This window comes from Topomyia yanbarensis, chromosome 2, assembly GCF_030247195.1.
Source record: "Topomyia yanbarensis strain Yona2022 chromosome 2, ASM3024719v1, whole genome shotgun sequence".
Taxonomy (NCBI): domain Eukaryota; kingdom Metazoa; phylum Arthropoda; class Insecta; order Diptera; family Culicidae; genus Topomyia; species Topomyia yanbarensis.
In genome coordinates, this window is record NC_080671.1 from 455,322,777 (window position 1) to 456,252,776 (window position 930,000).

Here is a 930,000-nt window from a genome sequence, read left to right on the forward strand (position 1 = left end):
TAAACGATTAAACGATTAAACGATAAAACGATAAAACGATTAAACGATAAACGATAAAACGATTAAAACGATAAAACGATAAAACGATAAAACGATAAAACGATAAAACGATAAAACGATAAAACGATAAAACGATAAAACGATAAAACGATAAAACGATAAAACGATAAAACGATAAACGATAAAACGATAAAACGATAAAACGATAAAACGATAAAACGATAAAACGATAAAACGATAAAACGATAAAACGATAAAACGATAAAACGATAAAACGATAAAACGATAAAACGATAAAACGATAAAACGATAAAACGATAAAACGATAAAACGATAAAACGATAAAACGATAAAACGATAAAACGATAAAACGATAAAACGATAAAACGATAAAACGATAAAACGATAAAACGATAAAACGATAAACGATAAAACGATAAACGATAAAACGATAAAACGATAAAACGATAAAACGATAAAACGATAAAACGATAAAACGATAAAACGATAAAACGATAAAACGATAAAACGATAAAACGATAAAACGATAAAACGATAAAACGATAAAACGATAAAACGATAAAACGATAAAACCATAAAACGATAAAACGATAAAACGATAAACGATAAAACGATAAAACGATAAAACGATAAAACGATAAAACGATAAAACGATAAAACGATAAAACGATAAAACGATAAAACGATAAAACGATAAAACGATAAAACGATAAAACGATAAAACGATAAAACGATAAAACGATTAAACGATTAAACGATAAAACGATAAAACGATAAAACGATTAAAACGATAAAACGATTAAACGATTAAACGATTAAACGATTAAACGATTAAACGATTAAACGATTAAACGATTAAACGATTAAACGATTAAACGATTAAACGATTAAACGATTAAACGATTAAACGATTAAACGATTAAACGATTAAACGATTAACGATTAAACGATTAAACGATTAACGATTAAACGATTAAACGATTAAACGATTAAACGATTAAACGATTAAACGATTAAACGATTTAAACGATTAAACGATTAAACGATAAACGATTAAACGATTAAACGATTAAACGATTAAACGATTAAACGATTAAACGATTAAACGATTAAACGATTAAACGATTAAACGATTAAACGATTAAACGATTAAACGATTAAACGATTAAACGATTAAACGATTAAACGATTAAACGATTAAACGATTAAACGATTAAACGATTAAACGATTAAACGATTAAACGATTAAACGATTAAACGATTAAACGATTAAACGATTAAACGATTAAACGATTAAACGATTAAACGATTAAACGATTAAACGATTAAACGATTAAACGATTAAACGATTAAACGATTAAACGATTAAACGATTAAACGATTAAACGATTAAACGATTAAACGATTAAACGATTAAACGATTAAACGATTAAACGATTAAACGATTAAACGATTAAACGATTAAACGATTAAACGATTAAACGATTAACGATTAAACGATTAAACGATTAAACGATTAAACGATTAAACGATTAAACGATTAAACGATTAAACGATTAAACGATTAAACGATTAAACGATTAAACGATTAAACGATTTAAACGATTAAACGATTAAACGATTAAACGATTAAACGATTAAACGATTAAACGATTAAACGATTAAACGATTAAACGATTAAACGATTAAACGATTAAACGATTAAACGATTAAACGATTAAACGATTAAACGATTAAACGATTAAACGATTAAACGATTAAACGATTAAACGATTAAACGATTAAACGATTAAACGATTAACGATTAAACGATTAAACGATTAAACGATTAAACGATTAAACGATTAAACGATTAAACGATTAAACGATTAAACGATTAAACGATTAAACGATTAAACGATTAACGATTAAACGATTAAACGATTAAACGATTAAACGATTAAACGATTAAACGATTAAACGATTAAACGATTAAACGATTAAACGATTAAACGATTAAACGATTAAACGATTAAACGATTAAACGATTAAACGATTAAACGATTAAACGATTAAACGATTAAACGATTAAACGATTAAACGATTAAACGATTAAACGATTAAACGATTAAACGATTAAACGATTAAACGATTAAACGATTAAACGATTAAACGATTAAACGATTAAACGATTAAACGATTAAACGATTAAACGATTAAACGATTAAACGATTAAACGATTAAACGATTAAACGATTAAACGATTAAACGATTAAACGATTAAACGATTAAACGATTTAAACGATTAAACGATTAAACGATTAAACGATTAAACGATTAAACGATTAAACGATTAAACGATTAAACGATTAAACGATTAAACGATTAAACGATTAAACGATTAAACGATTAAACGATTAAACGATTAAACGATTAAACGATTAAACGATTAAACGATTAAACGATTAAACGATTAAACGATTAAACGATTAAACGATTAAACGATTAAACGATTAAACGATTAAACGATTAAACGATTAAACGATTAAACGATTAAACGATTAAACGATTAAACGATTAAACGATTAAACGATTAAACGATTAAACGATTAAACGATTAAACGATTAAACGATTAAACGATTAAACGATTAAACGATTAAACGATTAAACGATTAAACGATTAAACGATTAAACGATTAAACGATTAAACGATTAAACGATTAAACGATTAAACGATTAAACGATTAAACGATTTAAACGATTAAACGATTAAACGATTAAACGATTAAACGATTAAACGATTAAACGATTAAACGATTAAACGATTAAACGATTAAACGATTAAACGATTAAACGATTAAACGATTAAACGATTAAACGATTAAACGATTAAACGATTAAACGATTAAACGATTAAACGATTAAACGATTAAACGATTAAACGATTAAACGATTAAACGATTAAACGATTAAACGATTAAACGATTAAACGATTAAACGATTAAACGATTAAACGATTAAACGATTAAACGATTAAACGATTAAACGATTAAACGATTAAACGATTAAACGATTAAACGATTAAACGATTAAACGATTAAACGATTAAACGATTAAACGATTAAACGATTAAACGATTAAACGATTAAACGATTAAACGATTAAACGATTTAACGATTAAACGATTAAACGATTAAACGATTAAACGATTAAACGATTAAACGATTAAACGATTAAACGATTAAACGATTAAACGATTAAACGATTAAACGATTAAACGATTAAACGATTAAACGATTAAACGATTAAACGATTAAACGATTAAACGATTAAACGATTAAACGATTAAACGATTAAACGATTAAACGATTAAACGATTAAACGATTAAACGATTAAACGATTAAACGATTAAACGATTAAACGATTAAACGATTAAACGATTAAACGATTAAACGATTAAACGATTAAACGATTAAACGATTAAACGATTAAACGATTAAACGATTAAACGATTAAACGATTAAACGATTAAACGATTAAACGATTAAACGATTAAACGATTAAACGATTAAACGATTAAACGATTTAAACGATTAAACGATTAAACGATTAAACGATTAAACGATTAAACGATTAAACGATTAAACGATTAACTTAAACGATTAAACGATTAAACGATTAAACGATTAAACGATTAAACGATTAAACGATTAAACGATTAAACGATTAAACGATTAAACGATTAAACGATTAAACGATTAAACGATTAAACGATTAAACGATTAAACGATTAAACGATTAAACGATTAAACGATTAAACGATTAAACGATTAAACGATTAAACGATTAAACGATTAAAACGATTAAACGATTAAACGATTAAACGATTAAACGATTAAACGATTAAACGATTAAACGATTAAACGATTAAACGATTAAACGATTAAACGATTAAACGATTAAACGATTAAACGATTAAACGATTAAACGATTAAACGATTAAACGATTAAACGATTAAACGATTAAACGATTAAACGATTAAACGATTAAACGATTAAACGATTAAACGATTAAACGATTAAACGATTAAACGATTAAACGATTAAACGATTAAACGATTAAACGATTAAACGATTATAAACGATTAAACGATTAAACGATTAAACGATTAAACGATTAAACGATTAAACGATTAAACGATTAAACGATTAAACGATTAAACGATTAAACGATTAAACGATTAAACGATTAAACGATTAAACGATTAAACGATTAAACGATTAAACGATTAAACGATTAAACGATTAAACGATTAAACGATTAAACGATTAACGATTAAACGATTAAACGATTAAACGATTAAACGATTAAACGATTAAACGATTAAACGATTAAACGATTAAACGATTAACCGATTAAACGATTAAACGATTAAACGATTAAACGATTAACCGATTAAACGATTAAACGATTAAACGATTAAACGATTAAACGATTAAACGATTAAACGATTAAACGATTAAACGATTAAACGATTAAACGATTAAACGATTAAACGATTAAACGATTAAACGATTAAACGATTAAACGATTAAACGATTAAACGATTAAACGATTAAACGATTAAACGATTAAACGATTAAACGATTAAACGATTAAACGATTAAACGATTAAACGATTAAACGATTAAACGATTAAACGATTAAACGATTAAACGATTAAACGATTAAACGATTAAACGATTAAACGATTAAACGATTAAACGATTAAACGATTAAACGATTAAACGATTAAACGATTAAACGATTAAACGATTAAACGATTAAACGATTAAACGATTAAACGATTAAACGATTAAACGATTAAACGATTAAACGATTAAACGATTAAACGATTAAACGATTAAACGATTAAACGATTAAACGATTAAACGATTAAACGATTAAACGATTAAACGATTAAACGATTAAACGATTAAACGATTAAACGATTAAACGATTAAACGATTAAACGATTAAACGATTAAACGATTAAACGATTAAACGATTAAACGATTAAACGATTAAACGATTAAACGATTAACGATTAAACGATTAAACGATTAAACGATTAAACGATTAAACGATTAAACGATTAAACGATTAAACGATTAAACGATTAACGATTAAACGATTAAACGATTAAACGATTAAACGATTAAACGATTAAACGATTAAACGATTAAACGATTAAACGATTAAACGATTAAACGATTAAACGATTAAACGATTAAACGATTAAACGATTAAACGATTAAACGATTAAACGATTAAACGATTAAACGATTAAACGATTAAACGATTTAAACGATTAAACGATTAAACGATTAAACGATTAAACGATTAAACGATTAAACGATTAAACGATTAAACGATTAAACGATTAAACGATTAAACGATTAAACGATTAAACGATTAAACGATTAAACGATTAAACGATTAACGATTAAACGATTAAACGATTAAACGATTAAACGATTAAACGATTAAACGATTAAACGATTAAACGATTAAACGATTAAACGATTAAACGATTAAACGATTAAACGATTAAACGATTAAACGATTAAACGATTAAACGATTAAACGATTAAACGATTAAACGATTAAACGATTAAACGATTAAACGATTAAACGATTAAACGATTAAACGATTAAACGATTAAACGATTAAACGATTAAACGATTAAACGATTAAACGATTAAACGATTAAACGATTAAACGATTAAACGATTAAACGATTAAACGATTAAACGATTAAACGATTAAACGATTAAACGATTAAACGATTAAACGATTAAACGATTTAAACGATTAACGATTAAACGATTAAACGATTAAACGATTAAACGATTAAACGATTAAACGATTAAACGATTAAACGATTAAACGATTAAACGATTAAACGATTAAACGATTAAAACGATTAAACGATTAAACGATTAAACGATTAAACGATTAAACGATTATCGATTAAACGATTAAACGATTAAACGATTAAACGATTAAACGATTAAACGATTAAACGATTAAACGATTAAACGATTAAACGATTAAACGATTAAACGATTAAACGATTAAACGATTAAACGATTAAACGATTAAACGATTAAACGATTAAACGATTAAACGATTAACCGATTAAACGATTAACCGATTAAACGATTAAACGATTAAACGATTAACCGATTAAACGATTAACCGATTAAACGATTAAACGATTAAACGATTAAACGATTAAACGATTAACCGATTAAACGATTAAACGATTAAACGATTAAACGATTAAACGATTAAACGATTAAACGATTAAACGATTAAACGATTAAACGATTAAACGATTAAACGATTAAACGATTAAACGATTAAACGATTAAACGATTAAACGATTAAACGATTAAACGATTAAACGATTAAACGATTAAACGATTAAACGATTAAACGATTAAACGATTAAACGATTAAACGATTAAACGATTAAACGATTAAACGATTAAACGATTAAACGATTAAACGATTAAACGATTAAACGATTAAACGATTAAACGATTAAACGATTAAACGATTAAACGATTAAACGATTAAACGATTAAACGATTAAACGATTAAACGATTAAACGATTAAACGATTAAACGATTAAACGATTAAACGATTAAACGATTAAACGATTAAACGATTAAACGATTAAACGATTAAACGATTAAACGATTAAACGATTAAACGATTAAACGATTAAACGATTAAACGATTAAACGATTAAACGATTAAACGATTAAACGATTAAACGATTAAACGATTAAACGATTAAACGATTAAACGATTAAACGATTAAACGATTAAACGATTAAACGATTAAACGATTAAACGATTAAACGATTAAACGATTAAACGATTAAACGATTAAACGATTAAACGATTAAACGATTAAACGATTAAACGATTAAACGATTAAACGATTAAACGATTAAACGATTAAACGATTAAACGATTAAACGATTAAACGATTAAACGATTAAACGATTAAACGATTAAACGATTAAACGATTAAACGATTAAACGATTAAACGATTAAACGATTAAACGATTAAACGATTAAACGATTAAACGATTAAACGATTAAACGATTAAACGATTAAACGATTAAACGATTAAACGATTAAACGATTAAACGATTAAACGATTAAACGATTAAACGATTAAACGATTAAACGATTAAACGATTAAACGATTAAACGATTAAACGATTAAACGATTAAACGATTAAACGATTAAACGATTAAACGATTAAACGATTAAACGATTAAACGATTAAACGATTAAACGATTAAACGATTAAACGATTAAACGATTAAACGATTAAACGATTAAACGATTAAACGATTAAACGATTAAACGATTAAACGATTAAACGATTAAACGATTAAACGATTAAACGATTAAACGATTAAACGATTAAACGATTAAACGATTAAACGATTAAACGATTAAACGATTAAACGATTAAACGATTAAACGATTAAACGATTAAACGATTAAACGATTAAACGATTAAACGATTAAACGATTAAACGATTAAACGATTAAACGATTAAACGATTAAACGATTAAACAATTAAACGATTAAACGATTAAACGATTAAACGATTAAACGATTAAACGATTAAACGATTAACCGATTAAACGATTAAACGATTAAACGATTAAACGATTAAACGATTAACCGATTAAACGATTAAACGATTAAACGATTAAACGATTAAACGATTAAACGATTAAACGATTAAACGATTAAACGATTAAACGATTAAACGATTAAACGATTAAACGATTAAACGATTAAACGATTAAACGATTAAACGATTAAACGATTAAACGATTAAACGATTAAACGATTAAACGATTAAACGATTAAACGATTAAACGATTAAACGATTAAGCGATAAGACGATACGACGAAAAAATAAAAAAACAAAAATCTAAAGAACCAAATCAAATTAAAGCAAAAACCAATAAACCAAAAAATCAAAAAAAAAGAAAAAAACGATGAAACACAAAGAAACAAGAAGAGACAAAACACAAAATAACAAAATTATAAAAAAGCGAAAAAAATACGGAAAACGAAAAAGAAATTAAATACAAAAAAACTGAAAACAAAAAAGTCAGAAAACCAAAAAATAAACAAAACCAAAGAACTAATATAACGGAAAAATGAAAAAAAAAATAAAAAACCAACAATAAAAATTCGAAAAAACAAAAAATATGATAAAACAAAATAAATTAAAATACGAAACAACTAGAAAACAGAAAAAGCAAAAAAAATAAAAATTCGAGAAAAAAAAGACAAAAAATTGCTAAAAAACAAAATAATTTAAAATAAAAAAAATAAAATTTGAAAAAACACTAATAAAACGAAAAAAGATTAAGAAAACCGAAAAACACAAAACAAAACGCAAAAACTTAAAACGAGGAAACCTGTATAACTGTATAACGTAAAAACAAAAAAAAACTTAGAACAACATTAAAACTTAAAGAGAAGAAATGAGAAAATTAAATGCAGGAAGAAAAATGAAAATTGGTCAACATGTGTCATCGCTGCATAATTCCTTATGTTAAGATCCGCACTAACTGCTCTACATTGACTATAAATTCATTTCAATACAGTGAAGACCCGATTTTATCTACCCTCGATTTTATCTTTTTAAGCTAAATATTCATGAAAAGTTATAAGGCTATATCTAAGGTCTAAAGAAGAATATTTTAAGTTCTTCGGTTTCTTAAAAAGAAAAAAAAAATATATGTCCTAATTTTATCAATGTCCCTGTTTTATCAGCCTAAAATTCGCCAAGGGACTGATAAAAAAGGGTCTTAACTGTAGTTTCTTTCCGCAAATAACGTCCATAACCGAGACAATTTGAAACACTATACATATTTAGAACAAAGTAAGATTCTTGTTGATTTGGAGGACATTCGTGATAACACACGATCTGTAACAATAAAGATTCGATCACTGCATTCATACGAAGTAGTAAATCTCGTAGGAATTTTTTATTGGTAGCTTGGTTCTAAGCATTGGCAAACGGAGTTGTTGTGGTGAAAATGTGATCTCTTATAACCTTTGCTTTTGACACTCTCTACACGCAGACCACGCTGCGTACCTATGAAAACCAGATTTCTACGTGACAGGTCGGTAAAACTGCTGTTTATTTACTTTAGCTTTGCACGGATTCTCAAAGACAAAGACTTTTTTTTATTAATTCTCCGTTAACAGAAAAGACCTACCTGATCAAGCGTTTTCCAAGTTTTTTTTGGGTCACTTGCGTCATGAAATTGAGCCAAATTGGTTCACAACCCATTTCTAAAACTGTTTAGAGATTGTAAGGGAAAATTCATTTAAACATATGAAGCTCCGTTACAGGTTTTCGACTCTAGTTGGTGAAGTATGAGATTCTTATAGCGAATACTATGTCCAATAACTTTGTCGAAGAACTCTAAGCGATCTGAATTGAATCTAAAAAGTTATAAATTTATTATTGAAGTGATGTCTGACTGCTTGCAGCAAAAGCCCTGTCGCACCAATGCGCATATTCATTAAAGCTTGTAGCTTTAACAAGCAATTATTGACCTCACGCTATTACTTTTAAGTGGCTTAATTTCGGGGCCCACGGTACATTGAATTCCTGCGAAATAAAACATTCATTAAAATAATATCCGTGTTCCATTTCCGAACGTTCCGGTTGTTCACGATATGTCGGCACTCACTCTCGCAACAATTTCTCAGGTCTCACCAAAATAAACTGTACAAAAGCTCAACAGTTGCTTGATCCGTCCGTACGCTGGAGATTGAGTGATTCAACAGCATAACACAGCAGTGAGTGCTTTGTTTACTTTTTCGCGCGAAAGGACACTGCGCACGATCCACCGCGAGAGTGAGTAACCATGCTTTTAGTACAACACTCACGGGGACCGCTCGTTAGTTCGTTCGTAGGCAACGGTCTCTCAAACGAAGGCAAAAAACCAGCGCATACTTGGGGCCCTTCGCATGGCTGATAAAATAATGATCTGATTTCACACTCCCACTCTCCCGGGAGCATAAATGCTCTCTTTCTTCCTTTCTGTCTCGCTTCTGGTGTCGCCTCTTTTGTGGTGCATCGTAGCATAAATTTTCGTTGGCAACGTTGGACCGGACCGGTGTGTGGCTGGCGTGGTAGGATTCAGTGCAGATCGAACTTGGAAGCGATTCGGTTCGCTGTCGTTTCGTTTAACCCGCGCGTCGATAATCCTATAGGTCGGTGTCAGTAGAACAGAACAGAACCTGTCCCATTCCATGCCATAAGTGGTGGTTTATTCGGTGGTTGCTCGCGTGTGAATTCCGACGGTGAAATACTAGTAGTGCGTGTGGTATCACCCCCTCCTCGCCGTGTGCCGTGTCATGTTTTGGCGGAAGGATAACGTTTGCATCGCCTACTACCCCAAACAGAAGCAAGTGTGAGGAACAAAACAAATAGTGAAAAAAAACAGGAAAAAGCTAACAAACGAAACTCACCTGGTTGGAGTGGTTTAGTGATGTATGGATTTTTTTTTGTATTTCGTCGTATGTTTTGCTCGGTCACCCAGGGTTAATCGATTAATGCTGGTGAGTAGAGCATGGCACGTGGAGGCCGAAACGAGTGCGGTGTGATGCAGAGGATAAATTATGTCAGGATAACAGGATTACTTGTGGTTCACTAAGCCGTTCTTGTTGTTGCTGCTGCTGTTGTTTTTTTACCGTTGTGCTCTAGTTTTGAAGGAAGTCTCGAAAAAGTTTAAGGGATAGTGAATTAATGGAGGTGGATAGTGTCCAGTACTCCCCCAGTACAGCCGATCGATTTATATAATTGAGTGATGATTATCGGCAGTGAGGTGAAGTGGCTTCTCGTTCATCAACGCAAATTACTGTGAGCTGTTTAGTTCGCGGCCAAGCCTGAGTGCAGTGATCAATGCATAATTGAATTGATTTCGAGTTTCCCTACTCGTTCAGAGAGAGCGTCAGTGTAAGTGATAGCATCATTAAAAAAATATCAATGAAATTTGAATGATTAATCGGATTTCCGCAGCTGTGGGATGTGTCGATGAAAAAGAAAAATCCTCGAACAAAAAAGGCCTGTTGAACAACGGAACCACACAGTATCGTTTGGTGTGCAGTGCATACAATATATTCATAAGCACGACCGTTTAATTATGGTAATTGAAAAGCGAAATCCGCGGGGTAGTGAAAATTGACATGCAAACAGGTGGAGCAAATTAAAACCCCAAAACATACACATGAAAGGTCATCCAATAAAGAAGCATCACAAAAGCCCAGTAACTACAACAGGGAATACGTACTGAAAGGGAACACACCCACCTACACCTACTAGTTACTAGTACAACAACAGTACCGAGCGGAAATTGGTAACCGGCTGCTAGTTCGCCTGCTGTGTAATGACACACGCACGCAGTAGGCCAACCGACCTACCTACCTACCTATTTATCCATCAGTGAGTGAGTGGCCGAAGTTATTGTCAGTGAAGTGGAAACAAAAATCGTCACACAGTGAATTATTCAGCGTTGCAGCACCACGTGAACAGATGTTTTCTGCCATATGTGCCATATCAAGCTGAACAGCGTGTGTCGTCGGGTTAGTAGGCTGTGAGTTTTTATACCGATTGGATTCCTGTGCCATCGAATGGGAGCGGGAGTGCGATTGATGCTTGGATATTGGGTTAGTGATTTGTATAATTTTAAATATATAGAACAATTACACTCCAGCTTGTGATGTGTACTTATTTTCATTATTATTATCGCATCATTGCACTTGCTAACGGTAACTTTTGTCAACATAAGCTGCATACTCATTTAATTAATTGTCAATAATGGAAAGGTTACAGTAAATTGAGTTGGATGTTAGGATGAATTATTAATTGTCGCACACAGTTCAAAAGTTTCCATGTGGTATGCCTGTGGATTAAGCGGGGAATTCGATCGTTTGATTCCGCAGTTCACTGCGTTCGGAATTCGTTTTTTACAAGCAAGAAAAATTGGAATTTGATGATGGCTCTCACTGCAACAATGGATGTGATAAATGTTGAGTTTACACCAATTAATTAAATTATCGGAATTCTTAGAATTAAACTGTCCCGGAGAACAGGTTTCTATGTAGCTTCCAAATAATGTACAGTGATAAATTTTTGATATTTATTTCGAAAAAACTGGTGTGCTCTCTTTTGATAGCCGTCATTATATGCTATTATTTGTTTATACTGTTACAGGTAAGACTCGATTATCCATAGTGCTCGAAAAAATTTCACTCAGGATAATCGAATTAAACAATTTTGCTCTCGTTATACATTCGAAAAATACTACAGTGAAAACCCGTTTTTATGAGCCCCTAATTTTGTCAGGTTTTCGACCTGATTTCGTTAACCAGCCAGAGTTATGAGACTATGTATACGGAATAATGTTAAATATTTTCACAGCTTCTGTTTAAAAAAGAAAATAAATAAATATGTTTTGTCATTGCCCCCATTTTGTCAACCAAAGTTACACCAAAGGGGCTGATAAAAACGGATTTTCGAAGTATAAAGTATAAAAAGATCTAACCGTGGCAATTAGTGATTGCAACGATTTTTATCAAAAATTGCTCGCAATACTGTTCGTCATAATTTCTAATGTTTCTATGTTTGCGAGTCTGTGCAACTCGTTTGTTCTAAACCACGGAGACGCTTTAAAATTATTTTCAGAATTTTGTTCTGAGTCCTTTGAAGCGTTTTCTTTCTGATAGCACAACAACTTGCCCAAATTAACAATGCATGTAGCGTTGTCAGTATATAATTTAATAGTTTATTTTTAGGCAGAGCCCAAAAGTCCTGCTTAAAAGAGGGTGTAAACATTTTATATGTTTGTTGCATTTCGCTTGGATTCCTTCAATGTGATCCTTAAAAGTATGCTTTTTGTCGTAAATCAAATCCAAGCATTTAACTTGATCGCACCACGTTAAACTCCAACCATTAAATTTAGCAATATGGTTAATACTAGTTTTAAAACAAGAAACTCTTGGCTTATGCAAAAACACAATCAATAGTGTTTTTACCACATTATTGGAAATTTTTCATTTTTTCAGGATATCATTGAAAATATTCAAGCTTCGTTGCAGTCGCATGCAGATTGTCCGAAGACTCCTACCTGAGGCAGAGATGCAGGTATTATCACAGAAACGTTACTGTTTACAGCTTCTGCGTAGATTTTTAAGATCAGATGTAAAACTATTATGTAGGATTGGTGCGACACTCGACCCCTGAGGGACGCCTGCTTTAACGAGTAGGTTATTAGATTTACAATTCTGATAAGATACCTGCAAAATACAATGAGTAAGATATTTTTTATCTTAAATGGAAAAGTGAAATCCACATTTTGGAAATTGATCCTTTATGCTAAACACTTTTACCCTTTTAAAGTCTAGAGTTTTAATTGTGTTAGTAACTCTTTAATTATGTTAGTAACTCAAACAAGCTGATGAGTAGTAGAATGTCCAATATGAAATCCAATCTGCTCGGGAAGAAAAATAGAATTCTCATTGATATGTGTTATTTTAGTTAGGATGATTTTTCAAATAATAGAGTAAACTAATTAGTCGATAGCTAGATGGCATTTTTCATCTTTCAGGATAGTATGCTCATCTAAAACATTAGTTGTATATTTTTACCAAGATGATTTCGGGAAGGTTTTTAAGAAGAATGTTAAAAATTCCATCATAACCAGGAGCTTTCATATTTTTTTTTTACTTTTTCCAGATGAACTTAATCTTATCATAGTTTGTTTCAACAATCTCCTCTAGCTACAATACTTGATTTGAAGCGTTTTCCTATTAAGACTTCGTTTATTTTTGGAATTTCAACCAAATGTAATATGTTTTATTATTAGTTCGAATAGCAAAAATTTCGCATGAATTAATTAAATTTAATTTTTCTGGTGCATAAGCACATATTAATGGATCGTTTTACATTTTCTCTTCTTATCGATCGTTTTGTAAATATCCATGAACCATAATGTAACGTTCGATATATGAATTAATACATAGCATTTCTAATGTTAATTTTTACATCTTCTATGGACCAAGAAAAATTGTTTTGGAAACATTTTCATCAAATTTTATGGAACTTTTTCTAACATTTTATTGCTCCATTTTGTAATACCGTGGAACATTTTTGTCGATATTATGGAACATATCGACGTGTTTTAATGCACATTGTTAATATTCTATGGATCAATGTCAGTTAATTTATGGCGCAAAATGTAACATTTTATGGAACATTTCCAATATTTTTATGGGGCATTGGTTGATTTTAATTTCTCTTTTATTACTATTTTAGTGCTCTTTTGCGACAATTTTATGGTTCAATTTTACATAATCTATGGATCAAATCACCCTTTTTTATGGATCATTCACACTGTTTTATGGATTTTCAGTTTTGTTTTATGGAACATGGACAACTTTTTTATGGATCGTTTTTCAATGTTTTATCATTTTTGTTGTTTTAGCGGCGCAAACTTAGCAACATTAGCAAATTGAAAATGTTCAAGCTTCTACTACTTGAAGTGTTTCCTGTGCTTTTAAAATTTTGTAGATACAGTAGGATTCCGTTTTTGGTAACAATATTTTTTTTTCAGTTGCCAAAACTGGAACCGTGCCAAAAATGGAATCTTACCTTAAAAGCTTTTAGTTTTAATTTGTAACATCATATATGTTACAAGAACATTAATTATATAAAAATATGTGAAATGGAATGAAATAATAGAAAAAATCAACAAATTTAACTTTATTCGCTATGCCCGCCCCCATAAAATATAGTAAATATGACTCCTATGTTTGGAAATAAAGTCAAAAGCGATATCCATTATTACAACAAAATGATTATTGAGCATTTTTCGAAAGATTTACTATGAGCAAAAATAATGTTGCCAAAAACGAAACTTTTGTGTTGCCAAGAATGGAGCATGCCAAAAACGGAATCTTACTGTACCAAGTTTTGAAGAAAAACTAATGAAAAACACCAAAAATTACACTTTTTACTAAGTTTTAAAGCTTCTGTCGCTCTTATAATCCACAACTAACTAAACTTATCCATTTGGATCTCAAGAAAAATAAAAAAATGCTGAAAAAAATCTATGACAGTTCAGGAGCACTTCAACAAGCATAAATTTGAAATTTCACCTAAAAAACGGCCCATTTTTCGAAAAATCAAAATTCGCCACCAGTAGAGAGCGTTTTAGCAAATTCACTCCGGAGAAGAAAGTGGTCCTGATTCCCTAACCTTTCATTTAAGAAGTGAGTCCGATAACTTTTTTAACATGGTGTCATTTTGGGACACCCTAGTGGACATGATTCGTTTATATAGTGTCTCAGCAATCTATGAGGAAAATGATCGTGTTAGCCATGATTTCATAAACGCAGAATAACCATAATCAATTCGACCATCAACCGTACTAGTTTCTACATTTAGCGACGAGAATAACTTTAACTAGCCATTGTTTGAAGTGGCACGTTAAATCGGCAATTTTGCAGTTACAGGAAGGATCAGACAATTTCGATTATACTTTTGGAATATGGCGTGATAAATGGACAGCTCAAGAGGTTTCAAATATCTCATTGATAAAACGACAAAGAAGACGGTTTCAATTGTACTGGTTCGTAGGGACGATTCCTCTTGAAGCCACGATTTGAGCTTGCCCTTGTTAAGAAATGTCTCTCTCGGAGACATTCAGGGATGCCCCTCATAAACGAGGCTCTTTGTACACATGATTGCATATCTGTCCTATTTACATTGGGATTTTCTAATTTTAAAATACAATAACAGATTTAAGGGATGAACCCAATATTTCAAGGAATATTTTCGGTTTTCAAAAGCTCAGGAAAGTTTCCGGTGTTCAAACCTGATATAAAAATTATGGATACATTTAGGGAATTTTCGCTCTCAGGGACGCTTCTTTTCAAATAAGGTCCGGTGTTCTGAGAGAAAAAAATGTCGAAAAACAACAGAACTCAATTGGTTGTAAAGTAGAAAATGTACATAGTTACGGTTGATGTGTGTACGTAACAGTCAGCATAACTAGATTAATATTGAGAGAATTATACAACCGATGATGTAGTGAACCCACTATCGGTGCAAGGGCTGCGCCAGTGGCTGCAGTTGATTTTAACAGCCAATCTAAATGTTGCTAGCAATTTATCGCTGTATGAAGGGCCAAAAAGGGTTCGATCCATAAGCAGAAGTTCTTATGCGCGCACCACAGGGACAAGAATCTCCTTCCTATAATAAAATCCTAAAGCGACATTTGCAATACTCGTTAAGACACTACCTGATTGTTTGTGTGAGAAGAGCGCGTCAAAGTTACTGTGCCGTGACAGATGGTAATACTACCCTTAACTACATAATTCCGAAGGATTAGGGAGTCAGTGTAAACATTACTATTTTCTGACTAGGGACAGGCGTTACACGTACCCCAATCCATGATACAGTTCGTATGATGCCCTGATGCACCCTCCCTTCCCAAAAATTTCAATTATATAACAAAATTAAAACGATGAATGTAGTGAATATAAAAGGAAAATTTATGAATGTAATAAAAAATACGTATGATAAATATAATGTGCAATAAAATGATTGAATGATTCAAATATATAATTAGTATGGTTCATGAAGTACGCAAAACTCAAAAGTGTAATATACCGTACATGATTGAAATAAATATGGCAATCTAATAGATACAATAAAAACAATTTTTGTGTGAAAATATAAGTATAAATAAAGACATTATAACTATTGTAATGACTATGATATTGTATTTCAAAAATAATACTGATATATAATACATAATTATTACTATTTAAAATGCAATGTTATGAAGATAATGTATATAATGCATATAATGAATCATAAGCAATACCATATAATAATAAATAAATAGTTATTTTGCACATAAGAAATATAATACCTGTAATAAATTTAATGAAGGAGGACGAATAATATTGAAATATTTCACACATGCTCCTGAAATAATATGTTTGTAATGCAATGAAGATAAATGAGCATAAATTCATAATAAATATGAAAAAATGAATGGAAAAAAGAAAAAAATATTGTATATTTGTGTCATGTATCTTGTATTTGTACCGATATATCAACGTTTAATCTCGTATTCGATGGCAGGGCTGCTGTTCTCCGAAAAAAAGAAAACGCTTGGAACAATATGCTGTTATTACCGAGGCCCGTCTAGCCAGAAAACATCCTCTGGGGAATGAAGGTACAACTGATTCATGTTACCGCCAGAGATCGTGGAATTCTCTGGAATGAAGGAACTCGCTATTAAATGTGTCCATACGATAACATTTGATACTCTGGGTAGCCAGCTGCCGTGAACTAGTCATAGTTATTACTTGTTGTAGGAATACGAAATTTTTCGATTTGCGATGCGCAAGTAATGTTCCGAATTACCGACAATGGAGACTGCCACCTACATTCCGTTGAATCACATCCGTCAGATTTTTTTTCGACGATATTTTGAATAAAAAGCGAGTAACATGGAGCCAATATATTATTCCAGTTTTTTGCAAATCAATACAATCGATAATTAGGATTACATACGTAATAGATTTTTCCCCAGAAAATACCTTATACTAAAATAAAATTGTCTGTAACTTGAAGACGCGTAAAATTTGATTGATATCATTTCATCAATCTCTAACTCTCTAAAATAAATTATTTCATAGAAGGAAATACACAAGAATTGCACCGTAACAATATCTTGAAGAAGGGAAACTCTTATTTTAATGTCGCTCAAACATGTGATATGCACGCCAATTACAAGCAACCATATCCGCTGGAGTATCGCTGTTGTTAGGATTATGATGAGAAACATAACTACTAGGGATAGCTAAGACAACAGGTCTGCTGTTCTGAATGGAGATATAAAATGTTGGAGTTATTTAAGAAAAAAATTCATAGTAATTATCCAAATGGAGCGAAAATAAATTAGCAGATAAGAAGAAATCGCAGAAATTGAGACCCGGAACCCCATCAAAATAAAATGAATATGATAAATGAAATAGAGCTCATTGCAATTCGAACGATTTTTTTGTGGGACACTAGTAATTTAAATCTGTCCAACCAATAATATCGCTTAACCATGGAATCTCTTAATGTCTGTAAGACATTCCACATTGGAGAACTTGGTAAACTCGTAGAAAGAGAACAACGGAGACTACATCTGAAATCATTTGAATCTGATAAAACCGAAGCAAACCGATGATCCTATTATCAAAATATTATATGTTGTTATCGGAACAATTTCACCGGTGAAACATCTCTCACAGCGTCCTGTGTCCACCAAAACTGGCGAAAATCGTAGCAGATGAGCCAATTGGACCCCGTTGGAAATGCTGGCGCGAACAGTTTGAGGTGTATCTGGCCTGGAAAGATATTGTTGACCTGGATGAAAAATACCAGACATTGATTATGTTTGGTGATTCTGGTGTAAGAAACTTCGTTGGCCACGAACAAGTAAATGAGGAACCTATTGTCTAGCCCTGCTGGAAGAGGATTTCATACCAAGATTGTCTAAAACATACGAAATGCATAAGTTTATAGAGATGAAGCCAGCCATCAGAGAGTATATTGATGCGTTCATAAAAAAAAATTAAAAAAACATGTGCTTCATTGAAATTTAGGAGAACAGTTAAAAGTATGATTCTGGACAGACAATCACCACCACCGTTAACACACCGTTGAAGCGGATATATTTAGAAAAAGACTTTACACTGGAAAAAGTTCTTAACATCTAACGTACGCATGAATCAGTTCATCAACAGTTGAGTGAATGGGAGGACAGAGTAGGAAATCTGATTAGTGCTGTGGATGCTTAAACTCAACAAAATGGGGATGAAATACAAAATTTTGGAATAGCTACAGTGAGATTCCGTTTTTGGCAACATTCTTGTTGTACATAATAAGTCTTTTAAAAATGTGCAATAAATATTTTTTGTATCAATTGACATCACATTTGGCTTTATTTCCAAACATGGTAGTCATATTAACCCTCAAAGGCGCAAATCATTCTTTTTTCAAATTTTGTTAAAATTGTCTCATAGTTTCAATACATTACTGTGATAATTTTGAGATTATTTTCGCAATGTAATTTTGAAACAGCTTTATGCATTTAAGGGTTAACTATATTTTACACTATACATGTGGTATTTAATGAATACAATAAGTATTGAAATGTATTATTTAGGTTATAAATGGTTTCAGTGTAACTAGTGTCTGACGGAATCAATTTTTATAGTAAGACCCAGAGCCTGAGATTTTAAGAGTCAAGTGCAGAGGAATGCGCTACACTGCATCATAAGATTTGTTCTGGAGTAAATTTTCAATTGAACCTTAGTAACATTGCGAGCCTCTTTCTCTTTCGATTACGACCTCAGTACAAAACTTGGCACTATATTTTCAGTACATATCGAAAGCTCACCATAGTGCGCTCCAAAGCCGTATTTAAGAATACAAAACTGATAGCTCCCAAATAATTTGTTTCAGCTTTATGATGTCTTTGGCAAATTTGTAATTTTTTTGCCAATTTTTTTAAATGAATGGAATTAGGGTGGTCCTTGTGGTTAAGGTGTTCAAAGTATTGACTGTTAAGATGTGTGAAGTTTAGCTGTGCAATGCCCTACAATATAGGGTAAGGTGGGGCAAATCCGACCTAGTAAATGGTTTTGGCTGTAAAATGCTCATTTTACATCGAATCAAGTCGTTTTATATACCAAATTTAAGGCTAGACTTCTGGGCAACTTTCTATATATAGCATTTTACTCGTATCTGTCGAAAATTTGGAGATACAAGCATGTTACGAAAAAGTTCATTTTTGCTGTTTTCAAAAATGGTGGGTAAACCCGACCGTCTATCTTTTTGGTTGATTTAGTACAGATATTACCCAAATTTTATGGTTGTTCAATGATAAATTGAAGAATGTTATGTTATTCAATTGTAACATGAAGAAAATGGAATGCAATGTCAATCTTGGAATGTCAAAATCACTAGCAGTAGCAAGTAAAAATATTCCCATTTGCATTGGAACGATTGCTCGACGAATACTATATTCATCACGTTTTTATTGTTTTCGTTTGTAATTATGAACCATTGTGCAAAAAAATAATAAATAATAATAATAAAAATATTTTTTAAATTGATAAATAAACATTTTCATAGCAAAAAAGCGGTCGGATTTACCCCACTATTTAATGGTCGGATTTGCCCCACCGCGTCATTTTTCATTACGAAGCGATTAATAAAATTATAAAAAAAATTGGACCAAATTCATCTATGCACTTTGTAGGGCTCAAATCAAAGAATTTAGATCTACTTACATTTTTTATGCTATCACTTTAACAATCAGAAATATCCTGTAGTCAATGATGCACAAAAGTCAAATCAAAAGTTGTAAAAACACACTTTTTGTCGTATGAGCATCTCAATGTAGACTAATAAAATGCTGTCATACCACCATTATGATTATTTTCGATGCTCTACACGACATATTAGTCCGCGTAGTGCTTCTGATTTTCGGTAACAGAGGGGGTCGGGTTTCAGAAATCAGAATATATTGGCTCAAATGGCACGTTTCCCGTCGGGTTTACCCAACGGTCGGATTTGCCCCACCTTACCCTATAATTGGGACAAGATACTAAACGCATCTGCTGGAGTTACTGTCCAAAATTGGAATGCGTATCAGAACATTTTTTAATGCAAACCACCTTCTTTGGTAATCTTGAATGAAATGATTGAGCTGCTTCAGGGTAGTGTGCAATTATTTTCGATAAAATTTGAAAACATGATATATGGAATCCATTTCCGTTACATTAAGGTCAGCATCATTGCGAATTAAGTATGAATCAAAATCAAGCAGATAATGGACGAAATGTGCAGCGATGGATGAAGTCTAGCATCGATTTCCTGTTACGAGCGAGTATCTGTCAGAATCTGAATTTCTTGATTTTAAGGTCCTTCACAAATCCAGCGTGCGTCTTTGAAAGCGACTTTCAAAGAGTTTGAATGCGAATGTTAGGACATGATATGACGGATACAGCATTCTGTATTACTTTTTATACATCCAAAAATTAAAATATCCGGGCATGCAAAATTTACGATAAAGCAGATATTACAGTTCCGGTAAAACAAATTATACGAAGTATGCATTCGATGAACCGACCAAATATTTTTGCAGATGCTCTAGAAACATTTCTTATTTTAAATAGCTTTTGAGTTAAGCACAATACCTTTACAAACAATTTTTAACACAAACAGTGATTGATTTTTTAAGAAAGTAACACTATTTCCATAACTAAGTTGTGTTTGCAGGCCCTTTCATTTAAGATCTAACTATTAAAATGAACTGTTAAAAGAACGATTAAAAAATCTGATCAGTCGGCTCATCGGTTGAAGAGATATCTTGCGCTCCGCTAACGCTACTGTAAGGAAATGCTTCGGAACAACGGCCGGCAAATTCATCCATTTTTGCATGAAAATACGCACATTCTTTAGCAGTGGCTAGGGTAAGACTTGGACTTGAAAAAAACCACAAAAAAACATCTGCGAGCTTAAGCTGTATATTCCATTGATCTTAAAATCAGTTGAAAAAGCATAATTTGCAATCAGTACGCACCCCAAATGTTTACCGGTCAAAATATTTCCTAAGCCTTTTGGAATAAATTAAAAATCTTTTTCCCGAATCCCGGGAATGAGAAAACATAATTTCCCGGGAATCGGAAATCCCAGGATGGAAGCTCTATACACAACCCTTTAATTTTTTGATTTATTGAATTCCCTGTCTTCGCAACTGCTGGATTATTATCGAAAGTAATTATTAGAAAGAAAAAGAAAACTTCTCAACCTTCTATTGAGGGTTGCCACACCGGTTTTTAACGAAATTAGTTTCAAATGAAAGGCCTAACGTTACCATTCGACAGTATTATTTTTGTTTTTCGATATGTTGTTTACTTTCTGAGATATGGGCGATTATGCCAAAATACAAAGGGTTTAAAGCTAATAACTTTCAAGCAAAGCAATCCAGCTATATTTTGTGCTAAAGATTGTCAAAATCTGTTCACGAACGGCGGAGATATTAAACATTTTGTATTTTTATTCCTCGCTTACCAATTTCCACTAACTAAAAATGAGATCGTTACATACAGAGTATTGCTTTACGGGTGTTTTAGGGGCAAAACTAAATTGATTATGCATATCGTGATATGAAAACACATCGGCGTGATTCAAGGAACTCGATTCCGAAAATATTTTGTGAATTTACTTAATAATTAATCAACTATTTCGTAAAAATTAATACACAAGTTTACTTCAAAGACAAAACAATGTTTAAATTTACCTAAAAATGAAAATTTGTCCATTAATTTGGATTTGTCCAAAATTTGGATTAAGAATTGTGTTTAGTCGTGAGATAGACGTTGGATGGTATATGAAAGCACAAATCACAAAATAATCCACCTAGTGGTGAGAAAATAGATTTCTAATATAATTCATATTCATATTATACTCGTAAAAAGTAAAACGAATTTCACGAATTCCAAAACCATTCTTTCAGAATATACTGAAGTGTTTGTGAAAATCCCATTTTAAAGAACATTCAAGAAGATCAGAACGTTCATCTTTTCTTGACGGTGTTTTCAGATTATCTGGTTTGTTCAAGAAATCTAGAAATCAGGAATTTGACTTGGAATTAAATTATGTCTTTTTGGTCACAGATATCTGGAAAATGATTTTTGTACAGAATAGACTTTCCAGGTCCAGTATTTTAACGCGTAGTTGGAAATATTAAACTGAAACAATGCTACCTGTAATTAGTGTTCATTTGCATTGAAGTATATAGAAGAGAGTGTCAACTGTCTAGGTTATGTTGACAATTATATTATTGTCGATGGCACAAAAGCCGTACATTCAGTCGTTTACACTGCAGTCTCTTTCCATCCATCCTTATCACTTCAAAATTGTTTCTTTCGAAATTCTCGTTCTGGAGATATGGGTTAATGAGTCCGACACAAATCAATACCATGACAAAGGAATGGTTCAAACTACCAGAGTAAGTTTTTTAATTAATCGAAAAGTCAGGGGTCATTGAAAGTGTCCCTGAACTGCGTTTGAGACACGAACATTCTTAAAATTACAAGTCGTATTTTTTCGCAAATAAATTAGCTTCAGTCACATAGATCATGAAAAATGTATATTGGGCATTGCAGTACAACTCAGTATCAGTTCTAGTTACACAATAATATGCATGACATAAATTTGGTGACGTCAACTATCTGTCCAATGCATAAACTTTGATTGTAATCCACCAAATTTACGTGCATGAGCATTCAAACGAAACGTCTATAGAATTGTCCAATGTCTCCTAATTTTGGCATTGAAGCTTCAATTGAAGCGTTCTAAGCATATGGCAAATTTGGGCAATTGAAACCATCGCTATAAGTTAAAAGCATCCTTTTACTAGGATAGTATAGTTCGGTAGTACAGGGGTCTTTGGGCGCCATTTTTTTCCCCGGATCTAATTTGTGGATTATTTAGAATTTGGTCCGTTTTTTTCATAAAAGTGTAATTCAGTACAATGAATATGCATTTTCAAGCCAATAAAGGTGTTCTCAATTTTTAAATCACACATTTGAGCATATGTTTCACTCAAAACTCAGTAGAGACACAACATTTTTTGTCTTCAAACAACCATATTACCCAATTTTAATTACCCAAGGATTTCCGTAATTATAGTATATACAAACCCTCTGTATAAAATTGAAATAAATTGGAGTTGATGTAGTTTTCGGTATTTGGTCACTCTTCTTAGTGCAACGTTTCGAAGGAATAACTCGTCATCCTCTAACGATGAGGTGCTATTCCTTCGAAACGTTGCACTGAGGAGAGTTACCATATATTAAAGCAGGGTTTGAACATAAATTAGTTATAGTTTTCTCATAATACAACTATTTTGCAAATTTTGCCAGGACGCCAATAATCATCTTTTTCAAGTAGAATGTTTGCTTCCGCAAGTGGGTCTATTCTACACTAAAATGGAAAACTATTTATAGGAAAACAGAAGACAAAAATAGGTTTGTTTTCTTTAATATGAACAAATAAATCGCAAGATTAAATTCGCTTGAATACTAACACTTATTTCAGATTAGTTAAGGAACTTATGACACATCTTGGAAATGTATTTGGAACTGCAACTGATAATTTTAACGCCATAATTAGTATAACATTTTGTTATTTTAAAAAAAACGACTTACGCGTTAATTTTTCGTGAAATTCGTTTTTACTTCATTTAACTAACTTTTTTAAATTTTATTCTATATACTCATTTTTTCCAGATCATTCATTGCATGAATTATATTCGTTCTGTTTATTTTTTAAATTTTAAAAAATTAGTTTTAGTTATTGAAGTTACTGCAATTGTTCTGATAGGATTTCACTGGAACAGTGTTGTCAGAGACATTTTCAGTTATCGGTAAAAAATTATATTTTGATATACCTTCGTTGTCTTCAAATATTGTTGAAAACTGATACATTTTATCAATGCAGACTGCTTTGCACTTTTAAGAAAAACGGTTTTGGAATCATATATGTGCTAGAAAAATAATGGGTATTAAAGGGGTCTTTTTATCCATATTATTTGGTTTTATTCATATTATTTATTTAATTTATTTTAATCATATTATAAAATTGTTAATTTTCCCAGTTCACATATTGTATTCAGTTTCTTCATTTTATTAATTCGGTTTAATTTGTTCTTTTTAATTATTGCAAGACAGTTAGTTAGCTTCAAACAATTTAATTTACTCTTTAATTTTCTAAACTTTTCTAATATTATCTAATTTTTATTTGAGTTAATTTTATTTATTTTATTATTTGATTTATATTAATATTATCATGTCATGGATAACTTTTTTTGTTTCATATTTATTTCAAATTTTTATTTGTTTTATTATTTTTCTTTATTTTATTCAGTTTATTCGAAGTGTTATTCACGCAGTACTCGAAACTGTGCTTATCTCACATCTAGTTGCTTGCCAACTTTGCGTGTGCTCGGCAAACAGTGAAATGTGTAAGAAATGTCTCATCTCACTGATAGGTGGATTAAATCGGTTTTTGTTTTCCATTTGGTCCGTTTTTGTTCAATCCATACCTTCCAAAATTATTCATTTTTTCGTCATTCCATCTTTCCAATATTCCAATTTTTAAAATCTTATAGTCCATTTTTTTTAATTTCTTCATGTTTATTTTATTTTTGTCTTTTATATCTATTCCTCTACTTTTGTGGATTCTTAATGTTTCATTTAGTTTTTCTTTTGCTTCAAATATTTCTTGTTTTTAATGTTAAATATGTTTTATTATTTTCGAGCTTTTCAGCTATATTCATTTTTATTTTATATCTATTTTCGTATTTTTTTAGCTGCTTTTTTCATTTTTATTGGTTCTTAAAATTTTTCAACATCTTCCATTTTTTTATTATTTTCACTATTCAATAATGTACGACTTCTTTAATCTTTGAATTTTGTTTGTCTAGTTTTCTGTTTTCTTTTATCGATTTTTATAGGTTTTGTTTCGGTTTTTGTTTTTGATTATACATTTTTTGACAATTGACTTTAATTTGTTTGATTTGGCGATTTTTAGTTTTTCTGTACACTCTTCCAATATTAAATTTTCTCTTTGTATTTTTTGTTTCTTGTACAATTGATCTCCGTTTAGATAATGTTTTTATTTTTTGTAATTACTACATTTTTAATCTTTCCATTTCATTCTTTTTACTAATACTATTGTCAAAAATGGCTCTTTTCAAAGTTGCCAAAACTAAGTATTCAGCCCTATGTTTTACCGTCATTGACACTACAAATAACTAGAGCAAAAGACTGGTACGTAACAATATAATTTCAGTGTAATATACATAATATCAGTAAGTACAATGGATTTCAAACTTTAACTTTGTGCTGCACGGGCAATATATAGTGGTGGGGGCCTGTACGTTGGAGCCCCCGGGCCCGTATTTTCTCTCTACGGCCCTGGTCATAGGTCATAGACAAAATTTGTATGGCGTGTCATAACCGTGCATTGAAAATTATCCATAGAAGAAAACCTTCAATTATTAACTTTTATTCATATCCTTGGCTTTATTTGGTCAATAAAGAATCAGTGAGATGCATTATGAAAGAAATTTGTCAGGGAATCTTTAAAAAATAGTTATTTTTGGTTACAGTGTTGCCAAATATGCTATATTTCCAATGTAAATCTAAAACTCCACTTTTCTCACACTTCTATTTTTTTTGTTTTAAAAATGATTATACCATTGCACTATGGTCCCAAAGCTAAATTTAGGAAGACAAAACTGTTTGCGCCTAAACCGTTAGTTTTAGATATATAGTATCTTCGGCAAACTTTCTTAGAACTTTCTTGCCGATTTTTTTATATTAGTTGAATTAGGGTGGTCCTTGTGGTTAGGGTGTTCAAAGTATCAACTTCTTAGATATGTAAAATTCAGCTACATAGTGTTCTACAAAGTTATAAATCAATCAAATTGAAGCAACTTTTCTGAAGAAACTATGTGGCTATTTCTAATGGTTCATGTGCTATGATTTTTTCAATATTTAAGGTAGGGTGGCTCTTTAAAAATTGGTTTTCTATTAATATCTTTTTATGTGTTAATTTCTCGCTAATACTTTGTTCTAGAGGTTTTTAGAACTTTTGTAAATACACATTTTTGCCGAAGCAATGAAGTTTCTATCTCTTTTGTTTGCATAGTTACAGGCGATTTTCAGAACATAAATGGTTTTTTTTTTCAAAGCTATATATCTTCCAACATTGCAAATGGATTTTCAATCTTTTAATTTCATTTGAAAGATCGGAACTTTTGTAGTTTTTGGTGAAAAAATTGCGGGAGCGTTATTTCTGTAAAAAAAATAATTAATTTTTGAAAATGGTGTATTTTTCAACAAAAATCGTTCATAACTTTTCAAATAGACGAGATAATAACTTTATTACTTCAGCAAAAATATTCGCCATACAAAGTTCTAAAAGTGCTGCAAACAAAGTATTTACGATAAATCAATGTATGAAGTGACAAATGAGAAATAGTGATTTTAAGTGGTCACGTTTTCAACGTTCAATCTCTTATGGTAAAATCAACCGAGAAATAGTCATTGAGTGTGATAATACCGAATGTCATGGCAATTCTATTGGATTTGTAAACGTTTTTGAAAGAACAATCTACCGTACATCTAAATAGTACAGTGGATTTACAGTAGTGTTAACTGCAAACTATCGTTAATTCTAAATCGGCCAACAAAAGTTATCTATGCTCACTTAAGTAAATCCTTTTTGGTTTGGACTCAAAACGAGTGCTAGAAAGAAAATGTTTTAGTTCACGTCTTGTTATCTCAAAATAAAATCTTGAAACGAGTTTGTTATTCATGGCAGCGGAAATTATTGTATGCTTTTCCAACATTTATGCAATGTTTGAAAGTATAAATTAATTATCGACAATAATGACGGCTGTGGGTAAGTTAAGGAAAGATTCTCAATTTTTTGTTACTTCAAAACAAATAAAAGTAAGAGGTCTGAAAATCGCTAACCGCGAACTGGTAAAATAACTTATAAAGCATATTTCCCTAGCATCTATATAATGCATGATGACGGTACTTGCTTTATTGGCTCCGTAATAGATAACTTTTATTTAGAGTTTACTATAGTATGCTATTAACACTATTCTGAATTCACGCTAACAAGTAGTTGTACGGTAAAATGTTGTGTTTTCAAACTGTCACATATTCAATAGATTTTCATTATAACACACATTGACTATTTCTCAGTTGATTTTACCATAAGAGATTGAGCGATGAAAACGTGACCTCTTAAAATCAATATTTTTCATTTGTCACTTCATACATTGATTTATCGTAAATACTTTGTTTGCAGCACTTTTAGAACTTTGCATGGCGAAGATTTTTGCTGAAGTAACAAAGTTATTATCTCGTCTATTTGAAAAGTTATGAACGACTTTTGTTGAAAAATACACCATTTTCAAAAATTAATTATTTATTTTACAGAAATAACGCTCCCGCAATTTTTTCGCCAAAAACTACAAAAGTTCAGATCTTTGAAATGAAATTAAAAGATTGAAAATCCATTTGCAATGTTGGAAGATATATAGCTTTGAAAAAAACCATTTTTGTTCTGAAAATCGCCTGTAACTATGCAAACAAAAGAGATAGAAACTTTATTGCTTCAGCAAAAATGTGTATTTACAAAAGTTCTAAAAACCTCTAGAACAAGGTATTAGCGAGAAATTAACACATAATAAGATATTAATAGAAAACCAATTTTTAAAGAGCCACCCCACCTTAAATATTGCAAAAATCATAGCTCATGAACCATTAGAGATAGCCACATAGTTTCTTAAGGAAAGTTGCTTCAATTTGATTGATTTATAACTTTGTAGAACATTATGTAGCTGAATTATACATATCAAAGAAGTTGATACTTTGAACACCTTAACCACAAGGACCACCCTAATTCAACTAATATAAAAAATCGGCAAGTACTAACAAAGTTTGCCGAAGATACTATATATCTAAAACTAACGGTTTAGACGCAAACAGTTTTGTCTTCCTAAATACAGCTTTGGGACCATAGTGCATTGTGTTTCTCAGATAGTTTTACACATAAAAACATCTTATGTATCACGATAATTTGTGCCAATCCCCAGACACAGTTATTTGAAGCAAAAAATAGAAAATTTTTCAGCACGTTTCTCGCTATATCTCAGTAATCAAGCAGAATGTCAAAATTCTGAAAACGCCACGTTATAGAATTTTTTTCGACAAGTAATGTGGCATATCTAACTCAGTTCACTCCAAAATAGCGTTTGTCATAAGGTAGCACAACAGCGACGATATGGGCTTGAAAAAATGAATAACATCTTTATAAGTAATTTCAACAATGATAATATGTAACTTCCTTAATTAGCATTAGCTCAATTTTTGCCTCAAACAAAATAGTTTTTTTAATGAAGACTTTTAACCGGCATTCCCCGCCTCCTCCACAGGTTTCGTCATTGGTTAGCTCTAAAAAATAGCAAGCAACATTCAGCGAGTAGTTGAATTTAATTATTGATTCAACCGATTGCCTCAGGTTGGCCAAATATACTTTGTGCGAATTCCTAACAACTGCTAACAACTAGGGAAATAAATTTTCCAACTCCCTAATGATTACTGGCGCTGGTATCTCGGGTAACACAATGAAAACTAACCAGCTCCAAAACAGAACGCAACGAAAAATAAAAACAGCTTAATAGCAAAACATTTGTCATCGTGGAAAGAAAAAAGTCATTAAAAGTTTTGTGCGCAGCATTACTCTAGCTCCCATCACGAGGGGCCAGCCTGATGCCTGCGGTCTGGTCGCTAATGAGGATTGTCGGTTGGAAGACGTCTACTGTTGCTGCCGTTTGCAGTGTACGCCCCAAGCCTTTCGAACAGTTAAAAATGTCATTTGGCCGCTACCGCCTGGGGACACTGTGACCATACCGTACCAACCAAACTTTACATATTTGGCGTCCTCTGAAACAATTGCCTTTTTCGTGTAAGGATCTAAGCAGGCTGTGACCTTTCGAGAAACCAAAAAAAAAATAAAGACAACAATTCCACCGATGGAGATGTCGCGTGTTATGGCGCTAGTCAAAAAAAAAATATAATGGCCTTCTCAGGTAAGAACAAACGCGGCAAAAAGCGAAAATAGCTGCAGGAACACAAGAATACATAAATAAAACATCGTCGCCGGCACTGCCGATTGGAATGGTTTCGCCTGGGCCGGGTCAGGGGGGAAAAAAAGAAGACCATAATAACATCATTTTATTTCGACTCTATTCCGAACGACCGTCTGCGGCGCGCGGTCTGGAAGAGACAGGAATAAAGCGGGAAACAATCGAAGTGTGCGCTGGGAAAAATTGTCATTCGGCGTCTCAGCCAATCGAGACTACGTGGTGAAATTTCATAACCGAAAAGATATTGGAAAAATCCAAACAAAAAGCTCAGCCACCAAGTAGCAAAAATAGCGAGGGGAAGAAAACACTCTATTGTGGGCGATTTTTTTTCAGTTCGAATACAAAAAAATCGAAGTAGCAGTCGATACCTTTACAAAGTTGGTGATACGTAGGCGTGCAGCTGATCGAAAAAACATTCGTGGCTTGCTATGGCTTGCGGGCGAAGAAGTTTATTGTTAAGTTTTCTTTATACCTGCTAGGAAGTTGTCTTCGCTGGTTCAATTTTTCCGGCCCCCGGCTCCTCCCAACTCGGTTGTGATTTGCTGATTTTGATCCGGGCAGGAGATTTTCTGTCTGTTTCGATTATTTTCCGGAGCGAGTTCGGAAACAAAAAAAATGATTACTTCCAATTTTGTTAGATAATTCGAATTCATCTAGCTGATGTGATTAGGGTGTACGCTGGTAGCAGCTTAATGATAGCATAAGAGGCTTTGTGGAAATGGAAATTTCACGAGAGCTTTCCGAAATGGTTTTAACAATTGATGCAGAAGTTAGTTAGTCGGTTTTTCCAGATAAGTGCTTCTGTTGAAGCAGTTAAAATCAATTTTGAATTAATTATGACCTGCACACAAACCGCAAACCGATTCGCACATATATTACATCATCAACTCAAGGACGTGTTTATTTCAATCAAACATCCAAGCACCCCGTGGGGCTTTACCCCTTTTTCCGCAGAAGCGAAGCAAGCGCTGAAAATAGTCCCGATAACGATTTAACAAGAACTTTTCTCCCCCTTCGGGAGGAATTATCACTTTTGCGATAATGCGTAATTTCCATCACGTTATACAATCGGCGCGTCGCACGGTCGGATGGTGGAGGAGCTCAGAAATCGCTCGATTGGTTGCTTGGATGGCTGTTGCAGCGCCGGGGTTTGGGTGATGGAACAAATAGCATCACGCAACGTTATCGCCTAATGGAACCGGAATAAACCCGGGAAATGGTGAGTGCTCGAACGGTGATAATGGGAAAAACTTTCCAGGCATGTGTGTAAGATTTGCTCGGCAGCTGGGAGAGGAACGGGAATAAGACCAATTATGGAAATGGCTGTGTGTGTGTGTGTTTGATATTGTAAGAATATAACGAAATTTGTTAGGCTCGGAGCGCAGAAACTAGGGTCTAAAATTACATCTTGATTAAGTTTTCGAGAAAACAATCGTGCGCTGATTTGTTTTATGATCTGAACGGGGCAGGGCTGCTGTTTGATTTATCTACCTCAAGGGTGGAATTTCCTTACCTTTATCAGAGCATACCGTCAGCAAATGCTTCCTACTTCCTTGCAAGGAGCAGAAATTCCCTGCGATGATTTAATTCCGCTCCGGTTCAACATTCAGGTGGAGGTGGTTTTGTTGGAATATGAAGCCCTATCGGATTGTGGGAATAGTGATTTAGTTGTAAGCTGCAGATTAGTAGCACAGGGGCGAAGCTCGAACGTTCGAGCTTAAAGAGGATTCAGCTAATTGTGACAACTATTTCCAGACCAGAGTACAGTACATCGGGGCGATTAGTTTTACCCGGTTAGCAAGCACATGTGTACTTCGGATAACATGACTCGATGAGAAGAACATTCAGCCCTGTTTCCGAGAAGTCGACCCACAGCATTTCGCTTCCTGGAGCAACTCGATTCGGTAAGGTTTTGATATCGCTATGCCAGCCGGGTGGATTGCGTGTTCATTGCAGGAGGAGGGATTTAACCTACATGAGCTCGATCCGAGGTGGTACGGTTCGGCGAAACAATTGCCAGCAACAGAGATTTGCCTACCCTTAATCATGTTGCATGGATTTCAATCTATATTTGCAGACGGTGGGATTCGGTCGTAAGTACAGTGTTATCGGATCGGATGTCTGTGATTAGAGCACAGGTAAGCAGAATATTGTGCAACCTGTTGAGGATGTTGTACGCGGTTGAACGGATTGATTGAATTTTAGGTTGCACAGTTCATCTGTATTGGTGGAAGAGGAGACACATCTGGCGGTAGTCAACTATATCGTTTGATTATACATATCAAATGCTGACTGGATTACGTCGGTTTGTGTTCGGAGAAATACATTTTTATGGCATCTTCATAGCTAGGGATAAATTGCAATGCTATCATATACAAGATCAAAGAATAGATTAAAGAAAAAGATCAAACATAGTAACACCATATCGCTAGATCTAAAATCCGATTGATCTCAAAAGAGATTTTATGTAAGATTATAATTTCAACAGCTTTTTAAGCAATTTCAAAATTTCAAAGTATTTTTAATACTGATAGCGGGTGTCTTCCATGAGCATATTCATATCATTTTAAACATTAACTACTAAAAATACGTCACATGAATATTAGAGGATGGGGCTAGAAGAAAACTAATTTTTGGAAATCGATCCGCCCCATGAAATTCTGGTATAAATAATTTAAAATTATTATTACCCTGAGTGCTGTTGATGGTTTTATATTATTCAGCCACCATTCAATCAATTGATTAAGGTAATTTCAAACCTGCCATTTGAGCCAGTCGCTACTGTTTCCTGATTCTTGAAGGAATCAAGATATCGTACAATATATAAAAAAAACCATCAGCTACCATTTTTCACACTCCCCCGTCTCCTCTCTTTCTCTCACGCTTTTTTTTCGTATTCGTGGCAACTGTTACAAATCACATCTATCTTGCTATTTTGCTATCCATTTCTAAGTTGTGTCATAAGATCTTTTACTAATCTAAAAGATTTGTTAAAGTCCAAGGTTTAGGAAGACAAAACAATTTTTTGTCTGCTGTGAATAGTTTTTGCATTTTAGTATACAACAGAGTTACTCACGGAAACAAATTGAATACTGTATCCTACTTGGAAAATAAAATATTTGTAGTCCTACAAAAATGTGCCAAATGTTTGTATTATAAGAAAACTGTAAAAAATTAATTTTCAAACCCTGCATTTCTCTGAAGATGAAGATGGCATTTACTTCGAAACGTTGCACTATGGCAAGGCATCCCGGTTAGAAACACATAACAAAAACATTTCAAAAGTATATCCCTCGCTGTTACTTGTTATAATTTTCTGTTATTTCAACTACTAACAAGACCAAATTTATAACACAGCTCACTACGGAAATTGCATTTTGTTATAAACTCGTTTTTAAATTCTGATCGGAAATCGAAAACTGCGTTAATTACAATTTAATAATTAAGAAAACCTTGAGTATCACAGAAAAATATTCAACTTACGGTGGCGTTAGAGTTTCAGCGTGAAAAAAAAACTTTTTTTTTTGCGATTTTTTTACAACTTTGCGTGAAGCGAATTGATCATAACTTTTGTACATTGTAATGTAGTATTTCAATAACATTCTGTAATTTTTCTATGCTAAAATATCGACAAGCAACGCGGTGACGAAGCTTTTTGTAAAACAACTCTGGAAAAACATAAATTTCGGTGTTAGTTGCCATTCAAAAACTACCTATCCGATTTCTTTCAAACTTTGTATACACATTCTATGTAAAAAATACGCAGCCCCTACGTTGAGTTTTTAAGAAAAAAAAAATTCAATTAAAGGGGTGTTGTACGCTTTACTTCACGCTATCCTAAACTTCCCCCCCCCCTGAACAGGGTAATATAGACACCCACCCGTCTACCACAGAACTTGAATGACACGACATCAACCTTTTCCGGTCAGATAACAACGCACAGTGGCGGCTCTTCAAACAAAAGTCGGACAAAACCTCAAATGTTACCTAATTTGGCTAAAAATCACAATTTAAGCTAATTTTGAGGTGCTGAGCTCATTTTTGATGTCAAAAGTCGTAAAATATTAAATGCATATTTCCATACAGTGTCATTGAACCTTTCTTATAACTATGATCCCGTTTTCATGATAGATTTTCCGTTACTGTTCACCAATGTCAACAATATCATAAAAAATGAAGAACACTACTTAAAAACCATTGTTGAACGTGTTGGTTTACTGTAGATTGTCTAACTATTTTACACAAAACACCATGCGTCTCCATATCAACAACAAAGCTTCAAAATCTGCTTAAAACTTTTTGCGCACCTAGGCGCAGAACGAGACCATGATATTCGAAAAGTAGAGGTAATTTCACATAGAATGTATACTATGTGACCGTTCCGAACTGATTCCGAAATTTGTACAGAATACATTAGTGAACAAAGTATTTTTGATCTCACAACCTTAAACATATTTAAACTAAAAAGTCATAGTTCCAAGCAAATTTACCAAATGAATTTTACTCACTAACCAAGTTCTTTCATTCCTCTACACAATGAAACTAGTTGTGCTAAAATTTGACCAAAATCAAAAGAGCAACATGCATTTGAAGTGAACAGAGCAATGGTGGTTTCGGAAATGAAAATCAATAAAAAAAATCCGGACTTTGGTACGTTTAAACTCGTGTTAAAAATCGTGTTCTTATCCAATGATCATAACATTTTGAATATACATCATTCAATACATGAGAAATTTAGGAAAAATATAAATTATCAATATTTCAAAAATAATTTTTTGAGGTTTTGGCCAGCCTCCGGCCACTGTGCAACGCTCTAAACAAGTCAGACCAACTCGAAGGACATGGAATTCCTGTATCCGTTTTCTCAGGTAAATACAATGAATGTATATGTCCTTCCGAAGTAGGACATACAGATGCTGCCTCCGTTGAAAGCCCACCCCAATTACAGGCGTTTGTTTCCACCACCACTCGATCTACCACCGTTCAACCGTCAAGAGAAAACTTGCATGCACATCTTAAAATCTACTATCAGAACGTGAGAGGGCTACGCACAAAAATTGATGAGCTGTTCGTCGCCGTCTCGGATGTTGATCATGATGTTGTTGTTCTGACCGAAACGTGGCTGAATGATCAAATCAACTCGCTCCAATTATTTGGCTCAAGGTACTCGGTATATCGTAACGATCGCGATCCTAATAGACACTCACAATCTCGAACAACTCTGGGTAAATATCCGTGGCCCCTATACTAATCTCTGTGTGGGTGCTGTATATATTCCCCTCGATTTCGCAAGTGATGTAGAAATTATTCAGACGCACATAGACTCCGTACTTGACATTGCAACTACCATTGAACCCAACACAGCACATCTACTATTTGGTGATTACAACCAACCTGGACTTCTTTGGAAGAGAACTCCCTCCGGGTATGCTTTCCCAGACCCTTCTGAATCTTTTCGAGGGCGAGACAGTAAAATTAAATGTATTTTCAGATCACTTCAAATAAGATTCTGCCAACTGATCCAAGATTAATTGATTGCCAGTCGAAGATTCTTCTATGTAAAAATAACACAACATTCATTGGCAAACTTCTAAACATCACTCTACTAAACATTTGACCTGTGCTTAGTCAAAGAGAACCAAGCGTCACTTTGAGATACATGCTCCAAAACGCTATCGCATCCAATGTAGCATTAGCAACAGCCACATCTATTTTTTTTTTTGAGAACACAAATAGCAAACGAAAGCAAATAAGTCTTCCTTAACTTGCTATGTTAATAATAAATTTCCTAAAAATGCATTTTAACTTGAAAAAAAGAAAAAAAAATAAGGGGTTCAATTCGGTTTGGTTTAACGCAGGCCATTTAAAATATCAGCTCAAAAATGATTGCACATCAAAATCACCACCTCAATCACATTTCACCTAAATTTAGAAATTTTACGATTCTATCCACTTCGGAAGGGTAAGCGGGCTTTTCGCGCAGCAGGGCACTTTTCGAGTCATAAACCAAATTAGTGCTTTCGGGTGCTACCTCGCCCTCGCCGCGAACAATAAATTCGATGATCAACATTCACGGCGCAGCACGGCGCGTTAAATGAAGGCAACGTAAATATTGCTTATCTTCCAGCTCCGGATCTCGATCGGGAAGGTAGCTCCCGGATGTGACCGAAGCACACAAGCGAATCCTCTGGCAGCAGCGGCCAGGGAAGGAGGAAGAGCTAAAGATACGGTTACCGCACTTCGTGATTCGGGTTGGTTTGCTAGCGGAGCAATGTTACCGCGGAATACAGAGTGTTAGACGAAGCTTTATGATTATATTATGATAATTATGAGAAATGAAAATATTTTTATTTACAATTTGCGGGTATGTACTGGGGGATGAAATTGTTCCGCGCCAGTGCTCGCAAATGCTCTTTTTCCGACGAGACTGATTCGGTTACTGGTCTGGGACAGAGGGGGGGGGGAGAAGGCTTCCTGTTTGTGCTCCTCCGGACGGTAGCTTATTGTGCACTTTTGCTACACTGAGAGTAATTTATAATTTCTCCGTACAAGGCGAAGTTGAGAAGACCACCACCCGGGCCAGTCAGCTAGCCAGCTCGGAAGGATAATGCAATGTTGTTGGGCGGGAAAAAAACCCGGTAAGCGCTTAACGAATGCAAGACAGGCAAAAAACTAGTTCTCGAATAAACCCTCCCAGGTTAAAGTTGAGGACGTTGCAGATGAAATATAAACTAGATTTTAATGCAGTGTGTCTCGCTGCTGTGTGCTTCAGCGCTGGGATAACATTTTTCAGGAGGGAAAATAGCAACAAACAGCAGCTCATTTCGGTATTTGATTTAGCTAGATTGGATTATTCGAAATGGGACAATCAACTGCTAGTTGTAATACATAAATTTGCACATAAATTTTCGTCTGCTACGTGTTTGTCAGTACGTCGATTGCGTGCAAATGAAATGAGGCTACGTAATGTATACTCCGGTTTGTATTCATCAAGGAGCAGAGCTTTCATCGCTGAGAACCGTGGCTGAATAAATAATTAATTCTATAAATGTAAATTACTTGATGAGAATTCCATTATCACTACCATATTTTCTGGTTCCTAGTAGCTGCCAAGTACAACCCACCGGTGCGCGAATGAACACGGGTATTTAAAGTCTTTGTTACCGTGCGCCGGAAAACCGATGTTCCGAGAAGGTACTTTTCCCTATTGCTATTTCTAACTCGCCTAATGTTTTTCTGGGTAGTGTCTTCAGTACATTTATGTTCTTGTGTACTTGAATTTGGGGTCCCTGGAATCGAGAGCATTTTAAATCAAGTGGGGGAGATGTGCTTTTTAACGAAACGCATAAGATTAAACGTGAATGTTTCAGGATTCTTGATATTAGAATCCCGTAAAATGAATGCAGCTTATTACCCATACTAACATGAAACGCTCATCTTATGTATAAATTTGAAAGCCAGTCTGCAGGGATTCTTAAGCAAAGCCTTGGTACTAAATGCCAACTAATGCTAAGTTGTCTAATTTAAATAAAGACATATGAGCGACCGAAAATAAAAGTCGCAAGGATAAAACATGCTTCGCAAAACCCGTTTCAAACATATTAGAATATAAACTTTAAGCATAACAATCAGACAGAAATTCTTCAGCATATGAATCGCTTAAAAAGTTCTCACCCGTAAAACTCGGCAAGGATGAACCTCCAGTATAAAAATCGTTTAAAAATATATAAATCGCTCGTAGGAGCATCCGAATATCTTGATGTTCAAGATTAAAAGTCGGCTAACAAACACTACTTTGTAAGGATCGAATATATTTTTTCCGGTTTTTTTTACTGAAGGTTCTTTTCAAGGGGTTTCCATCAAGCCCAAATAGTGACACTTAATCAAGAATTACTTCGATTTTCGAAATAATTCGGTAATCCGTCGATTACATTGGTAATCAATAATAAGCATGGTAATTGTCTGTATTCGTAAAATAATTCGCGTAATTAACCATAACTACAATGTAATCAATTAATCATAAAGTAATCGCAAAGTAATTCATTACTACAAGACCAATTCTATTTTGATTTTCACATTTTTGCTTTCATTTTTTAAATATTTTTTTGGTACTCCACATATAAATTTCAGAATACCTTTTACTTGCGACTTAGGGGAACTGTACCTAAGACGAACAGCTTATGATTAAATAGCAAATTCGACTCATCGATTGATGCAGTTCTCGCAAATTGTACGCCAACCGTAATTTTAGATCATATTGCATCAACATAGTAACTGATGCTAATAAAATTTCAAACTGAAAGATGTTAAGAGTGGTTGTGAAAATGAAGCACAAAATCGTCATTTCAAAAGTGCTATGGATAAGTTGGACACCTGACATGGGTAAGATGGACATACGGCGTTGGTAAAGATTGAAACAATTTAACAGCATTTCGCTGTGTTTCACCCAATAAATATGCCCATATTTCCCTATCCTACTGTGTCTGTCATATCCAAAATGACGCCAGTATTGTTTTGCTTAAATATCTGATAATTCGCGTATTAGATAATAGCATTATCTTCCAGAATCATTTGATATCCTCTAAAAATTAGATAGTTTCAGTATATTTTAACTTTTTTTTCCAGTTTGTAAGAAACGGAAGTTGTCCATCTTACCCACATCTTACTCTTCCCTACTTCAATTTCAGTCGGAACCTGTAATTCAGAGTATATCAAAATAATTGGGCCACAAACTCGAGCGTAATGACTATTGAGGAATAATGATCCTCAATGCTGCCTACATGGTACTCTCTCGTGTTCTGTTTAGCAGACTACGCCCGTTGGCTATATCATTTCTCGGGGAATTCCAAGAGTAGAAATGTCGGCAGAAAGGGTTTAATGATAAATTGGATCATATAACAATGTGATCAAATACATGATTGTGCCTACTTAACATATTTTGCATTAAATAAATTGTTAATGGGTCATTCTGACATGCATTCCCCGTTGTGTTTTTTCAATTTCGAATCATATCTAATTTTTGGCGGAAAGGGGCTTTTGTCACATAAAAATTACTTACTTTAAAATGTTTTACCCACTAATTCTCATTATTCTCATTTTTACACACAATTATTCGGCCATTTTTTTTTATCTATTTACCTATTCCAATAAAGTTCTAGGAAAAAATCTAATCCGTCGATTTCGATTCTTACTAGACTTATTGAAATCATCGTCAAATCGTCCCCAATAACTCTATGGTGTTTTGAAGGTAACAAATACAGTGCTGAAATGTCGCATTAGGGGACAACATAGCAGTATATTGAATCAACTATTTGATCTTGCATTCATCAATAATTCTGATTTATTTAAAGGTTCAGAATGTTACCACGCTGCAGATGTGTACGAAACAATACGGTGTACTTAGATTTTCAAGCTGTTATTAATTTTTTTTGTAGATAATTACAACTTTGGGCAATGCATTTGGGAACAACGCAACAATGAACACAATCGGTAGCATATTAAATAATGTCCCCTGACGCATATGAAGTGTTTATTTGAGTGCTCTATTCAACTGGCACGTTTACGTTAAAAAGTCGGTGCCAACAATTTTGTTGTCTTATAATTCAATATTTTTAAATCTAGTACGTTTCAGCTCCAAATATTTTTGGAATTTAATTTTTTTTATATTAATAGAATGTCCATTCTAAAACTAGGAATTTCGGTAATATACATAAATTGTTAATTGAATTTCTTAGGCCCTAAGATATCTACTGATTTTATTTAAAAATTAGGGAGGCAATCATAAACAATTGAACACATCCTAGCACAAGAAAGATACTTTGATTTAACAATTAAAATTAGGAGAAACAGTTTTCGGCATTTGGTAGGCGTGCAAAGTATTCTTTGGAAATACATTCACAACGGGGTCATTCATAAGAGCAACATATGGGGAATTTAGTAGTAGAGAGCATATTAGGGACAGCAAATAGATAGCGGACAACGATGACAGAAGCAAGACGAACACAAACTTGCACCATTATGGCACACGGAAGACAACCCGGCTGGTCTTTTTTAGGAGCCCGACTTCCAGTCCATTATTTGCATTCCGTTTTTAATAGTGCAGCAATAGATTTTCTGATAGTCTTGTAGTAGAGATCAGAGAATGATAATAACTTATGTGTGGATATTCATCGCCAGCACATCCAGAGCCCAAAAGAAATTGTTTATCTGAGATCTGGCGCCACAATACTTGTCTCATGACCAGACAACATGTTCGATGTCGTGATAATCCCTAGCCACAAGTTCAAAAACCGTTCTCCACAAGCCCAATATACCGAGAATGCGCTTCCAACATATAATGATTTGACATGGACATTACCCGAATTAACCCTTTCATGCTCAACTTTTTTCTAGTGCATGTAGGGTTTCAAAACTATTTTTACTTGTAAACGGTGGGGTAAAGAAACATGAAAAGCCTATTTTCATGAAGATAGGTGCTTCCATGGCAGTGCTAGAAGCTGGTCAATTTTTACCTTCTAATGCTCAATACAATTCTCCTAGAACAAGTACAATAGTCCAATTACGAGGAAAACGTAGCCAACGACAGCCTAAATTGATAAGTTTTATCAGTTTTCAATAATATTGCACCATAACGAAGATATATGAAAAAATCATTTTCCGTCGTCAACGTAAACTGTCCCTGGCAGCACTGCTACATCGGAATCCAATCAGACTAATTGCAATAACTTCAGTTCTAGAGCTGATCCTTGTAACTGTTAATACTCAAATTAAAGGCAATAATCACATTAATGAGCCTTACTTGTTGTTGCAAGCAAATCTCGCCTCAGTCAAAAATTATAGTAGTTTAAAAACGTTGTTGTCCACAAACAACATGGGCATGAATGGGTTAAATTACAACCCATATCTATCCCCTTAAAGCAGGCGTTCTAATGCACTCGCGTTAGCTAGAGTTTGCGCCTCATTACCCGGAATGGAGCAATTGGAAGGGCCCCAAGCTAAGGTAATCTGGTATGACTTTTCAGATAAAACACTCAGGAGTTTCCGTGTTTTCCCCAGAAAATACGAAGAGTGCTTTCCACGCTCCATCGAACGGAGAGACTCTATACAACTTATACTATCCGTAACGATGAAATAATGGTCTACAGGCAGGGTATCAACGATCCCAAGGATATCCTAAATAACGGCTAATTCTGAGACATAAATTTGTTGTTGTTGTTGTTGTTTATTAACGACACTTTACACCAAGGAAGGGTGCATTCGTGTCGGAAGAAAATATTTTACCTGTTAATTTTACAATGCAGTTATCAGTTATGCAGTTACAAATCAAAATATACATTTATAGCAATTTAAATAGGTTAGTTTCCTTAAAGAATTTAACTATACTCTCCTCATTTTTCCTGTCGTTGCGCAGAGCCGCTCGCAGACTAGTCGACTCGATGTCGTGCTTCCTTCTAACGTCGTCGTACTTTCTGCAGTGGAGGATCACATGGCGGACATCTACAACGATCCCACAGCAGTCGCACACTGGTGGTGAAGTTTTCTTTAGCAGAAAGCCGTGTGTTAGCCGGGTATGCCCTATTCGAAGCCAGGTAAGAACTCGCTGTTCGGCCGAATTCTCGCGGTCAGTCCACTTCACTGTGTCGAATTTAACTTCGCGAAGTTTTACTTCAGTGGACGCTAACCACCGACGGTACCATTGGTTTCGGATAGCTGTTTTTATGTGCTTGACGGCGTCTGCCCCCGGAACAGATATAGCTAATGGAGCAATGTTCCTCGCTTCTCCAGCGAGTCTGTCTGTCTCCTCGTTGCCACGGATGCCAGCGTGACCTGGAATCCAGCAAAGCTTGATTGAACGATTTCGGGTTTTCAATTTCCTGGATCCACGGGTGCTGGGATGTGCCGGCTTCGATTGCCGATAAACAGCTAGCCGAATCGGACATTATTACTAAGTCGCTGACCGTGTTGAATGTTGTTAGCGCCGTTTTTATTGCGAATGCCTCTGCCGAGAAGACACTGCATTGTTGTGGAAGACCAAGTGACTGTTGGAAGTGTTCTCCAAATACTCCGGCGCCTACTGCGGTATCGTCTTTTGAGCCATCAGTGTAGACGATTGTTGAACGGCTGAGATGGTTTGTCAGGAGCTCTTGAACAACTGGACGAACAATTCCCGAGGGGTCTCCAGCTTTTACGCGCTTCTTAATTTCCCAAAGGATCTGGGGCGTGCGATCGTACCACTTTCGATCAGTTAGTCGCGTTCGGGTGTAGATGTTTGGGAGAGGAGTTTCGACTATATCTGTCAAACTTTCGGAAACTCGGCAAACCAGGGGGAGGTCAGCATTCTCCCTGCTGTTTCCTAACATTCTGATGGCTAATTGGGCTACAGTTTGGAGAATCAGAAGATCTAACGGTAAAGTACCTGCTTCAGCCATAATGGCTATGATCGGACTGGTGACGTATGCTCCAGATGCATATCTGATCATCTTGTTGTATGCGGGTGCCAGGGTTTTGATGACAGCATCTCCACCCCTACTAACGAGTCCTATGCCATACAACAGTCGCGAAGTAATAATTGCGGATCCAATTTGCAGTAAAGATGAGCGTTGACCACGGGGAAGTTTGGCACCGATCATCTTCAGGATGCGCAGCCTAGATTCGCATGCCTTCTTCGTCAATTTGCAGTGCGCTACGAAGTTGAGTGATCGATCGAGGGTAACGCCGAGAATTTTCAGGCGTGTTTCTGTCGGTATAGCCACTCGATCTATCGTGATTGCTTGACTGGGTGCACGTCGGGCATTAGGGCTACAATAGAAGATGCTGGATTTCGTTGCAGATATCGTAAATCCAACACTTCTTGCCCATTTATGGACGGCTTTTACTGCTGACTGAAGCTTTCGATAAAGCGGCTGGTCTTTCTTCCCCCAAACTACGAGTAGGATATCGTCGGCGTACAACAAGATCTTCACAGTGTTCGGAACCACGCGAAAGATGGGTTGAATGGCCACGAGAAACAGCGTAACCGAGAGCACTGAGCCTTGTGGCACACCGTTTTCCAGCGGATGCGCGGGCGATAAGTAACCCTCTACATTAACCTTGAACGATCTTTCTGTCAGGAAGCTGTTCAACACGTTGATCATTCTACCGCGTATCTGCCATTTCTGTAGTGTTCGTAGTATGCCATACCTCCACGTAGTATCGTAAGCCTTGGACAAGTCAAGCGACGCTATCAGACAGTGCTCGTCACGGTCGGGTAATGACCTCTCCAACTCCGCAAAATATGTGTCAGTGCCCCGACCGGACCTGAAGGCATGTTGTCGTTTGTCGAGACGCCCGTTCGCCTCTAGTTCAGTGGTCAGCCGTCGGTTGACTATTCGCTCGAAAACCTTCGCCATACAGCTCGTTAGGGTGATTGGACGGAAAGCAGCTGGACCCGCGTCATTCGAGTTTGGTTTTGGAATTGGTACGATGATTCCAGTTCGCCAACAGGGTGGGAATACGCCACTACGCCATATTCTATTGAATAGTTCCAACATGGCAGTTTTCACAGACAATGGCAATCGCTGAAGCATTGGATAACCGATGCAGTCCAGGCCTGAAGAGCCACTTCGTCCTCTATCGAGTGCCCAAAGCAGCTCGTTCAGAGTGAAGTCTGTGTTGTAAGTATCGTCGGTATCTGGCGAGAAATTCACGCGGTTTCGTTCGGCCTTTTCCTTCTCTCTTTGGAACAATGGCGAGTAGCTGGAGGTGGCGGATCGTTCGCTGTAATGTTGTGCCAGTTCTTCAGCTACTTCTTCAGCCTTATCCGTGTAGCCGCTGGATCGCTTGATGACAGTTGGTCGATGCTGACGTTTCCCTCTCAACCTGTTCACTGTCTGCCACATCTCCGTCGCACTGGAACTTGGAGATATCTTCGCGACGAATTCCTCCCACGATCGCTGTTTGGCATCATGGATCGACTTTCTTGCAGCTGCACGCGCCTCTTGGAAGTGTTTAAGTGCATCAGCTTTCCGTGGGTCTTCTGCTTGAATACGCCTTAGTGCTCTCAGTGTTTTTCTTCTCGTTTTGATGGCCGCTTTAACCTCCGGACACCACCACGGAACCGCTTTGGGACCGACTCTGCCGGTTGTGCGGGGTATCGCAGTGTTTGCTGCTTTAATCAAACGGTCAACGAAACAGTCAATTGATATTTCGGCACCCGGTCGAATAGCGCTGGCGGTTAGACGTTCGTAAGTTGTCCAATCCGCTTGGTCGTAAATCCATTTCTGTCTTTTCGTTGGAGTATGTGACAGTCCGGGAGTGGAAACGAGAATTGGAAAATGGTCACTATTATGGGTGTCCGGGAGAGTTCGCCAAATAAATTTCGAGGCTACAGTTTCAGAACAGATCGAGAGGTCAATAGGTGAAGTGACACCGGTAGCTGGATCAATCCGGGTATGCGATCCGTCGTTGAGAATGACTAGTCTTTCCGATAATGTTTTCTCGGCGATAAAGTAGCCTAGTGCAGTAGATTTATTGGAACCCCAGCAGATATGGTGCGCGTTGAAGTCGCCCAGTACAAGTACCGGACGTGGGAGCTGCTCAAAGAATTCTCCCAGCTGCTCTTGACATTGTTGAGTACTGGGAGGGACGTAGATCGACACCACCGTCATTTGATGTGGCAGTTGTATCCGAACAGCGATTGCTTGAATATTGCCACCGACCTCAAGTCTCTCGAAGGGTACACCATCCCGAATGGCGAGCCCTACCCCTTGTTGCCAGTATCGGCGACTCCCAGTCTCAAGTAGTAGAGTGTAGTTGTTACCGACGAAATCTGCTGAGATCACTCGGTTGTCCAGCTTTGTTTCTTGTAACGCTATCAAGCTCGGTTCGTATTGGGCGATCAGCTGCTTAAGGTCACTGATATTGGAGCGCAGACCCCGAATGTTCCACTGCAGTGCGAAACTTTTGCTGTTACGAGTGGTGATTGTCGCTGACGAAGACGATGTTGATGGCGAACGTCTACGAGATCGTATTGGCTCGCCGATAGGGTTCCTCGACGTGGTTGGTAGATCGGTGTTCTGGAGCTGTTGTTGTGATGTGCCTTCACCGGCGGAAAGCCAGGAGGAGAATTGCGAGGACTGTATATCCGGGAGGTAGGGACAGTCCTCTTCCCCCCGGTCGATCCCTTCGTGATGAAGTGGGGAAGCTACTTTCTTCTCTTCTTCCCCAAACCGGTTATTCGTTCGATGCGTGCTGGTCACATCTGTAACGGGATAAACCGCAACAGAATCCGTTCGTGAGCGAGGTGGAATAGGACTGACCTGTGGGACGTCTAGCCCCACAGTGCCAGCCGCTGTCGAAACTACTACACGATTGCTTTCAGAACTGCCGACAGCGACCGGCACTGGGGAAAGACTTTGTGTAGTTTTCGATGTTTGCTTCGACGCTACTGTTGTGTTGGCAGCTGTTCCATCCCGAAACGAATATCTCGATGGACCTTCTCCGGGCGACAGCGTGTGGTGATGTGGAAGGAGCGTGTCGTCGATGTTGTCAGTCAAACCTGGAAGAACATCAGAACAAGCAGTACCTGCAAGGGGATTGACAATTTCGGAACTGACCTGAGGAAGGTCCAGCCCCACAGTGCCAACCGCTGTCGTACAAACTACACTATTATGCTCACGAACACCGACTGCGGTCGGCACTGGGGATAGACTTTGTGTAGTTCTGCTGATCTCCTTCTGTTCGTCGATCGTGGGTTTTTGGTCTGCTGGTTTACAAGCTGTAGTGGTGAAATCGGTGTTCCTATCGGCCACAGAGGTGAATTCACTATCAACGGGTTGGGGTATGACGGCCCGGATAGTTCCTTCATCCTGCTGTGCTTGCGTTGGAAGGAGTACTACACTTTCCTCTCTTCCAAACCGATCTATCTCGTGGTCAGTATTCGTGCGTGGGTTGTCGTTGGTATCCAAACGTTGATGAAAATGAGAATCATCGAAGAGGCTGGCTAGGAGGCGTCTCGGTAATCTCAATTTCATCGTCTGAATATTCCATAGTTTCGTTGGTGGTAGTGGCAGCGGTTTTTTTTGGTGGTGGGCTTAGGTTATCCGGTGAGGTTGTCGTTGGTTTGCTGAACGGGGTTTGTTGTTTCTGTGGTCTTCCTCGTTTTGAGTCCGTATTTATCGCTGGTGAGTTGTTCCTGGATCGTGTTATTGGCCCGGCAGTCTGATTCGTTGGTTTTGTTCTTTACTGTGCTGTGGTTTTTCTTGGCTGGCGGAATGTTGTTTGATGTACGCCATCATTTGCTCAATTTTCTCGTCCTTGCGTTTGTTCTCTGCCAGAAGCTTAACGATCTGCTCATCCTTCTTCTTCATTGTCTGCTCCAGTTCTTTCAATTTATTCAGGATCTCATTTGATTGCGCTGCAGCCTGGGCGTAACTTCCTAGATTTTGCTGTTCAGCTCGTTTGCGCGCTTCTCGGAAAAAAATAAAAATCCGAGACATAAACTGAAGCAGTTGGTGGAAAGCGGTGAAATTTTGATTGAATGTGCCAAAGCCGGGAGACTCAACGAGTATTGATGAGACAGAGCACCCCACTATATTCTGGTTATTGAATTGAAGAAAATTGGAAAATTGATTCTATATTGCCACATCTTCTTCGGATTTCTAATGTGGTTTTCGAGTCGAACCAGATGACAATATATTTTACTGTGGAGACTTGAGCGATAGTTTAACCCGTTAAAAGAAGCTGTACTCGTTCTGAATCACGTTTTATTGAAAATACGACTAGCTTTATGTTCATGGAAAACCTTATACCCGGTTGATAAGTCCAAGCAGACAAACTATCTACAGTACCTTGCAGATCGCTGACTTTGAATCCTATTACGGAGACCTCTTCATCATCTGAAAGTTGCCTTAGCGTGTTAAAATTTACAAGATATTCATAAATGTCTTTTACAAGCAAAATGTACAAAAGGGGGCTAAGAGATGAACCCTGCGGAAGACGCATGCCGCTTGCCTTTTTTAATCTTATAAAAATTGTGTGAAATGATAAAAAAAGAATAAGAAATCTTTCTATTTATCTGAATCGTCGTTTTGAATTTTTTTGTCGGCTCACATGCATTGGGATTCTTGCAGTGAGAATAATCCAGCAGAACTAGACTGTATCTAATAAAATGGCGATGAATTTGCTAAGCATGAACAGTTTCAGCTTAACATAATTGAATAATCCAAAGTAAATCCAACAGGAACTCGCTTTGCTTCGAAGTAATCGAGGAATTTTACAGTAATCGAGTAATTAATTAATAATCGTTTTTCGAAGTAGTAATCTTTATAACCATGAAGTAATCTAGGTAATTTTTTCGGGAGTGAGATGTAATCAATGCTGTTGGTAACCCCTTGGTTATTTTATCCGACTCTTTCAAAGGAAAGTCCCTGTCCGATTTATATGCTTGAAATTTATATCCTGTTTTTATATTCTAAAATATTCGAAACGGGTTTTATGAAGCATGTTGTGTCCTTGCGACTTTTATTTTCGGTCGCTCATACTGTATAACAGTTGTTAGATTTAATTAATTCAAATTAGAATCCGTCTAAAAATTGATTGCGAACGCACCTCAATCAAATTCATTGGTGGCAATACTACAAAGTAGATTTTTCGCACGCTCTATAGCGCCAATCACCTTTGATAGGGGATTCATCTGTCTCTTCTATTCTACCTATCGATCAGACCGGACACACATATCTCATCGTGGAATATATTGTTTCGGAGTAATAAAGTTTTTTTTCGATAAGTGATCGCGCTTTTACCAAAATGAAATATTTTTTCTAAACCGTCGTTAATACACCGTCCCAACCCAATTTACATCCGTGATCATTCCCTGACGATTCAACAGTAATTCCACGAAAAAAGTTATCTTTGAATTTTTAAACATTTGGTGAGATTGTTCCTTATCGAAAAATATTTGATCAGTAGTTTTTTAGTACCCTTGCGAAAAAATGCTTCCTTACCGTTTCCAAATGTTTAACAGTTGAAGATTTAGAGTAGTTTTTCAACGTCAATTTTTGCCACTGTACGGAACAGGATGAGTAGAGTTTTGCGTGATCGGTTAGGGAATATTCTCAATAATTGAGGATACGAATACCATAAATTACGATAAACACTGATTTTTTTAAATTTATTTATTGATTCGTCAATCGATCGTAGACTACATTACACAAACATTTATTACTTACATACTATACTGCACACTGTTTCAAACGTGTTCGGGGCATGGTAAGGTCAATACTTTCACAATGCTCGTTATACACAGCCATCATCTGGTTAAGTGGTCCGAATTTAGCGTAATCTGTACGGTGATGACCTATCGCGAACAAATTTCTGTTGCGTAATTGAGTTGTATCATATAAATTTAATTTTGACAATATAAACAAATAAAAAATATAAACATTATATAAGATATCGTTTAGGAATGAGATCATAGCATAGTCTCGACGTTCTTTCAATGTTTGAATATCTATCAACATACAACGTGCTGCATAAGATGGAAGAGGGAATGCTGCCCATCTTAGCTTGCGTAGTGTATATAATAGAAACTGTTTTTGAATTGACTCACTTCGTGTTTTTATGTATGGTGACCAAACAATACTACACTATTCGAAAATAGAACGAATATATGCTATGTAAAGAGTTTTAATTCTGTAAGGAACTTGAAGGAAGTGAAATCCGAAGCGTTTTATAAAATTAAGCATATTAGAGCATAGATCTCTAATTTTATCGCATTTGTGACCAATCCGATTATATACCTAATGTAATTGACATGGCAATCGTGGTTTGTTTTCTACTAAAAGTTATAAGATTACATTTTTTTACATTTAATTCCAATAAACATTTTCAACACCATGTATAAAAGATTTGTGTTTCATTGTGCAAAACGTTATAGTCATTATTATTTCTAATTTCTAAAAATAGCTTGATATCATCCGCATATATGAAAATTTTAATGTATTTTAAAATAAGAGAGATATCGTTAACATATAAAATGAAAAGAAGAGGTCCCAAGTGCGAACCTTGAGGAACCCCCGATGTAACTTTAATTATATCGGATTTCATCTCATAGATTTTTACTATTTGCTGGCGATCTGTTAAATACGATTTAATCCAATTGAGGAGTCTCGTCTCGATTCCTAATTTTTCAAGTTTGAAAATTAACATGGGAATGTCAGTGTAAAGAGCTTTTATGTGATTTCCTTTATCCGTGGCATTTAACGAGTAATCAACAAATTCTAGAAGGTTTGTACTTGTTAAACAACCTTTAAAAACCCCGTGGTTCGCATTTGTCATTTATGTTAGACTTCGTTAAAAATGTTTTTATTTATGATGGATTCGAAAAGTTTAGGAAAGCAAAACAGAATGGCAATCCCCTCGATGATTTCGAATATCGGATTTTTTGTCCGATTCATTCATTAAAAAAGACTTTTTCCAGTCTTTTTTGGGACATTACCAGATTCAAGTGACTTATTGAACAGCCAGAATAAAGGTGACGTGAGCTCAATTGCTAAATTCTTTATGAAAGCAGGTGGAATTCCATCAAGTCCTGGGCCTGTACTGGCATCTAGATCATTGAGACCAGACAAGATATTTTGAACATTAATGTGACTGACACCAACATCTCTTGAATCATCAGAAAGATAAGAAAAATATTCAAAATCACGATCATTATTCGAATAGTTAAAATAAGTTTCTTGAAAAAATGTTGCGAAGAGATTGCAAATATCTTTTGAAGTTTCACCCTCTTTACCACCCAAAAACATTTTTGATGGAAAGTTGTCTTTTCGCTTCCGATTTTCTTAAATGAATAATTTCCTTGTTGATTTTTGGATGCATGATTTCGTCGTTTTTTCGTAAGTGGAAATTCCTCCTGTATTATTTGCCAAAAAATATCATAAAAGATTTCCATTGCGCATTCAATGTTCACTTGATTCTTTAAAAGGGACTGCCAATTTGCGCTATTTAATTTATATTTCATATTTTCATAATTAGCTTTTCTATAATCAAAGATGTCCTCGAAATCACAGTCAATGGAGTCATGATTCTTGTGCACAAAAACACAGAACTCAGGATTAAATATTGATGAAACTGCGATGAGAACTCCTCCGCCTGACATTCTTTGGGTTAGTCTCCTGTTTCAGGTAGCGTGCGAGTCATCGGTGGTCTGTCCGACATGTAAGTTGATCGTTCCAGGTACTTCGGTGCTTGTTTGATCAACTAGGGAGCTAGTTCACGGGGCATTGGATATGCGTGGGGAAGGCGCATGGTCTTGTCTGAGTGCGGTGATGACTTCAGTCATGCATGAGGGTTGATAGTTGACCATTTTCCTTTTGCTGGTTTGTGTTTTGTAGGAATAATGTTCGAATTAACTGTATTCTATGTCTTCACTCACAACTGTAGAACTGTCAACTATCTCATGTGTTTATACTCCTTTGGAACTTATTTGGCATAAGCTAGTAATTATCATAACAGTAAATAAATCGCGCACGGAAGTTACTGTTTAGAATCAGTGTTCCATTATTTGCTTAGAATCGGCATTCTGTTGATCGGTGTTAAGTCAGACCGGACTAAGTGACAAAATATTGATTTCGAGAAAAACGAGTCTAAAGTTTGAATCGCAGAATCCTTTACATTATGATTGGAAATTAATTTATGCCATAATTCTTGTTTATTGTTATATATTTAAAATCTGGCAAAAGTCGAATATAGCTAACGATATTCTTTATCCAGAGCTATCATTATCTCATTTTTGATGTTTTGCGACTTAGTTCAGTCTGACTTAACACCGACCAATTGATACGGTAATAACTAAGTTGTACATTCCTATTCACATATTATTTTTGTAGTTTAATGAAAGCCCCTCTTTTTACGAAACCATTACATATGTGCAATTCCAACTATCTACAAGAATAGTGCCTGACACAAGAAAAAAAAAGACACACAAAAATGCATCTTGTATAAGATTCCACATTATTCAAACGATCGCCGGGTGAAACCACGAAAAATTCGTCGCGTGATAGCAAAGTGAACGTTACCGATTTATGGAAATATAAGCAATACTCCTCATAGTCGGCTGGAGGTCAAGTTGCTTATTTCCCAAGTAACAATTCAGGTATTCGCCGGGTCCAGTAGTTTTTTCTGGGGGTTTGAAAATTATTCCGTTTGGTAATCAATTCAGTAAAACAATTTTCTTACCGAGTTATCCGTAAAAAAACAGGTGTACAAACATCTGTCAGTAAGAGTTGATAGTTTCCGTCAATAAAAGTTAAGGAATGCTGATTAGTCCAGTATTTCGAAAATTAGTCGTTAGTTTTTCCTTCAGCTATTTTGCTTGATTCGAAACGTGAGTATTAAATGAATTAAGTTTTATTCTTCCTTTGCAGTTTAATAATCGTTCTATATGAAAAAACGCAGGTGAAACTGAACATATTCTTTCTATATGCATACTAATATACTACCGAGTGAACTTTGGTCTTAATGGATCAACAATTCTTAAACCAAAAGTTATTTTGTTTTGCGATTTTGAAGGCAAGGTAACAATAGATCTTTTGTGTAATGTACATTCATTAACGCCAATTACAACACAACCAAACAAAACGTACACGTATTACTGCCAGCGATTGCAGCTCGTTTTCGCACTTGGGATTGAACCGGCTGGGTGTTGGCCTTTTTGATTTGAGCCTATCTTCCCGCATTCTGCTTGCTCTCGCCACAGAGACGTGGTGTATAGTGTTGCACATCGGTGCACGGTCGTTGCATCTCGCAGTACCAGACCTTACTGAACCGGCATTGGTTGTACGAGTATAGTACCGAAATTTTGGTGATACGCGCTGGGTCCATTCGAATGTTGAATTGTGACTTTTTTGCTATATCTGGTATCACATATAACTTCGGAACGGGATAATCCAATTTTTTTTCTAGGACTACGGGTTCAAAGTATTACATTGCGTACTACGCAACAACGTAAAGCGTGCAAGCTACTCGCGCGATCTGCCTAGTTTGCGGTAGATCAATGAGAGTTTGCATTGTGATTTGTACGGATTTTCCCGCATGACAGTGTGGGCTGTTCATCGGTTATCGGTCGCTATCGCCAAGAGATGTAGTGTATGGTGTAGCCCATCGGTGCTCGTTGGTCGCCTCGAAACGTACCGTGAGCTGTAGAGCTAACTCAACCGGAATTGCTTGAACAAGTATGAAACTGACATTTTATAGTATGCAAAAACTACTAGAGTCATTTAAATACCGAATGGGCCAAACAAAACATGTTATATGACTTCACACCATAGTAGTTGGCATATACAAAACCCGTTTTAATCCACCTGGTGGTGCAATTGTGCCTTTCTCATTTATCCAAACTACGATTCCATGGCTGGGTATTAGAGTGGCTCGAAAATGACATTTTTCAGCACAGCACTTTTTGAGTTCCTTTTGTGGTCCCAAATGCCTGTGAAAAGTTTGGGAGCGGTCGATTGCTTCCCGGGTTTGCGCATTGCGTTTAAAGTTTGTATGGGATTTTATATGGGGAAATCAATTATTTTGCATTTTCGTTAATAAAGATCGCCATTTCACTCAATATGAAAAACCAGGTTTATAAAACGATATTTCAAACCTTGGTTAACAACTTTGTCGAAACCGGTAACTAGATACGAGTTTTTAAAAAATAGTTATAACGATTTTAAAACTTATGGTTCAATCCAAATGCAGAAATTAATTATTTCTTCCAACACAGTCAGTACACCACGACACCGATACTTTAAACTTGAACAAATGAGAATATATTCATCGCAGAGACTTGGTACCTTTGAATGAAATGTTCAGAATGAATTGCTGAATAACACAGACGTAGTCAGAAAGTGAAAAGAAGAGGGAGGGGGAGGCTTGTGTACTTCCCAGTTCCCTTTTTAGATAGTTTAGTGTAACATAAGGAGCACATCTTCAACGCAGGTTTGTACCGTCGAATTAAAAATTAATCTTACGTGTTTGAGTGCTACTATTTAAGGGCTCTACTGTTATCTCATTTAAAATGGTACAACGGTTTATAAGTTTTACATATTTTAAAACCCTATTTCTTAGCCATTCAGAGTCAGAATTTAAAAAAAAAATGCATATCCTTAGATTCCTTGAAGTCTCGGAATTGTTTTTATTGAAGTTTTCGTTTGAGAATCTAGGAACGAAACCAGGATAGTTACTTCAAACAAGCGTTTTTTGATGACATTGAGTTAGGTTCACGCAAAACAGAGGTGATCTTGGTGGACCAGCAATATATTTCAGGTTAGAACCCAACGCGATTTCCAGACCTGAGTTAGTTTTTGCATCAAGCAAAAATAACATAAATTTGTAGGTGTAAATCCTAAATATTGTAAATGTTATTTCCCACAGCAAAGATTGTAGTATGATTCATATTTGGGTCTATCAAAATATTAAGAAAGTTCAGTCGTTGTCATTTACAAGCACGTAATGATTCTTTGTCTTATACAAAACAATCTAAAAAGTGACTGGGAAGTACACGAGCCCCCCACCCCTCTTCTTTTCATTTTCTGACTACGTCTGTGTTATTCAGCAATTCATTCTGAACATTTCATTCAAAGTTACCAAGTCTCTGTGATGAATATATTCTCATTTATCTAAGTTTTAATGTCGATGTCGGTGGTGCACCGGCAGTGTTGGAAAAAGTAATCAATTTCTGCATTTGGATTTTACCATAAGTTTTTAAATCGTTATAACTATTTTTTGAAAACTCGTAGCTAGTTACGGTCTTCGACAAAGTTGTTAACCAAGATTTGAACTATAGTTTTATGTAGCTGGTTTTTCATTATCAGTGAAATAGGGATCTTTATTAATTAAAATGCAAAATAATTGATTTCCCCATATAAAATCCCATGCAAACTTTGAACGCAATGCGCAAACCCGGGAAGCAACCAACCGCTACCAAATTTTGCACAGGCATTTGGGACCACAAAAGGAACTCAAAAAGTGCTGTGCCCGCTAGTTTAAATCATTTTGAAGTTTTCCCATACAACCGCGAGCCACTCTATTGCACATACATACAATGGATCGACAGCCACGAACTTGAGAAGCTATGTGTCGTAGCTGAAACACTTGATCCCAGCAGCAGATCCAGGAGGAGGGTTCCGGATCCCGCCAAAAAGCCAAAAACTTGTTAAATTTAGTTTCAATTTTAAAGTTGTTTTCAAACTCAAAATCATTTCAACCCAAATTTTTCACTGGTTTTACAGACCTACAAGGGAAGTTTATTTAGGAGGAACTAGGAAATTTTCTTCGTGGTGGGGGGTTAATTGATGAGGGAAGGTGGGTTTAGGGAATTATGGTGTGTGATGGGGGGGATAGATCAGGATTAGGTGGACGATGTTCAGATTGATTGCATAACCTTTCTCATTAGCTGAAACTTGTGAGGGCATAACTCAATGCGAAATTTTCTCACCTTTCGAATGGAACTGAAACATTTAAAATACAGATTATACTTTTAAAGTTAGAGGTATTTTAAGACAAATAAGTTTTTTACACAAAAAGTTCAATAACTCTGTAACGGTTGAGATTTGATGGTATGTGTAGAACAATTTTTTTCTCCAAATATAGCAGTCTATCACCCCCGAGAGATTCTTAACCATGAACCAAACACCCTGTATATTGATTACCGGTTTATATGGGAATTTCGCATATGGCCGCATACTTCAACCCGTAACACAGACACCAGAACTCCGATTCAAAGGAAATTTAATAGCATTCAATAGGTATATTCTAGCTTTCATTTGAGACTGATCTTGTGAAAGTCAGACATTTCTGAGAAGCAGATTTGTCTTCAACTAAGGAACATAACCCCTTTCCCGAAGCTTCCGGTTCCGCCGAGGTTATTCAATTTGGTCAGCTGAAACTACAAATCCAAACATTTTCGAACACATTTTATGAAGTTTTGCATCTTTCAGATACCATGCTGATTCCGATTTATATGGGAATTTCTTGCGTGATCCCACTCTTCAACCCGTAACTCGTAAACCGGAAGTCGGAATTAAATGAAAATCAATACCAGCCTATGGAAACGTTGCACTTTCATTTGAGACTAAGTTTGAAAAAATCGGTTCAGCTATCTCCGAGTAACCGATATGCATATTTTTGGTCACATACATACATACACACGCGCACACACACATACGCACACACGCACAGACATTTGCCTAACTCGACGAACTGAGTCGAATGGTATAAGACAGCGGTTCTCAACCTTTTTGGTACCACGGACCCCTTACAAATTGCCCTGGTTTGCTGCGGACCCCCACGGATAAACATCGAGTTTGTATGCCATCAATATGTTAGTTTCAGTTTGTTAGGAAACAAGACTTGAAATTCCAATCTGCACTCGAAAAATATATTTTTCTTCGCGGACCCCCAGCAATGACTTCGCGGCCCCCTAGGGATCCGCGGACCCGAGGTTGAGAATCACTGGTATAAGACTCAGCCCTCCGGGCCTCGGTTAAAAATTCGGTTTTTTCAGAGTGATTGCATAGCCTTTCTATAGGCAAAAAATGTTTACGTGTGATTGAAGTGTTTGAACTTTGAAAAAAAGCAGTTTTCTAGGGTGGTAGGGCTAACTTCACTGTAAAGTTAGCACTACTATACCAAATTTTTAAAAGAACAAATGCGACAAATTTTTGGATTTCACAACTAATTTACGACAAGCGACAATTAATCCACGTGTCATACTTTACTTTATTACTGATTCTTCACTCTACCAAAAAATGTCTCTGTTTGGGAATTGTTCCTGTATACAACACAGTTTATAATTAGGTTTGCCGTATGTTCTAAATAATCCTCTAGTAGACTCTACTGAAATCAATTAGTTCAACTATGAAGATCAAATCAAACCTTCGAGTATAGTTTAGAAATTAATCCAAAATAGTTTTGCGCAAAAAAATCCATTTACCACCCATTTTTAAGCTGTTAAATCATAGCGTTTCGATTTTATCTCATCAGTATCCGGATTTGACTTAGCACCAGACAGACGCTAAATCCAAAAGCGTATCAATAAATAGTTTTCCATGACGTCAAATTGAAAATATAGTTCAATTCAATCCCTCAACCAAGTACCCAATTCCAACAATCACAATCACCGTTATTCAAATCGTATGAAACCCAGCAAACGAATCTCAACCCTAAAAAAAAGATCCCTAACGCCATTTTCTTTATGCTATCATCAATTTCAGATAAACAACTCTCGGAAGGATCTGTATCCCCAGCTTCGATAGGATTTCGAACCCGATTGAAACCAGGCGAACCACGACGGGCGGCGAAGATTTAGTTTAAACAACCACGACGCATAAATTGGGTGTCGCCGCGCATTTACATCCGTCGTCGTACCATACCCGAGAGCCAAGGTTCGGAAGTAGAACTCTAGCGAATGAATATTTAAAAAGAACCGAATAAATGTACCCGACGAAAGGCTGCAGCGCCAAAAAAAAACACTGAACCCTAATGGAACACTAATCAACCGTGGAGGATTGGAAGGATTTGTGGGACCCTTTTCAGGTTTCGGCTTGAATCGATAAGGGGAAAGGTTTTCCTAGTGTTTCCGGAATGTGTTTGAAGTAAAGGGAAACTCCTAATGGATCGGCTCCAATGTGATTGGGCTGCAAATGTATCCTGAAAAAGGAAGTTTTCCCGTACCGAAATAGGAAGTGAGTGGATTTTGCGGAAGAAATTTATAAATAACTGCGTTTCCACGTCCGGTGAAACAAAAAGCGTGCTCCGTGATCGAACCGTGAAAAGAAGGATCCGGAACGACCAGCCGGACGCACGATAGGTGCAAATGAAATTGTACAGAAATGTGCTCGCTAACATCAGTGGGGTGAAAAAACGTAAGAAAAAATACCATTAATTTTCAGCAGCAGGATAAGAAAAACAAAGCCCAACCCTAGGCGTAAGCTCAAGGTCGACCGGATAGCTCCCTCCAATGCCGGGGGACCAGAGAAAGTATATTAAATCATTGTTCCATTCGTCGTAGATGTGATTTCAGTTGTTCGTTCGTTTTTTGTTCAGTGGAAAAGTGTGTTTGTGAAAAAAGAAAAGTGAAATCCGTAGAAAAATCTGCCATTCAGAGTCACGTGAAGAAAGCATAATGGCGAGATACGTGACAAGGCAGAATTATTATTTATGGTGCATCGTTTGCCTCGTTGGGATGCTGGAACTCGGCGATGTAAGTCGGGGGAGTGCCCAAGGCAGTGCCCTCGTAGAAGCCAGCACCGTCATCGGCGATGAGAATGGTGAGTTTCGTTTTCGGACAACTTTGTGCTACCCATAATTGGATTAGGGTGGGCGGTAAAAAAATGCGGAAAGCTTTCATTCAATGTCGGTAGTTAACTAGGTTGCGATTTATCGAAATTTTTTTTCTCGTCACTAAATCTCAACCATTTAGACCATTTCATATCTACGTCACGAACAGACATTCAGATTCGGTAGGAAAATATTTCATCAGTGTTAGACCCTTATCTTCATCCAATCAAGCAAGTGTCACACGTCCTATTTTCTAACACCTTTCCGTGTCAAATCTCATTATGATCAAAATGCCTATACCTATACCATCCAGTCTATCGGCCTACTGTGACTAGGTCAGTGACCTGATGGTGAAACTACTCGCGCAAGATCCGAGAACATCAACTGACTGACGAAACAAAGAACAACATAGCAAGAGAAGCCTGCTGCGTCCGACGACCGGCGAGAATGGCATCCCGAAAACTCGGCTATAGGGATCTGGGTTACATCAGGCAGTCCGGTTACATTCGTTCGCATCGCAGCATGACACCGTGCACCGCGGGTTGCTAGTGCATTTAAATCCAAACCGTTTCGTTTTTTTTTAGTTCGTTCGTACTCGACTTGAATGAAGTAGGAAGAGAATGGTGTGCGGGATAAAAGACGCTCGTATCCTTGCCGTAAAGTTATTATTATTTCTTAATTTCTGTCGCTTCTCTTTTGCGATGCGGAGTCACATTGGGAAGGTATATTTAAGATTACCCAGGACTGATGATGACGCTCGTTATCGCAATGTCAGCGAGTTTTTTTTTCATCCAAATTAAATTATTATACTAATTGGGACTAGTTAAAATAAATTTGACTGACAATATTTGAGATCCAAAGCCATTGAAGCGTATGTGGGTTGCAAAAGACGTTGATTCGGTATATGTCGAAAAAATGTATCGTTTTAACTACAAAAATAAGCCACATGCAAGAAAACTATTAATACGGAATTTTGAAAAAATTAAGTTTGTTTTGTTACTTGAGTTTTCACCAATATGTGTGTTTCAGTTGTAAATATTTTTTAACCATTAAAAGCACGGTTTGGAACTTTACTTCTGTGATCAGATAGCACGAAGCGCAGATGCACTCATTATTAATTATTATACCGGTTTTGCTGTGGGATCGAAATTGATCCATCAATTGCAAACCGAATAATTTGATGAATGATATCATAGCCGCCAGACATCATATTCATAATGCATCATTTCCGTTGCTTTGCAAATACGTAGGGTGATGAGCCTATTTTGGTACCATTATGGAGAGGGTCGCACTATTTTTTGAACAACTTAAAAAGAAGCCATATTACCTATAACCTTTTTCAGAATAAAGTATCAGTGTACTGTTTCTTAAACATCTGTATAATGCTTATTTGGCAGAATTGTCTTAATTTTCAGCATAAATGAAAATAAAAGTTCTATTCTGTGCATCTATTCCCACCTGAACGTTCCAATTATCGCCTCATGGGTGTACCGATTTCCACCTCATCGAAAAACAATCTAGTAGAAACGCAATGCCTCATATTTCATTTGTGTCGATTCTAGCTAGGTATCCAGATCATGGATGCCAAGGCGTGATTTGTAACACGAATCATTCTGCTTTTTTCAACCGATCAAAACAAACGTAAACATCACGCACACGATAGAAACTCATCAGCTGTTAGTAGAAGAGCGCCCAGAGCTGCGCATGCAGGAAATAGTCATGCGAAAGTTAACAACTGGAATATAAAGTTTCACATCACACATTACTTCCTCCCGATCCAAATTGTATGTGCAGATGAAAATAAAATATCTGCAATCAACAATTAGTTGAATAGCTTGAAATAATTGATTACTTATACATGAAATTGCATTACAATATATTTTCAAGTTCATGTATTGGGTTGGCCGCACTGGTGATTCTTTTCTGTACGATGGATGCAAAAAAGTTTGTTTTGATTGTGGTAGTGTATCGGCAAAACATGGCAAAATTATGAACGCCAGTATTTAATATTTTCCTATTATAACACTAGGCATATCCTAGTGTTTGACGAATGCTTTTAAAGTGAAATAATCGTAAAAAGGTTCTCCAGCTAAAATAAAGGTACGTATCAGTGCAATATTTAATGTATTTGTGCCGGAATAACGAGATATGAGGCGGTAAATGCTGGCTCGAAAGTGTTTATTTTGCTAAGCGCCGTTGCGTCCTGTTTCGGTTCACTACGCGAGTGAGGCGGATCAGCAGATATTTCAATTAGGTGATTTTATTTTAATTAAAAGTTGGATTTAGTGGATAGTTCTGAATACGTATGTGCACAACAAATAAAGAATATAACTTGAGCTTATTTTTGCACACCAGTTTTAGCCAAATCGATATTGTTATTATCTCATATGCTTGGTTCGAAACCAAGGGGTACGAAATAGGGTCACAATAGGCTCTACTGCCATAATAGGCACATCACCCTATACTCCTCCAATCTTCATTCCAATGCAGCTCTAAATTAACACACCATTTTGTGACAATGCGATGGTTGCTTTGATCTGAAAAATTGAACGACTTTGTCTGCCTGGAGTCGTAATGCACGGTTGATACCGTTTAGATCCATTTCTATCAATCTCTTGGCGAATTTTAGGCTGACAAAATCGGGATCTTTCTTTTTTTAATAAAACGTGGCTGTTAAAATAGTCCTCATTTGTCTCTAGACATAACCTTTTAACCCTTTCTGGTTATTTACTATTGAAATTTTTAAGGAAGAAACATATGCTCAAGAAAGAATTTACTCGTTTTTGACTTGCTTCGTCTGTTAGAGCCCATCAAATATTTTTAAACAGCTGATAAAATCAGGTCCTAACTGTATTAGTACTGGTTGTCTTCTGCCGGTGCAAGAATGCTGGCAGCCAGCACAATCAAAATATCTGACGTTAAAAATTTCTGCGCTAAAATCTCGCATGTTTCATGTAAATAAATTGGAGCAAGGATCAATGAGCAAGGATCAAGGAGCAAGAATCATGGAGTAAGGAACAAGGATCAAGGATCTAGGATCATACATCAAAAGGGTCAATTCCGACGTATACATTGTATAGAAGAGGACTTAAACGTGAACCCTGAGGAATACCCATTAGGGTGGGACAAAAATTAGATTCCTGCTCCGAGCAACTTTTTAGGTTCCATTTGGGTCCTAGAACAACTGTGCAAATTCTTAGCTCGATCTGTGAAACTATATTTTTGCGCCCACTGTTTAAAGTTTACATGGGATTTTATATGGGAAAATTAACTTTCGCCAAATAATTCCTCCAGAAGTCGCCCATTGCTTCCTAAAAATATATCGTTATGCGGCTTTTATAGGAAATTTAACAAAGAAACAATGCCTAGAAAACCACAAAACGATCCGACACTTGAGCAAAAAGTTATTAAGTAGAAACCGATTGATGGTCTGATGATTGATAAACTATTCATTTTTTCTACCATCACTGCTGTTGGTTGTCCAATTAAATGAAATTTTGTTTTGATTTTCTCTTAATGTGTCTCAATCAATTATCTGTACTGTTTGGCCACTTTACAAGAGTTTTGAGGGATAAATTGACGCTTCTTTTGTACATAAAAAGAGAAAGTTAAAAATTTTGTATATAATTCGACCGTCAGCAGCAGTGATGCTATGAAAAGTGAAATTTTCATCAATCTTCAGGGCATCAATCGATTTTTGCTTAATAACTTTTTCCACAAGAATCAGATCGCTTCACGGTCTTCTAGACTTTGCTTCCTTGACAAATTTTCCTATAAAAATCAGACATATTTATATTTTTAGGCGGTAACGGGTGACTCTTGGAAGAATTATATTGCAAAAGACGATTTCCCCATACAAAATCCCATGTAAATTTTAAACTGCGGGCGCAAAAATATAGTTTCACCGATCGAGCTTAAAATTTGCAGAGTTCTTCTGGGAGCCAAATGTGACACAAAAAGTTACTCGGAGCAAAATTTTATTTTTTCCATATAACCGTGTCCCACTCTAATGCTCATGTAGCTAAATTTCCTCATTGACACATGTGCTTTTCAGACAACAAATTCAGCAAAAAATATTCAAAGTTATTCCCATTTGCTTCGATTCAAGTGACGAGACAGAACAGGATTATTTTCTCGATCAACACTGCAATCGGCCGATATGAGTTGTGGTCGAAGGCTGGTTTTCCTGTTTTTTTTTTTTTTATTACGATGACGTATGGGGCAAAGTTACCCGCAAAAAAACTTATTTTTTTTTAAATATACCCTCCACTATCCCCCATACCAAAAAACTCGCACAGAGAGTCCCCTGGTAATGGACACAACAATAATAAAAACAAAACAGAAAAACGCGGAGATATAAACTACAGCAAAAAAAAATGAACAAAGTGAAATCCCAGTGGAATCAAGTTCCTTTGAAGGGATTCACAAAGCTTATTTGAATTCTAAATACTAAATTTATAACTAAGTGATAACGTTTGTGCTTACGAGCAAATACGAAAATTAAAATAGGCTTAATAATATTAAAAGAATAAAAAGTAGGAAAAAACTAGCAGGAGCCAGAAAAACCTACACACTTAGATGGTTGACACACTTACAAGATATATTCGTTTACGTTTCGTATCATATGTTGCTTAAGCTTGCTTTTAAAGAGGATGTTATTTGTTACGGTTTTCAAGGCAATAGGAAGTGCGTTAAATTTGGAAGGTCCGTGAATTGAGATGCGCGTTAAACCCAAGTTTGTGCATGCACTGCTTCTCAGTAGCTCGTTTGCGCTTCTAGTATTCCGAAGGTTTACTCTAGCTGAGAATACAATGTTGTGATGAAATTTTGGGTTGTTTAAAATATTATGTACATAAATATTAGTTTGAGTATCTCGTAAACCAACAACGGGGATAATTCTGTGGCGTAAACTGGTATATAACAAAACCGTTGAAAATAAGAGAGGCAAATTAAAGATTACTTTGATACATCTCTTTTGCAATTTTTGAATCCTTTTCAGTTGCGATTTGGCAGCGTGACCCCAGACGACAATCAAATATTGAATGATTGAGTGAATGCATGCATAATAGAATTGCAATAGTGCATCTTTGGGAACAAAACAACGTACTCTTTTCTTAAGACCACATAGTGATGAGATTTTGTTGGCAACATGTTGAATGTGTATGTCCCATGAAAGGCATGAGTCTAAATGAAGTCCTAAGTATTGGAATGATGAAACTTTTTCAATCAGTAATGTTCCGACGAATGGATCGGAATGCGGCAAAAAAAAAAAAATCCGTGGCGAGTGAAATATTATATATTTTGTTTTTGTCAGATTCAGTGAGAGGTTATTACCTTTAAAATATTCGATGAGGCTCGCTAGATCGGATTCAATGTATTTGATGATTGGCTGAACATTGGAATGGGGATAGAACAATGCTGTGTCATCAGCAAAAAGTCTTGGAATCCCATGCAGTTTCAAATTACCTAAGTCATTGATGAAAATCAAGAACAGCAGAGGACCTATGTTACTCCTTTGTGGAACTCCTATGTCAATCGGTCGTAGAGTGCTGCGGGCACCTTTTATTACCACAAATTGCTTTCGATCTGTTAGATAACTTCTAGTCAATTCATTGGCAACACCTCTTATCCCATATCGGTCGAGCTTTTCTAATAAGATTCTGTGGTTTATTGTATCTAATGCTTTCTTAAGGTCGATGAATAAGCCCCCTACGACCTTTTTTGGTCAATTTCACGGATTAGCTCATCAGTGAGTTCAGTAATAGCAGTCGCCGTTCCACAACCTTCCCGGAAACCATATTGGAATTTATAAAGAACATCGTTCGCACGCAAAAAGCTAACAAGCCGATTTGTTAAAAGCTTTTCTAAAATTTTGTTCAGCATCGACAATGTTGAAATTGGGCGATAATTTGAAGGGTTGTAAGAATCACCGGATTTGAATATGGGCGTAACTTTAGCAATTTTCAAAACGTTAGGATATGACCCCGTTACTATTATGCGATTGAAGAGTTTAGTAATAATCACAGAGAGCGGTCCTATATTGGCTTTCATTAGATCTGCTGATATGTTATCATGACCCCTACTTTTTTAACATCAAGCTGACTAATGAGGATTCCAACTTCACTAACACTAGCAGGCTTCAGAAAAATAGAACTGCTAACAGACTTAACTGGCTTCAGAAAATCAAATTTGTTTTTTGGGAGTTTGTCAGATAGATTGTTCCCGATCGTGGCGAAAAAGCTATTAAATACTTCAGCAACATGTAGATCAGAGTCGATAATGCAACCATTAATTTTTTATTTTATTGGTTCACTTGTTTTGGTAGGACCAAAAACTTCATTCATTTTTTTCCACACGTTTGAATGACTAGAAGTTTTTAGTATATTCTCATAATATTCACATTTGCATCGCTTTTTGGCGGTTTTAACTTTATTTGAAACGTGTTTCAACATTTCAGCAGCTTGCGCATCATTAGGATTACGTTTAACTTTATCAAGGTAATTATTTTTTATTTGTATCAACCGCCAAAGGCTAAAGGTCATCCATGGACAATTTTCTTTTTTAACATTAACATTTTTCGTAAAAATTTTGGTGCAGTCAACCAGTAGGTTGTTATAGGTTGTAATGAGAGTATTTAAGGTAGCCTCAACATCATCAGTAGTTTGCAAATTGTTCAAGAATCTGGAGAATTGGTTTTGCAGCCTAGCACGATCGACAATTGTCATTCTTAACTTTTGTTGTTTCTTTCCTTTACAAATAGGGAGAGACGAAATAATAGGAAGATGATCGCTAATATCGCTAAAAACCGTGTAATTATGCAATTGTGAAGCAAAATCTATAGGGCAAATGAAATGATCTAAAATATTGTTGCTAGTTGGCCGTGTTGCGAAAGTATTTGTGCAAACATAACTATATGATTCTAATAACTGTTTGTATCTAACTACTATGTTATTATTGTGAAGATTGATTGGAACGTTCACATCACCCGCTATGAAGTATGGTTTAGCCGGGGTAGCATTAGATAACCAATTTTCTAATATATTCTGAAACGAGATGTAGTCGAATGATGGGGGTCGATAAACACCAATAACGTTATACAGATGACTCCGAAGTTTTATTTCTAAATGGACGTAATGCAAACCATCGATTGTTTGGTTATCTATCAATCTGCTTTCCAGAGAACTTCTTACAAACACTGCTAAACCTCCTGTCGAGTTACTACGGCAAGAGAAAAAGGGACGATAGCCAGGGATGTTATAAACACGACAGTTATCCTTCTTAACCCAAGTCTCACCGATAACAATAACATCAATACCTAGTTTACATTCATTTACAAAGTAAATCAACTCATCAAACTTTTCATAAACATTAATTCCTCTAACATTCCACTGAACAATATTCAAAAGATTCGTGTCATTTAAATCACATTTTTTATTAAATTCGTGTAAGTTATCATAAAATTTATTTAATATTGAATTGGGTGTAAAATCCATTTTAATTTGATTGATTTCATAGAATTAAAAGAAAAAAACTTATTGTGTGCTTTTCTTCCGCTTAGGCGATAGAGAATGCACAGAAGTTGACGGGTCCTCAGGTGTACACGCTGGTTTCAAAAAAGGTCTCTTCACACGACTGAGATCTTCTCGAGTTTTTACCAACTCGGGCTTACTATTATCATCTATTTTTACTAGTATAACACCGCCCCTTCCCGCCCAAATGTACTTCACGTTTAACGATTCTTGGGACTCTCTCAGCTCATTAAGCAATTCCAGAGACAGCGGAGTCAATTCATCGCGCAAGGTCACATTCATAGCTCTTCCGTTAACAACAAACTTGTCATCAATCAAGGTCGATAATAATTTACCAAATTGTTTCTTCTTGGCAAAAACAGCCTCTTTCGAATCTTTATTAGAAAACACAATTCTGATTGGAGCCAAGCCGTTGTTCGGTTTACCACTGACAAAAATCCGCTCAGCAGATACTACTAATCCCGCATTTTCTCTCAACCCTACACAGAGCAGCAGTTTATTAATAAGTTGGGGCACATTTTCACCTGAAACTGTAGGAATACCCCAAACGACAGCATTATTACCCAAGACAGCTTTGTCCGATTTGTCGATATTAGCTTCCAACTTTTTTTTTTTTTTTTTTTTTATTTCAATTATAGAGGTTTTAACCTTAAGGTCATTCGCCTCTTCGGGTTAGAAAAATCTCTTAGGAAAAATTTCTAACCCTATGTGCGGGGTCGGGACCCGAACCCAGGTGCGCTGCGTACAAGGCAATCGATTTACCAATACGCTACGCCCACTCCCCTCGAGCTTCCAACTTATTAACAGTAACCTCTAGTTGATTTTTTTGATTTTTTCAAGCGATCTATGTCGGCTTTGAGATTCTCGTTTTCTAATCTGAGATCCTTAAAGTCAGTAACTATTTCATAAAGTTTATCGGAAAGGAAAGCCTGGGATTTTTCGATAGTGGTAGTAATCTGCTTAACTTCGGTTGTAACCGCTTGTATTTCCTTAGCTACTGTTTCAGAAATGGTTGCTTTCATTTGAGCAGCAAGAGAAGGCATCAATGCACGACTACTATTTTGCATTGTTACAATTCGTTGGTAGTGTAACGGCCCACCCTAGCCGCAAAATCAATAAGAGTGAAGATGAGCGCCTTTACTTGGATACAAGGGGACAGTACGACTTTAATCGGTAAGTGAATAGGTCGATGTGAACTATCGGGGATTTCGCGGGAGATTTCTTTATTTTATCGGTTATATTTCCGAGTGGGGACTAACCGCGTGGTTGCCAAATAAGTACTGTGGTAGAAGCATTTTTTACGCTAAGTGGCCGATCGAGGCGGGTTCGGTCACATCTGGGGGCTCAACCGGGATATTGATTGTAAGAATTGCTCGGGGAGTAATAATTTGCATAGTGCTTTATTCCTCGGGACAAAGGAAGTGGTGAAAATACGATTGGAGCTAATTGTTACGAGATTCGAGCAGTGAAAGAGACAACCAGTAAAGATACGATTGTGATTAGAATGGTTGTCAGATTCGAGCAGTGAAGGAGACAACCGTTGAGTGTTATCGATCAGCAAATGTAGAAGTGATTCCAAAATGTGTTGGTAACCCAGCAAAGGGTAATTGGTGGTAGTGCAAACACTCCAGTGAGTGAGCGAGTATCTGCCTGATCGAGAGCAAGTCGGGTAGTGGTTAAACATTAAGAGATCGTTTATCGGAACAAACAGTGTGTGAAATAAACAAAATGAATAATTCCTCTTGGCTGGTTTCCCCAACTGGGCCGTTTATTCAGGGTCAAATGAACCGAGTGCAGTTTTCGTCTACACCGCAATCGAACCCAGCGAGGTCAGACGATATAGTGGGTTCGCAATTAAATAATGGCGGAGAAAACGGAATTCCCGCTAATGCAAATGTAGTGAACAATGCGTGGGATCAAAACATCGGGCCGGGAGGAGAGCCTGGTGTAGGGCAGATAGAGAATCCGGAACAAGCAGGACCACCGTTAGGATCCAATGAGGGTTTATCAGAGACGGCTAGTCTATTAGAACAGAATAGGAGGTGTCATGAAACGTTGGTGAATCTTGTCCAGTCACTGCATAATCGGATGAATGCGTTAGAACAAAACATTGCGGCTAAACCTCCACAAAATAACCCAGCGTTGGTTCACCCACCAACCCTCAGTGGACCTATCGAAACGCAGGACAGTCAACGGGTTTTCCCATCAAATAGCGGAACTGGAGTACAATACGCTGTTCCCACGACCAGAATAGATTGGCCGAATATTGCGCCAATTCTTCACCCTAACGTTCCACAAAGTCATAACGCTGCCTGGTTCGGCCCTGCAAGTGTGAATGCGCACGGTAGCCGGTGGTCTGGCTTATATGCATCTGGTCATTTATTGCCGCAGCAGATGTCACACGGCTGGCCTGGCGACAACGGAATTGGTATCAGTATTCCACATGGATATCGACCAGTTGGGCCGAGGGGCACAGATCTTGTTCCATCTTTAAACAACAACAGTTCGGCTGTTCCCACCACCGCAGAAGGAAATGTTTCTCGAGGAAATCTCTTCCCACGACCGATATTTAGTGGCGTAAATGACGATCTCCACCCGGTGGAATTTTTAACCGAACTGGAACGGTATTGCGTACATCAAAGCTTGGGGGAGTATGATAAATTGCCTGTCACGCTCTCTTGCTTGGTGGGTGAAGCCAAGATATGGGCTAGAGGGTTTGGGTATTTGTTCCAGAACTATGGAGCTTTCACACACTATTTCCGAGATCAATATTGGGGACCCACGACGCAACGCCAAGTTTCAGAGGATATTGCACGGGGCTCATATGTCCCCAAGGAAGGGTCCAGAATGGCCCAATATTTTCTGGGAATTGTCACCAAAGCTAGGTTTCTTACTCCTGCTCCGACTGAAAGAGAACTTATTCAACACTTGTCGAAGCATTTTCCTCGAAATGTTCAACAATTGTTGGGATCATGTATGGACATCGGAGCGGCCTTCGACACTCTACAATCCGAAGATAGATTCATTAACTCTTCAACGCGTTATAGTAACTCGAACACTCCACAAAACTGGCGTTCTCGTGAATCAGCTGGCAGCGGTCGAAACGGGAACAGAACCGCGTGGGCAGGCACGACTGGGGGTCAGCTAGGCCCGAATGGAGGACACAATTACACCAGTTCAAGCAATGTGCGGATGGCCGTGGTGGAAGAAGAAGAGGTATCCGGATCACTGGATTCTTCGGTTCTAACAGTATTTGTTGGACCTGATGAGTTACTCGAGGAAGATCACGAGCAGGTTAGAAAAACAAAACCGAGGAAGTCTCCATACGTTACTGTAACTGTCGGGGATATGCAATTACAGGCGTTAGTAGACAGTGGGTGCGAGCTGTCGTGTATTTCCAGAGAGCTGTACAACCAATTAAAAAGAAGCGATATAAGTATGGCCGAACTACCCATGCGAGGAATATCTCTACGAGGAGCATTTGGCAAGAAAAGTAAAAGAGTCACAACACAAGTCTTATTAACAGTGGAATTCAATGGGTGGCCGGTAGATGTCCCATTTGTAATTGTACAAGAGTTGGTTAACCCTATGATACTTGGTGGAGATTTTCAAGATGATTTAAGTGTCTGGATCCATCTGGATGAACAGAGAATCCGTTTAGTGAAAGAGGGAAAGGAGCTATGGGTCAACTTCAGCCCAACCAGTGGACGAAAAGATTGCGTAGAAAACATTTCCCTGTGCGAACGTATGATCAACTTTGTCGACGAAGAACCGATAGAGACAGAATTAAAAAATAATCCAGGGGCGCGAATAACCTTAAGCGAGACTGAAAACATTGAATTACAAAAACTGATGCAAGAATTTGCAGACATATTCTCAGAACAACGACCAGGATTAACTACCCTATATCATCACGAAATATTAGTGACAGATGATAAGCCATTTAACTTGAAACAATATCCAGTCCCCTTTTCACGAGCAGCAAAAGTGGAGGAAACGCTAACTCAGATGGAGGAATGGGGAGTAATTGGCCGCTGTCCAACTCCATATGTCAATCCACTAGTCACCACGATGAAAAAAAATGGCGATGTGCGAGTTTGCCTTGATGCACGCCGATTAAACAAAGTGCTAGTCAGGGATCATGAAAAACCACCGAATATGCAGGAAATACTGCAGAAGTTTCATGGATCGAAATACTTTTCATCAATCGATCTTACTTCATCGTATTGGCAAATTCCGATCACTCCTGAACATCGTAAATATACCGGGTTCATGTACAATTCGAGGACATATGTGTTCAATGTTTTGCCATTTGGGTTGAACACCGCCGTGGCCAGTTTTTCGAGAGCGATGGACTTGATTCTTGGGCCGGAGATTTTGGCTTTCGTAGAAAAATATGTGGATGATTTGTTGGTGCACTCTGCCACGTTCAGACAACATATCACTCATTTGCGACGTCTGTTTGTCAGGTTGCGAGAGGCAGGGCTAAAGGTCAGTGTGGCAAAGTCTCATTTTTTCCGTGATACCGTTAGTTTTTTGGGCCACGTCATTGGAGCAGCCGGCATTGCAATTGACCCTGATAAAACCTCAGCTATACACAATTTTCCTACACCCGGGACATTGCACGACTTGCGCAGTTTCCTGGGACTAGTAAGCTACGTCTCCCGATTTGTACCCAAATTCTCCATGATAGCCCGACCGTTATATGGTCTCCTTCAAAAGGAAAAGCCGTGGAAGTGGCTGAAACCACAAGAGACTGCATTCTATGAGCTGAAGGAGCTGTTTCTTAAGTATACTATGTTAAATCACCCTGATCCGAACCTCGTATTCGAGGTCCAGACTGATAGCTCAACCAAAGGGATCGCCGCGATACTTTTTCAGCGTCCCAGTTCGGGCGACATGAAAGTGATTTCCTACGCGAGTAGGACTTTAAAACCGGCGGAGGTCAATTATACGGTTACCGAGTTGGAAGCGCTTGCAGTGGTATGGGCGCTGGATAAATGGAGACAATATCTGTTGGGGAGACACATGAAAATAATAACCGATCACAAGGCGCTGATATTTCTAAAACAGTGTAAGCTTCTCAACGGACGCCTTACCCGATGGGTCCTTTTCCTGCAACAATATGATTATGATATAGAACATTGCAAGGGAGTAGACAATACTATCGCGGATACCCTATCACGATATCCCACAGAATTTATAATCAACGAAAGGGAAACCGGTCCAGCGTTTCACATAGCCTTGATGACTGGTCGGCTAAGTGCAACTGAGAAGGGTTTCCGCTGTGCCATTCGGGATATACGATCACAACAAGAGACAGATTCGTCGATAAGAAAAGTTCAGAGCATACTGGATGAGTCCGGAAGTATCGTTCAAAAGAACATGAAGTGCCAGATTCGTGAGGGTATTTTGTTTGTGTCCATGAAACGAGACGCAAATTGGCGAGTTTGGATCCCGAAGGGGCTGGTACTGAACGTTCTGAAGTTCTTCCACGAGGAAAGGGGGCACTTCGGTGTGTACAAAACATACGAGGCTATTAAACGATCAGCGTATTGGCGAGGTATGCGTAAGGATGTGAAAAATTTCGTTAAACAGTGCTTGACGTGTCAGCTAGCAAAAAACAGAAACTTCAAATGGACGGGTACATGCCGTAGCATCTTGCCTCAAAAGAAAAATCAAATCATTTCCATTGATTTGTATGGACCCCTACCTACAGGGACCGCAGGAGTGAAACACATTTTGGTAATCCTTGATGTGTTTACAAAATATGTGACTCTGTGCAGCATCCGAAAACCAACCGCTCGGGTCCTATGGCGTAGAATGCAAGCCTATATTAGTACCCACGGAAAACCAGAAGCGATTTTATGTGATCAGGGAACACAGTTCATGGCTAAAGACTGGGTGAACAGCTGCATGTTAGAAGGGATTAAGCTGATTCATACCTGCGTTCGGCATCCTCAAGCGAACCCAGTAGAACGGGTGATGCGAGAACTGTCCCGTCTGTGCCGAAGCTATTGTCAAGAGAATCACCGAACTTGGGCAAATAAGCTGGGGAAATTTTCGGAAATGATCAACGCTGTATCTCATGAGTCAACATTGTGTTCACCCTACGAGTTGCAATTCGGAACGAAACCCACCGATGCTCTACGAGGCCTTTTGGATTACCCACCGGGTGGAAGCAGCTCTGAAGCTGTAAATCTAGAGGTAATACAGGCCACTATGAAACGGAAGGCGGCGGTCCGGAACAAAAGGTTGGTAGGACCAACTATGAGCTTCCGAGTAGGCGACCTGGTTTTAGTGAAAGCAAATCCGGTATCCTCAGAAATAGACGGTGTAATAAAAAAATTCTTCATGGTGTATGAGGGACCGTACCGTGTTACCAAGGTGTGTCATGAAGATGTCTATTGTTTGGCTCATCCAGATAAGGACAAGGAAAGAGGGCGGTTCCACATAAGCTTGTTGAAGCCGTTCTATGGGTCTCCGGGCCCTAAACTTTAACACCATCATACAAACTGGAACTGAATGGCATGGAATGATAAGTGAGGCGAAAACTAAAAACGTGCCATTCATAGTATTCGCTGGGAGGGGGTGATGTAACGGCCCACCCTAGCCGCAAAATCAATAAGAGTGAAGATGAGCGCCTTTACTTGGATACAAGGGGACAGTACGACTTTAATCGGTAAGTGAATAGGTCGATGTGAACTATCGGGGATTTCGCGGGAGATTTCTTTATTTTATCGGTTATATTTCCGAGTGGGGACTAACCGCGTGGTTGCCAAATAAGTACTGTGGTAGAAGCATTTTTTACGCTAAGTGGCCGATCGAGGCGGGTTCGGTCACAGTAGATTACTGAACAATCTGGCGAACAAAAATAATCCGTTTCCCTCAAGCGACGTACCGCATATCCCACAATATTTTTGCATTTAAAATGAGGACTCGAGAAACAGTACATGCAAGTTAAAATTTTCGAACTATCGGACTCCTTTTTATTATAAATCGAGCAGACAAATTCATCATCGTTATCCATTGTAATCGGTTCAGGGGAGCAAGTTGAAGCAGACTATTTAATGAGACAGAAAGGTAAACAAATAAACAATATATTGGCAACACACACTAGAGCAAATCTATGTAAACCACAAAAAATAGTCAATCGCTAAATAGAGTCAATGGAGAGCAACAGCAGTTAGGTGTAGCCAAAGGTTCCGTGTTCAAAAAAACAGTCATAGGAGTGTGTAAATGTAAAGCAGTTAACGACAACAGTGTCAGTGATACCGTATGGAGTTTGAGTTCCCACAGCTACTCAACAAACGAATGTTGAAGTTTGCTTTCCAGCCTACCAGACTGAATCCACTCAACCACAACCAAAACGATTTGCTCGTTAAGTAGCCGTTTGGGCGACAATGGAGATCACAAATCTTGAGCGTTTTTTCAAAACGTCATATCTGCAATGAGTTACTCTCTGTTTATACATTCTCTTTCGATTTTTACGGCGTCACTATAACACTTTTCACTTATTTTACAGTACAGATCGAAAGACGGTGGTTTTAACTAGCATATTATGCAAAGAGCTGAGGGATAAATGTTAAAGTGACCGAATTATTAACAGAAGAGAAAGTAAACAAAGAGAGTAACTCATTGCAGATATGACGTTTTGAAAAAACGCTCAAGAAATATGTATGGTGCTATTGTTACGGAACCACAATGTGTACCGGATTGTCTTCAGACTTTGTTCTACGCTTATCAACTAACCGTTTGGGCAGTAGAAGACACGAAAAGAACTATCGCATGAATCAATCGATATAACAAGGTGTATCTATAGGTGTACTCACAGTTACATTCTACTCAATACGCAATGTATTCGCTTAGTGGGTTCCTTCACACCAACACAGCAACAACAACACAGCAGCAACAGCAAGCCAAGGCTTGGTTAAAAATTATAGCACAACAATAGACTCTTCTTGAACACGAATGCGGTGGCATATATATATATATATTTTATTTTACAATTAGTGGTCATTCAGACCCTTCTCCACCACAAACTCCACTCAGCTATTAACAAACACGTTATCACTGATCTAAATTACACTTAATCAAGAATAAAATAACTAAAAAACACTATTAATTCGAAGTTAATCGCGGGCTGTATGAAATTAGTGCCAACCAGAAACAACAGTGTTGCCATGAGAATTAATTCAACAAGCGTCTTTTGGCAGAGTTTCTACAACATGTTGAATGTGATTCTTTCCGACCATGGGGCTGTATTTTTACATGTTAAAAGAACAAGTGTGAACGCAACTATCGAAAAAGGGGTTTTGTTCGCGGTATCATGACGGAATGCGGCACCATTAATTTTCTGAGCTGGGGTGGAATCCGGATAAACCTTCGAATATCCAACGGTTTCGGTTTCGCATACGCACCAAAAAAATCAAACTTTATTTATTTTACTTATTTTTTCTTATTTTATTCACCGTCGGCCTCTGTTCGCACTGAGTGCCTATCACTGGCAGAAGAGAGGTGACTTCACCGTCTGGACTTTAGATATCGATTCATCAACAGCTGTACTTCCCTTCCGAAGGAAGACGTGACCACAGATTTTAACCTCAAAAATCTCGGTTAGGATTAAACCCATACCCACTGTGGTGATAAGCGGCCACGCTTACTATTGAACCACCACCGGCGTCTTCGAATTTCGAACGAAAGACAAAGTTTCAGCTGTTGTTATCAAGCTACGCGTAGACAAATAGGACTGAGTGCGCAAACCGAATCGTCGAACCTAAAGAGAAGGTCTAATAAATAATTTTGGAAAAAATCGATTATTATATATTTTCCAAAAGTGAAATTCACTAAAAATTTCAAACAAATCGGACTATTATTCATGGAGATGAAAAACATTGAAACCATTCGCCTGCGTTTTTTTCGAAACCATGTCTTTGGTACCAGGCATGTTTCAAGAACCGTTTAATCTTTTCCCTATTATTTTTGTTCGTAAAGGTTATTAAATTATCTAGTCTTTGGCCCATCCTTTTAGCGAAATTTGACGGGAATACGCTATTTCGATTTACTCATGTTAGACCAGCAGTCGACGAGGTGAAACAGTTATTGAAGCTAAATATTAAGCATATATACAGCTCCACCACGTCCGTAATAGTGTCGTTGACAAGTTTAGCCCTGACAGAATACTTCATTGCAAAGAATAACATGTAACTCTAAGTCAATCATGATAACGTTAAAGTCCAGATCCCTGTTTACATCGATGTCGAAATCATAGTACGTTCACCTAGCACCGCGTACTAATTCATGTTGGAATATGAAGAAGTGGTACCCGTTTCGAGCGCTACTCGGAGAAATCTTTGAATAGTGGCTGGCCAAACCTATCTCTTCCTATCTGTCTCGTTTAGCCAACATTAACATTAACTATAAACAAATTACGCTAGGCCACCACTCTGGTCAGACCACCCAATAACTGATACATTTTGTATCTCGAAACCTGCACACTTAATTTTTTCTGCCGAATCTCAGATTTTTTTCCATCTTTTTCCGAAATCTCAACAGTTGAGATTTAGCAAACATTATTTTTTGCTGAGATCTCAGTAACAGTGACGTTTGAGTGCTGAGACTCAGAAAATATTTCACCGAAAATCAGCAAGCTAATCTCACTTTACTGAGATATCAGTTTCTAAATTTGCTGACTACACAGCTGTTGGGAAATTACCGAGCTGAATTGAGTGTGTGTGTGATGCATTTTGTATCACGAAACCTACAGCCAGTACCAACCGAGCAGAAACAAAGATTGCACCCAGTTCCTCCAAAGCAACAACCATCAACCCCGATTAAGAAGCAAACGTCGATATTATAACGACAGATAGTATTGCCATAGATAATGGCACATTGTACATCTTCCCATAACCCGCTGTTGTAACCACTGGCAAAAAATTCTGTTAGTATACCATGTCTGCCAAACAGAATACGGAAGAGTATCGTGTAAGAAAAATTTAGGGACGTTATATCTTGATAACTATCATAGTCGATAAGTTATGACGCCATCAAACCATGCAAACTTTTTCATCTATCATCTTGATCATTTTACACTTCCCCTAGTGTGCCAATGCATAATTCACAAGCCTTATTCTGTTTGTATACATTTGTCGTTCAAAGTGTTCCATTCATTGTTATATAATTGGAGATTGTGGTATGGCATTTCTGCAAAAGATCGCTTGAAAAGTTCCTTGAGGATTCCTACTGCAGGAATCATCTTTTTGATTTTCATAGCTTTTTCCACAGAGCGCCTTATTGCTACAATAGGTGGCTGGCTGTGTGACCTAATTGTTTGCAATTAAGGCAGTTCATGATCCTCGGTTCAAATCGACGAAGAAACAGACGAACCTATTGCAAGAGTATATAGATCGGTAAAGTGGACCCAGTGAAAGTTACCCGAAAAGAGTTTCGTTGGGGGTATGTTTTCGAATCATATTTCGTATCTAATACTGAAGGCAAATGCTTGTAATCAAGTATTTTCACCGACTGAAGTAAGCGGTCTCTAAAACAGCCCATCCCATACTGCAGCAGATTCTTGCATGTCAAATGAAGTCATTGACGACACTTGCAATCTCGACCCTTACCGCTGGAATATACACATTTAAGTCCGGTGTAAAATGTTCTCAACAAGCAATATCGCTTGCCTGCTTTGAGTTTGCTAACAACACCCTGACGTTGTCTGGGCGGACCTTTCATATTTTGGTCTGTCAGCTTCGGCAAAAGATTCAGCGATTTATTTTTCGGTTGGAAGAAGATCACATAGGGACCATTTGAGAGTTCGGAGTGATGTTTGAGTCAGAAAGGGGGGGGGAGAAGGAATCGACTATGACTCGACGTTCATTTGACCCTAAGGTGAGGAATCCATTTAAATCGTGAACGCACGGAGTCAGCACCCGCACAAACTGGCAGAAGCTACAATAAATATGTTCAGAAAGATAAAGATTAACTTAAATCGGTTTCCGACGGCGCACCGGCCCGGCCTAACATTTGGCAAGACACTTCCGAGCAGCCGTCCGTGCTTCACATCAGCACGCAACAGCAGCTCCAAGCCGGCAGAATGAGACAGTGGAGCATCTACTTTGTGATTGCAGCGCTCTTATTAGTTAAAGATATTATATTCTTGGAAAAGCCTCTGAGATTTGGCAATCAAATCCTGGTAAGGTAATCAGATTCATTAAACGAGTTGATTTTAACTGGGATAATTTGCAAAATCAGACAAGGCCCTTCGTATCTCAATTATGAAGCGAAAGCTGAGGTTCATAACATCAAATTGAGTCATACCACAATATTTCTTTAAATGGTCGCAGTGGAAATCAAGGCTCTACAGCTTAAAAAACAATGAAATTTCAAGGTTTTTGTGAAAAAAACCGGCTGATTAATCACAGCAAATAATAGTTTCTTGTTGGGACCACATGGATTAAATCCTCCCGGGAACGTTGCGTCTAGTGGTTCATTGATGAGTCACTGGCAAAATAAAAGCACCGAGGGGAAACTGTTTTTGACCATCAAAATGGGTGTCATTATAAAATCTGAAATATCATCTAGATGATTTTTAATCATTTATACACTAGCCGATTCAAAAACGCCTCGCTTAAATATTGATATAATTTAATAACTGTGACATATAAGTAGTCTATTTAAAATTGCTGGTTCACGAAAAAGAAAATTGTCATTCGTGAGGCAGATTTACCAGACAGAGTCGCCAACAGGAAGCACCTAAGTGGCCACCTAAGCACGAAAAGTACCGTTCGGCCGTTTAAATCAATTGTTGCTCTTAACCAAACAAGCAACATCATGACTATAATGTCCGGACGGTACAGTAAGCGGTAGACGCTATAGATTTTCGGTAACATTTCCATTTTCACATACTTGCAGTTATAAGACTAAATCAAATACATTAAGTATAAGAGATGCTGCGTGTACGTCAGGTCATTCGTCGCTCGCTTGCCAAACGAGCAACCTGATGACTAATCGTTCGGACGGTACAATCGTTTGCGTACATGCAAATTTTCAAATCGAACAGGGTGAAGAGTGCACGATAAACTTTGCACACAGCAGGGAAACGGATGCAAGTTTTACGCAGTTGAATTGCATTCGAGATAATGCCACCGCTGCCGAAAATCCATAATAGATGCTATGGATTTTCATCAGTGGTAGCATAAGCTCAGCTCACAGTTAAACCGAGTGTCCGTTTTTGTGTGGGATGTTATTGTTGGGCTTATAGAAGTGCGATAGGTTCGAGTCGTGTACATACGATGATTTGCAATGTGGGTGGGTACCGTGGGCTTTGAAATGAGTTCAACACTACAGGGTGTGACGTGCGTGAGTTACGTTGGGCTAAATTTATGATTTCATTTTTCTGCTTGTGTGTACGTTGGGTTGAAATTCTAATGGCTAAATATTTCGAAAGCACGAGATAAATGAACTGGATTCACTGAAACTTCCACTGGACGGATGTTTATACACACAAAAAAAAAATAAAAGCTTTTCACTCTTAGCAAAAAACAACCAACGCATACTTTTAGTTTGACAATAAAATTATTATTGGGATTGCTATTCTTCATTAAATTAAAAGGAAAACTTTTATTTTAATTATTATTCTTCATTAATTTAAAAGTTTTACTTTCAACCCAATAGTAGGCGTTGGTTGTTTTTTGCTAAGAGCGGAACACTTTTACTTTTACCAATATTTTTTTTCTGTGTGGTACTGTTATTTGGTAAATTGCGTTCTGAGATGATTATGACTGTCATTGGTTTAGTTGTCGATTAAAATACACTAAAAAAAATCAGTTTGGATAAGGAATTTTTTTTTTCAAATAACTTTTTTTCTTTGAAAGTGCCCAACTTAAATTTTTGACGGTAGAGAGGGAACATAATTACCCAGCTTGGAACAAAATTTCATCCAAATCAAAGATTTTTTTTGTAAATCTGCTTTAAATTTTTAAAATCGATTTTTTTCAGTGTAGGAGTCAATGAATTTGACTAATTTTGTGAAAATCCCTACAACAACATTTTTTTTATTGGATTTGTCATTTTTAGACTATAGCCATTTGAAAAAAATTGGTAAAAATAGTTTGACCCTTTTCAAAAGATAGTCTAGATCAATTTTGGAAAAACAAAGTATGCAAAGTAGCTTTTTGTGACAAAGTTCTTATGTGCAGAAAATTTCATTAAAATCTGAGAGGGTGCTGCCAACACTTATTCGAGTTGGCGCGAAATTCGTCTATGAATGAAATTATTTAATTGGAAGAGTTGAACAAAATAAACAAAAATAACATAAAAGAATGAAATTAATAAAATGCATAAGAAAATGCATTAAATAATTAAATTAATTGAATGAATTAAATAAATATAATGAATTGAATTGATTCATGGGAATAATTGATTAAATGAATTAAATTAATTAAAAGAACTACATGAACTATATTAATAAAATCAGTATAATAAATTAAGTTAAGAAAAATAATAAAATTAATAACAAAAGTTAAAAAACGAATAAAATTAATTAAATGGATGAGTCGAATAAAACAAAAATATAAACGAAATGAAAAAATATGAATAAAACGAATAATATTAATGAAGTGAATGAAATAATTTCAATGAATTAACAGAAATTGAAACATGAATATAAATGATAAAATAAATAAAAAAAGAAAAAAAAAATGAAATGAATTAGATTATTGAAATAAAAATCTAAACGGTACTATAAAAAGTCAAATGATTAATAGAATAAATCAAAGTGTGACAAATCAATAATATGGGTGAAATTATTAGGATGAAAGAATGAAAAAATGTTAAGAATATTAAAATGGAGAAGCTCAATAAAATGTACGAGCTGAAAAATAAGGACAAAATTCACAAAATGAAAACAGTGAATGAAAGAGGTAAAACAGCTTCTGGATACATAAGAGCATTTCAATCGGTCGATACGAGTTGGGATCGGAGGCTGGTTTTTCTGGTTTTTGGATGGCGATGACACTCACATGTCTCCAAACGTGTGAGACAATGTAATCCTCAAGAAACTTTTTAAAAAACTCAACAAGCATTTTTCGGCAGAACTAGATAGATTCTTCAGCAGATTTAATTTAATTCTTGCTGGCCCTGAAGCTTTGCTATTACATAATAAGCCAACGAATGAAAACTCTACCATCGAAAAAAGTGTTCTGTTTGCGGTATCGTGGGGGACGCGGTGCGGATAATCTTGTGTGCCGGGGGGAGTCCGGACAATCTTTCTAGGCATAGTAGAATATCCAACGGTCTGAAAAATCCATGCTCTCGTTAGTACTGTTTTGGTTTCGTATAAGTCGGGCCGTTCCACAAAGAGTGCTCATCGATGTTTCTCTAGCTAATCCGTCAACGAACTGTGACCAGTAACTACGTTTCTTGGCTTTCATCAAACTCTTCATTTGCGTTTCTAACGTCGAGTACTGTCGATAGCTAGCAGGTAACCCTTCATACCGGAAAGTTTTACACACGGCGGACTTCTCTGCGTATACTTCAGAACACTCTTTGCCTCATAGTGAAACGGGGAAATGTCTTAGGATGTTCGCGCCTAGAGCTCGTTTCACGATTCAGATGTTAAGTATCATGTCGTTCAAAAACTTGTACTCGCCGAATCACTGTTTCGTGTGAGTTCATATGAAACGGTAATTGATTCCGACGGTTTTGAGCTGTTGGTGATGGAGACCTCGATCGGTAGATGGTTACTACCGTTTGGATCAGGGATAACTTTACACCTACAATCTAACTACTGCGATGTTGAGCAGAGGGACAGGGCGCTTGGGTAAATCAGGATTTAGTATCATGTATCGTTTAAAATTTTCAAATTTTAAACTCGTTTAAAATTTTCAAATTGATATAATCACAAAGATCTTGACTTAAGGAAGACATAAAGGCAACCCGTACCGTGAGAGTTAAAGTCTCCTAACACTAGTTTCGGTGCGGGCGGGGACTTTATGAAATCATGTAGCCTCTGGTGACCAACTGCGGTTGGGAGGAATTTACATGCAATCGGCCTATATGTGTTGTGATCGGAGGCTGGTTTCCTGGTTTTTGGATGACGATGAAGCTCGCTTGTCTCCAAACGTGTGGGACAATATTACTCCCAAGAAATTTATTGACTAATTTCACTGCCTGTCATTGAGAAAAGGTTAATTCTGTGGAAGGAATATCACTTTCTGATCCGCAATAGCACTCTTCCGTGGAGGGTATCCCAACTCAACCGTATAATATTAGAATCGTGGAAGTTGAAATCTATATCCAAGTTTTACATAAAAGAATATATTTCCGGGGTGATACTTCTGCAAGTGATGAAATTCGTGACCTTATTCTTTTAAATCTCCATCGAAGGATACAATCGCTGAAAGGAGGTGTCATTTGGCAGTCAACTGCTTCAAATATGTTTAGTTTGGGTAGAAAAGCTAGCAACAGACTTTTAATAGATCCAGTAATAATGAATGATTATATTGTCCCGTCAACAATGTCAGAGAATTCATAATTCCATTACAGCTTGAACCGAAACAAAGGTACACTTACGGACCAGGAGCTATTTCCTTTAATTTAATTACAGAAATTCCAAGAGATGTTACTTTCGTAGCCCTGTCAAGAGATACCTTCTGGCCTTGGCAATGAAGTTTAGGAAGGTTTCTCGTCTACCTAGAATTTGAGGGCACGCTACTGGATGTTCCCTTTTGTGGGTCATCAGCCACGCCCTCGTTAGCAGGCAAGAAAGAGTTCGTTGAGGGTGGTGGCGTAGCTTTCTTTAATATTTCGGCGAAAGATTGCTTGGAACGTCCCTCAAGGTACGTTTTAGTTTATCCCTGGATAGTTTGTACGCGGGACATGGTGAAATCTGTTGTCGACTCTCTGCACAGTCAGGGCATTATTGCTACAATGGGTGGCTGTGTGACGCAATTGTTCACACTCGCGGTACAATCAGACGCACCTTGTGTAAGAGGATGTTGTCCGGTACAGCGGTTCCAGCGTAGGTCACCTGATAAGAATTGCACTGGGCTGTGTTTTCGACCCAGCTCTCGCGAGTTGTTTGAAATTCAGTATTTTCATCGTTGACTACACCTTCAATCCCTACCCTAACAGCTGGTATATACACATACACATCCCATGTGAAGTGGTCGCAGCAAGCGATATCGTTTGCCTGCTTTGAGTTTGTTAACAAGACCCTGGCCTCGTTCGACCGGACCTTTAATATTTCGGTTACAGCCAAGGCTGGAAGAAGTCATTTCAAATGATATTTTTAAGCGAAAGTTCGGAAAAAAACCAATACGACAGCACCGCTGCTAGTTTGACTTCGGCTGCTGTGCATGTAAACGGACGAGAGAAAAGCAAAAACGTTCGTGCTGCTGATCGTGCCTGTTACATGTTCGTGAAAGTTCGGTTATTCGGCTTGCTGCCGTAGTTGGGTTTCGTTCGCTAGCTGTTGCGAATGTATGTGAATGGCCCGTGTGTTTTACTTGCATCATCCGTTGCGTTGGAACTGTTGCAAATAAATTTCATAGCAGCGGCTCAAAATGAATGTAGTGAACGACATTCATGGCTCATATTTGCAAGATTGGAATGTGCGGCAGTTCGTTTTTCGCTTGCTATAGGAAAGGACTGCAAGCAAAATGTTAGCGGTCACATAGTATCGTTGAAAGGAAAGTTGTTGGCCATTGAAAACCTATAGTTTTGTATATTTACAATTCGCTGATGCGTCAAAATGGAAATATTTTCAACTTTTTAGTAATGAGTTTTATATTGAAGGAGAAGTTGTTGGCCGTTGAAAATCAGTAGTTTTGTACATTTACAATGCGCAGGGGGTCTGCCGATGCGTGAAAATGGAAATGTTTTCAGCTTTTTGGTAATGAGTTTTATATTGAAGGGGAATTCGTAGGCCGTTGAAAATCAATAGTTTTGAACATTTACAATGCGCAGGGGGGTCCGCCGATGCGTCAAAATGTAAATGTTTTCAAGTTTTCAGTAATGAGTTTTACATTGAAGGGAAAATTGTTGACCGTTGAAAATCAATAGTTTTGACATTTACCGATGCGTGAAAATGGAAATGCTTTAAACTTTTTAGTAATGAGTTTTATATTGAAGGGGAATTCGTTGGCCGTTGAAAATCAATAGTTTTGAACATTTACAACGCGCAGGGGAGTCCGCCGATGCGTCAAAATGGAAATGTTTTAAACTTTTTAGTAATGAGTTTCATATTGAAGGGGAATTCGTTGGCTGCTGAAAATCAATAGTTTTGTACATTTACAATGCGCAGGGGGGGGGGGGTCCACCGATGCGTTAAAATGGAAATGTTGTCAGCTTTTTGGTAATGAGTTTTATATTGAAGGAGAAATTGTTGGCCGTTGAAAATCAATAGTTTTGTACATTTCCAATGCGCAGGGGAGTCCGCCGATGCGTCAAAATGGAAATGTTTTCAAGTTTTCAGTAATGAGTTTTATATTGAAGGGAAAATTGTTGACCGTTGAAAATCAATAGTTTTGACATTTATAATGCGCAGGGGGGTCCGCCGATGCGTCAACATGGAGATGTTTTCAACTTTTTAGTAATGAGTTTTATAGTGAAGGGGAAATTGTTGGCCATTGAAAATGAATAGAAGTTGTTGGCCGTTAAAAATCAATAGTTTTGGACATTTACAATACACACGGGCAACCGCCAATGTGACATAATGGAAACTTTTTTATGCGGTAGTAGCATAATCAAGTTACAGAATGATGGTATTGCAAGACAAAATTTTCATTATTTTTCTCCTTTCATCAGGAAAATAAATCGTTTCATTAATAATTTTGTGCCAATACATAAGAAACAATTAAACGAACAAAAAGATTTTTTTTTCATAATCCACCATTACATTTTGGCATATTTCGATAGTGGAAATCTCAAAAGGAAATGTTTTCGATCATTTTTACCGCTACCTTGCAGTATTTTAGTCGCATAATATCATAGTAGCGAAAACTCGGTTTGCTTACATTGGCGATTTAGGCCAGTATTGCCACAATTAAATCTGTACCGGGATCCTTTCTATCTGCACTCTTCTATCGAAAGAAGGACCGGATTATGTACCCAAACAATAACGAGGTTGTTAAAAAAATCATTTTTCTTCTACATATTTTCCATTCGGGGAAATCAAACCAGACATTCTGACTCGGTTGTTTTATTTGAGCTGGAATTCCGCAAGAAACCAGTAAACTAAAAGGCGGCGCCGTAACTTGCCGTTCACTGTAAAAGTAGTGTGGGAAATCAGTTAGAATTCTGGATGAGTTTGACTGGGTAATGTCAATATCAGCTCCAGCTCAAATTTTCACTGCCACTTTGTTTACCAACCAATGGTGGCCAACAGAGTAGCGGCGAGAACCTGAGATGGGGTTGGAAATATCAAAAAGATGCGAGAAACCGGCTTGCAGGAATTCAAATGGAGTACGTCAGAGTAAACGTATGCACTCCGAGAAGATTCGCTCAGCTTTTATTAGACATCATCCCTTTGATTTGCTAGAAGCTTGTTTCTCGCATATTGCATTATAATGTCAGCTTCAGTTCAAGCTCAATCAGTACCAGCTCCACTTCAGATTCTTGCCATCACTGCTGCCTAACTCAACTGTTTACTGGGATGCATCGCAGGGTTAAATTATTTTACCTTGCTGTCATGTAAAAAATCTGTACCAATCTGTACTTTTTTACAAAAATCTGTAATGTGTACACTAATAAAAAAAATTATACACAAACTTTAACCCACATAGTCCAACGATTCCACATAATGTATGAATGATACCCTGAACAGGTCGTTAGGCTCTTGGATCATTAGATGTTTATTCGGGTACCGTACAGAATCTGTGCCAAAAATGCTTCAGAAATCTGTACCTTTCTACATAAATCTGGACTTGCGGCATCACTGATTTAGGCCCTCATGAAAGATCTATGTCGAAGTGAGAATTGCGTATCAAAAGAAAAATGCGAAGAGTGACCAATTTGACAAACACAAAGTCATTTCAAGGTAATCATCATAAGGTGGCAAGGCATGTGTATAATAAGATTATTGGTGGCAACCTCTGAAAAACTCAGAAAACTTGAAAATGCTAAATTGTTATATTCAAATCAATTTGTTTCAATTAATGATTTGTTTTTTAGAATGATGTAGTATTTACGCCATCCCAATCCTGTCGGATGTAAAATCAAAACACTGGCGTCACATATGTAAAAATCTTATCCGTTATCATATTGGGGTTTATGCCACTTGCTGTTTGACGAGACTATAATTTAATATTGTAAACGGTCTATGCAAGAGAATGATCATTGGAGGATAGTCCTTCGTGAACACAGAGTTCGCTAAAATTTAAAACTGAATATATGTAAATTTGTAATATCTCGATGTCACAGCGTTCACACGATTCAATAACACGTGACATGACAATAGGGGGGCGTTTTGTTCCAATTTTACGTCAGAATGGTCCAGCTCCTGATTGGTTGATTCTGACTTTTTTACCGTACGCAATGTTACTGCAGAGATAGCGAAATGATGTTTTTTTAACGTTAAATATTTATTGTTTCATTTTTGTTACATTTCTGTATAGTATACAAATTAAGTGATACTTTTCATCTTTGGTTACTTTTTTTGTTTTTTCTCTGTTCAGTGGTATTTTATTCTTGTTTTCGAGTTTAACTATTTTTTAGTTTGGAATGTAGAAATGATGTTTGGCAGTGTTGCAATATTTATAGAAAAGATTGTCATTACTTTTGACAAATAAAATTATTATCGTTAAAGACGAAAAAATGACTAAATTGAAAAGAAATTGTACGGCAAAGTGAAACAAGTATTTATCATGCATTTACCGTATACGTGGTTGATTATCTTTAACAAAAATAAGACAGAAACCACAATATAATCTAAAATTTTTCAGAAGATGGCTTCATCAAACCTTACTAAACACCCATGATATAGAAAAACGGTGCCATTAATCAATATAGTGGATTCAAGATACAAAATATTGCCGGCATAAAATAAATTAACAAGCCTTCATTTTCATTAATAAAAATAGCAACACTGTTCGGAAGATGGCAGGAAGAAAATGCGCGAAAAGAAGAATATCGAAGGAAAAATAAGAAGCCGATTGTCACGTCTTGTCTTAGTGTTGACCTAACATCGAACAATTTGGCTATCAAGAAACACACCCAGACCAGGGATGCCACATTGACATCTGTGTTTCGGCGAAAAAATCTTTTTACCATCTGTGATGACAAAATGCAAAAAATCTGTCATCTGTGAAAAAGAATCTGTGATCAAAAATTGTGAAAAAAATCTGGGACATTACAGAAAAATCTGTGAATATGGTAACCCTGACCTAATGATCCAAGAGCCTAACGACCTGTTCAGGGTATCATCCAAACAATATGTGGAATCGTTGGACTGTGTTAAAGTTTGTGTATAATTTTTTTATTGGGGTTTATTCTCTGGTTCGTAACTCTTTGACTGGACCGTGTTTTAGTTAGACCTCCACTAGTTAGACTGTTGTTCAACTAAAAAGCAGTTTTGTGGTTATTTACGCATAATTTAACTATTATTTCCTAACTATTGATTTTGAATGGCCAACAATTTCACTTTCAATATAAAACTCATTACTAAAAAGTTTAAAACTTCTCCATTTTGACGCATCGGCGACCTCCCATGCGCATTGGAAATGTACAAAACTATTGATTTTCAACGGCCAATAATTTCTCCTTCAATATAAAACTCATTACCAAAAAGCTGAAAACATTTCCATTTTGACGCATCGGCGGACCCCCCTGCGCATTGTACATGTTCAAAACTATTGATTTTGAACGGCCAACGAATTCCCCTTAAATATAAAACTTATTACTAAAAAGCTGAAAACATTTCCATTTTCACGCATCGGCGGACTCCCCTGCGCATTGTAAATGTCAAAACTATTGATTTTCAACGGTCAACAATTTTCCCTTCAATGTAAAACTCATTACTGAAAACTTGAAAACATTTACATTTTGACGCATCGGCGGACCCCCCTGCGCATTGTAAATGTTCAAAACTATTGATTTTCAACGGCCAACGAATTCCCCTTCAATATAAAACTCATTACTAAAAAGCTGAAAACATTTCCATTTTCACGCATCGGCGGACCCCCCTGCGCATTTTAAATGTCAAAACTATTGATTTTCAACGGCCAACGAATTCCCCTTCAATATAAAACTCATTACCAAAAAGCTGAAAACATTTCCATTTTCACGCATCGGCAGACCCCCTGCGCATTGTAAATGTACAAAACTACTGATTTTCAACGGCCAACAACTTCTCCTTCAATATAAAACTCATTACTAAAAAGTTGAAAATATTTCCATTTTGACGCATCAGCGAATTGTAAATATACAAAACTATAGGTTTTCAATGGCCAACAACTTTCCTTTCAACGATACTATGTGACCGCTAACATTTTGCTTGCAGTCCTTTCCTATAGCAAGCGAAAAACGAACTGCCGCACATTCCAATCTTGCAAATATGAGCCATGAATGTCGTTCACTACATTCATTTTGAGCCGCTGCTATGAAATTTATTTGCAACAGTTCCAACGCAACGGATGATGCAAGTAAAACACACGGGCCATTCACATACATTCGCAACAGCTAGCGAACGAAACCCAACTACGGCAGCAAGCCGAATAACCGAACTTTCACGAACATGTAACAGGCACGATCAGCAGCACGAACGTTTTTGCTTTTCTCTCGTCCGTTTACATGCACAGCAGCCGAAGTCAAACTAGCATCGGTGCTGTCGTATTGGTTTTTTCCCGAACTTTCGCATTAAAATGAAATTCGAAATGACTTCTTCCAGCCTTGGTGGTGGGAAACAAAACTGCTGTGTGGCGGCATTCACACACACCAAAGAGATTACATTCATTGAACGACATTCATACGTACACCAACCATGAAATTCGTCTATGACTTTCCTGCTCGGGCAGCAGCGTGAAAGTTTGTAAGCTTATGACGTTCATAAAAAAAAGTCACGTTTCCAGCCCTGGTTACAGCAGAGGAGCATTCTGTCAAATCTTAAGAAATTTGCAAATGAACTTTAGAATCAGCACAGAGAAGCATCGGAATTGACCGTCATTTTATTTAGAAGAACGAGATCGTCGTTTTCTTACTGGGCAGCTTGCTCTCATGTCTTGCTTAAAATATTAATTTGCGCTATACACTCATCAGTCCCTTCATTTAATTGTAAATAGAAAAACATAATCCTATCCGAACGTAGTAGGAGTTTATTAGCTATAGAACTGAAATGGGTCAACTGTTTTGCGTCTTTATTTTTTTTTCTAATAACCTGAATAAATACGCAGATAGGCAAACATAATAATGCACTTAATTTAATTAATTTTTGTCATTCTTTTTTATTAGCAACTAAGAGAGAGTATTTTTTTATTCCTTTTTATATTATAACGACATTTAGCAAGGTACTGGAAGGTGTGAAAGATTTTTTCAATATTATAAACCATACTACTCAAAGAAGAGCAAGGAGTTGAAGGAATACAGTTTAGAAAAGCGTGGAAAAGGGTCATATGAGCAAGCTTAGAGTTTCCGACGAATTAACCTTTTGTATTCTACACGCGGGAGTCAGGATATTTTCGCATTGAATGCGAAATGGCTATGGCGTTCCGAAGCAAAATGTACCAGTATCAATCAAACATGCAAACTGAGAAACGTCGAATTTTGTGAGTTATGACACAGAAGTTTTAGTTTTACCATCAATATGATATAACTGGGGTCCGAATTGGACAATGTCCTTCTAGGCTTTGTAAGTGGTAATCGGAAGTCGAATACATTCAACAACTGCTGTCTACATATCTCCCACTTTCAAATAACATCCATATCAATGAGTTCCTGATGTTTTGCAGCATCCATAAGCCATCACCTAAAATTTCAAAATGGCGTCTTTCAAATTTCAAAATGGCCCTTTCAAACGAGTTCCATATTGAAGATAACTTTCACTTTTTTGTAGTAACTGCAACTTAAATTTTTAAATGGCGTTAATCATCAATTCCCGTTATCTACCAACAACCTTCTTCCAAACGATACCAATATAAATCATGATTTTCCGGAATCTTGCATTTCAAAATGGTGTCAATCACCTATTCCCGTTATCGACTGATCACCTCCATTCAAACGACACCAGTGTTGATTTCATTTGTTTCCGTTGTCCTCTGTCCACGCTTAGTGCCTATCACCGTCGCCAGAGAGGTGACTGCATCATCTGAGCGCTATATGTATCGGCCCATCAACACATGGACCGAGACCAACGCCGACTTTGCTAACCTTCCGAAGGAAACTTGAAATCTTATGCTATTATCCGTTGAAGTTTCCGGTTATGTATCTTTTCAATAATTCGGCATTTTGTGATTCAGCGACATTATTACCAAAAAGTTGAAAAAGCGAATGTTCCCAATTAATCAGGATCTCGGTACACGTCACAAACAATCTCCAATTAATGTATTTTTTTGTAATCACTAACAAGCTTCGGTTCGATGTTTTAAAACCGCTTTTTTCGTTGTGTATGTTACTTTCCAGCCAATGAAAATACAAATTATAGTTTAACGAAAAGATTTTCAAATTTTCTTTTTTCGGACTGGTTGGTTAGTGCTGGTAAGGGCTATTCTAATTTGTAAAGAAAAAAATTCTCCTGGTGGTAGGGTATTTTTTACAATTGGGACCCAACTACTAGCACGGAGATGAACAGGCCAAACACTGCAGTCAGTCCATGGAGGCGGCCGCATACTAAAAATCGTCTTCTCCACCTGTGTTGAAATTCCTGATGTTATAATTAACTAGTTAACTCATCAAGCTCTTGAACTGATCCTCAGATGATTCAATAATTGGTAGACGAAGACCTAGCAAAGTCAAGCTGTTCTAACGCGGCAACAACTACACCGTGTGAATAGTTAGAACAAAATCGATAGTGATTTTTTGTAACGTGTGTCCTGTTGCCTCCTGTGTGTACAGCTAAAATCACAAGCAGGGCACGCACACACGCCATTCGGTAAGATTAAACGTTGAGTTCAAAACTGTATTCTCTCAATGGTTATACCAACACTGCCGACATTACTTTTCTTAACCGTCCACATATTCTGGTCCATGTGCTGCTCGTTCAATACCCAAGCAACGAATGATAGAAATTAATACGCGGGACTAAATAATCCCCCAAAATTACCCAGCTTGTTCGGGTGTGCAAAGTTTAACCTCGAACGGCAGAGCGCTCGATATACTTTGCACATTATGTATCGACATAAGTGTTATAATCACTGAATATTAATTAATCCAAAATTGTGCCTTATGATTTGGTGGTGAAATTTCCCAGAGCCATCTCTTATTACTTTCATAAAACTCTCTTCTGAAATTTATAAAAATGTCCGAATGAACATTAAAGGTGCCCATTCATGAAACTTATTTAGTAGTATATGAATTCGTTTAAAATTCATTACTGTCTGAGAACATGGTAGAAATAAGGGTTTTCATAAAACAGTCAGATGAAATTCATTATAATTTTCAAATGAATACCATAGGTTTTATATATGGATATTATTGTGCAAACAAGCGGCACAATTACTATAGTGAACTGCCCGGAAAAGTGATGCCAGTAAAGAACCTAATTCGTTTCGTGACCTTGCAATGGTTGCTTTGATCTTGAACAGCAGATGCGCCAAATGTATGTTATTATCGAAAATATGCAGATACCGAGAAGAATCAATGTTCGGATTTCAACGCTGCACGGTACTAAAGTAAGTTATTCACCCTCGCAACACAGACTAGTTTTAATTAGAATATCTGTACACCAGCGAAACGTGTCTTTTAGTGTTCGAACCGCATTCTTCACCACCGCCGACGCCACTGTGTCCATTTTTACTGTTTACTGTTCCCTATCTTCACTATTCTATCGGTGACAGCAGTTTTCTTCGAATCGCCGTTGTTAGATGTAGAAAAACATCAAAGAAATTCGGAAGCAAACAGCAATCTTCCAAAACAAAGAAAGTACGGGTCTTGAAGAGTCTCGAACAATGAAAGAGCGGGAGCAAATATTTTGCTTGAATTTCCTTTCGCCCGGGCGTCACTCCCAAGCTCCGTGACCTAACAAAGGTTTTCCATTTACTTCTTTGCAAAAAGGGACTTTGCTCCGCGTGGAAATTCTGCGGAAACCTACATCCTATAATGGTTCTGTTTTCCGCTGTCTGCTTTCAGCGAAAGGGAACGGTTTGGGTTATCGTTTTCTTTCTCCCGAGGCGTTGAAGTGGTCCTTCTCTATCCGAAATCAATTGGATCGTGATCCTATAAGCAGATTAAATCCCCATATTGGTTACCTTCGGTTCAGCTGTTTTGATTTCACTTAGTTGGTCGGAAAAATCGTTGCCGGTCGCCGGTTTCGGAGGCCGTAGCTGGTGGTGAAAGTGATACACACAGAAAAGAAGGAATGCTGGTGTCTTCAAGCATAACGTTAATCCTTTCATGCCGGCTTCCCTTTTGTCTGCCCAGGCACAGACGGCTGGCGGAAAATCGTTTCTCCCAGACATCGTTATTTATTTATCTAATCGATGTTTACTTCATCCGAGTTATTCCCGAGAATTCATCTACACTCCAGAAACTATACACAGGCAGGTCTCGTGTAGTTGTGTAATAGCTTCCGTAGTGCTAGAGGTTCATAGGGCAACCCTCTTGACCGCACTGTGCAACTCCGGGCTGTACGCCAGAACCATTCTGGAGTGGCCGTTTGAAGTGCAGTCGATAAAGTGAAAGAGAATTTTCCTCTGGCGTGCGTGAGACTCAATTTATCGGGTGGGTTCGTTAGTATTTCTTTCAAATTCCAAAGCGCTTTCCCTTTCTCACGTGTGTCTGTCTGTCGTCGGCCTTCTGCCTTACATCGCCGCCATCACGTGTCGATCTGTCGGTGGTGAGTGCGTCACAGTCGTCGTAGTCGTCATTATCTTCTTCGTTTCAACTGTCATTGATTTTCTCGTCCGTTTTAATGGGTCGTATCTTGTGTCGTATTTTAGGTACTTTTATGACCCCTGTTTCGGGCATCGATTTGCTACATAAACTTCCGATGATCGTGTTACTTGTCTAAATTGGAAGGCGCACCGGGAAATTGCTTGGGTTTTATTTCGAATTGATTGATTTGGGTATAAAATGAAAGCGGATTTAATTATTTAAATTCAGAGCAACACAGCAGTTAAAAAAGTGTAACTCTAGAGAGAGTGTTAGCGGATAACGTATTAAATTCATATATTCCTTGTTTTAACGTAAGTCTTGTTTTTTATATTTCATTCAAAAGAAATGTACAGGATTCGCTCAAACTTTGAAAACTTTCTTCCAGACCATATATGTATACCAATCGACTAAGCTCGACAAATCGGGACAATATGAACACTAATATTTGTATTTGTATTTGTATAAAAAAAAGTCCACCTGACAATTTGTCTTAATGAACTATACTAAACTAAGGTAGACTAAACATAATTAAAATAGTGACAATACACGACGACGAAACTGCGAAGAGTTCATGACGAAGTCAAAAATTTCAGCAAACTCGTTGAAGCGACGACTCATTGCTAAAATTGGACTATTGGTAGCGTAGTTAGTGCTGCGCATTTCAGAATGCAACAGGGCTCGAGGGCGAAGAGAACGGGTAGGCGCGTAGAGGTTGATTTGCGCTAGTAGCTCCGGATCATCATATTCAGCCAGCAGAATCTTAGACACGAAGGTAGCTTGCGCTGCATGTCTCCGGCGTGTTAAAGTATTAAGTCCTAAAAGACGACAACGGTCCTCGTACGGTGGCAGGTTTAATGGATCGTTCCACGGCAATTCACGTAACGCATATCGTATGAATTTACGTTGGACTGCTTCGATCCTAAGGCTCCACGTAGCTTGATACGGGCACCAAACGACGTTTGCAAATTCCAACTGCGGGCGCACCAATGAGCAATAAAGAGCCTTGAAGCATAGAGGATCCCGAAATTCGTTGGATATTTTGAAAATAAATCCCAGCAAACGATTGGCTCTGTCGATGGTCGCTGAGACGTTAGCTTATCATCAAGAATGACTCCTAGATCCTTCACGTGGTCAACGCGTTGTAGTAGAGTTCCTGCGATGTTATAGTTGAAGGTAACCATATTTCTCGTTCGATAATAGCTGATGACAAAACATTTTGCAACGCTAAGGACCATCATGTTTCTTACACACCAGCTATAAAAGGTGTCAATAAGATGCTGTAGCTCACGGCAATCGGCTTCATTCCGTATAACAAGAAAAAATTTTAAGTCGTCGGCAAAAAACAGCTTTCCTCCACGGCTTAGAACGAAAACCGCATCGTTCACGAACAGTGAAAAAAGTAGTGGACCTAGCGTACTACCTTGAGGAACTCCGGAAGTGTTGAAAAAGGATTCTGAAACAATATCGCCAATTTGAACAACGATTTCACGGTGCACAAGGTAGGATCGAAGTCAATGGCAGAATCTAGTAGAACACCCTAGCTTATCAAGCTTTGTTATCAGTATCTCATGATTAACTCTATCAAAAGCTGCCTTTAGATCGGTGTAAATAGTATCCACCTGCAATTTCTTACACATTTGTTCCGTGCAAAATGACGTAAAGCAGACGAGATTCGTCTCGACTGAACGTCCTGGGAAAAATCCGTGCTGAGATGTACTAATGTAGTGTCGACAAGCAGAAAATAACGCCTCGTTGATAATTGATTCAAAAACTTTAGATTCGACTCCTAGCGAAGTGATTCCGCGATAGTTCGCTATGTTGCGTTTGTCACCTTTCTTGAATACCGGGAACATAACTGAGCATTTCCAATCCTCAGGAAACGTTTGCTGCTGAAGCGATAGGTTAAAAATATATGCAAGTGGTGTTACAGGTAAGTCCGAACATTTTTTCAATACAGTTGAAGGTATAGCACTGAGGCCGGGTGCATAAGATGACTTGGTTTTCCGAATTGCAGATATAACCATTTGTTCAGAGACTGTAAACACATCCAAATCAACAGCACAAGCAGGAACGTCGCGAGAGGCATTTTCGAGTTCGTTTGCGGTTGGCGAGTCAGTTGAAAAAACACTCGAGAAGAATCTGGCAAACAGCGTACATTTCGCCACAGTTGTCGTAGCTTCTTCGCCGTCGTAAGTCATGTAATTATCTCAGGACTGAAAGGCCATTAGGCGCTATTATTTTTTATTTTGGATACGTAGCTTACTTTCTGAGATTTGGGTGATTTTGTCAAAACACGTCATGTTTCAAGCACACAGCTTTCCAGCAAAGGAATATAGTCGCATATAAAATTAGAAAACCTATAAAATACCTTTTTAACAAGCTATAGATTATCCAATGGCCAAAAACGGGACCATTGTATAAAGAGTATTGGTTCACTGGTGTTTTAAAGACAAAACTAAGCCGATTTTGAATATCGGGGTGGTATGAAAACACGTCTACGTGATCCGAGTAATTCGATTCTGAGGACATATTGTGAATTAATTCGATAATAAATAAACATTTTCTTGAAAATAATATGTATGTTAACTGGCAAGATAAAAAACAAACTTTTTCCTCAGTAAAGGTGTTTGACCCTTGCGTTAGGCAATGCGATCAACCGTTAGGTTAATGTTTGATAGTATATGAATACACAGATCGTCATATAATCGTTTTAGTAGTGGAGTAAATGCTTCAAAGTGAAAAATTAAAACACGCATTGTAGTTCCTAGGGTAATGGTCCTGTTTTTACCGTATTTTTGTCATCACTCTATTCACACGATGCCGTTGGAATAAGCAGCATCTGTCATCTGGGGGTCATTGGGGTATTCGATTTCAGTTTACATTGCGCTCAAATAGAAGATTGACACCATTCTAAGGGTGATTTACAATTCTCGCGAAGGATTTTCTGTGATCAATGTGACTAAACAAAATTATTTGCAAAAGGTAAAACTTGTATTGCAAAATTATTCATGCCTCAAAAGCAGTTCATATGTCCAGGGACACTTTCAATGGTCACTTGCTTTTCCAAGAATTTAAATACTTATTCTGATAGTTTGAAGCATTTGTTTTTCATAGTACCGCTTTGTGTAGGACCCGTTAATTCATATCTCTGGATCGGTAATACTGAATAAAACAATTCGCAAGCTATAAGACCACATCCATAAATGACGTAGCGTACAGTGAAACAGTTGGAAACAAGTAGGGTTTTTAAACATCTATTTTCCAGTACTACTAATTATTTCAGTCGCGGCAGAATCCCAGATGACAACCCAATACTGGAGTCTGGAGTGGATGTGTGCAAAATGACGAATTTTGCGCCAACTCGAACAAATGTTGGTAGCACCCTCTCAGATTTCAATGAAACTTTCTGTACACGAGAACTTTGTCACAAAAACCACTTTGCATATTTTGTTTTTTCCAAAAATGATCTAGGCTGTCTTTTGAAAAGGGCCAAACTTTTTTTTACCAATTATTTTCAAATGGCTATAGTCTAAAAATGACAAATCCTAAAAGAAATGTTGTAGGAGTGATTTTAGCAAAATTAAATTTTTGAATAAAACTGAAAAAAAAAAGATTTTAAAAATTTAAGGTCGATTTACAAAAAAAAACCTTTTTCTGCCATTTTGTTGTACCGTTCAGTGAATATGTAGCAGATATTTTTATTTGATATTTTTATCAGAACAACTGCCCAGTTATATAACTCTCGGGGACTTGATATGGTATTTCCACAGTCGCTAGCAAGACTGCCTCTTTCTGCCATTCGCTTGAGAGTGCCACCAATAGTATCACAGGGTCCTTTTCCATGGGATGCTGCAACAAAGTGCCATTCTGCGCTTAACTCATACTTTGACTGGAATCTACACAAGCTGGCAAAGTTTTTCTTATTTTTGTATTGTTCTGCTGCTCCATCAGACATACAATAAATTTTAGAAAAATTTGTTAATTGATTCATAAAATTTATCAGTTTTGAGAGGACCAAATGAACTGCAGTCTTCAAGTCTTCCAGTCTACTTGTCTTTCAGTCGTCCAGTCGTCCAATCGTCCAGTCTTCCGATCTTCCAATCTTTCAGTCTTCATTCAAGTTTGTTATGAATATATACCAAATTCGTTACTGATACTTTTTGCATGTATCAGGCAACTATCAGCTGGAAAAATGGATTCTGGGATGATTATGACTTTCATTGGTTTAGTTTGCGATAAAAATAAACTGAAGAAAAAAATTCAGTTTGGACAAGGGAAAGTTTCTTTTCAAATAACTTTTTTTTCTTAAAAGTGCCCAACTTGAATTTTTGACGATAGATAGGGAACATAATTATCTATCTTGGAACAAAATTTCATCCAAATCAAAAGTGGGTTTTTTTTTGTAAATCGTCTTAAAATTTTTAAAATCAATTTTTTTCAGTGTAGGAGCTAATGAAGAAGTTTTTCAAAATTTGACTAATTTTGTCATTTGAAAATAATTGGTAAAAAAAAGTTTGGCCCTTTTCAAAAGACAGTCTAGATCATTTTTGGAAAAAACAAAATATGCAAAGTGGCTTTTTGTGACAAAGTCTTCATGTACGGAAAGTTGCATTAGAATCTGAGAGGGTGCTGCCAACTCCGAATACGATTTGGCGAGAAATTTGTCAAATAAAACTTCGTTAACCAGTTTCGTGGGACAAACGGTTAGATTCTTCTCAGTAATCAGCACAAGGACACAGATAAAAAAAAAATCATTATGCTAATTATACTGCACATAAAGGGAACGCGACCAATAGTGTAAAATTATGCGTGTGATGAATTCGTGAAAAATAATTACACGAATAGTTTCTCTGCGATATTATGAAATACGCTTAAGTCAATTTTCATATTTTTTTGCTGTGGAACTTAGTTTTTTCTTAGAGTATGCCAGCTCATAGTTGAATCCATGACTAATGCTAGGAAGGGATTCTCGTAGACTTCTTTTATTTCATGGCCGTGTATTTCTAAGGAAGAATGGGGTGGTAATCGACGGCGAGGAGTATGCAGAAACATATACTTTGTTTTGGTCAAATTCAACGAAAGAAGCTTTGTGTTGAAGAAATCTTGCAGCATGTGAAAGTCATGTATGATTTGATTCTGAACTGCATCGCTGTTTGCGCCTTGATATAAACATGTCGTCAGGAAATAGGTGTAATTTTCCTTTTAGCTGCTGCTTAGATATATCGTTGATGAAAAGTAGAAATAGAACCGACCCCAAGTTGGTGCCTTGCGGTACTCCAGTGGAAATATGACTCAATTCACTTCTAAGATCTCCGATCGTAACGTATTGCCGACGGTTGCTAAAGTAGCTCTTTATAAGAATTTTGGCCATGCCTCTGATGCCCAGAAAATGCAATATTTGTATCAAAATACTATTATCGATTGTATCAAATACTTTTTTCAGATCAATGAAACGAGCACCAGTAACTTTTCACTTTCCAAGGATTAGTATATATCCTCCACCATATCACATGTAGATCCTAGCGTGCTCGAACCTTTTCGAAAATCATAATGATCGGTGTAAGTAATTTGGGTTAGTAGGAAGGTAAAGAAATAGAAAAATCGAAACGACGCATGAGCCATTCAGTACAGAAACCAAATAAATTAGAATATTTAAAGTTGACTTCTATTCCTATCTGCAATTAAGGCTTTAGTCCAAAAAGGTCTCTAGTTGCATAAAAAAATATTAATTTTCCAAATTTCGCAAAAAGATGAGTTCAAAGTTGTTTATCTCCATAAACAATAGTCCGAATCGTCTGAAATTTTCAGGGAATGTTTTTGAAATATTCTACTTTTAGAAAATACAGAATAACCGATTTTTTTTTATTTTAACTTAGCCCTATACGTCGGATTTCACAGCCCTAATTTGCGGTTTTCAATAGGTATTCTTAAATTTTTTTTGCAGATTATGCAAAAGGAAAACAAAAATTATTTTCGGGGATGGGCATTAGAGTGGGACATGGTTATATGAAAAAAAAAAATAAAATTTGGCTCCGAGTAACTTTTTGGGTCCCATTTAGCTTCCAGAACAACTTTGCAAATTTTTAGCTCGATCGGTGAAACTATATTTTTGCGCCCACGGTTTTAAGTTTACATGGGATTTCGTATGGGAAAATTGTCTTTTGCAAATTAATTCTTCCAAGAGTCGCCCGTTATCTCCTAAAAATAAACAAATGTCTGATTTTTATAGGAAATTTGTCAAGGAAACAAAGTCTAGAAGACTGCAAAACGATCTGATGCTTGTGGAAAAAGTTATTAAGCAAAAACCGATTGATGCCCTGAAGATTGATGAAAATTTCACTTCTCATAGCATCACTGCTTCTGACGGTTTTATTATATACAAAAATTTTAAATTTCTCTTATTATGTACAAAAGAAGCCTCAATTTATCCCTCAAAACCTTGCGAAGTGGCCAAATAGTATAGATAAACGATTTAGATACGTTAAGAGAGGATTAAAACAAAATTGCGTATAATTGGACAACCAACAGCAGTGGTGCTAGAAAAAATGAATATTTTATCAATCGTCAAAGCATCAATCGGTTTCTGCTTAATAACTTTTTTCTCAAGCATCAGATCGTTTCGTGGTTTTCAAGACTTTTTTTCTTTGTTAAATTTCCTATACAAGTCACATAACGATTTAAGTTTAGGAAGTAATAAGCGACTCCTGGAGGAATTAATTTGTAAAAGTTAACTTTCCCGTACAAAAACTCATGTAAACTTTAAACAGTGGGCGCAAAAATATAGTTTCACCGATCGAGCTAAGAATTTGCACAGTTGTTCTAGGACCCAAATGGTACCTAAAAAGTTGCTCGGAGCTGGAATCTATTTTTTGTTCCACCCTAATGGGCATAGCGTAGTTGTAAACCGATTGCCTTGTACGAATCTTACCTTATCTTAGATTTCTCTAACCCTCTAAAACCTCTATAATCAAAATGAAACAAAAATAAGAAAAAAAAACTCCTATGCCTCCCAAACAGAGCTACATAGCGTAACATGACCCCCTACCCCCTGTCGTCACAAATCATCACAAAATACCAAACTCCCCCATAGAATGCTATGTCATTTATGGATGGACGCTTAAAAATAAACGGAAAGATACTGCATTGTAATCGACTGAGTGCACGGCTTTTGTGCTATCGACAATAAAATAATTTTAGGCATTTCGCACTCCTTTCTCTTTTAGGTACAACTTCTAAGAGCCAAAATATTTTTAGTCACCTGTTTGTATTAAGTCTTTCAAATAGTGCGTTGGCCATTTCACGGAATAAAAATCTTTTTTTTACCGAAATCTGTGACCATAAAGACGTACGAATTCCAAAATAAGTTGAAGCATCCAGTAACCTGATTACGAAATAAGGTCCATCAGTAAAAAAGAAACACCAGATAGTCGTAAACGATGCCGCCACGAAAACAAGAAAGACAACGAAAAAGTAAAAACAGAAAAGAATTAAAACACTAGAGATTGCATTGTATATTAATTGATCATTCTTAAAATAATGGTATTTTAACAAACATTTTAGAGTTGTCTGCAGTTATGGTTTCTCAAATTTATCTACTTTGTTTTATACATTTAACCTACATTCACTGTTTTCATTTTATGCATTTCATCCTTATTTTTGAGTTTGTACATTTTACTGAGTTTCTTCATTTTAATATTTTTACTATTTTTTCATTCATTCATCTTAATCATTTCATCAAAAAATTTCATTTGACACACTTTAATTTGTTCTATTAGTCTTTTTACTTCTTATAAAACTATTTATTTTTTCATTTCAATAATTTAATTGATTTCAATCTGTTTATTTTTTTCTTCTTTTTATTTATTTTTTTTATTTCCGTGCATTTTTTTGAACTTTTTTCATTTTATTGATATTTTTTTTTTGCATTCATCTTATACGTTTTATTCATTTTGTCCATTTTATTTGAGGTATACATTTTATTCAATCAATCCGTTTTATTCATTTCTTTTATTTTTTTTGTATATTTGTTTTATTCAACTCATCCATGTAATTCAATTCATTTGTTTTATACCTATTATTATTTTTGTTATTACATTCATATTGTTCATTTTATTTTTTTTTTAATTTAATAATGCGATTAATTTTAACAAGTTCATAAATTTAATTACTTTTATTTATTATACTAATTTTATTAATTGAACTGATATAATTCATTTCATTAGTATTATAAATTTAATTAATATAAACAACTAGCTGCTACGCGCCGCTTTATTAAGTCTCAACGAAAGAGAAAAAATAAATCGAAACATGTTCTTCGCTCGAAAATTCTTTTGTTTAATCAAGAAGAAATTTTTAAAAAATGTAGTCAAAATAACCAAAATTAATTAAAGCATTCAGATGAATAATGTTTATAGTTTCACCCTTTGAGGCTAAATTCTTTGATGTTTTAACCCTAGAGCAAGCAATGTATAACTGTCCATGGAAGAAACATGGAATTTGGGTATAAAACACATTTACGAACCGATTCGGCGTGCTGCTGAGTCTAGGGAAATGGGACGTGCCAATGTCGAATGAAGTACTGAAATCTTGTGTTACCGACTATGACAGCGTCGCTGGGTGATGGAACCACAATATTGAGAGTCTGGAGGACCACTAAAGGAAGTCCGCAAGGAGGAGTGCTGTCACCCCTTCTGCGAACCCTGGTAGAGGACGGACAACTCGATTAACGGGAGGGTCTAGGATTCAAAGTAACTGGTTGCGTAGATGACATTGTCATTACTGTTAGATGAATGCATTTATTAATCTACATATTTATTTATTTAATTAATCTGACAACACATAGTCTTAATTCAGTGCTCTCGACTGTCGACCGTTTTTGTGAACGCACGAACGGCGACTGATTTCATTTTACACTTTGCTTTTTGCGCAATCCTTCGTAACATATTCGATCGAACCAACGGGGGCAGTGCGTTCATTTGAATGAACGCCATATTCGGGCGAGGCACAAAAAAATCTATTGCAGTTTAAAGCTATCATTGGATTACGTTCTCACAATAGCATGAACCGCGTTGATGTATCGATCAGCGCTACCGGTCGTTCGTAGTCCCATGAATACAAGGTGGCATGACACGTTGATTTGAAGTTCAGACGAAAGCATTCGTTTGATGTTTTTACTGCCTGTTTGGATTGCTTTTTTTCGGGCTTGGTCCGCATGGTGGTATGGATACACTAACAAAGCTTTTACTTATAGTAATATTCCTAAAAGGAATATTAATATTACGTTACGAATTTTGAAACATATATCAGTGTGGTAAAGTTGAACATAGCACTGTAACTTATGCTTTTTATTTGACAAAAAAGATTAATAATCATGTGGAAATTGACATGAGCGTGTTGTTCGTATTTGATAAGGACGGCAAATGATATATCGATGCGTATTTTAAAATATTGCGAACAACAGTATTATTATTCGCCTTATTCAACAATAGCGAGTTAAGCGACGAGGGAAATAAATAAATGTCTTGAAGATATTTAAAATTTGAAAAGCCTCTGATCGTTATTTCAAACACATTACAATGAGTCTACAAATAGAATGGATACAGTAGATCGAATATCATAAACGTTCAGATAGCTATTTAGGACATTCTACTGGCAAAATAAAATAAGTTGAGGTTTCAGTGTACCATTTCCAGTTCAGATTATGTTAAATACACCCTTGAACCTGGCGAACATGTAAATGCTGTTTTATTATTGAATGTATGCTATAAATACATACTATTGCACTAGTCCAAGATAAGAAAACATAAGTATTTATTTTGCTTACTTTATTTTGAATTAACACATACTCAATTTCAATAAAAAAGGAACAGCTTATAGAATGAGTAACATGCTGAATAAAAATAGCGTTGCTCTTTGTCCAATGTCCCAAATAATGTTTCAACATTGGTTAGAAATCATACGATTATTTTCACTACTCAGTTTATGCGTTACTATTATTATTATTCGCTACGTTATAATTAATAAGTTTGTAATTGTTCTTTAAAAAATCGTCAAATAACAGACGAAGTCTAGGATAGAATCCGCTTCATTTGCTACGCAAAAAACATATTCTTATTTTGTTTATTCCTGTTGAAAGCAATATAAACTGTTCGCAATCTATTGGTTTTGTACTGTACTTTGCTTATTTAGATTAAAAATTTATTCTATATGAACCAGTAAATTAGGTCAGCTTAGACATTATAGAAGAATCGAAATTATTTTTGATGTGACTTATACCTTGTCACCTGATTCATGTGATCCGCATGAAAAAGCATAAAAGTTAAAAATAACGTTAGAAGCCGTTTATAAACCACTTTGGCTCATTGTGGTGGGAAACGGGGGGTCTAGCAAAATTCTATGTTTGTTTACGAGAGGGAAGAGAAATTGAATTTTTGTTATTCTCGGGGTTTTAAAGAGAATTGTGTTCAACATTCTAGTGTCTAGTCGATTCAACTAGATATATTTATGCAGACACGACGAAGCTAGTACGCGGTTGAGATAATTACTTATTCGGAACCACAACCCAGAACTCACGTAATGTTTTTGGACAAAAACCAATATAGTGTTGTTTCTTGCGTATAGTTGGATATGTTCTCATGAAAAAGTTTTAGGAAAAATACAAAATAACAGTTGTCAATATGATCTCAAGAAATTCCTCTCCGGAGAAGATTTTAACTGTGTAAATCCTGCAGTTCTGAATCATCATCTGAGACATCATTAGTTAGCAGACATGCATGGACCAATAAATGTTCAAAGATTGTAAAAGTTAAGCATTAAAACCAATATATTTACATAATATATTAAACAGCCCGATTTTGAACGTTAAGTGGATTGATTTTTTTTTTTTTTTTGTTTTTGCCTTTCTCAATAGAAAGGTATTGCAATTGCTCTGAAAACCGACTTTTTAACGGAGGCCCGGAGGGCCGAGTGACATATACCATTCGATTCAGTTCGTCGAGTTCGGCAAATGTCTGTGTGTGTGTGTGTATGTATGTATGTGTGTGTATGTATGTGTGTGTGTATGTGCGTCTGTGTGTGTGTACGCGAACACAATCTCACTCACTTTTCTCAGAGATGGATGAACCGATTTTTACAAACTTAGTCCCAAATGAAAGGTGCAACGTTCCCATAGGCTGCTATTGAATTTCTAATGGATCCGACTTCCGGTTCCGGAATTACAGGGTGATGAGTACGATCACGCAGAAAACGTCGATTTTAAGAAATTCTGCAATGAATGTATAATGGTGAAAATTTTTCCAAAATGTGACCACAACTGCTTCGATTTGTAGTACTAGGTCATTAACAGCCATTCAAAGTCTCTTTGGTCACATTGGCCACCATCATCGGTTCCGGAAGCCCCGGCGGAAGTATCCAAATTCAGAGTAACAGTCACATCGGTTTCTCGGAGATGGCTAGACCGATTCGACTAAACTTGACCTCAAATGAAAGGTATTGCGTCCCCGTAAATGGCTATTAAATTTTATCCCCAACCGATTTCCGGTTCCGGAGTTACGGGTTGTGGCGTGCGATCACATAGCAAATTGTGATTCAAACCGATACCCCGATGGAAGCAAAAAAGGTAAAAATTTCGCTAAAATGTCTCTCAAATAACTTAACTTTGCAGTTCTAGGTCACCGACGGCCAAACAAACTTTCGTTGACTACATTGACCACCATAGACGGTTCCGGAAGTGCCCGGGAAAAGCGGCCATCTTTCATAACTAGCAAACTCATATCAGTTTCTCGGAAATGGTTGGGCCGATTTTCACAAACTTAGTCCCAAATGATAGCTATAATATCCCCACAGATGTATATAAAATTTCGTACGGATCGCTTATATGGGTCCGGAAATATAGACTAAATCGTCCGGTCACATATGAAATTCCCATATAAGTCGGAACTCTAATTTTTTTTTCAAAGGGGGGACCCCATGAAATTTCAGAAATCGAATTCGTATTTTTGATGCCAAACATCTTTAAAATGCATGAAACGTCGAGATTTTATGTTATCTCGAAAATTTTTTTTATCAAAATCGACTTGGGACTTTGCCGATTTCGCACCTTTTTTCAGTTCAATATTACCATGGCTGCTTTTTCTTTTTCAAAATTTTAGAACTCGAATAATGATTTATTTTCCTGAATATAGTTGTCATGTGATGTATAATAATAAAATGTAATATATGCATTTAAAAGTTTTTAATGAATATAAACAACGCACACATTCTCGTGATTCATGATTGAGAAAGGCACAATTGCACCGCTAGGTGGATTAAAATAGGTTTTTTTTTTTAATTTCGATGGCCCAAACAGTAGTGGTTAAAGTTGTAAAACGAAATATTCACTTGAGTTTATCAGTTTGAAATTACCTTTGCAATCATTTACACTGATTTCAAAATCTTTAAGCGCCCCTTAAATTCTACTTGTTGGCCCGGCACAACTCCGTGCAAACGGGTTCTAATATATTTATCTCCTAAAATATTCGAAGTTTAGCTTTGATACTTTGCAACAATACTGTGATATGAGTTATGAATATTAATTTCCTTAGGAAAATTGCTTTTTATAATGATTTGGATTGCTTTGTCCTCTTAATCGAATAAGATAATTTCGATAATCTTTTTTCATTCTAAAGGTCAAATTGTGGGTCTACGTGGTTTATGAATGGTCCTTTAGAAGTCGTCATTAAATCAAGTCGTACATCGAAAGTATGTACACCTTCGCTTCGTTTAGCGTACGTACTATCGAAACGTACGTACTATCGAATTACGAAAATTAAATTCAAAATATTACTTTTTATGCTTAAGATTGAATGAAACTTTACAAAAATAATACTTATCACAAAATTCATCACCCCATTAGTGATAAATTGTCCTATCACCGAGTACTTAATCTTAAAATGTTATGGTTTCCATCAACCAGGTTGGTTGAAAATGGAGTCCATTCCTTGGTCTCATTGATTTTCGTAGGACTTTTTGAAAGTTTTAGAATTATCCTAAATCTCTGAAATTCGTAAGATTTGCTTGAAATTCCTAGAAATTCCCTGAAGATTTTCTTGATTTTTTGTTTTTCCTGAAGCAGAAGGAATTTTTTGTATTTTTTATTCATTGAATAATAACAGTACAGTTTATAAAACTATAGGAACAACCCAAAATTTGGTGGGTTAAAAGTTCCCAGTTTGTGGTTAAAAGTTCTCAGTTTGTGGTTGCGATGACAATTCTACTCAGTTGCATACAAGATTTCAGATTGTTTTTTATTTCTTTCACTTTTTGGTCGTTAATGAATTTCAAAAACCCCGAAAACAAAGATTTAAATATATTTGCAAAGGCGATATAACTTTAAATTAAAATCATACCGGCATATAAGCTAAAGAGTATATAAACCATAGTTTTCGACTATACAAGATAGGTCTTACTGCGCTAGGAAATATTTCTTAAACCACACCAACATAGTGGATACATTTTATTTATCCCGTTTACAAGATCCCAAACGAGGTATTGAGAAAATGCTCATTTAGATGCGTTTTTCAGCTCTATGAATACTACCAACTTCCATCGAAGTCGCTAGTCATGCGAATCTCATCCATTCCATTCCTAACATTGTATCTCCTAGAATGTATGGGACTCAGCACTCAAATTTTATGTACATAATGTTTGAAGGTCGTTCATCAAAAACCGTTTTATCATCGCTCTAGATATAAACCTTCATAATCGACTAAAATCTTCTTTGATATTCGAAAAATATCTCGAAATTTTACAAATTTCCTTAAAGTTAGTAAAACTTTTCAGTACCTTGTGAAACATATGCGCGTTACCTAAAGCTTGAAGAGGTTTTTTGATATTCGTCACGTTTCTAATTTTGTTAGTTTTTCTCGAAATACTTCGTTGAAGTTAATTGTGAGTTTCATGAAATGCACTTGGCATTAATAGAATGTGATAAAATGTGCAGATGCCCCCTGATGTTTAAAATTTTTCCATAAATCCTTAGAATATTTTTTAAACTTTGCGAACATTCTATAAATTCTAAAGATTTTACTTGATATCGTAGGATTTTCTTGAAGTTCAGTTAATCTACTGAAACTGTAATAATATTTCTAAATATTCAGTTCGCAGAATTTCCCGACGTTGGTAAAATGTGTGTGAAAATCGTGAACATTCATTGCTTTCTATAGAAATTATTAGTATAGAAAGTCTTTAAAGTCAGAAGTATTTCCCAAATTCCATACATCATCATCCTTAAAGTTCATTGCGATGCTCTGAATTTTGTTAAAAACAAACTATAACTAACCTGAGTGTCGTACAAATTATCTGAAATTTTAAGGATCTCCTTGTAAGTTAGCAATCCTCCAAAATTTAGACTTTCCTGAAACTTGTAGGGCGTCCTTAAAGCTTGCAGAATTTTTTATACTTGTTAGATTTCCACGATTTAGTTGTGGCTTACTCAAAGTTTAAAACACTTTGCTGGACTTTGCAGAACTACTCTAAGTAGCACACAACTTCTCTAAAGTGTGGAGAAACCCATAGAAGTTTGATAAAATTTGTCCTGTTTTGTTGAAGTTTACAAAATCAAACGAAAAAAAAAGTTTGATGGTAGGTGTACGTACTATCGAGGCACAATGTCTATTTTATCCAATTATGAGCTGGTTCGAGATTTGTTCAACATCAGGGACTGAGCTGTCGAGTCCTATCCTAGCATAAAGTAAAATATTTAGTAAACAATTTCGATAAATAAAAACTTTTTCCACGTGATAAAAATGAATTGGGAAAACCCGATTAAAAATCAAAAATAAATACTCTCAGTATATCCCAGGAAACATTAGAAAGTGTGAAATTTTCCGTTGAATAATCCACTCTTAGCTTCCAGTTAATGGAATTATGTAACTGTCCATATTTAAACAATACTTTTACTGTAATTTATTAAACTGTTCTTGTTGTCTATAATCTCTTCATCTTTAGGTATGCTACATCTCCACAACTTTAGTTCTAAATGCTTACTTGAATCCTTCTGCTGAAAGATAGGAAAACATTATTCAGTCTAAAATTAGCTTATGTGTCTAATGGGACCAGCGGTATGATAATAAAATTTTTACTGATCGAGTTAGAAGCATTTCAAGACAAATATTCAGTTACAGGAAAAGTTCAATAACGTTTGTGGTTAGACCGCATGTGCAGAAGAATTTATTTCACCAAATACGTCATCATTAATGTAATTTTTATCGGTGGATTTTTTACATTATATACGTAACCCAGCTAATATTTTAAATAATATTATCGCTGCCGCTCCTTTATTATATTTGTTTGTCTATTACACACTTGGCCACTCGCCTCCTTCAAACCTGTGAATATATATGAACAACCACAATAAGCTATGATTAGAAGAGTCTTAATACCAGGTTGCCATTCGTGCAGTAAGATGCAGAGGATTTATATATTCGAGAAACAGTACCTACCGTATTCGATAGTGCAGCATTAATGCATTGCACCAACATACAGCATGTCTATTAAAATGGTATGTCAGAAGATTCACCTTGAAGTAGTATTGTATGAGGAAAGTCGGTTATGATGGTTATTAAAATCATAAATTCTGAATTGCACCACAAATAAGTTGAACTCCTTGATACTATCTCACTCATATTTACATGAATTGAATTGCAAAATATGCCGCTATTTATCACAATCGCCAAAACAGTCGAAACCTATGGCAGCAAAATGTCAAACGAAATTTTCGTTCGAATGCTATTGCAATGCATCACACCTCTTTGTGGTCAAGGGAATACGAACGGTAGCACAAGATGAATGAAGTTTGTTGGTTGTTTACAACGACTGTGATCGCGTCGGCAACACGAGGAGTGATAGCTGCCCAACTGCCAGCTTCGGTCAAATGAACACTCGCACGAAAAAGCAGCAATCGTTCTTTTATGACGAACGGTATATTGAAGCACGAACGAATGAATTCGTCAAGATGCGAATGATGATTTGGCGCACGTTCGCCGATCAGCGCATTATTTCAAATGAAGCTCCCTTTTTAAGGCCTGGTCTTAATCAATAAACGGAAGTCTAATTATAAAAACGAAGATCGCGATATTTTCTGTGTGAATTTGTGTGAACAGATCCTCAACTGTGGAGAAAGTTCGCATACATGCTGATATCGGTTCGTTGAATCCAACCACCGTACGATGAAACCTTAGTTAAAGCAAGTCAGTAGAGCGTAGAGGTCGTTGCGAAGCGCGGAAGTCAATAAGGGATAGAATCTTCGGAGAGTCGATTACGGCGTTGATCACCTTCGACATTTTATGTGTCAACACAGCTCGCAGTATAATTTTTTCATAAACAAGAAGTTAATACATTTAAAAAAATAATTCAAAGCCCTCATGGGAGAGGTTTGAATCCCCAAACCCCCCCCCCCCCCGTACGCACGGGTCTGCCTACTTGCATTACTGCAGGGCAGCTACTTATCAAATGATATAAAGTTCCGCAATCGAATTTACAAAGATCACAAGAATAACTTTCAGCACGCTTAAGAGTAGCCATGTGATAATTGAGTTTGCAATGTCCAGTCAGTGCTCTGATTAGAATAGTCTAATTGTCGCAGCATCCGCTCTAGCCAATTGATTTGCCAAATTCTTCAATTTAGGTTCGGTTTGCGATTAAAAATTTCGATCTCGAATCTGCCGAACTAGGTGCTTTCAGGGCAGCCTGACTGAACAAAAATAGATTCTTTTACCGCAAATTCCGCGATGAGGTGCCGATTGTACGCCACACAGAATCGCGAAGATTTCTACTTGGAATACGGTACAGTATCTACCAAACGAATGGAATTGGTCTACTCTCATTCCGCGACTCAATAGATACAGGCCCTCCAGAAAGAACCGTCAGTATAACAAACTAAGCATTCTTAGAGTTGTCGTTTCGTCCAACCAGACAGCCATTCCTCGCAAGAAAGATTTCTCACATTGAAAGTTTTAAAAGGAAAAACTACATATGAGCGTAAGGTCACTGCAAGCAACTATATACTCGTCCCAAGAATCCATTTGGGGACACGGTCTTGTGTGGCTAGTAGCACGATCTATTGGGTCACTGTTCCAGGGCCCAGCAACCTTAAAACGGTATACATAAGAAAATGATAATTGTTTGCCAACCCATGCGTAATACCGTCCGAGCAGAGAGTTTCATCTAACACCTCTTCTCTGCCAGCTCGTGCAAATGTTGGGCGAATTCCTACATTAAGTATATGAAGATTGCTACTACTTAAGTATTCCTAAAGTATAGTATCAATTCGGTGCCTCTAAAGTTTATATCTGAGTTGCCCCAAATTATATTGACAGCATCTGCATCACTGCCGATTATGAGTGTAATTCATTTCAGCCACAGTATGATGCATCCCTTTGGAAATCATCAGAAAGTGGTGGATTATTACGCGACAAATAGGCTAGACAATAAACGTATTTCCTGTTTGTGTTATAAACAGTTACATTGACTGTGATTGCACAATTTTTTTAAAAATAAATATGGGATAAAAATAACATGCGAGTGATTTTTAAATGTTTCCAAAAAACTGTATTTTGAATTCCGAAAACTTGAACAGCGGGTCGCCATATCCGCTATTTGCACATACCATGGATAGAATGTGAGCCAAAATACCCACTTTATTAATGCCACCAAAAGCAATATAAAAAGAAAAGAAAACCCCAATCAAACGCAAAATGCTAATCTCTTCGACGACATTCATCGCTCTAGCTTTTCCGAGAGAAAAAAAAACCGAAAGTGTCCCCATCAAAGGACCAATAAAAACACACGAACGCCCAATTACGTCCGAACTATGTGTGCTCGAGTGCAGCAAACGGGGGAGCCTGTCCTCGTGACAAAAGCCTCCGGGGGAAGAAAAATCACAGAAAATTAAGATTTTCCTGCAGGCAATTAAACACAACTCTCAAGTAGCTGCCAGTTCGCCAGAGTGACTGAGCTCAATGCAATGACTGGCTTTCGTTTTTCTTCTCTGCACTTTGCTCTGTCTAGCTTCCCAACCAACCGAAGTCACGTTCTTCATCTGTGAGTATATGGATGTGTAGTAAGTAGGTTTGCGGCAGTAGAGGCACTTTTGACTCTTGCTGGCAGCACTTACTCGAAGAAGGAGAGGTGAGATGCCGAGCACGAGGAGGAGGAACAGAAAGTACGAAAAAAGCCTTTTCTTCCACACAGTCAATTTTGACGAGCTCCCACTTCCGCACTCTGCTTGTGTTTTTTTTTGTGTTCGCTCTATTCAAGGAAGAAGAGCTTAGCGAACGTCAGATCTTTGGGTGAAAGGAAAATCCGCTGCCTCCAACAAGACGGCGCTCTGTGCTGTGAATAAAACGAAATGGACCAGCCAGCTTTTCACGGATCGGTCTTTTCTCATTTCACTCAAACGAAAAATGCACGAGAAGAAAAAAAAAACGCGCTGTTAAATTCTTGGGAACTTCAGTCTGTAAATTGGTTTAAGATGCGGATTATGAAGTCACGCTTAGTTAAACATGCAATCATGGCCATTTCAGTGTATATTATTATACATTCGAGAAAGGTTTCTTTTTTTCCGTGCAGAGAACGAAGAAGGGGTTCTCCCCTCGCAGCAGTCCTTAAGAGGCATGAAGAGTTGGAAAAATCGTGATGCCGCTAAGCGGGACTGGATTTTCAATTACTTGCCTAGTTGAGATAAGGAAAAGTGGAGTTTGAAATGGGAATACTTCTAGATGGAAAACAGACCCGAGCCGTCGCGTTTCCAACGATCATTGCTGATGGAATAGAAACGGAAAATTTTCGAAACGGGTGAAACGCTTGAACATCTTCGTTCGACTCAAACACCGTCGCACAATTCCCATCGGATCGGTCCAATTTTTCAACGATACTGTATGTGAGAGAGACGACGGTGTCATCGGTGATATCGATGGCTTTTATCGTTTCTTTTACTTCTCGTAAGCCGAACATTTTCAGAAACAAATTAATCCCGGCAGCCGGGGTTCCGCATCATTAAACTGAGCGGCAATATGCTGCAACAGAGATCCGATAATAATCGTCGTCTTTCTCCCCCAGTCAGTGCTGGTGGTAGTGATATCACAGTAGCGGGAAGGATTCCCGGTTAGATTCTCGTTAGCAAGCAGATTTACTTCCGAATTGATCCGGACGCAGAAGGCACAGTCGTTTCGGTCGAGTGTGTGCTCAATGGGAAAGGTCTAAAAGAGGATATTTTCTGAGTGCGTTTCTGAGTCTAGCTATCCTAATTGGGATGTTGGAAGCTATTTTACATCACTCACTGGAATCGTCTTGGGTCTTGGGTATAGTTGATACTTTTATTTTAAGTGGTGAAAAGGTTCAAAATCAACCTAATGATGGCCATTTACGGCATATAAGAAAAGGGATGACTTCGCTTCCTAACAGGAGTTGAAAAATTACAAGAGTGAACAACTGTGCTTTTGAAATTACAAGAAAGACATTTTCTTAGTTTGACAATTGCATCATAAGAAAGTGTTGGCGTGATCGTGATGTGTTCCGCGCGCAAATGTCGCAAAAAGACTGGTGGACCGTGGTAAGGAGTTACATACCGTTTTGTGCGAAAAATGTCAAAAAAGTTTGAATTTACGTAAAGGGGTAAAGCAAGGATTTCATTACATTAAACTTATAGTATTTTGATAGCATATTTTTCAGTGAAATAAAAAAGCATAAGTTAAAAAAAAATATATTAATAATTGGCGGAGGTGTGGTTTTTCCCACGAAACCCTTTTTTCTACAAGAGCTTTGCGGTGATAATGATTGAACACCAATTGATCAACTGAAATGGCAAAACTCAAAAAAATTCCATTAGTATATGAGTAGGGGAACCCGGGGCTATTCGGACCTACTTAAACAAATCGCCCTTTAAGGTGGACATATGTGAAAAAAATTACCGGTCAAAGGTCCTAATTGTTAGTTTGAATGGTGTACCTTCTGTGTTTTTGAAAGTGTATTTCCGGTCTGGTGGCACCGCTCTGTCTACTGTTCAAAATGTAACTGACAACCGCGATTTTTTTTCTTTACTGCGGAAATAGCTTTCATCTTCCACGTTCACAAAAAATAGAGGGTTGTGTACAAGACACGACCACCGACATTGAAAATGCGCCATGATTAGCGAACACCATGTGCACCATCATCGCATCAATATACCATTATTTTTCAGGGCACACACGCATTACGTTGTTACTTTTATTGTTATTGTTCACTGGTAAAGATACAGAATTGATTATTAACAAGCACAGATTTAAGACAAGCTAATAAAAGGGATTTTTGCATCATGTGTGAATATTTGTTTATATTATGATTCACTGGTAATGGTACAGAATTAACAAGCGCAAACTTAATACAAATTAATAAAAGGAATTTTCTAATTGAATTCTTTTTCCATTATGTATTCGGGTTAATAAGGACTGTTTGCTGATAACTATGTTTTGTGATGCGGTATGAGAATCCTTTGGAACGATTCGAACCTTGCCGGCGATTCGCTTCTGCTGCGTACACACACGAACATTTTCCTTTCGCAGCTCATGTCAAATAAGCACTGAAACAAGGTGATCTCTTTTATCAACTTTTTGGTGCAGATGGAAGACCATCCTTTTGTACGACAAATAAAAATATTTTCATCATTATTTTTGGGATGGCTTTCGCTTAGTGGCATGGTTGCCACATTCATTCATTTTGCAAAAGGCTTCTAGTTTGTACATTATTAATTTGAAGAATATTTGCTTATATTATGATTTACTGGTAAAGATACAGAATAGATACAGACGGTGCACTCGCAATTAAAATCACAGAGCTCTGAATCCGACCCGACTACCGATAATGTGATTATTTATACGAAGCGCTCACTCACGATTTGCTATCAGAATGTCCGCGGATTACATACGAAGACTCAAGAGATCTTTAGAGCCTTATCTGTTTCTGACTATGACGTAGTAGTATTAACATAAACATGGCTTAACGATGATATCCTCAATGCTGAACTGACCGATGAGTATGAAATATATCGATGCGATCGAAATTGCTCTACCAGCCGTGCCCTTCGTGGTGGTGGTGGTGTATTGATAGGCATCAAAAAGGGAAATCGAAGCAATATTGTGACCGTCGATGGAGCCGCCCGCCTAGAACAAGTAGCAGCTCGTATATATTACGGGGCAGTGTCTCTCGTTGTATGTGAGATTTACCTACCATCGAATTCTGATCTCGCTTTGTATGAACAGCATGCTGCCTATGTAAATCGACTGTACGATCAAATTGGTACCAACGATATGGTGGTGGTTTTAGGCGACTATAAGTTACCTCAGTTACGTTGGAGTTTCGATGACGAAATTGGATGTTTTATTCCAATAAATGCCTCCTCGGCACATGAAACTTTGTTAGTCGAAACCATGATCGCTTCTGGCCTATAACAAGTGAACTATTTGACGAACGAGAATGGCAGGTTGCTTGATTTAGCGTTTGTTAGTAACACTGGCGGATGCGAAGTATTAGAGCCACCCGTACTGTTAATGAAACTAGATCGTCACCACAATCCGTTTGTGTTGAAAGTTAACGCTGTGTTTCCCGTGTCTATGAATGCCGATGTTGATTTATTCTACGATTTTAATCAATTATTATTATTATTATTATAACTTTTTCATCAGACATTATTGTCTTAGTGAAAACTAACCTAACACTTAATTAAAGTTGACAATTCACACTATAATAAAAAACAGCTAAACATTACATAGTAAGATTTTTTGCTTGAAAGCATTAGTCGTTTCGTTAAAATCAAATAGATTATAAAAGCCGTTAAATTCCCTGATCATTGCTGCCATTGGTTCGTTCATGCCATAGTTGGTTATGTGTCGGGAGGTTTGGAGCAGCATAATAGTACGCCTAGGTCGTAACGGTATAGCCAGTAATAGTTTGGATAACAGTGACGGGGCGTCGATTTCGGATATCAGAAGTTTGGCTATGAAAACAGCTTGGTCTGCCTTTCTTCTTCCCTCGAGAGTGTTCATCCCAATCAACCGGCACCTCTCGACATATGGCGGTAGATTAAGAGGATCCTGCCAGGGTAACGATTTAAGCGCATACAGGATAAATTTCTTCTGCACTCTATCAATACGCACGACCCAGGTTGTCTGATAGGGTGTCCATACCACAGAGGATGATTCTAGTATCGGTCGCACCAATGAGCAGTACAGTGCTCGCAAGCAATGTGGGTCTTTGAACTCTCGCGAAAGTTTTAGCATGAAGCCTAATAATCGCATTTCGGTGTTCGTTGAAGGAGAGTGAACAATCTAAAGTCACACCTGTACAGCAACAGACCTCAAGAGGATAGTCCCATTTGTTTGGTGGTCAAATAGGATTGAATTTTTTTTGCGATGATAAGAAATGACGACGCACTTTGCAATGCTTAGTATCAGTTGGTTATAACGGCACCAATCGGCGAATGTATCTAACATTCGCTGTAAAATCCAACAGTCTTCGATTCGGCGAATAGCAAGGTATATCTTTAAGTCATCGGCATAAAGTAGTCTACAACCACGAGGTAGAAGATCCACAGCATCGTTAAAGAAAAACGCGAATAGTAGTGATCCAAGATGGTCCTGAGGTACACCTGAGCCGTTATGGAATGGTTCGGAAGTGGATGAACCAATACGTACACGTGATTGTCTGGCTACTAGGTAACTTCGAAACCAGCTAATTAATGTTTCGGAAGCACCAATTCGCCGCAACTTTTCCAGGAAGATTTTGTGATCGATTCTATCAAACGCCGCCTTAAGATCAGTGTAGATAGCGTCCACCTGATATCCGTGCTCAATTTGTGATATACACGTTGAAGTGAAATTTACTAAATTGGTAGTTACTGATCGACCCGGAAAAAACCCGTGCTGATCACATGATATATGGGTTTTCATGCGGGAGAATAAATATTCATTAACAATTGAAACTAATTTTAAAAAATAAAATAGGAGAATTTTTAATATAAACTTCGTTCACCACCAATCGAGCTTATTCCTTTAGCTATAATTGGTTAACATTTCTTTAAATAAAACCAATTGATAAATGCATTTTTTATAGCAATAAGTAATAAATAAATTTAAATTATTATGAGCTTCCTGCAAAGCTACGATGGGACCCTTAAAAGGATTCTTTTCCGCTGGGTACTCGCCGTAGCTTATTGTCAAATTTTGTGTTTTGTCGGTCTCGTATTGTTTTTTTTTTGTTCTCAGCGTTTCCGCGATTCGTAACTTTGTTTTGTTGTGCTGACCTTTTTTTTGTACGCTGAGAACTGATGTGTCCACTACCAGGGGGCTCCGTTTGTGAGCTTTTTGGTGGGGGTAAGAGGCGGGCTATTAAAAAAAAAAAAAAAAAAAAAAATTAGCTCAAATAACTTAGAGCCAGCACAAAGAGAAGTGATAATTCGCAATATTTTGCTTATCGCCTTTTTTGAAAACAGGAAACATGAATGACTGTTTCCAGGGATTAGGAAAGCGGTGCTAGCTGAATGATTTGTTGAAGATTTCAGCAAGCGGTACCAGCAAGGAAGCGATGCATTGTAGTATACAGCAGCAATTCCATCGGGTCCAGGAGAGAATGAGGATTTAAGTTTACTTGCCGCTCTCAATATCGCTGAATGTATCACATCGAAAATATCCAGTTGCAAAGAGTTCGCCGCAATATTCTCTGCAGCTCGTCGAGCAGCGTCATAGGGGGTTGTCTTATAACAGAATGCACTGGCAAAGTGGTTGGCAAATAACGAGCATTTGTCGGAGGTATTAGAGCAGTTCTGTTCTCTTAAAAACATGCTTACTGGTAGACCAGTATGCTTACGCTTACTGTCAACAAAGCTCCAAAATGATTTAGGATTTCTACGTAGATTGGTTTGTGTCTTTCGAACATATCTTGTGTAAAGTGACGCATTCAATCAATGCGATTATGATGAATTAAACACTGAAATTTCACGAATAAATTGTTGAGATATTAACGCAGGGTACTCTGGATGAATCTGTGAATAATTTTACAACTTGGGCCTAGGAGGAAACGCACGCGCCACCCAGATAACAAACGACCTTGGTAGAATGCTCAGTTACGAAATATTCGAAATCGTCTCAGGAAGGCTCGAAAACGATTTTTTAGAACAAGAAGCGAAACCGACAAAACGTCCGTGCGGGAATTAGAACGCCAATTCGAGCTCGTGAATGCAGCATACTTTCGCTCATATGTTTCCCGAATTGAATGCAGCATGAAGGACAATTCAAAGCAGTTTTGGTCTTACCTGCGGAACAAAACGTGCTCCAGTGGAATTCCGGAAAGCGTCAACTATCGAGACAGGACATCAACGTCACCAGCGGAGTCAGCAAATCTATTCTCGTCATTCTTTCAAAACGTGCTAAGTAATAACTCACCACCTTTGTCTGAATCGTACTTGACTAGTTTGCCAATGTTCACTCTGAATTTGCCTGCAACATCATTCATCGAACATCAGGTACATATTAACCATCGTTCATCAAGAATTGCTTTTCATCTTTGGCGCTACCAGCATCTCTATTATTCAATCGCTCTCTTGTTGAAAATGTTTTCCCCACGAAGTGGAAAGAAGCTTTGATAACTCCAATCCACAAAACAGGCAACGTACATGATGTCACCAATTATAGAGGAATTTCAATCTTAAGCTGCCTCCCTAAAATCTTCGAGATTATGTTGTTAGATGTTATCTACCCCGCGTTAAAACACATCATCACTTTGGACCAGCATGGTTTTGTAAAAAAGCGCTCGACAACTACAAATCTGATGAGATACGTGTCGTCGCTAATTGATAAATTGGAAAAACGACAGCAGATCGATGCGGTGTACATCGACTTCTCGAAAGCTTTCGACCGTGTTCCTCATCAGCTTGCTGTGGAAAAGCTAAGACGGACTGGACTGCCGGACTGGTTGACTAATTGGATCTCCTCGTATCTTGCGAACCGTAGCGCCTCGGTGCGACTTGGAACTACACTGTCGGATCCATTTGAAACATTTCATCTTCATCTCTTCTATTTGTACTCTTTGTGAACGACCTCTGCAGTGAATTATCGTCTTCTAAAATCATGTATGCTGATGATCTGAAAATTTACCGTGTCATAACAACTATAGTAGACTGTTGTGCATTGCAAATGGACGTCGATAGGATCATTGACTGGGGCGACAGAAACGGAATGAGTGTGAATATTCAAAAATGCAGTACAATCACTTTTACACGAGTACATACTCCAATCAAGTTCGAATACTCAATGTGTTCTGCTCCCGTAGAACGAGTTGTATCCGTCAAGGACCTTGGTGTCATTTTCGACTGTAAGCTACGCTTTACCGCACATTACTCTTCCATTATAGCTAAAGCCTACGCTGTACTTGGACTCATCAAACGCAACACTCGTGATTTCAATGATGTGTATTATCTAAAAACACTATACATTACACTGGTACGCAGTATTCTAGAAGATGGCGTTACTATTTGGGCTCCGTATCAGGTTTGCACTTCGTCGGTTACCCTGGCAAAATCGTTTCCAGCTTCCTCCATATGAAGATCGCTGTATCCTCATCGATCTCCCTACGCTGCAAAACAGACGGATCTTTCTGCAACGACTTTACATTTTTGATCTTCTGACTTCCCGGAGAATTGATTTTTTCCGACGCTCAACACATCGCACGCAGTACGGCCAGAATAATCCTTTGGATGTTTACTGCCAACTCTTCAATAGTGTCTATCACTTGTTTGATTTTAATATTAGTAAAGAATCGTTTAAATTAAAAATATGATTAAGTTAGTGTTTAGTCTAAGTCTGTGCGATGTAACTTTTTCAAATCGAAGACAATACAATACAATATAATTATATATACCGACCTATCTGCAGCTTTCAACAAAATCAACCACGATATCGCAATCGCCAAATTGACAAAACTTGTTTTCAGTGGATCACTCCTCCGACGGTTTCAATCTCCTATCTCTCTGGCTGTCAACACAGTGTGAACATAGGTGATGCCTACGCCAAACTGTTCTCCTTTACGTGTCGTATTCCGCAAGTAAGTCATCTCGGACCACTCATATTCACTCTCTATTTCAACGATGTGAACTATCACTTGAAAGGGCCACGAATGTCATATGCAGACGACCTAAAAATCTTCAGCAGAATTAAGAACCGAACGGATGTATTCTATTTGCAGCAGCAATTTGATACTTCCAACAGATGGTGTGAAAACAACCGAATGATTCTGAACCCAGCGAAATGTTCTGTGATATCGTTCTCTAGACAAAAAGAAGTGATGTTAGATACGAAACTTACATTTAAAAATCACATGTCCTATGTTGTTGGTAAAGCATCGCGGCTTCATTCGCCGTACGGTTAAATTCTTTACAGATATTTATTGTATCAAAGCCCTCTACTGCTTTCCAGTGTGCTCCACGCTGGAGTATTGTTCGGCAGCCTGGAACCCGAATTACATGAACAGTAATAATCGAATTGAAGGTATTTAGCGCAAATTTATGCGGTATGCTCTTCGACGCCTTCCTTGGCGCGATCCTTTTCGTTTTTCAAGCTACGAGACTCGGTGTCAACTCATCAAGCTCGATACCCTTCAGCATCGTAGAGAAACTTCAAGAGCCCTATTCATCTCTGATCTTCAGGAGCAAGGTTCTAGAACGCTACGCGGAAACGTTCTTCTGATAGTCCCTTTTCGACGAAGTAATCACACCGCCAATGCCGCTATCACAACACCTCTTCAATCGTGTGTCGAGTTCCATTTGTGTCGGACATTATTAAGGAATCGATTTCTGTAGTTTTTTAGAAGTAATTAATTTATGTTTCGGTTATTGGGGCCGAGTGCGGCATGTTGATGTGTGTGTAAATAAATAAATAAATATCTCAGACCGAGAAAAGCAGGAACAACTATCTGCGAAGGCAGAAGCAAACATAGAAAAAACAAACTTAAGCAACCTAGCAGTCAAATGAAACAATTCTTACACATACAAATGGATCATTCAATGGCTTGCAGGACTCATGCGAGGTGGGCACCCGACCACTATTCAGGTTATCTTTTGTGGCTACCTCTGCTTACTCTACATTAGACTGCCCAGAAAAATAATGAATTTTTGAAAACTCAATCGGCCCACCCCTGAGTCGATTCCTAGTCCCATCAGGAGTACTTGCTCCAAATTTAAAGCAAATCGGACAAGTCTAGCTACCGGACCAACGTGCTTGAAGTTTGTATGGGATTTTTCGACAATTCACATGGAGAAAACCCTCTTGCTCACATTTTCGCCGCTAGGTGACACTGTATACATCAGATTATCACCAAAAGTGAAACTTAAGAAGATAATTCTATTGTCTACAACTTTGTTGAAGACTGCAAAGCTATCCGATTCGAATAGAAAAAGTTATTAAACTTTTAACGAAGTGATGTCTGAGTCTGTTTTGCATGGGGCCTAGCAGTGCATGATAGTGTATCAGTACTAGGTTTTAACAAACTAAACATTTTTGTGGATTAATGGTTAAATTTAGCTGAATAGTATGTTCGGAAGAATTGCAGTACATAATACGAGTTATGTTTTGGTTAGAAAATTTTAGTTCAATCTGTGACCGAATAGATGGCGCCAACACTAACTTTTCAACGGAGACAGATAGAATATCGAGATGTTTGGAAGAATTACTGCAATATTCTTGTTCTACAACTTTGTAGAAGACACCTAATTTCTATCTCTCTTCGTTGAAAAGTTAGTGTTGGCGCCATCTATGCGGTCAGATGTGGAACTACAATTTTCTAACCAAAATATAACTCGTATTATGTACTACAATTCTTCCGAACATACTATTCAGCTAAATCTAACCATTATTCCATAAAAATGTTTAGTTTGTTAGAACCTAGTACTGATACACTATCATGCACTGTTAGGCCCCATGCAAAACTGACTCAGACATCACTTCATTAAAAGTTTAATAACTTTTCCTGTTGGAGTCGGATCGTTTTGCAGTCTTCAACAAAGTTGTAGATAATAAAATTATCTTCTTAAGTTTCACTTTTGGTGATAATCTGATGTATACAGTGCCACCTAGCGGCGAAAATGTGAGCAAGAGAGTTTTCTCCGTGTAAATTGTCGAAAAATCCCATACAAACTTCATGCTCGTTGGTCCGGTAGCTAGACTTGTTCGATTTGGCTCAAATTTGGAGCAGACACTCCTGGTGGGACTAGGAATCGACTCAGGGGTGGGCCGATGGGGATCATTTTTTTTCTGTCACTCTACTCTACATGTTCCAAATTGCCTGAATACAATGTAGCTGGAAGACGTTTGATGAACACAGTTTGTAGTCCTCTCGTAATAAGCATTGAATAAATTATAGAAAATCATCAAAATAACTAAAAAAATAAAATAAATAACAGAAATAAATCAATTTAGTTCAATTCATTAAATGAAAAATTATTAAAAAAAACCTGTTTTAATCCGCCTAGTGGTGCAATTGCGCCTTTCTCATTTATCCAAAACTATGAATCATTAGCTGGTTTTGTTCAATAGAATTGTGGAAAAGTCTATTACATTCTCATTCCACTTAGCACGTATCCCACGACTACCACGAAAGTAGACGCAGACTCACTTTAAACAAAAAAGTATGAGGGAGACCGGGGCCAGTATGCGTTGTTTTCAGTTTCCATTTTTTACCGTTTTGATGTAGATCTTGCAAAATAGAACATGCGTCTGTAGCCAACATCCCTGAATTTTATCAGTGTTTGTTACATTGTCTTTGTTTTTATAGAAAAAAATGTGTGACGCGGAAAACCCGCTAATTTACTTCGGCCTCAGGGTAAATTGGCTGTATATATGAATGCGCCAGAAAATGGAGATTCAATTATATCAAAGTTTTGTGCTGAATGTCTTTTCAATAAAATTGTTTATTAACCGACAATTGCCAATATATTTCAGTCTCAATACCCCGGCATTTTACTTTGACGCATATTCCATATTTAAAAGCATATTTTTGAAATTCTTCAGGCGATTAGTCGAAGTAAATATTCCGTGCATTGACGAGATACACAAAGTTTTACTTTGGAGTGAATTCCAAAAATAAAAATATTTGATGACTATATTTGTACTGTAAATAGTAGCGCCAACTTGTCCCGCGTGCGTCACCGCCAACTTACTTCAATCGCATATTTTACAAAAAACTATTTAAAAAATAACTTTAATTCATGGATAGATTTAATATCTATTCAGATACTGAAAACTCTTTTAACGCACTATCGAAAAATAAAATCAATTGGGAAATAGATTTAAATCACCATAAATAACACAAATTGTTTAAAATTTAAAACATTTACTTGGTAGGCTCGAAAACACAATATCGCCCAAAACTTTTACAAAACAAAAAAAAAACACTTTGGATAATGGGTTTCACATAACTTGAGCTACACAATCAGAGGCAGCGCTATATGTCTAATAGATACGAAGACAAAGGGATTCCGCCAATTTACCTCAACCACCAACTGGCCTCGGGCTAATATTTAACGAACTTAATCAACATGAGTTCAATGTTATCTTCATGTGATTCAATATTTGAAATGTTGGTGAAATAAATTTGGAAGTGGAGCAGGTGGGAATTTAGTAGGAGGATGCGTCAAAAATCTTTCATTTTAGTTCGGTATACGGAGTAAATGAAGGAAATGCGGATGTGAGGGTGGTCCAAAGGGAGAGGTGTGATGAAGGAACGAGGTGTGAGGGAAAGGAGGGGGGGGGGGTATGTGCTGAGTGGCGACGCAATACTAAACTGCAAATGTTGTCTTTCATTTGAGACTTGGTTTGAGAACATCGGTTCAGTCATAACCGAATAACCGATGTGACTGAAATTGTGGAATATGCCCGGAATCCGGGACTTCCGGAATCGTCGATAGTAGACAATAGATCCAAAGAAAGTTTGATTCCCGAGCAACACCAGTTGTTGACTAGCAGTTTCAGCAACATAATGCGTTACATAAAGGTATATGGCAACCATTATTGCGCTGGTTTAGCAACCCAAAAAGCGCACGTGTAAAAGCCTTTGCTTATGCAACTAATCGCTGTCGTTGCTTGTTACAAGTGCTGCTTGGGTTGGCAATCAGGGATCAGAACGTGTGAATCGAAGTAATTTGGTGGCCATTTCAATAGTTTTTAGCCTCTGCGGTGTTACGATTGTACCGATTTGTATGGAAAATTCCAGTGTAACCTTACTAGACAAACCTGTATCTCCGGAACCAAGAGTCAAAACCGAATGAAATTCAGCAATAGTCAATGGCAAAACTGTATCTTTCATTTGAAATCAAGTTTGTTAAAATCGGTAAAGAATTCGTTGGGTAATAGGTGTGATATTAGCTTAGGAACTTGGCCAGTTCCCCGGAGGCATCATGAACCGTCATAGGTGGCCAATGTGGTCTAAGCTGCTTTGTTTTATCATTAGTGATCCAGAATCGCAAACTAGAGTAATGTTGAACCCATTAAAAGATGTTTTACGTCATTTTGACATCATGATTGTACCAGTTTATATAGGAATTTGCTGTGTGACCGCACTCTTCAACCCGTAACTCCGGAACCGGAAGTCAGATCAACTAAAATTCAATAGTAGCTTATGGGAGCGTTATACCTTTCAGATGAAACTAAGTTTGTGAAAATCGGTTCAGCCATCTCTGAGAAAATTGTGTGATGACACACACACATGCACACATACACATATACATTAGGGTGGGACAAAAATTAGATTCTAGCTTCGAGCAACTTTTTAGGTACCATTTAGGTCCTAGAACAACTGTGCAAATTCTTAGCTCGATCCCTGAAACTATATTTTTGCGCCCACTGTTTAAAGTTTACATGGGATTTTGTATTGGAAAATTAACTTTCACAAAATAATTCCTCCAGGAGTCACCCATTACTTCTTAAAAATAAATCAAGGTGTGGCTTTTATAGGAAATTTAACAAAGAAACGAAGTCTCCAAATCCACGAAACGATCTGACGCTTGAGAAAAAAGTTATTAAGCAGAAACCGATTGATGCTCTGACAATTGATAAAATATTCATTTTTTCTAGCACCACTGCTGTTGGTTGATCAATTATACGCAATTTTGTTTTAATCTTTTCTTAATGTGTCTAAATCATTTATCTATACTGTTTGGCCACTTCGCAAGAAATTTGAGAGATAAATCGAGGCTTCTTTTGTACATAATAAGAGAAAGTTAAAATTTTTGTATATAATTCGACCGACAGCAGCAGTGATGCTATGAAAAGTGAAATTTTCATCAATCTTCAGGGCATCAATCGGTTTTTGCTTAATAACTTTTTGCACAAGCATCAGATCGTTTTGCAGTCTTCTAGACTTTGTTTCCTTGATAAATTTCCTATAAAAATCAGATATCTATTTATTTTTAGGAAGTAACGGGCGACTCGTGGAAGAATTATTTTGCAAAAGACGATTCTTCCATACGAAATCCCATGTAAACTTTAAACCGTTGGCGCAAAAATATAGTTTCACAGATCGAGCTAAAAATTTGCAGAGTTGTTCTGGGAGCTAAATGGGACCTAAAAAGTTACTCGGAGCGAAATTAATTTTTTTTCATATAACCATGTCCCACTCTAATATACATACACACAGACATTTGCCGATCTCGACGAACTGAATCGAATGGTATATGACACTCGGCCCTCCGAGACTCGGTTGAAAAGTCGATTTTTTTCAGTGATTGCAGTGCCTTTCTTTATATGAGAAAGGCAAAAAGATTAAATTCAATTGAATCAAATTAACAAATTGGATGAAATGAGTAAAAGGAATGACTGAACAGAATTAATAAGATTGATAAAATAAAGAAACAGAATTAAATGTATGAACCGGAAAAACGAATGCAATGATATATACGACCAAAACGAATAAAATGAATTTAATATGACTAAAACGAATAAAATGGATAAAATGTATTATAGAAAGAAAAATAAAACAATCTTAAAAATGTTTCAAAATTATTTTGATTGTACCAAAGCGTACGCCTCTAGGGAGAAATCACGCAAAACCGCCGCTGCTACCCAACGCATTCGATCAATTTAATTTCCCTGCTGGATACTATTCAGCCAGAATCCCAAGGGTTGCAGGTTCGAATCCTACCCCCGGAGAATTTTTTTTACATGATTGCTTTCGTTTAACTCATCACCACACACATTCGGCTGGCACATCGACGGGCCCCTTTTATCGCCATTGGAACTGGTCGGTGTGAAGTCAGACCGGACTAAGTGACATCGTGTTAATTTCGAGAAAAATGAGTTTAGAGTTTCAATCGCAGCATCCTTTACATTATAATTCGAAATTTACTTGCGCCATAATTTAGGCTAATTGTAAAATATCACAATTCTAGTAAAAGTTCAATGTAGCTAAAGAAATTCCAGTGCTATCAGTATCTCATTTTTTTTTAAGATTTTGCGACTTAGTCCGGTCTGACTTAACACCGACCAACCCGGTACGCGTCGCCCCAGGGATTGGAGTCTACTTCTCGGCACAGTTTCTTGTGACAATCTGACTAGCTAAGCTTGATCTTCCGTTTTAAAACGGTCCCGAAACGCTGCCTTGCGTTCATCTCTATCTAGCCCTAGATATTGCTCTCTTCAGTGTTTTCAGTTGTTATTTTTTACCGTTTTGATAGACCGTGTAAATTATAACACGTCACATAAAAGGGCATACTGTTAGCATACTCTCTGAAATTTAAGTAAGGGGAAAGTTGGCGGTATTTATGGGGTGGTAGAGGTACGCCAGAAAAAAAGCAATCAAATGGAGATTCAGTTACTTCAAGGGTCCTTATGGAACATGCTGAATATATTATCTTTAAAACTATATAATAACCGACATTCACCATTATTTATATATTTTGTATTTATATATAACCCGGTATTTTGACTACGACGCGTACTCCATATTCAAAAACAAATCTTCGAAGTTCTTCAAGTGATTGGCCGAAAGAAACGTTCCCCACATTGACGAGATGCACAATAAAAAGATTCTCCTACTTTGAAGTGAATTCCAGAAATAAAAATATTCGATTACTCTTTTTGCACTGGAAATAGCATCGGCAATCACGATACTCACATTTATTTTTATATCTTGTCGTTTATCTGAAGAAAAAAACAAACTGTTACTTTTATTCTTTTCGTTGTGATCGGTCGAGATGAGCGAGTCACAGAAGTAAGAAGTGGTGCTCCGGTCGAATACAGTGATCACTGACATCCGATCATTTCCCATAAGACGGAGCATTTGTGATGTGGAATATTCGCTGGAAGTCGGTTTCATGGAGTTTTACCATGTCATGCATTCAGTGTTTTTTATTGCATAATAACTTTATACACGTAATGTGTGATAACACTATAACCAAGATCTCCATAACTATGGATGATGGGAATATCGAGGTTTGGCCACAGACTAACAGACATAACACTCGAAAACAAAACTTCGCCCGCTTTAACGGTCATTTCAAATATATTTGTAGTTGGGACTGTGACCACATTTGAAATTATGGCACCACTGACATATGAACAAGCATATGGGGGATAGACCACTAGTGAAAAATTGTTCCCAAACCTGAGGGGTAACCCACCAGTATATGAGTGTTTGGGACCGTGAATAAAAGGTGGAGCTAGTGTTCTGGGAAAATTGTCGGATCGATGTTTTTTGAGGGAATTTCCTCATAGTGTTATGCCTGTTAGTCTGTGGTTTGGCTACAAGATCTAACGTCACTTAAGAATGGAATCATGAGAAACCGGCCGACCGCAAAATATACCATCGTCCATTCGAACGAAACTTTGCAGTTGCAGTTGTGTTCGGTTTATGAATCTCCATGATTTTTTCTGGCAAATGCAATATTTTGATACAAGAGCAATTTTTCAAAAAGGCTTAGACGTTTCTACATGCACTAATTTCCAAAAATGTTCGTCGATTACTCTATTTTATACAGCAAAACTTCTTGATAATGAGTTATAGGTAATGAATACTTCTTCACGAAAAAATGCGCGCTGAAAAAAATATTGTGTCATTTTTTACAAAAACACAAATTTATATAAAAAATTTAAATTACAAAAAAACCCATTTTTCTAATTTTTTTATATGTTGTCAAAAAAAAAACTAAAGAGAAAATTTTGAACTGCATGATGGAGAACTTATTGGTAATAAAAAATTTCTAACAATAACTTTATAGGTGTTTTAAATTTCATACTAATTGACATACAAAACTGTAATTTTTTTTACAGAATATGATTCCAAGTATCATTTTTAAATCAAAATGCATTTAAAAAAGATCTTCTAAAATGCGACAGTTTTGGAGATATTTTTGCCCAATTTCGGAATTTTGCCCCAACAAAAACCAATAATTCGTGTAATTATACCCTTTTTCAAAGTTATTTGCGTTACCCCATCATAAAATGTAAAAAATCTAACTTTTAGAGACACGAAAGAAACTTTTTCAGTGTATTTAGATCATGGAGAAGCTTGCAATTAAAAAGTTTTCCTATTTGCAGTAAAAAATACCACTTTATTTTTGAATATGATTCCTAACGCCATTTTAAATCAAAATGCTTATAACAAACAATTTCTGAAATTTGGTAGTTCTCGAAATATTTCAAATTTTGTTTCAACAACACAATTATTTTCAGGAAATGTTATGGGCTTTTTTAAAAACCTATTACTGTTAATGGAGAAACGCGAATAACGAACGAAAAGGTTGTAATAAAGCAAAAATTGATTACCAACTTTGTTGCAGTTGTTCAATATTAACAACTGCAAAAGCTGCGTCAAGTACCTCAAAATCAACAACCAGTGAAAAAGTTCTCACTCGTGACGCGTAAAGCCACCAAGCAAAACTCGCGAACATGAAGGCAGTAATTACGATGATGGAATGGAATTATTGAGACTTAATTTCATTTTTGTGCGAGGAATGTGTTACGCACTGAAAAAATACGCCGCTACACTGTTTACGTCACATGTAATTTTCATTTTTTCCAAGAATGGAGTGTTGCAACCAGCAGCAACATTTTAGTCGCTTTCTGCGCCTACCAATTGAATGGCTGGCGTTCAAAAAGGGGCCAGCCATTCAATTGGTATGCGTAATAATTAATAATGTAATAATTTTCAGATGTTTTGCTATTAGCAGTCAAATTTGTCCATGGAGATAACTGCCGCTCGCATATTTGCTATATATGGTTTTTTTTATCTAATATATATTTCTTGCACGAATGTATATTGTTGAGCGCATTTTTTAGAAGCTCTCAGTGAAAGTCTCACGTCCCTACATTGAAAATTAGTCGAGCAATAAGGAATCAAGAGAAAAACGGTACATTGTGGCAGGAAAATTAAAAAAAAAACTGGAATCAATTATTATCTTTCATTATAGAGCTAAACTGTCTTCGGAAAAGTTTCCGTATGATACCTAGCGCTTTATTTGGTTGAATCATACTAGTTCGAAATGAAGTTGCTAGGGCGGCGCAGTTAACAACTTTTTAATAAGGCTAGAAAGAAATGTGGTGTCTTCGAAAAAGTTGTAGGTCCTATCATTTTAAATATATCTTCTGAAGATGCAAAGTTTGTAGGTCCTGCATGTTTCGAGCTAGAGAAGGTTTTAGTTAAAACATTTACTAACAGATTATATTTTCTAAAAAGCGTTATGCTGCAAAATTTGTAGGACCCACAAAGTTAGTATTTAAAAGATATACTTATAATTACCTGACATACATCTTTATCGTAGACATTATCTTTCTATCTCGTTCCACTTTAAAGTTGATAACAGCGCCACCCTAGCGACTGAATTCTGAATTAATATGAAATTATCAAATAAAGCGCTAATTGCCATGTAAAACCTTGTGCATTGTGCTTTACCCCCTTTTGGACGCTAGGTACCCCCGGGGTTAACCCCTCGAACTACGAAAATGCCAGTAAATCGAAAGGTAGTTCATATGATCATATTGTTTTTTTTTCTAGGCAACATGGGCCCATGAACTACTAATAAAATCGTGTATTTTTACAATAAAAACAAAGTTTTTTTCCATTTCCTGTAAAAAATGCAAAATGTGGGATCATTTGCTGCCAGCCATTCAATAAGTGTCCGAGTAAAACTGAGAACGATGCGACCAGGGATACCATTATGGCACAGCCGGAATTTTTTTGCAGCTTCCAGAAAAAATATAAACATCTCATTTTGCAAGATTTTTGAATTATAGAAGTATTTTCACACACATTTTGGAAATTTTCCCAAATTTATCAAAAATCGATTGATAAATTTCGACGACTTTGACGTCGCTGTTAAGTGACAGATTTAGCCAACCATTTTTAGTTGATCTGCCGGATATTCTTTGAAAGATAGTGGCAACCCTGGATGCGACGATACTGCGAACAGGCATCTATATGTAATCACGGATAGCGACTAAAATGTTGCGACTGGTTGAATCTGTATGTCAGTGATACTATATTATGTCTTCAGTATGTGATAGTCACTCGTTTTCTTTTTACTTGTTACGGCATACAAGAGAGAGAGAGATGATCAGAGATCGGGAAGAAAAAAAAAGGAATCAATCAATTAAAATCGTGTCAACTGCTTCTTTCTTTTCAATGAACTCAACACGAGTGGTTTCGAAACTGCGCTCGGAACGTCTCCTTTGGGTAGTTCAAGTACTCTCGAAAATTTGATCACCTTTAATGGTTTCACTACGCAAAAAATTAACATAGTTAACCTCTTCATGCCCCGTTTTAAACAGCTACAACTTTCGATTTAGGAAGGATTCGCTGGCAAAAACAAGTGTGACCAAGTATTAGGGCTAGAACTGAAGTTATTATAATTGATCTGATTGGATTCAAGGGACAGTTAACTTCGACGATGAAAAATTAAACTATGATATATCTTCGTTATTTTGCAATATTGTTGAACACTGATAAAACTAATTGATTTAGGATGTCTACGACTACGTTTTCTGCACAAATACACTATTGTAAATACTCTAGGAGAATTGTGTTTAGGTTAGGAAGTAAAAAATTCAGCAGCCTCTAGCACCTTTATGATAAAAGATTTTTCGTGTTTATTAGCATTTTCAAGGAAAAATTGTTTTGGGTTCCTTTATACACTAGAAAAAAGTTACCCTTAAACGATAATGAATATCCGTTGAAAAAATATGTCACCGTGTGGAGAAAGTTGAAGGAACACATTATTTGCTACTACAATCAATCGACTTTGAACATGAAACCGCTAAATATAAGATGTATATGGAAAGCACCAAACAACTTTATTCTGAAAACCTTTCAAAAGAATGTTCAACAGTGTACGTCAGAATTTTGAGAAGTGCTAGATAACGTACTTTAAGCAGTGCTCATAGGTTAGTGATGCATTTAGTCGAACCTATTCCATCGTTCGACGTTTATGGGAAAAACATCACATATGCTCAAAAAACGTTGTGAACTTATGAAAATCAAATTGCTTCATGCCAATTCTACCAAAACAAAAATACAGTGGGGGAAGCTTTGTATCAAAAGAAGTGATTTCAGAAAAAAAACAACAACTAACTTTACAAAGTTCTACCCAACGAACAAAAACTCACAAACCAACGAATAGGGTGGGTCATTTTTAACCCACATTCAATAAGTTTAATAAAGGTGCAAAAAAACTTTAATTTATTTAAAATACCGACAATATAATTTTAAATTAATGTAGTTTATATAATTAATATTCACTTAAAAATGGAACCATGTTCAGAAAGACCGCAATAATCCGTATGTGTAAATTAATTAACATTAATCCACTTAGCTGTGAGCTGAAAACTTTCTCATAGCACTATTTGCTCATTCATTATTTTGCTGAAATAAATATTTCCACATTCCCATCAACAAAATGTTTTCAATTACAATTGCGGTTTTGCATGATTTAACGGTGAGTTGAAATTGAAACAACAACTCGGTTGAGATTCCGCTCAATCATCATTAACCAGAGTGTCTGAACACTTATCTGTTAAACAAACGCGAATGATTTATTTCCATATTCAATTATGTCTGTGGTTCAACGCTCCGCATGCATGTAGCTAAATATGTTTCCAAAATATTTATTTAAAATAGCAGCTCTGCGTACAAACAACAGCGGCGGTGGTAACAAATTCCGTTTCATGCAATTCCCCCTTTTTTACCGATGCGCCACGTTGCGGTTGAAAAGCACACGTCCTGCTTGTTTTCGGAACAAAACGATTGTTTTATCTGCGGTTGCTTCACTTTACGATGTTCGCCCCCGCCCCTCCCCTCCCCATCCGTTCAGAGTTGGCCAGAGTTGCAGCTCGGCACGTCCTCAGCTAAACAACCAACTGTGGAAGCTCTTAAAAATAAAAGCTGCGGCCAACAAATTTATGTCGTAGCCATAATTACACTCTGCTCCAGACCAAACTGCCACTTCAATCTCGTCCCGACCGCAGAAGCAGACCACGGAGACTCCGACGACGACGAGTGAGTGGAATGCATTAAAAGGCGCAAGTAATAAATCCCCATAACTGATTTTTATGTAAACAATTATCGCTACAAAGCCTTGCAGTCAGTTCATGAATGGGAATTGCTCCAGCCACGACTTGCTTGCCAAACAAAAAGTGACTCTAATGGACTCTGGAAGCACGCCTGCTTCGATGAATAGGACGCAGGGGTACGCATAAATAGCAAAACCATGTGCGCTCCCCGACGACGATATTTATAGAGATCTCTTATTCCAGACCAAATAGAGTGAGAGAACGAGAGGGGTTAGTGGAACTGACTATGATTGACTCGTTGTCGCCGTTAACCTACGGAACCCATAAAACGTATCAACTTACTACTGCTCCGAGTGCGTGCGTGCGACGCGACGGTAGACCATAAATCGACGAGTGAATTGAGAGGTGCAACGAATCGAGATATCATTTTCCTTCGCCTACTACTGCACCATTCACTGGCGGCACATGGAAATCCCCTTGGGAAAATGTATCCCACAACGACGAACGCTATTTCAGGAAACGAAACAGCAGTCGGGTTTGTGTATCATCTCAAGCCGAAAAATCGCTCATTAAAATTAATAACAACAATAACAAATTGTTCGGGTTCGCACAAAAGAAAACAAACACTGGAAAATCGGTTTCAGTTTTCCTCCTTTTCCCCCATTGGAATCAAGTCGATAAATCTTTGGGTGCAGGCATTGTCTGACGTGTCTCTAGTCGGTATGCGACTACTGCGATCGTATATAGTTGGGAACAAAATTGAACAATTTTCTTCCTGCCTGCTGTAGATAGGTACCTACCTACCAATAGGGGAAACTTTACCGGATGAAAAAATATTTTCCTGGCTGTCGGCGCTGAGGAAGAAAACGATGACGATGACGATGTTGTTCACGATGATGATGATGATGATGACAACGAAAAGTTCGACTACAGCTTGCTTCCCCGGCGAGATAATAATGATGTTTTCACCTCCTCGGGCTTGAATCGAAATGTGCGGAAAACTGATGGAACAGAGAAATTACACGGTAATCAGAAGATTTTTCCGGTAGGTGTGAGATAAAATGGATTCTTTTTTGTCTTTTGTGGTGGAAATGTTGGATTTCTTTTATATTGTTTTACTGCTGTTTGCTGGTTTGTTTGTTTGTTTGCTCGGGGTGGAAAGTTTTTCACGCGTAAAGTTTCGAGCATCGGAGCATGAAACATGATATAGTGGGGCAATCAATAGGGAATCGGAACCGATAAAATAGTTTTCCGAGCAAAACAGTACTGAACATGATAGTGTTTCCAAATTGGTTGCCATAAACTTTATATGTTGTTGGGTATGATTTCAGGATCGGTGGGAATGGTAGCAAACATACATACATATAAGGAGTCTAGTTATACACCCAAAACATGAGCTGTATGTTTTTGTATACATAAACATCGCATGAGTGCACAAGCGAACTGAGATGTGGTTCATAATTTATTAATGTTCCACTCGTGTTTCGCATGATTGTGGTGCGTTGAATGATGCTTTGGGTATAATGCATTTTTCGCATGACCTGTTTAGTTTGGGTGTAGTTATAGATATTAAAACCATAAGCAAACGATAAACAAGTTGAATCCTGGTATAGTAACGTTATTCGCTTCCACAATACAAACATATGACGACTACTAGGTATTGAAATGCTTTCTCTATACTACACAGTGAGGATTTATATGCATTCGCTTCACTTGCGACCTAACAAGCGTGCAGTTAGAAAAGAACCTTACCTATAGCGAAAAACATGTTCTTATTGCGTTTTCATATTTTGATAAAACTAATTGAATATGGTCTTTCAAGGGCTGCCATAGTTATTTTGCAAAGGTCTTGTTAGCAGATCATTTTATTTGAATTCTACAAAAATAACAAATGAGCTCAAAACACACAAGAAGATTAACGGTACACACAGGATCCTCATCGCAGTTTTGAGAACGTTTTTGAACTAATCTGATTCTACAAAAAGATGTACACGCAATTCACCGAAGTGCGCGGAGTTTTTCTTCTCTTGACCGACAAAAGACCATTTGGCCGAAAAAATGCTATTTGCCCAACAAAAGGCTAGTTGACCGACAAAAGGCTATTTGGCCGACAAAATGTTATTTGGCCGACAAAAGGCTGTTTGGCCGACAAAAGGCCATTTGGCCGACAAAATGCTGTTTGGCCGACAAAAGGCCATTTGGCCGACTAAAGGCCATTTGGCCGACTAAAGGCCATTTGGCCGACTATAGGCCACTTGGCCGACTAAAGGCCATTTGGCCGACTAAAGGCCATTTGGTTTACTAAAGGCCATTTAGCCGACTAAAGGCCTCGGATTTTTGCTTAATAAACCCACCCAGACAACAGAAACAAAATTCAGTTGAAATCGAAAATAACTGAATGAATGCGCTGCATCGAACTAATCAATGCATCCTTACAAGATGCTAGCAAATGGAGTGGGTTAGCTGGGCAGCTTACTGTGGATAAATGAGAGATAAATATGAACGATTATCACGCGATCACTTATATGTATGTATAGAATCAAAAAATATACTCCAAATCAAATAGATATTTCCCGAATGAATTACTGATTAGATCAAGAGTCGGTTCTTTTTTGTAGGTGAATTAGGCACGATTCGTTCACTAAGCTTAATCGGTTTTTCCATCTCAAGTCTGTGTGTTTCATAATAGTTCTACCCCACCCAATTCATTTTAATAAATACCCCCCTGTTATAAAATAATAAGACCTGATCATCAGCCCACTTTCTACTTCTACCGAGTCAAAGTGAATGATACCTAAGTCTTTCCATAAAATGTGCAATACCTAGACTTACATAAATCGTATATCTTCAAAACCATAGTCGGCGCAATGCAGTACTGATATCATTCAACACGGGAAGCAGAGCGGAGAGATTCGTTTTTCAGAACAACCTAGAACACGTTGTAAAAAGTTAAAGCTTACGAATTGAGGCTCCCGTGTACATGCGAAATGACAATAGGCTACATGACCTATCATCGCGTGCCGTATCTAATCTAACTGCAAATTGCAGAAAAAGAATCCTCATATTTGGAGAAGACCTATATTCTCCTACTTGACTATAAAACTCAAAACTTACGGAAAAAGGCCATTTGGCCGACAGGGCCATTTGGCCGACAGGGCCATTTGGCCGACAGGGCCATTTGGCCGACAGGGCCATTTGGCCGACAGGGCCATTTGGCCGACAGGGCCATTTGGCCGACAGGGCCATTTGGCCGACAGGGCCATTTGGCCGACAGGGCCATTTGGCCGACAGGGCCATTTGGCCGACAGGGCCATTTGGCCGACAGGGCCATTTGGCCGACAGGGCCATTTGGCCGACAGGGCCATTTGGCCGACAGGGCCATTTGGCCGACAGGGCCATTTGGCCGACAGGGCCATTTGGCCGACAGGGCCATTTGGCCGACAGGGCCATTTGGCCGACAGGGCCATTTGGCCGACAGGGCCATTTGGCCGACAGGGCCATTTGGCCGACAGGGCCATTTGGCCGACAGGGCCATTTGGCCGACAGGGCCATTTGGCCGACAGGGCCATTTGGCCGCCAGTCATTTGACCGACAGAACCATTTGGCCGACAGAGCCATTTCGCCGACAGTCAGTACACGAAAAAATATCCGTTCATAAATTTATGAACAAAAGATCACGAATTCGTGAACTAAACGATTTATGAAAATCGTGACCAAGATCCTTAAATAACGCGCAATAAACCTAGAAATCAGGAAACTGTTCATGTTTTCAAAAAGCTAGTTCGCCTCAAATATACAGATGGCGTTACATTCGAATGTTTGGTTATGTTACTGTTCTTGTCCCCTTGACATGTTTAGTTTCGTTATGATTTTTGTGCATGATTTGGGAATACACAGCCGACAGTCAAACGATGTTCAGGATTTCAGGAGCTTATTCGCCACCTGCTGTAGGCTACTGTTCAAATCATTTTTGTTTGCCTCAGCAAGTTTGTTGAAAATAATCAGTACTGAGTGTCCAATATGGTGGAACTGAAGAGAGGTTACTTTAGTGAGCCTTAGCTTCGTTTTTGCCTTTAGTAAATGTTTAATCTCGTGTAGACCTGGTCCATTCGGGAAGACCAGAGCATAGTTTTTAATCTAGTTATTTAGATAGTTTTTGAGTACACGTTTACTCGAAAAATAATATATTTTGTTTAGTATTTTAGTTTTTTTTCAATTCTGGGTAGCCGGCTATCGAGAGTAACTTATTTTTTCTAAACAAGGGCCATTTGAATTCCAAACAGTCTAAGGGACCATTCATAAATTACGCAACGCAAAAATTGCCCAAAATTGACTCCCCCCTCCCCCTATGTAACAAATTGTCACAAATTTTTCCATCCCCCCCTCCCCTGTTACGTAACTAATTCCAAGAAAAAATTTTTTTTCTTCGATGAAAACATGTTACGTAACGATCTAGTTAACACCCCCTCCCCCCTATGTCACAACTTGTCACAACTTGTCGTACCCCCTCCCCCCCCCCCTAAAAGCGTTACGTAATTTATGAATGGTCCCTAATGCATGAGTTTGTTATCATCGAAACTAACACGACTGATCTCCAAGCAGCTATTAATTTAGACAAGTGTTTTCAATCCTGAACACTTTGCACCCTCTCATTCTGACACTACCGACAGAAAACTAAAAGCTGTACTATACATCCGTGAAGTAAAGTGGATTATTTTTTACGTAAGCTGCTTCTATTCAGTTACATCACCTGCGCCATTCAGTTCTTGTTAATGGTACTAAGAACCATGACTTAATTTTTTTTTGGATTTCCCACTCGATCGTGGGCTACTAGCCTCCAATCTGCTCCAACGCCCGTCGCACGCGTATCTTCCTCAATTGAACACAACTAGCGAGTACGGGATCTGCCCCCGAAGTCAACCACCCTCTTCACATTCTCCGGAAAGCATAATTTTAGCTAGTTTCTTTCGCTTATTTTCGGCTTTCACACTACTTGTCCAGCCCGCTGCAGGCTTCAGTGTATTACCATCCTTCTGATTCATGTTCATGATTTCATGATCTTAGTAACAATTTTTGATATCTTTGTCACGATGTGATATGCGTTCATGATTTCAGGAGCTCAGTTACGATTTTCGTTATTTCTGTTCACGTTATTGTGGCATTTTATTCTAGAGCTCTCTTTCGAATTTGACACGTAAAGCAATGTGACTTATGTTCATGTTATCTGCAATTTTATCATGTATTCGTAAATTCGTAATTGACTTATATTTTTCTTGTCGAAGTGCTGAAGCGTAGGTCCAACAGCTTTCTGTAAGTCATATGTCGCTCCACGGCAGGCTTCTACATTAACTCATCGCGTGACGCAGAACTATGGTGGGCAATATTTCGGGTCCGGTCATCTACAAACTTTGGAAGCTTAACTCTATGAGTCATGGAACCAAGTTTGACCATGTGGCGTAAGGCCAACCATAGTTAATTTCTTCGTCATTAGGATGGGTAAAATCCATCCTAAAATACCCTTACACGGAAAAAAATTGTTCCCAAAAACGTGAATAAAGTGCCATGAATTCAAGAATAATCCCCAACTTTATGAACATTGTTCATAAAACCAAAGGTGGAATCGTGATTTTATTCATAGCTTTTGCAAAACATATTTAAGCGTGAACTATTTCACTAAACCCGGAATATTATTCATGAATCCTTTCAATCATCTTGAACTAGTTAATAATTCCAAATATAATAGTCACGATTCGATATCCGTGCTCATGAAACAGTTCACAAAATCAAACAATGTTATTCATGTATACGTGAACTGATTCCTGATTGCTACCGAATTACACGGAAAACCCCGCAATCACAAAAAATGAATATTGCAATTTTTGATTTTTGTCTTGACTGTTTCAACTAAAAAGTGTTGATTCAACTAACTGTCCTGTTGATTTTCGCATCATCAATTGGTTGAATAAATTAGTTGTTTTTGAAAGCTGTCAGTTTTCAGAAAATAAAGACAGCAAAAAGGAAACAAAAATTTGCAAATTTTATTTAACCATTTCTTTAGTTGAAAAGGATACGTCAGTTTTCTCGCTATGTTCATTTTGTAAAATTTTTGAGGCTAACATAAAAGAGCTTGATTTTGAAGTTTAGATTAATAAACCAGTTATAATACTTAGAAGTGCCTACCTAATTTAGTGATATATATGTGAATTTATGGAAGTATTTTTATATAATACATCAGGTAGACAACAAATTGCATGATTCGACTGATGTTCGAACGTGAGCAAATCTTCTGGAACCAGGTGTGTATGTTTCATGTGTTTTTACAAATCAGCCATCCAATTTTCTCACATGTTAACAAATGTTAGACATTAGAATAGGACACTAGTCTCCATCAGTAAATTGATCTGTATACTCTATCATTGCATAAATAATTGTTCCATGCAAATAGAGAATCTAGTGGAACATGGAACCATAATTCGTATAGAAAGTCAATGCTATATATTTTTTTATAAAATAGAATTAATGTAAACGTATTGGCGCTGAACAGTGTTAATATTTATATTTCCTAGTGATACAACGCGTTTGGATAAATCAAGCCATTGATATGATAGCAATAAACTTCTTCGAAGATAATTTGGCTTTTTATTACTGGGCAACAAATCCTCCTTATAATTAACAAAATCGTTAGCTGTTACAACTGGTTGGGAATTATTCCAATATTACAATTGACTGAAACAACCATCTCGGTTTTCAGTTTCAACTCGCACCAATCTTGAAATCGACAATTATATTAGTTGTTACAGCTATTTGATGAGCTGATTCGGATGGTGTGTGTCTTTGCTAACTGACAGCATCGCATTTTCAACTAGATGATTTAGTTGTTTCAGCAACTGTTTTGTTCATTCAAAAACAAAAATGAAAGTTTAGAAAAATCAACAATCGTTTAGCTGTACCAAATTTTAACCAATCGATTTCAGAAATTCGACTAATATATTAGTTGCTATGCGATCGGGAGCGTTTCCGTGTAGTCATGATCATGAATTAGTTCACAAAACCATGAAATAATTTTTATATAGTCGTCAACTAGTTCATGATTCCTAGTATAACAGTTACGACTTATCTTTCGAGCTCGTGCAATAATTCACAAAATCGAAAAATAGTATTCATGTATACGTGAACTGATTTATGATGCCTTGCGACTGACCATTCATGTTCTTGTAATAGTTCACAAAATCATGAAATCTTATTCATAGAAACGTGAACTGATTCATGATTCCTAATATATTAGTCACAGCTGACCGTGTGAAGCCGTGAACTAGTTCGCAAAATCAAAAAATATCGTTCACGTGCTCGTGAACTAGTTCATGATTCTTAGTATAAGTTTCACGACTGACCATTCGTGCTCGTGAAATAGTTCATAAAATTTTATTCAGGGATTTGTGAACGTGACTCGCAGTACATGAATCAAGATCTATCTTGAGTGTTTGTGATATTCAGCAAACATCCGTAATCATTTTTTATTTCATACAACTCTGCATATGGGTTTTGTCGTGAAATGTCATATATTTATGTACAGCCTATAGCGACTAGTAATAGCTGCGAGCAGCAGATATAAAAAAAAACTATTAAGACCTCGAATAAAACATTCATTCGATAATGTTCAATGTGATGTCTGAAATAAAATATTATAACGTGTATATAAATTACGAAAAACGTGACTAAGATCCTGAAATCCTGAACATAAATTACACTACTCGTGACTAAAATATCAAAAATCGTAACTTTGATCTTGTAATCATGAACTTATATCACTCTACGAGTGACTAAAATATCACGATAACGTGAATAGAAGTCATGGAAATCGTGACTGAGATTCTGAAATCGTGAACATAAGTCACACTACTCAGCCAGAAAAAATCATCACGAAAACCGTGAAAAGAATATCACGAAAACGTGAATATAAATTACGAATATTGTTACTAAAACCCTGCAATCATGAACAAAAATCGTGCTACTCTGTCAGAAAAATCCGAATAAAATATAACAGTAACGTGATGAGAAATTACGAAAATCGCGACTAGGCTCCTGAAATCATGACCGTCAGTTTAGTTGATATACTACAAACCAGTGTATCCTCAAATTGTGAACAGGAATCATGACAAAAACCAAACATGTCCAGGGAACAACCCCAATAACCCAATGACAAATTGCAATGCAACGCCATGTACTTTTTTGAGCGAACTAGTTTTTTAAAAACACATATAGTTTCATGAATACGAGGATTATTATTTCAGGGAATGGGTTACGATTTACATAAAACTTTCAGTTCACAATTTCGTGATTTTTTATTCATGAATTGATGAACGGTTTGTTTTCTGTGTATCGTATCACAAAAACCAAATAAACTACTTGATAAATTGGCTCAAAATTTCATGCAAAACTTTTATCAAGGATTTAAATTGGGTAATTGTATGTAGTTTTCTGAATAATTCTTTAATTCTTATTTGCGTGTCTCTCTGCATCGTCGCGTAAAACTGCATCCATCACTTTATAACTACTATTAAATATTAATTTATCCGGTCTCCTCCATTCGTGAGCGTAAAACTCTTGCTAAATTCAGCACCAGGCAATTATTACTTTCTCCTCTTTCGGCATTCTCAAGCAATTTCCAACTACCAAAAAAAAAATCAATACAGAAGACGAAAAAGTTGGAATTAACCGTGATTCATTACAGCGAACAGCAGGAGCCAACTATATTCCTAACCTCGACAAAATGAGTAACCCACCCGGGGGGTAAGGACCTATCGGTATCCTCTCCAGTCCCGGCCAAGGTCTTTCAGTCATGCCATCATGCTTGGCACATGAAACGCTCACCACCGGTATGCGCTACTGTGTAAATTCATAAATATTTTAGATCGTAAACATACGGAACGCAGCGGTGGACTCTTTCGTGATGATAGGTGAAGACAGAAGAGGGCATACTTCTCACGAGGGAACTGTTCGATGGCCAAGTCCTTTTTATAGCATGTTTCTCAACGCTTGGTTCAACCTCTGTGGGTCACAGTAGCCACGCGAATCTTGTTTAACTGTAAGTCCCTGAAGCGGGATTTGCCCTTTTTACGGTGTCCTTCTATTTGCATCCGTCAAATAATGCTACTGGGTGAGATAGTGAAGTGGTTAACAATTGCACTCCGAAGGACCTTCGTCAGAAACTTGTCAGCTGGTTTGATTGATGCATCAATTGGCCACCGTTCGGTGGCGAAGCTAAACGAGTTTTTCATGCCGCCATCCGTTTACCAAATTTTTAATCCAATAAATCAAATCTTTCCTGGCTGCCGATGACCGAGAACCAGTTTTTCCCTTAAACCCTTAAAGTGCTCCGTCGTTACAATCGACATTCTGTTAGCTCATGGTTGACCGCCGAAAATAAAAAACACCCGACCAACGTTCTATAAATTGAAAGCCACCGAACGCCACCACCGGAATCGATTGTGTGCTGCTCGAATCCTTCAATTATTTGGACACCGTGCGGTCAATCTACCGTCGCCGCCGGCTACCGTGGACGTACGTGGCGGCTACACACCGCCTGCGGAGGCGCGCAAAGTGTTGAACGTGGTTACCGAGCCCCAATTGAATTGCGGAGCCATAAATAATCTGCCATTTTTCGGTGCGAACCGGTCCCTGGGGGAGGTCGGCTCGGCTGTGAGCCATGTTTCATCTTCTGTCACAAATAAAACTGCCAACCGGGGACAAATTTATGGATGCCGGCCGCAGCGGGATCAGACCGGTGTGGATCGATACCGCGCAGCCATTGTTAATTTTTTATTGCCCCCGACCCACGATCCGTTACTAAGTGTAGCGGTTCTGTTTGTCGGGTTTGCAGGGACAAACAGTGCTAATTGCTGGAACCGAGCCCAAATTGAGGAGCCGGGCCAAATTTGCAACATTGACAAACCGCAGTGCAAATCAAAGTGACACATTGTAATTTCGGAACTAAATACGTAGTCCAATGTTTAAATTTGCATAAATTATTTATCTGCCACCGTTAGAAAAAGTCAAAATGTCCTCCCCCCGGAAGAGCGTCCTGGCATAATTTATTCAAATCGATATTCTATCGATTTAAACTGCTTTACTGAGAGAATTTGTGGGGGGAAAAAGAGGAAAGTCCATTAATAGAAAATGCATTGCTGCTCAGGCGAGGAAAATCCACTAACCGCATCCCATCGATTGAGCTGCCCACTGGAGCTAACGATGGTTGGAGTAATACTGCACAATGGTCGTTGTTTGGAGTTTTTTCGACCAGAATCATGGCCCACTAAGCGCTTGAGAGTTTTTTTTTTTATTATAGAGCAGTTCACAAACTTAGTTCAATTCTTGTTATCTTGAAAATATATGGAGTTTCGTTGATCGAAACCTGAGCGAATGGATTTTGACTTTGTCTCATCAATACCTGGCACTAATTTGGCATCCGATAGACGCCAAATCGTGCAACTCAAAAACCAACTGTGTGCTCCGCGAACACAAGTAAAGTTAAATTTTGGATTTAGTATCTATCTGTAATATTCGTTTCTTAGGAGAAAATTGGTTTAAAACCACTTTGTACGCGAAGGCACAAAACTCAACTCCTCCGTTTCCTCCGTATCAGGTCCCTTGATTTCCGCGGAAAAAAATGCTTCCGAAAACGTGAATAATGAATCCTGGAACAAACACGTTTTTACGTTACGAAAATAGAACCATGAAGAAAAATCATGTGTTTTATAATTATGTTTAACTAGCTAACACCCATCGCGCGTTGCTGCGACTTTCAACGAAATAGGAGTAAAACACAATTTGTTCCGAAGCGCCATCTGGCGGGCAGAAAATCCCCAACCAATAGCACACAAACACGCTCCATAACAAATGCCTAGTATGTATAAATTTTTACGGCAATCGGTCAAACCGTTTGGGAGTCCATAAATCATATACATATCTAAATGACATTAAATTGATGTCGAGAAAAACGAGTTAAAAGTTTGAATCGCAGCGTCCTTTAAGTTATAATTCGAAATTAAATTTTGCCATAATTCTTGCTTATCATTAAATATTTCAAATCGTGGTTTTCGCCATGTTATTACCAAATCTGTTTTCTGTGTGTGAACTAATAAAAAACTTTATGAACATTATTCATAAAACCAAAGGTTGACTCATAATTTTTTCATAGATTTAGGAACATTAGTTCACAAAATTAAGATAATCTGCATATTTTCTCGTGAATTATTTCACGAAACTTGGAACTATTATTCTTGAATCTATGCATTTCTCGTGAACCAATTCATGATTCCTATATATTGGTCGCCATTCAATTTCCCTGCTCGTGAAATAGTTCACAAAATCATTAAATATTATTCATAACTTCGTGAACTGATATAATTGTCACGACAAACCATTCGTGCTCGTGAAAAAGTTCACAAATTCATGAACTATTATTTACGGATCCGTGAACTGGTTCATGATTTCTACTACACGATTTACGATCTATCTTGCGAACTTGTGATATTTAGAAGATATCCCGAATCATTTTCAATTTTGTACAACATGGTCATGAAATTTTCACGTGAACTGTTTCACAAAATTTGGAGTTTTATACGTGAAATCGTTTTTGTTCCATTCCAATTGAAGAGTGTTCTCATGACTTTCAGTTAATTAATTTTATTTACCTTTTATTTATAAAGTAATTAAAAGTTAGTGTTTTTGATAATGTTTTTGTTATTTTCTCAAAATAATGAATTATGATCATAACAATATTAATTTTCCAAAAAAATTGGGTTTAAGACGATCCATAATTTGTTCTTCAACATCATATTCATATCTATTCTCGCTTATTTGTAATTTCAATAAAAAACTTGTCCTGTAGTCGACTTGCAAACGCTTAAAAGACTCATTGGAAGGCTGAGAAAATTTCCTTTCGATGTATGTACAAATATCTCTTAGTTAAGTGTACTAAATGACTTTTTACTAGTGAAATAGCTCATAATTAGTGTTTTTCCAGGAGTTTTGAATTTATTCTAATAATTAATCAACAAAATTCATTGTTGCTATTGTTCATTTGAGGCCCTTTAACATTCTCTATAAGTTGCTATTTGACACTTTCTCCCTATCTCTTTTCATTTCGCTGCAATTTAATGGTTAACACAACTTTACGTCACCACAAATGTTTGAAATCGTTGTTTTTGCATATTGAATGATGTGATAAAAATAATTTTGCGTCGAAACGAAAAGAGACAGATGAATGGAGTCAAAGAGAGAATTGTAGAGCTTGCTGAGATGCATCATTTGAATGATGATGAATGATGATGTTTATTATTTACTATTTTAAGAAAATTAACGAAAATGCTGATAATAACATTAACTTGAAACTAATTTACTTCCAAGAGTACACTAAACTCACTTAATTGGAGGGTATTAATACATTTTTCTCTGTGAAATTTTCTTGATTTTCCAATGAAAACAAAGAAATACAATAAGTGCCGTACTTTTTCAATTAGAGCTAGATTTAGAGAAAATAAGATAAAAGTAATTAAGTTCAATAACTCGAATACATGGAAACAAGAAGAGATAACTGTATCATGTCAAAGAGCAAATTATGCAGCTCTTCCAGACGAACAATCTGAATCATTGAAAAGATGATGTTTGTGGGAACTGTGGGTAAGATGGACAGGTGGGGTAAGATGGACACATGGCTATTTTAGGGATATAACATTAAAGCTTAAATTGATTGTATGTGTACCCTATCATTATGGGTAACCATGAATTATGAAATACTTAGTAGGCCTTGAATACTTTTAAACGTGTACAATAGACATATGTACCTATATTATTTTCCCAGCTGATGCATACCAGTACATCTAGTCTCCTAGAGCTGCATTCAATACACACAGATACGTGCTGCATAGATTTTCTATCAATTCAAACCTTTCAAGTTGATACCTGAACTGTCACAAATGAAGCGATGGACGTTTGCATCACTGCCGATTACAAGCGTAAACTCATTTCTACCACAGTGTGACACAACCTAGGGGCAGATCCAGGGTGTCGACTCATTTCTGAAAATGAAATTCCCTGATTTTCCAGGTTTTTCCAGACCTTTTTAAAAAAATTCCAGAGTGCTCAAACAAATCAAATTAAATTCACATTTTTCAATGTCAATCGTTTGAGCTTACACCATTTTTGCATTTTTAGTTAGTTTTAAACCTTTTGTATCTTCCATTTCAATTAAACCACTTTTGGTCTTTTAACTGCCATGTAATTTAAATATTTCCAAATCTAAACAAGTTTCATCCTCTAAAATTTTAAATAAAAATATGTTTTCTAGAGGCCTGATTGTGACGAATCTTGGATTGCATTGCAAACTCATCGTGATGCTTATGGGAATCACAGACCAACAGACATAACACTAGAAAACAATGCTTCGCCGGTTATTTATAACGGTTATTTTAATTATAGTTTTGGTTGGGGCTGTGGTCGTACTTGCGATAAGGCCGCCTCTGGCATATGCACAAGTAAGCTGAGGATAGACCACTAGTGAAAAATTGTTACCAGGCCCGAGGGATGACCGACAACCAAATGAGTATATGGGACCGTGTATAAAAGGTGGAGCTAGTGTTGTTCTGGAAAAAATGGCGGATTGACTTTTTAGGGATGAATTTCCTCATAGTGTTATGCATTTTAGTGAGTCTGGGATCTTCCGTTAAGTAAGTACCGTTTTAACAAACTATCATATTCCAAATATCCTTGAAGGTGGTCGTAACCCATTCTTACGCCAATTTGCAATGTAAAGTTTGTTCGCGACAAAATTTGGAAACCTGAAAACACATAGATCTCTTGATATATTCAATCAAAAATGAAATATTTTTCACAAATATGGACGTATGACTTTTTTATCTAAAAATACATAATTCGTTGACATGTTAAAGGCGCTTTCATAAATGAGTCGAAAGAAATGCGTATTAGAAATGATATGTGCGGTCCAAACGGAAATCAAAAGATATCTCATTGGAATAGTTCTAAAAAGCTTGGCTAATCGGCAAGCTCTGTTCACACTGTTTCCAAAACATCTAATACTCGATTGCCATCAGCTACATATAAAAGAAATGCAAAATACAATCTTAAGAAACGATTCGAAAGTGAGACAAACATTCTATTCGTACACTAATAAAATAATAATAAAATAAAAACGTCAAATGTGTTTGTGCATAATTCGAAGCATCGTCAAGGAACGAAGTCATTGAAGGTATTGATTATTTCGAATTATAGTGATAGGCAGAATATGAGGGCTAAACAGTTCTTCGAAAATTGTAACGTGGATATTCTACAAATTTTTCCGGTGCGGCAATGGATTACAAAACTTGGACGTAGAAGACTTCAACCAAGCTTCATGGCATGTAACGAAATGAAGTATTAAAGTAATTTTGAACGATAGAGAAGTGTAAGTTTCTCAAGAAATAATCGGTTAAGCAGGTCTTCTGCAACAGTGGGTGAACCAGTAAAAACTTCATACCAACAGGAAGGTATCCCAGAATATGTACTAAGAAGATTGTTTACAGAAACGGTTTAATCACTTCTGTGCAGTAATAATCCGCTTTTTATGTTCTGGTTAGATTTGGATTCTTCTTTTTAACCTTCCCGAAGTCATGCTAGTGCACTGAGTGCACGCTGCTCTGAAAATCTAGCGAAATCGTCTGAGCGCACCAGCGGCTGCTCGTTCAGTGGGCCATTTGCGCGACTTCCGGGGGGTTAATAATGATTGCGTTGTTGATACAAAATCATCCAGCACTTTTTCACAACTTTAAAATAGGGGCATAATTCAAGAAAAATCACAAGAAAAACAGACAGGTCTGCGAACAAATTATAAAAACCGGTTTTTGATAAGTTTACTTGTGATTTGAGACAAACAGTTTTTTAGTCTCTCATTTGCCTGCCATTTCCCACCAATTCGTCATTTCAGAAATTAAGTACCCTCTAAACTGCCGTTGAGATCGTATTCGTCCCATGTTCTATGAGATTCCCTCTACACATAACACAATTATGCGTTGAATGGCAGTGAAAAGGTCAGTTGGAAAGTCCATCTTGGAATATAATAAATACAAACAAATAAATAAATAAAGCGATTTTTAATGCAATCTGGCAATAGCAGCAAAAATCGCATCGTTATACAAGTGTAAACTAGGCTTACCACCCACCGCTCCCGTATGGTAGATACATCTATTCAAACAGGGTTGCTATGATTAATAATAAAATCCACTTGTTTTGAAGCCATGCTGCTTCTTTAGTAAAAAATTTTCACAAACTTACAATGTTCCAAGAATGTGTTCAGTAGAAGAATGCCTTTAGAAATATATAGCATTCTCATGAGTTGATTGATGAGGTGATTTTTTAAAAATTTATTTTCAATTTTAACCGATTTTCCATACTAATTTCCATATAAACTTTAAAATTTTTGGAGGGCCCGCAGACACAACCGATCGGTACCAAAATTTGCACAATTACTGAGGGCCATAAAAGGAATCAGTAGAACCTGGTGGAGATAAAAGTCATAAATTGAACCAGCCTAGTGTACAATGTAAGCAAATATCAGTAAGTTCAGCTTCGTGATGATGCAATTTTCAAGTTTCCGATTTTAAGGTTTAGCAATGAAAAAATTAATTTTTTCGAGGATTTTTTCATTTATTTCGATAAAGTAACTCTTGACTTAAGAGTTACTTTATCGAAATAATCATCTTCGTGGAAATAACAGGTAAGTTAATTTATTGATTTAACTACAACATAGAGTATTACATGTTGACAAAATATGCTCTTACTCTGTTATATTTCAGTATTTTCTTAATATGTCCGTCTTACCCCCAGTTTCCCTACTATTAACATTTTCGAGAAATGAATGAAAAATCGATAAAAATGTTAAATTTTAAATAAATTACTTCTAAAAGATTATTTAACTTAATTAGCTGCGAAACATGCGAAGAAATCGTTCCATGTGAAATTTCGTCACCTTTCTAGTGAGACCAAAATATTTGAAATCCAAAGTATACTTTTTGAGTTAGAGGCCATATTTAAAGACAAACCAGTTATTTACAGAAAAGTTCAATAACTCTGTAACGGTTGAGGTTTACAGGTACGTGTTGAACGATTTTTTTTATCCAAATATGATTTTCTATTACCCCTCAAGATGTTCTTAACCATGAAAACAAACACCCTGTATATCCAGTTGATAGCAACTAGGCTAGCCGGATTGAGTCCATTGAGTTGCTAGTTGACGATAAATTAATTTCTCTATTTTCACTATTTTTTCGTACAGCTTCTGTCACACTTGCTAATGCTAGCTTCGCAATTGCGCTGCAAATTTAATCTCTGCCACAGCTTCCTGGTAGGTTCCAAAACTCACAGTTCTACATCACATCAGCCGCCCATTAGCGTCCCATGCCATCAATCGCAAATACCCTGATAACTCTACTGCGCCGTGGATGGTGCTCTTCTGACCCAAAATAAATTTAAAAAAACATTTTAGACATATCTCGGAACCTGACAGGTTATCAATCATACGGCCGTGGCCGTGGTCAGCAAGTTCCTACCTAGCCACTTGCACTTTTTGGTTACTAGCCTGAAACAAACGAATGCAATTGCTGGCAATAGTCGCTGTACGATAAAGTTCCGTGTCTATGTCTCAGTCTATGGCGTGGAGATAGGTGGCGTAGTGGCCAAAACGGTTCTCGATAAGAGTCAGTAAAAATTCTCGAATGCAAGCAATTGCATTCAGCCAGGATAAAGACCGGCAAAAAGGACTACGTTAAATAAGACTCGTATCGCGTATTCTTTACTGGATCATTTTTACCTGGCCACGTCATGTTGGGAATGTTTCGTCTATCTGTCCGCTTTTTTGTACCTCGTATCATTCACTGCCTTATCTATAAACAACTGGGTCATACGACCAGAAACTGTAGCAACAAACCACAATATGGTATAAGAATATAAGGATTTTTCAGCGCATCGATCCTAAGTTTTCAGCTCGTAAAAAAATCAGTTAAAGCATCTAGCAGTGTAGATACTACACAGAATGAACCCCAGCAATCTTCCTTGGGGAATGCCTATAGGGTTGAAGAAATATCGGAACGAACATTTGGCAGGATGCCTGCTCTATCTGAATGATTGTATCTATGTAGTTTAAACATCAGTCCATCAATCCACTCTTGCCGAAATATCTCGTTAATTGACTGGTAGTAGATCGCGATAAGTATGAGTGCACCTAGGCTTGTTTCGACTTCGATGCCCACAGTTTCGAAAACGAATAGACGAAAATCAGAAAACATTTTGTATTGAAATACTCAACGATCTTTCCTTTTTGCGCCCCAACTGGATCCAGTCTGACAATGACGTTACTGGACAGGCTGAAGCTGATGTCTGGTTTTTGATACACCTCCATTAATAAAGCGATATCACTGTCATGTATTTGTAGAAAATATGTCATTTTTACCCGTTTTGCCTTTCTATGCCATCACTCAAGTCATCATAGTCCCGGCCGAGTGTACATACACCATCCCGAGCAACACCAGTTGTTGACTAACAGTTTCAGCAACATAATTCGTTACATAAAGGTATATGGCAACCATTATTGCGCTGGTTTAGCAACCCAGAAAGCGCAGGTGTAAAAGCCTTTGCTTATGCAACTAATCGCTGTCGTTGCTTTTTACAAGTGCTGCTTGGGATACGACTCAGTTCGTCGTGAGCGATAACCGTTTGTGTCTGGCAAAGATGTCACCTCTGTTTTTCAGAGATGGTTGGACCGACTTACTTAAACTTAGTCTCAAATGAAAGGTACAACCTTCGTTTCAGCTGCTATTGAATGTTTTGTCAATCGGAGTTTTGGTTCCGGAGTTACGACCACACAGCAATTTCCATGTAAACAGGTATCACCATGATATCCAAATGATGCAAAACTTATTAATTATATAATTAAGGCTTATGATAAGTACGTTCCTCATGGAAATAATGTCGTCGAGTGAGAAATTAGAGATTGTTGAAAATCGTCGAAGACTTATTGAAATAGAATGTGCGCTTTAATATTCGCTTGATGTTCAAAGTCGGTGTAGGTGAATTTATCCACCTATTTTTAGTTCCTGTGGGAGTGAAATAACGCGAATGGGCAACCGCACGCCGCGAGTGTTGGCGTCGCTGCTAAAAATGATTTAGAGGGCTGAAAAGCTTATGGACCGGTCATTGGTCTAAACCGTGGGAAGTATTGTTCATATGTCATTTGCGAGCTGATGGACAGTCTATTTGGCGAGCCATTTTAATTTTCCTGGGTTTGGTGAAACGATCTATGAGCTGTATCTACCGAAATCCGGTATTACGAAACCCTGCGAATATTTACTCTACGAATCCGTTCCATTTCATTTAAAGTTTCCGTGCCGACCGTCCCTGGAAAGTGAGTCCAGACATAGAAACGCTATCGGCACATTCATTTTTTACCGAAGGTGGCGCAAAAGTGGTGATAGTTTGAAGATTACATTTTGAAGCGTTAATTGATTAGCTTCCGCTTGGTTTCAGTGAGGTACCCTAAATGTTTACAGCCGCTGTTGACATGTCGAATCAGTTCATCGCCTGACATGATCTAGCCCAAAGTAGGCATTTGTCACCAGAATTTCCTTTTCCCATACAAAATGGATCGGAACAGTATTATGCACCGGTCGCCATGTCGATTTCTGCTGCTTTTATGAATATACGGATTAACTTAAATTAATTCATTTGGTTCACTTCAACTTTGAAATCTTTGAATGGAAGTGGAATGAATGAATGAATCGTATGTCGTTCTGGAAATCTCGGTTAATCGTGGATTTATCGTTGCTCACGATAGAACTAGTGACACTCTCGTCCTTGTTCCAATTGTTTTTCTAGCGATCCCTTGAGTCTGCAGCATAAACTCTTCGCATCCTATACAATTTTATTGTCCTTTGGATCGCATGTTTCTTCAGCGACTACCATTTTCGCGAAGCTATCTACCTCGGACTCGTCATTATCTAGCAACTACAATGATGATCATGGCAGTGTGCATGGTTGGATGGCCTGATGACTAATCGACTGTGATAATTATCGATTGTGAAAATTATTATTGGTTGGTGCTGGTTGTTGCATTGGAGGCACTGGGTGCAATCGTTGTTTCTGCTCAGTCTGTTTGTTGGTGTTGATTTTAGTAGGTTGATTTATCTCATTGCGTAATGTGCTATCTGGCTTCAGAACTGGCACGTACGAATCAGAAGGCATGGCGTTATTTGCTTATACTTAATGTTAATGTTGCCTGAAAATACATATAGGAAGAGACAGTATCGCTCGTAACGAGTGCCATGTATCCATATTCCAACAGAAATTTGTAATGTTGGCAGATTTGATGTGCAGTGATAGGTCATGTGAACGTACTTCGATTTCAACGTCATCGATGTAAACAGGGAGCTGGATTTGACCGTTGTCATGATCGACTTGGTGTTACAGTGTTGTTCTTTGCAATGAAGTTTTCGTCTTGGGTTAAGCTTCTCAACATTACCAGTATACGATTACGGACGTGGTGTAGCTTTATGTATGCTTGAGAATAAGCTTAAATGATACTTAGAATTATATTCTGAAATAAAATTACAGTTTTGTATGTCAATTAGTATGAAATCTAAAAACATGTATAAAGTTATTGTTAGAAAAACTTTTTGGCTGATAATTTCTCCATCATGAAACCACATTCAAAATGTTTCCTTTCTCTTTAGATTTTTGTTGACAAAGTATAAATAAATTAGAAAAAATGGTTTTTTCTTGTAATTTAAATTTTTATCATGATTTTTTTTTGTGAAAAATAACACAACATTTTTTTCAGTGCATATTTTTTCGTGCAGAAGTATTCATTACCTGTAACTCGTTCTCAGATAGTTTTACTGTATAAAATAGTGTAATCGAACAGAAAAATTGAAATTATTGCACGTAGAAACGTTTACGCCCTTTTAATAAATTACGCTTGAGTCAAAATAACCTTATTGACTGTGGAAAATGTTTAGTCTTCCATGCCGGTTGAACCTGTAAAGTTTTATCGGAATCTAAGATGGTCGGTCACGATTTTAGAGATTTTCGGACGGGCCTTCGTGGAATTCCTCTGGTACGTACATCTAGCCACAGGACAAACGGTTTGTGGTGAGGATCGACTTTGAGAATGGCAATTCAAGCACCTCTGAGATATCCGTATTGTTTACGAATGCAAGATCGGGAATCTTCCCGTTCACATTCGTCAGTGAGCAGATCTGGTACAGACCGCTTGCAACCATAGACTTCGTCACAGCTGTTGCCTGTTCCGATGAGGCATTTATAGGTAGGCAACATTTTAGATCGTTATCGAGCGACCACTGAAGGCGTGGAAGATTGTAGTATCCAAAAAAGAAGAACAGTATCGGTGCTGCCAGCATTGTCTACAATTGTTTGAACGGCATTAACGTGCGCGTGATACAAATTCGGATCACTATTTAGCCTTAGATAAACACAGCCAATATATACAAATTGATTCGGGATACGCACGGCGATTTGCTCCAAGTGTTCAATTTCTGACAAGCTTAGCTGCGAATCTGCAAGGTTGTTTTTTACCGCTATTAGCACGCCACCGCCTCGGCGCAGATGACTGGTTGTTGAGTTGCGGTCGCATCGGCATATTACGTAGTTCGACGCGAGTTAAGCGTTTAACAAGTCTTCACGCAGCCAAGTTTCCGTTAGGACAATGACGTCGTAATCACTAGAAGAAAGCAATAGATGGAGTTCCACAGGAAGCTTGGAAAAGCTTCCACAGGAAGCTTGTAGCGATCAACTCGCTACTAATTCCGGATTCCGCGCGAAGCTTACAGTTGAGCATCTAACTCATAATGATTAGTACGTGGCGATCTGATTTTCATTAGTACGCAACGTATGCTGAGCTTTGAGATTTGCTAAGAGCCAGGATAATGAAGAATGAATCACTACACGAACACCGTTGGTAACACCTGGTGAAAATTAGTTAAGCGTCACAAAATTATTTTTTCTGAATTAGAAAAAAATGATATGATGGAAATATAAAAAAATCGGAAGCTTTAAGCTTGTCACATTTTCTCATTCAATAAAAGATTCGCCTCACAAAGAGAGTTAATTCGGAGTTGAACTATTTATTACTTCCAAGTTTCTATAATTTCGATACACAGGAGAAGCATCAGAGAATTTCTATTCTATTCTATTCTATTCTAACCCTTACACAGCCAGTATTGAAAAGCATCCTGGAAAATACTGCAGTTACACTTTAGTGTTTTTCTTGTCAATATTAACATTTGAAGCATATTATATGTAATATGTCGCAAATATTAAAACGGCCAGGCCTACTGTGCAGAGTTTGTTTTAAAGATGATTCAAAATTATGCAGTAATTAAATTATCCATTTAATGAATAATCAAACTAGCGAATCCTTTTGAATCTCGAAGGAGGAAGAAACGAGGACAACCGTACCGACCGTTTCAGTTTAAAGGGGATATGATAAATCGTTGGGAGTGACAGGAGAAGCATCAGAGAATTATCGTTAAAACTCGTCACAATTCTGTCTTGGAATCTGCAGCATTATCAGATAAATTGAATTATATGAAGTGTAATAAGTATTTTTGATGAGAACTATGTTTTAGTTTGAAGGTTAAATTCGGGGCCAATTTCATAATCTCATAACCATCTTCGTGTCATATACTACTTACAGTACTGACACTTGTTTTTTTTTCGAAAAAGAAACATTCCTGTTTGCTATACTTAACAATGAAAATGTTTATATTTGAAATTGCATAGTATTCTAACATTTTTGTTTTTAATTTATGAGAATAAAAAAACATATGATACAAGCCAAATTTTCAACAAAATAAATTTGCTCCTGCATTTGTCACACTGTGCCCCTTCAGAGAGGAGGTCCAATACTTGAGTGGTGATAAAAGCTCATGAATTTGTAAAAAATCAGCTACCGAACTGCAGCAACAGAATCAGCAGCTGTAGCCGGCAGTGGATTACACCAAGCTCAGTCCAACAAGCATTATCACATCTCGATTTCCGATCACATTCAGCCAAAGGGGCTTAGATCCGGCGAAGTACGTTCTGTTGTTCGAATGCGCGGGGACACTTCCGGTGGGAATATATAAGTACACACACACACAGAAACCGGTCCGGTCGACGCCTGTTTCCAGTTCAATTCTTTTTGTGCTTCCCGGTACGATGCCGCTGCTTCCTTCTTAATACAGGGTGGTGGTGGAGATGGGTGAACGAAACAAATCGATATCATATTGTTCATGCGGAGCTCAGCTCACTGCCGCAGCTCTGCTCAGGAGGGATTTTCGTCCGTCCAAAGGTTTTTTTCCCTCCATTCAGCTTCAGTGGCAACTCAGTCGATCATGATATTGTGGCATGGCATACTGCGTTGGTTGGCAGGACTCATACCCAAGCGCATTTCAATTTTTCCATTGCACGTAACGATGCAGGTTATCGGCAATGGACTCACTTTGTTCGTGGTGGGAAAAGCATGAAGCTGACAGACGGAAGTCGAACCCTTCCGGAGTCTCGAAGTCAGTTGCCCGTCAATGAGAGTTTGTATCTGTCGGTGTGCGGTTGTTGGTTAATATTACATTGTGTTTCGTGCCGCTTTCGTGTTTGGTGTCGAACACTTTTCCAACTTCGTTCCATTGTGCACCGAGGTTGAATAATTCGATTTAAGATAAGTGCCGTTACCAGTTCTAATTGAAAGCAAGCAGCCATTTAACCTCTTTACCTCACAAATCCCTGAATGCACGAAAATGGCACTCATTACACCCCGGGGACCCATCAAAGCGGTATCGTTTCAAACAATAAGCCTCATTTTCACCAAACCACGATGCCGAATTAATAGGAATGGCACCTTCTCGCAGCTCCACTTGCTTGGCACGCTTCATAAACTGGCATATTTAGCACTAATCCAACGCCTACTGTGTGAGAATCGCTGCGTCAAAAGCAACTCTTGCAGTAGCAGCTGCTTTTCCATTCCGGTACTTACCGGACGAATAACGAAAGTTTTTCCATTCGTAGTCGTAGTCGTCGTCGTCGTCGTCTTCGTTTCGGAGAGGAAATGAAGTGAAGCGTGTTCCATGAGTTGAGTTTCCTTTTCGTTGGTCTGTTTGATCGCATACTTTGCACCTATAGGTAGGTAGGTAGGTAGTTTACTTTTGCCGGTGTCAGAGTTCAGTGAATGCGATGATGTAATGGGAAAGGAAAGCGGGAGGAATGAGAAGTTTGCTCATTCGCCCATTCAAGGGGTACATACGGCCTACAGCAACTCTCAGGTTCAATTTGGTTTGCTGTTGCGGCTTTGACATGTTAATGCTAAATATTCGCTGTGGGGCTGGCAAATAGTTAAGCGTATACATACAACCACGGTGAGCCTGCAGACTAGGCCTTGAACTGTTGGTACTGTCGATGATGATGATGACGGTGGCATCAGTGTAAGGCGTAACTTAGATTCTGGAAATTCTATCTGGACCGTTGATTGCTACGGAGGTTTGTACGAGACGAGACGAAACGTCGCATCCTTCTGTTGTTTAAAGGTTCAATTTTCACGGATGTTGTTCATATGAATAAGTAAATGGTTGATTAAAATGTGATGAGATTCGGTGAATTCGGGTGAAAAACAAAAGTTTCTCGTTCCGGTTTACCAGCTGTAGGATATTGAAAAGGATTGGATTTCAAAATTGATTCAGTTGACGATGGCTGAGACCGAAACGTCGCGTGCAAAATATCGGATATATTTTGATTAAAATTTCTGGGAAATACTATCTGATGGTTGGCAACATTATACGAACGTCCAAGTCGATCCAAGTAGCTTTCAATGTAAAAACAAATATCACATGATTTTACATTGGAGATGATTACCAGCCTACTGGAATGCTGTAAACTACAATCATCAAAACGTATAGCGAAATTCATAACGATTATCTTTTGATGCATTGAACCATGTTTTCATAAGATTAATATATGAACATAGGACTTTTAGGATTATTTTAACATTTTATAATGTATTACATATGTCACTCGTTGTCGAATTTCATGCAAGCATCTTAAGATTCTCATAAACATAAGAGAAATATATAATATTAGCTTATGAAAAATCAAATCAAAGCAAACCCCTTTGACAAAATAATCGCCGTTTCATTAGATAATCTTATTATTTACATACGTCTTACTTGTGGCTAAAAAGTCCAAATCCAACAATGGATCGCATCACTTCAATTTAGAATTGTCCAAAGAGTTTAATCGATATCATCTATTTCGACTGAATACTTGGATGATTTTTAACAATACCCTTTCAAGACAGACGAGACAGAGCAAAATAACTTATCCTGAAAGTAAAACAACTCAAATGAATTGGAGAGGTTTTCAAATAGAATGAATTGTATAAGAACAAAACCTTTTAATCAGTAAAATAATTAGTTATTAGTACATAAACAACAGCAAATTACTACACACTATGAAGTTGTGCAAAATATAGAAAAGTATTGTAAAATTTCAAAACCATTCGTGTGCTTCAGAGAGGTTCAGGAAAGTTATGCTGCCAAAAAAGTGGTTTGCAAACTTCATAAAAATCCATTGTGCGTCAAAAAACGTTTGTGAAACTTAGGAAACTTTTTCAAGCTAATGACAAGTGCCGCTAAGTTTAAGGAATTGCTCGTACATCGTTCATAAAGTTTGTTGAGCTTCTCGCAAAACATGTTTGAATTTCGCTGAACTTTCCCTAAATTCAGAACGTATCCAAAGTTGCCCCCTTCCCACTACATTTTGCAGAATTCTCCAGTTGTTCTTTCAAATTTGTAGAAATTCATTGAAGATTCAAAAACTGCACTGAAGTTTACAGTTCACTGAACTTTCTTGAATACAGCAAAACTTCTCTAAAATTTGCAGAGTATAACTAAAATTTGTGGAACTGCTCTGGACATTTTAACTAAAGTTTTGAGTACTTCCATTACTTCCGCAGAAATCCATTGTATTTGGTAGAACTTCAAATTGTGGTCAGAAGAATCCTGAACATGGTGAATCTTTCTTAAAATTTGCAGAATATCAATAAAATTCGCTGTACTTTCTTCGAACGTATAAACAAATTTAAGAAATTCTCTGAAGTTCGCTTAAATTTCACAAAACTTTCCCGAAGTGCACAAGTTTACCAGTTCGCAAACCATATCTAAAACTTTTCCAGTGCTTGTACATTTCTCTGAATAGAATTTACCTTCGGTTTGTAAAAATTACCACTGCAAATTTGAAGGAATATCAGTATTAAGTAATTTCATAGAAATTCGACAATGTATCAAGAAAGATTTGTATATTACAGGAAAGATATTGAAATTTGGGCGCACTCCAAATATGAGCTACAATCGCCATGAACGTTCTGTAAGCCTGTAAGAAAGTTCATCGAAATTCAGAAAGATTGCATGAAAGTTCTGCTACCTTAAGCACATTTCTGAAAACTATTATTTAATTTTGAGAATATCTTCGCAAATTTTGAAAAGGTTTGTGAAGCATGTTGTGAAGTTTAGGGTAGTTCTCCAAGCCATGACCAGCTCGTTTGACCATGTATAGAGAAACACTAGACATATTTATAAACGTTTTTTGCCTAAAGATGAAAGGATATTTCTTCGAAACGTTGACAATTTTTATTATTTTTTTGCCCTAAATTCGCAATTAAAAACTATCTTTCCTTAGCGGTCTCCATGATTCGCTAAATATCCCTGCAGTTTGCGGAACTTTCCTGAGCTTTCTAGATTTTTTCTGAGGTTTACAAAACAATTGCAAAATTTCTTTAGAGTTTGCCAAATTTTGCAGCGCTTCCAGCAGTTCGTAGGAGTGATTTAAAGATTTAAAAAACGAGATATGGGGATGACCGTAGAAGATAACAGAATATTCTTGGATATTATATAGCAGAGCAGTCGTAAAGTTTGTGAAACGTATCAGAACTACTTAACTGAAGTTTTCAGAGCTTCTCTTACATTTGAAAAAATATAATGAAATTCGTACAACTTCCACATAATTCTAATTTTATTTTTTTTTTTTGAGTTTTTGCAAAACTTTTCTGAAGTTTCTTGAACTTCAATAAAATTCACAATACTACCCCGGAAATACCCAAACTGCTTGGAGTTTCCTAGAAATTTTCTGAAAATTGCTTGTGTTTCGCAAAACTTTTCTAAACTCATGATTACCTGAAGCTTACATAGCATCACAATTGCCGCCAAAAATTGCCTAAAGTGTGTAGAACTTTCCTGATATTTACACTTTTCGCTGATTTGTTTATCGTTTGCAGATCTTTGCACTACTCTTCTAAAGCTAACAAAATTTACTTGAAAATGTAGCCCTTTCCTAAAATTTGTAGATCTCTCTAAAAAAAATTCGCAAAGTTTGCAGTTGCTCTGACACTTACAAAACATCCTTGTAGTTCGCCGATTTTCCTTACATTTCGCCAAAATTCCTTCAAATATACCAAATTTTCTTGAAGTGTGTAGATCTTCCCTATAGTACGTAAAACTTCCCTGAAATTCGTAGAATTTAACCACATGTAGTAGTTTTTTCTGATATTTGCAAAGCTCTCTTAAATATTGCAGTATTTTCATGCAGAATGCAAACTTTGCTTGACGATTATGAATCTTAAGTCCACAAATCTTCCAATAATTTTCCTTAAACTTGAAAAACTATTCGCAAAGATTCCTGAAATTTTCATCGCCTCCTTAAATTTCGGAAAACTTTGGTGAGGTTCATAGAACTTTGTTCTAATTCGCAGTACTAACCAGAAGCTCTTAGGTAAAGTACTTAAAGTTTTCTTGCTATTCAAAAAGCAGATCTCCGAATTGTAGTCGACTATTTTTAGGTTATGTATTTGGTTATTTGGAGTTTTATTAAGGGGTTACACCACTGTAGAGCACCAAGAGATAGGCATATTTTAGAAAACTTTTTGACGCAATAAAGATATTAATCGAGATCTTTTTAAATGGGATTTATAACATAAGTAATGAATCTGTAAGCTGTGCCGCATTTACCCCATGCGTGTTTTTGAAGGAGTGCCGGAAATCTATCTCCCGTTATTTTTGAACTAGAATTAAAAACATTAGTTTTCTGAATCCTCATGACAACGTAAGCGACGTACGTAGGATTTTTTTTCCGATATTTTAATTTTTGACGAAATGATGCACTTTTGAGTGTAATAACTCCGAAATTGCCATAAAAATTGACACAAAATTGTAAATTAAAGTCTCACACATGTCGCTGGAAAATGCAATTTCGAAGTGGACCGAAACGTCGAATGAAGAAAAAATACACGAAACTTTAAACTAGAGCAGTAACTTGCTAGAACGTAGTTGATTTGTTTCTGGCCGTGAAGAGACAATGCAATTGACTCAGCAGCTGAACATCACATCCTTACAGTTAAGCGCGTTAACTTTCCTGAAGCTCAAAGTACTTCCCGTAAATTCACAATACTTCCCTGAAGTTCGTAGTCATCCTGCATCTAAACTTTCCTGACGTTCATATCGTTTTGCAAGGTTATTTCCTTAAAGTTAATAGTATTTCCTTTAAATTCACAATATTTCTCCAAAGATCATAACTTTTCGGAAACTAACAGCACTTCCTTAAAGTTATTTCCCACAAGTGCGAAGAACGTTCCACGTCTTCAAAAAAAATTTGCATAGCTTCGCTAATGCTTAAAAACTTTTCAGTTGCTTAAGATGTGCCCTGTTTCAAAATATAAGCCAAGTGACTGTTCGAACACTGTTAAACCGAAAATAGTTGCAAGAACCAATACCGCAAGAAGAAATTTCTGAATTATTCTCCATGAAAGCTCTGTGAGTATGAATACGTTTATGTATAAAAACGATGACACAATAGAAGTACGATTTCACCATCTATCACAGCCTACTTCTATTCTACTATTCTACTATTCTATTCTACTGATATTGGAAAATTTATGTCGCAATGCAGAGGTGTGTATTCATTTACTAATAACTAATCTCGTGAATAAGAACGCGCCCAATTTTTTTCTTCATAACTGTTGCTCACGACACACCCCGTTCTCAGACTATGCAGATTAGGCATGGAACCAGATCATTCTGAGACTATAACCAAAAAAAATGGTAAAAAAAGTTTGACTCTTTTCAAAAGACAGTCTAGATCATTTTCGGAAAATCAATGGAAATATGCAAAGCGGTTTTTTGAGACAAAATTCTCTTGTGCAGAAAGTATCATTGAAATCTGAGAAGGTGCTGCCAACATTTGTTCGAGTTGGCACAAAATTCGTCTTTAAAAATGCCCATTCTGTTTGACTGAATAACTGTAATAGAGAAATACATAAATACAATTGATTGGTGTAAACGATAGCTACCAGACGTCCCTGACTAGGAGGGACAGTTTTGGAAACATCTCGGAGAGTATCCTGCTTTTCTCAAAATGCTGGTTTTGATGCCAGGAACATTAACATTAGTAATATATTAAATTCAGATACCTACTAACCAATAACGCGAACAGATTGAGCCAATTTATTCTGATTCAATCGGTGCCTGTTACTGGTATGAGTCAGCTAATGAATCATGGCAAAAAATTCTCATTTTAACTAAAGTTATGCAACACTTTCAATAGCAATTGCTTCATCCCTTAAATATCTGGTCACTTTAGTCTAAATATGCTGTGAATATTTTCCTTGTTTTTAACATGAGCTGTTCTATTCATACTTTTCTTTTGTATCTGTCTACAGGGACATTAAGTAATTTTCTATATCCTTCATAGAGTTTAGTAAGGTCTTCAGTTTTCAGAAATAGGTAAAGGAAGCGAGCGAGATAGATAGAGAAGCATTGATAGACAACATTAAGTAATGCCTAACATTTTAAAGAAATGTTTATGCATTGTAATATGATTCTAAAATATTCTTCATTTCTCATCATCTTTTTTTGCTAATGAGATGTGGACTTCTTCAATTTTACCTCTTTAGATACTAAAATTTAAACACAGGTTTATTTTTTTTTCGATTCGCTAGATTTTCCCATTCAAAAAAATAAATCTAAAAAATTTGGAGAAGTTTAAGCTATTCCATATTATGTTCGTTTCCGTAATGTTGCGATATATACTTAATTCATTTTTAGTTTTTGACGTATCTGTCCGTACCTTAATGTGAGATTTTTGGTAATGTCCAACGGAATAACCGACTTTAGTTATTTTTATCTACATCTGTTATTCTGTTGACATTTACAAAAAAAACTGTTTAAAAGTAATGTTTAAAAATAAGTGAACTACTCGGCAAAATTACCTACTCGACCAAATGACCCCTTCGGCCAAATGACCCCTTCGACCAAATAACCCCTTCGGACAAATGTCCCATTTAGTCAAATGACTCCTACAGCCAAATGACCCCTTCAGCCAACTGATGCCTTCGGCCAAATGGCTTTCGTTTTAACAGCTTTTGACTAAATTACCCATTCGGTCATCGTATTGGTAATTTTGTTTTATTGACCTCGTATAATACGTTCCATTTTGTTTGAGGTTGTGCAATTCGTGCAGGACTTCACCTATGTTTGGTGTGTACTTCGCGTGCGTTCTTCAACCTAATGAATCAGTAAACAGTGGGAGGCAGGGATGCCAACAGATTTTTCAGAAAATCTGCAATATTCAATTCATAAGTCTGGATTTGTCTGAATATCCTAAATTTAAAAAAAGTTAATTGTTCAATGAGAAGCAGAAACATGCATGATAATATCGGAATTTTCAAGGGATGAAAATGTCCACATTCCAACTACCACTTTCATCGGTGTGGAACTGAACGTAGGTCTTTGTAGCCAGATGACAGTGGTAGTTTGGATGTGGACATTTTTATCCCATTGAATAGCGAACTGTGGCCAAGCTGGCAGATATATGCCGATAAGATAAAGTTGAAATGTCAATTCAAAATTTTTAAAGTTATAGGTATTTTTCCCTACCGCCCAAAATAGTTCTAATCTAGCTTTCCCCATAGTGAGAAATATAGCAAAGTGCAACGGATTAACTCGCTAGCTGAACTTGAAAATTTCGATTTCGCCATCAGCAATAAAAACTTCGGAACATTATCCGTGGCAAGTCGTTTGCTGTTTTAAAGTCTATCTGTGTGCCCAAGTCAACTGTCAGATGCTGACGCGACGAAGTCGAAACATTACACGGTGCTACAGTGATTTTGTACTTTTCAAGAGACCTAGTATAGGTTGTAGACCTCATCAAATGCAATACAAATCAATGTATGAAAAATGTTGTATACCCTCAAAATCTTGATTTATAGCAAAAAAACGATTTTTCGAAACTTTCGGCACTATTTTTTTGCGAGATCATTTTTCAAGCGATTTTGAATTTTTCTAGAGTTTTGGAATTTCCTTTCCAACAATATGCTATGTTAAGTTCTTTTGTTAAAAGTTCTATGAGGTTTTGGGACAAAACTATGAAAGTTACCATTGTTTTGTTATTTTTCATTAAAAATATAAAAAATGCTATGCGCTTTTATAAGGAAATGTCTTTGTTTTTATAAAAATTTAAGGAGATCAATTAATTTCGCATCAAATGACCTATTTATGATCAAACTCTATTGAAAAATGGATGAGTTATTAATTTTTTTTTCCAAATTAGAAACCTGCTCGCATGAACTCTTAAGGGGTTATTGAGGTACCGTAAACCGGGGTGATTTTGATCACTCGAAACGTTTTCATAGATCGCTTATTAAACCAGAATAGTCTACCGAATCATTTTAATTTGAAATGATTTTTACTCTAAACTTATAAAATACTGATTTGCTATACTTTTTGAGTATATTTTTTGGTTTTTGGGTACAAAAACTACAAAAAAAACGAAATTTGACTTTACCTTATTTTTACGCAGCGTCGTAAAGTGTCTATTTTTTATAAAACAAATAAATCTCAGATTTAAGCAAGAGTAATAAATTACAAGCGAGTTTTTATTTTCTTTTATTTTTTTTAATTTTAAATATATTTTTTGTGAAACTAATTGGCAATTTTTTTCAAATTATTTTAAGCCAAAATTCGCAACATTTTTTTATTGTGCGGGGGTTGAAATAGATTAATCTTTTTTAACATTGATAAAGCAATGAAATAAAACAATTTTAGCAGTTTTAAAGGTTTTCAGAATCTTTTATTCTAGTTGGACACAAATTATACGAATTTTGGCTACTCGAATTTTACAGTACATCGAAATACTTTGTATAATACCAATTAACATCTATTTAACAATGAATATCTTTCCAGAATTAGTTTAAACAAACATTTGAATGAAAAACATTGATATCAATAACTTATTATGGGAGAACATGCAGGTTATCAAAGTAACCCCGGAATACGAAAACGAACTTCAACTTGAAATCATTTTTGAAAAAATAGCTGAAAGTGGACAATTTCAGGTAAACCATCCAATCTTGTTCTCCATGCATCAGTACATGGTTTAAAAATATGTGTTACGTCTAAAAATATGTAATGATTACTTCGAAAAGTGATCAATGTCACCCCGTTTTACGGTATTGTCTCGCACTATAAGATGCTATAATTATATCTTCCGTTAGTTTATCCAATTTCATGTTCCAAATACACACACATTCTTTTGAATGAATACGTAATTGAGCAAAAAAAAATCGTTTTTTTGAAAATTTTATATGAGATCGTCCCTTTAAAAGTTCAGGCGAGCAAGTTTCTAATTTGGAAAAAATAATAACTCTGCTTTTAATCATAAATAGGTCGTTAGATACGGAATTAAATGCTCTTCTTAAATTTTTATTGAACCAAAGACGCTTTCTAATAAAAGTGTTGAGCAATTTGCATATTTTTAATGAAAACTAGCAAAATTAGGGTAGTTTTCATATTGTTGTCCCAAAACCGCATAGTACTTTTAACAAAAGAACATAACATAGGGCATCGTTGGAAAGGTCATTTCTTCTTCTTTCAAAAACACTCAAAAAATATAAAATCGGATGAAAATAAACAATTGATTTGGTGAAGTAAGCCATTGGCTCAACGCCGATTAAATATGCCACAAGAAACATTTTGTAGTCGCCAGTACCGTACTTCCCACGACCAGAAATCATTCTCCTACACGCAATTCGTATGTGCGTAAAGAATTTTCCCACAACAATCAACAAATACAGTGAAGACTCGTTTTTATCAGCCCCTTGGTGAATTTTAGGCTGATAAAACCGGGACATTAAGAATATCGGGACATACATTTTTCTTTCTTTCTATGAAACCGAAGCTCTTAAAATATTCTTTAGTTCCTAGATATAGTCTTTCCTAATTATTTAGCTTAAACTTCCCTTAAGGGGGTCTGACAGTGCAAAATAAAATGAAATTTTTTTTTTTTTGCATATTTTGGATCTCTAAGATAAGAAAAATTTGCTCAAGAAAGGATTTACTCGAATTCAATTTGGTTCGTCTGCTAGAGCCCGTCAAACTACCAACTATCAATTTTCATATGAAGCTGATAAAATCGGGGGTCGATAAAATCGGGTCTTCACTGTAGTCCTTACCGGGACTATCCAATCGTTTTAGTAAGGGTTATAACTGTAATTTTTGTTTTGTATTGTATAAAAAGATAGGTGGGTAATGTCAGTGACACAACCGGAGTAAAGTAGAATACACTTTAGGCAGTAAATTTGCTTGCAGTAATGTTTGCTATCATCTGAAAGATGATATTGCAATCAAGCCAATCTTTATATACCCCAGTGAAGATCCATCTTTTAATGATCATTCGCCTCTTTTTTCGGATTAGAAAAGGGAAAAATGTCTAACCCTATGTGCGAGGTTGGAAATCGAACCCATGTCGTCGCTGTTGTGCTACCTTATGACAAGCGCCATTTTGCACATTTCGAGAAAAACGATTTTTAAAGTTTAAGATTGAATATCATGAAACTTATAAATAATAGAAACAATTCAGAGAAGACAATTGATGCTTCTACCTATTCTGTACTAATCTCTCGAATATTACGAAGATCGGTTGACTATGTTGCGAGTTTTCACTAAAAATGTAAACAAAAGTCGCACTCAAAAAATTTGTATGACGTGTCATAATCGCGCATGAAAAATTTTCCATAGAAAAAAATCACCAATTATGAACTTTTATTCATATCTTTGGCTTCATTTGGTCTATAAACAATCGGTTGAATGCATTTTGAAGGAAATAAGTCAGGAAATCTAGAAAAAATAGTTATTTTTAGTTACAGTGTTGCCAAATAGGCAATATTTCCAGTTTAAAGCTAAAACTGCGTTTTTCTCCCAATACATGCATTTTTCTTTTGATAATTATTATGTCATTGTGTTCCTACGACATTTTTACACAGAAAAGCAACTGAAACTTTATTATAACTTGAGCCAATCCTAAGATATTATGATTTCAAGCAAAAAACTCCCAATTTCTTATCACTTTTATCGCTATATTCCAGTAACCAAGCAAAATTTCAAAATTCTGGAAACGCTATCTTGTAGAGATTCGTTAGACGAGTAATGTGGCATATCTAGCTCAGTTTACCCCAAAATGGCGTTTGTCATAAGATAGCACAACAGCGGCGATGTGAGCTGCGTACAAGACAATCGATTCACCAATTACGCTCTGACCGCCATCCATTTTCTTAGATAATTTCTCAATAGCCAAAGAAAATTTCATCACACAAGAAATAAGCAATACAATCAAAAGCAAGGAGCTCAAAACGTTTGGGGCATTCGAAATGTTATCTATGCAAATATAATATATAGTAATTTCCAAATGAAAGAAAACCGATAGGAGAACTCGATGCTCAGAGTTGGCGAAGAATGAATGAAACAACAGGTGGAAAAATCAATAAATTGGCCCAACTGGTTATTAATATAAAACAAACCAATATACAAAATTTTTGGTAACGTCCAACAAAAAAAATTGGAAATATTGAGATAAGCGTAAGCAAAAAAATTGTCCCAGAGCCGGGATTCGAGCATGCTTTCTTTGGGTCGCCGAGCCAATCTACTAACTCTTATGCCATGATAAATATTGCATTGGCGACCATGATGCTCGTACCGCCTTTAAATAGCGAACACAATAATATTCGTCTGTTTTCCTGTTCTCTGAATTAACTACCCATCGGATTTCGATGGGAGATAGAGCAGGTGAACACTATTCATTTATGTCCATTGGACAATTTTTCCGTTGGACACTATCATCAATCTTGGTTTGCTTTACAGAGCAACCCATATCGTTGATATATAGCAAAAATAGTTAGGAACCTAAACTGTTGCCCTGTGGTACTCCTACATACACTGCTCCAATTGAACTACGTGTATTGTATTGGGAAATTCAATTCTAATATAGCTTTGTTGCAAGCTATGAACAAAATATTTGAAAGGAAATTCTATTTACTTCAGCATTGACGGCAATTATTTTAGTAGAACCGGTGCATATATGCAGAGACAACTCGTTCATAACATTATCAATTTTCACGTGCACTACTGGATACAGGAAAAAGGATCTTTCAACTTAGCTGATTGTTCTATATTTGGTAACAAAAATCAGTTTTTATTCATACGACTTGCTAGTTCCGAACCCACTCATGCTGAATTATGAATAAATTTGAAGGATAAAGTAAGTTTCAAAAATACGGGAATCTAATCGCTTTTGAGTATCAGGAAAGCTTTTTATAAAATCGCTTTTCAAATTGACTCGTTTCAGGAGACGTCAAACTAGATTTCATGCTACAAAAAATTAACTGAAGAAATCGAATTTTAACGAAAGCACAAATGGACGACTTCTAGAAATTTTCAGTTCAGTATGTGCAAAATATCAATCTCATACCCGCGCATCATGGTAGAATATTTAAGATTTCGGATCAAGATGATTTCTTGGTTTTACGATTTTATGCATTGTTGCTGTGTGTATGGGCCAAACTGGGTAACCTAGTTTACAACTTAAAACCCATGGCATAAAATACACAAGTTCGTTTAAAGGGAGAGAGGCTTCTACCGGGTAAATTAAATAAAGCGAATATGATGGTGGCAGCGGCGGCTGTGTGTGTTCTCGCGTATACTATCGCCAATGCGATAATCATGTGTTTCCTGGGCCGGAGTCCAAAGGGTTGCGTATTCGAATCCTGTCTCTGGGGTACTGTTTTTTCACATAATTGATTTCGTTTGTATCACCATTTAGCTCTGTTTTTCCCGTTGGTTACCACTAAAACGTCTTAATTACGGTATTGGTACTTTCGTAAAAACGCAAAAAAAAAAAATTAATTGTATATTAGCATGTAAAAGGCGGCTAAAAGCTTCATGCGTAAAATTAAGACTTGGCGATAATAATTTAAAAGAATCTTCCACACAATCACCGGCCTTTTAACGTTGAATGCCTATCTTAACCCGCAAAAAAGGCAAGCTAAAATTGCGACTTCAAGAAGCATCGCTCCAAAGACCCAATGAAATCAAAAGCCTCTTTTCTGTCGCTTTATCAGCGAGAGTAGAAGAGAACTGTAACTAGCCGGGCCTCTGAGACCCCTTATCTTTTTGAGGGTTAAGCCACAAAGGGGTACAGTAGAAAGGAATTTGGATACAATAATTTCGTGGTTACTTGTGTTGGTCAATCTTTTAGGATTGTTAAAGCATTTATTTAGCATATTGTGGCACTTATTGAACCGTTGATGGATAAAACAAATATCATTGGTCCTTAGTGGCTCCCTTGAGTAACACCTTATGTAATGCTTTGTGAGATTCAGCTTGTTGTACTCACTGTCACCATTTGTTTTGTCAAACTCTTGGAAAAAGTCAATTTGTTGTCGCTTCACAACAGCCTAGCGAAACTTTTTAAAACCAAGAAGCCAACACAACTGAACCCCTCTGGTCTCCAGAATATCTAACCAAACAAAGCACCTAATTAGTCGATCTGTACCTCCAAAAACTGGTATCTGATCCATTATGTTTTACATAAGAGAGATTGATATCTTGAAATAGAAAATTAGAAGAGTTTATTATAGTATTCATGGGTAGAATAATCATTCGAGAACATCGTTTTCGCATCTTCGCCCTGATGTATACGAAGAGTAATTAATAAAGCGATAAAGTAATTTTTCTCCTAAAGGGGAAAATTTAAATATTAGCATTAAATCCATGTGTGTGTAAAGGGAACAACAAATAACTTAAATAATAGAAAGATTGTTGCGTTTCAACTTCATCTCATCAGTAACTTACACCAAATTGGCGCCAGCTAGATACTCAATTCAAGCTATCACACAACTTGTGCAACCCGATTGGTGTCCGATTTTGTTTAGTTTGGGTTTTATGTTCTTTACGTACAAATTGATTCAATACTTAGAGAGTATCTAAATGTTGTTTAAACCCTAGCTAAAAAGAGCACGTTTCCGTTTTTTTTATCAACAAATCAGAACGTAAGTGTTTGCTTTCCGAGACGCAAGCTGGAGCTTTGGGCATTCGCATAATTGGTGAGACTGTTTGAAACTAATGGCTTGCTAGAGCCAATTTAGTGCTAGTTAAAATTTGTCGTCGAATTGACACCAAGTTGGTACTAGTTACTGATGAGATGAATTTGAAACACAAAACCCAGCTTTATCAAGATCTTGAGTAATAGTGAATTTGAAAAATTGCAATCAGCTTTGACAAGCTCATTAACTGATTTCAAAACTATATACATTTACACATAATTTAAGAACAAAACGGCAATCGGGTTCGAGGTGCAGTTTAAAATCAATTAATGTAAAAAGCTAACTTATTTACAAATAGATTTTAATCCCACCCAACTCGAATTAAACCAAGACGATTGTTTACGTGAATGATAAATCTCAAACACGTGTAATCCTAATGGGAACAAATCTCATCAGACATCACAGCCCGTAATCAATTCCTCGTCAATCCCGACGAGACGGTCCAGATTGAGATTTAACAAACACCCGAAAGAAGGAATCTTCCTCAGCTGTATCGAAAAAACCGTTTCCAATCCAACTGACAAACTAAACGATGCAGTCGTGAATAAATCAAGGAGAAGCCCCCCCTGAAGGCGTACCTCGTCAAACCGAATCCCATTAAAAAGAGGGAGGAAGAATAGAAAATGTGGTGCATGATGAGAATGGCTTGGAGTGCTCTAAATAAACGAAAACGTTCTCGGACGATTGATTTTTATTGCACCTTGTGAGTTCTTGGATCCGCCGCCATTCGACCCGGGGCCGAGAATTCCCCCATGGATGACGCAAGGCCATTCCATGCCATGCAGCGTGTATTTATTTGTCTTTAATTTATTGGAGAAAGACTTTGACGCGCTTCGGTGAGGATTATCGACGTGTGTTCTAATGCTGGTTTGGATTATATTATCTTCATCTTAGTCAGCTGTACAGAGGTTCTTCCATCGGCAGACAAAAATACCGGATGGAAGATGAAACTTGATGGTAATGGAAAATCGATAACAAACGAATACCTTTTCGAATACACAATCCTGCTCTAGTTTCTGTTTGCTTCCAAAGTTACTCTCGTTGTGATCTTTTACTCTGAGGGTAGCATCGGTGGTCACGTTTAAATGGAACACACAGAACAAGTTTTCCTCTGATCCAGTTTCATTTAATGATTTAGTTCGAATCGTATTAGCTGACATGTTTCAATTAATTTCTGTGGCTTTAACAACAGAATTTCTGCTTCGCACCGACCTCTCCGCATGTTTTCTAGATGTACCACTCGAACACCGAATAGCACCATCCCAAATCACCTTATAATCTACACCGCACCATTATTACAAGCTATTGATATTTGCCCAATAACGACCCGACTGTTGTTGAATCTGTGACCAAACCATGAAACTATCGTACGTCCTAACGATTATTATCACTCTGGCTTGTCGTTAACGCATTGCTGCTCGCCCCGGATCGCCACTCCGTGTGACATTATCGTAAAAACCGGTGAGCTCCCTTTACCTTCCCCGTTCTCACCCACCGGTCAGCCCCGTTCCCCCGTTGGCACTGGATTTGGTCCAACTTGTGTCCGGCCTTCGCTGGAAATGATAAAAACCAAATGAAGCATGTAATTTTATCGGTGTCTTTTCCATCCTTTCATTTTGGTTCTCGCGGCCGGCACTCGACCGCGACTTGACAGCGGATGTACTAAATAATAAAACCAGAATTACACATCGAAACCGAGAAGCGTTGGAGAAAAAAAAAGTTCGAGAAAACAAACCCAAGAAACCGCGTGATTTTTTTTTTTCGTTGTTGTCCCTCCACGATTCGATGTCCCCGCGCGCAGGAAGCCAAACCGCACTCTGCTTGCTTTAATTGATTCCTTTCTCTTTCGCGTTCCCGCCTGATTTTCCAGCCGCAATGTTGGAATGCACTTTTGTTTCGATATGCGTTTTGTTTTAATCCCAAACCGAACCAAAACCCGCCCGATGGTCTGCTGGATTGTGATGGGGCAATTAAAAAAAATGAAGACATTAATTTAAAACCAATTAATTTTGTGGAGCGAAGTGTTTTATGAGGCGCTGGTGCCTTTTTTGGGAAAAAGTTTAATTTTTATTCCCACTTGAAAAAGGTCGTCGTCGTCGATAAGCCTTTTTTCCGGGTAGGATCAATCGGTTGCGGTGTTTCTGTTTGGCTAGCTTGCCGTCTAAGGTACTCGAGATTACGAATGAGCGCGAGAAAATAACAGAGCCAGTAGATACAGATGAGGAACAGAAAAAGGAATAAACAGAAACGATTTGTATTTGGGTAAGATTGTGTAATAAAATTGTAATCAAATTTTATTGACTTCACTTTAAGTTCAGGGATATACCAGGGACATAACCAAGCATGAGATCTTTCAGGATAAGAAAATGAGTAGTTTGGCAGACTAATTTAAAACATAACTATGGCTTTCTTTAAAAAAACCATAATTACCAGTTTTTTGTTTAAAGCAAACTACCATGAATTTCAAGTAGGTTTTTCATCTATCATTTTGCTGAGAATTTTTCTTTTTGCTCCGGAGAAACTGGGAGCAAAAAGCGTGTACTGACACAAACTTGATATTTCGGTTCGGTTTCTATCTATTTTTCTACAATCGAGAACTTTCTCGAAGTTCCATACTTTATACACAAATCTAAGTAGGCTCACGTAGAAACATTTGTTCGTTCTAGTTACAGCTTACCGCATGAAAAAACTCGAACACCGACCGTTGTGCAGTTGCCAACCTACTATTATTTTCAAAAATTTTACAGAACACACCAGCTCTACATATTCGTTTCAATGTTCGTCCAATACTCACCTGGATTGAGATGAGAACTTGTTCGGAAAGAGCCCGCGAAGACAATAAAGAAGAATTGGTAACAAACCATGGAAACAGCGACCACTATAACTATCATTAATTTTGAAATGAGTTAACATATAAACATTGAACTGATTTCACTTTCCTGTTTTGAATTACAACCACTACCAGAGTTAAAAATATTCAAATTCATTGAATGAAAATTGATCATATTCAGCCGCATTCTTTTTCAATATTCAGTGACGCAGCTGAAAACGTCAAACGAACAAACCGCCCATTCATCCATGCAGGTTTTCATTCGTCTCCGATTATTACACGAAGCGACCGTGCAGCAACGAATCAAACGCATCAAAGTAGGTCCTGGCACAATGTAAGCGATGATGGTTGTTGTTTCATATGCTTTACCGGCATTTGAAAACATTTCCCTGGATAATTAGGGACAGGTTCATTTTCAACCGGCAAAAAAGAGCTTCGATTATTTTTAACTCTGGCCACTACCAACCGCAACATGATCACTTTTCCAAACAGTTATTTTCACAATCCTGCTTCGACTAAAAATCTATTCAATTTGTTCAATGCAAATCTTCCCAAGTTCACTCAAGCTTCTTGACAGCTCGCTGGTACTGTTTACATGGACATAGAAAAATTTGTGGACGACTAGATTCACTCGAAGCAAATCGTAAAGAATTTTTCTAAGTCCATGTAAACAGTACAAGCGAACTGTCAAAAATGAACACTCAGTTCATTTGTGACGTCACCGTAAAGTATTAAATAACTAGGCTTCCAACTTGACAGAAGCGATTTATTTATTCTATCACTGTCAGCGGTTACTACGAGCGCACTTTGGAGCAGATTGAATCCCCAGACCAGCCGAATACGTGGTTGCAATCAAGGTGCTTAGAGTTCTAAGGTGATTCGTCTTTGGCAGTAACTAGGTGTATCACCTGAGACTAAAAACTCCTTGGTTGCAATCTTTCGTTCAATTTTGCATGCCTCGCACCAAATAGCATGTCTTTATAATGTTTTTTTTTGTCCAGGCATACATGCGTTAGCTTAACGGTGCCAATTTCTTTGTTTTATAATGTAAATTACTTAAAACTAGGTTTTACATTATAAACCTATTGGAAATTTTAGTTTTTATGTGAACACAAAGGGGAATATTTTATAGACTAAACTAGATAAACAGATCGATATACAAAATTTATTAATTGAATTTTAGTAAGTCTATAAGGGAGGCAATTTGGGGTATTTTAAATGATTTGAAACAAAATTGGACATTTTGGTCCATGTTCACATGAAAAAATATACCACTTGTCAGTGAGGGAAATAAATTCGAACATCAGAGTAGCAGAGTATCACCGTACCAGAGAAAAGAGTGCGGCCAGCGATGACACGGAAAAGAGGAACACAACAGTTTTATGGCAAACAGAGATCCAGGGCATTATGATTCGGAACGCCGATTGCATCTCCTTAAATTCGCAAAGAAAATCCTTTTGAGGGCCGATTTTCACATCGCTATTAACATTAGCTTGCCAACATGACAGTCTCGTAGTAGGGTTCTGACCCTGAAAGTGACAACCAAAAATGAGAGAACAGATAACTAAATTTGGATATTATTCGTTGTTGAAAGTTGGAAGATGAATGTTATACTGGGGAGATCGCGGGTAGTCAGCTCCTCCTTGAGGGAATCATTTAACTTCGATCTGACACTACAATACTCAGCGCACGACCAGACAACATGTTCGATGTCGCGATAACAGTCGTGTACGGATGTACGCATCCAACGTGATGGTATGTGACCCTAGTGAAGCCACGGCCCACATCCATCTCCTTGAACGAATGTTTCGTCGATAACTTTGGGATAATGGAATTTAGCCACTTTCCAAAGTCTTTATTGCTACATGAGCCTTTCCAATTACCAAGCGTACTCATCGAACGAAGGGGCTCTATACAACTTAAAGATCTGAAATGAAAAAATTAAAAAATTAAGGCCTATGAGCAACATATCAATGATCCCAACAGGGTAAACAGAAGCAGGATCACTAAGTTTGTAATAAGCGCTGAACTTTGGATTGAATGCGCCTCGTTTAGTTTTGTATCATTAACGTAAAACAGTTTGTTGCAGTCGACTTCTCGGAATTTATTATAAAATATATTTGGAATAACTTGCAGGCGTATCTTATCGGTATATCTCCAACCCTCTTTAGGTGATTACGCCATCAATTTCAACTGTCTGTACGGGTACGTGGCCACTATATTCCTGCATAAATTGTTTGCAGCAAACAATCTGGTTGAACTGGCTCAGCATCGCATAGTCAATGGCGATGATATCGAATTTATTTCTAGTTTGGAAGTAGACTACGAAAAGACTGATCAAATTATCTGTATGTTTGAAACTACGAGTCGAACCCCTTTGTAGAGCAATGCGTGCATCAAACTATGATAGCACACCGGAGCGGAATAAAAACTAAACTCTCTCGGTCGTCTAACGCTCTTCTTAAGTTACATATTCTCACTCTTGAAGTAGAATACTTTTAACGTTTCAATACAGGGGTCCCGTTTCAACAAATTTCTACTGGAATTATTGCCCAGTTTTTGATGCGTATAACTTTCTCTGTACTGAATGAAATCAATGAGTCTTTATGCTGTCTGATCGTAAATATGTGCAGTTATGTTGTATTCAATAATGAATTGTATGAAAACAGTAATGATCTACGCTATGTTTGGTTCTAAGTGCCGTGTCCGGACGACCCAGATGCTGAACTTACTCGTTTAAAGTCAACTAATACTAATCAACCGAGTAAGCGTGCGTTGTTAGTAAGGCCTCTTACTGTATTGGCACTTAATGCATTTATTTTAGTATTTGAATGTGGGTTGTTTTGTGTTAACGAGGTAAGTGGGTGATGGGTGAAATTTTCAATTTATTGGTGGTTTGTATGCAGCTGCTTATGTTTTATTGGCACACACGCGCGATGTTTCGGAGGTCGGTGGTTCGACAGCATGCTTCTATAGGTATTTCTGAAGCACGGGCAGACTTTGGTCTGCGTTTCATGGAAGGGTTAGTCAGAGATTGTGGTGGGTGAGGAGTTTTTTGTCATGTAAGAACAGTTTCAGTAAAGATTTGTTTTTAAAAATGATTGGTGTTTAATTTATTGCAAATATGCAGGCATATTTGATATTGATACAATCCTAAATTCATTGTTTTAAATTCAAACTAGCATAATTTTGTCTTTTTTCTAATTATCAGTCTCAAAATTTCTATGATTTCACAACGAAATTAGGAATAAACCATTCTTAAATGCGCAGAAATTTAAAAGAATCAAGAAAGTGTGCATGAACCTTACAGAGTAACTTGTGTTTGATATAGTCCTGGAGAAATGCCCATGGTTTGAAGTTCTTGCATGCTCCAGAACACTGAACGCAATGATATTTCATTTTCAAATTAGATTAATAACGATTGAGATTGTTATTTATCATCATCCTTCAATCATATTTATCAAATTTTAAAATATAATCACTTTTTTGGCTTATTTGAAGATTTCGATGGCAATTTACGGCACAAGCTAGTGGGGTAAACCTAAGTGTTTCTGATATTGCACACCCACCATCTTAAACTATTTTTCGTACAAATAAACTCCTTATTCGCTCGTGACTAGTGATTCTTTTTTTGATCCTTGCTCTAACTGTCTTTTATGTATCCTATCAATTCAATGGATCCCAGTCGTGACACTTCTCCAGTACCTCCAAGTCATGCGCATTATGATCGTACATTTACTAGTTTCTACTCCGTGATTGACCAGAGTGAGAAATTGCACAGATAATCAACGAATGTAGTCTGGGAGTAGCAATCCATCCTTAATGTGCACCTTTCGAGAGTACTACACTTTGAAATATCCATAACGCCACGTTCTCACAATCATCGGAAAGGAAAGGAATGTTAGTGTGTTATGGAGACCGTGCATACCTCTGCACCCCCATGTTTGCCACGGGAAGGAGATTTTGTTGGTGGGATGGGGTTAAAAGTTAAACAAATCTGAATTTACTTTGATAAGTGATACAACCCAAGTAGTATTTAAAGCTTTATAGCACGCGATAAGTGCAATTTAAGTTTTAAGAGGCTCTTCAAGGGTGCCTTAAAACTGCAATTGTTACATGGGAATCCATGCAACTCTCGCAAGTGTTGACATATCTTTATTACTCTGGGCAGCCAGTTACCATGAAGTTGTGATATCGTTCGTTTTTTAGTTCGTTTATTTGATAGGCACATTTACTTTAGGCTGTTGGTGCCAATTTCTTTTTTTACATTTTAAATACCTTACTGGGATTTAAATACTGGGAAATTACTGTTTTTAAATGATTTGTAATGTTAGATCTAGAGGAAAAAAATTACAGCAATCTTAAAACTATAATGATTTACCGTTTGTTAAATTACTTCAGAAATTTATAGATTATAAAAAGTAACTTCGCTTTCGGACAGCCGACCATCAGAAGTACTCATGTTTAATTGAATCAGATATTGTTCGAACAGCATGTATTATTCCCTGTTTCGTCATTCCGGCTATATTGCGCTATATCCAAAAACAATACAATATAACGAATAGGGATTATTTTTACTGTCACGAGACATTCCACGAAATAGATATGTTAATACCTATCTAATTAAAGATTTCGTAATACGAGTAATGTTTATTGTAAATAAACTTTGGAATCATTGTAGGCAATGAAGCGATAACGATACATTGAATTATTTTTCCACGAACGATCGAATAAAATGTCTATTCATATGCAACACTTATTAGCGAGCGTTGTTATACTACCTGGAGTGTATTTTGGACGGTATAATTTAGGCAATATCTGAGTAAGGATTTTGTCATCGGAGGTTCACTTTTAAAAAAATTAAATTACGCTGAACTTTATTAATCTACTTTAATTCAGACATACGATTTGAATGGATACAGTTTTGGTTACCTATCTACCTAGCACATAGTCACTACGAAAAAGAGAGCGAGTCGCGTGGTCCGAGTTATTTTATATGAAGAAATTGCTTACCATTCTTACACCTGTATGACAGCTTGGCGCGCTGCATGGCGTGGCGTCGTTTATCGGCAGTTTCTCAACTCTGAAACCACATGTCGCCACATATATTTCAGTTATCAATATAATAAGAACAGTTAAATCATCAACCTTAATGTACCATATGCAAATAAGCAGTCAAACACTTCTTCATCGTGCTGGTTTGACTGCCTCAAACTAGCAACCTTTTCACAAATTGTTAATTTGCATGATTCATCAGCGATTTTTTCACTCATACAAAACCATGCGTATTGCCCACGCACATTAAGCACCCTATGGATCAATAAGCTGGATAAATAAACTCTATTAGATTTGGCTGAGGACGACGCCGCTTACGAGGAAGTGATTCGTTATCGTTATGCTTTCGAGGAAGAATATTTGTCGCTCAAGAAGGGTTTAAGAAAGTTACAGAGGCGCATAGAATCCACCAAACACGAGGTCACAATCAACCAACAAAATGGGGGCAATACCAGCGACATCGAAACGCTCATGCAGCAGCAAGCACAGTTTCTTCGAGCAATTGCAAGCAATGCAGGAGATTCAACTTCATCGATTCCTCCTACAAACAACGAAGTACAGAACGACACAACTTTCACACCTAAATGTGGAGGATGCCAATTAACCAACCAGCACTCCAAAAACTTCGAGAGCGATACAACAAACCCCGCGAGATAGCTAATCTGCATATCACATTCTTGAGCTAGCCACATTTGACAACTTCGTTCCCCATCGGCTTGCGCTCCCTCCACGATGTTTCAGATGAAGTGATTCGGGCCTTGGCAGCTCTCGAACGTAAAGGAAGAGATATTTGGTTAATGCACATCATCTACGAAAAGCTGGATGCGCACACTAAAGAATTGTGGTGCCAGAAAATAGTTGAGCTTGAGGAGGATGCCGTCAACTTCGATGCGTTGTTAAGGTTCATCGACATTCGAAGCTCCCCTCTGCAATCGTCGCAACGCTCCCGAATTTCCAGCGCCACTCCAATCAGCAAACCACAGATATCAAAGCCTCAGTATAGACCATCTTCTGTTCTTGTGGCCACAAACCAAATACAATTGAATTGTGGCATTTGCTCGAAACCGGGCCACCAGCCGTACCAATGCGATAAGTTTACACACGCTAGCTCATCAAGCTATGCCAAAACTGTTTGAGACATCATAGTGGCGAGGCGTGCAAGGCCGGTTCCTGTCGAAAATGTGGTCTGATGCACCATACTCTACTTCACAACGCCTTTCAACCCGCAGCACAGTTCACATCGACCGAAGCACCCGTATCTACTCCTCCTCAAGCCCTCATTTCAGCCATCAATTTAGCCGACCATCTCGATGGTACGAATGTGCTTCTCTTGACAGCTACCATTGATGTTTTCGATAAATATGGTCGCCCCCATTCCGTTCGCGCAGTGCTCGATTGCGCGTCGCATCTCAGCTTCATCAGGAAAGATTTATGCGATCAACTAGGCATTGTAAAATCCCCCATCAACCTAGACTTTCAGGGGATTTCATCCACAAGCTCACACTCTAGTATGGGAGCTTCAATTACAATTGCCTCCAGATGTTCGCCCTACCGGGCCAATGTACCCTGCGCTATACTGGATCGAATATCTGCCGATCTACCACTACGCCCAGTGAACATCGACGATTGGCCAATTCCGGATTCCGTTTATTTAGCTGACCCGAAGTTTCATAATCCCGGAAGAGTTAGCGTGCTTTTGGGCCTTCAACCATTCCATAAGCTACTGGAACCTGGGCGAATTAACCTTGATTCAACCGGTCGGCTACCTATTCTTCAGAACACGAAACTAGGATGGGCAGTTTCAGGTCGTTACGAGGAACCTTTACATTCGTCTCCGGTTACCTCCACCTGTCTAATAACCTCTGTAGACGACCACCTTTCTCGGCAGTTACAGAAGTTTTTTGAAACGGAAGAGTACGTGCACCAAGGAGCTCACTTCAGTGAGGAGGAGAAGGCCTGTGAGGCACATTTCGAGCTGCATACCATTCGCTGGTCGATTTCGAGTTCGTCTTCCTTTTCGCGAAGACCCTACATTGCTCTGGGAATCTCGCAACATCGCTATTAGACGCCTAGAGCAAATTGAACGCAAGCTAGTTAGAACTCCTCTGCTTATGAGCCAGTATCACTGCTTTCTACGTGAATATCTCGATGCTGGCCAATGGCCAGTGGCCATATGTCTCTCGCCAAAACACCAGCACCGATTGACACGGTATACCTTCCGCACCATTGTATCCTGAAAGAATCTAGCTCCACTACAAAATGTCGCGTCGTGTTTGACGCATCGGCGAAAACAACGAGTGGAAAATCACTTAACGACGTGTTAATGACTGGTCCTGTTCTCCAAGATTCGCTTATCGATGAGTACACACTGAACACCGTCACCTACGGTACGAAAACGGCGTCATAACTTGCAACGAAATGCGTGCAACAGCTGCTTAACCAGTATGCAAGGAGTGCCCCACCGTGGTTCAGAAGGCACTGAAGGGGACCTATGTTGATGACGTTTTAACTGGTGCAGACTCTCCGGAAGAAGCTCAGCAGTTGCGGCGACAGCTTTCAGAAATATTTGCGTCCGTTGGATTCCATCTACGGAAGTGGGCGTCCAATTGCACAGCAGCCCTAGAAGGAGTATCTGAAGCGGATTTGAAAATAAGTATTCCGGTCGAACTAAATGGAAACGAAACCATCAAAACCCTCGGAATCCACTTGCAGCCGTGCAGCGACGAGTTCCTGTTCTTATATCAACCACATAAGATCCTTCAGCCCACAAAGCGCATCATCTTGTCACAAATCGCCAGCCCGTTCGACCCCCTGGGCTTGTTGACCCCAATCATCATCAAGGCAAAATTAGTGATGCAACGATTGTGGGAGCTGAAGGTGGACTGGGATGAAACTCCCCCTGGTGACTTGATCAATGACTGGTTAGTTTTAGCACAGAATCTGTCGGTTCTCAATTCATTTCAGATACCTCGACGAGTCATCAACACGCAAAGGCCATTGCGAGTCTACCTGCACGGCTACAGTGATGCTTCCGAGAGGGCAATGGGCGCTTGCATCTATATTCGCTCACTCGATGAAACAGGAAACTATTCATCTCATTCTCTTTGTTCTAAATCAAAAACCGCGCCAATCGGAAACGGAAGGTCTACGATACCTCGCTTGGAATTGTGTGCTGCGCTAATATTAGCTCGTCTCATCAACAACGTCACTGCAGCGCTGTTGGTACAATTCCAGGAGATTCGTGCCTATAGTGATTCACCAGTGGCTTTGACATGGATAGCTGGCGGTGCCCCAAGATGGAAGACATAGGTCGGAAACCGCGTTGCGGAGATCGCAACCCACTTGCTATCTGAAAATTGGTATCACATTGGCACTCACAGCAATCCTGCTGATATAATATCTCGTGATGCTCTCCCCGTTGGTTTACAAGGAAACATCCTCTGGTGGCACGGCCCAGACTGGCAACACACGTTACCGCTTCCAGAACTCAACGTCGCACAAAGGCAGCAAGTCGATCGCGAACGAAAGTCGGTGACAGTAAGCCTTATGATAGTATACGAGAATTGCTTTTTGGATGAGATGTTAGCTCGATACTATCCGAAAAAAAACTCGTGCTGCTGCGAGTCACCGCTCGTCTTTTAAGATTTGGTTCCCGCCGTCCTGGACGTTTGACAGCTGGGGAGCTGGACCATGCCCTTATAATGTATGTACGACACACGCAGCAGAAGCACTTCTTGGACGATATTAACCGGTTGAAGGAAGGCAAGAGCGTACACCGTGGAAGTTTTGTCTACTTGTTGGATCCTTGTTTGGGTGATAATGGTCTCCTCAGGGTGGGCATCTCTAATATTACACGACGAACATATCCACAATCTGCACTGTGGACCACAAACCCTGCTGGCTATTTCTCGACGGCGATTCTGGATACCCTATGTTTTTCGACAGTGTATAACTTGTGCTCGGTTACGATCACTACCCTTACGACAGCAAATGGGGCAATTACCATCCGCTCGTTTACAGCCACAGCCTCCGTTCTCAATAGTCGGAATAGATTATGCTGGTCCGGTGAATATAATAAGTCGCAGAATGCGCGGTGTTGCAGCAAGTAAGGGCTACATTGCCCTATTTGTTTGCTTCGTCACTAAAGCGGTATCGTTAGAAGCAGTTTCGGACCTCAGTACATCATCGTTCCTGGCGGCGTTTTCGAGATTCACCAGCCGTTATGATTCACCAGCCAAGGTGTACAGCGATAATGCAACAAATTTTCGAGCCGCAGCAAAACAGCTGAAAGATATCGCTAACCTTGTCAGCTCTATTGAACACGAGTCAATCGTGGCAGATTTTCTCGCCGACAAGGGGGTGGAATGGAATTGGAATCATTCCGCCACGTTCACCGCACCACGGCGGACTCTGAGAAGCTGGTATTAAAGTCGCGAAGCAGCTGCTATCAAAAATATCAGGTAATTTTACGTACACGTTTGACGAATTATCAACTCTTCTAGCACAAGTTGCGGCATGTATGAACTAGCGACCCATAACACCCATCTCCAATGACCCAAGTGATCCGGAACCCCTGACACCTGGTCATTTCCTGATCGGGCGACCCTTGACAATAGCACCTGAGATCAACCAACTCGAACGCCGTATCAGCTCTATGGCACGATGGCAATTCGTCCAGCGAGCATCGCAGGAATTCCGTGCGCGATGGCAAAGGAAATACGTACGATCACTTCAAGCGTTTACGAAGTGGCAGAGATCATCAGCCAACGTCAATGTCGGAGACTTCGTACTTCTTGTAGGTGAGAACGACAAACCGAAGCAGTGGCCACTCGCACGGGTCGTGGCTGTTCATCCAGGACCTGATGGGTTGGTTAGAGTGGTATCACTGAAAACCCGTAATGGAATTGCATAGCGAGATATTCGGAGAATTCGTTCAGTGCCAATGGACAGCGATGAATACGTTCCAGAGCGAATTTGGGTACTAGTTCAGATACATAGTCTAACTGGACACCCAGATGGTGCTAGTTACTGACGAGGAGAATCCGAAACACTGAAACAAAAAAAACCATACTTTAAAATATATGTATTGAGAGAAAAATTAACTTTTTATATTTAACTGAGAAAATCGCATAGTTGGCTGCACTGCCGCCAAAAAATAATATTTTTCTAGACTCCTAGAATCAAAAACCATCTTGCGGTTTGATTTTAGAGCAAATAGAACCGGAGGTATGATCAAACGAAAATCAAGGGTTTTGGCATTTTTTTAAAACGGGGAATGCTCCCTTGACCCGAGGGGTGGTTCAATTGGCACAAAAATTTGGATTTTTATATATTGCCACTAGATCAACAATACCTCCAAGTTTGGTTCAAATCCGTGAAGGTCAATAACACCTGTCTTGATCACTTTTCGTGGAATGATCCATATGCTATCAAATCAATCTGACTACGTCATTGGCGCCCATTTTCTCACCACGTAACTTGGAGATCATGATAGCGACCTTTTCCGGTCAGGTAGAGCCAAGGAGGATACATGTCCTCCCGAAGCCTTTCGAGATACCGCGCATCCTGTAAGAAATTTTCAATTGCAGCCACCTTAGAGGTTCCGTTTATCCAGCTGGCTATAATGAATGTACATGTTCTTCCAAAGTTGGACACACAGATAGTACCTCCGATGAAAATTCATCCCCCTTACAGGTGGATGCTAGTCAATTTTTCTGCTTCCGCGGAGCCGGGACAAATTCAGAGACAAAATGGGGTGGTGGTGTACTCATCTCCACCGCTAATCGGCTCTCATCTAAACGTGCAACAGATATTAGCCTCAGTGTCGAAAAACTATGGGCACATATCCGTTCTAACGACACAAATATCTGTGTAGGTGTAGTGTACATTTCCCATTGATTCCGCCGATGATGTAGATTCACCTAACACGGAGAATTTACTGTTTGGGGACTATAACCAACCTTGCCTACTCTGGAAGAGCACCAACACCGGTCATACTCCCCCAGATCCTTCTGAATCAAGCTTTTCGAGATCAAGTATTGCTTTACTGGACGGCATGGCTTTATTGAACATACATTGAACAAATGTGCACGGTAACCAACTCATGAAACAGCACTATAGACCTTTTGTTCGTTAATGAGGATGCTTCAATAGACTGCACCGTATTTGAAGGCTACTATATTGGCCGCTAGATACATTTGTTTTTATATTTCAGTGTGTTGACAAGATAAATGGGAGGAAGAGGTGAACGACCTTAAGGTTAAAACGTCTATAATCGAAATAAAAAAAAAAAAAACAAATAAATGGAAGGCGGGTAGAATTTTTAATTTCTTCTGCGATTTGCATGTAGCTGCTTATGTTTTATTGGCACACATGATAGGTATTTCGGAGTTTGGTGATCTGACTTGCCTCTGTAGGTATTTTTAAAGCGCGGGCAGACTTTGGTGGTCAGTGCATCATCAGAGGGATAGTTAGACATTATGATAGATGAGTAGAATTTTGTCATGTTGGAACAGTTTCAGTAGAGATTTGTTTTCAAAAAGCTGCGCAGATATTGAAAAGATTCATGAAAGTGCACATGAACCTTTCAGAGTTGCTTGTGCTTGATTTGAGAGATATAATTTCATTGTTATCAGGTAAGTTACAAATAAATTAGGGCATTTTTTCACCGAATTTTAGATTCAGCGAAAAAATTAAAAACAAATATTTAGGATAAACTTGCGGGTTGTACCCATTGCTTTGTTGTTGGAAATAATAGTACAATTAAAGTAAGTACAGTCTTTGTAAATATCGCCCCAAAGAAACGTCCATGGTTTTGACGTGCTTGTATATTAACCTACGAGAAATCTTGGATAAAATCCGGTAATATAACTCTTGTGCTCACCATATGTTTCTAAATTTCAATACGATCTACGATTCAATAAAACGAAACGAATTGTGGCAGATACTGCTTGAACGTAGTTCTTAAAATTGAGTAAGCTGATTTTGTATGACGCAAGATGGGTCAAAATAGCCGAAGAGAGATCTACCTCGTTTGTGATGTTAGATGGATTGAAGCAGGGCTATACACTCTCTAAACTATTGTTTAACATAGCGCTCGAAGATGAGATACATCTTTGACGTCGATCTAAGAGCAGTGGAAGAGGTATTTGTGACATTTAAAAAGAAGGCTGTGAGAATCGGACTGACTACAAACTCAACAACAAAGTACATGGTAGCAGGTACAGAGCAGGGCAGACCAAACGGTGTTGTTTCCGTGGTAGGAATCGATAGTGTACGGTACGAGGTTATGGATGAATTCATACATTTTAATGTCCTAATCACAATGACAGTTTAAAAAAGTGCTTCTGAAAAGAACTGTTTTGATCGGTAACATTCGACTGATCATAACAAAAATGTGATTTTTGTTTATCTTAGATTTCCTGGTAGTTCTGAACGCAGCTTTCCTTATTGTTAGGAGGTCACTCTTTAAAGATATTTCTGGTGAAAAATTCCATCTGTTACGTATATCAGTAAAAAAATAGATGGTCGTCTTAGCATATCCCGCTCGCCAGTCTCGAACAAAGCTTTTCCTGAGAATACTCTTTTGTTTATTTTCACACAGTAGCGGTTGACTTTTAATGCTGTAACGTTGGTCCCTCTTTTCGTGTAGCGAAACGTTGCCATTATTACCATTCAAATTCCACACTTTTAAACACTTGTAATACGGCTAAAAATTACGTCGGCAATAAACAAAGAAACGAAAAGATTGTTTTTCAGAAATTCGCTATCGCTGTCTATTTGTTGAATAATATATCAATGTATTGAATATGAAAAAAAATGTTGTTGTTCATTATCTGATCTTGATCTAGGATGCCATGAATGCAGGCAATATTTTTTATTTCGTTTAACGTTACAATACAATACAGCAATGAAGAATTTCTCGCTCAAGTCCATACTTCTCTGCTGGACTAAGTTTCCACATTCATTTATTTATCTATTAGTGTAATTTTTAGAAAAATCAACATGTTTTGCTATCCAAAAACTAATGTTTTTCTTTTCCTTCTCTTTCCAGGTAATTGTTATTGACTTCCGATCGACAATTTAGAATCTGCAACGTACGGTAAATGACCCTCAATTTTATCCCAAATCGAAAAGAAGCCCAATTTACCATCATAAGGGCCAACCATAAGGACCCCGTCGTTTGTTTTTTTATACCTTTTAACTAACCCAGCTCGATTTCTTTGACTCCGTCGCTGGCGACCGATTTAGATAAGCGATCTCATCCTTTGCTCGAATTTGCTCTCCAAATGGCTTACAATCCGAGGGGGGAGAAAGAAGCACAAATGCTAATAACGCAAAAAGGAGGGCAATTTTCATTGGAAGAAAAAAAACGGCACAGTGAAAGGATTAAATTGACCATCGTCGAGCGCAAGTGGTCGGTCGCCATACAGTTGAACAATTGACCCGAAAGTATCTCTTTTTGTCGTATCACAGGAAAACGATGGCTTCCGAATGGTGGAATTGTTTGTTGTGCAAAAAAAAGAATAAAAAGAATGTGCCACCGCCAGGTTCAACCTAAAAACGTGCTTGTTTGCGCTATTGAGATGCTAGCCGTGCTCCTTATGCCGATGTCAAACAGCGATTATCTTTTATTCCTTGGGGCGGGTTCCATCTAATGTAGAAAATATACACCCACACACTCACACACACACATTCCCGCATACTTTTATTCAGGTGCCGGCTAGTGAACAAGCGGAACGGATTCCGCATGGAAATTTTCGATAATGGTTTTCCTGCCAACTTTTACTCTCCTTCGCCGGCGTCGCTGCAGGTTGCCATCGAAACCGGTGAGTCGTCAGGATTTACTGTGAGGGAGCGAATCGTGACTACGATTGTTATTTACGCTGCTGCCGGGGCTGTGGTTGGCGGATAAATTGCGTCGTCCATGAATAACCATTAAGTGAAGCTGGCTCCTCGATTGTGGCGACTGGGCCAGATCCTATTTATTCGAGGGGCCCATTATCGTTGAGATGTGGTCCTTCTCCGACTGTTGAGGATAATTACGATCAAGATGGTGGTGGTTGCTAGGTGATTCTGGACGGGAGTCGCAGGTGGTAATGGTTAGGTGAAACCGAGAGTTGTTTTGGGATGAAAAAGCCGCCCAAATTATTGCCGTAACGGCTTGATTATTGATTTTCTATTGATAGCTTGTTCAGGTTTGAGCGTTTAAAAGCGGAGAAATATTCGTTAAAATGTTAAAATATATGCATTTTTCGAGGAATTGGTTTGAATAACAAAACTGCCATCACCCGGTCAACATGCACATTTTGCTGACATTTCATTTTATCAAGAATCCCAATATCAGTATGCCATGAGAAATACACAACTTGCCATCCTACTTCACTTTTAATTTAGATGGAAATTTTCGGATCGTCGTTATTCTTTCCCCTTCGCCTACTATTGCGACCTTTGGCTATCTCCCTTCCACCGGCATGCGGTAGTGGTGAATCACGGTCTCAACACAAGGGAACTGAAATCCTCTGTGCCTCTGAATGCACCATCAGAATCTGACATTTATCTCTCGTTTCGTCTCGTCCTTCCCTCGCATATAGTTGTCAGTCATTCTGGTGACACAGAAAAATGAGACCTTCCTTTGGTTCTCAGATTCTTGGATTTGTCATTGCACTGCTCTGGATGGCTGGTTGGTCGGCTGGTTGTCTCGCTGTGGCCAGTTTCGGTCCGTTGCCGGGAATTCAATTAAACTGCTCGTCGGCTCTCTCTAAATGAAAAGACTGCGGGCAGTGGGACAATGTTGTAATTAAATTTTTGAACTGTGTACTTTGGTGATTGGATGGAATCGGAAAAAAAGCAAAGCATACTAGATGGATGGTTTCAGCAATCGGCGATAGTTTGGTGCATTGCGTTACTGTCGGACATATTTCAAATCAAAACAATCTTGTTATGGATGGGAATGGTACGGAACTCAAAAAAGAGAAAAAAAAAAAAGCAATTATTTTCTGCACCGTTTGCAGAACCTTAACGAAAATCAATTGACTTACTCAAAAAATGGCTACAGCACTGCTGTCACTATACCTAAAACTCAACTGACTCTATTTTGAGAAGCATGTCATCTTTGAAAACAAATGCAATTGTTTCATCTTCTGTTTGTTAAATCTCATAAATATCAATCAGAGCAAGATGGATGATGACTGGCAGGGAATTTACAGATTTTAGCCGATTTACCAATCGAGCTACAATTTAGACTACTTTGAATCATCACTTTTTCGAACAACTTCCGGACAAAGGACACCATTGAAAGGCCGGTACGAGTTGTGATCAGAGGCTGGTTTACCTGGTGTTTGGATGGCGATTACAGTCACTTGTCACTAATGGTGTGGGACAATGTTGCCTTCAAAAATTATGAATTCAATAATCGTACTTTGGCAGAATCCAGCTGATTTTTCAAGAAGTTGAATTTGATTGTGTAAGGCCCTGATGCTTCATTGTTACATGATAACTGAACAATTGAGAACTGCACCATTTCATTCAAAGGTACCAAGTCTCTGCGATCACTATATTCTAATTTATTTAAGTTTAAAGTATCGGTGTCGATGGTGCACTGGCAGTGTTGGAAGAAATATTGAATTTCTGCATTTGGAATGAACCATAAGTTTTAAAATCATTATAACTATTATTTGAAAACTCGTAGCTAGTTATCGTTTTCGACAAAGTTGTTAACCAAGGTTTGAACTATAGTTTTATAAAGCTTGTTTTTCATATTGGGTGAAATAGCGATCTTTATTAACGTAAATGCAAAATAATTGATTTCCCTATATAAAATCCCATACAAACTTTGAACGCAATGCGCAAACCCGGGAAGCTTCCAAATTTTGCCCAGGCATTTGGGACCACAAAAGGAACTCAAAAAGTGCTGTGCCCGCATATTTAAATCATTTTGAACTTTTCCCATATAACCACGAGCCACTCTGCTAAATACCTACCAAATACTTCCACTCGAGAGTACATTCTGTACCATACTAGAAAACATGATTTGGTAGTATGAACGTTTTGTGTTTAATAGTTACATTCCTGCCCCATCTGTAAAGCCAGGTGGACATGGTGGTACCCAATCGCTATCATCATTTTCATTCAGCTGAAGGGTCAATCAAACTAGAGCTGCTTCAGAACTATCGGATCCATCACTTCACCGTATCTAAAGTGAATGACCGGATTGGTTAATTACTAGGGGTGGTCGTTCCAAACAAAGTTTCCGGTACCCAACTCAGTCCCCAACTGTATTGCACTAAGTTGCATCTCTGTCACATGTTACATTAAATGAACTGTCTCGACATGTCACATCTGGAAACTCCATGTTTGATGTCAAATTTGCTGAATGTTGAAAATGTTTCCTCTTTGTATCAGAGCTCCCGCGAGCTGTTACATTTCGCGGCTATGAGACAAACTAACCTTTACAAGGAATCTTATCTGCCTATAGTTTTTAGGAGCAAGAAAAGATGTTCCCGCATGAGGGCCGTCAGAGTCACACTCTTTTTGAGCCAATAGAGCATAACGATTTTCCGTGGGAAACGGCATAGCTCTTGTTTGTGTTCCCGCAAATGGGTGGTTTGGGCTTTATTTTAAGGAAACGCTTCAGATTCCTCGGGCACTACTTGTACGAGGGAATTAGCAAAAGACCATGTGAACTCTCCCTGCAATAGTCAACTATTTCAGCATTACTAATGCAACGGTCATACAGTCATACTCATGTCGAAGAAGATGTAATTAAGCCAAATCTGTACTTCATTAGATTACACCGTCGATCTCAACTTTATGAGCGGGCATGTAGGCGCAGAAGTCCTTCATAAATGCCATATCGCCAGTAACATCATTCGCTTGCTTTAGACAGAATGTTACAATTCTGCGTCAGTTTTTTCAAAATATTTAGAATAATTAGATGATTAACGTTGATCCGAAAGAAGTTCATATAAAAGTTGAAAGTCGAAGTCTTAGAAGGCGAATCTTATTAAACATTCATTTTACCGACAGCTGGGTTATGCAAAGAGAGTTTTTTCATACACGTGCCAGAAAATGGTGCGAAATGGAAACCAACGACATGCACTGTAATTAAGAGCTGGGTTCGATTCCCAATCCCGCAGATTTAAAGATTGCTCTAAAAAGATAATTTTTCTAACCCGAAAAAGAAGCGAACGATACTAAGGTTGTAACCTCTACAATCGAAAAAAGGCGTGCCTTTCCATATACATACTATTTTTTTTTTTTTTTCAAAAGTCTTATTGAAAAAGAAAGCTAAAGAATACAACAAAGGGGCTTAAAGCAGAGATTCCGCCAAGAGCACCAGAAGACCACGCTATGGCCCTGTGTCAAGGTACCCTATTTCATCTATCCCAAATGTAGCCCAATGAAAGAGTGATGTGATCCGTTCAAAGTAATGGTAGGATAAAACACATTAGCGATTATATTGGGGTTATGTCGAATGAATCTGTGACACAGGAACTATGAATGTATCACGTTTGCGCCTAACTGTCGTATTTCCATTAAGTATTAGAAAGGTTTACGGCTAATCGTTGCTCATATCACTTGCCTTATATACTAAAAGACGAAATCCGTTGTAAATTGACCCAATCTTCTCTATTTTGCCAGGGGATCAACCAAAGAAATAATTTTAGTAGTTATGAAACTTGTGTTTCGTTTTCATTTCAACAGAATCCGACAGTAACTTAGTGACGGGACTAAGCTAGCGTCGTATTAACGCTAGTTCCAAGAAAGAAAATACCATTTGCGTTTTGGGGGAAAACCCGTAGTCCTGCGTGGTGCCCCACAAGTAAATGAGTTCTGATTAAGCTGACAATAATTTAATGAAATCTAAACTTATTTTGACTTTCTCCCAAGTGGTGTAAAATGTTTAGGTAAAAATTATTTTTTCTCCGCTAAGGAGAAAATTGAGTCATTAGAAACAGGTTTAAAATCTTACGAATCTTTTGTCTTCTGCTGACAGGAGTCGAGCTTAGGCATCATAACTACGAATCACTCAAATCTATCAGCATGTCTCCTGGTAAAGACAGATTTGTCCCTCTTTACCGTGAGAACCGATAAAAGAGAAGCCACGTAAGATCACCACCGAAAACCTGTCGATGATTAGCATTATTTTTATGACTTCAGTTAGTCGCTGCACAGTGTCCTTTTAAACTTTCTTCGCACTTGAAATGAACTTCTGGAATCAATGATACTCCCCCACCAAGATTCTAGGTGTCTCTTCGCAATCGACCAGTATGATTCGATCAAGAGTAGAGAAGGGCAGTTAAGTGGACTGCAACTCTTAGGTATATAAATAAAATGATACTCTTCATACCAAGCTATGGTGTATTTTGCGTAATGGCAGCTGGTTAAATCTGGTCAGAAAAACGTTTTAATTGCATACCTATTCAGAGCAATCCTTTTTTGAGATACATCAATTTTATCATTTGTGGTACCTATGGCTCTAAAAACATATGGCTTGCCATACAGGATACTTTTCTGAAGTATTCTTTTTGAATTTGTATTTTCATTGTTTAGGAACATCCTTTCGACTAGTCGCAGTTTGAAATTCAGGTCCAGAAAGGTACTTGAACTTTTTGAAGCAATATGTTTTATGGCAATTTTCTAAATATTTCATGTGTTGACTCAGACGACGCCATTTTGAAAACTGAAAGCTCTTTGTCAAAACAATGTATACGACTTACGTTTGTACATGTACTGAGCAAGAGAAAAATAAAAATAATCCTATTAGGCACTAGGTTGGTTGAGTATCAATCCTAACACTTTGTCCGTATTTGGTGGCGGACTTTTTAATTAAACCTTTTGTTTCTTGAGTTCCGGTTTAATTTACGCCTTTACAGTATAAGCTTACGCAACAAAATTGAAACTGAACTTTATTTTACGAATTCTGCTTTTGTTCGTATGTGAGTTGTTGATGCCGATTTTGGCCAAAAAAGTCGTTCGATGTATTGAAATTCTTTTCATTTAAGCTACTCGATGAATCTTCAAGGTATTAGAAAGTTGTCTACTTTATTATAGATGCCCATTGATAGGCCTGTTGCAATTGAAATATTTAGTAAAAATATCCTATTTACATCGTACACAAGATATTTTTATTTTAATTGCATTTACAAATAAATCTAATTAAACCCGAAACAAGCGCGATTGTTGAGTGTAGAGAAAAGACAAAACAAGCGCTCTTGAGTATAGTTTCATTGATTATTTCTTTTATCCATTCTTTGCTCTTTGATTTCTATTCATATATCTCTTTTTGTTCCAAAATAAAAAGAAGAAAGCAACAGGAGATGAAGTCGACACGTTAATCCCAACTTACTAATTTATAAATTCTACCAGTCGCAACATTTTAGTTGCTTTTCTTAAGGGGAGCGTCTGGTGTAAAGTACTCAAATCGAAAGTTATTTTGTTTTACGGTTTTGAAGGCAAGGTAACAATGAATCTTCTATGTATTGTTAAGATCTATTTATACATTCAATATGTACGAAAAAAAATATTTTCAGTCACGCAGAGACATACATCCGAGCGTTCCAAGAGTAAACGTCTAACCATTTCCAAGTCGATGGGCGCCGTGGCGAACACGATAACTCTTGATAAAATTGTCCCACACAGGAAACTCAAAAGAATTTGTAAAGCTTAGACTTGTAGTTAGTCGATGAACAACAAAAAATAGAAAAATAAATCGAGTTTCGGAAAATGGCTCCAAGAAAACCGAAAAATCTTATATTTTACGGTAAAACTCGCTAACTTTTCTTCAAAATAATAGGGAGAATTTTTTTATTAAGTTTTCTGTGTTTAATCGACATCTACACATATTGTGTATTATCATAAAAACTACAAGGGGCAGCCCTATGGGGTTGCACGAGCTGTAGACGTAGGACTATACTACTTGATGTTAAATATTCATTTTCTTAGTACATTTATAGTAATATTAAATCAAACATATTTCTTACGTATGATTTAATCACAACTAATCAACATCGAATATTATATATTGAGCCAAACCTTCTTGGTTATCAGGTCATTTCATTTGTATTCGGTGATCAAATCCGATTAAACTTATTTGAGAAGATCTGAAGAAAGAAGACAGAAAACTGTGACCGAACTAATATCTGGAACTAATTCTTTATAGAATAAGATTAGCTTGTAAAAACTTTTTGATTGTGAGTGGTAAAAAACCCGGACCAGTGAAGAAAAATCAAATGTTAGACAATATATTCACATTTCATGACCAAGCATTCTAGTTATATTTTGCCATTATTATAACCTTTCTAAAGTACGCATACAAATATAGCGAATGCAGTGGTCTTAATCATATATCGAAACTATAAATACACAAGAATCGAAAACAATTTTTTATCCCTCTCCTAGGTTGACAGGTTTGACGGTATTGCAAACATCTTCAAGCATATTTGAGCAGACACCTGCTTTAAGATGGTTATTGCATTACGCCTCGATAGTGGTGCATCGAGGAGACCGAGAGGGCTTATGGGCCTTTTTTATGTTTTTTTGTTATTTCATACTCTGCACCAGCCCAAACTAACAGTCAGCTAGGAGCCTGTGCACACTGGCGTGGCCGATTGGCAAGGCGCCGTGGAATGACATTTTCTGTTGGCTGTGTTTGCAGACATTGTTCAACAGCTTAACGGCTGTCTTTTTGAGCACGGCTCGCAGTAGAGTCATTATGTGTCGATTTATCGGTCGACCTCGTCAACGTGCACCGGCGCATTAAAAAAAAAACAGTTGAACCCTATTAGTTGTGTTGTGTTGTAATAATTGTAGTTTTTAGTACTAGTGTAAAATTGTTATGTGCTAGTCGTATGTCTATCTGTGTCTGTGTTCGTCTGAGTATTTGTGACATATGGGTCAGGGAATGGATGCAGAACTGGCTTATATGATAGAATAGTGGGTAATCCTTCTTTGGATCACTTTTCACCGGTGTTCAATTCGTGCATTCGATTCGACTCATTCGGATTGGATAAATGAAGGTACGATTAATTTACCGACGCACATCAATCATCCATTCCCGGTCAGCATAGCATGAGAAACTTTTAACGGAATGCAATTGTCGTTAATAGTATATATATATATATATATATATATATATATATATATATATATATATATATATATATATATATATATATATATATATATATATATATATATATATATATATATATATATATATATATATATATATATATATATATATATATATATATATATATATATATATATATATATATATATATATATATATATATATATATATATATATATATATATATATATATATATATATATATATATATATATATATATATATATATATATATATATATATATATATATATATATATATATATATATATATATATATATATATATATATATATATATATATATATGACAATGACTATTCGCTATCATCAGACGTCGCTAGGTTTTAGAAGAATTGAGATGTACTCTCATACTCAATTGAATCAGATAAGTAGGAACGACCAACAAACTGCAGGTAGCATATTACACATGTCTTATGTTAACACATTAAATATTATTTGTATTAACTTATTATTTACAGGTAACACACATATCTCAACACACAACACTTCCCATACACACGTAAACATTCAAATACGCAAATATACAAATGCTCGACAGGTGACTGGGCCAAGTGCATTCACTCGTAGGATCTATCATTTCGATGATCGCCTCGATTCTACGAAACCAGTGCACAATTAAGCTGACATGAGCTAGTCTCGTCTGGTGAATGCATGTAACCTGGAAGCCCCAGACACGACAGGACGAGACGGGCAGATGACGGACTAGACTCGACGGGGCCTAGTTCAGAGTTTTAGACATTCTTCAATGCACGGCTAGCAACATAAAAAAAAGAAAGGATGTGCTATGTGTGGTGATTGCCTATTCAAGTATTGGTAGAGTTTGAAGTACTAATGTATGTCTTTCATGTGATGATCATAAATTCAGCTGTATATTGTACCTATCTAATCTATTACGTCTCTCATATATTGTCCTTTATTTCTTCTTTTCGAGTCCTATACTGCCATTCTACACCCGCATTCAGCTGGGTCAGCAAAGATGGTGATAGTGAACGTCTTAACACTCACACATTCTCAAACGCGGTCTGAAGCGGGAACCTACAAAAATGCCCTCGCGCACGCGATCGCGAATCGGTCACGTCCGGAAGTCTATTCTTGATCCTAGAAGCCTAGATCCATGCTTTCAGCTGGACCAATTAAAAAAATACGCCCATACCTATTAGACAACACGTCTCATGGCGACAGACCGGGAACCCTATCGATATAAACGATCCCACTCTCTGCCAGAATTCTAACCGCGCACCGAAAATTTAATATCAGACTCACGGTCGCGCGATCATTCAAGAACACACGTTACAAAATCACGTCAGCGCACAAACTCTAGCTCTAGCCCCTCGCGATTTTCCAAGCAATCTACGCCCATGAACTCGCAAACATGATTACACCCCGGTGATAAGGTGAAAATCTCAGCACTCATAAACTCAGCAACACGATCTCAAGCGTCAACCTACAAACTCCCGCGCTCGCGTTATCATGAATCAGGATCGTCCGGAAGTCTCTATCCTCGGTACCAACAATATAGGTCCTTGTTAATTAATAAAAAAAATAATAAAATTGAAAAATAACTCCCATATCCACTAGACAAAACGTTCCATGGCGACATGACCGGAAACTCTAGTGATATGTGGTAACTCTCTCCCTGTCAGAATGTGATCCGTACACCGAAAGCTAAAGATCAGAATGACGGTCCGCGAATATATGAATGGCCGCAGGGTTTCAAAATCGAATTTATACACGCGAAGTCACATACACGCGAGCACACGCGACAAACACGTCAACAAACGAACGCTTAAGCCCTTCGCGATCATCTACGCACACCTATGCGCGCGATCGCGTAAACTTGATAACACTCCGGCAATTGTGTGAACGTTTTAGTACTTACGAAGTTACAAACGCGGTCTCAAACGCGAACTCGCAAACGCGCGCGATCATGATTCGGTCACGTCCGGAAATCTTTAGCCTTCATTCTAGCAATTTACGTCCATACATTCAGTTGGACCAATCAAAAAAATAAAGCTCATATCCACTTGATCACACGTTCTACGGCGAAATGAATGGAAACTCTAATGATATGGAAGAACCCACTTTCTTCTGGAATCTGAACCGTACACAAAAAATTAAGTATCAGATTCACGGTCCGCGCGCGATCATTCTAGAACACACGCGAATATGCGAAAGGCACACGGTTATGAAATAGAATTTATACACGCGAAGTTCATACATGTTAGCACACGCGATCGAGCACGTTAACGTACAAATGTTCGAGCCCTTCGCGATGATACACGCGATCGCGAGTCCCTGTTTTAGTGGGCGACGTTGCCTGTCTTGTCTGCAAATTGTAGTATGTGATTCTGACGGGGAGCCCTTCCGAGAACCTAGCTCTACAGCTCCAGTAGGACAACTCTCGAAAAAAAAGAATATAAATCCAAGTATCATTTTAAGTTAAAATGCTTTTAACAAAAAACTTCCAAAATGCAATAGTTTTCGAGATATTTGGAATTTTTTCCCACCAAAATAGTTAATTCGTGTGATTATGCCCTTTCTAAAAGTTATTTGTGTTACCCTATCGTAAAATGTCAAAAATCTAATGTTTAATGTAATAGTTTTAAAGACGTAAAAGCAACTTTTTCAGCATATTTCGATCATGGAGAAGCTTCCAGTAAAATAGTTTTCTTAAAAACAACGTATGACATCTTACACAGTTGCGTTTCGGCTTCGCCTCATCAGAAACCGACACTAACTTTTTGTCGGAATAGATTAGCGCCGGCTTGACGCAAATCCCTTAAAACTAAAACACACTTTGTGTTTCAATCGAACGACTGATCAAACGTGATGTCCCGTCCGAGCAGAAGTTCTGTTTATGCCGATGAGACACAGTGACGCCGAAACTTGTCTTGGCTTAGCAGGCCTATGCGAAAGCACTATGCTATATTTCACCCTAAGGAGGAAAATTTGGTAAACACCTAAATTTCTCACTAGGGTGAAAATTTGTTGGTAAAACCAGTCTTTGCATTTTGATGTTTACCAAATTTTCCTCCTATGGGTGGAATATAGCATAGAACTTTTGACATATTGTTATCATTCATACTATTTGCAGTAAAAAATGCAATTTTCTTTTGAATATGATTTTAAGCGCCTTTTTAAATCAAAATTCTGATAACAAAAAATTTCAAAGATGTAGTAGTTTTCGCGGTATTTTAACCGCAATTATTTTATTTTATTACGACCTTTTCAGAAGTTATTCGAGTTTCTCTATCAACAACAATAGGTTTTTCAAAAGGCCCAGAACATTTCCTGTAACTTTCTCTTTGACATCAAGGCGATATTGACAACCATTTGAAAGCTACATGAAAACAAAATATGATCGAACTATTTAGTTTAATCATCAGACCCTATGGTTGAATAATGTTTTGATTATTTTCATGTAGCTTTCTAATGGTTTACAATATCGCTTTCAAGTAAAAGAGAAAGTTACAGAAAATATTAGGGGCCTTTTGAAAGACCTATTGTTGTTGATGGAGAAACTCGAATAACTTCTGGAAAGGTCATGATAAATTAAAATAATTGTGTTGTTCAAATAAAATTTAAAATATCTCGAGAACGACCACATTTCAAAAAAATTTTGTATTCAGCATTTTGATTTAAAGTGGAGTTTGGAATCATATTCCAAAAGAAAATTGTATTTTTTTACTGCAAATAGTGTGAATTATAAAAATATGTTAAAAATTGTTGTTAGGAAAACATTTTTATTGAAAGCTTCTCCATGATCCAAATATGCTGAAAAAGTTTCTTTCGTATCTTTAATACGATAAACATTGGAATTATGATATTTTATGACGTAACGTGAATAACTTTTAAAAAGGGCATAATCACACAAATTAAGTATTTTGATGGGGAAAAATTCCAAATAACTCGAAAACTATCAAATTATGGAAGATTTTTGTTAAAATAATTTTAATCTATATTATATTCTGTGATAAAATTACAGTTTTATATGTCATTCAAAAACATGTATAAAGTTATCGTTAGAAAAACCTTAGCACCGATAACTTCTCCATCATACAATTCCATTCAAAATGTTTCTTTTATCCTTAGGTTTTCGTTGACAAAATATAAAAAATTAGAAAAAAAGGTTTTTTTGCAATTTAAATTTTTAACCATATTTTTTTGTTTTTGTGAAAAATGACACAACATTTTTTTTCGGTATATATTTTTTCGTAGAGAAATGTTCATTCCCTGCAACTCGTTCTCAGAAAGTTTTGCTGTACAAAATACAGTAGTCGAACAAAAAATTGAAATTAGCTACAAATTCTTATTAATTGATACTTTTATCCATTCTTTAACGAAAAGAAGAAGAAAAAACGAAAAATCCCAACCAGTCGCAACATTTTAGTTGCTCTTCTTAATTGCACATTGTTGTAATTCCGCTGTTTCGCAATCTGCACACTTACATGGACATTGGTGTAACAGGAAAAATCCCTATCGGCCCATGCCAGAGTCGATTTCTAGTCGCATTAGGAGTACTTGCTCCAAATTCGAAGCAAATCGGACATATCTAGCTACCGGACCAACGTGCCTGAAATTTGTATGGGATTTTGCGACAATTTACATGGAGAAAACCCAGTAACTCGCATTTTCGCCGCTAGGTGGCATTATATGCATCGTATTATCACTGTAAGTAGAAATAAGAAAGAAAATTTAATACCGTACAACTTTGTCGAAGACTTTTAGTGAATCCGGCTTTGCTAAAAGTATTTATTAAACTTTTAACGAAGTTATGTCTGAGTCAGTTTTGCGTAGAGCGTAGCAATGCATGGTTGTGTATCAACACTTGATTCGCATGAACTAAACATTTTTGAGAAATAATGGTTAGGTTTAGGTCAATAGTATGTTCAGAAGATTTATAGTAAGTAATGTAAGATAAAAATAGATCTCTGAAGGCCTGAGGAGATTTCTTGTTGGTGCTACTTGCACACCCCTCCACTAGCTAGTCAAGTTCTGTAGTCTGCGTGACAAATCATCGCCCAGGCTACTACTACTTATCGAATGTAAAAAGCAGTCATTCGTTGAAAAAGGCCGGGACTTGGCTAGTTCATTAATTTAATTAATAATGTGTACTAATATAAAAGTTTACATTTCAGAAGTGGGATCTCTTACGCCTAATTAGTGTGGTAAGTTTAGGGCGCTCTACCCTTCATGAAAAAGCCTTTAATGATGCCGCTCCGGTAAGCCTATGATTTGGTCGAAAGTGCGCATTAGAATTCATAGAAATGTGTGCGTACGACCATGCATAGATATTTGTCACTGCACGGTTAGACGCTTATCATAGTTTTAGTTAAACCAAAATAAGTTGGTGTGTGTAAGATGTATGACTTAGGCGCCCATGAATGCGAGTATATGAGAGAATGACTGTGAATGTGTGTTAAGTGTCGAACTATCCATATATGTGTAAGTGTTAACACGAGATATCACACTATTAACGCTTTTCTCGAAAAAACGCCATTGTTAATTTTTTCCTTGATCGGAACGGACGCCACGTTGCAAATTGGGTTGCGCTAATTTACTTAATAGGCGTCAGGTTAATTTATATTCGCTCATCGTAAAACATTATTCTTTATTGTGAACACTTGTGTAGGTAAACATTGAACTAACTGCGGTAAGTGGCAAAGTTTTCTACAATCAACCAACAATAATTGAAATAATAATTCAAATGTATTCCTGGCAATAGTCATTATGAATTCGTGGAACCGGCCGCGCCCCAATCCTCGTTTGCAGAGGAATGTGGAAGTTCAAGAGATGGGCCTCGCCATCCGCTCAAATGAAGTGGAAGTAATCATATCGGAGTTCGATCCCGACAGCAGTCGCGATCAGTCGTCCGAAGAGTGGCTCAATGAAATAGATTCTATGGCAGAGATTTTCGGATGGGAACCTAGACGAACGATGCTGTACGCTTGTATGCGATTGAAAGGGCCTGCCAAATTCTGGTATGATGGTTGCAAACAAGAGCTTCGTACTTGGGAGATTTTCCGAGAGAGATTTCTGGAGAATTTTCCTACTGTCATTGACACCGCTGGCATCCACAAAAAATTGGTAAATTTGAAGCGAAAACCGGATCAGTCAGTGGAGTCGTACTTTCACGAAACGGTGGCCCTGGGTCGAAAAATAAGATTATCGGATGACCTCATTAAGAACTATCTGATTAAGGGTCTCCCATATGCCTCCACTCGTGCAGTTATGGCACAAGATCCTGCAGTTACGTTGCCGCAATTTTTGAACGCATTGATTCGTGTCGAACGAGCGACAAAAGAGGGCGAAAAACGTAATGTCGGTCCGAGCGGACGATTTGATCTCAACAGGACACCAGGCAGGAGATCAACAGAATACATACCACGTTTGGATGCTACACCTCGTAACAAGACTCCAGTTAGATCCGTACCCAACACCGGTTCCTTCAAAAGTGCCACTCCAACCCCATTAAGTCACAAAAGGCAATGTTTTATTTGTCGGGCGGAAGATCATCTGGCACGGAAATGCCCCCAAAGAAAGGATTTTCGTTCCGGGGTGGCACTGAACCGCACCACCATGTAAACAATGTGGTTTACACGAAGCTCGCTGTCATCAAAGGATATCATGTGAACGCGTTTATCGATTTGGGTAGTGATCGAACCTTGTTAACGGAACGGATTTCAAAAAAACTTCAGCTAAATATCGAGAACGATGCGTCGATATTACGAGGATTCGCTGGAGGTGAGTGTAAAACAATCGGCGCGGTGACGGAAACAGTCCAAATAGATGACTTCGTCAAGGAAATTAAGATTCTGATTGTTCCTAATGATGCGATGAAGTACGACATGTTAGTTGGAGATGACTTTTTCCGTAAAAAGGGGGTATCCGTTGTGAAGACTGTGGATACAATAACCATCCGATCCGATGACCCTGTTGTAATGAACGTCGAAGTAGACACGATAACAACTGATAGGGCACCGTTGACAATTTCCGATTTGAATGTAGAACCTTTCGCATCAGCTAACTCGACATCGAAACTATTAGACTTACTTAATCGGTATCGCCATTGTTTCGCGGTAGACTTAAGCGAAATTGGTTACACGGATATCGAAACAATGAATATTACGTTGAAAGAGGATAAAATCGTAAGGCATGTGCCGTATCGAGTGGCCTACGGTCAGCGAAAATACTTGCAGGAGGAAATAAGGAACCTTTTGAGGAATGATATTATCGAGGAGTCATCATCAGAGTTCGCCAGCCCAGTGGTAATCGTCCCTAAGCGCACAGGAGACTATCGAATGTGTGTGGATTATCGCATGCTAAACGCCATAGTTCAAAAGGAGTACTTTCCTACGAATCGTGTGGAAGAAGAGATTCATAACTTGAGAGGGAAGCGCGTATTCACATTGCTCGATATGATGAATGGTTACTTGCAAATTGGTGTTGATGAAAATTCTCGTAAGTACACAGCCTTCGTCACACCAGACGGCCAATACCAATACAAACGCGTACCATTTGGACTTTCCAACTCTGTCAGTGTCTTCGGGAGAGTCATGAGCAAAATCATTCAACCTTTGAGAGACAAAGGTATTTCGTTCTACATGGACGATGTAGTGATTGCCACGGAAACCGAAGAGGAAAATTTGGAAGTGCTAGAGCTTTTCCTAGCCGAGGTATCTAAGTCGGGAATGACCCTTAAAGTGAGTAAGTGCGAATTTTTCAAAAGATCGATTGTGTATCTAGGACATGGCATTGCTGAAGGCTGCGTAACGCCAGGCGAAACGAAAACTGAGGCCGTCGAAAAGTTCCCCATTCCCACTGATGCGCGAACTGTGAGACAGTTCTTAGGTCTTACGGGTTATTTCCGTCGCTTCGTGCAAAACTACGGACAAATTGCAGCACCACTTACCCGACTCACTGGAAAGGTACAGTTCGTTTGGGGAGAAGCTGAGCAAGCTGCGTTTGAAAATCTCAAATTTGCTTTAACTTGACGACCGGTTTTGGCATTGTACAATCACTCCCTCGAACATGAAGTGCATTGTGATGCAAGTAGTTTTGGACTAGCAGGAATCCTTATCCAGATTAATGATAAACATGAAGCACAGCCAGTAATGTATTTCAGTAGAGCAACAACGGATACAGAATCCCGATACCACAGCTATGAATTAGAAGCGTTGGCGGTAGTAGAGACTCTCAAGAAATTTCGGTACTATCTACTTAACAAACACTTCGTCGTGTACACAGACTGTCAGTCGTTGGCTTTAACACGGGCTAAGAAGGAACTCAATCCTAGAATCGCACGCTGGTGTTTGACCATCCAGGAATATTCGTTCGATCTAAAATTTCGATCAGGACGACAAATGGATCATGTCGACAGCTTAAGCAGAAACGTTGTGCGAAATAGTCAAGAAAATGAACAAATTATGTCTATAAATGTAGATTGTTTCGACTGGGTAGCTGCGCTTCAATTACAGGACGGAAAAATTTGTAATATCAGAAAAATGTTAGAAGGGCTATTAACGATCGAAAAGGATATCATAAAAAACTATAAAATGGTTAACGGACGACTATTTCGTATTACACCACATGGGCTCAAATTTGTTGTACCTACGAGGGTGCGTTTCTATATTGTAAAATCGTTGCACGATGATATGGGCCACCCTGGCATAGAAAAAACTACGGAACTGATTAACCAGGATTTTTGGTTCGAGAACATGAATGCCTTCATTAAACAATACGTAAAATGCTGCATTGAGTGTGCATCTAACAAGCGGGGACTTGACAAAACACGAATTCAAATTCATACTCATCTGAAACAACCCATTCCGTTTTGGGTAATACATGCAGACTACTGCGGCCCTTTCCCCAAAAGCAAAAGACAGAACACACAAGTCCTTGCTATTATCGATGCCTTCACTCGGTTCATTGTACTGCGTCCCACGAAAAGCTGTAGTACAACGGGTGCTATTTCCGTTATGAAAGAAATTTCACAATATTTTGGAATGCCCAAAATAATCGTAACTGACCGAGGAGCTGCATTCACATCAAAAGGATTTGCGGAATTTTGTGAAATGAACGATGTTAAACACTCACTCGTCGCCGCCAAAACACCTAGGGGAAATGGACAAATTGAAAGATGCTTCCAATACACTACCAACGCTTTAAAGTGTTTCACTTCGGGCAAAGATGAGCGTGATTGGGATTTACTTCTGCCAGCCGTCCAGTGGGCTATGAATGCCATGAAAAACCGCACTATAGGAGAAAGTCCTCATGTCGTGTTGTTAGGCTACCGTCCAAGAAATGTCCTGAACAATAAACTGCTCAATGCACTACGTGATGAAGTTTATATTGATGAAGAGAAGGAGCTTCTCCCAGAAATCAGAAAACAGGAACTCGAACGGATGACTCGGAACTCTCAGAAGCAAGCTGAACGGTACAATTCGTCACACAAAGCTCCCCAGTCATATAGTGAGGGAGATTTAGTTCTCCTACGATATGAACCTCCAGATGATGGCGGTTCCAGGAAATTGATGCCTTGTTACCGCGGACAATACGTTGTCGACAAAGTGCTTGGAGCTGACCGGTAGGGTTCGTCGCGGTTGCGGTAAATACCGCAACCGCGCGGTATTTACCGCACCCGCACCGCAAAATCTGCGGTGCGGTAAGACGCTTTTTCCCTCAGATGCGGTGCGGGAAAGAGCTTTTACCGCGCGGTTTTACCGCAACCGCACCGCGAAAAAAATTGATAAAGTCTCACATTTGCATTAAAAAGTGGATTCAAACTAGGACTTTAACCATTTGAGAAAAACGCAACTACATTTATTTCCTTAGCAAATGCTTAGCAATGGTATTGTTAGGAAAACCCTTCTGTCAGAACGTTCGAGTTTTGCTTTTCACCCTACAATAGAGAATCATAAAAAAACTTTGAATTGCAATAATTTCCATTGACTTAATGAACTAATAAATAGACTTAATAGACTAATAAATATTCGACTTATCGCTGTATGATTTCTCACATTTAGGTTATTCTAAATTGATAAACAGTCTGCTATTACGAATGAAAATCTAGCTGTATGCGAAATAATTTCATGCTATTATTTTTACGACATATTTTGAACACTAGTTATTTTATACTTCTAAGTAAAACTTCATAAACTAACCATTTCAAACACATAAAATGCAAGATCCAAATGGAGACAAAATTATTTGATCATTTAAAAACAATAAATTTGTACTCTTAAATCCAATTTAAAAGGTCATCACTTCTCCTGATTCCTGTTGGAAATAGTGGAATTATGAATCGTTTTCGATATGAATTTTTCAACTGTGAATTTTGATTAATTTAAAGGAATTAGAGATGAACTAATTATGCTGGGACTTAAACACAACCCAAAGAATATAATTATCTTCATCAAACCAAACGAATTCGGAGTAATTGGTAGTAAAGGAGATTAATGTATGAAAAGCGTCCAAAATAAGGATGGGTCCAAATTAGGCTGATTATTCTATCATTCGTTCATCAATATCGTATTTCTATCTTCTTTGGTTGCTGGAATTTATCCATGTGAATTTTTCTGCAGTCAATTTTATTGGACTCTTTTTTAAAAAGTGTGCTACATACTTTTTTTTCGAGTGCCAAATTAAGTCCCAATATATTTCAGTTAAGTCTATTTTGTAGCTTTTTATAAGTAAAGTTTGTCGAAGTGATTTTGTAGTGTAGGGTATTGATTTTTTTTTTGTAATTCTCAAAGCCCCCCTTCATATTATGACAAGTGTGAAAGTTAGCTCAGATGCCAAAGACCACATAGTTTGACTCCCTTCCACTTCATTCGAAGTTTTTACCGTTGGCTCTTTGGGAAAATATTAGAGGAAAATACATTAAATGCTAGAACTTTCGAACTAGCCTTTAGAAAATTACAGTTCATACATTTTTAATGGAAGCGATCTTAGCATTGAAATGAGAATACACTCAAGTTTTTTTTTACGCGGTTTTTTTTTGCGCGGTATTTTTTTACGCGGTTTTTTTTACGCGGATTTTGAAATTTACGCAGTTTTCATTTACGCGGTTTTTGAAATTTACGCGGTTTTCATTTACGCGGTTTTTGAAATTTACGCGGTATCCATCAATGAGGTTCCCTTTATCGCGGATTCTTAAATTTAAGTGGTCTTCATTTACGCGGATTTTGAAATTTACGCGGTTTTCATTTACGCGGATTTTGAAATTTACGCGGTTTTCATTTACGCGGATTTTGAAATTTACGCGGTTTTCATTTACGCGGCTCGTATCCCCCGCGTAAAAAAAACCTGAGTGTACATCCGTTTCTTGAAAAATACGGAAGTTAGAGTTTTGTTATATTTTGTCCATAAAACCCCCTATTTTTAATAACATTTCTGAAGTATGCTATCGATCATAGATTTTTGCAGTTTTTCTAATGTTCAATAATTCTGTACCGGTTGAGGCCGGACTCCTGATTAAATCAAATATATAGAGCTTTTTTTTTCGTCAAATATGGCGTCGTTCTTATTGATGAAATACAACATGTTTTTATTTCACTGTATTGGAATATATGCGCTACTATATAGAAGTACTGGTATTTCGACTTTAAATTATTTTTTTGGTGGAATTCCTTTAAGAATGAGAGGTGATTTCTACTACGTAAATGCGGAATGTCCATTTCATTTTTATATGTCAAAAACATTGAAAATATGAAAATTTAAAGAAAAAAATATATAAAATATCATTTCTTATTAATTTTTATTCAATTTTTTCAATTAACTGAAAGGTTGCTAAAATAAACGTTTTCCTATTACTGCAGTAGAACGTTTTGAATGTATAATATTTGCCTTGAAATGTACGGAATTTTATTAATAGAAAATTCAAAAGTTGATTTTTTTCATTAACATTATATTCTGAGGAGTCTCTTAAAGTTAAATTTCGTGTAAATAAGAATAACATTTTATTATATATGGTTATACGAATAAACAATTTTTCGACACTATTTTTAAAAATTCAAAAATTTTACCGCATTTACCGCATTACCGCGCGGTGCGGTGCGGTAAATAAAGTGCGGTTGCGGTAAGCGGTGCGGTTTTATTATTTTTTTGCGGTTGCGGTGCGGACAATCCATTTACCGCCCACATCCGCACCGCGACGAACCCTGCTGACCGGTACGTCATCAAAGATACACCAGCTACACAAGTAACACAAAAGCCATTCGAGTCCGTATATGCAGCTGACAAAATCAAACCTTGGGGACAACCACCCGAAGACGGTTTTCCTGAGGTTAACGAAGATGACGAAACGATTGACACTGAATTTTAACTTTAACATTTGAATAAAAATGATCGCGAATTGAACCCAAATCAATCTTTTTTTTCCATTTCTCTTTGGTGTCTGTTTTGTTTTGATTGAATTGTCTCCGCACGGTTTTTGCATTGACAGTTCACAGTTCACTTCACACCATAGTTCACAGTCCATACACGCGACTGGGTAATTAGCCAAAAATGGGTATATCGACTCTGTAATCATTTTTGGGATAAAACTGTTGGCGAGCTACCTAATTCAAAATTTCTTCCGCTCGCTATTCGATGACGGGTCGAAAAGGATTGGTTTCTGTTGTTTATTAGTAGTACAACGACGTTAGGATGAGTTAGTTCCGCCAGTGTGGCATGCTGTAATAGTGAAATTATATGAAATACTTATGGAATAGAACAGAGATTAAACGTTTCAACAGGTTTTTTTTCTTAACATGATCGCTTGCATAAAAAGATTTATTAGGATTGGTTGAACGATGTTACCACAATTGATTCAATGCGGTCAGTTTAATGCGAGTGAGGACCATTGATTCGTAAATCTAATTCGACGATTTACGTTATAGTGTGCAGACAGGATTGTTTATATCGTTTGGTAGCGGTTCTTTGAGAGTGCCTGCTATGGTTCCCTATAGATGGGAATAATTTGTCCGCAGGAGATAAAATGATTCTATGACATTGTAAAGAAGTTAGAATGAATTTCAATTATAGAGTAACGGTACTTTGAGAGTTACTACCTCGACGCATGATGATAATGGAACGTGATGAGTTGTCATTAAAGGTTTTAATTGTATTAATGGAAGTCCAACGCTATCTCCGGGGCGGAGATAAGCAGGATGGCCGAATGTAAGATAAAAATAGATCTCTGAAGGCCTGAGGAGATTTCTTGTTGGTGCTACTTGCACACCCCTCCACTAGCTAGTCAAGTTCTGTAGTCTGCGTGACAAATCATCGCCCAGGCTACTACTACTTATCGAATGTAAAAAGCAGTCATTCGTTGTGAGTCGTCTGCCGATCGAGACGTAGTTGAAAAAGGCCGGGACTTGGCTAGTTCATTAATTTAATTAATAATGTGTACTAATATAAAAGTTTACAGTAATACGAGTCATGTTTGGTTAGAAAATTTTACCGCATAGAGGGCGCCAACACTAACTTTTTACCGAAAAGAGATAGAGATTATGTGTCTTCCACAAAGTTGTAGAACATGCATTTCTAAATAATTCTTCCGAACATCTCGATATTCTAGGTGGAACTAAAATTTTCTAACCAAAACATAGCTCGTATCATGTACTACACTTCTTCTGAACATACTATTCAGCTAAATCTAACCAATGTATAGTTGGTGGGAATCGAGTACCGATACACAACCATGCACTGCTAGGCCCCATGGAAAACCGACTCAGACAGCACTTCGTTAAAAGTTTAATAACTTCTTTTAACAAAGCCGGATTAACTAGCAGTCTTCGACAAAGTTGTAGGCAATTAAATTATCATTCCTTTTTTCACTTACAGTGATAGTACGATGCATACAGTGCCACCTATCGGCGAAAATGCGAATTAGTGGGTTTTCTCCATGTAAATTATCGAAAAATCCCATTCAAACTTCAGGCACGTTGTCCGATTTGCTTCAAATTTGGAGCAAGTACTCCTAGTGCGACTAGAAATCGACTCAGGGTGGGCCGATAGAGTTTTCAAAAATTCATCATTTTTCTAGGCACTCTAATGGACATAATTTGGAAATCATAGAAAATTAATCTTGTGTACCTAACCTAAAAGCGAAAATTGGTATCAAAAGGTAATAATTGATGATTTATTGACTGATTTAGTAGGCATCTGATTGAAAGAGAGGACAAAATCAGTCCTATTGCTGATATATACGGTACTTCATACAAACAAAGAGTGTCTATTAACCCTTTCATGCCCAACTTTTTTCTAGTGCATGTAGGGTTTCAAATCTATTTTTCCTTGAAAACGGTGGAGTCAAGAAACACGAAAAACCTTTTTTCAGAAAGATAGGTGCTTCCATGGCAGTGCTAGAAGCTGGTCAATTTTTACCTTCTAATGCTCAATACAATTCTCCTAGAATAATTACAATAGTCCAATTACGTGGAAAACGTAGCCAACGACGGTCTAAATTGATAAGTTTTATCAGTTTTCAATAATATTGTACCGTAACGAAGATATATGAAAAAATCATTTTCCGTCGTCAACCTAAACTGTCCCTGGCAGCACTGCTCTATCGGAATCCAGTCAGACTAATTGCAATAACTTCAGTTCTAGAGCTGATCCTTGTAACTGTTAATACTCAAATTAAAGGCAATAATCACATGAATGAGCCTTACTTGTTTTTGTGAGCAAATCTCGTCTCAATCAAAAGTTATAGCTGTTTAAAAACGTTGTTGTCCACAAACAACATGGGCATGAATGGGTTAAATTCGTGATTAAATGAAGGTGATGTTTTACTTCTTTTTGCCGCTCTGTATCTTCAAAAATACTTTGGCAATAAAAAACTCGATTTGTTCGATCTTGTAAGGCAGACCGCCCTCTAAAAGTGGAAAACTTGATCTTAAAACTATCGCCTCTTCTCCGAAAACCTTCAAGATACACTTTTTACTGCCACTTTCAAATCGACGCTAGGTTGACGAAAATTTATTTTATGATTCAATAATACCATCATCCTTACTATAAAGACACAAAAGTTATAGACTGCGGATAAGATCTACCCGCTTTTGACCTTTGGTCGTTTTCTCACTCCACCGGATTCAGGGTCTGCCACTATAAACAAACAATACTCATCACTTAATGGTGTAGTTTCGCAAATGTAATGCCACAAAATTAAACGTTTCACGATTGTATCGTTTCCATCAATTTTAACATCCTTTCACTCCGTTAAACTTTCGTCCCATCACGTGCTAAACCACTTGCAGGGTTCCACAGGTATTAGATGAAAGCTTAGTGCCACCCCCCCCCCCCCTCCCTTCAGGACATAAATACCGTCGTTATCTGCAAAGCTGCAGACAAACACTACGCAATTTATGTCCCTTCCCGCAGCCACCCCAAATCAAGATCGAAAAGGGGTGACCATTAAAAATAATCTATTCCCATAAAGTGACTGTTTCCATTCCAGCATCAGCACAATTGAAATTACCACCCCGCCTGCTATGATGTCACGATGTCGTCGCTGTCGTCGCTGTCCGTCCAAGAAAGTAGAAGCCATTACGAAGAATAAGTTGATAGACAATAGACCCCGTCTGTCAGGGTTGTCTTTAACTCATCATTTTCTCATTTCCTCCGAGGGCGACGGTGTCAGCCTCAAACTTTGACTAGATACCGAACCGAGCTTATTAAGTCCCCCCGCAGCAGGACAAAAGCAGGAGTCAGTGGGAATCTCCTCGAACAATGACGGCCGGTGGCGGCGACCAGTCCCTAGCAGACCAGCCAGCGTGGGCGCTGCAGCAGTAATGTAATCCTTTCTCGTCGTTGTTGTGCTGGCGCGGCGGTCGGTCGGTCGTTGTATGGTTTAGGGAAAAGCCGAGCACCAACACAGCCGTGGGAGGAGGAAACTTTTCTCGTTATTGAGGTACCCCCCACCTCCCCGAAGTTGTCAGTGGGTGATTAGATTTTTTTTTGCTTTCTCCGTGCGGTTTTGTTGCGTCTCGGCGGTGAAGCTGTATAACCGTTTCTGATGAAGATGCAGCTGACAATGGAAGGTGGTTCCGTAACGGGAGCAGCACTTTGGAGAATTTAAACTCGTTGGATAGCCTTGAGCGATGAGTGAAGGAAATTCCAGGAAATTATAGTCAAGTGGATTGAATTTTACGTCGCAGCTGCTGGATTATGATATGTTGTGATTAAATTGTATTGCGAAAACTTTTCCAAACAACTTTTCTGTCTATGAGTCGGTTTACTGTGAACTGTCAAGAACGAACACTCACGATATAGCCTGCCTGATTCAAGCACGGCCTACTCATCCGCTTGTCGACAACCTTGTTCTTCTGTCATTAAAGTCATTGTCCCAGTGGAAGAAGGAGTGTCAAAGCGTTCCCCAAGCACCTAACGAGCACCCTTTGAAGAAAATCACACACGTGTCACTTTAAGTACCCTTCCAGCGAACCCCCGAATTACTTCCACCATCTTTTGAGAACCGTTGCGGTAGGAATTAATTGAAACTTTCCGGAACCGAGAACCGCCCGGGAGAATGTCAGTGCGAAGGTCACACAAAAAACCAACCCCCCAAATAAGCAGACACCCATCAAATTAACACTTTTTTCCTCAAGTGATTAATGGTCCTGTCATGGTGGCAGTCTTTTTCCGATCCTAGCCACCCCCGGCAAAGGGTCGATTGTTTGCCAACCCCAGTCATGCAAAAGTCGAGTGGAAAAGCGAAGTTGTTCTGCTTCCACCTACCCCGGGAAACGGGGTAAAATGTGAACAAGTCAAGCTGCGGAAGAAGAACAAATTCCTTTTCATCGTGCTTTGTTCCTTTTTCCAATCCTCCTAGGTAAGCCGTCATCCTCGATTCGGTCGCCGGATGTCACCGGTCGGTTGGTGGTTTCGGTACCGCACCACGTTGTCGGCCTCAAAGTGACGTGATTGTTATTGTACAGTCCCTGCTTTTCATACACACTTCCCATTGACATGGTTTAACACTGAATATCTAATGACTGCCACCAGAGAAAGAGACGGAGAGAGAGAGCCGGAGGTGGAAAGTCGAGAACGTGCCTACTCAAGAGGGCTTCGGGGGCAAATGCAGTGTTGCCAACAGCCGCCTGTTGTTGTCAGGCAACCAACGGAACCAACCAACAGGCGAGGCCGACTAGATGAGAACGTCCTGGTGAATGAACCTTTATCAATTCCCTTTAGAGGGAGCCACATACCCCCATCCTTTTGCAATTATTTTCAGCTTTTTTCATCCACTGATGCAAGAGAAAAGGAGAACACGGGAAGCAAAAACATAACCTTTAACAAAAACGCAGCCAGCTCGAAATGTAAGGTAGACTATGGCAGTATGTGTGTATGTGTGTGTTTGTATTCATCACCGGCAGGGTGGTTTGGGATAAGTGTTTCCTGCTTGAAGCCCCCACTCGAGGCTGGTAAAACAAAAGCGTAAGGGAAGAAAAATGGTGTTCCTGCAGCTGGTAGTTTGTTGAACTTTTCCTGCTTAGCCAGGAACAGGAGTGCCCTCCTGTCCATCATGCAACAATGAATAACAAGGGTCGTCGGTTAGGTTCTTTGCTTTTGCACGTGGACCTCTTATCACTATCTCCGTATCTGGAAACCCGACCGACCAAGCGACGACAAACGAATCACACATATATTTTTATCAGTGCCGCCAGCAGCAATTGAAAGATGGAGTGGGTTCGGAAGGGGAAGTAGAGGGGTATTACTGAAAGTGTCCTGCGTCTTTGTTTGCACTGATGCGATACTTTACGAGCTGCACTGGAGAATTGCGAAGCTGGTGTTGATGTTTATGTGAAAGCTTTGCTTTTGTAATGCACTTTGTGATGTGTCGGCACTCGGCTCAAGTTACGCACGAGGGGATCTCTCTATCTTTACGACATTAAATACAATTAGAAGCGTCTAGGGTTGCAGATACGTTTTGTCTCAGCCCGCTGTGATATGTGTCATGCCTGAACAATGGCATGAAGACAAGCTTGATCAATACGGGAGATATTATATCGGAGTGGAATCTGAACGCTAACGATTTTTTTTTATCGACGTTTCAGACCATTTGCAACCTTCATCAGGTACTTCGACATATTGCAATTTTTTATACATTTCGATATGGAAGTTTTCCGCGTGTTTCGACGTAATATATTTTATTGGTGCTGCGATTCATGTTACGACTTGCTTTTGCGATCAACATCTTATCTCGGCTTCTTCAAATTAAGAACAAATTACATCAACTTCTGTTTGTGATTTCAAATCAGCAGGTGCTCCCAGATACCGATTGAAATGACCATCTTTCACGTATTCTTCCTTCACACAATTTATTATTAAATTTATAGTATAAAGACAACCCAGCAAGCCATCAACTGGAATGCTGTACTGCTGAAATTTTCCGCTCAGTGGGTTGAACAAAACAGCGAATCACTCTCGGTTGACTTTTTTTCCGGTTTTCGAAAGCATCACGAATAAATCAAGCGGAAACTATTCTGGAATTTCATTCATCCATCCATCCATCTCCTACTTCAAGCCCGATTTCTACTACACTAACCCTATCAGATCACATCTGCATTCGGTCAGATATCCTTCGGGCGATGCCGGCACCGGACCGGTCCGTCTTACTACCTCTCTGATATACGTTTGCTTCTTTCCGGTGAATGCCGGTGAAGACTGTGGCATGGCGAAACTATGTGGCACTCATTCTGTTCCTTCTTCTCGCATTGGAATTCATCCGAAAACTGTATCGGAAAACGGTTTGAAATGCTAGCCGAGCTTGAACCGTTGTTGCTGTCACTTTTAAAGCGATTTATGAAATGGTTGTATATTCACCAAAAGAAGATAAATGGAAGAGAAAACAATTCAACTGGATGCTATTAGATGGAATGGCAAGCTTTTCGTAATTAGATTTCACTACACAAACTAATTAAAAAAACTTTAATTGTGACGTTTAACAATTTTCGAAACTAAATCTCTCCAAAAATGGATACAAATGAAAAATTCGGACATAACGCATAATCGCGTTCAATAAAATTTAAAAAAGACGATACTAACCACGAAATCAATTGGCCGAAAAGGCTATTTGACCGAAAAAGTCATTTTACCGAAAAAAGGTAATTTAAACGAAAAAATACCATTTGACCGTCAAAAAGTTAATATGACCGAAAAGAGGTCATTTAACCTAAAATAAGTCAATTGACCGAAAATAGATCATTTGACTAAAAACGTTCATTTGACCGAACACGGTCATTTGATCGAACACGGTCATTTGACCGAACACGGCCATTTGACCGAACACGGCCATTTGACCGAACACGGCCATTTGACCGAACACGGCCATTTGACCGAACACGGCCATTTGACCGAACACGGCCATTTGACCGAACACGGCCATTTGACCGAACACGGCCATTTGACCGAACACGGCCATTTGACCGAACACGGCCATTTGACCGAACACGGCCATTTGACCGAACACGGCCATTTGACCGAACACGGCCATTTGACCGAACACGGCCATTTGACCGAACACGGCCATTTGACCGAACACGGCCATTTGACCGAACACGGCCATTTGACCGAACACGGCCATTTGACCGAACACGGCCATTTGACCGAACACGGCCATTTGACCGAACACGGCCATTTGACCGAAAACGGCCATTTGACCGAACACGGTTATTTGACCGAACACAGCCATTTGACCGAACACGGCCACTTGACCGAACACGGCCATTTAACCGAACACGGCCATTTGACCGAACACGGCCATTTGACCGAACACGGCCATTTGACCGAACACGGCCATTTGACCGAACACGGCCATTTGACCGAACACGGTCATTTAACCGAACACGGTCATTTGACCGACCAGTTTTTGCCGAGAAGGTCAATTTTTCCCGAGAAGGTCAATTTTTGCTGAGAAGGTCAATTTTTGTTTTGCCGAGAAGGTCAATTTTTGCCAAGGTCAATTTTTGCCGAGAAGATCAATTTTTGCCGAGAAGGTAAATTTTTGCCGAAAAAGTCAATTTTTGCCGAAAAAGTCAATTTTTGCCGAAAAAGTCAATTTTTGCCGAAAAAGTCAATTTTTGCCGAGAAGGTCAATTTTTGCGGAGAAGGTAAATTTTTGCCGAACAGGTTGGTTTTGGCCGAAGGGGTTAGGTTTGGCCGTAATAGATAATTTTTTACCGAAAAATGTTATTTGACTGAAAAGGGTCATTTAACCGAAAACGGTCATTTGATCGAAAATTTCGCTGAAAAGGGACAATTTCGTAGATAAAGAACAATTACGCCGAAAAGGAAAATTTTGCCTAAAAATTACAATATCGCCGAAAAAGGACAATTCAGCCAAAAAGGGACAAATTGGACAAAAAATGACAATTTGGCAGAAAACAGGACAATTTGGCCGAAATATGACAATTTGGTCGTAAAATACAATTTGTCCGAATATGGATAATTTGGCTGAAAAAGGACAATTTGAGCGAAAAGGGCTATTTGACCTAAAAGAGTCATTTGACCGAAATCGATCATTTGACCGATAACGAGCATTCGACTGAAAACGCTAATTTTAATAGAAAACGGTCGTTTTCGACCGAAAATGTCATCTTTGACCGAAAATTTCATTTTTTACCTGAATTTTCCATTTTCGCAGAAAACGTCTCTTTTCGCAATTGAATCAGGAAGACAGTTTGGCCAAAAAATGGACAATTTGGTAAAAATATAACCGAAATGGGCAATTTAACCGAAAAGGGTCATTTAATCGAAAACGGTCATTTCACTACAATCATTTGACCGAAAACTAAAGGTAACTTTTAGCCGATAAGTTCATTTTTGTCCGAAGAGGTCATTATGTGGTAGACAAGGTTATTTTTAGACAAATCATTTGGCTCAAAAGGTCAGTTTTGACTGAAAAGATCATTTTTGGCCGAAATAGTCATTTTTTGCCGAAAAGATCATTTTTGACCGAAAAGATGCTTTGGCCGAAAAGAACAATTACGGCGAAAAGGTTATTAATAAAAATGTCATTTGACCGAAAAGGTAATTGGACCGAAAAAGTTCATTTTTGGCCGAAAAAGGTAATTTGACCGAAAATGGTCATATAACTTAAAATTATCATATGACAGAAAAAGAACAAAAAAGAACAATTTCGTCGAAAAATAACAATTACGCCAAAAAGGGTAAATTTTGCCGAAAACGGACAATATCGCCGAAAAAGGAAAATTTGATCGAAAGGAACAATTTGGCCGAAACGGACCATTCGACCGAAAACGATAATTTGACCGAAAACGGTTTTTGACTTTGATCTAAAGTTTCATTTTTCGTCTGATTTTTCCTTTTTTGCCTAAAACGTCACTTTTTGCCAGATCGGATAGACACCTTGGCCAAAAAATGGACAATTTAGTAATAAACAGCCAAAATGGGCAATTTGACCGAAAACGGACAGTTTACCCGAAAACAGGAAATTTGACCGAAAACAGCAATTTGGTCGAAAACGGACATTTTGGCTCAAAACGGTCAATTTGACCGAAAATGGGCAATTTGGCCGAAAATAACAATTTGGTCGAAAAGTGACAAATTGATCGAAATTGTGCAATTTGATCGAAATCGGACCATTTGATCGTTATATAACTTAAAAGGTCAAGTTTTTCGGAAAGGCCATTCTTGGGCGAAAAGGTAATTTGGACCATAAGGTCATCTTTCACTGAAATGGTCATTATAGCCCAAGAAGGTCATTTTCGACCGAAAAGGTCGTTTTGACCGAAAGATCATATTCGACGAAAAGGTCACGTTTCCCAAAACAACATTGTGGGCAAAAAACTTGCTTTTTTATAATAGAAGTCTTAACCTTAGGATCATTCGCTTCTTTTCTCCTTGAGAAATCTCGTTTGGAAAAATCTCTAACCCTATGTGCAGGGTTGGGGATTGAACCGAGGTGTGCTGCGTACAAGGTTTACCAACTACGCTATGCCCCTGCTGGCCAAAAAACTCACTTTGGGCCGAAAGGGGTAATTGTCAGGCATCATTTTCAACTGCACAGATCAGTTTTGGCCGAAAAGGATTCTTAGGCTGAAAAGGTCATTTTAGCCCTGGAAGGTCATTTTTTGGCCGAAAAGGTCATTTGTAACCGAAAAGGTAATTTTTGACGCGAAAGGTCTTTTGACCGAAAAGTTTATTATTGGCCGAAATAGTCATTTTCGACCGAAAATGACACTTTTGAGCGAAATTCCTGCCGAGAAGGTCATTTTCGGTCGAAAAGAAATATTTGGCCGAAAAGGTCCTATTGAACCAAAAAGGTTTTTTTGCCGAAAAAGTTCATTTTTGTCGACAAGGTTATTTTTGTGTAGAAAAGTTAATTTTGCCGAAAAAATCATTTTTCGCCGAAAAGGTCGTTTTTTATCAAAAGGTTTATTTGTCCAAAAAAGTCATTTGACCGAAAAGGTCATTTTTGGCCGAAAACGGTCATTTAGCCGAAAACAGTCAATTGGCCGAAAATGGTCATTTGGCTGAAATGACCATTAGGCCATAATGGTCATAAAGCCGTAAGGGCCATAAAGCCGAAAGTGTCATTTGATCGAAATGGGCAATTTAACCGAAATGGGCCATTTAACCGAAATGAACCATTTGACCGAAATGAACCATTTGACCGAAATGAGCTATTTGGCAGAAATGGGCTATTTTGCCGAAATAAGCTATTTGACAGAAATAGTCCATTTGATCGAAATGGGCCATTTGACCGAAATGGGCCCTTTGACCGAAATGGGCCATTTGATCGAAATGGGCCATTTGACCGAAATGCGTCATTTCACCGAAATTGGTCATTTGACCAAAATGGGCCATTCGACCGAAATAGGTCATAAAGAACAATTCCGAAAATGGATAATTTGGCCGAAAATGGACAAGTTGAGCGAAAAGTGCCACTTGACTAAAAAGGGTCATTTGACCGAAAGGGGCCATTTGACCGAAAATCGATCATTTGACCGACAACGATCATTCGACTGAAAACGGTAATTTTTATCGAAAACGGTCGTTTTTGACCGAAAGTATCATTTTTCGCCTGTGAAAAGGCAATTTGACCAGAAAGACAATTTTGCCAATTTTTTGTGAAAAAAATAGCCAAAATGAGCAGTATGACTGAAAAGGGCCACTTGACCGAGAAAAGATCATTTGACCGAGAAAAGGTCATTTGATCGAGAAAAGGTCATTTGACTGAGAAAGGGTCATTTGACCGAGAAAAGGTCATTTGACCGAAAAAAGGTCATTTGACCGAAAAAAGGTCATTTGACCGAAAAGAGGTCATTTGAGCGAGAATAGGTCACTTGACCGAGAAAAGGTGATTTGACCGAAAAAAGGTTATTTGATCGAAACTGGTAATTTAGCCAAAAAATATTATTTGGCCGAAAAAGGACAATTTGATTGCGAAGGACAATTAGACTAAAAAGGACAATTTCGATTGGAAAGTGGCATTTGACCGAAAAGGTAATTCCGCAGAAGTCATTTGGCCAAAAACGTCATTTGTATGAAAAGGTCATTTGGCCGAGGATAGGTCAATTGACCGAGAAAAGGACATTTGACTGAGAAAAGGTCATTCGACCGAGAAAAGATCATTTAACCGAAAATTGTCATTTGATCGAAAATGGTCATTTGACCAAACATTTGACCGAAAATGGTACATTGGCCAAAAATTGTTATTTGACCGAAAAAAGTCATTTGACCGAAGGCTGGTTTGATCAAAAAGTTGGTTTGACCGCATAGGTCATTTGGCCGAAAACGAACAATTTGACCGAAAAAGAACAATTTTCCGAAAAAGACAAATTGAACGAATAAGGACAATTTGGCCGAAAAAACGTGATTTGATCGAAAGTGGACAGTTTGGCCGAAAGGCGACATTTTGGTCAAATAAAAACAATTTGGCCTAAAAGGACAATTGCGTTGAAAAAGGGCGATTGGCCGAAAATGACAATTTGGTTGAAAGAACAGATTGACCGAAAAAAGACAATTTGGCCGATAAATGACAGTTTGGCTGAAAAAGGGCGATTTGGTCGAAAATAGACAATTTAGCCAAAAAGGACGATCCGTCCGTCCATTTAACTAAAAAGGGTCAATTGACCGAAAAGGGCCAATTGACCAAAAAGGGCCATTTGACAGAAAAAAAACTCTATGGCCAAAAAGGCCACATTCTGAAATATAGATTTTTAATGTCTTTCAGAACATTGAAGAACATGAGACATTAGAAAACCTTCGTCGTAGATGTCGAAGCTTTTTAGTTTACAGGTAATTGATCAAAAAAATCGGGCGCTTCTTGAAAAAAGCAGCTTTAGAAAAAGTGCGTTATTTTGACGAAGCACGATTTGTCTCAAAATACCAGATCTCTAGCTTCTTTAGTTGTTATAAACAATTCACAGTAGAAACAAATTATGCTTCCAAAAATAATCTTGAAATTGTTCAAAGATTACTTTAGTATAAAGTAAGAATTCCAAAAGTTACATAAATAAATGTATTTTTGAAGCCCCCTAAGGGATAATTTTGTGTTTCTTGCTGAATGAAAAGTGGGAAAGCTAGAGCAGACATGTCTTGAAAAAAAATATTTAAAAGGAGGCGCTCTCCAACTTTATTAGTGGCAGTCAAGCTCTATAGCTCCAACCGTTAAAATATTCAATTTTCGCTCAGCGCTAATATTATAACAACTCAAGTTACCCTATTTAAACGAGCATAAGGGCCTTGCACCACTTTGCTAAGCATGTATTGTACCGTGATCCAGAATGTGCATTTAGCAGCAATTTTAGTATTTTAGTTGCTCTATGTTGTTGCTAATGGATGCCCATGAGCGTGTCCAGTGCACACGAGTGTAGGTCATCACGAAAAGCGACTAAAATGAAGCGACTAGTTGTATCTTTAAGTTAGTAAGATGGGATTAAAATTTCGATTGCAACTGGAGCGATTTTATATTAGAACTGCGAATCTCAAACAGGTAGTAAAGCTTCATTTTTAGCCGAGAAGATTGACTTTGGCCGTAAAGATCGTTTTGGGTCAAAAACATCAATTTTGGCCGAAAGGGACGTCATTTGCTGAAAAATGTTTTTTTGTCCGAATAGTTCATTTTTGAACGAAAAGGTTTTTTCATGTCCAAAAGGAAATTTTTTTCGCGAAAACTCATATTTGGCCAAAACGGTCATTTTTGCTAAAAAGGTAATTTTAGCCGGAGAAGGTCATTTTTGGTTGAAAAGGTAATTTTTAGCAGAAGCGGCAATTTTTGACAGAAAAGGTTATTTGTAAAACGTTCATTTTTGGCCCAATAATTTTAGCCCGAGAAAGTCATATTTGGTCGAAAAGTTTATTTTTGCTGCAATGGCAATTTTTGGCCGAAAAAGCATATTTCGACTAAAAGGTCATCTTCAGTCGAAAAGGCCATTTTTAGCCGAAAAGGTTATTTTAACCGAGAAGGTTATTTTGGGGTGATAAATTAATTTTTGGCTGAAAAGGTATTTTTTGGCAGAAAAGGACATTTTTGGCCGAAAAGGAAATTTTTGGTCAAAAATTACATTTTTGGCCGAAACAGTTATTTGACCGGAAAAGTAATTTTTAATCAATTTGGCCGGAAACGGATAATTTCGCCGACAATGTACAATTTGGCCGACAATGGACAGTTTGGTCGACACTGGAAAATTTGTCCAAAAATGCATAATTTGGCCGAAAATGAATCATTTGGTCGAAAATGGACAATTTGGCCGAAACTGGACAACTTGGACAAAAATGCTCATATTGGCCGAAAATGAACAATTTGACCGAGAGATCATTTCACCAAAAAATGAACAATTTGGCTGAAAAGGGACAATTCAACCAAAAAAGAACAAATTGGTAATAAAGGACAATTTCGCCGAAAAAAAACAATTTGGCCGAAAAAAGACAATTCGGCTGAAAAGTGCAATTTGACAGAAAAAGACAATTTAGCCAAAAATGGACAATTTGGCCGAAAATGGACAATTTGGCCAATGATGGTCATTTGGCCTATAACGGAATTTGACTGATAACGTTCATTTTAACTATAACGGATATTCTTGTCATTCGTCTTGTCGGTCACAAATTGTTAACCGGGGATCCTTTGTGACCTAAAAGGTAATTTTGTGACCGAAAACGTACAATTTGGCCGAAAATGGACATTTGACTGAAATGGGCCATTTGACAGAAGTGGGCCATTTGATCTAAATGAGCCATTTGATCGAAATGAACCATTTGACCGAAATGGGTCATTTGCCCGAAATGGACCATTTGCCCGAAATGGACCATTTGACTGAAAGGCCTTTTGACCGAAGCGGGCTATTTGACCGAAATGGGTCATTTGACCGAAATGAGCTATTTGCCCGAAATGGTCCATTTGACAGAAATGGGACATTTGACCGAAATGAGCTATTTGCCCGAAATGGGACATTTAACCGAAATGAGCCATTTGACCTAAATGGTCCATTTGACAGAAATGTGCCCTTTGACCGAAATTAGCTATTTGGCCGAAATAATGTTCTAAGCCCTTAACAAAACACCAAATATTGCACGCAACAGGCAAACATATTTCAATTCACGCCAACTATGCGTGTTCCAGGATGTAAAGTCAGTTGGTAGTTATTTTTTTCTAAACTGAGCCTTATTGGGTTTTTGAGAGTGTTCGTTAGTTAGTTTTGACTATATATTAGGTCATGATTCCAGCTGTAATTGAGGCAACATCGCGATAAAAATATGCGATTAAAAATTCACTAAATTATCTGAAAAACATATTGCCAAAAACTGAAATTTGCAAAAGTTGTTATAAAATTTTTTTGTGTGGTTTTAATTTTACTAAAATCCGAAAATTTACATTTTAAAATCAAAACATAAATATAAACAAATAACAGTAACAATAGAGCAAACCGTCGTCTCCAATAATGACATAAGTATCTAAATTTTTGCTTCCATGTTTTGCTTTTGAACTAAGGCGACACGAGAAACCTAAAGCGGCAAGCAGCAATCTTATGTTAGCAGCAGCAGTATTTTAGTAGCTCTGTGTTATTGCTAATGGATGTCCACGTGCATGTCAACTACACACGACACTACGGAGAGACTTTAATGGGCATTCGTTGGGAGAGCGACTAACATGTTGCGGCTGGGTACATCTTTAGGTTGGTAAGTTGAGGTTTACGTTTCGATTGCAACTTTTCCGTATGTAGAAGTGGATCAAGTATTGAAAAATCAGAACATATATGTGTACAGTGACTAAAATGAACATTACCGCCTATCGATATTGATATTGAGCCTGATGACCATACAATTCATAGTTGCTACTCCGTGATTGGCCAGAACAAGCGAAGATGCACATAGAATCAACGAATGGGGCCTGTGAGTAGCTATCCATCCTCAATGTACTCGTTTCGAGAGTTCTTTACTTTTAAATGCCAATAACGGTGCCGACAACGACAGTTATCGGGGAAGGGAAGGAATGATAGTGTGACAAACGTGGTTATGGAGACCGTATTTACCTCTGCATCTTCACGACCGAAGTTTTTGTTAGTAGGATGGGATAGAGTTACACAAATCTGGTTTTACCTTGATGAGTGATACGATCTATGTAACTCTAGGAAATGTTATCATGTGTTAATTGCACTGGGTAGACGGCTGCTGAGAATTTATGATAGATTCATCGTTTGTTGAATTAATTTTGAAATGGTTTGACATTCCAAAAACAAAACAATATAGTGAAAAGCGATAACTTTTAAGCATTTATCGAAATACCTATGTAATTGAAGATTTCGTAATACAAGCATTACTTAATGTGTATAAACTTTGGTATTATTATAAGAAACAAAATGACAAATATGTATTGGTTTCTTTCTTCTTTGATTCTTATGTTCTAGTTATTCTAGCACGTTGTTATGCAATCTTAGACGAATTTTAAACGGTATAAAGTATGCACTACCGAAATACCTGAAACGACTAACTTTGTATGCCGAATATACAACCTATGACATTTGTACGGTTTTTTACACTAATTACTAAAACGAGATTGGAGACAATAAGAACAAGTAGAAACTAACTTGTCACCTTTTGCATCAATAATAATCAAGCTTTAAGAAATATGGTTAACATGACAACAATATAGTGCGTTCACTACTCCAAAACATATGAAAGTATGCAATACAAAGAGAACAAGTAGTATAATTGATTGATGATTAAATTGACCAAAAGTAAACCAAAGTCATTTGACCGAAAAACTGCCATTTAACCGAACATAATCATTTTACCCGAAAACAGACATTTTTAGCCGAAAACACCATTTTCGGCAGAAAAGACCATTTTTGGTCGTAAATGTAATTTTTAGCCGAAAATTTCATTTTTGTACGTAGAGGTCGTTTTTGGTAGCAGCATGGTAGAAAACGGTTAGTTGACCGAAAACGGTCATTTGATCGAAAACGGTCATTTGACCAAAACCGGTCATTTCACCGAAAACGGTCATTTGATCGAAAAGGTCATTTTTGACTGAAAAAGTTATTTAACCAAAAATGTCGTTTTGAGCCATAAAGGTCAAATGCCAGTTTTGGCCGAAAGGGTCATTTTAAACCGAAAAAGTAATTTTTTGGCGGAAATATCAGTTTTGAAGAATAATTTTTGACCGAACAGGTCATTTTAGGCCGAAAAGGCCGTTTTCCCTGAAAAGATCATTTGAACCCGACAAGGTAATTTTTTGGACGAAAGAGTAATTTTTGGGAGAAACGGACCGTAGAGGCAATTGGGTCGAAAATGGATAATTTGACCGAAAAGCCAATTTGATCGAGACAAGGAATTTGATCAAAAAGGGCCATCGACCGAAAAAAAAGTTGAATGGTCCACTGTTAACAAAGGCAGCGATGCCAAGGATGCAAGTGTGTACTACAGAAATCCGGTCAAACAATAATCCCCGACCATCGACCAGTGCATCTACCGGAATAGCAGACATTTGACAGAACAGGTCATTTGGCTAAAAAGGTCATTTTTGCCGAAAAAATATGTGGCCGAAAATGGTCATTTGATCGAAAACGGCCATTTGACCGAAAACGGCCATTTGACCGAAAACGGTCATTTAATTTAAAATGATCATTTGATAGAAAAAGGACAATTTCGGCGAAAAAGAACAATTATGCCGAAAAGAGAACATTTTGTCGAAAACGGTCAATATCGCCGAAAAAGGACAATTTAGTCAAAAAGGGATAAATTGGCCGAAAAATGACAATTTGGCATAAAACAGAACAAATTGGCCGAAAAAGCACAGTTTGGCCGAAAAAGGACAATTTTGCCGAAAAGACAAATTAACCGAAAAAGAACAATTAGGTCGTAATAGATAATTTGGCCGAAAAGGACAATATGGCCGAAGAAAGACATTTCGGCCGAAAAAGGAAAATTTGGCCGAAATCGACAATTTGGCCGAAAAGGACAATTTGTCCAAAAATGGATAATTTTGCCGAAAATTGACAATTTAAGCAAAAAAGGCCAATTGACCAAAAAAGCTCATTTGACCGAAAGGGGCCATTTGACCGAAATTGATCATTTGACCGACAACGATCATTCGGCTGAAAACGGAAATTTTTATCGAAAACGGTCGTTTTTGACCGAAAATGTCATATTTGACCGAAAATATCATTTTTTGTCTGAATTTCCTTTTTCGCCGAAAACGACAGTGGAAAAAGGACAATTTGAACAGAAAGACAAATTGGCCAAAAATCATTTGACCGAGAAAATTGGCCGCAAAGGTCACTTGGCAGAAAACGAACAATTTCTCCAAATAGGACAATTTGAACGAATAAGGACAATTTGGTCGAAAATGAAAATTTTTGCCGAAAAGGTCATTTGACCGAAAACGGGCATTTAACTTAAAATGATCACTCGACAGAAAAAGAAGTGAAAAGAACAATTTCGCAAAAAAAGTGTCAATTTAGTCGAAAAAGAACAATTACGTCGAAAAGGGAAAATTTTGCCGAAAACGGACAATATCACTGTAAAAGTACAATTTAAAATTACAATTTTGCAGAAAACAGGACAATTCGGCTGAAAAATAACAGTTTGGCCGAAGAGGACAATATGACCGAAGAAAGACAATTCGGCCGAAAAACAAAAATTTGAGAAAAGGTCATTTGACCGCAAAAAGGTTATTTGACCGAAAATGGTTATTTTGCCGAAAGTGGTCATTTAGCCGAAAAGATCATTTGGACGACAAATATAATTTGGCCGAAAAAGGACAATTTAATTGAGAAGGACAATTGGACCGAAAAGGACAATTTGATTGAAAAGTGCCATTTGATCGAAAAGGTCATATTTCCGCAGAGGTCATTTGGCCGAAAACGCCATTGGTACGAAAAGGTCATTTGGTCGAGGATACGTCAATTGACCGAGAAAAGGACATTTGACTGAGAAAAGGTCATTTGACCGAAAATAGTCATTTGACCGGAAAATTTTACTTTGCCGGAAAGGAACATTTGACCGGAACAAGTCATTTGACCGAAAATTATCATTAAACCGAAAATAGCCATTTGACCAAAAATGGACATTTGACCGAAAATTATCATTTGACCGAAAAAGGTCATTTGACCGAAAATGGTCCTTTGACCGAAAGTTGATTTGATCAAAAATTTGGTTCGACCGAAACGGTCATTTGACCGCAAAGGTTATTTGACAGAAAACGAACAATTTGGCCGAAAAGGTCATTTGGCCGAAAAAGAACTTTTTCTCCGAAAAGGACAATTTGAACGAACAAGGACAATTTGGTCTAAAATGGACAATTTGACCATAAAAGGACAATTTGGCCGAAAAAAGTGATTTGGCCGAAAGTGGACAAGTTGGCCGCTAGGCGACATTTTGGCCAAACAGAAACAATTTGACCTAAAAAGACAATTGGGTTGAAAAACGACAATTTGGCTGAAAGAACTGAAAGAAAAGAACAATTTGGCTGAAAAAGGACGATTTGGTCGAAAAAAGACAATTTGACAAAAAAAACAATTCTACAAAAAAATAGCCGAAAAGGACAATCCGGCCGAAATGGTCCGAATTATCCTTTATTGCCGAAAAGTCAACTGACGGAAATTGCCATGCTACTTGAATTTGACTAAAAAGGGTCAATTGATAAAAAGGGACATCTGACAGAAAAAAAGTCTGTTTGGCCGAAAAGGTCACATTCTGAAATATAGAGTTCTCGACAAACCTATGATTACGGCTTAAAAGCCAACTGTCAAAATTCTCTTTCAAAGGAAATTCCGTACAAACCGTTACTCGAAAATCACAGGTGTTGGTAGGAAACAATAGAGAAAAGTTTTCTCTTTCATTAACTGCTATGAACTGTGTTCGAACAGTAACGATTTGTCCGGAATTTCCTTTGAAAGAGAATTTTAACAGTTGGCTTTTAAGCCGTAATCAATTATTTGTCGAGAGTTTCAATGTCTTTCGGAACATTGAATAACATGAGATATTAGAAAATCTTCGTCGTAGATGTCGAAGCTTTTTCAGTTTACAGGTAATTGACCAAAAAATCGGGTGCTTCTGAAAAAAGCAGCTTTAGATCCGATATTTCAACGAAGCACGATTTCTCTAGCTTCTTTCGTTAGAATGTTATAAACAATTTTAGTACGCAGAAAAAAAAAAGTCTTGCAACTTTATGTCTTGCCAGATGCACATAAAGGGAGCGTCCCAATTCCCATAAGTTTACATTTAATTACATTAAAAATGTGAGTTTCTCGGCTTTTTCTAGGTTATTCAGTCTGAATTTTACATCACAAGAGTCACAATATTTAATTTTACATGTCATGACATGTCTTGAGGAAATTTATTTAAAAGTAGGCGCTCTCCAACTTTATTAGTGGCAGTCAAGCTCTATAGCTCCAACCGTTAAAATATTCAATTTTCGTTCAGCGCTAATATTAGAACAACTCTAGTTACCCTATTTAAACGAGCATAAGCGCCTTGCACCACTTTGCTAAGCATGTATTGTACCGTGATCCAGAATGTGCATTTGGCAGCAATTTTAGTATTTTAGTTGCTCTATGTTGTTGCTAATGGATGACCATGAGCGTGTCCAGTGCACACGACACGACGGAGTGTAGGTCATCGCGAAAAGCGACTAAAATGATGCGACTAGTTGTATCTTTAAGTTAGTAAGTTGGAATTAAAATTTCGATCGCAACTGGAGCGATTTTATGATCGAACAGCGAATCTCAAACAGGTAGTAAAACTTCAGACGAAATCCAGTATCTCACTGAGAAGAGTTTGTATCTCAATAAAGACAATCGTTCTCTTATAGAGCGACATGTCATAGCAGAATGTATACTAGGGAAGGAGCTCACCGAATACTAACGGCTGTTGGCAGTGACTCGTCTCCTACAAAACAAAGAGCAGCCGACTTGTCTGCACACATCTTTAATTTAGTCGTGGCTACATAATTTTAGAGAGCAGCGATACGTTTCAATGTTTCGTTATGAAATAAAAGGAAAGAATTACCCTACATACTTTCTTATCCTGCGTTGTAAATTATTGATTTGTTTGAGTTTTTGGAATGATGCATTGTGCAGTATTAGTGCATCACAATCTCATTCAGAAATAACGTAACACTACTATCTTTATTTAAATATTTCCGTACTTGCTTACCATAGACTAAAAGGCAATTTATCATCAATTTGGTAAACTAGAATAGTCGACATATGTACGAAAATAATAAAAGAACAAACTTTGGTAGTGTCACGCTTTAAATCATTCTTTTGTCGCCATAAAGTTGGCTCCTTTGTTGCGCTGAACGCTGCAAGCATTTCTCCTCAATCCACCCTGCAGTGAGAACATACTCTCGGTACGTCAATCAACCTTTGCAAAGATAAACAAAACAGACAGTTCTGATGAAAAGCAAACACTAGCAGAAAACCAGCCACTGAAATGTCACACCATTGCGTAGCGCACAAATCTCGGGTTACTGCTGAAACCGACAACGAAAAGAAAATCTTTCCACTACTAACCTGCCCCGAACCAAGATCCCAATACGTAACACGACACCGAAATTCCCAAAAAGTGTTCCTTCTTGGCGGCTCCGGGCTGAAGAAGTGTAGTATGTGCCTTTCTTGCTTTCGTTCTGTGCTTCCTTCCAACCCAACGAACCAACGAACCAACCAACGGCCTATTGTTTGGATTGTTCTGACTGTTCGAATAAATCTTCCCATTCAGTCACAGTGCCACACGTCGTCCTTTCTTATACCCAGTCGTCTCGTACAATTCTCCTTTGTAGTTTTCACGAGCCTTTCGCGCCGCAACTTCTCGAATGACAAAAACACGTGTTTCTTCCTATCGCGTCTCCGGCACCGGCACCGGCACGACGACGACACTCTCATTGTCAGGTCTATATTCCACTATATTCCACGACTGTGTATAGTTTTCCCTTTTTCTCACCACACTTCGCCACACACCGGTTACGTTAGTTACCCTTTTTCTTACGTTCCTCCACAGCCTGCTGCTGTTGTGAAACAGAAGGCGTGTTTCGGAATTCAACATTGCTCAACAATTGGTCATCGATGACCAAATTGTTGAGTTAAACATGGCCGCCGCAATTTTTTTCGGTGAGCAAAAGAGAAAGTTTTGCTCTGTTGTGATACAAAACTTCGGATGCAACATTGCACGTTGGAGAGCTGCGACACCCATTCCCCTCTCGCTGCTGAGCAGCAAAGAGAAACTAAAATAAGCTGGTACCAGTGATGCCACATTCTATATTATTTACCGGGAATAAAAAAAATCTCACTACTTTTTCAGAAAATTTGTACGGAAATTTACAGCAATAAGTTAATGCAAACGTTTTGCTAGTTGAATAATATTTGGTTAATTTGGGTGTTTTATACATCAACCTTTCCAATCTCGCTTTATTTTTCCGTCAATAATAAATAAAAAACACTGAGTTCTTAGTGCAAAAATCATTTGTTCTATTGTTAAGGTTTCAATAATAAGTTCATTCGCCAGTAAATCATTTGTTTGGAGTAGTCAAATTACAAAATATATTTGTATTACACACCAAAGAAAAACAGTTTCCGTAATTTTATATATCCTATATACACTTTCTCAATATTACTAGGTATTAGAAATGTCAAATAAAACTATTGTTTTACCATTTTATCTCCAAAAATATCTACCATGCTGTAGTTTCCTTAGACATCATTTTAATCTGTACCTATACAATTCAAATAATCTGCAGCTTTATAGAAACATCTGTACTTTTAGTTGCACTGCGCGGTACGCATACAGATCTGTCAATCGCGCTTCTCATTCGTTCTTGAAATGATGGTGGGGGCATGCAGTCGGCTGAAATAAATTCCCATTCTCACAACATGTGGTCGGCACCCAGCATGCTATCTCTTTCGCTTCTTTTACCTGTTGTATAAGCTTCTTTCAAGAATGCGTGTACCACCGTCAACGAAGCTTTGGCGTCAGTGTGCTCTTGGACTCGCATCTGGTAGGATGGTTGTTAATTGATGCGCGCAGTTGCATGATAAATAGGGCATTCAAGTTTTCATTGCGCTCAAATACAGTTTTTCACTATTCTCGGGTTATTTTTGCTATTATCAGTTTCTCGGTTATGGTTTGGCCGATTATCACAAATGCCTCAAATTAAAGATATGTTTTCCTGCTACAAAATTTCAAACGGATCCGTTGTATGGTTCCGGAAATATAAACTGTTAATCGTCCGGTCACATGAAATTCCCATAGAAGAAGGAACTAAAAAATTCTAAGAAATCGAATTTGAATTTGGGATGACAAATAACTTTAAAATGCATGAAACATCGAGATTTTAACCAAACCATTTTTGGTGTTTAGATCATATGGGCATCCTTCCTATACATTGTACGAAGATTATCCTGTTTCTCCTACCAGCTGATCAAGACGACCAAACTCAAACCGCTGATTACTGGTTCAAGTTATCGATTTGATCGGTCTTTTCTTTTACAAAATTTTGGAACTCGAATATTGATTTCTTGTATATAGTTGTCATGTCATGTATAATGAAAATGTATTACACTCAGGTTTTTTTTACGCGGGGGATACGTACCGCGTTAATTGGAAAATCCGCGTAAAAAGCCGCGTTAATTCGAAAATCCTCGTAAAAACCGCGTTAATTCGAAAGTTCGCCTAAAAAAACTCTCAACACAAGACTTAGAATATTTTTAAAAGTTTGTTTTTTTTTGCACGGATTTCGCAATTAATACGGTTTTTGCAAAAATAAGTCCTTTTGAATGCAAAAGATAGGCTTTTTTCCTACAAAAATGCTGAGTTCTTTTAAATCCAAAGAACTTAGAAGAATTTTGGCAGTTTTTTTGCGCGGATTTCGCAATTAATACGGTTTTTGCAAAAATAAGTCCTTTTGAATGCAACAGACTTAGAAGATTTTCGGAAAGATGGAAGAGACGGGTCTGGACTCCTTATATCCCGCCCTCAACAATATGGGTATTTTCTGAATGGTCTTGACGAGTAGGTGCCAGAAATTGATTTTTGGTGTCATTTTGAAATCCAAGATGGCGACTTCCGGTTTAGCGAAATTCTCTACAACCCATGCAATATGGGTATTGTCGGAATAGTCTTGACGAGTAGGTGCCAGAAATGTATGTTTGACGGCATTTTGAAATCCAAAAGGGCGACTTCCGGTTTGGCGAAATTCGTTATAACCCAATAAATATGTGTATTTTCGGAATGGTCTTGAAGAGTAGGTGCCAGAAATTGATATTTGACGCTATTATGAAATCCAAGATGGCAACTTCCGGTTTAGCGAAATTCGCTGTAACCCAATCAATATAGGTATTTTCGGAAAGGTGTTAACGAGCAGGTGCCAGGAATAAATAAATAAATAAATCAGCATCTTCAGCCCAAGGTTGTCCATGAAAAATTGATTTTGGAAGCCATTTCGAAATCCAAGATGGTGATTTCCGGCTTAGCGAGATTCTCTACAACTTAACCAATATGAATATGGCGATCATCCAAAACATCCTCGAATATAAGATCTAATCATAAACCAGCGAAATGTAAAATATTTTTATGTGTGCATCCTGAAGAGTGCGGTGAGAATGGAAATGAGAGAAGAAAGAGATGTATGTAATATGAGTTGGGGGTTTTAATTGATTCAAATTAAACACATTGCTAAAATTCAAGTAAATTCAACTGCTTAATTAAAGCTATTTGTACATCCCATACTGATTGGGTTATAGCGAATTTCGCTAAACCGGAAGTCGCTATCTTAGATTTAAAAATGGCGTCAAAATCAATTTCTGGTACCTACTTCAAGACCATTCCGAAAATATCCATATTGTTGAGGTGCGGGCCATAAGGAATCTTCCAGACCCACGTCTTCCAGCTTTCTGAAAATCTTCTAAGTTTTTTGCATTCAAAAGGACTTAGAATATGTTTTTGAAAAAAACCGTGTTAATTTCGAAATCCACGCAAAAAATAAACTGCCGAAATTTTTCTAAGTTCTTTGCATTTCAAAGGACTTAGAATTTTTTTTTTCAGAAAAACATCTAAGTCTTTTGCATTAAAAAAAGGAAATTTATTCATTTCAACTACCATCAAAGGCATTTTGAACATCAGTCTTCATTAGATGCACAATATATGTGAAAAACTGGTGCGAGTATTACGTACTACTATTGCACTGGCGGATCGCATTCATTGCAATTGAGTGAGTTTCAGGCAACCTATATTTTAACTAAAGATTAGGACAAATCAGACTTAAGTCCACGCTGGCACGTAGCCAGAGGGAAGGAGGGGGAGTCTAAAGGGTAACTCCGCTCCCCCACCACATTTTCGGGAATAATGATAAATGATCACAAATAAAAAAAATAATAATTCCAACAAGCGTGTTCTCAAATTGATGTGAAAATGATATAGAATAAATTTAATAGGAGAATGAGCATTGGCAAAATCAAATTCTTACATTGGCGATCCTGCCGGTTATTGTAAAAAGAATCCAGTTAGAATCCCCCACGCGGTTAAATCAAGCAAGGAAAGAGTGAAAGCGTGTAAACTGAAAGGCTTCCCAAAACAATATGGCGACTCGAAAGAAAAAAAGAATTGTGAAAGCGTATAAACCACGTGCCTTTTCATACTAGCAAAATTGCTGCTTGGTCGCCTGTCATGAAAAATGGCTGCTTTGTAGCCTGCAAAGAAAAAACTCAGCAGCCGCATGCATATATTATATTTCGCAAAAATCGCCTTAAGGGCCATCCATATACCACGTGGACAATTTAGGAAAGGGTAGAGGCCACGAGAAAGTCCATGCTTGTCCATTGGGATGGGGGTGGGGGTATGGGTAATGTCCACGTCGTCATATTTTTGTCTTTTATATAAAAATGAAACAAATTTGTATTGTCATTGGTGTGAGCGGTTATATTCAAATTTTTCAAGATTTTTAAATAGTCCAAGTGCTTATAACAGCAAAGTATATGCGTGTGCATCACGTGTGAAAATTGAAAACATCTATGAAGACTATTATCGAAAAAATCATAAGAACTCGCACGAAAAAGAATCAGAATTTTTTATCTAGGGTAACTGCTCCCTAATTCATCTTAGCACCTCTATTCATCTCACCCATTTGAACACATTAGTTAGAGCAGTATCTGCTATCTCTATTCAACGCATTAGCTCAAATGGTAGGATGAACAAGGGTACGTTGTGCTCGACTTTTGGCTTCGCTCAAACGCGAGTATTTTACATTTCCCAGGAAAATTTTTTAAACTGTACTGCTTCTTAGGAACGAAGCAAAGATGATGATACCTATTTAAGCGCAATCCACTAACTCTATGTCGAGTTATCAACGAAATAGTGTGATATCCTGACTAATGAGATGAATAAGGGCTCGTCTACCCTAAATCACTTGATGCAATCATCTGTAACCTGGTCTAATCACATTAATTTTGGATTTCATAGCTAGAGGTTGAAATTACGAACCAATTCAAGAATTCAAAGGTTATTTGTGATGAATCTTTGAAATGTAAATATAAAATATCATAAAACGTTGAGATTTGAACGATTTTCATAAGGTTTAAGGGTTCAGAAAAGAGGGGTTTTTTGTCCACGTGGTAAATAAACGGCCCCTTACAGTACGCCATATCGCAATTGAATAAAAAAGCTCGCGCATAAATATCAGCAAAAATACCTTGCCGCAATGAAAACTAGGCATGACGGTTCGGGACAACCACATTATATTCAAATCACAAAACAAATAGTTTTCCTTTTGTTCTAACATAATAACATCGCATAATTGCATATAATCAATCATAAGACTAAAACAAAATGGCCGCCAGCATAAAATATTACCGCTACAAAGCTTGGCATGGCAGATCGGGACGATCGCATTGTATTCAGCTAAATGCCTTGAGCAACACGATTTTTTGAGCCATTAATGCATTGCTCGTATACTGTGCTCCTGTTGCTCTCATTAAAGTGTAATACCGTGATGGGATATTTTCAAGCAATGCAATCAAATTCTCAAATTTTGGTCTACGTGGTTTATGAATGGCCCCTTGTCTCTCTGGTCGTGACAATTTGGTGTATACAGTGCTACCCAGCGGTGAAAACACGACCCATGGGCTTTTCCCATGTAAATTATCAAAAACGGTTCACCAGAAGTTGCCATCTTTGTTTTCAGAATTGCGTCCAAAATCGATCTCTGGTATCTACTCGTAAAGCCTGTTCCGAAAATACCCATATTGATTAGGTTAGAGAGAATTAAACATTTGCCACAAAAATGGGGTAAAATAAATAAAAACAATTGTGGCGAACGTTTCAGTGGCATTCAATTTTTGAACCACAATAAAAATTAATTCACTTCGTAAATATTCTATGGGCATACTTTTTCGATCGATATGCTTCTTTCTATAACACTCAGCAAATGATCAAAAAACTTTTAAGCAGGTTTTCACTTGTTCAACAAATATTTTGGTTGTAGTACAGAACCTTCGAATCAATTGTCGACAACCGACCAGTGACGGCAACCGACCAGTTTCCCCTACCTACTACGAAACTATATGAAGTGAAACAACGAGAAAAATGTTAGCCATTCGTTAGGTGTAACATTTTTGTAACAAATAATTCAAAATTATTTAAAGCCATATTTAAATGTTTTTGAAACCAAATTGTTTGTTAGAAATTCAGAGTTTGGTAAATAATGTCTTTGATGCGGTTGGCCAACACGAATCGGTGCCGAAGTGGATCATGTGTGGCTTCAATAATACTGTACAAAGATAATGTGGTCAATCGATAAAACTGATTCAAAACCTTTATAATAACTTTTAAAGCATGTAGAAAATCACAACTAAAATAAGATTGAAACTTCAAGAATTCAGAGTTTTTTTTCGGAAGCAATTTTAGTAGATTTACTGATATTAATATATACTGGTGACTGGATTAAGGTCCATATAAGTTCTAGAATATGAAGTGACCAATTTTACACAAACTCGAATTCAAATTCCAATTAGTTCCAATTAAAGTTAAAAAATTCCTTTGGACAAAAAGAACACCGCATTTAATGTAAAATTTGTGAATTTTACATTCATCAAGCAGTGACCGCTGGCTTATTCTTTGTTCTGGAACTCTGTGGACTCTCGAAAGTATTTTCAAAATAGCATTGCAACTATTGCGCTTTTTATCTGTTTTGCCTAAACAACTTCAAGGTACCGAAGAGGGGCAGTAAAGCGGTTTTTGCATGTCGCTAAATATTGTATTTAAACACTAAAGTGTGTTTTTAACTACGCAAGAGACCTCAATATATTTTACATTCTCGTGTTCGATGATTTTTTTAAGACGGACCAGAAAACGTAGAAAAACATCTATGGTCCCTTAAGTGATTGGTATACATCAGCAACATTGAACGTATTATTGTTTGAATTATTTCCCAACAGTAAATATACTGTTTGTTTAGGCTTAGGTGCTTTTCTGATCTAACAGGTAGGGTGATAATAGAAACAAGGAGAAAATCTGCTCGTTACCTTATATTTTCATAAAAATATACAGGCATTTTCCAACGTCAACGAAATAAGCAGATTGGAAGCTACACCATTAATTTTGTTCTACCGACTCTCACTTTTTCCGCAACTTTTTACCAAGTTTTATGCAGCCGAGCTAACCAAGGTCTCAGTACAAGTGACGTTTGTTTTGCTGAAACTCGGAAAATGTATTACTGAAAATCAGTAAATTGAAGCCACGTTGCTGAACTATCAATTGAAAAAATTAACTGACCGTTCAGCTGTGCGGAAAACACCGAACTGAAGATGAGATATTCAAATTTTGAATCTTCAAAAGCGCGAACAATTTTGAAGAAACTACTTACCACCGAATCAAACTTAAATTATGAATGCTAATAACAGTTTTGGTTTCATCTCAATTAATGCCTGAAGCATTGAGACGAGTACATATAGACCTTTTTAGTAGACCCAACACGAAAAACACTCAAATAGCTATATAATTAGCTGTAGGAAGCTAAAAAATGCATTTAAAGAATAGTCCATAAAGGAAGAGTATTCTGATTGCAATTGAAAAGCGAGATAGTGAACTTGTTCTTTGTTTATTATCTTATTTTCAGAGTGCGCAACTAGTGTTTAGGATAAGCAATTTATCAACTAAAATGTACATAAGATGCGCATAAGTTGCCAGGCCGAAAATAGGAAAAAACGATAGGCGCAAGTCCAATCAGTTAGTAAACTGCTCACTCGACTGACACGCAGAAGTGAAACTTATTCACCAGCAATTCAATACTAGCGCATGCCAAATAACTGGTGTATTGGTATGTGTACTTTATAAGTCTCTTTCCTCTCGATGCCGTTTGTTGACCAAATCATCGGCCCTCACCGTACGATGGATTGTTGAGCTGTCTGATGTGATGATCTCTCTCTCGCGCAACATAATCAAGCTTTGTTTATGTTGCACATTGGTGTCACAGCGCGTCGCTTTACTCTCCCGCAACAAAAAGTCATCAAAATACCGATGAGTTGCTGGTGGATTTTAGGACGCGCCTAGAGAGAGACCTTTAACAAAAAAAAAACAAGGATCGAGTGCAAAGCTACGTTATCCTGATTTATGACAATCTCGATGGTTGGCTCTCTGCTCTATCTTACAGGATAGATTGACTCGGTTCCGTCGGGAGAGGCTAGGGAATGATAGGGATGGGACGAACAGAAATTTCATAACCGGGCTGGTTTTGCTCCGTTCCAGGCTAGCGGGTTGCGGGCTTTTACAATCCACTTGTGCCGTAGCCGGTGGGTTGTAAAGTGCTGAACGGAGTAGTTTTTTTCCCACGTGGTGGGTTGTCTGTATGTGATTGTATGTATGTGGTGTATGTGTGCGCCCGCAGTAATTTGAGCTTGACGCGGGTTGGACGCGATGAGAAATGGTGGCGAAAGGGGAAAAATATATTTTTCGGCGAAAAATTGGGTTAGTTCTATTCCGGCTGACGTAACATTTATGCTGGATTAACGCGCCGCACCGAGCCAGATTTCCCTGGCTAGAAAAGGCTATTAACTGGGTAACCATTTTCACCTGCCGGCATGAATCATTCGTGATATCCCACGGGCTATTAGATAGGGAAAGCCACACAGAGCTGGCAATTTAGTTAGATTGTCATTCAGCTTTTTGGTTGGTGGAAAAATTTACTTTGAAGGTTCAACTTAGAGAGCATCAAAAGGCAGCCATTTTTGAAAACGAAACAAACAGTTTTTTCGTTATCCTTTACACAATCACGAAATTCAATCATTGTATTCGTGACATTAATCAAATCCTATTCATTCGTTATCGAGCACTCAGTCGAGATAGAAGTCTTTTGTCATCGGTCCGTACACTCTATAGCGACAAATAGTGTTAATCCGCGTTCAAGGTTATTTACACACTCTGCGCCTAGCTGAGGTTTCAGTATTTTTTCCCTTCTTTTGTGTTTCTGTTTCTGAGTACCGTTAGCCGGTCAGTGAAGTGAAACAGTGTTCTTCTAGTAAGCCGTCTGGATACCGTTACATACACAAGCTAAGTATTAGTTTTCGTTTCCCCTTCTTGGTTGTCTTAATAACGTGCACTGGGCAATAGGCCCGTGCAAAAATGACTTCCCCTGACGGCGGTTCATCTCAAGGTGAGATGGACGTCGAAATAAAATCGGCTCCCCGGCTCAAGGTATATCCGAGCTCGGCCACCGGGCCATTTGTGATCTTCTTTCGGACCAAAGAAAAAAAGTGTTTGAATCTGTTGCAGATTTCTCGAGTTCTGACGGATCGGTATTCGGCCGTGACAGAAATATCGAAAATTCGCCCTGATAAGCTTCGGGTGGTGGTTAACAGTTCAACTCAGGCAAACGATATTGCTGGCTACGAGCCCTTTACGAGGGAGTACAGGGTGTATATTCCAGCTAGCAGGGTTGAAGTCAGTGGGGTCGTTTCCGATTCGAGTCTGAATTGCGAGGACCTGCTAAAATATGGGACTGGCTGTTTCAAAGACCCCATGCTTAAGCCAGTGAAGATACTGGAATGCAAACGTTTGCATTCAGCATCAGTCGCAGCTGACGGGAAGAAAACATACGTCAACTCAGACTCTTATCGGGTGACCTTCGCCGGCTCTGCCCTGCCTAATTACCTCCTCTTTGACAAGGTTCGTCTACCTGTTCGCCTCTTTGTGCCGCGGGTCATGAACTGTACTAATTGCAAACAATTGGGACACACAGCCTCCCATTGTAGCAATAAAGCCCGCTGTGGGAAATGCGGTGGGAATCATGCGGATGATTCCTGTGGTAGAGATGTCGAAAAGTGCCTCTACTGTGGGGGAAACCCACATGATCTCCCTTCATGTCCCGCGTACAAACAGCGCGAGGAAAATCTTAAGCGTTCCCTTCAGGGACGCTCTAAGCGATCTTTTGCAGAAATGCTTAAGATAGCTACGCCACCTGTCTCTACGAACATCTTTACCAACCTGTCTACTGACGAAGGCGACTGTGATGAACCCCAGGAGGGAACATCTTCTGCTGTGCCTAGAAGTAGTAGAAAAAGGAAGAACATTTCCTCTTCCAAGCTTCGTCGTAAAGGCCAGAAGGTGTCTCTTCATGGTCCCCCTAAAATAACTACTCAAGGAAGTACTGGTGCAAAACCGAAGCAAGTCGCTCCCGGTCTCAGTAACCTGAGCTCAGAAAAGGAGTTCCCAGCACTTCCAGGAACATCAAAAACCCCAAGTGTTCCCATATCTCAGCCAGAGAAAGAAAACAGTGCTGGCTTAATAAATTTCTCTGACATTGTGGACCGTATTCTTACAGCGTTAAACATTTCTGACCCCCTTAAAAGTATCTTGATAAGCTTTCTCCCCGCAGTAAAAACATTCTTGATGCAGTTCACTGCGAAATGGCCCCTCCTTTCAGCGATTGTATCCTTCGATGGCTAATTCATCGAACGAGGTCAAGGATTTAATCACTGTTCTACAGTGGAATTGCAGAAGCATTATCCCGAAAATCGATTCGTTTAAAATCTTACTAAATAATTTGAAATGCGATGCATTTGCCCTATGCGAGACATGGCTCACTTCAGAAATAACCCTACACTTCCACGATTTTAATATTATTCGCTTGGATCGAGAAGACTCTTACGGAGGAGTACTTTTGGGGATCAAAAAGTGCTATTCTTTCAATCGGATCGACCTCCCCTCGACACCAGGCATTGAAGTTGTCGCTTGCCAAACCAGAATTAAAGGCAAAGAACTTTGCATTGCTTCCACCTACATCCCCCCTAGAGCCTCAGTTAGCCACCGACGGCTTTGCGATATTGCGGAACTCCTCCCCGCACCGAGGCTAGTTTTAGGTGACTTTAACTCCCACGGCACGGCATGGGGTTGCCTTCATGACGATAATCGATCTACCCTACTCCATGAGCTTTGCGACAACTTCAATATGACTATTTTGAATACGGGTGAAATGACACGGATTCCTGTCCCTCCAGCGCGACCGAGCGCCTTAGATCTGTCCCTCTGCTCGACATCGCTGCGGTTAGATTGCATGTGGAAGGTAGTCTCTGATCCCCACGGCAGCGACCATCTGCCAATCGTAATTAATATTGCTAACGGTTCAGGGCCACCGAATACAATCAATGTTTCGTATGACCTCACACGAAATATTGATTGGAAGAGCTACGCGTCCGCGATATCCGAAAAAGTAGAATCGACACAAGAGCTTCCTCCGGAGGAAGAGTACGGGTTCCTGGCTGGCTTGATTCTCGATACCGCGATTCAAGCTCAGACTAAACGCGTACCAGACGCGAATTCACGCGGGTGTCCTCCCAATCCATGGTGGGACAAAGAGTGCTCAGACGTGTACGCGGAGAAGGCCGCTGCGTATAAGACCTTCCGGGACGATGGGCTGCCAGCTAGCTACCGCCAGTACGCGATGGCGGAAATGCGCATGAAGAGTTTGATGAAAGCCAAAAAACGTAGCTACTGGCGCCGGTTCGTCGAAGGACTAACGAAAGAAACATCGATGAGCACTCTTTGGAGTACGGCCCAGCGCTTACGAAACCGAAACAGTACCAATGAGAGTGTGGAATATTCAAACCGTTGGATATTCGATTTTGCCAAGAAGGTTTGTCCGGATTCCGCCCCGGCACAGAAGATCTACCGCGCCGCGTCCCCTCACAATAACGCGAACGAAACACCGTTTTCGATGGTGGAGTTCTCACTTGCTCTCTTATCATGTAACAATAAAGCCCCAGGGCCAGACAGAATCAAATTTAACTTGTTAAAGAATCTGCCAGACTCTGCCAAGAGACGCTTGTTGAATTTATTTAATAAGTTTCTTGAGGGTAATATTGTCCCTCATGACTGGAGGCAAGTGAAGGTCATCGCCATTCAAAAACCAGGAAAACCAGCCTCCGACCACAACTCGTATCGACCGATTGCAATGCTGTCCTGTATCCGAAAGTTGTTCGAGAAAATTATCTTGTTTCGCCTCGATAATTGGGTTGAAGCAAATGGCTTACTGTCAGATACACAATTTGGTTTCCGCAAAGGCAAAGGGACGAACGATTGTCTTGCGTTGCTCTCAACAGAAATTCAAATGGCTTATGCTAGCAAAGAGCAGATGGCATCAGTTTTCCTAGATATAAAGGGGGCTTTTGATTCAGTTTCTATCAAAATTCTTTCTGAGAAGCTGCACCAGCATGGTCTTTCACCGACTCTAAACAACTTTTTGCTAAACTTGCTGTCTGAAAAACATATGCATTTTTCGCATGGTGATTTATCGACATCACGAATTAGCTACATGGGTCTTCCCCAGGGCTCATGTCTAAGCCCCCTTCTCTATAACTTTTACGTGAATGACATTGACGAATGTCTTGTCAATTCCTGCACGCTAAGGCAGCTTGCAGATGACGGTGTGGTCTCTATTACAGGTCCCAAAGCCGTCGATCTGCAAGGACCATTGCAAGATACCTTGGACAATTTGTCTGCTTGGGCCCTCCAGCTAGGTATCGAGTTCTCCACGGAGAAAACTGAGCTAGTCGTATTTTCAAGGAAGCGTGAACCAGCGCAACTACAGCTTCAATTAATGGGTCAAACTATTGCTCAGGTTTCAACTTTCAAATATCTCGGGGTCTGGTTCGACTCTAAAGGAACCTGGGGATGTCACATTAGGTATCTGAAACAGAAGTGCCAGCAAAGGATCAACTTTCTCCGTACAATAATCGGAACATGGTGGGGTGCCCACCCAGGAGACCTGATCAGGCTGTACCAAACAACAATATTGTCGGTGATGGAGTACGGGAGTTTCTGTTTCCGCTCCGCTGCGAACATACATTTCATCAAACTAGAGCGAATCCAATATTGTTGTTTGCGTATTGCTTTGGGTTGTATGCACTCGACACATACGATGAGTTTAGAAGTGCTGGCGGGCGTCCTTCCGCTGAAAAATCGATTTTGGGAACTCTCCTATCGATTGCTCATCCGATGCGATATCTTGAACCCGTTAGTAATTGCAAATTTCGAAAGGCTTATCGAGCTCAATTCTCAAACCCGATTTATGTCCTTGTACTTCGATTACATGGCACAAAATATCAATCCTTCTTCATACTATCCCAACCGTGTCAATCTCTTTCATGCTTCTGATTCAACTGTTTTCTTTGACACATCCATGAAAGACGAGATTCGTGGAATCCCGGATCACATACGCCCGCAAGTGATCCCAAGCATCTTTCATAGTAAATTTCGAGAAGTCGACTGCAACAAGATGTTTTACACCGACGGGTCAAGCCTCGACGGCTCCACTGGCTTCGGTATATTCAATCAAAACCTCACCGCCTCATTCAAACTCAATGATCCTGCTTCAGTTTACGTCGCAGAACTTGCTGCTATTCAGTATACCCTTGGGATCATTGATACTTTGCCCACCGATCATTACTTTATTGTCTCGGATAGCCTCAGCTCAATCGAGGCTCTCCGTTCAATGAAACCGAGAAAGCACATTCCATATTTTCTGGGGAAAATCTGGGAGCGCCTGCGTGCTTTGTCTGCAAGATCGTACAAGATTACCTTAGTTTGGGTTCCCTCGCATTGCTCCATTCCAGGTAATGAAGAAGCGGACTCTTTAGCTAAGGCGGGCGCTTTGCAAGGTGACATATATGATAGACCAATTAGCTTCAGCGAATTTTTCAGTATTACTCATCAGAGAACCCTCGAAAGTTGGCAAACATCATGGAGCAATGGTGAACTGGGAAGGTGGCTACATTCGATAATCCCTAAGGTATCGACGAAACCTTGGTTCAGAGGGATGGATGTGGGTCGGGATTTCATTCGCGTGATGTCTCGGCTCATGTCCAATCACTACACGCTGGACGCACATCTCCGGCGTATTGGGCTCGTGGATAGCGGTGTCTGCGCTTGTGGCAACGGTTATCACGAAATCGAACATGTTGTCTGGGCATGTGCCGAGTACTGTTCTGCCAGGTCTCAACTATTCGATTCCCTTCGGGCCCGAGGAAGATCACCCAATGTCCCGGTTCGAGATGTACTAGCAAGCCGCGATATTCTCTACATGTCCCTTATATACACGTTCCTCAAAACCATCAATATCCAAATTTAAATGCCCCTATCTTTTCTCTTATCATTCCCAGAAGTGCCCTCTTCCGCCTACCGTACCCCAACGATGGTTTGATACGACTCCAAGACGAGACAAAACATCTGTCGAATGAACCAACAACACGAGATCTACAGTACAACATCACACGCGCAGCGCGGTGTGTTCCCGATCCGTATCTGAGCCGTACTACGAAATCGTCTGGAGGAACCCCTGCCGGCTCGAGGAAAACCGCCCGGCGTCCCAATACTTGATACATCCGTTCGAATCTGTAATCCTGGCCGTTGATTCCTGATGCCGGAAACTGAAGTTTATATCCCCCCCCCCCGTTCAGTCTTGTCCACCCTCTCTCCCATGTCTCTGATACACAGATGTATGTCTTCACCCCCTTCTCCCCTTGAATATCTTCCCAAAACTTATGTGCCCCCTATCTTCTAGTGTTAGTTGATCAATCCATTCGAATCTGTAATCCTGGCCGTTAATTCCTGATGCCGGAAACTGAAAGTTTATATCTCACCCCCCCCCCCCCCTTCAGCCTTGTCCACCCACCCTCCCATGTCTCTGATACACAGATGTATGACTTCACCCCCTTCTCCCCTTGAATATCTTCCCAAAATTTATGTGCCCCCCTATCTTCTAGTTTTAGTTGAACAATATTTAATCTCGTTAAGAAATGCGCAACAGTACCACTACTTTAAAATAGCCCTAATTAATTCCCCTTAATCTTGAACCACTCTTTCTAGTTATCTCTAGTTAATAAGCTTGTAAAATGTTCCGCTTAGTTAATAATTATTTTTTCTACAATCTCCCTTCTAAAAATCATAAAGTGAATTACTATACAAAGAACACACAAATGACCCGTCCCCCAAATCTTACGAATATTATATTATACCCTCTTTTATATGTATAAGTTAGCTGTAGTTTTTTTTTTAGTTTTATTATATAAAACAAAATAATATTGAAATGTGTATCCCCCTAGTTTTAAGAAATTCAAAATGTAAAACAATGAAAAAATGGCACCTTTAAGCTAACGCATACGTGCCTTATCAAATAAACAAATTGAAAAAAAAAAAATCAAATCCTATGGATTGATTTACATGCAGATTTTACCAAAGGTTTGAAAAAAGTCTTTTCTCCGTTTTCAAAGACGACCGCGTTTCGTGGTTTTCTCAGTTGAACCTTAGTGGTAATTTGTCAGACGCCTTTCGAAAATTTTTGCCTGCTCTGGATTTAGAATTGCGTAAAGAAAGCTATCTATATACAAACAGACAATTCAAATATGAAGGAAGTTATGATAGATATTACAAGTTGAATTCATTTTTAAATTATCGAATGTCATTTTATTATAATACAAGGTACTATTTAAAATTGAATCAATTATCGAAGTTTTACGATTGCCACAATTTGATTCTGAATCTTTAAAATTAGATTTATGAAATTAGCATTGTAAGTATGCTCTTTTCAGCTTTGTCGCATCAGTATCTGGCGTAGGGAAAAATGGAGTTTTACGAACTTTGTATATTTGAAATATCCAAGTTACAGGTTAACGTGTACGAGGTTCTTTTTAAAAAAGACAACCGTCTCTGTCCACGGACTAATTAAAAGTGATTTTATTTCGATTAATTTGTTTTACAGAGGCCTCACTGCTAACTGGTCAAACCTATAAACGCTGACGCTGCTCCTATGTATCGCTGCCGCGGGTCTGCTGCATCAGTACTTTGTGTGTCGCCTGTTTAGGGCTTCGGCTGGTAACACGCGCATCCGTTTGCGCGTGCAATATAATTTTTTGCGTCTGGGCATGGGTTCGGTGGTAACTTCCATATATAAATATATTTGTCTGACGATAGGAGTGATCAAATCGTCAAAAGTAGAGCAAGTAATAATTCTGGAAACCGTTACCTTTCATATAAAGGATCATTCCAAACATGGGATTATCGGAACGGGACCAGTTAATGTATAATGTGTAACTTTTTGCCCAAGTATTAGGAAGGTAAAAAACAAAACTTGAAAAGCACAATGATTAAAATCATACGGTTTAGTCCCAAACAATATACTGCACCAAAATCATTAAAAATTTATGAATAAACCTATAACTTATATTCGTCTCGTATCCCCTTTTTCATATATCTTCGTGAAGCTACAATTGTTTCGTGGAACATAGTGGTGCAATTGCGCCTTTCTCATTTGAGCGACCGAAAATAAAAGTCGCAAGGACAGAACATGCATCGTAAAACCCGTTTCAAATATATTAGAATACAAAAATCGGATATAAACTACAAGCATAAAAATCGGAATGGGACTTTCATCTGTAAGAGTCGGATAAAAAAACCTTCAGTATAAAAACCGAAAAAAATATTTCCGATTCTTACAAAGTAGTTTTTGTTAGCCGACTTTTAATCATGAACATCACGATATACTGACTTTTATACTGGAGGTTCATTCTCGCCGTTTTTACGGGTGAACATTTTTTAAGCGATTCGTATGCTGAAGGATCTCCGTCCGATTTTTAAACTTGAAGTTTATTTCCGATTTCTATATTATAATATATTTGAAACGGGTTATACGAAGCATGTTCTGTCCTTGCGACTTTTTTTTCGTCGCTCATTTGTTCAAACTACGATTCCATGGCTCATTATGTTCAATACAATGGTGGAAATGTATATTACATATTCAGTACGATTTGCACATAGTACATACAATGGATCGACAGCCACGATTTTGAGATACTATGTGTCGACACTAAAACATCGCTTGAAACCAGCGGCGAATCAAGGAGGCAGATCCGTTAAGAAATTTTAAACTAGTATAATTTGAAAGTAGCAACCCCTTACTGCATATCCCTACTTAAGCCTTTACAAGCCAAAAAAAATAGGTTGACGATTTTTACAGCGATTGCATAACCTTTCCATATGGGAAAGGCAAAAATGTGCCAAAGACAAAAAAGTAAATTTTCGTCAAAAGAATTTTTTTCGAGATTTCATGAAATCTCAATGTTTTATGCATTTTAAAGTCATTTGGCATCCAAAATACAATTTTGAAATTTTCTCTTAATCCCTCCTTTGAGAATTTTTCATTTCAGTTTATATGTGAATTTGCTGTGTGGTCGCACATTATCGGCAGTGATGCAAATGCTCATGACATCATTTGGGGCAGCTCAGACATCAATCTGAGAAGCTCTGAGCTGGTAGAGTACAAAAGTAGTACAAATCTTCATATTCTGAATGTGGGAAACCGACCAACTTTTGCGAGGTCTGGACGGGAGGAGGTGTTAGACATAACGCTTTGCTCTGATAGAATTTTGCATGAGCTGGGAAATTGGCAGGTTCCAAATGAAATTGAATAATCTCTATCCGATCATAAATATTTATTTTTCTATCATTTTGATGTCACTTTCAATGTGGTAACGTATCGTAATCCTAAATCTACAAACTGGAACCTCTTTTTAAAAAACTAAACTGGCGACTAAATTTCATGGATATTTTCCAACAATCAGTCAACTAGACGACTTAGATGACGTCGTGGATACGACAAACTCATTCATATTAGCATCCTACGAAGAAGCTTGTCCACTTTGTACTGTTAAATCGACTAGGGGAACCCCTTGGTGGAGGGCTGAGCTTGAAAGAATGAAGAAAGTTATGAGAAGAGCTTGGAACCGGCGTCAGCGTGATGACTCCAGGGCTTTCAGGTCAACTCGTAGTGCATATAAGAAATGTCTTAGATCTGCAGAACGGGCTGGCTGGCAAAGCCTATGCACTAATGTCTCTAGTCTGAACGAGGCTAGCAGATTAAAAAAAATTCTCTCCAAATCGAATGATTTTCAGATGAACTCCTTAAAAACCAGAGATGGTGTTTATGTGACGGACGAAAAAGATGTTCTTAATTGTCTCTTCGACACACACTTTCCAGGTTGTATCGATCCGGAGCTGAACAATGTTCACAGATCTCATTCTGGTGATTCGGACTCGTGGGCGTTAGCACGCACATTGGTCTCCACTGAATCGGTCAAGTGGGCAGTTGACAGCTTTGCTCCATACAAATCACCTGGAAAAGATGGAATACTTCCCGTGCTACTGCAAAAGGGATTTGATATTCTTAAATATGTCTTGAAAAAGATTTTGCTTTCCAGTCTTGCTACCGGGTATATCCCGAAAGCATGGCGAGAAATAACTGTTAGATTTATTCCCAAAAGGGGGGCGCTCAAGCTATTTTTAGAAGCCTATTAGCTTAAGTTATTTTTTCTGAAAGCTTTGGAACAGTTAGTTTAGTTGAATATCCACTGCACAAAATGCAACATGCATATCAGTGTGGGAAATCCACGATCACTCTGCTCCACGATGTTGTTTACAACATTGAGAAAGCCTTCTCGCTCAAGCAATCTAGCTTGGGTGTATTCCTAGATATTCAGGATGCTTTTGACAATGTGTCCTTCCAGTCTATTCTGGAAGCGACGCGCGGTCATAGGATACCTGCATGTATCTCGGGTTGGATAAACGCAATGCTTAGTAACCGCATACTTTGCTCGTCACTGCGACAGGCTGAGATACGGAAGTTGAGTATTTGCGGTTGTTCTCAGGGCAGCGTTCTGTCACCTTTGTTATGTAACTTGGTTGCCGATGGCTTGTTGAAGAAACTTAATGAGCTTGGATTTCCAACCTACGAGTTTGCTGACGATTACCAAACACTAATTACTGGACTTTGCATCGGAACAATCTTTGACTTAATGCAACAGGCATTAAGAGCTGTCGAACAGTGGTGTCGACAAGTTAAATTATCAGTTAACCCAAGCAAAACTTCTGTTTGGTTGCTATGTCATCCCCCTGGACAACCAACGCTACCAATATTGCGGTGTAACAGCTACTACCCGGCGCATGATATCAGATATCTTAATTCACCACGTTTGATCACCGAAAGGGACAGCGAGTGATAGTGCTGATGATCTTTCTCGCCGTGATCGATCGGCAGTCGTCTCCAGCCACCTACTTGTATAGCACGTGCATGTACGGCGGTCCACCGCTGGTACTTATTTTAACCTGTCTGTCTAAATCATTCCGGAAAAGGGAGAACCATCCATCCCATCCCATGTCAGCTGGCCGCTGGCAACCGTTCAGGTGACCTTCAACCGACGTAACCCCCAAACAGCTGGTCCTTCGAGCCGGATCGGTTGGAGGCCTTTTCGGAAGGACGGATTTCCCGGGATTTGGCAAGGACGCCATCCACCATTGTCGCGAGGACGCACAATTGGTTACCACCATTGCTACAAGGTTGTACAATAGGCATCTAAGAAATCGCCATTGCGATTGGCCGCCATTACGAACGCATGCATGTGGTCCGCGTGGTTCTGTAAAATTGCATGAGAACCCTTTGGAGACGACGAAGGTTCCAGATACCAAATAATTCAAGGTCCAATATTATTTGGAATCACGTGAGTAGTATTCCAACACGTTCACGTTAGTTGCATAGGTGCTTCCCTTGGTTTTTTCTCTCTTTTATGGTCGCGGGGAAGACTTTACGATTGCTACTGAGAGGCACTGAACTAGACGGCGAAGGAAGCGATTGTTCTCGGCAATCGGCAACCTGCGTTCCCGATCAAATTAAAATACAAAGCCCGATTTATTCGGGAGCAGGTTAGTACCTCTCCAAGCATTTTAAACGTGTTGGTCGGTGTTACCTTTGGTGTTTTCTCCTTTTCGCGAGCTCAATTCGGATATCTAGCTCAGTTGCTCATCCAATCACCGGGATCGATCGACACCCTTCAAACGGACCAAGGGTCGGCAAGGGTCGATTACCACAAGTCGGCTATAAGGAGGTCGGCGTTTATTATCACGGAGGAGAGGCGGAACTTCCCGATTTTACACAACCATTTCAACAAGCTGCTGTCTGCATGCAAATTCTAAACACTTGAGGAAACCAAAAGCTGTGGCAGAGAACCCAATACTTTCAAGGCACGAATTTATTGGGAGCAGGTTAGTACCTCTCCAAAAACGGTAATCATATCCAAAGGGTGCTTCTTGTGGATTTTGTTTATTTCTCGGTATTGCGTCTGTTGCCGTTATTGCTTCCAAGATGTCCAAACTCCGCGCCAAGCAAACACGGCTGCGAAATTTGATGACATCATTCAACGTAATCTACGCATTCATGGAGCATTATGAAGACACCAGGCATTGCAGTGAGCTGGCTTCGCGGTTGGAGAAGTTAGAGCCACTGTGGGAGAAGATAGACGAAGCTATGACGGAGACGGAATTAGCCGACAGTGAGGAAGGAGCGGCAGGAGAGAGGTACGTTAAGGAACGAGTGGACTTCCAGAATAAATTCTTTATCCTTAAAGGATTCTTGGTCTCTAAAATTCGGGATAGCCCCGAGCATAACTGTGCCCTGCAAACATCTCAGGTTTTGGAGTCCACTTTTGCACCCCCGCACCCGCATGTTAAGCTGCCTTTGATTAGTCTTCCCAAGTTTTCTGGCAACGTGGAGGAGTGGTTGTCTTTTCGCGATTTGTTCATCTCATTGATACATTTCTCGACGGACTTGCCGGACATCGAAAAATTCCACTATCTTAGAAGTCAGTTGGAAGGGGAGGCGTTAGCAGTAATAGCGTCATTACCACTTACGCAGGCTAACTACACTGTGGCTTGGGAATTACTGGTCAAACGGTACTCGAACAGTAAGTGTCTTAAGAAGAAGCAGGTACAAAATCTATTCGATTGTGCAGTCATGCGGAAAGAATCAGCAGTGGAACTGCACAAATTGGTTGAAGGTTTCGAGAAAGCTACCAAGGTCCTAGATCAGGTGGTGCAGCCAGGCGATTACAAGGATCTACTGCTGATTCATCTGATGTGTTCAAGGCTGGATGATAAAACGCGGCGAAGCTGGGAAGAACATGCGTCGACTTTGGAGGAGGAAGGCTTCAAGGATTTGATGGAGTTTTTGCTTCGACGCATCAGGGTGTTGGATTCTTTACCAAGTAGGCAATCGGATACCCAACCCCCAATGGTTAAAAAGGTTTATTCATCTAAGGTCGCTAGCCATGGAGCAGTCCAATCGACTCAATCCAAATGTTTCTCTTGTTCCGACACGCATCCACTTTTCACGTGTCCAGTTTTCGGTAAATTGGCCGTCATCGAAAGGGAAAAACTGCTGCGGCAACATTCGTTGTGTAGGAACTGTTTCCGGAAAGGGCATCAGGCGAAGGAATGTTCATCCAAGTTTTCGTGTCGACGATGTAAGGAACGGCACCATACCTTGGTTTGCTACAAGGAGGAGAAACCCAATACTCAGCACACAAATGGGACTGAAAATCAATCCAAAGAGGGAAGGGGTCATAACTCCACTGAAAGGGTATCTACAGCTAATGCCGCGGAAGTCACATCGGTTAGCAGTAATATCGGGCGGTCGGGATCGAAGGTACTTCTAGCTACAGCGGTAGTTCGCGTGGTCGACGATTATGGGCACGAGTTTCCTGCGAGAGCACTCTTGGATTCCGGATCGGAGTGCAATATTATCTCCACCCAACTTTCGCAGAAACTGCGTGTCAAGAGAACTAGAGCAGATATACAAATAACAGGTATTGGACAGGTTCCAACGAAGACCAGGGAGAAAGTCCGAGCAACAGTCAAGTCGAGGTTAACAGACTATTCCGAGACCTTGGAGTTTTATGTACTGACTAAAGTGACCGAAGATTTGCCCACATCGGCCATCACTGTGAACAACTTGGAGTTACCTGCTGGAATTCAATTAGCAGACCCGGAGTTTTTCAAAACTCACACCATCGATTTGCTTCTTGGTGGGGAGTTGTTTTTCGACTTCTTCCCGACGAAACAACGAATTGCCCTTGGCGAACATATGCCTTCACTCGTTGATTCGGTATTCGGATGGTTGATGACTGGTCGTTGTGGTTTGAGTCAAGGTGGGGCATTAACGGTTTGTCAGCATACGGCAGTTTCAGAGGCGATCGAGGATCTCATGAACAAATTTTGGGAGTGTGAGGAGGGGCATCTTTGCTCGAACTATTCGGTTGAGGAAACCACGTGCGAAGAATATTTCTCTAAGACAGTAAAGCGAAAGGAGGACGGTCGATATTTAGTTGGTTTACCAAAATCTCAGGATGGCTTGGCTAAACTGGGTGAGTCAAGATCTACGGCTTTCCGACGTCTGATGCTGCTCGAACGGCGACTGGCACGAGATGAGGCGTTAAAGAAAGAGTACCATACGTTTATCTCCGATTACAAGGATCGTGGACATTTAAGGAAGGTTACTGAAGAACATCCCGGGGCTATTACTAGCTATTACCTTCCGCATCACCCGGTAATAAAGGATTCAAGTACAACAACCCGCGTCAGAGTGGTTTTTGACGCATCCAGCAAATCGTCCACAGGAGTGGCTCTGAATGACGTACTTCTGAATGGGCCAGTTATCCAGGATGATTTGCGCACAATTATCATGCGAAGCCGACAGTATCCAATTATTCTAATCGCAGATGTTGAGAAGATGTTCCGGCAAATTTTGATGGATCCCGCAGATTTGTCGTTACAAAGGATTCTTTGGCGCTTTTCACCAGACCAACCGGTGGAAACATACGAATTGCTGACCGTTACTTACGGTACGAAACCAGCTCCCTTCTTAGCCACCAGAACCTTGAAGCAGTTGTCTATCGACGAAGCGGCCACCTTTCCTCTGGCGGCTGAACGGATTGCTAAGGACGTCTACATGGATGATGTTATCACTGGAGCAAACGACGTGGAGGAGGCAAAGACCATCCGAAGTGAACTTGATGGATTGCTGCGAACGGGAGGATTTCGGTTACGCAAATGGGTTTCGAACAATGAAGACGCTCTTGTAAGTGTCGCTGAAGATAATCTGGCTCTTCCTTTCATGAACGATGTCGATTTTGATGCCGAACGAACGGTGAAAACTTTGGGTTTGGTTTGGGAGCCTCGTACGGATACATTCAGATTTAAGATCCAATTCGAGGAGGTTCAGTCGGTTGCGCTAACTAAACGGAAGGTGCTTTCCTGTATCGCGAAGGTGTTTGATCCATTGGGGCTAGTCGGACCCGTCGTAACGAAGGCGAAGATGTTTATGCAGCAAATTTGGGAGCTTAAGGATACAGCACAGAAGGCATTAGGCTGGGACGATAATCTGCCGTCATCGTTAGTAGACTCTTGGACGGATTTCTATGCTCAATTCCCCAATTTAAATGAAATTCGTATTCCTCGATTCGTTGCCTGTCCCAATGCGATTTCGTTTCAACTACACTCATTCTCGGATGCATCGGAAAAGGCGTACGGTGCCTGCATTTATTTGCGTTCTGAAGACAGCAAAGAACAAGTCACGGCGTCGCTCATCTCGTCCAAATCTCGAGTTGCACCACTCAAGCGTCAGACGATTCCCCGGTTAGAGCTGTGTGGAGCACAGCTGGCGGTGGAACTGCATCAGAAGGTGACGAAGTCTCTCAACCTGACATGTGAATCGTTTTTTTGGACGGATTCCAAAACGGTTCTACAATGGCTCGCACAGCCACCGAATACCTGGACGACGTTTGTAGCACATCGCGTCTCATTCATTCAACACTCTACCCAGAACTGTCATTGGAGGCATGTACCAGGGATTCAGAATCCAGCGGATCAACTCTCCCGTGGGTTAGATCCAGGCCAAATGATTGTAGATTCAGCATGGTGGGATGGTCCATTATGGCTGGTCGCAGATTGGAATTCATGGCCAACGCAATTAGGAACTCTACCAGAATCAGATACACATGAAATGGAGAGAAGGAAAACTGTCGTAGCTGTGGTGGTTCCTGTGAAAACGTTCAACGATTGGTATTTTGAGCAGTTTTCTGAATATACAAAACTCATCCGTGTTACAGCATATTGCCGGAGATACTTAAGAAACCTTCGCACGGGAGCAGAGAAAAGATTGCGGTCTTTACCACTTACCACCCAGGAACTAAGCGAAGCAGAAATGTGTCTCGTTCAGCTGGTCCAGCAGGAGGCCTTTCCCAAGGAGCTCAAGGCACTTTTCACAAACGAACCGGTTCACCGAGGATCCAAACTTCGCTGGTTCAACCCAGTGCTTACCAAGGAGGGAATCATTCGAATTGGAGGTCGATTGGCGAATTCTAGCATTCCCGAGGAAACTAAACATCCTATGGTCATTCCAGGAAACCATAAATTCTCAAAGCTTCTGGCCAGCAACTATCACAAAACACTCTTGCATGCGGGTCCTCAACTACTGTTGAACTCAATTCGATTACGTTTTTGGCCACTTGGAGGGCGAAATCTATGCCGTTTAACAACTCATCGTTGTCTAATGTGTTACCGAGCTAAACCGAAACTTCAACAACAATTCATGGCTCAATTACCTGCACCAAGAATCACCGCAGCTCGTCCATTCACTACAACAGGCGTCGATTATTTTGGTCCTGTATATATTCGCCAAGGCTACCGGAAGGGATCAACGAAGGCTTACGTAGCGGTGTTTATCTGCTTCTGTACGAAGGCAGTACATTTAGAGCTGGTTTCCGACTTGTCTACTGCAAGGTTCATCCAAGCTCTACGAAGGTTTACAGCACGGAGAGGAAAATGTTCGGATATTTATTCCGACAATGGAACCAACTTTGTCGGTGCACGCAACAGTATAGCAGAACTCCTTCGTAACTTAAGAGACCGCAACCACCACGAAGTAATTCAGAAAGAGTGCAGCAACAATGGCATCACATGGCACTTTAACCCCCCTGCCGCCCCTCACTTCGGCGGACTATGGGAAGCCGCAGTACGCTCCGCTAAGAAACACTTGCTCCGTGTCTTAGGCAATTCCTCCGTCTCTTATGAAGATTTTACAACCCTCCTAGCCCAAGTAGAAGGTTGTCTTAATTCCAGGCCCCTCACACAGCTTTCGGACGACCCCACAGATCTCCAACCGCTCACACCAGCTCACTTTCTTGTTGGATCATCGCTACAAGCACTTCCCGACAAGAACTATAACAGTGTTCCAGCCAACCGGCTCTCACACTGGCAGCTAATCCAGCAACAGCTTCAACACTTTTGGCGCAGATGGCATACCGAATATCTGTCGCAGCTTCAGGCACGAGTGAAGAATTGGCAGCCAGCAGTCAATATCGAGCCCGGCAGACTTGTCATCATTGTCGATGAAAACCAACCACCGAATAAATGGAAATTGGCACGGATTCACCAAATACATCCAGGCGACGGCGGTGTAGTTCGAGTCGTCACTCTACGAACTTCGACTGGTTACCTGACGCGACCGGTGACCAAAATATGTCTGCTACCACTACCGTCAGCAGATGAGGAGAAAACTAGTAATCAGCCGTAAGAATCAACTGAAATCGTGCAATTTCAGGGTGGTTCGGGATGTTTGGTTGCTATGTCATCCCCCTGTACAACCAACGCTACCAATATTGCGGTGTAACAGCTACTATCCGGCGCATGATATCAGATATCTTAATTCACCACGTTTGATCACCGAAAGGGACAGCGAGTGATAGTGCTGATGATCTTTCTCGCCGTGATCGATCGGCAGTCGTCTCCAGCCACCTACTTGTATAGCACGTGCATGTACGGCGGTCCACCGCTGGTACTTATTTTAACCTGTCTGTCTAAATCATTCCGGAAAAGGGAGAACCATCCATCCCATCCCATGTCAGCTGGCCGCTGGCAACCGTTCAGGTGACCTTCAACCGACGTAACCCCCAAACAACTTCAATGGTTCTTTTCATGAAGAAGTGAATATCAACCGGGGTTCGTCCCTTGCAGTTCTTTGATCCTGAGCTACTGTGTGCAGATCAAGTCAAATACGTTGGAGTTATATTGGATTCCAAACTGAATTGGTCTGCTTACATTGAGTTCAGAATCAAGAAAGCGTGCATAGCCTTTGGGCAGTGCAGACGAACTTTTGGAAAGACCTGGGGTCTTAAACTTAAATACTATTGGATTTACACGACAATTGTACGTCCAATACTGTCATCATAGAGGGGAGAGGTGGTGACAGTCCAGTCAAAGCTAAACCATCTGCAAAGAATGGCGCTCATGGCGTTGACTGGTGCTTTCACCACGACTCCGACTGCTGCTCTTGAGGCACTTTTAAATATCAAACCATTACACATACACCTCAAACAAGAAGCACTATCATGTACATACAGACTGCTGGTTACTGGGCTTTGGAACAGTAATCATGTTGATCTTGCTACCAGTCATACACGATTGTGGTCACAAAAGGTTACATGGGGTGAAGATATTCTTGCTCCCAGCGATATTACACTCACTTGTAGTTGTAGGGACGTGCTGGTGCTGGTGTCTACTGTCGTGAAATGAGATTGTAACAATCTCACTCACTAGGTAGATACTGTACTGCATTCCAAGCAGAAATTTTTGCGATTATGTGTGGGGTCAACACTATCAACCTTGTCTGGGTGCCCGGACATTCTGGTATTACTGGAAATGAATGAGCTGACGAATTGGCCAGGGCAGGTTCAGCGATTGACTTCGTTGGTCCTGAGCCCACGCTGCCAATTTCGACAAGTTGGATAAGGGAAAAAATACGGTCCTGGGCTTTGTCCGAGCACGGCAATTATTGTTGAAATCTACAAACGTGTCGCCAAACAAAGGCGTTTCTAGAACAACCGTGCCCAGTGATTTCGAAAAATCTCCTACATTTTTTGAAGCTCCACTGCGGCATGTTGACCAGTGCTTTAACCGACCACTGCAAACTCAATTATCACATGGCAACTATTCTGCGCGCTGAGTCTTTTTCATGTGATCTTTGTGAATCCGATTACGGAACCTCATATAATCTGATATGAAACTGTCCAGCGGTAGCGCAATTGCGATTTCGAGTTTTCGGCCGTCCTTATATAGACGAAACCATGTTTGGACGACTGAAGCTCAGAGACATACTAAAGATTCTTATCCAATGTGGAAAGGAGCTTTAGGCTTACTCGCAAGCGAGTTGAACTACTTGTGAGTTTAACTTACCTGTTGATTATTTTTGTTTTTGTGCTGTTATTTTCCCCACCCTTCCAATTCTACTTACCCACATCTCCTTGTTCTTTCCTTACGCTCAGGAAATGATGAAAACGCAGGGCAAGGCACAAGTCCCCGACTACATACGGGGAACGTGCTGTTTAAGCCAATATATTCTGATTCCTGATTCCAGTCTCTTGAATATACGCTTACATAAACTGCGCGGCAGTCAAACATTAACAAGCTTCGGCCGAATATTTTAGAAATCGGATCTTTCGGTATTTTTACAAGCATTCAATCATCGGAAATAAATATAACTGTTGCTGAAGGGTTGAACCCCAGAGGCGGATCGAATTCCCCAAAAAATCGGCAGCTCAATCAACTGATATACACATACAGTCTACCGGAACAATCCTCCGTCCGTCGCCTTTAAATACCTGGGGTCTTCTGAAAAAATACTCCGTCCGTCGCCTTCAAACACCTAACTTAGAATGATATTAGAGATAAATCTGCAGTGAACTAAAAGTTAAAGTTTCACAAAACTATAGTGTTCCGTTGGTGTTCTATACTGATGGCTTTGCCCGAAACAGGCTAATAAAAATTATTCTTTAAACCTGATGATTTTCAGGTACATTAAAACATAGATTACTTTTCGGTTAGATTGTTGTTGCTAGTGTAGACAAATAACACAAATTCTCGTACTACCCACCCCCTTTCCATGGACAAGCATAGATATTTTCATACCTCCTACCCTATTATGCGAATCATTTAACACCAATTTTTTGATGACTTAAAACTTCACTGAACCTGATATAATTATCAGAAGCTATCAGAGCTATTTGAATAACCAAGGTCGAATATTACCTCAGACCAAATTCTCTTAAAATTCTTCATTTTGTTTGAGAGTTCAAGCAAAGAATCGTTAATATTTTCTAAAACAAGCCCTACAAAAAATAGCTTTGACCAAATTAATCACCTATGACGGTTCCTGATGCCCCCGGGAAACTTGCTAGGTTACAAGTTAATATCCCGCCTATTTCTCAGCGAATTCTTAATCGATTTCTACAAACTTAGTTTTAAATGAAAGATACAGTACTCCCATTGAATTTCGTTCAGATCTGACTTTTGGTACCGGAGGTATAGGTTTATTAGTAAGGTAACGCAGGAATTTACCATATAAACCTAACGGTTACAATCGCAATATCTCAGAGCTTGAAAATCTATTGAAACTACAACTGCATGCTGTACTGTGCGTTCTTTAACTTTTCTACCAACTTGGTTCGTACAACCAAAGTTCGTTATTTCCAATGTAGTTCATAAAATAAATTAAAACAAATAGTACGTAAAAAAGAGTTCGGAAATGGAGGTTTCAGTGTATTTAATTAATGTTTGTTTATTTGGGGTTCTAATTATAAAAGTCATTCGCCCATAATATGGCTTATTATTTATAGGGCCGACCATAATTGAAATTAACAGTGTTCCAAAAAATGCACTCTGAAAGCCCCAAGAAGAATTAGAACCTATTTTAAACATACTTTTTATTCTGAGGTATCGTAAGGCCAATAAAAAATATGTTCCCTAGATTGGGATGCCCTTGAAATAGCCTTCGTCTGTGCAATCTTTTAAGAATAGATAAACAGATTTGATTGGTTTGATTTGGTTCACATCCTGGCATTATCGACACGAACAATTTTTTATCATTAAAATTATCATCAAGTCAATTCGGGTGTAAAGACACATCCTCAAAAGATTCATTTTGAACCCTCTTCATCGAAGTTAACTCGATTCACCACGGCTTCAACGGTTGAGTGGGAGAATGACAAACAGATTCTTCGGTAAAGTCATTCATCCGATCAATTCAGCTGAAAAACGAGTTACCCTCTACCGTCATACGTACGAAGGCAGGCGGAAACCGGGTAAGGAACCCAAACCTAGAGTACTTTACAAATGACAACCCCCGTCTGGTGACGGGAGACAAATGACTAGCGAAAAACGACTAGACGTTTCATTCGGTTTAGTCTCGGTTCGTTGACAGGAGTGCATTTGCATTGTCTTCTACTCGAGTCTGCTCTGCTCCACTTGAAGCTGCTTTCATTGTCATTCCGGTGGACTACATGGGTTCGGTGTAACGGAGAAGGGGGGGGGGGTCTGATAATTAGACATTTGTCATCGCCACTTGACATGCTGAGCCCGAGCATAACAATGAGATCCGTCGCGTCTCATTTCACAGGTTCTACTTTCTACTCGGGCAACAAAGTCGCTTGTACCTTCTTCCCATTCTATCGTCGCAGTAAGCACTGACAGGAAAAAGCTCACAACGGATTCAGATGTTTCAGCTTCCTGAAACGAGTGAGTGAATAATCGTGACAACGTAGTAGGCCAACAGGCTGCAACCGAATCCTATTATACCCAGCTTAACAAACAAACGTGCGCTGGCGGAAATAAAAGACAGCAAACTCTCCAAATCTGTACCCGATAACTCGTACAGAGATTGATGGGTTCTGGTAGTTCGGTTAATTCTGTGGACGGGCGTGTGGAAGCTTAACGCACACACACACACACACACAAAACACGAGATCTATCTGATGCGTTTCCGCTCACTTTCGAGATCGTACGTATGGGAAAGGATTGACATGGCATCTGGCCGGAAGGCATAACGATAAAACATACATAGGCACACAGCCTGGGAAGTAGGAAATTCAATCACCGTCATCCTCAACTCGTTCGCTGCCAAAGAAAAGAGTCCCGTCATCGCCGTGCCTAAAGTGGGCCGTGTTTGCTTCCAACTTCCAGGGATGTGATACGTTGTATGACGTGTGTAGCCAACGTTCTTGATCCAGGAAACTCGTTCATTGGCCGCCGCTGGGCATGAAAGCGACTTGTTTGCTCTCGGATGAGCAGCCGTGCCATTGTGCCGCTGCTGAGTTCAATGCGGACACGTCCCTGGAGAAGAGAATCCTGAACCTGAGAGTGATTCAATCGGTGAGATTAGTCCCTGGTTCCGGGTTATCGAGTTCCCACGTGTCTCGAATTTTAACATCAAAAGGTAAGTGGGAATCATGTGTTAATGCGCGGGCGGGGGGGGGGGGGGGTGATGGGTGTGTAAGGTAAACGAAAATTTCCCTTTGATCAGTGACATCCAATCAGTTCGGGGGCAGCCGGAGGAACAATCACCATTTAATCGGTCGTGTAGCTGGCATTTTGGTAAGGATGAAAGCGGATTAGGACCGCAGGTGACAGTCGCTGGTAATGGGATTGTTATTTGATGAGGCCAACATCGCATCCGGCTTTGCTCGGTAGTGTTAACGAGAGGGCTTCCATTTCAAGGTTATTCAGACCAATGGCGTACATTTTTCACATATTACGCAGTAGGCTACGCTTCAAAAAATTACCAAACGAGAAAATTATTGCCATGTGTTCCAACATAGCACGAGTGTTTTCGTCGCTATTATTGTATCAAAAATATAATAACATGATTTGAGAATAATTTTCCAATACATTTCAAGTATTCATGGGATAACCCGTTGCGATTGGTCGTTAACCAGTCGTCAAACGTAACGTGATTATATGGTATATGAAATCACGCAATAATATTACAGTCCATCAATCCCTCATCAGACCGAAGGCATCAGGGTGTTCCCAAATTAAATCTAAGTTCCGATATGCAAAGTGTCAAAAGCTATACACGGCGGGGGGTCTACTGATGTTGACGGCACACGTGCTCGATATTGAAATTCAATTTTGATCGTCGCTCGGCCTACTTGATTCCCCATGGTGTGGTGTTCGCTGTTTTCCACACCCAAAATGGTACTCTTTTCAAGCCAGGATAGTAAACAAAATTGAATTTACTCTAATGATGTTTTCAAGCAAATTCAATGACGATTTTCTTTGCAACTTGCGACGTGAAACGTCTACGAATTTTGTTTTCACTCACTAAAACAATACGTCACATGTCAGAAATAAGTTTAGCACGAAGCGTACGATTCCACCTACTCCGACAGCCGTCATGCCGGTCATGATTGATAATGTTTTTGTGGCCCAATAATAACAGCATCCGTTTCGCTGCCGGCAATCGATCTTATCCGATTCAATAGAGCTACGTGAGCGGAATTCTTGTTGCTCGCTTTCCCTACCTTTACAATAATAGATCCTTCGGACGGAACGGAGCGCTACTGTTTGCCATGAAAAGCGCCCTGTTACCGGGAAACGGTGAATGATGGGTGGCATGTTTTCCCTTCATTTGCACCTTTTCGTTTCGCAGCGTCCCATTCGCACACATCCAGCAGAACACGACACAGTGCCAGTTAGCAGGAGATCTTTGACGCGTGAAATGCGGTCCTGGCCGTCGTCCCTTGCGTATATTTGTTCAAACATTAACAAAACCGCAATGGTTCCTGACGACGAACGTGAGAGAGCATTGCCTGTAGTAATACTGGCATGTAAAACTGATGACAATGGAGGAGAGGGAATTCGGTTTTACTGGCTAGAACCTGTCGCTGTCATATCGTCGTCAGCAGTTTGATAGAGGTCCAGTGGGAACGGATCTGAAATGGAGCAAACGGAACCTAATCTGAGAATTTGCCTCCGATAATTTTTTTTCTCTCCCCTTAGATGAATGCGACAGTACATTGTCACTACATTGTGTAAACTAGATGGAAGTGACAACTTTTCATTGTCTGGTACGAACACGGTCTCAACTCCTGAAGCTCTAAGAAGTTGTATGACTTGGACCGGATCAGAGTATTAGGACCATACATAAATTACGTAACGCTAGAAATGTCCCCACGTAACAAACTTCTCTACCCCTTCTTCCCAAGTAAGCAACATTTTTTTTAATTTTTTTTTATTACCTTATTTGCCCATAAGTGTGACATAGTTCACGACGGTCCCTTTTCTGAAGAACGAACTGACGAAACTAAGGACAAACATAATAACGATAACGAACTAACGTAATTGCGTTCTTGATCGGTATTCAGTTGGGTCTTTTTTAATCGAAGAACACGAATGCAATTTACTGTAGGGCAGTTGGCATCAACCAGGGGTTCTTTGATTGGTTTCAGAGGGTAGCGGAGACAAAAATGAAATTTGCATCAATTTAGCAAATAAATCGCAGTATTTAAAAGAGCTCATTAAAGTTAAATATTTATTCGTCAACTATTTTTCCCTCTATTAAATGTGTGAATCTGTAAACTTAGGGTACATCACAGACGATTTTTTTCAATTGAGAAAAATCGCGCCAAATTGATAAATAAACGGCTCTGCTTATCATGTTACCAGGACAGTTCGAGATCTAAAATAATATAACGGCATAGGATAAAGCTGGCGTCAAATTTCTAAAATGGAATTATTCTTTTTGTTTCTTTCCTGCACACGTACTTCTCTTCGCTTTCACTGATTACAAGCAGTGTTTGTGAAATTGCACACTAAGATTTTAGAACTTAACATAAGCGAAAATTTGCCCATCTTGAACTAAATTTCATCCCATCAAAATTAGCATCACATCACATTACCGATAGAAATAATGGGTTGTGTACAAGACACGACCACGGTGGAACCAATTAATAATTGTATAATGTTGCAGCGACATTTTTCGGTCAGGTAAAGCTAAGAAGGGTATATGTCCTTATCCACCCCAATTACAGGCATTTTCTTCCAACACCGTCGCTCGATTTTCCACTGTTCAACCGTCAGAAGGCTACATGCAGGGATATCTTAAAATCTACTATCAGAACGTGAGAAGAATACACACAAAGATTGATGACCTGTTCGTCGCTGCTTCAGATGTCGATCATGATGATATTGTTCTGACCGAAACGTGGCTGAATGATCAAATCAATTCGCAGCAATGATTTGACTCAAGGTACTCGGTATATCATAACGATCGCGATCCTAATAGTGCAAGGAAAAACGTAGTGGTGGTGTGCTCATTGCTGTCTCTAACCAGCTCTCATCCAAACATGAAACATGAAAATGAATGAATGAACATGAAAATTTCGCAATAACCCTGCAATTGTCACGTATGATAATCGATAGCGAATGCAGTACCAGTACGTTACTTTTAATGGGGCTTTTCACTTGAAGAGCTGCGATATTCGCAAATAAAAAAATAGTATAATGCACATTGCGTCATTTGGCCGCATATATAATACGGCGGCCCTAATGTGGATGCAAAAATCCCGTTATGCATCAACCTGTTATACAATTAGTCTGGTTTTACGGATATTTATTTCACTGTGTTTATAGCATGATGATATGAAAAACTTTTTCCCAGTTTGCCTCGAGGACCGAGTATTTTAAATTTTCCCGAGTAGTGTAAAAATGCGCTATAAACTCTCTATGTGTCGGATTATTGTCGAATGGTCAAGGGGGGGTAGAGTTACCGTCAAGCTACGTAATTACCAGGGGGTATTTAGAAGTTTGTGACGAAATGCTTCGATGGAGGAGGGGGTGTTAAAAATCACTCAAAAAATGCTACGTCATTTATGGATGGTCCCAAATCAGATCAACTCGATTAGTTACGAGAGTGGTTTAGTAGAGTATTTTGAAGCCTCACTAGAGTTCTCGTTGAAACAAGATTGTTTGTAAGTTCATCAGTTTACAATATTACATCAGTTTATCAGTTTAGCACCACCCGGAAGGAACCTGGCCATTTGCTCACTGCTCTATCACCGATGTGATGTGATATTTGTTATGGAATATTTTTGATAACATTAAGGGAGCAAACAATCCTATTAAAAGGATTGACAGACAATTAATATGTGGTTATACATCGTATTCATAATTATCCTATATACCACGTGTACTTATTACTTGATATGATGACCAGAAGGGTAGACACAAAATAAATTTAATAAAATCAGTTGAACAAACAAATACAAAAGAAACGAATAAAACGATAGATAAAATGGAAAAAACGTAAACAGATGAAACGAATCAAAAAAATGGGACGAATTTGAAAAGGGACGCAAAAATGGTAAAAATATAAAAAAGGAAAATATGGGGCAGAATATACAAAAAAAAGTAAAACAAGATTGAATGAAGAAAAACAGAAAAAATATAAATCCTGGATGACATGGAAAAAGAAAATATGAAACAAGCGAAAAAATGAAAAAAAAAAACATTTAAAATGAGAAAGTTAGTTAATGAGCATGAGCATGAGTATGATGATCGGACAATTCGTAGATGCTACTCCGAGATTGACCATAACAAGTGAAATTGCACAGCGCATCAACGAATGGGGCCTGGGAGCAGAACATTGCACGCCTCAATGTGCACGTTTTAAAAGTTTTATACTTTGAAATGCCAATAACGGCGCCGGCCACGTCCTTACAGTCATCGGGGAAGGGAAGGAATGTTAGTATTATGGAGACCGTGTATACCTCTGCATCTCCACGTTTTCCACGGGAAGTAGTTTGTGTTAGTAGGATGGGGTATAGTTACACAAATCTGTATTCACTTTGATGAGTGAAACAATCTAAGCAACTCTCAGTTGTGCTACCATTTGTTTATTGCTCTGGGCAGCCGGCTGCCGAGAATTTATGATAGATTTATCGTTTATTGTATTAATTTTGAAATGCTCGGTTTATAACAACTTCAGCTTCAGCTTCGGACAGCCGACAGTCGGGAGTGTTCCTTATGTTTAACTGAATCAAACGGCAGGTGGATGATTTTATTATTCCTTGCTTCTTCATTGTTACACCGGAATTTCTAAAACAATTTCTAAAACAATACAATATAATGAAAAACGATTACATTTAGTGTGTCGAAACTTTTGGGGATATATCTATATAATTAAAGGTTTCGTAATAGACGCAATATTCTTATGTATTAATTATTCGCGCGCGTTGATATGCTAATATGATAAGTTCGCTCAGAAACATCAGGTTTGGCAGGCTCCCTGTACCTGTGGTTTGAAAAGCGACATTTTCATTGCAACCGAGCCCGTCAGTAAGGAAATTTATATGAAAGAGTGCATGAAAAAACGTCTACTGTATTTCATGAAGCAATACAATTATTCCACGCTATTTTGAGCGGAAGATTAGGTGAAGATTTTTCTGTATTTTGTGCTATTTGAACCTATGAAAAATAAATTAATAAAAGAATTAATCATTGTTGTATGACCAAATTTTGATCGCAGATGACGCCGGTGGTTGAGTGGTCGTCTTTCATCGCAAGGGAAGTAGAATTGTTGATCCTGGCCCATGTGTTGATAAACCGATATCTGGTTGTGGAGTCACTTCTCTGGTGTCGGTGGTAGGCACACAGTGCGGGCAGAGACCGACGGAAAATAAACGAAAAACAATTGACCGTAACACTCTTTGAAATGAAAAAAAAATCATTGGAGTTAATAGCTCTAATTCTTATTATATAACTATACTCGTATAGTTCTCCATACAATACGTAATAGCTGATAATTATTTTTTCCAACAGATTTCGAGTTTAACAGTTTCTGTATTAGAAAAATCTACAATGATTCGTTGGTGTTCAATCAACCTGATACTCTGTAGCTACACGTTGTTGGCTCCCCTCCATGCTCTTATGATGGACCCTCCTGGTCCGCAATTTTTCTCTACAGCCCTGATTATATAAGTTGTTTGTGCTGTGTAGCCAACAACGTGTAGCTACAGGGTATCAGGTTGATTGAACACCAACGAATCATTTGGGAGCTTTTCGCTCAGTTCGAGGGCGGAAAAAATCAGATGCATTTACGCGCCCAATGATTCGTTTTAGGTGTAGGTATGGTTGATAACGGAGTCATCAATTCTTTTCTGATGGGGAAGTTAAGAAATGTTCAAAAGTAATTCAAAACTTGCCAAAGAATTACGCATAACTGCTTCCCGCTCCAGTGCTCCTATCTTGGATTCGTTATCGTTGGGGTTTTCTGAGGATTTCCTTCGGAAGGAAAGTAAAGCCGTTGGTTGTTGATGTCCCGGTATCTAGGGTCCTGATCATGGAGTCGTCACTCTGGCGTCGGTGATATGCGGACTGGGATTGAATAAAAATAAATAATAATTTTGAAATTTCTATCTAGCACCTCCATTCTTTCTTTAGTGAAAGATACAGGCTGCGGAGACATCATCCAATCCAGTGTATGCATACAAGCTTTAAAATGACTATTAAATCTTTTTTCATTAGACAGACAAAAAGATTAAATTCCTAAACAAATCTGGTTTAAGAAAAGAACAAATTTCATTCAATTCTTCATGTCCCAACCACCGCCCGGGTCAACTAAGCTGAACGAAATTGAACATAATTCTCGTAATCAAGCGGATGCAGTCAAATACCGCCTTCCCGGTCACCCACCAAGACAAACCTTTCGCAAACCCCCGCTGGAAACCAGGAAGAAACACCGCACCAATGTGTTTGCCGATATCGTAATGCATATAAATTTGCTCACGTGAGAGTTGCCTCCTGTTGTTCGCCTTCGCCACCTGGCAATCCTTTTTTTAAACATACACGATGATCCTTCTCTACACCCGGGTTTTCCCTGTTTACCGACTGGAACCTCTGCCGGTACGAGACACACTGTACTATACACACACCCGGAACACGGCACCGGAGAAGCAGCCAAACATTGCGGCAGGCCGTCGTCGTATCGCAAAGAACAATAAAAGCATGAAAATTATAGACGTGACTTCTGTTCGGTTTCGTCCTCTCTCTCTCCCTCTGCTAGAACCAACAAAACCATGGAATGCGGGCGGGCTGACGGTCAGTCTCACTTGGTTCATTAATCACATGGCCTAATAATTCACTGTATGTAGTTGGAAATCACAGCTCGATGCCGGGTCAGTAATAAGTTTGCATGCCGTACGTTTGGACCGTTTGGAGTGCATTCGTCCTTCCGTACCTTCCTCCTCACCCCACACACATTTCACAATTTCCGGTGAAGGTTTGTGCTTTTTCCGATTCGACGCATACTCCCACACACACACAGATGCACATGTTCAGAGAACGACAAATGTTCGTGATTGTAATTAGCCTTCAATGTCAAAAGTTGTATTTGGCTGACACAGAATAGGCGGGGTGCGGGTTTGCCCGTTCTGATGGGAATAAAGGATCCAATTTGGAACAATCAACGACGGTTTACCAATTATAATTCGGTGAAGCACTTTTGTTCGAATGATTGCGCATGTCAAGGGTACTACAAAACTAGTTTGACGCAAATTGCACTGTAAAATTTATTTATTCTCGAATTGTCATCAGGTTTTTATGTTCGCACCGGGACACAGGTTGTGGTCTAATAATGTCCCTTTTGACAGTATGACCCGCTGTTTTCACTGTTTGGTTTAACGAAGTATCCAGTTTCACTCACGTCAGCTGTCACGTCATGCTAACTTTCCAACCAGAATCGGGTTGCTGCGATACACGACACTCGGCCCCCTTGTTATCACAATATCTCGCTTCATTATTATAGCGGAGGAAACTTCAACAAAGAAACAAAAGAAAACCGAAAGCAGGCGTGAAAGAGGACACAAATTCTTCCACTACTCACCAAATCGATTCGTATTCCATCCGTGAGCTGGCATTTTCCAGAACATGAAAACCATAAACTGCGCCAAAAAGGATCATGAGGAAGCTATTTAGGGTCGTGCACAATAAATCTTCCATGCTCACGTTCTTCGTGCGCAAGAAAAAAAAACGAATCGACACCCGGACGATTCCCGTATGAAAGGATTAAATTAGCATGAAATTATGTTTCGTGCGTTGCGGAAAACCCCCTGCCTCGTACATCACACTTAGTGGGACCCGCCAGCGCTGCAAAGGCACGATTTAGCCAGCTCATAAAAATGAGGCTATTAAAATGAAGATCCTACGCCTCCTCCCAATTACAACCTCCACCTCGTGTATGCGTATTTCATCATCAGACCGTATGAAAACGGATTACTCTCAGGGGACCTGGTCCCGCATTCATTTATGCAAGCTAGTCGCGTGTTTTGCCACATGTAGGCACCAACCGACCACCGACTTTTTTTTTATTACAGATTGAAATTCATTACAAACTTCGCTCGGTGTCGCTCCTCACTTCTACCTAATGGTGAAACTTTTGGATTTCCCTAAACTCGTACCGTCCTCGTCGTCGTCGACGTCCTCATCATCATCATCATCATCATCATCACCAACGCCATCAAGCCAGGACCGGGGGTCGGACTAATGTTGGCTTCTACGCCTGGTCACGTAGCCTCGATCTCGAACTGCGGGACTAACAAATTTTTTGACACAAAAGCGTTTCAAAACTGAAGCGGAACCATCAACCAACTGAGGCCCTGCATGCATGTGTCGGTCGACGAGCTGTCGCGAAGCCGGGGCAAGAACCTAAACTCGAAGCTTTTTTCATTATTTATTTTTTTTACAGCCAATACAATAAATTTCACGCTTGGGACAATGGGTCGGGTTTTGTCATAATTTTCCGTTTCGGGAGAGACAGAGAACGGTGCAGCTGATCGGCGTTTTATTTTTTCTGAGCATTTTTTTTGAGGTGCTTGTCACAGTCCTGTCATGCATGTCGCACGCGGAGAGATTTACAAGGAAAAATAATACATACACAATCCTACAGATGGTGCCAGTAGAGCGAGGACAAAGAACAGAAGTGCGGAATTCAGGAATTAAAATCTAGCGAGAGTGATTACGCATATATTTGCACTGGATTAGAGGAGCATATTTTTTCTCATTCCTGCTTCCGATTTTACTTCCTTAGAATGCTTCCGAGGTGCCTACCTTATGATGATTTCCCAATTGATCACAATCTCGGTTGGTTCGGAGGATTAAGATCCTTTGGCATGATATTGACCCCCTTAGTCTTTATACCACTTCCAAACAGTACCGTCTTTACGCATGGGCACACTGGACCAGGGCCAGGGGCCCCGGGATTTTAGGAAACCCCAACTTAGGGTGAATTAGAATCATTCTGAAGGCTTTGTTCAGAAAAAAAAATAGTAGCATTCAATTGTTTGCAACTCTATAGCGTGTCGGTAATAATGGATCAGTTGCTCGTACCTTAACCCATGTGCCACATCACATTTTAAGAGCATCAGACAATCAAACGAAGTTATGGTAGCGGCAGGAAACGAGGTACTGCATGACTAGGATGGTATTGGACCAATTCAAACGTCAGCCCAACATTTCGATTCAAGTTTCAATTCATTTTGAGCAAAAACAATGAAATGTTTTCTACAACATATAGAAAGTTCGAAAGACACCAACCAGGAGCGGCAACCAACAAAGTGGCAAAAATTTTACAAGAAAGTTGTACAGAAAGTGGAATAGAAAGATGTTGAAATTCGGTACACAATCCTTGTTTGGCAAGCGATCCGCGCATGTGGCAAATTTTCATTTCTTCATTACATCAGGGATTGTACACTTAATTTTTTCTGCCGCATCTCAGCTTTTTTCGCATCTGAATCCTGAATCCTGGACTTCTTTAGGTCTCAATATACTTTCGCGGCCAGATTAGGCATTCTCCACTATGACGTCGTAATCTGGTACAGTACCAATTATGTTATTTTTGTACGACAATCCGCCCTATCAAAAATATTTTAGGCCGTCAGAATCAGGGATCAGAATATACTGGCTCAAATGGAACGAATTCCGTAGGTAGTCGAGGATTTGTGCAGCATGCATTCGATGTGTTGCCTATTTCGACTGGTATTGAAATGATGTTTTAAAACTAATTTTTTATTCATTTATGCTTGAATTTACATTTTATATAATATTGCAGTCTAAGTGATATAGCAGGGACTGGCAACATTGCCATGTTGTAAGGTCGCGAAATTTTTGTCGTGTTCAAATTTGTCTTATTTCTAGTATTTTTCTCGTGCTTTCCGTGATTTTAAATATGTCTAGATGAAGACAAAGTGATTGTGCTGTTCGGAATGGTGAAGTTTTTCTGGTTCTGGGCTTGAAGTGATGTTTTTAGGCGTTTTCAGGGCAATGAGAAGACTTGTGCTTCAGCCATCTTTTGGCTCTCATGCAAGATGCATTATTGTTTACATCGTGGTGTGTGTCTAGAAACAGCAACTCAATGGAGATAGTGTTTTAAGTTTAAAATAGTATAAAGTAGAAGCGTCTGGACCCAAGGGATTTTCCCAGTTTGTGTACTGTCCATGTGTTATTACGTTTCTGAATACGTGTCAGTTATGTGTACAGACGGTAAATCAGGGACAATTTCGCTCAGAAACCACTGAGTTGTACATCAGTAATATATGTTAGTGCAAGTGATTTCGTTAGGACTTATTCACACATATTCCGTGTGTTTACTCCGTGTGTTTGTCCGAAGCTTTGCGGTGCTCGTGATAGTGTTGGCTGAGACAATGCGAGGAGTGATACTACCACAAATGGAGGAAAAATTATAACATTCTGATTTGTTGCTTATGTTCTATATTTGAATACTTTTTTTCAATTTGTCCGGTCTGCAAGGGAGAGCCTCTCTTTGTTTACTTTCTCTTCCGCGAATTACTCGGTTACCTTTCTGATTTCCCTTCAACTGTATGCATAATAAGCTAGGAAAACCTTGGTCTTTCGAAGCATACTGATAAATGCTTAAAAACTTTTATGGTTTCGCAGTAGTAATCGGGGGAGAGGGCGAAGGAAGGGGGCTCTGGTTTGCAGATTGGACCTAGTGAAAGAGAGTCTTCATTTTTAGTTTGTTATTTTTACTATTTATCCTACGACAATGCGAGTGTGCGTTGGAATTCGTTGACGAGCTGAAATTGGATTGCGTATTGTTCTGTTTGTTAAAGAGGGGAAGGAAAAAGATTGTAAGCAAGTTGTTATATTAACTTTGTTTTGACCCATTGGCAACAGTGGCATCAAGTTGTGATTCCGTTTTTCTCTTCCAGTGTTCTCGCGGGGAGCAACAGATCGCAATGTGGTATATATAGGTGTGGCAGAACACACGGTTTGCTAGTGGTGGCAACCAAAAATATGTAAACAATCCAAAAGCACAGCGGGTCGCGTCATAGCGTTCACATGATTCAATGGAAGCGTTTCAACCGGTATGAGGAAAGCAAGTCGATTTATTCTTTGATCACTCACACCACTCATGTAAGATTCATCTTACGAATACCAAAGTGCCATCTTCGCCATACCTGTATGTTAGGAATGTCATTACTGAGCAATAATGTCACTTTTAGTGAACGTGCAGGGCGGGTTATGATGGAATTCCCATACAATTCCTGTAATGTCATTTCTTAGTAATGACACTAATTGCGCGTGTATATAAACGGCCAGGTGGATTAAACTTGTTGGATTCTGACTAGAGCAACAATAGCAACGGAGAAGTGCGTACTATAGGGGTGAGGAAGTTCTTGTATGTGTCTATACACGTTTACTTTGGGTGTGAGTATGTTCGAATGGATTTTGCTTTAAGAAAGGACATGTTTAATCTCTGAGTCTCTGACGGAGAGGGCTGCGAGCGGTTCTGCTCTTGATTGTGTCTGGATACACAATGATGTTTGTGAAACGTTTGGTGACGGTGTTCTCTTCCCATTAACCGAGTCAAATCTGTGCCAGGTGTACTGGGCTGCAAGCTTGTTTGGGGCGTGTTCGACCCGAGCTCTGGTTCGCTACGTTAAGATTGTGTGTAGCAAGAGTAAGATGTTTCATCTGTAATTGACATACATTTGCATGTTTCTTTTTTTTCCTATCCATGCTTCGTAGTCGTAGGGGGGTCATGGCGAGAGGGTTCCTATTGGATTTTGCACTTTTTATCCCCCCTCTTCAACACGCGTTCTCACAGATTCGTACTGCTGGTGCTTTTTTTCTTTCCATTCTTTTATTTTGCGTCATTGGTCACTGCACAGTGACGTCACGCATTAAATGTGACAGGTGGTGGTCCTATTGATTACATTTTGAACTTAGAGATTATTCGTATTCTCAAAATGATACATTGGTAAGCATTTGAAATATATTGGGAATCATGTTTTCGGAAGTATAAATGTTCTCTAGAACACCTTACAATTAAATTGTGCTATTCCCTACTGTGGGAAAATGTATATGAATGTTCTAATAAGTGATCTAATTATGTGTTTATCAATTACTTCTTGTGTTCTCTGAATCGGTAAGTAGTTTTGCGGTAAAATTTCTTGGGAATTAATTTTTAGCACTAAGCTTATTTTAATGGCATCCAAAATTGTTAAGTCCAAACTGTAAACAGAGGGACCAACACTTGTCAAATTTGTGAGGTTAGGGCATTTCATACAATGGTCAATTCCATATCAACATTAGAATAGGGCTGATGAGATTTGTTAATTTGTTATATTTTCAACACAGAAGACATCTGAAATTGATTCTACCAAGGGTAAAGATGTTGATTCATGTGTATCTTTCATGAAATTCAACTCGACAGCGGAATAATGAGCGAAATGAGTTTGTTTACAAACATTTCATTAGCCCTTTTGAAGAATTGATATTGAATTGAAACGTTTTGCTTTGTGCGCATGCTGTCGGTGGTGTACACACCCGATGTATGTATGCTTATAGGTGCATTGACGGTTGAACAAAGGTTTGCACATGCAAGTTAATACCATACGCTTCTGTTTTATACGTGAGACGAATTTGCACGAGGTACGGGATAAGCTTTTTTGGGTCCATAGGAGTCTTTTTGTATAGGGTTATGCGCCCTGATTGGCTGCATTAGGGAGTGGTCGCACTAACAGGGTTACAGACTGACAGTCGGACCCATACGACCCATACCCAGATGTTTTGGTATAATGTTTTACTACACGTTATTTTGGCTTGTGTACTGATTTGAAATGTATGTCTCTCCAAGCGTGGTCAATTTGAATGGCGTGTGGTAACCGGTGACTGATACACTAATGGATCTAATGGATTCTTACTGCCGTGTCATGGTTGTCTTCTCTTTACTTTTATCTTGTTGGTATGTAGGAGATTTATGAATACGAATAGCTTATTGTGAATCACGTATACAAGCACTGTTTTTGAACTGAAGACTCATTCATTTCTTATTTATTAGCTTCCGTTGTCACAAGACGCCAAATCGCTTACGCTGATTTTTATACCCGAGAATGATGCCCTATCATGAAGGTACATTCGGCTCTTCCTTTCTCATATCCGCTTCTACATTTCCGTTCATATATCATTTTGTTTTTCTTCATTCGTAATTTACGAGTTTGATTTGATTCTCCTTTAAAACGGAACCTATATTCTGCGTCGCCCTTTATTTCAAAAATACTGTCAACTATCTTATGTTTTTGTACGTACTTCCTTATCATATCTAGTAGTCGGCACAATAATAAATTAATCGCGCAGAAACCATTGCTTAGAATCGACATTCTGTTCCCGCATTCAACTGCCGTGGAAGTAACACGTTGCCCATTATTTTCCTATTATTTTGCGGTTCAGTATTAGTAAAAGTCCCCCTCCTACTACAAAACCATTACCATTGTACAGTTCTAGCTATAGTACCTGACTTGAGAAATGAGTAAATTGTACAAAAATATATGTTATATAGTATTTGGTATTCTATTAGGACGATCCCCGGGAAAAATTAACGACTGATAGAAACTACAAGAATTCGCCGCACGATTGTAAATAAAACGATATCGATTTATTAAAATTAAAATTAAAGCAATGCTGCTCATAGTTGGCTAACTCATGTTGCTTATTTCGCCAATCATATTAATACAACAAGGAATAAATTTCCCAGATTCTCGGTGGCCGGCTGCCGAGAGCCGTTTTATATGACAATGCTGTCACCTCGGTTGGTTTATTATCATCAACGCAATTCGTCGAGAGATAGCAAAATGTCGCGCGCGGATATTGGTATCAAAAAAGATGGCATGTTACAAATTCGTTTATGGAGAAAGCACGTTTTTAACACGTTTCGATCACGATAATCACACTAAGATACCAGGATAGAAAGATTCAATGAAGTATTAACAGTTATATTAGAAAAGATATCTCGATCCAGTAAAGATAATTGCATGACAATCCATCTTATTGTTCTAGAATTGATGAGCTTTACCGGTCCCTTATCTTTTAAAAATATTGTCCAATTAAATAAAAGCAACACTCCCGACGGCCGGCTGTCCGGAGTTTGAATTGTATATTTCACACCGAGTTTCCAAATAATAAAACAAACGATAAATCTTTTAAAAATTCTCGGCAGCCGGCTGCCCAGAGCAATTGAGTAGATCATATCACTTATCAAGGTGAATCCCGATTTATGTAACTGTTTATCCCATCCCACTAACAAAACCACCTTCCCGTGGCAACCGTGGAGATGCAGAGGTATACACGGTCTCCATAACAACGGTTGTTACACTAACATTCCTTCCCTTCCCCGATGACTGTAAGGACGTGGCCGGCGCCGTTATTGACACTTCAAAATGTTGAACTCTCGAAACGTGTACATTGAGAATGGAAAGCTACTCCCAGGCTCCATTCGTTGATTCTCTGTGCAATTTCGCTTGTTCTGGTCAATCACGGAGTAGCAACTACGAATTGTATGGTCATCATGCTCATGCTCATGCTCATGCTCATATTGCAGTCTAAGTGATATAGCATATGATTGTCGTCTTTGATGAGCTTCGTTGGTAGATGATTGCATCTCTGATTATGAATAATCTCCTAAAAGTTGTGGTAGTGAATCATTGAAATGAATTGTGTTGCTCATATTAATTGGTTCGAGTAATTTCGATGTTTTGCTATGTTTATTTGTTTAAGTAACAATGAAGGTATTGAATATTTGTACTTTCGAAAGGTGAAAGAGCTAATTATTGTTATTATTTTTTTCCTTTGGTCTCTTTCTGTACTGAGTGCCTATCACCAACACCAGAGACTTGCCACTTAACTACTAGCGCCGTCTTTGAGATACTAATTCGTTAAATATGAATATTAAATATTGCTTATAATGTACTTGTTTGCTATCTTCGCCTTTCTGAACCGTTTACTACAAAAGAAAGCTTCTGTCAGAATATGTAACAAAAATCTACTTCACCAACGTTTTTTGCAGGAAGAGACACTATTTCAAAGAATCGGTCTATTTCTGCGGTGAAAAATGCCAATATCTAAAATGGATGAACCTCTAATCGCACAATTTGATTTGACATAAAATCGATTGGTTTCAATGGCTGCAATATTCAATATTGTCATCTGTAAATGTAGTTGAATCATGATTAGAAAAATGTGGCTTTTTTATACAGCTGCCAATTGACTTTATCCAGCTGCATCATATCAGGAACAGTGAGAAATTGAGAACAACATTATACGAATCAATGTAACTTTTGTAAATCAAGTAGTTGTAGTCTATTAACAAATAGGATATTATAGGCTAAATATTGCTAAATATTTTTCCTAGATTGTCATAGTGTAAGGACAATTATTGAATGAATCGTCGACATTGTAGTGTTGACGTTTAACCCGCCTTACTCCATCATCCCTCATTATTGACGGAGGCACTCTTCAGTTTCAAACATCGTCTTAGACTTAGATCAATGAAGGTCAGATTATATCATATGGGGAACAAATAACGCAACTCTATACGCAGCTCACCTAAGTTCGAACTCCCACAACCGCACATAGTGTGTTCAGACATTTGCCAATTTCGGTCAAATTGGTCAGAAATGCTAATATCTTTTAAGATATATCAAAATTATCTTCCGTTTTTCGACCGTACCTGGACAATTACAATGATGGAAACATAAATTTTTTCTCCATATATTTTGATTTCTATAGTATTTTTAATACTTTCACATAGTTAAATAAATCTCAAAGTGGTGTTGATGGTTCCCTGATGCTGGGGATCATTTTTAGATCATCCTACTCTACAGCAATTTATACCTGTTGAATTATAGGGGCCCCTCAGTTCAGTTGTGCCCAGGGGCCCCGAGTGGTCTTAAGACGGCTCTGCTTCAAAACATATTTCGAATAATGGTACGAGGCTAAATCGTGAGACCCAAGAAGCCCTAGTAACAATTGAGGTTTTACGGTACTCTTGAAGACCTTAATAAAACTTAGCATACACTTGTAGTGTGCTATAAAACTAGAATTGTTACTTGGGAGTGTAAGTAGATGCTTTTGGAAGCATTGCACAGTGGGAAAAAATATCAAAAAAGCGACTTTACTCAATAGCGCGATAGAACGCTAAGTGCGAATGTCAAAAATGTGTTTTCGTTATGGAAAAATGTCTAGAGAATCGATGACAGGTATTTAAAATGGCCGCAAAATACACTAGCATGCTTGTTTGGCCCTAATTCTCCTTTTTGTTAGTGTTTATTTTTATTACTGGTTTTATAATTTGGAAGAAAACTGAATGGCGGCTGCCATAGTTATGCAAAAAAGTTCGAAGATTATATAGGTGATAGAAGGATCGTCTGCATAAAACGTTTTAATCCGGTTTACCCTAATTCTCCCTAAATATTAAGTTTTTAGTTTAACTTTACTCAACATCTCGGAAAAAGGCTTAATGTCGCTGATCAAAAGCAGTGTTTCTTATGAAAAAAAACAACTTAATCCACCTTACAGTGAGATGAGATATTTCTTATACATATCACTGATGAGCAACACGTCGACGCTGACATACTTCAAACAAACAAAAATTTAATATTTAATTAGCTTAATCAGTGTGAGTTCAATGTTGTCTTCATGTTAACATATTTTGAAATGCGGGGTGGTAAGGAAGCAGGGGATAATTAGTCTGAGGAGGAGGATACGTCGGGAACAACCTATCGTATTTTGGTATATAGGTGGATGAAGCGAATGCGGGTGTGAGGTTGGTCTGAGAGGGAGGGGTGTGAGAGGAAAGAGGGAGAGGGATGGATGGGGAGTGCAACACCCAACTTCATATTATACCTTCCAGTTTAGACTAGGTTAGTGATAATTGATTCAGTCATCACCGAAGAGGCTTTAGTTCTGGAATACTGCCGGAACCAAGGAATTATCGATAGTGGACAATATATTCCAAGAATCTTTAAGTCACCATCAGTGGTCTAGGCTAGCTTGTTAAAATCGGTAAAGAGCTCGGTGGAAAACAGGACAGTAACTTAGGAACTTGTCGAGTTCCCCGGGGGTCAATGTGGTCAAAGCTACTTTGATTGGTCATTTGGAGATTTGCTGTGTGACCGTCCTTGTCAACCCGTAACTCCGGAACTGGAAGTCGGATCAACTAAAAAATCAATAGCAGCTTATGGGAGCGGAATACTTTTCATTTGACACACGCATGCGCACACACATTCACAAATGCAATACATACATATACACACACACTCACATTTTGCGATCTCGACGAAGTGAATCGAATAATATAAGTAAATCGGCCTTGCATCAAGTCAAGTCAAAATTTTGACCGATTGCAAAAATCGAACCGAAAGTAATTTTGTTTTGGGCAGGTCAGGACTAAATACATTTGTCCCAGGAAAGGAATAAAGGAATGACGTTAACTCTCTTAGCCAAGTCACATTCAACGATTCATCAAACCCCCATCAAATTGAAATGGTCGGTACGGTTGTCCACGTTTCTTCCCTATTCAAGGTTCAAAATAATTCGCTGATTAAATAAATTGTTTGATTACCGTATAAACTTGAATTATCTTCATTTTGTGCATTGCACAGTTGGCCTGGCCACTTTAACTAATGTATCACATACCACATGTGCCACAAATGTTAATATTGAACATAAAAAATGTAGGCGAGCGTCTGCAATTTTCCACGACCTCTTCATATATTGGCTGTGTAAGTGTAGACTAGTCTAGACTATACATCCCGAAAGTAATTTTTACTTTCAGTATGAAGGAAAAAAAGGCTTTTTCAGTCACGTAGAACCACACATGCGAGTGTGCCAAGAGTCTAACAATTTCCACGTCCAGGAGCGCCACGGCGGACATGATAACTCTTGACACAATTGTCTGAAATAGGAAATTCAGTAAGATTTTTAAAGTTTAGACTTGTAGTTACTTGATGAACCAAAAAAAATGGAGAAAGTCTGAATTTCGGAAAATGGCTTCATAAAAACCGAGAAATCTAATATTTTAGTGTAGAATTCGCTCACAATAATGAGGAGATTTTTTTTATTCAGCTTTCCGTGGTTCATCGGTTGGCTACACATATTTAGCAGTTGTTAAAAAATCAAGTCAATCAAGTTGAATAATTTTTGAGTAATCGTGTCCGACAATTTGAAAAATGCGGTTTCGAGAAAAACGCTATTAATGTTGCCGATAGATTGAAATCTGCACGTGTTACAGCAAATACGCGCGAGGAACGCATGGTTGTTTGAAACAAATGTTCAGCGTGGCAACAGAGATTGCGGAAGCCTGTTCTAGAGGTTCAATACTAACAATTAAGCGAATAAAAAAGAAGTCGTTTCTTTACCCACAACACCAGATGCCTTCCTTAATTTTGAAAGATGTGGTCAACACGACATCGATGTGATGTCAGTAACCTAGAACTACAAATGCAAAATGTTTGGCTCCCATTTTAGCAGAAAAAATCCTTTTTGTTTTTATCGCGGTATCGGTTTGAATAGGAGTTTTCCATGTGACCACACTCCACAACCCGTAACTCCGCAGTCGTAAGTCGGATCGAAATGAAATTGTGGATTATCAAGCTTGTATTCATTAAACTAATTTGCTACATGGCGTAACATTCCAACAGACTTCCCAAGAACATCGACCAGTTACTTGTGTGCAAAACTTCGTGCACGCGTTCAACCTCAAACATGCTTCGTCTCGATGTACAGGTTCGCCTCGAACATCGAACCCAAGCGAACGATGTGCAAACTTTAGTTCAAACATCCGTGTACCTACACTGGGTGCGTACAGAAGAACAATTCGCACAAGGCAAAAGGAGTCAACGCTCGTGATTATGAGAGTGAGAAAGAGACAACTGGTGCAACGCATCTATGCGTACGCATACCGTGTACGTACATGGTGTTCGGTTGGCACGTGTTTAGGTACGAAATAGCGCGTATGAGTTTTAACACGAAATGTGCCAAAACCAGAGCGAACATTGTGTACTATGTTCATTTGGGAAGACTGCATTCCAATGTTTACTGTAGTTGTTCCTTTGACATGTTTAGTTTTTGTTATGATTCTTGTTCATAACTTGGGGATGCACAGATTTGAATAAAGTAAATCAACTAAACGATATTCATGATTTCAGGAGTTTTACCACGATTTTCGTAATTTCTCATCCATGATATTTTATTCATGAGCCTACTATCAAATTTTTCTGGAAGAATAGCGACATTTATGTTCATGATTTCAGCACCTTGTTCACGATTTTGTATTTTCTATTCACATTATCGTGATATTTTAGTCACAAGCAGAGTGATTTGTGTTCATGATTTCAGAATCCTGGTTACGCTTTTTGATATTTTAGTCACGAGTAGTGTGATCCATGTTCATGATATTCTCTTCGTTTTATCGTGATATTTTTAATTACAATAATATTTTTAATTGGAGTACCGATATAATATGAACTGCGGTATCTTGTTTTATATCGCGAATGCGATTTGTGGTTGCATGGTGTATTTTTGGTGCTCAGCGTAGTATTCGTTTCTGCCCGGCCATCACGTTGAACCTTATCCAATGAATAACAATGTTTGAGGTCCTAATGGTAGTCTTACATCTGCTGCTCGCACCTATTACTAGTCGCTAGGAGCTGGACACAACTATATGCTACTTCATGAAAAACTCTGTATTTTGTGAAATAGTTCATGACCATGTGTAGATTTGTTTGGAATTGAAAATGATTAGGGATATCTTCTAAATATGTAGTAGGAATCATTGACCAGTTCACGAATCCACGAATGCATGCATGGTCAGGCGGGACTAATATACTAAGAATCATGACCTAGTTCACGTTTCCATTCCTAAGGTGTCATGGCATTATTTCACGAGCACAAATGATTAGTCGTGACTGTTATATGATAAATATAGAACTAGTTCACGAATACATGAAAATTAATTCAAGATTTTGTGAACTATTTTATGAGCAAGAACGGTGAGAGATCAATAACATATCAGGAATCGTGAACCAGGTCACGGATACATGAATAATATTTTATAATTGTGTAAACTACTTCACGAGCACGAATGAAGCACTCTTTCGCTATGAATCATGAATTAGTTCACGTATACAAGGATAATATTTTATGAATTTGTGACCTATTTCACGAGTTCGGATACTGAATCGTAGCTAATATATTAGGAATCAAGAACTAGTTCACGATGATTGTAAGAATTCTTGAATAATACTCCGAGTTTCGTGAAATTTTTCATGAGAAAATATGTTTTGATTTTGTGAACTAATTCAGAACTACGAAAACCAGATCACGTTCAAGATGTAACTGATCATGAATCAGTTCACGTCGTATTGTTGAACTTTGAGTAATGTTTCTGTTCACGTACAGAAAATCTATTTAGCAATGACATGGAAGCCGTGATTGAAGTTCACAGAAGAAACACAAATATCTCCACTAATAAAAGTGTTATGTAGGTGTTACTGAACACGAATTGAACATAATTATAAAACACCTGATTTTTGCTCGTGATCGTTCCTGAATTCATAACACTTTATTCACGATTTCAGGAACATGCTAAATTTACATTCTGGACCACTGTGGACTGGAGCGGCGTAGCCTAATGAGTATTGCCTGTCAGAGAAGATTTCTTGGAGTCATTCCTGCTATACCCAAGAACACAACAAGATTGGACATACCTACAACTGTCTTGTTTGTATGTTTCGGTCTTCCATGGCTTTTTTCTCCAAGTAATCCTCTGCAGTGCGTCTTTTTGTTACTGGAATGTATGATGGTGTTGTCAGTTTTTGGGGTGCCAAAACTCGCTACTTTTGAGTTTGTAGAAACTTGTCGTAGTTCGTTTGCTGTTGCGCGACTCATATTTAAAATATTTTATTTTAGCTGCATGCAATTCCGGCATGGATGTTCACATTATTTGCTGTGTAATAAGATCATAGTATATATATATATATATATATATATATATATATATATATATATATATATATATATATATATATATATATATATATATATATATATATATATATATATATATATATATATATATATATATATATATATATATATATATATATATATATATATATATATATATATATATATATATATATATATATATATATATATATATATATATATATATCACAATTTCTAAACTGTTATTCTGCATATCGTCGATCCAAGGGAATGATCATTGAAAGGATTGCAAGTGGAAGTGTGCTAATAGCGGTAGACTACAGTTGGCCGGGCATGAAGCACGAATGCAGTAAGGGAGACCAGCTAAAGCCATATTCCATAGAGAACCTGAAGAAAGTCATCGACTTCGGAAAAGACAACGCACTCGCTAGCTGTGTTTGATTGAGGATGTGCGTGCGCCGGGAGTACAAGGAAACCAGTGATTGTCATCCCCATCCTGGATGCCTAAAATATATTCGGTCATAATTCGGAACTCCCTTATTACTTTTATTCTAATCATTATTTGTGAAATAGTAAATGTTGATTTGAATAATTTCATTTGTGTTGTTTATTCAACAATTTCCATGAAAGGAATAAATCATTAGTTTATTCCTTTTATTTCTATTAATGTATTTTTCAATTTGTTCATTTTCTACAAATTAATAAATTTTTGAAGACTTGTTTTGAACAGGACTCATTCTGCGTTCTCCCTAGACCTAGTTGGGTATGCTATTCGCGTGAACGAAATAGTACTTGTATAACAAACTAGCTAATACCCACCGCGCGTTGCTGTGATATTCAACGAAATAGGAGTAAAACACAATTTGTTCCGAAGCGCCATCTGACAGGCAGATAATCCCCAACCAATAGCACACAAACACGCTCCATAACAAATGTTTACTACACAGAAAAAATATTTTGTAATTTTAAGTTTATTTTCATGCACATATTTGGAGCATGAATATAAATGTAAAATAAAGTTCCACCACAAATATACACGACTTGTCATGCTTTCTTCATCTAATTTTATTATAATTTTACATGTCGTTTACATTTCATGATTTTTTGGTGTGTACGTGTAATTTTTACGGCAATCGGTTGAACCGTTTGGGAGTCTATAGATCACATACATACAACCATTGACTTTTATATAGATAGATAGATAGACAGATATATAGCTATCACGGCTACTTCTAGGTGCATATTCTATTACATTGAAAAATGCCCCGGTCAGTAAACGTGTGCTCCATGATTTTGTAACCACTTTTGCTAACAATAACCAAATCTATACCATCTGAATTATCCATCCATGAAAATCAATCGATCCCACTATAACCCCACAAACAGTCTCTACAAGGACTCGAGCTTTTTCCTAAATTCCCCGGAGGCACACCAGGCGGAGACCTGGATATACTTTGCCACTCCGCGCAGTCCCAGCACAAACACGTCGCCCCAGCACCCCCCCCCCCCCTCCCCCCCCCCCTCCCCCGAACGGGAGAACAACTCGTTCCTAGCCCTAAACAGCATGTTTGCGAGTTTATTTGCGGAACGACATTTACGGGATGTGGTGCTGAATTTTGAATGAATTTAGGAGCAACACCAACGCCAACTCACTGGCTGGTAACCCTCGCCGTGTCCCTATGGCAGAACGTAGTAGGCGCCGCTGAGTGCATATAAAACAGGCAGGCGTTCATAAAATAAGCTGATGAAGTGGCGGAGAAAATGCGGTGTCTGCCGAGGGGCTTTTCACTGTGCGTAAGCAAACGGTGGTAGCGCGGTAACTAGAGCAAATGAAATTTAATTTTGTGTTGATTTATGCTGAAACGGAATTTGCAGTTTCAGATTTTGCGTAATTTGAACTCATAAAATAGAACAAACAAACCGACGACGGCGACGAGTTGTTTACTGATTTTAGAAATCTCTTCAATTCAATTTTAGAATCCGTTGAATGCAGCAAGAGCGATCGATATTTTGTGCCACTGTATACTGCAAACATTTTTTTTGCATTTTACCGCCTGCCCTTCGCTCTGTTAATAAACGAGCGCAGTCGGCTAGCCTTTTAATTAAATGACAACAGAAAATATCCAGCACCTACTGGGTTGGCCGTTAGCGTTGGCGAACGGGGAAAGATATACATATGTCAATTAAGTTTATCATCATTACCCGTTCGTGCTCGTCATCTGAGTCAACACACAAACAAACAAACAAACGGCTGGCCGGCTGACTGGCTGACTGGACAAAGGCGACAGATGCCGCTAACGGGACCCACTCCAAGGGACCTTTCAGACTCGAGCGACCAGTCACAATTAAAGTGATTAGTCATTTCTCATATTCCACAGCACACTGCGATCACCCAATTGAAGTGGTTTTTTTTTCCTTTGTTCATAGGCCCGCACGGGTGATGCGAGGGTGTTTTCGGAGTGGATCTCAAATTGCGGTGAGAATAGGAGGAAAGAAAAAAAAAACTCGACTGAAGCCGCAAAAGGTCCAAGGTCAGAAACTCGGGCTTCGCTCGAATGAAATATTTGAAGTGACCAACCGTGAAATGAAATAATTTGCATTTAATTTCTCTCGTGTTTAGTCGGGTTTTATGACTGGCAGTAATTAAACGAGGTTCCATGAAAAAAAAACTGTGCTCGCCTAGTATATTTTATTTGATGGAAAATGCATTTCATATTTATGGTGGTGAGAGTCATTAGGAAAGTGACGATACTTGATTCCAGTAGCGCAGGCTTCAACCAACGTTCAACGAGTACCCTCTTTCCCTTCCATGGCATGCTTGTTGCTTAAATATAATTCCGGAAAAAATTGAAAAGCGCTATACAGAAAATTTAAGTACACTAATCGCAACGTAGAACAAGTCTAAACTTAACAAATAAGAACACCCGTCCCCAGCTTTTTCCAGTTCGTCGCACAAGTGTCAAATTAACGTTCAGTGCACCTGCATTGCGTGCCTTTTATCAATTACTCAGGACACTCGTGTGACTATGCAGGAACCACTTGTGGCAAGTTGGAAAGGTTCTAATTTTAGGACTTTCTCGACACCCCCGCACGAACGTTGTTCCATCGTGGAGTTAGCACCCACCCGCCTGCCGAGAAGGATTAATTACTTCAGATAACTTTAGGCCTTAAATTTTAATGAGCGGGGGAATGGAGTAAAGTGAGCTTCTGGTTTTCTGTTTGTAAAATAATAAAATGCAAAGATTCTTTAATTTTAGTTATTTGAAACCGATACTTGTGAAGAATTGGATTAAAACCTTTCGATCGAGTAGGCCGTTAATCCCAACTTATCTAACCGAAGGTTGCATACGACTCCATCACACCCAACCTATCGCATAGTTACCAAACAACTAGGAATATCAAACCGGGAGCTAGTGTCTACTCGGACACCGAGGACGATATGTTATTTTCGAAGTTTCGCACTTGCGTGTGACCAGATAGTCAATCAATTGTCCACCCGGGGGAAATATGACACAACAGTGTCGTAGGTTGTTATTTAAAAGTTCCCAACTAATTCCATTCCATCGGTTTCGGGCGTTTCCACCTGTAACCGAACTTCGGATTGTCGTTCGTTTTCAGAAGCCTAAAAGCTTTTCCATGTGAAAGTCTAATTATGTACTCCCCGGGAAACATTCCCTCCCCCATCAGCTGCTCCGTGTAATTGATCTTCACACACTCACGATGGAAGCAGCGCCCGATTCCTTCTCGACCAGCACTAAGTAATTAGGACTTTCAATGAGTGCAAATAAAAATAAACTTTAATGGTACACTACTTGAAAATTCTTTCGACTTGCCGAACCGAACTGCAAATCGAGGCGGCAAACGCGGAACTCAACGCAAGGATAAGCCAGACTTTAGTGCCATTAAGATTTAATCAGCAATTGTTTGCCGGGCTGCCTGCGTTCTTTTTTTTAATGCCAATTTGGAATCCGTTTTCGAGGGGGTAATGGAATAAATTGAAACGGAATGCTTCGAAACAAAGAAAAAAATCAACAACAACCAGTAAAAAATCCATACATGTCGTACCAGCTGCGACAGGCACTGAGCTCTGTTCGCGAAGGCTTTTTAACTCGATTTAATTCCTGTTACGAAATTCAACTTGCCCAGTAGCGGGTCTTACTTGCGGGATACTACGGTCCCGAAACCTCGGCCGAGGGGAGGGGGGAGGGGAATTTTTCGTCGAAACGAGTGTTGTTCGGTTAAACCGGAGGGCGGTTCATTGAAACAAATTTAATAGCTTGTATGGAAATGTTCAGTAGCTTCCTGGAACAGCAGTACTCACCATGTAGGGCGATTTCGGGTAGGCTAATTGCTAATCACTATTGTGGCTGATGGGATTTCAGCTGGGGGATTCGAAGGCATATAGGCATATGTAAAGCGAGAATTTTGGTTTTACAATTGGCAAGATTGATATTGCGTAAATACTGCTTCACATCCCAAAAAAAGAGATTATTAAAAACGAAATCAATTCAAACATAAAGTTTTGTGTATAGAAACTAGTGTTTTCAGCCTTTTTGAGGTTCTCAAGGCGTTTGCCACCAGTTGTACACGCATGCATACACCTTATGAAGATTATCTTGAATCTGATTTGTGTTGGTCAAATCTGCGACTCTTCGTGTTTTTATGCGGATACGCTCTTCTTCCCTTTAAGGCAGACCCTCGCGATTTATGCCCTTATATTTCGACTACATAGCGTCTATTTTTCTTCATATAATTCCACCTGTGTTCATTTGATGGAATTCTGGGTCACATACGCTCACAAATTATTTCAGATATTTTATAATAAATTTGGCGAAGTCGACTACAATAAAATGTTCTAAAATGATCAAATCACGACGGATCCGGGCGTCTTCGATGAAAATGTCATCGTTTCACTCTAGCTCGTCGATCCTGATTCAGACGCTTTAGAATTGGTTGCCATTCAGTATAACTTTGGGATCATTGACACTCCACCCCGTTCGGCGAAAACCGATATGCTCTTCGAGTATTTTCTAGAGAAAATATGGGAATCCTTGAGTGCTTTATCTGAAAAAATTAGACCAGATTACCGTAGCTCGGGTTCCTTCACATTACTTCATTCCGACCAACGCGAAGGCCGATCTCTCAGCTAAGGTCAGCAATGATGACTCTCATTTCCAGCCAGACTACTTGAGGAGCATTGTTTGGGAATAACAATTGATCCAGTCCAAGCGAGAGTTTCGCCTGAGAGCCACCATTGCGGGCCACGACCATCTCTACCGTAACTTGGGATGAGAAAGGAAGTGTTGATGTGGTACTTACTTAACAGAAGGCCCCGACTCAGTGACACTCCCATAAGTACCACGGATTGGGTTGATAGTCAGGATTCGCTTCAAGCAAGCGATGCGACTGAGAATATATTTTCGTGCATGTTTGAATAATTTATTGACTGTAGGATACGTAAATCTTCTAGGCGTTTAAACTTTGGCTAATCGTTTATCGAGATTGTTTCATCGAAAACAACTTGAACTCCGGACAGCCGGCTGTCGGGAGTGTTGTCGACAATGTAAAATGGACCGTAAACAATGAGTTTAAAGTGGTATGGTGGAACATTCATAAATTATGTCACGCAAAGATTACCCAATACTACCAAACTCTCACATTACCACGTTATTTTTCCCCTTGGTCTAATACGAATCAAATTCTTTCAGTTTTTCCTTCATTTTGTAGTAGCACATTTATGCCGCTACTCGCAAAAGTGTTCATGTTCTATGGAATTTCCTATATACATGACGTCCTCCCCTCCCATTTATGTCACAATGAGTCATATCTCTTCCTCCTAATAGCGTGGCAGAATTTATAAATGGTCCTTATTGGTATAATCACAAGCATATTGAGATCCCGTAACTTGAAATTTTCCACCTCGTTCGAGTAAACATATTACAACGAAGACGCGAAACAGAAAAAATATAAATGCTGCGTTCCTAAACAATATTAACATCATGCACGAATCAAACACCCCTCGTTTCCAAATAGTACGTACATATTCTTAGCTCAGTATAATTGACTGATGAGTTAATGGACTAAAAGTAAAGCATTAAATATGGCCATAAAACATTTGTTCCTCGTGCTGAAATGATTGCCGCAAATTGGTAATTGGATTTGAATTGATCTTGCGAATTGTCAATTCTCCACCTTCATACATAATTGAAAAGTCATTCACTCAGACAAGACCATGCGTATTTCCCACACGCATCAAAGATCCAGTGGATTCGTTTTCTAGTCGGTCAAATAAACACTAAACAAACAAATAAATTAGTTTGCTAAGTCTAAAGAAATGCTAGCTCGATTGGTATCAACCGGCGGATACGTGTTCCCTTACAATGCCATCAAATGAAAGTACATTTGAAATTACATACGACAAAATATGTGCAATTCAGAATATAACAAAATGAAGATTGCTTCATTATTTGCATTTAGAAAAAAAATAGTTGCATAACCAAGGTGGTTAATTTTCAAAGATAGCACTGCTGATGAATCACTGTATAAAAATTGGTGATAAGGGTCGTGGACGAAAATAGCTGACCACCGCCTCTCCTGTGTTGTAATTCTTTGGAAGACAAACTCGCAATATCATATTACCGTACTAAAGTGACTCTATATACGCGATATAGAGAGTGCGACATCTAACCCGACGCGGCATCTCGCTTTCGAAATTACCCTATGGCACATGGAGGAAAACCATGCTCTGAAAGCACTAAGGAAAACTCGTCTGCGGGAATCAAATCTAACACACCGTTAACATTATCATTAATTGAATCACAAATTGTAACCAAATTTGTGGATGCTTATGACTACAATAGCTTCATCCAGTATCTCAAAATCAACAGCAAGGACCATCAACTAGGAAGAAAATGCGAAACTCGACAGATTCATACTCGAAGCAAGGAACTACATCTGATGATGATCATCAAGGCAGCATTAACGATGATGTGGAATTGCTCTACAATGCCGCGAAATAGGTCACCATTCACAATAGCAAGTCGCGCGTAAGATATTCTGACGAACAACCACTTATATTCGCTTTCTTATTTTTATTTTGTTTTTCTTCTTGTAAATATATAAACGTCCCATGGTTCCGTTAAACTAACACATTAAACCTTGTCAAAAAAATCTAATTAAATAAAAAATAGTTTTATTTAGAATGTTCGTAAAATGTTCCAAATTGATATTCAAATAAGATGTCATCTAGAGTAGGGCCCGTCAGTAATTTAAGCCCCGGGGCCCGGCTCGGCTCTCGACGGCCCTGGTTGTAGTTGTAGATCGTCATCCGGCTATAATTTTATGGTGTGTAGCATATTGTAGAATTCAAATTAAACCACTGGATCAATTAAACAAAGTGTTGATCTGTGATAAGAAAAGTACGAAATGTATCTTCGGATTTCTACATTGACGTTTCTGACAAACACGAGATCAATGCATGTATCCAGGGCCGCAGAGAGAAAATGCCGGCCCAGGGGGTTCAACGTACGGGCCCCCATCACTGTATATTACCCGAATATCAAAACGTTTAAGTTTGGAATCTATTAGAGTTAACTGATATCATCTGTATATTGCACTGAAATTCTAAAGTTATGTACCAGTTTTTTGCTCGAGTTGTTTGTAGTGCCAATGACGGAAAATGTGGGGCTATTAATACTTTGAAGTATTTTAAATACCCTTTCGAAAGATTTAGTGACTTTGAAAAGAGCCTTTTATGTCAATAGTATTAGTAAAAGTTCAGAAATAGTAAGATAAGATTAAAAATGTAGTAATCACAAAAATTAAAATATTATCGAAACAAAGATTAATGGAAAAAGAAAAAAATATGTTGAAAAAATGGACATGGAAACCTAAACTTATCAAAATCAACCAAATTAACAAACTAAAGTAAATCGTCAAAACCTGTATAATCGAGAAAAACAAAACCAGAACCTATAAAAAATTGATAAAAAACAGGAAATTAAACAAACAAATGGCAACGAATAAAGACGTCGAACATTGCTTAACAAATGGTGAAAATAATGAAAAAACCGGTAAAAGTAGTAAAATTTTTGAGAATCAATGAAAATAAAAAATTACTAAAAACAATATGAACATTAATATAAAACTTGTATAAAACTGAAAAACTCAGTAAATCGAAAATAGCCTAAATTATATTTAACATTAAAAACAAAAAACAAAATAGTTTTTTTGGAAATAGTAAAAGTGAATAAAACGCTAAGAAAGCCTAAAATTAGAGGAATAGATTTATAAGACAAAAAAATAACCATGTAGAAATTACAAAAAAATGGACGAGCGGGAAAATTGGAAAAATTGGAATGATGAAAACCTATTTTAATCCACCTAGCGGTGCAATTGTGTCTTTCTCAATCATGAATCACGAGTATGTGTGCGTTGTTTATATTCATTAAAAACTTTTAAATGCATATATTACATTTTATTATTATACATCACATGACAACTATATACAGGAAAAGAAATCATTATTCAAGTTCAAAAATTTTGAAAAAGAAAAAAACAGCCACGGTAATATTGAACCGAAATCGGCAAAGTCCCAAAAAGTCGATCTTCATAAAAAAAATTTTTCGAGATAACATAAAATCTCGACGTTTCATGCATTTTAAAGATGTTTGACATCAAAAATACGAATTCGATTTCTAAAATTTCATGGGGTCCCCCCCCTTGAAAAAAAATTTTGAGTTCTGACTTATATGGGAATTTCATATGTGACCGGACGATTTAGTCTATATTACCGGACCCATATAAGCGATCCGTACGAAATTTTATAGACATCTGTGGGGATATCATAGCTATCATTTGGGACTAAGTTTGTGAAAATCGGCCCAACTATTTCCGGGAAACTGATGTGAGTTCATCAATTTTGAAAGATGGCCGCTTTTCCCGGGCACTTCCGGAACCGTCTATGGTGGTCAATGTAGTGAACGAAAGTTTGGATGGCCGTCAGGGACCTAGAACAGCAAATTTAAGTTGTTTGAGAGACATTTTAGCGAAATTTTTACCTTTTTTGCTTTCATCGGAGTATCGGTTTGAATCACAATTTGCTATGTGATCGTACGCCACAACCTGTAACTCTGGACCCGAAAGTCGGATCGGGATGAAATTAAATAGCCATTTACAGGGACGCAATACCTTTCATTTGAGACCAAGTTTAGTTGAATCGGTCTAGCCATCTCCGAGAAACCGATGTGACTGTTATTCTGAATTTAGATACTTCCACCGGGGCTTCCTGAACCGATGATGGTGGCCAATGTGGCCAAATAGACTTTGAATGGATGTTAGTGACCTAATACTACAAATCGAAGCAGTTGTGGTCATATTTTGGAAAAAATTTCACCTTTATACATTCATTGCAGAATTTATTAAAATCGACATTTTCTGCGTGTTCGTACTCATCACCCTGTAATTCCGGAACCGGAATCCGAATCCTTTAGAAATTCAATAGCAAATTAAAAATCGGTTCAGTCATCTCCGAGAAACTGATGTGGACCTTTTGTTAACAAATCCGCACATACACACACATATACATACATACATACATACATACATACATACATACATACATACATACACACATACATACACACATACATACATACACACAGATTACACACATACATACATACACACAGATATATTGGCGAACTTCATCTTATTTCGTTATATGGGGTGGATGAAGGAAATGCTGGCGTGAGGGTGGTCCAAGGGGAGGGGAGTGATGAAGGAGGGAGGTGTAAGGGCAAGGCGGGGGGAGGGGCGGCGAAGCAATACTCAACTGCATATTTTGCCTTCCATTTGAGACTTGATTTGAGAAAATCGGTTCAGTCATCACCGAAGAACCGATGTGACTTTAATTGTGGAATATGCCCGGAATTCCGGACTTCCGGAATCGTCGATAGTGGACAATATATTCAAAGAATGTTTGATTGGCAATCAGTGATCTAGATCTGCGATTAGAAGTAATTTGATGACCATTTCAATAGTTTTTAGCCTCTGAGGTATTACGATTGTACCGATTTATATGGGAAATTCCAGTGTATCCTTACTAATACCCCTGTAACTCCGGAAGCAAGAGTCAGAACCGAATGAAATTCAGCAGCAGTCAATGGTATTACTGTATCTTTCATTTGAAATCAAGTTTGTGAAAATCGGTAGAGAATTCGTTGGGGAATGGGTGTGATATTAGCTTAGGAACTTGGCGCGTTCCCCGGGGGCGTCATGATCCGTCATAGGTGGCCAATGTGGTCAAAACTGCTTTGATTGATCATTAGTGATCCAGACCCGCAAACTAGAGTAATGTTACATCAATTTTAATATGTTTTACATCATTTGAACATCATGGTGGTACCAGTTTATATGGGAATTTGCTGTGTGACCGCACTCTTCAACCCGTAACTCCGGAACCGGAAGTCGGATCAACTAAAAATTCAATAGCATCTTATGGGAGCGTTATACCTTTCAGATGAACCTAAGTTTGCGAAAATCGGTTCAGCCATCTCTGATAAAATTGTGTGAGTTTAAATGACACACACGTACACACACACACATACACACACACATACATACACACACACACACAGACATTTGCCGATCTCGACGAACTGAATCGAATGGTGTATGACACTCGGCCCTCCGGGCCTCGGTTAAAAAGTCGATTTTTACAGTGATTGCATAGCCTTTCTTTATATGAGAAAGGCAAAAAAATATTCACTCACGCTGCCTTTTCAGTAAATGCGAAATTCCGGGCCTTTTGTTTGACTTCCATCAATTTTTGCACAGCCTCCTACCGGCATACCAGTCCATGGCTTTTTTCCGTAATGGTAGTAGGTAGTGTGACCACAGACTTACAGACATAACACTCGAAAACAATTCTTCGACCGCTTTAACGGTCATTTTAAATATATTTTTAGTTGGGACTATGGCCGCATTTGAGATTATGGCGTTACTGATATATGCGCAAGTATACTGGGGATAGACCACTAGTGAAAAATTGTTCCCGAGCCTGAGGGATAATCCTTTTGCAAATGAGTGGTAGGGACCGCGTATAAAAGGTGGACCTAGTTTGCTAGTAAAATCGGCGGATTGATGTTTTTGGGAGGAATTTCCTTATAGTGTTATGTTTGTTAGTTTGTGGTGTGACTATACAGGTGTACCTCGATTTAACATACATTTTCCGATTCAATCATGTACGTTAAATCGAATTTTATGTAAAATCGAAACACACAAAAAATATTTGTTTTCGAATAGAATTATTTTTATATTCATCACACGAAATATTTAGGATATTTCTGATTGTATCCACCTAACAGTGACTTAGAAACCACATATTCACAATTAAACAAATAGATTGCTCTTCGAAACATAATCAACATATTTATCTTAACCTTGCAAAGTATTCGTCAATTCTAACAGATATTCATTTCATAAAATCGCAAAATTTTCTCAGAATTCATTATAACTTATAAGAATAGTCAACAAAGTTGGATTAACCATTGTATGCAAGAAGAGCACAATACCTAATTTTAGTAAGTAAGAAAATTTATATTTCTATTTTGTCTCATCTTTACCTTGGTAGACCAACCTGTCCATCAGATAATCGCAGAATTCAAAAAGGGGACACTACTTGAGTTCACGAGCAAACGACTAGTCACGAAGTTTTGTAAGCACAGGAGTTCTACTTGCAGAAAAAACAACCAAATCGAGCCATTGTAACGCTATAGTTCTCCTTAAGGAAAAAGTTGGATTACATCATTTTGTACACGACAGATACAATACCTCAGTTTAAAAGTTGAACTCATCAGAATGAATAAGACATTTTAATTACAATATAAAAATATTTAAAAAAAAAATTGTTTAATCCTTATGTACGACGAGGAGGTGGAAATCATTGGAATGTTGATGTCACTATTATCGATCTCCAAAATAGCCGCATAGCATGTGATGTCTAAAGCCAAGAATTGATCCACTGCACAGTGGCGGATTTGTCTAAAAACCTGGCCAAAAGTCGAAAAATACATGGTAGTATTTTGGGTTCTAGTACATATATTGTTCTTCAGACGGTGCTGACGCATGCTATTTTAAGTGAAACGCTCCAAAATTTCCATATTTGAGGTGTTGACATACCCAAACAGTTTAAACCATCGTGTTTTGCTCATATATTTTTTATCGAGTGCTCGAAATATCAGTATTATTCAAATGTAGCTGGATTTTGATAAAACTGCCGGTTTTGAATATGGAATAATGTTAATTTATGCTGAAGGTATGTGCTTTATTGTGTCAAAAGATATTATTTTGCTTGTTTATAGAAAATGTTAATAACTTTCACAATTTTGTAGCAGACGGTTTCAGCACACATTTTTGCGACATTATTAAAATACTTTTTTTGTCGACGTATGTCCACTATGTTTCAAAGCAATTTGTGTTCCTTGAACGGTTCTTCATTTGGAACAGTATAGAATTCTTGCCCGAATTTGCCCGTTTTTGAGTAAACTTGGGTAAGTGGAGATAGAGACGGATTATAAGATTTTCAGTTTTAAATTTAGACTCGTACTTTTAATTACTTCTGCACCTCCGCTTGTCGTAGCGACTCTCACAATACTGCATTTCGAACAGGAAGAATTGTGTATTTAATGGTGAAAATTTGATCGAGATACATAAACATTTTCAAAAGTTATCAAAAGGGGAACGCAAAAGACGTAAATAGTTTTGGTCGTTCATATTGAAAACCGACAAGGTCAACAGAAGTGATCGTCAAAGGTTCCAAATTTCAAAAATTAATTACGAATACCATGGTTAAACGTTACCGGGAAACTATGACGTTTGTTCATGTAAAGCAAAACAAATCTAGAGGTGGAATATATGATTCTACGAGCGAAAATCAGTAGAGTAGTGTAAAAGAATCCCGAGCAAATACTCATGGGTTCAAACACCACACAGCCCCTTAAAAAGACCATAAACATGGTCCATGCCAAAATTCCCAACCATCAAGACACCATAAAATGGTCTCAATAACCCATAAATACACCAACATATAGTGTTTTATGTGGGATCTACAGAACCATGGTAATGGTGTTTTCATGGCTTGAACCCATTTCAAACACCCATGTCAAGCCCCATGAGCATGGGGGTATTATGGACTTTCCGTTTGCTCGGGATACTGGGATCTCCGGCTGTGATTTGGCTAAAAATCTCACTTTGGTGTACACTCCAGCATGGTAAATATGTTTTTTGAGAAGGTTGTCAGTCGTAAAATGTCAGCAAACATGACAACAAAACGTGGTTGCTGAAAACTATACCAGGAAGCAATACAAGCATGTTCTAACCGAGTATAACGCTTGCATTTAAATAGACTCGTAATCGTAAGAATTCATCGTAATAATGGACTTTTGACAAATACAGTGTCCAACAATTTAAATAAAACTATGAATCTTAGTGAATTTCACTTGTTTTCGTATTTTTGTCATATTCATTTTTAGTTACTACAAATTGCATGCAAACTTGTTGTCAATTTTCACTCCAAGCATTTCGTCGCACATGAATCATAATCGTGAAGAGAGTTGAAAAGTTTTATAACTATGTTGTATAATATTTCAAAATACATAGTTTGAAATGACTAATAACATTAATTCTCATAATAGCTACATTATCTAGACACTCAAACATCTTAATGCGTGCAAATCAACACATTCTATCATTTAACTACACACCATTTAAAATTCGATACATTATAACCGTTATTGGCATACACTGGAACCACTAAAACCATGCATTCGTAAAAATTTACTTATATTCATATTAAAATGTCGGCCATTTTGCATCCGCCATTTTGAATTTTGAAAATCTGACAACAAAATCGTAATCTGCGCCCCCAAAAACGTGGTATGCAGGTCAATCAAAACCATTTTCGACTTTTGGCCAGGTTTTTAGGGAAATCCGCCACTGTGCACTGGTTTCCTGCTTCCACGTTGTAACAGGCGACAAAGACGGAAATCTTCTTTTCATTTTTTTGGATCTATCTCCTTTTTTGACACATTTTATTAGCTATCTCCTAGATTTCTATTTAAACGTGAACATTTATTATGGTACTCCTGGGGGGCCAAGTATCCAGAGTCTTCGATCATCTTAAATCGTACGCAAACGCCAGTACAGTTTATTCGAATCCTAATCTCTACTAACGACCATTCTCTACCCGTTGCAGTTGTTGAGAGCAGAGTCGCAAAATGTTTTTTTTTCATTTGCCAAAATCAGGCGAAACTGACGAAAGAACGAACATACCACTAGCACTTTGCGAAATCGAAACTGAGACAACGGGCTAGGACAAAGCAAGCATGTAGCGGAGCGTTTTCATTATTCTCTCCGCACGCTCGTTTTCGCTTTGAGATTCAGAATGGTATTGGTAACTTCGATATTGAGCTTACTGCTGGGGAAACGAAAATACACTGGTAATGATATTTATTTGTCGATGCTCGATTCTGTAGATTTGCGAACTAATGATGGTATTGTAAGACGGAAGCCTAATCGGTGTGCATATTTCTCATTGTAACTATGTTCTAGTTGCATTATTAGATGCACATTGCATTAATTTCATTAAATGAATGAGAATCGCAAATTACTGAGCATGCATCAAAACGAAATTGAAATTTCGGATTGTCATACGAAAACGAAAGTCGCTGCTGCTGCTACTCGTTTTCGTAGAATCGTGAGAGGAGGGAACATCACCTTTATTGTTTTATTACTTCATGCATTTAGCGACGAAAGAGGCAAGGAAAGGACGAAGATGAATTCTCTGAATTTCGTCGTTCATTGAATAGGTATGAGAATTTTAGACTGGTTGAGAGTAATATTTACAGAATACGCAGTAATATATGAAGAATGTAATCACAATCAGTGTCGGACTAACATTGCTTTTGTGTGCTTTCTCTGTTTAGATTAAGCAATGACTGGCACCAGTATTGATAAATAAACCAAAATAAATAAATTTAAACACCGTGAGCTTACGAGGAGTCGTACATTGAAGGAAGACTTGTATCTTCCATCATTATCATCTATTGCATTTTTTTTGCAAGAGGAATCGATGCATACCCAAATAATACCGTGGATACTCTAAATACCAACTTCAGTAAAGCAATTGATCGTATTGACAAACCATTACTTTTATTACTTTTAGCCGACGTCGGAAATTCCGGCGCACAAAATCCAAAGAAGGAATCCCAACGTCGAAATTTCGACTTCAAAAATCCGACGTCGGCATTCCGAAGTCGAAAATCCGATGTCGAAAATCCGTTGTCAAAAATCCGACGTCTATATTCCGACTTCGAAAGTCCGAGGTTGGAATACCTGCATCGGAAATTCGATGTCAAAAACTCAACGCAGGAAATTACGACTTAAAAAGTTTAACGTCGAAAAACTAATGTTGGAAATCCGATGTCGAGAACCCGGCGTCGCAATTCAGACATCAAAATTCCGATTTCGGAAATCCGACGTCTAAAATCCAGCAGGAAATTCCGACTTGGAAAATCCGACATCGGATTTCCGATATCTGACGTTGAATGTCCGACGAAAATCCGACGCAGGAAATTGGACGTCGAAAATCCGACGTCAGAAATTCGACGTCGAAATTCAACGTTCGACGTAGGAATTCCGATGCCCTAAATCCAAGGTCCAAGGAAATCCAATTTGGAATTCCGAAGTCAAAATTGCGAAGTGGGTAAACCGATGTCGGAAATCCAATGTGGGAAATTCTGACATTGAAAATCCGACGTCGAAATTTCGACTTCAAAATACCGATGCCGAAAATGTCGGGCTCTCGCCGTCGGAATTCCGACATCGAAAATCCTATGTCGAAAATCCGGTGTCGAAAATCTGACGCAGGAAATTCCGACATAGAAAAACCGCAGTTGGAATTCCGACATCGGAATTCTGGTGACATCGGTATTAAGAAATCGGAATTTTGACGTCGGATTTTCACTGTCAGAACTTCCTGCATCGAATTTTCGACACCGAATTTCCGACGTCTGAAATTCGACGTTGGATTTCTGATGTCGGAATTCCGTTGTCGGATATCCGACGTCATAAATCCTACGTCCAAAACCCTATGTCGGAAATCTGAGGTTGGAAATATTGTCGAAATTCGACGCAGGAATTCCGATTTCCAACATCGAATTTTCCACGTCGGATTTGCGACGTCGGATTTTCCCCGGACATACAACATCGGATTTCCGATGCCGGTTTCTCGACGTCGAAAAACCGATGTCGAAAATCCGGCATCGAAAACCTTTCTTCAGATTTTCGACGTCGGATTTCCGACATCTATTTTTCGACATCGGAATTCCGCGGCCGAATTTGCGATGTTAATTTGCCGACGACGTATTTTCAATGTCGAAATCCAACGTTGGAGATCCGCTGCCGGAATACCGACGTCAGATTTCCGACATCGGATTCCCGATGTCGGATTTTCAACATCGGAATTCAGGCGTTGGAATTCCGATGTCGTGCTTTTGACGTCGGCAATCCAATGTCAGAATTACGAGATCGAAAGCCCGATGTGGGAAATCCGACGTCAAGTTCCGACATTTTCAAAGTCAGGGTTCCGACATTAGATTTTCGCCGCCAGAATTCCGACATCGGATTACCGACGTCGAAAATCCGACATCGGATTACCGACGTCGAAAATCTGGTGTCAAAAAGTCGACGCAGGAGATTCCGACTTAGATTTTCGGCGTCGAATTTTCGAACTTTGAACGTCGCATTTCCGATGTTGGAAATCTTACATCGGATTTCCGCCTCGAATTTTCGACATCGGATTTCCGACATCACATTGCCGATGTCGGAATTTCGACATCGCAATTCCGACGTCGAAAATACGATGTCGGATTTACTACGTTCAAAAGCCAATGACAGAATTGCGACATCATTTCTGACGTTAGAATTTCGACGACGGATTTCCGACATCCGACGTTGAAAGTCCGACGTCGGAAATTTGACATCGAAAAACCGACGTCGAAAATTCAACGTCAGAAATTCGATGTTGAAACTCGATGTTCAGCATCGAAATTCCTATGCCGAAAATCCAACGTCGGAAATCCAACTTCGGAAATCCTAGGTCGGAATTCCGGCGTCGAAATTCCGATGTGGGAAATCCGAAGTCGGAGTTCCGACTTTAGAAATCCAATGTCAGAAATCCGATGTCGAAAATCCGACACAGGAAATTCCGACCGAGAAAAACCTACGTCGGAATTCCGCAATCGAAAGTCTGACGTCGGATTTCCGACATCGGAATTATGACGTCGGATTTCCGACGTCAGAATTCCGACGTCTATATTTTGACAGCGGTATTCCAACATTTTTGGCATCGGTCTATGTCAGAATGTCCTGCGTCGAATTGTCAACACCTGATTTCCGACGCTTGAATTCCGACGTTGGATTTCCGATGTCAGAATACCGATGTCGGAAATCCGACTTCAGAATTTCAACATCGAAAATCCAACGTTAGAAATCCGATGTAGGAATTCCGAAGTCAGATATCCGGTGTCGACAATTCGATGCAGGAATTCCACCGTCGGATTTGCGACATCGGATTTCCGACGTTGGGATCTCGACGTCGGAATTCCTACGTCAGATTTTCGACGTCGGAATTCCGACATCTTTTTCCGACGCCAGAATTCCAAAATAGGATTTCCTGTCGGATTTGCGAATGGATTCCGATTTTGTTTTTTTTTTTTTTTTGAAAAATGTCCACATGCATTGAGAAATTCACCTGCTCAATACAGCCTGAGAAAAGATATTATCTTTAGCAGGAATCGAGCTTACGTTCTTTCAAGCTCTAGTAGGGTGTGTTAACATCGAGGAACTGTCATGACTTCATTACAAATTTCCAACAGTTTCGTAATAACTGCTACAGCCCCAATGCCTATTAGTGGGACTCACCGTCCGCCAATATCTCGTCACCGCCCTATAACTTCTATTAACCATATCTTTCCAGTTATCTATTTTAGCTTACACATAAAAACCCATAAAACTATTATCAGGAAATAAGTTGAACCACAAATTCGTGTATTCATTTTGCTGTGCGGTATCAAAATAAGAATGTTTTTATATCTCAGAATCTTAAACATAATCTAGCGAAAAAGCGAAAATAAATTATGTTTCTCTAAGTATTGGAAGTGGATCATAGAATAAAATTGATTTTGATTCTTAACATTTCGTTTTAGTAACATTGACATTAAAATTTTTTTGCATGTAGGTAAAAATTACGTTATATCGAAATATGTTAAATCGAGGTATACCTGTATCAGGCGAGTTAAAACCCAGGACAGTCGAAAGGGGACTGCCTCCCCCCGTCAGCTCTCAATCAACTCTGTCTTCTGCATAGGTTTTCGACAGTTAAAACTTTCTGGGGTCTGGCTGGCTGAACTATTCCAGAAAGTCTTACGGCGGAATTCGATCACTTTTTCGGATTTACACACACGGCGAAAGTTTCATGATGAGATCAGCTGTGCAGGACCGGCGACAAGTTTTCAGCACTAAATACACGTCATTGAAGTAAAGCAGAAATATCAATGGTCCGAAGTAGTTTCCTTGCGCTATACCTGGCAATATCCAACGACAACCATTATCTTTCGATCTAAGAGACAAGATCGACACAGCTACAAAACCAACCGTTGATTCCAAATTTCTTTATTTTATCGATTGTTATATGAAAACTGGCGAATAGGTTGGTGTAAATAATATTTTTTTGATCATAGAAGTTTTAACTTTAGGATCATTCGCCTCTTTGTCGAGTTAGAGAAACCTCTTTAGAAAAATCTTAACCCTATACGCGGGGTTAGGAATCGAACCCAGGTGAGCTGCGTACAAGGCAATTGAAGTACCAACTACGCTATGCCCAACCTAATGAATTAATATCTCTAAAATGAGTGGTTCGTTGCTATTTTTTAAATATATTAATTTGTCTTCGGTAGTTACCGTACACATTACACTTAATTATATTGCTAGAGTATTACAAATTTTTTAATTGCTAACTCATAACCAGAGATCGTGCAATAGAGAAGTTTCGTTCAATTTGCTACAACATTGTTTACCGGATTCTTCTAGCCATATGCTACACGGTGTCTAGGAATACATAGAAGCGGACGATTCCTTAAACCATGAGGAGGAACAAATAAATTAATCCTCGAAAGCATATCGAGATAATCAATATTTTTCGGCAACACATCGATCATGAATATACTTTGCAGGAATATGTGGTGAGATTATAGTGGTGGCAAATCTAGCAACATCTCCGGTGCAAGATGGATAGGGTCGTTCCATGGCAGTTTTCTTAGAGTAAATCGTACAAAACTTCTTTGAACGAACGACGTAGCGTCTGGCTCAAATGGCACATTCCCCATGCTGTCGGTGATATTGAAGGAACTAGGAGTGAGAATGTTCTTTTTGTAAACGCCGTTAATGTTTTATTTGTTGATCTACCGGAGCTTGATGGAGAACATTATTGATTACCATTTATTTTAGTCGAATGGCTTGCCAATTTGATTAATTTGGGCACTGGACCACATACGACGCAGTGCCCATTCTCGAAACAGTCAAACTAGATAGCAACCCAAACCCTCAGATTATTTGGCGATAGATTTATACCAGGTGAATAGGTGTGTGCCTAACCACATCCCCAGCAGCCACAGAGGCGACCGCAAATTTACGCAGAGGTAGCACACCGAGTTGTTCAACTGTTGCGCTTAATCCCAGCGTCGACGAAATTTTCCCCACCATCATCATCGCACAGGAGCCGATCGGTTTGGTCACGTACACTCCTGAATCCCGTTCGCCACGCACAATTACTGAAGAAGCAACCTATTAATGGAGTCATTATCATAATCGAGCTAAGAGGATATTCGAGTGGGATAGCGAAGTGGATTCATATTAGAAATTATTGTTGTTTGATTGCCGGTGGGGTAAATTGTTTGAACGGGCGGGATTGTATCAAACTCAGATAATGAATGTTTATATGTGGGAATGATCCCGTACCCTCGCAAGCTGTGTTTATTGGGTAAGGGAAGGTCCAATCATTCGCTTGATTGCAATTATTCCACTGGATGTTGGCGATAATTGAACGAGCGTTCATTGATTACATATAGCTTATAGGAAAATACCGAACTAAGCTCAACCACAGTCTGTCAGTCATCTGATAAGTTTATTAACTCCCGCGTGCCAATTGCGTAAACCTAAATCCCCCGAGACGCATTGACTCACGAACGCCATCCCGTGACCCTAATCAGCTGAGTGCAAGAGTGTGAAGAACGACACAGCCAATTTAGCATTCCCGAAAAAAAACTACCAAAATATCACGTTCCTCGCAGCTTCCCAAGATGACAAACACGTTTTTCATATCGTCCGAGATGAGGCGTAAATTGTTTTCCTTTCCCATCAGCAGCCGTCAGTCGAAGAAAAACAGACGCACCAAACATCATCATCATCGCACAGAAGTGGACCATCATCATCATCCGGCAATGGCTGAGCAACAAAATATCGTCTTTGTTTGTAGCGTTTTGTTATTTTCGTCGCTTTCGGAAGAAGCGTTTGGAAACTGCATCTCCCGAGGCACTCATTCATCAGCTAGACGAGAGAAAAAAAACACCCATGTTCGGACGCACCGCCGCTGCAGCCGCCGCTATCCTGTAAAGGTGTGACATGCAAACATATAGGGCGAACGTCATCACTTGCGTAGCAGGCGGGAAAAAAAGTTGCTCCGAACAACATGACACATTTTTGTACCACGTGTGAAAAACACGTACCGACGCTGGTTGGTCGTGTGTGTGTGTTTGCTTTAGGTTGGCGTTAGAACGGTTATTACATCTTTGTTCTAGAATCTTTTATGGACGAAGAATGCCATGAGACAAATCACTGCGGACGTCGCGTCTTGCTGAATAGAAATTTTGAAAGTTTGCACAGTGGGACGAATTCATGCAAAGGTCGAATAATAGCAGGGTTGTTACGGTCGCGTAGATTTTGCGGTTTTCGCGATTTTCATGGTTTTGGCGCGTTTTATTTTCTCAATTTTACGCATCGCACCGATTTAATTTCCGATAAGATTTTACTTTATCAGGATCTTATCAAATATCTCTCTTAGGGGGGTAGTTGTTTCAGCAAGAAAAAAAAATTACTTTTTGCGATTTTTTTGGAACTGTGGGTGAAACTAATTGAACAAAACTTTTGTGTATTATAATGCATTATTTCAATAACATTCTGTAATTTTTTCGTACAAAAATATCGACAAGCGACTCGGTGAAGAAGCTTTTTGTAGAACGTCTCTGGAAAAAACACGATTAGCGGTGTTACCTGCCATTCAAAAACTACTTGACGGATTTCTTTCAAATTTTGTACACATATTCTATGTAAAAAATACCTAACCCCTACGTTGAGTTTTGCGATATTTTTTCAATTAAGAGGGTTAAAACCTCTATAAAAAAAACTTTAATTTCAATCTAGAATCACTAAAAATTTGATTCCTTGAATGATTATTTTTGGTTATGAAAATAACTGTGAGCGATGCAAACATCTCCCAAAAAGTTCTGACACTTTATCAAACAGAAAAATGTGGTTTGCGGTGTTTCGGATTCTCCCCATCAGTAGGTCGCGCCAACTTTGGACCAGTTAGATGGTAAAGTCAAACTTGCACCAGATTGGTGCCAATTACAAGATTACAAATGAATAAGAGCCTTGTACAAACCATTTTGGAAGCGTTCAAAAACTCTTGAAGCAATCTATGAAATAGTTTTACGCTTTTCCTTAACACTACGGAGTCAATATTTCAAATGCCTCTTCGCTCAATTCAGTCGCCCTGATTCTGCTAACTAATGCCCAAGTATGGAAATTTTCTAATAAGCCTAGTGGTAGTGGTTTGTTATGGCTCTGCACGCATAACCCGAAGCTGATGAGCCTTTTCGTATGTCGCTACCATAAGTAAAATTGTCATATCTACGGTCTCATTAGTAATATGTACCCATCAAATTTATTATTAATTACCCAGCTGATGCATGACAGTACATCTAATCTCCTAGATCTGCATTCAGTACATACAGATACATACATAGATTTTCCATCAATTCAAACCTTTAAAGTTGATACCTGAACTGTCACAAATGAAGCGATGGACGTTTGCATCACTGTCAATTATAAGCGTAAACTCATTTCTACCACAGTGTGACACAACCTAGGGGCAGATCTCTTTAAGAATGTATAATAAATTTTCATCAAATTTTAACAAAATGTATTTCATTCTCACTCTCACAGTCAGTCTGTTCATCAAACGTCTTTCGCTGGCTTCGTGCGATGTTTAGTTGGATCTAGAGCTGCAGGGCTTTGCCGTGTTGCACGCAACACAAAAACATTCTGTTTTGATGCATTTAGTTTTGTTGATTTTTAAAAACTCATCACAAGTACCTATTAAAACCATCTGAATAATAATAAATCAGACGGCAAATAGGACAAAAAATAGAGGTATTTACTGTCTTTGTTATCGACAGTCAGATTAACTGTCAGCATAAATATCGCTAGTTGTGATTTGTGTAAATAGTAGGGGGAGTGGGGATACATGAACTACTTTTGTGTTACTTGCAATAATTCTTAGGACCTTTGAGATGCAGTATTCTCTGTGCATGAATTTAAAAGAATGCTGTTCCATATGTAATACCTCTGGCAATGAAAATTTACGTGTGGTCATAATTATTAGTATTTACAAATGTATGTCAAATGGTTCATGTACCCCCATGGGTGTTCAACAATTCTTCCGACAAATATAAAAACACTTAAACTCATATGAAGAAATTATCGTTTAACCTATTGTCTTTTGTTTTGAAAGTACGAAATATCATTTAATGGTATGACACCCAAAATGGAAAACATTCATAGTGGTTCGCCTGTCCCAGCTTTTACGCCGACAAATTTTGCTTACTTTTGAAAGCGTCAACAAACGTTCGACGCCATCGCAAATTCGTGTGAGGTTAGGTTACCGAAAGAGTAAATGGACGTAAAAATCATCAGGATATGACGTTATATACTTGGTGGTTCGCCCATCGCCGTGGTTCATCTATTCCCACTTTCCCCAACTATTCGTAAAAATTAATACACAAGGCAATCCACGTGGATTGATCATACCTATTTTGATGGAAACAATGAAGATATTTATGTGTTAACCTGACCGGCAGAGGAATTATGAAAACAAATTTCTGCATCTTATGATCCAATCACCCCACGCAAGCAATGCAATCTCGGGATGTGGAAGATGTTAGCTCTATCGTTTTCCAATGGCCCATTTCAGAATGACAGAGATCGGTACATTCCGAATACATTTTCTCGTCGAAAAACCCTGTTTGGTTATTATACGTGTACCATTATTATACCAGTATTATAATTAAACTTTGCTACTCTAACTATTGTTGTTCAAAGAAATATCCATTTCGCATACGTCGTCATTGTTTGAAGCAAATACTCGGATATGTTTATAAATAAACACAACCGGTTAAAGCTATTTTTTATTATTAAATTCTATCGTATTCTAGATGAGTGAAAGTATCTTTTACGTAATCTACGCATGTAGTGTTTAAACTACTAACACATATAATCACCTGAAATGTGAGTTCTGGCAATGCCCATCATTCCAATTGCGAAGGAACAAAAACCACAGTGTCAGAATGATGGTAAAACTTATAGTAACTACCCATGATCACATATTTGTCCCGTTTTCCATGGGATTTCCTATCTTTATAGGACTGGTTTGCAGATAATTCCTACAGCCAGTCTTCAGTACGAATCTAAACCTTGACTTAAGGACTCATGCTTCTATCGTCTTCCATGACATGAGAGCAGGAGCCAAAAGCAAAGCCTTGGTTCCGACAGATTTCGCAGTCGATTATTAGAGTACAAAACAATTGCTACGATCCTAATCACTAAAAATTCTTTCCGGATGGGGCTTGAATACACAACGCGTGGGTTATGAAACCAGTGCTTTAGCCTCTGAACCACCAGACCAGTTTACAGGAACCAAGGGAATCAATTTTTGTCAGAGATACTTCAACCCACCAGGATGCCTCCTGCATGATTTAGCCAGGAGAAAGATAATAGATTCTTATCAGGAAAATTTCGAAAAATGAATTGATTGCTGTTCGAAGCTTCACGAAGCACCTTCTCAAGCATACCACATGCAATCGATGAGTTTGACACAATCGCTGCGAACATTTAGGGGTAAAACTTATCTCTGCTCGGACGAAGCGAGCTTCGCATCTAGTTCGCTCTTTACAATGTTCGAAAAAGTTCACATTAACCTTAGAAGCACACATCGTCGAACACGAGGTAAGCTCTTGGCTCGTGGTTTTTGCGTTTTTGGAACATTTCCACAGAGTTTCGAAGCGATATTCGGTGAACACATATAAAGCGAATGCCTCGTTTATTTGAGAATCGCGAACATCGAAGTTTTATATCGCTTCAAGCATCAGCATCATGAGGCCACCGCGAACATGTACGCTACGTGACTATCTGTCTTAAAATCATAAACTTTAAATCTTATTTTGAGTATAAATAAAATGGATTATTTTAAGATTATAATTTAGGATTTAGGGATTAGGTGCGTCGCATACCTTACCAATTTATGAGCCACGAGTTTGAATGAGCGTAGTGGTAGTGAAATTCAAATTCTTTTTTTCGGAATACAATTATGTTTACTAGCTACTTTGATTGCAAACTCGTCTTTTCTTCTTCAATCGGAGTATATTTTCCCTGCCAAGGAGTTTAGGTGAAGATGTATAAAGTATGTTTAAGGGGGTAAGGGTTTCAGCGTGAAAAAATGTTTTTTGGTGAAATGACTCTTTTGGATGAAATGATACATTATAATGTACAAAAGTTTTGATCAATTCGCTTCGCCCAAATTTCTAAAAAAATCGCAAATAGTGTTTTTTAACGCTAAAACCATTACCCCTCTCTTAATAATCTCCCTATCTAAAACAAATTCTTCCTAAAAAGAACAATTTTCGGATGGAATCTCACTGCTGACGTCCGAGTTCAGTTAGACGGCGAACTTCAGTTATTTGTATCCACTGAGGGGTAGTTAGGCGTAGTCCGTTGGCCTTTGTTTTCAACTTGTTGCGGTTTCTAACGTTCTTGCGCAACATTCCTAAATCGGCTAGTCATATTCACTCAATAATATGCGATGATTTGGGTGTTAAACGTTATTTTTAATTTTACCAAATGAATTTATTAACAAATACCTACATACTTGAATCCATTATTATTGTCATTAATTGAATTATAATTTCTTGGCATCTGTACCAAACCAAGAGGAAAGCTTCCAAATGATTTTTATAATATTGTTTTATAAGTTTATTGGTTGATTACCTAATCACAAGAGACAAAATATTTATTTTCAAACATTTTCGACAGAATCTGTTCACTTAATAAATGAAGTGTCAAACTTATTACATGTTCCACTTTTATGAAATTTATTTCCTGACTCCTGTACATGTGTTTTGTGATAAATAATGAGAAGGATATTCCAACTTGTTTGTATTGTATTTGTTAACTAATTACTGATGGAGAAACGCAAAGAACTTACAAACAATGTTCTAGTGATTTTTTTTGTTGGAAATCCAAAAACAATTCTGAAAAGGACAAAATTTGGTTTATCTTCTCCATGATGTAATCTTCCCTTATTTGACTTTTACTAATAAAAAATAAAAGAAAGAAATCTTTAGGGCCCCCCGTATTTTTTTTTTGAATCAGTTATAGCCGAAATGCTTTATGTAAGGGAAATCTCGGAAAATGAGAAGCGAAATAAATAAGTCCAAGTAGAATGAAAGTCGTTCTAAACTCGAACTTTTTCGAATACTGTCTTTCCATTATTATTTGCTTTTTGTCGCATTCCATATTTTGATATATTATTTTGAAGACCCATATTTAAGATCAATACAATAGTAATTCTTCAAAAGGGCTAATGAGACTTTTGTAAACAAACTTATTTCGCTCATTTTTCCGCTACAGAGTTGAATTTTATGAAAAATACACATGAATCAACATCTTTGCCCTTGGTAGAATCGATTTCAAATGTTTTCTGTGTTGAAATGATAACAAATTAAGAGAAATCAGCAAAACAAAAGTTTGTTCACAAATCTTATTAGCCCTATTCAAATGTTGATATGGAATAATAAAATCAATCAAGATCAATTTCGATTTTTTTTTTAATTTTGCGGTGGTGTAATCCCTTAAGTGGTTGATTTAACGGCTTCTTTCAAAATTTATCGAACCTACTCCCATTCGTTCATTCGTTGGAGTAGTTTATGTTAAAGAGAGTGTACTAAATTAATAGGAACACTTAAATTTATGAAGTTATGACCCTCGCTCCACAATGCAGTTTGCGACAGAATTGCTCAACTGAAAATTATTAAATGAAATGAATGAAAATAAACATTAGACTATAGCATTTTGTACGCATGCACTTCAGAGGTCCAAGGGTTACAATTTCTGTTCTAGTTCTCGGATCTCCAACACATTTTTTTCGATTTTTTGGCCCAGTTCTCAAGGGAAATCCAGTTTTTAACTTTTTGCATACATATTGCATTGAATGAAGAACTTAGATAATGTATTCATAAAGTATTAGTAATAATTCGATTGTCCGTTCATTTTAAAAGGCTATTTTCTATAACTTTACAACTGATTTAATTTCACTTTCAAAATTTCTCGAAACATCATGTTCTAAAAGTTCTCAACCGATATAATATTCGAAAACAGTTATAAAAATGTCTCATCACACTGGTAGATGAATTCAAAGCGTTTTTTTAAATAAGTGCACTAAAAAACATGCGCCCTTCTAAAACATATTTCTGAATCAAAATGGTTTTACTATTAGTCGAAAACAAGATTTACAAAACGACCAGAACTGCCAAATATGAATCGGGAATGGTCGAGTTTATTGACATTCCCTATTTATTTCTAGGATTCATCATACACATCATGACGTTATTTATTTAACTGATAATCGATTTTTTTCCTTTGAATGGATATCGATATCTTTATCCTCAAGAAACTGACATAACTGGATCCTCAAGAAACTGACATAGGAACATGACTAAGATAAGCGAGCCACTCAATACGTTGTGTACATTGTGTTTAACTTCATTTTCTAGCCCTAATTTATTTCATTTGAAAATTTATCCCCGCCCTGTCACGAAATCTTGATTTTATCCCTACTGGTAATATATCAGTAGGGTATCTTAAATAAACTTGTTACGTCACTTTTCAGTTAACCCCAGCATCCATAAGCTACACATTGTCACAATTATTTTTCACCTATTCCACCCTTAATACAAGGCCTCTGTCTAGAATATACTTTTTTTTGCATAACTAGTAGGTAGGTATTTGAATAAAGAAAACTAATATCGTCCGGCGAACATGTTAGCGATGGCCCTCGCGATGCTAAATTGATATAATCCTTCGGTGTTCGCGATTCGGAAATACTTCGAGGTAATCTTTCTTTTGTGTTCGCGAACATCGCTTCGAAGCTCCGTGTAACTGTTTCAAAAATATCGATCACACGAACCAAGAGCTTAGCTCGTGTTCGTCGAAAACTACGCAAAAGCTTTTACATATCTTTCCGAACATCAATGAAATAAACAAGAAGCTTCCTTTGTCCTCGCCGAAGAGCATGCAAAAGTATCGCCCAAATGTCCGCAATTACGATGGTAAGCGATTGTGATGCGAAGCTTGTGAATACGAACCAGTAACGCAAAGCTTCGCGCTTTGAAAGTATTCGAACATAGGTTCGGTTCGAATATTTCCTGCCCTGCTTGCCAGTGAAAAGGGGCTAATAGTGATTAAGGACTAGACACTCAACTCTTTCGGAATAAACTTGAACAAAGAAAACTAGTAAAATCATTGTCTATACTTTGTTTTGGCTCAGTTCGTCTGTAAGAAGGCATAAATCGAAACGAGAAAATATTGTGTAGTCTGAAACCATGAACAGAGTCGAAGGTGGAGTTCCAGTCTTGCGCCCTTTCGCGGCATTTGTCTAACCAGTCTAACCGGAAAGTAATACCGTCAATCTGAAGCACCAAAAACTCTATAGTTCTGAGAACTGATGCAGATTTGTTTCTATTATCATTCTAAATCAGGTGTTTAAAGCTTACGGATGGAACTTTTTTTTCGGAAAACTTTGGGAAATCAGTTGATGCTAGGTACTTGAAGGCGACGGACAGAGGACTGTACATTAGGATGCCAATAGTTCGTATGGAAGAAAAATAACCATCGAACCTTATACTTAGACACACTTCCAAATCAAAATATAATTTAGAATGCAATCATTATGCTTTCTTGGCTGAGGAATGTGATTCCGATTATCCCTATGTGGGGACATAATTTACTGCTCCCAAAAATTATAGGCAGATGAGATTCCTTACAAAAGCTTAAATTTTTCTCTTTAGAGGCCACCAAATATACCAGCTCGAGCGAGATGTGACACAAAGCCGAAATAAACAGTTCTTGATCTTACAAATTTGGGATAAGTCAAGCAGTTTTTGGTGCTTCCAGGAATACCAAAAATTCCAAGTGACATTTCAACCATAGATTCAATTTAGTGCAGAGCTGGTTGATGATCGACAACTTTGGGATATTGCGAAACTATTACCGGCATCGAGTAAGCATCAATTCTCACGGTACGCCGCAGGGTTGTCTCCTCGATTACAATTTGCCCTATAGCCACAAATCCATCCCATTGTATTTCCATGAATCAGAGTAAACAAGCAATAAATTCTCACTTATTTTTTAATTTGACGTCTATGCAGTTGAAATTTTCGTGTTGTGCAACTTGGGCACGTTGTTTATTCTATTATCTACTATTCTTTTAAGAACAACACCATATATTATGAATAAATCTGCATGAGACTGACAGGACCGCTGGGTAATCTTTTGAAACCTTTGGTGCAGTCTCAGTTGTGCGTTTCTTTGATGTTTACATTGGCTTTCATTTTCAGTTCGATTTTCCAACAAAAAATTAGTTTGAATTATTTTAACATTTATCCTTACTTTTTATATAAAGCAGATCAAGATTTCAGTGCTCCCTAAGCCTTAGGGCCTAAGGTTGGCACCCTTGGCTTTGTCCATATCTATGGAGTATTTTACATCTAAACTAATTGTCTGCCGATTTTGACGAGCAATGTCAAATGATTTGAGTAAAACACATATTTTAGAACTTATTGCACTTACCGTTAATGTGGGATGCAAAAGGGAGTTATTAAAACCGTAATTGTGTGATTAGAAATTAACATATTTCACGATCTAATGTCTTTCAATGTTCAGGCAATGCTTGGATGGTTTTTAAACATTAACATAAATTAACATATTTCACGATCTAATGTCTTTCAATGTTCAGGCAATGCTTGGATGGTTTTTAAACATTCCGAACCGGAAGAAATTGGCGAAAATAAATAAAAACTTAAACTTTATTTAGTAACTTTCCAAGAAATTAAAAAAATTACTTATTTGGCTTGAAAAAATATTCTTCTTATCACATTATTACCATACTTGATTTAAACATGAAACAGAAAAACGAAAGAAATTATGTGAAAAAACTGGTCCCGTGGCAGGATTCGAATCAGGCTTCGTTTGAATTTCAGCCTTCTATGTTATCACCGCATTTCTTCTCTTTCATTCTTTCATGTTTCGATCTGTTTTTCCATTAAATAAACCTTACTTAGTTTGATTGAGGTGCATTTTACATAATATGACAGGATATTTGTCCATCTTATTTTTTGCGCAAAAAACGATTTTTTCAGCATTTTGATGAGAGACACCTTTTAATTATAATTTTCTTGAAGCAACATATCACCCACATCGCAATGATGGCGCAATGTTGGCGCAATATTTCTCAAATCGGCCGGGCACTCGTTGAATGGGAGTGTTCATTAAATTGAATCTACAGTATAAATAGCAAAGTAGCTTGGATGCTACCTTGACACATATCCAATTCAAAACACAAGCTTCAATTCGAAGAAACTGCTCTATAACTGAATACCATTCAACCTATAAAAGTCTCTTCACGATCGTCTAAAAGCAGTCTTTCAAAACCAAACCTACTAATAGTGTTGAAATTTGGGACTGAAAAAGTCGAAAAACATCTAATCCACCTAACTAGAGCAGAAAGGTATTCAAATTAAAAATTCCATAACTATTAAATTTTGATGTGGTGCAGAAAAAAAGGTCCAACCATTCCATCCATCCATAATTCCCACGACAAGGGCCGCATCGCTCTGACTCACAAAGGAATAGTCCGAAACCGATCCCATTTTTTGTAACCTTGCTGCGAATGGCGCCGACTCAATATTTCACATCAATCTCAAAAGTCGACAACGGTCCAGCTTACGCCACCCACGAGCTCACGCACGCACCTCGCCCCACCCATACACGCACACACACACACGTATACCACTAAGATCCAAACGCCAGCGAATCACTTTAATTAAATCGTTCGACTGGAATCGTTCCTTGCTTCCAATGAACAGCGCAACCAAGCAGGCAGGGCAGGCAATGGATTGCCGAAAATTTAGCTGATTCAAGAGAAAAATTTCACAGCCTACCTCGATGGGTCACCGATGATGTCCGGGCGCACGAGCCTAGTGCGTGAAACATCACCCTCGAATTTCGACCCGATCCGGTGACAAGCAACCGGGCTTTCGAGTGGAGGTTAATTTATCGGAAAGTCAAACATTTGTCGCATCAGCAGATGTCAGTCACTCAGTGGCGAGCGAACGAATCGACCCACAGTGGTCGGTAATCTTTCATCTGTCGGCTGAAGTTGAAGCCGTATCGCGCAGGATAGCTGACCAACAGTGAAACGATAAATATCGAACGAAAGTGCCCTTTTCCGGAGTACTCAAGCATCTACTTTTAGAGCTTCATATAAATACGGGACGAGACGGTATTCCAGGCCGCCCGTTCCAACATTCTATTGCCGCCGGGTCAAAACTGTTGCTGGTTGGACTGACTTTGCGATTCGGTTGGCGGTGGTGGATACGGTGGCTTTCCATATATTCATAGTCAACAATCGAACAGTTTAGTGACCGCAGGGCTATTGATGATGGTCATACAAAGTTAGTTTCCGATCCACTTAGGACTTGCGTCAGCTTGGTTACGTTCTAGCACTGGTAGCGTATGGTATGTTTCAATAAGCGGCATGAATTGGTATGGATTCAGCTGATTTGGCTTGATGGTAACGTCGAATTTTGTTTCATTGTTGCTGCTGACCAACTACAGAAACGACTTCATAACTGGTCTGAAGGAAGCGGTGGAAGCAATTTTATTGGTTGTATGGATAGTTGATGAAATGCATCCTTACGATACTAAGTTTTTATGAGTTACACTTTTTACGCAAATTAGGTACTACAGTGCACATAAAAGTTGTGACAAAATTTTAAAAATTGGTGAATGTTGCTAAAAATAACTTTAGTTATAACTAATTTTGGGTCACTGAATTCGTTTCTGCTATCAGTTTTAAAATTCCGTTTTTTCGACTATTTTGATGTAAACCCATTTGAAGGCGGTGGTCGTTGAAGCGTTAATATGCACCTCAATAATAATAAACAATCACATCTGATAGCAGTAATGGTTTTCCAAAACAAGCTAAAATCACTAATTTTTCGCATGGTCTCCAATATGGGAATTTGGCGCAAAAATGCGCAAGATGAGGCTTATTTAACTTGAAACTACGCTAAATTTTGAGTCAAACTGATAATAAGTGGCCCATGGGAGAACATCTTAAAAAATGGAGGGCGTATTACAATAAATTACTTTTATGAAATTCAATTTCTCAACTATCTTTTCTTGATGCAGAATAAATGTAAATGATTACTGCAAGAAAAGCTTAAATCTATAGTTCAACATAATCATTCTTCTTTCCGAGGTACTCAAAAATACTCGAATCGGCCAACAATTTTCTATTAAACGCAGTTTTTCTTGAGGATTTTCGAAAATGTTGCAACAAATCTATCCAATTTTAATCGAATTCTGAACATAGACGTAACTGGCATCTGCATATGCTATGATCGAATATTTCAATTACTGTGGCAACAAAACTTATGTTTATGTTTTGATTTATTCCTAAAGTTGTGCTGCTGGCAATTTTTTGTCGTGATTTCATCAAGCACCGAAACTGCCAAAAGTTGATGTTAGCTCATCATATTATGTGGAAGTCTCGAACTGAATCAGAACTTTTTGAAGGACATCAACCAAGAAATACCAATAAACACTTTATGGATAAAAGTATGTTCGCTCCGCGGAGATAAAAACAATGTCATCGAGCACCCTGTATCTCATTAAAACATAGGTACCCAGCCAGTTCAAATGGACCCTGGGTGGTGTATTTCCAGCCCAACACGAAACCGCCTAATATTCTAGAGATCTCACGGGAGCTGACTACTAACTACCCGTCCGTGGCTCAGATAACACGTGTTCGAGCTAATAAGATACACGTTATAGTAAATAACCTCGACCGGGCAAACCAGATTGCTCGCAACGAGCGTTTTACGAAGCATTTCAGGGTGTATGTGCCTTGTAGGGCAGTGGAGATCGATGGGGTCGTCGCCGAACCGGTTCTGAAGTGCGAAGACCTGTTGAAGTACGGGGTTGTCTGCTTTAAGGACCCTTCACTTCAACAGGTGAGAATTCTGGAATGCAAGCTATTGTATTCCCCTTTTTTCAAACAGATACTCAATCCAGTAAGGGACTAATGAAATTTTCTGACATAGTGGACCTAATTTTCACAGCTTTCAATGTTACTGATCCTCTTAAAAGCATTCTAATACGTTTTCTCCCTATAGTGCAAACAGTTTAAAATGTGATGTTTTCGCATTATGTAAACTTTAATATAATTCGTCTGGATTGAGAAAACCCTTACGGAGGAGTACTTTTGGGGATCAAAAAGTGCTATTCTTTCAACCGAATTAACCTCCCTTCGACACCAGGCATTGAAATTGTCGCTTGTCAAGTTCTAATCAAAGGTAAGACCTTTGCATTGCTTCCATCTACATTCCTCCTAGAGCCTCGGTAGAGCACCGAATTCTTTGTAATATTACGGAATCCTTACCGGCACAGCAGCTAGTTCTGGGAGACTTTAACTCGCACGGTTCGGTATGGGGCTGTCTTCATGACAGCCGACAATTTCAACATGACCATCTTAAACACGGGAGAAATGACGCGGATTCCTGCACCACTATCACTATGCTCGACATCGCTACAGTTAGTTTGCAGGTTGAAGGTGATCTCTGATCCCCACGGTAGCGATCATTTGTCTATCGAGATTTCAATTGCTAACGGTCCATGGAAAACAATCAATATCTCGTATGACCTCACACGTAACATTGATTGGAAGAGTTACGCGACCGCAATATCCGTTAAAATCGAATCCACTGAAGAACTTCGTCCGGAGGAAGAGTACAGGTTTTTGGCTGGCTTGATTCTCGACAGTGCGAATCAAGTTCATACTAAACCAGTACCCAGCGCGAATACCCATGGACGGTCTCCCACCCTGTGGTGGGATAAAGAGTGCTCAGAGCTGTACACGGAAAAGTTCACTGCATATAAGGCCTTCCGGGAAGAAGGGTTACCCGCTAGCTATCTACAGTACGCGTCGTTAGAAAGGCGAATGAAGAGTCTAATGAAAGCCAAAAACGCAGTTATTGGCGCCGGTTCGTCGACGGGTTAACGAGAGAAACAGCGATGAGCACTCTTTGGGGTACAGCTCGACGTATGCGTAACCGAAACAGTACCAACGAGAACGTGGAATATTCAAACCGTTGGATATTCGCTTTCGCCAAGAAGATCTGTCCGGACTCTGTCCCGGTACAGAAAACGTGCCGCGCCGCGTCCCCTCAAGATACCGCAAACGAAACACCATTTTCGATGGTGGAGTTCTCACTTGCTCACTTATCATGCAACAATAACGCCCCAGGGTTAGACAGAATCAAATTCCACTTGCCGAAGAATCTGCCTGACACTCCAAAAAGGCGCTTGCTGAACTTTTCTTGAGGGTAACATTGTCTCTCATGACTGGAGGCAAGTGAAGGTCATCGCCATCCAAAAACCAGGAAAACCAGCCTCCGACCACAACTCGTATCGGCCGATTGCAATGCTGTCCTGTATTCGGAAGTTGTTCGAGAAAATGATCTTGTTTCGCCTCGACAATTGGGTTGAAGCAAATGGCTTACTGTCAGATACACAATTAGGCTTCCGCAAAGGCAAAGGGACGAACGATTGCCTTGCGTTGCTTTCTACAGAAATCCAAATGGCCTATGCTAACAAAGAGCAGATGGCATCAGTCTTCTTGGATATTAAGGGGGCTTTTGACTCAGTTTCTATCAACATTCTGTCAGAGAAGCTGCACCAGCATGGTCTTTCGCCAATTTTAAATAACTTTTTGCTAAACCTGTTGTCTGAAAAGCACATGCACTGTTCGCATGGCGATTTAGCAACATCACGATGTAGCTACATGGGTCTTCCCCAGGGCTCTACAATTTTTACGTGAATGACATTGACGATTGTCTTGCCAATTCATGCACGCTAAGACAACTTGCAGACGACGGGGTGGTCTCTGTTACAGGGCCCAAAGCTGCCGACTTGCAAGGACTATTACAAAATACCTCGGACAATTTGTCTGCTTGGGCTCTCCAGCTGGGTATCGAGTTCTCCACGGAGAAAACTGAATTGGTTGTCTCTTCTAGGAAGCGCGAGCCGGCGCAACTCCAGCTTCTATTAATGGGTGAAACGATCAATCAGGTCTTTACATTTAAATATCTCGGGGTCTGGTTCGACTCTAAAGGTACCTGGGGATGTCACATTAGGTATCTGAAACAGAAATGCCAACAAAGGATCAATTTTCTCCGGACAATAACTGGAACATGGTGGGGTGCCCACCCAGGAGACCTGATCAGGTTGTACCAAACAACGATATTGTCGGTGATGGAGTACGGGTGTTTCTGTTTCCGCTCCGCTGCGAACATACACTTCATTAAACTGGAGAGAATCCAGTATCGTTGCTTGCGCATTGCCTTGGGTTGCATGCACTCGACCCATACGATGAGTCTCAACGTGCTGGCGGGCGTTCTCCCGCTAAAAAATAGATTTTGGGAACTCTCATATCGATTGCTCGTCCGATGCGACATTTTGAACCTGTTGGTGATTGAAAACTTCGAGAGGCTCGTCGAGCTTAATTCTCAAACCCGATTTATGGCCTTGTACTTCGACTACATGGCACAGAGCATTAATCCTTCTTCATATACTCCCAACCGTGTTCGTTTCCTAGATACTTCTGATTCTACTGTATTCTTTGACACATCCATGAAGGAAGAGATTCGTGGAATCCCGGACCATATACGCCCTCAAGTGATCCCCAATATATTTTATAATAAATTCCGAGAAGTCGACTGTGACAAAATGTTCTACACTGACGGATCAAATCTCGATGGGTCCACTGGCTTCGGTATCTTCAACAATACTATCACCGCTTCATTCAAGCTCAATGATCCCGCTTCAGTTTACGTCGCAGAGTTAGCTGCAATTCAGTACACCCTTGGGATCATCGACACTCTGCCCACAGATCACTACTTCATCATTTCGGACAGCCTCAGCTCCATCGAGGCTCTTCGTGCGATGAAGCCCAAAAAGCAATTCCCATATTTCCTGGGGAAGATACGGGAGTCCTTGTGTACGTTATCTGAAAAATCTTATCAAATTACCTTTATTTGGGTCTCTCATTGTTCTATCCCGGGCAATGAAAAGGCCGACTCATTAGCAAAGGTGGGCGCATTAAATGGTGACATATACGAAAGACCAATCTGCTTCAACGAATTTTTTAGTATTTGTCGTCAGAGGACACTCAACAGCTGGCAAACATCATGGAGCAATGGTGAACTGGGAAGGTGGCTACATTCCATTATCCCAAAGGTATCAACGAAGCCTTGGTTAAGGGGGATGGATGTGGGTCGGGATTTTATTCGTGTAATGTCCCGACTTATGTCCAACCACTACACCTTAGATGCACATTTGCGGCGTATTGGGCTTGCGGAGAGTAGTCTGTACGCTTGTGACGAGGGCTATCACGACATCGAGCACGTTGTCTGGGTATGCGCCGGGTATTTGGACGCCAGGTCTCAGTTAAAGGATTCCCTTCGGGCCCGAGGTAGACCACCCAATGTCCCAGTCTGAGATATGCTGGCAATTCGTGATTTCCCCTATATGTCCCTTATTTATACCTTCATAAAAACGCTAAATATCGCAATTTAGCCCCTCGCTTTTTATTTCTCGTTTTTATAAGTTTCCTCCTGCCATGTGGAACCGATCAGCTCTAGACTGCCACTATGTAACCGCCGTCGCCCTTACCACTAAGGAAACTGAAGCGAGAGCGACTCGAAGTCCGATGACTTTTGACGGATTCCCCGCGGGTCCGAAGAATACCATCCGCCAATCCGACCTACTAGACTGAAGCGCTAATTTGTTTCGCTAATCTCCCGTTTGCCCGAAAGTTGCAAGTTTTGGTCTTTTCTCCCGGTCACCATCTACGCCTTCTCTCCCCTGTCCTTGATATAACTGCTTCTACACCGATTTTGGAAATAAGCCCCCTCTGAATATCTTGACCAAGCATAAGTCTCCAAAATTTGTATTCCGTATTCCTAGTTTTAAGATAGTTGTAATTTTACCTCTTTGTTAAAACTATTATCCCCCATCTTGTAAATAGAATTGTATCCCTAGTTTTAAAACACCTGTGAAATTTTTCATAAATATTTGTTCCCCCTTTTGTGTACCAAAATATATTGTTAGTTTCAAGATAACTGTAAATTTTATTAAAAGCTATTACTATTGAATTCCTTGTTTTAAAATTTTTCATAAAAAAATCTTTTGCCTTTTGCCCTCTCTTGTATATAGAATCTTATTTCTAGTCTTAAGATAGCTGTAGAATTTTTCTCTTTTATAAAAAAAATATTTCAACATTATAATCTCCTAGTTTTAAAATATCCAAAATGTAAAAACAAAAGAATTTGGCACCGCCAAGCTAACGCATTTGTGCCTATCAAATAAACGAAATGAATAAAAAAAATAATGTACAGGCTCTGGCTCAGCATTATGAATACGTTTCACCTAACGCGTCCTACCCCGCCTACTTTTTTAACACAAAACTTAAAACGGAATCCCGATCCATCAGTTATCCAACACGAAAAAACAGAATTATATAACAAACCGTTCACGCTTCATGAGCTCTTGCGAGTATTCGACTCAGTGGAAGGTTCAAGTCCAGGGCCTCTCCACGCCAAACGATCACTTCTAACCGCATTCAGTCAAATTTGGGAAGGTGATGAATTCCCAGATCAATGGAGATTATCGTTTTTAGTCCCACTTTTGAAGCTTCCAGCTAGTCATCTACCTATAAGGCTCACAAGTTGTCTGAGTAAATCTATGGAAAGGATGGGTAATTATAGGCTGGTATCAACATTATAGATGGGAGGATTATTAGACAGTCGACAATATGCGTTCAGAAAAGACAAATCAATCAATGATCATTTGACGACCCTCGAAGGTTTCCTAAAAACATCAACACGGAATAAATACCATGCTGAAGTTGTATCTCTAGATATCTCCAAAGCGTATGATGTTACGAGATACGCTTATAAAATGGAGATTCGGAGGGAACCTGGTTCGCTATATAACCAACCTTTTGGAGAATCGATGCTTCCGTGTTATACTGTACGGCTCCGAAAGTGAAGAGTATAAACAAAAAAAACGGTGTCCCACAAGGTTCAGTAATTAGCTTTGCTCTATTTCTTATAGCTATTAAATCACTTTTCCGAAATATACCAAAGCAAATAAAAATACTAATCTACGCTGATGATACCATACTAATCTTCACCGCCAGAAAACATTCGAGTTCGTAGAATGCTGCAACGAACACTCGAATATCTAAGCAAATAGGAGAGTAAAACAGGTTTTCGGATCTCTCATGAAAAATCAACATTCATGCACCTATACCGCAAACACGTCCCACGTAAATATCGCACCCCTAACAATCGGATCCGAAGCATTTTCTGGAGTCAGCACTCAAAGGATACTAGGAATTATTTTCGAAAAGCGACTTAATTGGCACGCACAAATTTCGAACTTTTAAAACGAAATAGAACTTAGAATTAACATTCTCCCGACAATTTCTGGAAACCAGGTAGGAGAACATCCAAAAACACTACTGAACATATATTCGGGTTCTGTGGAGCATCGCCTACGCAACTGAAAAACCTTGAACCGTGTCACAACAAAGCTATTCGCATCGCATGCGGGGCTTTCACAACCAGTCCTATTGCGAGTATAATGCCCATTAACGGAGTACACCCTCTAGAATACAAGTTTTGGGAGCCATCTAATCAATGCCATAGCATCAGATAAAGGCTTCACGAACGCCACTTGCATAGAACGTGCAGAGGAGATTGCAAGAGATATGCTAGAGTACACAATCCCAAGAATTGAAACAAAACTAAATCGATCACAAATCCTCAGAGAGGCCTCGCATGTGCAGGAAGCTTAGGCAGGCCGGAGGACAAAAACCTAACATTTTCTGCAGCTCGTGCAATAACTCGAAAACTACAACTGGAAAATTTTGTTGCAGCCGACCACATTTTTACGGATAGATCCAAAAATGGCAGAAAGGTAGGGGCGGGTATTATTTGGAACAACACGACGGACGAGCTCGGACTACCTGTCGAAAGCTCAACCTTTTCAGCAGAAGCATATGCAATCATGCAAGTCATTAGACAGCTTTCATGACCGCTATAGAAAATGGGAACTCAACCCACCCATGGATACAGTTTATCGAAAAACACTTGTCATTGGATCAAAATACTTCTCTATGTTGGATACCAGGACATAAAGAAATCCCCGGCAATGAGTTAGTAGACAGCGCCGCGAAAAATGCTCCCAGGCTGAAACCAGAGGCAATTCCCGTATCCGCAGATGATGTTTGGAATGAAGTAGTTGGACGGATATATTGCAAATGGAAAGAATAATGGTGAACCCTGCGCAACAATCAGCTCAGGAAAATTAAGGCGGATACTACCACATGGACTCGTTATAGAACCAGACAAAAGAAGAAAGCCATTACTCGGCTAAGAATTGGCCACACTCGACTTTCGCATCAGCATGTATTTGACCGTAGTGATCCCTTGTGTACAACCTGTGGAACGGCATTACAAGTAAGGCACATCCTACAGGACTGCCGTAATAGGAATTTAAGGTTCATTGCAAGAAATTCTTAAAAACGATCGCGAAAGAGAAAAGGCTCTGATCAACTTCCTAAAGACTAGCGTAAAAATTTAAAAACCCGAACCCGACCCGAGCCCGAAATTATAAAATTTGAAAAACCCAACCCGACCCGAGCCCGAACATTTTAAAACTTAAAAACCCGAACCCGACCCGTACCCGAGTATGAAAATTTTGTAAAACCCGAATCCGACCCGACCCGAGAATTTTAAAATTTGAATACCCGACCCGACCCGAACCCGAAAATTTAAAATGTAGCACCATACACACTGAGTTATATCTGCATATTGCAAAACATATCACTGCCGAGTAGAATCCACATTTATATTTATGTACTATTATTGAATTCGAATTTGTAATGTTCTGAGAAACATATAAATCGTCGATATCTTAACCGGAAATTAAGTTAAATCGGCCGCTAACTCATGGGGAAACAGAAAGCTTAATGGTCACAGTTTTCAACAACCTTCCCCGTCGTACTTAATCAAAATTTATAATTTTTTTTATCAGAAACCATTCCTGCAAGGCAGTTTCATATAATTTGTTACATGTATTAAATTAAGCTATGGCAATCGGCAATTCGTATTCGACAGTTTACATGACGTCACCCACGTTACTGGTTGGAACGATCAAACCTGTATCGAAGGGTATCAATCAAGATTTTCTGACGTGTTCTTGATGTCCCATCATTAGCGTTAGGACGATCTATGATTGAGTATCTAATTTATCTTTTTAAATTTGAGCCGCCCCAATGACACCAAAGTACCACCAAGTTTGCGAGTTCAAATCATTATTTTTCCGTTACAGTTTATTTTAATTGCAAGCAATCTTTATCATAAACCAATTTGAATCTAAAACTTCCGTTAAAGCATGTACAACCTATTTGTTTCATTTGACCAACTTAACAGTGCTCGCTTAAAGTTTGTTTGGGGTATAAATGTACCCCAAAAAACCGTTTGCGTTAGTGTTGTGTCATGTGTACTTAATTCAAAAAAATTATTATATCTTTTTTTTTTAAGTAAAATATCGATACATAGTAAGCGTGAAACTTGTGTAAAATTGTATTAGTTCCAACTCTTCCGAATAATAGTACATATATGTTATTTGATATAACAAAACACTATAGCAAAGTAACTAGAAAATGCGTTTGGATCGGTATCGTAATTTTTGCTTTGGCGGATGAAAGAGTCAAAACACATTCGTGAATATGATTTGTATATAGTATGCAAGACGCATCATTCGAATCGTTATCTTCTGCTGCCCAGGCTTTGGAACATACTTACTTTATATACTCGTACAATGCACCGGCTCTACCTATTCCTTCGACGCCTTCCTATTTCATCTCTGTTACTGCATATTGCTGTATTTTTGACGTTTGTATTGGCGTTTGGTTTTCAAAAAAGCATCGTAATAAATATACTTTTTGACCGGATTTTGAAAAAAAAAATTGTTCAAAAGGAAATTTGATAAGCTATACAACGACGTATAAATGGTCAAAATCAATTTGAAACTACCGGAGTTATAGCAATATGAAGAAAAAAGCGAATTTTGACGTATTTTAAAGACTTGTTCTATACAAAATGAAATATTACCTAATTAAATAGCCAAAACACGAATATTTTTAAACAGGTTAGTTTACGAATGATTTTAGAATAAAACTATCCAATTTAATTATAAATTTAAAAAATTATATATATATATATATAAATTATAAAAATTAGACTACTAGAGCGATTTTAGTTCTGGGGTACGAATGTACCCCACAAAACCGTTTACGTAGAGAAAAAGTCACCGCGGTCTAAGTATCGGTTTTAAAGTACTTGTCGAAATTTATATTCCATTGTAGAAAGTTTAACCGATATTTTCCGATAAATTCCTGTTGACTTGGTTTATTACTAATTATCATGAAAAATAAATCGCAAAGAGATTTTAGACGTGAAACACGTTTTGCTGAATGCTTTCTCATGAATGTTCGTTTAAAAAATTAAATAATTCAGGCAGCTTGCGAATCTGAAGAGACGGAATTTTATGCAAGAATGAAAAAATACAATATTTGAGCACCAGAAAATGCGACGAATTCTAGCGATTCAGAGGTGCTATCATTTGGTACGGTTATATGTGTCATCCATTCGTATCACGAAGTATAATTCACTACTACAAAAAAGACTGCGTTTTGTGTATAAACGCAAACAGTGTCATGAAATGGTTGGGTTGTTTTGTTCAAAACCCGCACCCGACCCGATCCCGATAATTTGTAATTTGAAAAACCCGAACCCGACCCGAGCACGAAAGTTCAAAATATCAAAAACCCGGAAACAGACCCGAACCCGAGAATTTCAAATTTGAAAACCCGGAAACCGACCCGAACCCAAGAAGCTTAAATTTACAGAACCCGAAACTCGTCGGGTTCGGGTCGGGTCCGGATTTCGGGTTCAAAAACCCGAATCCGACCATCTCTAATGCAAGGCTCCTCAATACCTTACTGTGGGGGTTAAGCATTGGGTACAATATACCTGAATTTAATATTCTGAAGATATTTTCTTCTGCTCGGGTATAGTGGCTGATGGGAATGAACACCACGATCAGAAACTCCACGATGGTGGCTGTGAGAAGGCTGGAAGTTATCACAGTCGCCGCCTTCATATCAGTTCACGTCTCGATGGATATATGATATTCGCCCAAGCAACAACAGATAAGTGAAAACACTATGTATACTGATATGAATAGTTATATAACCTTATTTGTAATAATAATTATCAATTTAAGGACTTGAATGAACGCTTTGCGTTTAAAGGGTCTTAATAAACAAAAAACAACAAGTTAGTAAGTCTTGTACTACCTGCGGATATTCTAATTTATCACTCACTCGCTCACGCTTCAAAATGGATATAACAGGGTCGGAAGCTATCATTAATCTAGTGAAAATATATTCGTTAATACACGTGATAATTTCCTCGAGTTATCCCTTCTATATCTCCGAACTTCTTTATAGGAAGCCTCGTGAGCTTCTTCGCACCAACGGCCAATTGAAAGAATAGACCTTTTTATTCTTTCTTTCAATCTGTCGACGAGCAAAGGGTAAATTTAAAAAAACCTTTACATTATCACGAACTCCCTCAACTGCTTCGAAACATTGATTAGTTTCATAAACAATTTTAGGTCATACTTGCGTTGAATCTTCGGTTATTATTTAATTCGAACATATTTCTAAACAAATTTATCGTACAATTGTTTAACATACTAGAATGTAATACCTACAATAGATTTGTTAATGAGGTCGGATATTTTACCCCAGAATGTATCGAAAACTAATTGCAGCACCAGCTCGGTTTATACAAAACAAATTCAATAGGAGACACACGTAATCGAAATAAATACTTTCTTTGCTATTTTATCAAATTCTCTACGAAAAATACGAAACCTTGGCACAAGACACCAGTGTGACAGACTGAAAGAAGATGAAATTTCAGATATTTCAGATGAAGATGACTGAAAGAATATGAAATGGGAAGTCAACGAAAACGCTTGCTTTGTCCTGGTTTTTCTGCTGTAAGCCTAAAATATTTTCTTGTATTGAGATTTCGCTTTATTCAACCCAGATCGCAGTTACGACCGATAGCAACCAAAAATGTAACGTAAACTTACCCTCAAGTAGAGTACGAAAAACAATGCATAATATACTTGAATCACCCGATTGTACCATCCGATGTCTTTTTCAATCTCTCAATAGTGTCTCGCTATTTCTCTTTTAAAACTTCCATCTCTTAAATAGAAATTGAAAAGAGAAATTATGTATGAATGTATGTGCGTAGCATGTGCATAAGCTGTAGTCCATTTACAATAAAATTTGTCAGTCGAACAAATTGAACCGATTCCAAACTCTTGTTGCTATCAATGTCAATGAAACGATGATTAGCAGAGCTTCTTATCGGCTGAAATCGTCTTTCAATCCGGGACCCGAAGAATTCCCTTTGGTGCCTCTGAGAGGACACATCGACGTTTTGGTGACACTGCTTCTTCTTGAGTTTGCTTACCAGTGTAATTTTTTGTCCTACTGGAAATCCGCGACCATGTTTCCAACCCAACCTAAACAACGACTAACCTACCAAGTCTAGCATCCTGCATAACAGGGTGTATGGAATGTCGTGCTCAAACTGATATGATTTACACCAACCTATCCGTCGTTTTTCATATAACAATCGATGGAAAGGAGAAATTTGAAATCAACGGTAGTTTCTCCAGTTGTTTTGATCCCAGCTCTCAGATCGAGAGATAATAGTTGGCATTGGAAATCGCCAGGTACTTGTTTCTACATCAAGAATAGCGCAGGGAAGCTACTTGGGACCGTCGATGTTTCTGCTTTACTTCAAAGACGTGTATTTAGTGCTGAAAATTCCTCTCCGATCCTATACAAACGATTTCAACATATTTCGTTGCATGCGTTCAATTCTGGATTTCAATTTTTTTCCAAAGCAGCATGAAACCTTCGCTGATGGTGGTGTAACAAAAACCACGTGTGTATAAATCCGAAAAAGTGCACAGTGATCGAATTCTAATGAAAGACAGTCTGACAGAGGTCTGCCTGACAGACCCCCAGAACATTTTACTGTCAAGGCTCTGCTTGTCAGACACTAGAACTTCTCAACCGTCGAAAACCTGCGAAGAAGGCACAATCGATTGAAGGGTAACGGGGGGAGATAGGCATTCCTGACTACGAGACAAACAGGGCGCAGTAAACGGTTAGAATTTCGTTAGGAGTCTCACTAGGTTTTATCCTAAGTCCAACGCTCTGGAACGGGATGTATAATGGCGTACTGAGGCATAACCTGCCTAGGGGTGTAGTAATCATCGGGTTCGCGAACCACGTTTTATACAGGGATAGAGTCTTGCTAGGATATGGCGGGATTAGGCAGGGGGTACTGTTGATCCTGAGTGAATCAGAAAGCAACTCAGTCTGGAATAAATCAGCCATCACCAGAACGTTGGGAAAGGCCGTGGTTTGCACATCGTGGAAAGGCGCAGCAAGAAAGGAAGAAAATGATAAGGAACATGAGAAGAAGGAACAACAGCCAACCTCCTCTGAAGAGGTACAAGGGCAATGCACTGATCATCGAACCAAACGATAAAATATCTTCTTAAGACAGTGAGAGGGCATTCGGAGCTGAAGAAGTTGGGAGGGAACGTTGTTAAAACAAGGCTCACTTAGAAAGGCGAGTTGATCTTCGAGCTGCAGAAGAGTCCTCCAAAAAGAGCCTAGCCAACCGCAAGATCTTTGCTAGATCTTTAAGCAGCGAGGTGATAAATACAAGTATAGATACAAATAAAAATTATCGCTTGTTATAACATTTTTAAAATCTGACAAAAGTCAGATGTAGCTGAAGAAATTCTTTATCCAGTGATGTCATTATCTCATTTTTTAAGACCTTGCGACTTAGTCCGGTCTGACTTAACATCGACCAAATGTTGAAAATATTCTATTTACAGCCACCGCAAAGTGATGCAACGAAGAAGGATATTCATGTTAAATATAAAACATTTCGTGTACAAAATTCTACTAACATCCAGTTATATTGGATTATTTTCTCATTGGAAGTTTATTTTAGAACCACGATCCAGATAAGATTTAACTATAGTTCATATCAATATGTAATTGTTTGTTTCGCGTTTACTTTTGGATTTTTCAGTCATCTTCAATGGGACATGAGAGTGTTTTCATGAATCCTTTTCCATTTACACAAAATGCATTTTAATTTTTTTTTAAATGCGCAAGTAATCCCCTCGTGCAATAATTTATCTGACTCAAGGTTCAATGACACATTTGCTGCATTTTTTAGATATTTGTCTAAAATATACAGACTAAAAACGCTTTCATAGTTGTGGTTTGGCTACTAAACCCTCCCTGTCGGACTCGGTTGGATGGCAGTCTCGAAGATCCCTAAATCTGCCGCGCATAAAACGTGAATACAAAATGTATCATATTTCACACTGTTTACTACATTAATCACTTTTATTGCTCAAATACACACCTAACTCCCACAAAGAACCACTATTCGGACCGGAATTGTAAAGGGCCAAAACAACCGCCACCGGCGGAAGAACCCATGAAAAATTAACTAATATTTCAACACCTTGACGGTCGAGTATTTCGATTTTTCGCTGCTTGAGCCACCAAAGGTCGACAGCGAAAAAAACTATAACTAAACAAAACTTCTAGCTAGCGCGAAAGCGCGCACATTCACAGCGCCGGAAATCTCACTCCGGGGTCGTCCTCAGATCGCTCCCTTTTCTCTTTGGTGTAAAGCAATAAATGTGTTGAACCGAAAGGTAACTACCAAACCATACGGTGAAAGTGCCATCATCATCATCATCATCATCTGCATCATCCCGGGGCCCGCACAGGAAATGGAAACTCATCACGTTTGTTTTTCCCGCTCCAGCCAGCCAAGTGTGATGAAAGGTGACCCCGAATGCCGTGTTTCACAGATCAGCTGCGGATGTCGTCACGGGACGGGATGCTGCGTGAAAAACTTAAGATGATTAAATTGTCTTACTGTTTTTTTTTTTTGCTCCGGCCTACTTACAACGGGTGGCATCCCGTTGGATGAGGGCGAGGGAGAGACAACTTTTTCGTGGGTGTCATTAATCAGCCTAGCGCTCTGTGAGTCGATCTTAAATATCCGGAGGGAGGAGAAGTCGCTGCAAATTGATTGCTTTCACAAATGTTTGTGTATTACGCTGGAAAGTCGAAAAACAGTGTCTTTTCATGGTTGAACCAGCGGGTAATTGATTAGGATTTATTGAACTCAAACGCAAATGGAAGAAGTTTTCACCTTGATTCTGGAAATTGATGAGATGTTTTGCTTTCGAAACGAGGGGAAAAGTAAATTTCCACATAATTTTGCATAATGGAAGCGAATTATTGATCGATCGGAACTTTGAACGGGAAGTTTAAAAAGGAATGATTTATTCAAATCGAGTGATTAGCACGATGCGGGAAAACTTTTCCCCTCAATCTCCAACTTCATACTTTTTTCTTTAATCTCTTTTTCAATCTTCTCTTTCCCCTGCCTTTTCAGGTCCACTATTTGAAGTACAAACAGCTGTCGGACTGGACGTATCGCTGCCGTGCGATCTGCTGCCGATCACGATGATGATGATGACCGACAAGGTGACCCTGGTCATCTGGTATAAGGAAGGCAACAGCAAGCCCATTTACTCGTAAGTACACACCGGGTCAGCCAGCCAGACAGACAACGAGCTCGTTGCTAGGGAAATCACAGTTGTTTGTCTGTTTGCCATAATGTTTCAACCTTCTCCATCTCCCGCTAGCCTACTGGTTTGCTCTGAAGTGGCCACTTATCTACCATTTTTCATCTCATCCTTCTTTTCGGAGAAAAATCCTTCTAACCGCTAAAACACCAGGTGGCAGTGAAGCCACGCTTTTCCCATTGACATCGCCGCTTCCGGATCTGTTTGCTCACACCCGGTCTGAAAAAAAAATGATTCTTTACTTCACTACGAAATGGATTAATTAAAAGTTGAGAAACTCCGTGTTAAATATCCAGTCCAAATCAATGGTTGAAGTTCGCATTAATATTCCCTCGACTGGATGGATTTTTCCTTCTTCGTTTTGCGCTTTTAAACATGCAGAGTTCAAGAAGAGCATTTTAATAACGAGAAAGGTCTCGAGAGCAATGCAAATTAACTCAAGCAAAGTGGAGATAGTTTTTGAGTTCACCGTTGCGCTATAGCTGAATGCCAAGTAGGATCGCTGGGTTAAGTGGTTGACATTTGCGGGCGCGAGTGACATACGGATTGGCCGGTAGATCTATGGATAATAAAGTTTTTCGATGAATTTATTATTGCACGGTAGAAATGTGCGGGATTTCTGTGCTTGCATAAGCAATGAGATAAATACATGGAAATTGTGTTGGCCCAACACTCACCGTACGACTATATTCATTTCGTACAAAGAAAATGAAGTCAGTATACTTTTGAACTAGAATACCTCTAACGTTTCAGTTTAGGAGCTCTAATGCGAAAACTTTAGACAAAGAAATGAATGATTTTGAATATTAATTACTTCCGTTGTAGGGAATGAATTCATTCAATTATTTTTTGCAATATTTGCTTGAAAAATATTTAGTAGTTTTGTGTAAAACCATTACCGTCATTACACATTGAAACACTGGGCTATGGCTGGGAAGCCCAGGAATTTGTAATTTTAGTTAGGTAAAGAATATGGGGATTTTAGGACAGTCGTGCCAGTCTGCATTTTCAGCGAAAAAAAAAAATAGATTGTTGAGTAATATCATATAGAAAACCGGAGCGAAGTAGAACGCTACATTTTAGACTATTTTCTTTTATATAAAATATGTTTATTTGTCGGTTTTATATTAGTTTGAATATTTTCGGTGAAAAATTTATTTTGATGTCAATTAAGAATTTGAATCTCGAACGCCAAATCAATTACCTTAACGTCTTGGTTATTCTGAATGAAGGAGATGAAGCAAAACAAAAGTTTGAGGACTTTTGTTGTTGATGCCGCAAATCGTTCCAATGAAGGTCTCATCAATTCGTCGTTTTGTAAACACCGCTTTCATCTAGTATGTAGAGCAAATCCAGGAAGCTTTTCTCGCGAATGCTAGTGTGCTGTGTTATCTCGCAAGCGAGAAATGCGTTGAAGAGCACACGCGAGTGTGAATGCACGAAGAGCATGGACTACTAAGAGTGTTCTCGACATTTCGCGTGAACGAGAAAGGCGTTTTACGCGCCAACAGACGAGAATAGCATCACTGTATAAGTTCGATGAACATTTGTTTCTAATATCAATCAAAGTCAGGTGTTTAAAGGTTACGGATTCAGCATTTTTTCGGAAGACTTTGGAAAATAAGTTGACGCTAGGTACTTGAAGGCGACGAACAGAGGATCGTTCCGTAAGACTGGATGTGTACAGGGCCGGAGTCACACTTTCAGCCCGAGTGGGTAGTAAGCATAGTGTGAAGGTAATAGAAAAGGGTTTTTTCTCATTTTCGCAATAGACACGCTTGCATTACATTTACATTAAATCACTTGTGTTTGTGCAAATGGAATTATGGTAGGGTCACTGTGCCCTAATTCATCTTAGCACCTCTATTCATCCTACCCATTTGAACACATTAATTAGAGTGTCTGCTATCTCTATTCAACGCATTAACTCAAATAGAAGGAGGAATACGGGTGCGTTGTACTCAACTTTTCGCTTCGTACTAACGCGAGTATTTTACATTTTCAAAGCCAGATTTTTTTATTGATCCGCTTCTTAAGAACGAAGCAAAGATGTTGATACCTATTTAAGCGCAATCCAAGCAGTGTAAGCCGAGTTATCGGCGAAATAGTGTGACATCATTACTAATGGGATGAATAAGGGCACGTCTACCCTACATCGATGTTTTCAAATGTGTGCCCGAGATACATGCGTAGCAGATTTCAAATTTGTGAATAGGTCCAATATTTCGAGTGGGTTATTTTTGAGTGAGTAGTAATACCCATTCTCCCCATGCTATCTGCCAGCCCTGGATGTGTAGATCAGTTTGTTGAGTTGACGATTTATTAGGGAATTCAACCCGTTTCTATCACACAACAATTCGTAGACTTTATTTGAATATTTGTTCGTTCGCCAGCCGTTCGGTATATTTATTTCCGATGCTTGCAAGACTGTAAAAATACAGAAAACCCCGATTTCCAAAAGATTTGACCGACGTTCGTTCGTGTTTGACTGTCGCTCATTTCATGTAAATTCCAGTAACAAATCTGTATATTCATGACATCAGATGACGCTAAATAGTTGGAGGCAATGGAAGGAGCATTAATTCAAGAGATTGTATACTAGGATGCCAATAATTTGCATGGAAGGAAAATTACCATTGAATTTTATAACTAGACACACTTCGAAATCATTAGCACCTTGAAAAAATTCTCTATGCAAAATTTCAGCTCAATCAGACATAATTTGGGGGGTCACGTTTAACAGTCAAATTGTAAAAATGTTCACCAGTGAAAACACTTCAAGGACTCTTTGAATTTTCAAAAGTCGAATGCGTACTTTTGAATATTTTTAAATATTCTTAATTTCTCAAGAACTGAGGCAGAAATACCCATCGTTGCAGTTTTCTCGATAGCAAGCTAAAGCAAGCAAATTACATTGCAAGCGATAAGCCTATCTACATGCCCGCTCACAACGTTGAGATCGACGGTGCAATCGCCGATTCCAGTTTGTCAAGCGTGGATCTACTGTAGCACGGGATCTAACGAGCAAAGATTTTGAATGGCAATCTCACTGGACGGGACAAAATACTTTCAAACTCGTGTCCCTTAAACTTTTGGCAGAAGATAGCACATAACCATGCCACGTGTACAAACAGCGTCCGAGGAATCTGAAGCAAGAGCTACGCCACTCACCACGACAAATTATTATGCTCTCTTGGCTGAGGAGTGTGATTCTGATGATCCCCATGTGGGGACATCATTTACTGCTTCCATAAATTATAGGCAGATGAGATTCCTTACAAAAGCTTAAAATTTCTCTTCCCGGCTTCAATTCTCACGGTACGCCGTAGGGTTGTCTTCTCGTTTATTATTGGCATAGCTTACTTCACTATCTTTGCTACAGCTTTAAGAAAGGGGCTGCTTCATTACTCATGTCCACAAATCTATGAAAATGAGTAAACATTTTTTTAATTCGAAGTCTTTGCAGTTCAGATTTTCGTGTTGTGCAACATTACATTGGCTTTCTTATTCAGTTCGATTTTCGAACAAAAATTTAGTTTGTCTTATTTTAACATTTATCCTCACTTATTATGTAAAGCAGATCAGGATTTCAACGCCCCCCTAAGGTTGGCGTCCTTGGCGGGGGCCAACCCGGCCAACCGCACGCTGCGGCTCTGTTCGTATGTAGCATTTTTTAGGATGCGCATACATACGTTAGGCATAAGTACATTAGGCATTATGGACGATAGGCATAATTCACATAATTGCTTTTCATCATCAATCAGATACTACTATTTCAACTATTACTTATAGTCTTCTTCAGTGTTCATATCAGTCTAAAGAAAATTTCTATTTTGATCATGTGAAATTTATCGGTTGTACGTAGAGAAATTATCGCAAACTGAGTTTCCGCATGTCACGCATTCGGTCTGCTTCTTTTATTTGAGTTCAGATTTATTCAAGTATATTACAGTAGAATAAAATGTTGATCGAGTTTGACCAGCTTCCAGAGTAATTCTACAACATCTAAAAGGTTCAAACATTGACGCTCTTATCATTCGCGGCAATCACTGTCAAAAAGGTATTGTCTTGAAGTGATACTTAAACATGATAAATTATGCCTAACGTCCATTATGCCTAACGTATGTACGCCAAACGTCCGTATGCCTAACGTATGTATGCCTAATGGGGTACACCATATTTTTTACGTACTTCTGAAAGATAAAACCTTTTTGACCATCAGTTTTTGATGTAGTTTTTGGCAATGAAAAATGTTCATGCCAGCCATAGAAAGGGCCTTTGGTTGTCAGGGGATTAATTAATCCCACAATAGACTAAAATTCTGCATTCTGTGGGCACTTCTATTGCCGAGTGCTATCAGCACGGAGGTGTACATATTAATTGAATCCCCCATTTTAGAATACAATGCAGCCCGTTCGGGGCTTCAACTATTGCCTTCTCAATATACCGGTTTTAATGTTAAGTTCTTCAGCATATGCTTTGTCACATTCAAACCACTTGGCCTGAAACACAACCGAAAGTTTAGAGCAGTTTATGATATGTTAACTAAATAAATTGTCACATAAGCCACACTCACATTCACTTCGTAGATAACAAAGCGTTCATATTTCAATTTCTTTCAGCACCTCCAGCTATTAATAGATTATCACTGTTCACCATAAGATCGGGGAGCTGAAAATGTCTGAGCGATGTAATATTTTTAATCGAAGACGATATACAATACAATACAAGTTTGGGGTCCCAGGAAACCCCCGATGAAAAATGTTTAGAAAAAAAATTGGAGCAGGGCTTCACAGTTTAAAACCAAAGTTTGTATGGTTTTATACGTAAGATATCAATAAAAACGGCCATCTTAAATTTTCGCATAAAGTCTTATATAAAATGCTTATTACATCGAAAAAGGAAACTATGCAATTTTTTAACTGAATCGGGCATCATTAAGGAAGTGCAGTGTTCGAATTTAATTTTCGAAAATATCCAAATGGGGGATGAAATGTTGAAAATTGATTTTTTTTTAACCTAAAAATAGCATGAAACATCAACGTCTAGTGTCAAATTAAATAAAAACCGTTAAAAAAATTGAAAAAAAATTAGTAACAAGGACTTCGAAATTTTGGGAAAAAAATTCGGAATGCAAAAATTTTATTGAAATATCGGATGATTTCAAAATGCATGAACCGTCGAGATCGTATGTCAAAGCAAAAAAATAAGATCTGAAAAAGAAAAAAAAAGAAAAGAAGTGATGAAAATAGTGTAAAAGGGATTTTATGGGAATATTCTAGTTATAAAAAAAGTCTTTCCTCGGAGTTGGAAAAACTTTTGACCATTAAATTTTCCTTACCCACTGGGCTTCGGAGAGCCACCCTAGTTCTCCATACAAATTTTGGTTTTAAACTGTGAAGCCCTATTCCATTTTTTTATATTTTTTACCAGGAGTTTCCTGGGACCCCAAACTATTACCATTTTTTCGATCTGCCCCCATTTTTTTTCTTTTTGTTTCGCAGTGATAAGGAATTTTTTTTTTGATTCTGTAAATATTGAGTGAACTTATATTATGAATATGCAAAATTTTTACTTTTGGTTAGTGCTTCTTATTGACGGATCTGCCAGAAAAGCTTCCTTTTTTCGCATTTAAGATTTCTTTCCATGAAAATATTTTTTACATTTCTTATAAAAGAAATGTATAGAATTCGCTCAAACTTTCAAGATTTTTTCCAAGGCCCGGAGGGCCGAGTCTTATATACTAATCGACTCAGCTCGACGATTTGGGACAATGTCTGTGTGTGTGTCTGTGTGTGTGTATGTAACGGACAAAGTCTCATTCGTGTTTCTCAGCAATGGCTGAACCGATCTTATCCAAACCAATTTTAAATGAAAGAACTAAAAAACAGTATGAACGTTATTAATTTGTTTTTGATTCTGATGTTTAGTTTTCAAGATATGAATGTTTGAATGCGTAAAAATGGCGTTTTTTGTAGTTTTTTTGAATTATCTGCCGAAATTGACAATACAGATTAACAATTTATATGTTTTTAGACAGCTTTAACGAATACCTTTCGAACAAGCTATAGATTGTTGAAATCGGATTATTATCAAAAGAGATATTTATAATTAAATGCGGACGAAAGATTTTTATCATTTCCCATTGCCAGAAATATGACCAGAAACATGTAATCTATTATTAACGCCAAAACGGCTTATTTTAGGTAAATAGTATCTTCGGAGAATTTAATGGAGGTAATATGCCCTTTCTTTTGGTATTGTGCTTTTGCTGATTAATCCCCCTTTGAGTGAGATATTTTCACAAATTTTCTTGGAAGTGATTATATCGAAATGATGTCTTCAGCAAATTTGTAGCTCTTACTTTTGCGAATAACTTTACTGCAGACTTTAAATATCTATTTTGAATACTTTAAAAGTTATGGATTGTTGTTTGTGGATTACCTTTTGTCGCCTATTTATTGTTCAATATAGTAATAATCCATTGAAATAAGCCAAACATTATTTCGATAAAACGAATTTTGTATTTCATTTTTCTATCTACAACCGCTAGAAATAATCACCGAACACTTCCAAGTTGTCTGGAAGGAACTTGATAACTTATCAGTGCAAAAATGTTCATTTGTGCGAACCTTCTGACTGCAATTTTTCTAACTTATAACCATCGGATCGATCTGAAACATATCGGAAAATGAAAAGCGAAATAAATAACTCCAAGCAACGGCGTAGCCAAGAGAAGGTTTTGGGGTTTAACACCATACAAACCCCCCCCCCCCCCCCACCACACCCAACAAAATTGGATTGAAGTTGAAAATTTATTGATACAGACTGATGTAATTCAAAATTGCAATAACAATTATCTGATCCGTAGATTGATAACCTGTTGTTGTAAACATCATGAGGACTTTTGATAAATTGTCGGAATGGGGTCCTGATATGTAACTGATCTATTGGTCTTGATTTCACAGTTGTCTAATAGCATCAATATCAAATTCCTGCCTGAAAACATTCCAATAGAAAATTCCAGAGTTCAATCATTATCCTCAGATTTCTTTTCAAATTGAGCTCGCTAGTAATAAGTAATAAGTACTGTAATAAGGGTCTTTATTTAATAGGAAGCGAAGTTAAAATTGATTTAATGTCTATGAAACATAGAACTGCTCACCGAAAAGATGCATAACTTTCAACATTTGCTAAAAATGTTTTGGCTTTCTCATTCACTCTAAAATTCGTCAATCTAATCCCAACCCGGATGGCCGAGTGTCATATGCCAATCGACTGAGTTCGTCGAGATCGGAAAATGTCTGTGTGTGTATGTATGTGTGTATGTGGAAAAAATGTGACCTCTGTTTCTCAGAGATGGCTGGACCGATTTGCACAAAGTTAGTCTCAAATGAAAGCTACAACATTCCCATCGGCAGCTATTGATTTTTTAATTGATGGAACTTCCGGTTCCGGAGTTACGAGTTGAAGAGTGCAATCACACAGCAAATTCCCATATAAACTGAAATGAAAAATTTTCAAAATCAAATTTGTATTTTTGATGCCAAATCACTTTAAAATGCATGAAACATTGAGCTGTTTGACAAAAGTTGATTTTTTGGACTTTGGTACATTTTTGCCTTTCTCATATAGAAAGGTTATGCAATCCCTCTAAAAATCGTCAATCATACCGGCCCGGAGGGAGTATGCAGTGAGGGGTTGCTACTTTAAAATTAAAACTAGTTTAAAATTTCTTAACAAGTTGAAAATTTTCGGCAGGACCTGGATCTCCCGGATCTTTCTCCTTGATCCGCCGCTGGTTTCAAGCGATGTTTCAGTATCACATAGTATCTCAAGATCGTGGCTGTCGATCCGTTGTATGTATGTGCAAATCGTACTGAACATATAATATTCATTTCCACCATTGTATTGAACATAACCAGCCATGGAATCGTAGTCTGGACAAATGAGACAATCACAATTGCACTACTAGGTGGATTAAATCAGGTTTTTATTTTGAGACGAAAACGGAATATGATTAATAACGAGGATAACACTTTCCGAATGTAGAGAGAAATTTATGAAAAAAAGACGATTTCCATTCGATTCTAGCAGGTTCTGATCGATTTTGATGAGCATTTGATTTTTGTTGTATGACCAATTATATGTATAGGTAAAGTATTCAAAAACAGTAATTTAAGGTCAAGATAGCATCATTTTGAAACCGCCAATTTCGGAGGTTTAGTATCTTCGATGAGTTTTACAAATATTAAACAGCGCATCATTTGATAAAATAATTTTGACGGTATATCGTCCAAGAAATATGGTTATGGTGAATTTTCTCAGGTTAATATTCATGACTACAATAAAGTCTCAACAAATTCGCTAAAGGCACGAACTCTGTTACTATTGTCTGAAAAATTAATTCTGCATAATTTTAAAACTTCAAATATTACGGTTTCGGAATTATGCCGTTTGGACAGTAAGATCGATTTTCACCAAACCCCCACCAATTGTAAAATTGATATTGTAAAAAAACGTAAGGGCGATACTTCAATGCTGATAAGTGGGACCGAAAAAGTAAACAATCGTCAAAGGGGCGATACTATCATTTTGTCAATTTCAATAGCAAACACAAATTTTAATTTAATAATTTTAAATACTTCATGAAGTTTTGGATTTCGATCACTGAATCATGCAATCTAGGATGTAAAAAACACAATAGTTCTTAAAAAGGAAATAAAACCAAGTCTGGAAATATTCACTGTTGATTTTCTTTGAATGGTGTCAATGCTAGTATCGCTTTTCTCAAGAAAAAGTGTTGATTTCTTAGTTCTCAGTCACGTTGGAAATTTGAGTAAAGTATAAACTTCAAGTCGATTAAAAAAAATTCGATTTTTTTGGCTCAGTACAATATATAACCCCTTTAGGAAAATTCAGTTTTCCCACTACAATGCATTGATTGAAGAATTTAGATATTTTATTAACAGAGCATTAGCAATAATTCGTTTGTATGTCTAGTTTATGGGCCATTTTTTCGCTTTCCCATTGATTTGGTTAGAGATCTATCCCATGTAGTATGTGTTATCAAACACATCGCGAAGCATCCAGTTCTAAATGTTCTCAAACGACGTAATATCCGAAGAGAGTGATAAGAGTTATAAGAAATGTCTCATCACACTGTTAGGTGGATTAAAAGCGTTTTTTTGTTATTATAGCATGGCACACATACTTATAAATTGGTAAACATTTTTCTAACATTAATGCAATGACTAATTCCATTCGGTACAACAAAATATATAAACCTTCGATATCATACACTCTTCTTTTTCCGAAATTTTGGAGCGGACCTTCTATATTGAGTCATTGAAAGTAATCTACTTAAATAAGTTTATGAGTGTTTTTGAATTATGGCGAATTCATAATAAAATATGATAAATACAAGCCTACTGCATTAAAATTTATTGAGCTTCATATCTTTCAAAGTATGAGTTCACTCAAAGTACCGTGATGCAGCTCCTAATCCTGGCACATGGCCGCATGGCATACTGTTCGGGAAATTTGAGGATAGCCGTATCCAGAACATTTGGTGCCCACCGGCTGATTTTTCCATGTACTCCGCTAATGTAACCCGGCCCACTAACGACCCAGCCAAGGATTCTGCAACGTTTGGCTATGCCACTATAGCAAGCTACGCCTCCTTTGTGGAAGAGTGTCGATGCTGATTGCATGCTGGGACGCACCGCGGTTGGCACTATGAAAACCCTCGATCCCCCCACCACAGTCTAGCAATTCCGATACTGTTCGTGGGATTGACGAAAGGATCTTCCAACACGCTCAGAACGGCAACATGGCTTCGCTCTCTGCTGAATCTGATCTGTCCTTCAACAAAATCGATGTTTACAACCAGAATGTTGGTGGCTTAAATTCATCAACGGAAATAGCAATCCGACTACGGGTTGCTGTTATGAGGTCATCACTTTGACCGAGACATGGCTCAATAACCGTACTCTGGTGTCTACTGTTGTGATCGCAACGCCCTTAACAGCCACAAGACATCAGGTGGTGGTGTGCTTATCGCCGTTCGCCATGGTATATAAGCCCGAGTGATCAACGATGACCGGTGGGCGAGCTCCAAGCAAGTATGGATATCCGTGAAACTTGCAAATCGGCAAATCAATAATGTCAACAGCGAGAATGTACGTACATTGGACCTCTGCTTTGTAAGTGCCCGGGACTACGCTCCGTACTGCTGCACTGCTACAACTCCTTTAGTCCAGCATGTCCCCTACTACATCTTGTACTCGTTGGTAACCTAGGAGTGAACTTTGAAGGCGTCGTAAACTCTATCGTTTACGGTTTTAAAAACACTGACTACGACAGAATCGTTAGCACGCTGTTAGATATAAGCTGGGATGAAAATCTTAACAATGACGACGCGATGACGTTTTCTAATATTCTTAAACTGCCAAACGAGCCGCATTTCAACAAATTCTCCAAACATAAGACACTTGCATTACGAAACAACTACTTTCAACTTAACCACGAGTACAAACAACAAAGAGGACATGCCCCTTTTCAGACACAAGCGAAACGTCGAGCGGCAACTGAATCTAAACCCAGGCCCGACGAGAGGGGGGGTCAGGGGGGGCAACTACCCTGGGGCCCGGGTCTGTTTTGGGGGCCCGCATTTTTAACTGAATTAAATTTATTTTAATTTAATTGATGAAGTTTATTGTTTCTGTCGACACTGCAAATATATTACAATCAACTACTTCAACTTTAGCGGCATTAATTGGGTTCGCAATAATACATCATTTCTGTACCCAGACTCATCACACTCATCAACTAACACGTGTATCACTCAGCTACTCGACGGTTACAGCACCGCGGGGCTAGTTCAACTATGTGACGTCACTAATGACAACAACTGTATTTTGGATCTTTGCTTTGGAAGCCAGGAGCTCTCCGATCACTTTGCCGTTTGTCGTGCTCCAGCTCCTCTCGTTAAACTATGCCAACACCACCCTGCTCTTCATTGTTTTCTCCGAAAATGTGTACCTTGTACATTCGAAGATATCACTGAGAAACTGACATATGCCTATCGCAAGACAGATTTTCGAGGAATGCACCTTTTCTTGTCTCGTATCAATTGGAATGAAATCTTGCCACAATCTGATGCAAACGCAGCGGCTGAAATTGTTTCGAACGTACTGATTTATGCTATCGACCAGTTTACTCCTAAAAAACTCAATCATGGCTGTGAATATCCTCCATGGTCGAATCGTACACTAAAAAAGTTTAAATCGGCCAAAAGGTCAGCTCTAAAAAAGTTTTCGAAATACCGAACCGATATGCTAAAGAATCATTATATCTTCTTAAATCATTGTTACAAGAGACTTAATAAGTCTCTCTTCAATTCCTACCTTCATCGTATTCAGAGCCACCTTCGTAACAATCCAAAAAAGTTTTGGAATTACGTTAATGAACAGAGGCGTGAATCAGGTTTACCCACTTCTATGTCGCTGGGTGATTTAGAAGCGACTTCATTGCCGGACATCTGTGAGTTATTTCGCCAACAATTCAGCAGTGTTTTTACCAATGATACTCTTAATAATCAACAAGTCTCCGCAGCAGCCGACAACATTCCCCGTAGGACTAGTATTGGACCTCATTTCACGATATCTTCCGATATTGTACAAAAAGCTTGCACAAAACTCAAGTGTTCTAACACTCCTGGACCTGACGGAATCCCATCATCTATCATTAAAAAATGCTCATCGTCGCTTTGCCTACCTCTGTCCGTCGTTTTCAATATATCGTTAAGTTCCGGAGTGTTTCCTACCATCTGGAAATCATCTTACGTTTTTCCGGTTTATAAAAAAGGATCCAAAAGCGAAGTTCCCAATTACCGAGGAATCGCATCTTTATGTGCACTATCGAAATTATTGGAGCTCATCGTTCTCGAGTTTTTGACACATTGTTGTTCTAGATACATCTCAGAAGCTCAACACGGTTTCATTCCCAGGCGATCTACTTGCACTAATTTAGTAGCCTACACCTCATTTATCGCTCGCTCGCTACAGGATCGATTGCAGGCTGATGCAATATACACCGATCTATCGGCCGCCTTCAATAAAATCAACCAATGGCTTCGATCTTACTTGTCAGGCCGTAAAATGTCTGTTAAAATCGGGAATCATTTATCCTCATCCTTCGACGTAACGTCCGGCGTACCTCAAGGCAGCCATATCGGTCCTTATATTTTCCTTCTATACATAAACGATCTGGATTCATTGATTAAGTGCTTCAAGGTGTCTTATGCCGATGATTATAAGTTATTCCATATAGTTAAAAGTTACTCTGATGCTTTGTTTTTGCAATCTCAGTTAGACATTTTCGCTAATTGGTGCATGACTAACAGGATGGTTTTGAATGCCTCGAAGTGTTCTGTGATTACGTTTGCACGAAAACGCTCCATCGTAACATTCGACTACACTATCTTGCAAAACAAATTAAAAAGAGAAACTACAGTGAAAGATTTAGTGGTTCTTGTGGATTCAAAGCTTACATTTAAGGATCACATTGCTTTTATCTCGTCTAAGGCTTCGCGTAATCTAGAAGTTATTTTTAGGGTTACTAAGCATTTCACTAACGTACAGTGCTTAAAAACGTTGTACTGCTCGCTCGTTCGTTCCACACTGGAATACGCCGCCGTTGTTTGGGCTCCTTTCTACAAGAACAGACATCAACGCATCGAGAGTATTGAGCGTAAATTTGTGCGTTTTGCGCTGCCTTGGAGCGATCCCTACAATCTGCCCAGATACGAAGATCGTTGCAACCTCATTGGTCTTGAAACACTGTCTTTGCGCCGCAATGTGACCAAAGCGTCTTTTGTCTCTGATCTGTTATTGTCTCGCATTGACTGCCCTGATTTACTCCGTCTTCTCAACATTGATATTCTCCTCCGAAACCTTCGTTCCTACTCTTTTGTCCGTCTTCCAGTGTCTCGTACTAATTATGGCAAAAATGAACCCGTCAGTAGCATGTTCAATCAATGTTACAATGTCTTTGACTTCAATTTGTCTCGCACTTCTTTAAAAAAATTGTTTTCGCGCACCCTTTCCCAAACCTGATAGTGTTAGCCAATTTTTTATGTAAATATTAATACTTTACCTATGTAAGATAGAGTTTAAGAAGTGTTTATTTTAAGCAGTATTTAGTGTTAGTCATTGTATCATTTGGTTTGTTTGTTAAATGTTGATACCTAAAAGATAGAGGTTTTGTGCCTACGGGAGAAGGAGCTTTTGAAAATCCACTCCCGCGGGTTTTTCCCTCTCAATAATAATAACTACGTTCCAATCGTTCCAATGGTTTTCTGAAGTACGTGAACGTAACCCAATTAGATTCATTTAACAGTGCAATAGAACCATTCTGGTTTCATTTATCGCAAGTGTTTGTCAAAGTGTACAGTATGAAGTTGTTTACAATTTATTATATTCTTAGCTAATGTTACTAATAAAGGTTGGATATTTTCGGAATGGGGTTGACGGGTAGATGACGAAAATCAATGAATGAAGCCACTTTGAAATCCAAGATGGCGAATTCCAGTTAAGACATCTCTATAACCTAAAATATTGACATTTTCGAAAAAAGATAATCATAGAATAGATATAGGTATATTGATTTGTGATGCGGATGATATGAGTATAGAAAACTTCTCTGAACCAGAAGACGCTATATTGGCCTTCAAAAGGGCATCGCTCATCTACTCGGCAAACCCGCTTAAAAATACCCTCATAGTTTATACAGATATTGTTTGAAATAACTCCAAGGTACCATTTCTATCATCTACTCATTAAGCCCGTTTCAAAAATTCCCAAATTGTTAGGGTTATCGAGATTATTGTTCAATCGGAAGTCTCCATCCTGGATTTCAAAAAGGTGCCAAATATCCATTTTCATCATGTACTTGTCAAGCCCGTTCCGGAAATACCCATATTGTTAGGGTTATCGATAATGTTGCTCAACCAACGAATTTTGATAAGAATGGGAAGCGAATTTTTTACGATCTAAATCCCAAAAAACGAACTAATTCAATTTACGAACCCTTGGCTTGGTCCGTAAATAGAGGTTCCAGTGTACACATTTGATGCAGAAAAATGTGGGAATTGAACTAGATACTTATTCTACCTATTAGTATTCACCAAAAGTTGAAACTCTTTCTCTCACAACTCTCTGTCTCAGTCTTTCTAACAGCAGACTTCGCTGTTGGATCCCATTCATCGCATTCGGAATGTTTTCTCTCTGAATGTTAGCGCAAATGTAACAACTGATTCCAAAACCGATTTTACCATGTTCAGAAACCAATAAAGAAAATTCGTTCAGGTCATAGTGACAACTGCAATAGCTGCATCCAGTGCCTCAAAATCATCAACATGTACCAACAATAAGAAACAAGGCAGCATCGGTGGTGCGAAATTTTACATTCAGTTGCCTATTTCTGATTAATTTGCTGAATTCAATATTCAGTTTCAATGCTTCCCTCATTCATTTACTTCCAAACTGACTGAAATTTTATGCAGAATCGAATGGTTGAGTGCAGAGGAAATATAAATTCATTCACAAACCAAAGCATTCATTTGTTATTATGTGGACAGTTTGAAGGCAGAAGTTCTTTTACATTTTCGAGCATAACTGAACTGCATAATCTATATCTATTGCTTGATGATCTCAGAGCGGACGGACGAGGAAAACAAACAAACCTTCGATTCATCGCGGCGGGCATAAATAGAATTTTATTTCTCTTTCAAGCTCACGACGGGATGTCAATTTTTCTAAGCTCGGATTCTGAGCAGCATTAACGATGGTAGCATTAACGTGCGTCAAGGGAGCATGAACGATGGCGATATGGACTGTATGGCAATGTCGCAAAAAAGGTTTCCAATTGCAATGGCAAATCGGACGCAAGCCATTCTAATGGCCAGCCACAAACAAATATTCCTTTATTATTTTTATTTTTTTCATCTATTACTTATTTAAAATACTGACGACTCTGGTAAGCTAACGCATTGAATCGTATCAAATAAACAATTTTCATAAAAAAATAGTTTAATTGAAACGGTTGCATTTGTATAGTTCCTCTAATCGATGTTGAAATAAGAAGTCATATATGGTACGGCCCGTCAGTACTTCGAACCCCGGGGCCCGGCGCGGCTCTCGACGGCCCGGTCTAAACCCAAGTCGTTCTGGAAGTATGTGAACGAGCAGCGAAAAGAATCCGGTTTACCATTTTGCATCAAGTTTAAGCAACCAACACTAAGGAAATTTGCCAACTACTCTTTCAAGCTTTTTTCAACAAGACCCTTCCACCACAACAAGTCACTGCCGCCGCCAATCTCACTCCCTCTCTAGGACGAACCACGTGCAAGAGGTTACTAAAGAGGGAAGATTGGCATGTCGTCAACATCAGAATGGGTTCATGGTCAACTGACCGAGAGCCATTTGGCCGAATGCCGTGGGTGACATGACGTCATATAGCCGTAGTCAATATAAGAACTTTGCTTTTACGCAAATGAAACTAAACTACGTTCTAATTATAAACGAGGAGTACTTTAGTTTGCATCATATTTGAGAAAGCGCACATTTTTGCCTTTCTCAATAGAAAGGTATTGCAATTGCTCTGAAAACCGACTTTTTAACGGAGGCCCGGAGGGCCGAGTGACATATACCATTCGATTCAGTTCGTCGAGTTCGGCAAATGTCTGTGTGTGTATGTATGTGTGTGTGTATGTATGTGTGTGTATGTGCGTCTGTGTGTGTACGCGAACACAATCTCACTCACTTTTCTCAGAGATGGATGAACCGATTTTTACAAACTTAGTCCCAAATGAAAGGTGCAACGTTCCCATAGGCTGCTATTGAATTTCTAATGGATCCGACTTCCGGTTCCGGAATTACAGGGTGATGAGTACGATCACGCAGAAAATGTCGATTTTAAGAAATTCTGCAATGAATGTATAATGGTGAAAATTTTTCCAAAATGTGACCACAACTGCTTCGATTTGTAGTACTAGGTCATTAACAGCCATTCAAAGTCTCTTTGGCCACATTGGCCACCATCATCGGTTCCGGAAGTCCCGGCGGAAGTATCCAAATTCAGACTAACAGTCACATCGGTTTCTCGGAGGTGGCTAGACCGAATCAACCAAACTTAGTCTAAAATGAAAGATGTTGCGTCCCCGTAAATGGCTATTAAATTTTATCCCCAACCGAATTCCGGTTCCGGAGTTACGGGTTGTGGCGTGCGATCACATAGCAAATTGTGATTCAAACCGATACTCCGATGAAAGCAAAAAAGGTAAAAATTTCGCTAAAATGTCTCTCAAACAACTTAAATTTGCTGTTCTAGGTCACCGACGGCCAACCAAACTTTCGTTGACTACATTGACCACCATAGACGGTTCCGGAAGTGCCCGGGAAAAGCGGCCATCTTTCAAAATTTACGAACTCACATCAGTTTCCCGGAAATGGTTGGGCCAATTTTCACAAACTTAGTCCCAAATGATAGCTATATTATCCCCACAGATGTCTGTAAAATTTCGCACGGACCGCTTGTATGGTTCCGGAAATATAGACTGAACGGTCCGGTCACACATGAAATTCCCATATAAGCCGGAACTCAAATTTTTTTTCAAAGGGGGGACCTCATGAAATTTCAGAAATCGAATTCGTATTTTTAATGCCAAACATCTTTAAAATGCATGAAACGTCGAGATTTTATGTTATTTCGAAAAATAATTTTTTTTATAAAAATCGACTTTTTGGGACTTTGCCTTTTTGCCTTTCTCATATAAAGAAAGGCTATGCAATCACTGTAAAAATCGACTTTTCAACCGAGGCCCGGAGGGCCGAGTGTCATACACCATTCGATTCAGTTCGTCGAGATCGGCAAATGTCTGTGTGTGTGTGTATGTATGTGTGTGTATGTGTGTGTGTATGTGTGTGTGTGTCATTTAAACTCACACAATTTTCTCAGAGATGGCTGAACCGATTTTCGCAAACTTAGTTTCATCTGAAAGGTATAACGCTCCCATAAGCTGCTATTGAATTTTTAGTTGATCCGACTTCCGGTTCCGGAGTTACGGGTTGAAGAGTGCGATCACACAGCAAATTCCCATATAAACTGGTACCACCAGGATGTTCAAATGATGTAAAACATATTAAAATTGATGTAACATTACTCTAGTTTGCGGGTCTGGATCACTAATTATCAATCAAAGCAGCTTTGACCACATTGGCCACCTATGACGGTTCATGACGCCCCCGGGGAACCCGCCAAGTTCCTAAGCTAATATCACACCCATTCCCCAACGAATTCTCTACCGATTTTTACAAACTTGATTTCAAATGAAAGATACAGTAATGCCATTGACTGCTGCTGAATTTCATTCGGTTCTGACTCTTGCTTCCGGAGTTACAGGGGTATTAGTAAGGATACACTGGAATTTCCCATATAAATCGGTACAATCGTAATACCTCAGAGGCTAAAAACTAGTGAAATGGTCTCCAAATTACTTCTAATCGCAGATCTAGATAACTGATTGCCAATCAAACATTCTTTGAATATATTGTCCACTATCGACGATTCCGGAAGTCCGGAATTCCGGGCATATTCTACAATTATAGTCACATCGGTTCTTCGGTGATGACTGAACCGATTTTCTCAAACCAAGTCTCAAATGGAAGGCAAAATATGCAGTTGAGTATTGCGTCGCCGCCCCTCCCCCCCGCCTTGCCCGGGCACCTCCCTCCTTCATTACTCCCCTCCCCTTGGACCACCCTCACGCCAGCATTTCCTTCATCCACCCTGTATACCGAAATAAGATGAAGGATTTCTGACGCATCCTCCACTCCCACTCTACCCATTCCCTTCACTTTCAAACCCATTCCACCAACATTTCAAAATATAATCACATGAAGATAACATTGAGCTTATGCTGATTAAGCTAATTAAATATTATTCTTTTGCCTTTCTCATATAGAAAGTTTATGCAATTGCTCCAAAAACCGACTTTCTAACCGAGGCCCGGAGGGCCGAGTCTCATATAACATTCGACTCAGTTCGCCGAGATCGCAAAATATCTGTGTGTATGTATGTGTGTATGTATGTATGCATGTATGTGTGTATGTGCAGATTTGTTAACAAAATGTCCACATCGGTTTCTCGGAAATGGCTGAACGGATTTTTACAAACTAAGATTCAGATGAAAGGTATAATATTCCCATAGGTTGCTATTGAATATAATTTTCAACCGACATCTTGTTGCGGATTACGAGTTGAAGAGTATGGTTACAAAACAAAATTTGTTGATTTGTCCACATCGGTTTCTCGGAATTTTCTGAACCGATTTGGTAAACTTGATTTTAAATGAAGCTCGCTCGGTCCATCACCTGCTGTTGAATTTTGTGTGGATCCGAGTTCTGGTTCCTGAATTACAGGGTGATACGTACGATCACGCAGCAAATTCCGATTCTAACGAATTTTGCGATGAATGTAAAAAGGTGAATTTTTTTTTCCAAAATGTGCACAACTGTTGAATATGTAGATCTACGTCCCCAACAGTCATTCAAAGGCTCTTTGGTCACACTGGCCACCATCGACGGATCCTGAAGTATCCAAATTCAGAATAACGGTTATATTGGTTTCTCTAAAATGGCTAGACCGATTTGATCAACTTAGTCTCAAATGAAAGGTGTCGCGTCCTCGGAAACTATTATTAAATTCCATCTCCATCCGACTTCCGGCTCCGGAGTTACGGGTTGTGGAGTGCGATCACATAGAAAACTCCGATTCAAACCGATACCGCGATGAATGCAAAAAGGTGCTCTTATATATGTACTTGCCAAGTGTAATAAGAATGAAAGACATTTCCATAATGTTATATTGTACGAACCAGCTATTAAATCATAGTTTGGAGAAATGAGAAAGGCACAATTGCACCTCTAGGTGGATTAAAACAGGTTTTTCAGTTCAATATTACCGAGGCTGTTTTTTCTTTTTCAAAATTTTAGAACTCGAATAATGATTTATTTTCCTGTATATAGTTGTCATGTGATGTATAATAATAAAATGTAATATATGCATTTAAAAGCTTTTAATGAATATAAACAACGCACACATTCTCGTGATTCATAATTGAGAAAGGCACAATTGCACCGCTAGGTAGATTAAAATAGGTTTTTAATTTTGTTTTCTGCTGCGGCCGTTTGTTGATCACATTTCATGCGATTTTGACGTTGTCAAACTCACCCCCACTGATCGGTGGAAAAACGATGTTGCCTATTGTCAAACTCTGAATGCATTTGTGAAACTGATCAGAAACAGTGCTACGTTTCAAAAGCAGTCAAACAAATTGCACAAGTTGCATGAATCGTTCATGTTACTGGTAGTGCAACTTGTATCCACAACACAATGTCAAATTACCTGTATTCTTTGATTTATGTTACAGCTTGTGTATTTTGCTTATGAAACTAAATTTCATAAGCACATAAACCTAGGAAGGTTTAGACGTACAGCGTGCAGCCAAGAAAAACAAATTGAAAATTTTTTGAACTAACTTCTTGCTTATTGCAAGTAACAGTTAATGGACTTACAGCGACATTGGTTGAAAAATAGTCTGCGGACACTTTGGTTGCGTTATTATTATTGACCAAAACTCTGAAAAATAATTTTTGATAATATTGTAATATTCTAATAAAAATGCAATTTCACAATGGGTCGTGAGAATCTAAAAGGTAGAATTGTGTGTTTCATATCAAAAATACAGTTCGTTTTACCTTTCTTGCCTAAAAACGCAATCACAAGATCAATTATTCTCCTTTTGGAATTAGATAGATGATAAATATTTCCCTTTAAGAAGACATGACATTTTGCGGTGATGAATATTTTTCAGTATCTGTTATGCAACATTTTTATTAGAAATTAAGTTCGACATGTTTTTATGTACGATTTAAGGTAAATTGCACAAATGTTGCTTCAAAAATTTCAAGATGTTGCACATCGTACAAGCAATACAATCTACGCTTTTTCCGTAACACAGTTGTATACCAAATAAATTACATAAACACTACGATAAGTTGCACAATCACTCGAGAAACGCATTTGAGTGACAAAGTGGGCAGTCAATTAGAATGGGGATGACATTCGGCCAAATGGTAATCGACTAAACGGTTTTCGGCCAAATGACCGGACACCATCAAAACGTTATTTTTGACACTACTGCGGCCTCAGAAGATAGTATAGCCACGGAACATAGATGACTCTATGTAGGTCGAATATGGCTCATTTCACATTGCACAATATTGGCTTGAATCTAAACCGCAATTATATCAAAATCGTGACTTCTTCGTGAACGAAGGAATTTTTATTTTGAGTATATTTCTATTCGTTGAATTTTCGAGTTTCAGCAGATATTAAATATTTAAATTTTCAACATAGCACCGCCTAATGATGTCCGATTGAGTTAAAATGCTGAGGAGATTCCTGTTTCGATTTAATTAGCATTTTATATATGATTTTATGCGAAAGTTTAAGATGGCCATTTTGATTGAAATCGTATGTTTTCCATACAAAAAATTTGTTGTAAACTGTGAAACCATGTCCCAATTTTTTTAAAGATTTCTTCATCACGGGCCCTAAACATTTGACAATTTTTGGTTTTGTGTTGAAACGCATTCCAGTGTCGACCAGTGTAATCATTCGCATGATTAAACCAAACAAGACAGATATTTTTTACGCTTGCTACGATCGGGTTTTTTTCCTTTTTAATGCCTATTTCGCTTTTAGATTCGACTAGCTATAACAATTTGAAACAAGTCATCGAATGTAATGACGTTTTATGCAGCATGCCAGCAAAGATAGACGATGACACCATCAAAGTAAGGCTACATAACCTGGCACCGCATACTAATGTTAACATTATCAAGATACGGAAAAGCGGTATAGGTATTCCGTTAAGGATGATAGTTGGATAAAGTTCTTCAACAGCGTTCGTTCGCCAGACAAAACCTATTCCCACCTACAGGACCATCCAATGCAAATTAATTCAAGTCATTACATATAGTCAGAGAACATTGGTGCCACACCCAGCGCAAATCTCTACCAGACAATTCTGGGCTCAGAAAATACCATATGTTAGGACCAAGACCGGTACACAGTCCACAGTCCTATGCTACACCACCACCGATTCCTAAATTAATGATTGTGGATCAGATAGTAACAAAAAGTAACTCAACCACAATCGCGCCCAGCGCTGCGAAATCAACTACCATTACCAACAGCGAAGAAAGAACTATTACACCAACAACCAGGACCACCAATGAAAAAGCAAATGCCGACGAAGACGGATTTACAACAGAGAACGCGAGAGAAAATAGACCGAATGATCCCCAAATCTATGACGGACGTCACAACTAATGCTTCACTGCCAAAAAAGACAATCTCAAAAGGCAGCAACAAACTGCGTCTACAAGACTGCCGTATCAAGTAAAATACAAAGAAATAGAATGAACACTAATGCAAAATATTTTATCAAACCAGTAACTAAAGCAGATGGAAACATATCAATTAAAATTGTTACACCGGCTTTTGAAACCAAATAATTATCATAGTATCAAATTTATTGGATTGAATTAATCTATACTTGGATAAGTTAAATATTTTTTATGTCTTCAACAAAGTTGTTTGTAGTTGCATTCTCGACAACTTTGATGAAGATACAAAGCCTCTACCAAATTTGACTTTGACAACTTGAAATCAAAATTTAGCGATCAGATCACATCAAATCTTTCCCATTGAGAAGCCAATAAATAGTCTCAAAATGTTGAACGTCGTCCAATGAAGGAATTACATTGGACGATTATGAAACATTAATTTGTTATGCAAGGCTGGCTGCATTATCTCCTGATTCAGATTCGAAACTTGTGGACACGATTAAAAACGTTCGACAATTACCATTATCCATCCCCGATCCCTCATTTTGATTTTGAGCTGGAAAAGTATGATAATCAAGGCTTGATTAAATCAGCCAATAATCTGATAAATTGGGCCAATATTTCCTGTTTTTCCTTGCAACGTTTCGTTTATTTCACATTCATCCAATATGCGACTGCGTTCGACTCGACAAAGCGACAAAATTCAAGATAATTTGAATAAATAATCAATGCATCTTATGTAGTCCGTCCGGGATTCACCCTGCGGAAGCTCCCCAACCTGTGAATGCTAATATTTATCTTTATCTTTCTCCTGACTGTCAATAGCTTAGCAAAACACTGAACTGAAAAGAAGCAAATCATCTCCCGGCCAGAGAAACAAGCACCACCCTCAAACCAGCTCACCTTCTGGCTCCAATCGCAGTGAAGATCGCTCCGGAAAGAAAGATGATTTTCCTTTTCAAACTGATGAAGATAATCAAATCGCATTCTTCGAAGACGTATACAAAAATACGTCACCGGCAGGCACGTAGCCAGAGGGGGGGCTAGGGGGCTAAAGCCCCCCCCGAAATTTTTCAAAAATAAATTGAAGAAGCAACATGTTTTTCGGTAACTCGTAAAAAATTGTATCTTGTTTGGTTTCAACAAATTAATGGGAGAATGGTGAGGAAGATTGCTATTTCGAGCCACCGAAGACATCGGTCACGATATCTACTCAGTATGCCGAGTCTGATAACACACTTCCTTTCATATTGTGTGACTCGTCGGAAGAACAAAAGAAACTGTTACTTTAATTCTTGCTGGGGTGATCCGTCGGATGATTGAATCGCAGAAGCAAGAAGTGGTGCTCCAGCCAAACGTGGTGGCTATTGACTTCCGGAATTTTTGCATAACCGAATTTCATGATGGGAAATATTTGCTGAATGTGAAAATAGAGGTTATGTTTACGAACTTCGCCTTTAACGAGTTCTACCTTGTCAGGCATTCAGTACTTATGTTATTCAACAAATTAGCCTAGGCGAAACCAGTCATTTTGCAACTTGTAACACGTGGTTGATTCTCATATATATGGATGATGAGAAAATCAATGTTCGGCTACAAGATCTGATACCACTTACTTGAACCGCGGGCGAACGACTAGGAGGTTAAAGCCCCAATAAACAAACTTAACTTATTTGAACCGTGGCCATTAAAAGATTCCTGTCACATTTGGAAAAAATGGAATTTTTTATAAAGGACACATCTAGGAATTAGACGGGCAGGGTCAGCTAGGATTTCGTCCTAGCTGACCCTGCACGTACGTTACATCTTTGCACATCCATAGTCTCCAATACGATTACCTGAAAAACAAACAATTGTCAAATTTGTGGCTGCTGTTCATATAATATTGACGGCAAAAACTGCGTCTAGTATCTCAAAATTAACATTCAGCATCATCATTGAGGAAGTCGACACTGGTGGCCCGTAAGGGGACAAAACAAAAATGAAATCAGATATTCGCGAACATGGACATGGCAGTTACCACGATAATAATATGGAAGTGTGCAAGATAGATATGAACTGCCACCAAGACGCGGTTGGTTATGAAAAATATTTCTCAGTCAGTAAACAGGTCAATCGCACGAGATCTGTTGGACAACCATTAGCGTTTTATCATTTTCATTGTTTACATCGTGGAAATATATTAAAGACTCAAGGCTTCATTTAGCTAATGCATTGAACCGACTCAAATAAACGAATTGTATAATAAAAATTTAGAAGTTTCATAGAAAACTGAGTACAAAGACTGTCCCAAAATTAACATTTATGGCTAGTGATGGCATCTAACAAAACTCATTTTATGCTAGATATTGGCTTGAATAAAGAAAGTTAGTTAAATCATACGCAAATTGGATTTCTGTAATAGATTAGAGTACTGTACGCTTAATATAAACGTCAGGCATCTCACTCAAGCGTGCTAAACAAAAACATTTCAATTAGCTGATGACATAGTTGTAGCCGAGACGACAGTTTTTTTTTTATTTTCGCATCATTTTAATGCAATAGTATTTCTACTGACACTCAATTTCATTTTATGTGGGGAATGCGGGCCGTATTGAAACACTGTTAGTCTGGAAAATCGAACAATAAGCAAGAAAAACGTGAAAAAGTAAACAAGCCAAAAAGTGGTAAACCAGCGGTTTTTCTGAGGTGTTCATCAACCCACGAATCGTATATTACTAATTTTGTTGATATACAGTAGCGGTAGGACTAACTGACGTGATTTTACACTTACTTTCCTCGGATGTCAATTGATCAATTGATGCTAAACCACATATTAGTCATTCAACCTTAATAAACTAAATGTTGCAACCGCCAGCAGCATTTTAGTCGCTTTCGATGGTTTCTAATTAATACCTATGTAAATTTGAAAACGTCGTGTCGATAGATTGATCAGACATCAGTAGGTTATCACGGAGAGCGACTAAAATGTTGTAACTAGTTGAGTCTATAAGTCAATAAGGTGGGATTATTGTTTCGATTTCATGTTTTCGTTATATTACAGTCTTTCGTTTTATTTTTGGTCTTTATGGAATAAGATGATAAGACATCACGGAGAAAAAAAAGCAAAAAGGAATCAATAAATTGAAATCTAGGGGAAGTAAGTGCGATGTATTCCCTTCTATGTGTCGAAATTAAGAGATGCTGAAATTATTGAGCTTGTTCACATTTATAGTTTCTAGTTATGTTGTCAGCAATGAAGTAAAATTTTACGTAAATTAGATGATAGTAGTAACAGTGTTAAGTGATTTTCATTCGATTTGTGGACAATTTTCTTGAATAGATTAAATTCCGGGCAGTTACCTTTAGTTGATTAAATCATTGAAATACATAAGTCATTCCACGTCAGTTTTACAACCAAAATTTCAATTCCTTCCAAAATGTTTTCTTACATTCTTTAGCTAAAAATAATTGACACGAATTTTTTGGTTTGGCTAAATATTATTTTTTTTTCAAGTTATTCGCTTTTGAACTTTTGAAGTCTATAAAATTGAACATTTTTCAATTACTGATAACTCGGAAACGGAAATATTAAATAAAAATGTTGCGTTTTCAAATAAGCTCACCAAAAAAAATTTTTTTTGCTATATAATCTATGAAATTTGCAATTACTTGAACAAATTGAATTTTTTTAAGGTTGGCCCAAATTTTTTATTTATTATTTTCTTTAAGTATTAAAAATCATGTTAAAAAGATTGTGTAAAAATTTGGCAGTGGAATTCTTTGCGAGATATTACAATTATAAACATAAAACAAGGCAATTTTACACTAAATGCCCAGTGAAAGGCCTGTTATAACTGAAATATCTCGTAACACACTTCGAGTTCCATTCTGAAATTTTCACATAATCTTCTTAATATAGCTATGTAATCAAAATAAATTTGATTTCGGGGGACTTTAAAAAAAATATTTGCTTTTAACATTAGAATACCCCCAAAAAAGTCTTAAATTTGCAGAATGCGAGTCATTCCACGATTTACAACTATAATTTTAGTTCCTTCCAATTTTTTTGCATTCTTTAGCTGAAAATTTTAGACACGATTTTTTTACTTTGGCTGAATTTGATATTTTTTTCAAGTTTGAGTTTTTGAACTTTATAAAATACTAGCTAATACCCATCGCGCGTTGATGCGACTTTCAACGAAATAGGAGGAAACCACAATTTGTTCCGAAGCGCCATCTTGTAGGCAGATAATCCCCACCAATAGCACACAAACACGCTCCACAACGGATTCCTACTATGCATAAATTTTTACGGCAATTGGTTAAGCCGTTTGGGAGTCCATAAATCATATACATACAAATATCGACTTTTAATAATATAGTGATTTTTTAAAGTTTTATAAATTTAATAGAATTGGACATTTTTCATTCCCTGATAACTGAGAAACTATTAGATTTCTGGAAAAAAAGCATTAAATAATAAAAGCTGCGTTTTCGGAAGATATCGGCGGATTTATTTGTAATATTTGTTTTAGTTAAATAATTTATGTATTATGCAAATATTAGTAACAAATAATTTTTTTTCAGGGTAGAGCCAAAAAAACTTTTTAGTTTTTTCAAATAATTTATAATTATATCGAGAAGATTGTGTACAAATTTCAGAAAGAAATTCGAACTATTTTACGAGATATTTCAATTACAATAGGCCTATCACTAGGCGTTTGGTGTAAAATTGCCTTGTTTTAAGTTTATAATTGTAATATCTCGCAAAGTATTTTTATATCCACTCCCAAATTTTTGCACAATTATTTTAACATGATTCTTAATATTTAAAGAAAATAATAAGTAAAAAAATTGGTCCAACTTTAAAAAATTCAATTTGTTTCAAACAATTGCAAATTTCATAAGTTATATAACAAAAAAAAAATTTTTCGGTAAGCTCATTGAGTACACAACTTTTTTATTTAATATTTTTTCCATATATCGAATCGTTTCCGAGTTATAAGTGAGTGAAAAATGATCAATGTTATAAACTTCAAAAGTTCAAAAACTAATAACTTGAAAAAAAAATCATATTCAGCCAAAATAAAAAATACGTGTCAATTATTTTCAGCTAATGAATGCAAGAAAAAAAAAATTGGAAGGAATTCAAATTTTGATTGTAAATCAGACGTGGAATGACCCATATATTTTGATCCTATTGATCACCAAAGATCCTCCTTCCTAACTGGTGTATGCCAAAAAATTATGTTAGCATGATGCATTAGAACTGGTAATAGTTACAGGACGCCAGATCAACAAAATAGAAGTTGAACCATCTACAATTCGTTTGCTAAATCAGAAGATTTTGTGCAAATTTCGACATTCTCTTCGATCGAACATTTTATGGATATTTTTCTACTCATTTCGATTTAGCGTTTTCTACACCTTTCAAACGTGTAGCTTAGAACACCTTGCGTTTTCCAGCACCGTCAAGGATTGTCATATTCGGTTAGCGCATAAATACTGAGAATCTCTAGAATATCCATTGTTGCAACTAGAGTAAATTGTAACTTGTAAATAAAAATAAATAATAAAAATCAAATTAAACATCAATAATTCGTTGATGTACTATAGCCATTCTTGTGACAAAGAACATGGATTGTCTTAGATTTGGCTTTATTTTCATTAAGAACTTTTCAAAATTTCGTTTAGTTTCTAGTGACAATATGAAGTAATTAGAACTAAAAGCTTTATGCAGGGGCGGGTAAAGCGTAGTTGGTAAAACGATTGCCTTGGACGCGGCTCATCACGGTTCGTTCATCAATCCCGCACATATAGGGTTAGATATTTTTCTAAAGAAATTTTCTAACCCAAAAAGAGGCGGATGACCATAAGGTTAAAACCTCTATAATCAGAATAAAAAAAGCTTTATACAATAATTTTTTAAGCCCCTCCCGAAATAAACTCCTGGCTACGGGCCTGGTCACCGGGGAAGACAGGAAATCGTCGTCGCACGGTGTTCGTCTTCTCTGGCTGACAGTCAGTCAGTCAGTCAGTCCGTTAGTGAGCACCCGGGTGTAGGACGCTGTAGGTATGCAGATTTAATCTGTCCGATTTGAATAACAATATCGGCCTGTCATTCCGGGAGCATCGCACACAGATCAGCGCTGGACGCGGGCAACAGTTTGACAGTGAGCCGAAAGATGGCTACGTGGGAGATAATGGCGTTTGCTTGTTGGTTCGACCTATCGGCTGTCTGCATCGAAGCAACCCGTAAGGCCGTTGTAAAATGTCACTTCTAACAGTGGCTGCGGCAGTTAAATTGATTGTCGAGCAAATGTGCGTGACCTTATCGTTTACGTGCTGACAGCAGGAGATGCAGATGCTGTGCGGCTGACGCCGCCGTCGGTTAATCTGTGAAATGTTTTCTTCGATGATAGCGATTTCAATTAGTTTGCTCGTTTTTGATTGACATTTATTTAAATTTAATTGGAAAAATAACGAATGCAAATGAACTTTTAGGGAAGGTTCAGTTTCTACCTCATTATGGTAGGTTAACAATTATCCTACCTGTTTTATATTCAAATTATTCTATGTGATGAGGTATCCCTCATTATAAGAGTCACAACAGTTTAGAGTTAGGATCTTGATCTTTTTCAATATCCTCATGTCGACAAGAGACGTAGTCCTACGTCAACAAGTTATCAATTTATTCGACAATATAAAACAGATCATTTCTGAACAATACGCTCCAATGGACACTCGTAAAAATAATGTCGGTATTTGACACTTTTCACAGCTATTCTGAGCTAAACATATTAGATTCTCACTGCTTTGCAAATTGCTAGCCCACCTTAAAACTTCACAGCAGATTCAGACGGTTGTGAATCATGGATATAAGACACGTTTCAAAGCAGTATTCATCCAACCATTAAATTAGTTGTTTATTTTATCACGTTCTTAAAAACCATCCGTCTAAATGTAATATTCATGCTGCCCGAAAGAACAAAAGAATATTAACATTCGAAAAACAAACTTGCGTTAAATAGAGTCATCCACCTCGGAAAACAAACGCACAAAAACCGAAATTCTTCAAACGCTCTCGAGCCCAGTATAACTGATTGTTTGTTTGTGCTTCCAAATCTCTTCAAATTTACATTTTACTCCTCCGTGCCATTGCCCGCCAGATCCGATTCGTACATACTAATATATGTGTAGCATCATCTTCGGTCGCTCTGTTGCAGCTTGAAACAATCGTAATCTGGGTCGCGTCACTCCAGCACACATGTAATCTCTCGGCTTGTTGTCTGACACCCGTCAGCAGCAAATCGACCCCGACGACGACGACCGGTTGCTGATGCTGATGCTGGGCGCAAAGTGACGATGTTTGAAGTACCAACTCGACCTACCCGCCGGCTGTCCGTTTCACCCAGTTGCAGATATGGGCGACGCTCATTCACCGAATTCGATTCATCTACGACGACGACGACGACGACCCTGATGAGTGATGAGTTTTGCTGTGTTTATTTATTTGTTTGTACATGTTCAAGCATGCAAGCACTCCGTGCGCTTGTTGTTTGAATAAAGTTTACACTTTTGCTCATAGTTTTGTGGTCCAGTCCCGCAGCTAACCCACCCTACTTCCTGCGGCTGATTTCCAATCCGGTCGGCACTTGTTTGAACTTCGAGAATCGAATTCCTCCGTGCGGCGGCGAAGGTGAAAGGATGTAGATAAACTTCCGTCCGGAAAAAGTCATTGCTATTTAATATGAATTTAATTAAAGTGCAGTTCTCGCTTGGCAGTGTAGGTGTAAGAGGAAATTTGTCACCATACGCTTGACTAAACTTTGTAACCGACGTCATCAGCTACCGGTTCTCGGAGTTAATAGTATGGTGACCTGATTCGCAATGCTTCCATCGATTTGGCGAATTGCAAAACATATGTCAATTCATTTATCCTTTCCGGTCATTGCTAGTTCGATACACATTGAGACTACATCTGAATTTGGATGTTATGAACAGCTGAACTCTATCCTTAACACGTTTAAATTGGATCGTTTCTAGAACCTAATTTTGCCAACAATAACAAATGATCTAAATTCATCTAAAATGTAGAAATTTTCCTGTGTTAGCAAATCAAATGTTACCTGTGATCAATTTCCGGATCATTTCCAATGACTGACAATGTGTTTGGAAGAGAATAAAATAGCAGCAGAAAACTGCCGACCTGTAAAAAAATGGAACATTTTTCTTCTTCTCTGATAAGCACGCACAAATTGTTGCTCCACCGCAAACAGTAAACCTATTCACGCATCTTCAAAAGTCACCCCCACACCACGTACACACACTCACAAAAAAGCACATATCACGCTTGATACTCTCGAGATGTCATGTTTATTGAATTCCACTTCCTGTTTTCTCGTTTTTCTTCCGGCAGCAAACATCTCAAATCGTTTTTTTTTGAAAAGTCTTGTGGCAAAAGCTTCGTTTGTTCGCTTCCGTGCTACCGTACTGACACACTGAAAGCAACGCTCTTTAATTTCCCCCCGCTGTCGACGTCAACGTCACATACATGGATAAACACTCAAGCATGTCCGAGACGCCGCCTACTGCACGGTGGGTGAAATGCCAGTTGGTGGGAGTTTCAAGTTGAAAGTTGAAATTGCCTTTTCGATTTGTTATCCATATAAGATGATTCTTTTCGGTGCTTTTTAAGATGAACAAATCAAATTCTTGTGGAAAACTTAACACGAATTAGAAAAAATTATGGATCTTAATGTTTTTGCGTTTGTCATCTACCCTTCTCTAAATCGATATAAAAAATTTACGATAATTCTAATAACATTACAATTTACATTAATGCATAGAGAAGAAACGATAAAAAAACTAGACTTCACTCAAAAAATTCGACAACAAGCTAAATGAAATTCGCTAAAATATGTTTCTTTTTTTTCGAGAGTTTTCCTACTGGAGCTGTAGAGCTAGAGTCTCGGCAGGGCTCCCCGTCAGAATCACTCACTACAATGGCAGACGAGACACTGCTTAAGGCCAGTTGCAATGGGTCGTGATTCTGAATGTGGGGAATTGACGATCGCGTGTAGCATCGCGAAAGGCTCGAGCATTTGTGAGCTAACGTGTTCGATCGCGTGGGCGTTTGTATGTTGCGTGTGCTAGCGTGTATGTAACTTCGTACATATAAATTTGCTTTTATAACTGTGTGTCCATTCGCATATTCGCGTGTGTTTTTGTATTATCCAGCGCGGACCGTGAATCTGAGTTCTTCTATATTGTAACGAGTACATATGCCGATAGGTTTTCTACGAAATTGCGCACAAATTGTATTGTTCTATTAAGTTTAGTTTGTTATTATTTATGTTGTAAAATGCATGTTAAGTAAACAATAAATATTGAATAAATGACATCAAAATTAATTCAAAGATTTGATCGAGTATTAATTCGATACAAATCATCAATTGGGATTACCACATACTAGGCTCCCATATAGGATAGGACTTGGTATAATAAAATAAATAAATGAGTTCCTAGTATTCGTCTACCAATGAGACTGCTACCGACACACCCGCTGATACGATAAAGATTTACTACTGATTGAGGCCACTGACCTTTACGCAATGTGCCGGGGGACAGATGATTTTTCGCTCTATCGTGTGGGAGGGCAGCGACTTGGAATGGTTAAAACTGTAAGCTAGAAAAAGATGATTTTTGCTGAAATTTGGGGTTCCGTTCATTTGAACACGATTTCAAAGAACTTCGCTAAGCAAGTTCCCGTACGAAGACTACCAAATTCCCGGTTAATCTGATGATTCCAAATGCTAGATTTCTCGTATTGGTCTGACTAGTGGAAGGAGCGGGAGTTGTACGGTCCTTAAATTCGCATCGTGGTGTGTTTAAAAGGGTAGCAAAGTGACACCTCCTTAACAGTTGCTAAAACGTTGCGTTTCTTTCGCAAACAGCTAGATAGAATCCCATTCGGTGGCAGTCAGAGTAGGCAATGTCTTGTGCGCATTTGTGTGGTTATGGTGAAGATATGTGAAACGCCCGCTTGTTGCTAGGCACCGACGCACTTGTGTACATTGAGAAAAAATGTAATTTGAACTGAAAATCCAAACGCACAATTGAGAGTTTTCGGAGATTTTCCTTCGGTTATGTAAACAGAGGTGGAAAATTTGAAGTTTTGTTAGTAAACGATTAAAGTTTCGCGGGTGTTTTTGCAGTTGTGTGTGATAAAAGTGCATTTGAAAAAGTGCAATAAAAATGGGAAGAAGAAAAATAAGAGTGATTCGAAATGAAACCCCAAATGAAGAAGGGTGATATTTTCGCACAAAATATGAACTACAGATGGCATTCCGTCCAAAACTCGAATAGGAAAATTGTCCAGCTTCCTCAACTAGCAGTTTCAGTTTCGTTGCACACCGGCAAGGTTAGTGTGTTGAAAAACGCATTTTTATATTTGCTCATGTCAGATACATGGTTAGGTAGGGGAGAGGGGTGTGTGTGGCGTAGGAGCTGTGTTGTGGCTCGCTTGTTAATGTTCTTAAAGCTAAGCCTCATGCTCTCGTCCAATGGGTAATGTGCTTAATTGTCGCGTTGTGTGCGATCTTAATTTCTCGACAGATTCGTAGTGATCAAACGTTCAAAACACCACAATATTAAGCTAGTGACAGCTTTTGACCCCACCGTCAGCTCTCAGAGTTTACCGGCGGTACACGTGGCCGGAAGAGGGTCACTGACGTCATCAACGCGCCCTTGCTACGATCGGCAACCAACGTTTTCTTCTCTGGTTTCGACCGGAATTCGCAGCGCTCGTACCACGTCGAGCGAATCTGGGGTGACGACTTCAGCACAGGTTCCATGCGATCGAAGGCACATAGCAGCAGAAACAGCTTCCGTCGTAATCCGCAGTATGCAGTAACAGCAACACGCAACAAAAGGTCGTGAGTAATAAAACAAATGCACGTTTTCCGTTTGTGATTGTCCATGCGAATGTGACCAAAACAGGGCCGCTAGCGCTACCTCTAGATTTCAAAGCGAGCCTTTCGAAGTTCCGTCCGATTGCATACAGCAAGCTGTGACAAACACACCAAGAGTACACACGAGGCACGAAAATAGACGCCACGCCGCACAGTGATCACCACCCATACAAAAGTCGGACAAAATCTCAAAATTGGCCCTAATTTGATGAAAACTTTACATTTGGTAATTTTGTGATGCACAATTCATATTTGAAGTTATTTTTTTTTTCACCTCTTTGAGGTGGTACTTAGGATGGTTCGAAAATCCGATATTTACGAATATAAAGTGCATTTCTGAAAATTCATGAACCTTCCCTTGAAAGGTCTCAGACCGGGCAAAACTTCATCTGGTGGATGGTCTCTCGATTGGAGAGTGGCGCTTAAATCACTCACTTAACTACAGGGAGCGTGTTTTCTGGCCAGTTACGATATCACTAGAGTCCCGGTCGTGTCCCCATGGAACGTGTTATCTAGTGGATATGGTCGTCATTTTTTATTGGTCCAACTGAAAGCATCGACCTACACTGCTAGCGCCAAGAGTAGGGACTTTCGGACGTAACCGATTCATGATCACGCGAACAATCCTGAGACCGCGTTTGTAAATAAATAAGTGCTAAAACTTTCACTTATTCACCGGGATGTGATCCTGTTTGCGAGATCCTGGGTTTAGGTGTGCGTTGATGATCGCGAAGGGCTCGAGCGTTCGTAGGTTATTGTGTTTGTCGCCTACGCCAGCGTGTGCATAAATTAGATGTTATAACCGTGTACGGTTTAGATACTAGAAGCGAGTTCCCCCATACTAAAGGCCTTGTGGCATCCGTCGGGTTGAAGTTTCTCAACCACGATTCACTGGGTTCCTCTTCCCATGTCGTAAGAGGCGACTTAAAACCGGAGTCCTCAAGACAAGGTGGCTGGCAGGACTAAAATATACGAGTGGCGCACGTAGTGCCATGGTTCTTACCCTTACTGTGTTAAGCGAATCTCTGACACAGTGGCCGTTTGCTTCTTCGCAAATCATGGGGTTCAATGGTGGTCATGTCCCTAATACCCATTTCGTGGTTCGCTATAGGCGATTATAAGCTAACGTGTTTGGTATCTTCTAACTGCTGTACAACAAGTGCTGATAATGAAACGTGTAGTGCTGTGATCGAGTATGGTTAAAGCAGCACTAATTAATCTTCAGCATAAACGAACAGCCATTATGAATCTATCCCGCCTTGTGCAGGAAGCAAAAGCTTGCATAGCATTGGTTCAAGAACCGTATTTCCATTCGATCTTCTATGTTAGAAAACTACTTAAACCCGTAGCTTTCAACAAAAATGGTATGAGAAATCCCAGGGAAATCCGCTGTGAAAATACTGTGGCAGAAATGGGTTTCCCCTCATAATCGGCAGTCATGTAAATGCCCACCACATAATTTGGGACAGCTCAGATATCAATTTGAGAGGCACCGAATTAATGGAATACTTAACTAGTACCAATCTGCACATACTTAATGCAGGAAATCGCCCAATATTTGCACGAGCTGGCAGAGAAGAGGTGTTGGATGTATCTCTCTGCTCTGACGGTATTGCGCATGAGTTGGCAAACTGGCTCGTAGCAAACGAGCTCGAACCGTCGTTATCTGATCATAAGTACATCGTCTTTGATTATTTAAACGTCCCGCTAGATATCGTCACATATCGTAATCATAAATCTACGAACTGGGACCTCTACGAAGAGGCCTTGGCGACTAGGTTTCATGGGTATCTTCCGACGATTGAATCTCCAAGTGATTTGGATGAGGTCGTGGATAAAACAAGCTCACTCATAGTAGCAGCATACCAAGAGGATTGCCCGCTTCAAGTTATGCGTGCTTCTAGAGAAATACCTTGGTAGAATACCGAACTTGTTCGACTCAAAAAGTCATGTAGAAGAGATTGGAACCGCAGACGCAGGGACGGGTCGGAGGCATTCAAGTTGGCTCGTAAAGCATACAGAAATGCCCTTCAATCCTCTGAGCGAAGTAGTTGGAAAAGCCTCTGCACAAATGTCTCAAGTCTCCACGATACTAGTAGATTAAATAAGTTACTTTCGAAATCGAAAGACTTTCATGTCATTTTTTTTTCTTTTTGCTTCTTATTTTTACCATTTTTTTGTTAATCATTTTTGTTATCGACCTATTGTCAACTGTTGTTACGGCATTTAATTAACAAGGGACTGGAAGGTGAAAAATATTTTTCAATATTAAAAGCCATAGTACTCAAGGGAGAGCAAGGAGTTGAAGGAAGAAAGTTTAGAAGGCGTGGAATAGGGTCATATGAGCAAGCTTAGAGTTTCCGGCGACTTAACCTTTTGTCTGCTACTGCAGGAGTCAGGATCTTTTGGCATTAGAAATGCGAATCACCTGAGTCTGCGGCATGTCCGGACGAGCGAAAAGTAATTTTGTACTTCATGCTGTCGGAACCGACAAAAAGTTAAGTCACGAAAAACTTCCACACTAAGCCTTTGCGACGTCAAAACTCTTTGAATGAGCTAGTTTTTTTTTGTTTTCTGGCCCTTGCCGATTGTCTGCCTGAGTATTTTACTTGATCGACTATTGTGACTGCATCAGTATCTGTGGCATATGGTCACATGTGTTGCTGATTCGCGCGGTGTTGGCAGCTTGCTCTCTTGAGTACTATGGCTCTTAATATTGAAAAATATGCTTTACCTTCTAGTCCCTTGCAAATTAAATGCCATTTACAACAGTTAACAAATTGACTCAACAGATCGTTAACAAACAAAAAATGGGGAAAAAGGTAATACATGACTCTCTCAATATGCATTTATGATACATAGACTACATTGATTTGGACAAAATAAATCCAACACAAGATAATTTGTGTTTTTTTATAACTTTTATTGAAACACAAATTAAACGTACTCTTCAACCCGTAACTCCGGAACTGGAAGTCGGATCAACTAAAATTTCCATTACAACTTATGGGAGCATTATAACGTTCATGTGAAACTAAGTTTGTGCAAATCGGTTCACTTCTGAGAAAATTGAGTGACATTATTTGATACACACATACACACATACATACACATATTTAAACAAACACATTCATTTTGTCATCCGGCCTAAATGGGAATTTCTTATGTGACCGGACGATTCATTCTATATTTCCATTATTTCGGGCACTTCCGGAACCGTATATGGTGGTCAATATGGCCAACAAGATTTCGGTGGGCCGTCAGTAACCTAAAACTACAAATACAAGATGTTTGGTGCCTGCTTTAGCAAAAAAGTCCTTTTTGCATTCATCGCGTTATCGGTTTGAATAAGAGTTTTCTCTGTGGCCACACTCCACAACCCATAATTCCGCTACTGAAAGTCGGATCAAAATAAAATTTAATAACAGATTTTGGGGACGCAACACCGTTCATTTGATACTAAGTTTGCTTGAATCAGTCAATCCAACTCCGAGAAACCGATGTGACTGTTATTCTGAATTTGTATGCTTCCGCCGGGGCTTCCTGAATATTCGATGGTGGTCAATGTGTCCAAAGAGACTTTAAATGACTGTTAGTGACCTAGAACTACAAATCCAAGCAGTTGTGGTCACATTTTGGAAAAATTTTCGCCTTTTTACATTCATCGCCGTATACATCAAAATCGGGATTTGCTGCGTGTTCGTACTCATCACCCCCTAATTCCGGGACCGGAAGTCGGATCAATTAGAAATTCAATAGCATACATGTATTTTTCATTTGAGATCAAATTTGTAAAAATCGGGAAAGAATTTTCCGAGAAATAGGTATGACATTAGGGTTCTATTTTTACCATTTTTTTTGTTAACCATTTTTGTTAACGACCTATTGAGTTAATTTGTCAACAGTTTTTTCGGCATTTAATTAGCAAGGGACTGGAAGATGAAGTATATTTTTCAATATTTAGAGCCATAGTACTCAAGGGAGAGCAAGGTGTTGAAAGGAGAAAGTTTAGAAAAGCGTGGAAGGATCATATATGCAAGCTTAGAGCTCACCGGCGACTTAACCCTTTGTCTGCTACCGTAGTGGTCAGGGTCTTTTGGCATTAGAAATGCGAATCACCTGAGTCTACGGCATGTCCGAACAAGCGTAAAGTAACTTGTTACTTCATGCTGTCGGAACCGACAAAAAGTTAAGTCACGGTAAACTTCCACACTAAGCATTTGCGACGTTGAAACTCATTGAATGAGCCAGTTTTGTTTGTTCCCTCACCAATTGCCTGCCTGAGTGATTTTATTTTATCGACTATTGTGACTGTCTCAGCGTGTGTGACAATATGGTCACATGTGTTGCTGATTTGCACGGTGTCGGCAGCTTTCACCCAACGCTGCAACGATGAATCCCCATCACGGTAAGTTCTATTTTTACGGTAGCAGACAAAGGGTTAAGTCGCCGGTGAGCTCTAAGCTTGCATATATGATCCTTCCACGCTTTTCTAAACTTTCTCCTTTCAACACCTTGCTCTCCCTTGAGTACTATGGCTCTAAATATTGAAAAATATACTTCACCTTCCAGTCCCTTGCTAATTAAATGCCGAAAAAACTGTTGACAAAATGACATTAGGGACTTGGAATATTCTCCGGGGGCATCACGAACCGTCATGGCCAATGTGGCCAAAGCGACTTCGATGGGTCATTAATGGTCTAGACACGCAAATCCATGTAATGTTTTTCACATTATATATGTTTTGCATCATTTGGCTATCATGGTGGTCCCAGTTTATATGGGAATTTGCTGTGTGATCGTACTCCTCAACCCGTAACTCCGGATCAATAAAAAAAATAATAACGACCGATAGGAAGGTTGTAGGGGAACCGGAAGCAAGTCCGCAAGCGCAAACATTTTTCTAAAATACCACAAAGCTCCAAAAATTGTAAAGGATGTGTTTACTGTGTGTGATGGTGATGTGATCCGTTGCGTTGAAATTAAACCCTCATTTATTCGTGATAAATAGTAATTTTCGCCGCGAAACTTTACCAGCGGATATGTGAAAAAGTGTTCTCTCTGGTGAAATAGTTTGCTTGAAGAATCGACGGTTATCTACGCAATCTGAAGTGAAAACACATTTGCATTATCTGTTGGATCGGCAAAACAATAGCGAACCAGTGATTAGTTGTTTGGTTTGCTTCGTTAGCCCGTCTCGGGGCGGAGCAGAGAAGAGTGTGAAGCACCGATAGCGATATCATGACCACTGTTCTATGCAGTGCGTGTGCGAATAAAATTTCATCAGCGAATGATCGTGTTTACTGTTTCGGCGGCTGCGATCATATCTTGCATGAAAAATGTGCCGATCTGAATACCGCCAGTGCAAGTGCCCTGAAAAGCAATAATGCATTACGATATGTTTGCTTTGACTGTCGTAAAAAACAGTCTTGCTTGAATGATGTGCTGAAAAAGTGTGGGGAACTGCAGAACGCTGTTTCTGAATTGCAGAAGGCACAACATGAGCTGACACACAAGTTAGTGAATGAGTGTGTGGGCAAAATCGAGAACAACATCAAGCAACAACTTTCGGACTTTCTCCAGCTTATGAAGCAATCGCTCGTGAATTTGAATACTAGTGAAAATACAAATACCCTGTCATACGCAAGTGTCGTGCAAGCTTGTGTGAGCGACCCAGCATCAAACAGAAAAAGGAAAAGTCCCTTGATATCTGCTGGCGATTGTCCGGTGCATAAACAGTCCAATCCAGAGCGAACAGTAGTCATTAGACCTACTGAGCACCAAGACGCGACTGTAACAAAGAAAGACATCCAAAGCAAGCTCGACCCTGTTATGTTGGGTGTTAAAGAAACCTTTTTCCGATCCAACGGTGAAGCAACGGTTAGATGCGATTCCCAAGAATCAGCGCTTAAACTGCTTAGTTCAGTAAAAGCAAATCTGTCTGGAAAGTACGATGCTGACGTTTAAAAAGCTCTGAAACTAAGAGTAAAAATTGCTGGTTTTACTGACGATATCACAGCGGAGAATTTCGTGGAAAAATTGGTAAAGCAAAACAATCTTTCGGAGTTTGCTAACCTAACGGTGATACGAGTTGTGCGAAACGAAAAACACACAGACAATCCTATGTCTGCTGTTCTTGAAACCGATGCCAAAACCTTCGAAGAACTGATAAAGCTGCAACGTGTCAACTTAGGTTGGATGCGCTGCAAAATTACTGAATGTGTCAACGTGTTTCGCTGCTTTCGGTGTTCTGAGTACGGCCATAAAGCTGAAGCATGCACGAAGCCCCTATGCTGTCCAATTTGTGCCGAAGGACACAAGTCTGAAGAATGTGTTTCAACCTTCCGAAAGTGCATAAACTGCCACAATGCCAGTACTGCGAGAACTGATGCTGACCAAATACAAGTAGATCATGCCTCCTGGAGCTCTGAGTGTCCACTTTACCAAACTCGTCTTCGGCAGTCACGTCGAATCATTGACTACAACACCTAGCAACTAACACAACACCGTGAAACCGGTTTCGTTGTTCGTCAAATAATCCCTCCGGTCAAACGACAAATCAACCACAGCAACCATGATTTTATATCCCTGGCATTCCTTCCTGACAACGGATCCGGTTTATGTCTATCAGTTTCTTCTGTGCCAGCGACGCCATCGGAGAAAGAATCTTGGTTAGAACAACGAAGCAGCAACGATAGCGACCTCATCTGGCCAGATCCACAATTGCATCTTTCCAACGGGTGCAATCAGCCTGATTCCTCCAACTACGTTCCCCTGCTCTCCACGGGACTCGTGTGTTATGGCAGCGACATTTCCCGGTCAGGTAAAGCCAAAGAGGGTATATGTCCTCCCGAAGCTACTCGAGATACTGCGCACCTTAAATTAGATCCACAATTGCAGTTTGTCGACGGATGCAATCAGGCCGATCCCAACAACGACGTTCATCTGTTTTCTAAGGAACTTGTATGCTATGGCAGCGACCTTTCCCGTCCAGACCCACAATTGCAGCTTGCCGATGGGCACAATCAGCTAGAACCCATCACCGACGCCCATCTGCTTGCCACGGAACTTGGCAGCGACCCTTCCCGGTCAAATCTACAATTGCAGCTTACCAACGGACGTGATCAGCTTAACTCCGTCACCGATGACCATCTGCTTGCCACGGAACATGAATGCGATGGTAGTGACCTTCTCCGGTCAGGTAAAAATAAGGAGGGTATATGTCCTCCCGAAGCTACTATAGATTCTGCGCACCCTAAATCCGATCCACAATTGCAGTTTACCACCGTTTACAATCAGTTTGATTCTATCACTGACGCCTGTATGTTGACAACAAAATCTGAAAGCAGAGACTACGATATGCTCCGGTCAGATAACAGCAGTCTAAAACAATTAGAGCAATTTGAAGTTCCTGCTTTTGTTTACACAGGTAAATGCAATGAATGTATATGTTCTTCCGAAGTAGGACATACAGATGCTGCTCCCGCTGAAAATCCACCCCTATTACAGCCAGACGCCACCACCATCGCCGCTCGTCCTTCTACCGCTCAACCATCAGGACACTATCTGGAGGAACAACTTAGTATCTACTAAGATTATTTGAGATATTAGTAGGAAACGTGCTGTTTCGTGAGACCAAAGCATACATATCGAAGGATCAACATGGCTTTTTTTCAGGCAGATCGACAACTACTAATCTAGCTCAATTCACTTCGCTCTGTATTAAAAATATTGAAGTTGGATCTCAGGTCGATACTGTATACACGGATCTCAAGGCTGCATTCGATCGTGTAGATCACTCTCTTCTACTGGCAAATATAAAGCGGCTGGGCGCTTCGTCAAATTTCACAGGGTGGCTTAAATCATATCTCGTAAATCGTTCTCTATCTGTAAAATTAAGAAATAGCGAGTCATACAGCTTCATTAACTTGTCGGGAGTGCATCAAGGGAGCAATCTAGGACCGTTGCTTTTTTCGTTGTTCTTCAATGACGTTTGCTATGTTATACCTCCAGGGTGTAAACTTATATACGCTGATGATCTCAAACTATTTCTCATTGTGCGGTCAATAGAAGATTGCGTGGCACTGCAGCGACACTTAGATGCTTTTTGTAATTGGTGTAGTCGCAACTTGCTGGCTCTCAGCGTGGCCAAATGTTCCATAATATCTTTTACTCGCAGAAAAAATCCAATACTCTGGAGCTACACCATCTCAGGGGAATCGCTAGAGAGAATGACAGTTATCAGAGACCTCGGAGTACTCCTGGACTCACAACTGACATTCAGAAATCATTACTCTCATGTTATAGCACAGGCAAATAGAAACCTCGGCTTCATTATAAGAATCGCCAAAGAATTCACTGATCCATATTGTTTACGGGCACTCAATTTCTCACTAGTTCGATCTGTCCTGGAAGCTTCAGCACCCATTTGGTGTCCTTATACGAACATTTGGATCAACCGAATAGAAGCAGTGCAGGCAAGATTCCTCCGTTTTGCTCTTAGAACTCTCCCATGGCGTAACCCAGCAGAGCTACCACCGTACATCGATCGCTGTCGTCTGCTCGATATGGAAACCCTAGCGAAAAGGCGGAACACATTAAGAGCAGTATTTGTTGGGAAGATATTACCTGGTCAAATAGATGCTCCAGATATTCTCTCACAAATAAATATCTATGTGCCCCCTAGAAATCTCAGATCGCATAACTTCTTAAGACTGGAATTTCAGCGCACAGAGTACGGTCAGAACGAACCCATTAGGGCGATGTGTAATGTTTTTAATAGTGTTTATGACCATTTTGACTTTTCTGTATCTGGTGATGTTTTCAAAAATAGACTAAGGCCGATGACATGCTTATGCGATTTGCGATGCGGTAGCGGTAAGCGAAGCGAATGCGTTTGACCTATCTCTTTGGTGTGTGCATGTAGAACGCGTAATACTGTCATAGTAAAAGCGGGGCGAACGCGGCAAAACACTATGACGCGTCCGCAAACGCTTCGCTTTCCGCTTCAGCTTGTCATCGGCCTAAGAAGGTTGACTTAGATTTCAAGATTCCATTTTTGTAATATTTGTAATTTTTGTTCTTGCAATACTGTGTACTATGTGATTATGTTTAATTGTAGTGTAAAATCATTGTAATCAACTGTGAAAAATTTGAAAACATGATGGGTTTTTACGCCCATTTGAGGATTGCTTCTGAAGTATATCCTGAAATGGGCTTTTCCCAACCTAGAAACATTTCATGTAGACCACCACAGGTCAGATGAAAAATAAGAATAAATAAATAAATAAATAAATATTCTGTGCATAATCCTTGTTTAGATGGTTCTTAACAAGATATATTTTTTTCAGCGATTCAAAAAATTCGATTCATTAAAAATTATTGGGTACCAAAAATTCAGAAAAATAACATTTTAAAAACGCTGCGGGTAAGACCGACACCCCGAAGTGGCAAGAGCGACACCCTTGTTAGCTTTCTTTTTGTCCAATTTTTTTCATTAAAAGTATGTTGTGTATGTGTGATAAAGTGTAATTTAGTGTATATGAGTATCTGTGATGCAAATGCACGCTTTCTGGAATTTCATCGCGTAGCAAAAGAAAGAGCATACGAATGTGTGGTGTAAATAAATAATATTCAACAATTGGTTTGTATTATGGTAAAGATCTCCCACTTAATCTTTTCAAGCTTTAGTATCGCTTGTGAAACCATTCTAAAGAGTAACATCCGTTCTACAAGAAGAATATATCCCCTGTTACTAAGAGTCATTCACTTAGAAGTGACATACGCTTTTGTAGTAAGCTATCCGGTTTGTGATATGATTTTTCGAAAATTTGTTGATTCACAATCCGGCAGTCGATGAAAATTGTTCTTCAATATCATTTTAGAATCTCATATTAGATTATCCTTTTTCCTTTCGTTTTATAATAAAACTATGAATCGCTCTCAACTTGATTTTTAATTTTTTGGTCGGTTTGAGACAATACTGACATGGAATAAATGCAAAAACCACGTTTCTGTGTATTTCAAATTTTAACATGATGCTATAATAGTGTAATTGAATACCATAAACAACTCCCAGTCGTTTGCATTGAATCAAAAATGAACTCAACCATCTTACCCCAACAATGCCAAATAAACAGTGTGGGAATACTCAAACTTATCCTTAACGCAGATAAATAATGATATGGAGAGTAGATTAGAATGTGCAGCATAAATACTGCTGATTTTCAAAGCTTTTGTGCTGTTAAAACCTTAAAATGTTTCAACTAAAAATAACATCCAAGTGCGCATCAACTTTGCTTTCGCATGTTTTGTTTATTTTGTGACGTTGAATGAATCTATATGGCATCTCTCGAAATGCTCAAAATAATCGTACTAATGATATTCTGTTATTATTGTATGATTTAAAATTTGATATCTGGGAAAAGTCGTGGGGTGTCGGGCTTACCCACGGTGTCGGACTTGCCCCCGGTTTTCCTACTTTTCATTTGAGACTAAGTTTGTGCAAAAAGGTCCAACCTTCGAACTGAGTCAAATGGTATAAGAGACTCGGCCTTGCGGGCCTCGGTTAAGAAGTCGAAATTGCTACCGATTGCATAAACTTTCTGTATGAGAAAGGCAATACGGAAAAAGGTACTGAGGCGCAAAGAGTTACTGAGCTTTGCTGTTCAAAAACACTAACTCGTCGTCTTCTCACTGACACTGGGAATTCCCAATAACCCCGACTTATTCTTTCTTCTCGTTTCTTGAATTTACACCATCATATAAATGCTTTACTCCACTTAATAGAAACGGGAAATGAACAAGTATATGGTAAGCTGAGGGCACCCGAGAAAAACTGCATCAGCGCGAGTACCACGAAAAGATCCTTGCTGGGATCGTTGTACAAAACGACCAACAAGGAAGAGAAACGAAATCACCCCGGTGCCGGTGTTTAGCAAGCGGAACGGGGATCTGTTCATGGATCAGGAGTGGCTGCCAGGTGAAAGGGGCACTTTGACATGCCATTGAACGGACAAACAATTAGAAAAGGAACAAACAAAATGTGATGAGCCAGCAGTAGATCAATCTACACTAGACGAAGACCTGAAAAGCAATAAAGCCGTTAGGTAGGACAACAGGCCTTCGACACAAGCGAGTGACCGGCAGTACGAAGAAATCTACTGCGTGATTGGGAGGATCAAACTCGAAGAAAAAATACCTTCGGATTAGTTGGATGGCCTCATATACAAGAAGGGTCACAAACTCGAGCGTAGTAACTATCGTGGCATAACGATTCTTAGTGCTGCATATAAAATCCTCTTCCGTGTTCTGTTTAGCAGTCTGTCCCCATTGGCTGAATCCTTCTTCGGCAAATAACAAAGCAGATTTTGAAAAGGGTGATCAACGAGGGACGTGATGTTTACCATGCGAAAAATTCTTGATAAATTCCGGGAATGCAACTTACGAACTCACCATTCGCTTGTGGATTTGAAGACGGCGTTCGATTCAGTGAAACGAAAAGAACAGGATACTTGATTTTCGACAAAACTCATAAACTGTTTTGCATGATGCTGGATGGATCAAAATCAAATGTCAAAATTGTCGGAGAGACATTCGACTCGTTTTGGAACTTAACTGAAATCAACTAAAAACCACAGATTTTATAATTTTTATACTACAAATTTGAAATCCAACCGTGTGCCATGTGTTCTGAAAATTTGACTCCCATTATCCCACTGTGCGCAGTATTGTGTCTCCGGGAAGTGCCTTCCCCAGAAGAATGGCATCGTCCTACCGTCTCCTACTCGAAGATTTACTACTTTCACTTCCTTGCGCCTGATTCCAAACATCCACGCAGATTCTGTTCAAATTCATAAATTATTATCTCTCCGCCTATACGCATCCGTGGGAAGCCACGAGCGGGCTCCTTTTCGGCTCCACCTATGAAGGTTGTTTGCCCTATTCATCGTGACCTGAGTTATCCTTTCGATCGATATGTTTAAACAGAGTGTCAAGGTTCAACGGAATAAATCTTTTCTGGTATGACATAGGATGCCCTTTGCTTCTGACAGAAGAAGCAGTGCTGTAGCAACCCTATTTCGGCGAATTTGGAATGTTCTTACTGCGTCTCTGGACGTAAATAAGCTGTTTCAATTTCCGTGAATTCATCAAACAGAGAGTGATAGACAACAGCTAGTGCTTCCGGAATGTTTTTTGTATGAAGAATCCTTTTTTAAGCAAATGAAATACCCGGGATTCAAAATTCAATCAAATTTTTCAAACCGAGAAGACACTACGAATTGTGTTAGATAAAAAAATATTAGTATTTTATTACAGATAACAATGGAAATCGTTATCTATCCTTCCAAAATTCTAGATAAGATAGTTGTCATCAGACCTGCATTCGAAAGCAATTTAGTTTCATGGGAAACTTCTCGGAAGTCATACCCATTTCTTTCTTCAACTTCCTACTGGCGCTGTTACCGCAATCATCAACATCGAACGTGTCGATTCGGTCTAGAGCTGAGAAGAAAATCTCAAAAATAAACACACGTTTTTTAAATTTGCTGAGCACCAAGACAAACATTTACCACTTGCTGTTTGTGTTTGAGATCAAGGCTTTATAGACCCTGTCTCGAACGCCCATCATGACATTGAAGGGAGAAAATTTGCAACCCCAAAAACCACCCCCTTCCTCACATCAACCAACCTTTACACATTCAAATACCACAAAAAAAAATTGTTGCGGTTTGTATACTTTACCATCTTATCACCTATCTTCTCGTTTTTGCTTCTATTTACAGATTCGACGCCAGGGGGAAGAGCCTACAACAGGCGATCCACTGGTCGGACGAGGCAGTGCTCAAATCGAAGGCGTACTTCTACTACGAGACCAATCCGCCGGCGCTTCGGATAAAGAACATCAAACAGGAGGATGCCGGCTTGTACAGGTGAGTCTAAGAAGATACCTTCGCCAACCTACGCATTGCGAGGGACGAAATAGCTTAATAAATGCGAGCTTTAACATTTATTTCAATCGGTAGCATTTCATATTTAGTCGGCTACTTCACGGTAAGGTGAGATTTTAGAACAACACTACAAAAATAGCAGGATAATTAGTTGTTGTTATAATTAAAATGGAAATCAACAGCTGCCCCCAAAGCTCTCTATCGTTGCAAAAGCTTGCTAGTACGCAAACATGGCGACCGACGAGTCGACCTTGTCGTCCATTTCGGTTGCCAATGGTAACATGATGACAATGTGATTCGAGAGAATCTACTTTTCACCAACATCATTCAGGCAATAATGCGAACAATTTTACACTTATTTAATGAGAGTGCGGTTTTTCTAAGTACCGCGATACCGACATACAAGTGCCTGGTCCCAAATCAAGCGTCGGCCCCATATGCGAAAATTTGATGGTCGTCACATACCGAATGCGTATATGTTCGGACGGGAGTCTGTTGAAATCGTTCGTTTGAAGTGAGTATCAACCCGTCATGGGTTGTCATGGCCTACCCTGCACCCCTAATAAGAAAGCCATAAAATCTCTGTTTGCGGTTTAAAACAGTTTCCTGACGGGGTGGCAATCGTTGGCAAATACTTTTGTCAAAAATAACGCTTGTAGTGCTACCGGCGGTATGCCAGCATGATTTATGCTTGAAAAAAGTTTATCCTTTCTCTTTCAATAAAAAGCAGCTTTTCACGCAATTTGAAGGGAAAGGTTATCGTGCCGGAAAATTTTCAGCTTCCTGTCTAATAGCGTGAAACCCACATCGGGGAACTTTATGGCCTTGGTTTGATAGACAAATTTATGACGAAAATAAGCTCGGTGTGATTACAGAAGCACGCATCGAAACGACCTAAGCAAAGTTTTCGCAAGGCCTACTTAGAATCAACCTACTGAAACCGAAACTTGGTCGTCAGCGAATTGATTGCGGTACAGCTTTGTGGTTGAAAATGTGATTTTGAAAGGTTATGTTCAATTCATTTCGTACGATTTTTGAACGCGCCATAGAAACAATGAAAACTGTGAGGAAAAATCGCCAATCTTACAGAAATTAAATCGTTTGACACTGATTATAATCACATTTATGACAAAACATAACACCAAACGACTCCTGAATATTTCCAAGAGAAATTGCCATTCTCATAATACTTCAGATAGAACATATCGCCTGTCCTTATTTTGCCTACCATCTCAGAGACAAAAAAATCAAACAACCCCTCGGTTATCCTTTCGTGCATAAATATTCAATTTATTCCAAGCTCACAGAATAATAGTAACAAAAAAAAAGTCGCACCGGTAAAGTAACCAACCGTCAGCATCGGAAAACGAACCACCAGCCTCCAGTGATTGGTCAGCCGTCGTCGTTCGTCGATCCGCAAGGACTCTTGTCGGGCGCGATGACCAAGCATCTCCACAGTAATGATAGGTCATGGCGCATTGGCAAAGCATCGAAGTGCTCCTAACGAGCAACTGATCTAAATCGTGTTTTTTTTTTCTTCTGCTTTCTATTGACTCTTGTTGCTTGGTAACTACTACGCGGGTGGGCACCGGTGCTGACCAAGCGCACTCACACTGTCCTGCCGTCAGCAATGAAAAAAGAAGCTCCATTTCCATGACCTGCTGAGATAGTCAGTCTTCTCGAATCATGATGCAAAAATAATGCGATGTTGGAGAAAAAAAAAGTTTTTTTGATGAGAAAGAGGCAGGCTTCGAGATTTATCGTTCCTGCTGGGGGTGTTTTTTTGTGGATTTTGAACTTAGATACTGCTCATTCAATGTTGATATTGATATATAGATATAGAGCTGTTTGAGCATACGTTACTCAGTTATCAATCGAGTGGTTTTTATTGCATTGAATTTTCGACGCTGCAACTTGTTGATTTTTGAAAGGTTCTATTGATTTTTGGAATCACTAAAATGTGGTTGAAACTTCCAGCAGCCTTCTACCGTCAGTGCTAACAAACTGTATTTTAGAATACGCTCTTCTTTTCCTAGTATTGCTTTCGCAAACAAAATATATCATTGATGCACGAACATGCTACAAAATTGTCTACACCTACATTCATAGATGGATAGTACGATAGTATTATTCATGCGGCCAAATTCAATATATGCTTCGCGATTTTTTAAAAATATTATTAAATTTTTACACAGTTTCAGTAAGGCGTTTCAAATAGAACGTGTTTTTAGGTCTTTGTAAAAAATCAGTAAAAATAGTGAATATGGACAGACCTACGGTCATTTCCCTAGAACGATCAATTTTATTGCATTTCTAACTACGACTACGATATCGCCACGTCCAATTCACCGACCGATCAGATTTTATTGTAGTTCTTTCTCAGCTAAACATTTTCACACGGAAAATCGTGTTGCATAAAAAATATTGGTTTCAATTGAAAACTTTCGATTCAAACCGCTGGACAGACCTTGGACCGGATGATTCTGGACAAAAGAACTATCGGTAAAAACAATGTAACAAGATTTGGAATTGTTGAAAAAGATTCTCAACTGGCCGAAACGTCGGAATATGACAAAATATTGTTTTGCAATTCAAAGATTGCACCGCCAAACACAAGACACCACGCTTCGATATTAAATATCGAGAATTCGTCTGTTGTGGTTAATTCGTCGCGCCTAGGTATACGGAAAGGATTACCTCGTTATTCCACTACAAAAAGGTTTCGTGCAGTCTGCAGTATATGAGAAATCATCCAATTTACTAACACAATTTTTGTCCATTTGCCTAAGTGCAAGCGAAGTTTCGAAAGTCTACCCGTGTGTGTGAGCGTTCACACAGTTAGCTCATTTGAAGGCAGTAATGTAGGGCCCTAGGGAACACTAGATGATCTAGGTGAGCAAAGAACCGAAGTAACAATTGAAGTTTTATAGCACGCTACAAGTGCAATCTAAGTTTTATCAGTGGCTAAAACTTCAATTGTTACTAGGGAAGGTCAGTGACTTACACGTAAACTAGAGAGGGCTGTCTGATCTAGCCGATGGTATCGGCCGGTTCATTTATTAATTTGTTTGAGGTTACTCGATCCTATCCTCTAGTTCAGCGGTTCTCAACCTTTTTCGTATCACGGACCCCTTAGAAATCATCCTGGCTTACTGCGAACCACCACGGATAAATATCGATTTTGTATGCTATCAATATGCTATTTTCAGTTTATTAGGAAACAAGACTTGAAATTTGAATCTGCACTCGCAAAATATATTTTTCTTCGCGGACCCCCAGCAACGACCTCACGGCCCCCTAGGGGTCCGCGGACCCCAGGTTGAGAATCACTGCTCCAGTTTATCATGGTTTTGACAGTAGTACAGTAGTCCGTGTGATAGTAGTTGATCTCGCATATTGTAGTCAATGGATCGCTGGTAACATCACTCACTAGAATATACAGGTACCTGGATCCCATGGAATCCAGTGCCGAGATGGCCAATAGTGAACCAGAAAAAATGATACCCGGAATGTACTAAGGATTTCAAGTGATAACTAAGGCGATTGCTACGATCCACCAAGAAGATTGAATAGCAATTTGAAGGCAAGGTTGTCCCCGATCCCACTAACGCGCACCCCAAATTGAACATCCAATTTGAATACGTCGGTGAAAATCTGAGCTACACTACAAGATTTCACCGTCAGTCAAAAATGTTTACCATTTCTTCTCATAAGAGGTGATCGGTTAAGGATCGTAGAACATTTTCGATGAGCAATGGATTCAGTAACCACGAGCGCGGTTTTAAAATATATAAGCTTTTTTAACAATCGTTGTGTAGTTTCAAATGAGGTAGTAGCCGATCCATTAAATAGTAGTATTCACCGCCTAAGAGTTCTTCTTAATCTGACGGTCTAAACCTGCGCTGAAGATGTTGACGGTGGTTGAGTGGTAAACGTGACCGCCACTCATTCCAGTTGGTCCGAGTTCAATCCCAGCCGAGGTCGTTGAGATTTTTCTAAGGTGAAAAAATCTGTGGTCACGCCTTCCTTCGGAAGGGAAGTAAAGCCGTTGGTCCCCGGTCCATGAGTTGATGGATCGATATCTAGTCAAGATAATGGAGTCACCTCTCTGGTCTCGGTAATGAAAAAATTGAATTCAACTTCTATACTCATTAACAAATATCCTCCTCCCGTGATACTTGTGGAATGCGCAGTAGTATATACGAGATCTAGCAAAAAGCAAGTATCGGGCTAACATTCTTTCTTTTTCCTTCCGCGATCTAGGTTCGGGCCTGGCCGGCGCCAGGTATTGATCAGTAAACACTTTAAGGATTAACGGGAGTTGCACTTTGAAAAATGTTTCGCTACTTCGCTTTCGCTACTGTGCAACTTCAGCTAGTCCAAATTGATAACGGAGTAGCAGCCAGGGGTGTTCGCTCAAGCTCAAGCTCAAGCTCAAGCTCAAGCTCAAGCTCAAGCTAAACCTGCGCTGAAGATTTACTCATTATCATATACTAAACAATATAAAAAAGGGGCTGGGAAGTACACTCCCCTAACCCCCCTTTCTTTTCATTTTCTGACTACATCTATGTTATTCAGCAATTCATTCTGAATGTTTCATCCAAAGGTACCAAATCTCTGCGATGAATATATTCTCATTTATTAAAGCTTAAAATGTCGATGTCGGTGGTGCACTGGCAGTATTGAAAAAAATGAATTTCTGCAAATGGTTTAAATCATAAGTTTTAAAATCGTTGTAACTCGTAGCTAGTCGAGTGCAAAATCCATCAAGAACAAGTTTAGGGATTACTTTTCTTCTGATGATGTGCAAGGAAAAGGTAGATAACTCGAATCTCCTAGAAAGAGGCATCTCTAATGAGAAAGTATGAAACAATGCCAGAAAGAGATTTGGACAAAAATCAGGTGTGAGTGTCGGATTGATCCAACATATCAAGAAACGGAACAATCGGAAGAGTTATAAAAAGCAGTAAAAGAGTAAGGAAGAGTATTCCACTCGACATCGTATAAGTCCAATTTACCTCTACAAAGAAAGTGTGATAAAAATTAAGGTACACTGATAATATAAATTCATAAATATAACGAAATCGAGCATGCAATGCACGAATTCATTCGTCGTTTTCCGCAACGAAGTATTTTCGTGCATTGTAAATAGTAGCTTTCGTTCAATTCATAAACAAGAATAGCCGCTTTCTGAACGAAAGCTTTCGTAAATTTTACATATTTAATGTACACTGCACGAATGTTATCGTTGATAACGACATTATTTTTCGTGAATGAAACGAAATGTTTCGTTTATTTTAATAAATGTTTGTGTATATTACGAACAATCTCGTTGGTCGCAAAAAATCATTTCGTTCATCTAAGAGAATTTTTCGTATTTAATAGCATATTATTTTGACATTGCTCCTGCAGAGAAAAACTTATTCATACAAAACCAACGAGCAGTTCGCGATGGCTCAACTGAATCCGTACTGCTCCGGATTCTGGATCAAATGGAAGCGAAAGAGGTTCAGGAAATCTTCCTAAATCCGGCGGACATGGATACGGTTACTAAATAGTCAGACCGAGACCGTCGTGATGATCAACAATTATCTGACGTATAGCGACAATGACTCCATAATGTACCTCTATTGAAGCTCCTTTGACGTTGACGGTTTGACGAATGGTGCTCGTAAATATTACAAAGACTTTCGTATATACCAGCGAACAATTCGTTTGCCTAATGAAGCCATTTCGTCATAAGCCAACGAAAGTCGTTTCGTAGTTTTCACGAAAAACTCGTAATAAAAAATAAAAGTGTTTCAATAGAACTACGAACGATTCATTATATGTACGAAAAATTCGTATATTTTATGAAAATTTTCTGTACGAAACTAATTCCTAGCGATTTACGAATATATTTTATCAGTGTATCGAATAGTTTCCTGAAGCAGAAGAGCTGATCTCGCAACGAACAGCTGCCGTTGGTTATGCAGATGCAGTGACGGATCGATTGAATCCAATCACTGATGATAAAGATAAAACAATAAACATACAAGATGCGCTTGCTTAAAGTTCAATACGAAGACACAAAACAACAACTCACAGAAACCATGGGAAAGCAGCGACCCTCAGAGGTGCTCTATTCCCTATCCCAACCAAGCAGCAAACTGTTACCTAAAAATCCAGACCCAAACAAACCAGATGGCGCGACGGACGAACGTCTTGTCGTACCGCTTACTGTGCCCAACCAACATCGACCGGATCTTCAGCCCTGTAGCGGGTTTGCTCGTGGCACCTGATGAGATTTACAAAGAAAAAAAACGAACAAAGTAACAGGTCGGCTGCGGATACGTAGGGTTCGGCTCACTCCTGGGTAATTTGTCTAATGAAATCTCTCCCTTTGAACAGAGTGCCACCTCAGTGTTTACCAGAGCCCATTACATCGGAGCTTGCGTAGATAAATGCGGCCATAGACACCCTCAAAACCCAACATAGCAAAACAGTAGCTGCACTGGCTCTGACTGTCATAACGCCGGTTTACACTGCCGAGGGAATATACCAAATCAAGAACAGCGCAGTTCTAACCATGAACGAGCACCCTCGAAGAAGAGTCCTTCAGTCTTAGAGAACAATGGAACAGCTACAGCGTAGTCTATGAACATTAATGATGCAGTGGAACATCAATGCTCTCAGAACTAATAATGGCGATTTACAACATTGCCCAAATGACACCCATATGCCTGGCCATTCAAGAGTCTCACCTAAAAAATGGCACAGACCTGAATGCCTTGTTCGGTCACCAATACGTAAATCACGTTAAGGCTTCAACACCTATCAGACGGTTGATCTAGGTACGAAAACCAATCTACCATCGAAACCGGAAACTCACACCCTGTGGAATGTACGGGAGTCTCGAAATTCTTACCATATGATATCTGAGATGTGGAAAACAAACTGTGATCGCCTATTAGACAACAAGCTATCCCCTTCAAAATGACGGGGCATTTTAACGCTACTCACACGGCATAGGACTCAAAAAGATACCGCAGACATTTCACGGAAAAAATGGAGGTAGTGGAAGACTACGAGGCCGTTATACTATATGCCGAAAGGTCGCAGTCTCTGCACTGGACCTTACTATAATTGCAGCCTTGAAAGTGGGAAAATGCGGTTGGACAATTGCCCCGGACAAAGGAAGTAGTGGCTATTCCCCAACGATCAAATCTGGCATTGATTCCCTGAAAGCAATGCCAGATTTGATCACCCAAGCTACTAGAGATAACATACTGAGGACCAACTGGGTACCATTTTGCTGAACGGTACACTGGTGGAATCCATAAGTTGAAAAGAAGGAAGGTACTCCCGCTACCAAAAAGTACATCTCCGGACCATAAACTGCGGGAAAACGGTCACAACGAGCTCAGGAATGAGGTATGACAAGTGGACGAAGGAGGGAAGACTTTAAACTGGGTTAAGTTCCTTGACGACATCAGCCTATATTCCATTACTCAAAAGCTACGGAAACGGCTGAACGCATTGAGTGGCAAGCGACGACAAATTAGATTTTCCTTCAACATTAATGGCACAAAGATATCAGGGTCCTTCTGAAATTGCGAATAAAATTTGAAAAACCTATTTTAATCCACCTAGCGGTGCAATTGTGCCTTTCTCAATCATGAATCACGAGAATGTGTGCGTTGTTTATATTCATTAAAAACTTTTAAATGCATATATTACATTTTATTATTATACATCACATGACAACTATATACAGGAAAATATATCATTATTCGAGTTCTAAAATTTTGAAAAAGAAAAAACAGCCACGGTAATATTGAACTGAAAAAAGGTGCGAAATCGGCAGTCCCAAAAAGTCGATCTTTATAAAAAAAAATTTTCGAGATAACATAAAATCTCGACGTTTCATGCATTTTTAAGATGTTTGGCATCAAAAATACGAATTCGATTTCTGAAATTTCATGGGGTCCCCCCTTTGAAAAAAAAAATTGAGTTCCGGCTTATATGGGAATTTCATATGTGACCGGACGATTTAGTCTATATTTCCGGACCCATATAAGCGATCCGTACGAAATTTTATAGACATCTGTGGGGATATTATAGCTATAATTTGGGACTAAGTTTGTGAAAATCGGCCAAACCATTTCCGGGAAACTGATGTGAGTTCGTAAATTTTGAAAGGTGGCCGCTTTTCCCGGGCACTTCCGGAACCATCTATGGTGGTCAATGTAGTCAACGAAAGTTTGGTTGGCCGTCGGTGACCGAGAACAGCAAATTTAAGTTGTTTGAGAGACATTTTAGCGAAATTTTTACCTTTTTTGCTTTCATCGGCGTATCGGTTTGAATCACAATTTGCTATGTGATCGCACGCCACAACCTGTAACTCCGGAACCGGAAGTCGGATCGGGATGAAATTAAATAGCCATTTACGGGGACGCAATACCTTTCATTTGAGACCAAGTTTAGCCGAATCGGTCTAGCCATCTCCGAGAAACCGATGTGACTGTTATTCTGAATTTAGATAATCCGCCGGGGCTTCCGGAACCGATGATGGTGGCCAATGTGGCCAAATAGACTTTGAATGGATGTTAGTGACCTAATACTACAAATCGGGGCGGAGGAGCTCTGATGCAATACTCAGCTGCATATTTTGCCTTCCATTTGAGACTTGGTTTGAGAAAATCGGTTCAGTCATCACCGAAGAACCGATGTGACTTTAATTGTGGAATATGCCCGGAATTCCGGACTTCCGGAATCGTCGATAGTGGACAATATATTCAAAGAATGTTTGATTGGCAATCAGTGATCTAGATCTGCGATTAGAAGTAATTTGGTGACCATTTCAATAGTTTTTAGCCTCTGAGGTATTACGATTGTACCGATTTATATGGGAAATTCCAGTGTATCCTTACTAACACCCCTGTAACTCCGGAAGCAAGAGTCAGAACCGAATGAAATTCAGCAGCAGTCAATGGCATTACTGTATCTTTCATTTGAAATCAAGTTTGTAAAAATCGGTAGAGAATTCGTTGGGGAATGGGTGTGATATTAGCTTAGGAACTTGGCGGGTTCCCCGGGGGCGTCATGAACCGTCATAGGTGGCCAATGTGGTCAAAGCTACTTTGATTGATCAGTAGTGATCCAGACCCGCAAACTAGAGTAATGTTACATCAATTTTAATATGTTTTACATCATTTGAACATCATGGTGGTACCAGTTTGTATGGGAATTTGCTGGGTGACCGCACTCTTCAACCCGTAACTCCGGAACCGGAAGTCGGATCAACTAAAAATTCAATAGCAGCTTATGGGAGCGTTATACCTTTCATATGAAACTAAGTTTGCGAAAATCGGTTCAGCCATCTCTGAGAAAATTGTGTGAGTTTAAATGACACACACACACATACACACACATACACACACACATACATACACACACACACACACAGACATTTGCCGATCTCGACGAACTGAATCGAATGGTGTATGACACTCGGCCCTCCGGGCCTCGGTTAAAAACCCGATTTTTACAGTGATTGCATAGCCTTTCTTTATATGAGAAAGGCAAAACATTTATTGAAATAAACGAATGACTTCATTTCATTCACTAAAAATAATGTCGTTATCAACGATAACATTCTTGCCATGTACACTTGATAAATAAAAGTTACTAAAACTTTTGTTCATCAAGCGTTCATTTCTTCACACCACAATCTTTCTAGTACTCAATAATGATGAGCAGGTCTAAATAGAATCGAATTTGCCAGATCGATCTTTTTAATTAATAAAAAATCGGCGCTGTCAAAAATTGATCCTAAAACATCGAATGCGACAAACGAAATCGTTTGTAATATACATAAACGTTTATTAAAATACACGAAACATTTCGTTTCGTTCACGAAAAATAATGTCAACGATTACATTCGTGCAGTATACATTAAACGTGTAAAATTTACGAAAGATTTCGTTCACCAAGCGGCCATTCTTGTTCATGAAATGAACGAAACCTACTATTTAGAATGCACGAAAATACTTCGTTGCAGAAAACGACGAATGAATTCGTGTATTGTATGATCGATTTCATTATATTTACGAATTTATATTATCAGTGCAGTATGCCATAGTACTTGTCTAAAAATTTCTACAAAGTAGCGTTTTCAGTATTTTGCTTGGTTACTGAGATATAACGAGAAACGTGCTGAGAAACAACGAGCAAAGCGATAAAATTTATTAAAATATTTCAAACAAATTAAAATAATAAAATAAAAACTATTATTAAAATTAAGAAATTATGAAAATGTATGGGGATATCAAACCTAGTAAAAGTAACTGAAACCGAATCCTTTTGCAAGTACTTATTTTTCTGAAAACGAGATAAATCGCTCATCCGGATATAGTTTTTTTATCGATCTCTCACCACATTGTGTATAAACGCTACCCCGCAAAAGTAGTCCGAATTACCCACCCCGGTCAATTGTGACCATTCATTTCATATCTGTTATTGTAATAGAAGTTAATAAGAAATCAATCTTATTTGTATTTTACCATATTTTGAGTTATTTCCTCCCTTCCTGGTTAGATGACGCGGTCTTTCTTGTATAATTATTCTTTTTTTTTTAGAAGAAATTGTTTCGAATTCTTCTCATCAGTATCTGGCAGAACCGAGAAGCTGAACCCAAAATGAAGTAAGATTTGTATTCACAAACAAACAAAGTTTCACAAAAAGACCCACAAGCACAAAAGCTAACAAGCCAGAGCTTTGCATTTTACTATATTTCACCCTAAGGACACAATTGAATTAAAGCATTTTGAGCATAAACGGCACAAAACCAACAACTATTGTAAATCCAGGATTTGCTTATCGATTTTATCTCATCAGAAACTATCGGAACCAACTTGGCCATCAGATATTTGAAACAGAAGTAAGTGATGTAACACTAACTTTACTAAATCGAGTAAAGAACGAAGAATAATTGGACCATTCAGACCCACCCGGAACCACACGGAATACAGTTGCCCTCATCTCCATCATTTAACTGATCGAAATTGCATCGTTCAACTTTTACACAATTCACACCGTATCTCCGAGTCAGAGACAAACGCAAACACTTCCAATCGCATTGATTGATTGGGAGAATGACAAATGTTCCATAATTTTTAGACAACCTACATTCTCCTATGTAATGACGAACTACAACACACTGTCAAACACAACCCACCTATCCACCGACCATGGTCATCCTCATCGCTTTTAACCGCATTGCCTTCCGATTGATGAAGGAGGCTTTTTCACTCTCCATCCGTGCCCTGCCCTGCAGCATCGTAATTGATTCCCATTTTATAACTCTTCTGGTCGTAAAAGTTTCGCCTATTCCCTCGATGCGTCCTTCCGTCCGTCCGTCCAAAAGCAGCAAAATTGAAATACGATGTTCAATCGATACGGTTCGATAGCCGGTGGTTATCCGGCTTGGGACAGACTGACTGGCTAAGTGGACACTACACTACACACTACACACTACAGAAACACATGGGTTTGCTACTATACCTACTTTGTCCGGGTGGTGGTGGCTATTTATTATTCCGACCGTGTCGTCGTCCATTGGTTGACTTTATTGGGCCAGAGGGCATTGAAAATCGAGTGGTGCCGGTCTTTTTCGCACTAATCTGTGGATTTATACCCGGTCGTTTGTTCTAACGACGATACAATAAAACTCTCCGGGCGGGCGGGTCGGTGGAAGATTTTCACCCGTTGACTAATGTTTCAAGGCACCGGGAGTCAAAGTAGATCCTCATGAATTTTAATGCGACTAAAGGGTAGGTTGTTTTGCTCAAGCACTCCAGTCAACGAAAGTAGCAAATCTCAGCAGAGAAAAAGGCGCATTGTAAGCTAGATGACAGGGTAATCCTTTTCGGGTTAATCGAATTCTTCCGGGAGCTACTTGAGATAGGTCGCTTTGCTATAAGTGGGTTTTCCATTCTATGTACCTACTGTTTTTGGAAGCAAAAAATAACATTTCCCCCGCGATGACTTCATCGCAAATGATTTCCTTTCAATTATACTAAAGATCAACTTTTTCTTTCCTTCGCCCTTCACAGATGCCGAGTGGACTTTCAAAAGTCACCAACGAAAAACTGCAGGATAGATCTGGACGTGCTGGGTAAGTGGTTTCCACATTTTTTGTTGTTGTTGCTGCGTATACACCGCCGCCGCCGTCACGGGGTCGGTCAAAGCTAAAAAGTACATTTCGCTAGGCCTTCCGAGAACAAGACCGCATCGGATACGTTCCGACGACGACGACGACGACGACGTCGACAACAAGAAGTACGTAGGCGGAAATTGAATTGGCAAACATTGCCAGGCTCGTGCTCGGATAATGTACATATTCCAGCGACGACGACCTCCGCGTAGTGAAAAGTAGGGGTGGGACGGAAAATTTACATCTTTCTGGCGGCTTCCGTGCTGAGGACGGATAATAGGCCGGTTGGTTTGTGCCTGCAGCTACCTGCCTGGTTGGCTGGCTGGCTGGCTGTGTAGTTACCTACTGTTTGGACAATGTATATGGCAAAGTGTTTGTTTAGAACGTGCCGGGATTCTGCGGCTCTCAGGAAATTGAATAATAGCTTCTATTGGGGAGGGCTGGAAGAGTTGCGAGCTACTATCTACGCCAGAAAGGAGTTGACGTTGAAGTTATTATGCAAACAGTCTGCTAGGGATAGCTGAACCAGCTATTCTAGCGTGAAACATCTGCATTTGCAGCGAGGTTTCGTAATTGACATGTACGGATATTAATAAACTAGAGGAAGGGGTTGTTAAGTGTTCCTTTCAAAGCGGAAAAAAGCTATGATGAATAGATTTTCCTACGCAGTATGAAAGCTTGAATAATGCAGAATACAAAGACGGAAGAGAGCTTTTCATAGATTACTAGATGTAAAGACCCGTCGAAAACAACGATGTTTCCTGACAGCTTGTAGCACATCCAAGCGACATTGGGTTGGTTGGACAGTGGAGTGACTCCTATCAGCCCATCCCTCAGTCGATTTCTAGTCTAACCAGGAATGGCTGCTTCAAATTTGAGCCAAATCGGACAAGTCTTTCTATCGGACCATCGTGCTTTAAGATTATATGGGGGTTTTCATTTACATGCAGAAAACCCACCTACTTGCATTTTTTCGCCGTGGCATTGTATGCAGCAGAAAAACTGCAAATAAAAATATGAAAGGTAATTTATTTGCTTACAACTTTTGCGAAGACAGCAACTTCAAGTTTGTTAGGAGAAATCTTTTAAAGAAGTTATATCTGAGTCAGCTTTGTCAGTAGTCGATTCCTACGAACTTTAGATTTGAAGAAGAAAAAATCTTGTTTAACTGTGTTCGCGATCAACAAATGATAGACCGAGAGATTTCCGATTCTGTATTCAAACTTATCGAATGAAAAGTTCCTGAAATTGAACAGCTCTTTCAATTTAACTTACGTTTAGAGTTTCACGTCTGTCACGACTGTTGAAAAAATGTCTAAAGAAGGACTAAATTGTAACGAGGAGATAAAGGTTATTCCGCTTGTTCAAAAAGGCATAGACGTCAGTACCAAGGATGCAAAATGCCCACCTTTTCTGCGGCTGTAATTTTTCTGCCTACATTCTCATTTCTCTTTCGACGCTGCTGTCGTTCGCTATTGCAGGACGCCCAGCGATGTACGGCAGTCTGCAAGCAAAGCAGTAACATGACAAAAAATACTGCCCCCAGTACAGTCACCAGATGCGAGCGGTACAGATTCTCTTTCCTTATTTTACACTTTTTAATATTTTTAATCCATTCAATATTTTTAATCACAAACGACGACAACGAATGCGGTTCGTATACGCCATGGCCGGCATCAACGCTTTCGTGTGCGGGCCTCTCCCTTTGATTATGCAGAGAAAAGTGTACAAAGCGAGAGAACAAACTTTACTACGCCATACGCTCACCGAGCAGTCGGAGTACAGCAGCAAAACAAAAATGTATTCTACTGCTGTACGGGAAAATGTACTCGGTTTGGCCACCGTTCTGGCAAGAGCTGTAGTGACGCGTCGCTGTAGCAGGCTGTACGGCTTGTGCAAATGTAAATACAGTCGGGTCTCCTACTACACGGATTCCTACAACGCGGCTTCCTACTGCGCGGCTTCCTACAACGCGGCTTCCTACTGCGCGGTACCCGCGTTGTAGGATACCCATAGCTTATGGGATTTCGACTAATTGGGGCTGTGGCCGATTATTTCGTCTGTGTCAACATGTAGTGCCATACTTTCTTTGCCAAAGTTGTTGTACTCACTTGGGCCTATAACTTAGAGTAATTGGGTATCCAATTAGTTGAGAACTATGCCGCCAGGGGTGCTATGAAGAAAGAGTGAATAAATCGAAATTCTCGTCGTAAATTCGACTATCATCAAATGGATTCAATGTCAAATATATCAAGACCCTGATTATTTTGACAGGTGGTGTCTTCGGAGAATTTATAAAAGAAGTCCAGAGCTTCTTGATGGTAGAAAGTATAACTCGCAATTACCCCACTAGGCGGCACTGGTGCTAATGCAAATATTCAACACATTTTAAAATAATTCTATATCTCAATATTGTGATTAGATAGAGTAGTACTGACTTCGGCAAAGTTGCTCGAGAGGTCGAGGACTACCCAACGGTAACAGATTAGTTTGGAATACTCTCACTATGCGCTAGTGAGCGTAGAAACTTTCAACATATGGTAAATTATGATATATCTCAAAATTGTAATGACTTGGAAAAGTAGTGTTTTCGGCAAAGTTCTCAAGGAGGCCAAAGGCTACTAGGTTATGGATAGATTAAATTGGAATGGACCCGCCAGGCGGCGCTAGTGAACATTTTCTTTCAAAGTATGTATACCGAGATCATGATCGTTTGGAAAGGTGGTGTCTTTGGCAATATTTATAGGCAGGTCGAGCTCTGTCCTACGGCGAACAAATTAGTTCATAACTCGCCCACTAGATGGCGCTAATGAGAACGAAATTTTCATAACATTATTATTTCTAAAGTCTGATAATTTAGGAAAACGCTGTTTTTGGTAAAGTTCTCCAGTGCAACAAATGCTGTTTGACAATGTATAGAAAAAATTTCGAGTTTACCCACTAGATGACTATAGTGAGCACGAATTTTTCCTTTCAATTTCTGCATCTCAACATAAAGGCAGTTTAGAAGGGTAGTGTTTTCAACAAAATTGCTCGAGTGGTCGAGGATTACCCAACGGTAACAGACTAGTTTACAATACTCTCACTATGCGGCGCTAGTGAGCGTAGATGCTTTCAGCATGTAGTAGATAATGATATATCTCAACAGTCTATTAACTTAGAAAAATGGTGTTTTCGGCAAAGTCCTTGAGGAAGTCAAAGGCTACCTGATTATGGATAGATTAAAGTTGAATGAACCCGCCAGTTGGCGCTAGTGAGCATTATTTTCATATCCTGTATCTCGAGATCATGATCATTTGGAAGGGTGGTGTCTTTGGCAATATTCATAGGCAGGTCGATCTCTGTTTTAAGGCGAATAAATTAGTTCTGAACTTGCCCACTAATGAGAATGCAACTTTCTCAACATTATAGATAAAGTACGATAAGTACGATAAGTAGGAAAACGCTGTTTTTGGTAAAGTTCTTCAGGGGGACAAGTGCTGTTTGACAATGTAAAAAATATTTTGGATTACCCCCTAGGTGACTGGTGAGCACTAATTTTTTTTTTTCAATTTCTGCATCTCAACATAAAGGCAGTTTAGAAGGATGGTATCTTCAACAAAGTTTCTTGAGAGGTCGAGAACTACCCAACGATTAGTTTAGAATACTCTCACTATGCGGCGCTAGTGGGCGCAGAAACTTTTAGGACCTGGTAAATTATGATAAATCTCACGAGTGTAGCTTAGAAAGATGGTGTTTTCGGCAAAGTTCTTGAGGAAATCAAGGGCTGCTCGATTATAGACAGACTGAATTGGAATGGACCCGCCAGGCAGCACTAGTGAGCAAGCTCTTTTTCAAATTTTATTTCTCGGGATCAGGATAATTTGGATGAGTGGTATCTTTGGCAAAATTCATCGACAGGTTGAGTTTTATCTTATTGTGATCAGATTAGTTCAGAACTCACTCATTGCTAGGGAGAATACAACTTCTACTACGTAGTAGCTTAAGTCAAAAGTTTGATAATACATGAAAATGGTGTTATCAGATTAACGTGGATTTCAGTTACTAGGTGGCATTAGAGAGAAAAAAAAATATTTACGAATTTTAGCACCAATTTGACAGTTTAGAAGAAGGCTTTCTTCAGTGAAATTCAACGGTAGTTCTAGAGCTGTCTGATGATGGCAGATTGGTTTTGAATACTTTCATAATGCGCCAGAGAATGGGTTGATGAATTTATCCTCTTATCCGTTTTGAGGCTACTTCAGAAATTTAAATAAAATTAGCAAGAATCTATTAATAATCGAGTAGCCCTTATTCTTCCTCAAAAACATTTCCGAAAACACCATCTTTCTAATTAATTAGACTTCTGAGATAATTCATAATCTACCATATGCTGAAAGCTTCCACGCCCACTAACACCGCATAGTGAGAGTCTACCAAACTAATCGGTCACCATTGAGTAGTGCTTGACCTATCAAACAATTTTGTTGAAGACACCAGCTTTCTAAACAGCCTTAATTTTGAAATGATGAAATTGAAAAAAATGCGTGCTTAATAATTTCACCCAGAACACGTGCTTACTCGCGTAACCTAGTAATTACCATACTTCAAAAAAAGATCTACAATATTCTGAAAGCGCAATCATTAGACATTTGAGATATATTACAATCTACAACATGCAGAAAGAATGAACGCTCACTAGCGCCGCATAGTGAGAGTATTGTAAACTAATCTGTTACCGTTGGTTAATCCTCGACCACTCGAGCAACTTTGCTGAAGACACTACCCTTCTAAAATGCCTTTATATGGAGATGCCGAAATTGAAAGGTAAAATGCGTGCTCACTAGTGTCACCTAGCGGGTAAAATCGAATTTTTTCTATACATTGTCAAACAGCACTTGTCGCCCTGGAGAACTTTACCAAAAACAGCATTTTCCTAAATTATCAGATATTATAAATATGTCCATAAAGTTTCACTCTTTTAGCGCCATCTAGTGGGCAAGTTCTGAACTAATTTGTTCGCCGTAGGACAGAGCTCGACCTGCCTATGAATATTGCCAAAGACACCACCTTCCCAAATGATCATGATCTCGAGATACATGCTTTGAAAGAAAATGGTCAGCGTATGTAGTTTCAGAATATCTAATTTACAAAAATTCGATTTTTTTTCATCCTGACAAAAATGTGTAACCCCTTAGGGGAAAATTGAATAAAAACAAAACATAAACAGCAACCAACGGTTCAACCACTATAACTTTTCTAAACGTATTCTGTAAGAGTATATTAACAATATTAACTCATTGATAATGCCTGTTCTGCGTTATTTCTTGAATGATAAGTGTTATTCTATCCTCATTTTTCTTAAACAGGAAATCGCAGTCTTATTTATTTGGATTGCCCGGCCACGCTTGCGATGCCTTATGTTGCAGATGTGGAGTAGCTTAAATTTTGATGGTGCAATTTCGAAACCAACATTGGTGGCTCAACAGCTAACCGAATTGACAGCTTTTCTCAGTTGACATCGCATTTTGCCTGGGTTTGAGCCTCTAACTACTAGTAGGACATCATCCGTATAAAGCAGAATTTTGACACCAGCTGGGATTATTTCAAAAATCGGTTCCATCGAAAACCAGACATAAAATAACGGATAGGATGGATCCCTGCGTAACACCGTTTTCTGACACGCAGTGGCTGGATGTTGCTCCGTTCGCTGATACTGGGAAGGTTCAATCAGATACGTATCTTGATAGAATGTTAAAAAATTGGCCAATAATATTCCAGCTTCGGAGAATAGCAGGTCTCCAAGTCGTACTGTACGCTTGGGATATGTCGAGGGAGACTACCTCGGCATGCTGATTGCCATTAATATCGATGAGCGATTCCATCTGAACTGGATGGGATTCGACACCTCTTCCCGAACGAAATGCATGTTGACGACGATCCAGTCTTTCATTGTCTTCTAGTCCAATAAGACGGGAGTCCCACACCTGGTTAAACAATTCTAGCAGAGCTACTTTAGCGGAGAACGGGAGTCGTTGCAGTAAGGGGTATCCGACATTGTGAGGTTCTGTGGATGCTCCACCACCCTTGGAGAGAGCCCACATCAGTTCGTCCATAGTGAAGTCTGCATTGAAGCGCTTAAATAGGTTCGGTCGACTTGATTTGGGTAATACGTTTATCAGTGCGGCTTTCTTGTTAGGAAACATTTCATTATAGTTTGTGTTTGAGGATTTTTTCTGGTATTTCTCTGCAAATGCGTCCGTCACTACTTGCGCATTATTGGTACAGTGTTTTACAAATAAGCGCACAGAATTTACCTCACACAACTTCATTGTGGAGGTTAACCAAAACGCACATGATGCCTTGGTGGAAGATGGTTGGGTAAATATTGATTGGGAAAGATGTAGGATTGTGGAATGCTTCGGTATTATACGCTGCTTCAAGTGCTGCAATTATGGCCCCAAAAGCACTGAATGTAAAAAAGACCAGACATGTTCCAAATGTGCAGGAAATCACAGGGCATATGAATGTGATTCTGCCTTTACGTGCTGTATCAACTGTGACAGAATGAACAGTATGGGTTAGGTCTTGTTACGAGTCACTGTTCTTATAGTAGCGAGTGCACAGTATACAAACAAATGGCAGAGAGAAGACGGCAATATCAATATCTATAGCAATTACATTCGTCTGATCAGGAGTTCCCAAATTTCAGTTCCACTATCGTCCCTCGTCTAGCGATGAGCAACCCAAATCATGATGACACCACGACTACTTCTCCAGGTAATGCCAAGGAGGGTATATGTCCCCCCGAAGCTACACTCGATACTGCTCCCCCTTAAAGAAATCTCCGCTTCCAGTTAACCAATGGACGATACAGCTCCAGTTCTACCAACGCCACTCGTTTAGCAATCAGCAACTCAAACCCTGATGTCACCATGACTGTTTCGACTGCCCGACTGCCCGATGGTGACTTGTCTCAACAGCTAGGAATATATTACCAGAATGTGAGAGGACTGCGCACGAAGATCGACGAGCTGTTTGTGGCTACATATGATGCGGATCAGGATATTATTGTGCATGAATGGCTGAACGACGATATAAACTCGCTACAGTTATTCGGTCCTAGGTACACGGTATATCGCAACGATCGCGATAAAATTACTTCCGGCAAAACAAGTGGTGATGGTGTTCTAATCGCTGTTTCAAATCGGCTATCGTCTAAGCACAAAATAAGTCACAACAATGGTCTCGAACAACTCTGGGTGAACGTCAATAGCCATGGAACAAATATCTGTGTAGGTGTTGTATATCTCCCCCCGGACTCCGCAAAAGATGCGAATATTATTCAGAAGCATATCGATACTGCGCTGGATATATCAAATTCACTTGATCCCAATGCTTATCACTTGCTATTCGGAGATTACAATCAGCCTAGTATAGTGTGGAAAAGCACTTCGTCCGGCTATGCTTATGCCGACCCTTCTGACTCAACCTTATCGAGATCTAGTATTTCTCTACTGGACGGGATGTCACTTCTTAACATGCTGCAGATTAGGGCATCGCAAAAAAAAATTTTTTTTGAATTCTCAAAGGCCCCCCCTCTCATATTGTGACAAATGTCAAAGTAAGCTCAGATGCCAAATTTCACATCATTTGGACAATTTTAGACCCCCGCCCACTTCGCTTGAAATTTTTTGAAATTGGTGCTATAGGAAAATATGGAGGAAAAATACATTAAATGCTATAACTTTTGAAGTAGCAATCAGAAAATTACAATTTATACCTCTTTTGGAAGGAAATAATCTTAGTATTTGAATGAAGATGTACTTGTTCCTAGAAAAATACGGGAAAGTAAGGTACTGGGTCATTTTGGCCCCAAAATCCCCTATTTTTAATGATTTTTCTGCTCCGTGATGCAAATCATACATATTTTGTAGTTTTTTTAATGTGAAAAAATCTCAGAAATCGAACGGAGCCCTTTTGACCTTAGTTCGAATACGAGAAGTTGGGATTATAGGGCTTTTTGTCAGTCATATTAAATTTTATCATTTTCTCATTCATATATCTCTATTATTCTTCAATCAATTTTCATAAAATGTAACTTATTGAACGTGTAAAATTCTGAGGAATAAAACAAAAATAAAAACGTTAAAGGTAAAATTCAGAAACATCAAACTTTTTGATATTTACTCTACAAATCTCATTTTTTTATTATTTGTCCTAATATCTCAACTTTCCCTATTTTTCCAGGAATGAAACTTTTCTCATGTGATCCCTAAGCATATTTTACACTAAAAGTAGTAAATTAAATAAGAATTTTGTTGTTAAATGGAGTTAATATGTGCGATTTTATGATAAAAATGTGAAATCGACACTATATGTCAGATAATTTGATGTTCCTGAATTTTACCGGTAACGAATCTATTTTTGTTATAATCCTAAGGATTTTCCACGTTCAACAAGGTATAGTTTATGAAAATTGAGTGAAGAATAATAGAGATATATTCACGAGAAAATGATGAAGTTTAATGTGAATGTCAAAAGGCCATTTAACCCCAACTTCTCGTATTCGGACTAAGGTCAAAAGGGTTCCGTTCGATTTCTGAGATTTTTTACATTAGAAAAACTACAAAATATGTATGATTTGCATCACGGAGCAGAAAAATCATTAAAAATAGGGGATTTTGGGGCCAAAAGGACGCAGTACTCCACTTTCCCGTATTTTTCTAGAAACAAATATATCTTCATTCAAATACTAAGATTATTTCCTTCCAAAAGAGGTATAAATTGTAATTTTCTGATTGCTACTTCAAAAGTTATAGCATTTAATGTATTTTTCCCCCATATTTTCCCATAGTACCAATTTCAAAAAATTTCAATCGAAGTGGGCGGGGGTCTAAAATTGTCCAAATGATGTGAAATTTGGCATCTGAGCTTACTTTGACATTTTTCACAATATGAGAGGGGGGGCCTTTGAGAATTCAAAAAAAAAATTTTTTTGCAATGCCCTACTGCAGATGTGTACGGTAAAAAACGGTCGAAATCCTCCTTAGATCTTGTGTTCATTAATGAAGAAGCATCGGCGAATTGTCATGTGTATCAGGCGGATGAGTCGCTTGTTGATACTGACTCCCATCACCCTCCACTTTCTGTTAGACTTGCATGTCCACAGCATATTCTTCTTGACGAGATGTACGAAGATTTGGAGTTCAATTTCACAAAAACTGATTTTGTCGGACTTAACCACTCGCTGCAAACTATCGATTGGGGGACTATGCTGAATAACGCGGACAGTGTGAATGATACAACAGAACTATTTTCCTTTGCACTAAAAAGTCTATTCGAAATACATGACAAATATTTAGTTTGTTAGAACCAAGTACTGATACACTATCATGCACTGCTAGGCCCCATGCAAAACTGACTCAAGCATCACTTCGTTGAAAGTTTAATAACTTTTCCTATTGGAGTCGGATCGCTTTGCAGTCTGCAACAAAGTTGTAGATAATAAAATTATCTTCTTAAGTTTCACTTTTGGTGATAATCTGATGTATACAATGCCACCTGGCGGCGAAAATGTGAGCAACAGGGTTTTCTCCATGTAAATTGTCGAAAAATCCCATACAAACTTCTAGCACGTTGGTCCGGTAGTTAGACTTGTCCGATTTGCTTCAAATTTGGAGCAAGTACTCCTGGTGGGACTAAGAATCGACTCAGGGTGGGCCGATTGAGTTTTCAAAAATTTATTATTTTTCTGGGCAGTCTAATGTATATGCGAAAAGATGATGGGGTTTTTACGCGCATTTGAAGGGCGTTTTTAGCACGAACTTCAAATGGGCTTTTCCACATTCTATTTCATGTAGACCATGTCGGTCAGATGAAAATAATAAATAAATAAATAATTACCACTTGGAAGGCTTACGGTGACCGTGTTAGAGGACCTTTTACCCTGGAAAAATAGTTTTTCTTTGAGTGTCTTGGTGGAATGCTGAAAAATAAAAATATTAAAGGAATAAATGTTTTCTTTGAATTCAACCAGGTATTTATAAAATTAACATGGCTACACGTATTTCGTTGACGTCGACGTCTTCGACGACTTCTTCAGTGTTTGTACAGTTCAGTTATGAAGAAAATTATAGCAGTTACAGTAGTTTTATATGAAATAAGTAGTAAACTAGGTATAAATTTAGAGCTAATATGCTAACGGTAAAAAAGGAAATAATGTTTTTATTAGGTATGAGGTGTCTCGTCGTTTTCTGATGCTTGTTGTGGCGGTTTGGGTAGAATTGAATAGTCCCTATTGAGCAGAGCACACGGATCTTGTTTATGTATTTCTATGCTTTCAGCTACATCCACTTTTTATTGCGTTTTCGGCCTTTGTTGTTTCTGCGATGTGTTCTTTGAATCTTATTTCTAAATTCCTCTTTGTTTGTTCTACATATATATTGTTACAGTGTGGGCAAGTTATTTTATAGATTCCAGATTTGTTTAATTTTTCGATCAAGTCTTTCGTTGGATCCTAATCATGTTTAAAGTTGGTTATTTCTGCTGCTGAAGACGCGAGACTTTGATGCACTGGAGGTGTCCGGTATTGCTGCGCCAATGACGCATGAAACTATCCTTGCCTTCAACTTGCCTAATATATCTGGGGACAAGTCTGGTGAGATGTCGGCGGGCGTATCTCCCTATGGCCGCCAAGCTGGGTCATATTCGGTCTCGATAGCCTGGATGAAGGGGTGGCGGGATTTTTCCGACTCAAGGGCAAGGATGACTACTAGAGAATCCGATAATAAAACGACGAGTGTATTTTCCGGTTGCTGGACCATGGCGAGTGCGAAAGCAGACGCCTCGGTCGAGAAAAATGAGTATGATGCCGGTAGGCCTACTCCGCTTACTCCTATAACCAGTCGGTAAAAATCCACGCCTGATTGCCATACCTGGTGGCCATCAGACGGTTGTATTTGGCTCTGGCTTCACTACCAGTCGCTCCGACCTTCAGTGCTCCAGACAGACTTGTGTCTAGGTTGGGTCCGCGTAGTGCCAAGTCCGATCACGAACTCGATCCATGTCTGTGTATTCCCGATGGATCTCGTTAGCTGTCTGTAGCAGTAAGCAGTCCTTTTCGGCTGTACTTTCTAAAAACCCCAATGATCTTCTAGCGATCGTGAGCGCAGCCGCCCAACGATGGGAGAGAATTCCGGCTTCCATGCAGGCCATTTCAGCAGACGTGCTGGGTAGCAGACCAGAGGCAGCGCGAATTGTTCCGGTTGTATCGGGAGACCTGATCCGGTTCTCTTAGCAGTGGAGTTGTTTGTCTGTTTTTCCTGATTCTGGTGTCGTTTTGAGATCAGACGGGGAGATCGCCTACTCTAGGGCCCAGAAAGATGCGGAGCGCTGGAGGTAGTCGTGGATCCCGCCGTTTGGGTTTGCTGTGTTGGTGGATTTTCTGAATTTCTGTCTGGTTGGCCTGTGGTGCGTGGTAGATGCGTAAAATGAATGCTAATAGGGATGTTGAAGGTACTTCTCTGTTGGAGTTCCAACGGTCCTGTGTCAACAGCCGCCGAGGGTGCATCGGACGTTTGTTTTATGTTGCTGTTAAATTCGTTGATTTTTATGGGCATCCCCAATCGTTGTAGAGCTAGTCCGACATTACGTTGGACACTTGGGGCATGGAATTTTATGTTGTTTCGGTGTCCAAGATCATTAAATGTCTTGGTAAGGAAGGGCTGTTATTGCAGGTATTCGCTTGGATTGCCCGTTGCGTTCTCATCGTCCCAGACATCTCTTGGGGGATTGTCTATCTCCCCTTCAGCTGAATAAGCTCCGCCTTCAGCCTAGCGATAGTGAAATCTTTCTCATTGTCTTTCAATTTCTTGCCTTTTTGGGTTTGTTCGGCGTAACTTGGTCCTCTGCGCTTTTGTGCTTCGGGGAAGGAAAGGTTTGGGAAAACTTTCGCTTTCATGATGACCTTATCTTCCATGTATTTACGGCACTTTTTTGCTCTAGTTGGATGCTCTGTTGCTGTTTATGCACATCGGGGCGTTGGTGCATGGGTTATCACGATCTGATGGCTGGCTCAGGCTGCAGTTCAGGCAAGTTTCCTAGTTGGGACACACCCTAGTACCGTGCCCAGATTTGCCACAGCAGTAGCACAGCAGGGGTGGCGGGTAGTAGGGCCGGATGCTAGTACGTATCAGTCCGAGGTAAATGTATTCGGGGAGGGTTGAACGACGAAAAGATATCACCACCAGAGGAGAATTCCCCACTGTTCCGTTGTGCAGTTTGATGATCCTACGCATTGCTACGACTCCTTGATCTTTCAGCTCGTCAAGAAGTTCTTCGTTGCTCATGGCGTTGGTATCAATATCGTAAACGACACCATGAGTGATGTTGAGAGTGGGGTGAGAAACCACTTCAACCTTTTGCCCGTCGATCAGCTCGTTCAAACTCAGCAGAGCTTTATATGTCTTTTTCGAGGTGGCTTAGGACGTACCGGGTTCCTCTTACATCTGTTGTGGCCGAAAACACCTTTGTCGGATCGCATTCTAACACACGTTGTGCCGATTTCAAAATCGTGAAAGGGTTATCGTCAGTTGGACATCGAACTCATCATCCAATACGTTTGATCGCAGTAGCAGGTTCTGTTTGTCGATGATATCGCCAGAGTTTAAGTACCATGGCAAAGTCCAACTCAAAGACGGGTCACTGTTCCCCGGGGTGGGGAAAGGAGGAGGCTCCCCCATTTGGTGAGTGTTTGTGGGTCGTCAGGCCCACTGCATCCACTACACTGCACGACACTACCGCGTGCACCTATGGAGCCGATTGCACTATTTCGGTTTAGATTCGCGCGCGCACGTGCATCTGTTTAAACCAATGTTCGTAGTGGATGCGGACGGTTGACCACGGTTTGTACTTTCAGATTTGGTGGAGGCGTACTATCGGTCAGCTCCTTCGGAGCCTTTATTCCTGGTATCGGGGGGAATGTCGATTTCGAATTTTTGGCTTAAAATTAGAGTAGCCTTTGCACTGATGGTACACGGCACTTCGCACTCGCGTAACGGACCGGGCGGAAACCAGTTGCTATACTAACCGGGTGACTGTGGCCGAGCTTCGGAAATTATACGGGTGGCATGGACCGGGCGAAAGTTTGGGTTTTTAAACGCGGAGCTTGTGTTGAGAACAACCATCGACTCTGAGTGAATAAACTTAACTGAATTATTTTTAGTCTCACCAGGAATGGCTGCTCAAAATTTGAACCAAATCGGATAAATTTATCTATCGCCAAAAGCCAAAATTTGAAAGCTATTTTATTTACCTATAACTTCTACGAGGGCAGCAATTCAATTTAACTTTGCTAGGGGAAGTCATTAATCTTTTAACGAAGTCATGCCTGAGTCAGTTTTATATGGGGCTTTGCAGTGTATGATGTTGTATCAGTAGTCAATTCCTACAAATTTTGGATTTTAAAGAAAAAAGATGTTTAAGTTTAATTGTGTTCGCGATCAACAAATGATGAACCGAGATGTTTCCGACTTTATCAAATCAAAAGTTCCTGAAATTGAACAGCTATTTCAATTTACGTGAACTACGGTAAGGCCCTAGGATAACTTATTTTTAGTGATACTCGGTCTTCTTACCAACTGCAGAAATGGGTTGCTGCAAGAAGGAACTATTTTCAATCAACTAATTTTATTGTAGAGAGAAAGGTTATCAGATGACTTCGAAGAAGAATAGAAATATTGAAAGCTATAATAATTCGGTTCACGATAACGAAATTGTTTTATTATTTCAGCACAAGAGTGTTTCTTCTGGTGAAACAAAGGAACTATCGGGATTTTTAATGTCCCCGAAAGTGATGAGAACTCCTTATCCGAACTGACTACAACGTCAATCTCGACTTCACGTGTGGATACGTATACGCATTGATCCTTCATAGCAAACAATATGATTTGCGTGATGTGGACTGTTTACCACTACTCGAAGCTCATCTAGGTGAAATTTATAGAATACCATATGAGTCGAGTATCATTCCGGCGGAAAGAAAATATTTAGAAGAAATAGACATAGTTTGTTTTGGTCACGAAAAATCGTATCGAATATATTCATTTTCCGACTTCATTCCATAAAACAAACAGTACTTTTATCTATTTATTACCCTTTCAAATGGCTATATACACAAAAACAGGAAGGTAGAAAATCATAAAATAATGCGAAAACCTCGAAGAAAAAATACATAAAATGAATAGCGATAAACTGAACGATCTAGGATAACCGTCTGGACGATCCGACGGGTACAGTATGAATGAGAACTGACAATTTGTTATTACTTTTCTTGCTTATTTCACTCGATGTGAACAACCAATCCTATTAAAAATCTGTCCATAATGTTGTTAAGATAGGTATAAATCACAAAGTAATAAAGTACTCGCAAGACTTTATAGTAGGGATTTCAACCTATCGCTCGTTTTTTCGGGTTAGAAAAGAACTATTCTTTGCTATATAATGTCTTCGTATAATTTTAACGAAAAACTGCAAAAATCAAAAATTATCGCGAATTATTTCTTCATTTAAGAGGACAGTTTTGGTTCAACCATTGAAGCCTATTAGATGTAATACCAATATTCAAAAATTAAGCAAAATAATTAACAAATATTCAGTTTTGAAACCTATGGAAACTTGTAGTGTCATCATCATCATCAGCATTAGGTTACGGATGTTATGTTTGTGACGATAGCTTTTTCGTTTCGGTAATTCGTCACAGTACAACAGAAAACACTCCTTCGTATCAAACAGTTTCTATAGTTTTATCTTTGATGGTTTCAAGAATATAACCATTGAACTGAATAATATGGGAGATAATCAGGAGAATATTCGTTGAATGCATAATAAACCGCATCATTCTTTCTTTCATGAGCTGTTCGTCAAGGCATATATTTTATTCTTGGACAATTATACCATACATGTATGTAAGAACTAATTCAAATTAATGTGATTTATTCATACCGTAATACAAATAAGATTGATTTTATATAAGAGTGTTTAACCTAATTTAGTCATGTGCGATTTATGAGTAATATGTCAAGAAACTCACGCCAGCTGAGTTTCCGCATGCCAAGCATTCGGTCTACTTAATTTATTTGAGTAAAAATTTCTCCCAATATATACAACAGAATAAAATGTTGATCGAGTGTGATCAGCTCCCAGAGTGATTCTACAACATCAAAAGAAGTTCACGCTCTTACCACGCACCATCACCGCCAAAAAATAATTTGATGATTTATACCCGACGTCCATTATGCCTAACGTACGGGTGCCTATCGTGTTTATGTCTAATGGGGTACACCCAAATATTATTGCGCCTTTCAGACAGAAAGGACAAATAAATTGTTGAAATTTGTTGTTTTTGTCAACACTGAAAATATACCACCAACACATTCATTTCAAACCAAAAAATCACTGCAGAGACTTTAAGTCCTTGAAAAAATTGCTTTTTGTGATGAATACTAAGAATTGGCCACAAGGTCTGTCAAAAGAGATGGTCAAGCTCAACACTGGAAAAAAGAAAAAAACCTTAGCCAGGAATTTCAAGATTAGTATTTTATTTTAGCTTTCTCTTTTATCTTAAATCATTGATTTTTGATAGTATCCAAGATGAATACGAATATAAATTGGCCCAATCGACTCGTCCCTCTCATTAAACGTAAATGAATGTCATGGAAATTAAAAAAGCATATAAATGAAATAACGAAACGATGAATGAATCACGAAAAAATGATGAGTCCTACGGATGAAGCCTATAGCTCTTTACAGCATGCCACAGTGATCCAAATTCAGAATTGATGACACAAATATTTGTGACAAAACTACTAGTTCTACAGTCTTGATGCCTTCGAAATAAATAATCTGTGCCGAATTAGACATCCTTTAGGATTAATGAAATTGGGATGACACAATAAGTTTCGAAACTAAGTTGGGTAGACCAACACAATCTTCGGGTTATCCTACCTTTAAGACTCAGATGAGATCGAGAAAGAAGCATATAATATCTTAGCACTATTTTAACACAATTTATCTAATACTCATTTGATATACAGACAAGGACGAAAAGTTGTATAATGTTCCTGATTTTGAAATAAGTCATTAGTCATCTGACTGAGGATAGGTAATTTTTTCACTATTTCAATTTCTAATTAAAATGCAATAGCTCAAGTCTATAAAACTTGTGCTATCTGACTTCTCGGAAGGCCAACTGACGACCTCGAACCCAAAAAATCCCACTGTGACTAATCAATATTCCTTTTTTCCATCCACAGTTCCCCCCTCGAAGGTAACCATCCTAGATGAGCTGGGAGCGGCCGTCCAGAATAATCTTGTCGGTCCCTACCGGGAAAATGCCGACATCAACCTTACCTGCGTATCCAGCGGGGGAATTCCGACCCCGAAGGTGACCTGGTGGAAGGAGCATGCCCTGCTGGACGATTCCTTTCTGGTGCTCCCGGATGGAACGGTTAAAAACGTTCTCTACCTGGAGAAGCTAACTCGCGGCGATTTACATTCGGTGAGTATCAACAAGCTGCGTATGCAGGGAAGCAACCGTAACCGAGAACGGTTCCACCACAATCAAAGCAGATTAAAATCGGCTTAGCCAACATTAAAGCGATAAAATGCCGCGCTCGTACCACTTATCGATCAAAAGAAGTCGTAAAAAAAACTAATAACGATTGGAGCAAACCGAACTGAGCTGAGCTGATCAATCGATTCGTTGCCTCGGTGCAGTGGCTAGTTGATGAGGTGGGGACTATAAACGGATTACAACTTCGTGGAAATGGGCGAGAAAGAACGGTCAATAAAAAATATCCAGCACAAAGTTGTAATAACAAACACCTCCAATTAACCTCCGCTGACCGTCCACAGTGCAGTGCCGTGGTGCCGGCTGGTATGGGAGTTAATTCACCCCGTTTTAGAACCGTGAAGGGTTCGCAACCTGTAAAAGTCAATTTTCTATTTATTTTTCCAATCTCTGTACTGATCATAAAAGCAGACGATGCGGAAGGAATGAGCCGTGAGAAGCAGGTTCGGTAGTAAAAATACAGTTTCCATGGTGAAGTGAATTCCGATTTTCAGCATTAGAATTGTGTTATTTGGTTCTGAATCCATCTATTTGTATTTGAACGTTCTTTTGAAGTACTTTTCACCACCAAGCTTCAAAAACTCAAAACAAAACCAACAGAATTATCAATCTTCAACCTGATTGCCTCATTTCTAAAAATGAAACGCCATACCTACTATAATGAGTAGGTTTATTGATTTCGTCTTCGCCTATTCCCCCCTGAATTCCACGACGCAGCTCAATTCATTCATCCATCCCATCCCGCGGAAAACCACCAGCACCTCTCGAGGTGGTACGCAAAAACAACCACGCTTCATTGCATGCTAATGGTCATCGATCAACTACCAGCGAGTGCCTGGACAGGTGGTGGTGCTGCTGCTGAGGAAGGCGAAGCCCGGCAGTAGAACTCAGACCAGGTGGCCACGGAACAGAGCAGAACGCGATGAGATGAGGAAGGGGAGGGCGGAACTTTGCAAGTAAAGGCAATAAAAACGTGAAATTGTAGCGGTTAATGGTGGAAATTAAATTTTATGTTAATTTTTTACCCCACCTTCTTCATTCGCGGTGCTGGGGAGGGGCGGAATGAAGACGGAGCGCGTATCGATTGCCAACCGCGGTGATGTTCTGCTACTCGCTGCTGCCGTTGCTGTTCGTTGATGATACGCTACTTAGTAAGTGTTTGATTAGATGAAACGAGCTGTAACAGCTAATTTAAAATTTATCGGTACCTCCGTCCGATGGGGAGAAGTGATTTTTTCGAACCCACTCTTCCTGCTTGGATAGGATGGGCAGCGTTCGGTGGGTGGTCGGCCAAGGCTGGAGGAAGCTAATTTCATTTTCTAGAGAAAATTTGCATAATCCTCTGTTTGAATATGGATGCGGCAAAGTTGTTAAATCACTTTAAACCTTTTTTTTGTGTCGTAAAAGTTTGCCACACAGATGAGGTATGCGTTTGGTCGGGGCGTAGATCCCAGTGAACGATATTTGCGTTCGTATCCGGCTGGGTGGAACAGTGAATCTGAATAATTACCATAAAAAATAACAGTAGACTATTTCCGGAAAATAACACTTAACTTGGCCGGAATTGTAAACACCACAGATTTGAAATCGGTTGATTACGATGCAATGAACAACACGTCACAACTAAGCAAGCTATGGCCGAATTATGCTCTGAATTTAAGGTGAAGATATGTGGAAGCCAGCAACACACGCTTGTTGCTAGGCACCGACGCGCTTGTTTACATTGAGAAAAATGTAATTTGAAGTGAAAATTTAAACGCACAAATGAGAGTTTTCGGACATTTTCCTTCGGTAATCTGCACATTGGCAGAAAATTTGAAGTTTAGTTAGTAAACGATTAAAGTTTCGCGGGTGTATTTTCAGTGGTGTGAGATTAAAGTGCATTTGAAAAAGTGTTCTGAAAACGAGAAGAAAAATAAAAGCGTTTCGAAAAGAAACCCCAAGCGAAGAGGTGTGATAGTTTCGCACAAAATAAGAGCTATAGCTGGAATTTCATCAAAAACTCGGGTTGATTGTATAGGAAAATGTTCTAGCTTACTCAAGTAGCAGTTTCGTGGTACACCGGCAAGGCTAGTGTATTGAAAAACGTATTTTTATATTTGCTCATGTCAGATACATGGTTAGGCAGGGGAGAGGGGTGTGTGCGGCTTAGAAGCTATGTTGTGGCTCGCATGTATAATGTCGCTGTGACAGTAAGAAAAAAATTGGCTTGCGTTTAGACGGTAAGTCTATTTTTAAGCAAATTCTTAATTTTTTAATATCAATTAAAATACTGAAAGTTCATAATAAACACGGATACGGAATTTTTCTGAATATTCGTAGTATTCTGTCACATTCTTATGTTGTGTCTGAATTGTCATTGTTTCTATCTCAGTGATATTGATTCAGCATAACCTTGCTTTTCAACATAACCTAGCTATCCCGGTCAAAACCCAATTCAATAAGAAACAATTTTTGTTAGCGACGAGCCTAATGACCCAGTTCAAAAAAAATTTCGAAAAATTAATCAATCAAAACGCTAAGAGAAAATCTACACTACATTACACTGACCGAGTCAAACATTCTTAATATCCGCGGTGAAATTGTTTACGCTGGAATTTCCATTTTCACCTTACAAGGTACACATTAAAAAATCGGATAGCGATGAAAAAAAACTACAAAAGATAATTCAATGATATCAATTTTCCTTAAACCCTCGGTTTATCAAATGCTTCGGCGTCCTACAGAGCGGCCTTGTGGCAGTTGGCCGGAACTGTAGCCATGGCTTGTTAAATGGATGGATCAAGAGGATAGATGGATGTTGGCATGTCCTCCAACTCATTCGTGTCTTTTGCGATCAGCCTCTTTATTGGAAAAGAATCTCCGATTGAGGTTTTTATCGGTCGTAGTTGGAAGGTTTGGTAACCACGACGTTGCACTTCGCCGGAGAGATGTTTTCCACCAGCATCTTCAGTCGCTACTTTTAGGTTATTTTGCCTGCCACCCGCCACAGCCGGTCTCGACTTACGTTTCCGAATAACATTTTTTCTCCAGATACTTCTTCACCTTTTGCCGGTTGCTTCGAACTCCTCTTCAGCTTCAACTGCACTTTACAATTGCATAGTACTATCGAGCTGTCATTTTTTTTTCTGTGCCCAACAGGTTTGCCACGAATCGCATCACAAAAATCATGTTAATTTTTTACCTAAGTGCTAATACCTTATTTAACCCTCCGGAAGTCGCGCAAATGGCTAACTGAACGAACAGCCGCAGTTGCTCTAAAACGATTTAGCTAGATTTTCAGTGCACTAGCGCGACTGCCGGAAGGTTAAGACTAGTGGTATCCAACGTGGAAAAACGATCGAAATGGTGAGATGAAGCTAAGCAAGTATGTGAAAAAAATCCCCCAGAGACGAGGATTCGAACCCGTAATCTTTGAGACGCCGGCCCAATGCACTAACCCTTATGCTATCCCTGGGTATGTTGACGTCCCACAAAGAACACATGATTATCGCACTAGTGACGGTGATCGTATCCTGCCTCCAAAGCGAGAATCACGGGGACGTCATCATACCCAGGGACAGCATAAGGGTTAGTGCATTGGGCCGGAGTCTCAAAGGTTGCGGGTTCGAAACCTCGCCTCTGGGGGAATTTTTTTCACATAAGTGCTTAGCTTTATTTCACCATTTCGATCGTTTTTCCACGTTGGATACCACCAATCTTAAATAAGATCTTCCAGACCTAAGCATAGCCAAAGTCACAGGAGGTATTCTAGACATTCGAACGACCCTAAAAGTTACCATCTTAAGGATAATTTTAATATCTATAACTACCTTAACAACTTTAAATCGATTCGAAATAAGCTGGGATAAGTATTAAATATTTTAACAAAGTATTCTATGAGTTAATTCCACAGAATGCCTAGAGGATTGAGATGACAATTTCGATGAACTTATACCACCTGCAAAAAATGCCTGAGTTTAGTTGAACAATGCACTTAGAGGAATTCGTGAACGAAGGACATATATGAAAGGGGATGCCAGTAGGCTTCCGGGCTGCGATTTTAGATGAAGGTGATGATGTTACCAGGTATGGGTAAAATACATTCAAAATTCACTCCCCTGCATTCATCTTCTGATACATCTCATGTTACGCTGTGTTTGTCTCACGAAGTAAACGCCAGGAAGTATACACCGAGCTTGTCGTAAAACTCATTCGCGAAAGCAGCCATGCGGCACTCAATTGATTCCCGTTCATTCTAAGTCGGAGAGCCTCTCATTCTCTCAATATTTTCTTAGAATGATGTTTGGATGTGAGTGAATCAGATTGGAATATTATTGTTTAGGTTTGCGAGCCACTTGATGAGTCAAATTTGGATTCAATCATCATATTCAATCATTGAATTGTTCAATCGGTTCTCTATCCTTTGTAGAGGTAATACATGGAAAGATTTATAGTTAGAAGTGCAAAGGTAGAATAGCTCAAGAGGGAGGATTTTTAATTTTTACATACGCAAGCTTATCGATTATCGGCTAGAGTCAGTGTTGCTAAAAGAGCGAGAAGCCAACACACCCTCCTCGTTCGCCAGCGAGCGCGAGACTCACACTGTATGCTCCCTACTGCTGTACACACGTTTTCGAAGAACTCTCAAATATGTGACGATCAGCACGAGCGGCAAATATGCTTGATTCATGTGAGTTATCTGCCTTCGCCATAGGCTCGTGTGTCACTCGCGCTCTTGTCGGCTCGCTAGATTTTAGCTCTAACGGCGAGTGCGTTCCCATGATGGGACTCCTCGGCTGCGAGTTTTCACTGCATGCCACCCACTCCCGTGTGCTAAGCACTCTTTACAGCTCTGAAGATGTTTATTAGAACAGCTCGTATACACTCTTTTAGCAACTGGGAGCGCTCGTAAAGGAGCGAAGGGATCAGGTACGGCATTGTGATGAAATCCTAAAACAATGCAAGCAAAAACTAACTAAACTAACAGTGCGCGTGTTCGCATTAAATCGTCATTGCATACATACGTTATCTGTCTATACAGGTTTATACCGGTCGTATTTAAAGAACAAATTATAAGTGCGGTGTCTCGAGGGTTCGTCGCGGTGCGGATGTGGGCGGTAAATGGATTGTCCACACCGCAACCGCAAAGAAATAATAAAACCGCACCGCAACCGCACTTCATTTACCGCACCGCACCGCGCGGTAATGCGGTAAATGCGGTAAAATTTTTATATTTTAAAAAGTAGCGTTGAAAAATTGTTCATTTGTGTAACCATATATAATAATATGTTATTCTTATTCTCATGAAAAATTAAACTTTAAGAAACTCCTCAGGATGTAATGTTTATGAAAAAAATCAACTTTTGCATTTTCTATTAATAAAATGCCGTACATTTTAAGGCAAACATTACAATTCAAAAATGTTCTACTGCAGCAATAGTTAAATTTTTATTTTAGCAACCCTTCAGTTAATTGAAAAAAGTGGAGTAAAAAATGTAATAAAAAATGAAGTTGCATCTTTTTTTCTTTAAATTTCCATATTTTCCATGTTTTTGATATATGAAAATGAAATGGATGATTTTCGCATTTACGTAGTAAAAACCACCTTTCATTCTTAAAGGAATTTCACAAAATAAAATTAAAGTCGAAATACCAGTACTTCTATATAGTAGCGCATATATTCCAATACAGTGAAATAAAAACATATTGTATTTCATCAATAAGAACGACGCCATATTTGACAAAAAAAAATGCTCTATACATTACATCTAATCAGGTCTCAACCGGTACATAATTATTGAACATTAGAAAAACTGCAAAAAAATGTATGATTTGTAGCATACAGCAGAAATGATTTTTAAAAATAGGGGGTTTTATGGACAAAATATCCCAAAACTCTAACGTCCGCATTCTTCAAGAAACAGTTGTATTCTCATTCAAAAACTAAGATTGCTCTCTTTAAAAATATATGAAGTGTAATTTTCTAAAGGCTAGTTCAAGTTCTAGCATTTAATGTATTTTTCTCTAATATTTTCCCAAAGAGCCAATGGCAAAAACTTCAATTAAAGTGAACAGGAGTCAAACTATGTGGTATTTGGCAAAAAGCTTCAAAAAAGCTACAAAATAGTCTTAACTGAAAAATATTAGGACTTAATTTGATAGAAAATTATAATAAATTTGAATGGAAGTACGCGAAAAAAAAGTTATGTAGCATACTTCCAATTAAAGTCCAATAAAATTGACTGCAGAAAAATTCACATTGAATTTACACAGCAATCAAAGAAGATAGAAATACGATGTTGATGAACGAATGATAGAATAATCATCCTAATTTGGACCCCTCCTTATTTTGGACGCTTTCATACATTTGTATCCTTTACTGCCAATTACTCCAAATTCGTTGGTTTGATGAAGATAATTATATTCTTTGGATTGCGTTTAAGTCCCAGCATAATTAGTTCATCTCTAATTCCTTTAAATTGGTCGCAATTCACAGTTTAAAAACTGATATCGAAAACGATTCATAATTCCACGATTTGCAACAGAAATCGGGAGAAGTGATGCACTTTTAAATTGGATTCAAGAGTTCAAATTTATTGTTTTTAAATGATCTAATAATTTTGTCTCTATTTGGATCTTGCATTCTATGTATTTGAAATGGTTAGTTTGTGAAGTTTTACTTAGAAATACATATAAAATAACTAGTGTCCAAAATATGTCGTAAAAATAATAGCTTCAAAATATTTCGGACACAGCTAGATATTCTTTCGTAATAGCAGTCTGTTTATCAATGTAGAATAATCAAAATTATCACATTATCAATTTTTTTTTGCGGTGCGGTTGCGGTAAAACCGCGCGGTAAAGGCACTTTCCCGCACCGCATCTGCGGGAAAATGTGTCTCACCGCACCGCAGATTTTGCGGTGCGGGTGCGGTAAATACCGCGCGGTTGTGGTAATTACCGCAACCGCGACGAACCCTAGGTGTCTCAAAAAAAAACTTGTCTTTTAAGGGGCGTCTACTATAAAGTGCTCAAACTGAAAGCAATTTTTTTATACGATTTTGATGGCAAGGTGACAATGGACCTCTCGTTAAGGTTTATGTATATATTCATTTTGAATGAAAAATTTTCAGTCAGGCAAAGCCACACATACGAGCGTTCGAAGAGAAGACGTTCAACCATTTCCATGTCGAGGAATGCCGCGGAGGACATGATAACTCTTGATACAATTGTCTGAAATAGGAAATTCAATAAGATTTTTGAAACATAGACTTGTAGTTACTCGATGAACCAAAAAAATATATAGAACAGTTGGAATTTCGGAAAATGGCATAAGAAAAACGAAAAATAAAATTCGTTCACTTTTCTTCAAAATAACGAGGAAGATTTTTGTATTCCATTTTCACTTAGTTCATCGACTACACATGTTATGCATTCTCATAAAAAATCAAGTCAATTCGTTGAATGGTTTTTGAGTTATCGGCAATTTGAAAAATGCGGTTTCGAGAAAGATGCTATTAAAGTTGCCGATAGACTGAAATCGTTGAAACGCATGGTTGTTTAGAACAAAAGAAGATCAGTGTGGCCACCGAGATTGCACTGGGCTTTTCTAGAGGTTCAATACTAACAATTAAACGAATAAAAAAAAGTGTTTTTTACCCACTACACCAGGCAACCCCTTAACCTTTCGGAAGTCGCGCTAGTGCACTGAGTGCTCACTGCTCTGAAAATCTAGCGAAATCGTCTTAAAGCAACAGCGGCTGCTCGTTCAGTGGGCCATAAGTGCGATTTCCGGAGGGTTAAGGAAATAATACCACATATTCTACAAAAGTCCATACTGGCTAATGGGTTTGCATTTTTGTACCGATTATACACTTCTGAGCAGAAGTAAAGGGTGTATATTACGCACTTCTGGGCAGAAGGGAAGCATGTATGTGATATCCAGCAATAAAATCTAAAATTTTTTAAGGATAGTTTCTTTTTTGAACAATGAAGTACAATTCCTTTCCCAAATTTTTGGTTTCTCTTGTAACAGACTTCGCAGCACATACAAACAGACGTTACAGCTTTAAGAAAATTCTAAAAAAAATCATCGCCCACGATGTACCACCGACATCTGTTGACCACATTGCACAAAATGTAATTCTTGCAACCAGATCAAATATTTTTTATCAACTGAAGCTCCTACCCTGCTTGCCAAATGCAAGATAATAAATGAAAGGTGGAATAATTTTGACAGAAAAATTTGAAGAACGAAATAGAATAATTGTCGATGTCGCATACTACGACTTCGCATGAAATAATGATTGCAATAGACAAATTTAATGAAAGCAGAGTAACGACTGTATTTCAATGACCCATAATAATTATTTATTGTTCTATATTTGGGAAATTAAGCAACAGTAAAACAGATTTTGTTTTGCTTGAGGAAATTAATTCTTGTTGTCGTTTCATTGTTTTTTGTTTCTATTTAGTCTTCTTTACCGTCTTTTAGAATCCCTCAGATATCAGGTACCCTAACACGAGGCGTTATTAATGGCATTACTGCGCAGAAGTGTCACTTTTAATGATCGTGTAAGAACACCTTTCAAGGTAGACACATTACTTTATTTTCTACTATCACCACATCAGTACACCAGCATCGCGAAAAGTCAAGATCACTCTGCCCAACTATTCTTCGAGAAAAAAATTTCAACATAGGTCACTAGTCAATCAATGATAAATAAACCTCGCATTGAAAATAATTTTTGTGTTTTCACAAAACTAGTTCACGCAAAAAAAGATGGCATTATACTCAAATGTTTAGTAGGTGGTTGTGTCTGAATGTGTTTAATATTTTTATGATTCTAGTTCATAACTTGATGATCCATTGATTTGTATTAACTTTATTGACAAAAAAGTCAAAAATTGAACGATGTGCAATGATTTTCGTAAATTCTCGTCGTGGTATTTTAGTCTTTAGCTTACCGTCGGATTTTTTACACAGAGTCACGTGTCTTATAGTTTTCTTAATTATTTCACGGACATGAATTGTGCCTAGGTAATGTATTTTTGATGCTCAGCGCAGTTTCATTGAATTCCGAACATTACACTGAATCTTAACAAACGAATAACAGGGTTACAGGTCCTTGAATCTAATGCTCGCGCCTGTGAGACTGGTTGCTAGCGGTTGTACACAATAGCTCACATAGAAATTTCAAAACCAAAGTCCATGAATAATAGTCTGAGTTTATCGTAATTGTTTACGTAAGTATATTAAGATTATGTGGAAAATTAATTACTTCATGAACTATATCATGAATAGTTTTACGAGCTCGACTGGTGAATCGTGTCTAGTACACGAGCTCGACTGTTCTGAGTTGGTTTAAAAAGCGATTAATAATAAACTACGTCCCAAAGGGGGTGGGCGTAGCGTAGTTGGTAAATCGATTGCCTTGTACGCAGCGCACCTGGGTTCGAGTCCCGACCCCGCACATAGGGTTAGAAATTTTTCATAAGAGATTTTCCTAACCCGAAGAGGCGAAAGACCTTAAGGTTAAAACCTCTATAATCGAAATAAAAAAAAATCCTTCCAGTGAAATTTATTACGTGCAAAGATTAAGATCAGACATTAACTATATCTTGAAAGTGGAAGCGTTTTTTTTTTAATTTGTAGACCATTCCACGCGCACGAATGGTGAATTGTAACTTATATGCTCGCAATCATAACCAGACGTAGCAAGAATGGATCCATGAATTATAACCCAAGTGTCCTGTAATGATTTTCGAGAAAATATCAAGATTTTGTTAATTTTGTGATCTTATTAACAACCACTAATACCAAATAAAGATCAATATGCGATAAATTATGAATCAGTTAATGTCGTATATTCGGACCATAGACAATGTTCCTAGATTTGTGGATAAAATTATGAGTCAACGATTTACCTTTCGGCGTCGGCGTTTGTTAAAATTTACCGGCGGCGGAGTGGCGCGGCGGCGCACAAGTCTATGTGCAAACTGTTTTTTCGTCAAGAAGAATCAGTATTACCGAAAACAATGTTGTTCAGTCATGTTCAAATCTCAATTAGTACAGATTTATAAAACTTTGGTATATACTTGTTGAAATGATCTAAACCTAAGATTATGTGTATGAATAAGAGAAGCAAGTGAATTAATTCAGAGATATTTCATTTCTTTAGGCATTTTAATTTTCATTTAAATTCAGCATTTTCAAAATTTTCATTTTCAGCATTCCACCAAGACGCTTCATTTAAAGTTTGATTTTAATAATTACCTTAACTATTCTTTACATTTTGACTATTAATTCTATAATTAATCATCCCACATCCATGCTTTTTGTCAAATTTAAATATTGAATCATCCTTTATAATATTTAATTGCCATTGAAAAAAACTTTTTATACTTAATTCGGCAAAACAACCCATTCGGGAAAATACCAATCAGCAAAATAAACCAGTAAATTCGTTATCTGGGAAAAGCCAGCGTGAGGAGTTGACGAGCAAGTAAAAATTACTATTCCAATGCAAGTATTGCTTGTGGCACAAAAACTCAATTCGAACCGTATTACGCACTTAACATTCTACTAAAAAAAAATCTCATAGACTGGTTAGTTCGACTGGCCTGTCTATGAGAGTACCATCTCTATCATTTCAAATACATGTGTTTTGACAGCTCGCAGTTTTCAGTAACAGCTTGATTACTCACACTTTTAAAGTGCAGAGTTCAGGTTAGTGGAAAGTGCACAAAATCATTCACTAGAGATTTCTTCTAATATAGTCCGCTGGTTGTATCAATTTAGGGCTGTGAACGAATGTTTTAGAATATATATAACGCATAGAGTACTTTTCTTGCAGCTGATAGATTTGCTCTGATTCCGTCGTAATTTGGAGGACAAGGACAGCGTATATTGGAATTGGTCACGAAATATTCATTAAATTAAGTCCTTATGTTTAGAAATCCACTTTATGACGGTAGTCGATCTCCTACATACATATTCTATAGAAGCCAATGTTTGTTAATGGGTTTGAATTTTTGTAGTGAACCGCATTAAATACGTTTGTCTCGAAACCATGTATTTAATCCGAATATTCGATTCATTTAATGCAAAATGTACCAGGAATGGTCATAGATGTATACTACCCATGATCGCATATTTGTCCCGTTTTCTTTGGGATTTCCTATCTTTATGGGACTGACTCTTGTAGTAACTATTTAATTCGATATTTTACGAAAATTATCTGAGTGATTTATGCATATATTCTTTCAGTGATATATTTGACAATAAAAACTGTTCCTGTCATTTCATTATCCCACAAAAAATCTCAAACTTCAATATAGGTATATTTGACCAACAAACTAATTATTTTAGGAAGTGCATATATGCAGCATTGAGGATAATTATATATATATATATATATATATATATATATATATATATATATATATATATATATATATATATATATATATATATATATATATATATATATATATATATATATATATATATATATATATATATATATATATATATATATATATATATATATATATATATATATATATATATATATATATATATATATATATATATATATATATATATATATATTTGACATGTTAAGGTTCCACATATTTAAAAGTGTCAATCCAAGCGATTTTGCAATTTTTTTAAATTTACGTTTTAACGCAACTGCATTTCATTCGGTTGCGTTTATGACTTCGTTGTACAAAAAGTGAACCGATGAATCGTGAATTTCCCGCGCCATTTCCTTTTCCGTTATACCAGTGTCATATCAACCTCAATGCAGACGATACATTATCTTCCATCAACGTAAATGTCCGTCAACGCCACGTCGTCGTTCCATCAAGATAAGTTGAATGCGTCTCTCGTTCACACTTCCCGTACGTCAAAGCATTCCGTGCTGTTGATGTTGTGTGTGAATGCCTCCATTTAACTGCATATAACTAATTTTGACGTTCCCATGACGTGCTGTGCCGGTGACGAAAGCCAGACGTATTGTGCAAATCTATCTTCAAACAGCCGCGGCTTAGACTTTGTACTTAAAATATCCGAATAAATTCATTTTCATACATTCTTGGTCTACCAACGAAGAACGAAATGCGAGTGGGAGCGAGAGCGCTAGCGACTACAAGAGTGCGAGTGAAGGCGAACGCGTTAAAGAGCGCGAGTGGCTACGAGTGGGAGTACAGACGAGTGGGAGCATGGGCGAGTGGGAGCACGGACGAGTGGTAGCAGCAGTAGGAGTGAGCGCCAGTGGGTGGGTGCGAACGAAAGAGTGGGTTTCAATATGTGCTATTTGAGTCGCTTTTGGCCGACTGGCACTCGCAGAAATTCTACCCGGCTGGGGAGTGAATGAAAGAAAGGCATGCATGGAGAACACTCGGATACGAGTGTTGGGCGCAATGAGAACACGCGAATGAGAAATACAAGAGTTATTTTTACGAGTTCAGCAACACTGGCTAGAGTTACCGAATTTATTTTTTCTGTATCATGTTGAAGTGTTTTTACCATGTGCGTATTTATTAATCTGTCTTTTTTACAGTTAAAATATTATCGTTACAGTTCAAAACTGGAAAATCCAACCAGCGACAATTTTTTTTCTCTTGTTCTATGCTAATTCACGAGGTCGGGAGTAGTGAGCATTCTAGCGCAACATTATATGAAAAATGCGCACTACTTCCGACATGATTCCATTGTTCAAAACCAGAGAAAATACAATTGTGGCAATCACAATATTCAACAATGGCTTTGGATATCATGACGCACATGAAATTCAAGGTTTTAACATCCAAAAATAGTGTACGTTGCGTTTTAACGACCAAAGGGCAAATAAAAAAAAATTAAATACATCAAAGCATCTAAAATCATCTAAACGGAACACCTGTAAGTACTATTTAATCCTAGAGTCTGCGGTATTATAGAGTCCCGCCCTAATAAACAACTTATCATTCAAGAGCCTAACGACCTGTTCAGGGTATCATCCAAACAATATGTGGAATCGTTGGACCACATGGGTTAATGTTCGTGTATAATATTTTTTATTAGGGCGTACAGAGGAATGCGCAACATTGCCTAAAATGATGCCCTCTTCTTTGTTCCTGGCACCCACGGTTTTTGCTGTAACTTTGACTTCAACCGAGTTACAAAATGGAGTGAGTTGAAAACCTACTGCTTCGTGGAATGGAATTTTTGGTCTTGAAACAGTATGAAATGGAATTTTGATATTTTTGAAAAAATGCAAATATTTTGAAGAATGCAAGTTTAAAAATCGTGTTTTGAAAAATATGTACCACAAAATGGGGTGGAAATTGAATTGAAAAAATATTTCTGACCAGTAATACATTGGTAATACGCAACGTTACTGTTACAGCAGTTACTGTGAGCAAATTATACTTGCGAGCCATTGCTTTGAAAAACTATAAAAAATAAACAATAAAGCAATAAGAATCAGCAAAAATGAGAACGATTTTTTGTTCCGCTTCAAAAATAAAATAAATTAAATAAATGATTAAAAACGATTATATAATACTAATTGTTACGTGGTATTTAAACTGGTATTATCACGAATCACATCCCGAGCAACACCGTTTGTTGACTAACAGTTTCTGCAACATAATTAGTTAAAAAGAAGCATACATAAACCATTATTCAACTGATTCAGTAACCAAAAAAGCGCACCAGCAAAAGTTTATGGTTATGCAACAAACCGCGGCCATTATATGTGGCAAGTGCTGCTTGGGATTTTCACTGACAGCACGAAACCTGAAAAAAACATTAACGGTAACCGTACACTGGGATACAAATGTACCCCCCGCTAACTTTGACACCTGCTTCCACAAAGGCTATAAGCAAACTGGCTATACCATCTTTTCCTACTCTTACTAGGAACTCTAAATTGAATTATGGTTAGGGTCCCAGGTCGGTACATGCCGAATTCTCGTCTTCACACGTTTCTAAAGAAGCCGTGGGGTACATTTTTACCCCAGTGCAACGTTCTAGGGTTAATCCTAGTCAAACCAGTTTTAAATGAAACAACCGATAATGAGTCGCGATCGGTTGTTTTATTTGATCCTAAATTCTGATAGAAACCGCAACAGCTCAAATTCTGGATGGGCTTTCCTGGAATGAAATCATCTTTTTCGGCTACTACCGATAGAACCAATCCCATATAGGGTGTTTATATGCAATTAAAGAGTTTAAGCAGAAAGTCGAAAGATGTCATATTAAAATCCTAGAGGGCAAATATCTTTCGCAATTATATTTTTGGTGCGGGCTTAGCGAGTAATTGCCAGCAATAGATATCTGGCGTCTATAAAAATCCAAAATCAATGCCATCTGCTGAGAAAATTCTTTTTGCCCCCACCATATATTTTTTTTAACAGGCCTTAGAGTAGATGCCGGAAATTACTGATTATTTAATTAGTAATATCTATCTGATACGACTTTGAGCAATCTAATAAGTCAAAAAGCTTGCGATTCGATAATTTATCGATTTATTGTCTAAGGGATAATATATTTCCGTGCAAAAAGATCGTTATTTTGACTGAATTTTCAATTGTGGAATGAAAAGTTTTTCTTCCATATTTTAAAATTTGAAATAAGTAATATTTATCTCGCACTCGCTTTTTTAACCTTCAAACTACCAAGCCCTCTTCGATACACCAAAATCGACGTTCAATTGGCCATAACATTTTTCTGTTCAATCAATTTTGATGCAGTTTTTTGCCAAAGAACCGGAAATTATACCAATTTTCGAAAATGCTTTAAAAATTGTATTCGGAGCTACGACCCCGGAGTAAATCCAGATTGCAGTGGGGTACCAACTTTTGGCCATTTTCAGTTTTTCATAAATATTTTCAAAACAACGCTAGAATTCAACATTTTTCGACAAGAATTTGTTAGAAATGACCTTCTTACATAATAATTGCACTTCATATATGAGTAATAAGAATTGGCCAGTTCCTGGGAGCGGTTCCCAAAAGTGGCCATTCATGAGCTTACATTGCATATGCTTTATTATAACAGAAACACTAATTTATTTCAACAAATCTTATCAGATCGTCTACTTAGTATAACAAGCAATTAATTCAATAAAGATTTAATATAGATTTGCCACTTTCTGACCAGTTCCGGGAATTCCGGAACACGGTTCCCAGGACAAAATTTATTTTTTATGATAATCATGGCATGCGGCACATAAAAAAACATCAACTCGATGATCTATGAAGAATGCAATCACATTCGAAGGCATCCGGACACATGTAGACACTTGATGACCAGTTCCGAGAATTCCGGAACACGGTTCCCGTGTCAATTTTTTTTTTATGATAATCATGGCATGCGGCACATCAAAAAACATCAACTCGATGAGCTATGAAGAATGTAATCATATAATAAGGCATCCGGACACATACGGACACTTGATGGCCGGTTCTGGAATATCCGGTACACGGTTCCCAGGTCAAAATTTATTTTTAAAATTATGGCATGCGGCACATCAAAAACATCAACTCGATGATCTGTGAAGATTGCAACGATATACATGTAGACACTTGATGACCAGTTCCGGGAGTTCCAAAACATGGTTTCCAGGTCAAATTTTATTTTTATGATAATCGTGGCATGCGGCACATCAAAAAACATAAACTGGATGATCTATGAATAATGTAATCATATACGAATGTATCCGGACACATGTAGACACTTGATGACCAGTTCCGGGAATTCCGGAACATGGTTCCCAGGTCAAATTTTATTTTTATGATAATCGTGGCATGCGGCACATCAAAAAACATCAACTCGATGATCTATGAAGAATGCAATCATGTATGAAGACATCCGTACACATGCGGACCCATGATGCCCGGTTCCGAGAATTCCAGAATACGGTTCCCAGGACGAATTTTGTTTTTATGATAACCGTGGCATGAGGCACAACAAAAAACGTCAAGTCGAAGATCTATGAAGAATGCAATTATATACAAAGGTATCCTGACACATACGGTCACTTGATGGCCAGTTCCGGAAATTCCGAAATACGGCACATCAAAAAAAATTAACTCGATGATCTATGAAGAATACGAAGGCATCGATTCAAGCGGACACTTGATGACCGGTTTCAGGAATTCCGGAACACGGTTCCCGGGTCGAATTTTGTTTTCCAAGATGAACATGATAATATATGAAGGCATCCGGACACAAGATTCTCAGTTCCGGGAATTCCGGAACACAGTTCACAGGACGACATTTTTTATTCGTTTTTTGTTTGTTTTTGAGTTGAGGTATGTGGTTCATCAAAAAACATCTACTCGATGATCTACGAAGAAAGCAGTCATCCAGACACATACGGACATTTGATGGCCGGTTCCGTGAATTCGGGAACACGCTTTATTTTCCTTTCTTTAAGGAACGATTGCTAATGGTCTGTGAAACCGTAGTACACAAAACAAATACTCTGGAGCAGAAAAGCATTTGTTTTGTTGCTCTTAATTGTTGCCGAAAATATAAAAAAACTAGCTATGCATTTACCAAATTTAGCATTTCCGATAAAGCACAACAGCGAAACGTCAAATTTCGGACAGCCATGAAAATGCTTGTTTTGTAATATTACCATGACTGATAAACAGTCCGTTTCTGATTCAGCCAGCGGTTCTAATTGCACTGTGTCTCGCTAAGTCTGTCTAGCAAATGAAAGCTTTGGAAAAAATACTACACGGATGTCGCTATATTTAATGTATCCCAAAACAACGTTAAAAAGATTATTTCAAAACCCACTCGTCAAGCTCGTTCCAAAAACAAAGAAAATTAAAAGGGCTTTGATATCCGGCATTATCCCGACGATCTAGTTATGAAAAAAAATTGTCAACATACGTATTCTTGGAGTCAATTTCTATCACTTTCCGAATGCGACGCTACTATCTCAAATCGATGTCGGGTCCTCGCCTGTGAAGCAAGGATTATTATAGAAGTCTTTTTGTGACAGAAATAGTATTCAAACTGTGTTATATTTTCATGTAATTCCCCGGCTTATAATCACCAAAAGGCTTCCGAGCCGAACAAAATGTTTAAAGAAAAATCTAATTCCTATAGCTCCACGTAAACGATATATACAGCGTCTCATGCTTATTATTGGAATTATATGCAAGCAACCCTCTGAATGAGTCAACGATTGCATTCGATGAGTGAGCCAATTTTAATTTATTCGGAATTGAATTCCTGCCTGTTCGCTGACGTTCGGTTCGTTTCCAGTATTTTCTTAACCACTCACTCACATAGTGCGTTCGCTGACCGTTCGGATTGCACATACGTGGTGGTGGAGAGAGGATTCATCGCATTCTCTCGTGGTTCGTTGCTCCATGCTCACGATGCTGATTGTGTGCGACTGAACCAAGGATGAGCGGCTATCAGATGCAATCAAACGAATGAGTGAATTTTCCCATGCCTGGATGTTACTAACATCGAGAAATCGATTCAGGTGGAAAATTTAACCAAAAGTCTGTTGTATGGTAAGCAATTTTTCATGTAGTTTGAAGTAGTCAATTGTCTACACCATAGGACAACATAGAGGCTGATGTTTACCGTTCTGAGTGTTGGAAAAATAGAATTCTTCCATTATATAATAGGCACAATGTTCCTCCATTTTTCGGCCTGATTTGGCATCAGCACTCTAGGTCAAAAATCCACTATAAAATGGTTACCTACTTGATATAATTTATCAAAAAAGTTATAAAAAAGTTTATTTACTTACCTTACCGTTCAGGCTAGAGCTTTGTTTGCTCTTGCTGTATGCAGAAGCCGTCTCCACTCCACTCGGTCCATTACTGCTTGTCGCCAGCCTCGCATTCTTCGAAGGGTCCGCCGGTCGTCCTCTATCTGGTCGATCCACCGTGCTCGAAGGTACTTCGGACTACCGTGCCACGGGAGGCTGCAAAGTTCACGCATCGTTGGCCATTGTCATTCGATACGGTGTGCAAGCTTTTTGGCCCGATTACCGGTCTAAACATTACCTCCCGTCCTACCTGAGCGTTCATATCACCGATGACGATTATCACGTCCCGTTGCGAACAGCCGTCGTACACCTCCTCCAGCTTCGCATAGAACGCTTCCTTCTCGTCGTCGGGTCACCCATCGTGTGGGCAGTGTACGTTGATGATGCTGTAGTTGAAGAAACGGACTTTGATTCTTAACTTACACATCCTTGCGTTGATTGGAATCCATCCAATCACGCGTTGACGCATCCTACACAGCACTAAAAAGCCGGTTCTCAGCTCTGGTAGAAAGTAGCCGCCGGATGCCCGCTTTTCCGTACCTTTTGTCCTGTCAAGTAAAGTTCCTGCAGTGCAGTGACTTCAAAGTTGCGTGGTTGGACTTCGTCGTAGATTATCCTGTCAAAAGGTGGAAAGCAGAGTGACCTGCAGTTCCATGTTCCGAGTTTCCAATCGTAGTCCTTATTCCGTCACGTAGGTCTTTGCCGATTGTTCCGATTCGTATTCTCTTCTGCATTGTTCGTAACGGTTAGTTAGTTAGGATTATGAGTCTATTTATTTTTATATTTGAACAGGCAATACGTATCTAAGTATTAGTTATTTGGTTTATTATTTAAAGCAGTGGTTTTCAACCTTTGTCGTTCCATGTACCCCTTTCCGAATATTGATCCCTATGATGGACCCCTTTCTGAAAATTGTTTACCATCATTACCCTGTCAGAAAAAAAATGATTTCCAATTGGACGAATACAATAATTTTACAATCAGAAGCCTGCTCCTGAGCACTCTCAGTAACCATCTCAATTCTTGGCACACTGAAACAATATATAAAGTCTTTATATATTGTTTCAGTGTGCCAAGAATTGAGATGGTTACTGAGAGTGCTCAGGAGCAGGCTTCTGATTGTAAAATTATTGTATTCGTCCAATTGGAAATCATTTTTTTCCGACGGAAATGTCAGGATAACAAGTTAAAATTGGTCCTGCAAAATTCACCCCCTACAATCGTCTAATTTACCCCGGGGATGAATTCACCCCCGGTTGAAAACCACTGCTTCAAAGTTTTAGTCACTAATGTTCGTGAACGCATTGATTTGTAGTGATGTCAATATTGGGATAAGAACGAAAATTTCAGCGAATTGATGCTTTTTCAAAATCAATTCTTCAAACAAACCTAAGTTATATAAATTTATTGTTGGGAGAAACAGCCAAAAACTACTTTTAAGGAGCCCCTACTAACACATAGCTATATATCGCTCGTACAAACATATAGATAAATAGTACCCTTAACTAAGTTACTCCAACTTAACCGTTTAGGTGGCTGTTCGGCCATCTATGGGAGCTGTCCATCAATGTCAGCTTCTTTCTCCGAACAGCCTATATAAGCCGTGTAGTGTCGGTAGTGGTTGTTTCAACCGACTAAGAATTACACTACGGACTACCTGTTCCGGTGGTAACACCAAACAGGGAACCCCAATTCCATAGTGTCATGCGACCCGTGCTATGGGTAAAATTGTTGAGGGGGTTTAAAATATTCTCAATGGCGAACGGAGCCTGGGAAGAGCCGGGCCAACTCCCCAGTAACTGGCTGTGGTCCACTAGGAGGTTGATAACTCTATTATCTTTCTCCGGACAAAACCAGCCTTGAAGCCGCGTGGCATCCGGCGGGTTGAAGTATGTCAGTTATGGAAATAACTGTCAAGTTCATTCCCAAAGGTGGCCGCGTCACTTATGAGGAGGCAAAGAGCTTTAGACCGATCAGTCTGACCTCCTTCCTTCTCAAATCAGTGGAACGTTTAATCGACCACTACATTCGGGATGGTAGCTTAGGCGAGCACCCGCTGCATGCAATGCAACATGCATATCAGCGGGGGAAGTCTACTACCACCCTGTTACACAATGTTGTCTACAACATTGGAAAAGCTTTTTCACAAAAGCAATCAAGTTTAGGAGTTTTTCTCGATATTGAAGGTGCTTTTGACAACGTGTCTTTCGAATCCATTTTGGAAGCAGCACGAGATCATGGAGTACCTTCATATATCACGAACTGGATACACGCAATGCTTAGCAACCGACATCTGTGCTCATCGTTAAGACAAGTAGAGATGAGGAAACTGAGTGTCTGCGGATGTCCTCAAGGTGGTGTGCTGTCACCACTTCTATGGAATCTTGTCGCCGATAGCTTGTTGAGAAAACTAAATGAGCTTGGGTTTCCGACGTATGGTTTCGCCGATGATTATCATATAATGATCACCGGTATTTGCATTAACACACTTTTTGATTTGATGCAACAAGCCTTATGTGTTGTTGAGCGGTGGTGTCCAACGGATAGTCCAACATGAAGGACTATAAGTTAATCCAAATAAAACCTCAATGGTGCTTTTCACGCAACGAAGGATTACAACCGGAGCTCGTCCATTGCAGTTTTTTGACTCTGAAATTATTGTCGAAGATCAAGTTAAGTACGTTGGGGTAATTCTCGACTCAAAACATAATTGGACAGCTCACATCGATTTCAGGATCAAGAAAGCTTGCATGGCCTTTGGCCAATGTAAACGGGCTTTCGGAAAATCTTGGGGACTCAAAACCAAGTACATTCAGTGGATCTACACAACAATTGTTAAACCAATACTGGCATACGGGTGCCTTGTTTGGTGGCAGAAGGGAGATGTCATGACAACCCAATCAAAGTTAAACCATCTTCAGAGGATGGTCTTGATGGCGATGACTGGTGCGTTCTCGACAACACCTACTGCTGCTCTCGAGGCACTCTTGAACATAAAACCACTACATGTGTTTCTGAAACAAGAAGCACTTTCTTGTGCATACCGTCTTAAGGTTACTGGGCTCTGGAACAGTAACCCAATAGATCGTGTAACTAGCCACACAAGACTGTGGCCCCAAATGGTTACTTGGGATGAATATACACTTGCTCCCAGTGACCTTACACTCACATGTAGTTTTCCTTCTAAAACTGTCAATGTGAGAATTCCTCTTCGTGAGGAATGGCTGTCTGGCTGGATGTAGCGACAACTTGAAGAATACGTAGTTTGTTATACAGACGGTTCTTTGTTGGAGGGCCGAGCCGGTGCTGGTGTATATTGTCATGAGATGAGATTAAACCAATCTCATTCGCTTGGTAGATACTGTACCGTATTCCAAGCAGAAATCTTTGCGATTCTGTGTGGCGTACAATCCGCACTTCAATAGGGAATTTGCGGTAAAAGAATCTATTTTTGCTCTGACAGTCAGGCTGCCCTGACAGGACTTAGTTCGGCAGATTCGAGATCGAAATTAGTAATCGCATGTCGAACTCAAATCGAAGAACTTAGCATTTCAAATGCTATCTACCTTTTATGGGTACCCGGTCATTCCGGTATTACTGGAAATGAATGGGCGGACGAATTGGTTAGAGCTGGCGCTGCGACTGATTTTGTTGGTCCAGAACCAGTTCTACCACTGTCAATAAGTTGGATAAAGCACAAGATTCGCTCTTGGGCTGCATTCGAACATGCCAACCATTGGCGTAGCTTGCAAACTTGCGTTCAAACAAAGGCTTTTCTGCCGGATGTGAGTCCGAAAATGTCAAGAAATTTGTTGCATTTTTCCAAGCACAACTGCAGTATTCTGGTCAGGGCACTGACTGGACATTGCAAACTCAATTATCACATGGCTACTATTCAGCGCGCTGAGTATTATTCATGTGATCTTTGTGAATCCGATTACGGAACATCATATCATTTGATATGCAATTTCCCTGTATTAATGAAATTGCGCATCCGGATTTTTGGTTCTCCATACATAGAGGAACCTATGTACAGAGAGCTGAAATTTAAGGATATGCTTTTGTTCCTAACCCAGTGTGGTAAAGAGCTATAGTTTTTTAGCCGTATTTGAATGACAATATCTCTTCGGGGGTGTTGTCGTTCTGTTATCTCAATATCCCCTCGGGGGTGTTGATATATCCGCTCACTGTTTGAGTAGAGGTTCTAAATCCCTCCGGGGGTTGGAAGTTTTATTCCTGCTGTTGTAGCACCTGCAGATCGTTCAGCATCACTCCGGGGGTGCAGAATGCTCTGTTTTAATTGTTCTGTGTCGTTGTTTTCCTTACCCCTAACCTTACCACTTCCCCAATCCTTCCCATCAGGAAAATGATGAAAAGACGATTCTTGGCAAGGCACAAATCTCCGATCAACATGGGGAACGTGCCATTTGAGCCAGACGCTACTGATTCCTGATTCCTGCTTGCTTTGTTCTAGCCCGTTGTCTCATTTTCGATTTCGCAAAGTGCTAGTGGTATGGAAAGAAGCTTCGTTCTTTCGTCAGTTTCGCCTGATTTTGGCAAATGAAAAAAACATTTTCCGACTCTGGTCGAGTGTTATCACTTTAAAAAACGTAAAATAAGCTAACAAAAAAACTAAGTTGACTCGCGAAGCATACAGAAATGCTCTTCGATCGTCTGAGCAAAGCGATTGAAAAAGTCTCTGCACAAATGTCTCAAGTCTCAACGAGACTAGTATAATAAATAAGTTACTTTCGAAAACGAAAGACTTTCAATTCAATTAGAACTGCTATTGGTGTATACTCGTCTGCCAAAGATGTAGTACTTAACTGTCTTTTCAACACACACACTTCCCAGGTTGTACGGAGCCAACGCTGACGACCGCCCCAAAGTTCTTTTCAGGTAGTTTTGATTCTTGGGAATTTTTTCATTAAATTGTGAAAAGATGGAAGCCTTCCAAAAGGTGCTTTTTTCGAAATTTCATCAATCCTCAACGTTTCATGCATTTCAAAGTCATTTGGCATAAAAATGCAAATTCGATTTTGAAATTTTTCCTTACTTCCCACTTTGAGAATTTTTCATTTCAGTTTATATGGGAATTTGCTATATGGTCACACTCTTCAACCCGTAAAGTCCGGAACCCGAAGTCCAATCAATAAAAAATTCAATGACAGCCGATGGGAAGGTTGTACCTTTCATTTGAGACTAACTTTGTGCAAATCGGTCCAGCCATCTCTGAAAACTGACGTGACATTTTTTTCCCCATACACATATACACCCTTACATACACACACAGACATTTTCCGATCTCGACGAACTGAGTCGATTGGCACATGACACTCGGCCTTCCGGGCCGGGATTGGGTTCACGATTTTTAGAGTGATTGCATAACCTTTCTATATGAGAAAGGCAAAAAGTCCAAATTTTTTAAAGTTTCCTTAGGATTGAATCCGTATCCTGTTATGAAACGATAAAGATTTTAAGTCGATACCTGATATGTGCCAAGGTGGAAATTTCAACATTCAAAAGAATAAAAACAAAACCACGTCGAAACAACGAATCCTCGAAATCATCAACGACGGTCGGTGGCAGATTCCGTCCACAACAAAGGTAGAAATAAAACTTTCTCCCGGACATTATCCGATGGCCGTATTTCATTCCGGTAGGTGTACTACTCCTTTTCCTGTCCAGTCAGTAGGTCAGATTGGTGAGGCAAACTTTTCGCTTTTCCTGTTGTATCCGAAAAACACTAATTATACCACTGGACGAAGGTACGGAACCGCGGTACGGTTTGATAAAAGGGTTGTAATTAACGGAAAAATCAATGAAAGAAGGAAAACCTGAGTTAGAACTGTGGGTGCCCAGAAGCCACGCTGTGTGCGGAATCGTGTTCGTAAAAGTACGCGGAAAAAATCGCTGATTTATGAGCTTTCTGTATCCCCTCCCTAGAACGGTTGCGCTCTAGCATACAGCAAATGGGGGGCTTGATGGGAAAACAAGTGGAAATACCTGCCATCAGTAAGAAACGACGAGTAAGACTGGGTTGGCATAATTTATTTTTTTTTTCCTAGAAGTTGTTAGCAAGACTCCATGTCGTACGGTCAATGCGATTTGAATTGGTATGCTCGGTAAATGGTAGTTGCTTATCGGACTGAATAGTTATTTAAGCTTCCGAAAATTCCGGGATCGTTTTTTGTATTTTGAGGGGTCTCAGCTGAATGAAACTACTTCGTTACCAGCTTATGAAATGATCCATTTTACTTTTCCATTGAAATTTTACGTTCGTGTAATTCGGCTTCTTTTTTATTACCTCACTGTCAAGATAACGGGTTCGTAAAGGAAAAACAAATTGCAACGGGTTCACCTCAGTAGGCCAGAAAAGCAAGCTTTTTTTTGCTCCTTTTTTAGTAGTCATGAATACCGTCATCAAGATGGTGCGTAAAATAAATCCCTTAGAAAATACCGTGAACAGTTTTCTACGTTTTTTTGTTGTTGCTTCCTCTGAACTGAACAGGGTTGTTTCAATTTTCCACAATCTGGAAAAACCCGCTGGGACTAGTGAAAAGTGAGATTAATTTCGAACATAAAGCTTCGGCTATTAGTCCCTCATGATTTCTGATGCGCAACGAACGAACAAACGCCATAGCGGCGGCGGCGGGGGCCGGAATGTCTGACGATAGGTCGTTAGTGTTTGGGGATTGATGGCAACGAAGGCAAAGTTAAGCTTTGCTTGTTTCTTATTTCGTTTATCAATAAAATTTAATCTCGGGGATATTTGTACGGCTTACTGATTTGGAAGATTTTGCAAACACAACATGGTTTTATACTTTCGAGATGCGGAAATGAAGACAAACGCTGATGGTGACACTTGTTGGAACTGTTTGACCTAAAATGAAAAATAAATTTAAGATTTGTAAAAAAATTTCTCGAAGTTGGACTTTGTATGCTTGAACGGCGAAGTTTGATGATGTTATCGAAATAGACATACATTAGAATTTGGCTTCACGATTAGAAGGACGAAACAAAAGGTTATTAAAACTATTCATGCCGTACACAAATGAACCCAGTGTCGAAGGATGTAGTTTTTTGTACCGATAATGCCACAACGGGATTTTGAAAATGTAGGCAAAATTTACATATTTAAGCTTTTTCTTAAATTAAAACACCAACCACCACCATTACATCCAATAAAATTATAATAAAATATGTCGAAAAATCCCATACAGAATTCAAGCACGTTAGGCTGGTAGCCTGCCTCCGACTAGTTTGACTCGTTTGAAATTTGGTGCAGACACTCCTGGTGTGACTGTAAGTCGACTCAAATTCATTTTTTCGGGGCGGTCTAATGGTAATTCAAGTCTCCGGAAATCAATTTTGAATTTGCCTTGATGAAATCCTGCTTTGGATTTGGATGGAATGATTCAAAACATTGTTATGGAATCTTTATCAGAATTCTGTTGGATTTTTTTCACAGGATTCTGTCTGCGATAATGTCGGGTCATTAAGCCAAAAACATCATTAGATCGAATGGGTCATCAATGTCATTTAAGACATCTGAGCTAGTTTGACTCCAAGACCAAAAGCAATTTTTTTATTGATTTTAAGGCCGGCCCGTAGCAGTTAGCAGCTACAATAGAAGCCATTTAGTGCCACGGCGTATTGAAATATTATCGTATATTTGATGTATTTATTGAGGGTCTGAGAAAATGAATTGGGTATTTTCCCTTCTTTAAATCATGAGCTGTTATTTTTAATTTTTTTTGTGACTGTTGCATTTTCCCGGCTTATTCACAGCTAGAGTCCAAAGAAGCCGAAGGTGACTGGAACAGTATGACGAATGGACATTAGGCCCAAACAAGCTAATAATAAAGTTAAAGCTCATCTTGCGGAGCTTCCAGGACACCTTGGCTTGAAATACAATTGTATAGCACGAACAGACAAATCTCATACTTTTTTATTGTCTGGAGCATTAACCGTCTTAAGACAGATATCTTCCGTCGGAAGCGGTGGCCCCTCGCAAGTAAACCTGTTATCCACTCATTTACTCGGATTATCCCTATATTTAATAGGGAAGAATTCGTTTAAGACGGAGCGGAACGAAGCGATTTTTGGTTGTACCCGACTTGGAGCGATATCTCGTAGTCACATTACTGTCCATGATCGCAAATCAGTCCCATAAAGATAGAAAATCTCATAGAAAATGGGACAAATATGTGATCATGGGCGGATTAGTCATCAATTGTATTTGTTTATTCCATTACTTCCATTTATCATTTCTGTTCCAACCACTTAGTTCTTCGGACTAATGGTCATTTGTCCTAATGACCATTTGTCCTAACGACCATTCGAGGTTATAACCATTCGGCCTAATGTTCTTCGACCGAATATTAGGTCAACTTGATGAACCGGCCTCATCAGAAAGCGTTCGTCTAACCGATTGCTGATTGTATTACGTCATGCGCATTGATAGGCTTTAGAGGTTTAGTCTTTACTTCTAATCTTACTATCTTCTTCAATAAATAAGCTGTTCTATATGTTTACGCATGATGCAAAATTCATAACTGAAGGCATCTCAGATGCGTATGTGGGATCAGTGAACCAGTATGTCCCCCAATCAGAATAAAATAACAAGATTATAGCAGAACACAATAAAAGGCAAAGCTTCCATAGCTTTGGTTCAAGAACCGTATTTCTACAAAGGAAACTTCTATGTTGGAAAGCTGCTTAGCCCCGTCTTCTTAACTTTCAACAAAAATGGCATGACGAATTCATTTGAAATGCCTCGTGCATGTATATTTGCGAATAGTGCTATTGACTAATATCCGATATTTGTGCTGTCACGGTCACTTTGACTGATGACAACATAAACAAAAAATACGTCTATTGTTTGGCATATTTGCCGCATAATAAACCATCACCTTCTTATGATTTCAAAAGGGTTGTATCCTACTTAGCAGAAATGGGTTTCTCCTCAGAATCGGGGGTGATGCAAATGCCCACCATATCATTTGGGGCAGCTCAGATATCAATTTGAAAGGCACCGAATTGATGGAATACTTAAGCAGTACAAAGCGCGAGTTAGCAGAGAAGAGGTGTTAGATGTAACTCTCTGCTCTGACAGTATGACGCATGAGTTGGCAAACTGGCTCGTACCAAACGAACCGTCGTTTCCAGATCATAAGCACATCACATATCGTGAACCCAAATCTATGAACTGGGAACTCTACGAAGATGGTTTGGAGACTAGGTTTCAGAGGGTATTTTCCGACGATTGAATCTCCAAATGAGTAGGATGAGGTCGTGGATAAAAACAAACTCACTCATAGTAGCAGAACACCAAGAAGCTTGTCCGCTTCGAGTTAGATGTGCTTCTAGAGGTGGAATATTGAACTTGTTCGACTCAAAAAGTTATTCAGAGGAGCTTGGAATCGCAGACGCAGGGACGAGTCGGAGAGATTTAAGTTGGCTCGCAAAGCATACAGAAATCGATTCTCTGAGCGAAGTGATTGGAAAAGCTTCTGCGCAAATGTCTCAAGCGTCAACGAGACTAGCAGATTAAATAAGTTACTTTCGAAATCGAAAGAGTTTCATGTCAGTTCGATTAGAACTGCTAATGGTGTATACTAGTCTGATGAAGATGTAGTACTCAACTGTTTTTGACACACACTTCCCAAGGCTGTACGAAGCCATCATTGACAACTGCCCCTGAGTTCTTTTCAGTTAGTTCTGATTCCTGGGTAAGTTTCGGCTTCACTGTGTCTCATCGGCATAAACAGAACTTCTGCTCGGACGGGACATCACGTTTGATCAGTCGTTCGATTGAAACACAAAGTGTGTTTTAGTTTTAAGGGATTTGAGTCAAGCCGGCGCTAATCTATTCCGACAAAAAGTTAGTGTCGGTTTCTGATGAGGCGAAGCCGAAACGCAACTGTGTAAGAAATAAGGATTTGTGCCCTCAAGTGCAAAGACTGGTTATACCAACAAATTTTCACCCTAGTGAGAAATTTTGGTGTTTACCAAATTTTCCTCCTTAGGGTGAAATATAGCATAGTAGATATTACATGATATATAGATAAGCGTGTATCTGGTACGCTCCCGCATGTAGGAGATAAGGAATTAGATAGAAGAATCTGAAAAATTGGAAGCTTTTCTAGTATTGAATTGAAGCATTGTTTTTTTTCCAAAAAAGCTAAAGAGGGCTACGCAACCGACCACGAATAATTTCTATGCTTTCTTGTTCACTAAACGCCAAGAGTCTGACCATCCCATTGTGGGAAGAGAGCGTCCCACGAATGGTGCTATTACAAAGCCGAAGCAAGTGGCTCCTGGTCTCGGTAATCTTAGAAACTAGCAGGAGTTTCCACATAGGACATCAAAATTGTCCCTATACTTCAGTCCCTATATATTTTCCCATGTTTTACACAATGCATTTGCATTTGTCTTCAAGTAACAAAGTTATAGAGATTATTAAAAAAATACACTTAAATTCAGGTTTTATGTAATACTAGCTGACCCGGCAGACGTTGTCCTGCCTGTAATTACTTACTGGAAAATACAACGAAAGCGAAAATAGCAATGGTTGTGGATCAAATTTCTATTTATTTAAAATCCAATTAGGTTGTGATATATTTGATTTTTATATCAAAGAACTTAAATAACAGAAAATAACCAACAAAATAACGCAAAAATCGAAGAAATCCGTCATGTCGTTCTTGAGTTATGTGATGACACCATTTCATTTTTATATATAGGGATTTGCTTTATTTTCGTTTCTTATCACTCACAACATTAAAATATTGAAAAAAATATGATTTTAAAAATCAGTTTTCTCAAAAAGTTGCAATTTTTTTTGCAAGCAGTCTTCAACGTTTCTTAGTCTACCATATATGTTCTACAAAATGTGAAAATACGTCGGATACATATTTTGATATATTTGTGATATCTTGTTTTAAAGCAGCAGCAGCCGCTGATGCTCGAAAATGGTTTCGCTGGAGTATCTGAACGTAGTACACAGTGAATTCGCGTGACTGTCGGAAGCTCTATCTCAATGGAATATATTCACACCCTCTACATCTACTGAATCGAAACTTGTAAAACAATACTTCTAGCGCTTTGGGAAACCTGTTTTAGTCGATGTGATCAGCAGAGTATCACGTTTTTACCTGCGCCATATTCAGGTGATGTAAGATTGACAGTCCGAGCTTTTCCAAATGAATGTATTTCGTCGCAGTCTACTTCTTGAAGCTGTATTGTGAAAACCTTGAAGTTTTATTCATTTTTAAGAGTTCGCGGGTTCGCGATTGAGACTGCGTTTGTAACTAAAACATTCACATTGTTACCGCAGTGTTATAAAGTTTGCGCGATCGTGAACGTAGGTGTGCACAGATGATCGCGAAGAGCGTAAGCCTTTGTATTTTTATGTGTTTTTCGAGTGTGCTCGCTTGTATGTGACTTCGCGTGAATAAATTCGATTTTGTAACCCTGTGGTCATTCACATATTCGCATGCGTTCTTGGCTTGCCAAACGGACCGCCATTCTGATATTTAGTTTTCGGTGTACAGAGCACATTCTGACGGGGAGTGAGTTACCTCATATCACTAGAGTTCCCAGTCATGTCGCCATGGAACGTGTTGTCCAGTGGATATGAGAGCTTTCATTTTTTATTAATTCAATTGAAGGCACGGACCTAGACTTCTGGAATCGAGGATAGAGACTTTCGGAATGAGACGTTCATATTATCACCGGGATGTTATCATGTCTGCGAGAGCGCGGGTGTAGGTTGTGTGGATGATCGTGAAAGGCTCAAGCGTTTCTATGTTTGTATGTCGCGTATGTGAATTCGTGTGTATAAATTCGATTTTTATGTCGCCATGGAACGTGTAGTTTAGTGGATATGAGCATCATGTTTTTGATTGGTCCACCTGAAGGCATTGGACTTATGCTACTAGGGCCGAGAGTAGGGGTTTCTGGACGAAACCGATTCATGATCGCGCAAACACGGGCAATTGGAGGTTCACTCTTGAGACCGTGTTTGTGAATTTATAAGTGCTAAACCGTTCACTTAGTCACCGGGGTGTTATCGGGAGATCGTGGGTGTGGTTGTGCGTGGATAATCGGGAAGACTTCGAGCGTTTGTATGTTGACGTTTTTGTCGCGTGTGCTAGTGTGTATGTAACTTCGCGTGGACACATTATTTTAATAAGCGTGTGGCCATTCGCATGTTCACCTGTTCTTCAATGATCGCGCGGGGACGTCTTGTCTAGTTTTTATTTCTATTGGCCCAAGCGAAGGCATGAATTTAGGCTGCTAGGATCAAGGGCAGAGACTTCCGGACGTGGCTGATTCATGATTGCGCGAGCGGTGGGTTGATGCTTGAGACCGCGTTAGTAAATTTTTAGGTGCAAACGTTCACTTAATTACCGGGGTGTTTGAATGTTGGCGATATTGCGGGCGTTCGCATTTGTAACCAGATTTGTGTTATCGCGAAGGCCACGTTTATACGTTTGGAATGAGAAAAGCCATGTGTGTTAGTGGGTGTTAGTATGGATCTAATTTAAAATATAGCAATAAAAGAAGGATGCTTCCAGAGAGAATTGGACCCTAAACCCACATTGTATATTATTTGACCATGGTAGTGGATACTAAAGGTCGCCAAGTTAAGTACTAAAATTGATCACAGTGTAGCTTAACCAAAAAGAAAATAATTGTATCCCAAGTTTCTATGATACAATCACTGTAATACTGCTTTAATGGAAAAGCCCCCGGACCACATCATGATACAGTATCATGCCGAGGGATAATTGGAAATGACAATAAAAGATTTTATAACAAAAACTTGAAACATATTTCAAAATTTCTTTATATTTTTAACCCTTTGTGATGCGATTTTTTTCATTGTGAATACAGTTATTATTAGCTTTATATAAGTTTTCGGTGTCGCTGATTCTGGTTCTGACATCGAAAATGTAAATTTTAAAATGGCGGAACCAATATGGCGACTGTGCTTAGCTGAATTTCATTTTTTTTATATTGGCCTAAAATATATTACAAGGGGGTTTTCGGGGTCACTGACTCTGATTCTGACATCAGAATCGTAATAAGCAACCTCAAAAACTCTCTTAAGTCGAGTTTTATTCTCATTGTAACAAAATTCGCAAATTTCATAAAAAAAATGTCTGCCCTTGTGTATCCGCCATTCTAAATTTTCAAATTCTGTTATCAGAGTCGTAATCAGCGACCTCAAAAACCACATATTCTATTTTTATGCTACTTGAGAAGTTATCCCTGTCTCTCAGAATCATCAGACCAGCATAATAATAAACTCCATTTTTGCTAATTTTGATAATTTTTTTCGATAAAACTGACCTACGAAAAATTCTGAAAAAAAATCTATTATTTAGTTCAATGTTTGAAATACATGCAAACAAATTAGATCTGTATGACCTTCAGTTCAGACACAGCCAAATTTATTGTAAAAAAAACGAGATTTTCGAGTTTTAATAGAACAAATTCACATAACTTTCTTTGCTAGTTGTACTCCTTGCATCCCTAAGAGTTGATTAAAAGAAAGAATTCGTATTTATATGTCGACATTAACTAGAAATCGATCGATCCCTTCTTCGGATAAGCGTACCTATTCTGGGCAGCGTTACTCCGGTAAATTCTTGAAAGCAATCTGATGCTTGTCGGATTAGTGGGAGGTCGTTATTGTGCCGGTCTTTTTTCCAGTACTCGTAAAGCGATCTGTGCAATAGACTGTGCCGCTAGAAGCTCGAATGGAAGAGTGCCCGTTTCGGCCATTATCGAGAGGATTGGGCTGGTTACGAATGCACCAGAGGCAAAACGGACCATCTTGTTGTATACAGGAGCGAGTGTCTGTAAAGATGTTTGACCTCCTTTGCTCACTAGCCCTATGCCGTGCGTTAGCTTCGAGGTGATCATAGCCGTCCCAACTTGAAGCATTGTTGTACGTTTTCCACGCGGAAGTTTGGCACTAATCTTTTTTTAGAATTCGGAGCCTGGATTCACAGGACTTCTTAACTGTCTTGCAATATACCGTAAATGTCAAGCTGAGGTCCAACGTTACACCGAGAATCCGTAATCTGTTTGTTTTCGGAACAGCTATGCGGTCGATGGTGATGTTACGCCCAGGTTCCCGGCGTGCATTGGGACTGCAATAGAAAATGTTCGACTTGGTGGCAGAAACCGTGAAGCCAACACTTTTCGACAGCCTTCACCGCGGTCTGCAACTTGCGATGAATACCTGTTTTGCGTCCCCGTACCACAAGGAGAATGTCGTCCGCGTACAACAATATTCCCACACTAGCCGGAACTATTGTAAATATCGGCTGCATCACAACGAGGAAAAGCATCACTGACAAGACGGAGCCTTGTGCAACTCAATTTTTCAATACACGTGCTTTGGACAGGTGACATACTACGCAAACCTAGAATTTCCTTTTGGAGAGAAAACTTTGTAATATGTTTATCATTCGACCTCGTATTCTCCATGACTTTAATGTGCGAAGTATACCATGTCGCCATGTTGCATCGTATGTTTTGGAGAGATCCAAGGCTAGTAAGCGAAATCGGTCGGAAAGCAACAGGTCCAGAATCGTTGCAATTGGATTTTGGGATAGGAATGATTATAGCTGTTCGCCAGCTAGTGGGAAATACACCGCTGCGCCAAACAACATTGAAGATCTCGAGAAGTGCTATCTTCACGGATAGCGGGAGTCGTTGAAGTAGAGGATAACCTATCATGTCGGGCCCTGTTAGGACACTTCGCCCTTTGTCCAGAGCCCACAGAAGTTCGTCCAAAGTAAGGTCAGAGTTATACCCGTCGTCGCTATCGGGCGAGTGATTTATGCGCTGCCGTTCGGCTCGTGTCTTCGTCGCTCGAAAGGCTGGAGAATAGCTCGAAGTCGCCAATCTTTCGCTGTAGTGTTTTGCTAGCTCTTCCGTCTGGGTTGTCTGTAGCGTAATCCGTTCGCTTGAGTACTACGGTGCTTCGCTGCCGGTTACCACGCAGAGTATTTACTGTACGCCACAGTTCAGTCGTGGTGCTGCTCGGTGACATATTCTCCCCAAAATCCTCTCATGACTTTTGTTTCGCTAGCTTATCCGCTTTTCGTGATGCTGCTCTTGACTCCTGGAATCGTCTAAGTGCTGTTGGTCTTTCTGAATCGGATATGTTCAGACGTCGGAGGATGCGAAGATGCTTTCGAAGTTGCTTAATGGCTTTCTTCACTTCGGGGCCCTACCATGGTACAGCTTTTGGTCCCGCTCGGCCACTACTTCGTGGTATACATTTGATTGCCGCTGCACCGATTGTATCTGCGAACTTGTCAACGTCCCACTCATCTGTAGCGCTGATTGATTCAGATGTTAAGCATTCATACAGTGACCAGTCTGCACGATCATACAGCCATTTTTGTCGAGTCGTCTGTATATTCGACCAACTAGGGATGGAGATCGTGATCGGGAAATGATCGCTGTTATGTGTATCCGGGAGGGTTCGCCAGGTAAACTTTCGAGCCAGGTTTTCTGAGAGGAGGAAATATCAATAGCTATGCCCGTAGCGGGGTCGAAGCGTGTTGGGGAACAGTCGTTCAGGATTACGAACTTTCTACTCAATGTAGTTTCTGCGATGAAGCGACCAAGCGCGTTCGATGACTTAGATCCCCAAGCGATGTGATGTGCATTGAAGTCTCCAAGGAACACTACAGGACCTTCCAGTTCATCGAACAGGTCGCTCAATGCTGCCTTGCATTGCTGAGTGGAAGGGGGATGTAGATAGCCACAACTGTTGCCTGTACAGGGCAGGAAGATACGTGCGGCGGCGACCTGTAAGCTGGTGTTCAGTTATACGCGTTCAAAGGGTATACCCTCGCGGATCACAAGTCCTACACCATGTTGCCAATAGTGTTGGGAGTCCGATTTCACAAGCATCGTATAGTTCCGGGCGATAAAATTCGATTGTACCACGCTTTGATTGACTTTTGTTTCTTGCAGCGTTATTATTCAAGGTTCGTGCTCGGAGATAAACAACTTTAGCTCGCTGATGTTAGCTCTAAGACCGCGCATGTTCCACTGCAGCGCAAAACATCCTTTGGAACGACCATTTGTGATCGATTCTGTTGACGATGATGAGGTCGATACTCGGCGTGTTGGTGATGATCCTTCACCGGCGGAAAGCCGGGAGGATAATTGCGAGAACTGTATATCTGGGAGGTAGGGACAGTCCTCTTCCTACCGGTCGATTCATGATGAAGTGAGGAAGCTACTTTCTTCTCTTCTTCTCCAAACCGGTTACTCGTTCGGTGCATGCTGTCCACCTCTGTAACGGGAAAACCGCAACAGAATCCGTTCGTAAGCGAGGCGGAATAGGACTGACCTATGGGACGTCTAGCCCCACAGTGCCAGCCGCTGTCAAAACTGCTACACGATTACTTCCAGCATTGCCGACAACGACCGGCACTGGGGAAAGACTTTGTGTAGTTCTTCTTGTTTGCTGCTTCGGCGCTACTGTGATAGCTGTTCCATCTCGAAATGGATATCTCGATGGGCCTTCTCCAGGCGATAGCAGGTGGTGATGTGGAAGAAGCGTATCGTCGATGCTGTCAGTCAAACCTGAAAGAGCATAAAAAAGCAGTACCAGCGAGGTAATTGACAACTTCGGAACTGACCTGAGGAAGGTCCAGCCTCACAATGCCAACCGCTGTCGTACAAACTACACTATTATGCCCACGAACACCGACTGCGGTCGGTACTGGGGATAGACTTTGTGTAGTTATGCTCGTTTTCTCGTAGATGACGATCGGGTTACTCTGGTTTGTGGGTTTGTTGGTTGAAGTGGTAATATCGGTGTTTCTATCGGCCACAGAGGTGAATTCACTATCGACGGGTTGGGGTATGACGGCCCGGATTGTTCCTTCATCCTGCTGTGCTTGCGTTGGAAGGAGTACTACACTTTCCTCTCTTCCAAACCGATCTATCTCGTGGTCAGTATTCGTGCTTGGGTTGTCGTTGGTATCCAAACGTTGATGAAAATGAGAATTATCGAAGAGGCTGGCTAGGAGACGTCTCGGTAATCTCAATTTCATCGTCTGAACAATCCATGGTTTCGTTGGTGGTAGTGGTAGCGGTTCCTTTGGGTGGTGAGCTCAAGTTATTCGGTGAGGTTGTCGTGGGTTTACTGAACGGGGTATGTTGTTTCTGCGGTCTTCCCGAATCCGTATTAACCGCTGGCGAGTTGTTCCTGGATCTCGTTACTGGCCCTATTGGCTGGTTAGTTTGCTTCTGTCCTTTGCAGTGCTGTGGTTCTTCTTGATTGGCGAACTGTTGCTTCATCTGATGGATGTACGTCATCATTTGCTCGATTTTCTCGTCCTTGCGTTTGGTCTCCGCCAGAAGTTTTGCGATCTGCTCATCCTTCCTCTTCATTGTTAGTTCTAACTCTTTCAGCTTGCTAAGGATCTCATTCGGTTGTGCTGAGCATAGCTGCCTTTACTTAGGTGTTCAGCTCGTTTACGTGCTTCCGGGAATGTTAGATTGTCGCAGACTTTTATTCTTATGAACTCCATTTCTTTTTTATAAACAGGACATTCGTGGCCTTCACAATTCCGACGGTATGCAGTTTATTAACATTTTTCTTCGCCGTATTGTTCTTTCGAGCAGTTAAAGCATCTCTGAGGGCCAGGACAGCGAACGCGTGTATGGCCGTAGTTGAAGCACCCGTAATAGACCATCGGGTTCGGGATATAGACGAGTAGGAACGTGAAGCAAATCGATCTTCATGTATTCCGGGTATATGGTCTTACAGAAAGTTAAGATGAGTGCTGGCGTATTCATTCTCTTTTCGGCTTCTTTACGTGTAATTCGCTGTACACGAATCACTCCCTGGTTTGAAATTTCTGCTAGAACATCTTCTTCTTCCATCTAAATCAAATCGTAGCAGGAAATTACGCATCTGCTCACATTCAAAACTCGAAGGGTATAACGTGACCGCCATCTTGGATCACACCACTAGACGTTGGTAAAAACGCTGTGGCACGGTCACCCGATACCAACCCCAAATGGACAAAAAAGGTGAAGAAAGGAAAAATCTTACCTTATTTGCCCCTTCAACGTCGAATTTTTCGGAGTGTTCTAACAATTTTGGTACTCACCGTAGGCAAGCAAAATCGTAACTACCTTTTTTCCGCTTTTACGTAGCCAAGAGAAACGCACTTTTTTTTCAAATTCGCCAAAAAAACGAACTTTTACAATTTCACCCTTTCGACCGTTCCAACACTTTTGGCACGCACTGTAACGTCCAAACGTTGTTGATACGCACTGTACTATACTAAAGCACCACCAAATCGCAAGTTAAATTTTTTTCTAATTTTTTCAAAACTTTTCGCGGTTTTTTACGGATTGAAAAATATCCCCGGTTCAGCGCACCGTCGTCACACTCGCGGCCTTCATCCACAGCGGGCGAATGAAAACCCGGCGGACAACCACTGCGATGGCTGTTTGTTTACTTATAGTACCGCGTGGATAAAACTAAAATGCACTTATTTCAGCCGTTTCTTTATCGATTTTCACCAAATTTTCACTGTTAGTCACTGCAGAAACACTTCACTCGTTTATTTGTCGTAAATTGGACCGCTACTATCGCGAAAAAACGGCAAAACACGCTGTGTAATTTACGAATGCGCGTTGTTGATACCGTGCGGCACAGTGTTTCCAACTCAGATGACCGCAAATCATATTTTTCCAGAGACGTTCTACAAAAAGCTTCGTCACTTCGTCGTTTGTCGATGTTTTTGCATAGAAAAATTACAGCATGTTATTTTTTTTTTTTTTTTTTTCCAATTCGTTTATTTGATAAGGCAGGTTTGCGTTAGCTTAAAGGTGCCAATTTTGTTTTGTTTTACATTTTAAATTACTTAAAACTAGGGGATTACATATTGATTAGCTATACATATACACAAGGGGGTAATATAATTTTCGTAAGATTAGGGGGTCATTTAGTTTTTATGGCAATATGGTTTGACATTTTTAGCAATGAGATTATTGGAGCAAATAATGTTTAACTAAGGGGGAAAATTTTTACGACTATCTTAAAAGTAGAAATAATTATAGGGCGTGATTAAATTTTGTAGAGATTCGGAGACATTAATTAGAGTTATTTTATGTGGTAGTAGAGTTGGGCATTTTCAACGAGATCATATAATATAATAGTTAAAACTAGAAAAGGCAAGAAGAGCTAAATGCTTCATGATATATGGGGGGGGGGGGAAAGGGGTGTTACTTCTGTGTATAAGAGTCAGGGGAAGTAGGGTGGACAAACATGGCAGGGGGAGAACATTATTTCAGTTTCAGACTTCGGGAGATCAACGGATGGATTACAGAATCAGGGTGGCCTTCATCAGGAAGAATCATGTACTGGGACGCCGGGTGGTCGTTCTTAAGATGGCAGGGGTTTCTCCAGACGATTTCGTAGTGCGGCTCAGATGTTGATCGGCTACATTTCGAGTTGTGCGTGTGATGTTCGTGCTTTAGGTCCCGTGTTTGTTGGCTCATTTGACAGGGATGTTTTGTGTCGCCTTGGAGTCGCATCAAACCATCGTGGGTGTATGGTACAGGTGGAAGAGAGCGTTTCTGAGAATGATAAGGAAAAAGGGGCAGTTAAAGTTGGATATTGATGGTTTTTATGAAGGTGTATATAAGGGACATATAGAGGACATCGCGGCTTGCCAACACATCTCGAACCGGGACGTTGGGTGGTCTTCCTCGGGCCCGGAGGGTGTCCATAAGCCGAGACCTGGCGAAACTGTACTCGGTGCACGCCCAGACTATGTGCTCTATATCGTGATAACCGTCGCCACAAGCGCAGATACCACTCTCCACGAGCCCAATACGTCGGAGATGTGCATCCAGCGTGTAATGGTTCGCCATGAGTCGAGACATCACACGAATGAAGTCACGACCCACATCCATCCCCTTGAACCAAGGTTTCGTCGATACCTTAGGGACTATCGAATGTAGCCACCTTCCTAGCTCCCCATTGCTCCACGAGGTTTGCCAACTTTCGAGGGTTCTCTGATGAGTAATAGTGAAAAATTCGTGGAAGCAAATTGGTCTTTCAAAAACGTCACCTTCAATGGCACCCACCTTAGCTAAGGAGTCCGCCTTCTCATTGCCCGGAATGGAGCAATGAGAAGGGACCCACACCAAGGTAATCTGGAAAGATTTGTCAGATAAAGCACTCAGTAGCTCCCGTATTTTCCCCAAAAAATACGAGGAATGCTTTCCATGTTTCATCGAGCGAATAGCGTCAATAGAACTCAGACTATCCGAGACGATGAAGTAATGGTCTGCGGGTAATGTGTCAATGACTCCAAGGGTATACTGAATAGCAGCTAGTTCTGCGGCGTAAACTGAAGCAGGGTCACTGAGTTTGTAGGAGGCGGTGAACTTTTGATTGAAAATACCGAAGCCAGTGGACCCTTCGAGTTTTGATCCGTCAGTATAAAACATCTTAGAACAGTCGACTTCTCGGAATTTATTATAAAAAATGTTTGGAACCACTTGTGGGCGTATGTGGTCCGGAATTCCACTAATCTCGTCTTTCATGGATGTGTCGAAGAAAACAGTAGATTCAGAAGTATTTATGAAATGCACACGGTTGGGATTGTAAGAAGAAGGATTAATATTTTGCGCCATGTAGTCAAAGTACAGGGACATAAAACGGGTCTGAGAATTGAGCTCAACAAGCCTTTCGAAATTTTCAATCACCAACGGGTTCAAGATATCGCATCGAATGAGCAATCGATATGAGAGTTCCCAAAATCGATTTTTCAGCGGGAGAACGCCCGACAGGACTTCGAGACTCATCGTATGGGTCGACTGCATGCACCCTAAGGCGATACGCAAACAACGATACTGAATTCTTTCGAGTTTGATGAAATGTATGTTCGCGGCGGATCGAAAGCAGAAGCATCCGTATTCCAGTACCGACAGTATCGTTGTTTGATACAACCTAATTAGGTCTCCTGGGTGGGCACCCCACCACGTTCCGGTTATTGTACGAAGAAAGTTGATCCTTTGTTGGCATTTCTGTTTCAGATACCGAATATGGCATCCCCAAGTACCTTTCGAGTCGAACCAGACCCCTAGATATTTTACTGTGAAGACCTGAGCTATAGTTTGACCCATTAATAGAAGCTGTAGTTGTGCTGGTTCACGCTTCCTAGAAAATACAACTAGCTCAGTTTTCTCCGTAGAGAATTCGATACCCAGCTTAATAGCCCATGCAGACAAATTGTCCAAGGTATTCTGTAATGGTCCTTGTAGATCGACAGCTTTGGGTCCCGTAACAGACACCACGCCATCGTCTGCAAGTTGTCTTAACGTGCAGGAATTGTCAAGACATTCATCAATGTCGTTGACGTAGAAATTGTATAACAGGGGGCTTAGACATGAGCCCTGGGGAAGGCCCATGTAGCTAAATCGTGTTGTCGATAAGTCACCATGCGAAAAATGCATGTGCTTTTCCGACAACAAGTTTAGTAAAAAGTTGTTTAAAGTCGCTGAAAGACCATGCTGGTGCAGCTTCTCTGAAAGAATGTTGATAGAAACTGAATCAAAAGCCCCCTTTATATCTAGGAACACTGATGCCATCTGCTCTTTACTAGCATAGGCCATTTGAATTTCGGTTGAGAGCAACGCAAGACAATCGTTCGTCCCTTTGCCTTTGCGAAAGCCAAACTGTGTATCTGACAGTAAGCCATTTGCTTCGACCCAATTGTCGAGGCGGGATAGGATCATTTTCTCGAACAACTTCCGGATACAAGATAGCATTGCGATCGGTCGATACGAATTGTGGTCGGAGGCTGGTTTTCCTGGTTTTTGGATGGCGATGACCTTCACTTGCCTCCAATCGTGTGGGACAATGTTAGCCTCAAGAAACTTATTAAATAAGTTCAACAAGCGTCTCTTGGCAGAGTCTGGCAGATTCTTCAACAAGTTGAATTTGATTCTGTCTGGCCCTGGAGCTTTATTGTTACACGACAAGAGAGCAAGTGAGAACTCCACCATCGAAAAAGGTGTTTCGTTCGCGTTATCGTGACGGGACGCGGCGCGGTAGATCTTCTGTGCCGGGGCGGAATCCGGACAAACCTTCTTGGCGAAATCGAATATCCAACGGTTTGAATATTCCACGCTCTCATTAGTACTGTTTCGATTTCGCATACGTCGGGCTGTTCCCCAAAGAGTGCTCATCGATGTTTCTCTCGTTAATCCGTCGACGAACCGGCGCCAATAACCGCGTTTTTTGGCTTTCATCAAACTCTTCATTCGCTTGTCTAACGTCGCGTACTGTCGAAAACTAGCGGGTAACCCGTCGTTCCGGAAGGTCTTAAACGCGGCGGCCTTCTCTGCGTACACGTCTGAGCACTCTTTGTCCCACCAGGGATTGGGAGAACGTTTTTGTATGTTCGCGCCGGGTACTGGCTTAGTCTGAGCTTGATTCGCGCTGTCGAGAATCAAGCCAGCCAAAAAGCTGTACTCTTCCTCCGGAGGAAGTTCTTGAGTAGATTCGATGTTGTCGGATATCGTGGCAGCATAGCTCTTCCAATCGATATTTCGTGTGAGGTCATACGAAATATTGATTGTTTCCAATGGCCTTGAGCCGTTATTGATTGAGACTACGATCGGCAGATGGTCGCTACCGTGGGGATCAGGGATTACCTTCCACGCGCATTCTAACTTTAGCGAGGTCGAGCAAAGGGATAAATCTAATGCGCTTGGGCGCGCAGGTGGGGGAGGAATCCGTGTCATTTCACCCGTGTTTAGAATTGTCATGTTGAAGTTGTCGCAAATATTGTGAATTAAAGAGGAACGGTTATCATCATAAAGGCAACCCCATTCCGTACCGTGAGAGTTAAAGTCGCCTAAAACTAGTCGCGGTGCAGGCAGGGATTCTATGATGTCATGTAGCCGGCGATGCCCAATCGCGGTGTTGGGGGGAATATATATGGAAGCTATGCAAAGGCTTTTGCCTTTGGTTGTTACTTGACAAGCGACAACTTCAATACCTGTTATCGAGGGAAGGTTAATTCTGTAGAAGGAATAGCGCTTTTTGATCCCCAAAAGCACTCCTCCATAGGGGGTGTCTCGATCCAGGCGAATAATATTAAAGTCGTGGAAGTTGAGATCTATGTCGGAAGTTAACCAAGTTTCACATAATGCAAATGCATCGCAACTCAAATTATTTATTAAAATTTTGAAGGAATCGATTTTCGGGATGATACTTCTGCAATTCCACTGTAGAACAGTGATCAAATCCGTGACCTCGTTCGATGAGTTAGCCATCGAAGGATACAATCGCTGAAAGGAGGGGCCATTTAGCAGTCAACTGCTTCAAAAATGTTCTTACTGTAGGGAGAAAAGCTAACATAAGACTTTTAATTGGATCAGTTATATTGAAAGTTTTTATTATCCAGTCCACAATGTCCGAGAGTTTGATAATTCCAGTGCCGCGATTATTCTCGAACTGAAACAGAGGAACACTTGGGATTTTTGATGTTCCGGGAAGTGCTGGGAACTCCTTCTCTGAGTTTAATCCTCCGAGACCAGGAGCTAATTGCTTCGGTTTGGTTGCAACACTTCCAATAGATGTGACTTTCGGAGTCCCGTCAAGGGATACCTTCTGGCCTTTACAACGAACTTTAGGAGAGGAAATGTTCCTCCTCTTCCTATAACTTCTAGGCGCCCTAGTAGATGTTCCCTCTTGTGGGTCATCAGCCTCGCCCTCGTTAGGAGGCAAGTGAGCATAGATGTTTGTTGAGGTTGGTGGTGTAGCTTTCTTTAGCATTTCTGCGAAAGAACGTTCGGATCGTCCCGCAAGGGAACGTTTTAGTTTATCCCCGCGTAGTTTGTACGCGGGACATGCCGAGATATCATGCAGATTTTCTGCACAGTAAGGACACTTCTCAGCATTCTTACTGCACGAATCATCTAGATGATTCTCCCCGCATTTTCCACAGCGGGCCTTATTGCTACAATGGGTGGCTGTGTGACCCAATTGTTTACACTTTGTGCAATTCATGACCCGCGGCACAAACAGACGCACAGGCAGACGAACCTTGTGCAAGAGGACGTAATTTGGCAAAGCGGTACCAGCGAAGGTCAACCGATAAGAGTTTGATTGGGGGTACGTTTTTGAACCATCCACCGCAACTACTACTGAGTGCAAACGCTTGCACTCGAGTATTTTCACTGGCTGAAGTATGCGGTCTCTAAAACGGCCAACCCCGTACTGCAGCAGATCCTCGCATGTCAAACTGTCATCGGTGACAACGCCTTCGGACTGTACTTTTACAGCTGGAATATACACGTGATAGTCCTTCGTAAAGTGCTCGCAGCAAGCAATATCGTTTGCCTGCTTTGAGTTAGTCAGCACGACCCTCAGCCTGTCTGAGCGGACCTTTTTTATTTCGATCACAGCCGAGAACCGTTCCGTTAGGTCTTTTGAAATCTGTAATAGATTCAGCGATTTTGTTTTGGGCCGAAAGAAGACCACAAAGGGACCGGTCGAGAGCTCTGGATATTGTTTGGGTCGGGGGAGAGCCTTAGGAGTCGACTCGATCTCCATTTGGCCATCCGGGGAGGAAGCCATCGACACCGTCAACGCACGGGGTCAGCACCCGCGCAGACGGGAAAAAGCCGTAAATGTATCAAAAAGGTAGATTTCACTTATCTGTATACTCGTTTCCCACGACGCACCAGTCCAGCTTAAATAGCTGGTTATTGTTCAATCCTCGCTTTACGAACAAAAGGTTGAGGAATGTGGCCTAACGGTTAACACACGCACAAAAGAATAAAAGTCCAAACCTCGAAGAGGCAGAGAATGGCAAAATAACCTTGAACGCGGATTACTGCACTGTTCTTTTTCCAACAGACCGAAAACAAAACACTTCTATCTCGATCGAGCGATGCGTAGAGACTGACAGCAGCATGTTATTGAAATGATATGCTATAATGTACAAAGGTTTTGATCAATTCGCCTCACGCAAAGTTCCAAAAAATATTTTTCACGCTGAAGCCCGCTTAATATTTAACCAACAATGTGATGAGAATGTTATTATTGAAGTCGCTGCTTGGAAATAATATTCTTATATACCAATTCCTATATTTCGTCAACTGTTGAATAAGCTGGATTTTCAAAAATGTGTTATTAAAATATTACAAAATTATTGATGATAATTTTTCATTCAAGTGTTTATGCGTTAATCATTAAGGGATGAAAATTCATCAATACATGAAAACGTTTTGAGAACTTGCAATGCCCGCATAGTCTATAGTAAATATATTATATGCTTCAATGAGACTATTGCAAAGTTCACCATCGACACGATATGATACAATTCCACTAGTTCATTGTTAATTATTTGATGTTCAATTTCTATTTCAGATTTATACGTGCCAAGCTAGCAACGGACATGTAGTGCCACCGCTTTCCACTGCTGTCAAATTAGATATGAAATGTGAGTATTCTTTGTTTCTAATTATACTACATCCATTCGATTTCACTAGATAGTAGTTGTTTTATAGGCAAATCTGTTTTTAGAATGATTGCAAAGTTTACAAGTAAGCAGTTTTTATACTCTCTATGCGCCATAAAAATATGCAACTAGAAAAGATCAGCTGAGATGAAAAAAAAAAACCATAACGCATCCAGCACGATATCAAAACCCATTAACTGAAGCTGATATCGTCTCGCGTGGCAATTCGCTGCCCTGTAAATAACATATTTTCCCGAACTTCTGCATAGCATAAAACTGGCCCGGTCTTTTTTCCCATCACAGCTCGTATAAGCGATATGGTTTTATTGGCCATCCTTTATTAACTGAGCTGCAAAGTTGGCACAGACCCGACATGTATGGTGGCAAACCAGCCCACACCCGATCCCTTAATGCAATCGCTTAGATCGTAGCTGGCGGGTAATAAAATCCATCTAACAACACACGCTGGGCGTTCGGTGTGATCACGATAGCTGCTGCTACTGATAATAATCGGCATCGTCGTGTTCATCGGCGACAGAAAATCCACAACCCGGCTCAGACGTCGTAAATCGCACCATCAAACCGTGCGTCGTTCGTTCCTTCCTTCCTTCGTTTCTTCGTTGCTATCAACCTACCACGGGATGAAGCAGTAAATAAAGTTATCGCATCTTCGTCAAATGTTAACTAACATATACGGAAGGTTGGTAACGCACAGCTCGCCTGCTCTGATGATGATCCACCGTTTTTAAGCTGATACTAATGCCAACACGCCAGCAACACCACTTTCAATTAGGGAAACTATTCTGACACCTCCCAATCTAGCTATCAGGTAGCACTGGTACTCGTTTTAACAATGCATCCCAGCACCCAGTCTAATGCTTCATCAGAAAACACAACGGGGTAATCCGGCGCCGTCAAATTGCATTCCTCTTCGTTCAACTTGAAATGGAGTGCAAACCACACGGGGCGATGAAATGCTGAGTTCGTATAGGGAGTGGGAAAGGGGTGACTGGGATCCACTTTCGACGGTTGTTTATTTTTATTTCTTAGGATCAACGCGAAAAGGTACTGTTACGACTGCAATAATACAATAATACGGCCACCAGCCCAGTGCTTCCTGACTCGTTTTTTTGTGTAGCGATGCTATCTCCTCATGTGATTGTTGTGATATACGCCAGGCTGGAATTTAAACTTATGCGAATTTTTTGATTTTACTTACAATTATATCACTTCTGAACTTACATTAGGTGATTAATTTGACCTATAATTCTTTAATTCGTCTAAAAAATCACGCCAATCGAACATTTTCCCAAAAAAGTCACAGTCAGGTGGGCGAAACGGGGTAACGTACTCCATGCGGTGGCTCCCGGTCTAGACCGGTTCGCAAATGTTGCATGGCAGCGTTCTACAAATGACAGCCGTTTTGACTGACATGTACGGAATTAGCCTAACAATAATGAAGGGTAGATTAGTGCGATGAGTTTTTGCTAATTGAAAACATGTAAAGTGCTTGTACAGACTAGCTTGGTGCCTGAAAAAGTCAGCAAGGTACACTCTAACTAGCAGATGTGAATTCCGACCATAGCTTCGAAGTAGAGCATCGGATTACTCAACACATTTAAATTTATATTGAGTGTAATCTTTTTCATTTCATCTATAGAAATGCTTTTGTTTCATCACTGGCAACATTTTTTTTTGGGATCAACTTTCAAGATTGAATGGGAGTTCATTTAGAAACGGATAAAATTCGATTCTGTTGATTGGTTGAACAAGAGGAAAGTTGTTGCACGTGGATGAAAAGTTTCAGACGAGGGAAAACTTTCGGAAAGTGTTATCAAATGAAACCCCAAGCTAACCTAAAGCAATCCATCTGAAGTGTTTCACATCACCCCTGCACTATCTCACATCCACAAGTTGGCAAACAAGTTCTCTACACCGAAATCTACTCACACTCATCTTCATTATTCATCAGCAGTCAGGAATACCTCCACCCCATCCACATAAACACACACACACACTCATTGTTCGCCTGTTCGGAAATAAATCCGGCGAAATGAGATCGTTAAATACCTCATGAAAACGACCTTACGACCGACCGGCTCGCCAATAGGACGACGTCTTGAAGAGTTGTTCTCGGAAAAGTCGTAAAACTTACGCCTCTCCAGCACCTCAGCAACCCTTGATTTTAGGCATCGGACACACAGTGACAATGCGACGTGTCGCATTCGGGTTTTTTCCCCCGTACACCACCCAGGGAAAGGAATTATAGCGCGCTTTGGCTGAAATTACGATCCACACTCTATATACCGTAGATGTCGTGCATGATAGCCGACATGCAGATAGTACGGGTGTCCTACTGAATTATGCCTTCGAATGCACGTATCACTTAAATTAACACCCGCCGTGATGCGATGACAGCACATTTCCGAGCCAGGAGCAGATTTGGTTCATATATTTTTATGAGCTATAAAATTGCAGTTCAGTTTCCGGGAAGCGAATTCCAGAAGGCGATATAATAGATGGGGAAGTAACTGGTTACGAATTATGATTAGGACATAATTTGTGCTGACGTGGATCGCAGTGTCGCCTTTGTGCAAGAATGAGTATGCAAGTAGATTTTAGGATTTTGCTAGTAACAGCAAAAATTGTACTTGATTGTGTGTGATTAAGAGTAGTCCTGTGTCAAATGTTTTGGTTTATTTGTTTTTGGAGCTAGCGCCAATCCAGCGTTGGCTTAGTCATGGCACTAAGTTAGTGTCAGATTCTGATGAGTCGAAGTCGATAAGCAAATTCAATTACTAATTTAGTTACAGGTTTGTGCTTTTAACGCACAAAGGCGATTTTAAACAATCTTCTCCTTAGTGGAGAAAAAATAGTTTTTACCTAAATTTTTCTCTACCAAGGAGAAATATATCGTAATAGATATTAGCAGGGCTGTAGAGAGAAATTACGGGCCCAGGGGATCTAGCAAAATGGCCCCCTCCATCATTGTAGATTTTTCGAATACAGAAACTGTTAAGCTTGAAATCTGAAAAATAAATATCAACTATTATGTATTTCATAGAGAACTATAGGAGAATAGTGCTGTTAATTTCAATGACTTATCATTTCAAAGGGTGGTACGGTCTTTTTTTTTTGTTTATTTTCCGTCGGTCTCTGTCCGCACTGTGTGCCCATCACTGACACCGGCGTCGTCTATAATCAAAGTTTTGTCAAACAACAATGATTAAGTTCAAATAGCATAAAATACAGAAAAATATTCAGCTATGCTTTCGTCATTTAATTACTGCCATCAAATTCTGTATAACCACCTCGTCCCATTTGTTCGCCACATACAGTTTACTTTGACAGTATTAAGTCTTCTTCAGGTTCCGCTTGATCTGGATGGACCAATATTCCTCGATAGGGCCGAGTTCTGGTGTGTTGGGAGTGTTCTTGTCCTTGGGCGCCACCAGATCCTTGTAGGCGTTATACCACTACATGTCCTTTTTCCGTAATGGCAGTATTCAAAATTCGGACAAAATAGCGTGGAATAATCGTATTGCTTCACGAAAGACGTTATTTTCATGCACTTTTTCACATAAATTTCCTTGTTGACGGGCTCGGTCGCAATGAAAATGTCACATCAAACCACAGGTACAGAAAGCCTGCCGAATCAGATATTTCTGTGTGATCTTCGACAGCTTCATATGCTTGAAAATATCGACCACTCTTCCTTCCGGTTGCCTTTACGCTGGTGGTAGTTGATTTGGTAACTTTTAACGGTTTCACTAACTTGGCGTGCAAGTACTTCGAATTCAGGCAATACGCGAGCAAAATTCCCCTGTGTTTCTTCTCTTGCTTGGACGTCACTGTCCAAGAGCAAATGAGGGATTCCATGAGAAACCGGCCGACCGCAAAATATGACCATCGTCGATTTGAACGAAACTTTGCAGGTGTGTTCGCTGTATGAATCTCCATGATATTCTCTGGCAATTGGAATATTTTGATACAAGAGTAATTTTTCAAAAGGGCGTAAACGTTTCTACGTGTGTGAATTTCAAATTTTTTTGTTCGATTACTATATTTTATACAGCAAAACTATCTGAGAACAAGTTACAGGGAATACTTCTATCCGAAAAAAAATATACACTGAAAAAAATGTTGTGTCATTTTTCAAAAAAACAAAAATTTATGATAAAAATTTAAATTGCGAAAAAAACCCATTTTTTTAAATTTTTTATATTTTGTTACCAAAAACCAAAAGAGAAAAGAAACATTTTGATTGTGATTGCATGATGGAGAAAAAATCGGTAAAAAAGTTTTTCTAACAATAACTTCGTACATGTTTTTAAATTTCATACTAATTGACATACAAAATTGTAATTTTATTACAGAATATAATTTTAAATACCATTTAAAATCGAAATGAATTTAACAAAAATCTTCCAAAATGCGATAGTTTTCGAGATATTTGAAATTTTGCTACTTCAAAAACAATTAATTCGTGTAATTATGCTCTTTTTAAAAGTTTTTCGCGTTACTCCATCAAAAAATGTCAAAAATTTAATGTTTATCGTTTTAAAGACGTAAAAGCAACCTTTTTAGTGTATTTGGATCATGGAGAAGCTTTCAATAAAAAAGTTTTCCTAACAACAACTTTTGATATTTTTTTATAATTCTTACTATTTGCAGTCAAAAATACAATTTTCTTTTTGAATATGATTCTAAATGCCATTTTAAATCGAAATGCTCTTAACAAAAATTTTCTAAAATGTAGTAGTTCTCGAGATATTTTAACTTTTGTTTTAACAACACAATTATTTTGTTTTATTACGACCTTTTCATAAGTTAGTCGCGTTTCTCCATCAGCAATAATAGGTTTTTCAAAAGGCCCGTAAACTGTCGTGCAACTTTCTCCTTGACATCAAGGCGATATTGTAAACCATTTGAAAGTAACATGAAAGCAACCAAAATATATTTCAACCATAGAGTCTGTTGATTAAACTATATAGCTGAATCATGTGTTGGTTGTTTTCATGTAACTTTAAAATGTTTCACAATATCGCCTTGAAGTCAAAGAGAAAGTTGCACGAAAGTTTACGAGCCTTTTGAAAAACCTATTATTGTTGATGGAAAAACGCGACTAACTTATGAAAAGGTCGTAATAAAACAAAATAATTGTGTTGTTAAAACAAAAGTTAAAATATCTCGAGAACTACTACATTTTAGAAATTTTTTGTTAAGAGCATTTCGATTTAAAATGACGTTTAGAATCATATTCAAAACGAAAATTGTATTTTTGACTGCAAATAGTAAGAATTATAAAAAAATGTCAAAAGTTGTTGTTAGGAAAACTTTTTTATTGAAAGCTTCTCCAGGATCCAAATACACTAAAAAAAAGTTGCTTTTACGTCTTTAAAACGATAAACATTAAATTTTTGACATTTTTGATGGGGTAACGCGAATAACTTTTAAAAAGAGCATAATCACACGAATTAATTTTTTTGAAGGAGCAAAATTTCAAATATCTCGAAAACTATCGCATTTTGGAAGATTTTTGTTAAAAGAATTTTGATTTTAAATGGTGCTTAGAATTATATTCTGTAATAGAATTACAATTTTGTATGTCTATTAGTATGAAACTTAAAAACATGTACGAAGTTATTGGTAGGAAAACTTTTTTACCGATTTTTTCTCCATCATGCAATCACATTCAAAATGTTTCTTTTCTCTTTAGGTTTTTGGTAACAAAATATAAAAAATTTAAAAAAAATGGGTTTTTTTCGCAATTTAAATTTTTATCATAAATTTTTGTTTTTTTGAAAAATGACACAACATTTTTTTCAGTGTATATTTTTTCAGACAGAAGTATTAATTCCCTGTACCTTGTTCTCAGATAGTTTTGCTGTATAAAATACAGTAATCGAATAAAAAAAATGAAATTCTTGCACGTAGAAACGTTTACGCCCTTTTGAAAAGTTGCTCTTGAGTCAAAACAATCTTATTACCTGTGGAAAATATTTAGTCTTGCATGACGGTGAAACGTGTAAAGTTTCATTAGAATCTAAGATGGTCGGTCACGATTTTAAAGATTTTCGGAAGGATCTTCGTGGAATTCCTCAAATGTCAAATTAAAAAAAGCCTACAAGAAGGCAAATGAGGGCTTTTTGGAATTTGTTGAATTTCATGCAAAGAAATTCGTCAAGTTTAAGCCGACCAAATTTTTATCGTAATTCTTTTTTAATATCTCGACGAAATTTGGAGTGGCTTTGAAAGTAGCCGATTTATCAATATATTCATATTTAATCCAGAAGTCGGTATTGCATGGATTCTTTCGAATCTTTGTCTGGTTCCACCTAGAATTCATTAAAAATGAACACATTCGGCCAAGTCGGTGCGCTACAACATTGCCAGTCTCTGAGAATACAAATTATCATTTGTTCGGTAGTGTTGCTGATTTTTTTTTTGGTTTCAGAGAAAACTAATTCAGGTGATTATCGCGAGTTCTTTATTTATATATTTGGTGCAATATTATTGAAGACCTCATAATTAAAACTTTGCAAAAATTGCGAAAATAGTAGCAAAATGATAATGGAAATAGAATTTAAGATGAGAAAAATAACAGAAGGAACAAACGAGGGAAAGCTAATAAACAGATACAATGAAACAGAAGACAAAAGCTACAAAATGACATTAATATAATGGAAAAAGTTTAAAAATACGCAAATAGTCAAAACTTGCCATTATCAAATAAAGAAAAAGATCCAAAACAGAGAAACAACAGAAAAAGGACAAAATTAAGACAATGAAAAATTTAAAAAATCTTGCATGTGTGAAAACCATTTGAATAAATAGCAAAATAAAACCGAATGCATAATTAAAACAATCAAATTATACGAAGGAAATGAGAAAGAAAATTGGAAAAGCATTGCAGAAATAGAAAAAATATTGCAAAATGGGTAAAATAGTGAAAACGGGTAAATAACGAAATTAAAACTAAAACATCATGAAAATTAAAAAGGAAGAAAAATTAATATAGCAAAAATATAAAAACAAGACTACAATAACAAATAAAAGAAATGAACGAAATGGATCTACTGAGATAGTCGTAAAAATAACAATTATACAAAATTTTTGAAATATGAAAATTAGTACCACATTTAAAAATTGAAAGCATGAGAACAGGGAAATAAGAAAATGTTAAAAATGTTTCAAAACAGAATAAATGATGAAATACAAGAATGGAATGAAAAAAAAAATAAAATAGCTATGAAAAATAAAAAAATGCTCAAAGAAGTATTAAAAATAAAAATAAATGGAAATAGATTGAAGAAAAAATAGAAAACAGGAACAAGTGGAAATAGCCCAAAAACAGACAATAGTGATATCATAGAAAACATGTAAAATCCAAATTGTTTGAATGGGTAGAAATGAAAATCCTAGAAGAAATTTAAAAAAAAGGAATATTATTGTGAAGAAAAACAAGAGAACAAGAGAAAATTCAAAAAATAAATGCTAAATTTTTTTTTAATGAAATGGAAAACCGAAAACATGCACAAAACATAAAAAAAATCAAGATAAAGTAATAAGAAAAATATAAAAAATGTACAAAATAGAAAACATGGAATTCAAAATTGTTTAAATGTGTAAAAAAAGAAAATGCTAAGTGTAATGGAACATACCAATAAACAAAGATGGGTGAATATTGAAAAAAATCCATACAAAAGAAAAGCATAAATTTCAAAACTGATAAATGGAGAACAGAAAATTTCACAACACAAAAAAATTGAAACGAAAAAATAGAAAAAAAAGCAAATGAGAGAAACCTAAAATGAAAAATATGGAAAAAAGGAAGATACAAAAATACCACAATAATTTTATTGGAAGATATAAAAAAATACAAAGAAATAATAGAAAATAAAAATTGAGTTAAATAAAGAAACGAATAAAACGATAGATAAAAAGCAAAAATGGAAAAAATATGAAAAAGTGAATCAAATTGAAAAATTGAGACAAATGCAAAAAATGGGACAAATTTTAAGAAAGACACAAAAATAGTAAAAATGGAAAAAGAAAAATATGGGGCAAAATATATAGAAGTAGAAGTAAAATAAGATTGAATGAAGAAAATAGAAAGAATACAAAACTTGGAAAATGGAAAAAGAAACAAAAAAGCAAATATAAAACAAAAGAAAAAATGCTAAAATTCATTTAAATTGAGAAAGCTTGTTAAAAATGACAAAAACTGTCGGGTTCTCGTATTTAAATAAAAACACGAAAAATTACTGTGGATCGATTTCTTCGTGAATTTTCTTGTTCTTTTTTGATTTGTGGAGTTATTCAGAATTCGTTTCACAAATCATATTTGACCAGTCGAGCTTTCTAAAAGAAGGTTGCTGAGTTTTTTTTTCTCATTTCTAATACATTATTTTGTGATTCATTTAGCAGCCACGTTGGATTGAAATAAGTAGAAATAGAAGTCACATGTCTTCTTGAAAAAAATAAAAAATCGCATTTGTACTAATCAATTAAAAAACCACTGTTTTCTTGAAACCCATACACAGATTGAAAGTTTCGAATTAATTAGTAAAATACGAATCAAAATCAATTTCGAGAGCCTAGAACTTTCAACTTTAACGAACTTAATTTTTTAAGTAGTTGGTCAAAATTATGAGATAATTGTTGTAAAGTATGAAATAGAAAGTAAATTTCAGTCTTTTAAAACACAATTCACAAAAAAGATCTTGTTTTTTGCCCACTGCGCGGTAAAATCGTTTTAGAGTTCCAAGTTTCAAAATTTTCCTTTGATTAGTTTAATGCAGTATAAATTTTATAATGTAATAATGTACGATTCGCTTTATAATAGAAATTGAAGGAAATTAAATCATACCAACATTGAAACTCTAATTGAATTTTCAAATAAAATGTTATTGAAAAAATATTTGACAGAATAACTCCTTCTGTTCAAAGTCCGGACCCCCTACAAGACTCCGGGCCCGGGGGGAAACACCACGTTCCCCCTCCCTTTCGGCGATCCTGGATATTAGAGTATATGAGAAACAGAGAGCAAAAGTGGGTTAAAATTTTCTGTTATTTATCACAGCCTAATGCAAAAGTGGCTAAGAAGAAAAAAAATAAATAGACAACCGGCATGAAAAATATTTCTGATTTGGACTTGTGGATGATGAAATTTTAGTAAACTTTTCGACGTCCTAGACATCGTGAGATATAGGATCCGTTTAGGTCAGTAGCCAGCGGAAATTGTTTATTGTGGTCACAGTGAAATCCAACTTCCGGTTACTATAAAGTGATGAGAACCATCATCAATATGGATGTCATTTGAAAGGGGGTGGTCAGTACACATCGAAAATTGACGATTAGGGCTAGTTTGAAATTCAAAATGACGACTTCCGGTTACAACAAGGTAGTGAGAACAATCATAAAACATGGGTGGAGTCAGGTGGGTGGTCAGTAGATGACAAAAATTGATGATTAACGCCATTTTGAAGTCTAAGATGGTGACTTCCGGCTACCAGAAAACAGTGGGAACTGTCATCAGAATGGAAGTCCAGTTCGGTTTCTCATCGCGCTCAGTTCAGACGCTAGCAATCGCTCCGCTGCTGTAGCAGGGCAAGTAATCAAATTTACCCGCGCGCCGCTTGTTCTATTTGCAAAGGCAAAAATTGATTCCTTCTACCTAGTGCGTGAAACGTGAACAAACAATGAGTGACCATACGAACCAAGAGTATAACCCATTGCGGGCAAACTGTGTTGCCGTTGACTTCTCGAAATGTCCGGCAAGACCATCGATTCGTGAAGTGGAGCAATTGTTGAAGGTGAACATGAAGCTCAACGTGGCAGAAGCTAATGCGGTGCAATTCCACCATTTACGTCATGTGGTACTGATTATGTTCAAAAACATTAGTCAAGCAGAATCATTCGCTTCGCAGAACAACATGAAACACGTCGTCGAATGTAATGACATTTTATACAATATCCCAACGTATATAGATGTTGACAGTATTGAAATAAAGATACATGACCTGGCACCACGTACTAGATCCTCCGTTATCAAAAAAATATGTCAAAATACGGAGAAGTGAGTAGTATTACGGAAGATACTTGGAGGACTTCGCAATGGCGTTCGTGTCGTGAGAATGCGTCCGACAAAACCTATTCCTTCTTACTTGAGCTTCTCAGGCAAATGCCCTCAAGGTATTACACATTCTCAACGATCTCTAGTCACGTATCAAGGGCAGATTCCTACGTGCCAATATTGCGATCAGCCGCTACACCACGGAAAACCTTGCGCAGAGATTGCTAAGGAAATTCCACGTGATGCGATCAAAGCCGATATACATTCTTCGTATGCTAAACCACAACCGGTTGGTAAACCAACGACTGCGGACCGGGCATGCACAAACACCAGCCCAACAACGATCGTGGCCAGTACCAGTAAACCAACTACCATTACCAACATCGAAGTAACAACAATTACAGCAAATGTTTCGAAACAAACAACCAACATCGCCAATAAGAAATAAAATACCGATGAAGGAGGATTTACACTAGCGACCCGTAAGCACAAACAACAAATAAGAACATCCGACCGTGTGCAACATGAATGCAGTACCGATGACGACATGGACATAAACGAAAACGCGAGAGAAGACAGACCGAATGACCCCCAAGGGGCGGAAAAAACGCATCTAATATTTCACCACCTAGGAAGAGGATCTCAACACGCAGCAGCAAGATGCGTCAACAAGACCCGACGAACAGGCTGTAACGATAATTTCTTGCTATTTTTACAAATTGTAAAAACACGAAAGATCCACGGCTCAGTTGTGCTAACGCATTGAGGCGTGTCAAATATATTTATAATAAATAAATAAAAAAATAAATCAGAATGGAAGTTATGTACAGCACTAGTGACGCGTCTGATGCAAAAATAATACATTATTTTTTTGTTCATCACAGAATTCCCTGTTGTATAAGGAATGTGTTTTTTTCGATTCGATGCCTAGATAGATTAAACTTGCAACGCAATTAGTGGAGTTCAGCCACGTGCGCGCTCAAAATATTTGGCAGGTACCTAGGATGATGAGTCAATACAGCTACTTATATTTTATTGGCACACACGTTTCATATTTCGGAAACATGCATGATGCATTTTTAATCACTAAGACATCTGCCAGCGTGCTTCTGTAGGTATTTCTAAAGTACGAGCAGACTCAACTGGGTTTGAGCCTATAGAAAGGTGAGGGTTAGTTAAGGTTTTCGGTGGGTGAGAAGATTGAGTTATATTAGAGCAGTTCCAGTTTTAATTTGTTTGCGAAATTAATCTGAAGCGATCCTTGGTAGTCAAATAAAACGTAAGGCCATCTGACCAAGAGAAAGTTCTGATTGGATTTAGTTTTAATATTTTGTATCTAATTTTTAATATTTCATATCTACCAAATTCCTTAGAGCATTTTCAGTAGCGTAGTATTTTATATAGGAGTTTCAAGGTAGAAATTTGTCATTACTTCAAACAGCTTTTTTCGAGCTTTAAAACTGATATACGCTGTTTTCTTAATTGAAACACGTTTAAAACTGAATCAGCACACACTTAAGTTCGCTCGACTGGGAAAAATAATTTCGAGTCAAGAAACGACCTTAGAACATGTTCAGGAGTGATTCAGTTATAGATTCAAAATTTTGTCAATTCTGTAAGATAAAACTGAACATTTTCATACTAGAACTTATTCTTGCTGGTAGAAGTTTACTGAAAGTTACTTAGTGCGAATAAAAAAGAAAAGATTATTGCGATTTCATAGGAAAACGAGAGTCTCTATTTTAAATTTACGTGGCTTTAAAAGCATTTCATTTATCACGCAAGATTAGGCTATCAAAATTTTGTGAATTTTATGAAATTTTGTGATTTTTTTAAATTTGTGAAATTAGTATCAGATTTTGACAAGACGAAGTAAAACGCAAATTCCACAAAATTCAAAAAATATCACAAAATTCATAAAATAGTTCAAAATTTCACAAAATTCATAAAAATTCACGAAAATTTAATAATTTCATTTAAGTCACAAATACAGTGAAAACCAGTTTTTATCAGCCCTTTCATAAATTTTAGGCTGACGAAATCGGGATATATTTAAGAATCTTTTTAATGTAATTTTAATTTTTAGTTCCTAGACCTAACTCCACAACCCTTTCTCATTATCTTAAATAAATTTATATCAGGAGGGTAAAATTTGGAAAAAAGGATATTTTTAAGTTTGGATATTTTGAAGATCTAAAATAAGATAAGAATTACTTGAGTTTGGCTCAATTCGTCTGCTAGAACGCATCGAATGGATTTTCATTTAAGACTGACAAATCGCGGGTAAAATTGCAGGCTGATAAAATCGGGCCTTCACTGAATTCTTGAAAATTTCAAAAATTTCGCGAAATTTTCAGAATGTAACGAAATTTACACATACTATCCGAATTCACAAAACTGCACAAAATTCACAGAATTTCACAGTTTTACAAAATTCACGTCCTCAAAATTTTCAAAAAAATCAATCCTTTACGAAGTTTACTAAATCGTACAAAAGACAACATTTTATGAATTTCATTAAATTTTAGAAAGTGTAAAAAATCACATTTCACAAAATTCGCGAGATATCACAAAACTTCCATAATTTCACGAAATGCACAAGTATTGACAAAACTAACGAAACATTCGTTGTTCGACTTGCGCTCGGATAAGACGTGTGCTAGTGCTTTTGCAGTTGCCTTCCCCGGCTCAGTTTTTATTGTGTCCAGTGCTCAGTGCAGTGTCAAAGCCAGTTGTGATTGCTAGGCCTTTGTTTCGAAAACAAAGTGTGTCGTGCTGGTATTGTCAGCCAGTCCCAGCAAAGGTCATCGGCATCGAAAAGATAAGTACCTGTTTCCCTTCTACTATTATTTTCTGTTTTGCCCTTGATACATTCCGTTACTGCTCTTTTTATCGTTCTTTGCGCGAAGTGCTGATCTCGCGCTAAAATGTCCCTCGACGGTCAGCCCACCGATGATAATATGGATGATGAAACATCCCCTGATAAGCCTCCTACCAAACCCCCTCGCCTAAAAGCATACCCAGAGAACTCGACTGGGCCATTTGTGGTTTACTTCCGGACCACCAATAAATCATTTGATATTTTGAAAATATCACGTGATCTGACAGAGCATTACTCGGCCGTGACCCAGATTACAAAGGTTCGCGCGAATAAGTTAAAAATTGTTGTTAGCGACCTCGCACAGGCAAACGGGATTGCTTCCTGTACCCGCTTTACGCAGCATTATAGGGTGTATGTACCGTGTGTAGATGTAGAGGTCGACGGGGTCATAACCGAGGCGAGTTTGACATGCGAGGACGTGCTGAAGTATGGGGCTGGCTGTTTTAAAAACCCCCTACTAAAGCCGGTGAAAATATTAGACTGCAAGAAATTGCACACGCTCGCTGGAGATAAAGAATCCTATATACCATCAGCCTCGCTTCGGGTGACTTTCGCCGGATCGTCTCTTCCAAATTATGTCCTTCTGGATAGGGTTCGCCTGCCTGTACGCCTGTTTGTACCGCGGGTAATGAACTGCAGCAACTGCAAACAGTTGGGCCACACAGCCACCTTTTGTGGCAATAAAAAACGATGTGGCAAGTGCGGTGGAGAGCATGAGGATGACTCTTGTGACAAAGACACTGAAAAGTGTGTTTACTGCGGGGGCCCTCCGCATGCTCTTAAATCATGCCCTGCGTACAAACAGCGCGGGGATAAAATTAAGCGCTCCCTCAAGGAACGCTCGAAGCGCTCTTATGCAGAAATGTTAAAGAATGCTTCGCCATCTGTCCTTTCCGAAAACTCCTTTGCTCTTTTGGCTCCTGTTGAGCAAGAATCTGATAATCCACAAGAGGGAACATCTTTTGTTAACCCGGGGGAGTCCAGGAAGCGGAGAAATCCTGCCTCCCCTAGACTGCCCCGTAAGGGTCCCAAGGTGTCCTCCTCTGAGAGTGCGCCAACCACATCTAATAAATCCAACGGAAGTGCTGCACTAATGCCGAAGCAATCTGCTCCTGGATTTGGAAATTTTAATTCAAACAAGGAGTACCCACCACTTCCAGGGACACCAGAAACCCCAAGTGTCCCTCTTTTTCAAACAGACACTCAGTCCAGTAATGGACTAATGAAATTTTCTGACATCGTGGACTTAATTTTCACAGCTTTCAATGTTACCGATCCTCTTAAAAGCCTTCTGATACGTTTTCTCCCTATAGTGCAAACATTTTTGAAGCAGTTGACTACTAAATGGCCCCTCCTTGCAGCGATCGTATCCTTCGATGGCTAAGTCATCGAACGAGGTCACTGATTCGATCACTGTTCTACAGTGGAACAGCAGAAGTATCCTCCCGAAAATTGATTCCTTTAAATTTTTACTAAATAGTTTAAAATGTGATGTTTTCGCATTATGTGAAACTTGGCTAACTTCCGATATAAATCTCAACTTCCACGACTTTAATATAATTCGTCTGGATCGAGAAAACCCCTATGGAGGAGTACTTTTGGGGATCAAAAAGTGCTATTCTTTCAACCGAATTAACCTCCCTTCGACACCAGGCATTGAAGTTGTCGCTTGTGAAATAAGGATCAAAAGCAAATACCTTAGCATTGCTTCCATCTACATTCCCCCTAGAGCGTCGGTAGGGAACCGAACGCTTTGTAATATCACGGAATTCCTACCGGCACCGCGGCTAGTTCTAGGAGACTTTAACTCGCACGGTACGGTATGGGGTGGTCTTCACGATGATAACAGATCAACATTAATCCAAGATCTTTGCGACAATTTCAACATGACCATCTTAAACACGGGAGAAATGACACGGATTCCTACACCACCAACACGCGCAAGCGCGTTGGATTTATCTCTATGCTCGACTTCGCTACAGTTAGATTGCACGTGGAAGGTGATCCCTGATCCCCACGGTAGCGACCATTTGCCTATCGTAATTTCAATTGCCAACGGTTCAAGACCATCAGAAACAATCAATGTCTCATATGACCTCACACGGAACATTGATTGGAAGAGTTACGCGACCGCGATATCCGCTAAAATCGAATCCATTCAAGAACTTCCTCCGGAGGAAGAGTACAGGTTTTTGGCTGGCTTGATTCTCGACAGTGCGAATCAAGCTCAGACTAAACCAGTACCGGGCGCGAACACCCACGGACGATCTCCCACCCTGTGGTGGGACAAAGAGTGCTCAAAACTGTACGCGGAAAAGTCCACTGCGTATAAAACCTTTCGGGACGACGGGTTACCCGATAGCTATCGACAGTACGCGTCGCTAGAAAAGCGAATGAAGTGTTTGATGAAAGCCAAGAAACGCAGTTATTGGCGCCGGTTCGTCGACGGGTTAACGAGAGAAACAGCGATGAGCACTCTTTGGGGTACGGCTCGACGTATGCGTAACCGAAATAGTATTAACGAGAACGTGGAATATTCAAACCGCTGGATATTCGCCTTCGCCAAGAAGATCTGTCCAGACTCTGTCCCGGTACAGAAAACATACCACGCCGCGTCTCCTCACGATACCGCGAACGAAACACCGTTTTCGATGGTGGAGTTCTCACTTGCCCTCTTATCGTGCAACAATAACGCCCCGGGGTTAGACAGAATCAAATTCAACTTGTTGAAGAATCTGCCTGATTCTGCTAAAAGGCGTTTGCTGAATTTATTTAACAAGTTCCTTGAGGGTAACATTGTTCCTCACGACTGGAGGCAAGTGAAGGTCATCGCCATCGCAAAACCGGGAAAACCAGCCTCCGACCACAACTCGTACCGACCGATTGCAATGCTTTCCTGTATCCGGAAGTTGTTCGAGAAAATGATCTTGTTTCGCCTCGACAATTGGGTCGAAGCAAATGGCTTACTGTCAGATACACAATTTGGCTTCCGCAAAGGCAAAGGGACGAACGATTGCCTTGCGTTGCTTTCTACAGAAATCCAAATGGCCTATGCTAACAAAGAGCAGATGGCATCAGTCTTCTTGGATATTAAGGGGGCTTTTGACTCAGTTTCTATCAATGTTCTTTCAGAGAAGCTGCATCAGCATGGTCTTTCGCCGATTTTAAATAACTTTTTGCTAAACCTGTTGTCTGAGAAGCATATGCATTTTTCGCATGGCGACTTAACAACATCGCGATTTAGCTACATGGGTCTTCCCCAGGGCTCATGTCTAAGTCCCCTACTCTACAATTTTTACGTGAATGACATTGACGATTGTCTTGCCAATTCATGCACGCTAAGGCAACTTGCAGACGACGGGGTGGTCTCTGTTACAGGGCCCAAAGCTGCCGATTTGCAAGAACCATTACAAGATACTTTGGACAATTTGTCTGCTTGGGCTCTTCAGCTGGGTATCGAGTTCTCCACGGAGAAAACTGAGCTGGTCGTCTTTTCTAGGAAGCGTGAGCCGGCGCAACTCCAGCTTCTACTCATGGGTGTAACGATCAATCAGGTGTTCACATTTAAATATCTCGGGGTCTGGTTCGACTCGAAAGGTACCTGGGGATGTCACATTAGGTATCTGAAACAAAAATGCCAACAAAGGATCAATTTTCTCCGGACAATAACTGGAACATGGTGGGGTGCCCACCCAGGAGACCTAATTAGGTTGTATCAAACAACGATACTGTCGGTAATGGAATACGGATGCTTCTGCTTTCGCTCCGCGGCGAACATACATTTCATCAAACTCGAAAGAATTCAGTATCGTTGTTTGCGTATCGCCTTAGGGTGCATGCAGTCGACCCATACGATGAGTCTTGAAGTGCTGTCGGGCGTTCTCCCGTTGAAAAATCGATTTTGGGAACTCTCATATCGATTGCTCATTCGATGCGATATCTTGAACCCGTTGGTGATTGAAAACTTCGAAAGACTCGTCGAGCTTAATTCTCAAACCCGTTTTATGTCCTTGTACTTCGACTACATGGCACAGAGCATCAATCCTTCTTCGTATAATCCCAACCATGCCCGTTTTCTAGATACTTCTGATTCTACTGTATTCTTCGACACATCCATGAAGGAAGAGATTCGTGGAATACCGGACCATATACTCCCACAAGTGATCCCCAATATATTTTATAATAAATTCCGTGAAGTCGACTGTGACAAAATGTTCTACACTGACGGATCGAATCTCGATGGGTCCACTGGCTTCGGTATCTTCAATAATACTATCACCGCTTCATTCAAGCTCAATGATCCCGCTTCAGTTTACGTCGCAGAATTAGCTGCTATTCAGTACACCCTTGGGATCATCGACACTCTGCCCACAGATCACTACTTCATCATCTCGGACAGCCTCAGCTCTATCGAGGCTCTTCGTGCGATGAAGCCCAAAAAACAATTCCCGTATTTTCTGGGGAAGATACGGGAGTCCTTGTATACGTTATCTGAAAAATCTTACCAGATTACCTTTGTTTGGGTCCCCTCTCATTGCTCTATCCCGGGCAATGAAAAGGCCGACTCATTAGCAAAGGTGGGCGCATTAAATGGTGACATATACGAAAGACCAATCTGCTTCAACGAATTTTTTAGTATTTGTCGTCAGAGGACACTCAACAGTTGGCAAACCTCATGGAGCAATGGTGAACTTGGACGATGGCTACATTCCATTATCCCGAAGGTATCAACGAAGCCTTGGTTCAGGGGGATGGATGTGGGTCGGGATTTTATTCGTGTAATGTCCCGGCTCATGTCTAACCACTACACGTTGCATGCACATTTGCGGCGTATTGGGCTTGCGGAGAGTAGTCTGTGCGCTTGTGACGAGGGTTATCACGACATCGACCACGTTGTCTGGGTTTGTGCCGAGTATTGTGACGCCAGGTCTCTGTTAAAGGATTCCCTTCGGGCCCGAGGTAGACCACCCAATGTCCCAGTCCGGGATATGCTAGCAAATCGCGATCTCCCCTATATGTCCCTTATTTACAATTTCATTAAAACGATAAATATCCCAATTTAGCCCCTCTCTTTTATTTCTTGTTTTTAGAAATTTCCTCTTGCTTGTGGAACCGATCAGCTGCAGAGTGCCACTATGTAACCGCCGTCGCCTTTACCACTACGCCTGCATAGAAGGAAACTGAAGCGAGAGCGACTTGATGTCCGATGACTTTTTAAGGATTCCCCGCGGGTCCGAATAATACCATCCGCCAACCCGGTACTCGATGACTTACTAGACTGAGGCGCAAATTTGTTTCGCTGATCTCCCGTTTGCGCGATAGTTGCAAGTTTTGCTCTTCTTTCCCTGTCACCATATACGTCTTCTCTCCCCTGTCCTCGATACACCTGCTGCTACACTGATGTGGAAATAGGCCCCCCTCTGAAATATCTTGACCAAGCATAAGTCTTCGTTAAAAAATCAAATTTGATTTCTGTATTCCTAGTTTAAAGATAGCTGTAATTTTTACTCTTTATTGAAGCTCTTGTCCTCCATCTTGTAAATAGAATTGTATCCCTAGTTTTAAGATATCTGTGAAATTTCTCATAAATATTTGTTCCACCTTTTGTTAGTTTTAAGATAACTGTAAAATATTTCGTAAAATACTATTACTCCCCCTCTTGTATATCAAACTGAATCCCTTGTTTTAAAATTTTTCATAAAAAAATCTTTTGGCCCTCTCTTGTATATTGAATCTTATTTCTAGTCTTAAGATAGCTGTAAACTTTTTTTTTTCTTGTATAAAAAAAATATCTCAACATTGTAACCTCCTAGTTTTAAGATATCCAAAATGTAAAAACAAAAGAATTTGGCACCGCCAAGCTAACGCATTTGTGCCTATCAAATAAACGAATTGAATAAAAAAAAAAAAAAAAAAACTAACGAAACTTCAAAAAATTTCACAAATTTTCACAAAACTCCCAAAATATCACGAAAGTTACTAGATTTTCCAAGATTCACAAACTGTCAAAAAATTCACAAAACTTCCAGAATTCCACAAAACTCACAAAACTGCACAAATTTTTACAACATTCACTACATTTCACGAAACTTTGAAAAATTTACAAACTTTCACAAAATTTAACGAAATTCTCAAAATTGCACACATTTTAGAAAATCTACTGAAATCCACAAAATTCACAATATTTTATGAAATTCTCAAAATGTTATAACATGTCACTAAATTCGAACATTTGTACAAAATCCACATTTCCTGAAATTTACAAAAAAAATTCAAAATTCGCAAAATTTCACGAAGTACATGAAATTTTTCAAAATTTCACAAAATTTGCAAGATAACCAGATTTTTCTAAAATTACAAATATAGTGGAGAACCATTTTTTCAGGCCCTTGATTAATTTTAGACTGACGAAACGGGGACATTGACAAAATCTTGACATATTATTTTTTTTCTTTTTAATAATCCGAACTTGGTAAAATATTATTTTAGTCACTAGACATAGCCTCATAACCTTTTCTGATTATGTAAAATAAATTTCCCTAAAGAGGGCCTTACAGTGATAAATTTATAAAAAAAATGAATATTTTTGTTTTTGCATATAAAGCAAAGTAAAATATGTTCAAGAAAGGATTTACTCGAATTTAACTTAAGGAGTTGAGGTACAGAAAAAAGGGCAAAATTCGAAATTTTGTAAAGTTTTGTAGCCTTATTTATATCAAATACCTGTAAATCATATTTTCAAAGAGGTTTGCCATGACTATGATTCCTGTCTAACAACTCAACTGATAGCTTAACAACAACAAAAAATACTAGTAGAGGGACCTGTGGTGTCATTGAACTTTTTTTTTATTTTTTGCGAGCGGAGACGATTTTTCCAAAAATAAGCCACTATTTTACCCTGAAAAAAATTGTTGAAAATTTTCACGAAGAAATGGAATAGTTCAAAGACACGGCAATTTAATTGCGAATAATTAAATAAATCGGTTTCAAATATATAACATAGCCCTCGAAAAGAAGCAGGATGGAACTCGCAATGACTTTGCTTCTATTGAACCTTTATTAAAAATTGGGAAAAAAGTTGTAACAGCCTATTTCTGGTATAAGAACATTTTTTTTTTGATTTTTTGGCCGAACTCAACATGTATAAACCTTTGATTCGTTTGCTAGAGCCTATCAAATGAATTTCCATATTTTCATAGTGCATTTGCGCATTCACAAAATTACAAAACTGCACAAAATTTCACAAAATTTCACGAAATTTACAAAATTTCATATAACTTCACGAAGTTTCCAAAATTTCACAAACATTACAAAACTGCGCAAAATTGAATTTTCCCAAAATAAAATTTACAAAATTACACAAAAATACAAAATTTTGCAAGATTCATAAAATTTTAGACAATGCATTGAATATTTACAATATTTCGCAAAATCCTCGAGATTCACAAAACTTTCCCAAATCTCCAAAATTTAACGAAATTTACAAATATTTGTACTCACGAAACTACACCAAATTTCGCAAAATTTTACAAAATTCCCAAAATTTCACGAAATTTGAAAATCAAAATCACAAAACTTCCATAATTTTATGATATTCCCAAACATTTACGAAATCTACGAAATTTTTTAAAATTTCACAAAATTCACACAGCTTCCAAAATTTACAAAAATTCACGATTTTTTAAGATTTCACGAAATTTACAAATATTTACAAATTTTACAATATCCTCAAAATATTACAAATTTTAGAAAAACTAACGATTCCGATAATTTCACGAAATTTTCCGAAATTTGAATCAATATCACAAAAATTCACAAAACTTCCATAATTTTCCGATATTCACAAATACGAAATCTACGAATTTTTTTAAAATTTCACAAAATTCACACAGCTGCCAAAATTTACAAAAAATCACAAAATTGCACGATTTTTTTTAAGATTTCACGAAATTTACAAATATTTACAAATTTTACAATATCCTCAAAATATTACAAATATTAGAAAAACTAACGATTCCCAAAATTTTACGAAATTAACATTTTACAAAATTTGCTAAATTCCACAAAATTTAACGAAATTCACAAAAATACGCGAATTTTCCAAAATTGCACCATATTTATAAATTTTTACAAAATTTTACGAAATTCAAAAATTTGCAAACTTTTCAGAACCTTTCAGGGGGTGGGCACAGCGTAGTTGGTAAATCGATTGCCTTGTACGCAGCGCACCTGGGTTCGAGTCTCGACCCCGCACATAGGGTTAAAAAAATTTCATAAGAGATTTTTCTAACCCGAAGAGGCGAATGACCCTAAGGTTAAAACCTCTATAATCGAAATAAAAAAAGAACCTTTCAAAATTTACAAAGTTTAACAGAATGTTCACAACATTTCAAAAAATTTGCAATATTCACATAATTTACAAAATTTTAGGAAATTCACAAAATTTGTTAAAAGGCACATACTTTCACGAAATTTCCAAAATTCACACAATTCCAAAAAATTGTGTTCTGTGAAATTTTGAAAATTACGTGTAAATTTACAAATTTTGTAGAAATTTTCAATATTTCACAAAATTTACGCACTTTATCAAATTTCACAATATTTAGGGAGGTCAATTACGTGGGGGTAATTCGGACTCCATTGATTGACTCCATTGTCGAACATATTCGTAGAACCGCTATTCTAAAAAGATTTTGAAAGCTGAATTTAATTTTATTGTTTTTTTTTTTGAAAGGAGATACAACGTATTTCATTTTTTTGCCATATTCAAAACAAAAAAAACACCGTAACCAAAGTGAAAAATAAAAGAGAAGAAATAACATTCAAGTGTTCTGGTAAGCTTGAGGTTCCTATTTTATGAATGGCTTTTGTTTGGGTGAAAACACAGATATTTTCCAGATGCTTGCCACTTTTGTACAAAATGAGCGTACGTGGCTATTCGGACCCCCTATTCCATCAACCACCGTTCAGCGGCTTTCGACTACGCACACCATTGCACACGCCACAGCAAAGAAAATACATGATACGCCAATCGACAGCTGTGTCTAACCAGATTATTTTTTTAAAACATTTCCTCTATATTGTAAAAGGATGGAAAACGTAGAGTTTTGCAAATCGTCACCAAACACTGCCATGGAGTTGTGCAAATGAGCTTTAATGGCACTAAAATGTAGCTGAGGTTTCAAACTAATAATTAGGACCTTTGACCGACAAATTCTTTCACATCTATCCACCTAAAATGGGCGATTTGCTTAGGTCGGTCCGAATAGCCCCGGATTCCCCCACACAATTTCACAAAATTTACATCGCTTCACGAAGTTCACAAAATTTCACGAAATTTGCAACATTTCGCAAAGTTCACCAAATTAACAAAATTTCAAGTACATAAAATTTCGCGATATTGAAGTGTATATTTTTTCTACAACAAATATACCTTAGATTTTAGTAAAAGTATTTAATTTCAAGCGAGTTTCTATTTCTCTTTGGATTCTTGATTTGCTTGCTAATTTTAAACACATTTTTTATGAACTAGTCGTCATTATTTCGAACTTTCGGTAGCTTTAATTTGCACAATTTTTTTTAATATTCGATACTCCAATGTGTTAAAATGAATTAAATTTTTTGTTAATTTATCAACCACTTGAAAATCCAATTTAGTGGTTGAATCTGTTTTCAGATTCTTTTAGCCTAATTGAACTCATACGATTTTTTTTAATCTAATGATTTATTTGAAACGGCTCAATGCGTTAGCACAACTGAGCCGTGGGTCTTTTAATTTTTTTTTACAAAGGGTAAAAATAACAAAATAAATTCTATGAATGGTCTGATAGATCTTGTTGACGCAGTTTGCTGCTGCGTATTGAGATCATTTTCCTTGGTGGTAAAGCCGCTTGGGGATCATTCAGTCTGCCTTCTCTCGCGTTATCGTTCCCGTCCATGTCATCATCGGTACTGCTTTCTTGCTGTTCACGATCAGAGGTTCTTATTTGTTACTTGTTCTTACGGGTCGCTGTTGTAAATCCGTCTTCATCGTTATTTGCTTCTTTATTGGCGATGCTAGTTGATGGTTTGAGAGCGGTTGTGGTGGTCGTTGTACCTGCATTATTGCCCGGGATATGTGATTAGCGTTGTTTGCTTATAGGTCACGCCTTCCTTCGGTGATTTGCATTCGTTAATCATGTAAGAAGGTATTGATTTAGTCACTCGTATCCTCACAATACGAACGCCGTTGGAAAGGCCGGTGAAAAAATTTCGCCATATTCGTATGATTCGTTCGATGTAATCTTCCCTAGTGCGCGGGCCAAATCATGGATACGCACGTCCACCATGTCGTTTTCCATATGTACGGGGATCTTGATTCTGGTGTTATTAAATTCAAACCTCGTGTTGCATGTTGTTCTTTGCAATGAAGTTTTCGGCCTGTGCTAAGCTTCTAAATATGATCAAAACATAGTTTTTTACGTGTAACACGAGTTTTATTGAAGTCGATCGAAATCGTAATATCCCGTACCACGGGCACTTTCGTTTCATTTGGCAGACTCATTTCACTCCGCAGCCGGGTGCAACGATATAATATTGTTTTTGCACGGATATAGAACAAAAAGCTGGTTTGCTTCACTGGTGCTATAGCGTAGCGATTTTTTGCTTCTGCCTTCTGCGAGATCAGAAGATAGACTGAACAAACATTTTAGCAATTTCTGTTGCACGTTAGTATCAAAAATTCATGTAAAAAAAAATGTAATTTTTAGAAGACCGCGGAACTACCAGCTGTACTTTTCCAGTAAGGAAATATTCCTTTACTCCGCCATATTGTGAAGTTTTCCAAGGAGAAAGTTTATTTTAGCTACTCAAATCTGTGTACGAGTATACATGAATTTTCAAAAATTTAGAACGTTTCTTTCCCTTTCCAAAAATCACGAAAACAAGCCTCTTTTTTGTTTCCCAAAGCAGTCCACCCCCTTCATTGTACCTATTAATTTGGGACACTTTTTTAACATAAACTACCCAAACAAATGAACGAATAGGAGTAAGCTCGCCAAATTTTGAAAGAAACCGTGAAATTATTCTTTTAACAAACTACCAAAAATGATGTAGTTGGTGTAGTTCGATGCAATAGAAAAAGATATCCTCACAAATAATCTTCAAGTATATAGTACTCGAAGACGTTTCTTGTAGACGAGTTTATAATGACTTTGTTTCCACATACTTGAAGTCATTTATTTCGGTCCGAGATATATAGCTGTCAGAAGGAACTGGCAAATGAAAGATTGCACATGGATAAATGATCAAGACACAATCAGACAACTCGAAATTTTTTGGTGCTTAATCCAAGCGGTGGTAGGTAGAAAGTGAAATACAAAATGTGTTCTGATATTGACGTTTTCCGTTTTATCGAAATAAAATTCGGCTGGTAAATTGAAACGGATCATTACTCTATTGAACGATAATTAACATGCTATAACTTTTAAAGCATACAAGACAGACACTTGATGTCTTCAGCAAAGTTATTCGAAAAAGAGAGCTATAAATTTGCAGAAGACATCATCTGAATACAATCACTTAAAAGAAAATAAATGAAAATATCTCAATTATAGGGGGATTAATCATTGAAAAAATAGAAGATGCTATTGACCTCAACCTCTAGCCGTTTTGGCGGTAATAGTCAATTTCATGTTTTTGGTCCTATTTCTAGCTATTGGAAAACGGCAAGAATCCGTCATCCGTATTTAATGTTAATATCTCCTTCGCTAATAGTTCGATCTCAACAAACAATGGTTCGTTCGAAAGGTATTCGTATAAGCTGTCGGAAGATGTATAAAGTGTGAATTTATGTTGTCAATTTCGATAGTATTTTAAAAAACTGCATAAAGTACGTTTTTGGAACATTCAAACATCAATATCTTAGAAACTAAGCATCAGAATCAAAAAAAAATTAATAGCGTACTGACTGGGTGTAAGGCCTTTCATTTGTGATTGGTTTGGACTGGATCCAATTTCCCTGCCACTTCTAGTTTTTCGATCGGTCTATTTCAAATCCTTGCTCTCACTTGAGTACTATGTTTGTTTGTTTGTTTATTTATGACACTTTACACCTTTGGGTGGTGCAATTCGTGTCAAGGAAGTAGTATATGGTTTACATATCATTCGTTTCGATCAATTCAGTGTTCATATTTGTGCATCAAGTTTGATCTGGCCTGCGTTAAGCCAAACCGAACTAACCAAACCAAAATTCATTTTTCGATAACTTACCAGTTACGTAGAAAGTCAAAGAACACTTGCTTGCTTTCGTTTGCTATTTGAGCTCCCAAAACTCTTCCTGGTGTCACATTGGATGTTAAAGCGATTTTAGATAAAGTACCTCAAAATGGCGCTTGGTCCTCTTTGGCTTAACACAGGCCATCTGTCGTATAAAGTTTAGTATCTTCACTTCGCTGCTCTCCTCGCCATTCAGTGCATCTCTCAAACTAGTTGTACTGATACCATGCTGTTGTCTATCGTCGGTGTATTTCCTGCAATATAGTATCACGTGCCGTACATCTACTAGCATTCACAATTCGGTGGTGCTTCGTTCTTTAGAAGGAATGTATGGGTCAGTCTTGTGTGACCGATTCTTAACCGAGTCAGTATGCGTTGGTCGGCAGCACTATTTCGCTCCGTCCATCGCTGTGTATCGCATTTCATTTCTCGCAGCTTTGCCTCTCGGGAACCAAACCATTGCATGTCCCAATGTCGTCGTATCGCGTTTTTGATTACTCTCCAAGTAACTTCACGTGGGATTGGTACATCAATAGCCGGCTGTGCTCTTGCCTCGTTCGCAAGTCGATCAGCCTCGTCGTTACCTGTTATGCCACTATGTCCTGGGATCCAGACGAATTGAACAGGTTTGCTCTGTGCTAATGCTTCAGCCTCTTGGATCCACGGATGCTTCGATTTGCCGCATTCTAAGGCCAACAGGCAGCTCGCAGAGTATGACCAGTTCAGTTACTAGTTTGGTATTGACAAAGCCATCTTAATCGCATACGCTTCCGCAGACAATACGCTACAGTGTTGCGGAAGGCTGTGTGTTCCCGCTATACCAACACCATAGAGTCCGGCTCCGACTGTATCATACCATTGGGAACTGTCGGTGTATAATACAGTCGATTGTTGGAATCGGTTTTTCAACAGTTCTTCGACTATTGTTCGAACTTTACCGGGTGGGTCTCCGGCCCGTACAACTTTCTTCACATCCCAAACAATCGTCGGTTTCGCTGTGTGCCACTCTCGATCCCTTCTTCGGGAAAGCGTGCCTATTATGGGCAACGTTGCTCCGGTGAATTGCTGCGTAAGCTCCGACGCTCGTCGTATCAGTGGGAGGTCACTGTTGTTACGGTCTTTCTCCAGCACTCGAAAAGTAATCCGCGCAATCGACTGTACCGCTAGTAGTTCGAAGGGAAGTGTGCCTGCTTCAGCCATAATCGAAGGCATTGGGCTGGTAACAAATGCACCAGAAGCGAAACGAACCATTTTGTTGTAAGCAGGTGCGAGTGTCTGCAGCGATGTTTGGCCTCCTCTGCTCACTAGGCCAATCCCATAAATTAGCTTCGAAGTGATCATCGCCGATCCCACTTGAAGTAATGTCGATCGTTTACCACGCGGAAGTTTGGCACCTATCATTTTAGGAATTCGATGTCTGCGCTTTAAAATTCAAAGTCCGGTCCAACGTTACACCGAGGATCCTCAATTGGTTTGTTTTCGGGACAACTACACGGTCGATGGTGATGTTACGCACTGAGTCTCGACGTGCGTTGGGACTGCAGTAAAAGATGTTCGACTTTGTAGCAGAAATCGCGAAGCCAACATTCTTAGTCCATTTTTCGACAGCCTTAACCGCGGCCTGCAGTTTTCGATGTAGACCTTCTGTTTTGCGACCTCGCACCACAAGCAGTATGTCGTCCGCATACAAAAGTATTTCCACGCCAGCTGGGATTACTTTGAAGATCGGTTGCATCGCGACGAGGAACAGTGTCACTGATAAAAAGGAGCCTTGTGGTACTCCATTTTCCAGTTCATATATTTCTGACAGCTGATTTCCTATGCAAACCTGGAACTTCCTTTCGGAGAGAAAGCTTTGCAGCATGTTGATCATTCGACCTCGTATTCTCCAAGACTTTAGTGTGCGAAGTATACCATGCCGCCATGTTGTATCGTATGCCTTGGAGAGGTCCAACGACGCTATGAGACTGTGCTCGTCGGTTGTTGGGAGCGATCTCTCTAGCTCTGCAAAGTATGTATCGACGCCTCGTCCTGGACGAAAAGCATGTTGCCGTTTATCGAGTCGCCCACTTGACTCCAGTGCGGTGATGAGTCTGCGATTTACGATACACTCGAACAGCTTTGCCATACAGCTAGTGAGCGATATCGGGCGAAAAGCAGCAGGTCCAGAGTCGTTGCAATTTGGTTTTTTGATAGGGACAACAACGGGAAAGACACCGCTGCGCCAAACAACGTTGAAGATCTCGAGAAGTGTTACCTTCACGGATAACGGGAGTCGTCGAAGAAGCCTATCATGTCAGGTCCTGTCGAGACACTTCGCCCTTTGTCCAAAGCCCTTATCAGTTCATTCAGGGTAAAGTCAGTGTTGTACACATCATTGCTATCGGGTGAGTAATTTATGCGCCGTTGCTCGGCTCGCGCCTTCGTCGCTTGAAATGATGCTGAGTAGCTCGATGTCGCCGATTTTCACTGTAGTGTTTTGCTAGCTCTTCCGCTACTTTATCGGGCTTGTTCGTAAAGTCGTCCGATCGCCTGAAAGCTACAGTGCTTCGCTGCCAGTTACCACGCAAAGTATTCACTGTACGCCACAGCTCAGTTGTTGTGCTACTCGGCGAAATCTTAGTCACGAAATCCTCCCATGACTGTTGTTTCGCTAGCTTAACCGCTTTTCGTGCTGCTGCTCGTGATTCCTGGAATCGTCTGAGCACTGTTGGCCTGCCTGGATCCAATATATCCAGATGTCGAAGGGCACAGAGATGTTTTCTACGCTGCCTAACAGCTTCCTTCACTTCAGGGCACCACCATGGTACAGCTTTTGGTCCAGTTCGGCCACTACTTCGTGGTATGCATTTGATTGCGGCCGCCACGATTGTATCCGCGAACTTATCAATGTCCCACTCATCTGTAGCGTTGATGGACTCAGCCGTAATGCGCTCATATAAAGGCCAGTCTGCTCGATCATAGAGCCATTTTTGTCGAGTTTTTTGTACATTCAACCAACTAGGGATGGAGATCGTGATCGGGATGTGATCGCTGTTATGTGTGTCCGGAAGGGTTCGCCAGGTGAACTTTCGAACCAGGTTTTCCGAGCAGAAGGAAATATCAATAGCGTAAGTATTGCCCGTTGCGGGGTCGATGCGAGTTGGAGAATAGTCGTTCCGAATCACGAGCTTTCTACTCAAAGTAGTTTCTGCGATGAAGCGACCAAGATGACTTAGATCCCCAAGCGATGTGATGTGCGTTAAAGTCTCCAAGGAACACTACTGGACCATCCAGTTCATCGAGCAGGTCGCTCAATGCTGTCTGGCATTGCTGAGTGGAAGGTGGGATGTAGATAGACACAACTGTTGCCTGTGCTGGCAGGAAGATACGTGCGGCGACGACCTGCAAGCTAGTGTTCAGTTGCACGCGTTCAAAGGGTATGCCCTCTCGGATCGCAAGTCCTACACCATGTTGCCAATAGTGTTGGGACTTTAATTTCAGTAGCAGCGTATAGTTCCTGCCGACAAAACTAGATTCCACCACGCTTTGGTTGACTTTCGTTTCTTGCAGCGCTATTACGCAAGGTTCGTGCTCGGAGATAAACAGCTTCAGCTCGCTGATGTTCGCTCTTAGACCACGCAGGTTCCATTGCAGTGCGAAACATCCGTTGGAACGACCATTTGTGATCGACTGTGTTGACGATGATGTGGTCGACATTCGGCGCGTCGGTGGTTGGGTATTGGCGCGTGATGATCCTTCACCGGCGGAAAGCCAGGAGGAGAATTACGAGGACTGTATATGCGGGAGGTAGGGACAGTCCTCTTCCCCCGGTCGATCCCTTCATCATGAAGTGGGGAAGCTACTTTCTTCTCTTCTTCCCCAAATCGGTTACTCGTTCGATGCGTGTTGGTCACATCTGTAACGGGATAAACCGCAACAGAATCCGTTCGTAAGCGAGGTAGAATAAGACTGACCTGTGAGACGTCTAGCCCCACAGTGCCAGCCGCTGTCGAAACTACTACACGATTACTTCCAGAACTGCCGACAGCGACCGGCACTGGGGTGGGGATAGACTTTGTGTAGTTCTCGTTGTTTGTTGTTTCATAGCTCTAGTTATGGTGGTGATGGTAACGTCTCGATACGGGTCTCTCGATGGACCTTCTTCGGGTGAAGTCAGAGGAGGAGGCGAAGCATGAATATATTCTTCGTTACCAGTCAAACCTGTAAAAATGTTAAGGACAGCAGTATCTGCGAGATGATTGACGCCTTTAGAACTGACCTGAGGAAGGTCCAGCCCCACAGTGCCAACCGCTGTCGCACAAACTACACTGTTATGTTCAAAAACACCGACTGCAGTCAGCACTGGGGATAGACTTTGTGTAGTTCTGCTGATCTTCTTCTGTTCGTCTATCGTGGGTTTTTGGTCTGCTGGTTTACAAGTTATAGTGGTGAAATCGGTGTTCCTATCGACCACAGAGGTGAATTCACTATCAACGGGTTGGAGTATGGCGGCCCGGATAGTTCCTTCATTCTGCTGTGCTTGCGTTGGAAGGAGTACTACACTTTCCTCTCTTCCAAACCGATCTATCTCGTGGTCAGTATTCGTGCTTGGGTTGTCGTTGGTATCCAAACGTTGTTGAAAATGAGAATTATCGAAGAGGCTGGCTAGGAGGCTTCTCGGTTATCTCAATTTCATCGTCTGAATAATCCATAGTTCCTTTGGTGGTAGTGGTAGCGGTTCTTTTTGGTGGTGGGCTCAAGTTACCCGGTGGGGTTGTCGTAGGTTTGCTGAACGGGGTGTGTTGTTTCTGTGGTCTTCCTCGCTTCGAGTCCGTGTTAGTCGCTGGTGAGTTGTTCCTTGATCTTGTAATTGGCCCGGCTGTCTGGTTCGTTGGTTTTTGTTCTTTACTTTGCTGTGGTTTTTCTTGACTAGCGGACTGTTGTTTCATCTGGTGTATGTACGCTATCATTTGTTCGATTTTTTCGTCCTTTCTTTTGGTCTCCGCCAGAAGTTTTGCGATCTGCTCATCCTTCCTTTTCATTGTCAGCTCCAGCTCTTTTAGTTTATTAAGAATTTCGTTCGGTTGTGCTGCGGCCTGGGCGTAGCTTCCTTGATTTTGCTGTTCAGCTCGTTTGCGCGCTTCCGGGAATGTAAGATTATCGCGAATTTTATTTTTGATGACTTCCACTTCTTTTTATAGATCGGACATTCACGACTTGTTGGACTGTGATCGCCTTCACAATTCCGGCAGTACGCAGCTTCTTTACATTTTTCTTCGCCGTGTTGTTCTTTCGAGCAGTTAAGGCATCGTTGAGGACCAGGACATCGAATGTGTGTATGGTGTACTCCCTGGCATAGAATTTCTTGTAAGACTTCCTTCTCTTCCAAGTGAATCAGATCGTAGCAGGAAATTACGCATCTGCTTACGTTCAGATTCGGATGGGATTCAACCACAACATCAGTACCGTCAATGAGATTGGTCATTTTCATTAGTTTGGCAACTTGGACTGGGTTCCGAACTCGAAGGGTATACCGTGTCCCTTGAGCTTCTGTATTCGCACCTTCAATTGGACCTCCAGCGACAACCTCCACCGATTTACCGATGACGAACGGGTTTTTAGGCAATGATACGCCGTCTTTACCTGTCAGCTGCAGGAATGTCAGTTCACCAAATTTGTTCGTCGGGTCCATGTACTCTGGTAGTCTTCTCGTTTTCAACCCTCCCGGATCACCGCTACTAGCGGCCGCCATCTTGGATTACACCACCAGACGTTGGAAACTACTCTTTGGCACGGTCACCCGATACCACCCCCAAATAGACAAAAAGGCAAAAAAAGAAAGATCCTACCTTAATTTCCCCTTCAACGTCGACGGTTTACAAGTGTTCCCACAATTTTGGGACACACTGTAGGTGCGCAGTGATGAATCTGCTCGCTTACTAGCTTCTACGCAGCCACTAGATAGCAATACGAACAAGAAAAACGCACTTTCACGATTTTTGTGTGATTTTTGTGCCGTTCCAATACTTTTGACACGCACTGTACCGTACTAATATTGATACACACTGTATTGGTATCTCAAATACCACCAAATCCAACTTAAAAAAAAATCAATATTTTTTAAAAACTTCACTTTTTTACGGCTTCAAAAATATCCCCCGTTCAGCACACCGTCACACTCGCGACCGGCATCCACAGCGAGTGAATGACACGGGCCGATCGGCCCAGTAGGTAGCACTGCGGTGTCTATTTATTTATGCCTTAGTACCGCGTGGGTAAAAACTAAAAACCACTTAATTTAGCCGTTTCTTCACCGATTTTCACAATTCTTTCAACGTTAATCACTGGAGAATCACGTCACTCAGCTATTTGTCAGCAATTAGACCGCGGATAGCGTGAAAAACACTGAAAAAACACTGTGTTTATTTTCCGTATGCGCGTTGTTGATACCGTACGGCACGGTGTTTTCAACTCAGATGACTTGAGTACTATGGCTTTAAATTTTCAAAACTTTCCCTACTCTGTAATCTCTAGGTAATAGAATGTCGTTAAAAAGTAAAAAAATGTGTAATCGAAATAAAAAAAGGGAAAAAATAGAATGATTACTTCGAAAAGTGATCAAAGCTTCCGCACTCGTCAAAAAGTTCTCCTAAGACTGTTCCTCTAGAGCAATAGGTTTCCGATCCACAGAGAGGATGATGTCTCATACGAGTATCTCGATGTGGAAAATTTATATTTGAGATTACCATTTTACATTGTCAAATGGTAATGTATAGAATTCGTTCAAACTTTCAAGAATGTTTCCGAGGCCCGGAGGACCGAGTCTTATATTTTATAGGAGACCCTACTTCAACAACGATGGCTTCGAGATCTCCATTATCGATACCGAACTGGATTGCAACTATTTCCCCGCCAGCCGATCGATCTCCGCCCAAGAGCGGGTGATGTTATGCTTAGTAGCCGTTGGCACTGGGCGGATCCCGTTGCATGCACATGCTTTCATGGCAGCACATGTTGAGGGGTTGGTGTTTATTCACGATGCGATATAGTTCGGTTTTTTAGGCCGAAGCCCTTGACGATCCTAGGGGCGTTAAATGCCACCCGTTTCTGTGGAACCACGGGTCTTTGCGAGATGTACCGTTATCCGATTTTTATAGGAGTTCGTAAGTTTTCCAGAGGTTCAAGGATTGAGTCTCCTGTGTATCTCTCTTCCGCGTGATTCCGTCATGTTTGGGGTGAGTGTAGCGGGCCACAGGGCTGCGCGTGAGTCGATATTTGACCATAGCCGCTGGACTCGTGGTTTGCGCCCTCGGGGATGATACCTCAATTAATTGCGTTGGGTCCTCTCCCACAGCCACATTGTTATTCATTTACAACGTCGGGCTTCGATTTTCATTTTTGCCGGTGAGTCTTTTGCATCCGCTGAACCGTTATTTTCCATTTTTCGTTCGTAATTGGGTTGAGATACTAATATTCCATCTTCGTTGATCCGTTGTTAATATTGTTCTCACTTCTTACGATACATATTATAGTTTTAATGTAGTTTTTAGCACATCCCCATAAAAACATGTGAATCCAATAATGTACCTTTACCGTCCAACGTGAAATTTTCAGCTGCGGGAAAAACAACTTTACCAAAGTCCCACCATAAATTCTTTTCATATTAAGGCACGCCAAGGGTACAATTCAACGATAACCTGGGAAAACATTCCGGTCTCACCGGGTCTTATCTGCGGCAAAGAATCGTTAGAACACCGAAAAACAAGCGCAGTTAGAAAAGAAAAAAAAAGGCCAACATCCCGCAGTTAGTAGAAGAAAAACAGGATAATGAATCCGGCTACCGTAAAACTTTACGACGCTTGCGTGCCCGTTTTCCATTTTTATTAAAACATTCCCGATAACCAGTAGCATTTAATCTTCGGGACATAACCGGATTCCAGGCCCTTGCAGTAGAAATGTAAAGCTTGTAGCGACCAACCCGCCCACAAAGTAGCACCTGCGCGGCCTCTGCATTTTACGTCCCCCGATAAATACTCGGTCGCAAAATCCCACTCGTAATTTCCATAATCCTGTTACCGGGAGTTATTGATCCGTAGTGTGACACGTGAGCCGTAAACCCACCCTTCCGAACCGAGAACAACTTGTCGGTTGATCGAGAGAGAGAGACAGACATAGAGACACAGACCTCAATCATGTCAATTAAAGTTTCATTGAGTTCCGCAGCAGCCGACCGATGCGACCGACCGAAAACACAAACCCAATTGACCTGTTTTATGCTTTCTCTTTCCCCCTGTTGTTTCGCAGTGCCACCACTATTCATCAGCATGCAGGGCCTACGGGAGAGCCTGACGGCCGGGATCAAGACACAGGTCTCCTGTCTCACCGCTGGCAGCCGACCGGCGCCGAGCATCGTATGGAACAAGGGCACATCCATCATCCGGGGATCGTCCCAAACGGTGAGTTTCCCGTTTCTGTTTTTCGCCGTCGTCCATCTGTTCAACGACATGACATGCTCCTACTACACAGCTCACGGCAACTACAACGTATCTCTTTCGTAATTAGTCGTGGACACAGTTGGTAGGGTTTGTTATAATGCTTGTTTACTTAGGAGCGTTAATACGGCGGCATGTTGTTTCCAGGGAAACGCACGGTTGTTGACAGTCGTTGTCAGCAACCAGGCGTCTCCATCATTCATTTGGTTGATTATATTAGTTCATAGCTAGCCCAAAACTGTAATTTCATTTCCTTTCCGAGAAAGATTATCTATTGAGCTTTAATTAATTCAACAAGTATTTCTACTTTTCATCCATATAAATTATATCCATTACGATGTAGTACAACTTATCCTAACTCTCTTATTAAATTCAACCGTCCCCCCGCACATCACTCCACCCAGACATCCAACGATGGAAACGTGACCGTTTCGGAGCTAGTATTTGTACCCGGACCGGAAGATAATGAAAAATCAATTACATGCTCAATTAGCTACAGCGAATTCGGGGAAGCAGCGATCCATCTCAAAGACTCTCAGGTGCTGGACGTCAAGCGTGAGTATTTTCGTATTTTCAAGCACACACACAAACCCAGAAACGTGTGGAACCAATTGTTCAAGCTCGTCAACGTCGACCGACGTTTTTTTTTCTTGTTTTATTTTACTTGTCTTCTAATTTATATACTGTTTTTTTTTTCCTGTTTCAGATGTACCGGTGATTTCGCTGTCGCTCGGGGCGCCACTCAACTCCCAGAACCTGATGGAGGGATCCGACGTGTACCTGGAATGCGACATCAAAGCGAACCCGGCGGCGAAAAAGATCGAATGGTTTCATAATGTAAGTTGAAAGGGGGGGGGGGGGGGGTGAGTAGGGAGCGGTGTGCGCGATGCGTTGAAATGTAACGTTGCTGAATCGATAAGGTAGGGTTTGCGTGAAAGGAAACGTATTCGGCGAGACTGAAGATCTGTTACTATTTAGAGTGATTTGCTTTTTAAAATTCTTGCATGAAAACTGTACTTCTCGCACTAAATGATTATACCTACAAAATCGTCATTCGTTAACCCTCTGCTGCCTAAACCTGCCTTTTGGTGGGTTGCAGCAATTTTCTTGTAAAATATTCACGATTTCAGGGACTTAACGATTTACGACAATCATGATCAAGATCATGAAATTATGAATAATAAAATTAAGTTTTGCTTTTTTGTGTTTCGAATTCTTCTCGTCAGTAACTAGCACCATCTGGGTGTCATAATAATACCAGGTTTCTTGAACCAAAAGCTAAGACGAGCTCTTGTCTTTTGGTTCAAGAAACCAAACGCCTGGTATTATTATGTCACCCAGATGGTGCTAGTTACTGACGAGAAGAATTCGAAACACAAAAAAGCAAAACTTAATTTATATTAGGTCTTTTGCCCTTGACGCGCAAAACGGTTTAGTTCAATTATATTGCATGAATAATAAAACTTGTATTCATGAAACTATTTGTTTTTATTTTTTCTTCAAAAAATCGTTCACACCAAAAATATACATGGCGTTACATTCTAATGTTTTGTTGAGTTACTGTGGTTATACCCTCAATCTGTTTAGTTTTTATTACGATTTTATTCATAATTTGTAGATACACTGGTTTGGGTAAACTGAATCAACTGAATGAGTCGACATTTAAACGATGTTTATGATATCAGGAGCTTAGCCACGATTTTCTTGATTTCTCATCATGTTACCGTTATACTTTTTTCATGGGTTTACTCTCGGATTTTTTAACAGAATAGCGCGATTTATGTTCATGATATTCTCGTGAACGTGATATTTTATTCACGAGTTGTGCATCTGGACGAATTGCTTGGTTTAAGTTCATGATTGCAGGATCTTAGTCACGATTTTTGATATGTTAGTCACTAGTAGTGTGATTAATTTTCATGATTGCAGGATCTTAGTCATGATTTTCGTAATTTATATGCACGTTATCGTGATATTATGTACTCGAGCTCACTTTCGAATTTGACATATGGAGTAATGTGATTCATGTTTATGATATCTACCGTTTTATTATGATATTCGTAATATCTCTTCGCCATATCGTGATGTGTTATTTGATTACTATCGGATTTTTACCCGGAGTATCGTGACAATAAGAACAGTATCTTAAAATTGTTAATAATTCGCGTTACCTTGTTTTGTGGATTGTATCACGAACACGATTTTTAGTTCTATAATGTGCAGTTTACGTTTTCTGTCAGATATCACACTGAACCTTATCATATAAATAACGATCTTCGAAGTCCTGAATAGTTCCCTTATAGCTGCTGCTCGTACCTATTACTAGTCGCTAATAGATGGACACGACTATACCTTAGTTACTGACAAAAATCCACATTTTGCAAAATAGTTCAAGTGAACATGTCATGACCATGCGCAGAGTTGCACAAAAATAAAAATGATTAGAGATATACATAAAACAAGCACTTAAGGGACCGTTCATAAACCACGAAGACCGAAATTTGAGAATTTTTAACCCCCCTCCAGCCTACTAGACCTTAGCAGATTTCCGGAATTGACATCCGGTAACTATTCATCAAAGCTATTCCAAAAAATTTCACATTGTTTTGGTAATTGAAAACTTTACTAAACCGAAGTGGCCATTTTGGTTTCCGAAATGGCCTCAGACATCGATATTTGGCATCTACTCGTCAATTCCGTTCCAAAAAATACCATATTGATGGGGGGTTTTTGAGAATTCCACTGAGCCGAAAGTCGCCATCTTGGTTTTAAAAATAGCCTCAGACATGGACATTTGGTGTCTACTGTTCCAAAAGCAACCAGATTGTTGAAGTGTGGACCTGAAGAAATCTTCCAGATTGCTTTTTCCAATTCCCCAAAAATCTTCCAAATTCTATGCATTCAAAAGGTCTTGGAATACAATCAGAAACCGTGTTAATTGAAAAATCAGTGCCAAAAAAACTTGAATATTTTTACTAAAACCAATAATTGCGAAAAAGTGCAAAAAAACTTGATGCGAAATCGGTTAAATCTTTTGCCTTTAAAAGGACTTAGAATTTTCTGTCAACCTTTGGTTTATGAATAATGTTCATAAAGTTGTGAACTAGTTCACGTACAGAAAATCGATTTGGTAATGACTTAACGGAAAGTGTAACTTGTACATCAAAAACAAATATCTCCACTAATAAGTTAAATAATTATAAAACGTATTTTTTGTTCATAATCCTATTTTCGATACGAAAAAACCGTGATTGTCCCAGCATTCAAAACACTTTATTCACGATTTTTTCCGTGTGCAAAGACTTCAAATTAATAACGAGCGAAAATTATTGCACACTTTATCCATCGTTTTCTGAGTTTCAAAGTGGGACAGATATGTGGTCATGGCAGTCAAAAGAATCGGTCCTTAAACCTGTAGCCAAGATCGTGGAGTAAGCTAGATCAATTATCATCGACAAGACAAACCTATTCCGTGCCGATGGAATTGAAGTCTACTCTTTTTTATATAGTTTTAAGGAGCAGTAAAAGACGTCCCCATATGGGGGACACTCTTGGTAGTATTTCTGCAAAAGAGTACTTAGAGCGTTGTATAAAGGAACACGCGCTGTTGATACGTGGGGCATGATACTTAAACATGTTGACTCTCCCCATAATAGATACACTTTTCAGCATTCACAATGCAAAAATCATCCTCTAATCATCTGCGTAATTCTGGTACCTTGTTGATACAATCGCCCATTTACCTGTATTTTATGATGATCCTTGTTGAAAAAGACGTAACTAAGCGTAAAGCAGTCCCGAAAAAGATCACCCGAGACGTTGGAGTTGGATGGGACGCACCAACATCTGCGCTCACTGGAGAGAGGAGTTTTTGAAACTACCAGTCATCTGCTACAGTTGATCCATGTTTCGAAAAGTCGAATCGGTGATTATACCTTCGATCTCAACATTGAGAGCGGGCATGTAGACGCGGTAGTCCTTCATAGAAGGCTTGTCATCGGTAACGTCATTTGCTGGATTTAAGCAGAATATCACAATTCTTTTCCTATCTGGGCGAGGTTTTGAGGTAGATGTCACGGCCAAATATTTCTGCATCAGTTCTTTTGAAATCATTAAAATACTAAGCGGATTATTTTTGATTCGAAAGATAAGACTGGGTCAGGTTCAATGCATATAATTATAAATGGGAAGTCGGAGTTTTTGAGGACACAACTTGTTCTACATCCATATTATCATCAGCTGAGTCTTTCCAGGAGAGCTTATTTATGCACGGGCCTAGAGCCTGGCACAAATCGAAAACCGAAAAAATACTAAGAAAGATATTGAAATTACAAGAGGTATAATATATTGAAAAATAAGTCAGGGTATAGTAAAGTTATAATGTGGTCATGTATCTTCAATCTATAAATGACAGAAAGCACCAATCGGGTGCAACTAGCACGAATGTTTTAGAAATGAAATGAAATATGTCAATTCCAAAAAAACAATTTTCTTTTGAAAATCCCAGTTTAAAAGTTGAAAGCACTCGGATGAGAACTTTTTTCAGTAAAAAAGATTGCAAGATGCTACAAGGTCCGAAGTTTCATGCACTTCTAAGGTATTTGGCAGCAACAAAAACATTAAAAGCTGCCTTACCAAATCCAAATCTTAACTCAACTCCAAAATGACGAATGAATTTTGCCCTAAATCGTATTCAGAGTTGGCAGCACCCTCTCAGATTTTAATGAAATTCTCTATACATGCGAACTTTGTCACAAAAAGCCACTTTGCATACTTTGTTTTTCCAAAAATGATCTAGACTGTCTTTTGAAAAGGGTTAACCTTTTTTAACCATTTTTTCTTCAAATGGCTATAGTCTAAAAATAACAAATCCTACAAAAAATATTGTAGTAGTGATTTTCACAAAATTAGTTAAATTTTGAATAAAAATATTGAAAAAATTCTTCATCGACTCTTACACTGAAAAAAATCGATTTTAAAATTTTAAAGTCGATTTACAAAAAAACTCATCTTTGATTTAGATGAAATTTTGTTCCAAGATAGGTGATTATGTTCCCTACCTTCCGTCAAAAATTCACGTTGGGCACTTTCAGGGAAAAAAAAAATTGAAAAAACATTTCCTTATCCAAACTGAATTTATTTTTTCAGTGTATTTTTATCGAAAAATAAACCAATGAATGTTATAATCATCTCAGAATCCAATTTCCTAACTACTAGTTGCCTGATATATGCAAAAAGTATCAGTAACAAATTTGGTATATATTCATAACAAACTTGAATGAGGGCAAAGATGAACCATTTAACATCATCGATATATGCGAGATTAAACTAAATACCACTTGGCCGTGTACGAAGAAGTATCTTGTCTATGTACCCGCCCAGGAAGTAGAGATTGATGGTGTAGTCTCCAGCAGGGGCCTCAATTGAGAAGTATGGGGTTCGCTCCTTCAAGAATCCTTTGCTTCGGCCAGTGAAGATTCTGGTTGGCAAGCAATTGCGTTCAGGAAAAATCAAGCAGTATACGAAAACAACTCCATCAGCCTCATTTCGAACCTTTCGCCGAATCTGCTCTTCCAAACTTTGATCTTTTGGGCAGGGCTAATCTACCGGTTCCCCTTTTTGTGCCGCGAGGCATGAACTGCCGTTGTTGCAAACAATTGGGCCTATAGCGACTTATTGTAGAAACAAGGCACGCTGTGAAAAAGGCGGAGAGGATCATTAAAAGTTTTCTTACTGTGGAGAGACTCCGGATGATCTCCCGACATATCCCGCATATAATTTATGTGAGGACTGTCCAAACATCACACTGAACCTTGTCAAATGAATAACGATGTTCGAGGTCCTAATAGTTTTTTTTTATATCTGCTGCTCGTACCTATTATTAGTCGCTAGTAGATGGACATAACTATGTTACTTTATGAAAAATCCAAATTTTGTAAAACAGTTCACGCAAACATTTCATAACCATGTGCAGAGTTGCACAAAATTGAAAATGATTAGAGATATCTTCTACATATAACAGGCACTTAAGATAGATCGTAAATAATGAAGCAGTTCAAGAATCCATGAATAATATTTCATAATTGTGCGAATAATTTTAAAAGCACGAAATGTGAGTTGTCACTAATATACTAGGAATCGTAAACCACTTCACGAATACATGAAAAATATTTTATGATATTTTAGGTTCAATCGTGACTTATACTAGGTATCATGAACTAATTCACGAATACATGAAAAATATTCTATGATCCTGTCTACTGTTTCACGAGCACGAATGGTCAGTCGTGACTATTAAAACAGGTATCATGAACCAGTTCACGTATACATGAATAATATTCCATGATCTTGTGAAACATTTCACGAGTAATTGAATTGTAACCAATATGTTGCGAATCATGAACTAGTTTAAGACGATAGATGGGTTCATGAATAATATTCCGAATTTCGTGAACTAGCTATCACAAGAAAATATGTTTTGACTTCGTGAGCTAATTCACAACCACGAAAATCAGATCATGTTCAAGACGCAGTAAAATCATTAAATCACGTCGTATTTTCGGACTCGGTGCCCGACCTAGACCCAGCCAGTCTTGTACTAATTTGAATCCCTGGTTGGCACGTCACATGAGATTTGTGGTGCCCTGGAAGCATAAGCATCGCAGCGTAAGCATAAGAGATTACCAGTGGTTGCTACTCCGTTATTGACCAGAACCAGCTGAGATTGTAAAATGTTCATTGGAACAACATGCTTGGGAATAGCACGATGAGCCACATTGTGCAATCTATATTGATCCCTGCATGCTGATCAATACCGACGCCGGCCACGTCCGAATGCAGATCTTCTGGGGAAGGAAGGAATGTTAGTCCGATATATGTTGCTGTTAGAGACCGAGGAATCCTCTGCATGTCCACATGTATCACGAGAAGGGGAGATTTGACGTCACATCTATAGAATCTCCCTATAATAGGTACACTTTTCAGCATTCGCAATGCTAGAATCATCCTATTAATTCTCTGCGCAATTGTCGCACCTTATTCAAGCGATCGCCCATCTACCTGTATTTAATGCAATAATGCAATGCATGACGCGTGGTATAAACAGCCGAACATGCAGATGATTCTTGTTGAAGAAGATCATCCGAGACGAGTTGGAAGGGACGCACCATTTTGTCCCTTCCAGTATTATTGCCGTTTAAAATCTGCGCTCACTGATGCAAGGAGTTTTTAAAAACAGACAACCCTATGCTTCGGTAGATCCAGGCAAACTCGAATCGGTGACTACACTGTCGATCTCAACGTTGTGAGAGGGCGTCTAGACGCGAAGTCCTTTACAGAAGGTTTATCGTCGGTAACGTTATTTGCTGGTTTTAGACAGAACATCACAATTCTGTTCCTATCTAGGCGGAGTTTTGTGGTAGCTGTCTGCGTCAGCTCTTATGAAATCTTTAAAATACTCAGCAGATTATCTTTGATACGCAAGAACAATAAATTGGATTGAGTTCAATGTATACTCGGGTTTTAAACGCAGAGTTGGAGTTTTTGATGACGCATGTTGCTTGATATCCACTTTACCGTAAGCTAGGTTTTTTCAAGAAAAGCTTATTTACGCACAGGCCTAGAGTCCTAGAAATTGCGTGAAATTAAACACAAAATAGGAGATGGTCGAGCAATAATGTGGTCACCTCTTCTCACTCGATGTATGGCTAGATGCTACCCTTTTTCTTAGCAACTGGCACGAAGAATGTGTAAAAAACTTTATCAGCAAATTAGTTATTGGAAAGATGTTTCGAGTTGCTCACATCAGAATCTGACACTAACTTAGTGACACGGCTAAGCTAGCGCCGAATTGACGCTAACTCCAAGAACGAAAACACTATTTGTGTTTTTAAGCTCCTAGTCCTACGTAATGTTCTGCAAGAAAAGGAGTTCTGATTAAGCTGATGAGAATTATTAAATCAAAACATGGTTTTGAACGTTAATGGAAACGGAGTCAGAAAAACTGATGTCGTTGCTCTTTGCTACCAGAGGCCTTTTGCATTTTAGTTGAGAGAAACGCAAGACAATCGTTCATCCCTTTGCCTTTGTGGAAGCCAAATTGTGTATCTGAGAGTAAGCCATTTTCTTCGACCCAATTTTCGGGGTGTAATAGTATAATTTTTATCCAACAGCTTCCGGATACATGAGAGTATTACAATCGGCCGATACGAGTTGTGATCGGAGGTTGGTTTTCCTGGTTTTTTGGATGGCGATGATACTCACTTGTCTCCAATCGTGTGGGACAGTGTTACACTGAAGAAACTTTTAATGTTTACCGACGACTTAACCCTTTGTCTGCTACCGCAGGAGTCAGGATCTTTTGGCATTAGAAATGCGAATCCTTTGAGTCTACGGCATGTCCGGACGAGCGTAAAGTAACTTGTTACTTCGTGCTGTCGGAACCGCTGGGAACTCCTTTTCTGATCAAAATCCTTCTAAACCAGGAGCTACTTGCTTCGGTTTGGTTGCAACACTTCCAATAGATATCGGAGCCTTGTGACACCTCCTAGCCTTTACAAGGAAATTTAGGAAAAGAAATGTTCCACCGCTTCCTATTACTTCTAGTATATGTTCCCCCTTTTGTGTCATCAGCCTCTTCTTCGTTAGGAAACAAGAGAACATAGAGGTTACATAGTGGCATTTCTGCGAAAGAACGTTTGAAACGTCCCGTAAGGGAACGTTTTATTTTATCCCTGCGTAGGTTGTATTCGGGACATGCCGAGAAATCATGTTGACTCTCTGCACAGTAAGCACACTTTTCAGCATTCCTACTGCACGAATCATCCACATATTTTTGCCGCATTTTCCACAGTACGCCTTTTAACTACAATGGGTGGCTTTGTGCACTTCATGGTCCGCGGTACAAATAGACGAACCAAAAACGAATCATGTGAAAGAGGATGTAGCGGTACCAGCGAAGATCCACCGATATGAGTTTATTTGAGAATATGTTTTCGAAACATCTCCTGTGACTACTACTGAGTGCAAACGTTTGCAATCAAGTATTTTTACCGGCTGAAGCATGCGGTCTCTAAAACAGTCAACTCCGTACTGCAACACACCATTACTTGCCAAACTCTCGTAGTTGACGACGCCTTTCATCTCTACCCTTACTGCAGGAATATAAACATTATAGTCGCGCGTAAAGCGCTCGCAGCAAGCAATATCGTTTACCTGCTTTGAGTTAGATAAAACGACACTTGCCTTGACATTTGATTTTTCAGTCACAGCCGAGAACCGTTTTGTAAGGTAATTGGAAATTTGTAAGTAATTTAGAAATCTGCAAAAGATTCAACGATTTAGTTTTGAACCGAAAGAAGTCCACAACTGGACCGGTTGAGCGTTCTGGATATTTATTGGTTCGGGAATCGATTCAACCTCCATTTGGCCGCCCGGAGAGTGACCCATCGACACCGTCAACGCACAGGATTAGCAACCGTGCAGATGGGAATAAAGCCATAAAGGAATTTGGAAGGATAAAATATCATGAAACTAATTTCCAGCAATGCGCCGATCCAGCTCATACAGCTGGCGTTGGGGTAAACTCTCTTTGCGCGAACAAAAGACTGAGGAATGTGGCCTTGAGAACGAGCACAAAGCAATAATGAGACAAAGCGTCCAATAATACACCGCACAGAGATTAAAACACTTCCGAACTGTCTGAGAGTCACGGTACGAATGTGTTCCGAAAGTTCAACTAAATAATAAGCTAGCACTAAATCTAGTAATGTTGGCTATTTCGAGGACTGCTCTTTTGCGATATTGTTCGTCTCACTTCATGTCAAAAATAACGTCTTCAAAATTCGAAACATTTTCCGATTGGTGAATAATCTATATTTTTCAAAATTTCTCCGTACCATGATGTTACGACATCCATGTTTCATCGTCATCGAATTGCTCTCGTCCGTCAATACACTTTTCCAAAAGTCTACAGACATACCAGTGTATTGGTTTGGCAAATTCCAACCGATTCTTTTGATTCCGTTTGCTAATGAACGGGCGTTTAGATGCGAAACCACTTTTTAGTCCACTTTTGGAAACCATCGACGAACAGTACGTCGAGTAATATTAAGATCCAAGGATTCAACAATATTTCTCGACGACAATTTCAGATTTTTTTGAAGTAGAATACTTCTACTGTTTCAATACATGGGCCCGTTTCAAAAAAAATTAAACGTGAATATTTGCCGCTGCACTGAAGAAAAATTAGATGTTTGCGCTATCTGGTTGAAAATATGTACAGCAATTTTATAATTAATTCCGAAGAATGTACCATTAGTGCAAATAACGAATTTAATGGATTTTGTAAAAGCAGTAATTATCAGTATCATGATTGGTCCGTAACATTGTTAGCACGGCCCTTTATTGTCAAATAAACTGCGAAAAACGCATAAGGTATGGACTGGAAGAAAAAATCATCAGTTTTCTTTTTGACGCCGTAGCGGCAGCAGCATGATTGCAGGTGTCCGTCAAACGCAAATCGCTCGTTGGTTACCCAGAATCGTCAATATGGGGGATGGGGAACCTGAGAGACTCAATAAAATTACGTTAAAATACAAATAAAGGTGCCGCATCTCCGTTTGAATCATTCGTCGCTCGCCTGCTGAACGAGCAACATCTTGGCTATAATTGAGATATATTAGAGCAGTGACCAAAAAAACACACTTAGTGGTTTTTATTTAATTCATTTTAAGTGCTTATTTGGTTGGTCAGAAGAAATCAAATTATGCATTGAATTTTGTAAGCCCCTTTCGAAGCAAAATCCTGGTTGCGGAACTGCTTCGGAATGATCCAAACTCAAATGAGATACTCTTTTAGGGGAAAACAGTCCAAAGTTCAACGCTTGCGAACATCATACAAACAAACAAAAATACTCCCGCGCCGTGCCACCCTAATGTGTACGTGTAACATATAGACACAACAAAGTTCTGTGGCCCCTAACCGCGAATGAAATGTGTGATAATGATGATGATGTGTTAAAGCCACCATCAGTACAAGGACAACAAAATCAAAGGCTGTAGTTACTTTTAACAGCAAGGCCTAAATTATGCCAGTAAATCACCTTCATTGTATCGCTGTTCGAAGGGCCAAAAAGGGTTGGAACCATAAGCAGAAGTTCTTATGCGCACTCCGCAGGAACAGTTCCGAGGGACAAGAATCTCCTTCCAGCAATAAAATCCAGCCAATTCTCGTTAAAGTACTGCCTGATGGTTTGTGTGAAAAGAGCGCGTCAAACTTACAGTGCCGTGAACGACAAACAACAACAACATAATCCTAGAAGAAAGAGGTAATCAATGTGATCATTCCAATCTTCTGACTAGGGACAGACGATCCACCCAACCGCGAGTGAAATGAGTGACTTCAAAATACATTTCGCATATTACGGGAGAACTCAAACGCGATTGAATTTTCGCGTCTTAGACCTACTGCGTGCGAGGTGGAATAGTTGATCAAGGTGAAAATGTACTTGTTCTTAGAGCTACAGCTTAGAGCTACAGCTTACAGCTACATCATACGAGACAAGTAGCATCAATAACGTCCAACTACTTAGCCAAGGCAGAAAGCTTCGTAGCAAACACAACAACGATGTGGAATATGAACTTTTAGCTTAGCATACTCAACGGTGTTTGAGTGATGTGAATGCGACTAAACCAACCCATACCATATTACTTCACGTTCGAGGGCAGATCTCCTCAGCGTATTAACTACATACAAAGAACACTATGCACATACCCTGCGCAGACGCCCACGTACCACAGTAAGCCATGCGCCAAAACATCCAAAGAAAATTCATCTACAACCAACACTGCCAAACAGCCGTCAACATCTGCTGATACACCAAACACCACAGCCAACCGGCCAAAAAATATTTCACGATATCCCCAAGCCAATGCTTAACACACGTAGGAAAGAAAGAAACAAGAAAGAGGACGACACAAAAAAGCACAAAACTTCTAACAGCGAAAATCAGAACTATTCTAGTTACGACGAGACGAGCGAGGGAGAAGGCAGACAGAATGATCCGCAAGCGACAGAGGGTAAACCTAACCATTGCTCACTACCAAGAAAAAATCAAATACGAGAAACGGAAAGCAGTGCGCCCAGCATAGAGTATTCGGTTATTTTTGTTGTGTTTTTATCTTTCATGGTATATTATTTTCAAAAATAGTCAAATGACGCTCGTGATTAAAACTATAATAAATAGTAATAATAATCACACGCCAGAGTTCCAAACAATTCAACCGATATCGCTCGGGCGAAATGATAACTAAGATAGTTATTGCACTGTTTTCCTTTTTGATAACATACCTAAATGATCTATATACGAAAATGAACGTATCATCTGGAGCAGTGAATTAAAGCTTCAATTTCAAATGAAATAAATAAAACACAGTAATGGTTTGGGAATTCCTTGAACTTCATCCAAAATTAAAAAAAAATCCAATGAATATTATATCTGAATTATGTTGCGCTTCGCGCGCAATTATAATCAATGCCAGTTTCAATTAGCACAACCAGTGGGAAAAGTGTAAACTATCAGTTTCATCTGAGCATCCGGTTCTTCCCTCCAGACAAACACGTGCATTATTTTTCAATTTCCCCGCGGATTAAAGAAATAATTCGATCCGATTTTCCCCGCTCATACCGAATACGTTTCTATCACACATGCGGTTATCGAAATTAAAACGGAAATCATATTGTTATTGTACAGTATTTTTGTTACTTTTCACCGCAAGTTTTATAGCATTTTCGTTTTTACCTTGTGCTACACCGGTGTAGTGTAAAAAATAGATTACACCCAAGTTTGATTGAGTGTAGCAACCCACTATACCGGTATAGTGCACTGTCACAAACAACAATGCCATTAGACAGTATTTCTAAGCCTGCTACGTTAAATCTCCATACCTGTAACGCAACCTATTTATACACGGCCTTGCCGTTCAACCACACCTGAGCTATACATTTGCTCTCATACGCACGCACTTCCTACATCACCACTGGCCTACTGAGTGCGGCGGTAATAATTCAAATTTAATTTCAGAACAAACTGCTACAATCAGCGCGCGGCATAATCATCTCCAATCAGACGCTGGTGCTGCAGACCATCACGAAGGCAACCCACGGCGAGTACATGTGCAGAGCGGCCAACACGCTCGGAACTGTCAACAGCAATCAGCTCTATTTGGATATCAAATGTAATTATGATTTCCCTTCATTCCCGCACTATTCAGTCACACTGCCCCCTCGTTAAACCACAACAAATGCAGATCGGTTCCCTCCCCCCCCCCCATCCTTTTGCTAGTCAATCAGTCAGGTGAGACAGAGGAAGGGGGGAGGGGTTAATATCAATAATCAAACATTCATACATGAACAGTTCGCTGGAATTCGTTATTGCTGCTTAAATGTACTTTCGGCGGGGCCGTCCGCGAGCTATTTGACCATCGCCGCCCCGGTCGATCTAGATGGCTGTCCGTTGATGTGTCATCATCGGGATGCCATTCGGGTGTACACTCCGGCACTTCAAGTAGGTAAATCAAATTCAGCAGCGGACAGCAGTTGTTTTGTGTGAATTGGAGTGGGAAGAGTTCGATATAGTCGGTTTATGTCCCAGTGAACGAGATCTATGAAAATGGATGGGTACGTACGTGTAGTGTGCTTTGGACTGAACGTTTTGAGAAAGTTATTGAATTTTGAAAATTTATTATTTGAGCGTCAGTGCTAGAAATTTGGTTGGGGGGTTTGATGAAAATCGTTGATTTTTCAAAAATGCTTAAATTTAATATAAGTTTGATAAATTAGTGAAAATTCAGAAACAAAATTAGCCTAATCGATGCCTTTTATGTTCGTTATATCAATGAAGTCAAAGAATGCAAACACAAAATGCACTTTTAAAGTGCAATAAACGTTCAAAAACATTTCTATTAGTCAAGATCACATAATCAGCTTCGAAGAAGCTTTTCAGCATTAAAATCGCAACTTTTAGTACAATAATTTTGGTAATAAAAACTCCCAGAAGTAATTATGGAGAAGTAACTCTTCAAAAATAGTAAGAGACTTGGTGTCTTCAGTTGTTGTTGTTGTTGTTGTTCAAATTTGTTGATAATGTCATATTTTTTTTTTTTGTTGAAAACATGAAGGCTACATAAATGCAATATATCGAGATATAAACATACTATTTAATAAATTTTCTTAAGGGGTTACACCACTGTAGAATTTGTAAAAAAATCGATTTTGTAAATAAATGATATCCTAAAAAATGGAAGATAAAAACAATACATAAATGTTCAAATTTCCAATTCTGCCGCAACGCCTCTTATGTATACCACGTGTGTACTGAAAACTTTAGGCACGTTTTCTCGAAACCATTTTTTTGAGCTAGCCGGAAACGTATCTCGAACAAATGGTTTTTGATCGCTTTAAAATTTTCACAGTATATTCGAAATTGATTTCTTCATTCTTAAAATTATTTTATGTGATTACATGATAACATAAGTAATGACTTACGTTATAAATCACATTTAACAAGATCTCAATTCACCTCTTTATTGCCTCAATAAAAATTCCCGAAATATGCCTATTTTTTCGGGCTTTTCAGTGGTGTAATCCTTTAAAGCCAGTTCTTTCCAATAAAACTTTATAGTAAGCTTAAGAGACTACCTTGAATAGAACGTGAATTTTATTATTTACACACGGCAGAAAAAAATTAATCGACCACATTAAAATCAGGATAACTTGTAATAACTTTCACATAGAGTCAAATATATTTAGATATTCGGAGTGTTCATGTCTTCAACAAAATTAGTTATGGGATATCTTCAGCAAAGGTTTTCATTTTATTCGGATTATAGAAGTTTTTACCTTAGGGTCTTTTGGCTCCTTTTCAGGTTAGAAAATTTGTTTTCTTACCAACTGCGGTTTGCCCGTACCATTCAACAAAGTTGTTTGAAATAGCGTTTTCGAAAACTCTTTACTTTATAATAACTCCTAGGAGGATTAAGCGCCAAAATTATTTTATTAGAAAAGGTGCTGCTTTATGTTGTTATATTCTTCAAGTTTACTAAAAGTTGACAGTAGAGGCTATTTAAATAATTGATAATACAACAAAAATCAAATGCTGATAAAAACCAAAAAAATACATTTTTAACTAATATTGAAATGTATGCAATATTTCAGTGAGCAAGTTTATGTTAACCTAATCAAGCTTCGCTTTCCATTCGAAAAATTGTCCCCAATCCATATTTCGAAACATCTCTTCAGAATAATCATGATGATGATAATTTTACAACTATGGAACCCCAGCTAAAAGATTATTTACAAGGTCCAATTCCCACAATTTTCCAAATGTCCTCATGATGCCAAAAAAATAGGTTCTCCATGTACACTGGCGGCTCCAGGGAGGTGCACTTAAATTCACTAAATTTGGTAACGAATTTTTTAGTAAAAAGCAAAGCATTACTGCTATTAGGGTAAAAAAAATTAAAAAAAAGAAGTTCCGGGGAATACCGACCCATTTTGGGTACCGTAATACCGGTTTCGAGCTCAATAGTGCTCATCTGCAGGACGTTGTTTCCTGTCTCGCGTTGAAGCGAAAACCGGTCCTGGATGTGTACCGTTGGTTTCGGTACCATGCAAAACTTTTGACAAAGAATATATTTTATCTAGAGTTAAAACTTAGCGAGAATCAAAATGTCCATGAATGACATAGTATAAGGGTCATTCCGCGTCAAATTTACAACCAAAATTTTAATTCCTTCCAAATTTTTTTCTTGCATTTTTTCGCTGAAAATAATCGATACGTATTTTTTGTTTTGGCTGAATATGATATTTTTTTCAAATTATTAGTTGTTGAACTTTTGAAGTTTAGGAAATTCAATCACTGATAACTCGGAAACGATTCGATATATGGAAAAAAATATTAAACAAAAAAAGTTGCGTTTTCAAATAAGCTTACCGAAAAAAATCACAAAAATGTTGTTGTTGTACATGGTGTTTGGTTCATGGTTAAGAACCTGTCTAGAGATGATTGTCTGTCATATTTGGAGAAAAAAATCGTTCTACACATACCTTAAAATCTCGACCGTTATTAACTTATTGAATTTTTTGTGTTAAAAACTTAGTTGTCTTAAAATAGTTCTAACTGAAAAAATACACTTTGTATTTCAAATCTTTTGGATCCATTGGATAAGTGAGAAAATTTTACATTGAAAAATGTCCTCAAATGTTTCAGCTAATGAGGTTTAGTAACCTTTTACAGCAATTTATTTAAAATTTAACACTTTTGATCGATTTTTCGTTAATTTCGCGAAAATCTTAATAGTTAACATTACCATTTTAATAATTCAAATTTTTAGTCTTGAAGAGTTGCATAATTTGTTCCTTGACATTATACACTTATCTTTTCTTGTTTTCGTGTGTTTTGGTTATTGAACTTGGATATTTTTATCTCATATTCACTTATACTAGCTCTTATTGAAAAAGTATGGCACTTATTGTACCTTTTCTTATTTTTATTCGAAAGCTAGGAAAATTTTGCATAGAAAAAGGTATAAATACTTCTCAGTTAAGCGAATTTAGTATTCTATTAGAAGTAAATTAGTTTAAAGTTAGTGTTATTATTAGAATTTTCGTTATTTTCTTAAAATAGTAAATAAGAAACAGCACCATTATTATCATGGAATTAATGCATCTCAGCATGTTCTACAATTCTTTCTTTGGTTTTATTCAATTATCTCTTTAAGTTTCGAAGCAAAATCATTTTTATCACCTCCTTTCATATGCAAAAACAACGATTTCGAATCCACTACAATTGTGATGATGTCATGCTGTGTTAACTATTAAATTGCAGCGAAATGAAAAGCGATAGGGATAAAGCGTCAAATAACAAGTTGTAGAAAATATTAAGGGGCACCAAATGAACAATAGTGATGCTAAATGCTTTAGTTGAATAATAATTAGAATAATTACAAAACTCTCCAAAAAACGCAAATTTTGAGTTATTTTACTAGTAAAAAGTCATTTAATACACTTAACTAAAAGATATCTGTACATACATCGAAAGAAAATTTTCTCAGCTTTCCAATGAAGCCCTGGTAATAACGATATAAAGCATACTTTTTAGATTGAAGTCTTTTAAGCACTTGCAGGTCGATTACAGGGAAAAATTAGAAGTGAAATTACAAGGAAAGGAGAAGAGATAGAAATAACATGTTAAAGAACAAATTATAAATCGTCCTCAAACCCATTTTTTGGATAATAGATATTAATATAATCATAATTCATTATTTTGAGAAAATTAACAAAAACCTCATCAAAAACACCAACTTTGAACTACTTTACAACTAAAAGGTAATTAAAACTAATTAACTGAAAGATATGTGAACACCATTCAATAGAAAATTTTCTCACTTTTTCAATGGAACTAAAAGGTTTAAAATACGAAGTATACTTTTCGAGTTAGAGGTATTTTAAGATAAATAAGTTTTTTACACAAAAAATTCAATAACTCTGTAACGGTTGAGATTTGATGGTATGTGTAGAACGATTTTCTTCTCCAAATATGGCAGTCAATCACCCCTCGAGAGATTCTTAATCATGATCCAAACACCTTGTATAACATATGAAATCTGAAAATATTAGAAACATATTGATTTTTTTTAAAGTTGGACCAATTTTTTTTTACTTTTTATTTTCTTTCAATATTTAGAATCATGATAAAATAATTGTGTAAAAATTTGGAAGTGGATATCAAAACACTTTGCGAGATATTACAATTAAAAAATTAAAACAAGGCAATTTTACACTAAACGTTCAGTGATAGACCAAGACCAAATAATTGAAATATCTCGTAAAATACTTTGAGTTACATTCTGAAATTTTCACACAATCTTCTCGATATAATAATAAATTATTTTTAAAAAGCCAATAACATGTACACTTTTTTGATACACTTTTTTGATATGCCGTCTGCCTAAAGTACTGACTCGTGATCTGGTGTTCGTAGTGTGGACTTGATAAGGCTTGTCGCTTTTCCATCACTTGAACATCGTTAAGAGCATCTGAAAAGAAGTTTTTTTCTCAATTGTCATATCACCTCTCTGTAGTGCGTTATCTTTGTCACTGTGCTTGTACCCACGAATAGACGATTTAGTGTGTCAATACTTAACATCAACCGCTACGGTATAGTTTTACATTACAGGAAACTGGTTTTGCACAATTTACAAAAACAAAAATCTTATATCTTTTGCTTTGCGTGGTTACAGAATCCGAGTTAGAGCAGAGTGGACTAGGGATTTTGTAGGTTGAGTTATTTCAGGATACATTATTCGTTGTAATTGATGAAGTGCAACACTACCAGTTATAGTACTCATGTTGTACCAAATGTCTAGACAATTATCAGTAAATTGGGCAATTGCATGCACTGAGACATTTCACTGATTTTCCGTGAAGGGAATTATTGTGTCCATAACAGATAAACAAGGAAAAACATTTTACCTACCAGGGAATTTCAAGAATATTTGCATATTTCTTCAAATATTCTATGCAAAAAATTGAAATTATTTATTATTACATCTTCGATATATATCGTACAGATTACATTTAATGCTATTGGTAGTGTCAATGTTAAAAATTTCTAATTGCTAACTTATAATTAGATTTAGTGGTATGGAAGTCATAAGCTAAAACAGTTTCGTTGAATCTGCTACAACATCTGTCTAGCGGATTGTTCTGGCCATATACTGTACGGTGCCTGGGAATCCACAGAAGCGGACGATTCCTTATATCACGAGGGGGTACAAATAAATGAATCCTTGAGAGAATGTCGGGACAGTCAATATTGTTCGACAACATATCGAAAATGAACATTCTTTGCAAGAACGTGCGGCGAGACTCCAGCGTTGGCAAATCTAGCAACATGCATCTATTATTATACGGCGGAAGACGGATAGGGTCGTTCCAAAGCAATTTTCTGAGAGCAAATCGTACAAAACTTCTCTGAACGCGCTCCAGTCGGCTGCTTTGAACGGCGTTGTATGGCGCCCATACTTGTACAGCATACTCCAAAGTGCTCCGGACCAGTGCGCAGTACAAAGATTTCAGTGCGTAGAAATCCACAAAATCGACAGCGTTCCGTTTTAGAAAACCCAATGTTGCAAAAGCCTTCGCCGTTGTTGCAGTGATGTGGTCGGCGAAACGAAGTTTTCTGTCGAATAACACTCCCAGGTCACGGAATTGTGTGATGGTTTCTAAACCAACTCCCCAACATTGTACTAAATGCTTAATTGTTAAACTCAAACTTCTGAATTACTTATTTCATAATCATTTCTAATTCAGTTCGAAATTATTAGTATAAAAAAAAACTTTCAATTGGGAATATTTCCGATATCACAATCTCGAATATTTCAGAACGATTCCAAGTTAACACACGTCAAACAAACCGACGGAACCAAGACACTACGTCTTAAAGCATAGATTATTTAAAAATTGCATACGTTTTTACCCGCCGAGAAACTTTGTCACATATCTTCTTCAGTCACGGTCTCTTGGCAAGCTAATTCCATCAATTCTTCATCCGACCAATGCACAGTGGTCCAGAATGCCAATTTAGCAGGAATTTTAACTTTTTGCTAAAATTTAAGTCATTTACTTAGCCTTACAACATGTTTGGCAAAGTTGTTGTACTTTGCAAGGCCCTTCTTTTTGTTCAAACCGATGCTAGGGTGGTTCTAAATTTAGCAATATTTAAAACAGAATTTTTTAACGTCTTCGATGAAGTTGTAGAGCAATACATTTTAGACAAATTTGTTGATGACATGCAAGCTCTAGCTTTTATACTATTTATTTATTTATACGAGAAATTCAAATGTAAGCTTTAGGGTGTTCCTTAAAAAAACGGTTTTATTTCTATAACTTTTTAAGTTTTTATTTTACGCTAATGTACCCTATGGACAACTTAAAGATTATTTTAGGGCGCAGAATTTGCTTTAAAACACCAACTTTTTTGTTTTAAAGTTACAAGAACTTTTATATAAAAAATATAACTTTTTCAAATAGAATTATGTTCGATTCGGGTACCGAACATTAAATACTGTTGCTTTCATATGAAATAGCATGCTTTGTAGTATAGATCACCAAAAAATGGCAAATACGATATTTTTTTTATATCTTGCAATATTTACTCAAAAAATAGTTTATTTTTAGTAAAAAGTATATATAACTTTCTAACGAGCGAAGGTAGAGGTTCAATATATTAAGACAAATTGTTCTCCTTCCAAATATCTGAAGGTATTTCTAAAGTGATCTTAATGAAAAATCAAAACTGCAAAAGTTATACAAAGAAATACATTTTTTAAGAAACACCCTAAATTTTTTTGGTAAATTTCTTGTAAAATGAAAAGTACACGACATAGAGTTTCAGTGTCTTCGACAAAGTTTTTTAAAATTTCATTTTCTTCAATTTTTTGGAAGACAGCGAAACTTTATCTCGAACCAAGTTAATTTTCTGATTTAAAAAAAATTAGAACCACCCTACCCACTATTTAAAATAATAGAAAAGTATTGTAAAGTGCAATATTTTATCATGAAAATGAAGCTACATTTTTTTGTATTGTTCACCGTAAAAGTAATTTAAACATATTACAAAGAGTCAATCCATGAAAAACCAAATTTTAGTATAACTTTTTCAGCTTCCATTTTTTTCCAACCTATCCTTCAGATGTTTTTGAAGTTTTTGAAGACGAACATTTTCTTCTAATACATCAAAACTCTAGCTTCTATTGTTCGGAAAATATAAGCACTTAATATTTCAAAAATTGATTAAAAATCAATTTTATGAAATTTTAAAAAATATCGTATTCGCCATTTTTTGCTCAATTATAACTCTAATCATGACCTGATTTATAGTTCAAAAAGAATCATCTTTTATTTGCCCTAAAAGAGTTATATTGTTACTCCAAACAACCTCATATTTGGCGAAAAAGTGCTCATAACGTTTCAACGGAAATAGCTAGATATGTGGTGCCATGAAGCAAATTATTCGCATTGAAACAATCTTAAATTTGTCTGAAGACTACTTCAGTTTTAAATGAATGCAGCAAAAGTTATTGGAATAAAACTGTATTTCGAAGAAACACCCTAAGCTCCGGTTTTAAATTTGTTGTAAAAGAAAAAGTATGACAGATAGAGCTTACATGTTTTCAGCGAACTTTCCCAAAATTTGTCGTTCTACAACTTTGCTGAAGGTCGTTTGGCTCTAGCTAGAATGATTAAAAAGTTAATGTTTTGATCTTGGTAAAATTAGAACCACCCTAACTGTTGTTTTAACAAAAAGAGGAAGCTCATAAACTACGAGAACTTCTCCAAAGACTTAATAAGGCTAAGTTGTTTAGTTTTAGTAAAATCTCAAAATTCCTGCTAAATTTGCATTCTGGACCACTGTGCAATGCCACTGGTGACTGCTCCCTTCATCTTCAGTTTCCTCTAGTGGACGGAACTATAGGCAATTTTGTGAATTCAGCTTGCTGTTATGGCAACCGCCTAGGCTAAGTTATAGCCCATAACGTAACTGAACCATCACAGGACAGCTGATAATGATTTTCTTGTCACAAGAACAGTTTTCTTGGCAAAAAATTTTGTGTCGATGATTCGTTGGAAAAAACAAACTGTAATCTGCTAGTAACCGCGAGCAGTAGCCTTGCAAAATTGTCCCATGATGTCAAGCAAAATTTCTATTAGTGCAGTCAGTAATAATAAATTGGACATTCATTTAGTTGATAAAATTACTTGATTGTAACAAAGTAAGTATTCAATTTGATCTTTGAAATAAAATGAAATGAGAACAAACTTTGATATCTTATTCGGCAATCACAACATGAAATCAAATTAACATGAATTTGAAGCTAGAATCAAAACGTTTGATTTTGCAGGGGGAAATAACGCGATTGTACATTGACAATACTAAGAAATGCTTTTTGAGTTTGAGTTTGTTTTAGTGTAGAAAAAATAGTGATTGCATTCAAGGATGGTGAGATTTGTCCAACTATTCGCCAAAAACTAAATAACGACGGTATTAAAAAAGACTGTTTCAAAATTTGACACTATTTCGTCAAGAAGGTGTGCCCCCCTTTGTCAGTCGGCTGGAGCCGCCTATGTCAATGTAGTGATCAGACAATATTCTTCAAAAATAATTATTGCACAATCAACATCAAGTAATTATTTTTCAATTCGATTATTTTGGTTTGGGGGGGGGGGGGGGTTGACCCCCAAAACCCCCCACTGGCTACGCCACAGTTGAGCGTAGTCGAGAAAGAGACATATTCAATAATTAGCTCATTTTTCAGACTAAAGTTATTGTTTTTTTTTTTGGAATTCTAAAGAATTTAGCGAAATTTGGGGTCGATTTTCTATGGCCTAAAATTCTGCATTAATATTTGTATGGAAATTAGTATTTTTATTTCTAAAATCTGCAGTACGCAAATTATACAAAAAAGTGTCGATTTCAAGCAACATTCACGGTAAATTTCCAGCTAAATTGAGATTAAATTTCGCTACTTTAAGAAGAACACGAATTGAAACCCTTTCTCAAAGTAGTCAACCGGAAAGTTACTATTCATTTCAACCTTCAAGAGCAACATTTTTGAATCGATATTTCCACCCAATTACCACTCCACTTGGGCGTGTAAACCCTTATATCAAAAGCCCGCACATATCTACACAGGATACACAGCAACCTCACAGAAAACGTAAAAGCTGTGTTTTTTACACACACGCAATATTTCCCCAAATTCCCATCGGCAAAAAGCATCAAACATATTTCTCCCATTCATATACGAAAGCCGGGCTTATTTTCGTTCATTATCAAACAGAAAGCATTTTCGCACAAACCCCCCACGCGCTCTGATGTTTCCATTCGAAAAGGCAACAACGCTTGGCTGATCCCAATCTCGCCAGTCGACCATCATCCATCCATCCATCTATCCAACCATCCATCTCCGTTGTGTGCGAGTAATATTTTCCACCGCTTGTCAAATCAGTTTAGAGAACCATATTACAACACATCAAATCCTGTCATTACTGAATAATACCAACCGAACCACACAACAACACACTTAATATGCTGATCTTTCCTTCCCGCACAGATCCGCCCGTTTGCAAATCCGAAGCACAAATAATACGTGCCGCTGTAAAGCAAACAGTTAACATCAGTTGCGATATCGACGCTAATCCGATGGTAATTTATTTATTTGCATTAAATGTTCGTAAATTGTGCAACCGTTAATACTAAATCCATACATCCCTTCTCGGTTCCTCACTGCAACAGCCCAACCTGCTCTTTAGGTGGCAGTTTAATAACTCCCTGGAAAACCTGCTCGAACTGCCGCCCTACACAAACGTTGAGTCGGAATCGCATCATCAGCTATCCCAGTCCGAACCGGAACTAGGATCCCACGGGGACCATCCCCATCACCATCATCATTCGTCGTCGTCGTCATCGTCATCATCATCTTCTTCCTCTACTAGTAGTAGCAGTGGAACCAGTCACAATCTCCTGGTCGGTCCGAACCTTGAGGAAATGGTGCGTAGAAAGCTGGAACGGCAACAGCAGCCCCCGAAGGCGGCCCTGGTCGATGGTCAGCTGTACATGTACCGGATCGAGTCGTTCACCAACTTCGGAACGATTACCTGCACGGCCACCAACTCGTACGGTCAGAGTGGCCATTGCCTCTATCATATCCTGGTGGCAGGTGAGTACCTATGATGATGGTCCTTCCGGACCGTTCGGGAGGCCATTTCGTTCGTGTAGACGTGGTGTGTCTGTGAGTCGGCTTCATAAATGATAAATGTTTAAATGGATCCGTGGTAGCTCACATAATCTTTCAATCCGCCGGTAAGCTGTTCCGAAAATTTGCATGGTTCTATCGATGAGTCCCTGTTTCCTGTGAACCATATCCAAATCCATATGTCAGCCGAATTTGGCTATTATGATTACTGCGGATAATATATGTACAATGTACATTTGCGTTAGTCTAGCAGTTTTGTCTGAAATGTCGGAAGTTTTGAAAGCAAATAAATGAGAACGCTAAAATATTAACTAATAATGAGCAAGTCCGGAGCAAATCCATAGGCACATCCCCACTCGATGTTGACAAAATTTGACGCATGTCTGCGATATGAAAAATGATGTATTTTTCATCGATCTAAAGACTATCTTGATCTAAGACTAACTTTAAAAACCTGTTTTAATCCACCTAGAGGTGCAATTGTGCCTTTCTCATTTCTCCAAACTATGATTTAATAGCTGGTTCGTACAATATAACATTTTCGAAATGTCTTTCAATCTTATTACACTTGGTAAGTATATATAAGAGCACCTTTTTGCCTTCATCGCGGTATCGGTTTGAATCGGAGTTTTCTATGTGATCACACTCCACAACCCGTAACTCCGGAGCCGGAAGTCGGATGGAGATGGAATTTAATATCAGTTTTCGGAACGCAACACCTTTCATTTGAGACTAAGTTGATCAAGTCGATCTAACCATTTTCGAGAAACCAATATAACCGTTATTCTGAATTTGGATGCTTCCGGATCCGTCGATGGTGGTCAGTGTGGCCAAAGAGACTTTTAATGACTGTTGGTGACCTAGATCTACAAATTCAACAGTTGTGTTTATATTTTGGAAAAAAATCACCTCACCAATTCATCGCAGAATTCGTTAGAATCGGGATTAGCTGCGTGATCGTACGTATCACCCTGTAATTCAGGAACCAGAACTCGGATCCACACAAAATTCAACAGCAGCTGATGGACCTTTCATTTAAAATCAAGTTTGTCAAAATCGGTTCAGAAAATTCCGAGAAACCGACGTGGACAAATCAACAAATTTTGTTTTGTAACCATACTCTTCAACTCGTAATCCGGAACAAGATGTCGGTTGAAAATGAAATTCAATAGCAACCTATGGAAATATTATACCTTTCATTTGAATCTTAGTTTGTAAAAATCAGTTCAGCCATCTCCGAGAAACCGATGTGGACATTTTGTTAACAAATCTGCACATACATACATACATGCATACATACACACATACATACACACAGATATTTTGCGATCTCGGCGAACTGAGTCGAATGTTATATGAGACTCGGCCCTCCGGGTCTCGGTTAGAAAGTCGGTTTTTGGAGCAATTGCATAAACTTTCTATATGAGAAAGGCAAAAGAATAATATTTAATTAGCTTAATCAGCATGAGTTCAATGTTATCTTCATGTGATTATATTTGGAAATGTTGGTGAAATGGGTTTGAAAGTGGAAGGAATGGTTAGAGTGGGAGTGGAGGATGCGTCAGAAATCCTTCATCTACAGGTATACAGGGTGGATGAAGGAAATGCGGGCGTGAGGGTGGTCCAAGGGGAGGGGAGTGATGAAGGAGGGAGGTGCCCGGGCAAGGCGGGGGGAGAGGGGCGGCGACGCAATACTCAACTGCATATTTTGCCTTCCATTTGAGACTTGGTTTGAGAAAATCGGTTCAGTCATCACCGAAGAACCGATGTGCCCGGAATTCCGGACTTTCGGAATCGTCGATAGTGGACAATATATTCAAAGAATGTTTGATTGGCAATCAGTGATCTAGATCTGCGATTAGAAGTAATTTGGTGACCATTTCAATAGTTTTTAGCCTCTGAGGTATTACGATTGTACCGATTTATATGGGAAGTTCCAGTGTATCCTTACTAACACCCTTGTAACTCCGGAAGCAAAAGTCAGAACCGAATGAAATTCAGCAGCAGTCAATGGTATTACTGTATCTTTCATTTGAAATCAGGATTGTAAAAATCGGTAAAGAATTCGTTGGGGAATGGGTGTGATATTAGCTTAGGAACTTGGCGGGTTCCCCGGGGGCGTCATGAACCGTCATAGGTGGCCAATGTGGTCAAAGCTGCTTTGATTGATCATTAGTGATCCAGACCCGCAAACTAGAGTAATGTTACATCAATTTTAATATGTTTTACATCATTTGAACATCATGGTGGTACCAGTTTATATGGGAATTTGCTGTGTGACCGCACTCTTCAACCCGTAACTCCGGAACCGGAAGTCGGATCAACTAAAAATTCAATAGCATCTTATGGGAGCGTTATACCTTTCAGATGAAACTAAGTTTGCGAAAATCGGTTCAGCCATCTCTGAGAAAATTGTGTGAGTTTAAATGACACACACATACACACACATACACACACATACACACACATACACACACATACACACATACATACACACACAGACATTTGCCTATCTCGACGAACTGAATCGAATGGTGTATGACACTCGGCCCTCCGGGCCTCGGTTAGAAAGTCGATTTTTACAGTGATTGCATACCCTTTCTTTATATGAGAAAGCCAAAAAGAGTGTTATTTCCAAGGGGTCTGTCATACGAAAAAGGTTGAGAGCATCTGCTTTACACTATATACTTAGTGACATAAAATTTTTACTTTTCAATTTAGTGAATAGTGGGCGGGCATAGAGCAGTTGGTAAATCTATTGCCTTGTACGTAGCTCACCTAGGTTCGATTTCCAACCCCGCACATAGGGTGCAGATACTATGACAGTATTTGCAGGTGTAAGAACCATAACCAAACGTATTAGATGATGTTTTCACGAAACAATTACGGAATCAGAGTTGCCATTTAGAGCCAGATTTGCCAGAAAAACTTTAGACAAATATTTTCGCGTATATATTACAACTCATTCAAATTTTAATTTCAAATAATTAATCATTCAATGTATGCTTAAACATGCATTTTGAAGGATGAAGGATTTTGGATTGCGCATCCAAATACAAATATGTTAATACGGAATGCTCGCATGATTTTTCGAGGACACGTTTTAAACTATCATGTACCTGGAAAGGTACAGTGTCAAAGTGACAGGGTACTTTGTTGAAATATTATGAAAACTGGTAATACTACAAAATATTGAACGTTACCATAGATACTGCTTAATGTTGATAAAAATGGAAAATATAACATTTTCGAGTCTGCTAAATACTTTCGAGAGTTTTGCATGAAAACTTCGATTTTGTATTTTACTTCGAGGTAAAGTTTTCTGAAACTATTTATGTTCGTTAGTAGATAAGGCAAAGAAAAAATAAAACGAGTACCTTCCGACCAAGGCTTCTGTCGCGTTTGGGGGAGATCCCAAGTATCACATCGAACATCATCGTGTCGCGAGTATATTTCTTGGTCCCATCAAGTTACACACTCCGATATGACGGTGTCTAATGGCGTTTTTGCTTGAAGCGAACCTGAGTCAGGTTTTGGGTTTAGAACCCGACTCAGTTTCGGAGTCTAGCAAAAATGCCATAAGTGTCTAAGTAATAGAACCTATAGGAAATTACCTAGCCGAACGATAACTAGGGTAACCAACCTAATTTGGACCCCTACATATTTTGGACCCTGTTAATGTATTTGCCTCCTACACTGCCAAGTTTCTCTGCATTTGTTTGGTTTGATGCAGCAATTACATTCCTGGGGTTGTCTATTATTTTTCAATATCATTAGTTCATCTCTAATTGTTTAACAGAATCCACAGTTTTTAAAAATATCACCGAAAACGTTTAATGTTTTCAAATTGGATTTAAATGTACAATTATAATATTTTTTATCGATTTAATTAGTTTGTCTGATTTGGTATTATGTATGTTACGTGTTTGAAAAGGTTTCTTCGTAATGTTTTATCTAAAAAATCTTAAATAAATGGTGTCCACAATACGTCTTAAAAATTGATATCAACTTATTTTAGACACCCCTCGATTTTCTTTCTTGACAGCTATTTGTTTATCGAGTTAGAATAATCAAAAAGTGAAAAATTTCGTAACGGTAGGTCGCCTGCTCTTTTTGGTCAAATTATTTAAAAATGTGCAAACCAATGGATGTCGAAAATCAAACGATTGAGGAACATTTCATTGAAGACCATAATATGACCAAAGAGGAGACTTCTGAAATCCATGTTGAAGAACATTTGTAGTTCGAATTGGTTGAATTCGACGAGCTATATGTTGACAAATCTAAGTGACATATCACAGCTAAATAATGATAATAAGGGTGTGCTTGCTGAATTCCTAGAATCGCCTGAAACACTCACACGAACAGGAACATCATGATTCAAGCGACATAGTCCTGCTGTTCAGTGGCGGCGCTAAGGGGGGGGGGGGGGGGGGGGCGAAGGGAGCTACCGCCCCGAGCGGCAAAATCAGGGGGCGGCATATCCTACTCAACAAATTTCTATTTCATTTTTTAGTAATTGTTCAAGTTTCATTAATCACGATAAAAATCAAGTGCGGGTAGAAAGCTTGAATTTATATTATGTTCACATCTGTTGACAATTAAAAAGGGGATCGGGACGACGGATGCGATCGAACAAAACTATATACATATTGATCAGTCTCAAAAGATTCAACGGAGATGAGTTTCCGAATGTCCTTGTAGTAGTGTGAGTATTAGACCCGCAACAATTTTGACTTTTTGCGAAACACTGTTAAATTAAACGGTAATTGGCTTCACATACCATTTGACAAATATGAGCTTTTTTTCGAAAACTCTAGTTCACTCACAAGAATTTTCAAGTTTGTAATTTCACTGATTCTAAAAGTGGATGATTTCTTGAATTCAAAACATCCAAAAGTGTTCTAAATAGATTAAAAATTAACATACCTACAAACTTTTGAATTTGCGGGTACCCGGGTCGGCCTGTTTTGGTTTTGTTGGGTACACAACGGATAGTCTGTGGGCTATCGTCACTTTTTGCAGCGCAATGAGAAGCCTCCGACCAGATGGGAGGTTTGTGCAGGTGTAACAAGCCGTCCGGAAACACAGCCTTGCGTACGGATCGAATCAATTAGGTCATGCTACGAAAAAAGAGTTTGATTTATTTATTAACAGATTAAGGCCGAAGTGGCCTGTGCCGTATACAAAAGATTCCTCCATTCCACTCGGTCCATGGCCGCGCGTCGCCAGCCACGCAGTCTGCGAAGGGTCCGCAAATCGTCTTCCACCTGGTCGATCCATCGTGCTCGCTGCGCGCCACGTCTTCTTGTACCGGTCGGATTGCAATTGAGAACCGTTTTCACCGGGCTATTGTCCGACATTCTGGCTACGTGCCCGGCCCACCGTAGTCGTCCGATTTTCGCGGTATGACAGATGGGCGGCTCCCCCAACAGCTGATGCAACTCATGGTTCATTCGCCGTCTCCATGTGCCGTCTTCCATCTGCACTCCACCGTAGATGGTACGCAGCACTTTCCGTTCGAAGACACCAAGTGCGCGTTGGTCCTCCACGAGCATGGTCCAGGTCTCGTGCCCGTAGAGAACTACCGGTCTAATCAGCGTCTTGTAGATGGTCAACTTCGTACGACGGCGAACTCTGTTCGACCGAGTCACCAGTGAGCCCAAGTACACGAACTCTTCAACCACCTCGATTTCGTTGCCACCGCTCGAAACGGGCGGTTCTCATTCTCTTCTCATGAACCTCTTCCTATCATGTACTTTGTCTTCGACGTGTTGATGGCAAGTCCGACGCGCTTGGCTTCTCTTTTCAGTCTGATGTAGGCTTCCTCCATCTTCTCAAAGTTTCGTGCAATAATATCAACGTCATCGGCGAAGCCAAGTAGCTGAACGGACTTTGTGAAAATCGTACCACTCGTGTCGATCCCTGCTCTTCTTATTACACCTTCCAGCGCGATGTTGAATAACAGACACGAGAGACCATCACCTTGCCGTAACCCTCTGCGTGATTCGAAGGGACTCGAGAGCGTCCCTGAGACACGTACTACGCACATCACCCGATCCATCGTCGCCTTCACTAATCGCGTCAGTTTGTCCGGGAATCCGTACTCGTGCATAATCTGCCATAGCTGATCTCGATCGATAGTGTCGTATGCGGCTTTGAAGTCGATGAACAAATGATGTGTGGGCACATTGTACTCGCGGCATTTCTGCAGTACTTGACGAAGAGCGAACACCTGGTCCGTGGTAGATCGTTCGCTCATGAAACCCGCCTGGTACTGCCCCACGAACTCTCTTGCAATTGGTGATAGTCGACGGCATAGTATTTGGGAGAGTACCTTGTAGGCGGCGTTCAGCAGGGTGATTGCTCGGTAATTACAGCAATCCAGCTTGTCGCCCTTTTTGTAGATAGGACACACGACACCTTCCATCCACTCCTCCGGTAAAATCTCCTCCTCCCAAATCTTGGTAATCACCCAGTGCAGCGCTTTAGCCAGTGGCTCGCCACCGTGTTTTAGTAGCTCGCTTGGTATTTGGTCAACCCCAGCGGCTTTATTATTTTTGAGCCGGCTGATCTCCTCCTGGATTTCTTGGAGATCCGGAGCCGGTAGTGTAATGTCTTCCGCGCGTGCTCCCAGGTGCGTTACCGTGCCATCCTCGTCGTCTGCTGCATCGCCGTTCAGGTGTTCTTCGTAGTGCTGCCGCCACCTCTGGATCACCTCACACTGGTCCGTGAGAAGATTCCCGTTTGTATCTCTGCACATGTCGACCTGTGGTACGTGGCCCCTGCGCGAGCGGTTCAACTTCTCGTAGAATTTCCGTGTGTCTTTAGCGCGGTACAGCTGCTCCATCGCTTCGCGATCTCGGTCTTCCTGCTGGCGAGTTCTGTCTGTTCCGTGCCTGTTTATATCGCGCCTCGTTCGCCCTCGTGCGGTGTTGCAGCATTCTCGCCCATGCTGCATTCTTCTCTTCGACTAACTACTCGCATTCGCCGTCGTACCAGTCGCTTCTGCAGTCCGGGCCCACCGTACCTAGTGCAGTGGCTGCGGTGCTACCTATGGCGGATCGGATATCTCTCCAGCCATCTTCAAGGGCAACTGCGCCTAGCTGCTCTTCCGTTGGTAGTGCCACTTCCAGCTGCTGCGCATATTCTTGAGCCACTCTGCCATCTTGTAGCCGCTCGATGTTTAGCCGCGGCGTTCGGCTTCGACGAGAGCTATGCACTGTCGAAAGTTTTGAGCGTAAGCATACTGCAACCAGGTGGTGGTCCGAATCTATATTCGCACTGCGATAAGTGCGGACGTTTGTGATGTCCGAGAAGAATCTACCGTCGATTAGAACGTTAAAAGAGTGCTATTGGAAATTTAGAACTGCGGCACAACGAGCGAATTGGGTTTTATAGTGCTGGACAAGATTCGCCCACGCTTGATCTAGTAACAGTGAGAGAGTGTGTAGTGAGAAGCAAAAGCCAGTTTCTTCAACTACCGTATCATCAACGTTCACTACCCACACAAAGCGAGACCAGCGAAAGACAAAGATGCATTTTAGGAGGAGCTGGAGCGTTTATATGACAGCTGTTGTTAAGCTGATTTACGAATGAAAAATGAAATTCAGTACAAAATACCAGTATCATCTTGTGCATCCCAAAATCTGCAAATATATAGCTTAAGGTGTAAGGATCAACATTACTGAAGACTGCAAATTGATACGATTTTGCAGTAAAAAGATATTCTCTTATAAAGTTATGTGTTGCCTCTCTTTCTCGCACACGCTTAGAATAGGAAATATCGAAAAAAAATGGTCTAAAAAGTGACCGGCTGTGAGAAGCAATCCACTCCGTGATCGGGATGATCTGCGTGGTAGAAAGAATGCCTTCGGATTGGTGGAATGGCCTCATATGTCCTATCTTCCGAGACATAACGATCCTCAATGCCGCCTACAAGGTAGTCTCTCGTGTTCTTTTGAGGAGACTGCGTCTGTTGTCTGAATCCTTTGTCGATGAATATCAAAGTGGGTTTCGAGAAGCACGATCGACGACGGACCAAATGCGACAAATTCTGGATATATTCCGGGAATACAACTTGCGGACTCACCATCTGTTTGTGGATTTCAAGGTGGCACACGATTCAGCAAAACGAAATAAACTCTTGCAGAAAATCGCTGTGCGTTGTTTCCCGACAAAACTGATTCAGCTGATTCGGAAGATGCTGGATGGGATAAAATCAAGCGATACGAAGATCTGATGTACAAAGGAACGGAACCATCATCACGAGATCTCACATGCTTCTGGCTTTGCGATCAACATCGACATCATTGGCGTTGATCGCAGAGCAGTGGCATTGTTGGGAAGCCGCAAGAATCGAGCTGACTATAAACTCAGACAAGACAAAGCACATGGTAGCTGGCAGAGAACGTAGCAATCGTGTTGTGTTTGAGGTGGAAAACGATGGGGTACGGTAAACCAATTTATATATCTTAGAACACTAGTGTCATACGATAACGATGTTAGCCGCGAAGGAAAAATGCATGTTGCTGCTGCGAATATGGTTTACGTAGTCAGCTAGAGTCCCAAATATAGAAAAATTATAGAAATCAACAAAACGACCGAAATAAAAAAGTAAAGCAAAAGATGAAACAATAGGTTTTTAAATTCATAAAATGAGTAGAAAAATTAATGTAAGTCAAAATTATAATATACACGAATCAAATTAGATTAGGTTATTACATAAAAATTAAGATTATATTTAGAAATAGTTATAAGATTAATAGAATAAATTGACTCATACTAACAAAATGAATGAAATAAAACGAATGATTGAACATGAAATGCATAAAATTAAAGATATGAATAAAATGAATCGAATGAATCAAACGAATCAAATGAATCAAATTGATTTAATTCATCCAGTAAATACAATGAATCAAATTAATGAAATGGATCAAATGAATAAAAAGAATGGATGAACAAAATGAATAAAGTAAAAAATAAATGAAATGCATAAATAAAACAAACGAATCAAATAAACAAAATGAGCTGAAGTGATAAAATGAATAAAAAGAAGAAAATTAGCAGAATTAAATGCATTGATTAAAATGAAAAATTGAACAATGGTGAAGGGTTATAAAGTAATATAAAGAAATAAATTGAATCAAATAAATTATTTGGATGAAATGATTAAAACTGAAAAAGTAGTCAGATTTTAATAAATGAAGAAACTGAACAAAATGAATAAACTGGAAAAAATGAATAAAATGCCTTCAATGAAAACAATGAATAAAATAAGTTAAATGAATGATATGAGTAAAATGCACAAACAGAATAAACTGATCAGAGTGAATCCAAAGACGGAACGAATAAAATAAGTAAAGTGAACGCAGATGAACAAAACGAATAAAAAGGTGCGGAATGAAATAATTAATTAAAATGAAATGGTCATATATTTGAAGCTAAAACATTTTTGAATAAAGAAAATGAATAAACCGGATTGTACGAATTTGAGAACCATTGCATCAGAAAGTTTTGAAATGTTCTTGAAAATCCCATCTTCTATGAAAAGGCTAATAAATATGCAATGGACTTTCTAGGGATTCCATCTTTTTTTGGTTTTATTCTTTTTGTTTTCATGCTTCTTTACTTGACGGCGTCGTTTTAAAATTTCTACTATTGTTGGACCTTAATTAGTTATCAGGAACCTGGAACGTTCAATTTGTTTGGAATTCGAAGTTTACTTTTTGATCACATATTCCCAAAAAACAGATTTATGTACAGAATAGAATTTACTGGTCCATTATTTTAACGCGCAATTGAATATAGTAAAGTGAGACAAGGTCACATGTGATTTCAAGTCCCTTGAACAGAGAACGACAGGGAGAATGCGATTCGTGAATAAGACAGGTAGATATTTTAAAATTTTTATTTGCATTGAAGTAAATAGTGTGAAATGTCTAGGCTATGTCGATAGCATAAAAGCCATGCATTCAGTTGATTGCAATGCAGTCTCTTTCCATTCATCCTTATAGCTTTCATATTGTTTCGTTCGGAATTCTCGTGCAGGAAATATGGATAAATAAGTCCTATACAGACCAATACTGTGAAAAAGAAATGGTTCAAACTACTCAGTATATTCAGATATGGACAACGATAAGTTAGAAGACACATTGCAGTTGCATCCCCCATCGAGAGTGGGTACTTTTGGAGACTTCTTTTCCTGGATCCGATTTGTGGATATTTTTGGTCTTTGATCCGTTTTTTTTCATGGAAGTTCGTACCAATACAACGAATGTGCATGTGATTTCTTTCATCCTTGTCATAATTAATGTGAGTAATTTTTGCGCCATAACCAGTATAACGTAAATCTTCGAAAAGAGCTAAATTTTCGCTAGATTTTTGGGCTTCAAACATATAGTTGCTTTCGGTGACGCCACGAGTATAATTATATGAGAAATCTTTTATCTCACTACTAGGTGAATTACTTGTTGATCTGTGTATTGATATACCATCCAACATATACCTCATGACTGAACGCAATGCCTAATCCAAGGAATAAATACTAGAACTCACTGTTTCTTTATCAACACATTATTTTGTCTTTCAAGTGAACTTATATATTGATTTTTGAGAAATAGTTAATTTATTATAAAGGTAATTCACAAAATGTTCTCAACATCGAATTCCTTGAATCACGTAGATGTGTTTTCATACCCCGATATTCAAAATCGGTTTCGTTTTGCCCCTAAAACATCAGTAAAGCAATTCTCTGTATGAAACAATCTCATTTTTAGTTAGTGGAAATTGGTAAGCGAGGACTAAAAATACAAAATGTTTAATATCTCCGCCGCTCGTGCACGGATTCAGACAATCTATAGCTTGTTAGAAAGGTACAAGCTTTCTATTTATGTGCAGTTTGTTGGACAATATTGTAATGTTCAAAAGTTATTCGCAAAAAACCTGCTGCGTTTTGACAAAATCGCCCATATCTCAGAAAGTAAACAACATATCGAAAATCAAAAATAATAGTGACAACGTTAGGCCTTTCATTTGAAACTAATTTCATTAAGATCGGTTCATCCATTGCTGAGATAATTACATGACATTTTGTACATACATACATACACACATACACACACACATACAGACATTGTCTCAATTTGTCGAGCTGAGTCGATTGGTATATGAGACTCGGCCCTCCGGGCCTCGGAAAAGGTTTTCAAAGTTTGAGCGAATCCTATACATTTCTTTTGTAAGAAATGTAAAAAACTATTAAGACCTCGAACATCGTTATTCGTTTGATAAGGTTCATTTTTGTGGTCCAGCTCATATTGTCACGTTATTCCGAATAAAAAAAAACCGATAGCAACCAAAATGTAATAGATCACAATTAGGCGAAGAGAATTTACGAATACCATGATAAAACAGCTGATATCATGAACATTAGTCATATTACTCTTCGTGTCAAATTTGGAGATATGTTTTAAAATAAAATATTACGATAACATGAACAGAAATTACGAAAATCATGATTAAACTCCAGAAATTATGAACATGAATTACTCTATTTAAGACTCAAATATTACGATAACATGAACAGCAATTACAAAAATCGCGACTAGGATCCTGAAATCATGAATTTTAATCCCGCTAGTCTGACAGAAAAATACGATAGTAAACTTATGAATAAGATAGCACAGTAACGTGATGAGAAATCATAAGAAACGCAAGTAAGCTCTTGAAATCATGATCAACATTTGACTGTCGGCTGTGTACTCCCAAATCATGAACTAGAATCACACTTTCGAACACTCTCGTCTCTTGTCGGATCGCGGAAGGAAGATTCTCTTCCATTGAAAGTGTCTGGGTGAAACTTAGCAGAGCATCTAGAAACTGTTTCATTGGAGCTGCCTACATACCTCCGGAAAAGCAACATGACTGTAATATTGTGCAGCTGCATCTTGATGCCGTGGAATACGTCTGTTATATTGCAGATTCTAGTGACGAATTGTTACTGTTTGGAGATTTTGCATTCCCCATTCCCCGACCCGACAGCTTCGACCACCACTCCTGCCAGTCGTCTCCTAATTGACGGAATAACCTTTCATGGACTGAATCAGGTTAGTCTAATTTCCAATCATCAGTCCCACTTTTTGGACCTAGTTTTTGTCAGTGAATGTTCTGTTGTGGAGGCACCCGAAGTTTTAGTACCCCTTGACAATCACCATCCTGCTTTGGGAGTTTTGCTGAAGTTCCGCCGATGTCTTCGTTACGAGGACGAACCGATTCTCGATAAATTCAATTTTCGCAAGACAGATTACTCCGCTCTTCGACGCTCTCTAATGCGGATCAACTGGATTGAGTTGCAATATTTTGCAAATGTCGACGATGCTGTAACTCACTACAACTTTTTACTTCTGGAATGTGTTGCAGCTTCAGTTCCAAAATTTCAACCTGCCAAGAAACCACCTTGGTCTAATGGAACACTTCGCAGACTAAAACGCTTGCGTAGTAAAACACTTCGTGCTTTTACTAATCGACGATGTCCTTTGTTAAAGCGATTTTTTCACTCGCTAGTAACGATTACAAGTTCCTCTATAGACGTTACGTAAATCGAATACAACTGAACTTACGTCGTAACCCCAAGGGACTCTGGTCGTTTGTTAACTCTAAGAGTAAGGAAACGGGTTTCCCATCTGAAATTTTTCTCGATAACGATGCAGCTTTCTCTGTTGAAGATAAGTGCAGCTGTTTTGCACGGCACTTTTCGAGCGTCTTCTCTCATGATTCGGCATCGCCTGAGGTGATTGACAACGCTGTTCGAGACGTCCCTTCTGACATTTTCAGCATGGATGTTTTCGTCATCGACGATGAAATGGTTCGTTCGGCTATCCAGAAGACAAAAGCGTCCTTCGATCCCGGTCCGAGTATTATGCCTGCAGCTGTATTGAAAAAATGCTCGGACATCTTGGCTACATCACTCGCGCAACTTTTCAATATGTCGCTTCAGCAGCAAACGTTTCCAGTGCATTGCGTTGCGTTGCGTTGCATAAGCACGGTATACTTCGTAGATTGCAGACTGATGACTCTCATTTCCAGCCAGACTACTTGAGGAGCATTGTTTGGGAATAACAATTGATCCAGTCCAAGCGAGAATTTCGCCTGAATGTCACCATTGAGGGCCACGACCATCTTTACCATCTTTGGGATGAGAATCTCTTAACGGAAGGCCCCGACTCAGTGACACTTCCCTAAAGAACCACGGATTGGGTAGTGGGTGGGTTGTTAGTCAGGATTCACTTCAAGTAAGCGATGCGACTGAGAATACACTTTCGTGCATAAGATGTTTGAATAGTTTATTGACTGTATGATACGTAAATGTTCTAGGCGTTTAAACTCTGGGTAATCGTTTATCGAGATTGTTTCTTCGAAACAACTTGAACTCCGGACAGCCGGCTGTCGGGAGTGTTGTCGACAATGTAAAATGGACTGTAAACAATGAGTTTAAAAGTGGTATTGTGGAACATTCATAAATTATGTCATGCAAAGATTAGCCAACACTAACTCTCTGTCATATTACCACGTTATTTTTCCCCTTGGTCTAATACGAATCAAATTCTTTTAGTTTTTCCTTAATTTTGTAGTAGTACTTTTATGCCGCTACTCGCAAAAGTGTTCACATCCCGATCAGAACATCATAACAGAAAGCTATCAAATTTATATCTCATGTTGATATTTATTACTCTCTGTGTTATCTTTATGATATTCCGATCAGGAATGCAAGAAAACTTATATCAAGATTATATCTACTGGTGCTATGGATTAATAATATGATATTAATGTACGCATACAACAATGATGTTACAGCAAGTTATATATTCTTCCACAATTATCAATTATTAATTATCACAATTATAGACAGTCTATTTGCTTATCTCTTTTTATGCGTCGTAATTCAACTTTTTTAAGCGAATTTTCGAAGTTTTTGATTTTTGATTTACATTTTCCACATGAATTTTCAAAATTCCGCGTTTTGAGTATAGACATGTTTTAGATGCAAGTGGTCGGAGAACTTGTCAGTGAGGTGTTTGATTGACTTACTTGGTTGCAGTTGGATTAAGAGATGACATTGCCTATTTTCTGAGACACTCGTCTGACACACAACTTCGAATAGGAGGCGTATGATTTAAATGTTAAAGCCATTATCATAAAAAGCTTTGGAATCGTGAAGTAATCAAAGATCTTTTCTAAAGATTATAATTTTCCTATAAAACTTATTTCGAAGAATATGCAGGAAGTATTAGCAGTCCAGATGAAATAAAGAAACGCGAATTGAAATCAAAAAGCATTTTAAACCAGTTTTTATGGCTTAGTCAAATAAGTATATAATAAATTTACCTCTAATCTATTCGTAGTGTATTTTGAGGATCTTGATAAGGCTCAGTGCGATTGCTCCAATTTATGCGGGTTTTTATGAACACTTCAAACTTATCTACACACCTAGAAAAAGTCGTGTAAATTTACGTCTCCTGACCCTGACATATACGAGCATCAAAAATGACTTAGTTTTACGTTTGGTTTTAATTTTACATGACGTTGATTTTTGTAAATCGTGTAATTTTACTCAACATATGGCGTTTGTTTTCAATGGCAGTAAGTGTAATTTTGTGTCATTGCGCATGTAAAGTATATGTTTCATGTAAAATTAAACGGAACACGGTAATGTTTCGTCATTCGAGAATTACAGGTTGTTAAATTGTGTCATGTTTGCAATTACGTCAATGATAAAATTCATAATTTTTTGGTGTGTAGTTTGTGGGTTTCTAGTTTGTGTATTATATCATTCCATTTCTGGTAAGATAAGTTTGATATTTAACGGTTGAACTGACAAGTGATTTAAATGCGCTTTATAATATCTAAAAACTTTAATGCAAAAATATTGTTAATTTCCTCCTTAAAATTTAATCAAATTTGGAAAAAATGTTTGCCAGAAAAAACGTGAAATATTCAAGAATTCGTCCCATCGAAGAAACATCAACAATTTCTCGAATTTTTTCATATATCTGTTATATTCGCAGTTGGCAGATATAACTACTGTGAAAGATTTGCCTTTCTAGCAGTTTATTAGGTGCGAGATAATTGTACTGGTTTGTTTAGTCTTCCCCATATCAAAAATGCCAATAACAAATCCCCAAAAGAGACTTATTTTGAAACCTTAAAATTCATTTGTTGCTTTGATTCTATGCAGAATCCTAAATAAGATTTGTCGTTATTTCCGTAAAACAATGTACGTAAAATATCCGCTGAATGTTACCATGTTGCATCGACATTTTTTTTTTCTAAAAACCATGTAAAACACATTAACGTACAAGAGAAGCGTCGAAGCGCGCTATTTAGAATCTAAAAAGAGCCCCTCTTTCCTAATCTGAAAAGATATTATAAAGCTATTCAGTCTATCGTCATATAGGCAGCTGTATTAGTGTGTAAAACTGAATAAAAACAAAGCGTATGATACCAGGAAAACAAACAGCACTTAGGCTTGGGCAAAGTTCAATGTGTGCGTTCTGAAAACGTCTTCTGCATCTATAATCGTTTTGCCCTTGACGGATGCGTGGAATATTATGCTAACATTAAACATCAGTCGAAAACAACGTCGTTGGTTCATACAGGAAACTTCCCCATCAAACCCAGAATACCCAGGTTCAAAGCGGCAATATCGACAAATAATAATCTGCGTGTCATATATTCACAATAACAATCAGCCTGCATGTATGCAATCATTTGGCAATGCTATAAAAGCTTTTGCTGCATGAAGCTTTTTGCTCCCAAGCAAAAAGCGCCCTAATGTATGCTTTATATTTCTCGTATTCTATTTTTAGACGTGCACGTTAAAATCGTTGATATTATACAATAAGTAATTCAAGCTATGTTGGGGTCAATTATGCTATCTCAACTTGTTATGATCGTGTTATATTGCTATCAACGTTTGTTATAAATGTGATATTCGTAGACAATTTTTTGTTACAATTTTTGTTATTTTAACACCTAACGGTTTCTACTTTATAACAAAATTTTATAGGAAATTTTTCGTAACAAAATATCAGCATGAGTTATAATTGTGTTATTTCCTTCTGATCGGAATGTTACATGGTGCAATCGTGCGTAAAACGGCCGATTGCGTCAAAGCACATAACGTGCTCCCCTCCCATTTATGTCACAATTAGTCATATCTCTTCCTTCTAATAGCGTGGCAGAATTTATAAATGGTCCTTATTGGTATAATCACGAGCGTTGCGATATTACAATGAAGACGCGAAACAGAAAAATATAAATGCTGCGTTCCTAAACGATATTAACATCATGCACGAATCAAACACCCACCGTTTCCAAATAGTACGTACTTATTCTTAGCTCAGTATAATTGACTGATTAGTTAATGGACTAAAAGTAAACCATTAAATATGACCATAAAACATTTGTTTTTTGTGTTGAAATGATTGCTGTAAATTGGTAGTTGGATTTGAATTGATCTTGATAATTGTTAATTCTCCACCTTCATACATAATTCAAAAGTCATTCACTCAGACAAGACAATGCGTATTTCCCACATGCATTAAAGATCCAGTGGATTCGTTTCTTAGTTGGTCAAATAAACACTAAACAAACAAATAAATTAGTTTGCTCAGTCAAAGAAATGTCAGCTCGATTGGCATCAACCGGCGGATACGTGTTCCCTTACAATGCCAACAAATGAAAGTACATTTAAAATTACATACGACAAAATATGTGCAATTTAGAATATAACGAAATGAAGATTGCTTAATTATTTGCATTTAAAAAAATGCATTTAAAAATGAGTTGCATACCCAAGCTGGTTCATTTTCAAAGCACTGTTGATGAATCACTTTATAAAAATTGGTGATAAAGGACGCGGACGAAAATAGCTGACCACCGCCCACTGGAAATGTTCGACACTAATCCCTATTTTCAAAAAAGGCGACAAGCGTAACGTTGAAAATTACCGTGGAATTACTTCGCTTGGAGTTGAAGCAAAACTGATTGAGTCACTGGTTAACGAAACACTATTTGCTTCCTGCCGACACCTTTATTAGCACCTGTCAGCATGGTTTCTATCCTGGCCGTTCGGTGGAAACCAATCTAGTGAGCTTTGCGTTATTTTGTATGGATAATATGTGCAAAAAACTTCAAGTGGATGCGGTATATACAGATTTAAAATCCGCCTTTGAAAAAATGGATCACGATATCCTGATTGCCAAACTGACTTGGCTGCAAGACTAGGTTTTGTGGGTGGCTTCGATCATATCTCGTTCATCGTCAAGTTGCTGTTTGTATTGGCACTGCTCAGTCTGATTGCTTTTCGAACAGGTCTGGAGTTCCTCAAGGTAGTACACTCGGACCGCTGCTATTTTCGCTGTTTATTAACGACGTTGCTGGTATTTTGAATCCAGGTGGCAAACTTTTTTTGCTGACGATGTTACGTAATTCGTGATCAGTGCGACTGCCTGGTATTGCAAGCCGTTCTGGATACTCTTAACGACTAGTGTGTGCGGAATATAATGGTTTTGTGCATTCTCAAATGCAGTGTCATAACCTTTCATCGCACTAGGAACATCATCCCTTTTGATTATAATATTTCTGGAAATCAGCTACAACGTGTTGACTAAATCAAATACCTTGGAGTAATACTGGATTATAAGCATCGTCACTTCTCTGCTACAATCGACAAGGCCAATCAACAACTGCGATTCATGTTTAAGATATCCAACGAATTTCGTGATCCTTTGTGTTTAAAGCTCTTCACTGTTCACTAGTGCGTGCGATGCTAGAATTTGGCAATGTCGTTTGGAATCGTCGTCGTTCAGAGACGGTTTGTCGGGTACGCTCTGCGTTTCTTGCCATGGAGTGATCCGCAGAACCTGCCGCCGTATGAAGACCGCTGTCGTTTGTTAAGCTTGCACACCCTTGCTGAAAGGAGAATGACATCGCATGCAGTCTTTGTGGCCAAAATTCTGCTGGATGAATACGATGTTTCTGACCTACTATTACAAACGCATTTCTATGCGCCATCTCGTACTATTTTCCAAAGAGTTATGCTTGTTCCTGAAATGAGACCAACTGACTATGCAGCCAACAGTCCTGTAATCGCAATGGTTCGGAGATTCAACGAGTTTTCCGAACTATTTGATTTTAACCTCACCGCATCTGGATTTGGAAGACGAATCGAATCACACTAGTTTTAGCAAATTTCATTAAGACATTAAATGTTAGATGAATATTTTTTTCACAAATACAAATACAACAAAATACCTTCAGAATTATATAGTGTTCTCATCAGTTAATTGATGAGGTGATTTTTTAATAATTTATTTTCTATGTTCACCGATTTCCCATACTAATTTCCATATAAACTTTGAAATTTTTGGAGGGCCCGTTGACACAACCGATCGGTGCCAAAATTTGCACAATTACTAAGAGCCATAAAAGGAATCAGTAGAGCCTGGTGGAGCTAATAGTCAAAAATTGAACCAGTCTAATGTTCACCTGTTAAAACATGTTAAGATATGTCTAAGGGTCAACCTCTGATGATATGTGGGCATGTAGGGCCTATTAAATCAGAGTGTAAGTGATCTTCTTATGGAAACATAGCAAAGACCCGATTTTTGATTGGAGACACCTCCAAATCATGTCCAAAATAAGCCATTTTTGGCAAAAGTTTTTAAATTCACACCTAGAACAAAAATTTAAGCTGACCGATCTATATTTCTAAACTTTTTCAAAATGTGGAGAGGTCTAATACACACACATACACAGGCATTTGCCTAACTCGACGAACTGAGTCGAATGGTACAAGAGACTCAGTCCTCCGGGCCTCGGTTAAAAAATCGGTTTTCAGAGTGATTGCATAGTCTTTCTATAGGAGAAAGGCAAAAACATACATACAGGCATTTTCCGATCTCGACGAACAGAACCCTCCAGGCATCGGTTAAAAAGTCGGTTTTTAGAGTATTTGCTTAGCCTTTCTTTATATGAGAAAAGCAAAAAGAGAAAAAAAAATGGTTTACTTAGAAGAAAAACTTGTTTTAAAACATTTATCGCTTCAATTGAGCGTTTCTCTGTAATCCAAACTATAATTCCATTGCTTGTTATTTTCAATATGAATTAATCAATGTCTTGAGTTATTAGTACTCTTACGATTTACCATATGCGTCAAGTAGTTTCCTGCATACACGAAATTTCCATCAGCACGTACAAACCAGACTTCCCATGAACATCCGCGAGTTTGTACCTGAGCACAAAATTTCGTGCACGCGTTCCACTTCACACATTTTTCGTCTCGATGTACAGGTTCACCCCGCACATCGAAACCGAAGCGAACGATGTACAAAACTCCAGTTCAAACATCCGTGTACGCACACCGGGTGCGTACACAAGAACGATCCGCTCAAGGCAAAAAGAGTCAACGCTGGGGATGATGAGAGCAAGAAAGAGAAAACTGGTACCACGAACCTATGTGTACGCACACATTGTACGTACATGGAGTTCGGTTGTGCAGGCGAGCATGTGCACGTGTTTTGGTACAAAACAGCGTGTTCGAGTTCGTACACGAAATGTGGGTTTAATATGAGCACAGAACCAAAGCGAACATTGCGTACGATGTTCATTTGGGAAGACTGCACACCTAGAAAAAATCGTGTAAATTTACGTCTCCTGACCCTGACATATACGAGCATCAAAAATGACTTACTTTTAAGTTTGATTTTAATTTCAAATGACGTTGAGTTTCGTAAATCACATATTTTAACCCAACTTATAGCGTTTGTTCTGAATGGCAGTAAGTGTAATTTTATGTCAATGAGCATGTAATGTATATGTTTCATGTAAAATTACACGGAGCACGGTTATATTTCGTGATTTCGTGAATTACGGTTTGTTAAATTCTGTCATGCTTGAAATGACGTCAACGATAAAATTCATATTTTTTTGTGTGTGGTACAAACTAGCAAACTTTGAACGTCTAAACCAGTCCCACAGGATACACAAGAAAAGTGTATAACCTGATTTTACACTTTTGTAACTAAATGTATGAATTACTTTTTTTCCTTTTTTATTAACTACTAAGAGTGAATCAATTTGCCGTTTTATGTTTATGTCAATTTCGATAGCGTGAAGTACCAAGTTACTTTACTCTCGTCCGGACATGTCAAAGACTCAGGTGATTCGCATGTCTAATGCTAAAAGATCCTGACTCTAAACTTGCTCATATGTCCCTTTTCCACGCTTTTCTAAACTTTCTTCCTTCAACTCCTTGCTCTCCCTTGAGTTCTATGGCTCTTAATATTGAAAAATATACTTCACTTTTCAGTCTTTTGCTAATTGAATGTCGTTAAAAACATATAATTCTAAAGTTTGGCTTTCTTATAGTCGTTAATAAAGAAAGACAAGAAGAATACACTTCTAAAGTTAACAGTTAAGACGCTATTAATTTTGAGCATGGAAACAACAGCAAGTAGGTATCAGTTACTGACGAATGGAACTCGGGACAATAAAATCGAACTTTTCAAAATTAGGTCTGGTACCCTTATGTGCAAATTGGGTAATCCATTTTTTTCTATGGGAAAATAAAATTTTCAAATTCGCAGGCGTTTGGCTCTTATGTCAAAAGACAGTTCGCAGCTTAGAAACTCGTAATAAATTAAGTTCAAGAAAAACTATTAAATACTACATTACAGAAATTATTTCTCCACATTATTATTATTGATTCTACGGATCAGTATCTACTCATTTTTGTGAATTTTTGCAGAACCATTCGTTATTCGACAGTTTTATATTGGGCGCGAACCTATCATCTCATATTATACTGCAAAAAGATAAGATCGGATGCTATATTGCCGCAAAAATTTGGAGAGCAAATAATATTACATCACATGCTCGATTTTCTATTGCTAGCCAAAATATGTGAAATATCGCCTATACCTATTCACGAATGCGAAAATTTAAAACTGTGACCATAAGTGGTTTAGACCAGCAAATCCAAATAATGCTGCATCTATTTTGATATATATTATGTACATCATTGAACATCATGGTGATGCCAGTTTATATCAGAATTTTTGGTGTGACTATTTTCTTCAACCTATAACACTGGAACCGGAATCCGATCAACAAAAAAAATCAAGAGCAGCTTATAGTAGTGCTCGTTTGAAGCTAAGCTTGCGCAAATCGGTTCAGCCAGAATGAGAAAGGCAAAAAAGTTCAGGGGGTTTTATGAGGGATCGTACTCTTCAACCATAACTCTGGAACGATAACTCCGATCCAAATGAAATTCAATAAGTTAGTAAGGATACTATACCTTCCATTTGAGACTAAGTTAGTGGAAATCGAGTCAGCCATTACGGAGAAAGAGATGTGTATTTAATTCAGAGATTTTATCAAGGTTAAAGGTTGTCCCACTCCAAATTGTATCACGGAAAAAAACAAAAAAACTTTCAGACAATACAATATAACCCATTAGTAATCTTATTGCATATTTTTTCATTCAACTTCAATATCATAACCGTCCGCTCGCACCGTACGGTTAACTCCACTCATTAGGTTCTGTACAACATCTTGCTGCAGCTTTTTCTGTACGGAAACCCACTTTTTCTTCATATCTTCCTCAGATTTGACCCCCTTGGGATGCTTCCGTAGTGCCTGCATCATAGTTGTCCAGTATTTTTCGATAGGCCTTAGTTCCGGTGCGGTGGTGGGGGAGGATGTTCATGTTGTTGGGTACGAAAGTAACCTTGTTGGCTTAACACCACTTCCGGCCAGAAAATCATAGGGCTCTTGTGTAGCTTCACAAGAGAAAGAAGATGCTTCTGTAGACACTTATTGAAGTAGATCTCTCCGTTTACGCTCCCAGTAGTCACATTTACGGCGCCCTCCGTTTGCCACATGAGCAAATCACTTACCAAATCATGTATTTATTGGCAAACTTTAAAAGTTTCCTCACTTCCTCCGGAACATCAAACTTGTGCTGAGCGGTGAAGAACAGTAGTCTCGGAAGCTGCCGGAAGTCCGCCTTGGCGTAAGTCTCATCATCCATGATGAGACAATGAGGCTTCCTGAGCATCTGGGTGTGCAGTTTCCATGTCCATGACTTTCCCACCGTATTTTGCCGTTCGTCACGATTCGGAGCCTTCTGCACTTTGTACGTATGCAGTGCCTCAGGATCTCTGAACAAATTACTTGGACAGGTTCAACTTTTTGGCCACATCCCTCACCGAATCATTGGGATTCCGCTTAAACGCTTTCACTATACGCTTGTGATCCTGATCACTAATAGAACATCAATTCTGACCGCATTTATTCTTCCGGTCGATGTTCAGAGTTTGGTAGTAACGTTTTATCACACGACTTCCCATTGATTGCACGATCCCGCGCTGTTTTCCGATGTCCCGATGAGAGAGTTGAGGATTTTACAGGTGCTTGCGCAAAATCAATTCGCGACGTTGCTTTTCGAGTGACGCCCTTTTTTCCAATTTTCAAAAAACTGAAAGCGATAAAAATAGAATGTAAACAATACACTCTAAACTACTTCTACCCAAATTTTCAAGAGACAATAACTAATGGGTTATTTTCTACAGCATTTTTCCGTGAAGCAATTTGATGTGGGAAACCCCTTTAATACCGGTCTACATAGAAGTTTGATGTGTGACCGTACTCTTCAACCTGTAACTTCGGAACCAGAATTCCGATCCAAATAACATTTAATAGCAACCTATGGTGATGTTACACCTTTCATATGAGTATAACTTTGTTAAAAATAGCCCTGCCATCTATGAGAAAAATGAGTTTGCACAGTTGTTCAACTCTACTTAAATAAAAAGATAATATTATGAGAAACATAACGTAATATTCTGTTTATATGTATGTGCAGCGGGAGCATTTCAAAAATTTGATTGTACATGTTCAACTGTTGTTTGGGGAAACAAAACCTCAACTGAAATTAATTTCTATCTTGAAATATAATATGATATGTTAAACGATGAACTAAATTTCGACACATTAAAAGAATTTTTAATATGCTATAGGATGGATTCACTTTAATTACTATAATCTAGTGATATCGAAGGTCCAGATGTGGTTCCAAATGGAACATCTAATATACTCTAGTTATATCATTCATTTGTGCTATAGGTGCGATCCTGGATAGGAGACAGCCGTTAATTTGACTGAAACAAGACATCATCGTTCAAAAATGACTGCCACACACGAAGAACTCAATTTTCCATATACTGTAGTAAAACCCTCATCGTGCCAGGGAACCGCAGACTAGTTCCCTAACTACAAACTAACTCTCCTAATTGAATCCCGGTACCAGCGCACACTTGTCACGTTTCCGGGAATTAAAAGGCTCCATTCGTACGTGATTACTTTAGTTTCTCCTGCAGGCGCTCGCGTACCACCACGTTCACACTCGAGTGAGTGAGAGAGAGAGAAAGACCTATTGACAAATCCGCGGGAGTATTCATACTCACCGTGCCTTAAAATTCATTATTATTATCATTTCCTGCCATTTCTTTCCTCGGTCATTCACAGATGTACCTGATCCAATTAAAAGTTGCACAATATCAAATGTGACCGCTTACACGGTGCACGTGTCCTGCATCGGCGGCAAGGATGGGGGTATTCCGCAGCAGTTCCACGTTGACGTAAGTGATCATCCAACTTTTCCATTTATCATACACGTAGAGCGCCATGTAGCTTTGCCACTTGTGAAAAGCGTCCGCTAGTACCTAGAGAGAAAAAAAAGTTCAACAGCAAAAGGATGAACTTTTCCACACACATGTTAGTAGGATGCAGAACGAACGAACCCATCGACGTGGATCGTGTTTTTATTACACATTTCCAACCGGTTGTAGGCATTCGCGATGTTATTATTTTTATCCTGTTTTTGCTGTCAGCTTCAGCCATATTTTCCGATGCCATTTACTGCCTGATCCTTGTCAAACCGTCCGTAAATTTGTTAGCGTTATGGTTGACAAATTTTGAGCGTACATGTTTTTCGTGATCGTTAGCAGTTTTGTTTACACTTCACCAGTGCCCAGTAATTGTGCCAATATCATACAGTAGAGCCTGTTTTTCAAGGAAACTTTAAAATTGTTAGTTCGACTTAAACGTGGCATATTAATATCAAATTATTTCCGCCATCCATTATTCCCTGCGTTGTTCGACGGATGTAAAGAGTATCAACTTTCCTTAAAAAATGCTGTAATAGCATGTATTTACATAAACCTAACATAATCTCTCCTCAACACATCGGTAGATTTTTGACGAACACTCGAAAAAACTCCTCTTCAGTATCACGTTCCACGGCTCAGAGATGCTACTCAAAAAGCTCCCCAGTGACACGAAGTTCATCATCAAGGTAAGTGGAAAGTGTTTTCCGTTTCCTACCACACCGGTGGCATTATCTGTCTGCTTTTATTCCATTTTTCCCCCTGCTTACTACTACCTACCCCCCCCTCCCCCCTCTGTCAAATCATCCCTGGCAGCATCAGATAATGCAATTTTCAACCTGTCTGGCCAACTTTTCACTAGATTCGTTCTTTCCTGTTTCCACACCTTCACAGATCACACCGTTCAATCTGCAGGGCACGGCGCCGACCAGCTACCGTGTCAAAGCTCAGACCCTGCCGGCACCGCTGCTGCGTACCGGTAAGTCACCTTTTATTTATTGTCACGCCAAATCTACAACACCACCTCGCCGCCGTCGCTCGTTCGGCAGCTCGTTCATCGAGCCGATGATTGAGCCAGGCGGGCGTGGCCTCGTTAACGCGGCGGGTGCTGCTGTGTCATACTATTTTGGGATTGTTCCGAGGCCGGGCCCGTTCGGCGTTCAGGTGTGCGGCTAAGCTGATTACGATAGCGTGATTCGGTTGACTTTGGAAAATACGACAAAAAAAAATCATAAACAACTGGAGCTCAATTTAAAACTGTTTTCTTTTTTGGCTATTTGGCAGCTCCCTCGAAAGCAGTTCTGGTTCAGCTGACGCCGCTTCTGGGAGCACTGGTGGGAGCCGCAATCACGCTCTTCCTCGTCGCTATCTGTATCATCATTTTTGTGAAGTTCAAGACGAAGGTAAGCTCAATTTAATTTGTCTACATTTATTAATTTTTGTGATTCTGTAAGTTTCATGATTATTTTTGGGAACCTAAAGCTAAACCCTATGTGAGGTATTTAAACATCATCTTTAGAATCACAAACATGATGAATAATTCATTCGTTTTCGAGCTCTCCATCGAGACAGAGGTTGTTTTTTCTAGTCCGTAGTGCTGTGTGAGGCGATAAAGAATAGTTTTAATCCGCATTCAAGGTTATTTTGCCAGTTCGGTTCGGTCCTCAGTCTTTTGTTCGCGTGTGAGGATTAAACAATAGCCAGCTGTATAAGCTGGATCGGTTCGTCGTTGGACACCAGTTTAAAGCTAAGTGGTTTTTGTCTTTTGTAACACATTTATTGCTTTCTTCCGTCTGCGCGGGTGCTGACCCCGTGCGTTGACGTTTTCTATGGTTCCCTCTCCGGATGGTCAAATGGAAGTTGAATCGGGTTCAACTTCTAAGGCTCCCCCCCGGCCCAAATGCTATCCAGAACTCTCAACTGGTCCATTTGTGGTCTTCTTTCGGCCCAAGAGTAAATCACTGAATCTTCTTCAGATTTCTAGAGACCTGACGGAACGGTTCTCGGCTGTGACCGAAATTTCAAAGGTCCGCTCGGACAAGATAAGGGTGTTGCTAGCCAACTCAAAGCAGGCAAACGATATTGCTTGCTGTGAGCACTTTACGCGGGATTATAACGTGTATATTCCGGCTGTAAGAGTACAATCCGAAGGCGTCGTAACCGATGAGAGTTTGACGTGCGAGGATCTGCTGAAGTACGGGGCCGGCCGATTCAGAGACCGCTTACTTCAGCCAGTTAAAATACTTGAGTGCAAACGTTTGCACTCAGTAGTAGTTGCGGGGGATGGTTCAAAAACGTACCCCCAATCAAACTCTTATCGGGTGACCTTCGCTGGTACCGCTTTGCCAAATTTCGTCCTCTTGCACAAGGTTCGTCTGCCTGTGCGTCTGTTTGTGCCGCGGGTCATGAATTGCACAAAGTGTAAACAACTGGGTCACACAGCCACCCATTGTAGCAACAAGGCCCGCTGTGGAAAATGCGGGGAGAATCATCTAGATGATTCGTGCAGTAGGCAAGCCGAAAAGTGTCCTTACTGTGCGGAGAGTCTGCATGATATCTCGGCATGTCCCGCGTACAAACTACGCGGGGATAAACTGAAACGTTCCCTTGCGGGACGATCCAAACATTCTTTCGCAGAAATGTTAAAGAATGCTACGCCACCATCCTCAGCAAACATCTATACTCACTTGCCTCCTGACGAGGGCGAGGCTGGTAACCCACAAGAGGGAACATCTACTAGGGTGCCTAGAATTTATAGGAAGAGGAGGAACACTTCCTCTCGTAAAGTTCCTTGTAAAGGCCAGAAGGTGTCCCTTGAGGGGGCTCCGAAAGTCACATCTATTGGAAGTGTTGCAACCAAACCGAAGCAATTAGCTCCTGGTCTCGGAGGATTAAGCTCAGAGAAGGAGTTCCCAGCACTTCCAGGAACATCAAAAATCCCAAGTGTTCCTTTGTTTCAGTTCGAGAGTAATCACAGCACTGGAATTATAAAACTCTCGGACATAGTGGACTGGATAATAAAAACTTTCAATATTACTGATCCTATTAAAAGTCTTATGTTAGCTTTTCTCCCTACAGTGAGAACATTTTTGAAGCAGTTGACTGCTAAATGGCCCCTCCTCTCAGCGATTGTATCCTTCGATGGCTAACTCATCGAACGAGGTCACGGATTTGATCACTGTTCTACAGTGGAATTGCAGAAGTATCATCCCGAAAATCGATTCCTTCAAAATTTTAATAAATAATTTGAGTTGCGATGCATTTGCATTATGTGAAACTTGGTTAACTTCCGACATAGAACTCAACTTCCACGACTTTAATATTATTCGCCTGGATCGAAACACCCCCTATGGAGGAGTGCTTTTGGGGATCAAAAAGTGCTATTCCTTCTACAGAATTAACCTTCCCTCGATAACAGGTATTGAAGTTGTCGCTTGTCAAGTAACAACCAAAGGCAAAAGCCTTTGCATAGCTTCCATATATATTCCCCCCAACACCGCGGTTGGGCACCGACGGCTACAAGACATCTTAGAATCCCTGCCAGCACCGCGACTAGTTTTAGGAGACTTTAACTCTCACGGTACAGCATGGGGTTGCCTCTATGATGATAACCGGTCTTCCTTAATTCAGGATCTTTGCGATAACTTCAATTTGACAATTTTAAACACGGGTGAAATGACACGGATTCCTGCTCCTCCAGCGCGCCCGAGCGCCTTAGACTTGTCCCTTTGCTCAACATCGCTGCGGTTAAATTGCACGTGGAAGGTAATTCCTGATCCCCACGGCAGCGACCATCTGCCGATTGTAGTCTCAATCAATAACGGTTCAAGGCCATTGAAATCAATCAATATTTCGTATGACCTCACACGAAATATCGATTGGAAGAGCTATGCTGCCGCGATATCCGACAACATCGAATCTACCCAAGAACTTCCTCCGGAGGAAGAGTACAGCTTTTTGGCTGGCTTGATTCTCGACAGCGCGAATCAAGCTCAGACTAGGCCAGTACCCGGCGCGAACATACAAAAACGTTCTCCCAATCCCTGGTGGGATAAAGAGTGCTCAGACGTGTACGCAGAGAAGGCCGCCGCGTTTAAGACCTTCCGAAACGACGGGTTACCCGCCAGTTTTCGACAGTACGCGACGTTAGACAAGCGAATGAAGAGTTTGATGAAAGCCAAAAAACGCGATTATTGGCGCCGGTTCGTCGACGGATTAACGAGAGAAACATCGATGAGCACTCTTTGGGGAACAGCCCGACGTATGCGAAATCGAAACAGTACTAATGAGAGCGTGGAATATTCAAACCGTTGGATATTCGATATCGCCAAGAAGGTTTGTCCGGATTCCGCCCCGGCACAGAAGATCTACCGCGCCGCGTCTCCTCACGATAGCGCGAACGAAACACCTTTTACGATGGTGGAGTTCTCACTTGCTCTCTTGTCGTGTAACAATAAAGCTCCGGGGCCAGACAGAATCAAATTCAACTTGTTGAAGAATCTGCCTGACTCTGCCAAGAGACGCTTGTTGAACTTATTTAATAAGTTTCTCGAGGCTAACATTGTCCCACTCGATTGGAGACAAGTGAAGGTCATCGCCATCCAAAAACCAGGAAAACCAGCCTCCGACCACAATTCGTACCGTCCGATCGCAATGCTATCCTGTATCCGGAAGTTGTTCGAGAAAATGATCCTATCCCGCCTCGACAATTGGGTCGAAGCAAATGGCTTACTGTCAGATACACAATTTGGCTTTCGCAAAGGCAAAGGGACGAACGATTGTCTTGCGTTGCTCTCAACTGAAATTCAAATGGCCTATGCTAGCAAAGAGCAGATGGCATCAGTGTTCCTAGATATAAAGGGGGCTTTTGATTCAGTTTCGATCAACATTCTTTCAGAGAAGCTGCACCAGCATGGTCTTTCAGCGACTTTAAACAACTTTTTACTAAACTTGTTGTCGGAAAAGCACATGCATTTTTCGCATGGTGACTTATCGACATCACGATTTAGCTACATGGGCCTTCCCCAGGGCTCATGTCTAAGCCCCCTTTTATACAATTTCTATGTCAACGACATTGATGAATGTCTTGACAATTCCTGCACGTTAAGGCAACTTGCAGACGATGGCGTGGTGTCTGTTACGGGACCCAAAGCTGTCGATCTACAAGGACCATTACAGAATACCCTGGACAATTTGTCTGCTTGGGCTATTAAGCTGGGTATCGAATTCTCCACGGAGAAAACTGAGCTAGTTGTATTTTCAAGGAAGCGTGAACCAGCACAACTACAGCTTCTATTAATGGGTCAAACTATCGCTCAGGTCTTCACAGTAAAATATCTAGGGGTCTGGTTCGACTCGAAAGGTACTTGGGGATGCCATATTCGGTATCTGAAACAGAAATGCCAACAAAGGATCAACTTTCTTCGTACAATAACCGGAACATGGTGGGGTGCCCACCCAGGAGACCTAATTAGGTTGTATCAAACAACGATACTGTCGGTAATGGAATACGGATGCTTCTGCTTTCGCTCCGCCGCGAACATACATTTCATCAAACTCGAAAGAATTCAGTATCGTTGTTTGCGTATCGCCTTAGGGTGCATGCAGTCGACCCATACGATGAGTCTCGAAGTGCTGTCGGGCGTTCTCCCGTTGAAAAATCGATTTTGGGAACTCTCATATCGATTGCTCATTCGATGCGATATCTTGAACCCGGTGGTGATTGAAAATTTCGAAAGGCTTGTTGAGCTCAATTCTCAGACCCGTTTCATGTCCCTGTACTTTGACTACATGGCGCAGAATATTAACCCTTCTTCTTACAATCCCAACCGTGTGCATTTCATAAATACTTCTGAATCTACTGTTTTCTTCGACACATCCATGAAAGACGAGATTAGTGGAATTCCGGACCACATACGCCCACAAGTGGTTCCAAACATTTTTTATAATAAATTCCGAGAAGTCGACTGTTCTAAGATGTTTTATACTGACGGATCAAACCTCGAAGGATCCACTGGCTTCGGTATTTTCAATCAAAAGTTCACCGCCTCCTACAAACTCAGTGACCCTGCTTCAGTTTACGCCGCAGAACTAGCTGCCATTCAGTATACCCTTGGAGTCATTGAAACATTACCCGCAGACCATTACTTCATCGTTTCGGATAGCCTCAGTTCCATTGACGCTATTCGCTCGATGAAACAAGGCAAGCACTCCTCGTATTTTTTGGGGAAAATACGGGAGCTACTGAGTGCTTTATCTGACAACTCTTTCCAGATTACCTTGGTATGGGTCCCTTCTCATTGCTCCATTCCGGGTAATGAGAAGGCAGACTCCTTAGCTAAGGTGGGTGCCTTAGAAGGAGACGTTTACGAAAGACCAATTTGCTTCAGCGAATTTTTCAGTATTACTCATCAGAGAACCCTCGAAAGTTGGCAAACTTCGTGGAGCAGTGGAGAGCTGGGAAGGTGGCTACATTCGATAATCCCTAAGGTATCGACGAAACCTTGGTTCAAGGGGATGGATGTGGGTCGTGACTTCATTCGTGTGATGTCCCGACTCATGGCAAACCATTACACGCTGGATGCACATCTCCGGCGTATTGGGCTCGTGGATAGTGGTATCTGCGCTTGTGGCGACGGCTATCACGACATCGAGCACATTGTCTGGGCGTGCACCGAGTACAGTTCCGCTAGGTCTCGGCTAATGGATACCCTGCGGGCCCGAGGAAGACCAACCAACGTCCCGGTTCGAGATGTGCTGGCAAGCCGCGATGTTCTCTATATGTCCCTTATATACACCTTTGTGAAAACCATCAATATACAAGTCTAACTGCCCCTTGTTATCTTCTTATCATTCTCAGAACGCTCTTCCACCTGTATCAAACCATCTGTATCGAATGAGCCAACAAACACGGGACCTACGGCACGAACATAACACGCTTAACTCGAAATGTAGCCGATCCACATCTGAGCCGTACTACGAAATCGTCTGGAAAAACCCCTGCCATCTTGAGGAGGACCACCCGGCGTCCCAGTACATGATTCCCCTGATGAAGGCCACCCGAGTTTGTAATCCATCCGTTGATCTCACGATGCCTGAAACTGAAATAATTTTCTCTCCCTGCCATCTTTGTCTACCCTCCCTCCCCTGACTCTTATACCCAGAAGTAACACCCCTACCCCCCCCCCCCCCAATATCATCATAAAGCATTTAGCTCTTCTTGTCTCTTCTAGTTTTAACTATTATATTATATAATCTCGTTGAAATTGCCCAACTCTACTACCCACAAAAATAACTATAATTACGAATCTTTACAAAATTCAATCATGCCCTCTAGTTATGCCTAGTTTTAAGTTAGTCGTAAAAAATTGTCCCCCTTAATTAAACATTATTTGCTCCAATAATCTCACTGATAAAAATGTCAAACCATATTGCCACAAAAACTAAATGACTCCCCTAATCTTACGAAAACAATATTATCCCCTTGTGTAGATATATAAGATAGCTATAAAATCGCATTAGTTTCATTTTAAAAAAATCAATATGTAATCCCCTAGTTTTAAGCAATTTAAAATGTAAAACAAAACAAAATTGGCACCTTTAAGCTAACGCAACGTGCCTTATCAAATAAACGATTTGAATAAAAAAAAAAAAATGATGAATAATTTATAGATGACCAAATCTATATATTTACAAACAGTGATGCTATTCTCATTCGTTGGCATTCAAAAAAGCATTTCTTTTCCACGCGAAATAAGAAGACTCTCTGCACGCAATCACTCTCACTTGTATTCTTCAACCTATTTCTAGATGGCAAGATAATAGAGCTCACGAGTGTTGACAAGCATAGGTGCTTCTTAAATGGGGGGGGGGGGGGTACACCTTCATCACAAAAAAAATATTATTTAGACTCTACTGATCTTCAGAGATTTGATTTCGCTCCAAATACTTCGTGGTGAACACAGCAAAAACGAATTATTACTTGACATTTTAATGCAATACAAGTCAACGTAATATGTCCAAAAATTACAGGTTCATATCACCGGTGTTAACAGTTTACACCAACCACCACGCAATGATATAAAACCTTGAAGAATAGCGTCAGCAGTAATGTACTTTTATAGCTTTGTTGTGGGCCTTATATCATTGCTGTTGTGCTATCTATTACAAGCGCAATTTAGCACATTTCGAGAAAAACCGATTTTTAAAGTTTGAGATTGAATATCTTGAAAGTTATAAATGGTAGAAACTATTCAAAGAAGACAATTTATGCTTCTATCTATTCTGTATTAAGCTTTCAAATATTACGAGGATCGGTTGACTATATTGAAAGTTTTTAATGAAAATGTAAACAAAGTCGCACCCACACGTGGCATAGATGTGTATTGATGACAAAATTTGTATGGTGTGTCAAAATCGTGCATGGAAAATGTTCCATACGAATATAGCATTAATTATTACCTTTATTCATATCTTTGGCTTCATATAGTTTATGAACAATCGGTGAGATGCATTTTGAAATGTGTTAGGGAACCTAGAAAAATAGTTATTTATAGTTAACAGTGTTGCCAAATACGTTATATTTCCAGTTTAAAACCTAAACTGCATTTTTCTCACAATTCGTGTATTTTTGTTTTGAAAATGATTATGTCATTATGCCACTTTATAGAGATTTTTCAGACAAGTTATGTGCATATCTTACTAAGTTTACCCCAAAATGGTGTTTGTCATAAGATAGCACAACAGCGACGAATTCCCATGTGCGTCCCGAATCTTGTATACGAGGAAGTCACAGTTCTCGTTATAGACAAACCAAAAGCAAGAAAACTGGACATGAAGAGTACTAGAGTGTAGATATCCGCTAATTAAGTGTATAACAATGCCGCTAAGACTGTAACGAATGTACTTGAACTGCGTAACCAGCAGCAACTTAAGCGCCACTCTTCGTCAAGAAGAGGTTGCTGCGGCTGTTTGCGAGCCCGGCTGAGGCTCTTATCTAGGGCGGGTTGAAAAGTTGTTCAAACACTCAAAATCACTCAAAAGCTCCCCAAGAGAGGCAAAATCTAAAATTGTTGCAATGGACCAAATTCAAACCTTCGACGAGAGAATATTCAGTGATCATTAACGTAGCGGAATTGATAATCTAAATCTTGAACCAAATTAACGGAAGAGCAATTCGATATATTCATCTTCGACTAAGGCCTATGTTTCCTACGTGACGTCACTGATATCTTTCTGGTACAGGCTAATTTAAGACTAGGTTTTACAAATTTAAAATAGTTTTGAACTTACGTGCTGGTGCGAAAGCTAAATGCTGCTGACGTTCTGCATGTCGTTCGTTGATAGCATCCTCCGGCGAAACCGTGTTTCATGCGGTGATTCGCGGTCGGGATGACCACGTGTTTGCTGGTATTACTGGTGCAGTTGATCGATGAGAGCGATATGTAGAGGCGTTTTATGCTGAACCGTAGTATACGCATACAACTTGCGTGTGCTGAATGAGCCGTTTTCGGAGGTATAGCGATGACACTGCTCGACGAGCCGCCGGATGTTCAATTCGCGCACAGATGGCGTGGCGCGCGGTCTATCCGGTGCGATGTTCTGTGTTTTCGGATGGCAGTATGTCGTTGCGCACGTTGAACAGTAGTGGGTTTAATGCTGTTCAACGGGCGTCACCTTCAATATCCGAGTATACCGACAAAGCGTCAAGCTTACCATATGTCACTGAGCACGTTGCTCCCACAGGACTAAACCTTGGCACTAATCGCCTTTTAAAGTATCTAAGCGTATTGGCCCTAGAGTTTTTAAATAGCACGTTAATACTCTTAATTTTAGGTTCACTCTATCTAACTCACGCGTCTATTCCACGATATGGCACTATAGCGTGGATTTGGCACCTTTGATGAACTACTCGCGATCACAGCTTCCAGTCAAATGGTTCAAGGGAAACGCGTTAACATGGCATGATCTCGAAGCTATTGTCCGCTTTTTACCCGACAACAATTTTCGAAAGAACGCTACTGATCCTCAATACCATCTCGTTCTAACAGTAAAGTTTCCCGTCAGGTTTGCTCAGCCTCCCGTTGTGCTGATTGTTCTGTGTAATTGTAAAATCAAACCAGCGGGTAGATTTTGCCAAACCTAGCGATCGATTTGAATGAGATCCGAATGGAACTCAAAGCGATCTCTTTAACCGAACGATAGAGTGCGCATCAGTTGCTGCAAATTAGCTTTGGTACCTATAAGGTGCTTTTAATGGTAGCGTTAGTTTAGTGCACGCATAAATTAACTTAAACCTTACAAGACTCCAGTTTATACGTCCGCAAACGAACAAGCTTTAATTAATTCGCGCTCACCTTGCAACACTGTTTACAATTAACATACCTTTCAAAAAGTGCATTAGGCTTTCATTCAACACCTTCCAAATATTTTTACTATATTTACTCATTTTGTGTCATACATTTTTTGCGATTTAAGCGCATTTGCAATGTTTCCAAGTAGGCAAAAACATGATCGTAATTGTTTTGACAAAAAAATATATTTTTACCTATTGTGTCTTCAGCAAAGATTGTTTATAAAATATCTTCCATCTTATGGAAATATTAGTCCCTCTAACGCTGAGAAGTAATGTTTTGTTTGGTCAGTTATGAATATTAAAAAAAACTGTGTTTAGTAAAGTTGTAGGGATTTTATAGACATTTGTGGAGTTTTCTTTTATACATCCCTGAAAATCACTGTTTTCAAAATAACTTTTCATGATGAGTCTGAATGTTCATAAATCTCTGAATGATTGTGAAATTATCGAAATTTTTGGTGCCAAAAAAGCATTTTATCCGCAAATTTCCGCAGACAAAGCCATATTTATACAAATGTATGAAGCAAACGCTATCACATCCAGGGATTACCATTTGTCGCATGGTGTCTCTTGCATACAAAACTTATATTAAAAACCTGTTTTAATTCAACTAGAGGTGCAATTGTGCCTTTCTCATTTATCAAAGCTATGATTTAATAGCTGGTCACACGGTCACAATATAACATTGTGGACATATCTATTACATTCTTATTACACTTGGTAAGTATACAGGGTGTTTGGTTCATGATTAAGAATCTCTCGAGGGGTTATTAACTATCATATTTGTAGAAAAAAATCGTTCGACTCATACCATCAAATCTCAACCGTTACAGAGTTATTGGACTTTTTATGAAAAAAAACTTATTTATCTGATAGAGTAGGAGTAAACAGAATTCGAGTGTGTATCTTCGTCGCGAGCGGTTGACTCTCGTAGAGCTCCCTTCGAGTCAGTTAATTTTCATCATTTTCGGAACAGTTTACTGCCTCCCGGCTATCAAAAGTGTGAATAACGGTGCAATTTAACGATCATACAAAGTGAAGTTGCTTATAAAAGCATTTTTCGGCATATTTTCGACAGACGCGAGTGGTGACAGTTTGTGAAAAGAGAATTCCGGCAAATGAAAAAATATCTTTTCCTCGCATTACGAGCCGTCGATTCCTGATGCAAGGACAATAAAAGTGCACAGAAAATGTCTAGAAACACAGTGTACATTGTAAAAATAGTGAAAAATGGCTTTTCAGAGAAAAAAATTCAATCCGAAAAGTGAAAAATATGGCAATAAGAAAAATTGACATATTCAAATACATGGCGTTTCACCAGCATCTAGCGACTACCAGGAGTCGCCCCAAAATTCTTCGCCCGAAAAATAGGTGGCAAACCAGCCGGTCGGTGCTCAGCCAATTTCGTCCGCGTCCCTTGTCACCTATTTTTATTAAGTGATTCATCGGCGGTGCTATCTTTAAAAATGAGCCGCCTTGGATATTCAACTGTTTTTTTTTTACTTTCTTATTTTATTGCAAATGAGTAGAGGTTTTAAATCTTTTATATTTGGGATTGCAGATATTTTGTCGCATGTAAATTTTGGGTGTCCGTTGATGTGATGGCGCTGTAAGGGAACACGTATCTGCCGGTCGGCAAACTAATTTCTATGTTTGTTTAGGGTTTTTTTTTCCAACGGGGGAACTGATCCACAGAGCATTCAATGTGCTTAGGGAAATGACCTTATTTGAGTGGAATGATGACTTCAATCATGTATAAGGTTTGAGAATTGACAATTCGCGAGAGGGATCGGGTCAGAGATGACAGGTACTTTTTTCAAATGTCTGCAATAATAATTTTAAAAGTCTGGATAGAACAAAAAATGTGAGGCAACCTAGCGTAACCAAAAGCCTTTATATTCAAAAATCTGCAAATATCTGCAACCAAACTAAAAAATCTGCAAATATCTGCAACCAAACGGAAAAATCTGCAAATATCTGCGTCATCGAAAAAATCTGCAGCTTAAATTAAAAGTCTGCGAATTTGCAGACTTGTCTGCAAATCTGGCATCTCTGGATCGGGTACCGGTTGGCAATTACATTCAGTTATGTTTGCACGAAGAATAAGTGTTTTGCTGTCATTTTCATTGGTTAGCTTTCAATTCTATCTCATGCTTCCACGCGAGTCTAAGTCTATTGATGACATTTGGTCCTTAGACCGGCGACGACTGGGAGCTATCAGCCTTCTGCCGATAGTAGCAGAATGAGAGCGTGCGAACAGATCTAGCCGAGAAAGCAATACCGCAAATGTTTTTCGGAAATCAGCTCCAATAAGACTTTAATTTGACTAGTATCGATGATCGCGGATCAATACGTGAAAATTCGCCGCGTCTGTTTTAATTAATCTAATTTCAAATTCCATTATTGGTAACAAGCCCGTCCATCAGGTTAACGATCCTCTGTATTTCCCTTCAATGTTCGATATTATCGTTCGTATACGTGTATTTCACAAACAATCCGATATTACAAATAGGAAGCACTTTCGTTGATTTATAACATCTAGAGCTATCATAACTCTTTGTCTGCATAACGTGTTATCACTCGGTAGTTTGCAACCCAAAAAATATATCGTAGAGAAGGAATAGCGAAGTTAGTCTAAATAATGTCGCAATAAATAGTGATCCGGCCCATTAAGCAGATAAGATTAGTTTTTCTGGACAATACTCCCGCGATCGGCTGTGTGGAGTTGAAATTGCTTTTGTTTAGAAAACATAGGATACTCTCGGTATCCGGCTACCCAGATTTTAAAAGAACAAAAAACTAAACAAGATCTTATTTTTCGAGCGATCGTGTTCTCGAAAACTAACTGAACTACAAACTAATAAACTATGCTTTACAGGTCGCATCGCTTGCTTGGAGCGAATCCTAGACCCTATTTCCAACCAAACCACCAACTCCGCGACACCTATGGAAGAGTCTGATGAACCTTCTGTATAAGATTCTTCATTTTATTCAAACGATCGCCGGGTAAAATCAGCACCGACATGATAGAAACCACGAAAAAATTCGTCGCGTGATTGAATATTATTAAAAAATATAAGCAGTGCTCCTTTTAAGCCGGCTATCCGGAGTTCAAGTTACTTATTTTGCTAATCGTATTAATACAACAAATGATAAATTTCCCAAATTCTCGGCAGCCGGCTGCCCAGAGCAATTATTACATGATAACGCTATTGGCACACTTACTAACAACTCTCCCCTTCCCGTGATACATGTGGAGATGCAGAGGATTCCTCGGTCTCTAGTAGCAACATGTATCGGACTAACATTCCTTCCTTTCCCAGAAGATCTGCATTCGGACGTGGCCGGCGTCGGTATTGATCAGCATGCAGGGATCAGAATAGATTGCACAATGTGGCTCATCATGTTATTCCCAAGCATGTTGTTCCAATCAACATTTTGCAACCTAATTTGGTTCTGGTCAATAACGGAGTAGCAACTACGGGCGATCTCTTATGCTTATTCTTATGCTTTTTATGTAAAAAACTTATTTATCAAACACCTCTAACTCGAAAAGTATACCTCTCATGTTAAATCTTTTAGTTCCAAAGATGGGTTTGAGGACGATTCATAATTTATTCTTTAACATGATATTTCTATCTCTTCTCGTTTCCTTGTAATTTCACTTCTAAATTTTTCCTGTGATCGACCTGTAAGTGTTTAAAAGACTTTAAAGAAAATAACGAAAATGCTAATAATAACACTAACTTTAAACTAATTAACTTCTAAAAGAATACTAACTACACTTAACTGAAAGGTATTTGTACCTTTTTCTATGCAATATTTTCCTGGCTTTCGAATAAAAATAAAAAAGGTACAATAAGTGCCATACTTTTTCAATAAGAGCTAGTATAAGTGAATATAACATACGTCTCCCAACCTTTGAACGGAACGGATCGTTATATTTCACAGTGGTGCTCGGTGTGTAAATTTTAGTGAGTCAAGGTCATCCTTTGTTCGTTCGTTAGCAGCCGTTCTGCTGGTGCCGACAGTAAATCCAGTACATTGTTTTCGCTGGTGCGGAACAATCGACGTTGTTTGCAGATAAGTTTTGCTTTATTTTTTTTCCTCGTTTGCTTTCTTTCCTTTTCCCTACTTTTACTCTACCTTGTAATCAAATAATAAGACACATTCCCGTTTATATAACGCTCTGCCCTCGTGCTTAAATGGCCGAGGGCGAAATACCATCTGATGCAATCATGGAAGTCCCTGATCCCCCTAATACTCGCATTGCTCCCCGTATAAAGCAGTACCCAGAAGGTTCCTCTGGGCCATGGGTGGTATATTTTCGGACCGGAGAGAAACCGGTTAATATATTAAAACTTTCTCGAGATCTGACTGCTAATTACCCGGCCGTAACTCAGATAACACGTGTTCGGGCAAACAAGATACGTGTTCTAGTGAGTGATCTCGGCCAGGTAAACGCGATTGCTTGCTGTGAGCGCTTTACGCGGGAATTTAAAGCGTACGTGCCTTGTGTGGCCTGTGAAATCGATGGGGTAGTGTCCGAACCGGGCCTGAAATGCGAAGAACTGTTGGAGCACGGGGTTGGCTGCTTTAAGGACCCCTCTCTTGAACAGATTAAGATCTTAGAATGCAAACAATTGTATACCGCAAACACCGAGGGAGGTAAGACTACCTACTCTCTATCAGGCTCGCTTCGGGTGACATTCGCCGGGTCCTCTCTTCCCAACTACATCCTCCTTGACAGGGTTCGCCTACCAGTTCGCCTGTTTGTACCGCGGGTCATGAGCTGCAGCAATTGCAAGCAGTTGGGCCACACAGCCACATATTGTGGAAATAAGAAACGATGCGGCAAATGCGAAGGAGAGCATGAGGATGACTCTTGCGACAAAGAAACTGAAAAGTGTATTTGCTGCGGGGGCCCTTCACATGCTCTTAAATCATGCCCTGCGTACAAGCAGCGCGGGGATAAAATTAAGCGCTCCCTTAAGGAACGCTCAAGGCGTTCTTATGCAGAAATGCTAAAGAATGCTTCGCCATCTGTCCTGTCCGAAAATCCCTATGCTGGTTTGGCTAACGTTGAGCAAGAATCTGACGACCCACGAGAGGGAACATCTTTGGTTAACCCAGGGGAATCCAGGAAGAGGAGAAATCCAGCCTCCCCTACATTGCCTCGTAAGGGTGCCAAGGTGTCGTCCACTCAGAGTGCGCCATCTACAACCAATAAATCCAACGGAAGTGATGCACAAAAGCCGAAGCAATTTGCTCCAGGACTTGGAAATATTAATTCTAACAAGGAGTACCCACCACTTCCAGGGACATCCAAAACCCCAAGTGTCCCCTTTTTTCAAACAGATACTCAGTCCAGTAGCGGACTAATGAAATTTTCTGACATAGTGGACTTAATTTTCACAGCTTTCAATGTTACTGATCCTCTTAAAAGCCTTCTGATACGTTTTCTCCCTATAGTGCAAACATTTTTGAAGCAGTTGACTACTAAATGGCCCCTCCTTGCAGCGATCGTATCCTTCGATGGCTAAGTCATCGAACGAGGTCACCGATTCGATCACTGTTCTACAGTGGAACAGCAGAAGTATCCTCCCGAAAATCGATTCCTTTAAATTTTTACTAAATAGTTTAAAATGTGATGCTTTCGCATTATGTGAAACTTGGTTAACTTCCGATATAAATCTCAACTTCCACGACTTTAATATAATTCGTCTGGATCGAGAAAACCCCTATGGAGGAGTACTTTTGGGGATCAAAAAGTGCTATTCTTTCAACCGAATTAACCTCCCTTCGACACCAGGCATTGAAATTGTCGCTTGTCAAGTTTTAATCAAAGGTAAAGACCTTTGCATTGCTTCCATCTACATTCCTCCTAGAGCCTCGGTAGGGGACCGAACGCTTTGTAATATCACGGAATCCTTACCGGCACCGCGGCTAGTTCTGGGAGACTTTAACTCGCACGGTACGGTATGGGGCTGTCTTCATGATGATAATAGATCAACATTAATCCAAGATCCTTGCGATAATTTCAACATGACCATCTTAAACACGGGAGAAATGACGCGGATTCCTACACCACCAGCACGCGCAAGCGCGTTGGATTTATCGCTTTGCTCGACATCGCTACAGTTAGATTGCATGTGGAAGGTGATCCCTGATCCCCACGGTAGCGATCATTTGCCTATCGTGATTTCAATTGCTAACGGTTCAAGACCATCGGAAACAATCAATGTATCGTATGACCTCACACGGAACATTGATTGGAAGAGTTACGCGACCGCGATATCCGTTAAAATCGAATCCACTCAAGAACTTCCTCCGGAGGAAGAGTACAGGTTTTTGGCTGGCTTGATTCTCGACAGTGCGAATCAAGCTCAGACTAAACCAGTACCCAGCGCGAATACCCATAGACGGTCTCCCACCCTGTGGTGGGATAAAGAGTGCTCAGAGCTGTACGCGGAAAAGTCCACTGCATATAAGGCCTTCCGGGAAGACGGGTTACCCGCTAGCTATCAACAGTACGCGTCGTTAGAAAGGCGAATGAAGAGTCTAATGAAAGCCAAAAAACGCAGTTATTGGCGCCGGTTCGTCGACGGGTTAACGAGAGAAACAGCGATGAGCACTCTTTGGGGTACGGCTCGACGTATGCGTAATCATAATAGTACCAACGAGAACGTGGAATATTCAAACCGTTGGATATTCGCTTTCGCCAAGAAGATCTGTCCGGACTCTGTCCCGGTACAGAAAACGTACCGCGCCGCGTCTTCTCACGATACCGCGAACGAAACACCGTTTTCGATGGTGGAGTTCTCACTTGCTCTCTTATCGTGCAACAATAACGCCCCAGGGTTAGACAGAATCAAATTCAACTTGCTGAAGAATCTGCCTGACACTGCAAAAAGGCGCCTGTTGAATTTATTTAACAAGTTTCTTGAGGGTAACATTGTCCCTTATGAATGGAGGCAAGTGAAGGTCATCGCCATCCAAAAACCAGGAAAACCAGCCTCCGACCACAACTCGTATCGGCCGATTGCAATGCTGTCCTGTATTCGGAAGTTGTTCGAGAAAATGATCATGTTTCGCCTCGACAATTGGGTTGAAGCAAATGGCTTACTGTCAGATACACAATTTGGCTTCCGCAAAGGCAAAGGGACGAACGATTGCCTTGCGTTGCTTTCTACAGAAATCCAAATGGCCTATGCTAACAAAGAGCAGATGGCATCAGTCTTCTTGGATATTAAGGGGGCTTTTGACTCAGTTTCTATCAACACTCTGTCAGAGAAGCTGCACCAGCATGGTCTTTCGCCAATTTTAAATAACTTTTTGCTAAACCTGTTGTCTGAAAAGCACATGCACTTTTCGCATGGCGATTTAACAACATCGCGGTTTAGCTACATGGGTCTTCCCCAGGGCTCATGTCTAAGTCCCCTGCTCTACAATTTCTACGTGAATGACATTGACGATTGTCTTGCCAATTTATGCACGCTAAGGCAACTTGCAGACGACGGGGTGCTCTCTGTTACAGGGCCCAAAGCTGCCGACTTGCAAGGACCATTACAAAATACCTTGGACAATTTGTCTGCTTGGGCTCTTCAGCTGGGTATTGAGTTCTCCACGGAGAAAACTGAGTTGGTTGTTTTTTCTAGGAAACGTGAGCCGGCGCAACTCCAGCTTTTAATAATGGGTGCAACGATCAACCAGGTTTTCACATTTAAATATCTCGGGGTCTGGTTCGACTCTAAAGGTACCTGGGGATGTCACATTAGGTATCTGAAACAGAAATGCCAACAAAGGATCAATTTTCTCCGAACAATAACTGGAACATGGTGGGGTGCTCACCCAGGAGACCTGATCAGGTTGTACCAAACAACGATATTGTCGGTGATGGAGTACGGGTGTTTCTGTTTCCGCTCCGCTGCGAACATACACTTCATCAAACTGGAGAGAATCCAGTATCGTTGCTTGCGCATTGCCTTGGGTTGCATGCACTCGACCCATACGATGAGTCTCGAAGTGCTGGCGGGCGTTCTTCCGCTAAAAAATCGATTTTGGGAACTCTCATATCGATTGCTCATCCGATGCGACATTCTGAACCCGTTGGTAATTGAAAACTTCGAGAGGCTCGTCGAGCTTAATTCTCAAACCCGATTTATGGCCTTGTACTTCGACTACATGGCACAGAGCATTAATCCTTCTGCATATACTCCCAACCGTGTTCGTTTGCTAGATACTTCTGATTCTACTGTATTCTTCGACACATCCATGAAGGAAGAGATTCGTGGAATCCCGGACCATATACGCCCGCAGGTGATCCCCAATATATTTTATAATAAATTCCGAGAAGTCGACTGCGACAAAATGTTTTACACTGACGGATCAAATCTCGATGGGTCCACTGGCTTCGGTATCTTCAACAATACTATCACCGCTTCATTCAAGCTCAATGATCCCGCTTCAGTTTACGTCGCAGAGTTAGCTGCAATTCAGTACACCCTTGGGATCATCGACACTCTGCCCACAGATCACTACTTCATCGTTTCGGACAGCCTCAGCTCTATCGAGGCTCTTCGTGCGGTGAAGCCTAAAAAGCAATTACCGTATTTTCTGGGGAAGATACAGGAGTCCTTGTGTACGTTATCTGAAAAATCTTATAAGATTACCTTTGTTTGGGTCCCCTCTCATTGTTCTATCCCGGGCAATGAAAAGGCCGACTCATTAGCAAAGGTGGGCGCATTAAATGGTGACATATACGAAAGACCAATCTGCTTCAATGAATTTTTTAGTATTTGTCGTCAGAGGACGCTCAACAGTTGGCAAACCTCGTGGAGCAATGGGGAACTTGGACGATGGCTACATTCGATTATCCCAAAGGTATCAACGAAGCCTTGGTTCGGGGGGATGGATGTGGGTCGGGATTTTATTCGTGTAATGTCCCGACTTATGTCCAATCACTACACCATGGATGCGCATTTGCGGCGTATTGGGCTTGCGGAGAGTAGTCTGTGCGCTTGTGACGAGGGCTATCACGACATCGAACACGTTGTCTGGGTGTGCGCCGGGTATTGTGACGCCAGGTCTCAGTTAAAGGAATCCCTTCGGGCCCGAGGTAGACCACCCAATGTCCCAGTCCGAGATATGCTGGCAAATCATGATTTCCCCTATATGTCCCTTATTTATACTTTCATAAAAACGATAAATATCCCAATTTAGCCCCTCTCTTTTTATTTCTCGTTTTTAGAGTTTCCTCCTGCCTTGTGGAACCGATCAGCTCCAGAGTGCCACTATGTAACCGCCGTCGCCCTTACCACTACGCCTGCATAGAAGGAAACTGAAGCGAGAGCGACTCGAGGTCCGATGACTTTTGAAGGATTCCCCGCGGGTCCGAAGAATACCATCCGCCAATCCGGTACTCGACGACTTACTAGACTGAGGCGCAAATTTGATACGCTGATCTCCCTCCCCCCCCCCCCCCCGCCGTTCGAGCGAAAGTTGCAAGTTTTGCTCTTCTTTCCCTGTCTCTCCCCTGTCTTTGATACAACTGCTGCTACACTGATGCGGAAATAAGCCACCCTTTGAATATCTTGACCAAGCATAAGTTTTAGTTAAAAAATTCAAATTAGTATTCTGTATTCCTAGTTTTAAGATAGCTATAATTTTTACTCTTTATTGAAACTCTTGTCCTCCATCTTGTAAATAGAATTGAATCCCTAGTTTTAAGATTTCTGTGAAATTTCTCATAAATATTTGTTCCCCCTTTTGTGTACTAAACTATATTGTTAGTTTTAAGATAACCGTAAAATATTTCGTAAAATACTATTACTCCCCCTCTTGTATATCAAAGTGAATCCCTTGTTTTAAATATTTTTCATAAAAAAATCTTTTGGCCCTCTTTTGTATATTGAATCTTATTTCTAGTCTTAAGATAGCTGTAAACTTTCTTTTCCTTTGTAAAAAAAAATATATTCCAACATTGTAACCTCCTAGTTTTAAGATATCCAAAATGTAAAAACAAAAGCATTTGGCACCGCCAAGCTAACGCATTTGTGCCTATCAAATAAACGAAATGAATAAAAAAAAAAAGTGAATATAAGATAAAAATATCCAAGTTCAATAACCCAAACACATGAAAACAAGAAACGGTAAGTGTATCATGTCAAGGAACAAATTATGCAACTCTTCAAGACTAAATATTTGAATTACTAAAATGGTGATTTTAACTATTAAGATTTTCGCGAAATGGACGAAAAATCTATCAAAATTGTTAAATTTTAAATAAATTACTGTGAAAAGGTTACTTTACCTCATTGGCTGAAACATTTGAGGACCTTTTTCAATGGAAAATTTTCGCACCTATCCAGTGGATCCAAAAGATTTGAAATACAAAGTATATTTTTGGAGTTAGAGCTATTTTAAGGCAACTAAGTTTTTAACACAAAAAAATCAATAACTTGGGAACGGATGAGATTTAAAGGTATGTGTAGAACGATTTTTTCTCCATATATGACAGTCAATCATCCCTCGAGAGGTTCTTAACCATGAACCAAACACCCTGTATATGAGTGCACGACTGCCACGAAGCTGATAAGCACCTTGTCGACGCTGACACACTTGAAACAAACAAAAATACAATATTATATATAGCTTAATCAGCGTGAGTTCAATGTTATCTTTATGTTAACTTCATTGTGGAGAAAGGAAGGGATATAATTAGTGGGAGAGGGAGGATGCGTCGGGAATCATCTAGCTTATCTTAGTATACGGGGTGGATAAAGGGAGTGCACGTGGGAGGTTGGTCTGAGAGGATGGGGGGTGAGAGAGGGCTGAGGGTTGAGAGGTAGGATGTGGAGGGGTAGATAGAGGGTTCAATATCGAACTTCATATTATTGAGACTAGGTTAGTGGAAATTTGGTTGTCATCACCGAAGTGGCTTTGGATCTGGAATTTGCTCGGAACCACGGGACTTCCGGAATTATCGATAGTGGACAATACATCCCAATAATTTTTGATTCGCCATCAGTGATCTAGGCCTGCGAATCGAAGTAAATTTATGTTTATTTCAATAGATTTTAAACCTATGAGGTATTACGATTGAACCGGTTTATATGAGAAATTCCTATGTGACCGCAATTACCAACCTGTAATTCCGGAACCAAAGTCAGAACTGAATGGAAATCAAAAGCAGTCAAAGGGAGTATTATATCTTTCATTTGAAATCAAGCTTGTAAACATCGGTTAAGAGTTTGCTGGCAAATAGGTGTGATATTAGCTCGGGAACTTGGCGAGTTCCCAGGGGGCATCTGGCATCAAGATCGCTTTGCTCTGATAGAATTTTGCATGAGCTGGGAAATTGGCAGGTTCCAAATGAAACTGAACCGTCTCTATCCGATCATAAATAGATATTTTTCGATCATTTTGATATCACCTTCAATGTGGTAACATATCGTAATCCTAAATCTACAAACTGGGACCTCTTTTTGGAAAACTTTGCGACTAAATTTCGTGGATATTTTCCAACAATGCTACCAGTCATACACGATTGTGATCATAAAAGGTTACATGGGGTGAAAATATTCTTGCTCCCAGTGATATTACACTCACATGTAGTTTTCCTTACAGAACATTCCTCTCGAGAAGGGCTATATGGAAATACAACAACAAACGCAAGTGGTGTGTTACACTGACGGTTCTCTGATGGAGAGACGTGCTGGTGCTGGTGTCTACTGTCGTGAAATGAGATTGGAATAATCTCACTCACTAGGTAGATAGTGTACTGTATTCCAAGCAGAAATCTTTGCAATAATGTGCGGGGTACAATCGGCCCTTCAACTGAGTTTGTCCGGCAGAGTTATAAACTTCTGCTCCGATAGTCAGGCTGCAATCAAGGCCCTTAGCTCAGAAGAATCCCGGTCCAAGCTAGTGATCGCGTGCCGAAACCAAACCGAAGAACTAAGCATTGTCAACACTATCTACCTTGTCTGGGTGCCCGGACATTGCGGTATTACTGGAAATGTATGGGCTGACGTATTGGCCAGGGCAGGTTCAGCGATTGACTTCGTTGGTCCTGAACCCGCGCTGCCTATTTCGACAAGTTGGATAAAGGAAAAAATACGGTCCTGGGCTTTGTCCGTGCACCGCAATTATTGGAGAAATCTACAAACGCGTCGCCAAACAAAGGCGTTTCTAGAACAACCATGCTCAGTGGTTTCAAAAAATCTCCTACATTTTTCGAAGCTCCACTGCGGCATGCTGACCAGAGCTTTAACCGGCCACTGCAAACTCAATTATCACATGGCAACTATTCAGCGCGCTGAGTCTTTTTCATGTGATCTTTGTGAATCCGACTACGGAACCTCATATCATCTGATATGCAACTGTCCAGCGGTAGCGCAATTGCGATTTCGAGTCTTCAGCCGTCCTTATATAGACGACACCATGTTTGGTCGACTGAAACTCAGCGACATACTAAAGTTTCTTATCCAATGTGGTAAAGAGCTTTAGGCTTATTCGCAGGCAAGTTGAACTACTTGTGAGTTTAACTTACCTGTTGTTTATTTTTGTTTTGTACTGTTATTTTTCCCACCCTTCCAATTCTACTTCCCACACCTCCTTGTCCTTTCCTTCCGCTCAGGAAATGATGAAAACACACGGCAAGGCACAAATCCCCGACTACATACGGGGAACGTGCCATTTAAGCCAATATATTCTGATTTCTGCTTCCTGGTGCATAGATGTGGAGTTGACCTAATAATTCCAGCGTATCTAACTCACCTAGAAGAATCTTAGCGACGAAAACAGCTTGGGCTACTCTCCTTCTCGTTTCAAGCGTGTGTAGACCTAATAATATACAGCGGTCTTCGTACGGCGGAAGATTAATAGGGTCCTACCACGGAAGGCGTCTTAATGCATAACGAACGAATTTTCTTTGAATGGCTTCAATTCTCGCTATCCATGTTGCTTGATACGGACACCATATTATGGAGTTAGATTTCAAGATCGACCGTACCAATGCGCAGTACAGTGAGCGAAGACAAAGAGGGTCGTTAAATTCATTCGAAATTTTAAACATGAATCCCATCTATATAGTCGAAGTGAGGTCGGAAAGTGAGTGCAGAATCCAAAGTGACTCCAAGGTCACACACTTGTCGTACACGCTCAAGATGTTGATCTCCAATACAGTAGTCGTACGAAATTGGCTTGTGCTTGCGATGATACGATATTACACTGCACTTGTGAATACTAATTGTAAGCGAGTTTAAGGAGCACCAGTCATTGAAAGTGTCCAAGAGCTGTTGTAAAGCTAAGCAATCCCTGATGCACTTGACGATCATGTATAATTAAACGTCATCAGCGTAGAATATACGACAACCCGGAGGTAATATCGTGGCTAGAACATTGATAAAGAGTGTGAATAAGAGTGGGCCCAAGTTACTTCCTTGGGGAACACCCGAGGGGCAGAGAACACACATCCAATTTTTACTGCAAGTGTTCGATCTCTCAGATATGATTCGAGCCAACGGATCAGGTCAAGAGACACTCATAGTAACTTCAGCCGTTCCAAAAGTATTGCGTGATCAACTCTGCCAAATGCTGATTTCAAGTCGGTATATACAGTGTGGATCTGAGCACCAGCGTCCATATTACGTAATCAGAATGACACGAATTGAGCGAGATTCGTGGAAGTTGATCTTTTTGGGATGAATCCGTGTTGATCAGGGGAAATGTAGCTTTGGCAGGATGCAGAGAGCACATCGTTCATTATGATCTCAAAAACTTTGGAGCAGGCACACAACGATGTAATTCCTCTGTAGTTTTCAACATTTCGTCGATCTCCTTTTTTGAATACAGGAAACATAATTGATCTTTTCCAGCTGGAAGGATAACGACACTGCCTGAACGAACTGTTGAATAGAGTTTTCAGCGATAAAATTAGTACATTCGCGCATTTCTTGAGAACACATGAAGGTATGCCGTCAAAACCAGGAGTAACTGAATATTTTAGTTTGTTGATTGCTGCAATAACCTGCCGATCTGTAACAGTGAAACTTCTCAAAGGACAAATATTTAATGGAGTGTCTCTACAAGCGTGCGCAATTTGATCAGCAGATGAAATTGTTCCATTGAATGCGCTTTTAAAGTCGGTTGCGAATACGTAACACTTCTCCGAAGCCAGATTGACACTCTGCTCCTTCAAAAACCTATCAGTAGGTAAGCCGTTCTCCTTCCGCTTGGAGTTCACAAATTTCCAAAACTGTCGGGGATTACTGCGTAGGTTTGCTTATGTTCGAATGGAGTAACGTTTGTACAAGAGAAAGTTAATCGATAATTATTACTCGCTTGCGCAAAATGATATTTGGCGAAACTACAGCGTGTACGGCAATACAATCGAAGTGCCTTAGATCTGAGCCGTTTAAGATATCGTAGATGTGCATTACCCCACGGTGGCTTACGAGCTGGCCTGCGCAAATCAGCCATGAGAGCATTAATCACGGCAGTGGAATGTTCAACGGCGCAGTCAATATCTCCCGTATGCTCAAGTGAATGCCAATCAGTATGAAGGAGTGCTGATGCAAGTCCCAAGAAATCAGCTCGGTGAAACTCAAATCCAAGATCATTCGGGATTTCCAAAAAAATAACAGGTTTCGGCAGACTGATAATAACTTCTACTGGTGAATGATTTGCATCAATCACAGAGATGGATTCGGCAGGTTCGCGGATCTGACAGTCGGCAAAGTGCAGTCTCATTCAATAAGACAAAGTCCAGGATACGACCATAACGGTTTTCCATGCTATTAATTTGTGTGAGACAGTTGAAGCTGAATCCATCTAATAGCACAGCGCAAGCGGTAGAAATGTAAGATCGAAGTACGTTGACTACTAGTGCGACATTGTCATGTGTGTCCCAAATGAGGCCAGACTGATTGTAGTCTCCAAACAATAATGCGCAATCGTTACTTCCAAGGCAAGAAAAAACAGCATCAATTGATCGCACATGGTTGTTTGCACTGACTAGATCACTCTTACGATCTGGTGGTAAGTAAATTACACCTATGCTGACAAAACGATCATGTAACTTCAGTTTAACGAATAGTTGTTCAAGCGAAACATCAACAGGTGTTGGATCAACGAAACTATTCTATGCAGTAGATACGGCTATGAGTATGCCCCCTCCGCGTGATTTACGGCTGTTCACAAAACTGCGATCGTTTCTATAAACAGCATAAAAATTACCAAAAAGCTGACGAGAATGAATTCTATCATCTAACCAAGTCTCGGTGAGAACAATTACATCGTAATGGGAGGAAGAGATTGCTATGCAAATTTCGTCGATTTTTGTGCGCAGGACTCGGACGTTCTGGTAATAAATCGTCAGTTTACCATTCAAGTCTGCGTCGAGAGTCAATTCCTCAAATTCCCCACACCACTCCAAAGATGATCACCTAACGGTGTAACGCTGCAGGCTTGAAGACCAAGCAGATCTGATGAAGCGACAAAGATTCGATGATCGGATGACGTCACACACGCCTGGAAGTTATCACTTCTTAAAAGACGAGCAGTGCCAGTCGAAGCTTCAGCAGGACATATACTGCTTCAAATGTTACCTGACGGAGTAATGCTGCATACTAATGGGATAACGCTGGATGCTTGAAGACCAAACAGATTTAAAAACGTGTCGGAGCATTGAAAGATGGTGACAGCTGATGGATCGGCAGTTACGGGGTCGGAAGGGGCTTCCACCGTGCGGTTTTTAGTGCGTCCCGGTGAAGATAAGACTGCCAACTCTAAACATCCAAATGTGACGGCTCCATATGCGACGTGGGTTTCCTTTCCAACGGTACTGCCGATGTCAACCTGACAATTTGCACACCGGCTGAGCGGTTATCTTCAAATTCACAAAATCGAACATTTTCTGGCCATGATTCATTTGAAAGAGCTTTGTCTTTGAATTTTTCATCGATGCCAACTGTTAGCACCACTGAGCATATCGATGGCCCCTGGCGGAAAGTGAACCTACGGGAAAAACTGATAGTACACATGAATGGCAACACGGTATACTAAGTGTCAGTGCAGAAGAGGGAAAAACAAAATAAAATTAAAACGAGGTGGATTGATCTACATGTGCCATAGGAAAAAGTTTAATTAAAACTAATTTAATCATTTCGGATTATTATATTGGATTATCGAGTCGTGAGTAGAAATTAACTGTTTAATTATAAACATTTGATGATGTGGTACATTTAGGTGAAGGATACTTGGGAAATATATTGTTCGGATCGGACATTGGAAAGGAAGAAAATTATTAAATGTAGGAGAGGTAAATTATATATATTAATTGAACTAAATCTAATAAAAAAATAAATTACAGTTTTGAGCTGTGCGTAAAACGTCTGCTTCAAGAATATTTCTTCAATTTCGATCAGAACAAAACTCAAAAATTTAATTATGCACGGCACGGTGATGAAGAACATAACCTCGAAAGGACAGGTTACAATTGTGCCGCTTGTGATAAGCCGGATCACGATGACGAGGGAATGATGTTCTGCGAGATGTGTAAGCGCTGGTACCACTTTAAGTGTGTAGGAGTAACCGAGGAGATAAAAGACCGGTCCTGGAGTTGTGGAGACTGTACTCAGTCGGATTCCTAGGACAACGAGCCTACGCCAATTATTTCGGAACCGGATCAGGGGAAATTGTCCCATAAGCAGGAGCTAGAGAGGTTCCGGGAAGAACAACGACGGATTCTCCGGTCCCAGTTGGACATGGAACGTGAAAAGCGCAAGATACAGCTGGAGTTGGAACGAGAAATGTTGGAAATGAGGAAAGTGGTTGAAGAGGAATTTCGAGAGAAGCGAAGTCAAATGTTGAAGGAATATGAAGATGATTCAGAGGAAGGTGCAGTTGGTGTAGTATCGATAAGGGCTAAATGCAAAGCGAGGTACGCATAGACAAGTGGAAGGGTCAAGCTCAAATCACCAGTGACCAAAAGCAGGACAGAAAGGATTCTGCGGATCGCCGGGGTGCATTTCCCAAAAGCTCCACACCCAAAGCTACTGAGCAGCAGGGCACCACAGAAAAGGTACACCAGCGACAAGTTGACGAGAGAAATCGTATTCAAAACCATTCAGTAGGAAAATCAATTATTCGTACTTCGGGAAGCCACCAAAATTCATCTCGACACGAGGAGTCCGAGCAGTCCGGTGATTCAGACTACGACGAATACCGGATGCACATGCAGCAACCAGAACGAGACTTGTCAAAGGCACAATTAGCTGCACGGAAAGGGCCTTTTCAAAAACTTCCTGTATTCACGGGGAAACCTGAAGAGTGGCCTTTGTTTTTGAGCAGCTTTCACAACGGCAATAGGGCCTGCAACTACTCGAACCTCGACTATCTCGGCAGATTACAAGAATGCTTGAAGGGCCCAGCGCTAGAGGCTGTTAGAAGTCGACTGTTACTTCCCGAAACGGTTCCGCAAGTCATTCAAACATTGAGACAACTTTATGGCAGGCCGGAGCAGCTTCTTCACTCGTTGTTGCTGAAAGCAAGAATTCACATTCATCTCATTCGGCATGGCAGTGCAACAGCTCTGCGATCATTTGATCGCAGCGGAACTTCGAGATCACCTCATCAACCCTATGCTGGTGCAAGAGCTGGTGGATAAGCTACCATCAAGTACAAAGCTAGAATGGGTACACTTTAAAAGACAGCAGCAGGTGGTAGACTTAGCGACGTTTTCAAACTTTCTTTCGGAAATCTTCTCTGAAGCAAGCGAGGTTACGCTATTCGTAGAACCACCTAGAGAGCAACAAGATAGATGCGGAAGAGAGCGAAAGGATAAGAGAGGGAAGCTGAAAGAACAAGAAGCATACTTGCACTCGCACGTTGGTGTTGTTGATCAGCCTCAAATTCAGCATGGACAGCATAACGAACATCTGACTTCCAGAGAGGAAGGTACAAATCGTAAACCATGCCGAATATGCGATCGAGCCGACCATCGAATTCTGTGATGAATTTCGAAAAATGTCGTGGGATGGTAGGATGCGCGAGGTGGAAAAATGGAAGCTATGTCAGTTATGTTTAAACGAACATGGTCAAACACGATGCCGTTTCAAGGGTCACTGTGGTGTAGGTGGTTGTCGGGAACGTCATCATCAGTTGCTTCATCCTACAAGAACTGCTACTACGTTGAGATTGGCGGACTGTAATGTTCACGACATGCCAACCAAACAACCGGTTATTTTTCGAATGGTTCCTGTGACACTGCACAACGGAAAGTTGCGTATAGATGTAATCGCCTTCCTCGATGAAGGGTCATCATACTCTTTAATGGAAGAACAAATTGCGGATCAAATTGGGCTTAGTGGCACAGTACAGCCGATCCTCGTTAAATGGACAGCAGGTTTGTCACGTTTAGAACGTGAATCTAGGCGTATTCACGTCGCGATTTCTGCAAGAGAGTTCGTCGATCAGTTTCTCTTGCGAAGTGTACACACCGTTGAACGACTGCAGTTACCAGAACAGAAGATGTGCTTTGCGGACGTTGCCGCGCGTTACAAGCATCTAAACGGATTACCAGTGGCTGACTATTTGCACGGTGCTCCAAGAATTCTTACCGGATTGAAACATCTTCATGTATATGCCCCGATAGAATCGCGCATCGGTCAGCCTGGTGAACCAATCGCAGTAAGGACCCAGCTGGGTTGGACAGTATATGGGCCGCAAGATGATAGTGAGACTTATGTAGGATTCGCTGGTCATCATGTCGCTAAACCTATGTCGGATCAAAATCTGCACGATCTGCTTCCAACACATTATACGCAGGGCCGTCGAGAGCCGCGCCGGGCCCCGGGGATTGATCTACTGACGGGCCCTACCATATATGATTCCTTATTTCAAAATCGAATAGAGAAATTATACGGATGCAACCGTTTCAATTAAACTATTTTTTATGAAAATTGTTCATTTGACACGATTCAATGCGATAGCTTAACAGAGTCGTATTTTAAACATGTAATAGATAGCAAAAATAAAAATTAATAAAGGTATATTTGTGGCTGGCCATCAAAATGACTTACGTCCGACTTGCCATTGCAATTGGAATCCTTTCTTGCGGCGATGCCATACAGTCCATATCGCCATCGTTCATGCTCCCTTGGCGCACGTAAATGCTACCATCGTTAATGCTGCCCAGAATCAGAGCTTAAAAAAATTGACATCCCTGCGTGAGCTTGAAAGAGAAACAAAATTCAATTCATGCCCGCCGCGATGAATTGAATGTTTGGTTTGTTTCTCTCGTCCTTCGCTTTTTCGGTACAACGCATCCATGTTGTAATAACCCTGACTTAAGACGTCAGATATGACCAAGAGTGACTCACTGAATGATGATTTATTAGCAATCAATTTCTTAGCCTACTTGACCATATCTATAGACACTACACATGTTCGCACATGTTCGGTTTCAGGAGTCAACTTAATCTTGTTTCTATGCTAGCTCTGAGAGGGATTATCTAACAAAAGTGCAACAGATATAGATTACGCAGTTCAGTTATGCTCGAAAATGTAAAAGAACTTCTGCCTTCAAACTGTCCACATAATAACAAATGAATGCTTTGGTTGGTGAATGAATTTATATTTCCTCTGCACTCAACCATTCGATTCTTCATAAAATTTCAGTGAGTTTGGAAGTGAATGAATGAGGGAAGCGTTGAAACTGAACATTGTTTTCAGCAAATTAATCAGAAATAAGCAACTAAATGTGAAATTTCGCACCACTGATTCTGCCTTGTTTCTTGTTGCTGGTACATGCTGTTGATTTTGAGGCACTGGATGCAGCTATTGCAGTTGTCACTATGACCTGAAGGATTTTCTTTTATCGGTTTCTGAACATGGTAAAATCGGTTTTGGAATCAGTTGTTACATTTGCGCTGACATTCAGAGAAAAAACATTACGAATGCGATGACTGGGATCCAACAGCGAGAACTGCTGTTTAAAAGACTGAGACAGAGAGCTGTGAGAGAAAGAGTTTCAACTTTTGGTGAAAACTAATGGGTAGAATAAGTATCCAGTTAAATTCACATATTTTTCTTCATCAATTGTGTACACTGGAATCTCCATTTACGAACCAAACCAAGGATTTGTAAATTGAATTAGTTCGTAAAAAAAGTGTTCGTATTTTTGGGATTTAAATCGTAAAAAAAGTTCGCTTTACAGTCTTACTAAAATTCATTGGTTGAGCAACATTATCGATAACCCTAACAATATTGGTATTTTCGAAACGGGCTCGACAAGTACATGATGAAAATGGATATTTGGTACCTTTTTGAAATCCAGGATGGAGACTTCTGATTGAACAATAATCTCGATAACCCTAACAATTTGGGAATTTTTGAAATGGGCTTGACGAGTAGATGATAGAAATGGTAGCTTGGAGCTATCTCGAACAATTTCTGTATAAATTATGAGGGTATTTTTAAGCGGGTTTGACGAGTAAAGAAGCGATACCCTTTTGGAGGCCAAAATAGTGTCTTCTGGTTGAGAAAAGTTTTATATAATCATATCATCCGCATCACAAATCACTATATCTATATCTATTCTATGTTTATATTTCGAAAATGTCAATATTTTAGGTTATAGAGATATCTTAACTGGAATTCGCCGTCTTGGATTTCAAAATGGCATCATACATTGATTTTCGTCATCTACTCGTCAACCCCATTCCGAAAATATCCAACTTTTATTAGTAACAGTTAGCTAAGAATATGTTAAATTGTATACAACTTCATACTGTACTGTGCGTATTCAAACTTTTGCGATAAATGAAACAAGAATGGTTCAATTGCACTGTTAAATGAATCTAATAGGGTTCACGTACTTCAGAAAACCATTGGAACGGCTGGAACGTAGCTGATTGTGGTATATTTGCAGTGCCAACAGAAACAATAAACTTCAACAATTAAATTAAAATAAATTAAATTCAGTTAAAATGCGGGCCCCCAAAACAGACCCGGGCCCCAGGGTAGTAGCCCCCCCTGACCCCCCCTCTCGTCGGGCCTGATTATACGCTAGACGAATCGGGAGTAAGTGTTACGGTTCTTCCTGAGTCGGCAGAAGATCGAAGAGCCCGGGAACTGCTGGAGCAATACGAATTGGTAATCGATTAGAAACTGGGCTTTGGTAGAGAGCCAACTACCCGCAACTACCGAACAGCTTTCCGATGGCAGTTAAACGTATGCAGAACTTGGAAAAGAAGCTTTCGAAAGATCTGGAGCTGCAGTAGGTTGTCCGCAAACAGATGGATGAATATCTTCGTAAAGGTTACGCCCACAAAGCCACGGCAAAAGAGTTGCCTGAAACAGAGGAAGGAAAGGTATGGTACCTGCCCTTAAATGTGGTGTTGAACGCAAAAAAGCCGGGCAAGGTACGTTTTGTATGGGATGCAGCCGCTTCTGTTCAAGGCGTATCCATAAATTCAGTTTTATTAAAAGGCCCGGATCTCCTGACAAGCCTACCCGCCGTGATCAATTGTTTCCGTGAAAAACGCATCGCCTTTGGAGGTGACATAAAGGAAATGTATCACCAACTACTAATTCGAGACAAAGACAAGCAATACCAAAGGTTTCTCTATCGATCAGACTCCAACAAACCTCCAGAGATCTATGTTATGGATGTTGCGACGTTTGGGTCGACGACCTCTCCGTGTTCGGCTCAATTTATCAAAAATAAGAACGCCCAAGAATACGCAGAGCAATACCCGGATGCAGCGAAGGCCATAATTGACAAACACTATGTCGATGATTATTACGATAGTGTGGATACGGTTCAGGAGGCGGTAAAAAGAGCTGAAGAAGTGAGATTCATTCATTCCAAAGCCGGATTTCAAATTAGGAATTGGGTCTCAAATAGCGTAGAATTCCTAGAGCGTATCGGTGAGCAATGCGATTCCCATGTGGTTCATTTCAACTGCGGCAAATCTGGTGGTACAGAGCAAGTTCTGGGGATTTCCTGGGACCCCGTCGAAGATGTGTTTGTGTTCAGCTCCAAATTACGAGACAATCTACAGCCATTCTTTTTAGGATTGCGTCGTCCAACAAAACGCGAAGTTTTAAGCTTTTTCGACCCTCTCGGCATGCTCGCTCCGTACACTATTCACGGGAAGATGATCATCCAAGATCTGTGGCGACAAGGTTGCTCGTGGGATGAAAAAATAGACGATGCGTGTGCAGACAAATGGCAACGATGGACTGCGGTGATGAAAGAAGTGGCGATGATCAAAATTCCTCGCTGCTATTTTTCAGAGACTACGAACGAAGATTTTGATTCTCTTCAGCTTCATGTATTCACGGATGCGAGTGAAAATCCGTATGGGTGCGTTGCCTATTTTCGGATAGTAGTTCAAGGCATACCGCGGTGTGCACTAGTAGCAGCTAAATCAAAAGTAGCGCCGATGAAACATCTCTCCATCCCGATTGGAACTTCAAGCTGCGGTGCTGGGTTCTAGGCTGGCGAACACCGTACTAGAAACGCATTCTCTACCAGTAAAGCGACGGTTTATATGGACGGATTCTCAGACCGTGCTTTCTTGGATCCGTTCCGACCATAAAAGGTACTCTCAGTTCGTAGCATTTCGTATTGGAGAAATTCTCAGCCAAACAGCACTAAGAGAATGGCGTTGGGTGCCAACGAGAAGCAACATCGCCGATGTGTTAACCAAGTGGGGTAGTGGACCTCCTTCGCCTTGTAGTGGAGAATGGGTTGTCGGACCAGATTTGCTGCATACACGGGAGGAAAATTGGCCAAAAACTGAGCTCCCGCCAACGAATGTGCCGGAAGAACTGAAAGCTATCCATTTATTCCACGAAATTAGTTTCCAGGAACCGCTAATTGACACAAGTCGGTTTTCTCGATGGAACATACTGGTGCGTTGTATAGCATGCGTCTATCGCTTCCTGTCGAACTGCCGAAGAAAGATCAAAGGACTTCCAATAGAAACGGTTCCCGCATCAGACAAATTAGAGAAGCTGTCAAAAATTCGTGTATCATATATCGTAATACCATTGAAACTCGAAGAGTATCGTCGAGCGGAAAATTACTTGTAGCGAATTGCAGAACGTGAAGGGTTCGGAGATGAAGTTAAAATTTTACTCAAAAATCGCGGACTTCCACGTGACAAATGGCATCCTATCGACCACGGTAGTTCCCTCTACAAGCGATCACCACTACTGGATGAAGATGGGGTGATACGGATGGAGGGAAGAGCGGCTTATGCTGATTTCATACCCTTCGAGCTACGTTTTCCAGTCGTGCTGCCGAAGGCACATAACATTACTACAAAATCGCTACAACATTACCATCAGAAATTTGGTCATGCGAACCGAGAGACTGTTGTGAATGAAGTTCGTCAGCGGTTTTTCATTCCGAAGCTAAGGGCTGCCGTGTGGCATGCAGAGAAGGAGTGCTATTGGTGCAAAGTTCGAAAGTGTCGCCCTTCTATCTCTAGAATGGCACCTTTACCCGAGCAGCGTCTAACGCCACACCGGAGACCGTTCAGCCATGTTGGTCTGGACTACTTTGGACCGCTTGTCGTTACAGTAGGACGTAGATCGGAAAAACGTTGGGTAGCTTTGTTTGCTTGCCTGGTGACGAGGGCTATACACTTGGAAGTCGCTCACAGCCTCACCAGCCAAGCCTGTATGATGGCAATACGACGATTCATCTGTCGCAGAGGTGCGCCACTGGAAGTATTTTCGGACAATGGCACTAATTTTCAAGCTGCTAATAAAGAGCTCAAAATGGAAGCTAAGCGTATCGACGTGGAATGTGCAAACGCCTTTACGGATGCTAGAACACGCTGGAATTTTAATCCACCAGCGGCACCCCACATGGGTGGCAGTTGGGAGCGCATGGTTAGATCTGCAAAGAATGCTCTCAAGGCAATTCACGAAGGACAGAAATTAAACGACGAGATCTTGCTGACGGTACTGGCGGAAGCGAAGGATATGGTGAACTCCCGGCCGTTGACGTATCATCCCCAGGAATCGGCCGAGAACGAATCTTTGACGCCAAACCACTTCCTGCGAGGCTTTCCATCGGGTGAGCGTGAAGAAGCTAACATCCTGACGGATTCGGCGGAAGCGTTAAGGGATGATTACATGAGATCGCAAAGGCTAGCTGATATGCTGTGACAGAGGTGGCTAAAGGAGTATGTTCCGCTGATTAATCATCGTACTAAGTGGTTCGAGGATAAGGAACCCATTAACGAAGGGGAGCTTGTGTTCATCGTTGACGGCGACAACAGACGGACCTGGGTTCGAGGTATTGTGGAGCGTATCATCCGTGGCCAAGATGGAAGAGTTCGCCAAGCGATGGTTAGAACTTCTAGGGGCATCTTTAGACGACCAGTTGCCAAGCTGGCTGTGATGGAGATTAAAGATAAATCTGGTGAAGGCTATGGCCGTGGACCAGAGTTGCGGTCGGGGGAATTGTTAGCACCACTGAGCATATCGATGGCCCCTGGCGGAAAGTGAACCTACGGAAAAAACTGATAGTACACATGAATGGCAGCACGGTATACTAAGTGTCAGTGAAGAAGAGGGAAAAACAAAATAAAATTAAAACGAGGTGGATTGATCTGCATGTGCCATAGGAAAAAGTTTAATTAAAACTAATTTAATCATTTCGGATTATTATATTGGATTATCGAGTCGTGAGTAGAAATTAACTGTTTAATTATAAACATTTGATGATGTGGTACATTTAGGTGAAGGATACTTGGGAAATATATTGTTCGGATCGGACATTGGAAAGGAAGAAAATTATTAAATGTAGGAGAGGTAAATTATATATATTAATTGAACTAAATCTAATAAAAAAATAAATTACAGTTTTGAGCTGTGCGTAAAACGTCTGCTTCAAGAATATTTCTTCAATTTCGATCAGAACACCAACTTTGAATGACACAAATTGAAGCGAGCTAACGTCCTTTCCTCTGGGTACTAATTTAACTACCTTGGGTGTTACGTTCGACAGATCGAGGCATTCACTAACCAGTGAGGCAATCTGGTTCTCTGTAGTAGCCGGATGAAAGGCAGATGGATATATCCAAAGCAACTGATCATCAGCACGACGGTTGAGATTCACAGTCTTGATCACATTTGGTGCCTTCGTTATTCGTTACGGCGGGGAAGCTAAATGAATTCCCATCGTTTGCTCTGCGACCTTTTGGTGTGTTGATTGGTATATCGAAGCGATTTACATTTGGCCAGGAAATCGGTGTAACAAAAGGAGAAGGCGCACTCGATTTGGAGTCTACTTTTGCAGTTAATGATTCAAATCCTGAGTGCAATTTTTTTTATCTCCGTTTGCATGGATTGAATAGGGGTAGGCAAATTTGCAAATTTGTCGTCGAAACTGGTCATCAATTTGCGAAAGTGCGCATTAGAGAAAAGAGGAGCACAACCGTCGCACATCCAAAATACGTTGTTTTTGTAATTCCTCATCTGGTCCAACAAAGGACCATCAACATTGGCACAAACTGCATGGAAGGTTACACCGCAGTTCTCGATCTTCTGGCAGCGGCGACAAACCATGATGGTAATAAAGCCACAGAATGACGTTGATAATGACGATGATAATGGTGGGCAACTATCACTTCTACTCAGTGCTGCAGTAAATATTGAAACACCAGCCAACAGCGACTTAAACACACAACACTTTATGTTGATAGCACAGCAAGAGGTCACGATAACGAATTGGAAGTAAAACTAGTATCCAACAACGCAAATTACATAAACAAATCAGTAAAAAACTGTACGCGTAGTATGAAAACAACAATCGTTAACAATCGTGTTGCCAATATTCCACTCAGACAAGACCATGCGTTTTCTCCATGCATATTTAATGCCCTATGGATTATTTGGTCGAAAAACATCTATCAAACATAGAAATTAGTTTGCTCAGTCAATTAGAATCGGCGGATACGTGTCCACTTACACTGCCATCTAATCAACGAACATTAAAAATTACATGCGACAAAATGTGTAATTTTGAAAATAATAAAATGAAAACTACTATTCATTTGCAATAAAATAAGAACGGAAAAAATAGTTGCACATCCAAGGTTGCTTATTTTCAAAGATAGCACTGTTAATGAATCGCCTAATAAAAATAGTTGATAAAGGATTGATATATTGATGAGATAGATGCACTGTACATCACAACTTTTCTACATAAAAGTTAAATTTGCCTCCGAAGTGATATTAAGGCCACAACAGATGACATTCCTGTAAATAAGCCACAGATAACAATAGTCCACCTGAATAGGATGGCAAGGAACGGCAAACTAGCCGATTCATAAATTGGAAATTTATTTGATTGGTTCACTTCTGTGAGTAATAAAATGAAATTATAGATTCACTGATGTGAGCAATCTAGCTTTCCAGATTGAAAAGCTTCTTGAACTACTACCACAATAGTCAGTCTTGGTCAAACAGACACATCAAATACCGCAAGCAGAAGTAAAATTAGCAATTCTCATCATCACCGACTGATCCAATTTATTATTATTGACTCAGAAGATCGGTCATATGAGATACCGAAAAGTGCAATCCACATCTCGAACATTGTATGTAGTACACCGACGGCCACGCTCCTACATTATTTGCCATGATCTGAAACATGGGTAGAAGCGAGACAGAGCGAGGAAGAGTGCAAGCTCGCATTTACTTTATTATTCCATTTTGAGCAAATTGCAGCTTCCATTCCTTTTGCTAGAAAGGATCTCGTCGTGCATTGCCTGTGTGCACAGAAACAGACTGACGGTTTTCTACACTCGACTGATGCACTTCCAAGATTAGCTGCATATCTTCAAAGAGCAGCCGGGAGTTCCGCTGTGATTGAAGCTTCCTTTGTGTGAGAAGCTTTTAATTTTATTTATTTTCTCGTAATTAGATTCGCTTCCTCCGAGTGTGCTGATGCGCGCGTAAATCGAATGGGTGAAACGTCAGTACATATGAGAAGCTATATGGTAGAAAATGTACTTTTTTGCCCTTATTTCCACTCTGTGCAAAACGGGATTACGTACCTACTTTGATACTCACTGACATGCCACGTTTTCAACATTTTTTTTTCTCCATTCGCAGAAAAAGCATCACCCGACGGCAACGACCGAACAGGACAAAGGCAGTGCCGAGCCGTTAAGCCGAAACATCGGGAGTCACTCCAGCATCGATGACAAAAATCCGGACGTGATACCGCACGAGAACAGCGAGGACGACGAGGAGAAACAGTTCGAGCGGTTGGTGCTGGACACGGACCGGTTGAAGTTCACCCAGCCTACTGTGAGCTTTTCGCCGACGACGACGCACCTGTCGCCCACCGGGAATGGACTGAAAAAACAGGTACGTTTATCGCAAGGGGGTGGTGGCACGTGGGATTGAAATATGGGCCGTACTAATTGGGTTCGAAGGTAACGTTTTGGGTTATTGGCACAAGATTTTTTTTTCCAATTGACGATATTAATCTGTGATAATTAACTTATATTGAAAGGAATAATTGGGAATGAAAGGATTATAGTAATTAATTGCATTTATTGTGATGAATGCAGGTTCAGTTTCTTTTTGATTCGTAATTGCAACGAGAACGAGATTTTTATTTTAAACATCATTCATCATTCCGCAGTTCGGTGAACTCTCGCTGACGACCAACCCGAGCTACGCGATCTACAACTCGCCGGTGCGGAGTGTCTACAGCAGCACCTGCAATCCGGCCGGTGCGACAACCGCGACCGTGCTGCCAGTGCGGACGACATCGCCGAACATCTACACGAGGCTGCCTTTGCGGGACTTTACGCCCGGTACGTACGACAGCATGCTCAGCACGTCCCAGACGTCGTCGTCGTCGGGTGGTGGCGGCAGCAGTGGCTACGCGACGTCTCAAATCTACACCGCCAAGATGCCACTGCTGACGACGAACTACGCCGAGCTGGCATCACTGGACAAATGATAGCAGTAAGCGGGGTGCGGTTTTGCAGAATCGACTTCCATGACAACCGTCGCTCTAGGAGAGGATGGTCAAACAAACAAACATACACAGACATACAGACAGTGTTCACCATTGGTCAATTCGAACTCATTAAAAACCTTCCAACGAGATGGGAGCTTCTTGCCATACGAGTACATTAGATCACCATCAAATTCATCGTTCGTAACAAGCTAGTTAGGAAGCCGTAGGTAAGCTTTTTATTTTAAAAACTGATCGATAGAGTTTAATTGCAAAGTACTGTACATAGCTAGAGTCCCAATTTCGGTACTAGTTTGTAGACTAGCTAAATTATCGTTAAACAGATGTATAATAAAGAAAAAAGGGGTTTAAATGGTCAACAAAAAGGCTACAAACCAATCAGTACCACTATATATGGCAAATTGTTAAACAATTTGACTGGTTTTATTGTTGGTCCACCGCTTCCCCCGCCCCCACACAATGTGATTTCGGTTAGAGTTCAGAACCTTTTTCTAGTGACAGCAGAGGCCATAAAACTTGTGCAAACACACAGGGCAGAAGAATCATACATATATTCGTCGTTATCAACGCCTACCTAGTTTAAGTCAACAGATAGATCCAACGTATCGAAATCCCTTTATTTACACTAGGCATCTACAGTTTTTACCCAGCCTGCTGTGTTGGATTGAGAGCTCAGAATAAAAAAATACTGTGCACGATTATTTCGATTTTTATTTGTCCTATCATTTTCGGTCAAGATATCGAACAGGGTCTTTTATTTTTTTCTCTTGTCAAGGGGTAAGTTGTAGCGAAGTGAAACGGATGAGAATAGGAAAACAAAACAGGGAATAGTTCAATAAATACACTAACAAAAATAAGAAAGCAAATATCGCACCACAAACAGACAAACCGACACCGGAACGGAAAGGATGAGGGTATCGCGACCGAAGGGCAAGTCAATAAAAGCAACCAACTCCATATCATTTCATATCAATAATGAAAAATGAATAAACAGCTCTGGTGAAGTGATAAGCGTTCGGTGGATGGATAGACGGCTAGTTCATGGTGATTGCACCCGCGTTTTATAACATGATTTTATTGTCCGCGCTGCAATGGGCATATTTCGCTCCATCTCCGCGGGGCTGTTTGACAAGGACATGGACCAAATAAGTACGTAGGCGTGTCTCGTGGGAGCTGGAATCCCAGTTTGTGTTATCTATACGAACGATATGAACCGCTGGAACGAAAGAAAGAAGTACAAAACAACGTCAACGTCTCTATTTACCTTGGCTCAAATTGAAAGCATCAAGGAGTGAGTTTACGGGTCCGTTCACGATGTCGTAATCGCTCCAAAGTGCCATACTTTGTCAATATTGTCTCGATCGAGGCGACTGTTCCAAAGGCAGACAGACGGTGTATGGTTGTAGCTATTCGTTTAGTGTCTAGCGGGGGGATAGAGAGAAACAGAGAATTCAACTGGGAATCGCTTGATGCTACTGTAATTGCCCCCCCTTAAACAAGAGCAAGACTGCACACATGCCATCAAAAGCTGCTGGTGGATCTTGTATATATATATATATATATATATATATATATATATATATATATATATATATATGTAGGTAGTACAACAATGGAGCGAAAGGTATAGGGTCGAATGGTGAACTTCGAGTTGAGCACAGTAATTTCATCAGGATCGACAAGCCGATAATTGCTACTGAGACTCTGGTGAAGCTGAGCTGATGGCATGATGGTGGGAAACTTGTCAACTGAACAAATGGCACCCAGGGGAACGTGTCCACGGGAAAATAACGTGCCCTTTGAACGGTTTAACTGCATGGAAGGACGGTTCTATATTAAGTTAGTTGGAGAGTGAAATTGTAATTGAAAATTGGTGTTTACATTAAAATATTCCAACTAAATAATCGAATGCCGTTGGATGCGTACAGATAGTTTTCCAAGTATCTTCAATTAAGGGTGTCTTCTACTCTCATGGTTTCAAAAAATCATTTTTTTTGTTTTATTTCAATCTATACAACCGTCCCCTGAATGGTCTACTTCCGAACCAAAGATAAGCTATTTAACATCGTCGATATATCGCGTGATCTTACTAAACAACACTCGACCGTGTACGAAGACATAATTTGTCTACGGGTGCCCGGGAAGTAGAGATTGAAGGTGTAGTCTCCGAGAGGGGGCTAATTACGAAATATTGGGTTGGCTTCTTCCTGAACTTTTTGCTTCAGTCAGTGAAAATTCTGGTATGCAAGCAATTGCGTTTTTCATCAGCCTCATTTCGAGCCTTTCGCCGGATCTGCTCTCCCAATCTTTGTTCTTTTGAACGGGGATCGTTTATCTGTTTACCTTTTTGTGCAGCGGGGCATGAATTGTCGACATTGTAGAAATAAGGCATGGTGTGGAAAATGCGGAGAAAATCATGAAAAGTATTCCTTCTGTGTAGAGACTCCTAATGAACTGTCGAAATATCCAGTATATCAATTATATGGGAAAAAACTGAAGTATTATTTTGAAGAAACCACCAAGAAGAAAAGCTTAAGAGAACTACGCTAACGGCCACAACTAAGGCACCAGCGGCAGCTCGTTCAGTGGGCCATATTCGCGACGTGCAGAGGGTTAATGGTCAGACAAAACGAGTACGAGAAACGAACAACTGTGGGCGGTCTCCCACTCCATGGTAGGCAAAGAGTACTCAGAATTGTACGCGAAAAGGTCCTATAAGGACTTTTTGACCGGAAAACTTAATAAAAGTTAAAAAACGCGGTCATTGGTACCGGTTTATCGACGGATTAACGAGGGAAATAATATTTTGTCTGTTGGCTATGCCATATGTTGTGTACTCGATTCAACATTTCATCGAAATACACGGAACCAAAAATATTCCTTTTTCGGCGACAACAGATCCACATTCAAACGTTAGACGTTTCGCGACGAAATGATAATACTGTATATAAACGTAATGATTGTTTTTCACAAATAAATATCCCATCTGCGAAAATATGGGGGAGTGCCTTATCTGAAAAATCATACCAGATTACCAGATACAAAATATTAGTTTGAGTTCTTTCGCATTGGAGAGCGATTTCTGCGCTTGTGGTGACGGTTATCGCGAGCTTAAACATGTTGTCTGGTCGTGCACCACGTGGTTCTCTGTTAGACGAATTCATTCGGGATCGTTCCAGTCCGCGATGCGTTGGCTATCCTCAATCTCTCCTTAATGTAGTATAAAAAATACTTTTAAATTTCAAAAAATCCTCATTATTATCCCACATTTTCAAGAAATTTAAATTGTGACGGCGCCGGTGGTTGAGTGGTGACCGCAACCCATCCCAGTTGATCTTTTTTCAATCCAGGCCAAGGTCGTTAAGATTTTTCTCAGGTGAAAAAATCTGTGGTCACATCTTCCTTCGAAATGAGGGGTAAAGCCGTTGGACCCCGGTCCATGAATTGATGGGTCGATATCTAGTCCAGATAGTGGAGTCACCTTTCTGGTGAAGATTTGCACTCCTATATTTACTAACAATTCTCCTCCTGTGATACTTGTGGAGTGCGCAGTAGTACATACGGCCTCTAGCAAAAGCAAGTGTCGGACTAACATTCCTTTTCTCTCCTTCCGCGATCTACGATTGGGACGAGATTATCGTACGGAAGAAATAATGCGTCAGACATATTGAGAAGCGTACGGGAACGAGATTACGAAAATTGAATAAAGAAAACCAAGGTATCGGTGGGAAAGGAAGGGAAAAGTTGACGGACAAATCAATCGGCCAGCTAACAAAATTTTATGGTCTAGCGCTTCTCAAGTTCTGTAGAACATATGCGAAATGCAATCTGGGCTTCCCTCGAACACTGCTCGTCATCGAACGAAAATCCTCAACACTCAAAGTGTTCACCCAGCGAGGACAGTTGGTGCAAGTGGCGTCAGGCTGAAGTAAAAGGAACTTTAGAAACTTTCGAACATGTAAGGATCTACGAAAGTCTATCATCTAATGATTTATTAGAAAGATGCTCACACCCAAAACATCAACGAATCTCTGAATAGTGGAAGCTTTTGCTTAGCGCCAAAACACCTGCACAAATTCTGGCAGGTAGGTGGTCAATGTTGTGGCTTATTTGGCAGTCGGTATCTTCAACCAAGGATTTTCATCGATCTTACAAGCTATGGAGATGATAAGAGTTACCTTGGGGACTGAAGCTGAAAGATATGCTACTCGACTCGACAGTGAACGTATAACTCGTTCTGAACGCAAAGTGGGTGTCGCGGCAAGACAGGCCCGAATTTTACAGAGAGAGCAAAATGTACAAAGCCAAGAACATTTTCGTGATGAGGAAGGTGAGCTCTGCGGACCCTAGTTATCTAGTAAGTTACTACTATCGAGTTATACACGCCTTTTCCTCAAAGTAGTGTTTAAAGCGGTCAAGTAAGACTTTTCATAGAAGCCGATTCAATAAGTTTTTCTCCAATTGTTCAGAAGTGCTCAATTTTGGGCCTCGCTAGTAGAAGACTCCTTAAATGTCACCGAATAATAATAAATCGAGCTAAGTAAATAAAATCATTTATCAGTTTTCAATAATATTGCAATTTGGTCTGGCGATTCAGAGGGTACTTCACTGCTCTCACTAGTTAATACCTGGCTCTTCCAATGGTTAAGACAAAAAAAATCACTTTCCCACTTTCTTGAGGCCACAATTGGAGGTAGCAAAATGTATCTTTAATTTCATGTTTCCGCTCTGCCAATAATAGCAATCCAACCCATCAGGAATATAAGTTCCGGAAAAATAATACTCCAGTATTTATCTTCACCAGTTGGAAATGCCTAAACGTTTGATCACAAAAATATATTTTGTTGTTTCAACAATAGCTACTGTACGGAGAAATGGACACTCTATCCATAATCAAACAGCAGTCTCTTTCAACGAGTGACATTCAGTTTACTTTTGCTTCCATCAAAGAAAAAACTTGGCCCAGTACTCCTGTATCAGAATGAAGGTTTCGCAAATAATAATTTACAAGTTCACAACAGAACGAATTGATGGCATAGGAAAATTATTTTCTTCACCAAAAAAATTGAACCTTTTTGATCTACAATCAAAACGGTATTGAAACTGTCAGAAATGCCCTTTTCGCTCCACTATTTCACTTTCCTAAGTTCTCTTTTCAAAATATTGGCTTGATCAGGGTTGCGAAGTTTTGAAACGGCATCATCTTTATTAGCGGAATTAGGTCCGTAGCCAGGATTTTGCTTCGGGAGGGGGTTTAAAAAATTAGTGCATGAATCATTTCATTCTGATGACTTAAAAGAGTCACTAAAACTGAATGATGTTTGGAAAATTCCTTATGAAAACAATTTCAAATCTAAGACAGTAGACACTAAAAATCCTAAAACGTGTTCTTTGTCACAAGAAAGGCTATAGTACATCGACAAATTATTGATATTAATTTTTATTTTTATTATTTATTTACAATTTACTCTTGTTACAAAAATGGATATTCAAAAGTTATGCGCTAACCGAATAAGACAATCCTTGACGGTGCTAGAAAATGCAAAATTTCAAACGCCAAATCGAAATGCGAAGAAAAATGTCTATAAAATGTTCAAACGAAGAGAATGTCGAAATTTGCACTATATATTCTGATTTAGCAAGCGATTTGTAGATGCGCAAAAACGGTTTAACTTCTATGTTCTTGATCTGGCGCCTCCAACTATTACCGGTTCTATGGCATCAAAATTTTTTAGATATATTCCAATTAAATGAAACTATTTTCAAGGCTGTCCTTGGCCTAGCAGATCAGAACCCCAGTTAGGAAGGATTCTTGGTGGTCAATATGATCAAAATGTATATTTCAATTATTCAATCAAGTAAAGGAAACTGCCCAGAATTTAATATGTCAAAGAAAATTGCCCAGGAATTGACCAAAAATCGAAAGAAGAGCACTTGACACTGGTTACTAATATCTTTAAATTTACGTAAAAATTGTTAGCTGTATGATTGATGGCACCACTAAATTAATTAGAATCTATGGAATTATTGATGTTGAATTCGATTTTTATTATTTATTTACAAATTACAATTTACTCTTGTTACAAAAATGGATATTCTAAAGTTCAAATTTTTTATGCGCTAACCGAATACGACAATCCTTGACGGTGCTAGAAAATGCAAGATTTTAAACGCCAAATCGAAATGATTAGAAAAATGTCTATAAAATGCTTAAACGAAGAGTTTAAATGTCGAAATTTGCACTAAATCTTCTGATTTAGCAAGCGATTTGTAGATTCGCAGAAACGGTTTAACTTCTATATTCTTGATCTGGCGCCTGCAACTATTACCAGTTCTATGGCATCAACAATTTTTAGATATATTCCAATTAAATGAAACTATTTTCAAAGCTGTCCTTGGCCTAGCAGATCAGAACCCCAGTTAGGAAGGATTCAATATGATCAAAATGTATATTTCAATTATTCAATCAAGTAAAGGAAACTGCCCAGAATTTAATATGTTAAAGAAAAATGCACAGGGATTGACCAAAAATCGAAACAAGAGCACTTAACACTGATTACTAATATCTTCAAATTTACGTAAAAATTGTTAGCTGTATCATTGATGGCACCATTAAATTAATTAGAATCTATGGATATAAATAAGCTAAATAATTTCAGCATCTCTTGATTCGGACACATGCCCTTACTTCCCCATTGCGGAAAACTTTCTATGACGATTGCGGTTACACTTTATAAGTCAAATCGTCACTTCGTTAAACAATTATATTGACACTAATCTGTTCGGAAATTGGTTTGTTCTTTTTTTAATAAAAGTAATGTACACCAATTACTTTTCCACAATTACCACAAAGATTGCAAGATGTTCAAGTACTTAAACAAAGTTATAGTGTCTGTTTGATTACAGATTCATTTTACTACAGCTTGAGAAACAGTGTCAAATAAAGCTGGTGCACCTAACCCCTCAAAATCCTACTGATAACGAAGACGAAAGGGTCTTTCGAAAATGAGAGGATCAGAGAACAATTCTGAAAACACTCGCGTTGAGTTTATAAAAAAAAGATAGAAGAAGTAATCTTTAGTCAATTTCAATTGATTGACTCTTTTTTCTCCGTTTAGTTCGTGATTTTTTATCATTTCACTCATTTTATTCCATTACGAACAGAAATAAAACGAAAAACTGTCATATACTGAAAACAAGAAATCGAAACAATAATCCCGACTTATTGGCTTATAGACTCAACTAGTTACAACATTTTAGTCGCTCTCCATGATTGTCTACTGATGTCTGTTCCTTGATTCGTCACGAACATAGACATTAATTGGAAGCGACTAAAAGGTTGCCTTGGTAGCAACGTTAAGTTCATTATGATTGGTCGACTACTGTTTACATCCAATGGAAAGTAAGGAAAAAATCAGGACAGTTAGTCCTACCACTCCTGTAGCCATATCAGCCAATTTAGTAATAGAGTGTATATCATTCGTGGGTATATGAATAACTCGGCAGAACCGCTGTTTTACAACTTTTTGGCTTGTTTAGACTCGTTTTTCTTGTTTAATATATCGATTGTTTAATATATCAAGGTTTTTGCGGATTAACAGTGTTTAGTACGGAACACATTTCCCGCATAAAAATGAAATTGAGTGCTTCATTAAATTATTAATACATTAAAATGACGTGAAAATAAAAACTGTTTTCTTCTCCGTAACAGCAAATTAAAATGTTGTTGCTAAGCACGCTTCAGTGAAATGCCTGGTGTTTACACAAAAGGTACAGTGCACTAACCTATTACAGAAATGCAATTTGGGTATAGTTCAAAAATTTGTCATTTCAATAACTAACTTTATTCTTGTCAATATCTTGCATAATCTCAGCTTTGTTAAACGTGGCAATCATCAGCGATAAAGTCTCATTCTATGAGAGTTTTTACGCTCAGTTTTCTAAAAAACTCTTACTGACGGCGCCGGTGGTTGAGTGGTAAGCGTGACCGCCACTCATTCCAGTTGGTCTGGGTTCAATTTCAGCCGAGGTCGTTGAGATTTTTCTGAGGTGAAAATATCTGTGGTCAAGTCTTCCTTCGGAAGGAAAGTAAAGCCGTTGGTCCCCCGGTCCAAGAGTTTGGTGGATCGATACCTCCTGTGATACTTGTGGAGTGTTATATATGGTATAGTATATACGGCCTCTAGAAAAAGCAAGTATCGGACTAACCATTCTTTCCCTTTCCTTCCGCGATCTACGTTCGGGTCTGGCCGCGGCGCCGGTATTGATCAATAAACACTTTAGGATTACCAAGAGTTGCACATTGAAAGATGTTTCGCTACTCCCAAGCATAATTATCTACTTATTTCTTGTGCAACTTCGCCTAGTCCAAGTCGACCATGGAGTAGCAGCCGGGGGTAGTCGTACAATTTTAAGCTCAAACTCAGTTTTCTAAAAAACTCTTACTTTTTGGGACATTTCAATAATTTTCTATCATATCGAGTTATTTCCAAGGACTCTCTAAAAAGTTACAATAAATCCAATTCTGCTCGAATTCCTACCAATACGATGCAACTGGCAACTCTGCATATTCTATATTCGAATCTTTCAATAATTTGGCAACAACAATTTCTCTTCGCGTTATCGTGATATTTTATCTTGAGCTTGCTATCGGATTTTTTACGAGACAATATGAACTGAAACCGATCGACGGTATCTTATGGTTTGGTAAACTAGGCCACGAACACTATTTGTAACTCATCTGAAATTTATTGATTTCTGGCGCTCAGTGTTTTTTTGGTTTCTTTTTTCAGAAAAGTTTTCTGGCATCACACAAAACCTCCAAAAGGGGCAAACCCCGCATGGAGTCTTACGGAATCTCGAGATTTCTCGTTCGTTTTCCGAGAATTTGAGCTACGTTGGCAATTCTTCGCTGTTGTGCTATCTTATGACAAACGCCATTTTGGGGTAAACTGAGTTAGATATGCCATATTACTTTTCTGAAAAATATCTACAAAATGTCAGAATTTTAGCTATATATCGAGAAAGATATAAGAAATTGTGAGATTTTTACTTCAAAACAGTGATACAGCATTATTGAGGAAAAAAACATTTTTCTAACTCATTTCTTACATTTATAGTGTCAAGAAAATTTCTGCTAACTTTGCAGAAGTTCTATGTAACTCAAAGCAATTTTACTACCTCCAGCAAGAGTTTCGATCTTCAAGTATACCACAAGTGTATCATTAAAATCTATCAAAACTAAAGCGAATCTTACAAGGTTTAGGAGCGTCCTGCAGTGGTTTTTATAATTTCAAAGATCCTCAGAATGATTTCAACGAAACTCAGGTCTGTTCTACTAATTTCAGGGAAGTTTAGCAATTTTCAAGGTGTGTTTGTAGAGCTTCAGAGTATTTTAAAGCAAGGCCTAGAAAAAACCTGCAAACTTCATGTAAGCTATATAGACTATTTAATGAAATCCTGGGTAGTCATGCAAACTTCAAGGGGTGTGTACAAGCTCTACGATATTCCTTCGAGCTTCATTCCGAATTTCAAGAATATTTATAAAAACTCCCAGTTGTTCTACGAGCTCCAGCGGTTTTTCTTGAAGTACAACCTACCGGAAAATCTATTTTCTATTTCGTTATATTTTTTTTACATACCTAAAAGCCTGCTGAATAATTTGGCAAATGTCGAAAGGAGTATGTCAAAAATTGTTAAAGATTTGTTGCATGGATGTAAAATGGTGATATTTTAAGGGGCCTTTTAATCATTTTAATTATATATCCAGCAATATCGCTTTCTAGTAATGATGACTGTATTAAGTGAGACAATATTATTGCAAACGTAGTTGAACACAACCATTTGTATAACTTCAGCCTCAAACTAACTGAAAGTATTAGTTTTGCTGTGCATTGCACCAACTTTAAAAAATACGTTTTTTAAACATTTTATTCCAAATTTGTATGATAAAAAAGTTACATTATACGGCGAGATCCGGCAAAGTTGCTGAAGCAGTATTACAAACCAGATTCTAGCTATCCGAAAAACATAAGAACTCTTCCGATCTTGTCCGATCCACAAATTCCAAGCGATTTGAAAATATTGAATTTTTTAGTAATTTGAGGTACACCGAATTGCTGTAGGGCCAAATACTATGTTTGCCAAAATGTATCTCTATGAAAATATGCTCAAGCGTCCCTTTTCTTCCCCCTTTTCCACTGATCAACTGTTTGTGCGACTGGAAAAACGATGTATTTCTAAAGATCACCTCGAAATTACTAGTATTCGAAAGGATTTAGAAAATTGACCTCTGCACTGGTAGGTGGATAGATGCCAAATTATTTCAAAAACTTGTTATTGTCTATTTTTTGTTCATATAAAGGCATGAAGAGGCCTGTGTATTGAATTTTGTTGTTTTCCTACAACTCAATCCGAGACGAGGAGGTGTTTTTTTTTATGTGTGAAGAGTTAGCTTACTTTATTCAGCGTACATAGCTTGTGGGTGTTACTATTCTTAGATTTTCTTCAGCACTGAAGAGTGAAAAACTCCAAGCCTTTTCTTCAAGTCCTTATCCAATAGCTTGTACGTATTTGAACCCATCTGTCTCTTAATGATGGCCTTGCTATATTTTGGTGCTAATTTAACGTTAAAATTTTATGATTTATCGGATAAGCAGAAATTCTTCTTCAGGACGGTTTCTCCTTCTTTAAAAGATGTTTTCCGTGTTGATCGAAGGTTATAATTGGTTGAGTACCGTTTGTATGCCTGCTGTAAGTTAAAACAAACCGCTTCGTACAAATGTTTCTTATCCCCTGGCGTATTATGTGAATTGCAAATATCCCCATCTGTTTCTCTAAGATGCTCGTATTTCCCTTCCTGAGCTGATATTTTTTATATTGTAACAGCATATAATTAGCAAGGGACTGGAAGGAAGTCGGTTCCGACAGCATAAGTCATTAAATTGACTTTACGCTTGTCCGGACATGCCGCAGACTCAGGTGATTCGCATTTAATGCCAAAAGATCCTGACTCCTGCGTTGCAGAAGACAAGGAGTTAAGTAGCCGCGAAACTCTAAGCTTGTTCATTGACCCTACTCCACGCTTTTCTAAACTTTCTTACTTCAAATCCTTGCTCTTCCTTGAGTACTATCTCTTAATATTTGAAAAAATACTTCACCTTCCAGTGCCTTGCTAATTCTATGTCGTTACAATATAAAAAGGAAAAAGATTGACTCACTATAAGTCGTTAATAAAAAAGATAGGTGGGTAATGTCTAGGACATAACCGGAGTGTCGTGACTACTCGTTTGATTTGTAATTCAAATCGAATGATACTCAATGAAATATGTGGGAATGTTTTAAGTTATTCTTTATAATAATTATGGTGGTTCTGAAAAGAACCTTTGTTGTTGGCGTCTGCGTTGCTAGGGGATGCGCTGGATTCTAAGCTCGTTGAGACATTCATTCACACATATGATCATTCCCCTTTCGCAGCTCACACCGAATGAGCACGCTTTGCATCAAGGCGTTCCTATTTATAAACTTTTCGACGCAGATGAAAGGCCCTCCTTTTGTGCGATAAATGAAAATATTTTCATCATTCGTTTTGGTGTAGCTTTCGCTTAGTGGTAGAGTTGCCACATTCATTGATTTTCTTGGAAGGATTTGCAAAAACCTGTTATTAAGGTTCAAAATGTACGTAACGCTTTCGCTAATATGCACTACTATCGCTTTCTCGCTCGTTCTCGTGCCGTGCATGAGCCTTTCCTTTCCGTCCGGCTTCTAATGGCATAACCAAAACGAATATGCCGGCATTCCCCCACCAACTACTCTCGTCGAGCAACCCAATACGAATAATCATAGGAACAAACATGTAGTGGTCCTATATTTAAAACTCTTCATCATTTTATTGTTCGGTTGGTGCACCATATTGACGGCTCTGTGTGGGATGGACTGAAAATTTTCACTTTTCCGAGTCGTTTTTGAAAGATTTTTCAAAACACTATTTTTCCGTTGATAATACATGTCCTACATATTCCAAAATTTAATACAACATTGGTACAAATATTTTCGACAAAATGCCGAAGAAATTGATTAAATCCATTTAGTACAACAAAAAGATGAGTAGGTAATGTTAGAGACAACCGAAGTGAAGTAGAATACACTAAGGCTGTTAATGCGAATGCTGCAATTTTTGCTTTCTTCTGCATTAAAGCACTGAGAACTGACATACAAGTAAAGTTTTCAACTTGTGTAAGAAATTAAACTGTCGCTTTGAAATGACAACAGCAAGTAGCAAGTGGTCGGCGCTTCGATCGGCCAGCAATCGCTATACGGAACTTGTATGCAAACTTGGATACAATGGTGACTCACGCATGCAAACCTATATGCGATGGTGATATTCAACGTATTTTCATTTAAATGTTTACACAGGTTTTTTGGGAAAGTTTGTTCTAGCTTATATGTCTGTTCTATGTGATTAAAGTCAGCTATTTCGATATTTGTTATGATGTGTTGTGCCCCGTTGTTGTGGTGCGTTTTGCCCTGCCCATTTTTCAAAGAGCAATTTATGATTTTCAAAAATAGAATTTTTTCCATGTTCCTGAATATTTTGCAAAGCGATTGTGATTTCAGAGTCAAATGTTGGCTAAATGATATCATTAATTAAATTCTCCCAATTGATGGTCTATAGCTAAGTCATGATTATATTTTCTTACGGGTGTATTTTACCCCATCTACCCCTACGTACGCTTGCATTACATTCACATAAATCACTTGCGAAGCGTTTGTGCAAATGGAATCTTGGTCATGCCTTGAAAATTTCAAACGTGCACCCGAGACACAAAATTCAAATGTTGGGTTTGTTCCAAAGCTTCAAGTGGGTAATTACCAACTCGATTATTTTCAAGTGAACCGTCTACCGTTACTACCCACATTACCTACCGGCCCTGATTATTGAATATTTCATTACACATATCTATAGTGGGATCAAAATGAATTCATCTGACTAAATATTTTTAGAAATAGGCCACTTTAAAGTATGGCATGTACAAATAAAGTAAATTAAGGGCCAAATCGGATAAAAAGTTTTTGGATTTACTGTAAATTGAACTCACTCTACAGTTGAGAGCCAGCAGACGGGTATTTGCGCGTGGAATGTCAGCATTAGAGAGTTAAGGCGAATGCCCAATGCATTATATGTTCAAACCTTCAGCAAGCAGGTTCTTAGCGTGGAGTTTTCGCAATAACCCTGAAATTGCCACGTATGATAATAACCAACAACGAATTTAGTGCCAGGACATTACTTTTAATGGAGCATTTCACTAGTGGAACTGCGAAATAAGTAAAATCATTTAGCTGAACATAAAATAAACCGGTCTTAATGTGGATGTGCAAATCCCGTCATACATGCAGCAGTTATACAATTGAACCGTGTTTATAGCAGCATATACATAGATGATATGCAAAAGTTGTTCCAGTTTTCCCCGAGTATCAAATCAACGGCAGAAACATTATATCAGTATCCAATTAGCCAACATCCTTCACACAACACAACAACCAATGCTAATCGTCATCGTCAATCGCACTACCGCTTGCCAAAGAAAATTAAACAAATGATGAATTTATCTGAGCCCGCCACGCATAATTCAAAGAGCAAGAGAGCGGGGCTCTCGCACCCAACCACCCCTTCGCACGCGAATACTTGCAATCCGTTTATTGAGCTCCGAAAAAAGAGCGTTCTGCTTTTTCTGAGATGTGTGCTGATCATTGCATGCATGAAACTGGCACGCCTGTGCATCATTGGATGGAATGATGCCTGGCGGCAGTCATTCAATATATTTCAACCGAAGAATTTGAGCTGACACAAAGCGTAACAGCTACTACGAGGTTAGAAAGTAAACTGACGAATTTTCTCCTTTGTGCCGTTTTCATACCTGGCGAAGTTCATTGGGTAACAAAGAGGCTGTCCTAGCAACGCTCGCTGCTTGGCTGAAATGTACGGACCAATCAGCGCAGACAATTACCACCTTTACAAAATACATTATTCGTTATTTATAATAGGTGTACATTTTACGGAATCAAACACAATATACGTGCACATATTTCCGATCAGATAGTGCAAAAATAAAGCTATTTCGATCAGTACAACGGAAGTTATTCGCATTTGAAAACTGGGAAAATATCTCGACAGAAATTTTTAAAAAGGGGCCCCCATATTGAAACGTTAGAAGTATTCTACTTCAAAAAATATAAGCGTTCAAAATCTTACATCATTTTTCTTTCGAAATTTTGAAAAGGGGCCCCTATATTGAAAGGTAAGTCTTTAGTCACGAGTGCGTGTGAATTGACTTACAAACCACTAAGTCTTCTGTGAAACCAACTTAGACTTAGACTTCGTTAAAATATTAAACAAATTTGCCGGATAATTTCAAATCGATTTTTAGTTGTAGACAATTACAATATCTATCAGATTCTCACTTTTAGTGTTGTTCGAATATCTAAAGCACCATCTAGGATCAGAAATATGAACTAGTTCCATTGTAAAATCAATGTGTTCACGAAAAAACTTAAAAAAAAAGTTGCTCTAGACCCCCCGACAGATTATTTTGATGTTGGTTTCAAATGAAAGGGGAAAGCCCATTCTTTCATATCCTGAAGTTTCAGAGATGCTGAATTTTTTTTGCATATAGTTGTTAAAAAAAGACACCGTGATGGGTTTGCAAAGTTCTTTCCTTCGCGAATAAAATTGTACTCGTTTGATCCATGAGCGCAACGGTATTCAAAGCTGTCCGGAATTGTCTTGTCACTTGTTTGCGCTTTTCTTTTCAAAATATTGGAATCAGAGTTGAGAAGGCTCATTCTCTTTATTATCGGACCTTTTTTTCTAACGGGTAATCTTTTGTCGGAGTGACTCCATGCCTCTACTTTGCGGGCATTTTGTTGCCTGAGGCTATTTAATTCTCGGACAGGTCTGCAAATCGGGTTTTAAAAAATCCTTGTCGTCAAAAAAATACTTCATCGGCGATGATCCAGCGCATCCATGCTGTCAATATTTTACCCCATGATTCGTTTGAAATGGTCATGGGGCAGTGCAGACTGATGCAAACTTACTGAATCCTGTAAAAATTTATGCATACGATTCTCAGTTAAGGGGACCTCCTGGATTCGGCAGAAAATCAAGCAATATTTGAGAATTTTGTTTGTGGAAAAACGAAAAGGCATACGAACTTATGATTTTGATCTTTTATTCGTTATTTATTGATAATTAGAAAATGAATAATTCGACTTTAAAAAAATTCAAAATGGCGGATCTCGTCAGCATCTGTGCGCAAAAAATCGTCCTACTTTGTTAAATGCAGGGCCTTTCGTACTTAACTGAAATGAGAAATAAATTTAATTTATTGAAATAGATAAAATTTCCTATGACTTATACCCAATTTCAATAAACTTTGACGGAAAAACCAATTTTATAGACATTAATAAAAAAAGTGAGATTTGTCCCTTCTTTTTTTACTGTAATCTCGTTGAAAAATTATAAATAATAAATTTTTCATGCCAGTGTTAGGTATAAGTCTGGCAAAGAAGTATATACTTATAAACATTATTTGAATAAAGCAGAAAAAAACATGGTTTCGAGAAAAACGCTCATTTGTACCGGCATTTTGAATTTTTGAAAAAAGTAAATCATTTTCAAATTATCGATTAATTACGAATAAAAGATCAAAAGAAGAAGTTCGTATGTCTTTTCATTTTTCCACAAAAAGTTCTCAAATATTGCTTTGATTTTCCGCAGAACCTAAGAGAAGGTCCCCTTAATTATGTGGACCGAGAGAAACGTCACCTCAGAATATTTAATATATTATCTATTATATTATATTATTACATGTTTTTTTCGGGCAATATTAGGATATTCAACAATGTTCTGTCACATTGAGTTATTTCTAAAATCTTTCGTATAAGTTGCTACAAACCTATCGTTCAATCTTCAATCTTTAATAAAAAAATATCTCAGCAGAACATAAATCAGATCCAAGTCTGCCAATATACTATAAAAATCATCGTAGTTGAAATTGAACTAAAAATATCGGTTATGCTAGAAATAGTTGCAAACCATAGAAAATGTCTGACGCTGCATATCCTGAAATTTTCAGCAACGATATATCCATTAGGGAGCTTGTAAAAAACATCCTTTTTGTCGGAAACCGAAATAACCTATATTCCTAAATGCCATAAATCTACAAAGCCTCGATCGACATAACCCAAAACAGTCGAAAGGAGACCTTACCCTGTTACCTCTCACTCGAACGCGCCTGGCAAGTCTCCCCAGATATTCGGAACTCATAAGACATTTCTGGGGGCCTTGCAGGAAGAACTCTGCTGTCAGAATGTGTTTCGTGAGAATTTGATCATCGAGCCATTCTTCGGATTTACACACACTCGCGGTTCTTGCTATACAGCAATGAATGAGATGAAATATTTGGAGGTCATCTGCGAAGGACCGACGAGGAATCTTCAGCACTAAATACGATTTATTAAAGTAAAGCAGAAACATTAATGGTTCCAAGTAGCTTCTTGACTTGACACTTACTGTGTTGGTTTTTGGCAATCTCCAATGGCAACCAATATCTCTGTGAGGTAGAATCGAAGGAACTGCAAAAACTATCGGTGATTACAAATTTCTCTATTTTGCATAATATCAGTTTGAGCGCAACGTTCCATACTCCCTGTTATGTAGGATGATAGACACGGCAGGTTGGCTGTTCAACATTGTATTGCTTTCATTCAGCCTGAAGTTGATCCATAATAGCCAACTCAAGACAGCACTAAAAGATTTCTCGCTAATTTCACTTTTTTAATGAAATGGAAGCATGTTAATAGATTTCAAGCATAAAGGAAAAATACCACGCACAAGAGGTCTGAAGAAGTGGAGTCTCCAAAACTTCCAAGTGCTTTTTCAAAGGCACCGAAGGGAATCTCTCGGGTTCCGAATTGAGAGAAGATTTAAGCCGAGAAGATTCTTCCGAGTACATCAACGTAGAAAAAGACTCTTAAAATGTCTACAAAGAGTCAAAATCGTTAAAATACGAATTTTGTCGCTATTGAGCTATATTATGACAAACGCCATTTTGGGATAAACTGAGTTAGATATGCCACATTACTTGGCTAAAAAATCTTTACAAAATGTTGTTTTAAGGATTTTGACATTCTGTTTGGTTACTGGTTTGTGTGTTTGTGCGTATGTGTATGTATGTGCGAGTGTTATTTAAACTCTCACATTTTTCTCATAGATGGATGATCCGATTTTAACAAACTTAGTTTTAAATGAAAGGTATAACCCAAGTAGCATTTCTAGTTTTATAGCACACTACTGCAAGTGCATTTTAAGTTTTAAGAAGGACTTCAAGGGTGCCATAAAACCTCAATTGTTATTAGGGAACGCTCCCATAAGCTGCTATTGAATTTCTAGTTGATACGACTTCCGGTTCCGGAGTTACGGGTTGAAGAGTGCGGTTACACAGCAAATTCCCATATAAACTGGTAACCCCACAATGTCCGAATGATGTAATACATATTCAAATACGTTCAACATTACTTGGATTGGCAGGTCTAGATCACTAATGACCAATCAAAGTAGCTTTGGCCACCTGGACGGTTCATTATTCCCCCGGAGAACTCGCCAAGTTCCTATTCTAATATCACAGCTATTCCTTAACGAATTCCTGACCGATTTATACAAACTTGATTTCAAATGAAAGATACAGTAATCCCATTGACTGCTATTGAATTTCATTCGTTTCTAACTTTTGGTTCCGGAGTTACAGGTTGGTTAGTAAGGTCACACTGGATTTTCCCATGTAAATCGTTACAATCGCAATACCTCAAAAAAACCATTCAAATCAAATTACTTCGCTTCGAATATTTTGATGACTGATTACCAATCAAACATTCATTATAACTCATAAAATCATAAGAGGGTATTAAAATTCAAATATTTTTACTCCTCCTTTTCTAGTCCAGATTTTCTTAGTTCAATTATTTTTGGGTTTCTTCACAACTATTGGGTGCAGAGACTTACTGCGAATGTTTTTGAGTTCGAAATACATTTTTATCAACGAACATGTAATTCTCTTGTTCTTCTCATCACAGTACACTAAAATTACGTAATGAAGAAATATATTGACAAGCTATTCGCGATTAGACTGAAATAAGAAAGTTATGGGCCAAAACTATGAATAAGATTACAAAAGTGAGATCGGGGTTACTTCTGAATATGTGATTACTACACTATAAATCAAGGCGCAGCTCACGAAGCAAAAATATATCGATAAATAACATTCTAACTATTATGAAATTTTACACGAGGAAATATTATGACCGTGCCCGAAATGGCGAATTATATGAGATATGCCATGCAAAAGGAAACAATACCCTGAATCTTGTGAAATGATTTACGAGCAAAGACCAAGATTGTTTTGATTTTGTGGATTAATTTACAACCACGAAAACCAAGGATGTCGTGAATCATGAATGAGTTCACGTCGTCAAGTCGGACGCCAACAATGTTTGAATGAAATCACACATTTGAGCGACTGAAAATAAAAGTCGCAAGGATAGAACATGCTTCGCAAAACCCATTTCAAACATATTAGAATATAAAAATCGGAAATAAACTTCAAGCATAAAAATCGTACAGAAATCCTTCAGCATAAGAATCGCTTAAAAAGTTCTCACCCATAAAATTCGGCAGGGATGAACCTCCTGTATAAAAATCGTTTAAAAATAAATAAATCGTTCCTAGGAGCATCCGTATATCTTGATGTTCAAGATTAAAAGTCGGCTATCAAAAACTTTGTAAGAATCGGATATATTTTTCCGGTTTTTTTGCTGAAATTTTTTTTATCCACAATTATTCGCAGGTTATTAGCAACGACTTCAGGAGAGCCCTGAAATCCAATCCCAAGAGTTTCTGGAAGTACTTAAATGAAAAGAGGAAAGAAAGTGGACTTCCCAATACTGTGGTCAATGGCGATGGTCTTGGTCTCCATTGTCATTTATATTTAACCGCTCGTGTGTGACATTGAATCTTCAGGAGGCATCTCGAAAAAATGCAGTCTATACCATAATTTAAAATCTCCTAGAACAATCGTTCTGAAATTTTGCACACGTCATTATCCAGGTAATAACTTTTTTTGTATTTATCGTTAATTTTCAAAGTTTACCAATAAATACATAATATGGCAAGCGATCTACTCATGTAGCAAACGGAGTGCGCCGTTCGTGACTATCGGGACTGTGAATGGGGAGATCTACCTCAAGTAGTGTCTACAGAAGCGTCTGCTTCCTCTGTTCAAGCAAGACGAGGACCCCACGATCTTCTGCCACTATAGAAAAGTTGTCCTGGAGTGGAACGAAGCCAACGGGGTAGCTTTCGTAACCAAGGACATGCCCCCCCCCCTCTTTAACGCGCTGAAACTAAGACCTATCGAAAAATACCGGGCTATTACGAAACGGGCGCTATGGAAGCATCCCATGGATGTTAAATCTGAGGAAGACATGAAGAAAAAGTGGGTTTCTGTACGGGAGAATCTGCAGCCAGATTTTGTACAGAGCCTACTGAGTGGAGGTAAGCGTAAGGTGCGAGCGTATGGTAATGACATTGAAGTTGATTACGATAAGGGTTACAAACTATCGAAAACTTACACAATTTTTCTACCGTAACTTTGTGACGGACTTCCGAAAGTGAAAAGATAAATTTGGGGAAAATTTTCAATAATACCTAAGTAATATTGAAAGCATCTTTGTTAAATACTCTTTCTACACTGAGAGAATATATTCGTAAATCTGCTACGAATAGGTTTCGCATAGAAAATTTTCGTAAAATATGCGAATTTATCGTACGTATGATGAATAATACCTAGTTCTAAAGAATTTTTTTATTGTTGTTACGAGCTTTCGTAAAAACCACGGAACGACTTTGGTAGGCTCATTACGAATCTGTTTTATTAATCAAACCAATTGTTTGATAAAATACACGAAAGTCTTAATAATATATACGAGCTTTTTTTTCGTAATATGAACGATTCTGCTAAAAATAGATTAGATCCTTTCATTTCGTGAACCAAAAACATGATGACTTGATGAACGAAGATTTTCGTTATTTTAAATATTTAGTGTACGTTACACGAGCTTTGTCGTAGAAGGCGAATTTTTTTCATAATTTGTGCGAAAATTTTGTTGATTTTATTTGGTGTACATTACACGTTGGTCGTACGATTTCATTTTCGTATACCGAACAAGGTTTTCTTATATTTTTTCATCCGTTATTTGAGGATCGATGTTTGACAATATCAATTTTTTTTATATTAAAGAGATCGATCTGGAAAAATTCTTTTTTTTTTTTCAAAAAGCTTATTACTACGACAGATGTTTATAGCAAATTTTTGCTATTAACGGATAAGATTCTTAATAAACTCAAGAAATTTATTTAGCGCTTATCACGGTTTTTGCTAAAGAATCTCCTCAATATTTACAAACAAAGTTTGTGCGAGAGTTCATGTAATTTTCAATCTTCTAGCACAGATTGATTTGATGCTATTTCGATAAAAAACAAAAAAATATCGTTTGTTCAATATTAAAACGTAGTTCTGAATCAAAATTGATTAGAAACTTTACAGTGAAGCATTCGAAAAATTTCGGATTAAACAAGAATAGTTTCTTGACTACATTCGCTTCTCGCAAACTTTCGTTTCCCTGAAAAAAATCATTTCCAGTATTATCTAGTGAAATGGAAAGAAAATAAACAGAAAAGGCCGCTCTGGTTGAATTGATATTTCATATCAAAATGCATTAACTACAATCGCGTTTTGTTTAACAATTTAGTATTTTAACACCTAATGGATCCCACGTCGCAAGTAATTTTACCAGAAAAATTTTCGTGGCAGTGTGATTTGAAAAGTCAAAGTAAGTTTGATGAAATGTTTACCTTATTTCTATCATGGTAGGATTGATTTATCTTTGACCTTATATGACCAACATAGCGATGTCTGATCCATAGTATTTTGCAAATAAGGTGTTGTAAATTATAAATTCTCTCTGAATATTAATCCATTTAAAATGTTTTGGCTGATTCGAAAAATACGACTGTAAACGGACAAGGAGCACTTCTTTCCTTATCTATGAGTAATTAAACTACACTTTACAGATGATATAGTAGCTTGCAAATAGTATAGGTGTCCTTCCGAAATCAATTAAAGTATAATGCTGTTACGTCCACACCTGGGAAACGGAACGCGAAAATAATTGGTCCGACGCTGTGACCAGCAGACTTCATCTCACGTTCGCTCCACGGTAGCGAACACATTCGATTCGGGACACGTACTCACTAATTAGTCTATTCGATGTTATCGGTCCAAGTGTATTAATATTAATACCTTTCTTCTATTCAGTTGAAATCGATAGCGAAAATTGGTCCGATTGAAATTTATTTTTAAGAAAAAATCTTCTTTAGCAGACACCACTCGAGACAGAAATATTGTCAATAAAAATTTTGACAGTACTATTTCAATACGTCATTCTCATTTGATTTGTGCATGATTACTATTTTCAAGATGCTCTAACACCATTCATGTACTGATCAATAATAGATTTATTGACAATATTTGTGCTCGCGTAGGGTCCGCTTTTGATCGAGAATATTCTCGCTTCTCCCGGTTTTGTACACACATCCAAGTAGGCTTCACATGGAAACGTTTGTTTGCTTTGGTTACAGCTTACCGCGTGGGGAGAGTCGAACTCCGCTGGCCACAATAAGCGAGCCTCAAATTCGTTAAAATGTTTGTCAACCAACACCAAAAATTATTATAAAAAGCTCACCTGTAAGCTGTTGTCGGCATGCTTTGGCTTTCCATTTCTGCGGGAAGAGCCCGTAAAGGCAATAAGTAACGGATTGGTAGAAACCGTGGTGAACAGTCTACAATCAACACTGATATAAAGCACTCACACTGTCACCATTTGCGAATTGAGACGAAGAAAAGGGATTTCACTTGGCCGTTTAAATTTACAACCCCTGCCAACAATTAAAGGTGCACTTTCCCGAACACTGCTCCCCTTTTACAAACACTCATTATCACAACTTTAACACGATCAAAACACTTATTCCAGTGGAATTAATTAATTCCAACTATTCACCAGTTCTAACAGATGCAAGTTCCTGAACAGAAAAAAAACCTGTGCAGATGAAAATTCCTCTACTGAAACTTGACATTTTATCCAACCATTGTCAGCGGTTGCTACGATTGCATTTAATATGAAGGAGCGATGGTCGATTGCACCGTATCTGATTCGAATTGGGTTGTTAATTGTTCCACTTCGTACAATTGGGTTGTTTATGCGAATTCTGAGTTTAATGCTTTAACTTTTTCAAAGTGACGTTTCTCCAATTTTGAGCAAACAAACGGGTCGATCGGTATTCGCGTATGAAGAGTCTAACGACAGTTGGCGTTCTACATTTTCAGATAATGAAAACGAATTTTCTTCTTAGTCGAACAAATTGGTAATTTGAAAAATTATCCTATAATCACGAATCAGCAATGGTTTTGATTGCGTTTAAAATCATTCAATTTGAACAATAATCGAAACACAACATTACATTTTAGTGGATATTGAAGCGAACCGAGCTCAAAACAGTCTTCCATCCACCGAAATCACCCTCCACCATCAACTGAATCAACACAAATACCCACTGACCGAATCTTCCTTCTGGTAAGACGACAACACCTTTCAAAAAAAAATACTTAACTCGCGTATAGCGAAAGATACACCGAAAACACACAATCCGCATATGGAAGACAAAAAGTATTAATAATTAGTTCAAATGTTAAATCACTTCACCCAGGCAGATGTACATAAATGATCGTAACAGAACAAAATACTAAGTTTGTACATATAGCTAATGTCCATGGAACAAAAACAAATGTAGCAAAAGATAGTTAATGTTAATGAAACGAAGCGAACATATTTTAAGGTCGAAGGCAAACGCAGGATCATGACATTTCGGGGTCTCAATCGGGGTTTTAAGACACAAAGAAGAAGCTAAAAGAAACACGCAACGAAACAATAAATAAGAGTAAAGTTTTACTTTTTGTTGGGCCAAGTTTAAGCAGAGTCTGAATGAATGTGTAACTTTTTAACTGCGTATGAAGCATAAATACAATATTTTTAACTGCAAGAAAATGATGTGAATTGAGTCGCATGTGAAAAGATTTATAATTTATTGTCAAACGGAGAAAATATAAGGAACAAAGATCATTTTAATACAATTGTTTTCTTTTGTCAACTGCTGAATAGAAAGAAAATTCTCCTAATCATCCACTCAGTCCGCAGTAACGAACGGTAAGTTCAATTGTATAGCATCAAAGCTTGTAGAAGATAATTTGTACCGAACCGAATTCTCTTTGAACTGTCAAAGGGAAAAAACCCCTGCCGGTTACTGCGTTCGAGGCAAATAATCAAAGAAAGCTTTTTTTCTTCGCGATTGCCAAATGTTAAACATAGGAGCCTCAGATGTTCCTACTTTTCATTACATTCACCATAGAACGGTCCAGTGTAGAAATGAAGGAGCACAATGGACTCACCCGAAAAAAAAACTCGGTTGAAATGCGAAAATAAAAAAAAATTCAAATGAAATGGAACATCCTCCGGGGGGCTTCTGGCTTCCTAACATAACACTGTGCGCTATAGAATGTAAAAACGGTCCATTTCCATACAGCTCGAACAATGGGACTACGCTCTCCACTGTGTATAATTGTTTGTACACTGCGCAGAGCCTTCGAGCCGGTTCCAGTACATAGTAGGTCAACAGTTTGCCATACAGCTGGTTCAAGTGATACAGCGTTGGGGCTGGCATCATCCGCTTGCTCTGGTGTATCAGTCAAACGTTCGGACCAGTGGAAATAAAAAAAAAATGCTAAATGACGCTGTTACAGGATGCTTAAAATCAGCTTACCTTTTACACGGATTTTTCGAAGGGGGAATTGAAAGAAACAACAAAAAAACACTCCAGATGGGACTGGTGTACCTTAATTTATTTTGTTAATGGATTTTCTTTACCTAATATTAATTCTAATTAATGACGTTCGTTTTCTACCATTTCAGCATTTTCGTCGTCCATGCGAAAAGGACAACTTTGGGATAATTCCGCAATCGGTTTACCCGTTTTTTTTTTATTTCGGCGAACCAAACTTTTCTACAATCAAAGTACACCGGAAAATCGATTTTTCTCATTCGTTTTAGAATGTTTCACGACACAGAAAGCATCCAGTTTTAAACGAGCTGTGGACTGTAAATGGATTTTAATGAAAAAGTTTAAAATAGAGCAGAACAGCACTTATTCATCCCAGCTCCCGTATTAATCCTTTTGATTTGAATCCATGAGTTAGATCAGTGTCTGTTATTTTTGTTCAAAGCATTGGCTAAAAGGGTAGAACGAAATAAGATACGAATTTTCGCTTTGCCAAAACCATTAGTATATCCCTGTTTTTACGAAAGTTTGTTAGTATACAGCAAATATATTGATATCATTTAAATTGATGGGTATAATCATGTTGATCGTTAACTATACGATTGTAAGTAGAATAATTGCCATGAGTTTTATTAACTAACAAACTCCTTGTGACAAATAAATTGACATTTGACAAGATTTAATCTCTCTGGAGGCGGTTTAAACCATTGCCTATTGAGATTACCGGTCGGAAAAAAATTAAGCGAAAAAATGATATAATATGGAAAAACTTCGAAAAGGATTGTGATAGAATCCTGCACAGAAATCTTACGAAGTCGTATTCTTATATTTAAGGAAAGTTTGCTTAAAATTCAAAAGGACTTCTACACAAGTTTCTAATGGAGTCCTACTTGGAATTATATTGAAAAAAATTAAATAAATCTTATAGAAATTCCATTTAGTATTCAGAGAAATTCTTGCAGTGCATTGTGATATACGCTTATTCAGAATTCTAATAGAATCCTGCTTTTTTACTATATCCAACTCCATTGGAATCCTGATAAGAATACCATCACCAGCCTGTGCAGGATTTCATTGGTATTATTGACTTAATTACGTTAACAGAGAAAGGTTTTAGAATAATGAAGAGCGGGAAAGTGTCAGAATTCCAATCAAGATTTCGACTAAACATTGAGATTTTCATTAGAATATTTGGTAGGATATCATTAGAAATATGAACACTATTACGTCGAAATTCTGATCAAATCACAATCATCAGCAGAATTTCATCTTGAGAAAGATTTTATAAGAACCATGGCGAGGGTTTTCCAAAACTCCGAGAAAGATTTCGCTGAATACATCATGAATGACTCTACCGGAATCCTAAGAATGACTCAATCAGAATTCTGAGCAGCGTGCCATCCGAATCATGGGAACTGAATTAGAATCATGAATGAATATTAAACAGAATAATATGTAGAACTCCACCAGAATCTTTAAAAGAAATTCACCTGAATCCTGAGAAGATTTCCATCGGTTTCTTGAACAGCTGTTTGGGATTTCATCAGAATCCTGTAAAAGTTCCAATCAGAATCCTGAGAAGGATTCTATCACAATGCTGAATCAATTCCATCAGAATCCTTGGCAGGATTATTTCAGCATCTTGAGAAAGATTTCAACAAAACCTCTCAGAGTTGTGAAGAATTCTATCGCAGGAAGGATTTGTGAAGAATTTCTCGAAGGCTCAACAAATCGTCGATATCCGCATTAAAACTTTGCTGCCTTTTCTGAGGAAAACGCACCTACTCCAGCGCACCATGTACCTCTGTATGATATCCTCGCGTAGACTACTCCAATACTGGGCACTTTTCCCTCACCTTAATATTATTCATAAAAACGAGGCGTCGCAAAATCAGTTGTTGAACTCTTATCTTTCTCTGTCATATGCCTTCTCCCCCATAACTTCACAAGTCGCACCTGCATCTGGGATAAAATTTCAGATATTAGGCAGTAAAGCCTGGGTATCTTACATCCTTGTACTCAACTGCTTCACCGACATAGCAATTTAAAAGATATGGGACGCTGACGCCTCCTGTCACAGTTACACTTACTTTTCCGGTGTCACTCTCGTGTCCGGCTCTGAAAGTAGCTCCTCAGAATCCTACAAAGGTACTCGGAAAATCTCAATCTATGCAGCGAATCGGAAAGACACGTTGGCAACATCTAAGTTTAGCTTTGCAAAGGCCTACAGTTGATCAAAAGGGTTCCTTGCATCTTCCCGTCCTCCAAATCGCCGCTGATTTCGCCTTATCTCATATCCAGTCTCCATCGCGATCCGGGATATGACATAGTTGCGAGATGATAGCTACATCAAACTCAGACTCCGGTTCAAATTACCACAGCAAGTGTTGTTCTGTGCTGCAGCGGTTGAGCTTGATATGCGTTACTTCCACTGTGTCTTCGTTACAGTCGCCAGTGGGAAGATCGGACATCGTCGGCACCCTATAACGTGATTGTTACCTTGTTCGATTGCGCGTATCAGACATTTCGGAGACTGCCGGTAATCTTTTACCTTGTGGCGTTCTCCTCCGCCTGCTTAGTTTACTTCTGTCTGCTCTAATGCGGTTTCTATCAAGAAGGTCGAACTATTGGCACTCGATTGCTGAGAGATTCCGTGGACATACCGATCAGCCTACTTTGATCTTCCCAGTTTTTTTGCGCTTTGTTTACTGCTTCGACTGGAAGCCAAACTGAAATCACTTGCGTGTCGAAAGGTCTCCTCCTCATATGGATCGTCATCTGCGCTTCTTCAAGCTCGCACTGCTCTTTCAAAGTTTCTCTCAGTTCTTCTTCCGAGGATACTTTTCCAGATCCTTGCGTCTGCTTCCGGGCAGGCTCTCACTTCTATTGCGTAACCATTGGCTTTCTCGGTGAGCTCTTTGTAAGCTCGGATCCTTTTCCATTTCCAGGATAAACTTCAACTTCAACTTAAAATTTGAACTCTGTCACGCGCAAACAATGCGTGCGTTTGCAATTCGCGATGTATTACGATTCTATTTGAACAAACACACCGCAAGTAATTTTGTGACAATAATGCGAGCGTGTATATTGCGAAAATGCGACACTTCCACATTATCCTGCCTCTGCTTATTTTACTATTTCACTCGGGATAAAGGTGTGACGCCGGCCGTGCTTATGTTTCTTGGAACCTCCTGTTCTCACATCACTTGGTGAATAGAGAATGGCACTGTTTCCATCCCCTGGGAATGTCTTTCGCCTCGTAGATTTCTCCTCTCTTTTGGCGATGCCAGTGTTTGCATTGTTTCCAAGGGCCTCTTGGCCGTCGACGATTCCTTTTCGGTTATTTCCGTTTTCTGATCAAGAATTCTCTATTCCTTGACGGCTAATCAAAAGGGTTCCTTGGATCTTCGAAATAAGTGTCTTGATGTCCTTGTGTCGACGAAGTCGTGCAGTTCGTCCAACGGGTTTTTAGCTGCTACTACCCTCAGTAAGCTGGGTACTTGCAACCAATCACTGCCCTGTTGTTGTTTCTTCTTCAACTGCTGCTGTTGAAGCTGTTGCTCCTATTGAAAGTTGCAACTGCTGTTTCTCCTAGTCGGGCTGTTGTAGTCGCTATCTCCACTCGTTGTATGTATTCGCCTCTTATGATCCTATGGTGAGGTAAGCGGGCTGGCCATGCTAGGGTTGAAAGGTGTTAGGTGGATTAAAAGCCACGGGTGTCTCTAAACCTCACAACAAAAAGTTCTATTGAAGATAACTGTATTCAACCTTCTTTAGGTATTGGGGTCAAATTGGGGTTAATGAAATTTCAAAAAGCGACAACTTTTTGAGTTTTGCACCTAGAAGTTTGGAATTTCTTGACTTTTCCTTTTTCATGGAGAGCAACGAATTTCAATAGAATTCAAAATGTTCGGACATTCCTGAAGCGCTGTACAAAAATGTCACAAATAAGGTGTTTGCGGGTCATATTGACCCGGATTTCGAATTCAGTTTTAAGACACATTTTTAGCTAAATCTATATAGTATCTATATACTAGACACTTGTACCCAAACTATTTGTTAGAGTTTCAATTTTCAGTTTCTGGGAAATATTACCATGTTTGACCTGGTTGGAGTGGGAATCGGTGTCGAATGGCATACATAGATGTATATAGAACCGTCATCATAAATCACAGACTTATTGACAGAATACTAATAATCTACAGAAACAAAATAAAAGAATGAGAATGTACGTATCTGTTTTGTACCAGATACGACCGATCGTGGATGTACCGCATTACGATTCCGATACCGATTCCGGCGGGACAATAGTATTTCTCATATTACTGAACGAGAAATAATGTGGTCAAAGTTTTGTAATATTCTTAGAGGTTTATATAAAATCCCATCTAAAATGATATTGATACTCTGATTCAAATACTAAACCTGTGAAAATCATCCAAAAGATCCGGAACATCCGTAAAACTGGCTAACTCCTAAATACAGTTCTAGAATCTTGAAGTTTTTTTTTCGAAACATTTGTTCACGTTGAATTGGCATAAATTTGTAGTTTCGAATGATAATTGACCCTATTGGTCACATTATGATCATCTGGGATAATCCGGAACATTTACTGAACTGATCAATTCATAAAATTGGTCTTAGAACCAGGTGTTTTTAGTGTTTCTTCCCAAGTAGCAATCCAAATGCTAATTCGTTTTATTTAGGTTTTATGCACCCAAAACGGCGCGCTCAGATTTTCTGTTTTTGGGCTCACAATCTCATTCCCAAAAGCAATCCTTTTTGAACATTGAGCTGTTCGCGCACAATTCAAGATGAGCGCAACGCTCACGAAAAAAAAACGATGACACACACTCACACACAAAAAAAAACTTTGTTAGTATTTTTGTTTCGTGTCTTTCTTCTACACCTCAGATTCCCCCCACCAAACCACCACAAGCAATCTCATCATCATTGCTACTGCCTTGCATTTTGTTTTGTTTCATTCTTTTCTCCGCTGCTATAAATAGCTCGTGACCTGAAACTTCCAGTAAAAAAATTCTGATATCAGATTTCAGATTAGAACCGACAAACTTCTGTTCAGTAAAAACACCTCTTTACTACCCGTACCATGACGACACACTGGTGGAGTAGTTAAATGGCATATATAAGCTTCACACTTATGATGAGTGGGATAATATCGTTTGCCTCCCCGCCGCCGCGTCGGTATTTCAGCATCGTCATTGACGCATTTTGCTTTGTACCATTTCCCCCCGCTGTTATTAATATTTCGTTTGCATGTATGTGTTGGGAACTAAGCCTTACTAGAAAAAAGATCAATGGGTGCATCAGGACTGGAACCGACAAACATCGGCTCGTTAAAACGCCTACTTTACACCTTAGACCACAACGACACATAGAGAGTAGTTGTTCTAATGAGCTATATAAACTTCGCATCATTGCAACAGCGATCACAAATGGGACAGCATGGAGACGATGGTATGTGTTATTCAAGTTATCAGTGCACTGCATGAGCCAACAGCGTGTAGCTATGGGGTACGATGTTGTATTGCACAAGTATGAGGTTGGTTGAACACTAACGCATCGTTTGGGAGCTTTTCGCTCACAGTTCGAGGGCGAAAAAAACAGAATCAATTCCGCTCTCAAGGATTCGTTTTGGGTGTGGTAGTTCTATCAAGGCATTACATAGTGAATCTGGTTTTAACATTGCTTATGAAAAGGGCATTTAGTTTTATATGCTTGACGAGGTTTAAGAGTGCTTCAAGAACTCTTGAAGAAATATCCATAAAACTACATTTTTCATAAGAGTAATTAGTCTTACGAGCAGTTTTAAGAGAATCTTAAGTCCCTACTTAAGACATCGCTTTCCAACCTCCTTAAAACCAAAAGATAGCTTTATGACATTCTTGTTGAAGCATAACGTATCTTAAGAATGCTACCATAAAACCTCCTTAAAGCTTTAAACGAAATGAAAATACTCTTGCATAATAGTGTTCTATAATAAACAAACTGTAACTACTGACGGGATATGTGACGTATCCCAACGGAGAAGACGTCACATGTGCCTCAATCATGTATGAACAGCAAACTCGATGATTATAAATTAATCATTTAACTTTGCAAATCTGTAGGTGCTGCACATATAGCGAGATGGCGTTAGTTGTTCATATAGCTCTATTTAAAATACGTTGTTGAAATAAATCAACAACTTTTAGATGGAATTGTGATTACCATAATAATTAATCATAGGCATTTTTATTTCAACATTGACATTTTCAATGTTAAATAGACTGGATCTATGGTGATCTTTCATCTTACCTTTCTGTCTTGAAAAAATTCTATTAGTTTTATTCAAGTCCAACAGCTCTTCTTCAAGTGCATCATAAATAAAAATGAATTTATCACGATCTCGAAAAACTTCTATTACTCTTGAGCAAGAATAATTAGTTTTAATAAGATCTTATGGCGGTTCCAGTTAAATCCAATGACAAGTAATGGCGTCGTGGATAATTTTGACCGCTTCGAAATGGTAGCCATTAGCATAAGAATCATAACTTTTTTTTATATACTGAACTGATTTTCACTAATTGAAATGCATTTCTGAACTACTGTTTATGCACGCATTTAATCCAGAATATGACAATTATGAACAATTACACATACTATAGAATTTTCGAAATGATTTAATATTTCTTATAAAAATCAATGTTTTAGAGATTGTTTGACGGCGCGTTGAATTTTTCGTACTTTAATATTGCATATCATCGGAAAACTGGCAATCGCATGCAAATTTTCTCAATTATGAGCTTAAAAAGCTGGCCACTTATGTTATCGATTTTTATTTGTATCCATTTTGGTAATGGAACATCATATGATGGATATATTTTTTTCCCAAGCTTATTCTTTTCATCTATACACTAGGGTGTCCCAAAATGACATCATGTTAAAAAAAATCATCGGGCTCACTTCTTAAATGAAAGGTTAGGGTATTAGGAGCACTTTCTTCTTCGGAGTGAATTTGCTAAAATGCTCCCTACTGGTGGCGAATTTTGATTTTTTTGAAAAATGGGCCGATTTTGGGTAAAATTTCAAATGCGTGCCTCTTGAAGTGCTCCTGAACGACCTTAGATTATTTTCAGCATTTTTTTATTTTCTGAATGTCCTAATGGAGAAGTTTGGTTAGTTAGTTTGTACAAATTTTGAATTATAAGAGCGGCAGAGCCATTAAAACTTAGTAAAAAGAGAAATTTTTGTTGTTTTTCAGTAGTTTTTCTTCAAAACTGGGTATCTACAAAATTTTAAACGTAAAGAAAACACTTTATATAGTTGAGCCGAGCACATGGGCGTAATTTTGCTGAAGAAAGTTTATAGCTACGGCCAATGGGGTATGAGTTATTTAAGTTTTTGTTAAATAACCTTTTGACATTTTATGATATTCATCATAAATAACTCTGTTCTACAAAATAAAACAACTGAAGTATGCTTAGTCCGCATATTATTTTTCGGAAAATAGAAGGAAAATGATGAAAAATGGCTTTTTTTGCTTGTCTCTAGCACATTGGAATCGGTTTTTATGAGCATAGGCGATATTTAAAAAAAAATTGTATACTAATAGCAACCTAGCTGGTTTGAAAATCACTAAAATTAAACAAATCTGTCGAGTTAATGCAAGTTATGGCGTATATTTGAAGGCTGAATTGATTGGCGTATTCACATTTTGTATAGGGTAAAGTGCCTATTTTCACCATACTAAGCAGGGTACCTCACTAATTCATTAATTTCTCAGACTACAATCAATGGCATGAGTGAAAATTGACATCAACAGCTTTGCTTCGTTGCTAAGAACCAATATAATAACACAAATGCGCTAAAAACAGTGAAATTCTCGTGTTTGAGCGCAACGAAAACTCGAATCGAGTGCCCCAATTGTTACGCTACCATTTGACTCAATGCGTTGAACAAAGATGGCAGACACTGCTCTAACCAACGCCTTCAAATGGGTAGGGTGATAATAGAAACATAGCGAAAATGAGCTCATCACCCTATAAGGTCTTATTTCCATGTTAGGAACTTTAAAGTAAAGAAAAATGTAGAAGAGTGATGTGAGTGTTGAAAAACTGATATTCATTGCCACATATCACATAATTCCTAAATAGTCGAATTTGGGGCATATATCCTCGAAAACGTTTTACAACAGAATACAGCGCATCTTCTGACACAATTATTTTGTTGAAGATGCCTCCTAGAAGTAATTATGGAGAATTAACTCTTCAAAAAATAATTAGAGATTTGGCGTCATTAGCAAAGTTATCATTATTTTTATAATTTAAGTTACAAAAAAATCATCAGATACTCATTAAACCTCGTCCTGGCATACTAAAGACGTACAAAAAACAACATTTTCCATCATTTTCCTTCTTTTTTCCGAAAAACAATTTGTGGTCAAAGCACATGTGAACTGATTTATTTTTTGGAACAACATTATTTTTGATGAATTGCTAAAAATGTCAAAGGTTATCTAACAAAAATTCAAATAACTCATACCCCATTAGCCGTAGCTATACACTTTCTTCAGTAAAATTACGCCCCTAAATTCGGTTCAACTATATAAAGTGTTTTCTATACTTTTAAAATTTTGTAGATACCCAGTTTTGAAGAAAAAATACTGAAAAACACCAAAAAAATCACTTTTTACTAAGTTTTAATGGCTCAGCCGCTCTTATAATTCAAGATTTGTGCAAACTAACTAACCAAACTTCTCCATTTGGATCTCCAGAAAAATAAAAAAAATGCTGAAAAAATCTAAGACAGTTCGGGACCACTTCAACAGGCATAAATTTGAAACATTATCCAAAATCGGCCCATTTTTCAAAAAATCAAAATTCGCCACTAGTAGGAAGCGTTTTATCAGATTCACTCCGAAGAAGAAAGTGGTCCTAATACCCTAACCTTTCAGTTAAGAAGTGAGCCCGATGAATTTTTTAACATGTTGTCATTTTGGGACACCCTACTATGCACCAACCTCTCTATCTAACAAAACAGTTTCATAGCGCACTAGAAGTGTTCTTGAAGAATATCATAAAACTATCAAGACTTATGGTAGCCTTATATTAGTTTTAAGCAGCTCTTGAACACCACTATAAGAATGTATTGATAAGATCTAAAAGTTTTAAGAAAACCTTGGAAAATACTCTTGAAAACCATCTTAAGAATGGGCCTTTTTCGTCTTAAGAGGGGTTTATGGTTGTTTTGAAGCAGTGTTGTACAGTAATTGGTTTTATGTTCGGTTTTATGGAGCTAATTTTGAAGATATCTTCAAGTGTGCCATAACAGATTTTGTGGGGTTCCCTCTACAATGATAATCGATCCTCTTTGATATACAATGTTTGTGACGAATTTAATATGACAGTTTTAAATACTGGCAAAACAACACGCACCCCCAGACCTCCTGCACGTCCAAGTGCATTAGATCTATCTCTGTGCTCGACAACACTTCGGTTAGATTGCACGTGGAAGGTTGTACCTGATACTCACGGTAGCGATCATTTGCCAATCGTTGTTTCAATTAGGCCTTACGAATTCAATCAATGTTCCTTATGACTTAACACGAAATATTGATTGGAAAACATACGAAACATTAATTTCCACTTCTCTTGCTTCGACAGAAGAGCTACCCCCTACCAACGAATATGAATTCCTAGCGGGTTTAATTATTGAAGCAGCAGAACAAGCCCAAATGAAATGCAATCCTGGAATGACAATAAATAGACGGCCCCCTAATCCTTGGTGGGACAACGAGTGCTCTGATGCATATGAAGCTAAAAAAGCTGCCTACAAAGAAATTATGAAACAGAAAGGGGGTATACGTGAGAACTTTGAAAATTATTTCATTTTGCAAAACAAATTTTACAGTATACGTCGTGCCAAAAAGTCTAGTTATTGGAGACGCTTCGTTGATGGCTTGTCAAGAGAAACATCAATGAGTACTCTTTGGAACACAGCCAGAAGAATGAGGAATCGAAACGTGACTAATGAAAGCGAAGATTTTTCGAATCGTTGGATATTTAATTTTGCCAAGAAAATTTCTCCAGATTCTGCTCCTGCGCAGAAAATCATTCGCGATGCTTCCACAAGTAACGATTTCATAGATTCGCCTTTGACAATGATGGAATTTTCAATTGAACTCCTCTCATGCAACAATAATGCTCCGGGACTAGACAGAATTAAATTCAACTTGGTGAAGAATCTGCCTGACCTAGCAAAAAGACGCTTGTTGAATTTATTCAACAAGTTTCTTGAGCAGAACATTGTCCCGCGTGACTGGAGACAAGTGAGAGTTATCGCCATTTCAAAAACCGGGAAAACCAGCCTCCGATCATAACTCGTATCGACCGATTGCAATGCTATCCTGCATCAGGAAATTGTTGGAAAAAATTATCCTACGACGTCTCGACAATTGGGTTGAGGCGAACGGCTTGCTCTCAGATACCCAGTTTGGTTTTCGGAGAGGAAAGGGAACGAATGATTGCCTGGCGCTACTTTCGTCAGAAATCCAACTCGCTTACGCAAAAAAAGAACAAATGGCGTCTGTGTTCTTAGACATAAAAGGAGCATTCGACTCAGTCTCCATTGATGTTCTCTCGGAGAAGCTACATCAATGTGGTCTTTCACCGATATTAAATAATTATTTATACAATTTATTGTCAGAAAAGCACATGCATTTTTCATATGGCGATTTGGCGACACTCAGAATAAGTTACATGGGCCTCCCACAAGGCTCTTGTCTAAGCCCTCTTCTCTATAATTTTTACGTGAATGACATTGATAATTGTATTGTCAGCCCATGCACTCTAAGACAACTTGCAGATGATGGGGTGGTTTCTGCCACAGGACCAAAAGCTATAAATTTACAACAACAATTGCAAGATAGCTTGGATAATTTATCAATTTGGGCTTTAAAACTGGGCATCGATTTCTCTACGGAGAAAACAGAGTTGGTCGTTTTCTCAAGGAAGCGTGATCCGGCTCAGCTTCAGCTTCAGTTGGTTGGTAGAACGATAGCCCAAGTCCTGACTTTTAAATACCTTGGAATTTGGTTCGATTCTAAAGGCACATGGGGAGGCCACATTAGGTATCTAATATCGAAATGCCAACAAAGGATAAATTTTCTGCGAACAATAACTGGATCATGGTGGAGTTCTCATCCAAGTGACATGATAAGATTGTATCAAACAACAATACTTTCAGTAATGGAATATGGGTGCATCTGTTTCCGTTCAGCTGCGAACACTCACATTATTAAACTGGAACGGATACAGTATCGCTGTTTACGAATTGCCCTAGGTTGTATGCAGTCGACCCATACGATGAGTCTTGAAGTACTAGCGGGAGTTCTTCCTTTAAAAGACCGATTCTGGGATCTCTCCTCTCGTTTACTTATTCGATGTGAGGTTATGAACCCACTGGTAATTGAAAATTTTGAAAGACTTGTTGAGCTTCAACCCCAAACCAGATTCATGACAATGTATTTCAATCACATGTCACAAGAAATAACGCCTGCTAGGTATGTTCCCACATACGTCAATATACTAGATACTCCTGAATCCACTTTATTCTTGGACACGTCCATGCAAGCAGAGATTCGTGGAATTCCGGATCATCTACGCTCGCGGGAGATCCCTAAAATATTCACAAGTAAATATCAACACATAGACTGCCTTAAAATGTTTTACACTGATGGGCCACGAATCAGTGAGGCCACTGGTTTCGGTATTTTCAACAATAATTTTTCAATTTCTCTCAAACTTGAAGAACCCGCCTCTGTTTATATAGCGGAACTAGCAGCAGTTCACTATAGTTTGCAAATAATTAATACTTTAACCCCGAACCATTACTTTATCCTCACTGATAGTCTCAGCACAATTGCAGCTCTACGCTCAAAGAGGATTGATAATCAAGATCCATTCTTTTTGGGGAAGATACGAGAATCTCTGAGTAACCTAACAAGAAAATGTTATAAATTTACCCTAGTGTGGCTCCCCGCCCATTGCTCTATTGCGGGAAATGAGAAAGCTGATAATTTAGCCAAAATTGGTGCACTAGATGGTGAAATATATGAAAGACCCATCGCTTACAATGAATTTTATAGCGCTTCTCGACAGAGGACACTTGCTAGTTCGCAAACATCTTGGGACAATGGAGATATGGGACGATGGCTACACTCAATTATCCCTAAAGTATCAACGAAGGCATGGTTCAAAGGATTGGATGTAAGTCGGGACTTCATCCGTGTGATGTCAAGGCTCATGTCCAATCATTATACTTTAGATGCGCATCTCCGTCGTATTGGGCTCGCTGAGGGTAATCGTTGTGCTTGTGGAGAGGGTTACCATGACATTGAGCATGTTGTTTGGTCTTGCACTGAATATCGTGAAGCCAGATCACAATTAGTAGATTCTTTACAAGTCCGAGGAAGACCAATCCATGTTCCTGTTAGAGACATCCTGGCGTATCGCGATCCTCTATACATGGAACTTATCTATCATTTTCTAAAAACAGCGTCTGTCAAAATTTAATTAAATTCATCTCCTCATACTCTCATCCAAGGCTAATCATTCATCAATTAAAGTGTCCTAGAATATTCAGTTTTTAAATTTAGACAATAACAGAAAAAAAGTAAATAAATACACCCGAAAATACTAGATCATTATGAAATATAACAAATGTATGGAAAAAAAAGCAAACAATAAAGTGATTTCAGTGTTAGTTTTAGACAAATTACTAGTATAGTTAAAATTAGTCTTAAGGATTTTTGTAACGTGCTATGTAAAAAAAGAAACTGGTGTAAAAAGCTTTTGCAAATGCCGTGTCAAATAAACGTATGGAAAAAAAAGTGTACCATAAAACTAAATTTGTTACTTGGGATTGAATTCTCATTTCAATGACTCAAGTAACCAATACGTATTATAATATAGCCTAATATTTGCTTTAGATCTACATACAGTGGCGGCGCTAGGCCTTTTGCCGATCGGAGCAAAAAGTTAAATTTGCCGCCCTGTTCCATATTTTTGACTAACCAAACTATTTCAGCAAAGCAGTTTTCCGCGTATGTTGATGAAAATTGTTACAAATTAGTTACTTTGAAATTTATCTAGTTTTTTCCTATGCATGTATTCTTTTCATGGACACCAATTAAAAAAACGAGATTTGGTCGAAATAATACTTGGTGTTAAGATTCGTTAAAACTTGGTAGCGTCGCCACGAATTTCATTTTTTGACTGATTTTCCATAAACAATTTATAATCTTGCGGAAATATCAGCCATTTTCCTAATAAAATATATTGCACCTGATTTATTGGGTTTTTTATTGAACTTTTAATAAAGAAATGAAAATGAAGAACAAAAGCACGGACCATATTAGACGAACTGAATTTACTTTCTCTTTTTTATTTTTTCGAAATCAACAGAATAAAACGCATTCAAACTTCACCAAGTAGTCTTGCATCAGCGTACGTATTAATCACAGTGTGCAAAGTAAGGCTACGACTCTTTATTCTTTATTCTTTATTAGTCTTATACACCAACAGGAATACCAAAGCCCCAATGGTGTTGGTCTTAATAATAAACTTATTACTAGCATTCAAGTCATATACAAAAATAGTGGTCATACAATAATTCACAAAAACGGTAAAAAAGTCAAATGTGGTTAAAAGATCGATTAAAAAGTCTAGAAAATCGCTGACGCAGAGTTTGTCTAGACACATTGAAATCGAAAGCTGAAGCAACCTGGTTGAAAACCCTTTGTAGACCAGTGATGGCTCCATGCATACTATAATTAGTACGTCTGAACGGAAATCGAAGCATAATGTTGTTGCGTAATGTTCGTGGTGCGACGTTTATATTGATTTGTTCTAATATAGCTGAGGTATCTATATGACCTTGCAAAGTGTCGGCGTTGAACAAAGCTCTTTCTGTATTCCTTCGAACATAAACGGGGTTCCAGTTGAATCAGCTGACACCGGTTTTCATAGCTAAGTAATCGGACAGGATCTCTCCACGGCAATCTACGGAGCGCGAAACGTAAAAAGCGACGCTGTACGCTTTCAATTCTCTCAACGCCGTTAGGGGCCGTACACAAATGAAGTAGCTTTTTTTCGGCGATTTTTGACCCCTCCCTCCCCCCTCGTAGCATTTGGTCACAAAATTCTAACCTCCCCCTCGTAAATAACGTAGCATTTACCTACCCCCTTCCCCTCGTCCCATGCAACGCGCCCGGGTGATTACATATCTTTTTCAGTTAATTTAAATACATGTCCTTTCAAAATGTTTGACTACTTTTATCAACATTTTCATTATAACAGCAAATTGCGTGCAAAATAAGCCCATTTCATGACAAATATAGTGTTGATAGTTTTGTTTTGAATTTTATATGTTAAGGGGAGCATGAAGACAAGTTCTCTCAGTTCACAATCGTGCAGCTGCCAATGATTCTAAGAACCATACGTTGATCTAAATTACTAAATTTTGTTTGGTTGAATCCGAAGTAAAAATTTAATTCAGCTTCGAAACGAAGTCTACTAGTTAGCAACATTAGCCAACTAATGTAGCAAGTTAAATCCGCATACAAAATCTTTTCGTATTTTTGCGAACTTGCAATTTCGCGAATCGTAAAATTTACCTCATGAATAACCACCTCAAAAGTAAATTGTTTGAATTTAAATTCATTTCTCTTGGGAATGGAGGATCATTAAATTGTTTTCTCTAAACAATAGGTTTTAAACTTAATGCTACGTCGCACAACTTCTGACCCTACCCTCCCCCTCGTCACACTTCGTCACAAATTTGGTATACCCTCCCTACCCCCCAAAATGCTACATCATTTATGCGTGGTCCCTTATTAGAGTTTGGGCTCCACACTTCAGGGCAATATTCTAGGATTGATCGGGATAAAGCGCAGTACAGCGATTTGAGACAATAAACATCTGTAAAATTTTTGGCTATCCTGAAGATGCATCCTAGCGCTCGAGACGCTTTACTGACTGCATAGGAGACGTGTTGTTTGAACGTAAGTTGAAAATCCAGAATCACTCCCAGGTCCTTCACGTGACTGACGCGTTCGATTTCTGTTTCTAGAAGACGGTACTTAAAATAGATCGAATCCTTTTTCCGTGAAAATGATATTACCGTGCACTTCTTCGGGTGTACATGCATGCGGTTCATGGTACACCAGTCAGCAAAGGCTTGAAGCTGCTGTTGGAGAAATCTGCAATCTTCAATTGTACGAATTATGCGAAAAGTCTTGAGATCATCCGCGAAGGACAATCGGGGAGTCTTCAGAATTAGATGTACATCATTGAAGCATATCAGAAACATCAACGGTCCCAAGTGGCTTCCTTGAGGTATTCCTGACGTAGAAGTGAAAATAGGGCCCTGGCAATCTCCTATGACAACCGCTATCTCTCGGTCTGTCAGGTAAAATCGAAACCACTGCAAAACACTACCATTTATTCCAAATCTATCCATTTTTGCTATTGTGATATCGTGGTTTAGCTTATCAAATGAGGCAGATAAATCGGTGTAAACGACGTCAGTTTGAGCGCGATGTTCTATACTCTCTGTAATGTAGGATGTTAAGCATAACAGGTTAGATGCAGTTGACCGCCCGGACGTGAAGCCATGTTGATCGTCACTTAGGTACTGCTTACAGTGAGTCTGAAGAGTGTAACATCTAGACTAGTTCAGTGGGTGGTTGGAGGGGAATTATGCTCACTACACTGGTCTACATCCAGGGATTTATTTGTACTCACCACGGAACTCATTCACCTCGGGAACTGCTGAACACCGGACCATCAATCGCTGCTGCAACCAAGGTGGACAACTGAAAGGTAAAGCAATCTTTTAATATGCTCAAAAGCGGAAACCGCGAATGCTGTTTCAGCGGAAACACCCAAGGACGAGGGCTGATGACTCCTTTCGAGTCCGGAGGTCGATTTAGAATAGTAGTGTTATCGTACGGACATTGTTATAAGTGAGAAAATACAGCTAATACAGTAAATTAATTTACACATACAATTTATTACTATCCCTATCTTACTACTACGTGACTTCACGGTTTACTACTTGCGGGTTTTTGTGTTGGTGCAGGTTTCATACTGGTGACCGGTGAAGACAGCCGTCTTGAACAGTGGAGACGAATTCCGGTAGATCTGGGTGCGTTGGTGGCAGGAAAAGGTCCGGAAGTATCACGGTGACACATCTGCCGGCCTCATACTGGCCTGACACCTTAACAATGGCGACGATATCCCAAGGAAACTGTGTTTCAAAATGGCGGTGGACGTTGCAGCGCGTCGAATTTGGGGTTCTTCGCAGGGACCCTCGATTCTATTTATCGGTTCGTTTCGTGGTCTAGCTTGTCAGTAGCGTGCTTCCTGAGAAAGAAAGCCGGAAATAAAAAGGCCCGCTGTGGACCTGCACAGCGCAAATTAGTACATACTCAATATGTTTTGAAACCCTAACCCGCACCAACTTTTAACGTGTTTTATCTAACGATTTTACCTTTTTGACTTGCTTTTAACTCGTATGTGTTTCGTGATTTTTGTGTTTTTCTTCGTTTGTAACACTGTTAGGAATATACAATTTATTTTAACTACTCGGACAATACGTTAACACTATTTTACTAACCGTACTATTAATTTTCTCCTTCTATTTTACTGCACTAACTGTTATTATTCAATCTATCCTTTAATCTACAACAAAGAACATTATTAGCACAATACACCATTTACAAAACTAACAGCAAAAATTACAAAAATCGCGAACACTACTGACTTCCTCGAATGTTGGAACCGAAAAGAACATTCTTGGCAGTCGTTGAGCCTGACTCAGCTCGGATGATACCGAAAAACCTCAATTTTTGCGATATCATCCGAACTGACAACTCAATTGTCAAAACCATGGCAGCCCTTCCAATGGCTGCGACAGCGATGGATGGTATGTTGCGCGACGTTATGCTCACACCGTTGTGATGAGATACCTTGGGTGAGCGCCTGCAACCCTTCTGCGTGAGTGACCCGCTCGTCTCAGACGACAACCTGGATTTGGAAGGCCATCACTCACACATTTTGATGTTATACACAGAGTAGGAGTTAGGAAATGGGAACGGGAATGAGAAAGTCTAGCGGCACTTATCAATTTGGTAAAGCCAATAAACAATTATCGTAACCGGTGGTTACAAGAGGTTCCATAATCACCAGCTCGAACAACTTCGAGACAGCACTCAATGAAGTTATCCCACGGTAATTATTGACGTCTCGCTTATTGCCCTTTTTATGAACTGGGAACATGTTCGCTGATTTCCAGCAGGATGGAAAAATACCTCTAGTAATAGATGCTCTAAAGATCTGAAGAAGCGGAGCAACCAAAACTTCGATGTGCCTTTTCAGTATCGCGGAGGGGAGCCCGTCGGGTCCCGGATTGAAAGATGACTTAAGTCGAGAGGAAGCTCTGGTAATCATCGTTGCATTAAAGTCGATAGCACCCAGAGAGTGACAAGTGGAGCTCTGCTAGCAGTGAGTTCGATTTGCTCAATAGTTAGTGCCTCATCTGTGAATACATTCGCGAATTTTTTCCGAGAAAAGTGCACATATGCTCGAGATGTAGTAACTGTGTTCCCATTGAAAGTCATAGACGACGGCAGTCCGGATTCCTTGCGCTGCTCATTCACATATTTCCAGAAACGTTTAGGATGCGACTTAAGATGACGCTGAATATTTTGCTGATATCGATAGAAACAGTGTTGACTGGCTCGTTTGTACGCATGGTAGAGACTGACGTAATAGTCTCTGAGTGATATTGTGCGATACTTGGTAAACCTCCGCAGGACAGCTCTCTTTATAGACTTCAGCCGTCGCAGTGTACTCGTTTGAAAAGGTTTGAACTGAGGTTTCGACATCTTCGGGGTCCAGAAAATTTTCCCAATCGATGGTGGAAAGAAGGTCTGCGATACTGCGATGATCATCTTTACGGAAATTGTAGGAGGCAGAAAGCGATAATATATCGAAGTCATGCACCACAGAGCTATCAATCGTGTCGATCAGTGGAGGATAATGCGCCACTGGTTTTACTAGGGGAGAGGGAGCCGTCACTATTGATGTGGCGGAAACCTGGTCGCTGACAAAACAAAGAGCGAGCGGCTATTCCCATTGGCAATAGGATTACTTACTTACGGTCGCCAAGCTCGATAATCGTCCAAACCTGCTCTAGACAATCCCAAGAAGTGTTCTCGACGATTCTTGCCTTCAAGCTGGTTTTAACCGCTACTAATACGCCGCCTCCGGTGGATTTTCGGCTGTTGCTGGGGCTCCGGTCACAGCGAAACACCTCGTATTCAGTACCAAACACCTGACTGGAAAGTGTGTCATCGATCAACCATGTTTCGACGAAGACAATGATATCAAAACTCTTATCGGAGACTGCAAGACGGTATTGCTCAACGATTGAATTGGTAGTATAGCAGCAGTTTAGCTCATCGTTGACCAATGCTGGAAATCGAAGAGCTTTGAGGCAAAGAAGAGCTCATAGATGCATTGTACTTGCCTGAGGTAGGTTTGCGGAAGACCCCTCGTTCCATCTCCACCACAGGACCGGAACGGCTGCTGCGTCCCGGTGACCGAAGAGACGACATTACGTGGGATGTATGCAATGCAGCTGGACTAGGTGTCTCTCGTAAACAGCTGCGGTTCGCAGGCAGGAAAAACGGAATCTGGTGCTATTACTGTACAATTAACGGAGATCTGGAATCGGGGAACATTTCAGCACTTGAATTATTCAGAAAGGATGGGTACTTGCCGCAGAGGGAAGTTTGGAAGACCCTTTCTCCACTCCCGCACACAGGACCGGGACGACTGGTGAACGTTGGCTGCAGTAACTGGACTGTGGCGGGGAGATCGAGGGCTTCCGTAATACAAGCTGCGGTGCATCCCAGTAGCCCATTAGCGAAATCTATCCTGCTTTGGCTGATCGAAATTAAATTCCCGAACGAGTACTCCAGTCGGCCAAGTAGACGCTTTGAGTGCAGTGTCCTTTAGTTCGCTCGGAAGCTCAACTCGGAAAGAAACGAAGTTGAGTTTCGTGAGGTCGATGTCCTTCTTGACCAACAAAACTGCTTTGGGTGCATCGCTTATTCCAAGGCATTCTTGGGTCATGGCGACGATTTCCTCCACTGTATGACTCGGGTCAAGCCGGCTCAAATAGACCCAAAACTGCTCCCGCTCACCCGCAACTGTTCTGATTTCCCGCTGAATGGCTCTAGTACCGCAGACAGCGGCTGCAGTGGCGCGAATTTTAGAATTATTCTCGCGATGTCGTTTCGGAGTGGGCAGAAGTCGCTTGACAAACAGCCCCCTTTGAGTCACAGAACCATAATTGGCCGGAAAATGATTTTCAATACGGCTCGAGAGAGCATCGTTAGATACGGTACCAGGAGGCCAGCATTCCAAAGCCTCTGCATTATCTTCATAGTATTGATAATAGCAAACTGGTGATAAAAAATCCAGCGAATCGAGGATCTGCTAATACTGATCGCTCTATAGATAGACTGACCTTTCATTCGAATCGAGGTGCTGACCACGAATTCGTCTTGGTTAGAGATCTACACCAAACCAAACGTCAAGATATCAAGATGCACTAGCTGCTCACGATTGACTCCTGCAATTTGTTCTAGAATCTTTATGGCATTGGAGCTCTACTTGTGCACAGGGAATCCATCTCAATGCAGCATTTAGCCTTTAATGGCTTCTTCTACGATATGTGAATCAGTTATGTCATCATGGGCGTTACAATTGAAGCGGAAGGTTCGTGCAGTGATCTAGAATGAACTGTCTTCATTGACACAGAGCTTCATCAAGTGATCAAGTATGGGGCTATAGAAGCGTAGAGCACTGCTGTGAGTTCCGGGACCCAGAGGAATTTGTCCGAGTTAACCGCCAAAAAACCTTTTTAAGGTCTACTGTAAGTACTACCTGCTGTATCTGTAATTGAAACAGAGTTCGTGTTCCTAAAACTTGTAACATTTGGTTTTACAGTTTGATGGATGCAGCATGGCTTGATGTAGTAGATAATGCACACATAATGTATCATAAATCCACCTCTTCATAATGTTCCAACTGTTCTATTTTGGGCGCTGGAATAGCTCCACATCTACAACTGGCTACAGCATTTATTTTGGCTCCCTCAATTCCAACGATAAATAGGTTCTGGTGTCTTTGGCCATTGTCATGCGAAGGAAATTCATGTGTGAATCACAATCCAACAGAACACGACACAATCTTGGTCATCATCGAAGCTCCTTGATTCGTACGACAGCATTCATAAGGTTCATGGTTTAAAAGTTTTAAAATGGTTACAGGACACAACAGTATTAACGACTCGCTGAGGATCATACCGTATCATACCTGACAGAAACTTCTGGCAGCTACAGTTGTCTCGTAAGTGTTAATGGTATCGGAAGCGATTGTTGCTTTGAAAATGAATCCTTAGATATCACGAGATGTCTGGGACAGTTCAGATACCTAGCATTCGCTTCGCAAAACACCACTGTGTCTTCATATTTGGGTAGCTTGGCGTGCTCTTGTGTCGTCTCTCACAATTGAAGAGATTGGTCATCTAGTCGTAATGTGTGGATCTTCGCGAGAAAATATTAGAATTATTAACGATCTTACCAACCTTCTGTTCTTAATCATTCAATTGATGACATTACAACGAAGTATCTCCCATGTTATCGATCAACCAAAGCGATGAATCAGCCAGTCTGATTCAGATGGCGCTGCCGACGCTAAACGGAAAGAACTTTGTAGCGGATAGAGTCACACACGTAGTTGTAACAATTATTAGTAACATCCATTTACAAATTTTAACAATAATGTAATAAAACATACAACACATCATCATGTCAAGGGCGAAAAAAACATTCACAACTTTACAACAGAAACAAAATTGCTCCCGCTTCACTCCCGTATCAATCATTTTAAAGCCCAATACACTACCGACATCTGCACTCAGTAAACCAACCGTTCGGTACTTATCTCAAGGGCTTACGCGACCAACCACGTATTCAAGCATTCTCAAATAGACATCATCGTCACCGGCCCGTGACACAACAACTTCCTATAGCAGGATATATCAGTCAGATCTGGTCCCAAATCGAATTCCTTGTGAACCAACCTGCAGCAGCAGCAGTCAGCAGTCACATCCCGCGCTGTTCTGGATCAGAATCGATCCGGTGTGTGGGTGTACTGCTGCTTATCGAATGAATGGGAAAGATGATGCCGTGAATATTTGAATCGTCAAGTCCCAAAAGAACCGGAACGAGCGGCAACGACGACGACCGACCGACGCCCGTATCTAGGTCGGAAAATTTGTTGTGTAATCATATCGCTTGAACGCTGCGGCCTCCCAATGGGAATTTTAGATACCTTCATTCATCGTACTATCCGATGTGCCAGCGCGCGAAATACGGTGATCCGGTATAGAGTACAGTAGAATACACAACACACATTTACAGGTGAGAAATTCTTCGCATCATCGTCTGCCACTATGCTGACTCTTTGAGAAATTGAAAAATAAAATCCTCCGAAGGTAAACCCATCGTTCGCTCAGGCAGCACGTAACGGCGGCCGGCATGTTTGTGGATCTACACAAGTGTTGCCTATTTGCCAAACATGAGACGAAGGTTCCTTTCAGTGTCGGTTGAAGCGAGAAACTTGACTTTGGGGTGAAATTTCAAATTGAGGTTCTCTTGTACGGTGGCACTCGACTCGTATTTAACTAGGAGGAATGATTCGTTGCCTTCGGTGCGGTTTGGGATTTGTATCGAAATTGTAAATACTTTGTTGGGGCTAGGCAACGACAATTGAAAAGGGTGACAAGTTTTCGGCTTCTATCTTCTATCTTCTATCTTCTATCTTCTATCTTCTATCTTCTATCTTCTATCTTCTATCTTCTATCTTCTATCTTCTATCTTCTATCTTCTATCTTCTATCTTCTATCTTCTATCTTCTATCTTCTATCTTCTATCTTCTATCTTCTATCTTCTATCTTCTATCTTCTATCTTCTATCTTCTATCTTCTATCTTCTATCTTCTATCTTCTATCTTCTATCTTCTATCTTCTATCTTCTATCTTCTATCTTCTATCTTCTATCTTCTATCTTCTATCTTCTATCTTCTATCTTCTATCTTCTATCTTCTATCTTCTATCTTCTATCTTCTATCTTCTATCTTCTATCTTCTATCTTCTATCTTCTATCTTCTATCTTCTATCTTCTATCTTCTATCTTCTATCTTCTATCTTCTATCTTCTATCTTCTATCTTCTATCTTCTATCTTCTATCTTCTATCTTCTATCTTCTATCTTCTATCTTCTATCTTCTATCTTCTATCTTCTATCTTCTATCTTCTATCTTCTATCTTCTATCTTCTATCTTCTATCTTCTATCTTCTATCTTCTATCTTCTATCTTCTATCTTCTATCTTCTATCTTCTATCTTCTATCTTCTATCTTCTATCTTCTATCTTCTATCTTCTATCTTCTATCTTCTATCTTCTATCTTCTATCTTCTATCTTCTATCTTCTATCTTCTATCTTCTATCTTCTATCTTCTATCTTCTATCTTCTATCTTCTATCTTCTATCTTCTATCTTCTATCTTCTATCTTCTATCTTCTATCTTCTATCTTCTATCTTCTATCTTCTATCTTCTATCTTCTATCTTCTATCTTCTATCTTCTATCTTCTATCTTCTATCTTCTATCTTCTATCTTCTATCTTCTATCTTCTATCTTCTATCTTCTATCTTCTATCTTCTATCTTCTATCTTCTATCTTCTATCTTCTATCTTCTATCTTCTATCTTCTATCTTCTATCTTCTATCTTCTATCTTCTATCTTCTATCTTCTATCTTCTATCTTCTATCTTCTATCTTCTATCTTCTATCTTCTATCTTCTATCTTCTATCTTCTATCTTCTATCTTCTATCTTCTATCTTCTATCTTCTATCTTCTATCTTCTATCTTCTATCTTCTATCTTCTATCTTCTATCTTCTATCTTCTATCTTCTATCTTCTATCTTCTATCTTCTATCTTCTATCTTCTATCTTCTATCTTCTATCTTCTATCTTCTATCTTCTATCTTCTATCTTCTATCTTCTATCTTCTATCTTCTATCTTCTATCTTCTATCTTCTATCTTCTATCTTCTATCTTCTATCTTCTATCTTCTATCTTCTATCTTCTATCTTCTATCTTCTATCTTCTATCTTCTATCTTCTATCTTCTATCTTCTATCTTCTATCTTCTATCTTCTATCTTCTATCTTCTATCTTCTATCTTCTATCTTCTATCTTCTATCTTCTATCTTCTATCTTCTATCTTCTATCTTCTATCTTCTATCTTCTATCTTCTATCTTCTATCTTCTATCTTCTATCTTCTATCTTCTATCTTCTATCTTCTATCTTCTATCTTCTATCTTCTATCTTCTATCTTCTATCTTCTATCTTCTATCTTCTATCTTCTATCTTCTATCTTCTATCTTCTATCTTCTATCTTCTATCTTCTATCTTCTATCTTCTATCTTCTATCTTCTATCTTCTATCTTCTATCTTCTATCTTCTATCTTCTATCTTCTATCTTCTATCTTCTATCTTCTATCTTCTATCTTCTATCTTCTATCTTCTATCTTCTATCTTCTATCTTCTATCTTCTATCTTCTATCTTCTATCTTCTATCTTCTATCTTCTATCTTCTATCTTCTATCTTCTATCTTCTATCTTCTATCTTCTATCTTCTATCTTCTATCTTCTATCTTCTATCTTCTATCTTCTATCTTCTATCTTCTATCTTCTATCTTCTATCTTCTATCTTCTATCTTCTATCTTCTATCTTCTATCTTCTATCTTCTATCTTCTATCTTCTATCTTCTATCTTCTATCTTCTATCTTCTATCTTCTATCTTCTATCTTCTATCTTCTATCTTCTATCTTCTATCTTCTATCTTCTATCTTCTATCTTCTATCTTCTATCTTCTATCTTCTATCTTCTATCTTCTATCTTCTATCTTCTATCTTCTATCTTCTATCTTCTATCTTCTATCTTCTATCTTCTATCTTCTATCTTCTATCTTCTATCTTCTATCTTCTATCTTCTATCTTCTATCTTCTATCTTCTATCTTCTATCTTCTATCTTCTATCTTCTATCTTCTATCTTCTATCTTCTATCTTCTATCTTCTATCTTCTATCTTCTATCTTCTATCTTCTATCTTCTATCTTCTATCTTCTATCTTCTATCTTCTATCTTCTATCTTCTATCTTCTATCTTCTATCTTCTATCTTCTATCTTCTATCTTCTATCTTCTATCTTCTATCTTCTATCTTCTATCTTCTATCTTCTATCTTCTATCTTCTATCTTCTATCTTCTATCTTCTATCTTCTATCTTCTATCTTCTATCTTCTATCTTCTATCTTCTATCTTCTATCTTCTATCTTCTATCTTCTATCTTCTATCTTCTATCTTCTATCTTCTATCTTCTATCTTCTATCTTCTATCTTCTATCTTCTATCTTCTATCTTCTATCTTCTATCTTCTATCTTCTATCTTCTATCTTCTATCTTCTATCTTCTATCTTCTATCTTCTATCTTCTATCTTCTATCTTCTATCTTCTATCTTCTATCTTCTATCTTCTATCTTCTATCTTCTATCTTCTATCTTCTATCTTCTATCTTCTATCTTCTATCTTCTATCTTCTATCTTCTATCTTCTATCTTCTATCTTCTATCTTCTATCTTCTATCTTCTATCTTCTATCTTCTATCTTCTATCTTCTATCTTCTATCTTCTATCTTCTATCTTCTATCTTCTATCTTCTATCTTCTATCTTCTATCTTCTATCTTCTATCTTCTATCTTCTATCTTCTATCTTCTATCTTCTATCTTCTATCTTCTATCTTCTATCTTCTATCTTCTATCTTCTATCTTCTATCTTCTATCTTCTATCTTCTATCTTCTATCTTCTATCTTCTATCTTCTATCTTCTATCTTCTATCTTCTATCTTCTATCTTCTATCTTCTATCTTCTATCTTCTATCTTCTATCTTCTATCTTCTATCTTCTATCTTCTATCTTCTATCTTCTATCTTCTATCTTCTATCTTCTATCTTCTATCTTCTATCTTCTATCTTCTATCTTCTATCTTCTATCTTCTATCTTCTATCTTCTATCTTCTATCTTCTATCTTCTATCTTCTATCTTCTATCTTCTATCTTCTATCTTCTATCTTCTATCTTCTATCTTCTATCTTCTATCTTCTATCTTCTATCTTCTATCTTCTATCTTCTATCTTCTATCTTCTATCTTCTATCTTCTATCTTCTATCTTCTATCTTCTATCTTCTATCTTCTATCTTCTATCTTCTATCTTCTATCTTCTATCTTCTATCTTCTATCTTCTATCTTCTATCTTCTATCTTCTATCTTCTATCTTCTATCTTCTATCTTCTATCTTCTATCTTCTATCTTCTATCTTCTATCTTCTATCTTCTATCTTCTATCTTCTATCTTCTATCTTCTATCTTCTATCTTCTATCTTCTATCTTCTATCTTCTATCTTCTATCTTCTATCTTCTATCTTCTATCTTCTATCTTCTATCTTCTATCTTCTATCTTCTATCTTCTATCTTCTATCTTCTATCTTCTATCTTCTATCTTCTATCTTCTATCTTCTATCTTCTATCTTCTATCTTCTATCTTCTATCTTCTATCTTCTATCTTCTATCTTCTATCTTCTATCTTCTATCTTCTATCTTCTATCTTCTATCTTCTATCTTCTATCTTCTATCTTCTATCTTCTATCTTCTATCTTCTATCTTCTATCTTCTATCTTCTATCTTCTATCTTCTATCTTCTATCTTCTATCTTCTATCTTCTATCTTCTATCTTCTATCTTCTATCTTCTATCTTCTATCTTCTATCTTCTATCTTCTATCTTCTATCTTCTATCTTCTATCTTCTATCTTCTATCTTCTATCTTCTATCTTCTATCTTCTATCTTCTATCTTCTATCTTCTATCTTCTATCTTCTATCTTCTATCTTCTATCTTCTATCTTCTATCTTCTATCTTCTATCTTCTATCTTCTATCTTCTATCTTCTATCTTCTATCTTCTATCTTCTATCTTCTATCTTCTATCTTCTATCTTCTATCTTCTATCTTCTATCTTCTATCTTCTATCTTCTATCTTCTATCTTCTATCTTCTATCTTCTATCTTCTATCTTCTATCTTCTATCTTCTATCTTCTATCTTCTATCTTCTATCTTCTATCTTCTATCTTCTATCTTCTATCTTCTATCTTCTATCTTCTATCTTCTATCTTCTATCTTCTATCTTCTATCTTCTATCTTCTATCTTCTATCTTCTATCTTCTATCTTCTATCTTCTATCTTCTATCTTCTATCTTCTATCTTCTATCTTCTATCTTCTATCTTCTATCTTCTATCTTCTATCTTCTATCTTCTATCTTCTATCTTCTATCTTCTATCTTCTATCTTCTATCTTCTATCTTCTATCTTCTATCTTCTATCTTCTATCTTCTATCTTCTATCTTCTATCTTCTATCTTCTATCTTCTATCTTCTATCTTCTATCTTCTATCTTCTATCTTCTATCTTCTATCTTCTATCTTCTATCTTCTATCTTCTATCTTCTATCTTCTATCTTCTATCTTCTATCTTCTATCTTCTATCTTCTATCTTCTATCTTCTATCTTCTATCTTCTATCTTCTATCTTCTATCTTCTATCTTCTATCTTCTATCTTCTATCTTCTATCTTCTATCTTCTATCTTCTATCTTCTATCTTCTATCTTCTATCTTCTATCTTCTATCTTCTATCTTCTATCTTCTATCTTCTATCTTCTATCTTCTATCTTCTATCTTCTATCTTCTATCTTCTATCTTCTATCTTCTATCTTCTATCTTCTATCTTCTATCTTCTATCTTCTATCTTCTATCTTCTATCTTCTATCTTCTATCTTCTATCTTCTATCTTCTATCTTCTATCTTCTATCTTCTATCTTCTATCTTCTATCTTCTATCTTCTATCTTCTATCTTCTATCTTCTATCTTCTATCTTCTATCTTCTATCTTCTATCTTCTATCTTCTATCTTCTATCTTCTATCTTCTATCTTCTATCTTCTATCTTCTATCTTCTATCTTCTATCTTCTATCTTCTATCTTCTATCTTCTATCTTCTATCTTCTATCTTCTATCTTCTATCTTCTATCTTCTATCTTCTATCTTCTATCTTCTATCTTCTATCTTCTATCTTCTATCTTCTATCTTCTATCTTCTATCTTCTATCTTCTATCTTCTATCTTCTATCTTCTATCTTCTATCTTCTATCTTCTATCTTCTATCTTCTATCTTCTATCTTCTATCTTCTATCTTCTATCTTCTATCTTCTATCTTCTATCTTCTATCTTCTATCTTCTATCTTCTATCTTCTATCTTCTATCTTCTATCTTCTATCTTCTATCTTCTATCTTCTATCTTCTATCTTCTATCTTCTATCTTCTATCTTCTATCTTCTATCTTCTATCTTCTATCTTCTATCTTCTATCTTCTATCTTCTATCTTCTATCTTCTATCTTCTATCTTCTATCTTCTATCTTCTATCTTCTATCTTCTATCTTCTATCTTCTATCTTCTATCTTCTATCTTCTATCTTCTATCTTCTATCTTCTATCTTCTATCTTCTATCTTCTATCTTCTATCTTCTATCTTCTATCTTCTATCTTCTATCTTCTATCTTCTATCTTCTATCTTCTATCTTCTATCTTCTATCTTCTATCTTCTATCTTCTATCTTCTATCTTCTATCTTCTATCTTCTATCTTCTATCTTCTATCTTCTATCTTCTATCTTCTATCTTCTATCTTCTATCTTCTATCTTCTATCTTCTATCTTCTATCTTCTATCTTCTATCTTCTATCTTCTATCTTCTATCTTCTATCTTCTATCTTCTATCTTCTATCTTCTATCTTCTATCTTCTATCTTCTATCTTCTATCTTCTATCTTCTATCTTCTATCTTCTATCTTCTATCTTCTATCTTCTATCTTCTATCTTCTATCTTCTATCTTCTATCTTCTATCTTCTATCTTCTATCTTCTATCTTCTATCTTCTATCTTCTATCTTCTATCTTCTATCTTCTATCTTCTATCTTCTATCTTCTATCTTCTATCTTCTATCTTCTATCTTCTATCTTCTATCTTCTATCTTCTATCTTCTATCTTCTATCTTCTATCTTCTATCTTCTATCTTCTATCTTCTATCTTCTATCTTCTATCTTCTATCTTCTATCTTCTATCTTCTATCTTCTATCTTCTATCTTCTATCTTCTATCTTCTATCTTCTATCTTCTATCTTCTATCTTCTATCTTCTATCTTCTATCTTCTATCTTCTATCTTCTATCTTCTATCTTCTATCTTCTATCTTCTATCTTCTATCTTCTATCTTCTATCTTCTATCTTCTATCTTCTATCTTCTATCTTCTATCTTCTATCTTCTATCTTCTATCTTCTATCTTCTATCTTCTATCTTCTATCTTCTATCTTCTATCTTCTATCTTCTATCTTCTATCTTCTATCTTCTATCTTCTATCTTCTATCTTCTATCTTCTATCTTCTATCTTCTATCTTCTATCTTCTATCTTCTATCTTCTATCTTCTATCTTCTATCTTCTATCTTCTATCTTCTATCTTCTATCTTCTATCTTCTATCTTCTATCTTCTATCTTCTATCTTCTATCTTCTATCTTCTATCTTCTATCTTCTATCTTCTATCTTCTATCTTCTATCTTCTATCTTCTATCTTCTATCTTCTATCTTCTATCTTCTATCTTCTATCTTCTATCTTCTATCTTCTATCTTCTATCTTCTATCTTCTATCTTCTATCTTCTATCTTCTATCTTCTATCTTCTATCTTCTATCTTCTATCTTCTATCTTCTATCTTCTATCTTCTATCTTCTATCTTCTATCTTCTATCTTCTATCTTCTATCTTCTATCTTCTATCTTCTATCTTCTATCTTCTATCTTCTATCTTCTATCTTCTATCTTCTATCTTCTATCTTCTATCTTCTATCTTCTATCTTCTATCTTCTATCTTCTATCTTCTATCTTCTATCTTCTATCTTCTATCTTCTATCTTCTATCTTCTATCTTCTATCTTCTATCTTCTATCTTCTATCTTCTATCTTCTATCTTCTATCTTCTATCTTCTATCTTCTATCTTCTATCTTCTATCTTCTATCTTCTATCTTCTATCTTCTATCTTCTATCTTCTATCTTCTATCTTCTATCTTCTATCTTCTATCTTCTATCTTCTATCTTCTATCTTCTATCTTCTATCTTCTATCTTCTATCTTCTATCTTCTATCTTCTATCTTCTATCTTCTATCTTCTATCTTCTATCTTCTATCTTCTATCTTCTATCTTCTATCTTCTATCTTCTATCTTCTATCTTCTATCTTCTATCTTCTATCTTCTATCTTCTATCTTCTATCTTCTATCTTCTATCTTCTATCTTCTATCTTCTATCTTCTATCTTCTATCTTCTATCTTCTATCTTCTATCTTCTATCTTCTATCTTCTATCTTCTATCTTCTATCTTCTATCTTCTATCTTCTATCTTCTATCTTCTATCTTCTATCTTCTATCTTCTATCTTCTATCTTCTATCTTCTATCTTCTATCTTCTATCTTCTATCTTCTATCTTCTATCTTCTATCTTCTATCTTCTATCTTCTATCTTCTATCTTCTATCTTCTATCTTCTATCTTCTATCTTCTATCTTCTATCTTCTATCTTCTATCTTCTATCTTCTATCTTCTATCTTCTATCTTCTATCTTCTATCTTCTATCTTCTATCTTCTATCTTCTATCTTCTATCTTCTATCTTCTATCTTCTATCTTCTATCTTCTATCTTCTATCTTCTATCTTCTATCTTCTATCTTCTATCTTCTATCTTCTATCTTCTATCTTCTATCTTCTATCTTCTATCTTCTATCTTCTATCTTCTATCTTCTATCTTCTATCTTCTATCTTCTATCTTCTATCTTCTATCTTCTATCTTCTATCTTCTATCTTCTATCTTCTATCTTCTATCTTCTATCTTCTATCTTCTATCTTCTATCTTCTATCTTCTATCTTCTATCTTCTATCTTCTATCTTCTATCTTCTATCTTCTATCTTCTATCTTCTATCTTCTATCTTCTATCTTCTATCTTCTATCTTCTATCTTCTATCTTCTATCTTCTATCTTCTATCTTCTATCTTCTATCTTCTATCTTCTATCTTCTATCTTCTATCTTCTATCTTCTATCTTCTATCTTCTATCTTCTATCTTCTATCTTCTATCTTCTATCTTCTATCTTCTATCTTCTATCTTCTATCTTCTATCTTCTATCTTCTATCTTCTATCTTCTATCTTCTATCTTCTATCTTCTATCTTCTATCTTCTATCTTCTATCTTCTATCTTCTATCTTCTATCTTCTATCTTCTATCTTCTATCTTCTATCTTCTATCTTCTATCTTCTATCTTCTATCTTCTATCTTCTATCTTCTATCTTCTATCTTCTATCTTCTATCTTCTATCTTCTATCTTCTATCTTCTATCTTCTATCTTCTATCTTCTATCTTCTATCTTCTATCTTCTATCTTCTATCTTCTATCTTCTATCTTCTATCTTCTATCTTCTATCTTCTATCTTCTATCTTCTATCTTCTATCTTCTATCTTCTATCTTCTATCTTCTATCTTCTATCTTCTATCTTCTATCTTCTATCTTCTATCTTCTATCTTCTATCTTCTATCTTCTATCTTCTATCTTCTATCTTCTATCTTCTATCTTCTATCTTCTATCTTCTATCTTCTATCTTCTATCTTCTATCTTCTATCTTCTATCTTCTATCTTCTATCTTCTATCTTCTATCTTCTATCTTCTATCTTCTATCTTCTATCTTCTATCTTCTATCTTCTATCTTCTATCTTCTATCTTCTATCTTCTATCTTCTATCTTCTATCTTCTATCTTCTATCTTCTATCTTCTATCTTCTATCTTCTATCTTCTATCTTCTATCTTCTATCTTCTATCTTCTATCTTCTATCTTCTATCTTCTATCTTCTATCTTCTATCTTCTATCTTCTATCTTCTATCTTCTATCTTCTATCTTCTATCTTCTATCTTCTATCTTCTATCTTCTATCTTCTATCTTCTATCTTCTATCTTCTATCTTCTATCTTCTATCTTCTATCTTCTATCTTCTATCTTCTATCTTCTATCTTCTATCTTCTATCTTCTATCTTCTATCTTCTATCTTCTATCTTCTATCTTCTATCTTCTATCTTCTATCTTCTATCTTCTATCTTCTATCTTCTATCTTCTATCTTCTATCTTCTATCTTCTATCTTCTATCTTCTATCTTCTATCTTCTATCTTCTATCTTCTATCTTCTATCTTCTATCTTCTATCTTCTATCTTCTATCTTCTATCTTCTATCTTCTATCTTCTATCTTCTATCTTCTATCTTCTATCTTCTATCTTCTATCTTCTATCTTCTATCTTCTATCTTCTATCTTCTATCTTCTATCTTCTATCTTCTATCTTCTATCTTCTATCTTCTATCTTCTATCTTCTATCTTCTATCTTCTATCTTCTATCTTCTATCTTCTATCTTCTATCTTCTATCTTCTATCTTCTATCTTCTATCTTCTATCTTCTATCTTCTATCTTCTATCTTCTATCTTCTATCTTCTATCTTCTATCTTCTATCTTCTATCTTCTATCTTCTATCTTCTATCTTCTATCTTCTATCTTCTATCTTCTATCTTCTATCTTCTATCTTCTATCTTCTATCTTCTATCTTCTATCTTCTATCTTCTATCTTCTATCTTCTATCTTCTATCTTCTATCTTCTATCTTCTATCTTCTATCTTCTATCTTCTATCTTCTATCTTCTATCTTCTATCTTCTATCTTCTATCTTCTATCTTCTATCTTCTATCTTCTATCTTCTATCTTCTATCTTCTATCTTCTATCTTCTATCTTCTATCTTCTATCTTCTATCTTCTATCTTCTATCTTCTATCTTCTATCTTCTATCTTCTATCTTCTATCTTCTATCTTCTATCTTCTATCTTCTATCTTCTATCTTCTATCTTCTATCTTCTATCTTCTATCTTCTATCTTCTATCTTCTATCTTCTATCTTCTATCTTCTATCTTCTATCTTCTATCTTCTATCTTCTATCTTCTATCTTCTATCTTCTATCTTCTATCTTCTATCTTCTATCTTCTATCTTCTATCTTCTATCTTCTATCTTCTATCTTCTATCTTCTATCTTCTATCTTCTATCTTCTATCTTCTATCTTCTATCTTCTATCTTCTATCTTCTATCTTCTATCTTCTATCTTCTATCTTCTATCTTCTATCTTCTATCTTCTATCTTCTATCTTCTATCTTCTATCTTCTATCTTCTATCTTCTATCTTCTATCTTCTATCTTCTATCTTCTATCTTCTATCTTCTATCTTCTATCTTCTATCTTCTATCTTCTATCTTCTATCTTCTATCTTCTATCTTCTATCTTCTATCTTCTATCTTCTATCTTCTATCTTCTATCTTCTATCTTCTATCTTCTATCTTCTATCTTCTATCTTCTATCTTCTATCTTCTATCTTCTATCTTCTATCTTCTATCTTCTATCTTCTATCTTCTATCTTCTATCTTCTATCTTCTATCTTCTATCTTCTATCTTCTATCTTCTATCTTCTATCTTCTATCTTCTATCTTCTATCTTCTATCTTCTATCTTCTATCTTCTATCTTCTATCTTCTATCTTCTATCTTCTATCTTCTATCTTCTATCTTCTATCTTCTATCTTCTATCTTCTATCTTCTATCTTCTATCTTCTATCTTCTATCTTCTATCTTCTATCTTCTATCTTCTATCTTCTATCTTCTATCTTCTATCTTCTATCTTCTATCTTCTATCTTCTATCTTCTATCTTCTATCTTCTATCTTCTATCTTCTATCTTCTATCTTCTATCTTCTATCTTCTATCTTCTATCTTCTATCTTCTATCTTCTATCTTCTATCTTCTATCTTCTATCTTCTATCTTCTATCTTCTATCTTCTATCTTCTATCTTCTATCTTCTATCTTCTATCTTCTATCTTCTATCTTCTATCTTCTATCTTCTATCTTCTATCTTCTATCTTCTATCTTCTATCTTCTATCTTCTATCTTCTATCTTCTATCTTCTATCTTCTATCTTCTATCTTCTATCTTCTATCTTCTATCTTCTATCTTCTATCTTCTATCTTCTATCTTCTATCTTCTATCTTCTATCTTCTATCTTCTATCTTCTATCTTCTATCTTCTATCTTCTATCTTCTATCTTCTATCTTCTATCTTCTATCTTCTATCTTCTATCTTCTATCTTCTATCTTCTATCTTCTATCTTCTATCTTCTATCTTCTATCTTCTATCTTCTATCTTCTATCTTCTATCTTCTATCTTCTATCTTCTATCTTCTATCTTCTATCTTCTATCTTCTATCTTCTATCTTCTATCTTCTATCTTCTATCTTCTATCTTCTATCTTCTATCTTCTATCTTCTATCTTCTATCTTCTATCTTCTATCTTCTATCTTCTATCTTCTATCTTCTATCTTCTATCTTCTATCTTCTATCTTCTATCTTCTATCTTCTATCTTCTATCTTCTATCTTCTATCTTCTATCTTCTATCTTCTATCTTCTATCTTCTATCTTCTATCTTCTATCTTCTATCTTCTATCTTCTATCTTCTATCTTCTATCTTCTATCTTCTATCTTCTATCTTCTATCTTCTATCTTCTATCTTCTATCTTCTATCTTCTATCTTCTATCTTCTATCTTCTATCTTCTATCTTCTATCTTCTATCTTCTATCTTCTATCTTCTATCTTCTATCTTCTATCTTCTATCTTCTATCTTCTATCTTCTATCTTCTATCTTCTATCTTCTATCTTCTATCTTCTATCTTCTATCTTCTATCTTCTATCTTCTATCTTCTATCTTCTATCTTCTATCTTCTATCTTCTATCTTCTATCTTCTATCTTCTATCTTCTATCTTCTATCTTCTATCTTCTATCTTCTATCTTCTATCTTCTATCTTCTATCTTCTATCTTCTATCTTCTATCTTCTATCTTCTATCTTCTATCTTCTATCTTCTATCTTCTATCTTCTATCTTCTATCTTCTATCTTCTATCTTCTATCTTCTATCTTCTATCTTCTATCTTCTATCTTCTATCTTCTATCTTCTATCTTCTATCTTCTATCTTCTATCTTCTATCTTCTATCTTCTATCTTCTATCTTCTATCTTCTATCTTCTATCTTCTATCTTCTATCTTCTATCTTCTATCTTCTATCTTCTATCTTCTATCTTCTATCTTCTATCTTCTATCTTCTATCTTCTATCTTCTATCTTCTATCTTCTATCTTCTATCTTCTATCTTCTATCTTCTATCTTCTATCTTCTATCTTCTATCTTCTATCTTCTATCTTCTATCTTCTATCTTCTATCTTCTATCTTCTATCTTCTATCTTCTATCTTCTATCTTCTATCTTCTATCTTCTATCTTCTATCTTCTATCTTCTATCTTCTATCTTCTATCTTCTATCTTCTATCTTCTATCTTCTATCTTCTATCTTCTATCTTCTATCTTCTATCTTCTATCTTCTATCTTCTATCTTCTATCTTCTATCTTCTATCTTCTATCTTCTATCTTCTATCTTCTATCTTCTATCTTCTATCTTCTATCTTCTATCTTCTATCTTCTATCTTCTATCTTCTATCTTCTATCTTCTATCTTCTATCTTCTATCTTCTATCTTCTATCTTCTATCTTCTATCTTCTATCTTCTATCTTCTATCTTCTATCTTCTATCTTCTATCTTCTATCTTCTATCTTCTATCTTCTATCTTCTATCTTCTATCTTCTATCTTCTATCTTCTATCTTCTATCTTCTATCTTCTATCTTCTATCTTCTATCTTCTATCTTCTATCTTCTATCTTCTATCTTCTATCTTCTATCTTCTATCTTCTATCTTCTATCTTCTATCTTCTATCTTCTATCTTCTATCTTCTATCTTCTATCTTCTATCTTCTATCTTCTATCTTCTATCTTCTATCTTCTATCTTCTATCTTCTATCTTCTATCTTCTATCTTCTATCTTCTATCTTCTATCTTCTATCTTCTATCTTCTATCTTCTATCTTCTATCTTCTATCTTCTATCTTCTATCTTCTATCTTCTATCTTCTATCTTCTATCTTCTATCTTCTATCTTCTATCTTCTATCTTCTATCTTCTATCTTCTATCTTCTATCTTCTATCTTCTATCTTCTATCTTCTATCTTCTATCTTCTATCTTCTATCTTCTATCTTCTATCTTCTATCTTCTATCTTCTATCTTCTATCTTCTATCTTCTATCTTCTATCTTCTATCTTCTATCTTCTATCTTCTATCTTCTATCTTCTATCTTCTATCTTCTATCTTCTATCTTCTATCTTCTATCTTCTATCTTCTATCTTCTATCTTCTATCTTCTATCTTCTATCTTCTATCTTCTATCTTCTATCTTCTATCTTCTATCTTCTATCTTCTATCTTCTATCTTCTATCTTCTATCTTCTATCTTCTATCTTCTATCTTCTATCTTCTATCTTCTATCTTCTATCTTCTATCTTCTATCTTCTATCTTCTATCTTCTATCTTCTATCTTCTATCTTCTATCTTCTATCTTCTATCTTCTATCTTCTATCTTCTATCTTCTATCTTCTATCTTCTATCTTCTATCTTCTATCTTCTATCTTCTATCTTCTATCTTCTATCTTCTATCTTCTATCTTCTATCTTCTATCTTCTATCTTCTATCTTCTATCTTCTATCTTCTATCTTCTATCTTCTATCTTCTATCTTCTATCTTCTATCTTCTATCTTCTATCTTCTATCTTCTATCTTCTATCTTCTATCTTCTATCTTCTATCTTCTATCTTCTATCTTCTATCTTCTATCTTCTATCTTCTATCTTCTATCTTCTATCTTCTATCTTCTATCTTCTATCTTCTATCTTCTATCTTCTATCTTCTATCTTCTATCTTCTATCTTCTATCTTCTATCTTCTATCTTCTATCTTCTATCTTCTATCTTCTATCTTCTATCTTCTATCTTCTATCTTCTATCTTCTATCTTCTATCTTCTATCTTCTATCTTCTATCTTCTATCTTCTATCTTCTATCTTCTATCTTCTATCTTCTATCTTCTATCTTCTATCTTCTATCTTCTATCTTCTATCTTCTATCTTCTATCTTCTATCTTCTATCTTCTATCTTCTATCTTCTATCTTCTATCTTCTATCTTCTATCTTCTATCTTCTATCTTCTATCTTCTATCTTCTATCTTCTATCTTCTATCTTCTATCTTCTATCTTCTATCTTCTATCTTCTATCTTCTATCTTCTATCTTCTATCTTCTATCTTCTATCTTCTATCTTCTATCTTCTATCTTCTATCTTCTATCTTCTATCTTCTATCTTCTATCTTCTATCTTCTATCTTCTATCTTCTATCTTCTATCTTCTATCTTCTATCTTCTATCTTCTATCTTCTATCTTCTATCTTCTATCTTCTATCTTCTATCTTCTATCTTCTATCTTCTATCTTCTATCTTCTATCTTCTATCTTCTATCTTCTATCTTCTATCTTCTATCTTCTATCTTCTATCTTCTATCTTCTATCTTCTATCTTCTATCTTCTATCTTCTATCTTCTATCTTCTATCTTCTATCTTCTATCTTCTATCTTCTATCTTCTATCTTCTATCTTCTATCTTCTATCTTCTATCTTCTATCTTCTATCTTCTATCTTCTATCTTCTATCTTCTATCTTCTATCTTCTATCTTCTATCTTCTATCTTCTATCTTCTATCTTCTATCTTCTATCTTCTATCTTCTATCTTCTATCTTCTATCTTCTATCTTCTATCTTCTATCTTCTATCTTCTATCTTCTATCTTCTATCTTCTATCTTCTATCTTCTATCTTCTATCTTCTATCTTCTATCTTCTATCTTCTATCTTCTATCTTCTATCTTCTATCTTCTATCTTCTATCTTCTATCTTCTATCTTCTATCTTCTATCTTCTATCTTCTATCTTCTATCTTCTATCTTCTATCTTCTATCTTCTATCTTCTATCTTCTATCTTCTATCTTCTATCTTCTATCTTCTATCTTCTATCTTCTATCTTCTATCTTCTATCTTCTATCTTCTATCTTCTATCTTCTATCTTCTATCTTCTATCTTCTATCTTCTATCTTCTATCTTCTATCTTCTATCTTCTATCTTCTATCTTCTATCTTCTATCTTCTATCTTCTATCTTCTATCTTCTATCTTCTATCTTCTATCTTCTATCTTCTATCTTCTATCTTCTATCTTCTATCTTCTATCTTCTATCTTCTATCTTCTATCTTCTATCTTCTATCTTCTATCTTCTATCTTCTATCTTCTATCTTCTATCTTCTATCTTCTATCTTCTATCTTCTATCTTCTATCTTCTATCTTCTATCTTCTATCTTCTATCTTCTATCTTCTATCTTCTATCTTCTATCTTCTATCTTCTATCTTCTATCTTCTATCTTCTATCTTCTATCTTCTATCTTCTATCTTCTATCTTCTATCTTCTATCTTCTATCTTCTATCTTCTATCTTCTATCTTCTATCTTCTATCTTCTATCTTCTATCTTCTATCTTCTATCTTCTATCTTCTATCTTCTATCTTCTATCTTCTATCTTCTATCTTCTATCTTCTATCTTCTATCTTCTATCTTCTATCTTCTATCTTCTATCTTCTATCTTCTATCTTCATCTTCTATCTTCTATCTTCTATCTTCTATCTTCTATCTTCTATCTTCTATCTTCTATCTTCTATCTTCTATCTTCTATCTTCTATCTTCTATCTTCTATCTTCTATCTTCTATCTTCTATCTTCTATCTTCTATCTTCTATCTTCTATCTTCTATCTTCTATCTTCTATCTTCTATCTTCTATCTTCTATCTTCTATCTTCTATCTTCTATCTTCTATCTTCTATCTTCTATCTTCTATCTTCTATCTTCTATCTTCTATCTTCTATCTTCTATCTTCTATCTTCTATCTTCTATCTTCTATCTTCTATCTTCTATCTTCTATCTTCTATCTTCTATCTTCTATCTTCTATCTTCTATCTTCTATCTTCTATCTTCTATCTTCTATCGTCTGTCATTATTAAAGATGGCTTGTTGTTGAAAGTTTTTCGAAGATCACAAAAACTAATATTCAATATTCGCTAAACCCAACTTCGACGAAGAACAAATAAATTCTACCTTAATTCCGCACACCTATAAATTTGTCTTCGCCGTTCGTATGACATCCAACCTTCCAGCCCGTTTCATACCCGGTTCAGTATCCGAGAATTTATTCATTTTTCCCCGTACCCCATACAGCAGCTTCGGAGACGACCCCGTGGCCCTTCTCACTTGTTACGCAAATGCCACTCGACACGGGTACTGATTGTCCCCGTCTCGCTACTGCTCGTGCTGCCACAAAATCTAAGTCCCTGTCCCTACTACCACCACCATCCTATTCTTTGTGACAATGCCGAACTGTATCTGGCTTCAGCCGGGGTAGTTTTTCCGCATTTGCGGGAGCCGTAGGCTGCCCGGAAAGTCATAAATATTGTTCTCTGCGGTAACGTGGGCTTTCTAATCAGCTCCGTTCTGCAGGTTGAATGTTCACCGTTGTGGAAGTTTACCGGTGAAGCATGCAGCAGAAGTTTCCATACCTCGCTCAGTTGCTGGCTGTCTGCAAATAAACACATTTTCAATTCATTTTTCACCGAACAAACAGACAACAGAGTCCCCTCCGTGTGTGCGAAAGAGCACAGGTTGCCAACGGCAACCGGGATTCAGCTGGGCGTGAAAACAATGCAAAGCAAGTACTTATTTCTACATTTACGAGAAATATTGTCATATTTAGAATAGAAAAATTCATCCACAGCGGCATTTGGTATAGCCATAACCTGCAGTACCGAACAATTTCACAACCGATCCGGTGTTATTTTCTCCTCGGTCCCGGGGGTGCTGTTCAGAACTGTCAACAAACTCTGGGCCGTCGATGTAATCATGTAATGATAGCGCCAACCAGAAACAGATTGCGAATACGCAAATAAGCAGCATGTTGATCGCAGTAGTCCTCGACAAAATAAATAAAACCAAGTTGAAAATAGAACGGCACGATTACAATTCCGCCAGTAGCAGGCCAAAGTAGGCGATGTGGTGAAATGGCACTAGGTAACCAAATTCAACACTAACGGCATTTTCGGTTTTTGACATTGCACTAGACCGGTAAAATCGGTGTTACACTCGTTCAAGTCTTTTAATAATAAGTAATAAGTCTTTTCACACAACACCTGTGTAGCACCATAACTGTAAAGAGGAAAGTCACAACGCTGATTCGAGGCAGCCCAAAAGAATCGTAAAGGAGCCCATCAAATCACACAATGGAATATTTCTCGATTATCATGCAATGGCGATCAGCGGAATGTGGTATAGGTACATAACCGATTTTGTAACCTTTTTAGGAGTCTATAAAATATCACAACCGTTCCACGACACCCGTATGTCGTTTCCTCCGCTGCGCCTCTAAAGAAGTAGTTTGACTTTCAAAAAGCCATTTCGCTGGGATTTAGCTAGCCGTCGTCGTCGTCGTCGTCGGTTCGATAGAAAATAAGGCAGATGATTTCAGCGAAATTTACGACGATAAGGATCATCTTTTGAAGTGGCATCAGAATGAAAATCCCACCGGAAAACAAGTTCTGCATTCGGCTGTGCATTCTGCATTTCATTCCCCCCTCGAAGTCAGATAAATGCGATGGGAGGTCGGGCGATGCAATCGGGTGACGGTTCCGGTGGTCGAAGGAACACCCTGCCGGCGTGCAAAATGGTGCTTTTGTGCGGTTTTTTGTGTGTGTGTGAATATAACCGCTTGCAGTGGCACCCCGAAAAATTGCCGGCAGTCGTGCATGTGTGTGTGTGTATGTGTGTAACCGTGTGTCGGATCGTTTCGAACTGATAGAGTATCCGAGTCATATTTGAACTCTGATAACAGGATAACAATGAGTAACTTTTCCAGCGAGTAGGCCATGTAAAAGTTGTACGATGGGGTTTTTGACGAACTCGCAACAGCAGGCCATGCCGTGGTACATTCGAGAGACGTGATGCGGTTGAGTGATAACATGACCAAAATCCAGAGCGAATTCGAAGATAGCAAGCTTGTCAGATGTAGCCGGTTTCTCGGTGAAGTTTTCTGTCCTAGCAGAGCGATGGGTATCACTAGTTCGACAGATGATTGTGGCTTTGTTCGTATTTCTAGTTGTTTGTCAGAGCTAGTTGTTAAAAGTATGGCACTGGTTTGAAAGGGACATGTACATCTATTTAAACTGTTCGAAAACATGGCAATATTTCTGTATAGATAATGATGTAAGCTATACGGAAAGACTAATAGGCGGTTGCACGCTGAATACTCAAAAAATTGCATTTTGCCAGATTCAAAAAAAATCATGCCAAGTGATTACATTACATAATGTCAAATGATTATAGACCTTTGAATTGTAGTTTTTTTCTGGATTTTTGTATACCACTAAACTATCTAAAATCAGAAATGTGACTCACAAAAAGTGAAGTATTTCTCATATAATCAGATGAAACCGAAATTAATAGCTACAAAAAGTATATTAGGATCTCACCTTAAATCTTAGATAGAATCTAGTATGGGTGCTTAAAATTGTCAACTCAATACGCTTATGTATTGTAGTAGAAGAGGTGATAAACTACTGACCCTGCGGCCACAGCTACAAATCCCTTGACAATTTTCAGTAGATTTGCAGTCAATCCGCAAACAAAAATAGACGCGATGCCGTACCGGCAATCAACCTGGGAGACCTTCAGTTACACAAAAATCGTGGCAAACAGATAAAACCGACAGAGCTCATCGCATTTGAAAATGTGAATCGTTCATACTTATTTCATTCATACTACTAGTAACGTTTGAAATTGACGGATACTTTTGTAAGACGGCAGAAAAATATCACAACATGCATTTTCTGCAGATGTTCTCTTTAAATCTAAATTATTATTTATGTGGTACCTTGTTTTAATGGCCGAGAATAGAAAACCCCCTGAAATCGTATCGGAAAGCATGGATGTTTCAAATGGAAAAGCTACTTGCCGTGATGCCACGCGGAACTATCGCGTCTATGTGCCCGATCTTGCAGTGGAGACCGACGGTGTTGTCACCAAATTGCGTTTGAAGTGAATCGTTGTCTACTTTAACAGATAAAGATACTGGATGGCAAGAAACTGCTTCCAGTAAAACAGCAGAGACGAAAACTAAATTTCATTCTTTATCCGGATCGCCCCGGTAGACTTTTCTGCATAATTATACCCTCTTAGACAAGGTTCGTCTACCCGGTCCCGAGTCAACTGAGTTGAGAAACTTAAAAGTTTCTTTACTGTGAGAGGATTCCACATGATCTTACTTCATGTGGTACGTGCAAACTGCGTGGGGATAGTCTTAAGCGTAAAAATGCTAAATAATGCTTCTCCGTACTATCCAGAAATCAACATGCATAACTGCGTCGTGTTGAGTCGAATCTTTTGGCCAATAGAAAAGAAAGAGTACAATTCTTTCCTCTCCTAGGCTGTCTCGTTGCCGAGTTCTAACAAGAAATACCCAACATTGCAGGAGCACTAAAATGATTTTGTTAAATCTGTTTTCCGTAATGGTATTACGTACATCATTCAGTATGGTAACAATTTTGCAATTTTCGAATAAAATTATGGTGGAAATAGATTCAGGGACTCAAAGTTATGGAAAAAATATATGAACGACAGAACATCTGGTATCTTCCGGAAGTACACGACATTAGATACGACAATGATGAGCTTGATGAAAGCTAAAACGCAGTCATTGGTACCAGTTCGTCGACGAATTAACAAGTGAAACATGGATGACCACTCTTTGGGACACGGCCTGATGGAAAAGCAAACGAAGCATGACTAACGAGAGCGTGGAATATTAAACCAATGGTCATTCAAAAAAACCTGTTTTAATCCACCTAGAGGTGCAATTGTGCCTTTCTCATTTCTCCAAACTATGATTTAGTAGCTGGTTCGTACAATATAACATTATGGTAATGTTTTTCATTCTTATTACACTTGGTAAGTATATATAAGAGCACCTTTTTGCATTCATCGCGGTATCGGTTTGAATCGTAGTTTTCTATGTGATCGCACTCCACAACCCGTAACTCCGGAACCGGAAGTCGGATGGAGATGGAATTTAATATCGGTTTCCGGGGACGCAACACCTTTCATTTGAAACTAAGTTGATCAAATCGGTCTAGCCATTTTCGAGAAACCAATATAACCGTTATTCTGAATTTGAATGCTTCCGGATCCGTCGATGGTGGCCAGTGTGGCCAAAGAGACTTTGAATGACTGTTGGTGACCTAGATCTACAAATTCAACAAATGTGTTTACATTTTGGAAAAAAATTCACCTTTTTACATTCATCGCAGAATTCGTTAGAATCGGGATTTGCTGCGTGATCGTACGTATCACCCTGTAATTCAGGAACCAGAACTCGTATCCACACAAAATTCAACAGCAGCTGATGGACCTTTCATTTAAAATCAAGTTTGTCAAAATCGGTTCAGAAAATTCCGAGAAACCGATGTGGACAAATCAACAAATTTTGTTTTGTAACCATACTCTTCAACTCGTAATCCGGAACAAGATGTCGGTTGAAAATGAAATTCAATAGCAACCTATGGGAATATTATACCTTTCATTTGAATCTTAGTTTGTAAAAATCGGTTCAGTCATCTCCGAGAAACCGATGTGGACATTTTGTTAACAAATCCGCACATACATACATACATACATACATACATACACACATACATACACACATACATACACACAGATATTTTGCGATCTCGGCGAACTGAGTCGAATGTTATGAGTCGGTTAGAAAGTCGGTTTTTGGAGCAATTGCATAACCTTTCTATATGAGAAAGGCAAAAGAATAATATTTAGCTTAATCAGCATGAGTTCAATAGTATTTTCATGTGATTATATTTTGAAATGATGGTGGAATGGGTTTGAAAGTGGAGGGAATGGGGGGTTAGTAGAGTGGGAGTGGAGGATGCGTCAGAAATCCTTCATCTTATTTCGGTATACGGGATGGATGCAGGAAATGCGGGCGTGAGGGTGGTCCAAGGGGAGGGGAGTGATGAAGGATGGAGGTGTAAGGGCAAGACGGAGGGAGGGAGGGGGGCGGCGACGCAATACTCAACTGCATATTTTGTCTTCCATTTGAGACTTGACTTTGAGAAAATCGGTTCAGTCATCACCGAAGAACCGATTTGACTTTAATTGTGGAATATGCCCGGAATTCCGGACTTCCGGAATCGTCGATAGTAGGCAATATATTCAAAGAATGTTTGATTGGCAATCAGTGATCTAGATCTGCGATTAGAAGTTATTTGGTGACAATTTCAATAGTTTTTAGCCTCTGAGGTATTACGATTGTACCGATTTATATGGGAAATTCCAGTGTATCCTTACTAACACCCCTGTAACTCCGGAAGCAAGAGTCAGAACCGAATGAAATTCAGCAGCAGTCAATGGCATTACTGTATCTTTCATTTGAAATCAAGTTTGTAAAAATCGGTAGAGAATTCGTTGGGGAATGGGTGTGATATTAGCTTAGGAACTTGGCGAGTTCCCCGGGGGCGTCATGACCTGTCATAGGTTGCCAATGTGGTCAAAGCTGCTTTGATTGATCATTAGTGATCCAGACCCGCAAACTAGAGTAATGTTACATCAATTTTAATATGTTTTACATCATTTGAACATCATGGTGGTACCAGTTTATATGGGAATTTGCTGTGTGACCGCACTCTTCAACCCGTAACTCCGGAACCGGAAGTCGGATCAACTAAAAATTCAATAGCAGCTTATGGGAGCGTTATACCTTTCAGATGAAACTAAGTTTGCGAAAATCGGTTCAGCCATCTCTGAGAAAATTGTGTGAGTTTAAATGACACACACACATACACACACACATACACACACACATACATACACACACACAGACACTTGCCGATCTCGACGAACTGAATCGAATGGTGTATGACACTCGGCCCTCCGGGCCTCGGTTAAAAAGTCGATTTTTACAGTGATTGCATAGCCTTTCTTTATATGAGAAAGGCAAAAAGCTTTCAAAACTTAGTGGCGGCCCAGAAAACCTACCCCGTCTCCTCACAATTATTTATATAATTTCCTCCTAAAGCATTGTTCACGTTCACGTGCCTGTAGAGAACCGATTTATACATGGCAAACTTTGTGCGCAGGTGAAGCATCCTGGATTTCAATACTAATAAGAACGACTACCGGATGCGCCTTCTGATCTTTCGGTTGATGTTATTGGTCATACTCACCATTGAACGGTAGTCCACGAACTCGTCAACCACTTACAACTTGTCGCCCTCTATCGTAATACTGCTGCCCAAACGTTCCCTATCGCCCTCAGAAACGCCAGCCATCTCGTGGTTCGTCTTAGACATCTTATATTGTTCATTACGAATAGTTTTGGACGCACTCAAACCAATACTAGTTAATAAAAATCAAAAACACTCGTTGCGCTTTTTCTCCAACGTTTCGGCCCTTATCGGACCTTTTTCAAGGAATCGAAAATTTTGTGTTTTGTAGTCGGTTTTATCATACTAAACAATATGTCTGTAAAATAATAATTTATCTGCACGGCTTTTAAACGCACTCGTCGTAATTTAATGTTTAAATAAAACACTTTGAAATTGGGTCACCCTTGGTTCCTCAATGTCAAATGTACACCAGACGTGGAACGAACCGGCGTTATATTTTCAGGGCCATCGAGAGCCGCGTCGGACCCCGGGACTTAAATTACTGAAAAACGTAAATTATATTGGTTCTCATTTGAATATCGATAATCGAAATTGTACAGATTCACCATTTTAAATCAAACCATTTTTTATATAATTTTTTATTTTAAATTTTTTATACATTTCATGGAAGGAAAAAAGTTTGCTGCATATCAGAACACCTTGCGCGAGACTTGTCATTGAAATTCCCTGCGTCCTTGTTTCTTTCTGCTGGTGCATTCAGTTAATTTTGAGGTACTAGATGCAGCTGTTACAGTTGTCGTTTTGTTTTCCAAGGTCACGCAGTAAGGAATGGATCGATCCAACCGCATTCTCAAAACAAATACACCATTGAGGACATCACACAACACTGCAAGTACGCGGTGCCAAATAATTAAGCCGTACCTCGATTTTCCAATCGCCCATATACACGTGGATTTCGATGCGAACGCTGTCACACTCAACCACGTGTTTTAGGATGATATAAAAAATTTATCTTTTTGCCTGGGAAAATTTGTGGAACATTATCATCACTGTGTTGTTGACATGGTGAAATTGAGTAGTTTACCTCTTTTTCCATGTTATGAACAAGGACATATAGATGTCCGCACTATAAAATATCCTCTACACACCCAGCGTATGATTCGGAATGTGGGTTGATTTATATTGAATATATTTATATTGTAATCGGTTTTGGAATCGGATGCGCTGAATTTCAGAGATTTTTTTAGATTTCATATCAAAAATAAAATTTGATGCAGAAAAACTATTCCCATAGTATGCAATAATTTCTCTTTTTCCCAAAGCGAAAAAAATTGTGTTAACAAAATTTGCGCATAAGGGCACAAGACCTAATCTTCCGTGTTCCACTCGTCAGTAACTAACACCAACTTGATATTAGTTAGACGATGTATCAAAACGAACACCAAATTGGTGTCAGTTAGATACTAAATCACACACTTTGGAAAAAAACAAATTGCATACTCGCAGGCGTTTGACTCTCATGCCAAAAGACAGTTCGCGTTTCTCTATACTCGTCAGCGACCCAGAGCATCTGTGCTTGGCTAACCAAGACAACACTCGGTACCAGCCAGTTACTTTAAGCGTTCGCATACATGTTGTGAGAGCTGTTGGGATTTAGTGTCTAACTGACGCCAATTTGGTGTTAGTTTTGATACATCGTCTAACTAATCGCAAGCAGAGATGCCACATTGAAATCTGTGTTCGGTCAAAAAAAATCTGTTTACCATCTGTGGTGACAAAAACAGACGAAAAATGTATGTAAAATTTTCAAAAAATCTGTGAAAAATTACAATTTTTCCAAAAATCTGTGGAAATCTGATAAATTTTCATCAAAATGCCAACAATCTGTGAAAAACAATCTGTGATCAAAAAAATCTGTGACATTACAGAAAAATCTGTGATTATGGTAACCCTGATAGCAAGTTCCTGTTGGTTACTGACGAGTGGAACACGAAACAGTATATTTCCATAGTTTTTCTGCATCCAATGTGTATTTATTTTTCAACTTGTAGTTTTTCCAAAAGCTCAACTTGTACTATCTCTCCAATACATTTTGGACTGTTTTTTCACAGTCACGTCACCTAGTGACTAGTTGGGATTTTTATTCTAGCCACTGTGTGACGTGACTGTGAGAATAGAGTCCTTTATTTAACTTTCGCTACAACCCAAGCAGCGCCATTTCTTAAATATTTTAATGAAAGTATCACCCAATTGAATATACAGTGCTGTTCGAAATAAGAGCAGCGCGAGCGTTTTTCAAGTATAATGCTATGGATATGGGTATGTTTTACAGGATTGCATCGTGTATAGTAGTAAAAAATCGGTACCTGGTGGTCGTCTAACTTCCTAACGCTTACCTTTCGAGTCAAATAATACCATTTTATTAGCATCAGCCCAATAAATGTTACATCACTTTTCAACGGCCCAATTGGCGTGAAATTCTGCAAAGTTCAGATGTTTGTAAAGGTGCTGTGTTGTGAATAGTGGTACTTCTATTGCGTGCAAATTTGTCTTTATCAATTGTTTTTACTCGTTGAAGTTGCAACAGAATGTTCCAGGCCTTTCTTGAATTCTCTCGAAGACATAAACGGATATTATTTTGCCATCTAGCGATAAATTTGAGCCGATGGTGCTCGCTTTCTACCGCTATTTTCACTTTTGTTTGTCCAGTTCAAAGCATTGTGTATCTTTTTAGCAGAACACTGTAAAAAATCCTGAACTTCACGGTATATTTTGCCACTAGCAATCTACCGTTTCGTGAGTTTTCGCTCGTTGACTGTAAAGTGCCTCGAACGATCCATTTTCGTGAAATACTACAACTTGTAAACTTTTAATTTCCAGTTAATTGTAAGCGTAGGAATACTATTCCGATCAAAATAGATTGACTAAACTGAAAATCTTGGAAACTTTAGCGATTTGAAAACCTTTTGTGGTAGCGCTGCTATTTTTACGAACAGCTTCATATCGATTTTCTTCCGAAATGACAGCTGTGTTTCGTAAGCAATAAGCCAATGATTCCAAATGGTGGCGTGTTTTACTCTTCGTAATATAGGTCACTTACAAAAACATATATCATTATTGGAGAATAGAACGTATGGGATTACATATTACATTAAACTCGAAAAATATTTGCGCTGCTATTTTTTCGAACAGCGCTGTACATCAATTTCCTGCAGATTTATTTTAAGCCAAAACTCTTTTTCATTTGCACAATGGGGTACCTTCTGATTTTAGTGGCTGAGGATAAGACACCCCTCAAATCGTCATGGAAACCATGGATGTTTCAAATAAATAAACTAATTTCCCCGATGCTCTCATTAAACTTTAAATTTAAGAATATCCTTTAAACTCAGCTGGGCTCTGGGTTGTGCACTTTCGGATCGAAAAAATAAGTTGAATAATACGAATGTTTTCAACTGCTGTCCACCTGGCTGCAGTCCAAGTAATACGGATTTGATAGAAAAGGTACGATTTATCGCGAATCACTTCGAACATGTAAACAAAATTGCTTGTTGCCAGCGTTTTACGCAGAACTATCGCGTCTACGTCCCCTACCGGGCAGTGGAGACGGACGGTGTTGTCACCAAACCAGGTTTGAAGTGAGAAGAACTGTTGAAGTACGTCGTTGTCTACTTTAACAGCCTAAAATACTGAATTGCAAGCAGGTACATCCAGTAATACCGCGAAGACGAAGGATTTATTTTATTCTTCATCCGAATCTGGGATCCTTCTCTGCATAATTATACCTTCTTAAACAAGGTTCGTCTACCCGTTGGCTAGTAAATTGAGACACAATGCGGCAAATGAGACCAGAACATGGGGATGATTCGAGCAAAACAGGAACTTAAAAGGGGCTTTACTGTGAGGCGACTCTCCATGATTTTACTTCATGTGGTACGAACAAACTGCGTGGGGATAAACCAGAGCGCATAAAAGCTAACTAATACTTCGCTGTCCTTTCCGAAAACTCCATTCTCAAATAAAATAATGGCGGCAATAGATTCAGGGATTAAAAGTTAAATAAAACGTAATCCTATAAATATTTGCATATACTTTTTGGGTGATTGCTAATTTTTTAAGCACTGGAAAAGTCCTTCACCTGCAGACTTAAATTTTTCTGCCGAATCCCAGTTTTTTTTGCATCATTTGCCGAAATTTCAACAGTTGAGATCTCGGTTAACAATTTTTTTCTGAGATATCAGTAAAAGTGACATTTGATAACTGAGGCTCGGATAATATTTCGCAGAAAATTAGTAAACAAATGTCACTTCGTTGAAATATCAGTTTCCAAATTTGGTGACTACACGGTTGGTGGGAAATCTGCTCCATACTTATCCATGTAACACTCACTCACCAAAAGATCGTTCTCAGCACACTCCTTCCGACTACTTCAAGTGCTTACAGGTCCTCCTTGAGCAGTGTCCACGTTCCGTGCACGTAGAAAACCACCGAACTAGTCAGCAATTTCTACATGACAAACTCGGTGCGGTGGTGAAGCTTCCTGACTGTCTACATTTTGAGGAGCCCATAGTAAGCGGTTAGTGTTATCGGGTCAAACTCACCAATGAACTCGTCAACTTCAAACTCGTCGTAATACTGCTGGGTTCCCTATCGCACTCAGTCTCGCTAGACAGCTCGTGCTTTGTCTTAGACACACGTATCTTCAGACCTACTCGTAGGACAGTCCATCGCTTTGTCTTCGTTCCCTACGTTATTCGAACTAGTCCGAAAACTGCCAGAAATCTTGACACAATATCGCACAACATCCATCCTAGCCTTCATTAGTCTTGTAAACTTTCCAGGCAAGCAGTTTTCGTCCAAGATTTTCCATAGCTCTACAGGTTCTACCGTATCATACTCGGCTTTGAAGTCGAAAAACAAGTGGTGAGCCGGGACCTGATATGCATGAGGTTTTTGAAGGATTTGTCGTACAGTAAAGATTTGATCAGTTATTGATCAACCGTTGATAAAGCCGACTTGATAACTACCAACATATCCGTTTACCAGTGGTGATAGACGCAGGAACAGGATCTGGGATAGCGGGCAGGGAGGCGGCATTTGAAACTATGATCACCAGTTTGTCGCCTTTTTTTTCATATCGGGGTAATGCGATCGTTTCACTGCTCCGATAGCTGTTCTGTATTCCAGATTCTTCCGATTATTCGATGCATTTCGTCAGATTCTCCGGGTCCACTCCCAGAGCATCATTTCCAGATGGTTTCTTTTTCTTGAGCTATTGGGTATTGGTACATCTTCACCGGTTGTATTACTGATATAACCGTCCCCCTCCAGTGATGGCATTTCACCCTAGTGATGCACTGGCGCGTAAGTGTGATGATCACACACCACAGAAAAAAGCAGAACGCTCTTTCTTTCGGAGCTGTATAGACCGATTTCAAGTGTGCGCTGGTGTTGAGGTAGTTGGGTGCGAGATAACCGTGCTCTCTTCCTCTTTAAATTCTCTGTGTCGTGCTCAGATAAAATCACCACCGCGCGCGCCACAGTGTCGCTGTGGTGTATTCACTGGCGTGGTTTCACTGGCGTGTGATCTTTGGTTTGATTTCGTCTTACAAGCAGCAGCGCGGGTGAGATTGATTTGATTTGCACAGGTTGTTGCGTTGTGTTGTGTGGATGGTGGTGGTTTATTTCAAGCTTATATGATTTTCTACTGAAGATTTCATACAAGTTGCTTGGTAAAGCCAACGAGTTTATAAAGTATTGTTACACTACCTGCAAAACTAAAAGTACTCGGTCCTCGGAGCAAATTGGGAAAACTTTTTACGTATCATCGTATAGAGAGTTTTATAATGACCAGAGGCACCTGATATGCAAACTCGTGTTATAAGTATTAATAGTTTTATTAAAACTTAATCCTACAAGTTTAAAACGAAATCTTAGATTTCGTCGACAGGCTTGACATATTCAGTAAAATTAGGTATACGCTTGTGACGATAATTAATTTACATACAACATCACAATTGAGCGTACACCCGTTATTCATTCGTTCATTTGTCTATTATTTTGCGTGGAAATCGTTTAAACGGCAGGCGAAAGCGAATTTTTCAAGAGTATGGGAGCTAGGAACGGGATTCTGCGCGTCAATGAGCGGAATAAATTGGCTCAGTTTCGGGGTCAAGTAAAAAAAACCATTAGTATTCACGCTTATTTTAAATGAACAATGAATCTTGTGTTCCATAAAAGGATGTTATAAATGGGTCAGCAGCAACAATGTTTATTATACGTATTCTAGATTTTTGCGTCAGTTAGTATTTTAGACCGTAATTATAATGCACGGATTCATTGCACGTTATATGAACAGCAAAACAAAGTATTAGGTATCTGATAGTATCTGTCGGAATCTCTGTCAATCTCTATGAAATTTTCGTATTTTCAAGTAACAAGTAAGGTGTTTCCTCAAGATTAAACAAGCGATTTTTGTGTGATAAATTATTCCTCATTATAACTTTCTTGAATGAGGTGTTTTATCAAAAAGATACTAGGAACCAGTATTGGGAAAATATAAAAATATCAATGTTCACAACAGAATCTTTTCATCGCCGATTTCCTAATAAAAAGTTCACTGATATAAAATATCGCTACGGAAAAATCGTCAGTGAACTTCAAGAGTGCCGATGTTTGGGAACATTATTCGGTTCAAGCAAATATCGGAAGAAGAAAGGATCGCTTGCGATAAAAGTTCGAATATATAGAAAAAAGTTCGCCTTATGAAAACATCGTGCACGATCTTCAAACAGGGGATTTCCGAGGGATTTCCAAAGATTCCAAAAACCTGTAGATTAACATGATATAAAAAACTACGTTCTATAATATTACGGCGACAGCTCAATGGGATAAAGCGTCAGGCTACTTTAATGTCAACGAAGCTTTCTTTAGAAGCCATCGTGTGAAAAAAAAAACTTTTCATCAATCGACAGAATTAAAATGGGAAAGAATTAAAATGGTGCTTGAATGGTATGTTGTCAAAATATATATATGGAAAAAAGCAAATTCTGGTATGGTGGCCGGTTCTTAACAACCCGTTGTTTGTATGACCGAGTATGAAAGTTTCATATACAATCATATTTTCAATGTGATGTGCAAAGCATCACTAAAAGCGTTTTTCGCTTCCGAATGTCTCTTTTTCGATGTTGCTTTGGGCGAAGATTCTTTCAATAGTTTCACTGAGGCAGAAGTTCGTGTGCGAGCTTCGATGCTAAGAATCATTGAATATTTGTCTCAAGAACTATACATTCGGATGCGATGTTTGGTTTCACAGATTTTTGTTTGGAAATGTTCTGGGAAAGATTGATTCGCGAATTAACTTTTATTGATAATGATTTTCCCAACACTGCTAGAAACAATGAAAAGTTCCAATTGCAAGCTTGGAAATTTGCACAAAAAACAGTTGAGAGAAAATGCGTTGAATTTTGAGCTCCCTTGCACATATAGTTGAGCTAATGTATCTATAGTTGCATGTCCCATAGGAGCCGTAATTAGCAATGGCTACATTAATGATACATGGTAGTGGTAATGGTACAAGAAGTTTCACATACATAAATTGGTTAATAAACAATCTTTACATTTTTTTATCATTTTTGGGATTAAATGCTTTCGTTTAATATATTGACATCACCCATAGAACTTTTCATCGATTTTTTAGCAGAATTTTCACTCAAATATTCTAGTTCTTTGCACACATACCAAAGATATGTTGAACGATTTCCTATATTTGCAATTAAAATTCAAGGGCAGTTCAAAAGTCACGTAGAACAACTTTCAACATTCTGCTTTTATTGCACTATATTATTAGTCTAACTAATGCTATCGTTGTAATGCAGTACATGTGTAGGTTTTCAAAAAATTTATATTAGAATTAGAACGAAATATTTTTTTCTATCGCTACGTCGCTCGAGAATAGCCAAAAAAGCGTAAAATATTTCGACCCAAGCATGACTAAAATGCGACTCACACCTAAAGTGCAGAACTATTAAACTATTACGTACTTACTTTGTTAGCATTACTAGAGCATTCGAAATTGATAAATTTTGAGAAGAAAATGGAATATGTTGAGGATAATTAGTATTGTCTAATATAATATTACTAAATATCCATAAAAACGTATTTCATCATGAATCAAATCCTATACATATTTCTGTTTATCAGAAAATTTGAATCACCTAATTGGACTAAGAATAAAAATCACGGAAGTGTACTCGATTCGAAGTGTATGCATGAATACTTACAGGTGAATTGATTAATATATGTATAGAATACGAAGTTTACGTTAATTTTTGGGATAAACGTAGATCGTATTCCTTTTTCGGATCGAAATGAACACAAAAGCACAACCTCACGTCACGGAATCAACTATAGATTCCAGGTTTACACAAGAAGATTTTTATTCGGTGAGGTCATAAACATCCTCTGATACATAAACTTAAGATTATAAGTTTTACAAATTATAAAATCACGGTAAACAGATAAACGTTCCTTGGAACAATTTAGTATGTACTGCAAAGACAGTGGATTTGCCATTTTGAACTTCTTTAGTAAACTCGTACCCGAACATGTTAGGTTTTAATTTTAATTCTCTCTCTCTTATTATTCCATCGCATGGAAATTCGAGAGAAAATCAGCTAATTTATTTAAATGACGGCACAGAAGAAAAATGCCGTCAAAAGATTCCAGAACTAATTATTGAGGGGTTACACCACTATTAAGCACGAAAAATAGGCATATTTCGGGAATGTATCTTTACGCAATAATTAGATGAATCGAGATCTTGTTTAACTTTCCGGCAGTGCACGCTGCTCTGAAAATCTAGCGAAATCGTCTTAAAGCATCAACGGCTGCTCGTTCAGTGGGTCATAAGCACGAATTCCAGAGGGTGAATGAGATATATAAATAAGTAATGAATTGCAAAAAATGATTTATTCGAGTAATTTCATCACAAGATGACGGCTGTGCAGCACTTTCCTGTCGGGGAGTTTTTTTGTTTGGAAGGGGTCCACGTCCGCAACTCTATGTCCCGTAATTTTTGATCCAGAGCCAATAACCAAAGCTTTTTAAACTTCTTAGAACGACAGCAAGCAGCGTACGTAAGATTTTTTCGATGTCTTTTCGCGAAATGGCACATTTTTTAGTCGAAAAACGCTGAAAATGTGTTAAAAATCGACACAAAATTGCTTATTAAAAATTATGCAATGAAAAAATTAAATCCCAAGTTCATCGCTGGAGAAAGTAATCTTGAACATGCTGTAAAAATTTTAGGCTGATCAAAAATCATTTGTTCGAGTTACATTTCCGGCCAGATCAAAAAAATTATTTCAAGAAAAACACGGTTAACGTTTTCAGTATACTCGAGGTATACATAAGAGGCGTTGCGAAAAAAAAATGAATATTTATTTATTGTTTTCGCGATCCATTTTTTGGAATATCATTTTCAGCATTCTAAAGCACCAGTAAACAAAATTCAACCAATAAATAAAAATTAAATGTTTTAAAAAATCTACAGTGCTGTAACCCCTTGAAAGCACCGGTCAAATAGAAGCGCTTCTATATTGGCACGTCATTATTTTTGATAACGCGCTACAGAGAAAAAAAGTAACAATGTGAATTCTCGTGAAATTTATCTTGTTTTATGTGGACTCGGAAAAGTTGGACATCGGATAAGCCTCTTCTCGCGTGAGTGAGAGAGAATTACAATGCCTGCGTATGATAATAATCGAAAACGTGCGTAATACCAGGACATTACTTGTAATGGATCACTTTACTTTTTGGCGTCGCCAAATTATCATTCAAAATAAGTTAACTTACCATTGAGTTATTCAGTCGAACAAAAAATAGGCCGGTCCTAATGTGGATGTACAAATCCCGTCTTACATCTGTTATACGATTAATGTGATACTACAGATCATTATAAAACTTTGTTTATACCAGCCGATACATTGATACGTAAAAGGTTTTCCTTGTTTGCCCCTAGGCTCGAATACATCAGGTTTCCCACGGTAGTGTAACAACACTTTATAAACTCGTAAGCTTTACCAAGCAACTATGATATCTTCAGTAGAAAATCATATAAGCTTGAAATAAGCCACCACCATCCACACAACACAACGCAACAACCTGTGCAAATTAAATCAATCTCACCCGCAATGCCGCTTGTATAAGACGAAAACAATCCATAGATCACACGCCAGTGAATACACGCCAGTGAAACCACGCCAGTGAATACACCACAGCGACTCTGTGGCGCGCGCGGTGGCGAATTTATCTGAGCGCACCACAGAGAATTTCAAGAGCTCTTCTCCACACTCTAGATCGTTCCAGTGTTGGGTGTATGGAAATTTACCTCTGCCATCAACATGCGCTTACACATATCAAATACGGTGGTTTACATGAACGAAAGAGAAGCGCTCTCGTTTTGCTTGCCAGAGTGTGGGGAGTAATTTCAATTTCTTTACTGCACAGAGGATAGGGACATCACTGCCCCTCAAATATCCCGTAATCCGATTGTTCGCCATTCAGGTGATCATCGTAGTGCTGCCTCCATGTACGCACGTGTTTCCTTGTGACGATACAGTAGCTTCATCTCCTCTCTATGTGCTACTCTTCCAGACGGTGCTTCTTATCCCGAAAAAGATGTGACGCAGTTGCATTATTCTTGTCCAATACCTCTTGACACTCGCCATGGAACTAAACGTTCGACGCTCCCCGCAGCATTGCTTGCTTGGCTCTACTTCAGTAATCCTCGAGCGGTGCTTCAGCGAACTCCTCCATCCCTAGCAGCGCTCTTTCGAGATGCTACGCGTATGTTGACATCGATCTTCTTCATTCGGTCCAGATTATACTGTGACCAGCTCCGATATCTTATATTGTTCATGTTTCGAGGTTAGCGCCCCGACACGTTCTTACGTCGATAATGTCCGTTCATCAATCAGAACGTGGTCGATTGGAGTTCCTGTTTGCTGAAGTGATCTTCAAATGTATCTGTGCAGGAGCTGAAATTGGAAAAAGGTACTCTTTGCGGCCGTGTTCTTGGAGCTGGTAAAGTCGATGAGTTCTAGGTCGTTCTTGTTCGGTTACTAGTGTTTCTTAGCGGATCAGAAGGACACATCACGTGATTGTCCATTTCCTCTCACCACCACGTTCCCAGCTCGTGTGTGTTACCGCGGCTCTGGTATATTGTATGGTTCTCACAAAAGACCCGCACCCTTTTAACATATCTCATGCAGAGCTACAATGTCGAGCTTGCGACTTTCGCCTAATGGATTCCCTTCTGACTCGAGAAAAACCACACAATTTGGTGATGCATTGTATGGTATCGCTGATGCTGGGTCGAAGGCCGTCAAAGGCCGTTAAGCCGAAAATCATTCATCCAAAGGGCATTGGGCCGAATGGTCTTTTAGCCGAAGGAAACAAGGCCGAATGAATCAAAGAGAATGTTAAATAGAAGGGTTGAAATTTCAAAGAATGATGAATAGTGAATCACAGGTTTGTCAACCAACACCTCATTACTCGTCCTCTCATTTTTCAGTTCGCAACAGCCCGAATACATCTTCCTGGTCTAATCCGTGGCCGAGTAGGTGTATGAAAATTATACCATTCACCGATGCAGTGTTTCTGCTGCAGAAATTTATGTCTAAAGAAAGATAATCAAGTTATGAAGATCAAGGCCGTTACCAATGTCACCTTCCCCGAGGCCAGAGCCCTGGACAAACAAGCAATATATACGGCCCCGCACTAAAAGAAAGGTTAGGAATCGGCGTTTCAGTCTGTTGTTTAATAAAGAACTCCTGTATGTTCTCTTCTTCCGACGTTTCGGTCCTTATTGGACCTTTCTCAAGGAATCTGCGAATTTTATTGTGTCCATTAAGCTATTCTAAATGACAATTCAAAAAACTTTTACCGAAATTTTGGTGTTCTCTTGTCGGTTAGTTCTTGCTAAACGCATAGCTGTCAGGTTCTGCCTAACTGTAGAGTGACAGCACTAGTCGATCACGCCGCCGCTTTCAATCACAACTTCCAGTTGGACAGAGCAAAAATAATAGATAAAACACATTAATCGTCTTGCCTACCCACACTGGAAAGCTGCCACATCAACAACACACAACATACAGTAAACAAACGGACAGACACGAGCAACTTGCATGCTGTATATGCCGGACTGCTAAATTCGTTGAGAATCAAAACAGATAGGGAGAAAAAAACTAGCAAGCAGATGAGCGAGATCACACACACACCAACTACACGGAATAACAACACGACATAACATACACACAATCTGAGTAAACGGACATCTTGATAAAGTTGTGCAGTGACGCCAATCGTGGTCCAAAATTAAATGATTGATATAAACAGTTTTCGCACGACGAGGGGTTTCATAAGCCGAAACCAGAAACGTAAGTGCACGATAAAATTAGGATCGTAAGACTAGCCAACTTTATGATAATGTACCGATTCACTCTACAGTTAGGCAGAACCTGACAGCTATGCGTTTAACAAGAATTAACCGACAAGAGAACACCAAAATTTCGGTAAAAGTTTTTTGAATTGTCATTTAGAATAGCTTAATGGACACAATAAAATTCGCAGATTCCTTGAGAAAGGTCCAATAAGGACCGAAACGTCGGAAGAAGAGAACATACAGGAGTTCTTTATTAAACAACAGACTGAAACGCCGATTCCTAACCTAAAGAAATAAAACATAAACAGTCGAAAACACAGCAAACTAAAAGAAAGGTTAACTCTCGGTGCCAATGGAAGAGATCACACCGTCCGTTTGTTACGTGACAAAAAAGCTCAACTGAAGGAAACAATCGCGAAGAATCATCCAGCGACAGTAAGGATCGTGTTATAAAAAAGCTGAAACAGATTCTCAAAGAAAAAAATCCTCGTCAAAGACTTATTGAACAATATGACTGCTCTACGATAAGCCTTCGTTGAATTCAAATTACAGTGCATCTCAATATCTGCCTTAGCCAACCCAACTTCCAGGCTAAATCCACCGATGGTCAAAAAATTACCGTATTTTACCACCGGCAACAGAAATCAGGTGGTCCTTTTTCGTCACTCCCACCACAATAAAACCGGATCTAGGTAGACATAGTCGTACTCGATCCCAAATGCTTCGAGAATATCCAGCCCAGGATAAATCAAGAAGCCTATTTCCTGGACATCACATAACCGCGCAGATAATGAACCCAGCAAAACATAAGGCCTGAAACAGCTCTCCACTAACGCTCCACACCATTCTTATTGGAATTGCAACTAAGCTAATGTTTCGATAGGTGACATCTCAGATTAGGCAACACGGCATCAATAGCAAAACAACAACAATAGTAACTATCGCCAACCAGCCTATTCATACCGTCCCCGTTTGGGGAAGTACCGACCCCTACCGACGAACCCCCGCGGCATTCGGTGTGGGACTATTGGTACTCACCTAGGGATGCATCCTATCTCCTACCACACTGTTCAAGACCGGCTCCCTCCTACCCTTCACAACCTTTATTCACACCAAGACGGCAGAATCTTCGGCAGCCAGACCTCCCGCTACAATTACACCAAACTATTCAAACCGGACAATTTGCCACCAATACCACAAACCCGATGTCAGCCCACCGAAACACTCACCAAGACGCCTACCGACCAGCCACGGGCTCCCGGCCGACATCCCAATAGAAGCACCAGGGGATGATCGACTGGTCCGACCCCTGAGCACTCCCCAACCAAATACAGATACTGTTCTAGCAAATCCGAAGCCCTTAGCCACCGAAGATCTTTTCAACCTAACGCCACCTTAGAGAGACGTCACTCAAATACACTAACCCCATCTTACTATGCGGTCACTGGAAGGGCAGCCCATCTACCCACATACCAAAAATCGCCCAACGTCATGTGTTATCTATCCAGATGAATACCCCTGAACTCATTACAGGGCAGCAAACAACGTTCTACACCTGGAGGCTCATGTCACCCAACGAATCACTACCGAAACCATCCAATAAAAACAACGTCTCTTCCCAACTACAAAAACACCTTCCTACACCATGGGCGGTCGTTGAAAGGGCAGTCCACATGTCTACCCACGAAGCATCGTCAACATGGTACATTAAAATCTAATGCTAAACGCGCAGTATCACAACCCCTAAACCCTATTGTTTGATGCTCTTGGCATCCAATGCGGTTCTAGGGTAGGCAGCTCCAAGAAGAGCCCCAAGTTGAGATGTAGAATACAGCCAAAGTTTCACTGATAAGAAAAATGATCTTCATCAACAGCATCCACCAGGCAGAAATTATATTTGTTTCATTTTTGTTTAACACATTTTTTAACATAAAATAATAACTGCTCAATCAAGCACATAGATGCGAGTCAAAAAACAAATTTTAACATAATAGAAAGTCATGCAAATCTAGCAACGAACTAAATCAAACTTAACACTCCATCGGAACAAATTCGAATGATTTTAGACCCGTAAACTACACATTGTGTAATCCAAGAAATTTACATAGGAAGTTGATTCGAACCAAGCTACGGAAGACTACCTTAATCTAGAAGAAGTGTACAAATGTATAATACAGTAGGATTCCATTTTTGGCTACAATTTTATTTTTTTCAGTTGCCAAAACCGAAACCGATTTTTAATCATATGTGAAATGAAATGAGATGAAAGAAAAAATAAGCAAATTCAATTTAATTCGTGATTCTATCAAATTCAGACGTCGTACAGTGGGGCAAGCTATCGACGCTCAAAACCTCTACCGCCCTGGGTATATATTCTGGAGGATTAGTGTCTTTAGCAAAGCATCTTAGATGGAAATGATCATTATTTTGACAACTTTGGTTTTAATATAGATAAGCAGAAACTGAATAGATAAGCAGAAACTGAACTAGATCAGTTCTATCTTTTGATAGAGGTGTTCTATCAAAAAACTTTCTTCGGCAAAGATGTTTGTTTTGATATTTCTAACACATGTACTGAAGACATTTATACTTTATAACCTATGTAGATGGCGCTACATAACATTTAAAAAATGCTCGAGAAAATGAATTTTAACATTTGTTTATGAAATATATACCTAGAAATATATGTTTTATTCCTAAATCTTCGAAAATATACAATAATAAAAATGCTTAAAAGAGTGAAAAATGTTATCATGACATTTTAAGGTTGTTTTCATCAAAAAAATTTAAAAAAATAAATTCCACAAAATTTGTAATAACCCACGATGCGGCAGATGGCGGCAGCTGGAATTTTGTTTGTGACTAGTAAAAAGCTTTAACTTTATAACCACGAAGAGAAAAAAGTGGGGCAAGGTGGTCCTTTTGCAGACAAATGAAATGAGGAAAAAATATAATTCAAGTTAAATAGTTCCTACTTCGCTAGAGAATTTTTGAGTAAACTAAAATATATGCAAATTGTTGTGCGACCCCTCAATTCGCACGCACCTTCACATTGATCATCCTGGTGAGGATCGATACTACAGGCGATACAGATTGACAGCGAACAAAAACGTATTCGAGCGAAAGAGTGAAGATCACGTGGAAGACTTTTTATTTCTATTTCGTGGAAGACGTTTCTATTATATTAAATTTAATCATCCAGTGAAATTTGAATTATTCTAAATCTTAAAACTAAATATTACACTTATACTTAAAACTACGAAAATATCTTAAATTATCTTATTTAGCCTAGGATAACCTAAAATTTACTGCACTGGGGAAACCTAATTGAATTGTTTTGGACTGTAAGAATTATTATGCTATTTGAATTATCCCTAACAAAATATTTTTTAGGGTTTTGTAACCGATTATCAATAAAGGTTCACTGATCCAGAAACAACACCATTCAGTTCAGTTACGTGTGTAACACAAATATTTTCTTGTTTTCGAATTCAAATTTAATATTTCGAACTGAGAATAAATTTATCAAGTAAATTATAAAGTAATCTTATTTAAATCACTGCTGTGTCTAGTCCTTTCTGCAGTTTTCCGAATTGTAGTTCAGTCATAAGGCTGTGCTTATTCTTTGCAAGAAACGTTTATCTGTCAGTTGTCAAAATAATGCTCATTTTCATCCAAGATACTTTTCCGAAGACACAAATCCTTCAGGATACATACCCATGGCCCTAGAGGATTTGAGCGTCGATAGTAGCATTCTGCCCACTGTGCCGTCCTGTAGAATTCTCACAATCTTCACGCACTTCTCGAGTGCAATTCCCCTCATTACGAATATGTAAAATAGCATTTAATTCGAATCGTTTTTCTTCGGTCCACTGAACGTCAAAACTTGAACAATTCACTGAATGGTAGTGTTGATTTCGCTACTGGGGCTGTTATGTCATCTTTCTGAAAATTATTGAACAATTTTGTTTAAAAAACACAGCTCTTTTAAAAAATTAATAAATTTATTGCTTCTCCAAAACTAACCCATTGTTGATCTTTCAAATGGAATTGATAGATTGAAAATCGAACTGCAATGCTTGAAGATATTTAGGTTTGAAGAAAACCATTTATATTGTAAAAATCGCTTGCAACTTGTCCATATTAAAAGGGAAAGTCGTCGGTTGTCGGCACCCTTATGTAGCTTTTGACAGAAACCAGATCTAGACATTCTGATAAATATTATTTGTGTTATATATTAGCGCGATCTTTTTGTGCCGATTGCTGAAGTAGACTCGAATGTTCTGTTCTACATCCAATATATTTTTTGAATAAGTGAAACTCTACTCAAAAGTTTTTTTGATGATTTGCTTAGTGTTACAGAAAGAAGTCAATCATTCGAAAAAGTATGCGCATTGAATATTTACGATGTGAATTTATTCTATTTTGTGATTCAACGTTGAATGGCGCCGAAATGTTCGTCACATGTTTTATTTTGATCAGTTTTCAAAAAGGTTACTAAAATCGGTTGTCGGCACCCAATTTTTTGTGGCAGATGCTCTCAATAACCTAATCAATATGGGTATTTTGAAACGGGCTTTACGAATAGATACCAGAGATCGATCTTTGGCACCATTCTGAAACCAGGAAGGCGACTTCCGGTTTAGCGTTTTACATTTACATGAAGAAAGCCCACCTGGTCGTGTTTTCACCGCTAAGTAGCACCGTATATACCAGATTGTCACGACCAGATAATTTGGTGGGGGGCTCGGGGTTACCTTGTAGTCCCCCTTCCGTTTTGACTGACTTCTATCTGATCTGTCTGAAGCTTTGGTAAAAAACTGGAGTGCCTGAAACTAACTCAATGGCAGTGAATGGATCCGTCAGTGCATTAGCAGTGCGTAATATTCCAGTTTTTCACATACACATATTGTGGTTCTGATGAAGAATTATGTTCATAATGCCTTTGATGGGTATTGAACTGAATAAATTTCCTTTTCCCTTTGAATCGTGATGATCATCATTCATATTTTCCCATTTTTAGTAAATTTTTTTAGGGTGCCGACAACCGACCACATTTTTCAAAATGGTAAACAGTTATCATTTTACTAAATTGTTAATAACTTTTTTTTAAGTTGACAAATGAAATTAAATTTTTAGATAAGTTATTAACTAAAGCCTCTAGCTTTCTATTGGTATGCTTATTCCCATATATTGTTCAATTGGAGTAATGTTGTGAACCAAAAGCAAAAGTGTTCCGACAACCGAACATATTCCCCTACATTTATTGCAATGATTAAATAAAACACGTATAGTGTAAAATATATATAAACCCTTAAATACATAACACTGTTTTAAAACAACATTGCGAAAAACATCTCAAAATTATCACAGTGAAGCTATGAGACAATTTTCACAATATTAAAAAAAAATGATTTGCGCCTTTGAGGGTTAATATGACTCCCATGTTTGGAAATGAAGTCAAATGTGATGTAAATTGATACAAAAAATATCTTTTGTACATTTCTAAAAGACTTGTTATGACCAACAAAAATGTTGCCGTTGCCGGAACCCCTTTGTTGCCAAAATCTAAGTGTGCGAAAAAGGGAACAATTCAATCACACTAGGGGAAATGGGAAATGGGAAATGGGAAATGGGAAATGGGAAATGGGAAATGGGAAATGGGAAATGGGAAATGGGAAATGGGAAATGGGAAATGGGAAATGGGAAATGGGAAATGGGAAATGGGAAATGGGAAATGGGAAATGGGAAATGGGAAATGGGAAATGGGAAATGGGAAATGGGAAATGGGAAATGGGAAATGGGAAATGGGAAATGGGAAATGGGAAATGGGAAATGGGAAATGGGAAATGGGAAATGGGAAATGGGAAATGGGAAATGGGAAATGGGAAATGGGAAATGGGAAATGGGAAATGGGAAATGGGAAATGGGAAATGGGAAATGGGAAATGGGAAATGGGAAATGGGAAATGGGAAATGGGAAATGGGAAATGGGAAATGGGAAATGGGAAATGGGAAATGGGAAATGGGAAATGGGAAATGGGAAATGGGAAATGGGAAATGGGAAATGGGAAATGGGAAATGGGAAATGGGAAATGGGAAATGGGAAATGGGAAATGGGAAATGGGAAATGGGAAATGGGAAATGGGAAATGGGAAATGGGAAATGGGAAATGGGAAATGGGAAATGGGAAATGGGAAATGGGAAATGGGAAATGGGAAATGGGAAATGGGAAATGGGAAATGGGAAATGGGAAATGGGAAATGGGAAATGGGAAATGGGAAATGGGAAATGGGAAATGGGAAATGGGAAATGGGAAATGGGAAATGGGAAATGGGAAATGGGAAATGGGAAATGGGAAATGGGAAATGGGAAATGGGAAATGGGAAATGGGAAATGGGAAATGGGAAATGGGAAATGGGAAATGGGAAATGGGAAATGGGAAATGGGAAATGGGAAATGGGAAATGGGAAATGGGAAATGGGAAATGGGAAATGGGAAATGGGAAATGGGAAATGGGAAATGGGAAATGGGAAATGGGAAATGGGAAATGGGAAATGGGAAATGGGAAATGGGAAATGGGAAATGGGAAATGGGAAATGGGAAATGGGAAATGGGAAATGGGAAATGGGAAATGGGAAATGGGAAATGGGAAATGGGAAATGGGAAATGGGAAATGGGAAATGGGAAATGGGAAATGGGAAATGGGAAATGGGAAATGGGAAATGGGAAATGGGAAATGGGAAATGGGAAATGGGAAATGGGAAATGGGAAATGGGAAATGGGAAATGGGAAATGGGAAATGGGAAATGGGAAATGGGAAATGGGAAATGGGAAATGGGAAATGGGAAATGGGAAATGGGAAATGGGAAATGGGAAATGGGAAATGGGAAATGGGAAATGGGAAATGGGAAATGGGAAATGGGAAATGGGAAATGGGAAATGGGAAATGGGAAATGGGAAATGGGAAATGGGAAATGGGAAATGGGAAATGGGAAATAAGAAATGGGAAATGGGAAATGGGAAATGGGAAATGGGAAATGGGAAATGGGAAATGGGAAATGGGAAATGGGAAATGGGAAATGGGAAATGGGAAATGGGAAATGGGAAATGGGAAATGGGAAATGGGAAATGGGAAATGGGAAGTGGGAAATGGGAAATGGGAAATGGGAAATGGGAAATAAGAAATGGGAAATGGGAAATGGGAAATGGGAAATGGGAAATGGGAAATGGGAAATGGGAAATGGGAAATGGGAAATGGGAAATGGGAAATGGGAAACGGGAAATGGGAAATGGGAAATGGGAAATGGGAAATGGGAAATGGGAAATGGGAAATGGGAAATGGGAAATGGGAAATGGGAAATGGGAAATGGGAAATGGGAAATGGGAAATGGGAAATGGGAAATGGGAAATGGGAAATGGGAAATGGGAAATGGGAAATGGGAAATGGAAAATGGAAAATGGAAAATGGAAAATGGAAAATGGAAAATGGAAAATGGAAAATGGAAAATGGAAAATAGAAAATAGAAAATAGAAAATGGAAAATGGAAAATGGAAAATGGAAAACGGAAAATGGAAAATGGAAAATGGAAAATGGAAAATGGAAAATGGAAAATGGAAAATGGAAAATGGAAAATGGAAAATGGGAAATGGGAAATGGGAAATGAGAAATGAGAAATGAGAAATGGGAAATGGGAATGGGAATGGGAATGGGAATGGGAATGGGAATGGGAATGGGAATGGGAATGGGAATGGGAATGGGAATGGGAATGGGAATGGGAATGGGAATGGGAATGGGAATGGGAATGGGAATGGGAATGGGAATGGGAGTGGGAATGGGAATGGGAATGGGAATGGGAATGGGAATGGGAATGGGAATGGGAATGGAAATGGGTATGGGAATAAGAATTGAAATGGGAAAAGTCATGTTATATGCATGGTGGTGGGTATATGCCAAGTGTTTTTCCTCCAGGTCTCGGCTAATAGGTTTCCTTCAGCCTCGTGGAAAACCACCCAAGATTCTGGTATATAATGTGCTCCATGTCAGTATATTTCCTATATGTCCCGTATCCACCAGTTTTTGAAATCAGATGAAACTAATATTTTAGTCTTTTATCTCTTTTCTCTGCCTTGCTACTGTCGTATAATCAATGGTCTGTGACAGACAGGGCCGCAGAGAGAAAATGCGGGCCCGGGGGGTCCAACGTACGGGCCCCCATCACTGTGTATTGCCTGAGTACAAAAAAGTTAATGTTTGAAATTCATTTGAGTTCACTGATATTATATATAGTACACTGAAATTTTATATTTTATAATTATGTCCAGTTAGTGCCAATGAAGGAAAAAACCTAGAGCTTTTCATATTTTGGGAGTTTTTTAATACCTCTTCGACAGTTTTGGTGACTTTGAAATGCGCCATTTTTGTCAATAATATTTTTAAAAGTAAGGAGAAAGATTACAAATGTAGTGATTACAAAAATTAAAAATATTATCTAAACGGTGATCAACGGCAAAACAAATAAATAAACAATAGTAAAACTAAATATTAAAAGAATGTTCAAAAAAGCTAAAAACAATAAAATCAACCAAATAAACAAATTAATGTCAATTGTCAAAAAAGGTTTAAGCGAGAAAAACCAAAATAGAACCAATAAAAAGAAAACAGGAAACTAGGAAAACATAATGCAAAGATCAAAGAAGTCGAACATTATTGAACAAGTGGTGAAAATAATTAAAATACGGTAGGAAAGTAGGAAAAATTTTAAGAATCAATGAAAATAAAAAAAACTACTAAAATGAATACAGACCATAATTTGAAAAATGCATGAAGCTGAAAAACTCGATAAATCAAGAATAATAAAACTTATTTAACATTAAAAACAAGACATATTTAAAGCAGTAGAAAAAGTAAATAAAACGTTAAGAATGCATAAAATTAGAGGAGTATGTATAAAAAACAAGAATAAAATAAACATAGAAAAATTTAGAAAAATTGACCAACGGAAAAAAATTTGAAAAACTGGAAAATTGGAATGATGGAAAGATGAAAAAGTAAAGAAAATTGAAAGTTAGAGCCGGTTGTCACGGTAAAGATAGATACGTCTACCTTTATCAAGGACACATGATAGTGAACTCGAGTGATTCGTAGTTATTCTGCCTAAGCTCGACCCTCATTATCAGAAGGCAAAAATTAAGCCCGCACGATATTAAGCCTGTTCTAATGACCCTGCCACTTCTAGTTTTCCGATCTGTTTACTTCACATCCTTGCTCTCACTTGAGTACTATGGCTCTAAGTTTCATAACTTTCCCTACCCAGTAATCTCTAGCTAATTGAATGTCGTTAAAACGTAAAAAAGAAAATGTGACTAACAAAGTCGAAATAAAAAAAAAGGGAAAATTGAAAGTATTGAACAAAAACAGAGCAAACAGACCAAATGGAAAACAAAAAATAGTAGAAAAAAGCCAACATGATATTCTATAGAAACACACAAAATGGAGAAATTAACACGAAGAAAATGAATAAAGTGGATTAAATTGTTTAAAGAATAGAAAAAACACTTAAAATGCAATTTGAAAAAAAAAATGAAAAAAAATCAAAGGAAAATGGTCAACAGAAAAAGTGCTTTCAAAATAGGTTAAATGGAAACAATGAAGAAATAACAATAACGAATAAAAGCTTAAGGAAAATGTGCGTAAAATAAATAAAACTATGTTAAATGAACAATGGAAAAAAATAAAACTACGAAAAACGGAATGCTAAAAGCTAGAAAATAAGGAAGAAAATACGAGAAAGGTAAAAAATTAAATAATAAGACAAAATTAGAATGAATTTGAATAAGTAAAATTGTTTTTGGAAATGCAAAAAATATGAGAAAAAGGAAATAGAAAAAGGCTATGATAAGAATAAATGCAATAAATAGATAAATTTTAAAAATTAGATGGAATGAAAAAAGAAACAAATAAAAAGCAGGGTATTAAAATATGAAACAATAAGAAAAATTAAATAAATGAAGCAGAATTTCGTTGGAAAATTGCGAATAAAATGAAATAACAGAGAATAAACTATAAATAAAAGTAAGTGGTAGTGATTGCAATAGAAAAAAAAAGCAAAAGTAAGGAACGAGAAAAGATGAATAAAATAAAAGTATGGAAAGAAATAAAAAAGGCAGAATTTTAAACATCTTGAAAAAAATAGATCAATGAAATAAACAAAATAAAAAAAATCATGTGAAAATGAAAAAATGGAAAAAAAATTGAGAAACATGCATCAAATTTCAAATAAGGGTTATGGTTGGATTTTACGCTACGCTGGTTTCGAAAACATTCATAATTCTATAAAAACATGAATTAATCTGTTATTTGTGTTGGTGTGTTAGCACACCTTAAAAATGTTGTAACGGATTTTTAGTAAATAGTTCAAAAATAAAAATAAAATTGTCACGTTCAGGAAGCGTCGGTCAAAATCTTACGCTCACTTCTCCAAAACGAAAAGATTTTGTATCCGAATTTAACTTGTTACATTAGTTAGCTAATCTTGCTAACTATTTGATTTAGTTTGGTAGCAGATTTCTCTCGAAATCAATCAAACAAAATTTAGTTATATAGTTGAACGTATGCTTCTTACAATCATTGTCAGCTGGAGGATTGTGAACTGAGAGATCTTCTCTTCATGCTCCATGACATATAAAATTCCAAACAAAAGTATTAACACTAAATTCGTCATGAAAGGGGCTTGTTGTGTACGCACTTTGGATAGAGTTCAAGAGACACATGGGTAATACCCATTGGGTATGCATTGAAATCAATTAGAATTTCGAATTAAATTGATCACTCGACAGAATTTTGGAGCGCTTCCATGGCTTTTAATTGTGTAAAACGCTTAAAAACAAATAAATATGCACTCTTATTTCTTATGTAGCATTTTCTTCACATTCACCGTAGAGTGTAATGTTTTGGTAAAGCACTCCACTTTTCTGTGCCGTTGCATGTTTTTGCATTTGTGAACAGTTTTGTTGATTTATTTGGGTGTAGTTCTTTGCTTCCTCGGATATTCACAAAGATTCTACAAACACCAGCCACCCTCGCTGTGAAGGATAACCCGAGCGAGCTTTGCTCTGCTCCACAGTAAACAAACACGGGTAGTTAAATCACAATTCAGTTTCTTTCGAGATCTTTGTGAGGAGCATTGAAACATTGAAGCGAAGGTAAATAAACCCAAATGGCACTTTAAAAATAATATTTGCAAACCTCCTTAACGATTTGGGCCTGCAACCCGAGGATGATGTTTACGAGGACTGGGTGCTGGACAATGTCTGGTAAAGAAAAGGGTAACGCAAAATTGCAAAATTATCCAATGGATTCTTCCGGGCGAATTCAGATTTACCTGAACGAAGACACGCAATTCGCCTCCAACAACCGGTGTGGAAACCCAAAGCAGGGTTTTTTCTTTCAATAATTACTTTCGATACTAATCCAGCACTTTCGAAGATAGGAAATTCTATTGAATTTTAAATAAAAAAAATCGATTTCATATTGGAGAAATTAGAAGACAACTTCATGACTTCTAATCACACCATTTAATTGTTTAACCCTTACAAGTCTGATCATATTTTTGTTAAATTAAATTTTAATATTAATTTTTAGATTAATCTCGAATTATTTTAGTATATCAAGAGTTTTTGATGACTCATTTGACCAATTGAGCCCTCACATATTTTTGTTTCGATTATAGGCATGTTAATCTTAAGGTCATTCGATTCTTCATTCAGGCTAGTAATTTTTCTAGAAGAAATCTCTATTCCTGTCTGCGAGGTTGGGATTCGAACCCAGGTGAGCTGCGTACATGGCATTCGATGTACAAATTCCGCTATGCCCGCTCGAGTCTGGTCTTGTTTCGACGTGAGAATTAGGTTTGTATAAACATAGTTGGTATCAAATATGCAGTAGTTTAGAATTTTAGCTATTCTAGTTACCTCATACACAAGATATTGAATTCTTAGTTGCATGCTTAAATAAATTTTTGTCGAAAAAGTATTTGTCAAAATTTTAGTCTCTGTTAAAAATCCGGGCCCCCTTCAGAACTCCGGGCCCGGGGGAAAACACCCCGGTCCCCCCCCCCTCTCGGCGGCCCTGGTGACAGACACTAGACTCTGGATCCTCTGCAGCTACTGTAACACTACCCTATCAGCGAAGTGAATGTGTCTCCCATTGATGAGAATAGCAATAACCAGCTCGAGTTATGTCACGTTAACATAAGAATGATAAGAAAAAATATGATCCCCAACGTCCCACCCCTGATTCGATTGCTAGTTCCCCAGGAGTGTCAGTTCCAAATTTGAGCCAAATCGTACAAGTCTTGCTCTCCCAGACCAACGTACTTGAAGTATGTATGGGATTTTTCATCAATTTACACGGAGAAAAGCTACTGTCTCGCAATTTCAGTTTGTTTTTTCGTTTCTTCTTCTGGGAAGTCTAATCAACATCCTACCAACTCTACGTGTTGCCGATCCGCTCTAGAGCCCTACAGCGAGATTGTTTTACCCTCACATCTATACATATACTCTGGAAATCTGAAGCCGCCGGAAAATCGTTGTTCGCGATGTTTTGGCAATCGAAGGCTGCCATTGGTGTCGTTGATCTTTCATCTGTCATAAAGCTACAAGTTTAATTTTCTGCTTCCCTTCCACCGTTGACTACCCTCTCTCCCTGTCTCTGATAAGTTGATCTCTAGTGTTAATTGAATTCAACTCAAATTACCAATCAGTATCCGTAGTCTTTATAAATGCTCCCCTTAGCATTAATATAGTTCATCTGTGTTGTATATATCTATATGTGTTCTTAGTTCTTGAGTTTTTTGCTTGACAGCTGTCTCAGTCTTTTTTCAAGCAAAACGAAAATTTGCTTGTCGCCCAACGTTTCGGCCTTTGGTATAGACCTTTTTCAAGGGAAAACAACGACCACATTGTCGACAGCTATAACAAGAAATGATAGACCTTACTTCCTTTGAAAAAAGCCTAAACCAAAGGCCGAAACGTCGGGTAATAAACAAATTTTCGTTTTGCTTGAAACAAGACGCCAAGAATTATAATTCCAGTCGTTCGCAAACATAACCCCAAATGTGTTCTTTATTTAAGCTAGTCTCAAATTTAAAATATTGAAAAAAATAATAAATTTAATACAATATTTTATCAAAGTTAAATTAATCTTAAATCTACTTTAAAGAATTTTTTTCTCACAGTTCTAAATTCCAAATCTACACAATATAAGTTAGTTATTGGCAATTCAAAGTAATATTAATATGGTCTAGAGTACTTCTACAACAAAGAGCTGAATGCGCAACATGACGGTAAATGATGTGGTTTTTAATCTTTTTTTTCATCGACCGACGTCGGGGAAAAGTTTTCTGCTCGTGAATATTATTAATGCATTTTGCAAGTGATTGAATTTCAGGAAACTCTATTACTGATTGGTTTTCTCTCAACAATGTTGCGCTAGCGGTAACATTGAACTCGATGATGCGAAACACGGTGAATTTTTTTTTCCTAGGACGCGAACCTTTTTTTCTGTTTGTATTCCGGGACAATTCCCTGCACTAGCATCTGTTTGGCAGTCTCTGCCAAACAACAACAAAACTACCGTTTGCCCTTTCATCCTGGAATGAAGCCATGAGCTTTTATGACTATACCACAAGCGGAAATTCAGCGTTGATCAGGATATTATAACGTGGTAAAAAAAGGAAACTTTATTATTAATAAAAATTCTCCACCGACGTTCATCTATATGATCGAATCTATAGCGATTTTTTGCGGCACCTTGTAACTACGACCGACTTCATTAATTTTATATTACTTTTGTAAATTTTATAACCCAACAACCTAAAGCCTTGGTTAGCAGGAACAACAACAGAAGCGAAACTGACGGGCGAACCGTCAAACTTTTACTCGCAGCTTCCGGCGGCCGTCGGGTTCCCGGAGGAAAGCATAACTAGTTAGTACAAATGCAGTTGTATTTCGCATCGCCAAAGATTATTGATGCTCGAAGTTAAAGTTTTCAACTTTTGCCTTGGAATGTACAAAAACGAGCGGAAAAATTTCCTCCCAGAGTTATAATAATTATTCGTCCCGTCAGTGTTTGATGTGCTGGCTGAGCTACATGACAGCGCAACGACACGTTGACGACAGGAAAGCCAGCTGCTGATAATTTGAACTTTCGCTCAGCTAAGCAAACATGATTATGTTTAAAAGTCGGCCGGTACTCTTGGATGATTTCGGAAAACTTTTGCCAAGAGTCAACAAATGGTGTTTGCGTAATCATCGTGACATACACAAACATGCACACACACACACATCCGGAACATCACATCGGTACACAAACAAGTAGGCGTTGATGTATGCTTTCAATCACCAGGCAACCAAGCTTTTCGCTTGGTTGCTGGGTAGAGCTGTTGTCAGTGCGGTGGGTCGCTTCTAAGAACACTTCTTTTCGATGGAACACAATTTTGATTCGAATTTCGGATACCTACTTATGTAAATCATGTTAAATATTGGATCAGAACCAATTTGCTCATACACGTTTCTCATATAGTTTGAAGTTTTTTGGCCCCATTATCACTTCAGTAAGTGGTTTACGGTCCTTCACCCAAATAGTGTCTTTTTCTTGTTTGTTTTCTTTGAATCAGCATAAATTATACTTCAGTTAAAAACTACTGATTTATTTTCGCTTGATCCAATTCAAATAATGATTCTAATTCCCGGAAAACTGGTGCAAAATCCAAACAATTCTTGTAATTTTGGTGGGAATAAATTTTAATATGAAATATGATTTACAGATTTTAAACAACAAAAAATCGAATTTTGGACATTAATTTCAGTTTAATACATTGATTACCAGTAACCAGAATAACTTTCTTTTCTGGCAATAAACAGTAGCCGGAACTAGAAATTATTCGGGGCTCGAATCAAAATGTTATCTTAAAGTTTTTTGGTTTACCTTTCGAGCATAAACGATAGACTTAACTAAACAATATAAGTTGCAAAAAAGTTCAACGAAAACATTCCGAGCGATAAATTTGAAACTAGCAGTCCCTTTTAACGATTATTTTTCCCCTTTTGACTAGAACCCAAAACAAACGTTACTATATAAGAACGAAAAACATGGCCTACTCTTCTCCGATTCTGGCTCGCTAGCGTCTTCATCGTTTGTAATTATTCCTCTTCAATCGGAAGTTAAATACACACTACAACATAACCCAGTTCCCATATCAGATGAAACATTTCAGAGCGAAAATTAAACTTCAAACTTTTTCGCTCCCTACCGCTAAAGCACGTGATTTCATGCATCTGCCCAATCTCCCCCCTCTTTATGGAAGTCGTTTTCCCACGAATTCGCAGCGAAGGAAATGTTTTGGATTTCTTTGCCGCGTGCCATTGCGAAAACTCCCCCTCCCCCCTTACTGGGCGTAAACAGTTGGACTTCCGCAATGTTTCCAATTCCGCCATCAGCAGTGCCGAGATTTGATACACTCGGGGCGGAAAAAAGGCAATCGACTAAACAGTAAGCGGCAGGGTTGCCACTATTTTTCAAAGAATATCTTGCAGATCAACTAAATATGTCTGGCAAAATCTGTCACTAAACAGCGACCTCAAAGTCATTAAAATTTATCAATCGATTTTTGATAAATTTGGGAATATATGCCAAAAATTTTCAAAATGTGTTTGCAAACACTTCTTTAATTTAAAAATCTGGCAGAATGAGAGGCTTGTCTTTTTGTCTGGAAGCTGCAAAAAACTCTGGCTGTGCCAGATAAATCTGGCATAATGGCATCCCTGGTAAGCGGGCGATGTAATTTTCATTTTCCACTGTGACTTGGATTCCCGAAAAAAAACTCAAACACAAAAAAGAAACCGAAAATATTTGCAAATAGTTTCGCGAACTGCTGTCCTCCTGCCAAAGCGCCGTGCTGGGTTCATTTCGCCGAAGAATCCGAACCGTTCAGACTGACAGCCGGAAGAGAATTAATTCTCACTCGGGGAGCAATAAATTATGAATGTCACTGCCGTTGGCACGTGCGGACAGTTCGCAGTTCTGGAATAATTTGGCCGAAATTCGAGCCGTTTCAGCTTCGAGCAAGCGGAATGAAGCTTTGCAGCAGAGAGACACCCCTGTACACACATCGAAGCAACCACAGCACGTAACAGGAAAAGGATCAAAAATCGTTCCAGGTCGGGGTGGTGGTTGCAAGTGCTTTTCGAATACGGTTTCTGAACTTGTTTCACTGCCGGTATTTGAGCAAGAGAGAAGGTTCACGAAAAGATGTAGATGTTGAACAAGTGTAGCTGAATTCGATTGCAGTTGAAATCGATACGATTAGTGCACGACTCCTTCTTAGCCAAACATTTTTATCAGAAATGATCACTTACAATCTGAACTAGCAACAGTTTTTCCGTGTACACCCGTAGTGCAACATAGTTACTAAGAAAAGTCTGAATTATTCTGATCAAAATTGTTGCTTGCGGCAAAAAGCATTGGATTGAATCGTAGAAGGCTGAAACGGAAATGGTTCGTACATTTCCACTACGTAAATGTATAAATATCTGTTTCCGTTGGTTCCCTAAACTACTGCAGTTGTGTTTGGCTATACATTTGTACTAATGTTGCATTGAAACTCCATTACAGCATTAACAATGCAATAAAGCTATATACAGGGTGTTTGTTTTATGATTAAGAATCTCTCAGGGGGTGATAGACTGTCATATTTGGAGAAAAAAATTGTTCTACACATACCATCAAATTTTAACCGTTACAGAGTTATTGAACTTTTTGTGCAAAAAACTTATTTATCTTAAAACACCTCTAACTTTAAAAGTATACTTTGTATTTTAAATCTTTCAATTCCGTTCGAAAGGTGAGAAAATTTCTCATTGAATGGTGTTCTCATATCTTTTAATTAATTAGTTTTAATTACATTTTAGCTGTAAAGTAGTTAAAAGTTAGTGTTTTTGAGGAGGTTTTTGCTAGTATTCTCGAAATAATGAAGTATGATTATAGCAATATCCATTATCCAAAAGTTGGGTTTTAGGACGATGCATAATTTGTTCTTGGACGTCATATTCATATCTCTTCTCATTTCTTTGTAATTTCATTACTATACTTTTCCTGTACCCGACTTGCAAGTGCTTAAAAGACTCAAATCTAAAAAATATGTTTTATATCGTTATTTACAAGATTTCATTGGAAAGCTGAGAAAATTTCCTATCAGTTCATGTACAAATATCTTTTAGTTAAGTGTACTAAATGATTTTCTGCTAACGAAATAACTCAAAATTTTTGTTTTTTTGAGAGTTTTTTAATTATTCTAATTATTAATCAACAAAATTTATCGTTACTATTGTTCATTTGATGCCCCTTAATGTTCTCTATAACTTTTAATTTGACACTTTGTCTATATCTCTTTTCATTTTGCTGCTATTTAATAGTTAACACAGCATGACCCCGCCACAAATGTAGTAGGTTCGAAATCGTTATTTTTGCATATGAAACGATGTGATAAAAACGATTTTGCGTCGAAACCAAAAAAGATAATTGAATGGAGTCAAAGAAAGAACTGTAGAACTTACTGAGATGCATTATTTCCATGATAATAGTGGTGATGTTTATTATTTACTATTTAAAGAAAATTTACGAAAATGCTATTAATAGCACTAACTTTTAACTAATGTACTTCTGAAAGAATACTAAAATCACTTAATTGAAAGGTATTAATACATTTTTCTCTGTAAAATTTTCCTAGCTTTCGAATAAAAAGAAAAAAAGTACAATAAGTGCCATAATTTTTCAATTAGAACTGGTACTAGTGAAAATGAGATAAAAATATCCGAGTTGAATAACCCAAAATCGTGAAAATAAGAAAAGGTAAGTGTATCATATCAAAGAACGAATTAAGCAGCTCATCAAGACTAACAATCTGGATTATTAAAATGATGAGGTTAACTATTAGGATTTTCAAGAAATGAACGAAAAATCGATTAAAATTGTTTAATGTTCAATAAATTACTTTGAAAAGGCTACTTAAACTTATTAGCTGAAACATGTGAGGGCATCAATCAATGCGAAATTTTCTCACCTTTCGAATGGAACTGAAATATTTAAAATACAAAGTATACTTTCAAAGTTAGAGGTATTTTAAGACAAATTAGTTTTTTACACAAAAAGTTCAATAACTCTTTAACGGTTGAGATTTGATGGTATGTGTAGAACAATTTTTTTCTCCAAATATGGCAGTCTATCACCCCCCCCCCCCCGAGAGATTCTTAACCATGAACCAAACACCCTATATATATATATATATATATATATATATATATATATATATATATATATATATATATATATATATATATATATATATATATATATATATATATATATATATATATATATATATATATATATATATATATATATATATATATATATATATATATATATATATATATATATATATATATATATATATATATATATATATATATATATATATATATATTATTTTTTTCGAGAGTTGTCCTACTGGAACTGTAGAGCTAATAGCATTTTCGTAAATTTTCTTTAAATAGTAAATTATAAACATCACCATTATTATCATAGAAATAATGCATCTCAGCAAGCTCTACAGTTCTTTCTTTGACTCCATTCAATTATCTCTTTTGGTTTCGACGCAAAATCGTTTTTATCACATCGTTTCATATGCAAAAATAACGATTTCGAACCCACTACATTTGTGGCGAGCTCATGCTGTGTTAACTATTAAATAGCAGCAAAATGAAAAGAGACAAAGTGTCAAATTAAAAGTTATAGAGAACATTAAGGGGCATCAAATGAACAATAGTAACCATAAATTTTGTTGATTAATAATTAGAATAATTAAAAAACTCTCCAAAAAAACACAAATTTTGAGTTATTTCGTTAGTAAAAAATCATTTAGTTCACTTAACTAAAAGACATTTGTACATACATTGATAGGAAATTTTCTCAGCTTTCCAATGAAATCTTGTAAATAATGATATAAAGCATATTTTTTAGATTAGAGTCTTTTAAGCACTTGCAAGTCGGTTACGGGAAAAGTATAGTAATGAAATTACTAAGAAATGAGAAGAGATAGAAATATGACGTCCAAGAACAAATTATGAATCGTCCCAAAACTCAACTTTTGGATACTGGATATTGCTATAATCATACTTCATTATTTCGAGAAAATTAGCAAAAACCTCCTCAAAAACACTAACTTTTAACTACTTTACAGTTAAAAGGTAATTAAAACTAATTACTTAAAAGATATGAGAACACCATTCAATAGGAAATTTTCTCACCTTTCAAATGGAACTGAAACATTTAAAATACAAAGTATACTTTTAAAGTTAGAGGTATTTTAAGACAAATAAGTTTAACTTATTCTTAACCATGAACCAAACACCCTGTGTATATATATATATATATATATATATATATATATATATATATATATATATATATATATATATATATATATATATATATATATATATATATATATATATATATATATATATATCTATATATATATATATATATATATATATATATATATATATATATATATATATATATATATATATATATATATATATATATATTATATTATATATATATATATATATATATATATATATATATATATATATATATATATAAATAATACATACTACAATTTGCTGACGAGACTGGCAATGGCGCCCACTAAAACAGTGCTTTAGGCCAATTGTAGCGGGCCGTGATTCTGAATGTGATATTCATGGTACGGTTCAGGTATATGCGGGCGTAGGGACTCGCGATCGCGTGTATCATCGCGAAGGGCTCGAGCATTTGTACGTTAACGTGTTCGATCGCGTGTGCATTTGTATGTCGCGTGTGTTAACATGTATGTAACTTCGCGTGTATAAATTCTATTTTATAATCGTGTGCCTTTCGCATATTCGCGTGTGTTGTTGGATAATCGTGCGCGGACCATGAATCTAATACTTTATTTTTGGTGTACGGCTCAGATGCTAAAAGAAAAAGAGATCTTCCATATCACTAGAATTCCCGGTGATTTCGCCATGGAACGTGTTGTCTAGAATGTATGGACCTAAGTTAGTAGGACAGAGAGTAATGGTTTCCGGACGTGACCGATTCATGAGTGCGCGAAAACGAACGTTTTTATGTTCGCGTTTGAGACAGCGTTTGAAATTTCGTAAGTGCTAAAACGTTCTCCTTATTACCGGGGTGTTATTAGGTTTTCGCGATCAGGAACGTAGGTGTGCGTTGTTAATCGCGAAGGGCTTAAGCATTCGTATGTTAACGCGTTCGTCACGTGTGCTCGCATTCATGTGACTTCGCGAGTACAAAACTGGATTTTGTAAATAACCATATGGCCATTCCTATATACACGTGCGTTCTTAGATGGTCACGCGGACCCTTATTCTGATAGTTAGTTTTCGGTGTACAATTCACATTTCGATAGAGAGTAAGTTACCCCATATCACTAGAGTCCTCGGTCATGTTGCCAAGTAACGTGGTGTCCAGTGGATATGAGAGCTTTCTTTTTTAATTGGTCCAATTGAAGGCATGGACCTAGTCTGCTGATACCAAGGATAGAAACATCCGAAAGTGACCGATTCATGATCGTGCGACCGCAGGGGTTTTTAGGTTCACGCTTGAGACCGCGTTTGAAAATTTATAGGAGCTGAGACATTCACTTTATCACCGTTTACGAGATCGCGGGTGTAGATGCCGTGGATGGTCGTGAAGGGCTCAAGCATTTGTATATTAACGTCTTTGTCACGTGTATGTGACCTCGCGTGTATAATTTCGATTTTATAAATGCACATGCTGGACTAAAGGAGTGGCGCAGCAGTAGGGGAGACTGAGGAGACTTGATCCCCGGGGAGACTTGATCCCATCATTGTAACTCAAAGGCGGATCAGAATACATTAATCGAATATACTATAAAGTTGCGTAGTTTTATCTAAACATAAATTTCATTAACACAGAAAAAAGAAATTGGACTTTTGTGTAACCGAATTTTTACCGATTTAAAAAAAAAGTCTCAGAGGAACTGAAGAAGATTTATTTTTCAAATTTTCAAACTTTTATAAAATTGATAAAATTACCCACTACATACTCTACTTTTGCATACAGAATTACAGGAGAATGTCAATTATATGAATACGTTATGATTGAGCTGATTCTTTTGTTCAACTATATGTTTACTAAAGTTTGCTGAAATAGATGCTATGGGTTCACTTGATCCCTTCGAATTCGTGGAGATTTGATCCCCTTCGCCATACTTCATACACACCACTGAAAATAACCAAATTCACACCAGAACAATTGAAGTCATTGTTGTCATAAAAAATGTCAAAAATGAACGCTTCATCGTAAAGAAACATAACTGTAATTGTTTACTACAGTATACGTAGCGACCATTCATCCCACATTTGACGTTCCTCAACCATAATAAAGACAGCTTTCAAATAATTGCACGGAGATTTAGGGAATTCGTAAAAAAAAATCAGGAGAGAGATGCGTAATATGTAGTAACAAAAATAACAATATCTAATCATAACAATTTAATCAATACTACAATCCATTTATAAAATTGAATGGGGTAATGTACCCGTTTTTGCCCTATTAAGAAGGGTACCACATTATTACTACAATAATTTTATTATTTCAGCTTCTTTGATTTGTTATAAAGGTCCATTTTTTTATTTCGATTTGAGCGCAGCAAAATCTCTAATCGAGTACCCCCATTATCGCAATACCATTTGAGTCAATGCGTTGAGCAAAGATGGCAGACGCTGCTCTAACCAAAGGCTTCAGATGGGTAGGATGATAGTAGAAACAGGACAAAAATAGGCTTATTACCCTACATGCTCTTTTAAACACGTTTTCATAAAGGAATCAAGTGTCCCCAAATTAGGGATCGAGTCTCCACTAATCTAAGAATTTTCCATTTTTTTGTTGTTTTCCAGAAATGCTCATAGCTCATGTCCAGTATAATATTTCCATGTAATTTTTTTATGATTATTAGTTATCCCTAGAAACAATATAAAACTACAAAAAAATACATAGTTTTTTACCATTCCATGGAGTTGAACTGAAAAATAAAAAAGGGGATCAAGTCTCCTCAGTCTCCCCTACGGAGCGTAGTACCAGGCACTTACAAAGCAGAGCTCCAATGTACGTCCATAACTATTGCAATGGTTTACGGTCGCTTGGTTGGCTATGGTAGGAGATTCGAGGCATCCCGAATCAACTGCGATTGCGCCCAGAATGTGACGATCGACGTCGGCGAGATACATGGTTGACATCTGGTCACAAGATGTCGGAGCGAAAGGCAAATCACTGGAAACAAAAAATACATCAGCGCTTGAAGCGTTCGGACCCCCCCCCCCCCCCCCCAACCCGATGTATTTTGAAGAAATTTGAAAAAAATATGTTTAACAAAAATATACCTAATGTTTTAAATGGGATTCTCACAGTTTCATTCGCAAACGTATCTTGTGAGTATATTTTCTTGTAGTGAAAATTGGCGGAGGAACGATTGTGACGGCTTGTGACGTTACAATGCCACGAAAAATGGAGCCATGTAGTAGGCGGCATGCACTGGTTAAATGAGTAGCTCAGTACGCTACACGCTGCTGCTTGACGTTTCGAGAAGCTAGGAACTCTTTAGAACGGGAGATCAAGCTTAGCAAGCCAATAGCCATAAGTAGCTGTGCTGAGAAATAGACGCCAATCCCTGGAGGACACGTACTGAGTCGTCATGACGAAGATGAGGGCTCGTCGACACCAGCTGAAATATGCCCGGGTAAGCTAAAGATATTGGTTGAGGGTCTCTTCTCGAAGCACGATTCAACTACCTGGTCACCGACACCGTACGGCGAAGAAGAAGGAGGTAACACAGCCGAGTGGCAAGCGACTAACGACGAGCTCAAAGAAGCGTCGATGTGACTAAAATCAAAGAAAACCCCCATTCCGGATGGAATACCAACCGTGGCGCTGAAAGGTGCGATCCTGGCATATCCGAACATGTTCAGGATGCTACCGCTGAAGTCTTTAGATGATGGCAATTTCCCCGAAATGAGGAAGGTACAGAAGCTGATATTGCTGCCAATGTCAGGGGAGTACCCGGGCCATCCAGCCTCGTACCAATGCCGCTGCACAGAAGAATGAGCCAGATCCTGAAGAGCTACTTCCAGAGTAGAGTACTACTGTACCAGACGAACAAAGGGCAGAAGGCAATGCGAGTCGCAGCGGGCGTTCCTCAGGGCTCCATTCTCTGTCCAACTCAACGAGATGTAAGATGGGGTCTTAAGACTGCGGCTGCCCGGAAAAGCGAACGTGGACGACGTGCCACTAACGGTGATGAGTGAGACACTTGAAGAAATGGAGGTGTCGGTGACGGAGACAATAGATACGATGGAGAGTTGGATGGACGGGGTCAAGCTGCAAATAGCTCACCACAAGACGGATGTGTCGTTGGTCAGAAACTGCAAAGCGGTTCAGCAGATACAGATCACCGTTGAAGGGCATGTGATTACATCGAAGCGTGCACCGAAGCAATTGGGAGTGATAATCGACAACTGGTTGAGCTTTCACAACCACGTTGATTACACTTACGAAATGCCGGTCTATTAACTAGTGTTTCGTCATCGATACTGCGATATGGGGCTCCTGCCTGGGGTGCGGCGCTGAAAACCAAGATGAACTGCGATAAGCTGAACAGGATTTTCCGGCTGGTGGTCGTACGAGTTGCGATTGCGTTCCGGAGACAGTATGACTTATCGCCAAGATGATCCCCATCTGCATCGCCCTGGCGGAGGATATCAAGTGTTACAATCAATGAAACGTCAAAAACGTGAGAAAGATGATGAGATTCGATTCGATGGTGATATGGCAGCTGGAATGGGACAATACGGAGAAAGGAAAGTGGACCTACTGGCTCATCCAAACCTGTTGACGTGGGTCAATAGAAAGCATGGAGAGATTACCTTCTACCTGAAACAGCTCTTATCGGGCCACGGCTGCTTCAGGAAGTATTTTCATCGGTTCGGGTACACAACGTCACCATTGTGCCCGGAGTGCGAGAACGTCGAGAAGACACCGGGGCATGTGGTCTTTTAATGTCTGAGGTTTGAAGTGACGTACAGGGAGCTGCTTAAAGTGGGAGAACCGGATATCAACCCGGAAAATGTAGCCTACAGAATGACAAGCGACATAAAGAGGTGGAACGCAGTAAACAGTCTTATAGCGGAAACGACGTGATCAGTGGCGTAGTAGCGGGGGGGGTTTTGGGGACGAAACCCCCCCCGAAATATTTTGGAGAATTTTGAAAAAAATCAATATGTTAAACAAAAATATGCCTAATATTTTAAATGAAATTCTCAAAGGTTCATTTGCAAAAGTTATCTTGTGAAAATATTTCCTTGTAGTGAAAGACTGCAGACTCGACACCTACCTGGCGGCACGTTGTGGAGGCTAGCTCAACCGCCGAGGACTATAACAAGTAGATCGCGGCGAAGCGAGGAGCTGGGAGCTTATTGGTTCACGAAACGGATATCGGTACCGAGAGAAATTTCGCCACATTCTGTAGTCCTTGACTGACGGCGAACATGGACTGGAGAGTTTGAGAGAAGTATCCCCATAGAGACCACCGGGCGATTCGCTACCGCATCGGCCAATGGAACCCTGCTGCAGCACGAAGAAGGTCGGGCCGCAAGCTAAAGTGGAAGACGAAAGCCTTTAACGAAGACCTCTTTGTTGAGTTACTTCGGCGAACAACGGAATCAAGTACGTTGATGCGGCTGATCTAACAAGAAGGATTGTGACGGCTTGTGACGTTACAATGTCATGAAAACTAGGGCCATGCAATAGACGGCATGCAGCTTACGGGTTAAATGAGTAGCTCAGTACGCTACACGCAGCTTGTCTTAGATCCAGAAGGCGGGCTTAGAGCGTAAGATCGGAGAGTGAGAGAGGAGCGCAAGCGACGTTTCGAGAAGGTAGGTACGGGAGATCAAGCTTAGCAAGCCAATTGCAATAAGCAGCTGTGCTGTGAAATAAACGCCAATCCCTGGGTGACGCGTACTGAGTCGTCATGACGAAGACGAGGGTCCGTCGACACCAGCTGAAATATACCCGGGTAAGATAAAGATAATCGTTGAGGGTCTCTTCCCGAAACACGATTCAACTACCTGGTCACCGACACCGTACTGCGAAGAAGAAGGAGGTAACACAGCCGAGTGGTAAGTGACTAACGACGAGCTCAAAGAAGCGTCGATGCACTGAAAGCAGCGATCCTGGCATATCCGGACATGTTCAGGATGCTACTGCTGAAGTCTTTAGATGATGGTAATCCCCGAAATGAGGAAGGTGCAGAAACTGATGTTGCTGCCAAAGTATGGGAAGTCACCATGCCATCCAGCCTCGAATAGACCAATGCCGCAGCGTGGCATAAAAGAATGAGCCAGATCCTGAAGAGCTACTTTCAGAGTAGAGCACTGCTGTACCAGACAAACAAACGGGCAATAGGCAATGCGAGTCACAGCGGGCGTTCCTCAGGGCTCCATTCTCTGTCCAACACTTTGAAATGGGATGTACGATGGGGTCTTAACACTGCGGCTTCCCAGGAAAGTGAAAATCGTTGGTTTCGTGGACGATGTGTCACTAACGGTGAGACACTTGAAGAAATGGAGGTGTCGGTGACGGAGACAACGAAACCGCGAAAAACTGAACAGGACGCTTCGACTGCTGGTCGTACGAGTTGCGATTGCGTACCGGAGGCAGTATGCCTTGTCGCCGAGATGATCCCCATCTGCATCACCCTGACGGAGGATATCAAGTGCTACAAACAATGAAACGCCAGAAACGTGAGGAAAATGATGAGAATCGATTCGATGGTGACGTGGCAGCAGGAATGGGACAATACGGAGAAAGGAAAGTGGACCTACCGGCCCATCGAAACCTGTCGGCGTGGGTCAATAGAAAGCACGGAGAGATGACCTTCCACCTGAAACAGCTCCTGCCGAGCCACGGCTGCTTAAGGAGTATCTTCATCGGTGTGGGTACGCAACGTCAACACTGTGCTTGGAGTGTGAGATCGTCGAGGAGACACCGGAGCGTCTTTGAATGTTCGAGGTTTGAAGTCTTTGAATGTCCGAGGAGAGTCTTTGAATGTCCGAGGTTTGAAGTGACGTGCAGGGAGCTACTTAAAATGGGAGGACCGGACATCGACCCGGATAATGTAGCCTACAGAATGACAAGCGACGTAAAGACGTGGAACGCAGTAAACAGAGATATGATGTAGATCAGTGATTCTCAACCTGGGGTCCGCGGACCCCTAGGGGGCCGCGAAGTCATTGCTGGGAGTCCGCGAAGAAAAATATATTTTCCGAGTGCATATTGAAATTTCACGTCATGTTTGCTAACAAATTGAAAATAACATATTGATAGCATACAAAATTGATGTTTATCTATGGGGGTCCGCAGCAACCCAGTGTGATATCTAAGAAGTCCGTGGTACGAAAAAGGTTGAGAACCGCTGATGTAGGTCACGACCGTCTTACAATGGAATGGACATCGAACAACGGTTTCGGGAGAGCAATCACCGCCAGGGAACTCTCCGCAGGAATAAGCTAGATTCACCGCCGAGGACTAGTCGAGTAGACTGCAACAGAGAAGCGAGTATGAGTCGTCGAAACGCCAGCGAATCGGACGGCACGCTCCATGCGGATTCGTCAGACCGACCACGGCACCCCACCGGTTGCTCCGACAGAAAAATAGCGAAAACCAAAGAAGAATAGATATTGGGAGAACTTTTTTCGCCAGGGAACTCTCCGTTAGCGTAAGCTAGATTCACCGCTGGGGATTAGACTGAGTAGACAGCGACGAGACACCACTAGTCGCGGGTCATCGGCGCACCAGTGCACCGGACACCCTGCTTCACCAGAATCACCGAACTGACCTCGGCACCTAGCTGATTAGCTCGATCTCGGGAGAACTTCTCTCGCCGGGGAATTCTCTGTCGGAGTAGGTCAGGTCCATCGTCAGGGAATAGACCGAGTTGTTCGCGAACAAGTCGAGGTGCTGAATGGATCATCAAGGAAGTAGTGCCAAATGGCCCAAGAAGAGAACTAAAGGGCTTAAAGGAGTTGCGGTGCTAAATGGCACCGGTCACGGAGCCACAGGGCTCAAGAAGTTGTATTACTGAACCAAATCGGTATCGGGAGGTATCGGGAGAACTTCTTTCGTCTGGGACCTCACCGTCAGCGTACAGTCCGATTCACTGCCGGGAACGAGACCGCGTAGATTGCAACGATACACCACCAGCCGCGCCGGGGCTCCAGCAAACCGGATGCCCTACTCTACCGGAATCGCCGAACTGACCGCAGCACCTGGCTGGTTGGCTCACTTTCGAACTTCTCTCGCCGGGGAACTTTTCGTCGGAGTAAGCTAGATCTATCGTCGGGGACTAGACCGAGTAGTTCGCGTACCAGTCGGAAGCTCAACGAGGAAGTGGTACTGAATTGCACAAGGGAACTGAAGGGCTCAGTAAATTAGACAGTCGGAAGTTTGCCGCCCAGATTGTCCTCGTAGGGGAAGAGCATTAATTCTATACCAACAGCTAGCTTTCCTACCTTGACTACCCAAACCCGTTCCCTGAGTTGTTGGTTTTGAACATTTTTTTGTCCTGCTCAGAATGTTTTTGAACATTTTTTCATATATATACAAAAAAATTTCATATCCCCCCCCGAAAAATTTTCTTACTACGCCACTGGACGTGATGAACATCGAGCAACGAACCGGACGTCACGCTCCATCCGGAATCGCCAGACCGACCACGGCACCCCACCGGTTGTTACGATAGAAAAATAGCGAAAACCAAAGAAGAATTGACATTGGGAGAACTTTTTTCGTCATGGAACTCTCCGTCAACGTAAGCTAGATTCACCGCTGGGGACTAGACTGAGTAGACCGTGACGAGACATCACCAGTCGCGCCAGGGCTCCAGCAAAGCGGACGCCCTACTCTACTGGAATCGCCGAACTGACCTCGGCACCTGGCTGGTTGGAGTGGACTAGATCCATCGTCGGGGACTAAAACGAGTAGTTCGCGAACCAGTCGGAAGCTCAGCGAGGAAGTGGTACTAAATGGCACAAGGGAACTGAAGAGCTCAGTAAATTAGACTGTCTGAAGTTTGCCGCCCAGATTGTCCTCGTAGGGGAAGAGCACTAATTCTAGACCCACAGCTAGCTTTCCTACTACTATACCGAAATTGCCACGTTGTGCGGATGGTCGAAAACTAGTAGTGTGTCGACGATGGGTGCTGTAACCCTACTGAAAGAACTAGTCGGATAGGAGTGTGTGCTGTGCACAAAAAAAATCTCTTCCCGAAGTAATACCGATAGGTAATGCGCCGGGGAGGAATCAGGTTTCGTGCAAGATTAGTTGTATTAGCAGATCGGGTTGCTGTTTTTGTACATTTTTTTTCTTGTTCAGAATGTTTTTGAAATTTTGTTCATATATATATATATATATATATATATATATATATATATATATATATATATATATATATATATATATATATATATATATATATATATATATATATATATATATATATATATATATATATATATATATATATATATATATATATATATATATATATATATATATATATATATATATATATATATATATATATATATATATATATATATATATATATATATATATATATATATATATATATATATATATATATATATATATATATATATATATATATATATACAAAAATATTCATATCCCCGCCCAAAAAATTTTCTTACTACACCACTGGTTTCAGTTATATCTGATCAGTAAAAAGATTTATCATAAAAATGATATTATGCTAATAAGAAAGGTTCGATAACACTGTATGGGAAAATTTATCTTATCTTTTATTACTTTTGACATTAAAAATAAGCTCAGCACCCCAAAATTACCTTAACATGTAATTTTTAGCAAGATTGCGCAACATTTTTAATTTTGTCCAACTTTTGTTAGAAGACCCGCTACTGTGGAACGGGACGATAGTAGCCCACTGAGACGTCCAAAAAATTGTTTCAAAATCGTTCAACACGGGTCCATCCATGGACGTTCGTTGAACGGTTATTTGGACGTTGTCCAAATTGGTCCCACGAACGTCCTTCATTGGACGATTTTGAAACCAACCGTTCTTAGAGGGAGCTTACGGCGACAGTCGGACGATGAGCTAGCAGCAGGGTGGCCAGATAGAATTTCTTAATATCGGTAGGGTCACTAAAAGTTTATCGGTAGTTATCGGTAAGCCGGGTTGTTGTCCCAAAAACGTAGTGTTGACATAGAATTGTAAAATATTGAAAACACAGATCTCAGACCAAATCTATCCCAAAAAATTAATGTTGAGTAGGATGTGTCCAAAGTCAATAAAAATCGGTAGTTTTCGGTAGGGATAACAAAATATCGGCAGTTTTGCCTTGGTCGTCTGTGAATCGGTAGGGAAGACCAAAATCGGTAGGACTACCGATAAATCGGTAGGTCTGGCCACCCTGGCTAGAAGCGTGAATCGGTTCAACCGTTTAGACACATTCCAGCGTTAGGGGACAACGTTTGCACGCGTTATGAAACTGTTAATAGCTTGTCGTTTGAAAAATCCTACGATGTACGCTCAAAACACTTAATTGAATACTTTAAAAATCCTAACACAACGGTAATGTTATGGGTTCGATGTTTTTCAGGTTGTCATTTCATTCTGAGAGGTGAAAATGTCGCGTTAGAGGACAACAGAGCAAAATATTGATTTTCCAACCTACACTTGTATTTATCAAAAAAACCTGCTCTATCTCAAATTTTAGAGCATCCATTTATTCTATGAATTTGATCATCGATAGTCACAGAACAATACTGTGTACTTAGATTTTCGTGCTTTCATGAAGTTTTTTTCACGACCGTTGCAAACGCTGCGTTAGGGGACAACACCAAGATGAACACAAACGGTCGCATATGAAGTGTTGTCCCCTAACGCGACCGAAGTGTTTGTTGAAGCTCAAACAAAACGAAGTATATTACCTCTAGACTACATGTCAACTCAAAATAAAGATTTGAAATGCCAATCTAGATGTATTTCTAGTTTCACCTTCATGTGTATTTGACAAATGATATTCAGAAATCAAATTAATATGGATTGAGAACAGGCCACACCGCATACCACAGTGTGGCTCGGTATAGAAGAGATTGTAGACCACAATCGCCACTTTCTAATGGTTCGAAAAAGGTGGTTTCATGTAGTTTTGGTAAGTTGAATACATTATTGACATCGGAAAATATATTAAATAAAAATAACTGTTTATTAGGGTGACTCAACAATTTTTTATTTTGTTGACCAAATAAGTTTTTTCAAGCAATTTTCATGCGCTGACTTTGTTTTTTGACATTATAAAATCTTGAAAATGAAATTGACTGTTGATTAGGGCAGATCAAAAAACGTCATTAGGGTGGTTCAATATTTATTTTCTTGTTAAAAATAAACAAATGTGACACTGAAGCAACTCAGCAAAGGTAAGACCGTCAAACGATTATACTCAGTCAAGCAGTTATGATATTTACATATTGTATATAATGTCGCGAAAAACCAGTAATACGGTTGAAGTAAAAATTTCGAAATAGAGTATCGCCCTTAGAGTTCAACCTCTGGCGTTTGTTCAACCGTTTATACTCATAGATCTGCAAGAAGACACCTAATAGTTATGATTGCGGAAATTAATCAAAATTCAGCCGCTTTACGCGATTTTTGGAAAAGAAGGAAAAGACGCAGCTTTTGGAAAATTTAGATATATTTCAGTATAAAAAAATTGTTAAAGATCTGCACACAATTGCGGTCTTATGGGTCAGCTGGCCGGCTTGTCACTGAATTATCTAAATGATAGAAAACTGGAGAATTTCGTGAAATTGAATCTTTTATTTGCGAATTCTGAGAAATGCGCATTCTCGATAAAATTTTGACTTTAACGTGCTATAAAAACATTAAAAAGCTGTGTTAAACGGGTGTACCCCATTAGGCATAAATACGTTAGGCATACGGACGTTTGGCATACGTACGTTAGGCATAATGGACGATTGGCATAATGGACGTTAGGCATAAATTATCTTGTCAAAGAATCATTCCAAAAAACTTATTTTTTTAAGGTGATGGCCTCGGGTGGTTGCATGAATGTTTGAACTTTTTTGATGTTATAGAGATACTGTGGAAGCTGACCCAACTTTATTAATATTTTATTCTGCTGTATATACTTGAAGAAATCTTTGCTCAAATAAAGGCAGCAGATCGAATGTTTGGCACGCGGAAAGTAAAATAGATTTGCAAAGATTCCATTGTTAAGGCCCGAATACAATGACAGCGGCATGCGAAAATTTCCAGTGTATGGAAATACATTTGGCATACCAAAATGAGTGCATTGCGGCAAAAGCGGTATTGTACTAAAAGTTGGAACTAACTCAGATTGCATTAATTTCTCGACATACAGCCGATAAATTGCATATGACTAAAATAGCCTCAAACAGCTTGTTTAAAAACAATCTCATTTGTATTAAGGCATGAATAACGCACATTAACTTAGATTAGTTCTTAAATTCATACATGGTGCAATTTTCGAAGAAGAAAATGTATGTCTTTAAGAACAGCTCATGAAAGAAAGAATGATGCATTTTATTATTCATTCAACGAATATATTAATATTACTGTTTTTATATTATTTAATATGGGAGACAATATAGAAGCAGCCATATTCAATCCTGGGATACAGTTCAAAGATTATATTCTTGAGGTCATCAAAGGTAGAACTACGGAAACTGTCTGATACGAGAGAGTTTTTTCGTGTACTGTGACGCGTTACCGAAAAAAAGGTATCGTCACTAACGTAACAACCTTAGCCTAATGCGAATACTATCCATAATACTGCAAGTTTCCATAGCTCCAAACTTAATTTTTGATTATTTTGACTTAGTTTTCAATACTTGGTTACTACATGCAATAGACTTCAAATATGTTTGAACCAAAACTGTTGACTTAAATGAGGAAAGATATAGAAAAAAAATCTGCACTTGTAAGGGATAAATATCTCGCATTGTATTTTTTTATGGTCTCTTGTTAAAGTCGTAGTTTTTTTCTAACCCTAAAACGAGGGTAAGGTTGAAATATCTACAATAAATAAAGGCTTGTGATTACTTTTATATTTTTGTGAATTATGCCTATCGTCCATTATGCCTAACGTCCATTATGCCAATCGTCCATTATGCCTAACGTACTTATGCCTAACGTATTTATGCCGAACGTCGCGCACCCGTGTTAAACTACAAAAATTTCTCCACGGTGATTTAGTTGGAACCGTTAATCTCCGCCATCTTTTTATTTGTTCTGCTCCCAAGCCCAATACGTTGGAAAAATTCGATCAAAAATGTCCATTTACACTTAAAAGATGCAAATTTTCAAAAATTTCACAAAACTTTGGTTTTAAACTGTGAAGTCCCGTTCCATTTTTTTTTTCAAAAATTCCTTCACGGTGATTTAGTTGGAACCCCAAATCCCTGCCATCTTTTTATTTGTGTTGCTACCAAGCCTAGTTCAATGGGATTTTTTTTTTCAATCATAGGGCATTACAGTAAAATTTTCGATTTTCGTCCTTGGATCTAAAAAAAATTATAATTTGTTTTCAGCGGTTTTCGTTTGCTTTGAGACTAGATGCTGATGTTTCATGCTATTTTTAGACATATTTCGACAAAAAAAAATCGATTTTCAACATTTCATGTACTCCCCCCTTTGGATTTTTCTTATAATATGAAAACAATATTCAAACGCCGCTCTCCCTTAATGATGTCCGATTGCGCTAAAAGCTTGCATAGATTACTTTTTCGATGTAATAAGCATTTTATGTAAGACTTTATGCGAAAATTTAAGATGACCCTTTTCATTGACATCTTGCCTCTTGAACACCCCTAGTTCTCCATATAAACTTTGGTTCTAAACTGTGAAGCCCGGTTCCAATTTTTTCACAAATTTCTTCACCAGGGGTTTCCTGGGACCCAAAACATTCGCCATTTTTTTTTTTCGTTCTGCTCCCCGATCGTGTGTTGAACAGTGTTATCCCATCAATTTGAAAGAATATTTAAGGAGTACAAGTGAGTGTTATTCCCTATGACTAAGCTGACCAACTGTACGGAATTTGGAAGGACAGTACGGATTTTTGGTCATGTGTCCGGAAAAAATACTTGTACGGATTTGTCCGGAATTTGTACGGAATTTTCAACCTCAGTGGAAGTGGAAGTACTCCCGGGACAACAAAAAATCTTCACAAATGGAAACAGACTAAATAATGTTGCAAACTAGTTTCCCAGGTTTCAAAAATGCAATTAAAAGCAAAAGGAAACCAGTGAACAAGAGTGCTAAAAAATCAATTTTTGTGAATTTTCTTATAAGCTTTGGGACTAAGTAAACTTTACGATTTGTTCTAATATAAAAGAAAAAAATGAACTTTTATAGGTCCCGCTATCTGCCTCGACTAGTTGTTTAAGCCGTTCTTTCAAGCTTGGTGGCATTTTGAAATTCAGTGTCTAGCAGCCGCCAAGTCGTTCTATCGAAGTCGAAACGCAATTTACTCGATTAATTTCCGTAATGAAAAATATAGTGCTCGATGTACACATTTGGTCTAGGGGCAGATCACTTGTGATGCATTTTTAAAAATTAGCGAAACTAACTGAATTTCTTTCCATGAAAATACAAATTCTTGATGTATTTTGCGCTGCGTGTAAGACGTCAAAACCCTACAAAACAACTAGCCCTACTTTCAACAAAATGTCGAACAAAGTGGATCAGCGTAGGACGTTTGTTAAACAAACTTTTCTACGAGGGAGGGCAAAGTTGATGCAAAATTGGAAATTAAATGCATTTTTTTTAAATTGATGGTAATTTGTATTCCTAGAGTGATCTGCCCCTAGTATTTGGTTCAACTCAATTTGCCTCCTGTGAAGGTAGGGTGATGAGCCTATTTTCACCATACTAAGCAAGGTGCCTCACTAATTCGGTAATTTCTTACCTTACAATCAATGGAATGCGTAAAAATTGACATCAATCGCTTTGCTTCGTTGTTAAGAACCAATGTAATAATACAAATGCGTTGAAAACAGTAAAATTCTCGTGTTTGAGCACAATGAAAACTCGAATCGAGTGCCCCTATTGTTGCGCTACCATTTGATTCAATGCGTTGAACAAAGATGGCAGACACTGCTCTAACCAACGGCTTCAAATGGGTAGGGTGATAATAGAAACATGGCGCAAATAGGCTCATCACCCTATCTGAAAATGATCCGGATTATACATTTTCTACTTTAATTCTTTTTCGGGACCAAATTATACAGCAGGCTCGTTTGTATCATAAACCGTTCATATTTACTGCTGTAAGTTTTCGTGATGAGATTTTTTACTTCCATTTCAGTTATTGGGGTGATTTTATTTTACGTGGATGCCTCTTTGGCCATAATCGGAAACTCTAGTGATATGGGAGAACTCACTCTCTTCTAGGATCTGAACCATACATTGCAAATTAAGTATCAGATTCAGAGTCCGCGCGCGGTCATTCAAGAATACACGCAAATATGCGAATAGCCACACGGTTATAAAATCGAATTTATACACGCGAAGTTGCATACACGCTAGCACACGCGACAAACACGTTAACATACAAACGTTTGAGCCCTTCGCGATCATCTATACATACCTACGCTTACGATCTTGCTAACAGGAACACTCCGGCAGGGATGCATGAAGCACAGCACGAGAGTCTAACACGAGCTCAGAGGCCGCTTTGAACGAATCAAATGCAATTAGAACTGACAACGCTCGTGCTACGCTTTGTGCTCGAGCTGTAGGATTCGAAGAGCTAGCTCGGTAATCTGGCACGATTTAGCTCAATTAACTAGCACGGTAAGCCTGCCCAATGAGCTAGAACGCAATAGAGTAAGCCATTAAACGAAAGAATAGGACAAAGCACTAAAAATATATCTTGGTAAATGTGCGACAAGTCTCTGCAATAAAACGATACAAGCATTGTTACTCACACTAACGTGTTGTATTTTTTCAACTTTGCTATAGCTGAGCTATAGCTTGGAACAGCGTACTAGCTAGCACCGGGCTAGCAAGAGCTCTCGCTCATCGGTGCTCGTGCTACTTGCTAGCTCAATGAACTTAGTTCTGATACATTATGAGCCAGTGCACAGGATGCAGCACCGTTCTTGTGCATGCATGCACTCCGGTGACTAAGCGAACGTTTTAGCACTTATAAATTCAGAAACGCAGTCTCAAGAATGAGCCTACATACGCTCGTGTTCTCGTGATCATGAATTAATTATGTCCGGAAGTTCTTCCTCTCGGCCCTAGCAGCCTAGGACCCATGCCCTCAGCTGGACCAATCAGAAAAAAAAAATCACGCTCATATCTACTAGACAATACGTTCCATGGTGACATGACCGGGAACTCTAATGATAGAGTTGATTGTGATAGAAAACTCACTCTTTTGTAGCATCTGAACCATACACTGAAAATAAGTATCAGATTCACGGTCCGTGTGATCATCCAAGAACACACGCGAATATGTAATTGGACCTGGTTTTAAAATCGAATTTATGGATGCGAAGTGACACGCTAGCACACACGACATGCAAACGTCTACGCGACAAACAAACGCCCACGCAATCGAATACAATAACATACAAACGCCCTAGACCTTCGCGATTGTACACAAAGCCGAACATACAATCGCGATCATCCACGCACAACTACGCCCAATATTTCGCTAACACAAAACGCCCCGAATGATTTAGTGACCCCTACATCACTTCCAATCCGATTCACGCTGTCTCAAGTACACACCAATAAACGCTCATTCTCACGCGATCGTAGAGCCCATACGCCCGCACAACTGAACCGTACACTCGATATCACAATCAGAATCATGGCCTGCTGCAATTGGACTTAAGTAGCAATGAGAAATTCTGATGGGTAGCCTTTCCGTGAACTCAGCTCTACAGCTCCAGTAGGACAACTCTCGAAAAAGAAAGAAAGAAAGAACACAAAATTTAAAATATCTATGAGAATCGTATTCTGTAATAAAATTATGTTTTTGTCTGTCAGTTAGTATGAAATATAGAAACATGTTAAAAACATTTACAAGAAAAACATTTTTACTACTTTTTTCTCCGCGATGCAACCACAATAAATATGTTTCTATTCTCTTCAGACTTTCGTTGTGAAAAAATAAAAGTTTTCAAAAAATGAGTTTTTGTAGTTTTAATTTTTGATAAAAAAAATTAATTTTTTGAAAAATTCGCAACTTTTTATTCTGCGTTTGTTTTATTTGTGTTTTGCTGAACAAAATACAGATCTCGTCACATTTTTTTTGAAAACGCTGCAAAAACTCTTAGGTCCTTTTAAAGTATTGCGCTTGAATCAAAATGCTTTGCTTTGCCGTGCAAAATGCTCAAAATCCATGCTAGTGTTGCTTGAGGCACTAAAAACTGGATTCTAACCGCACTGCGCACTTACTATTCTTCTATTAAATTCTTCTCATAGACTGGTTAGTTCGACTGGCCTGTCTATGAAAGTACCATCTCTATCACTTGAAATACATGTGTTTTGACAGCTCGCAGTTTTCAATAGCAGTTTGATCACTCGCTCTTTGAAAGTGCGGAGTCCAGGTTGGTGGAAAGTGCGCAATAAAACGTCTAATGGCGTAACTTTTATTCAAAACGACATATCTACAACCCAGTTAAACTCGTTCCGAAACCAGTTCGAATTTCTGAATGGAGTCAGTATGGATTCCAAATCAAATGCAACAAGCGATTCCGACTCAATCGGTTTCAGAATCGGTTGTTGCATTTGATTTGGAATTCCATTCAGGATTCCGAATCAAATTCCGAATGGTTTGACCGGGAATGAGTGACTCTCTTTGTTTACTTTCTCTTTCGATTTTTACGGCGTCTCTATAGAACTTTTCACTTATTTTACAGTACAGATCGAAAGATGGTGGTTTTGACTAGCATATTATGCAAAAAGTTGAGGGATAAATGTTAAAGCGACCGAATTATTAACAGAAGAGAAAGTAAACAAAGAGAGTCACTCATTGTAGAAGTCGTTTTGAATAAAAGGTCTAGATGTTTCATCTGTAGTGAAGATGGTCTTTCGCGATTTTAAAGATTTTTGAGTGAATCTTGGAAGAATTACTGTATCGTAGAATCTGTCGGGAAGTGTCAATATGAACAACAATCGCTGTAATACTTTAATTCTTGCCGAAGTGATCGTTTATTGTCGAGATATGTGAAAATGAAAAACAAACGAGGAACTCTGGTCAAAGAACGTTACTTTTCATCTTTTCGCATTAGTCCTAGTTTTTGGAATATTTACAAACAGTTTTCATAGCATAGCCTTGCGAAAGTCACCTCCATCAGATGCCATCATATGAGACATTCAATAATGATAATTTTCGATTGCGCCAGGCAAATAAAGTCATTTTGCAGAACAATCTACAACAATTAGTGTTTATGGATAATGGCAAAATCAAGATTCGACTGCACGATATGGCATCTCGAGCTTGCGATACGGTTTTTAAAAGTGTCGCTGTACAGAAAAGTGGAATCGTTACAAAGGACACATGAAAAAAACTAATTATTCCTAGATATTTCAATGGCGATTACGCGTTAAGATTGTGTTCTTCCTACCTGGTCCGACATTACAAAACACGACAGTATAATTCTATAAACCACGCTTTGCAGTTATCAATGACAGATTCTTACTTCAAAATTCTATGATTCTAAATTCAGATCCTCTAATCAAATTGGATATTTAAATTTAAGTTAGAAACCTAATCAGTAATCATTTTGAATTCAATGTTCTAAGCAACATAACTGTTATAATTTCGTAAGTTCATTTCGATCGGACTGTCTAATTTTCTACAGAAACCCATATAATTTCTAAGAACCTTCCTGCATGGCAAAAAATTTCAGTTCATTGTGAACATGACGAATGCTAAACAGAAGATTTTTTTCTGGATTTTTTAAAAGCATAATGCGAAGAACGAAACGATGTCTCGGAATGGTCGAACTAGACTTTGATGGTAAACTAAATATATTTTGGTTCCATAAATACTAACTGCAAATCAAATACCAAATGTACATGGAGGAAACCAATCAGTACACTAACACAGAAACTCTGACTTATAATTTCTGTGCTCCATCAATTACATTGAATTCAGAAAATATTTCGCTTATAGAGGTTTTAACATTGGGGTCATTTGCTTCTTTTTTCGTGGTAGAAGAATCGCTTTTGAAAAAACTCTAACCCTGTGTGCGGGGTTGGGAATCGAACCAACTTTAGTTTTCTAACTTTTGAAAAGAAATGTGTACGGATTTTTCCTAGCCCACAGTTGGTCAGCTTACCTATGACCAAATTCTTCCGTGCACTCTCATACTTGTTTGGCATATTGCATTCCTTTCCATATCTTTGAACCCTGTTCTGAAATTGTTTATTTATCCTTAGTTTATCCATTGATAGATGTAATAAAACCTCGATTATTTTGCGATATTATAAGGTAGGCTTTCCCCTTAATGGCATAACCCCCCCCCCCCTCTCTTTCCACCCCTTAGGCCACTCATACCACTGCATGGCTGTGCTATTTCTGAAATAGGTTGCTTATATCTTTTATGTCTATATCCTGCTCTGTAAGCTCCCAAAGTATCTCTGCAGACTGTAACGGAAAGCGTTAGGGGACAACACTTCAGTGCACCCCTATGAAAGAACGATTTCAAAGTTTGTTATATACAAATAGCACATTTTTAGAAAGGTATTGATGAGTACTAATAGCTTCTGAAAATATTTTATAGCTATCGTGCATTGTTTTCGTGAAAAGTTGAAAAAAAAATATTTTTGCGTTAGGGGACAACGCAAAATTGGTCAGTTTTTATCCCCTTTTATCCGGCAATCCATTCACTCAAAAAATCTGCGTCCAAAGATGATATCTTTGTACAATATGTATACGATAAAATGGCATATAAGATTACTCCAAATTAATTTTATTACGAACATACCGGTGTGGTACGGGAAAATATATTCAATGATTAAAAACGAGTCTTAAATGTATTACTGGTTTTTATTGACGAGCGTCATAAAATTAAATTAATTCCGACAGCAAATGCCTCACTTTTTCAAATTGAAATTTCACGCACCAAATTCCCACAGCCTCCGGCACAGGCTCGCAGGCACACAAGCTCCAGCACTCTGCCACATCTGACCCACTCAACAAATGGTCAAGCTTCCGGAAACGAAATCTCAATCAAAAAGTGTTAGCTTGCACTCAAACTATGGTGGATTGCCATCAGCGTACTTCGTTGGTTCGCTCGTGGCCGGTCAAACCTTCTTGCGGAAATATGTTCCATCAGAACAGGCGGACGGTCGTCTGGAAGTGGCATTTTTTCACTCTCTCTCTCTCTCTCTCTCGCTCTCTGTCCCTCTGTGTGGAAACTAGGAAAGAAAAACGACGTCCGACGACGGTAAAAGAGCCATCAGTCGAAGTGGTTCTATTCGAATGGTTTGTGTACAATCCAATCACTGCACTGGCACAATTCCAATGTACTTTTGGTTCCGCACTCTAGCGAATTGCGAACCAGTTGGGAGACTTTTTAGTCTCGCGGTCGAGGTGTGTTTTTCTAATTGCAAGCAGTTCTTTTGTTTGATGCTGATCATCAATCGAGTTCATCGAATGGGCGAGACGATCATCTGTTTCGATAAGTTCAAATGTCACACCTGAGAAAAGGCAGCAGAAAAAGGAACTGAAAGACACATGAAGCCATCAGCTTTCACCGCCGAGTGCCTTGTATCCAGAATCTGGAATCCATTCAGCCGAGATAAAAGTGAAAGAATGTTGAAATATGTAGATAGGCGTTTCCCACCGGCAAACCTTTCGCAATTTTCATCTGACTAAAAGCCGGGCGACCTTTTCCTCTTTCGTCTGCCACGCCACCCACAAACAGACAGTTTCGAAAGAATGCGGCCGCCGTCTCGGCACAAAAGCACCCATCGATTTGCCTACTGACGTCGTTCAGACCGTTCGTTCGACCCAGGGCAGGTGCGAATCGGGTTCCTCCATATTAGCCAGGGTGATTTCTTCATTCGAGACAGAGGTCTAAGGACAGACGGAGTTGGGATGGGTTTTGTGTCAATCCAATGTAACGCCGGGGAGAAGAATTTGAAAGCTTTAATCAAAAATCCCGTTTTGTGATGAAACCAATAGGAGAATGCGGAGAAGATGTGAAACCATCATCATGGTGGATCGCGTTTCGGGTCCCGGTGGTATTACTTTTGATGGGATGGGTTTGTTGTTTTTTTTGTTTGGATCGAATGTCTATTTGGAAGGAATAGCAAACGGGAACGGTTGACTTTTTTTTAATTTAATATATTGGTAAATTATTAATCCATAAGACATAAAAAATGACTTTCATTTGAACCTGAGAAGCAGTCATATTGTCAAGGAGGTTTTCAAAAAAAAATTATTGATGTAGGGTGAACATGTTTTAAGAATGGGTTTCACTCTGTTTCGATAATTACCTACCCTGCAGTCATTAAATTGCACATCCAATCGGTATTATTCTTTCCGCTTAGTTCATACGAAACGGGGAGACTTAATTAGATATAAATGTGTTAAGCACAAGAACGTTAACCACACGAACGTTAAGGTTAATGGACGTTAGGCATAAATAATCATATTGTGCAGTTATTAAAACTCATTTTAGGCGGTAATGGCGTCGAGTTGTAAAAGCGTTGAAACTCGCACTTTATTCATCGTTCTGTATCCCGTTCGAAACTGACCAAAATCGATAAGACACGTTAACATATAAATGCTAGTGTCCTACTCGATAACACTGTTCGTGAAAATTTCAAAGGCTCTGAGACCGCATACTATTTTCGGAATGTAGAGGAAAATTGATGATAAATGGCGTTTTCCTTTTGTCTCCAGTGCGTCAGGATCAGTTTTTATGACCATTTGAAGGTATCTTGTTTAATCAATTTCGTATAAAAATATCCACCTAGTAGGATTGTAGATTAAGAAAAATAAAAATGTGAATTTATGGTGTACATTTCAGTACGGAATTGAATAGCTGAATTGGATTTTGTACACAAGATAGCGTACACTTCTAGAGCCAAAAATACTGAAATAAACGTAAAAACGGTTATTTTTTCGAAACCGGCAACTTTGGAAGTTTAATATATTCGAAGAAGTTTTATAACATGATACAGCGCATCTTCTGGAAAAATAGGATTGGTGATTTATCCCCCTAAAAGTACTTTAGGGACTCATCCCATCAAAACTACATTGTTTAGAGACTTGATACCTCAAGTAAAGGTGAAAATGGTATTAAGAATTACTTTGTTGAAGACAGGAATGCTCTATGTATTCAGGTTATCGAGATATATATTAGGTTATTAGCGAAAAATACTCTTCAAAACAACTTATAAATGTTTGTGACACCATGTAACTAGAGGTTTCCTCACTACTTTGGTTCTGATCTTACCTGCCCGACAGAACCTTGATGACAGAGCGGCCTAAGTGCTTCTACCAAGACTTTCGGATTTTCGTACATAGGCCACGAAAAAAGTAAACAAACAAATCTTAAGTATACCGTTTTATTCACCAATATCCTCTATACTGTACTCAGCCGATGAAACTGATCAGCTACTGCTGATAATAGTGAGAAAGCGAAGGTTTTTTCTCACGACTGGCCGGGACTCCGATGGCCATATTCTCACACAGTCTACGAAGCGTGTAACAAACGACTAGCTCAATCGGGTTTTATTTCACCCAGGGTCGGCTTTCACACTGCTCAAGGGAGGACTCACAACCTTGACTTACCTGATAGCACTTTCAACGAACGAAACAGATCGACATTTAAGAGAGACAGAAGGCTCAGCGAAAAGAAAGTTATACAAAGCAAAAGAAATACATTTTAACTTATATATTTAGCTTTTCTCACATGGCGTATACTGTCGTCAGGAACTGTTGGGGCCCTTGTTGCTTCGATGGTGGAGAGAAGGTGATGAGCTGGAACATTTTGTTGCTGCACACTGGGTATGGGTTCGTAGATGTGGATAGAGCTATCCTAAGCCTGAATGAAGCACACCGCCAACTCGGTAGGTGATGTGACGATGGCCGCTCGGGGAAATTGTAATGGTTGCTCTATCCAATGTGCTCGCAGACGCCGGGGAAACATATCAGTCTAGGTATAGACCCAAACGTTCAAAACGGTCGTTCCCGCACTTAGCGAAAGCGTGTGACACGGCGATAGCGTAAGACTCACAGGCCACCAGCGCCTTTTTGGTGTCCAAGAGTTGGGTCCACGTGGTGGGACTGAATAGTCCTGATAATCTCCTTCAAACCACGCTGTCTGATAACCTCCTTCGAATCTGCTATCTGGCTTCGAAGAAACGGAGACGTACCGCCGACACACTACTACTCGTCACCACAGTTCTTCGATCCGTTCTTCCGTCGAACATCCTCACCGGTCCACTAACTGCGACACCTTTTCGTTTTTTATCTTTCTGCCCAAATTCAAGGGACTTATTTTTTTGACGTCCGTCTTCTTTCAGTGGCTTCCAACGACTCCCAGTTTCAATCACTTCTCCTCTCCTTCTCACTTCTTCTTCCCTCTTTCTTTCTCTCTTCTTCCTTCGTCGAATTCGGAAACAGTGGTTCTGCGGCGCGAATAATTTCGCCCGTTCGTCTAGGTTTACACAATCTTTGCCGGTGGGATGTTAGTAGATTTGTTTGTTATCAGAGGTGGACGATTTTAGAAAACGTTCTTAAATTCTATAATTTATAATATATTATGTTAGTATAATTTTACAAAATTGCCTAAACCTAAATACAAAAATGATGAGCCTTTGAAAAATTACATAAAAAAATTAACTAAAACAATCTAGAAATTATTAACGTAACCTACTCTAAATCAATGGAAAAATGCATGTAATAAATGTGGGCCTGAATCAACGGTAACAAGCGTATACACAAAAACAGTGTAAATTGTTACCTTCACGGGTTTCAAACATTAAAATTTTGTTGACCTTCTTCGCATTTTTATCCAAAGTATGAGGCTCTGAAGCTTACAATAAAATGTTATGCTGCAGAAAATTGGATTAATAAAATTTAGTAAATATTGTTCAAAATTTCAATATGTTCCATTGGGTTCTGTATTCAACAAAGTTGTTTTAAAAATCATTTTCAAAAACTTGACTAAAGATTTAAAATCTCCAAACAATGATTTCAAAGGGTTAATTCTGTACTCGTTATCATCTACCTACACGTGCTCCTGCGATCTCACAAACAAAAAACCTGTTTTAATCAACCTAGTGGTGCAATTGTGCCTTTCTCTTTTGACCAAACTACGATTCTATATCTGGTTATGTTCAGTACAATGCTGGAAATGTATATTACATATTCAGTACGATTTGCACATAGTACATACAATGAATCGACTGCCACGATTTTGAGATACTATGTGTCGACACTGAAAAATCGCTTGAAACCAACGGCGGATCAAGGAGGAAGATCCGTTAAGAAATTTAAACTAGTTATAATTTTAAAGTAGCAGCCACTCATTGCATACTCCTACGTAAGCCAATACAAGCCAAAAAATTGTTTGGGACGCGGGATTAGGTGGACGATTTTTAGAGCGATTGCATAACCTTTCTATATGAGAAAGGTAAAAACGCCCCAATGACTAACTCAACATGTTAGCCCTTTCGAATTTATGAACACGGTCTCAAGCGTAAAAATATAAACGCTCATTTCCACGCGATCACGAAATCTGAATCGAACAAACAATACCACAACCAAAATCGCAGCCCACTGCGATTGGCCTTGAGCAGTGCTTTAGTGAGTGATTCCTACAGGTAAACCCAGCTCTTCAGCTCCAGTTGGACTACTCTCAAAAATAATACAAACAGACTCTTACATACATGCATACATACATACACACCTGAATTACAAACACCCGCGCGATTATGCAAGCGCACACATGAACATACAGACACGTGAGCCCTTCCCACCACCCAAACCAACGATCTCGCAATCAAAAGAATGCCCAGGTTAAGTCAACACGTTGGCGCTTTAGGTTCCCAAGTAGCAATTTTTGTGCGGTAACTAGTTCATAACCAATTTGCAACAAAACATCTACTCGTTTTTCGATACAAACTGGGTATGAAGTGGTTATCGGAACAAAACCTGCTACTGGGGTTGTGAATGCTCTAACCCCCATTCTAGACTCACGCAACCTCTAAGAAGAAATAAAAATATACACGCGATATACAAACGCCCAAGCGATCAAGCTCGTTAACATACAAACGCTCGAGTCATTCGCGATAATAAAAATCTCGTCACAAATGCAAACATGCAATCTCGAATCGCGATCATCGCCCACGAAAAACACTCTTTCTGTTCTTCCTCTTTTGCTTGTTACGGCGCCATTATTTTCTAGTACAAATAGAATCATGTTTTTTTTTGGGCTGGCATCCCAAGTAATAATTGTAGTTTTATAGTACGCTATAAGTGCAATCTAAATTTTATAAGTGGCAATAAAACTACCATAAAACCTCAATTGTTACTAGTGATACTATGCAAAGAGTTCAGTGGCAAACGTAAATGTCACTGAGTAATTGACAGAAGATAAATATGATTAGATTATTAGATATAATTTTATATTTTTCAATTGTGTTATGTCGGAAAATCACGGCGACATACTGAACTTGGGAGTGATATTTTAGTCTTAATTTGAATTACTTGTCAACCCAAATCAATATGAAATAAAATGCATGCCTGACCACATCACATATAAATTTATATCGGAAATCAACCCCTTTATTTAATTTTTTTTAAATCTAAATCTGTATTTGAAACGGCTCAATGCGTTAGCAATACTGAGCCGTGGGTCTTTTAATTTTTTTACAATAAGTAAAAATAAAAAGGAATTAAGAATGTGAAGTCACTTGGGGATCATTCAGTCTGCCTTCTCTCGCGTTATCGATCCCGTCCATGTCATCATCGGTACTGCTTTCTTGCTGTTCACGATCAGAGGTTCTTATTTGTTTCTTGTTCTTACGGGTCGCTGTTGTAAATCCGTCTTCATCGGTATTTGCTTCTTTATTGGCGATGCTAGTTGTTGGTTTGGGAGCGGTTGTCATGGTCGTTGTACCTGCATTATTGGTTAATTGGATCGTTGTTTTTGGTTTATCTGAAGGTGTCGGCGGATGCTTGTTAGAATTGGCTGTAGTAGATGAGTTTTGACTAGTTGCTTTGGCACATGTTTTCCAGTAGTGGGCTGTATGGTTACAGAATTGGCATGTTGGGGTCTGTCCGGGATATGTGATTAGCGTTGTTTGCTTATAGGTCACGCCATCCTTCGGTGATTTGCATTCGATATTCTTCCCTAGTGCGCGGGGCCAAATCATGGATACGCACGTCCACCATGTCATTTTCCATATGCACGGGGATCTTGATTCTGGTGTTATTAAATTCTACCTCGTGTTGCATGTTGTGCTTTGGCTGTGCTAAACTTCTAAACGTGATCAAAACACAGTTTTTAACGTGATGCAGCTGAATATACGTAACCTCAGAGTTCCACTTTCTGAACTGTGGGTCTAACACGAGTTTTATTAAAGTCGATCGAAATCGTGTTATCCCGTAGCACGGGCACTTTTGTTTCATTTGGCAAACTCATTTCAGTCTGCAGCCGGGGGCAACGATACAATTTGTGCGCTGATATAGAACAAAAGCTGGCTTGATTCACTGGTGCCTATAGCGTGCTATAGCGTAGCGATTTTTTTGCTTCTGCTTTGTGCGAGGTCAGAAGATAGACTACTATTTCAAATTGTTTTAGCCCACCTTTGAAAGTTTAAATAAGTTGGTTATCTACAGAATTTAAAAAAAACAGCTCAACAAAAACATTAATGTTTTTTGTCGAAATTACTAACATTTTTGCCTTTTTTCTTACAATTAGGGGTAAATGGCGAAAAAGGCTGATCAGGCCCAACACCGCGGTCGTTGACTTCAAATGTTGTTCTATACGTCCGAGTCTTCGTCTGCTTGAATATTTTCTGTAGGTCTTTATCCAGTTCCATCACCTACTCCATTCTGTATTCATAGGATCCAAGCAAAAGCTTCCGAAGCCATTCAGTACTGATGGCTCAAGCAGAATGTATCGTTTTCCCAAACAATCTAAAACACGTGGTTGAACGTGGCAGCACTGGAATTAAGATTCCCGTGTATATAAGAAATGACAAAATAGTGGTCGACTACACCGCATAGATGCACAATGAACTAAAGAAAAATGATTGGAAGGAGCAAATCATTCTCACTGTGCATGTTCTACTGGCCTAACATTTTCATAAAATGGTCATAGACGACACCGGCCACATCCAATGTTGTTCTACCGGGAAAGGAAAGGAATATTAGTTCGATACTCGATGTTTACAGAGACCTAGACTCCACTAGCGTCACAGCAAAGGAATTGTGTTAGTAGTGGAGGCCCGGAGGGCCGAGTGACATATACCATTCGATTCAGTAATTCGAGTTCGGCAACTGTCTGTGTGTGTATATATGTATGTGTATGTTGTGTATGTATGTGCGTCTGTGTGTGTATGTGACCAAAAATGTCACTCATTTTTTCACAAATGGGTGAACCGATTTTGACAAACTTAGTCTCAAATTAGCTGCTATTGAATGCTATTCTAATGGATCCGACTTATCCGGAATTATAGGGTGATGAGTACGCAGAAAATGTCGATTTTAATAAATTCTGCAATGCATGTATAAAGGTGAAATTTTTTTCAAAATGTGGCCACATCTGTTTAGATTTGTAGTACTAGGTCACTAACAGCTGTTCAAACTTTCTTTGGCCACATTGGTGACAATCATCGGTTCCAGAAGCCCCGGCGTAGGTATCCAAATTCACAACGCTTTCTCAAAGATGGCTTTACCGATTCGACCAAACTTAGTCTCAAATGAAAGGTATTGCGCCGCCGTAAATGGCTATTAAATTTCATTCCGATCCGACTTTCGGTTCCGGACTTATGGGTTGTGGCGTGCGGTCACAAAGCAAATTCCCATTCAAACCAATACTCCGATGAATGCAAAAAAGGTAAAAATTTCGCTAGAATGTCTCAAGCAACTTAAATTTGCAGTTCTAGGTCACTGACGACCAACCGAACTTTCGTTGACTACATTGACCACCATAGACGGTTCCGGAAGTGGTCATCTTTCAAAATTAACGAACTCACATCAGTTTCCCGGAAACTGGTTTTCACAAACTTAGTCCCAAATGATACCTATATTATCCCCACAAATGTCTATAGAATTTCGTACAGATCGCTTATATGGTTCCGGAAATACAGACTAAACCGTCCGGTCACATATAAAATTCCCATATAAGCCGGAACTCGATTTTTTTTCAAAGGGGGGATGAAATGAAATTTCAGAAATCGAATTCGTATTTTTGATGCCAAACATCTTTAAAATGCATGAAACTTTGAGATTTTATGACACCTCGGAAAAGAGCATTTTAAGCATAGACTTTTTGGGACTTTTTTTCAATTTAATATTACCGTGGCTGTTTTTTTTTCATTTACAAAATTTTAGAACTCGTATAATGATTTATTTATTTATTTTTCTTGTGTATAGTTGTCATGTTATGTATAATAAAAATGTAATATATACATTTGAAAGCTTTTAAAGAATATAAACAACGCAAAAATTCTCGAAATTTTCGAAAGGCACAATTGCATCGCTAGGTGGATTAAAACAGGTTTTCTTTATATTTTATATTAGGAATAAACTGTACTACTTATTAGGGTGGCTCAAAAACAAGAATTTTGTTTTTACGGATCATACGAATTTTTCAATAATAATTTAACTGACTGTGAAACTTCGAATTCGTGAAATAGTTTATGTTTTCACAAAACTAGTTCACACCAAAAAATACATGGCGTTACCCTTAAATATTTGGTTTGAGCCCTAAACACTTATACTGCATTATTCATGTGGAAGCCAGTTCAAGATTTTATAAGGATTCAAGTTCCGCGAACTCAGTAAGTCTTGGTCAAGATTTACGTAATTTATTGATATTAATTCACGAGATAATCTACTTGACTCATATTCATGATTTCAGGAACTTAGTCAAGATTTCCGTTATTTCTCTGTACGTTTTCGTGTTCATGAATGTGCGCTCAGGCTTTCACACGAAGTGTACTCATACCATGATTTTAAGAACTCAATCACGATTACATTAATTCGCGTTATCATGACACTGTGCTAGCCATCGAATTTTCACAAGGAGTGGCGTGACTTATATACATGATTTCATGAAATTAGTCCCTTAGGTATTGCAGAGCTTAGTTTCATGAAATAATTCACGTGCGACCATGCACTATGTGGCCAAATATTTGAACTAGTTCTTGAATCCATAAATAATATTTCGACTTTCGTGAAATAGTTCATGTGCTACCATACTCCAAATTACACAATATATGAACTAGTCCATAAATTCATGAATAAAGTTTCGACTTTCGTGAAATACTTTACGTGCTATCATGCACTAAAATGCACAATATGTGAACCTGTTCGAGAATTCATGAATAACATTCCGAGTTTCGTGAAATAGTTCGCGTGCGACCATGCACTAAATTGCGTAATATGTAAACTAGTTCGTGAACCCGTGATTAATATTCCGAGTTTCGTGAAATAATTTAGGTGCTACAATATACTAAAAACGATCGAACTAGTTCGTGAACCCGTGACTAATTTTACGAGTTTTGTGAAATAGTTCACGCTCGACCTTGAACAAAATTGTCTGCAAGGCGGCATCATACGAACAGGAATTAAAAATCATGACCAATATACTATGAATCGGAAACTGATTCATAAGGCAGAGATGGATCCATGAATGATATTTCGAGTTTCGTGAAATCGTTCATGAACAAAATCACGTATCCATTCATAAATTTATGAACATAAAATCATTACGATACTGGAATATTTTATTCATGAGTTCACCATCGGATTTTTTGGCACAGTAGAACGATTTATGTTCATGATAAAGCTGGCTTTAGTCACGATATTCGCAATTTATGTTCACGTTTTCGTGATATTTAATTCACGAGTTTCGTGTTGGATTTTTCTGGCAGAGTAGTGTGGCCTTTGTTCGTGGTTTCAGAATCTCAGTCACGATCTCCGTAATTTTGCTCATGTTATCGTGGTGTTTTAGTCACACGTAGAGCGATTTGTATTTTTTATTTCAGGATTATGGTCACGATTTTGGATATAATAGTCACGAGTAGTGTAATTTATGTTCATGATTTCAGGATCTTAGTCACGATTTTCGTAATTTATATGCACGTCGTGATATTGAGCTCACTTTAGAATTTGACACGAGTAGTAATGTGACTCATGTTCATGTTTAATTACTGTCGGTTTTTTTACTTGGAGTAACGTGACAAAATGATTTAATTCATAAAAGCGTAACTGACATCACGAATTCGATTTGTGGCTCTATAATATATTTGTGGTGCTCAACGCCGTTTTTGTTTTCTGACCAGATATCACATTGAACCTTCCCAAATGAATAACGATGTTCGAGGTTCTACTAGTTTTCTTATATCAGCTACTCACACCAATTACAAGTTGCTAGAAGCTGGACATTATTATATGATATTTCATAAACATTTTGTGAAATAGTTCACGTGGAAATTTCAAGACCATGTGCAGAATTGCATGGAATTGAAAATGATTACGGATGTCATTTAAGTATCACAAGCACTCAAGATAGGTTGTGAATCGTGCATTACGAATCATGAACCAATACACGAATCCATGAATAATATTTTTCGATTTTCTGAACTATTACACGACCTCGAATGGTAAGCCGTGACTATTTCACTAGGAATCATGAACTGCTTTGAGAATACATAAAAATCATTTCTTGGTTTTGTGAACTACGTCATGAGCATGAGTGAGCTGTGATTAATTCGCTAGAAACCAAGAATCAGTACACGAATACATAAATAGCATTTTATGATTCTATGAACTATTTCACGAACACGGATATTGAATCGTGACTAATAGATTAGGACTCTTGAACTAGTTCACGATTACTGAAAGGATTCATGAATGATATTCCGGATTTCGTGAAATAGTACACGCCGAGAAAATATGTTTTGATGTTGTGAACTACTTCACAAGATGTAACAAATCATGAAACAGTTCACAACACATAGTCGGACTCTGAATAGTTTTCCAAAAACTATGAATAAAATCACTATTGAACCTTTGATTTTATGAATAATGTTTATAAAGTTGTGAATTAGTTCACGTACCGAAAATCGATTTGGTAATGGGTATGGCGGAAACCGTGACTGAAGTTCACAAAACAAAAACAAATATATCCACTTATAAAAGCGTTATATAGGCGCAACTGAATTGAATACTTCGCCGAAATGTCCCGAATAGCCCACATAATATGAGAAAAATACTATCGAGAATATAGCGTAACCTTCATATGTGACAATCAATGGAAATCTAGCGTCAGAGTTTCGAATCAAATGTTCCGTACGATAGGGCGATCCCATTAGCATGCATCTATTTGTGTTGAGCCTACACCCCCGTTTAAACCAAGCTGATTACTATCTGCACTCACTAGGCACTATTAAATAACCACGAGCCTATGCTCAAGAGTTGTTTTAAGCCTGAAAAAATGAACGATCGCCAAGCAAATTGGACAGCAATGTAACGATGGAGCCCTCTCATGACTGATAATAACAAACTCAGTCCAAATTCTCTATAGATCGAATCGAATAAACGGTCCATGTTGCTAGTATTGTTCAAATGTAGTTGAAAACCTAGAACATAGGCTTTTAAAAATGCAGCAGAATAAAACATCTATGTGAGTATCTTCTTCCACGATTTGAGTTAATTTTAGGGAAGACTGTAGTACAGGTATTTATTATATAAATAAATAATATTTTAGATTCGAAAAACAATCTGTCAACATAGGCACTAGATTATGTTTGAAACTGTTTTGTATAAAGTATGTGTCATAAATTGTAATTAGTGTAAAGATCTAAATAACCAAAAAAATTAAATCATTATTTGAATTTTTAATTTTTATTGCCAATTTATCATAAATATTTCATAAAAACACAAAAACTCTTGTGAGTAAAATAGATCTACCGGAAAAAGCTTATATTTAGCATATGGTTTGTGGAGCTAATTACCATTTGAATTAGCAGCGTTCCGAAAAACAAGCAATCCATTACCATTTTCTTTTGATGGAGGTGCATTGTACTTTTTTGACTGCAAAGTACCATGCGTCCTCATCAGAGTTTTCAATAGTATCAGAGAGTAGTACTGGTTAGAGTTTGACCTCATACTCAACTCGGATTGCTATCATATTCTAGTTTCGACGTTCTATTCTAGTTCCGACTTGTAAGGAAAAATAAATCAGCAATTCACAAGCGAAAAATCACAACCATACTTACCGCCCAACGTAGGGTAGAGCCAACTTTCCACTAGTGCGACTCCACTGTTAGCTCGAGTGCATAATTTAAAACGAGAGCCCAGAATACACGCAGTTCACCCTAGTTCCGACCCGTCCCGTACCATCACCAATGCTTTACGGTTGGTTCCGCGTTCGGTCTTCCGTGTTCACATTTTTTATTTGCACATAAACGAAAAAATAATTGAATATTAGATTATTCTCGAATTTCGCTTACGATCGCTCGTTTGCGCTGCTGGATCGGATGCTCTGCCGAGTGGTAACCGAGGCGAAAGTTTTTTTTTTTTTTTCAATGGTACAAATAACTCCTCATTCTTTTGCACGTGCTTAAAACGACCGGCATTCCTGTCGACAACGTCCGATTCGGTCTGTTTGTGCACACCCCTAGCAAACAGAAGAAAAAAGCAGCAACCAACGAAAACCGAGGGGGGCTGGAGTGGCTGTCAGATTGGCTAGCTGGCCTGGTCGGTTGGTGGTTTTTCCGTGGCACCGCCATGTCAGCAAACCGAATCAACACTAATTGCAACGTTAAATAGATTGGTGAAAGCAATGTAAATTTACGGATCATCTTTAATTTTGTTTGTGCTAGGAATACGTTTGGGAAAACGATAGCGTGTGTTTTGCGGCGAAGGATTGATCGGATGTTTTTTCTTTCTGTCTTCTACGTACTTTGTATGCAGAAGGAATTCGTCGTTTTTATGGCTAATCTACGGTGATTGATAGATGAGCGCGGGACTGAGCTTGCCATTCATGTTGAATATGTATTTGTGTTATGCTTGGGGAAGATAGAACTGCACAAATCATGAACTGGAAATTCGGCTCTAAAAAATCTGAATCTAGCATCAATTAGGCATTGCAAAAAACAGGAAAAGCAGGTTTGAAACAATCGAAAATTGAATTGATGAGACTCAATAACAGAGATTCTGTTTGTATTAATCAGTCTCGAAAGAAAAAAAAAGAAAACGGTTTTTGTGATTTATATTTAGTTTTATATTTGCACATCTGAAAAACAATATAAGGATGCCAAATCCTTTCCAAATCTCTTGACGCCGTCCTTTGAAAGCATTTGTCCGTTGATACTTTCAGATATGATGAAGGGTTGACTGAGAGACTAATCGAGACCACCAACTCCTGAAGAAACTCTCGAAATGATATGGCACGTTGTGTACTAGATCTTTTGAAGTAGTAGTAGTAGAGAGAAAACGGTTCCTTCAGTTCAGATAACCTAAACGAACTAATTTTAATCTTTGGGGTCGTATTGTTGGTAATTTTTTATGATCGGTGATTTTGTTGTTGTTTTGAAATATCTTGCAGTTTTCACCTATGTACGACTCGACCGGCCAGAAAAATAGTAACTTTCAATATAGGAATCATCGATAGCTAGTTGCCAGGAAAAAATCAGAAAACAAAGATTTTGTTCGCGGGATTTCGAGAGGTTCGCAGGTACTAATGGGCCTTCGAATTTTTGATGGGAAGGTGGAAGACGTGGTGTCTCTTGTTACCGTTGAGTCCCTTTGCCCTATGAGAGAGGCTCTAGCTGATAAGAATTTGAGTACTTCCACTAGTGTTCAATGGTTTTAGACAGAAGCACTCATGAGCTTCGAGCAGATCCAATTAGATTAGAAAAATCGATGTATGTAAATATTAAACTAAAAGGTCCTAGCCAATTTTAAATCGGAATATCGAATAATGGATGTTAACCGCGAAGCCCTAGCATTAGTTTGCATTGATAATATAACCTCCAGAGTATAACGGTCAATTTAAAATGTATCATTGTAATACACACCCACTTGACATACAACACTCATTAGAGTAGATCAGAGAAGAAGAGGGAAAAGGAAAATTGATGATCAAGGAAAGGAAATAAAAGGCAATAAAAGTAAATTGGGTAAAGGATAGGAAAAGTGGAGGTCTGCTACCGGTCCAACGCCAGTTTGAGGTTCTTTTCCACTTTGACCACCAAGACGTTAAGATCGGTTAAAAGTTTTAGAAGAAGTTTACACTGATAATATAAATTCGTAAATATAATTAAATCGATCATGCAATGCACGAATCCATTCATTGTTTTCTGCAACGAAGTATTTTCGTGCATTGTAACTAGTAGGTTTCGTTCATTTCATCAACAAGAATGGCCGCTTGGTGAACGAAGGTTTTCGTAAATTTTACACATTTAATGTACACTGCACGAATGATATCGTTGATAACGACATTATTTTTCGTGAATGAAACGAAATGTTTTGTTTATTTTAATAACCGTTTGTGTATATTACGAACAATCTCGTTGGTTGCACGAATTCATTTCGTTCATCTAAGAGAAGTTTTCGTATATATCTTTCCTCGTTCATATCTCGTCATTGGTTAGTTAGTTGAATTTTGTGTGAAGTAATGTGTATAACGTTAAAAGCTAATTAAATAGTTAATTTCTCCGGCTAAAGTAGTGGCCCTGTAACTAGAATCTTCATCTAACCAATAACAACGCAACAAACCGTACAGCATGACTGTTGAAGCAATCACCGACGAAGTTCACTTCGAACTAGCCGCAGCAGGAGGAAGGTTGGTCGTTGTGGATATTACCGCAGCTTGGTGTGGACCGTGCCGAAACATATAGCATTTGTTCGATCAGCTTCCGGCGAAATATCCAAAGGCTGTGCTTCTCAGGGTTGACGTCGACAGATGTACCGAAACGGCGTCGTTCCGGGGCGTGTCGGCCATGCCAACGTTTATTTTCTACCGAGCCAGAACAAAGATTGACCGGATGCAGAATTAATGGACTTGAAGCCAAAATACAGAAACATTACGTCGCCAGCGTGGATGAATCTGGAGAAGATTACGGTCATGGAATGTAGGACTTGCACAGCTTCATCCAGAAGAACCAGTGCGAATGTTTGAACGAATCGGACGACCACCCGATGGTGAATGCGCTCAGTTCCAGCGGTGGTCATCTAGCGTCCGATGGTGACAAACAGCTGATCATTTCGATTAACTTCAATCAGGTAGTCAAAATCAGTGTCATCAAGTTCAAAGCACCGCCTGCTCACGGACCGAAAAAATGTAAGAACCTTCGTCAATCAACCAAGGACCATCGATTTCGATATGGCCGAGTCGCAAGTTTCGGTGCAGGATCTGGTACTGGAACAGAAGGATCTTGTGTCGGGATCACCGATTCCGTTGCGCTTCGTCAAATTTCAGAACGTGCAGAATATGCAGCTGTTCGTGAAGGATAACCAGTCCGGTGACGAGACGACCATCGGGTCATCGATTGCAGCGACTAAGATGGATGACTTCCAGCGGGTGGCCGGGAAGAAGGGTGAAAGCCAATAAATTGTTTGAACCACCGGGAGAAGGATGGTTAGAAGGCGGTGGAAAGGTGCGGCGATGAATATGTTTGATCGTGTACCTAAAAGGTTGACGATGGTGATGCGCGTGAACTTGTTCTTTTTTAAAAATTTTCAATAAAATAATGAGCAGAAAAAATAGCACATTATTTCAGGAAATCTTCCTGAAACCTGCGGTCACGGATACGGCTACTAAACAGTCAGACCGAGACCGTCGTGATGATCAACAATTATCTGACGTATAGCAACCTCTATTGAAGCTCTTTTGATGTTGACGGTTTGACGAATGGTGCTCGTAAATATTATAAAGATATTCGTATATAGCAGCGAACAATTCGTTTGCCGAATGAAGCTGTTTCGTAATAAGCCAACGAAAGTCGTTTCGTGGTTTTCACGAAAAATTCGTAATAAAAAATAAAAGTGTTTTAATGCAACTACGAACGATTCATAATATGTACGAAAAATTAGTGTATTTTATGAAAATTGTCTGTACGAAACTAATTCCTAGCGATTTACGAATATATTCTATCAGTGTATACCAGAAGAATTAGTTAAAAGAGTGAAAAGTTATTCTTGCAGCAATTAAGTGGAAGAGAAGAAATTGATCGAGCGAAGGATTGAATAGAATCAGGTATGGAACCCTCAATGGACCCGGTAGCAGTTATCTAAAGTGATCCCTTTTCCTAATCCCACGCGCAGGACCCATTGGGATTATTTTATTGATTGCCTGCCTGCCACGTTTGGCTGACGCTGGATGTAGCATTGTTGTCGAAGGTGCAACGGTTCAACCATTGTTCGAGACGCCTGTCGATCGTGACCGATACGTGCTATCAGGTCCTAGTTCTGCCTTGTACACTGTAGGGAGATATTGGTAACCCAAGTAAACCGCCCTGCATCTATGGTTTTCCCAGCAGCATTATCAAATTCCGTCCTAGCGCGATCATCGCACGAGCAGCTCATCGAGTCCCGTCAAGCCACCAGCAACCCCTCGTGGCCGAGAGAAGTCGCCTACCAACCGTCGTAGAAGCCCCAAACTCAGCTACCAATCGCCTGTCGAAGCAGCCAGCAGCAGTCATCACCACATCGTAGCTACCCGTTTCCAGCCCACCGACGATAAATTTCCCGAGAGATCCACACCACGCCGGCCGGCCAACACACACACACACATTCGTAGTACGTAAGTGAGTAGAATAATTTGGGGAGTGCCAAAACCGCGTGTTGTGCTCTTTCTGATCAGTTTTCTCAACGTCCTTGCCGACCCCGAGAGAAAATGAGTCCCTCCAGCGGGAGTCCACAGGGTAACACTCTTACACATTTATATTTAGACTAACTAATACAATTCATTTGCTTGCCTTCATGGCATTTCATTTGAGTATATAGGTAGAAACCTGCGTTTGCCATTTCCTGGTACCAACCAAATCGCATATTCTTATTTTATTTACACTCTTATTTCTAACTAGCTATATCTAAATTCATTTCACAAATAAAACATTTTATTAATTTTGAATTGTTCTTATTTCGGCTTCACAACATCCCGGGGCCCGTTGAAACCCTCCGTTTCAACCGCTATTGCTCTTGATAGTCTGCTGTGCTGTCGACATTCGAATAACTGCCTGAGTCATTAGCTATTTCTATTGGGAGATGACGAACTTCCGTAATTGCTCGCTTGTAAAGTCCTCGAGCGGTTTTCACCAAAACAACACGCACCAATCCAGAGTCGCCTGCAAATGTCTTTACTACCCGACCAAGGTTCCATAGAAATGGCGGTAGATTATCCTGCCTCAACAACACAAGTGCGCCAAGCTGAATGTTGTCATTGGGGTTCTTCCATCTCGCGCGTTGATGCAGCTGACCTAGATAATCCCTGGACCAACATTTCCAGAAATTTTGAACTGAACGACGCATTTCCTGGAAACGTGATAATCGCGTGACCTTGAGATCGGTGCAATCGGGTTCGGGAATCGAAAACATTGGTTCCCCGATAAGGAAGTGTCCTGGAGTTAACACCGCTAGATCGTCTGGATGGTCTGTCAGAGGCCGAGAATTGAGTATGCTCTCGATGTGAACTGCTGCTGTCATCAATTCATCTGCAAAGATACGGCGGAAATGGAACTTAAAAGACTTTACTCCGGCCTCCCAGAGTCCCCCGAAGTGCGGAAACCGAGCCGGGATAAAATGAAACGTGATTCCCGACTCAAGCCAGTAATTCTCCCAGTGATCTGGGATGCATGCGGCGGATATTAAATCAGGAACGATCTCGAAGTGCACTGCTTTCACCGCCATGCATACAAAAACCGCAACATACATTTTAACGTTGGCACCTCTCCCAACTAACGGACGCACAGTAGTCCAAACCGGGCTTTGAGAAGACACGAGCAGGAGTTACTCGAACCGATGGAAGTGGTGCCATCTGTTGTTGTGAAGGTTGCCAATAATAAAGACGGGCCAGAGTGTGCCGTCTGAAGATGTAATGATCGCGCGATCAATTCCCCTGAACGATGATGTGCTGGTAACACCATTGGGTACCTGCGGTCGAACGTGTCCTTGAGGTTTTTTAAACGACTATCAAGTCGCAGCAATCCATATTCGTCCAGTATCAAATTCATGTTTTTGAGAGGCGAATTATTTCCCAAAACAACAGTGTGGTTAGGTCGAATGTTTTACATTTCTTATAAAAGAAATGTATAGAATTCGCTCAAACTTTCAAGATTTTTTCCGAGATCCGGAGGGCCGAGTCTTATATACTAATCGACTCAGCTCGACGATTTGGGACAATGTCTGTGTGTGTGTGTGTGTGTGTGTGTGTAACGGACAAATTCTCATTCGTGTTTCTCAGCAATGGCTGAACCGATCTTATCCAAACCAATTTTAAATGAAAGAACTAAAAAACAGTATGAACGCTATTAATTTGTTTTTGATTCTGATGTTTAGTTTCCAAGATATGAATGTTTGAATGCGTAAAAATGGCGTTTTTTGCATTTTTTTTGAATTATCTGCCGAAATTGACAATATAGATTAACAATTTATATGTTTTTAGACAGCTTTAACGAATACCTTTCGAACAAGCTATAGATTGTTGAAATCGGACTATTATCAAAAGAGATATTTAACATTAAATTCGGACGAAAGATTTTTATCATTTCCCATTGCCAGAAATATGACCAAAAACATGTAATCTATTATTAACGCCAAAACGGCTTATTTTAGGTCAATAGTATCTTCGGAGAATTTAATGGAGGAAATATGTCCTTTCTTTTGGTATTGTGCTTTTGCTGATTAATCCCCCTATGAGTGAGATATTTTCACAAATTTTCTTGGAAATGATTATATCGAAATGATGTCTTCAGCAAATTTGTAGCTCTTACTTTTGCGAATAACTTTACTGAAGACTTCAAATATCTATTTTGAATACTTTAAAAGTTATGGCTTGTTGTTTGTGGATTACTCTTTGTCGCCTATTTATTGTTCAATATAGTAATAATCCATTGAAATAAGCTAAACATTATTACGATAAAACGAATTTTGTATTTCATTTTTCTATCTACAACCGCTAGAAATAATCACCGAACACTTCCAAGTTGTCTGGAAGGAACTTGATAACTTATCAGTGCAAAAATGTTCATTTGTGCGAACCTTCTAATTGCAATTTTTCTAACTTATAACCATCGAATCGATCTGAAACATATCGGAAAATGAAAAGCGAAATAAATAACTCCAAGCAACGGCGTAGCCAAGAGAAGGTTTTGGGGGTTAACACTATACAACCCCCCCCCCCCCCCCCCCCCCACCACCACAACAAAAAAATTTGATTGAAGTTGAAAATTTATTGATGCAAACTGATTTAATTCAATATTACAATAACAATTATCTGATCCGTAGATTGATAACCTGTTGTTGTAAACATCATGAGGACTTTTGATAAATTATCGGAATGGGGTCCTGATATGTAACTGATCTATTGGTCTTGATTTCACAGTTGTCTAATTGCATCAATATCAAATTCCTGCCTGAAAACATTCCAATAGAAAATTACAGAGTTCTGTAATCAATCATAGTCCTCAGATTGATTTTCAAATTGATCTCGGTTTTATAGAGATGTACTGTAATAAGGGTCTTTATTTAATTGGAAGAGAAGTTAAAATTAATTTAATGTCTATGAAACATAGAACTGCTCACCAAAAAATGCATAACTTTCAACATTTGCTAAAAATGTTCTTGCCTTTCTCATTCACTCTAAAATTCGTCAATCTAATCCCGACCCGGATGGCCGAGTGTCATATGCCAATCGACTGAGTTCGTCGAGATCGGAAAATGTCTGTGTGTGTATGTATGTGTGTATGTGGAAAAAATGTGACCTCTGTTTCTCATAGATGGCTGAACCGATTTGCACAAAGTTAGTCTCAAATGAAAGGTACAACCTTCCCATCGGCTGCTATTGAATTTTTTATTGATTGGACTTCCGGTTCCGGGGTTACGAGTTGAAGAGTGCAATCACACAGCAAATTCCCATATAAACTGAAATGAAAAATTTTCAAAATCAAATTTGTATTTTTGATGCCAAATGACTTTAAAATGCATGAAACATTGAGATGTTTGACAAAAATTGATTTTTTTTGGACTTTGGTACATTTTTGTCTTTCTCATTTAGAAAGGTTATGCAATCACTCTAAAAATCGTCAATCATACTGGCCCGGAGGGAGTATGCAGTAAGGGGTTGCTACTTTAAAATTAAAACTAGTTTAAAATTTCTTAACAAGTTGAAAATTTTCGGCAGGATCTGTACCTCCCGGACCTTTCTCCATGATCCGCCGCTGGTTTCAAGCGTTGTTTCAGTATCACATAGTATCTCAAGATCGTGGCTGTCGATCCATTGTATGTATGTGCAAATCGTACTGAACATGTAATATTCATTTCCACCATTGTATTGAACATAACCAGCCATGGAATCGTAGTCTGGACAAATGAGAAAAGCACAATTGCACCTCTAGGTGGATTAAAACAGGTTTTTATTTTGGGAATGCGTCGAGTTGAGACGAAAACGTAATATGATTAATAACGAGGATAACACTTTCCGAATGTAGAGAGAAATTTATGAAAAATAACGATTTCCATTCGATTCTAGCAGGTCCTGATCGATTTTGATGAGCATTTGATTTTTGTTGTATGACCAATTATATGTATAGGTCAAATGTTTAAAATCAGTAATTTAAGGTCAAGATAGCATCATTTTGAAACCGCCAACTTCGGAGGTTTAGTATCTTCGATGAGTTTTACAAACGTTAAACAGCGCATCATTTGATAAAATAATTTTGACGGTATATCGTCCAAGAAGTATTTATGGTGATTTTTCTCAGGTTAATATTCATGACTACAATAAAGTCTCAACAAATTCGCTAGACACGAACTCTGTTACTATTTTCTGAAAAATTAATTCTGCATAATTTTAAAACTTCAAAAATTACGGTTTCGGAATTATGCCGTTTGGACAGTATGATCGATTTTCACCAAACCCCCACCAAACCGAATTTCTGGCTACGCCGCTGACTTCAAGTAAGTAGAAACAAAGTCGTTCTACACTCGTTCACAAGAAACTTCTTCGAATGCTGAATATCTATTATAATACATTGAAACCCTGATTTTATCAGCCAAATATGAACATATGTTTGATGGGCTCTAGCAGACGAACAAGACTGAATTCGAGTAAATCCTTTCTTGAGCATGTTTTCCTTATCATGAAGATGGAAATATTCAAAAATAAAAAGTTCATCATAATCAGAAATAGTTATCAGACTACATCAAGGACGGGAAGAATATTTTAACAGCTTTAGTTTATTATAAAGAAAAAAAAATTGCCCGATTTAGTCAATGTCCCCATTTTGTCAGCCTAAAATACACCATGAGACTGATAAAAATGGGTCTTTATTGTATGTATTATTCACTGTGTTTCACATTAATAGGTACATTTCATTTTTGGGGATTTTTTATTGTATCGAACTACAACAATTTTTAGGTAATTTTCAAGGGGTTTTTTTATAGACTTCTTCCAAAATTTGGCGAACCTATTCCAATTCGTATACCAATTAATTGGTAAGGGTTAATATGTTGCAGATAGAGAAAATACTGAAATTTTCAGCTTTTTTCCTACACAATATTACGAAAGCTTATTAAACAATTTTTCTTAATAAGTTTGTGAAAATTATAAATTATTTGAAATTTTTTAATAGTATAATTTTTTTTATTTAACCGTGATTTTTTAATAAATAGTGACCATCGCTTCACAACGTAGTCTATTTTTCATGGCTTGCGCTGAGGACGATCTCTCGAATTGCTGAACTGAAAATTATGGAATAGAAATTAATTTTTAGTATTCTTTACAGATTTAACTCGCCGCGCAGATAGCTCTGAATTAGACCCGCTGGTGCCCTAAGATGATTTCGCTAGATTTTCAGAGCACTGTGCACACAGCGCATTAACGCAAGTGACGGAAGGTTATCGAAAAGTTTCGTGAAAATGAAAATTCCAGTAATGTTGATGACTTTCCCAAACGGTTCGTTTTCGAGAGGTTTTTTTTTGTTCTTTGGCATTAGGATTAGCGATAATAATTCAAATCAAGGATACTACTGGGAAGTCACCTTTAGAAAAAGTCGATGTCGAAGTAAAATTTGGAACTATGCACGCATGCACTTCAGAGATAGTGTGATATCCGGAGCTGCGATTTCATTTCAACCCTTTTTTGTGAAAATGGCGATACTTACAAATGTAAACATGGGGCTTTTTTCATATATGCGAATGAGGGCTTTGAAACGCAACCAATTAACCTAAAAATTTTGATTCTACGATATTGCTTTCTTAAACTACAGCAAAAAATACAACGGGCGAAACTGTATTTTTGTTTGTTTATTTAAAGTTTCGCCCTCCACGCTCCATGCAAACAAACAGGGCGATACTTTTTTTGCTAGCAGTTTAGAAGCGAAACTGTCATTTTCGTATTTTTTTGAGGATTATCAAGCTGATACCAGCTGTAAATAGTAACAATGATCGCTATTGAAAAAAAAACCCGGACGAAATCGGTGGTGTAGAACGGTAGTTATTGTAAAAAACGTAAGAACGATACTTCAATGCTGATAGATGGGACCGAAAAAGTAAACAATCGCCAAAGGGGCGATACTATCATTTTGTAAATTTCAATAGCAAAAACAAATTTTAATTTAATAATTTCAAATACTTTATGAAGTTTTGGGTTTCGATCACTGAATCATGCAATCTAGGATATAAAAAACACAATAGTTCTTAAATAGGAAATAAAAGTCTGGAAATATTCACTGTTGATTTTCTTTGAATGGTGTCACTGCTAGTATCGCCCTTTTCAAGAAAAAGCGTTGATTTCTTAGTTCTCAGTCGCGTTGGTAATTTGAGTAAAGTATAAACTTCAAATCGATTGAAAAAATGCAATTTTTTTGGCTCAGTACAATATATAACCCCTTTAGTAAAATTCAGTTTTCCCACCACAATTTAGATATTTTATTAACAGAGCATTAACAATAATTCGTAGCTATGTCTATTTTATGGGCCATTTTTTCGCTTCCCATTGATTTGATTTGAGATTTCTAGCACTGATGTTGTCCTATGCTGATTTGAGCAATTCTCTGAGTCCTGCCACTTTCCCATGTAGTATGTGTTATCAAAAACATCGCGAAGCATCAAGTTCTAAATGTTCTCAAACGATATAATATCCGAAGAGAGTGATAAGAGTTATAAGAAATGTCTCATCACACTGTTAGGTGGATTAAAAGTGTTTTTCAATTCAAACTGACGAATTTCTTGGGGAAATGTAGTTGCCTGGCATAGTCGAACTAGTCTAGTGGATCACGGATTTGTAAAGGTCTCTAAATTCAATCCACTCCTCCGGATTTCCTCTAAATTCCGGAATGCGAAGTTCAGGAAGCTTCACCGATAGTGTGTGGTTAGCAAGAGGCTAATGTCCTACAGCTGTTACGATGGGATTTTGCTCTGTTGTGGGTTGTATCAGAATAGTTACCAGCGTTGCCTTCAGCTCGTAGTACATTGTCTGGAACTGCAACCGGGTATCCGAAAAACTCTCCACTTCATTCTCGAGTACCTCGATTTTCTCCTGAACACACTCGAACTTTTTCCAGAGGTCATCGAGGTGTGTGATCCTAATTGCCACTTGATTTGTCTGGTCCGGTGTAAAATCTGTATAGAATTTCTGAATGAGTTCCGCCGAACCAAGAATATTGCTTCTCCACCGCAACAGAGTTTTGTAATGGAGAGAATGTTTTTCCGGAGCCGATTTCGAGGAAGACTTTCTGGTGGCGACTTTCTTTGGAGCCATTACAAAAATGGTATATAATTAGCCACCTGCTAATTCGATGTGGTTTGGACACGTGGCAAAACTTAACCTCAACTGCTGGATTTGACGGCTTTTCGGGAATCCGTAGCAATTCCGTGTTGCGGGGTGTCGGTCGACGACGAGAGTGAGTTGTCCAGTTTTAACCAACTGGGTGCGAGAGTAATCCGACCACACCACTAGCAGCACGTGGAATCTAAGGCTTCCATCCCGGGATTATTTCATTATTTCCCGGGAATCCCGGGATTTCTGGATTTCCCGGGGTTCCCGATTCCCGGGAAATTGTGTTTTCTCATCCCGGGATTCGGGAATCCCGGGAAAAAAGATTTTTAATATATTAGTTAATGATGCGCACGATATCTCTGCAACCGATGAGCCGATTGATCAGATTTTTAACAGTTCTTTCAACAGTTTATTTTAATAGATAAATCTTGAATGAAAGATCTTGAATGAATGCAATCAAATTAATAATTGAAATGGCGGTAATTTCTTAAAAAATCGATAAGTGTTTGTTTCAAAACTTAAGATGGTTTGTAGTGATATCATGCTTAACGCAAAACACTATTTAACATAAAGAATGTTTATAGAACGTCTGCAGAAATATTTGATCGGTTCATCGAATGCATATTTCGTCTAATTTGTTTTACCATAACTATTTGTAATTTGTAATTTTATTGAGCACGATAACCTGTTAGTACATAATAACTATAATAACTATAATATCTGTAATTTTTTGGATGTATGAAAAGAAAGACATGACGCTGTAGCTGTCCAATATCATGCGCATCCAACCAATTTGAATGTCGCTTTCAAGGATCCAGGCAGGATTTTTGAAGGGATGGGATCAAGCAATCCAGAAACTCGCCCGTAACAGAAAATCTATGGTAGACTTCATCCATCGCTGCACAGTTCGTCCATTATCTGCTGGATTTTGATTCACACTTAATTCGGAATGATGCTGATCCTACTGCGACAGAAATGGATTCCATATATCACATTCGCTCATTTGATGGGAAATAACTGCACAATACCCTGAAGCAGCTTAATCTTTTCATTCAAGATTACCAAAGAAGGTGCTTTGCATTAAATTGATCCATCGTATCAGAACAACGAATTCCAATTTTGGACAGTAACTCCAGCAGCTGCGTTTAGTATATCGTCCCAATCGTATCCGTGATAACCAAAATTTAGGTTATACATATAACAAAGAATTTTGAATTGTTCTTATTTCGGCTTCACAACAATGAGTTATTAGTCTCTGGTTGACTCATATTGCCACATCCACAGATAGTGTACCACACAGGTGGATTTCGACAGCATCTTATTACTTGGTATCCAAACCGGCTAATATTGCCAAAGTAACGAGTTTTTCAATGTGCGGGTACCCGGGTTCCTGTTAAAAGTGGACATAAGGGTTAACAACGTTATTAGAGGCACACGGAGCTGATTCGTGCATTCGGATCTCTATTGTGTCATCACCTATATATACAAAGGTACTGACAACATGTTGCTATATTCAACGATATATTTCGTTTGGTGGATTAAACGCTTCTGCTTGATTAATGGTCTTAAACACAATCAGTGTGATATGTCTAACATGGTGAAATTGTGTGTAAACTTTAGCCATAATTGGCTCCATTTGCACTTTTAATACTTTTTTTTTCACTTCTCGAACAGAGAAGAGACATCTCGAAAAGTAAAACAGAAATATTGTTTGACCATAATAGGGCAGAAAGGGCTAGGTTGGGACACGATATTTTGTTTTGTGTGGTGTAGACATAGCGACACACAGGTAGATTTAATGTGGTGCAGAAGTATTAAGCTTTTTTGTAACAAGGTGAGAACGTAGTTGGCACAACTCGTAATTCTCGTTTAGAAATATGAAATCAAGAAGATTTTCAATTCACATAAGTTTATCTCATATTGAATCCAAAAAAAAACGAGAAAATTTTCTTCATGCAGGTTTTTTTTGAAAAAAAAACAATGTGATGCATCTAACGTAGGAGTGAGAATATATAGGAACTGACAACAATAAAGACACAAAACGCAGTTTTCAAGGAGCATACGCAAATAAAACAACTGCGAGTAAAACGGGCAATCGACTGCTGGAGCTGTTTATAGATATCACAATCATTTTTGACGAGGACCACAATCACCGTTCTATCTCAACATAATGCATTTTAGTAGAACAATTACTTTAGTATGCTGTAATAATACAAAAATTCAGAAAATATCCATTTTTTTATTCAGTTCGTTTATTTAATAGGCACAAATGCGTTAGCTTGGTGGTGCCAAATTCTTTTTTTACATTTTGAATATCTTAAAACTAAAGGGTTACAATGCACAAATACTTTTTAATATTGAGAAGAACATTTTTTTACAACTATTTTAAACTAAAAGTACGATTCGATATACAAGATTGTACAATAATTATTTTTTTACAAAAAAAAATTACAGCTATCTTAAGACTAGGAATGTAGATTAATATAAAAGAAGGGGAACAAACTTTTATGAGAAATTTTTCAGCTATCTTAAAACTAGGAATACAATTAGATATACAAGATGGGAAACGAAAAAAAAAATGAAAAGGTTTAAGGCTATCTTAAAACTCGGAATATAATACAAATTGGTTTTTGTAACAGCAGCAGGAGTTGTATCAGGAACAGGGAGAGTAGGCGAGCACGATGACGGGGAAAGAAGAACAAAACTTGCAACTTTCAGGCAAAGAGAAGAACAGTGACATGAGTTAGAGCCTCAGGCTGGTAGATGGTAAATGCCTAGGATCGGATTGACGGCGGAGAATCCTCCAAGAGTGATCAGACCATCGACCTACTCTCGTTTTGACTTCATTTGTGCAGGCGTGGTAAAGGTGACGGCAGTCCAAAAGGAAGGACAGGGAACTTCTAAAAACGAGAAATAAAGGATATGTGCTAGATTAGGATATTTGTCGTTTTAATAAAAAGGTAGATGAGAGACATATAGGGAAAATCGCAACTTGCCAAGATATCCCGAACTGGAACATCGGGTGGTGTACCTCGGGCCCGGAGGGAATCCTTTAACTGCGATCTGGCGCCACAACACCCAGCGCACGCCCAGACAACGTGATCGATGTCGTGATAACGTTCATTACAAGCGCACAGACTACTCTCTGTGAGCCCAATACGCCAAAAATGCGCATCCAATGTGTAGTGGTTGGACATAAGCCGGGACATTACACGTATGATATCCCGACCCATATCCACCCCCCCCCCCCCCCTAGACCAAGGTTTCGTTCATACCTTCGGGATAATTGAATGTAACCATCGTCCAAGTTCCCCATTGCACCACGAGTTTTGCCAACTGTCGAGTGTCCTCTGATAACAAATACTGAAAAATTCGTTGAAGCAAATTGGTCTTTCGGTACATGTCACCTTCTAATGCGCCCACCTTTGCTAAAGAGTCGGCCTTTTCATTACCCGCAATAGACCAATGAGAGGGGTCCCAAACAAAGGTAATCTGGTAATATTTTTCAGTTAACTTGCGCAGAGACTCCCGTATCTTCCCCAGAAAACACGGGAATTGCTTTTTAGGCTTCATCGCACGAAGAGCCTCGATAGAGCTGAGGCTGTCCGAAATGATGAAGTAGTGATCTGTGGGCAGAGTCTCGATGATGCCAAGGGTGTACTGAATAGCAGCTAATTCTACGACGTAAACTGAAGCGGGATCATTGAGCTTGAATGAAGCGGTGATAGTATTACTGAAGATGCAGAAGCCAGCGGACCGATCAAGATTTGATCCGTGGGTGTAGAACATTTTGCTACAGTCGACTTCTCGGAATTATAAAATATATCGGGGATCACTTGCGGGCGTATATGGTCCGAGATTCCATGAATCTCTTCCTTCATGGATGTGTCGAAGAATACAGTAGCATCAGAAGTATCTAGGAGACGGACGTGGTTGGGAATATACGAAGAAGGATTGATGCTCTGTGGCATGTAGTCGAAGTACAAGGACTTAAATCCGGTTTGAGAATTAAGTTCGACAAGCCTATCGAAGTTTTCAATCACCAACGGGTTCAGAATATCGCATCGGATGAGCAATCGATATGAAAGTTCCCAATATCATTGTTTGGTACAGCCTGATTAGGTCTCCTGGGTGGTCATCCCACCATGTTCTGGTTATTGTACGGAGAAAGTTGATCCTTTGTTGGCACTTCTGTTTCAGATACCTAATGTGGCATCCCCAGGTTCCCTTAGAGTCGAACCAGACCCCGAGATATTTGAAAGTTCAACCTGAGTTGTAGTTTGACCTATTAATTGAGGCTGTAGTTGCGCTGGTTCACCCTTCCTTGAAAATACGACTAGCTCAGTTTTCTCCGTGGAGAACTCGATACCTAGCTGGAGGGCCCAAGCAGACAAATTGTCCAAAGTATCTTGCAATGGTCCTTACAAATCGGCAGCATTGGTCCCTGTAACAGAGACCACCTTGTCGTCTGCAAGTAGCCTTAGCGTGCATGAATTGGCAAGACAATCGTCAATATCATTCACGTAAAAATTGTAGAATAGGGGACTTAGACATGAGCCCTGGGGAAGACCCATGTAGCTAAATCGCAATGTTGTTAAATCGCCATGCGAAAAGTGCACATGCTTTTCCGACAACAGGTTTAGCAAAAAGTTATTTAAAATTGGTGAAAGACCATGCTGGTGCAGCTTCTCTGACAGAATATTGAAACTGAGTCAAAAGCCCCTTATTATCCAAGAAGACTGATGCCATCTGCTCTTTGTTAGCATAGGCCATTTGAATTTCTGTAGAAAGCAACGCAAGGCAATCGTTCGGCCCTTTGCCTTTGCGGAAGTCAAATTGTGTATCTGACAGTAAGCCGTTTGCTTCAACCCAATTGTCGATGCGAAACAAGATCATTTTCTCGAACAACTTCCGAATACAGGACAGCATTGCAATCGGTCGATACGAGTTGTGGTCGGAGGCTGGTTTCCCTGGTTTTTGGATGGCGATGACCTTCGCTTGCCTCCAGGCTTGAAGGACAATATTACCCTCAAGAAACTTATTAAAAAAATTCAACAAGCGTCTCTTGGCAGAGTCTGGCAGATTCTTTAACAAGTTAAATTTGATTCTGTCTGGACCTGAGGCTTTATTGTCACATGACAAGCAAGTGAGAACTCCACCATCGAAAACGGTGATTCGTTCGTATTATCGTGAGTGGACGCTGCGCGGTAGATCTTCTGTGCCGGGTCGGAATCCGGACAAACCTTTTTGGCAAAATCGAATATCCAACGGTTTGAGTATTCCACACTCTCATTAGTACTGTTTCGATTTCGTAAGTACTGGGCCATGCCCCAAAGAGTGCTCATCGATGTTTCTGTCGTTAGCCCGTCGACGAACCGGCGCCAGTAGCTACGTTTTTCTGCCATCTCATACTGTCGGTATCTGGCTGGTAGCCCGTCGGCACAGAAGGTCTTATAAGCGGCGGCCTTCTCGGCGTACACGTCTGGGCATTCTTTATCCCATCATGGGTTGGGAGGACGCTTGAATCGCGGTATCGAGAATCAAGCCAGCCTGGAACCCGTACTCTTCTTCCGGAGAAAACTCTTGAGTGGACTCGATTTTGTCGGATATCGCGGACTCCTAAAAGTACTTATTCGAAAGAGTCTTCTCTATCCAAGCGAATAATATTGAAATCGTAAAAGTTGATATCTATTTCGAAATGCTTTTCAAGTTATTTGGTAGTAATTTAAAAGAATCGATTTTCGGGATGCTTCTACTTTAGAATAGTGCTCGAATCCGTGACCTCGTTCGATGAATTAGCCGCCGAAAGCCGCAATCGCTGAAAGGAGGGCCATTTCGCAGTGAACTGCATCAAAAATGTCTTACTGCGGGGAGAAAGCTTATTACGATGCTTTTAAGAGGGTCAGAAATATTTAAAGCTGTAAAAATATGGTCCACAAATGTCAGAGAAATTTATTAAGCCAGCTTCGGTTTTGCACCAGTACTTTCTCGAGTTATTATTTTTGGAGGACCTTGAAGAGGCACCACTTCCGGGCGAAAGTTTGGAGAGGAAGAAGCACAACAGAAGATGTTGCCTGCTTGAAGTCATCAGAGATGCATTTGTCAGTAGACAAGTTAGTGTAGTTATTCATAAAGGCCAGTAGCTCAGCTATCTTTAGCATTTCTGCGAAAGATCACCTAGAGCTTCCCTGAAAGAAACGCTTTAGTTTCTCTTAGCGCTGTTCGTATGCGGGACATGTTGGGAGATCATGTGAACTTCCCCCACTGTAGATACACATGATTTCCTCCGCATTTCCTACAACGAACCTTATTGCTACAATGGAACCAGCGGCATAAAAAAGCGGACAGATAAACGAACCTTGTCAAAGAGAACGTAATTAGGTAGGGTTGCCCCGGGGAATGCCACGGTTGCAGACCGCCAATTCCATGTGTCAATTCAATCTCAATTCAAACTCAGTATCGGAAAGAACCCCACAGACTTCAACCCGATTAGATGGCACATATACTCTGTACTCCTACGTAAAAGGCCCATAACCAGCAATATTCTTTACCGGCTTCAAACTGTTTACCACCATCCTAAGCTTATCGGGGCAAATTTTCAATATTTCCGTTACGGCCGAATATCGCTCCGTCAGAACTCGATAAATCTGCAATATGTTTAAACATGTTTGTCTTTGGCTCGGAAAAAGATTATGAATGAGCCGATTGCGGAGAATGGGTACAATTTCAGTCGGGGAGTCGATTTTATTTCGACACTCATTTCATTTTGAAACAAATCTGTTCGGTTCGCGGGGTTCTTTTGCATAAATAAACACTATCCACCAGCAGTCCCAATGGGAGACAGCTTTTAAGCTGAAATATATTTCTAGTTAGAAAGTAATTCACATATTTTTATTCAGAGCTTACATTCAGTGTTCTCTCGTATCGATACCGCGACCAAACTAGGTTCGACTATACTTTTCTAGGCAGCGAAACTCTATCATGATGCATGGAATGTAGGTAGTAATATTAATAATTTTTGCATGAACATAGGATATAAGAAAGTTTAGGTTAGGATTTTCCAGTTAGGTTATACAATTTAGATTGTAGAATTTAGGTTAAACAAATTAGGGAATCAAATCTGGACTTATAATATAGGTTCTCCGTTTCGGGTTATTAACCTCCAATTCACAGTAACTTACGTTGCCCGGTGGTTACTGTCCGTTGGGCGATATGCGAAGTTTTCCTCGCGGATGATGCTCCTCCGATCAAACTGTTCTGGTGCGTTCACCGGTGGGTTTGGCAGCACCGGTTTTCCCAAACCGATATACGACTCCTACACAAATGACACGCTCACTTTAGAGCTTAATTGGCCAAATCACCTCAATTTTGGCTCGCACTCACGAAATACCATCGAACGTACTGTTGGCTTGCACGTGGTCTCACTTATGCCTTGTTCTTTTTTCAACCGCCTTTTCTTTGATGTTCGATCGATGACAGTTCGCAAATGGGGAGCGTCCGGAGCTCACGTCCTCGTTCGTTTATTCACAGCGGTTTTTAACATCCCCCCGCCCGTGTAGTTCCGGAGATCCCTCTTCTGCCTTTTCCTTTTGGTCTGACCGAACATCTAGTAGTGCTAGCTTAACAGTCGGCCGAGTGAGAACACCGTCACTGGTCTGTACCAACGCTCTCCGGACTTGTCCATCTCTTCCTGCTAACACCTTGATGATCCGTCCTTTCAACCATCCGTTGCGTTTGTTCTCGTCGACTACGTAAACTATATCTCCGGGTTCCAGAGGTTTAGTCGGTTGGAACCACTTGGTTCGTCTGGTCAATGTCGGCAGATATTCACGGACCCATCTTCTCCAACATTGGTCCACCAAGTACTGGGTGAGCTTCCAGCTGTCCCGGAGTGTTGTGCCTTCAGTTACGAATACTGTTCTTGGTTGGACGACACCTTGAGCACCGTAAAGCAAGAAGTGGTTGGGCGTGAGGGCCTCTTGATCGACGTTGTCTAGCGGAACGTAAGTTAGCGGTCGCGAGTTAACCATCGCTTCCGCGTCCAACACAACAGTTTCTAGCACCTCATCGGTAGGATGACGAGGATGTTCTGCGACGGCTGCCATGGCTGCTTTAACGGAGCGCACCATCCGCTCCCAGGATCCACCCATATGTGGTGCTGATGGTGGGTTGAAGTGCCAGCTGGTTCTAGCGTTTGTGAACGTCTCTGCGCAGTTTGCATGGATGCTCTGTATCTGTTCTGATAGGAGGTTACTGGACCCCTTGAAGCACGTACCATTGTCGGAGTAGAATGCTGCTGGGGCGCCCCTCCGGCTCACGAATCGACGAATCGCCATCACGCATGACTGTGTCGATAGACTGTGGACAACCTCCAGGTGGACCGCACGTATAGTGAGGCAAGTGAAAAGTGCCACCCAGCGTTTCACCAAGCTGCGATTCTGCTTAACCATAATTGGACCGAAGTAATCTACGCCGGTGTAGCTGAATGCACGAATGTGTGGTGTAAGTCGAACTTCTGGAAGTGGCGCCATCATCGGCGGCTGGGGCATTGCCTTCTTAACCATACAACGCCGGCAATTTTTGACGACACGCTTGATGACTGGACGCAGTTGCGGAATTCTGAACCGCTGTCGAATCTCGTTGAATACCGTATCGTTGTTGATGTGCATGAAACGTCGATGGTAGCTGTCAACAAGGAGGTACGTTAAACGGTGATCTTTCGGCAAAATGATGGGATACTTAGCTTCAAATGGGGTGGTAGGTGCAGCCCCAATTCGGCTGTTCATCCTGATCACCCCTGCATTGTCCATGAAAGGTGATTCCTTGTAGAGATTGCTACACTTCTCGAGCTGCTTCGGTGGTACTTCAGGATGTTGCTTATTGTACTGCAGCGTGCAATACTCGTCGGCATAGGATTGGCGTTGCACTTGTCGCCAAAGGAAGTTCTCGGCCTGCAGTAGATCATCGCTGGTCAACTTAATTGAAACCTCTTGTCCACGAAACTTCCGCACTGCTCGTAGTACGTAAGCTGCTGCTCGCAGCAATCGATTCCAATTAGAAAATCGGCTAATATCGATCAGCGACAACGGTAGTTCTCTATGGTGGTGATATACCGCACGAAGTTCTTCATTCGTAGTCCACTGCCTCTCGGCCTGCTTCGGCCACTCCACCATGGGCTGGTACAGAAACGCTGACGAGGTGTACCATATGCTCTTTGGATTGAAGTCCGGTCCATTTCCCCATTTCGTGGCTACATCAGCCACGTTCTCTTTGGAGGGTACGTGGTACCATTCGTCGACGTTGGTGCTATTCAGGATTTCGCCGACCCGGAACGCCACATACGGGTGATAACGGCGGCTGTCAGATCTGATCCAGGCTAGTACTGTTGTAGAGTCCGTCCATATATATCGCCCTTCGATTGGGAGATTCAATGCTGTACATACTCCATCGATCAACCGACAACCTATCACGCCAGCCTGCAATTCGAGCCGCGGAATAGAAAGCGGCTTCAATGGTGCTACCTTGGTTTTTGCAGCTACCATAACACAGCGTACCAACCCAGCTTGGACGATTCGAAGGTAGGCCACACACGCATACGCAAGCTCACTTGCGTCGACGAAGAGATGTAACTGGATACTAGCAGGTAGCTTACTGCTCGCTTCGCCGAAGAAACAGCGAGGAACTTCGACTTCGCTCAGTCGATTTAGTAGACAAGTCCAATCCCTCCACATTTCGTGTAATTCTGTCGTAATTTCATCGTCCCAATCGGTGCCAGTTCTCCAGATATGCTGCATCAGGATTTTTCCGTGGACGACAAAATGGGCGATAAATCCGTACGGGTCAAACAATGACATCACCAGCCGTAGTACCTGCTGTTTTGTAGGCGTGATGTTCTGTGCTAAGAGAGTCTCCAGATCCACCTTTAGGGAAGTGTCGAACGTAAACAGATCTACGGTGGGTTTCCATACCATCCCCAATACACGCTCGGCGTATATGGATACGTCCAGATTTAGAGACTTTTTCTGGATATTCTGAGTTTCACCAAGTTGTTGCAGCACTTTCTGCGAGTTCGATAAGAAGTTTCTGATCTCAAACCCTCCCTGCGAGTGCACATGCTTCACTTCGGTCACCAACTCCACCGCTTCCTCAACAGTATCCACACTGTCCAAGAAATCGTCCACATAATGAGCGTTGATGATGGATTCGACTGCCCTGGGGTACTGCTGTGCGAATTCTCGTGCGTTCTTGTTCTTTACGAACTGAGATGAACATGGAGAGCATGTCGCACCGAAGGTGGCCACATCCATCACGTAGATCTGTGGCGATGCGTCTCGGTACTCACGGAACAGGAACCTTTGGGATTGTTTGTCCTGCGCGATGATGCGGATTTGGTGAAACATCTCGCGAATGTCTCCACATTTTGCGACAGTTCTTTGCCGAAAACGTAATAAAACAGCAAACAATGACGTCAGCATATCTGGCCCTTTTAGGAGCATGTCGTTAAGTGAGATACCATGCACTCGTGCTGCAGCGTCCCAGATAAGACGAACTTTCTCCGGCTTCTTTGGATTCCGCACTACCCCCAGCGGTAGATACCATACGCGGTTAGTATCGGACGATTCAAGCTCCTCCTGGGTGATCTGGTGCATATACCCTTTCACCTCATACTCCTTGATCAGCTGTATCACTCGCCCTCGCAGATCCGTATCTTTGTCAAGTCGTTTCTCCAATGACTGTAACCTACGCAAAGCAAGCGGGTAGCTGTTCGGGAAGGTGGGTTGATCAAATTTCCAGAGCAATCCGGTCTCGAAACCGTCGGATGTCCTGCGTGTCGTACGCTCTAGAATGTCGCGTGCTCGAATGTCATCTGCGGACTCGATTGGAGTTGCTACTGCTGCTTCTTCCACTTTAAAATATTGTTTCATCAACTCGTGCAACTCACGGTTCCCAATGTGCTCCTCCGTGTGAACGTGTAGCTGTTCGATCGCTGCGGAATCTCCGGCTTGTTTTCCGTACACGCACCAACCCAAACGTGTTTTCATGGCTACTGGTTCGTTTGTTCTTCCTTCTCGTACCTTCAAACTCGTTAAGAGTTGTGCATGTTCGATTCCAATTATAATTCTAGGCACTGCATCCACATAGTTGCGCAACGGCAGTCCCCGCAAATGGGGATACAACTTCTGCAACTCGTCGTACTGAAATGACTGTCCTTGAAGGTTGAGCTTCTGCACCGTCCGCACATTGTTCAACTTAAACTGGCTCTTCAGCCCTTTACCAGATATCCCGACCGATATCCGTTGGGATCCTTTCTCTTCCCGGGTGATATTTCCTGTCCACCCTAGCCAGAGAGATTCGGCTAGGGTTCGCAGTACCGACGCTTTTTGGTGAGAACCGGTACTACGGTACTGAAGCCCTTAGTACCGGTAGTACCGGTAAAGTACCGGTACTCGAATATTTTTTTAAAAAAATTGAAAGAAGCTTCAAACTGAAATTGAATGCTCAAACTGATGTTTGATTTGTGCTGATCAAAAAACATGTTTATTGTTTTTAATTGCTTCGGAATGGCAAGACTCATTTCACAGAAGATATTTTTCGTATAGGGCACCTTCTTTTATTTCGAAATCTAGGCCACTTTGAAATCAATAACTGCTAAGTGGTGCGACTTTCGTCGACTTGAATAGATGGTAAATGTATGAAACCCTATTAACAACAGTAACTCGAAGCGAGAGTGGCAGTAAATCCGAGCAGGTTAATCGCATTTCCTCTCTTGCTTTTCTAAAAATAGGTTTCGACCTTTATGTCGTTTGCCTACTATTCTCTAATGCATATCAAGGCTCCTTGCTTTCTTGTAAACTATGGAATTTTGCTGAATTTTCCGATCACCAATAATTACAAATCGCCCCATTTGAAGCAGTTCACCAAGTCAAAAACTGTTAGCTACTAAATCGCTTTTCGTTCTTTTATAGATATAGGTTTAAGAGCAAACCAAATACAGACATGACTTAGACCATAGTCTTATTCAGGGATGCCAAAGGTACTGGTAAACTACATTTTTTCGATATATTTACATTTGCACAAGCCGTACAGCCCGCTACAGCGACGCATCACTACAGCTCCTGCCAGAACGGTAGCCAAACCGAGTACATTTTCCCGTAGAGCAGTAGAATACCTTTGTTTTGCTGCTGTACTCCGACTGCTCGGTGAGAGTGTGGCGTAGTAAAGTTTGTTCTTTCTTTTTTTACACTTTTCTCTGCGTAGTCAAAGGGAAAGGACCGCACACGAAAGCGTTGATGCCGGTCGTGGCGTAAACGAACCGCATTTATTGTCGTCGTTTGTGATTAAAAATATTGAATAGATTAAAAATATTAAAAAGTGTAAAATAAGGAAAGAGAAGCTATACCGCTCGCGTCTGGTGGCTGTACTGGGGGCAGTATTTCTTTGTCATGTTACTGCTTTGCTTACAGACTGCCGTACAGCGCTGGGCGTCCTGCAATAGCGAACGACAGCAGCGTCTAAAGAGAAATAAGAATGTAGGCAGAAAAATTACAGCCGCAGAAAAGGTATGCATTTTGCATCCTTGGTCTTATTACGCGCCACCCAGTGAATAATGGAAACCAATCAGAATGTCGCTAATTAAACTTTAACTTCTAGAATTATGATGATGGCCCCACTTCATTCCCACACAAAGGTGTTATCTCAACGATTTATCTTGAAGGCAAATTAATATAATTAAACGTTATCTTGCAGACCGATATTTTGAAACAGATCCCCCTGCAGAGTTAACATATTTGTCATAAAAAATTGTATAGTACCGAAAATACCGGTACTGGCTTTTGTTCAGTACCGGTATTACGGTACCAAAAATGGGTCGGTATTCCCGGGATTTTCGGTACCGGTATTACCGGTACCACAACCCTAGATTCGGCTGGCCCTTCAATTCCTAAATCCGCTGCGAGCCCGATCTCCATAAGAGTGGTTTGACACCCATCGTCTAGAAACGCAAACGTCTCAACCTGCTTGCCGTTGCTTTCAAGTGTCACCGGCAAATAGCGAAATAGGCAAAAATTTCGCGTGGAGTGGTGATTCTGTTGAGCGACACTTTCACCGGTCAATTTGTTTATTGACTTGTACTGCACAGTTGCGCCCGCCGAAGCGCCCCGAGAATGTAGTAGTGTATGATGGCGTAGGCGGCAGCCATCGACTCCGCATTCCCTTCCGGAACGACATGGCCACTTTCGGTGCATAATCAAGCACGTCCTGCACAAACCCTTGGAACGGATTGCCTTCCATTTTCCATCCAGATCCAACGTCTTAAACTGTGCACATCCAGCTATTTCGTGCTTCTCGTTCGAACAGTACGAACAACATTTCTTGTTTACCTCTGGTACTGTTAATGACTTCAACTTCTCGACATTGCTTTTCGCCATTGTGTGATTTCCTTCTGTTTCTGCATGTACGTACAGTTTCTGCTTATCCCGTCCCGTTTTGCTTGGTCTCGACTGTTGACTCGCAGTGTCTACTAATAGAGTCACATCCGACGCTGTATTAACTAGTTCGGTCATGAAATCTCCGAATGTCGCCAGGTTGACATCCATCTGCGACCGCTTGTACCAAGACCACTGCATCTTCATCTGTGACGGTAATTTCTCCACCAGTTCGTGAAGCAATATCGGGTTTCGAAGATGATCCACGAGTTGCGCCACATACATGTGGTCAACCAAGTTGCGTACCGCCATTCCGAAGGTTATTATCGACTGCAGATTCTCCGTTCTCGGCGGTAACACGTTCCGCAGTCCGTTTAACAGGCTGTGGATTAATACTTCCGGCCTTCCGTACAGATTCCGTAAGGTTTCCATGACGTGTGGCACTGATTGTGGCATAAGCAAACGGCTCTTCACTGAATCCAATGCGGTACCTTTTAAACAACGCTGAAGTCTTGCCAGGTTCTCCGCATCTGTGAACCCGCACGCCACCGTGGTGTTATAGAAAGAACTGGAAAACAACGGCCAGTCCTGTGGATTACCGGAAAAGATGGGTAATTCTCGCGGCATTACTTGTCGTGCCGCTAGTTGCGCCCCAGTGGGGGCGGTTTGATTCGGAACCGCAACACCGTGCAATATTGGCTGAGATGCATCTAATGTGTGTTGTGGTACCCATCCGCTCGCATCTGCCGTCAGTTGATTGCCCCAGGCACTTGCTTGTGGTCCTAGTTGTGGCAGAATGATAGGAACTTGTTGGCCCAACTGGCTCGGGCGCGGTGCTCCCAGTCCCTGGAGATTTGGCGGACTTGTTTCCACAGGTGCTACTAACCTTGGTGCTTGTTGACCCGTGATTTCCGAAGACAAGAGTGTAACGGATTTTTGCTGTCTGGGCGCCATAGCCGGGTTACCTTGTATTGATACCACCGGAGTTTGTAAATTTGATAGAGTAACTGGTTGCATTTGACCGTTTGGTACATTTCCGAACGAAGCAATTCCCGGTTGGATTCCAAAATTCCCAGTAAAACTGCTAACTTGTGGCATTTGTGACGAGCCAAATAGCGATTGACCACCCCCATAGAACGTTGGAAATGCAGACGTCTGACGGGCGTTTGTTACATAACTAGATTCTGCTTGGTTTGAAAACGAAGGAATAGCACCTACTTGAATTGGCGCATTTGACTGTAGGACCGTTGCTTGGAGGGGAGTCGCACCGACTCTTGAATTCGGCGTAGATGTCGACGTCGGAATTTTCGGTTGCTGTTCGAGTGCACCTTGTGTTGCATCTGGGACCGATGCAATAATTCCCAGTTGTTGAGACACTTGCGGTCGCGAGATTGCTCCGAGAGACGACGAATTTGTTGTTGGTACTAATTCACCGCCTTGTCCGCCGTTAAGCCACGTCGCGACCTTTTCTCGACTCACCCTACTGCTCAATTTGCTTCTACTGCTCTCGTTGTCGTCCTCCAGGATGATATTCATCTTTTGCTGGAGAAAGGCATCGTCCTCTTCAGCTCGTTTTCGTCGAATCTCATCCTCCTCAGCACGCTGCTTCAGCTGCAATGCGCGCTGCTCTTCGAGCTGTTTCAGCAGCAACTCCTTTCGCGTTTTACTGCTCGCTGCACTTCTCACTGATTTATGAGTGTGTTGACTGGCTAATTCCGTGGCTTCATCATCAGCACAACGACTGCACCGCCAGCTCTTGTCAGGGTTAAAATCGTGCTGGGTTTTCCCAACGCAGTCGGGATGGAACCACGTATCACACAGATCGCATCCGACCATCTGTTCTGTCACCCCTCCGGACTCACATTTTCCGCAAGTTCGAGCAGCTTGCATCTTACCGCCTCTCGGGAATTCCTCTTCTGCTTACTGCACAGAAGATAAACAGTACTGCTTACTACGCAGCTTCTCCTCTGTAGATCGAACAGATTCCCAATGAATCTTAAAAGTTTGTTCGGTTCGCGGGGTTCTTTTGCATAAATAAACACTATCCACCAGCAGTCCCAATGGGAGACAGCTTTTAAGCTGAAATATATTTCTAGTTAGAAAGTAATTCACATATTTTTATTCAGAGCTTACATTCAGTGTTCTCTCGTATCGATACCGCGACCAAACTAGGTTCGACTATACTTTTCTAGGCAGCGAAACTCTATCATGATGCATGGAATGTAGGTAGTAATATTAATAATTTTTGCATGAACATAGGATATAAGAAAGTTTAGGTTAGGATTTTCCAGTTAGGTTATACAATTTAGATTGTAGAATTTAGGTTAAACAAATTAGGGAATCAAATCTGGACTTATAATATAGGTTCTCCGTTTCGGGTTATTAACCTCCAATTCACAGTAACTTACGTTGCCCGGTGGTTACTGTCCGTTGGGCGATATGCGAAGTTTTCCTCGCGGATGATGCTCCTCCGATCAAACTGTTCTGGTGCGTTCACCGGTGGGTTTGGCAGCACCGGTTTTCCCAAACCGATATACGACTCCTACACAAATGACACGCTCACTTTAGAGCTTAATTGGCCAAATCACCTCAATTTTGGCTCGCACTCACGAAATACCATCGAACGTACTGTTGGCTTGCACGTGGTCTCACTTATGCCTTGTTCTTTTTTCAACCGCCTTTTCTTTGATGTTCGATCGATGACAGTTCGCAAATGGGGAGCGTCCGGAGCTCACGTCCTCGTTCGTTTATTCACAGCGGTTTTTAACAAAATCATTATCAGGGGAAGTCATTTTGGCACGGGCCAATTGCCTAGAGTGCAGGCTAGTGTTATAGGCAAGAATGGGGACTGTAATATTATAGTTGTACTTAACTTACAAGAAACGAAACACTGCTGCTTCCTTGCTCTTCTGGCCGGATAACGGTAAAGGCGCACACACAAAGACAGAAAAAATCTGAAACCTCGACGAGGCTGAGAATGCGCAAGACGTTACACTGCACGACCTGGAAAGGTCGACTTATCGGTCCGAGATTCACCGAACAAATGCCTCGTGTAGCTTGTGAGTTAATTGTTTTTTTCTATTGTTCACGTTATTATGTCATCATGCTGTCAATGCTGTCTTGACGTTCACGATCAGATGTTTTTCCTTGCCTAAAGCAGTACGAGTCACGAGCGTAAAACCGTCGTCATTGGTATTAGCTTCATGCCAATGGTGTTAGCAGTTGATTCTGAAGCAATATATGCTGCTTTTAGAGTTGTTTTGAAGGTATGAACAGCTGCTCTAAAACTGGCAACCGATTGTGGTTCAGTCATTTTTTTATACAAGGGAGTCTTCATTTCGAAGCTGTTACTTTCAACCACGTGTTTTAGGTTGTTCTGTAAAACGAATCATTTCGCTTGGTCGAACATGTCGAATGATATTTACACTGCACGACGCAGGTGATGATACTAAAGTTATGTAACATCCAGAGTTTAAAAAATTGACATCCCTGCGTGAACTTGAAATAGAAAAGATATGCAATTTATTCCCGCTGCGGTGACGAATGACTCTGCTTGGTTGATGTTTTTGAATATATTTGTATTATTTTAGCATTTTGAATAATCAACAGAAAAAAGATGGTTAGGTAATGTCAGAGACATAACCGAAGTGAAGTAGAATACACATAGGCTGTTAATTCGAATGCTGCAATTTTTGCTACCTTCTGCATTAAAATCAGCTAATTCGATATTTGTTATGATGTATTGTGCCCCGTAGTTATGGTGCATTTTAACCCTTCACAGGTTTGTTTTGGCCTTCCCATTTTTCAAAGAGCAATTTATAATGATTTTGAAAAATTGAATATTTTTCATGTTTCTGAATATTGTGCAAAGCGATTGTGATTTCAGAGTAGCATGTTGGCTAAATGATATCATTAATTAAATTCTCCCAATTGATGGTCTTTAGCTAAGTTATGATTATATTTTCTTAGGGGTGTATTTTATCCTATCTACATTACATTCACATAAGTCACTTGTGACGCGTTTGTGCAAATGGAATCTTGATCATACCTTGAAAATTTCAAACGTGCACCCGAGACACATGCGTTGCAAAATTCAAAGGTTTGGTTTGTTCCAAAGTTTCGAATGGGTAATTACCAACTCGATTATTTTCAAGTGGATAGTAACAAGGAGCTTTTATTCTCAGGTGATACGATCCCCGAAATCGCCGATCAGCCATGTTGGTTCTAGAAACGACAGCTAACAACATTGTTTACTACATCCCCATGCATGTTTGCTTGGATTTCAGTATGTAAACAAAGTTGTTCGCCGTTATTTTTCTACTCCGCAGCTTGCTGCACGCTTACCTCACTCCTCACCTAGTTACTGCCAAAGACGAATCACCTTATAACTATAAGCACCTTGGATAGTACTACCTTTACTACTTATATTACCCACCGGCCCTGATTATTGAATATTCCATTACACATATGTATAGTGGGATCACTTTCTGAATATTTTTAGAAATAGGCCACTTTAAAGTATGGCATGTATAAATAAAGTAAATTAAGGGCCAAATCGGATAACAAATAGTTTTTGGGCTTACTATAAATTGTACTTACTTTACAGTTAAGAGCCAGCAGAAGGGCATTAGCGCGTGGAATGTCAGCATTAGAGAGTTAAGACGAATACCCTATACATAATATGTTCAAACCTTCACCAAGCAGGTTTCTTAGCATAGAGTTTTCGCAATAACCCTGCAATTGCCACGTATGATAATAACCCACAACGAATGTAGTGCCAGGCAGCGATGCCACATGTTTTTATGAAATGTCCGCAGAAGAATAATGTAAATGTCTCTAGATGGTTGTGTAAATTCTAGTTACACTAGAATATTAATTTAAAAATAGATAGACATTAGAATACTATTAATGAAGGAATAACTCGTAGTCGAATACAGATATTCTAGTACAATTTTGCTAAATACTATTACTCTTTTAAAAGTCTGTAGATTTCTTGCTACGTCTGTAGGAGGCTATCAAAAGTCTGTAGAATTCCGACATGTCTGTAAATCCCGTCATACATGTAGCAGTTATACAATTAAACTGTGTTTATAACAGCATATACATAGATGATATGTAAAAAGTTATTCCAGTTTGCCCCGAGAATCAAATCAACGGCAGAAACATATTATATCAGTATCCAATAAGCCAACATCCTTTACATAACACAACAACCAATGCTATTAAAATCGTCATCGTCAATCATACTACCGCTTGCCAAAAGAAAATTAACCAAATCTAGAAAAAATTTCAATAGGACGTAAGTAACAATGAGAGATTTTCTTTACTTTCATTACTCGGCCATTTCAACATTTACTACTCTACTCTTTGCATAATATTGTAGTAAAAACCGTCGACTTTCGATAAGTACTGGAAAATTAGTACAAAGTGTTTTAATGACGTCGTAATAAACGAAAGAGAAAATAAACAAAGAGAGGCTCTCAATATTACTTACGTCCTATTGAAAATTTTCTCTAGAAATGATGAATTTATCTGAGCCCGCCACGCATAATTTAAAGAGCAAGAGAGCGGGGTCTTTCGCACTCAACCACCCCTTGGCACGCGCACGCTTGCAATCCGCATATTGAACTCCGAAAAAAGAGCGTTCTGATTTTTCTGCGATGTGCGCTAATCATTGTATGCACGCCACGCCTGTGCATCATTAGGTGGAATGATACCTGGCGGCAGTCATTGAATATATTCCAACCGAGGAGTTTGAGCTGACACAAAACGTAACAGTTAATACGAGTTCAGAAAGCAAACTGACGAATTTTCTCTTATGTGCCGCTTTTATACCTGGCAAAGTTCATTTGATAAAAAAGAGGCAGTCCTAACAACGCTCGCTGCTTGGTTGAATTGTACGGACCAATCAGCGCAGATAATTACCACCTTTACAAATTGCATTATTTTCGTTTTCAATAATCGACGTACATTTTACGAGATCAAATACAATATACGTGCACATATTTCCGATCCAGGGCCGCAGATAGAAAATACGGGCCCGGGGGTCCAACGTACGGGCCCCCACCACTTTGTATTGCCTGAGTACAAAAAAGTCAATGTTTGAAATCCATTCGAGTTCACTGGTATTATGTATAGTATACTGAAATTTTATATTTATGTACCATTTTTTACTCTATTTGTTTGTAGTGCCAATGAAGGAAAAAACGCAGAGTTTTTTATACTTTGGGAGTTTTTAATACCTCTTTGACAGTTTTGGTGACTTTGAAAAGCGCCATTTTTGTTAATAGTATTTATAAAAGTAAGGAAATGGCAAGATTAAAAATGTAGTAATTACAAAATTAAAAATATCTAAACAGTGATCAACGGCAAAAGATAAAAAACAATAGAAAAACTAAATATTAAAAGAATGTACAAAAGAGCTAAAAACAACAAAATCAACCAAATAAACAAATTAATGTCAATTGTCAAAAAATGTTTAACCGAAAAAAACCAAAACAAAACCTATAAAAAATTGATTAAGGTAAACAGGAAACTAGAAAAACACAATGCGAAGATTAAAAAAGTCGAACATTATTGAACAAATGGTGAAAATAATGAAAAATCAATAGAAAAGAAGGAAAATTTTTTGGAATCAATTTGGAATCAATGCATAATAAAAAATGCATGAAACTGAAAAACTTGATAAACCAAGAATAATCAAATTCATTTAACATTAAAAACAAAACGTATGTAAAGCAATAGAAATAATAAATAAACGTTAAGAATGCATAAACAACATATACAAAAGACAAGAATAAAATAACCATAAAGAAATTAAAAAAAATTGACGAAACAGAAAATTTTTAAAAACTGGAAAATTTAAATGATGAAAAGACGAAAAAGTAAAGAAAATTGGAAGTATTGAACAAAAACGGAGCAAACAGACAAAATGGCAAACAAAAAATAGTAGAACAAAGCCATACTATAGAAACACAAAAATGAAGATATTAACTCGAAAAAGATGAATAAAATGGATATTATTTAAAGAATAGAAAAAGCATTAGAAATGAAATTTGAAATAAATTCAAACAACGAACTAAATGTAAAATTAAGACAAAGTGCGCATAGTGTCAAGAAAAGATAAATCAAAAGTTTTTTAGGAAAATAAAAAAAATAAATATTAACGTATAGGAAAATGGTCAACTGAAAAATTATTTTCAAAATAGGTTAAATGGAAAACATGAAGAAATAACAATAACGAATTAAATCTTAAAAATAAGGTATAAAAAATAAATAAAATTATATTAAATGAACAATGGGAAAAAATAAAACTACGTTAAACGGAAAACTAAAAAACTAGAAAATGAGGAAGAAAATAGGAGAAAGGTAAAAAGTTAAACAATAAGACAAATTGAAATGAATTTGTATAAGTAAAATTGCTTTTAGAAATGCAAAAAAATATGAAAAAAAGGAAATAGAAAAAGGCTACGACAAGGATAAATGTAGTAAATAGACGAATTCCAAAGATTAGATGGAATGACAGAAGAAACAAAGAAAAAAGCAGGGTATCAAAATATGACACAATAAGAAAAAAATAAAGAAAGCGGAATTTTCTCGAAAAATTCCGAATAAAATTAAATAACAGAGACTATAAATTAAAGTAAGTGATAGTGATAGCAATAGAAAAAAAGTAAAAGTAAGGAACGTAAAAAGATGGATAAAATAAAAGTGTGCAAATAGATAAAAAAGGCAGAATCTTACAATTGTAGAAATATACATACAATCCACAACTTGAAAAAATAGATTAATGAAATTTTAACAAAATAAAAAAAATGTAATATGTAAAATGTAAAATAAAATCCATGTATATAAATAAAAAAATGGATAAAAAAATATGAGAAACATGGATCAAAGGGTTTTGGTTGGATTTTACGCTATGCTGGTTTCGAAAACATTCATAATCCTATAAAAACATGAATTATTCTTTTATTTGTGTTGGTGTGTTATCACACCTTAAATTATTTTACAAGAATGTTGTAACTGATTTCTAGAAAATAGTTCACAAATAAAAATAAAATCGTTACGTTCAGGAAGCGACGTTCAAAATCTCACGCTCACTCCTTCAAAACGAAAAGATTTTGTATGCGGAATTAACTTGCTACATTAGTTAGCTAATCTTACTAACTACTTGGTTTAGTTTGGTAGTAGAGTTAAATTTTCTCTTCGAAATCAATCAAACTCAATTTAGCAATTTAGTTGAACGTATGCTTCTTAGAATCATTGGCAGCTGCAGGATTGTGAACTGAGAGATCTTCTCTTCATGCTCCATGATATATAAAATTGAAAACAAAACTATTAACACTATACTCGTCACGAAAGGGGCTTGTTGTGTACGCAATTTGCTGTTATAATGAAAATGTTGATAAAAGGCCGTATTTGAAAGAATTGTAAAACGTATTAATTTTTTTTTTTCATCCCTGGCCTCTTTGCTAGGGGGAATTGGTAGTCGAAAATCGCCGAAAAACCTACGTCATTTGAGTATGACCCCTTTACAAAAATGTTTCGGTATCATCTCGTATCTGAATATGATTTTTTATAGATTTTGTATCAATGAACGGCAAACCAAATATATTAAACTTTAATTAAAATTTTTGGATTAATTTCGAGTTTTTGATGACTCATTTGACCAATTGAGCAGAGCTTTGCTCTGCTCCTCAGCAGGGATGCCAAAGGTACTGGTAAACTACATTTTTTTCGGTATATTTACATTTGCACAAGCCGTACAGCCCGCTACAGCGACGCATCACTACAGCTCTTGCCAGAACGGTAGCCAAACCGAGTACATTTTCCCGTAGAACACATTTTTGTTTTGCTGCTGTACTCCGACTGCTCGGTGAGAGTGTGGCGTAGTAAAGTTTGTTCTCTCGCTTTGTGCACTTTTCTCTGTATAGTCAAAGGGAGAGGCCCGCACACGAAAGCGATGATGCCGGTCGTGGCGTAAACGAACCGCATTTATTGCCGTCGTTTGTGATTGAAAATATTGAATAGATTAAAAATATTAAAAAGTGTAAAATAAGGAAAGAGAAGCTGTACCGCTCGCGTCTGGTGGCTGTACTGGGGGCAGTATTTCTTTGTCATGTTACTGCTTTGCTTAGAGACTGCCGTACAGCGCTGGGCGTCCTGCAATAGCGAACGACAGCAGCGTCAAAAGAGAAATGAGAATGTAGGCAGAAAAATTACAGCCGCAGAAAAGGTAAGCATTTTACATCCTTGCTCCTCAGAAAACAAACACGGGGTGTGAAATCACACTTCAGTTTCTTTCGAGAATCTTTGTGAGGAACATTAATCCATTGAAGCGAAGGTTCAATGGGGTAAAGTAAACCCAAATGGCACTTTAAAAATAATATTTGTCAAAGCCAAGAGGGGCCTTCCTTAACCATTAAGGCCTGCAACCCGAGGATGATGTTTATGAGGACTGGGTGCTGGGTGATTCCTGGTAAAGAAAAGAGCAACGCAAAATTGCAAAATAATCCAATGGATCCTTCCGGGCGAATTCGGATTTACCTGAACGAAGATACGGCATTCGCCTCCAAAAACCGGTGTGACAACCTTAAGCAGGGTTTTTTTTTCTTTCAATTATTACTTTCGATACTAATCCAGCGCTTTCGAAGATTGAAAATTCAATAAATCAAAATCGATTTCAAATTGGTGAAATTTGAAGACAACCTCATGACTTCTAATCAAACCATTTAATTTTTTAACCCTTACAAGTCTGATCATATTTTTGTTTCGATTATAGACATTTCAACCTTAAGGTCATTCGCTTCTTCATTCAGGTTAGGAATTTTCCTATAAAAAATCTCTATTCCTGTGTGCGGGGTTGGGATTCGAACCCAGGTGAGCTGCGTACATGACATTCAATGTACAAATTCAGCTATGCCCACTCGAGTCTGATCTTGTTTCGATGCGAGATTTGCGTTGGTATATACATAGTTGATATCAAATATGTAGTAGTTTAGAATTTTCGCCATTCGAGTTACCTCATACACAAGATATTGAATTTTTAATTGTATTCTCAAATAAATTTGTCGAAAAAGTATTTGTCAAAATTTTAGTTTCTGTTGAAAATCCGGGCCCCCTTCAAAACTCCGGGCCCGGGGGGAAACACCCCGGTCCCCCCCCCCCTCTCGGCGGCCCTGTTCCGATCAGATAGTGCAAAAATATAGCGATTTCGATCAGTACAACGGAAGTTAATCGCATTTGAAGACTGGGAAAATATCTCAGCAGAAATTTTTGAAAAGGGACCCCCATATTGAAACGTTAGAAGTATTCTACTTCAAAAAATTTCGCCTGCAGCAGGGCTACTTCTTGCTTGGCATCGACACTCATTGCTATTACGCACAGTATGTAAATGCTATTTTATGGTTATTGCTTGTGGCATGATTAGGGAGGGATTTATCGGAAAAATTGACTGTTTAACTTGGGCTAAAGATCGCTCCCAGCTTCTGCTCAGGGCGAGAAGACAAAGCCAAAGATATTTTACAATATAAAAACAGACGATAGTTTTGAGCCATGCTTCAATGTCTAGTTCCCAGCACATTTCTGATATGAACCCGAATGTAAAAATTGAAGAGCTTCTGCGAAAGAAGCACCTATTTTCATCATAATAAATTATTGTTCCTCTTGACCCTGGAAAGATTATCTTAGAATCATATATGGGAGACCGAAAATCAACGTTTCAACTCGTTAATTGGGGTTTCTCCAGGACTCGATAGCAACAATCATATTCATTAATATTTGTTTTCAAACTTGTAAAATAAATTTAATTTTAAGAAAATATTAAGGGGTTACAACCTTTTGTGCGGAAAATGTCAAGAAAGTTTTAATTTATGGAAAGGCATAAAGCAATAATTACATTATGTGACGGCGAAGCCCCTCGTTGCAGCGCTGCTACCAACACGCAGCGGCGCGATCATTTCAGCCCTACCTGAATCTGTGCGGCGTTGATGAAACGGAAGGCAGAAAACTGTCACTTGGAAAAACACAGCAGTAGTGGATAGAAGGAGGACGATTCTTTCCTCTTTAATCTACAGAATATTTTATCTAACTATTTAAAAATTAATCTGATTCATATAAAACTAAATTTGCAGTGCAGTTTAACCTATCCTTAGGTGGCATAAAAATTATATTAGTGGTTTGATCTTAATACTACTTAAAACTACCGTGAGTATTCTAACTTAACCTAAAATTCTTACTTAGAGCTAAAAACATGTGCACAATTTATCCAGACTTACAGACTAAATTCACGGATACTGAGTCAACCCTACCATTTGTTAAGCTGGTAACACCAAATAATTGTAACTAAACCAATCATGAAAACATGTAAATATTAAAATTTCACTGTTTGCAGTTGAAGCATTCCGTAACAGAAGATCCGGTTTGCTGTCTTAATTTGAAACTATCACACACCCCCACAATCTTCAAAATTATTTGTGCGTGGGTGCGACGATGGAAGGGCATCACAACGTTACCGGTTTCATCTGCAAACGATGCGAGCTTTCGGATTCGGCAGACCAGATGGTCGCGTGCGATGTATGTCAGGAATGGGAACATTTTCAGTGTGCAGGAGTTGACGATCGGATCAAGAATCAGTCATACGCCTGTAAGGAATGTTCCATCAAGCTGTCGGAAAGAAGCGAATGCGCTAAACATCTCAAGCCCTCCGCAGCCGGCAAGGATCAGCGATCAACCAAAGCTTCGGTTAGCAAAGCCGGATCGAAACGCAGCAAAAAGGTTCCTCCGGCAATGCCGGCAGTCAGCATAACCTCCAGTGCTCGTGCTGCTCCAGAAAAGCAGATGCAACTCATAGAGGAAGAGGGACAAATATTGGAACAGGAGCTGAAAGGGCAGGAAGACATTCACAAGCAAGAACTGGAGGAAGAGCAAAAGCAGCTAGCGGAGCAACGTGACTTAATGGAGAAGGAGAAAATATTGCGCGAACGCAAGTTACGAGAATCGAAGCTCTTCCAAGAGAAACAACAGCTGATCAGACAGCAGTCTATGGAGAAAAAACGCGAGCTTATGAAGCAACTCGCCGAATCTAGCATCCACAGAGGATCGATCGTTGATTCTGTTGGAAAGGTTGAGGATCGGTTAAACAGGCAATCACAAACAGATGCCAACACAAGTGGGACGGATAGAGCCAATGAACCACCGGGCTGTATGCTTCCGGTGACCATCGACGCTCAGCAAATCGCAGCCCGTCAGGTAATGGGTAAAGAGCTCTCCGTGTTTAGTGGTCACCCCGAGGACTGGCCGATATCCATCAGTAGTTTCGAGCAATCAACGGACGCTTGCGGGTACACGGATGCGGAAAATCTTATCCGCTTACAACGAGCGCTGAAAGGTCACGCGCTTGAATCGGTAAGAAGTCGGCTGCTACTTCCTACTGGGGTGGGACAAGTTGTTAAAACCTTGCGAACACTCTATGGTCGGCCCGAGTTACTTATTCGGTCGTTAATGGGAAAATCCGACAGCTACCGTCACCTAGACACGACCGCCTAGAAACATTTATGGAGTTTGGTCTAGCGGTACAAAATCTCGTGGACCATCTCAAAGCAGGTCAGCAGGCTGGTCATCTAGCGAACCCGGTATAAATACAGGAATTAGTGGAGAAATTGCCGGGACCATTAAGGCTTGAGTGGGCTGTTTTCAAAGGCCGATTTTCGACGGTTACGCTTGCGACCTTCGGCGATTTTATGTCCGGGCTCGTCAACGCGGCAAGTGAAGTGATGTTCGAACTGCCATGTTTCGGAAGATCGTCTAAGCCTCTAGATAAGCAGATGCCGAAAGAAAAAGCCTACGTGCAGTCTCTTTCACAATCTCTGACCTGGTTTAGGAAACAACGCTACAAAACGGGCCTAGCATGGCGCTTACAAAATTCGAGACTGCTAAGCTCAGCACAGGTTCCAATGCCTGCTCAGTCCCAGTCACAAAACTGAAAAAATCCCGGCGAGGTGAAAATGGTGCAGGAGACAGCAGACAACGTACACGGTACCCTGTACACCGTACAGATCCACTTTCGTGACATCCCCATTGCCTTCTACTGGAGGAATAAGCATGGGCAGCTTGTGGTCTATGTGACGAGAGTTATGACTTTTGGTCCTTGTTGCTCCCTGAGCTACGTGAATAGATCACTACGCGTAGAGATATCCAATAGCCTCAGAAGTCATCCAAAACAGCAATACGTAGACTACCTGCTGGTAAGCGCCTAAAATGAAGAAAAGGCGATGAGACCTGCACGGGACTCAACCATTCGTGCACTCGTAAGGCCAACAAAATAAAAAGTTCTGCGAGTTCTGATAACGACATTCGATCCTGTTGGGCTCATCGCTGCGTTTTTGATCTATTTGAAGAGTCCGTTCGCAAAAAAAATCTAGCGATCAGGCATTCAGTGGAATGATAAGATTAACGAAAATATTCTCACAAAATAAGGAGAGGATTGCCACAAGTCGTACACGCAGGCCCGTAGCGTGCGGTTGGCCAGGTTGGCCCTGCTAAGGGCGCCAACCGTAGCGGGGCGCAAAAACCAAAAAGTTCTATCGAATATGTGAGGATTAATCATAACATAAGTGTGTCATTTCCAGGCACTTACTAAATAACTGTTCGAAAATCGAACTGAAAAAGAAAGCCAATGTAAACACCAAAGGGGCACAAAACTGGGACTCTAACAAAGGCATCCGGAGAGTTCGCTACGGCCTCTCAATTCAATTTAAATTTATTCGCAATAAATGGCGATGTTCTCAAATCTAAAGTGGAGAGAAGAATAAATAACGAATCTGTTTGAGTGGCGAGATTCAAAAATTTCAACTGCAAAGATCACAAAGTTTCCGTTGCCCAACCAAGGCCAAACTAGTCCTACATTAAGTTGAATCACTGGTCGAATTGTCAAGCCACTTAAGATTTTTGGTATTCCTGGAAGTGATGGTAACTCCAATTTTTTAAAACCAGTAGCAGGTTTCTTCGACTTTGCGTCAGCGCTTCCTCGAGCTGTTATATTTGGCGTCCGCTTAAGAGACAAATTGTAGCCTTTTCATCTGCCTATAGCTTTGATGGGCAGTAACAAATGACCCCACATACCAAACGTCATAGTCGCACTTTTCCCGCGTCAAGAGAGCATGGTTTGTCGTGGTGAGTGGCGAAGTGGATATTCCCCATGATTCTCTGCGCACTTGCCACACCGGTCCTTATTGCTACAAAAGCCTATTTGCTTGTATTTAGTGCAAGCAAACTGATGTCACGAACATACAGTTAAAAGTTAGCGACTGAAAACTAGTCTAGTCTAGTCTACACATACACAGCCAAAACATCGTAGTGATCCTGGATAATTGCAGACGTTCGCCTACAATTTTCCTTGTCAATATTAATGTTTGTGGTACATATGGTATACGACACAATCATTTAAACGGCCAAGCCAATTGTGCAGCGCACAAAATGAAGATGATTCAAAATTAAGCGACAGTCAAATTATTCATTTAATGAATGATTTAATCAACTTTTTTTAACCTTGAATAGGGAAGAAACGTGGACAACCGTACCGACCGTTTCAATTAGATGGGGGTTTGATGAATTGTTGGGAGTGACTTGACTGAGAGGGTTACTGTCACTCCTTTGGTCCTAAGTTCTGGGGATGGGGCAGAGGAAATTAGCCCTGCCCTGGCTAATGAGCCAAGTTTATAGCGCCTTTACTCAACCTCTGAAATAATGATAGAGAAAATTAGCGAACTCGGTTAATTAGTACGGAACATAAAAACCAAAAAAAAAAAAACAAACAACTCCGAGAACAGAAACAATTAAAAATCCCACAAAAACGCTTCCATAAACAAAATTACAATGATTTTTTCAATGTGCATGTGACGGAACTGACGAATATCAAAGGTGTTGGAGATACAATTTTGAAAACGTTGGATGAGCGATTACCTACTAGAGATTATCCGTAGAACAAAGTAGTATGCTAGCGGCTGCTCGTCCAGTTAACCATTTACGCGACTTCCGGAAGGTTTAGCAAAAATTATTTTCTACGTAAAAATGCTCGAATCTATAAATAAAGGTTACCACAGTCATTTCACCTTCAGTTGGATGGCACACTTGGACGAAGCACACCATGCATCTTGATTCTGCTTTGTGTTTAGCTACTTTTAGAATAACCTGCTGAGAAGGTTTAAAATCATCGAACAAAAATTCCGTACCGGATTCCTGTTGAACGTATCGTTGGACGATTTCAAAACACTTTTTCCGAAGAGGAAGCATTGGGAAGTCATGATAGCAGTGGATGGTGAAAATGCTATTAACGGTTTCGAAGACACCATATTGCAAACAAAAAGCTAATAATTTCGTCTTCCCAAATAAGCTTTGTAAGCTGTAGTGCAGTGGAAAAAATGTCGTCAGAATTAACAAAGTTCATTCAATAAATGGAACCTAATAATTGATACTAGTTATCACGCTGTTGATTAGTTCCAACACCTACACTACAGTAATCTTTAAAAGAATAACAAAGCTCAATGTTTACCTGCTACAACGGCACTTGATACAATTTCGATAATCTCGATTTCTAATAGTCACCAATCGTTTCGAAAAACGAACTATAACAGCGCGACAAAAAAGTTTCCTAACGCCATCGGATTCGATTTTCTACAATCCCAGCTGCGAAACTCCCATTTGCCATTGATGACGGAAAACTGACACTAAGTGAGCTTATAATCTCTCTGTGGAAAAGTTTCCCCCTCGTAGAATCTTTAAACAGGCTATCAAAGCAAAGTCGAAAGAAGTAAGTTCTCAACTTGGAACCTTTTTCCTGTGTACGGCTTCATCAAGTGATTGTCAGCTACACTCAACCCGCCCCCCCCCCACACACACACACAAACGTACACGTGTAAAAAGAATCGGAGCAAGAAATTGCTAGTTTAGAACTGGTTACCATCAATACGTGTATAGACGTAGCACCCTATCTCGCTCGCTTTCAGTGTCCCTTTCCCTCGTGACCTTTTTTTTCGATCGTAGTAACCCACTTGATGTAGCTGTTAACATTCCAACCCTAACTCTGCCACCGCGAACTTGGCACAGTGGGAAATCTGTATCCGTAAAACGCCAGATCATTTCAATAGAAAATTATATGTTTATGCAGTTTCTAGTGGAAATATTTTTGAATAACTCCGAAAGTAGGTGAATTATGACAGCTCCATGCAAATGAAAAGTTACTATTTTTAAGGTAAAGCTTATATGAAAAATCTTAGAAAAACACAACTATTGTCCACAGAAAAAAATTTCAATGTACATCACTAACTAGGAATTCGAATTCGGCACGTTTACAAAACTGAATCACCCTATGATCCGATAACAATCAGCACGTGGTTCGGCATATCAGGCTCGATTGGCAGCAGAATTGAAAAGTTTTCTTTACCAGCTAGATACTCCTACCATCTTCGCATTTTTTTTTCTATTTTTCAGATGCTGAAAGATTTTCTTCTCATCCCAAGTAAGACGGGAAGCAAGTTTATTTCTTCCTAGCAAATAATAGAGCACTAGTGAAGTGAACTTACGGTTGACTCTTTTTTGTGCTGAAAGTTGAAATCCCATGACAGATATCAAGTTCTTCCGTTATTGCGAATGAAATAATTTTAAGATCTTCCTGATAAAAAAGCAATAAAATTATGCTTCCTAATCCATCACTTTATCACTTCACAGTAAATAAATTAATCAACATGCTGTGATGATGCGAAAAACCAAAGTATGCCAGTTGTTTCATAAATCCAATAATTTACTTAACATAAACTTGCTCTAACAAATTACATCGACATCCGTATGATGAAGATTCCGGACAAGTTTGCTCCGGCAACTGCTGCCTGGTACACCCGAAAAACCAATGATCCATTCATAAATTATCGTGCTTCCCTGGGAAACTTTTTCATGTTCCGCGCCGCTCCGGCACACGATCCCCCGTTCGGAAAACCAACGGAGAATACAAGCACGAAAAATGGCCTTCCAGGAAACTTTTCCAATTCAATTTTCCCCGCCGCTGGACCATCCACATAAAACCGAATCCTCTCATCCTCTGATCCTAAATCGGGCGAGAAAATCTGTATTTATGCACTTCATTCATTATTGTTATATTGCTCTGTTATTTTTTTTTTTTTTGTGAGAGAGTATGTGTCATCTTGAACGCTTTTCTCGAAATGGTAGCAGAAGTACGGAAACTTTTCATCCACATCCCGCTTCGTAAAATCCGGTGCTGGAGTTACCATGCCATCCAAGGCTGTCGTGTTTTTGTTCGTCCCTTCTAACCGGCACAGCCTGCTGTAACCAGAGCGGAAACAATGGACGGCAAACATTGAATTCAAAGTTGTTCCTCTGCTGCACTGAATCGCTGGACGGGTCTACGGAAATCTTGTTTTTTTTCGCATGGCCCTCCTAGATCAGCTGCTATTGTAAAGTAGCGAACGTTTCACCGAGCGTTAACGAGAGGAGAAGTGCCCAGCTGTGTGGCGGCGAGTAACAATACTATAGAACGCGGTAGCCTAGTGTAGCGTTTCGTAAGTTACGGACAGTTCAAGGTCTGTTTGTAGTCATGAAATTTATAATTGAACAAGTTTTTCGTTGTTCTAGCTGGGGTAATGCAAACGGTGGGGTCGTTTGTGTAAAATTTTGTCTGAGTAGAAGATATGGATTTTTTTGCGGACGATTGGTGCTGTGGTGCGCAAAAAAAAACAATTATTCTCTAGAGCGTTAGTTAGTTAAAATGCTAAACTGGGCATGGAAAACTGGTTCAAAGAAATAGGTCGGAAATTCAAAAATCTTTTTTTTTTTCTGGTATTACTCGATGCCCTTCAAATATATGATTTTTTTGAGAGGGCTTTGGGAGAAATTAATAATAGGATTCATCCTTTTCATTCTTTTATTTGAAATATACACGTTGAAAAATATTCATATTTTACATTGAAAAAAATCGATTTCCTTCGCGAAACCAAGAAGCTTGTAAGATATCGTGATCAAAGATTATCGCACCTTCTAGGGCTATGTTGAACAATAGAAGCAGAGTGTATTGCTCTGCTTGGCTTTGACCCATCCCGTTTTGTTGGAAAACCATGTTCAACCATTATCTGTCACAGTTCCTTTTGTTTCACAGAATCGAACGCTGCCTTGAAATTCCTAAACAAATGGCGAATCCGCACATTATATTCTTGGAATGTATCCAGAATTTGTCACGGAGTGTTTACTGTTGTTGATAGTCCTACTTGAAACTCGATTTGAAATTCTCCGACAAAGGATTCAGGCAACGGTTTTTCACCCTCGCTTTACTTTTAAACCAGGTTCACCAGCACGTTTAAACCTGGCTTAAACGCCAAGCGATGGTGAAGAAATCGGCCCTTAATCTGCTAAACAGAACATGGAAGAGTTATTTATACGCGGCATTGAGAATTGTTATACCACAATAGTTATTACACTCTAATTAGCATTTTTTCTTCCACCCAGGTCAACCTGATCACGCAGTGAATTGATTCATACTCCCGACATTTAGAAGTTTGGACGGGATGTTGTCTTTTCCAACGGCCTTATCGTCTTTCAGCTTTCCAAACGCCTTTTCTCTTAGTCTAGCAGAGGGAGCTCCACAGCTTGACCATTATCTGCAATCCTCATTCTGATTGTACCTTGGTGTCATTGTATCTACTCGATTGTCCGTTGGATGGTAACTTAAAGAGCTTTAATACAGCTATGATATTTTTTTACAGATCTTCTGAAATATTCTCGGATATTTTACGATCTTCTCAGATATCTGCCACTGACGAATTTTGCGCCTACTCGAACAAATGTTGGCAGCACCTTCTCAGATTTTTTAATGAAACTTTCTGTACATGAGAACTTTGTCACAAAAAACCACTTTGAATACTTTGTTTTTCCAAAAATGATCTAGACAGTCTTTTGAAAAGGGTCAAACTTTTTTTATCATTTCTTTTCAAATGGCTATAGTCAAAAAATGACAAATCCTACGAAAAATGTTGTACGAGTAATTTTCACGCAATTAGTCAAATTTTTAATAAAAATATTGCAAAAAAATCTTCATCGACTGCTACACTGAAAAAATCGATTTTAAAATTTAAAGTCGATTTACAAAAAAAACCCCATCTTTGATTCGGATGAAATTTTTTTCCAAGATAGGTAATTATGTTTCCTACCTACCGTCAAAAATTCAAGTTGGGCACTTTCAAGGAAAAAAAGCTATTTAAAAAACTTATCCTTGTCCAAATACAATTTTTCTTCAGTGTATTTTTATCGAAAACCAAATCAATGCAAGTCATAATAATCTCAGAATCCAATTTCACAACTGCTAGTTGCCTGATACATGTAAAAAGTATCAGTAACGAATTTGGTATTCGTTTGGCATTTTATCCTGGTTATCTGTTGTGAAGAGCAGTTCTAGTAAAATCATCATTACGGACCAATTACATAAATCAAAGTTAAACAGTATCAAGTGCAAAGATAAACAATCCGAAGTGTGGTCGTGAAAATTTACATCCGGAAGTCGCCATCTTTGATTTCAGCATGGCGTCAGACATAAATTTCTGGCACCTACTCGTCGACTCTACATTCTGGACACCGGGTTCTGGTCTCGATATTCTGTGCTCTGGATTCTGTACTATGGTCTCTGGGGTCTTGATTCTGAACTCTGGAATCCGAACTCTAGACTCTGAAGTCTGGAATCTGCACTCAAGACTCTGTATTTTAGACTCTTGACTCTCCCCCTCGGGACCCTGGGTTCTGTTCTCTAGACTATGGACACTAAACTTTAGATTCTGGACTCTTCACTCTCATCTCTGGATGATGGACTATTGGTGCTGGCCTCGACCCTCTGTAGTATGCACTCTGGACTCTGAACCATGGGCTCTGGTATCTGGACTCTGAACCATGAGCTCTGGTATCTGGGGTCTTGATCCTTTACTCTGGAATCTGAACTTTAGGCTCTGCACTCGGGACACTGGATTCTGGATTGTGGGCTCTCTCCTCGGGAATCTGGGCTCTGTGCTCTGAACTCTAAACTCGAGACACTGGGCTCAGTATTTTGGGTTGAGGACTCTGGTCTCTGAACTCTGGTATCAGGATTCTCGTCTCTGGACTCTGAGCTCTAGATGCTGGACTTTGAACTCTGGATGCTGCACTCTTCACGCTGTGTTCTGGACTCTCGCCTCGAGATTCTGTGTTATGGATTCTGGCCTCTGGGTTCTGGGCTCTGTGCTCTGAAGTCTGAACTCTTGCCTCAGTATTTTGGGTTAAGTACTTCGGGCTCTGGATTCTTGTCTCAAAGCTCTGGACTCTGGCCACAGCAATTTCGGTTCAGGGCTCTGGGCATTGGACTCTGAGCCCAGGATTCCCGACTCTGTTCTCTGCACTCTGAACTCTGGACTCTACATTCTCTGTATTCTCAGCTCTCGCCTCGAGCTGTGCTATGGACTCTGGACTGTAGACTGTGGGCTCTGGATCTTTATTCGGGACTTTGAACTCTGGACTCTAAATTCTGGACTATGTACTTTGCACTCGAGACTCTGGGCTCTCTCTCCTGACTCTGCGTTCTGGTCGCTGGGCTATAGAATCTAAACTATGGATTATCGAATCTGAACTCTGGATTCTGGACTCTGAGCCCTGGAATCTGAACTCTAAACTCTGGTCTCACTATTCTGGGTTAGGGGATCTGGACTTTGGGCTCTGGATCATGTGCTGGGGACTATGGGCTCAGTATTTTGGAATAAGAATTCTAGACTCTGGATTCTGGACCAAGAGTCCAGGTTTTGGACTCTGGCATCTGAGCTCTGAACTCTGGGCTCAGAACTCATTCTGGACTCGGAACTCTAGATACTGGACTCTGAACTCTATCTTCGGACCTCTGGGCTCTGATCGCTGCGCTATGGACTCTGGACTCAGCATTCTCGACACTGAACTGTGGATTCTGGACTCTAGACTCGCCTCAGTATTTTAAGTTAAGAGCACCCGACTCTGGACTCTGTTCTCTCTCCTCAAGACTCTGGGGTCTGGGCTATGGAAACTGGAGTCCGGATTCTCTCCTCGAAATTCTGGGTTCTGGTCTCTGGACCCTGAAAAAAAATGCACTAAAAAAAGTTCTGTTTGGACAAGGAAAAGTTTGTTTTAAATAACTTTTTTCCTTGGAAGTGCCCAACCTGAATTTTTGACGGTAGGTAGGGATCATAAATTTCATCCAAATCAAAGACGGTTTTTTTTGTCAGTCGACTTAAAAATTTTAAAATCGATTTGTTTCAGTGTAGTAGTCGATGAACAACTTTTTCAATATTTTTATTCAAAAATTTGACTAATTTTGTGTGAATCAATACTACAACTTTTTTTGTAGGATTTGTCATTTTTGACTATAGCCGTTTGAAAAAAAGAATTGGTCAAAAAAGGTTTACCCTTTTCAAAATACAGTCTAGATCATTTTTGGAAAAACAAAGTATGCAAAGTGGCTTTTTGTGACAAAGTCTTCATGTACAGAAAGATTCATTAAAATCTGGGAGGGTGCTGCTAACTCTGAATACGATTAAGCACGAAATTTGTCCACTGCAAATTGAAAACACGAAGACAAATCTCAAATAAGTTTTTTTAATAAATTTCAGGTTTATAGAAACAGTGCGATTTTTTATATTTTTACTATAAACCAGAAAAACTATAATGAAAATGGTTAATTTAATTCCACGCAAACGCAGATTATGAGGGCTTGCGGGTTATTTCAATCGTTTCGCAATCTTCTCAGAGCTTCCAAAATCGTTATTAATAACCTCAAATCTTCTCAGTTCTTCAGAAAGCTTCATTCTTCTCCCATCTCTAAAAATCTTCCCAAACTATATTGGATATCTTCTAATATTCCAGATCTTAAAATATTTCCTTAGATCTTCCCAAATTTTCTCATATCTTATTTGACCTTGAAAGATATTCTCTGATTTCTCAGACATTCATATATTTTCATGAATCTATTTAGATCTTCTCGGATCTACTAGGTTCTTCCCAGTCATCTTCAAATGTTATAAGATCTTCTCATCGCAGGCTTTTCCCGTTCTTCTTAGATCATCTCGAATTTCCTGTGATATTCTCAGATCTTTTGAGATCTTCTAAGAGCTTCTCAAAAGTTTTCCAGATCATTTAAGGTTTTTCTCAATGATTTTAAATCCTTTCCAGTATTCACATTTACATTTGATTAGACCATTTCACCATTAGACTATTTCAAGTATTCCTACAATATAACAGATCTCTTTAATTATTTTTCAGCTCTACACAGATCTTCTTCGATTAAATTAGATATTTTCAGATTTTTATACCACCAAAGGAACTTCTCAGATCCTCTTACGCGACCTCAGGTCTTTCCCAAGCTTTTCAAATCTTCTCCTACTTTCACAGATTTTCAAACCTTCTGAAATTCTTAGACCATTTCCTTTCAGATCAACTTAAATCATACAGGATCACCTCGTTTTTCAGATCCTCTTATATTTGCTGAGATTTGTTTATCTTCACGGGTTTCACCAGACGTCTATGCACTCATCAGAGCTTCTCAGATTTTCCCATATCTACTCACTCATTTTTCGGCGGCTTTAGTGTCATTTCATTGGATTCACGCGGTATGTGTTATTTGCTCATCGACTATAGGCTCCACGTGAGTTTCCGCTTTCGCTGCGTGCGAAATTGTTTGCACTTGTGATTGGGGACTACGGGGATCAATCCGTTCATATACTCTTCGTAACACATTTCACCACTGGATGCTCTAGCATTCGATTTAACTTTGCAGACCTGAATTGAACGGAACACTTGAACGGAGACTTGAACTTTTCTAAGTTTTGTGCACGACCTCAATTCCTGTGATTTCGCGTTGCACGATACCGACCGAGAGTCTAAAGTATAGTACCACACGACACAAAAGAAAAAGAGATACGAATCTAAATTTTTTAGAGTTAATATATACTAATTTATGCTAACTTCAGCTAATTTTTACCTACAATCTATGTGTGTCATGTGTTCTTCAATCTTCATCATTTCGTTTTCATGTATTATCACCCCCCTATTCGCTTCCGCCCTAAAGTGATTCATACCATCTTCTGTCATCGGCTCCTGATGTGGCCAAATGCAAATGTTGAAATATTAACGCGCAAGTGCTTTTCAAAACCCTAGAGATTAATTTTCTCCCGTAATATCATAGAAACAAGGTTAGTAAACAATTAATAAACTGCGAATTAGAGGGGTAGTATAATATGTTCGTGAAATCATTACGTGGTAGAAAAACGTAATGTCATTGTCCAAGTATCATCATCCAAGTACTTAAAAAATCCCTACCACTAAAGCGCTGCTGTAGAACAAACAACGTGTCCGAATTCTAAGTGAAGCAGAATTTTCTCTGAGATTTTTAGATATCCTCAAGTCTTCATACAGCTACACAGATCTGAGTATAATAATAAAATACCAATAATGGTTCATTGGTAATAGTGTACGAAATTTTTAGTGCATATGGATTTCATCGGTGTCACCTGGTAGCTTTGAGGGGCACTCTAATCGCGTCACGTAACAAGAGATCTTCTCTGACCTTCTTCAATCTTTTTGAAACTTCTCAGTGGCCTCAAATATTCTAACCCCTACTGCAATCTTCTAAGATCACTCAAATGATTTCCAAATCTTTCCAAAGCTTCCAAGATCTTCTTATCTCATTTCTTCTTAGATCCTCTAAGATAATCTCAGATTTTTTGGATTAATTCGGCTCATCTCAAGCAGTTTTGGAATTACTTAGAACTTCTCGGGACGTTTTCGTTCTTGCCCGATTTATAAGATCTTCTCGGATCTTCTCAGATCTTTAATATATTCTTCGCACTTACCTAATCTTTAGATTTAAATTTAAATTTTCAAAACTTTACAGATTCTATTCCGTCCATTTTCTTTCGTTATTCGAATCTTCCTCTGCGAACAACGAAAATGCGTAATTCGATTCAACGCACTTACTTGTTAGTGCACGCGGAGATCTTTGGCATCACCTGGTGGCTTGAGGATTTTCAAGTCGATGATCATCTCAAAATTTTTCAAAACATATTGAATCTTCTTAGATTCGCTGAAATCTCCAATCTTCTATTTAAAACTATGCAAATCATTTAGGATCTTGTAACATCTCAGAGCAGCAAATAATTCCTCAAATCTTCTGCTCATTTCTTAAAAGATCTTTTAAGACATTATCATTTTTTTAGTTCGTGTCCGGTCATTCTGGACATATGTTTTGTGATATCCTTGGATCTTCCTAGATCTTTAAGATATTCTCAAATCTTCTCATATCTTCTCAGATATTCTCATCACAGATTCTCTTAGATCATCTCAGATCTTCCAATTTATTCTTAGATCTTTCCCAAAACTCATAAAGCCTTCACAAACATTCACAGATTGCATAAAAACTTCTCCTTTCATATCCTATATCTATCTTGTTAGTGCTTATCAGAACACCCAATTCTCGGTGTCATCAATCAGCTTAAGGGTCATTTCGTTGGTTGCATGTTCGTCGCGTACTATCGTTCTGAGTAATCTATCAATCAAGAAAAAAAAATGAAATGTGTCTATTTTTTGAAAGCTATTCTCATGTAGCCCCTAATCAACTCAAATAAATATCCTAACTTTGAAAATATAAGTAAAGATGAGAAGTCGCCCTGATCAGAGCATGAAGATCAGAGAAATTGCGTAAGAGACCAGCACCATACCACGGTACGACCAAGCTAAGGTATTTGACAAAAAAGGTTATTTTTAAAAGATCTAGTATCCCATGTGCTTTGATATTTCTGTACTCAGACAGTCTTATTACTTTCGAATTATACTTTGTTCAACACTCTCTTCGGATCTATAAATTTATTGAAATACTTGAAAGTAACTTCTTCAAATAATGGACATTATCATCATTAACCAATCTAATGGATATTTTGAATCATGCTATTTTTATGGCTGTTCGCATTAGATTAACTGAGTCGTGGGTCCTTTATTAAACGAAATATCATTTGACACTAGAGGGTAAAAGAAACGAGATCCTTTTATTCAATACGAAATCATTTACTACGTTCACTGGGATTATACAGTTGGTCTACTTCATCTTCATCGAATAGACCTTTCTCGTCCGACCTAACCCCCTTTTTTCTTATTTTTATTCAAAAGAATACACATTTTTATAAATATTTCCGTTGAAATGAGACTTTTTAGAGCTATCGTGATTTTTTAATGATTTTTTTAAATTTGAAAAATGCAAGAATGTTGAGTATTTTTTTCACCTTTGCAAGAATGGTGGGACTCAAAATGTGTGTTTGGGCAACACTGTTTTGTTTATTTTTGCTTGAGTTCCTGGCAAGGCGGCAAATGATGTGGTGAGTCGCGGTACAAAGTTCATTGGTTATGTAAACAAACTAAAGTGAACCTCTCGGTGGAGAACATAGCATGATAATGTTTAACCTCACTTTTTAGACAGTTCAGAGAGATTGTTTACATGGTCTTGGAATTTTTGTTGATTCGATCATAGTATGAGAACTTGGTTTGGTTCGCTGCCAAATATTAACACTTTCCAAACAAGGTCGCTCAGCTGTAATTTTTTATTTAATGTCGGCATCATACATTGTTCCGTTAAATTTAACATTTTTACTTTTCTTGTACGTGATTCATTGAAGAAGTAAGGAATTTCTAGCCAAACATTTGAAAAAGGCCTACTGCCAAATGCAAACAAATCGAATTTTCATGTTCTCTATTAAAATCCTGGGACAGAACCTGTGGATAGGTGTTTTTTTTCTGTTCATTTTATCTCTTGTCTTGCATAGCCACTCTTTCTTCTTCACATATTTTAAATGGACTGGCTACATTTGACAGTTCCCCCTGACTGCATTTGACGGTTCCCTTTGGCTGCATTTGACAGCTCCCCTGGCTACAATTGACATTAGGTTTTTTCGTATCCACACGTCTTGTCCCATTTAAAAACTATCTATCTGGCCATGTACATAAACACAACGCAACAATGGATTATGAAGAGTTTTGATAATGATTTTATGACACTTATTATAAAATGATTATAAAAGATTATTGTAACTGATTCCAAAAGGATTATAAAGGCAGTGAAATACGTACTCAATGAATTAAGGGGAGTGTCTGCTGTAAACTATATGCGCAATCAAACTAAATAAAACAGTATTAAATTTTTTAAATAGAATTATAATGAATTCGACCCAAACTTCTTTTGCCTTTTTCTCAAGGTTTACGTTTGGCAGTTAGACCCTTTTCAAATGTTTCAAATGTTTGGGTAGAATTTAGATTATTTTATCGTTGTGCGATCAATTTCATTTGGTTTGTTTTGTTCACAATGTTAGTCGCAGAGCATTTTGGTGATCTATGGCAATTGATGACCTTTACACCCCATACTAGGTCCGCTCCTGTTGCAGCTGTTTCGCCCCATCCGGCACCGAGTCAACCGATGGTCCAGCCTGAGCCGCACTCGTCTGTCGCTATGTCAATGGAAGGGACTTGGATTAAAGGCTAAAATGTCAGCTACGGCTGGTGGTGTTACTGCAATCGGTTTGCCTTCGACCACGTTGGACATTCGGCTAACGGGAATATTCAGCGATTCCGATTCGAAGGAAGCAGCGTCAGTAGCAGACTGCTTCGGTTCAGCAATACGCTCCGATATCGGGCGAAGCTAACACTCCGGCAGGACGAATGTTTCAACGAGGGGCTCAGGCATAAGTAGCAGAGTCGTTGAACTTAATGCTTGTCGAGTGAACAATTCCGACGAAACTACTGCCGCTCTCGCCAAGTTTGAATACCGTAATAAGTGCGACATCAGCGGTATAGTGCCAGGAATAGTCGAGAAGAGTGCCAGGACTGACATGCCGAGAGCTACAAGATTAAATAGCAGGGCGGTTTTAAAGTGACCATAGTATAACCTAGAGGCTTTTGGGCAGATGATTTATTCAGCAGAATAAGATAGCAAAATTACCCAAAACATAAGAGCTGGCTGCCGAATTGAATCCACACACATCATCACATACAGAGGCATGCAATATTGAAACGAAGCGAAATTCCTCACAATGAATTGATCTCGTCAGATGAAATTCCAGGAAATACAATTTTCATAGCATAATTTATCCGACCGAAATTGTAGTTCTCAGTCGAGAGACTGATAGAGTAGCAGCAGCTAGGAATTTTCTTTCGAAAGCTAGCAGCGGTTTCGCGTATTCTGCGCTAAGTAGAGAGTGTTTAGACAGATCTCCGAAGCATGCCTAGTTATTTCCTACCAATTTGAACAAGACAGCAGTTGAAAGATAGCTTTATTGCGGTGCCAAAATGATGGCAACTCGGGATATAATATAAATTTACATATAATTTCTCCTCCCTGATACTCTTCCAGAATGTATAATTCTCTGCATTCTTATCACTCCTATCAAATCCTTCTTACTCCTTATCGTCAGTGCCGAGCACTGTTTTGCATTTGCCGGCTAAATCAACGACAATGTGATCATCGACGAAACTTTTGCTGTAATGGAACTTGAACACGATTAATAAATAATTGTTCCATTCGAAAGCGATAACCTTGTTGTCCTCATGTTTGCAGCTATCATACGCTGGCAGGCATTCCGACCAATGGAAACGTTCTTCGATATGGGCATTGAACGAACAAAATCATTTCAACAACTTATCATCGACCGAATTCGTTACCTATACAGTTCAGGTAAACTTCACCACCTAAAATGAGTAATCAATCGAATCATCTTGTTAGGACTTAACCCACTAGCAAACAAACAAATGTGTACAAATCCTTATCCATCATCCAGAAAGCAATCGTTTTATTTTTTTTTTCCATACGTTTATTTGACACGGCATTTGCAAAAGCTTTTTACGCCAGTTTCTTTTTTTTACATAGCACGTTACAAAAATCCTTAAGACTAACTTTAACTATACTAGTACTTTGTCTAAAACTAACACTGAAATCACTTTATTGTTTGCTTTTTTCCTTACATTGTTGTATTTCATAATGATCTAGTATTTTCGGGTGTATTTATTTACTTTTTTTCTGTTATTGTCTAAATTTAAAAACTAAATATTCTAGGACACTTTAATTGGTGAATGATTAGCCTTGGATGAGAGTATGAGGAGATGAATTTAATTAAATTTTGACAGATGCTGTTTTTAGAAAATGATAGATAAGTTCCATGTATAGAGGATCGCGATACGCCAGGATGTCTCTAACAGGAACATGGATTGGTCTTCCTCGGACTTGTAAAGAATCTACTAATTGTGATCTGGCTTCACGATATTCAGTGCAGGACCAAACAACATGCTCAATGTCATGGTAACCTTCTCCACAAGCACAATGATTACCCTCAGCGAGCCCAATACGACGGAGATGCGCATCTAAAGTATAATGATTGGACATGAGCCTAGACATCACACGGATGAAGTCCCGACTTACATCCAATCCTTTGAACCATGCCTTCGTTGATACTTTAGGGATAATTGAGTGTAGCCATCGTCCCATATCTCCATTGTCCCAAGATGTTTGCCAACTAACAAGTGTCCTCTGTCGAGAAGCGCTATAAAATTCATTGTAAGCGATGGGTCTTTCATATATTTCACCATCTAGTGCACCAATCTTGGCTAAATTATCAGCTTTCTCATTTCCCGCAATAGAGCAATGGGCGGGGAGCCACACTAGGGTAAATTTATAACAGTTTCTTGTCAGGTTACTCAGAGATTCTCGTATCTTCCCCAAAAAGAATGGATCGTGGTTATCAATCCTCTTTGAGCGTAGAGCTGCAATTGTGCTGAGACTATCAGTGAGGATAAAGTAATGGTTCGGGGGTAAAGTATTAATTATTTGAAAACTATAGTGAACTGCTGCTAGTTCCGCTATATAAACAGAGGCGGGTTCTGCAAGTTTGAGAGAAATTGAAAAATTATTGTTGAAAATACCGAAACCAGTGGCCTCACTGATTCGTGACCCATCAGTGTAAAACATTTTAAGGCAGTCTATGTGTTGATATTTACTTGTGAATATTTTAGGGATCTCCCGCGAGCGTAGATGATCCGGAATTCCACGAATCTCTGCTTGCATGGACGTGTCGAAGAATAAAGTGGATTCAGGAGTATCTAGTATATTGACGTATGTGGGAACATACCTAGCAGGCGTTATTTCTTGTGACATGTGATTGAAATACACTGTCATGAATCTGGTTTGGGGTTGGAGCTCAACAAGTCTTTCAAAATTTTCAATTACCAGTGGGTTCATAACCTCACAACGAATAAGTAAACGAGAGGAGAGATCCCAGAATCGGTCTTTTAAAGGAAGAACTCCCGCTAGTACTTCAAGACTCATCGTATGGGTCGACTGCATGCAACCTAGGGCAATTCGTAAACAACGATACTGTATCCGTTCCAGTTTAATAATGTGAGTGTTCGCAGCTGAACGGAAACAGAAGCACCCATATTCCATTACTGAAAGTATTGTTGTTTGATACAATCTTATCATGTCACTTGGATGAGAACCCCACCATGATCCAGTTATTGTTCGCAGAAAATTTATCCTTTGTTGGCACTTCTTTATCAGATACCTAATGTGGCCTCCCCATGTACCTTTAGAATCGAACCAAATTCCGAGATATTTAAAGGTCATGACTTGGGCTATCGTTCTACCAACCAACTGAAGCTGAAGCTGAGCTGGATCACGCTTCCTTGAAAAAACGACCAACTCTGTTTTCTCCGTAGAGAAATCGATGCCCAGCTTTAAAGCCCAAATTGATAAATTATCCAAGCTATCTTGCAATGGTTGTTGTAAATTTATAGCTTTTGGTCCTGTAACAGAAACCACGCCATCATCTGCAAGTTGTCTTAAAGTGCATGGGCTGACAATACAATTATCAATGTCATTCACGTAAAAATTATAGAGAAGGGGGCTTAGACAAGAGCCTTGTGGGAGGCCCATGTAACTTATTCTGAGTGTCGCCAAATCGCCATATGAAAAATGCATGTGCTTTTCTGACAATAAATTGTATAAATAATTATTTAATATTGGGTCTCTAACACTATGTGCGGGGTTGGGAATTGAACCTAGGTGAGCTGCGTACAAGGCAATCGTGTTACCAACTACGCTATCTCTACCTCCGAAAATATTCTCTATTCTGACTCCTTTCCTAATTATTAAATCATTAATTATTATTTTGTATGGGCTTGTAAAGTGATTTTAATATTCCCACCGTCTGCGCCTCATACAATAAAAGCAATTTATGAACTTTAATCATTAGAATAGAGTATAAAGATCCACTTGTATCCACGATTCAAAAATTTCTGAAGATATATTTCAGCCCGCTAACCGATTTCCTAAATACCCCAAACCGGTCGTGAAGCGTGCACAGTTGCCCGTGTAACTTCAAATATGACCTCTCATTCTTTTTATGGCATAGCATGCCGTGGAACTTAAACGTTGTCATTCGGCCCAGAGAATCAGATTCCGCAGTCCCGAAACCAACCAACAATGGTCACACAAATATTATCAATTTTTGTTTTCAGTTAGAACTTAGAGGAGACCGGGGCTAGTTGGCTGTGTTTTCAGTTTTCATTTTTTACCGCTTTGATATACGTAGATTTTGCCAAATAGAACACGTGGCATGGAAGGGCAGACTTTATAGCCCAATACTTGATCTTGCGAATCAGCATATGTCACCGGGTATTACATCCAGCGCCGATTGGTCAATGTATGAACAAAGAGCATCGAAAGTATTCAAGTAATGTAAATTTTAATAGTCCATGTAAACAAGTCTTAGGTAAACAAGCACACTGAACTGTCAGAAAAGTGAGGTTATACATTTTCATACAATGCTCTATGTTTTTGACAGGTATATGAATGAATCATTTCAGCATCAGTGATGCCAGGTCCATTTAAACAATAGCCTGCAGTAAAAATATAAGTCTGCATATTGCTACAAAAATCTTTAATAAATTTGACATAGAAATGTAGTATGTATATATTTTAAATGATCAAAAATGTTGAAAGCAGGTGTATAAATTGGCTGGCATAGGCTTTGTTCTGCTAAATATTCGTAATCTGCAAAAGATCTGCAGTGAAAATGCGAAATCTGCAGATTTACTAATATATATGCAGATCTGGCATCCTTTTAGTATTCCCCACAAGAAATTCATCCAAATGGTGTAAAAATACGGGGAAGCAAGGCAAGATAGGTATTGGGAATATGGGGTTAAATGGGCAGCTTGCACTATTTTTGATTTTTTCAATAGTTAGAGGTACCAACTCATCGCGGCAATAGGCAGTAACGAATTGGGAATAAAAAAGGAAGCATCCTATCATACAAAAAATTTTGACGAGAAAGGTCTATTCGCCCATATCATCATATCTGATACAGACAAAGCTCATAAGTTGATATTTTTGTCAGCTTCTCAAATGGATTCCTGGTGACCTGGTCTTGATAAGCACATTAAGTGGTTTGATCTTGTACTTGAATCGATGTGGTCTGGTGGGAATGAATTACTCGGGTCACTGGATTCTCATCATACAGACAGACGTTGAGAACACCTGACTGCCCTAGTCATAAAATAAACTGATGCTATTACTCTTTATATTTTGATCTAGTTCGCCGTCATATTCGGCGATACCTGGATGCACATAAAAATGCTTTCTGACATGATCAAACACTTGAATGGTATCTGTATTGTATTCATAATATAGTGGAACTGAATTAAATACATAGGTGGTCAATGTGGAAAAAGCTAGTTTGATAAGGCATTAGTTGATTATATGAGAATTCGCGGTGTGACCACACTCTTCAACTCCGGAACCGGAAGTCCAATCAACTAAAAATTCAATAGCAGTTTATGGAAGTGTTATACCGTTCATTTTAAGCTTGTGCAAATCGGTTCAGCCATCTTTGAGAATATTGAGAGATATTATTTGAAATACACATACACATCATGGTTATTTTTATATTATACCAAAACCATATAGTAATTATCTACATTTAACATACCGTTGCGTCTATTTTTCTTCTATTCTGATCTGTTAAAATTGAAAAGCGGCCTAAAATTGACACGCTAATTGTTTAGTGACGAAGATTTCAAAAATGAAATATAAATAATCTTTTTGGCTAAAAAATACGTACTTCTACTACGTTCGGACTCAATAGTTAACATTTGGCCTGTAGTAACTATTATGTGAAAGTTGGTGAAGTCGAACAGCTTTGACACTGATTCGAGCCGTCGAACAAGTATCTACATGCAAAGCATTACCGTTCTGTGAAGTTGAAATGAACTTTATAACCCGGGGGTGGAATAGCGTTGTTGGTAAATCGATTGCCTTGTACGCAGCTCACCTGGGTTCGATTCCCAACCCCGAAAACAGGGTTACCCAAAAAAAGATTTCTTTAATCCGGAAAGAGACGAATGACCCTAGGGTTAAAATTTCTATAATCAAAAAAAACTTTATAACTCTCTGACTACGACAACGTAAATGAAAACGAAATTTTGAAAAAGTTTGTCCAACAAATATTTAATTATTTTATAATAGAACTAATTCCGTTTTCGCTTAATTTCATCAAATATTTTAATATGTTGAATGTAAAGATCGTTCATAATCCAAGATTTCTAAACTACGAAACTACTTGACGTGACATCTCACCAACCATTTTCCTCCCCTCCAGAGCTTCACATAGATCACGACTTCCAAAATACCAGGCCCCTGACCTCAGGAAAGTGTGTTCAACGTTCATGCACAAAGAAGGCTTAGCTGTATCGAACTGAATAGCTATTCTATTTTAGAACATATTTAATTTAAATTGAAAATAGTGAAAAATATTTTTCTTTTGCATATATATCATAATAAATAGCAACTTAGATAAATTTCTAGTTTTGCCACAATCGTAGTCGTATGTAGAAAAATACGATCTTCTACCTCTACCATATCGAATAAATATAAGGAACATCCTTTCCACTGAGCCAACTGAGCAAAAGGAATGTAATTTTATTTATTCATCAAACCGACAGTTCCACCCATTTCTGGCTATCGTGACACTTTGGCCCCGTTTGCCAAAGAATTTCAATTTATATTGCCAACTATTTCGCCCCCCCACCCTCCCCATGCCAAACTGCTTTCTTATTCGGTTGAATGCAAGCCTGCGAAGGGACATCCAATGGGATTGACCGGAATTCCGGAAACGCATATGAAGAATTAAAAAGTAATCTCAACAATCCGATACATATGCCGGTGTGACACATGTCCAATATAAATATATATATTTCTCCCACGGTCCCTGCTCGGATGCTGTATGTGGTAAAGAGTTGAAAATCTCCACCGGAAGAGGAGGAGAAGGAGAAGGGAGAACAAACAAAGGAAACTTTTCATTCTGTTAGCTTCCACATTTATATGCCGCCAGTGATCGTTGCCATTTCACGTCGGAAAAACTTAATCAAAGTTTAATTGAAATCTATCTTCCATTGAAGCGAATGCGTACGATGGTGCGTAGGAGATCGAGATCTTTGGCATGTTAATAGCCTGGCAGTAATCGAAAGACAAATGAGGAAAGGAAACAAATTGATTCACACATACGTGAGTGGTTGGAATGATACTTGAATGGCAGTGGCCTGTCGCATAATAGTCCCATTTGATATACATTTTCTTTGCAGATGAGACGCTTATGCGAATCACGGCCGTAAAGTTGTACGACCAACTCACCTGATGTGAATTAAATATATAAGCTTTTCACTATCGTGCTAGTGAATTGGGAGGAATAGTTCATCTTTTGCATTCATGATACCGGTTTACATTTCAGAAGGTGTCCAGTTTTACTACATTGTGGCATGGTTCGAACTTCCTTCAGAGCTGTGATCGACATGCATCTGTGCACCGGAACAGTATGTGAAAACGGAACCAACTCACCCTAACGTAATTGCCATATAATTTCAACCTCTCCGACACATACACACACACGCTCATTCAGAGTCCGTTTCAATCCTATCGATTACCAGCATCGGAAATAAATAATTACATTCAATTGCCAGCATCTGGGCTCTGATTGGTATTCTGTGCGCTCTGGTTCGTATTCCATAACAGATAGCACAGCATGCTGTGCAATTTCCTTTCTGCGTAAACTTCAAAGCGCTTTTCGGTATGGCTTCCATCTTGTTGCATCCTATATTCTATATTTTCTTTGGGGGTCTGCAGTTGTCATTGCCAGACTGACCCATCCCTATATCCGAAGGCTCTTCTTATTAATGGTTGCACAATACAAAGGCAAACGAATATCCGACCGGTTTGCTTTGGCTAAATAATAGGTACAGAAGAACGAGATGGTTTCGTAACATCTGTGCTTCCGCTATCCGGAGTAGATTGTTGCATAATGAATTTGCCGGCTGCACTGTCTGTTGTAGGAAGCACAACACCAAGCGAGCTGGTGACTTTGTTCGTCACAATACACCAATCATCTCCATCGGATGAATGAAATGACGTTATGAACGAGTGAAGAAAAAGAGGTTTGCTTGATTTTTTATGGGAGTAGGCATTGATTTAGTCGGGTTATGGCATATGACAGCTACACCGAAATTTTAGCTCGAAAATTTTTTCTAAACTTGGTTTGCCAGTAAATGTTGTTTCTTTCTAAAAATAAATATAATTTCTGTACATCCTCCCATCTCCATTTTGTAAAGGCAGAGGGTGGGAATAATGCGATGTCGGTCGAAGCTCCGTAGCCAGGATGTTGTTTCGCATAAAAATGCATTATTTCTGAAGTCTTGAGATAATCACTAAAACTGAAAGAAATTTTGAAAAGTTCCTATTGGAAAGAATTCCAAAACAAAAACAACAGAAACCAGAAATCTTAATAATATGTCCCCAGCTACAAGAAAGCTATAGTTTATCGTCAAATTAATGATTTTGAATGTGATTTTAATAAGTTTTTACATGTTACAATTTACTCTAGTTATTATTGATATTCAAGACTTCAATGTATTTAAGGACTAACCAAATATGCTACTAGAAAATACAAGAAATTGTAGACTACATGTACAATGTATGTAATGTAATGTAAATGTAATGTAATGTACATTGTACATAAGGTGCGGAAGACGCCAATTCGGATTGAGCAGAAAAAATTCATCCGGAAACCCCGTCCAACGAAACTTTATTCGCCATCGCTCTTCAAATCGTGTTCTACCGAAATGAAGAACGAAACTTACGCCAAGGCTATCTCCGTGGACAGGAATATAGCGGCGTTAAATCCACTTTTACTGTGTCTAGAGAAGGTTCAAGAGAAAATAAAGTCACAATTTTCTGATTTGGTAAGCGATTTGTAGATGTGGGTAAACGGTACAACTCTTACTTTTCTTGATCTGATGGTTTGCCACTATTACAAGCACTGCGGCATCATACGAATCTGGCACTTACTCAATTTTATGATATTTCCAATTTGACTTCTGTGTACTTTCACACTATGTGTTCGGCAATATTAGCAGACAAGAGAGATTTATATATTTAGTTCCTTTCACAGATCTTATTTTTTCATGAAATTTGCTATTGTACTGACGAGTCATCGAGTAGTCTTATCAACCTCGTTGCAAATGTTTTTAATACACAAATGTTGCATATTAAAAACATGAAATCAAAACATTGATCCAACTCGTTGATTTAAAAATTCAACCAGTCACAACATTTTAGTCACTCTCCGTGATTGCCTAGAGCTAACTGTTGTCCGAAGCGACATTTACGAGAAATTAACTTTAAAATGTTATATTAAAAGACTGAATTTTAAAGAGTCACCTTAAACGAAATTAGGGAAATCTCTGTAAAACCAAAACCGTTAGAGATAGAGCTGCGATATTTTCAACAAAGTCGCTCAAATTGATTTTTCTACATTTCTTTGGAGGAGTGTGTTCTCCTATCTTTTTTAGTTCAGAAGATATTTTTTTTTTATTTTAAAAATCGGGAGTACCACACTGATTTTATTTTGCCCAAAAATGAAGGGCATTTCTTGTAGAGAATTTCTTCCGTAGACATTGAATGTCTAGTACTAACGGTTTATAAATTCTGGATTTTCGACCAAAAAATCGATTTGTGGCCCATGGTGCAATGCAATATTCAATATTCCTCCTTGAGGCTACTTATATAGTTAGGTTTAGGCCCTCTATATACCAAGTGAATTTAGACTATCTTTCTTCCTAGGGAAGAATATTGCATATTGAGTTTTAATATTTTTCCGGCAAATCTCGTACGAGTGATTCCCAATGCACGTAGAGACCTTTTAACAAGGTAACAAAACATTTTTTTACCCTTCAGTATCATTCTATCACGCTGTCATACACTTCCGTGTCATCATTACAGTTCCTGCCTTTGCGGTTCACGAGTATGAACTTCCTCACTAATGGTACTGGCAGAAAAATTTGAGGTGCTTGACGCAGCTTTTGCAGTTGTCAATAATACCTGAACAGCAGCCAAAAAATAGATACCCATTTGTGGAACAGGTAACAGTATTGGAGACAGTGGATTGTGCCTCGGTCTTAAGTCTTTTGAAAGTGTTCGCATGGGTCTTTAGCTTCCTAGTAATCCACTGGGTATTTAGTGAGCGTAGGAAATACGCATGGTCTTGTCGAAGTACAATGACGACTGTTTAATCATGTATAATTCGTATGTACAATACGCCAGAAAAATCGAAAACCAGTTACCAATTTCCGGCAGTCATATCAGCACGAAGTATTATTGACATATATATTTGTTTATTTTAGTCCATCAATCATTTTAAATTAAATTAGTTTCTTTTCGTTCTTATTGTCTCCTATCTTGTTTCACAAGTTAGTCGCTTCAGATTTTTCGGTAGTGCTTATTTTATATCGGTTAAAATGCGCTTCAGTTAGCATAACAACGTGCGCGAATGATGACAATAAAAGAATCGACACTTTTTTCAAACGTTCGCGGAGAAAGAAATCAAAACATAATTTTCGTTTCATTTGTTATAATGATAATAGTAAAGTTAATTCACGACAGTGGCGGATCCAGGAGGAAAGTCAAGTAAGAGCGTGATCGCGATTATTAATAGTCGGTATCAGTTCACATCGTAGTTTTTAAGATGTAGGAGGCTCGCCTACTGCTTTTAACCTTCCGGAAGTCGCGCAAATGGCCCTCTGAATGAGCAGCCGCTGCACAGATAAATAAAACAAATAATTCAATCTACAAAATGAACATGTAGTTGTTTAACTAGGTCAGATGCGAATACTGTACATATTAAAACAGTAAAGAACGCCTCTACTTAGCAGAGAGTTATAACTGTTATTTGTGCTGTATGAATTATGTGTATAAAAATGAGCAATGATGATGTCAACACACCACGAATCCATTCGAGAAGCTGACAAAAACCTCAGATTATGTGCTTTGCATCAGTCGTACGATGAAGATGAATTAGAGGGACTGATCAATCCCAGTGAAGACAGTAAATGATTTCGTATTGTATGAAAGAATCGGAACGTGCAGTATGAACTCAATGGCACAATTTCGATCAGTGTCAGACCCACGACTCAGTTAAGCTAATACAAAGAGTCGTTCAAAAGAGTACCTCAAAATATCCATTAGATTGGTTAGTGATGACAGCGTCCATCGTTTGAAGAAGTTGGTTTCAAGCATATCAACAAAATCGTTAGATCTAAAGAGTGTGTTCAACAAAAAATAATTTGAGAATAATTAGACTGCCTGAGTACAGAAATATGAGATTATCTGAGAAGATATGAGAAGTTATGAGAAGATTTGCGAATATCTGTAAATATCTATGAAGATACAATGATATCACAAAAGATATCCAGGATGATCCGAGACGAACAAAAAAATGATAATATCTTCAAAGATCTTTTAAGAAATGGGCAAAAGATTTGAGGAATTATTTGAAGCTCTGACATGTTACAGGATCCCAAATGATTTGTGCTGTTTATGAAAGAGAAGGTTAGAGTAGATTTCAGCGAATCTAAGCAGATTCAACATGTTTTGAAAATTTTTGTGATCATCGCTGACTACTTGAAACAAACGTAATTTTCAAGCCACCAGGTGTGCACTAACAAGTAAGTGCGTTTAATCAAATTACGCATTTTCGTTGTTCACAGATCCGAATAACGAAAGAAAATGGTCGGAATAGAATCTGTAAAGTTTTGAAAATTTAAATTAAAATCTTAAGATTAGGGAAGTGCTGCTAATATGTTGGAAGATCTGAGAAGATCCGAGAAGATCTTATAAATCGGCGAAGATCGAAAAAGAACCGAGAAATTCTAATTAATTCCAAAAATGCCTGAGATGAGCAGAATTAATCGAAAAAATCTGAGAGTATCTTAGAGGATCTAAGAAGAAATGAGATTGGAAGTTTTGGAAAGATTTGGGAATCATTTGATTGATCTTAGAAGATTGCAGTAGGAATATTTGAGGGCACCGAGAAGCTTCAAAAAGATTCGAGAAAATCTCCTATTACTAGAAACGAATAGAATGTCCCCAAAGCTATCAGGTGACACCGATTAAATCCATATGCACTAAAAATTTCGGGCACTGATTCCAATGATCCATTTTTGGTTTTTAATTATTATATTTAGATTTGTGTAGATGTAGGGAGATTTGGGGATATCTACAAATTTTAGAATAAATTCTGCTCTACTTAAAATCTGGACACGTTGTTTATTCTAGATCAGCGGTTTAGTGGTAGGGGTTTTTTTAAAGCACTTTTTTATTTCGTTTATTTGACACGGCTCATAGCGGTAGCTTAAAGGAGCCATGGATCTTTCATGTGTATACAATATGTATAAAAAAAACAAATATTGTTAATTATCCGTTGGATCTCGTGCGCGCAACTTTTTATTGCTAGCGGAGACCTTCTTTCGCGGCTCGCCTACTGCGTCATGGGGATCATTTAATTCTCTCCTGTCCTTCACATCAAGGCTATCATCGTTAAAAGTGGCTTGGTGCTCGCGATCAGATGTTCATTCCTTCTTCTTGGACTTACGGGAGACCAATGTAAATCCGTCGTCATTGTTATTATCTTTTTCACCGATGTTGCTTACATTGGTTTTTGGAGTGCTGGATACTGATTTTGCAGATGTCAATATGGACTGAACAGCTGCCACAAATTTGGCAACCGTTTGTGGCTCTTTTCTTTTTTAAGCTGGTGTGCCGTGGATGCGTCGGTAATCGATAGAGATGCATTTTCCTCTGTATCTTCCGCGCAAGGTTGTCCGTGGTGCGCTGTCTGATTACAATACTTGCACGTAGGTGTTTGTCCCTCATGGATGCATAACGTAGTTTGATTAATAGTGACTTCGTGGGTTTTGAGTTTTATAGTGAAGTGGGAGGGGATAGGTCTTTCGATTCGCATCCTCACCACAAGAACACCGTTAGGTGTACCCGGGAAGAAATTTCTCCACGTATCAGGTGTGACGGATTCTACTTCTCCGTATTGCGACATGAATTTTGCAATTAGATCAGGAGGGATACGTGATGATAAGTCATGTAGCTTTACATCTACGTAGTCTTTTTCTATATAGACGGGAATCTTAATTCCAACTTTATCACTTTCAGCCACGTGCTTCAAGTTGTTCTGTTAAACGAAACGTTCGGCTTGGGCTAACGTGTTGAATGATACGAGTACTACATTGCGAAGATGATGATACTGAAGATATATAACCTCCTTAAGCCTAAGCTGCATCTTCACCCTCAGCAGGTATTCCACTTCACGAAAACTCAATCGTATTGAACAGAATTTAAAGTCAACGACCGATTGTACGTCTGACTTGGGCAGAAGTAGAAAGTAGACTGATTTCCTTGGAATTATATTCCTATTTAAATATGCATGCTTTTAAGTGCTAAATCCACAGACTAACAGACATGATACTATGAGGGAATTCCCTCAAAAAACATCCACCTTTTATTCACAGTCCCAATCACTCATTTACTGGTGGGTTACCCCTCAGGTTTGGGAACAATTTTTCACTAGTGGTCTATCCACCATATGCTTGTTCATGTCAGTGGCGCCATAATTTCAAATATGGCCACAGTCCCAACTACAAATATATTTAAAATGACCGTTAAAGCGGGCGAAGCTTTGTTTTTGAGTGTTATGTCTGTTAGTCTGTGCTAAATCGTCGTGAAAATTACACCATATTGGGATGCAAATTGACGACGAATAACAATTTTAAATCTCTAGACAACTTTTTGATATCAAAAATACCATTAAAACGTTATTGATTAACGTTATTATCATATTTTAAATGACGGCAGGCAACAATTTGCGATCATTTGACATATTTCTTATATTAAAAATTTCCATGTCGCATGATTCTAGATGACACAATATCTTGAATATACCGTCATCTTAAATTTTGATCTGCTATCTTAGATATAAAAATAGCGGAGACCTTGGCGGAGACTATTAAATTTCCTTCTGCTTTCGATTTTTGGGCAGTTTTCCAAACCAAACATACTCATATTGCAAACTTCCTGATCATAAATCATTATGAAAATTTCGAAATATTGAGTTAAGGAACGCCATTTATGACAACGAACATAATTTATTTGAACAGAAAGATGTCTGAAGACATTTTTTCAATTACCGAAACGATACCTTATATTATACCCAAAAGAAATTTGTTCAGAATTCGTAATAAAAATACTGGCAGCACTAGCTTAACCGATAAACATCAACCGGAATACACAACCACAACACAACCGAAGTTTGGTTTCGTTATTCTCGTGTTTCCTTCCCATACTCGTGCACCGGTACACGAAAATCAAAACCAAACCGCGGTGCTGTGTAAACGAAACTCGGTTTGGTTTTCGTGTCTCGTTGAAACACAACCAACGGTAAGACCGCACACAATGTAAAGGAAACATAAACACTTGTGAAAATTTGGTTTACCGTACCGGTACTCAACTGGTATTTTCCCACCTCTGATTTTTATTCGATTGTTTCTGATATAGTGAACGCATTGCTCTTTTGATCCATGAGCACACTGATGAGGTAGAGTACAACGATAAATCCAACGCGCTTGGCCACGGTGGTAGGCATTCGTGTCATTTCTATTTTATTATCATATTGAAATTGTCGCGAATATCATGAAGTAAGATCGATCGGTTGAGTTGAAGTCTTCTAGTACCAGCTGAGGTATGATGTATATGAAAACAATCAATATATCTTTGCCTATGATTCGGTTTAAGCAAGCGACAACTTCAGTACCTGGTACCGAGCAAATGCTAATCCGATTGAAATAATAGCAGATTTTGATCCCCAAAACGCTCCTCAATATTGTTTTCTCGGCCATGGCGAATAATGTTAAAATTGAGGAAGATCTACGTCAGAAGTAAAGCAGGTTTACACAAGGCAAATTATTGTGTAAAACCTAGGAAAATAATAATACTGAAATATAGAGTCACTTGGAGTTTTGGATGTCCCATGTGGGCTTTCCGAGACCAGGAGTAACCCAAGTAAATGGTTTTATAATAGCACCCATCAAGGGACACTTTCAGGCCTTTACGAGGAAACATAGAAGCGAAAATGATTCTCCTATTTCGCAATTAAGGCCTTTCACAGTGACTACACCATCAATCTCTACTTCCCAGGCGGGTACGTAGACAAAATGCTTTTTCGTATACGGTCGAGTGTTGTTTAGTTAGATCAGGCGATATAGGGACCATTCATAAATTACGTAACGCGTTTGGAGGGGGAGGGGGTACGACAAGTTGTGACATGCTGTGACATAGGGGGAGGGGGAGTTAGTTAGATCGTTACGTAACATGTTTTCACCGAAGAAAAGAAAAATTTTCTAGGAATTATGGAATTTTACGTAATAGGGGAGGGGGGAATGGAGAATTTTGTGATAATTTGTTACATGGGGGGAGTGGAAGTCAATTTTGGGCAATTTTTGTGTTACGTAATTTATGAATAATATAACGATGATGTTAAATGGCTTGCCTTTGATCCAGGGGCCGGTTGTATTAGATATAATTTGCATCGAAAATGAGGCTTATCGGCATTATTTTTGCCATCGGAGAAATATTCAAATGGACCTCCACTAAGCCTGAAAGGATGCCGGTCGTCGGAGATACCTTTCCATTAGTCAACACTATCATGCGGGCTTCAGCACCCATGAAAGGAAGGATTTATAGCAGGGAACGGAAAATTAATGCAACGAAATTTAAAAGAATGGAGTAATTGATATTTAGCTGTGGAACATTTGTAGTATCTGTATTCAACAAACACATTTTCGCTGAGCTGTGGGACATACAGACCTGTTGACAAATGGTGTTTCCAAATAGCCACCAGATATTATCAAGGAATTTTCATTTTCACTTACACACGCCATATTAGTTTTTTCGTCGGTAAGGGGAAAATCACTCCGAATCATACTACCCACTCGGGAAAAAGAAAAAAATACAAACGTTTTTTTGGTCCTCCTGTAAAAATAGCAAATGGCGGTTATACGATTTTGAATAGCCACCCTTCAAGTACTGCCAGTCAATCAAGACTGTACTGAGATTTTGTTTGTCATAGATAATTTTCAAAGACTCAAATTTGCAGTAGACGACTCTTCGCAGCCCTGAAACAAAGGGTCAGCAAGCAAAATGAATTAAATGGCAGTTAGTGGTCAAACGGCAGTTGCAGCTGAATTTAAAACATGTATTAAATTCTTAAAGGGTTTTAATTTTAATTTAGTTTTTTCCCTTTCATTGTATTCCGATTTCTGAAAGTTCTTGGGAAATACAAAAAATAAGAAACCTAAAACTATGTTCAGTAAAGACTAACCTATACAGTACTAAGTTAAATTTTTTCTGAAAATTGTGTTTAAATTTTGCTCTCATTTCGTCAATTTTTGACCGAATTGGATGGAACCAGCTTTAAAAGATCTGGAATTTAGTCCAGTTTCTATATACCGAGTAGCATTCAAATCCGTGGACCGGTTCCGGAATTAATCCGAATTCCCTTGGGGTATATCCGGCATCCCAGTGGGGTGACGGACGAGTTTTGAAGAAACATCCCATAAATTTAAGTAATTGTATTTTGAAATGTGCTACATATGACTATTTCCCATTGATCCTTCACAATAGACATGAATTGGACCAATCTTGGCCACTGGAGAACTGTTCCGGGAGAACCTAAGAAAATGTATATGTTTTTCTATCATTCCAGCGATTTGGGTTCATAGCTTTATACGAAATGCGAAGTTCTTCCAATCATACGGTTCTACAGCTCCCTCAAGGCCATTCCGGCACCGGTTCCGTACGGATGGACATTTGACGCCATTTTGAAAACCAAGATGGCGGCTTCCGGTTACCACAACACAGTGAAAACCACCATCAATATGGGTGTTATTTGAAAGAGAACGGTCAGCAAAAACCGGAAATTGATAATTGACGCCATTTTGAAAAGCAAAATGGTGATTTCCGGTTACCACAAAACAGTGAAAAGCATTATCAATATGGGTGTCATTCGAAAGGTAGTGGTCAATAGAAGACAGAAATTGATTTTTGGCGCCATTTTCAAAACCAAGATGGCGGTTTCCGGTTATCACAGTGCAGTGCAAACCACCACCAATAATGGCGTCATTGTAAAGCGCTAGCAATCAGCAAACGCCAGAAATTGGTTTTTGACGCCAATTCGAAAATGGCGGGTTCATGTTCCAAAGAAACAGTGAAAACCGTCATCAATATGGGTGTCAATTGAAAAAGGTGTGTCAGCAGGAGACGGAAATTGATGATTGACGCCATTTTGAAAACCAAGATGGCGACTGCCGGTTTCCAAAAAACAGTGAAAACTTCCATCAATATAGGTGTCATTTGAAAGGGATTGGTGAGAAGAAGTACGAAATCGATTATTTATGCAGTTTTGAAAACCAAGTTTGCGGTTTCCTGTTACTGCAAAACATCGAAAACTATCGTCAGTATAGGTATCAGAAAGGGGTAGTCATAAAGTGATTTTTGGACACCATTTTCGAAAACCAATATGGTGGCTTCCGGTTACTACAAACAACAGTGAAAACCATACTAAGTATGGGTGTCATTTGAAAGGGGGTGGTCAGTAGATGTAGTGGTGGCGATGGTACTAAACCTTTGTAACAGGAACACTCTTCATAGCACTTAGCAATCTTTACACGACAAGCATGACGTATTCAAGCATTACTCTCTGACCATACTCAGCATGCTACTGTACGAAGGGCCAAAAAGGAATTGCGTGGTCGGAAAGTGACTTCACTTACATGTACTACGGAAGCGTTTGCTTCCGATAACAAGACCATATAAGCCAATTACAATGCATTGTTATAAAAAGTAGCCTCAATAGGTGGGGAGAAAATCCTGCGCCATGTTCACGAAATGTTAGCAACAAGAATCTGGCTACTCCACTCTTCCTGTTCAAATCGTTTTAATCAGATGGCTTGATGGTCTATCTCAATTCCCATGTATTCTATGTAAGGGTCATTCCACGCGCAGTGATCAAGGCACGTGTAATCGACCTTCACGGATTTGAATCAAATTTGGAGGAATTGTTCATCTAGGGCCAATATATAAAAACCCAAATTTTTGTGTCTATTCAATCACCGCTCGGGCCATGGGAGCACCCCCCGTTTTGGCAAATTGTCAAAACCCTTGATTTCCTTTTGAACATATTTCCGGTTCTGTTTACTCTAGAACCAAACCCTAAGATGGGTTTTGAAGAAAATTGTTCAAGGGGTTTAGAAAAAATATTAGTTATTGGCGGCAGTGCTGCCAACTATCCGATTTTTTCAGCAAAATAGCAAATCAGCGATATTTTGAAGCAAAAAAACGATATTTCCCATATAAAATCGCAGGCGCACAACAATAAAAACCAACTTGAGGATTCTGAGTTCACACATAATTTATTGTGAAGTAGACGAGAAATTATGTAAAACTACGTTTTTGGTTTCTTTTTAGCAGATCAGGGTCAATTTTTATGACTGTTTGAAGATTTTCTCAATTTTGGCTCAATGGATTTTTTATATGAGAAAGTTCGAGTTCTTCCCTTCAAAACAGTACATCTCAGGATGCGCTCAAATTATATTGAGATTATAAGTGTTTTTATGTAAAAATATCTACAGAACACGATGGCATTAGAATCTTCAAAATTAAAATATTTCTAATAAGAGAAAAAATGACTTTTAATATTTAACTGAAAAAATCGCATAGTTGGCATCACTGCCGCGAAAAGTTAAGCTCCTTGAACAATTTTCTTCAAAAACCATTTTTCGAATGGATTTTATAAATAGAACCGGTGATATTTGTAGAAGACACCTAATTTCTATCTCTCCGTTGAAAAGTTAGTGTTGGCGCCATCTATGCGGTCACAGGTGGCACTAAAATTTTCTAACCAAGACATAACTCGTATTATGTATTGCAATTCTTCCGAACATACTATTCAGCTAAATCTAACCATTATTCTACAAAAATGTTTAGTTTGTTAGAACCTAGTACCGATACACTACCACGCACTGCTAGGCCCCATGCAAAACTGACTCAGACACCACTTCGCTAAAAGTTTAATAACTCCTTTTAACAAAGCCGAATTGACTAGCAGTCTTCGACAAAGTTGTACACAATTAAATTATATTTCTTATTTTCATTTACAGTGATAATTCGATGCATACTGTGCCACCTAGCGGTGAAAATGCGAGCTAGTGGGTTATCTCCATATAAATTGTCGAAAAATCCCATACAAACTTCAGGCACGTTGGTCCGGTAGCTAGACTTGTCCGATTTGCTTCAAATTTAGAGCAAGTACTCCTGGTGGGACTAGGAATCGACTCAGGGGTAGGCCGATAGGGGTCACAACCTTACAATCGTCGAACGGTTTTGTGTAATCAGATAGGTGTACTAATTTTTGTTTTATGTTTGTATACAAGAAACATAGGCAACCGCTCTCCTCTTGCTGCAATAAATGTGCTGGATATGCTACACATAGCTATGCGGCGGTACGATTTTTTGGTGTTGGTGTTTGTTTTTTCGTGTCGTGGAGAAGGCGGCCATCGAGGTTTTTAGATAGTGACGGATCACGGCATCGAACAAACGTCCCGAGTTTTTTGTTTTTCCGAGACAGTTCCCCGCCACAATAACCAGTGCGGTGCAGTGCGCGTGTGCGACGGTGACAATCCCGTTCGAAAAGTGCTGACCCGTGGTTCGGGTACTCAAGTATTTTTGTGTCGGGTCGCTGGAAAAGGAAGCTAAGCGCCAAGGAGCAACTCGCTTCCCCGGCTAAGTATAAAGGACCCAGAAGACGCCTTTCCGCTCTCGCTGTGAAGGATCAGCCGAACGAGCCTAGCTCTCCTTCACAGCTAAACATCAAGGAGAGCGAAGCAGGGTGGCCAAAGGTGCTCCCTGGGAAGTACACTGCGGTGACTTCTGGGATCTCTCGCGGGGAGCGAATAGATCCGGCGATGATTCGCCATCGTCGCTAGGGAGGTTCCAACAAAGGAGCCAAGCTCACCTCCCTAGCTAAAAGTCTAGGACCGCTGCCGGCGCAGCCAACGAGACCAGCAGGAGAACGCGGCCGTTGTGTTCCCGACCGGTCGGAAGAAACCGCCCGCCTTCCCGCCATCGTCAGAAGCAGCTGATCAACTTCATCTAAAAGTCGGTAAATCTATTAGTTTATTTACCTTTTTTGTTGTGAAACGAAAATCCGTAATTCTGTAGAAACACCTAGGCCGCCCTGAAAAGAGGGGAACGCCGGGCAAACAAAAACCCGAGTAGTGGAGAACCCCTACTTACAAAGTAAAGAAAAAAGAGAAAAAAGTAGGCAACCGCGGCATCCCAGTCGCCGTCGTTCCCCCAGCACATTATTCGGCAGCGGCTCACGAGTCAAAACTTCTTGATATCATCCACTGCTTTAATTGAGGCCAGCAATCACTCCATAAACGATGAAGTCATCGAAGAAGCCCCAACACACCTGCACGTATACCACTATGAAACCGACACCGACACCAACCACGAACGCGTGAAAATCAGTCTAAATCTGTACCTTTTGAGTCGCGAAGAAACTTAGTTGTCTGTCACAACAGCACATACTTATTGTTGGTGTGATATAGTTGTTGAAATAAAAATTGCTACTTGGGTGACCGTTCATTTCTAAATAAAACCCATACCGATGATGATTTTGACTATTTTGTGGTACCACCATCTTGCTTTCCAAAATGGCGTCAATCAATATCCGTATCTGCCGACCATCCACTCGCAAATGATTTCCATATTGCTGACAGTCTTCACTGTTTTGTGGAAACCGGAAGCCGCCATCTTGGTTTTAAAAATGACGTCAATCATCAATTCCTGTCTTCTACTGATCACCCCGTTACAAATGCCACCCATACTGACAAAGGTTTTCATTGTTTCCTTGGAACAGGACGCCACCATCTTGGTTTTCAAAATGGCGTAAACGACCAATTTTCGTCTTTTGCTGACCACCCGCTTTACAATGACACCATTATTGTCGGTGGTTTTCACTGCTTTGTGGAAACCGGAAGCCGCTATCTTTGCTTAGAAAATGACGAAAAAATCAATTTCTGTCTTCTATTGACCCCCCCCCCCTTTTCAATGACACCCATATTGACAATACTTTTGACTGTTGTGGTAACCGGAAACCGCCATCTTGGTTTTGAAAATGGCGTTAATTATAAATTTCCTCTTTCAAATAAAACCCATATTGATGGACGTTTTCACTGTTTTGTGGTAACCGGAAGCCGCCATCTTGGTTTTCAAAATGGTGTCAAATGTCCATCCGTACGGAACCGGTGCCGGAATGGCCTTGAGGGAGCTGTAGAACCGTATGATTGGAAGAACTTTGCATTTCGTATAAAGCTATGAACCCAAATCGCTGGAATGATAGAAAAATATATACATTTTCTTAGGTTCTCCCGGAACAGTTCTCCAGTGGCCAAGATTGGTCCAATTCATGTCTATTGTGAAGGATCAATGGGAAATAGTCATATGTAGCACATTTCGTCCAGCACAACTCGTCCGTCACCCCACTGGGATGCCGGATATACCCCAAGGGAATTCGGATTAATTCCGGAACCGGTCCACGGATTTGAACGCTACTCGGTATATAGAAACTGGACTAAATTCCAGATCTTTTAAAGCCGGTTCCATCCAATTCGGTCAAATTGACGAAATGAGAGCAAAATTTAAACACAATTTTCAGAAAAATTTTAACTTAGTACTGTAAAGGCTAAATATTAAAAAGAAACTTCATATTTGATGGTGTTACCTCAAAACATATAGGTAAACTGACGCACAGTGGCACGACGTTTAACAAAACCCCAAAAATCAAAGGCCGTGACTTTTTTTGTAAATATTTATTTTATTTTTCTTTAAATTTACGTGAAATTTTAGGACGAACGGAATTAAACTTAATAATTAATGTATTTTTAATACATGTGAGGTCGATGATTTCTGTTCATTTTAGTGTATATGAAACTATTTCTGTTATTGCTTGATTACATGAACGAGTATATAAACCTTTTAATGCCCACTGTTACCAAAAGCAGTTTACACGAAAATGACCAAATAAAAAATCATGGGAAATTGTGATAACTACAATGGATTCAGCGTAGCAAAATTACTATATCATTGACTTTTAGCCATATGAACGATTTTCTTATAATTTTGTCAATACTTTTTATGAAGTCATACCACTGTGTGGTGAAAAGGGATTGCGGCTGTAACGAAGAAATAAATGTTAATTAGATTTGCAGATGTGCGCAGAGCTCTAGACAATAAATCAACCTTTGAGAGTTGACTTATAACCTCATAGAACTAACAACATGCAGTACAGATGACCTCAAAATCCCAAATACATACATGCTAAACTAACTTGTGGCGTCATGCCATCTATCAGTTCAACAGTATCAAATAGAAATATGTCCAAACCAGAAGCTCGTGCCAGAAAGTATCACCGACCAGAATCTTTCATTTTCAACCAACTGCTGGACCACGTTCCTCCAGTACCTAGCATACGTGAGCAAATCTGACTGTCTGTACGCAATAAGTGATCTGAAAGTAATTTTATTATTTATCTCTTGCCATAAACAAGTCCAGGAGAGCATATTTTCAATTCACCTATAGCTACTCTGCAGAATAGCTACATACCTATAGTTGGGTGGCGGATGGTAGGTTGGTAGGGTGAGCCTGTTCCATTTCCTCGCCCGATGCCGATGGCGATGGTTCCCCACACATCTTGTTCTGGTCAGATATGTGTGTGTGTGGTGTGTGGTGGAAGCTGGAAACACGACCTACCAAAGTGATATCATTTCTTATTTTCGGTCCCAATACGAATCGGAATATAGGTACACGGAACAGAAGCACTGTCTGGAGGTGATGGAAAATTCGTTCCGTTTTTGTCGTTCGGAGTATGTTCGACAATTTGTTGGTACGTTAGGATCTGATCACCGTGGGAAGGGATAAGCTGCTGGTTGGTTGTGGGTAGGGGGGGAAGGTCCTTCTGCATAGGAGGAAATTGTCACATAATTTATTCTGTTCCATATGCTCTCCGATATTTGTTGCTTGCTTTGGTCATGGCAAGGCCACCGGTTCGAGGCCAACGGGAACCAGTGCAAGCAGCATGGTGCTACCAGCCTACTCTGGACTGGACGGCCTTTGGCAGTTTTTGAACACATACTGATAGGAGAAAGAGATTAGAATTTATTCACTTTTCCCGTATAATTTCAAACATGTGTTATTTTAACCCGTTTTCGGACAAAAATAGCATACTTTAGAATGGAAAGGGGTTGCCATTTAAGCCATATTGCTTGTAGGAACGATACAGATTTACAGGTTGCTTTGATGCAATGAAACGTGATTGATTTACCGTCTGATCTGATCGCTCTGTAATACTAGCCTCAACCGATTCTAGTAACAGCTTACGATGAAATATTCAATTTGATTGTTTTTCATTGTCTAAAAATGCATTGGTACTATAATCTCATTGTAGAACTTATCACTATTTTTAACAAATTTTCTTCAAACCAAAAATTTATTTGCTTTTATTATCAATGGTAACTGCGATACGTACCAGCCAATTGAAGGTAATAATCAAAATAGTTCGTTTATCCATTAAACACATTAAGCGTATGAATATCAATGAGTTAAAATGTTTGCTAAAATATCCATTATTCAAACAACACTACATCAACATATTCCAACCATCCACATTATCCTGCATGCAGGAGAACCGGCTGAATACCGCATTATAATACAAAACGGGTACATTTCCATAACGAAAATATATTACATAGTTCGTCGAAACTGTTGGGCAACATTTTCCCTCGTTGTCGAACAGATTGAAGCAGCCATACAGGAGAAAAAGTGAATTCAATGGGACGGTTGAGCGGTTCATCCACATCATCAGGATCGGATCGGATCGGATCAGGGCCACGGGGGTCTAGAAGGGGTAGGCGGATTTAGCACGCAGAACAGATTTATCCCATTCCAAACATTATCGTCATGCTCCGTGACTATACGTGAGCTATGTGGAATGGTCGGTGAAATGGTCACATATACCGTATACCGCAGAGCGAAACTGCAAAAAAAAAAATCTATCTGCAACCATTCACGGAAAGTTTGAGAGTTTAAATTTTCCGAACTAGAATTTGAGCTTATTATTGCATTTCCTGCTCGCTTTCTAGTTTCCGCTACTGCTATTCTAGATGTTAATTTACCAACTATCTGGGGAGTTTCAGTCGTTTCACTGTGTAGTGTGATTGAAAGCGCGAGTGTTTAAGCTTCCGGTAGTCACGTGAATAGCTCCCCAAATAAGCAGTCGTGTTCGGGATTTTTTTCTGACAACATATTAGAGAACAAACAAACAACTGAATAGAAAAGAATCATGATTACTAATAAAAGTTGTTGTTTTACGTCCTTCTGCAAAATACTAATGAGGCGAAGTCGAACGGCAAATCCTGGACATAACCACGAAAAAAAATGTTTCTAAGCCCGTAAATAAAATGCCATGAGTTCTGGAGCAATCACGTTTTTACGTCATAAAAAAGGACAATAAACAAAAATCATTATGTTTTATTATTATGTTCAATTTGCCTTCAGTAATGCCAGCATAATGCTTTTATTAGTTTAAGTATTGGTTTTTGTTTTGTGAACTTCAGTCACGGTTTCCGTCCTGGACTACCGAATCGATTTTCTGTACGTGAACTAGTTCACAACTTTATGAACATTATTCATAAAACAAAAGGTTGACTCATGATGTTATTCATATATTTGGGAACATTTGTTCACAAAATCAAAACATTCTGGATATTTTCTCGTGAACTATTTCACGAAACTTGGAATTTTATTCATGAATCCAGCGAAATGGGTCACGAAAATGGGCATCGGTATAGGGTGAAATACTGCCGCCAAGAAGTTCTCAGCACCAGCTAGTAGATAAATAGGAACGACTAGCACCAAGAAGGATAAGAAACCCGGCAAAGGTGGTTGTAAACAGATGTAAATTCTTATGGTCGACACCCCGATATTTGCAACAGACCTGAGCTGGTTATATCGCGAAAGTTTGACAGCAAGTAAGGAAAAGTAGCTATGGATAAAACATGACGATTAACACAAAACAAAATAAGCAAGAACACAATCCTTACTAAAGCAGTACTTAACGGTTGCCCCGGATGGATGAGGATTACGAGATACAAGAGGTTTATGTTTAGTCGGATGACTTAACAACTACTACAAACCAATTCGAATCCACCACGAGCCAGCATGCAACGCACAGTGGTCGGAAATGCCAAAAACGTCACTAGAGGCCAAACCATTGAATATCTTCACAGAGTGTCTTTGGAGGAATTGTTCGTATGACTATTCCCCACAATCTGATAAAAATTAAATTGAGGTATGGCTTACTATTATTGAACTAGAAAAAATAACTTTTTATACTGACGAGGTAGAAAGTTGGTGTCTTCGACAAAGTTTTAGGAATGCTCATAATGAAGAAATTTGTTGAACAACTTGAGCTTGTAGGACTTAATGTTATCGATTTATAAAGCGTTTTCTAAGGCAAACTCCTTAAATTTAGCTTTTTAATATAGCTTTTTTCGCTGTGACTTTTCGTGCAAACGATGTTCCAGACAAATGTTGATGTATTACAACCACATAATATTGTTGAAGACTGCATGTAAAAATTAAATTATTGTTGAAGACTGCATGTAAAAATATTGTTTTACACTGCATATGAAAATTTCACCTGAAATCGGCGGCGCGGCGCACACCTCTTGTAAAAATACTCATTCGTTTTAGAGTTGTTGAAGAATTTTAAAGTTCAACTGCGTATAAGAGAGAAAGGTGCAAACCAAGATGGACGAGCAGGCACTATTTTCAATGTCCGGACTACGCATAATAAAGATAAGAAGGTTTTAAGCTCATTTTGTAATGTTTTTTACTTGGATATTTTTACTTACAGTCTTCAACAATATTATGTGGTTTTAATGCTTCCACATTTGTCTGGAGCACAGTTTGCACGAAAAGTAACAGTGCAGTGGCGTAGCCAGAAATTTGGTTTGGAGGGGGTTTTGATGAGAGTCGCAAATTTTTTGAAAAAATGCTAAAATTTAATATGAGTTTGATAAATTATTGAAAACTCAAAAACATAAGTAGTCTAATAGATGTCATTCCAGTCTACAAACAAGAAAGATCAACATGGAACAGTTTTCAAACCTCTATAGATTATTTTCTTGTATAAAATGTCAATGAAGTTAACAATTGCGATCTTTTAAAGTGGGATAAATGATCTAAAAAATTTTCAACGTTCAAGATCACCTAATATAATAATCCTAGACTTTGAAGGTTTGGCAACTTCGGGAAGTTATTAACATAAAACAGCGCCTGCTTTTATATAGAAATTTTAGTGATTAATTCTCATAGAGGTAATTATGGTGAATTAATTTTTCAAAAATATTAAGAGACATGGTGCCTTCAGCAAAGTTTTTGATAATGTCATTTCAAACAATTTTGTTGAAAATATGAAGGCTACATGAATTCAACATATAGGGATTTAAATGGACTGGGCCTGCTATATTTCTCCTTAGTGAAGAAAAATTTAGGTGAAAACTATTTTTTTCTGCGCTACGGATAAAATTGTTTGAAACAATAATTGCGAGTTGAGAACACAAAACCTATAACTAAATTATGGATGGATGGAACTGAAACTTGCGTTTCGACTTCATCTCATCAGAATCCGACACTAACTTGTTGGGCGGACTGAGCCTGCGCCGAATTGATGCTAGCTCCTGAAAATGGAATCACTCTTTGTGTTTTTGAGTCCTTTTAATCCCTGGGAATTATTTGTTTTAAATCCAGTTCCCTTATTTTTTGTAAGCTTCAAAGGCACCTTGAACGCAATGTGAATTTATTATTTAATTACCGCAGAAGTGATTTATCAAATACAGTAATTTCAGAATAGCTTGTTGTAAAGGTTTTCTACTACTATATTTCGATACTCTGAATATGTGGGCTATTTATGTCTTTGACAAAGTTGTTTGAAATAGCACTTTCGAAAACTTTGCTGGAGACATTAAGTCTCGACCCAAATTTGCTTGAAGAGTAATTTTACTTCTAGGAGGATTAACCGTAAAAATTATTCTATCAGCAGATGAACAGTTTTACGTTTTGAAATTCTTCAATGTTACTAAACATCGAAATTTGGCAGTTTCGAATGAATGTGATCGTGACCGTTAAAAATTTATCGAGCATTAATTTTACTTTTCTTCATTAGTCAACCTCACAACTTGCAGTACGTAGCACAAAAAATTTTAGTACGCCATTCGTGGATCCTGCTAAGAGGCTATTCATATAGTTGATAATACAACAAAAATCCAATGCTCATAAAACCGATCCTGACTTGCTAGAGACAAAATTACATCAGCTTTCAACTAGTTTCTGAAATGTTATTCTTGTTGTTAATCATATTGAATTGTTCTCTAAACTCTACACAATCTAAAAAAATACATTTTCAGCAAATGTTGAAATGTATGCAAGTTTTCGGTAAACAAGCTTATGTTTTATATGCAATCAACCTATTCAAATTTAGATTCCCATTCGAAAAATTGTCTCTAATCCATATTTTGAAGCATCTTTCCAAAAATGAGCTCATAATAATTCAGACAGTTATTTTATTTTACATTGAATTAATTTGACAACTATGGGATTTTGGCTAAGAGATAAGTTACAAGATCTCCTTCCCACAATTTTCCAAAAGTTCTCATGACGCTTTAAACACAGTTCTCAATGTAGTGATCAGAGAATATTTTTCCAAAAATATTTTGTGGAAAATTAAATTAAATTCGTCAGTATCAATTTATTTTTTCAATCCAATTAATTTTGGTTTGGGGGGGTTTTAACCCCCAAACCCCCCCCCCCCCCTGGCTACGCCACTGTAACAGTGGAAAAAGTTATATTAAAAAAAAAACTAAATTTGATGGTGCTGCAAATGAAAACGCTTTACAAATCGATAACATTAAATCCTACAAGTTCAACTAGTTCAACAAAATTCTTTATTACGAGCATTTCTAAAACTTTGTCGAAGACACCAACTTTCTACCTCGTCAGCATAAAAAGTTAATTTTTTTAATTTGATCGTAGTAAGCCATGCCTAATTTTAATTTTTTATCAGGTTGTGGGGAATATTCTTACGACCAATTCGTCCAAAGATACCTTGTGAATATATTCGTTGGTTTGGCTTCTAGTGAATTAAGTTCACGTTTTTGGGGTTTCCGACCACTATGCAGCGGTGTCTTTTGATGACTCCTTCTCGATAACAAACATTTACCCAATTTGTTGAGCAGAGTTGTCTGGTTCACAAGACTAAGTCCAGGCCTTCGAAAAAATCTTCAAAGTTTGAGGGTTTCTGTACGTGTCAAACAGGACCATAAACAAAAATCATGTGTTTTATTATTATATTCAATTTACCTTCAGTAACGCCAGCATAACGCTTTTATTAGTGGAAATATTGGACTACCAAATCGATTTTCTGCACTGTGAACTAGTTCACAACTTTATGAACATTATTCATAAAACAAATGGTTGACTCATGATGTTATTCATATATTTAAAAACATTAGTTCACAAAATCAAAACATTCTGGAGATTTTCTCGTGAACTATTTCACGAAACTCGGAATTTTATTCATGAAACCATTCGTGAACTAATTCACGTTTCCTAATATAAAAATCACTATCCGACATTCGTACTGGTAAAATAGTTCACAAAATCATGAAATATTATTCATGAATTCGTGAACTGGTTAATGCTTCCTAGTACAATAGTCACAACCATGCTTGCCCGTGAAGTAAATCACAAAATTATAAAATATTATTCATGTATACGTGAACTAGTTCATGAATCTTAGTATAATAGCAACGACTTACCATTCGTGCTTATGAAATAGTTCACAAAATCATCAAATATTATTCATGTATTCGTGAGCTGGTTAATAATTCCTAATATATTATTCACGATCTAATATGCTTGCTCATAAATAGTTCACAAAATCATGAAATATTTATCATGTATTCGTAAACTGGTTCATAATACCTAGTATAATAGTCACGACTTACCATTCGGGATCGTGTAATAGTTCACGAAATCTAAAAATATTCATGTATTCGTGAACTGGTTCATGATTCCTATTACAATAATCACGCCTGATCATTCGTACTCGTCAAATAGTTTGCAAAATTATGAAGTATTATTATTCATGGATTCGTGATCTAGTTCATGATTCTTAGCACATTCTTAGTTCATTTTTTGTACTTAGTTGCGTTTCGGCTTCGCCTCATCAGAAACCAACACTAACTTATTGTCGGAATAGATTAGCGCCGGCTTTTCACCCTAATGAGAAATTTTGGTTTTTGCCAAATTTTCCTCCTTAGGGTGCAATATAGCATAGTAAATATAGCATAGTATCATTTTTAGTTTTATGCACTTTTTCATGAAATGTCCAACTGCTAGTGACCAGTAATAGGTACGAGCACTAGATATGAGAAAACTATTAGGACCTCGAACATCGTTATTCATTTAATACGGTTCAGTGTGCCGCCTGGACAGAAAACAAACACTGCGTTGAGCACCACAAACCGTGTTCATGATATATTTCACAGTGTAGAACTGCTGATATCATGAACATGGGTCACATTACTTCACGTGTCGCATTTAAAAGCAAGCTCTAGAATAAAATATCATGATAACGTGAATAAATATTACGAAAATCGTGGCTAAGATCCTGCAATCATGAACATGAATCATGACTAAAATATGACGATAACGTGAATAGAAATTACAAAAATCATGACAAAATTCCTGAAATTACGAACATAAATCACATTTCGCTTGTTTAAATTATCAAAAATCGCGACTAAGATCCTGAAATCCATGCTCATGAGCACTGTACTCATGACTAAAATATGACGATAACGTGAATAGAAATTACGAAATACGCGACTAAGATCCTGTAAGCATGATCATAAATCCCGCAAATCTGACAGAAAAATCCGATAGTAAATTCATGTATTAAATAGAAAGGAAACGTGATGAGAAATCAGAATAATCGCGAATAAGCTCCTGAAATCATGAACATCATGTGACTGGCGGCTGTGTATTCTCAAATTATGAACAAGAATTATAACAAAAACTAAACATGTCCAGGGTACAACAACAGTAACCCAACCAGACATTCGAATGTAACGCCATGTATGTATTCGGAGCGAACTAGTTTTTTGGAAACACAAATAGTTTCATGGATATGAAGTTTATTATGCACAATTGCAGGAACTTGATCACGATTTTCGTAAATCGTTCAGTTGACAAAAACGTTATCTTGTGTACATTAATTTATGAATGGATTATTTTCCGTGAGAGCTAAAGGTTTTGTTCCTTTCGTGCACAAAATCGTTTCACTCCAATTTATTCCTTAGCGGGGGAATATATTGAAGTCGGGTTTGCTTCATATCAAAACCAACAACAATTATTTTCGACCAATTATTGTTTGAGAATATCGCTCGCAAAATTAAACGTGTTGTTTTTTGTTTTCGACAAAACTTCAACAAAAATGATGAGTAACGAAGGAGATATCATTTGTAACGATATTAATTCAGCTATTTAACGATAAATTTGCGAAATTTTGGCAAATATTGCATTTCCACCCAGACGGCTGCACTTCCTTAGTTTGGGACGATAGTTTGGGTTCCCGACACACTGCGCTTCTATGAAAGATCTCATTTTCGACTATTTAAATGTCAGCATTGCACTGGCGAACTCACCATTCGTTGTTTAAACGTGTTTAACTGCTCCAGGAGCGGATCCAGAAAAAAATTTCGGGAGGGGTCCGAAATTTCGATTTTAAAATAAACATTGTACAGTTCGTAATACGTAATAATCTTATTTATTAAATATCAGTTTTGTTGGTCAACTTTGGTCTGGAATGATTTTTGGTTTGAAACTAATATAAAATTGAAACTCATTTAAAATTTCTCAACAAGTAAAATAATTTCCGAGGGGGTCCGGACCCCCAGGACCCTCCCCCTGGATCCGCCACTGAACTGCTCGCAGTGGTATTCTCTCGTGATTTCGTTTTGATCACGTCGTCGTTGAAAAATAAAAGGGTTATGTACGACCACGGCAGGGCCGTCTTAAGATTACGCGGGGCCCCTGGGCACTATTGAACTGAGGGGCCCCTTTAACTGAACAAGTATAAAAAGCTCGAGTATGAGTATGATCAAAAAATGATAAGTGGGATTCAAAATATAGGTAGAACAAAGGCGATTTCAGATTTCCACAACCAGGTGTCATTGCTAGTGTCCAAATATTCTCGAAAATCGTTAGATGATCTGAGAAAATCTCAAAAAGTTATTTGTTTTCCTGACCTATCCGACTGAACGGCCTAACACACTATATGCGGTGGTGGGAGTTTAAACTCAGGTGAACTGCGTACAGTGTAATGGACTGACCAACTACGCTACAGTGTGCTCAGACGGTGTAATCTGCCCTTCATAGTTGCAAGACGTTGTTTGAGGATCATGACTGCATCCATCAAGAAGGAGGAATGTTGGAGTAGAGTGCACAGAAAAAAATATTTTGTGATTTTAAGTTTATTGTCATGCACATATTTGGAGCATGAATATAAATGTAAAATTAAGTTCCACCACAAATACACACGACTTGTCGTGCTTTCTTCACCGAATTTTATTAGAATTTTATACGTGGATTGAAAATTACAGTTTCTTTAAATGGAAAACCAATGCACTTCAATGTATTTTTACTCAAATACTGCTGTAAAATGAATGACATTTAATATTACACGAATGAAAGTGTAAAATTGTATGCTGTTTGATGCTCCAATTGATTTTAACGTAATTTTCAATCAAATTTTTGATTCAATCTTTGTATGTTTACATTCGTCTTGATTTACATGTCGTTTAAATTTCATATTTTTTTGGTGTGTGGGTTAAACACACATTATTGTAACGTTGTCTAGAGTGGCAAAAATGTTATCGTACACACTCCGAAATGTGTAACCACAATCGAAGCGCGTTACTGTTTGTAAGTTCTGGGATACTTGATTTAGTTTGCATATGTTCATTTACGTTGTTTCGTTTAGTGCTGTTCTTGATTTAATAGCTTCTTGATATTCCTGAAACGATGAAACTAAACCAGAGGTTTTCAACCTTTTTCGTTCTATGTACCCTTTTTCGAATATTGATCCTTATGATGAACCCTTTTCTGTTTATCTTTATTACCCTCTCAAAAATGATGATACAATGATGGTTTTTATGATTTTCAATTGGATGAAAACCATAATTTTCCAATTAAAAACCTGTACCTGAGCACTCTCAGTAAGCATCTCAATTCTTGACATACTGAAACGATATATAAAGACAAAATTCCGACGGCAATGTTAGGATAACAAGTTTTAATATATTCCGCGTAATTCACCCTCTAAAATAGTCTAATTTACCCCAGGGGGTGAATTCACCCCGGTTGAAAACCACTGAACTAAACAGAGTTCCTACTTCGGAAAAGCCACAATGTTTGCTCTTTGCTTACATTCTGGAATCCTTGAAATAAATCGATTGATCGCCTAAATTCGCACGCATTTTCGCGAGAATTAGTGGTGAGGTACATTTTTGTTACATATTCTGACAGACGTTTAGTGAATTCGTTTGTTCTGACCGGTTTGAGGAGGCGTAGAAAGCAAAGCGGTGCATTTGAATTACAGCATCCCTACTGAAAAAAATGATGTTTCGAAGACAGCTCTGGTGGTATAGCGGCAAGCCTGAATATTTCTGTGCTCAGTGGGTCTGGGTTCATTCCCAGTAGACGTCTTTGAGATCTTTTGATTAGAAAAATTTCTCATTGCATCTCCCTAGGTGATAGAAGTAAATCCGACCCATGTGAGATCTAGGGTTTGGATGGTGGATCCGCTTGTAAGGTGTCGGTGATAGGAACCCAATTCGGAAAGAGACCCATGGACAATAAATTCGAATTCCGACAATATTTAGCAAGTTTTTGACGCTTCGGATTCTTCTCATCAGTAACTAACACCATCTTGGTGCCAGTTAGATGATAAATCCCAACTATCACCAAAATTGGCACTAGTTAGGCGCCAAAACCATCTAACTGGTACTAACACGGTACTAGTTACAAATGAAGAAAATCCGAAACACTAAAAACTAACTTTATGTTCGGTAGTTTGCCATCAGCACACAAAAAATGGATTGACCGAAAAAAAATTGTTTCGCAATAAGAAACATACAAATTACTCGAATCAATAAATAAAAGCGGAACGGCATGCAGTCATCTGGTATAATAAAGCTGGAGTTGTTTATTCATCCGGCGTTTCGGCTCATGTATTTTTCCTTCTTCCGGGAATCATAGATATCTGTCAGGCAAACTACAAGAGCCGAAACGTCGGATGAATAGACAACTCCTCCTTTATTATACCATGCCGAACAAAATAACATCTCAAATTCAAATTCAAATGTGTTTCGTCATTTGTCCATAAACTAAGGTTTTGATTTTAGCAAGGAAAAACTGAATTTTAAAATTATTTTATTTCAGCAGCACAAAAATGCTCTGCTTTTGCACCATACAAGAATATTAATAAAAAAATTTAAGCTACAAAATGTCCCAGGTACTTCAAATATCCTCAAATGCATGCACATTTGCAGTCACTCATTTAATCAAATATAGGGTAAAGCTAGGGTTGATGCGTGTAGGCACTTTCACAAGGGCATTTTTAAACTTCTCTCTTGAGATTTAATGAACCTTTGTCCTCACGACAGAGAATTTTTTTGATAGGGCGCAGTGTAGCAAAAACAACATTATTGGTTCTGTGTCAATCTAAGACTAATCGAGCAGAGTGAAACATGCCAAATCCGGCCAAAAAGTGTCAAACCTTCCTTTCCAGAACTCATGAAGTTACTTTTGGGCACTTCCACTTGAATTCGTCGGTTGACGGACCTGAATGTGACGAAGAAATAAATATTTTGCCATATTCGCAGATCGCTTGCCAAACAAGGTTTTCTAGTTAGTTGGCTAAGGTCCGGTGCCTCCTCCATACTTTGTATACGTGGTCTACCAAACGGTACATTGTTGTTGTTAAAAATAAATTGAAACTTGAATCCAAATGTTGGATTGACGTTTGAATCGGTTCAATAGCCATGCAGTGCCTCGTTTCGATCAGATGGGATACGCTGTGCGGTTCATAGCTGCTACCGATCTATTCTTACCCACACGCTAAAAAGTTATGACCAATTGAGTGCGACTATTTTTAAAAATATTATCTTCAAAATGATTTTATATTAATCCTAAGTGTGGGGCCCCCAAAATCCCGGTACCCCTGGCCCTGGCCCAGTGAGCCCATGCGTAAAGACGGTACTGGACCACGGTGACATTAACCCTAGAACGTTGCACTGGGGTACAAATGTACCCCACGCCTTCTTTGGGGCCGTGTAAAAACTAGAATTCGGCATTTACCCACCTGGGACCCCAACCATAATTCAATTTAGAGTTCCAAGTAAGAGTAGGAAAAGATGGTAGAGCCAGTTTCCTTACAGTGGTATTGATTTTTAAACTTTCACTCTTCAAAATAATTGCAGTTTTTCAAAAATATCGAAATTCCATTTTATACCGTATCAAGATCATTCTTTCAACTTTTAGAATCATTTGATTTTTTCAAATCGGTTGAAAATTCGCAAAATTATGGTGATTTGTGGAAAAAGTCAAAACCGCGATTTTACCCTTTTTATTTTGTTCAAACCAATGTATGTATCATTGATTCAATAAATTCCGTACTTTCACTTACACAGCTGGTTTCGAAATTAAAGAACCAAGAAAATGGTATATTATACATTTCTTTTGTTTGCATTTTTACCTGCGAAAATTGCGATCAAACGCGTGGGGTATATTTATACCACAGTACAACGTTCTACGATGGAAAACGCAAGTGCAACGTTCTAGGGTTAAAAATGTAGCTTTTTTCAAGAGCGTGTAATATAATTCGTGATGAATTTTAATCTATCACAACTATCTAAGCACGGTCTCGCTTACTCTCCTGCCCCCGTATGTTACAATTTGCTATACATCCTTGTGTGTAACCCTACTGGCCAGCAGTAGTAGTATGAAATAAAATGTTTTGCATATGGTCGCCCCATGCAAGTCCATTTTGGGATGTAGAAGGTGTTAGCTCTACTGATTTTCCAATGATCCATTTCAGAATGACAGAGACCTACCTTACACTCCTAGGTCATTTTGCCGTCTGCATGCCCCGCTCAATTATAATACGACTATTAATGTTATACTAGTATTATTGTCAAACCTTCGATACCTTGCTACAAATAAATGTGCATAGAATTAACGCGTATTTAATATACCATGAAATTTTAATTGATTGTTTTTCAAGGCTTACCTTTTCATTTTATACATATCGTCATTTATATTTGAGTGGATTAAGGGTCGGGTACGATTAGTGACTTTTCCGAAATACCACTAACGTACGCACAAAAACGAGACAAGAAAATCGTGATTCGCTTCGATACCAGTATCCCAAATGATCGAGATAAACCGAGGAGCGAGATTCCCACAGTGGTCATATTGTAGCACTGAAAAATCTTTCATCTACCCAGAATTATGCACCATTGGGAAAGTGTTCAAATTAATGAAACCGCAGCAGCATCAATCAATCCACAAGGCTCCTTAAGACGATGGCGATTATGCTGGATGGATTCTGTCCGACGTTGTGCCAACAACCGCGGAGTTTCCTGCTTCCACCTCAGGCTAGTCACTCCAGACGAAAAACCACATCGGGAGTAGCGGAGTCCTAACCGCTGTCGCCGTCATTCATGACACCACAAAAACATTCTTCACCTATTCCTACTCTTGACGAAAATCACTATTAAAATATATGGGGGAATATGAAGAGCAAAAATGTCAAACGAAAAAAAAAATCCGTTCGTTCACACCGCTTACTTCGATCAGTTGTACAATTTGCTGTCCACACTTCCCGTTGAAACATAATTAGGTTTTACACCAACCAACATAACCCCCGAAAATGAGCAGGATGAACTTCGTTTGACAATACTCGGTGGTTTGTTTACATGGTAGCTACGTGAGTTCGAGTGCAACAGATGACCATCCGTTGCACTCGAACTCACGAAAATGACGAAGTAAACAAACCACCGAGAATTGTCAAACATGAACTTTATTCATCATGGGTTCATTCATTTCGTCATCTTGTAAAACTCAATTGAGTTCTACAAGTTGACGACACGAATGAACTCATGATGAATGAAGTACACGTTTGACAATTCTCGGTGGTTTGTTTACTTTGTCAGCTGCGTGAGTTCGAGTGCACCGGGTGCTCATCTATCACATTCGAACTCACGTAACTCCTATGTAAACAAACCACCGAGAATTGTCAAACGAAGTTCATCCGGCTCATATTGAATAATTTACGCTGACGTCACAAATGAACTGAGTGTTCATTTTTGACAGTTCGCTTGTACTGTTTACATGGACTTAAAAAAAATCTTTACGATTTTCTTCGAGTGAATCTAGTCGTCCACAATTTTTTCTAAGTCCATGTAAACAGTACAAGCGAACTGTCAAGAAAAGTGAGGTTAACTGTGCCAGTAAAGAACCTAATTGTGGAGTTATGACGGTTGGTGTAAAACCTAATTCTGGTGAAGATTTAGCATTAGGTTCTTTACTGAAACAGTTAACCAAACTTTTCTTGACAGTTCGCTTGTACTGTTTAAATGGACTTAGAAAAATTTGTGGACGACTAAATTCGCTCGAAGCAAATCGTAAATAATTTTTCTAAGTCCCTGTAAACAGTACAAGGGAACTGTCAAAAATGAACACTCTCCGGACAAAACCAGGCCAGAGGCCGTGTGGCATCCGTTGGGTTGAAGTTTCACAACCAATAATTGAGGCACTGGGTTCCTGCTCCCCTGTCGTAAGAGACGACAGGAGTTTAAACAGGAGTCCTCAAGTCAAAGTGTTCTCCGTGCTGAGGACTGAATGGCTGGCAGGACTAAAATATGCCAGTCGCGCACGGAGTGTCGTGGGTCTTACCCTTACTGTATTAAGCGAATCTCTGGCACAATGGACGTTTGTTTTTTCGCAAATTGTTGAAATTGAATGGTGGGTATAGTGAATCGATAAAACGGGAAATATAGCTTATGAGACTTGTCACATATCTTGGGCTGGCGAATCAGATGGATAGTATGGGTAGGACTACCCTCTTGAAAATAACCGAGGGGGTAATTACCCACTTGAAACTCGAGAACAACCCACAACCTGAGATTAGTCACTATTTAACAATTTAATTTAATTTGATAACTTTGGGATTCCTAAACTTTAGTTGTTGCACGACATTCACCAATTTTCAAGCATCCTCTGACGAGAAATATTGAAACACTCGCAAAGTGTTCACCTTCTCATTACCAGTCTAATCTAAGTGTTTGCCTTCTCATTGTGTGTTTAAAGAGCAATCACTACGTTTATATACAGTATTATCTTTTCATCGGGGAGGTTTAAATGATAATCTACATGGAATGCTGCTGCGTTGCGTTGCGTTTTGACGATGATATTGACGGATTGCACACTGACTGTGTGTTTGACTGCTGATTATCTAATAAGAGTTGCTTAGGAAATGGTAATAAGGAATTCATACCAATCCGATCCATATTAAAACCTCAACAACATGATAGCCATCATTGCCGGCCGCCCCCATCTCCATCGTTCACGGGGATGGAAAAACGATAAGGTAGACGGGAAGTGTTGATGCTCCACCTACTTAACGAAAGGACGACGATTCATCAGACTCTTCTATAGGTGTCGCGGAGTTGGTGGTTTGGAAGGGTATAAGGTCTAGGATTCGCTCCAAGTAAGCGATGCGACCTGTAAAGCATATTTTATTAGGTAGTTGTTTAGTTAGTCTTGGAGTACACGATCACTCGAAAATGAAGAGATCTTGTTTAGTTTTTGATTATTTTTAAACTCTGGGCAGCCGGCCACCGAGAGTATCCTATGTTCCCAAAACAAAAACAATTTGAACTCCGCACGGCCGACCGTGGGAGTATTGCCTAGAAAGCTAATCTTATCTGCATAATGGGCCGGATCACTATTTATTGCAACAGTATTTAGACAGAATTCGCTACTTCTTCTCTACGATATATCTATTGGGTTGAAAACTACCGAGTGATAACACATTATACAGGTAAAGTGTTATGATAGCACGAGATGTTATAAATCAAGGAAAGTATTTATTAAGCTTTTAGGGGCTAATTTCCGATCAACTATTCATTTTTACGGCAATGTTTTCTCGACTAGATCTGTTCGCACCCTCTCATTCTGCTTCTATCGACAGAAGGCTGATAGCACCCAGTCGTCGCCGGTCTAAGGACCAAATGGCATCAATAGACTTAGACTCACGTGGAGGCATGGGATAGGAAACTTGTGAGAATTTTGTTATCCCACCGTTTGACGACCGATCTACATGGAATGCTGCTACCATCGAAAAAGGAGTCATGGTTCCGTGTATTTCGGTCAAACGTTGAATCGAATACACAACGTAGGGCCTTGTCACTAGATGATATATTGTTTCTCTCGTTAATTTGTCGACGATCCCGCGCCAATATCCTCGTTTTTCTGCCTTCAACAAGTTTTTCATTTACGTTCCTAACATCGCATGTAATCGGAAATATTCGGGCGATCCAACGTTCAAAAAGTTCTTGTAGGACTTTTTCGTGTACAATTCTGAGCACACTCGGCCCAACACGGCGTGGGAAACCGTCACAGGTGTTTGCGCAGGGTACTCATTTCGTCTGACGTTAATCGCAGCGTCAAGAATCAAACCAGCCAAAACCTTGAACCCTCGGAGGAATTTCTTGTTTTGATCCGAAACATTTAAATTTAAATTTATTTAAAATTGAATCAAACGGCGTCATATAGAAATTGTTGCAAAGATCATGTAGTAAGAAAGATCGGTTATCATCATGAAGACAATCCCTCGACATACTGTGGTAGTAGAAGACATTGGACTTTAGTAGTACCAAGCCAAGGGTATTTCTATTGATAGAATAGTCCATTTTGAAACCCAAAAACACTCCCCAATATTGTTTTTTCTGTTCAGACGAATAATGTTTAAATTGTGGAAGTAAATATCTACGTCGGAAGTTAACCAGGTTTTACACAACGCAAAAAAATCATACTGCAAAGTGTTTATTAAATGTTTAATAAAATTCTATTATACTTCTGCAAGCATTGATCAAATCCGTGACTTCGCTCGATGAATTAGTCATCGAAGGACACGATCGCCCAAGAAGGGCCATTTCGTAGAAAGCTGCTTCTTACTGTTTATAGTCTTTAATATCCAGTCCACGATATTCGATAATATCTTCTGTCCAGTACTAAGTTGAATTTCTGGCTGAAATATTAGAATATTTGAGGTTTTCCTGGAAATTCCTGCTAGTTTCTAAAATTTCCCGTACCAGGAGCCACTTACTTCGGCTTTGTAGTAGCACTTCATAAAGCAATTATGTTTGGAGGGGCCTTTACGAGGAATCTTTGGAGAGGAAAAATAAGTTGTTTTCTTGCGCTCCTCGAATTTTGCTGAACGCAATTGCTTGCAATCTAGAATATTCATTGACTGAAGCGATGGATTCTTGGAGAAGCCAACCCCACACTTCAGTAGATCTTCGTAATTAAGACACATGTCGGTGACTACACCGTCAATCTCTACTTCTCGGGTGGGAAAGTAGACAAAATACTTAATCGTAAAAAGCTCGCAGCGAGCAATCATGTTTACCCGTTAAAATGTCATGGCAGAGTATTATTTAGTTAGATCACGTGATATACCGATGATGTTAAACGGCTTATCTTTGGTCCGGAAGTAGACCATCCATGAAATTAGGAGCCGGTTGTATTAGATGGATGTAACTTTCATCGACAAGATGACATTTCGGCATTATTTCGTTACCCGGGGAAATATTCAAATGGACCTCCATTGAGCCTGAGGGAATATCGGTCATCAAAGATACCTTCCTATTAGCCAACAGTATCATGTGGGCTTCACTATCTCAGTAATAAAGATCGGGGACTCTAAATTCTCACACTCAACAAAATACTGTTGCGCAAAACAAAGATAACATTCAAAGCCTATCAGTCAAACAATTCGTATATGTTGGATACACATTTCAACCTATTGCAAGCGCTTCACTTCTCGAATATGGAGTCTAATTTTAACGAGCGCTATACATAATCATAGTGACAGATGTTTTCGGTGTATGCAAGTAGACTTTTGACACAGTTATTGCATAATTGTTGGTGATTCAGTCGACGATGTCTAGAACTATCTGCTGGTTCTGATTGTACTCGATTACTCTTAGTAACACTTACGCAAAACTTCCATTGTATGCCGTTCAATTACAATATTACTTACATGTGGTGATCTGGCTTTGATATGTAGGTTGAGTGGTTTGGAAAATGGTATGGACTTGTTCTTGAGTTCATGGAGACAAGTAGAAAGGGATGGATCAACCTTGCCATATTCTTATTTCTCGAGTTATATCATATTACGAAGAATAAGGATTTGTTAAAAATGTCACTTTGATAAACTTTTTCCTCGGTTCTCCCAATAGTTACCTCGGGCAGACCCCTACATGCCAGTTCGGTAACCAGACGGCCCTTTGCGGAACACCTTACGGCAAAGTTAAAAGTCAAAATTCACCTACTACAGATAACTCTAACAAGCAGCCACCGACAATTACGGATAAATCACAAACAGCCGCCCAATCAACCAATAGCGAAGGGACAACGACTACAACAAGTGCTTCCAAACCAACAATCGACATCACCAATACAGAAGCAAAAGCCGATGAAGACGGACTTACGACAGTGTCCCGTAAGAACAAGAAACAACCGTGAACAGGAACAGTACCCATGACGGGAGTGAAGGCAGAACGAATGACCTCCAAGTTGCAGTTGAAAATGCAGCTAATGGTTCACCGCCAAGGAAGAGGATCCCAACAAGCAGCAGCAAACTGCTTTAGCAAAATCCGACAGACAGACTTTTTCTATTTTTTTTGCTTAATTTTTACTTACGAGTCGTAGTTCTTGAAGTATTCCTGCCTGATCGAGAAGACTGTACTATCAATTGAGTTATTTTCTATATTTATTTATATGATTTGGTGTAATATAGGTAGTTAAAAACTATCATTGTGTATGCACATGTAGTAGCAAAAATCAGCGTTATTGGAAAATTTCTTGCGCTGAAATTTTCCATATTTTTAACAAATTTGCACTAAACTGATCAAAATAGGAAATATTTTTTTTTTAAAATCAATTAGAGAACAACAATTAGCAATGTTTTCTCAGATAAAATATATTTGGAAATTTTCTGATATATTTAATACACATTCAGTTCTGAAATAGTACGCAAAGGTGTTGAAAAGCCTTCAGCTATTATTGTAAAAGCTAGCCTTATCTGTTGAAACTGTATTTATAAATCAGGAATATATTCAATAACGCATTTCTTATTTTATGTAAATGTCATCTGAAGTTCTCATTTCTATTTTGACCTGGATTTCATTTAAATTCAATAAAAATTAACATTAACTTGAAGTAAGACAAAGACTAAAACTAAATATTTCCAAATGATCATAATAGTGCAATTTTCCAGGAATGTTAACAGATACCGTTGATGAATAAACAAAAGATCAGTTGTCCTAAATGACTTCCTTGAGCGAAACCTGTTGGCATTTCAAGATAAGCTCAAATGCTTTCAAGTTTAGGGAAAATAATGCCGAAACAAATCGGGAATCAAAGAAGGAAGCTTTCTGGAAACTATAAATATAAAACATCATTCTTGAAGAAAACTATTGCTGTGTGGTGTTGGGTGTAAACTAGTTGATTTGAATCTGTACCTTATAATAGTAGTTTTTAATAATAATTGTTTAAGAATATCGCAAAATAGAACCATTTTGCCTTTCTCATATAGAAAGCTTATGCAATCACTCTAAAAAACGTGAACCTAATCATTTTTTGACTGGCGTAAGATTTCTGGATTTTAACAGGGGCGTAGTTGATGGTATACGGAGAGGGCTTACCCCCCCCCCTCCCTACTGTTCACTCCGCTTCCTATAAAATCCCCTTAAATTACCCCTCAGACCACCACCCCATCCAGCCCTCAATCCCCCCCCCCCTCTCAACCCCATCATCTTTAAACCACCACTATATCACAAAGCATACCAAATTAAGCTGGGGAGTCGTTCGTTCGTGGGACTTTCGGCCTCCTCACACACCCACCCCCGCATGACAAAATGAGTTAGCAAGCAGATAACATTGATCTAATGCTGATTAGGCTAATGAAGTATGATATTTTTTTTTATTTCAAATGTTTCACCGTCGACACGTATCTCATCAAGTTCGTGGCTGGCATGCCATTGTGTAGAAGTGCAAAGTGTACTACGAATGTAATGGACATTTCCACAATTATGTTGAACATAAACAGCCACCTAGCCATAGTTTAGAGAAATAAGAAAGGCACAATTGCACCGCTAGGTGGATTAAAACAGGTTTTTTATTTTTCTGTTGAAAAATTCTGTTGAATTTTGTTAAAAAAAGTTTAATCTACGAACGTTTTAATGGCACGTGGCGTAATGAAGAAGGGGTTTTCAAAAAAAAACTTCAATTATTGGTATTTCACTAAACTCATAGCATTGCGATCTTTTGTTTCACAATTTTCATCCATAAATTTTATATCGCAAACATGTCGAAGTTACCAAAGATTGAAACAAGCGTTTCTCGCAAGAAAAACAATGTCTAGACGTTTTTTGTACCTGCACTGTGATTTTAGTATTTTTTCAACTGACTTTTTGTTAAAAATCACCCCATATACGTTTGTATTAAAATAATAGTTTTTTGCAACAAAACTTATTCAAATTTATTAGAATTTTTATTACCATCGCGATCCCATTTCGAACTTTGACAATGGATCCCCCAGCCAACGTAAAACGCTCGCCTGCCATAGCATGCCATGACGTACCATAACCGTTGCGAGAAAGATAATAACGATTATAATAGTTTCGCTAACAGGTGGAAAAGTCTCTGTCTGTACTCTAGCAACGCTATGTAGCCTTTCGTCCGGTTCATTCCGCCGAGCATTGCTGTGTAGCTTTCCAGCAAATTTTCGTGATTAGCCGGATATAGTTGAGGTTAGTTGATCTGGAATATTCAGTTTACTGCTGTAAGTACCAACCAACGAACGAACGAACGAACGGATGGACGGGACCGGTTTTCGTGCGCTGGACTGCCGCACTGTCAAAAATGCCCATAGCCCAAAACGAACGGATGATAGCCAAAGGGAGCATCACCGGCCCAGTTTAGCGTTTCGGAGTAAAGCTACTAAGTACGGCGGTAGTCACTTTCCTAATTTATATTCAACCTAAATCGGTCTGAAGTAGCCCCGGAGTGTAGTGTTGTCCATTGTCGGAACAGTTTTATATGAGCTCTGGGGGTGAAGGTGAGTGAGAGAAAAACAGTGGAACGGCGTTCAGTACCGTTGCTCATGTTCCGTGATGTTCCAATGAATAAATTTAATTAAAACTTGAAAATTGTGTTGTTTCTCAATTATAAGCTTTTTGCTCATTTCATTTCACTCAATCTCAGCTGGTACGATACATGACGAGGGAACTGAACCGAATACGGAAAATTCCTGATCAATGAGTTTGATCAGAAGTTTTCAGACAATATGTGCCCAATATACGTTATACGTTAGGGAAATCACTTTGCATTGCTGCACAAAGGCGGAAATTATTTAAATGCGTTATTGTTCAACATGAGTGAAGTAGCAGTAGTGCTCAAGCTTCTCAGTAGACGTTGAACAATTTGTTCAGCTGATTAGTTTAGTTTTATCATTATTCTTGCTCTCGCATTACTAACGTCACACGGTGTTACGGTGTTACGGGCGAAAATTGGACAACTTAAACTTGACGCCTTTGTCTCATTGTGCGCTAAAAAACCTGCACACCCCTCGTTGTGTGTAGCATCACGCCTACTGATTGATTTTGATATTAGCTTTGACAGGTGTGAAAATGCTATCGAAGCAAGAGCAAGCCAAGCCAAGTTCTGCTCGCACATAGTAACAATCCGAACTACTCGCATGCGAAGATGGTGAAAATTTTGAATGTTGCCAAATCAACTGCCACCAATGTCCGGGATCGGAGGGAAATCAAACACTGGAAGCCGTAAAAATGACGACAAAGTGTGGCCAGCGGTTTCAAGCGGAAAGCCAATCTCCAAATCGTGACGATATAAGAAGATACTGTCAAAATTTGATTGCGTGGTACAGGATGACGAAACCTACGTCAAGGCAGACAATAAACAACTTTCTGGACAGGAATATTATACGTCTACTGGAAGAAGAGAGTAGACAGAGATTTTCAAATACATTAAGCTGTCAATCTTCGCAAAGAAATATCTCGTGTGGCAAGCCATCTGTTCCTGTGGCTTGAATAGCGACGTCTACATCGCAACCGGGACCATCAACCAGGAAATTTATGTACAGGAGTGCCTGGAAAAACGTCCGTGGTCTTTTCTCAAACAACACAATTGTTCCGTTCTGTTTTGGCCGGATTTGGTATTTTGTCATTACGGATAAAAGGCCATGGAGTGATATGACGCGGACAACGTCCAGGTGTTGCCCAAGAACATGAACCCTTCCAGCATGCCAGAACTTCGCCGGATAGAAAAAATATTGGGCAATCGCCAAACGAAGCCTCAAGACGACGCGAAAGACAGTTGTCAGCGAGATGCAGTTAAAGGAAAACTGCCGTTCTGCGGCGTGGTAAGTTTCCAAGAAGGCTGTGCAAAGCTTGATCGCAGGTGTCGAACGAATGTTCCGGAAATTTGTATTCTCTAAAAGGGAAGCGGATTTCATCCACCGTCGAAGTGCCTTTCTGGAATCCGATTGTCCGTTCTCACTTTCAGTGTATTTCGCCACGCTGTTGATGATGACTGTTTCCAGAAGTTTACCAAGAGCATCCAGCAGACATATAGGTCGATACGATGCTGGATCTCCCGATTGTTTACCCTGGCTTGTGCAACAACTGCAGCTTCTGATGGACTTACTCAACACTATCTCATGTTTAAAAGCGGCCGTGGCAGTCCAGTCTCCTTTCGCTCTTCTCTGACTGCTTCGGATCTTGCTCGCTGAGGGCGTCTTCAGGCGAGTGACGAATATTACATATCAACTAAACTGACATCTCTTTTCTTTCTCCATACAAATGAGAAACGACAGAGGTTTCAGCGCCTCTATTGTACGAAAGTAGGAGGCTGAATGTAGAAGTAAAAATGAAAAGTACAACCTTCTTCCGGAAGAGGTGTTGTTGTAACTGTCTCTAAATTCTGGATAAAGTTACTAGTATTCTTGACATGTAGGCTTTGCTTTTAAGCAGACAGAATTGAGGATGCTTAACCTTTTGTTTCACCGATATGCCGACACTGGCATTTACTCGGCCATCGAAACGTCGAAATTGAAGTGACAGATCGGTTTTACTGCTACTAGATAACGATGATAACGATCTCTTCGCGATCTCGATCGCGATAACGCATCTCTTTCTTTTGTTCATGAGTTTTCCGCAGTTAACTGAAAGCCGTACTTCATCCATGAATTGGCTCCACCTTTCTTTCCTGCATTCTCTCCATCTATTTTTCCGTTTAGATCCTCTGCGTACTTGAGCCTTTTAGCCCCAAACTCCACTTGAATATTGCCCAGCGGTAAACTAACGCAAGCCATTTAGCTCCTGATTCCATAAGTCATCTAACTCCGGTTTTCTTGAGCGTGTTGTCGCAATCTACTCGGGTAGTCCCCGGCAACGAATCTACCCTATTCTGACTGTGAATTCCCCGGGTGTGGATTTTTCCCGATACTCACTCCACGATACTCAAGACTACTCACGAGCTACCTCGAAACCGTAGGTCCGACGATTCCATCGACGTGAACTACTCGAGCTAGTCACCGGCATTGGATCTAGCCTACTCCACGGCGACCGGTAAGGTGCACTTATTTGAACTGTCAGCTCTGATAACTAGTTCGTTGATCTCTTTTCCATTTCGTACTGCTCCCCTAGTACCACTAAGACCCACGTAACGAAAAGAGGACTACGATTGGAAACATGGCACATGGAACTGCAATTCGCTTGTCTTACCCAGGTTCGACCGTATCCTGCACGATAACTTGTAAACTCGCAACATCGGAGTCGATACATTGCTTTGCTTGTCGAGACAGAAGGTCACAAGGCACAACGATCCAGCTTTATAGTGCTGCGCACGAAACGCCAACTCGTGATCGAATGACAGGCGATCAGCGGATGTAGTGAAAATCAAAGGCCGTTTCTTCAACTACAGTATCATAAACGTTCATTGCCCTCTCGAAGCGAGACCCGAGGACGAGATAGATGCTTTTTACGCACAGTTGGAGCGGCGGGATGCTAAGCTCGACATAAACGCCTAGATAGTAGGGTGTCCCAAAATGACATCATGTTAAAAAAGTCATCGGGCTCACTTCTTAAATGAAAGGTTAGGGTATCAGGACCACTTTCTTGTTCGGAGTGAATTTGTTGAAACGCTCCCTACTGGTGGCGAATTCTGATTTTTCGAAAAATGTGCCGATTTTGGGTAAAATTTCAAATTTATGCTTATTGAAGTGCTCCTGAACTGTCTTAGATTTTTTTCAGCATTTTTTGTATTTTTCTGGAGATCCAAAAGGAGAAGTTTGATTAGTTAGTATGTACAAATTGTGGATTATAAGAGCGACAGAGCCTTGAAAACTTAGTAAAAAGTGGAATTTTTTGTGTTTTTCATTAGTTTTTCTTCAAAACTGGGTATCTACAAAATTTTAAAAGTATAAGAAACACTTCAAGTAGTTGAGCCAAATGTAGGGGCACATTTTTGCTGAAGAAAGTGTATAGCTACGGCTAGTGGGGTATGAGCTATTTAAGTTATTGCTAGATAACCTTCTAACATTTTATGCGATTCGACAAGTAGGCCTTGCTTCAAGCGGACGTGAAAATTTTAGTACTGCCACAATTGCCGATTTTCAAAATTTTTCCACCCCAATTTAATCGGCAACGAAAAATTATGTGCCCAAGTGCGTGGTAAAGAATTGTGTGCTGTGTTGCCCTGGAAGAGGAAATGGACTTCACTTACTACGGAAGGAAAACTTCAGAAGCACTGGTAGAATTACTGCAGCGACCGAATCACCCGATGATGGCGGATGAGAAACCCATTTCTGTGGGCTTGACTAGAAGTAGCCGATCTAATTGTGTTTTCGTCGTGGACAGGAATACTAACATCGCTAAGTATCTTCATTTTGTCATTGTTTGTCATTTGTATTGTTTGTGTTGTGATTTCATATAGGCCCCCTTTCGTGAATTGCGTACGCTATAGAACCGTAGGAATCCGACGACTTGTCTATCTCAGAGGCAGTTGTGTTCTATATATCTCCACTAGTCTACCTTCCTTATTTCTCTTAATTATTTCGTGAATGTCTAAATCCTCACCTACAATGAAAGATGAAAGAACAATGGCGTCAATTTTCAAAAAATGAGCAATAGTGACCGGTATTTTTTGAATTCGTGGATCAATACGACAATATGTTTATTAGTAATCTAGTCAAGCGAGCGTTGGAAGTTGAGACGGTAGATTCGCATGACTCATCAGTTTTGTTTTACAGTAACATGCGGGTAAAGCGAAAATGTTTATCTTGACTTGCGCTTGATCCACCAATTGGGGACTAAGGGGTTATGATGCGGTGCGGCGCCCTGGCTGGTAGGATTTTGATAGGCAAAATACCATATGTCCATCCTTTTGACGTAGGACTACGTCTTTGTTTTCGATATGGGTGTGCACTCTGCAAATTCTGCAAAAATGGTATGTAACGAAAAGTGGTCCAATTTTGAACGCATATAATTCAGCCATCTCACGATAAATTTTCAAATTTTTTGCACAAATCGCCCCGAAATACTTCTAAGAATAGATTCCAATAGATAAACCCAAAGATTTTTGATATCATAGCATTAAAAAATTAAATAATATACAACCTTGTCAAAATATCGCGAATTTACACACAGAAGATAGCGCTTCCCAAGCCCTGTACGACGGATTGGTGTACCTAGCGCGCAACGCTTCTATGAATGACGTCATTATCGACTATTTAAAGAACGGACTTGGCCAGACACGCTCAGTTCCCTATTGAACGGTTGGTGAAGCAGATCACTGCGCTGTGTTTTTTACAGCCAGTGTAGCTGAGTTAGAAGTCCGTTACACTGGCTGTGGAGGGACGCTACCCTGTGTCGTCCAACAGGCGACCGCTCCAACTGCTTCCTAAATGCCGCTGTAATGTTGCCAGTAAATTTTTGGTTTAACTAGCACATCTATTTGCGCTTGAAATTAAGTAATGTAGTGGTAGTAATAAGCTTCCCATTTTGGTTTAAACGCAAGGACAGATTTTAAAACAGGATTTGATTAATTAGTTTAGCTCATCTAAGCAATTTTATCAATTCTGTAATTTAAAAGGAATTTTACGGAACTTGGTGAATTTGGCCCCACTCGCAACTGGTATAATCAACCTGTACAAAGTGTTGCATAACGCAGGGCTGTTTTTTGGAACAAAATCATTCAGCCCTTCGTTATGCAAAATCACGATATTATGACAGATGGGCTAAGCGCGGCCGTTCCTTTCAATAGTGTCGTGGTGGTACTAATTGTCTCTTTCGCTCTACCCATCATCATCAGCGTTGACTCATTTTGCATTGTACGCTTGGATTCAATGTTTGTGGCGAATGTGTTGGTAGGTGGGGGACCTGGCGGTAAAATGAACACGTTAAGCAAAGTCATTATTTTCTAAGTAATAAGTAAATGAGATATTACAATCACCTTATGTTTCTTGTTAGACATGTTTTGTACATATCTGGTAAAAATACTTCGTCATAAACACATTTTTTCAAACATGATTCTTGATTTCTAAACATGTCCAAAAATGAGACATGTTTATAGCGAGTGGGTAAAATGAACATGTGGCGGTGGTAAAATGAACAGCTTCTGGTGACCTGCAAAATGTCCTGTATGTATGCAATGCGCAGCGTTGGAAAGCATTTTCCGATCAATTCTAATATCCCAACAAATCATGAGCTTTGCATACACACAAGGCATTTTGCAGGCAAAAAAAATTGTCACGGAAGAATTGAATTTTCATGACGTAATATTAACCATTTTACAATCCTGTGGCGTCGAAACACATCTACAAACTTGGGGTTATCCATGGGTGTTTGAACTTTTAGGATCTGTTTGAGAGCAACTAGAAAGCTTGTTCTATACATGAGATGTGATTATATTGTCTAAAATTTGATTTTTCTTCACCGGTCCGGGTGTTTTTTCCAACACACTAAGTACTAAGAAAATAAATATTTCACATTAAGTAGTATAGTCCTACGTCTACAATTCGTGCAACCCCATAGGGCTGCCCCTTGTAGTTTTTGTATAGCTTTTCGGTTCTCGTGTGAGAGATATTGCCATCTTGTTACATGTATGTGCAAGTGCCTGAAGCGACTTTGGGGCTCTGTCATCGTGTTAAGCTTACAGGCAATTTGTTCGTGCGCATGTACAACTCGATCATGTACAGTGAACAGCTGCATTTCAACAAATTCGACACTGTAATCTCTGAATCAACTATGTACTCTACTTTATTGCTGTGTTAGTAATTGGTTCCAGCATCGTTTTTGCCTTTCTCATATAAAGAAAGGCTATGCAATCACTGTAAAAATCGACTTTTTTAAATATCATAATACAAGTGTTATTAAAAATTTCTCAAAGAAAATTCTGGTTTCTTCCTTCATCCAGAGCAGGGTGCCTCAGTTTCAGTGTGATACAGTTGTGGAACACTATTGGAGAGACTGGCCCAAAGGAATAGTGCTATATGCCCAATACAATTTTTGAAATTGTTATGCATTTTATGCATTTCACTCATTGTATTTTTCCTAATACACGAGATAATATTTTCTATTATTAGTATCATTTTATTTCAGCAGCACGTGTACTATGTCGCTATCATCTCATTTAATGAGTAGCATATTAATTATGTGTACCATATTTCTTTAATTTTACTTACTTATTATTTATTAAGGGGGTCTTTTGGTTGCAAGCCTGAATTTCACGCATTTTTTCCAGGATGGAAAGAAACTGCTCAAGAAACTGCTCAAGATATTTTGATGCGGCTTTTTCATACTAGTCAACTTTCTTCAGTTCGAGTGGTTGAAACCTGAAAAGATCGGCATTTCTATAATTGTTATTCCATTAGCTATGGCTTGACACGAGTTTTTTTTTGGAAAAAAATAATATTTCGCAAATTAGTTTTCATGATCCTGTACTGCCTATTAGGACATAGAAGTCCTGTATGGATTTTTGTCGAAGGTGAGTTGTCTGTTGGTTTATATTTTTATGCGTTTTTTGTTGATATTACTACTAATTAACCGATTTCGCCAATTTTCTCTGTTGTTTCAGAGAGCGAGTAAGGGCGCTATAACCCTGGCTTATTAGCCAGGGCAGGGCTTAATACTTCTGTCCCATCCCAGGAACCTAGGACCAAAGGAGTGACATTAACCCTCTTAGCAAAGTCACTCCCAACGATTTATCAAACCCCCATCAAATTGAAACGGTTGTGTACGGTTGTCCACGTTTCTTACTTATTCAAGGTTCAAAATAATCCGTTGATTAAATTATTCATTGAATGAATCATTTGATTGCCGTATAATTTTGAATCATCTTTATTTTGTACGCTGTACAGTTGGCCTGGCCGCTTTAATGCTTGTGTCATATTCAATATGTGCCACAAACATTAATAATGACAAGAAAAATTGTGGACGAACGTCTGCAATTTTCCAGGATTCCTACATGTATTGGCTGTGTATTTGTAGACTAGACTAGAGTAGACTAGATAACCTTTTGACATTTTATGCTATTCATAAAAAATAACACTGTTCTACAAAATAAAATAATTTCAGTGTGCTTAGTCCGCATTTTGTTTTTCGTGAAATAGTAGGAAAATGATGAAAATGGCGTTTTCTTCTTGTCTCTACTACATCAGAATCGGTTTTTATGAGCATTTGACGATTTTTTTTAAATTATTTAGTATATTAATAACCACCTAGTGGGGTTCAAAACCATAAAAATTAAACAAATTTGTCGAGTTAGTGGCAAGTTATGGCGTATATTTGTATGCCGAATTGATTAACGTATTCAGATTTTGTATATGAAGTCTGTATTCCCATATTAGGTACATTAGAGTGAAGAAAAATGCAGAAGGGTGGGGTGAATGTTGAAAAACTTATCTTTACGTTTTAGATCACACAATTCCGAAATAGTAAAGGCTTTGTATTTTCGAAAAAGTTTTTCAACAGAATACAGCGTATCTTCTAGTACAATAATTTTGGTGAAAAAGCCTCCAAGAAGTAATTATGGTGGATTAACTTTTCTAAAAATAATTAGAGACTTGGCATCATTAGTAAAGTTCTCATTATTTTTATAATTGATGGTTCAAAAAATCATCAAATTCTCATTAAACCCGATCCTGACGCACTAAAGACAAACAGAAAATGCCGTTTTGTATTTGTATTTGTATTTGTATTTGTATAAAAAAGTCCAACTGACTATTTGTCTAAATGAACTAAACTAAACTAAGTTAAACTAAACACAATTAAACTAGTGACAATACACGACGACGAAACTGCGAAGAATTCACGACGAAGTCGAAAATTTCAGCAAACTCGTTGAAGCGACTCATTTCTAAAAACGGACTATTGGCAGCGTAGTTAGTGCTGCGCATTTCAGAATGCAGCAGGGCTCGTGGGCGAAGAGAACGGGTAGGCGCGTAGAGACTGATTTGCGCTAGTAGCTCCGGATCATCATATTCCGCCAGCAGAATCTTTGACACGAAAGTAGCCTGCGCTACATGTCTCCGATGCGTTAAAGTATTAAGTCCTAAAAGACGACAACGGTCCTCGTACGGTGGCAGGTTTAATGGATCGTTCCACGGCAATTCACGTAACGCATATCGTATTAATTTACGCTGGACTGCTTCGATCCTAAGGCTCCACGTTGCTTGATAGGGGCACCAAACGACGTTTGCAAATTCCAACTGCGGGCGCACCAATGAGCAATAAAGAGCCTTGAAACACAGAGGATCCCGAAATTCACTGGAAATTTTGAAAATAAATCCCAGTAATCGATTGGCTTTGTCGATGGACGCAGAGACGTGATGAGTATACGTTAGCATTTCATCAAGGATGACTCCTAGATCCTTCACGTGGTCAACGCGTTGCAGCTGAGTTCCTGCGATGTTATAGTTGAAGGTAAGCATATTTCTTGTTCGAAAATAGCTGAAGACAAAACATTTTGCAACACTAAGGACCATCATGTTTCTTACACACCAGCTATAAACGGTGTCGATAAGATGCTGTAGCTCACGGCAATCGGCTTCATTTCGTATAACAAGAAAAAAAATTAAGTTGTCGGCAAAAAACAGCTTTCCTCCACGCCTTAGAACGAAAACTGCATCATTCACGAACAGTGGAAAAACCAGTGGACCCAGCGTACTACCTTGAGGAACTCCGGAAATGTTGATAAAGGATTCTGAAACAATATCGCCAATTTGAACAACGACTTCACGGTGTACAAGGTAGGATCGAAGCCAATGGCAGAATCTAGTAGAACATCCTAGCTTATCAAGCTTTGTTATCAGTATCTCATGATTAACTCTATCAAAAGCTGCCTTTAGATCAGTGTAGATAGTATCCACCTGCAATTTCTTAGACAATTGTTCCGTGCAAAATGACGTGAAGCAGACGAGATTCGTCTCGACCGAACGTCCGGGGAAAAATCCGTGCTGGGATGTACTGATGTAGTGTCGACAAGCAGAAAATAACGCTTCGTTGATGATTGATTCAAATACTTTAGATTCAACTCCAAGCGAAGTGACTCCGCGATAGCTCTCCATGTTGCATCTGTCACCCTTCTTGAATACCGGGAACATTACTGAGCGTTTCCAATCCTCAGGAAACGTTTGCTGCTGAAGCGATAGGTTAAAAATATATGCAAGTGGTGTTACAAGTAAGTCCGAACATTTTTTCAATACAGTTGAAGGTATAGCACTGAGGCCGGGTGCATAAGATGACTTGGTTTTCCGGATTGCAGATATAACCATTTGTTCGGAGACAGTAAACACATCCATATCAACAGCACAAGCAGGAACGTCGTCACGAGAAGCATTTTCGAGTTCGATTGCGGTTGACGAGTCAGCTGAAAAAACACTTGAGAAGAATCTGGCAAACAGCGTACATTTCGCCACAGTTGTAGTAGCTTCTTCGCCGTCGTAAAGCATCCTTGATGGAAGACCAGTTTCTTTTCGCTTCGTGTTGACAAATGACCAAAAGCCCTTCGTGTTTCGGCGTAGATTAGTCTGCATGCGGTTTACATAGCGTTTATACAGAAGCTTGTTGTAACAACGATACTCATTACTGGCAAAAGTGAACATGCGCTTAGAAAGAGGACACCGTCGATTTGTGTACGCACGTAGAGTTTTTGCTCGAGTACGTTTTAGCTTTCGAAGAGTGCTGTTTGACCAGGGCGGCTTGCTAGGAGGCTGACATTTAGGCACTGAGGTCTCAACACAGTTCAGTAGTAGTCGCTTGTAGAGGGCAACTGCAGCATTAACACTCCTTTGGGCATACAGTACACTCCAATTAATTTGCGACAGAGAACTGCGTAGCTTTACAAAATAAGTTTTGCGAAAGTTGAGACGGTCGACAGAAACAGTTTCTACGTACTGAACTGAGCGAATAGTGCCAATTGAGATTTCAAGCGCTTTATGAAAGTTGTCAAGTGGAACAATCACGCTGGATGCTTCATTGACGGAACATACAGGTATAATAGTCTCACAGATGAGATCCAGAAAGCGTGACTGGTGATTGGGGATCATGCTTACTTGACTTAATCCGTTGAAAGCAAATCCGTCCAGTAGCATACGACTGGCGATGTTGGTTGTCGAAGCAATCGGATCAGGGTAAGCGTATCCGTGTCGTGACGGCACCCAAATGAGCCCTGGCTGATTGAAATCACCAAGGACAATCATCACGCCATCCGCGCCAGCTTGTGAAGAAGCGTTATTCACAGCATCAGCATCGAGTCGCTTTTCAGGAGGAATATAGACAGCACCAATATAAAAGTTCCTCGATGGAGTTGTAATTCTAACCCAAACAGCCTCAACAATGATTAAACTACCTACATCAATCTCACATGAGGCAAATGCGGTGGAAACAGCAATCAAAACTCCACGACCACGAATGCTGTTGCCACTATTTCGGTCCGCACGGTACACGGTGTAAGCATCGCCGAAAAGCTGCACCGATGTTATCCTCGCATCAAGCCATGTTTCGGTGAAGACGCAAACATCGTAGTCACCGTCCACAGCAGCTAAATACACGTCATCAATTTTCGTCTTAAGCCCTCTCGCGTTCTGATAGTAGATCCGCAAAACCATCAGCGTCATGTGAGAGGTGTCGTGCTGCATACCAATTTTCAGGACTGCGATTTCGAGGATCAGCATAACCGCGAATGACGCGGGGAGAGCAGGATGTTGTGTTGTTCAGAAGGGGAGCAAGCAGCGGTGCGGAGGGAATGACCGAGTTATGACTGTTGTGTCCAGCGGCTGACTGCAATGGGAGGCGTACTTGAGGGTGCGCAGTATCACGTGTAGCTTCGGAAGGACATATATTCTTCAAATGTTTACCTGAGCGGACAGATGCAATGCGATCAAAATTTTCATTTTGACATTGTAGATTCGCTGCAGCGGTAGAGTCCATTACGTTGTGTTCATCATCAGACTGTAAGTGAAATTTACATTGAGGGTGTGCAGTATCTGGAAGTGCTTCGGAAGGACATCATTTTCCTTCTATTTTCCAAAAAACAATATGTGGTCTAAGCACATTTGAATTGTTTTACACTATTTTTTGATGAATTGCTAAAAATGTCGAAGGTTATATAACAAAAACTTAACATATAACATATAACACATACCCCTTTTACCGTGGCTATACACTTTCTTCAACAAAATTACGCCCCTTTATTCGGCTCAACTATTTGCAGTGTTCTCTATACTTTTAAAAATTTGTAGATACCCAGTTTTGAAGAAAAATTAATAAAAAACACAAAAAATTACACTTTTTACTAAGCTTCAAAGGCTCTGCCGCCCTTATACTTCAAAATTTGTACAATGATCCATTTTAGAAGCAACCATATGTTATAATTAGGGTTTCAAATAATCCGTGGCATTTCACTCCAAGGAGCATGATGCCTAATTGAGTAACAAATAATCATGCGTGGTTCAGATATGTACCAAACCCGATGAATGAAATAATTAGATTGTAACAGAAAGCACTACATGTTATAAATTAGGTCTCGTAAGTATTAAAAACAGAAAATTATAACAAATAATAACACGAATTATATATTTGGCTTTATGTTTGTAAGATAATAAATTTGGTTGCACTCTTATTCATTTGAGGTTGGGTTTTTCAATATTTATTTAAAGCTGTTAATGACAGTTATTCAACAACGTGGTTTAACGAGAGTTTTAATAAAATAAAGTATTGCTCTCGCTCAATGAAATATCAGTATGAAGGAATAGGATACTCTATCCCCTATTATTTTGCATTTCAAGTTAAAGTTTCTGCTATGTAGTCCGCTAATGTGCGAGACCCTACTGCTTGAGATCATGTAATAATGTTAATAGTTGCTTTAAGATGTCGGTAATACGTGTCAACAGTGGACAGATGTATTCTAACATATGCATAGCAGATACCTTCCAATTTCATAAGTCGGAATGATCTGGTGTCAATCAGCACAAAAACCTGAATTGAAAATATCAAGGAAAAAAATTTCAAACTGAAGTATTGGAAAATTATTGCTGTTTTAAATGCAGCGGACGGTTTAATTCCCAACACTTCGCTTGGACTGGGAAGAATTCATTAAGTTGATGTGTTCCACTCTGTTGTCTTCAGTCGGCAGAAGAAACAGTTTGGACACTGCTCATCTGTAGTTAGGTACTCATACCCATTCGTAAGAAATTGTTGTTGGGGTATACTTTCAACTTTTTTGCGGTGGTCAATTTATGACGGAGATATTGGAGATATTGGCATCTTGACAGACGACTAGAGGGCAGTTTGCTATAACTTGGCTTCGGTATAGATATCAAGACACGACCAATGAAGAAATCGCCTTGAGTCAAAATTTCGGCTTCTGGGCCAAAAATTCATTGTAGTCTCCACTTGATTAAGATCAGTAACATATTCTTCAAAAGTCAATTTAGCGGTTTTTAAATCCTCTTCAAAAGGGTCCTTTTAGAGGGTATGTCAGCGGGATAATTTTCCAAATTTCCTTTGGCAGGCAGTTTGGGTAGTTCTGAATTGACTCTCGTAAAGTTGGAGCCATGGTTGAGGTAAAGCTATTGGCATATGTTGGATCTGTCAACGTAACAATACAGAGCTGCAAGTTATGCGGCGTAATCTCGAAAACTCGTCGTAAGGGTTGGGTATTTTATACATAGAATACATGCAAAGTATGAAATAAATCGATTAAGTAGTTTTTGAAAGGCAGGTTACACCGCAAACCGTGTTTTTTCCAGAGACTCGAAAGTTTGGAACAAACCAAAACCTGAAATTAACCGCATATTTGTCATGCGCACAAAATGCAAACGTCTGAAATTCTCGATGCACAATAATTTCATTTTTTTTATTGAGATGCAAATTTCTTTTGGCTTTCAATTTAAATTTTTTGAAAATATATGATAATTAGGATTTATTTAAAATTTACACTTATTTTTTATTCATACAAAGGGGAATATATTTTGACACATTTACATCTAAAAACAAGGAATTCAGAGCCATGCGCAGAAAAAAATTTTAGTACATTTTCATTTAGACCAAAGGATGCAGTTAGAAATATTTTCAAAGATTTGTATTTTTTTAGCATTAACTATTATTTGAATAACAATTAAAACAAGGAGAAATACTATTAGGCATATTATAAGAAGTCGGACAAGAATATCTGGGAAAAGAACTTGTAGCTTTCTGGAAAACGGAAGAATACTGCAGGACATCATGAACCGGATCGCCGACTGCCCTCCTTGAATCCGATGGGAACTCTTTTGGGACCAGATTTCCAGGTAGCTGTTAGCATATCAACTAAATGAGAAAAGATAACTAACACGGACTGGAACGAGACCGAAGGGATTCGTTTAACGGACATCCGGCGCTAGGAAACTAGGCCCACGACCAGACAACATGTTTAATGTTACGATAATCGTTACCATAACCCCACTAGACCAGAGATGCTCATCCAACGTATAATGACTGGACATGACCCGAGATATCATCCCAATAAAGTCACGAGCCTTATCCATCCCCTTGAACCAAGGCTTGTTTGTGCCTTTGAGATTCCTAAACTTCCATTATTCCACAAAATTTACCAATTTTCGAGCGTCCTCTGACAAGAAATACTGAGAAACTCGTTGCATATATTCGGAAATAATAGGGCGATCCGACATTCTAAAAGTCCTTATAGAACCTTTTCGCCTACAATTCAGAGTGGCCTCTATCTACCATGAAGTAGGAGACCGTTCACTACTGTTTGCACCGGATCTCATTTAGTCCGACCTCTAATCGCATCGATAATCAAGCCAGTTAAAATCTTGTATGCTTCCACCGGAGCAATTTTTTGTTTTGATTCGATTGTTTCGGATATAGTGGACGCATAGCTGTTCCAATCAATAGGCACACTAATTGAGGTCGAGTACAATCATAAATCCAATGCGCTTGGCCGTGATGGTGGAGTAGTCATGATCATATAGAAATTGTCGCGAATATCATACAGTAAGATAGATCGGTTATCAACGCGAAGTCAACCCTATGGCATACCGTGGGAGTTGAAGTCTTCTTGAACCAACTATACAAGGCCAACAAGCAGTGATATCAGATTCGGAGCAACGTCAGCGCTGAGGGAGACACGATATCAATCAATTCATTCTTTTTTCCCTTTTTTCCTCTTTTTACTTTTCTTTCTTCAATAAACAGGAAATACAAAAAAATATTGATACGAGTTGAATGAGACATAAATATAATTATTTATTATTATTTATTTATTTGGATTTTAACCTACTGGTCATTCGCCCATGAGATCAAAAAAAAATATACAAAACGTAAGGATTCCATTTTGATTCCGTTTGTTTGGGACCATTTTCATATTTTGCTAGCGGTGAGGTCGGCAAGTGCTGAGCTGGCCTGGGCCGTGGGAGGCCTCTCCAGCACCTCGTGGTGCTTGGCAGAGGAATCACACGGAGTGGAGGGCGCTCTGGAATGGTGGGGGATTCCCCGGTTTCCGGTGCTGTGTTGCGTGTGTCTCGTGGTATTGGGCCATAGGCGTTCTCTCCAACGCCGAGGCGGTGGGGCAGAGGGCCCATCTTCTAGGTGCTGTATGGGGTTGTTGTAGTTGTGTTCGGCTATGGGCGACCTCTCCGACGCCAAGGTAGTGTGGCAGAGGGCCGATTGGCGATGTTCGTTTGGGTGTCGTTCTCGGAATCTTGGTGCGAGCTGGTCATGCTGGGGGCGCTGTGCTCCTGCGAGTGTGGCGGAGGACGCACGCTCGCTTGTTCGTGCTTTGCTTATATTCGGTCGAACAGGTTGGCATCCTTCAGGAATAGGATGAGTGCCTCCTCCCGAGCTGGGTCGTTGGACAGGACATCTCGTATTGACCCGGTTAGGTTGTGTTGTTGCCGTAGGTCATCCAACTCACAAACTAACCAAACTTCTCCATTTTGATCTCCAGAAAAATAAAAAATGCTGAAAAAATCTAAGACAGTTCAGAAGCATTTCCCAAGTATGAATTTGAAATTTGACCCAAAATCGGCCCATTTTTCAAAAAATCAAAATTCGCCACCAGTAGGGAGCGTTTTAGCAAATTCACTCCGAAGAATAAAGTGGTGCTGATACCCTAACCTTTCATTTAAGAAGTGAGCCCGATGACTTTTTAACATGATGTCATTTTGGGACACCCTAGTGCTTGCTCGCGTAACCTAGTAATTACCAGACTTTTAAAAAAAACATCTACAATATTCTGAAAGTTTTATCCTCCTTAGCCCCGCCTGATGGGTGAGTTCTAAACTAATCTCTTCACCGTAAGGCAGAACTCGACCTGCCGATGAATATTACCAAAGACATCACCGTTGCAAATTATTATGATCTCGAGGTACAGAATATAATATATACTGGCTCACTATCGTAACCTTGCGGGTCCATTCCAATTTAATCTATCCATGATCGAGTAGTCCTTGAGCTCTTCAAGAACTTTGCCGAAAGCGCAATCATTAGACATTTGTGATATATCACAATCTACCACATGCTGATAGCATGAACGCTCGCTAGCGCCACATAGTGAGAGTATTCTAAAATGATCTGTTACCGATGGGTAATCCTCCACCTCTCGAGCAACTTTGTTGAAAGCATGACCCTTCTAAACAGCCTTTATGTTGAGATGCAGAAATTGAAAGGAAAAATTCATGCTCACTAGTGTCACCTAGTGGGTAAAATCGAAATTTTTCTATACATTATCAAACAGTACTTGTCCCCCTGAAGAACTTTACCAAAAACAGCGTTTTCCTAGGTTATTAGACTTTAGAAATATATCTATAATGTTAAGAAAGTTTCATACTCATCAGCGCCATCTAGTGGGCGAGTTCTGAACTAATTTGTTCGTCGTAGGACAAAGCTCGATCTGCCTATAAATATTGCCAAAGACACCATCCTTCCAAATGATCAAGATCTCGAGATACATGCTTTGAAAGAAAATGTTCACTAGCGCCGCCTTGCGGGTCTGTTCCAATTTAATCTATCCATAATCTAGTAGCCTTTGACCTCCTCGAGAACTTTGCCGAAAACACCCATTTTTCCAAGTTATTAGACTTTTGAGATGTATCATAATTTACCTTATGTTGAAAGCTTCTACGCTCACTAGCGCCGCATAGTGAGAGTATTCCAAACTAATATGTTACTGTTGGGTTGTTCGACCTCTCGAGCAACTTTGCTGAAGACAGTACTACTCTATCTAATCACGATGTTGAGATATAGAATTATTTTAACATGTGTTGAATATTTGCATTAGCGCTAGCGCCGCCTGGTGGAGTAATTGCGAGTTATACTTTCTACCATCCAGAAGCTCTGGACTTCTTTTATATATTTCTCGAAGACACCACCTTTCAAAATAATCAGGGTCTTGATATATTTGACATTGAATCCATTTGATGATAGTCGAATTTACGACGAGAATTTCGATTTATTTACTCTTTCTTCATAGCACCCTTGGCGGCATAGTTCTCAACTAATTGGATACCCTATTACTCTAAGTTGTAGGCCCAAGTGAGTACAACGACTTTGCCAAAGAAAGTATGGCGCTACATGTTGACGCGGACGAAATAATCGGTCACAGCCCCAATTAGTTGAAATCCCATAAGCTATGGGTATCCTACAACGCGAATTCCTTTTTCACGCCCCCAGTTAATCGCGTAGTAGGAGACCCGACTGTAACTTATTTTAATATACGGGGTTGATGAAGGAAATGCAGGAGGGAGGTTGGTTTGAGCGGTGGGTGAGAGAAAGGTGGGGGGGGGGATTGAGAAGGAGGTGGAGGAGTAGATGGAGGGTTCAACACCGAACTTCATATTTTACCTTCCATTTGAAACTAGTTTAGTGAAAATTGGTTCAGTTATCACCGAAGTCGCTTTAGATCTGAAATATGCCCGGAACCCGGGACTTCCGGAATTATCAATAGAGGAGAATATATTCCAATAATCTTTGATTCGCCATCAGTGATCTAGGCCTGCGAATCGAAGTAATTTGATGTTCATTTCAAAAGATTTTAAACCTATGAGGTATTACGATTGTACCGGTTCATATGAGAAATTACTATGTGACCGCATTAACCAACCTGTAACTCCGGAACCAAAAGTCAGAACTGAATGAAATTCAATAGCAGTAATTGGGGATATTATATCTTACATTTGAATTCAAGCTTGTCAAAATCGGTTAAGAGTTCGCTGGAAAATAGGTGTGACATTAGCTCGGGAACTTGGTGGGGGCACCAAGATCCGACATAGGTGACCAATGTGATCAAAACTACTTTGATTGGTCATTAGTGATCTAGATCCGCAAATCCAAGTAATGTTGAACGTATTTGAATAATTATTACATCATTCGGACATCATAGGGTTACCAGTTTATAAGGGAATTTGCTGTGTGACCGCACTCTTCAATCCGTAACTCCGGAACCGAAAGTCCGATCAACTAAAAATTCAATAGCGCCTTATGGGAGCGTTATACCGTTCATTTGAAACTAAGTTTGTGTAAATCGGTTCAGCCACCTCTGAGATAAATGAGTGACATTATTTGACACACATACATAAACAAACACAGACAGATCTCGACGAATTGAATCGAAAGGTATATGACATTCGGCCTCGGTTGAAAAGTCGATTTTTACAGTGATTTCATAGCCTTTCTTTGGCCCTTATTACCGTTCTCACTTACACGTTCACTTTCACTTCACTTACACATCACTTCACTTGTTTTTACCTATTACCGTTGTCACCTACAGTGACGTGATTAAAATGAACACCGTGAAGTGAGAGTGACAGTGAGGTGATGTTCGGAATAACCTTAGTCGAAAAATTTACACTTTCGGTGTATTTTTTTCGCCATCATCAAAGGTGAATTTCAGTCACGTAAAATAAAAACATTTCTGAATTGGATTTTATTTATTATTTTCACACAGCTAAGCATGAAAAAGACGAACAAGAGAGAATTAACATGCCTTGTAGATTTTATGATGAAGAAGCTCGAAGTTTTTTTCCCATTTTTATTAACGACCTTTTGAGTCAATTTTTTATCTGTTGTAACGGCACTTAATTAGCAAGGGATTCGAAGGTGAAGTATATTTTTCCATATTAAAAGACATATAGTACTTAATGGAGAGTAAGGAGTTGAAAGAAGAAAGTTTAGAAAAGCGTGGAATAGGGTCCAATGAGCAAGCTTAGAGTTTCCCGGCGACTTAACCTTTTGTCTGCCACCGCAGGAGTCAAGATATTTTGGCAATAGAGCGTAAAGTAACTTTGTACTTTATGTAGCCGGAACCGAATCTCCTGCGGTAGCTTGCTCATATGACCCTATGCCACGCTTTTCTAAACTTTCTTCCATCTACTCCTTGCTCTCTTTTGAATACTATGGCTCTTAATATTGAAAAATATACTTCACCTTCCAGCCCCTTACTAATTAAAGCACGAAATAGCGAGAGAAAGCAGGTTTGATTAAAATATCCAGGTGGTGGCTAATGATCCAACTTTTTTAATTGTCATGTGGCGCATGAATGCGTTCTGGAGAGATATCTGCTGCGCCGCCATGATTTCAAAGCCAAGATCTTGAACGTTGCGTTAAGGTCAATCCACAATAAACATAATCGATTACATTCGACACAATTTTGTGATGGTCGAATTCGTTTAATTTGTTGATGCATCACGATGTAAAGTTTTTGTTATTAACCGACATGTTCAAAACAACACAATTCTTCAATTCGCAGTCCAGTATTTTCGCTTTTTCAAATACATCTAAAGATCGAGTTATGCCATACCGAGTCTGACTAATGTAGATAGTTTCTAGCAGACCGAGTAGAACAATCTGAACTATCTTCTGAGAAATCAAGGGGCTCTGAATTATCCCCACGATCTTATTAACCCCTAGTTCCGCTATTATATGGCACTAGCTAATACCCATCGCGCGTTGCTGCGACTTTCAACGAAATAGGAGAAAAACTGACTAAGTCGGGCCGGTCTGCCTGCACGCATCGAAACGTAAAAATTCCGCACATCCATAAACATCTACTTTCGGTTCCCGGAACCTGCCGCAAATCTCGGTGATCCACACGCAATTTACCGCAGTTTGTTATGTGGATACCGTTGATGAACAGCATATCTAGGTACATGTCGCTGTACTTACGGCTGCATTATGGACTCGATGGAACTCATCCGGCAGACCAACAGCCATGTTCACGTCGAGCGCGTTTCATAAATCGCGGACAGTAAATGCTTACACTTGTCAATTTATCGACCGATAATACATGACAGAACTAAAAAGACAAGAAAAAAACAATAAAAGAGGATATTTGTATGCATCGATTAGAATCATCGATCCTTGCAAATACATGCGAGGAGGAAACAATACAACTAAAACAGTTGAACTTACCTATTGCCAGGCTGCAACGGCACGGGTGCGAAGACCCAAGTTTTTCAATGAATCCGTAATAGTTCACCAGAGGGAAGGTACCAATTCCGTCGAAATTATATACTAGCTTCCTCTAACTAGTTCGGGATTCTTGACAATAAAATCAACAAGTCAGCAAAATTGTCGCATGTTCGGCCTTTTCTTGCGAAGCACTTTATAAAGATTCACAATAATAATAAAAAAGCATTAAAAATTCAAACTTTAGACTTATTCCACTCTACGTGACTGGTTTTCACCTTTGAAAATGTTGGTGGAAAAAATACACGCGAAGTGTCATTTTTTTCGACAAAGTGATCGTGACGTGACGTTCATAATAACACCGAGTTCATTCAAGTTGTCACTTCAAATGAACTCTACACATTTTATCACGAAGGTGACACCCGGAATACGGTGTTGATCACTTCACTTCGTCTACACCGTGAAGTGATACCCGTAATAAGGGCCTTTATATGAGAAAGGCAAAAATGTTTCACTGGCACCCAGTTAAACTCATTCCGGAACCGGTTCGGATTTCTGAATGGAGTCATTATGGATTCCAAATCAAATGCAACAACCGATTCCGACTCAGAATCGGTTGTTGCATTTGATTTGGAATCCATACTGACTCCATTCAGCATTCCGAACCAAATTCCGAATGGTTTGACCGGGCAGTAATAGGCTACGAGAAGTGTTTCTTCCTTTTCGGAAATAAATTTGTGATAGAACGGACCTGTTTCACGGAGCAGTGTGGATTTATTCCCTACAAGCTGGCCTCGCTATGAAATAAGATAATGTAAGTTGGACAAGTACTATGATTAAATTTGTTCTAATATTCGATTTCTCTATTCTTTTGTCATTGGCAGCAGCATCAATCTCTGGCAGTCCAAAAGAAATGTTTCTCCCCCTGAAAACTCGCAAAATCCTTCACGTGTTCTTATCGTTCCATTCCACCCAGGAAAATCTAGGTTAAAGCAATCATTAGCTGCAGACGATTCGCAGATAGGTATCATTCCGAGTTTTCTCCTTTCTTCTCTTCACAAATTAAAGGAAGAAAAAACTCAATCGAGACTTCTTCGTGGAAGGAAAAGAATTCACCGTGTGACGACTGCTCATTAAAATAACCTATTGAAACGGAACAAGTTTCTAAAAGACTCCCCCCTGCTCTACCACCCACTTTGCCCCATCCCCCCGTGCATTAATGGGCAGCAAATCCAATACGAATCGCAGCAAATTCCGTGGGGACAAAGCGATAAGCGCGACCCGACTCAGTTAACTGCTTCTGAAAATATATACAACTAGGTACACTTCTCTCTTCCTTCTACTTGGCATTTTCACCGTTAATCTGCTCTAAAGGGGAAACGACTGTCGAGGGCGACGGAATCGTCTTGGATTTAATTGAAATTTAAAGAAAAAATGTCAGCAATAGGGAAAAAATCTAACTGAAACGAAATAATTATCTCTTCAGTAGTTAAGCGCCAGAGGAGAATCAGGGAATCGCTTAACTTTTGCCCGTTTTCATTCAAGACGGCCCCTTCTGGCAAGGTGTCTGTCTAATGACACTGGATTAGACACCGAGGAAAAGTCTTTTATGAATTAGAAAAGTTGTAGCCATTCACCCTGCTGGTTAGCTGGCAAACAGAAGGGTTGTGAAAAATGTTAAATCGATTGAAAACTTGGTTTGAGTTTGCCTCAATACTGACGAGGTAAATTAAGGTGTACAGGTAATTCTAATAAATTTTCGGTTCAGTACCTCGCCCGCTTAGGTCCTAATTCGTTCCTCAAATAATACTTGTATTTCGAATTCATCTCGTCAGTAACTAGCACCAACTTGAGGCCAACTTGGACGATGTATCCAAATTAGTACCTAAATTAGCACTACTTAGACACAATATTCCCAACAGTCACACGACACATGTGAACGCTTAAATCAACTGGCTTGCCGAGTGATGTCCCGGGAAGCAAAGACAGACGTTCCGGTTTAGTAAAAATTGTCTTTCTTTACCCTTTGAAATTTTATAAGAAAAAATCGTGATGTTCTTTATAGAATCGTTTTTTTATTATTTGTCCAATAAATGTAGTTTTATCCTAAGTTTGTTTTTAACAACGAAGCGTTTCAATCTTGGTTTACTTTGTAATTGTAGTTTTCATTAAAATCCTTCGAAAATAAGTTTAATCAATTTTTTAAAACGCAGCGCAGGACACCAAATCAAAAGTAACAGAAGGGAAACAAAAAAAGATGAGTAAAATTTTTTCCAATCACATTTTTATTAGAAAATTATAATAATCCTAAGAAATACAGTGAACTGCTTATTTGATTATTTCTTGGAATTCAAATTGAGATGTCGATGTAGAAAATAACGAAAAGAGAAGAGACATAAGTTTCTATAATTTGTCTGGCTGACTGGCAGACAGGCACCCACATGCGTTGCTGTGTTACGCCAGAAGGAGGGTTAATTTCGTGGTTCCAAATGCCGAACCAAACGTGTAAGTGTTAGGAATTGATTTGCGACGGCATCAACTGATCGTTTCGTTTCTTCCGTACCGAGCTAGCAGCAGGATCAACATCAATTCGCGGAAGGAGCAATCCGCAACATTGTGTCATTTATATTAATATGCATTCATTCATATATATGCGTACATGTGTGTGTGTTTGAGTGTGTATGTGTCGGTATGTGTGGATATAGAACACGACGAAAAACTTCTTCAAAATATAGACTGAAACGCAAATAATAAGGATATTGATTCCCCTACTGCTGTTGGCATTCCGCTTGCGTTTGTCCTTCCTTTTTCTTTCCGCCGCCGCCGCCACCCCCACGACCACCTCGCTCTTTCCGGGCCTTAGCCGCCGGGGGTCGCTCTTCTTCCTCCTCCTCCTCTTCACCTTCTTCCTCTTCCATTTCCTCCTCGTCTTCCTCCTCTTCTTCTTCCTCTTCCTCTTCACCGTCATCATCTTCGTCCATCACCTCGCCGGTGTAGTACAGGATGGCCTTCGGGATGATACGGGCCCGTAGGAAGTGGCCAATCTCAAAGTCAGATGCCAGCAGCATCTGCGTTTCGTCATCCACGTTCTTTTCGTCATCCTGCACCTGCGGCGGATTGAAGAAGTTGAAGAACGAATCGTTCGGAAGCGTCTTGGTCAGTGTACGTATGACTCCGCGCTGCTTGTGCTTCTGCTGCTTCTTGATAGTCTTCACCGTCACGTTCTTGCTCGGGTTCCACTGGATCGTGCAGCCGGTGCACTTGTAAATCTCGGGACCTACAATCGGGAGAGGATAATCAATAAGAATCAGATAAATGATAGATAACATATGCATCCAATAAAACTAGCCGAGCAATTCAAATGTACAGAGTATTCTATAGTAGCTCTGTGAAGTAACTTATTAAAAATAATTCTTAGTCTGTACGAGTAAAGGACGCTCTGACAATGAAAACAAAAATAGGCTCAAACAAGAACTATGTATAGGGCTTTGAACATGACCACCAATAGAGCAAAATGCAAGCATACAATAAAGCGTAAACGTACACTAATAAGTCTATCATAAATCCACTAATTTGTGTCTACTCACCCTCGAAGCTGAACGGTTCCTCCTGATCGACCTGGCACCGCATGAAATACTGCTTAGTCAGCACCGTGTCTTTGAAGAAAGGATTGGTCGAGAAGTGAAATTCCAGCACGTAGCTCATCGGGTCAGTCTTGTACACGATGTTAACGTTTGTTAAATGCGCCAGCACCGGCTCGTCGTGGGGTTGAATCATATCGGCCATTGTCTGGGTGTTCTTGAACACGGTCAACCAAAAGGCCGGAATACCGTGCCCTTCCTTGAGGATTTTCGAGTGCTGATTCTTATAGTTCAATGCCATCTTCTTGAAGCGCTCCGTTACTTCGCAGTCGACCTCATTGTCCTCATCGTCGCTCTCATCCACCCACTCCGCTTCACCGTCTTCCAGCTCCGATTCTCCCGTGATAACCGCTTTCCTACGATCAACCAACGGTTGGTACAGCTCCTGATATTTACATTCCAGAGCGTACACCTCCTCGAAGAATTTCGCTTCCAGCTTCAGATACTTTTGCTGCAGATGCTTTAGGGCGTTGATTCGGTGCTGGACCTTATCAGGTAGTGCCTTAATCACCTCCTTCATCATCATCCGACGCGACGCCGAACTCATATAGGCCGGATCGTCCAGGAAGTCTGGCATCTGATCTTCCCCATCGGATGCCGATTCGACGGCTTTCACTGCATTTTTCTCGGTTCCTGTCATTATGTACTTATTCTACGGTCGACGGAAATGTCGCAGTTGCTAGGAACAGTGCTGGAAAAAACGAAGCATACGGTTACTACGATTAGTTCACCAGAATTCATGTTGTAAATTTCTCGTTCGACGCCAAATTTCAGAAATGACGCATTTTCAATCACTATACGAGACAAGAGTTGGCCATGGAAAAACAACCAAAGCAAGGTTATGTTCTCGCTCTCTCTCTCTGACCTGACGTATACATCAAACGGGAGACAATTTAATACGCCACTTGGCAACAGGAATTTTCACTACTTGTTACAAACGCATTAATGCAAAGCAAAGAATCTTGATCCACTTACAAAGCAAAATAATTTACTCACTATCCCCGTTATTATGGTCAATCACAAAATCTGGCGAGACGAAGAAAAACGACCTATGGAAAAGCACATGTGGATCTCCATTTTGCGACTTACCTGCGGTGGCCGAGAAAAAAAACCGATAGCCTTCTTTCACCACGGACGGAAGCACTGGACCGATCACTAGATTCACACTTTCAGTGAGAAACAGGAAACACGGTTACAGGTACCTCTTTTTCTGGAGGAAATAACACGAGATTCGCCTAGCTCTGGGTACGGGAGCAGCAGCGAAAAATGCGTGTGTGCACACTTCCGAATGGCGAGAACACAAAAGAAGAGCAGCTAACTCCACCAGAGCAGCAGCAGGCGTTTTTTTGCAAACATCGAACCAGAAGGGAGAAACAGCCGTATCGGAATTTGCACAAGTGGAAGCGAGAGCATCGACGATCGCGGAACGTTTTCGTTTCGCGGCCGGCGCGCGGATTTGTTGACATTAGATTGACGTTTTGCACTGAACGAAAATTTTATGTTAGAAATTGAGCGAATATTTTACTACTGGGACAGGGGTAGGAAACTACTGTCGCTGAGTGAAATCTTATAGGGTATTGCGCACTTCCCACCAACCTGCACTCCGCACTTTTAAAGTGCGAGTGATCTCAAAACTGCGAGCTGTCAAAAAACATGTATTTCAAGTGATAGAGATGGTACTTTCATAGACAGACCAGTCGAACTAACCGGTCTATGAGAAGAATTTAATGGAATAATGGTAAGTGCGCAGAATCCAGTTAGAATCCAGTTTTTGGTGCCACAACACACAGAAAAAAAATATTGGTAAAAGTAAGAGTGTTCCGCTCTTAGCAAAAAACAACCAACGCCAACTATTAGGTTGAAAGTAAAACTTTTAAATTAATCAAGAATAATAATCAAAGTAAAAGAATAGTACTCAAAACAAAAGTTTTATTTTTAAACTAAGAGTATGCGTTGGTTGATTTTTGCTAAGAGTGAAAAACTCTTATTTTCACCAACGTTTTTTTTTTTTCTGTGAAGCAATAACCAATCTGATTTCAAGTCGACTTCTTAACCCTCACTCACAACTTTAATTTTATCCGGGGGTACGTTGAACCTAATTTGAAAGTGGGAGTAGAGAAATTGAGTCATGAAGCCACACGCTTTTTGATTTTTTCCGAGACATCTGTCGATAAAGACACGTAATTGAACTTTTGTTTTCTCTTTATTGTACGCAAATAAACAAATCAAAATAGGGCAACCAACCTGATTTGGATCCCTACATATTTTGGACCCTGTTAATGTATTTGCCTCCTGCACTGCCAGGTATCTCTGCATTTGTTTGGTTTGATGCAGCAATTACATTCCTTGGGTTTTCTATTAAGTTTCAAGTTTAAGTTTTTTCCTTGACTTGATACAAAGTTTATGTAACTGACAAGTTTTCGTTCTGCTGATAAATAAATTACAACTTACAAATATCATTAGTTAAGCTAAGTATGCACCTCTTGCGAAATGAAATTTCCTATACAAAACCTATGCATAAAAAACGTCGCGAAATGTTCGCGAAAAAAAATTTCGTTTCCATTTCGTAAGCGGTACGCAGCTCTCGCGAAAACGATAACGAAAAATGAAGTTAGCTGAGACACGGTTCGACAAACGATAAGTTTCATAATAGTTCCGCGAGACAGCGCTACTTTCTATGCGCTGTCACCAAGGCAAACTTTTTCCTTGCGAAATAATGGTCAGCGGTATTATTTCGCACGGAGGCTCGCGAAATTTTGACAGGTTGCAATGAAAAAATATAAGAAAACACAAGATTGGCAATTTTTTTCATCGCAACCTGTCAAAATTTCGTGGTTTAGAAATTCAATATTTCGAATTTGAATGGTAAGTTTAAAAATATTACTGGAAGTGATTGTTTCTAGTTTTAAACAATTAAATTTAAATAATTAATATTATTTGCAGCACACCCAAACAAAGCAAATCAGCTCAACTAATCTTGTCTCAACATCCTGGATCTGGCAATCAGCCAACCAACATTAAATCGATACAACCGCAGCAGTACCAACTACTCCAAATCCAACAACAGCCCCTCAAAAAAGGACCACATAGCAATTACTGCTCAAACGAACAACAGGAGTTTACGAATGATGGACACATCGGAAAACATTTCATCGGCACATTCTGCCTTAAAACATGTCTGCCACTATTTTTGAAAATATCACTGCCTACACAGTGCTCGTGATTCCATTCCAGCAGCAGCAAGCAATCACTATTCGAGTGCTTATCGCCAACATTTCACAGCAAGCTCAGCAGCAGAACCACCTTCAACCACAACATCAGAAAATTAAGATTTCTTCCAGACCATGACCATCATCCTAAAGGTCGGTAGCAATAACGTTCAACCGACGGTACAACCTGGTCAGCAACCGCAATTAGTGCAATAGATCCAACCCAAATGTAGATTTACCAACTGCAAAAAAGATAGCAACAGCACATTCAAACACAGTAGCAGCAGCATACTATACTGTACCATGCGGTGTGCAGGACTTTTTTATTCAGTTGGTGCGGCAAGGTGAGACATTTTTATTACCTTTTTTATTTCGAAAGGATCAGTACCGTGTTTAGTACATTGTAATGTAATACCCTATTCTTCTTTAAAAAGCTCGAGTTCACTCATTTACGGATATTTTTTTATTATGATTTTTTTCAGATCGAACACCAACAACATAATATCATGGTAATCACCCAGCAAGAAAACGCAGTGATAATGGGCCAACAGAAAACACAACATCAAGATGCTCGGAAAGGACTTTCTCTTTCGGTATGTATTTACCAGTAGTATCCCTCCTCCAAACATTCCTTTGTATATCTAAATGTCCTTATCAATTCACAGAACAAACATAATGGCACGTCATCTTCAATCGGCTAACCGTTTGGAATAAGCGCTCATCATCGGTTTCATGGCAGGGAAGTGAGCAGGCAAAAGAAGGCATCGTTTTTTCCGCAAGGTCGCTCTGGTCAAAATTTCAGCGAATTGCAAGGAATAAACCACCCGAGGGACAGTACCCGTGCTGATTCAGGACGATTTCCCATACTTTGTACCTTGCTATTGAATTTTAATACCCGATCGAAACGATGGCAAGCGCTGCCGATAACTGGGTCAAAAAGACGACGGATCAAGAAATTTCTGCACTCGGTAAGTCTTTTTTTTGTTATAACCTATTTTTGAAGCGATCATTGGGATGGGATTTGAATTTTTCTTTTCAATACAAATAGGTTAGCGAACTGAGTACATATCATCAAGGATAAGGATTCAGAGCCGGCGGCTGGCAGTCCAGAGAAAGAGAATGCGGAAAAACCTAGTCCACCGGCAGTAGAACCACAGCTGCACCTGATGTTTGGAGTTCGGTAGCTACAGAAATTCTGACTCTAGCAGCTCCTGAAGAAAAACAAGCTGCAAGAGAAAATGGAGAAACACCTTCCTCCGCGGAAGATGCAGAGGCATTCAAGTAAGTCGAAATCTGCAGAAAATTTTGATTAGGACATAAGGAACATTGACAGCCTCTCTTTGTTTACTTTCTCTTTCGATTATGACGTCACTATAACACTTTGCACTAATTTTCCAGTACATAGCCGATGGTTTTTACTAAAATATTAAGAGTTGAGTACTAAATATTGAAACGACCGAGTAACAAACAGAAGAGAAAGACCCCAAAGAGAATCTCATTGTTGCTTACGTCCTATTCTAAATTTTCTCCCGAAATATTTAGTATCAGCTTTAAAATTATCCGTGACTAATCTTTTAGCCCGGCGGATGCAAGTTTGCTAATGAAAGATGTTCACTAAGGTCTAGTAGAATCAAAGCTGGATCTGAAGGTGCAGCGAAAGGATTCTTCTTCGCCGGTTGGTTGGTTAAAACTTTCGAAGTTTTGCACGTGAAGCCGGGATTACTTCAGGGAGTCTATGCGATGGGTTTCAACGCCCTTCCAAGATTCAGGAGATGGCTCTGTTGGCCGGTCCGCCACGGAATATAATCGCCCAGAGTCAGTCGGGAAAAGGAAAAACCGCTGCCTTTGTGCTGGCAATGCACAGTTGAGTCCATCAGTTAAAAAACTATCTGCAGGTGATTTGCCTTTCCCCCACGTATGAGCTGGCAATTCAGAAGGGGGAAGTAGCTGCCAAAATGGCAAAGTTTTGTCCGGAAATCAAACTTCTATACGCCGTTCGCGGTGAGGAGACCGTCAAAGGGGCGAAGCTGACTAATCATATCATCATCGGAACACCCGGCAAGCTAATTGACTGGGGTATAAAGTTCAGGACGTACGACCTAGTTTTTCCTTTTTGTACTGGACGAGGCGGGTGTTATGGTCGGTGTTCTTCTTGGCCACGTACGAGCGCGAGGTAATGGAGTTTGCCGAGTACATCGTACCCAATCCGATCGTCATTCGGCAGGCGCGGGAGCAAGAATCACTCGATAACATCAAACAGTACTACGTCAAGTTCCGCAACCAGGACGAGAAATTGTGTGATTACCGTCGGACAAGCGATCATTTTCTGTCATATGATGTATAGGACAGTTGTAAACGTCCAAGTAAACTTATTTTCAGAACTGTTAATCGATCGAAACAGGTACGAAAAACGGCCGGTTGGTTGACCTGCAGGATGTCCCAGGATGGTCACTCGGTAGCGGTACTGTCCGGTAATCTAACGGTGGAGCAACGGTTGGAACGAACGTTTTGTCCAGGGGTAAGTTCCACCACTTGATTCTGGCTACAGCACCAGGTTACGGAGAGATTCTTTCGTCTTAGGTATCGACGTCGAACAGGTGACCATTGTCGTCAACTTCGACCTGCCGATGGATTAGCAGGGTCGAGCCGATTGCGAAACGTATCTACATCGAATTAGACGCACCGGTAGATTCGGTAAGTGTGACTCATTCTTGTGATCCTATAGATTGTATTTCTTCCCACTTCTTTAACAGAACGGAATCACCATCAACCTAGTGGGCAGTGATCGAAACATGATGATTTGCAGATCAATCAAAAAACACTTCCGGAAAAAGATTCAGTTGCGCGGAGAACTCGGACGAAATTGAAAAGATCGCACCGTAAAGTGTTTTCGACCAGCTACTGGTCATACTTGTTTTGATTCTGAATTTATAATTTTATATTTTTTTAATTTACAAATGTAACCAACAGGGTATCGCAAGCTAATAAATTTACAATTACAATCTACCCAGTTCTATCCAAACATTTGAAAAGGGCCTAACCACAAAATGTAACAAATTGAAATTTCATGTTTTCCATTAACAAATATCTACCCGAGCACGTACATAACGCAACATTTGATTATGAAGAATTTTGATAGCGATTTTACAACAATTTATAAAAGGGCCCAATTGATTTTTATGACCGAACTGATTATGAATAGACCTAACTAATTGAAAAGTGCCTAACTAGCAATACACTCGTTTTAAATGGATTATAACGTATTATTGGATTATGTCTGATTGTAAAAGGCTTATAACATCTTTTCCATAATTTACATACAGGGTCAATTTGACCATCAAATTAGAATTCAGTTAATTCGTCTAACTTTCGGTGTAATATCAGACTTGAACAGCATTTTTTGTGTGAGGTATTCTGCCGCTAGAAGCAAAACTGTCCCATGTTCTATGGGAATCCCTATACACATGGGACAATTATGCTTCTGGCGGTAGTAATACAAGTAGTAGCAATATGCGCAATTCCTTAGTGTTTCATGCAATAAGAATTACCACGAATTACTTATGGCAATAAATTTCAATTACGATTCTCACAATTGTTATACCAAAAATAGGTTTGTATCCGTACTGATTATTGGTAGCATTCCCTGAGACTTCCGGAACCTTTAGTAGTAGCCATTGTTATCATAATCGATTTTTAACGTAGTTTAAAGCCTAGGGTTTGGATCGACCTGAAACCGGTTGAGTCGGAGTCGGTTGTTATATTTGCGTTATATTTCCGGATTCCGAAACGTGTTTCGAAAGGTAGTTTCCCCGAGACTTGTGAAAGCGGTAAAGGCGGCCAAGGCAATCAGATTTGCTTCTTAATGGTCAAACGCCGATTTAGACTTACGATTCGGACAATTACAATAGATTTGGTTTGAGCGAATTTCGATCATTTCCCTGGGTCTTCTAGAACCGGTAGAAGCAGCCAATTTAGATAGAAATTGGCCAGCCAATGATTTAAATTTCCGATTGCAGGAATTGTGCTGTCTAAATTGGTCAGACTGAACTTCCCCGAGACATCCGGAACCGTCACAAATAAGCATTATGATTAATCATTCTCGAAATATGATTCACGCTGAGTACGTCACTTCCCTGAGAGCTTCATGAATGGCAAATAGGTTTACAATTGTTACCGATTTCATACACATCCGTGATGAATTAATAAAATACATCATTTAAAACATTTAAATGACAACAGAAATATAAAAAAGAAATAAACTAACAACAGCTGATGTCGTTTTCCAGTTATCAAAAGCGACATCTAACAGCAAACACACAGACTAGTTTTCACGAGCAAATGTCAAAATTCCGCACGGAAGAAGGAAAAATATTTCGCGACCTCATTTCGCAAGAGGTGCATACTAAGCTTTAATCTCTAATTGTTTAAGAGGAACTGGTGAAAGTGATACATTTTCAAATTAAATTTAAATGTACAAATGTAATATTTTTTATTGATTTAATTAGTTTGTCTGATTTGGTATTATGCATGTTACGAGTTTGAAAAGGTTTCTTCGTAATGTATTACCTAAAAAATCTTAAATAAATGTCTTAAAAAATTAATATCAACTTATTTTGGACACCCCTCGATTTTCTTTCTTGACAGCTATTTGTTTATCAAGTGAGAATAATCAAAAAATGAAAAATTTCGTAACTGTAGGTCGCCTGCTTTTTATGGTCAAATTTAAATATATTCAAACCAATGGATGTCGAAAAACAAACGATTGATGAACATTTCATTGAAGACCATAATATGACCAAAGAGGAGACTTCTGAAATCCACGTTGAAGAACATTTGCAGTTCGAATTTGTTGAATTCCGCGAGCTATATGTTGATTAATCTAAGCGGCTCATCACAGCTAAATAATGATAATAAGAGTGCGCTTGATGAATTCCTAGAATCGCCTGAAACACTCACACGAACAGGAACATCACGATTCAAGCGACGTAGTCCTGCTGTTTTAACATTGCGCCGAACAGTTGAATGCCACAAAGCGAAAATTGAAGAAAAAAGGAAAGTAAAGGAAGAGAAACAAAGAAAAACTGAGCTTAGAAAGAATAACAAGAAACCACCTCTTAAACAAAAGAATTAAAGATTTATTTTAATTATTCCGGTTTTCAATTAATAAATATGTACACTTACATTTATCACTTTTGAACCATATTACAATCGCTTGCCAGTGCAATTAATCGATCACATTCTTTTCCTATGATAAAGTTTTAGGTTAGGTTTGATATTTCATTTTTAGGGTTAACTGCAACTTAACGCTTAAGCCAGGTTTAATCGTATTGGTAAAACTGGTTTAAAAATTAAGCGAGGGTGAAGAAATCGGCCCTTACTGTGATTCCTGAAGACATTCAGCAGATGTTGTATTTGGTTCCAGGAATTAGTGTAGCAGTGTTGCCTGTTGGATTGACCTAACTGTGAAGGTAATCATCGCTTTCCACACTCCTCCTCGATGAGCAACCTTCATCACACCACTGTCATTCCAATCCCAGTAGGCCACAGAAGCGGTCATGCTTCATTGGACCTAGCGGCTTCGTCAATATATCTGCAGTCATCAACTCGGTAGTACAGTATTCCAGCGTAATTTGCTTCTTAAGGCAGAGTTCCTGCACGAATTTCTCCCGAGTATCGATATGTTTGGATCTGCGACTCGATCTCTCGGTCCTAACAAAGGCGAGACATTCTTGATTATCCTCTCGTATCATCGTTGGTTTTGTTTGACGTTCTCCAAAATCAGCCAGAAGTTGCCTCAGCCAGATGGCCTCTTGGCAAGCCTCACTGAGCGCTACGTATTCGGCCTCCATGGAGGACAAGGTGACACTCGTTTGTCCGCGACTGGTCCACGATATTGTGGATCCACTGAACATGAACATGAACCCCGATGTTGATCTGCGACTCTGTAGATCACCAGCCCAATCAGCGTCGGAGTAGCCTGATAGCGGCTCATCGAACGCACCACCTAAACGTAAACTGTAGCTTTTCGTCTTCTTGAGGTAGCGCATAACACGTTTGGCAGCGGTCCAATCGGATTCTGTGGGAGCAGCAAACTTTCGCCCGAGAATGGCAGCACTGTTCGCTATATCAGGTCTTGCAACCACAGACAGATACAGCAGGCTTCCTACACAGCTTCTGTACTTTGCAGCATCATCCAACACATTGCTCTTGTCTTCGATCTTCAAATATCCCGGATCCATCGGGGATTTTGCAGTTTTCGCTTCGATCAGTCCGTGAATCTTCAACAACTCGTCGATGTAATTTTGCAGACGTATCATGTATACACCTTCCTTTCGAGAAACTTCCATTCCAAGAAAGTGGCGCACATCACCCAAATTTGTTAGTTCAAATTTCCCTTCGAGACTCTGAAATACCTTCTGCAGTTCGTTGCCATCGGTTGAAGCAACAAGCATATCGTTCACATATACTAATAAGAAGACACTGATGTTCCCGCAGTCCTTCACGTACATACACGGATCAGCGCTTGATTGCTTGAATCCAAGTTTAGTTAATGTGTTGTTAAGGCGCTTGTTCCAACAGCGCGCTGATTGGCGCAGTCCATATATGCTTTTCTGGAGTCGACATACTAGCTTCTCCTTCCCTTTTTCTTCGTATCCTGGTGGTTGTTGCACAAAAACCTCCTCATCAAGTACTCCATAAAGGTAAGCTGTTTTTATGTCCAAATGTTTCACAATCTTCTTGCGTTTAGCTGCTATTGTCAAAAACGTCCGAAACGTCGCATGACGGGTAACTGGAGCGTAGACCTCCCCGAAATCTCCACCAGGTCTTTGCGAGTAGCCTTGAGCCACAACTCTAGCCTTGTGTTTTACGTTTCCATCCTCATTGCGTTTTAGCTTATACACCCACTTGGACCCTACCAGCTTTTGCCCCTCCGGCAACGGTACAAGTTCCCAAGTTTGGTTCCGATGGTGCGATGCAAGCTCGTCTTCCATTGCGGCTCTCCATTCAACACTGCTTCAATGCTTCTTTCAAATTAACCGGTTCCTGTGTAGCGCACGCCGCAGTGCCAACTGCATAGTCGAGTACGTAATCCTCAAGGTGTGGTGGAACGCCACGTGTTTGTCGTTGCGAACGTCGGCAGTTTTCTTGCTGCGAAGGCTCCACATCTTCAAAATCTTCAGCATCTGAAGCATCTTCTTTAAACGGGATCAACTCTATCTTCTTTTCACGGGAAACAGGGCGTTCTTCGCTTGTAGAGCTCGATGTCGGGAAATCGATTGTCGAAGTACCATTCCCCAACTCGAGAAAGCGAGCATCACGACTTACGATTATCAAATCAGTGTCGCAGTCTACAAATCGATATGCCTTTTGCTCCATAGAATACCCTACAAACTTTAACTTCCGTGATTTACTGTCTAACTTGCTGCGCTTCGGTTCTGGAACATGGACATAGGCGTCTGTACCAAACACTCGAAGGTGTGCCAAATCCGGTTTTCGCCCCCACCAGAGCTCATAAGGAGTTTGCTTCAGTGATCTCGACGGTAAACGGTTCTGCAGGTACGTTGCAGTCAGAACAGCTTCTCCCCAATAACGCTTTTCCATACAAGCGTCGATAAGCATACAGGTAGCCATCTCCGTTATTGACCGATTCTTTCGCTCAGCCACGCCGTTTTGTTGAGGCGAATAGGGTGCTGTAAACTGCGGTTTGATTCCTTCTGCTCGGTAGAAAGCTTTTAATTCGTTATTATTAAATTCACCGCCGCCATCGGAACGGATTACCCGAACCTTCCTTCTAAATAAGGTATGTGTCCATCGCACGTAGTCTATAATCAGCTCCTTCGCCTCCGATTTATTCTTGAGCAAGTATGTAACTGTGAAGCGACTAAAGTCGTCGATCAGATGCATCACATAACGATTGCCGCTCGGTGTCGTTGTCTTCATTGGTCCGCATAGATCTGTATGCACGATGTCAAGAACTCGATCTGCTTTCCGTTCAGTGACCGGAGGGAATGGCAATCTGGCCGACTTTCCTTCCATACAGCACTCACACACAAGACGTAAACCACAGTCGCTTACCTTGATACCTGTAGCAAGACCCTCCTTAACGACTCGCTCAGCAGCGGCCCAATCTCTGTGGCCCAACCGCCGGTGCCACTGATGCTGGCAATTCACGTTATGCTCACCCGATGACGCTTTGTTTGATTCTTCGATCGTCCGCAAATAGTATAGACCACCGTAACGGAAGCCTGTTGCCACGACAGCTCCTCCTGCATCTATTATGCGACAACCATCAGTGCCAAAATTTACATTCAATTTCATCTCAGCTAATTTGGCCACTGAAATTAAGCTGGTAGCCAGACCCGGCACGTATTTCACGTCACTCATTTCGATTCGCACCGGTTCATCGCGATCACCTACTCCACGTAGTATGCCACTACCCTCTCCAAGTATTTCGGTCTTCTTACCATCGGCAAGCGTAATCCACCCACCGTCAAACTTTTTCAACGAATTAAAAAATTCACGATCGTTCGTCATATGGGCACTTGCCCCACTATCAATGATCCACGCGCGCGCTTTCACTTTATCCGCACCGGTAAACGCAACACTTCTTCCCTCACTTTGAACCGCTTTCGCCTTGGGAATTTCTTTTTCATTTCTTGCATTATTGTTTTCCTGAGACGATGCCTTGTACTTCCGGCAGTCACGGCGCAAGTGACCCGGCTTTTTGCAGAAATGGCACACGCGGGTTTCTTTTGATTTACTTTCCACTGAGCGCATCGCTTTTTCAGGTTTCGAACCAACACTTTCGCGTTCTAAACGGCGATGGAACTCATCCATCAACTTCGATTTAACGATATCAACCGAAATATCTTCATCAGCACGGTTATCTAAAGCGGTCACGATTCCGTCGAACGAGGGAGGTAAACTACGCAAAATCATACATATTTTGGTGTCTTTGTCAAGTTCGGTACCCGCGGCATCCAACCGATCGAAAAGATCATCAACTTCACGCAAATGTTCTTCTAGATTACCACTCTCCGACAAATTAGACGAACATAACTTTTTCAGTAGAGAAACTCGCACCGACCGCGTCGTCTTTTGGTGGTACAATTTCAACGCCCCAAATACGTCACGCGCGAAAACACTGTTTTTCACAAGTGGCAATTGATTATCCTCTATCGATAGGATTATGGTTGCTTTTGCTTTTCGGTCAGCCTTGACCCACTCATCATTCCGGTCATCCTCATCCGGAACGTCTTCTTCAACTATATGCCACAAATCTTCTCGCTGCAACATCCTCTCAATGCGCACCTTCCATGTCTGCCAATTAGTGCCATTAAGTTTCGTTATGGCAAACTTGGCTTCAGACATGATTTTTGATTCGTCACACGAACACAGCAAAAACGATTCCAGCAGCTATTTACACAAAAGCGTTTTTCCCGCTGCTTGCCGCTTGCAAGTCAACGCACACCAATACAAGCAACCACTTTTTCACTTCCGCGATACTCCGACCGACGCTATCGACCGGATTATTGTTACCACCGATTCTGTCTCACATCCGACCACTCACTGGGCCCATAACCTGATGGCGGACACTAATGCAGAGTAGCAACTAGCGGAATATGCAACGTACGGGAATTCGGATTAAAAACCGGCAGACTAATAAACACGCGGACCTGAGTTTATACGAACAGGACTTTTATGCTTGTTGTTGTTTGAACATGAAGCGCGAAACTATAATATTCGGTGTAGCAGTGTTGCCTGTTGGATTGACCTAACTAAGGGGTGCATGGATGCACACACAAATAATAGTGAAGGTAATCATCGCTTTCCACACACTATACCCTCGGCTTCTACTGCAAGCGTCACCAACCCTTCGCATCCAGTTTACGGTCGTTGTTGCAGGCTGCTTCCATTGTTGACTTTATGAATCACACCATCCTTTCCCAACGCGCCTCCCATAAGAGGTGCAGCTGGCGATATAAACACCCATTTGGTACATACGTTTGTTTTCCTCTTGACTAAGATGCAACAATCCAGGTCTCTCCTCGACATTTACGCCTACAATTGTCCACGAAATGGTGTACGTATGCAGCTGCATCTATTAATCGTCGCCACTTCAAGAATCTAGAAAAATCTGTAACAACGACCGGAATAGTTTACCCCTGGATTAGAAAGCAGAGTCTCAGTCCCTCTTCAGGTACTTTCGAAGGTCTCGGTTGCTTCGGTCAATTCTCCTCTGCAAGCCGAAGAAATTCCGGACCTTTAAACCACTCGTCGGTTGCTCAAGGGCACGAATTCTGACCCCACTTTGTTGCAGCATCTGCAGAGTTTAGCTTACCCAGTGCCATTCTGAGAGGTTTCCCGATCAGAATGAAATAACAAGATTATAACAGAACACAATTTTTGTAGCATATTGTGTTATAAATTAGGTCTCGTTAGCAGTTAAAATAACAGAAATTTATAACAAGTAACAATGCAAGTTATAGTTTTGAAATATTTTTGTTATGTGTTTCTGATCGGGTTGTGTCGGCAGGCTACATATTGCGTGTACCGACGATAATCGGCACGTAATCAGACCAACACTATGGCGGAATCACTCCTTAAAAAGTGCTGCTTCACCTTCACGCTGTGATTCTCCCGAACGGACGACATCAAACGGCTGCGCAAAACTGCTGCTTGTAGTTCCATGCGAGGAATCGAGAGTGGCTTCAGTGCGACCTTCGTTTTGGTCGCAACTATCGAGCACTCTGCTTTGCCCTCCGTGTTGATCACTTTGAAGTACGCTACGGCGGAGAAAGCGACTTCACTTGCATCGAAGGAAACGTGCAATCGAAGATGATCATACAACTGCATGTCCGCTTCCTCGAGATCGAATACGCCCATTAGGCATAATTTTAACATCTGACGTTTGGTTGGCTGCTTACCGCTATCTATCACCAGTTGTATATCTTCTTTAATTTCCATCGAGAACAGCAACTCGTCCTCTGGTCTGCCAAAGCATGCCCAACACGCAATCGCCTCTGTCCGCTGCGTTATGGTTAGGTTTTCGCTAGGGTTAGCGGAAGCCTCCTTCTAGCCACTAAGAACTCCAGCATTGTTCGACACCCAGGTCCAAAGATGGGATCCTCCCTTCGTTGCAATTTCACGCGACACTCGCTCGGATTTTTCGTCATTTTCGAAGCTATCCAGATAATCATCCATATAGTGGCTTTGCAGAATTCCCTCCACTGCTCGTGGGAAAAGGTCTACGAATTCTTCAGCGTTTTATTTTTACGTACTGCGCTGATGCCGGCGAACACATGGATCCAACTGTTGCCACATCCATAATGTAGGTTTGACCACTCCTGGTGGGTCATTCTGAAATACGAAACGTTGAGAATAGTGGTCCGGCTCGCGGATCTACAGCTGGTGGAACACCATCAACACCACCAGTTGGCGTCCTACGTCGGTAGTGTAAGGACGTATTTTCGCGCTCGTAAAAGTTTCACGTGTTTTCGAAATGTCGAAGCGTAAACGACGATCGGGTGGCTCGAAGACGAGCCCGAAACCGAACCCGAAGCGTAACAAAAAAGTTGTGGGCAGCCCCAATGTGTCCAGCAACGTGAACAAGCCACCGGACGGCGATGTTTCGTCAGTACGTTCAGCAAGAACGGCAGTCGGCAGCGTCGTTAGCAGTCATGCACGGACTGCAATGAACGTCAGCGACCTGAATGGTTTTGGTGGTCCGCTGGAGGACGCACCAGCAGAAGCAATCACGACCAAACTTCCACCGCTCGTGGTTAAATCGTTTCCTCTCTCCTCTCTGAGGAAAGAGTTTTTTTGCAGGTGGGATCCAAGCTGAGTATAAACTGAGCGGTATTGGCATCAAAGTTATGGTGCGTACCAAAGAAGAATACCAGCGAGCCCAGAGTTTTCTCCATCGGGTTGGAGCGGAATATTTCTCGCACGATGTTGCTACGGAAAAGCCGTTCAAGGCTGTCATACGAGGTTTGCCAATCATGCAGAGCAAAGACATTGAAATGGAACTGAAAGATCGATACAAACTTCAACCGTTGGCTGTATATCCAATGAATCGGAAGGATGACACCAAAGTGTACTATGACCGCCTTTATCTAGTTCACTTCAAGAAAGGCACAGTGAACTTGAATGCTTTGAGAGCAGTAAGAACAATTTGCAGTATGCTCGTCCGATGGGAACCCTATCGAGGAACAAACCGTGACGTAACGCAGTGCACCCGTTGTCTGAATTTTGGACACGGTCAGGGTGGCCAGACCTACCGATTTATCGGTAGTCCTACCGATTTTGGTCTTCCCTACCGATTCACAGACGACCAAGGCAAAACTACCGATATTTTGTTATTCCTACCGAAAACTACCGATTTTTATTGATTTTGGACACATCCTACTCAACATTTATTTTTTGGGTTGGATTTCGTCTGAGATCTGTGTTGTCAGTATTAAACAATTCTATGTCAATACTACGTTTTTGGGACAACAACCCGGCCCACCGATAACTACCGATAAACTTTTAGTGACTCTACCGATATTAAGGAATTCTATCTGGCCACCCTGGACACGGTACACGCAATTGTCACCTCAAGCCAAGATGCAACAATTGTACCCACCCACTTTCTGCTGAGGCATGATGGCTAATGAAATTTTGATTTCGTCCGCCATGGCTAGTAAACGGCGGGCGAACATCGTAATAGCGCAGCCCGCTTTTGAGACTTGTATTTTTTTCATCGACGGCTGACACTTAGCCGTTTTCGCGATTTTTTCGGGACTTGTGTTTTTTCGGGACATAGTTTTTTTTCGATTTTTTTGTTATAGGACTTTACAGTATTTTACTGGAGATGTACAGCAGTGAATTTCGGTGGTGTTTCCTCCCGTTCTCGGGGGAGCGGATTATACTGCTAGTGCAAGTGATTTACGGATCGAGCCGAATCTCCGCAATCAAAAGTGTTTTCAATAAGAAAAGTTGCTGTTGTGCAAAATAGTGATATTCGATCATAGATGTTGATGTCGTTGTCAAATTCTTCTGCATGAAAATACTTGTTTCTTCCAAAGGTGAGCGAAGTATTATATTGATAGTAAAGTAGCCAGTAGAGCCAAGATTATTCAGATGTTGATTCGGCGAAGAAATTTCATTGTGGATTGCGTGTTGGAAAAAAACAGTCGGTAATCACTTGCTAGTTCACGGAGTGTTGCAAACTAAATTGTATCCACTGATTATTGCATTCGTCATTTGCTTTGCTCTAAAATATTCACCTTGAGGATTTGTGATCTAGTACCCGGAGGGTGGACTGTTCCACCGCGCTGCTTCGTACATCAGCAACCCTCGCTGGAGGTGCTGCACGATGTATTGTGGAAATTTCTCGTTTCACGCCTTTTTGTCCGGTGAGTAATATTGCGTAGAAAGTGTTAGGTTTGTTCCAATGCCAAGAGAAACTTGAAGTACTCCGGAGGAAACAATGAGAAAATCGTTCCTGTAGTCTCTTCTTTCTCTTGATAATTATCTAGTTTAGAAAGTGAAAGATGTCCAATTTTAATGAGGTTTTTTGCTAAAAGAATGTATTTCAATCTAAATAAACCGAATCCGAGAGCGTAAATGTGAAATTTTCAACCGTAGTTAAATAAACTGAAGAAATAAGTTGTGCTTAATAACAGTCTTAACAATAGCAGTTCTTTAACAAATGAGCTTACACAGCGGAGCTAGTGTGATGCGGCCTGGCCGCATACCCGAGGCGAAGGATCCGAAGCGGCGCAAAGCCGCTGAGGATCCGCCGAACGAGAAATTGATTAACCCGTTGCTGGAATTTGCAAGCAAACCTGTGATCATCTCGTTGGTCCGGTTTACTTAAACATAAGGGTTATAGGTAGTTTAAAGCCGACTGAGCGGTAGCGAAGTCTGACAATACACCAGAATACGATGTGGGGTAGCCACATTAGTCAACCGAATACTGACTAATGTGGCTATGCCACATCACTTTCTGATGTACGAGCTTTCAACTAACTATAGCCCCTATGTTTGAGTAAACCTGTCAAACGAGAGGATCACAGGTTTGCTTGCAATTCCAGCAACGGGTTAATCAATTCCTCGTCCGGCGGATTCTCAGTGGCTTTGCGCCTCTTCGGATCCTTCGCCTCGGGTATGCGACCAAGCCACATCACACTAGCTCCACTGTATAAGCTCACTTGTTTAAGCACTGTTAGTGTTATGAGTGTTATAAATCACAACTTATTTTTTTCAGTTTATTGAACATTGGTTAAAAATTTCACATTTCCGCTCTCGGATTCAATTTATTCAGGCTAAAATACACCCTATTGGCAAAAAACCTCATTGAAAATGGACCTCTATCACTAGAGTCACTAAACTAGACAATTACTTTTCTCTTTTTCTTCTTCTGCTAGTAAACCGGAGTAAAAAGGAGTAAGTATGTTTTGCTCCGGAGCAACTTTCGTGTACTGCAACAAACCTAATATTTTCTTTGTCCTAGTCAAGGTGAAGGGTTTCATGTACAATTGTGAAATAGTTTATCGGAATTGTCAGGAGGAAAAGCTTCCTAATATTGCATAGTTCTCTCCGCTTCAAGGCAAATCAAACGATAAGAAGATTTGTCACACATGTGATGAAGTATTTGTAAGTGTTAAGTAGCATCGCATAATTAAGGAGAATCCAAACCTAATACATACTCATTGCCAGGTACTTATGCAAATGACTATCAGAACCAATCCCAATTATAGCGACTTCCTTAAATTCCATACTCACGTATTCTACTCAAATGCGTACATAGAAACTCGGCAAAAAAATTTAAGAATCTAAAAATTTGGAAATTTTAAAATCAATAAATTTAAAAATTTGGAAATATTAAGATTCACAAATTTAAAAATATGTTAATCTAAAAATTTACCTATTCAAAAATTTTGAGATTTGAAAATTTATTATTTAAAAACCTAAAAATTTAGAGATGCGAAAATTTGAGGATTAGAAAAATTTACAGGTTTAGAAATTTAAAAACTTAGGAATTCAAAAATTTGGGAATTCAAAAATTTTAAAATCTTGGTATGTAAAAATTTAACTATTCAAACTTTTGAAATTAATTTTTTTTTTAATTTAAAAGTTTAGAAATTTAAAGATTTTAATGCTTAAAATTTCGAAACTTAAATTTTTTGAAATTTTCGAATTTAAAGGTAATTTCAAAAACAAATATTTAAAAGTTAGGAAAAATCAAAATTGAAAAGAATTTGAGGATCAAAAAATAAAAAAATTATGAATTTAAAAATTTTCAAGTTTAAATATTAAAAAATTGAAAAGTAAAAAAATCCAAGAATACAAAAATTTGAATTTAAAAAGTTTAAGGATACTAAAAATTTAAATATTCAAGAAACTAAAAATTTAATTTTAAGATTTAAAGATTGAGAAACCTAAAAATTTTAAAAATTTTATAGTTTAAGCATCTAAAAATTTAAATATTTAATAATTAAAAGATTTCAATATTAAGGAATGCAAAAATGTAGATTTAAAAACAAAAATTTAAGAAATTTGAATATCAAAATATTTTGAAATTTAAAGATTTCAATATTAAAAAAATTTCAAATTGGAATTTAAAAATTTAAGAATTAAAAGTTTAAAACATTAAAAATTCATAAATTTCAATATTTAAAAATTTATAATTTATAATAATTTTTAAAAGCTTCAATTTCTGATATTTCGAGCTGTTGAATTTTGGAAATTTTCAATTTATTTGCGTATTTTTGAATATTTGTATTCAGAGTTTTTAAATTTTTAAGCTCTTTGATTATAAATTTTTGAATTTTTGTTTTTTTGTTGAAAATTTTGCTTTTTCTAAATTTTTATCTCTTGAATTTTTGTACTTTTTATCAATTTGTATTTTTGTATTTCTGATTTTTTTGTTTTCTTGGACTTTTGCATTTTCGTATCTTTTATATTTTTGTAATAAATAACACATAATTGTGTTTTTGTATTTGTGTACTTTACCATTTTGTATTATGGTATTCTCGCATTTTTGTAATTTTGTATTTTTGTATTTCTACATTTTTGTATGTTTGTGTTTTCGTATTTCTGTATTTTTGCATTTTGGTATTTTTATATTTTTGTATATTAGTATATTTGTATTTTTGTATTCTTGCATTTTTATATTTTTCTATTTTTGCATATATGTATTTTCAAATTTTCGTATTGTTGTATTTTTGCATAATTGAATTTTTGTATTGCTGTATTTTTGTATTTGTATATTTTTGTATTTAGAATTTTTGTATTTTTGCGTTCAAGTATTTTTGGATTTCTGTATTTTTGTATTTATGTATTTTTGCATTTTTGTGTTTTAGTTTTCTGCGTTGTTGTATTTTTGAATTTTTACATTTTTGTATTTTGCATTTTTATTTTAATTCGTATTTCCTTTAATGTCCTTAAAATTCATGAAACGTCGAGATTTTATGTTACACCGAAAAAAATGTTTTTGAGAAAAATAGACTTTTTGGAACTTTGCTGATGGGGAGTGGGCGTAGCGTATTGGTAAATCGATTGCCTTGTACGCAGCGCACCTGGGTTCGAGTCCCGACCCCGCACATAGGGTTAGAAATTTTTCCTAAGAGATTTTTCTAACCCGAAGAGGCGAATGACCTAAATGTTAAAACCTCTATAATTGAAATAAAAAAAAAAAAAAAAAAAAAAAAAACTTTGCTGATTTCGCACCTTTTTGCTTTTCTTATATAGAAAGGTTATGCAATCGGTCGGAATTTAGACCTATTAAACGAGGCCAGCAGGGCCGAGTCTCTTATACCATTCGATTCAGTTTGAGATAGCAAAATGTCTGCGTATGTGTATATATGTGTGTGTCAAATAATTTAACTCAATTTTCTCAGAGATGGCTAAACCGATTTACATAAACTTAGTTTCAAATAAACGGTATAATCCTCCCATAAGCTGCTGTATAAATTTGAGTTGATCCGACTTCCGGTTCCGGAGTTACGAATTGAAGAGTACGGTCACACAGCAAATTCCCTTATAAACTGGTAACACCATATTCAAATAGGTTCAACATTACTTGGATTTGCGGTTCTATATCAATAACCAATCAAAGTAGTTTTGACCACATTGGCCACCTATGACGGTTATTGATACCCCGCCAAGTTCCTAAGCTAATATCCACCTATTTTCCAGCGAACTCTTAACCGATTTTTGCAAAGTTGATTTCAAATTAAAGACATAATACTTCCATTGACTGCTATTGAATTTCATTCAGCCTTAATTTTTGGTTCCGGAGTTACAGTTTGGTTATTGCGGTTACAAAGGAATTTCTCATATAAACCGGTACAATCGTAACACCTCATAGTTTAAAAATCTATTGAAATGAACATCAAAATACTTCGATTCGCTGGCCTAGATTCTTGGAATATATTTTCCACTATCGATAATTCCGGAAGTCCCGGGTTCCGGACATATTTCAGAACCAAAGCCACTTCGGTGATGACTGAACCAATTTTCACTAACCTAGTCTCAAATGGAAGGCATAGTATGAAGTTGCACCCCCCATCTACCCCTCCTTCCTCTCACACCCCTTTCCAACTCTCTTACCTTCATCCCCCTCCCCCTCTCTTTGACAAACTTCACACCCGCATTCCCTTCACCCCAAATATGTTAGGTTTTTCCTAACGCATCCTCCCCTCCCACTAATTATGCCTTTCCCTCCACTGCGCATTTCAAAATATGTTAAAGTGAAGACAACATTGAACTCGCGCTGTTAAGCTAATTAAATATTATATTTTTGTTTGTCTCAAGTGTGTCAGAGTCGACATGTTGCTCATCAGGTTCGTAGCAGTCGTGCACTCATATATACTTACCAAGTGTAATAAGAATGTAATAGCCATTTCCTCAATGTTATACTAAACGTAACCAGCTTTGATAAATGAGAAAGACACAATTACACCACTAGGTGGATTAAAACAGGTTTTATTGCATTTTTGTGTTTTCCTATTTTTGTATTATTATATTTTTGTGTTTTCGTACTTTTGTATTTTTAAATTTTGTATTTCTGTATTTCTACCTTTCCGAATTATTGCATTTTTGTTATTATATTTTTGTAATTTTGGATTTTTTGTCTGTATTATAACATTTTTGTGTTTTTGTATTATTGTTTCTTCATATTTTTGTATTTTTAATTTTTGTATTTTTGTATTTCTGCATTTCTGAATCATTTCAAATTTGAATTTTTATTTTCATTGTATTGTATTGTATTATGGTGAATTTCTGAAATTTTTATTTTTGAATTTTGAAATTTTTCTATATTTAATTTTTTAAATGATTGAATGTTAGAACTTTCGAATTACTGAATTTTTGAAATTTCTAAAATTCTAAAATTCATGAATTTTTGAAATATTGAATTTTTGAATCTAACTTTTTGAATTCCTTAATAATTTAATTTATGGATTTTTGAATATTTGATATTTCCATCTCTTGATTTTTTATTTATTGATCCTTTGAACTTTTGCAGTTATGAATTTTTGTGTTTTTGTATATTTGAATTTTTGTGTTTTAAAGTTTTATAGTTTTGTGATTTTGTGTTTTTATATTCTTGTGTTTTTGTATCTTTGTGTTCTTGTATTTTTGGGTTTCAGTATGTTGAATTTTTCTATTCTTGTATTTTTGTATTTTTTAAGTTTTGTATTTTCGTATTCGTAGTTTTGTATTTTAGTATATTCGTATTTTGGTATTTTGTTATTTTTGTATTATTAAATTGATGTATTGTTGGATTGTTGTATTTCTGTATTTGAGTATTTTTGCATTATTTTATTCTTGGATTTTTAGCATTTTTGTATTGTTGTAATCTTGTATTTTTGCATTACTGAATTTTTGTATTTTCATATTTTCGTATTTTTGCATTTCGTTTTTTTGTGTTTCAGTATTTTTGTATTCTGGTATTTTTGCATTTTTAGTAATATCGTATTTTTGTATTTTCGTATATTTGTATTTTCGTTTTTTTTATTCTTTTGTTTTTTGTATTTTGGTATTTTTGTGATTTAGAGTTTTAATATTTTTGTGATTTTGTATCTTTGTGTTTTTGTATGTGTTCTATTATTGCATTCTTGTATTTTTGCATTTTCTTATTTTTGTATTTTAAAATTTTTGTATTTGCCTATTTTGGCACTTTCGTATTTATACATATTTGTATTTTTGTATTGTTGTATTTCTGTATTTGAGTATTTCTGTATTCTTGTATTTTTAGTATTTTAGTTTTTTGTATCATTGAATTTTTTGTATTTTTATATTTTTATGCTCTTGTATTTTGGTATTTTTGTGTTCTCGTTTTTTTTATATTATTGTGTTTTTGTATTGTTGTGTTTTTGTATTTTTGTGGTATAGTATTCTTGTATTTTTGTATTTTGCATTTTTTGTATTCTAGTATTCCTGTATTTTTGAATCTTTGTATTGTGCGTTTAATCTCTATCTGAACACGGACGGTTAATGTATTCGTTCGGTCGAGTAGTCGCGAGAATAGTCGCTGACACTTCATTGTCAACCAGTTTGTCAAAAATTAATCGAGTCATTCACTGTCTGTGAATTGCACACAGATATAATGCATAAAGGCGTGGAATGAGTATGTTATCCTTCAGCTAACTTAACCTCAACCCCCAAGGTCCAACAACATTTAACCTCAACTGTCGCACTAACACAACCACGCATGAATTAGACTATACGAAATGAATGAAACAGCCGCCAGTGAGTGATAATTGTTTTGGTTTGACTTCTACTGCACGGGGGTGACAATACCAGCAATTATGAGAAGCATTATCAATAAAAGCATTATTCTAGGAAATAAATTATGTACACATTAAATTTCATTGTAAGCATTTTGAAAGTATTGCTTTTTCTACAGACATATATGTGAATTGTAATGATTCAATACCTCATACAGCGCGAAACAGCAGACACCATTCACACATCCTCTGTATTCGAACGCTTACTTTCAACCAAATACATATTTGCTTTCAGCTTTCGAGTAAATACACAATATTTTCGTACTTTCGAATTTTTGATTTTTTTATATTGTAGTATTTATCTATCTGTTGTATTTCTACATTTTCGTATTTATGTGCTTTTGTATTTTTGTGTTTCAGTATTTTTGTATTATGGTATTTTTGAGTTTTTCTATTTTTGTATGAGTTTTTGTATTTCTGTATTGATTCATTTTTGAATTTTAGTAATTTTGTATTGTTGGTTTGTTGTATTTCTGTATTTCAATAATTTTGTATTTTTAACATTTTTGTACTTTTTTTATCCCTGTATTTTTATATTTTTTGTGCTTATGGATTCTTGTATTTTTGAAATTTTTATGTTTTTAGAATTTTAGTATTTCTGTATTTTAGTTTGTTTGTATTATTGTGTTTTTGAATTTCTGGATTTATATATTTTGTTTTTTTTCTGAAATTTGAATTTATGAACTTAAGAATTTTTCAATATCGGATTTTTATGAATTTTCGAGGTTTTTAATTTTAAACATTAGAATTTTTGAATGGTTGAATTTTCGAAATATTGAATTTTTGGTTATTGAAATTTCTAAAATTTTCATCTTCTTGAATTTTTGAATCATTGACTTTTTGAACTATTAAATACTCGAATTTATGATTTTTTCAATGTCTGAATATTTAGTATTCTGTTATCTTGAATTTTTAATTTATTGATCCTTTGAATTTTTGCAATTATATTTTTTTGTATTTTGTTTTTGTTGTATTTTTGTGTTTTTGCGTTACAAACGCAATTTTTACAATTTTACAATACAATTTTTGTGTTGTTGCGTTGAATTGCAGAAGTTTTTAATTTTAGAATACAAAAATTTTTTAATTGCTGAATTCTTGATATTTTTTAATATTTGAATGTTTGAATTAGAATTTTCAAGTTTTTGCATGTTTTAATCATTAATTTTTCGAGTTTTTGAATTTCTGAACCTTTGAATTACCGGATCTTTGAATTTTTATTTCTTTTCCAATTTTTGGATTTTAAAAATCTTCGAATTCTTGAATTTTCAAATATTCGAATTTCTGAATTTTTGATGTCTTCAATTTTTGATCTTTTGAATTTGAGAATTTTGTGCTAAGAGGGGTTATAATTTTTTTGTATTTTTAGTGCTTTTGAATTTTAGTAATTCTGTATTTTTAATTTTTTCTTTTTGTATTTGTATTTTTATTGTGGTTGTATTAATTTGATTTGGAATTTTTGCATCTCTGTATTTTAGAACTATTGAATTTGTAATACTTGAATTGCATTACATGAATTTTTGTATCATCGTGTTCCTGAATTTTTGGGTCTTACTTTTTGAACATTTCGATTTTTGAAGTTTATAATTTTTAACATTTGAATTCTTCAACTTTCCTTAATTTTTGAAGATTTGATTTTTTTTAATTTTAGACTTTTTTAATAATAACATTGTTTAATTTTGGAATATTCATTTTTTTAATTTTTGTGGATGTTTGTTGTTGTTATTGGAATTCTCTAATCTCAAAATTTTTAAATTTTTGATTACAGATATCTTGAATTTTAGATATTTTTAGCAAGCAATTTATATATTTTTGTTACTTCTGTCATTTATTTTCAAAAAACTATAAATTTTTCGCTCTCAACGTCTTGTATTTCTGATTTTTATAATGGACATAATTTATCCTGTTTTAGAATTTCGTTCAGTTTTTGAATTTACAAATTATTGAATTTATCATTCCTCAGTTGTGCTTAATAACACTAGTAACAGTGACGTAGTGCTCTGCCAGTGATGTTATGCAGCAAAGCTAGCGTTGTGTGGCTGGACCACATAGTCGCAGCGAAGGATACCAAGCTGCACAAAGCCGCTGACGGTCCACCTGAAGAGGTGTTATCAAACCCGCCGGCGGATGTGCAAACCAACCTGTGATTCACTTATTTGTCCGATTTACTCCACAGTTTATAGAGAACAATTGCGCAAAGAGTGAAGTCAAAAAAGTCTACCTATCGTGCACAATTGGAATCCGTCTTTGTAGCAATTTTGCTCGATAAGTAGACTTTTTTGGCTTCACTCTCTGCACACTCTTTGCGCCCCTTTATACCCACTAAGACGTCCAAAAAATTGTTGCAAAACCGTTCAACACGGGTCCAACGATGGACGTTTGTTGAACGGTTATTTGGACGTTGTACAAATTGGTCCAACGAACGTCCTTTATTGGACGATTTTGAAACCAACCGTTCTTAGAGGGTACCCGGTCAAACCATTCGGAATTTGATTCGGAATCCTGAATGGAGTCAGTATGGATTCCAAATCAAATGCAACAACCGATTCTAAGTCGGAATCGGTTGTTGCATTTGATTTGGAATCCATAATGACTCCATTCAGAAATCCGAACCGGTTCCGGAATGAGTTTAACTGGGTACTAATGCCTTCGGTTTACTCAAATATACTCAGTCAAACCGATTCCGAAACCGGTTCGGTATCTTTAATGAATTCAATAAGTATTTCGACTTAGCTCGAATGCAATAACCTATTCTGACTCAGTAGGTTTCGGAATCGGTTGTTGCCTTTCAACTGGATTCGATAGGTAGACTGGTTTGACCAGGTACCGGGTAAGCCGACTGAGTGGTATCGATTTGATCTGCAGTAACTTGGTATCCACAAAAACGTACTGTGATTATGCCTAAGCATATCATTTATACAAAATATCAGAGTACTACATCCGTAGCAACGTTAAGCGGACCCCACACGAGAAGAAATATTGACAATAAATCATATATTGATCAATATATTGATGGTGTAAGGTCATCTTGAAAATATTGATTCTGTTGAATTTAAATGGGATTGATGGATTGAAGCAGTCTTGTCAATATATTTATTGACAATATTTCTGTCTCGTGTAGGGTCCGCTTTACATTGCATTTATGTGCGTTATCCATCTTCACTGCCGCTTAGTCAGCTTTAAACTAACCATAACCCATGTTTGAGTAAACCAGACGAACGAGTGGATCACAGATTTGATTGCACTTCCGACGGATGATTTACAAACACGTTCTCCAGCGGAAACTTGGCCTCAGCTGTGTGGCCAAGCTGCATCACACTAACTTTGCTGCATAACATCACTTGGCAGAGCATTGTATAACTGTTACTAATGTTAATAAGTACAACTGAAAAATCAAACAATTAAACAACTAGAAAATTCAAATACTGCAGTCCAAAATTCCGAAACAAATTATGCAGAAATTATCCACACAAATCCAGAAATACAAAACTTTAAGAGCTTTTTTTTCAGATTAACTAATATTAAATGTACTTTGTAAAACATTTTCAATTTTTCCTGAATAATATTTCTAAATCGATGAAAGGAGTATGAGCTGTCATTAAACGTCAAATTTTGACGTTTACAGACAGCTTTTACACGTTTCATCGATTTAGAACAACTTTGAATTATTTGTTACTCTATGGGAGGCGGGATGCCCCACCCGAAGGTACCACCCGCCGGCAGGCATGCTGGCGACCGGATGGCGTGCGAACGGCAGGCAAAGGGCATGCGAATGGCGGGGCTAATATTCATAGCAAAGAACGCAGCCATCCGCCTGTTTGTTGCATCTGAGCCTGCATTTCGTTCGCCCGTCACTTGTCGGCATGTATTGAGGCGATCGGTGTTGGCAGGTGGGGCATCTCGCCTCCGGTTAGCTATCCATCTGCCGTGGTAATGTGGGCAAGCCCATCTAACATTGCACTGTGGTCCAGATCGCTAATTTAGGAGGAATTTTTACTTTCTGACAAACCTGTATAATTTAGCCGTATCTTGTCTTAGGATGAATTTGTGTACTTTAGAAGATGCTTCTTTTTATTGGAATAGTTATTAGGGTGGTTCTAATTTATCTAAAATACGAAAATAAACTTTTTACTGATGAAAGATAGAGCTCCACAGTCTTCCACAAAGTTGTAAAGTAACTTATTTTGAATAAATTTGTTGAACATATTAAAGCTCTATCTCTTTTAGTTTTTGTTATACAAGAAATTTAAAAAAAAAGATTAGGGTGTTCCTGAAAAAAACGTTTTTTTAGTATAACTTTCGTATCTTTTACTTTTTGTTAACACAACCTTTGAACAGCTTATTGAAAACTTCAAGCCGAGTATTTTTCTCCAAGACACCGAAGGTCTAACTTTTTTCTTTAAAAAGTTATGGACACTTTTCGTTAAAAAAAAATAGCCTATTTCAAGGCTCAATATCGCTGATGCGGGCACCTAAAATTGAATTCTGTTTCCACCACATGAAAGACCATACTTATTAGTATATTTGAGCAAAAATTAGCGAATACGATATTTTTTTAAAATTTGCAATTTAGATTTAAAGTTTGTAGTTTTGCAGGTTCAACGCATTAAAGCATTTACACACATATCGTTGTATTATGAAAAAAGCCACTTTCAAATATCATTCTCTCATCGCAGCAAGCTTTGCATAAGTGAAACGACTGTCAAAAAAGGTTTCTGATTTTATTCGTTTTAAATAAAACTAGTAAATATGGATATTAGTCGAAGAGAGTTGGCGAATTTGCTTATTGCTGGTAAAAAGACAGATGAACTGCTTAAGTTCATTACAAGTAGTAATCCAAATGTAAAATTGAGACTTGTTAGTGCTCGGAAGAAAATAAAAATCTTCATGTTGGAATTTAGAAGGTTGTGGATTCGGAGTAAGCGCACGCAAATTCGGTTTGAGCTGGAAAATTTTGTGTGGCTTGAAGGAAAGCTAAGATTCGAAGTCGAAGGTAAAGGTAAAGGCCGAAAGAGGAAACCATTTTCCGAAATATGTCGCAGAGCCAAAATAAAAAGATTAGGAAAGTTGCGCGATAAGTATTCCACGGAAGAACTTGGTTTAGCGTCAGCCGTCAACGCTAATTCTACTGGTTTCCGTTTAGTTGGCAGACAAATCGAACGATTGTCGAAAAGTCCCGTCAGATCTACCGTAGAGAATTTAGGATCTATGGCTGTCCCGATTGCAGAAGCGTTTACTGCGGAGGAGGCACTTAGATTTATTTGTGAAAATGATTTTTCTAAGGCGCAGTACCAAAACATACGCAGCTCAGTTATACAGAAGGGTTTGGACATTTATCCCGCGTATAATAAAATAGTAGAAGAAAAGAAACTATGCTATCCGATCGGTATGTACTATTCTCAAAGATTCGTCCCTGAATCAACAATTTTTTTCAGGAATTTCTGTTCAGCCTTCTTGTGCGTATGTTCCCCTTCAAGCTCTTGTTAACCATACCGTGGAACGACTCATCTCGTTTCTGAATATTGGAGTTCTACCACTGCATCCTGAGGATAATACGTTTGTTATCTTTAAGTGGGGCTGCGATGGAAGCAGCAACCATTCCCGGTAGGCAACATTATTTTTCTTCTAAACTTTGACTGACAGTCTCTTTTCCACTTGAACATAGATACAAGCAAATGTGCGTTGACGAAGATGAAAATGGAGAACTATTCGAGTATAACGATTCGCATACATTTGCTCTATCTATAGTACCTTTACGTGTAGTTAGTCGCCGGAAAGATGAGTCAAGAGATTGCATTCTTTGGAATAATGATTTTCCATCTTCAGTATCCCTGTGCCGACCAGTAAAATTAATTTTCAAGAAGGAAAATCCTGAACTAACAAAGGATGAAGTTGCCGCGATGAACAAGCAAATCGATGAATTAGTCCCGACTATAGTAAATGTTAATATGCGCAAGATTCCGATTAGTTCAAGCTTCATATTTTCCATGGTTGATACGAAGGTAGTGAATGACGTAACAGGCACACCGTCTCAAGCGTGTTATATATGCAAACGCTCCGGAAAGCGATTGAATGATCCTTTACTGGAAGCCAGCGATCCACCGGATAGTTTATATGTTTTTTCACCTTTACATGCATTAATACGAGCAATGGAGTTACTATTGAATATTGCTTACCGTTTAGCTCTAGCAAAACCGCGTTGGCGCGTAGGCAAAAATACCAGCGAGCTTAAGGAACGACAAATAAAAATTCGACAAGCGTTACGTGACCGTTTAGGTCTTCGTATTAACGAACCTTTGCCAGGTGGCGGAAATTCTAACGATGGTAACACAGCTCGAAAAATTTTCAGAAACCGAGATGTCGTTGCAGAAGAAACCGGGTTGGACGAAATGTTGCTAGAACGTATGTATGTGCTATTAACAATCATCAACAGCAAATTGGGAATTAACGCGGATGCTTACCGGAGTTACGCCGAAGATACACGATTGCTTTATGTACGCCTGTATGGTTGGTACGCTCTCTCACCAACCGTGCATAAACTCCTGGTCCATGGAGGAAGCATTATTCAACATAACATGCTGCCAGTAGGTATGTGCAGTGAAGAAGTTCAAGAAACCAGGAATAAAAGTATTCGCAGATTCCGAGAATTCCACGCACGCAAATTCGATCGACTCGTCAATCTTGATGACGTTTTCAAGAGACTTCTTGTTTCATCAGATCCTATAATTTCTCTTAAATGTAAACGTCGAATTCAACGAGCACCGCTGGATATACCTGAAAATGCAATGCATCTACTTTTGAATTAATTGGCATTGAATAAATTCTCCTTATATAAATCATAAATTGTTGTCATAGCCAAATTATTTTTAATGAACACATTCTGTATTGTTGATATGTAAGCAAAACAGAAAAGGAAATACAAAGGCTTTAGGCAATTTCTTTTATGTCGCTATGCGATAAAATTTAAAACTTTGGTTAGTAAATTTAAAATTACATGCTTAAAAAAATAATATTTTCCAATTTTTGCTCAAATATACTTAAAAGTATGTTCTTTTCTATGGTTCAATCCGAACTTACTTTTATTTGCCCCAATCAGAGATAATGACATTTGAAAAAGGGCTATTTATGAGCGAAAAGTTTCCATAACTTTTGAAAGTATAAAGTTAGACTTTCAGAGTTAAGAAAAAACGTGGATTGAAGTTTTCTAAAAGCTGTTCAAAGGTTGTTTTAACAAAATATAAAATTTCTTTCGAACATTAACAAGTCTCAATTTTACATTTGGATTACTACTTGTAATGAACTTAAGCAGTTCATCTGTCTTTTTACCAGCAATAAGCAAATTCGCCAACTCTCTTCGACTAATATCCATATTTACTAGTTTTATTTAAAACGAATAAAATCAGAAACCTTTTTTGACAGTCGTTTCACTTATGCAAAGCTTGCTGCGATGAGAGAATGATATTTGAAAGTGGCTTTTTTCATAATACAACGATATGTGTGTAAATGCTTTAATGCGTTGAACCTGCAAAACTACAAACTTTAAATCTAAATTGCAAATTTTAAAAAAATATCGTATTCGCCAATTTTTGCTCAAATATACTAATAAGTATGGTCTTTCATGTGGTGGAAACAGAATTCAATTTTAGGTGCCCGCATCAGCGATATTGAGCCTTGAAATAGGCTATTTTTTTAACGAAAAGTGTCCATAACTTTTTAAAGAAAAAAGTTAGACCTTCGGTGTCTTGGAGAAAAATACTCGGCTTGAAGTTTTCAATAAGCTGTTCAAAGGTTGTGTTAACAAAAAGTAAAAGATACGAAAGTTATACTAAAAAAACGTTTTTTTCAGGAACACCCTAATCTTTTTTTTAAATTTCTTGTATAACAAAAACTAAAAGAGGTAGAGCTGTAATATGTTCAACAAATTTATTCAAAATAAGTTACTTTACATCTTTGTGGAAGACTGTGGAGCTCTATCTTTCATCAGTAAAAAGTTTATTTTCGTATTTTAGATAAATTAGAACCACCCTAATAACTATTCCAATAAAAAGAAGCATCTTCTAAAGTACACAAATTCATCCTAAGACATGATACGGCTAAATTATACAGGTTTGTCAGAAAGTAAAAATTCCTCCTAAATTAGCGATCTGGACCACTGTGCATTGGATTGTCCGTTAAGGGAAAAATCCCCTTGAAATGTGTACACTGCGGTGAAGCGCACCGATCAACAGACAAGCTGTGTCCCAAGCGCGAGGACTACAAGCGTATTCGCAGAGATGCTTCGCAACGCCATCAACCGAACAGGAAGCCAAATAAAGGACCAGTTTTCAACGAAGGTGATTTTCCATCGTTGCCATCAGATCACCGCCCAGTCGTCGGCGCTCCAGCGTCGCAGCATCAGCCGCTGATGAGTTCGAATCAGCAGTCAACCAGTGCTTCGCAACCTTGGCCATCGGTACCAGCCGGTATCAGTGCTTCGTCATCGGGCTTCGCTGAAAGAGCCACACCACAGGTGAGTCCCCAATCTAGTGCCCCTCCGGAGGACCAACAAATTCCGCCCAAGTTTACCGCCGCACAGCTTCTGCCTATTTTTGCGGAAATGTGCGATAAATTGCAACATTGCCAAACTACACTGAAAGAAATCCAAACGTTAATTCTATTTGCTTCAAACCGCTTAAGATTCATATGAAGAAGAAATGCTATTGTTATCACGCGCACACATACCTTCTATGTGTCAACTGTATAAACTATGTATGCACACACATAAGTTATATGTGCATATTATTATAGAATGGGGTTTTATGTGCCTAATAGTTATGAAATGTGAATGTAAGATTAATATTTCTTGTGAATACACACATTAGGTTTATGTGCCAGCAAATAGTGTCTATATGCCTCCGTTAATTGGAAAAATCTATGTGTAAAATCAATAGGCATAACGTTTACTTTTTTTTGAGTGTAGGCAAGATCAAATTTCGGCGTTGGGGCAGTTTATTATCCAGTATGCTTGCTAATCCGATAAAGTGTATACTCTGGAATGCCCGTAGTGTTCTGCGGAAGAAAATTGAGCTAGGAGAGTTACTAGAACGGTTAGAAACGGACATCGCGTTTATAACAGAAATTCATCTAAAACCTGGAATTAATTTCAGTCTGACAGGTTTTTCTATAGTACGGCTTGATCGAACCCACTCGGGCGGAGGTGGTGTTGCTTTAGTGATCAAAAACACCATTAAATATAAGATTCAACCACACTATCAAACAACCGTAATTGAAGCTATAGGAGTTGAAGTGTCGACTGATATGGGAAGTTTGCATGTCATAGCCGCTTATTGTCCCAGGCAATGTTACGACAGCAACGGTATGGCAAGAAAATTCAAAAACGATCTAGCCAAACTAACACGTTTTCGCGGTAAATTTATAATCGCCTGCGATCTGAACGCCAGACACGAGTCTTAGAGGAACTGTCGCAGGAACAATAATGGGTGTTTGCTATTCGACGATTCTCAATTAGGGTACTACACGATACAGGCGCCTGACAAACCAACATTTCTTTCTCCTGCTGGTATTTCATCCACTCTGGATTTGTTTCTCTCCAATTTGGATGCGATCGATCAGCCTATTACGATCAATGATCTCAGCTCTGATCATTATCCCGTTTCCCTTCAAGTCGGATGCAGTATTGTGCGTAGGGAGCAACAGACGAGAAAGGACTACCACAACGTCAACTGGGTAGAGTTCGCTCGTAGAGTGGACCAACGTATCAATGTGGCCCAAACCCTAGGATCAATCGAGGAGATTGATCAACTGAAGACTGCTCTGATAGAGACAGAGAGCCAATGCGTGCGAAACATTCCGATTCGTGGTAGACTGCTCAAACTCGATACGATGACGAAAGCGATCATTAGACAGAGGAACAAAACCAGGCGTCAATTCCAGCGTACTGGAGACCTCTCCAAAAAGTATGTAGCGAAAAAATTGTCCGAGTTGATCAGTGACAGGGTGAATCAGCTAAAAAATGAAAACTTTGCAAGTATGGTGAACAGATTAGATCCTTTCTCTCGACCCTTCTGGAAGGTGTCAAAGGTCCTAAAATCGAAACCGCAAAATATTCCTCCACTAGTGCAAAATGATATCCAACTGGTCACCCCCTCTGAAAAGGCTAACGTAATTGGAGAAAACATCCACTGTTCACACAACCTGGGGAACACTATCATCAGTCCGATGGAAACAGCCATACGAGAGACAATAACCACCCTGCATGACACTCTGTGTTACGTACCCGAGAATCAGAAGATAAAACCTGAACAAATCGCTGCTACGCTGAAATATTCAAAAAACATGAAGGCCCCTGGATTCGACTCGATCTTCAACATCGTTTTGAAAAAACTCAGCATCAATACGTACACTCACATAGCAAATATCCTAAACAGGTGCCTGTACCTCCATTATTTCCCATCGGAATGGAAAATTGCTAAGGTTATCCCATTACTGAAACCGGGAAAGGATCCAACTAGCCCCACCAGCTATCGTCCTATCAGCCTGCTCTCAGCGCTAAGCAAACTTTTCGAAAGGCTCATACTGGACCGCGTGTTGACCCACATCGAAAACAACATCTCCTACCTGAACAGTTCGGTTTCCGCAAAGGTCACTCAACAGCTCATCAACTAAAAAGAGTGATTAACATCGTCGATAAGAACAAGTCCGTTGCGAAATCCACTGCCATGGCCCTGTTGGACGTCGAAAAGGCCTTCGACAACGTTTGGCATGATGGTCTCGTCTACAAAATGTACCGTTACAATTTCCCGAACTACGTGATCAAAATCGTACAAAACTACCTGTGTAACAGAAGTTTCCACGTTAGCGTCAACGGTGCACTTTCGAACGGTTTCAACATTCCTGCTGGCGTTCCGCAAGGGAGTATACACGGACCGGTGTTGTACAATGTGTACACTAGAGTGACAGGAAAAAATTACCCCTATTGGCCCATGCCTGAGTCGATTTCTAGTCCCACCAGGAGTACTTGCTCCAAATTTGAAGCAAATTGGGCAAGTCTAGCTACCGGACCAACGTGCCTGAAGTTTGTATGGAATTTTTTGACAATTTACATGGAGAAAACCTACTAACTCGCATTTTCGCCGCTAGGTGGCACTGTATGCATCGTATTATCACTATAAATAAAAATAAGAAAGATAATTTATTTGCCTACAACTTTGTAGAAGACTACTAGTGAATCCGGCTTTGTTAAAAAAAGTTATTAAACTTTTAACGAAGTTATGTCTGAGTCAGTTTTGCATGGGGCGTAGCAGTGCATGGTTGTGTATCAGTACTTGATTCGCACGAACTAAACATGTTTGTGAAATAATGGTTAGGTTTAGGTCAATAGTATGTTCAGAAGATTTATAGTAAGTAATACGAGTCATGTTTTGGTTAGAAAATTTTAGTTCCACATTTTACCGCATAGAGGACGCAAACACTAACTTTTCACTGGAAAGAGATAGAGATTAGGTGTCTTCTACAAAGTTGTAGAACAAGCATTTGTCAATAATTCTTCCGAACATCTCGATATTGTATCTCACTTCTATAAAAAGATAGTATTGGTGCCCTCTATGCGGTCACAGGTGGAACTAAAATTTTCTAACCAAAACATAGCTCGTATAATGTACTACACTTCTTCTGAACATACTATTCATCTAAATCTAACCATTATCTCCCAAAAATGTATAGTTTGTGGGAATCGAGTACCGATACTCAACCATGCACTGCTACGCCCCATGCAAAACTGACTTAGACATCATTTCGTTAAAAGTTTAATAACTTCTTTCAACAAAGCCGGATTTACTGGCTGTCTTCGGCAAAGTTGTAGATAATTAAATTATCTTTCTTATTTTCACTTGCAGTGATAATATGATGAATACAGTGCCACCTAGCGACGAAAAAGCGAGTTTGTCGGTTTGCTCCATGAAAATTGTCGAAAAATCCCATACAAGCTTCAGGCACGTTGGTCCGGTAGCTAGACTTGTCCGATTTGCTTCAAATTTGGAGCAAGTACTCCTTGTGGGACTAGGAATCGACTCAGGGGTGGGCCGATAGTTTTTATAAAAATTCATCATTTTTCTGGGTACTCTAGTGTACACGTCAGACTTCCCACAGCTTCCTGATGGGTGTCAGTTGTGCTTTTTCGCCGACGACACTGCCATTCTGTGTAAAGGTAGGAACACAAAACAACTAACAAAAAAAGGTCCAGAGCTGTCTGGACATTGTTGCAATCTATATGCAGACTTGGAAAATAAAAATCAACGCGTCGAAAACTCAGGCAATTCTGTTTCCGCTCAGTTTGTCACCGAAACACACTCCAGCAGCTGATTGTAAAATAATCGTGAATGGTTTGCCTATAGACTGGTCCTCCGAGATGGTATATCTGGGGCTCACCATTGACCGTAAACTGCTTTTCCGCTCACATGTAGAGAAGATCAAAAACAAATGTAACTTGCTCATAAAACGCTTATATTCATTAGCAAAAAGAAGGTCAGCTTTGAATAAGAATAAATTAGCGATATACAACCAGATAATTCTCCCAGTTGTAAAACACGCTATGCCTGTGTGGGGGCGATGTGCCGCATCCCATAGAGATAAAATCCAGATCATGCAAAAGAAATGTGTGCTATCTTTGCATCCCTTAATTAGCTCACTATTTGAGCCGTAATAGTTTAGTTTAGTTAGGTTATGTTATCAAACTGTTAATCAGTTATAAAACTAAAGCAGATTACCACAACATTATAAACGAAAAAATAGAAAGATTACCAAAGATGAAAAGTAGCACTGTATCACTTAAACTGAACAAAAATGTACAGAAATGTAACAAAAATAAGATTAATAAAAAAACAGCTGGTGGAACATTTCTCGTATATCTGCTCTCTTACTGTATATCACAGACTAACAGACATAACACTAGAAAACAATGCGTCGCCTGCTTTATCTCATTTTAAATATATTGTAGTTGTGACTGTGGCCACATTTGCAATTACGGCGCCACTGACATATGAACAAGCATATGAGGGATAGACCACTAGTGAAAAATTGTTCCCAAACCTGAGGGGTGACCCACTAGTAAATAAGTGTTTGGGACCGTGAATAAAAGGTGGAGCTAGTGTTCTGGGAACATTGTCGGATCGATGTTTTTTGAGGGAATTTCCTCATAGTGTTATGTCTGTTATGGCGATTTCGCTTGAACCTGAAACTGAGTCAGGTTCTAACCCCAACCGCTGTCAGTTCATACATTTTGACAGCAGTTGGGGTTAGGAACTGACTCAGTTTCGCCTCAAACGAAAACCAGTCTGTGATTAGGGGTAGCTCCCTTTCCGGTGTAGCTCTTTCGCTATTTCGAATGACGTGCAGTCATGGCCAGAGGTTTTTTCGAGGCAGGCGAGGGCTCGGCGGAGGATGGCGATGGCGGCTTGCCAGCGGAAGAGGAGTTGTCCGGTTTCTACGCAGGCGGCTTTGACAGGAGTGCTTGGCAGATGATTGGATGCTAGCCTAATGGAGCTTTCGATTCGCAGGGTGTATGTTGGGGCCAGGGTGGTAACGAGGCTGTTGCGGCGGAGTCCGGTGACTTCGATCCAATAGAAGATTCGGCTCCCTACCAGAGCTTTGCTGATGTTGATTCCGGTGATCCTGTTCCATTTGGGGTGGACATAGATAATCGAGCGCATTCCCTTTTGACGTGGCGGAAATGGTGGAGGAAGGGCAGCTTGCTGTCGAAGGACACGCCGAGCATTCTGGGTTCCTTTATGCCAGCCAGGGTGACAGGGGCTCCGGTGGGTGTGTGCGCACCGTTGCAGCAGTGGAGATAGAGTGAAGGCCACTGATGTGGCCCATCTCTTGATGGCACTAGCTGCCGCTTGGGCTTTTCGTCGTAGACGAAAATATAGACGTCCTTGGGAAGGTGTTCATGCTAATTAGAAACAGAGTTACCGCGAGGACGGACCCCTGGGGGTCCCCATTGGTCACAGTGAAGAGGTTGGATAACGTGCCTCCTATGCAGACACTGAAGTTCCAGTTCTGCCGGTAGTTTTGGATGAATAGTCGCATGTTGCCGGTGATGCCAGCTGCTTCAGGACGCCGCCACTCCAGACGGTATTGAAGGCTTTGGCATATCGGTGTTCGATCGTTCGGTGTATAGTATCGGTGAGTGCCGACAAGTGGGATCCCGTGGCGGTTCCCTGCCTGAAGGCGAATTACCTGCAAGAAAGTATGCTGATAGGATGAAAATCACAAGCCTTCCGTTTCCCGGTGCATCTTTTTGGGATGGGGATGCTTAGAGCTTCTTTCCATTTGCTTGACAAGGTGCCGTTGCTCCATATTTGGATAAAGATGTCTAATAGGCACCTTTTGCCAATAGGCGGGAGATGTCGCAGGAGTAACTGATATTATCTGTTCCAGAGGATTTGCCCTTTCCAGCGACGATTGCGAAGGACAGCTCCTATCCTGTGGGAAAGTAAGCCAGGGGGGTTTCTAGTGCTGTCCTTCTGCTGATAAAGGAGGGGGAGGGCAGAGTCCGCTGATAGGGATGCAAAATGTTGGCCGAGGTTTTCCGCTATCTCCAAGGGGTCGGATGTGGGTGTGTCATTGACTTCTATGATAAAGCCTTTCTGTCTCCTTTTACCGTTTAAGGCGTTTACTTTCCTCCAAAGTTCGGATGTGCTGTTATTCGAGGAGATTCCGTCTAGGGAGTTTTTCCAGCTGGTGAAATTGACTTTTTGAATCGCGGCTCTTGCGGTGTTCTTTTTTAGTCGGAATTCGTTACCTTTTGCCTCCCTGTTTGGATCATCCGGTGTAGTCTTAAGGAGAGAGCGGAGAGCTTTCCTTCGCTCCCTGATAGCGGTGGCCACCTCCGGGTTCCACCAGTGCACCGCCCTGCGAGGGGGCTTGCCGCTGGATTGCGGCATGCTTTTCGCTGCTGATCGAGAGATTATTTCCTCAAATTCGCCTACTGTGTACTGCAGCTTGGGGTCTACGAGGTCTTCGACTGACTGAAAGTTTTCCAGTTTGCCTGGTCAGTCAGCCATCGTCGTCGACGAGTGGTTTGTGGGGTTAACGGTTGTACGTCAGTTGTATTGGTAGGTGGTCGCGCATGACCGGGGAGGGTCCAGGGTGTCCCACTCCGAAGTGCTGGAAGGGTTGCTCGGTGCGCTTGCTGGAAGTAAATCGGAGCAGTATGTCTGTTGGGGATGGTGGTAAGGAATATTTAGACTTACCCGGAGGAAGTCGATTGACGGGTCGTGGTGGGCTGTTTGAGGTTCTCGATTTTGCAATGCCGTTTCACTAGTTGGGGTCGCAGAGATCAGTCCGTCCCGTGTAATAATGAGTTTGCGCAACGGGCATCGCGATTTGCTTCTTTTTTTGATTACTCCCCACTCCGACCGGGACTACCGGTTTCGATTGTTTGGAGGCTGAGAGTGAGGCCTGGTGATCAGTTGTATGTTTCATGTTTTGGCTGCCTGAACATTTCTTGTCGTTGCCTGTTGTTGGGGAGTTTTGGTCTGTTGAGGATTTCCCGTTTTGTAACCGCTTTGTCCCCTTTTATAATAACTGGTGTACGATAAGAACTAACACAGCTACTCAACCGACCACTACTGTGGTTAGAACCGAACTAATTTAATTTCTTCATTGTATATGAATATGCTATTCTAATAATCAACTGATACTGTCTGCCAATTTTTAGCCGGAATGCTAACGATATGACTATCAAGAATTTGTCAGACAGCTAGTACAATTCAACACCGGTTAGGCCTTACCAAGTAGTAACGCGAGTGGCGTCATGAAAACTGTCGAAAAAGAGTAGATAACGGCTTGGAGCATCTTCTGAAGTTGTTTCACACGTAGGTACGAATCAAGGAAACATGTCTTGGATCCACTATCGAACCTAGTTTACATAACTAGAATCACTGTTGTCCATTTCCTCGCTTGTTGAGACATTCGGTTTAGTAATCCATCCAAATGGCTACCGATAACACTGCTTAGTTTCGATAGACCAACCCCAGCTAATTGACTGACGGTTTGCGTAACGGTGGTGGTGATAGATACTTAATGACCATAATGTACTATTAAGTGATCCTTACGCGAGCAGCAAATGTGTCATTACTAAGTAATGACATTTCTGAATTTATCTTCAAAACTCCATTTGAAATTGACGAATAGTTTTATTTAAAAATCATAGCGAAATTGATCTGCTCACTGGTAGTTAAGATACTGTTCCCATCGGATCTTTTGACCCGTCACCGGTGCGAGAGATTTGTCCTCCGAACCGATCATCTCAGCTAGTTCCTTCACCGGATAGATCTTCGATTGTCGCGAGTTCGGATTAATAGCATAGTTGAGGTACAGCGTCGATAGTTTGATATTGGCGTACTTCGATCGGGTCAAAAACCGGTCCACGGTTGCTTTTAGTGTGGTGTACATGTTCCGCAGCTCACTGGAGAGAAGTTTCGTGGCTGTGAAAAAGGAACAAACATATTTGAATGGTCTCACTCGTTTACTGCTAGTTGTGAATAGTCAACTTACTTTTGCTATCGTATTGGTTCAGATCGAACATATAGCTGTAGTAATTCAACTGAAGGTACAGGTCCGATTCGGAGTACTGCTGAACTAGCAAACCTTTCTGGCAGTGCAGACAATGCGGGTTGTTTTTAGTGGCCACCTGAAATGGGAGGGTTCCGAATGAAGTGCCGTCATCTGAGTTGTTTGATTTTAATTATTACATGTGAGAACAGTCTCGTGTTTTGATTACAGAGAGGATTATCGCAAACCATCCATCGCTGGTAGAATCGCTTAACATCACCCCGGATGGCCAAGGTTAGTTCGTTCACAATTGCCGGTAGATATTGCTGCGGGAGCACGGTGCAGCTCTCGTTGCTGCACTTTTCGAACACGGACTTGGATCGTCCACTATCGCGGCGGAACCCGCTGGCTACGGGATTCTTTGTACTGCATGTGACACAACTGAAGTCGAACCGATGGCAGAGCCGATACTTTTGAGTAATGGACTTTTGTATGGCTTCGCCGTCCGCGTGTTCCCTGTCACCTTCTCTTGAAATGCCCAAGCTTTGAAATCGTTTAGGGTCCAACCCGAGACAAAGTGCCAACCGACATGCATCCGTACCTTCCAGTGGTTCACAGATACGGAAAACAACCGGAAATACCTGCTGGGAAAGGTAGTACTCAACATCCGGTTTCAGTTTTTCCTTGTTCGCAGGATCCTTCAGTTCGTCTATGTGGTAGGCTCTTTTCATGGCCGCAGCCGAAGTTCCGTCCTCGCAAATTATGTATCCAACAACATCGCCTCGTTTGAAGTTTCTGTTACGCGTTTTGTTCATCCGAGTTGCTACTGACACGTGAGGCAACTGTGCCGCGTCCGAATACTCATTCAAAGGTCTTGTTATCTGCTTTGTTATTTCCAACAGGGAAGGATACGTGGTTCCACTCAACAGATCTTCCTTCACTTTCTCTAGTTTCAAATGAATGTTCTCAATGCGTTCATCCATCGGTTTGTCGGAGAGGATCTCGTTTACAATGAAATTACCAGCGATCACGGCTAGTTTTGACCAATCCCGACGAACAATATCCAAACCTTTTAGCTCCTGGGTGCATTTGAAATCCTCTCCTACTTTGGTGATCGATACGGCTGCATACTTTTTCTTCTTCAGCAGCAGTAGATATTTGTAGATTCCGTCCACGTCCAGTTCTAGACACTTGTACGTTTTGTTTACTATCTGCTTGATGTTGGAACCGATCTTGAACACCTGATCGTAGTCGATGCTGTTGGTGTTGATCATGATACTGTCCGTGTCGCCGTAGATTACCTGTAATAAAAAATAACGTGATTCTCGAACATAGCTTCGCTCATAAAATGGTTATATACCTGATAGTTCATCTTTTCTACGATGCTTTTGGTGTTCATCAAAATCTCCCGACCTTTCAGCGTGATCAGCGCTGCCATGTGCTGCGCATAGAACCTCGATCGCGTGTAACCCAAACACCCGTACAACGAATTAGCCGTCAACTTAAGTGCCATCTGGCGGATATTGTACTGCATCTTCAGTTCCGGTTCCAGCCCGGATGCTTTCATCAGTTGCTTGACCGCCTTACGACTTTCGACCAATTTGCGAATCTGTCGCGGCAAAATGCCCATTTCATCTGTTTGTATAATTGCGGCTGCACCTTCATCTTCCTCCCCGGGCGCTGGTGGAAGTACCGTGGTGAAGCAGATGTTGTACTCCTGGATGATGCTCGGGTAGAGTGAATTGAAATCCATCAGCAGAATAAATTTGTCGTAGAAACCCTTGATCGGTTCCAGCACCAATCCGCCGGAGTATGCGGCCTTGCTCTTCGGTTTGCGGCGATCCGCCGCCGTTTCGGGGGCCTCCTGCGAGTGACCTGTTGGTAAGAATGGAGGGGGATGCTTAACTTTGCTATTTTAGAAACTAAGGACGAATGACCCTTAGAGGTTAAAGCCCCAATAAACAATACAATATATTTTAAAAGCTGGCGCTACACGCTACTTGTAATGGATGTTTTGAAGGATATATAGGAAAATATGCCCATTTTGGCCATATTAGGGAAGTGGCGTCCCTAATTTGTAATTTCGTCGGCAAACAATTGATGAACTGCGTATAAATTGGTATTAATATCTATGCTCAAAGAACCTGTGTTTTCTTCAGTCTTGATGTGTCTCCAACGACGGTCATGCCTTCTTTAATCCCAGAAGCCTTCTTCGAGCAGCCAACACCCTAGAGGTCGCTCAACTGAACATCCACGCTAGAGCGCTGTCTCCAGCGGAATTGGGCTGTGCCTTCCCGCAACATGCGTCTCACCATCCTTCACGGGATCAACCGCATACAAACCCAAGACTGGCGTACTTCGCATCGATGAATCTCGGTATTCCGACAGTGTTCCAGGTCAGTAATCAACACGGATACGACTTGATCACCCGCAACAAAGTGAAGCCAGATTGCTGCGCGAGAAGCGGATTCAAGGACTTGCCGCTATTCTATGCTACGTCTACGCAAATGTGCAGGTTCATAAGCGAAGGGAACATGTTAAGACTTAACATGATAACGTGTTAAGGCAATGGGATGTCAATAGCTTCGTTACAGACTATCGACTCTAAGGTCAGATGCAAGCCAATCGTCATCAGGATCAGAATGTTGCTCGTTGGTAGGAACGAAAACCAGAGTAGCGCCATTGAAATTCCTATCCACCGCGAGGTCCGAGCTGCAAATTGCTCGGACTCGGTATCTTATTGGAGGATATGATAATGGCATCACTGTCCATGGTTAGCAAGCGGTACTTCAGGACAGATTCCAAGGACCTGTTATGCTGGCTGTGATCCAATCACAGGCGATATAGGCCATGCGTTGCGTTTCACTTGAGTTAAATTTTAGAGCCGTCGGAAATTCTCTGAAGTCGTTGGATCCCGGCGAAGCAGAATGTTACCGATGAAAGGACGCAGTTGATACGGGTTCCTAATCTATCGCCGGACAGTCGCTGGTTCCGGAGATCAGAAGTTCTGGTACAAAATGAGTACGTCTGGCCTGCACCCCCTAGCTTCGGAAACCTACGACAACGGAGCACAGCAGTCGGCATTCCGGTACGACAACTTGCAACGCTCTACGAGACAAGAAACGACGTGTTTTTGGACAGCTGAGGCAACAAGAGCTGGCTGATGCGAAGAATTTCTTGTTCAGCCAAGCCCAATCTGAAGTCTATATCGATGAGATCGCCGTGCTCGCCGCAAGTTAGCCGGCATGATCTGAGTGGATGAAGATGATGAAGAACAACCCACAGTTCCTTCGTTGGTTCCGTTGTGCCTTCCTAGACGAGAATTGAGGCGCTTGTATCCGCGGTCGAACAAAAGCCTGTACGTTCGCCAAACGTGATGCTGTTGAACCCAGCATTCTTCCTCGTAAACACCGCATTACACAGCTGATCTTTGCCGACATTCACGAACGATTCAATCGCCAATACCGTGCAAAAATCATCAACGAATTTTTACAACGCTACCGTATTCCTCGTTTTAAAACCACCTACCATGCGATCCGAATAGAGTGACAGCGTTGCCAAAACGATCGAGCAAAGCCGCAACCTCCAACGTCCTCTTCCATATTCTCGTCTGGCCGCTTTCAGCCGTCCATTCACCTATATGGCGGTGGACCACTACGGTCCGATTCTAGTTCTCGGAAAAAAGTTGGAGGATTCAGGCCACTTGCCTAACCCCTCGCACCATCCACCTATAGATCACTCACACACTGGCTCTTAGCTAAGAGGGGAATACCTCTGTAGCTGTCAGCTACCTCAAGTACCAAGGTGGTTACCTTACCGTTCATGCTAGAGCCTTGTTGTCTCTTGCAGTTGCAGAAGCCGTCTCCACTCCACTCGGTCCATTACTGCTTGTCGCCAGCCTCGCAGTCTTCGAAGGGTCCGCACTTCGTCCTCTATCTGGTCGATCCACCGTGCTCGCTGTACACCCCGTCTTCTTGTTCCTGCAGGGTCACCCTCAAGAACCATCTTCACCGGGTCGTCGTCCGACATTCTTACGACGTGTCCAGCCCACCGCAAACGTCCTATTTTTGCGGTATGCGCGATGGATGGTTCTTCCAGCAGCCAATGCAACTCATGGTTCATTCGCCTGCGCCACGTTCCCTCTTCCATCTGCACGCCCCCGTAGATGGTACGCAACACCTTTCGTTCGAAAACTCCAAGGGCGCGTTGGTCCTCCACGAGCATAGTCCAGGTCTCGTGGCCGTAGAGGACCACCGGTCTAATTAGCGTGTTGTAGATAATCAACTTCAATTTTTTTCGACCGGAGCGTCCTCCGGAGTCAAAAGTAGGCACGATTTCCCGCCAAGATCCGTCTCTGAATTTCTCTACTGGTATCATTATCAGCGGTTACCAGTGAGCCCAAATACACGAATTCGTCGACCATCTCTATTTCGTCACCGTTAATCCGAACTCGGGATGGGAGGTCCACATTATCGTCTCTAGCACCTCTTCCTCTCATGTATTTTGTATCCGAAACGTTGATGGCAAGTCCAATCCTGCTGGCTTTATCCTTCAGTCTGATGTACGTTTTCAACATCGCCTCAAAGTTCCGTGCCATTAGGTCAATGTCGTCGGCGAAGCCAAGAAGCTGGACGGACTTCCTGAAGATCGTGCCACTCGTGTCTATCCCCGCTCTCCTTATTACACCTTCTAATGTAACGTTGAACAGCAGGCACGATAGACCATCACGTTGCCGTAACCCTCTTCGAGATTCAAAGGGACTCGAGAGTGTCCCTGATACTCGAACAACGCACATCACGCGATCCATCGTCGCTTTGACTAATCGTGTTAGCTTATCCCGAAAACCGTACTCGTGCATTATCCTCAAGTACCACCCAATGGACTTTAATCCACCGGACTCGCCTCGGGAACATCTATTCTGCAGAGTAAAGCTGACGTCGAGATTGTGGTAATCGTCTACACAAAGTTTGACGGAAACTGTAGGCCCTATCCTACCCTTAGAGTTATTGCTACGCAACAAGCTCCCGACAGGCTGGTACGACGCGCCACTGTACAGGCAGCAAGCGGCGGAATCTACGAGCGACCTGCAGTATCTTTAGCTATGCTCGAAGGAGGTACTGTATAAAACACGCTGACGGATAATCTTTCGCATTACGGGGAGTGTGTTGACTACGCCCCGCTCACCCACCCACACCTAATTAGGTATATTCAGTTTACCGTGTATCGCCTACTCAACCCGTTCAGGAGATCGGCACCAGTAGAAAAGGCTTACACATAAACAAAAAACGAAGACAGTTTGATACATCAAGTTGATACACTTGCGCGTACAACCGCCCAGTGCGCGTATGTCATGTCGAGCTACTAGTGAGTGACATAACCTTAAACTCAGACAAAAAAGGCAAATCAGTGGCACAGATCGGAAGAAAGCAGTGAACAAGATCTCGGAACAAGAGGGTGGCCAAACAAAAACACTGATCCTAGAGATGATCGACACCGAGTTCGAAACAGAACTAAGACGCATAAAGTTAGCAGGAGCCGACATGACCCATGACCGCATGACACCACGATCAAAAACATTATATTCATCAGGGGGGTCCCTTCGAAAGGAAATGTTACAAAACACGGAAACGGAGAAACGGATAGTGAAGATTCAGCGACTGAAGAGACGAGGTAGCAATTTTGAACTGCAGGACACCAGGAACATATAGATAACATTTGAATGACCACAGGTGCCCAAATCCGTGAAGGTTTTCGGCTGCAACTTTAGACATGAGCTGTACATCTTCCCAATAAGCCAATGCAAAAACTACTAAAAATTCGGGCATAAAGTCAAGTTCTGCACAGCCCGAGCAAGATGTGGCAAGTGTGGAGGCAACCACTCAACCGCGGATTGCAACACAGACGCTAAATGCCCGAACTGCAAGTCTTAATACCAAGCAAAGACCGGAAAGACAAGGACACATTCAAATACGGAAACAATGAGAGAGAGGATAAGTACTGTTTGTCCAGGTGGAAGCGCATTTTCCGAATTTCAAAATCGATTCAGCCTCCTGGAGGAGATTGGAAGAAGACGAAGGTTCATTCCCAAGGCTCGGAACAAACGACCATACATGGCCCTCCAGAGGATACGGATCCCAACGCAGACAAGCGAACTCAAGATCCGGGAAAACAAGCCGCAAAAGACTGGAACCAACCATACCCAGGGAAGCTGGAGCCCGAGGCAACTACATGGCACCCAGCAGAGTTTGCACGAAATGCCAAGAGAACCCATTCAGGGCAACCGATTTTGAACGGTTCATAGCATTGCTATGAGAATTCCGCACAAAAATGAACTCCAAACGCTGGGTAAGCGACCTTAAAAGCCTACAGCATACAACAGATGCAATTTGATCCGGACAGTTCTCACCTACTGGTCGAAATAGGTCAAGATATACAATCGATCATTGAAGGGCATCCGCACCCCGGAGAATCCGCGAGAACCACCACAGACTGCTTCAGTGGCGTGTAAAAAGCTGAAAATCATGCAGCATAACCCCCAAAGCATTCGCCCCACCGAAACACGCGAAGAGCTCAGTCACTTTCTCGTAGAAAATTCGGTAGCCGTGGCTCTGCTGCACTACATTTCGCCGAAGAAGAACGAATCCATCAGATTGGCACACTTTAGTATTTGTCAGACGAAATCAAAACTAGATTTCGCTTGAACGATTTCCGCTGACGATAATGGGTTTCGCTCCGATTCAAACCAAGCAAACTCATCCTCAGATTCGTTAAAGTTTGCGACGTCATCAACAATTGAACTCCTCTTACAGTGCTTCTTGACCCATTGAAGTACCCACCTTTTTCAGATGAGCAACGTTTCGTTCAAATGTTTTCCTCGACTCTGGATCTTCCACGATTGTCTTAGGTCCCGATCGGTTAACAACAGTATACTATACAGTATCGCCTGTTGTTATAGTTAACTCCTTAGCATGTCGTCAAATATCTTCTTTATTTTTTCCTTTTTATTTCAGAATATGATCTTGTTTGCGATAGTCAGAGCATGATGGAGCTGTTTCCATGTCCTCGAGAGCTGGTAATTTTGATCTGATAGTCCTCCCGTAACACAATTCCGTTGGAGTTTTGCCTATCGTCGAATGAGGTGTAGTGTAGTACATTATCAGGTAGTCATTCAAGTCGATTTTCCAGTCTCTGCCAAGCGCATTACTGATCTGTAGGCGCTTTAATAGCGATCGATTTTTTGCTTCGCGTGACGAAATGCGATTCATAATTTTGACCTCCTTGTATCGACCGAAGTAGTCTATTACAACTAATAACTATTCTCCAGATGGAAGTGGACCCATGAAATCAATTGCAACATCAATTCATGGTTTTGCAGGTAATTGACGTTTACTCATTGGAACTGGTTTGCTTGGGAGACCAATCAATTGGCATCCTTCACAATTCAACACGCACGCTTTCGCTTCTCGATCCATAGACGGCCACCATGCTCTATCCCTCAACCTTCTTTTCATCACCGATTTTCCAGGATGTCCTTCGTGTGCAAGCTGTAGCATTCGCTGTTGAAGTTTCTTGGGAACCACGAGATTATTTCCTCTTATCATAGTATCTTCCGGATCGTCACGAGATGCTGCTTCAATTTCCTCGATATCTATTGCCATCGATTTTTGAATAGCTAATACAAGGAAACTATTTTTAAAGCGCTCAGCCTGCTCCGGAATTACTAATCCAGATAATGAATCCGTCCCTTTCAATATTTGACAGTAAATTTAAATGATTGTAATCGTAAAACCCAGCGTTCGATTCGTGCGCATAGAGTAGATAATTGCAAATTCTTCGACGGCCCATACCAACATACTAATGCTTCTTTCTCTGATTGGCAGTATTTCTTTTCGGTGACATTTAAGCTCTTGCTAGCTAACATACGATATGATAATCATCATCGGTCTTACTTGAGAACTGCACTAAAACCGCTTCAAGGGCAGCAGGAGAAGCATCTGCAGTAACTCTAGTACGCAAAGTGTTGTCGAAGAAAGAAAGTGTTTTCGCATCGGTGATCATTTGCATTAATTTTTCAAAACAGTGTTGATGCTCTTTTGTCCAATTAAATGTTGTGTTGTTGCAAATCAGCTATCGCAAAGGTGCTGTAATCGTTCCGAGATCTGGAACAAACTTCCCCACATAATTTACAAGACCCAGAAAGCTTCTTACCTCTTCTGAAGTTATGGGTTCACGAAATTTACGCAATGCTTCAATTTTGTTATCCGAAGGGCGGATTCCTTCTGAAGATATTGAATGACCGATGAATTCAATCTTCTGAGTTTTAAAGATACACTTATCCTGGTTGAGCAGGATATTACAGCTTTTGAGAACTGCAAAAACTTTCTTTAAAGCCTCATCGTATTCTTCTTCATCCTTTTCGAAGACCACAATATCGTCAATATAAATAATAGTATTCTCACAACCACCCAAAATCTGTTCCATAATCTTCTGGAACATTTCAGCCGTCTATATGTAAATAAACCTTTATGACAGATAAAGGTGGTAATGTAAACGAGATCATTTTTCCAGCTCGACTTGATGAAACGCATCTTTTATATCCAGTCGGCTAAAAAACGTAGATGATTTGAGGCGCAGCAAAAAAATCTTCAAATGTTGGCATCATGTGATGTTCACGCTGGGTGGCTTGATTAGCACGCCGCATATCCACACATAAGTGGAGATCGCCGTTGTCTTTGATGTTTGTTACTTAAGGTTATACCCATGGTGCTGAACCACTTACAGATTGGATGATGTCATTCGCTGCGACAGTTTTTCTTCAATCCTTATAAGCAATGCTACCGGTGGACGCCTTACACGCTGCACAACCGGAGTTACTTCTTTTGTGATAGGAATTCTCATCTGAACGTTTTTCATTCTAGGAAATTTGAATGTGGTTTACTGTTTCTTGCGTCTCTACTCCAGTAGCTATCGACCCACCATTATCAGCTATTGCTTGAGCTTTACTTTTTATTGACTCAAATGAATGTACCATTCTTGTGACCTATTCCAGCGTGAGTGTCTCTTGTTGTAGCAGTTTTTCTTTCAGCTCAGTCGGTATGTAATATATAATTTTATCGATTATTCGAAAATCTCGACTTTCTGCTTGTGCCTTTCCAAAGTCGCATTTCTTAGCTTGTTCGGTGCAACGCATCAGGAACTTTACAAGCGGCTCACGTGGTGCATCCTGTGCCGAGTTCGGCGATAACTTGCAGAATTCATTACGCTCATACGAGTCATGTTGCTTAGGTGAAAAATGATTGTCTAGCTTTTTGATTGCTGTGTCGTACGGATCAACACCATTCTCCTTATCCTCCTCTACATCAGCACCCTCGATGGAATAGAACAAGCTTTGTAACTCAAATCCTCCTTTCGCTAACAAGATGTTTTTTAGTTTCGTATGATTTTTCTCTTCACTAGCCGCTGAAATCACCTCCTAGTTTCTTTTCCATCTCGTCTACTGCCTTCGTATCTGTGTTTCAGGTAAATGACTGAACTTAAAGGGGTTTATGTTCCAGCCTTCCATATTTCGAACAATAATAACTGAAATGAATGCCAATTAAAATTGTTGTCATGGTTACATAGGCTGTAGTGAAAATTAACGTTGTCATGGCAACATATGCAATGAAAATTTCACTATCACACTAAATTTAGATAATAAAAGTTCGAATTGAGATTTTCTGCGGAAAGCAGCGGCTCCACGCCTTTTTCATTTATTTATTTTATTCATACCTACTTGTAATCCGAATTCTCCTCGTTGCCAGATGCGGTAACCGATATGCGAGGTTTATTTGTACGTCTACTTCCTACAGCTATACAATTTTATTCTAAGCTTTATAATAACTAAGCCTACTATATATTCTTTTATACCCTAGTACATCCACGATCAACAGGAACAGTATAACAATTGACCATATACTAGCGAAAGAAGGTTTAGCATCCTGGAAAGTCACAGGAATTCGGGACCAATCACCTGTCAATCTTACTAGAAATTGAGAGATCTCGCTGGCACCAGGAGCAGTGAAACGGGTAAACAAAAACAAAACAACGGATCTGATCAATCAACTAAAACTGCAATATATCTACAACCCAGCGGAAATATAAATAATTTTTGAAGAGAGTATCAATGAAGCCAGCTTCTTTGTCAATGACAAAAAGGGAACTTTCTCAAGGGTTGGTGGCCTGAGAAAATAATCAGGCCTACAAGAACAAGCGAGAAATGTTGCAAAACTATAATCAACTCAAAACCATGACAAACCACATTAGGTTACAAGAAGTTGGAGCAATACTAGACGCTCATTAGCGAGCGAACTGTCATCATTAAGCATCTGGACATAGCGCTCACACAACCAGTAAATAGGAAACAACCCTAGAGGAGACGGAACAGTTTCTACAATACTACTACGATGACAAACTCAGAGCGATCTGAAAACCTTTACCGGAGACCCCAATTGCCTGGAATGGATAAGAAATGGCGCTACATGTCGAGGAAATACTAGGTACACCACAAAATAAAAGGGGAGCGGTACAAAAGGCCGAATCACAAAAGGCCGAATCCCAAAAAGCCGAAACACAAAAGGCCGAAGATGTTCTAACCTACCACAAAAGGCCGAAACACGAAAAGGCCGAATCACAGAAGGCCGAATCACAAAAGGCCGAATCAGATAAAACCGCAAGTCCAACAGGCATCAGAAATCGTATGATCTAATCTGTTGATGATACTGGTCTTCATGTTTTGATTCATATATGATTGCTAAGATGTAAGCTTTAACAGTAAACATTAATATTCCAAGAACGAATCCATAATCTCGAAAAAAAAAACGAAATAAATAAATGAGATGGTCAGAAAAAATGCACGATAATTTAACACATAATTATATTAAACCCTTTTTTGTTTCGAGGACAACAAAAGTGCTACACTCTTTACAAAATTTTCATCAGTGATATTTTCACATTTCAGACATATATCTCTTATTTTATCTCAACTATTTTGAGATCCTTGGGGAACGTTTCCCTAAAAAATTCGAACGCTCTTGCAATCCTCGAATGTGGGAGAAAGGAGAGCGCCTAAAAACGGTAATCGAAAATTACTAGTAATTTAATTATTAATTGTACTAACTTGTAGGTGTTTTACAGTCATATAAACATCCATATCACTGGAATACAGCATTTTCAACCCTCGACAATTCAGCTGTTTTAATAAGTTTTGTGAAAAATGGAAATAGCATAAATAACAATTTGCATCCGGAAAAATGTCCTTCATCACATTAATAACTGCTTTCTCAAAATCAGAGAGGATGAAGATTGGATGAAGCTCAATCTGTGCTTCCTGGCACACTTCCAACAGTGCCTCAAATGCGCATGCATATGTTTCTTGCGTCTTATTATTCAGTAGCATGAATACCAGCGGAACAACTGTTTCGTAGTCTTGATAAGACAACGACCCGTGGATGGAATACATTTGTGTGAATTCCAGAGGAACGGTCGCGAATGTGCCGTCAACGAGCCAATACCGGGAGTCAGCCAGTCGCTGAAGATTTGCTATAGTTGTGAATATCATAATGTGGCTGTTCTCGTTGCGAACGTATTTCTGCAAGAAAAGTTTTCCATTCAGCGTTTTCTTCAGTTCATCTGGAACGATGAATTCGCCGTTCTGGTTAATCACACGCAAATTGCTTCCACTTGTTTCCCTGTGTCTTCGAATCGCTATTTTCTGTGCTTTATTCGACACTCGGGTTTGTACGATCGGATCGTATTGGATGCAAACTTCACGGATTACTTTCGAAGGGACTTCTTTTGACTCGAGAGCTTTCCGTTTTAGCTCCGACTTGTACTCTTTCTCCATTCCGTCCAAAGGATTGACATCGTGATTGTGGAGTTCATTGTGGCCAATTAAACGTGGGCTCCATCTTGCAGTCGTGTAATTGCACGGCTTTTGCATACATGGTCCCTGTTTTTCGAATGCTGTCTAGTGGCGCAGTCCCAGTATAAGCGATCGTTTGCCTAATTAGAGAATATTGTAATAATTTATAATCTTATTTTTATAAGTTGGAATACCTTTTTGTTCATGTTGAAGAGAAACCCATTGACACTTAGCATCTGTTTTCCTTTTTGGGAAATAACCACTTTTAAATCTGGCACAATTTCTTCATCGGAAAATCCGGCGAATGCGTCATCTGTAGTACTCATTTTTTAAATGCTTGAAAAAGAGCGTGTGTATTGAACAAGAGCTGGAGTTGAATTGAATGTGATAAAACTTTGTTAGAAAAAACTAACAACTATGTAACTATGGCAACCGATCTTTAGCGACCTGAGAGCTGTAGTTGAAAAAAACACATTTTTAAAAAGCCTAGGTAATAAAAGATAGTTGCCACAACGATTTTTTCTGTTGTTACACTGCTCTAGCGCATGCGGCGAAGCCAGTGCGATGCGGCTTAGCCGCATAACCGAGGCCAAGGATCCGCCGGACGAGGTGGCCGCCGACCCGCCGTCGGAAGCGGCGGCCTCTCGCAAGCAAACCTGTGATCCACTCGTTTGCCCGGATTACTCAAACATAGGGGCTTAAATTAGTTTAAGTCCGACGGAGCGGAGCGATGTCGGACAGCACTTACCATGAAGCGATGTGGCGTAGCCACATTAGGCTTCGTGTTGTTTATTACAGTAAAGCGGCAAATATGCAACTAGAAAAGTGTCGTAAATATTCCAAACATTATTTTCCATTGAAAAAAATCAAGCTGAGAAACTTTCCAGTTCCAACCGCTCTACATATTTACCATTGTGAAAAGGTACATCGATATTTTGGAGACCCCGCTTTTTGGCAACTTCGTGGAATAACTTCATTGTGTTCTGTCACGAGTTGGTGGTTATGGAACTATATTAGGCTTAATACAAGCAGTAGCCTGTGGAACAACGACCAACTTGCCGTGTTTAACATTCTACATGACAGGTAGTATGGAAAGTTGCGCTCAAACTGATATTATTTACTATATCATCATTGAAAGTTTTCAGTTCCAACTGCTCTACATATTTGTCATTCTTTTTAGACCAGCCGGCCTAACGGCATTCGGCCTAATGACCCAGCACCTTGATATTCGTTGCATACTTACAGCGAGAAAGATGACGTAAATATGCTAAACATTATTTTCAATGGTTCAAAGTCAAATCAAATTCATTCAAAGGTTCTAATCAAATTGTTGAAAACTGATCGTTCGTTTAAATCTTGTTTTCAGTTCCAAAGACTTTATTTCTCACCCGGTTTGGTGCATTCGGCCTAGTGTGCCTCGTCCTAATCACTATTCGGCTATATATCCTTCCTCCGGATAACCCTTTGACTAATGACCCCCAGTATCGTTCTAATCTACTACAAAATGCCCGAAAAGACCTTATCAGAAAATATATAATGCAGATAGTGCATATTTTAACGAAAAATTGTCAATCAATGTTGAACAGATTTTTAGAAATTCCGCCATGTTAATTATTGTACTATATTTTCGGGTATTTTTCCTTCTTTTTAACATGAGCTGTTCTTTTGAATTTAATTTAATTTAATTAAATAAAAAATCAATTAAAGCAGTTTTCAGCTATCAATTCATGATATGATATGCACCAGCTCATCAATAACGCCATGGGTTACTACAATGACCTTAGCGATTTGATCTTGTGCTTCGGCCTTTTGTAATTCGGCCTTTTGTGATTCGGCCTTATGTGATTCGGCCTTTTGTGGTTTTCGGCCTTTAGTGATTTCGGCCTTTTGTGCTTCGGCCTTTTATGCTTCGGCCTTATGTGTTTCGGCCTTTCGTAGTACTCCCAATAAAAGAACGTCTACTCTGCTCCAGAAGAATACGGAATGTCTCAAGGCATCCTCAAAAACCTCAGACTAGACATGCTGTTAAAGGTATGTGAGGTTCTAAACTAATCTTTGTTTCCAAAGATATTCCTGACAGATGGAGAACCATCCAGATAAAACTAATACCCAAAAATAAGATATACTAAGTCCATGATCTAGCCCTACCATCGCCCTAATGAACGTTAACCTCAAGCTCATCAACTCGGTGATCAACAGTAGACTGAATGAGATAGCAGGAATAGGAAACCTGCACCCCACACGATCGTTCGGCTTCCGGAAACACTGCTCAGCTCAGAGCTGCGCCGACTACGTCATCAACAAAGTCAGTCCTAGTCATTCCAAAATCCCTTCAGATTCCAAATAAACTAAGCTCTTGGTTCCACGCATATCTCAGTGATCGATGAGTCATCCTCACGAAGCAAGGAGTGAGATTAGTGAGGACTTTTCCAAGGATGCCCACTATTTCCGACACTTTTCAATCTGCATCAGATCACTCTCGATGCATGTAAACTCGTCCGTGTAATGGTGATTGGCACCAGCCTAGAAGAAGCAACATAGCTCGAGAAGCTAGAACTCAGGATCAGCGTGTCCAAAAGAACAGCAGTGGCCTTCACAAGAAAAGACATCATCGGAATGAAAATCAAAATAGGGCAGAAAAGCGTAGATCTTAACAACACCCATACCCATCGTCACTTGGGTTTCAAAGTCGACAGAAGCTGTACGCACAGAAGGCACATTGAAGACGTCCGGGACAATGCAACAGCGAATCTAAAAATAATCAAGATGCTCAGGAAACGAAGCAGCAGCGCCAACCCCAACACTCTCATCAAGCTCGAAAACGCGGATTTTATCATTTACATTATACAATATACTAAATTATTTTATTTGGATCCAGTCTCGTTGTCTCCAAACAAATATCAAAAATGGCTTTAAATGGTGACATGCTCGTGTTTGAGCCCAGCGAAAACTAACCATCGGCTTCAAATGGGTAAGGCGATAATAAGAATAACGCGAAAATAGGCTTAAAACACTAAAATAGATTTCCAAAATGTCTGTTTCTCGTTTTGAAGTACATGTCGGATGTTGCATGGTTTGTCTTCAATATTCAACGAAGGTACCCCTAACGATCAAAGCAATCGTGCTGTCATTCAAAATAAATTTTCATCAGATTATTGCACGAAACAAAAGTGTTAAAACAAATCAAAGCAGACCCTGGCACAACGTAAGCGTACAAAACTATTGATTTTGAAGATATTCTAATATTTGGAAATATTTTCCTAGATATTTAGTGAAATAATTGCTCGTGCCCGACCCCAAACATCCCAAACTATACTACTCATCAGTAACTTACCCGGTCCCGCACGTGCCGCCTTGTCCGGCAAGATATAATCCTTTTCGCTGAACGCGTGCAGCAACAGAAATTCATTCCGCTCGGCCCGACCACCGTGCAGTGTTCGATTCATTAGATTTCCGGCAATCTGTGTAATCTGCAAAGCCAGCGGCAGTACGTTCAGCTCACACATCAATCGCATCGTGTAGAAGTTGTCCTGCATGGTCAGTCCGATCAGTTGTTTCAGATCGACCGAATTCTCAAACATTCCCGGTATGTCGTCCAGCAGAACGTCTTTCCGTTCACCGTCCTGGATCTTCAGTACCTCCGCGCAGAGTGTGTTCAGATCGTAGCTGCGTGATTTAATTAGTTCCTCCGCCGACGTCTTCACGTCGCAAATCATACGGCCAACGAAAAAATCGTCCACCCTCCGGCTGGAGGGTGACTTCATCTTTAATCGACCGATTCGAGACCACTGTTGAATCTTGATTGCCATCAACCTTTGACAGATGAGATCCAGCTGGAAATCGTACGCATCGTGCGTTACGATCAAATCCGGATCAACATTCCCGTATATCGAGAGGAACCAATTCAACAGAGTTCGTTCGTTTTCACACTTGGTCACCTTAGTGTTCATCTTCGGATCATTAGGATTGAAATCGTACGGCCAACTGGTGCTATTCGGTCGAGCGACTCCACAAAAGTGCCGGTTGAAGGGTGGATTCGGGGGAGGTTTGTTGAGTGGAAATCGATCATGAACCAGAACGGAAACCATTGATATTTCATTGGTACCCTTGTTCAGAATACTTCGCACATTAATGGCACAGATAACCAGCGGTGGAGGAGGTATAGCAGTGACAGACGAGTCTTGGACCACACTTACACATCCGATATCCGGTACAAGGAATTCTGCCTTGCAGTAACTTGATGAACTATTATTCTTTTTGAAGTTTTTCAACTCCATCCAGCAAGGGCCTTTCACTTTACGTTCCAGAAGGAACTGTTCAACGATGTTGGTGTTGGTGCCGAAAATATGAGCAATAGTGCGATATTTGCGATCCAAAGCCGGTGCCGGCAATTTAGCACTGTACCGAACCTCCAAATATTCGCTTTGGCTAGGCACCTGCAGTTCGCTCATTCCGCTCGTATATGCAAAGTTTTTCGTGACCACTTTTGTTTTATACTTCGTCACCTTCAACCTAGAACTAATGTCATTGCAGAATTCGTTGTACACGTCCAGCATGCTAACATCCTTCTCGGTGTCAGTTCCACTCCGAATGTCAAACTCTTTTTCGCGCGCTAACATGTACATACAACGGTCCACGTTCTGAACGTGAACACAAACCGATTGGAACTCGTTCGCTTTCCTTCCCGTAGCCATTTTACCGAAAATGTAAATCTCTCCCTGACATTTAGCAGGATCTGTCCAAGCATCCCAGAACCAGAATCGCATCGTTTCGCTACCCTCCTCAGTGGAAGCTGATGCATCCGGAACGCTTGAATCCATTTCGGCAATCATTTCGTCTTCCAGTTCTGTGGCGCAAATGTTCCCCCATCCGCTTAGAAGCTTTTCCGAACTCGACTCAACAACTTCTGGCTCTTCTTTTACCACAGAATCCATGGGGCGCCTCTGCGTGGGTTGAGTTTCAGCACACACCCCTGTCAGATCAAAATCATCATCTAGAAAATCTTCGTTCATCTGAGATAAATCCGTTTCCGCTGGCGGAAGTTCTGCTTTGATTTCAACTTTTGTTACGGGTTTTACTGGCGTACGAGTTGCCTCCTTAGGTGCTTCCTGTTTGGCAGGAGCAGGTTTAGGTTTTACTTTTTGTCGATTATCCGTGGAACTTTGCTTCATAACCCGATCCAGCATCTCCTCATCGCTGTCATGTTCCACCACTTTCTCCGTCTTTTTAATATTCTTGCTAAAATTCTCCATATACTTCCGCATTTCTTCTTCCTTGTCCACTGGCTTCGGCTTCGGAACCATTTTCATCGGCCGGATTTCTTTGATCTGCTCAGAAGCCGTTTCACCACCAGTCCCTTCGGATTTAATCTCACCCAAAATATCCGCCAGTACATCATCATCCGAAATTTTCACCTTCGATTCTCGTTCCTTGTTGAAATAGTTCTTGAGCGATTTTCGGCCGGCCACCGGAGCGGAATCTTCCCGCGCTCGTTTCTTGCCCTTTTTGCCTTTCTCTTTAGTCCGACTGGAACTCTCTGCCTCAAGTTCATCCTCGTCAAATACTTCGCGACCATTCTCCACGTATCCGTAACCGGATCCATCTGAAACAGAAGACGTGGTCTCAAGCATCAAACAAGTACCGAATAATCCTCACCATCATCGACGATATCATCCCGCGCCCGTTCGTTCACAATCCTCGCGTACTCATTCTCGTCCACCTCGTCGTAGACGTTCTTGACATCACCCACCTCATACTTGTTTTTGACGCCGGAGGCCTTCAGGTTTTTGAGCCGCTCCAAGGCTGCAAAGCGACCATGTTTATCGATCCGGCGGCGTTTACTCCGCTGGTCGGCACCTGCGACGGAAGGGTTCATGACAATTATTAAACCCCCTTCACATTTTTACGAGCTTCATAGAATTATACTTACTGGGTGATTCGCTCATCGTTATAACTTAGAAATGTTTTTTTTTACAACTTTAATATTCAATTATCAGTAAAATAAGTTTTAAAATAGATGTACATAAAACAGCATCGAATGCAATTCATGAACGATCGAGCGACTGCGACTGACGTATATTTTGTTTTGGCGCCAAACACGCACACATTTATACATTTTCAATCATAACTGCAGAAAGCGCCATCTACACCTCAGTTTGATAACGTTACAGTTTTCATTAAAATATAAAAAGATTTAAATTGAATTATGAAACTTATTTGAAAATACGGAATAAATGAATTGTATACAACTTTCATAAGACTGCAAGGTTTCAGCTTGACTATTACTAATTTCGTACATTTTTTAATTAATTTTACTGGCGTATTCTACTATTACCTAGATGTCGTTTCAAGATGGACCGTCGTCGGTTCTCAAAAAAAATCCCTTCCAACTCGCATCGGGCAACACCATCTGCTTACCCGACGACTAGCGGTTTCGTGCAGTTTTTTGTCATTTTGATATCATAATAAGTGCAGGGATGCCAACCAGATTTATATAAATTCCAGATTTTTATCCGTCGTCCAGACCTTAGGTTCACCCATATAAAATTTCACAATAGCATTTACCCTACAAACAATCATAAAGCAATAAATGATAAAATAATAATAAAAATCAGTTTCTGGGACTTGAAGCCATGCGGGACAAATTCTTTAAAATCCGAGATTGTCCCGCCTAATTCTATATTTCGGGTCACATTACAGTTGCTTGCATACTAACCAATATATTCTGAATTTATGAAAATAAGGTAATTGGGCTAATAAGGAGTCAATTTCAGCTGCTAAATTTTCAGCGAAGCTTTCAGTATCTTAGATTGCTGAATATTCCAGCTGATGAAAATTCAACAAAACGTTGCTGTGTTTCAGCGAAGAAAATGAGTTGTGTAATGTTTTCAGCCTCATATTCTTAACCCTAGAACTGGGGGTCCGCGAAGAGCATATAAATTAATGTTAAGCCATGGGGGTCCGCAACCGACTAGGGTAATTTGGATGGGGTCCGCGGAGCTAGAACATTGCACTGGGGTGCAAATGTATCCCACATCTTCTTTAGAGCCGTGTGAAGAATTCGGCATTTACTGACCTGGGACTCTAACCATAATTCAATTTAGAGTTCCTGGTGACAATACCAGTTTAAATACTGGTTGTTTTATACGTAAGTAACAATTAGAATTTTATAATCGTTTTTAATTATTTATTCAATTAATTTAATTTAATTTTAAAGTACAAAAAATCGTTCTCATTTTGGCTGATTTTCAATGTTTTATTGTTTATTTTTTATAGTTTTTCAAGACAATGGCTCGCAAGTATAATTTACGCACAGTAACAGCTGTAACAGTAACGTTGCGTGTTACCAATGTATTACTGGTCAGAAATATTTTTTTCATTTCAATTTCCACTCCATTTCGTGGTATTTTCCAAAACCCGATTTTTAAACTTTCGCTCTTCCATAAATTGCTCTTTTTCAGACCGTTTCTAGAATATTTTTTCAACTTTTAGAATCATCATTTTAAATCGGTTGAAAATTTGCAAAGTTATAGTAATTGTTGTAAAAAAGGCAAAACCGCGATTTTTTTCACTTTTTTGTTCATGCCAATTTATGTATCATTGATTCAAAAAATTCCGCACTTTCACTTACACAGGTGTTTTCGCAATTAAAAAAACGAAGAAAATTATGTATCATACATTGCTTTTGTTTGCATATTTACCAGCGAAAATTCCGATCAAACGCGTGGGGCACGTTTGTGCCCCAGTGCAATGTTCTAGGGTGGAAAACGAAAGTGCAACGTTCTAGGGATAAAAAATAGTTTAAGAATCAACGAAGCATTAACTTAATGTTTAATATTTATTGGAAATCCGGAGCAGACAATATGTTTTAAAGGTTAGAACAAAAGACGAAAGACTGGGTCCTTGTAATTTGATATTGACCTCATTAAAATAGAGGGGAAATATTAATATGGCGAGATGACTTCCTTGTGGAATGCTGAATGTTCTGAGGAATGGTTCAGATAGGCCGCCCTTAATGCTGATTTATCGATATCGAGAGGAACGAAACCAACGAAGAAGACGTCCATGAATACCGAGTTTGTGTAGCTTGGTTGTTGCGATGTCATAGTTGATTTAGATTCATGTACAAAGCATCGGATTACTGTCCCTCGAGTACATACGTTGTGAATCAGAGAAGGTTGATCGTTGTCGATTGTATAGATGTAGTACTTAAAGTGGGTCACTCTAAAACAATCAGCTGGAATAGTTTTGATACGGCTCTCAAACACAAGATACTCTGGTAATTATCAATGTTTGATTTGGCTCTTTTTAACGACGCTGAATCCCTCTGGATACATCTATCATTTGTTTACCATTTATCTGTCAGTGTCACTCCAATCGAGCACGAGATCCGTCAATGGCTTTCGTTCCAGAAGTATTCGACGCGATTTTCTTCGGATTGAGGGCTTTTGACAGTTCTCGCGCTCGATTGGAATGACACAGATAAATAATAAGATAGAGATGGCGAGTCTTTATCCCGAGGGATTCAGCGTCTTTAGTTCTCTTTAAAGTGGACTGGGAACATGTAGGTCGATTTTCAACAAGATGGGAAAATTCCAGTAGCGAGAGATAGCTTGATTGAAGATTCGTCTTAGTGGTTCAAGACTAATGTACTATTTGATAAAAATAGAGGGAACATCATCAGAACCTGTGGAACTAGTTGTCTTTAGCTTGAAATTTTCTGCAACAATGGCAGCATAATCAATGCAAGTTTCGTTGATGGATCGTCCTAACTAGAGAGGTGTAGGATATGAGTCAGTATAAATAAAATAATAAATTAATATTGAACTTTTGGCAACAATTTTTTTCAACCTCTATCCTGTTTTTGTTTTGATGCAATAAAATCAAACAGAAGAACGATTTTAGGTAGGCAGGTCTTGGTTGTTGTGACAGAAAATCTAGCTTCAGTTTTTGGAAGAAAATAGATGAGAGCAGACGCAAGTCACGATAATGGCGCAAACAACAGTAGTTTTTGTTGAGAAACAGCAACCAGCTGGACACTGGTTCTGATTTTAAAACACTATGCTACTGTTTTCCGAAATTAAAAAGATTATGTTTCGTGATGTAGCTCCGAGTTGCTACATGAATAAGTCTCTCGAGTGAGAAAGCTCTGTGTGGCAAAATATGATTCCTCCGAGTGGCAACAGATCATTTCCTCGCGTGTAGAAACCATTGCTCTGATTGGCCTTATATGATTTCCCCCGAATGGGAAATCTTTTGCTGTGAAAAGCAAGTTTAGCAAGAACTTAACTGATCCACAACGATGTGGATGCGTTCCATCCCTCGAGCGGATGACGCATAGTTTTGGTATACAGTAGAGAAAAGTTCATTTGGAAGAGGAAAGTATAAAATCGATATGTTTTTTGTTCAATCTTGTTTCCGCGCGAAGGAAACGGAAACGAAACGATTGGCAGCTGGCACCTAGAGACGTTCTTTCGTGGAATTGGTTCTTTTACTGAGATAAACTTCTTCAGACTTTAGGCTAGTGCTCTACGATATGAGAGCCGGCGCTTCTAAAGTGGAATTGTTTTACATCAATATAAGAACAGTTCTTTTAGCGCTGAGATAGACGTTGAAACCAAAATAGACTAGTATCTCACTGCAAGTGGAGACCTATATTACTATTACGGATTTCAGAACGGTTTTCGCAGCGAAAGAACATTCAAAACCCTATAGGGGAGAATTTCGGTGTGTACAGCACGACGCATCGATTAAGACTAACCGAAAAATTCTAACTTTATTAACAATCTTTGGCCTTATATACTAGTTTCTAGCCTAACCAAATAGACCTCTTGCATTGATTACATTATTTGATAGGCAAACATTTCCCGTATGCATCTCATGCTCTGGTTCTATTTTTAATTCTGTTTTCTTCACCCACGCATGGCTGAGGGCTAGCGCATGGTTTGTTTTTGTTTATACATTTATTTGAGACGTTGCCCATTGCAACGTTTGACTCGTCGCGCGGTAACAAATCTGATTCGCGATGTAGCTGTGTTTAAAAACGAAAGAAGCATAAGTCTTCCGAGTAAGAAAGCCCTGAGTGCAAAAATATTATTCCTCCGAGCGGGACAATTATTGCTCCGTTTAGCGACAGATCATTTCCTCGAGTGGGAAAACCGTTGCTCTGTGTAGCAACATATGATTTCCCTCGAGTGGGAAAGCTTTTTCTGCGGGCAGCAAGTTTACCAAGAAATTAGCAGATCTACAACGATATGGATGCGTTGGATCTCTCGCATAGTTTTTTTTACATTAAAAAACACAGCGTAAGTAGTGAAGAGTAAAGAGTATCAACTGAGAGTTCAGAGCAAAGAGTAAAGAGCCAAAAAAGTAAAAAGCAAAAAGTAAACAGCAAACAGTGAAGAGTAGAGTAACAAGTGAAGAGTAAAGAGTAAAAAGTAAAGAGTAAAAAGTAAAGAGTGAAGAGTAAAAAGTAAAAAGTAAAGAGTAAAGAGTAAAGAGTAAAGAGTAAAAAGTAATGAGTAAAGAGTAAAGAGTGAAGAATAAAGAGTAAAGAGTAAAGAATAAAGAGTGAAGAGCAAAGAATAAAGAGTAAAGAGTAAAGATTAGAGAGTAAAGATTTAATACTAATGAGAAAAGAATGAAGGGCAAAGACTAGAGTAAAGAGTAAATAAGAGGACTAAAAGAGTAACATTTAAAGACATAATAATAAGGAGTAACTTAAAGAGCAAATAGTATTGTAGAATAAAGTGATAAACATGGTATAGTAAGGACCAAAGAGTAAGTAATTCAGAGTAAAGAGAAAAGAGATTAGAAAATACAACAAAATATGAAGAATAATGAGATGTGAAGAGTGTAGAATCAACACTATAGAGTGTAAGTAGGGGTTTGCCCACTACTCGGGTTCTTGTTTGCCCGGCGTACCCTTCTTTTCAGGGCGGCCTAGGTGCCTCTACAGAATTTCGGATTTTCGTAACACAACAAACTAACGGAATACCAACAAATAAATTTAATTTTACCGTGTTTATTTTCCACTGTCACTCTCCTCCACCGTCCGTTTAACTGCTGCTGCTACTGGCGGGTTCCCTCCGGCCGGGACAACAACGGCCGTGTATTTGGATTGTTTCCGTCGGCTGCTCCGGCAGCGGTCCTTTTCGATTAGCTAGGGAGGTGAGCAAGGCTCTTTTGTTGGAACCTCCCAAGCGACAGGGCGACTAATCGCCGGGTCCACTCACTCCCCGTGAATGACCCTGGTAGATACCGCAGTAAACTACCTCAGGTGGATCCGTTGTCCTACCTGCTTCGCCCTCCTTTGCGATTAACTGTGGAGGAGAGCAATGCTCGTTCGGCTGATCCTCCACAGTGAGGGCGGCGTGGTATCACGGGGTCCTTTGTAGTTAGCCGGGGGAAGCGAGTGGCTCCTTTGCAATTAGCTTCCCTTCTCCGGCGACCCAAAACCACAAACTTACGCGCCCGAACCACGGGCCGGCACTTTCGACAGGAATCTACCGTCGCACACGCGCACTAAACTTTTCGTTACGGTGGCGGGAAACTGTCCCGAGAAAAAACAATCTTCTGGACGTCTGATCACTACCGTGGTTCGTCGCTTTCTAACCTTTTCACGATGGCCGCCTTTTCCACTCACCCAAAACAAACACCAAAACCAGCACCAAAAAAAACAGTACCGCCGCATAGCTGTCATCGCTATGTGCAGCATATCCAGCACACTTATTGCAGCAAGAGGAGAGCGGTGGCCTACCTAAGCCCTATGTTATTTATACAGAAACGTAAAACAAAAATTATCTAACCTATCTGTACGAATAAAACCGTTCACAAACGCGAAAATTAACAAAAATTTACAACTAAATGTGAACGGTACCGAACAGCGGTGAGCATAATTTTACGTAAACAATACACTCTACGGAGTGTATACGCAAAAAAAGGGTATATTTCCACCCAGTGCAAAATTGTTACCCTGGCGGGTTACAATCTCGCCCACACCGGGTGGAAAAAAATTGGAAACAATTTTTTTCTAACCTAACACCTAACACCGATACAATAATAATACGCAATGAATAAATAAATAAATAAACAAAGAAAAACTAACTACACCTAATTATTTCTTCCGCAATTTATCAAAATTCATCAAAAAAAAAAATAATCGACCGGGTGTCCTCATTGGTGAAAAGTTTGCCTGTGTTTGGTCCGATAATACTGACAGCATACGCGAAGCGAGAGGTTGTCAGCCATCGTCATTACTCGGTTATGGGTTGAACCCTAAATCCAATCCGAAAACAAGATCGGTAACAACTCGATATTCCTAAAATTCTGCAAGTGACATTGACAATTTTCAATCTTCCAACTTGCAGGGGAACGGTTGTCGGCATTATTTTGTTCGTTTTTTTTCCTCGACTGTCCAGAAATGCCTCGTGTTCTTACGGTACCAGTACTACACGCCTGTGTTGGGGTTTCTATCCAAAAACATTCATACAATTATCCCATTCATTCATCCTCAATCACTGGCCTACTCGATCATTCACATTCCGATAAGCACTTCGAATTAACCCCAAAACAATTTTATCTTATCATTCACACATGCATTCATTCCTTCAATATGATTCTGCACTCAAACATTCACACATACCATACCGCTTAACACGTCATCGTTTCTCCCACTCACAGACATTCCGAACAAAATGTTTGTATATTCGTCCCTTTTCGCCTCAAAACGCTTCGTATATGGCAAAAGAAACGTTTGAGAGGGACCAAAGAATGTCTTTCGCATAATTTAAACAGATCAAAATGATTCCCGCTGGGATCAAACGAACCACCCCAGGTTTAACCACAAACCCAAAATTATGCGAAATGAAATTTTATTCGATTCGAAATCGAAGACGCGAGGCGCTTTTTACCCCATTCGCTCTTCCACTCACACTACTCTGATCCAAATCGGGCTACACCTGCATGATGCAGAGCATTGATGCGAACATCGGGGAAACTGTCAAAATTGATGATGATATTTTCATCCATCTGAATGGATGAATGAATCATCCTCAAAATATAAATAAAAATAAAACAGTTCGCGAAATCGGTTCGCAAACTGTTTTTATTATTCCGTTTACGGTCGGTCCCGGAGTAGTGGAACCACTCACGCGAACGAAGTGTTCCCGGCGAAGAGGGGAAAGGTGTTTTTTTTATATAGTGATTAGTGACCCAAATAAGGAGATATTTTATATAATTTAGTGCACCCGTAGGTGCGAGTGTTCCCCACAGAAAGGGGTTTTTGGAAAATTTTATGTTGCCGAACACGGCAGAAGAATGATGTGTATGCATCCGGCGGTGAAAAGACGGTATGATAGGTTCGTTTTGTTTCTTCCAAACACTGGTACTGCTTTGGTAAGAAAGTTTTGTTTACCGTAACCGTCTCGACCGCCGGAGCAAAGCAAATTAGTGGATAATTTGGTTACCTCACTGCGCGAGTGGGGCGCAAAAGAATTTTTTTGTATTTGTTTGCCGAACACGGCAGGTAGTGTATTTAGATGCGTCCGGTGCCCGGGAGAACGGCACGGTATAAGATTAGTGTTTTTTTTTAATAGAGTATTCCACCCTACCGTAGTCGTCATCGGGGCCGGAGCATATATTTCGTGCGAGTGTTTGTTTATCACACTGCGTGAGTGTGGCTCTGAAAAATTGCAAGAAGGTGTTGAAGAACCTTCTCGCGGCAGAGTTGGTCTTCCACAATAAAAATAGAGAAGACGGAGAAATGTTTATTGTTTTTTTATTCGGACCAAAGTCCGTGTTGTTGCCGTCGGGAACTGACGGCTGCTTTTGGAAAACTCCCAAGTGGGTAATCCATATAAAAGCATACCGTCAGTCCACAGACGGCACGGAAAAGTTTTTATGCTGGTTTAAGGAGATTTGCTGGCCAAACTCCGAGATTTTTACCTGCTAAATCCTCCAGCTCGTAGGAGGATACACCTTTTTTTGAGACAATTTTTGCCGGTAAGTATTGTGGTCCAAGTTTAGCATTGTAAGACTCGAGTGCATTCGACAACTTCATGTTTCGACGGTACACCATTTGTCCCGTTTCAAAAGGTTTGGAGAACTTTCGATGACGCAAGTTGTACTGATGTCGAATGCCCTCGCTTGCCTTTGCCAAACCTTTGACCACAATCTCCCGGATTTTGTCTATCTGTTGGTGTCTTGTTTCTAGGTCACCCTCACCGGAAATCCTGCTGAAGTCATCGGCAGATGCCATTTCACACCCGTGTATAATGAAATGAGGACTAAACCCAGTGGAGGAATGAACGGTAGTATTTAGGATGCGCTCCACATCACTGATGTGGACATCCCAGTTGCGCTGCTCGGTTCGAGCATATGCCCGGATTGCGGTGTTTATCGAGCGATTTGTTCGCTCCACTGGGTTAGCCTGCGAATGATAGCGGGAGTTCAGCCAATGTTTGACGCTGGTTTCTTTTATGAATTGACTGAACTCCTTCGAGGTGAAAGTGGAGGCATTGTCGCTTAGCAGAATTTCCGGGCTACCATGGCGATTGAACCACTGTTCGCGCAGTATCGTACAGAGTGACGTACTAGCGATTTTGCGAACGGGGGTTAACATGACGTACTTGCTGAAGACGTCGAGGACGACAAGCAAGTGTTGATTGCCACGTTTGCTTTTTGGAAGAGGACCAATATAGTCCACAGAAACCATTCGCCATGGTGCATTAGTCGCACGCGACTTACCCATTTCGGGCTGGACTGGGACGAAAGGAGCTTTGATTTCCTTGCACGTCCCACATTCTCGAATAAACTTTCGAACTTCCGATCCCATACGAGGCCAGTAATATCGCAACTGCACTTCGTGGATCGTTTTATCGTATCCCACGTGAAGCAAATTTTCGTGGGTACGTTGGATCAAATCTTGACGGAACTCGGGTGCTGGGACGAGTTTCCAACTAAACCGCGAGTCGCACGGAACAACTTTCGAGTTTACATACTTGAAAAGTTGATCATTTTCTACTTTGAAGTCGGCATAGTCATCAGGATTTTGGATAACTTTGGACTTCATGGAACAGTACCAGTCTGAGGTGGACAAAGCGGAAACGGCTGCTACGGCCCGGGATAACGCATCTGGAACGACATTGTCCTTGCCTTTCCGATGCTCAATAGACATGTCATAGAGTTGCAATTCTAAACTCCAACGACTCAAACGTGAACTGGTTTTCCATTTAGTCTTCAGTATCCATGTAATCGCTGACGAATCAGTGACCAGTCGAAAATGATAACCTTCCAAGTAACCTCGAAAGTGTTCAACCGCCATTATCACCGCCAGACCTTCCTTTTCAGTTGCATGATAGTTCCTTTGGGGAGTGGTCAGTTTGTGCGAAAAGTAAGCAACTACTTTCTCACCCTCGGGATACTCCTGCACCAGAACAGCAGCGACTGCTACGTCACTAGCGTCTGTCTGAAGAATGAATTCTTTGGAGAAGTCTGGTGGGACTAAAACTGGAGGAGTGACTAGAAGTTCCTTAATTTTGAGGAACGCGAGTTCTGCCTCGGAGTTCCAAACTAAGCTCTTGGTTTTCGTTTTGAGCAGATCGGTCAAGGGAGCGGTGACCTCACTGAACCGATCAATGAAACGGCGGTAATAACCGCACATCCCGAGGAAACGACGAAGTTTCGTCACGGTAACCGGTCTCTCGTAGTCGAGAATCGGCTGAATTTTGTCAGGATTGACCTTGAGTCCGTCCCGATTCAACAAATAACCAAGAAACTTTAGTTCGGGGACTCCAAAACGGGATTTTTCCAAATTGATGGTTAGATTGGCTCTTGCTAGACAATCGGCCACTGCTTTGAGCAACTGTATGTGATGCTCGAACGTTTCGCTTACCACGATGATGTCATCTAGGTAGACGAAAACGTAAGGTTCCCATTTACCTCGTCCTAGAACCTGGTCCATCAGTCGCGCCAGAGTAGCGGGGCTGTTGACGAGACCAAATGGTAGACGGGTAAATTGGAACATACCCCTGCCGGGAACACTGAAAGCGGTATATTTGCGACTATCCTTAGCCAGGGGTACCTGGAGAAAGGCCTCCTTCAAGTCTATGGTAGACAGGTACTTCGCCTTGGGTAAGCCGCCCAATATTCGCCCAGGGTGGGGCAGAGGGTATGCATCCCGTACAGTACGCTCATTGAGAGGCCTAGCGTCTAGACAAAGGCGGATTGAGTCGTCTGGTTTCGTGACCGCCACAATATTAAGCGACCAATCCGAATCAGACTCCTCGATAATTCCCATAGACCGCCATCGGTCAACCTCTTCCCAGACCTTTGACAGTTTCTTTGGGCTCATGTGATAAGGATATCGGCAAACGGGTGCCGCACCTTGGAATTCATCTTTGATGACAATCCTGTGCTCTGTGAATGAGGTTGGGCTTAGCTTTCCGGGCTCTACTGCCTGGAAACACTTCTTTACTTCTTCTACGCGCGCTAACTGTTCCGAAGTGAGTATCGACTCACGCGGTACTTCATCTTCTTCATCGTCTTCTGATTCCTGACCTGAGTTCAACAGAGCACAGTTTTGTATCTCAGGAGAAATCCCAAAGGCGCGCCAAAAGTCCATACCTAGAATGGAGTTGACGGTCAGATGCTCTACTACAAGAGTGCATAGGACCTTTGTCAAATTTTGAAAAGTATACGGGAGATACGCTTGTCCAATGATTGGTAAGGATTGACCATTTGCAGAACGTAGTTCGAATGGTCGTTCCAGCCTTTTCAAGGGACTTTTCGAAAACTTTCGGTATAGCTTTTTAGTTATAATTGTGGCGTTACTACCACTGTCGAGCAAGGCTTTGAAGGATTTGCCGTACACAGCGACTATTGCAAATGGACGGTTATCGAACGGGTCGTCAAGGACGATGGTTTCGACGGACAATGAATTATCATAGTCCTCATCACGAGCCGGTCGAAAACTGTCGTAAATCTGGGGATTAATAATGAGTTGTTCTTTGGAGCGCTGCTTTACTGCCAACTGCGACTTCAGTTGGTTCTGATCCCGTTTTTTAAGCAGTAAGGGCAACGAGAAACATCAAAACCTTTAAATCCGCACACTATGCAGAAGACCCGCTTTGGTTTCCGGCATTCCTCATATTCGTGTCCTTTGTCTCCACAATTGTAGCAGACGCCGAGCACTGGAGGACGATGCTTTTCCACCAAATATTCTAGGCACATCATAGGTTTCTGCGATGGTTCGATCGGTTTTTGATTGTTTCCCTCGAGATTCTTGCCATCCTGATTCCCTTGCTGTTTCTTTTTCTGGTTGTCAGGAGGCTTGTTTGAATCAAGACCTGCCGGTTTGGCATTCTTGCTCCAAAACGTTTTGGATTTTGCGTTGCCGTTATTCTGTCCACCTCCCTTTTGGTTTTGATTATTTTGTTTTTGTTTGTTTTGTGGTGGATTATCAAAATAAGCAGCAACTTCCCGAGAAGAACCGAAAACTTTCTGATAAATCGGCGTCTTGGAGGCGTCGATCGATTTACCAAGACTCATCAATTCTGAAAGCGTGTTCACTGGCCTGAGAATCAGCATTTGTTTATAATCGGCTTTCATGTTCCGCTTGAGCACGTCGAGTTTTTCGCTCGGTGCCATTGGAACCGTCATAGCACGAAATATTTTTTCCATTTCCAGGAAATATTCCTGGAAAGATTCGTTACGCATCTGCCGGCGCTGGAGAGCCTTCATCTTGAGCGTAGCATCAAGTTCAGGATGTACAAAATTTACCTTGAGCTCGCATACAAGATGGTTCCAGTTGAACAACCGGTTTTGCGCACGCATAGCCTGATACCAGGTCAAAGCATTGCCAGTGAACAAATGCATCGCAGAATTGAAAAGTTCGTCTTCGCACATTTGCTCACACGCAGCGTAACTCGCTACGGTGTCCAAGAATTCATTTAGTCCCGTTCCTTCATCAGTTCCAGCATACTTCCGAATTTTCCAATCAGCGACGCGCTGCGGGTTACGCGAGTAATTCCTGGGGGCCACCATCGATCCGTTTCCCGCATTGGTGGATATCGAAAAGTTCGGATATGATGGTCCCGCCAGCTGTTCGGTCAATTCAGGAACGTAAGGCTGGTTCTGAGTTTGGTACGGGGCTGTGAATCCAGTATTCTGTTTCGGTTTCTCGATAGGAAGTGATGGACATAGATTTTGTTGACCCGAGAATCCTCGCTTCAACACAAATTGATCGGGACTGGGCGCCAGTGTTGGGCGAGGAATCTCTGGTGTATCAATTGAATCGGGTACGTCCATCAAACGCAAATCTTCCAGATCGGTCTGCAGATCCTTCTCGGAAGCACTTTCCTTCTGATGTACTAGTGCCCGAAGTTCATTGACGGATTCACGAAGTGAGACAACTTCTTGAACCGTCTTTCTCAAAACTGACGAAATTGTTGTCAGTGAAGCAATCCCGCCCATTAGCGTTTCGGTAGCTTTTGAAAAAGCATCAGACCCCTGAGACGCTAGGGCTTTATTATCGTCGGATTGCTGTCGCAATTGTCGAATCTCGTCCCTCATCTCGCACAAGACACGCAACAGGTCGTCTCCTACGAGCTGTTTGGAAAGAGATCCTTCGTTATCGGAAGGATTGGATCCCTGTGGAATTGCAGGTACGTCTGTACTCAGCAAATCTCCCAAAATTTCTCCATCCTCCCCTTCTTGGTTGTCATGAGGAAGTGCTGCCTGTTCGTCACTGAAATGACTGGCATAAACTGCTAGAACTTCCTCCAGCAACCCCGAAATTTCCTGGTTGACCTCCCCTGCCGCATAATTTCGGATAACCTGGAGCCTAGACCCCAAATGAAGCAACCGTGTTCGGTAAATCTCCTTGTTTGGGCACCGGTACTGGAGATCTTCCTTGATTGTTAGTAATTTACCAAGGCAGATCTCCTTTTCTTCACCCACGTCACCCCGGAAATTGCGTACTAATTCCCTCCGAGACGACCGCTCATGCGACAAAATTCCCCGAAGACGCCGCTGCCGCTGGACACCCGAAAGATCCGAATCAGGAGAGATAAAAATGCTTCGAGATACCAACTCAAAATCCAGCTCATCGAAATGTAAATGATCGACGCGCATGAACACACACGCTTGGTTGAATTTCTCCAACGCCATCATAACTTGCGCTATATTGGAAGAAATCACCAAAACACAAAGCATGTAAGTACTGACACGGTATTATTTCTGATTTTTCGCCCACTAACGATTCCCTTAAAATTTCAGGAAATCAAGCTGCTCCAAAAATGTCTCAAACCGGATTGAGAATACAAGGCGATTGGCCACCGCAACCGAATAAATGACAACAACCTTCAAACTACTCGTCCGACAGACCAAACACAAACAACGCAATCCACAAATTCGGACAAAAATAAAAAGGAAAAAACAAAAAATCGAAAAAATACGCCAACAAATGTAAATAAATAAATAATACGACCGCGGAACAATATTGCGGAAGAAACCTCACCGACTGTTCTACGAAAATCCTAGATTTAGTAGAAGCACCCCACACTCCGGAAGAAAAAAATATTTTCCAAAATAGGAAAATATTTTTTTCAGTGTGTTTTGCGCTGTGCGCCAAATGTAAGTAGGGGTTTGCCCACTACTCGGGTTCTTGTTTGCCCGGCGTACCCTTCTTTTCAGGGCGGCCTAGGTGCCTCTACAGAATTTCGGATTTTCGTAACACAACAAACTAACGGAATACCAACAAATAAATTTAATTTTACCGTGTTTATTTTCCACTGTCACTCTCCTCCACCGTCCGTTTAACTGCTGCTGCTACTGGCGGGTTCCCTCCGGCCGGGACAACAACGGCCGTGTATTTGGATTGTTTCCGTCGGCTGCTCCGGCAGCGGTCCTTTTCGATTAGCTAGGGAGGTGAGCAAGGCTCTTTTGTTGGAACCTCCCAAGCGACAGGGCGACTAATCGCCGGGTCCACTCACTCCCCGTGAATGACCCTGGTAGATACCGCAGTAAACTACCTCAGGTGGATCCGTTGTCCTACCTGCTTCGCCCTCCTTTGCGATTAACTGTGGAGGAGAGCAATGCTCGTTCGGCTGATCCTCCACAGTGAGGGCGGCGTGGTATCACGGGGTCCTTTGTAGTTAGCCGGGGGAAGCGAGTGGCTCCTTTGCAATTAGCTTCCCTTCTCCGGCGACCCAAAACCACAAACTTACGCGCCCGAACCACGGGCCGGCACTTTCGACAGGAATCTACCGTCGCACACGCGCACTAAACTTTTCGTTACGGTGGCGGGAAACTGTCCCGAGAAAAAACAATCTTCTGGACGTCTGATCACTACCGTGGTTCGTCGCTTTCTAACCTTTTCACGATGGCCGCCTTTTCCACTCACCCAAAACAAACACCAAAACCAGCACCAAAAAAAACAGTACCGCCGCATAGCTGTCATCGCTATGTGCAGCATATCCAGCACACTTATTGCAGCAAGAGGAGAGCGGTGGCCTACCTAAGCCCTATGTTATTTATACAGAAACGTAAAACAAAAATTATCTAACCTATCTGTACGAATAAAACCGTTCACAAACGCGAAAATTAACAAAAATTTACAACTAAATGTGAACGGTACCGAACAGCGGTGAGCATAATTTTACGTAAACAATACACTCTACGGAGTGTATACGCAAAAAAAGGGTATATTTCCACCCAGTGCAAAATTGTTACCCTGGCGGGTTACAAGAGTGAAAACATAAAAAGCATTCAAGTCAATTAGAGAGCATCCAAGTATTAAATATGACCTCCTGTTTGTTAAAACAAAAAGCAAGATTAAATTATTGCTTGCATCGTGTTTTAATAAGTCGACCATTCTTCGCATGTGCAGTTGTGTTAGTGTGAGATTGAGGTTAAATCTAGGGGCAGATCACTCTAAAAATGTATAACAAGCATCAAATTAGACAAAATGCATTTTTGCATCAACTTTGCACTCCCTCGCAGAAAAATTTGTTTAACAAACGTCCTACGCTGATTCACTTTTTTTCGACGTTTTGTTGAATGTAGGGTTAATTTTTTGTAGGGTTTTGACGTCTTACACGCAACACAAAATACATTACGAATTTCTATTTTGATGGAAAGAAATGCATTTAATTTAGTTGATTTTTAAAAATGTATCACAAATGATCTGCCCCTAGGGTTAAATCGAATGGAATTTTTGACAAATGTTGTTAAATATGGTGGATAATCGCTGTGAGCGTTTCTTTTTCTTATACATATGGGTTCATACACATTCCAACTGTGTTGGTGTCAAATATGTTAATTGTTGCATATCTGTCACTCAAAAGCCTGATTGAATAGAGGTTCACACTCTCAGTTAGAGTAGAAGAGAAGGAAGATGTAGGATATATTTTATATGTAAACATAATAAACAATTAATGCTAAGATCGATCCCGTACGCGCGACTTGCCATTGCGCGCGGAGATCCGTTTTCGTGTCGGGGAAATCCTTGCATTCACGTCAACTATATCACGGGGGTCGTTTGTATCTTTGTCGTCTTCGCACATGTCCGGGTCATCATCGGGGTTACTGCCTTGATATTCGAGATCAGGTGTTATTCCTAACCTTTTTCCCTTTCGGGTCACGACCGTGAACCATCCGTCATTGCTAGTATCTCCCTCGTTGCTAGAATTAACTGTTGAGTTTGTGGTACTTGACGCGGCTTTCGCAGTTGTCATTATTGCTTGCAGCCACAAATTTGGCAACCGTTTGTGGCTCAGGGAATGATATTGGAGACTGAGTGTTGGTATTTCTTTCTGTAGATGAGCTTTTCTTAGCGGTTTCTAGGCAGGGTTGTCCGTAATGTGCCGTTTGTTCACAGAACTGCCGCGTGTTAGTTTGTCCTTGATATGTACATCGAGTTCGCTGTATAATGGTATCACCCCCTTCTGTTGTGTATTGCACGGTAAGGTAGGAGGGAATGGGTTAGTCTACCCGCATTCTCACCACAAAAACACCATTTGAAATACCTGGAAAGTAGTTCCTCCACGTATCCTCCGTGATTGATTCCACTTCTCCGAAATACGACATGAATCTTTTAATGGGCACTTTGCAAGTACGTGGTGCCAAATCATGTAATTTTACTTCCACGTTTCCGTTATCCATATACACAGGGATCTTGATTTTTGCGGTGTCACAATCCAGAACGTGTTTCAAGTTGTTTTGCGAAATGAATCTTTTTGCCTGAGCGAATTTGTTGAACGTTATCAGCACCGCGTGTCTGACGTGCTCCAACTGAATGAAACTGACGTCTGAAAACCGAAGCTGCATTTTCTCCTTCAGCAAATGTTCCACATCACCAATACTCGGTCTTATGCGGAAAGACCGGAAGTCAATGGCCACCGTGTTGGCCCGAAGAATCACATTTTGTTGTCGAGACTCAGTCATCTTGATAGAATAATTGGAACGGTTCCCTTTGTTCCTCAGACAAAGCACACAAGAAAAAAGCAACTGCTTGCGCTGGCTTGGGTAGCAGCAGAGAGCACAATGGTATTGTAACTGATGAATAAATCACTAACCTTTAATTTGTTTACGATGACATGCCAAAACCTCGGAAGCTGATAACGTTTCCTATGCTTACAATAGGTTTGTTCCAGTCACGGAAGTTGCTCCGGACCAAACAGGAGGTAAAAATGTCTGCTCGTTTTTATTCCGGTTTGCGACAAGAAGAAAAAAGAACAGAAGAGAATACAGGAACGATTTTCTCACTGTTTGTTCCGGAGTACATACAATTTCTTCTGGTACTGGAATAAAGCCGATGTGCCTCATATCATATTTGTTATGATTTGGAATTTATTGTATTATAGCAATGGAAATGTCATCCATCATAATAGACATTTACCGTATCTGGCTTATAGCTACAGTAGAGCTTCATATACCCATATAAGGCCATTTTCAATGCTTATACAAGTTCACTTGTAATGTTAAAATGACTGTAGCACCGTGCAATGATTATTAAAATATTAAAATTGCAGATCTTGTAGGAATCTGCTTATTTCTAAAGTTGCATCCTCCCCTTTATTAATAAACATATTTGAGGGCTGTTATAAAACAGTTGATCAGCGCCGGGGTTGACTGAAATTTGACACAACGTTGATCAATGGTGTCAATGAAGCCGCACTTCAGCTATTAATATATGACTGCAAGAATACTTACTTGATTGGTATTAAGACCAATTTTTCATGCGATAGTAGAAACAAAGATAAACTCAAGATAACAAGGTCCCATACAAACCATTAACAAAAGATGGATCAGTAACCGTGAACCAGTGAACTCAATAATAGTAAGCATTTGCTACCCCCTCGTTAATAGGCATCGATAATTTTTAGAATGTGTGGACGAAATGCTATGGTTACGAATCAAATCAAAATTGTAAACAATCTTATTATGCAAGAAACATATCAAAATCGACGAGTAAAATATTGTTCCTATTTCTAGCACACTGATGGCCATAATTATTAAAGTGAGTTCGTCCGTTTCTTACACTTAGATCCTAAGCGGGAGGATCTCTGTTACAATTGAGAACAAGAAAATTCGTAGAGTTCAACATCCACTTGATTCTTCCGCATAATCTAATACAAAGGTTTAGTACTTCGTTCTGGCTATTGACCTAAAATATATCAGCCAGTTAGTAGACTAAATTACTAATTCAATAGCATAAACTTCACTTGGGCACATCAACTAATTACCGAACTTCAAACTTGGGAACATTAACTAAATACCGAAAGTACAAAGTTTGTTTATTTGTATGCTGGAAAATTTGTTGTTATTTTCATAATAGCTAATTGCCATGGATACGACGCAAAGATCGACGTTGTGTCCTTTTTCGCAAAGCTTCACTTCAGTTTAGTATTGATCTGTCACTCTGACGGTGAACCGAGTTCATCGAGGGGTCGCATTTAGGTGGTACATGGGAAACCTTTGACCACTCTATCTTGAGTTTATCTTTGGTAGAAAGGCGTGAGTGATGATTGTAGTGACACAATGTACCCGGTTCTGAATCCCAATGGTGGAGAAATTAAATGGATTTGAAAAATTTCATCGTGGAAGGGTCAGGTTGTGGTGGGCAGTGGCTTGACAACCACGAGTTCCGTTCACCAGTAATTACGAGTAAAAAACAGTAAGATTAATTGAACAAAAAAGCTGACGAAAAAAATCATTTTCACGATCAGTTTTTCAAGCGCTTTATAACAAGCTGAACAATTGCTGAATAATCGCATCTTAAACATATTTAATCAGCAACTTTATGCAAAAGCTGAACAAGTCTCGATTACATGTGGAAAAAAATAGTTATCATCTCACTTAATCAGAAATAGTGGAATGAATGTTATGCTTATGATGACTCTTTCTGATAACTAACTAGATATCGGGTTCAATTCCTGATCAATCAAGGATGTTCTCGGATAGGAATATCCCTTGATTGCCTTGGGTTAATGGTAGGAAACTTTCGATAAAGGGGTCTGATGTGAATGATATAACTCGACCGGACTCTGCGCTGCAACTAGGTTTGTCACTTCTCACCTTAGCAGGTGGTTGCACCGATGTCTTGGTCAGGCGGGAGGAGTCTTACAGAGAATTATCGGAAATGGAAGCTATTGGGTTCAATTCCCGATTCTATCAAGTATCTTCCCGGAATGGAAATTTTCTTGATGGACCCTGGTTGTTGGCGGAATATTCGAAATGTATCTGGTTACGTTCTTTTGAAGGAAAGGCTATGTCCGCAAATTGAACCAGTTCATTTTTTTTTTGTTAACTGGTTTTGTTATGAATCAAAATATTAAATATCTTTTAGATAAATCGTTCAGCTCATACCTTTGTGGGGGTATGAGGTGGGACCCTCATCATCAATATACACTGAACTGCGACTGAAGAAATGCTATTGCAGTAGCACCAACGACACGACCTGAAACTTGATGAAACAAACTGACGAAAAAGTGCGCGAGTTATTTACCGCCAGTTACCGCTACATTGAGTCACCCCTCGATAAAGATGAAAACAAATTTCTCGGGCAACACTGATGGAAATCAACAAACAAGTTGTCATGCAAATTACCTGGTAACGGCATGTTAAAAAGCAACGGACGAAAAACCAAGTAATTATTTGTCCCCAAAACAAACGTAAGTTTACGAACATTTTTAAAAACGGCTGTTCCACTCTTATATTATTGATTTCAGTTTCTGCATCTACCTCAGGGTATAAAAAGCACTGAGTAAATTTATCTTGGGGTGCAGTTCGTCGTGACCTGTATCAGTTTTTGCAAAAATGGAACAACTACTCTCCAATCGAGCATCATGTTCTGCGGGGAAAAAATCTTGCTTGTGAAGGAAATTACGAATCTTGGACTCCGTATGGTCAAAAATCTCACCTGGTCACACTCACGCAAACGCTAATGCCTCAAATGCTTATCGACCGTTTCATAGGTTTTCTGCTGTTTTGACGGCCTAAACACTGAAAAAGTTTGTGCAAGCAATAGCAGTGCGCTTCTCTATATAATGCGATGTGATTTATTACCCAGGATTAAACTCATTTCTAAAAGGGCATAGTAATACGCGAAAGAACTTGCTGATATATAACGCATCACTGTGAAATGCCTTCCCGCCCTCGAATAAGACGAAACCGCCCGTTTCCCTCTTAAAAGCTGCCTTAGCAGACTTTATTAAACATAACTAAACACTGTTGTGTGGTTTTGAGATTTTCATCTCATTATTAAGGGCCGATTTCTTCACCCTCACTTAACTTTTAATCCAGGTTAAACGCACCAGTAAACCAGGTTTCAAAATTGAGAGAAGGTGAAGAAATTGGGCCTAAAACATGTATCTTCCTTGCCCTAAATGAAACACATGTATTCAGTTCGTCGCCAAGAGTAGTATTGAATGGTCTCTGACACGCCAAATAATACCAAGTTCGGGACAAGATGTTCAACTACCTGATTATAGTCACGGTTATTTTGTCGGTATTCTGCTAAACAGTTTACATCCGGTGATCATTACGGCTTCAGCTGTTCTGTTTCATGAAAGGTTGTAAGATAGCGTAAGACTTTTAAGGAGACAAGTATTAAGCGATTGAATATAGTAGATAATAAATACGTTTATTTTGTCTTGTTAATTCGTGAACTCATCAGAAATATTCCTACGGCCTAGCGTGTACTAGCTGTTAATCTCTAAATTCATCGGTAAAAATAAAACCAAAAATCTATTTCGTCCCTAAGGCTAGTTTACAGTTCGGAAAACATGTCACTGGATTTGGGTCCCTGTGTATTTTAAATGGAGTTCGGGATTTAAAATCCCGTGGCGGAAAATGAGTCTACACAAACATCACGGGATTTTAAAACTCTCCACACAAAAATACGTCCGGAAACAATTCAACATAAAATGTTTCTGACGGAGAAAATAGTATTTTTATAAGGTTTGCAATTCGTTGCAAGTTTGATACTGTTTGTATTTTTAAGAAGCAGCAGAGTTTTTGATTTGACAGTTGGAAAGATCTTGGCGGGAAATTTTCCCTGATCAAATCCCGACACAAATCCCGTGACCCATTTCCCGAACTGTAAACTAGTCTTTACGACGTTTCTATTCCTTTTATTTATCTCCATTTTCTTGTCCGCCAATTTATCAGCATTCTTGAAACAACGGGAATGTTTTCCCAACACTTTGCTTACCAGAGGGAGGCCGTGGACTTTATATCTCTCCTAAAGTTCCTTGGGCTGTGGTCCTGCTTCCGTGGTTGGGTTTTCTTTCTTAGAAGGACGTCTGGAGTTTTAGAATTTTGAAACTTGATTTTCTTTCGTTAGTTAAAGAAGCACTGTGAATCACTTTGAAACTTGAAACTTAATTTATTCAGAAAATATTTACAAAAGTTATCTTAAAGCTACATGTTGCCCGCGCGATTCATATATCGCTACGGGAAAATTTGTCCCTTTTAGTCCTTAAGTTTTTCCCTATTCTCCTGAGATACGGTGTAGATTTCCTATGGCCTTAGAAGGGCGCAATTCCTATTTGTTTACTTATATATTTGGCCCTGCCTCTTCAAGACTGACGTATTTAACCACAATACGGATTCCTGCTATTCAATCCTAGTCCAGTCCCGCAAGGGCTCAAAAAATATGCGGTTACATTTGTACCGCTTTCTAAGATTTTATTACTATCCTAACCGCAGAGTAAGTGAGAAGGAAAAACCCAAAGCTAGCTAATCGGACTGCGTATGGCACGCTTATGTATATTAGGCGCGGGAGGTTGATAAATATAATTTTTCTGTGTTCTTTTCATTTCATTTTCGGGTTTTTAAGATCAACATCAACCTTCCCTACGCGTAGCAGTGATGCATTTCTTATGCACTGCTGACATTGTATAATTAACTCATTTGCGCGGCAACAGTTCTCCTGCTCGGTTTAGCCAGTAGGATACTGGACAGTTATCGGGGTTCGCTTCCGACGATACGATTGACGATTCTACGTTGAAACCGCTCGCAGATAGCGCTGGAAGGAAAGTGTTGCTGATTTTATTCTGTTCTGTCATAGTGCATATATTTTCTGTAAACATTGGTAAAAAATGACTTAAACGCCAAATTACCGATCAATTTGTTGATAATTGTTTATGAAAATGAAGGAAAACCATCATTTTATAAGATGATGAGTAAACATCTTGCAAAAAGAGTGTAAAACATAGTGGTTTCTAATATTATTCGCAGAGCTATATGCTCGCTGTTTCGAAATGTAATTTGTTGAGCACCGTAGCCGCCGCAACAGCATTTCCCGTTCGTCCTAAGTTAAGCTAAACCTTCATGAGATGGTGCAAATTCATGAAACTCTCCAGATCAGGCGAGGAAAGAATATATCCGGCTAATAGGAAAGTGTCAGCTTTGTATTATGCACAGCCGATCCTTCTCTCCGATAGTCTTCTCTGAATCTCCTACGTAGTTCAAAATATGAAGGAGTTTGACATTGGTACTGATTGGGTCTCGTTTTCGTGTTGGAACTTAATTTATGGAACGATTTTTTATAACCACAATAATACCCCGATTACATTTCAAAGAAATGAATGAGTCAAATAGTTGCAAATGGCTGTAATTTCAGAATAATTTCAAATAAAACTAAATTTCTTACTCGTTTCATTCATATTTTGGCAGTGGTAAGCTTTTTCCGAGATGATAATGAAGATTTTGTTGTAAGCTACGACTCACTTACGGGTGAAAAAAAGCAAACTGTATCACTTTGCCAGTTCATGAGCTGAATCATAGGTGTCGCATGACTAATTTTGGTTTTGCCGCAAATCGCCAATTGGCAGAATTATTTAACCGAACAGTTTTGGTTGCTTTTTAAGGAGTGTGGTTTTTGTGTGACAGAAACTTGAGTCAGTTTTAAAACTACAATTTGGAAATGATTCAATTTCAGTCAGTTTGTGGTTTCAGTCTCAATCAAAACCGGCATCACTCCGTAACGGGACGGTTGCTTGCACTATTGAATGAAAAATAATTGCACAACAGCAATACAGTGCCTTCGAGTAAATAAAATTTCATTTAGGAGTTTTCTCGACTAATGTTGTTATTGATTGATAGATGTGTTGGAGTTGATATTGGGATGGCGCTATCTGGACCGTTGCTATCGTCATTTCTTGACTTGTTTTTGAAAATTTCTTAAAATTGTTTTAGGAGTCCACGTTTGTTGTTTGAAGTTGGGGAGGAGGTCAAGAGCGGGAATAAAATTGTTTTATCATCGTTGCAGAACCTTGATGCTAGACTATTTTGATCTATGTTGGCAACTGAACAAGGTTTTGATAATCCAGAGCGTTTTGTTGATTCAAATGGAAACCAGAGGCGAACATTTTCTTACACATTTTGCAGCAACATTCAGACGACGTAGCTCTTATCGCTGTGGAAGTTGGCGTCACATGTTATGTATTTCCCTTGCACTGCTCAGTGCTCATAGTGAAGTTGAAACTGTCTTGAACTCGCAGGGCATGCACATGATTGGCATCCTCCGGATTTCCGAGCCGGGCAGTTGCTGCACCGTATTACTGATAATGTTCGTCCCGTTGTTTAGTCGTTACGGTTTTTCCCAACTAATTCGCCATATATATTTTCAAAGACTTATTTCAGTGTTAAGCGAATCCGGCAGTAAGCATGGGCAGCACAGTCATTGGATTGGAGGAATTTGTTTTGCTTAACGAAGTCCGGTCGATAATGCAACAAAACATCGGTCCTTCTTGGATATAATCATTGCTCTGCCTACCAAAAAATCATATCCTTGGTTTCCCCGATGTGTTTAATTCATTTAGCTGGCGAGGGAAGATGTTTTGAGCTCAGGAAGCGATTTGTCTGTCAAAACAAGTATCGCTCATTCAAGGGTGCTGAAAGCAAGATGAATCTGAGTAAATAGCTAGCTCTAGATAAAAAAATCACTTACCTCTAGAAAGCAGTGCTATTTTTGCAGTTTATTACAGAATATTCTTTTCATATTTGTAGCCAACGTTTATTTTGTTGCTTTGTTTTCGTATGCGTAACCAGGGGCTGCAACGGTAGCTACATATGAGAATAATCGTTGTTAGGAAAAAATAACAGCTTCATTAGTGCTGCTAGTTTCATATATTTTCCAACCACATATCAAATTTGACATTACCAGTTACCTGAGTCACTGAGGAGTAGTCAGATTTGAGATACAGTTTTGGGAAGCAAGTGTCTAGTCGTGTCGTTGGTAGCACTAATCAGAAAATGCTGAATAAATTCTCCAATTTCAACTGGTTAAGTATTGAATGGCAGTCGCTTGAGTATATACAAAAGCACACTGAAGAAAATCCAAACGTTAATTCTATTTGTTTCAAACCACTTAAAATCCATATGAAGAAGAAATGCTAATGTTGCGCACACATATCTTCTATGTGTCAACTGTATAAACTATGTATGTACACACATAAGTTATATGTGCGTATTGTTACTGAATCGGGTTTTATGTGCCTTATGTATTGGCAAGAAATATTAATCTTACATTCACATTTCATATGTGAATGTAAGATTAATATTTCTTGCCAATACACACATTAGGTTTATGTGTCAGCAAAAGGTGTCTATCTGCCTCCGCTAATTGCAAAAATCTATGTGTAAAATCAATAGGTATAACGTTTACATTTTTTTGAGTGCAGCCAATCCTAGGGGCAGATCACTTGTGATGCATTTTTAAAAATCTACGAAATTAAATGCGTTTCTTTCCATCGAAATAGAAATTCGTAATGCATTTTGCGTTGCGTGCAATGTATTTTGCGTTGCGTGTAAGACGTCAAAACCCTGCAAAAAAAAGCCCTACATTCAACAAAACGTCGAACAAAGTGAATCAGCGTAGGACGTTTGATAAACAAACTTTTCTGCGAGGGAGTGCAAAGTTGATGCGAAAATGGAAATAGACCTTTCTCGTCAAAAAAATTTATATGATAGGATGCTTCCTTTTTTATCCCCAATTCGTTACTGCCGATTGCCGCGATGATTTGCTACCTCTAACTATTGAAAAAATCAAAAATAGTGCAAGCTGCTCATTTAACCCCATATTCTGAATACCTATCTTGCCTTGTTTCCCCGTATTTTTACACCATTTGGATGAATTTGCTGTGGGGAATACTAAAAGGATGCCAGATCTGCATATATATTAGTAAATCTGCAGATTTTGCATTTTCACTGCAGATGTTTTGCAGATTACAAATATTTAGCAGAACAAAGCCTATGCCAGCCAATTTATACACCAGCCTTCAACATTTTTGATCATTTAAATTATATACATACTACATTTCTATGTCAAATTTATTGAAGATTTTTGTAGCAATCTGCAGACTTTTATATTTTCACTGCAGGCTATTGTTTAAATAGACCTGGCATCACTGATGCTGAAATGATTCATTCATATACCTGTCAAAAACATAGAGCATTGCATGAAAATGTATAACCTCACTTTTCTGACAGTTCAGTGTGCTTGTTTACCTAAGACTTGTTTACATGGACTTTTAAAATTTACATTACTTGAATACTTTCGATGCTCTTTGAAAGACTATCAACTCAAGAGGGATGAGGATTGGAACAATGGGAACCTGGTGCCACATTATGCAACCAATTTGAATCGACCTTTTCGCACAAGCTTGAATACAATAAACCTTTCGTTTCGAGATGCGTAATGTCACCCCTGGTTCATACATTGACCAATCGGCGCTGGATGCAAAACCCGGTGGAATATGCTGAATCGTAAGATCAAGCATTGGGCTATAAAACGATTGCTATCTGGATGATGGATAAGGATTTGTACACATTTGTTTGTTTGCTCGTGGGTTAAGTCCTAACAAGATGATCCGATTGATTACTCATTTTTAGGTGGTGAAGTTTACCTGAACTTTATAGGTAACGAATTCGGTCGATGATAAGTTGTTGAAATGATCGTTCAATGCCCATACCGAAAAACGTTTCCATTGGTCAGAATGCCTACCAGCGTGTGATAGCTGCAAACATGAGGACAACATCGCTTTCGAATGGAACAATTATTTATTATTCGTGTACAAGTTCCATTACAGCAAAAGTTTCGTCGATTGACGATTATCGCATTGTCGTTGATTTAGCCGGCAAATGCAAAACAGTGCTCGGCACTGACGATAAGGAGTAAGAAGGATTTGATAGGAGTGATAAGAATGCAGAGCATTATACATTCCGGAAGAATATCAGGGAGGAGATATTATATGTAAATTTATATTATATCCCGAGTTGCCATCATTTTTGCACCACAATAAAGCTTTCTGCAACTGCTGTCTTGTTCAAATTGGCAGGAAATAACTAGGCAGCGAAAGATAAATTGCATAGTCAATTTATTTACTTTTTCGGAAGGATAAGTAATTAGTATGTTGTGAATATATATGTGTCGCCGGTGCCGTGTGTTATGGTGGTACCGGACGGAACCGTTGGTCAGCAGACCGTCCTCGTCGTACTGGTCATAGATGCGACGTTTTTCTCTTCTGATAGCACTTGACATGTTTCGGAGATCTGTCTTAACGCTCTCTACTTAGTGCAGGATACGCGAAACCGCTGCTAGCTTTCGAAAGAAAATTCCTAGCTGCTGCTACTCTATCAGTCTCTCTCTCTCTCGACTGAGGACTACAATTTCGGTTGACTAAATTATGCTTTGAAAATTGTACTTCCTGGAATTTCAGCTAACGAGATCAATTCATTGTGAGGAATTTCGCTGCGTTCCAATATTGCTTGCCTCTGTAGGTGATGATGTGTGTGGATTCACTTCGGCAGCCAGGTCTTATGTTTTGGGTAATTTTCTATCTTATTCTGCTGAATAAATCATCTGGCTAAAGCCTCTACGTTATACTATGGTAACTTTGAAAACGCCCTGCTATTTAATCTTGTAGCTATTGGCAAGTCAGTCCTGGCACTGTTCTCGACTAATCCTGGCACTATACCGCTGACGTCGCACTTATTATGGTGATCAAACTTGGCGAGAGCGGCAGTCGTTTCGTCGGAATTGTTCACTCGACAAGCAGGAAGTGCAAGGACTCTGCTACTTATTCCTGAGCCCCTCGTTGAAACCTTCGTCCTGTCGGAGTGTTAGCTTCGTCCGATACCGGAGCGTATTGCTGAACCGAAGCAGTCTGCTACTGGCGCTGCTTCCTTCGAATCGGAATCGCTGAATATTCCCGTTAGCCGAATGTCCAACGTGGCCGAAGGCAAACCGATTGCAGCAACACCACCAACCGTAGCTGAAATTTTAGCCTTTAATCCAAGTCCCTGTTATTGACATAGCGACAGACGAGTGCGGCGCAGGTTGGACCATCGGTTGACTCGGTGCCGGACAGGGCGAAACAGCTGCAACAGGAGCGGACCTAGTATGGGGTGTAAAGGTCATCAATTGCCATAGATCACCAAAATGCTCTGCGACTAACATTGTGAACAAAACAAACCAAACGAAATTGATCGCAACAACGATAAAATAATCTAAATTTTACCCAAACATTTGAAAATGAGAAAAAGGCAAAAGAAGTTTTGGTCGAATTCATTATAATTCTATTTAAAAATTGAATACTGTTTTATTTAGTTTGATTGCGCATATTGTTTACATCAGACAAACCCCTTAATTCATTGAGTACGTATTACACTGCCTTTATAACCCTTTTGATATCAGTTACAATAATCCTTTATAATCATTTTATAATAAGTGTATTGCTAGTTAGGACTTTTATATCAGCCGGGCCCTTTTATAATTTGTTATAAAATCATTATCAAAATTCTTCATAATCCATTGTTGCGTTATGTTTATGTACATGGCCAGATAGATAGTTTTTAACTGGGACGGAACGTGTGGATACGAAAAAACCTAATGTCAATTGTAGCCAGGGGGAGCTGTCAAATGCAGCCAAAGGGAACCGTCAAATGCAGTCAGGGGAAACTGTCAAATGTAGCCAGTCCATTTAAAATATCTGTGGAAGAAAGAGTGGCTATGCAAGACAAGAGATAAAATGAACAGAAAAAAGAAAAAGAAAACATCTATCCACAGGTTCTGTCCCAGGATTTTAATAGAGAACATCAAAATTCGATTTGTTTGCATTTGGCAGTAGGCCTTTTTCAAATGTTTGGCTAGAAGTTCCTTGCTTGTTCAATGAATCATGTACAAGAAAAGTAAAAATGTTAAATTTAACGGAACAATGTATGATGTCGACATCAATTAAAAAATCAGCTGAGCGACCTTGTTGGGAAAGTGTTAACATTTGGCAGCGAACCAAACCAAGTTTCTCATACTATGATCGAATCAACAAAAATTCCAAGATCATGTAAACAATCTCTTTGAACTGTCAAAAAAGTGAGGTTAAACATTATCATGCAACGTTCTCCACCGAGAGGTTCACTTTAGTTTGTTTACATAACCAATGAACTTTGTACCGCGACTCACCACTTCATTTGCCGCGTTGCCAGGAAGCCAAGCAAAAATATACAAAACAGTGCTGCCTAAACACATATTTTGAGTCCCACCATTCTTGCAAAGGTGAAAAAATACTCAACATTCTTGCATTTTTCAAATTTAAAAAAATCATTAAAAAATCACGATAGCTCTAAAATGTCTCATTTCAGCGGAAATATTCATAAAAATGTGTAGTCTTTTGAATAAAAATAAGAAAAAAGGGGGTTAGGTCGGACGAGAAAGGTCTATTAAATGCATTTTTTCTAATTTGATGCAAATTTGTTATACATTTCTAGAGTGATCTGCCCCTAGTATAGAGCTCATCTTTCTAAATATATTAATATATATATGCCCAACCTCTGAGACTTCAGAATGATATTTATTGCGAATCTTTTCTAAAATCCACATCGTGACATATCGGCCAAGCCGTGCGCCGAATCACGCGCCTATTCACTTTGCATTGGTGCAAGCGAAAAAACAATTTGACGTTTATTTTTGTTTCGTTTGCACTCATGTGTGAAACGTATAGCAACAAATCGACGAAATGCTAGTTTATCTCGGGATAGACAATAATTGATTTTCTAGAAAATGTAAACACGTCTACGTTTGACACTATCGTTCTTCCTTGACAGTGGGTTAGAATTTTTGACAGTTAGCCCAGCAAAAGGATAGGGATCAAGGTAGTTAATGGAAGGTGTGGTCGTGATAATTCTTTTATTAAATAACTTTTATTTACTATTTTGCATACAAAAAAATGAAAAAAAAGTTCGATTTTGTATCTTTGTCAGCTGCTTCTGAAAAAATCAAAAATTGGAATTGGAAAACGTCATCGTTGGATCGTTCACATCGTCGTTATAATGATTTTCGTATTAGTTTATCCAAAATCGTGGTATTGTAGTCAGAATTTTTTGTATCGTAGTCGACATAGCTGGCAACGTCTTCAAAGATTATTCCTATGTACAACGAATGTGTAAAAAATGTATTTAATTTCCATTTTTTGCAAGTTTATACTCCCTCGAAGAAAAGTTTGTTGGATCATTTCGTTTGACGTTTTGATGAATGCTGTAAATGGCAATAAGTTGAATTTTAAGGACCGGTAGGCTATTGAGTTCTTGTCGACAGGTCTCACGAACACTAATGAAGTCTTCTGGTTGGAAACAATCCCATTTACTTTTGCCGCCTTTGTTTATTATTTTCCACCAGCTTGTGATCTAGTATTTGTGTCATGTGGCGTGTACGTACATGAGCCGTAGTAAAGTCTATTGAAAACTTATTGGCTACCCGCCGTAACTTGCCGTTTACCTCGACGTTTACTAAAAAAAAATGTTGATTAAAACACCTTACAGGGCTGCGATGTGACATGCTACATGTAATATGTCACATATATGCACGCATTGCATATTACATTGTGAATTTCTGTTGTCATGGCTTTTAATTAATTTCAATTTATTTTGTTGATCTTTTTAATTTTGTTTTTCAGTTGGACAATTGTTCACCCAAAAACCGCAAATCACGACATGTGATGGGCATGTGACAAAGAATAGTTGACAACTAATATTAGAAGCAATCTGCAATACTAACAATATTTGCGGTTTAAAAAAATGTTTAGCAGCTACAGAAATAAATATTGTGTGATTACGATATTATCAAACAAACCCAAATTATGTATCAAATTGTAATCGCTGGGAACACTGTGACCGTGACAGGTAGCCGAAAATTTCCCTTCTCGCATCCGAAAGGCAAGCGGTCCGCCATCTTGTACGTTTCGTGCAGTTTTCGTTCTAACCTAAAAATAAAATTTCCCCTTTCACAGCACGATGATGATGTTCGCTTCGCCACACATCATAGCCTACCTACATGTTATTTAGATTTCTAAGAAGTTTAATCTTTTTTAGTTTTCTAATTAGTATTTAAGGCATTATTAAGGTTAAAGCAGAGATTTAAGTATAATTATTTTAATAATTGAAACGTAAAGAAGCAGATACCGATAAAAAATAGACTGTAAGTAAGTTAGTTTTATCGTAAAACAGAAAAATATCGGGGCAAAAGTGCGTTTCGGTCGTGAAGCACCATTTTTCGTAGAGAAAATTTTCGCTTCGCGGAGTGATTTTGGTGAGCGAAGAAAAAGAAGAAGCGAGTTGTACGGGAATCCGCGCCGCGCGTGCTGACGGTAAAGCGAAGAAGAAGAAGAAGAAGCTCGGTACGAAAGTGCGTTACACGTTCGTTTGGCCAAAATTAGTGCATACGGAATGCATCCGTCGAAGAAGATGAACGCGGCGGAACTTGATGATCACGAGAAGGGTAAACTGTTTGTCGGCGGTCTGTCCTGGGAGACGACTCAGGAGAACTTGCAGCGCTATTTTGGCCGCTACGGTGAGGTCATTGACTGTGTGGTCATGAAGAACAACGAGACGGGCCGCTCTCGTGGGTTCGGCTTTGTGACATTTGCCGATCCGGATAACGTCGAACGAGCACTGGACAACGGACCGCACACGCTGGATGGCCGCACTATCGATCCGAAACCGTGCAATCCGAGGTCGCTGCATAAACCGAAGCGTACCGGTGGCTATCCGAAGGTCTTTTTGGGTGGCCTTCCCCCAAACATAACTGAAACGGATCTGCGCAGTTTCTTCTGCCGGTATGGTAACGTGATGGAGGTGGTTATAATGTATGATCAGGAGAAAAAGAAAAGCCGCGGATTTGGATTCCTGTCGTTTGAAAATGAAGCGGCTGTTGAACGTGCGACTGCCGAGCATTTCGTGAATATCAGTGGCAAACAGGTGGAAATTAAAAAGGCAGAACCGCGCGATGGTAGCGGTAACAATAACAGCATGAATGCCGATTCCTACCAGTGGGGATCACCGCAAGCTCCGCCGATGGGCAATGGTCAGATGGGAGGCCCTCCAATTAACATGCAGTCGAATATGATGCAGGGCTATCAAGGTTGGGGTGCATCCCAGCCGCAACAGGGCTACGGAGGATATGGTGCCTCTGCCGGAGCAGCTAATGCGTATCAAGGTTGGGGAGCACCTCCACCACAGCAGTGGGGCAATTACAATGCTACGCCCCAGCAGACGCAAGGTTACGGTGGGTATGATATGTACAACAGCTCCGGTGCCGGAAGTGCCGGTGGTTACGGATCGGGCAACTGGAATTCGTGGAATATGCCCCCGAACACGGGATCGACCGGATCGGCCGATATGTACTCACGACCACAATCCGGCCCAACGGCTGGCCCAGCTGGATCGGCCGGCCCAACGGCGGGAGGACCTTCGAAACCCGGTTCCGAGTACGGCGGTGGATCGGCGTACGGTTCCGGTGCTGCCGGAGGTTACGGCGGATATTATCAGAACGAACAGAACACAGCAGCCGCCTACAACAACAGGCCCAGGTCGGCGTACGGTGGCGGTAATGATGCTTCATCGCAACCACCTTATCCAGCATTTTGAGAGATGACGACGACGACGAGCAGGATGCAACCGCCGCAAACCCAACCGATGCACTTTGCCGCCCAGCACCAGCAGCTACCGGCAGCAGCGTCAACAGCAATGGCATCGGCGGCGGCGGCTGCAGCCTCCTTCGATCGAAGCTTGATTGGAACGAAATCATAAAATGAAGAGGATTATTTCTTATTTTTTTAAACTTGAAGAAAACACTAATTATACATATATTATATTGAAGGAAGAAGAAGCACTAAGAAAGGGGAAGAACAATTATACATATATTATTAAACAGAGGAATAAAACAATACGCAAAAAGAAGTTTAATAAAATGCAAAAACACACAATTGGAAAGAAGGCAAAACATACAAGCGTAAGCATAAATACACATCTAATATAACTTTATTGACTAGGCTTAGGAGCGAAGCGGAAGAAAATGAAAACGGAAAAAAGAAGAAGAAATTGTTCAAACTATTGATTATTAAATTGAATAAAAAACCAGAAAAACCTTTGAAAATAAGCGTAAAATCCCGTTTCAAATGTTTAAGATGCCACATCAAAAATAATACCATAAAAACACTCCGGTAGTAAGTAAAAAGAATCAAATTCGTTCACTCTCAATCTAACACATACAGAGATACACACACACACACAAACAAACTTAAGAGGTAATTTAACTCAGTCGTATTTTAGATGAAGCTTTCGAGTGGAACGTTTCAAGTGAAATTTGTTTCGTTTTTCTTTTTGAGTGGCGGGGCAAATTTCACAACAAACTTTTCTTAGCTCATTCTTAAGCGTTAGTCCCTCGTTATTAGAAACAGAGTATAAAAAAAACATGAAAATGATGGCAAAAAAATTGTAAAAGGTGTCACCGCTGAGTGAAACAAGCGAAACTCAAGCTAAATTTATTTCTTTTTCTACACCAAAAAAAAAAAATTAACAGGATTATTTTCAATAGGAGCCTCGTCCCCCTGAACCCCTCTTCCTATGTTCCTAGCCCACCCACCAAAATCGATACTACATACTGCATGGTGTAAGATGAGAAAACAAGAAACAAGCAAAAAAAACAGCAAAATCCCCTCAAACACAAAACTTTTTTGTCTATAACGGAACGATAAGGATATACATTACTATACTTAATCAGGTACCCATAATAATAACAAAAAAAAGAAGAGAGAAGTAAACATAGATGAAAACACTATCCAACCGAGCGAGAGAGAGCGAGACAGAGAGAATAGAAGCGATGCGCGTCTGATTCTGATTTTTTTTTCTAAGTAACTGTAAAGAGCAAGTGATTGATTTATTTTTTCGTTCATGTGATTTTCAGTTTCTTTTTTTTTTTGATTAAGCTTACTCCCTAAGGAAAAAAACAATGATGAAGAGACTCAGAGCCTGAAGCCTGTTTTTTAATGATTACTTTTTAAGTTTGTCGTCGTTCGTTGTAAGGATCTAATCTTTATCGGGATAGAAGCAAAAGTAAGAGAAACCCCAAAGCTGCGCGTTTTTAAAGTTTAAAACTCTTAGAGGTACATTTTTTTTTAAAAAAAAGGTGACGTTAATCACAAAACACATCCCCTCCTATAAGTGAACAGAATAAGGAAGCAAATACATAGAATTACTACTCTCTTGTAATCTTAGATGAGCAAGCTTAAAGATGAATAAATAAAGTAACGTTTTTTTTGACGAAACGGTATTGATAAACGAACGGGAAACCTCCTTTTGATCAGTCGTGTTAAGCTTAACTTTAGAGAAGAAATACAAAGGAACGTGAGGTAATGATTTGTTTTTTTTTAAACTAATGATAAACTAAATGAAGAGATATAAGAAAAACCTGATGAGTGGAAGAGAAAAAAACAGTCTAGCGAATAATTATTATGGGTAAGTTTGATACAACATAAGCGAAAAACCAACAAATTAGAGAAGCGAAAGTGCACTGGGAAGCGCAGTCTTCCCGTTTTCTTTCATTTCGTAAGGACAAAGCTAAACTACAAGTTTAAAGGTAACCTCTTAGTAATGATAAAAAAAACAAACACATTTCACCTGATTAGTAATTCAAGCAGACAGACCGAAAACAGCAGGCATCCAACTTGAGTTTTCTTGCGTTTTTGTTTTCCAACGACATTTACACTGAAAACGAAAAAAAACTAGAAAAAGAAATAAGTTACTTCTAATGATTCTACATCTGTGAGATCCCCATTCAAAACTAAAAGTAAAGCAACAAAAAAAAATCACTAAGCTCATGCAATGATCCATTGATTAATTAAGAAGAAGAAAAAGAACAGTTATTGAACAATGAAGCCCGCCTGCCTTATGTAGAAGTACAGGCAGAGCCCCCCATCCTTTTGTGTGTTTAGAATATTCTTCGTCGGGACTTGTACAAAAGAAAATTAATCGTTTTTATAACAACAAACTATTTAGCACTTTGGCGGTTTAGCAAGCTGCAAAAGGGATTTAGTGTCTTCATTTTTCTTTCTTTCTTTCTTTCGGTGTTTTCGCCAAAAACTATATATCTCGGTTTTCGTCATTTTTTACACGCATTCAACATGTCGTCTAAGCCTGGTTTTTGCTTTACATCTGGAACAAAAGCTGACCAAAACAGTAAACATTAGCGAACATATTAATAATTGATAGTCGCATAACAGACAAGAGAAGAAGAAAAAAAACACATCAACAAACAATTACATTATAATCATGATCTAATCAGTGATCGTATTCTGAGGACGATCTACTGGTCAATTTTTTTTTTCGTTTTATTTTTATTTTTTTATTAAATGAATTAAACATCAATTATCATTTCACGTTTTATTTTTTTGTCTTAAATAATACACCTGATTAAAAAAAAAACTTTATATTTTGTCTAGTATAGCAGAAGTGGTGAAGATATTCTAATTATTTTTTTTTCGTAACTATAATTATGCTGATTCTTTTATTCCTGTTCAATTCGAAGTAAAAGAAGATCAAATAAAGCGAGAAAAGTAGTTTTGTTTTGTTTTTTCGTATGTTTGAGAAATTTTAGTTGATTTTGAACAAATAGGTAATGGTAGTAGGCCGTGAGTTACGTAGCTTCATTTTGTTTTGATTTCCAATTCGAGCGTCAGAACAGTATTATTCTACACTAAAGCGGATTATTTTTCGTTCGAAGTTGATTTGCAACGCCAGCAAAAACTATTCGGAGCCGGATTTGTTTGAATAATCAATTGAATTTAGTATTTTAACGGATTAATCTCCATCGATACTTGATGTTTCTACGCTAACATAAGTCAATGTGATGATATTTGGATCTAGATCATCCCGGATGTAATGATGGGGTGTCTTCTACGCTTCGTACGTGGTGTGCAACCTCCTTTTTTGGCGGTGGTAATGGCACATTGGTTATCGCACCCAATGTTCCAATAAATCGTGCCATAACGGACTATATTCTCACACTAACGTCACTAGAAGACTATTTTCTTCTAGTCACTAGGTGACGTGACTATGAGAAAAGGGCCCAACAAAGGTTCCTGAACGGTGACCGCCAGTTCTCCATATTCGGCTCCATACAAGGACAGAGCGACAGTAGGTTGTCATTTACAACACCAGGCAATAGTACCGTTTGTAGCATAAAGATGTACTGCCTATAATTGCACACCAGTCCCATGTAGATAGGGAATCCCATAAAACATGGGAAAAATGCGGTAATGAGCAGTGCGTCGAATGACTTAAGCCCGTTCAAATACGATGTCCAAATTTCATCGATGTATCCTACAAGTTCAACTTTGCCTAATTTCTTGTATTGAAATACGTTTCATGCAGATAACGAAACAAATGTTTGACTGCTTCGTAGTGCTTGCTTCCTGTGGTAACCGAGAAAATCACTAGCAAACTCTATCGAACTCGTAACAGCCAACTAAAGACGTCCAACGTCTACGATGTCAAAAGAGGGACTGTCCGGACAACACATTTTAGTGAACCGTTTCACCAATACCAAAGCGTACACGAATAGTAGACATATTCATAATAGAGTACGAGTATCACATCTCCGTTTTTTTATTTTAAATAAAATCAACAAAATTCAGAGGTTTTTAAGTGCTAGTTCTAACTGTACTTAAATTTAAACTCATGGGCTGAAACGTTTTGAAGGCTTCGGAGCACGTGATGATCTTCGCAGTGCAATGTGTTCAGTCGCTTCTTGTATTGACGGTGTGTCCCCCGGCTCAAACTGTACCTCATCTGGACCCGACACCTTCCGTAGGTGAGACGTATGTCGATCGAAACACTTGTCAGTTTCGCTTGATTTAACGGTTACACTTGGTCCATTTCTTTTGACAACTACATACTCCTCTTTGCCATAATCAGTTGTCAGCTTATCTTGAGTCAATAAATTTTTCATTAAAACTGTGTCACCTGTCTGAATGTTACTTGGTCTTGCTCTACGCTTCTCATCTTCTCGCTCTTTTCCTTCAAATTTCTTTTGTATATCTCTATCCCTGAAATCCGAATGTGGCGGGGTTGTACCAAGGTCATCGATCTGCGGAAACTTGAAGCGAACTTTTCTATTTTGAAGCAGCTCACTTGGTGCCATACCAGTGACTGAATGAGGTGAGTTATTGTACAGGATCAAATAATCGTCCAACTCGACTTTCCAATCCCCGTATAAAGCATTCGAGATCTTTAACCGTTTTAACAGTGACCTGTTTTGACGTTCGACCTCACCGTTTGCTTGTGGCCAGTACGGCGTGGTGTGGTTCAAAACAACGCCAATCGATGTGCAAAAATCAGTAAACTCCTTTGAGACAAATTGTTTTGCGTTATCTAGGGTTATTGTTCTTGGATAACCCCATGTTCTGAAAATTTTCTTCAATCTTCGTACCGTTTCGCAAGCTGTGATCCTGGACATTACCTCTAGTTCCATGTACCGGCTATAGTAGTCGATTACGACAAGCACATATTCACTCGTAGGCATAGGACCTAAGAAATCGATCGCAAGGTCAACCCACGGCTTCTCGGGCATGGATCTTCTCGTCATTGGTTCTGGAGGGTCCGCGGTGTGTACAAGACGACATCCTTCGCAATTATCGCACATCTTGATCGCAGCCTGGTCCATATTTGGCCACCAATATTTATCCCTCAATCGGCTTTTCATCGCTGAATGTCCTGGGTGCCCTTCATGAGCCAACGTACACATGCGGTCTCGGAGCATCACTGGGACTATTATTTTTCTGCCACGCATTAGTAGGCCATTTATGTAACTGAGTTCATTTTGAAAAGGTGCGTATGGTTTCAATTTCGCATCTTTCCATACTCCCGACATAACCGCTGCCTTCAACGTTTTCAATTCATCGTCCAGCTTCGTTCCCTCAACTACTTCTGTTATATCGATGGCCGCCGCATCTTGTATGGCTCGTATAGAAATTTCGGTATCCTCATCGAAATCAGCATTCGTTCCACCTCCCAGAGTGGCCAAGGCTTCTGCCATTACGTGACGTATAAAAACTTCAGACTCTTCTTGCCAACTTGTGTCGCTACAGTGTGCGGCTAGTCTGGATAACGAATCAGCCAGATTTGCGGAACCTTTCCTATAGACAACGATGAACTTAAAAGCTTGCAATCTCAAAAGCCAACGCTCAATTCGAATCGTAGGTCGAGAAGTGGCTGTGAAAATAGTTTCTAGTGGTCGATGATCGGTCTCGAGCTCGAAAGTAATACCTAGCAAGAATATGCGGAATCTTTCAACCGCCCATACGATTCCGAGTGCCTCTTTTTCGATAGCTGGATACTTTTTCTCCGTGTCCGACAAACTCTTCGATGCGTAGCTAATTACTCTTGGCAAACTTCCTTTGAACTGGATCAGCACGGAACCTAGCCCTACCCCTGAGGCATCAGTGACCAATAATGTGCGGTCTTTTGGGTCGAAATAACCTAAATAGTCCATGGACCCAATGCGGTGTTTGAGTAAATCAAATGAAGTTTGATGTATTTGTTCCCATTCAAATCTAGATGATGGTTTGACCAAATCTCTCAAAGGAGAACTATCGGTTGCTAGATTTGGGATAAAACGGGAAACGTAGGTAACGAGACCTAGAAAACTCCGGAGCTCTTCTCGTGATTTGGGAGCACGACAGTTCAAAATAGATTCAACTTTATCGTCCGAAGGGAGCGCACCCTTTTCCGAAAGCTTGTGACCCAAGAAAATGATTTCTGTTTGTTTGAATTTACATTTGTGATGGTTAAGTTGAATTCCGAGTTCGTCAATTCTCCGTACTACTGATTTGAGTGCCCGATCATGTTCCTCTTCTGTTTCGCCGTATATCAAAAAATCATCTATGAATCCCACCATGTTTCCACACGTCGCAAACAAACTCTCCATCAAACTCTGAAACAGTTCAGGGGCACAATTTACTCCGAAAAATAAACGTTTGAATCGAAATAATCCCCAGTTAGTGATGAAGGTTGTTATGTCTCTGCATCCTTCAGAAAGTATGATATGATAGTATGAATCTTTCATGTCCAACAACGAATAGAAACGTGCGTTTCGAATCCTGGATAGAATCTCCTCGAACACCGGTAAAGGATGGTTTAAACGTTGAATTGCTTGGTTTGCCCGACGCATATCAATGCAAATACGTAAGTCACCGTTGTCCTTAAGGATAGGAACTAGTGGTGAAACCCAGGACGTCGGTCTTTCAACACGTTCTATTATACCTTGCGCCGATAAATCATCTAACTTTGCTTTAACTTTTTCTAACAGCGGGACTGGACATCTCCGAAGCGGTTGTATTACGGGAGCCACGCTTCTGTCTATTGGGAGTGTAAGCTCAACATTTTTTATGTGCGGAAATTTCATTTTCAAAGTTTCTGCATGATTTATACCAATCGAACAGTTTTCAAGGCCAACTCGAAGAACACCAAGTTTCTGGGCGGTATCTTTTCCGAGCAATGCCTGCTGACCCTTCTCGATTACAAAAAACGTGGAGTGGGTTTGAACTTTTTCATCGGCCCCGATTATTTGGATGTTGGCATCGAAAACGGTTAATAGTTTCAATGGTACTTTACCATACGCGAGAAAATTTTTGGTTGAATCAAAACGAATGTTGTTAACAGTCACATTTTGTAGCTGCATCATATTCCATGTGTTATCATCAATAAGGTTATATTTTGAACCGGAATCGATCAGCATTTGTATAGCTATTCCTCCTACTAAGCAGTTAATATGATCGTCCGATGTATCTTCAATATTATAAACAGGCAATTTTTCCTCTAAGTTATATCCGTCAACTTCGACAGCCAACACGCTTCGTGGCCGCTTAAAAACTTTCGCTCGCTTTTCCTCTTCAGCCGGAGGAAAACGTTTTCCAAAATTTCCTGTATTTGGCTGAAAAAAAAAATATTATTTTTTTTTCTTTTTTGTTATAACTACTTACATTAACCCTTACACTAAGGTTTCTGCATACCGACTTAAAGTGACCATTTCCACCACATCGCAAACATTTTTGATTTGTGGCCGGACATCTTTCTCCGCTATGTTGGTTGTAACCACATCGTGTGCATCTTGGTCTACCGCCCTGCTGTAATTCTATTTTGGTAGTCATTTTTGGTTTTGCATAGAGCCGCTGAATGTTTGAAATCGACAGATTTGGTTTCTTGCTCATCGCAGATGCCTGGTACTTCACTGCCTGATAGGAGTTTACTACCTTAACACAATCATTTAAAAAAAACGTCCCTCTCGTCGCCATTTATGTGGTAACCGAGAAAATCACTAGCAAACTCTATCGAACTCGTAACAGCCAACTAAAGACGTCCAACGTCTACGATGTCAAAAGAGGGACTGTCCGGACAACACATTCTAGTGAACCGTTTCACCAATACCAAAGCGTACACGAATAGTAGACATATTCATAATAGAGTACGAGTATCACACTTCCTACGCGGTCATGCTGTAATGGCTTCATTGACTGACTGACTATTCTCAAAGCCCCGTTACTTGGGGACTAGAAGGAAATTTTCTTCTAGTCACTAGGTGACGTGGCTGTGAGAATATGGCCACTAGTCTGGTACAATGCACTTAAAGCTTCTAACAGCCTTCTGGTACAGAACTCGATGCATATTACGGCGTCTTCTGGTGCTTTCAGAGTCATCTCTATTGTTAGTTTTATACATGGGTTGATTGTATACCATTCCCCAGAAAGATTTTCCTAGAATGTGCCATTCCATAGAATACCTCATTACCAAAAAATGAGATATTTTTTTCATTTTGTCTGGTCAAGCCAAAGGTTTGCGCATTACTTAATTCAAGGATCTTTTGAGGTGTAAAGCTGCTGAGAGTGCGCCGTCGGAAGCGGCGGCCCCTCGCAAGCAAACCTGTTATCCACTCGTATAGCCGGTTTTAGTCGAACGTAGGGATTGGCTATTGCTTTCAAACATGAGCAGTTCTTTGCATTTGTATGCCAAATAACACTTGCACACATACTTGTGATCTATTGGTCTGCTAGGCTTATTCAAACACTGGTCTTGGTTCCTTCTTTCGAGCGTTTCTTGAATCTGTGTATATTTAAATCGAAATGAATTCACATTTTGACAAATGGTTTGGTTGGTATTTAGAGCATTATCCTTCTTTGACGGAGTCTGCCTCCGGAACAGATGTAGTTGGAGAGGTCATTACCTGACCGTGTCGAGCATTGCGTTGCTTGACTTGTCCAAGGCTTCTGATACCACCTGGAGGTATGGCATATTACGAACATATTAGAATGATCAACGTGCTGAACAGTTTCCTGGCAGAAAGATCGTTCCAGATTAATGTAGAGGGTTACTTACCGCCCGCGCATCCGCTGGAAAACGGTGTGCCACAAGGTTCACTGCTCTCGGTTACGCTGTTTCTCGTGGCTATTCAACCCATCGTTCGCGTGGTTCCCAACACTATAAAGATCTTGTTGTACGCCGACGATATCCTATTCATAGTCAGGGGGAAGAAACACCAGCCGCTTTATCGAAAACTTCAGTCAGCAGTAAAAGCCGTCCACAAATGAGCGAGAAGTGTTAGATTTACGATATCTGCAACGAAATCCAACATCTTCTATTGCAGCCCTAATGCCCGCCGTTCACCCAGTCAAGCAATCACGATAGATCGAGTTTCTATACCGACAGAAACACGCCTGAAAACTTTCGGTATCACTCTCGATCTCAACTTCGTAGCGCACAGCAAATTGACGAAGGAGGCATGCGAATCTAGGTTGCGCATCCTGAAGATGATCGGTGCCAAACTACCCCGTAGTCAACGCTCTTCTTTACTGCAAATTTGATCTGCAATTATTACTTCACGTCTTTTGTATGGCTTCGGGCTCGTTAGTAGATATGCATCTGGAGCATACGTCACCAGTCCGATCATAGCCAGTATGGCAGAAGCAGGTACTCTACCGTTATATCTCCTCATTCTCCAAACTGTAGCCCAATTAGCCATCAGAATGTTGGGAAACAGCAGAGAGAATGCTGACCTTCCTCTGGCTCGCCGAGCCTCCGAACGTCAGACAGAAATAGTTGGAACGCCTCTCCTAAACGAACGCGACTATCTGATCGAAAGTGGTACGATCGCATGCCCCAGATCCTTTAGGACATCAAGAAGCGTGTAAAAGCTGGAGACCGCTCGGGAATTGTTCGTCCAGTTGTTCAAGAGCTCCTGACATATCGCCTCAGCTGTTCAACAATCGTCTACACTGAATGCTCGAAAGACAATACCGCAGTATTTAGGCGCGGGAGTATTTGGAGAACACTTCCAACAGTCACTTGGCCTTCCACAGCAATGCAGTGTATTTTTGGCAGAGGCATTCGCAATAAAAGCAGCGGTAACAATTGAATGTCAGCGACTTATGTCGTTTTTGCTTGAGGTAGAAACTAATGGCGATTTCGCATGAACCTAGGGTGACCATACGTCCTGGTTTCCCAGGGCATGTCCTGGTTTTTCACTGACTGTCCTGGTGTCCTGGGAAGTCGATGCAGAAGCTGGACTTGTCCTGGTTTTTCTCCTGTAAGCCTAATAACAGGTGTTCAATAAAAATAAGAGTCATGTAGTTGAAAAACAAAAACAAAAATCTTTAACGAATTCAGAATTTTTTATTAAAAACATAATGTTTATTCTTCAAAAAAAACGTGAATGAATATTGGAGAAGGGGCCCTGGTCAGCATTACGACGTAACTTAGTCGCGATGCAATCATAAGAGCACTGGACGGACCTGACGTCCTTCTTCTGGATACAATTCCGGATCCTGGTGGTCAACTGCTTCGTACCCTTGACTTGCCAATTATTTTTATACACTAAAGCACTGAGAGAGCCGAAAAAACCCCAATGGGACGGCACTGGGGCAAGTTAGTCGGGTTTCTCTCTTTCGGCACGTAAGATATCTTTTTCTGCTCAGCGTCTACTTGGCGTAATGGGAAGACGTCTTGTCCGGCCAGAAGACGTACTTCCCAACCGTATGATGCTCCTTTAAGAACGGCAGAAGAATTTTCTCAAGACACCCCTTCTGGTACACTTGTCGATTAATGGCCAGACCGCTCGCCTTGAATCACGGTTTTGAAATCCTTCTGTCCGTTATGGCGATGTACAGCATAATATTTCATTTAAATTTATACTTAAACTTTTATTTTACTTAAGGGTGTGTGGCCGACTTGTCGTTTGAATAGTAGCTGTCATTTCCTGGAATGTGGGTGTTCGAGAGCAGCACGAACGACGTCTCGCGGTAGTTGTTTGTCATCCACCGGCACTGCGATTTCACGATCGCTATCTGCTCGTCCATGTCATCGGTGACAGAGTCTTCTTCCGACAGATGATGTCCTCCATCTTGGGAGCTCGGTGAATCAAGGCCGGCATCACGCAAATTCGTTTCGTCCTTGTTGTCGAACAGCTTCTTCAACGCTTCCTTCTTCTTCTTCTTCGTCATTATCTTCGCCGGTGGCCGCTACCGGCCTTCTGCTCCACGCTCAGGGATGCCAGGATCTGGTAAACTGTACTCACGGGCACGTTTTCGTTTCGAAAGTGGTCTACGGTAAACTTTTTTCCACGATGGCCAAGTGTTTCGTAAAACCGCACAACACACTCGCGGAGTACTTGTTGTTTCGACGCCATCTTCGATTGAACTGACAGCACCCGAGCGAAAAGAAACATGTCTTCCATTTATAGGGAGTGCAGAGAGCAATTCTCTTGGAGAGAAAAGAATTTACGCTCTTTTCTTTAATTACAGAAAGGTATTGAAATCATTCTCATTTTTTATTGAGCACCCGTTATATTTCAAATTATTGAGTTTTCGCTTTATTCACTCTGCTCCAGAGTACGACAAACAAAACTTAATACACTCGAATCTCTCAATTGTACCATCCGATGCCTTTTTTAATCTCTCCATAATACCTCGTTATTTCTTTTCCAACTTACTTTTTTACATGGAAATTGAAAAGAGAAAGAGGCCTTCGTATGTACGTACCATATGAATGAGCTGTAGTCTATTTGCAACATTTGGCCATCGAACCGATCCCAGTTGTGGACCAAATTGTGGCCGCTGTCAATGTCGATGAAATAATGATTCCGGGATCCGAAAAATTTCCTTTAGTACCTACCTCTAAGAAGACACATCGAAGTTTTGGCGATTGTGCTTCTTCTAGAGCTCTCTTGCAAGTGGCAGTTTTTCGTTCTACTGGAAATCCATTTCATAAAAAGGAAAATGGCAAAACAACAATAACTGTCGTGGAATAACGTTTCTACATACAGTCTGATGCCTACCGCGCCAGCAAAGCGATCGAAAAATAACAGTTGTCCCAAGCCAGTGTGGAAAATAATGCACCGTTACTTTCATTGATGCGATATCGATCGTTTATTTAAAAATGATTGAAACTCAGCAGCAAAATTTGAACAACCTTCGATACAATACAGTGGTCGTTTGTCCAATCCGCCCTTGTGTTCGGGAAGTGGAACAATCAATAAAGGCGCATACTCGTAATGCGGTACTGATAGCATTTAAAACTTTGGCCATGGCGAAAAGTTTGGCTATGGGAAACAACATGCAACACGTCGTTGCACATGACAATGTTAGAATCAAGATACCCGTTTAGATTGACGATGATAAGACCGGTGTGCGTCTGCACGATCTATCCCCGCGTACAACCAATAAATTCACCATTGATGTCGAAGTAGGTAACGGTGAAAGTTTGAAACCTGGAGAAATTTGTTTCCAGGTGTATCCAATGGTGTTCGTATCATGAGAATGCGAGTTACGTAACCTATTCCTTCATACCTGAACATTCAATACGAAATAGAAAGTGCAAGCACATCTCAAATCACGCTGTGTACATATGAAGGATAGATCCCTACGTGCCAAGCCATGTGCGAAAGCCTCTAATGAAACAACATCAATTGCGAGCAAACCCAACAACATTAACTACATCACCAACAACCGGAGTTGCAACTTAGCCACCAACGAATGCTGGAACAACAGAATCTACACACAGCGTGTCCGATCTTACCAATCAACTGCCAGCACCACCGACAATAAAGTAAATGACAAAAAATACGGATACACGATCGTGACCCGTTTGTCCCACAAACGATTCAAACCAAATAATCGTGAAAACCCATACAACATCAAGAGGACAGCATGGACGAAAACGATAAACCGAGTGAAAGCAGACTAAGTGATTTGCATGGCTTCGCTCATGGGCATGGCTACTTGGGACCGTTGATGTTTCTGCTTTGCTTCAATGACATGTATTCAGTGCTGAAAACTCCTCGTCTGTTCCTGCACAGACGATCTTATAATAATTCGTCTCATTTGCTCAATTCTGGATTTCCGATTTCTCCAACAACAGCATAAAACTTTCGCTGGTGGAGGTGTAGCAAGAACTTCGTGTGTAAATCCTAAAAAGCACGGTGATCGAATTCCCACGAAAAATTGTCTCATAGAGCTGTTCCTCTCAGACCCACAGAATTTTTTTACTGCCGAAGCTCTGCTTGCCCGGCACAAGATCTTTTTAACTGCCGAAAACCTGTGAAGAAGGCACAGTCGATTGATATGCAACGGGGGGAGGGAGTCCCCTTTCGACTGTCCTGGTTTTTTACTCGCCCCATATGGTCACCCTACATGAACCTGAAACTGAGTCAGGTTCTAACCCCAACCGCTGTCAGTTCATACATTTTGACAGCAGTTGGGGTTAGGAACTGACTCAGTTTCGCCTCAAACAAAAACCACATAACTCAGTTTCGGGCCTAACTGCTTTCAAACCGTTTGTTTGACGCCAGTTTCGAACCTAGGTTATGCGTCACTGAACTGAAAACCGAGTTGGGTCCCATACCTGAAATATATTTCGGGTCCGCTCACACCACCGCTCTTTTGCGAGAACCCAACTCGGTTCCATCAAAAACGTTTGTTTGAAGCAACTAACCTGGGTTAGAGTCTAGGTTCTCAATCGAAAGCGACATTAGTGATAATGTCCGATTCGGCCAGCTGTTTATCGACAATCGAAGCCGGCACATCCCAATACCCGTAGATCCAGGAAATCGAAAACCTGCTACGATATCGCTCAATCAAGCTTTGCTGGATTCCAGGTCACGTTGGCATCCGTGGTAACGAGGAGGCTGACAGACTCGCAGGAGAAGCGAGGAACTGTTAGTACTGATTATTTGTAATTTGAATACATTTTATAAAACAAGTACCTTTCTTTTACACATGAGTTGTTCTTTTGAGTTTAATTTTTTAAATATTTGTTTTGATACACTTTTGAAGCTAAGCAATGGTTATTCACAGATCTTAGAGATAGTGATAGTCGTGATTACAACGAAATTTCACCTTACAAGCAACAGATACAGAGCGCCTGCCAAACTAGATATTTCGTACATAGCTCCAATGACACTCCCAGCCTGTTTGTGACATTAAAGCGGCTTGAATTTCACCAGAAATCGCTAGCTACCCTTTTCGTCGTCGCTGCGGCTTCCGACTTTCGATTCTATCGTTTCTTACATTGGTAACAATTCATAAAATGGTCTTCAAGCAAAAAGTAACCTATCAAATGTTTGCTCGCGCTTTTCGAAAATTCGAACAACTCGCAGCCCAAGTTAGCTAAATCGTCAAAAGGGCCCATTTCAACTTTGACCGGCGTAATAAAAGTGTTTCTGGTCGGGATTGGGGAGAAGACGTAAACCGAAAGCCGCAACGATGACAAAAAGGGTGGTTTCAAGCGGAACACCTACCCCTCCCACTGGGAATGTTGTGGAGTTCTTCATGAATTATCTGGCGGTATTTTATTTGTAACTAGGACCGTCAACCAGGATCGTCTTCATGGCCGTCATATGAATACGATCAATGAGACACTTCTAATAAAAAAATTTGAACCTAGTCACTATCTCGACAGACATACACACTTAATTTTTTCTACCAAATCTCAGCTTTTTTCGCATCTTTTGTCGAAATCTCAACAGCTGAGATCTCAGTAAACAATTTTTTTGCTGAGGTATCAGTAAAAGTGACGTTTCATAGCTGAGACTCGGAAAATATTTCACAAAAAATCTTACTTTACTATCAGTTTCTAAATTTGCTGACTACACGGCTGTTGGGAAATTGCCGGACAGAATTGAGTGTGTAAACATTGCGTAACTTCAAAAGTGTATCAAAGCAAATATTCTATAAATGAAACTCAAAAGAAGATGTCTTCATATGATCAATAATCAGTACTAACAGTGCAACATAGCACTTTCAAAATTGTCCCAACTTCTGAACAAATTACCCTGCTTGACACAAAGATATTTGACATAAGACATAATATGGCAGTTGGCCATGCGACATATCAAACGTGTTGTATAAGAGGATCGTACTTTTAACCCTCGAGCACTCGCGCTGTTGCACTTTGTACATCACTTTGGAATTTTTCGTTATCATTTAGTTGCGAAGACAATTACCAATGCCAAACTACTATGTATTGCTCAGAAATCATGTTTTATACAGGATACACTCATTTTTGTGCATTGATATAGCTCAAGTGCAACAATACAATCTGAAATTGTTTGATGAAACCAGACCAATAGAACGTGCGTTGTGGGAAGTTCAACCAAACAATATTCTTCTCTTTTCAACTTCCTTCGGCAAACTTGTTCAGAAGATCAAGAGCTAGTCAGTGGAAGATACAATAGTTTGATATAAAATTCTGCCGCTAGGTGACGCCAGTGAGCATGTTATTTTTTCAGCTTACTATATCCCAAGATCTATATTTTTTAGAAAGTCAATATCTTCGACGAAGTTGCTAAGCAGATCAAAACTTATGAGGTGGTATAACGGCTGCTTCAGAAAACTACCGTTAGGCGGCGCTAGTGAGCTTGTCAGTTGTTCAACCTAATGTATCTCAATTTCCTGATTTTTAGCGAGTAAGTGCATTCGGCAAAGTTGCTCACGAGATTGAAACCTTCGAGGTGGTACATCGAATAATATGTGAGTCTTCCACTACGAGGTGCTAGTGAACTTGAGCATGTAATTTTTTCGACCCACTGTATCTCAGTTTCCCGTCTCTTTGGAAGGTCATTGTTCTATCTTTTCTTCGAACTAAAACCAAAAATGGTGAATGTCACCAAGGGATAGAATAAATCGTTGATATTCCGAAAATAAGTTCACTAAATTGTCAGATGACGTTCCTCTAACTCAACTAAACTAATTTATTCATTTATAATTTTGGAATATGTACGCAAAGAAATTAGTTTGGAAAGTCGTAAAACTCATGTGTACCATTTCTGTAACACCAACCAACCACTCACGACGGTAATCTGTAAAAGAGGCTGCTTATAACATGCATATAACATGAAATAATGACACAACCTTCCTAAGTACAGAAAAATGCCAACCAAGCACAATTTTTCTTCGATTTCTTCAACGTACTGATTTGATTCGAAAATAGTATAGTCACTCATGACATTAATTATACTATCATACATCTAAATAGTCGCAATCTTGACGTTCAGAAATCATGGATATTCATGCTCACTAGCGCTACCTAGGTGCAGAATCCCAAACTATTCAGTGTTTCGTTTCATAGGTATTGTGCAACTATATCGAAGATACCGTCCTGCTAACAAATCAGGAATTCGAGATAGAGTAGGCCAAAAATGGTATGGCCACTAGCGCCACGTAGTAGCAGAATATCGAACTATTTCGCATACCACCTCGTAGGCTTTGATCACCAGAACAACATTGCTGAAGACACATATCTGCTGAAAAATCAGATACTTTAGATACAGTAGATCGAACAAAATTGAAGCTCACTAGCGCTGCCTGGCGGTAGAATGATATCAAGTCAATTCGCCCATCCGAAAGGCCATTATCTACTGCCCAAGTTTGCAGAAGAAAGTAGTGCTCCAAATAATACGGATCACGAAGTATTCTAAACACTATCTGTGTTGTACAAAGTAAAAGGCGCGAGTGCTCGTGTTACAAAATTTGGCGCGAGTACCGGAGGGTTATGTACGAAACATTTACAATTCATAAGAAGAATAAATGTTCCAGGAACCCACAAAACCATTTGTCAAAATGTTGATTCACATTCATTTGTTGTTGTTGTTGCACATTCATTTTGATTTTAATATAGATAAACCTATTAAGGATATTCATCACAATGAATAGAAGAGAGTCAATTATGGTTTTTTTTTAAATTTTTCCTCATCATAGCGAAACATAAGAAATGGTTTTAAAACTATGGCGGACAATGACAGCCAACTGAAGCTTTCTAATAGCATTAGTAGTGCCAATATTAGGCTTTCAAATTTGACATTCGTATGCTGGTGCTGTATAATAGCATTAGTACTGCCTGTCAATTTCTGCGCAATAGCTGTCAATAGTGCTATTCACTATATTTCGTCTTTTCTGGCATAATACCAGCATTATATCAGTATTTAGGGCTTTACGGCTCTTTCAGACTACCCTATATACAGGGTGTTTGGTTCATGGTTAAGAATCTCTCGAGGGGTGATAGACTGCCATATTTGGAGAAAAAAATTGTTCTACACATACCATCAAATCTCAACCGTTATAGAGTTTTTGAACTTTTTGTGTAAAAATCTTATTTGTCTTAAAATACCTCTAACTTTAAAACTATACTTTGTATTTTAAATGTTTTAGTTCCATTCGAAAGGTGAAAAAGTTTCGCATTGAGTGATGCCCTCACATGTTTCAGCTAATGAGTTTAAGTAGCCTTTTCAAAGTAATTTATTGAAAATTAAGCAATTTTAAACGATTTTTCGTTCATTTCTTGAAAATCCTAATAGTTAACCTCATCCTTTTAATAATTCAGATTGTTAGTCTTGGTGAGCTGCTTAATTCGTTCTTTGACATGATACACTTACCTTTTCTTATTTTCATGATTTTGGGTTATTCAACATGGATATTTTTATCTCATTTTCACTAGTACCTGCTCTAATTGAAAAATTATGGCACTTATTGTACTTTTTTTTCTTTTTATTAGAAAGCCAGGAAAATTTTACAGTGAAAAAAGTATTAATACCTTTCAGTTAAGTGAATTTAGTATTCTTTTAAAAGTAAATTAGTTTAAAGTTAGTGATATTATTAGCATTTTCGTTAATTTTCTTAAAATAGTAAATAATAAACATCAGCATTATTATCATGGAAATAATGCATCTCAGCAAGTTCTACAGTTCTTTCTTTGACTCCATTCAATTATATCTTTTGGTTTCGACGCAAAATCGTTTTTATCACATCGTTTCATATGCAAAAATAACGATTTCGAACCCACTACATTTGTGGCGAGCTCATGCTGTGTTAACTATTAAATAGCAGCAAAATGAAAAGTGATATAGACAAAGTGTCAAATAAAAAGTTACAGAGAACATTAAGGGGCATCAAATGAACAATAGTAACGATAAATTTTGTTGATTAATAATTAGAATAATTAAAAAACTCTCCAAAAACACAAATTTTGAGTTATTTCGTTAGTAAAAAATCATTTAGTACACTTAACTAAAAGATATTTGTACATACACTGATAGGAAATTTTCTCAGCTTTCCAATGAAATCTTGTAAATAACGATATAAAGCATATTTTTTAGATTAGAGTCTTTTAAGCACTTGCAAGTCGGTTACAGGAAAAGTATAGTAATGAAATTACAAAGAAATGAGAAGAGATAGAAATATGACGTCCAAGAACAAATTATGAATCGTCCTAAAACCCAACTTTTGGATAATGGATATTGCTATAATCATACTTCATTATTTCGAGAAAATTAGCAAAAACCTCCTCAAAAACACTAACTTTTAACTACTTTACAGCTAAAAGGTAATTAAAACTAATTACTTAAAAGATATGAGAACACCATTCAATAGGAAATTTTCTCACCTTTCGAATGGAACTGAAACATTTAAAATACAAAGTATACTTTTAAAGTTAGAGGTATTTTAAGACAAATAAGTGTTTTACACAAAAAGTTCAATAACTCTGTAACGGTTGAGATTTGATGGTATGTGTAGAACAACTTTTTTCTTCAAATATGGCAGTCTATCACCCTCCGAGAGATTCTTAACCATGAACCAAACTCCCTATATACCCTATATATCAACACAATGCACATCATTTCAAATGTGACCGAATCGATAGCGAAGAATGCCGTTCGATGGAAATGGGAGCGAGTAATACATTTAAAAAGATCAAATCAATAAATAAAAAAAATAAAATTTTTCTAGGGAATGACTTTCTGGGAAATGGTGCATTCTGGGGCATGGTTATTTGTGGAATGATTTTCGGAGGAATAGTATACAATCGTTCAATTGGCTGATTGCTTTCATACCTGAGATCTGATCTGATTCATTCACTTCAAGCACTTCTCGCAGCCTTCTGGTACAAAACCCGTAACAGTTTCGGCCTCCTCAGGCGTTTGCCGAGTCATTTTTGCTTTCATACCTGAGATCTGATCGATTCATTCACTTCAAGCACTTCTCGCAGCCTTCTGGTACAAAACCCGTAACAGTTTCGGCCTCCTCAGGCGTTTGCCGAGTCATTTTTATTGTTTTCAACATTGAGCATTGATTCACTATACGCTTGCTGGTCCAGGCTCGCAGTATATTTTTTTTTCCTGAACAGGAAGTTAATAAATTTTTAAAAGTACCCCCAAACCCTCCCCTTGCGCACGGGTCTGTGTCGGATCGTATTGACGGAGGTTGCTTGCTGCGTGTTGAGATCCTTTTCCTCGGCGGCGATACATTAGCTGCATTTTCCTCTGCAACTTGGGTGTCAGTCTCGCGTTGTCGTTCACGTCCATGTCGTCATCGGTACTGCTTTCGTGCTGTTTATCGTAGGAAGTTCTAAGTTGTTCTTACGGGTTGCTGTTGTAGATCGGCCTTCATCGGTATTTGTTTCTTTATTGGAAGAGTTGGTTTAGAGGCATTTTCCGTAATTGTTGTTACTTCGCTTTTGGTTATGGTAGTTGGTTTACTGGTACTGGGTACGATTGTTATTGATTTAGTGTTCGTTGCTGCCCGATTTGTAGTCGTTGGTCTGCCAACCGGTTGCGGTTTAGCACACGCCGACTGTATGCCGGCTTTGGGTGTAACAGATAAAATTTTCTAAGCAGACTCTGCGCAAGGTTTTCCGTTGTGTAGTGGCTGATAGCAGATTTGGCGCGTGAGAATCTGTTCTGAATGCGTAACCAATGTTCGTTTACTATATGTAAAACATTAGATTGATTTGCATTTGATGGTTAGGTAGAAGGGGATAGGTTTGTATTCTCGCCACACGCACGCTGTTACGGAGACCTGGAACGTAGTTCCTCAAAATATCTTCCTTAACGGTATCCACTTTTCCGTATTTTGACATATGTTGTTTGATAGCAGTAGTACGCAGTGCAAGGTCACGTCGCTTTACTTCAATAGTGTCATCGACTATATATGCTGGGATGTTGTATAAAATGCCAAGTAAAGAATTCTGCTTGGATAGTTTTGAACATAATCAGTACCGCATGACGTATATGGTGGAATTGCACAGCATTAACTTCTGTTTCGTTTAGCTTCATGTTCACCTTCAACAATTGCTCCACTTCGGAAATCGGTCGTACTAGACATTTCGAAAAGTTAACAGTAACTCAATTTGAGGGTTGCGATTTTGGGTTTAGTTCTATTCGTTTATGTTTTTCTATTTGGGTCAATGCATTTGTGCCGCAGATTTTCAAGTAAGAAAAATTTGGCTTATCGCTTGTTCAAATTTCATCTAGCGGGGATCCATGTCCTTGTGGTTTAATAAGAAGACTTAGCTGTCTGTGATTCCTGTCTAAAAATTTGTGTAGTATTGCACCATATAATAGATACCGACCGCTTTTAACTTTGGAGGGGCTCGAGCGCTCTACTCTTCTCCCATGTTTCAGGTAACTTTGGTACCCATTGTTCACGTATTTTCTAAGGTTATCCTTGCGAAGAGATTAATATTTCAGCAGCGCGAGAAACTTCTTAAAAACTCTTAAAATTTTTGGTTTCGTCTTTGACTTTAAAAAATTGTGTACACATTTTTTTGCGATTTTTCATCCACGAAAAAAATGTACAATCCGCGTCCGCTGATGGAGTTTATTTCCATTGGTGTCGGTAACTCGGATGCACGTGAACCTCCCTTGCTATATGGTTGCTGGCAGTGTTTACTAGTCGGGTACACCTTGCAATCACCAGGATCAGCTTCTAGTGGGATCTTCAAGTCTAGTGTCATTTCGCTGACCGATTTGCGCACACTGTTTAGGTGAACCAAGTCGCTGATGCCAAACCTTCAAGTCGACCGCGAACTAACAAGTCAATTCAGCTATGCCAGGTCAAACCCATTCCCGATCTTTACTCGTAAACTTCGTCAATCCAGGATGAGTTCCATCTCAAATGAATCAACCGAGTCTGACTCAGTCGGTTTCAGAGTCGCGCTTAATTTGCAATTCACATAGAATCTTTTAAGGATTCCTATTGCTTTAACTGGGTGGTGTCTTGTGACCCTTGTACGAGTTTGAACCGATCGTTTTCATGCTTACCTGAGGCAATGATATTATCACTTCGGTTAATTACACGGTACCCAGCTCTTGTGTGGACAATTGTGTAACCCTTTTTCTATCATTTGGTTCCTGTGAACTCTATCGATTTTGTTGGCTATTTTCGGCAAATTTAAGACTAAGAGAAACGAAAGCAATGAAATTGGAAGACGGCGAATAAGTTATGAATTTGGAACGGAAAACTAAAACTAGGCAGGCTCATAGGGACACGATTGAAAGGAAATGTGAAGAATCCTTTGCCTTCTGCTGGTAGGAGTTGGGCGTTCCAATCAAGTCTACCTCACGTTCGATGATAGAACATAATTCATCATCATGTTTTACCCTCGACGTGCGCGTAGGTGGAATGCCCAACTCCTACCCACTAGATAGACCCACTGGGTACTTGCTACCATGTCGTAAGAGGCGACTAACAAAAGGAGTCCCTGAGTTAAAGTAACGCTTCGTGCCGAATACTGAGATTGGCTAAAGGTGCTTAAAAAATTTAGTCATGGTCGGACTATTATTTTTATTCGGCCATCTCACTTGTATTATTTGTGTCATAGCAGATAATAAATAGGTCTGTTCTAGCAATCTACCGTGATTCGTTCTGTTTTACGGAATCGTACATGGTGTTGAAATATAAATGCATATGATCAGTCCCCTAGTTGTTAAACTACGGTTTGTTGCTTAAATGTCTGCTCCGATCTCGATTGTTCTTCTCGAAAGCTAATGAGTGCAATTTTCTAAACAAAACATACTCCGTCGACCATGTTAAGAAGCGGCACGCCACAATACTTCAATTGAGTATGTGGCCATTCTAGAACCCATTCAGCTACTCCAGATGCATGTGTATTATTCCTTCACTTTAGTCAGACACTTCTGATTTTCAGAAAGGTAACACAGCCCCATAATATCCGACGTCCTCAACATTATTTCTGGAAATAGTTGGAACCGGTTACGCTGTAAAATTCGGTCCTCCGAAGGTCATTAGTGAGACTGTATTCGTCTACGTTTCTCCAAGTGTTCTTCAGAACAATCCTCCGTGTAAAATATCATTCCTCAAACTGAGGCCATTACCTAACAACCTAACAGAAATCGCCGAATCAAATGTTTGGTTGAGTTACTATGGTTGTTACCTGGATATGTTGTATTAGTTATGATTCTTGAGCCTCCAGCTGTTGGGAGATCAAACTGCTGTAGTTTGGGGAACAATTAAATCACTCTCGGTGGCCGGCTATTCAGAGAAAATCTACAAGAAAAACCTATCTAACTCTGAAACTAACCAATCCACCACATAAAACATATTCATTTCGTGGTCGCATTGCCTGTATGTGCCGAATCCCATACCAATAGCTGTCTTTCAATCCAATTCCGTGATACTAATGGAAGCGTCACTGAGTCGGTAGACTTCCTTTAAGTAGGTTTCACATCAACATTTCCTATCCCATACTAAGTACCGGTAGGGATGGTCATGGCCGACAATGATGATTCTCATGCTATTGGTTTATTGGACTCGAAAGATATAATGCTCATTCCCGAACATTGATTTCAAAATTAAGAGCGACGAAAATTTTAGGATATGATTTTCTAAAGGAATACTCAAAAAATAAATCGGCGCTAATCTGTTGCGCTTACTGCATCAAACGCGTACGAAACTTGCATTGAGTGTATGGAAAAGATGAAAAAGGCGCACATAAGTCGATCCCAATTCTCGACAAACATATGATTACGGCTTAAAAGCCAACTGTCAAAATTCTCCTTGAAAGGAAATTCCGGACAAACCGTTAATGGCTAAACACAGTATACAGCAGTTAATGAAAGAGAAAACTTTTCTCTTTTGTTTACTACAAACATCTGTGATTGATGAGTAACGGTTTGTCCGAAATTTCCTTTCAAAGAGAATTTTGACAGTTGGCTTTTAAGCCGTAATCATATGTTTGTCGAGAATTGATTGATTCCTTTTGTTTTATTTTCTCTCCGTTTTTCGTTGCTCTCTAAGGCAACGTTGGCACGAGAAACTCGAAGATTTGTAAGGTCCAGCCGGTTTCCATATATTGCAAAGATGAAATCGAAAGTTGATCTCAACTTATTAATTTATGATGCAACCATTCACAACATTTTAGTCGCCTTACGGAATTACCCTAGGGCAGAGTCCGACAGCTCTGTCTCTGACAGAAGAACTAATCTCGAACCAGATCGTGATTGGATAAAATTGACATCAACAGGCATATGGCTTGGAATCAAGAGGTAGAGAGGGTACCGTGAACCGGGATGACTTTGATCACTCGAAACTTTTTTTTTTGAAAATTGCTTATGCTACCGAATCATTTAAATTTGGAGTGAGTTTTACTCTAAACTTAATACATATTAATTTGATATACTTTTTGAGTATATTGTTCGATTCTTGAGTACAACAACCACAGAAAACCGAAATTTTACTCTACTTTATTTTTACGAAAGTTAAAAAAGTGTCCATTTTTATACAACAAACAAATCTTTAGCAAGAGTAATAAATTCTAAGCGAGTTTTTATTTTTCTATAAAGTCGAATGTGCCAAATTGACTTTTAATTATTTCAAATTAAACTTAAATTCGCAAGATTTTTTTTTATATTCAATACTCCAACGAGTTAAAATGGATTAAACTCTTTGATAATTGATGAACCACTGAAATAAAACAAATTTAGCAATTACAAACAGTGTTGGGAAACGAGCGAGAAGCACATCAAGCCCGTTCGTTCGCGGGTGTGTACGAATAGCATGCCTAGCGTTCTTCATCGTTCGCGCCCGGGTGAATCAAAACCGCGAGCGGGAATGCTCACGAGAAACCCAAGCTTTCTTGCAAGCTTCCATCTAGTAGGTAGCAATTCCAGGAAGCTTTGCTCGCGAATGCTCGTCTGCTATGTTTCCTCGCAAACGAGAAATGCATTGAAGAGCACAGGCGAGTGTGAATGCTCGAAGGGCATGGACTACTAGGAGTGTTCTCGCTATTTCGTGTGAACGAGAAACGTTTTTTTACGCGCCCGCGAACGAGAATAGCATCACAGGTTACAAATGTTTTCAGATTCTTTTATTGGTTCCTATTCAACTATTTTATCCATTCACAAAATCGAAAATGGAAATTGTGTAGAAAGTTTCTATCGCTTGATATCGAACTTGTATCGTTACTATCTGACGCTCAAACACTTTGCCAACATTTGTTGTCAATGTTACAGTAGCGGTTACGAAAATCGCAATTGGTCAAAACCATCATCTTTGAAATGCTGAAACTTCTCAAGAAACGTTGATCTGTTTTCCGGATGGAACAAGGAAATCAAATGAACCTCCCAAAATACCCAGTAAATTCAATGAACTTGTTATCATTTTCCACCATACCAATCATTTTATATTTGTCGAAAAAATACATTTTTAATATTTTACTGGATCGAAACAGCTTTCTGAAAGTGTGTTAATATTTAAGAATGCAGTCTTTTGATTCCTTAATTTCTTATTTACGCTAAAAATAAGGTTATCACTCTTTTTTTTCTGTTAATGTTATGATTTTAGATCAAAAGGCAAACAATTCTTCCAGAGCATCGAGAAACAATGAGCTTTAGTTTAATATTTCAAACTCCATAGTCTCTTATCAATCACACCCCCCTTTTTCAGGCACAAATCAAACGTAAAAGTCACTGAAAGTGCTGTTATACTCTAGAAACAAACGAGTAGAGAAAAAAAACAAGCTAAACTTAAATTTAATAATGTAAACAGATGCGGATCGCCGAATCATCAAATGCAAGTTTTGTTACGTTTCGCATATAAAATATACTTGCAGCCAAAATAGAAGCGGGGGATGAAAAAATAACATTATTCTTAACGAAACATAAATAGAGCTGAGACAAAAAAAAACGAGCAAACACTTTAGTATGAACATAGGGAAAATGAAAAGACTGGTTACTATCAAACAATTGCATTAAGAAGCTGTACGAATTAAAATCACTAAGAGTAAAATAACAGGATAAGGTAAAATAAATAGCGAGTACGGTTTGTGTTTGACGCTTTTTCTACATCTTTCGGAATAAGTGATATTCATAAGTCATTTTTGTGGGACGTCGCCCTTCGGCGCGAGAGGAAGTTCCCGTATCAACAACGGTCAAGGCCTGCTGTTCTGTTGACTAATATATCGATGCCAGAGAGAGAGTTACTTGTATAAGGGGACTCGTAAGAAGGGAAACCATTTTTGTACTTACCCATCCTCACTAGACTCTATTGTTGAGAACTGAATAAGGTAATCGAATTGTGAAGAATTTAAGAGAATCCGTTCAACACTTGTAAAGTTTATTTTGAAACTCTCTATTAGTCAAGAAGGATGTGTTTACTTAGATTTACAAACAGACCCCCCTCCCAAGACAAATGAAGATGTGATGTAAGTCTAGAGCAAGAGTATTTAAACAAAAACAATCTAAATTAAGCTTAGTATTGTATACATTTTGTCCGTAAGTCAGAACCGAGTCGAGAACAGCGACAAAAGGATAGAATAGTGATTAACATTAAACCACAAAATATCTAATCTTGAAAGTAAAATAGCCTATACACAAAAGAATACTTAAATTCTACGACCCACCAACAAACCTGCTAGGAGTTTTGATCGCTGGAAGAATTGTCAAATTGCTGCGCCATCATTTCACCATAGTATGTCCCGACGAATGAAAAACCTCTTTTGCTTGATACTAATTTAAAATCGCTGTGTTTCTCTCTGTTCCAAGTATTAGCGTGTATTTTTTGAGTGGAAATAAATCTTGGATAGCCCCATAACAGTATCAGCGAAATTGTAAATTGTTACATTAGACTGTGTAAGCGTTATATTAAAAACAAACCGGAAATGAAAGTGATCATAACAAAAGATTTAAAACTAAATTAACCGAGTGGTAAAACTTAAACGAGGAAAATTATCTTTTAATTTAACATTGCCTTATTAACTATAAATAAAAAACACGATCTACACAGACATAGATATGATGAGAAACAATATAAGGAAGAAAATACAATACAAAATACACTTACATTTAGAGAACGAGATACAACACAGAAATGAAGAGATTAGAATGGTTCGAGGTCTATTATTTGTAGGGCGACCGATAGTTTTTTTGGAGAAAAAATGCCATCGTTGAATACTCTAATATCCGAACAAAAATAATAATCACACTGAGCATATTTTGATTAAGTATATCAATGTATTCTCTGTCTTGAATAAGAATCATATGACAAAACTAATACTAATTATATATTAATTATATGAAATGTATGGAAAATAACTATTTTTAACCTACTTAAGCAAGATATGAATTAAAACTTGATGTAATAAAGTGAATCGTATATACATATAAAATATTTAACGACATGCAAACTAAGAACAAAAAAAAACAATGAAGTTTAAAACAGTGGGCGTTTTTATTCATCATCGATGAGCACTTGTTTGGTTGACAGAACAAAGAAAGCGTGTTTAGTCTCATAAAATAAATAGAACAGATAAGCCCAGACTACTTTGATTCTTGAAATTCATTCACTTTAACTCGATGGCAATTATACAATCGAGAAAAAATACTGAAAGATTACAATGATAAACAAAATAGTAGAGTCAAAACCTGAAAATGGAAAGCCGGTGAAAACGGTGCAAATACTGCTGCGTTTATGAAGAAGCCATTCTACTAACGAGGTTTAATTTTTCCGGTTTGGTTTGTACTTTCTCATCTACTCGACACACATTGTAACATTAATCGCTCTTTTGGTTTGTGCAGATACGTCAATAAAGAAGTACATGGTTGTTTGTATGAAACTTCATTACACAAATTTGGTTGTACATAGCGATTTAGGTAAGATCTGACCGCATATCCGATGTCCCATGCGATGAAATGTGTTTTTCGTTTCATTCCAACGATTTTCATTTATGCTTTAAAATATGCTCATTGTTCTATAGCGAATTATATAAATTGTCTGTGATACGATAAAAAATCTAATTTGTATGGAAATACGAGATGTTCACAAAGTGACGGTTGTATTTGAAACAGTATATCTATAGGAAATCCATATTTTCTCAGCCTACTATGTTTTAATTGGTCCGTATCTCACCACCTCTCAGACCAAGTGCGGCTCGGTGCTCGTTGAATGAGATTGCAGGAGCACGCCAGCTAGTTGATTTCGTATTGTTAGGGTAACTGTACCCTAATTCATCTTAGCTTCCGTATTCATCCTATCTATTTGAAAACATTAATTAGAGCAGTGTCTGCTATCTCTATTCAACGCATTGGATTAAATGGTAGGATGAACTTTTTGAATCGTTCAAACGCGAGTATTTTACTTTTTCCAAACGAGATTTTTCATGTTACTGTTTCTTGGGAACGAAGCAAGGATGCTGATATCAATATCAATGCACCACCCTGATAGCGACGTAATGACAGCATTAAATAAGTCAAGCACCCAATCAACTCGAGATAAGGATGTTCTGTAGAGACCTCAGACCTAGACTATTACCAAGTTCTTGTATACCATTTAGCATTCTTGACCCAAACGCCATTTGATTTTATTCATTTTTTTCAAAGGAATTAGAAGCGAAAACAATCTCGCCAACATGAAGAATCAGTTGAACTTTTACATCCCTGGAATGTTTTACAAAATGTCATAATCCTCATTAAATTATTTGTGCATGTATACTTGCGACTAGTACTATTGACGCATGTCATATCATACTCACACGCGCCATAAACAGGAAATACGCCTATTGTTTGGCATATTTACTGCATAAGAAATCATGACCTGATGATTTCGAAAGAGCTCTATCATACTGTATCATCATCTGCATATACTCAATGTAGGAGATCGTCCAGCATTTTCACGAACTGACAGGTGTTAAATGCAACTCTCTGCTCTGACAGTATTACTCGAGCCGCCGTTATTTTGTCATCAATACATCATGTTGGATCGTTTTAACGGATTGCTAGATATCGTTACATATTGTGAATCTAAGAACTTGGACCTCTACGAAAAGAGCTTGTCGACTAGGTATTTTCAACGATTTAATCGCCAAGTGACTTGGAGAAGAACGTTGATAAAATAAACTCACTCATAGTAGCAGCATACCAGCATACAAGGATTGTCCGCTTCGATTTATGTGTACTAACAGGGGAACTCCTTGGTAGGATGCCGAACTTGCTAGACCGAAAAAGTTGTGTAGAAAAGCTTGAAATCGCAGACGCGGAAACAGGTCGGAGGTATTTTAGTCGGATCACAAAGCTCACAGAAGTACCCTTCGATCCTCTGAGCGTAGATTAAATAGGCATATCGAAAGATTCTATTGTCAGTTCGATGAGAACTACTAATGTTAAATACTCGTCTGACGAATAGGAATTTAGTACTCAACTGCATTTTTGACACACACATTTTCCAGGCTGTACGAAACCATCACCGAGGACAGATCTTAAACTCCTTTTAGACAGTTCTGATTTTAGGGGCATTAGCTCGTAGAATTGTGACAACCGTATCAATCAGATGTGCGCTTGAAAGTTTATACTCCGTGTAAGTGTTCGGAAGATGGAATCATTTCAGTGTTCTCCTTCAAAGCGAATATGAATACTTAAAACAAATATTTAAAGTAGTTGTTGTAGTTTAGGAGTTGTTATTAATATTGAAGGTGCTTTTGAATCCTTTTTGGAAGAAGCATGAGGTCATGTTGTACTTTTGTATATATCATGAACTGGATACACGCAATGCTTAGCAACCGACATTTGTGCTCACCGTTGCGACAAGTAGAGATTAGGAAATTGAGCTTCTGTGGATGAGTGGTGTGCAGTCACTACTTTCATTTCCGACATATGATTTCACCGGCGATTATCACATAATGATCACTATCGTTTGCATAAAAGCATTTTTTATTTGTTGCTGCAAACCTTATGTGTTGTTGAGCAATGGTGTCTTCATATTGGACCAACAGTTAACCCAAATAAATCATTAATAGTGTTTTTCCTGCAACGAAATACAAACTCAATTCTAGTACGCAGCGCTTTCAACTTCAATATGGTACGAAAGAACCTTAAAATATTGCAGAACCCTGAGGTGGTAAAATTGATTGCCAAAGGGAAGGATATCAATAACATGACCTTCGTTTCCTTCAAAGTTAATCTGGACATTGATTTTTAAAAAATACAGCTTTAGACCCATCGACATGGCCTGATGGGATTTTGTTTTGACAATTTGAGAAACATTCTGCCCAAAAAAAATCTTATTTTGTGAGTCTGACGACAACAGCTAAAATGTCGCAAAATCACAGGCGAGTATTGTAAAATTATTCGTACGACCCCAACACTCATTCACTCCGTGTTGCAGATCGTCCCTTGTCGGACGACGATACCGCCCGCCGGTTGTTTCCCTATAAATAGCTTTTGCGTTTTAGTGTGAAGCAGAGCCACTCACGGAAACAAATTTAATGTTACATCCTTCTTAGCAACGAAAATATTTGTAGTCCTGAGAACATTTGATGTTTATATTATGAGAAAACTATAACTAATTTATGTTTTAAACCCAGCTTTCTCCTGAAAATCAAGTGATATCCCTTCGAAACGTTGCACTATGGGGAGATATGTGACCAAACACCGAGTCAAGCCTAACTTAAATATTGGTAATAATGTAATACCTCTGCAACGAAAGCAGTCTTTTGAAAATAGATAAAATTGAATAGTTCACGAAAAAAAGGAAAATTACAGGCAGAGGCAGATTTCTCAGACAGAGCCGTCAATAGGAAACACCTATGTGACTAAATCGAACACGAAAAGTTATAAATAAATGTGCCGCGTGCGTGTCTATTTGAATCAGTAGGCGTTCTTTTGCCAAACAAGTAGCATCATGGCTACAGTGTCTTGTACGACAGATTTGAGCACCCACCACACTAAGCTTCTATGAATGACGTCATCCTCGACTATTTAAGGAATATCATCATAAGGTCAGATCCGTAGATTTTGAGTTTACCTCCAATCCCTAAGAATCCATTGTTTTGTGGAATTATCATACGTGAATTTAGATTCTTTTTTAATCCCAATTGCTGCGGCGTTTTGCTATTTTGGAATTAGTTTTTAACTTTCTCGTGATAATAAATGAATTGGAACCCTGGGGCGTTTTTTCTCAGCAATTTCACTCAAGACTTTTCATACAGAAATGGAATTCGATTTCGGGCAATACGCCAACAATACTACTGTATTCGTTCCACGTTGATAAAATGAGTGTTTGCGGCTGAACCAAAACAGTAGCTCCCATGCATTATGAATCGATCTACCCTTCAGGTACTTAAACGCGAAACTTCAGCGATCATTCTATCCTTTATTAGAAACTGAAGTTGAGCTGAACCATGCTTCATTGAAAACCAGCTCAATTTCCTTCTTGGAGAACTCAATACGCAAATTTTCAGCCAGATTGCAAATTTGATTGTGTTTTGCAAAGCTGTGGCTCTGTAACAGAAACCACATCTTGTGGAAATACGAAATTATACAAATAGGTATTTAAAATTATACGAAATTATACGAATAGTTACTTAGAATTAACGGTGAAGTTTATTCGATATAACAATTGCTACAGAATCGTATGCTCCTTTATTGGCCATGAATACACAAACCAGTTACTCTTTAGAGCGTATGCTAGTTGAATTTTCGCCAAAAGCAGCGTAGGAAAATCATTCGAACCCTACTTTTTGCGAAAGGCAAATTGAATTTTGATAACAAGCCGTTAACCTTCATCCAATTGTCTAGGCGTAGTGTAATGCAATCGACCGATACGAATTGTGGTCGAAAGCTGGTTATATATATGAATAACAATCAATGTTACTTGTCTCCTGTCCCGAGGACCAACGTTCTTCTGCAGAAATCAGAAGATACTTCAAAAATTGATTTTGATTCTGTCAATACCATTATTTTCGCATGACACTAGTGCATCTGGGAATTCATCGGTATGTGTGAGTAAACTATATAGTTTCTCGGAGACCTGTCACGCACAATTTTCTGCATATAAACGGAGTACTGGCATACCTTTCTTAAAAATCATCGTTTCATTGGCATACACAAGGTCAACAGAGTCGACAACTAGCAGTCTCAACATGTCCCCCACCCAAGCGAATTGATCAACTTGCAAGTAGTAACACATATCTACCAACCAGCCAAGAAGACTTCCGAACCAATGAGAATGGACCGTGCCAGTCGAAGGCCATAGGCCCAGTGCCATCTCCTACAGTTTCTGAAATTAGATGTTGCCGAATATGTGACATCCAAGACTGACTTGGATAGTTCCGTCGAGCCTAGTTTACATACCTTACATAACTATACTTACTGTTCTCTATTCACCCACTATTTCCGTCAGCGACCGCACCTCATATCTGAACAGAGCAACAGGGAGTACCAGCGATATGTATGTGCAAAGTTTTTTGTGTGTCCGTAGGCTGCAGGACTTCAGTTGAATACGCAAATCGTAAAAGATGCCGCTTACAGCCGCAAATCGCTTTTTACTTGTCACTAATGTCACTAGTCTTCCAAGATATATGAACTCGTCGACAACCTATTACCGCGTCAATTTCTATCTCGGAACCGTCCTGGCGACCTGGTTCTCTGTCAACTACAAGTTACTTTATATTGCCAGAGTTTATACAAAAGCGTCTTTCACTGGTCTACGGTCGACTCCAATAGTCAGGGCTGTAGAGAGAGATTATGGGCCCGGGGGGCTCAGCATAAGGGCCCATCATTATAGATTTTTCGAACTCAGAGCCTGTTAAGCTCGAAATCTATTGGAAAACCTAGTTTTGTATAATGGATAGAAACTTTTGTGGAGAACTCTAGGAGAATACTCCTAGTGCCGTTAATTCCAATGTTTTTTTGGAATTACTAGATATCGGTTCATCAACACATGGACCGGAATCAACGACTCAACTTCCCTTGAGAAGAATGACGTGATACTGAGTTTTCACCTCAGAAATTCAA

General features: G+C 38.9%; 4 protein-coding genes, 4 long non-coding RNA genes and 2 pseudogenes across 9 annotated transcripts; 8 read left to right on the plus strand and 2 right to left on the minus strand.

Annotated features, from left to right (window-relative positions):
• Window positions 1-10,276: 10,276 nt before the first annotated feature.
• LOC131685868 (nephrin) lies at window positions 10,277-559,126 on the plus strand. Its single transcript, XM_058969878.1, has 19 exons — window positions 10,277-11,784; window positions 56,168-57,223; window positions 320,284-320,425; window positions 365,693-365,839; window positions 377,953-378,014; window positions 394,346-394,590; window positions 437,899-437,971; window positions 471,490-471,641; window positions 472,082-472,232; window positions 472,384-472,514; window positions 484,759-484,912; window positions 494,852-494,943; window positions 495,034-495,457; window positions 519,083-519,195; window positions 519,810-519,911; window positions 520,117-520,201; window positions 520,507-520,625; window positions 556,724-556,981; window positions 557,262-559,126. Exons 2-19 carry the CDS (start codon window positions 57,079-57,081, stop codon window positions 557,583-557,585), a joined length of 2,919 nt encoding a protein of 972 aa, XP_058825861.1. The 5' UTR covers window positions 10,277-11,784; window positions 56,168-57,078; the 3' UTR covers window positions 557,586-559,126.
• LOC131685869 (uncharacterized) lies at window positions 545,481-546,032 on the plus strand. The gene is made up of 3 exons (XR_009304879.1): window positions 545,481-545,773; window positions 545,828-545,900; window positions 545,952-546,032. It is a non-coding gene; the product is annotated as an uncharacterized LOC131685869 (long non-coding RNA).
• Window positions 554,190-554,490, plus strand: LOC131685870 (uncharacterized). Its single transcript, XR_009304880.1, has 3 exons — window positions 554,190-554,289; window positions 554,344-554,416; window positions 554,468-554,490. It is a non-coding gene; the product is annotated as an uncharacterized LOC131685870 (long non-coding RNA).
• A 133,784-nt stretch (window positions 559,127-692,910) lies between the features above and the next one.
• On the plus strand, window positions 692,911-693,737 carry LOC131681151 (thioredoxin-like protein 1; annotated as a pseudogene).
• Window positions 693,738-805,758: 112,021 nt separating this feature from the next.
• Window positions 805,759-807,638, plus strand: LOC131685878 (uncharacterized). Of its 2 annotated transcripts, none has more exons than XR_009304883.1 (3): window positions 805,759-805,996; window positions 806,179-806,336; window positions 806,407-807,638. It is a non-coding gene; the product is annotated as an uncharacterized LOC131685878 (long non-coding RNA). The 2 variants fall into 2 exon arrangements; XR_009304884.1 differs by having other exon boundaries at window positions 806,216-806,336.
• Window positions 807,639-808,068: 430 nt separating this feature from the next.
• On the minus strand, window positions 808,069-810,482 carry LOC131685873 (nucleosome assembly protein 1-like 4). Its single transcript, XM_058969882.1, has 3 exons — window positions 810,253-810,482; window positions 809,110-809,854; window positions 808,069-808,799 (listed from the first exon to the last, which is right to left on the minus strand). The coding sequence occupies exons 2-3, from the start codon at window positions 809,801-809,803 to the stop codon at window positions 808,291-808,293; spliced, it is 1,203 nt and encodes a 400-aa protein (XP_058825865.1). The 5' UTR covers window positions 809,804-809,854; window positions 810,253-810,482; the 3' UTR covers window positions 808,069-808,290.
• Window positions 810,483-811,890: 1,408 nt separating this feature from the next.
• Window positions 811,891-813,778, plus strand: LOC131685876 (uncharacterized). The gene is made up of 5 exons (XR_009304881.1): window positions 811,891-812,028; window positions 812,107-812,716; window positions 812,855-812,965; window positions 813,038-813,340; window positions 813,421-813,778. It is a non-coding gene; the product is annotated as an uncharacterized LOC131685876 (long non-coding RNA).
• Window positions 813,779-813,951: 173 nt separating this feature from the next.
• On the plus strand, window positions 813,952-815,374 carry LOC131681152 (DEAD-box helicase Dbp80-like; annotated as a pseudogene).
• A 32,952-nt stretch (window positions 815,375-848,326) lies between these two features.
• On the minus strand, window positions 848,327-866,667 carry LOC131685871 (DNA polymerase alpha catalytic subunit-like). The gene is made up of 7 exons (XM_058969879.1): window positions 866,533-866,667; window positions 866,259-866,459; window positions 863,938-866,205; window positions 850,065-850,579; window positions 848,905-850,005; window positions 848,708-848,843; window positions 848,327-848,637 (listed from the first exon to the last, which is right to left on the minus strand). The coding sequence occupies exons 1-7, from the start codon at window positions 866,546-866,548 to the stop codon at window positions 848,378-848,380; spliced, it is 4,497 nt and encodes a 1,498-aa protein (XP_058825862.1). The 5' UTR covers window positions 866,549-866,667; the 3' UTR covers window positions 848,327-848,377.
• Window positions 866,668-896,380: 29,713 nt separating this feature from the next.
• LOC131685875 (heterogeneous nuclear ribonucleoprotein 27C-like) lies at window positions 896,381-898,484 on the plus strand. The gene has a single exon (XM_058969884.1). The coding sequence runs from the start codon at window positions 896,829-896,831 to the stop codon at window positions 898,026-898,028; it is 1,200 nt and encodes a 399-aa protein (XP_058825867.1). The 5' UTR covers window positions 896,381-896,828; the 3' UTR covers window positions 898,029-898,484.
• Window positions 898,485-930,000: the final 31,516 nt, after the last annotated feature.

What these genes read in the sequence shown, in the direction of transcription:
- LOC131685868 (XM_058969878.1), top strand. Translation starts at nt 57,079, where the DNA reads ATGGCGAGATACGTGACAAGGCAGAATTATTATTTATGGTGCATCGTT. An exon ending in AGATCGAATGGTTTCATAAT is followed by an intron (nt 472,515 to 484,758) that starts GTAAGTTGAAAG and finishes ATTTAATTTCAG; the next exon opens with AACAAACTGCTACAATCAGC. An exon ending in CGCAGCAGTTCCACGTTGAC is followed by an intron (nt 519,196 to 519,809) that starts GTAAGTGATCAT and finishes ACACATCGGTAG; the next exon opens with ATTTTTGACGAACACTCGAA.
- LOC131685873 (XM_058969882.1), bottom strand. Translation starts at nt 809,803, where the DNA reads ATGACAGGAACCGAGAAAAATGCAGTGAAAGCCGTCGAATCGGCATCC. An exon ending in GGAACCGTTCAGCTTCGAGG is followed by an intron (nt 808,800 to 809,109) that starts GTGAGTAGACAC and finishes TCCCGATTGTAG; the next exon opens with GTCCCGAGATTTACAAGTGC.
- LOC131685871 (XM_058969879.1), bottom strand. An exon ending in TAGAAAAGATGAACTATCAG is followed by an intron (nt 850,006 to 850,064) that starts GTATATAACCAT and finishes TTTTTATTACAG; the next exon opens with GTAATCTACGGCGACACGGA. An exon ending in ACACGAGACTGTTCTCACAT is followed by an intron (nt 848,844 to 848,904) that starts GTAATAATTAAA and finishes CTCCCATTTCAG; the next exon opens with GTGGCCACTAAAAACAACCC.
- LOC131685875 (XM_058969884.1), top strand. Translation starts at nt 896,829, where the DNA reads ATGCATCCGTCGAAGAAGATGAACGCGGCGGAACTTGATGATCACGAG.